At 45.6% G+C, this 1,153,433-nt stretch overlaps 2 protein-coding genes, 2 long non-coding RNA genes and 2 pseudogenes across 10 annotated transcripts; 3 read left to right on the forward strand and 3 right to left on the reverse strand.

Moving 5' to 3' along the window:
• The first annotated feature begins 856 nt into the window (after positions 1-856).
• On the forward strand, positions 857-279,641 carry CHCHD3 (coiled-coil-helix-coiled-coil-helix domain containing 3). 3 transcript variants are annotated; one of them, XM_053218065.1, is made up of 9 exons: positions 857-1,115; positions 12,289-12,376; positions 60,408-60,489; positions 103,947-104,064; positions 181,780-181,863; positions 224,463-224,533; positions 229,447-229,526; positions 267,478-267,613; positions 278,899-279,641. In XM_053218065.1, exons 1-9 carry the CDS (start codon positions 1,035-1,037, stop codon positions 278,933-278,935), a joined length of 777 nt encoding a protein of 258 aa, XP_053074040.1. In that variant the 5' UTR covers positions 857-1,034; the 3' UTR covers positions 278,936-279,641. The 3 variants fall into 3 exon arrangements, with proteins under 3 accessions (XP_053074040.1, XP_014928532.3, XP_053074041.1); XM_015073046.3 differs by lacking the exon at positions 229,447-229,526; XM_053218066.1 differs by lacking the exons at positions 267,478-267,613; positions 278,899-279,641 and adding an exon at positions 242,668-242,768.
• Positions 54,462-58,904, forward strand: LOC106975700 (synaptophysin-like protein 1; annotated as a pseudogene).
• LOC106975702 (60S ribosomal protein L15-like) lies at positions 137,531-138,128 on the reverse strand (annotated as a pseudogene).
• A 21,645-nt stretch (positions 279,642-301,286) lies between the features above and the next one.
• Positions 301,287-893,552, forward strand: PLXNA4 (plexin A4). Of its 5 annotated transcripts, XM_053218068.1 has the most exons (33): positions 301,287-301,435; positions 303,726-303,797; positions 527,121-528,386; positions 544,994-545,176; positions 732,761-732,892; positions 783,021-783,121; positions 795,943-796,066; positions 796,771-796,924; positions 798,156-798,255; positions 800,665-800,779; positions 811,471-811,671; positions 818,893-818,989; positions 819,406-819,596; positions 823,427-823,578; positions 827,724-827,841; positions 832,852-832,988; positions 834,151-834,315; positions 837,106-837,199; positions 837,652-837,891; positions 838,564-838,710; positions 839,355-839,589; positions 842,424-842,566; positions 850,072-850,340; positions 853,273-853,339; positions 854,090-854,236; positions 857,989-858,148; positions 869,994-870,097; positions 870,659-870,758; positions 871,894-872,084; positions 873,195-873,364; positions 877,192-877,404; positions 884,246-884,396; positions 886,441-893,552. In XM_053218068.1, exons 3-33 carry the CDS (start codon positions 527,202-527,204, stop codon positions 886,534-886,536), a joined length of 5,682 nt encoding a protein of 1,893 aa, XP_053074043.1. In that variant the 5' UTR covers positions 301,287-301,435; positions 303,726-303,797; positions 527,121-527,201; the 3' UTR covers positions 886,537-893,552. The 5 variants fall into 5 exon arrangements, with proteins under 5 accessions (XP_053074043.1, XP_053074042.1, XP_053074044.1 ...); XM_053218067.1 differs by lacking the exons at positions 301,287-301,435; positions 303,726-303,797 and adding an exon at positions 449,369-449,764; XM_053218069.1 differs by lacking the exons at positions 301,287-301,435; positions 303,726-303,797 and adding an exon at positions 454,952-455,046.
• On the reverse strand, positions 803,900-814,369 carry LOC128314712 (uncharacterized). The gene is made up of 3 exons (XR_008296627.1): positions 814,110-814,369; positions 808,034-808,126; positions 803,900-804,431 (listed from the first exon to the last, which is right to left on the reverse strand). It is a non-coding gene; the product is annotated as an uncharacterized LOC128314712 (long non-coding RNA).
• Positions 893,553-979,453: 85,901 nt separating the features above from the next.
• On the reverse strand, positions 979,454-1,124,447 carry LOC113604240 (uncharacterized). Its single transcript, XR_003426122.2, has 6 exons — positions 1,124,393-1,124,447; positions 1,057,682-1,057,901; positions 994,214-994,392; positions 993,423-993,576; positions 990,083-990,181; positions 979,454-980,772 (listed from the first exon to the last, which is right to left on the reverse strand). It is a non-coding gene; the product is annotated as an uncharacterized LOC113604240 (long non-coding RNA).
• Positions 1,124,448-1,153,433: the final 28,986 nt, after the last annotated feature.

Consider the following 1,153,433-nt stretch of genomic DNA (forward strand, 5'->3'; position numbering starts at 1 on the left):
TTAAAAATTATTTACTTGTGTTGTAGAGGTGAAAGTCTGAACTAGAAACTTTCCAAAATAGATGATCTCAACTTTGTCTGAAGTAGTTTCAATTCTTCCACTAATTCATGCCACTTTTAGAAATTACTTAACTTTTTCTTTGCCTCATTGTATTATGGCCTAACTAGCTTATATAACTGAAGTTGAAGGAGACACAAGAAAGTGAATGATCTGCATGTTTGGTGCAAATAATTTATGGTCTTTGTTTTCACATATGCAGATTTGAAAACCATTATATTTAAAATTTTACTGTACAAAAGTAAACAAAACAGTACATAGTATATAGTCCTCATGAGGTAAGGCCATTGGCCAAGTTTTTAATTTTTATTTTTACTTTTTTTATGGTTAAGACTAAACTAAATGTTAAATTTTGCCTCAGATTTTATAGTTAGGAATCTAGGAATGGCTTCATTTGCCGGGTGCATCTCCGTAATTAAACTGTGAGTTCCTTTAGGAGAGACATTGTATCTTTTAACGCAACTACCTAAGTTTCTAGAATATTTTCAAAGTACGCTTTGTTAGATAAACGAACTTCCTTGAAAGTTGTCAGGCTAGAAGCCTTTCGGGCAGTCAAGACCACATCTCCCAGAATGCCATGCTCCCCTTGCGCCCCAGGTCTGAGGCGGGAACGTCCCAGCGACCATCGCGCCTGATGGAGACTACAATTCCCAGTGCCACCCAGGGGCTCCGGAAACCTTGTCAAACAGAACCTGTTGCCATAGCATCCGGGTCTGGACCAACCAATCAAGGCGCCCCTACCGAGTAGAGGCGGGCCATTCGTATCTCCGACCAACCGGAGGCCTTTTTGTTGTGGAGCGTGACCGGAGGAGGCGGGAGTTCGGGACCGGCGCCTTCTCCTTGCTTCTCGGGGTCGTGGCCTTGCTCCCGCCGTGCAAGGGAAGAGTTCGGGCGTGTCCACGCGCGTGTGTGCGCGTGGGGCCTGAAGTGCTCGTGCGTCCAGCTAGGTCTCTGTGGGGGTAGAAGCAGCAGGAGCCATGGGCGGGACCTCCAGCACCCGCCGGGTCACCTTCGAGGCGGACGAGAATGAGAACATCACCGTGGTGAAGGGCATCCGGGTGAGTGACAGTGGGCGGGCAGAGGGCCAGCACCCGGACTCGGACCCCAAACCTCCGATCTTCCCGGGACTCGCTCAGCCTGGTTTCCCCCGTCCCGGCCCCCAGTGTTGTCCGGCCCGAAGCCGAGTTCTCTGCAAAGAAGCTTGAAGTTTCAAGACTTGGGACATTCATTCAGAGATATTTCCTGGTTGTGTGCTAAGTGCTGAGCACTGTGCTGGAGGGGGTTGCGGGGGTGGGGGGGGAATGCCACGTTGAATTAAACCGTCCAGGGGCTCACAGGCTAGATTTGACTCTTGCTCACGAGTAGTGGGACTTTATTTGAAACCCCTGTCTTCCCTTCTGTGAAATGGGGCTTGTCTTACACCCCGTGGGTTCAGGACCCCAACTCTCGTGTTGCACTGCCCCCGTTACCTTTCTCAAGCTGAATTGGCTTTGAGGAGACCTTTATCTGCTCTCAGTCGTTTGGTGCCCTCCCTGTGATACCAACCCGTTGCCGCACGCTCGCACACCCCATAGACTTCTGACCTGCCTGGGGTGACTTCTCCCTTCTTCGCTTTCACTTGGTACCTCCTCTTTCCCTCTGTGGCCAGCCGCCTAAGTTTTGGGCTAGACCCAGTTGCTTCAGCACAAGTGCCTGCCAGCCTGACAGGGCCTGAGACAGGTTTGCAATTTTTCAGACCGCTGGGAGTCATACAATCAGTTCTCAACCAGACGTCGCAGAGGAATTTTTAATGTTCCCGCACGTGCTTGACACATAAACTGACAGCTTGAATTTTCTCTAAGGTGTCAGCACACCAGCACTAACTTCATTAACACACTCGCTGCTGCACCTGAATTTGGATCCTCTTTTTTTTTTTTTTTGAAAGTATGCCTGAACCTAGTAAATAAAGCGATTTCACTTCTGAACGTTTTATAATATCTTTCATTTTTCTTCCTCTGTAATTACACCGCCAGCACAAGTAAATGAAATGTATCAATTATTTTTAGCATGTTATCAGGAAATAAAATTTCTTAAGTATTTACAATGTTTACAAACTTTTTACTGTGAGACTGTTACCTTGAGAAGAATTTATTAAAGTTTTCTTTATAGAAACTCAGACTGTTGAACTCAGTTTTTGGTCTGTGACCACCATTTCTTTATATTAATTAATGATAGTGCCACATTTTGTAATAGAATGTCTGAGGCTGCCTTGCATTGTTGTGGTTTAGTTGGTACTCTTTGGAGTAAAATAAAAACTACTATAAACTCTGAGTTTTATGCAGAGATTTGTTTAATCTTGCTTGAGGCTTTGATTGTTCCATACCAGAGAGTGAAAAAGAAGAGTAAGAGGAAACAAAATAAATTTTGGGTGAGAAAACATTGGCCAGAAGAATGTATAAATCATTATTCTCATGCTCTAGTACAGACACAGTGATGAGAGCAAACTAAATTAAAAGAAAATTTGGCCACAGCACAGAGGTTAATATCAAATATTAGGTAAGGTTAAATAGGGTAAGTATGATGATAGGGGTGTATAATAGACTAAAATGGAGAGATTGTTTAAAAAACTTTTTCTAAACTTTTTAAATAAAAGAAGCTGTGTCTTTTGGCTGCTCAGCTTGACAGCTGTATTCTATTTTTTTTTCCTTTCTCACAGAGCGCACTTTATTTATAATAATCCAAGCACACACCATGCTCCTTTTGACCTCTACGCTTTACTTTTCTTCAGGATCTACCCTTCGCCTGGAGTGCCCTTGCAGTGTTCTCCCAGTTGCTTCAAATCCTTCTTTTTCAAGGACAGTTTGCATCATTCCGAGCTTTGGTTTTCTCATCTGCAAAATGATGGGGCTTGAGTACATGTCTAAGATCTCTGAGCTTTTCAAGTTCTGAAATTCTGTGAGTCTAGTGGCATTATAAATTTCTTGTAGCCATAGTCAACCCATCGCATTTTCCTCTAAAAATGGCACGCTCTTGAATTGTTGAGTATTCGGGGGTCATTCTGAGTTCTTTGAGGTCACGGTCAAAAGAGCATCAGTCAGAGTTAAACAGACCTCGGTTTTAAGTCTCAGACTAGGCATTTATTAGCCTGTGGCTTTGGACAAGTCACTTTTTTATATTTGGTAAGAAGTTGAGGTAAGGTATTTAAAATATGGGGCACATTGTGGATTTTCTAAAAGCAGCCATTTTTGTAAGGTTCCATCACATCTAATATTTGAAGATTCTTTGGAGGTGCTGTGTAGTATAGTGGAGAGAGCACTTGCTTTGGAACCAGGCAGACCTGGGTTTAGTCCTAGCTCTGCCTCTCACTAGGCTCTGTGGCCCTGGACAAGTCACTTTTGACTGTGTTTCTTTGTTTAGTATGTCTGCATACTGTAGCCTGCTTGAAATACTTATGTATCAAGCACTACTGGTGAGAAAGTTGACAATGTATATAGGCATTTAGTATTTTGACAGTGTTTACTACTTATATGAGTAATAGCTATTATTAGAGCTGTTCAAGGGAATGGATATATAAAATTATATTGAACTTAAAAATTAGAGCATGTTGTGTTCTCACGGCATACCTAAAGATGTGGACGGGGAAATAGGAGTCCTGAGTTCTGCAGCTGATCGTCTATGTGATTTTTTTCTTTAGGCATTTTGTATATTTTTTCAGCTGATTTCTGTATTTTTCTTAGCTCGAAAGAGTCATCTTGTTTCCCTGTGAGGCACCGGGAAGGATAAGCAACAATCTCAGTATCATAAGTGAGTTACTGGTTTTAGCTCAGTTGATTAAAACATGGTGCCGACGAGGTCCACGCTTCAATGTTGAACTGCAGATAGGTAGTTCAACTTGGCTGAAGAAAACATTCCAAATTTGCCCAATGTCTAATGTTTATGTCCTCACTCGTAAGAAATGAGAGCATAGGAGCGATTCATGGACTCAGTCACTGCTGGAAAACCAATTCTGCATTCCACTGATAAGGATAGTAATTTCATCTTCATTTATCTTAATATAGGAAGTGTTGCACTTAGGAAACAATATCAGGCTTTCAGTAACTAGGCTGTGTTTATTGATAATGTTTGTCTAGATTTTTCTTGCTGAGGTCCTCAATGGCTAGCAATTAAAGGACCTACTTACAATTTTAAATTTAAAGTTTATTCTCACCTACGACATGTTATTTTCATGGTATTTATAGGGTCTTGTTTATTTCCTTTATCCTTAGCGATTGATAGCTTTCCCCCCACTTGCATAAAATCACCCATAATCTTATACCTTATTTCAACTTCTAATCTGAAACAACTCATGGTTGGATGAAAGGCCACCTTCTTTCCTTGCCTTCCTCTCCAAGTCTAAAATAATTTCTAGGGATAGAAAGACCAAGCATTTTCATTACTCATATTACATGTGCTTAATAGGATTTTTCTGAGCACCTGCTGTGCCTGCTCGGAAGGCATGCTTACCACTCAGTCTTCCACTGGTTTATCTGAAACATCAAAGCTTTGAGTGAACTCTTCCAGAGCAAATGTCAGCTTCAATGAGTATCATTTTCAAAGTAATATTTATCGTGCTTTCCAGGCATAAATGAGTCTCTGCAACTGGCCTTGAAGTTGCAAGCTGAAATTCATGGGAGCCATACATGTGGTAGTGTGAATACTCACATGGAACACAACTAATGCTTTGGGGAGGTATTGGCAGTTGGGAGCCTCTAACTGAAAAGATTATTTAACGTGAGATGTTGTTGAGGATTCTGGAGAGTGTATATTAGCAAAGGCAACAAGTCCAGTCAGTCATGGGGAGTGTGGACGGATGTTGTCTAGGTAATTCAGCTAACTGGTGGATGATTGGTACCTTTGCAGTTTAGCATCTGTGACTCTCTTGGGCAGAGTACCCTGTTAAACTTTCTAGGACTTTTCTTTTTAAAGCTTTCTAAGATTTTATGCAGGTAGTAGAAGTTCATTTCCACTAATGACAAATGCAAAGAAATGTTTGTGGCAAATTACAAACATAAGCTAAAAATTACTGTATTTATCTGTGTATCTCTCCCTCCCTTGCCATGCCCTTAAGTGTTTAGGAGTAACAGCTTCTAAATAAAAATGGCAGTTTTTGGAGCCTGTGTCTTAAAATGGTAATTGAACAAAAAGCAAACCAGTGCTCTCACAGAAAATGACCTACGTGGAAGGAAGACCGAGCGAGAAAAATGGGTCTGACTCCTTTAATCTTTTGGATAAGATGCATCTGGAAGAGATGAGAAAAACTATTATGGAGGTGAGGGTGTGATTTATTTGTCTCATGTGGTTGCAAACTTTACCTCTTGGAGAAGGGTAACTTAGGAGCTCCCCTCCTTTTACTCCGTTCCTTGGAAGTGGAAATACTTTGTCCATCTCACACAGCCTCCTGTTTCTGAAAATACTGGATTCTAGATTGGTGAGTGGTGTATTTGTCCTCATTTTATTTTATTATTATTACTTTTTAATGTTTATTTATTTTTGAGAGAGACAGAGAGAGAGAGAGAGAGAGAGAGGCAGAGCGTGAGCAGGGGAGGGGCAGAGAGAGAGGGAGACACAGAATCTGAAGCAGGCTCCAGGCTCCAAGCTGTCAGCACAGAGCCCGATGCGGGGCTCGAACTCAGGAACCGTGAGATCATGACCCGAACCGAAGTTGGACGCTTAGCTGTCTGAGCCACCGGGGAGCCCCTATCTGTGCTCATTTTAGATAAGACCAGTCAAGGTGGGTGGGAAGATTTGAGTTCCACAGCGAACCCTGTAGGATGTGATACACCTCTTTTCCTCCTCTCTGGAGCACATGTTGGTGTGGTGAGTGGTTCAGAGCTTCAGAAGCCCCATTTACATAAATTTGTCTTTAGCATCAGTAGAGAATAGGGCAGATAATCAAAGTCAGTGGATGGAATTCTGCGATGTTGGCAGGCCCTTCTCTAAGTCATCTGTCATGTTAGAACAGTGGTTCTTTTAGTTCACAGATTATTGTAAATCTGTGAGCTATAGATTCTGCCTAGAACACTGCAACAAGCAGAGAGTTGCATACAGCTGAGGAATTAATCCACGGGCCCCTGAGTCCAGGGACCTCCGGGCATGACTCCAGTGTGTGTGTGTGTGTGTGTGTGTGTGTGTGTGTGTGTGTGTGTGTGTGTGTGTGTGTGTGTGTCAGAGAGAGAGTTTGCCATTGTTTGCTGCAAATACTTTTTGTAGATTGCACATGGTATTTGCCTTGCTGGGGAGTAAGTACAGAGAGGTCTAGAAAGCAGGTATAGTAGCTATAGATCTTTAAATAGGACAGAAGCTTTTCTAAAAGAAGTACCCTGTTTAAGGGAAGATGTTTCCTGAAGTAGCTGCTTCTCTTACAGAGGGCTGCTTATCCAGCTCTTGCAGAAGCTTATGTTCTACCTCTGATCCCTTTTGGGTCTGTTCACATCACAAAGAAGAGTTGTTCTAAAGCTACAGATTGCGGGTGTAACCCTGACATATCAACTGCTTCACGAGTACCCCGGTTCCCAGAGGAGATGAGGGGAGGGTGCAGGTATGAACCCATTTCTGCACCTGGAAGGTCAGCTCAGCTTGTGTTCACTGGAAATACAGAGGATAACACAGCATGGCAATTGCCTTGTATCAGCGTAGCTGAGAACGGCCTGGGGTAGGGTGAATCATGCTTGGAGTACGCAGAGTTGCAACCATAGGCTGCTGTGGATGTGCCTTTGGAAGGGCCTAAGGATCCACTGACAAAGATTTTAAGAACAAAACAGAGAGGTTGATGCCCAACACAACTTTACGATGTGTTTATCAACTCAAAAGATGAATTGTGCTGCTTTGGACATGACATGCTTATACACGTACTGAAATACAATCAAAGACCACATTGGGGAATGTTTGGAATTGATGTAAGAATTTGACATTAAGTAGCAAGTTTTGAGGCATCAGATAAGCCACAAAAATAAATAAAAAGACTTAGCGATCAGGCTGAAAGAGACAGTACACTTTACCCAAAGAGCATGCATGGGTAGGGACAAATGAGAACTTTATGTAATCGTTTTAGGACTTAGGCAGCTGCCACTGGCAATAGCTGTAGCCCTGGTCTTCATGCACCGGGTAGCCGAGGAGCTCAGCCCAAGCTCTGATGAGCTGGTGGATGAACATGATGACAGAATCAGTCCAAGTCCCCATGGCTGGAGCCGTATTGCTGGTAAAGTTTTACCAAGTATGTGTGTAGGTAATCCTCCCTAAAACTCTGGGCGTAGGCCTTCTTCAGTTTCAGATGAGGAAAATGAGGCCCCTGGAGAGGACTTCCTTAGGATTGTATAGCCAGGAGGTGGCCCGTGCTTTTTCCTCTATTTGGGTCAGCCTTTAGTTTTACTCTAAAGGGATAATACTTTTGAAGCTGCTTTAGTCACTGGAAGAACTTTCTGTCGTATTCATTTTGAAAGTAGCAATAGGTAATGGTAATGTATGAATTTGGATGAGAAATGGACGAAGTGATATTTAGAAGAAAGGGTAGCCTGTGCCCAATACAGGTGCAGGTTTATAGCTAACACTTGGTTTTTAGCAAACACATTCACTTTCTGATTGTGTAGGATATATATTTAGTGTAGTTGTAGTTCTTTGGCCTGAGCAATAGAAATATAAATTAACATATAAAATTACGTGTGTATATAATTTATGTCAAAATAACCTTAGGTGATTGGCTTTAAACACAAATTATGTTAAATATGTAACATACCATATATGATGTATAATAGTGTATGATATGTGATATATATGTAACATATTATGGCATACTAATTTAAACAGTCTATAAATATACGTAATGTGTAGCATATTACATTATATATTGAATGAGCTTTATATACTTTTATCAGTTAAAATAGTTTTAAGATTCTAAAACTTAGGCTCATTTTACCTCCTTAAGAGGAAGTGAATTTATTTTGTCACATAGGATCGTAGGGGTGTATTGTTTAACAGAGAAAGCACTGGCCTAGAGATTGGGGGGTTACCGCTTATCCTGATGCTACCAGAAACTGGATGTTACTCAGGATTATAGTCAGTCAGTCTTAAAGGGTTTTCCCCTAAGATGTATCTCAGCTTTGCAGATGAGTTTCAACAGCAACGTCAGTGGCTGTCAGTTGTTACAAAAGATGCAAGTGGCCCTGACATCTTCAAATAGAAAGTCCCTTGACATTGTCCTTTCTAACTTCGATTTCTCTTCCAAGAGCCTTGGGATTTTCCTCCAAAGATGCCAGCTTTTGAGCTGTAGTCTTTCCCTTACCTGTCTCCCCCTGCATTCCGGTTTGGGTCCTGAGATACAAGTAACTGCTCAGGTACAAACTGTTTTGTTCACTGATGTCTTGCAGGGAACATTTGGTGAATGATTCCATAGTATACAGGAGCACACAGTTCTGTTGAAAGGAAAATACTTGTTTTGTCTTTGGAGATTTGTGCAAGGTATCGTGGGGGCACAAATAAGGGTAGCCCTTGGGTAAGCAGAGTTGGAATGGAGTGGGGAACTGATTTGGTCAGAGAAGGCTGTGGGATGTTTGAACTGGATTTTGAAAGGTGATTCCCTCCCCCAGGGCCAGGGGAGAAGGCAGTAGAGCCATGTGTAAAGGCAAAGCAATGGCATCAAATAAGTAGCCAGTATGGAGGTGGGGAAACAAGGTATGAAGTATTAAGGGAAAGGCTGTGGAAATTGAGGTTGGAGAGTTAGGCCATGACCAAATGATGAGGAAGTCTTGGGTGCTGTGCAGAAGAATTTGGACTTTTCTGTCAACAGAAGGTATGAAGGAGTTGAAGCAGGGAGTTACCACAATCAGATTTGTGTTTTAGGAAGGTTATTGATGGTGCCATGAATTAGGGCAGGGGAATTGGGACGGGAGAAGGAATGTTGCAATAAGTAGATATTTAGCGGTTGAAGAATTCATGGCTCAGAGGACGAGGGAGAACGAAGAGTCAGGACAAGTCCTTTGTTCTGATTCAGAAAGTTGGATGGAGGTGGTGTCATTAATGAGATTAGGAAAGCAAGAAGATGGAGAGATTTTGGCAAATATGAATTCAATTTAGGAGATGTTGGGTTTGAGGGGCTTGTGGTCTGTCCAAGAGGAGGTGTTCATTAGGCAGTTCAATGTATAGGTTTAGGTTTTGGGACATGAAGGATTTAGAATCTATTAATTCATCAACACAGTTATCAAGGGAGTGGATGAGATTGCCAACAAGAGCTTTGAGAGTGAGAAGTGAATAAAGGCAAGGGAGGGTACGTGGACCTCTGGCATCTAAGGGTAGGTGAGAAGGGGAAGCCTGCCAAACAAATAAGATGTGGCCAGAGCTCTAGGGCTGTCAGGATGGTGGGTGGTCAGAAAGGCCACTGGAGACATTTCCAGAAGAGGAGAGTGACCGCAGGTGTTAGAAGCTAAAGGGAAGCCATGTAAGTTAGTTGTATAAATATAAACACAAAAGATTATTTGGTCATTGGTGACTTTTACAAGAGTACCACTGTACTGGGTTATAAGCTGGATGGTGGTGAGTCAAGGACGTGGAAGTTGGAAGGAGGTCTTTGCGGATAGAGGAGGGGGATCACCCAGTTACACAACTCACAAACCTGGCTGTTCTGATGACTTCTGCTTCACTTCCATGGCTAGTCAGACACCAGGTCTGGCAATAAAGCGGGGTACCTGAGTGGGACCTTGAGACTCAGACTTCCTGGGTTTGATTCTGGCTCCATTACTGATAAAATATAAAATCCAGGCAAGTTATTTAGTCTGGCTGGGCTTCACATTCTCACCTATACAGTGGAGAAGTGTCTGTCTCATATGATAGGTGAGGATTAAATGAGGAAAGTGTTTTTAGTGTAATGCCTGGCACATAATAAGCACTCAGTGAATGTTAGCTATTTTAATCCTAAATATCTTTGAATGTGTTCCTTTTGGAGGGCTAATAATTTTTTTTAAACAACTTTATTGTGTATTTCACGTATTATAAAATTCACCTGTTTTCTGTACACAGCACTTTCTAGTAAATTTACCAAGTTGTGCAACTATCAGCGCAAACCAGTTTTTTTTTTAATTTTTAATTTTTTAAAAATTATATTTATTTTGAAAGAGAGAGAGGGAGAGAGAGAATCCCCAGCAGGCTCTGCAGTGCAGAGCCTGATGCGGGTCTTGATCTCCCAAACCATGAGATCATGTCCTGAGTTGAAGTTGGACATTTAACCGACTGAGCCACCCAAGTGCCCCAGCATGATCCAGTTTAAAAGAAAAATTTTTTTTATTTTTGAGACAGAGAGAGACAGAGCATGAACAGGGGAGGGGCAGAGAGAGAGGGAGACACAGAATCGGAAGCAGGCTCCAGGCTCCGAGCTGTCAGCACAGAGCCCGATGCGGGGCTCGAACTCACAGACTGTGAGACCATGGCTTGAACTGAAGTCGGACGTTTAACCAACTGAGCCACCTGGGCGCCCCAGCACAATCCAGTTTTAAAACATTGTCATCACCCCAGTAAGATCTGTTGTGTTCATTTATAGTTAATCCCCATTCCTACTCTAGCCGTAAGCATCTATTTCTCTACTTTCTATCTAGGCAGAGTTGCCTTTTTCTGGGCATTTCACATAAATGAAATTATATAATATGTGGCCTTTTGTATCTGGCTTTCTTCCCTTAATTGTTGTTTTGATCTATCCATATTGTAGCATGTGGCAGAACTTCACTTCTTTTTACTGCTGAATTGAATTCCATCGTATGGATACATAATGTTTTGTTTATCCGTTTGCCTGCAGACGGACATTTGCGTGGTTCCGCTCTTGCTATATTATGACTGATGCTGCTGTGAACATCCCTGCACAAATCTTTGTGTGGACATATGCTTAATAGCTTCTTAATTGGTCCTTTAGCTTCCTTCAGGGGACTTCCTGCTTCTGTTCTTGTCCCCCTCCAATCTGTTCTCTACGCAGTGGCTAGAGTGATCTTTCTAAAATGTAAGTCTGATCTTGTCATTACCCTGCTTAAAACCCTTTGATTGTGCCCAGTTGCCCTCAGGATTAAGTTCAAACTGTTTCACTTCATGGGTTTGCTAGGACTCTTCAGAATCCAAAATCTTACTTTCCTGTCCACCTTCTCTCGCTGTGCCCTCTCCCCAGTTTCGTGCTTCAGCCATTCTTCATTCATTCACATATTGTTTCAGTCATTTCTTTAGCCATTCACTCAATTAACCAGGCTTATTGAGGCTCTGGGGATATGATAGGACATCCAAATGCTAGCTTTCATGGAACTTCCTTTCTAGTGTAAAAGGCAGGCAAACAATGCATCAGATAGTGGTAAGTGCAATAAAGAAAATAAAAAGAATGGTACAATAGTAATTCAGGGACTGATGACTCTCAGACCTTCCAGGCCTGAGTGTTCCTCAGAGCCTCTGCCTTACTGCCAACTGTCTACTTGTTATCTGCACTTAACATCTGATGGTGGCAAGCCCTGTTTCTCATCTATACCGCCATGTGTTTCCCTCTTCTTGGAGTACTGTTATCCCCTTCTCTTCCTAACACCTGCTTATCTTTCCCAGTCCCGGCCCCATGCCCAAAGCCTGGCTAGATGTCCTGTCCATTATGCCTTCTATATACTTCCATTCTAGGCCAGCTGACATAGGCAATGCTCTTCCTGTTATATTTAAATGCCTGATGATTGTTTCCTCTAACCCACTTTATGCAACTTGATGACTGTTGAATACCCCAAGTCTAGCCTGGTTCCTGGCACAGGATAGCTGCGTAATAGAATCTGTTGAAAGAGCAGTTGTTTGTGATTAGCCTGAACAGGAGGGATGGAGGGACACCATTTCCTTTGAGACTGGAAGGAAGGAAGGAACTAAGACCTGTTGCTTGCATAAATTAATTTGTAGGATTAGGGGAGGAAAGTCAAAGGCGTTTTCTCGGCTTACGTTTTCTCAGAGATGAATTTAGTGCACTGTATAAAATGAGGACAGGAGGTATTTATAATGCGCAATTAGCAGTGCATTAGAAGAAATAAAGTAGCGCTGTAGGGTGCATCTTGATATCTTAAAACTTTTCTTCCTTGCTTTTAGTTTTATAGCTATTAGCTTTCTTTAGGCCATTTGTTACACATATTGATATGGATGACTAAATTGCTTGGGTGCTATTGTACTGTTTTCTTTCTTTCCTTTTTTTTTTTTATAATTGATTTTATTTTGATGTTGCCTTTTCAGCTTTCAGAAAATGTGATTGATCGTATGAAGGAAACCTCCCCATCTGGTTCGAAGTCTCAGCGGTATTCTGGCGCTTATGGTGCCTCAGGTATTTCAGAATTTTAATTTTAGAATTTTTAGTAGAAAAATTATAAGCGATAAAAGTTTACTTGGTAGTCAACTTCTTCTACACTCCTCTGTGTCTATTGTTATTTGGGTGTTCGGCTTTTTATATACAATGTTAGAAATCAGTACCAGGGTTTCTTTTAAGACATTTTGCACTAAAAGGAGAATGAATCTACTTGCAAAACAGTCTTGGGAACAATTTTTTTTTCTCAGCCAGCTTCTGAACCCTTTATTAAGTTTTGGCAGGTTACTTCATAATATCTGTATAAAATGGATTACTTGTAGGAATATTAGAGATTTAGGAATAAACATTTATAATAAAATATTGAACTTAGAACATATCGACTTACTGTTTCCAAATTGTGAATATCCCTAATGCTTTCATTTTCCAGTAGACTTCTTCTAAGTTTATAAACAGTTTATTTCTTCTCAGTCTTAATTATTGATGAAAACAAGATGTTAAATGAAATCTACAGATGATTATTAAGCCTCAATGTATTTGTGGATCCTGTGGAATAAGAGACTCTTTCTCTTTTCTTTGCTCTCCCCATCCCATCCGTTTCTTCATCCAACAGATAGTTAATTGAGCACCTGCTATGTGTGTGGTACTGTTCTTGTGCTACTCAGTGTGATGGATGGACACTCTGTTTATTCGGAAAATGGCAATGGGAAAATAATCAAGATGGTTAATCTTGGACTAAGTAGTTTCTGTATTTATTAGAAAGGGTATCGTGTGGCAAATCTGCCTCCAGACTGAGATACACTGAGAAAGATGAAATGCTGCCCAGATGCTATTCACTTGGGCATAGTCTTGACCTTCTTAGCAATCATTAGTTATACCATGAATTGAGCTTCTGATAACGTTTTTTAAAGCAGAGGGTAAGAGATGAGTAAGAAATAGTTGAGTAAGAAATAATGAATAAGTAATAGTTCTTGCTGTTAATGAATCTTCTTGTTTAGTGGGAGCATTAAGAGGGGTTCACAGTTCATTAACATTAGGAAGTGACCACTCCCTCCTTGCCAGAAACCCTTTCTTTGGCTTCTGGACCACACACACTCCTGGTTTTCTTCCCACCTCTTCAGCCTAGTTGTCTTTGCTGATTTCCGCTAAGTAATTTCCCCCAATTCAGTGGCTTTTGAATCATAATACAGATGCCCGTGACTCCCATAATTGTATCACTAGCTCTGACTTCTCTCCTTGAAACAAAACTTACACAATGCCTACTTGAAGTCTCTGCTTACAGATCTTCAATGTAACATATCCAAAGTAAGCCTCTTTGATCTTCCCCAGCCTTGCTTTTCTCCATCTTTCCCAGTAAATGGCACAGGTGGTCAAGCCCTAAACCTGGGCCCCATGCTATCCTTACTCCTTACTTTGGGCCATTAGCCAGTCTCGTCCCATCCATCTCTGCAACACATGGGAATGTGACCCTTTCACATCTGTCTCTTCTGCTGTAGCACCGACCTAGACAACCAGTGCCTCTCACCTTGCCGTCTGAGAGCCTCTTAACTGGTTCCCTATTTCCTCTCTTGTCCCTTTACACTTTGCCATGCACACAGAAGCCTTAGCAATCTCAAAAAAACATTGATCAGTCCAGGTCACATCCCAGTGGTGGCTCTCCATGGTACACGGAATATAAATTGAACTGCTTTCCTTGGCCTCTGAGGCACACCATGACTGGACCCTTTCTGTTTTTCATCTCATCATTTATCATTTCCTACCATCCTTCTTTTACTTGTGTCCGGTGACTGCCATCTCCTCCAGAAGGTAAGCTCCAGGGACATGGTCCCTTGTCTTTTCACAACTGAATTCCCAGCTTCTAGGATAGTTCCTAGTGCTTAAGTGTTGAATTAATTTAGGGTGATCCCATTATCCATTTTGAAAGTAGCTACTTGTGACCGTTTTGGAATATAATTCTATAAATTTAATTCAGGTGGCATTTACTTTATTGACTGTCCACTATTGTGCAAATAATTAAGCTAGTTGTTTTGAGAGGACACACACACACACAAAACTCCTCTCCTTTCAAAAAGTTTTGGGTTTTTGGGCAGAAACAACTAAGTATATAAGAAGATGATAAGAAAGATAGAAGCATAGTATAAGAGAAACCTAGAAAGATACTAAAATTAAGTGTATCAAGTATTTTGGCTTAAGAATAACTTTTGATATGTGGATTTTTTTTTTAAACTTTATTTATTTTGAGAGAGCGAGAGAATCAGCAGGGGGGAAGGGCAGAGATGGATGGGGACAGAGGATCCGAAGTGGGCTCCAAGCTGACAGCAGAGAGTCCTATGTGGGGCTCACAAACCACGAGATCATGACCTGAGCTAAAGCTGATGCTTAACCGACTGAGCCACCCAGGTGCCCCGATGTGTGGATATTTTTTAAATTGGAATTTGTTCTACAATATGATTTTTTTCTGGGTAGATTTCTTTCCTTCCTACAGTGTTAGGGAGAGAGGATGATAATGGTGATGATGAAGACAATGAAGTAATGATGGAATAGTGATAAATAATCCTTAAATGTCATTTGCATGCTTGATACTGTGCTAAATCCTTTCTATGTCTTATCTCATTTAATCCTTATAACCCTGTGAGGGAGGGACTGTTTTTAACCTGTTTTATATAGAAGGAGATGGAGACTTGACATGATTAGTTATCTTGCCCAGAGTCCCAAAGCTGGTAAGCAATGGAGGTGACAGTTGAATTCAAGTCTGTTTGAGTCCAGAGCAGATGCTGTTAACCACCCTGTTTATCATAATTTGAATGGCAGCTGGCTTCATTTGTAGAAAGGATGTGACAGAAACTAGTTGGAGGGAAAGAGCTCCCTTTTAGTGATGTGCTGCTTGAATTTAGGAAAGAACCTTCTATCTGTAAGTGATTGTTGCATCTTCTAGCTTTTCCCCACATTAGTTCTCATTCAGTAGTGCATTGGAGGAGAGAAAGTGTTTTCCTGCTTGGGTTGGTTTCTTGAACTGGTACTTTTGAAAGAGTGGATGTGGGTAGGGAGGCTTTCTGTGAATGCTCATGGTCTGACCTGCAGAGCATGACCTGACATCGTGATGCACCCTGGCTGTGCTGAGGCATCTGTCCCTTCCCATTTCTGGGTTTGACATGACTGATGAACTCGGGTCCATGGCCAGCCTGGGCACTGAAAACTCTTTGAATGCCACCTTGTGTTTTGGTGGTCAGGCTAGAACTACACTCTGAATGGTAGCCCCTAGTCACATGTGGCTGTGAAGATTTAAATTAAAATTAATGAAAATGAGATAAAACTGATGTTTCAGCTCCTCAGTTGCGTGAGTCACATTTCAGTGCTCAGTAACCACATGCAGCTAGTGGCTATCTTATTGGACAGTGCAGATACAGGGCATTTTCATCACTGCAGAAAGTTCTGTTGTGTAGTCTAGAATATATCAGTGCTTGGCATTGTTAGCTCCATCAGATGATTTCAATGATGTGACTGAAGTTACTGAGCTCAATGGTGCTGTGTGTTTGAATCTTGTTGCCTGCCTTTCCCACATCCCAGCTCCCCCAGGATTGTGGGTAAGTGGACACTTCCGGGAATATTTCCCTGGGGTATACTATCTTCACCTCAGTCTTTTTTTTTTTTTTTTTAAATTTTTTTTTTTTTAATGTTTATTTATTTTTGAGACAGAGAGAGACAGAGCATGAACGGGGGAGGGACAGAGAGAGAGGGAGACACAGAATCGGAAGCAGGCTCCAGGCTCTGAGCCATCAGCCCAGAGCCCGACGCGGGGCTCAAACTCACGGACCGCGAGATGGTGACCTGAGCTGAAGTCGGACGCTTAACCGACTGAGCCACCCAGGCGCCCCACCTCAGTCTTTATAATAGCTTCCTGAACTGTGTGTTACAAATGTCCTGGAGGTATTGATTCCTTAGATTCCGAGTAGCTGGGGAACACCTGTATCTTCACATTCTGCATAAATACTTGCTTTTTCTGTCTGTACCATGATGTGGTACAGGATGTGGCCCCCTGAGTAAGAATATTTCCCTAATCTATTCCAACCCAACTCAAGAAAAGAACTAAGATCTGACATGCTGTTTTGAAATGGTCTTGCCCTTAGGTTAAGAATGCAGTTAGACTATGACTGTGCCAATTAACAAAAATTTATTTTTCTTAAAAATAAGAAATGTTTATAAAAGGAGAAAGCCTCAAAGTTTATGTTCTTCTCTGAGTTTGTCTCATTTGGGGGTTTTAGTTAATACTCAGTAATAGAGTTTTTAAAGGTTTATCATATAGATGTGTTACGAAATAATTTTTCAAGTCTACATATTGATAAAAATGTCACCAGCCTTTTCTACATTTTTCGGTGTCACGAAAATATTAAGTTATAATATTAAGTTATATATTAAATGTGAGTTGAATTTAAAAAAAAATTTTTTTTTTAACGTTTATTTATTTTTGAGACAGAGAGAGACAGAGCATGAACGGGGGAGGGTCAGAGAGAGGGAGACACAGAATCCGAAACAGGCTCCAGGCTCTGAGCTGTTTGAGCCGACGCGGGGCTCAAACTCACGGACCACGAGATCATGACCTGAGCCTAAGTCAGCCGCTTAACCGACTGAGCCACCCAGGCGCCCGAGTTGAATTTTTTAATATTCATTAAAATGCCTTCTTCCTCTGAGGAGTCTCATTCACACCAGCCCTAGACTATTCATATGTGTGAATATAGGACAGCGTATTTGGTGGACTGAGAGCCCTAGGGTTTCTGTATATAGGAGCTAAGTTTTGTCATATATATTGTTTGAGAATATAATTTATGCTATAAGAAAGTGAGTTCCTCTAAAGACTTTACTGAAACTTTTTTTTTTTGCCAAACCTTGAACCAGATCAATGACTCGTGGCAATAAGTATTTGCATGTAAAGCTGTTCAGGCAAAATAATATAATATGTGACACACAGCAGATTGTAATGCCACTTTAATAAATGAATGTGCTCTAAAGAACTTAACTGTGTCCTTGCTGCCTCAAATTCTTTGCTGTGTTATGTGTTATCCCAATTATGTTGGTTTGCTTTTACACCAGTTGATTTTTTTTTTAGGCTGTTGTAAGGCGATATTAACATTGTGCATCTGTTTTGATTTTAAAAACCACTGTTGGATATCGATTTTCTTCATTTCCACCCTGATCCTTTAGTTTTTCTGGCTTATAGTGAGGTCAGACCGCTCATGTTTGACCCTACCTGATGTTGAGGGAACTCTGTCCCCAAATCAATAGGAAAAAAACAGGCAGGAAATGACATTAGGAGGCTATTTGTTGGTTTCCTAAGCCACTAGGAACCAGATGAAAATGATGAATCTGGGAAAAAAGACAAATAACTCACTTTAATTGTTATCCTCACTGGGCAAGTTTCTCTGTACATTTCTTGCCATTGTGAAAAATAAGAAAGATTTGCTGATTTGTGTTAAGTGTATCACTGAGATCACTAAGTATTTGGCAGCCTTAACAAATTGCAGGAAACCAATTTAAGCCGGAAATAGCACAGCCCAAACTCAACAGCCAATTTAGGGAAATAGATTCATCTATATGTTCTGTGTGTTTTTCTCCCCAGATCTAGCCCTCTTAAACAGCTCTTTAAGGCCTATTTAGACATAACACAGTAGCGAGAGTTCACAGTAAACACGTTGCACTTGTTCCTTTGACTTGAGTTACAAGAACGGAAGGGAAGTTACAGAATCTAGGTTTCCAACTTTTAATACACGAAACTTTGTTGATGTCAGTGTTTCAAGTGTGCACTTTTTGTGCTGTAATAGATAATTTGTCTGACGGTTCCTAAAAGGAAGTTATGTGTATGCTATTTATTTATTTATGAGGTAGGGCACAAGTGAGCGAGGGGCAAAGAGAGAGGGAGAGAGAGAATTCCATGAGGAGTAGAGAGAGAGAGAGAGAGAGACAGAGAAGTGGGGCTTACCTGAAGTGGGGGGTCATGTTCACCTGAAGTGGGGCTTGAATTCACAAAACGTGAGATCATGACCTGAGCTGAAGTCAGATGTTTAACTGACTGAACCACCCAGGCACCCTGCACACTATTGATTTAAAGGCTTTATTTATTTATTTATTTACTTACTAATTTTAACTTTTTAAAAAAGTTTATCTATTTTGGGGGCACCTGGGTGGCTCAGTAGGTTAAGCTTCTGACTTCAGCTCAGATTACAGTCTCGCAGTTCATGAGTTCGAGCCCTGCAAGGGGCTGTGTGCTGACAGCCCAGAGCCTAGAGCCTGCCTCACATTCTGTGTCTCATTCTCTCTCTGCCTCTCCCCCGGCACGTGCGAGTGCGTGCGCACGCGCGCGCTCTCTCTCTCTCTCAAGAATAAACATGAAAAAAAAAAGTTAATTTTGAGAGAGAGCACACAAGAGTGAGAGCAGGGCGGGGCAGAGAGAGAGAGAGAGAGAGGTGGAGGGAGAGAGAATCCCAAGTAGGGTCCATGCCATTAGCATGGAGTCCTACCTGATCCGAGCAGAAACCAAGAGTCGGAGGCTTAACTGACTGAGCCACACAAGCACCTCTCAAGGTTTTAAATCAAATTCTCTAGTCAGTACATGCTGTTCTTAAAATAGATCCACAGTCTATGTTTAATGGATGGTTGAACTCATATTGTTAATTCAGTCAACAAGTATTAGCATGGCAGTGGTCTTTGGCTTCAAGGAATTATTAGTTTGGTCAAAACCTATTTAACATTATAAGGTAGTGGAGAAATACTAGTTAATTACCCTTTACCTGCTCAGTTAATATTTATGAGTTGGTGAATGAATATGTAAGGAAGATAGAATATGCTAGAGGGATAGAAAGTGTTTTAGGAATTCAGAGAAGACAGTCAAGGGCAGGCAGGTAACCAGGGGAGGTGGAGGTGTTGGTGTGAAAGGTGTTCCATAGACTCAGTACACAGGTGTGAATACTTTAGATGAAGGTTACACGTGGGGGTCTCATGGGACAGAAGGTTGAGGAAGTTAAGGAATTGGCTTTTGTCCTATAGGGCCTAGTGGCTACTGAGCATTCCCATTTAATTTTAGGGTGCAAGTTTAGAGAGTTGCATTTGGTGCTACTGTTCAAATGTACTCAGATATTAATAACACTGTTATGGCTAAAAATGCAGTGCTGATTTTTCTCATTGATATTTTTACATTTAACAAATGTAAATGGTAAGAATATATGTTTTCCACTGGAGTACTAAATAAAACCATTTTCATTTTCATGAAAAGATAAGCAGCCCCATGAGCATTTTTATTTGTCCTTAACTGGCCCTATAGCAAAAAAGAAAAAGAATAAACAAAGTTGCCCTCAGCTTTTTGAGACCGTATAGGGCACAGCAGATGATTTCTGAGCACGGAGAGTGAAATGATACAAAAGGGTGCCTGGAAAGAAAAGATAATAGACAGGATGCGCTGGAAATCAGAGACAGGGACAGCCACTCTGCGTGGTGTGGATCCAAGAGGCGGTGGCAAAGAAGGACTTGGTGGACGTGGTGCCTCAGGCCACAGGGCTGGTTAGTGGCAGTCCCCCTCTCATCTAGGGCACTTTCCTCTGTATCTGTTGATCCGTCACTGTTGTATTTTATTTATTTTTGAGGAACCAGCACAAATTTAAACTCACTTTGTTTTAAAATCGAGAGCAATAGTTCCCTCCTAAAAATGGAACAAAAAAAATCATTGACAGTACAGCTTATATCCCATGGTATTTTGGGATGATGAGAGGGGAGGCATGCAGAAAAGAACAACCTCCAGCAGTAGAGGCAAGGAATTACAGAGAGATGCTTAGTAGGTTCTGACCTGTCACTGAGTCACACCTTCCAGTCGTTTTCTGTGACTTAGAACTTCTGCCCTTTGATTTCTGAGTTCACTGACCACTGGCTGAGCTGCTTTTTATTCCGTCTTCGGAGGCCCCTGCCCTGTGATTGGTGCAGCATAGCTGCCTTAGCGCTTCGAGGGGTTTGACATCAAGTGGGCCAGATTCCTGACTTGTTCCTCAGTTCCTGGAAAGAAGAGGTGCTTTGTTAGGTGCATCACGTCCTGTAGATTCGCGGTGTAGTGGGGCCGTGGAGTCAGTGCTCAGGAGCTGAGCTGAAAGGCAGGAACGGCAGTGACCACGGGGGAAGAAAGAGAAAGGGTGTATTAGCGAAGCGCTCCACTTTTCGCCGTGGTAGATTTTGACACTGAAGTGAATTGTGGGATAGTGGATTGTATTTTCTCATAGAACAAGTGTGTTCTTGGGCATTAACAAGTAAATCATGGTCAGCGCCAATGATGGCTCATAAACCACAAAGAGAAAACGACTCTGAAGTCAAAATGTTATAATCATGCTTCAGGATTTATAAAATAAAATATCCGACGTTGGTTATGGAGGAAGCTCTCCTGGCTTATAAAGTGTAGGACATACAATACACAAAAATACCATCTTTGATTTAAATTTAATATACCAGTTATAAAAATAAACACTTGATTAGCAATATTTTTGTCTTTCTTAGAATTTGATAGACTTTGAGGGCATCATCTGGATGGCCCAGATCTCTGAAAATAGGTTGCCCAAGAGAGTGTTAAAGGTACATTTTTCCTTTAACTGAGGAATTCAAGCTGAGGTATTCAAAATCAATCCATTGACCCTTCCGGCTATTGACCAAATTGTGGGTTATTGTTGTCGATGATGATATGTTTCCTTGTAAAAAAACACTTTAAAAAGTAAAGTCTGACCCAGCATTTCATTTCTTCTCTCTACCCTTTCCTGTCTCCCTGGTTTATTCAGAATCACAGGTACAGTGCTCTGTATTAGGCCAAATCAGTGCTACCCGGGAACACTAAGTGCTTTTAAGTCCCTTTTTAAACCTGTTCTGCCCCCAGGGCTACTTGACACTTTGTTGACAGCTGTCACTGGACTTGAGTGTTCCTTGAAAAGCGTTGGGTGCCCATGTCGGTCATTACAGTGAGGCTCTTCAAACTTTTTCACAGAATTGCGGTGGCATGCTTAAGACAGTGTTCTGGGTCTACACGCCCTGGTCCCCCTGACTGAGCGGTTAATCGGAATATGGGTTTTAATTAACCAGACCGAATGATTGGAGCTTGGAATTGCTTTACAGGGTAATAATGGTAACTGTCTCCTCACTTCAAGGCTATGATGTCTTGCAGATTGTGCGGTGGGGAGGTAGAGGCCGCAGAAAGCCCTTGTGTATTGACTTTGTTGTCAGGACTCATTTACTTTGGCTGGTAAACGAGTGCTGCCGCTCCGTTCCTCACTTCATCCCCCTTACTCTTTTTTTAATTCATTTTGCTGGTCCGCCCCCTTGTGCCTATAGTCCTACGGGGGACACCCCAAGCCTCCCTGTGTGTTTGAGGAGTAGGGGCAGAGCCATGGTTTCACGTTTTAAGGTTTCTCCCGTCCGCAGGGTCGTTGGCCCAGCAGCTTCCATCATCTCTCCCCTGCCGTGTTCCAACAGTGTCTTGCTCAGCTCCTGGCCTTCAGTCTTGCAGTTTCCAGTCTGTTTTCACTGCCAGAGTGTGAAACCAATCGTGCCTTTCCTCTGTTTAAGGAAGCCTGAGAGGCTTCTCTTCCCCTTAGGATGATCTAGATTTCTCCTACGTTGCCAGCAGGTCCTGCACAATCCCTTTGCTGCTTTATCTCCTACCTCATCTCCCAGACCCACCTGTCTCATGGTGAACTCTAGTCATATTGACGTTCTAGAGTGTTCCTTTTGGGTTTTTGACCATGTGTGAACACTGTTCCCCCAGCTGTCTTCCCCAGCCCCACCCCCTCCTCAGCTCCTGCTTGTCTTTTATCTAGCTAGCCCTTCCGGATTGTTCAGATGGCTGGAAATCATGTACCCCAGCAAGTTTTTCCTGACTCCAGGTCTGAGCTAGGTGCCCCTCCCAGCACCCTGTGTGTGCCTCCCCTTATCCCATAGTGCTGCAGGTGCCCATGTACTCAGCCCTCTCTCTCAGGTGCCACAACTTTTCTTCACTTGTGTGTCCTCTCAGGACACCTTATATGGTGCGTCTTGCTGTGGTGCCGACCTGTCTTGGCTGAGGTGAAAAGCGGTTACAGGTCTGTCTTTGCTGTAGGTAAGCATCGGCCTGTTGAGGTGAGATGATTAGGCAAACTCACATAAAAAAAAAAAAAGTCTCAGAGGGCTGAGGAGATTTCTCTTTCTTCAGGAGCCATTTTCCCATAATCTGGGTACAGACTTTCCAAATTGATACCTTTTTGAAGACTCTTCCTGTGCTTTCATCACTATGTCTATAGTACTGATCCTTGTTAGAGTATGGGCTTCATTGCATTGTAGTTGCTGGCTTAGTTGTCTGTCTCTCTTCCTAGATTATGAGCCTTTGAGGTCAGGGAATGTTTGTTTACTCCTCTTGTATACCCATGCCACGGTGACTATGTTATCGTGTTAGGTGCCCAATACATATTTGTGGAATGAACGAGCTAAAGCCATTTGGGTCATGGGGCCTGATGTGTATACGTGCGTGTGTCAGCTAGACACAAGGTGGAAAAGGGATCTTTCTCTTACAGTTGTTCCACTGGGCATGGGTATGAGGGTCTTCACCAGGCCCAGGATGGTGTCCATGTAATGCTTTGCCAGTTTTAGTTCTTAACCATAGCGAATCCCAGGAAACCCTGTTGCAAGAGATCCTTTCTTGAACACTATCTTGTGAAAAGCACAGTCTGTGAAGCTAGTGGCTAGGGAGTAGGGCCCTGATTGATTCAGAAATGCTGATGTGGCGATCCATGTCCCATTCCTAGTTACTAATTTAGTTTGGAGAGAAATAATGTGCCTAGATTTTGCCACGTTTTGGGGAGGGCTGAAGACAGTTGGGATTTTCCCTCTAGGACCCTCCACTCTTTATTTTTTTAATTTATTTTTGAGACAGAGAGAGACAAAGCTTGAGCAGGGGAGGGGCAGAGAGAGAAGGAGACACAGGATCCGAAGCAGGCCCCAGGCTCTGAGCTGTCAGCCCAGAGCCCGACGCGGGGCTCGAACTCACAGACCGTGAGATATGACCTGAGCTGAGGTCGGACGCCGAACCGACTGAGCCATCCAGGCGCCCCAAGGACCCTCCACTCTTAATTCCTGGTACCATCCTCACTTTTCTTCTCTGTTGCATCAGAGTTAATCTGACATTAGTCCCTTTGTGCCCTGGAATTTGAGGAGTTTTAGGACGGTTAGATTCGGCCTCCGACCTTGAAAAGCAGCTCCTCAGCCCTGGCAGCTTCCTCCAGGAGGACCTTCTACTGTGTTCCTGATGTCAGTGCTCTGGAACCCTTGAGATCTAGTAGAAGCCCTCTTCATCTCTTCTTCCTGGGCAGCTGTTCCCTTGCTGGATCTCCATTTCTGATGCAACTGTTATCACTCTTATCTTCCAGAAAGGCTGGTCTCTGCTCTCATTGACTTCCTCAAGTGCCTGGGGCCAGCTCTGCGGTTTTGGTGTCTAGAAGCTCAGGAACTTAGAGGTGGTAGGGATTGGAAGGAAGATCCGCTGCATGTGTCCTCTTATGCCGGTGTGGAGAAGACTGGGAGACCAGGGAGCTGGCTCCTCAGCGTGTTCAAACACACATAGATAGCTCAGCATTAACTAACAGTGATCAAAGAAAAACCTCTGGGGCACCTGGGTGGTCCAGTCCATTAAGTGTCCAGCTCTTGATTTCGGCTCAGGTCATGATGTTGGGATTCGTGAGTCGGAGCCCCGCCAGGCTCTGCTCTGGCAGTGTGGAGCCTGCGTGGGATTCTCTCTCTCTCCCTCTCTTCTCTGGCCCTCCTTCACTTGCGTGTATGTGCTTTCTCTCTCTCTCACTCAAAAATAAATACACTTAAACTTTTTAAGAATTTGGTTTAGCTCATATGGGAATTTAGCCAAGGCATCCCATTTTCACCTTATTGCTGTATACTGCAGTACTGATAATGCATATAATTATATCAGATTGGCTTTGCCCTACCATTTTGTTTGGTAGTTAGGCTAAATTCTTCAGATGTAATTAGTCTTGCTATCGATGTAACAGGCATCTCATTGCTTTAAAAAATAAGATAAATATTGATTGCTGTATGTCATTTTTGAGGATTGACCTGAGGAATGATAAGAAAATCAATTACCATAATGAGGATAGATTTGATCTAAATAAAAAATATAAAGCCGCATTAAAGATTGACAACTCCCCCAACACATTTTTATTGTTTCATGAATTCAGCCAGCTAGGTTATGGATTCTGAATGTTGTCCTTGTAATTATGTAAACAAATTATTTTAACAAAACACTTCCAACAGCTCTCATTCATTTCCCTTCTTAAAACTTGTGCTTTTAGCGAGAAGAGACGGCTTCGATCCACAGTGTGCATGCACACTTGGAGACGTCATAGGGCCGATCATCTCTGTCTTGTTCTCTACTGGCAGGAGGAACGAGACTAGCTAAGCAGCTGTTGTTTAATGCCGTGGGGCATCCTGGACGCCCGTTGGGCACAATGTGTTTCTTCAACTTTTTAAAGTGACATGTTGACTTCTGGGAATCTCATGAGATTGAACCCATGAACTGCCTTTGTGACACCTTTATAAAACTTTTCTGAAAAGGTTGCTTTACTGTTTTTTCTCAGAAGCTTTTTAGAGTGATTATTACAAGAATATGGGAAATTCTAATCCTCTTTTCGTGATTATTTGGCCTTTGGCAAATTTTATTAGTTTTTTTAATAAAAAACTTTTGAGAAAACATGGATTGTATAATTAAAAAATAATTTTTTATCAAGCCTGATAAACATACAAATGATAAATTGCTCCCTCTAATTTTTTTTCTGTCCTATTAAACATTATAGCTCTACGGGCATAGGCATTGTTTCATAAACCCATGCTCACCTTTTTGCAAAATGATGATTGCAGAAATGACAATCAAATTTAAAACCAGTGATTTTTAAAAAAAATTGCTCATTTTTATTGCTCATTATTGCTTATAGGACTTGGAACTGAAACTTTTTAAGGCTATGTTATGTTTTGATTGAGAGTACCCTCTTCTCCATCCAAGTAAACTTCTTTTAGCTGCACTGTCATAGAGGCCTCTGTAGTACTCAGGTCTGCAGCATTATTTCTGATGTACTGCAGGAGGTAAGATTTGTACCAGGCTAACCAGACTCAGGATGGAGGCTGCAAAAGCTGACTGCAGTTACCACCTCTGTTTCCCTGGCAGTGATACAGTGCGATGGTGTGGTTTTGGGAACAGGATTCCAGAGGAAACGAGCCCGTTTCTTCAAATAGGTAATGGGAAGGTTGTAGTTGAATTACCTTGGATAGAAGAGAGAGAGAGCGTGTGTGTGCGTGTGTTTGCACGTGCACACACGTGCATGCACAGTGTACGTTTAGTGTTCAAAGAGCTTTTGCCATTTTATTTATTTATTTATTTATTTGTTTGTTTTTTTTTTTTAGAGCTTTTGCCATTTGATAGTTGTGTGATCTTGTGTTATCTCCGTTTTCTCCAGGATAAAATGGAGAGACTGATTTCACATGGTTGCCATGGAGACTAAATGAGATAATGTATGGGTGCTGACATATAGCAGGTGATCAATAAATGTCCCTTCGTTAACATAGCATCCAGGGCTCTGACTTCAATGCCACCTTTCACACACCAGGTTGGCTCTGCCAATCTTTCTGTCTCCCTCTCTGCCTTTGTCTTGTGTTCTGTTCCCTAGTCTCAGCAATCATTTATTTAGTCCTGGCTGTGTGCCAGACACTATTAAGTGCTGGGCTTTCATAGATGCATAAAGCAGAGCAATGCAGTGTATGCTGTAATGGAGATACACCTGTAGCATGAAGAATTAAGGACTAACTCTGCCTGGGGAGGTCAGGGCAGACATCATGAAAGAGGTGGTGATATTTGAGCTGAATATTGGAGGATGAATAGAGTTTACCTATCACACATAATGGATTTGATGGTGGGGGATGATGAAGGAGGTGGGGCGCAATTCTTTCTTGGGAGAAGAAATGGTGGTTGCGGCATCAGAATCATAAAGGACTTAGTGCTGTCTGGGAATTACAACTAGTTATATTTATTTAGAATGCAGAAACTGAGTGGGAGATTAGAGTACGAGTAAATATGGATGGAATAACAGAGCTAAGGAGTGTGGATTTACTTCTGTAGCAAATGCCTCCATCCCCATGTTTCTGTACTTGATTTTAACTATTTGTGGGTGTATATATGATCAACTCAAAGGTCACCTTATCAGAACTTCTCTTGATTCTGTTTACTTTGCCTTTCTCTGAACATACATGATACTTTGTCTGTATTTTTCCCTTGGTGGTCACTATTTCTACCAATAAAATAAGTGGGTTATTGATAGCTGTGTTAGTATCTTTACTCTTCAGTAAGCTCCTGGAAGGCAGAATTCACACCTGAAAGCCCCCCCTGGGCCCCACTGTGACGCATCTAGCATCTGCCTCACCTGTAGAGGGTGCTTAAGAATGGAAGGGCCCATGAGCATCCCCAGCTTCTTCAAAATACTGTTGACCTCAAGAACATTGTGTTCAATGAGAGAAGCCAGTCACAGAAGACCATATCTTATATGATCCCGTTTTTATGAAAAATGTCCTGCACAAGCACAGAGAAACAAAGTAAATTAGTGGTTGCCTACTGTCGGGGTGGTGGGGTGCAGGTGGGTAGAGAGTGCCTGCTGATGGTTGCACGACTGTATAAGTCACTAAAAACCGCCGAACCTGTACACTTTAGATGGGCAAATTTTATGGTATAGGAATTTTATCCCAATAAAGCTGTTAAAATACTTTTGAATCTTGTCAGATTTTTGAAAAGTATCATCAAGTGCATATTTTTGCCTGTTCTCATGTTGACAGTACCCACTTAGGGACTTGCATTATAATCTTTATTATTCTGTTTTAAAATTGTGACTTGGAACTCAGTAGAATGTAGGTGAAGTAGAGCTTTGGGAATTCAGTACCCCCTCAGAGATGCCAGGGAGTGTGAGAGGGACCTTCTGACGAGCCCACGCAGTGACATCATTCTCTGTGTTAATTTTAGTATCAATGAAGTGGCATCGTTGGATATAGTTGAACAGTGTATTTTTACCTTTCAGGTTTTTGAAGAAGTTTGTCTTAGAGAGTAAGGCATTGCTTTGTCTTAATAAAAAGCTATACGAGGTTCACAGAAGTAGAAGGAATGGTGTTATTTCTCAGTCACCTTCAGGATAAGAGAGGTAGATGTAGTTTGTTGATGTTGTGTTTCTCGTTAACAGGCACTTTATTTCTACAGTCTGTTTTATACTAGAGCTTTTATGAAGCCACACATATTAATAAAACATGTGCCCTTAGATAAGTTGTTTAATGTGGTTTTCTTTTTCCTCCCTTACTGTAGGAACTAGTAGTTTCTGTGTTGATGAAACAGTGGGGAGCCTCTATTCTGGTGTGCTCATTCATGCAAAATCTAGCCCTCTTGAAAAGTGAACAAGATCATTGCCAAAAGGTATTCATCATGCAATCTACCCACAAGAAATTTTGAATGGAATCGTTATCAACTGACTTAAATAAAACAGTTATTTTCTGACACTATATCACCCAATGTAATCACTTAGGACATTTACCATTATTATGCGTACAGTTTCGTTTTTCATATGATTGCCAACTATCTAAAAAAATGGGGTGTTCAGATTAATGTTTTGGGGAGGCTGATATGATCTACTTAACCCTGATTTAACGTGAACAGTGGCAGTGGGTGGTTCTTCACCATGGATCTGATTGTTATGAGGGCTTCTTCAGAGACTCTGTAATAGCAAAAGCATTGCATTTCATTTCTCTTCACTTACCCTGCATCTAGCTGAGTGTTACCCTGTTATTCAACCCAGGGCTGGATCAGTAGGTCTTTCCAAGGATGAGTAGGAGGACTTATTCAACCAGTAAGGGCCACAGTCCTCAGGTTTTGGTGGGAGATTTTCCCACTTGTTCCAGATAGGCCCCTCCGGCCCTCCTGTGTGTGACCCCAAGAAGTTGCTCAGACACCTATTGAATAAATGCCCAGCGCCTGGGGTTTGGTGGAAGGAACACTGGATAATTGATAGATGTTAAAGTCCTGACATGAGTGAACCTGGACTTCTGCTCTGCCCCCTCTTGTGTGTGTGACCTGGGGGCAGTGTGCTCAGCCTCTCTCAACCTCAGCTTTCTCTGATTTGTGAGGCCCACGAGTGGCAGGAGCTGCATCCTGAAGTCACTGTTTCTTGGGCAGTCCCCCATTATTGGGAAAGGAATGCATTTTCTTAAATAATGGATGACGTTGAAAATAATGTTCTTAGAGTAATTCTTCAGGCTTGTAATGGGTTTTGGGGTTAACTTGGAAACCCAGATGCCATTTCACTTTTTAGTGAAGAAATTACATTGAGCTTTGGCACCACTAAGGTGTGGGTACCTTCCTGTAGCTTGCAGTCAGGGTTGGCTCCTTTGTACAAGGTTTCTTCTGTCTTGTGAGAGGGCTTATAATGCTTCACTTTGGGGTCTGGTATTGTCTCTATGCAGTTCTGTTCAAATAAACACATGTATATACACACAAACGTGTGTGTGTGTGTTCATCACCTATGGAAATGACGTGTCAACCACAGATGTGTTTGTGCGGACATTGAAACATTTTAATTAGCAGTTACTGAAGGAAGCTCTTGTCAAAGGCAAATGGTCTCCTGTTCGCTGTTGTGCCCAGGTCCAGTGTGACCAGACAGGGAAGCGAAGCAGTTGCAATAATTTATAATAGTTTAAATAATTTTGGTTGACTTTTGTTTATTCATTTTCCCAAGTGTGATAGTGGTGGCTTTTTGTTCTTGTTTTCCTCTATTTCAAGAGTATTAACTATTGCATTTCTCCCCAATACACTTTAGAAGGGAGAATTTAGCACATGTACATGGAAATAATTTCATGACACATCAAGCCATTTTTCAGGGAGGGTCAGAGCCTGTCCAGATCTGTTGCTGCAACAACACTAGGGCTTTGGGATCAGTTCTGAATCTCTGTGGGCCAGTCATAGTGGTTTCCTCACCTAGAAAATTGGTACTGATTGGGGAGTCTGGGTGGCTCAGTTGGTTAAGCTTCCGACTTTGACTCAGGTCATGATCTCGCGGTTTGTGAGTTGGAGCCCGTGTCTGGCTCTGTGCTGACAGCTCAGAACCTGGAGCCTGCTTCAGATTCTGTGTGTGTGTGTGTCTCTCTCTCTGTCCCTTCCCCGCGCATGCTCTGTCTCTCTCTCTCTCTCAAAAATAAACAAACGTTAAAAAAAAAAAAGAAAACCTAATACCTACAATATTGTTTAATAAATAGACTATTGAAATTAATGGGGCTATTGAAAGTGAGAAGAGCTGACTTTTATCTTGACCTTATTACCAACTAGTCTTTTTTACCTTGGATAAGTTTATTTCTCTGGGCGTTCTAATCTGTCAAATGTGGAATGGACTCTTCTCTCTGAGATTTCCTGGGATAAATAAGAACCATTTTCATTCATGTTTGTGTGTGTGTGTGTGTGTCGACAGTGTTACCCGAGCAAAACAGGTTTTCAGCAAATGATGGAGTCATTGTTATGTGATTAGATACTGTATAGTATAGTTATGAGCTTATTTGTTTATATCCGTGAACATTTATAAATGGAAATTGTCTTTCTTCGAAGTTTGTTCCCAAGTGGTCTGAAATATATCTTTACCTACAAATTCATTCATATTAAGGAAGACACTTGTTGGGATGAGCACTGGGTGTTATATGTAAGTGATGAATCACTAAATTCTACTCCTGAAACAAATATTACACTGGATGTTGACTAACTGGAATTTAAATAAAAACTTGAAACAAACAAACAAACCCAAAACCCCAAAACAAAACACAATTCCTTCAGACATTTATGTGTGTGTATGCCTAGATCTAATATATAAAATTTAAAAATTAGATAAAATACATCAAAATGATCAAGGCACAAGAACATGTATTTTGAAAGATCTCTTATTTTAAAATTATTTATTAATATATTTCATTATTTGGATATGATGCTCAGAATAACGTAGTCAATAACAGCAAAAATGCTGTTGGCAGCTTTTAAGTTTAAAGAAAGTCACTCTAGAGAATTGGGAAAAAATAGTAATTAGAAGGGTACTATCAAGGTTGGCATGTCTAAATTTAACACAGCAGCTGTATTTTGGTTTGTGAGGGGTGTGTGTGCCCTGTTACAAGCTGGGAGCATGTTATAATGGAGGTAGAGATACTGCCTTCTGAAATGCAGTCTCAAGAAGTAGCTGCTGCATGTTGCAGTGCCCTCCCTGCTGGCCCGCAAGAACCTCATCAGTTCCTGGAGAAGTTTATAACCGGTAGGTGGTTTGACTTTCCAGCTTGGCTTTGGTCTGTTTCTGAAGGAGGTCTCCAAGAACGTAGCAGACATAGCCTTTTTTCTCCTCTGTGTTTGAGATACTGATTTCTTTTCTTCTTTTTTAATTTTTTCTAATGTCTGTTTATTTTTGAGAGAAAGAGAGAGAACAAGAGCGAGAGAGCGAGTGGGGGAGGGGCAGAGAGAGAGGGGGAAGAGAATCCTTAGCAGGCTCAGGCTCAGGGCCGTCAGCACAGAGCCCAATGCGGGGCTTGAACTCCCTAGCCTTGAGATCATGACCTTAGCTGAAGTCAGCTTAACTGACTGAGCCACCCAGGCATCCCAAAATACTGTGATTTCTTGAATCTAAAGATGCCCTTTTAATGATAAGAAACACCATTATTTTATGTTCCACAAAGAAATAACCTTGACACTTAAGCTTAATAAAATTCTTTTTTATCCATTAGGATGTTGATTTTCTATTTGTTGGAAGAACACAGATTAAAAAGGAAAACTGAAATGAATTGGGCATGATATTTTTGAAACTTATTCACTATCTAAGTCTGACTCACTTTCTGACTCTGAGTTCTCCATGTCTGCGTATTTCCCCACGCTCTTCTTACCTTCTGTGCCATTAAAATGTTGCATTTCTTATAATAGTGCTTTTCTTTCGATGCTGGAGTTTTCTCCCAAGCTGCCGATACTCATTCTGCGTGTTTCGATGGTATTACTTTCTCTATCGTACATAGACAGTTTCATGAACTGTGTTCTGTGAGCCACTCTGCTCACAGCTATAGTCAGATGCTGTTGCTGTCAGAGCAGTTAAAATGTGGACAAGTATGTGTCCTCAGAATCCACGGAATATGGCAGCAATGTACTAGCTTGTGAAAGAGACTTGCACCGAGAAGTCACTGTCCAGAGGCTAATAGAGGAGGAGTGGAAGGTGGTATAGTTTTCTTTGTTCTAAGTGGTTAACGCTGCAGTTAAGGATATTGTTTCATGTTCAGACACTGTTAATCTCTAATCATTTTAATGTATAATTTCCTTTTCTCTTTCATGGAGATTCTTAATGGAGAGTTTTACTTGAAAAGATAGCCCTGTTCTCTCTGTACTGTTGAAACACCTTCCAAACGTCAAAGTTCTGTATCTAAGAGATACAAAGATGAGTGAGGTTTTTGTTCTCAAGGTACCAATGGTTAAATGAGAAATGGTAATAAACACAGCTAACGAGTACAGCATAGTCTGTGGACCTCATTATGGGTGAGAAAGCAGTTACTGTACTTTATATGCTTAAATAGTATAGGTAAGCCTGTCTTTTTTTTTTTTTTTTTTTGTAAACGTGGAAGACCACCATAATAGTGTATGTAAGTAGAACTGAAAAATTAAGTAGGATAAGATTGCTGGGCACTCTTTCTCCTGGATTTATTAAGTTTAATTTAGTCTTCAATAAATTAACAAAATCATGTATCTAAGGAAATATGGTAACTGAAATGTGTATGATCCAGGATTGGATCTGAATCAGGGTTTTTTTGGACATTTGTGGACAATTGGTGAAATAGAATAAGATTATAGTATTGTATGACTGTTAATTTCTTAATTTTGATCATTGTCCTGTGGTTATGTAACAGATTGTCCTTGCATTTCAGAAATCACTGGAATATTGAGGTGTGAGGGGCATCACGTCTGCAACTTACTGTCACATGTTTCAGAAGGGTGTGTGTGTGTGTGTGTGTGTGTGTGTGTGTGTGTTTATGTAGAGAGAGAAAATGATCAAATATATCTAGTACATTTTTTTTAAAGTTTTATTTATTTTGAGAGAGAGTGAGAACATGAACAGGGAAGGGCAGAGAGAGAGGAAGAGAGAGAATCCCAAACAGGCTCCGTGCTGGTGACAAAGAGCCCAATGTGGGGCTTGGACTCACGAACTGTGAGATCGTGGCCTGAGTGAAACCAAGAGTCGGACGCTTAACTGACTGAGCCACCCAGGCTCCCCTATCTGGTAAATGTTAATTGGGAAATCTGGGTGAAGGGAACATGGGGATTTTTTGTAGAGTTGCCATTTTTCTGCAAGTTGAAATGATTTCAAAATAAAAAGTTACAAAATTGAAAAAATTTGCTGAAATACAGGGGTCTAGTACTTTAAATTAGCACATTCTGTGTGGCTGTAGAGCAGATACATTACCCTGGTTCTTTGTCTTCGGAAATCTGAAACCTCTCGCTTTGTGAATTTGTATGTATTTTGAGGCTTGCTTGGGGAGCATTTGCACATATGTTTTTATATTGTTGCCATTCTCTAAATATTATATCATTGTGTCTGAGAGGTTTTAAATTATTTTTTGGGGGACAATTCTTACGTTTACCTTTTGATAGTGAATGGAAAATGAGTAACTGTTTTCTTGATTTAATTCAGAAAGGAGGTCTCCTCTTGTTACTTTCTAAACTGGCCCTATGATCCCTGTTCCCACCCTGCCTCTTTGGCTTTACCTTCATTGTCATCCTCTCCCCATTAGGCCAGATTCGTCTTTAAAATCAGTAAAATCCTGCCTCTTTCAAAACGCATTCCCTGATCATCCCTATGCGACTCTGATCTCTTAACTCTTACCACACTCAGTTTCGCCTAGTTATTTTATTGTTTTAGGCTGTTCTCAGTGATGGATTAGAATTGTTGCTTTGTGGTCCTTTAAAGTTATGTGTGCATATTATTTTCCCAGCCTAGTGTTACAGTACTGGCAGGTACAAATTGTTTTCTTTTCTTCCCTCCTGAATTTATACCCACAACTCATGACTGCTGTCTCTGCAAGGTAGTTGTTCACTAATTGATTCTGACTGTGTAACTCTTACTGGATCCAAAACTAAAGCAACTGTGTTTGGCTTTTTGGATTATCTATATCTGTCTTCTTTTCCTTCTGTCCCCCAGTCTTTAAAGATTAAAGATTTCTTTTTTGGGCTTGCATTAGTTGAGATAATGTTTTCAAAACTTAGCTGTTTTAAATTCAGGCATCATGGGTGGTTTTTTTTCCCACCTGTCATTAGATCTGATTGTTAAAATGTATAAATCGTATTTGAACAAAAAAGCATTGCACAGTAATTTATAAATATGTTGTACTCTGTGGTAAGGGTAAAGTGATGAGACTGATTTTTGCTTGAGACAAACCACATTTGCATCTTAAATATAACTTAATACTTCTCTTGTCGATTCAACTCAGGTAAGGTATCTTCTTGAGTGACGAAAATTTAGATGATTGTATAAAATAATGAGCTGTGGCTCTGAGTTTAGTTCATATCTTGTTTTGAATTTTCTGGATTATCTATTTTAATATATTTTTTAATACTTATTTTTGAGAGAGGGAGCGAGTGACAGAGAGAGAGCCAGAGCGCGAGTAGAGGAAGGGCAGAGAGAGAGGGAGATACAGAATCCGAAGCAGACTCCAGGCTCTGAGCTGTCAGCACAGAGCCCCATGTGGGGCTCAATCAAACTCACAAACCGTGAGATCACGACCTGAGCCAAAGTCAGACACTTAACTGACTGAGCCACACAGGTGCCCCCTGGATTACCTGTTTAAAATGACCTGAGGATAAGACATTTTATAGAGTTAGGATTATAGGACTGTAAAATATCCTCTTTTACCTCTGTCTTTAGTCTGAAACTTTTGGTTAAATCTTTTCTAGAAGTCATATTGATGCTATTAACTCTGGTATCTCTACCATAATTTGGCATCATCTAAAATTTGATTCCTGTTCTTTCATACATTATCACAATCCAGCAACTTCAAGAAATATTTGCAAATGAGGGAACTGAGGCTTTGAGAGGTTAAATGACTTGCTTAGGTCACAGGCAGCAACATCCGGATTTGAGCTTGGGTCTTTACTGCAAACCTGTGCATTCTACTGGATTAGACAGTGTTAACTGTTTTGTGCCATGGTCTCCTTTGGCATTCCGGTGAAGCATATGGATCTATTCTCAGAATAATGTTTTTATTAATACATAAAATCTATAGCATTACAAAGGAAACCAATTATAACATTTTCGAGATACTAAAGGACCCAAATTTGTAGTATTGAAGTATACTTACTAGTTATAAGCACACTAAATTCAAAGATCTGGTGCTTTACTGTTACTTCAAAGTAGTGATGAGCATGAATTACTGATATTTTGAGATATCTGAAACTATTATTATATGTTATGAGAATATGATTCCTTTTGGTGACAAAATCACAGGTACTGTGTCTAATACTAATTTATTTTAGGCTATCATTCAAAATTGAAGGAAATGTTCACTTTAATTTAGAAGTTAGCAAAAATAAAGATATATTCGTTTTTTCTACCCAAGTTTATGAACCTCAAAATCTCCAGGTTACGAGCTGCATTAGGGCCATATTGTCCATCATGCCGGTACACATTATGTTACCTGCTGGTCTTGGCACATACTAGGTACTTAATAAAGGTTGAATAAACAAATTGCAAAATCAAAATATATGCTAATGATATAAGGATTCATTAAAAAAGGAAAAATAATTAAGGTGCCCATATGTTGTTAGATTCTTGAGGGTAAACATTAAAGTTCACTTTAATTTAAAATGGTTGGAACCTATACTTGAAAATTATGTGTTTCTTCAGATTCTAGTCAGTTCTCTCCTCTCCTGTGCTCTAAAGGTATTATATTGGGGTTTGGTATTTTCGTGCTTAAAAAGCATTAGTCTTATGTGTTTTAGCTCCTTTTGGGCAGTTTGCTTTAATGAGGATGATTGACTGTCAGCATTTCAGGTCTCCATCAGTAATGACTGGTACGTGGGGCACAGACAGGACCTGAAGTGGAATGTTAGAGTGTTGAAATGGCTTTGTTTGCATTAGGTGAGCCTGAAAAGGTTTGTTGTAATGCTTTCTACCTGGTGAGTCTGAACCTCTTCATCACTTGTCAGACCGGACAGCTTGAGTGTATTGTACTTGCTTCTACGGGTACCTAAAGCCTAATTCTACCAGTTCTTTTGTGAGTTAAATAGGAGATAACCACTCAAAAACCTTTTATTTCTTCCCTCAGGCGGGGAATAGGTAGGCTGTTTTCTTCTACGGCTCCTGTCTGACTTAGTTGTAGCTTCAGAGATACTAAATAACTTGGATGGTGTTCCAGGAAGAGCTTTAGGTAGAGGGAACAAACTCCCTTGGCTCATTTGCCACTCAACAGGATTACAGCCCCCCCAGTACACAAGAAGTTTGTGTCTCCGCTTGACCCAGGCCAACTTCCTAGGTCCCAGCTGAGGAATGTGTGGGGCACCTGACATAGCCTTCCTCTTCAGCCTCGTCTTCCCTCCCACGAAGGGGGCTTACAGACCTGCACACGCTTCCTTCCCCACGTCGGCCCTGCAGAAACATCTGGCAAACTTCTCTTCTGCCACACACGTTCTTTCCCTCTACTCTTTCTAACCTCTTTAATTTGTTATTTTTCTAGAGCAGCTTGCAACAGCTTTTGGCCCGAGTTTTTATAACAAGACTTTTGCTTAGGATAGGGCTGGAGGATGCTGTTAACTCCTTATCATCTGAGGACAAATCTTTAAATTTGGCATTGACAGTATACACTTTTTTTCTTTTAGTGCCTCTTTTTTTATAATGACGTGTGTGTATGTGTAACTGTCCTGTGGCCCCATTAACTTTTATTTTGCTATTTGATTCCCATTAGGAAACTTCTGGAGCCCTAAAGCATAAGTATTTATACAATTCATAGGAAAGAACTTTGAAAGAATCCATGTCTGCTTAGGTTGGTATTTTGTACCATTTGAAAGCACTGTTTCCCATCTGGGGACTTGAATGGCAGTGTTCTGGAGAGCACATTGCTGTTAAAAGCTCTAATGGAGGATATTTTAATTTCTGTGAACAAATCAACCAGTAAAACAGTTATTTAAATATTTTATTTGCCTGTCTAATGAGTTTTGTGATTGTTAGTGGAGATCAGGCAAATAGGCTTTAGTCCCTTGTTTGCTTTCTCACATAGTTGGTATATTACACATACTCCCACCTGCCTTGGCGAGTAGACATTTAAGTAGTTTAAAATTTTTATTCATAGTCATGTAGTATTTGATTTATGTCCATAATGGATTATTGGTTAAAGTCTGGAAACATATGGGACACTAAAGATGAAAAGCAGGTTAATGAACATCATAAAAATGATGATAGTTTTGAAAATTAACTTTAGGATGCTTTTCACTAGATTAGTAAGCTGTATTCATTTGATAAAAATTCTCATATAGCCCATTGAGGTGTGTCTAATATTTTTAATACTAAATGTTAAAAAGAAAAATACAGTGATTATTATATTCAGTTTTGCTTTTAATTTATTGGGAATAAAAGCTATCCTCCATCAAATTTGTTTGCATTTACAAATAGCACCCTGAAATCTCTCGTATCTTGTCATTAAACATTTTTTTAAAAATGTTTATTTATTTTTGAGAGAGAGAGAGAGAGAGAGAGAGAGAGAGAGAGAGCATGAGCAGGGGAGGGGCAGAGAGAGAGGGAGACACAGAATCTGAAGCAGGCTCCAGGCTCTGAGCCATCAGCACAGAGCCCCACACAGGGCTCAAACTCATGAACCACAAGATCATGACCTGAGCCAAAGTCAGATGCTTAACTGACTGAGCCACCCAGGTGCCTCTCTCTTATCTTGCCATTTAGAAATAAAACACAGAAGGGGCTAAAATGAAACCACTTAATTTACTTTAACCACTTTAGACAGTTGAAGTGCAAAATGTAAGAATTCTGAATATTAGGTCATGGAAGCACTTTTCGTCTGTTTTTGATACCGTATTTAAAAATACTCTTGGCCCCCAACATATATATATGGTTTACTTTTTTTTTTCAATGTTTATTTATTATTTTTGAGAGAGAGCACACGCAGGGAAGGGACAGAAAGAGAGAGGGAGACAGTATCTGAAGTGGGCTCCGGATACAGCTGATACAGTATCAGCACAGAGCCTGACGTGGGGCTTGAACTCACCAGTTGCAAGATCATGACCTGAGCCGAGGTCGGATGCTTAACCGACTGAGCCACCCAGGTGCCCCTGGTTTTACTTTTGAAAAATTTTTTTTTGCATAAGTAAAGACTAGAACAAGTTTTATCACGGTATATTGTAAACACTATATAGAAAGGTTATATAATACACTTTGTCATGATCTCAATAATATTAGTAATTTAAAATCAAATGTTTTAAACTTATAATTACTTCATCATGTAACATATAAATTACAGATTCTTTTAAAAATTACAGAACAGCTTCTTAAGATTGTATTAGTGAGAGGATTTGTACTTTTAGAAGCATTGAGCAAAGCATTCGGCTATTGGAATGTATAGCAGGGAGAAGAGCTTTGGGAAGGGAAATGAAACATCTCCCCAGTTTCTGCAACCAGGGAGCGACTTTGTGGAAACGTGTACACATTGGCACAGACCGGAGCCAGTTTGGAATGACTTCAGCAGTGTATTGGCCCTGCTTGGTCCCTGTGTTATTGCAGAGTTGACTGTGGTGATGAGTGTCACCTGGCAAGGATGCCAAGCTCTCTACCTCTTTCTGGGGTAAGGATGGTTGGCAGGAGGTAGGAAGTCATTTATGACTCCTTCAGAGGCCGTTCTCTTGGTGTGCTATCTCCCGTGTGGCCACGAGGTTAAAAAACAGTCATTTAGGTGCTCAAAGGAAAGACCTAAGATAGTTCGAAAGAATCTTAGGGAAATGCAGAAATATTACTGCAGCTTGAGTAAGAGAAGCATTCTTAAGATGGCAAAAGTACAAGTATTGCTCATTAAAAAGGGAAAAAAACGATGTGTTTCAACAAAGCTTCCTGTTAAGCGAATATGTTTAAGTGGATTATGGTTCTCCATTTACATCTTTTATGAAATTGGACATGCTGTACTAGGAAAAAAAGGGCCTCTGGATATGATTTGCATTTCTTAAGAATGCAGCAAATCAGTCACCGCATGCTTAAAATAATTATTTTCTTACAGATTTTTAACATGAATGCTAAGAACATTACCAGCAGCTTTAATGTATTAATATTTTACCTAACTTATGCCCACGCAGGCTGTTTTAGACCTAAACTAATGTTTATTTTGTAGCTGATGGTTGAAGTTCTCTTAGGAAATGTTAGCATATCAAAGAGAGCATTGAAGTTGTGCTGTTGTTTGTTTTGGGCTTTAGGAATTCCTGAAAGTTAGTAGCGGAACAGAGAATAGTGGAAGTGGGGTTCCTAGATGGTACATCCAGAATAGAATGTGAGTTTTTTGTGGATGATGACAGGGCAAGGGAGATGGGGAAAATGAACTTGTGACATCATCATTCTATTTGAAATTCTGCTCGGTGAATTTGCAATTAAAAAAAATCTATAGAAAGGGAGGACATAGGATTTGTTTAAACCCTTGGCTGCTATATAGAATGCTGCATAAGAAGAGAGAAGGAAAAAAATTGAGAGCATTCCTTCCGGTAGTCAGATTCTGAACAAACTTTGGGATAGCCGGAACATTTTCTCACAAAGGTTTCACTTTCCAGAAAGGGGGTGGAAAGTTAGTGAATTACTGGTTTGCAGGCAGTATGATGATGTTAGGCTCTATTAAACAGGAAGTAGATGACAAGATGAAGCCTTGAAGAATTGCCAGGGTAGAAAAGGTAATTTGTGATTAAAAAAAAATTTTTTTTTAATGTTTATTTTTGAAGGAGAGCGAGACCGAGTGTGAGTGGGGGAGGGGCAGAGAGCGAGGGAGGCACAGAATCCCAAGCAGGCTCCAGGCTCTGAGCTATCTGCACAGAGCCCGGTGCGGGGCTTGAACTCATGAGCTATGAGATCAGGACCTGAGCCTAAGTCAGAATCTTAATTGACAGTCACTTGCTATTTATTTGAAATTTGAGGACCGCATGTATAGGTCTTTAGGTAAAGTAGGTTTATGAGTGCTAAAATGTAATCTGATGAGGTGTGGACATCCATTAGGAGGAGATATAATTTCCACAAATTCCTGTGACATGGTTACTCTTTTTTTTTTAATTTAAATTTAAAATTTTTAAAATTTTATTTTTTATGTTTTAAAATTTACATCCAAATTAGTTAGCATATAGTGAAACAGTGATTTCAGGAGTAGATTCCTTAATGCCCCTTCCCCATTTAGCCCATCCCCCCTCCCACAACCCCTCCAGTAACCCTCAGTTTGTTCTCCATATTTATGAGTCTCTTCTGTTTTGTCCCCCTCCCTGGTTTTATATTATTTTTGTTGCCCTTCCCTTATGCTCCTCTGTTTTGTCTCTTAAAGTCCTCATATGAGTGAAGTCATATGATTTTTGTCTTTCTCTGACTGACTAATTTCACTTAGCATAATACCCTCCAGTTCCATCTATGCAGTTGCAAATGGTCAGATTTCATTCTTTTTGATTGCCAAGTAATACTCCATTGTATGTATGTATATATATATATATATATATATATATATATATATACACCACATCTTCTTTATCCATTCATCCGTTGATGGACATTTGGGCTCTTTCCATACTTTGGCTATTGTTGATAGTGCTGCTATAAACACAGGGGTGCGTGTGTCCCTTCAAAACAGCACACTGGTTCCCGTGGATAAATGCCTAGTAGTGCAACTGCTGGGTCATAGGGTAGTTCTATTTTTAGTTTTTTGAGGAATCTCCGTACTGTTTTCAAGGGTGGCTGCACCAGCTTGCATTCCCAATGGTTACTCTTATTATATTTATTTTACAGGTGAGGAAACTGAGTCACAGGGAAGCTAATGACCAAAGATTTACATATAACAATGGTAGAGCTGGGTTTTGGCACTAGGCAATCTGATTCCAGAGCTGACTTCTTAGCTGCTCTGAGCACAGGTTCAGAATTAGGTTAACTGAAAGGAACATTGAGGTGATCTGATCCATGCCCCTCATTTTAGAAATAATGAAACTGAGGCTCTTCTAAAGAAATTAAATAGCTTGCTTAAATTACTTACCCTGGAATGGACCAAACACCTGGGTTATTTTTCAGTTTCCTTTTCTCATGCACATCTGGAGGGAGGGGCTTTTCCCTAGGACAAACATAGGCCTCTGCCCTCAGAACTCTTCCGCTTCTTTTCAGGGATGCTCAACAGAGCTAGTTTTCAGGGATGCTCAACAGAGCTAGTTTTCCCTTCCCCACCCTTCCCCACCCTTCCCCACCCTCCCCTCTCCTTCCCTCCCTGTCCTTTCTCAAGTGTGCATGTTTTTGAGATTGTCTTTGAGGTCTGAGAAAGGGTAGATTGGAACTTTGAATTTTTGCCATATTTTAGGAAGGTGTATAGGATGGAAGAGAGGTTCCACTGTCGAATGGCGACCCCAAGTAACAGTGGCTTAAAAAGTTAGAATTTTATTTTTCTCTCCTATACATTTTGGGTAATTTGATGATTCCTTTTTATTGGGACCCAGACTCCTTCTGTCTTATTGCCCTTCATCTCTGGGGTGTTTCCTTTCTGTATATATGGTCCAAAGTGGCTCCCAGCTGTCCTCCAGCCTCTGCTGTGGGGAATGACTCAGAAGCTTCACCCACCTTGTCTGCTTACACATAATTAGCCAGAAGATGGCCATGAGGGTATGAAACTGCGAGTGAGGCTGGAAAAGGTAGTCTTTATTCTTTAAAAAATTTTTTTAATGTTTATTTATTTTTGAAGGAGAGACAGAGTGAATGGGGGAGGGGCAGAGAGAGAGGAAGAGAATCCGAAGCAGGCTTCAGGCTCTGAGCTGTCAGCACAGAACCCGACGCAGGGCTCGAACTCAGAAACTGCGAGATCACGACCTGAGTCAGAGTCGGATGCATAACCAACTGAGCCACCCAGACACCCAAGGTGGTCTTTATTCTGATCGGCCATGTGCCCAATCAAAAATTACCCCTTGTGGTATCCTGTGCTGTGTTAGTTGAAGTTCGTAGTTCTCTTTGGATTACCAGGTAAGGCTGGATGAGGATATAGCCAAGATTGTAAGTGCTGAAAATTTGGGCATCCCTGAGACACAGGTTCTTTTCAGAATAGAGCTGAGTAGCGCTGGAGTATTTTTGTTGCCAATACTTCACTTTGTCACATGTCTGAATTCCTGTTTGGATTTTAGTTATTCCTGATTTAGTAGCATGGGTGAAAAATTGAAAAGATTTGATATTTTCAGTTAATATTCAAACTGCATAAACAGTATCTGAAGATTTCTCTGCTACTGTAAGGAATGAATAATTTAGTTTGATTTTCCTTTAAACTCAAATAAATAAGATGAAGATTAAACTCACGATAAAGCTATAGTATCTGTTACAGTATCCTGTCATTTGTCATTGCTAGTCTGTCTTGAAAGCTTTGTGAAAAGTGATGATTTTGATATTTGTTATTGAGATACAGTTCTTACAAATAGATATTTAAAACCTTTTTGTCTTAGCCAGTGATTGTAGTGTATACATGTACTAAGCAACTTTAAAAAAATGAGAGTTTGGTACATTGAATAATAGCTTTCACTAGAGATGCTTCAGGCCATGAAACCCCAGTGAGAAGTTGTCAGATTCCATTTTAAGGAAGCAAGGCTAAATTTTGATATGTATTTCCTACTAAGTATAAATCTAATCAGAAAGCAAAGAACATTAAATGTTTTATTTTGCTAGTGGCAGCAAAGAATATAATGATAGATATAATATAGTTTAAATTTATAGTTGAAGTTATATTTTCTTTTAGCCTGTGCCTCTGTGGAATAAAATAAATAGGACTCTATGTCTGTTTTGCAGCCAAAATGGACAATTTATAGATTTTCTAGAACATCCCCAAATGTAGTGACTCCGTAGCGTTGACTGCTGCATGTAGGAAATGGATCTCCATAGAGCCTTACTATCATTATGTTGCGGGTTATTTGTTGCGTGATGTAGAAAATCCTATCAGTGGTTATCTTTCATTCCTTTTATCTGACTTGCTTAACCTCAGTTGATTGCTTAAGTCAGTGACTAAGAATTTTTCATCAGCTGTCCTTGATAACATATTATCATTCATCATACTAGGACCATTGGTATTATCAATTGAAAAATCTAAATGGAAGACAAAAAATTAAACACTTCTTGAAACAATGAAGTGCAAAGAGAATATTTTGACTCTAAGGCTCCCCCTACCCCATTTTCTACCTGCATTTAATATGGCCATCAAGTATTATTTTTCTGACACTTTGAATCTCATCATTTTCACTACAAAAGAATTCTTTATCAAATAGCCATCATGTGGCATGCTTCTAGGTAGCACATAAGAAACCATGGTATAAATTCTGCTCCCCCAAACATTATTACAATAATGGTCTCTGATTATACTTTCTTTTTTAAAAAAATTTTTTTTTCAACGTTTATTTATTTTTGGGACAGAGAGAGACAGAGCATGAACGGGGGAGGGGCAGAGAGAGAGGGAGACACAGAATTGGAAACAGGCTCCAGGCTCTGAGCCATCAGCCCAGAGCCTGATGCGGGGCTCGAACTCAAGGACCGCGAGATCGTGACCTGGCTGAAGTCAGACGCTTAACCGACTGCGCCACCCAGGCGCCCCTCTGATTATACTTTCTTTGAGTAATTTACCATTTAAGAATACATAGTCTATTATAATGGTGTGTAGGCAGGATGGTTTGTGGGGTAAAAGGAAAAAAACAAACAAGATTTGTTTTCTTGAATCTTGTGGTGGTACTCACTTTTAGACTCTTTAGTCCCATCTGGGTCCTTTTTGGTGTAAGTGGGTTTTTTGTTTTGTTTTGGTTTTTTTTGGTGGTGTAAGTGAGGTTTGAATGTCTTGTCAGCTAATCTGATATATTTTGTGTATTTGATGTTCATGATTGACTTGATAAAGGTGTTTTTTGAAAACTGGAATTCAAGCATTTTTAAAAAATAACCTTTTAAATGATTAGGGATGTAAAAGTATGTTTTTCGTAAAAAGTACCATTAACTATAAAGAAAAAGAAAAATGATCCATTCCCCACCAAATTTAAAGATATCATTAATATCACTTTATATATATATATATACATATATATATGTATCATTCTAGACCCTATGCATAGATATATGTATGTATTTCTTTGTGATGGTTTCCTATGCTCTTTTCAGTTCTAGACGTTTAACTTACAAAACAAAATGATCAAACAGTATGACCAAAAAATATGGTAAGTTTAGGTTCTTAGCTTTCTTGTGAGAATCCTTTCATGGATTAATATTCTTTAAAGCCCATTTCTTAATATTAGCACCATATTTCATAGTCTGGCTCTCCTGTTTTACTATTTTGACGATTTTCCTGTTTCTGGATATTGAGTTTGCTTCCTATTTGTCATTGCTTTATATATACAATGTATGCTTTCTCCTTTGTTGTCTAAATCTTTCTCTTTGCTATCAGCCTTCATGTTTCTAATAGTCATTTAAATGGGCCATGAAAATGAATATTTAGACAATACTGGGTCAGCATCAGTTTTACTTTACCCTTCAGTCTCCTCATCATTCATCATAATCTATGACTTTAGCAGTGTTCAAAGAAAAGGAAAGAAATTAAAATTAATTCTTGTTACTGTCAGATTAAATTCACTTATAATAAATACGTGAACCTTGGAGATCAGAAGCTAAAATACTTATGTAGTTGGACCCCGACATCAGGCAGAATCCTAAATTCTCATGAGAGGCACATCACAATTTTTTTTTCTTTTTCCTATTTTTCTTTTTTCTTTCTGTTTCAGGCTTCTGTTAAAACTCCAGTTAGTTAACATACAGTGTGATATTAGTTTCAGGAGTAGAATTCAGGATTCACCACCTACATAGAACTCCCAGTGCTCATCACAACAAGTGAATTCCTTACTCCTTCCTTATCACCCATCTGGCCTATCCCCCCACCCACCTTCCCTCCAGCAACCCTCAGTTCCAGGTTTGTTAAATTAAAAAAATTTTTCTTATTATATCTTTTCCGTCCATTGAAAAAAATTGTAAATCATAGCATGTTGACATTCTGAAGAATATATGGCTTAAAATAGTCTCTTGTGAAATACAGTATTGGCTCAAAGAAATGTTATACAATAGTCAAGATTTTAAAAATCAAATGCTGGTGGTTCTTCAGTTGAGTAGAGCTTCATTCTGTTTTTGTAATGACGTTCATCATTGGCCTTAAAATACCTCCATAATTTGCTTCATCTTCAAGAAAAACCTCCTTGGTAATTTATTGATAAGAATTTAAGTCACGGAGGGTAAAGTCAGAAAGAGAACACAGGTGTCTTTAAACATGATTCTTTAATTAAAATAGCGTTGCCTTGCTTCTCATTGAGCTCTGTTTTACTGTCCATTTCAGAGAAATTCAATATGATATGCTTCTCTATTTCACAGTTGTATGTGATACACACACACACACACACACACACACACGATGGTGACTGTAAAATGAAAGTCTTTTTGTGTGTGGCATGTTATACTATTCCTGTTATCTTGCCATGTTTCAGGTGCATATAGATTTAAATCTGAATGTTTCATACAATTCTCTTAAAGATATTTTTATATTATGTGTGTATAATGTCTTATTTTTTACTGTGAAATCCTCTAGGAACTCTATTACAGATAAAATATGTTAAAGCCACTTAAAATGTTAAAACACAGTAAAATTAATTTGGATTCATTTAATTTACAATTTGTCATGAAATTAGAGAAGATTTATATTTACTTCACTAACAGGGTGGTGGGTGGGGTGAAAGAGAGGGAGAATTTGGTAAGAAAATTCCCTGCGAGGACATCTCCAATTACTCAGCAAATTATGTTATGAAACTGTCATGTACATTAGAAATTGCTATTTACAGAGAATAAGTTGATATTCTAATTATTGGTCTTATTAGAATATTTCTAGGGACCTTTACCTGATAACATTTTTTAAAAGACTGGATCCAGTTGCTGAAGGTACTTAAAAATGACATAAATACATTTTTTAAAAGTATCGTGTGTGTTTAGATTATACTCATTCTTGCTGCCTTCCTATAATTTGTGCTAGTTTTTCTATTATATGCTATAGTGAAAGCTAATTTATTTTGGTGTTTATAGAGAAATTATTCCTTACTAAACCTTTCATTTCCTTAATTTCAAGAAAGACTCTCTGTGAATTGTTGTAAGTTAATTTAGGCTGAGTAACTTGAAATACCTTCTCATTTTCCTGGAATATAAAAATGATATGGCCTGTTGAACTGTTTGTTCAGTGTTAATTCTGATATTGTCACTTATGAAACACATAGTTTTAATTGGCCAAGAACCATCAGATGTAGATAGATTTGATGGGAAGTGTGTTATGTTTGGGAAATTGTTTTCTTAAAGGCATTAACCTGAAAACGTCTGTGGGTTCTTAATGAAAACATTAGAATAGTTTGTGGGTAGATGGGTATCACCCTGTATCTCCATGTATTCTTGAGGTATCATGACAGTGAGCTGGAGTCTTCAGGCTGTAATTTGAACCCACCTTTCCATTTTTACTAAATTCCTGATGGAACCCTCAACCTTGTAGAACTCATCTTGAGGCATCAGAGGAGAAAAAAATAGACAAGTTGATGATTAGCAGAAAGTGGTTTTGGAAACCTTAAGGAAAATGAAGATGATCTGTATGACTGGGACCTGGCAAATGTGATTTTGGTGAGTATGGGGAGAGAGGAAGCTAGTAACACTTGGGCACCTGGGAGCAGAGATCACATTGGTGGAAGGCATTTTGCAGTTCTCACCAGATTTGTATCTGTGTTTGAAAAATCCATATTGTAGCACACCTGCATAGCTCAGTCAGGAAGTGTCTGACTCTTGATTTCAGCTCAGGTAATGATCTCATGGTTTGTGGGTTCGAGCCTCACATCTGGCTCCATGCTGACAGTGCTTGTGACTCTCACTCTCTCTCTGCCCCTCCCCTGCTCTCTCTCTCTCTCTCTCTCTCTCTCTCTCTCTCTCTCTCTAAATAAATAAATAAATAAATAAATAAATAAATAAATAAATAAACGAAAAAACCAACCAAACAAAACAAAAAAAGAAAAATCCATATTACTATCAGTGCATTATTTGCGACTATCATTGGTCATATGGACCATAAAATAGCTAGGTTTCCAGTGTTTTTCTTGTTTCAGAGTGAATATTTAATTTAGTCTAAAGCAGTGGTGGTCAGGGATGAGGCAGTACTGTTTCCAGGTGGGCATTTTAGACATTTGTAAGGGAATCCTGGTGTTCAGTGGTGTGGGCAAGGATCTAGATGTCTTGCAAGGCCTGGGATAGTTCTGTACCTTGAAGAATTGTCCTGTGCTCTCAATTTTCTGGATGACTCATCAGAAATTTATGCAGTTGAAAACCTGCCTACTCAGCCCAGAACTTGTTTAACATACAAGCAGAAAGTCTGTTTTGCATGGCTTTAAGATATACTGAATTTTCTAAGAATGCAGCTGCTGTGTAACAATAGTTGTATCTATTACATTTGTGGTGATTTAATATATAAGCTCAAGATTCAGACTATTTTGTTAAGTCTTTATTTATTTTGAGAGAGAGAGAGTGAGAGCAGGGGAGGAGCAAGAGCAGGAGAGAGAGAATCCCAAGCGGGCTCTGTGCTGACAGCTTGATCTCGTGAACTGTGAGATCGTGACCTGGTTGAAATCAAGAATCGGATGCTTAACCGACTGAGCCACCCAGATGCATCTTCTAGTGTGGTTAGGTTTGAGCATTGACTTAGCGAAAAGGTCATTATTTTATTATAAAGTAGTGTCTTTTTATTCTTTTATAAATATAACACGTAGGGTATTATATTGATTACAACTTTTTTTGTGTCAGATTATCATTTATTTTCAGGATAGTAAAGGGACCATTACAAAATGTTTGCTAAAAGAAAGTAGCATTGTTTCTGATAGGGAGAAAAACACTGGTTTGAAGGAAGCACGTGTTTTCATCACTATCTTGGATAGCCCCAGGTATTCCAAAGGGTTTACATCTTGAAACCTGGTGTTAAGCTAACAAAAATGACACGCTACTGAATGAGAAGAAAGGGTTCTATTGCCTTTCTCCGTATAGTACTGGTATTGAGGAAGTTTGTGGATCATTAGGAATATAATCATAATAAATGTTTTTACTATTCTGTTCGGCCTAACTTTACTGTGGGTAATTTATTTTACTTCTCGAAAAAAGGGTAAGTGCATTCTTGGATTTAAATTAAAGACAGGACAAGGGCTTTGGTCTTGAATTCCCTGTGCACGGTCTTGTGTTTTAAAGGTGGTGCAATCAGCCTTGATCTGCTGATGTGCAGCTTCCGCAATGCCTCAGAGTATTATTTTTGCTTTACTAGAGATTATGACTCCATTGAAATTCTTTTTTTCTGAATGATAAGTGGAAACTTGTTACTTTAGATGACGGAAAAAAATAAACAGGGCTATTGATAAAATTTTACTTCAAAAAAAGAGGCCGATCTAATTATCACAATGTGAATTAAATAAAAAAAAGCTCAGGATATTGCACTATAGCTTAATGAAAAATATAATACCAATGTGTATTATGCTGTCTCACAGTTTTAATATATTTGAAGTACCATAAATAAAATAAGAATTAAGCATGGGTGTTAAACCTGACTTGCTTTTTCAAAAACTTCCCAGAAGAGGCCATTGTTCTGTAGTGGTTAGCTAGTGTGTTAAATACATCCTTTTTGGCATCTCACACTTAATGGGCTATAAATGAAGTCACTGAAGCTCAAAGGTCTATCTGTGATCCTCTTCTGTTTCTACTAATAGTGGGCCAGTGTCTAGAAATAGGACTCTGTAGTTTTCTTCCTTCTCAAAAGGGCCATAATTGGGTCAAAATTTTTATTTTCATTCAAAAGAAGAAAAGTCTTCAGATTGGGGTCAGTTGACATTTCCCAGAGCTATAGAAAGTTAGGTGAATTAGAAGGTAGAATTTATTTTCAGACTTTTGAGACTTCTGCTTTTCTTGGGGTTTGATTTCGTGCAAAGATAAATTAGAAAGTAATGTTGGTCACAGTTTAAAGAACTAAATATCCTATTTAGTAATTAATTTATTTGTGTATTATTTAATCACTTCTTTTATTAGTGATTAATGAATTTTTGGATAAAATACAGTCTTTATTGCCAAAAAGCACACACTTGTTCATCACAGTAGGAAGAGGGAAGATTGATTTATGACTCTAAGTGTCAGAGTGGTATTTGACTTTGTATTTACCAAAGCAAATTATTTAGGGAAGGACATTAGTCTTGGTTAAAGCTTTTTAGCACATGAAGTGGGCTTGTCCACTCTGTTTCACTGTTATAAATATACTTTAAAAATTGTGCTGTGAACGTTGCAACAGGGTGGTAATGAGAAAAGTGGACTGGAAGATCATATATAAATTTTAGTTGGTCTTCATTATGATACATTAAACAATCAGATCCTTATGAGTAATGTGTATACTGTATTCTCCAAATTACTTCTGAGAAACAACAAGCAGCATTCATCAGTCTTTTAACAATTTACAGATTATTCATTATGGCTGCCCTTCAAACATGCACAGATTGCCACTTTTTGTGAAAATCGTCTTTTATTTATAAAATTTCTATCTCGTTCTTGTTTTATTCCTAAACTTTTGAAGAGAGGCCTGCACCTGCTGCCCACCATTGTTCTCTTCCCACTGATTCCCGATGCCGACACAATCTGAATTCCGTGCACTCCACGGAATGATAGGTAATTGTTAGCCATGCTTCCAGATCTTCCTCCAGTGCTCACGGTAGACTATAATTCACTGAACCTGGACTGGCCATGGAGTCTTTCTACACCCAGCACTCCAAGCGGCTGCTGCCAGTTGATTGAAATTGGCGCATGAGATGAGGTCTCTTCCTCATTTGTGCACATGGTATCTTGGTTCATTTCTTCCTTTCCATTCCATTTCTTCTTTGTCTCTAACGGTGTTCCTCTTTTACTCCCCTCCTTCCTCTGATGTATTTTTAAGGCCTGTTCCTTAGTCTTCTACTTTTTTCTCTCTACACAGTTTTTTCCAGAATTCATTGAGCTCAGATCTGTAATTGTCATTCCCAAACCAGCATTTCTAGCCAAGTTGCAAATCAAATCTGAATTCCATGTGGTGATTCTACCATTACTTTCAAATGAATTTGTCTGAAATGGAACTCATTATCTTTCTTGCCCAAACAGCTTCTCCTTAATTGACCATCATGGGTATTAGTTTTCTGGCATCTGGTTGCACCTTTGACTTCTTTCTTTCTTCTCTCAGTTACAGAGGATCAGTATTTTCCACAAAAGTTCTTGTATCTTCCAGCACATCGTTTCTGTCAGTATCCTGAGTTCAGGTCTTCATCACCTCCTGCCCCCCTCCCACCCCCCCACCCCCAAATTTGAGGGACCATCAGGATCACCTGGAGGGCTTGTTAACACACGGATTGCTGGGCCCCACCCCCAGGGTTTTGTGATTTATAGGTCTGGGGTGGGGCTGAAATATTTGCATCTCTATCTGGTGCTGCTGCTGCTTGGGAGGGGAAAGAATTGGGGATGAGGGCATGAAGCTATACTCTGAGAACTACTTATTGCCTTATGATTTTCCCATCCTGTTTATCTGCAAACCTTTGCCAGAATAAACTTCCTGTTACACTCTGTTTCGTTGCGTTATTCCCCTATTTTAACAACTGTTCATGGTGCCCTGTTTCTTAACATTTCGTAACATTTCTTATCCAAACTTCTGCTTGGTTTCCAAGCCTCCTCACAATTAAACATAATTTACCTTCTATTTTTTCTTCTTACAAATAAGCTTTATCGCGTTTCCTTTCCATCTCTAGTGTAGGTACTTGCTCCTGTCCCACCTGCTTCATGAACGTGGGACTCCACGAAGCACTCCATGACTACAGCCAACCTTGGTATGGTTCCTTAATATTAAACCTCAGTAGCACAATTTTACTAATTTAGACTATAATCTATAATAGTAGGGATCGTATGCCTTCATCTCTTCTAAGGCCTAGCATAGGATTAAGTCAATGAGAATTTTTTTTTTAAAGATTTTTTTTCATGTTTATTTACTTTTGAGAGAGAGAGAGAGAGAGACAGAGAGAGACAGAGAGAGACAGAGCACAAGCAGGGGAGGGGCAGAGAGAGAGGGAGACGGAATCCGAAGCAGGCTCCAGGCTCTGAGCTGTCAGCACAGAGCCCGATGTGGGGCTCAAACCCATGGACCGTGAGATCATGACCTGAGCTGAAGTCAGACCCCCAACCAACTGAGCCACCCAGGCGTGCCTAGTCAATGAGAATTTACTACTTAATGAATTGATTGATTCCCCTAGTTTGTGTTATTCCTACAGGTTGCTTGATTTGGAAGAAAATAATTAAACAAAAATAAGTTCATATGGTTAGCCATAGAATGGAATACTAAGGTTAAATATTGAAACTGAAATCCCCAGCCAGCACAGGAAGCTTCCTCTCCTTTATAAGTAATAGAGTGTCAGTAGTGGTGACTCCAGATTTCTGTAAAGGAGCATCCAGGAGCAGAAACCTGGTGATGGTGGCAGTGCTGTGGGGAAGTGAGGGGGAAGGGTGGGGAGCTTGTCTTGAATTTCTTTTTTTGAGTAGCAGGTACACTTTTTACTTACATTGTATGTGATTTTACAGTGTGTCTGTTTCTTCTTTTTTTTTAATGTTTGTTTACTTTTGAGAGGGAGAGAGAGATCATGAGCAGAGGAGGGGCAGAGAGAGAGGGAGAGAGAGAGAATCCCAAGCAGGCTCTGTACTGTCAGCACAGAGCCCGATGTGGGGCTCGATCTCATGAACTGATTTTGAGCAAAATCTACAAAAACTAATTGTGGCAAAGCCTGGACTAAACGGGAGCCCCCTTCATTTCCAGCTTGGCCCTCTTTGCATTTCACAGGACTCCCTGGAGAAATGTTTGAGTATGTCCATGCTCAGGACTACCAAAGTGAAATGGAAGCAAGTTTGGGAAGTTTGGGTACTTTATTTGGGGCTGGAGATTTAACGCTGTTTCATTTATAGTTTTATCCCCATGATAAAACACATCCATTTCTGAAACAGAAAAAAATTAAGCTATGCATCAAAAAGCAATAGCCAGAGGTAATTATTATTTTTTAATTTAAATTATAGATCTTATTTTCCTTGAGGCTTTGTGAGGTCTTGCAACTATCATTCAGGATATTAAGACATGAAATACTAGATCTATCTGATTCTCAATACTGGTTTTATGAATTATCTACTTAAAAATGTGGAAACTGTAGAATATGACTGATGAGCTTGTCTGTTGCTATACAGCTTCTGTGGCCTGGTATTGATGTGTGTTTTCCCATAGAAAGGAACACGGAGCTGGTTTCCGTGAGTGCTGATTGTGAAGTGAACAATAAAGTGGACATTATTTGCATATTATCCATTCAAATTAGAAATTCACAAAGGTATATATAAATCCTGATGGAGCAGTAATACTACGAAAGAAGCCATTAACTTGGTGCTCCTGACGTTTAGGCTGCCAAACTCTTGGTAGCACTGTGCTTTCTCATTCAGTATTTGTGGTTATAAATGTGCATTAGAGATTTTTCATTCTAACGTTGTCATTAACTTTAACATATAGGTAGCCTCAGTTACTCTGCCAGGTACTTCGACAGCATGTTTTTGAAGGCAGTCTTAAAGTACATTATCCTTGGGTGATAGTTAACATAACTGTCAGCTGAGCATCATACTTAGTATACGTGTGTGCGCGCGTGTGTGTTTAAATCTGGTTTGTCTGCCAAGTAAATGGTGCTACAGAAGGATAATGGCAAGCTGTTACATGTTTCTTTCTAACCTCAGAGATGTATCCTTGTCATCTTTTGACTCTTCTCCCAATCAAACCCTGTACTTTTTATAAGGAGTGGGAGAGGATTTATTCTGCAACCCATGCTGTGAGCCATTTAGTTCTAATGTACTGTGTGCTGTATTTCATTCATTGCATGGATGCTTTCATTATTATGTTTAAAACAATCAGTGCTCTTTTTTGTTTATTAATGAATTTGTTGAAATTATAAGATTAATGGATATTTCTCCAGAGCTGAAAATTTAATTTGGTTATGTCTTCCGGTGTAAGCTGTGGCTCAACTATCTCAATCCTGGCAGAGTTTCATTGTTTCTGTAAAATCTGCTTGTGTTATGCGAATATATACATTTATTTCCTTCTGTCAGTAGATCTTCATAGTTTCTTTTCAGTGTTTTTAAACCAGCATATGAAAATAATAGGCTTTGTAAAATCGGACATGACATGTGTGTGCAGATGGTAAAACTGGAAAGAGAAATAGAGGAAAGAAAGAGTCCCGAAGGACCTGACATTTTGCCAGGAGGCAAGCCATCATTTTCATTAAGTAACTTCTAGAGATTGTTTAAGAAATATGGTAACTGGGGAGGGAATTATAGTGTAAGGATGTTGCAAAGAAGATGAAGGGAAAAGGAAAGTCATAGGCGGAAAACGTTACAGGGGACATTGATACGTCCCTTGAGGTTCAGGGAATCCATGTAAATCTTGAATCATAGTAGTAGTTTCAAGTTTTTGTGTTTTCATAGATGTGTGAGGCATTCATAAAATTCTTCCATCTTTTGGAGTCATTTCTGTTTTCCACTCAAGGAACTGTCTTGAGTATAGTGAGTCTCTCTCTTCACCCCTTCCTTCCCGGTCTCCTAGTTTAACCAGTTTCTGAAAACAGGATTTAGACACAAGTCATATCACATAGAAGCAAGTGAGGCATAATGAATTTATGCTACACTTCCTCTGAGTATTAAGACCATGGTATTCTATTCCTAAGGACACTAGGATCTAGAACAAGGTAGGAATCTCGGAGTTTCTTATTTGATCCTGAACCCAAATGAGAAACTTAGATTCTCAGAATTTCTTTAGACTTTAAAATCTCAGGGGTGCCTGGGTGGCTCCTCTGGTTAAGCGTCTGACTCTTGATTTTGACTCAGGTCGTGATCTCACGGTTTGTGAGAATCAAGCCCCACATTGGGCTCTGCGCTGAGTGTGGAGCTTGCTTGGGATTCTCTGTCTTCTCTCTCTCTGCCCCTCCCTGCAACCCCTCAAAATAAATAAATAAGATTTAAGACAACAAGAATTTAAATTCTTAGAAATTTAGAATGTGGCCGAGAGGAGTAAAAGATTGCTAGGCAGTCAGTAAAGAATTAGTGGACTAATGAAAACATGTGTTTAGAATGTTGTTTACTCAAAACAAGTACAGATTTGTTAGGAATTGTGAGCAGCTTTCAACCATGCAAGTATTTATTATTTTCTTTTTCTTTTTTTTAATTTAAAGTCTTAAAAAATTTTTTTTTAACATTTTTATTTATCTTTGAGAGAGAGAGAGACAGAGCATGAGTGGGGGAGGGGCAGAGAGAGAGAGAGAGAGAGAGGGAGACACAGAATCCGAAGCAGGCTCCAGGCTCCGAGCTCTGAGCTGTCAGCACAGAGCCTGACGTGGGGCTCGAACCCACAAACTGTGAGATCATGACCTGAGCTGAAGTCAGATGCTCAACTAACTGAGCCACCCAGGCACCCCTATTGTTTTCAATAATAGTTTTAAATAAAGGATTTAGGGCCAGATTTGCTATATCCAAGCCATTGCAATACTTGACTTTTTCTCACATGTTCTTTGGTCAGTGTTGTATCATCTATAACTAATTGAGAAAATGCCAGTATTTGTGTTCATTAAGACACAATTTGCCACTGAGGAAGACATTAACATGTTTTTTGAGAAGATTTTTAAAAGCAAAGCATTCAAGTATGTGAAGAAAATACCCTTTTGTCTTAACACATTTTAAAAGGAAAGTGTCGTATGTATGTAAAAGCTGTGGAACCATACTTACTGAGCTTGAAATAGGTTTGCAGATTTCCGTGGCAAATCTGATTTATATGGCTTGAGCATTTCTCTTTTTCACTTTTTCTCATTTGACAAACTTTTCCCGTCCCTAAAGATCTGCTTGGAAACTCACTGTGCTAATAGGCAAGGTTGGCCTTTCTTGTGCTTCTCTTAAAGTAGTCCATCCTGAAACTCTGACCTTTTAATTTAATAACAGTTTTATTTGAGAAAATGTTCAGATCCTGAGAGCTGAAAAGAGTGTTTTCAGAAAGGCCATTTTAAATAGTGGTCTCCAAATGGTATATCTTTTTCCCTTCTGTGCTTTGGACCAGACCCATCAGAAGAAATATATTGTTGCTTTCTGTATTCTATTGATTTAAAAACAAATAACATGAAACTTAGATTTGCTCAAAACCCATTACTACACTGGTTTATTTTCCTGCCTGGCTTAGATTTGCTATTTTAGATTTTAAACTCTTTATGCTAGGTCATGTTTTATCTTTTGTTATTTTAAATTCTCACTTGTAGCTAAGGTAATTACTTTTTCAGCTGTGACCTTGGATGTGAGACCCAACATTGCATTTTGTTGTTTTTTTTTTTAAAGAACTGGCTGGGGCATTAGAAAGACAGCTGTGCGTTGGTGTCTTTACTGACCATAAGTGATGTCAGCTAGTTGGTCCCTTGGGCATGTCTTCTTCAGTGACCTCTAGGAGATCCTGGTCCTTTGCATTGCTGGTAATTTCTCACTCCCACCTCTTTCCCTTGTGGCCTTGCCTGGATGACGTCACCAGTTACCTCCATCTCTTTCTCACCTCACCCCTGGCAGGTGGTGGGGTTGACCTGATAGGCAGGGTAGTATAGAGAAAGAGGACAAGCCTTGAGGCTACATTTCTTTCTCTGCAATCTCTTCTGCATGGCTGCCTTCCCAGCCACCCAGCTCGTTGCCGTTTGGTAATGGAGTCCTTACTGTTCCAGTTTAGGTTTATCACACGATTGTAAGAAGCTCTCTGCAGACTTTGGCTTTTCCGGTGGTAGGAAGCCCCTATATTGTAAGAGGCATAAAGCACACTGTGGAAGATATGGAGACTTAGGAAACAGATCCCATTGCTGTATCCTCAGACCTGGGATGCTGAGGTCTCACTGAAACTTAGTTTTAATTGGTTGAATGAAATTCAGTTGAATTGTGGTTGAGAATTTGATTGCATTTTGCCTGAGAGAAATGTTGCTGTGGTAATTTGAAAAAAATCCAGGGGAAGCGGTGTGACTACACATCAGCCTGTGTGTGGATTCTAACTGGTATGTGAAACTTAAGGGTATAGTTTGGGCAGCACTAATCGGATTAAATACTTGTTTCAATTTTTGCTACTAATTAGAGCTACCAGCTGTGAGCAACTTGAAACAATGTAGTGTGATGTTGTTTTGCTTGTTTATGAGAAGTAGCTGACGATGTGAAAATCATCGCCTTGTGGAGTGCATAGCCTAGAACTTCATAGACAGTTGACACCCGTGTAACCCAGCGGGTCCTGTTTTTGGTTGAGGAAGTCGAACCTCGGGTAGGTTATTTGACTGATACAAAGTCTAGCTAATGGAAAAACAGGGACTATAATGTTTAGACTCTTCGTTGACCTATTATTGTCTAATTTCTCTTGTTGGTGTTTGTATTGTTTTAAACCTTTAATACTAAAAGAATTTTAAGATTTGCCTGAATATAGACAGAATTCTCTGTTCTAGTTCTTTTCTTGATTATATGTGACCTTTTCAAAGCCTAGACTTGTATCTTTCTCATCTTATGGACGGTGAAGGAGGAGAGAAGCCAAAGGGCAGCATAGTATATAGTTGAAAGGGACCCTGGAGAACATCCATTTGAGAACAACCTTTTGAGGGAAACTGTCCAGAGAGGCTGGTAACTTCCCCTAGGTCCTCCAGATTGTTGATGGCCAAGCTGGGATTAGACTCAACTAGTGTTTACCCTTTCCCTAATTCGTTGTCCATTCTTCTTTTTTTGTATTATATTCTTTTTTCTTTGTAAGGCTTTATTGAGATGGATATACATTTTATTTATACATTCATCAGTGGATAGGCATTTAGGTTGTTTTCACTTTTGGGATATTGTCAATAATACTGCCGTAAATTTCTTCATGTTCTCAGCAACACTTGTTAATGTTTGTCTTTTTGATTATACTGTGTTTGAATTGGTGTATCATTGTTTTGATTTGCCTTTCCCTGATGATGAATGCCCTTCAGTCACTTTTCATATGCTTATTGGCCATTTGTGTGATCTGTTTTAGAGAAATGCCTATTTCTATCCCTTGCCCATTTTTAATTTTGTTGTCTTTTTGTTTGTGTATTCTGGCTACAAGTCTCTTATCAGCTATATGATTTGTCAGTATTTTTTCTCATTCTGTCAGTTGTCTTTTCACCTTCTTGATGATGTCCTCTGATGCTCTTGTTGTTTCCTGATAATCTACAACTTAGAGAACACAGGGGCGCCTGGGTGGCTCAGTCAGTTGAGCGTCTGACTTCGGCTCAGGTCATGATCTCATGGCTCCTTGGTTCAAGCCCCACATTGGGCTCTGTGCTGACCGCTCACATTCTGTGTCTCCCTTTCTCTCTGACTCTCCCCTGCTCACACTCTTACCTCCCTTTCAAAAAATAAATAAACATTAAAAAATTAAAAAAAAAAAAGAGAACACATCCTTATGCCCTTTCCCATATCTTCTTTGTTATTGTCCAGTGTCAGCTAAATTTTAAAAAGGCTTTCTATGTCCTGTTGTAATTCACTTTTTTGCATATGCGCTGAGGCAAGGTGCTGGTAAGCGTGGAGATCATCAAAGTGTTGTTGCACAGGAGAGACGGTCCCACCTCATTTCCCACCTAATAGCCTCTACCATTTGAAATACTTCTTAGCTCCTGTAGGTATCCCTAGATTCCCCCCAATTTTGTGGTGCTTTCTTGGTCATGATTTTGGGTAGTGGATTTCTAGTAAAGAGGAAATGCTCTCTACATATTTCTTATGAAGGCTCTTAAGAAGTATGTCAGATTTGTTTATTTGATTTGCTATCATAGCTGTAAGAATCTTTACAAAACATATCGTACAACATCTTCCAGTTGGAAACACCAGATGTTTCAAATCAAGTCACCAGGTATTTAGAAAGCTCCAGCTGTGTTCTCAGCATTTTTTTTTTTTTTTTTTACATCTCTCTCCAATTGTTGGCACTTGACGTGGATGACATAGTTTCCAAAAATACGGCTTTAACATTTTTGCTCTCTTCCCCCTTCCCTCAGAGGATGTCCTCCTTCCAGCTCAACCTCAACCTGCTCAAGGAGCTACTCAGCTTCATCAAGGTCCTCGAGTGGATTGCTTCTATCTTTGCTTTTGCCACCTGTGGAGGTTTTAAGGGCAAAACAGAAATTCAAGTGACTTGTCCTAAAGTTAGTGAAAATAAGATGATTACAGCTGCTTTTTTGCCTATCCATTCAGGTTGAATGAAGCATTATTTGAGGCAATTCCAGATGCAAACGTGTGTGATGTAAATTGGAAAAATTATGTCCTTACTGGAGATTACTCTTCTTCTGCACAATTCTACGTTACATTTGCAGTCTTTGTCTTCCTGTATTGCTTAGCTGCCCTTCTGCTCTATGTTGGTTATATGAACCTGTGTCGGGATAGTCGAAACCTTCCCATGATTGGCTTCATTGTTACTCTTGTTGCCACTTTTCTGTGGTTGGTGAGCACTTCAGCCTGGGCTAAAGCTCTTACAGATATTAAAGTAGCTACTGGTCACAGTATTGTCAAGGAACTTCAGCCTTGTGACCATCAAGAAGTGACATGTTATTTTGGCTCTGTGACTAGTAGCGGATCCCTAAATGTGTCTGTGATCTTTGGCTTTCTGAATATGATACTTTGGGGAGGAAATGCATGGTTTGTGTACAAGGAGACCAGTTCACACAATCCATCAAATACTTCTGCTTCCCACCCCAAGGAGGTATTCCACCTCCTTCTGGAATATAATTAAAGGGAGAAATACACTGTATGAAACATGTCTATACTTTGACCTGTTGCCACCATTTTGAGAAGCATTATTTGTTTCTAATAAAAGTAATGGCTTTTTCAGTAAATTGGTGGGTTTAAAATTTTGCTGCTTTTTTTTATATAAAGCCTGTGCCTTTCCTAGAAATTTAAGATGTAAATATATTCTCACATGTAAATTTGAAAATTCAGGGGCCTGTTATGAGATGATACACATTTTTAGATGACTGGTTATTTCTTTACTAAGTTGTTTGCCTTCCAGAGTTGTTTACACCTTAAGCCTTAGCATATGTCTTCACTCAGAAAAGAGTTACATTGTCATATCATAATAAGAGGAAAATACACTACTGTGTATTTACACAGTATATACACTACTGTATATACACTACTGTAAGTTTGTACAGATCATACATCTAAGACCTGTCTTTGTTTAAGAAAGCCTTGATTACATAAATCATATTTAGAAAAAACATTTAGTTCAGAATTTGTATCTGAACATTGTTTGTATGTTATGAAAAACTTTTACTTGCAAAGACTGGTTGTATGTTTTATTTCTGGTTTTCTAAGTGACCTACAGTACTTAATAGGTGTACTAAAATTGTTTTGGAAATGGGGTTTGGAAATTTCTGATAGATGTATAGTTAAGTTAGTGATTCTGTCGCATGAGGCAGAAGCTTCCATTACGCTGGTCGTTTAATAGACTTGCTATAGAAGTAGAAAGAACATGGTTCAAGTCGAGATTTTGATATGTCTGGGCATTACTCTCAGTGGTATTTGTCTGTTGTCCTTTGTTGCTCATGCCACTTAGTGCAGGCTGAGACCTAGTCTCCTTGCAAGCAGAAAAATAAGCCACCTGTTCTCGCAGACCCTTTCATAGGGTTAAAAAATTTAAGATTGCCTTTCACTTTGAAACATTTAACCTTTAGATTCAATGAAGTTACTATTTTGAGTATAGCATTGATATTGTGAAAATAAATGCAATTTGGATTTCATGTTTCTTCATGTTCATTCTTCTTGCACAAGTGGATGATTAAGGAATTATGCATCATAAACAGGAATTTAAGTGAGCTGTATTATGGGTGCACTGTCTTTGTGCACACATTTGGGTATATTCTGAATGCAGGGGTTATTCACATTTTGCTTCCTAATCTTTTTGTTGTACAGGGCCAGATTTCTCATTCTTACCACATGATTGTTTATATGTGAAGCACACCTTGCTGTTGCCTTATTTGTGTTGCTTTTGTTCATGGCAAGACTTGTCAGTATGAGAACGTGTATCTTTTATGCAACAAACTTAATAAAGAAGTTAAAAGAAAAATAAAATTTTCATAAATTTTAAATGTCCTTTTTCACAAATCATGGAAAAATGGTTGTAAATACAAATGATTTTCTTCCTGTCGTAAGTGGTTCTTTAAAGTGATTAATTATCAAAGTGAGAATGTTTTGATGTCCTCTTCCTCTTCCTCTCTGAAGTCCCTTCCTTCCAGCCTCTCCTCCTCTTCTACGTGATGGTCACACTTTAATGATAGGACATCATTCTAAAGAATTTGTACTTAATGGTTCGGTCCCCACTGGGCAGTAAGCAGCTACTTGAGTTTATTATACGTTTTGGCAGGTGTGGAAGTTTCTAGGTCACCAGGGAACTTTTGATTAAATTACTCCTGAAGTGCACTAATTGGTCTTTTCTACAGTGCTTAGGTAGTTCCAAGGAGATGCTGACCAGCTGGCAGAACTTTGCCCATTAAGATCTAGTCTTTGCTTTGTTTTTCTGGAGTATTGTCTTGCTTTTGTTTTTAAGAAATCATTGATTTTCTCTCCTTCCACTCTATTGATCCTAGTTTCTGATGAAGAATTGAAAAGAAGAGTGGCTGAGGAGCTGGCGTTGGAGCAAGCCAAGAAAGAGTCTGAAAATCAGAAACGGTGAGTTTTGCGATATCTGAGAGAGATTTTGGTGGACTCTTGTCATAATTATGAAATATTTTTGGAGAGGAGTGATTGTAATAAGACTCATATTTGTGTTTGAGCTGCAGAATGTGTTGAACATATGAACGTGGCCATTTTCAGTTTTGGATGGTGCTTGTTCAAACCCTCCCTTACTCTCTTCCCACACTTGATTGTGACAGCTGTATCTCTCGTGTGGTTCTTAGCTGCGTGATTATTGTACAGTTTCTCGGTATGTGAGAAGTATTTCTTGAGGATTCTCCAGGCATTTCTGAGGCTAGTTTCTCTCAACAAATGGTTTGTGATTGTAAATTGTGTAGTCTACTGTGGGTGTTAAGGTTTACGGTGTTGTAGTTACTAGTGAATGTTACATGTTTTACATAGTGCTCATATTAACAGATAGCACTAATTAGTAATGTGCTCACTTAAAAGAGCTGAGACATTGCAGAAATATATAAGGTTGAAGAATCAAAATCCTCCATAACTCTGTTCTATGGAGATAACCACTCTTGAACATTTTATTCTTTTGTACATCTGTACAATTATTGTCATTGTTACTACTGCTAACAGCTGAAAGAATGTTCACTGAAGTGTTTTTGTAATAGTAGAGAACAGGAAGCAATCCACATGCCCATTATGGGGACAGGATGAATGACTTAGGATACATGCCGACAATGGAGTACTAGACAGTCAAGTAGATCCTCCTGTGCTGATTCAGATAGATGTGGAAAAGCCATAAATTGATAAAAAGCAACGCTCAAGACAGCATAATTTTTTGTGGTAAAAAATACTACTTTTAAAGATTTAAAGTATGTACTTATTCATAAAAATATATGAATACATTTTAATCCAAAATAGAGTCAAGTGTTCCATCTGTGCTCCTTCTGAAATTTGCATGTAGCACAGTGTATTATATAATCATGTGAATATCTTTCTACTGTGAATACTAGGCACATGCCTACATGTGTAGATGCCTAGTATGTATTTGTTCTTATTTTGGAGTGCTTAACTATTTTGTTTGAGAGAGCTCAATGTAAAGAATCTTTGAATTGGATTCTAGTCCTCACTGACCACAGGACCTTCAACATATAATTTAACCTCGCTGCGCCTTAAAGATTTTTATCTCTAAACTGAGGAGTTTGAAAAATGTTCCCTAATATTTCTTTCCCTTTGACAATGTGCTGAGCTACCTCTAATTTACTTGAAATGTATGGAATAGGACATAAGTTTTAAGATTAAGACCACCATTTTCTCAGGAAATAGGGAAGGCTCAGGGCTTAGGGTTTTAAAAAAAATCAAGATGTAATTAGTACTGCTAAAAGGGTTTTCTGTGTATTTCAATAGTTTCCTACGCAACACTTTATAATTACTTAATTGGGTTAGGTTGGTGGAGTATATAATTAGAGAGTGGAGTTTAAATATTCAAAAAATTTCAGACCATTTTCATTAAGAAGCAAAGAAAATCGATATGTTATGGTAGAATTTCTTGTCTTTGAAATTTTATTATTTTTAATTGAATTTTATTTTAATAAGGCTTTTTTTTTGGTTAGACTCTCATATTTACTTTGCTTATTATATTTCACATAGGACTTTCGTCTTTTCTCCACATATGGTACAGGCTTTCAGTTACAATAACTCTCACTGTGGTGTCTTGTTTTTGTTTTTGTGTGTTTTTTCCCCCCCTTCATTATTCAACTCCCATTTGCTCTGCCTTGGTCTGTGAAAGGGTAAAGGGCAAATGGGATGAGTAAAAGGTACCAGTGAGAGCCAATTTCTTATCTCTTGTGGACTGGGGTTGGCAGCTTTGCTGTAACTGGACAAATGACTATTGATAAAGAATTTATTTTCTGTCACCTTTAAGGAGAGTGGAGGGTAGTACAACCTTTTTATTATTTTTTCTTTACAAAAATATTTTGTCTGAACCCTTCTTCAGAATGAAAATTTCCAGCTGTCAGATCTCGGCAAAAAGTGTGTGTTCATCTGTATGGTAGTTCTTGGAAGAATCAATAGCTACTTTTTTTTCTTTCTTTTTTCTACTGGAGAAGAAACTTTAGAAGAAGCATTAAGAAATTTTTATGCATAGTCTTTTAAAAGCAACGTTTTGGAGTCACGAGGCATTTATACATTATTGTATCTGTTGCCTTAATTGAGTAAACCCTGGTAAGCAGTTTCAGAGAATGGTTCCTTGTGCCATTGTCCCGTCACTTGTAATGCTGCTTCATTGTTTCCCCTTGCTGTCCAGATGCACACATAACTGCAGGTAGTTTCCCAAGCACTTAAGGTTGGCACGTAGGTACACGTATGTGTAAGGAATCAAATTTGTGCAAAAAGGACTTTGGAAATCATTTAGATTTTGTTATTTTTCTCTACAGAGTATTTGTTATCCTTGTTTTACCTTCTTATTATGGACATTTTAAAGCACACTGAAAATCAGAGATAAGTACAATGAATCCCTAAAGCCCATCACACTGTTTCAACAATTCTGGCTTCATCTATAATCCATTCATGCTGCCTATGTGGTGAATGGTAAGGGAAGCAGTAGTATTTTTTTCTTTTTTAAATTTTTTTCTTAATGTTTCTTTTTGAGAGAGAGAGAGAGAGTGAGAGACAGAGTGCGAGCGGGGGGAGGGGCAGAGAGAGAGGGAGACACAGGATCTGAAGCAGGCTCCAGGCTCTGAGCTGACACGGAGCTTGAACTCAGGAACCACGAGATCATGACCTGAGCCGAAGTTGGACATTCAACCCATTGAGCCACCCAGGTGCCCCACCAGTAACATTTTTAATAAGCTGATGAACTTTGTGGCAGCGAGCTAATCCAAAATGTCTTCCATCAGGCTAGCTTAAAGAAGGACTTTTGTTTCAGTTAGGTTTTTTGGTTGAAAGACTGAAACTGAACTCTGGGTAACTTAGGAAGCGAGGAAATTTTTAGAAGCATATTGGATAGCTCAAGAGAATCAAAAGGAAGATGAGAGAACTACTAGGTAGGGAAGAACTGAGTACTACTGAAACTGTACACAGCAGGGTAGAAGTAATTCTCCCAAAGGAAATCAGGATGAAGGTTTCACAACAAAGGGGAAAGAATGGTGGGCGGCTAAATTTCATTGAATTGAAGATGTCATCGATTTAAGAAGCATTTGATGTACCACTAAAAAAAATTGCTGCAAATTATAGCACAGTAGTTTATCTCTTAGAAACTTTATTGAAAGAGCTCATTAAGATTTACTTTGAATTTTTAAAAAACCTATTACTTTGTGTATTCATGAAAAAGGAAAATGTAAGCAAAATAAATAGGTTAAGGTAGTGTTCTCAACTGAGGGAGGTTTTGGTCCCCAGGGGTCATAAGACAATGTCTGGAGACATTTTTGGCTGTCACAGCTTGTCATTATTGCCATCTAGCAGGTGAGGCCATAGGTGCTGCTAAAAATCCTGTAATGCATAGGGTGAACCCCCCCACCCCACACAAAGAATGATCTGGCCCAATATGTCCCTGTTCATATTGGGTCTGATTCTTCTGACTCGCTCTTTGACTCAGGGTCTTGATGTTCTTGCTTTTCCATATGGGATCCCATATTCTGTGCTATCAACACCTTGGCAATGCAGCATTCCTTCCTTACAAGGTTGCTCCCTTGTCATTCCTGGGTTTTTTCCAGGCTGCTGCTGCCAGCTGTGCAAGTTTTGATGCTACACACAGGCCGTGACAACCGTGCAGGACTGCCGCGTGGCAGACAGCAGTTGTGAGATGCTTTCAGGCGGGAGAAAAAACGGCACATCACAGTCCTGGAGCTGCATTCTCCGGTACAGTCCACATGCTCCAGGCCGTGACATCTGTCAGGTCCGAAAGGACTTCCTGAGGGTCTGCCTCCTGTCCCACCTGCTCGGAATGCCTTGGACGGCATCTCTGCCTGGCTGTGCCACACGCCGTTAGATCCGGTTCAGAAATGTTTGGACTGGCTATTGAAAATTCACCTGAACTCTTTTCCTTTAAATCTCCACTCTCTGAAATCTAACCAGCAGACGTAGCCTAATTAAAAGTTGCTTTGTAGGAAAAGGTCTTCGTTAAGACCAGTGACAATGCAGCTGATTGTAAGCCCCATGACTGTATGTGTTGTATTCTCATCGTATCTCAGAAAACACTTACATGTGGAAGCTCAGTTCAGTTAATTTTAGGTCTGATTCTCTTTTATGAAAATCTTTAGTTATTTGCTTAGTTGACAAGATGACACCCCCCAAATCACTGACCTAGTAGTAGTACACTACAATTGATGGGTCTAATTTGGAATCCTAGTTTTGCTTACCACCACATCTCATGGATGGAACGGTTGTTTGGTGCATTGGGAGTCAAGAGTAAATTGAATGCCCGTGTCAGCAGTGTGTTTTTGCTGTTATTCTTTATTGACTGTTTTGGATTATGGCCGACCGTACTGTGTTGTAACCGTAGCAGGCCAATGTAGCAGGGACACAGTATGCCACAATATGTGGTCTTTTGCACCCCACATCCAAGAGTCAGTCTCTGACAGCAAGAAAAATGGAACTACTTCTGACCTCTGACCTTTGGCATTTGAATTTCACCTCTTTACCTATAAAGGCAAGTGTAGGTGTTTCAGTTTTAATAACCTTTCTTCAAGAAACCAGGAAGGGAATAGCTACGCGATGTTGTAACTAACCGAGCATTAACCAAGATGACTTACCTGCTGTTTTTGATGGACATCAGTTGAAATTTCACCTCATTTTTAATTACTTGGAAAATTACCTTAGATTTGTGAGACTTAAAATAATTAGTTTGGTTAATAAATTAGTCATAAATTTTATCAGTATGTGGGTAAGTTAGAGTAGAGCACAGTCCATTCAGTTTTCAATTTAGAACATCAAGTAAGGGTTTATGTCAGCAAACAAGGGCTTAAATAAGCTTATTTGTGCATTTAGTTTCTTATCGTAAAAGTGAAATTCACAGTGATGGTATCTTCTGTTTAAACTCATTATGTATCATAATTCATTTCAGCTTTATTATTAGATGTTTTCTGCCCTTACAGGAAAAAAAGTGGGAAAGGAAGGAGGAAAGAGTCCACTGGAGAAAAACAGGGTATTGTGAGTTAGCGTCCCACTGAAAATACATGTCAGAAGTTACGTAGCGTGATGCCTTTCATGTAGTGAGCTCTCACAGAAATTGTTGAGTTGAATCACTGGGCCTGGAAAATCCTGACAGTCTTCTAGCAAGGACGGCCTATTCTATAACATATACATATATATTCTATGTTTTGTTAAAAATAAAAACAAATTATGCCTTTAAAAACCAGACGTTGGGGCGCCTGGGTGGCTCAGTTGGTTAAGCATCCAACTCTTGACCATGAGTCATGACCCCATGGTTCGTGGGTTTGGGCCCTGCATCAGGCTTTGGCGCGGTCCCTGCTTGGGATTCTCTGTCTCCCTCCCTCTCTCTGCCTTTACCCCGCTCACTCTCGACCTCTCTCTCTCAAAATAAATAAATAAACATTAAAAAAATTAATAAAAAATAAAATTAGACTTTAACTAGAGACTATAGATACTTGTCTTATAAATCTTTGTTTTAAGTTAGTGCAGTGTGAAACACCATTTTCCAATTGTAGACACAAATCACACAGTTATGAAATCACATACTTTCAGCCTGTGTGTAATCTCTAGGTGTATACTACTTAAAAAAAAAAAACAGTTTCAGGCAAGAAGTACCATGGATAACCGTACTCATCATAAAAGCGCAGTTTTTTATTTTACTGTTTTTAATGTTTATTTTTGAGAGACAGAGAGAGAGTGAGCGAGAGCACATCCGCGAGTAGGGGAGGGACTGAGAGACAGGGAGATCCAGAATCTGAAGCAGGCTTCAGGCTCTGAGCTGTCAGCACAGAGCCCGAGGTGGGGCTCGCACCCATGAACTGTGAGATCATGACCTGAACTGAAGTCGGACCCTCAACCGGCTGAGCCGTGCAGGCGCCCCTTAAAAGTGTAGTTTTTAAGTGACTTTAAAAGATCAGTTAGCAGTCAGTATTTTCTCAAGGCACTCCACTGTCACAGGCAAATGAATTTTAACTTCTGATTTATAAATATTTGCAAATAAGGTGATTGATGAAATTTGAGTTATCATTCTTCAGTGACACTCCTCTGATATCCGGGTGTAATGTGTATCAGTCTGCTGTGATGCGAATGTATTTCTGTGTCTGGCTTGCTAATGGTAGTGGACAGTTTGTTGGCATTATCTGCAAACTACTCCTTTATAGTCGCTGACATTTAAGAGCTCCTTCTGTGGTATTAAAAGCCCTAATATAATAGATTTATTTTCTTATTGAAGCCTTTTTTTTTTTTTAAATGCATACTGCATTGCTGTTGTTTTATACCCATCCCTTTTCTATTCCATTTGTTTAAAAGTAGATCAAGACCTAACCCGTTCTCAGTGCAGTAGGAAGATCACGTGTAGCCACCCAGTACTTTTCCGGGGAACATGACTGGAAGTGCTTTGTATGTACTGGTTATTGGAATCTCTCACCATCTGCTGCTTTCATCTTTTTCTCTTCAAGTGACACTTTTCTCTTTTTAATAGAATCCACTCCATTCTATAACCAGTCATTATAGAAGGTTGGATTATTGAGTCTGTGTTTTATTTAAATCTCTTCTTTTTCCAAAGCCATTTTTCTTTCCTTTCAATGCCACGTTGTTGGAGAAGCCCACCCTGAATCCTGTTTAAGAAGCTCTTTCTACATGGTAGGAATATTAAGCCTGGAAAACCAGAATCAGTCAAGCATGCCGTAGAAATCTGTAACTTTTTCACTGATTGTAACAGCAGTGATGTTCAACCACTTCTTGTTCCCGTGTATCTTCTGATAGTAATTACAGAGTTTTCTCTCGTGAAGCGTAGTGTTTGATTTGTGCCAAAATTGGTTTCTGCATTTGGAAGTTTCTACGAATTGGTTTCTGCGTGTTCTGTGGTTGTAGTGGTTCTTGTTGCTGTTTCTGCATTGCCCAGTACAATCTGGGGATGGGAGGGGGTGGTAATGTGCTCTGTGAATCATTTATCATTCCTTCCATAACACTGACAGTAGCATTAATAGTTTATCACTGTTTCATAGAAACATATGACTGAAGTAGACATATGTGAAGCTTCTTAGTCAGCAGCCGAACCAGGACTTGAATTGGACAGCCCCTCAGCCCCACACTGTCGATTGCTGAGGTGATAGAATCATATTGACTCTCATCATCCTGTAAAACATTGATTCAAAGGAAGCTCGACATGGGACTCCAATATAAAGTGCCATCTGGTTAGGGCTAGGACTAGGGATGTAGAGCTCTGTCAGCCTTTTCCCCCCTCTTTTCCCTTCCTAGAGACCTGGGAATCATCTTCATAGGCCCTGATGCTAATTAGGGCTTAGTTTGAGAAACCTGGGGTAAGGATAATTTTCTCTCCAATTTGGACACTTTCTGTGTGAGGAGTGTACTTGTCTTGTCCAAACGGCATTTGTTGGATGGATGTGGTTTTGTTTCTGTTCTAGAAGGTGAGTGGGCAGTGGCCTGATGTCCATTTCCTTGAGTCCAGAAGTTAGTATTTATGAACGGTGGTCCACGTAGGCTGGGCCTTACCCTGGCTGAGCACGCAGTCCTGGCCCTTGGGGAAGACATCTGCTGATCCTGCTGGTAATGAATGCTGTGTTGGGAAGAGTGTAGAAGAATGTGAGATCCTTCTATGGCAGTTCCCTTTGGAAACTGGAAAAATACACAGACAGGGTCCCTTCTTTCTTCTTCTGACTTTAACAGCTTTGCCAGTAGAGTCTCAAGCTGAAAAGGAGTGTGGGCAACACGGTTGTAAATCAGATGTAAAGTTTTTTCTCAGCATTATAATATTTCTAAACATTGACACATTTTGATGTTTAAGTAATAACCCCTCCCCCTTCCTTTCCTGGTTGGTGAAAACTGTTAAAAAGCTAGTGGCTCATGTTAAGTTTCTAGTAAGTATTTTGCTGAGAGAACCCATATTCTTTCATATCCCATTCTTATCCAGAAGTGGATATGGTTTGTCTTTGGAAACTTTCTTCACAGTTTATACATGACAGACACACATAGGATATACACTCTGGGGTCACATATTATCTGTTATGAAAACCATTTGCATTTCAGGACCCATTTGCCCAACTAAAATGAGAAAATTAAAAAAAAAAATTGTAGGTGGTGTTGCCTTGTATTTGTTGTGTGTTCAGTGCTGTTCTGAGCACTTTCTGTATTTTAAGTCATTCATCCTCTCAGCACCTCTGTTACCCCCACTTTATAAATAAGGAACATGAGAGGTAAAGGAGCTTGCCCAGGCTTGTATCTAGTAAGCGGTGGGTCTGGGATTCAAACCCAAGTCGATGGAGTCCATGCACTTTACTGTCCCACAGTACTACCTTTCCGTGTGTACAGGGAGTCCTTCCCTTAAAGTTTTTCATTTATCATTGTGGGGAGGAGTAGCAAGCATTTACTTGGACTTTCACTTCTGAATCATAGTAGATAAAAGATCGCTTCGAAAAGGACCTCTGTAGTGTGCTCCTGGTTATTAGATCTGGGCAACTTTTTTTTTTTTTTTTTTTTTACAACTTCCTTTATTTTAGGACCAAAATATTTTGAGAATTTGTGTTTAAAGTTAATATTCTTTATTTATGTAGGCTGTAACTTAATTATTAAATGCTTATTTGTGTACATGTTTTAAGTGATGGAGGCAATGTAAATTCCTTATTAGCTTAAGATTGGGACATTTTTCTTAACTGCTCAGTGTGGTGGCTCCGCCTGTGGCAGCAGGTGGTCCTCTGTCTCCTGAACTTTAGAGATGAGTGTCAGCTTCTGGTCACTGAGGCACACGTGTGCTCAGCAGTGTTCTGTTGAGTTCAGTGGAGCCACCTGGGCCCTGCCATTGTTCGAGAAGTAATAAAGAGGTGTAGGATTTACTTAAATAAATGACTGTGGAGTGGAAATCATTTTGCATTTCTACTTTTATATTCATTCTTGGGCTTTTTCTTTGTTTTTGTTTTTTTTTTTTTTTGTTTTTTTTTTTTTTTTTTAGGAGACTTACAGTCATTCTAGTATTTTTTATCGGTTGTGTTGCTTCATGTGTTGGATTTTTGGTTTGTAGCGTTTGTTATTATTTGTTTTTTCTGTAATAGTCAAAGTAATCTGATAAGGTATCACATTTAGTTGACAAACTTCTGTGTTTTTAAATCAGTTAAGAAAATTAGCTGTTAGGGCAATGTGCCTTTGGAACTAGAATATAGAATTCCTGCATTGAATAATGTGCAGGTACGATGTGTGTGGAGCAATTTATCATATACTGTTTACAGTTGCTTCCCTACACATATACTGTGTAGGGAACTCATACTATTTCACACTCAAACTATTTCACTTGAACTGGTTTTCGAAGTTATCCCATTAAAATGATTTTAGTGTGCTTTTTGACATCAAGTATAAAGTATAAAAATAGTTTATTAACCATTAATGTTTCAATTAATGATTTAAATTGAAGTTCCTTCACAGCTTCTTAGAATGGATTGCTTAAATTCCTTATCTCCCGGTGCCATTTGACGAATGGTGATTAGATTAGAACAAGAATTCCTTAAAAACCCATAAATTACAATTTTGCTATAAGTACAGTAGGATGATGGATTAAAAGCAAACCAAATCAAAACAAAACCAAAAAAAAAGGCAACTGAGACCACTAATTTAATATGGGAAATGTCAATCAATTTAAAGACCATTGCCCATACTCTGGTTTCTCTTCATATAAATCTTTCGCCTTTTAAAAACCATTACCTGGCAGTGTCTGCAATCTTTATTATTGCTACAGAGCCTGGTAGGTTTGACTTAGAAAGGTCATTCCTCAAACTACTGAAAACACGGATGTTTATTTGTAAAAAAAAAAATACACACACACACACACACACACACACACACACACACAAAAGAAATACCTATTGAAGAAATTCAGATAATATAGAAGAACAAAAAGTTAATCATCTTTACCCCTCTCTCCCTTACTCTGCTGTTTCCCCGTAGAAAACCATTCACACATTCATACCCAGGGGGAAATATATTCTTAACAGTGTTTTACATGGTTTGTGTTTTAAACAAAATGAGATTGAAGTAATAATGTTGTATAACTTGCTTTTTTTCCCTTCCCAATCTTATGTTGTGGGCCTCTTCCCATGTGTGCCATTTATACAGATCTTACAGGTAGACTTTAGATCTGATAATACACGCCATTTAAGAAGACTCTACCTAGGAAAAGTAATAGTCACAGTAATAATATGTAATAATAAGTAATAATAGTAACAGCGGATAGTTTTTGAACCCTTCCTTTGTGCCGAGCACCGGTGCAAGCACTTTGCACGGATTGATCATTTAATCCTTCACAGCAGTGCTGTGAAGGAAGTTCTCTTCTGCTGGCACACTCACTTTGCAGATGAAGTATCTGAAACACACAGAGATTGACTTGCTTACAGTCACATACCCAGAAAATAGAGAAATTGGGATTTGAACACAAACAGTCTGGAATCTGAAATCATACTGATCACCACTCTACTTGACTGTGTCTCAGAGGCTAAATTATTTTCTGGTCCAACAGTGATGTTACCGATTATATATTAGTCTGAATGTTCTCTCTGAGGCTCTTTTGGTGTGGTTTACTGAAGTTTTATGTTTTTCAGATTTCAGTACAATTTTTGCCTTGATTGTGGAGCTCAATAAATAAGGAATTTAGTTTTGAAAAGAATTCATAAGTAAAGGGATTTTTTTTTTTGGTATTTTTTTTAATTCACATGACTGTATTTTGAAATAAAACTGTCAAAATACTGTCAAATAGTGGATGAATATTAATATTTCAGTAAATTTTGCTATAAAATGTTGGGAATTATGTATTTCTTTATGAATATACCTGTCAACCATACAATTCGGTTTTTATAGACTTAAAGAAAAAGAGCCCAAACTATTGTCCAAGTGAGTTTCTGTAACATAAGTTATTTGTACAGCTCCAGGTAGGTTTGACATAGAAAGCACTTTCCTGAAACTACTGAAAACTTACATGTTAGCCTAACAAAAATTGAGGGTAATATTAGAATTTTGATTACTGATTATTCTTGCTCCCTTCTTCTTGCCTTTATGTCTCTCCTTTCCCCCTTCTAATTAATTAGCCCTGTTGTCCCTGCTTTTCAAATGTATTGCAAATCCATTGTCCCTCACTATTTCTATCCCTACTTAGTCTAAGCTAGCGGTTTTCAGTTGGGGGGATAGTTTCCTCTCGCCTGCACCCCTGGGGCATTTGGCCATGACTGGAGACCTTTACAGTTGTCACAACGAAGAGGGTGGTCCTGGTGTCTAGGGAGTGGGTGGTGGCCAGGGATGCTGGTAAATATCCTATGATGCATAGAACAGCCTCCAACAACATAGAATCAATTATTCAGTCCAAATGTCATCAGTGCTAAGGTTGAGAAACCCTGGTCTAAGTCTTTATCATTTCTCATTTGTACAATTACAAGGTCTCCTCCAGAGAGCCACCCTGGTCTCCACGTTCTCTTCACAAAGCAGTATTAGTGTGCTTTAAAAATTTATTTTTGGGGCGCCTGGGTGGCCCAGTCGGTTAAGTGTCCAACTTCAGCCAGGTCACGATCTCGCGGTCCGTGAGTTCGAGTCCCGCGTCGGGCTCTGGGCTGATGGCTCAGAGCCTGGAGCCTGTTTCCAATTCTGTGTCTCCCTCTCTCTCTGCCCCTCCCCCGTTCATGCTCTGTCTCTCTCTGTCCCCCCAAAAAATAAATAAAACGTTGAAAAAAAAAATTAAAAAAAAAATTTATTTTTTTAAGTAATGTCTGTACCCACCGTGGGGCTTGAACTCATGACCTTGGATCAAGAGTCGGATGCTCTACTCACCCAGCTAGCCGGGTGCCCCTAAAGATGTATTTTGAATCATGGGAGTTTATTTGCTTAAAATTTTCGACTGGATTTTCATTAGATTTAGCATAAAGTCCGGATCTTTCCATGACCTTCTAGTCCTCTGATTCCTTTTGTATATGAATATGCTCATGCCTCATCTCTTCCCACCTTCTCATTGGACATTTCAGTGGCATCAGCTGCAAACCTGTTTGTGCCTACAGCTCTTTGCCTACAATACTTGTATTCCATTTTTGCATGGCTGGCTTCCTCTTTACTATTTGGTGTTCTTTCCAGCCCCACAGAGAGGCTTTCCCTGATTATTTTATCTGAATATTTTTTCTTTCCTGTCCTCTCACTCTGGTTATCTTTTTCTCTACTTTGTTTCTTCATTGCACTTTGGCTGTTGATTGACGGTCTCTTCCACTGGAATAGGAGGGCAGAACTCATATATATATAGTAAGTGTCAACAAGAATGCATTACCAAATTAAAACGATATTTTATGGTTATGGCTAAATAGGATTAGAATGGGATAGAATTTGTCAGAAGGGAAAAGAGGCAGGAGAATTATCATGTGACAACAGCAGCTCTCACTTAACGATTGCTTCCTGTTTACCGGGTGCCGTGCTGCTGTATTTGTGTACCTTAGCTCCGCACTCCTGCAGGAGCCTTCTGACCACCCTTCCTTAGCCTGTATGGCAGCCTGTAGGATGATACCCCTCACAGTTCCTCAGGATTCAAGGCTGGGCGCCCCCCCCCTTCCCCCCCAGCCAAACTGGGAGCAAATGGATGGGTAGCTCTGCTCCTCACAGGTTTGATTTACAGTTGGAACGCCACTCCACTCGGAGGAGAGGCTGTGAGTCCCTTGCCCTAGGCTGTGTTACTGACAAAAGGCAGCGTCAGGATTCGAATCCAGCTCTCTTTCCCCTTACACCTCTTTCCCAGCTGTTCCTCTTCAGCTTTCTTGGGTCTCAGGAAACAACTGTGGTTCATGTCTTCCCCTCTAGTAGGTGTAACTAACTCGCAGGTTTAACTGCAGAGGCAGCATTTTTTTTGGTTTCATGTGACTCAGGCAAAAAATGATGTATTTTTCTATCCTGTCCTGAGACAGTTGCTTAGTCAGCATTGTCTAGAAGTGAAAGACTGACAGTTAGGAGACTATGGTTTGGACTCTGGACTATTTTTGTTGGCAACTAAAAACCTACAAAAAATTTGAACTACACCTAAAATACACACTGTGTCACACACTCATACTTCTATGACTGAGTGTGTTTTATCTCAGTCTGTGAACCTTGAATGTTGGGACAGAAATCCGGAAGTCTGTGGCTCTAGCCGCACGCCTCTCATTAGCCCCCTCGAATCCTGTTGAAGGTGTTCCAGTTTTCCTTTGAACATTTGGTGCTTTAAGTTCAAGAGGAGCCTGGGGTCACATGGATTTGTATTTTGAAAATTTGTGTCCTTTACCTGGTTTTTTGAGATCGTTTTTTCTTGTTGTTGTTGTTGAATCCCAAGAGACCAGGAAGGTTTCCTCCGCCTTCCTGGCTTCAAGGATTCGGTGTCCATGCAAGGCCCCTGGGGGGATAAAAGCCCAGGAGGGTCCACGATGGCAAATTGTTGTGAGTTTCAGCATTTCTGCACTCTTTGCTATTTGAATGTTGTCTTGTGCTTCATGCTCTCTTGTCTATCCTCCTACTACCTTTAATTTTTTTTTTTTTTGGTTGACTTTTTTGTTTTTTCATTTCCAGCAGCTTGTCATAGGAATGACACACACTCAGCAAACCCAGCTTTAGACAGCTTTTTGCAGACAAGAACAACAAATTCACCAGTCAGGGAGCAAAGTGAGAGAAAAATGAAGAACAATATTAGAAAAGAACCCTTTGGGAAGCTGCACAAAAAACGTTATATTAAAATCGATACCAGGGCTTGACCTTTTGTGGTGCTGTATATTTTAAAGCCTTCTATTGATTCTCTTTTAATAACATGTTTATTCTAGTTTACTGACATAAGCCTAGGGAGAATACAAAAAAGAAAAGATCAAATTCTTTATTATGGTGGTCATTTAAATTTGTCTTAGGCATTTTTCATGACTGACTAGCGTTATCTTGATGTATTTAACATATATCATTCTAACACAGTATAAAACTGAGAGGTTATAAAAGTGGCAAAGTGATTTTTTAATTTACTTTTATTGACAACATGCCTGGCCTTGCTGTGTTATATAAGTGTGCCCCCCCGCCCCCCCCCCCCCGCCCCCATAGAATTTCTTGCTTTTCTGCATGTGTGTATAGATAACAGAGAAGTATCGTTTTGAATTTTCCTCTCCTAAAAATCATTGGTAATATGATCTGCTGATTCCGGTACCATATGGTGACAATTCTGTGCATAGAGACATAACACCTTTGACTGCATAACGAATGGCAAAATGCTGAAGAATAGGAAATTGCCTTAACTGACCCTTTTGATCACTCAATCTTCTCATTTCAGAGAAGTATCCTTTGCTTTTCTCTGTGAGCAGCTGGCTATTCAGTCTTCAGTCAGGAAGCCAGCCCTCTTCAGGGTGTTGCCCAGTCTTGACTTGATTGCACTGTGTGCTCATCCTCTCCAGTTTTTCCCATTAGGAGAAAAACAGGATTAATTTTCTTACCTCATTCTGATGATTTTCCCCAACATACAGATATGAAGAGATATCCAGAACAGCAGGAAGGACTTGAAAGATACACCTGGAAAGGTTATCCTGTAAATGGCAAATTAAATGAGATTCAACCTGTAGAACATCAAGTTAATAGGCTTAGGGAGAAATAGGATGCTCGGATCTAATTCACGGTTTTAATATAATAGTCCTGTTGTTTATGGGACATCTGATATCACATGTTGAGAAGCCAGACAGCAATTCCAGGAAGGCTGTAATGAATTAGAGGACATTTTGAAAGGGCAAATAAATTAATCAAGAAGCTAAGAGAATCAGAAGATTGGGAGACATGTATTGTAGCGTGGTGGGGAGAGGGCTCAGCAGTATGTAGCTTGGGGGTCCCTGAGGAGGTCCAGAGAGTTGCCAGTTTCCCCTATCCGTGAAACTTTAAATGCTGCAGGGATCTGGAGTCAGCAGCAGCCATGACACGGGCCACCTTCTCTGCCCACTTCTAGTGGCCCCTCAGGCCCTCGACAAGGGGAATTGGTTCCTGAGCACCAGCCTGTCCCTGAGCCTCTCTAGAGCCTGCCTCTGCTTGTTTCTCTTCCTTTGTCTGTAGTCGATTCTTTCTCGTAGCCTGCTCTGCTTTTCTATGTCCTATCATCCCCTCACCCGTACCATCTTCCTACTATTTGAGAATATCTATGGATAAAAGGATAGTCAGAGGCACACAGTAGTAATAAATGTTTTACTCTAATTTCAAAAGTAATGTGCACTGTATACAAAATTAGAGAAAAGCAGCTAAACAAAATGAAGAAGATGAAAATTGCCAAAATCCCACTGCTCCCAAAAACCGTTGTAAATATTTTGGTACATGGGGGAAGGTAACAGAAGTGATGTCATATTGTAACTCCTGTTTTTCTAAGCTGCTTTACGTTTCTTCTTAAACGTATCATGGACGTTTTGTCATTGGATACTTTCATGGTAGTTCACCATTTGAGACTTTGCCTTCCAAATAAATAGCGTAGAATGTTTCACTACTGTGGACAATGCTTTGAATATCCTTGTTACCAAATTAACACATATCCAGTGTTATTTCCTTTCCTATTACAGTATTATCCAGCATTGCTTCCTTGGGGTAAATTTCTCCAAGTAGAATTGCTCAGGCAAAAATTATACAAAATATTATTGCCAATATACCTTCAAGAAATTGTGTTGGTTAACTCACTACCCATGAGTCGCTGCTTTTGCCTCACTGTTGCAAATTTTGGGAATATAGCAGTAAAACTAGTGTTGTGTTACATTATGCCCATGTGATCATACTTTATCAGATTTGTTTGGCTAGCATTTTCATTAATTTTAGATGCGTGGTTCTTTGTGGGATGGAGGTGTCTTTTTGTTGGTCTTGTTACCGAAGGAGTGCTGTGAGAGTTTAAGCACCTGTTAAATACTTGCCAGATAATTTTGGGTTATTTAACAATAACCCAAATAGATTAAATAATAAATTAAATAATAAATTAAATAATAGACAAAAAAACCCCACTCCATTTAAACTGTTACTCAGTTCTGATCTTGTGTTAGCTGTCTCTAGATATAAAAACCTGTCAGTGAGATCTGTACGCAGTTGAAGAGATACGATAGACTTAGAGCAGTGAGAGACAGTATGTGGCTGGCGGGCTCCAGAACTTGATGTTCCTAAAATTGCCACCCTAGATCTTGCCTAAATGTGGTTTGGTTAACTGATCAGCACCATGTCACATCTGTGAATGTATGATTGTGTTCTAAGATCAGTAGAAGAAATAAACCAGCTTTGAGATGTTTCCAGTTTTATAAACCACGCCTTGCACACAGTTTGTACTAAATAAATATTTGTTGAATGTTGAATTTGACCTTACTTTCATCTTTTAAAGGATAACACAGTGTTTGCTTTTGGCTTGATACAAAAAATGAAATGAAAGGAAAATCAAATAAATTTGAAGATTGAAATGACAAACCTGTGAAAGCGAAGTGGGTGACTGAAGTCTAGGCTTAAAAAAATTGCATGGCAGAGGGGCGCCTGGGTGGCTCAGTCAGTTGAACGTCTGACTCTTGATTTTGGCTCAGGTTGTGATCTCCGGGTTGTGGGATCAAGCCTTTGGCTGGGCTCTGCGTTGAATGTGGAGCCTGCTTAAGACTCTCTCTCTCTCCCTCTCTGCTCTTCTCCCTCACTTGCGTGTGCTGTCTCTCAAATTAAAAAAAAAAAAAAGCTGTGTAGTTTACACTTTTGTTTATTTTCTTGTTTCTTGATTTTCTATAATTACCTGATTTTAAATTTGTAATCAGCACAGTTATTTTCATAAATGTTCGTCTTATTCTAAAAAGTGTAAGTCCATGTTTTTGCTGGAACGTCTCTTGATTCTGGACTACTAGCAGACGCAGAAGACAAGTTAGACATTCACTTCACCCTGGTGTGCGGGATAGCCTGGGGATGTGCACGTGCTTCTCCCTGATGCCACGTGTGCTGACGAGTATAATAAACATAGAAGTGGCATTGTAGAGATGGAAGAGATTTGGGTGCGTATGCACGTGTGTTTTTAGACAAAAAGCACCCAGAATTGGGAGTCAGAAGACGGGGGGATCTAGTCCTTCCATATCCACTGATTAACTGTTTGAGGATGGGTGAATCACAGAATTTCTTTATCTCCGAAAACATGGAAACAGTTATGAGAGAGTGAGGTCCTACTGCTTTCCTAGTGTTTTGAAGATCAAATAATATATTGCAGTCACGTTGGCCCTATAAACTTTTATAGTAATACTATTTTAAATAATAAAAGTAATGACTGTTATTACCACAGCTACTTCTACTACAACTATTAATCTCTTGAATAAACTCCCTTCTGTTTGCAAATATGATGGTGGAGATAGAATGCAGATGTTTAACCAGTAGAACCCAGACTTTTCAGTTTGCTGTCTCATGGGGATTATATTCCATAGATCACTGAACCAAAATAAAAAGTATCTGCATTTGGAAATTTTCCACATTGCAAAGTGTTGTGCTCTTTTAAAGAAGTTTCTTTTGCCCTTTTCCCTTTCCTACCCCTGGCCTAGAAACTGTTCCCCCTCCACGTCGCTTTTTCACTCATATATATATATATACACACACACACACACACACACACATATGTATATATATAATTATATATTTTATTTTATTTTATTATTATTATTATTTTTTGTCTGCTACTTAATTATCCCAGTGTCTTAAATTGCTGCTTTCCTTCGCTTTTTGGACATATATCATAATTTGTGCTGTACTGAGAGGTACCTTAACCTGACCTCTATGCTGACAAGCATTATAAATCTTGGTTCCATTTGAGTTTTATCTTTATTTATAAGCTAGCTTTTCTGAAACTTTCCTTTTGCTTTCACGGCCCACCTTTGCAATGCAATCAGTCTTGTTTTCTAGAACTCTGAAGCTCCTCTGGTATTCTTTCTCAGGAGATGGCGTATTAGTTTGCTGTGGCCACCATGACAGAATACCACCAACTGGGTAGCTGAAAACAACAGAAATTTATTCTCCCAGTTCTGGAGGCTGGAAGTCCAAATTAAAGTATTGTTAGATTTGGTTCCTCCAGGGGCGCCTAGGTGGCTCGGTCAGTTGAGCATTCAGCTCATGATTTTGGCTCAGGACATGATCTCATGGTCATGGGATTGAGCCCCATGTCAAACTCTATATTGGGCTCTGCTGAGTATGGAGCCTGCTTAGGATTCTTTCTCTTCCCCTCTCTGCCTGTCCCCTGCTCCTATGTGTGCACTCTCTCTCTAAAATTCAAAAAAGAAAAAAAAAAAGCCAGAGATTTGGTTTCTCCTGAGACTTGTCTCCTTGTCTTGCTGATGGCTGACTTCTCTCTTTGTCTTTATCTGGCTCTGCCCTCCCTGCCCCATCCCCCATTTTGAGAGCATCCTTGGTATGTCTTCCTCTTCTTAGAAGGACAGGAGTCCTATTGGATTAGGGTCCATGTTTATTTATTTTTGAGAGAGACAGAGTGTGAGTGGGGGAGGGGCTGGAAGAGAGGGAGAGACAGAATCTGAAGCAAGCCCCAGGCTTCTAGCTGTCAGCACGGAGCCAGATGCGGGGCTCAAACCCAGGGACTGCGAGATCATGACCTGAGCTGAAGTTGGATGCTTAACTGACTTAGCCACCCAGATGCTCCACCTTGCATTTAAATAAATACATTAAAAAATCAGAAACAAACAGGAGACTATGTAAATTTGAACTTGACAGCTAACTATAAATGGTAGAGCATTGTCATAGTGAGGAAGGAAATAAAATTGGTCTTTACAGCCATATTTTACTTTTTCACTGTCACATATGACGGACAGCAACAAAATTATCGTTTCTTCAATTATCACATTTTTGAGTCATTGAAGATATTTATAGCCAATTGTACGTATCTCACCCAGTTAAAAATAAAAGCTCAGTGGTTGTATTTGTTATTTTTAACTTTGCTTTAAAAAAATAATGGTTTATTCTGTCTTCCCATGGGACCTGACCTGAACCCAGAGAGGTTAATTTACCATTTCAAGCCCATGTTTAAAGCATACAAGTCCCCAGGCATTTTTAAGATCATGTTTGCCAATTCTGTACTTTTTTAGTCCTATAAACAGGTCTTAAGGAAATTTTTTTTTTTTTAATTTTTTTTAACATTTATTTATTTTTGAGACAGAGAGAGACAGAGCATGAACGGGGGGAGGGCCAGAGAGAGAGGGAGACACAGAATCTGAAGCAGGCTCCAGGCTCTGAGCTGTCAGCACAGAGCCTGATGCGGGGCTCGAACTCACGGACCGTGAGATCGTGACTTGAGTGAAGTTGGGCGTTCAACCGACTGAGCCACCCAGGCGCCCCTTAAGGAAATTTTTAAGAATTGGCCGTAGTGGGAGTTTCACGTTCTAGCAATCTTGCACAAATTTGGTTGAATGTTGTCTTTGAAACATTTATCTTACCTGATAAACTGTTTTCTGAGGTTCATCTTGATTCATTTTAATACATAGATAGATCCTTAATTATTTTATTTTATTTTATTTTATTTTATTTTATTTTTTAATTTTTTTTAACGCTTATTTATTTTTGAGACAGAGAGAGACAAAGCATGAATGGGGGAGGGTCAGAGAGAGGGAGACACAGAATCTGAAACAGGCTCCAGGCTCTGAGCTGTCAGCACAGGGCCCGACGCGGGGCTCGAACTCACGGACCGTGAGATCATGACCTGAGCCGAAGTTGGCCGCTTAACTGACTGAGCCACCCAGGCGCCCTGATCCTTAATAATTTTAGGATTTATTTTTTAAATATCCTAATAGACCTCATTAGTTACTTGTATCTTTTCACCCTATTTCCATACATATATAGGTAGATAGATATACACACACACACTAATACACTTATTTATTTATATAAAATATACGTAATATATAAAAATATATATAGATAACAAATGTATAAATATATATAGCAACCCCTAGAAATTCAAATACACATTTTATTTTTCAATGTCTTAGCATTTTATTTCACCCTGGAATCTGTAATGAAACTGTACAATAATGCCCCTTAATTTCATTTTTATTCTTGTTTGATTTCTACTTAAATGAATGGTAGGTTAATATCATTGCAACATTTGCTGCCCGTGTGAGTGTATTGTGTATGAAGATTTCAGGAGGCGTCATTATTGTGTGACATTAAATGGGAGAGCAATTTTAATAAGGGTTCTGTAGATATTTGAAAAGAAAAAATTTGAAAATGTGTCCCTATTTAAATAGTACGCCCATTCTGAGTTAATTCTATTCAAAGCAAGCTAAAAGTGAATTAGAAATTGAAACAGTGTTAGCCTCTAATAGTTTTGTAATGAGTGGTCTTTTTTGGTAGTGCTTAACTTCATGCAGGGTATCTCTCTGTATAACATGCTCGTTTTGAACTGTTAAGCATTACAAGTAAAATTATTTTAGTCATAGGAAAGCCTAATTACATGGATTTCTTCCATTATACTAATTACGAATCTACCTACATTGAGGGAGGGGCAGAGAATAGGCTGAAGGTTAAGAGATGGAGGTTTGATTTGACTGTTAGCTTTGTGTTTTAGTAATTTGTGATCTCGAGTAGCTGATTTACCTTCTCAGTTCCCTCAGTTGTGAAATTAGGTTAGTAAGAATACCTACCTGATAATCTTGTTTTTAAGTGAAGGTTAAATAAGATAATTTATATAAATTGCCTGGCACACATTAAACTTTCAATGCAAAATGCTCATTTTTTACAGAGAACTTTTGTCTCTTTGAAAAGCAGTAGCATGTGATGGGTAAGAGTGTGACCCCTCAGGGGTCAGACTGCTTGGGTTTGAATTCCATCTTTATGAGTTACTAGTTCAGAGACCACAGAGTAAATTACTCAATTTTAGGGGTCAGTTTCCCCCTATGTAAGATGGAACACAATAATAACACCCACATTGGCATATCCTCAGGGCTACTTTGAGAGCTAAGTGATATATTCCATATAAAGTTCTTAGAGCATCACAGTGACTCACAGAATCATAGTACATGTTCTGTATATGTGATTGTCTATTTTGTCTGTCGGTCCATCTACCCGTGCGTTTCAGAGAATTATTCCCTAGTTGTATAGAGAGAACAACCTACCTGCCACCTTCTGCATGTGCCCTTTCTCATTTCCTCTTGCTGTCATCATTTCTAAGGAGTGTAGAAAATCTCTTTGTTGGTGAAAATGCACGAAAAACAAGCTAAGTGAAGCTAGGTGTACTTTTTTTCTTTTGCATGAGCCATTGACTGTGTTTCTTAAGGATAGGCCATGTCTAGTTTCAAAAGTGCTAAGTGGGAGAGGTGAGATAGGGCATTTTTTTCTTATCGGATTAACAAGTGATTGAAAAAAATCGACTTTTAGTTTGAAAAAATTATCCTTTTAGTTAATATAAGTGTTAAAATTGATAATGATGCTAAATGATTGATTCTTATGTACTGGCACCTTCACTTTTTTTTTTTTTTTTTTTTTTTTGCTTGCTCAGAAAATAATTTTCAATTGCTGGGAGACCCTCTGTAAAGTCTGGAACTGTGTTCTTCAATTATGTTTGGCTTTAACAAAATTTTTTTTTAATGTTTGTTCATTTTTGAGAGAGGAGGGGCATAGAGAGAGACACACACACAGAATCTGAAGCAGGCTTCAGGCTCTGAGCTGTCAGCACGGAGCCTGATGTGGAACACGAACCCATGAACCCACGAACCCTGAGATCATGACCTGAGCTGAAGGTGCCTGACTTAACTGACTGGACCACCCAGGCACCCCTGTGTTTGGCTTTTTAAAAACCTTCTGAAAGGAGAGCCAGGTGATCAGCAGTAGCCAACTTTGCTTAGGTAGTTAAAGCCCTGAATGAGGATAGTGGCATTGCACACAAATAACATAATTTTTAAAATTCCAGTTAGTTAACATACAGTGTATTGTTAGTTTCACATGGACAATATAGTGATTCAACACTTCCATGCAATACCCAGTGCTCATCACAAGTGCTCTCCTTAATCCCTATTACCTACCTAACCGATACCCCCCACTCACCTCCCCTCTGGTAACCATCAGTTTGTTCTGTGTAGTTAAGAGTCTGTCTCTCGGGTTACCTCCCTCTCGCTGTCTCTTTTTTTTTGTTTGCTGGTTTGTTTGTTTCTTAAATTCCACCTATGAGTGAAATCATATAGTATTTATCTTTGTCTGACTGACTTGTTTCGCTTAGCGTAATACTGTTTAGCCCATCCATGACTTTGCAAATGCGCAGTGTAATTTTAAGAATTCTCATTTACATACCAAGAAGGTAAATGACATACACGGATTGAGGGCATTGATGAGTAGGCTAAATAAAGCCTTGCAGAAAGAAATTAAATCATTCCTTGTTGTGGAAGATGCCATCAGAAGCAAAATCTTGATAAAGATCTTCAAAATCAGTAGTGAAACAGTAGTATTACTGCCATTAGCTGAGAACTGATGAGAGAGAGGTTTGCATAGATACCTCCTTATTGCTTTGAAATCTAGGAAGAAAAATAACTTGTACCTAGATGTGTCTTTGAGACTTAATGTAGGTCTGTGTTGTCCTATGGCTACAAGTAATTATTAAGCACTTGAAGTATGGTTGATCCAAATTGAGATCTACTCTAAGTATAAAATACAGATTTCAAAGACCCAGTGTGAAAAAGAATATAGAACATCTCCTTTACTTATAAAAGTCTCTCTCTAATTGTATTGATTATATGTGGAAATAATTATTTTGGATGTATTTGGCTAAATAAAATACATTGTCAAAATTAATTTGATGTGGCTCTTTTTACCTTTTTAATGTGGTTTTTAGAAAATTTAAATTTTTTTTTAACGTTTATTTATTTTTGAGACAGAGATGAGCATGAACAGGGGAGGGGCAGAGAGAGAGGGAGACACAGAATCTGAAACAGGCTCCAGGCTCTGAGCAGTCAGCACAGAGCCCGACGCGGGGCTCGAACTCACGGACCGTGAGATCATGACCTGAGCCAAAGTCGGATGCTCAACCTACTGAACCACCCAGTCGCCCCGAAAATTTTAAATTACATTTGTAACTTGCATTATATTTCTTCTAGTCAGTGTTGCTCTAACATTTTATGTAAATAATACATTTGCATAAAAATGGTGATACCACAAAATTGAAAAAAACTCTGCCCAGTACCCTATCTCTTTCCCCAGTGGTAACCATTATTAACAAGTTCTTGTGTATTCTTCTGTTTTTCTGAGCATACTATTCTCCTAAATACGGTAAAAAAATTTTTTTTAAGTTTATTTATTTATTTTGAGAGCGAGAACTCAGGAGAGGGGCAGAGGGAGAGAGAGGGGGAGAGAATCCCAAGCAGGCTCCACACCATCAGCTTGGAGCCTGACGTGTTGCTTGAAGCCACAAACTGTGAGATCAGTATCTGAGCCAAAGCCAAGAGTCGGGCGCTTAACCCACTGAGCCACCTAGGTGCTCCATTTGCTTTTAAGTACATTTTAAAAGAGAATAGTCATAAAAGCTACTGTATCTTAATATAGATTTTTGGGTTAGGGTGGGTAAAGAGTACCAAGTGAATTTCTGTCTGCCTTTTTGTCTCAGTTAGTCACACTTGAGGGAAGTCTAATTACCGATTCTCTGTTCCCTTAAAGAGACACCATCATTACCTGCAGGAGCATCAGGACCAGTGCTGAGGAGGAATTAATTAATTTTCATTGAATTTGTAGCATCAATTCTTTTAAATGGTTTAACTGAAAAAAATTGACTCTTACTGATGGTGCTAGTAATTAACATTTTGTAGTGAAAGAAGACTATTATTGTTGGCAAACTTTTCAGATTTTCTACAGTAGACATTTTAAAGCGGTTTTGTTTCTGTTCATCTCATTTTGAAATTAATGTTGATATAATTGCTGATCTGGTAAAAATGGGATAGAATTAACTTAATAGCATTATAGAAAAGTCATGATATAAAGGAACTATATATCATACTATATACTATACTATATACTATACTATAGTATATCAACTATACTGTAGTTGATGTAGAGTCACTGATTTTTTTAAACATGTTTTGTACACTATTCTAAGCACATAATAAGTGCTCAATAAATAATGATTAAAACGTGTATCAAATTGAATAGTAGAGCATTGATGATCACTTGATAATTTGTCTTTTTTCCAAATTGAGAAGATAACTTTGTCAACTATCAAAATATGATGTTGATGGAAATACAGATACTAGAAACTTTTTCACCCATATATTTGCGTTCCTTCTGTTGTTATTTTTTTTTTTTTAATGGCTCAGTACATCACTATTTAGTATACACTTGAAAAGAATATGCATTCTCTATTTGTTGTGTGGAGGGTTCTATACATGCCCGTTAGGTAAAAATTGTGTTCAAAAAAAAGTCTTACTTTTTTTTTTTTTTTTTTACCTGCTGCATCATCTACTAGTTACTGTAAGAGCTGTGTGCCTGTATTTTTGACAGTTTTTGCTTTATATAGTTTGTGGCTGTGTTATTAAATGCATACAGGTTGAACATTGTATCTATTCCCGTTGACTGAATCTTTTGTTATTATCATGTAGTTATCTTTAATGATACTCTTTAACATAAATTCTGTTTTGTCAATATTCATATAGCTGCACCAGCTTTCTTTTGGTAAGTGTTCGCTTAATTGCATTTTTTCCCATCTTTTTATTTTTGGTCTTTCTGTATTTTAGTGATTTTGCTGTATCTCCTGTAGACAGTATGTAGGTGGGATTTTAAAATTCTGTCTATCAATAATGTGACTTAAACTAGCAAGTTCAGTTCCAAATTACACATATTATGATCACTTCCATATTTAGAATTATTTCTGCCATTTTGCATTTTGTGCTTTTTGTCTCCCCCCACCATTCTCCTGTTATTTTCATTTTCCTCCTTTTTTTTTAGAACCTAAATGAAGCGGCCTAGACTTTGCCATTGTCTTCTCTTTTTATTCTGACAACTACAGTGGTAATGCAAATGAAGGGTTTTGTGCAGGCCCTTTGTCGCACATTGTAGTTGCTCAGTAAATGTTACATCAGTTTTTCTGTGTTTACTCACATTGGTATAATGCCTTGAGTATGACCTAGTGCTTAACAGTGTTATTTAATTTGATTCTATAACAATCATTTGGCATAAGGTGTTACTATTTCCATCTGCCTGTGAGAAAAATCAACAGCTCAGCGAGGTTATATTGATAAATTCAGTCTGCCAGAGTAGAGTTTTACACGCAGATGTTCTGATTCTAGGTAGTGTTGTAGTGGTTATTGACATGGCTGTTGTGAACTATTAAGTGCAGATAAATATTAGAGACTGGGCCTTATTTGCATCCTTTGAATAGTGTTTTATTTTAAGAGCACGAGAATATTAACATTCCAGTTAAGAGTACTTTACAGTGCTTTCTTCACAGCTTTATGGTTTTGGGTATTACTTTACTGATTTTGATAAATCTCATTCTTATTGCTCTTCATGTGCTTAGTTTTAAGACATAGAAATGTTTGCAGGTAAGTCAAGTTCAGTAATGTGTGCATTAGACTAACAGGTTGAACCAACATCACTGTGATCCTTTTGATTAGATCCTTCTTGTGTGATCCTTTAGGTTAGGTACTTGACCTTTACAGAAGATATGGAGATAAGTTATTTGATCTGAAGTTAATACTGTATTATAGTTTCACACATTTTTAAAAAGAGAAATAATCAAATTGACATATTAATGCAATTGGTGGGTTTGATTCTTAAATGTGTTTGAATGTAGACTACCCAGTGTTATTTTTACACTAGCCCTCCTTTTCCCACCTCTTGGCATAGACATCTGAGCTCCTAGTAATTTAAAAATTCTGATAAATGACACTTGATAAATGTTGTGATGCTGTGAATACTGATAAGCACTAGAAATTCAGTTGGCGAAGCATCAATTTCACACCTGAGACCTCAGCTCAAAGTTCAGGTTAAAGGTTTGCCTCGAATCCATAGTCTTTTTCTCAGGTCCCCTGAAAAATGCAGTGATTTCTAACCACATTTTTCTTCTGCATCAAATCCAGGCAGCACTCTGAATCATTAAATATTAAACCTTATATTCAAGAACATTATTCACTCATTAATATTGCATTGCGGCCTAAACTGCATTGTTCAAAACATTTTAGGATGTTATGCAAGTCTGTCAAAATATATTAACAAACTTAGTCATGTTGAACTAAGCAAAAAAATGACAAACTGTTTGCACCACAAACGTGTTGCAGTTAAATTTTTGTACAATGTAAGCATTTTGAGTTGGGATATTTGGAAATCACTGTAAAGATAAAATGAATTGCAGCGGAAGCCAGATGGAATGAATATTCATCTTCCATGTAACATCTGCTATATATCTTAATGAAATTTATAGTTATCCCTGAAATTTTTCTTTCTTGACAGTATTTATTTATCTTTAAAATTATTTTAACTAGGGGTTCAATATGAGTTAGTACAATTCTAGCTGCTTATAAAACTGAAATATCTGATTCAGGGACCATTTTTCAAATCTCCATGATGGCTATCATTGCTGCAAAATCGGAGCTAGATGGGCCTCCTGTGAACTGTGGGGTAACTGGACACTTTTGATATTCGGCAGAGTGTACGAGAGTGATCGAGTTCAAGCCTTGGTCTCTGTGACCAAATTTGTTCTGGATTGCTGTGAACGCATCTGGTTTCTTGCTGCTTTTCACAACCCTGTTAGTTACAGTGAGAAGCCGTAAAATTCTTTCCATGAAGGAAAATGATAGAAACGTTTTTGTGTCAAAAATTGTTCCTTCTTAAAAAAAAAAAAACAACAACCCTTTTTCTGGTACAGTAAAGAAAAGTAAAGTAGTAAAAGGTGTGAAAATTCACAATTGAGGAGATGCGTTGTTTTTTGTGCCAATACCATAGCGTATCAGCTTTATCTGAAGTATGCTTACATTGATTATATGTTGGTGGTTATTACATTTAATGGATTAGAATTTAATGAGGGAGATCAGTAAGAGTGTGTAGGTTGATTTTAAAACATCCTTGATTACTTAAATATTTTTGAACAGAGGATGAATTAATTTTCCTGTGATAGGTGGATCCGAAACTATGTAAGTAGCCCATGGGCTCATCGCTAAGATGATGAACATCTATAGCTGTTATTTCAAAAAATGATAGAAATGGGCATTGTGAAGTAAATAATGAAGGTGGCGTAGCGAATTCCTGCTGGCTGAGAGTTAAATTATTCATTTTGTTGGTTTAGCTAACACGGTTCGTGCTGCGTGGGATTGAAGCACGATGTCAGTGACTAATATTGCATAATTAAAAAGTCTTAGTTCCTCAGGCCTATAATAGAGTTGAAATTTAGAAATGGTTGTTAACATCGTGGAAATACAGTTTTATTTGTATAAGTAGATGCGGTTTACCTAATCATTTTGAAGTTTTTACGTTATTAAACATCTGTGTAACACGAAGGCAGTACGCCCAAGAGGTTTTTAACTGTGGTTAATGTTGGACTTCCTTGCCCCTGCTTTGCGTACCGCCCGCTGTGTTGTTCTTCTGGACAGGCTGCCCGGGAGTCAATGGTGCGGTTCCAAAGCCCGAGGAGCACACTCCCTCCTCACTGCAACACTGCAGCTGCTTTTCTCACTTAGAATTATGTTGCAGATCACTGAAGGGGTTCAGGAGGATCCCCACCCCTATAACTACTAAATTTGAGGGACTGCATAGCTATTTGCATTAACTGAGATGTTAATGTTAAGTTATTACCTGTGTGGCCTTAGTAACTCTAAAGAGAAAAAGACCTAACGCAGACCCCTTTGAATTTCTCTGTTCTTTTATCCATGGTATTTAGTAGTCCTAATCAATGCGCCTGTAATCTTTAGTTTATGCTTCTCTTAATGTAATTTTATATGCAGATTATACCTTTGGAATAGTGCCGTAGCAGTATTTCCCAACCTCAGGAGTCTGTGAGTGGGGGGAAAAAAGAGTGGAAGCACATTCTGGACCATCTGTTAACCACTTGTTGCCATGTGATATCACTACCCGTGTTTGCTTTTGCAGTTGCATTATGGCCAAATGACAAAAGATGGAGGGGTCTGATGGGGAGGGGAAGAAAGACTAGCTGTGTATGTTAACATTTGAATCAGACACTGGACATTTTGCTCAGAGGGGCTTTTTTAGCTAAGCATTTTGCTTCACACAATCAGGGTCACGTAGTATAGTTGACTAGCATGTGGTTTTGAGAGTCAGAAATCTAGAATACAAATCTTGTATTTTCTTATGTGACTTTGAGCAGTGTATTTAACTTCTCTCAGCTTTGGTTTCTTTAGCTCTGAAAGGTGAATAACTACTACTCTGTGGGATTTTTGTGAGGATTAAATGAAATAATGTACGTAAAACACCTGTTAAAATACCTGGCACAAGGAGGTACTCCCTAAATGGCAGCTATTATAATATTATTAGTTGAAGATTATGCATATTTTTTCACTTAAAAGGCATAAGTTGTGCGTGAAACTCTTCTGTATTCAAAGTAACAAATGAAATGGAATAGAGAATGGAAGGAGCACATGGGTCTGAATGCCTTTTGTTAGAATGAATTGGAATTGTGTCGCCGTTGACTCCTTAAGTGCAAGGCCTAGATGTCATGCTCTGTCTCCTGTGGGTTGATTCCTTGTTCCTACACTATGGTCTACATATTAAATTTGCAAAAAAGCACTTTTTAATGCGTTTTCATTTCAGGCGATTCCATTTGTTTCTTTCATTTTTATCTCTGATGTGACTCCTGAATGGTAATAATTCTTATTCCTGAAGGTGCGTGTGTGATTTTACTTTCGAGTCAGAGATGGAAAATATCAAGTGAGGGAACGAACATGAATCCGAGAATGACAGTAGGTGAAACCATACAGAAATTCACAGTTTTGGATCTGGTGCTACATCTTTCTGCCATCTCATTTTCTGTTTAAGGTGAAAATTAAAATGAAATCCAGTATATATACTGCTTAGTGTGGCTTTCAGATCAGTGTGTTTTTATTAGAGTTTGTTTTGTTCTTTAGCATGGTTTCTAGCGTGAATGCTAGAAATAGAACATCTGCCAGAGAATGAGTTTTTAGCTGATGAATAGTATCAGAGAGGCATGTAAAATAAAATGGTTGCTGTTACCTAGGGAGAGTGCATTGTGGAGCAGGCGTGGTGGGTGCTGAGGTTGTCTGTTGTACTTGCGTAGACCAAGGTGATTTGCAACGGAAGACCAGCTTGGTCTAAGGGTCAAGACCCCTTCAACTCTTGGTATTTCTTTTGAGGTTACAGAGCAGTTAAGGTGAAAAAATATAGGGCCATCTTTATTCATCTGTGAGGCTGATGGATATTCTTTCCTTTTTTTTTTTAATTAAAAAATGTTTTTGAATGTTTATTTATTTTTGAGAGAGATAGAGACAGAACGCAAGTGGGGAGGGACATAGAGGGAAACACAGAATCCGAAACAGGCTCCAGGCTCTGAGCTGTCAGTACAGAGCCCGATGTGGGGCGTGAACCCACAATCCGTGAGATCATGACCTGAGCCGAAGTCAGTCATCAGACCGACTGAGCCACCTGGGTGCCCCATGGATATTTTTCCCTAAGGCCTGTGTTTAACTAGCTCATAGTAAGAATGATGGCTGCGCTCAATGATGTAAAATTTTATTCGTTTTTTATTTTAGCTTGAAGTTTATTTATTTTGAGACTGAGAGAGGGAGAGAGAATGAGTGAGCTTGGGGGAGGGGAGGGGTAGAGAGAGGGGGAGAGAGAGAATTCCAAGCAGACTTTGCACTGTCAGTGAGGAGCCCCCATGCGGAGTTCAGACTGATGAACCATGAGATCATGACCTGAGCCAAAATGAAGAGTCGGACGCTTAACCAACTGAACCATCCAGGTGCCCTGTAAAATTTGATTCTTTTTCTTTTTTAAAAATATTTTAATGTTAACCTATTTTTGTGAGAGAGAGAGAGAGAGAGAGAGAGAGAGAGAGAGAGAGAGAGAGAAAGAAAGAGTGTAGGCAGGGGAGGGGCAGAAAGAGAGAGGGAGACATAGAATTCAAAGCAGGCTCCAGGCTCTGAGGTGTCAACACGGAGCCCCAGGTGGGGCTCGTACCCACGAATTGTGAGCTCATGACCTGAGCCAAAGTCGGACGCTTAAGTGAGCCACCCAGGTGCCCCTAAAATTTGATTCTTAAGAGGCTGTTGTAGTGGATTTTGTTGTAGTGAATTTCCATAGTTTTTTGAGAACAAAATTTGTCTTTGCAGCATATACTTCTTTGGTCGAGGGGGAGTGGTTGTCTTTCTGTTTCATGTACAACTTCATTAGACTCTTAAGCTTTCCAAAGAGGATGTCACTCTTCTCTCAGGCTGACCTTTGTGTCAATTGACTGTTTGTTTCACCAGAATTATGGAATAGGTGCTTGCCATGGAATTTAATCTTGAACTTACTACTGTGCAATATTTAATCAAAGCAGTGCTCTGCAAGATAGGCATTCTGCCTATTCTTTGATTCCCTAAGACCTGTCCTTCAATTGTGCTTGGTTATTTTTAGCTGCAAAACTGGGCCACGCTATTCTGTCCTTATGTGAAATTGCTCTTATTTGATTGTTTAGGTGTTAATGGTTTTCACCATGTATGTATTACATATGTATAGTATAAAGTATACGTAACGACTTCATGGTATTTATAGTGCGGGGAGCTATGTTCTACCTCAAGTTTTCTTTTTAGGAAAATGCAGCTTATAGTGAAGAGGTGATATAGGGAAATTTTTTCTATAAGACTTAATTTTCAGTGCCATAGATTGCTTCATCCAGCACTTTTTAGTGTTTAAAGAGTGTTTAACACTCTTTAGTGTTAAAAAAGAATAAAAATACAAGAGAAATTTTAGAAGTGGAGAAGATTTTAAGGAGTTGGAGGCTTGATAGCATTGAAAGCGTCTCCACTGACCTCTCATTTCAAGTTCGGTCTCATTCCCTGCCTTCCCTGGTGAGAAGAGCATGTGATGGACAGATGTGAGCCAGTGGGCTAGCTTTGGCATAGCACAAGGATCACCAGGATTGTCCCCAGTCTCTCTGAATGCTTCTCAGAGAACCTTTTGGCTTCCATGTCCTGGTCAACTGGTCTGGGAGGGAGATGGGAACAGAGAGATTCTCACCTGGTTCCCTTGACAGGGGGCTGAAAACTTTTCAGCTGGTGATATACCACTAGGCCCCAGGGGTGGAGACTGCCTTGTCTCCTACCATTGAACGGGTACCTCCACTTAACGTAGCCCTGTAGCTGGGCCTGTACCCTGGTGAGCGGGCAGATGAGAAGGGGGCACTTGCTGGACACTGCAGCCAGGCAGACAAATGAAAGGAGCCCTCAGAAAAGGTGCTTCCATCAAGAACTGTTGCAATATTTCAGTGGTGCTTTTGCCGTTTGTAGCATTGGCAGCGATTGCCACTCGATTGTGGGGCACGTCGATCTTAAGGTGCATCTTGATTTTATACATATTGAAGGATGGGGAAGATAACCCATGCAGGTTATATTTGATGAAATAAACTAAATTGTAGATGGAGATAAATGGAAGAGACCGAGGAACAGTTGTAATTAAATGGTGTAACACATTTCACTGAGTTGAAGACAGCCTGGAGTCTGCACTTTGAAAGGCCTCTCTATTTAGGAGGGTTGATGAGAGCAGATGCACCCCTATTCATAGACGCTAACATTTCTCAACTCTAGGGATAAAGAGAAAATCCGATAAGCTTCCTAACAGAAAGAACCACTAATTTATAAAGGCAATGGAATCAGTCTGGTATAGCCTTTTCTTCTGCCAAACTGTAAGCTAGAAGGTAGAATAACTCTCGGGATTCCTGAGAAAAAGAACTGTAAGTCCGGAATTCTGTGTTGAGCTCTCATTTACCTGTCAGGTGAAAAAAAGGACCTATGGGCATGCAAGGGTTTGGAGCTTTATTAACGGTAACAGCTAGCAGCCAGAATCCATTAAGGAGACAGAACTCATCAGTTGCTTTTACAGAGAGAATTTAATAGAAGAATTGTTAATGAAGTATTTAAGAGCTGAAAAGGCAGGGAAAAAACAACTCACAACAAAAAAGAGCCCTAAGACAGTGCTGTAGACATAGATGGTTCACATTATATTTCTGTTAATTAGAATTTATCTAGTAGCCATGTCCAAAAAGTACAAAGCAATAGGTGAAAATAATTCTAAGGTGTTTTATTTCCCCCAGTATATCCCAGATATCATTTTAACATTTAAAATTAAGTTATTCACGATATATACCACATTCTTGTTTTCATACTAAGTATTAAAAATCCAATGTGTACTTTATAGTGAAAGTGCATCTCAGTTTGTAACAGCCACATTTGTGTCGCTATTATTGACTGTATCAGACAGCACAGCTTGAAGGTGCCCCAGACTTAGCCCTGGTGGGAAGCGGTGGCAGTTGTTAAACATGGAAGTTTGCAGGAGGGGTTCTTACTGCTGCTCAGCCTCCGAGGAGAAGGTGCCCCCTGGCTGGTGGTGATCCTATCTCTGAGCTTAGAGGAGAGGCCAGTGTTGCTGGGACTCAGATTTTGAGGAGTGCCCTGGTAGGCAGGGCTGGTGTCTCCAGACTGGGGTACAGTGAGGTTGATTTTGCAAGTGTGGGCAAACTGGATTAAATAGTGAGGCCCGAGTGATGCTGAAAGGCATAGACAAGCAAACAGGAGAGTGCCTTTTTCTTCCCCTAGCTTTGCAGTCTCCCTCTGGCACCCTCTATTGGCAGAACCCAAGAGGGACCCAACCGCAGAGCAGAAATGTGGTGTAGAGACTTCCAGCTCTCAACATCACAAAAGTAGATAGAAGAGGGATGTGAAGCTAATAGTTGTAGAGAAATATCTGATGCAGTAGACTATCTTAGGAAAATACTTAAAAGAATTCTAACGAAATTTCAAATTACAACAGAGATCTCAATATAGGGAAAGGTGGAGAGGAGAAGTTCCCATGAGGAACATTTTTGTAATGTGTACCCGAATGATAGAAACGTCTAATAAGGATACTATTAACACAGATGCTTGAAACTGGGGAGAATCCTTGAAGAGAAAACCCACAAATTGTATGAATTTGAAAACACTGAACCCTTAGCTAAGAGATGGGTTGAGGGGAAAAGTCACTGTATTCAAATGATTTCATCTGACTGAGTTTGCAGAGGGTAGTGGTTGAGAAAATAGTAGGAATTGTGTTTTTAAACTGTAGTAGGGGGAAAAAGTGTCTGAACAGGAAAAGGAATGGCCACTAATTGCATACAAAAATACTGTAGATCTTTTTGAGAGGGGAAGAGAATATATAGTATATAACTGGGAAAACAAGGAAGGGGGAAAAAAGGAGATAATGACAAGGTAAAAATGATAGTAAACATAAAATGGAAGAAATAAAGGTAAGTGTATCAGTTGTTATACTGTTGATAATTGTGGCTGGCCACATTGCCCATTTAAAGATCAAGGCTGCCAGATTGTGTTAACACACAGACACATTCACTTACCCAGATTGTGTTAACACACAGACACATTCACCTACCCAGAAGCTATGTATTATATGATGTATGCTTAAAACAAAGTAATTTGTTTTAACCTTAATAAGTTAAGGTTAAAAATTAATGGTTGGACAAAGTTGTCTCACACAAACAGAAATATGAGAAAGGTACAATTCAAGGTTGTAACCGCTAACCAGAATAAAGAAGCACGATTATGTGACGATAACAAGCACGGTTTACAAAAACAAGTCATTATTAACCTTTATGCATCAGTCAAATTAGCAGCTCAATATATGAATCAAAAACAATGGGAAATTCAAAGACTACTTGATTAAAAAAAATAAAAGACTTTGTGTAATCATTCTCTCCTTAAAAATGTTTACCCTGGGCTTGATGGAGGAATCCACTAAGCTTTAACATTAAAGCATCTCCCATAAAAGAGATGGATTGAGTCAGGTGGAGTGTGCATCTGTATGTTCCAGAGGCATAATGCCAGTGGAGGGTGAGAGGTTGTAGTTTGGTTCAAGCTTGAAAGTTCTTTGAAATAGAAAAGAAGTATTGATTATTTTCCTCTGCAAGTCTTAGAATGGAGAATGGTAATGTCTTCTCTCTCACTCTTATCTGGCCAAAATTTCCCCAGACTTCCCACCTTAACAAGGGCATTAATTTCGAAATATGTGTCCTGGCACAGTGTGTCTTTTATGAAGAAGAAATCTAAATGCCAATCACCGTAAAAGGCTTGATGTGTGTTCTGTATACTTGAGGATACGAAGATGCTGTCATTTCTTCATAGTTCAGAGACTTCTTTATACAGATACCCCTGTATCTTAGGTCACTGAATCAGGAGTGTTGTGGTTTTCTGTTTTCAGCAGGAAGCCATCTCACACTGCCATCTCTCCCTGGCTCAAGCTGCTCATGTGGACTGATGAGAGGGATTTGTCCCTGAGATACCTGCGTTTGTATCCAGCGGACTCTGTGGTTGCCCTCCTCCAGCATCTTAGTACGTAAACCCCTGCAGCACCCACAAAAACAGTGCTAGCAAGGGGAGAGGTGTAGACACTTTCTAGACAAGAAACTGGTCACGCAAGGTGATTTCTTCCTCCTACTTCTATGAAACAGTTGGTTTTCAAGCCCTACTGATAAGCCTAAATTTAATGGTGTCTCTACCTCCTTACTCTTACCACTGTTCATTTGTATTTTGAATATTGTGACAAGTGATGTAACCTTTAAAATAAATAGTTGATTTTGGTGTAAGATGTCTCTAAATATTCAGCCTAAGCCCATAAAGAAGTGGCCATAGGTCTTTCTGGGAGAGGGAAGACAGGGGTGCCTCAGGGTGTTGTGTAAGTTCCTCCCAGGGAGTTTAATTGTGAATTTCCAAGGGACAGAGACATTTATGAGCCATGGATATGGTGACATTAACTTGGGAATAAAGTCAGAATTCTTTTCAAGTGTAAGTGTATTTTTCTGTGCAGTAGGAGAATGCATTTGGTAAGAAAATGGTATCAGAAAGCCACACAGGTAGAACTTGTTCCCAGGTAAGAACTGAAATAGGGACTCTAGGTACAAAATAATATATGATGTGTGATGGGAGGCAGTCATTGGGTGGGGGCAGGGATGAAAACCGATTAGGATTATGGCTACAGGTAATCCCCAGTAAAAGTTGTGGGTTTCCAGTTATGGGCTGAGTTTCACCTCCAGCATCATTTTGAAGTTATGCAGGAAAATGTCCAGACTACAAGTAAATTTGAGTGTATACTAAAATCACTTAAAAAAAAAATGTTCTTCTGCAAAGAAAGGAGACCTTGATTGTTAAATTCTGAATGGCATTTTAAATGATATTTATGTAGAAACATAGATGACAAAAATGAATGTCCTCTCAGTTATATTCAGAGCCAGGTCATAATGCTGGTTAAATAATACTAATTTACTATATGATTTGTGAGATTGCGGTCATTCAGTTTTCCAAGACGGTGCCATTTATTGCTAAATCACCATTATATAAAGAATACCTATGTTCTGTAATACTAAACTATGCTTATAATCTGTATTCATTCTTTCAAAAATATTTGTTGAATACCTGTCAAGAGCTAGGCACTATTTAACTTACATAAGCTTTGGTGTTACATAACTTCTCTCTGTCTCTGCTTCCTCATTCAAGATACAATAATCGATTCCATAAGGTTTGTTGTGAGTTATGCCTTACAAGTGCCTAGACCTGTGCCTGGCACAGAAGTCAGCATTATTCAATGCTAACTCTTTATCTGTTGCACATCTGTATATTACATATAGGTATATATAAATGTCACATAGGACACATAGCTATTATATAACACTATAACATGGTATATTAATGTGCGTTTACCTTCACGTGTGTATTTTGGAACCTCAGTGCACAGATATCTCTTCCAGTATTTGAAGTAATTTGAACAGAGAAGTATTAAGCTTGCTCTGTACTTTTATAAAGTCTCACTAATAAAAAGTTGTATACTTGTTCCATCATTATATTTAATAGTCTAATAATCAGTTCGTTGAATTACCAGCTCAGCTTTTCTGTTTAAAAAATGAATAGTAAACAGTATTTTGAATGCTGGTTCAGCATGTTCTGACAAAGTATGATGCATTAAAATAAAATTCATCATTAGCATTAGAAATGACCTTTGAGGTTGTAGTCGCTCATTTTTCTCTTGCAGTGTTTGAAACAGTCTGAGTCAAGTGCATTGCAATACTTTGCAGATATTGTCTGTGTATAATGGTCACAGTTCAGTTGTAGATCAATCATTTCATCAAGTTACTGTATCTCTAACAATCTTCATTTCCCGTTTATTGTTGCCCATTATCTGAGGTTCTTGTTATTGTTCCTCAGTAATATAATGGCCTTATACATTAAATTATAAAGTAATTTTCTAAGCTAGAATTGTATAGAATTACTTACGTGTCAACCCAGATGAAGATAAATCTAAGTGTCGTGAATGGCCACATGAACAGTGTGCAGGTTCAGAGAAACATATAGGGCCACTGAAAGCCACACCACTTTGGGGAAAGGCTGGTAATAATTTTGACTTTGGCAGAATCTGACTTGATGTAGTGGAAACAAATAAAAAATGAGGTTTTAAAAAATAATTATGAATAATATCAGATTTAAAAACTGTCCATGTATGACCACAAAGTGAGTGATGTAATAGAAACGAATTCCGGCAGAGGGGTTGACTCTTTAGGACATTTAAGAGCATAGCTTTGGAAATCCAATCAGGTTGTTCTCTGTCTCCCTCCCATGTGCTTTTCCACACCCCAGTCTTTCTCATGTAAAGAAGGGGGATGACAGTGCCTCCTTCATGGAGGATAATGAGGTTTACTGTACAAAAAATGGGTAGCCAAAGCTATCTTTAAAATGTCCTTCCCACTTGCTTGAAATCTTTAGGTTCTTTGGAATAAAATAATAAAGGCTGGTTTTTACATAGAAACTGAAATAGGTAGGACTAGATTATAGATAGCTATGAAAGCTGAATATATGAGTAGTTTATTTTTTTTCCACTTAAAAGGAAAAATATAATATTCATTATAGGAGATTTGGCTGGTTTTTAGAAATTCATTTTGCTGGTGTACTTAAGTCTCTCACCTGATGGAGAATATCCTGAGAAAAAGAGCGAAGTTGCTAGGGCTTGAGGTATAAGGGCAGAGCTGACTGGTATTTGTTTCATTAAGCTTAGGCAAGCTATCCAATTACTTAATGCAAATAAGAAAAGTTTACACTAAACTCCTACTTCTTTGCTTAAAACTCTAGAGAATTTAAATGAGGAGAGATATGTATTTAAAAGAAGGAGATTTAAATGAAACTTAAATCAGGGGCTTAATGTAGAATAATATTAGACCAGGAGATCTGAAATAATAAGTGGGGAATGCCAGTAAATAAAAAGGGAATGTATTCTCCAGAATATTTGGTTTGGCTAGTTTTATCTTGAGATAATTCTTAAAGCTTTGGAAACCCAAGTTAATAATGCAAGACCTGTTTTATCTCATACCCTCTTTTCACCTAAGAGGGACCTTAAAAGTAAAGTGCTGCCTTCTGTTGTCAATGAGCACTTCACTCTTGTTTCCCTAGTGGAGTGTTTACCGAACCACCTGGCTTCTGGTGTGCAACTCCACCATTGGGCCGGTAGCATTCAATGAGGTCCAGAAAACAGGCTCATCTCACTTGGCGCAAAATACGAGGAAAATCAGACGATCATACAGCCGTCTACCTTTCATAGACGGCCATTGAACAGAGTAGCTTGGTGGAATAATAAAAGCAAGGGCCCCCGAGAGGAAGCTCAGAAAAGAATTGGGAGCTTCTGAGAATACAGGCAGTTTTTCTTTGCAAAGCAGTTGTAAAATGTTTTAAATGAATCAGTGAAAGAGGAAACTTAATTAGAAGAAAGTATTGCTATAAATGAATTTCGTGGAGGAGAGATTTGGGGAAATTAGGAAGATTACAATATAGAAATTTTTAATCTGTTGCTTTTACTTCCGAAGTAAAAAGGAAACCTCATTTAGTGACACCATCTATCTGAAATCTGCCCTCCAAAATAGTATGTCAGTAAGGAAAACTTGTAAAATTTTCTAAAATCCTTTTCTAAAATTGCAAAGGCCATTCATTTGAAATCCCCTTTCAAGCCTTGCACTAATTTTTATTGACAATTGTGTGTGTATTTGTGTGTGTCTGTATGTTTTAAAAGCGTTCCCTCAGTGACCCTAAATATGCCAGCCATTGGTGTCTGAGACAGCAGTCACAGAGCTCTAAAGAAAATGCTTTCTCAGATGTTTCCTCTAAAACTCATTCTCCTTCCCGAGGTTCCTCAGTTAATATCCTTTAGATTTCAATTCACATTTTGGCTCCCATCCATATAGTTTCATAGCAACCTCACTTAAAAAAAAAAAACAAAAAACCATCAGAGTTTAAGCTTCATGAGGATAAGGACTGTGTGTCTCTTGTGTTCACCATTTTGTTCTCAGTAATCACAGTAGTGTCTGATACTCAGTAATTATGTATCGGATGAATTTGTGAATCCCATTTTTTCTTTTCTTTTTCTTTCTTTCTTTCTTTTTTTTTAATTTTGAGAGAGAGGAAGAGAGAACCCATGCAAACAGGGGAGGAGGATGGGGGGGGGGGTAGAGAGAGAGACAAGGAAAATCCCAAGCAGGCTCCGAGCTCTTAGCTCTGAGCCTGACATAGGGCCTGAACCCATGAACCGTGAGACCATGACCTGAACTGCAATCGAATTGGACTGAGCCACCCAGGCGCCCCTAGTACATGGTTTTTATTAAGTAGTGGGAAAGTCTAAGGATGACACAAGAAATAGAAGTGCCCACTGAGTGAAAATTTGGAAATGATACTTCTTAGTTTCATTTGTCCCCTACCACCACCTTTCTTAAGGGTTTGTACAGGATGAGGAATAATGTATTTAATGTATGATGTTTGTAAAACTTGTACCTGCAAGTGGCCTTAAGATGGTACAGTTCAACCTTCACATTTTAAAGCTGAGCAAACAGGTTCATTAGATTGTACAGATAGATTAGTTGCTGACAGGTAATAAGAATTTGTTCTGGCCCTACCGCCAGCCTTTCTGAAGATGCAGGTCTATTTGTAATGGTGAATAAAAGTGGCTAAGAATTTATTAAGAAGGGGAAATAATTTTCTTTTTAGTCACTTTGTGCCCATCTAGTCTCTCTGCAGCCAAGAGTCCAGCACAATTAGGTGCTGATATGCCAGAGGCTCTGAAGTATTGTGGAGTATAGAATTTCCATCTACAATAAAAGTATTGTAACATCCTTCTGTTTTAGGGTATTTCGTGTAGTCTGGGATTATATCACACTTGTGACACTTGCAACCCGGTGGCTTGGCCCTTGTGGGGTTCAGCTGGTCTCACCAGTTGTTTTGTAAATCCCTCAGTCTTCTATGTTCTGCAGCTGGTTTCCCTCCATCCCTCCCTCCCCCTGTTTCTTTCCTTCTTTCTTTCCTTTTCTTTCTTTCTTTCTTTCTTTCTTTCTTTCGTTCTTTCTTTCTTTCTTTCTTTCTTTCTTTCTTTCTTTCTTTCTTTCTTTTCTTCCTTCCTTTTTCTTTCTTTCTCTTTCTTTCTTTCTTTCTTTCTTTCTTTCTTTCTCTCTCTCTCTCTCTCTCTCTCTCTTTCTTTGTCTGTGGTTGGAAACATGCTACTCATTCATTCTTGCATGCATACATTCAACAAGTATTTGTTGAGCACTTACTCTGTGGCAGGCACTGGTAAAAGCACCGGGAATATAGCAGTGAACAAAAACAGACCACCTTCTTGCCCTTACAGAACTTATAGGCAAGTGGGGAAGAAACAAAGGAGCAGGTGAAGGGATAGGGCTGCAAGGGCATTGCCATTTTCAATTTTGGAAGTTCTTGAAGGTCGTAACAATAAAGCAGAACTTCTTATTAGTGAAAACTTGGAAACAAAGATGGAGAAGACCAAGCTATGTATAGTCATGGTATATTTAGTGAACTTGGAGATTTGCTTCTTCTTTTCAGAATACTATTGCTTTCTCTGTGTTCCTGACCCCATAGTGAGTACTGTTACTAATACTGTTACTTACCCTAATGGTGGTGAGTGCTTATTGTATTACAGGCATCATGCTAAGTGCTTTGTGTATGTAGAACCCTTTAAGGTAGGTATTACACCAGTTCATTTTACTCATGAGAATAACAAGACCCAGGGAGGTTGGCTCAAGCATTGACTCAGCTAGTAAGTGCTAGAGCCTTGTTCTGGACCCAGGACCCCAACTCCAAAGTCTGTGCCTCTGTACCAAATATTACAAACTGATAACCTTTATTTTTATTATAACATTGAAGTTGTGTATATGTTTTTGCTTTTTTTTTTTTTTTAAAGTTTATTTTGAGAGAGAGAGTGAGTGGGGGGAGAGACAGGAGAAGGAGAATCCCAAGTAGGTTCTGTGCTCTGTCAGCTCAGAGCCCAATGTGGGACTCGATCCCAGGAACCATGAGATTCATGAGCCAAAATCAAGAGTTGGACACTTAACTGACTGAGCCACCTGGGCACCCCAAACATAGTAGTTTGCTTCTTTTTCATTACCTTGTCAAAACTTTTAAGCTTGAACTCCTTTTAACTACATTTGTAGTTAAAATTGGTATATGTGCGTAAACTAAATTTTAAAAAGTAGGCAGTTATTATTAAATAAATACTACTTTAAAATATGATATATACCACATGTGGTAGAAGATAGAAAATCTAGTTGTACAGAATTCATTTTATGTTAATGAACTAATAATGTAATTTTTGTAATAGTTGTATATATGTATGTAAAGTCCCTAGCACAGTGCTCGGCATATAGTAGGTGATCTATACATGATGGTGATTTTTATTATTTTTAGTTTCCACCTGACTTGTAACATAGGTAATATCTTTTACATGCAGGTGCCATGCCAGTAAAATGCTTTATTTAACTGCACCATCTTGTTACCTTATACGGTAACCTCAGCAGTGACCGGCACACTAGCTTGATGAGGACCACTTCATTTTTGATGTTCTCCTTTTATATATAGGGCCTCCAGGATTTATGTGAGTAGAAGTATATTTTGCTAGTTGAGGGCTGTGGCTCTTGGTTTAGTAAGCATTAGAATCACCTGGAGGGCTTATTAAAAGGCAGTTTGGAGACACTACCCCCAGACTTTCTAATTCAGTAGATGTGAGTGGTGTCCAAGTATTTGCATTTCTCACAATTTCCCATGGATGCTGCCACTGCTGCTCATTTATGGATACTTTTGGAACTGCTGCTTGGAAGTGACAAGACTTCGCATTATTGGTGTTCTTTTTCGATTATGCAGGTCCACTGAGTTACTGTATTGGTATCATTGATGTTGCTGAACTCACTGTGAAATAGTATGGAGAAATTTGATTTGTGTCAGTGTAATTGTACTTACTGTTTCAGGAGAAGTTCCCAATTTTTTTTTAATGTTTATTTATTTATTTTTTAAGTGAGAGACAGAGCACAAGTGGGGGAAAGGGCAGAGAGAGAGGGAGACACAGAATCCGAAGCAGGCTCCAGGCTCCAAGCTTTCAGCTCAGAGCCCGAGGTGAGGCTTGAACCCACAAATTGTGAGATCATGACCTGAGCCAAACTTGGACGCTTAACCGACTGAGCCACCCAGGCATCCCTTAAGGAAAAGTTTCTAGAGGTTACTTTTGCATTAGAGATTTTCAAAGTGTAGGTTTTAATGTGTTTCTGTTATTCGTCTTTATTCAAGACCTAAAAACACACAGGTTTAATTTTTTGGAATATATTTTACAAGGTAATTTCTAATTATATTTTTAATTATAATTGATTATAATCAAGTTTGGTTATAATTGATTTCTGAGAATTTCAGGGTATCTGGATGATGTGGGAGTTTAAAAATAGTAGCAAAGATTTTTATTTTCTTTAGTTCTTTTCAAAAATCATTTTAAGACTAAATTTGATAGAGTAGTATTGAATTGAATTTGGTGCTCATCATTCCCACTTACAAAGTAGATTTCATTCAGAATTTCACTTATACCAACATAACAATTTTACCTTTTCTTTTTAAAGCAGTGCTTGTACCTTTAGGGATATGATGGTATACAGGGGTTATTCTCTCAAAGAAGAAAAGGCAATCAGAAAGTCTTTGTTCATGAGATTAGACTGAAATATCTTCTCATCCACTGATTACTGAATACCTTTATGTGCCAGGCATTATGGTGGAAATAGGTACCAAAGTAATTTATCTTTTTCATGCACAATGAGGGGTTTTAGTGGATGGTAACTGACTATGATGTAATTGTGTGATGAGGTTACTGATAAACCCAGTGTTGTCGGATGCTTCATTAACACAATCAGTATTCTGTACAGATCTTAGAGGGTGAAGTTCTGCTTTCTTATTTTGCTAGACTTATTTCTTATTTTGTGTCCATAGTGTTACATTTAGTTTGGAGCTAAGGGACAAATTGGAGTCCTTCCAGAAGTGAGGACCTCTGCTGTTGAAAGGTCTTGCCATTTTTGCATATGAGGATCCTTGGAAAATGGGAGTAATTCATCTGGAGGGAAGACATCTTAATTATGTTTTTAGTTCCCTGCTGTAATGTAAGATCCATGAGGACAGGGACCCATCCTTCTTGTTCAGCACTGTGTCATCGTGCTTCTTTCCATGGCTGGTGTGTATTCAACAAACAGTTGAATGAGTCAGTTTTGAGGGGAAGATGATGGTTACTTTCAAATATTTGTCTTGTAGATGGCCTGTTAATTAGACTTACTGCTTATATTCCAGAGGACAAAGGAGGCAGGCACCAGGGATGGAATTTTTAGGTGGGCACATTTCAGTTTTACATAGGAAGAACTTTGTAAAACTAGTCTAATAGTCCTATCAATTAACTTTTTCCGGGATTTGAATTCTGCTATTTTAAATGTTTGGGTAGGGGCTGCATGGGGGCTTAATAGAAAATATATGCACTTTTTTTTTTTTTAATATTTATTTTTGAGAGACAGAGAGAGAGAGAGAGAGAGAGAGAGAGGGAGGGAGGGAGGGGCAGAGAGAGATGGAGACCTAGAATCCAAAGCAGGCTCCAGGCTCTGAGTTGTCAGCACAGAACCTGACGTGGGGCTTGAACCCACAAACCATGAGATCATGATCTGAGCCGAAGTCAGATGCTTATTAACTGAGCCACTCAGGCGCCCCAGAAAATATACGTGCTTTTAATAAATTATAGGCCAGAGTGATTTTTGGCTGCTTCTCTATTAAAGTATTTTGTTAACTAATAACCAGTAAAATAGTTTTTCCTAAGTTAGTCCTTTCCTGTCTTTTCAGACTTAAGCAAAGCAAAGAACTGGACCGAGAGAGGGCTTTTGCCAATGAGCAGTTAACCAGAGCTATTCTTCGAGAAAGGATATCAAGTGAAGAAGAACGAGCCAAGGCAAAGCACCTGGTGAGTATTAAAGATTTAGTAGAAATGTCTTGTCTACAAGGAAATCTCTGATGTTCGGGAAAAGCTAAGTACTTCTGGCCAGCTTTCAGTGTTGACAAAATGCATGTTCTCTTTCCTTAGATTTTTTTTTTCTGTTTTTTTTTTGTTTGTTTGTTTTGTTTTTTTCCTCTTACAAGTTGTTGACAATTTGCTAAGATTAACCTTGAAGGACTTTTTAAGGCAGGTAACTTGAGAATTATTGCAGTGGTGATCAACACTGAGACACTGGCACATGCATCTTCCCTGAAGGGATATTGCTTGTTTGCTCTGCTTGCCTCCCTCCCCGCCCCCACCCCCTTCCCCTTGATTTTGATTTCATTGTCTTTGAAACCTCTGGGGCAAGCAGCCTATCTTGTTTCTATCCCTGCTTGCAACCACCAGATGTTAGTCTGGGAAGTCTCCAGCAAAGGTGAGTAAGTTTTGATCAATCACTTTCTGGGCTTTAGAAAGGGAAAGATGCATAGCAAAGGCTTTGGGGAACTATATTTTTAAAGAAAAGGGATACTTTTTTTAAAAGAAACATTTTGAAACAGTTTAAGAGGAAAGATTATATAAATGTTTAAAATTGATTATTAATAGGGGAAAATTTAAAAGGCACCCATAAATCTGTCATTCTTACATAACTGTGATTTACACTGGGGTGTGTTTCCTCTAGACAATTTTTTTTTAAGAGAGGGGTTGGAGAGAGGGGCAGAGAGAGAGAGAGAGGAAGAGAATCTTAAGCAGGCTCCGTGCTCAGCACAGGGCCTGACCCGGGGCTCCATCTCACAACCCTGAGATGATGACCTGAGCTGAAATGAAGTCAGACACTTAAGCAGTGGAGCCACTCAGGCACCTCTAGACAATGTTGATTCTTAGATCAATTACATACTTTAAGAATTTGTGTATACATAAGAATATATAAGAATTTGTATAATGCTGTATACAGCATTTACCATCATGAACGTTTTCTTATATCAGTGAATGTTCTTGTGAAATGTACTTTTTGATGGCTAAATAACATCCTGTCTTCTCTGTGCAACATAACTTATCAAAGGATTTTCCATTGTTAGGGAAAAATGGGGCTGCTCTGGTTGAAGTTTGGTGTCCCGACAGCTTACTGCCCACTTCAGTCTTCCTAGAAACCCACATGTAACTTCTCAGGACCACTAGTGTTCATTGGAGTACAGTTGGGAAATCAGTGGAGAAGTAAAATGAGACTATATATTGGAGAACTTTGATTGCAGAACTGAAGGGGATGTCCCTTGTTCAGCAGGCCATTGAGAATTGTTGAAAAATTGTTAAGAAAAGGGTCACTTTGTGTTCTCTCGTATTTTTTCCCTTGGTCCTTTCTTTGAGAGGCCAACTGCTATGACCACATGCCATTAGAGAAAATAAAAGGAAGCCGATGTGTAATGAATCCATTTCTCCAAAGACTAACCCAGGGTCCAGGCTAAATGGGTAGACAGTGAAGCCAGAACAGAAGTGATGGCCCAAGAAAGAAATGTCCAGGGTCAGACTGTTTTGTAGGTCTCTTCTTTCTTGATTCTGGGGTTATAGGGTATAGATAACAACTTATAGTATCTTCCAGATTTTGGCACCTATCATAATATTAGCCAAAACAGAGCCCTCACAGCACTTAGGGACTAAAAGTGGAATTTATACAATAGGATTATAGTTGATCTGTCCTGGCTTGAGTGTTCTTAGAGATTTGAGTGGTAGTTCATGGCCACAGCAACATGGCTGCCCATAGCAATTTAGCTACCTGATACGAGGTTAACCCCCCTGTATTGTTGTTATTCATTTTAGAAGGCATGCATATTCATTGGATAAAAGTCAGAAAGTAAATAGAAAAATATTGAGATCACTTGGATTAACACTATCCAGAGACAATTACTGTTAATATTCTGGTTTATTATTTTTGTATTCCTTTCCACATTCCACTAAGTCTGTATAAAACATTTATATTAATATATTTATATGTAGTTCCCCAAACATAGGTGATGGCATACATAATCTCATATAACTCTTACAGTAACCTGCACATTAAAACAATTTAGACTATATGTAAAGATCATTCTGTATTCATAAATATGTATTTGTGTGATCACTTTTAATGATTGATGACTGCATTTCACAGCATTTTCTTCTAATAAGATAATACAGGGACATTATAGAAAATTTGGAAAATGTACAAATTACTAAGGAACTGTCTGTCTCATACTCGTTAGGATGGCTGCTATCAAAAAAACCTACAATAACAAGTATTGGCAAGGATGTTGTGGGAATGTAAAATGATATAGCCACTATGGAATACATTATGGCAGTTACTCAAAAAATTAAAAATAGAATTACCATATGATTCAGCCATCCCACATCTGGGTATTTATCTAAAAGATTTGAAAGCAGGGTCTCAAAGAGATATTTGTACATAGCAACATTATTCATAACAGGCAAAAAGTGGAAACAACCCAAGTGTATATGAGTAGATGAATGCATAAACAAAATGTGGTATGGACTGACAGTGGCATGTTATTCAGCTTTAAAAAGGAAGGAAATTCTGACACAGTGCAACATAGATAAACCTTGAGGATATTATGGTGAGTGAAATAATCCAGTCACAAAAAGACAAATACTGTGCGACTCCACTTACATGAAGTGTCTAGAGGAGTCAGATCTATAGAGAGAAATTCTGGAAGGGTGGTGTCCTGGGTTGTGGGGAGGGAGAAATGGAGCACTTTTTCATGGGTATGGAGTTTCCGTTTTGCAAGATGAAAACAGTTCTGGAGATTGGTTGAATAACAATGTTAATGTCCTTTTCCTGAACTCTTCACTTCTAAATGGTTAAGAGGGCAGATTTTATGTTATGTGTATATTACCACAAATAAAGATTTAAAAAGATTCTAAAGAAAATAAACATTACTGCACGTGTAATATTTAGAGGGTGTAAAGTTTATTCTTCCTTTTCCCCCATACGTCTACAGTCCAGGTTTCTAGATTCTACAATCTAGCAACTTATAAAACAGGATTTAAGTGATTTAAGTCTAATGTTGTCCTTTAGTACTTTGATTCTCAGCTGGAGAAGTAGGCATCCCCAACACCCGTTATTCCTGTGAGAGTCACTTCGAGAATGTTAGCATGTTTCTGCTGTGAGTGCTGGGCCCCAGTTGCGGCCATTCTTAACCCTAACGTGTGAGACTCGTGGAATGGTGATCAAACATTGATTTTGTTCCTCTTTATTTAGAGCCCAGATGTTGCAGCCAGTAAGAAAGTAAAGGTTGGGTTTCACATGTTTGAAGGAATTGGAAAGCTGTCTTTCAGGAGAGCTAGGAAAAAAGAAACAAAACTGATGTGATATTGGTACTGTGAAATAAAACGAACGCCTTCCCCAGCCCCCGTTTTCCTCCACCTGCTGACAGTTGACATTTAGATTGCTGTCTCCGTCCAGGCTTCTCTTCCCACAGTTGTAGCAGCTGGCTTTACTGAAGCTCTTTGAAGGGCAAAGACGGTAGTCCTGTTGTTGAAGTTTTAAAATCGGATCAGATCAGACTTTGCCTTTAGGAAGAAATGCTTTAACTGGAGAAGCTGTTCAGTGCTGCTCTAGATCCGAGAAGCCCATACTAGCCCCTCACTCTCCTTCTCACTGACTGGTACTGATCTCTTAGCTGATTTTTACCCAGAAGTTTTAGAGAGGCAGTTCACTGATAGGAATGAGTGTTTCTTAAGTGCAGGGAAGTCCCTCCATAAAGAATGAAGAGTAAATAAAAGGACAGCACCAGGCAACCTGTAAAGTTCAACTTGACATTCTGTGTATCTTTAAGACCTTGTACGTATATAAATCTAATATTTTCTGTGTCATTAGATTTTTAAAAAAAAATTAAAGAGTAGGGAGTTGTGTCTTTTAACTTTGGAATTACATTTAATTTCTTTTTAAAATGTGAATTAAAATTTTGGTTTACTCTTTTTTCTGTCTAATTAAATTTTGTTGACTTAACATTAGTCATTTTTTGTTACCACACAGAACTATGCAGTATTTTATTTTTTCTTTTCTTAACCTAAACTTTAAAAGAGTCCACAGTTTACTTAAGGAAATAGTCAAATAAATATACCTCTAATTATGCAGTAGTGTTCTTCACCCATTGGATGGATGTTTTAGTGAGTGCTTACTGTGTGAAAAACACTGGGCTAGATACATACCAAGTGTATATAAATGAAAAAGACAAAATCTTATTCTTAAGAAATTCACAGTATAGTGTGGGAGACTGATACATTAAAAATAATGGTAAGAAGCACTAACTCTGTTAGCCATGCTACTTACATTCTTGAGAGAATTCTGACTTTTGTGAAAGCAGGGACTTTTAACTCATTGCCACATGTGCATTCGTTTATTCAACACACATTGAGTGCCTAATATATAAGTGCCTAGCAAAGGGGAATTAGTCAATTAATACTTGTTGGTTGATTAAAGGAAGAATTGAATCTACTCAAGCCCTGAAAATGAGAGAGGGCGTGGGAAAGAATAGAAAAGACTTCTTAGGGAAGTGGTGCCTGAGCTGTGTGTTGAGGAATGAGCAGGGATCACGCATATGGTTGAGGAGTAGGGATGCTTTCATGTTGCAGGTGAAAGCATGGAGGCGTGGGGCCAGTGATATACCGCAAGGAGTTGCCAAGTGGGAAGTCCAGGGCAGGGAGTGTTGAGTGATGAGACAAGAGGTCGGCGGGGCTAAGATCATGAGTTCTGTGTATGGGATCCAGGGAACCCTGCACCATATACATATAAGGGGAGAAATGAAATGGTTAGGTAGGCATTTTGATATCTTAACCTAGTAAAGTGGGCAGGACAGAGTAGAGGAGGAAGTAAGTGTAAAGAGACAAGTTCAAAGTCTTCATTAATCCTATTTGAGGGCGGGTGGTGCTGGAATTTGGACAGTGCTAGTGGGGATGGAGAGAAAAGAGGACAAGTAAGAGATATTTAGATGATAGTACTTAGAAGATTTTAGATTTGAACAGTTGAAAGAAGTGGCAGGGGTGACTCCAAGGTTTCTGTTATTAGAAATCCTCTTATTTTAAATAGAAAAAGTAGCTATCAATGAAAAACATTCTTGGTTAAGTGCATATTGTGCAGTGTGACTTCTGTGTGGAATTGGGGAGGATTCTGGACTCAGGTACGACACTAATTATTTTGTTTGACTCTAGATGAGATCATTAGTCAGATTTGGTCCCTTTCTGCACTTCCCTCTTTCGCAAATTTATTGAACACCTACAATGTGTTACACACTGTTAGTTGCTGGGCATGCAAAGATGAATTATATATATCTGCTTAGTTTGCTTTGAAGACTCTCCTACAAGGTGTAGGGTTTGTGGGAGGGTCATTCTTCAACTCTTCTTCTACTTATGTCATATTTCTTTGAATCTGTAAAACCTTGTAGTGTTTAGAAAAAATAACACTAAAAAAATGGGGTAGGTGAATGCATAAATTTAGTTTTTCTAAATTTAAGTGACTGTTTCACCAAAATGTCACTTTTTATCCCCAGTTTCCTTTTTGTCTGAAATGCACCAGTGAAGCAATCAAGAAGAAGAATTGATTAATTTTGTGCTGTGTGCTTTTCAGTTCTATGTTTTGTTTGTGCTTCAAACTGTGACAGTTGAAATTTCATGGTCAAAGAGAAAAAGGTTTTGAAATTTGGGGTATGGAGGAAAATGACTAAATTAAAAGAAGTAGATAAGAATACCAACGCTGCCCAAATATAAGTGAGGTTCTGCCCAAGGCCAAAGGATGCAGTTGGGATTGTCATTTTGAAATGATCAAAATGATCAGCATGGCTCTTGCTCAAATTCTCTGTAGAAGAACAGTAAGGCTGATCACTCAGGGCTTTTAGTGTCGTTAAGATTAACCAGGTGAGCCACATTGCCGTGTTGCAGCAGCTTTCCTGGGTTCTTGGGCTCTTAAATATACTTTAAAAAAAACTGTTGCAGTTTTTTGGGTGCAATTTAGCGCTTTGATTATAATCTCTATTGATGTGTTCCCTCTGGTTATATATACTGTGTGGTGGTTTTCTTGCAAAAGACGCCAAGCCCAAAATGTTTTGACATGCATGGTGTATTAATTTGCTTTCAATGCCAAAAATGAAGTTAATGATTTTGAGCTTTTGCTTTTGAAGACGATTTAAATATAGAATTTCTACTTGATGTTTGAGGGATCTAAGCCATGTCGGTAGAAGATATTTTCCTCAGCCTTATTGGTAAGAATGGGACCAGGGATCCATCTACAAGTCTCAGTTACTCTCTTAACAGGAAATTTAACGGGCATTATCCCTCAAGACTGGTGGAGCCAAGGTGCACTGCACACATTTGCCTCCTGTGTGTTTGGAATCAACAGGCCATTATCGTTGCCAGGACAAAGCATGCGGATGCCATCTCCCTTTGTTCTTTGTTACCATATGGTCCTTACTTTCTGTGTGTAAAGCAGCATTATTATTGTCAGCGGGAGTGCACGGAGCCCTGTGAAGAGATTGTTTGTGAAATATCCCATGGAAAGGTAGGGCAGCTTCAGGTGTGTTTATTTGCTCCTGCGGTGGAAAAGGAGAAAGACGTTTTGTCTCAGTTTGCCAGCCTAGCCTTATGTTAAGAGCCCAGAGAGAGAATAGGACTGTTATTACAGATTTCAGTGTTAACTTACGTACTGAAAGCTTAACCAGATGAATATACTTCTCAAATGTACTTAGTCAAACCCTGTCCTCATCCAGCTTTACGGGAATACCTGGGATCTCAGCATTACCAAGTAGCCTTAGAGAGGCATGCATGCTCAGCAGATACCGTGGGGCCTGGAGCAGAGAATGGCTGAGTGTTCTTCGCGCAGTGGAGATTAAATCTCACTGTCAGGGACGGCGAGGCTGTCCAGTGGACACATTGTACAGGTGACCACAGTTTGCTCGTGTTGCTTTTGTCCGAGGAACTACCTGTGTGACCTTGTTGACAAAGTGATTAGAGAAGAAATAGCACAGTTGAGAATAATGCTGTTGATGTTCTTGCTTACAACTAGTTGTATTAAAAGACCACCGTGAGGAGCAACTCTGCTTAGAATGTGCTGTCATATTTCCATTCGAAACGTCCTGAAAAAAGTGCGTCAAGTTGCTTGCAAGCTGGCTGGCTGAGGGCAGCTCGTGTCGAGTGGTATCCTATGTGGTAGCCCTGCTGTAAATAGCTTATTGACGTCCCATCAGGTGGGTCATTATGGGTGTCAAGGTGAGGTATGGAGAGCACTGAGTAGAAATCCATAGGTAACTAAGGTGCAAAGGGCTGGTTATGATTCCATCTCTTTATAATGATCTGGCATTTATGGTTAACTTATTTACTTCACTGCCTGGTCTGAAATGAACTGTCATTAGGGCCTTGGAATTTTATCGAACTGACATCATAATCTCATTTCCTGCTGAAGAGGCTAAGAAATATGGCCCTCGGTGTGAGGTTTAACCTTTAACAAATTAAAAGTTTAACATAAGTATAACGAAGTCTGTCAGTCCTTACAAATCCCAAGTAAGATTTTTGCACATTATGTTGTGAATGAGACTGTAAGACAAATGTGCTCCTTTTTGTTTACCAACAGTCTTTTCAGTTTGTCTTCATGGCAAGTCCCAAAGCTGCCAGTTCTGATGTCGGCTTTGGAGAATTGCTTTCAACCCATTGTGAGCAGACCTGTGACTTAGTGAATTCAGCAGTGAATCGAATAGCAGTGATGCTTACTCTGTGACATACGGTGTGCAATGAGATCTGCTTCATTTTTGGGTTTTGGACATTGAAATTTTCACAATGTTACGCATTCTTGAACCACTCTATATTTATTTCTTTTATGTATCCCTGATTTTATTGCTTAGATGTGATTCCTAAATGGGACTGAATTATGTTCTTTCTGAGTTTCTTGATGTTTTAAACTATGCCCTGCTTTTGGGTGTGGGAAGGTTTATTTCCACGTAGCCTGGGGTTATTCCGTTAACCAGAAAGACATTCAACATTTTGTTCCAATGTGACTCTCTCCACTCTTTTCTTTACTAACTATATTTTAAGGATGACTTCTCCTGAAAATACCGACGGGCAGAATTACCAAATGAAGTAAGGCCTCCATTCTCCAGAGAGCGGGAATCTGTTTACAAACCTGCAGTATTTATTACATACCTCATTTAGCCCATTCATCATTTTAATAGAAAAATGAGTCATTTTAGATGATTCTGAAATAATTCGAGGTAAGCCACATAGCCCTGGGCAGAATATGATTTACTCAGACGGCACCAGGCTATTTTCAAGAAAATGTAATGGAATGATCGGCACCAATAATTCATGATTACTTGTGGCAAACTCATCAGATGTTTTCATTGTCATAGAAATTTGTTGATGAGATTAAAAGTTTAGAGGAGTTTTCTAGCTAACTTCTCATTTGCCCATCTTTTATGATAAATGACTACAAAGTTACATACTTAACTCTGTGTTTAAATATCCTCTGCCTGTTTAAAACACTGACTATAAATTTAATTCTAGATTGTGTTTAGTATTCTCTTGAGACACCGGTCAGTGTCTCAGGGCTAGTTTTATTGGCGATTACAGACCTATTTGTATACATTTTCTGCTTACGCACTAAATATAATCCTTTAACGTTTCTTTAGGTTGATTCTCAGAAACATAGCTAACTGAATGCCTGGAACTATAGCTCCAAACCCAAAACACTTGGAAACCCACAGAACGTTTCTAGGTAGTGCTGTATCCCTCATGAGTTTTGTTGATAACCAGCATCACAATGAAAATAGTTGATAACTTGTTTTTAGCGCTTTTCATTTAACCAAGAGTTTCCAAGTCCAGTGTCTTATTTGGTGTTGATAATTGGTTGAAATGGGCAGGACTTCTATCATTCCTGTTACAAATGATAAGAGAACTGTTCAAGGAGACTGTCAACTTAAAGGTTGCACAGGGAGTGAGCTGCAAATTAGGTCCCCACTGCCTGGGTGATCTTAGTTGGGGCACAATTTAGCAAATTTTGTTATTATCAAGTTTTTAACCTATAGTGCTTTTACCAACAATATTTGAAAGAGTAAGGGGACTTTTAGGGTTAGGTGAATGGACAAAGGAGAAATTACTGGAGGCATAAAAAAGACATGAAAACGTCATACATATGGTGAGTACATGCAGGAAGTAAAAATACCACAGCATGATGGGCATACTATACTCATGGAGAAGGAACATGAAGGCAGGCAGCCCTGGCCACTCTAGCAGCCCTTGTGTGGTATTGCTTAATGAAATAATGTATTCATTATTGCAACACTACCAGAGATTAAGAATAATCTATTTAAGGACAAGGAATGGGCGAATGCATATTAGAACTAAAGTTTCCTTCTAAGTTATTTTGAATTGAAAAGTTTTGGCCTGTCAGGTTGTAAATTGCAGTATTCCAAAAAAATTTCTCACCTGTGAATGTCAACAGTGCAAAGGATACTGGTTAAATGAAATATTATTGTATATTTTCATAAAGTTATTTTCAAGTGTACTTGTTAAAAAATGTTTGCTCTATTATGTTGTATTTTGAGAGAGGTGATTGATATGGATAGAAAAGGACCAGGTTTGTAGCAATTATCCATTTCCTTGCCCTCAGAAGATCACCAATATATAAAGGAAGAAACTTTCTTTTTTTATGTGCAAGGTAAACTATTTGCAGGGGAGGTAAGAGATGAATTGATTATTTTTCTACTTTGGACAATAAAGATGTGTTAATGTAGCAGGATTCTTGTTGAGAATAGAGATAGGCTTGCTGCAGATTTTTTTTTAATGTTTATTTATTTATTTTGAGGGAGGGAGAGAGAGAGAGAGAGAGGGAGGGAGGGAGAGAGAGAGGGAAGGAGGGAGGGAGGAAGGAAGGAAGGGAGAAAGAATGAATCCCAAGCAGCATCTGTGCTATCAGCACAGAGCCCGACGTGGGGCTTGTGCCCACGAACCATGAGTTCATGACCTGAGATGAAATCATGGGTTGGATGCCCAACTGACTGAGCCCCCCAGGTACCCCTAGATTATATTTAAAATTAAATGTAATATATTCACAGTAATATATGTATGTATTCACAGTAATATATGTCCACTTTACTCCTGCAGTGGATTTAGTGAATTGTATGCTTTATGTTTTACTGAACTGTATGAGAAATTTAAAGTGAAGGTATTCCACAGGTTTTCCCTGTAAAAGTCAGACTCTGAATAGAGTTGAAAGAAACTGTGTCATTGACCATTTTGGAGATTTGTAAAATTAAAAAACAAAAAAAAGGAAACAAATTGGGGATGTAGTTATATAACCATGAATGCAGTTTTCAACTTAATTAATGATCCCAAGAATATTTCTTGTTCATAGCAGGTTAATTAATGTAATAGAAAAATTAGTCTTTTTCCTAAAAGTAGGCTTTTCCCTCACAGCTATGGTAGAAGGACAGGAAAGAGCCGGCACCTGATTTTTACTGTGTGTTGTAAAATTAAAACCTGAACATAAGCAGGGCTAGATGATGTTCTTGCATGTAGGTGTGTATGCTTTGTGTTGCACACGGTAAAGGTATTTTGTAGACACTACAGGAAATTTTAATTTCAAAATTATTTTCTTAAATTTTTTATTTTACATTTTTAAGTTTCAGAAATTTCCTAAGAACAAAGAACTTTACTCAGACCTATCTAGCACACATGGATTACCATTCTGTCTCTTTCTATGCGTGCCCGCACACATACACATTCCTTTTCCGAACCATTTAGCGTGGGTTGCATACGTCATGCAGTTTGCCCCTTAACACTTCCGCCCTTTAAAAATTAGCGTGTTTCTTCGGGTGCCTGGGTGGCTCAGTTGGTTAAGTGTCTGACTTTTACTCCAGTCATTATCTCGCTGTTCATGGGTTTGAGCCCTGCGTCGGGCTCTGTGCTGACAGCTCGGAGCCTGGAGCCTGCTTTGGATTCTGTGTTTCTCTCTCTCTCTGCCCCTCCCCTACTTGCACTGTCTCTCCTTCAAAAATAAATTATTTTTATGTATTGTTTCTTACATAACCAAGAACAGTTGTCAAAATCAGGACATCTAGCATTAATGCAATAGTTTAATCTTAAAAAAAATTTTTTTTAAACGTTTATTCATTTTTGAGAGACAAAGACAGAGCACAAATGGGGGTGGGGAGGAGAGAGAGGGAGACATAATCCGCAGCAGGTTCCAGGCTCTGAGCTGTCAGCATGGAGCCTGAGGCAGTGCTCGAACTTAACAAACTGTTGAGATCATGACCTGAGCCAAAGTCGAACACTTAACTAACTGAACCACCTAGAGGCCCCTTCAGTAGTTTACTCTTTAATCCAGATGCCAATAATGTTCATAGTAATGTTTCCTCCTGGAACAGGATACATCCCAGGATCATATATTGCATTTTGTTGTCATATCTTAAGACATTTTAAGCATGATTTACGAACAACGGGATCTACATGAATACTGTGTTAATTTCAATTTATGAATTCTTGCTGTTATTGTTAGAGTTTTACAAAGATGGTGGTAGAATGGGCAGAAAATGATAGGTGAGGGGTTTTATTCAGACATATAGATTAATATTCTATGTTGTGGGTAAAGATTCAGTTGTTTTTGGTATTTTCTTTTCATGAACCAAAATGAAAACAACTTAAATGCTTTCACCAGCATCTGTATTGATTCTGTGTCTTTGAAATGTAGCAGGCATCCATGTTGTATCATTAAAAACTGTTAGAGAGTAAACTCTTATTTTTCTACAGAGGTTTTTGAACAATATTTTTATCTGGAATAGACTTCTCTCTGTCCCCCCTTCCACTCCCTCAAGTACTGCTCCAGGTAATTTTAGGCAAATTGCTTTGTTTCTTTGTGCCCTTTGTTTCTATCTGTTTAAAGTGAGGACAAGGTCGTTAATGCACTTTTCTTTCAAGTCTTTTACCTTGATGAATAAATATATAAATACATGAGTTCTAAGAGAATGCAAAGTTCTATATGCTTATAAATTGACTTTTCATAAAGTAATTTTGCTTATGAATAGGTTACCAATTCCAAGAGTCACATCTATTTTAATTTTCTTTAGTTATTAAAAAAAAAACATTTTAAAAAAGAAAAATAGTTAAGGTTGAAAGCCTCTATTTTCTTGGTTAAATTGGATTTTTGTTATTGAAAACTTAACTCTGATTAGTAGAAGTGGTTTAGTCATAGGCAGTGGCGTAAATGCTGTTAGCAGTCACTGTATTGAAAGGGTCTATGGGTGGCCAGGTGGCTCAGTCGGTAAGTGTCAGACTCTTGATTTTGGCTCAGGTCATGATCTCAGGGTTGTGAGATTGAGCCCTGCATCTGGTCTGCACTGACAGCGGAGAGCCTGATGTAGGGTTTGAACTCACCACCTGCGAGACCATGACTGGAGCCTAAGCAGATGCTCATGCTCAACCCACTGAGCCACCCATGCACCCCTAAAGATTCACCTTTTTAAATGCTTACTGTATTTTCCATTTATTTCCCACTTATTTCTTCAGCTCACTAAAAATCATTTGTTAATTTTCTAGTATGAGCATTGTATCTCTGCCTTGCCCATTTGAGGCATAAGTTTTCTTTTCCAACTCCTCCCTGCCTTTCCATGTTATCTCTAGAATGTTCCCGTCATTCTGTTATACATAGGTGACAGGAGAATGTATGGATGCTTCAAAATTTTTTTTTTAACTCCTTGAGGAACTCAGTATATTGTAAAGAAATTTGCTGAGTTCCAACCCTGAAGGCATCCATCAAAAAGAACAAGATCTAAATACCATCCTCCTTTTGGGGCGCCTGGGTGGCTCAGGCGGTTAAGTGTCTGACTTCGGCTCAGGTCACGATCTCGCTGTCCGTGAGTTCGAGCCCTGCGTCGGGCTCTGTGCTGACAGCTCGGAACCTGGAGCCTGCTTCAGATTCTGTGTCTCCCTCTTTCTCAGCCCCACCCCTGCTCATGCTCTGTCTCCGTCTCAAAAATAAATAAACGTTAAAAAAAAATAAAATTCCGTCCTCCTTTAGAATGCAGCATATTTTAACCATGTATCTCCATCTTGTAGATCACCATTTCCAAGATGTATGTATAGCTGTACATATGCTCTGCATGTATATTACACTGTTGCTTCCCCCACCCTCTCTTCCCCTCTCCTCTCTTTATATATACTTCTCACACACACACACACACACACACACACACACACACACACATTTTTTTTTTCTTCTGTGAGCCTTGGGAACATGTACACCGGGCTTGTGGAGTGACACAACAAAGGCAGGCTCATGAAGTAGTCAGGTTTTGTCTTTGTAAATGACATGGCACAAATGCATGTGGTGGATTAAAATATGTTCACCCTGACAGAAGTCTTTTACTTGAAGTGAAAAAGCCTGCCGTCACTTCCAGTCGCAGCAAAGGTTGCGGCAGTAAGGGTAACTTGCCAAGCCGGCGAGTTTTCTCCAGCTCTATTCTGGAGGTATGTTTGTTACTTGATTCTCAGCTTTGAGTTGGTTATAATTTTGTCTTGGCATGCGCTCTTTCCAGAATACATCAGTTTTCATGTTTCTTTGTTTTTTTCCTCAAGAGTTATAAAGGGGTGGGGTTAGCTTTTTGTCTGGCAAGTAGCAAGGCCTCTTTGAGTTCCCCAGTCAATAATTGTAAAATAACTAGAAATTGATCCATGCCAGCTGTAAATCCATCCATGCATTTCTATTAATGTCTGTCATCCTAGAGAAGCTGCACAAAAGACATTTCTGTCCCCATGTCCCTGAATATGGGACACAAGCAAGTAACAGCCAACTGTGCACGAGGGAATGTTCTTATGGTGGCCACAGTTTGGTATAAGTCTTCTGGAGCTTTTCTTCTGCTTTGTATTGTGTAATTGCAGGAGGTTGAAAAGGTTTTGTCGTGTGAGCCTAACTTAATTGGGGGCTTAGAGCTTCGTCCTGCATGTAGGTGGAGTAATGATGTGATTTGATGCTATTGCCAGGTTATATGTCTACAAAATATACTTTTCATTGACTTGGCATGGCCTTACCCTCTTCTCTGTTTCTCCCTCTTATTTCTCTCTCTCTCCAGATAGAAGCAAGGGAGGAAAGTGCGGGGGTGTTTACTTTGGCAAGACTACCGTTGATATGCACGTGTGATGCCTGGGAAAAAGGATGCTAGTTGATATCTGGGATAGGGGCACTCCTCCTCCTCTCCCAGCTGTCGTGATGAGGTGTTTGTCATATCGCCACCTTGTCAGTCTGGAGATCTTATGAAGCTTAAAGTTTCTAAGGATGGGGTGCTTTCATGTTGGGAGGTCTTTTCTGTAGTTAGAGACTGCAGTATAGTAGCTTAGAAATAAAGGAGGAATAGTTAGTTGTCTTATAATAAAGTTCAGGACATATTTTGAGTGACTGTAGAGTAAAACTTGCTTGTCACTGATGGAATACATTAACATGTCTAAAGAAAGAATGTGTCAATTTTTATTTTTCAGTCTTCAAAATAAAGTTTCAAAAGATCTTTAATATCATGGGACATGTTTACAATATGATATTTAATACCATACAAGTCCTCATGCTCTTTCTAATCTGTATCTGCGCAGACAGCTTGCTATAGGATATTTTCTTTTTGATTTTTTCTATTTTTAAAACACTTTTTGTGTTTATCTGATTCTCTGAATTGAATATGTGTTTATTATATACAGTTTTTTAAAAAAGATCTCTTCAGTCATTAATGAACTGCTTTTTTTTTTAATGTTTATTTATTTTTGAGACAGAGAGAGACAGAGCATGAGTGGGGGAGGGGCAGAGAGAGCAGGAGACACAGAATCAGAAGCAGGTTCCAGGCTCCGAGCCGTCAGCACAGAGCCCGATGCGGGGCTCCAACTCATGGACCGTGAGATCGTGACCTGAGCCGAAGTCGGATGCTTAACCGACGGAGCCACCCAGGCTCCCCTAACGAATTGCTTTTGAAAGAGTTCTATAAATGGAAGGAAAGAGAAGACTCAAAAAGACAAGAAAAGCTGTGTCCTTCCCACCCCAGCCCTGGTCTGCATTTGTCTGGTGCTGGTGGATGCCTGCCTTTTGTGGAGATACTTCGAGCAAGCTGTCGTAGCGTCGTGCCAGCACACTTCCAGGTCATAAAGCTTTTCAGGTAACTTTCCAGTGTCCACATAGATGGCCTGCAGAAAGAGCATGCCTTGGCCAGAGGTCCCACATGTGTGTTCTTTTTGGCAGATGTAATTCTTACTTGAAAGCAATAATTTGGCCTTTTAGTTCATTTGTAAGTCTCTGTAAACTTCCGAGGCGGTCAGCAAACTGGATTTTGAAACGTGCAATAGTAAGTTCACCCAAGTAATTAATTCCTCACCTGGGGCCTTTGACAGGTATCCTGATGCCGGTCCTGTTAATAGCCCTTGTGCCATGTCCCTGAAGAAAGGAAATTGAGAGATGTGCTCTGCAAGGCGTGCCCTGTGATGGGAGAGCCTCATCAATTCAGAGCTGCAGCCCACTGCACACTTTTGCCCAGAGCCTGCTGTATGGCGCTCTGTCTCCTTCCTTCCCCTGGTCTTAGTGGCCAGTCAGCCTTGGTGCAGGTAGAGGTGAAATTGTCTCGCACGATCACTGTACTTCTTGTTACAACTTAAAGAAACTATAGAAATCACCCTACCTAGCCTCCTATTTGTGAAGAAAGAGGCCCAGGCCTCTTAGGGATAAAGTGACAGTGAGCTCAGTTTCCACTATGTCTAGTTTTCCTGTCTGGGATGTTTTTCATCATCTTCAGTGGTGATTTCCAGGTAGGCTGTGAAGATTGCAGGCCAGAGAATAAGAAGGCCAGGGTAGATCACTCTTCAACAGAGCTAGGGGAATGCACGTTTATCTTTGTATCACCTCTTCTGTCTCTCCTTTATTTTATTTATTTTTAAAAAATTTTTATTTATTTTGAGAGAGAGAGGGAGCAAGTGAGCATGTGCATGCAAGTCAGGGAGGGATAGAGTAAGAGAGAAAGAGAGAGAGAGAGAGAGAGAGAGAGAGAGAGAGAGAGAATGAATCAGAATCCCTAGCATACTCCGAGCTGTCATTGCAGAGCTCGATTGGGGCTCGATCTCACGAACTGTGAGATTATGACCTAAGCCGACATCAAGAGCTAGATGCTTAACCACCTGAGCCACCCAGGAACCTCTGTCTCTCCTCCTTACGTGGTGGTTTTCTCAGTGGCCCATTTGCCTACCTCCTCATTTAAGAGATGTAAGTAGCTGGACAAAGATGAATATAACTTCCTAGACTATGAAACTGGTACCTTATGCCCTAGTCACTCTTAAATAATGGGGGAAAGGTCCATATTATTTGTCAGTTATTCAAGGCCACCGTTAGAATGACTTTGGTAGTGAATAAATGTCACTGGCTTCTGTTTTACCTTGAACAGAGGCAGATATATGGTAATTGAATAATGATCATTGATAGACCCCATTCCATGATTATAACGACATTTTATTGTACTCATGTGGAATTTTTATAAAGCTCTTATAATTTAAAACATAACTTGCCTATCACAACCAATGCTCATGGGTTGATCAAGAGTGAACGTTTTCTTTATCTCATATGTAGATCTGTCTGTAGGTATGTGTGTTCCATCTGCATTTCTCTTTATTCAAGAATTATTTATTGAGAGCCTACTCTGTGCTCTGCACTGTAGTTTATATGCTGGGGATATATCAAAACATACAAAAAGAGAAATCCCTTCCCTAAGGCCTTTACATGTTGGTAGGAATAATTGGTATATATCATGCTTAATGCTGAGGCCTGAAATACTTGCAGATTAGGGAAAGAGAGGAGTTAACCAAAAAGGAATAAAAATAGTGAACTCCGTATTTCATGCTGTAATTCAGCCTCTTGATCGTGTGTGCACGTGCGTGCCACCTTATATCTATGGAGTGTTTTGTCATTATTCAGGGAATTTTTACTTTTATGTTTGAGTTTGAACAACTTTGATAATTGGGTCAGATGACGTTGTTTTTGAAAACATGTTTAAAAACTGCACCACACTTAAAATACCTAGAAATAAATGTAACCAAAAGAGGTGAAAGACCTGTACTCTGGAAACTAAAACATGGATGAAAGAAATTGAAGATGGCATAAACGGAAAGACATTGCATGATCATGGATCGGAAGAACAAATATTGTTAAAATGTCTATACTACCCAAAGCAATCTACAGATTTAATGCAATCCCTATGAAAATAACACCACAATTTTTCACAGAACTAGAGAAAACAACGCTAAAATTTGTATGGAACCACAGAAGTTGCTGAATAGCCAAAACAATCCTGAAAAAGAACAACAAAGCTGGAGGCATCACAATTCCAGACTTCAAGTTATATTACAAAGCTGTAGTCCTCAAAACAATATGGTACTGGCACAAAAATAGACACATAGATCAATGGAACAGAATAGAAACTCCAGAAATCAAACCACAATTACATGGTCAATTAATCTTTAACAGAGGAGGTGAGAATATGCAATGAGAGGAAGACAGTCTCTTCAACAAATGGTGCTGGGAAAACTGGACAGCCATAGACAAAAGAATGAAACTGGACCACTTCCTTATAACCATACACAAAAATAAACTCAAAATGGATTACAGACCTAAATGTGAGACCAGAAACCATAAAATCCTGTATGAGAACACAGGCAGTAATTTCTCTGACATCATCTGTAACAACATCTGTCTAGATACATGTCTCCTGAGGCAAAGGGAAAATAAGCAAAAATAAACTATTGGGACTACATCAAAAAGCTTCTGCACAGCAGAACCAACAAAACTAAAAGATAACTTACTGAATGGGGTAAGATATTTGCAAATGACTAATCTGATAAAGGGTGAGTATCCAAAATATATAATCAACTTATACCACTCAACACCAAAAAAAAAAAAAAAAAAAAAATGCAAGTAAGAAATGGACTAAAGGCCTAAATAGACATTCTCCCAAGAAGACATCCAGATGGCTAACAGACACATGAAAAGATGCTTAACATTACTCATCATCAGGGAAATGCAAATCAAAACCACAATGAGATATCCCCTCACACCCATCAGAATGGCTAAAATTAAAAATTCGAGAAACAAGTGTTGTTAAGGATGTGGAGAAAAAGAACCCTCATGCACTGTTGGTGGGAATGCAAACTGGTGCAGCCATTGTGGAAAACAGTATGGAGGTTCCTCAAAAAATTAAAAATAGAACTACCCTACAGTCCAGTAATCTCACTTCTGTATTTATTTATATATATGGTGGAATATTATTCAGCCACAAAAAGAATGATATTTTGCCATTTGTTATGACATGGATGGATCTAGAGAGTATAATGCTAGCAAAACAAGTTAGAGAAGACAAATACCATATGATTTCACTCATATGTGAAATTTAAGAAATAAAACAAAGGAAAAAGGTATAAACCAGAATCTTCAGGGCAGGGGAGGCAGACTGGAGACCCAGGGGAGTGTTGATGTGGCAGTCTGGAGGCAGAAATCCTTCTCCCTGGGGGATCTCATTCTTTGGTCTTAAGGGCTGCTGCTAGCCTTTTGGCCTTTCTGGGCAGGACTTCATGGACTGTTGAGAACTCTACCTGATATGCAGTTGGGCCTGCAGGTGAAGGCTCCTCTTGTTTCTGAGCATGGCAGAGTCCCTATTTTGTTGAGATGCCAAAGGTGGCACAAGGGAGGGCTAAGGTGATATCATGTTGGCACTGTCATTTGCTTTCATCTTTCAGCCATTTCTCAGTAATTTGTCCCTGGATGTTGCCTCACGATAACCTCTGACCCTGTCTCCACAGAGGTATGGGTTCTCTATGCCCCGCAGTCTCCTGTATGTTCTCCTAAACTACAGGGCTAGCCAAAAGTGCTAGGGTTGTAGCCAGAGCTGTGTAATATGGCAGGGTAACGTGATGGTGCGTGCCCCACTTCATTCAGTTGAATCGCAACATGTAATTATTAACCGGTAGTTTTTGTATACCTCCTCTGTGTAGGTGCTGTGTCCGGAGCTGGAGGAGCACAGATTGAGCAGGATCCTTGCTCTCAGGACACTTAGAGTAGCCATAATATGGACTGCCATTTACAAAATAAGGTAGTTCAACTAGTAGGTGGTTCAGAAGCAGCAGATGTGCCTTGCTTCTTGTATCGTACTCAGGCTGGTCCTTCTGTCTGCAATGTTGTCCTCTGCTTTTCCACCTATCTCTGAGTCCCCTCGTTTAAATTTTGCCTTTCATTTCAAAGTACAGCATAAATACCTCTTTTATAAAGCCTTCCTGATTTCCTAATTCAGAAATGATTCACAGTCTTTCTGTATTTCTAAAACCTTTTGTTCATAGCTCTTTTATTAATAGGGCCACCCTATAATTTATCATCTAAACAGGGAAAGCGGAAGGAGGCACTATTAATTAATTATATGAGGACAGTACACTTGAACTGGGACATCCCAGGGAAACCAGAACATGTGGTCTCCCTACTCATAACCTTTACTCCCTGTTGGAGTAAAGTATGGTCTGGTCAAGTGTGTGTTCATCTCTCATTTTAGCATGTCAGTTCCATTGTAGAGGTGGGAAGGGCAGATGAGAACCCTGCCCTTTATGCTTGCATTTTCACACAGAGTTTTACACTCAGTAGGAGCCCAGTTATGCTCACTGAATGGAGTTTCTCCTATCCACAATAGGTATCAGTAGCTGAGCAGCCCTGTTGCAACCTTCCAGCCGGGTAGCTAGCTATCAGAAGGAAATCAATCTGAATAGGCAGAGTTGGGCCAGGGAGAGTCAGCCATGATGGGGCTCCTTTGGGTCGTTCAGTAGTCCAAATCTTGGTATAATGGCAATTCATGCCCATTCTGGGCTGCTGTGGTCAGTGAAATGACTGTTCTGTTAGGTGGAGGATGACCATGGGTGATACTCCTTGCTGCATTCATCTAAGAGGACATGGGAACCTAGCTGGGGGGTGGGGCACTACCCCTGAGGCCAGTAGGTGATAGAGCCCTGTTCCTACATGCTGTGGTTGGTATCTTTAGAGTCTCCATTAAACTTGAACACCTCCTGGCAATATATTAAACTCAAAGCACTTGAGAAGGTTATAATCACTTAGTAAGTTTGCTAAAAGTTATGTAGAGTAGAAGACTCTATAAGGTTCTTTTATAGACTAGGTGTCACTGACAGATGTCCTTGATGAAGGGTCCAGATGACATTAATTCATGGGCTTTTACATATAAATGAAGCACTTGCCATTTAAACAGTCCTTTTCACTGGGTAAACTATGTAGCTATTGGTATTATTAATTCAGGTATTGAATAATATTGAATTTATTACCATGTGGTTCTAGAATAAGTAAATAATGGACACATTGACTTCTACTTTATAGATGACCGTAAGTTAAGACCTCTTTAGAACACTTCAAAGATCTTTAGGTGTGGTATTTTATTGCCACCTCCCTGGTTATCATTATTCTTGAATGCCAGGGGGCAACTCCCATGAAAAGGGAGACACTTAGAATCTTTCTGCAGGTAATGAGCATTTGGTTTTACTACAGTCTATAATTTGGACTTCAATGGCAAATCGTTAATACAGACTTGAGCTTGGGGTGTCATAACACCTTTTGTCAAGCACCTTTGCTCAGCAAACACTATATGGTGTGAGCTTATTGTAGTCTGTCTCTGTTAAAGTGAACTTCTCATCCATCCATTTAGGGCTGTCTTGAGTGCTTTCCTTTTCTGTAGTTAAAAATCTCTCAGGCTTGGTATTACCTTCCTGGACAGGACTGTTTATTGTTTAATTCTTTACTACATTTCCTGCCCTTCACTTAACTCTTATAAAATCTGTAGCTTACTTTTAAAGCTGTGAATTTTGTTCCGACCTCTTTTTCTCTACCAAGTGTGTGTGGAGGTACAGTAGAAAGGGCTGTGACTCTAGGATTCCCAAGCCTGGCTGGTCACTCATGTCCCCTGTCAAGCTAGTAAAAAACATAAATGCCTGAGTGGACTGGTGGTTACAGGGTGGGACCTGGGCAAGTGCATTTTTAAAACACAGGATTTTTATTTTATTTTATTTTATTTTATTTTATTTTATTTTATTTTATTTTATTTTATTTTTTTAAAAAATAAATTTTTAAAATATGAAATTAAATATGAAATTTATTGTCAAATTGGTTTCCATACAACACCCAGTGCTCATCCCAAAAGGTGCCCTCCTCAATACTCATCACCCACCCTCCCCTCCTTCCCACCCCCCATCAACCCTCAGTTTGTTCTCAGTATTTATTTATTTATTTAATTTTTTTTTCAATATATGAGATTTATTGTCAAATTGGTTTCCATACAACACCCAGTGCTCATCCCAAAAGGTGCCCTCCTCAATACCCATCACCCACCCTTCCCTCCCTCCCACCCCCCCATCAACCCTCAGTTTGTTCTCAGTTTTTTAAGAGTCTCTCATGCTTTGGCTCTCTCCCACTCTAACCTCTTTTTTTTTTTTTCCTTCCCCTCCCCCATGGTCTTCTGTTAAGTTTCTCAGGATCCACATAAGAGTGAAAACATGGTATCTGTCTTTCTCTGTGTGACTTATTTCACTTAGCATAACACTCTCCAGTTCAAGCCACATTGCTACAAAAGGCCATATTTCATTCTTTCTTATTGCCACGTAGTACTCCATTGTGTATATAGACCACAATTTCTTTATCCATTCATCGGTTGATAGACATTTAGGCTCTTTCCATAGTTCAGCTATTGTTGAAAGTGCTGCTATAAACATTGGGGTACGAGTGCCCCTACGCATCAGTACTCCTGTATCCCTTGGGTAAATTCCTAGCAGTGCTATTCCTGGGTCATAGGGTAGATCTATTTTTAATTTTTTGAGGAACCTCCACACTGTTTTCCAGAGCAGTTGCACCAGTTTGCATTCCCACCAACAGTGCAAGCAGGTTCCCATTTCTCCACATCCTCGCCAGCATCTATGGTCTCCTGATTTGTTCATTTTAGCCACTCTGACTGGCGTGAGGTGGTACCTGAGTGTGGTTTTGATTTGTATTTCCCTGATGAGGAGCGACGTTGAGCATCTTTTCATGTGCTTGTTGGCCATCCAGATGTCTTCTTTAGAGAAGTGTCTATTCCTGTGTTCTGCCCGTTTCTTCATTGGATTATTTGTTTTTCGAGTGTGGAGTTTGGTGAGCTCTTTATAGATTTTGGGTACTAGCCTTTTGTCCGATATGTCATTTGCAAATATCTTTTCCCATTCCGTTGGTTGCCTTTTAGTTTTGTTGATTGTTTCCTTGGCAGTGCAGAAGCTTTTTATCTTCACGAGGTCTAAAACACAGGATTTTATGTCCAACCTTCATTGTGAACCTTCATTGTGAACCTTCATGTGATGGAGGTGAGAGAAACGCGGCCCTCTCCTCCTCTTGTTGGTACCTGGCAGCCCTGTGGTCGGATAGCCTTTTGTGTAAGCTGAACAAGGCTGTTCGTTGGGTGCGCCAAGGCCTGGGTGCCCATACCTGTTTTCAAGCGTCTTCCATGTAATGTGACTGTAACAGCTATCTGAAACATGTTATACAGTAGTCATAGTCTTCATATTTTTGTAGAGATTTAAAGAAGCTATCCCCACCCTTCCTACCTCTCGTCCTTCTCCGCTTCACATCACTTCTTTCGTATTCGGTCTTTGAGAAGAGTACTGGCCTTAAAGACAGAAGACCTGACCTCTGGGCGCTTCAGCTAATGAGCCTGAGATATACTGAGTCAGTCCCCTCGCTTGTAGCTGCGCTTCAGTTTCCTCTCTTCCAAAAGCAGCATGGTATTTTCTTTATAGCCTTCTTGGTAGGATCCAGTGAGCTAACATGCATGCATTCACTTTGTAAAAACGAACTGGTCTACTTCTTGATTCCCACAGTGGCTGGGTCAGTGTTTCTTCTCAAAATGGGTGATCAACAAATATTCTTAACAGGTTGTAACAGAAGGTTCTCCGAATAACGATGTGTTGTTTCCACTCCTCCTCCTTAATTCTTCTCTTCTCCCCCCGCCCCCGCACCTCCCTGTGAGGCTTGCAATTCCACACCTTGATTCACTCCTAGGAAATAGGATATGTTTTGCCTGCAGTGGGTGTCTAGTGTTGGAGACTCACCAGTTAGTAAGTACATGGAACTTTCTCCTTGGCCTTTTTAATGGTTTAATTCCAATCACGTTGTTAAAGCAATATTTCATTACTTCTGATTTTCCTAATTATCATGCAGACAAACAGTGGGGATCATGACATTAGAATAAGTGAGTGGCTTATGATTTTTGCCTCAGAAGGAGAAACTCTTGCTGTTTTTCTCCCCCCTTGAGCAACGCAGCAGTAATAAATGAGCAAGTCCAGAGTACTTTATGATAGATAGTTAATGGTGCTGTGCCTCAGCCAACAGGCCTGTTTCCACAGCATCTGTCACAATTCAGAGTCATTAGCATACCTTTAATGGTTTCTTTTCAAAATAATTTCTACTAGGGCATTTAGAATGCATCAAGGAAAAATATTGAGTTGTAGAGATGAGGAATTTTAAATGTAGACAAATGGTTTTCATTCTCTCAAATGTAATTTTGATAAAATGGAGAAACCACATAGCAACATATTATACAGTGTAACACAATTGACAGCATTTAATGTACTATCTGGGAATTATTTTTTCAGACATTGGAAAATAATTAACAAAACAAATTTTTAAATAAAAATCTAAACTTAAAAAATTGTGGGGTTTCTTAGCCCCCTTACTGCCACCCTAGGCTTTCTGATCTGTGTTTGGATGGTCCTTTGGTTGTCTTTCACATTCTGTTTTATGATCAATCATGGAATAAATGTTTTTCTCATCTTATAAGATGAGAAATGTTTTGTTGGTTGTATGTCATTTTTACATAATACTGGTAAGTATTAGCCTTGTTATTTATTTAGTTGTGAGGGGGAAATCTTCAGAGGAGCAAATTAAGCCATCTTTTTCCTGAAATGCCAAGTGCAGGTGAGAGGAGATCTTTATTAGATTTTTAAATATGAATGCATTTACAGTGACGTGTTTTTTTTTTAAAACAAATGACTTTCTTTACTTTTTAAAAATGAAAGCCAGTGTGTATTTTAGCATGTACACATAGCTATTTGAATAATAGTTCCTTTTATTTGCAAAGGATCATTTTTTGGATCCATTTATAAAATGTTTTTTCCATACTTAATGTCTACAACAGCACTGTGAAGTAGACTGGGCACCTGTTACCTATTTCTCAAAGCAAAATTGAGACCCTCCAGGAGGAACTCAGATATGGCCATATTTGTGCAGGTGCCAATTGGAAGGGCTGGGGCTTCTGAGTTGGATCTGTCTTTTAAGTCCTTTTGTTGAATATTGTTTTAATTCTTCTCTGCCTCCTCTGGGGTGATTTTTGTAGTCTTACCTATACTGAAATCTTACACCTTTTTGGGGAGACCCTGTTGTTTCTGTATCCTTTTCTTGGTCCTTCAGAATCAAAGAATTTGATTTTCAAAGGTCTTAAGACTTATTTGAATTACTCTAAGATAAGAGTTCTTAAAAATTTATTTGAAATATTGATACTTTTTGAGGTCATTTGTACATTGTTCTAGATTTTTTTTTTTTTTAAATGAGACTACTTAAAATTTAAAGCCATTTGACTGAATTGGGAAAAGGTATTATCCATTTCTGGAGGGTATCACATACATTTTTACATTCTGCAACAATTACTGTTACACTACTTAGGCAAATAAGTATAGGCTCACTAAAATATGGAACTTGCAATTTTAAGTTTTATATTAGTATATGTTTATGGTTAGTCTTCATCCATAGGGTCTAAGAAAGCACATTTTCACGTTCCATACAATGGGACAGTGTCAGGGGCAGAGGGGAAGAAGGGATATATCCCTTCTCGACTAGGATGAGTCCTGCAAGGTACAGATACTACTTTGGTCAGAACTTACTTACTAGTCCCCATCCAGCATCAAAGGAAGCTAGGAAATACCCCCTCTCCCTATGTGCCAATCCCCCATGATAATGAGCCGAGCTAAACATCAAGGCCCAACTATCGATAAAGGTGAGATGGATATTATGAGGAGTTATCAGTCTGCCAAAATTACAAGGTCTTCAAGACTGATACTTGCTTGAGCTTTCTGATGTGAAGCCAATTTAAAAAGTATTTAGGTGTTTAACATTCCTTGACAACTCCTTTGCGATTATAAATCATATTGACTTTTTGATTACATATATTCTTTTGAAAACACCAAATACTATTATTTTCCTAGATATTATAGTGATAAAAAGTTGTCAGTAAAATTTAGATTCTTTAAAGAAATTTTGAAAAGGGGTGATGGACGAAATGGAATTCTAATCACTTGATTTCAACTCATTTCTCTTTCATTTGAGTCTTTGAAGGGAAAAGTGAAAAGCAACATTATTCTTGAAAAATTCTCTCTCAGCATCTAAGCAGCCGTTTTTAATTACAGAAAATGTCTTCAAAATTTGTTTTGCCATTTTAAAGTTTTAGCTGTGAGAAAGTCAATTGTCAGTTGTGAAATGGAGGAAAAAAATCTTGAAGTAAAAAAGCCACTTATACATTATGTTGAGAAGACGTATGTTTTTTGAACGTTAGTGACTGATTTCCCATAGAAAATTTTTCTTCTTGAATTTGGTATCATTGTTGGTCATGTAAATACAGAAGAGTCTCCACTGTCAACCAATTCATGCCTGTAGAAGTATGACTGGCATGTAATGAGAATTGTTTAAAAATAAACTGAAATCACACAGTAAGTGTTCTTCCTTCTACAGAGCCTCCCTGAAGCTGTTGTATTGATTCTGTTAGAACTGCCCTGCTCAAAGTCTTGCCCCATCCTCCCCTGCCCTGCCCCGCCACCTTCTTTCTTTTCTTCCTTTTTTTCCCTTCTTCCAAGAATTGCCTTTAAAAGCACATCCTTTGAATATCCTCCAAAGTGATAAATCTTCATCAGCTGAGAATAGATTTGATATTTTGGGAATGGGCTGAAGTCATTTAGAATCAAGGCTATTGGGTGATAGAACTGTAATAATATTTTCAATTCGATACAAGGAGTAACTGTAAAGTAATTAGACCAATTTTCTTGAGTTTTTGGAAGGCTAGGAAGGAAGTTCCAAAATAGGATCTCTCAGCCTGATGTGTATGTTTGTTTAAAATATTAGTTTTATTATTTGATAATGACATTACAAAATTTGTGTATTTATTTATCCTCTTACCTTTGGATTTGCCCCTATGTCTTTTTCCTAAGGGCTGTGTTTTGTGACTGTTTGGGGATCACTGTCACAGTTTTATTTTATGATAGTCCTTTTGGAGTTTTTACTGATAATCTGTATGTCATATTTGAAATATAGTAATTAAACTGACACACACCAGAAGAAATCAAACTTTACTCAATGTTTAATTATACAAATTGGGTACCTGATAGATTTTTTTCTTTTACAGTTTAACATTTGAAAATTGGCCGTCAGGTTTTTGTGCTTATCTTAAACATAATCATCATGTAGTTCCATATTATCAAATGCAATGATATTATTTTAACACCGTCAAATAAATGATATACTTAGTGCACTATCAATTTACTTTGCTTGGAAAATACAAGTTTCAAAAATAAATTGAAGTGCTCAGCAGTTACACTAAACATTTGAGTTTTTCTATATCTATTAAATGTAAAACTTAATGGTCTTTATTTAAACTTAAAACTGTGGTTCTCATTTCCCTATTTCTTTTGAACTTGATATCTCAAGTTTTTAAGGCTCTAATTTTAGAAACTTTTGCATTCGTTTAAAATTTTTTTAATATTTATTTTTATTTTTGAGGGACTCAGAGTGTGAGTGGGGGAGGGGCAGAGAGAGAGGGAGACGCAGAATCCGAAGCAGGCTCCAGGCTCTGAGCTGTAAGCACAGAGACTAACATGGGGCTCGAACTCGTCATGACCTGAGCTGAAGTTTAGATGCTCAACTGACTTGAGCCACCCAGGCGCCCAAAACTATTTTGCATTCTTAATGCCATCAGAGATTTTTCGTTTGTTTTTCTTTTCCTTCCCTGAACTTCTTGTGTAAAGTTTAAAAATAAAGTGAAAATACTATTGAATTTGCTTTGGTAAGGAAGCAGGAAGGAAAATAAATTAGTACAAAAGCCAAATAGGCGTGCTTAGATATTGAGATAACGTACCCTTTGTTTCTGGTTATTTGTGCTACATGGTTTGTTTCATTTAACTTTTGATTAATAAAATTATGCCTTCAACTATGATACTACATAATAAATTTAAAGCACTAATAGTAGTGAAGTAAGAAAGTTATTTTATTAAGTTATTTTTTTGTCAGCTTGTTTTAAAACATTAATTTCATATAAAAAGCAACAGTGTTCATTAGATTTTCTAGTATTTTAATAGAGTGGTCTATCTTATAAATACTCAGTAGCTCATGTCTCAAGAATGGGTAAAAGTGGTTCTTGTTTAGCAAAAAGAATGCTGATTCATGTACATTCTTTTGTAGAATAGACAACTGATAAAACGTAGCTTGGTAAAAGTTTTAAGACGGTGGTATAAAGGTTATTGTGGATTTGAACATTAAAAAACAAAAGAACATACAATTCAGACATTTCTTCTCATTAAAGACATTATCTAAACAGATTATAATGCTAATTTGTTCATTTATTCACTCATCCATTTATACAATAAAATATATGTATCAGGCTGTAAGCACACTAATAAGAGAGATAAGTTTGCACTGAAATAGAATCCTATCACTTTTATTTATTAAAAAAATTTTTTTTAATGGTTATTTATTTTTGAGAGAGACAGAGACAGAAAGAGAGACAGAGTGCCAGCAGGGGAGGGGCAGAGAGAGAGGGAGACACAGAATCCGAAGCAGGCTCCAGACTCTGAGCTGTCAGCACAGAGACTGACGTGGGGCTTGAACTCCTGAGCAGTAGATCATGACCTGAGCCAAAGTCAGATGCTCAACTGACTGAGTCACCCAGGCACCCCAGAATCCTCTCACTTTAGACCTTAGCTTGATATGTACAAATTTTTACTCTGCCTGTATATTTATAAAATTAGAATATGGAATCAGTCATTAAATTCTTGGAGTTAATTCTGACCTGTTGGAATAAATTTAGCCTTTGGCATTTCCAACAGAGTGAAGCCTTAAATGACATGAAAGTCCAGTATGAACTCAGCCTCTCAGCCAAACTGACCAAGGTCACAAGAAGAGTTTTAAGTGATGTTCCAGTCATAAGGCTCTAAAATGGGCTGATTTTTATTCCAAAAAACATTTAATGAGTGGCTACCCTGTTCCAGGCCCTCTTTGGTGCTGATTTTCGGCAAATCAGGTACGTTCCAAAAATATTGAGATATTCTTGAATTTCTCATTGTTTTCTTTCCCCAAAAAAGGCCAACCAAAGTTTTGAGTCAAATTATTCTATGGGTAACTGAACATATCTTATCAAGACCAAATATAGTAATCATCAGTATAACTTATCAGTGTTGGATGTAATACCTATTTTTACCCATTTTATAATTCCTGGTGGCTCTTTGGATAGTGGGTGTATATAGATGGTTCTGTTTATCATTTTCCATAAAAATGTTTATGTGACCTTTGTAAGTCTGCCCTCTGAAGATTATGCATCATAGAATCTCCTGTGCTTATTAGTATAGTTGCTGACTGGTATAGATTGTGGTTTCAAATTTAATTCAGAAGATATTGTGAGCACTTTTTGTGTGCCTAGTGTCAGTGGTCTGCATTTTAGTGCATCTTCAGTAGTTATCTAAAAGCTTAATTTTTCTTTTTAAAAGTTCTTTTAAAACAAGTTTTATTAATGCAGCTTGAATTTACATCTTTGAGTGTTAGACGAATGATTGCTTACTCTTCATGTTAACAGTATGTGTCCAGCTTGCTCTTGCATGTTTTCTTTCGGCCTCTTCCCTTTTCTTCATTTACATCACTTTTAAAGAAAAGAAGTTTGAGGTCATTTACTAATGTGTATTATTTTAACTTTCAGTAAAATACAGGAATTCATTTAGGGGCTTGACAACCCCTTGGGGTGTGTGTGTGTGTGTGTGTGTGTGTGTGTGTTTGCGTTTGTGTAGAGACAGATGTGTATGTGTGTGTTAATATACACACAGTATTGAAGAAATTTAATCTACTGTGTTATATTCCTTTGACACAAAATATAGAGTTCTGGAATACCATGCGTTAGCCTTTTTAAAAATTGATTTTGAAAGAAACCCCTAAAATCCAAGATGCCATTGTGATTCCTAATGGTGACTTATAAGAAGCATTCCCATTAAAGTCAGGAGCAGCATAGGATGTCCATTATTGATTTTGTTCTGGAAGTACTAACCAGTACTGTTAGGTAAGAGCAAAAAATAGAAGAGAAAACATAGAAGTAAAATGTCCTTATTTGCAGGCTTTGTACCTAGAAAACCAAGGAAATCAACTGACAAATTTTCGTAAGCTAAGAGAATTAAGTTACAGGAACTGTCTAAAAAGTTAATGAAGAAATTCTCTGTCTTGATAAGGAGTGAGTTCAACAAAAGAACGTTTAGAGTAGGCTTCCATTTTGGAAGACAATTATGTAATATATAGATGATTGCATCAACATAAAACAAAACCAAATGTTTATTGTAAAAAATTTGTACCGATGATATTGAAAAAGCAAGATATCCATACCCTACCACTCCTGAAGACTAACTACTGTTAATATTTTATGTATGGTTCCTGTTTTTTGCCATTATATATGTAGACATACATATGCATACATACACACACAAACTTTTGGGGAGTGTGCATGTGGGGCAGGAGGGTACAGGTTAGGGCTCACTGTATTACTATTTTAAAATCTTTTTTAATGCAGAAATAGGTTGTGCATATTTTTTCTACATTATTACTTTTCTGTGGGAGTCTTCTCGTGGATGTATAGTTTGGATATTTGACCATTTCCTTATTTTTGGATGTTGTTCCTGTGTTATTAAATTTTATCAACAAAGATAGAGAATGTACCCGTGGGCTAAATCTTTGCAGATATCCATGATGTATTTTCTGTTTTTTTTGATAAATTTCTAGAAGCAAATTTGTTGGGTCAAAGGGTATATTTGAATGTTTTTGTTTTTATACACACACTGCTAATTTGAATTGCCTGTTCATAACCTTTTTTACAGGATTTACAAATATTTTTATGTTTATGGGGTGCCTGGGTGGCTCAGTTGGTTAAGTGTCTGATTCAGCTCAGGTCATGATCTCACAGTTTGGGAGTTTGAACCCCGCTTCCAGCTCTGTGCTGACAGCTCAGAGCCTGGAGCCTGCTTTGGATTCTGGGTCTCCCTCTCTCTGCTCCCCCCCCTCAAAATAATAAACATTAAAAAAAATTTGTTTCAATTTTTAGAAACTCAAATCTATCACTTTTTATAATGAGTATATGCTTAGAAAGTTTTGTCCGTCTGTAAGATTTAGTTTTTATTTTATTTTTCACTTTGTTCTGAGTTTTTTACAGTGAAGTTTTTATTCATTCTTGTATTTATTTTGGCATATGGTATGAAGTTTTTCTAGACAGTTTTGCCAGCAGCAGTTTTTAAAATAAATAATGTATCCATTCTCCTCAGAGATATCTTGGCTATTTCATACCCAAGTTCTAATGTAGAATTAAGGCTGTTTCTGGTGTTGAATTCTGTTTGTCTGCTATATTTGCCAATTCTTGAACTAATATCACATTATCTAAATTATTGTAGATTTACACTTTAAAAAATTAATCAAGGCAATTCCCTAGTCATGGCCATTATTTTTTAAAGTTTCTTTATTGATACAATTCATCTCTTCTTCACAATGAATATTAGTCTCTTTTCATTAAGTATTTTCATACTTGAGACCCTTGGTTATTCTTTGTGCCTTGAAATACCTTCATGTAGTATTTGGAATGTATATGTAAATAGAAATTTTTGTGCTCCTAATATTACTTTAGATATTTGGTAGTTTATTCTTTAAGGATCTATTCATGCTTATTCCTTATCCTTTCTCTTTTCTTCTCTTATTATTTGCTAGAGTCTCTTCTCGCTATTTGCTACTAAACCGCTTATCACTCTTGCATGTCTGGAAGTTTTGTGACCCTTGCAGCCAATCAGATGCCTGGCAGTAGACATCATACGTAATGTGGGTTTTGTTATTAATAAATAACATCAGTTTGTTATTTATTGAGGTTCACCTGTGAACTTCATTTAGCTAACTCTTCCTGTTGTCATTATGAACAAAGAGAAGTACTTGTTTGCTTTTTCAGAGGACATTTGTGTGATGTGTTTTGCTCTCTTCATGTTTTATGGATGTTGTTGTACAGCACTTTCAAGTCTGTAATACTAGTCTGGATCCCGTCATATCATTTTTAGCTCTTCAATGTATTTCATATAGATATCTTCTTTTAATATTGAAAGCACACAGGAGAAACTGTCTGAAAATTCTTCTGATGTATAAAGCCACAGGATTCAATGATGTGAAATTATAGTGGGTTCTTTAGTATCTTCAGAGAATTGCAATTATTAACACCGAGAGTGATTTTCTTTCTTGTAGTTGTTACAGAACAATTTAGAAAATTGATGCTCCTGTCAAAAGTCTGGATGAGTAGGATACAGGCTCAGCCTGGATATGGCAACATTAAGAACCCCACTAACTGTAAAAAAGAGAGTCTACTTTATACTCCATTAAACTGTTATACATCATAAATAAATTATTTCAACACTTGTTCTCATCTTTATCAAGGACGATAAACAAGTCACTGTAAGGATTTTTTTAATGAATGTAATAGTGTTCCCCTCTTCTGCCTTGTGTGACTTTCTGCCTTCCCTTCTCCAAGCATCTCTTGACCTCATTAGAAACAAGTGTATGCCTCCTGGATGGTCCCTGTCAACAAATATAGGCCTAGAATTGTTATGGGGGTGACACTGGAGGAGGTCAGATGACTCAGGGTGACTTGCTCCCGAGCTCTTCTCATTAAATAAATGATTTCGGCCACTATCCGGTGTCCCTGAATCTGTTTCCTCATCTTTCAAATGACCATAGTTACTTCATAGTTTGTTCTGGAAGTTCATAGAGATGAGACATGTGCTTTGTAACCTTTCGTCACTGTAGTCCTGTTACGTTTCTGTAGATAACGATTCCCGTAGTTGTGTTTGGCAGTGTTAACAAGGATTGGGAGATCTATATTGAGATTCCACAGTTGGACATGGGAATCCACGTGCTGTTGTTAGTGCTTTCCCACATTGCCCTGTTGTCTTCATAAACACCTCATGCTCCCTGACTAGATCCCTGCCCTGTCTGACCATCCATCTATCCCAGCGGTTTGCCAGAAACGCAATCAGAAAAGCAGAGGAGATGATGCCATTAAGGGGAACAGGATTGAATTCCTAATTTTTGGTGTCTCCAGCAATGTGGAGAACCCGGCGTCCCTAGGAGGTGGGCAATTGGTTGGTGAAGGTGGAAGGTTTGAGAGAGTTTGTTAAGGAGGATAAAAAGAGAAAAATGAGGCTGTGGTTGAAGAGATGGAATCACCAGTTACAAATCTATGTAGACAAGCAGAGCACCTGTAGAAAGAACCCTAGTCTAGGAGTAGCTGTTCCAATGAGTGGCTGATGGTCTCAGAGGGGATGTTTTGAAGAGGACAAGGAAAGGCATTGATGTGAGCTGAAGTGTGGTTATGCTGAGCAGCAGGGAGTCTTAGCAGAGGGAGCATAGCTGAGGATGGCCTTGGGAGTGGTGCATAGATAGGGATGCCTAAGCAGTAACTGCAGCTAGTCCCCCACCCCCACTCCCACCGTGTGAAGTTGTAAGGAATCTAGTGCCTTCTTTTAAGTACTGTCATCGAGGATGACTACAAAGGTAAGAACTGGTGTTGTAAGTAGTGACATTGGCCACTTCTTATGTTGGATATAGTCACAAATTTGAGGAAAGAATCCAAAGAATTGTTGCCCCATCATAATCTTTTTGGTTTGAACACACAGAGCATGATACCTTTAGCAGATGGAATCATGTAAGAATGGATGAAAATGGGCCCGCCTAAAAGTAAGGCCCACCTTTATGATTGGGAAGCATCAGCTTTAAATTATTTTGAGAGGATATTCGTCATTGAGAAATTGGCTTCTCTGGTTGTGTTTGAACTGGATCTTACCTGTGGAGTCTGGGGTCCTTAAGAGTTCCCCTGCTGTCTTCTCTAAAAATGGAAACTGACAGGGTAAATGCAAAATACTTTGCTCATTGAATTTGAGTACTAATAAGAATAATAAAACCGTATGTTTTTTTCCTTATGCCCCCATTTCTAGCCCTATTGATGCCTATTGAGTGTGTGTGTGTGTGTGTGTGTGTGTATTTTTTTTTTTTTGGACCTAAATTGTTTCTTAGGTAAGAATTTTACAAGCATTACTTATATTAGTGGTAATGGCGGAGCTGGAGAGTATTGCTTCTTCTCCATGCCACTTGGCGAGAACCAGCAATAGTCTAGTGGAACTTGTGACCCTTTCCAAGGCCATGGCTTTTGTGGCTTGCAGGTGTCAGCCCTCACATCTCCCTGAGCTGATAGACTGGTTTGGTGATCTACTGGCTGTCAGGATTTCTTCTGATAGCTTTATGGAATGGATCAATGAGTATAACCTCAAAGAATTTGCATGTGGAATCTTCTTCAACACAGTAAGAGTTCAAGACTCTCAGAACCCCACAGTGGTGTCCAGCTTACTCCTCTGCAACAGATAGAAGGCTTTGGGGAAACTTTAGCTGGTTAACACCATGATGGACAAACTGGCCATAGGTTGCACCCTTAGGCACTGAGCGTTTGCAGCCACCACATCGTACATGAATCTTGGCCTTGTACCCCAGTCTTCATTCTTTATTGGGCCAGGCTGGGCAGGGGGCCTCTGGGAGGCACCACAGAGAGCCGGTGGTATTGGCAGCTGAGCACTCTGAGAAGAAAATGCATTACATTGGATGGCTTCTTCCTCCATAGCTTCTGGATGTACATGTAGGTGCCCATCTTGGCTTTCCTATGAGCTGATGGCTCTGCCAGATGGAAAGGCTTGAATATATTTCTTAACATGTTTGGTTATTTGCTCCACCAGTCCATGGAAGATTCAACAAATCCCAAGACTGGAGTGAATAATGGAATCTGTAAATTGGAAGCCATCACTGTGATCCTGGGAGAAATGACTGCTAACTGCTTGATATTGAAGGAAAAGACACAATATAGAAAGTAAGAACTGTATGAAAGTGCTTCAGTGCTTCAATTTTTTTTATCGTTATTTATTTTTGAGAGGCAGAGAGAGAGACAGAGCACAAGTCGAGAAGGGACAAAGAGAGAGGGAGACACAGAATCCAAAGCAGGTCCAGGTTCTGAGCTGTCAGCACAGAGCCTGACGCAGGGCTGGAACTCATGAACTGTTAGATCACGACCTGAGCTGAAGTCAGACGCTTAACTGACTGAACCACCCACGTGCCCCTGGTGAATATTCCTAATGATGGCCTTGATTCATCCGTAAAGCAAAACAACTTGGAAGCACTTCACTACTTTCTGTCCAATTGCCTGTAAGGAGACAGGGAAATGAAATACTCCGAGGAAAGATTTCCTTTACAGATGGCCACAGATTTAATCAGGGATTTAGGATGCATGAAGATAGAAGCTTCAGTTATATAGAAAATGCACTTAAATGGAACACTTTATTTCCCAGGGATGCTAGATAATTGAGTTATACCTAAAATCTTGAACTGTCTGAATAACACACATTCATACACACATCTAGCTTCTGTGTGCCAAGAGGTGTTAAATGGCTTGAAAACTGTAATTAAATAGCTGAAATTCTGCTGCAAAACCACTGTAAGCATTGCCTCTTGTAGTATTTCAGTATTAAGTGCTAAAATTTAATCTGGGTAGCTGTGACTAATCTACTCTCTATTTGTAACACATTCAAATTAAGAGGTGTATGTTCTTGTTCATGTACTTTCTCATTAGCACTAATAATGCTAATGGGAGTGACAAATGTATTCTGTTTCTGCTTTCTATCACTCACACCTTTTAGATAGCTAGCTCCTTAGAGGAAGTAATTTTCCATGTGATACATTTGTGGAGCTGTGTGTTTACTTAATAGTTTACCTCAAAAGAGAATATGTCCATAGGGACTATTTATTAGTTGATGGGCTCCTGGGAAAAGAAATTTGAATTAATCAATTTGAACCGTGGAAGAAATTATGATGATAATTAATATAAATGAGAATACCACAAACTCATTTGTTCCAATACATCTTTCAGGGTTGTTGTTGTTTTTTTTTTTTTTTTTTTTGGTTTGTTTTGTTTTGTTTTTTAATTTATTACAAGACTTCAAGGGTTTTTTTTTTTTTTTTATCCCCCAGACTCTTGACTTTGATGCTTGAGTATACCCTATTCATTTCTCCTCTCCAAATCTTCCTGTTTGTTCAAAAGACTCTTTAATGTTTAAGCGAGTGAGTGACAGTTCTCAGTATTTGAAACAGTGCAAAGCCCTCTTCTTTTTGTGAGTACTCATCTCATTAAGGGTTAGTATGCTTTGTTATTATATTCCCTCCACCATCTTAGCAAATCCTTTTCTTTTCTTTTCTTTTCTTTTCTTTTCTTTTCTTTTCTTTTCTTTTCTTTTCTTTTCTTTTCTTTAATGTTTGTTTTTGAGAGAGAGTGAGACTGTGCACGCATGAGCAGGGGAGGGACGGGGTTGGGGGAGACAGAGGATCTGAAGCAGACTTTGTGCTGACAGCAAGAGAGCCTGATGCAAGGCTCAGACTCACGAACCGCTAGATCGTGACCTGAGCTGAAGTCAGATGCTTAAACGACTGAGCCACCCAGGCGCCCCAAGTCCTTTCTTTTTTGAGAGATCCAGAATGGGATCTGTGCAGGGATAGCCTGCTGTTACCAGGTTTCCTCCTGCTTTCCCCAGCCCCCAACTCTCACACACTCATTCATGTTCACTGCACCCCATGCCTCATGGGAATGGTGGTTGTGCAGTCCACAGCTCCGGCTCCTCTTTCAGAGGAGATTCATTGATCTCCCCAAACCAAATTCCAAGTGGAACAGCCCATTTTCAAGTTGTGTACAGTCTGTATTTCTGTCTTGTCTTGATGGGTTACTCAGATTGTTTTCTTAGGCTCTGGAAATAGATGTATCAAGTGTGCAATGTCACATGGGGGAAAGAGTGTGAATCCCTACCATTATTAACTTTATGTCCTTGGGCAAGTCATTTAACACCCACAAGCCTCAGTATTTCCATCTGTTAAGTAGAAATAATTAATAGCCATGATACCTACTTCACAGAATGATTGGAAACATCATAGGAGATAATGTACATGAAAGTGCCTTGTAAGTTTTTTAGAACGGGATATAAACCAAAGACAATTATTTACTATTTAACAGTTAGAGAGAAGAACTGTGTTGGCAGGTCTCTAAAATGCTATGAATTTTCTTAACTTGTTGAAGGTATTTGCTAGGAATTCTTTTTTCTGTCATTTTATAAGACCACTGATATATTGTTTTTAAGTAACAGATTTTTAAGGAATTAATTTCCTTAATGGCAGTATGCTGTGTAAGTAAAACACTTGACAATAATAAGGTACTTCGAAAAGGCAATGCCCTTTGACAGATGAAAGATCAGCCGGTCTGTTTATGTAGCACAGTGAAGAAATACTAGCCACCAGATTAAATCTTAAAGACTAATAGTGTTTCACTAATTATAAGAGCTCGTTTATATTTTGGATAAACTGCTGTTGGTAAACATTGGATTATATTATATTAGCTCACGGAGCTGATTGCCAGCCCCAGAATAAGCATAAGACTTACTAAAAGCTTTCATCAGTGGCTTGAAGTCGGTAGGCACCACCGCCTAATATTTCAGTTAGCGTGGAAAGGCAGGTAATGACATTATGAATACATTTATAATGCAGGCCAATTTCTTCTCAAATGCATGTAAGTATTATTACTTTACCAGGAGTCTGTGAAATATGATTTATTTAATGCATTTCAGCCCCCATAATATTAAGATATAATTGAGATGTGAAGTAAAAAAAAAAAAAACTGCATGCAGTTGGTATGGTACATGAATCATAGACTAAATTGCTTGTAATTTTAAAGGCACTTAGAGAAATTGTGAAATTTATATAATGCATTCTTATATTTGGAAAAGGTTATAAGAACAATAGTCTGGTTATTTTAGTATTTCAGTCCTAAAAATAGGACTTTTGAATTATTATTAAACCTGAGATAGCCATATTCGTGAACAAATCCAAAAGTCTTTGTGTCCACTTCTCATTAAATAATTTTTGTGAATTTTTCCTTTAAACATCTCCTATTTAACAGAGTAGTTGAGTAGCACATGATTTCTATAAAGGCCACAATCTAGTTTTTATAAACTATACAACTGATGAATGACAACATAAACGTTGCCAGCATGTTTAGAAGGGAATCAGTTAAATGGTACTTGGAATTTCGATGATTATTGCTTTGAAAAGACTGAAATCACAGGTCTTGGCTTATAGTTTAATTACTTGCTTAACAATCGCTAGTGATTCACTAAATCACAAGGCTTCCAAACAAATAACATCAGTAACTGCCGCCATGCCTGAGCAACTCCAATTTTCTTGACAATGGCTACCAAACTGTGTTTAGCCTAATAGAAACTGTTAGTTTAACAGCAAGCAATAGGAGTTTCAAGTGTACCATAGATGAGATGCCAGCGAATTGAGTGCTTTACCAGTGGTAACACTTGTGTCAAGAATAACGTCAGCATGTTTCATCAAGACCGGTTGGAGAAGCGAATATAGTAATTATCCACCTACCTTTTTGATACTGGATTTAATAATTACGAGCACTGTCCAGCTTTTCAGGGCTTCTAATTAATAACTGGTTCTTAAGAACGCAGCTTGCGGTTCCTTACCGTTTGAATAAGACTGGGCAACAGGGCGAGCTTAAGGTCCTTCGTACCTTTGTGGGCCAGGGTCAGAACTCCTGGTGGCAGTTGAAAAGGAGCAAGATTCAGGTGTCCTGGTGAGAGAATTTAATTTGTGCCTTTATTGACCTGTGCTGTCTTTCTTTGCCGTGTCTTAACTTGGTGGCATTTCTGTGAGTTAGTGACTCTTCCGTCGTGCCCTTTTGCAGTGGCAAGCTCTTTATTTCAAGTAGATTCTCCCAGAATTAAAAGAGTTCCTCATTTTTCACTTATTTAGAGCCACAGTCTTGCTCGCATGAGTTACCTTAACCCCCGTTCCTTAGTATTTTACCACTGAAATCATGGAAAAAAACGTATCAGACCTACCTTTAAGCAGTGATGATAATGGTACTTTATCGAGCGCTCAGTCATACCAGGCTCTGTGCCAAGAACTCCTCATATATTTTATATAATTGTTATAGCATGAGGTGATAGTATTACTGCTTCTATAAGATTGGAGTAACTGAGGCTTAGAGAAGTGAAGTAATTTGCGCATAGTCACCAGGCAATCACTTTGGCCCCAGACCCATGCTTGGAGCTACTATGCCATACCATCCCTGTAATATAAATGTGCCCTCTTAATTCGTGAACAGGACTTATTTAGGTGTGATGCTATGTAAAATATGGCCCTCCTTGGTGTAGATGGGTTTTTAATTGTGTCCTACAATAATACATTTTAAATTATGACCCACCGCCCACAGATAAATTAATTGAAACACAAGAAAGGATACCATATTTTATTTATTCCATTTTCTGCCTTCATCTTTTCTACTTTCTTCTGTTTCCATTTTTAAAAACAGTGGGTTTTGACCCACTAATAACGATTTCACAGTCCACTAATGGGTAGCAACCTACCATTTGAAAATCATTGCAAATCAGTGCTGGCGTTTCGGGCTCATGCTAGTGAGTGAAATCTGGGTTTCACTGGTTCCACACTTGCTTATATGCTGCCTCAGGTACTTGCACTTCTAATTTTGTTAGTTTTCTAATTTTGTGAGACCTTCAGTAGTTTTGCTAGGAGGCATTTATGAGTGATTGAATTCTGAGGATGGATTAATACCTTTCCTGAGGCTCAGAGTTTCTCCTTTGCCATTTCATCATGGTCCTTTGGGGATCCTGTGGAGTTTAGATTCAGGGTTATGCTTAGGTTGTACTTTCCAGAGGCTGCCTCCCTTTCTTTCTCAAGTTCTCTTATGCCAGGCAAGTTCATTATGGCAATTGAAGGAAACTGAAGAGGAAAAAAATGGTCTCCCTCCAGTTATACCTCTTCTGTTTTGTCTCCTGTTGTGCTGGACACTGTATACCCCCTGTGTTATTATCAATAGAATTGAGAAGGTGCAGAAGTTAATCATCTTGTACCCTTTGCCAGGCAGACCTACCTAAGTACTGGCCAGAATTCAAGACTAAGGTTATTGCCCCACTTGTCTTTGCCTGGAATGAACTGGTAGCACAGACTAGGGTAACCCAGCACTAGCGTGACACGTGGTACCCCCATCCTCTCATCCAGTCCCTCCTTGAATCAGCAAATTTGGGTGCCTCCTCCGTGCCAGAAGGCTCCACGGCTATGATGGGGAGTGTGATATACATGGTGCTCCTTTCTTTGAGTTTACATTCTAGTGGGAGACAGACCATACGTAAGACATGCAGTCAATATTGGAGGAGCTATAATATGGAGTAAGATGATGGAGTCTTGCAGCCTGCAGCATTTCTCCACTTGTCTGTGCCCCATCCCCAGGACTGTCAGTTTTGCCAGTACCCACAGATCCTCGAAAGAGACGCAGAACGTGTAAGTCAAAGGCCACCGTGGGCTTTTCATTTGTGAGAGGCCTATAACTCAAGAGGAGACTGTTGAGGGGAATGGGGCCAGAGTGGTCCCTGGAGCAGCAGCGTCATTTTTTCTTGTTAAACGCAGACTCTCTGACCCAGCTCAGACCTACTGAGGCAGAATCTGCATTTTAACAAGATCCCCAGGTGAATATGCACATTAAAGTTTGAGAAGTACTCTTAGAGTCGTGGTATTTCTCTACTTGGCTATGTAGAGAAATAAGAGTTGGGCATGAGAAGTCATGGCCAGCAGAATGATATTTTGTCACACCTTTAAGCATCAACAAGGATGTCAGATGCTGCTGCTTTTACTCACTTCTCTTACTCCCAGCAAGACCGAGCAGTGCACCCTATCCTGTCCTTTTGATATCTCCCTCCCCACAACTGGAATGGACTACCTGAAGTTAGTCCTCAGCCAGCATCATTCAGAAATCCCATTGGTATGCTGTAGTTCCATGTATATATGCCCAGCACCTGCCCTCTTTTGTCTCCTTGCACCCACAGGAGGGCCCTTTTGCCTGTAGCCCCCTTGCCCATAGACTCTCTTGCCATATGTATGCCTGTGTGCCATAAACCTTTGAAATACTTGTGATCTTTGGCTCAGCTGTGTGGTGTTTTGACCTCTGGTATCTTTTGAGGGAAGGAAATCCAGATGTGGACCAAGTCAGACTAGGGCTTTACATTTTAAAAAAAAAAAAGGAATCTCGATTCTCAGATATCACTCCAAACCAATGAAATCCATGTTTCTGCAGGATGGGACCTAGGATGTGGCAGTTTTTCAAAGCTTCCAGGTGATTCCAATGGGCAACCAAGGTTGACAACCTCCTCTCTAGAGGGAAAATATCTTTTATGTAGGGCCCGAGAACAATTTAGAAGCTACCTATGATAAATTCTGACTGATGCTTTCAGTGTCCATCATTGAAGTACACCCTTGTTGTGCAGATACAGATGTGTATAGCATGCTGAGTGCACACCTGTAGAATTGCTTGGGCTCATTCTTGTAAAAACATGGCAGAATTGATGGCAGCAGAACGGAAAGCTACCAGAGTTGAATTTGAGTCAGCACAATGAGACTGACATCAGATCCTGTGGAAAATATAACACTTGTGACTCAGTTGATAGATGAATAATAGCACTTTTGCATTTGAAAAATCACAGTTCTTTTGAAGGTTTAGGATGTTCTTGCCTACCGTTGTTGTCTGTCTGTTTCACGCTTGTGAAACTCATCAAGATCCAGGGTTATATCTGATTCTGAAAAGGACAGCTGTAAGTCCCAAACTTCCACATTCTGGAAGGTTTTCATGTCAGAAAACCTTGCTTTTGCCTTTTGCTTTTTCAGATGACACAGAGCAGAAAGGATCAGCTGGGAGTCCCTCAAAGCCAGAAGATTAAATGGAATTAAGAGAAGGTATTCTGAGGCAGGACACAGTGGCTAGATGAAGGGACTCCAGGGGGAAGATTTTGAGGTCCTTAGATTTTATGACGTTTTCATAAGCCAGGGTGATAAGCTGTGGCTTGGAAGAGAAACTCAGGTGGAAAAATTGAAAGGAGGTCCTTAAAATTTTGTAGGATGTAAAAAAGAGAGATTTTAGCGGATAAGTTTTGCGTGCCAGTAATGAGCCTGATCTGAAATAGTGTCCTTCCAGCACTTTGATATGGGTCTATCAGTGGTCTGCCTTTGACGTTCAGACCCTGCATGAGCCGCCTTAACCTGTGAATCCTGACTAAAAGGGAACAGTTGGAGATGGCAGGTTCTGTGCTCATGTACGAGAGTGATGGGCTCCCGAGTTGTGCTGGCCAATAAGCAGTTCCTTCCAGGGTAGAGACCAAGGGAAGTGCCTTGCTTTTGCTTTGTCTTAGTGCCTGCATGTCTTTGACAAGTGAACAATAAAATGTACTGTTTGATTTCAGACTGTCTTGCTTCTTTCCTGTGTCCCTCCTGCAATCTTTCTTTTTCATGTCACATTACACAAGGTGCTTTTCACCTCTCTTTCTTGACCCTGGGTTCCAGTGTTCATTGGTCGCTCTCACCCAGGATGTGCTCTAATTGGCAAAACTGTAACCTGGTGGCAGCAGTTCGCTATTTCAGTTTCCTAATTGGTGTCAGGGGCTGCTGGTGGAGCCCAGCCATGTGGGATTGATTGATTGATCGGCCGCTGTGACCGCCAAGCTTCCGTCTGACCAACAGGTTTATTGCTTTTGAAACCAAAAATTAAAATGTTAAATATATCCTACAGTGTTCATAGTGGGTCTGAAATGAAATCAGCTATTCATCATTAAGGAACACTTTCAATGTTACCTAAAGGTCCCTTGGGTTTGCAACTCGAAATTTTGTTCTATTTCTAACTCACAGCTGGCTGTTTTCTTGCTTTCATAATGCAGTGTAAAGCTGCATTATATTTCACACTGCCTGCTGCACAGTGGGTTTCTTCTTTTCAGAAGTAAGGCAGACATGGTGTTAAATGTGTGTGTGTGTTGGGGGTTGGGGTGGCATTGAAGATACTCTTCTTATAAAACTTGAAATGTACAAGCTCGTTTACATTGGTCAGTGAGAATGTAGATTGTTAACTGTGAATCATAAGAAAAAATGAAAGCTGCTTTTTCAAAAGCTATTTCATGTAATTGACATTTACGTTGAAAGTATAACTGAGCATTTAGGTATAGGAGTGTAATATAATGACTGTTTACCCAAATTAATGCCTGAAGTTACAGAAGGCTACAAAATACTGCATTTAAAAACTTTTGTTTCTTAAATGTTTTACTTATTTTTGAGAGAGACAGACAGAATGAGAGTGGGTTAGGGGCAGAGAGAGAGGGAGACACAGAATCCAAAGCAGGTTCCAGGCTCTGAGCTGTCAGCACAGAGCCCAACGCGGGGCTCGAACCCACAAGCTGTGAGATCATGACCTGAGCTGAAGTCAGATACTTAACCGGCTGAGCCACCCAGGTGCCCCTACAAAATACTGTATTTTAAAATCTAGTTTAATATTTTGTGATTAACATGTTATATTTCAGTATGATAAAACAATGCATAATCTTAAAGAGATAAAATATTACCAGTGAGCAGACCTCTTTGATGTTTTTGTCTCATCCAGTTTCTGTTGCCAGTACTTAATCATTTATAGCAGCATTTCTTTTGGAGAAAAAATTCAATCTTTATCAATATACATTGTGTTTTAAAACATTCTAGTAATGCTGTCTTATGTTTGTTTGCATAATACTGGTTTTCCAAAGAACTTTCATATATATTATCTCTCTTGGTCCTTTGGATACCCTCAAATTAAAGAATTCTTATTTTACATTTTATTGAGGAGGGGACTGATAATCAAAACATTAGGTGACTTGGTGGAAATCGCTACTACCACAGAAGTGACTGAGTCATGGCTTGAACCAGCCCTTGACATTCCTTGTCTAGTGTTTTCCCACATTAATATAGTGCTTTCTATGTGCTGAGCGTTACATTAGTGCTCTTGGCATTACAAAGATGACTCACACTGTCTTATTTTTTGAGGAGTCTCCATATAGTTTTCTAATGTGGCTGCACCACTTTGCATTGGGAGATTTTCTTTAAAGAGGTTGATGTATTTGGGAGTTAAGGGAAGGAGCCCCAATGGCAAGAGAAGGGTCAAAAATGCAAGAAAGGTGGTGGTAAATTGATAGAGCAAAATCTCAGAAATTTGGGAGTACATCCAAGTTTAGAGTTGAGGGTCTTCCTCTCCAGAGTGAGAGAAGGAGGAAAGGAAGGATCGTGTGAGGAAATGTAAGCTGAAGGGAGAGAAGTTTGCAGCCTAATGGCCTCCATTTTCTCAGTGACAGGATTTACTGAGATTCTACATTCTTCTGTGTGAATGCCGAGTCGATTTATTCTTTAGAGTAGGGCTCTGAAGCAGCTAAGGTGAACATGGTCAGGTGAGAGGCGATGGAATTCCCAGTCCAGTGTCCTGAGCAGGTGCATCTTCATTGCTAAGCAGATGTTGATGCCTCTTACCTGACTCGCTTGCCTCCTTCCTGATACCTCTGTCCCAACTTCAGCTTTCGCTCATGTCTCCCAAACTTCTTTTTGTTTTTCTTCCTTGTCCTTGATTTAATTCTCTTCCATGTTCTAGTTCTTCCTTCTTGCGTGGGCCTGCCCTCCTCCCTTAGGATACCTTCCTCATCAGGCCTCCAGCTAAAGATCCTAGTCTAGTCTTTCTGTGGGACTCTTCTGCAAGTTCTGTGCTTCTTAGAGATAAAAAGGCTGAAATTGCTTCATGGGTCCTTTTCTCAACTGTATCAATCAATAGATTTGCTATATGAATACTTAAATATGTTAGAAGATCCTTCAGGATATGGATATCGTTGACTTTAGGGGTACATTAAGATACTTCTTGTGAAGGATGAAACCTTTTAAAAAAGTTAAAATGAAGTCTAAAATGTATCTGACAGATTGGTTTTCTATCAGATGGACTGGGTTTTTCTTGGCAAAACATACTTTTGAGTCTTACTGAAGGGTGAGTTCTTCCAGTGCTTCTGAAATCTGTTCTGACATTGGAAATGGACATCCAATTCCAAGAAGAGCCTTACATTGAAGATTGCCAATTTCAAACAATTTAATAGATACATAAGTGATAGAGCTATTTTAACAGTGTCTTTCAGCTTTTGAAAAATACCACTTGTTTTAGAAATTCAAGCTGTTTTAAACCAGTTGCTTCCACGCAGCTTGGCGGTAGCTGTTAGACCCTATTATAAATGCTTCAGCAAGGTTCAGTGTTGTAATCTTGGAAGGGGCTGAAGTTGGTTACATATTTGATCAAATTACCAGGCACCTATCTGATTAGAAGCAGAGTTCGTTGATGGCTGGCGAGAGGTTAGAAATGAATAGTTTCCAGGGACTTGGTGTGTATCTTAAGAGTAAAGGAGATTTCCCATTTCACTTCATTGTGGCTAATAAAGGCAGCTGGGGAAGGGGCCAGAAGCATCAGCAGTTTGGAGAAAATTTATGATTTTCCTTGAAACTACTGTTTATACTACATTTTGGGGAAACAGGCTAACATCTGTTTCATTGTTGTAGTGGGCTCTTTACTGTCTGAGGTTCTAATCTGGGGGTCGTGGGCTTCTGTGTAATCTGTGGGAATGTATGTTTTAATAAACTGTACTCCCTAAATTTCTGTCATACTTCAGATTCTAATCATTAAGTCCGTATCCCATAATACATAGAACTGCTCATAAAAAGACGAATCAGTAGAGATGATTGATAAAAGAGTACGGGCACTGACATTTTATTACCTGATGTTATTTATTATACTGATATTTTGCACCTGTGTCTCAAAGGCACAGCTTGCAACGCATTCACACACATCATCTCATTTGCTCGTCACAGCTTCCTGTGAGTACTTCCTGTTCAACCTCTGTACTCTCTCTTTACAGTCTCATCACACCCATGGCTCCAGCCATCAGCCATAGACCAATAACTTCAGAATGTATATTCTCAGGCTGTATTTTTCAACATGTAACATTTAACCAGTGTTCTCCTCTCACCTGCTAACTTCAGCAGAAACTGCTGTTCTCTTTCTCAGTGAGTGAGACCGCCATCTGTATCCGAAATCTGGTTGTCCTCCTTGCCATTCCCGTCTCCTCTTCCACAGTCCACTGATTCCGCTTCCTTAAACCTCTGGAATCCAAACCTGCCGCCACAGACCTTGTCTGGGCCTTCATGACATTTAGCCTGTATCTCTGAAAGCATATCCCAGGTAGTCTGCCTCCGTGTTCCATGTGGCCTCTGGAGTGGTTTGGTTTGTCTCGGATGAAACTCTGATGTGTTACTCCCATGCAAGAAGTCCTGCAGCAGCTCATCTTGGTCTCCAGGTAAAGCTGGAGGCTCAGCATGGTAGCAAGGCGTATCTTCATAGTCTGCCCCTGCATGGTTTTGCCACGTCATGTTTGGCCATATTTCTGAGTGCGGCATAGACACCACTGCCCTGAACCATTGGTAGGTTGCTGACCCTGCCGTGTACTTTCATGCTACCACCCTCCGTGCTTTAATGCCTTTGCTTGCAAATATGCACGTACGTCTTTTCCATATTGACACTTTCTTGAGCCCCATCTTTTGGAACCATTTTTTGTTAATGTTTTTCCATCCACTGTGAAATTTATTATCCTTCTTCTGTGTTCCTACTCCACTTCCCCAGCAGATGTGAGCTTTTAGAGGACAGGGGCAATGAGGTGAACATCTGTTTCTCCAGCACCTTGTGTCATCTGGGACACTTAGCAATGTCATGGATGTTTGCAGAGCATTGCACAGGTCTGAGCCTACACACATATCATATCAACTAATTCCCAAAGTTCTTCTAGTCTAGAACTTCTATTCCACTTCTGTATACACCGATTCCTAAAAATGTAAGTTGTGATTCAACTGACAAAATCATTGACTTGGTTGAGTTATTCTCTTGGTTAAAAAAAAAGTATCCTTTTGGCTAAAAAACATTTAGGGGTGCCCGGGTGGCTCAGTCGGTTGAGCATCCAACTTCAGCCCAGGTCATGATCTCACAGTTCGTGAGTTCGAGCCCCGCATTGGACTCTGCTGACAGCTCAGAGCCTGGAGCCTGCTTCGGATTCTGTGTCTCCCTGTCACACTGCCCCATCCCCATTCATGCTCTGTGTCTCTCTCTGTCTTAAAAATAAAACATTAATAAAAAATTTTTTAAAAATTTAGAATGAGAAGGCGCCTGGGTGCCTCATTTGGTTGAGCGTCTGACTCTTGATTTCAGCTCAGGTCATGATCCCAGGGTTGTGGGATTGAGCCCCATGTCGGGCTCTGCGCTGAGCATGGAGCCTGCTTAAGACTCACTCTCTCTCTCTCTCTCTCTCTCTCTCTCTCTCTCTCCCTCTCCCTCTCCCTCTCCCTCTCTCCCCCTCCCCCTCTCCTTCTTCCCTTCCCCACTCATTCTCTCTTTCTCTCTCTCAAAATACAAAAAAAGTATTGATGATAAAACAGTTTGTTAGTACGGCATTAGTATGGCTGGGTGCTGATAGGCTGTGCCATAGGTGAAAAATGTCAGCCACAGATGTTTTTAGAGATTTCTATAAATAACACAAACTCAGTAAAAAACTTCACTTTACTAAACTGAGGGGCTAGCTAGGGGAACTGTGTCCCCTGTGAGTAATGCATTTAATTAAGTTCAATTTTAATGTTTAAAGGCAGCAACTAGACAAATTTATTACTCCCAATATTTATATCTTACAAAGTAGTAAATTGTAGCTGGAAAGCAGTAATAAAATGCAGTCATTTTGAAATGAATTCCAGAGTCACAGTAGTGCAGGGTTAATCCATGATGTACCGTGGTTTCTGCTTGCAACTTTGCAGCATAATCGGGTTCTTTTAAAATTAATCTCACTTAAATGAGAAATTGTCTCCCACCCATTTGTTAGATTAGAATCTCTCCCCTTTCTAGTGGAGGCTGAAGTGATTTTCCGTACATCCTTTCTTTCTGCTTGGCTCCTCGCTCCACTCCATTATTGGTATTATTATCTCATAAGGATTGTTTTGTGTTTTGAGAATTTATTTTTCCCCTCCAAAACTCCCCCACCCTGTTCCCTTCCGAACAGATAAATTCAAAGAAAGAATAGTCCTTCTTTCATCCATTATAAATGATTTTTCATTTGAGCATATGTCATCTTGCTTTTTTGTTACAATGAAGATCAAAGGGGTACAGGTTCACCACTAGTATTCAGCAGTTCTTTTCAGTTCTGGGCCTTAAAGAAATAGGATCTAGTTTAATTTGTTGCAGCCTTAGATCTCTGTCAAGGCATGTGGCACTCAGATGGCTGGGCATGACTGCATGCTGTGTGTGTGTATGTGTGTGTTAAAGTGAGCGAGCTGGACATTTGGTATTTCATATGCTTTGCAAGGCAGATCCCAGAGATAACGCATCTCAAAGGAATGCATTTGTGTTGAAATATTACTTGCTTCTCTCTAACCCTAGTTGGGAGTCCTTTAAAGATCCTCATTTAAAAATATCCACTCCACAGTTTGAAGTCTGGTGTCATAGGAATTTTGGATATTCTACACTTGCTTGGCTTTTTCTTTTTTTTTTTTCTTTCTTTCTTTTTTTTTTTTTTTAAAGAGGTGAGAAAAACGAAAAAAAAAAAAAATTCAATTCCTTACTCTGACCAAAGCCAGTGTGTCCCTTTTACATGATGACCTCTCGGTTGTTTGTTGTCTCAATTTGGAGTATTGGTGGGTGAGATGAGGAGAAGTTAATCATTACCTATATTTCAAACCAGGAATAAAAAATTGCACTTAAATAACTGTGAGACAGTGACAGATTTATAAATTAAAAACAATTGAGCTGTTTTTAAAGTTTATTTATTTTCAAGAGAGAGTTTATTTATTTCAAAAGTTTATTTATTTTCACGTGCGAGCAGAGGAGGGGCAGAGAGAGAGGGAGGAGAATCCCAAGCAGGCTCTGGGCTGTCAGTGCAGTGGCCGATGTGGGGGTTGATGTCACGAACTGTGAAATCATGACCCGAGCGGAGATCAAGAGTCAGACACTTAACCGATTGAGCCACCCAAGTGCTTCAACAACTGAGCTATTTTTAAACACTCTGCTTTTTACTTCATTCTGCCTTTATGTCATGTATTGTGAGACTATAATTGGATAATATTAGAGTAAAACCTTCCCCCAAAGCCTATTGAGGCTTATTGTCTGATCATTCTTAGTTTTCAAAATTTCCACATAATGTATTCCATATTTCACTAAAACCAGGCCTCTTTTTCCAAGTCTCATTATTGTCACCTAATCTCACCTTTGTCAGTCATCTGAATGCTGATAGTTCTTGGGGCACCTGGGTGGCTCAGTTGGTTAAGTGTCTGACTTCGGCCCAGATCATGATCTCGTGGTTCATGGGTTTGAGTCCCATGTTGGGCTCTGTGCTGACAGCTCAGAGCCTGGAGCCTGCTTTGGATTCTGTGTCTCCCTCTCTGTCTCTGCACCTCGCCTGCTCATACTCTGTCTGTGTCTCTCAAAAATAAATAAACATTTAAAAAAATTTTCGTTTTTAAATGATGACAGTTCTTTTCTTCTCATCCCTTATTTCTCCATTTGTGGTCAAAGTTCCATTCTTCTAGTTACCTTGACTATTTACTCCAAGGTTTGTAAGCCAAATGTTATTCTTTTGGTTCTAATGAATTGCATAGTTTATCCGTGTTGTCTGCAAAGGATAACAGGATTCTTCAGAAGTCTAATACCCATTCATTTATTGCATACAACTAATAAATACTTCAACACTTCAGCTGTGTACCTTGTGCTTAATTATTACTGCTCATTCCCTAAGTCAAATTGAACTTTCCATGTATCTGTTTCTTTTTTGTCTTTGGGTGAAAAAAGTGTGTAAACACTTCTTCCAAAGTCTGAAGATCAAAAATTTTTCTGGTTGTTGAGGGAGGGCTATCTCCTGTTGACAAGTTATACTTGAAAAGGTGTGTTTATCTGGATGTAAAACTTGGGTTCTGATTTTTTATCTTATTTTACATGCGATTTTATGAATAAGGATCTGAAGGCACATAAAACTCATGTATAATCAGGTTTAGAGACCCTGACACCCCTGTTGCTAAGAATTAAAAAATAAATCTTGGGGCGCCTGGGTGGCACAGTCGGTTGAGCGTCTGACTTCAGCTCAGGTCACGATCTCGCGGTCCGTGAGTTCGAGCCCCGCGTCGGGCTCTGGGCTGATGGCTCAGAGCCTGGAGCCTGTTTCCGATTCTGTGTCTCCCTCTCTCTCTGCCCCTCCCCCGTTCATGCTCTGTCTCTCTCTGTCTCAAAAATACGTAAACGTTAAAAAAAAAAATTTAAAAAATAAATCTTACTCGAAATCAATACTTTGTTTTAACTGGTTACATTTGCCAGAAATCTAGCCACTGCATAAATGGAATAATTAAAAAAATTTTCTCTCTGAATATTTTACATATTTATTTCTATCTATGTCTAGTCTTATCTATTCTATCCATATGGAAAAAGCAGGTTTGGAGTGTCCAGTCACATACAAATCTGCCTATAAATGGGTAACCACATTCCAACTGTGTTGAAACATAGACATTTAAAACCCACCAGAATATCAAATAAACTTTTGAAAAGGATTATTATAAGTTTTCTTGGTAACTGGAGAAAAGAAAATTATTACAAGATTCTCTTGATGCATTTGAACTTTGAATGTCTGTTATGGCATGTGTTTGAAAGCTCTTTGTTTTGTTCTCATTTAAGTGAGACATCATTCCGATTATTTTGAATTCACATTCTAAATGGCTCTTTGATTTTGGTTTTCCTTCTTGACCATTTTAGATTCTGCCTCATGTGGGAATAAATAAGTTTTCACATGAAGGTTTGTGTGTAAATTCTTTTTACGATATACCTTAATATGTTTATCCAACAACATTTAGCACATTATGGGTGGCATGGGCTTGATACAGCATGACTATTTGAAATGATGTTTCCTCATTATCGGTTGAGGGATATGATTTTTAAAAACAGATAGTTGCTTTTCTGGTAGCTTCCCCATACTTAAAATACAGCGTAGCAGTTTATAAGGTTGAGAGTCTCAGTTGTGGCTAAAATCCTGAAAATGAATGAAACTCCCTGAAAATTGGTCAAGCGACTTAGATGCCAAACTCAAATAATTAGAATAATTTTAGGCCTGAGTGAAAAATGGGGGTTAGGCCTTTCAAATCAATAATGGACATTTGCTCAAAGTTCAAATGTATCATTAGTACCTGCTCGTACATTGGCCATCCCCCCCCCCCCCCCACTTTTTAGTATTGACAGGAAAAGAAACAGAGTGATAGTATTGAAACTTCTTTCAGTGAGTAAGCAGAATATGGGGGACAGACCCGGCATGGGCTCACAGTCATTGAGTGGCACTGCAGTGGGGTATTGGACAGTTTTCTAAATCTTTGTGGCATTTTTTTTGGTTACGGGCTTTGGGGGACATGAACCAGTGACTGTTGATTAATTAGCAGAGGTGCTTAGTGGTGATGTTAGTAGTTTTGCTTGGAAGAGGTCACATTAAATGTCTGCAAACAGATTTTGAGTCAGGAGAGATTTGCTCAACCCCTTTCATCCTTCTTAGGGTATATTGGGTGCGCCCTATGAGCCCGTTTTGTACATCTCGAGCAGCTTCACTTACCTCCCCGCACTCCCCTTAAGCTGTTTCTTCTTTTCCCTCTGTCCTAACTCTTGCCTGCCAAGTTGACAAAAGGTTTTTCCCTTTCCTTTCTGCGTCCTTTTTGTGAACTTACGAAAACCAATCTAGTCAACCTCAGTTGTATGCACCCAGAGAAAGATGCAGGAGTTGAGACGGTGCCTCTTCACCCTTCTGGCCGCTCTTTCTAGCTCTGGGTCCTTGGGTGGTCATTTACTCTTGCTGAACCTTTGTTTCTCCTCTCAACAGAGATGTGGCTTGAAGGGATGGATTTCTCCACTCCATTGAAACTAAAATTCTGTGTCTCTGCAAGTTCCCTCTCTTCTGTAGGGAAAGGAGACTTCTCACTAACCCAGTACCATCAGCCTCTGAAACTTGGTGCTAAGAAGTCCCCTTTACGCTTTGCAGCTAGCTGCCTTTGGACCATTTTCTAATGGAAAAATACATTCGGAATTCAAGCAATTGCCTTTGAATTTAGTCTTTGGAAGATGACTTATATAAGTGCTTTTTGTTGGTATGTGTCATATTTTTCTGTTTTGTATTTAGTAAAAGTCTTAAGCTCTTCTTAATTTCAGTTTGTTTACCTATAAATTGAGAGTTTTGACACCTCCTTCAAGCACGTTTTAGGTTTATTTACTATTTACTTGTAGGGTGAGCTTAATATGCAGAGACTTGTAGATTATTAATTTCATTACTTTGCAAAGGAACTGTTTCAAGGGATGAGTAGTGAAACTTGTGCTAGTACTTGGGATTTACTTGCTTTTATTACATTTCTTAAATGAAATTTCAAAGCCTGGAGGAAAGTAGTGGTGTAAGTGTATTTCAGGGATATATAATTGGCTTGAATTCTTTGGTAGAGAAGAATTTTATAAAATTAGAGTATCATTATGAGTAGTTTGGCTTTTTGCTTGTATGTATTTATACACTCTCAAGTCTTCTCAAAATTGGAGTCATAATTTCCTCAAGTATTATAATATTAAAACTAAAATATTGTTCCCTTTACACAAGACCTTTTCCTTTCCCTCGTTCTGCATCTGATTATATTCTATGAGTTTTGTTTCTGCGTGGTGGTGATTTGTCATGAGGAAGCCATCAGTGATAGGTGGGAAACAGCCTCTTTCCGAGGAGCCCAGGGGAGGGTATGACACGTGGTTGCCGTTGTAACCCAAGCAGTGTCTGTTACTGTGGTTCTTGCTCAGCCGGTAAGTGTTGGTAAGTGGGCAGAAAAGAAATGATGTTTGGAATTCTCTTTCTTATTCGCATTCAGCAAAGAACATGAGCTGTATTGGGATGTATAGTTTAAAAAGCTGCTTTCATGATAAACTGCAGGGCCAGATTTAATCTGTAAATCACTTTTTAAAATGTCAAACCTGAGAACATTAAAAAAATATTGTTGCCTAAAGTAAAAGAATTAAGTGAACAATGATTATATTCTTATTTTGGGACATAACAAGCCTGTAATTCTAAGTGAACTTGAACTTGGGTCAGATGAGCCACTTGTCAGGTAGCCATATTGACCATGAAACAACTTGCTTCTAAAATGTACAAGAGCATGCTGTCACCATCCTGGAACTCCATAACAATTTTTGGTTCTCTTTTTCATGGCAACAAGTAAAGAAATAAACAGTAAATAAAACACAAGTTAGGAAACTGTCCTCTCTATGACTCAGTTTTCTGGTGCTTAAGAATAATAAGTTGAGAGAACTTGTTGATCTTCACTGTATGTGTTTGGTCATTCAGAAAACTAGTTTTTTGTTTGTTTTTAAGAGAGAGTGTGAGAGAGGGGTAAGATGGAAGGGGGAGGGGGAGAGAGAGAGAGAGAAAGAGAGAGAGGGAGAGAGAGAGAGAGAGAATGAATCTTAAGCAGGCTCCACACTCAGCATGGAACATGACCGGGGGCTCGATTCCATGACCCTGGGATCATGACCTGAGCCAAAAGTCATACTCTCAACTGACTAAACCACCCAGGCTACCCTCAGAAAACTAGGTCTGTATCTAAATCATATTTGTCTGCCTTTTGGGAGGACTTGCATGTCAGATAAACATCTTTTTTGTATATTTTCTTTTTCTGTCCCAGAGTGTCAAAGGACTGGGTTTTCTAGGTCTTTTGGTTAAGGTACCACATTTTCTGTTAGAGCAAGGATCAGCAAACTGTATCTGTAAAGGGCCAGATAGTAAATATTTTTTAAGCATTGCATGCCTTACAGTTTCTCTTGCAATGACTTAACTGTCATTGCAGCATGAAAGCAGCCATGAACAAGTACATAAATGAATGGATGGGGCTATGTTTCAGTAAAGCTTTATTTCCAAAACAAGTGGTGGGCAAGATTTGGCCCTTGGGCCACAGTTTACTGACCTCCGTGATAGAACGATTTTTGCTCTTTGTATATTCATCTATACAACATTGCTGCATGGGTTACCTGTGTTATAAATAAAGGGATAGATAAAGGCATGATGATGAAATGCATTTACAGTGTGCTAGCTAAAGCTCTACCCCTTTCTCACTGAAAACACCCAGAAACCCAAGGAATGAGAGCAACTTATCACAGGGATAATCTTGAATCTTCTGTGATTTGTGTAAGAGGGAAACCAGTCACAACCTTTAGTACTTTGTTAGTAGGGTCAGATTACTTGTCATACTCCTCATAGATGTGTGACACATCAGCCTGTGGCTGTACATCTGTGAGAAGTGCCAGTTTTAGAAGGCTAATTCTTTGGAGTTAATGGCTTGGGTTGCATTTAGAACACAACTTGTTAAAACTGGAGCAAGACATGTCTGCTCATCCAATAGTGTGCACATGGGCCACAGAGATCTTAGGGTGCAAAAAATGCTCTCATTATCAGTTGAGCCAAATAGTAATATATGCCTTGTGTTTAATATTACTGGATTGTTCCCTGTCTTTGCTTTCTGCAAGCTAGAATTACTGCAGACTAATCACGAAAACTTGTGACTGGATTTGGGCGACTTGAAAGTTGATTTTATTGCTTCCTGGGAGGGGGTTAGATCAGTTGTCTTAGGGGATCATTTGGTCAAAGAAGGGTAAACAGCTTATGTGGAATCTTCCAGGAACAAATGGAAATATATGGGATTAGAGTGAAAGCAAACGTGTTGGTGATGATTCAGCTGTAGTATAACCCTTCTCTGACCTCTTCAGATTTCACCTGGTAGGTTAAACAACTTCCATTCCCTCAGATACATACTCTGTGATGTCCATGGCTCATTGGTGCTCTTGTTACTAGTAGACTTTCTAACATTCCTGTGCATTTCTTACCTGATGCTTACCAAGTTGGATGCTTACCAAGGGTATGTAATGTTTGTTTGCAAGCCTATTTATGTTAGTTGTCACTTCTGCATAAATTAATTAAATGTCGTGTCATCTGTTGCTATTATATGAAAAATAAGGTGAATGCTTTGGAAAGACTCATAAATGTGATTTACTGAAAATTTGCTGTTGAGTTAGGTATGGGTATGGGTGAGAGAACTGTGGGAAAGATTAGGGAAGAAATCCAAGAAGGATCCTGCATGCTGATTGCTCTATGAGGGTCTTTTAGTCCTCACTCACCATTAAGGAAACCAGTTGAAATTATTGATAATCCATTATGAAGATTATGGGGAACTCAGCAGAACCATACCCAAGGAAAAGGACTCATTCTTATTTCAGACAATTGGCAAGCAATTTGTATTTAGGTATTTTATTACAACTTAATGTATAAAGCACGTAGGTATTTTTTTGTTTTTCAGTCTGTGTTTTAAGCCTGTCATTTACTAGTCCTGATGGTATTGTTTCCCACATGTGTGCCGCACCGTGCCAGAACTTTATATATGGTCTTATTTAATCCTTACAGAGCCCATTTAAGGAGTGTCTGATTGTTGTCCTCATTTTGGTGATGGAGAATCTAAGGCTTAGATAGTCTGTGTAATTTTCCCAAGGTCAAAAACTAGTAAAGGCTAGATTTGAGATTTTCCCAAGGTCAAAAACTAGTAAAGGCTAGATTTGAGATTTAGTGTCTTGGTGTCCCTAACTATACCATCGCCATCCAGCAGCCAACTCAGCACTTTTGTAGTAGGTCTTTTTGAATATAGCAATAGGTAAGATCTTAACTTGTTGTCAGTTGCTAAGCTATTCCTGATTAGAATCAAAACTAGAAGTTGTCACAGAGTGAATTAGCTGTAGTGAAACAGAAAATAAAGACCAAGCTTGAACTTAAATTTTAACTATGTTAAATTTCCTGTGTTTTCTTCATTCTGGTCATCATTTCTTATTTGTTTGCTCATATACCTACTTGTAATGAATATATTGTTTGTAAATTCTTAATGCTTTCACAGGTATGATTTAATTTGGTTCTTAAAAGAGAAGTAATAGGGCAGGTGTCACTAGCTTTGTTTTTTAGATGACGAAACCAAAGTTCACAGAATCTAAATAAACTGAGAGGGATGTTGAATTTGAGTAACACACAGAAAAGATCCACATTGCAGTTAAAGAGCTGGATAAAAAAACATTTAGCTGTATAGCCCAGATATTTAGTTAAAAGAGGAGACGTTTGAGGGGATTACCTTCTGCTAGTATGTGTAGAAGTATGATATGGAGGATTACGACTGGCTCTTTTCTAGCTACATCTGAGTATGGGATTAATTTTTTTAAGGATTCAATTTCAGCAGGAGGGATTTAGTTTAAAGACAGGAACTAGTTCTGGTAGAAGGAAAGTCTATTGGTTAATCTTCTCTATGGGATTGTGTATAGAACACTTTTAGATTCAGTCCAGATTCAGCATAATAAACTAGCCAACCCAGTGCAGAGTTCTACCGTTAGATATATTGATTTTACTTTTTTTTTTTTTAAACAACAGCAGAATCATAAACGTGGGTGCAGCCCATACCATTTGAATGCACTCATTATATACTTAGAGACTGTATTATAAATAATTTCCTACCACATTCTTTTCATTCTAGGGAAAATAAAGAATAGTGATATGAAGCTATCTATTTAGGGCAAAAGAGGCTGCTCAACAAAGTGTCATATTTATCAGTTTCTATCTTTTCCTGCTGAATGATTTAGTTATTATTTCTAATTCTCTGAAAGAGCACTTGAAGGGTAGTCCCAGACCACAATAAACTGGTGAGGATGAAGAGTAGAGACAGAGAGAGAATGGATTTAAAAATGAGAAGTATGTGAAATCAAGGGATGAGAAGTATTGTTTAACTAGATCACTGGGAAATATAGAAAAATAGGTCATGAGTACGCAAGAGACATTGGGAGAGCTAGCTTCAGGCGGGGGCTCAAGAATTCACTGGCCTGTCCCCCATATGTGTTAATTCTGTAGTGTGAGATTCTAGAACGACAGTGCTAATTTTGACTTACCAGAGAAAAACATTTTGCTTTCTGTGAAAAATTAGTTTTATATATATCTCACACAAAGCATCACAATTTTATGTGTGCCAGGGATAATTGTGGCTTAATACCCTTTGTTCCCCATGCTCACAAAGTCAGAAATTAGAGAAGTAATGAAAAGATCGGTGAGGCATCAGTACGAGCAAAGATGAAGAGAACTAAGAATGTATTTGCTAAATCAGGAATAGGGAATTTTTTTTTTCTCTGTAGTTCTACTAATTATCTGGAGGAAAGAAAGAAAGAAAAGAAGGAAGGAAGGAAGGAAGGAAGGAAGGAAGGAAGGAAGGAAGGAACCAACCCAGCCACAAGTAAGGGGCTGAGGGTGGGACTAATGCTTCTGGGTTTTTAGAGTCAAAAGTACAACATATTCAACTTGATTTCCTTTGAACTTCAAAACAATAACAACAACTTAATGCGTTGCATACATTTTCACCCACTTAAGGGCAAGAACAAAAGTGAGGAAGGAAAATGAACAAAGAAAAGAGACCAGAATAGAAAGAAATTAACTGCTAAGTGGAAAAATGGATAAATAAGGGAGGGAAAGATGATGGCAAAGAGTCCAAAAGAAAACACCAGAGGAAAGAGAATGTGGCAACAATAGAGGTTGTCCACATCTGCCCTCAACAAGCCTGTTCCAGCACTTTCTCAGGCTTGCTGGCCTATGCTTTTGCCCTCTAAATGTGACTCACTCACAGTAAAGCTTTGTCAGAATTGTCCCTTTCCTCACCCCATGTTTCCCAGAAGCTCCATCGCTGCTCTCCACCTCTGTCTTGCCTGAATTCATTCCTGCTTACCTCAGCTTTGGTTCCTTGCTCCGCTCTCCCAGTGGATGTCCTCGAAGCTTGTGGTATCCATAGGACTTAGTGTGTCCTTGTTGGATTTATCTTTCTCTTCTCTATTTTAGCTTCATTAGTAAAGTTTTCCTCCTGTTATTTCTGAGTTGATGTATTTAAGTAATCTGATTACATAGCATTTTAGGGTCCCTGTTCCCCTCACTGAGCACATTCTCAATGCTCACACATCTCTGTCAGGTAGGGGGTGCTGCTTTGGCATAGCTGCACCCCTTTCCCCCACTTTCAAGCTCAGCAGTTGGGGACATTTGAAAGCTGTTGCCTGGAAAAGAAAAGTGTGTTTGTATTTCATTGACATGCAGGATGTCATTACATTAGGATGTATCTATCACAACAAATAGATAAACCAGACCATCTTTTTTTTCCCATTCTGTGGTGAAATATATTTCTTATTGATTACATGCATAATGATACTAATTTAGATGAACACAATTGTATGCCCAGGCCTAGGTGGTTGACGTTATAATGTCATTTCTGCATGTTTGAGTCCTAAGTAGAGATCACTGTTCAAGAAAACTGATGTGCAGACCCCCTTTCTTTGGTTGGATTTTATATCCCAAATGAATCAGATGTTAGAGAGCTTTAGGTATTTATAGCCCTGATTTTCAGCCAGATGTCATTCTAAATACATTGTTCACCATCACCTTTTGGGCTTGGTTTGCTGCTCATCAGTGTGATCTCGCCTTGTAGTTGCTTCCAAGTAGGTGATAGTGATGTCACTTCGTTTTCAGCTATCTTTCAGGCCATCTTTAAAGACTTTCTTCCCTTCTTGGTGCTGCTGGCCGCAGCCCACTGTGCCAGTGATTCTTCACATTTGTTCAGTCGGGGCATGACGTGGCAAGAAAGCATTGTGTTATAGATGTCCCTTGTTTTCAGGGTCTTGTGTGTTTGGGTTTTGTTGGTGTAGACAATGTAGAGGAAGCTGTTCAGGTTCTCACATGTGTTGCCAGTCCTTGAATGCAGCCTGCTTTCCCACCTTTAGGCATCATACATTCGTCTTTCTCATTATATTACGTTGTGATTTTTAAAAATCAACTGTCCCTCTTTAGATTTCTAGATCCTTGAAGCAGGGTTTTGTCATCATTGACGTGCCTATTACAGTTACCTGAGGTTGTTGAACTTGGGGAGAAGCCAAATCTCTGGTCTACTTCAAACAGGAAATGCAGGGCTCATTTCCTTCACTTCGGTTGAAATCTCTACATTCTCTTTGGTCTCTCTTGGCATGTGTCCTTGACATACCTAGTGTCTTGATTTATTCATGTTCTTGAATGTTCATCATGATAGTGTTATTTGTTGTGACTTGTGAGTATTTGCTGTGCCTGTGTGCTTTTCGGCAGAACCTAGTTTTGTCATTGTGGTGGTTATATTCTGTTTAACAAACCTGTAGTGAAGATTTAGTGTTTTGCAAATGCTAATCTTTTTAACCTCATAACTACCTCATGAGGGAGGTACTGTTAATAGTCCCATTTTAAAGATGAGGAAACTAATGCACAGAGGGGTTAAAATAACTTGCCTAATATCACATAGCTAGTAGGTGGAGGAATTAAAATTCCAAGCCAGGAGTTCTGGCTATGGATTACATATCATTAACTCCTGCAATTTACTGCCAACGTCGTTGGTGATACTTTGTCTTTAAACGCTAGCATGGTTAATCTACCTTTTTAATAAAGAGAATGGGGCATGTCAGAGGGCAAGCTCAGAATCTTGGGTTGGGCAATAATTTCTAACCAGAAATTGTTTTCATTGTATTTTTCTCTATTATCTTCTATTTGTGACAGTTGAATCTGGTTTTCTAATTATGGTAGTTATATAAAGTTTTATAATTATTTGGCTTTTAAAAATGCGTTACTTTAAAGAAAAATATCGAGCCAATAGCAGTAGGTCTTAATGGTGGTTAAATTAATATCATAAAAGTCCTAAGAGTGGTACATGAACTACTAATTGATAGGATATTGTGATAGTTGCATGGAGAAAGTGAAGAAGAGTTATGGGTATGACAGGTTCCTAGTTTGGCTGATGTAATTGACTTTTATTCTATTACCAAAGAAAATATTAGCACTAACTGAGGGAAAAAGAGGGAATAAAAAGGACATGGGAGGACACATTAATGTTCAATTATTAGTTTACTCATATTGCGTACATATTGAATTCTTTTGTCAGATTGGATTTATAAGTTAAAACTCACTCATGCCAAAAGTGTTCCCCTGCATAGTTTATGGTTTTAAACATTTAACCTGCTTGGGAAGTGGTTTAGAAAAGTTTATAAAAGAAGGGTACGGAAAACCAAACATCAGTCCTGTGAGGTCAGTTCAAAGGCACTAAATCAGGAGTCAGGAGAGCAAGGCAAGGAGCCAGTCGGCTGAGCCAAGATAAGTTTTGTATCCAGTAGTGCACCCGAGTTTTATTTTCCCATATCACTTTCTGTGCACCTCTGCAACAAACTTTTGGTTTCTCACAAGATTTCTATGGGAAGAAGGAAAATGAAAATAATTTGAGCTGTCCACACCTTTGGGTTCTCTGGGCCCTTTTATGGGTCTCTTGTCAGTGTCTGCCATGACTCATTTGCATTCTGGTGGTTGCTGGGCACAATAGGGCACCATATAAACAGCCCGTCCTTTCTACCCATGTGAGCTGAAAATAGGCTCTGGCTGCTCTCTGCCCGAAGGTGATGTCACCCTGGTGATGCTCTGTGGTGGCCCTAGTTTTGTTTGGGTAGGAGTGGTAAATCATCTTTTGGTCACTTCCTGGCTGGAACCTCTTCCCATATTGTCCCCATCAGTCCCTGATTCCCAGAGTGTGGCCTGCTTTCTTTCTACCGGTTTCTACTTAGATGTGTGCATTTAGGGACTGGGCATGCTCCTGGGGCCACTGGATCACTGTTTTGTATTTGTGCAACTCCCATGTCCTCCAGCTTTTCTGTCCACTGTCTTCGTGCCCTTTAACTCTTTTTATGGTTCAACACGGCCTGTGCTTCTTTTGGGGCCTAATCTATGATTGCACCTCCCGCACCCTAATTATTCTCCGTTACTCCTCTTAGTATTCTGTACATTTTTCTTCACTTTTTCTTTGACCCAAAGCATGTCTGACAGCCAGGACAGTGCTCTGGCAAACTGTCAGCCAGCTCCAGTTGATTGGGACTCCCTGCCTAGAGCACTGAGTTGAGAAGTTCTGCGGCCCCCTTTAGAGTCTGTGAGTAAAGGGTAGCGGTGGCCGAGTGATGTCTGCCATGGGCGTGGGAGAAAGAGGTGTTAACATACTTGCTTCTGTCTGCCATCCTGGACGCGTGTCTTGGAAGCATGTAATTGCCAGCTCTTTACCGATCAGAATGCACTGCTATGTCCCGTGTGATAAAGTAGAGGGGGTCAGATTGGATCAAGGGAAATGGAAATCATAAGCTGACTGCTTAGGCCTATCTCTTGGAAGAAGAGAGATGGAGGAAATGACACATATAAAAATGCACAGTATCAAATTGGGCGAGAGATCTACAAAGGGGCATTTCAGAAATACACTTTTTCTTACTCATCTTCCTCTTTCAAAAATATACTCTTTGAAATGCCAATAGTCAATAAGAAAGTTGAGGAATAAAGAGTGTGCATTTAGTTAAACCACTCTGTGGCCGTCTGGAACCTGAGCAATGTAGGTAAGCATATGAGGAAATCTCGTCATTCATCCTCCAAACTACATGGCTCTTCTCTTAGGTACCTGCTGGGCTCTGTTCATGCAGTGATCAAAAGGCATCCACCCTGCGCCTGAGGAGTTCACAGTCTACAAATTTTACTTTTGTTTTTATAGTTATTTGTATGCTTGTATCTTCCCTCCCTCCCTTTCCCTCCTTCCTTCCTTCCTTCCTTCCTTCCTTCCTTCCTTCCTTCCTTCCTTCCTCTCTCTCTCTCTCTCTGTCTCTCTGCCTCTCTCTGTCACTCTCTCTTTTGGTGATTTTATTAAAGCATGGAGAGTTTTTCAGAGGAAAACCCATACCTGATTAGTTTCTCATTCTTGTTGCAGCCTCTGTTGGTTAACTTTATGTGTCCGCTTGTCTGGTCCAAAGGATACCCAGATAACTAACTGGTAACGCATCATTTCTAAGTGTGTCTGTGAGGGTATTTCTGAAAGAGATGAACATATCTGATTCAGTACACTGAGTAAAGAGATCTGCCCTCACCGATGTGGGTAGGCGTCATCCATTCTGTTGGGGTCCTGAATGGAACAAAAAGGCAAAGGAAGGGTGAATTCTGTCCCTTCATCCGGGATGAAGTCCGTTTCTCTTGCCCTTGAACATTGAAGCTCCTGGTTCTTGGGCCTTTGGACTCCAGGAGTCAAACCAGTGGCCTCAGCTCCTCTGATTCGTAGGCCTTCAGATCCGGGCTGAATTAACCAACCAGCGTTCTGGTTCTCCAGTTTGCAGACAGCAGTTTGTAGGACTTCTCAGCTTCCATAACTGTGCAAGCCAATTCCTATAATGAATGTCCTCTTATATATCTCTCCACATATCCTATTGGTTCTTTGTCTCTGGAGAAATCTGACTAATATACCCTTAAGCAGCAATCCTCTGTACGATGCCTCATACAAGAAGTTTTCTCATAACTTTTGCTGAATGCATTGGGTGCTGCAGGCTGCAAGTGCCATGGGAGTTCGTACCAGGGAATGGTTAGTGGAGCCTGGGCATGGCTTTGGGCAGAAGGTGAGAAAGGTACTGTACACATCTTGACTTTATTGGCTTTGTAACTTGACCATTTCTTTTCACTTCTGTGACCTTGGTGTGTTCTGGTATAAAATTGGGGTGATCATTTTCTCAGGGTTTATTTTACTATTTTTGTGCTATGCTGTTCTCTAGGCATTGTGTAGAGAATTTAATTTAGTCCTAGCATTGTTTTGAGAATTAAATGATGTAATAAATATGAAAGAACTTTATAAACTCCTAAGTGCTGTACAACTATTAGTTTTTATTAATCTTTGTTATTAAGAGTGGTTTTCCTTTTGGTTCGTTTTCTGTTTTGTTGAAGTGTCCACGGATGCCTAAGGGATCCAGCCTGTTCTGGACCCAGCATGTAGGACAAGGGCTTTCACTTCTGACCTACTTCTTGGGGCATCTTAGCCATCTATTGAAATTCATTGGAGGAGGGTCTGGAGTTTAAAACTCTTTGACCATACCTTAGAAACCATTAAAAAATGGTTTTAAGATCAGAAAGCTAGTTAAATCACAAATTAATCATGGAATACAGGTTTCCTTGACTAACATTTTTAAAGTGGCATACAAAACAACATCTTGGTGAAATATCTGAGCAAATGTTAAAATTAGGGTATTAAAAACTTTATCTAGAGCCATCATGATTTTTCTAAGGTAATGGATTTTATACAGTAATCTTTTGTTCAGGATAAAGGACTTGAAATTTAGCATTAGACTGTAGTGAATTTGAACATCTTGATGGAAGGACATTGGTACTTGTGTGGAGCTGGATCTGGAGAATGCTGTCTGTTGTATTTTCCCAGATTTTTAACCTTCGACTGCCACTGGTGGTTAAAGAAAACAATGCCTGAGATCTCATGGTAACCTGTCCCAATTTTCGTCCTCTTTCATTAATTATATTTTTCTTGCTAGTTAATTTTATTTTAGAATGGTGTGCTTGACATCAAATATATCCATGGCCTATCTCCAAATCACATGGTTTCAATGGTTATTTCTGTCTGGAGATCCTCTGTGGCGTGGCTGACGGGACGCACTGTGTTCACGCTCGCACGTCTCCCCTGCGTTTTGGAGAATGGTTTGTTCTTTCAGTTTTGCAGTCCCCTGTCCTCTCACTGGGATTTATATATTTACTTCAGATGGTATTTAGAAAGTGCTGGTGGAAACATAAATGCCGTTCAGCACATGTAGGCCGCTATTATCTCACACCTGGATCCTTTCAACAGCCCCCTTAATGGTTTCCCCACTGGCATTCTCCCCTCTTTCTAATCCATCCTATGCACCAAGATTAATCTTCCTAAAATACCGTTTTCATCCCACTCCAAAACCTTTAGAGGCCCCCCATGGCCTGCAGGATGAAGTCCGGACCTCTTAGCCAGGCAGTTATGTCTTCCTGCAGACTAGTTCCCACTTACTTTCTGACCCCCCTACTGTAAATTCCCTCTTAACTGCTGTATGCGCCGAGGCCTCTTGTCTTCTCTCCTGTGTACCTTTGATTACTGCCCCCTCTCTTGCAGTGGCCTTTGACTCTGCCTCTGCCCATCTAAATCCTACTCATGGAGCTTTCAAGTTCTGGTGCAGCTGATCGAATCCTTTATTTTTTGTGCACCATTCACTGTCCTTATCATATATTATCTTTTATTATGGTTGGTTGTTTATACAACCCATGCACTGCTCTTCACGCCAGTTTGTGAATTCTTGAAGAACACAGTTAGTAGACAAGAATGGATTGTTGCTGGTTTTATAGCTCTGTGCAAATCGGAGGTTCAGGGTTGTGGTTTATGGTCACTGAGATGTATTTGGCTATTGTGTTCTACCATGTCTAGCACAGTGTTGGAGGATCTTCATAAAATAGGTTTCACTGAGTGCTTGTTGAATAAATGAATACATATGTTAGGTTGATTTTGTTGTCCAGAGGGGCAAATTATTTTAGCATTTAACTTAACATGTTTGCAGGTGTGTAGGGTCTGGTTTAGGAACAGACATGTTCACAGTGGCCCCAGACTCATTTATGGGCTGTCGTGTGTTGTGTATTCTGCTTAGATCATGTTGTATGCTTACTTAGAACTGAGTAAGTTGGTGGCCCATTTTTTCTACCAGCCAAATTGGAAGAGTTCTCCCAAGTGTTCCAGAAATCATTTGGAGAATACGTCAAGTAACTGCTTTATGTTACATTTCAGCTCTTGAGGACGCAGGCTGCCTCAGGAGCCAGAAAGCACGAGTAGGACAAAATACAGCTTGTTGCAAAGATCAGTTAAGCAGTCTTTTTTACAAATACTCCGCCAGTTGTCAACTCTTCCTTGATCATGTCATCATTACTGCTTGTATTCATTCATCTGACACCAGACAAAAAGAATAAAGGAAAAAGAGAGGGAGACTTGGGAGGGAATTCCTTCAGCGCTTAAACCAGGCTTGTCACACCACAGGGACACAGTATCTGGTTTTAATAATCTCATATATCATTTGCAGTTTGTTATTAGTAAAATACAAATCCTATCTCAGAACTTTTTGCAAAATTTTGCAAGATTATGAAATGTCACTTTTGCTCTTCTTTGAGGAAAGTAGGGGAGGGAGTGTTAACTTGCTAATGTCATTACACTGCTTGTTTTCGGGCTCAGATTAATAGCAGGTGGTAGCCATTTTTCAGAGCAAACAGGCTGCCTTTTTAGTTCAGTTAAAAAAAAGCACTAATTCTTTCCTGGAGTCTGAAATATTCTGTGCTAGGTGACATGGCAAGGATCACAAAACATCCAGCATTTTAAAATAGAAGAGCTGGCTAATATTGTTAAAATTTTAAAGAATCAAGCCAGAGCTTTCAGCAATAAATTTCTTTTGCTGTACTGAATGACTTACACATGTTGGTATTTATGCTTAACATATATACCTGTTACTTTCAGTGAATATGCTTTATGCACCTCTTTTGATTTGTGGTCTGTAGTATCTTTGTCCACTTCTTCGGTGCTCATCCCAGATTGTGAACACCCTTAGCAGCTCTGTAGATGATCACCCATGCAAATGCATGCTTTTTTATTGTGTACGTGTCTGGTGGGCGGTGGAGGGGGGAAGCAGTGATGTTATGTTTGATATAGCAAGAATTTTTAGTTTTGGGTTCTTTTTTCTTATTCACAGGCAGGTTTTTTTGAGATATTGTTTAGTATGTCAACTCTAAATGTGAGTCAAGATAACCTGTATTCTTTTTTTAACTCATGACTAACTAGCTTTATGATCTTATGTGAGTAGAGCTGTCCCAGAATTAGTTCTTCAACATCTGAAGACCTTGGTTTCTAAGGCACATTCCTGCTTCAAATGTATATGATCCTTTCTCTTTTTGTCTGAGTGTTTTTGATAGCTGATAAATATGGCATCATGTGTCACTCATGCTATGTCATTAAGATCATCTTTTTACTTGCATTGTACTTGCACTTGGTTTAAGAGGCTTGAGGGTGGGGGTCACTTTCTTTGGGGCTGGGATCTTATCACTTAGCTCCTCAGTCAGAACAGTTGCTAGGGGCTTTCTGGCATCTGATCAAATGATGGATGAATGAAAATCATACTCACAGGAGGATGATTTTTAAGCCAGAAAGATAACATATAATAAGATGGCCATAACTATGAGGCAGGCAGGATATCATGTCAAATAGTTAATAATATTCTGACTTCCCAGCAGGCAAAACCAAGTCAAAATCAAAAAAGTTGCTTTTCATTCTTGGATCCAAACCTATAGAAGTGTCTGCCTGGTGAGCTGTAGTAGTAGGGAGAGTTAGAAATTCTGTTTTCACGAGACAGTTCTTCCAGCTGTATATTTCAGGCAAGTCTCTTGTCTGGAACCGTTTCCTTAACTATTAAAAAAAGGGGGGGTATAAAACTGTACTCTTTACTTCATATTGCTGTGGAGTGAGGCTTTCTAACATGATTATGTAGTTTTAGGTCTTAAAAAGTGATAAAGGATGTTAAGAATTGTAAGTGGACATTTTGGTTATGTCCATTCCTGAGTTCCTTATTCAGCAAACCTTGGATGAAAAGCACCCCTACCTCCCTTCAGTGTACCAAGGGATTCTGGAATTTGAGAATCTCTGTATCATTATGGGGTTTCCACACCGGTGTGTAAACAGGGATGAGAACAATGCTAAATCTAAGCTAGCCGAGCTCAGAGAATGAGAAGAGGTGTGATTCAGTGTGGTTCCACCATGGGCAGATAATGGCTGCCTTCTCATCCTTCTTCAACCAGCTTGATCCAGGAGTAGAAGTGGCTTATTTACATTCTATCTGGTCTGCTCTCTTGCTTTCTGTTTGGATGATCAATGGTTTGGGTGCATTCTCTTCTTTCCATTCCTCCTCTCTAAGACTTCTTTCCATTTTTGCTTTGTTGAAGCTTGAGTTTATCATTTGTTGTTCCCATGGTCTCATATCTTAACCGCTTTTCCTTGGTCAGGTAAGCTGGAGGCCTTGTACAGAGGGCCAGGTACCCCTTCATAGTTTCGTTACCAGTGGCCATTGCTGAGGAAAGTTTTAAAAATAATTTTTATCCTTGTAATACTTTCCCAATTCCAGTTTTTCTGGGAATACAGTGGAGTCACATCTTAAGGGTTTAGTTTTAAAATCAGCATGAGAATTTTATATGTCAATTACATCTCAGTAAGACTAAAAACAAAAACAAAGAAACCTCAAGCCCAGAAACAAAACCCGTGTATGAGGCAAAGATTTCTTTTGTTCAAATTTATTCTTAAGAGCCCAGCCATGCTATTTTTCTTCTGTTATTGAGTCACTATGTTTCTTTAGTTGAGCACTAGATAAAATGTTGGCTTTTATTTAAGGATTTGTGAATGGAAACTCTATTATCTTGAAGCACTAGAATTCCATTCATTGGGCAGGAAACAAGGGAGGCCAAGAGTGCGGCAGGCCGTCTGTCCCAGGCTTCCCGATGGGGTAGTAGAATCCTGTGCGTTACTTAAAATTCCTCTGTCCAGGGGCGCCTGGGTGGCTCAGTCGGTTAAGCATCCGACTTCGGCTCAGGTCATGGCCTCGCGGTTTGTGAGTTCAAGCCCTGCGTCAGGCTCTGTGCTGATGGCTCAGAGCCTGGAGCCTGTTTCCGATTCTGTGTCTCCCTCTCTCTCTGCCCCTCCCCCGTTCATGCTCTGTCTCTCTCTGTCTCAAAAATAAATAAACTTTAAAAAAAAAAAAATTCCTCTGTCCCCTCCTTCAGGGAGTAGTTTTGTATTTGCATAAATTAAATGTGCCTGTGACGTAATTCCACCGTGCCATCCTGTTTAAAGCATTATAAATGAGAGAAGGATGCCCAGTTATTTTCTGCACTTAGTCATTTTTTTTTTTTTTTTTTTTTTTTGGTAGAAAATGAGAGCCAGTGTGATTTGGTTAGCAGCAGTGAGCTGAATTTGTTTTAGAAAGCGGCCCATTTTATAGTCAGTCTTACCTGTTTGAATCTGACAGGTAGCATTAGGTTCAAGAAGCAGGCCTGTGACTGTTGCTGAGAGCCTGAGAGCCGGGAAAGGCCACATCACTTCTCCAGTAACTGGACACCCACCACCAGTGCCACGTCAGGCAGAGAGGGAGCGTCACGGCTGCCATGCAGCATCTGCCCCTGGCAACCAGGTGTCACATACACACTCCAAATGTTGTTTAATGTGTACTTGTAGCATCCTAACAATTGGGCAGCAAAACATACGCATTCAGTGAATTTCTTCTGGCCTAGCTGGAGAGTAGATTCAAATTGAATAATAGCAGAATTGTTGTGGTAGATGTAATGCATAAAACGTGAATGTTAGAGGGATCTTAGGTATTATTTAGACTGTCCCCTTAATTTAAAGGAAAGGAAACAGGCCCCAAGAGGTTAAGGAACTTATTACCAGGATCATGAGTTAGCAGCCAAACTGGAATTGAAACTTTAATTGTCTGATGACTGTTTTGTTGCTTTTCTTGCTACGCAGGACTTCTGGATCAAGTTGTATTCCTTAGGTCCGATTGGAAATATGCAGCCTGGCCTGCATAACTGGGGCAGTTCCTAAGGAACTGATATGTACAAGCAGATATGAACTCACTCGTGGTGGCTGGTTTATTTCGAACTGGAAGCTGAAGTTTAAGATCTGCTCAGAGTTGGTTTTTGTCATTTGCAAATGAGGTTATGTGGCAGCCATGGGGGTGTGCCTTTCGGCTCTCACTCTTGGAGAGAATGCGCTGCCAAGGGCGCACTTGGCCGTAAGCCTCAAGCTGCTGCAAGTCTGGAACCCACCGCAGGCGTTCGTCCCCAGGCCATGCCCCTGCCTGGCTGATAGTACACGGCAGAGGCTCTGGAGCTGCGCCATCTTGCCTGACACAGGATTCCTCTAATGGTCAGTCTTCGCCCTGGGGCTCCTCTTTGTCCTGGCCGTTTCAGAGCTTTTCTCAGAGCTACGCGGTTGTCTCCTTCCAATCTCACCTCGCACCACAGGTATCAGACCTACAGCATAGTCAGAGGCTCACTCTGCCACTCCTGCTCCCTCTCTCCTTTATCCTTCCCCCCCAGTACATCCCTCCTACTTCTGATCTGCCTCCGCGTCTGCATCCCAGTGGGCCTGAGCTGACATGGCATATCGGTGGTTTTGAAGACATGTTTAGAATATTCTCCATTAGCCTCACAGCAAATTTTGAAAATCTCTTTATATTGGGTAGGGTTGAAAATAACTACAAATCGTTGACTAGTCACTTTTACATTGTCTTCCCTTCATGTCGAGCCAAAATGAAAAGAAATCCAGTCAGTGAGTGATGTCTGCTGTCAAGAGCAAGGGTCCCAGAGCCAACTCGCTCCCAGACCTTGGGAATTCCCTCCGTCAACAAGGAACTTGGAGTTGGCTTGCTTCCTATAAAAGGAGCTGGGTAGTCTCTGGAGTTTGTTTCCAGCTCCAAATGTGAAATAGGTTATAAGAGGAGAGGTTGACCGCGGCCAATGGGTCCCAGTAATATACGCATTGAATCTAAATGTAAATTGAACAAACGCAAGTTAATACAAAGAAAAGGAAGTCAGAAGTTGGGCGGTAATTGCTTCCACGTTGTTGTCCAACTTAGGTGTCAGATCAGGGCCACCAAGTGTCTTGGCACAAATAGCGTGGCTCACGCAGCATCTCTGTGCTAGAGTGCTTCTGAGAGTTTTTAATCTCCGTGGTAAAACAGGATTATACATAAGTGCCTGGAAATGGAAGTACTATTCCCCACAATGTGGAACAAGGAGATCGAGACATTGTAGTGGAACTGCACTTTGCTCCTTTCTACTCTGGACCCCGTCAGATGTGGTCTGGAGTTAAGACCATGCTGCTCTTATATGCGATGGTAACACTCAGTGGTTTATAATGCCCATCTATTCTGCAGCTGGATTTGATAATAAAAGCCCCTTCCTGCTCTGAGCCCAGTAGTTTTCTTGAATATGGTCCCTTTCAAAAACTGCCTTTTCCTCTTTTGATGATCATTCTTATCCTTAAAGTTTCTAAGCTTACTAATGATTCTGTGACATGAGGTTCTTATTTATTCATAGAACTTGGTCTTCTGGAACATCGTTTTCTATTCCGTTGCCAAATTTGATTCAGGTGGTCTTTTAGACTTGATGCATGTTTGCATTCACTTGTGTCTTTCGTAAACATGGGGTAGGTAAAGTTAGTGTCATTAGAAAAGATAAAGCTGCTTATTTAAGAATTCTGAAATCCTAACAGTTCATTTACTTTTGATTCAGCATTAGTTAGTGTTTCTTACGTGCTGGGTATCGTGATGAATGTTCTTTTTTCAAATGGGTGTTTGGGACCAGCATGGAATATACACAACTGAACTGAGCAGGTGGTATATTTCAGTACTTTTCATGTTGAACTGTCATGTTGCTTTGTAACACTGAAAGTTGTAAATTATAATGGAATCATTATATACCTATTCTCAGGAATGATCTATAAAATATTTAACATCAGGTCTAGTGTTGTCATTGCCCAAGCGGAACACATGTTAAACAACTAGTACCAGTTCATGTCAACTGGATATCCATTCTGCCTGAACTGAACATCAGTTGCATGTATTCAAAAATTTTAGGTTATACGGGCGTTGATTCTGTTTATATAGGGAGCTATAGAAAAGACAGAACTTACATACTTATTTTATAAATTGCATACTTCAGAAATAAAGAATTCACAAATAAAAAATTACATTCCCAGTTTCCTTTCTCACTGAGATATTATTCATTACATGCATGTGAGCCATTCTTGTTGCTTTTATACATTATACCTTTGTGGTGCAACCCTGCCATGTTATAATGGGAGCAAGTCTCCACCTCAGTTTTATAATACAAACAGGTGTTTATTGAAGAAAAATGTATTAGCAATAATTGATACAAGCCATGCAGTAAAACTCAGTGGTCCCAGTTGTCTATTCTTTTAAGTTGTTTTATTTTCAGGACAAGTGTTGCCTGGGGCAGACTAGGCTGCTTATGGTTGACTTTAGGCAGCCCACAATCCTCTTAAACCAGTGGTTCTCAACTGGGGCAGTTTAGGCAATGTCTGCAAACATGTTCGGTTGTCCCAGCTCAGAGTTGGAGTGCTACTGTTGGCACCATAGAGGGCAGGTATGCTACTAAACATTCTGCGATGCATAGGGCAGCTCTTACTACAAAGAAGGGTCTGGCCCAAAATGTCAGTAATGCCAAAGGTGAGAATCTCTGTCTTCAACCAATGCCTGGATACAAGACTGTTAAGCGATTAAGCCTAAGGCACCATCCTTAAAGTTAGAGCTGTGTGCTTTGTTCTCATAAGCTCTCACTGTCTGATAACTGGTTACACCGCAGATGTAGGAGTGTCCTACCATTAGCTAACCCTTGTATCTTTTTGAGTGTTCATTTTACGAACTAAAAAGAACTTATATCTGACATCATGCTAGTTAATGAACCATTTTCACTAATAAAATCTCATTTGCACCAGTCATTGTGCCAATTAGCAAACCATCATTATTGATCAAGGCATGCATGAGTGAAGCCCTTGTAGTATCCACCTCTACTTTTTCAGCTTCCGATTTCGCACTTCCAGTAAGAATACTTGCTGACTGCTCCTGCATTGTGTGTTCTTGAGTAGCATACTGGCAGCACCTGGTTCAGAGCTTAACCTAAGGAACACAGACACATGATGTCATACTGCGCATCTTGAAGTAAATCACAGATGCTGTGACAGAATTGCCCCCCAGAAGTTGTGTCTACTTACTTCCTCCAGTCTCTTCACCTCAGTGTGCTTTTTTTCCATTTGAGCTACCATGTCCTGAGTGTTTCCTTTGTGGAAGCTCCAGACCTAAGTTGAGCCAGAGATCCAGAGAGGAATAAATCTCTTCCTAGACAGGGAGGAGGGTTTACAGTTGAGAGAGGGACAGTGGCTGAGTAAACATACATGATCCAAGACAAACTCAAAAACAGGGGCTATAAGGGGCAGCTGGCTAGTTCAGTCAGTGGAACATGTGACTCTTAATCTCGGGGTTGTGAGTTCAAGCCCCACATTGGGTGTAGAGATTACTTAAAAGTAAAATCTTAAAAAAAAAAAAAAAGGCAAACAGGTGCCGTAAGAGACCTGCTGAAAGTTTTATTAGGTGCAAAAGTAGCAGAGGCAGCAGGGGGTGGGGAGGTGGGTATGACTTGGGAAAAGCTACATGAAGGAAGTAATATTAGAGAAGGATTTTAGAACATGGATGAGGCCTGAGGTGGCCATCGTGATTTAACAGAGTTGGAATGGGTATATGGATTTCCTGACTCCCCACCAGCTGGACTACCTACTATGTCATAGTGGTAGTAAGTTCTGAAACTAGAAACATGGAGAAGTAAGTGTATAAGTAAAAAATTATTTTTCCTCTCTAAAGCTGTAGAAGAAAGCTTGTAAAATTGTTTCTGACTTCATCTAGCACTTAATTTTGCTTCTTTTGTTAACTACCATGTTCTGCACAACTACTAGGAGAGAACTGGAAGAATTTAAAGCAAAGCAACACTAGGTTGTTTTCTATTCTAAATTTATGTACCTAATAACGTCCTCTCTTCACTCATTGTTGGCTTTACTTTTTAGTTTCAAAAGCCACTTTGCCGGCATTTTGAAGAAAATAAGCAGATATGCCCAAAAGTGGAAGAGGACTTCTTCATTAGGCTGTTTCCAGTATGTCCTTAGCATGAAAAAGCTGAAATGTAGACCAGAGTTCTTGAAACTCTTCTGGGGAAGACAAAACAGAAACAAATGGACTGATCAAGTCCTGGGGCCTGGATATGTGTTCCAGATTTAGGATTAAGGAGTCTGTTGGAAGTCCTGGTCCGTATTCAATTTATGTTAGCGGACATAAGTGTAGTTTAACATTTCAAGCTGGGGTTTGGTCATAGCTCGTGCCTCTAAGTAGTCATTGAAAAGTGCTAAAGTTGATAATAGGTTGGGCATCATTCAAGTTAACCTAGATGAGTTACCCTTTTTGAAGGTCATCTTCTAATGTGGTTCAGAAAACAGCACTTTGTGTAATTCTTTGTTTATTAATGCCACTTGATAAAAGCTCAGTGAACCCTATGTAATTTCTCATTTATAACGGAAGTCTAGTATTCAGCTAATTGAACACATGGCTACTTTAATTATTTTGTTACGGCCAATTGATATTCTCAATGATCATGTTCCATAGCTTCTAAATGTATTATTACCTTACAGGTTTAGGTTCATCCCTGTTGGATATTTCAGTTCTCTCTTTGTTTTATGTCAGCATATAATTTTATTAGGTTCCTATATATTTTGTGTTCTGTGTAGGTTTGATGAGGAATAAAGCTCTTTTTTCTGCTCTTATTTGCCTATGTGAGTTATTACATAGATGGAGATTGATCTATGCCACAGATGATCCATATCATTGTGAAAGACTAAATCTTTCTCCATCCATTATATGTGTGTTTCAGATTTGTTACAAGATTTAGAATGATAGGAAATATAATTATAGGGATATCCTGGGTGCATTGATTTACAGTTGTTGCCTTTTCTCAATCCTGGTAATCTCTGGCTTCTTAGTATCAAATTGAGCAAGTACCTGCTTTGTTTTCTCCCTTGAGCAATTAAAATTGAACACTAGCGTTTCCAAGTACTTTGTCATTCAAAATATACGAGCTTTCCCGTAGTCCCAAACCTTTCCTTAACATGCCTTGTCCTTGATGTCCAAAGAAGAAGTACAACCTCTGAGCTAAGTGATTGTGATGTCACTGGGTTCTCAATGCCACGTACCCTGTGCCACATCTCAGTCCTCAGCAGCAACCAGGCCTAAGAAGGCTCAACTACTATGCCCAAAAGTTTTCGGTATGAAGAGTTACCTAGGAATGTACGGGGGAAGGTAAAGTTCCCACCACCACAATATGTTGTATCCAAAATCCCAGTTTTTACTTCTGTTGATCTTATTATATTCTTAGTCATAGTACCTTCGTATCCTTTCTGAAAAGAATCAAGTCTTAAGGAAGAAAATATATGGGTACTTTATTTTGAAACTAGCTACCACCGAGTTTAAAACATTGAAATATTTATGTGTTGGGTTTCTTAAAGGAACCTTGATTTCCTTATTTTCTTTGTTTCTCTTGCATATGGGGTGCTCTAGTTTTCCATAATGATCCACTTAAGTTCTGTCATGTTTTCCCAAGTTCTGATCATGTTGTCCCAAATCCAACAGGATCTGAAAACTAATCAGCGTACATTTCTTGTAGTGAGAGGAATAATAGCAAACAAGAGATGAGGGGAAATTTTTTATATTCCTTTTTTTCTAAGAAATAATTCTGTAATAATGTTGTAATCCTCTTTGTTTTTATTTGTTCATTTACAATGATTCTCTGTTAGAGAGTTATACATAGAAGTTTTATTTCCTTGCACTTGGTTTACTGCTTTTTTTTTGTAAGTTGAGTGTGATTCTCCATACTTGGCAGCTATTAGCTTAGTCAATGTATTCTAGGCTTGTTTGAGTTTCAGGATTCATATTGTGTGACTTTCCCTCCCAGCATCACATTAACTGTTTCAAAGCAATGTGCTGTTCAGGTGTTGCAGCCATGTTTCTTGCTTTGTTGTTCTCCCCAGTGGCTTGCAAACTATTGATTCTGTTGGCTGTCTAGGGAAAGATTTGTGATGTTAGACTATAGTTTGGTGTTTTCGGGTCTTTGGAGGTAGTTCCTTTTTAGTGTGCATATCTGACCTTTTCACATGTTGCTTTAAATTTTTTCAAAGATTACATCTTAGAAAAGTGAATGAGGATATTGCTGTACATCCTTTATTTATGTTGCTTCTCAAAATTAAATTTGTTGGTGTATGTGGTCCTCAGTAGGTTCAAGCAATATATTTATAGTATTGAATTCTTTAGTGTTTTCTGAATAACCATAATGAAATAGCTATTACTTTTTTGTGTGTGTTTTTTAAAAAAGTCTCACTGTGCACTATATGTGAACAAAAGAAACATTTAGTGCAAGTGTTTTAAGAACCATGGTGGGTACTGTCAAAAATTGAATGGGAGAGATAATCAAGTGCTAGTACATTAAGGATTTGTAGGTAAAATAATTTCCATGCTATAAATAATCGTTCAAGTTGTTAAAACAATTTGGTTGTTAATATAATTACTTAATACCTCACTCTTTGAGCTTTTCTATCATATTTTTCCATATCCTAGTCAGGGATACATTTATGTGATATTAATGTTTAAGAAACATTTTTCTGATCACAGAAGTAATAATTGTTCATAACAGAAATTTTGGAAAGTATAGGACAGTCCAAATAAGAAAAAATATCCCACTATGCATATCATATTCACTGTTAACATCTTAGCATACTAAGATGGGTAGTTTTTTCCAAGTCTGTGTAACAAGGCACTCAACTTTCCCTGTTCCTTCCTTAACCAAAATTAGGAATTTCCCGTATGTGCTATTTTATGACCTGCTTTTTTCCCCCCACATAAAATTTTGAGTTAAAGAAAATTAACTATTCTATTAAAACAATTTTTAGTGGCTCTCCATGTTTGGTCATTATAGCTGGACAAAATCTTTATAATCAGTATCTTTGTGTTGGACCAAATCTTATTTACACAAACCTCTGTTGTTCCCAATTATTTGTTGCTTTAAATAATGTTGGCTGTATTTTCTTAGGTATAAATCCTTGTGTGCTTTTCTTAATATTTCCTGGGATTAAATATCTAGAATAAAATCAGCCAAGTGATAAACAGATTAATAATAGTAAAGACATATGTATGCATCCATCCATCCATCCATATGTTTGTATGTAGCTATTTTCATAAGTTTTAGTGTACTTAATTTGTATACACTTTCTAATATTTATGTAGTTAAATTCATTCTTTGTGATATATAGTTCTATGAGTTTTGACGAACGCATGCAATTGTGTAACTACCACCATAAGCAAGAAGAGTAGTTCTCTCACCTCAGACAATTCTCTCGTATGTCCTTTGACTATAAAGTATGTTTTTTTTTAATTTGGAAAATGTAAAAAAGCAAGAATAACTAGAAACCACTCATAAGCCTACCATATAAGTTTTGTTGACATTTTGTTGAGTATCCTAGTTTTTTTCTTCCCTACCAAAAAAGAGATTATACTGTCCTTTCTGTTTATTATCTGTTTCTTTTTTTACTTAGTATATTTTGAGGATATTTTTATTTAACCATTAAAATGTTGTGGGGTTTTTTTTTTTTTTTTTTTGCTTTTTTGTAGTTCTATACAACCCTATCATGAACATCTTCATATATTGTCATAATTACTTAAATCCTAAAAATAGAGTTTAGATCTCAGTGAATATGTATATTTTAAAAACATTAGATTTTGTCAAATTGATTTAAAAAGGGGTTATACCAGATTACATTCTGATCAGTAGTGTCTGGAAGAGCCTATTTTCCTGTATCCTTGACATTTTTATTAGTACTTTATATTTTTGTCTGTTCAGTAAATGAATAATGGTATTTCATTATTTTAATTTTCATTGATTTCTCTTAGGCTTTGATTTTTACCCCATGTGTTTATTATTTGTATTTTTGTGTGTGAATTACCAGTGTAGGTCATTTGTTTGCAGCGGGAGGCGGGGGGAGGTACTTTTTAAACGTGTTCTGTGTTGTATTATCTTTAACTCTCAGTTACATGTTGAAATTTCTTTTCTTCTTTTTGTCATTTGCTTATTCATTTGGTTTAGTGATTTTTTTTTTTTTTTATGGTGGGTCTCATAAATCCATTCTTTTACATTTCCTGTATTCATTGTGTGTGTGTGTGTGTTGAATTTAGGAAGATCTTTTCTTTTTAGGTCATATAGTCATGCATGTTTTCTTCATACTTAGCTTTGCTAAAAATTCTTTTCCTTGTTTACCTTTTCTTTTATATTCCTGACAGACTAGTCAGCTTTTTACTATGTTGTAACAAGGAGCCATAGATTATATACTTTCATATTAGTATGTTGTGGCGCAATCTTAATGTTTGTTTTTATTTATTCATATGCTATCAAGTAGCAGGAACTTTTCATTGAAATCTTCTATTCAAACTGTAACAGCACAGTGACATTCAAATGCATTCCAAGTTAAGCAAGTCCTCTGATTTTTTTCCCCCCATTGCTTTCTTTGGTTTGCATCTCAGATATTATCTATCAGATTTCTTTGTGACATTAGGAAAAAATACTACTTGTATTGTTAAAAAGCTGTTGTTTGTTTGTTTTAAACATGCTGCAGGACATTGAAGACAAGGTAAGTAGTGAAGCAATGACCTATAAATGTGCAAAATGGGTACATTGAATTTAAGCCTCTAGGGGAAGTCACCCTTACCCAGGCTGAGCTAGGGGACACTTGATCGCCCTGCAAAATAATGTGCTGCACGGCACAAGGATGGGTGTGCCAGGATACATACTTGCTTAATATCTTAAAATTCCTAGTCAAGTGTGTTTTCAGCATTTTACTGAACAAAAGTATTAAAAACTTTTATCATTTGGGGTGATTTAGGGAGGTCTGTTATCAGAGATAAAGATCACTTAAAACGTAATGATCAAGATACAAACAACAGTTGAAAAATACATTTCTTAACCTTGAAAAACATCCACAAGTAACTATCTTTATTTTTTCAAGTATCAAAAAATATTTTATTACATTTTTTTAATTTTGAAAAAAAATCTTGTAAATTAGAAATGGGACGACCAAGTTTTAAAATTACCTTCACTATTTTTATTTATTACTTTTAATTTTCAGTTATTCAGATAAACATTTACAGTAGTTTTTGCCCCTCCCTCCAAAGACAGTTGCTTCATAAGAAAGAAGATAGACCAATACATGTATTTATGTGCAGGTTTCAGTGTGTAATTTAAGCGTTCTCAAACATAAGATTTATGTAGAAAATGTCATACAGGCATTTTTGTTGTTCAGAAAAAAAAAAAAGAAAAAAGGTTAATAACCATGTAGCTTATGATCGGAATAAAATCTAAGTTTTATTGTAGAAAATATTTAAGAAAAATTTATTTTGAAATTACTCTTAGAAGTTAAATAAAACTGTCTGCTGTATTCTGATACTTTTGGACAAAGTAGGACACAGCTGTCACAGTAAAAAAAAAAATACAATGTAGACTCCTTTACATTTAAATACAGCAATCATCATCTTATTAATATTGTTCTGTGGCAGAGACCTAATAGATTGCAAAAATCTTCAGCTTTGTGTACTTATTTCTAATGTAATTTATACTTGACTTTTGCTTTGCTGTTGCTGCTTTTTCTCGATATAGTATATTCTTCATTTCTTTTTTTAGGCTAAGCAGCTGGAAGAGAAAGATCGAGTGATAAAGAAGCAGGATGCATTCTACAAAGAGCAGCTGGCTAGACTGGAGGAGAGGGTATGACTATTTCTTGTCGTTGATTCTCTTCTTGTACCACATCTGCAGCTTTCCCATATGATTTATTTAAACATCAATAATTACAAATATAACTGTTTTCCTAGTTAACAAGTGGCCAGGAAGTGAAGACGCCAAGCAGGTAGATCATTCTCACAGGAAATATCATTTCTTCTTTGGTTGCCTTGGGTGTGGCCATGTTATTGGCTCAATGAGGCATTTAGCACTCTGCAAACGCCCTCATCTTTTTTCCTTAAATGTTTAAAAAAAATTTTTTTTAACATTTATTTATTTTTGAGACAGAGAGAGACAGATCATGAATGGGGGAGGGTCAGAGAGAGGGTGACACAGAATCTGAAACAGGCTCCAGGCTCCGAGCTGTCAGCACAGAGCCCGACGCGGGGCTTGAACTCACGGACTGTGAGATCATGACCTGAGCTGAAGCCGGCTGCTTAACCGACTGAGCCACCCAGGCGCCCCTTTCCTTAAATGTATAGAAACTGCACTGCCTCCAGGTCAGATAGTAGAGTGCTACTCTTGTCTTTCTCAAACATTGTGCAAAGTTGAGTAGGTTCTCAGAAATGGTAGTGTTTTAAGGGGATATTATTGTCTTTATGAAATCTCAGTTTCCCTGCATTTGTGGCTAAGAAATGAATATCTCTTTTCAGAGTGGTGGCCAGGATGGGGCGCCTGGGTGGCTCAGTCAGTTGGGTGTTCCACTTCGTCTTGGGTCATGGTCTCACGGTTCATGGGTTTGGGCCCCACATCGGGCTGTATGCTGACAGCTCAAAGCCTGGAGCCTGCTTCGGATTCTGTGTCTCCCTGTCTGCCCATTCCCCGCTCACACTCTATCTCTGGCTCTTTCTCAAAAATAGGTAAACATTTAGAGGAAAAAAAAAAAAAAAGTGGCGGGCAGGAGTTGAATAGTAGGACTTGGGGAGAAGAGTTAAGTGGAGTAGCTGAGGCAGTACCTGTAGTCAACATGGCCCCAGAGTTTGACAGAGATGTAGAGGAGGGAATTAAGGCTAAAACAGAATGAGACCGTGGGTTTAAGAATGGGAGTTTGAGTACCTCATTGGTGCCCTTGTTCAGGAAAGTAGATTTATCTAGAATAATTTCATACATAGGTCATACAAAGCTAGCTTTCTCTTCCCTTTGATTGAGACTTCTAAAATTTGATTTGTTTAGAAAGGTGTTTAATAAGAAAGTAGATAAAATAAGAAATCTACTATTAAGCCCCATTCAGTACAATTATTTACATGTTAAGTATGTTCACCCATCTCTGTGTGTCACTAATCTGAGTGCTTCTTGCACACAGGGTTCATTTCCTCATTCATTGAGCAGCTATCTTCTTAAGCACCTAATAAATGTCAGGCCCTGGTCCAGTGCCAGAGATACACTAGTAAAAAAAAAATGAACTAAACTTCTGCCTCAGGGAGCTTAAATTCAATTAGAATCCAATATATCTGTTGAATGGCAGGTTGCAATAATATGGATGAGCAATAAAGCAGAGAAAAAAGGAGTCCCAGGGGCTAGGAGTGTTGGTGGGGATCTCGTGGAGAGGGAGGGCCTGTCTCATAGGTGGGTCTGCAGTAATGGGGAGCAAACCAGCACCAAGTAGGGGTATGCATGGCATGTTTGAAAAGCTAGAGGGTTTGTGAGTATGGGAGACTTCTGGCTGCTGTCTTGGGCAAGAACTGATACAAGAGACACCTAGTAAGATGTAATGGCAATAATTCAGAAAAGGGATAGTGATGGCTTGGGCCAGGCCACTAGCAGTAGAAGGAATGAAATAGGGTTGGATATTTCACAGGCAAAGCTGGTCACGTTTGCTGATGGTTTTGAACATGAGTGAAAGAACTCAAGGATACTCTAGATCTATGGCTTTTATACCTAGAGGGATGGATTTTCCATAGGGGAAGACTAACCAAATATGGGCCTGCATGTAGATGGTGGAGAAAATCAGGACTTTGATTTTAAATACTTAAAGTTTGGGGTATTTGTTAAGACACCCAAGTAGAGATGTGAAATAAGCATAGAGTGGAATGGCTTACAGAAGGAGGCAGCGGATTTTTCTCAGAAGGGCCAGGTAGGAAATATTTTAGGCTTTGCTGGCCATGTAATGGTTTCTGTCACGACTACCCCACTCTCGGTTCATTGCAGCGTGACAGCAGCCATAGCCAGTATGTCGCTGAACAAGTGTGATTGTATTCCACTTTATGGACACTGAAGTTTGAATTTCATGTAACTTTTGTATGTCATGAAATACTCTTTTTTTGATTGCGCCCACCCCCAATCATTTAAAAACCTAAAACCACTCCTAGGGCTATATAAAACAGATAGCAGGCTGGATTTGACCCATCAGTTATAGTCTACGGAACCCTGGTTCAGAGCACAGCCTGTGATGTCAGATGGCTTGGGTTGAATTCACTGAGCGGACATTTACCTGCTGAGTTTTTGGGGGCATGCTACTTAGAATTTCAGTTTCTTTAGCAGTAAAATGAGGATATAACAGTACTTATCTCACTGATTTGTTAGGTGAGCTAATTCTCATAAAGCACCTATTGTAGTATCCAGCATAGAATACCTACTCAGCCAGTGGTAGTTCTTATTTTACTTCCATATTTCCAGAGCACCATACTTGATAGTCGATGTTATTAGCAGGGTAAAATGCACCAGTGGTAGTTTTTGAGGTGATTTATCTAGCATCTCCTTTTTCCCCACCCTGTGACGGTTGTCTTTACCTTCAGGTTTTACTATGCTAGGTACCTTTTGAATTTGTCATTGATCACTGTTGGGTACAAGAAAAGTCACTGAAAAATATTCACCCATTTCTCATAAGTCCACCAATTTGCTGGAGATAATTCAGTGATTAGTGTGAAGTACCAAGAGGATTTGTTCTTCGTGCGTGAAACTGATCTGCTTAGCATGTAACTTGTTTTTGGCCTCAGGTTAGAACAAGCAGTGGTACATCAGATGGATATGGTACGGTGGGGTCAAATCATTGCGATCAGCATCTTCTTATATAGGAAAAAAATATGTATGTTTTCTTTTTGAAGATAAGGCTGGAAAGTAGTTATTTAGGAATTTTACCTGAAAACTGGGAAGTATTGGTGAGCTTAGAAAAATCCTGGGGTGGAATAATCACATTACTATTAGTTAATACCTAATAACTCCAGACTAGACCAGGAGCCAGAAGGCACGGTGCTGTCATCTTGTTATTTGGCAAGTCACCTAATTCTTCGGGTCTCTGGTTCTTCATCGATGAAGTGGGGATAATACTCCGTTACTTGCTCACGTTTGTGAGTTATTGAGGGAACCAGATAAGATGATGTATATAAAAGCTCTTTGAAAACTGGAAAATGATTAGCAAAAGCTGTTGCCATTAAAGAAAGCTACTTACTTTCCGTTGTGTACAAAATACTAAAAATCATGAAATTACTTTAGTATTATTCAACTTTCTGCTGTCTTCTCCCATCTCTGTAAAATCCTGTTTACTATTGCCATTCCTCAAGTACCTACATTAATTTCATTCAACTAGATTTCTTCCAGGAATATTTGAGAGACATTTAGGTCTCCAATGATGAAGCATTTTCTAGGTTTAGTGCAGAAGACTGTAAAAAGAGTTCCCCTTGTATTGGGATGACAGTGAAAAGTGCAATGTCTAACCATTTCTATTAGAAGGTCTACATACACTTCGGGTTAGAAGATATAAAAGTGCTGAATTCAATAATGCATAATGTCAGAAAAATGATTATGATATTATGATCACTTGCAGAATCATCTAACTTACTGTATGAAATCCAGACTGCCTGTGGTTTAAAAGTGGTTTAAGCACATGTCTTTATTCTAACCAAATGAGATGATGAAACCATAGACTAGATACTAGGTGGTGTATCATTACTGAAGAGGGAACATTGACCAGTCTTTCATAAAATCATTCCAAAAATGATCCCCTAACATCACTTTACCACCTACCCGTCAACTAGGTGAACACCATAACTGTCTACATTATCACTTTTTGATGACTCAGCATCTTTTTACTTGAACTGTTCATTTTCATGGACTTGATACAAATTTCTTTTGAGAATATGAACCCAAGCCCCCTGAGCATGTGGAGCACATTTACTTCTATAATACAGCTTGCCTCTTTGATCTATTTCAATAAATTCTGTCAATTAGATAATTCCCAGGTGTGAATGGAGCTTTTTCCTCGCGCATGTCCATAGTGGTTAGTTCACTAGGCGTCTGAGATAACTTTCTCCTACCACTAACTCATGGGGAGGAATAAGTAAAAAAATAAAATAAGAATTTTTAAAAAATGTTTACTTTTTGAGCAGGGGGCAGAGAGAGAGAGGGAGAGAGACAGGGAGAGAGAGAGAGAATCTCAAGCAGGCCCTGCACTGTCAGTGTAGAGTCAGATGCCAGGCTCAATCCCAGGAACTGTGAGATCATGACCTGAGCTGCAATCAAGTCAGACGCTTAACCATCTGAGCCACCCAGGAGCCTCAGAATAAATATAATTTAACTGGACACCAGTTCACCCTTCTTAGAACCAGGATTCCAAAACCAGCAACTCTTTATTGAGAAAGAAAGTCAAAGCCTCTTGAAAAATCTTTCAAGTCCTTATTTCTTTGGAAAGTTTGCTGGCTTTGTCAGACAACATTGAACATAGTTGTGAATTGAACTTCTATGTGTAAAGAACATGAAAGGGGTCACATTTAGGTATGTCACGTCATTGAAAGAGACTTGAACACTAACTCTGATTGTTGATGCCAGAGACTTGGAGAATATTGATTCCTGATTGGTGATTTGATGAGAGGAAACCTAGGGCAGCTTTCAAAGCAAAGGTTCTTAAGTGTTTTTAGGAAGCTTTCAACAAATTGGTAAGGGAATTCTCCATAGTGTTTTATATACCTCTCTTCAAGGTGCCATATTCATGATAACTGTGGTAAGTTATCTGTTTTTATCTTGTAAATTCCTTCAGAGCAGAGGTAATTTTCTTGTCCCTGTGTGTTCCACAACTCACGTACGAGTTGAGTGAATGAATCCTAGATTTACTAAGCTTATACCATAAAATTATGTCTAAGCAATTAATGTATACTTTTTAACTATCCACCAAGTAAGTGGTAATCTTCTTCATTAGTCATTTAAATTAATAGTATATATCTGTCCTCTGAGAATCATATTTAAGTTTGACTACCTTAATACTATTTGTAGCATCATCATCATTGTAGTAACTCAGAATAATGTTTTTCGAGTATTTACGTGTGCCAGACCCATTGCATGGACTATGTCATTTTATTCACACACACAGCACTATGAGGCTATCAATCCTGTTGTTTAGATGAAGGCCCTAAGGCTTCAAGTAATTTGCTGAAGAACATACAGCCAAAGCTTCTCAATCTGGGGCAGGTCCAGCACCTTACCTTTTAGCTATTAGCCAGTATTAGCTTTAATATTTGTTAGTTCTATACTCATGAGTTAAATCCTGCTGGTTGGTTGTTCTTGGGGTGGTAAATTCATTCTTTTTGGCTTCTAATACAGTGCTTTTTGGTCCTGATGTTAAAATGTGACTAATGCTGCCTTATGCCACTGCAAAGGTGTTACGCATTCAAAATGCAGAATCTTCCCCCCAGGATTTGGTACTTCCCGGGGACATTTGGCCAAAAGGAAATACATAAAGTCAGTACTATCACCTACCAATTACAGCGTGATACCTCTAAGAGTTATTTTAATATCTAGTTGTGCTCCTTCTACTTCAAAGTAAGGAGTTCATAGTTATTCAAACAGTTTAAAAATGTTTTCGAACCATTCATCTGTATGTTCGTTGTGTTGCTATAGGAGAGTCATCTCATTCCATCTCTAGAAAGAAAACAGACTCTGTTACTGTTGATAAGCCGCTTTGATGGCCATTTCATTAGAATCTGGATCGCTTGTCTTCATGTTCTTCAGGGAAATGTGTATTTTCCAGTAGTCTGTTACCCCTATGTGGGGAGGGAAGTGAGAAGCAAGGCCAGGCCATAGTATGAGAGGGCAGAGTCCAGATTCCCCCAGAGATCTTCCAGCATGAAGGACCCCCTTCTGCCCAGGACATCTTGGAGATGTGAGTTCTTTGATGATTAGTGTGTCTTGCGTGTCTAACTTCTCAATTATGAACTTGAATTGATTTGCTCTACTGAATCCACTTTGCTCCTGGCACTCGTAAGAATGGCAGGGTTTGGCACAGTGTGAAGAGAGCTATAAAAGCCCTGGTGAGCTGAGGAGCTGAGGGAGATCAGAGGGCTTAGTTAGCTACAGTTATAATGTTCAGAGCAACAGGGTAGGGGGATCTGTATTGCTCTCAGTTTATAGGCTCCTCCGGATTTCAGCAGCTATTTGCATACACACTGCAGTCAATCCCATACAATTAAGGAGAGGGAATTGTACAAGCTGGGCAAAAGAGAGCAATGCAAAGAGAATGGTAAAAAATAAATTGTCATTAAGAAGAAAAGTACTTCGCTAGTTTGTCACCTGTGGAGAGAGTTACTAATTAAATTCTAAGGTCGTGCTTACTTACATCAAATGAGCAATTTTTAAAAGCCTTTTACTTATAGTGGGTGGCATATCTTCCATTGCATCATAAAGAGTTGGGCTCATCTGTATGATTAATTGGATTTTTTGATTGCTTGACTTCTTTGTCAATTAGTACCTCGGTTTCTCTTTTCCTTTGTGCAAAGCTTGGGGGAGAATAATGCCAACAATGACATTAAAGAGAAACGACAACAGAGCGGATTATTGTCAGCCCAGTGTGCTCCTTATGGGAAGAAATTATTATGTATTTTTATTACCAGATGAAGTCTGTCATTATAAAAATACTTCATTGAGTGAAACTTGGTCAGCCTTTTGAAGGGATTAATATAGGATAGAATCACAGATCAGCGCCATCTGAAATACTAAAACATAAACATGCTTTTTGGGTAGAAAGATAATTTAATAAAGTCAATTTATGGGATAAAAAAATTCTTTGGTAGTTTCACCCTCAAATGCTCTCTAAACAGTCATCATTACCCATTCTAGGTCACATGGGTAGCTCATTCACATATACTAAATTTTATTGTGTGGGCTGCTTTGGCCATACGGTGTGACATAGCAAATTTAACACAATAGTTAAAAGCAAGTACAACTTTGTGGTACATAACTAACTAGTTTGCGTTTGTCAACCTAGAGATCTATTATTCCCTTGGCACCCTGAATTGTTGTACTGCCTTCCTCATTCATCTTGAAATCAGGACAGATTCCCTGTCATCTGAAGTTACCCAGCGTTGCAGAAACAGAGTTCTCTGGTCCACGAGTTGGACACTGAAGGCAGTGGAAGCCAGTGAGTGACTCTTTTAATTGTAATGCCATCACACACGACAGAGGTTTTAGTAGTGGTTTACCTTGAGTTCCTCTTTTTTTTTCTCATTAGCAAGTAATGATAGTTCAACTAAATATACTTAGGTTTTAATTATTAGGTAGAGAAATTAATAAGGGTCAGTATCATTACAACTTTTGCTAATATAATTGACATAGTTCTTTATAACGTGGGTTCAAAGACCAAACCCTTTTATACTCTAAACTACCTCCCTAAAGGAAGCTTGTTGTTGCAAATACTCCAAAAGCAGCAAGCAGGAATGGAGGTTTTTGTTTTTGTTTTTTTTTCCTTCTGTTTTGTTCTCCTTGGGGGGAAGGGAGTGATCCACGCAAGATAGTGGGTATGGGGGTCTTATCCTTAATTCATTATTCAACAAGTCCTTCAAACACTTTGGCTTTTCTGTTAACCTCTCTGAATTTCCTAATGGGAAATGTGATTTGGATAACCTTGAAATGCTTTTTAAATCTGGCTTTACGGTTATGCGACTTACATTCTTTTCTGGGGTGAGCCTGTTAAAAGTGCATCCCGTGAATATTATCCTTTTAACTGGAGCCAGTTTTTCTGTGCCTAACTTTAGAGGAAAGATTTGCAAATCACAGGATCAGCACTTAATTTGGGGCTCTATTTACCATGTAGGCTGTCAAGAAGTATTAACCTGAAGGTAAGATGAGAGCATGGAGTACAAAGCTATGAGCTGATGGCACACAGTACACCAGGTATTAAATAGCATTATCCATCCTGCTTGCTACAGTAAATAGGATTTCACCATTATGATGTGTCAGGGCTTTCAGTGAAATCAAATTTACAAGACACTAAACTGCCATCCTCTCTGCTGAGCAGCTTTATTCTGGGATCTTGCTTTCATATTAATCCTGTTGGTAGGAAATACTTGTACCAATTGTGCATGGAAATTATAATTTAATGATCTCTTCCTTTTCTCTATTCAGGGCTTAGAATGGACCACTGTGCTTTGCAGGGATAGCCCCAGGGCTCTGAGAAGGAGATAATACAGAGTTCAGCTTTAAAGCCCAGTATTGCCTTTTTGTGAGTGCTTGTAATGATCATAAGTGCTACGACGCCAACCATATGGGATGCATACTTTCTCAACTCCTCACATTTCCTTTACCTTGTAAAAGACCATACCGTAAAATAATTAAATTCTGTTTACCATAACAGTTTTTTTAAAACGATATGCCACTTGAACGTGTAAAGACAAGGTAAGAAGTAAAGTGTTAGGAAATCCAGGGAAAATTAATTTCACTTTTAAAGATTTCTGTTTTGTGTGAGGAGGCTCAGCCAGGCTGTTTTATTTGTCAAACAATGAATACCACTTTTCCTTTCTTTGGGATCTTTTCTTGCTATTGGTGAGAACCCTGCAGCCAGGAAGTCATCTTGTGTTTCCGGTGTATGTGATTGAAAATGGGCTGGACCTCTGAATCTTCTTTGCATCCAATTTCATAATTAGTGATTGTTTTGTTCCTTGGTATCTTGTTTATTTATAAATTTCAAACATACTCCATTTAGTTATACATAGTTATACCAGCCAATGTTTATTTTCCTGTTTCACTGACTGAGGAATTGAAATACACGAACGTTAATTTTTTTTTAAAAGAAAATTGCAGGGCTGGTCTTCGAAAATGCTCTTGAATCCCAGTTTTATGTTCAGACCATGAGACAGCTGTGCCTCTATGAGGGATTACATTTCAACACATTAGCTCCAGTTAGAAAGATCTATTTGGTCATTAAAACATTTGCAAATAATATTAGCTCATAACATCATCAATAAAGAAGTGCCCACATCTGAACTTGGCATATAAAGCAGGTTGGCACAGTAAGGGCAGCATTCAATAAAGGGAACCTAAATCCAATTTGGCCACAGAGACTAAGATAGGATTTTGATCTGGGTCATTCTTAGTCTGAATTTTCAGGGGCTAGAAGGAGTCCTTGTCATTTACCGTTGATTCAAAAACACCTTTGTTAAACCCCGCCGGTGAGCCAGGCAGTGTATGTAGGTATAGTGACAAATACAAATGGCACAAACACCCTTTGGCATCTGGTACAGAGCTTTTAATTGCCACAGCGGATCCAGGGAGACTATGCCAGACTATTATTTTCCAGAGCAGAGATGTTTTGTGAGGAGTAGCTACCACTTTTGTCTCAGAGAGCTAAAGATCATGGGATTTAGAGGGGAATTTAGTGAGTTGGAGTGATCTATCAGGTTAAAGGCTCAGATAAAGACCCAGTGAACTGGTTACCTTCAATAGCTGTCTTTGAAAATAAATATTAAATATGTAAGTTACCTGAAGACCAGAAATATTTCCCCTTTGATCACCATGGCACATAGTAGGCACTAGCGAACTCTTAAAAATTAATGTGTTTGTCAAGAAGTGGGCTGGGTTTCACGGCCAAATAATTTTGAAGGATGTTAAGTTTAACTAGCTGAACAGATTTCTTTACTGTAGGCCTTGTCAGAGTTTATATACATCCAGAGCTTCCAAGATGAGGATGCTGCATGCCATGTTTCAGCATTACACTCAAGCCAGGGAATCTTTTTTTCAGGAAACACTAGCTTATCCCAGCACACCATCTGAGATCTGCTGTGGCCTGCACAGTGCCGTTTCCTACAGTTTTGAGTCCTTCCTGATTTCCATCGTAGGACCCCAAAGTCAAGAGCCATAGTTTCATTAGTAGAGTTTCTAATTTGAAGACTTCTGAGGGCCTGCAGTCATCCTAGAATGGTCTGCCATTGCACTGTTGCAAAAGAGGAGACAGACGAGAAAGAGGCTGGAGGATTCTTAAGGTCCTAGGAGTTGTTCACACTTTTAGTTCTCTTTATAATCATTAGTCTTTCTAAGAATCTTTAGCAAACTGTGCCTATAATTCTCAGTGTTGTGTTTATGTTCACTTTCTTTATTCAGGCTTGCGTTATTCCAGTTCTGCAGACTTGGGAGTGAGGGGTAGTAGGGTTTCACTAGAGCGCTTCCATCTCTGGACCCAGAATTATGCCTATTAACCCAGGACTTGTATGTACATCCTTGAGTGACGAATCAGGCAGGGGGTGCTGATGCCACCAAGAATCAAGGTCCAAATAGGAATTTTCTTCTCTTTCATAAAATGAAGTAGGATGGTAATCAAATTAGATAAATATTTAATTACCATTGCAGGCCTTTAAAAATCTTCCCAAAAGTGTTTACACAGTTCTAGAGCTAGAAGACTAAGGACAAGATGTATTAACACCTTCCTTTCCTTCAGAGCCTTGAGTTTTCTGTGACCCTTCAGGAAGAGTTTATAGGACTGGCTAGTATTAGATGAAGAAGCTCTAGGTTTTGCTTGCCTAGGTCGGAAAATGTGGTCTTTGTATCCAGTGAGCTAAGCGGAATAAAGGTCAGTAGTCATGTGCTCTTAATTTCAGTTGCCTTCAGAGACAGTTGAAAACACGAGGTCTGGGGAGAATAATGTGGCCACGGTACTGTGCCCTTGTTATTTGTAAGTCTCACTTAAGATGTATAAGAGCAGGAACCTTGTCTGTTCACTGTTGTATCCCCAGTCCCTGGAACAGTGCCTAACACATAGTAGGTGCTTTGTAAATCTTTGTTGAATAAATGAATGAATGAGTTTTCAGGAGGTAAAAGTCTTTAATATAAAAAACGATCATGTAGTTAAGATATTCATCTTCCAACTTACTTAGTGTCCACCTTACCTCAGGTTACACCTTATCCTGCATGTTTTCTTAGAGATTTGGGTGAGGGTCCTTCTGGTCCAGTCACACTACTTACTGATATTAATACAACTGCACATCTTATTTATATAAAATTAAACATTGGTGTAGATACTACTTTTTGAGCAAAGTTTTGAAGTAAATCATATTGCCTAAACAGTGTTCTTAGCCATTACTTTTTACATAGTTTTGAAGAGGAGGTAAACAATTTTATCTACAAGCCCTGTCTTAAATAGAATGCCCAGCTTCATGTATTATCCCCAGACTTGGCTTTGGGTGAAAATACTCTTTGGCCTATTGCACTGTGGACAGTGTTGGCCAAGAAATACGGTATCCATGTTGGTATCATCAGCAGCGTCATTGAAACAGCTGCCATCTACTGAGGAGTTATTATTAGCCAGTCGGTGTATGAAAGGACTTAACACCATCCTTTTAATGCCAGCACAGACCCTTCGGGGAAGGTATTTTCTGTCTTTACCACCCGGTCTGTTGTTGATTTTGTTGTTGAGGCTCAGAAACCTCAAGTAACTTGCCTTCAGTTTCCCAGCTGTTGTAGCCAGGCCCTTCTCTTATCCTCGTTAATAGTCTTTTCTCTTGTGTGACCTGTGCTTTCTGGCCTTATATTCGTTATGCAGTTCCAGTGCCCTGCCCCTTGTTCTGAGAAGATTTTTGGTGGAAGTGGGCATGACACTTTTAGAGCCATTAGAGTTAAGGAGCAGGTTCTCAGCTGAGTCTCCCCTAGCATCTTTTGTTCTTGGCTTCTTTTATAAACTCTGCACCAGTAGGCTTACTTAATAGCGGATCATGTTCCACAGTAAAGACAGATTGCGCCAGTTTCTTTTGTAGGGCCTGATCAGATGCTGGATACAATTCATCTGACGAAGTACACAGACTAAATTGATAGGAGAGATGGCAAAAGGTCTGCAGATTGGGCCTTATTCCTTGGAGGATGGAGAGAAAGAAGGTGGTCTGAGAAATACTATCGGGAGAAGCATCCAGAAATCAAAGTTACACGCCAAGCTAGATCAGCCATGTAATGGCAAGTCTTAGTGTGCTGGCAGCAAGGAGAGAACGGGATGTGGTGTCCCCTTCCAGCTCGCACTGCTACTTGGACACGTTTTCCCCCGCCGTCTTCCTTTGCCGCAGCTCATTTTGCAGAATCATTTCTTTCTAGTACATCTCTGGTGAAGTAGCCCTTGAACCCTGTCTCCACAACAGCCCGGCTTTGTTATTTGCCCGCTGGTTAGATTGTATACATGTAGGATCCTGGGGCATAAATTTCCTGTAGATTTGGATCATGGTCACACAAATAGAAGTTTACTATCAATTTCCTTTCTCTAATTTAAGGCCAGAAATAGTCCTCCTCTCGTAGAGCTATTTGAACTTCCAACTCAGTGGCTTCCTGAGACTCTTCTTCAGAATTGACCCGAGTAATTTCAATATTATAAATCTCAGAAATACACCATTCAGTCAACTACCCAGAAGCCATTTCTCTATTTCATCTCTCGTGATGGTCTCCATCTGCCGCTTCAGCGTTGCTCACTAGAAAATCTCCAAGCTTGCTGTCTCTCTGTACATTCTTCTACCCTGTGTTAGACATCCCCCTTTTAGGGGATGTCGAGTACCTACTATGTGTCCAGGGGCCATGCATTGTAGGCACCTGAGATACACAAGAGTGGCTGAATCCGACACAGTTCATCTCTTGTCTTTCCTCCTTGCCTGTTACCTCTTGTTAATATCAGTGTTTCTAGAGCTTAATCCCAGTGTGCTTCTGCCTTGCCCAGATGGACAGTATGTGATGTGGCACAGAGAGTGCAGACACAGGCAGGAGAAGGGTAGTTTAAGGTGGAGAATTGAGATCCTCAGGTTATCTCCTCCGGTAGGTAATCTGCGTGTTGAGATCTGTTTTTCCGCTTATCTCAGTGTCATTCACATGAAAATGTAACTAGAACTACAGTGAGTGTTTCTGTAGTTCAAAAAAAATAATACATAATAAATTGTGAATGGTCTATTCTTTCATGATATATTTGCTGTAAATTGTAGAAGTTTGGCAGACATTCCTAGAACTGTTTGTCAAAATTAAATAGCATGCATTTAAAGACAGAGATTGGCATTTCTCTTTTGGGTACATTAAAAAATTATGTATCATTTGGATGTGACCCTGAACTCGGTGCCCAAAAGAATAGTGCCAGAAAGACAAAAGAGTGTTTTAGTCTAAATAAAGGCACCAGTTATATCGAGTAACTACATTTACAGAAATATCAGTTATACTCTAGCTATTTAAGAGTAATTACACAAAAGATAGTTTTTGAATGAATATTACTTTAGGAGTAGCCAAATGGAAACAGTGATTACGATGGAATCCTGGATTTCAAGCCTTGCCAGGCAACAAAACAAGATTGCCTGTATTTGAAGCCTATGCTCACTGACAGTTAAAACCATTATTGATACAGCAACCTGGATTCTGAATGAATGAAATGGAGTATTTTATAGACATGAAAGTTTACTGCTCCCTGGAACTTTAGCATTTGTCTAGTATGGAAGTATACTTTTTCAGACAAAGAAGCAGAAGCCTGGAGGTTTAAAAATTGGTTTTATATAGTTGGCAGAGTGCTGGCAGTATTTAGTCCTTATTATTATCTTTTCAAATAGGTTCTGAGTAAGTAAATGAATATTTATTTTGGCCCTTGGAACTGATTGGTGTTAGGGTGGTCATCCCAAGTACTGCAAAGGTGACTGAAATATATTGGATACTTGGATACCATTCCTTATGTTTTATGAAACTCAAACAAAACTTCACTGGGTTTATTGATACCATGGCACAAAGCAGGCACGCGGTAGTTTTTTTAATTAATTGCTGTACTGAATGAAAGAAAGTTCCAGTAGAACTTGCCTGATCTGTTCTAACAGAGGAAAGGACAGCTAACTTGCCGATTTGTTCCATTTGTTAATTTTCACATACTCACTGTGTTGTAAAGCAGTAATTTCCAAATGCTTGTCTCTCAGTTATTTCATAATTACTTGAGATGTTTAATAACCCCAGGCCTCAGCAAGTTAGGGAGATGGGCTTAGATGATTCTAGTATTCCTCAAAGGCTTGAGACTTCTCCCTCATAGGACCACAAAGTAAACATAATGACATCAAAGATCAGTCATGTCAGACCTACTTTTTGACTCTTCGTCCTTAGAAACACCATGCAACCTGTTTCACCCCAAGAGCCTCATCAGTAAAGTGGTTTTCATAACGTCTTGAGGGTGTAGAGATGAAACCAAATCTTTTATGTGAATTTATATGGATATTAAATTCGGATAGCAGCTATTGCCAAGCCTCAGTCTCCAGCATCTAGGAGGATGATAATTACGCACAATTTGAGGTAACTTGTTGGGGACAAAAACTCTAGGAAAAAAATATCCATTATTTCGTTATGTTGAAATGTTATATTGAATTTTGCTAGAAACAGCGATTAGCTCAATTGTATAACCATTTTGTAATGCAGGAAAAAAGAAGAAAACTGCAATTAGGTGTGCCTAATCTTTTAGGTTTTCAGAGCTCTGTAAATACCTTTTTCTTTGATAAAATGAGATGTCTCTTTGTTTTTATTAAAAAAAAACTTTTTTTAATGTTTGTTTATTTTTGAGAGAGAGAGAGCGTGAGCAGGGGAGGAGCAGAGCAAGAGGGAGACACAATCCAAAGCAGGGTCCAGGCTCCGAGCTGTCAGCACAGAGCCCAACACAGGGCTCGAACCCACGAACTGCGAGTTCATGACCTGAGCCGAAGTCGGACACTTAACCGACTGAGCCACCCAGGCGCCCCAAATAAGATTTCTCTTGTATGTATATCCCTTCAAATTTGAATGACTCTCTGTGTGTGTGTGTGTGTGTGTGTGTGTGTGTGTGTGTGTGTGTGTGTGTTTGTATATTAGAGAGAGGGAGAGAGATCAAATCTGGACACTTCAGTGTATTTAAGCTGAGGTCTTTCCTTTCATTCTCCATTTTTTGAGGAGAGGCTGGTTAGAATCTTTGTTCATTTATGACTATAAGGCCAGCCAGTAGGTGGGAGATTAAAAAGAACAACAACAAAATGGAGCTGGTTGAACTCACTTCTCCAGGTTAGGAATGGTTTGTTTATGAAACATTGAGGTATTGTGATTCTGGAGGGTGGCTCCCCAAGCCCAGGGACGGACACATAAGGAGACTGGGTTCTAGAGACTTGTGGTTGTAAAGTTCAGGGGAAGCAGCTTTAAGGAAGTAGCTGGGGTGTGAGGAGCACAGGGATGGAGGAGACTGAAGAATCTGTAGAATTATTAAATGTGCTATGATTACATGTCTTTTACTTGAATATTTTTTATTTTAATCTTCCATCGGAAGTCTCTGATCTGGGATATCAGTGCAGAATAAGGATTGACTTTTCTTTGTGATTTTTTGGGTCAGTCTTGCAGAGTTTTTATTTAACAAGTAGTACAGAATGAGTTATGTTTTCATCTTCTGTATTATCCATTAAAGAAGGAGAAAGCATGAAAGCCTGGGTGAAAACAGGTCATAGGGTTGTGTTGGGGCAAGAGCAAGGAGATACGTGGTAAAACAAAACCCAAAAACAAAAGCACAGTAGGGTGATTCCTTGACACAGACTGTGCTTTAATGATGGATTTCATGGATCAGAATATTATTCCTGGTTACAAGGGTCTTTTTTTTTTTTTCTTTTAAATGAGGCTTTTATTTTGGATTGTATTCCTGAGAGGCAGAAAACATTTCTGGTGTGGTCATGACTTCGGGGAAATAACAGTGGGATGTTGATATCAAATAGTAAATTTCATTTCTATAGAAAAGTGTATTAGGTCAGACTTAATTCTGGCATGTCTCATCATTTTGTGCGGTTTATGCAAGAGTCTGTTAAAAGTGCCACCAAAGAGCAAAATCACTGAAGTCCTTTTAATTATAAAACTAACACCTCAGCATATTGCTGGCCTGCTCAGGAAAAAAAAAAAATCACAGTAAGTTGTGTTAACTTTCTTAAGAAAATACCTTTTCTTAAAAAAAAATTTATTTATTTTTGAGAGAGAGAAAGACAGAATGCAAGCGGGGGAGGCACAAAGAGAGAGGGAGACACACAATCCAAAGCAGCCTCCAGGCTCTTAGCTGTCAGCACAGAGCCCGACATGGGGCTCAAACTTAGGAACTGCGAGATCATGACCTGAGCTGAAGTCTTAACCGACAGAGCCACCCAGGCGCCCCAAGAATATACCTCTTTTGACTAGATTTCTCCAGAGGCATTCTGAGATTAGAGAATTTGCATAGAAATAAATGACTAAATACTACATCTAAAAAACAAAATCAGCAAACAGTAATATTTTCAAAAGATCTCTGTGAACCTCTGTGTTGCTCTCCTGTAATTTAAATTCATTTTTATGTCTCTCCCACAGCTTCCTGTTGTCTTTATTGCTTGGGCCTCAAAAAAACCAAATACAACGAATATTGGTTGGGCCCCTTAAATTATCTTTTATATATGCAGATCTTGTATTTTCAGTCCCTGGAAACCAAGTATATTTTAATGACTGAAGTATACAGTTATTGTAGTATAAATTATGGGCATTATAAGGATTAAACCTAGTTTCTCAATCGTGGGTGAATGTCTTTTTTTATTTGAATATGCTATAATTTAAAGATAAAAGCATAAGTAACTGTGATAAATTGTATTTTTCTTTCCCATTTTCTCTGTGGTACAAAATACGGCAACTTGCCACCTTGCACACCCACACTGCAGTTTAAAAAATTTCCCAATTTCCCAGAGCTTATTTTATATAATGTACTTTCTGGATCTTCCCATTATCTGAAGAAAATCATTTTTCTTTTGAGAAAATTACTGCTCTTAAAGTTTATCCACATAGAAAAATGGGTATAGGTAGGTTCTCTCTTTGCTTTGTAGTTTTCATTATTCATTTATCCAAAAATCAGTAATGGCAATAAAATACTGTATGTTCTTGGTAAGTATTTTAAGGAACAGAAATATTGACTTTTACTTAACATACATCTAGTCACTTTCTTTATCTGTGGACATTTTATGGGAGAAAGGAATGTGTGCTGATTTTAGTTAACAAGTGAAATAAACTTTCTAAACTATACATTCTCATAAACCTACCTTGTGTGTTCCTCATTCATTTTTGTTGGTTTCAAGAATGACTGTCCTCCAATTTCTTGGTCCCATCTGTGATTTAGAATGCTTTTTAGATAGTTTGCTGGGTTTGCATGAACATGAAAAGTCATTATTGCTTTAACTGGCAATATTAATATTTTTTAAACAAGCAGTTTAGTACCCCATTACAGTTTAGAAATTTTTATTTTCAGTGTCTTTTTCTTTTCTTTGTCACCGTGAGCTCTTCACCAGGCTGGATCATTCATTTGATATTTATTTAGCTCAAACTATATGGCGGACTCCGTTTTAGGCTCCGGGAATATACCAGAGAGCAAAATTGACAAAAATTCCTGGTTTTGTAGAGTTAACACTCTGTTGATATTGACAGTATATAACAAATATATTTTATGTCAAGCAGTAATGAGTCCTGTGAAGAGAAATAACTCATAATAAGGGAAGAGAAAATGACAAGCTTGTGTGTGTTGGGGTGAGAATAGATAGGTGCAGATGTTGTTTTATACTGACAGGCCTCTGATTAGGTGCCACTTGAGCAGGGACCTGAGCGCCAGGCGTGAACCACGCATATGGGGGAAGAGCCTTCTGGCAGGCCCCGTTGCACACCAGTTGCCCACGTCTCTTGCCTTGATTCCATGCCATTTATTGCTCTAGCGCATTCTTCACTATCTTTTCAGCAAGTGCCAGGTTTGCTTTTCAAGTACAGTATCTGTCTTGCCAAGCCTGGCAGACGTTGCTTATTTCGGTCTGTACTTTGTTAGCAGATCAGTTCTCTTGAGTTCAAATGGCATTCCAGTTTCAAGGGTGATTCTAATCCTCATTCTCCTAGAGGAATAGAAAATAGGTACTCGGGATCTGGTAAGTGAATACTCCAGTATTTAAAAGAAAATTCCTTATCAATGGAAATGTGCCCACAGGTCTCCCTGTGACCTCACATTCCTTTCCTCAGGCCCCCATCACCCTCCCCCACATCCAAGTCAGCAGGAATAATCCTGCCTAGCTATTTGAAAGGAAGAACCACAGCATTTATTGTGAGCTTACCATTTGCCAGCACTGTGCTGCGTACGTCATATACATTCATGTGCAGGCCTGTATCCTCCTTTTACCTTGGAGCAGAGAGTGGCAGAGTAACAATGTTCTCAATTCTCAATGTCCACATTCTCAATCTCTGTGCTGCATAGACTCTTGGGAGGCCAGAGTTGGGATGGGATTGGGTTAGACACAAAGAATCACGCAGGCCTCTTTTCACTCGGTGTCCCTAACCAAAGCTGAACACTATGTGGATTACCCACATACGTTGTAATATTAGTCGCACAAAGATTTCTCCTCTAATCATGTCCACAGATTGGACATGGTTAACCTGTTTTCGTGATCCCTCTCTTCCCTTTCTGGCTTTCATTGATCCTATCAGAACAGAAAAGGCTTGGTAGCTACTCTTTGCACCTCCATTTTGTGCCCCCTTTTTGAGGGAATTCCCTTCCCTACTTTCAGGCTTATAATGCCCCTCCTGCCCTCTACCTCTTTTCCATCCTTAAAACAAACAAACACAAAGAGATTAGACCCCCTGCTGGTTTCTGTACTGTGGACGGTAAATGTTAGAGTGGCCGTGCTGGAGCTTGGGGACACGTATTTGTGCATGATCCTTACCCCCCTCCCATTAATTTTTTTTCAAGGCACTCAGTTACAGGATATTGCTTTACAATTTACATTTGGCATAATTTTATTAGATATTTAAATACCATACCATACCTTTTTTATCTGATAAATTAAAATTCATTTTAATGGTCTGTCTTACCATTTTTAACTATAGAAAATGCAGTTTTAATGACAGAGGTATATGGTTGGAGGTCAGTTTTGTATTTAATAGAGATATTGCTGACCTTGTCTTTGAAAATAGTGTTTGTTCTGAACAGGTTGACCTACAGGATAATAGGAGAGTTCTTAGAATTTTTTACATTTTTTTAAGGGTCTTTCAATTAAAGTCATTATTGTAGTTTGAAATTGAGGTTTATTGTATGGCCACTCATCTTTTGAAATTGCTGTATTTCTCATCATGGCCAGATAGTACCAGAATCAAGAGAAAATAAGCGTTGTCTTTGTTTCAGAGTTGGGATACATTTCTGCAATTCTCTTCCTCCTTTCTTTCTTGCCTCTCTTGTGATAAAAAAAAAAACCAAAAAACATTAAGTATTTGGTGAGAAGATTCATAGACCTGGTTTCCTTTTCTTAAGGAACCAGTAGGCTAGTGGAAGGGTAACAGGTATGTGAATACAAGGATTATTTTACAGTGTAAATTCTTCAGTGGAAGTTAACACTGATCACCTAGACTACCATTTCCTCATTCTCCTTTCCTTGACACTAGATGTGTGAATTTTGGATAGACCAGGGGTCAGCAAACTGCGGCCCACAGGCTAAGAATGCTTATTACATTTTTAAATGGTTGAAAAGAAATCAAAAGAATAATTTCATGGCACACGAAAATTGTATGAAATTCAAATTTCAGCCTCTATAAATACAGTTTTAGTGGAACACAGCCACACTCATTTGTTTGCATATTCTCTGTGGCTACTTTAATGCTCCAGCTGAGTTGAGTAGCTGCAAGAGACTGTGTAGCTCTCGAAACTTAAAAATATTTACTATCTGGCCCTTTTTGGAAACAGTTTGCTAAGCTGTCTTTTAGGCATGTTTTTTTCCCCTCTCCCTAGAAATTCCTGAGGATAATTGATTGAGCAAATGTTTATCCAGTAGCAGTTATGGGCCGGGACCTGTGCTTGGCACCCAGGAGTTAGGAATAGATGTGAAGGACATACGTGCCCTAAAGGAGCTCATAATCTAGTGAGTGTGTGACCATTAAGAAGGCAAGAAAGCCAGAAAATCAGATGATGAATAAAGTGTGATTAAGGACACATGGATATTGTGAGGGAAAATAGATTGGAGAGGTGCTGTTTCAGATGTTGTGGTCTGACAATGAAGCAGTTAAGAGGAAGGGCACAACAGTCTGTAGAGAAGGTTGAGCATGGGGCCACGTAGAATCTCACGTGTGCGCACACATATGCACACCCTCCCTCACTCAGAACAGCAGACATAGAGGTTATGAGGTGTTCTGGACACCAGACTTCCTCCAGCTTTCTTCCTTCCTCAGGAAGTGGTACCGTTATCTATTCAAGGGTTGAAGCTAAAAAACTCACGACACAGTATTGATTCTTCTTTTTCCTCACATGCCCTCTTTTTTCCTTTTGAATATGAGAAAGTTCTTTTGAGACTTGTTCCAAAACACAGCTCAATTTTGTCTGCTTTCTAATTCTATTACCAACAAAGACCAAGCAAGCCTCCATCATTTCTCACCTAAATTCTTGCAATCACTTGTCACCTTAACTCTGTTATCTGCCCCACCCACCACCAGCCTATTCCCCAACTAAGAGCTACAGTGATCTTTTAAGAGCTTGAGTTATATTACATCATTCTTTGCTTACAAAATTGTTCCTGCTTCCCCACTGCTCTTAAAATAAAACCCAAGCCCGTTATCTGCCTGTTAAAGAAGAAGAAACAAGGCAGTCTGGCCTGAAAGTAGGGAGTGAGAACACATGATGTGGTGCACTGAATATAATATGAGGAAGGAGAAAAGAAAGAAGGGGGGGATTCCTGTGTTGGAGTGTCATCATCTGGGTGAAAGGAAGAACCGTTTATTGAGACTGGGAAGACCAGGACGATGAGTTGGCTCTTTGAAACAAGAAAATGTCTGTGGGGCACAAATCAGCAATTGTGTTTTTATCCATTTAATTTTGAGGTGTCTCGGTGATAGCCAGTTGAGATGTCAGCAAAATATTTGGACCGATGAGCATGTCGTCAGAGGCAAGATACGAGCTGGATATATAAATTTGTCAACTGAACTGGGGAAAATTTTAGAGCCACTAGACAGGAGGAGCTCCCTTAGAGACCCAGAAGGAGGGAGGACCATGAACCAAGCCTTGAGGCCTGAATTGGTGGTTAACTCTTTGGAGAGGACAAAGTCTGGCAGAGGGAGTCTTCCACTGGGACTTGTTGGTGCAGGCCTATTTTGGATGGTGTGGGATAGTGTAAGACTTGTGCTGATTTGTACAGGGAAGTGGTTCTCTATCATCATGGAGGGAATGCGAATTTGGACTAGAAAAAAGCAAAAGATTTTAAGAGCATTTTCTATTAGAAAAGTCTGACTAGTCAAAATTTAATTCAAGGCCTTGTAATATACAGTTTAGCAGTTCATTTTAGTTTAATTTGTATAGAGTGAAAATAAGTTTTGACCTTTATAATTGCTATGTCAGAGAAAGCGCATGTTCATTGACTTGTTAACCAGTTTCCTTCTGATTATTTGTGTGTGTGTGTGTGTTTTGTTTTGTTTTGTTTTGTTTTTTGGCTTCAGTTTGTGGTGTAGAGATTTAAAAACAAGTGTTTGGATATCCATAAAATCATCACAGCCTCTTAGCACCTGTATCTGCTTTTGTTTGTAATTACAATTGATTTATCACCCTTCCTCCCTTTTTAAAGCTAAGTGAAATACATAATTTTTTAATATAATAAATTAAATATCTACTAATAGATTGAGGCAAGGAATAGGATTTAATTAGAGGCTACCTGCTACCTTCTACGTGAAGCCTCCTGATCCTTCTGTACAGATGTGATTTCTTTACATAAGGCATTTAACTTTTTATACGGCTATTTAGAAATCACTATGGCAGAGCTGTTAAGAATAGCATCTCTGGAGCCAGCGGGCTTGGATTCTTTTCTGGTAGTGCCACTGACAAGCTCAATCAATCTGTTAACTATTCAACTTCTTTGGGCCTCAATTTCCACCTCTGGAAAACAGAAATAATAATACCAACCTGATGGTAGTGTTGTATGGTTTAAATCAGATAACCATGTAAAGCACACTATAGTGCCTGGCACATAGGATTTTATCAGTGAATATTAAATATTAACATATATAAACTCTCTGGCAGATTGGTTAGTTGAGGACAGAGATGGTGTGGTGTTGATTTTTGTGTTCCTCCTATAGTTCCTTACATATAGTGAAGCATTTGGAAGAATTTAGTTTTATTTGATTTTGTTTTCATTCCAGTGTAGTTAACATAGTGTTGTATTAGTTTCAGGTCTACAGTAGAGTGAATCAACAGTTCCATACATTACTCAGTGCTCATCAGGCTAAGTGTACTCTTTAATCCTATCCCCTGTTTCACCCATACCCCATCCACCTCCCCTCTGGTAACCATCAATTTGTTCTCTATAGTTAAGAGTCTGTTTTTTTGGTTTGTCCTTTTTTTTGGTCCTTTGTTCGTTTGTTTCTTAAATTCCACATATGGGTGAAATCATACGGTATTTGTCTTTCTCTGACTGACTTATTTCAGTTAGCATAATACTCTCTAGTTCCATCCACGTCGTGGCAAATGGCAAGATTTCTTTCTTTTTTTGGCTTAGTAATATTCCACTGTGTATATATAGCACATCTTCTTTATCTATTCATCAGTCGACGGACACTTGGCTTACTTTCATATCTTGACTATTGTAAATAATAATGTAGGAAACATAGGAGTGCATGTATCCCTTTGAATTAGTGTTTTTGTAAGGAATTTAGGAGTTAAGGACTTCTTCAGGAATACTCTTACTTGGATAAAATAAATGCTGAAACTAAATTGAAAAATCTTAATCATCCTGTCACGTAATGGCATATGGATGTCTCGTTAAACTGTGAACCCCCCCTAAAGAACCTCTGTTGCTTTTTTTATCCAAGCTGATCAAATGAAAGATACCACAAGTGGGGGAGACTCTAGAAGCTAGGTCATTATCGCGCAGGTGTAATTTTGTAATTTTAATGAAGTATCCTCTAGCTTTATGTTGACGTTAACTCTTTTGGGAGGAAGGGCACGAATCTTTGCAGCGTTATGTACTGCCGTGTTCCACAGGCTTCTAAGCCATGGTTGAACATGTAAGGGGGCTTTTAATGAAGTTATCATCAAGTACATGCTGCATCACTTCCTTCCAGGGAGTTCACGGACTGTAGCTAAGGCTTTCATAGTCATGAGTGGGAATCTCTTCCAGCCGGTAAACTGAGGCTGTGCGGCACGAGTGGAGCTGCTCATCAGTGCTGCAGTAGCACGCAGAGCAGTGTAGTTACCCAGGCTGCTCTTCTCATTGGATTTAAGAGCCGTGTAGGAAAAATGGCTATATGAACACCTGGCTAAAAGATGTTACTGATTTATGAAGTTAATATTCTTACTAGCATTTCTACTCTTTCTTATCCCCAAAATGATTTGGTGGGACTTGAGCAATATTTTGAGCTATATTGTGTAAGAAAGGTTGGTATTCTCTAATATGCAAACCCTTAACTGGGAAAAACCCTAAAAATCAATTTTTTGTGTATAATCAGTGCTGGCACAATACTAGGCCATTCATGCTTTGTTCAGTGGAGAGCTAAACCCCAGAAAGTTGTTACCAGAGAAGCAGGAAGATCAGGGCACGGTTGGCATAGACCGGCTCCTTGCGGGGTTGTGTTAGTGATCGCCGGCCTCAACAGAACTTTCCATTGTGTTGTGGTTTCTGCTTTTTGTCAAGAACGAAAGGTGTATAACCAAGTTGGTTCAGGGGAAGTGAAGCCAAAAAGGAAGGAGGCAACAAGAATTGAAGAAGGAATTGACAAAGAGTTGAAGACAGCTGTACCCTAAATGAGCTCCCATGTCCTGGTTGAAATGGCCAGGATTCAGCACAGTTAGACACCAGCCTGGTGGCTCTGCTTATGCTGGGACACTGTCTCCCAGGACAGCGTGGTATCCCACGACCTGCTGAATTCAGTAGTCTTCTGGCTGGGATGCAGCAGTTGCGTCTCTAAATGACTTCCCCTCCTCACCTCTGGTTCTTTCAACGTAAGGGTAACCTAATTTTTGAAGCAAGGACCCCAAGGCCAGGAGAGGTCAAATGACTTGCCCAAGGTCACACGCATTCATTCAGGCCACCTTTAGGAGGTGGCCTCCTGTCAACCAGAGGTCTTCAGCTCTAACATAAGCTGCCTTGTGGGGTATGACAGTCTCCCTCACACCACCAGTGTGTCAGGCAGAATGAGAACGATCACTTGTCAGGGATGCCGTAAAGAAGATTCTTGGGATAGGATTCCATACCTTGAAAGGTCCCTTACAGCTTTAAGTCCTGTGATTTTTGCTCTAGTTTCATTGGTTTGAGAAGTGCTCGTTCCCTAGCTCCTTATGGGAATGGATCTTTGAAAGCATTTTGTACATTTTCTGTTTAAAATACCAATTAGCTTTGCATCTCAGATACTTTACTGGGTACCATATGTATCATTCATTCAGAGTATTAGTTTGCTAGCCAGTGGCCCACAGTTTTAGTTCCATATGAAGCAGTAGTTTGGAGAAATAACATGGCAGTTCCTCACTAAACCCAAAGCTCAAGAAAGCTGCTTATTGCAGAGAGACCCTCATTTTCCTAGCTGTCAACCTGACTGATATTTTAATTTTTCTGCCCTGTAGAAAACTTCAGTCTCTTATCCAATAGATAAATGAGTGAACCCCCCAGGAAATGCAGCAGAATGTTTCTGTTTGCCAATGCAATAAATGCAGAAGCTAATAAATGTCTCCTTACATCAGGAGGAGGCGTGTAATGAGTAAATGATGAGAAAAAGAATCCAGGGAAACAAATGATCTATCCAATCTAAGATGACAACCGGGTTCTTAATAACTTGTCCTCTAGTTGGAAGAGAGGGCTTTCAGCAGGCAGAGAATAAACCTATAGGACATAGCCGTTTACATCTGGCTGCTGAGGGATTTAGTTACATTTAGGCCACACTCACGATGCCAGCAGAGCCAGCTTATTACAGACTTTCTTTGCTGTGTGATTTCTGTGAATGTGGGCCAAAAAGAGCAATGATTTCAGGGCCTCATTCACATTACTTACCCCAGATTACATTTATATTTCACATTTGTCTTTTTAATAAAGACCTTTTGTCAGAAGTAAAGAACCAGTCTCTTTCCCGTGAGATGTGTTCAGACCACAGGGGTTTCACAAGAAACTCTTTCCTATGGGTGAGTACGTTCTTCTTTAAAGTGCTTTTGTAGACCTCAACTCTAAATCCCCAGGGTCTGCCTTTGTGGAAACTAACGGAATACAGTATGCTTTGTCCCTGGTGGATGGCTGCATTCTTGCTTGCGGTGTTTGGAAGGACTTGCACTAGGCAGAAGGCACAGTGTGATTAAGACGGAGTGAATAGGATAGGCCCTGGAAGGAGCCGCAATCCACACAGAGGATGTGCGAGAGAGACTCCATGCCAGACCAAAAGATCATTTGATGACACGCATTTTGTTATCACCCCTCTCTGTGATCTTTCTAAGAACATTTCTCAGTAAAAGCATGTGGAAAAGATTGGCTACTAAATACTACCAGTTTTCAAGAACAGATTTTCATGAATATTTCTAGAAGAAGACTTATCAAATTTGCTTACTGGGTCTTCCATAATTATCTTTTCTTCTCCGCCCCCCTCATCCCCCACCTCCCCCTGTACCACTTGCTTTTTTTTTTTTCTTTTTTTCTTTTCTTTTTTCTTTTCTTTTCTTTTCTTTTCTTTTCTTTTCTTTTCTTTTTTCTTTTTCCTTTTCTTTTCTTTTTTAACATTCTGGCATGTTTCAGTACCACACGAATGAATGCATTTCTGCAGTTGGGGAGTGAAACTTTTAAGTAGTAGTAGGATTTAGGCCTGTAATGAAGGGAAATGTTAATGAGTCATCAGATAAAAGCTGGACAGAAGCCACACTGCAGGGCCCTTGTGTACTCAGCAGCATGTGAAATGCGCCTTTGCCTTCCAGATGGAGGAATCTTGCACAGTGCTTTCTGAGGGAGAGCCATTATACCTGAAAGCTAAGATTTTTCAATGTGCTTCTATTCACATGCATATTTCTGTGCCAGATCTTTCGAAAGGCCTTTCCTTTGAAATACAAAAAGATAAACATGTCTTTGAAATGGATAGGTGATCCCTTTGCCACTTTCGAAATCTTTCTCCGTTTCATAGCCGAGAGTTTTAACCCTTAAAATTAAGTCTTGAGTTTTCTGTTCACCTGAGAAGCTTTATATGCGTTCTAGCACTTGAGAGAACCATGCCACTGTTATTAACAACTGAGTTGGGGCTCAAAATCGATGAAAGGTAATTAAAACTTGAGATAGGTGTTTCACCTGCACTGGATCTTATTTTGCTTGGGTATTGCCGTTCATTCTTACATGACTGTTAAATAAATATAATACCTTCTATGGTCAAAAAAAAATCGTAAATCTGTCAAGTATTTATAGGATACCATCTACTGCTTTGTGTTGAAGAGGCTATATTATTTTTAAATCTCAAGACCTAAGTCACAGCCCTGTACTTAGAGCATCAGACCTGGGTTGATTTGGTTATAGCGCATACTACCTATGGGATATCCAGCAAGCGTGTAACTTTGGTATGCTTAAGCATACCACTCGTAGGTAAAATGAAGGCACAGCCTCTGACTTTGCTGATTCTTTAGCTGGATTTTATCATAGAATCCATTGAGATAAATGATTGCTTCCTCACCGTATTTGCCTTTTGCGGGGGCAGGGGGTGGCGGGCAGGTCTCCACCAGCTTTCCAGCAGTTTCAGGTGTTGGTCTGATGGGATTGTGACAGTTGTAGAGATGGGATTCCCAGACCCTCTGCTCTTTTCAGGACTTCTTCATATGAATATCACATTCCTGTAGGTTATAAACATTGGAATCACGTAACTACCTTTAAAAAATTTTTTTTTAATGTTTGTTCTTGAGAGAGAAAGAGACAGAGTATGAGTGGGGGAGGGTCAGGGAGAGACAGGGAGGGAGACACTGAATCTGAAACAGGCTCCAGGCTCTGAGCTGTTAGCACCGAGCCTGATGTGGGGCTTGAGCTCATGAACCGTGAGATCATGACCTGAGCCAAAGTAGGACACTTAACCGACTGAGCCACCCAGGCACCCCTCACATAACTACCTTTAAAAAAAAAAAAAAAAAAAAAAGGAAGAAGAAGAAGGAGGAGGAGGAAGAAAGAAAAATATTTTCCTCAGCTTCTAGCCCTTTGCTCTTAGGAGATGGTTGTCAGTGAATATTTGAGTGAATAAAAAATGGACATTTCACCCACTTAGCAAATAGGAGAAGAAAGTCACAGACACCACGAATAAATAGGGTTTTGACCTTTGTAATTTAAAATTGGCTTCCTCCCTCTTTTAAAATTAATCTCTACGGTCTCATCTGTATTGGCGTCTTGGATGGATACGTACCTCGTAGCTTGTGAAAATGCCAGCTCTTCGCTTTTATTTCTTCTCCTCTGGAGGAGAGCTGATACTGCCTGGGAACATTGTAAGAAATTGTAAAACTGTCCTTACTCTTCAGTACAATCACGAAAGGAATTTAAATATTTCTTCTCTCATTTTCCATCTTCAGGAGTGAAGCAGGCTGAAACAACTCTATCCTTCCATTGTTTGGGTGATCTCTTACTTACTTTAGCTGCCCTCTGTGGTTGAATGTTTAAGTTGCTTTTCATTTTCCCGTGTTGTAAACTCTATGATGAAAAATATTTTAGCTAAATTTTTATACACACCCATGATTTTTTCAGATATTTGTAGAAATGAAGCTGAGTCAAAGTCATTTGAGACCTGTTGCTCTAAATTGTACCAGTTTATACTTCCATTAGCAAATTAAGAGGGGAGCCCACTTCTTCATATACTCATCAATGTCATCCATCTGTATAAACAACAAAAAGCAAACAAAAAACCCAGCCGATTTGATAAGGATAAAGTGAAATGATTTTACCAATCTTTGACAAATTTTCCTGTAACCTATTGAATGCTACTTCTAGGGAAATGGATGTGGCAAATACTTGTACTCTGGACCTTTCTTTTTTTTAATTAGGAGATTTTGAAAAATGGCATTTTCTTTCAAGTGAAAAGTTTACTTAGAAAACAATAAAGTTATTTCTAAAATGTTGCTTTGGTTGGGTTTTGCATAGTTTTTCTCTAACCCTCTGATCGTATAGAATGTCAGGGACAAAAGTAGATGCGCTAATGAGAAACTGCCGTGGATGATAGTTCCATACCCCTTACCCGCATCTCACCAAGACTACTGAACATGGGTGTGAAATGTATGCATTAGAGGGTGAGCACCCTAGCTCCTTAATGAGTAAATCTCAAGGTGACAAATAGCTTTTAAGCAGATTGATGAAACTGTCTTTTAAGCTTTGGAGTGCTTTGCCATATCTGCATCTAGGGGGCACCCTCATTAAGGGTTTTAGTCCTAACGGTGCTGAGGTCCGCCAGAATCCTAGCTTACTCACGTGAAGAGATGTGCTCAGTCTGGGATTCTGAGCTTGTCTGTGGCCCTCTCCCTTTTATGTGAGCTGCTCCTTTTCACGTATTGTTGGAAAGGTATGACCTCTGAACAAATGCTTGATTCACTTTGCGGTTGCCGCTTAGCTGGTGCCAGAGAAGCAGAGAAACTGTTACGGAACCAGGCTGGAATGCTGGCGGAAAAACCAGGCGGCACTCGGAGACCTTGGTGGGTCGGAGATTTCTTTAACACCGGTGGGGGGGGGGGGGGGGCTCAGAGGAGACCATTTCTCCAAAGATCTGAGCGCCGAATGCAAGTGGGGAGGGTAATTTATAGTTGTCAGTTTCCATATCTGTGGGGGTTTTCGGGCGCACAGCAAACAGGGCAAGAAGAACCCGGAAGAGGGGCCTCCAAGCTAGAGACCAGAGCTTGTTGTGGTCCATTCGGCCATCTTTGGCGCAGTACTTTATTCATTTCTCCAACAAAACCAAGTGTCGTGTCTGTGAAAGCAAGCTCAGAGGTTTGCTCAATTTTCACGAAAGTTTTTCTTGGATAGATTTTTTGGATACGAATGAGTTATTGGTGTTGGCCTCTACCATAGTTTAAAAATTCTGGTTCTAGGCAAAAGTAGGAAGAAGACAGGCTCTGTGTTGGCCTCTCCAACCTGCTGTCAGGACCCCTTTTTTTCCCTGACACTTCTCCTTCCTCCCGGGGATGCAGTTTTTACTCTACACACTTCTCTTTTGCCTTGGGAAGCATTAGTCTTCCCCTACCTGTTTGGTTAGGAGGCCCTCTGAGGAAATCACCTTATAATAAGCTACAGGGCAGTAAATGGATTAGTTTAGAGTTTCTCAATCTGGATTCCAAGGAAATAATCTCAGAAGGTCTTCTAATCTCTGTGAGAGTCTTTAACATTTGTGTTTTCTGTTCTGTATTTATGTGATTAGTAGAATCATATTTGCTGTCAGTAGGATGGACCTTACAGGTTTGAGGAGCAGGGGTGGATGACAGTTTACTTCCCCTCAAGGCATTTTCAGTGTCAAAAGGGGCTCTTGGAGGCTGAAAGGCTCTAAAACTGAAAGCAACTACCTGTGTTTCCTGTAATGCGTTAGTTTAGGTTTTTCTCCCCATAAGCCTTTAAAGAGGCCCTCACCCTCCCATACAAGGGCTCACCCCTGTGGGTGTGGCCAGCATTAGCTTTTCAACAATAAGCCCTTTTAAATGCCTGAATCTCAGGTTGGCCTAAGGGCTAGACCTGAAGACTTGAAGGTAAATGGGACAGCCGGTAATGGTCAAGGGGAGCTTGTGTTATAGATTCTTCAGATTATTAGTATAAAATTGTGAACAAATGAAGAACTCAGCAGAGTTGATGATGAAGAAGCTAATGTTTGCCTCCTTCTCTACTGTAAGGATTTTTGTTTCCAGCTTTCTTTTTAGCCCATGGTTTTCAAGAGGACCCTGAGCATGTGTGGGCGCCAGTGCATGTGCTGAGCAAGTATAAGAGAGTTACAGAGTTCCCTTCTATGGGAGACGATAATGAGACCAGTTAGGGTAAAATGGAGTGCAGGCCTGAGATGTGTTGGCAATAGAAAAGTGACGCCTTCTGTGTGGAGCCATCCGGTGGGGGTGCTGTTAAATGTGCATGTAGCGTCACCCCAATGAGCCCTTCACAAGACTTATAACCTTGAGAATTGACAGTGTCATGTTACACAGTCCTCAAGAGAACCACATTCCTGTGCAGTCATTTAAAAGGTTCTGTATAGGTCTTGCAAGATATCATGGTAAATTCTCATGATAACCCTTGTGATAACTGTGAAATTGCTTTGTCTCACTGTTGTTGAGGGAACAGTGAGACACACAAGCATGTCAAAAGTAGAAAGGTGTCAGGTGTATAATGTAGAAGTCTAAACGGTGAGTGTAGGAGTGGTTTTATCTCAGAAGAGCTACAAGCAATATAACGACTGAAGACCTTTTATCGACATTATTATAGAAAAGGATAATAGAAAAGTTCATACCTTATACTTCGGGTAAATGAGAAGTCTTACTGTAAGCATGGTAAAAGGGAGCTGTGGGCAGGAAGGGGTCGGGGAGTCACTTTCCCAATAATATCTAGATAAGTTACTTTTCTGGCATGATACAAATATAGGTATAATGCCTGTTAGAAATTGCAGCATGGTTAATTTTCTTTTAAAAAATAATACGATCCCATGGTAAAAACTTAAATTGTCACAGGCGGCTATAAAAAAAAAAAAGGAAAGTATTTCTTCCTCATGTCCCTTTTCCAGGAATGACAACTATTGCTTACAGGGTATTTCAGGGTGTACGTGTACGTGCACGTGGACCCAACAGTTTAGAAAATATACTCTTCAAATTATTTTACATCTTTCTGTTTTTCTTACTACTTGGACCTCTTTCCATCCATATGAGTTCAAGTAGATCCCCCTTATTTCTAACAGGATTAGAAGAGAGGTTTACAGTTGGAGAGAATTCTGCTATGAAGCTTGACTTATATGACAGAAACAGCTAGAGAAATTGAAAGGAAATAAAAGCATAAGTAACTTAAGAGCTGAATATGAAATATAGAAAATATAGGGCTTTAGAGACTCATTAGACAAACTACTTCCTAGAAATAAAAAATTCTGTATAGTGATGCTGTGGCACTGTAATTCTTTGTTCATTATAATTTGTGTGGTTTTTGAATTTGTGTCTGTCTCCCCCTGTATGCCATAAGCTCTGTAGAAGTAGGGCCAAGCCTCTGTTTACTCTCCATTATATTCCAAGTTCCTGGCCTAGGGTCTGGCACAGACCTTCAGACCTTCAGTATCTGTAGAATGAAGAAATGAGCAGATGAAGGAAACTTAGAATGCCAAGTGAATGTTTGGTACAGTTTATTTAAATTGCCCAGATGAAGAAACTGAGGCATGAGACAATATAACTCATATATAATTAATATACCTCATGCAGTGGCGAGGCTGTCAATGAATCTATGATTTCTATTCTAATTAGAAAACTAAATCAAGAAAGGAAAAACCTGAGACTCTAATTAGTGAAGTTTCGAAAGTGCCTGGAATAAAACTAGAAATGCCAGAAGCAGCTCTGAATAGTTCTGTTGCTTTTTATGAGAAATAGTAGAGATGGAAGGAAAATGTAGGTACAAGAGCAGTTCATTACCTTTGCCAGAGTGCCTAGGGGACCCTGGTGTTTTCATGAAATGTGGTTTCTTAGGGATGGTAAGATTGGATGCTAGAGTTAACCATGGCTCTAAAATTTTTCAATTCTTCCTGTCCTTTGTCAGGAAAGGAGAGAGGCAGATGGAAACAGATTTCTGACGAGTGGAAGCAAAGCATTACTGCAAAGGACAGAAGTTTACTCCTAGTGTGTCATTTCATTTGATTTTATTAAAGTCATTCCTGAGGTGCACAAAAAGCAAACCTATCAGGGCTTAAGGAAGAAGGTCTGTTCCGGATTATTGTGACTCAGTGTGTCATAAAGATGGAATGGCTTAAATTACAAGTTTATTTTTTTCTTATTTGATAAGAGTCTAGAGGTGGGCAATTCAGGGCTGGCACGTTGGCTTCAAGGTTGTTAGAGCCCCAGGCACCTACTGTTTCCCTCCAGCCTCCTGGCACAGGGTCTTCTCTCTTTAAGGTCAGCTTGTATTCAGGATGGCTGCTGGGGCTCAAACACTTGCAGACTGGAAAAATGAGGAAAAGACTGGGCTGAAAAGATTTTTTGCCAGTCGAGGTCAGCTGTCTTTAAGCAGCCTACCTGGAAGTCCCCATACAGTTCTGCTTACAGTGCAGCCTAACCTGAAGCAAGCTGGAAATTTTAGTTTGGTTGACCATATATCTAGCTTAAAACTGGGATTTATCTAACTAGGAAGGAGAGATGTTGGAGTAATTTACTGATAGGCTTTTTCCATAGGGAAATCTTCATTTGTCTTTATCACAGAACTTAATGGTCAGAACTTCTGATTTGTGAGAAGCTGCTAAATGAGTAATTTATTGTCCATCACTAGTGATACAAATTTGAAAAAAAAATAAGGCTGAGCATAATTAAAATACACTTATATATGTACCCAAGTGGTTATTAGCAGAAATGTGGGGCTACTCAGGATAGCTACTTATGCATCTACTCGATTTGATGATAATTCTTCAGGTTGTGGAGCCATGCAGGCAAATTAATGGAGACCCAGGCTCTGGTGGATCAGCTAGGGAGCTAGGGGTTGTTGGCGGGAGTGGTGTTCCACTGGAGAACAAGGAGAAGCCAGGATCTGTGGCGTTTGGTGAGCCTACAGTGGCCTATTGATACAATCACTCTCAAAGATAAGGTCCTCGTATTTAGATGTTAAAAAGTGAGACTCAGCTTAAATAACCAAATCCATTCCTTGATGTGCATCTTAGAATACTGAATCTGATACACCATGCATCTGAAGCAGTGTTGGCAGTTTGCAAACTACTTAAATAGGCAGTGTATTTATTTACACAGCTTTCTCTGGGGCAGGAAGTTAGAGGGAGGGAAAGAGATAAAAGGAGAGAGTAGAGAGACAATGGACTCAAGGCCGTGGGTTTAAGAAGTGCCAAAAATGAAAGAGTCTTTACTATGCCAACTACTTTATTCAAGGGCCACTTTTCTGACTGAATATGATCGAGTTCCTCCCATTGGCTCTTCTGCCCACCTGTTTCAGACTTGAGGATATACAGGAACACACAGAAGGCTGAATTCAAACCAGCCGTTAGATGTTCTGATGGAAGGTTTATCAGGAGAAATAACTGAAACCACTAGATAAACTAAACCGAGACCATTCGTGTTTTTTTTTTTTTAATTTCTAAAAATTGTATAGTTCTTTTAAGATTCTTATGCAAAAAATTTAGTTATATCGCAGGGAGTCTCTTGATTCTGTGTAAGTCTACAAAAAGACAGGTTGAGGGAGCATGAACTCTTTTCGGCCACCTGATGCCATTCAGTAAATGACTCTTTCAGGGATTCTGTGCCTGGAATTGTAACCATGCTGCATGTGCAGGATTAAATCAGGTCCTCATATGGCTAGCTCGCATCTTGGGGGAAACGTACTTACCTGCATCTAGCTGATTACATATTATAACATAGCTCCTGGGCAAGTGTTATAACAAGAAATAGAAGCCTGTTTTGAATCCAGCTACTTAACATAGGAATGCTCACATTGACATTGTGGATAGGAAGGCTTTCATTGGTACTTGTACACACTAGGCCTTTGTTTAAAAAAACAAGGCAGGAACAGTAACATTTACATTTGGGTGGGTCGTAGGAGGGATAGAGACCTATAATTGTTAATGGTAATTATAGATCAGTTTGGAAAGAGGAGAGCCACACCTTCAAGCTAGACCGCTCACACTAAGGCCAGACCTGGTCCTTCTCCCATTCACTGTTGCTAAATGCCTGCTGAGCTGCCATAATCTTTGAATGGACAGTGAGTAGGAGTGTTACTCACCTCTGAGAAGAAGTGTAAGATTACCAGAATCTACATTATACTTCAGTATGATGTGTTATGTAGTTGTGCCCAAATCACCATATGAAGCATTTGGTAAAAGAACTGACAAAAGCTCGTTAGCAAATTTTTCTTGTGACCTTTTTGTTTTGTTCGTTTCTTACATACTGGAGGTATGATCATATTAGTTAGAACAGAACAGAAATGAGATTCAGAACCTGAGAAAATACTGCAAGAATACTGTGAGTGCGTGTTTTCTTTTGATCTAATTTAGAATTGAAAACAGATACTTTTCAAATCTAGCAATAATGTGTGTCTGTGCATGTGCATTTAAAAATACACTTTTAAAGGGACACTTTCTGAAAATGGATAATGGCAGTGTCACACATTCAAAAACATGGGCCGCGGCCAGCCCCAAAAGAGTGGGAATGATGCCCACTCTTGGTGATCCCCACTTCCTTCCTATACTGTCTAAAAACTTTGTTCTTGAGCATTAGGATACCAGATGTGTAAATCCATCCCCCCATACCCCAAATTTGAAGTTTAAGAGCAGCTGGAAGGAAATACTGGGAATACCCGCATCTAAAATCAGCCACACAGTCTTGCGCATGATTTTGTGCTGTCACTTCAGCTGTCTGTGGCAGGTATGATAAATTGGCTCAATAAACACCAATTCCAAACTCCTGCCTTCTCTTTCTTACTGTAGAAGTGAGAAAACAAAAATTCTTGCAGCCAGGGTTGTGCATGATCTATAATTCTGGCCAGAGAGATGTAAGCACAGATCTCTGGAGAGGGCCTTTCTCCCCCTTTTTTCATTTCCCTCCTCTTCCTTCCTTAGACCATGGGCATGATAACTGGAGGTACACTAGCTGTCTTGAGGCTGTGGGAATAAAAGGCAAATGCTAAGCATGGCTGCAGAGGAATTGAGAGAAAAGGGCCTAGTCATTTGATAAAATCCTTGGCACCTACATCAGCCCTGGGTTTCCAGCATCCGGACTTGTTATTTCATGAGAAAAATAAACCCCTTACCTGTTCAAGCTGCTGTTTGTCCCTTGAACTGTTAATTGTACTGGGACGGTAATTGAACACAATCTCCGGCAATAGCCATTTCTTTTTTTCATTTCCACAGCAGACTGCAGTGTTGGTCGGTTGGTAAGAGATGTACGATAAACGTAGGGTTCCACTTTTCCATGTTACAGTATTTCATTTACCTTAAACTTCTGTCTGTTCCAGCCTGTTGTAAATAAAAGTAAACTTTGGAATGCAGCTTACAATTAATGGCGTCACTCTAACACTATTTCAGTAAGTTTTGTGTGTCACGTACTTTGCCGAACGCTTTACGTACGTTGATGAGTGGGATGAAATACTCGCCTTTAGGGATCTTATGGACTAGTTGGAGAGACCACATGTAAAAACACGTGGTTGGTAAGTGCGTTAAGTGCTTTGCTAGAAGTGCATGGTGCTGTGAGAACACAGACAAAGGTATAAATCAGTTAGCTTTTACTGTATAACCAACTACCCCAAACTTCGTGGATTAAAACAACCACCATTTATTTACTTCATGATTCTGCAGATCACCCATCTGGGCACTTCTTCTGGATTTGACCGCCCTCACTTACACTGAGTTGGCTAAGGTTTGGCTGGTCTAGGACGACTTCAGCTGGGGTGACTTACAGTCTTTCCCTCTTCAGCCTGGACTTCCATATGTGGCACTAGGCCAGGATTCCAAGAGAGAGGCTTATGTTTGCAACTGGCCCATTGTCACTCCTGTCATTCTGTTGGACAGAGCAAATCACAGGCATCGCCCAAATTGAAGGGGTGGAGAAACAGACTCCACCCTTTCTTGATGAGAGAAGCTTGCAAGGTCATGTCACCAAGAGCCGTATACACAGAAAAGAGGGGAAAATGTGGCCACAGGGCACTGAGGGAACAGCAGGGAGGTACAGCAACAGTTTTCTTTAAAGAATTCATCTCAACTTTTTAAAGTTCAAGATAATAGACTGCTCCTTTTCATTAGCACTTCATAAAGAGGGATGCCATCAGTCCTGGAATCATTTTCCAGTATTGCTGATTTCTACCCTTCAAACATGAGTTTTAAGAGTAACCCGTAAGAAAATGTTGCTCTGGGAAGAGAAAAGTTGCATGCAGAGAAGTGCAGGATTGAAATAGTGGTTGTGAACTTCTCTTTAACCCAGCGTTTCTCCTGGAACATTTGAGGAGTTCTGTTCTCTCAAGATGCTCCAGAATTAAAAGGTTCCATGGGAAATCAGTTTGGGGCTCATCACAAGCAATATTTCTCATCTTGGAGATTTATAATGCATACTAAGAATTAAGGCCCTGGGAATCCTGGCAGTAAAAAGTACTTTTATGGTGTAATTTGGTTCATTGGATTTCATTGATGATAAGGTCAAAAATTATTGGTTTATTTTTTGTTTTTTGTAAATATGGTCTAGTGTCACTATCTCTCTATGTATTTATAGTTTTTTCATAGCCATTAACATTCTCAGTACAGCCCAGCCATTGTCTTCACATTTCCCATTTATCTTAAAGAACAGAAAAATAGAACAGATGAGCCATGTAAACAAAATTCAGTGATTGGTCCAACAGAAGAAAAGATATTTGTGTTTTAAAGATTTAAATGTTTATTTAAATGGCTTTTGCAAAAAGTTACCCAACACTCTATACTTCTTTTTTTTTTTTTGTACTCTTCAAATGATTTGTAATAGTAATAGGTAACATTCCAAAATGCTTACCATATATAGTCCCAGGTATTGCTCAAAGAACTTTACATGAATTATCATATTTAATCTCCCAGAGATTTTTATTAGGCCATTTTTGTTACTGTCCCAGTTTTACAGAGGTGAGAGAACTGTTGGGGTACGGTGACATGTCCTGTTTTATAAGGAAGGAGCTGTACTGGCAGTATGGCTCCAAAGGAAAGTACGTTGCTCACCGGAGTACAGAGTGCTGTGGACAACATATTCTGTTTTAAATATATTAAACATTTCGTACAGTGGAGCATTCAGTCTCTCCAACTCAGTCTGCTGCCTGTGTTTTTAGTAACTGGTACCTAGTGCCTTAGATTGGAAAATGTTTTAATACAGAAAACGAAAATGCCTGTCGTTTCCAGTGGTGCCTTGACCTCTACTATAGGGGACAGGCACATCTCCCATATCTAGTATTATGTTGTTATTTTGGAGATAGGTCACTTCCTAGGAACTTCGTTTCACTTAATCTTTGACAAAGACAAGCCTTTATCAGATTTTTGATAGCGCTGAAACATCAAAAAGATACCATTATTCTACTTTGAATTTACAAGATCTACCTTTCTCAAAGGAAATCTTGATAGAAAACATTGTTTTAATGCTCATGTCAAACAAGAAAATTTTGTTTTAAAGTAAGAAAATAACAGACTTTTAATATTTGATTTAAATAAGATTTACTTGCTACAAATTTATGCTTCCACTGGACAAATCATGTCAACTATTCTACCTCCATTGATGGAGCAGAAAACCACAGAATGAATATGAATGAAAGAGAGTTTTAAATTTTAGGTTGTAAATATTTTTAAATTTTAAATTTAATTACAATTTAAATGTTTTTAAATTTTTAGGTTGTAAATCTTCTTAAATTTTAGGTTGTAAAGGACCCTACAGTCATAAAAACAATATGACCATGCTCAAAGCAATGAATGGTCCTTTCGTTGAAAGACCACCATGTTAGATTATGGGCAGCCTTCTCTGCCTGTTCTTTTTGGTCCTTTTTTTAGGGTCATCTGACCAGATTATTCTCCCCTACCCCATATGGTGTGAGGACTTAGAAAGCATCTTAGCGGGGGCACCTGGGTGGCTTAGTTGGTTAAGCATCCGACTTGAGCTCAGGTCATGATCTCACGGTTTGTGGGTTCAAGTCCCACATCGGGCTCTGCGCTCACAGCTGAGAGCCTGGAGCCTACTTCGGATTCTGTGTCTCCCTCTCTCTCTGCCTCTCCTGCATGCACTTTTGACTCTCTCTCTCTCAAAAATAAATAAACATTAAAAAGCAATTTTTTTTTAAAGAAAGTATTTTAACAAAGTTTGGAGGGGAGAGATATAGACACATATAGATAGGTAGGTAGGTATATTTAGACAGGTATATATGGCCATTTTATGTACATACATATATAACATAATATCTACCTTCTTTGAAAATTGGAATGTGGATATTACTTATTTGAAGCACAGACCATATTGTTCTCAAAATGTGGCTATTAAAAAAGGATCAGGGGTGCCCGGGTGGCTCAGTCAGTTAAGCATCTGACTTTGGCTCAGGTCATGATCTCACAGTTCGTGAGTTCAAGCCCCGCATCGAGCTTTTTGCTGACAGCTAGGATCCTAGAGCCTGGTTCAGATTCTGTATCTCCCCCTCTCTGCCCCTCCCCTGCTCAGTCTCTGTCTCTCTCTCCCTCAAAACTAAGTAAACATTAAAACAAAATTTTTTAAAGGATCAGACAAAAACACAATTGATGTGTGTGTACTTACTACAAGCTGTAGGGTTGACCAAATAACAACAAACTTAGCTACCATAATAACATTAAAGTAATGGTAATTTATAATTGATAAGAAAAGAGGCATATACACACCTACTACCATCTCAAGACAACATAGATAATACAAACAGCCTTTCTGAAAATTAGGGTCCTTTTTAAAAAAAATTTTTTTTAATTTTATTTTTGAGAGAGAGAGAGAGAGAGAGAGAGAGAGCGTGCGCGCACGCAAGCGGGGGAGGGGCAGAGAGAGGGAGACACAGAATCTGAAGCAGCTCCAGGCTGTCAGTACAGAGCCCGACATGGGGTTCAAACTCACAAACCATGAAATTACGACCTGAGCCGAAGTGGGACGCTTAAAGGACTGAGCCACCCAGGGACCCCAATTAGGGTATTTCTACCACCTGTGAGTACCTGTTCAGAGTAGAAGCATTGCAGGATCGGTAGGTAATTGTGAAACTAGAATTTTGGGAGTAGTTTGGGGTCCAGTTTGGAGAAGGGCCGATTGCCACTATGATATTTGTCCCAGTGATGCATAATAACGTCAGTCTAATGAGAAAACGTCGGACAAGTCCATATTGCCAGCCATTCTACAAAATATCCAACTGGTGTATTCCTCAGGAGTGTCAAGGGGTCTTAAGAGACAAGAGGATACTGAGAAGCCGTGACAATTAAATGCAAAATGACCTTTGGAATTGGGTCCTGACATAGAAAAAGAACATTCGTAGAGAAAGTGTAGCAAAATAAAGTCTGCAATTTAGTTAATAGTAGTTACTAGTAATGTTGCATTGTTAACTTACTCGTTTTGATGATTGTGCTGGGATTATCTAAGACATTGACGTGAAAGGAAGGGGGGTGACAGTATATACAAATTTTCCACCATTTTTGCCCCTTTTCTATAAGTCCATACTTATTTCACAACAGAAATTGCTTTTATTTAGTAATTTGTGGACATTTGGCAATAGGTTAGCATTCAAGAAAATATACAAAATCTTGACTTAGCCAACCTGTTCAGCATGTATCCCTCTACCCCTATTTTTATGTTTTGGCTATATTATTAAATTATTTGTTGTTAATTAGTTCCTTTGAGGAGGGGGAGAGTAACACAATTTTTGTATATGTTACAGGCATTTATAACCAGCATAACAATTAGCTATGTACACCTCATTTTAAGAAACATAACAAGTCAGTGGGGTCCCACTGTGTTTCCTTTCTTGATGGTGTTCTGCCCCTAACCCCCCGGCTACCACCACCAAACTGCTGCTACTTGGGGATAATCCGTGGAATTTGCTATTTACTAATCCTATTTGATTATTTTGCATTTTTTCCAAACTTGACATAAATTACACTCTACAATATTATATCTAGAACTTGCTTGTGTTCGCTCCACATGTATGTGTAATTCATTCTTTTTCATCACTGTGTAGATTTCCACTGTGTGAATACCCAGTATTTATTCATTCTCCTGCTGGCAAGCTTATTGGCAAGCTTTTTGTTTTTGTTTTTTAATGGTTGTTTATTTTAAAAAATATTTTCTGCCACCAAAAGAGAAACTCTACTCTTTCTGTACTCCAGTAACACTGTCCACAACTTTAACTCATTATTTATGACCTTTCATTTGACTCTTTTTCTTTTCTCTTATATCGGATGGAAAGCTTCTCAAGAAGTTTTCAGATCATCAAGATCTGTTTCCCCAAGTTGGACATTATTTGGATAATAAGTATCTAATTTGGTTGAATGAATAAGTATATACTTACATGAATTAAACGCTATCTGCATACAGATCTTGGGCATATTTGTGTTTATTCCCTTAGTTGTTATATGGCATTGCCTCCTGGGGACTTTTCCTCATTATAAAGATTTATACAGTGTGGGAATCTGGCCACTGAGGTGGAAATACAGGACATAAATAAAGCCTAAAACTTTAACTTGGGAAGTTAAGAGCTAAGATTGCAGACAGCACAGGTACATGTCTTTTGTCTGTTTAACGTCTTAGGGAAACTTTGACAAAATCAGTAGTAATTTTACCTGTATTTGGCATTATAAAGCAGAGGGGAGCTTGCTAACTTATGTTATGGCAGAAGTCACTTTTGTGCATCATTCTTGTTAGAAAGCTTAATATTTGCCTTTGATCATTTTGAATTTGTACCCAGAATTAGTTTTGTCCAAATTAGCTTTTTCCTCCAAAATTATTTTATTTGTATGTTGACTTTGCTCTGCAAAAATAGGTGGCACAGCTCCTGTGCCAATCTCATTTGATTTCTGTAACTGCTTTGGCAGAGATAAGCAAGGCTACTTCATCCGTATTTTACAGGTTACAAAAGAAAGCCAAGGGGACTTTGAAGGACTTGCTCAAGGTCACAGAGCAGAACCAGAAACCAAATCTGTCAGCCTCGTCCTGGCTCTGTCTGGACATTACTGTTTCAATGTTTAAATTAATTGAAAGTATTAATCAAGATGTTTAGCTTTGCCAGCATTTTGAAACTTTAGTATCATAACGCCCCCTTGACAGTTTATTATAGTAGTATGGGGCGTTTCTCATCAGTGTTAGTGGCAGGTTAGTAACTGCCTTTTTACTGCCCTCTTTGTTAGAAGGGTTCACACAAAAAAAGCTTAAGCCAAACATTGCAAAAGAGCATGTAGTGACCGGTGTGTATTTTAAAGGAAAGAAAAATCTTATAAAATAAAACTGAAAGGGAGGTGTGATACGACATAAGGTTATAATATCTGAGAAGACAAAAGGCCTTTTGGTAGCTTGCGACCTACAGATGAATTAAAACCTCTTGGCATATAGACCGATGAAGTTGGTCATTCGCAGTGTGATTTTAAAACATGCAGAAGCACTGCATGAATATTGTCTTCATGTCAGAAATGCACCTTCGTGCTTGAAAACGATAAAAAATTACAATCGATCCTTACAACTGTTCTGTTCATCTTTATTGATCAGGTGCAAGAAAGATAAATCGCAGCCCAAATAAGATTATAGTAAATGTTAGCATCGTAGGGGACTCTGGGTTGATAGAGAGCCATTCATCATCTCAAATGGTGACCTGTCCATTGCTCCAGCCACCCCGAGTCTGCTGTCTAATCACATATCTATTGATTTTATCTACATCCAACAAACCTGGATGTGACTGTCATTGGGCAACCCAGATTGTTAAATGCAGAGGGGTCACTGGTGTGAAGAGGATTTCATTTTCATTTTCTCACCAACCAACAATGATTTATTAAAAAATAAACTACCCCAAGTCATGTATGTGTAACCTGAGTGATTAGGAATTGAAGGTGCACAATAGACCACTGTATCATGTAGTATTCTTTTGTCCTGGGACAGGTTTTGCAGGGTATTTCATTGAGTCTGAAGGCTCTTGGGGTCATTTAGGCCACCCCCTGAAGTAAGATAGGTTTCAACGTAGCCAGCCAGAATGGATAGTTTAAAATTTTTCTGCCTCAGGAAAGGCATTCCTTTCCTATTGCAGCTTGATTTATGTTGCTTACGTGTTCATTTATGTAATACTGGAAACATTTTTTTTTTTAGGGCCTAAAAAAATTACCTAAACCCATACCCTGTTCTTACTAATTAATTTGTTATAAATATTGATGCTCTTGTGGTCATGTGAAGGTAATAGAACACATTCTACTCTGTAAAGAATCCATCTTGAGGACAAAAATACTGTATAAAAAGAAGTGAACCTTTAATATCCCAGGTAGAACATTGGAATAGTAGGCAAATATGTGAAGAATTTTCTCACAAGGATCAAATAACGATGAATTATAACAATGAAGGTTTACTCTAATTACAACTTGTATACCAGCAGATGTGCTATTATTTAAATGGATACCTTTCTTTACGTGCACTTTTATAAGTATCTATGTCACTTATGCAAGAAATCTTTGTCCTACTGCTTGAATGGCTGAAAAAAAGATTTTATGTATCATTTTGTAACTGTAAGTCTTACTCACATTTTGCCCTCTTGAGTAGTGAAAACTCTACTGTCAATCTCTGTCCACAGAGCTCAGAATTCTACAAAGTCACCACCGAACAATATCAGAAAGCAGCTGAAGAGGTGGAAGCAAAGTTCAAGTAAGTTTTTAACACATAATGTTACAGTATTTCCCGTCCTTGACAAGATCAAAGTACAATGTTCTTGCTTCTTGAATAGTGGATGGCTTGTTGTGGGCCCTCTGGAATACTTGGAAGTGTATTTGGGTATTTGGGTAGTGAGGTGCATCCATGTTCTCCAAATACAAGGAAAGGGCATTTGATGAAAGCTTGTTGCAACTCATTTTCATGAAGTAAGGGGAAGTTGAAAGCAATGCTAATAGAGTTTTCATTTGGAATAATATTATATAAGATGGGATGCCCTTGATTATGAAGGTGATGTGAAATTGCTATCTCTGTTAATAGAATCATAGAGACCATTCAGTTTTATATAATAAAATGACAGGCATGTCCAAATTTGAGTAACCACTTTTCTCATGTTCAAGCTGTTTTCATTTCTTCCCATGTACCTTGAAAGCATTTAAATCACAGACTTTACCTTGCCCTTGATTATGAAGGTGATGTTAAATTGCTGCCTCTATTAATCCTTGGAATGTTTAAATGAATGTTCTAATTGATGGATCGAAGTGTCCGTGACCCGTAGCCCTGTACTTTCCCTTTGTTGCCAGTTCTCACATTAGGTAAGAAGACATCATTCAGAATTTTCCTGAGAATATAAATAGTTTTATTGTGTAGCCCCTGTTAGTAGCACATGTGCAAATTAGTGAAGCAAAAAAAGGTATTGTGACAGGTTTAGTTGAAAGATCGTATTGGGCTCTGACCTTCTTCCTGGTGCATGTTTATAAGCTTTTGATAAAATGATTAAACCCTAAGGTGTAACATTATTTATTACTTTCTGCTGTGGTACAATTTGTATGGTAAATGGATATTACTGTGTTCTTTAATGTAATAAAAAAAAAAAAAAAAATCTTTTTTTTTTTTTTTTTTTTTTTTTTTAAAGGTAGTTCGAGGTATATTTAGACAAACCTCTTTGTCTTTGTTAGTGAATTATCTTTTTAGGTCAGCAGGGAGAGACCTTCAAAGAATGGGCCACAAATCTCACTCTTAAAGGTTAATGTGCTTTCTTAAGTATTTAGATATAAAAATGGATCTGGACTTCACTTTAAAAGGTACTCTACATATGTATTCTTCAAGTCACGGTTTATCTTTTCCCCTAACGATAACGTAACAGTTGTTATCCTTTCTGTCTCTATGCCATGAGAATCTTTGACTCGGCACCCTGGGTATTCCTCTACTGTCAGAGGGTAGCTATTCAAATAAGTAAAATTTATGATAAATCAAAGGAGATCAATTCTGACTAGAATGATCTATGACATTATCATAAGGAAAACAATTACTCAGTTGAGGCTTGAAGGGGAATATTGAACAGGTGGAAAGGAAAGGATTCAGAAGGAAATTCATGTTCTTGAGTTGGGTGACAAATCCCTTAAGATCAGTCGTTTGACTCAGAGGGACTCTCGTGCAAGATGAAGTTGGAAAAGTCAGTACGGTCCTTTGATAACTGCTGGGCTAAGAAGTTGGTCTTCATGTAGCAAGAAGCCTTTGGAAGGTCTTTGACCAGGTAAGCGCTTGATTTCCGTGCTCCTTTGGTAATACTAACCAGACAGTGGATGCGAGGCTTGACCAGGGGGTGAGGAACAAGAAGCAGTAGTAGGAAATGGGAGGACTATGTAAGTGAAAGAGAAAAGACAGGGGGTGCAAGCAAGTCACTGAAAGATTAGACCTGGACTAGTGAGTGACTGGTGTATTCGTTTGCTAGGGCTGCCGTAACAGAGAACCACAGGCTGAGTGGTTCCACAGAAGTTGATTTCCTCACAGTCTGGAGGCTGCAAGTGTGAGATTGGGGTGCCCGCACGGTTGGCCTGTCTTCCCTCTCCACATCCGTGTCCCAGTCTCCTTTTCTTATAAATCACATTGCATTAGGGCTCACCGTAATGATCTCAGTTTAGTTTAATTACCTCTTTGAAAACCCTTTGTCCAAATACACTTTCTGATACTGGTCATTAGATCTTCAACATACGAATTTGGTTGGGGAGGGGTCCCTTCAGCCCGTGACACCTGGATTTAGGCACTAGGGAAAACCAGAAATAGAGGTTTAGCAGGTTGGAAAACTGGTGGAGGCTCGATTTTTATAGAGAGACGTAAATCTGGTTTTAGATGAACAGAATCACTCTCCTAAAAGCCCTGTGCAGCTGCCATGTCATTCAGCCTGGACTAGCCTGCTGGCAAATGAGAGGCTGCAGGGAACACAAAAATAAATGTCTTGCTGACTTACTTTCTCCAAGACAACATGGAGCTGTAGGTTAGGCTTAGTGTTTTTGTTTTTGTTTTTTTTAAGTTTATTTATTTATTTTGAGAGAGACAGAAAGAGTACAAGTGGAGGAGGGACAGAGAGAGAAGGAGAGAGAGGATCCCAAGCAAGCTCCACACACACTCAGCATGCAGAGCCTGACACGGGGCTTGAACCCATGAAACCATGAGATCACGACCTGTGCCAAATTAAGAGTTGTCACTCAACCGACTGAGCCACCTGGGAGTCCCTCGACTTAGTTTTAATCAGAGCCTCAGCAGCTTCATTCTCTGTTACCTTTATAAGATATTATTCTTTATTAAATTCTACTCTCATTTGGCGTGGTAAAGAATTTGGCTTTTCCCAAAGAGAGGTCTGGCTTATATACTCATCTTCTGGGAGAGGGAATTTGGAATCCTTTGGAATTTCCCAAGTGATGGAAGCATTTCATTAGTCACGATGGGCCCTTTGGGCCATGTGTTGTCAAACCAATCTCTGGGGAAGTGGTGCTGGAGACTGAATTCAGCCACATGAGCGATCAGTCAAGCAAACCTATGCGATGAGGCCCCAGTGAAACTCTGGACACTGAAATTTGGGTGAGCTTCTCTGGTTGATTCTCTGTGCATATTGTCACAGGTTGATGCCAGGGGGAGTAGAGCATCTTGAGGAGAGTGGAAACTTTGCATTTAGAACTCTCCCAGAGTCTATCCTATGTATCTCTTCCTTTGGCTAACTCTCTGTGTCATTTCCCATGATAAGCCATAACTGTGAGTTTAATAGCTTTCTGTGAGTTCTGTGAATACTTTTAGTGAATTATTAAGGCTGGAGCAGTTTTGGGAACCCCTTGAACTTGCAGATGATGCCATGGTGGGGACAGTCTTGGAGACTCTGCCCTTGGACTTGGCAGTTTGGCCAACTCTGGTGCAGACAAAACCCCAGGTTTTCACATACTGTGAAGGAATTTTAAGAGCTAGTTTTTCAGAGAGTGGCTTCCATTATATTAGTCCCCCTCCCCCCCCCCCCCCCCATACTACCTGCTAGATGGAGCTTCTTAGAAAGTTTGTATTTTGATTTGTGGTGAGTTTGTTAGCTTCATGCATAGGAAGTGATAGTGCCTTGGCTATAAGAGATGCTTACCATCTTTGAAGGCACGGAAGTTACTCAGTGGAACTTTGTTTCTCCTTAGAGACCTGAGCATTTCAGGTAATCCTGGCAGCTTCAGTCTTTTGCAAGGCAGTATACTGTATCCTTTTCATTGCATGACATTGTTGATTTCAGCATTGTTGATCTCAACAGGCTCTGAAGAACTTTGGGGAGGATTTAGTTAATTTTATTTGACAGGAGTGTTCATTTGGGTGCATCTTGGTTACAGGAGATGGAAGCTTTCTAAAGTACAATTTCAAGGGTGTTATTACTCACTTGATAGAGGGGCACACAAAATCATTATAAAGTTGTTTTGTTTTGTTTTAACGTTTATTTATTTTTGAGAGACAGAGAGAGACAGAGAAGGAGCAGGGGAGGAACAGAGATAGAGGGAGACACAGAATCCGAAGCAGGCTCCAGGCCCTGGGCTGTCAGCACAGAGCCCAACGCGGGGCTCGAACCCACGAACCGTGAGATCATGACCTGAGCCGAAGTCAGTTGCTCCACTGACTGAGCCACCCGGGCGCCCCCACACAAAATCATTGTAAAGAGAAAGAAAGCTAAGAGCATTTGAGGTGGCACGTGATAAACACCAGTCACATCCATGCGTCCCGCCAGGATAGCTAATGGAATTATTTTAAGGATGCTTAAATATTAACTCGCCCTTCAGTCTTTCAGTTTATAGTTTTGGCAGGAACCCACTGAAACACTTTAGATTTAATGGGATTTTTCCTCCTATTTTATTGCCGCGTCATTCATTCAGAGAGCTCCTGTGTGACATGCCCTCCGAGTTCTGAGTACGTAGCTCTGAGGAGACAGGTAGGACCTTGCCAGTGTGGAACTCAGAGTCCACCAGAGAGAGCAGGAGGAAGACAGAACTTTACAATAGAGAGCATCTGAAAAACTCCAAATTAGTTCTACTGTAATGGAATAATTGTGTCCCTAATAAGTTATCAAAAATACTGTTCATTTTTTTTTCAGTAAGAATCAAGTTGGAGATTAAGAATGTAGGCTGTTTATTTTCCTGCAAGAACTTTTCCCGACCACAATCGCTTTAAGATTTTATCTATAAAACCCAAATCACTTAGCAAACCCAGCAGTTTTTTTTTCTTTTTTTTTTTTATGTCTAGCTTTTATTCACAAGGTAACCGTTACTCACCCAGTCCAACTAAAAAGTCACTGTTGGCAGTTCCAGTCACCTTTTATCACCCTTTGTTAGTATGTGTTAAATAGAGCCACTTATGGTGCTAATTCTTAGCTACCTGCTGCTAGGACCCTAGTACTGTGTCACATAGCTCAGCATACCGAGAACTACGTTCCATGTTAATCCTTATTTTCCACCTGATAGGTCATTAATTGAACAAACTAATACATCAAGTAATGTTGCACTGATGGTGCTTTGCATTGGTCTAGCACAAGGTAAATGCTCAGTGCGCATTTGATTTTATTAGCTTTCCTTGTTAAATATATTGTGATGATATAATTTTATGATTATGTCCAGTTCAAGTTACGCAGCTGTGCACCACAGGAGAAGTTTCTGTATGCTTCCAGACAAAATCTACATGATGTTAAACAAAAAAGGTAACAGAAAGGGTTCTTCTCCTCAGGAAGCCCCCAGCCCAGGGGGAGACCCGATGACCTAGTGTGAAGCCCTGGGGACCTAGGGCGCCCTGAGGGGTGTGGCAGAGCAGTAGGGAAAGAGTGCTGCAGGGGCCCTGCTTCACGATCCCTGTCACAGTCAGACCTCTTTGGGGTTCAGTAGGGCCTGAATGCCACACCTGCAAAGCTGAACCATTGTTACCAGTGTATTTTGTACATATGAGGGTTTTTTTTTTAATGTTTCTTTATTTGAGAGAGAGAGAGAGAGAGAGAGAGAGAGAGCGCATGCCCAAGCAGGGGAGGGACAGATAGATAGAAGGAGAGAGGGTCTCAAGCAGGCTTCACACTGTTGGTGCAGAGCCAGATGCGGGGCTCCATCCCACAAACGGGAGATCATGACCTGAGCTGAAATCAAGAGTCAGATGCTTAACCGACTGAGCCACCCAGGCGCTCCACGCGTTTTTTTGTTTGTTTGTTTGTTTTTTAAATATAAAAGCTAATATCAAGCAAATGTAAAAGCACATATCAAAGAAATAGGAATATGTTGAAGGCAGTGGAAAACCTCGTGAAGACATGTGCTATCAACCAAATGAAAAGCATTTTAAAGACGACTGATGTTTCTTTCCCATCCTGTCTTAGATAATGAAGTGGCCCGTTTCTACCTTCTGGAAAGGAGAAAATGTGTATGTGGGAAGTGATGTAGGTCTGTGGAAAACAGTTCTGGAATCCTTTTGTTAGAGGTGTAACTTTTCAGCGTGGCTTCTGTTTCTTTGAAAGATGAAGGAGTGTGATTCTGAGATTGGATGTGAGCACTACTAATACTCCTTTGTGTGCCTGACTTCAGAAGGGGTTTTCACTTTTATCCTTGAACGAAGTTGTTGAAGCCCGACTTATAAATTTAGGCTCATGGAAGAAGCCTGGGCTATCCTTACAAAGTATTAAAAGATTAGTCACCCTGTGGAAGAAGTTGAGGTGATTTTAGAGTATCTGAGGAGTGCTGTGCAAAACTCCTCGAGATAAAATGGGTTTTGTAAGTATTACCATATATTCAAAGTTTTCTTCAATGTAAAATCCTTTAACTTTAAACTGTTTTGCTTTTATTAGGTTTCACTTTGACTGATGTAGGGTGGAAAAGTTTTCCCTTCCTCTGGGTTCTTTGGCTGGTTGAATAATTAAATTTGTGTAAAACCAATTAACAGGAGAACACAACTCAAAGAGTAGTGACATGTACATGTGAAAGAGACCTGGAAAAACTGAGTAACTCTCCAAAATGGCCCAAAGCATCAACTTAAATACCGTCTGTCTTCCGCTAAAGACAAAAGATGTTAGAGGTACAGAATCAGTTACAGGAGCACAGTCAACAAGGGTGAGGTGGTTATGCAGACTTAAGTCATTGTCTTCTCCATTGAGAGAGGACTTTCTACAGACTGAGTCATCCCCCCTCTTCCTGGTACAGCAAGGGAGACCTCCCCCCACCCATGGAGGTTTCCCTTATGCATGGGTACGTCTCTTGCAAGAGGGTAATTTCTCCTTGGTTTCCAGAGCTTCTCGTGCTTTGGCGTGTGTTTTTTTCCAAATGATCAACCAAAACTAATCCTATGCCAGAGGGACATATTTTGGGGTGGCAAGTTCTGCGCCTCTACACTGGCAGTACTGTTTTGTTTCTCTTTTGGGTGTATGATTTTAATAGCTATACTGCAAATGAATTAGAGAAGCTGAGGATGACAGGCCAGTGGTATCAGCAGGTGTTTCTCGTGTTCTCTATAATTACACATGGGATCATGGACACTTTCAAGCAACAGTGTTTAAAGATCCTGCTTAATTGGCCGTGAAATAATTAAATAAGGTTTTGACTGGCAAATTTATAATTCTGTTAGATGCGTAAGCCAGTGTGCCTGAACGTCAACTTGACTTCAACTTGGAAATATTAGATTAATAGAACTAATTGTACCGCAGGTACAAAGTTTGCTCTGATTAATAGTCTCAAAACTCATCTAGAAGTTTAGCCAAGTAAATTTATGTTACTTACCTTTTACTTTTAATTAAAACTTATTTCAGAAAGTTTGAGCTGTTTACTTTCTCTGTGCTGCTCTTTGTGGTTTCTCCAAAGTTGAGCTCCAGTAATTTTTCAGTGACTCCAGCTGCCTTATTGAATAACTTGCCTTATCAAAAGGCTTACAGTTATATACTGTTGGACATGTATTTGTATCTGCAGCTGACAGGTCCCCTGCACATCGTCTCTAACACTTATTGATGTCTACTTATAACGTACTTTAGTGCTGCGTGAATGGCTCTGATAGACCAAATGTACATGATAAATGTTTTATCTCTGATTCTCATTGATCAATTTCTAAATGATCAAATGGTTTATCTCAGTGAGACACTAATTCACATTGATCAAATTCTAAATGACCAAGTTGACTTGGTTTCTGCTGAACACAAATTGTATTAAAACAACATTAGTTGAACATGCTGTCTTTTCTAATGCAGGAGTTATGTTACCAGAAGTTACATTATAACTAGAGTTATTGTATTATAAAGATGTCTCCTTCATAATGAAAAGTTTACACAAGAAGAAAAGAATGCGATATTGCAGGAAGAACAGGGCTTTGAGCAAGGATTTGGGCTTTTACTAACTAATTAAATTCTGCATTTGTATTGGGCCCTCCTTTCCCTTTTTTTAATTTGAAAGGCTGTGAGCAGGAAATATAGCAGCTGCAGTGGTGACATTTTATTCCCTAAGGACCTTGAAGCCAAGTAACATGTTGATTATTCAGTAAGAGACTTAGTAATTGAAGAGGCAAAATTCTAGATAAAATAAATATACCTGTACCCTTTGTGTATAAACTTGGTTACAATAGCCTATTTAGAAGTTTAGGGTTATTTGTTGTTTTTTAAAAAATATCGGCTCACTTTTGTCAACTTGCACAGTATTTCAGGTACCATCTAGAGTTTGTCGATGTGTTACTGGTAGAGGATTTCAATTCGGAATTTGAAAAACAATGTTTATGAGCTTAAGAATATACTTTGTATATGAAGCTAATGGCAAGTACACATTTGGCTGAAACATGGGCTTGGTTTTTTCCAACAACCAGTTCCCCAGGCAGGTTATTTATTACATCTTTGGCTTGTCTCTTGCATCTGTAAAATGGAAACTATAACCACCACTCTCTTGAGGGCATCCAAGCTGAGAAGGTTTAAAAGTTAAGAAAGAAGGAAAAGAATGTTGTGATTGAGCCTCATCTAAAGAGGGTTGTAAGTAGTTGTTGTATTCAGTTCTGAGACACTGGCTGCCATTTGAATTATCTTCTAGATGGTGCGGCTGCCCTTCTGTCCTTCATCAGGGGGTACGTACAAAGTAGTTTGCCACCTCTCCGGCTAGGAGTCTGTCTCCCTTTCCACCCCCCTCCCCCCAAAATCCCAACTGCGTCCAACCACAAATTAGTTCCAATTAAAGTGAGGTCTGCTTGGGAACACACCAGTTTTTGACAAACATTTCATGTCATAGGCATTTAGGATTGGTTAGATTTGCAAAGAAACCTTAGGTGATTAATGCTTTTTAAAATTCCTTTAAGACTGAGACCCTTCTAATCAGATCTAAGTTATTTAGTTTCCTTTTGTTCCTTGGTTTGGATCTCTGTAGTTAGTCTCCACACTGTTTTTTAAGGGAACAGAAGTAAGTGGTAAGAAACATTAACACTACTTGGGGGTTAGGTTTTTAATCTGCATTTTTTCCCTCTTCTTCCTAAACTGTCCCTCACAGCATTCCACTCAGTCCAGGGTGTCTGTATTTGAAAGGGGCAGGGCAGAGTGGCCAAGGCGATTGGGACATAGGGCAGGTGCCGGGATGTAAACCATAGACAGGATTGTCTGTTTCACAAAAAAGAACCTAGACTGCAGCCATCACTTGAGCATCTGCAGTTGGTCACAAGGTCACGAGAGGGTCATTGCAGCAACTTCCTCATCATGTCAATGTAGGATGTACAGGAGCCTCAAGTGGTGACAGAAGCCACCAAAGGTCCAGTCACATTCGCCACATCCTATCCATGACCTGGAACTCTCTTCTGGGTCCCAGCTGTGGCAATCATGGTTGGTTTGGGTTGCTCTGGGCATCTTCTTTACTTTAATGGAACCTGTTTGTGCGTTAAATGTAAATGATCCTAACCAGTCTCGCTGTAGCCCTTAGGTTTATGGCCATAAGCTCCTGAATCCATGATTTGTTCCACGCGAGATAACAAATGGTTTCTGTTTTCCCCTACAAGAACATTAGCATTGAGCTTTCTTCCTTAATCAATACAATCCATTTAGAATCTAGCATACCCTACATGGTTATATGAAATATTAATTGCACACTCAGATAAATGAAGATTCTGCCAAAATGATAGCTTGTTTCTTTCCTTGTATTGTAATATTTAAATGAGAACATTTTGAGTTCTAGAGTGCATCGTATTTTGGAATGTGTTCCTTGATCCTTGCTTTTTTGGGTAATTAGACAACCATACAGCTTACAGCTCCCAAAAGATATTTCTAACTGGGACTTGGAAGTTTGTTCCTCTTGTTGATTCTGACTAGAGGTCCTTTATGTTTTAAAGGGTCTAGTAGAAAATAATTTTTGATTTTCCTTTGATGTTTTCAAAGTAAGAAAAAGTTATTTTGCTTTTTGAGTGCCACTGAGCTCCAGGTAGAAAGGAGAGAAGCTTGTAGGAGGGCCAATTAGAGTTAATTATTGTCTTACTGACCTGCCATGTTTTAAAATGTCCGGGAAAGTTCTAGGATGTAGGTTTTCAATTCTCTCCTTTTGTCAAGGTTGCAGAGTTAACCATCTTATGTCTTGAGCATGGTTAAAAATTACATCAAAGCCGTTATCTACACATAAAAATGATAGCTCTCGGGACAATCTTTGAGAAGTTGTGTAGGTTCAGCCATATTGTGAGATCCAGTTATGTTTTATCATCTCATAGTTTGGGAAGTCTGTTCCAAATACTGTCAGGCCTCCCTGCCTTCAACCAGATAATTATAGATGTCTGTGGTTGCCCTTTCACCATGCCTGGGGTTCAAACCCTGGTAGTAAAATCGAAACCAGAACTTCTAGGATAATTCTACTTAGGCATACATTTCTATAGGTCTTTTGAAATGATAATTTATAGTGAGATGTCTCATGGTTTCAGTCCATCAAGGATTCTCATTGTTGCCTCTTTTGACTTTTCTTAAGACATAAGCATACAAAATACAAAAGTTGATAATTTGGACCTTATCATGATTTAAAAGTTCTGTTCATCTTAAGACACCATTAAGAAAAAAAAAATTTTAATAGGCAAAAGATTTGAACAGACACTTCAAAGGAAGGTATAAGGATGGCCATTAGCACGTGAAAGGTGCTAATAACATCGTTAGTTATCGGACCGTGTGAGTTATAACATTGGAATGCTGCAAACCAAAAGGACTGATAATATTGTTTGTAAGGATATGGAGAAACCAAAACTTTTATCCTTTGCTGGTAGAGGTATAAAATGGCAGCCACTTTTGAAAAAGTTTGGCAGTTTCTTATAAATTTAAATATACACTTGCTCTATGACCCTGCAATTCCAGTCCTAGGTATTTACCCAAGAGGAAAGAAAATATACATCCACGAAAAGATTTGTGGACATATGTTTGTATCAGGCTTATTCATAGTAGTCAAAAACTAGTAACAACCGAAATGGTCCTCTGTGAGAGAATGGATAAACAAATTGTGGTATATTCATACAGTAGAATAGTATACTATCAGCAGTTAAAAAAAAAAAAAAAAAACCACACAAAAACAGAAACGCAAACTGTTGATACATGGATAACATGGGTGAATCTGAGAAACATGTTAGGCAAAACAGAAGCCAGGAGCCGGGAACAATGATGTGTCCTTCCATGTGTGTGATTCCATATATATGAAATTCAAAAATAGGAAAAATTAGTCTATATTGACCGAAATCACACTGGTTGATGGGGGTAGAGGGTATTTGCTTGGAAAGGGACACAAACTTTCCAAACCGCCGGGAGTATTCTTTTCTGGGTAATGGTTATACAGATACATATGATTTTTACTACAATATGAACACTTAAGATCAGTGCAGTTTTTTTTGTAATGGTAATTATACTTAAAGCACCCTAAAGTCATTGTTAATTAATTTTAATGAGGGGAAAAAATTGCCCCAAATATTAGGAGTGCCCAACTTCTAACTGTAATTTGCCCTAGGTAAAATAAGTTTCTTGAATTGAGTCAGCCTTAAGAAACTTATGATTTCTAATTGTGTCCATAATCATATTGTTTTCATTAGAATTAGAGTCCCTTATCTCAGGACCGTTCATTCAGTATGTTTCAATGCTGTAGAAATAGGAGTAAACCGTGCTTTGCTTTATTTATTTATTTTCTTAACAATTAGTCTTCTCCCCATTATTAAATTACATTTGCCTATTATACTTTCTGCCTCATTAGCTAAGAGTCTTGTTTGTAGATAGACCTGGTTACATTTTGAAAGTTATTTTTGATAAAGGGATTTTGAAGGCGCTATTTATAAATGAAACATTTATACAGTAACACTGGTACTTGGTAATATAATAACCCGAGGCAGCAAGTTGTTCATACTATGTATTGCATCCTGGCAAAATGCTTCAGAGCTTGTAAAAGCCTGCATCTTGGCCCTTTTCTACATGTTGAAACGGAAGCACACATGTTCCCATGTTCAAGTGTCGCCAAGCATCCCCAACTTGCTCACATGGCTGCCTTAAGCTGTTTTATGTGCTTTCTCATTCAGTGGCCAACAGTTAAATTGCCGTGTTCCTTTTGTGAGCTTATACGTCTAAATGCTGGTAATCAACTGCGTCCCTTGAAAATTGATAGATGCGCTCATTAAGGGGCGTTTTTGCTCTTGGCTCCTCTCAAAAGTCACCTCAGCTACTGTTTCTGGATGAAGCTGGCAAGAAATACTGTGCAAGTGATACATCTGGCTTTGTACTCCTTTGTGAGGGCTCAAACCTCCGTTTTCAGTATGTTAAACATGCTTTGTAGGGATCTTAAGTATAAAGAAGTCAGCTATTTGCCAATTACAGTATTAACACAACAAAGACTAAGGGCTGCTGTTGTGTGGTGGGATTTTATTTTTTTTAATTTGCTGCCATTTGCTCTTCGTTTTGTTCTCTTATGCTTCTGGGATTACACACATACCTGTTTGTGAGACATCCACATCCCTGGAGACTGAAGTCCACCAGCCTGCCACTGGTAGAGAACTCAACAAAGCTGCCTGTGTGAGAGGCACATTCAGCGTGGTTTATGATTGGGATTTTGAAGGTAGCATACACCTGTTTCTGCCTTCAGGATGAAAAATGAATTGCCAATTACTGTAGACATGTTCAGACATGACACTTCATATGGCAGAAGCTTGCTCAGCCTGCTTTATGCTGGGCCCCCAACTATGAACCATCAGTTCTGAAAAAGGGGTGTGTTGGCAAGGAGCAGAAGAGAGAAGGGCCTCGATCCTTGATCCTTTCCTATTTTGTGTGCTCGTGCAAGCTGTGGGAAGGAGGTCAATGCCTCTCACCTTTGTTTCCCCAGCAGAGCTCTTGAGCAAGATGAAGCGCTCAAAGCCCGGTGCCAGCGCATCATCACAGTCTCATTACTTTGCAAGCTGCACGCCCAGATGCTGCTGTTTTCTGCACCAGGCTTCACTGCTACACATTCATAACACCTCCATCACAGCTCATTTGGTGCTACTCACAATTAACTGGCTCTTTTCACGATAGTGTTTCTCTGATACAAAAGATGCTGATGTAAAGAAGAAAATGACATCGTCGGGTGTAGAATCCATCTTTCAGACATGCTTCGTTAGTTGAGGGGAAGCAGGAATCAAGTGTTTTGTCACTACTTAAATAATATGTGGTTTTGGTTTGGTTAGTTGAGTGTTGGTGTGGGCGTATTTTTGAGGTCTTTGAAGTTGAGATAGTGGATTTCGCTGGCAGACCAATTTCATTGATGCCCCTGTCCTGGAGGTCCTTTCAATTGGTGGATTCTGCCATCCTCATTTATTGGGATTCTTTCCCCAGTGAAGAGCTCAGTGATGTCTGTTTATTTTGAAAGATTATTAATATGACATTTTTGCTTTAGAGAATTTAAATCATCATTAAAGTCAACAGATCCATCCATCAAAGGTCTTTGATGCTCCTCCAAACGCTGTTGGCACCGGAAATGCAGAAATGTAACTTTGAGTCCCTGTCCTCAGGGGTCTTGCACTTGTTGAGATCATTAGTTCTGCTACAGAGATGTCAAAACCTCACACAGAAACTATAACATTTGTTCAAGAAAAACTGTTGAGTATCATATTTCATACATTCCTGCTGGTTTTTATAAATGGGACATATAGATATGACGAGGTTATGATCCTTGACTTCAAAACACTTGTAGAATACATGGGGGAGGCAGATTAATACACAAGTGACTAAAGTGGGGTAAATGCTGATAGAAAGGTACAGGCAAAATGCTATAGGAGTAAGGAAGGGAATCTGGGTTGCAGGAGGAGGTGACTGGTGTAGGCTGGGTCTTTCCACTTTGAGATATTCAAAAGGTAGGAAGAGGGGGAATAGCTTTCCACGAAGAGGGAATCGGATGCTGGAAATGGTTGTGATGAATGTGGAGGGAGATGTGATGGAATATGAAGCTATAAAGGAAATTAGAGTCAGACTTCACACACCATGTTGTGAAAAGCAGAGGGAGTAAGATGTGAGGATTCAGCCAAGAATCCTACCTACTTGAAAATATTTTTTAAAGTGTAGTTATTTATTTTGAGAAGGAGATTGAAAGAGCATGAGCAGGGGTTGCAGGGGGTGGGCAGAGAGAGAGATAGAGAGATAGAGAGAGAGAGAGAGAGAGAGAGAGAGAATCCCAAGCAGGCTCCATGCTGTCAGAGAGCCTGATTCGGCACTTGATCCCATGAACCGTAAGATCGTGACCTCAGCCGAAATCAAGAGTCCAGACACTCAACCAACTGAGCTACCCAGGTGCCCCCAAAATACATATATATTTTATATCTCCTATACCTCATGCCCATAATTCTCACCATGGGATTATGCCTTCTGAGTTGGTCATTATTCTTAGACATCTTCTATCAAATATACAAGGGTAATGTTTGGTGCGTGCGTGTGTGTGTGTGTGTGTGTGTGTGTGTGTGTGTGTGCGCTTCTTATAATCACAAGTTATTATATACTATTAGTTACTGTTATTTTAACATTATTAATACCCATTCAAAAATAAGCACATATTAATTCATTAACTGTCTCTTTGCAAAGTTCAGGGCTTTAAGACACTGGCCACAGGAAAGAGCAGTTTTGATTGAAAAGAAACAAAGGGAAGAGAGAGTTCAAGAAACGTTTGGTTCATGGGGCGCCTGGGTGGCGCAGTCGGTTAAGCGTCCTACTTCAGCCAGGTCACGATCTCGCGGTCTGTGAGTTCGAGCCCCGCGTCAGGCTCTGGGCTGATGGCTCAGAGCCTGGAGCCGGTTTCCGATTCTGTGTCTCCCTCTCTCTCTCTGCCCCTCCCCCGTTCATGCTCTGTCTCTCTCTGTCCCAAAAATAAATAAACGTTGAAAAAAAAATTTTTTTAAAAAAGAAACGTTTGGTTCATAGGATGCTGTATGGGGAAATCCTAGGGCATTTTAGCAGAGAAAGAACCTTTTCAGATAAAGGAACACCAAAAGCCAGTGTGCCAGTTCCTTATTTAGCACTGTCCCTGCAGACCAAGTTATGGGATCATCTTTTAACTGAAATGGTATAATGGTGAACTTTTAAAAATATTCCTAGGCGTGATCTCTTTGAATGGTATACTAAGAATTCACATGATACCAGATTCTGCATGTTGCAAAGAGTGTGTTAAAGGCAAATTTTATGTGGTTTATTCAGATACGGTCTGTCTGGGTATGTGGTTTTTGATTGATGTCTAACGGTGATTGCATGGACCCAAGACATGTAAAATTAGCTCCTATGTTGCCATAAGATCCTAGTATTATTATTAAATAAATAAGAACTCTTTTTCCTTCCCATTGCATTTTGTAATCAACCTTTGCCTCTTGATATCCATCCTAGAGGCTTAGTGTGAAAAGAATATGAAATTAATAAATGCTATTGGATTTTTAAAAATTATCAAGGTAGTACTTTCTTTTTATAACAAGGCAAATGTAATGTTTTTCTTCATTTTTCTTCCAGGTTAACCCCTTAAAAGCAAATCATGTGACATTGTAGTTTGATAGGAATCCTTCCACATTTATGTCCACCCATAGAAACAATAAATATAGATGTTCGTTTTATTTTTCACACACACACACACACACACACACACACACACACACACAACCACATGAGATTGTGCCATATGTATTTTCTTTGACTTTAATTTATTATGGATATATCCTCCTTGGTCAACACCTGTAATTCCAACTCATTCTTTTAATATTATTCTATGCCATTGACCCATCAGAATTCATGGAGCCCATCCCCTACAGACAGGCACTCAGTTTTGTTTCAGATTATTTATTGTTTTTTTTTTTTTTTGAGTGGTGTAAACACCAAAACAAAACTACCGCAGTGAAACGAATTTGTACATAAATCTTTTGGAATTGGTACTTTTGTTCCTATAACATGGGTGCAGTTTGAACCCTGACAGTCCTTACTATGTGGCATTGGGCTGCTCTTTGCTGATGTAGGAAATGTATATCCTGTAATAACCCGTGGGGTTTGTAATAAGGGGTAATGAATAACGTAGGTAACATTCTGGGCATATAGTAGACACTCAGCCCTATACAGGATCAATTTCTGTACAGATCTAGTGGGGTTAGAGTTGGCAGAGCCTAGGTTACTTAACTTTAGAGGTTTTATTACAATGTGAATCTAAATCTGGCCTCCCAAGTGTGTGTGTCTCTCTCTCCTTTAAGAAAAGCAAAACCCATTTTGTGAAAATTTTCAGCTTTTTTGACTTGTGTAATTTAAAAATATTACATTTTGGCACAACCTTTAGAGTTTTTGCTGCTGGTTTATAATTCCCTAGAGGTGAATTGAAAAGATTAGTGGTAGAACTTTTTCCATTAACTCTGGGAAAAACTACAGAGCAAAAAATTGTCCTTTGGCAGAAATGTCAATCCATACCTCTTTTGGAGCATTTGGAGACTGAAGCACTGAGAAGCTGATTTAATAGGAGAATTGAAAACCAAAATGTATTCACATCTTCACCTTTCCGAACTGATGACAAGACAAATGAAAAATACACTCTCGGAACTTGGTGATGCAAAGAAAATAGGATCATTGCTCCAGAGAGTGCATTAAGGCCAGATCTTTAAAAGATCCCAGTGCTAGGCTTTTGGCCATGTTCTTCAAAAAGCTGATCTGTTCTTATTAATGATACATCTATTTGTACCTCATGCCATAAAATTCCCCTTTTGTATGATGCAGTTTCTAGAGAGTAGATTTAAGAAAAAGAGAATGTTTAATATGCTACAGATTCTGCTATAGCAACTACCAAGAAAATAGGCTCATTTTCTCTTGTTTGTGGGTCTTAGTCTCCCTGGGTTTTTTCCCCCCACTTAGGACGTCTCGTAATTGTTACATTCCATAATGTCAATATAGCTATAATGGAATAGTAAATATCCATGTCAGCAGAAATTTTACTGGGTATAATCTTTATCCTTCACATTTTGCAATTGAGTTGTTTTAGCAAGTTACCTCTCCTCCTCCCCCACCTCCATGTATGTCTTCTGTATCTATGGAAGGTGATAATCACAGAGATGCTAAATAGGAATTAACTGAAGGCCATTCTTGTTTTTGGCATACCCCATGATGGCTATCAATAGTTAGCAAATTGGGATGGTCATCAATAGTTCAGGTTTCTGTTGAGTGAACTCTGTGTGTTTTTAAGTTGATGTCCATCATATAATTCAGTGTATGGTTTCTTTGGAGATAATCCCTGGACATATAAAATTGCAATTGAGAATGTACCATGCCTCTAAAAACATGTTTAAAGACACATGTTTTCTGTCACATCATTAGCTAACAGCAACACTGCTCAAAATAATAATTGTATTTTAACATCCCAGGTTGTACACATAATTTAGTTAGGAACGCACATGGGAGGTTGTGCTTGGATAAATGCAGCTATTGTTTATGGTATAGTTTTCATCTAATAACTTGTTTTGCCTTTAGAATATTAATATTACCTTGAGATCGTGGGCAGTTATAGGTTGGTAGTCTATAATGCATTAACGAAATTCTTCCTGAAGTTTCTTCTGAAGTCATTTGCTTGGCATTTGGACTATAATTTTTCCAGAAATCAAAATGATACCTGTGATTATGTTAGTCCTCAAAGACCTATTTAGCCCCTGTATGTTTGCAGTTAAGAATAAAAGACTGGAGATTAGGGGGTGTGGGAAGGAAAAGAAGCAGAAAGAAAAAAAAATTGTGTGTGTGTGTGCATGTGTGTGTTTAAATTACATTCTGGATTTTAGTGGTGCCTTGATGGCTCAGTTAGGCCCAGATCATGGCTCTGTGCTGGTAGTACAGAGCCTGCTTGGGATTCTCTCTCTCTTCTGTCTGCCCCTACCCTGCTCATGTGCTCTGTTTCTCTCTCTCCCAAATTAAATAAATAAACTTAAAAAAAATAAACTACATCCTGGATTTTAAAAGCTAAGCCAATCATGAGTATAACCTTGTTTCTGTGAAAAAATGTAGATCCACATAGTGACGTGGGAACACAGAAACCTTGGAAAGAACAGCTTTCTCCCAGGCCCTTTAGTAGCTTTCGCACTTCTGGGGACCAGTGAGTGGGATTATTTTCAAATGAAATCCTGGGTGGAATCATCAGACTTACAAATGATAAAGGGTATTTTTAAAAATATAAATGTAGTTTCTAAGCTTATTTACCATCTTTGCTTATTATCAGGAAGACAGAGACACTTGTTTTCATGAACACAACATTTGAAAATAGGGGCTAAGGGTGGTGGCCTCAGTCTCCTGTCATCCTCAGCACCCAAATTTTATTTGGTTGCACAGTGTTGTGATGGTTTTGGTTTGCAGTGATAAGTAGCGGCAACTGATAGTAGTTTTTTTTTTTTAACAGCTTGCCCTGCAATCTCCAGATACTCATCCATCAGTCTGATCCATATGATTAAAAGTGAAATAAGTTTCTGCTTTAAAGCTGAATAATTGACAGTATCTAATAAATCATTATATAGAAGTTGGGACAAACACCCAAAACGTACAATATTAAAGCACAATATAAAAATAACTTTTGACATGACCTCAACCTCATCTTTTGCCGCAGTCTGTCATGGACCTCAGAGTTCTTCCTTAAAGAGAGAACACGCCTCACACCTTCCTGCTTCTGCAGGCGTGCTCACACTGCCCCCATAGCACAGCACACCTTCACCATCTGCTCCTGGTAAACTCCATTGTCAAGACCTGTCTTAGATGTTTGTGTCTCTGAAGCCCTTCCTTGACACTTCCTCCCCCCATCCCCCCCTTCCCAAAAGAGAACACAATTAATTGCTCCCTCTGTGTTTGTACAACTCAAGCCCTTGTTGCATTGCAGTCTGTATCACGGTTGCCTGTGCCCGTCTCCCCCTTAAGGCATGAGCTGTGTCTTAGCCACCTTTATAGCCGTAGCACTCTTAACAGGTGTTCAGTTAATATTGATATTGTTATTTACTAAATTGATTTTAAAGTCTTCTAAAACTTTTTCCTGCTTTTAGCTTCTACTCACAGGATGTTTTTACTTGAGAAGGGACTTTGAATTTTCATTAAAGGAAACCCTTGTGGGGGCGCCTGGGTGGCTTGGTAGGTTAAGTGTCCGACTCTTGATTTTGGCTCAGGTCATGATCTCATGGTTCATGGGTTTGAGCCCCACGTCAGGCTCTGCACTGACAACCCGGAGCCTGCTTGGAATTCTCTTTTTCTCGCTCTCTCTCTGCCTCTCCCCTATTCATGTTCTCTCTCTCTCTCTCTCTCACAAACAAACAAACAAACAAACAAACAAACAAACTTTAAAGGAAACCCTGGTGTAAAAAGCTAAGTAAGAATTACAGACTCTTGGGAGTTTGAAGGTTCATACCAAGGTTGTATAATCTAGTTACAGTGTGTGAATCTCATTCCCAGTGGAAATGAAAGCTTCTTGAGGGCAGGAATTGTATTTTATTCTGTTTATAGATCTCCCCCAGCACCTAGCACTTATACTGTACTTAGTAAATAACATGCTGAAATAAGTTCCTTCAGCAAATTAGAGGACTGTGGCTATGTGACATCTCTCTGTCTAGCCTAATGGTTTGATTTCTCTGGTTGTTGGTGTTCTTTATTACAGGCTGTTAATATAGGGCTGATTTTTGTGGGACACTAGCTAATTGTCAGAATTCATCTCCAAGACGTGCCAGAGAGAAGATGAGCTTTCCTCTTGACAGTATCAGTAGGGTAGTTAAGATTATAGCCAAATCCAAAATACAGTGGAGTGTTATTTGTTAGTTTAAGGTTTGTCCTTAATTGGGAATTCCTTCAGTTTCGATTTCTGTACAGTGTGAATTTTTGTTAAAGAAGATATTTGAAAACTTCCTGACCTTTGCTATTTTTCAGGACTATTTTTCACCTCTGTGAATGTAGATAGATTTATATATTTTCCGTAACTAAAGCGTGCCTTATTAACATTTTCTAGTTGAACTTGGAAACATGACATCTTCAAGTCAGGTAGCTCTCTACCAAGAAAGCCAATTAAATACTTCATAAGAAGTTATCTTATGCAAGCTGACTTACCTGCATTCCCCGTGAGGTCTCTATTGTCTGCCGCACAAGTCTGTATCAAACTTGATTATAGGCATTTTATGATCAAGGCACTGATGGAACCAAGGCACAGCGGAGAAAACTCCTGTATACTTTAAGAAAAGGATAAAAGAGCCATTTCTTTTTCTGGCTCAATTAAAACCGTACTGATTGTCAAGTCCCATTGACCTAGTGGGTTGCCACTTTGCACGTATTACCATTACTGGCAGTCCCACTGTAATGTGGAACAGTCTTGCCACATCATCGACACATTTACTAAGATACGTAACAGCTAAGGTTCAGTGTTAACTTTTATTATCAGGCTGTATAAGAAACTGGCACCAAAATAGTATGGTATTGGCATAAAAACAGACAAATAGACCAATAGAATAGTATCAGTAGCCCAGAAATAAACCAAATCGTATATGGTCAGCTAATATTTGACAGGAGAGCCAAGAATATTCCGTGAAGAAAAGACTGTCTCTTTAATAAATAGTGCTGGGATAATTGGATATTCATATGTAAAAGAAAAAACTAGTATCTTACGCCACTCACAAAAATTGACCCAAAATGGATTAAAGACTTAAATGCAAGACCTGCATTCATGAAAATCCTAGAAGAAAACATGGGAGCAAATCTCTTTGACACGGGTCTTGATAATGACAGCACAAGCAACAAAATGAAAACCAAGTGGACCTCCTTCAAACTAAGCTTCTGCACAGCAAAAGAAACCATCAACAAAGTGAAAAGACAATGTATGGAATGGGAAAAACACTTGCAAACCCTATATCTGATAAGGGCTTAATATCCAAAATATATAAAGAACTCATACACTCAATAGCAAAAAAACAACCCAAATAAAAAAATTGGCAAAGGACCTGAATAGACATTATTTTCAAAGAAGATAGATGAGGCTCCACATCACCAGGGACATGCTAATTGAAAGCACAATGAAATACCATCTCATGCCTGTTTAAATGGCCATCACCAAAAAAGACAAGAGGTTACAGATGCAGGTGAGGATGTGGAGGAAAGAGACCTTGTGTACCCTTGGTGGGATGGCAAATGGTGCAGCCACTGTGGAAAGCAGTATGGAGGTTCCTTAAAAAATTAAATATAGAATAACCGTATGATCCAGCAACTCCACTTCTGGGAATACATACAAAGGAAATAAAAACACTATCTCAGAAAGATATATACATCCCCATGTTCATAGCAGCATTCTTTATGATAGCCAAGACATGGAAACAGTCTAAGTGTTCATCAATGGATGAATGGATACAGAAGTTGTAATGTGATATGTATAGTATTCAGCCATAAAAAGAAGTCCTACCATTTGTGGCAACGTGGATAGGCCCTGAAGGCATAATGCCAGTAAGTGAGAGAAGTCAGAGAAAGACAAATGCTGAAAGATCTTCTGTATATGTGAACTCTTTAAAAAACCCCAAATTTATAGAAAAAGAGATCAGACTTGTAGTTACCAGGGGTAGGGGAAGGGGAAACTAGAGGAAGGTGGTCAAAGCTACAAACTTGCGGTTAAAAGATAAATAGAATGTGATGACTACAGCTAACACTGCTTTGTAATAGCTGTTAAGAGGGTGGATCCTAAGAGTCCTCATCACAAGGAGAAAACGTTTTTCCCCCTTCTTTTCTTCTTTCCTTTTATTGTATCAATACAAGAAGATGCATGTTGGCTGAAGCTATTGAACTAATTATTGCACAACATATGTAAATCAAACCATCATGCTGTATGCCTTAACCTTCTTCAGTGATATGTCAGTTATTTCTCAATGAAACTGGGGGAATAAAAGAAACTGGTTTGGTTTTTGCTTTGATTTATGAAAAGGTTGCCACATGAAGAAGATGTCACACAAAACAGCACCATGGTGGCAGTGTTATTAGATGCAGTTGTCAGTATAGCAAATAATAACTAATTAGGGTCATTATCTTCTTGCTACATTCTGTACTTTTGATGGGGGTGGGCCCTCTTAGCAGTACAGTATCTTCCCTGCTTTCACTTGGATTAGCATGTTTCTCCAAAGGTTTCCTGTTAACAGTAGTAGCAAGCAGTGTGATGCTGGTCGTCTGAGGGGATCATTAAGTAGTCGACTTGATGGTTCAGTTATCCCACAGTGACAGCATCCAGTAATTACCTATTGGTTTTGCCTCAGGGTGCACGTGCGTGCATACTCTCCTACACAAATAGATGGAAGGACTCAAATTCCAGCTCCTGAATATTTGCAATAGCTCCAAGTAGTAGCAGGTGGCTCTTCTAGAAAATGGCACCTATAGCTTCTTGCTCAAAAGGACTTTTGTCCCCAAGGAGCATAGTCATTACTTTGCCTTGGTTTTTTAGATTCAATGCACTTTGGTATGGCGGAGTATCTTTTATGCTGTAAACTTTCCTTCCCTTTGAAATCTTTGGTCTTTCCAGTTCCAGTTGCGTCTTAATATGCAAGAAAGGCAGCTGTGTTTTCCTTTAAGCAAATATAATTGTGGGGGAAGGCGTCTCTGTTTATCCCATGGACAAATACATTATGGGTAATGCCAAATTAAAAAAAAAAAAAAAAGCTTGGGACCCCAGAAAAAATACGTAAATCTTTTCAATTCTCTATAAAGCAGATAAGTGCTGCCCTTTATATGACTGCCTCCTGCAACTTGCATTTTCTTTAGAGCCAGCAGCTGTGGGGGACTAGGGACAAACACACGCACAGGAGAAGTGGCCACCTTTCCTTCAGTTCCCACGTATAGACAGAGACGCACTGTGTCTTTTCTGGCTTCTGTCCATTTTTCAGGCAGCCACATTTCTAGTCATTGGAACCTACCTCCATTTGGGTATTCCAGATTATTTTCGAGGTCTTTATGTGCCATTTACCAAGTGAACTTTTGGCAAGGTTTTGCCATTCTCTGATCTTCTGTTGACTTCCTTATCCAGAGAGATCCTTCGTGCAAGTGTGGGAGATGATCCTCTCTTAATCTATGGAACGAAAGAATACAGGCAGAAGCAAACATGAGTTACTCTTGGGAGCGGAATGTGGCCCTGGCCCAAGCAGGCTGCATCTAATAGCTTCTTGTTGCCTGGAAGGCTTCTGTTCCTGGATGGCCTGGAGCGATCGGGCAGGCCCCTGTCGTAAAGCAGGAAGCACAGCAGCAGCTGGGGAGAATCACATTTGGCCCACAACGGCAGGCAGGAAGACTGTGCCCAGGAAGTCCTGCTCTCTGAGGTAGAGGGAGCCAAATTATGAAGGTTGGATGTGAGGTGGTGTCATTGAGGGCTTTCTGGAGAGAGAGAGACCAATTATATTAGAAGCCAAATGAACGAGTGTGTTAATGTATGGGGAAGGTATTCCTAAAATGATCGTGCAGGGTGATCTAGTGACTGTTGTGAAACTTTCTTTTAAATGCACCCTTTTAAAAAGTGTAAATGCGGATTCTGAACCTCATATCAACCTTAAAAATAAGCACAGTTAAGATCCAGCTTAAACATTAATAGGGGCCTGCCAAGCCCAGGTGATTTTTCCTGGCTTTGCTCACCTTTTAGAAGGATGTGGAATGAGTCAGAAAGGGGTATTATCTGGTCTCTTGCTTACTTTCAGATGCCTTGGATTCTGTATGGCAAAGTGTTCACTGGAAGAAAGCTGGGGCTCTTGTGAATTTCAACATCACGAACTATTCAGCCTTAACTTCACGTCCTAGGAGAGTGCAACACCAAGAGAGTCAAGCCCAGTGCTAGAGCTAGAGCACTGGGGCAAACTTCCATGTCAGGGAACACAACTAAAGTTGGTTTCAGGCACCAGCCCCAGCTGATTGTAGTGAACTCCCTACAGCATTTTGTTGAGAAGGACTCTGAGGCTGCAACAAGGCTCAGCCTGGAGTGCTGTGATTGATTAGTGATGTCTGTCTTTGGCATAAGCATTGAGAGAGTTTTTCCTCCCCCCCCCACCTTTAGAAGCATATATGTAAATCTGTTTGCTGCCTGATTGACAGCGCCTAAACTAGAAATAGGAAAAATGAGGGGAGGGAAAGGGGGAGGAAGGAAAAAAGACTGCAGTTTTAATATCTTTTCTCAAAAAAAAAAATTGTTTCCCCCTTTGTTCTTTTTTCACCTTTTCTCCTACCAGCAGGTTTAGTGAAATGAAATACCACACGACAGGACTCTCTTTTGCTGTCTCTTGTCCTGATGTGGCTTCTAGTAGGAGAGCCCATTTCTTTTGCCCCACTTCAGCTACCTGAGCACCAGCGGAGCTGTGACAAGCATTTGCAGGGACCTAAGAAATAAGCAGGGTAGAAACAACTGTTGGTAAAATGTCCGTCACGTGGAGTCGTATCAGCCGTTTTCTTCATAATGAATAAGATAATATGTTAACACTCCACTTTGATTAGCATTTGTAATGCATGCGAAGATATTAGCCTTCAGTGCATTTCTGAAAATAGTGTCTCATGGGCAAAACCCTTAATTTTCAAGTAGGGAAATAAGACTTCAATCAAGTGACCTCTTTCCTAAATATTGGAAGTAGTGAAGCTTTATCTGTTAAATGATTCTACCCCTCAGTCTAAATATTGACACTTATTGCCAGTACTGGAGATCTCAAACTGGTAAAAATCTATGGTATTTGGTAGAAATTAATATTATACTTGATTTATCATCGTGTCAATAAAAGACCTCAGTGCTTTATTTCACTGTGACTGTGAATAACTTACCTAATTGTTTTATCCAGTTTGGATAGCCAAACCAGCCATTCAGACCTGAAACTGAAGTTATAATCCAGAGCAGTACTTAAGATTTTCCTCTTTCAGGACTCTTCAGTCCTAACTCCAGCTGGAGTTGCTGGCCACAGTCAGACGGCTTTTGACAGTTTACATTGACCAATTAGGCAGATATGTCCAAAATTTCTATTTCATGGCATGCTGTATCACCATAGCCATTATATTCTTACCATGATATGAAATGATATATATAGCACATCAGTTTTATAAGCCTTTAACATCATAAGTTAGTCGTGTACAATTAATTTCTGAGCATTAATCAATCCACAGTTGTCTGTTGTGTTTTTTGTTTTTTGTCTTTTTTTAACGTCTAGGGATCCAGGTGTCTCATTTATCCTTCACAAGGGCTACACATTCCGGCACGGGGAAGACCATTTCTGATTTCTGATCTGGGCTTTCTTTCCATCCAGTATTATAGAAAAGAGAACTTATCTGTCCATCCTTTCCCCCATCCCTGCTTATTGGACTGTGCTGTCACTGCCTGTCAATTTCAAAGCGTTTGAAAATGAAATCATCGTTAGTACCCTCCTATTTCTCCCTGTTCCCGAGTGCCCTTTGGTAGTTAAAGTTTTTGAGGGTGGGGTGGAGGAACAGATCTCACAGCATGAATAAACTGAAAAGTTATCCAACATTTTTAATTAACACTGGCACTTCTCAGCTTCCCGCTGAGGACTGCCAGCTTGACTTTACAAAATGACACTAAAGATACGGAAACTCACTGAAAGAGGCTGAAAACCAGTTTCTGGCCTCTTTGAATACTGGTTTCATGGTAATAGAACTGTAGCTGTGTGGCGTTGATTATTCTTGAAATGCCCCACTTGTTTTAGACACGCTTTTGCTACTATTAAAGCAAATTAAAACGGTGTGCCATCGATTCTGTTGAGTTCCCCCTCACTGCCTAGTCACAAGTAGCAGCCCCACCACCAGCAGTGGGCAAATCTGTGCCAAGTGTAATTACTTCAAATACAATTCCATTTATTCAAAGGGAGGGCTGTTGCTCCCTGTGAGAACTTAGTTGAGAAAAGAAAAGATATATAGGTTTATGTTAATTATATACCCCATGCCGGAGGTTTGATTTTAACACAAGTGCAGCTTTTTAATCCCTTTATCAAAAGACGTGCAGGAACCTTATTTTACCACCACCTGAACACTTTGTGCTCACCTTCAAGTTGTGTGAACAGTTAGCAGCTCTCCCATGGATTATATTCTAAAACTTGTTTTTAAGTTAGTCTTTTGAAAGTGGAAACTTGTTTTCCTTTGGAAATAAGGTGGCAACTAAGAGGTTCCCAGAATAACTTACTGATGTTTAAATGATTATACTTAATCATTTCGAAGTCAAATGATAATTTGACATTCATATTATTATGAAGTATCATAACGATACTTCATATTTACTAAAAGTGTACTATGTGCCAGGCTTTGCACTGAGTGCTTAAACATTATCTTACTCATCTCTCCAGTAATCTTAAATAGGGGAAACAATGAAAAAGTCACATCTTAGAGAGATTAAGCACTTTACCCAAGCTTCATAGCAAGTAGAAGGTGGTGCCCGGATATGGACGTAATGTGTCTTAGATACCAGATCCTGTATTAACCATCACCACAAACAGCTAAAATCTAAGCAGTAACTGTAATATGGAACCTAACTTTGGGTATACTGCTTTATTGGAAAGCTCATTCTTAATTCCAGTTTGGATGTTGGGAACATTGGTCTCCCCGGCACAGTTTGGCCACTCTTCCTCACATGTCCACCTTATCCCCCCCCACACACATGGGCTAACACGGTGGCAGTGAGGAGCAGGGAGGGTGCCCAGTGGCTACATGGTGGTTGGCAGTGCTGTGCTAGGCACGGGGACCACGGTGGTAGACTAAACCGATGTGATCCCTGCTCTCTTGCAGCTTGTAGTCTAATGGGAGGAATGACTGGTCACTCAGATAACTGGATGACTGCCAAGCACTGAGAGAGCACATTGTGTGGGGATGGACTGTGAGAGATCAGGCTCAGACCTGAAAGCTAAAGTAGCAGGCTTTAGGGGGAACACAAAGGAAGGGCATTTAGGCAGCAAGACCAGCCTGTATTAAGACCCTGAGCAAGGAGCTTGGCTCACTGGGGTCCTGAAAGCATGTAGGAAAGCATAGTGGACAGAGTTGAGGCTGGAGATGGAGGCACCTACAAGGTCATAAGTAGCATTTTAAAGTTTATCCCAAGAGCTGGAAGATGTATTTGAAGGATTTGAGTTGTAACCTGGAAGTCAAGAGTTTAAAAGGGGCACTCCGGTTGTGTTGTTGATAATGAACGGCAGTAGAGATTGGGGGGAGGGGGGCGCAGAATGGAAACCAAGTGACTACTTAAGAGATTTTTGAGATTCATTATTCTTGAACTAGAATAATGACAGTGAAAATGGACAGAAAAGTAGGTCGATTCTAGATCCTATTTTAGAAGTTGAATTGACAAGACCTGGGGACAGATTGTATATCGGGAGACTCCTCCCTGAATTTGGACGGTCCATTTGCTGAGATGGGGAAGAAAGAACAAACTGGGTGTAGAGCAGGGAATTAAAAGTTCAACTTTAATCATGCAACGCTTGCAAAACCTTCAGTGTAGATAGAAGTAGGCAGTTGCCTGTAAGTAGGGAGGGCTAGAGATACAAATTTGATTGCTGTCAGCACACAAGTGGCATTAAAGCCATGAGAATGGTTGAGATAATGGTGGAGAGAGTATAAAGAGAGAAGAGCAGAGAGAAACATCCAAAATATGATCCTGAGGAACTCGTATATTTTAGAGATTAGTTAGAAGAAAATGGCCAGTGAGCTAGGAGGAAAAGCAGGAAAGCACAGTGTTTCTAGAAGCCAAGAAACTCCTTTCAAGAAAAGGGAGTAATTTATATGAACAAGTCTGAGCGAGTGTTCTTATATGATGTGTACAAAGAATTCTTGGGTTTGGCCATTTTGGTGTGAATCAGAGAGAATGAACGGAAGGTAGGGCAGTGGAGGTGGTTGTTGTAAGCATAGTATTTCCCAGAACTATGCTTTCAACAATAGGATAGTCATTAGCCACATGTAACTGTTTAGATTTAAGTTTATTAAAATTAAGTAAAATTTAATGCATTACCTGTGCATTAGTCACATTTCAGGTACACATGAGCACCATGTAGCTGTGACCACTGTGTTGGACCGTATAGGTATAAGACATTTCCATCATCACAAAAAGTTCTGTTGGATAGCACTGTTGTAGAGACTGTTGGATTTCTAGTGACAATGATAATAGTCAAGAAAGAGATTGAAGATAGGAGATGGAAGAAATCCCACTAGAAAAGAGGGTAGGGGAAAGGTAAGAACTGGATCCATGTGTAGGAATTGCCTTTGTTTTTCTAGAAGAAGGATCTCTTCCTCCAAAGTAACACCTGAAAAGGTACAGATCCAACTTTTACCCTGGGAAGATAAAGGAGTTCTCCCTTGGTTTCAGTTTTTCACAGCAAAACATAGAAAAATGGCCAAGCGTGAAAGAGGAAGGAAAGGGGTGAGATTTGGGGGAGAGGTTGGAGATGGGATGAAATGATCATTGTAAAGGGGACAAAAGTGAATTTACCTCAGAAGTGTGAAAACATGGCAGGCAGAATTTAGTGTCTGCTTATGAATTTATAATGACTCGAGTTTCCCTGGTTTGTGTGATTTTTCTCCAAAACACTCAACTGGAGAGCTGTATTAAGGGACATTCGTAAGGCAGACGTTCATAGATTGAGGCTGTGTGTAATGGCTTAGATTAATACTGCTGAATTGGAACCCTTAGGGAGATGTAAAACTAATGGAGCTCAGCATGGTGAATCCAATCCAGGACATGAATTGAGAAATGCATTGTTTAGTCCTGCAGTAATACATCATTATCCCTTTATATAGGAATCATTGAGATTCCACCTCTGAAATGCTCATGTATGAGGCTCATCAGAATCATTTGGAGAATTTGTATAGCAAGCTGTTGTTTTTCTGTACTTCATGGTTGGTCTTGTTAATTTAGGTCTCAGCAGCAGCCTAGAATGTTAAGCCAATTTGCTAAATCTTGCCTGCCCTCTGAAAAATGCTTAAATCCATTTATGTAACACAAGGAGTTGAGGTTATATGATGTGTTAGAATTTAATGCCTTCTTATGGCCTCAGAACTGAATATTTTAGTTAATCAGAACCAAAAAAAGAAACATGTTAGAATTTTTAAATTAAAGAGTAATTGTGTTGGTGTTTCATAGGTGTGCATGTAGTTCAGTGTAATTATATGTACCATATAAACTTTTCACTTTCATTAGATATAAAATGCTTTGGAGGTGTGTCCCTCATTTATGAACTATTAAGTAGGGAAATATTAGTTACTTGAATTTATAATGTATTTTTCTTCTAAAACTTGGTAAGTCATGTTACCATGTGCGATTAGTTGTGCTTAATGCTAGAGATGAAATGGATTATCAGCAACTTGACTTGCAAGTTCTTTCTTTTCCCTACCAGTTACATTAAATAATTCGTTTCCCAAATACCCATTTTTTCTCATTTCTGGGACTTTCACGGAATTAAGAGGTTAATATTTATAGTACTGAGTTTCAGAGATGTAAGGCACTGTGTATAAAATCTTGAGCACTTGTTTTTGAGCCTCTGTGTTCCAACCCTTTGAAATGGATTTAGTTCCTATGGAAGCTTATCACTGTGGTAGATAGTGCCCTTACCCACAAGTGAGAAATTGAATCAAGTCAGAATGATTATATAATTTTATAACATGGCTTGGAAAGTGCACATTAGGAACATGTATGTTTGTGCTCTTTAGCTGTTGTACTGGTTCCTATTCGATTGTGTTTGGAAACAACCTTGTAGATGTCACCATCTGTCCTTCACGTTGAGGCCAGAATAGGTAAATAGTGGTTTAGTAGAGGTTTCAGTGGGTTCTCTTTCTCCCAGTACCACAAGTAGTAGCTTATTGAAGAGGCAAGGAACATGAGAACTATTTTCGAAGTAAAATTAGTTACGGGAGATGGAGAAGAAGGAAGAGTCCTGATTGTCTCTTCTGAAAGGTTTGTGTATGCAAGTATGCATGTGGTGGAATTCATGATGTTGAGCTTGAAGAGGAGGCAGCTGAGGGCAGAGAGACTATTCAGAGTATAGTGATCATAGTCTGTGCATGAACTGTTAGCCTAGGGTGCTATTAGGGCGAACTGAGCAATGGTTGAAAGTGAAAGACTTTTCAAAGGAAGAACTAACAACCTCAGTGACTTCTTGACTATAAAATATTAAGAGCACAAAAGAGCAACAATTTAATGCCTACTAAAAAGTTAATGGTATTGCTATTGGGGAAAAAAATGGAAGGAAAATCTCGTTTGGATGAGAAACTGGAAATTGAATAAATTGGACATACCCATTTAATGCTTAGTCTAAAGGTTTTCAAGTTGGAAGGACTGTAAGAGGACCACCAGATCTAGTCCCTGGCTTCAGGTGGGGAAGATTACTGTCTGTGTATTTTATAAAGAACTGATGCCCAAAGAAACCAAAGCTCACACAGCTACTAACTGAAGGAGAGCAACTAGAAAACCCTTTCTGTCACACACACAGCAGTAGTACTCCCAGAGGGGGAAGGGTAACTTGCCCTGGAATTAGAAGAACAACAGGGCAAAGACCTGAGCTTTGGGGATTATGCACAATTAAGAGAAGAAGGAGATGGGGAAAGAGCAGTGAAAAAGATAAAGAAGGGAGCAGCCTCCCTGACAAGGATTTCATGGATGGAGACAGCTTCCAGGCTTTCCAAACACTCATGTTACATTTTACTGCCAGCACTTTGCCCTGTGACTTAAAATAATTGGGCAGTTTCTCTGTCCTTTTTTCTCACAAACTTGCTGAGATATTAAACCAGAAGGGCTGTGCCGCAGGCTGACATGTGTGAAGGCATTTTTGAATTATTTTCCAGTTTACATTTTTGTCTTTGTGTAGGGTTGGCATGTGCGGTTTCACATCCGGTGTCTTGGTGTTGTCTTTAAGTTTCCAGTCACTTCTATGTTAAGTGCTACAGATCTCACAGCAACAGGTTTGGGTGCTTAGGCATCTGGAAGGAAAGCAACCTTCCTTTTAGCAATTTCCAGGGCATTCAAAGTATCTTTAGATAATATGGCATTGTAATCTTTTAAATCAATTATTTATTGATAAGCAACAACATATGCCTGTAGTAGAAGATTTAAATGTCAGATGCAAAAGTAGCCCTCTTCCTTAAGTCCATAACCTCCTATCCCAGTCCTCTCCTTTGAAGCAACTCCTGTTGCCAATTGTATGTATATTTTTTCATACACCTTATGCATATATCAGCATATACACGTTACATGATTTTAAATTGAACCTGAGTACATCATGAGTTAATGGAGAATTATAGTTGACCAACATCCATAAACTCCTGTTTTTCAAATATATTTTATGCCAAGCTTTCTTCATCTTCCATTAATCATCCATTAATTTCAGTGTATGTCTATTCTGGAGAGCAAGAAGGGACTCATAATGAACATACTAGACACAGCGTGAGCGTGAAGACAAGACCAGTAAATGCACTAATATATCCCTGACTTTAATGCATTTACTTTATGCATAAAAGAATGAGCTGTGGTGGGAAGTACAGTGTGGAGTGGGGGTACAAGAGGGTCTCTGGCCTGTCCCTTGTTCTTGTCAGCGTCTCTTTGGATGGAATCCCTGGAGCTTCTAAGATAACACTGCATGCCTGGCAACTCGGTGCTCTCCAGGCTTGCAGTCCCATCTCCGCCCTTCTGCCACCAGCACTTAGTGACACTTTGAGGAGGAGAAGCCCTCTCATGTCCTGCTCTCTTTTGTACAAGATTTCCCGTTCCTGCCACATGATTCTGTTAGCTTTTGAGGTTTCTCAGCAAACAGATGATTGCCTTCTCCTCCTGCATCTCACCAACCTCATGTTTTGTATTCTTTACAGTGGACTTCATGCTTTAACCAGGAAATCTGTGTTTCTCCTTGATCATACCATGTCTGCAGGGACCATGCCCTCCATTCTTCCCTTCTTGCTTTTCTCTAAAGGACTGTTGAAAACCTCTTTCTTCACACAGCCTTCCCTATTTACTAACTTCTGAGCACATGTTCACTCATTACTGTACTTGGTGGGAATTCCTTCATCTGCTTACAGAACATGTTCCTGTTGAAAGTGCTGGGCTTTCTGATCTGTTGGTAAATTTCCGTATGACTCTTTGGAAGAAACAGTTGATTAGTGACATCACTGCCTTTCTTTCTTTCACTTTTCTGTCTGGAGTTCCTTTCCATTCCTCCTTTTACCTGCCTAAGGCTTCCCTACTGTTTAAGGCCCTACTGAAATCCTTTCATCTCATCTAAGACCTTCTCCAGATCTCCAGCCAGGTGGAATCCTCCCCTTTCATATTTTTCCCTTTTTCCTGTTGCCAATTGTACCCTATTGAAGTAGCTCCTGTGGGATGGATGTCTCTCCCCCCGCCACACACACACATAGTTTCTGCTGTGTATGTAACATGCACCCAGTAAGGGATATTGAACTGACCTAACCCCACTGCCTCCATTTCTCTAACTGCCTGTTAGCCTGTTACTGAAATTGTTTCTCCAAATTGCTAGGGATCAAATGCCATGACCTTTAATCGGTCTTATTCTTGTTGACTGCCTTCTCTCTCATGAAACTCTGTCCTCCCTGGCCTGGGACACTGCGCTCCACTGGCTCTTCCCTCTACTCTCAGCTTTGTGGCCGGCCCACCCCCTTCCCTGTCACTTCCCCAGGCCACTGCCCCGCAGCGCCCCCTGTGGGTTGCTCAGGGATTTCCCATCTGCGCATGCAGCCCTGCCCCGTGCTGAGCTCCAGCTCCACGCTGTGGATCATGGTGGCTCCTTTCCAGCTGTGGTTCCTGATGCCCTTGAGCAATTTCATTCTTTAAAGACTCAGGCCTAAACCCTGTGTGTGCCACTCCGTCTTTCCTCCTCTTAAATCCGTGTCTGGTACGTTATCTCATCCTTCCATTCCTGCTTTCCAGGGCTGCTGTTCTTGCCTCTTTTATACCTGGGGACTGCTCTGCTGGCATCCCAGCCTAGACTGCTCCCTCTGCCACCCATGTGGTTTATTCAGATCAGTTCAGCCTCTCCACAGTGGCACCTTTATAACTTCACTCTCTCATCTGGACAGGCTGGTGGCTTGCCGTCGCCTGCGGAGTAGACTGTAAGCACGCTGTCTTTTATAGGAAGTCTGTCCCAGCCCCTGCCCCTTCCTTTGCAGCATTGCCTCCAGCCTAAGTCCCCTGAACATGCCTGGTTCCGCTGAACCTGAGCCGGGACCCACACGCACCCTCTCAACTGGCCTCTGTCTTCTTTCAGTCCCAGCCTTCACTCAGGGGTCTTTTACCCCCTCTCCTTTTCTCTGGAAAAGGCACCCAGACTCTCCTCCTGCCTCCCTCAACTGGGAGCAATCACTGCCTCCTGAGAACAGTGTGGCACCTACCGCTGTACTGTTTCCTTGGCACCTTTATTGCCTTGTGCTGCCTATGACTTCTGCAAGTGTGTGTCTTTCACGTGTGTGTGTTTTTCTCTCTCCTTTTGTTTCTGCACAGCCTTTAGGACTCTCTTCACAATGTATACATGGTGGCCACCAGTATGATGCCCATGTGGCTTTTTTCTGCCTGGCTGCCTGGTGTCCCTGGAGATTTGCTGGCATGGCCTGTTGCACCCGTTTAGGGATTTCCTGCTTCTGGTGGCAGTGCTTAAGCATCCAGCCCTTCAAGTCCTCAAAGGGGTGGAGACCCAACAACAGGCTAATCTCTGCCTCCTTCATCCCTGCTATTCCCTCCACTCCTCATTTCTAGCACCCTGACACTTAGAGGACAAGTCAGTAGGGATGACCTTTTTCTTCACTTGTCACTAAAATAAACACATCTGCAATTCTTTCAGTTAAGAGAGCCAGACACATTCCTTCCTGGGTGTATCTGCCAGTTGGATCTTGCTTTCAAAACGCAGTGGAAGAAGGAGCATCACCTCAAGTAATGTGGTGCACCGTGTCACTACAGACCTCTTGGTCTTAACCTACTTGTCTTAGGATGTGCCACAGTCCTTACTGAGCTGTGTGACAGTTGTGAAATTTTTAGAACGAAGCTGTTCCTGACTTATCTTAGTGTTAAACGTTCACCTGTGATCACAGCTGGGAAGATGTGGGGATAGTGGAATGTATTTTTATGCTTAGGTGACTCAAATGGGATTTCACCAAACTTCTCACTGCCTAAGCATCCCCTCAGCTGAGGAGCCTAAGAAATCCATCCCAATGGGTAATTCTTTTTGAAAACTTGTAAGTGCCTAAAAATAGGAGCTTAACATGAATATGTGTGCTCAACCATATTTCTGTATAGGCTCCTGGTACCATACTACTCAATTGGAAGATTCTGTGATTCTGTGCTATTATAATAGATTTCATTGATGAAAATGATATTATAAGGCCTCTGAAATCTATATTTCTCCAAATATGGAAGGATTATCTCTGGGAGGTTGTATGCAGTGTTTCATTACATTTGCTTGGAAAGGCCTAGGTTCATTGCAAGTACTCTGTCTTGCCAGGACTGGTGCCCTGCTCCTTGGCTGTACTGGGGATGGCCACACTGGCTACATCCAGTCCTTCCTCTTCTGAACCTGAGGACTCTCTACAGGAAGGATGGGTGATGAAGGGAAGTGTAATATTCCTTCCACAATTTGCAATGAAAGTTGTCTTGGAAAACAACTGCCACAGTTGGCTTCAGCCCCCCGTGGCCTAGAATGTGCAGCCTCCCCTTTCCCATGGGCTGGTTGGGATGCTCAGTCAGACCCTCTGTTTTTTTCTCCACTGAAATTCATCAGGCCCATAATGTCTTCCCTTTCTCCTCCATGATTTCCCTGTAATTCTAGTGTGTTCTTTTGCTTCCTGGTATCTTTTTACTTTCCCCATATTATCCCCGCCCCTCCTCTCTCACTCCTAACTCCAAATTTGGGCATTGATCCAGGACCCAGTTGTTCAGTTTGCTCCTCCTTGGCCCTATCAAGTAATAAAGCAACAGAGTGATTACAAAAAGCATTCTCAAGTAGCGAAAACATTGAAGGCTGAAGAGTAATTTTAGCATCAGTTGAGAGTTACCACCAGAGCCCTCCTACTAAGACAGCAACTGGGAGCTTTTCTCAACATTTGTTTATTGTTGGTAGGTCTAAAACTCTGTCCTGGCCTCTGATTATTTCCGTGTGGATTCCTACTTGACTCAAAAAGTTTATAAGCTCTAACTATACACAACTATTTCCACCTCTCCAAACCAAGCCTGTGTTAGCAGATGTCATGAATGCAAGTACCAAGCTTTCCTCTGTGGAAAGCAGAGGAGTTCAAAAGGCTTGGAGTCACCAGGTTATGGGTGTATTCATATCCCCAAGTTCAGAGGAGGTCTCTCCTCTCCATTTCTGTCTCTATAGTCTGCATACACTGTGCAGATCTTCCAGCAGGCTTGAAAGTTACTTTGAGGAAATCATAAAGTCTATTCTTGTTTCCTGTTCACTAGTGATAGATGTCCTCATGTCTCCAATACTGTATGTTCCATCTCTGTCATAACCAAAACTAAATCTCTGGATTTGCTTAGCACTAAGTTTACAAATGTATTATCTCTTGATCTCATTATAAGACCTTATACACACTTTTGTCTCTCCCCCCCCACCCATTCGAGCCATCTGAAGGCAAAGATCATATCTTATTCAGTGCCTGTCATAGTGAATGGCATGTGATGAATGCTTAATAATATTTGTTGTTAGAGTAAAAGAATGGATGAAAGAATGAATGAATGAACCAGCCAACCTTCATATCTTCCATTCTTAGACCAATTTTAGTGAACATTTCAAAATAACAGGATAGGAGAAATACAAACCATTCACAAAGTCTGGGTCGGGTGGGGCAAAATAAGCTAACTTGTGTTGGCGTAAGTTCGATATATTATATATATATATACACACACATATTTAAAGTAAAAGAAATGCAAGAGTGATGTATTGTGTATGCTCAAGATTAACATTTTGTTAGTTGTCTAATTAAACAGCTGTTTTATCAAGTCAGGTGAGAGTAAATGCCATGCTTTTCTTTAGACTCATAGTAGTATTCCTTATTAATACTAATACTTTTCTTCACCTTGACGCCTTATGAAAATATTTCAAATAAAAGTAATTTGGTGTATTAAGGTGGCCTTGGTCTCACTCACATTGATGTATTGAAATTTAATGTTGGGCCCTGGACAGCTCTGCATTCTATGGCTTGTAGGTCTTTTGAAGGGACTAAGAATGCTTCTGCAGATATTACAGTTCTTATAACCAAGGGCCACTTCTATGAGCTGTGATTCTGTTTTGTTAGTGCTGTGTGCATGCAGCAGGTGATGTTTCTACTCAGGATACTTGTATAAACTGCTGCTGTCTCGGGCATATTAAAGCACAGAGCTGCATGGTTAACCCACTAGAGTCCCTGCTTTTATTACCGCATTATTAGTGGGCATTTATTAAGCAATAGCAATATTCCAAGCATCGTTAAGAAAGAAGGGGAGAGAGGGAAGGGATGGCTTATAGGTCTTTAAATTAAGGGTCACTCAGACTAAAGTGCAGTATTTAGCTGTAGAATTTCACCTAATGAGAAGAACTGTGTGAGTTTGAGAAAACAACATCTCCTGAGTACATGATTGTTGTAAAGAAAGTGTGACCGGAAGTTGATTTGGGGTCCTTCCAGGTTGAGTTAATGTTGGCATCATTTATGTTCTTTGTCCCTATAATTATTGTCTCATGTTTCAGGTATCTTTTATGTAAGTAAGAAGTGTTTTATCTTTTTAGAGATGTAAGCCTTGCTGCACATAGCCCAGATGTATCAAGGGTACCATGCTATGGTAGAAAATTCAAATTAGCCAACTGATTGTTTTTCTCTGCCTCATACCTGATACCTGACTTCACAAATCTTTTGAACTGAATAAATAACTATTTCTTGTCCAAGGCATTATTACCTGGAGAAATTTTCTGGAAAAGTTTTTTTACTAACATTAAGTTGCCATTGGTCTCTCTAGATCACCAGATTTTAAGAAACTATTTATAAAACAAAAGGGTTCAGGCCCTTATTCTTTGGAGATGCGGCAGAAGATGGCCCCATTTTTCTAAATCCAGACCCTCGTGGGGTGAGTCTCTGTAGTAGGATCTCACTCAGCGAATGGTGAAGTTGGCAAGATGCCATGTCGTTCTCCCTGCAGAGTAGAGTAGTAGCAACCTGCTCAGGAAAACAAAACCAGACATCTGGGAGTCCCATACTGTCAGAGTGGTTTTTGTCCACTGAGCACCATGAGAAGAGAGAGCAGCCAGCCCCCACCAGCTTTCATGTGGTCACATGGGAAGTTCCTACTCTCCTCCTAGGTTTGCCCTTGTGTCCCCATCATTTCCAAGTACTCAGTATTACTGGATGAGGAAGCAAAATATATTGCAAAATTGGAAAGCTTTTCACTCACCTAATATTCTGCTGTGTTTGTGTTCATCTGCTTAGGGTTTGTGGGACCTGTTGGTCAAAGAACAGTGAACCTGTGTATGTAGAACATTGTATTATCTTACCTCGGATAGGTGACCACAGGTCCTATCTGTGTATTTTTCCTAGCATTAGGCCTTTTACTTGGGATGCTGAAATCTGGGGTAAGACCGGCAATATTTTCCCCTCTCTCCTTGCAGACAAGTCACCTTCCTCCTATGGATCCAGATTACTGAGTTGTGATACTGGCATCTTTCCCCCAATCAACCATAGATTAAAATTAAGAATTAAGTATTAAAATATTTTCAGATAGATGTTGCTCTTTCAAGCCTTTGGGTGTATAGGATAGAATTCTGTAAATTCTTTTGTAGCTCTAGCCATGCTGGGCTTTTCTTTCACAACACCCAGTTAAATCTGTTGGTTGAATGGTATGGCACTCATTATGGGCAGTGAGCACTGTCAGCTTGATTGGTTCATTGAACCCCTGGTTGAACCCAGGTTGACCTGGGGTAGTCAAGGTCAGTGGTCCCTCCTCTGATAACAGAGGAGGCCTCTTGGCATTTTTTGTGTTGTGAGGATAGACAACATCACAGCCAGTAACATTCATCATTTTAGAAACTAAATGTAAAAAAAGTTCTCTGCTTTTATTTCATTTTATTTTTCAAATTTTATAGCAAAGTGTATATGGAGACAAATTGAAACAAAGAAAGCAGGCAGCTTTGGGAGATGTTTGGCCTCTAAAGTGTAATTGTGGAAATTTGATTACAGCCCAGGTAGAAGTTTCATTAATAAAGATGGTTAGCAGCTAGTAAGAATGGAAAACTTAGGGGCGCCTGGGTGGCTCAGTTGGTTAAGCATCTGACTTTGGCTCAGGTCATGATCTCATGGTCCGTGAGTTCAAGCCCCGCGTCGGGCTCTGTGCTGACAGCTCGGAGCCTGGAGCCTGCTTCAGATTCTGTGTCTCCCTCTCTCTCTGCCCCTCCCCCGCTCATGCTGTGTCTCTCTCTCTCTGTCTCAAAAATAAATACAAACATTAAAAAAAAAATGGAAAGCCTGGAGTTGTCTTTCAGATTTTGCATAGTTAGAGGCTGTTTACATTTTATTCTAAAAACTATTACTAGGATATTGTAATTTAAGGTAAAATTAAAATGAAAAAGATCTATTTGATAACACATTTGAGTTAATACTTTCTTCTTTGCTGCTGCATTTTATGATAGCTTTATTATAAATGATAAGTGGATTATTTCATGTTTTAAACTATTGGCAATGTACTTGATAGCTTTAGTTTTGTGTCATAAAACCAGAAATCCTGACTCCTGGGCTTAACATCTAATGAAATGTTTAATACAGAATAAAATTACCATTTTTGCATTATGCCATAGGAATTAGAGCTAAAGATTTGATTCCATGGCTGTATTGTGTGCCTGCTTTTAATGTGGTAGATACTGTTTTATTAGACCACCAGATCCCATGAAGGATGCAGTCACAACCTGTTAAAAAAAAATCAGAATTCTTTTAGCACCATCCATTTCATACCCATCCATCTACCCATCCATTCCTTCCCTTCCTTCCTTCCTTCTCTCTCTCCGTTCCCTCTCTCTCTGTACTTACTGGTCCAGATACAGGGAAAGGATCCTTTTTCATGCACCTGCACTCATAATGAACAATTTCTGTGCTCCTGAGAGCTTTAGGAATTTGTGGCTGCTGATTGTCATGACATGACTCCTTTAGCCTTCTGGTAGAGTGGTATGAGGAGAACTATCTCCATATTTTCCTCCGTCTCTGAAGTTACCTTCTTATCCTTGCCATTTATATTAGCAGAACTAAAAAGATGGGTAAGTAGTTTCCTCGAAATGTAAAGCTCAGACCCACATCAAAGAAGTTTCTCAGACATGAAAGTAGACACAGCAGCAGTGAAGTCTGCAGATAGCTCTAAAACAGGTGGCCAGGCGTCAGCGTGTCACAGACGAAGAGGAGAGCTGAGTACCGCTTATCTCAGCTTCATTTTTACCAAAATGTTTTTATTTGTCTTTGACCCTTAATGCAGCTTACAAGAAATTATGCCCAGGAAATAATCAGAAGAGTAACAACATATAACATATCCATCTCTGTTACTTTAAGCACTGAAAAATTAGGAACAGCCGTGATGTGTTTCTGTATTCTTCTCTGTTTTATTCCCCCCCTCCCACAAAGTTTCTACAATGGCCTTGTTAGTGTAATGAGAAAATACTTGGATATATTTTCTTAGCTGCCTTTTAAGTGAATATTAGCATTAAACATTAACAAAAATGGTTTCATTGGCTACATAATGCCTACCAGGAGTGATTTTATTCTCTGTTCAAGTCTTTGGGTCTCCAGTTCTGTCGCTGAATATGGTCATCAACCCTCTTGGTCCTCAGTGCCACTGTGGGGTGGGGTAGGAAGGGTGAGGGCAGCTGCTGATACTTGAAGAAGTGAGGGAGGTGGCAGGGAACAGAGAATGAAGAGTCCAGGAAGGAAAAGGAAAGTGAAGAGGGAGGATGGATAGGAGGTGGGACCCATCAAAATCCCCAGTCCTTTCAAGTGACCATGAAACTTTTTTTTTAAACTTGTTTTTGATCAATACATATTTTCAAGTATCAACTTTATTCCACCAATTCCTTTTTACTCAATGTTTCTGGGTTACTGTCCTCTCTTTTCTTTATTACTGTTTTGAGTTCTCCATATTTATATTTCATCTTTCTCTTAACATTTGTCATTCACCATTTCCTTTTTAAAATCTTATTTCCCTACAAAGAAATTAAATTATTTAAATGTCCCTTGCAGCCAAGATTTAATTTTCCTTCTTAGGTATCTTGAAATTCTGCCCTTTTGTTATTTTTGCCTAGTAGTGACTTTTTCCATCAGCAGGAAGGAAAGCAGTCAATAAAAATCAATCGCTGACTCAATGGCTATATGGAGGGTTGACCATAATGCATATTGGAAATGCCTTTAAACCTTTTCCTGAATGGAAGGTGCCATGGCTTGTGTTTTATGGCCTTCTAATGGTGGACGGTAATCTCATTTCACATTTTCCCAAAGTGAAAACAGTACATTAGAGCAGCATAACAAGCACTGCAGATCAATATGGAGGCAGAGCTTTGCCCTCACAGATTAATCCAGGGAAAATGTACCAGAGGCTCCTCCAGGAAGTGGGAGACAATTATGCTGATTTCCACCCCTCTTTCCCCCTTTCTACTATCTAATCATCAATAAACGTTGAAATGTATACAAAAAGGATTTCAGAAGGGGTGTGTGTGTGTGTGTGTGTGTGTGTGTGTGTGTGTGTGTGTGTATTTGTATACACGCATGCATGTGCATGCGCACACATCCACACAGGCCTACTGGACTCCCAGACAGGAAATCACAGGCCCTGGAAGTGAACAGTATTGATTTGTGGTGATAAAAGTATGTTTTGACACATTTCAAATCATAAATAACTCATAGACATTAACTTGCTTGACTAATAGCTCAGTTCAGTAAACGTTTATATACAACTTAAATTACCTCTTTCTAAGGAGTTCATAGTATTGAATGAATTATTCCATCGCCAATAGTTTTTTAAAAGAAAAAAAACCACACACTATCTTCTTTATGATGTGCAGTATGTGGACGCTCATTCTTTACAATCTTTTCCTGTATGTTAATAAGGAAGAGCTGAATATATGATTAGGATTGTTCTAGGCTTCTTTCCCTATCCTGCTTCCCCTGCTTTTAAATCTAAGGTATATTAGAAGAATGATGGTCCGCAACACTAAGACAGACTATAAGCCTGTTTTCCCTTGAACTGTTATAGGCATTAGTCATGTATTTGCTAGGTTCAGCTGACCTAGTGCTTAATTATATTTTATTCAATATTTATCCAGATGTGTCTTGCTATAATCAGTCAGTTCATGGTATCTTCTCTTCAAAGCACATCTTTTTAGATGCTGATGTTCATGGTAGGGGATTAAGGAAATCCACGTCCAAAAAAAATTCTCATAGACATGTGAACTTTGAAATCTTAAAGAGAATGGAAACTCCAGGGATTGGATTTATTTTCTGTTCTTAGGTATTTGGCAGAGTAGGAAGGTAATGAATGAAAAAGTAAAAGCAATGTTATGTAAAATTTGTGGGATTATTTTTTTCCTGTGTGTCTACTTTCTTTAGAAGGTAGTAAGAAGTAAATTCCCTCAGGGACCAGTAACGTGGTTTGCATGTCAGTTTTCTGTTCTAGCAAAAATCTGTGTTAGCTTAGTGTCTTGGATAAAAGTAATGAGACAAATCGTCACCCAGGGGTTTCCTTATTGATGAAAAATATTCCCCCTCTATTCTGTAGGGGTTTTTTTTAGAACCCATTTAATTTAAAATAATACTATTTCAAGATTACTAGAGAAATAAAAAATTTAAATTTCAAAAAAAGAACTGATACGAAAGACTGGAAGCCTTTTGTACTAAACAAAACTAATTTGAAAAAATATAAATTCCTAGATTAAAAGTGATAATATTATGTATTTTTTCTGCGTGTATTTAGCCCTTATAATTCAAGTTCCTCTATAATCTTAACAAGAGTATTTTATTTTCATTTGTATAATTCATTCGGTTTATTTTGTTATCGTTTTTCAAGTATATATTTTAAGATTTTTGGAGGCATTTGTGTTTAGTACTGCATATTCACTGAAAGCAAAGATTTGTAAGTATAATTAGTAAAATTTTAGCCCAGAATTTAAAATGTTTTTTTTCTCTACCCATTTATATTCTAAGCAATTTATCGCATGACTGCTAAAAGAGGTATCCATATCAATAGCTGAGGTCACAAAGAAAATAAGACAGTCCTTACTTCTTGGGATTTGCCTCCTAGTAGATGTAGGCTAGTAAATTACACCAGGCTACGGTGTCATCGGTGTTAAGTGGAAGGTGAAAGAAGCAGTAGAAGCAGCCAGTATGGGGTCAGTGGGGTCACCCAAAAGGGAGTGGTAGATTCCACCCTGAACAGAGTTAGTGAAGCTGTCTAGAGAAGGTTACACTTCAATACTTAGCTCAACTATTGAAAGATGAGTAAGTATTTTCCAGATATATAGGGATGGGTGGGACTTTGGGAACAGAGCATGTCCAAAATCAAGAGGAGCATGAGCAAAGACGTGAAGGGGCGTGTCTGGATCAAACCCTGAAAGTGGCTTGGTCAGGCTGTGGCAATCTGAGGATTGAAGGCTAAACGGCAGGCAGAAACCTGACCCAGAAGGACTTGCCTGTTGACCTTGCATTTTATTCAGAAAGCAGGAGGGAGAAATATGGTCTCAGATTTATATATTAGAAAGAACCTTCTGGAAGGCAGTAGTAGAGGGGCAAAAGCTAAGAGACAGACTAGCTTGAATCCAGGATATGAGTGATTACAAATTAATGTGATGACAGTGAGTACAGAGAAAGAGGACTAGACTGCTGGGTCTCGAACTGTGAGACTGACTAGATATGGGCATGGAAGAGAGAAGTCAGGGCTCTCAGGTTTCTGATTCGGCTGACTGGGCTGAAGAGTATCGGTGCCATCCACCTGGTTTAGGTGTGGGTTTGGGTGGGAATGTTACAACGTCCAGAGAGGCTCGTGGTGGTACCAATTACTGCAGCTCATTTCATAGAAGTCATTTACGTTACATGTATTTTTATCATGGGAACTATTTTGGTATCTTTTTTTAAGGGTTGAAGAAAATTACTTCTCAAACTTCGCTTCTACATTTGCAACATTTACATCTTATTGAATGTTTTATCCACTCTTTAGCCTTGATCTTTATTCTGATTGAAGAGCATTTGTCTCACGGGTTCCTGTTTTTGTTTTCAGGCGGTATGAGTTTCATCCTGTCTGTGCTGATCTGCAAGCCAAAATTCTTCAATGTTACCGCCAGAACACCCAGCAGACCCTCAGCTGCTCTGATCTGGCCAACCAGTACATGCGCTGTGTCAATCAGGCCAAACAGGTGGGTGTGCAGGCCAAGCTAACTGGGGCACCAGAAGGAAGCAAGCCCAGCATCGTGGGGCAGTGGTAAGGACTGAGTGGGCTAATATGTGTGGAAAAGCTTTATAAACCAAACTAGTCCTCATCATCAAGATTTGCTCTAACACGTCTATTAGGTGCTAATTAACCTCCATCCAGGTGGTTGTGGGAAGAGTCCATATTCTCCTTATATTTAACTCATTTATTTGCAGGAAAGAAAAAGATTCTTACTAAAATAATACTTTCTCCAGTTGCTTTGAACTTTTGTCGTCCACTGTATGGTAATTGTGTCCACAAGGTCATTGCCCCATATTTCTGGGCCACTACTCAAAGACAACAAGGAGGAAAGATACAAGTTAAAGGGTCTGTAAGCAGCAAGTACTCATGCAGAGAAACACGAAACATGAAGGATCGACAAAAAAACCCTAAAAACAGAAAGCCATCTTTCAAGCCCTGTTCAGTCTTCTACCAATTGGTAGAGCCCGCTGGATTGAGCAGGGAAAGGGAGGCCAGAGATAGGATTTAGGCAACACTTTCCATCTCTTTTATGTTCCTGCAGTCATTCTCTTCTCTTGAGCCCTCATTCCAGAATAATACGATGTCCACAGGACATGTGTTTTCTCTAATTCATGTGCTTTACAGAGCTAATGATAAACACTGAAGCAAATGATCATTTCTGGCAGGTCACATAATTGCCCATCATTTAACTGGTATAATAGTTGGATATAGGTTATTCTGACAGATAGAAATTGTTGGAAACCGTGATTCTTTGTGCTGACAAACTCCCTAGAGTTGACCTTCTGACCCAACTAAATCTAGTGTTTGAGTTACACAGCATGCCTTTCTCCAGTCTAATTTGCTGTAGTTATAATAATGCCACTTACTGTATATTTCTAACACTATAAATATCTGATATTTAAGGGAGGGTTAGTATTATCTGGGTAGCTAGAAAATAACATCAACACTAGTGGAAGAAAATACAATCAAGACTTATTAAAAGCCTCCGTTTTCTTTAAAAGCCTAGTGGCTTGAGGCTTTTGCTGTTTCTTGCTTGAAGCACCACCTGTGTGGCTCCTAGTAGCATTGCCAGCGATTCTTTTCTTTAAAGGTCTTTGGTAGAAGCAACGTCGCTAATGTTATGTTAGTACATTTCATTTGTCAAAAACAGCTTCCTGATATGCTCTTAACAAGCCCCAACCTTCACTACCAATACTAACTGAAGCACCTGGGACCTGCAAGCTTGACTCGTGGATTTTTCTAACTTGATATTAGTGCCATATCGAGGTGGGGGTGGCGGTCAGTGCAAAGAATGGCTGTGACAAAGTGTATGTCTCTACCCCGGCATCCAACAAGCATGCCTGTGTGCGCAGTGTGATTTGTAACATTACTGAAGTGGCGACTGAAAGGGTGTATGCAGTTGCCACTCCATCATGCCCGTCTGCACCTGGCCCCATGCCGTCAATGGCATATATTTATAGAATAAAACACTTTGTGAAAACGTCACATATGCCACACAGTACAGTAGGGAGTTCACAGTGGGCAGATCTGGGTGTGTATACAAGCTTTGTCTTTTACTAACCCTGTGACCTTGGGCATTGATTTTTCTCATCTGCGAACTGGGGTGATGTTATCCCCAGTGTTGTGAGGATTAGGTTTATATGAAGTATCCAGTAAATCTTATTTTTTCCTTTCCTCAGTTGTATTATTGCACGTTGAAACCACTGAACAGATCATCTCAAAGCACCAACTTATTACTAGTGATTCCAAGAGACCCCCCTCCCCGAATCTGCAATATAATTTAATATCCTTTTCAGCAGGTGTGTTTTGAGGTACTTGTTGTTTTCACAGCTCTTATATCCAAATATTAGGGAGTGTATAGCAGGTAATAATAATGAAAAATAAAAATCTAATAAAAAGATAGCTGTTCACATGACATTTTTATCCTAAAATGGGCAACACTGTAATGGGCAAGAAACAAGCAGCGATGATACCTTGTATTTCTGTAGGACTTTAGGTTTCAAGGTGATTTCACATCTATTCTCTTCCTTCTTTTTATGACAACCGGAGATGTAAATAGAGATGCTTTTATTTTCACTGTTTTACAGTTGAAAGAATCAAAACCCAGGGAAGTTGTGACCATAAATGTAACAACTAGACCAAGATATGCCTTGCCATAAAAACAAAAAGTTTTAAAATGGCGTTTGGTTTTTGAGTTGGGTGTGAGAAAGGACCTCCATTATCCACTAATACAGAAATAAGGCAGTGAGAGGAAATGTGAACGATAATCACGAAGGGAAGAGAAAAAACAGGAATAACAAATTAAGTAGTAATAGAGACTTAAGGTAACAAATAAGGTGGGATTATAAAGGCCATGAGCAAAGGTATAGCTCAGCACCGCCCTATCTTTAGAGCATGCTCAAATGGCCACAGGGCATTAATAATCAGTATTTCATGAGCACTTTTCCTCTAATACTACCTTTCCCTTTCTCTCAATGTGAAATTAGTCTAACCTTGTGACCCCCACTCTGCCCACTGGTAGAAGGGGCTTCAGCAGTATAGGGTCCTAAGTGTCAATTGTAGCAGATCCTGACTCGTTACCTCCCCTTCTTATGTTCCCTTGTTAAATCCAAAGAACAGGCTAGGCGTGCTAATGTGGAAAATGGTCAACATGACAGCAACCCATTAGGTTGTGCTGTCCATTTCCGGCGCAGTGCAAGACTTTTCCCCTTGGAATAATTCCAGTAGCGAAATCCACTCCATTTTTAAATGACTCATAAGATTGGGCTTTCACTGGTTCCCTTGAGACATTGTTCCATAGACTAATCGATTTTACTGATTGGAAAATTTCCGGATATTCCTTGGCCTTACTTTTCCTTTCTCCAGCCACTTATTCACATCAGTCTTTCTTCAGCTATTCTTAAACAATTCCTCATGGGTTCATATGAGACATTTAGATTCTTATTTCCAGTATATTAAGTTACATGTTCTTCATAAGGGTAGAGAGATAATAAATTGCTATAATTATTATTTCTAAGACTTAAAAGCTACGGGCCAGCTATATGAGGTATATCTTTTAAAAATGTAGGAGGACATTGATTGATAGACTATTGTATCTTTTATTTCTCATACCTGCTTAGCTTCAGAGCTTTCTATAAACTCTCCAAGATTGTATGACCTGATCTTACCATTAAAACCTGATTCCTATTCAATCTTGGTTCACCTACCTTACAGGAGACTACAGAAGATGGGAGAGAGATGGGGAGCCAGTGGTACTTGCCACTAGTGGACCAAAATGGACCCAAGTTCTCTTTATCAAAAGGCAAGGAAGGGTATAGAGAGGGCCCCTCTCAGATCTGCATTGCTGTGTTCCTTGGGATCCCCCACCACCTTGCTGTTTTCTTGCAACATCTGGCTGCTTGGGGGATAGCATTCTTAAGGGGCAATTCAGAGCATTCCAAGTGTTTTCCCACCCCTGCTGCTGACAGAATGGTACAGAAGCCGGCTGGCCTCAGGGTGAACATTCTGTATTCACTGGAAGGCAGGGTTTATGGGAAAGACTAGCTAATCTAGTAGCTAAGTAGCTGATCTAGTCATGGTGACCTGGGTTTCAGTTTCTTCTTTGGTAAATTGTGGGTTTGAACCAGGTGACCCATGAGGACCTTCTAGCTGTGATACTGTGGCACTAATTCTACTTCCCTGCATGAGAACAAGAGGCCACGTGCCCAGGAGCACACGTTTATGAGCACATTTCAGTCAGGAGACCTGTTGTTCGGTCTAGGCAGCACCGCTGCTTTGGGGACCTCCAGCACTTGTGCCTCTGCCTCTTAGATTTTTTTGTCAGCCTTAAACTTTCACTCCAGAAGAGCAGCTGCCCTTCTCATTGGCCTGCCTGTTGCCTGGCCTCCCACAGCCGTATACCCTTTCCTTGAAGCTCATACTCCTGACAGCCCCAGGGAAGCCAGGGTGGCAGAATGAACTAGGAGGGGGTAAAAACAGTTTCTCTAAGGCAGTGTACTGAAAAACAGCTATCTCAGCACTGCCTGGCAGAATGTAGCCTTCCAGATAATAAACTCCATTAGAAAATGCAGGCTCTCTCCCTCTAGCCGGCCTAGGCTCCCATGTGCAATGGCTTTAACCTTGTCCACCATGGATCATGGGTGGTAAAGGGAGTGTGGAGACAGAGCCAGGAAGCCAGGTCAGAAGAGCCGAGGAAAGACGGGGACTGAAAGCAAGGGCTGGACCCAGGAGATGCCAAGGGACAGAGGTCAGTGTGGAGCCTGGAGTCAGATGATGGAGGCCAGTCAGAGGGTAAACCATAGCAGAAAGTGTAAATCAATAAGTGGGCAGTGGGTCAATAGCCAAGTAAGCAACTTAGTTGAAGGAAGGATCAAAATGAGGACATCTTGTAAGTGAGGCGATCCCCACCTTAAGCCAGTGCTTCCTTCTGGCATCATTGGGAACGTCAGAGAGCCACCCAGCTGTAGGGGGGGAGCGTGAGGTCAAGACCCTGATAAATGAGGCTGGGTCTTAATATGAAGTTACTTAAGCCCAATGCTAATGCACCCAGTTCTTCATTTCTAAAATACAAATGACGCCTCCTATCCATGGTTAGCCTCCAAAATTAAAAACTTAAAGATCGGTGCATATGATGGAATTTTTCATGGCAGGAAGCATCAGCCTTCTTTTAATAATTTTTCTTTCTTTCTTTCTTCCTTTTTTTTTTTTTTTTACATAATTTTTTTTAACATTTATTCATTTTGAAAGGCAGAAAGAGACAGTGCGAACAGGGGAGGGGCAGAGAGAGAGGGAGACACAGAAACAGAAGCAGGCTCCAGACTCCAAGCTGTCAGTACAGAGCCCGGCACAGGGCTCGAACTCACAGACCACGAGATCACGACCTGAGCCGAAGTCGGCCACTTAACCGACTGAGCCACCCAGGCGCCCCTTTTTTTTTACATAATTTGTAAGTTTATTTATTTTGAGAGAGAGAGCAAGCAGGGGAGAAGCAGAGAGACAGAATCCCAAGCAGGCTTCACAATGACAGCCTGGAGTCCAGTGCAGGACTTGAACTCACAAACTATGAGATCAAGACCTGAGCCGAAATCAAGAATCAGATGCTTAACTGACTGAGCCACCAGGTGCCCTGGAAGTGTCAGCCTTCTTAAGGACATCGTGTTTTATCTCCCCCCGTAGTGGGTTTATGTTAGACCAGGGCTCAAATACTTCCCTGTTATTGGAGTGTGAAGAAGGCCTGAAACCCAGTAGTCACTGTTGCTTTTGAAATCATAGTTCAAAAAAACCCAGCGCTAGAGTAAGCTGTATTCTCTCATTGTTTTCAGACAGACTGTAAATAACATCCGAATGACTTAATAGAGCTGGACAGAGCTTAGTGATCATGTGACCTAATCCCATCTTTTCACTTGGAAAAAATTTGCACTCACAGTTTTGGTGATCATCTGCACATGGGGCAGAGTCCAGACCAGCACAGCCCATTCCTGATGCCTAACCCAAGGTGCTGTTTTCTATAATACCAGGTCTCAGACATGGGGGAACATCAAAATCAGCTGGGGAGTATATTTGAATGCACTTGCCTGGCCCCATCCCTGGAGATGATGGTTCGGAAGGTCTGAGGTTGGACCTGGACATCTGAAGTTTGAACAAATTCCCCAAGTAACTCTGTGCACCACAGTTTGACAAACACAGCTCTAGAGCACATTGGCCTAAACTGCATTCGAGGCCTTCGACCTTCAGAGGTCCTGCTAATAAGAATAAGTCTTTGTTTTCCCTCTTGAGAGTTGAGGGGCTGCCACTTCCCATCACTGCCTGTCGGGTCCGAGCCATGTGGCAGAGCTCTAATCAGACCAACCCTGGGAACTGGTTCCTGGTTCAGCCTTAGGAACAAATTGGAAGAGGTCTTGGAGGGCAGGAGCCTCTTAAAATGAAGTTATTTTCTCCCCTCCTGTTTTCTCCTTTGAAACTGTAGGTATCCCTGGGTGAGGAGCTGGCAGGAGGGAGGAAAGAGGCACTGAACCAAGGCAACACGGTCCCCTGACCAGCTCGGGGTTGTAGCTAGATCCTCGTTCGGCCCTGCTGCTTCAGTCACCCTGCTCTCTCCTGACCCACAGCAGGGGCCCCTCGCCTGATGTGGTTCTTCTGATGTCCACACACACCCACCTTCAGGGAGCACAAAGATAAATCAAGAAGGTTCATTCCCTGGGAAGACCTATGGGAGCATGTTTTTATTGTGTTTGAAGGCTTCTTTATCATCATCACCTAATGACATGTATTAATTGCCGAGCTGGGTTGCTCATATTCAGGATGACACATGGGTGTTCCACAATAGATTTCCCGTCCTTTGGTGGGGCGGCCCTTCGGATTTGGAGTCACATCAAAGCAAACTAAATTCCAAACTTTAAGTGTGTTAACCCAGTCTCTTCTATCATAGGAACCCTTCTATCATAGGAAAGTGGTTTCAAAACCACTTTCTGAGACTAATAGACACTTTACGATGTTTTCTTTTTTTTTAATCTGGGTTTAATAGAAGAAATATTACCATGGTAATAGACTCCTTCTTCCTAATAGGCATGTCTTTTCTAGTGCTTATCCTTCAAGAGCTAGAACCGCAGTATGTTAGTGTTTTGTCTATTATTACAGCAAGTTGTGTAAACAGTTAATTACCTGTAACTTAATTTGCATATTACACAGAACATTTGTCACAGAAGGAATGAAACCAGATCCATGCATGAAGCAGGATAAAGAACAGCCCTTGCTGGTCAGGGACAGACAGAGAGTGAGAACACAGTAAGTTAGCTAATCAGATTTTCAGGTGGTCAGGAGTGTGCTCGGTGCACGGGCAAGGCTCTCTGTGCTCCTCATAAATTGAATTTATTGATTACTTTTGCTTCTATCTCAGAGTCTCCTCGCTGTGTCTTCACCACTGTCTTTCTTTTACTCCCACTTTTCATGTCCCTCCTTGGTAAAAGCTCAGGCATACCCAGACACATTCCCATTTTAGTTCTCCCCCGTAAGCCTTCCCGCTTCCATATCCAGCTTCAGGGGGGCTGTTGAAATCTTGGCGAGATGTTGGGTGAGCTCAAGAGACAAGCACTCTGAATGGTATCTTTAACACACACACACACACACACACACACACACACACACACATTTTTATTCTCTTCATGGGTATTGTTCGGCAATCCAGGGTTGCCATAATTCTTCTTAAATATATTGAGACATCCAGTAGCTGACACACGGCTGTGATAGTCAACCCCTTCAAGAAAGCTATGATTCAGAAAACAGTTGATGAGATGACTGTGTAACAAAAATATTTGAGGAAAACAGTTAAGATCATATTAATAAATGGAAATGACAAGCAATCTTTGGTCTCCAAGGGCACTGCTCTTGTCTGATGGTGCGAGCTGCCAGCTGTTCCTTCCTCAGTGGCTGGGATCAGGAAAAGACTTGGGGAGAGAGCAGTCTTGATGCCTGAGCCGTCCCCTCCTTTTGGTAGTTTACCCAGCTGTTTTTAAAAGGGGTTTCTGCAGGCCCATATACGTGAATGATGAGCAAATGCGAGGAATTTCTTTCTCCACATTAAGATGAAGTGTTAGCAGTTCCTTAAATGAAGGAAGCAATTTTTTTTATAACTTGCAAATCTTCTCCCTGATTCTTCGGGGAATTTCCTATGTTAATTTATGCAGTGTTAAATTTATGCAGCGTTGAAATTCAGCCCAACAGCAGCTACTTACAGAACCGATACAGAGATTGTGGGAGAACCTATAAGGTGACACTAAATGACACGGACCTTTCCAGGCCTTGGGATCCCTCCAGCCAGAGGTCCTCAGGCCTGGGTTTTGAGCAGGTTTTATTGCATAGTTACAATACAGTAATAACAGAGTGTTTTGCCAGTCTAGTTTTTAAAAAATTTCAACTTGACGTTGTATTTATTGCTGTCTCTGACCAAGTGAGCAGGTTTTGTACCGACCTCTGCCACCGTTTGGTGGCATCTGAGTGCCACTACAGTTTATAGCCTGTGTGTAGACCAGCCCTAGACCTTCCCTTGTTCTTGTGTCTTCAAGGAGCCACCCGTGGATTAGCTGAACTGCTGTGCTATCTTTGAAAATTAGAATTTTAATACATGTAGCAGGCCATTCTGTGAATGTGGTCATTTCTCTGTGTTTTGTACTTGCTCCAAAATGTTCCTGTTCGTCTTTTTGTTAGACTGGCCCACTGATCCTCAAACCAGCCATGGCCTCACTTGTCTCTCTTAAATTTAAGAGAGTCCAGGGGCGCCTGGGTGGTTCAGTTGGTGGAGCGTCCAGCTTCAGCTCGGTTCATGATCTCGCGGTTCATGAATTCAAGCCCTGCGTCAGGCTCTGTGCTGATAGCTCGGAGCCTGGAACCTGCTTCGGATTCTGTGTCTCCCTCTCTCTCTGCTCCTCCCCTGCTCACACTGTGTGTGTCTCTCTCTCTCTCAAATATAAGTAAAGATTAAAAAATACATATTTTTAAAAAATTTTAAGAGAGTCTGAAATTCTTACATAATCTGGCTAAAAAATTACCCTTATGTATTTGGATGGCGTTGCAGGAAGAATAGTAAGATTCATTCCCTAGACTCTGGAAGAACTCTTTAGCTATTGCTTTAGTTACATTGTGGTCAGTGCGGATTATTTTGCAACATTTGAAAAGAGTAACACGTTGTCATATAGTGATTGTAACCATAAGACCTAAACTGTAGTATGAGGCACAGCCATGTAATCTTGACCAGGAAGATAATTGCTTAAAGTTCCCATTGGTATGTTGAAGAAAGTAGTGAGTGTGTAACTCCAAAGTGCAAAATGGCATCACTCATAAAGTGATCATTTTCTTCGGTAATTAAATGCCTTTCGATGGGCTCGGTATAAATCTGCTTCATACTGACTTCTATTTTATATTAACGTGTGATGTTGTGGTGAGGTCATCTATATATCTGGAATCCATGGTTTCCTGTCCAAGTAGTTGGACATGTGGTTGTTGTCTCATACAGATCAAGCCTCAAGTGGGTGAGGATAAATGAGATGCTGTGATACTGGGGCATTGTCTGGTCTGACTCTTACATCGTAGGTGCTCAACTTTTAATTTTTCCAAAGGATGCAGAGCTTATGTGAATGCTGGGTTTAAGAGAGAACTCATGTTTCAGTGCTTGTTTTCCAGAGAGCTCTGCTGAGCAATCCTCTGCTTTATCTGTGTTGTCTTTCCTGTTTTCTCTAGATGCATCTGGCTTTTCTAATTTACTTCCTCCTTGAATGTATCATCTTTATGACCATTTCTATGTGTTCTCTCTAAACTCGTTTGCCTGCTTTCATATCTGTTCTTTTGTGCTCTGTGGCCATAGCCTTAGAAACGTGTAATCCAGGATGAGTTAGGATAATCCTTAGGATAATCTATCCATCCTGTGCTTTTGTGACCCAACATGCTCTCTTATTTGTCCTTCCACTCTTTCTGTTCTGCTCCTCTGTTTCAGTCATCATTCTTCATCTTTGGCCTTAAATCTTTATCTCGAAAGACTGTTGACATCTCTTTTCAAGTTTGCAACTTCCTTCTAGACATTTCCATCTGGGATTTTTTACAAACCCCAAATTTAAGTCACCTTCCTCATTCCCAAACTGGCTCCTCCTACTGTTTTCTCTTTCTGTTGGTGGCACCACCATTGTCTCTGTCACTGAGGATCACCATACCTTTGGTATCACCACCTCTCTTTTCCTTCCCCTGTCTTTTTATGGTTCTCTCCATTTCTCATCCCCACCCTTGCTTGATTCCTAATCTGCCTCCACCCTGGTCTTCTTCACTCCAGACTCTTATCTCTTGGATCCATTAGGCCATGGACATCAGGGGAACCTTCCTAAATGGCATTTTCCTATTTAAAGACATGTTGGATTCTCAGGTTTTTTCCCAGAGGCCAATAGGAAGTATCTTTGCCAGGCTTTTCCTCTAGCTCTGCTCATCTCTCTCCTCTGCCCCCCACACATACTGGGCTTTCTCCTACCTCCAAATTGTTGCCGCTGCTTCCTGCCCTCACCCCTCCTCAACCTACTCCTGGACCTTCTGTCTAGCTTCTGAAAGACTCTGAAAGATGGTCTGAAAGGTCTCTTAGAAGCCTCCTGTGACCACTCCAGCTCTAGAGAGTTCTCTTCTTCTGAATGAGGCAGAACCACTCACTCCTCTTTTAAACTGTTACCTTCTCTGGAAGGATACCCAAGAAACTGGGAAACAGGTGGGAGGCAAAAATTATTTTTTCTCTGTATTCTTTTGTCTTGAATAAATACTTGAATCTTGAATTTTATACTGTGTGTATGTATTACTTATTCAATAAAATCAACTTTTAGCATGTATTTAGCAAGTAAGTTTTTTAAAATAGCCAATTATTACATTATATTACACCTTAATTTTCCATGGGCGTGTCTATTGGTTTCCCTGTAACACCTCACTGGGTCTAGTGATTACCTAGTGGGAACTCAGTTAAGAGCTGAGTGAGTAAATGGCTGGAAGCATGGGGGATCTAGGGAAGAGAGTGTGAACAGATGAGGTAGGGGCAACCTAGCCTCTTCTTCCTAAGTAAATTCAAAACTAAATGGGAAAGCATCACTTTTGTCTTTTAAAGCTTCCTAAGAATGGAGAGAGTATATATCTTCTGTCCTGGTTAGTTAGAGAGTTTTAATCTGATACTTGAGAATTCTTCCCATTTGCCACCCCCTACCCCCATTCACAAAAATAAATAAATAGAATATAGGGGCCATTTTTGCAATTTGGGAATAGATGATTATCTTCGTAGCTCCATCCAGCATTATGAACTCATGAACGTCTGCATTCTGCCTGGAGTGAGCAGAGATTTCTGGGAGAGATTCTTACCCTCTCAGAACCTTTGGGGTTTAACTTCCACTCCACCCCAGTCCCTGTGGCCACCAGAAATACTCCCACACATTTCCAGATGTCCCTAGTAGTGAGAGAACACACATGTCCGGCACTCCCAACCCCCGACCCCGCAGTCCAGACCATGCTCACTCTTAAGGTTCAGCTTGGTATGGTGGTGGGGGTGGGGTCATTTGGAGATTATACATGATTAAGCAGTGGTGTTCTTTAAAGGTAATAATATTTTGAGACCATGGAGCATACACCTTGTTTTTTCTGTTTTTGAGTAGATCTTTGAAAAGTAATACAAATAGTACTAAATAGTTACTGCCATTTTTCGGTCCCTCCTGCTAAAACCCATGTTTTCTCTTTCTCTTGCAGAGCATGCTTGAGAAGGGAGGATAAACTCAACTTTTAGAACAAGCAAAACTCCTCAACGTTAATTCCAGAGGCGGAACATTTTTTTTTTTTTTCCTAGTGAGAAAGTAACCCATTTAAAGAGAAGACGATTAAAGAGAAGCACCAGAGAGCAGATTCAGCCGAAGCACATCCCAGTTTGAGTAGCTGCAGTGTGAAAAGCCGAGGCCTAGATCAGGTATCTGCCAGCAAGGACACTGCAGTGTTAGTCAACCCATTTATGACCATTAAAAGAGAAAGGCACCCCCTCCACCTTTTTAACTTTCTGTTCTTACCAGGCTCCATGGTTTGGTGAACGTTCACCAAACAAAGCTGGGGTCTGGGATGGTGGGGGGTGGAAGGGGGGACGAAGGTAATTAGAGTGGGGAGGTGGGAGGGGCACCAAACCTCCCTCTCCGCCCAGCGGTGCTGGGTAGAATTGTCTAGGCTGTGGCACGTTGTTTCTCTCTTGTTCCTTTCTCCCCTTACTATATAAGAGCTACTTCATTTTAACTTATTATAGTGATCATGTAAGTAAGACAAAAAGGAGAGAAAAATGTACCTCTTTTACTGGAATGATGTTTATGATTACAAGTGAAATAAGGCATTTTTTATCCTCATAAAGGCAACCTTGGCTTATACAACCTCTTCTCGATCATGAATACTGACATCTTTACTTCACTCACTATCAATAATAAATATATTTTCCGACGAAGACTGGCATTGTAGCCTGGGGCCTCGCGTATTCCTTTCGTTGGGTTAGATGCTTATGCATAAGGGAATTGAGTTGATTTATATTGTTATTAATTTGCATTTGTGCTGTACCTTTCCTCTAAAAAGCTCCAAAGCACTTTGCAGAGCCTCAGACAGTCAAGAGATTCTTCTAACTTGCCTCTCAGCTAGGTAGGATTCAGTAAGATCTTTACAAATTGCATGAACCTTCCTGTCTATGGGATGACTTAAGTCACCCCGCCTGGGGCAAGAACTAGATTAGATAAGCTCGGTTACTAATGTCTGACCCTGCAATACTATGAAAATGTTAAAAAAAACAAACAAACAAAAAACCCCAAAAAACAACCTTGCAGTTTTTCCTCTTTCCAGTTTCATTGAAACTTCTTGATTATAACTCCTTTTTCTACCAGAGGATTGGTGCTTCCATCGTGGATTTTGGTAACTTGGAAGTTAGTGTTCCCACAGAAGCATTCTAATGGAAAGGTCCTTGCGGGATACACATGGAAAAGAAACTGCCAGTGCTCCGTGGGGTCACCTAAGTATCTTTTGTCATGTAGAAGTTTTATTCCGTTTTTATTTTGATACAGAAAGCGAATTTAGCAAAATGAGTAAGAATACAGGCTCTGGAATAAGGAGCATCTGTATTCAGATGGTGGCTCTGCTTCGTACCACCTTGGGACTAACAAGTCACATAAGTGTACAGATCCTCTGATTCTTCAACTGGAAGCAGATGGGAAATTGAAGAACCTGCCTTGTAGGCTTCTGGTGAACAGTCCGAATGCTTGCCACATACATTCAGTCCGGCCTAGTATATGTTGTTGTCGGTTTGTGTGATTACTTAGTAAACAGGTATTTGGAGTTGGGAGCGTGGAAAGAATATCCACATTCCCAGATTGCCTTTTACTTAGAGGCAGTCAGGATGAACTCATGTTGGGAAATTTCAACCAACCCCCATATATGTAAGCGTGGCGTCTTCGTTCCTCTTAATTCCCGAGTTGGCTCCATTTGGATGGCATCTTCGTGTAACCTTATGGACACACACTGTGGACCTGATGTTGATTCTGAGTGACGTTGGTGACTCTCCTACCATAATCGCTGAGAGGCTCTGTGATTACTGTTTAATGAAGGTTTGGGGGCTTTGTTTGTTTGTTTGTTTGTTTGTTTTATTTTTTTTGCTTTCTTAATGATGCAAAATAAGTTGAACTCACTTAAGTGTGAATGGAGGAAGCATGGGTAACTTGAGCAGCACATTTGGCCGCTGTCAGGATGGGATCCAGGTAACTGCCTGGGAAAAAGATAGGTACACAAAAACAAGTATTTATGCAGTGACTTGCTGTCGTGTTTGCAAATCAGCTAACTCACAAACTCCCTCCTATACTGTTTTGTTTTGCAATTGAGAGCCAAGAACTTGGCACATCCCAGGCTGCCAGTATTGTCGCTGGCAGAGAAATGCAGCACTGAAGAATCCAGCATTTCAAGCTGGTTAAATACAATGAGAACGGGAGGGTGGTTTGTCAGATTATTAATTTATTATTCTGATAAACATGACAGTACAAGGGGGAAAGATACCACTTTGGGGGAGATAAAAGAGATGATGCCTTTTCTGCACCTTTGGAGAGCTCCCTGCTGACTGCATCACAGCTCTGTTCAGGTCACTGTTGACTTTAGGACAGGTGCCTGGGAAGAATGTTGTGATTTATGAGCATCGTAGGAGTGACCTGCTCCAATCAGTTTCTCCGTGAGGTAGAGCACACCTTGAACCACAGTAGATGAGCTCTCAAAATCAAGAAGAGTAGAGTATCCTAAAAGTTGGTCACAGTAGCAAATGTCTTCTAGAAGACAGCTGGGTCAGACCAGTACAAAGTCCTCTCTTTGAAGAGTTGGTAATTTATTACAGAAAACTTGCCAACATGTGATAGCTAAAAAAAATTATTGACTAATTGTCATTAATAGCAAATGTGGACTGCTAAAAGCCAGATGCTTGTGGCCTGCTGGTCAACCAATGAGACTCTGTAGCAGCTCTGAGTTGTATTCTGCTTAGAACTGAGCAAGCAGCCAGATGGCTTTAGTTTCTCTGGCTTAGGAGCTGAGAACCTGTGGTTCTTAGCTTGATGTCTTTTAACCCACGTATATAATTGCTTTTGCCAGAAACTCACAGGATAATTCTCTTTTCCCCATTTCGGTGAGCTGTTGGAGCTGACCCTTACAAGATTTAAGAATTAGAGCAGGTGAAGAACAATTGAAAGGGTAGCAGTAACTTACTGTGATTCAGACCAAGTGAACTGAAAACCAGGAGTTTGTTTTGAGTTAATATTCCTGAAAAGCTAACACTTTTCTTTTAGAGAGAGAGCGTGTGAGTTGGGGAGAAGGGCAGAGAGAGAGAGAGAGAGAGAGAGAGAGAGAGAGAGAGAATCTCAAGTAGGCTCTGCCCTCAGCATGTAGCCTGACGTGGGGCTCAATTCCACAACCCTGGGATCATGACCTGAGCCAAAACCAAGAGTCGGACGCTCAACTGACTAAGCCACCCAGGCGCCCCAAAAAGCCAATGCTTTGAATGAATGAGTTCATAATCCATTCTGTCACTGAGCCCCTACTTGGGGCTTCATCCCCTTCTCATCCATTTCTCTGCTTGCCCCCCTCTGTCTTTTCCATATGTGTTTCCTCTTCTAGCTTCTTCTGTCTCTTTAAACTTCTCTCACCCTACTTGGCCTTTCAGGTCCAGCTCCTGGGAGGTGTTATTATGAGAGTGCCGAGGGCATTATCTTGGGGGCAGAGTCTTGGGCTCTTACTCTGCTTCTGCTGCTCTTGCCATTTGGGGCAAGTCATTTCTCAGGTTTTTCACTGTACCGTCTCTCTGTGTCTCTGTCTCTCTCTCTCTAGACATAGACATAGATAGATAGATATTTCTTGTTGTATTCTCTGTCTGTCTGTCTGTCTGTCTGTCTCTCTCCAGGTATTTCGAGCCTCAGTATTGCTGGAAGAACCACACCCCTCCTCCCCACTCCTCTCCCCCTAAGTTGAATTACTTTAGGAAAGTTGTCATCTGAATCAAGTCTTCCACTTTTCCTATCAGTTGTCTTGAACCTTCCAAATAGACCTGCAGCCTTATTCTTGTTTTTAGGTAAGCTCCGTGCCCAATGTGGGGCTCAGACTCATGACTCTGAAGGTCAAGAGTTGCATGCTCTACTGTCTGAGCCAGCCAGGTGCCCTAGACCTGCAGCCTTCGTTGAACCATGATTATATGCCCTGTATTTATGGAATAGTCCAGTATTAAGCCCAGTTGATTTATTTATTTTTAATGTTTGTTTATTTTGAGGGAGTGTGCATGCACGTGAATGGAGGAGGGGCAGAGAGAGAGAGAGAGAGAGACAGAGAAAGAATCCCAAGCAGGCCCCGAGCTGTCAGTCCAGAGCACAACACGGGGCTCAAACTCACAAACTGTGAGATCATGACCTGAGCCAAAATCAAGACTCGGACATTTAACCAACTTAGCCACCCAGGTCCCCCAAGCCCAGTTTAGATTCAAAACATATGGTCACCATATTTATGGCTTTTCAGTTAAGTTAACTGAAACTGTTAAGTTCCCAAAACTCCCTCAAAGCAAGTCCACATTAATGGAATGCCTCAAACCTCTTGAAGTGAGTGTGATTGGGCAAGGCCTCCATACACCAGAGAGTTTCCAATGCAGACAAGCTGGACTTCCCTCACCTATTTATTCCTACATGATCTCCCGGCTCCCTCTCCTGGGAGGATCCCTACTGAGCTGTGGTCACCGTCCCTTGGCCGAGAAAGCAGTGTGCTTTGAATATAACTGTGTCTTCAAAGTAAGTTACCTTTCCATAATGGCTTTTAAATGCAAATGTGGGAACCAGAGGTCAGTGGCCAGTTGGCAGGGTTCCTACCACTGCTCTGCTCTCGCTACGCCTTTCCTTCCTGGGCTTCGTCCTGGCATACATAACAGCCTTCCCCGGGCCTAGAGCCTCCTGCAGTGCCCTTCCTGTCAGGCCTGCCCACTGACCAGGCTGCTGCTAGGCTCTCCTCAGTGGCCGCAGCACAGGTTGCTAGCCTGTGCTCACTCTGTCTGGCAAATATATGAAATCGGGGTTGAGGGCCAGGTGACTGGGGCCAGCTGCTCATTATCCGCCTGTGCAGCCCAAGGTAAAACCATTTTCTTCATTTTGTAGCCACAGGCTGCTTCCCTCAGTCAGCATCAAACCAGAAACCGAGTGCCAGCCAGCCTGCAGATTTCAGCTTTGCTTTGTCTCTCTTCCTGAGGCAATGAACACCCTAGCCTCAGAAATTCGTCCACAGAGTCATTGAAAATACTCTTCAACATAGGGTCAAAGTGGCCGTGTCGTCTTATTTCCAGCTTGGAAGACAGGCTGCAGAGCAAGCACCCGTGACTCTGCTTTAGCTGAGGGTGAATGGGACGGCCGCTCACCTGCTGGTGAGAGTTTATTTTGAATTACCTTGGTGTTCTTAAAATGCCTTTGCAGCAGCCGCATGTTCAGTGTGAACCCCAAATAAAAGAGCCCACACTCATCACTCTCGGGTGTATAACACAGCACTTGGAAATCTCAGTAGCTAAGGCAAAAGGTGATTTTCTTCTGTTAGAAATGAATTTACCAGTGAAGTTAGAGAGATGTTAGTGTGTAGAAGCAGAAGAGGAATTACGGATCCCCATTGCGTGATGCTCTTTCAGGAACATCAGAAGTTACTGTCCTGAGTTTGTATACCCACTTACAGCTTCCTCCTCAGTGTAGGAGTGGCTTGTTCATCACCTTGTGGATCTACCCGCACCACTCTGCTCACCACTGCTGCATTCTCTTCCACCCCGGGGGAGGTGGTTTTCAGCCACAGTGCCATGCCACACTGGCATTGACTGAATCATCCACACATTGATGCAGCAGAGCCTACCCCTAGGCAGCAGTGCCCTAGGCACTGTCCCCCGAGTCAGGGATACAGGGATCAACATGATAGAGAGGGTCCTGGCCTCTCGGAGTTTACACTGGGTGGGGGGTAGGGGAACTGAACCATAAACCCAATGGCAGGGCAAGGACTAGAGAGTTCTGGGAGAGGGAAGAGAGCTTTGGAAGGCGGGGTGATTGGTACTATGTAAGCTTGAGTGGTGAAGATAGCTAGAAAGAGGTGACAGCTGAGCAGATTCTTGAATATAGTGAGTGGTGCATTCCAGGCTGGGGAGAATAGTAAGCACAAAAGACGCGAGGTAAGAAAAAGTTTGGTGTGTTAGGGGAACAGAAAAGGGGTCCTTGTGGCTTGAGTGGAGTGAAAAAGGCAAATGGTATTGGGAGACGAGTTCAGGTAGGCAGGGTCCAAACAGGTGGGACTTCTTTGTCCACTGACAGAATTAAGTCTTACTCTTAGTGATTAAAAGCATTGGAAGATTTGGTGCAGGGCCATTAATTGATCTGATTTACATTTCTAAAGGATCACTCTGGCTGCTATGGGAAGAACTATCTGAAGTTTGGGTTAAATGGAAGCTGAGAGAACATTAGGAGGTGATTGCACTAATGATGTGCTGACTTGGTGCTAGGGTGGTAGCAGTGGAGAAAGTGAGAAGTCCTCAGATTATGAACATCTATAGATAAAAGTAGACCCAGTAAGACTGATTATGGCTTTAGATGGAGGGTGTGAAGGCAAGAGGAAAAGTGTAAGAACCCTGAGATTTGCCTGAGCAACAAGCTGAGTGGTGGTACCATTTACTGGGATGGAGACACAATACTAGCAAGATGGAGGCAGGGGCAGGAATTGAGGGGTCGATTTTGATCATGTTACATTTAGTATGTAAATTACAATTCCCAGTAGAAATGCTGAGTAGGCTCTTTGGTAAGCGCTGGGACTAGATAGAAGATGGAGGAATCCGTGTGGACATGAGACAGAGCCTTGGCACTGATTATGCTCACCTAGGGGGTGAACAGAGGACTTAGCCCTATGGCTCTCAGGAGAGAAGTAAGCAGAGAGAAATACGTGATTGGCCACTGAGGAAGGGGACAAACCAAGGCCAACTTAAAGGCCAAGGGAAGAAAGTGTTCAGAGGAGGAGGGAAGGCCCAGCTGTGTTAAAAGCTGCTGATGTGTTGAATTAGCCAATGGATTCAGCAATATGAAGGTTACTTGACAAGAGCCATTTTGGTGACTGTGGTAATGAAAGCCTGGTCCAGGGGGTTGAGGAAAGAATGGGTTTGGGAAGTGGAGGCAGGAGAGGCAGCACTTCTGAGAAGTTTTACTAAAAGGAGGAGAAGTAGGTGGAAGAGCTATGAGGCTCTAGGGAGCTTTCTTTTTAAGATGAGATATTTTAGCCCTTTTTGTATGCCAGTGGAAATAACCAGAAAGAGAAGAGAAATTCAGTGAAATGTTTCTGAGCAAGCAGGCCAAGAGGTGGGGATACAGTCTTGGATGGGCACAGTTTGTCCATTGTGATAGGAGGGAAGGTCGAGTTCATGAATATAGATGTAGACAGTCTATGGGTTTGGTCATGAGAGGATTAGGTCATTTCCTTCTGATGGCTTCTATTTTCTGATGAGCCACGAGGAGTGTCTCAAGTTAATGTTCACCAGTGATAATTAAGGTAGCTGAGCGCTTTCCTACTTGCTTCCTTTTCTTCCTTACTGAACAACTCAGTCCAAAATCCATTAGGTGGGATCTCTCAAGGAAGGCCTCCAGGCTAGAGGTTGCGGTGATGGTGGCCCACATCAGGATGCCTGAGCAAAGTGAGGAAGGACATCCATTCCCGGTAGGGGAACTTTACAATGTTGTGTCAGAGCCTGAGTGATTGGAGGAGGGTGGCTGTATTGGTAGGGAAAGAATAGAGTCAGTAGCAATGGGAAAGTGGTTACATACAGTGGATACTGATCTAATAAATATATTGAATGAAGATGATGAGAGCCAACTTCTTGCTCTCAGATGAGGGAGTTACGAATATGGAAAAGGAAAAAAATTAAGATGAAGTCTGTGGTTATGGTTTGGAATTGGAGGTATGGGTGTGATTATGGTTTTAAATATATATGGGTACAGAAATAAGTGTAGATATAAATGTGTGTGCATATTTATATGTACATATACCACTGTGTATACTAAGTACATATATGTGTATTTATATTTGTGTGTATATTCATACATATATTCTTTAGCTGTGTCACTGAGAGGACTGGGAAGCAACAGCATCCTAATAGCAATGAGCATCCCAGATGCCCAGATCTTGGTTTCTAAATACCATCTGCCTTGAAAAGGAACCATATCTTCTTGAAGAAGTGACTAACCCCAGGGCTGGGGCAGGGAAAATACAAGATGGGAACATATCAAAAGGACAGAGCCAACTTGAAGGGGATATCATTGTTCATAACTGGAACACTTTAAGTATCAAATAGTGAGGGTAATCCATGGAACAGGTACCTACCATGGGTAGGTAGGGTTCATACTGATAAATAAATGGATGAATAGATAGGGAGAAGGTAATACTTCTTCCTTAAGATAGAATGTAAATATAGGAAAAGAAATAATTGCATTATAAAATCATCACTAGAAGCCATTTCAGTAATAATTCACCCAAAAAACATCAATGGACATTAATACTAGGGGTGAAAGTTTTTTTAAGAAACATAGTCTCAAACTGATGCCCAACTTACGAACTATAAAAGTAAAAAGAGTAACCTTGCAGTAAAGAAACCTGACATAAACCTTAATCAAGTGAGCAACATTCCCATTCCAGTAATGTGTCAAATCAAGACCTGATGAGACGCAGTGAGAAGAACACAACAGCGTCACCTCTGTGATATTCCTACCAAAAAGTCCCAAAAATGTACAACCTGATCTAATCATGCAGAGACAGCAGACAGACCCAGAGTGAGGGACATTATACCAAAGGCTTCCAAAGTGTCAAAATTCCGAAAACCAAGAAAAAAAACTGAAGAACTATTCCAAATTGAAGGAAACAAAAGAGACACAATAATAACAGTACAGTATGTGATCCTAGACTGGATCTTTTGCTGTAAAAGCCATCTTTGGGATACTTGGCAGACCTTGAACAGGGACTGGACTATGGATTGGATGATAGTAAGGTGACTTTTTTTTTTTTTTTTCGGATGATCATATGATGGTTATGTAGGAGACTATTCTTGTTTGAGGTACTTGGGGTGATGGGGCACATCTCAGCAACTCACTCTTAAATGGTTCAGGAAAAAAAGTTACTTGTACTATTCTTGAAACTTTTCTAGAAGTTTGAAATTTATTTCAGAATCAAAAAAGAATTATAAAGTAGCCGTGGGTAAAGAGATTCACTTTTAAAAAAATTTTTAAAAAGGGATGGCTAAGAACTTTTTTAAAGAACTAGATGAGAGGACCTCCTGTTCTAGAGTCATTATCAAGTTACACTATTGAGGAGTGAATGACCTTGGACAGATAGTGGAATAGCATAGGGTGTCCACAAACGAAATGGCGCATAGGTGAAAGGTTGGTTTATATCCAAGGTGATACTGCAGGCCAGAGAGGAAGGACTGGTCTTTAAAACACATGTCACCTCACACCTATTTGAGTGGCTATTTAAAAAAAAAAGACAAGTATTGGCGAGGATGTGGAGAAAAGAATACCTTGTGCACCTTTGGTGGGGATGTAAGCTGGTGCGGCCACTATTGAAAATAGTATGGAAAGTCCTCAAAAAATTAAAAATAGAACTGCCATGTGATCCATAAATTCCACTTTTGGGTATTAACTGAAGAAAATGAAAACACTAACTCAAAAAGATATATACACCCACGTTCATTGCAGCATTATTTACTACGGTTATTAACCATAATGACCAAGATAGGGAAGCGACCTGTGTCCATCAACAGATGAATGGGTGAAGAAAGGATCTATGTATAGACACACACCTGGGATATTATTCAACCATAAAAAAGAAGGAAATCCTGCCATTTGGGACAACATGAATGGCCCTTGAGAGCATTATGCTAATCAGAGAAAGACAAATACTGTATGATCTCTCTTACATGTGGAATTTTAAACCCAAGCTCATGGATACGGAGAACAGATTGGTGGTTGCAAGAGGTGTGGGAGGAGGGATGGGCAAAATGGGTGAAGGTCGTCAAGGTACAAACTTCCCAGCTATAAAATAAATCATGAGAATGTAACATACAGCATGGTGATTATAGTTAATAATACTGTATTGTCTATTTGAGAGTTACTAAGACAGTAGGTCCCAAAAGTTCTCATTACAAAAAAAATGTGTAACTGTGTGTGGTGATGGATATTAGACTTATTGTGGTGAATTCTTCACAATATATACAAATATTGAATCATGTTATACACCTGAACTATTATAATTGTATATATCAGTCATATCTCAATAAAAGTATATATAGTGCTGTGTCGATTTGATATCTACATGGAACACGGAAGGGAAATTGGACCCTACTTCATTCCATACTCAGAGGTCAATTTTAATTGGAGCGCGTTTAAATGAGTAAGTAAAACACGAACACTTCCAGAATACAATGTAGAAGAACAGCTTTGTGACCTCAGCATAAGGGAATATTTCTTAAACAGGATATTAAAAAGACATCATAAGGGAAAAGGTTGATAAATTGGATCAATTCAAAATTAAGAATTTCTGTTCATCAAGACACCATGAAGAGAGTGAAAAGGCAGGCCTTAAGAGAGAAGATACTTGTGAAGCATAAGCCAACAGAGGGCTCATATCCAGAGTATATAAAGAACTACAAATCAGTAAGAAAAAGGCAACTGAACAGAAAAATGAGCAAGAGACCGAAATAAGCACTTCACAGAAAGTAAATATCTAAATGGCCCATAAGCATATGAAATGTACTCAACAGCATTACTAATTAGGGAAATGCAAATTAAATTCACAATGAGATGTCACCATTTACCACCAGAATGGCAGAATTTTAAAAACATGGAAACTATGGAGTGTTGACAAGGATGTGAAGCAACTAGCTTCTAATACATTGCTGGTAAGACTGCAAATTGGTGTAGCCAGTTTGAGGAATAAGTTGGCATTATCTGTTAAAGCTGAACATACTGCCTTAGTTAATAGCAAAACTACTCTAGAGGACTGGCTTTTAACATCAGAACAAAACAACAGAAATTTCTCTCTCACAGTTGCAGGGCTGGGAATTCCAAGATTAAGGTGTCTGTCTGGTGCGGATGTGCTCCTGGTTCTTAGATGGCCATTTTTCTCCCTGTACCCTCTGGTGGCGAAAGGGGCAAGGGGGCTCCATGAGGTCTCTTCTATAAGGGCACTAATCCCATTCATAGGTGATCCACCCCCATGACCTAATCACCTCCCCTAGGTCCCACTTACAAATACCATCACACTGGGGATTAGGTTTCAACACTTGATTTGGGGAGGACGCACACTCATTCTATAGCACATACCCAGAACTGATGACCCAGCAATACCATTCCTAAGTACAGCCCAGAGAACATCCAATAGCATTCATAATAGCTACAAAGTGGAAACAACCAAATGTGCCTTGTAGTAAAAATGTATATATGGAGGCATGTGGACTTCTGTACATTAATACAGATGAATGAATCACGGCTACATGTAAAAATGGGCGATTCTCACAAATGTGAGGAAAAGAAGCATTAAAGAATACATGTTGAATAATTCCATTCGTTAAAACTTCTCAAAAAGGCAAAGTATGTGATAGCATTTATGAATGGATACTTATGTGGTAAAACTATACAGAAAAATGAAATATTATCATTTCATAAATGGATAGGAGTTAACTTTCTGGGGGTCACGGGGTATTGATGAGAAGGGACACAAATGGGTCTTCAAGCGTCCTGGTAGTATTCTTTCTTTGCCTGAGCGGTTAATGGATCTATTTCTGATAATTCATTGGGCTGTACATTTATGTACTCACTGTGTCTTATACTTCACAATAAAAAGTGCTCAAAATAAATGTAAAGAGGTTTAAGGTTATCCCTATGACAAAGTCATTTCTGCTCCCTTGACAATACTTACTAATTAGCACCTGATATTCAAGGGTACTTTGAGCCAAGCACTGTATTAAGCATTTTATATACATCATCTTTTATTGCAGTAATCCTCTCAGGTGCTTTTATTATTCCCATTTTACAGAAAGGGAAACCGAGGCTTAGAGGGGTTAAGTAACTTGCTAGGGGTCACACAGCTAGGAAACTCAACCCAGTCGTGTTCTCCCCAGAAGTCTGCCTTTTAATTGCTACAGGTTCTCCTTTCTGTACATGCTCCATCCTGCTACCAAGACGTTTAGGGCATCCCTGTTTATTGTAAACTGCCATACCCCCCCCCCCCCCGGCCTCTAGCCCAGTGCATTGTACAATATAGGCCTTCAAGAAATGTTGAGTTGAATGAATAATGACTGAAAGCTCCGTTCGTTTCACCCACTTCCTCCCACGTACTGGCTGCACTAGTGCAAGGTTTCCTTGACTGTGCAAAGTCACTGAGGTTTCAAGCAGAGGAAAAATAACGGAAAGCTTCCTGCCTGTGGCTGATGCTACTTTTGCTTGCTGGGGTTTGTCACACAAATTCCCTACTTCCTTTTTTGCCTTCCCTGAGCTCCAAGACATCTGCCTCACTTCCTCGTGTTCCCTCCCTTGGCCTGCCACCCAGGAAGCGATAGATGGAGAAGCAGCCAGGCTGCGTGCATGCCTGCTGCTTCTGCCTCCGGAGGGTGTCCCAGGTGCAACCGTTCCGCAGGCCTAAGGCGGGCCAGGAGGGTGCAGGGCAGAGAGCCCAGCCATTCTAAATAAAGCTCCTAGTTCCACGTCGCGACTGGTTTCGGAAGGTCGTCTGAGGCAAGAAGACTTCCAAAGAAAAGTAACTTGGTTTGGAACTTTCAGGCCATATTCGGTGGCGATTTGTCACTGCCTTTGAAGCCGTAGCTGCTCAGTAATGCAAGTACAGAGGCAGGTGCGTGGGACTCCATGAAATATCACCAGCTCAGTCTTTGCTCTTTGCCTTCACTGTATGCCCTTTGTCTATTGATAGAAGATTACAGAAAATAAACGACGGAGGTGCCTGGGTGGCTCAGTTGGTCGAGGGTCCGACTCTTGACTTAGGCTCAGGTAATGATCCCAGGGTCATGGAATTGAGCCCCATGTGGGGCTCCACACTGAGCATGGAGCCTGCTTAAGATCCTCTGTGTGTGTGTGTGTGTGTGTCTCCCTCTGCCCCTGTCTCCCAGCTTGTGTACTCTAAGAAAATAAACAAAAAGAAGAAGTCAAATCCTGAGAACTCTGCATGTTTTCTTGGACCATTTTTACCACAATCTCAAGTTGTTCAAAGCAGCTAATTACTTACAGTTCCCTCACCTCCGCTGAACTGGCTCCTCCTCCTGATTTTGATCCCTCTGCCACCTACCTCAGGTGTCTGAAGTCCATAACACTCCCTCCATTCCCTCCCACTCACCTACTCTTGCCTGCCTTTAAGGTACCATCCATTTGGACCTGACAATCCTTTAGGTGCAGGAAAACTTGGGCCAATACTTTGTTTTATAGACAGCTTCAAGTCACATGAATAATGTCCTTAGAGTGAGATTACTAGGCACTAAAAAGGTTATGGGCGGTCTATAACATCCTTCAGGAAAATCTCTATAAATCTGTGTAGGATGATATAAAAGGGTCAGAGTCTCTTCAGTGCTTTTTTCCATAATCTCTCACACAGACTGTAATAAATGATGTTCACTGTGTCCTACCTAAGAGTATCCTTCCTTGAGTTTGTTCAAGTATCAGGTGGCCAGGTCTTTCAACAGGAAACTTGCCTTCCCAGCTGCAGGGATGAATCTTGATTAATCTATGCCAATCATAGTAATTCATTTTCCTTGCCAGTGATTGGCTTAGGCGTGGATATGTGTAATCCTGGCCAATGAGGTGTGGGGAGTTTTCTGGGTGCTTCTGGGAGGGTCAAATACGTACACTAGTGAGGCTGGGTTCTGTGTCCTCTGATGGCTTTTATGTTGCTGTGTGAGTGCACAAGACTGGAGCTCTGGTGCCCACCTGTGACCATGGGACAACAGGCCTGAGGATGGAGACCAAGACAGGGGGGTAGCAGAGATAAAATGTGGGAAGAACCCAAGTGTCAGCCAAAACTGTCCTACCATTGGACATGGGGCTTATTGTTATGAGAGGTGATACATTGCTACTTGTCATTTATGTGATTGAACTGGGCTTACTGTTACTTGGGCTGAAAACCTGATACATCTGCATTTAACAAAAATACAGCCTTTTCTCCCACCTCCCTCATTAGGGTACCAGCTTCAGGCTAGCTTTTGTCCTAGCTGGGGGTTGGGTTTTTAATGATATCCTCATATTCAGTCATCTCAGCCTCTTACCAAATGCTTGCTCAAGGTTAGACTTTTATTTATTTGTTTAAAGTTCATTTATTTGGAGAGAGAGAGAGCACGCACACACACACGTGGGTGGGGGAGGGGCAGAGAGAGAGGGAGTCCCAAGCAGGCTCCACACTGTCAGCACAGAGCCAGATGCAGGGCTCAATCCCACACACCGTGAGATCATGACCTGAGCCGAAATCAAGAGTCCAACGCTCAACCAACTGAACCACCCAGGCACCACCTCAAGGTTAGGATTTTAATCTCTAGAATCCAACAGTATGAAATGAAGTCCCCCGAACAGGTACATCAGAGTCACATGGGAAATGGGCAGAAGATCCAGAGAAGTTAAAAAAATAAGACTATGAGAAGACTTTCAGCATCACTTACCATTAGGAAATGCAAATCAAAACCACAGTGAGATATCTATCACTTTCCACCCACTAGGATGGCTGTGATCAAAAAGAACAACAGAAGTGTTGGTGAGTATGTGGAAAGATTAGAACTCTTCATATGCTGCTGGGAATGTGAAATGGTGCAGCTGCTTTGGGAGAGTCTGGAAGTTTTCTCAAATGGTTAAACATAGAGTTATTATATGACCCAGTGTTTCCACCTCTAGAAACATACCTAAGAGAACTGAAAACATAGGCACACATGAACACTTGTGCCTGATTGCTTGTAGCAGCACTATTCATAATAGCCCAAAAGTGGAAACAGTCCAGATCTCCACCAGCTGAGGAATGGATAAACAAAATGTGGCATATCCGTACAGTGGAATATTATTTGATCCTTGTAAAAGAGAATGAAGTTCTGATACCTGCTACAGTACAGAAGAGCCTTGGAAACATGCGAAATGAAAGAAGCACATGTTGTGTCAATCCATTTATGTAAAATGTCCCAAAGAGGCAAATCCACAGAGACAAAGTAGATAGTGGGTGCCGGGGTAGGTGTTAGGCGCGATGGGGAATGACTGCTAAAAGGTACAGGGTTTCTTTTTGGTGTGAAGAAAATATTCTAAAATTAGATTGTGGTAATGGTTGTACAACTCTGAATATACTAAAAACTGTTGGATTTGTACACATTAGATGGGTTATATGATAGGTAAATTATATCTTAAAGATGTTTAAGAAAGGTCCAATTCAACCATTTTTGCTTTCTGAATTTATAAGAATTGGAATCACTCCCATTCGTTTGTTAAGTAACAATATGGGCAAAAACATTTGCTATATAGAATAATAATTAACGGCCTTTATGCATCTAAAAAAATCTGGGAAGTTTTTTTGTTTTTTGTTTTTTTGAGACAGAGAATGAAGGAGGGAGAGAGGAAGGAAGAGAGAGAATCTTAAGCAGGCTCCATACTCAGCCCGGAGCCTGACATGGGGCTCTATCTCATGACCCTGAGATCATGACCTGAGCCGAAATCAAGAGTCAGACACTCAACTGACTGAGCCACCCAGGTGCCCCACCCCAACTTGGGGAGCTTAAATTATAAATTCCTGGGCATCTCCTCATACCTACAGATCAGACCCTCTGGGAGTGAGGTCAGGGAATACACAGCTCTCCAGAGATGCTCCTCATGCTAAGGTTTGCCAACTGAGAGATCAGAGAGAGTTCTGGCCTTCAGAATAATGGTTCCTGCCTAGTGGGAAGTGTTTATTTGCAGAAAGGATGCTGAGGGTTGCATACATAACCATAGCATGGTGTATCATGAATACACAGTTATGGCAGAGTTTTAGCGTCGCAGACCTTCCTTGAGTCCTGGTTCTGTTAACCCAAAAGCTGTGTGAAGTCTGGGAACTTACTTAAACTTCAAGTCTGTTTCATAATCTGTAAATGAGGATAAGAACATTGCTCTCAGTGGCAACTGATGTAATAATAGTTAAAAATCTGAGGTGCTTCATACAGTGTCTGGTCCCCAATAAGCTTTCATCTGAGTGGCATGCCGAATTCAGTATATCCTAAAGTATATCCTTACATCAATTTAAGTCTTAGGAAGAGTCTATTTGAAGGGCATTAGCTCAAGAGCACACAGAAATGTCTTTATTGAATTGCTAGCCATATGGTGAAGTCCGTAGAATATAAACCCTGTGAGAGCAGGGCTCTGGTTTTGGCTCCATGCTGTGTTATCAGCACCTGGAGAGTAGTTGATTCTTAAATATTTGTTGAGAGCAGGAGGGATACAGGGTTTTTCAGCAGTTGTGAGTTAATGTTCCCTGAGTCCCTTGCCATAATGTGAGTAGCTCCATTTGCCTGATTGTGGACACCTGGTGTCTTAGTTGGCTTGGGGCTCCATAACAAAATACCACTGCCTGGGTGGCTTCAACAACAGACAGTTATTGCTCACAGTTCTGGAGACTTAGAAGTCCAAGATCATGGCGCTGATTTGTTGCCTAATGAGGAATCTCTTCCTGGCTTGAAGATAGCTGCTTTCTCTCTGTGTCCCCACAGCTGTGTCTCTTTTTCGTACAAAACCACTAACCCCGTCATGAGGGCCCCACCTCCTATAACCCTCATTGCGTCTTAAAAGCCTTAAAAGCCTCCAGTTACCATCACGTTGGGGGTTAGGGCTTCAACGTATGAATTTGAGGGACAGAGTTCAGTCCATAGCACCTGGTTCCTCCTCCAGCCCCAACTCATCAGCTAATATCTGTGCTTCTTTCAGTACCCCCCAGCTAGGTCTGACAGAGATCTGCCCTTCTGCTTCTGCCCACTCCTGCACTCAGCTCCTGGCCAGCTTTTATTCACATTACGGGAACTGCTCACTGCCCTGCTCTGCTGACCCAGATCTAACCTATAAACTTGCAGTAGGCAACAATTTGTAGAGCCTTCTGTCCTGATAAATCTTTGTTCTCAAAAGTTCCTGTGAGTGCCACCTGCCATAGAAATATCTCTGAAAAGTTATCATTCTATCATGGTAGGACCAAGATCTTTGCTACAAGAGTTGGCAGGTGCTGCTTGGACTGGCTGAGCTAATGGCTCCACGTTGCATGGCTATTTCCATTGACACATTCTCATCTCAGTTGCCGTAGATTATCATCAGGAGCTGACATCAACAGTTGTGCCTCCTGGGCCTAAAGGAACCAGCTTCTGCTCCTCTCTGCCAGGAGTGTTGGTTGACAGACATTGTTTTCCAACACACCTCGCTTGGTGATCATTTGCCTTGGGTTTCTAACCTCTCCCTCCACAGATAGTTTGCTTTCTCTGTTCGGGTTGGTGTTTCCTGCACCTCCCAAAATAGTATCATCTGTGAATTTCATCACCCACTGTTTGCCCCCACTTCTCCCGGCTCATTAATAGGCATCAAAGTGTAAAACCCTCTCCATCATGGCAGGAGAGACCGCCAAGCTGCCATAAGCTCTGGGGGTGGTTGGGAATGTGACTGTCTCCAGTGCTAAGAGCTATATATAGGCTTCTGCTGAGGAGGTGACACCTGTCTAGAAAAAGGAAACCGTGGAGCATTCTAGAAGCCAGTTGGGAGCTTGGAGAGTCAACAGTGGATAGACAAGAGAGGGCCCCTGCAGGCTCGGGTGGCCTGGCCCTTCCTCTCTACTTGAGAAGCTCTCCTGAGCCATGAGCTGGGGGCTCAGAGACATCATATCATCCCCTGCTCCTGTTGGTGGCTCCTGTCCTGGCTCTCATCTTGGCCCAGAGGCTCCTACCCAGCAGACCCTTTGCTACCCACTGTGTCTTCATCCTGACCCTGGGTGTTAGCACAAGGTCTGGCAGAAGGTAAATAGCCCAATGTTTGAGTGAAAAGTATCTAGGTCTACTAATCAACCTATAGTCCATCAGTATTGATGACCATCAGTATTGCCAAGCTGAGGAAATCCCAGTGAAAAGCAAAACTGTACATTTAAGTTGACCTACTTGGTTTCATAACAGGGTTACACCATATTCTTAGTGTTCAAGAACAGCTTGTTGAGATATCTGTACACCATACAGTTCCCCCTTTTCAAGTATACACTTCAGTGTCTTTTAGCATAATCACAAGATTCTGCAACCATCGCCACAGTCTAATTTTGGAGCATTTTCATCATCCCAAAAAGAAACCCTACGGCCATCAGCCATCACTCCCCATTTCCCACACCAATCCTCAGTCCCCGGCAACCACAAATCTACTTTCTATCTATCGAGAGTTCCTTATTCTAGACATTTCGTAAAAATGGAATCCTACAAAGTGGGGTCTTTTGTGACTGGCTTCTTTCACTCAGCACAATGTTTGCAAGGTTCACTCATGTTGTAGTCATGTGTCACAACTTCATTTCTTTTTATAATCAAATAATATGCCATTGCATGAATACAGGAGATTAGGATTTCCACTTTTTGACTAATATGAATAATACGCTGTGAACATTGGTGTACACGTTTTTGTGTCAACTTTTGTTTTCATTGCTCTTGGGTATATACTTAGGAGTGGAATTGCTGGGTCATATGGTATGTATGCTTAAAATTTTGAGGAACTGACAAACTGTCTTCCAAAGTCTCTACCATTTTGCATATCCACCAACAGTACCTGGGGGTTGTAATTTGTCCATATCCTCATCAGTACTTACTGCCGTGCCTTTGATCATAGCCATCCTCGTTGGTGCGAAGTGATGTTACACTGTGATGCTGATTTACATTTCCTTGATGACAAATGATACATCTTGTGTGCTTATTAGTCATTTGTATATCTTCTTTAGAGAAATGTCTGTTCAGATTATTTGCCCATTTTTAAACTTGGGCTACTTTTTCGTATTGTAAGATTTCTTTACATATTCTGGAAACAAATTCCTTATCAGATATATGATTTACAAATATTTTTCCCATTCTGTGAGTTGTCTTTTCACTTACTTGATGGTACCTTTGCAGCAGAAAGATTTTACTTTTTGATGAAGTCTAGTGTATGTTTTTCTTCTGTTTCTTGTGGTTTTGGCATCCTATCTAAGAAACCATTGCCTAAATTAAGGTTATAGCAGTTTACTTCTATGTTTTCTTCTAAAAGTTTTATAGTGGCATTTCGAGTTGATTTTTGTATATGGAGTGAGGCAGGGGTCCAATTTCATTCTTTTACATGTACAGCCGTTTCAGAAGAGTGAAAATAACTCCACCCCCTTTTAGCATGTGCAGTCAGGTTGTAACCCAGGGTCTGTCCCATACCATCTCCCAGGGCATATAGCAGTAAGTGTGGTGATGCCTGAGATGCCATTTGGGGAAAGATTAGCATAGAGAGTATGCAATAAAGAAACAACAGACCAAGGGACCAGCTTTGGATTTCAACTGGCAGCATCTCTTTTGCAACTGCCCACTCCTCTCCTGGTTATTAAATTGGGAGCAGTGTTACACTGGAGGTCAACTTGGACTTTTAAAAAATACTGGATGTTAAGTGGTGCCTCGATGTTCACGCCCTTAGCAGAACGCTGCCTGGGGGAAACTGCTAAGGCACAGTGTTTACTAAGTCTAGACACCATTCTGGGCATTTTACCTGCTTTTACTTACTGATCAGGGTTCCTGTGAGCTCTGCTTTTCAGGCCTGTGTATCTCCCCTTGAGGGAGGAGGGTGGAAGTGGTGGCGGGGGCTGGAGGGGGAGGGAGGGAGAGCAGAGTGATGTTAGGGGAAGGAATCCAGTAGAGGAAGAAAGTGGCATGTGTGGAAGAGAATGTGGGGGTAAGGGAGGATCTTAGAGCAAGCCTACCAGAGCCACTTGAAGGTTGGATGCGAGTGCATACGTGTGGAGGGGCACCTCAGTGTCCTTGTCTTTCTCGTCTCTCTGCCTCCCCTTCCTCCCAGTGCCCCTGTGTCTCTGCTTCTCTGCACTGCTGCTGCTCAGGGTGGGCCCCACGCCATGGGCACCCACTCTGCTCTGCCCCTGTCCCTCAGGGAGCACCTCCCCAGACACAGTCACTTATTATCTTAGCGAATCATCTAAACCTCAGCTCTAGGTTAACCAAACCTGATGATTTATTTGCATTTTGGCTTATCAGGCTTTAAAATGCTTTAGCTTTGAAGGGGCCAGCGTCAGGGTCCAGTACCTCATTGGGTTGGGAAGGGAGAAGGAGAAGACCTGGGGGAAGAGAGGATTTTTTTCCTTGGTGCTCAAACCCACAGTGGCCTTTCTGTCTTAGCCCCTCACTCGTGACCCTGTGGTGGGCTAAAGCCAGGCTCCCTGACCCAGAGCAGTGAATCTTCCTGGTGTGCCCCCCCCACACCCCAATCTCTGCCTGCCCTGGGCCAGCCCCAACCTACAGTTGACATGAGAGGTGAGAAATGGAAGGAGCTCTGAACAAGGGGCCAGCCTATGTGGGCTTCAGCCATGCTGAGTCTCAAACTACTTGTGTGCCCCTGGGAATTAGGTCCTCACCTGGCCTCCTCTGGCCAGGCTCTCACCCCCCATTTCTGGTTTTCCATATCGTCCTCCCAGGCACAGTTGGCCACTCTGGGTCCTGCACTGGGCTTCCATAGCCAGTCTCCTCCATTGGAAATAGATGCCTGTGCCTTTCTCTTCCTCCATTTTCAGGGCACGTGGGGCCTGCCCTCCCAGGCAGATACACCTTGTCTGTCTCTCAGGGGAAGCAGCCGTGGAACAGCCACTTACTAGCTCTGTGACCTTGGAGATTCTCTGTAGCCTCTTTTGCCACAGTTTATATATATATATATATATATTTATATATATATATATATATATATATATATATATATATATATATATACACATACATACATACACATAGGGATGGGTTGTGAGGATTGAGTGAGTCAATCATAAAGCTCTCAGAACAGTGCCTCATGTAGAGGTTAACCGAGGGCTCCCGTTACCACAACCACCACTTTTCTGCCTGGTTCCAACTGATCCTGCACATCCGCTCACCCTGTCTACCCTGGAAAGGCTGCCGAGTGTCACCATGCTGCTGTCCTGGTCACCATTCCCCACTTTGTGAGCTGAGTCCTACTCCCTGTCACATCTCCCTTCAAGTTCCCCAGCCTCTGTTCTCCTTCCTTGTGTAGTCTAGGGCACATGGGGATACACGTAAGTCAGACTTGGGGCATCCGCAAGTCTCAGGTCCGGAAATCTGCCTATCTAGAACCTACGTTTTCATACCTACAGAATCACAGTTTTCAATACCTTCTAGTATGTTCTATGTGTACCCTGTAGGCCACACATTGAGGTTTTCCCTTGTTTCCTTGGTCCTCCATGGTCTCCTCTTGGTCCTACATCTTTAGCTGTTGGGTGGCAGATTATTTAAATTATTTGTTTTGTATTAGTTTATAAGTGATACCTATTTGTAAACTTGGAAAATGCAAGGAAGTGAGATAAAATAAAAACAAAAGCAATTAATGTTTTCTTTATTAATCCTATAGGTAAAAACATACATGAACAATGACATGATTTAATCCTTTAAAGAGATTTAGCTGAAGTACTTTTAGTGACAAGTTTTAAGAGAGGAGTTAAACATGCTTATTTGACAATGATAGTGGTTTTAATTCCTTTTAATTCAATAATCCTTTATTTCTGTCATGGTGAACAAATGCCCACTATAGTCTTAGCCACTGATGTTTCTACATCCTGCAACACTTTCTCTCTGAACCAAGATGTTGATAGAAACATTACTTGTGTTGTCAAATGCTGAACTAAACAAATTTGTAACCAGCTTCTTCATTGCAAGACTTTTCAGAGCCTTTAATTGCTAATTTCCCAGGAATGACAAGCTGTACGCAGTATTGCCCAAACTTGACTATGAAACAATACCACACTAGTTTTAAAATGTACATTGTAACATCTTGCTAGGAGTTAGGATTCCCTGGAACTCCATTCGAGAAACACCACTTTATATTAAACCGCCCAAGTTTTCCCCTGGTTCACTTCACACCCCAAAACCAATAGCACAGGATTATGTGTAGGTGAGTACAAGAGCAGCCTATAGCTATTACTGATTTCTAAGTGAAGCAAATCTTGGATGAAGTAGGACGTTGGACGTGGAATAGAACACAGGGCTTCATGTCTCGGCATTGTTGCTCAAAAACTAGGTGAATTTGGTTAATCACAGCTGAGGCTGTTTCCTTGCCGACACACTGGGAATAAGATCTGCTTCCCAGGGTTGTTGTAAAGAATAACTGACATTGTTTATGAAAGTGCTTAGTTAAATAAAAATGCTCTAGACAAGTAATTTTTAGGTGTTTATTAGTATAGGAACAAACCCAAAAATTGTAACCTTGTTAGTATTGTGTTTTATCAACTTGGCTCCTGCCTGGTGCTCCAGAATCCACAGGCCTTTCTAACCTGACAAACAGCATCCTCACTCTCTAGGACTTCCTGGAGAGAAACACAGAAGCACCTGCTCTGCTGTGCCAGCCCCACCCCAGCCTGCCATGGGACCCACTCCATCCACATCGGAAGCCCCTCTGTGCAAGGACACCCAACTGCTGGGCCACGAGAACGGCTGCTCCGTCTGTCCTGGAGGGTAAGAAGTAGCCAGAGCACCAGGAAGCCCTCAGTTCCCTTCCCACTCACTCTGTCAACACGTCTTCACTGAGCTGAGGCCCCGAAGGGAAATAGCACAATAGCAAACACTCAGAAGTAGAAACCATCCTCTCTCCGTGGGTGGGGCAGGGCAGGAACCACCAACTTCAGCTTCTCCATTTCTTCATCTGCCCAAATGTCTGATGATGCAGACAAAAGAGAAAATGTCAAACTTCTAGCCCTCAAGGGGCTTCATTTTAGTGTGGGAGGAAAGTCTCGTACTCTAAGAGCAAGTGAGGGGTGCCTGAGTGGCTCAGTCGGTTAAGCGTCTGACTTCGGCTCAGGTCATGATCTCACAGTTGGTGAGTTCAAGCCCCTCGTCGGGCTCTGTGCTGTCAGCTCAGAGCCTGGAGCCTGCTTTGGATTCTGCGTCTCCCTCTCTCTCTTCCCCTTCCCCACAAGCACTCTCTCTCTCTCTCTCTTAAAAATAAACATTTAAAAAAATTTAAAAAGAGTAAATAAATAAGGGCAAGTGACTTTTTATGATGAAGTAGCTGCCATAAGGCCCAATGTGGCATCCACGCATAGATGCATGGCTACTTCAGCTGACTGTGGCCGAAGAACCTAACATCACAGCGTGGTGGTGGCTCAGCTCGGGATGCCATGACACAATACCATAGACTGGGTGGCATAAACAACAGACAGTTATTTACTCACAGTTCTAGAGGCTGGAAGTCTGAGATTAGGATGCCAGCATGATCAGGTTCTGGTGAGGGCTCCTTTCCTGGCTTACAGACAGCTGCATGCTCACTGAGTCCTCACGTGGTCTTTCCTCAGTGCACATGTGGAGAGAGAGAGAGAGAGAGAGAGAGAGAGAGAGAGAGAGAGAGAGAGAGAACTCTCTGGTGTCCCTTCTTATAAGGCCACCAATCCAGCCAGATGAGAACCCTACCCTTATGACTTCATCTAACCTTAATTCTTAGTACGGTCACATTGGGGTTAGAACTTCAAACATATGAAGGGAGGAAGGGGCCCAACTCAGTCCATAGCAGATGGTACTGACGTCAAGGCTGTGTCTTATGTTCCCAGGGGATCAACTGAATCACCTTGGTTCTAGCCACAGGTAGCATTCTACCTAGGTCTGCTCACAGCATGGTGGGGGGGTGAGGGGGGGCGGCGGTATGGATTAGATGTAGACCATCCTAACCACTGGAATGGCAAAATGTTAGACCCCTAACTCTTTAAAACCCCTCACTTTGAAGGATGAGGCAATCAAAACTCCCAGAAATTAAGTGGCACTCTTGAGGTCCCACAATCCAAATTCTTGACTCCTGCAGGGATTACCACTTTAAAAATACGATTTCTAAAATCCCATGCCCATTTAGGGCACTGCAAACTACTCCCAGGGCTGTGCATTTCAGGCATCCCAGGAAGATACTCCCAATTGATCTTGCTTAATGTCAGGCCATTGTAAATATATTTTTAGCAGCTCCCATGATTAACTCTTAAGGCAGGGAACACCAAGCCCAAACTATTCTCTTCCTACTCCCTTCCTCTTTGAAGCTTCTGGAACCTCCAAGGAAACCCTGGGGCTTCTAGGACATAAGCAGGAATTCACTTATTCAAGTCCAACATCCTTATTTGAGAGATAGGCCCAGAAGAAAGTCACTTGCCCAGTGTTACATAGGAAATTAGTGCCGTACCTGGAACAGAACCAAGGTCTCCATTCAAAATCATGAATTCTTCCAGTCCAGAAGACTCCAAACTCAAACAAGTGTCAGAATCACTTTAACATAGATGTCTTCAAAGAATTCAATTCAGTAGGTCTAGTGTGGGGCCCTAGTGTGGAGATTTTTAAGAAACACCAAGTTACTGATGTGGCTGCTCTCACTATAACCAGGTGTTTGTGTTCACGATGTGCAAGCAGCTTTATTGAAGGCAGGAATAGGAGTCTCTTAGGCTTTCAGGCCAAGTTGTCATTGGCTTTTTATGTCCCTATAAGCACCATGGGCTCTATTCCTGCTTCCACCAACTGAAGGGTGATTCCTTGCAATAGTTTGTGTCTGATCCCTCAGCATCACTTGTGAGACTCATCCAGAAAGTTCCCAACACGTTCCTATAGGTGAAATGTGTACATAAACAACAACAGGTGCAGGCAGGCGATCCCACTAATTATCACCATCTGGATGAATAGACTAAAAAAGAAATCCCCTAAAAATATGTGATGGAATTTTCCCCTTTTTGTTTTCTTATTTCTGGTGGCTTAAATGTTGTGTTTGGTTTAAATACAGGCATGATCCGACCACAAATATTATGGGTAGAAAAGCCAACACAGCAGACTCTGTGGAAAGACTTGCTTTCAGGTAGGACGTAAAAATAGTGCTCGCTGCGTCTGCAGGTGTTCCTGGCTCTTGTTGGAATGTGTCACTTTGCTCCTCCATAGGAGATCTCTGCAGTTAGTTTACTCCCGTTTTAGGGAGAAGTAATTGGAGAGGAAGAGGTTAGATGGCTTAAGGTCACAGAAAGTTGGTAATGGCATGTGAACATGTGGACGGCATGTCTTAGCTACAACCAGGTCTGGGCTTGGCGTCTGGACCCCTGAGGTGGGGCTGACAGGGCTGAGTTGTTGGCCCCTGGAATACAGGAGCCAGGAAAGGAACTCCAGTCAAGTGGGCTTGTTTTTCTTTTGATGATTAATAAGGAGCGTTTGAAAGGTAATCATCTGTGTAAAGTACAGTCCAGTCCTGTGCAACGTCCTCTCAGCCCCCAGATAGTTGTTGCTACCTGTACGGTAACGGGGTGGGGAGTGTTGAGCTCAGTTGCCAGGGAACCCCCAGGGAGAGGTGTCTCTGATCAGCTGGCGCCCTCACTATTTGGGAAATGAGATTTTAATCCTGAAGATTCAGTCTTGGCAGATCGTCACGGTTTACATTTTGTTTCTGGGGACTCTGCGCCTGACCTTTTCCTACGTCCCACTGTCCTTGCAGAGAGGAGAACTGGGACTGACGTAGTCAGGAAATGAGGACAAAGTTGCTCGCTTTCCTCTCTTCCTGTAGCTCGGGAATCAGAACCAGGGCTGGTGTAGCTGGGGCCGGGGCGGGGGGCGGGGGGGGGGGGTGCTGCCGATTCCATTTTGACCTGCTAAGCACCATGGGACTCAGAGATATAAAAGATGAGGTCCCTGCCCAGCCCCATCCCAAACGTCACAGGATAATGTCAGTCAATGGGACACAGGACTGGGTCTGCTCAAGCACAGTTCTGTGGGACCGCCAGGGTAGGAAAGACCTTGTTGCAGAGGGATGAAGCTGGGGTAAGGCAGGGGTGAGCTGGCTTGTCCAGGTTTCTGGAATCAGACTCTGAAACATGGCAAACCCAGGTTACTTACAGAATCTCTTTATTTTATATCCATACAATATTGGTATGAAGACACTGAGCTTGCCTGTTTCTTTGAGTCTCCTTGCTTCTGCGGATGGGGTTCGCGCCAGGCGAAGCCCATTACCTATGAAAGTGAAAACATCCCTTGGGCCACTGGTCTCTCTTGAATGAGGCATTGGAGCCCTTGTTAAAGGCAAAACATTATCTGACCACGTTATTAGTTGTAACACCTTAGTTCCATTCAGCAAAGCAGATTTGCTACTTCCCAGCCAGGGCCCTGGAAGGACAAGACTTGGGACAGGTCTTGTGTTAGTTGTGAGATAGAGGGAGGGAACCAGGAGGGTGAACTGACCTAAGTGCCCCATTCCTGAGGTAGAAGGAAGTTTGCTGGAGGATGCTGGGCAGATGCTTAGCTCAGTGATGACCAGAGTCTGCCCTTGGGATGCAGCGTTTGTACTGTTTATCCTCGCACCTGTGGTCTGTCTGGCTGAGCCCCCACACAGGTGGCCCACCTGTGTGCCTCCCTTGCATCCTCCCTCACCGCCCTTATCAGTCATCAGTACTGGCTTCTCTCATGTGACTCAAGTCCTGCCTGCTGCCGTGTTCTCTTCAGTCTGGATCCTCTGCCTTCCAGCATGGGAAAACCAGCTCATGGCTAGAGCCCGTAAGGAGTCTTCTTTTGTAAAGCTGAAGCCGTCTCACCACTTAATGCAAGTCTGGTGAATTCTTTCTGACACAACTGTGGTAAGCTAGGCAGTTGAAAGCAGAGGCATTTTAAAATAAGCGAAGATGGCACCGTCCGATGAGCTGAGGTTGCAATAAGCAGAAAGGAGTGCGTTGGCTAGTTCACTGGGGCTGGAAGGTTCGGGCTACCCCCAGAATTGGTGCTAACCCCTGTAAGAGTGTACCAAGGAAGAAGGCCAAGGGACAAACCACAGCACCCCCTTGTGGGCCTCACACTGACCTGCCATCTCATTAAATGTCAGCAGTGGGTCTGGGGAGCAAGGAGTCCTCCCCAGTCCCTCTCCTGGACCCCTGAGACAAGAAGCTTTCATTTTCAAAAGTACTAGTCAGAGTTAAGAACATGGCAGGTGGCTATAGAATACTGCAGAGTTGAGTTGCTCCCTCTGATACGCCATGGGGTGGGTCTACAGTAAAGAAACTGAGTTTACACATAGAAAGGTCTAGCCTTTGCTCTCAGCTACTGGGAGCTGATCTCTACTGGGAGGTGATCTCTAGGCCCTTGGAATATTCCCCTTGATAGGAGTGGAAGCCTTGAGCCACACTGGACAATGTGATTTCTGATAGGGGCTTTTGGCCATGTGGTATCCACTCTACTTCCAGAGGGGTCAGCCATGTTGGCAGTTCCACGGAGCCCCAGTGCAAACTCTACACACCGAAGCTCAGGCGGGCTTTCTCGGTTGGCAGTGCTCCGTGCATATGTCATACATCATTGCTGGGAGGAGTTAACGCGGTCCACGGCTCCATGGAAGCTCTGCACGTGGAAGCTTCCTGGACTCTGCCTTATGTGCCTTTTCCCTTGGCTGATTTTAAGCTATATCCTTTAGTTGTAATAAACTGTAACTGAATATAACAGCTTTCAGTGAGTTCTGTAGGTCCTAGTAAATTATGCAACCTCAGGGGAGTCTCAAGAACACCCCCTCCCCCCAACACTAACCAATTGCAGTTGGTAATTATGGAGGGGAGTAAAATCCTTTACCATCTGAAGGTCTTTTTAATGCTGGCTTTGTGACTCAGCTAACGGACTGCAGACAGACAGACAGGTTGAACCTAAGAAAAATCCAAGAAAAAAGTGGTGGAGACACAGGCTCTTAGAGGCAGATGTCACAGCAGTGATACTGGGCTTTGGGCCAAGCTCACTGCATGACGGGCCGTGTGAGCTTCAAGTGCAAATACAAACTGAGCTAGCTGGGCTGTCACTGAAACACTTTCTGCTGCCAGGATGGAGAAATCCCAAGTAAATATGCAAGGTTAGAGTGTAATCATGGCCCAAATGACTATAGTGCCTCCTTGCTGGAGGGGAACTCTGATTCCTAGGGTTCAGCAGGCATAGCAGCTGGGTGGATTGGGGGTGGAAAGGTGGGTTGGTAACAGGAAGAAAAAGAATAAACAGGTGATGAGTCGGAAGCTGAGGATTTGGGTCCTAAGATTGTTACGGACTGGTCATGACCTTGGGCAGGTCATTGCTATTGCTGGATCTTTGCCCATTTGGCATCTTGCAAGCAGGTATTCATATGTTTTATAGGAAGATGAGATAGATCCAGGGAAGATAATGGAAGAGAATGAACATTTGGGTACTTTCTCTGTCAGGGGCCATGTGGGGGCTGGACTTACTATCTTAATCAAGGTTCTTCATGGAAACAGAACCAATAGCACACACACACATACACGGAGAGATTGAGAGGCTTGTTGTAAGGAACTGGCTACGGAATCGTGGGGACTGGCAAATCTGAAATCTGTGGGGCAAGCCAGCAGGCTGGCAACTCAGGGAAGAGTCGATGCTGTAGTCTTGAATCTGAATTTCTCAGCAGGCTAAAAAACTCACATAAGTTTTCTATGTTGTAGTCTTGAGGAGAATCCTTCCTTTAGAAAAGGAATCTCAGTCTTTGTTCTTAAGGCCTTCAACTGATTGGATGAGGTCCACCCACATATGGAGAGTAATCTGCTCTATGCAAAGTCTACTGAGTTAAATGTTAATCACATCTTAAAAACAGCTTCACAGCAATACCTAGACTGATGTTTGACTAGACAACTGGGTGCCATAGCCTAGCCAAGTCAACACAAACAAATAACCATCACACTTTTCCATTTAATGCTCACAGCAATAACGCAATGTAGACAGAAGTAGTAAAGCATAGCAGTGAGGCTGTCTAAGGTGTTTCTGGCTCCATTTTCACATGATACCATGCTGTATCTTGTACATAATCCCTAAGATCTTCCAACTGGATCATTTAAACTCTTTGTAAATCCTAACAGACCATTTTTCTTTCTGTCTCTACCCCCAAAAGAATTGTAAGTATTACTATCCCCTTCCTTCCTTCCTTCCTTCCTTCCTTCCTTCCTTCCTTCCTTCCTTCCTTCCTCCCTCTCTCTCCCTTTCTTTCTTTCTTTCTTTCTTTCTTTCTTTCTTTCTTTCTTTCTTTCCTTCTTTTCTTTTCTTTTCCTTTCCTTTCCCTTCCCTTCCCTTCCCTTCCCTTCCCTTCCCTTCCCTTCCCTTCCCTTCCCTTCCCTTCCTTTCTCTTCTCTTCTCTTCTCTTCTCTTCTCTTCTCTTTTCTTTTCTTTTCTTTTCTTTTCTTTTCTTTTCTTTCTATCCCCCACAAGGTAATGATTTAGTAGGATCCGGGAAAGCTTATTAGTAGCCAAAGACTTGTCCTTGTGTCCAGCCTCTGATACTTACTAGCTTCCTTTAATCTCTAAATTTGAATCTCCACTGAATGGTTCAGGGAATGCATTTGTTCATTCAACAAAGTCTATTAAATATTTATGATGTTCCAGGCATTATGATGAAGCTTGGGGATGGAATATGGCTAAGACATATGGCTCAGTCTAGCCGGTCTTGAGAAGATTATGATAAGATGAGCAAATGTTTGGAAAGTGCTTTTGCTATTGTAAAATGCTGGCTCTAAATTTCTACATGCTCATTGTAGCCACTGAATGCACAGGCTTCCACGATCCCGCAGTCAAATGATGTCGTTGTACCTGCAGTCAGCATGGTTGTGACTCAACACTGCATGCATTCTGAGCATTTATTTGCCTAAAAGTTTAAGTATATCAATTGCTTAACCACCTGTAAAATCTCTGGAATCCCAGAAGAAATGCTAAAGAAAGATCTTAGCTGAAAGTCAACCATGAGCTTCACCAAAGAGAGGAGAGAGTGAATAGAAATGAAGAGTGTCATTATGCAGGACCAATTTCTTAAAATGCCGGATGTTAATAATCAAACTTTCCCTAATGCAGAAGAACACAGCAGAAGAGATGTTACATATGTGAAGTTAAAAACTCTTCTCATGCCTAAATGACTCACATTCCATTTGGGAAAATGCCCCTTTCTAAGGAGATGAATTAACTAGTTAAATTGCCTCATGACTGGAGAGACACAGAGCACCCTTGTCATGTATTCACCTGTAATGTCATGGATGAGTCATTTTCTTAGCAGTGCAAACTTTGGGCTCAAGGGTTGTAACTGGAATGATATTTTTACCCTGAAACGTATGAATAAGTAAAATATATATTTTACCAGTGAAGACCAGTGCAGTTCCTTCATAAGTGATTTTGAAGATATTCCAATGGAGAGAAAAATCAGTTTTATCAGCTCATGTGGGCTCTGAAATAAAAGTGACCAGGAAGAGAGAAAGAACTCAGATGGGCCTGCAGAAGCCTAAGCTGTTTGTTTGTTTTTTTATATACCTGCAAAATTATAGGTTTTAAGGGGTGTGAATTTCATTGCTTCCTCTTCACCCCAACTTCCTGAGACCCCAGGGTGCTCACACTGTGCTCTACTCCTGGTACTACTCCATTGTTCAGGTGATGGGAAACCGGGACAGTCATTGCTGAAGGATGATCTCCAGCTTGACCTGGAGCTGAAGCTTTGTGCCCAACCCTCATCCTAGCAGGTCCTGGCCATGGCTGGACTGGTGAGGGCAGGGAAGGGAGGCAGTTTCCCTGGAGCTGGGCAAGGTCCAAGGGCTTACTCCATCTCTCAGAAGCGTCTTGGGACAAACATTTGCTGAGGCTGCAGAGGGGGGCGTGGAAAGGGCATTGCCATGGCAACCCCCAAATGTGTGCACTCCAGATCTGTTGATGTCTCCCTCTCTGGCTTTGTGACTTTTCTGAAGGGAGGGGACAGATAATCGGGAATGACCTGGGGATATGAGTGAGTTTCCACAAGTCATCTCGTAGCCCACAGCCTAAACACAGTTCCTGGAGGAGGGTCCAGCACCAGGACACCACGCAGCACATGTAAGCAGTGCTGCATCCCAGAAACAGTTTCCTGGTGCCTCTCAGTCTGTCTTCAAGGCCTGACCCAAAGCCCACCTGCTCTGAGGGGCCCGTGGCAGTCAACCCCCCATGGTTCTGTCCCTTCTCTGAATTCACTCAGCATGTATGTTGGTACTGATGTGCATTATACCTGTGTGAGTAAGTATCCTTAAGGTTTCTCAGCTGTCAAAGGTTTCAAAGCTGTCAATATAATAGTTAGCCTTAGTCTAAACTGTTTCTACGATAAATCATGTATGTAACCATGTACCGGTAGCACAGGAAGAAATGGGTGGAGTGAGCAGAGATCTGTGCTCAGGTGTAAGGAATAAATAAACAAGGAAAGGGAAGATCAGAGAGGGAGTCACCCAGAGAAGCCAGGTAGCTGAAGGAGAGGAGAAGGGGGTGGAGAAAGAGAGAGAGAAAAAGAGAGAGAGAGAGAAAGAGTGAGTGTCAAGGGATAATGGATCCCTTGACAGCAAAAGCTAAGTGTAAATAACATTGTTAGTTGCATCAAGGAACCGGTTTTGGTTTCGGTTCCTGAGCTCAGGGCCTGCGGGGTGGGTGGCCACTGAGAGCCTGCTGTGTGGGCCGCAAGACACGAAGATCACTTCTGCTTTTCCTTCTCGTGGCCCCTTCCAGCCCTGGAGCTGCTGCCCACCAGCCCCTTGCTGGTGCCCATGGAGGCTGGAGGGACTGACCACAGCGTTTCGGAGCCTCCGCTCCAGTCACCGCTGTTTTTAACTTAGAAGAAGTTGGCAAACAGACCCTCAGAATGGCCTCAGCTGCCCCCCCACTTGTCCCCCACAAGCCTGTCCATGCTGAAAAGACTTCTGTTGTCCTGGCTGTTCCCGGGCCACTGAGTTGTCAAAGCAGGCAGCTGTTGGGCGGTGTATTCGTCACGCACGTGAGTTCACTGGAGTCTGGTGTGCGTGGCCGAGCTTCCACTCTGTTCTCTCAGCTTTTTCCTCAGACTCCGTGGCTTGGAAGAGAGCTCTGGCTTTCATATCTGTATGATATGAAAACAAGATTCTGTGTGTGCTATATATAGTTGTGCACAGGTGTTAGATAAGAAGTACATGTGTTATGAGTGTAAAATATGGTCTTAAGACACAGATGCATGTATCTATTTATTTCCAGCCAAGTGCATCTGTTTACAGATGACCCGGTGGTCCCTGCCCTGGTCCAGAGAATTAGTTAGGACCATTCAAAATGAACCATACTTGTCAACATGTTCTAAAAGCCAGTTAATAAAAAAAGAAAATGTCAAGTTGCTTCCACATTGATCTAGGTAGGATTTTTTTTTTAAATGTACCCAATGAAAGTTATTTATGAGACAGTTTCTATCATTTTACACTCAAAGAATTCCAATGACATCTCATTGCCTACAGTGAACAACCCAGATTCTGGCTGGTCATCCAAGGCCTTCTACAGTCTAAACCTAGCATTATTTATCTTTTAAGATATGGCCTCCACTGCTCATACCCCAGAGATTATTTTTGGTTGTATCCTTTTGACCATGTGAAAAATTCAGTTTCTTGGACAAATATATAATTGACACACACATCCATTTTGCAGATGGCTCAAAGCTAGAAGGGAGAGTGCATTCATTTATCAACTAATATTGACACCTAGGCTGGGCTGGGCTTGGTTCCAGCACTGGGGATGTAGCAGTGAACAAAACAAAGCCTCTGCTGTCATGGAGCTTACATGCTGGAGGGGGAGACAGACTGACATGTCAGGTGGGGTAAGAATGGATACCAAGCAGCTTGCGACGGGGGTTATTGCTGGCCTCAGAAAGACAGCTTCTCTGATAAGGTGACCTTTGAGTGGAGACTTGTGTAACGTGAAGAAGAGGGCCAATTAAGATTCAGGAGAACGGTGTCTTTAGGTGGTGGGAAGAGCAAATGCAGACTCTGAGGCAGGGGGATGCTTGGGAGGTTTGTGCCACAAGAAGACGCAAGAAGGCCAGTTGTGGCTGTGATGCGGTGAGTGGAGGTGAGAATAGGAAGAGGTGAGATTGAGGGGCAGCTAAGGCCAGATCGTACAGAGCATTCTGGCCATGGTAATGGCTTTGGATTTTACTCTGGGTGACATGGGAAGCCACTGAGATGAGAGGTACAGATGACTTGTGTCTTAAATGATTACTTTGGCTGCCATATGCAGAAAGGGCTTTAAGAGCAGAAGCTGGGAGACCAATTAGGAGAATATTCTAACAGTCTGGGTTTGGGACTAGGTGGTTTGGACTAGGGTGTGCATGGGAGTGGTGGTGAAAATGGTAAGACTCTGTAGATACTTTGAAGGCAGAGTTGTAGGGATCTGCTGATAAGTCAGGTGAGGAATGTGAGAAGGGAGTCCGTTTTTCCAAGGGTTTTGGACTGAGCAGTCAGGAAAATTGAGAATAGAGTCACCATAGAGATGGGGAGGAGAAGTTGGGGGGAGAAGTGAGGGTGGAGAGCTAGGGGTTCTATTTTAGATAGATTACATTCTTTTCTTTTTCTATTATTTTTTACTTTTTAAAGTGTTTATTTAAATTCAAGTTAGTTAACATACAATAGAATATTATTTTCAGGTGCACAGTATATTGATTCAACACTTCAGTACAACACACATTGTTCCTCACAAGTGTACTCCTTATCCCCTTTACTTGTTTAACCCACCTCCCCACCTCCCTCCCCTCTGATTCCACCAGTATGTTCTCTATAGTTAAGAGTTCGCCTTGGTTTCTTGGTTTGCCTCTCTTATTTTCCCTTCATATGTTTTGTTTCTTAAATTTTACAAATGAGTGAAATCATATTTGTATTTTTCTGACTAACTTATTTCACTTATAATACTCTCTAACTGTATCCATGTTGCAAATGGCAAGGCTTCATTCTTTTTTATGGGTGAGTAATATATTATATATATCACCTCTTCTTTTTCTTTTTTTTTATTTCAAGTTTTTATTTCAATTCTAGTCAGTTAACATACATGGTAAAATTGGTTTCAGGTAGAATTTAGTGATTCATCACTTATGTATAATACCCAGTGCCCTTCCCAACAAGTACCCTCCTTAATGTGCATTACCCATTTAGCCCATCCCCCATCCACCTCCCTCCATCAACCCTCAGTTTGTTCTCTATGGTTAAGAATCTCTTATGGTTTGCTTTCCTTTTTTTCCCCCTTCCCCAATGTTAATGTGTTTTGTTTCACATATAAGTGAAGTCATATGATATTTGTCTTTGACTGACTTATTTTGCTTTGCATAATACTCTCTAGCTCCATCCATGTTATTCTAAATGGCAAGATTTAATTCTTTTTGATGGCTGAGTAATATTCTGTTGTGTATATATTCTACATCTTCTTTATCTGTTCATCAGTTGATGGACATTTGAGCTTTTTCCATGGTTTGACTTTTGTTGATAATGTTGTTATAAACATCGGGGTGCATGTGCCCTTTCAAATCAGTGTTATCCAATTATCCTTTGGATAAATACCTAGCAGTGCAATTACTAGGTTGTAGGATAGTTCTATTTGTAACTTTTTGAGGAACATCCATACTGTTTTCCAGAGTGGCTGCATCAGTTTGCATTCCCACCAACAGAATAAGAAGGTTCCTCTTTCTCTGCAAGATAGGTTACATTTTAAGATGCCCATTCTGTAGTTAAAAATCTTCAGCAGGCAATGGGATAATATGATTCTGAGATTCAGAGGAGATATTAGGATGGGAGAAATAGTGTTGGGAGTTGTTCAGTCTATAGATGGCTTTAGGGAGCTAGGTAGATAAAGAAGGAAGAGTTCCAAAGACCCAGCAAAGACTCAGAAGGAACAGCCAATGGGATAGGATGGAAACTGAGACAGATTTTTGTGAGGAAAGAAAGCATCCCCAGGAGGAGAGAGTGATCAATCAACTAGGTCAGAGGTTGCTGAAGACAGAGACTTCACCATTGAATTTAATGTTGTAGAGGTCCATTGCTATATAGAGTTTGGGTTTTGAAAGTCCCCTACAGGCCAAAACTGTTATGACCAATTTAATAGGTACCTACACATGGGTTCAAATGGTCAGGTTTTCATGTACAGGATTTGGAAGATGTGGCTTCACAACTGTACATGGGAAAGGGTCTATGATTTAAGATCCCAAGTGCCTTATGAACCACTATGTGATGGGGATGTCAAAAACGCCACACTAACACTGACTTTGCCACATGACCAGAAGCACAGCATCTAGACCAATGCGATTTGCAGTCTCTCTGAGAGGTCCATGGCCAGAACACAGGTGCGTGTGTTTCTTTACTGAGCCCCACACTTGTAAAAAAGAGGGACAAACCAGAGCACCTTTGCCTGCTGCGAAAATTTGTTGAAGAACTAAAGGTGTTCAGAAGAGTATTTAGCCATTTGAAGGCCTGACCTGTGGAAGAAGGATCATTCTTCCTTTTATAGATGGAAGGTAGAAGTTAAAGGGGGAAGTATTTCAGCTCTCTATTTCTGTATAATGAGCCATCCCCAAAATGTATTAGTTTAATACACTAGTTTATTATTTCTCACAATGCTGTGAGTTGATTGGGTGGTTCTTCTGCTGGTTTTGCCAGGGCTGATACAACTATAGTCTGATTGTAGATTGGCAAGGCTCTGGGCTCAGCTGGCTCCCTCAGACCACTTGGTCTTGAATCTTCAAGGAGGTAAAATTAGACTTCCTCCAATGGTGATGGCAGTGATCCAAGAGGGTGAGCCCAAGGCACAAAGACTTGCATCATGTGTATCCCATTGGCCAAAATGAATTGTAGGGGCAAGCCCAAGGTCAAGGTGGGGAGACAATATCAGTATATGAATACCAGAACTATGATTCACTGGGGGCCATTAGTGTAAGATCTACACTGGCAGATTTTGACTTGATATGAGAAAGAAGCTTTAAATAACTATAACCATGCAGTTAGCTGCCTTATGAAATAGTTGGCTTAGTGATGGTAGAGATATTCCAATTCTAATTCATATTTGTTCTTGCACTCATAACATTTTATTAAATATCTATGATGTGCAAGATCGTGGGTTAGATAGTATGGGGGATAAAAGATGGATAGAATGAAGTCTTTGGAATGACTTTTACAGACCACTGGGAGAAATGAAAAACAAAACAAAAAAGGAGAGGCTTACAGATAAAGTACAGTAAGCAAGCAGAGAAGAGAGAGAAGTGGCTGAAGTCAGGATGTGGAGGGTAGAGGAGGCCTCTAGAGCCTTTACGGGAAAGGTGACATTTTAGTAGAGGGCTGGGAGCTAAGCTAATGATTATCAAGTTCTTTTTGCAAGGCAAAGCACTAGGTTCTGTGTGAATGTTTTACCCTTTAATCTTTATGGCAACTGCATCATTCTCATTCAACAAATGAGAACTGGATATCAGAGTGTTTGCAGATGAATTAACAGGCCAAGAATGTTGGTCTGGGTGGTCCAAAGTCTGTATTCTTTACAGGAAGCTAGGCTGCCTCTGTAAAATTATCATGGACATTACAATTCAAAGATTAAAAAAATTTGTTTTTCAATGATTATTTGTTTTTGAGAGACAGAGAGACAGAGCACAAGCAGGGAAGAGCAGAGAGAGAGGGAGACCCAGAATCTGAAGCAGGCTCCAGGCTCTGAGCCATCAGCACAGAGCCCGATGTGGGGCTCGAACCCACAAACCATGAGATTGTGACATGAGCTGAAGTCAGACAGTTAACTGACTGAGCCACCCAGGTGCCCCACAATTCAAAGATTTTTAAAGTACTTCACATACAAAATTTCATTTGAACCTCACAACAAATTTGAGGAAAATACTATCCCCATTGTATAGATGAAAAAACTGAGGCTCAGAGAAGTTAGGTCAGACAGATGTGGGAGTTTTGCATTAACTCTTTGTCTGCATTGCTGTTTTCCATGACTTTATGTAGCTGGCTCCCTCTGTCATTCAGATTTCAGCTTAAATGGCACCTTCCCTCATCACCAAGTCTGATGTAGCTCCCAAGTCCTAGGCTCTCACATCATCCTATTTAAATTCTTTATATAGCACATGTCATTTTTGGAATGATCTGTGTGCAAGATTTTTTCCCCCTCTTTTTTCAGTTCTGAACTTGACTTCTGTAGTTTCATTATGACGTGCCCTGCTTGGAATTGGTTGGGTTTCCTAAAACTAGGAAGTGTTGTCAACTCTGGAAAATTCTAACCCATTAACTTTCAAGTATTTTTTCTTTCTCTTTTTAGTTACATCTTTTGTAACCCCAATTATACTTAAGTTGTATCTTTTCATTCTTTCATTTATGTACCTTAATTTTATTTTTATCATTTTTTTTCTTTTTTCCTGATGCATTCTGGATAAGTTTTTAGCTATATCTTCCAATCTAGGTATATATTTTTCCTGTGTCTAATCTGCACTTTAACCCACTCCAATGAGTTTTAAATTTCATGTTATAATTTTTGTTTCATGAAGTTATATTTGGTTTCTTTAAAGTAAGTTTGTTCAACTTTGATAATCTTTTGCTCCTTCATAATACTGTGAATTCCCTCTTATTTTTTAACCATGCTAAAAATCTTTCTCTGATAATTCAATACCTGTAGGTCCAGTGGGTCTGATTCTGCAGTTTACTGTTTCTGTTGACTCTGACACATATTGGCTTGTACTCCCCATGTGTTTTGTGATTTTGTTCTTCATTTGTGAAAATATCAAGATGTCTGAGTTGAGGGTCCATTATTTCAGAGAAAATTTGTATTTGGGATGACGATAACCCTGGCTATAGATCACTAGAAAATACACAGTTTTCCACAAGGAAAATGTCTCTGTAGCTTACTCATTCCCATCAAATTGCACTTTTTTATTTTTATTGTGTCTGATTGGTTCCCTTATTTTGCTGCTAGCTAAGCCATACTTTGAAATGTGTTGTTTTACCCAGCATTTTTAGGTATTCTCTACTGGGAAGATATTCTCTCTTCATTTACTCTAACATATTGCCAGAAGCAAAAGCACCTCTCCTTTTCCCACAATGCACTGTGTGGCCTCCAAGCTTGACAAATACTTGCCAGAGATGTAGCAAAAAGTCATTTCTATTTTGAACAATGTTACCAGGATCCTATTCTCCTGATATTAAAAGTATCCCTCTTTCCTTCAGCTTCTCTCGCCATAAAAGAAACCAAAGGTCTTAATATAAAATGAAGGGATAATGCTGCTAGAACACAATAAGAAATGGGAAGAGAGGTACAAGAACAAGTTGGAGATAAAGATTGGAATCAGATCAGGAAGGGCTGTTGTGGGGAACTGGGTTTTATTCTAAGTCAGATGGGAAGTTATTGAAGGGTGGTAAATAGGGAAGGGATGTGAACTAATTTTATTTAAAGAATATAATTGAGAGTAACAAGTTGTTGGAGAGCAGAAGTGGGAAAACGGAAACTATCACAGTAGTCCAGATAAGAAATGGAGGTAGGTTGGAGGGGCATAATAGCCATGAAGTGGCTGAGGTGTCAGCCATGAGGTGACAAAAATGCGGATGAGCGCAGTATCTATTGTCGTATAGCTAATTACCCCCAAATTTAGCAACTTAAAACAATAAATACTTGTATTATAGAGTTTCTGTGGGTTAGGGATCTAAGATCAAGTTACTTGGCTATTTCTGGCTTAGGGTCTCTCATGAGATAACAGTCAAACTGCTAGCTAGAGCTATAGTCATCTCAAAGCTTGACTGGGCTAGATACTCCACTTTAAATCTTATTCATGTGGTTTTTGGAATGCTTAGTTCCTTTTTTGGCTATTGGCCAGAGGCTTCTGTTCCCTACCACTTGGGCCTCTCCAAGGGCTGTTTACAACATGGCAGCTTGCAGCTTGATTCCCCCAGAATAGGGGTGGTAATGGGGAGAACAAGATGGAAGTCACAGTCTTCATAACCTAATCTCTAAAGTAACATACTGTCAATTCTGTCATCTACTATTGGTCATGGAGACCAACCAAGTACAATGTGGGAAGGGACTATACAAGGATGTGAATACCATGACAATGGAATCATTGGGGCTCTTCCTAGAAGCTGCCTACCTTAACAGTTATGAGGTCTACTTTGATTGTAGAACAAACAGAACATTGCTGATGAATTTGGTGAGACATATGAGGAAAAGAGAGGATATCAGGATGGTTCCTAGGCTTTTGGTTTGAGCTGCTTACTACAATGAGAACTATTGGAAGAGAAACATATTAAAGGTGAGGAGAAATTAAGAGTTGTACTTTCAACTTGTCAAGTTTGCAAAGCCTTTTAGATATCCAAGTGGACATGTCAAGTAGGTAGTTTGAATGAATGATTCTGGAACTCTGGGTAGAGCCCAAAACAAGAGATTAAATTTGCTAGTATAGTCTATGGCTAGGATTTAAAACCTAGGCACTAGATAAGATCGCTTAGTTGCAGTTCCTGACCTTAGTGGATTAGGATCATCTGAGAAGCTTCAAAAAAATTTTTACACCAGGCTATTCTCCAAATCAGCTAAATCCGGGGGTGCCACCCAGCCATTGGGATTTTTAAAACTCCCAAATGATCCCAATATGCAGCCATGGTTGAGAATCCTTGACAAGGGAGAAAATGCCAATGGAGGAAAGAAGGAAACCCAGGACTCTTGCATGTGTGTAAGGGTAGAGGATGATGTGGTGCTCCAGAGAGAATTATGGCAAAAGACACAGCTCATATTGCAGTGCCTGAGAATTGGTTAATTTTGTGGTTACTGTGCCACTGAGCCAGTAACCAGCTGGGGACAATAGTTTGTGTACTTCACGTGCAAAGGGCTATCATCTGTGGCCAGCGGAGAGCCTAGGATCACTTTGGAATATCAAAATGTAAAAAGTTGAATACACTTATTCCATTTCGTCATGCAATCAGACTTAATTAGACCCAAAGTATTTACCAAGTATTTTTCTGGCCTTCTTAATTAGGGATAAAAGTTAAGCAAATTTGAACCTGACACTCTTTAAAGGGTGGATGATTCTGTGCAGAGATGTGGCTTGATTCCAGCTGGAAGCTTCTGAAGCCAGGCTGCAAGGGAAAAGAATTAAGTGTCCAGCCCAGTTCAACTTCAAATTAACAATTATGCCACTCTTTGCATGCAGAAAGAATTTGGCGCAATCCAGTGTTGAGTAGGTGTTTGGAGGTGTTTTTCCATCTGTGGAGATTTGTGCATTGAGAGATCTCTTTTCTTTTTAAAATTTTTTTTTAATGTTTTTATTTATTTTTCAGACAGAGAGAGACAGAGCATGAACAGGGGAAGGGCAGAGAGAGAGGGAGACACAGAATCCGAAGCAGGTTCCAGGCTCTGAGCTGTCAGCACAGAGCCTGACGCGGGGCTCGAACTCACGAACCGTGAGATCATGACCTGAGCCGAAGTCGGACGCTTAACCGGCTGAGCCACCCAGGCGCCCCGAAAGATCTCTTTTCTAAAATTGAGGGCTCTATGTGTTACTTGCCCCCTATGTGTTACTAGTATACCTGAGTGAGCTAAGAGAACAATGGCTTGCAGGTATGTTCTCAATCCTGCTCCCTGAGACACTGAAACTGTGACTTTGATATCATTAATTAAGATTCTAGGACCTTTTTTTGTTTTTGTTTTTAGTAGGCTCCACTCCAAGTCCAATGTGGGGCTTGAGCTCACAACCCTGAGATCATGACTGCCCCACGGTGCCCCAAGGACTCTTCACCAACAAATCAAACAGGTCAGGTTTATAACTATTGAGTCCTTTGGAAGTACATAGCATATTACCTTACCCTATACAAAGCTGTCACTTTGTCTATGTTCCTATTTTTATTAAGGTAATTAAGGGAGCCCTAAAATACTCTATAGTTGGAGTACAAAATCCTCAGTTCAAGATTAGCTCTACCACTTGTTGGCTGTGACCCCTAAGGCAAGCCACTTAGTCTACAAATCCTTCTCCCCCTCTGTAAAATGGAGAGGATCCCTGCCTTACCTCTTTCCTGAAGTCATTGTGTAAAGAGAAATGAACGAATATAAATAGTCTTATCGTCCTGATGTAAAGACTGGCTGCTCTTACCATAACCCCTCCTTCTGGGCACATGTAAAAGCCACTCATCTGCCTTGTACGTCTGCTTTGTCTTTTCACTGTCAAGCCTTTTTTTCCTTCCAAGTCTCAAGGCACAAACCTCACATTTCTTCATGAAGTCCTTGATTTACCCTATCTCACTTGGATCATTTTGTTTGTTTGTTCTTCTATAGATGTCTCTATAATTTGTCCCAAGTGTTCATTCCGAATCTCATTAGATCGTAAGTTTTGGGGGTGGTTAAGGACTGGAGATTTCTTCCAGCTTTGCATCAACTGATGTATATAAAAGTTCTGTCCATCACTGTGGACTTCTTCCTACATCTGATTTATATTTCTTCACTGATCTTCACAAATCATGATCACCCAGAATGCAATCCAGTTTGAAATGTCTGTAGACATTTTCCTTCATCAGTCCTTCCTTTGTTAAAACAATTCTTGGTACCCGAGTCTTAGTGATAATTGGCTATCAGCCAGTGAGGGAGGGGATGGAAACATTCCCTTTTGCCTTTTGTAAGCAGGAGCATGTCTTTATCAGCATACTCTGCTGAGATTTCAACATCACTCTCCTTCCTTCTCTTTCAAGTTGTTCCAAGCCCAGTGACATTCGAAATGATGAGTCATTGTCTAAATGTGGAGACCATCATTCTGCATGCACGTCCCAGGCTGTGATGGGAAGCATGACTCTGACCTCATGGGGGAGGGCATTCTGAAAATGATCCTCTGTGAACTTGAAAGTGGCATAAACCATGATCTGATATTTTTGGAACCTCCACAGGGACGAGAGGAGTCAAGCTGATGTTTTATGGATTTTACATAATAAACCTATATCGTAGGCTTCTGTGGTATAGTAGAAACCACATCATCCTGGAAGACAGGAGACCTGAGTTGGGGTCTTGCTCTTTCACTAAGTAGTTGTGTGATCTTGGGTGTGCCATGTCACCTCTCTGGACCTCAGAGAGGAAGCAAGTGGAACTGGATCATCTTCATTTCCTTAAAGCTCTAAATTTCTACCAAGTGCTATGAGATCATGCGACCCAATCAACCAGGACTTTGCAATTTTTTTCCTGACTCATAATGTTTCTGTTGATCTAGAGAGGTAGGAGGGGGACTATTCTGGGGTAGCTTTCCGGTTGTCTCACAGATACATATGCAACAGTGAAGGGATCAGATAGTGAAGGGATCAGAAACCAGAAGGTGGTAATGGGGAAAGAGAGGAAAGAAAAACAGAAAAGAGGATGTTCTGGTGTTTCCCTCCATAGTGCCATTTTTTCTGGTGTCTTGGTAGATTTCTGGTCATTTCCAAATGGTCAAGGGTGGTTGCTGATGGGCACTGACTGCCTGTGCTCTCCCCAAATTCTTCTTTGTTTTTTAAGTTTATTTATTTATTTTGAGAGAGAGAGAGAGAGAGAGAGAGAGAGCACGAGCAAGGGAGGGGCAGAGAGAGAGAGAGAGAGAGAGAGAGAGAGAGAATCCCAAGCAGGCTACAGAGCCATCCCCAAATTCTTATGTTGAAGTCCTATTGCGATGGTATTTGGAGGTGGGGACTTTGGGAGGTGATTAGGCCATGAGAGTAAAGCTCCCGCAATGGGATGAATGTCCTTACAGGAAAAGGAGCGGGCTAGCCCATTCTCTCTCTGCCACGTGAGGCCACAGTGAGAAGATGACTTGTGTCAGCCAGAAAGAGGAACTTTTACTAAGAACCCAACCATTCTGGCACCCAGCCAGCCCCCAGAACCATAAGAAATAAATGTTTGCTATTGAAGCCACCCATTCAATGGTATTTGCTGTAGCAGTCTGAGCTAAGACACTGATAACATCCAAAACATAGGGTGGGAACCTGTTTCAGCCCCAATTCAGGGCTGGAGTGACCCCCCCCCTCCCCGCCCCCACCACATCACTCTGTTTCAAGGAAAAATGTCTGCTTGGAGAGGCTGAATCTACTGCCCTTGGACCCCCATCTTGCACCCTATTCCTCACATGCTTTTAAAATTAAAACTTTATATAAAGGTACCATTCGGCATAGCTTTCTGCAGCTTGCTTTCTGTGTGTGTGCCTGTGTTATGCATCCGTGTTGGTTCAAGTGGCTCAAGCTAGTTCATTTTAACTACTACATACTTTTCCATTGTTAGAATGCGACTGTGTATACATTCTTTTGATGGACGTATATGTTGTTTCCAGTCCCTTTCTATTAAAAGCAAAGCTATGGTACACATTTTTAGTCCTATCTCCTTGAGCACATGGAGTTACTGGATCAAAGAATATGTAGACCTTCAATTTTTTATTGCCAAAATGCTCTTAAAGGGGTCACACGAATTTATACTCTCACCGGCACTACAGGAAAGTTCTTATTATTCCAATCCTTGTATCCACGCAGTATTTTCCAGACCTTTTAGGTTCTGCCAATCTCTGATATAAAGGGCATTTAATCTGCTTGCAGATTTTTAAGGGAATGATTTAAACATTTCAGCATTAAGTAAGTAGGATGTTTACCATAGGTTCTCGACAGATGTTGTATATTAGATTGAGGAAGTTACTCGTCTTACTTTTCTATGATTTTTTAAAAAAACACAAATGGCTATTGAGTTTTATCAAGTATTTTTGTTCTGCGTATCTAGAGGTGATCATCTAACATTTTATATAATCTTCCTAATGATATTAGATCCAGGTGACTGGTTTGATGGGAAATTGAGATGAGGTAAAGATTCTTAAGACAGATTCCTTCCAGGTTTTCAAAGCATCAACCTGCCATAGAGCATCTCAAAAGTCACCTCCCACAGTCAGAAGGTTGGAAAGGAAGGCAGATATTGTCATGTACCACAAATAATCCATCATGTGGCAAAGTGGGGGATGTGCTAGGGTGTTGTTGTAACTGGAGACTATTACAGCATGCTTCACAATGGGTTGTTTGAACAATATACGATTATTATGGGCCGATGCCTCTGGCTTGGATATATTTTTGTTAAGGTGAAATTTTCTTTGTAATGGAGTTGGTTATAATAGGATTTGATCTCCATCCATCTCACTTACCCATTCTCCCTCTGGCGGCTGTGATAGCCTTGCTCCCTGTGCAGCAGCCAGCCCAGCTGTGTCTAAGGAGCCAAACGTGCCTCTAATTTGTGACCAAACGCTCTCCAATGGGGCTCTCCTCGTAAGCCCCAGATCTCTTTGATTTAGCAAATGTTCATCCATCATGGGTAACTCTCCTCAATCTGCTTTCCCAAGGTGTTTATGATCTCACTTAGCTCATCTCCCTCTGAACCCTCCCAGCCTATTTAGACACAATTCGAGCTTGTCACACATTGTGGATGATGAGCGGTTATGTCCTGGAGGGTTCTGAGTTTTTGCCCCTGGCTGGGGTGAGTGCCCTGTCTGCCTGGGCGGAATAGTAGTCAGTTCTAGGATGATGCTAACAAGCTTCATGTCACAGGTTTTGAGTAGAGGCACCTCTGCCAGCTACCTCACGACAATATTTGGAGTTTAATAAGTTTGGGCTAGAAGAAGGGTGTTCATGATGCTACAAGGCACCAAATCACCACTCCAGCCTGCAAGATTCACAGGACATCCCCCCATGGGCATTGGTTTGGTTGAACAATCTATATGCAAATTAGGAATTCCTCTTCTCCTGGAGTGCTGTATTAAGTATATTAACCTCATCATGCTTTTCTTTTTCTTATTCTGTACATGGACTGGTTCTGCAAGAAGTTACAGTATGGGCCATTGTTTATGGCATTCCACTGGAGGGGTGTTAAAAGGCCCCTCACCAGATATATTTCCTCTGCCGAAGTGCCTGGAAAAATGTGACTGTCATGGTTGGGGGACATAAATCATTGTCACTCTCAGGCTATGATTACTTAACTAATAAGCTTAGCTAGAGAGTCGGGGCTCATAGGAAGTATAATGCAACGTTTATTCATTCATTCATTCATTCATTCATTCATTCAGGAAACTCTTAATAAATAGTGAGCATGTGCCCATGCTCTGTGAGGTTCCAATGAGCCAAAGATGTGCTGGTGTCCTGCTGTTGCATCCTGCCCCAGAGGAGCACATGGCCCAGCATGTCTCTGAAAGAGCATGGAAAGAGTGAGGGCCTTGGAATCTTGTACCAATCCTCTACCAGATCTGAGAGCCGGGTGAACCAGGGAACCTCTTTGGGTCACGATTTCCACATTTAAAATTTTAAAGCGGAGAAAGAGTAGAACAGCTCCCTGAAGTCCCTCGCAGTCCTGGCCTGCTAAGTGTAGAACGGGACTTACATTCACCTGGTTCCCACATCAGCAAAAAATTTCCCTTTCCCCTTCCTTGTGTGTCATCTGTCCGGTTCTGTCTTCCTATTCAAGGAGGTCACCATTGGTGTTAGTACTTGCTTATCCTTTCAGAGATTAAAAAAAAAAAAGGTATGTACTAGCCAATTGAAATCTGTATTATTTATCCCTTTTTCATGTAAGGCAAGATATAACATGCTGTCAACATGGTCTTGCCATTGCCTTTTTTTCCAGTTAACAACATATCTTGGATTTTTTTGTTTATGAAGAGCTTCTTCAATCTTTTTTGTTTTTGTTTTTATCATTCTATAGAATTCCATTGTATGCATGCCAGCAGATGCAAGCAGGGGAGGGGCAGAGAGAGAGAGGGAGAGGGAGAGGGAGAGAGAGAGAAAGAGAGAGAGACAGAGAGAGAGAGAGAGAGAGAGAGAGAGAGAGAGAGAATCCCAAGCAGGCTCCATGACACAGGGCTTGAACTCACGAACTGTGAGATCATGTCCTGAGCCAAAATCACAAGTCAGACATTTAGCCAACTGAGCCACCCAGGTGCCCCATTCTTTTGCTATTTTAAACAAGGCCCAAACTTACAGGGTTGTATTTACGTCATTTTGCATGCTGGTGAGTGTATCAGCAAGGTAATTCCTAGAGGTGGAATTTCTGGGTGGGTCAAAGATATACATACACATTGGTAATTTTGAAAATGTGATGTCTTTTTTCTGACACCAAATGTGTGGTATCTTTTTCAACACCAATTCCCTGATTTCTCTGACACCAACTGGGTATCCAACAATGCAATTCAAGTCTGACAGTGTATTTGTGGAGTTAGCATTGTACTCCACAGTTCTACAACACTGAGCTCACTTTGGATGCACTGAGGTTGCCAATGGGGTGCCTGCCAACTACAAACCTGGGGGCTCTCGTGGCGACTGGCGACCCCCTCCCCTGCTCAAGAATTCTCTAGAATGACTCATAGAACTCAGGAAAGTGCTTTAACACTACTACCAGTTTATTATAAAGGATGCAACTCTGAAACAGTCCAATAGAAAGGCCAGGTATAAGGCGGGTGGTGGAAACTTGCGTGCCCTCTCCAGGGGCTACCTTCCCAGAAAGTGCATCAGGGTGGTCAGTGACCTGGAAGTTCTCTGGACCTCCTTCAGGGACCAGGGCTGATAGTTTCCACCCTTAAATCCCCGCCAAGTTTGGTGCTTTTGCTGACCTGGCCCCATCCTGAGTCACCTCATTAGCATAAACTTAGGTGTGGTTTACAGGGCCTCCCTGTGAATCACAAAAGACACTCTTACCACTTAGGAAGTTCCAAGCTTTTCTGGAGCTCTGCGCCAGAAACTGGAGACAAAGAGCAAACATGTTTTTTTATTACATTACAGAAAGATACAGTCAACATATCCTAATACATCAATTTACACTCCTGCTCCTGCCATTAGTGAATGAGCCTGCCTGTGTCCCCACGGCGTGGCCAGCACTGTGTGTTACTGAGCATTTGGCCTTCTGCCGCCTTAATGGCGGTAAATGGAGTTTCTCAGTAGTTTTAATTTGTCTTTCTTTTATTCTGAATGAAGCTGAGCACCCTTTCATATATTAGAGAGCCGTCTCTATTATGAGTAGATGCGTTTTGAGGGGGTAGGCGAGAAAGGAGAAGTCCAGAACTTGGTTCTCTTTAGGAAAGGGGAGAGAAGGGGCTGAGGGGTCCTGTGCATGGGGCACATGCAGGGTCAGAAATGGACTGAAGGTCACTGATTTTTTTTCTTACCATTTTTGTTAGAGTCGTCAGCCCCCTTCCCTCATGTCACTGTTGATGCTGGAGGGTAGAGCAGTTGTGGAGGGCTGGAACCCGGAGAAAGGAGACAGTAGGAAGAAAGGAACAGAAAGGGAGAGAGAGTGGGTAATGCCGTTCCAGTGGCTGGTAGTCACCGTCAGCTCTGGTTGGTCCAGACCCATGTATGTCCAGGGTCCCCTCATCCCAGGATGTGGGACGGCTGACAGCATCAGGGGAAGCATGCTGTGTGTGTTGGGGATCTTGGCGGGGGGCTTGCCGGTTTGGTCTCTCTCTGGCAGCCAGGGCTGGGAGAGTGAGCTGTCCGTGGGAGGGAACCCCACTTATCCACCTGGGGTGTCAACCCACGTGTTCCTGGAGGACAAGAGACTGGCCTCTTCTGCGGCATGGATGAAGGGTAGGAGCCAGTCCCTTTGAGGGAGTAAGATGCTGCTGGCAGGGTGATGGGCCTCGTGTGCAATTCCCATGTCCCTCCACCGAAGCTGTACCCAAAAGCAGCCTTAAGCATAGATGCTTGGCAAGTAAAAGGAGAAGCGCCTGTTGCTCAATGGTTGTTTCCACTCTGCCCATTTCAAAACACGGTTAAGACGCAGCTGGGGTTTATGTTGGTTTCTATCCCATGATGCACGACTCAGTTTCCACGTGTGTGAAATACTTGTGAGCGTTCCCAGAACATTCTCATTTCCAGCAATGTTAAGAGTCCCAAAGACCAGTTGCTCAGATCTCCTCCAAGGAGCAACGTGTGCAGTGTGGAGTGTCGTCCCCCAGCAGCCACGGCCTCTACCTGAGTTTTTGTGTACCTGAGGCAGAGCGTTCCTGGTGCTATGATGGATGGAGGTCCCGGGCAGCAGGATCTTTTGGCAGCCGCCTGCCTGGAGTCTGACGAGCAGCCAACTCAGAATGAAGATAAAGCACCAGTGAGCTTTGATGGACGATGGGCAAAGCTTGTCTTGAAATTGGTCTCTCAAAACAATATACAAACTAATACACAAATCAATGCAAAGTGTTTAAACCGCCAGGAAAACTCGGCCCATCTATCACACTTAAGGGGAAGAGGGGGCCATGGAGTTTGGCAATTGCCTGAGTCCCCAAGGCCCTGGGGAAGGAAACTCTATCTCTGGGAACTGACAGCTTGATTCAGCATCTCCCTCCTGAGCATGGACCCCAATACGGCTTGAAGGGGTAAAAGGGAAAGAATTCCTGACCTCAGCCATGCACCTGTGCTTCATAGGAAGAACTGCGACTCTGGTCTCTTCAGTGCCCCCAGTGACCACTCACAGAGGGCCCACGGTTTGGGGGTGGCCATTGTATCAGGGGGCCTGAGGTAGGTGGTAGCTCCCAGGTCTGTGCTGGCGATGATACACAAGAATGGGTCTCAACTCGGGGTGATTGAGGGCCCAGCAGCACGGGCACCTGTGATACACATGGATATATACTTTTATTTTTAATAAAAGTTATAAATATTTAAGGTGCAAAGCAAGTGTTTTGGTATACACACACAAAGTGAAATGCTGACTTCAATCAGGCTGTTTAACATAAACATCACCTCACATAGTTACTCTGTGTGTGTGTGTGTGTGTGTGTGTGTGTGTGTGTGTGTGAGTGAGATGATAGTCCCTGAGATCTACTCTCTTAGCAAATGTCCAGTATTCAGTACAGAATTGTGGACAATAATCGTCATGCTTGTACGTTAGCTCTCAAGATTTACTCATCCTACATAACTGCAGCTTTGCACCCTTGACCCTCTCCCTCCCCCATCTCCCTGCCCCAGGTGACTGCCCTTCTAATCTCTGCTTCTATGTATTTGATTTTTTTAGATTCCACATATAAGTGAGATCATGCAGTAGTTTTCTTTCTGAAAGTGGCTTATTTCATTAAGTATAATGCCCTCCAGGTTCATAGATGTCTGTTGCAAATGTGGGATTTCCTTCTTTCCAAGGCAGGATAATATTTCACTGTGTATTGTGTGTCTCTATCTATATATGGACACAAGCACACACACACACACACAACAATTTCTTTATTCATTCATCCATCGACAGACTCTTGGGCTGTTCCCATGTCTTGGCTATTGTGAGTAATGCCACAGTGGACATGGCTGACTGTTCTCCAGCTATGACTCCAGCCCCACTCCCCCTACCCTCTGCCCACATATGCGGTGACTCACTTCTTTCTTCGTTCTCTGAATAATTACACTGTCTACCTTGGACTGTTTCTTTCATTGAAATTAAGGTCTTACAACTTTGTATCAGCCTTATTCATTCTAGATATTGCTTAGCTGGAATAGGAAGTGAATAAACATAGCCATTTACAGCACGCCTTGGAGTTCACAGTCTTTTCATGTATATGGCTGATATCATTGATTCCATTTAATGGGAGAAGAGAGTGAAGCTCAAAGAGGTTTAATGCTGTGACCAGGCTGCTAGAAGAAAAAACCTTGTAGGAATATGGAGTTGCCTTAGTGTTGCATATCTCAAACACTTGACCACAGTCTCTGGCAAGCACACTATTATCCCAGCTTCCGCAGAGGTTCTGGGGAAGGGTTAGCAACTTCCTCCTTTCCTTCTGTTGTTATGGTTTCTGACCTCATCTTGGTGGGTGCATGTGGGAGCAGAGCCAGCAGGCAGAGGCATCAAACCCCCTGTACCTTAGTAGCCTAGGCATTTGGCCAGAGTAAGGGATGGTTACATTTTAAGGATTTTGTTCCATGACCAAAAACTGAAAGAACAATCCCATGTTCAGCAATAAAAACAAAGGTTTGGAGAGCACCCAGCAAAGGGGCCATGTAAGTCATAGGGGCAGAAAAGCTCCTGGAGGCTTCTCGCTCATCTGCTTCCAGGCTGCAGCCAGGCCATCCCAGCCAGGTATGCTTCTGACTTACCCTCAGAGGGAAGGAGATGAGATGACCTTCTTCTGGAACTTATCCTAGTGCTTTGCAAAGCCCACGCTTGGCAGTTCATCCTAAATCCCTCTTCTGTGATATTGATCCATGGTCCTGGGTTGGTCTGTGTCCTGTTATGATGTCTCAAAACTGCAAAATCATTCCTGTAGTCTACAGGTTATTCTCTGTGCCATTTGGATCACCCCTGAAACATGTGGTCAGTCGTGGGTATCCTTCTCTCTAAAGGATGTGGACAAACTGGAGGCCTCCAGAAGAGAGTGAGCAGGACATGGAGTGGACAGGCCCTGCTGCCACATTGAGAATAGTCCAAGAGTCTGAATTGTATTGAAAAACGGCTTTGGCTTATTGGCTGGAATTTCAAAGGAGTACATTTGGGGAAGTGCAGGGATGCATGGGGGATTGGAAGGATGGAGATAGGGTGCTGTGGGGAATGTGGCTAGAGAGATGGACAGGAATCAGGGCATGGGTGTGGAGTGTCGTGATAGGGAGTATTGTTCTGAGAGTGGTAGGGAGCCAGTGAAGGTCAGTGCATGGCAATGACCTACTTAGATGTATGTTCAGAGGTCTTTACAAGGCTGTGTGGAGGAGAGCTTGGAGGGGACAAGACTGGAGGCAAGAAGGGCCATAGGAGGCTGGCAGAGTGTCCGTCTGCCTGTACCTGAAGAAGGGACTTCTGGCTCTTTCATGGGGCTCGTGAATGGCCCTGGGGTTTCACGGGCTTCCCTCCACTCAGGAGCCCTGATCTCAGAGGACATGTGGGGCATGGATGTGGAATGTAGATGGCATTGCCCATGGAAGGTACTGTGCTTCTGCATGGGGGCTGGTTATCAGTCGAGCTACTGTCCTGAGAACAGCAACCATGTAAGAACCCATATCTCCCACCTCCCATCTTGGGCTCTCTGGTTGCTCCTGTTGTTCCAGCATCTGGGCCCCAGAGGATTCTGGGAAGGCCAGCTGGAACAGTTCACAGAGGAACACACAGCAGGGTGTTTCTTGCTCCCTGGTTTCTGTTCACAGGAAGAAAATAATCAAAACTCCTATTTTCATAGATACATACTTAGGAGAGGCTGAAATTCATTCCAGAAAGCTGTTGGGGCAGTGGCTGTAGTCTGTACACTGTCTTTACCTGTTGGGGCCCATGAAGGCCCAGGCCTGTCCCACCACAGACCTTTTTTTTTTTTTTTTTTTTTTTTAATTGTAGTAAAGTACACATAAGATAAAGCCTGAGTGGCTCGGTCGGTTGAGTGCCCAACTCTTGATCTCGGCTCGGGTCATGATCTCATGGTTCATGGGATCAAGCCCTGTGCCGGGCTCTGTGCTGACAGAGCTTGGGATTCTCTCTCTCCCTCTCTCTCTCTGCCCCTCTCCTGCTCATACTTTCTCAAAAATAAATAAATATTTTCTTAAAATTAAAAAAAATACAAAGATAAAATTTACCATCTTAACCATTTCTTTTTTTTTTTTAAGTTTTTATTTAAATTCCAGTTAGTTAACATATAGTGTTATATTAGTTTCAGGTGTACTGTATAGTGATTCAACACTTCCATACGTCACCCGGTGCTCATCAAGACAAGTGCCCTCCTTAATCCCCATCATCTATTTTACCCATTCCCCCCATACACCTCCCCTCTGGTAACCATCAGTTTGTTCTCTATAGTTAAGAGTCTATTTCTTGTTTTCTCTCTCCTGTCTCTCTCTCTCTCTCCCTTTGCTCATTTGTTTTGTTTCTTAAATTCTACACATGAGTGAAATCATATGGTATTTATCTTTCCCTCTTTTTTTTTAGTTATTTATTTTTATTTTTATTATTTATTATTTTTTTAATATGAAATTTATTGTCAAATTGGTTTCCATACAGCACCCAGTGCTCATCCCAACAGGTGCCCTCCTCAATGCCCATCGCCCACTTTCCCCTCCCTCCCACCCCCCATCAACCCTCAGTTTATTCTCAGTTTTTAAGAGTCTCTTATGATTTGCCTACTTCCCTCTCTGTAACTTTTTTTCCCCCTTCCCTTCTCCCATGGTCTTCTCTTAACCATTTCTAAGTGTACATCAGTGTTACGCACATTCACATTGTTGTGCAACTAATCTCCAGAACTCTTTTCATCTGGCAGAACTTAAACTATACCCATGAGCCACTCCCCGTTCCTCCTTTCCCTTGCTCCTGGCAACCACCATTCAACTTTCTGTCTCTATCAATTTGTCTACTCCAGGTGCCTTTTATAAGTGGCATAATATAGTATTTGTCTTTTCATGACTGGCTTATTTCACTTAGCAGAATGTCCTCCAGGTTCATCCATGTTGTAGCAATTGTCAGAATTTCCCCACTTTTCAAGGGTGAATAATAGTTTATTTACGTATGTACCATATTTCATTTGTCTATTTTGATGGACTCGGGTTACTTCCACACTTTGGCTATTGTGAATAATGCTGCTGTAAACATGGGTGTTCAAATGCCTTTTTGAGAACTGCTTTCAGTTCTTTAGGTCATATTCCCAAAAGTGAAATTGCTAGATCATATGGTAATTCGACTTTTACATTTTTGAGGAACCCACCGTCCAGCTTTTCCACGGCAGCTACACCAAGCCACTGCAGACTTTTTATGACATGCCTGTAAACTACAGGGCTACCATGGGAGTCGAAGACACGGGCTGAGTTATAGCCACACTGGGCATATAATTCAGTCCTCAACCACACCACTACACATTCGTGAGCCCTGGAGGTGAGGGGCAGGGAGCAGTGAAATCTCTAAGCCACCCAGCCTAAAATTACTCTTGTTCAATGTCAGAACCTTGGGTTTAAATGTAAAAATTTTTTCTAAAAGACTATTTAAGAAACAAAAAATTTTTTTGAATAAGCTTTCTGAGTTACTGAACTATAGGTTGTTTAGGGGGCTAATTGCCTCACATCCCTTATTTCCTTTTTTTTTTTTTTTTTTTTTTTACTGTGGGAAACTTCAAAGTGTCTCATTCTAAATAGGACTTTGTTTCTGAGAAACTCAAGAGACTGCAAGAAGTTTCTTGCTACTCAATTCCATGGGATTATCTTGAAGTCAGAAGACGTAAGGGCTGATACTCCCAATTTATGGTTGCTGTAATGAGAAGCAACGTAGTGGACCCTTTGTGGGGTGGCTCCTCAGACTCTCTCCTCTGAGAAGCCTCACCTCCAGGTTTTGGCTCCCCACAGCTGTGCTTCTGCTGTGTTTCCCTGACTATCTGGTTACTGACTAAGGGACTGACTACTTAACCCATGCTAAACCATTCAGATTCTTCTGAAAATTTGGGGTTGTGTCTAAGGCAGGGATCAGCAAATTAGCCAAACCTTGTTCACTGCCTGCCCGTTTTCGTAAATAAAGTTTTATTGGAACACAGTCATATGCCCATTTATTACATATTATCTGGGACTGCTTTTGCATGACAATGGTAGAGTTAAGTACTTGCATAGGGACTGTATGGCCCACAAAGCCGAAAGTATTTTCTATCTGGGCTTTACAGAAGAAGTTTGCCAACCATCAGTCTAAGGGAAAGTCAGTCTCTCTGAATTGTCAGACCAGTGTATGTGAATACCCAATCTGTGGAAGAGTCACATTCTGCCATGTAGACTGAGGAGAAGAGAAAGTCAGTCTGCAGAAAGAGAGAAACAGGAGACAGAGAGGACTGGGGCTGGTAGATAAGAGAAGGAGAGCAAATCCTTTTCAGGATAGCCCCCAAGGCCTTTGTTCTGCACCTTTCTTAAAGCTACTGGTTTTCAGTAGTTACTCCCAGACCCTTATGGTAAAATCACCTTTTTTGATTTTTTGTTTTGCTTAAGTTAGCTCAAATCTGTTTCTGGTTTTGGCAATTAGACCCCTGAAAAATACTCTGGAGAAGCTCTGTGCCTCCTGCTACTCACAGATCAGTGGTGGACCAGCACATCAAAGCTAAGTCATGAGATCCAGCCTTTGCTCTGTCTTATCTTCTGAGCTGGTGAGTCTCTCCTGGCCCTGCTGGGGGAAGCAGGTATGCACAAAGGTTGGCAGCTAAGCTGACACAGAGAAAAAGTTGCTGGTGAGGAGCCCAGGATCAGAGCTCCCGTGCATGGCCTCTTGCCCTCGACTGACAGCCACTGTATCCTCCTGGCAGGAGCTAGAGTGGCCTCCAAACCTTGTGCACTATAGCAGCTGCAACTGGGGGAAATTCCAGAAGCTGCCAACCCTGGCCTTTCTGCCCTTGAACCCTTTGAAACATTTCTCTCAAGTCTACTTTGAATTTCCTTTGTAACTTTTTAGTAAAAATGGACTCAAATATAATCTATAGTCAAACACTGTTTTTTAAAGTAGGCTCCATCCGCAACAATGGGGCTTGAACTCATGACCCCAAGATTAAGAGTCACATGCTCTATGCCATCCAGGTACCCCTCAAACACTTCTTATACCAGCAGCCTAGTAACATCAAACACAATGTTTGGCATGTAGCAGAACAGCATTCATGGTTTAAATTCATAGTGGAAGTCCAACAAATTTTTAATGAGAATTTCTGGTTCAAGATGGTGACTTGAGCTCATGCTTTCATCTTTGGCACTGAGATTTTACTGGAATAAAGCTATAATAATGTCTATTATGGCAAGGGATTGGAGAGGAAGATTGCCACAGGATAAGAAAGCTCAGTACTTTTCTGGAAGATGGAATGAATGCAATTTGTGATGCATGCAACCATCAAAAAAAGGCACAACCTGGAATAGAAGGAGGCTGCAATGGATGTGGGAGCCTATAAACCTGTTAGAGGCCAAGAAGGGTTCTGGTCTCAGACTTAGCAGGTGCAGTGGAAGGTAGGAGTAAGAGATGGGGCTCATAGAGGAGGGATGGTTAAATTTGTATGTGTTTGCAGAGGTAACCTGGTGTCTGCTCCAAGACCACATACAAGAGGTGTATCTTTAAATTTAAACCAGCCCTCTGACCTTTTGGGATGAGCACTGGGTGTTGTATGGAAACCAATTTAACAATAAATTTCATATATTGCAAAAGTCAATCAATCAATCAATCAACCAACCAACCAACCAACCAGCCCTCTGGAGAAGGCTGAAGCATCTAGTGCAGATTTGGGTGCACATTCTGCCCTTCAGGGAGTCTATAGCTTGACTGTCAAGGAAGCTTCTTATCTACTCACCCTAACACCAAACCTACCAGCCAGCATGCCACCAGGCAGCAATCCACACCCCATGGAGAGCTAATCAGACTTCTAGGGTAGAGACCTGGTGGCAAAATAGATCTCTTGCATTCCAACGCAATGCAGAAGGAAACCACATCAGCTGCCTAGTCCTTTTAAACTATGGAATGACAGGGGCATCTGGGTGGCTCAGTTGGTTAAGCAGCCAACTTCAACTCAGGTCATGATCTCATGGTTCATGAGTTTGAGCCCTGCATCAGGCTTGTATCCTGGAGCCTGCCTTGGATTCTGTGTCTCCCTCTCTGCCTGTCCCTTGCTTGTGCTCTGTCTCTCTCTCTCTCAAAAATAAATGAACATTAAAAACAACAACTAGGGAATGACAAACAGAGGCCACAAGAATTGGAGAATAACCAGAATCTGAAAGAGACAGACCAAGATAAATACACTGACCCCAATGGAAATTGAATTAATTCAGAAAAAAATCTTATTTATACACTCAGATTCAAGGATACATTTATACCCATTGAAGCAAGATAAGTCACAATAAAAAAGGAGCAGAAAGCAAATGAGACAGTTGTTAGAGATTATAAAATTTTGATTATCAAAATAAATTCAAAACAAGTTTGGGGTATAAAGTCAAGGGGATCTCTCAAAATGCAGAACAGAAATATTAAGAGAAGAGAAATATTGGAGCAAAGACAAGAAACATGAGAACTCATCCTGTCAAACATAAAAGGAAAAAGAATTACAGAAAGAGAGAATAGAGAAGACAGAAGTTAGCAAAGAGATAGTAAAAGGAAATTTCTCAGGGCTGAAGAGGACTTTAATTTTAAAGGGCTCAGAATATCCAGCAAAATAAGTGCAAGTAACAATAGCCTAACAACCCAACACTTAGATTCTTCTTTTGCAAAATCCTAAACCACCAAGGATAATTGGTAGATCCTAAAATCTCCCCAAGAGGTCACCTCAATGGAATGCAACTGACTCTTCCTCTGTAACTCTCAGTGCTAGAAGACAATGATGCCTTCAAAGAAGGCAGAAGACCTAACCTATTTTTTTTTTTTTACCCAGCCCAAATTATCAAGTATCAGGGCAAAATAGGACATTTAGTTTTCATATGCCCTTTCTTAGGAAATTATTTGAGGATATATCCCAGCAGCATGGGGAAGTAAACAAAGGAAGAGAAAGACATGGGATCTAGGAGACAAGAGAACAGCCCAATCAAGGAGAATAATTACAGTTAAGAGAATCCCAAAGTAACAACTAGGCAGCAAGTCTTCAGGACAACCAATCTTGAGGATAACCATCCAGACGGGAGCAGAAGAATGGAGTGCTCTGCCAGGAAGAGTGTCTGACCAAAAAGGCAGCTCCTTGGATAGATGGTATCCTTGGGAGAATGGAAAATGTTGAAGATCTGAAAAATGCCCATTGTTCGTGGAAAAAAAGAATGTATTTGGGAACTCCTAGAAAAACAAAAATCTGTACCAGAGAGTCATTATCCAGGTGGCAAGAAAAATGTATCATGATTTTAAGGAGTTGATGGAATATCAGAAAAAAAATTCATTGAATTTTATGCTGAGCATTCTTCCTTCAGTGGCCTGGGGATTGTAATCTCAGATTTTTAGAAGAGGAATTGATTCAGGAGCCTTACTGAATTTGGGCAGTGAGCAAGATGTCTATAGTGATACTAATGTAAACACTATTTAAAAAAAGAAAAAATTTGGAGTAACACTATAGAAGCTTAGAAGGTGGGCTTGTGCTTGTGGAATGTAAATGTTAGCCTTTTCAATTCAATACAAAAATATATCTGAGAGGGGTGCTTAGGTGACTCAGTCGGTTGAGCCTCTGACCACTGATTTTGGCTCAGGTCATGATCTCACAGTCATGAGATCAAGCCCTGCATCATTTTCAGCACAGAGTGCAGAGCCTACCTGGGATTCTCTCTCTCTATCCCCCACTCTCTGCCCCATCCTACTCGTTCTCTCTCTCTCAAAATAAATAAATTAATTTAAAATATATGTATCTGAGAGTAGGTTAAAGATTGAAGGGAGAAGAAAGTGTAGGGGCACAAATGTTACCATCTTTACGTGAAAGAGAATCAAAATACTGACTCGAATTGATGGCATAATGAATGGAAACACAGTATACATGAGCCAAATATATTTGTAAAAAATAATAAGAAACCACAAACTTTGAGCTAGGTCTTAAAGGCAGGCAGTTTAAAAGGGTTTAAATCCTTACATTTTTACAGAGGGAAATCAAAGGGTATTGTTTAAAGTTGACAAACCAAGAGGTGGAGTTCTACGTGCCATTTAGATACATACTATTTAGATGAAGACATACCATTTAGATTAAGATTGAGCGGAGTTATACATACCATTTAGATTAAGATATATACCATTTAGATTGACTCCATTAGTGGAATTATACAAACAATTAAGATTAAGACCATTTAGATTAAGTGTACTGGTAGGGCATTACCTTGATTGTCTGGGTTTGCTGTGGGGCCACATGGGTAGCTGAGCTCGAGGCTAGCCTATGGCTGCTGTTGGCTCTTTCCATTTGCCCAGATGTACTGTGTAAGTACTATCACTTTGTTTATTTCTTTTTTTTTTTTCATATTTTTAATATTTACTTTTGAGAGAGAGTCAGAGTGTGAGCGGGAGAGAGGCAGAGAGAAAGGCAGACACAGAATCTGAGGCAGGCTCCAGGCTCCGAGCTGTCAGCACAGAGTCCCATGCAAGGCTCAAACCCACAAACTGCGAGATCATGACCTGAGCGGAAGTTGGATGCTTAACTTGACTGAGCCACCCAGATGCCCAGTAATATTGCTTTCTGTTTGGGCACTCAACAGAGCAAAGTTAGGGAGCCTTGTTTTATAGAAGCTGGGATGCCTTGCTCATTCCCATCTCAACTGATGGTCTATCTTTGTTGCTGGCCCCGTTTGCATTACAGATGCAGCTCTCCACAGGTCATATGTGGTCAGTTGTGGCCTACAGGATTCTGGCAATCCGAGGCAGACCTGCACTGCCCTTGGGAGCCACAGAGGGCCTGCTGAGTGCCACAGAAATGTCCTCCCACCTAGTCCTGGAGCTGCTGTGCAGTGTTCCGACGACATCTGTGTGCTCAAGACAGGCCCAGGGCTCTGTGGGTTTCCCTGAGAGATCCTAGCGTGTCCTACAATGGTGGTTTTCATAGTAAAGAGCCAGCATACTTTAAGGAGGGAAGAAGAGGAAGAGCTAGCCAAAGTGCTTTCTGCCCCTGTGAGAGTGTATCGAAGAGCCAGTGGGTAGACTGGGCTAATGACAAGCCTGTGAAACCTCCAGTTGCCTGTGGTGGGGCCAGTCCTTTGCAGCTACAGATGCTGTGTTTGGCAGCACTTAATAAAATGCAGAACTGGACTTCACTTGAGGACACAGTAGACTTTCTTGGAAAAGGACAGAAAAGAGAGGCCTCTAGCTGGTGTAGTGACTCACCCAGGCTAGCGGTGTGCTCGCAGTGTTCAGAGGGGCTCAGTGTGCTTCCAGAAGAAAGGGGAAAATAGCTGCTGGTGAGATAACAGAACCCGCTGCACAGTGTCACTTTCCTGAGAACAGAATTCAGAACTGATGGCTAAAAGGGAAGCCGCACCAGCCTCCCAACTAATGCAAGATTCTCTTCTACACTAACCCAGCTTCCACCTGCTTGCAGTTCAAGCTGGGAAACTCACTCCTCCCTCACTCGACCCATCGTGCGCTAATCATTTAAAAAATAAATTTGCTTCCCTGTTATCAAAAAGAAAAAAAAAGTAAGCCCTCTCAACTTGACTTCACGGACTGAGGACAACTCACCTTCAAAGATGGGCGCGGCCACTCGAAGATGCACCAAAGTCCCTCCCAACCCCAAGTGGCTGAAGCAAAAACAAAAAGGAAAACACACCTTAAAAGCATCTCACAACAGTGCAGAAGAGCTTCAGAAGAACATAACGGATGGCTTGAATGAAAACACTCATCTTTGGGAGAGTCTAGAAACCGAGGGATGGAAGCAAAGGACATGAAGGAGCAGAAAGAAGGGTTGGAAACCCAGACGCATGGATGAAACAAGTCATGGGTGAAAAACTGAGCCGGCTGCAGTCTCGGGCTGACACCGTGATGAGCATCAGAGGTTCGTCTGCTCTCTCTGTGGAGAACATCTCTACATGGATGGTGGCCACTTGCAATTAGAGGAAAGAGGGCAGAGGACAGTGGAGGCCACCCAGTGCCCCAGTCCAGATTGATTTGAAGGGAATCAGGGGCCTATTCGTTTAGATGTGGAGAAAACCAAAATAGATCCAAAAAATGATGTGAAGAAAATGGAATGAAGAGCTTACAAATAAAATAAAATAAAATAAAATAAAATAAAATAAAATAAAATAAAATAAAATAAAAAGCCTCCAAACTGAGCAAGTATCTCTGCAGCCTGAGGTTCCGGCTTGAACATGAGGTTGAAAGTGAGATTCGGAAGCCCCAGCAGAATCTTGAAGTCCATCAAGAACATGTAATGCAAATTCAGGGGCAACATGTTGAAAATGAACCAGCCCGCTCAGAAATAGAGATGAATGACTGGTCCCACAGACATGGACACATGAACCACACACGTCAGAAGAGCAACCTCTATGGGAAGGTGGCTGAAGACCCAGACAGAGAATTGGAAAGAACCATTTCCTTTTATCAAAAAACCAGATTCTCTTCTATGAGAAAGTGCTCCAGGAAGTTGGACGATAGCTCTGTCCATAGATAGAAAGCTGTGGGCTGGGAAGACACAATGCTCACAGCCAGTAGTGAATAACATCGAGTTTCAGTTCCAGCCTTTCCCAAATGGCCCTTTGCTCCTGTTTCTCCCCATGCAGCCCACAGGGTCCCCGGTGTCACAAGATCCCCCCTGGGTCATCAGGTCCCGAGGAGAAAGGAGATTCAAGTCATGGGGGCTAGGGGATCTGGGTCCTGAGGCAGATTTGCTTCAACTGACCACAGCATGACATTTGCCCGTGTTTCCTCTTTATAGAAGTAATTTTGATTGATCTCTTTTTAGTTTAACTGGTGTTATTTAATTGATGCCACAATTGCTCTTATTAAAGTTTGATAGCATTTAAAAAAAAAGATAATGGTCATCAGAAGAGCTAGAAATGGATCCATTTTAGAAATTGTCTCTGGGAGGGGAGATGAGGATGAATGGAAGGTCAGGTCATCAAATGTGAATGGCCCTGGAGCTCATTCCCGCCCCAGGAGCATAGAGTCTAGCCAGCCCCAGAGCTGACCACCTCTTTGTGGATGATGGGAACCCAGGGGACTGTGCACTCTGCTACTGCTCAGACTTGTGAATGTTCCCTCAATAACCCCTATGTTATGGTCACAGCACCTAGCATTAGCTGTTCATGTCTTCACACCCCCTTTTCACATAAGAGCACTCCTGCAAGATTTGATTTGTTATTGTCTGCATGTTATTTTGAGAAAAGTGAAAACTATAAAACCCTTTATTGAGAGCTCCATGAAGCTCTGTGTTTCATGGAGCTTAACTAACATGAAATCTGTGAATTTGACAGAAACAGCTGCCTGCCCCCTGCACTCGCACCCTGTGCCCTGCTGTGGAGAGAGTTCTTTGCTCAGGACACAGAGTGAGGGCTTCTCACATGACCAAACTTTCCATTTAGGCACATCTTTGATGAGCCTTAAGGAGGTCCTGAAAATGGCCATAGATTTGAGGTAATCTGAGGTTCAAGGTGACAGTTTGTAAGGGTTGAAGGAGGGGCATGCAAATTGGTACCTTTTGTATCTGAATGGCTTGCTGTCCCTGTAAGCTTGAACACCCTTTTCAAAACAAAACCAAAACCAAAATAAACAAATACAATCCCAACCATTTTTGTTCTGGAATGGTTGAGTTGGTTGGGGTCAGTGTGGCCAACATGATAAATTTGCCCCCTGTGTTCTGTGTCTGGACGTTAGTCAGTTTCCTAGAGGGCAAGGACTTGATGTTATTTATTCTTGAACCCTTTGTACTGAGGATGGTGCCAAACACATAGCAAGTGCTCAAAAAATTGTTAAATGAAAAGTAGTTTTTACTATGTACTAAAACAAAAGTTGCCAACAAATCATTCACTAATAAATTTATCTCTCAGGGGCGCCTGGGTGGCGCAGTCGGTTAAACGTCCGACTTCAGCCAGGTCACGATCTCGCGGTCCGTGAGTTCGAGCCCCGCATCGGGCTCTGGGCTGATGGCTCGGAGCCTGGAGCCTGCTTCCGATTCTGTGTCTCCCTCTCTCTCTGCCCCTCCCCCGTTCATGCTCTGTCTCTCTCTGTCCCAAAAATAAACAAACGTTGAAAAAAAAATTTATCTCTCAGTTATAAGATTTGGTCCCGAATCCATAAAACATGTGGCCCATCCCCTCCCCTCCCCCCAAAGCTGAGTGACTGAATGGATAGAAGAATGGATGCCCTTGTACTGACGTGGAAGTTTGCTGTGACAGTGCACAGTTATAGCTCGAAGTCCTCTCTGCTGTGCGTAAAACTACAGAGGAGTTGAGACACCATATACATAGGAGAAAGACAGTATATTTTATTGTCAATACCGCTTCAACAGAATTTCTTTTGGTTTTTTTTTCTGTATTTTAATGGTCTAACGTAGTGCCTGGCACACCACATAAATAGTAGTTTTCTTCCTTCTCATTTTTTTCTTTTTGTTTTTTCAATAAGCCACTGATCAAATGTCTTATTCCATATTGCCCTTTATTTCTCCCCACGCCTCCCCACCTCCCCATCTTAATTTTATTAGGCAGGGAGCTGGCATGAACCAAAGCAAAGAACTCTCTCTCTCTCAGCCCCAGGCGTAGGGCAAAAGTGTTTCAGGGTCACTCATGGCCAGCTCCAAAGTATTTGCCACTGATAGGACCTGGTCCCAAGTTGTCAGAGAGAGGAGGGGGGAGAGTCAAGCAGCCCGTGCATCAGGGTGAGACTGCAGGCTCAGAAAGGGCTTTGGGTGGGAGAGAGAGCCCAGCTCGTGTCCTCCTGACTTGGGTGCAGCTGTCACCATGAAGTGATGCAGTTCTCTGCCCAGGGTCTCCTGCTCTGATCCTACCCACCAAGTTGTAGAGAGGCATGGGCAATATTTTATTATAGTTGAAGATGAAGAGTTTTTTTTGTTTTGTTTTTTTTTTGTTTTTTTTTTTTTGCCCTCGTGGGCTGGAGGAAAAGATCTACCCTCTGGGTCCTCTGTTTTCTTTCCCGTCTATAAAATGGAACTCCTAATATGTGCGTGCAGAGAAAGGCAAGAGGTGTTCTGGCAAACCCCATCCTAATGAAACTGATCTCATTATCCACTATGCAAAGAAACTAAAAGCCACAGGCAAAGCTGGCTTCCCTCCTGACAGAGATCTGAGCCCCTCGGGAAGGAGCTGCTTCCTGCTCAAAGGAGAGCCCTTCAGAGGGATGTTTTATGGGCATTGCTGAAAACATAGGGGATACAGTAAAACACAAAGACACAAGAGCATTGAGCGGGAGTTGTCATCCATTCTGCTTGACAGACATAAATTACTGACCAGACACAGGCATTTCCCCTCTTGGTCATCACCCGACGAAGGGGAGAGCTTTTATTTTCCAAATGATATATTGATCCGATAAAATTATTATTACATCATCTCTATTGCCCATCACCACGCACAATGGGAGAGCATTATAGGGAAAATGAATGCTCCCACTGGAATAGGATATAGAAATGTGTGTGTGTGTGTGTGTGTGTGTGTGTGTGTGTGTGTGTGAAAGAGAGAGAGAGGGAATGAAAGTGTGAGTGTCCATGTGTGTAAAGATTTCTGACAGAGGAAGATAGGGAGTTTCATTAATATTAGTTGATGGCATTCCAGCACTCACATGCCAAGCCAAGCATGTCTCCCCAGGCCTTCCTCAGGGGTCATGGTGGAAATTAGATGCTGTTAGGGAAAGGCCTTCAGGGCTTAAGAAGGGGACTAAAGGGCTTTTGTCAGACTCAATATGTCTTCCTTAAAGTAGGGAGGAAGGGAGGGAGGATCTACAAAGTAGAACTTCAGACATCTGGGTACGCCATGCAAGGGAAAGGGGTGGCTGAGGAATGGGGTGACTTAGTGCAGGCTCTCAGACTCTTAAAGCACCCTTTATGGCAATCTTGGGGGGAGAGCCTCCTTCACTTAAGAACTAAGGTAGCTCCAAAGATCATGGGAATCTATTTCCTCCTAGGAAAGTTGTTGGTTGGTGGGTTAATGACCTTAAGTCAAGTTGTCTGAGAGGAGCTTGGCCCTCTGTATTGACAGAGGGCTAGGAAGGGACAGAGTGGTGGTGTTGTGAGTGCAACCCCAAACCAGGACTAGCTTTAATCACCTGACCCCTGAAGGCTGAGCCCTCCATTACTTCTCTGGTCTTAGAAAGCTGAGGATATGATTTCTTCCTTAACTTCTGTGGGTCTCAGGCAACAGCTACATCTGGGGAATGTTTCTCTCTTGAGTAAATGGACTGGTTGCCAAAGTGTCACAACAGTCTATAGGAAATACAGCCACATAGCCAAGCCTCAGCTTCGGGGGGACAGCTTTTGGTCCTGGGTAATCCCTAAGGCTAAGTATGTGCACAAATATGTGCATGGCCATGTACACACACACACACACACACACACACACACACACACACAGACTCTTCCAAAAGATGTGGGTATTTGATAGTTTAAAGTGGCTATCCTGGAAAAATATCTGAACTGGGTTGGGCTTTCTTTTCCTTATGGTTTAGTTCTATTTTAATTTTGAGTTATATAAGAGGGGGTTCAGAGTGTTTTTATTGTTGGGGGCCTGGACCAATTTGGATGCTTTGTACCTGGAGTTCTCTGAGTGGGGGGTGGGGGTGGGGGTGGGACATCCTCTTAGGGGACCCTTGGGCCTGGTAGACTCGAGTGCAACTTGATGAGTCATAGCCCTTATGGAGATGTTTGGGGTCTCTTGTCTCCTAAATTCTCATTAGCTGTATATTCAAGTTCATCCTTTTGGAATACAACTTGGGGGAGAAAGACATAGCAATACCAGTTGAGATGGGTAAACCAAGGGCACTCGACTCCTCCTCCAGGTCAGTTCAACTTTGTGAGACTTACACCACTATCAGGTCCACATGGCTTTTCCACTTCAGGACACTTCCTGCCCCTTAGAGGGGAGCCAACAAGCCAGGAACCGCTGACCTTCAAGGATGTGTTTCTCTAGGAAGAATGGGGGCCAACAGGCCCTGCTAAGAGGACTCTGTATAAAGACAGGATGGTGGGGGCACCTGGGAGCCTCAGTTGGTTAAGCGTTTGACTCTTGATTTCCACTCAGGTCATGATCTTGCAGTTTGTGAGTTCAAGCCCCGTGTTGGGCTCTGCACTGATAGCATGGAGTCTACTTGGGGTTCTTTCCTTCTCTCTCTGTTCTTCCCCTCTCCCTCAAAATAAACAAATAAACTAAAAAAAAAAAAAAAAGGGATGGTGGAGAGTTTGTCCCAGGGAGTATCAACTTTCCAAACTGGAGAGAATGTCTCTAGACCTCTGTCCATAGGTTATTAGCAAATATATCCTCCTCAATAGCAGAGTTGTCTTATCAACCTTGTTCCAGAAAACCTATGTTAATGCCCTCCTTCAGGCCACAGACATGGGAACTCAACTTTCGAGGTCTTATACCCTCTCAACACATCTTACCCACTCAGTGAGGTTGATCTCTTTACCCCCTCCAACTCTAGCTCCGTTCCTTTAGAGACAGTCTCTTTAGGGTTCCTATATATGTTGGACTCAGTTCCAGAATTGGAGCGTGTTCTACAGCAGCTCCACTGCTTATGGCTAGTCCTCCTTCAGCCTCAGCTTTCCTTCCGATAAAGTGGATACAATAATGGTACCCACGTCTTTAGCCTACACTTATGCACCTGGCCAATGTCCACGGCTATACTACATACACTATAACAAATGTCAGTCGGTTGAAGAATCCCATGCTGCAGGATGAGTCTAATGAGTTTTGATCATGATTCTGGAAAAGAGTGCAGGTTCTGGAGTCCACCACAAATGCCTAATGAAAGAAAACCTCTTTGAATATCCAGGCAGACACAACCACCTGAATTTTGAGGGTGTTGTGCTGTACCAACAGTCTCAGTAACATTGCTAACATTGTATACCCTGGCTGTCTATTTCGTGTTGACCTTAATCCATCTTATTTTCACAAACCCAAGCATGTTTCAAAAATGGTCTTTGTGGCTATCTTGAGAAAGAGCGATGTGGTTATCTGTTAGCCGAACAGTGCAGTGGCCTTTACTGACATTGCTTTGTCTTTTTAGAGTTATCTTAAAAGCTTTCCAGAGATGGTAGGGAAGGATGGGACCCCCCAAAAAAGAAGGGAAACCAAGAGGGGACTGAAGACCATCAAAGCAAGAGCTCTAGAGACCCATTATCTATGAACATTATCTTGGAAGTCAAGACTTGGAGATCAGATGATAAGTTGTTCCCCTCCACAATGGATGATTACTTTATAGTTGATTTGTGTGATTGTAGGAGTTTATTTGAAAGAAAAAATGGAAAAAAAGAGCTGTAGCTCTAAACATTGGATGTCACTGGATGAATTCTGTCCTTTGATGTTATTTGTAGCACATCAGTTTCACAGAAAGCAGATCAGACACTTCCAGATTAGACTACCCAAGCCTTCGTGTGACCCCGTCCTCACATGTGAGGGTACCATCAGGGCTGATCTTGTCAAGTCTAGAAAACTCTAGCACCCTCCTGCCAGGATGCCAGAGCCCTTGTGTTCTTTTTCACTTCCCCTATTAACAACTGTGGTCAGGCTGGTTCTAAAGAGTCTGTTAAGCCCATTCACATTTAGGAATCCGTGATTATCAGTAATTTAAGATTACCCTCTTCCAACTATGGGTGCTCCTGAAAGTTCAGGCAGTGCCTTCACCTGAAGGAATGCGTCTGTAATGGCAGAATTCCAGGCCTCAGGTGCATGCTGTGATTGTGAAAAGGCCCTGAGGAATGGGTGATTTAGGGCGAGGCCCTTCTCACAGTCTCTCCAAATTACACCCCATAAGTGCCCTTTACTCTACCAGTGGTTTAAGGATATAGCAGCAATTATGGTCTGTAGAAAGCCTGGTACCTAAAGGAAAAAGGAGGTTTGGAAAATATGGTGGAATCCTGTTTGTTACTGTATATGTAATGTATATGTAATGTTGCTGTAATGTATATGAGGACCCCTGACATTCTTCAAGGAGATGGCCTCTCACCTTAGTGAACTACCAAGTTTGAGAGTGATACTGAGTTCTGTGACTCCTACCCCTGCAAGGCAGTACAGTATAACTGAAAAATCTGCTGCCTCTTTTAGGTCCATGATGATTCTATAAAAATGGAACTTGGCTAATTTATAAAGCTACTTTCTGGCCTAGACCATCACATGATGAGACCCCTTTCCTCCCCCATTCTAGCAACCACCTTCCTCTTCAGACACACTTTCCCACAAAGCAGCATAGGCTTTATCACCTCCTACGTGTTCCTGCCTATGGGTGACAAATGGAGGAGAACAAAGCCACAGCCAAGTGCTCTGTCCATGCACCAGGCTCAGAGTGCATGATTCAAGTTTGTGCCTTGGCAAAATGACTAATGGCTACACATCACATGTCATAAATTATGGGATCATTCATGAATAGTTAAAACCATGAAGGCTAAGTCCTTGAATGCCAAGGGCCTCCTGGGTTGATATCATGGAAATGACTTTAACACGTGAGCCTGAGGCTGAGAAACATGATGCCCTGTCCCAGGGCAGCCCAAGGGAAAGACATTCTGCCCTTTGTATTGTCCACAGTCACCTTGGTCTACTGACCTTTGTATTAGTTTCTTAGGGCTGTCCTAACAAAGTACTACAAACTGGGTGGCTTAGAACAACTGAAATATATTGTCTCATGGTTCTGGAGGCCGGTATGAAATCAAAGTATCAGCATCCGGGATGTGTTCTCTCTGAAGGGGCCAGGGAAACAGCTCTGGTCCAGGCCTCTCCTAGTTTCTGGTACCCTTGGAGACTTCCTGTTTTATAGATGATTGTTTGCTCCCTCTGTGTCTTCTCTCTGTGTGTCTCCTCACATGGCATTCTTTTTTATAAGGACACCAGTCATATCGGATTAGGGCCCAGCTCACTACAGTATGACCTCATCTTAACTAATTACATCTGTAACGACCCTATTTCCAGATAAGGTCAGGTTCTGAGGTGCTGGCAGTGAAGACATGAACGTATGAATTTGGGGAGGACATTTTGGTTCAATCCATAACCATCTCATAAACTTCTTTTAAACCTCTGCTAATGTTTGTGAGGAGGCCACTTTCAATTTTTTTTTTTTTTAATGTCTATTTTTGCGAGAGAGAGAGAGAGGGTGAGCATGAGCGGGGCAAGGGCAGAGGAAGAGGGACACACAGAATCCAAAACAGGTTCCAGGCTCTGAGCTGTGAGCACAGAGCCCTACATGGGGCTTGAACTCATGAACCGTGAGATCATGATCCTAGCTGAAGTCAGATGCTTAACTGACTGAGCCACCCAGATGCCCCTGGGAGGCCACTTTCAGAGGGTGACAAACACCTGGGCATTTTAACATTCAAAAGAGTGATAAACACCACTCTACCTTGTTCTTACCCATCTCTTCACACATGTACACACACATTCTCACACCCACATTCACACATATCACACCCGGCTGCTTTTAAAGAAGACTTAGCATCTCACACCCATCAGGGTGGCAGAAAGCTGTGTTGGAGAGCATGTGGGAGCCCCAAGCTGGACGCTGAGGGGTTAAATGTGGAGGCTGGAATCTCCCTTCAAAGACCAGTATTCACAGCCTGAGGCCTTTGGGGAGATTGGAGACAAGTCCTTTTGCCCTGTTTACCTCTGCTGGGGCTTGTTGTGAGGCCGTGTCCCTTGAGAGGAGGAACCTGATCACCCCAAAGAATGACTAAGTGCCACAGACCACGGGGAAACAGGAAACCTCTGCAGTGCAGACAGCCCCTCCCACCTCTGCATTCTGGCGGGAGGAGTGAGCAAGCTTCTAGGTAAGTCTATCCCTGATCTTTTTTTTTTTTTGTCTCTGAGGCCGAGAGGACATAAGCGCTTCTCAGGGCATCCCATCTAGAGCTGTTCTCCAGAGCTGCAGGGCTGGGCCCTCCTCCAAGGCGCTGAAGCTTAGCCATGCTCTGGGTCCCGAGAAGGTAGATGAGAGATTGCTGGGCGTAGTCAGTCTACGCGTGCACTTGGTGGTTCATGTTCCTCCTTGGCCTCAACACTCCATCTGCCCAGACTCCTTGGTCTGTCCCTCTGAACCCTTTTCCTTTCATTTCTGTTTTCCTACTATTCACAGACCTGCTACCAGCAAGCTAGGAACCAAAACGGCCCCAAGCCTGAGACCAGCACCTTCTTCAAAGGGAGTCAGGGTCACTGAAGTCTCTTTTCTTTAGAGGAGCCCTTGTCAGGGAGGACTATAAGCCAAGCTGGAGCCCGTCATGAACCCAGGGCCAGTTAACAGGTACTCCCCAAAGACTTTGGCTGAGGATGCCATTTCCCCATGCAAAGCCAGTATGACTGTTGAAAGGCCATCAGTGCTCACTGAGCTACCTATCTAGTCGAGAGGCTGGCAACAGGGATGGGTCTGCACGCTTGCCCAACCCCGCCTGTCTAGAAGGCAGGGAGCCATGGACAGGAGCCAATCTAATGTGCTAGGTGGGGGGTGGGGTGTCAGACCCAGTGTCAAGAGCTGCCTTGATGATACAGTCACAGACTTCAGAGCAGGAAGGAGGGCTCCTTTGATGGCGCACCCCTATGTGCAACGATGACATCAGGTGTGGTCAAAGATGCAGTCTCACTTACTCTTCACAACAGTCCTGTGCAGCAGGTCTGGTCAGCCGTCATGTTTACAGAGGAGGTAAACAAGGCACAAGAATCACTCAGGGGAGCCTTAAAATGTTCACTGCACAAGACAATGTTAAATTTTATTTTTATTTTATTTTATATTATTTTTATTTTATTTTATTTTATTTTATTTTATTTTATTGTATTTTATTGTATTTTATTAATGTGTATTTATTCTTGAGACAGAGACAGAGCATGAACCGGGGAGGGGCAGAGAGAGAGGGAGACACAGAATCTGAAACAGGCTCCAGGCTCTGAGCTGTCAGCATAGAGCCCGACGCGGGGCTCGAACCCATGAACTGTGAGATCATGACCTGAGCCGAAGTTGGACGCTTAACCAACTGAGCCACCCATGCACCCCAACAATGTTAAACTTTAAACAACAACAACAACAACAACACTATTTTGGGAATCACCATAACAGAGCATTTCTCCTGAAACAAACTCTAATCAGGCTTCTCTGAGCTCTCTTTTCAACTAGACCCTGACTTTTAAGCTTCCGTGTCTGTCCCTGCATTGTCCAAATTTTAGAAAGAATCCAGCTAAGTCAGTTTAGCCAGAACCACCGCCCCGATGTCTGATCACCCTAAAATCTGAACAGATTTCTCATCCCCCACCACCTCCCCCACATTTTCAACAACATCCTATGTTCACTTTGGCCAGAAGCACTCCTTAGCCCCTGATGTTTCCTCTCAGTAATTTTCCATCCACTGACCCCACTCTGTTCCTGGCTATGAATTCCCACTTTTCCGTATTGTATTTGGAGTTGAACCCAACCTTTCTCCTCTACTGCAACACCCCCCCCCTCCCCAACTTTCAGTGGTCCCTATGCATATCACATTGTGATAGTTGACCTTACTATTTGTTAAGTAGTGTCATAAACAATTCTTTCTTGAACAACCCCAAGGGAATTACATACCATTACCTTTAAGGATAGGAGAGGGGGAGGCACCTCTAGTCCGGGAAGCCAATTCCAGCATTTATGATCTCCTTGGCCAGTAGGACCTTCCATAAATCTTCAGCCAGCAGGCCCATCACTGCCATTAGGACCACAGAGAGAAGGGAGGCATTTTCTGACCAATTCAAAGCAGCAGTAGCTTTTGTGGACAAATGGAAGGGTAGGTATAAAGCCATAACGAGACTCCTGGGTGTTTTTTGTGAGGGTGACCTAGGGCCACAAAGAGAGGAAGGAGGAAACAGAGCAATTAGATGACACACTGCTCACCTCTCTTCTTCTACACATCCTTGAATACCCAGTTGGAAAAAGAGATCTAATATTATTTAGACAAGCAAAGAAAAGCAATCTGGGCTTTCGTTACTATTTTTCTCCTTTCCTGAGAGCTTGTGGAGTGGCTGCTGGGGGAAAAAAATCACCCAAAGCTCTAAAAAAAAAAAAAAAAAAAAACTAAAAAACAAAAACAAAGCACCAAAAAAACCAATGACCCAATGATTGCTCTGGTACCTGCTCCAAGTCTGTCAGGCCAGGGTCTCTTGTAATAAGTCACCTCCGCGGCAACACCAATAGCCAAGGGTGTGTACCAAAGCTCTGGTGAAATGTGGTAGTGGTGACCTCTGTTTCCTGGTCCTCTTGGATCTGGGTACCAAGGTGCAGGAGTCAAAGAGCAGAATGGAAAGGCATAAGCCAAAGAAGCATGAGGCAAGCAGAGGGCAAGGAGGAGCACATACATTAAAACCTCCATATGCTTAGAATCCAAAATGTTTACAAGGCTGGCTAACAGCAGGAATTGACAAACTATAGCCCCATGGGCTAAGCATGGTTTTTATATTTTTAAATAGTTGAGAAAAAAAGAGTATTTTGTGACAAGTGAAAATGATATGAAATTCTAATTTTAGTGTCCATAAATAAAGTTTTATTGGAATGCAGCTGGTTGGTTTACATACTGGCTATGGATGCTTTTGCACTGTAATAGCAGAGTTGAGTGGTGGAAACAGACTGTATGACCCACAAACCCTAAAATATTTATTATCTGGCCCTTCACAGAAAGGTTTTGTTGGCTCCTGGCTAAGCAGGGTTTAAATCCCAGCTATAACACTTACAGATTGTTTCACCTCGGGCTGGTTCTCTAGCCTTTGTAAGCCACAGGTTCTCATCTATAAAATGGAAATACTAGTAACACCTGCACCTTGGGATTCCTAGGAGGATTTCCCAAGACAGCAGATGTAAAGAAAGCACTTAGCAAAAGACCTGGTGCAGAATGAATGCTTAGTAAAGGTTTGCTATTGTTATTCTGTTTGTTAAACTTCTCAATGAAAGGGTTTGGACCCTGTGATGGAGATTGCTGGTTTGCCAACCCTATGGATCCTCCCAATATGCTTCTTCAGGAGCTACAGAGGGTAAATGTTTGCTTTTTCAGGCTCCTTTCCATCCAGGAATGGCCACATGATACAATTTGGCCAAAAAGACATAAATGGAAATTTGTTCTGAGTATTCTGGGAAAGCTTTTGTTTTCCTAATAAAAGGGAAGGCATGGTTGAACACTGTCATGTCTCCATCTTCTTGCTTTCACTATAGATGTGATATCTGGAGCTGCGGCAGTCATTTTGGGCCCATGAAAGCAATAGTCAATAGAATTACAGAGACTACTTGTCCTGGATCTTAAGCTGCTGAGTCAACTTTCTGTTGTTTGAGAAACATAGACCCTGATTTGTTTAAACCATTGTGGGTCAGGTTTTCCATGACATGTAATTGAAGATATCTCTAATTGTTCTATCCTTTTGAAAGTTGAGTGGAATGCAGAAGAACCATTTGTCAGAAGGGAGAGCTTCTGAGTAAGGAAATCTGAAGTAACCAGTAGATACAGGGATATAAGCATGTACCTTTTGAGAAATCTGGTTTAGAGACAAAAGACCCACAAAAGAGAGACAGGATTTCAGATCTCTGATCAAGTTCAGCTTTGGTAAAGAGAAATGTCATTGCCAAGGGATAGCAAGGATGTTAAGGAAGATTGTTGCTTTTTTTCAGTAGAGCTGATATGGAAGAACAGGGCCTGTGAGCATTCTTGAAACTGTTAAGAGGGCAAGGAAACTAATTAAAATATATGCAATACATTTAATTAAAATTTATAAACTTCTAGAAAACACAAATATATTATATTCCTCCTTAGAGTAAGTTATCAGTCTGAAGAAAGTCTACACATTGTATCTAAGGAACTCAAAATCAGGACAGCCCCTGGAGGCACATGGGTTAGAGGTATAGACTAGTGCAGGGAGGGGCAATCCTTCTCTGAGCTGGCCTTCACCCCCTTAGATTTCTTTCTTTCTTTTTTTTGGGGGTGGTATATATGCATATATTCTTTTAATTTAAATTTTAACTAGTTAGTAGACAGTGCAATACTGGTTTCAGAAGTAGAATTCAGTGATTCATCATTTACATATAACACCCATTGCTCATCACAAGTGGCCTCCTTAAATACCCATCACCCATCCACCAAAAACAATAAGATACCTAGGAATAAACCCAACTAAAGAGTTAAAATATTTGTGCTCTGACAGCTATAGAAGACTTAAGAAAGAAATTGAAGAAGACACAAAGAAATGGAAAGACATTCCATGCTCAAATGTATATACTACCCACAGCAATCTACACATTTAATGCAATCCCTATCAAAATACCACCAGAATTCTTCACAGAGCTAGATCAAATAATCCTAAACTTTGTGTGGAACCGGGAAAGACCCATAATTGCCAAAGCAATCCTGAAAAAGAAAAACGAAACTGGAGGCATCATGATTCTGGACTTCAAGCTGTGTCACAAAGCTGTAACCACCCAGGCAGTGTGGTACTGGCACAAAAACAGACACATAGATCAATGGAACAGAATAGAAAACCCAGAAATGGACCCACATCTATATGGTCAACTCATCTTTGACAAAGCAGGAAAGAACATCCAATGGGAAAATGACAGTCTCTTCGACAAATGGTGCTGGGAAAATTGGACGTCGACATGCAGAAGAATGAAACTGGACCGCTCTCTAACACCACACACAGAAATAAATTCAAAACGGATGAAACACCCTCTTAGATTTCTAAGAGTGTAAATTGTTTGTGGGAGGGGAGTGTAAGAGAAATGCCTTGATGGAAAGGGAAATAACAAATTCCAGCAATCTTTGCAAGTTGTTGGTTCTCCCTGGGCCAGTCTAGGAAGGCTTTGCCAAGGAGAGGTAATGTGTGTTTGTTATAGAACATTCAAATGATACAGAGAAGTATAAAAAAAGGAAAATCACTCTGAAATCCCCACCTCCATCCCAGGCTGCCACATTTTCCACGCCTCCCTCTGGGCACATATAGACTTGTAATTACAAGTGTTACGTAAATGAAGTCCCATTATGCTGAACATGCTTTCTTTGTGTTTTCTCCTCTCCCTCCCCACCCCCCTCTCTTTTGCATTCTGTTTTTTATGTGTTGAATTTTTCTTGTTGTTGACTGCAGACATGCATCATCCTTTGTGTTGTCCACATCATATTTATTTGAATGGCTCCCTTGGGGATGGAATTATTTGAATAGTGGGAAGGAGTGATCTGGAAGTTGCATGGCTGGAGTTGAAGCATCAGGATGGTGTAGATTAAGTTCTCAATGGGGTTTCCAGTGAAGATGGAGGTTAAGTTGGAGACAAAGAGGCAGGTAAGAAAAAGGTAGAAGTAGTTGATCTGGAAAGAACTGTATAATCTCCCCATCCCCTGTCCCCTCCTTCCCTAGCATAGTGGGAAGCCATCTCATTTCTCTCCTCTATGAGCTATTAAGGTACCCACTGGCTGGCTACGTGCCCACCTGCACCTTGGGACAGTCTGGTTCCTGTTCTGTTGGTCCGGTGCCCTGATGGTTATCTGGTTCTATCTGGTCAGAAGTGGGGCACATGCTTCAGTCCCCTGAAAGCCCCAGGAGGCTGCACTGCCAACCAGGAAATGAAGTGGATAAATGATCCTGGCTGGAGAACCAGCTACGTGGTTTGCTCCAGGAATACCTCCCCAAGTAAGTAGGTCCTTTCAGAAAACCAAATGGTAGCTTAGAAGCTTATTTTATGGACACAGAACCAGAGCCAAAGGTATTATAAAATAATTTCTAGATTCTGTGCTGATTTGACACTTGGATATTCCACTGACTGGTCTTTGAATTTGTTTTAATTGTTCTTTCTTACTTGTCCTTCAGTCACCTTTTACTCCTTACTGTAATGGTCATCAAAATGGCAGAATGTATTACTCTGCAAGAGTATGGGGTCCGGAGTCTGCCTGGCTACACATCCTGGCTCCATTACCTACCAGCTGTGTGACCTTGGAACAGTTATTTGACTTCTCTGAGCATCCACTTCTTTATCTGTAAAATGAGGCTATCAGTGTTAGTGTACCACACAGGTGCTTTGAGCATGCCTTTATTTTCATGGCCCCCATTTATACTCAAAGGGAGTGTGCATCAGCCTGGTTTCCTACCATCCTCCCCATCAGCATCACTTTTCAGACTCAGGCAATGTGCAATCATGGCTCGGCCTTCCTCTGTGTAACTGTGCTTCTGGTACTTCTGGTTTAAGGAGCTCAACACAGTGCTTTGGTTTAAATGCTGCCTACAGGCATCATAGGGGACAGAAGCGAACACAATGTAGTGATTCAGGTCACTTCAGGACTTCATCCCTAGCTCTGCTTAAATATGTTAATGAGAACCAGGAATAAAATTTCAAAACTGGAAGGAGGAGATAGCAAGCAATAGTTAGGGCCAATGAGAGATGGGACCGCAAGCAGATGTGGGTGGGAAAAGAGAGAGACGTCTCCGGAGCACCAGGGGTGGGGGGACAGGGAAGGCGCCGTCTTCCGTCTCTCCAGGTGCCCCACAGAGGCCATGCCAAGCATCAGTCCAGCTGAAAAAGTGAATTCCCAGCCTCGCTGGGTGGGTGATTGAGCTGCTTCCTCCTTTCAAAACTGAATGCTGCAGGAAAATGCCCCAGCACCACAGCTCAGGTCCCAGGACCCCGGGGCTGGCTGAGGCCTTGGGTTCTGTAGCTCTTTCTCTTCCCCTCGCATGTTCTGGTGGCCTGACCCAGAGAGCCAAAGGGACTCCGTGTGCGCACGCAGGAAGAACAGGCAGAGAATCAAAGCTGGCAGACCCTCTGCCACTCAGCAGCCAGATTTTGACCAAGCGTGGCTTCCTGCCACCCCAGGATGCTCGTTGTGCTCCTAGCTGCCTTCCTTCACTGACTTCCTCTCTCTCTCCTCTTTCCTAAACTGTTTCCTACCCTTGGAGGGAAAAAGGAAAAGCTTCACTTGGAAAAAGAAAAAAGAAAAAAAAAAGCCCCAGTGAATAGGAGTTTTAAGAGACAGATTTAGCTCCTGTAAACTTTGAGAAGGAAGGACTCTACCAAATTCGGAGGCTGAGAGAAGATCCCCCTGCCCCTCCACTCTGTGGCTTCAGCTCATGCTTTGCCTGGTGGCTTGGGGGAGGGGGAGCATGGAGATGCCCTTCTTTCCCCTCTTGCTCCCCACTTCTCCATGCCACCCACAGCCAGACCTCAGGTGAGGCCTGTGCTGGGCCTGAGAGCTGGGCAATCTGAACCTCCGGCAGAGCTCACAAAACAGTCTGGCAAAAAGGAACACGAGAGATGCTTCTGCCGAGACTCCTCTCCCATGATCTCATGAGAAACACACTCAGCCGATTTCTGTGCCAAGAACACCATTCAGACATCATGGATGCTGCAAAGATCTGGCATATTTTAGGGACAGGGTCCCAAGCACGGTGATGGGGGATGAATGGGGCCGAGCCACTGTTTTCCCAGGTGACAGGAACAGCCTGGCCATTCACCACCAGTAGCTTGTCTTGTTTTACAAAATGAACTTAATGCACCTCAGAATAGAAAACAAGCATTAAACACAACACTTTATATCCCTCCACACTCTTGTCCATGATTTGTCAATAATTGTATACTTTCTTATACAGTTGTAATCAGTGTGTACACAGTATTTTATGATGCTTTTCCATTTAACATGATTCAGAATGCGCGTTTTCCATGCATCGACGGCCATTTAGGTAGCTGTATGACATCCCATTAAACGGATACCCTTTCATTTACTTAGCCAAGCTATGTTGCTGGACATTTGGGTTGTTTCCAGTTTGCCACCATTGTAAGTAGAACCCGCAGCAATGTTTTACGTTGGAACAATGATGATAGAGAGCTGAAACGTTGCTGACTTTATTTTCACTGGCAACCAAATTTAGAGAGAGCCTCAATATTGCTCCTCTCAAATGTGGGAGTAATTAAACAGCTGCCTTGAAGGATGGCTGGATGATTTATAGGCAGCTAGATGTGTTCAGTGGGTTTGTCAGTATCCTGCGGCATTAAGGATACGCTTGTTAATTATCTGTGGTTAATATGATAATTTAGGAAAAACAACACCTATTAAGAGTTCTTCATTAGGCAAAAGGCTTCTCATTTTTGAACAAACAAAGCCTCCAAAATTAATGATCTTCACCTCTGATCTGTCACCGGGCAGGGACAGCAAAGAGTCCCATTTCTTTTTAACATTCCCACAGTGCCCTCGGTAAATGAGGCTCCCTCTTGGAAAATCCTTCTAGGCCCTGCCCGTCTTTATGGTTACCTCTTCTTAGAAGCACCAAATTAACCATCTTGGGACTAATTAGTTTTTTCCAGGTGTCTCAATAAACTTTTGCTCTTATCAGCTCAATTGAGAAACTTTTGCCTGCTAATTCCCTGGGACTTAAATGGAGTAAGAAGTAATACTCTTATTTTGTAGATGAGGACACTGAGGTCCGGGGATGGTGAGTGGCTTGCCTGGAGTCCCAGAGCCAGGTAGAAGATGGGCAAGGGGAGCCGGGGCTCCCGCCTCCCCACCGAAGTCCTACCCCAGCCTCTACCCTTTCCCTGTGGTGTGCTCTCACTCAGCCGGTTCCATCAGATCAGGACTAAGGAGCTTCTTATTTGTAGGGAAGCATCAAACTTGCTTCAGTCCCCGAGGGTGGGGGCAGTGAGCAGAGAAAAAGGGCATCGCATAATGTGATGCCGGAGATAATATCTGGAAGACCCGAGGAGAAATAACCCATCGGCGCATAACCTCATCTTTATACTTCAATAAGTATTGAATGTAACTCATGGGCGGTATTCAATCACCGCTCCCTGGTGTTACCCAGTCACCCTCCGCTGCCCCATCTTCATATTTCATTTTGGCCCGGACAGTGCAAACTCCATTGTAGCCATCAAGAATAATTTTTATATATGGGGCCTCTGCTGAGCCAGCATCTTGCTGCATACACATTCCCCGTTATCCTATTTGGTGGTGGTGGCAGGGGGGTCAGAAGCCATGGGGTGAATGGGGAGAAAACTTTTCTGAGCAAGAGGCTCCTGTGCAAATCAGCATGGTCCAGCATAGAGGCTCCCTGGCTCTTTCCTTCAGGGTAACACCAGCCCCGGTTTTAGGCAAACACCAAGACAGCTCCCATTGTGTTCCTCTGGAAGAGTCAGGAGGGAAGGGGCATACCACTAACCTCTAGGTATGGGATTTTCATTCATTAGCACATTCACTCTTCAGGATAAACTCAAGAGGCCTATGTTCTAATACTTGTCTAACGGATGGAGTAAGTGATCCTGGAAGAAGTTCAATCCTTGGTTGAGGTCACACCGGGATTAAGTTGCAGACTGGTGGATTTATACTTAGATGCCACTTTCCCGTGGGAGTCTTCCCTCACCCCACACCCTTGCTGACCCTGACATTGTTTGGGATCTCAAGCAGGGGGCGGCGGACAGGACAGGGCAGGTGTCACAACAGAAGCCACCCTGCAGTTAGGCAACTTAGGGTGTATGGAGAGGCGTCGGTACCCCACCACCACTCGGGGGCTGAGCCCACGGGCTGTCAGGGACAGTGCTAGTTGTGGCCTCTGAGGACAAACAGGATACTCTTTATAAAATTGCCTCCATCTGTGTGTGAGTGCCCACTTCGCCACCTGGGGAGGTCCCTGGGGAAGTCAGAAGAGAGATGGACTTGTTCTGGGTTCAAGTCCCCATTGCTATTTAGCTAAACACGTGGCCCCAGGCAACTACTTCTTCCAGAGCCTGCTTCCTCTTTGCAGGACTGAGATGATGAACATGTTTGGGCTACCGTCTTTGGGTGGCTGGCAAGATCAAGTCAGATGAGCCAGAAAGTGACTTGGAAACAGAAGCATCATCATTATTACAATCAAATAATGCGAGTGCTGAGACAAATGATTAAATATTGTCTTGCACTCCCTTTTTCTTCCTGACAAGTTTGCCTTCTGCGATTGCAGTAAATAATACTCTTGCCAGGGTTTTCCAAAGTGCAGCCCAGAGATGACCACAGGGAGAGTTGGCCGGAAATGCAGATGGCTGGAGCTACCCCCACACCTGCTGACCCGAAACCTGGGGAACCAGGAGCCTGGGGAACCTGTGTTTCCAGCTTGCTCCCTGGATGGGATGGTTCTTACACCCAGGTTTTTGCCGTTCTTTTGACTGTACTTGCAGAGCTTTGTTTCTCTTCTTTGGAACTTGGGGAAGAAAGAGGGAAAGGAGCATGTGGGCGTTTGTGTTCATTTGTCTGGTTGTGCAGGTGGCTAGCCAATGTCGAAGGCTTAATTCTGGCCTGGCTCCCTGTTCTACGGAGGTAACAATCCCTTGACCTCTGACTTTTCAGTTTGACAAATCAAAAATGTCAGCCCCAGCTTGGTTCCCCTTTTTAAGTCTGCTAAGCCTCTTCCTGGGGGTTGGAACGCTGACTTGGGAAAGGCTGATGGGGCCCAGAGGCTTGCTGTGTGATGTTGCCCAGTCCCCTGAGCTCTCTGTTCCTTGGGGCCTCGCCTGCCCCCAGTCAGGAGAGGGACGTGATCCATCAAGTGAGGCTCGGCTGGTTTTGTCTGCAGGGCCTCCTCTCCTGGGCTGCAATGTTAGTTTTCATCACATATGTACCTGTCTCCTAAAGGTAAAGCTGTATTGCTTGAGGGAGCCCTGTCGTGGGTCAGAAGGCCCTCTCCCAGAATGTGGGGATGGATGAGACTTGCCACTTTCTGAATAGTATCTGCCCCAAAGTGGATAGTTTGCTGCATCTGGCTTCCTTGCAGTAGGATTCTGCATGACAGAGGGCCTGTTCTCAGATGCGGGCAGTGAGGGTGCAGGGGAGGGCAGGAGGGGCGAGGGTGGAGGTTTGCATTACTAAAGAATCACCAGGACCTCATTCCAAGGCCAGAGTGATGTGTATATGTGTGTACTTCTGTGTGGGCATAGACCACAGGGAAGCGGCTGGTTGTGCACTGGGTTTTTGATCTAGTGCTTGAACCCAGGACTCAAGGAGGCAAGTACTATGTCAGAGGAAGGAAACAGTGTGGCTGAGAGAGGCCTAGCAGAGGATGAAGGCTGACCCTGCCCCATCCTGGCTGGTGGAGAAAAGACTGGCTCATCCACCCAGCTAAGTTCAAGCCCTTAGTCTCCAGGCTCCCCCACTCCTTCCAGAAAGTCCTCATCCCCTGCAGACTGTACTCTGTGTGCTGGCTGCACACAGGCAGCCGTCCCCACTGCCACCCACCCCTCTGCCACGCATCCTCCCCTCCATCTGCAGGCGTTGGGCATGTTTCAAGGCTGCCCTGCAAACTGTGGTCAAAGGAGGGTTGATTTCAGACCTTGCTTCTTTCATCTTCCTCCATGGTTCCATGCCTGTTTCGTCACTCACAATTCTCTTTTCACCCTTGACTGATCAGGCCCTCTCTCTTAATTCTAAAATCTATTTTTTCCTCTCTCCATCCCCCCAGTCTGCCACTGAACTGCATCAGCGTTACTGTCTATTTCTAGATTTCTTTTGCAATTGAGCCTTTTCTTCCTGTCACAGCCTTTCAGGCCTGGTGCCTGGGCCTGTGAATGGTGGTGATTGTCCGTGCCATTCCTTCTCTTGCTTAGACACACCCAGATGGAAGTCCACCTCTAAGAGGCAATGTGGCCTGAGACCCTTGATTTCTTGAGTCTTGGGTTCATCATATGTAAAATTAGATGACCTGATCATCTCTAAGCTCCCCTGTTGCTTTAATATTGGTCAGTTCAGTGGTTCAGGGGACCAGGCTGATGATCAGGCTGATGGTGAATATTCACTCTATCTTGACACATAGGAAGATGTATGTTGTGGTGGCTCCCTCAGGCATTTAACCACAATCCAGTCAATGTGGGCTTAGGAGGTATAAAATATTGGTCTAAACCTGAGAGAAGGCCAAGACAGCAATGACCAAAGACCCAACTGCTGAGGGCGTTAAGTGATTCTTTGATTTATGATCCAAGTGTGTGCTCCCCTACCCTTTGGGGCACTCTTGAATCTCAGAAGTAGATCAGCTTGCCCAAGGTGATGTAGCTTGTTCACTGGGGAGTGGGGACTGGAACTCAGGCCTCAGGTCTGTGAGAATGCTAGTGAGGCACAGCTGGGTCCTGTGCTGTTGGCAGGCTGGACCCATTTGGGGGTTCTTGCTGGCCAATTTGATGATTTTGAGCAAATTAGAAGAAGCTGTCCCCTTTGAATTGCCCTACCTGTTGTTCACGGCTTGACAAGTCTACATGATGGCCTTGTACAGGATGTCTGCCCAGACCCGGGGCCATCTGCCATTTTATCACTGCCTGAGACAGTCGAGTTCTCTTAATTCCCAGACACCCAGTAGGCCTGAGCTTGCTGTTACCCATGGGATTGTCAGATGGCTCTATGTATCGTAGAAAGTCTCCCTTCCATGAAGACTTCCAGTTGCTCTTTTTCTGGAGCTCAGCCTTTTATATTCCTTTTTGGAAATTGGTGGGGGTATAAAAACACACATTTGTAAAACGTGCTCTGGATTCCACCAGTGCTCACATGCAGAACCCATACCAGCCGTTATGCTAGTTGACACATGACTTAGGGTTGCAGGCTTGTTTCTTCCTTGAGTCTTAACTGTCCTGTTAGTGAAGTGCCTCGAGGGACAATATTTCCCACTTAAAAAAAAAAAAACAACTTCTCAAAATGGTTAGCCCAGAGCTCAACTTCCCAAATGTATTTAACAAATGCTGTTGAATTTGGTTGAGTTCAAGATGATCATCCTCAGAGGAAAGGAGGAAGGATGGCCCATACTTGGCTCTAACTCAAACATCCAAGACCCCACCATTGCCAGGAGAAGATACCTTCCTTCTCCTGCGGGTAATCCTGTGTCTCCCCCTCCTCCTCCCCCCACCCTGGCTCCAACAGTGGTTCTGAATGTCTTCTGGGGAAACAGTTCTTGGTCTTACTGTCAGTGAAAGCAGATAATGTGCTAAAAATTAACGTCTCCAATGTCTGGCCGACTGCTTTCAGGTTTGAAGACATTTTCCTGACAGAAAAGAAGGGAGGTGAACAGTGAGGTGGTTTTTCCCTGAAAGTGCTCAGACAGCAATTGGAAACCACTGGGACTTTCTTTCCTTCTTTGTCCTTTATCTGTACAAACCACTGCAGAATGCTTTTGGTGGGGAGAAGGGGATGCGTGGATGGCCTCCAGGGCTAGTGGAGAAAGGTGGGGTAGGTCGAGGTGTCTCTGTGTGAGTTATGCCCAGACCCTTCCCCCTCACCCCTGCTCCGAGGATGTGGGGCACCCTGGTCCCAGGCGGCTCACGGTCTGGCAATAGCGGTACTCCACTTTAGCTGCAGCTTGGAATCCCTGGGAGACGGTGGTGGGCTGGAGCCAGTCCTTAGTTGCCTGATCTAGACCCCAGCGAGAGTATTTACACCATGGAAATTGGCAGACGCTACAAATGAGAACTTCTCCATTTGGAGAGCTGGTTTACCAGCACACCACTGGGTAGAGAAATGGAAATAATTGCATGTCCAGACTGCACACCCAGAACAATTCAACTACAGTCTTTGTGTACAGAGCTGAGACATGGAGCTTTCTAAAGCCTCCCAGGTGATTCCAATGTGCGGCCAAAGTTGGAACCACTATCCCAATCTAACATTCCTCTTTTACACAGGACTCGGGATCAAAGAGGTAGCAACTCCTTGCTCTATCCCAACAGCTTACAGGACTCAGTAGCAATTCCTGGACTTTAGAAAAAGCAACTGTTCCTGTGGTGAGAAAAAGGAACTCCAGGTGGCAGAGACTCACCTCTGTGTCATTTGCCCTCTCTTTTGCTGTTCTTTCTTTCACATTGCCCTTTTTCTGCCCCTTCCTGCCAGGGACTGAGATATGCTCCCGAGAAACTGACACTTAAGGTTGTCCTCAGAGTTAGGTCTCTCTGAGGAGACAAGGCCCCTAGAACAGGTAGGAGATGGTAGAGAGAGTCTATGATTGTGTCCCCCCCATGTGAGAGGTGCAGAATTTCCCATAGGAGCAGAGTGGCCCAGGACTGAGCAGAGCTGTCACTAGAGAAAGACCGGATCTTCACTGCAGAGGATCTCAATATCATTTCCATTCTGCAAAGTCAGAAAAAACATTGGCCTGGGATTTCTCAAGGTTAGGCCTGGGGCCTGCCCTTGAAGACTTGCTGTTCCCTCTGTTGCTGGGCAGCCCCCTTACCACTGGAGAAGACATGGGGGTCCCGCCCCCAAGAGGGAATGAGTAATAAAAATAGTTTGGGAAGTGCTTTCACATGCATGATCTCATTTGAGTTGATGACTTGGGGCTCTTGGATGGAGAGGGAAGTGGGAGACTTGGGAATTCAAATTGCAGCCCCATTGTCTTGGGAAACCCTTTCCGGCAAATAGGAGCCAGCAAATCCCCACCTTGCCGTCCCTCCTTCTCAGGCCAGGAGCATTTAGAACTAATTGAATCACTAGATTAGCTAATGCAGCCTCCATTAAGGCAGGAAGATCCCAGAGGAGAGGCCATTGAAGAGAAGCAGAAAGATCCACACCCAGCCTGACCATTCTCCCAGCCCCCAACACCACCGCCTTAGTCTCAGTAGTCTGAGGAGAGCCCCGTGGACTCCATGGCTGACCCTTTAGACTTCCTGTGGCTCTAGGATTTATGCCCTCCGCTGATGCCAGTTCTTTATCCTAAGGAGCAAAAAGTTTGTAATAGATGATGATGTGTTATTTCATCCCTGGGTTTTCCTTTAGGGTAAACTCTTCTGGTTTGGGGAAATTGAATCCCAAGGTAAATAGCTGGCCTCCCAAAGTCATGAGGTGGATTGCGGGACGCTCAGGGCCAAACACTCAGGTCTACTAAGTTTCTTTCCACCCAGCGCAGCAACCTGTTCTGGTACAAGGTGGGATGGTGGTGGGATTTGCTCAGTGATTCATTGCATTTACCAGATGTCTACCAGTCCCTGTGCTAACAGCTGGTGGGGAGAAAAGAGTAAGAGAGGCCTTCCTTCAAGGTCCCCGAAGTTGAGGGTTTACTGCGCACTGACTGCAAAAGGGATACTCGATTCAAACTTGTGGAATTAACGAACAAAGACAAATAGTTCTTTTCTCAATGCTCAAAGTGAACGGCAATCTCCCCAAAACGGGATGGCGATGGATGTTGTTTAATGCTGTGTGTGAACACTAAGATTTTGCCTATTCCCTCTAGAGCCCTTCAGCTGCTTCTTATTCAAACCTGCAGCCTTTCTGCCCTCAAGGCCTCATGTCACACAGCTGGTGCACACGCCCCTGCCACATACAATAAGTAGGTCCCCATCTCTTCTCCCAGCCCCTCCCCCGCTCCAGTGCATCTGTGTGTCCAAGCACTCGGTCTGGCTTTTCAGTCTTCTCTTCCTCCGTTTTCACCTTTCCTGTCTCCTCTGCCCTGGCTCCCCTGCGCTTCTGGGTTTCCAGGAAGAGACAAGCTTGCGGGCAGGAATGGAGTTTTTCCGGGTTTCAGCTCACGATGAATTCCTCTAAAGAGGCCTGATCTTTCTTTTTAAAAGAATAATGCTTTTGTCTCTTTCCACAATAACATTTCGTTATGGAAAAAAATTGTAAAACACGGAAAGTGCACACAAAATGGAAATATTATCTGCTGTTGTCCAAGAATGCTGTTAACATTTGGTGAATTTCTCTCCAAACTTCTCAACACACACACACACACACACACACACGCACACACATGCACACACACACAACATGTGTTTGTTAATATATATCTATATACATATATCTATGTATGTGTTTGTGTATATGTTGTATATATTAACAAAAGCAAAACAAAAAGGAGGTCGAACACTGAGAGGTTTTGCTTTCGAAGAAAAGCGTTCAAGAGACAACCACTGCCCAGCGGGTGTTCTCTGTGGTCAAGGTGCCTCTTCCTGAGACAGATGATATTCCAGCTCCCAGGCATGGGGCAGGTCTGTCCCGGCCAACTCAGTGAAGGCCTGCAGCACCAAGGACCATCGTCCTGATGGGCAGCCTGGATGGGTGACCCATCTAGCCCAAGTTAGGCAGACGTAGCCTCAGTTTCCTCATCTGTAAAATGGCATTAATAGCACCCACCTCAAAAGGTTTGTGTTTATATCTGAAAACAGTGCCTGAGACAAACAGCTGGGTGCTGGTAGTTTCTTTGGGATCCCAGGAAGAAGGAGGAGGCAGCAGAGAGAAGGCAGTCCATGGGGTTGGTTCTATGCTGCTGGGGCCTCCTGAGCAGCTTAGTGAAGACTCCCAGAATTGGGAGATTGGGGCCTTTCCTGCCATCTCCTGTCCCACTGTTTGAGACTTGCCCCCGGGGTGCATAAGCTGCCCTGGGCTCTAGGCTGCTTCCCCTTATTTGCAGATCAAACCCTGTGTGTTCCTGATAGGATGCTGTCAGTAGTGGGGTGGGAGAGTCGGAGCTGAATCTGATTGTTCCACGGCAGCTGAGGCTGAAGTCAGGGGGCCAAGTGTGTGACACGGGCATCCCTTCAGGGCCTAGCATGAGGGGAGGAGAGAAGAGACACAGGCTCTGAGAGACTCACACAAAGCCTCAGGAGACAGGTTTGAAGGCAGTGATTTTCTGAGGTCTCTGACTAGAAGAGAGAAAAGAGCCAGGTGGGGAGGAAAAGGAGAAAGTCTTCACAGGCCGTTCGGCCTCCAGAACTAAAATCAGATTGCACTGGAAAGAAGAGCTCTCCTTCCCTGCTGCCTCCAGAAGCAGCTGGCCCGCCCCCACCCCACACCTCTCTCCCCAGCCTCTCCAAGGAGAAGGCTCACATCAAGCATGGCGTGTGGGCCATGGGTGGAGAAGAGGCCCCAGCTCTGGCCTGTGCTCGACTCCTGGCTTTCAGGCAGCAGGTCTTTCCACATAAGGGAGACCGGGCATTCTTGGCATTCCATGGCTTATTGTTGGGGGCAAAGGCATGATTAGTCTGAGACCTATTCAGGGCCTCCGTTTGTTCAGTTCTAAAATGGGCACAAATTCAGAACAAGACCATGACTTGCTAGCCCCTGTGTGGTTGAGCCTGCTCACAGCCTCAGAGCATCTGCGTTTGGTGACATCTTGAACTTGGCACAGTGGGAGTATTCATACCAGGTAAACGGGCAAATGCTACAAATCAGGGCTGTTTTATTTGGAGCACCAGAGGTTCCGGAGTCCCCAGCATGTCACTGTGCTCCGGGTACTTTGTCCATCCCTCGAGGAACTGGTGGCACTTGACCTCCGCGTCCAGCCCCTGAGGAAGGAAATGGGTAAAGCCCCCGCCCCCCCAACCTTTGTGTTAAGGGGCAGAGGTGAAGCTTGGTGAGTCACTGAGGAATCAGGAAATGGAGGCAAGCTGGGGCCCACTCTTGCGCTTTTATGGTAATTTTCACTGTATCTTGAGCCCTGCACTCTCTCAGCCACAGGACCTCTGCATCCATTTCAGGCATCCGCATGGGAGCCTCAGTTTTGCGTCTGTGAGACAGGGTAATGACATCCTCAGTTGTCAGTCTGACAGTTTGTTGGGGCTCAACATAAACGCGAGACAACGTAGGAAAGCATGTTGTGGATGGTGACATCCATTCATGGGCGTGGGGCGATGAGTATTTTGACTGCGGAGCGCTGCCCATCACGGACACAGAAGACACCACGGGGAAATCTCTCTGGATGGAGCCCCTCAGACACTCCGGCGGTTCTGTCTGTTCTCTCTGCACTTTAAATGTGTGATTCCCAAACACTTAGCTGCCTTTTACAGACACAGGCTGAAATGCCCCCTTGGTCCTTCCCCATCCCTGCAGCCCCCCACCCTCCCTGCCAGGAGCCTGCCTGCCACCAAACTGCCATGCCAGCAATTTTCTCAGCCGCTTAAAAGGCCATCAAGACGGCATCAAACTGCCTGTACATGCTAAACCCAAATGCTTATGGAGCAGAGCCCAGAGTGGGATGCTAAATTGGATTCTATCAAATCAACATCAGCTGCGTGCAAGCCGCTGCTAATGAAAGGCTTCTAATGATGGCGTTCATCGCTGTAAGGAGATGACTAAGCTGGGCATGGGTGGCTGCTGGCCCGGGCCTGGGTGGGAGAGGCCATGGTGTGGGACTGCCCCTGGGTGGATGCTGGCTGGAGGAAGGAGGCAAGGAGCCATGTCCTCCATTCCTAGAATGGGGATGGATGTAGGAAAGGCATTCATAGTCTCCTGCCTATTGTACACACCAAAACCTCAGAAACACTGATATCGTGAAGGTAGGTCCAGCCTAGAAATGGAAATAAATTGTACATTCTGATCTGGGAACTACTTTCCCATTGCTCCCTGCCCCCACACTTTTTTGAGCTCCTCAAGCCTGGTGGGGATTACTTAAAGAAGAGAGGAGGGGAGAAGAGCTAGTCTAGGAAGTTGGGGCCTATGGTTTTCTATTCATGCCTCTACCTTCACTGCAGGTCACACCAGCTGCTTCTTCCATATTCTTCTTGGCATGAGTACGAGATCCCTAGTGCTGCTCTAACAGATCACTGCACACTTAGCGGCTTCCAATGACACAAATGTGTTGCCTTATGTTTTTTAAGTGACAAGTCTGACATGGGTCTTGCCAGGCTGAGATCACGGTGTAGGCAGGGCTGCATTCATAACTGGAGACTCTAGAGGAAGATCTGCTCCTTTGCCTTTTCCTACTTCTAGAGGCAGATTTCCTGCTTTGCTCGGCTCTCGGCCCTTCTCCCATCTTCCAAGACAACATTCTCGCTTTCTCTGACTATAGCCAGGAATGGTTCTCTACCTTTAAGGCCTCAATGGTTAGATCAGGTCCACCTGGGTGATCTAGGATAATCTCCTCATCTCAGGGACTTTTAACCTGAATCACATCTACAAAGTCTCTTTCTCCATGTAAGGTGATATATTCACAGGCTCTGGTGGCTAGCACATGGGCACCATTGGGAGAAGGGCATCATTTTTGCCTACCCTAGCAGGCGTAAATTGAAGCCTTGTTCCCCAAATTCCTTTTATTTGGCTGGAATGCCTGTTGACCAGGATGGAGCCAGATGCAATCTGCATTCACAGCCTTAGGCGCTGTGGCCATGAGCAGACAACGCTGTAGAACCCCCGTCTGTGAGCATCACTGCCAAGGTCTGTACCAGATGGGATGGGGGAGAGAGAGGCCTGTGCAATGGGGGCTGCCTTGAGTCTCTGTTCTCAAAATAGTAAGCCAGCGATAGTGCTGCACATTTGTATAGTACTCAGTGGTTTTCAAAATTCTCTCAAAGATATGTCGAAACTGGGTGGTGTGCAGCTGGTTGGACTGGTGGAAATTAGACCCATGTTGCAGAATGAAACACTGGGATTCAAGATGAGTCAGTGATTCCCCCAACGTCATTGATGACTTCATGACCAGGATCCAGGACTTTCCATTTGTAGTTCAGGGCTCTGTTCTGCTGGAGGGAGCACCAAGAGATGGTGATGATGACTCAGCTTGGACAAGAGCTTAGTAGGACAGCCAAAGGGCTGCATGAAAGAGCAGGGAATAGGGAACAACATTAGCCTCAAGCTTCCATTACACTTCTTTGTGTTCTGTGCTTCTGGGCACTACCCCAAGATGGGTTTCCATTGCTCCCTTATAGAGAAGGTTCACATACCCCAGTCACATTGTCTTGCTGGGTCCTGTATACTGAAATGACCCACATGTGTTTTCAGGCCACCGGGTAGCTGAGTTTCTAAGGGCTTGTGTTTTGACTGGCCTGGGAGCTGAATCTGGGATCTCAGGCTCATCTTCACTCTCCCCTAAGCAGCTGACTCTTGACCAGCGCTCAAAGGACAGCGTCCTGCACATGGCAGAGGGGACCTTTGTGAACAGGCCCAACCTTGCCACTGAGAACCTTCCTGGTTGGGTCACACTGACCCAGACTGCTTCTGGTAATCATGGAAGTGTGCATGATCACCGGGAAGAAAAGCGTTACTCTTGGCATCTCCTCCAGTGAGGAACCAGCTCCAGCTCTGGTATCACATCTGCAGGATTTTTTTCACAGGTGCACTTGTATTTTAGTTTGTAAGTGTGTACGAGTGCACGTGACTTGCTCACATTTTGGGCACCCTGCCTGCATATCTCCCGGCCTCTAGCTATCTTGTACCCCAGACTTACCCTCTGCCCAGAGAGTGCAGCTGCTCATAACTAAATGGTCCCAAGGAGCTGTCGGGAGAAGCGGAGAGGAAATTGGCTCTGGAGTCTGGCTGCAGTGGTCTTGAACAAGTTACTTTACTTGTTTGAGTCCTCATTATTTCAACTGTAAAATGGGGCAATAATAGTTGCAACTATTTACTGAGTGCTTATTATATATCATGAACTGGTTTAACTGAAGTTGTATGTAGCTTTTAGACATGGCTTATTTAACTCTTACAATGTTATTGTGATGGTCAATTTTATGTGTCAACTTGGCTAGGCTATGGTGCCCAGTTGTTTGTGAAGGCCAGTCCTACTATTGTCAGTGAAGGTATTTTTAGATGAGATTAACATGTAAATCAGTAGACTGTGAGAAAAGCAGATTATCCTCCATAATATGGGTGGGCCTCATCCATTCAGTTGAAGGCTTAACCTTAGAGAAAAGACAGAGATCCACAAAGAGGAGGGTATTCTGCCCCTAGAAAGCCCTGGGACTCAAGTCTGTGACATCAGTTCCTGACAGAATTTCCAGCCTGCCAGCCTGCCCAGCAGATTTCAGATTTGCCAGTCCCGTAGTCACATGAGCAGTTCTTTAAAGTATCTCTGTCTACATATCTCTATCTGTATCTGTATCTGAGAACTTTGACTAATACAGACATAATGAAGCAGGAAATATTGTCATGTCAATGACATAGATGAGTAAATAGGTCAGACTCTTTGCTACCTGTAACATGCTCCTTGACATTTCCCAGCCTCCTGTACATTGAGATTGGTCATGTGACTAGTTATGGCCAATAGTATGTGGGCAGAAGGAAGAATGTCAGAACTGTAACTGCTTTGGGATTCCCCACCCTGTCTTTGCACTTTGGTTGGCCAAATGGAGAAGATCCATTAGATCTTAGAGCCCTCTGAAGAAGAACCACAAGATGTCAGGAGCCTGGTCAGGAGCCTCCAAACCATCCTGTGGAAGACTACCCATGAGACCGGATGGGGCATGAGCAAAAAATAAACTTTTTTGGTATTAAACCACTGAGATTTTGGAGGAATTCATTGTAACAGATGGCCCCATGCTGACTAATCCACTGTCCAAGATCGCCTGGCCAGCAGGGGCAAAGTCAGGACTCAAAGCCAGGCAGCCTGGCTCGCTTAGCCACTACCCTGCCCTGCACAGAAGGTACCTTGTGGCATTGTTGTGAGGGTAAAACGAGGTGGTGTGCTGTAGGCTCAGAACTGGGTAGGCCCTGCATACGATGGTTCTAAATATAGCAGGAGTTTTAGTTGAGTTAGGGATTTGACGGTGCCTCTTGTAGTTTCATTGTGAACAAAACGGAGTAATGTGGTAAATGGTGGTTTTCTTACTGGTTGAACAATTGTCCACAAGACGTGTCGACTAATGAACCGATGTCAACCGGAAAGTCCTCAGTGCTGAGTCATGGTAGGCTCATCTGCTTCCTTAAAGAACCATACAACGTGTCTGTCTTCTTTGACATTTTATCCTCAGATACATGAAGACATAGGAGGCATGTTTAACAAATTGATAGATGGAGCACAGCTAGATGGGGGAGCTAATATGTTAGATGACAGAGTGAAGATTCAGGAAAAGAACTGGGCAGGCCAGAACAATGGACTGAATCTAACAAGCCAAAAACATAGGAGGGATAAATCAAGTCTTGCCTTTAGTTCAAAAAGGAACTGAAAGGGGCACCTGGGTGACTCAGTCAGTTAAGCATCCGACTTCTGCTCAGGTCATGATCTCATGGTCCGTGAGTTTGAGCCCCATGTCGGGCTCTGTGCTGATGTCTTAGAGTCTGGAGCCTGCTTTGGATTCTGTGTCTTCCTCTTTCTCGGCCCCTCCCCCGCTCATGCTCTCTCTCTCTCTCTCTTTCTCTCTCTCTCTCTCTCATAAGTAAATAAACATTAACAAAAATAAAAAATGAACAGATGGGAGACAGGATGAAGGAGGCTTGACAAAGAAGTAGCTCATGTGGTCCTGGGGTTCGCATTGTCTGTTAGCCTGACATGAGTCAAAGGAATGATACAGACTCTTTAAAATGGAGAACACATTAGGCTGCATTACTAGATGCATCCTGCCCAGACTTCAGTCACTCATGCAACCAGCATATATAGAGTGCTTACTGTATGCTGGGCGTTGTGCTGGGTGCTGGAGATTGAGGGGTGAACCAGACAGATGGATGCTGCCCTCCTGCAGCGGACATTTAGGGATGTAGTTATCCTGAGCTCTCTGCTAATTGCCTTTGACACCTTCCTTCACTTCCTGTATGCAACCACATGGCATAGGGCTTAGAAACCATGCCATGTGAGGAATGGTCCCAAGGAACTAGGCATGATGAGATTGAGGGAAGCTTAAATAGTATTAAGGGTTGTCCTTGTGAATGAATGCTACGCGTTTCAGAGGGAGAGAGGACCAATGGCTGAGAAAAGATGTGTGGTGTTTGTTGAGCTCTGGGCAAGGCACTGCATGCTCCTTTCATTTCATCCTCCCAGCAGCTCTGTAAGGTAAATAGTATCTCCTCATTTCATAGATGAGGAAACAAAGGCTCAGAGGGGTTCATGTGACCTGGATGTGCTCATAATGCTGGCAAGTGGTTAAGATAGGATCTGAACCCCTCTGAATTCAAAACCCTGCGCTCTTTCCTGTTCAGCACCCAGATGCAGATTGCACCTTAATTTAAGGTGGATAATTTTGGCAATTATTTTGAAGCCCTGGGAATAGCCCACACCCACTGGGTTTTCCATCATGCCTCTGTTTCAGCATGAAGCTGGGCCTGGGACTGGGCTGGGTGTGTTCAGCGCAGGTGGTACTGTGTGGCAACAGGGCAGAAGGGAGCACAAGTGGCCACCGGCCCCAGCCCTGCAGCCTTCCCTACGGCAAGCTGATGGCCATGGAACTAGACCTGGCTGAGCAGAGCTGGTGAGAGGCCCAGGGATCTCACAAGTATCTGGGCCCCTTTGTAGGTTCTGGGCTATCCAGCACGTTTCCCTTTTCTCACAGCATCCCCCAGGCCCTGGCCCTTTGGATGTGAGGGTGCAGCTCATTCCTCTGTATGTCCTTGGCTTGACTTTCTGCACAGCGGGCAGCAGGGAGAGAAGGGGGTTAACCATGGGGCTGGGATGCTGGGGAACGGAGAGTGATGTCAGCCAAGCTGCCCAGCAGAGACAAAAGCCTCTAATTGCTCTTTTCCTTCTTGTGAGAAGGCTGACTCCATAGTTACTGTAATAAAGGCTTGTGGACGGGGAGGAGGCCAACTAATAAGGGAGCCATTGTCCAGTGATGAGGAGAAGTGGGAGATGAGGAACAGCCCAGGGGCCGGGAGAAAGTCCACCAGGTCACCTGACCTGGGCTGGTGAGGAACGGTCAGCAGGGCACCTGTGGTCAAACTGCATGTGAAATGCCTTCAGTGTGGGAACGGCTGGTCCCCCCACCCTGCCAGTGAGGTGACACTTTCACAGAGGATGCTCTGAGGAACGAAACTGGGCATTGATGGTTTTGTTAATAAGCCGGGATGACTTCCTTCAGGAGACAGATTTTGAGAAGCAATTTGGTTTGCAGGGAATTGCTCTGGATGCTCGGTCACTGTCTTCTCTTTGAATGTGTCATAATTGCTTTTAATTCAGCAGTTCTTCCTGAAACTGCCTTAGAATCAGAGACTCCCAAGAGCAGGAAGATTTGTTCCTCTATCCATAAGAGTTGGGTGTTTTTGTTTTGGCATAATTCACAGAAATGGTTGTCTTTGCCAGGCTACCGTTCCCGAGGCAAGGGTACTCCACCACCCCCTCACTCCCCAGTGGGCCCAAGATCTTGTGGACACAATTACACACCTGTGCACAAGCAACCCTCTCAACCAGCTCACCTGCACACACTCCACATGGAACCCCCACTGAGCCATCTGGCTTCCCCACCCTCACCTTTACCTCCACATCCATTGTTACACCCTCTCTTCTGCCCCTTTAAACCTCACCTCTCGCCCTCTGCAAGAAGGCTTCTTCACCATTCTCTCTGCCCTGAGCCCCCTTCTTCTGGCCCCCAGACCCCCGATTTTAGTGCCTACTCAAACACTGCCTTGACATCAGAGCTACCAGTTTTGGTTTGGAGCCTGGTCCTGTTTCCCCTGGATTACAGTCAAGCCAGTGACTCTGCTTCTGTGATTGTCTTACATCTACCGCAGTGTTATGGACTTGGACTTCAGAAAGGACTTGCTACCTTGAAGGAAATTGGGTTCTGGTTGGAATCCTCACCAGAAAACTACACTTTTCACTTGGAGTCCTTGAGTGTGTGACAAAACAGGTTGAAACGACTTTATTAAGGCCCCTGGCACTCCAGGACTCAGAGCCATCATAGCAGAGGCAAATGGGGTGTCGGTTCAGGAGGGGAAGCCACCTGAAGACAGAGGAGAGGAGTGTCAGGACATGGGTTCCGGCTGTGTCTCCCAGGGTGAGGTCTGTGAGACAGGGTTCTGTGGCCAGGTGGCTTTGGGCAACAGTGTAAGCCCAGGTCAACAGGTTTGTCCACAATGGGGCTTCTCAGATCCTTTAAAATATAAGTGTGCCTATGGATCTGCAAGAGGCCCATGTAGCACATGCTGCTTTCCACCCTTATGTCACCCTGCAGTCTCTTTTGGGGGAATCATCTCCTGGGAGCTGGCTCACTGTTGGGGAGCCCCTTATGTGGCTCCACTTAGGGGAAGGAAGGGTCCACACTCTCACATTAGGTCCAGGCCCTGGAAGACTGAGTGTCTTGGGTACACCCTGTCCCTCCACTGGCCTCCCTGGGTCTCCTCTGGTCATCCTGTCCTGGCTCACACTGGGGTGGACTGTGGGCTCTGCTCCCTTTTGGGTCTGCCTTGTATTCCTGCTCCCCCAGCCTGAAGCCCCTTCCACCTGAAATCTCTTTATCATGTCTCTGGGCTTCTCCAGGCCCTTTTGCCCCCCACTCTGGCCTGGGTGCCTTAATTTATTCAAACCTCCACATCTCCACATGCTCCTCTCTATTGCTGGTTCCATCCATGTCAGTTTTGCATCATATAAGTCTATAAAATGTCTTGGGCTTGAAACAAAGAGGGAGACACCCATTACTCCCTCTGAGTGCACACATTACTATAGGCCTTATGTATTTTTTTCTAACTCTTTGGAACTACAGAGAGCATTGCAACCATTATCCCAATGGCTCTTTCTTCATTTGGAAGAAGAGAGACCCACAGAAGGCCCAATGGGCTGAGGTAGGGAGGCCTTGGCTGTGATGTTACCAAAGATACCGCCCATGCTGTCATTTCAGAAGATGCCAGCGAAGGTCAGATGATCTGGGTGCTGATCCTAGCTTTGCTGCCAACTACCTGTGTTCTTCCAGTGAGTCCCTTTCTCTCTCTGGCTGTGGCCTCCTCATCTGTGAAGTGAAGGCATTAGACCATGTGGCTCTGAGGTCCCTCTCAGTGCACATGTGCTGTGATATGCCTCCTTATCCCTCCATGACACCAAAAGGGAAAAGAGTTAAAGGCAAGCCAACACACTTGTCAATTTGCATAGCTTTCAAACATATTTTAAAGGTCATGAGGAGCAGATCTATTATACAATGAGTTCATTGTTTGAAATTGTTTTGCCATAATAGGAAACCTTAGGATGCCCAACGCAGAGACTGTTTAAATTCCTTACATTTATATAACAGCTTTATTTCTAATGTGCTGGGGGTACCTTTTCATGTTTGGTCTTCACAGTCTATTTCCAGAAGGTGAGTTGAGGAAAGGGAGAATTCCAGTTTACAAAAAGGGAAATAGAGGCACAGAGAGGCTAACTTCTTTCCCCTAAGTGACCAGTCTGCAAGGTGACAGAGAACGGGAGCTTACACATTATGTTTGCTGAGAATTTCTCTACTAGGATACCCCCCGCCCCCGCCAAGCCATTAGGCCTCACATGGTCAAATGGAACCCATCCTGTTCTCTCCCCAGTCTTTTCTTCCTGTTGGCCACTCCCCCGACTCCAGTGTCATCCAGGCCAGAAGTCTGATAACCATCCTTGTTTCTGTTCTGCATCATGACCTGCATCCAGACAAACACCAGCTTACTCCTCTGGGAATTTTCCAAATCTTTCTCCTCTCCCCCTTAAAGGCTGCTGCCCTGGGTCAGACCTCTACCATGTCTCATCCAGACTGGACTTTCCCCATAGCTTCCTGACTGGTGTCTTTGCCCCTGGTCTTCCTCAAATTAATTCTGCAAAAGTTTAAACCTGGCTACATCCCACCTCCCCCCCCCCCCCATACAGAGTTTGAAACCCTTTAGTGGCACTGATTATTTATTAGGTAAAATCTATGTTTCCTAGCATACTGTCTGAGAGCTGCTGACTTCACCTTGGACATTTATCTGCACCGTACCTTATGTTTTAATAATACTGGGTCAATGGTAATTCTCCAATTGAGCCACACAATTTTTTACCTCAATGATTTTGCTCATGCTGTTTTCTCTGCCTAGAGCAATGAATGCAGTCCTGTTCTTTTCCTGGCTATTTCCTGCCCCTTGTCTTTCAAGACTTAGTTGACATGACACAATGACACCGTTACACACCCCATGGCTGGATTAGGTGCCACTCTTCTTTGTTCACATAATATCCCCTACCTTCCTCCAACATGATGTTTGCACACCTATCTCCATTAGAAGATTTTAAATTTTTTGAGAGCAGGGACCATGTCTTTTATAGCTTCAGTCCTGCTACTACAAAGCAGAAAAGAGTGTGTGTGGTGGGGGTTTTAGAGAAAACACGATGTTTGCTTTTATTCTCAGAAATTGATGGGAAGCAAAATGCTTAAAGAGGTAGGGTAACCTCATGAAGATGGAATGCTTCTTTGTGCTGATCCCAGGGGTCTTTCCCTAAATGCTTTACTGAGATGCAGATGCTCTGTCAAGGTCAACCAGGTCTGCTCAAGAGTTTCTCTGGTTCTGAGTTCAAGGTTGTGGACTCCACTCCTCAAAGGCGATGTTTACTTGGCTTAGTAAAAATGTCTTTCCCAAAGCCACAAATATTTCCATGACACTGGACAGCCATCTTGGAAATCTGTGTCCTTGACCATGAGAAAAAGCTGGTGAAAGATGATGGAGACATCAAACCCATCCTTTCTACAGTGGAGGACACATATAAAATTCAGTGTCACTGTCTGTTTCCCAGTAATGGTGATGGAGGAAGGGAGACAGAGAGTAAGTACCATTTCAGGGAAGTGTGTGTGTGTGTGTGTGTGTGTGTGTGTGACACCCTTGTTTTCCCTGCTGCTCAGGGAGAATGAATCAGTGTTGGGACAGAGTCCAACAGCAGACAAGGTCTACCAGGAGCAGCAATTGGCTTTCCCTCCCACGAGGATACTTCATCTCTGTATATCCATGGGCCTAACAAAGCAATCACTGCCTCCCACTGTTTCAATCTTTTACTCAATCACTTAATTATTTCTCAGGTCTGGGTGGCATGGCCACCACCCCAGTATTAACCCAGAGTATAATTACCCATCCTATTCCTCACCACTGCACCTCCTGTTTAGAGCTCTTAACTGGGCCCAATTTCACCCGTCGTCTTGCTGTGGGCATAAAAAGGACCATGGGCCTCTAATCACTGCCTGGGGCCTTGGAGCAGCCAGCCATAAACTGCAATATCTGCTCATTTATTCCTCTTCATTCAATTGGCTCCAAATTGCTCTGAATGAATTCTTGGGCTGTAGAAGAAGCTGTGCAGGCTTATTTTCATTAGTGTGGACACTGAGCAGGGAGCGAGGGAGAGAAGAGGAAAAAAGGAGAGAAGACTCTTGCTAGAGTTTTCTACACCCCTGCTCCCATCTCCGCCCCCCACCCCCACCCCCCGCCAGCTCCTCCGCACACAAATCCTCCCTTCTGTGTAGGAAACAGGCCGCTCTGCAGTGCCTGACCTTCTGCTGAGGCCCTGGATCTTATTGGCATAGACCCCTCACTCCCATTACATTTGTGACTTAAGTCTGTGATGGGAAGGATATCCTATACCTGTGCTCCTTTCCAGCAAAGTCATGCATGAAGGAGGAGATGCTTTATCTGTGTTTTTATCTCTCTCAGAGAAGAGATAGAGGACTTGGTCAGGGGAGACATGGCCCCAGTGTGGTCATCTGAGCAGGACTGCAGGGTCAACTGCATGATGAGCCTAAAACAGTAATCATTTACTTCCCTCCTACCATCGACACCGTCCCCATAAGACCAACTCATCTCGGTACCCTTGGGCTGAAAGAAAGTCTCTGAGGCCAAGGCAACTGGTATCTCTGTCCTGTGTTCTTTCTTGACTTCCTGACTTAACTCTTTTTAAAGTCTGGAAGTTCTTAGCGATGTCTGATCAGGATCTTCCTTATATAAGAGAACCCTGTTTCTCTTTTGTTCATCCTTGCCTGGTTGTCTCTATCTGTAATTCTTTAAACTTGAAGGCAGTTGTGAAAGTCTTATTTCACTTTCCTTGGTCTTCTGTTATCTAGGCCAAATTGTCCTAATCCCAAGAGTCATAGCATCATGTAACTGAAGAGCCAGACAGATTTCCTTTACTCAGCTCTCCTCAGCTTGACTTTACTGCCCTTTATTTATGCATTTGAGGGACTTCCTTTAGATGCTGTCCAATTTCTGTGTAAGACTTTTAAAATGTGGATGGTCAACCTTCTATTTATAATAGCCCACGCAGTTCTGGGGGCTGGGCTGAATACTTAAAGAATGGTTCTTGTTCTCTAAAGCTTTACTTCTAGACTTGGAAGATGGGCAAACATTCTTTATGGTTTATTTATTTTTTTCTTTTCTTAAGGGCAGGGCAGAGGGATATAGCCTTGGTGGCTCTACAGATTTTCAGAAGCCAGTTCTCCCATCTTAGCTTCATGAAAGAGGGCTTTCCAGAGGAGGTGGGGCTGTGGAAAAGAATACTGGGTTTGTATTCAGGATGCTTGGGTTCTAGGTCCAGTTCTCTTAGGTCTAGCTGGGACAAGTCACTCTACCCTCTAGATCACATGTTTCTGTCTAAGGACTTGGCTCATCTTGCAGATAATAAAAACTAGCCAGCTCTAAGCCAGCCTTCCCTAACCAAACGATCCAACAACCGCTATTTTCTACTGCCTTTTCTCTCCTAATGTTATGTAGATGGTGCATGTAGATACAGGAGCTGGAGTGATTTGAAAAAGGACCAAGACCCTGTTTTCTGTGTCTGTAAAAACACTTTCCCATCACCTTCTTTGACATGGTTGGTTGGATGCTTTAATATCTTGGACCTTGATGAGCAGAGTGTCCACTGTGGTAGGCTCATCTCTCTGCCTCCTATCTCTCCTGGGCTTAGCCCAAAGCCTTCAACTCACAGAGAAAATGCAGCTTTTTTTTTTTTTCCTAGTGATGGAGGCTGAAGCAGGCTTGGAGACCTGCAGCTTGCCAGATAGCACCAGACAGTGCTGCAAATCTGAAACCTACTCTAGGGGCAAAGGCAGAAGAGACAACACGTTGACTCATGGCTGTTTCCCAGAGCTGTAGATTTCCTAGCAGCTGAGCCAAATCTGTGGTAAGTCAGGAGAAAGGGCTGGCCAGAGAGCTGAGGGTGACATTCCTGTTCTTCACTCCAGTGGAATGTTCTGGGCATAATGGTTCAGGATTCTTAGGGCAAACTTCTTTGTCTGTGTCACCAATTTGATTTGCCTTCCTTTTCCTTTTCCCTTGGAACTTGCTGCCATCTGCCAGCTCCCCACCTCATGGTTGATATTACTAGTGCCAACTTACTTATTGCTTTATGTACCTGATTGCTTCTCTATTAAATGGTCATTATTATTATCCCATCTAACCGAAGAGGATACTGAAGATCAGGAAATGTTAAGTCATTTGACCCAGGTTTCAAAGAGAGCAAATAGCAGAGATAGGACTCAAACTCTAGTTGGTCTGATGCCAACACCACACCTTTGCCACCACAGTGTAGCAAAGATGGGAACCTATATTGCAAGAGACCAAGGATAAATATCCATCTGTCTGTAGGTTCCTGGTATCTAGACTTTGGGCACTCATTGCTTAGCTCAGCCACATACTCAGCCTCTCAAAGATGGCTTTCCTTTTAAAGATGTATCCCCATGCTTTCTAGCAAGGCCAAGTGGTCACTGGGAAAGAATTGGAACCACAGATTCTAGAGACCTTGTGTCTAGTTCTGGTTTCAGTGCAACTCACACAATTTGTGACCTTTGACAAGTCAGCTGATCCTTGTCTTTCTACAAAATGGGAATAACATCTCTCCTCTGGCTATAGACTGCATCCCCTTTCTGCATGGCATAGCATAAAGGATCATGGACCTGGAATCAGGCAGGGGGGTTCCAGTTTCAGCTCTGCCACATAACCACCTTGTGACCCTGGGCATCATTTTTAACATTGATAAGATTCAATGTATTCATCTGTAAGATGGGTTTAATAATATTTGCCATGACAATAGGGTTTTGTTTGAATCAAATGAGATAATAGTTCTTTGGAAGAGGAAAAGTCCCACACAAAGGCAAAGTAGGGCTAATGGCCTAGACATGCATAGGAAATTTCATGTGAAAGGCTTTGGGTTCTTTATCATAAAGGATGTATATAAGGTTGTCATCAGAAGCTCCGTGTTTAGCAAGGAAGTGAACGTTTTAGGCCTTCCATGGTGCTCAGGGCTCTGTGCTATCATTGTCATCCCCTTCAATGTCTACTGGCATCTGGGAATCAGTGAATCATTAGGACTACCCAAACCCTTATCTAGTTCTTCACCAAGTCATCGTGATAGACGACTTTTGGGGCAGGACAGAAGAGAGGAGAATAAAGTGAAGAGGATAGGAGCCCTCCAAGTTACTCGTTCTTGGAGATCATGTCCCCACCCTGGTGATCTTCTGAATTCACCAGAAGCAGGCCAAAAACTACAGTGGGAGGACATACTTTATAAAAGGCTTGTTTCAGGGCTGGGTCCTGAATACTGGCTCATGGGTCCTAACTGAGTCATGGGAATCATGGAGACTTTGCACTAGGGTTGACCAACTCTGAGCTAATTCACTGAAGAAAATTTACATGTTGTGGATATTTTATATGGACAGAGAACCAGGCTGAGGACGTGTGCATGGACAGAGTTGCTTTTTAGGCCATTACTAGCATTATGAAGGCTGTGTTGGTACTTGCTCTGCCTTTGCATTCAGGTGTGTCTAGGCCTGACATATGTCACATGGATAGATATCTAGGCTATCCTTTAAAATCTTCTGGGAGAAGAGAGTCCAAAATTGCCATAGGCAAGACATACAAGTATTAGCAAATCTAAATCCTGGATTCTTTCTCATATTTAAGAGATATTCTTGGGTGTGCCTGGGTGGCTCAGTTGGTTAAGCATCTGACTCTTGATTTAAACTCAGGTCATGATCTCACAGTTCCTGAGATCGAACCCTGTGTTAGGCTCTGTGCTGATAGCATAGAGCCTGCTTGGGATTCTCTTTCTCCCTCTCTCTGTGCCCCTCTCCCACTCACATGCATGTGCATGCTCTCTCTCTCGCTCTCTCTCTCGCTCTCTCTCTCAATAAATAAATAAACATTTTTTTAAAAGATATTCTTGGATTCTCAAGAAGGGGAAAATAGTTTGTTGACCTCTCCTTGAAGATACACTATTCTTGGATTGAAACTTGTTCTCAAGCCTATTAATGTGGAATTTGAGAAACACAACAGATAACATAGGGGAAGGGAAGGAACAATAAAGATAAAATCAGAAAGGGAGACAAACCATAAGAGACTCTTAAATACAGAGAACAAACTGAGGGTTGCTGGAGGGGAGGTGGGGGAGATGGGGTAAATGGGTAATGGGCATTAAGGAGGGCACTTTTGGGGATGAGCACTGGTTGTCATATGTAAGAGATGAATCACTGGGTTTTACTCCTGAAGCCAAAACTACACTGTATGTTAACTGATTTGAATAAAAAAACAGAAACAAAGCAAAAATGGTGGAGAGACTGTAGAGATTTTACCCTACTTGCAACCTAGTAAATTAACCTGTTATTGTTTCAAGTTGGCAGAAGACATGAGATTCCTAGATGAAAGATGAAAGATGAAAGATGTTATTACAGCAAAAGCAGTAGCTGCTTTGTCAACATATTTTTGTTGGCCCTGAGCCCCATTTCCCACAGGGTGGGAATGAAGGTGTCCAGATGACACCTGTACACACAGGAAGTTCCATGGTAGGGGAGGAACCATGAGTTTAGAGAACCCAAATCTTTTATAACAGATAGTAAACATGCCTGCCCTTTCCTCTGGAGTGAGACCCTATCTCTATCTTCTAGGGCTGTTTGCTATGTAAATATTCTTAAAAAGGTGGTCTGGAACAAAGGGCACTCTTCACTCTGCTTTTAAGACATGCAAAAATATGAGAGTCCAATGGAGAATTGCCTTCCCAAATTTATCAGTTTTATTTTGTTTAGGTGAGCAAATTCCAGTTTCTTTAACCTTTTGGCTTGGGTTCTGTCTCCCAACCCCTTCATTTGTCACACATTCATTCCTACTCAGGCTCTTACTATCTTTGAATTCTGTGGTTTTCTACCCTCCCGGACAGCCCCGTCTAGACAGACCTGTTACTCTGCTGTAGGGGACTCCCTGGGGACTTCCATGAAGGAAATGTACCTCCTTGTTTAGGGGGGCCCAAGGAAACTGCACCTGGAAGACACATTGCCATCATCTCTTTAGTTCTTCAGTTCCAGAAAGATGAAGACAAATTGCAGGCAATTTAGAGACAAGTAACTTAGGTGATTAGGGGTGATGTCAGGGCGAAAGATGAAAAGAAGTGCATATGCAAGCGTCTGCTCAGAGTGTGCTGAAGAAATTAGAGGAAAGTGTGGGAGAAACATCCAGTGCCCCACTCTGCAAGGCTAAGCATGTCTTTCTAGATACAGACCTCTAAGTCTGTTCCTCCCTAGCCTGACCTCTCTATGTACCAGTCTCCTCTTTTTATAAGGCTAGAATGAAAATGGTATATTCTTGTTGGGGATTAAGGGACACAGTTCATGTTAATCACCTAGAGAAGTGCCTGTCACATGGAAGGAGTTTGAGCAATATATACCATTAAAAGAAAGTTATTTATTTACTTTGAGAGATAGAGCATGTGTGAGTGAGTGGGGGAGGGGAAGAGAGAGAGGGAGAGAGAGAATCCCCAGCAGGCTCCATGCTTTCATTGTGGGGCTTCATCCACAAACTGTGAGATCATGACCTGAGCCGAAATCAAGAGTTGGACGCTTAACTGACTGAGCCACCCAGGCGGCCCTGTGTGCCATTTTAATAACAGAAAACTTGAGCAGGAATCTTAGAGAACCTCATACTGAGCATCACAGTCTACAGAGGAGGAAGCTGAAGCTCAGAGGGAAAGGTGACTGATCCATGGGTACAAATCTAGTCACCGGAAGAATAGGGCTAACTATAAGCCAGGTCTCCTGACATCCAACTTGGTGCTATGGGGAGATCAGCTAGTTTTTTGTTGTTTAGTTTCTCAAGCAAAGGTGTGATTTTCTAGACAAAAATTCACCAGAATATTTAAGGTTACTTGTTACATTAGGGTTACTTGCTATTTTAATGTGTTTTAATTGTTAATGTCCACACACTGAGAAAAAGTAATCCCAAGTCTATTTGGTTTCAAGTTTTCCTCTGGAGTTCCTTAAAAGAAGGTAAATGCTTTTATGACAGGTTTTCTGAGACACCACATGACGTCTTCTTTCAAAGGCCTCCTGGTGAGTTTGTCTTTTTTTTCACTTTGGATGTTGACCTCGATAGCTAAGTGTATATGGGCTTTTCTTGTGTGGGCCAACTAGGGGCAGCCACAAGTTCCTTATTTTACAAAGTTCTCTTTTAGGGATGGGTGAGAAAATTTATCCCAACTTCCCCAAAATAAATTAAGCTTCCTCTGACAACATAGGTTAAGAGTGCCCATGCTGTTGGTTTCTAAGGAATCACATAGTTTTTTTCTTTTTTTCAACCAAGTTACATTGATGAAGGAATGATTATTTACCTATCTTACAGTTATCAGTATTAACTGCCAACCAGGGCTTCTGACCTATATAAGACCATGGCTGCCCCACTGTGTTAAAATAATTCTAGGTCATAAGTTGAAACATGTTTTTTTGTTTTTTTTTTTTTTTTTAGTGTGTCTGGCGAGGCTTATCTTCAAAAAAAATTTCTGTTGCATTCTTGCAAACACTGAAAATAGTCTAAAGATGTCTAATACAATTTTCAAGCAACACGAAGGCCCACCACCACTAACTATAGGATAAAGAAGCAGAAGAGCTCTTAGGAATAATAGAGTCCAACTTCTAACTTTATAGAAGGAACTGAGGCCCAAAGGTTTGATCACTTGTCCAAAGACCCTGGCAGAGACCTGTGGTGGTGGCTCCCAGCCCCATTGATGTCCCTCTTCTCTGGGAATGGCTGAAGTCTAGAGGGAAGCCCCAGGGTCATGTCTGAGCTGTTGTTCTATTCTGGTGGATCCCTCCTGTTAGACCTCAGAGACAGGTGGCTCTCAATCCTGGCCTAACACTGGGCTTATCTGTCTCTTTTTAAGAGTATGGCTTTCAAAACAAGGTCTAAAAGGTTTTTGAGGTCAAGTCCATGAAGGGAAGCATGGGTGGAAGGAATTCCGTATTCTCCTGATGCTGCATGACTGTAGCCACTCTTGTGCCTTCTCTTTATGTGTCTTGTTCAGCTTTTTCTTCTGTTTCATGAGATATCCCAATGCCCTTCCAGTGACTTCTTCTAAAAAAAAAAAAAAAAAGATTATTTAAAATTGATTTCTGTTGCTGGCAACCAAAAAAACCTTAATTACAAGAGACACAGGATTAGTAGATAGCAACATTGGTGTTAGAACCCAGATCTCAGGGCTTTTATTCTAATGCTCTTTCTTGTATAGCATGTTGCCACTCAATAGTCTATAAATCCTTGGTATAACTCCTGCTTTGTCCAATAATACTTATTGGACAGTGGAAGTTCTAGGAAAAAAAGAGACTTTTCTGGGAATCCTTACTGAAAGCTCGTTTGGGAAAAAAAATTATGAGTTACAGAAAATCAAAATCACACATATACCTAAATACTCTATTGCATTAAACTAGAATAATGGATTCAGTTTACTTTAAAATGAGATATAATTATAACACAATCTCTAGATTTACCAAAGCATTAATATACAAAATAGAGAGACGTTCTCTGAATTTTGAAATATCTTTCACTGGCATGTTTAATAATACCACTTTGTTTTCTGAGTTCCTGGAGGGATGCAAATCAATGCTCTATAGACAAATGAAGATGCTTCTCTTCAAGGTTGCAAGGAGAAAAAAAAATTTCTATTTTACTACTGTCCCTGTTTTATCAATAGAGAAACCAAAGCACTGAGCACAGTTAATTGCTCGAGATCTGCTGAGGGGAGGCAGAGGCGGGGTCAAGGGATGCAGCAGAATGGAAAGTCATGTGTTTTCTGGTCTCAAAGCTTGGGCTTAGCTTGTGAAATGTATTTTGAACGAGAGGAGAAAGGAGGTTTAGTTTGTGTATTATTTATCTTTATTCTCCCAGGGCCTAGCACATAAACAGGTGCCTAATAAGTATCAAAGGGAAGGAAAGAAGAATGGAGGGAGTGAAGGAGGGGAAGATAGGGGGAGGGAGGAGGGAAGAAAGTCTGCATGCTGCCTCATTGGGGGCCATGAAAGGAGTGCTCTGTTGCAAACTGTCCTATGAAGTCCTTTGGATACATGCGCAGGTGTATTGATGAGCACAAGTTGACAACCCTGTCACCACTGTGGCTGAAATGGCATCTAATCTGCAGGGAGTGGAGAAGAGATACAGGGCGGAACACACAAAGAGGGAAAAGAGAAATCAAACTAAACCCAAAGAAAAGTAAAGAGATTGATCTTTACTCTGGAGAAATAGTGGTGCAGCATGGGGAGCAAGTGTTGTGGCGCTGCTGGGCTCCTTCCATCCGACTTGCCTTTCAGCCTCCCTCCTTGTCCAGGGCGCCGAGTACTCTCCTGTTCTAGATCAAAACCAGCCTCCTGGCGGAGACACTTCCAAAACCGAATAAAACACCAATGCCTTTTTAAAGGGTTACCAAACCCTTTGTGTCTTAACAGTTTTAAACGTTGGCCTACAGGACTGACTTTGTAGTGATGGAATTAAGATCGTCAGCCAGAGGATTGGCGAGGTTTTGTTTGGCGCCTTGAAATGAATCTCACAGAATGACTCTCACTGGCTTCTTCCTGCTTTTCCCCCAGACATCCGTCCCCTTCCTACTTCTTGACTCAGCCCTCCTCCAGACACCTGGGCGTGCCTTGTCATCCATCTGTCCAGTTTCCTGCTGCTTACCACCTGACTGCTGAGCCAGGCTTGAAGGAGTTTTAGTAGCAAGCACACACACACACACACACACACACACACACACACACAGGGATTGTTTGCTCCATTCAAAGGGGGTGTGTACTGTTCATGCAGCGTATAAGGGGCTCCTCTCAGAGTCAGCTGGGCCTGCTCTTGGGATAAGTGGATGGTGCTTAGGGCCCAGTGGGGCATGGCCTCCTTTCTTGAGACATGACTAGTATTTATCAGTGTCAGAGACTCATGGCACAATAGAAAACTTTAGGGAAAAAGAGTTAAGAAGAGCAGCCTGGGGATGGACTGAGGTGGACAGAAGAAGAAGAAAGAGAGGAAAGTGAACAGGATCAGGATGGGGCCATCTGGCCAAAGTGGTTAGATGTCAACAGACACTTGCAGGTGTCCACGAGGGGCGAGGCCACCTAGAAAGGTTCCTATTTCGTGTTCCAGGAGCAGGCAATTGGGACCCAATGGGAAAACTTGGAATTCCACCGAATATGATGATGGTTGAGGGCAAGCAGTGTAGTTTAAGAGTATGAATAAACCGTGTGTGTGTGTGTGTGTGTTTTCCAAACTGATGGGAGGCTAGCCATTGAGACTTTGTTAAAGAGCCCACTATATCAAGAAACTATTATGTTTTTAATAAATCCGTATCAATTTCTGTTCCAGCCATGCCAAATGCTCCTGTAGGACTCTGAAATCAGACATTTAAAGGCATGTCAGACCAATACTTTCATCTTCCAGATGAGTATTTTATGGTGGTACCCTCAAGTTTGCTTAGCCATATCATCTATATAGCACAAACAATTCAAACTCCTGCCTCAATAAAATTGTACATCACATTGGATGATGGACTTCCTGGGTCAAAATAGTGAAGGTTAAACCTGTAAATGCCAAGGTTCTGTCTACAGTATGGAAGTAGGCTCCCCTGTGAAGTGCTTTGGTGGTGGTAGTGTGGGGGGTGGTGGTTCCCACTAGACTCGGATCCATTTAAAGCTCTGAGCTAATCTGTTCTGAGATGAAGCGAAGGAGGTTCTTCACAGAGTTGTGAATCTATCTGAAAATTCTCCTTTCTTTAGGCTCTGGGGTGCACGATCCAGGCTGGCGAGCCAGCTGCTGTGTAGTTCCCTGTCCTTCTGGGACAGGGTAGTTTGGCTGCAGCGTGAGTCTCCCTGGCTCTGAGAGGGATCCTGGCATGGGGACCTGAGCAAGGGGGAAGCAGCAGACAGGGGGAGCCCAGCAGGCGAGCCAAGCCTGGAAAAGGCAGTAGCATCTGCCAAGTTGATAAAGAGCACTGTCACTGATCTTGAAATCTAGTGTGGAAGGAGGGAGGGAGCAGAGGGGGAGGGGAGGGCTGGGGTCCCAACAGGGGAGTCAGAGCACTTCTTTTCTTCTGTGATTCCAGGTCTGCCTAGCAGACAGAATCATTCAGAGAAAGGAATTGGGGAGGGGGGAAGAAAATCAATTGTTTTTCATTTGTATTGATTGCCTTCAATGAATCTCTGTGGTAATGTAGTGGGAGGGGAATGGAGGAGGAAGGGTCAGCCTCCAAGGGTGAATGTGTGGCCATCCAGTGTGGCAGCGGGAGGGCCATGAGGCCACAGAGGTCCCTAGGACTGCAACCTGCCCACAGTGTCGCCCAGAGGATGCAGAGGGGACTTCACTGAAGTCTATATATCAGGGGTTAGGAGAAAAACCAGAAGATGCTTGTCTCAATGTTTGGGGTTGGAGTCCTTTCCAGGTGGATTAGATTTTTACCCCCTATTGTAGAAAATGATACACATTAAAACAAAAACAAAAACGGCTACAGGAATGAGTAATATGGTAGAAAAATGCCTAATTGCCCCAGAGTATTGTAACCATTTCAGTCCTATCTCTATACATGGTTTGTACAGTTGTGGTAGAACTACATGTACTTTAATGTATTTTGCTTTTTTTTTTCTTTGCTTCTCTGTAAAGTGCATTTTCCACATTATTAAAAGCTCTTTTTTTTAAATTAAGTCTATTAATTTATTTTGAGAGGGACAGTGCTCAGGGGGGAGATGCAGAGAGAGGGAAAAGAGAGAATCCCAAGAAGGGTTGGTGCTGTCAGTGCAGAGCAGGATGACATAGGGCTTGATCCCACAAATCGTGAGATCATGACCTGAGCCGAAATCAAGAGTCTGGTGCTTAACCTACTGAGCCACCCAGGTGCCCCTAAAATCTCCTTCTTTTTAAAATGTTTATTTTTGAGAGAGAGGATGCACATGTGTGCACAGGCATGGGTGTACGTGTGGGGGGGCAGAGACAGAGGGGGACAGAAGATCCCAAGTGGGCTCTGTGCTGATAGTGACAAGGGGCTCGAACTCATGAACTGTGAGATCATGACTTGAGCCGAAGTCAGCCACTTAATTGACCGAGCCACCCAGGTGCCCCTTAAAAGCTCTTTAAAGGATGCTTTGAGAAAGACTTTTTTGAGCATAAAATAACAAATGGCCATTATAAAAATTTGGAAACATTTTTAAAAATATGAAAAAGAAAGTAATGACACTCATAATTTCACTGCCCAGAAATGATTCCTCTTGATATTTTAGTATATTTCATTTTAAGCTTTTTTTCCATGCATATAAAGTGTATTTTCCTCCACGATCTTTTGATCATGAAGTATGTGCAGTTTTTTATGTTCTGCTTTTTCATTTATGTTATTACAATTTTTGAATCATGATTTTTAATGTTTGCATAATATTCCATGGTATATGTGTGCACCAGTCTTTGTTCAACAGATCTGCTACTATTTCCAACGTTTTGAACATGGTGATGGCTATCTTTACATCTGTCCTTAATCTGTCTCTTGGTACCTAGAAAAGAAGATTATTTCTTCTTAGGTGGGCCTGGATTTTTCCCTCAGCTTCAGGTAGGAGCTCCCATTCTCAACCCAGTAAGACTCTGCCTGTACAAAGCTCCTGAACTGGGTTCAGAACCTGGTGGAAACTTCCTATAGCAGTGGTGGGTGTCCTTCCAACAATCCTCATCTTTTTAAATTAAAAAAAAAATTTTTTTTAATGTTATTTATTCTTTACACAGAGAGAGAGAGAGAAACAGAGAGCATGAGAGTGGGAGGGGCAGAGAGAGAGGGAGACACAGAATCTGAAGCAGGCTCCAGGCTCTGAGCTGTCAACACAGAGCCCGACACGGGGCTCGAACTCACGAACCATGAGATCCTGACCTGAACCGAAGTTAATCGGCTGACACTTAATCGACTGAGCCACCCAGCCCCTCCCCCCCCCAATTTTTTTAATTTAAGTGTTTTTCTAGAGTTTTGCTGTCTAATGTATTAATACATAGCCACTAGCTATATGTGGCTCTTCAAATTTAAATTAATTAAAATCAAATAAAACTATAAATTCTGTTTCTTGGTCACACCAGCTACATTTCAAGTGCTCAAGAGACATATGGGATGCATGGCTACCATATTGAATAGTAAAGATATAGAACTCTGCCATGGAAAGTTCTATAGGACAGCACCAGGGAAACCATTATCCTGAGACTCCGGCAGCAAGTGGCAAAGCAGGGGCTGCAAGACTGATGCATCCGGGGAGACCAGGTATTTAGGGGTGAGCGGCTTAAACACACCAGGTAATTGGGAAGGAAAGGGCTTGGAACACAAGATACACACCAACACTCGTGGAAAAAAAAAATAAAAGCTACAGCTCCAAGCCATTTACACTCACATTTCAACTGCAGTGCCAGCATCCAAATTCAAACTGGTGCCTTCCCAGCCCATGGCGTCAGTCAGCTTTATAGAAAGGCCTCCAGGCTTTCATTACTTTGGAGACAGGCTGGTGGCCACAGAAAATCTTGTTTCAAGCTATGAGTTGTTTGGGAGGCAGATGCTGGACCCCACAGGAGATAGTGTTTAAAGATCCTTCCCAAATCAGGTCCTTATTTCTTGTCCACTGTAAGACATTAGCTCTGTGGGGAAGACAATGGAGGCATCTCCACACTCTAGGCTGCAGACTGGCCACCAGACTGTAAGTTCCAGAAGGGCAAGAGCAAGGAACAAGCTTGTCTTGTTCAGTGTAGGTGCTCTCTAACGTTTGTCGAAGGAGTGAACAAGCAGCGATTTGACAGCTCCGATTCATCTGATCTCGATCGGTCTCAACATGTTCCCAAAGGACAAATGAATGTATTTTAGGGGAGATTATGAGATTTGGGACTGTCGATGTTTTTCCTCATATTCTTTCCTAATATTAATTTTTTTTATTATATAGTATTGAATACATACAGAAATATATGTGGTGTCCATATAATAAAGTAATACATATAGCATGGTAATAAAACACATAATGGTGAATTTACCACCCAAATTATGAAGCAGAGTTTTACTGACACCCTGGATGCTACCTGCATTCTCTCCCCATCCCCACCCCCGGATTGCTCAGCCCTGGGGCCCCACAAAGGTAACACTGTTTTCAATTTTATGTTTACCATTCCCTGGACATTTCTTTTCTTTCTTTTTTTAAAATTTATTTATTTGGGGGGCAAAAAGGGGCAGAGAGAGAGGGAGAGAGGGAATCCCAAGCAGTGGGGCATGGGGCTCAGTCCCACAAACTGTGAGATCATGACCTGAGCTGAAACCCGGAGTCAGATACTTAACCAGCTGAGCCTCCCGGTTGCCCCTGGACTTTTCAAACATAGTCACACCTCCTCATTTGTGTGAATCATTGGACAATATGTTTCATTTTGCTTGCTTTTGAATTTAAAAGACATATTGATTATAGTCCTTGGAGACTTGCTTTTTATGCTACATTTTGTTTTTAAGATTAACCTTGTGGCTATGGGTAGATGTATGACCTTCATTTTTCACTGCTACTTAATATTCCATGTATTCACTCTCTTGCTAATGGACATTTAGGCTATTTCAGGCTTTTGATTTTAACATCATACTTCCAAACATGTTGTCCTTTCCCGACACGTGTATGAAAGAATTTCTCTAGGTTGTATACAATCCCCTGCTGATGGGAAGTGCACTTTTAACTTTCAAGATGTTTTCATATTGTGTCCCCAAAATGAATGCTTTGACTTTTCCTCCCCAAAACAGAATTCCCCTCGCTTCACATCCTCACCATCACTTGCTGTTCTCAGGTTTTTTATTTTTTGCCAGTCTGGTTTTATATGGTATTTATCATGCACCTAATTTGTATTCTCCTGATGACTAATGAGGTTGATCATCTTTTCATACGTGCTTGTTTTTTCGAGTTTCCTCTTTGGTGACATTTTTATTCCTTTCTTTCTCTGTTGGGTTATTGTCTTTTCCTAAATTGACTTGTAAGTATTATATCTGTGTTCTGAATACTAATCCTTCGCTGATTAAATATATTTCAAATGTTTTCTCCCACTTGCCATTTACTTATTTAATGGTATCTTTTGATAACTAAAACTTCTTTTGTATTTATGAACTGAAGTCCTTGATTTTAGAGTAGTCAGTATTTATCAATCCCTTCTTTTTGTTTAAGAAATTTTTTATCTTGACTTTATAAAAAGACTCACCTATATTAACTTCTTTTTTTAAGTTTATTTATTTGTTTTTGAGAGAGAGAGGGAAGAAGGAGGAGGAGAAGGAGGGGCAGAGAGAGAGGGAGAGAGAGAGGATCCCAAGTAAGATCTGTACTGTCAGCACAGAGCCCGATGTGGGGCTTGAACTCATGAACTATGAGATCATGACCTGAGCCGAAATCAAGAGTCAGGTACTTAACTGACTGAGCCACCTGGAGGCCCCTCTACCTATATTATCTTCTAAATGTTTTAATATTTTCCCTTTGTATGTAAATTTTCAGCCCACCCAGAATTGATTTTTATGTGAGATGAGAGTAGGAATTTATATATTTACCTTCTTTGCTTCCTTCCCTTGGATATCCACTTGTCTTGGTACCTTTTATTGTACGTCCCTCCTCTCCCCAGTGACCTGAAATGCCAGTTCTATATCAAGGGCATGGATCTGTATGAGAAATCTTGAAAGCTGGTGAGGTGAGTCCCTCTGCTTCACTAGTCTTCCCAGGGAGTGCCTTTCTCTCATTCTCAATGATCTGAGGAAAGGTGGTGCCTGTGCCCTAGGTCATAAACACCAGGGACTTGGAATGCAGACAATTTGCGTGTGAAACTTGCTTGTGAAGGCTGCACCAAGTAGACGAAACCAAAAACGTGTGTCTGTGAGGTCCTCTTTTCAAGGTAGGACATTTTGAAAGCCTTTTAGCCTTGGGCTGTACTTTCAAGATCCTTCTAAGTCTTGAATTCCTAAGACAGATGAGCCATCTGAGTGTTAGAGTTTACTCAAGGACAGGAAAAATATCGTTTGGCTTGTAAACCAGATGCACTGGATGTGAATGTCTCAGGAGGGGAGCAGCATGGTCTTAGGATGGCTCGTAGACCGTGATGCTGTGCTGTCATGCGTTGGGAGGAGAAAATGAAGCAGAAATACCCTGCCTGAGATACTCTGAGCAAAGCCTTTTCCTCCATGCCTCTGTTTCTTGGCAAACAGATTCTAAGATGTATCTCTGGACTGTCCCTGATGTAGAAAAATCCAAGGTCAGAGACACATCAAGGGAGGGAAGAATCTATTCACTTATCCATGCAATAACTATTTCTTGAGATTGATAACTATTGAGAACCTACTGTGTTCCAGGCACTATTCTAGGCACTGGAGATAGGGGTCTGAACAAGACAGCCAAGGTGGGGGGAGGCAGGCAGTAAATGAAAAACAAAGAAGATAGATGTGAATAACATGTATTTAGAAATGAAAATTGCATGACGCTCAGGGAATTTTTCTTTGAGAAAATATGAATGGCAGGAAGGGGCAGCCATGGGAAGGTCAGGGGGCCCATGCTCTAGTCCTGGACCAGCTGGTGATGCGGTGCTGTTTGGGGGACGTGGAGAGAGACTGGAGAGTGAATAGAAGGAGGACGTGGTATAAGATGAAGGCAAAAGACAGAGAGTGGCCAGATCCTATGAGGACTTGCTTGCCATGGTCAGGAGTTTGGATTTTATTTTAACTGAATGGGAAGCCACTGGAGGGTTTTAAACAGAGAGTGTATGTTTAAGGCTATGGCTTAGAATCACTTAGAAAGTGATTACCTTCCTCAAAAGATGAGGAAACAGATTTGGGGACCTCAGGAGACTAAATTGAGACCACTCAGCTAAAAAGCAGCAGAAGCTGTGGAGTGGGGGTCCTAGGCCACGCCATCTTGAAACATGGCACTGCCTCCAGCATCATTCCCTGCCTGTAGGTCCATCTCCCTGTGAGGCTGGATGCTCATAGCAGGAAGCCCTGAGGGGTTGCTGACCTGTCTGCCAGGAGGGGCTCAAGGCCACAGGAACAGAGCGATTCAAGCTTCAGTGGGTATGGGTTTTGAATGCCTGTGTATATTACACCATTCCTGTCTTTGAGGGTCTGTTTGGATCAGTTGGAATATTTATCAGGAAATTACTCAGCTTTCTGTAGAATTTGGAGTGTGGTTCTCCCAGATCTGCCTGTCTCTGATTCTCCTATTAGAGCATGCGGGTCGTCCTCCCACAGCCTCTGATTTTCCCTGAAAATCCAGCCATCGATGTTTTCCCTTTTCTCTTTGCTGAGATAATACCATAGCCAATAACTTGGTGCCTTAACAGAAGCCTATCAGTGCAGCAGCTGTGCTGAACTGCCAGCACCTCTGCTCCCTTGTCCTGGGGAGGCTAGCATGGGCTCCCATGCTCATAGGCGGGCCTTCACTCACCAGGGGCCTCGCCATCAGATACCCTGCTGCTGACTATGAGGACCTCCTCAGGAAGCCGTCTGCCCACCTTTCCCTCTTCAGAGCTGTCCATTCTGTTCTTCTGGATGCCCCATCTGTATGAGCCATGGAACCATATGCTCTTGGCTACCTCACTCAGCTTGGCCTTCCCTGTTTTGCTGTCATGCTCTGGGCTCTCTGTGGATTCAGGGTTCTGTCACTGGGCCTATTAACCTCGTCCAGGACAGGAAGCCAGGAGACCTGGGTTCTCATTCCAACTTGCTGTGTGACCCTGCGTAAGCCTGTTGGGATGCGCATCCATAAAATCCAAGGATTGTCCCAGTGATTCTCAAACTCTTTTTTGGGAGGGAGGAGCGTCTCCCTGTCTGTAGAAGCAATTTGAATTTTATTAAAAAACGATTTTTATAGCTGTAATAGAAAAACACAATGCCAAAATGCATTATATGCCAAATATAACATGTTAATTTGACCAACCAACATGTTAATTCATTTTTGCACATGAATTAACCTGTAAGTCTCACAGATTTGTTTAAAATGCAGGCCTGGGCATGGCCACACTCAGGAAACAGGACCAGTGGGTACACTACTGCAGCACATACCCTCCATCCGTCCATGAGGAGCTCACCAGGCAAGGCTCAGACACTTGTGTTCTAGAAATGCCCCTTATCATACATAACCTTGTCAGTTATGTGTGGCCAAGTGAACACGTAACACAATGCTTTGTGGTAATGTAGGCTGGGACTGTGTTTTCCTTACTAAACGTTTTGTTTTAGAATGATTTTAGATTTGCAGAGAAGTTGCCAAGATAGCACAGACAGTTCCCGTGTACCTCTCACCCAGCTTCTTGTCATGTTACCCTCCTACATACCCATAGTGCATTGCCAGAACGGGGAAATGAACATTGCTACAAGACTGTTAACCAAATTAGCCTTTATGCAGATTGTACTGGTTCTTCCTCTATAGTCCTTTTTTGTTCTCGGAGCTGGTCCAGGATTCCACATTACATTTGGTTGTCGTGTCTCCTTAGTCTCCAATCTGTGGTAAATTTTCAGTCTTATTTTTCATGCTCTTGACACTTTAGAAGAGTATTATAAGTCTTTTTTTTTTTCTTTTAAAGAATCTTCCTCAGTTTGGGTCTGTCTGATGTTTTCTCATGATTAGACCGAGGATTTGGGAAGCAAAACCATTTTAATGCACAGGAGTCTTATCCACTAGTAGCCAGATTATTATTTCCTCTTCTTGAGCAGGATTGAGGAAGGACAGACATAGAGGCTGAGAGCGTGAGTGATTCTGCTTCAATTCCCCAAAAGATAGGAAAAGGATTGTGTGGAGGAGGCCCCTCATTAGGAATCTGTGGGAGTATTGTGCAATGTCACTGTGGAGAGTGTGAAGGCAGAGGCAAGCCTGAGAAATAGCTCTTGGTAATGTCCCTGGGACCTTGGCCGTGGCCCCATGGGAAACTGCCAAATTCTATATTTTATGTCACTGAAAACTTGGTGATAGTTGGATACGGGGAAGGATCTCTGTATCACTCATCTCAATAATTAGGAATTATTTGATATTGTTGGAAATGGAAAGCAAGTCTGATCAGAAGGACGGTCATGATATGTGTGTGTGAAAGTACGTGAGAGCATGTGTATGTGTGTGTGTCGGCAGGTTTATGTGTGAGACAGTGAGAGTGTGAGAGAGTGTGTGTACCTGTGAGTGTGTGTACGTGAGTGTAAATGTGTATGTATGATTGTAGGGCTGGCAGTAGGTTGGAAATTGGGGTTGGGAATTGGATTCTTGTCCTATTTTCATTTTATTCGGTAACTACGTCTCACTGTCCTCTATCCGTAAGATGAGGGTAGAAATACCTGCCCCCAGCAACCATTCAGAGTTACTACAAGGAGGAAGTAAGTGCGAACCATGGGGAAATAAGTAGTTGGGGGTGGGGAATGTAGCATACTGTGCACCTGTAGGGATGGTATTATCATCAGGGGAGTAAAGGAGTAGGACCTGCCATTATTAGTCAGAGAGGCGAGAACAGGAAGTGAAAGGAGAGTGAGTCTCTAGAAACATAGGCTTGGTTAGACAGTCAAGTCTTAGGTTTTATACTTGAGTCAGTGTGGTAAATTCTGAGGTCAGGAAAGCGTTCTGCGTAGACCTGAGGGGCCACGGACTTTTGCATTCTTGCTCCTTGTATTCCCAATTGCTGGCCAGATTTCCATTTCTAACTGGCACTTGCTGCTGAGGTACAGTATATTATAGACTAATTAAGGCTGTTAATGATAATGGCAATCCAGTAAGTAATCTGTGGTATTACTCTGATCTATCTCTGTCACCCTCCTTTCATCAGGCCATTAAGGTGACAAGCTTCATAGAACACAGTAATCGCCCCTCTGTCAGTCCCGTCTGTACTTTTCTCCGTGGAAGAGCCATGGACTGACTCTCTGGGGCTGGAGCATATGAAGATATCACTAATGGGCCAGACTAACCAGGCTCCTTCTCCATCCAGTGTGTTCCATTCATGAGACTTGGGCACAAGGGAAATCTCTTTTTTATGTTCCCCTCTCCTCCCCTAGTAGTCTTGCAGGGACTGGGACAATGAAATGAGTGCAAAGGAAGCAGATAGCTAAGATCTAGTACCTGCTCATGGTGTGGACCCTTCATGGCATCCTTGGCAACAGGCAGGTGACACTCAGCTCTGTAAGCTAAGAAACACATAACTGAGAGGGCGTCCCAGTCCTCACTGGCCCACAGGCATCAGGGGTGGCCCTAACTCAACAGATGCATCTACTGGCTTTCCTGCATCCTCAGGCTCTTAGCTGCTCTGCCCACCTGTTCTTACTTGTGCCTCAGGTGAGCACACTCGGTTGGAAGCTGGTTTGGGAAGTGTGAGAGAGGGAAGCAGGCTTTGGGATTTTACCAGAGGAGGTGACTCAGAACAAACCCTCCCCATTGTTCAAAGGCTGAAACTGGGAGCCACAGAAAGGAAGCCTTATCATTAAAAGCCCTAGTATAAAGCACTTCCTTTCATTTTTGGACATTGATTCACTGACAGCTAATTTTGGATGGGGACATGTGTATCATATATTCTTTCAAACCACAAATCACTGCTATCTTTTTCTTCATCATCTTCCTCTTTAAATCTACCATGAAGGAATCACAGTTGACTGGGGACCATCTATTTCCCTGGCACTGAGGCTGAAAGGGGGCCAGGATAACAAATGACCTCTTGGAGCCAAGTAACGTTCTCCGCTGAATTGAGATGCGCTTTTCCAGTGACCCAACCCTTTGATGGTTCAGAGGCAGGAAGCTGCCTGGGTGGCTGAGGGTGGAAGCTGAGGAGGAGCTGCTAGTCTGGAGCATTTTCAGGTGACCAGGAATGTGGTGCTTCCTCAGAACACAGGCCACCTCACACTCCCATCTCAGCCCAGATCACAGCCAAGTCTGTGGTCTGCTGGTGGGCCAGGAAGGCTCGACAAGATGAAAAGAGTATATCTTGGTGGCAATAATAACATTCTTAAATGATAATAATTTCTGAATTTTGACCATTGCACTAAGAATCTTATAGTAATCTCACGATACTAATGGATTGTGTATCCTTAGTTTGTAGACCCTTCCTCTCGGTGCCCGTGAGAGTATTTAAAAAAATTTTTTTTTAATGTTTATTTTTGAGAGAGAGAGCGTGAGTTGGAGACAGGCAGAGAGAGAGGGAGACACAGAATCCAAAGCAGGCTCCAGGCTCTGAGCTGTCAGCACAGAGCCCGATGCGGGGCTGGAACTTGTGAACTGTGAGATCATGACCTGAGCTGAAGTTGGACGCTTAACTGACTGAAGCCCCCCCGGGCGCCCCACCCATGAGAGCATTTTTAACCACAAAAGAATAATTCCAATAAGGGCACGTTTTTTCCCTGACCCTGAGACCAGGCAGCCGTGAGGAGAAGAGAAACTTCTCAGCTTGTTTACACTGCATTTGGGTCGGGGTAGACTCTTAGCTAAGGCCATTTTGTGGGGTGAGAGAGGAGCCAGCAAATCCGGCAACTGGAGTCGAAACACCCTTGGCTGTGTCTCGCATGGTGTTAGGCACTGTGGGGATGCTAAATCTGCACATTAGAGTTCCTGCCTTTGAGGAGTTTTTACTCTTTTCTCAGAGAACATTGCCATGTGAAATGACTGCAAAACAATACCAGACTGATAGAATCCTGGAGAAACCTGAAGGAACCTGAAGGACTTTCGTCATTGTTTGTTCATGCAAAAGCCTTCCCAAAACAGAGTCCCTAATGAACTGCCCTGATACTTAGAACATCTTTCTTCTTCCTCATCTTCTTCCTCTTCTAGTCTCCTCCTCTTCATCCCTAATAGCTGCTACATTTATGAGATTCAAGACTTAAAGGATCCCAAAGGGTAGACCACTATAATTCTACGTCCCATCTCTATCCTCGGACACCTAATGCCCTTCTCTGGAGGTAACCAACATTTCTAGCTTCTTGTGTATCTTCCCCAGAATAGTCTAGCCCCTATAAGCAAGTGTAAATTACTTTTTCTTTTTTAAAACACAAATTATACTCACTGTTTTGCATCTAGCACCTAATATGTCTTGGAGATCATGGCATATCGATGGATAAAGAATTACATCTTTTTTTTTTTTTTTTTTTTTTTGTAACTCTAGCAATTTTTGTTTGGGTGGACCATAATTTATTTCATCCCTCGTTGATGAAGCATTGAGATTATTTCTAATTATTGCCATGATAAAAATTGAAGCAACAAATGACTGGTGTATACTCGGTTATGTGTCCACGAGACCCAGTGGGCGTCTGCCTACATCTCCATCCTGTGGTCCCGCGTGCCGTCCCTTCCCTGGGCTCTCAGCTCCGAGTCTGTCAGCCAGATTCGCAGTCCCTCTCTCCAGCCCTGAGGCTTCTGTATATGCTGCTCCTCCTTCTTGGAATACACCCTTCTCTCCTGCGGACACCGGCTCACCTGCCAGGGCTCAACTTAGGAAGTATTTTCTCAGGGAAGCTCTGTTTATCATCAGAACACTCTGTAATCAATCACTTGATACTGTACAAGGTAGCTCTAAAGTTCTTACATAGTTTGGGAATTTTAATAAATTTACTCCTGTATGTGATATAAACAATCTCTGCACGATGAACCAAGGAGGGAATTTAATCATAATTTACTATATTTAATTACAAAAATGTTGGCTTTCAACATATCTAACATCATTTTAGATACATTTGGATGTAACCATTCCATATAGCGTAGGCTTTATTACCTAGAAAATTAAAGAAGGAAATTAGAACAAATGACTCATTAAAAATTTTATTGAAATCTGAAGTAAATTCCTTCTTGGTTGCATTTTGCAGCTTATTTATATAGTATATAGAAGTTACTTTATTAAAAACTCAAGCTGCACAAGAACTTTATGGATATCCTAATTAAATTTGTTTTACCATATTTCATCTAACATATACACACTTTTGTCCATATTTAACATTTCTGAAATTGGGATATGTCTTACTATGAATACTGTCTTGCAGTGACGTGGGTCAGGCAACAGTCCTGATGCTGTTATTGTCTGAGCAAGCACAGGCTAGGTCATGATTGTTTATAACGTCATCACTTCAATTGAGCTAGGAGCATTATTGACATTACATGGTTTGAGTTTAATTTACATTTAAAATATCTTCAAAAAGATCACACTCTGATTTGGCTCCGAAACAAACCGTGTATGTATAAAGGCAAGGAAACAGAACTGCAGGTTGTCAATTTGATATTAGCAAAGCAAGTTTTTATCAATGGGAAGGTCGTATTCATTTAATATATGTTTGCGATGTAACAATCAAATGCTTTACAAGACCGTTATGGGCTTAATTGTGTCCCTCCAATATTCATATGTTGAAGCTTTACTCCAATAAGACTGCTGTCCTTATGAGAAAAGGAAGAGATACCAGCAGTGTGTACATAGAGGAAAGGCCGTGTGAGGACACAGCAAGAAGATGGTTATCTGCAAGTCAAGGAGAGAGGGCTCAGTAGAAACCCACTTTGCTATACCTTGATCTTGGACCCGTAGTCTCCAGAATTGTGAGGAAAATAAATTTCTGTTGCTTAAGCCCTTCCGTCCATGGTATTTTGTTAAGGCAGCCCTAGCAAACTAATACAAGGCCCTAAGAAAGACTCTCATTAGTAGATGAAACTATGTTACATTGTTACTGACGTTAGTGTTGAAGAATTGTCTATCACGGGGCAAGCATGAAAGCTCAACATCCATCTTGCATAATGGGTGTCAATGGCTTGGAAAAGTCTTGGAGACATTAGTGGAGCCTACTTTTAAGAAATGCTGCCTCATCCATCATCCATCCATGGTGCCGTTTTCTACTCTGAGATGAAAAGTGATTCAGGGGAGTTACTCGGAATAATAAGTTTTAGGAATTCTGTAACCACTTTCTTTTGCTTGTATTTCCCTTTTTGGCTGCCTTAAGCACCAAAAAAATGTGTCTAAATGATTCTAAGAGAGTCTTACGTTAAGTATAAATGTTTCAAGTGTTAATAAAGTATTATGCTTAATTGGCAGGGTTTCTTTTTCTTTTCTTTCTTTTTTTAGTAGTACATTAAATAATGGCATGTCACAAAGTCAGTGATATCCTGGATTTGATGCGATATGTTGTATGTCTCTATGGGCCGCCATAACAAAATATCACAGACTGGGTGGCTTCAACAACAGAGATTTGTTTTTTCACAGCTCTGGAGGCTAGAAGTTCATGATCTAGGTTTTAGAAAATTCATTTTCTGGTGAGGCCCCTTTTCCAGGCTTGCAGATGGCTACCTTCTTGCTGTGTCCTCATGTGCCCTTTCCTCTATGCATGAGCAGAGAGAGAAAGCTCTATCTCTCTTCCTCTTCTTTAAGGCTTCAACATATGAATTTGTGGGGAGGCGGGCACAATTTGTCTACTACATATGGTGATATATATTTATTTTTGTGTAAGTCTTCCCTATCAATTGAAAGATCTCTGAGGCCCAAAGCTTCTTTGACTCGTTAGTTCTATAGTGACCACGTCTTCTTTGATCATCATTGTTCTCCAACACCTAGCATGTCGTCTGGCCCTCAGCAAACGCTCCACAGAAGTTTGTTATCTCACTGACAACTTTTTACGATTCTCTCTAAGAACTGAGCATGTTTCCACCTTGGGAAAGAATGCCAGAGATCTGCCATAGATGCTTCAGACACTGCATCGAGACCCCTGTCGGTCGTAATCACTGATCATGAAAGAAAGACAGTGAAGTGCTGGCTCATCAGAGCTTGGCAATCCTTAGAAATTCAGCCAAACCCTTAAATCACAGATGAGGAAACTGAGCAAAATCCTTATCCAAAGCTAATTAGAGGTAGAGTGGGGCTGGAGCCATGGCTCCTCTGTAGTACCCTTTCCACTCCACGACTCCGGTCATCAGTCTGGAAATTCACAAATGTCATACAAAACTGGGTGCCCTGGCCCTAAGGCTTTTGCAATGTGATGCACGGAAATTTGTCATTTGAAAAATTGCATGCAGTTTTTGTTTTTGTTTTTTTCTAGTTGGAGATGAAAACTTTAATAGTGTTTTTGAGAAGATTAGTCCTTTGTTCTGCAAGACCTCCTGAATGATTCCTCCCCTAGTGTGGTGTAGCCTATCCGTGCTGGGAAACTAGCAGGGGTGGGGGAGCATTGACTCAGTGTCAATGTAAAGCCTGAAAAGATAAACATTCATTTAAGGAACATTTTACTGTTGGTGATTGGGGTAGGGGATTTGGGGAACAGTAGGGATTAAGGAAGAGGCTGAAGGGTGAGCCTTTTATTTTGTTTTCCCTAAGTCCTGCTTTTTCTTATACAAGTAAATGAGGTTATTGGACACGTGTGGTCATGATGATGAGGAGGTGGGGGAGGCTGGGAGTTGTTTTCAAGAAAATGGGACTGGAGAGGCAAAGACCCAAGAGCATGAGGCTTGATCTTCACTTGGGGGTGGAAATGGAAACTGAGGCACAGGCTACCCTGCCACAGGAAGCAAGCACAAAAGGCCTAAGAATAGGAGGAAGCATCACTGCCCTTTCAGAAGCGGAGTCCTGCTCTGGGTGCCCAGCATTGGAGGTTGGATCTCAGCACAGAGGTGCGTTGCTGGTTTCACCATTCCTGGGATAATGTGCAGGGTCCCGAGGACTGGGTTGTGTGCTGCATTCAGTTCTGACCTCATCATCCCCAGAGTGAACTTTGATAAGGACCATGTGCAGCAAAGTTGCTGCCTGGGGACGCCAACCCCGTAGAACACAGAGGAGGGGCGCCTACCAGAACTGGAAAGTGCAGGACACATAGACTCCATTCCGGAGACCTTAGGAATACTTGGCGACTTGGTAAAGATGAGATGTCTTGCTAGTCAAGCAGGCAGATGTAGAGCTATTGCTATTTGCGGGCTGAATGTCAATGAGCATTAGTCCCCGGGGCTGAGACATTCCAGGAACACACACACCAGAGCATCCCTTGTTCCCTTTTAGCTCACAATGCTTCCGTAACATCATTCCTTTATTTATTTCCCTTTCACATTCTCGGGGCAAAAGAGAGAGGAGCCGTGATTGCTCAGTAACCATGGGTACTAATGCCCAGTGTAATCTTTTGTATGAGCTTTATCCAGATAGTCTTATTTAGTCCTAGGCCTAGGCTTGCCATGACAAATGTGATCTGCTCATGACACCTTGGGGCAGGCAGGGAGGTGGACTGGGCTGTGCCTGGCCTGATGCAAGGGCCTGAAAGGGGGGGGGGACTCAGATGCAGTCTAGGTCCAGGTTAGGCCCTGGCCACTCAGGAAGTGTTGCTGTGGATGACAGTTGAGTCCAGCTGACTGTGGGGCTCCTGGCAGACTTCAGGACTGAAGGAGGCCAAGGGAACCCCTGCTCTGTATCCTTTTTTGGATTTAGGAGTAGAGATCAAAGTGGAAAACGTTATGGGTGGGGCGCAAAGAGACTGAGCCACCTGTCAGCTTCCCATCCCTATTGGGATTGGTTCAGGATCTGAGCAGAGGCTGGGGCGGGGTCAGCAGGTGGGAAGCCCCAGTACTCAGTTTATAGCAGAGGGGAAAGCAGGGGCAGAGGATATGCAGGAAGGTCTGGAACTCATTGTTTTGGGAAGTCCTTTCACTATTTCTATTTATTTGCTTGTTTATGTATTTGCTGTCAGGGTAACTACAATAGAGTGGGGGTGAGGAAACGGAGGTACAAGACAAACCAATGGCCATCCTGCCAACGGTTTCTTACAGACTGGGAAGACAAGCCTGGCCTCTGTCAGCCTTCCAGAATCTTCTTGGGCAGAAGCAGGGGCAGAGGACGAGGGGAAGCTGAAAGTAAATCTGGGGGCATCTGTACTAATTTTTTACTCCCGGTTAAAGGGCCTTTCCAGTGTCTCAGAACTTGGTGCAGCCTTCCCCTTGTGCAGAGGGTGGAAAATTGCTTCTTGTGCGCCCAGGGCAGCCGAGGAGAGCCTGGTTTGCGTGCAGGGGCCCTGTTCGTGTCCCTTTGTCAATTCCTCCGTGACAGCTGCAGACTCAGAGACCACACTTCAATTATGTACCCAGCAGGTGAGGGGTGCTTGGACAGGGGCCATCACGTTGAGATCAAGGAGGTAATTCATCCGTTTTACACTCAAGGGACCAGAGGAAGGATTGTGCATACAGATTGTAGCCTTGGCCTGAGAGCAGGGGAGAGGAGAGGGAAACAGGGGAGGGAGAGAGACGAATGGAGAGAGAGGAGGAAGGGAGGAAGGGAGGGGGAGGGAGATGAGGGCAAGGGGAGCTACGAGCTGAGAGACTGAAGAATGATCAGAAGGCTCTCTGGGAATGAACTTGTAGAACCATCTATCTCTGCATTCTCTCTCACCCATCCCTGTCATTCTGGGCATTTCTGCAAAGGACTGTTTCTGTGTCACACACTACCAAGAAGACTTGAGGCAGAGGCTGCCTGGGAGGGAGTTGGTGTGTGCCTCGGGCTGCTGGATGGGGCAGAATTTTTCTCACCTCACCACCTCCTGTACCCTTTGGGTTCAGCCAGCCGTGCTTCTGGCAACCTTATTCAAATACGAAAGGTGAGGGCAGGCCTGAATGATTGGGTGCTGGAGGTCAGTTGCTTTTGGGAACGGAATGCATCCAAAGCAGCTGCTTAGCCGAGAAGACTCTGCTCTGCTCAAAGAAGGCCGCCTTCCTGGGGTGCAGGAGAGGGAGGATAGGGTGGCCTTCACATAGAGCCTGACCCACTCAGGCTTTAAGCGAGCCCAGGAGCGCAACAGCCAGAGCAGGATTTTTGGCAGGTGAGCTGCTGCCCCTGGGCCTGGAATGGCCTTGCTTGAAGCCCAGGTGCACCAGGGGCTTGGGCACTTGCACAGTGACCATGGGTTGGAGGTGAGGGTGTGGGACAAAAGCCACTGGCTGCAAATTTCTATCTCCCTGAGTGACGCCTTGGGAGGATCTCTAAAGTGCACACATTCCTGGAAAACCCGTTCCCCAGAAGCCCCATGCCTAGAACATTGGACTGTAAGGGGATCTTTTCCACCCCATGGACCTGGGATTCCTGGTTGCCCAGCTCCTCAGCTCCCCTCCTGGACTTTGAGAGACCCCTTTTCTCCTCTGCAGTGGCCCTGTTTCTCCTGGTCCCCCAACTCCTTGGCCCCTGCACTCACAGAACCCTCTTGGCTCCCAGTTTTAGGAGAATGTTTCTGAAGGGCTGTCCCAGCTTTATGGCTGTGAAGCCCCAGTTTGCTTGGGGTTCTCGTGCAAAGTTGAGCCAACCTGGGTCTTAGATCTGAGGCTTTGCACGGTAGAGGTTTGCAGCTCCCATTCTCTGTCCTTATTGCAAGAGATGGTGGCTGCCCTTCCTCACACCCCAGTGCACATCTGGGCTCTTTAAAGGGGATGCCTACTCCCCAAGCTCAGTACTCTGAGTTCCGGTGAAGGACTGCTCCTAACAGAACCTTGGAGACCTCTCCTTTATCCCCCAGCCTCCTGGCAGAGTTGCATCCCATCCTTGATGCCTGCAGATAAATACATGCCGTTCTTCTCTTTAAAAGTTGCCAGAAACAGTCATTCAAAGATACTCATTTTCCTATCTCAAGTTCAATAACCTGGCACTCAGAACATTCTTGTGCTGTCAGATGGAAATGTTGGAGGCTTCTAATGCTGCTGCTGTTCGGAATTCTTCTGAGCTGGTGGAATATTTGGGGCCAGCCTGGCAGAGACCTGGGACAAGGTGCAGCACAGTGGGTACAAAGAGCCAGTCCAGGGGGCTGAAGAATTGTCTAGGTAGTCCTTCTCCTCTGTTGTCCGTGGAAGCTTTCTTAGCAATGATAGCTCACACTGTTTTCTTCTTTTTCCATTGCTGAGAACACATTGTGCCATGTGTTCTAGCTCTTAGTTATCTTGAATCCAGCACTCTGTCTTGTCTTCATACCTGAGGGCATATCATCTCTCCAGCTAACTTACCAGCTCCTGGGACAGAGACCATCTGGCTCTCTGCACACAAATGTACAGTTCAAAGAGCCTATTTGAAGTTCCTCCTCCTCATCATGCACTGTGTTGGCATTGAAAATGCAAAGACCAGTGTGATATGACCTTAGCCCCTAAGGGACAAGCAATGGAGAACATAATTTCAGTGTAGTGCAGTGACCACCATGATCAATGCACAAACGCATATCCATGCGACCCAGCCTGGGTGTGAGGGCAGTGGCCAGGGGAGGATCCCAGCGTGGCTCCCTGAGAAGCTGAGACCTCCATGAGCCCTTAAATGGTAAAGAGGATTACATGGAAAAGTGGGAGGACCATGTAGAAAGAACAGCCTGTGCAAAGTCGCAGAGTTACTTGTCCTGTGATGTAGAGAGAAGTCTACATTTCTGGAGGATTGAGTATAAGGTAGGTTGTGCTGTGGGATGGCATGGATGAGTGGGTTCTGTGTGTGTGTGTGTGTGTGTGTGTGTGTGTGTGTGTGTGTGTCTGTGTGTCTGTGCCTCTCTGTGTCTGTCTGTTGCCATGGTCAACTAAAGAGATGACAAGGCTTGAGCCAGGGCAGAAGCTGGGGAAACATGAAAAATATCTAGGAGGTAAAATTCTCAGGACCCGAAGTTCCCCTTTACCAGTTCAGTTGCTGAACGAATACTTGATGGCAGTCTAAAATGGAGGAAGAAAGAATAAGTACAAGACTGAGAACACCAAGCTCCACTGTTTCTGAATCATCTTGAGCAAATCGTGTTTGTTCCCCTCTGTCCTAGGCAATTAACTGCCTGTTTCATTTTTATACTTTTCATGTCCACAGGCCCCTCAGAACACCAGCCTCACTGATTTGGTTTCTTGCCATCTCCTCACCTACCTGCCCCACATACTGGCTGCTTTTGGCCCAGGAGTACTTTGGGTTTAAGGGAGCATGGCAGGTCTGGTTAGGATGGAGGGACCCTCGAATAGGACCAGATACAGGCCTTCCTTCCTTGTAATGTCCCCAGGATTGAAGCTGAGAGTCTGTGTCTGTCCGCAGTCTACCACACCAAGAGGACTAGAGACCCTGCTCTGAGTCCCAAGAAGATGCACCAGGTGAGCTGATCCCTGGCTCCAAATGCTGTAATAGGGACACTGAGGTCCCCATCAGTTTTGACTTGTCTTCAGCAAAATGGAGAAAACAGGGCAGATGTACTGTTTTGCACAAATCTAAATTTATTTAGTTTACATGTCTGCTTTTATCCTGAGATTATCTACTTCCCATTTTGTGGTGCTAACAAGTCATTTTAAAAATGATCTGATAGTGATCATAGGAGTTATTTTTAATGTGCTTATTTGGCAAAACATAAAGTTGGCAACCCTGTGTCGATCTACCCTTCCCCATATTATCTTGAAATTTTCTTGGCACGTGAAAAGTCAGAGCTTGGGAGCTCTTGACATAGATGTACATTTCTACTTTAGGAGGTAGTGTAATGGGTAAGAGCCTTATGGGGTTTAGGACACACCACCCCGAAATGTGGTGCCGTGGCATCCTGAATACTCATTTCAAACTAAAGAAATTTGAGGAATGGCAGGAAGGACTCTGACCTTCTCCTGAAGCAGGTTATGGACCTTCATGTGAGAAATGCCCTCCTTATATCTGGAGGAAAAGGAGCATCTTTATCTCCAAAGACCAAGGGACACTGAGAAGAATTTGAAGGGACAGGCCTTGTTAACTTCTCTCCAGTTTACTACCCATAGCTCTTAGCCCTTTTGTCCTATCACGTTTTCCTACGACTTCCCACTCTTCATTGAACCTAGTGTAAAAGCCCTCAGCTATGATGCTTCTTTGGGTCTCCACTTCCTTATGAAGGCTGCTGTGTCACATAAAATTTATATAAAGTAAACTCGTATGCTTTTCTCTTGTTAATCTGTCTTGTTACAGAGACAGCTGTGGTCCTAAGACGGGTAGAGGCACAAAAGATATATTTTTTCCCGCCCACCAGCCTAACTGTGGAACCAGACAGTCTAGGTTCACACGTGGCTCCAGCATTTACTAGCTGCGTGACTTCTGAGTTTCAGCTTCCTGATCTGTGAAATGGGAAAAATGGAGCACCAACCTTCCAGGGTTGTAAGGATGGAATGAGCTAATATGTGTTCTCTATTATTATTATTACTTCTAAAGATTTCCATTAAATGTGACTTCCTTCACTACCAAGGGCTTTCATTCCAGAAATTCTACCCAAGAAACTTGGGATGTTTTCCCCCAGCAGATTAGTCTTATTCCTTTGCCAGTTAGGGCTTTGATGAGAGGCAGGAGTAGAAAGGAGAAGGTGAGAAGATGCTCTGGAGCTTTTTGCATTTAAAATTACAAGGCCAAAATAGAAGGCTCAGAGAAGAGAACCAAAAGGACTGCAAATAGCTGCCTTATCTTCCTAGAAGCTGGTTAACTTTTTTTGTTTTCTTTTTTTTTGTACCACTAGACCTGCCTTTGGCCTTTGGCTACATTGGAAAGTTGAAAAGGTCTGTACTTACCCCAGTAGGAATTTCTCTCTCCTTGTGGTCCTCTTACTCCTAAGAGATAGGCAACTGCTTTTCTACCTATTCACTCTGGGATATTAAAGACTTTCCGTGGCACCCCTTCCAGGGCCCTTTGCACAGTGAGAGGACAGTGATTCGAGGGAAGAATTTCTGACTTCAATGGGAGATTCGCTTAGATGAGGGGATTGTCCCTGCAGTGCTCAAAGTTGAAGCTTCTGTGTTTCTCAATGTAAGGCCAGCCTTGCTTCTGAGATGGCGCTTCTGGGATTGGCTTGGACATGTAACACAGATTTGATCTTGCCAGGAGCTCTAATGAGGGGTGAGTGAGAAGCAGGTCAGAGCATGGCCAGGGGGAGGTTCAAAGGTTAAATGCAGAGTAAAGAAACCTCAGTAACAATGCTTATCCAGGGACACAGATACCCTTGGATCTCAGGGAAAATATCAAACATAAGAACATTTGGAAAAGCTCCCAGCCTGTGGTACCACCCAGAACATACTCAGTATGTTCATTCCTCCCTCTAGAACTTGGCTTAGCTAAATGGTCTACTTGATCTGCCATATGCCCCCTCCCCACTCCCCATCCAAACAAGACCCACCCTTCAAGATCATCCAGTTCAGTTCATTCATCAAACACATGTTAAGTATCTTCTAAGAGCCAAATACTGTGCTCAGTATTGGGGGCACAATAAGAATAAGGGCCGGACCTCTTAAATTGAGGTATATGTCTTATGGAAACTCAAAGCAGTGAGATAAGCATGAAGTCTTTCCCAAAGCATCAATTTTACTTGAAGATTGGGGAAGGAAAGTAAAGGAAAGCAATTTAAGTGCCAATAATTAAAAATAATACTCATATATTAAAATAAACAGATCTATTATGGAAGAGAGATAAAATTTGAATATATTTAAAAAATAAAACATGAGATTTCAAAGAAATTGCATGCAAGTGGTTGACTTCTTTGGACTGTAGCCCAGAAGTTTGGTAGTACACATGTTAATTCTCTTCTTCTGCTATGAGAAAATCCTGACTGCATGTCATGAGGAGAAATTGAAGGGGTTTAGTTAGGGAAGAGTCATAATAAAGGTTGCAGTTTAGATATATCACTCTCAAGGAATACCTGGTAAGCTTCCAGACCAAACACTTGCATTTCCTTCTACTCCCTCTCTAAAACCCACTACAATAACTATGAAGAGTTAGGAAAAAAAAAAAGGACAAAGTACAGGAGAGGGGGTGACAAAAGGCAGAAGTCTACAAAGTTGTGGAAGCTGAAAAGCAGTGGCAAATGACTTACCAGCACGGAGAAAGCAAAGTGCTATGGGAAGAAACCAAGAAGAAGCAAACTAGTTTGCAGAAAGAACCAGGAATCTGACATAATGGTTTCCTTTGAGGTCCTCTGGTATCGACTGGGACTGCGTGCTATTGAATTGTGTCCCCACCCCTCACCCCCAGATTCACAGGTTGAAGCCCAACCCCCAGTGTGAATGTATTTGGACACAGGGCCTTTAGCAGGTAATTAAAGTTAAGTGAGGTCAGAAGGGTGAGGCCCTACTCTGATAAGACTAGAATCCTTATAAGAAGAGACACTGAAGAGAGCTCAGACTCTCCCCACCACCCCTAACCTCACAGCTCTCATGCACACAGAAGGAGGGACATGTGAAGACACAGTAAGAAGGTGGCCGTCCACAAGCCAGGAAGAAAGGTCTTACCAGGAACCTTGATCTTGGACTTCCAGCCTTCAGAACTATAAGAAGATATTTTTATTGTGAGAAAATATTTTTGTTGTTTTTTTAAATGTTTATTTTTGAGAGAGAGAGAGAGAGCTGGGGAGGGTCAGAGAAAGAAGGAGACACAGAATCTGAAGTAGGCTCCAGGCTTCAAGCTTTCAGCACAGAGCCCAACAGGGGGCTCGAACTCATGAACCATGAGATTGTGACCTGAGCTAAAGTCGGATGCTTAACCAACTGAGCCACCCAGGTGCCCCACATTTTTAGTGTTTAAGCCACCAAGTCTATGGTACGTTTTATGGCAACTTGAACTAAGATACCCTGTGGTACATCATGAATTTTCAAAATGCTATAGACAAAGAGCTTAAAAGCTGAGAGACACAGAGGGAGAGAAAGGAGGGATGAGGGAGGATGGTATATAAAACAGCAGGAGTCAACATGGTATGGGTCTTCTCATCAACATTAGAAGTTAGAGGACTACAGAGCCATGACTTCAGAATTTTGAGGGAAATTGTTTTTGAACCTAGAATTCCATACCCTGCCAAACTACCTCTATGTGTGAGGTATAAAGTATGAGGATACATGATGGTTCATTTTATGTGTCAACTTGAGTGGGCTAAGGGATGCCCAGATAGCTGGCAAGGCATTGTTTCTGGGTGTGTCTGTGAAGGTGTTTCAGATGAGATTAACATTTGAATCCATAGACCGAGTATAGAAGATCTCCCTCACTAATGCTGGTGGACATTGTTCAATCTATTGAGGGCCTGAACAGAACAAAAGTGGAAGAAGGCTGAATTTTCTCTCTTGAGCTGAGACATCCATATTATGCACTAGGACATCTGCACTCTTAGTTCTTGGGCCTTCTGGTCTGGACTGGAATTATGTTACCAGCTTCGCTGGACTTCCTGCTTGCTGATGGCAGATCATGGGATTTCTCAACCTTCCTTGTATGAGCCAATCTCGCATAAATAACAACCAAACAAACTCCTATTGACTCTATTTTCATAGGGGACACTCACATAAGATAGAATAAATTTTCAGAAATACAAGACTTAAAAAAATCATCTCCTATATACACTTTATTGGGAAGCTACTAGAAAATGTATTCCACAAGGATGAGGATAATTGAGCAGGATTAGAGAGCTTCAGTCCATGTTGGAAAAAGGAGGAGGAGTTTCATTAGGGAAGTCTCCAAGAAGAAAAATATTGAGTGGATTGATTACCAGATGTGTTTAAACATATTGAAAAGAGATATTCTGGTGGAAAGTTTGGAGAGGAAATAGTGTGGGGTACATAAAAAACAAGCAAATAAGAAAACATGGCAATTATTTATTCCAGGGAAAACAAAAACCTGTACAGGGAAAGAAATGTAATCAGTGCACTACATGGATCATCTGTGAAAGATACTATAAAGTCAAAACAACAAAAACAATGAAAATTGTGATATTACAATCTTGGGAAAATGAGGGGGAAGTGTGTGTGTGTGTGTGTGTGTGTGTGTGTGTGCGTGTGTGTAAAAGACCTAACCCTTATCTTCCATGGTAGGATGTCAATACATATCTAACAATCAAAAGCATCAACAAATAGAAACATAAGTAGGTTATTCAGAAATATAAAAGTAAATGCCAGAAGATGATCTGTGATGGGTGGGGAAGAGAATGCCATTCTTCACTGTAAGTCTTAAGTAACATTTGATTTCATAAACTTTGTAGGACTTTGATAAAAGTACAAGTTAAATTTTAAAAAATCATAAATGTAACTTTTGTAGATATTCAGAGATGGAATTGGTGAAGCAATAAATGAAAGCAGAGAAGGAAGTAGAAGCCACTGCAATTATCTGGGTATCACAGGTTGGGTTCCAGCATGCAGGCTGTTTATCAAAGAGGGTCCTTGGTATTGACACCTGTGGAAGGGAAGGGACAGAAGTGGGAGTGGGCAGAGAAATATGCCATGCTGCAACAACAGCCTCTGTGGTTCCATGGGGAGCTCTGGGACTAGAACAGCCCTTCAGAGTTATTCTGGGTTAGGCTGAGATAGATGAGCCTTAGGTAAGACAGCTCTCTGCAGCTGAAGCAACTCCTGAGGGGGTTAATAGCTGAAGCCTGGGCACCCGCAGTATTCCGAGGCAACAAGGCCTTCCTGGAAGGGGAATCTGGACTTTGCATGACAGTGTCCACTACTTACCTTCCTACCGAAGGTAAGACATGATGAAGTCTCAAACTAGGTTGTAGCAGTGGGAATATGAAGGAGGGAACAGATTTTGGAGGCAATTAGATAATATCTCTCTGACATGCTGATTGATTGCCTACAGTGAGTGAAAGGAAGAAGTGCATTAGGACCATCTGGTATGTCTCCAGGTTTCTTGCTCGTAAGCCTGGGTGGATAGGGATGGTGACTGGGTTCACAGAAAGAGAGTCACTGATATTGGAAAAGGGGTGATGAATTCAGTTTGGGGTAAGCTGAATAGAGTCCTGTGGGGAAGAGGCCTACGAGAAGCTTCTACCTCAGATCTCTTAATTACAGATGACTTTTATTTTCTGAACTCCACAGTCAAACCTGGAATTATATTTCCTACTATAAGGTAAACTCCATGAGAGCGGGGATTTTTGTCTATATCCCAATACCTAGAGCAAACCCTGGTGGTACTGAGTATATAACACATGTATATATTTTCTATTGATGCAATGTACTGTTCCTATTATTTTGGTATCTGGCCTCTTCATTGAGAGTGCAAGCTTTTTGCTGCCTGATACGACAAATCATTTTACATTCCACAGCACCTAGCATAGTGCTGAGCATAAAGCACACACATACCGATTGCAACTGATTTATGAGTAGCCAGGGGATCTCAGGTCTCTAACTGACAAGACTTCGCACACCCCACTCTGCCTCCAACCTGTTTCTACCTTCCGTGATGTTCTTTCTGGTGCTTGGATGCAGTAGATGCTTTTCCAAATCCATGAAAATAGAATGAAAAGATGGTGCCCAGAGAAAGGGGAAAAACACTGAAATATTGCAGAATTAGCCAGTTTTATTGGAGATCAGCTCAGATTATGTGCATTAGCAGGGATATGGTTTGATTTAAGGCCACAAAAGCCAGAAAAGAAGAATTAGGTATCCCCTGACCACCACACTCTGCTCCTTCAAGCATTGTGTTGGGATAGGGGGTGTTTCTTATTATGTGGTTGTATAATCCTCAATCTAGGGAGGCTTAATTCAGCACACCCCCTCCACCTGTCCTGGGCTTAAATCATTGGTCTTTACCCCATCAGGGGTGTTTAGGTTCTTGCAAATTACCTAGCAGTCATTTTTGAGATGGAAAAGCAAGTAGAGGAGGAATTTGAAGAAGGAAAGAAAAGGAAAGACCTTGAAGACCAAATATACTGCTTTATTGTTAGGGTTCAGTTTTCTGCATTTGAAAATGCACTCATAGCATTGGCTATTCATGGAAAGGAGTTATTTTACCTATATTATACAAGGAGAATAAATTGGGCAACATAGAAGTAGAGTCCCCTGACTTGGGTTCTTTGTTCTCTTTTACAATGGCTTCTCAATACACATGCTTATTTCTTATGGTTGCTCATGGACTGACTTAGAGGTAGGTGAATTTCTAAGGGTTTATGGTGAAGGTGACTCTAAGAGAAGGTGGTAGGTTATGATGAACCTAAATAGGGTAGCCCTTGACAATTTGCTAAAGGGGACTGGTGTTTAACTTTTAGGTCACTAAACACCGAACAAGCCACCTGTGAGTTGTGGACCAAATTGATGACCTATACCAGGACCGAGGAATTTTAGTTTCCAGACTCATGCTTCCTTACCAAGACTGAATAATTCCTGGATGTAACTTCCCATGTGAAATAGGACTTGGAGTTTGAGTTGGTTTCCAGATCATGAAACTAATTTTTCATGCCATACTTTTCATGCCCCTGGAGTTCCCTGGCATGAATATTTAGGATGACTGTTTGATGTAGAGTATAATCTGTCCTCATAGAGCAACGATTGTCCTCCTCAGTGTAAAGAGATAGAATCTGCAGCCACGAGAGCTAATCAGAAGGGTTGTGCTTATGGTCAGAGACTGTAGTCTTTATATGCTTTGCATATTGCTGCGATCCTACTAAATATTATACTACCATCCCTACCAATGTTTACGGCCATTAAGGTAGGAGAATCTAAGAATGTCAGTGGTGAGGACAGTAGAAGCATCATGGGCACTTGGAGCCAAAGATATGGTTCCAGTCCTACAACTTCCCTTGACTAGTTGTGTGACATTAAACATGTTACCTAACCTCTCTGAAATTGTTTCCATCAAAAGCATGATAATCACTGTCTTGACTATATCACAGTGGGTTCTGAAAGTGCTTTGTAAACTGTAAAATGCTATGTGGCTAATATGCTGTAACTGCTGCTGATTGCAATGTGAAGACCAAACTTCCTTTCTTCTCTCATTTCTTGATAGTAAATGCCTACTATGTGCTCCATGCTAAGCCAGGTACTGGGAATACACCAGGCAAAATGCAACCAAGTCTCTGCCCTCATGTCTTTATGGACCATTAAGATTCCTACCTCCAAGAAATGCCATCACCTTTGGAGGGCTGCTGCATGCTTTGGGGGTTGCTTCCCATTAGACCTTTGGATGGTCCACCTGGAGGGGTCTGTAGAGAAGTGCTTTTCAAACTGTGCTCTGGGAGCCCAAGGGTCCCAGGGAGAAATTCACATGGCTGAGGGGCAGAGCAAGGAGGAAGGACTCTAGGTCTCCCTCCCTGCCTTCATCCAGTTTTGCTTTCTTTTCCTGCTTTATTTGATTGTTTGAACACTGCTGCTTTGGTGGAAGGAGATGGACAGTCCAGTTTCTTGACCTTTTCTAACTTTTACATTTGACTCATGAGTGAGCCTCTTTCTGAGTCTCTTTCCTTCCCTCCCAGTACTGCCTTTATTAAATGTAACCAGGATATGAATACTTTAATCTCAGTTCTTATGTAGAATGGGGGAGGGGCTGGATGGGTGACAAGTTGCCTGGAGGGATGGGTCAATTTCCTTTCATACCCTTAGGACAACAACCTGCTCAAATAGCTTTGACAGCCACCCTGTTGAGATGGCTTTGCTTCACAGGAAATGCCTAGTGGGACTCTATGTAAGGCAATTTCTCTTTTCTCACTAGACTGTCAGCCTCAACAGGGAACCTGGTAAGCCATGTGGTAGCCTCACCCCTGTCCCCAATCGCATGGATATCATTCTGATAGCAAATGGCATTCTGGGTAGTCTTTGACCACAGATGAAATTATTCTAGACTAGTGTCTAGTGTCTAGACTCTAGTAATTGACCCTGGTAGCTGACAGAGAATTTCCAAGTGAACAGAGTTCCCCAGGCCAAGTGCTGACCAACACCCAGAGTCTCTCCAGTAAGTGGTACTTCAGGCCACCGCGGGAACCAGAAAATGGATGAAATCCCTTTGCTAGCCACATTGGGAAACATTCAGGATTTGCTGTCTTCAGATAGCTCCTAATTATTTCGAGATTTTCCAAGATGGAGTATTCCACCCTGGGAGATATCCCTAAATATCTGCGAGGGAACTGTTCCCTGATTTTTTTAACACCCGGCGGTCATTTTAATGAGTTAATCCTCACTGCATTGTATTAGCATACTTGATGGCTGTTGTAATAAACCCCAAAATGCTCAATCATACTAGAAGTTTATTTCTTGTTCACACTAAATCTGAACCAAGTCTTTGGATTGGTGGATATCTCTTTTCCAAGTAGTTATTAAGGACCCAGGCATCTTTCCTCTTGCAGTTCTGGCATCTTCAACGTGTAGCTTCTAGGCTCACCATGCTTATCTGGATCAAGCCCGTGTAGAGGAAAAGAGCATGGAAGGTAGCACATGGAAAAGTTTTATAGGCCAGCTGGGAAGTGGGACACATCACCACACTTAGGTTTTCATGTCTAGAACACGGTAACAAGACTGTATCTAACTGCAGAGAGGTCTGGAAATGTAGTCTAACTGTATGTCTTGAAGAAGAGAGTTGGTGGATAGCTAGCCATGTCCACCACTGCCATCTGCTTAGGTTGTGTCTCCCTCGTTAGCAGGGGGCAAGACATAAAGCAAAGTGAAGACAACTGTAGCAGCCACGAAGCTGACCTCCTACATTCAAAACACGGTGGGGCAAAATAAGGCAACGGTGGGAAACTGTTTTCACTCATCCGGTAGGCCATCATCTTAAAGTTTGATGATGGTGGCAGGCATTTAGGGAGGTGGGTTCTCTCATATAGTGCTTATGAGAAAGTAATCTGATGCAGTCATTTTGGAGAGTTGTTTGTCAGTGTTTATGCCCCGTGACCCAGCAATACCATTTCTCACTATCTTTCCCGAGTAACCCTCTCATATGTATACAGTAAAGCATAAATAAGATGCCAATTGCAGGCAATGTACATAAACTGAAAGATTACAGACCATCTAAATGTCCAGGAGTAAGGAACTAGATAAGTAAGCTATGGTACACTTGTATTGTGGAATATACCATGAATGGTGAAAAAAATAAGGTAGATTTATGTGGACAAACCTGGTAAAGACTTTTTAAGACCTATTCCAAAAGAAAAAAGCAAGTCATAGAGCAAAAGATCCCATAGTATACCATTTATAGAAATAAAAACAAGAACAAGATAAAACTATAAATGTCACTGTGTACATATACATTTATATGTTAAAGTATAAAGAAAAATCTGGAAGGATGCAAACCAGGGAAAAGTTTCCTTGCAGGAGAGGACTGGATGTGAGGCGATAATCAAGGGGACTTTAGTTTTTATTGTTTGGATTTTAATCTTCATAAAGCATTATTAATGTGCTACTTCTGTAATTAAAAATAAATTAATCAAAATAAAGAAAATAAAATAAAAAAAACCAAGTATATTGGATTTTGCAAATACAAATAGCAATGTTATTTGTTATGTTTTATTGTTATCTCAGTGTTTTAAGATCATAAACAAAGAAACAAAAACTAAACAAAACAACAAGGACCCCCTGGAGGACCCAAATTCTACTCAGAAGCAGGCTACTTATTCAGGGTCACTTCCAAAATCACAGGAGTTCTTGGGATTAGGACGTCATGCATGCTGAGTGTGTCACTCAATCTTTCAGGACCCCCGCGAGCTAATGTGCCTTTGAGCATGTTTACCAAGAAAAAGAGAATCTCAAGAAAAACCACAAGGGGTGTTGCTGTTGTCCAATAATTTTCTTTTTTTTTTTTAATTTTTAAAATTAAGTTTATTTATTTATTTTGAGAGAGAGAGAGCACAAGCAGGGAAGGGACAGAGAGGGAAAGACAGAATCCCAAGCAGGCTCCTCACCATCAGTGCAGAGCCCAGTGCGTGGCTTGAACTCATGAACTGTGAGATCATGACTTGGGCTGAGATTGAGTCGGACGCTTAACCAACTACGCCACCCAGGCACCCCTGTTGTCCAGTAATTTTCAAATTATGTGCCCGTTGCAGCAACAGGTTCCATAGCTAAAATGCCAGAGTTGCTCACACATACCCCTAGAATGTCAGACGCTGGTGGTGCCTGGGTGGCTCAGTCGGTTAAGCATCAGACTTCGACTTAGGTCATGATCTCACGGTTTGTGGGTTCGAGCCCGGCGTCGGGCTCTGTGCTGATAGCTCAGAGCCTGGAGCCTGCTTCGGATTCTGTGTCTCCCTTTCTCTCTCTATCCCTCATCTGCTTACTCTCTGTCTCTCAAAAATGAATAAATGTTAAAAAAAAATGTCAGACACTGGATAAGAACTGAAACAGAGCAGTGAGTAAGACAGACAGTCATTGCCACTTTCTATGTGGAACTTACAGTCTAGAGATACTCTCCTCACTTACAGAAACTATGTAGTTAATGCATAGAATTTGCTCCATTTTCAGTTTTTTCCCATATGCTTTTCCTTTAATTTTTGATATTGCTTGTATATCAGCAAGCACAGACAATGGCCATAAAGATAAACCAGTGGCAAATGGGGATGAATAGAAAAGTTCTGTGAATGTTTCATTTGTCAACTAATCTTTTAGGACATGTGTGCCCGGTTGTAATATCATATGACAGTATACGTGGTATATTATACTGCATATACTGTCTACCAAAATTGTTGTTTTATGAAATGGAATTAAAAATAAAAACATAAATATCTCATGGAGCTCTACAGAGGACATCATGATTTCGAGGCTGGGAAAGTACCTGAAAACATTTGAAAACCACTGCCATATTCTTCAGGCTTTTGTAGGGTCGTTTATTTTTGCCAGGATTCAAAGCAGAATCCTTGTTAAGAAGGTGTTCTGGGATGTATGCTTCCCTGACATTTTCCCGGTGTTCTGAGTCATCCTCACGCTGAGCCACAGCTTGCCTAGTCACAAAGCAGAGTCTGGGTCACAGAAACATCGCCTAACAAATTTCATTTTCCAAATAATTTGTGTCCTCTTCCCTGCATTTCTTATCCTGCCATGATGTCTGCAGTGATGCTTCTAAAATCTACTTTTCTTTCCTCGCCACTTCTCTCACGCATACGGTTACTCCAACACTGTCCCTCCAACTTCAGCCTTCTGCTCCTTTTCTCTCCTCCTCCTCTTTTCCTCACCACTGTGCATCACAGAAAGCCCAAAGCAGCAAAGAGTGAGCCTAGCCTAGAGAGGACTGAAAGAGAGAGACCGGGAAGACCGCGGGGCAGGCAAAGGTAGGCAAAGCCAGAGGGCAGTAGGGAGGGACAGACAGAGGAGGGTTAATAATCACTGTCCTTTTGCATAATTGGCAGTTCGTCCACTTAGTCAATAAATATTTACTAAGCACCTACTAAGTGCCAGAGCGTGGGTGTACCAGTGTAAACAGAAGGAAGTCAACCTGTGTGTTTGTAAGCTTCAACTGGTGGGACACAGAGAAGAGAAAGTAGGCATTTACGGTGCCCTGGACGAGCACTGTGACCAGCAGTGCAGGACCAATATGGGAGCCCATGGGCCAGGGTGGGGATAGGAGGAGAGGCTTCCAGAAGATGGCTGCATCACACACTAGGGAACCAGAGCTGCTGGTTGTCTGCTCGTACCTTTCCTCCTTGTCTGCCTTCAATAATAGCATGTTCAAAATATAGCCGGCACCGTGGCTGCCCAGGTAGAGACTGTATTTTTCCAGCCTTCCTGGCAGCTAAGTTCAGCCATGTGTATGTCTGGTCATACAATTGGAGCACAAGTAATGTGTGTATCCTCTGGTAATGCCCCTGAGATGAAGGGTGTGCTCTCCTTCTCCTATTCCTATTGTGTGGAAAGTGGGCCTGACGGTGGTACCTGGAGCAGCCAGCTTAGACCATGGAGTAGAAGCCCAATGGGAACAGTAGCAGAGGAGAAAGGCAGAATGAACGGGAAACAGTACTGTGTGGCAGTTGCCTGGCCAGCCCAAGACCTGCAGAAAAAGAAAAATTCTGTCCAGTATAAGTTACTGTTACTTCGTCTCAGTTAGGGTAGCTGGACCAATCTATTAAGCCATATGTCCGGTTTAAAAAAGAATTCCGAGTTCCTAATCTCCTCTCCTTAACCACTTGAGATCCCATGCTGTAATTCAGTAGTGGTCCTTGCATCAGCCAATGCAGGAGGCATGGGGGAAATGGGCTGTAAATGTTTTAGATTCGATGGGGAGGTAGCTTCAGTGAAATAGGTACTCTTCCAATTCAATTCCCCTGAAAATTTCTTAAAAGACTGAGATCCACTGCCTTAGGAGCCGAAAGAGTAGCCTAAAGGAGGAGGATTTATGTATTTGGTCTGAAATCGAACTCTTTTCTATTAGGAAGATACAGGGCATGCAGAAACCAGGGCTACAGAGTCATTTTTTACTCTCTGGCTTGGAGGTCTTCAGCCCAGAGTTCAGGGATGGCTTTTGGATGAGGGTGGAAAGTGCCCATCAACTCCTGCCCAAGGCTGCCCAGGTGGTGCCTACCTGGTCCCCCTTGTTCACTGCTTTTCTCACCCGCCCTGCCCCACGGCACTCTGGCTGCTGTCAATGCCAAGGAGTGCCCTTTTGGCAGTGTGAGTTGGGAGAGACCAGTCCTCGGAGACAAACCCATGACCGTGATGGCATCTGGTTCTTCACAAAAGGTGTCAGTCAAGATAAATCAGTTTGTGCCGTAGTAAGAAACAATTGCCAGACCTCAAACCCAACATGGCTCGGCAGTGTCTCCTCATCGTAGCCACTTGAGGGACCCTGGATGACCATCTTATGACACCACATTTGAACATGAGGCTTCAGGCTTGGTTGTGGAAGAGAGGGGAGGACATGGAGAATCACGGTTCTTCGTGCTCCCAAGCAGAAGTGACTATTTATTGGACACACAGGTCACATCGCTGCTCTTACCTTCAAGGACTGGGCCGTGCAATCCTCTTGTGCATCCGGAAGGGAAAGGGGCCTGGAACGTTGCCGAGCAGCAACAATGCTGGCCACAGAGATCACACTGTGAGAACACTGATGGGTGAGCTCAGTGAGTCTTCAAAGCGGTGTGTGCCCAGGGGGAGCGCAAGAGGAGCCACGGGGTGTGGGAAGGATATGGTGGAACTTCCAGCTATATTTACTCTTATCTTCCGCTTTGTAAATTTCTATTTTTTGAGTATGTCTATTATATCTATTATAATGAGTATGTCTATTTATAAGGTGCATAATGTATATGTAGTTTTACATGATTATAATTTATAAGTAAATAAATATGCATATGCTGGGGGTGGATGCTCAAAAAAATTTTATAAATGGGACGAGCAATCAAAAATGTTTGAGGACCACTGAACCAGAGAATAGGACCCAGAGATCCTTAGGTTGTGGGTGTTGAAGGCTCTTTGAAAATCGGGCCTAGAGTCCTTAAGCCTGAGGTGACTCAGTTTCCTTGGCTTTGAAATTTCTACCGTGATTCCCTTTTCAGAAGCTTCCTGGATTGATCTGCCAAAGATCCGTGGAGAGCAGAGGCCCAGACAGGGTAGGGTCAGGTCGAATGCTTTTTTTCCTCTCTTTCCAGTAGCCAGCAAATGCAACAGAAGTCATGGCGCTTTGCAGGACTGCCAAGAGGCCATGTGCATTCATGACTGGGGGGCACGGTGTGCAGTGTGGGTACCCTGAGTGTGCAGTGGCAGTCTGTGGCAGTCGAGAATGCTGCCTCAGTCTGGAGAACCAAGGGAACCTCTGTGTTATCTGCCATTGCTTTCCCTGGAATGGCTGAAAACCCGTGAAAGTTTCACTCCGGGGGAAGAATGTTCCAAAATCCACCTGGGGTAGAGAGAAAAAGAGTGAGAGAGAGAGAGAATAAATGCATGTGCATATGTGTATGTGCATGTGCGTGCATATCTGCACACATCGCTAGAAGCTGATATGGACGGAACGTGTCAGTTTTTCTTCCTGTGGCTAAAATAGGGTCTCCTATCTGTGGGACATGAAAAGAAGGGAAGAAAAACCACAGAGGGGGAGACTGGCCCAGGGAGTAAGGGGGCAGGTACCAGTGGGAGAGGTGTGGAGAGAAAGTGTCAGAAGACAGACCTGAAAGTCAACACCAGAAACGACTGTTGTATCCCAAGCTATTAGCAGACGAGGAGACGAAAGCCTGTGATCCGGAGTCCTTGTGGGACTGTCCAGACTAGAGAACTCTGAGGATGGGCAGGAGCAGCCCCAGCCACCATGTTTCACACTCAGCCACAGGCACTGGTGGCCCCATGTCTCCACAGTCCCAGCTAGGGCAGAGAGGCCAGGAACTCATGTCTATACATAATGCAGCATCATTTTCCCTTAGAGACCTGCCCCGCTTCCCCCTCCCTCCCATCTGTGTGAAGGACACCATCAGTTTCCCAGTCATCCAGGCTCAAACCCTCAGCCATCTCCCTAATACCCGCTTCCCATTCAAACAGTTGTCAGATCATGGCAAGCTCACCTCTCACGTGGATCCCTTTCACTCCCTCCCTATGCTTCTCCGCAGGTTAGGAGGAAAAACAAACAAACAAAAACCGAACAACAACAACACCACACTGCATGTTATAAAGCTCTGTACTAATAATATTTCTTAGGACTTCTAAATCTTTAGTTGCATGGAACAGAAACCAGCATTCTAGAAGAGAAGAAAGGGAGGGAGGGAGGGAGAGAGAGAGAGAGAGAGAGATTTTAATTTAAAAGTAAAGGATGTCCCAAGGGCAGTATTTCAGGGGAGGCTCAAAAGAGTCTGGAAAGCTGGAACTTGGAAGCCAGAGGGCCATAGGCACCTTCTCGTAGCCACTAGAACTTGGTCTCTCTCTGCACACCTGCTTCCTTTCTCTGCAGCTCCTCAGTGGGTGGGTGCAAGTCTCCCTCTAGTACCTTAGCACTGCATCTCCCTAGTATTGGTGTCTCCTCCATCGAGGAGACTCGAATAAACTGAACTAGTCTCACGTCCCGCGGAATTTACTTCTTTAGCCAATTTGGTGTGGCCAGGCATACAGGTCATTATGTGCGGTCGTGGCTTCTGGAGACACATACCTGTGTCCTCCAGCCTTGCCTCGGTGCTGTCCTTGTGGGGCTCACAGTCATAACCTGTGCTTTTGACCACGCTCCTGCAATCTTCTGCCTTTGAGCTTTGTTTCGGTAACTTACGGTATGAGAACAGTACTACGCGTGCCTCTTCGAACTTCACCCTCTGTCTACCACGTTCTGTTATTTTCCCAGGGTAAGCCTGCCAAGTCCACAGTGCCTAAGTGCACTGGGCCTGTGGCCACATGTGACGACTGAGCACTTAAGTGTGACCAGTGCAAATTGAGATGAGCAGAGTCAAATACACACCTGATTCTTAACACCCAGGAAAAAAGAATGTAAATGGCTCCTTAATAATTGTTTATATTGATCATATGTCAGAATGGTAGTATTTGGATATATCAAATTAGATAATGTATATATTAAAGTTAATTTCACCTGCTTCTTTTCACTTTTTTAAATGTGGTTATCAGAAAATTTAACATTACCTGTGTGACCCACATTTCATTTCTGCTAGACAGTGCTGGACTGAACTACCTCTCAGGAAAAACCTGGAAGTTCTTACTCACTGCCTTTATTCAAGCTGTTTCTCCCTCCAGGAAGGTTTCTCCATCTCCCCCCACCCCCAACTCCTACCCATCCTGCAAAACCCCCCTTCAATGCTGTCCTATGAAGCTCCATGCCCACAGACAGAAGTCTGTCCACCTTCAGAACTGTTGAAATATTTTTTCCTTTTGCTTTTTTACTTTTTTTTTTGTATTTTAAAATATAATTTTGGCACATTGTATCTTTAATATAATTATTAGTATGTGTGTGTGTTCTGTATTATATTGTAGGTCCTGTGGCCATGCTTTATTTATTTGTCTCCTCCAGGTTTAGATACTTAATAAGTGCTGATAATGGGCTGGAAATACTAAGTATGTGAAAGAAAATCCTTCCTTGGCTGTTGCGTGCTCCAGTGAGGCTTTTGTTCTGATCTGTCTTCCAGTTCTCTCCATTATTCCTTTACCCACTCCCTCACACCCCCTGCACATACACGCTCTCTCACCTCCATTACCATATTCATTCATTCATTCATTCATTCATTCATTCATCCATCAAATATTTAATGGCACTTTATCGTGCCAGGTACTGGTGAATACAGGTGAATGAAGAGATATGGTCCCTGCCTCCATTTAGGTTACAGTGTAATGGGGAGAGTGATAACAAAAGTGAGTAGATTAGTATATGCTTAAGGAACCGTGAGATGGAGAATTCAGAAGAGGAACCCGTCAGTGGGAGGGCAGGGTGACTTAGATTCTTGGTCAAGTTGAGGCAATGCCATTTAAGCAAAGCCTCAGCAGAGAGCTGAGGAGTCAGCTGTGTGCTGAGTGGGAGGAGGGCCCAGGCAGATGGAATCTGGTGTGGAAAGATCCCTGCGGGGGGAAGAGGAGAGATACCTGAGGCCAGAGGATATTATCTCTGGCCTCAAGAGATATTATCTCTGGCCTCCAAGCTCTGGATGGGCGAGAGGAATCTCTAGGAGGGCAATTTCCTCTCTGTGTTGTGAGTTTACTCTTTGGAACCTCGTGAGCATCAGAGGGTACACATTGGCTCTTCAAATCTCTCTAGATGCTTTTCAATAAAGCATAAATACTAATTCCATTTCTTATCATAATGTCACCCTTAGGTGAACATGTGTAAAATTCATACTCTTTCTGTATGAAAATCATGTGTATAATCTCATTGTAATGCCCTTTTGATATACATCAGTGGTTCTCAGCCGGGCGTGATTCTGTCCCCCGGGGGACATTTGGCAATGTATGGAGATATTTTTGGATGTCTCAACTTTAGGGGGCTGATGGTGGTGCTATTGGCATCTAGTCGAGAGAGGTCAGAGAGGCTGCAAAACACCTTATAATACACAGGGCAGCAACACCCTCCCACCCCCCAAAAAAGAATTATCTGGTTCAAAATATCAATAGTGCCAAGGCTGAGATATCTTGATATATAGTCAGGGTAGACATTCTTTTGATGGATGGAAAGCTGAATCTCTGTGACAGAGACTGCTAGTTGTCCCCTCATATCCAGTGTTTCCTCTGTCCTTAGTGGATGATTCCCAGGGTTTCTGAAGACCACAATGCACCCAGCCAAAGGGCACTATTTCCCAGTGTCCCATGCAGTTGGGTTTGGCCATGTGACTAAATCCTGGCCACTAAGGTGTCAGCAGAAATGCCCTTGGGGAAAGTTGCTATGAAATGGGGCTGCCATTTCCGTGGCCTGCAATGGTGTCATGGGGACATTTTGCTCTTCTCTTCCTCCTTGCTACCTAGCATGCAGTGTGATGGCAGGAGCTCAAACAGCCATTTAGAATACCAATGGTCTAGGGACGCCTGGGTGGCTCAGTCGGTTGAGTGTCCAACTTCGGCTCAGGTCATGATCTCGCGGTCCATGAGTTTGAGCCCCGCGTCGGGCTCTGGTGTTGACAGCTCGGAGCCTGGAGCCTGCTTTGGATTCTGTGTCCCCCTTTCTCTCCGCCCCACCCCTGCTTGTGCTCTGTCTCTCTCTGTCTTTCAAAAATGAATAAACATAAAATTTTTAGAATACCAATGATCTTGAAGATAGAAGTCACGAAGTGACCTTGAGGTGACCTTGAAGATGATAGCGCACAAAGACAGGAGCCTCGGTCTTGGCTTCATGGAGCCCCTGACTGCCTTCCTGCAGACATCTTTTACATGAACAAGTGAACCTGTGTGTTAAAGTCTCTGCTAGTTTGGGTTACCCATAATATACCTCTGAATTTACTTCCAGCTGAGAGACCGTCACTGAGGAGCCTGAGGTCCACGGCTCTTTCAACCGGGTCTTGGGGACCTCTTTCTCACCCCAGGCACCTGCACTTCTCTCTTGGTACTGGTCTCCTCACATGCTACATTGTCAGCCAGCCTCAGATGCAATTTCACAATTTTTCAAGTTCTGGACCAGGCTCTGCATAAGGGGGGATGAGCGTGTGGCTCGTGTTTCAGGATTGTGCCCTGAGATAATGAATTCCCCACCTTCGGGTGTATGTTACCGTGTGGATTTAGTACAGTAGCCTCCCTGCCCTGGGGTCGTTCAAGGAGCCCTTCAGAAGTTGCGAGCAAGTGGGTGCTTAGGCCTGTGCGTGTGCTGTCACTTTAGAAGCCTGAATTCAGTTCTGTGCCGGAGCTTGGATTTGGAAGCACGAAGACATGTTTGCCAAAGGCTGGAGTTTTGATGTGGAGTGGAGGAATAGCTGTTACTTTGTGGGGGAGAAAAACACCTTTCGTTTCTTTAGGGAAAGATAAGTACTGCAACTTTGTGGTTTCTCACTTCTGATCTTCTGGAGAGCAGATGTTCCTTGAGGAATGGCTGGTCCAGAGGCGACATATTTAAGTTCGCAAACACCACACATTTAGATGTTAGACATTTCAGTGTTGCTAAAGAAAACCACCAGATTAAACAGCCAACTTTCCCTCTTGGTTTTTGTCAAAGAGATTTTTTTAAAATTAACTTGGCTGCCGGCAGTGGGATTGGCTCATTTGCCAGTCTCGGGGATAGGGAACAGGGTAGATGTGTGATTGGGGTCGGGGGAGAGGAGTCACGGGAGGAGGTGGGCTGTGGGGTGCCTCGCCTGGAGGGAGAGGGACACTCCTGTGGGCCATGCATACTCAGTCTCCCCCGCCTCCCAAGAGGCAAACCTCTGCTCCTCCAGGAGGCCGTGTCATCATACTGAAGGGGGAAAACACCCCTTTGCCATAAGGGCAGTTACCTCCTGAGAGATGCGCCCTCCAGGGCGGGGGGGGGGGGGGGGGGGTGTGGAGGGGGGGGGCCGGCAGGAGAAGACAGCCTTAGGTAAATGAGCGGAAAGTATTTCTTTGGATCAGAATGAAAGCTGCCCGGGGTTTAAATGGTGCTCTGTGGGCTGGGTAAATTGCTTCTCTTAGCCTCGTGACCCTCTTATCACTTGTGCAAGCTTTAGTTCTTAAAACGTGGGAGGGGCTGGATGTTGGGGGAGGTTGTTGCAGAGAGCCAGGAAGTGGAACTTCACGCAGCTGTATCCTAGCTGTGGTATGGATACGATGAAATACAGCTTTTTATTTTTAGCAGGGGTGGGGAAGCAGGGAGAGTCTTCGGTGTGGGGTTTAAAGAGTTTCTTCTGGAGGATGAGGATGTCAAGGTTAGGGACATTCCCTCCAAATGCCCACGGAAAGCACCACAGGAATCACCAGCAGCGGGGGCGGGCCTGCCACGCGGATAGAAAAGTGCCATCTCCTCTTCTTGGGAGCTCCAAACATCAGTGCCCTGGGGGAGAAACTGAGGCCCTGAGAGTTGCAGTGATTTGTCTGTCATCTCCCAGCAATTCCCTGGGCGGAGCGAGGCCGGCCCGGGTCCCCTGGCACCTAGTTTAAGGGTTTTGTCTGTGTGATTGCTTTGGCTTCATAATATCACTTTCTACTCTGGTACTTGGACATGTTCCATAAGTGCCCTGCTATGTGAAGCTCTTTCTTAAAATAGGAAAAGGATAAACTCATCGGAAGGGCTGGAAGGACCTTGTGAAGAGAGCCAGGCATGATTACAATTCACCCTGGTTCCACTAGTTCAAGCAGACAGATGGTGGATAGAACTGAAGCCAGACAATTTGCACTTACCGAATTAGCACCCGTCTGTTAGTCTGCAGAAATGGGGGAAAAATGGGCATCTTTCTTCTCGCCATATAAGGTAAATAACAACCAGTGCTCATGGAGCGTTGCCCCTACAGGATTGCAGAGGCAGTGGTATCCAAGCTGCCCCCCTGTTGGCCACTCACGGGAGGCAGCTCAGAGTGATAGAAAGAACCCAGACTGTGGACCCAGGGAGTCACAGGTTCAAATCCAAGCTGTGGTACTTAGCACGGCTAGCGTGGCCTTGGGCAACTTAACCCCAGAGAGGCTGTTTGCTGACCTATCAAATAGGAATAATAGCTATTAATCTGATGAAATAAATAAATAAAAGTAATAAGTAAATGAAGTAAATAAATAAAAGTAAATGGGCAGTACCCAGTAGGTCTGCTACAGTGAGAACTCATCAGTGGTGGCTGTCAGCCATACTCTGACCCTGTCTAGCCTTCACCTGCATGGGACAGTGGCCACTGTGGTAGAAGGGACCAAGGAGTGTGGCTGGCCTAGAGCAAATTCCCGCTTGTTCCAGGACATGCGTCGTAAACCACGTGTTTGTATTCAGCCTCGAGTAAAGGAAGGATGGGGGTTTTATGCTGCAGGGCTTACAGTCGCATAATGGAATCTCACATACGTACTTTGAGGGGAGCCCCTGGCTTTGGAACAGGCAGTTTGTCACTCACTGTGTCTTTTGCCAACCATTGCTGAGTCCATCCAAGCCATGTCAGTCCTGACCCGGCACTCGGGAGACTGGCCCTGCCCTCGAGGAAGTCAGAGTCGGGGAGGAAAGATAGTTATTCAAACAAACAATTACGACAAACTTTAAAAACACTCTAATCATTGTGGTGAATCCTAGCTGGCATGAGAAGGAAGGTGTTGGGAGATCCCTCATGTGGACTCTGAGCTGGACCTTTCGGGAGGACAGGGATTTCTGCAGATGGCCAATGGGGCCGAAGGACAACGTGTGAGCAGGGCCTCTGGGTGTGGCAGGGCCAGGCTTCCCCGGGAGCAATGAGCACCACGGGGGTGACGAGTGTCAGGCCCACCTGAGTGTCAGGTGTGGGCTGCTGAGCACGGCCGGGTCCCACCCTGACCCGGAGGGGCTTTTGTCAGGGGAGTGAGTGGCTCCTTCAGGTTTGCATTTTGGGAGGATCCGTTTGGCTGCACTGGGCATAAAGGATCATGAGAGGCAAGAGTGGGGGCAGGAAGACTGGTTTTGGCTATTATAGGAGGGCCTGAACCAAGGCAGTGGCCGAGAGACAGGTTTGCGTCACCGTGAGAAGGGAGACGGGGCAGGCCTGGTGATGAACTGGACGTGAGGGATGGACGACAGAAGGCTGTGGATGATTACCTTATTGCTCTCTAGGGCAATTAGAATCTTAGGCCAACTTTCTCTCACGGCACTTTATGTTCTAATACTTACGGTTAGTTTCTCCTTTGGTGTTAGGCTGAGTGTTCCTTGAGTGTGGGGACTTAGGTTTTATTCATTCCACCTGTACCCTTCATGGTACTACAGAATAGGGACCAATTAATGCTATTAATATTAGCATTAATATTTTGATAAAAGAATGAATGAATATTCTTTCTGCCTTGTACTGCACGTCTCTGGGACCAGAGCTGGGGAGAGTGTCTGTCCGACTTGTTGCAGCTCCCAGCATGAGGTGTCATAGATGCCTGTCAAACCCCATGGGATGATGATGGTGGTGGTGGTGGTGGTGGTGATAATAATGATGGATAGTGATGATGGTGATAAAGCCATACCGCTCACCTTCCCCTTTCCAGAACACAGTGCTTCTGAGCTTCCTCGGGGAGTGCAGGAGGCCACTTTCATTAACGGGAGCAAAGTCTCCTGATTGGAACTTCTTGGCCAGAAGAAGGCGTGGGCTCGGAGAACATTTCCATTCCAGTGATCGTTGCTCTCACAGCATGTGAGGGGGCCCGTTAAGGCTCTTCTGTCAAAGGAAGATAAAACTGCAGTCCCCTTAGCCTGGTTACTGCACTTCAGAACTATCCATCTCTCCATCTAGAAAATTTCCCCTTGATTCCTCATCTGCTCAGTGCAGATTTCCAGCTGCTATTCTGCTGTGCTTGCTGTTATTCCTGGGAAGGTGAGGGGAGCCCCCAGGGGAAGCAGGAGGAGGTCAAGAACTGCTGGAGGGGGGCAGAGAGGCAGTTTCACCCTAGACATTTGAGCCATCAGAGCAACGTCTCCAGAATTTTGAACTGTGATATATCTTACATGCTCAGAGGGCATGTATCCTGTGGGCATATGCGGGCAGCCTCTGGGAATTGGAAAGCTTGGGGCATAGGAGTTTTTGGCAAACTGAGAATTACCAAAATTCTTGTTTGGGTTAGCCTTGTTAAACTTCTTTTTCAAAGGCCTTGGTCCATTTCCCTTCCTTAAGCTATCTGAACACTAACTACCATTTATTCTTGATTTCCTGATTCAGAAAGCATTTAGGATCATGATTCAGAATCCCATTCTGAAATGCCAATTTTTATTACACGTATGCACAGGTGTGGAAGGCTAGGGGAACTGGGTGAATCTCTTTCCAGGATGCATTCTTGATTTTATTTGGCTAATTTCCACATATCAGCTTGTTTCTTGTGATTTGCTTCTTCTAAAAATTGAAGACAGATAATTCCAAATATATGAGGATTCAGTTACTTACTGCTTAATGAAAGTTTTACTACCTATCAGATGCTCCCTCCTCCCTATCTTTTCTCAGGCTAAAAGTGAAAAGTGTCCGTGAGAAAAAGGAGTTGGTAGCATAAACTATGCCTAGCTGGGTTGCTAACTCCCTATGTGAATTCGGATATACAGTCAGTTCTGTTATTAACGCTTGTTTTGGAAATGCAAATTTTTTCCAGTGCAATTCAATTGATGACTTAGGGAACAATTTAACCATAACACGAATTTCACATTTATTTATGTGCCATTTACCATGTGAGAAGCACTAGGTGAGTGCAGAAAGCTGCACACGGCTGAACCAGGAAACCTAACAATGTATAGAACACACACGCCTATGCCTTAGACATCTCCCGGCTCCCGCAGTTCACCAAGTGTGCTGGGAGCCATGCCCATCCACACCTGTGTTTCCAACTCTCTGTTGACTCCATGTCCCAAAAACACAGCTGTAACCTTTCCAGTGCCCGTTTCCACAAGCAAACACCAAGAGTTTTTCAGGGTAAAGTGCCATTTTTATTGTAGTATTTATTAACTATTTTACATGTATAAAATTGTGCTACTATTTTTATCAGATTCTTCTTTTTAAAAACAAATGTGTCATTGATGGAGTTTTTGAGTGTTGTGCTTCTAACCCCATTTTCCCCCATAAGCTCTGTGGGTTTTATCATGTGATTTTGCACATGATGGTGATTTTTAGGAACATATATGTTGTGTTACAGCAAAACTGGCCATAACTTGGGGGGCGGGGGTCTCTGAGCTTCACTGTAACCTGCTAGGAAAGGAAGATGGTATTTATGTTGAAGAGAAGGGACTTTACCAGTTATACAAGTAATATTTGATCTCTTTATTACTTTGATTACTCACCAAAGGTACATAACTTATAAAGAACATTTTTAGAAGACTGAGTATATCTTCCAGTTAAAAGAAATGGAAAACCGAACACAAGTTTAAAATAGATATGTAAGGTGGTATCACTTCAACTTTACTTATGGGGCACCAAAAGCATAGAACACATGTCCTCTCTGTTATGCATAAGCTTTCTTTGTGAAATATAGGGAGTGTTCAGGGACATACAAGGGGCAGCTTTGGCACCTACTAAGTCCTTCCTATGGAGAATAAATGTATTATATTCACCATCTCACATAATCTTAATATCACATCGTTCCCATATTCTGCAAGTACTTGTTGAACCCCTGCCATGTATCAGGTGCTGATCTGCACGTGGGGTTATATCAGTGAAGAGAATACGTTGCTTATTCCAGGAGCTGAACTTCCAGTGGAGTGAGGTAGGCAGTAAGCCAACAAACCAACGTACTCTTGGCTATAATGTGATAAGTGGAGGCTTACCATGTGTGGCTATGGAGAAAGATAGGACAGAGAAAGGAGTGTTTGGAGCAGAAGGAACAGAAAAGACAATGGAGGGGGCACTGAGCAGGGAACAAACAGCACTGTCATCCTCATTTCTATGGATGAAGAAACTGAGGTAAAGAAGGAAGGGTCAAGTTGCTCAGAGCTTTCAGTGGGCCAATTGGGAGGAAGGGGGAGGGAAGGAAGAAAAGGTGGAATTTGTACCTTGGTCTGTAGGGAGAGATAGAAAGTAGAGTGAGGACTGTGCTAAATCTAATTTTACTTCAAAGTCTGTTTTCTTTCTATGCCTTTGAGCAGTTTCTACTTTTTGAGCTTGATCTTCCAAAAATATGGCTTCCCTCTCATTACCTCAGTCTTGCTCAAGGACCTGGGAGGTTTCTCTGATGATGACTATATTAGTTTTCTAGAGCTATGTCTAGCAAATGCTCAATGTGCTTTCCTTTACTCTCACACTACCCTTTTCGTCTGACACTGGATGTGTGGATTTTCCACACATGTGTGTGCTTCTCTCTTGGCCTCCAGTGGTGGTCACCAATCCTTGGTGTTCCTTGGCTCGTAACTGTATCACTCCAATCTGCCTCCCTTTCTTTACATGGTGTTCTTTCTGTGTGTCTCTCTGTGCCAAATTTCCCTTTTCTTGTAAGGATACCAGTCATGTTGGAATAGGGCCCACCCTCATCTTAACTTGATTCCATCTGAAAACACCTTATTTCCAAATAAGGTCACATTCACAAGTGAGTGCTAGGGTGTTAGGACTTCAACATATCTTTTGGGGTAGACACAATTCAACCTGTTGGCCAAACTAAGTCCCAACTCTCTGCCTGGCTTCCTCTGTCTCCAGAACGTGCTTGGATGTACCAATGTCTCCTGCCTACTTCCCAAAAAGCCCTCCACACATGGTCACACCTCTGGGCCTTTGGCCTTTCTACCATCTGTCATGTGCCCTATCTATTCTCCAGGGCCAAGGGCCAAGGGCTAAGGGCCAGGGCCAAGGTCCTGTTCACGAATCCTCTCTGATGATACTGTCACTCCATACTGATACTTAGTCATCTAAGCATCATCTGTGTAGCACGCACACACACACACAAAATCAAAGCCTAGCTTGAAGGGTCCTCTTTTAGTGCAGTTAAGAGGTAAAGCACATGGACCTTGGCATGTCACAGCACAGATTTGGGTTTAGCTCTGCCACTTCCTGCGTGACCTTCAATAAATGTTATCCTCTCTGTGCCTCAGCTTTTTCATCAGTAAGATGTGGATAATAATGGTGCCAATCTCATAGATTGTTATGGGAATTAAATGAGATGATTCCTGTGGAGTGCTCAGTGTGGGGACCACACATTAGCTATTTTTATTGTGAGTACCTGGGGAGCTTGCCTTTTAAAAGCACCCCTTTCTCGGTTGGTGCTGAGGCTGGGCTGCTCTACACCACCAGCTAATGAAGGAAAGGCCATCAAGGGCTGGGATAGGAGGAGAGTCCAGGACCATGTAGGCCTGGTCCCAAGAAGTGGCTGCAGCCACTCTGGAAAACAGTTTGGAGGTTCCTCAGAAAATTAAAAATAGACCTACCCTATGACCCAGCAATAGCACTGCTAGGAATTTACCCAAGGGATACAGGAGTACTGATGCATAGGGGCACTTGTACCCCAATGTTTATAGCAGCACTCTCAACAATAGCCAAATGATGGAAAGAGCCTAAATGTCCATCAACTGATGAATGGATAAAGAAATTGCGGTTTATATACACAATGGAGTACTACATGGCAATGAGAAAGAATGAAATATGGCCCTTTGTAGCAACGTGGATGGAACTGGAGAGTGTGATGCTAAGTGAAATAAGCCATACAGAGAAAGACAGATACCATATGGTTTCACTCTTATGTGGATCCTGAGAAACTTAACAGAAACCCATGGGGGAGGGGAAGAAAAAAAAAAAAAGAGGTTAGAGTGGGAGAGAGCCAAAGCATAGGAGGCTCTTAAAAATTGAGAACATACTGAGGGTTGATGAGGGGTGGGAGGGAGGGGAGTGTGGGGGATGGGTATTGAGGAGGACACCTTTTGGGATGAGCACTGGGTGTTGTATGGAAACCAATTTGACAATAAATTTCATATATTGAAAAAAAAAAAAAAAAAGAAGTGGCTGCAGCCAGGCGCAGAGTCTGGTGTAAGCAAGTCATGTCCAGGGGACATGGATGAGAGATGTGGACATCTGCACATGGAAATAGAGGTCTATCATGGTCCCTGCCCTTTGTCCTTGCCATTTGTTCAAATGAACAAATTACTGAATAATGATAAGTTTGGATCAGAATTGTAGGAGGAGACATGTATATGGTGGGGCTCCCAGTAAATAAATATTTCACATAAGGGACTGGGAGAGTGGGGGCAGAATCTGACATCACTCGGCCAGTTCTGTCATTTTATATAACGGTGTAAACTTTTTAGTGTGTAATGATATAAACGGTTTGCTGTCTATTGAATAATCAAATGTTTGCTAGATTATTAAGACTCTTCTCTATCATATGTGAGAACCAGCCTGAGCTAACTTTGACAAAAAGAAACCAACCGCCAAAAACCCCAAACACCTTATTTTGAAGCACAGGGGTGTGAGTTTCATGTAACCCAAGGGCAGAGATGATCTAGGGGACTGGAATGTCATCTGCATTGTCTCTTTCCTCCTCTTCTGTCCTTCCATTTGAACACTAGTCTCTCCAGCTGCTCTGCCTGGCAGAGCACAGAGTCCCCATCAGCTCCTGGACTCATGGGAATGCAGGGTCCTCTATCCAGAGGGAGGCCCATCTCTCTCAGCACACATCCAATGCCAGGTATTCGGGGAAGGGACTCATATTGGCCTGCCTTGGGTTAGGGACCCACCCTGGACCACAGAGAGGTAGGGGAGTCTGTATGCTGGGACTGACCACTGGGATCGTGCAGACTGGAGACAAAAGGGGGACTTCTCATAAGAGGGTGGTACACAGTGATGGGCACAGCTGGGCAGATGACTCAATCAGAGCCTAATAGAACCAGATAGTCCGCTATGTACTTTATATGTATAATCTTTTAAATCCTCATTACCACCTTGCAAAGTATGCATTAACCTTCCCAGTACTGGTGTAGAAACTGAGGCTCAGAGTGATCATGTAATTTGCTCAGGGTCATCATTAATACGTAGTGGATTCAGAGTTTTAATTTAGATCTGTGTGAAACCAAGCCTCACAGTTAAGTGATTTGCCCAAGGCCAGAATTAATTGATAGCCAGAGATGGACTAATCTGTGTGATACATTCTAAAAAACACAAAACCACACCCAAGGAAAATGTATCAACAGACACCAGCCTCACAGCTGGTGGTCTAGTATATTTGATGCCAGTTAGAGATCCCATCTCCCAAGTCCTAATGTAGGCCCTGCCCTCCTACATGCTGGATGAGTTGGGCCCTGGGACACGGGGTCTCTCTCCCTAGCAGAGACTATACTTTCAGCAGTGCTTCCCTAGCCAAGATGTTTACCTGCAAAGCTGAATCCTGTCCTGAAGGTGGTCACAGAATTGGCACATACTGGAGCTGGGCTCCCCAGTTTCTTCCTGCAGCCAAAGCTGGTACCAGAATCCTCTTAGGGAAGGTCAGTGAAGCTTCTACTTGGAAACCCAGACACAATCACCGTCTGGATTATCTGCAACACAAGGCTGCAGAGTAGCTGGGCAGAAGTGTTTTATGGGGGAATAATTCCCAACAAGGGATTCTGGTGACCTTATAAACCAAGAGACTGAAGCAGCTTGGCTTCTGTCTTCCCAGGATGGGATTAATTCCACCTAACTCTCTATAATCCATTTGGTGTTTTTATTTTTCAAGAAAAAGAATACAGATCCCAGGGGTCTGTGCTGTTTCTTTGAGACATTTAAACTACCAATCACATCAGTGTGGGAGCTACTTGAAGGAAGATTGAAACCAGCAAATTCACTACGTGAAGAATAAAAACATGGCATAGAAAGGAATGAAAAAAATAATTAATACATTCATTTCAAGGCTAAGAGCTCTTTTCTGGGCCCTTGTGGGTTTCTTTTATTTTTTATTGATTCATTATAAGTGGCTGATGGGATACACACTGGGAATTTTTGGTTATGGTGGGAGAGATTCTCTTGCTCCATGTTTCTTTTGGTTCATAGAATTGTACCAACACTTCTTGATAAGTTCCAGAAGAAGCTTCTTTCTACTTCTCACTGGCTCCGCCAAGGGTGGAGGGGGATTCCACTGACAGGAGAGATGGTGAGAGTCTGACATTCTTTGTCCATATGTCCCCATGAGGCAGGATCTGCATCAGAGAATGATTTTTTTTTTTTTTTTTTTTTTTTTGTCTCTGGTCTCTTTTGTACTTTCTTCCCTGGCTACGATGGGAGACAGGTCCTTGTTCTATAGATCCAAACCTCCCCTATGTGTGAGCATGAAGATTGGGACTTGGGAAGAAAGAGTTGGAAGTTTGTCTTGGTCTTGCTTCTAAACCGTGTCCTCTGCTCTTACCAGTAAAAATAACTCTTAATATTTTTATTCCTGTTTAACTTTATATCTCAGCTGATTTTGTCATCAGAGAGGGGACGGCTATCATCAACGGTCCATTTTCATTGAGTGCCACAACCACTAGCCATATTAGTGACCCTGATATTAAGTACTTTTTGTTATAAGGAGTACTAAATTGTGTTTGAAACAATCATCCAGGGAAAGGTTGGCTTTCTGGAAAATGGCTGGAGCAAAGATCAAGGAGCCTGGAGTTAGATGAACTTGGGTTTGAATCCACCTTCCTCCACTTATTAGCAGTTGACCTTGGAAAGTTATTTTAAGTCTCTGACTCTTATATCCCATAGCTTCAAAAGGGGCATAATAAAACCCATTTCAAGGTGTCATTGTGATGATTAATGATAATAGCCAGCAAGCAGTTATTAAGATCTTATGATGCCTGCACTGTTCTAAATACCTTGATCATATCAACCTTATGAGGTAAGAACTACTTTACCTCTTTTTTACATGAGTCTCAGAGAAATTAGTAATTCACCCAAGATCATATAGTTAGTAACTGTGCCTAACCTTTGCATTATACTGCCTTTTAACTGAACAAGAGATTCAATAATGTATGTGAATATGCCTGCTACAGCTCATGGCACATATAAAGCTCCTAGTAAATATCATTTTTTTCTTTTCTTCTCTACTGGTGAGATGACTGGGTCAGAGTCCACTCACTTTTAAGAGCACAAGGCCATTCATACTCCTTTGAACTCCCTTCTTCCATACCAATCCCCAAAGGCAGAGTTTAGCTGAGACTTTGGATTCTTTGCATTATATATCCTGGCCCTGGTATCCAGGAGACATAAACCCTTTTATTGGACCTAGAAGTGCCTATTTCTTTCCTGTAGGATTCTGGGGTCAATCCAGAGCTGATGTTGATGGTGCCCATTGATAATGATGCCACATAAGAAGAAACACTCCTAGAAGCCTTCAGTAATAGCAAAGAGACTGTAAGGACATAGAGAAGCTGACAGCAAGACAGAGGAAACATGGCCATTTGATTTTATAGATTATAGAGCATGTAGGTGTTATCTATGAAGCTTGCTCTAAAGTATGGAAAGCCATGCTGAGTGTGGACCCTAAACCACAACTCATGTGGGAACAGGTGGAGCAGTACTTTGAGAGTCAAGGTCATCAGCTATGTTAGTGGACAAAGTTTTCATCATTTAATTAAAAAAGTTTTTTTAATGTTTATTTATCCTTGAGAGGCAGGAAGGGGCAGAGAGAGAGAGGGAGATAGAGGATACGAAACAGGTGGGCACTGACAGCAGCGAGCCCAGTGTGGGGCTCGAACCCATGAACCATGAGATCATGACCTGAGTGAGCCAAAGGCAGACACTCAACTAACTGAGCCACCCAGATACCCCTTTCATAGTTTAATGTAATTATGTTTGATCTTCTTGAAAAGAACTGGGAACCTGATTATCTAGTTAGCCAGAGTCAAGCCTGAGTCTAAAAATTTGAGGTTTACCTGGAATATTCCCAGACACTCACTGGGGCTGCATATTACTGGGAGTTCACATGGGAAAACTTAAGATTTTCCTGTGTTAAGAACCTTTGGGAGCAGCCTTTTTCTAAAGAGGTAAATTTGGTCAGCAAATTGGGATCTGAGTGAGAATGAGAGATGAGTCTTAGTCTCGGCTACCTCACTGATTTTCCCATGTGTGAAATGAGGACTTTATCATCACCTTCTTTCTTAGGTCTTTGTTGTGTGAGTTAGGTCTTTGTTGTGTGAGGAAGGACATACTTTAGAAAAGGATCAACATGTGACCAGTGAATCAGTTACTAATTTGATGATATTATCATCAGTTAATATGTTCAGCTACATATGATAGAAGTTCCATCCACCCCAAGAAAAGACCCCAAATAAATTATTGAACAAGATGAGAATTTGTTTTCCTGTCCAAAAGCATTCATCTGGGGCTGCCATAGAGGCTTCCTGGTGCAAGAAACCCAGACTTTTTATCTTATTCCTTTGTCATGTGGGTTCCATTTCCAAGGTCATTTCCTGATCTATTATAACTAACTGAAACTCCAACCATTGTATCCACATTCCAGAAAGCAAGATGAAAAAAGGGGAAGAAGAAAGGCACATCTCCTCCCTTGAAGTACACTTTCTCAAGTTGACCCCCACCATTTTCACTTGTATCCCATTGGCTAGAACTTAAACACTTGGTCTTTATTCCAAATGGTTTTGTGCCTAGCTAAGATTAGTAGTTCTATCACAGGAGAAGAAGAAAAGAATAGGGGATCACTAGGATTACCAATGGTTTCTACAACACTATCAGAAATGTCTTTTTTTTTTTTTTAATCACAAGTGTCAATTAGATGAGTTCTGGAAGTTCCTTTAGGACGGAGTATGTATATTTCTTTATATTAACTATTCCCTCAGTAAATATTCTCTCAGTCTTTACTGAGGCCTCTTATTTATTAGGTAGTGTAGTAAGTTCTTTAAGGACTATGAAGTTGGATAAGACATATTATCTGATCTCAAGGTGTTTATAGTTGATTCATTTATTCAATAGACATTTGAGAAAAAGCTTCTGTGTACTAAGCATGTGCTCAGCTCTGGAGATAGAAAGTAAAAAAAGAAGTATGGATCTAACCCAAAGAAAGAAGAATGGATGAAATAATAAGTATAATAAAAAAGTTTTTAAAAACTGAGTACAAAAAAACATAATAGAAAAGATTAACAAAGCCACAAGCTGATTCTTTGATATCATTAGTAAAACAGCTATACCTCTGAAAACACTGATCAAAACAAAAGAGAGAAGACAAAATAAATAAAATGGAATGAAAAAAAGAAGTAACTATAAACAAAGCAGAGATGAGAATAATAATCATATTATGAATAGTACTAGATGTAATAATAGATGTAATGGATACATTTTTAGGAAATATAAAATTCCAAAATTAGTGTAAGAAAAAAATTTGAGAATAGAATTAGAGCAGTAAGTATTAAAGAAGTTGGAATGGTAACCAAATACCCCTTACCTCCGCCCCCCCCCCCCAAAATCCAAGCTCAGTTAGTTTTAAGGTTTCACTCTACTGCATTTATAAGGAACAGCATATTTCTACTTATATATATATACAATTCTAGAAACATATATATAATTCTAGAAATATATACAATTATATATATGCTAGAAAACATCATGGACATGTGACATTATCTATTTATGTAAATAAAAATTCCATGTGCATAAAGATATATATATACACACACACTTTATAAGAATACATATAAACAAAAGAGCCTCATTAACTTCATTATAATGGTAGCCAATGATCAAGGTAACAAGATTGGGACAGGGGAACAAAGGGAATAAATGAATACAAGAATGAGTGAATGAATGGAGAGAGATCATGCAGGGATAATTGTATCATGAACTAGGAGTGTGGCTGACTCAATTCTCTGACCTGTGGTCTAGTAGTATAGAAAAGAAGGGATCGAATTGCTGTCATTAGGGCTTACAATTTGGTAAAAGTAGATAGATCTATGTCATTTAAAAAGTGGAATAAAATGATTTAGGTATTTTGGAATAATTCTGGTCATGGTAGGGTGGAGACACAAATCATGGTATAGTGACTTCTCTCTGGATGAGCTTGTAGAGACCACACACTAGTAGAAGAGACCAATGTGGAATAAAGAATGTGATTCAAAGGGGGATAGAGAAAAAAAAAATAAAAGGGAGTACTAAAAATAAGTCCAATGGGAATGCAAAGGCAAGGAATGATAACCCAGTCTAGGGCGTAGAAAATGGCCTCTTAATACCTCAGCTGAGCCCACAGAACTGGGCAAATGACCCAGACAGCCAGCCCGCCAGGGCCGCGTCTAGGTGCAGAATTGGATGCTGATTTGGGCTCCAGACTATCCGCGGAGCCCATGTTAAAACTCTGCACAATCATGCATCGCGCAGAGTGTGGCCTGTGAGCCAATCAAATGATTAGTAATAAAACATAAACTTTTATCCTGTTTCTTCAACTAGGAGGTGAATTCCTTTAAACCACTTCCCACTGCTGGTTGTTTGTTGTTGTTTTTTTTCCCATGACCATGGCATTTAGATTTTGCCTTCGAATTGCAGATATAATGAGATGATTTATCATGGAAAATTATTGCATGATCATCAAAAAGTAATGAAAACTGTCACAGCCTCTCTTCTTAATGGTATTTCTCACTGACCTCCTTCCCTCTACCCTGAAAATGAGCTCTAGGAGTCTCACATGGAGCCAACCCAGGGCTCTGACACTGTTTAATTCACTCAGGCAGTCAACCATAAACACAGTTTTCCGAAGTAAAGACAACTTCTGTAACTTTCTAATTAAAGCATAAAAGCCCGTAATTAAAGAGACATAAATCACCTTTACATCTTCGGAATCTTTTGCGGCGTTGCACGCATGTTTCCAGCTGTGTTCACTCGGACCTCAGAGGCAATCTGGTCCAGAGAGGGAGGGGACAGCGCTGCTTTCCGGTAGTCCTGGAGCAGTGGCTCGCCAGGACCAAACATTTAGTGGCAGTGCCCTGGTGGAGATGCTGGCATGGAGCCTGCACTTGATGGAGGGGACATGAGAGGACCTCAAACAGGAGCATTCAGTACTGTTTCTCCCTTAACTAAGTCCACTTTCAGTGTTTGGTGGGTCAGGAGGGCAGCTGCCTCCAGAGAATAGAGGGACAAGTCAACACCACGAGGGGAAACAATCACATGGTTTGAGACTATAAAACATTCTATGAAACCATCAGCCTGGTTCCTCAAAAAGTCAGTGTCATGGCAGAAAGGAGTTGGAGGACTAGAGTGGATTAAAGGAGTTCAAACAGACGCCAAAACCAAATGCAGCATGTGAACTGTGATTGCATCCTGATTAGAAATAAACACCCAAACTATGAAAAACCTTCCTTCCTTGGGATGATGGATAAAACTGAGTGTAGACTTGATGTTAGATGATATTATGGAGTTATTAATTAATTTTAGGTTGTGTGATCATGGTACTGCAGTTAAGTAAGCTAATGTTTTATTCTCAGGTGTGCTGAAGGATCTAGAAGTGAAATTTCATGATGTCTACAAATGTGTTGGAATGGCAATTATTGGGCATAGGTGGAAGGCATCCATTGGTTCGTGTTAGTAGTTTTAAAACTGTTTATGCATGTATGAAACAATTTTGTACAAAACTTGGGGAAAGAAAGAATGAAGTTTCTTTTACTTGGTCTCTTAGAGACCTCCCCCCACACGTGGGTCATACATCTGACACGGGAGCAGAATCAGGTTGGACAAGTATAACTGGACAGGTCTTCCTCTCTGCTGTCTGGATGTTGTGAATGCGTTTCTTTACAGCTTTTAAAATAACATAGCCAAAACAAAAACAAAAGCCAAAACATGAGCTTTGGGAAGGAAGTAGCTCTAGGAGGTAGGTAACAGAATCTTTCGACTGGCTGGATCCACTGGGGAACTCAAGGTGATGATGAAGGTCTGGAATGGGACTGAGTCTGCAGGACCCAAGCCCAGAAAAGATACAAGTATCTGAGTGGAAATGCCACTGGGCTAGACCAAGAAATCTGCAGACTTTCTAGCCACTGGTAAAGTGGTCTCATCCTCCTGGGGCTCAGTGGCTGATGAAGCATGGCAGATGTGTGTGGTATGGAGATGTGTATGGGGCCAGTTAAGGGACTGGCCTATCCTCATAGCTAGACAAGTAAATGTCCCTGGAATGTCCTTTTCAAAAATCTCAAACATTCCTCTGTGAAAACTGAAAAGGGCTTTAATTTAGAGAGAGGTGGACCTTGGAGATCACCTGGCCTCATGGTTTTCAATTTGTGCTGCCAAGAACTTCTAGGACTCCGGGGACTTTCCAATTTAAGTCAAGACTCAGTCTGAAAGTCACAAACCTGGTCCAGAGCACTTCAGAAGCAGAAGCAATGTGTCAGCTTCCTCTGAAGGTGCTAGAGGAAGGTCTGCTCCAGGCCTCTTTCTTAGCTTTGGTAGTTCCTTGACTTGTGGCAGCATGGCTCCGACTGTGGAGCATTTTCCCTGTGTGTGTGTGTGTGTGTGTGTGTGTCTATGCCCAAATTTCTCCCGTAAGGTCACCAGTCATTCTGGAAGAGGGAACCACCCTATTCCAGTGTAACTTCGCCTTAATGAATGACATCTGCAATGGCCCTCTTTCCAATTAAGTTTACATTCAGAGGTATTGGTGGTCAGAACTTTAACATGAATTTTAGAGGGGCACAACTCGACCCATTGCAGTGAGCTAGAGGCTCAATAGTCTTGCCTGGTGTGGGCACCCACATCTAGGTCTGGGACTCCTGATTCATTCCTCGAGAGCTCTTTTCATTATTGTAAGCCATCTCCTACGGGGTACCCAGACTAAACAAGGCATCCCCAGCATGCTTTTCTTAGCCCTATTGTGTGAATCATTTGCCACTTTTGGGGTGCCCATCATTCAACCTCTTTTTATTAGCACCTGATCTTCCTCGTAGGAAGTTTCCTATAGTGTGACACTTTCTGGACAGAGAGTGCTTGTTTCTCACTCCCAGAACTGAAAGGGCAGAGGCTCTTCCTATCTGCAGTGAGCCTGGATGGATGCACGCCTTGGGTTCAATCTGTCAGTCCCATTCTCCTGGGCCTCATCCCTGGAATGAGCGATACCATGAGGTGGGGGCAACACCCAGACTACCCTGTTCCAGTAGAGTGGCCTTACTGGGCTTCCTCCTGGTCATCTCCAGAACACCCTGGCATCCCATTCCTGTGAGTCCCTGATGCTTTTCTAGGAAGTCCCATTTTTGTTTAAGAGAGGCAGAATCCATTTCTTTTATGTACAGACATAAGCTGACCAATACACGAGTCGTCACCAGTTACCTGGAGAGGTGTCACTAAATTCATTTTATTTAAAAAAAAATTTTTTTTAACGTTTATTTATTTTTGAGACAGAGAGAGACAGAGCATGAACGGGGGAGGGTCAGAGAGAGAGGGAGACAGAGAATCTGAAACAGGCTCCAGGCTCTGAGCCATCAGCACAGAGCCCAACGCGGGGCTTGAACTCACGAACCACGGGATCATGACCTGAGCCGAAGTCGGACACAACCGACTGAGCCACCCAGGCGCCCCAATTCATTTTAATTTAAAATGAATCGAAGCACATCCTGAGACCCAGAAGATGACAAAGTATCATTATGTGGATTTGGTTTGGGATCCAGGTCTGAGCTAGGACCTCCGGCATGTGCTCTGCGGGCCTCACTAACCCAACCTGGGTGGAGCCGGGGTGAGCAGGGCAAGGAGGTGACCGCCAGCCAGCCGCCACATGCTAATCCATATTCCGTGACAGCCCGCGTTGCGTGTCAAGTGTGTGGAAAACAGCTTCGCCAGTAGCAGATCACAGGCCTGACGATTTTATCTTGTTAAAATCGAGCCTACACAAAATAGATAAGTGCTCTATCATCTTCCGGAATTAATCCACATACAGTTTATCTTCTGAGAGGTTTGCCATGGTGGCCGTGGTGCCACTGTAAACATAGGCTGGGTGGGTCACTTATTTATTTAATTTGCTTTCAGATGTGTGTGTGTGGGACCTCCCTACACCAAATAGTTTGGGATAATAGCAGCATAAAAGCGAGTGAAATAATATACGTGGTAAACCAAGATCTAAAGTTTTTGTGGTTTTTTTTTTTTCCTGAAGGAAAAAAAAAGGACATGTATGGTATATATATATATTTTTTTATTAAATGCCTTAGCCTTGCTTTGGTATTTATCTTCCTGTGGCAGCCCCTGATCCGGTCACAATGTGTAATTCCATTAGCATTATCTCTCAATTCATTGGAGGGGGCTTCAGCCCAGACAAGAGCGGCAGAAAAGGCCGCACTGTTCAGGAGGCTTCTTTCTTGTTTCTTCAGCAAGTTTATGCCTTTATCGGCAGCTCGTTTAAAGGGAACTAAAGGGGAGCCGGTCAAATCATTAAGTGAGAATTTAACATGGTTTTTAAAGGCAAACGCAGAAGCTTTTTGAGGGGTGAAAAGTGGTTAAAGTAAATAAATGAACGATGCCCGCACTGCTAGCGTAACTGTTGGCAAAGGATACTATTGAAAGGCCTTGTATTTGTAAAGAAGGTTTTATCTTTGTACGTTTAATGAGAAAAGTGATTTTGATCAGATGTCAGGGCTCCTGGATGTATTCCAGCTGAGCCACTGAGTGACTCTGTGACTGTGTCCCCACTTGCACCCCACTCCCATCTTTGTCTCTTGCCCACCACAGAGGGAAAGCTGGGAAGAAGAAAGAGATGATCTTCTTCCCAAAGCTCCTCGAGCACCTGTAGAGAAGGATGAGGGCAGATGGGAAGGAGATACGGGTACTTTCTGTTTGTCCGTGTGAACGGCAGGTGGGGTTCACAGGGAGAAATGAATTGCACAGAAAATCCCCACACCCCATTGGTGTTTTAACCCTCCCCTCTCAGGGGGACCTTTCACTTCGTGTGCCAGCCATGTCCCCTCCCTGGCTTTGCTTCCCTTCTTCCCCTTGTTCACCGTTCACAGAAGTGCCCACCAGCTCTATTCAAAAGATAGACAGCAGGTGGAAAGAGAAGAAGATGCCAGGGGTTGGGGAAGCTACATAATAGCGACTCCTGGGAGCTGCTTGTACAGCATGGTGCTTGTAATCCTGTTTTCTGGGAGAGGGATTTGAGGTGCCAAAAAAGCACATGGTGTGCGGCATTTTGACAGTGGAGTTGGGAGCCCCTGGGACAGATGCCTGTCCTTGCCATTGAAAATTGCAAATCTAAAACATCTGAAAGGCAGCCCAGGAGTGAGCCTTTTTCGAGGGTTCAAAGTACATCCAATCTTGTGCTAAGGGCTTCATATACATTATGTTCTTTAAAAAGTGTTTCCAAGCTGGTTTTTTTTCCGTAAAAATTGGAACCCTTATCTGTAAATGTTTTGAGCAATCCCAATATCTGTACATTTGTTTATTTATAAGTTGTATATATATACACACATATATGCAATTGTTGTGATGTATTATGCATGTTATGATACACGAACAACTGTGTGTATTTTTGAAGAATGAGAAAAAGAAATAGAAATAAAAGTTACAATGCTTTCTCCTTGAATCTCCACAGAGTCTTGGGGATACGCTGGGTACTTGCACCCACTCTGACAATTTCTGCTTCTCACAGCCTGCCTGACACGTAGGTGTTGTCACTTCTGTTTTATAGATGAAGAAACCGCGGCTGAGACTGTTTTAGTAATTTGCTCAGGGCTGGGATTGTAACTCATGTCTTCTTATTCCAGATTCAAGATCTTTCCATGACACCGCATCCCTCCCTTCTCTCCTCCTGTCTTCTTGCGGGCCCTAATGAATAGCCCTGCATTCCTATCACCCACTATTCCCTCCTTTTTCTGTTCCAAAGCTCTCCATGTTGATTGAATCTGCAGGGGATGACTCTGAATCTTGAGCAGTCCAAATCAGTGCCAGTGATCCCATTCCCCTTTGCCAGACACTCATTTTCCCAGCTTCCCTTGCAGCTTGGAGTGGCCATGTGACCGAGTTCTGGCCAATCAGACATGCGCAAGTGTTCTGAGAGATTTCACCTGCTGTTAAAAGGCAGAGCCACTATAGAAGAGCGCCCTCCACCCCCCAGCACTTCTTTTCTTCTCTTGGGTCTTAAATATGATTACGTGAAGGGATGCTTGGAGCTGATTTGAGCCATGGGGAAATGAGTCTCAGGGCAAAAAGCCAGCTTGCTAAGGATGAGACACAGACAAGACAGAAAGAGACTGGCTCCCTGATAACCTCACTGAGTCCCTGCACTATACCAGGAACCACTTACCTCCAGGCTGCTCATGTGAGATATTAAATGTCTTCACTGCTTAAACAGCTAGATGGATATTTTGTTACTTGCAGACAAAGCCTTGATAACCGATGTAGTCTCTGTTCCACAATTTTGGTTAGCATTTTCCATCCTCAATTCGCCATTTTGTCAGTTTCTTCTGCTCCTCGGTCTACATGTTAACCTTTATGGAACCAGGCTTGATTCATATGGTCCAAGAAGTCACATGACCTAAAGATCTTCAAAGACTAAGCACTATTTTCCTGACTCTTCACTGTTTTGTTTTCCCAATTGTATTACTACGTGTGTGTTTGTGTGTTTATAATGGCTTATTCTAGTTCTTTGCCTGGGACAGTTCTGCCCACATTGGCCCTTTCATGGGTCCCAGAGCTTGCCTTCTTTGGAAGTATTATTCTTTTGCTATGACCCACTCCAGGGCCCTTGTACTGGCTGCTTCCACTCCCCACATCTTCACTTACTTGGTTTCTTCTTGTCCTTCCATCCTCAGCTCAGATATTAACACCTGAGAGAAGTCTTTCCTAACCTGTGTGCCTTCACCCCTTACAATACTATGTTCCTTAATCTTCTTCATAAAACTAACCGCTACCTTAGATTATCTTGTTCATTCATTCAACTGGTTCATTCTTGCCTCCGTCCTCAGTGCATACTGCCCAAGAGCAGAGACCTCGTCTGTCTGGAGTTCCGCTTTATCCCTAGATCCTAGAAGTTGGCACATAGTAGGAGATCAGAATATATTCGTATAACAAATGAATAAAAGAAAGTATGAATGGGAAGCTCCTTTTTATCTATTAGATTGGATGCTGCTTAATTCATGAATCGCTGAACAAAGCCAGTAAGATCTTTAAAATTAAAAAAAAGAAAAGAAAAAAGGAAAGAATGAATGGATATGAGGTACCTGCTCATCTCAAATCTTTGTTTTGTTCCCCAGGGGAATATTTCAGTATTTATGAAACAGGGGTATTTGAAGCAATCAGCCACTCTATGCAAGTGCTATATAAATACTGTACCGTCATGAACTTTCTACAGCTTAAAATCCTAACTTAGAAGACCATATATTAGTGTTGTTATTTTTTCCCATTTAGATGAGCCTTATTTTAAAAATGTTGGACCAGCAGAGACACTTCCAATAAAAGAAGGAATAGTTGTAATTATAATGTGGTGCTATGATCAGAATTAAGAATAATTGCTTTCTGAATTGAGTGACACTCTCTCCCTTACGATTCCACACTACCTGGTGAACACTTTTATCTTAGCATTAATAACATATTAGTGCACTTATTTGTTGATGGTGTTGTTCTCCATTCACCCGAAAACCCCTAAGGGTAGGGACTGTGCCTGAAACAGCTTTGATCCGCAGCGCAGTGACATATGGTAGGCATAAATGCTTTTTGAATGGATAATTTTAAACATGATATGAGTTACACAAAGTATCCCCTTGGCACATTTCACTCTCCAATTACAGTGAAATTAAAAAAAAAAAAACCTTTATAGTTCCACAAAAATCTGTAATATCTGTTTTGATCTTTGGAAGATATCCTTATCATTGTTACCATGATCATTTCACCCTTTTTCTCTTAAGATGTATTCTCTCTTTCTGTAGTATTTATGCCTGAATAAGTGTGAAGAGTCAGGAAGGGACGTTATGACCACACCCAAAAGGTGTTGATGAAATCACTGGAGGGAAAAAGATAGGACGCTTTCATTTTCTTTGCGGAAGAAAATGATGTGAGTATCAATGATACTGATCATAATATGGGAGGAAGCATATTAGGAAAGGCAAAGGGACATTTAGGTTGGAAGTTTGGAAGTCCTGCAGAAGGAGCAAACACATTCCTTCACAGAGAGGTGCATTTGATGATGGAATAATTTCCCCCGAGAGAGAGAAGAATGCCGTTGTTCATGTCATTTAAGACAAACAAGAGGATAAAAGAGCAGTCATTATTTATAGTTTGTCCAGTGTCCACAGTATAGGTGGATGTAGGACAAAAGCCTGTTTGGCCCCCAGGTGTACAGTCTATGGGACAAGATGCCATGAATTGACATGGAGCCTGTTACCTGCAGTGTCTCTGAGACACAGGGACCCCTGGCCTGGTTTTTAGGCCTGTAATGGCTGTAGGAAGTTCTTGAGGCTAAGAGGTAGGGATAGAACAAAGGAAAGAACCCCCCTCAGAGAAGTAGAGGCTGCCTAGTTGAGGAAGGACAAAAGCAATCTGAGCACACAAAAGGAATGACTGAGGAGACTCAGGGGAGTAAGGATTTGGGGGAAAAAGAGAAAGGGAAAGAATGAAAATTCAGAAAGGTCAATCATATGAGCCTCCACTGGACAGATGATATGGTTCCATATAGGCCTGCACTGGGCAAAGGACAGTATATCTGGTGAATGAGGTACACAGTACAGAGCAGGGAAGAGGCAGTGTTTAATGTAGCTCTGCGTCTGCTCATGCCCTTCATCCCACTCACTGACTTGACCATATTTCTGACTCCATCCTTGACTTCTCTCCCTGGTGTTGGTCTTGAGTGGGACATAAGTTGGCTTCCCTAGATATTTCTCCCAAAGCATTGAAGTTCAATTCAGTAAACATTGACTGAGTCCATGCAAAGCACATGGTGTGGAGGATACAACAACAAACACGTGACAATTAAAATATCAGACCCTTGAAGACATCAGAGATCATTTCACCCAAACTCCTGTCTTCACCTAAGGATCACCTAGTTCTCCAAGTGACAGAGAACTTACTACCATCCAAGGAAATCTATTCTGTCTTTAGAGAGCTCTATTAGAAAGGTATTCTTTATATTGGACCAAAATGTCTCTACATAAGATAAATTTTACTAATTGATCCCACTTTGCTATCTTGAAGTTATATAGAGCTAACGCAGTAACTCTTCCCCTTGACAACCCTTCAAATATTTGGAAGTGTCCTATTTCTTTGAGTTTTACTTTCCTGAAGCTGAACATCACCAGTTTCTTTGAATGTTCCAAATATAATAGGGTTTTAAGTCCCTTTGGGGCTTGGCCACTCCGTCTTAAATGTGGTTCGATTTTTCTTAAAGCATAGGGCCTGGAACTGTGTACAAAAGTCTGGGTATGGTTGGCTATCGCAAAGCAGAGCAGGGCTATCATTGCGTTCTTTGGGACTCTGTTCTTTATTAATAAATACAGCTTGTAATTTCATTGACTTCGGCAGCATCTTACACTGGTAACTTATTGCCAACTTTAGCTCATGCTTAAAAAAAATGTGGTCACATTTCCTTGATCCGGTATTTACAAAGTTATTTCTATACCCATATATAGGACCTTGTTTGTATTCATATTACATTTCATTTTGTTGAAATTTCCCCATAATTTTAGCACAAAAAATTACTTTTGAATACAGACTGTATATTCTATGTTGCTAAGCTTTGATCATATACTTGTAGCCTGAATAAAACAGGTTCTTCTTGATTCTGCGTTAAGATCCATGGCACCTTGATAATATATCCAAAATAAATGCAAAATCGACCCTTTCAAAGCATAGAAAAATTACAAAGTTCTATACTGATGGTCTTTTGAGGAGGCATCAAAAGAAGGAATTACGTCATACCCTCTGAAAGCCTTTCTAGAAACCCCTCTTTTTGTGACTGATGCTCACGTACCTCAGTCTTCACCATCATCATAGCCTTCCTCGTACCTGGCAGCTCTCGTCCTGATCCCCCACTTCCCTCCCAGGCTGCTGCTTTACTTTTCTCTCATTACCACATCCTTTTTCTTTCTGGAGTATTCCACACATTTTCTTTTTTTCTTTCTCCCTCCCTCCTTCCCTCTTTCCTTCCTTCCTTCCCTCCTTCCCTCCTTCCTTCCTTCCTTCCTTCCTTCCTTCCTTCCTTCCTTCCTCCCTCCCTCCCTCCCTCCCTCCCTTCCTCCCTCTCTGTTTCTTTCTTTCTTTCTTTCTTTCTTTCTTTCTTTCTTTCTTTCTTTCCTTTCTTTCCTTCTTTCCTTCTTTCTTTCAATTTTATTTTTGAGTAATCTCCACACTCAACATAGGGCTTGAACTCACAACCCTGAGATCAAGAGTCGCATGCTCCACTGACTGAGCCAGGCAGGCACCCCTTGTTCCATGTATTTTCAAATGTTAATCAGCTAAACTTTCCTCACCTCTTCCATTCCTCAGCGTAGTGCCCCAAGTCAACACCAAAATGCCTTACTAAAGCACCAAAACTGCCCAATATAAAGCAAAAGTATCTTTCTCCTTTAGAAAGGAGGAAGATTGTAAATGTATATTTATATTTAATATTCTTCTTTTATTGCAGTCATAGACAAATTTGATGGCCATGTCTCCTATGTCTTTACCTGAGTTGTTAGTAAATCTGTTAAACAGGTTAGTTTGAGAACAGAGCTCTGAGACAGATCCCAAGAAAATCTTCCCGCAGATTGTCTTGATGCATTAATGAGCATCTTTGGGGGTTAACCATTCAGTCAGCTAATCCATTCAGCCTGCATTGCCCCCGTGTTATAAGGATTTTATTAAAGACTCTACTGAGCTCCTTGGTACGATTCAGATATTTTCTTGTGTTTCCTCGATCTAAAAACCTCACTATCTGCTGATTTAGGGAGCAAGAATAGCCTGACAGTTTGTTCTTTGAGATCGCAGACTGATTCCTAGTGATCATTGTATCACATTCTAAATAATCACGTCTACCTTTTACTGAACGAGTGGTCAACATCTGGGCCAAGCTCATTTGTTTATATTTTTGAGAACTTACATTATTTTCACCTTTCACAAAACTGGAATGTTAATTGCCTGTTAACCCTTCTTTGTCTCCCCCTGCATAGTTCCTGAGAAGATTAATAACTCACTAGGGAGCGTTTACCTGTTAGTATCTAAATCACGGCATCGTGGTAACTTTAGCCTGGACCATCTCTGGGTGTTAGCTTCCAGGAGTTTACTGATCCCACTGTAGAAGAATATGGCCTTTGACTTGACCTAAAGCTGCTTGTTTTATCCCAGAAAGTATGTTCTGGATCATTCCTGGAATCTCTCTGGTCAATTAGGGCCAAATAGAAGTCCCTAGGCCAAGAAGGGCACTGGGTGGTCTTTAGAAAATGAGAGCGGAGGACTCAACCTGTGGGATGTTTACCCCATCGTGCCTGGCAGACAGGATGCCGTGTGACCTTCAAGGCGGCCCACAAAAGAGGAGCAAGATGGCACCGATAGTCGGAAACTGGAACAAAGGCAAGCTTGACTGTGATACAGATGGGGTGGAGGAGTGGCTGGCTGGATTCAAGAAGAGAGAGCGTAGAGGACTAGAGGCGTGATGAAGATGCTTTTAGCAGCAGTGTTTTTTGTTCCTTTTAAAGTAGCTTTTCTAAAAAATGGGGAATGAAATACTTGCACATGGTAAAATGTCAAAAAGAACAAAGGATGTACAGTAAAACAATGAAATATATATCGCTCTAGCTCCTGCTCTGAGGTTTCTGCTGGTAACTTACAAAATGTTCTATGTATATTTAAGCCTATATAGATATATGCATACTATTCTGTAGGTTAACAAATATGCAAATATGTATACAAATACTCTGTGCTTGTTTTTTCAGAGCATAGATAACATAGATTTACTTCATTTGTTTAAAGTTAACACGGGTTCTACTGCATGACTGTACCCTGATTTTAACAGCAGTGCTTTGAGGGAACGAAAATAGAATTGTTGCCAAACACAGAGTGTTAATCTTAAATTTGAAGCCGAGGCAGTAAATGACAGGTGTGAACAAGTTTACAGTTTGGATACCTATGTAATCTGAGATATATCACTTCAATGACCCTTGCCTCAGTTTACCTAGCAGGGAAGGGAAATCACTTTCCTTCTTGATTCTGGTGTTAGAAAATATGAGTCAAATCCCCTTAAATATAGGACTTGGGAAAAACAGCTACTGGAAAGGGTATATATTAATTTTTTCTTATTATCGAGAGGTGGGGTATTGGCAGAAGGCAGCCCTTACTCTGATTACAGCTACACTAAATTGAGCTGACATTGGTGGTGCGTTTTCTGGGTGTCTGTGAATAGTCAGCTGAGTAACGAAGCAGGACTGATCTGGGCTGACCCACCTTATTCTTGGCGTATTGCTGGTCCTGGGGTGCACTGGGAAATGTTTAACAACTGGCTGTCCACGAAAACAAAAGCCCCGGTGTGTGGTTTGATTCCCATGGTGTAAATGTTTCCAGCTGATTGCTGGCTATCAGTACACCGTCACTGAATGCACACTTGGGGAGAGAGGCACACAGTTGGCTCTCCCCCCAGCTCTTCAGCACCTGTATACCGCGGTGGCCTTGGGGCTCACAAGAACCTCACAAGGACCTCACAAGGGACACTCAGCATTTGTAAAGACTGCAGTCAGCGGAGGTGCACTGGGAGGAAGCCCTTTAAAAACAGGGGAAAGAGAATGGGGCCAGAGGGAGAATGGAGTCAGGTTTCAGAGTCCTGGAGGGAGATGTTAAAGAGGAAAGAGGTCATGACAGGCCCTTGCACCATCTCTGGAAACTCCCAGTGGCCGTCCACGGCTCTCTTTCTACTCTGAGTTAGTATGGTCACCTCTGTCCTTCTTATTCTTCTCTATTGCTACTTTCTTCCTTCCCCCTTTCTTCCTCGTGCATGCCTTGGCCTCACTGCCAACCCATAGGCTCTGCTTAGTTTTCCAGAAGCTGCTCAGGGTTGAGGAGATCCTCTGAAGCCCGAGAGAAGATGATGTGACCCAGTCCTCATGGGGCCCTGTGTGGACGGAAAACTGCAGTGTCAGCTTCCAGCCACTTCTGATTTCCAGTCTCTTCTTGCTGTGACAAGAAGAGTCCCTGGACTTCCCTCCTCCCCTGCAGTACAGTAAAGGTCAGGGTCAGGGCTAGGGAACTCTCTTAGCACCATAGGGACTGGTGCTCACACTGAAGTCCCACACAGTCTGACCTCCGAGAGGATCCTGGGAAGGCAGGTGCCAGACAGCCGGTTCAAGAGAGCAGGATCCAGTACTACTTCACTGCTGTGTGTCCCCGAGGCTGACTCTCTGGAACTGACTCCCCCCTGGGACTTCAGGTGAGTGCTTGACTTGAGCGTTCCGTGGGCTGATGGTTTCCAGTGCCCTGGCTGGGTTTTCTCATTTTTACTTAACACGTTGAGATATTCTAAGATGCTTGATGCAAAGAGCTCTGAAGGGAGTCCCTGGCAGGGCACATTTTGGTGCCCAGTCCTGCCCAGTATGGTCACTATCATGCACCAAGCATGGCCTCCTCTGCCCTTCTTCTTCTAAAGCCAAGTGGGCTCAAATAATAAGAGTAAGAGGCTAATGAGGCCAAGGTCAGGGGAAGGATTCCCTCTCTGTAAGTCACTGTATTAGTTATCTATTGCTTCAAAACAGAGCACCTCCAATAACGTCTAGTCACTGCTCCACAGTGTCCAGGACCTCAGTCGGAAGACTGAAAGCTGGGATCATCTGAAGACTTGAACAGGGCTAGAGAATCCTCTTCCAAGGGCTCACTCATGGGATGTCAAGTTTTGCCAGGAGTTGTCTGGGAACCTCAGTTCCTTTCTACAAGGCTGCTCAAGGGTCCTCACCACAGGGCAGCTCCCTTGCCCCAATGTGAGTGATGCAAAAGCCCAGGCTGGAAGCTGCCATGTCTCTTGTGACCTAGCTTGGAAATCACATGTGGTCACTCCTGCAGTAAAGTCTTCTTGGTCACCTAAGTCAGCTCCAATTCAGTGTGGGAGGGGACTGCGTGAGGGCATGAGTACCAGATGGCAAGGATCTTTAGGGCCATTTTGGAGGCTGGCTGTCACAGTTATTTAGGAGGTTATACTTAGGACACCTGGCAATCATCTTGGAAATGTATGTTACCAGACAAGACTGTTCAACCTATCAGCACAAACCCACCTTCATTGCAAAGGAAAGTGACTTCGGGCCTTTCTGTTCTTTGTATCCTAGTCAGAGGGGCCAAGTGACTCACTTAAGCTACTTGGCAAGTGCTGGGAAGAGGCAAGATGGAGACTTCATGTGGGAGCCATGAATTGCATTTGGTCCGTGAATTCAGGCACACTATAGGACCTCGTGCCTTCTGGGACTGAAGTGTTTACCTTTTCTTGTTGAGCAAGATAAAGAACTGGCCAGAGCTGGGACTCTGCTATTTTCTGGCAAACGAGGTTAGGTCACATCCCCTCCCCCGCCACCTCACCCTCCATCCTGCTTCTTCGTCCTCTAATTTCTGGTTCCTGCAGTTGAAAATACAAGTTTGTGTGTTAGCCAACAGAGAAGGAAGAATTGTGGAGAGGGTGTGGTGGATGAAGGGGTCTGGGGAGGTAGGGGAGGAAGAGTTGGACCACGGGAGCTGCTTCAGGGCCCGGATCACCAATACCTGCACAATGTGTGAGTGGGGGTAGGGGAGGCACCCTCCCTACCCTGGTACCAGCTCCCGCCCCCCCCCCCCGCCCCTGCCGTGTAGCCTGGGAAACCACAACAGAGCAGCATGGCCAGTTGTGTCCAGCAGTATAGGTGGGCAGGGGCGATGGGAGTGATGTCCTTCCATCAAATGGCTTATGTAGGCGGTAGACTTTTGTGATGGACCCTATGGAGAAAAACATGATCAGACTGGTTCCTAAGCACAACCACCACGGTTGTGCGTAGGGTGGAGGGGTCCTGTGACATAATGAGGGGAGACAGGGAGGGAGTTGTCAGCAGAGGCCAGGTCTGTGTGAGCAGGGGCAGGCTGGGAGCTGCGATTCAGGTGTTAACATCTCTGTATCTTTGCTAGCACCCACAGGCTAGAGAAGCCTGGGACAGTGTGGGTCTACTCACCGTACCCAGCTACCAAGTTCAAGCCACAATTCGGAACTGTGGTGACCCAGAGAGACTTCTCCCTCAGTTCCAAGGGCAGCCATTTCTCTGTCCTTTTTTACTGTTCTATGGCCTGGAGTGTCAAAAATAGAACCGTTGGGTTAGAAGCTTAACCCCTTAGGCATCAGAGGAAAGAATAAGTTTGTTTCAATGGACTGAGAATCTTGAGAACAGCTGTCCTACATCGAAGTGTCAGCTTTCAAGGACGCAGAATTGAAGGTCGCTGGAATGTAGAGTGGACATCTGGTGACACATCCAGGAAGCAGGGGGCAGTGGGGAGTTGGGGGCCCTTCCTACTGTCTGCATCACATCCAGGGAGGTGTCACCTGGGAAGGCTCTCCCTTGCCTCCCAGTCTCTGCGCAGTTCGGATAATGTTGATATTTCTACTCTCCTGCAGGTGGCGCCACAATTTAGGTTTTTAAGCTGCTGCCTTCCTGTGGTTTTCATCTAGTGCACTGGGTGCTGTATAAAACCCAGCCATGGGGCCAGCTCTTGGGGGAAAAAATTTCTCTATAGCACCACCAGGCTCTGGTGATTTATTTAACAAGCAAATCTGGCTTTTATCAACTTAAATAGCCGTTCTGTTCCTAGGCTAATAAAATGGTGGTAGCTAAGTGAAGGAAAACTTAAGGATTTCTTCTCCTCTCTCCTATTAAATCTGGCCCTTTTACTCAGCTGTGAGTGATGGGCCAATACTTTTCTCCTCAAGCCCCTCAATAAACCACAACCAAATTGCCACAAAAAATCGCCTCCTTGGAAGATAGGACGTTATGAAGCAATATGACATTTCACTTCTCCCTCTTGTGGCCATGGGGCCAGGCAATGACGACTGGGTTTCCTCACCGGCCTGGGGTAGAAGGGGTGACTTACAGATCCGATGTCAGTTGGAGAAAGTTTGGGTTCCTCTTTGCCCCTCACCAGCTGGCAGGGGCTGCAGGAGGTATGAGAGGGAGAAGGGTTTGTAACTCATGCAGAAACCCATTTTGAGCTGTTCTAGAGCTTGCCCTTCCCAGTGTGTCTATTCATAGAGAAGGGTCAAGACAACAGAGGACTTTCCTGCCCCCCTGTACTGTGCCATTAAAAAAAGGGGGGATATGTCCTTCTGCAAAGCAGTGCTAATTCCTTGGATGTGTATTGCACGTATTCGAGAGTTTCCAAGTGCATGAATAGGTAGCATTTCCTTTGAATGTCACTATCTTTAAGGGGTAAGTGGGGCAGATGAGAACGTGAGATCTCCAAATCATAGCATTCATGGGTGGTGGTGCCTAGGTCTAGGACCAAGTCTTCTTGCTTCCAGTGTAGAGTCCTACCCATCCTACCCCATCTCACTCTCCAGCTTTGAAAGAAGAAATCCAAGAGGCCATAATAATAATAATAATAATATCAAGCCCCACACTGCTGCTAATTTGACCCTTCCTGTTCTCCCTTACAATGGTATTATATAACCACCCATGCAACATAGCTTCCTCCGTGTTACTAACTGGAGGGGAAGGAGGGAGAAAGAACATGGTTAGCCATATGGCCCTGTTAATGATGAGAGACTCAGCTGGGGCCACTCACCGTCCCGTGGTTGGGCCAACTTTTTGCCTCCCTTCTTTTCTGTCATTTGGTTCTGTTATTACTCTTCAGGCACCACATGACATCCGTTTTTCTGAATGAAAATAAGTGACATCACACACTAGGCAGAAGATAAAGAATAATAAATATATTTTATTTGCCACCTCTAAAAAAGGCGTTTGACTTACCATCCATCCATCCATCCATCCATCCATCAGAAATTGACCCTGGGGCTCACCAGCAATATTCACACACACACACACACACACACACACACACACACACACACAGTGCACAAAGAGGCTACAGGAGGGAAAATCAGTTATATTAAAAATACATGTTCGGGGTGCCTGGATGGCTCAGTCGGTTGAGTGTCTGACTTCGGATCAGGTCATGATCTCACGGTTCGTGGGTTAGAACCCCGCGTTGGGCTCCGTGCTTATAGCTCAGAGCCTGGAGCCTGCTTCAGATTCTGTGTCTCCCTCTCTCTCTGCCCCTCCCCTGCTCGCACTCTGTCTCTTTCTCAAAATAAGTAAACATAATTAAAAAATACACGTTAGAATGGCTGAGAATGGAGGCAAAGATGTTTTCTTGCTTCCTCTTGCTTTCAGCATTTTTATGACATACCCTGAAAGCTGAGTGGCAAACATGTTTGAAAGGCTCGCCTCCTCCCCCACAACCCCACTCTGCCTTTATTGAGCCATATTCCTTAAGTAACCCATTATGGTTTTCCATGGGGTTATCTATCTGTGCTGTCACCTCTGGGAAAGGCTTGTGATGATCCTGTGCAGAAATTTTAGAGCAGAAACCTTAGAGTGGGACCAGGGCCGGTGCAAGGCCAGCCTTACAGGACCCTGAGCCTGAGCACCTCCTTAAATTTTGCATCCTGGGTGCCTCACCCTAGTCTCAGTCCTTCCTAAAGAGACATTTGGCCCTGGGCTTCCTCAGCCTGGATGGAGGTCCAAGGAACAGTGGCATTGAGCTATTTTGTTATGTGTTTCTCCGGACTTCCTAAACTAACCTGATATTGCGGGCTTTATCTAGAGTCTGGGATCCAGGGTTTCTGAGAGGACAGGAGCCAGATCAATGTATTAAGGCACGCTAATGAGATAACTCCTTGCTGCTTTCTGGGCCATGCAGTGCTCAGCAGAGAACCAGAGGCCACAAGGGCTCCACGCTGTCTCCTGGAACAACCTCTAACCAAACAAGCAAATGTCTCGTGTCCTCCTCACCCTGGCTCTGGCTTGGCTCATCTTTTCATTGAGGCCCCCACCTTTGAGAGCAAAGCTTCAACAAGGTGCTGTCTGGATGGACCTGCCTGACCTGACTATGTTGCCTTGGGGCTGGTAGAGCTGGTCAGCTCCCAGCGCCTTTCAAAGACTCGACAGTTTACAACTTGGATTTCCGTGAAAATATAACCCCTACAGGAAGGTGTCAGGATTTATGCTGTCGTCCATCACGTCCACCTAATGGGAAGATTCTCAAGAGATGTTTTGATGGGAGGGACAGTAAGGGGCAGGAAGTTGGGCGCCTATAGGAAAAGGAAAGTTGAGGAGTCCTGAGAGAGGAGGCCAACAACTCTGGCTCCTTTGGATGGTCCTCAGTGACTGCTGCCCACGTGAGGAGGCACTTAGTGACACAACTGATGGTTCCCTGGGACTATGTTGGGGGTGGGGGGCAGGGCCTTGTGCAGAGCTGGTACCTGAGTGTGGGAATCTTTGAGGCTTCTCCTGGTGGGAGGGGGGCACACTCCCAGGAGGATCTAGGCAGAGGTTTCAGAGGTGGTGCTACCCACTTCCTTTCCGCATATTTCCTCTCTGCCAGATGGCTGTCGAAACCACAGCAACGTGATTTCTTTCTTCGGACTTCCGAAACTGCCCTGATGTCGGCATTGTCTGTTCTGTGGTCGAGGTTTCTGAGAACAGGAGCCAGGTCAGCCCCTCAATATAAACATGAATAGACGCGTCAGGTTACTGAGTAAGCTCCAGGGCACTGGCCATTCATGCTCTCTCGCCCGGGCCTCCGTCCTTGGGTGCCCGCGGAGGGGTGCTGGGGTTCTGATTAGGGTTAGGTGAGTGCGCCTGTGTCAGCTCTGCGCACCTGAGGGTCCCTCCGACCGGCAGCGCCCGCATCCCGAGGAGGCTGAGCGTGCCTCCCTCCGAGTGGGCGCCCCGCGCCCGTGTCACCGCGTACCCGTCCCTCTCTGCCCCACATCGCCACCGGCAGGGTCGTTGGGCGCGGGCCGAGGGGACGAGGGGGGTGTCCGCCAACGTCCGTGCGGGGGGGAGCGCCGGCGGGGCGGGCGGCCGCGGGCGCGGAGTGGAGGAGGCGCCCCCTGCCCCCTCTGCCGGCCGCCCTCCGTCGGTCTAGATGTCAGCCGCGAGCTCCGAGCCAGCCCGAGCGAGCCAGAGAGGGAGCGGCGGCGGGCGGCGGGCGGCAGGGGAGGGGAGGAGGCGAGGCGAGGGAGGGAGGCAGGGAAGCAGGGAGGGCGGGAGGGAGGAGAGGAGGACCCAGAGAGCGCCAGGCAGCTGGAGTTTTTGCAGCGCTTGGCCGGGCTTCAATGCACAGCAGCAGCGAGCCGCGGCGGCAGCAGGCAGCCCGGGAGCTCCGGCGGCGGCAGAGCCAGCGGCGGCCCCGCTCCCTGCCCCCTGCAAACTTTGCGAGCAGCCCGACCGGGGGGCCGGGGGCGCGCCCGGGAGGCCCGGCTCCGCCCGCGGCCGCGCTCTCCGCCGCCGCAGCGCCAGGCGCCGCCGCCGCCACCGCCGCAGCCCCGCGCCTCCCCGGGGAGCAGCCGGCGGCTCCCGCGGCCCCCCAGCCCCGGGCCCTCTGCATCGCCCGGCCGGTCCCCCGGCGGGGGCGGGGGCGGGGGCGGGGGCGGCAGCGGCGCGGCCGGTCGCGGACTGCCGGGGGGCGGCCGCCGCTGCCCAGGGAGGCGCGCAGAGGCGCCGAGAGCGCTCCCCGGCGGGTCCCCCGCGCACTCGCCGCGCCCGGGCAGCGGCCCGACCGGGCGAGCATGGGCGGCGCGGAGTGACGCCGCCGTGCCCGCTTGGCATCAAGGACATTCAGCCCGCGGGGGTGGGGACGAAGGGGGGCAGCCCCGCGTCGCCACCGCAGCCCCAGAGAGCCGCCGCCGCAGCCGCCGCCGCCGCCGCTCCGGCTCCGGGCTAGGTGGAGGAAAGGGGTGCTTGGATTCGATCCACATTCTCCGACCTTTTTGTTGGACATTCCGCCCACCTCGGACGCCGCCAGAGGAGCTGTCAAGCCCCGCAGGCTGTGATTTCGCCCTCCGTTTCCCTTGCCTCCTCCTGGGTTCCCGGTGCCTCGGCGGAGTATTTGCGTTCGGGGCTGGGGCTGGAGGAGGCAGCCACACGCGCGCACACGCACACGTTCAGAGGAGGACGAGAGGCAGCGGCACAGGCACCATCTGCAGTGTCAATGCGGCGCTCCCGCTGAAGGAGGCAAGAGCGGCGCTTCCAGGTAAGGAGCCGGCGGGAGGGCGAGGGCAGCGCGGGCGGAGGTACCCGGCTCGGTCCGGGAGTCCTCGGCTGCCCTGGAGCCAGCCCGCTGCACGCACGCACACACACACACACACTCGCGCGCGCGCGCATACACACACACACACACACACACACACACACACACACACTGGCACACGCCGCGCACACGCACCTGCCCACGTCCCACCTGGACACCCGCGTAGGTGCGGCGCGGCCAGAGCAGGTATTTCCCCCTGTTCTTTCTCCTCTGACGATCCGGACTCACACTTCTCTTACCTAGGACTTTCAGGGTGGGATTCTGCGTATGCCTGCCTCTCCCTCCCACCGGGGTAGACTGAGGGAGCGATTTTTCAGTTCCCGGCCCCTGGTATTTCTAGCTGGTTTTCAAAACGGGAGAAGTAATGGGAGGTTTGGGGAGACCCGCCCAGCGTCATCTCCGCTCCGTGGCCTTTGGACACCCTGGGATTTTGAAGGGAGACAGACCGACAGATAGATATTCTGACAGATATTTGGAGAGCGTGGTGGCCCAGCGTGCAGGGAGGAGGCCACATAGGCAGATGGGGCTGCAGTTCTGTAGGGCGGTGCATATGGAACAGGCACTGCGTTTCCCCAGTAAGAGGCAGCACAAACGCCTTTCTGAAGCATTGCACTGCTTCCCCGGGAATGCGCCGGGATTCCAGGCAGGAAGGGGCTTCCGCATGGCATTGGGTGTGTGGCTGGTCTAGGGAGAGCATATGGGGGTCAGATCCTCCATAAGAGGTATGACCTATTCACATCTCCAATCTCTCCGCAACAGCAAGCCGCCAGGGCTTAGGGACACAGGTCTTGGGTATCCCTTTCACCTCTCTACTCTTCCCTCTACGCTGTGTGGGAAAGCATGGGGCTGTTTTGCTGTGCCTCTGGCTGTCACCTGTCACATGCCTTTGGAGGTGTGTGTCTGAGAAATAGAACTGAAAGGGGGCAGAGGAGGGTGTTGTAGGGAAGGGAGGGAGGTCCCCTCTCTCACGACCACCTCATCAGTGCCCCCCTGTAAGGAGGCCAGGCATTCTTGGGTTTGCCAGTGTTCCCCAAAGCCAGGTTGCTTTTGACTGTGCAGAACGACTCTCCAGAAGCCTGTGGTTCAAGGTTCTATTTCCCTAAAGCCTTTCCTTTCCTTTTCTGCCCAGCTGGAGTTTCACAGGCTGCTCATTTTCAAACTTTTTCTGGAGGAGGTAGGAGGTGGTTGGGGCTCCAAAAGGGCTTTTTTGCAGTTTCCATCGGGGGTCAAAGAGCAATTCATTCGGGCTCGGTTGTTGTAGGGAGAAGAATGTGAGGTCCAAGTAAAACATGATTTTGGAGTTGCACGTAAATATAGCAGGGCCCCGAGTTTCTCTAGCTGTCCCTTTTGGGGTAGCTTGTGGGGCAGCCTGGCAAGAAATGGGGTGAACTTGTACCCTTTATATAAGGTCATGTGTTCAGAGTGTCCTACAAACTCACCAGTGGGAAAAATATGTTGGGAGTCTTCCAGAGTGCTAGGGGAAAGGAGTCAACATTCTTTGGAACAAGGGGCCTCAGTGTTGGGCACAGGATTCGGTTGATTCTGTAAATCCTGAAGATGGGTGCTGAAATAAAGGGCCCTCTGCGCACCCCCATCTCTGCTATGTTCAAACTTTTTTCGGCTCCTGCAAAGGTCTCTCAGCTAGGCTGGGGAGGAGAGGAGCAGACGCCCCTGAGGGGGGAGATTGTATTCCTGCCGTGTGCTGTGTGTAACTGCCCTTTGACTGATTGGAAAGGGTAGATGGACTAAAGCAAAGCTCTCACAATGGGGAGAACCCAGTAGGGGGAAGAAACATTATTTTCTTTTTGAGTGCACACCCAGATACATGCGTGCTTTCTCAAAGGGTCAGTTCAACGCGATCCGCTCGTCCAGAGTGTGATGGTGGGACCCACCTCTGTCCTCCAGGCTGTGGAAGAACTGGAACGTTTCCACACGTGTACCCTATGAGTGCGTGGACAGGGAGGTCCCACGTATGCGTAGAGGAACACATGGTTTTCAGAAGAAATAGCCCCAGCAACAGTGGATGTCTCCCGGATAAACATTCTCTCACTGGACCTTGATGGGGCTGAAGCATGGTGTACCGAGCTTCCGGAAATGTCTGTGTGTCTTCCACACAGACTCCTGCTCCCTTCCCCGCTTCCCTCTCTATCTTTCCTTCCTCCTGTATTTGCAGCCTTAGGATCTGTCACGTTCATGCAAGCCAGCAGTCATGCTAGTTATAAGCTAAACATTTTTAAACATGGGTTCAAAAAATCCCCACACTTTTTGCACTTAGAATTAGGTACTGATTTGGTTTCTAGGGCAAAGCAGGCATTAATTAACATCTGTGTAAAGCTGAGTGTACATCATCTAATTTTTTCCTGGCTCTCTCGCTGAGCCCTGGAGCATGGCACGTTGCCTCTCTCAATCTCTCTCTCTCTCTCTCTCTCTCTCTCCCTCTTTTTCTCTCTCTCTCTCCCACCCCTCTGTGGACTTCCTTCTAAGTTCTCTAGGGTCTTTGCACTCGCAAGGGAGTCATACTAGAAAAACCCCAATCACGAGTGCTTCTTTTCAGCGGACCCTGGCTGCTGCTAGGCTGTGCCCTAGGGGCTCCTCTGTGAGTGTGGGTTGCCTGCGAGTGCTGTTCCTTCTTGCCCAATCTGGGACTCCCTTGTGGGCTCGCCTCTGTCCTCCCAAGACTTCATCCTGGATGCCCACTGATGCCTGCAAACATTTCCAGAGGCATCTGAGGCCACCAACTTGTTTCCTTTCTCCTCTGCTCCTCTCCATGGCTTCTGCTGCTGCTGTGCCCTGCAGACAGGGAGATCTGCCCGGCACAGTCTGCCTGCACGGCACAGTCTGCCTGCACTTGGCCTCTGCATCCTTTTAATCACAATGAGGGCTGCTGGGAATTGAGGGGGGGTGCCTTCTAGGGAGGCAGTGGTCCTGAGGTGGGGAGAGAGCTGAGGGGGCGGGGAGATTAACCGCTCTTAGCTCCTAGTTATCACTAGGCTTTGATGCAAAGAAACTGCAGCCAATCTCTCTCCTCCTAGCCAGCTAGGGGGCATTTCTTAGCCGCTTCTCCCCATCCTCACTAGGAGAAGGCACTACACAGACAATGCCACCTCAGAGACCTGTTGGAGTGGCTCCGTGATGGGCGGGGATGGGCGGCAGCCCTACGGAAAACCAGCTCGAGATCCACGCTGGGATTAGTCTGTGTGACAGATGTAGCATTCTTTTTTAGGCTCTCCCCTCCTCTTCTCATTTGTGTCGATGTGAAGCTTGGTGGACCCTGGGGTAGTAGAACAGCGCTCATTTCCTTCCCCTGACACCCCGTTCCTCCTTCTGCATCACTCCCTTCCCCGCCCCCCCCAACTTGCTAATTCACCTCTTAGCTTTGTGCGCACATCCGACAGCCCATTCGCCCTCAAATTTGTGGCACTCCAAGAAATCAATATGACATGAATTTAACGACAGCTGGATGATTAAGTGTTATTTATATTTAAGAGCGGCATTTTAAAAAGACGTCGCGCTAATAAATCAAACGGCTGTTTGGGAGATGCACATGATTAGGGTAATTGCCCTACAGGCCCCATTGTGCAATGCCTGGCCCGTGCAGAGCCCTGCGGACAGTATCTCTTTGGAAGCTACCGGCCCTGCTGCTGCCTACCCTGACCTCCCACAGGATCCCCTCCATCCAGACTTACTCTCTCTCGTGCCTCTCTCCTCACTGCGGGCCCGCAGCCTTCCTTGGCAGGAAGGTGGAGTCAGTGGGAACACCGAAGGGGGCTCTGCTGCTAAGTGGTAGGAGATGGGTCTTAAAAGCGAAGGCAGGCAGGAGGTCCTCATTGGCAGAGCAGAGGCCTTGTTCCGCAAGGAGGAGGCTGCTTCTCTGCTTCCTATGAAGCAGCTTGGGAGAAAGGCTGCCTGAGTCCCTGCGAGAGTCTGGGCCGGCTCCCAGACCCTTGTCCTGACGATCACGTGGCATCAGCCTCCCCAGGGAAGAGGCTGTGTGGACATGAGTATTTGCCCTTGTGAAAGCTAGCAGAATGGAAAGGAATAATAATCAATGGTGATGGTGGTGGCTAATATCTATTCAGCGCGGACTTGGATGGGGCATCATTTTAGTGGTTTACGCAGGTTGGCCCTTATCCTCCATGTAACTACCCAGAGAGCCAGTTACTGTTATTATTCCCATTTCCTGCACGAGGAAGTTGAAAGGCCTGAGGCCAAGACTTTGTCCAGGATCATACAGTTGGTGGGTGGTGGGGCCACATCTCAAGCCTGAGCAAACTGACCTCCTTCCTTATCACTGCGCTGTCTGCCTCCTTAGGTCTGTAAGGAGCATGTTGTCACCTGGGGAGGTTTGTGGGAGAGTGTGCAGAGGGAGCAGAGGGCATGTAGCTCCTCCCTCGGACATGTCTGTGACCCCAGGTGAATCTGTTTGTTCTTGGAGGCTCGAGTTCCCCATGCATCAAGTGGGGCTGCTTTGTCCTTGACTGTTAGTGGGCTGTGAAATTGCATGGGTCGTTGTAACAGATTTCTCAGTTCCTGAGGGTGACTCTTGCCTCTTTTGGTAGCTCCCATCTCTCCCTGGGAGAAAGTAAGGAGGAGTGATGAGTGCAGATCTCATCTCTTCTTTTGATTCTGTGAGGCCCTGAGTCTTGTGCTGGTCGGAATCTAGCTCTCTCCAGCAACGGCTTCAAATTTGCTGGCATTGTGGAAATACCACTCTCTCATTTAGCCCTTCAAACCATCCAGCAAGGGAGGGGGGCACTGTTTATTCCCATCTTGATGCTGTAGGGACTGAGGCCCAATGCCCAAGGCTCTAGGACACTACATAGCGGATGGTCTTTTCACTCTTGGGGAAGGATGCTTACAATAGGGACTTGTTGGTTCATTCATTCATTAGCCCTCGGGTTCATTAGCCCCAAAGATTCCCCAGGGAATCTTTGAAAGCCAGGAAAGGAGTCTTTGCCTGTGGGTGTCATGCAACGCTGGACGCCTGGCACATATAATTGTGGGAGCAGAGGTTCACTGGAGGTTGGTGCCAACGGCTGCGTGTGTGGAAGGTCATCCTGTGCACTCAGTGTGAGTGGAGCACTTGATTAGGAATGACATCCAGATCCTGAGCGGTGGACGCTTGGAAATCCTGAAGGAACCTGTAGACCTGGCCGGGGGCTGCTGTCCCATCCCAGAGCCAGGCCTCAGCTGCCTGACTTGGTCTCTCTGCCTCAGCATTTTAGGGAATAGCCACAGGTGATACTCTTGTGGTTAGTGGTTTGTTCTTTTTTTCCCTCCAAAGACAAACTTTATTCTGCACTTCCTTTGGCTTCTCTATGCTGTAAGGTGAGCAGAAGTTTCTGCCAAACTCGAGGTGGCTCCCAAGGGTGCATTTCGTCACCTCCCCTCTGGCGCAACAGTGGGAGTGGCCGAAACTGGTGGATGTGGGGTCCTGCTCAGACGTGCAGCAACAGGTGCATGCGAGGTGTTTGGCACCCTCTCTTTGCCGGCCAAGCTTGGCTAGCCCCTCCCGCTCCACAGTGCCTTCTCCATGAACCAGGATTCGCAGCAGCAAATTGGATTTTGGAATGTTTTGTCACTCCAGCACAAAACAGATCACTAGCTAAGAGGATATCACCTCTGCAGTCGATGCACTGAACGTAGACTAGCGGAATCAATTCCGAGGTCTTACGGGGAAGAGTATTTTCATTAGGAAGCATGAGGAGAGGAGCAGTAGAGGAAGAGGGCCCTGGGACTGTAGGAAAGGAAAACCATAGCATTTCAAGGGCTTTCCTGGTCTTCGCTCAAGATCAGCTTTACATCTGACATACTCATTGAACTTGCCTTTTACGAGCACAGCTGGATTTCCCTCATGGTGAGTGGGGTCTAGAGCTAGAGGCTGAACAAACCATTCCTTGGCTTTGGCCCAGAGGGCAAGGAGAAGGAGAGTAAGCAAAGCAGACTTGGCTGATTGTTTCCTTCTCATGGCAGGAGTAGACAGTGAGAGGAGGGCATGTCAGGTCAGCAGCCATCGGGACGTATAATTGAACCGGCCTACGTAGAATGTCAGCTAACCTTGCAAACATAGTTAGGGTTTATTTCCTCCCTCTCCATCTCAGGCTTGCTTCCTGAAGGCAAATTTAAAATAGAGCAGAATTTCCCCAAGTTCATTCTGTGGGAGTGAATGGGTGTTACATACACAAAATGTTCTCATGGCCACAGTTGGAGAAACCCTTAGTGTAAAGAAAAGCTAGGGTTCCTTGTTGCAGAACTTCTCAGAGCCTTCAAACACAACTAACTTGGATTGTGAAACCACAATAAGGAGATGTACTGTGTGGTGGCCCTGGGAATCCACTGCGAAAGGCTGGCCCAAGACAAGCACTTCATTTTTCTATTCTTGACTGAATAAAGGATGGATTCTACGAGGACAGTTTCAGCAGAGCATTCATTCTATATACACAAAGTACAGGGTTCTAGTGATTAAGTAGATATGAGGGTTTCAAGCAGAATTTTGCCAAATGGGCAGGCAGTCTGACTCCAGGCTCGGCGTTTGCCCCTTGTCCTTCCTAGGCAACAGGGAGGTTCTCAGGCAGGAGTGAGGTCCAGGCAGGTGTATATTTTTTCAGGTTCCTAGACAATTCTGGTGTGTTCCCCCTGGTTAAAAAGCAGTGGTGTTGTGGGGAAAGCTGTGTTTTGGGGAAAAATATGTGTAGACTATCCCAGATCTGTCACTTACAGCCAAGGGGGCTTGGGAAAAATCCCCTTATGTTTCAGTATCACCACTGATAAAATGAAAGGGTTGGTCTAGCTCAGTGATTTTAAACATTTTAATTTTTTTTAATGTTTATTTATTTTTAAGAGAGAGAGAGAGAGCGTGCTCAAGTGCACAAGCGGGGGATGGGCAGAGAGAGAGGGGGACACATAATCTGAAGCAGGCTCCGTGCTGTAACCTGTCAGCACACAGCCCAATGTGGGCCTCGAACTCATGAACCTCAAGACCATGATCTGAGCCGAAGTGGGATGCTTAACTGACTGAGCCCCCCCGGGCACCCCAAAACACATTTTAATATGGATGGGGTGGAGCTCTTTATTCAAATGAAGTTCCATATGGGATTCTGACCCACAGCACAGATGGGAGAAGGACTGTTCTGGTCAGAGCTGTGGAGGAGCCCAAAGCCTTGTACTTTCCGTCTGTCTGCCCCTCACCCGCAGTTTTGGCCTGGGCTCTCTAGCAAGCAGAGCCTGAGGCAAAAGCTGACGTGGGAACACTTTCTTGAGAGGTGGAAGCCCAGAGCAGCAAGAGTGAAGGAAAAAGGGGGAGAAGTAGGGAAGGAACAGAAACACCAAATGTACAAAGAATCCAAAGAATGTGTTGCCCGGCCAGCCAGAGCTTCCTGAGGAAGCACAGCTGGTGGTTCATTACCTAGACAAGCCTGATGGGAGCATAGCCTCAGAAGAGTCTGGAGGGCAGGCACAGCCAGCATCTGTGCTGGGACCTTGTTGTGAGCTGTGGTTCCTTGGGCACCATTCGCCCCAGGAGGCAGGAACTCCCCCTCACTTTGAGGTTGTGAAATTAGCTCAAACCAGAGCCTCTGTGGTCAGGCCCCTCGGCTGGGGCTTCAGTGGCTCCCCCCCACAGTGGACCTGCTGGAGCTTGGCCTTTGCCCTGAAGGAAGAAAGTCTTCGAGAACTTTAAGAATAGTGCGAGGCATTCCAGGGGCCAGTGGCAAGTGGCTGAAGGCCAGAATTGGGGGTGAGAGTGGGACTTCAGGAAAGATCTGAGCAGGTACAGAAATTGGGGGTCTGGGATAATGGGTTCTGCATAAGACACATGGTTCTTCAGAATAGAATCAGATAGTGAGCCAGAGCAAGCTGCTCCAAGAAGGTATCATTCAGCCCCCAAAATTCTTGACTCCATGGCCACAATGGCCAACCACGCTGTGGGTTACCTAGTTAAGCCACATTAAGAATGGGTTCCAGTTAGGGAGTCTAGGTGGCTCAGTGGGTTAAGCGTCCAACTCTTGGTTTCCACTCACGTCATGATCGCACGGCTTCGTGGGTTCAAGTTTCACATCAGGCTCTGTGCTGGGAACGAAGAGCCTGCTTGGGATTCTCTCCCTCCCTCTCTTGCTGCCCCTCTCCCACTCATGCTGTCTCTCTCTCTCTCTCTCTCTCTCTCTCTCTCTCTCTCTCAAAATAAATAAATAAATTGAAAAATATTAAAATAAAGAGAATGGGTTCCAGTTAGGCTTCAAGAGGCTTTTCCTAATTTTTAGGCTTTTTAAGCCAAAGGAGTGCCTGCCTTCCACATGGTGGTGTATGGATATCTCAGACACTTCTGTCTGCAACGGCTGAGGGGCATGGCTGCTTGGAAGCTGGGGTCAGAGGCAAATGCCCTCTGCCTTTCTCCTGGTTTTAAGAAATATTGTAAGCACTGAAATATAAAACAAAAGGGGGCATTTTTGTATAAAATACTTCCCATAAGTCATGCCTCCAGCCAGCGTCCCTTCCATTTTACATCTCTTGGGCATTGAAGCCCCTCCCCGGTCAGGCGGAGCAAAGGAGTGATGCTTGCCCTATGCTTGTGACCCCTTTCCCCGCTCTCTTCACCATTAGATACTGACCCCTGCCTTTCTTCCCGAAATGCACTTGCCTTTAACTGCTGATTGATGTGAGCAACTCGCTGACTTGGAGACATGTGTCTGCATTAGCATGTCTGCCTGAGATTTCCGGCTCCTGCGGGTCAGGACCAGCCGCTGGTTGAAGTGTGTCTTGTGTGATCAGAACTTAATTCATACTTTGTAATAAAGGTGAGGAAGCTGATGCTGGTGGTAGCGATGATGACCATAGCATTTTATTTTCTTATGTCAGTAGATGAGAGAGACCATTTCTTACTTCTCTTGTGTACTTGGTGCCCAGATTAGGGCCTATCATACTGGAAGCAGTCAATAAATATTTGCTGAGTAAATAGAATTAATAAATGGAGCAGGAGAAGGTGGAGATGAATGGCCTGTAAAGGACAGAAGTAGGGGCATGCGAATCAGCTGCTATGGCAAGCGCTTGCTCTCTGGCAGGGGCAGGGTTGGAGTCACATCAAGGAAGGTAGGTCTTTGAAGGATAAGATGAACAAAGATGAGTGCAGGCTGAACCCAGCCGTCACCTTAGAGTGTCCTGGGTGATGGTGGTTTGGGGGCAGGTGGTCTGTTGACACTGACCCACATGGAGTTGAGCTCCTGCTTTCCATATAAAACTAAGTGTGGGTTTGGGTGCTGGGACATCGGGTGGAATAACCAGATTGCATTTCCCAAAGCATTCCAAAGACAAGTCCCTTCATGGAAGAAGCATCCGTGGCCAAGTAAGCCTTGCAAACACCTTATGCTCTGTCTTCCTCTTGGAGATTCAAGACTTACGTTAAAGGCATAGGACGGGCACCTGGGTGGCTCAGTTGGTTAAGTATCCGACTCTTGATTTCAGCTCAGGTCGTGATCTCACAGTTGTGAGATGGAACCCGGCACCGGGCTCTGCACTGTCAATCTGGAACCTGCTTGGGATTCTCTCTCTCCCTCTCTTTATGCCCGCCCCAGCTCATGCACACCCTGTCTGTCTCTCTTACTCTCTCTCTCTCTCTCAAATAAATAAACATTAAAAAAGGCACAGGAATCCCACTGTAGAGACACCTGTTTAATTATTCTTAGCCAGCCATTTTTCAGCTTGCGTGGTGGTGTGTGTTTAAGCCAATCAACAACTCCTGAAACAAGTGTTGGACAGAAGACATTTTGGTGAAATCGTTTTGAGTGAAAGCTTTCAGGTTTGAGTTTGGTCCGGAGGAGAAGAAACAGGAGAATGAGTGTACTGAACTGTTACACAGGGGAACATGTGGGCTCCAACTGCCTTTTTCTGGTCCTTGTCATTTGCCTTTGGGACTCTCAGAAATGGCTGTGAATTGTTATGAGATATTGACAACCATGGTGTCTTCCCATGTACCTCCTCTAAAGGGACCGTTTTAAGGAGTGTGATTGTGGCTCCAACAGGTTTGTGGAAATGTCTCCAACACGTAGCACCTTTTGGTTGCATGTAATAGATCAGGATGAATGTTTGTAAAGTATGTAATGACATTCACCTTCTCGATATTGTTTTTTTCAGCTACATTTATCCAATAAGAGGTTTCAATAGAACTGGCAAACATACACATTCTCATTAACAAAGAGGGCTTGAGTTATTAAGACATACCTTCCTAGATTTTGGGTAGTTGAAACAAAGGATTTTCTCTTGGGGAGGAAACTTTGCTACCCCAGAGAGGCTAAAGTTTTATAATTAGACAAGAAATCCATGGTTTCCATCATTGGGTACTGACCTGGAGAGTGGAGTTAGACATTTCCCATGGGCAGCATTTCAGTGCCCAGTACTCATCTTACATAGGTAATGATGTGTGTGTGTGTGTGTGTGTGTGTGTGTGAGAGAGAGAGAGAGAGAGAGAGAGAGAGTGAGTTGGGGTGGGAGTGGGCTAACACCCCAGTGGTATTTGGATTTGGTTCATGTGGGGACACAGGCTAGTGACCCACATGCCCAATTATAAGCCCTTGGCCATGCTTTGCCCAAGCACCATGCTCCTTTCCAAAGTGAATAACAGTTGCTAACACACACTTACTAACAAAATTCCCCTGATGCCCATTCATGAAGCATTGCACTGGTGATTCTATCAGCATTAAACTGTTTGGTGACGGAGTTTAGAATTATAGGAATCGGAGAAATGAATTAGCAGTAAATCAAGTCCCAGCTGAGTTCGAACCCAACTGCAGTGAGTTTTAAATTAAAAATATCTTGCTATGATGAAGCAGTTGTAAGTCAAGAACCGGAGCTCTGTCACTCTTGACTTTGGAGAACTGTGGCAGTCACCCTTTGAAAGAAAAACCCTGGCAATGGCTTGTATTGATTCCCAGCCATGCTGGGAAATTGCCACTTCATTTCTTCTTCATAAACTGTTGGCTTTCATTTTTTTTTTTTTTTTTGAAAAGGAATCCTATTTGCAGGGACCTGGCAGAGCTCTGGGAACAGGGCAGGTGGGAGAGGGCTCCGGCCCAGGGGGCTCATTCATTGCATTCTCTTTGGTCCTTCTCAGGAGGAGCCATGCAGAAGGGGAATCTAGGTCTGCGGGTGTTGTGCGATTTGTTTTCCTGCTCGGACCATATTTGATTCTTCTTTCTGGGGGATCTGTACAGAAAAACAACAAAGAGAACACTTCAAGGAGGCTGCAAGACTGTCATGTTGCAGTGACAATTGCGGTGTAATAGGAAATCATTTATGTAAGTTACGGTGCCCTCTGAATGGAGCTTGTCAGAAATGTGGCTACAGCTTCTCAAGGCCTATTTTTTTTTCTCCTGCAAAATAATCCCAAGATTTTCATTTTCAGAGCAATTGAAGAAGTATTATGTGCCGACCAGGGAATAGGGAGACCCAGCTTCTAATCCTAGGCCTGCTGAATGTCTTTCAGCAAGTTCCCTCTCTGGGATAGGCCTCAATTTCTCTTCCTTTAAAGCTGGAATAAGCCCTTGCTGTTCCTGACCTGAAGCCCAGGAGGTGAGGATGAACGTGGCCGTGCATATTAAAGGACCAGGTGAGCAGCAGAAGATTCTATTTACATGCAAGGTCAGAGAAAATCAAGAAGGAGAGAATGAAGTCTAAGCTCAGGCCTCTCGCCGTTACACTTGTACAAGTTCCTGTGTGCTTGCGGATCTGGTGAAGAGCTGTAATGATGAAAGCAACCTGCAGGGTTTGAAAGGAGAGTGTATGTGGGAGAGCAGGAGACCAGGGGAGGGGATGGTGAGTACAGGAAGACGGAGGCCTAGGTAAGAGGGGAGACCTGATCCTGGCACTGGTAGGTTAGTTCAGGACTTCAGAGAAAGGAAAGGGGTCATGATTTCCCTGGAGGCCTACCTTTCACTTTGCTCCATACAGATATATTTACATATTATAGTTACAGAAGTAGAGGTGAGGTTAAAGAATATTTAACCAACAAATTGATTGGTCAGTTAGTCAATTCAGTCAATATTTATCGAGTGCTTACTATGTGCTAGGCACCATGTAAGAGCTTGGTTGTACCGAGATGAGATGGTTCCTGCCATTAGGGAGCTCACAGCTTGGTGTGGTCACAGCACCCACATCTATAGATAATTTAAACCCAACGTGGTAAGAAGTGAGATCTGTGTGCACAAAGCCATCCTGAGAATACGTAAGAAGGGGCATCCGTCCACAAAGAAAGGCAGGACGTGGAGAAGGTCTTCTGGAGAAAGATGAGGCTGTTTTGAGGGGTGTGTGGGATTGGAACCTATGAGGAAGAGGTACCCGGTGGGGGAAGCAGCACAGACCAGGCAGGGAGGCGAGCTCACTAGCACCAGCTGCCTGCCATAGTGCAAGTCAGGCTGGGAAATAGCCCAAGATGGAAACGCAGGTGGATGCCGGGTCAGGACCAGTGTGCTGCAGGCGGTGGCCAGGCCTTGGGGATTTCCAAGTAAGAGATCAAGATTTGCCTTGTAGAAAGATCACTCTGTTGGCAGTGTGAGAAAGGGTTGGAAGTGGGGGGCTATGATAGTAATTCAGAAGGCGTGAGAGAGGGCTAATCAAAGGTAGTGGCAGAGGAGGAAAGGACAGATCTGAGAGGCACATAAGAGTGAGTTGACAGGTGGGCTTATGGCAGTGAAGGAGGTAGGGAGCAAGCAGAGGGGGTTTTGGGAGGCCTCATAGGTGGAAGGTGACACATTCACTGAGCTAGAAATTTCTAGACTGAGACTTGGTTGAGGGGAAGTAGTGAGGAAGGGGGATGTGTTTGTTCTGGACATGATGAATTGGGGTGCATGTGGGATTTCAGGTTGAAGGGAGCAGGAGGCCAGCAGACATATGGCCCTGTGTCCCTGGCAGTTTCATCTAAGTGCTCACCATGCTGAGCCCTTCTCATCTCAGGTGTACACTTAGTTCACACGTGTGCACTTAGTTCCCACGTGGGCACTTAATTCCCAGGTGTGCACTTAGTTTCCACGTGTGCACTTAGTTCCCATGTGTGCACTTAGTTCCCACGTGTGCACTTAGTTCTCACGTGTGCACTTAGTTCCCAGGTGTGCACTTAGATCCCATGTGTGCGTGTAGTTCCATGGTGCGCACATAGTTCCCAGGTGTGCACATAGTTCCTAGGTGTGAACTTAGTTCCCAGGTGTGCACATAGTTCCCACGTGTGCACTCGGTTCCCAGGTGCACACTTAGTTCCTACGTGTGCATGTAATTCCATGGTGCGCGCATAGTTCCCAGGTGTGCACATAGTGTCCAGGTGTGCACGTGGTTCTCAGGTGTACACTTAGTTCGCAGGTGTGCACTTAGTTCCCATGTGGGCACTTAATTCCCAGGTGTGCACTTAGTTTCCATGTATGCACTTAGTTCCCAGGTGTGCACTTAGTTTCCACGTGTGCACTTAGTTCCCACATGTGCACTTAGTTCCCAGGTATGCACTTAGTTCCCACGTGTGCACTTAGTTCCCACATGTGCACATAGTTCCCAGGTGTGCACGTAGTTCCCAGGTGTGCACTTAGATCCCACGTGTGCACTTAGTTTCCATGTATGCACTTAGTTCCCACGTGTGCATGTAGTTCCATGGTGCACACGTACTTCCCAGGTGTGCACTTAGTTCCCAGGTGCGCACATAGTTCCCAGGTGCGCACATAGTTCCCAGGTGTGCACTTAGTTCCCACATGTGCACTTAATTCCCAGGTGTGCACTTAGTTCCCAGGTGTGCACATAGTTCCCAGGTATGCACTTAGGTCCCACGTGTGCACTTAGTTCCTAGGTTTGCACATAGTTCCCAGGTGTGTACTTAGTTCCCAGGTGCACACTTAGTTCCCATGTGTGCACATAGTTCCCAGATGTGCACTTAGGTCCCAGGTGTGCACTTAGTTCCCACGTGTGCACTTAGTTCCTAAGGGCACACTTAGTTCCCAGGTGTGCACTTAGGTCCCACATGTGCACTCAGTTCCCAGGTGCACACTTAGTTCCTACGTGTGCACATAGTTCCCAGGTGTGCACTTAGTTCCCAGGTGCGCACGTAGTTCCCAGGTGTACACTTAGTTCGCACGTGTGCACGTAGTTCCCATGTGGGCACTTAATTCCCAGGTGTGCACTTAGTTTCCATGTATGCACTTAGTTCCCACATGTGCACTTAGTTCCCAGGTGTGCACTTAGTTTCCACGTGTGCACTTAGTTCCCAGGTATGCACTTAATTCCCACGTGTGCACTTAGTTCCCACATGTGCACATAGTTCCCAGGTGTGCACGTAGTTCCCGGGTGTGCATGTAGTTCCATGGTGCACACGTACTTCCCAGGTGTGCACATAGTTCCTAGGTGTGCACTTAGTTCCCAGGTGCGCACATAGTTCCCAGGTGTGCACTTAGTTCCCACGTGTGCACTTAATTCCCAGGTGTGCACTTAGTTCCCAGGTGTGCACATAGTTCCCAGGTGTGCACTTAGGTTCCACATGTGCACTTAGTTCCTAGGTTTGCACATAGTTCCCAGGTGTGTACTTAGTTCCCAGGTGCACACTTAGTTCCCACGTGTGCACATAGTTCTCAGATGTGCACTTAGGTCCCACGTGTGCACTTAGTTCCCATGTGTGCACTTAGTTCCCAGGTGTGCACTTAGGTCCCACATGTGCACTCAGTTCCCAGGTGTACACTTAATTCACTTTGGGATCTGGTAGAAGTTTGGTAAGGAAGCAAGAAGACCCACATAGATAGACAGTTTGGCATTCTTCAAGTGGTTTACTTTTCAAATTAAACATACTATCTTGAACCTTTTGCTTGAGAGTGTTCTGAAAACACCCAGATATCCACTTCTCCATGGGAGATCCCCACTATTTTCCAATGGGAAAACAGTGGTACCTGGAGGTTGAGTCCTACACAGAAGATGACTGAGCCAGCTCAGGATAAAGGCAGAGTTTCCATAATAGAGAAACATCAGGCCTTTGTCCTGGACATGAGCTGGTTCCCTTTTTTGGTATGTGCACCCCATTTTCAATGTGCACACACTCAAAGCAGCATGGTCTGCCGAAATGCGCTCTACCAGGAGCAGAGAGGTAGTGATGAAAATTTTGACCCTGCCCTTTCCAAGTCATGTCTTGTTTTCTAGGTGTAGGAGCCAGTCTGCACATGTCTGGCCTGCAGGTGGGATCTGGCCACTACATAGGTTTTGCTTGGCTTAAAGAATGTTCAAGAAACATTTGTCTTATTTGAATGCTGTTAGGTGTGGCCATCCCTCTCTGGGGAGCCATGGTTTCTACTCCCTGTAGTCACACCTTTGCTTCACACATTTGTGGAGAAGGTAGTTGGATGAAAATACCAGCAGCCTAGTACCTGGTAGATACTCCAGCGGTGTCTCTTGCCCCTCCTTCCAATACGTGGGGGAGAAATGGGTTAACATATTAGCGTGGAGTGCTTTGCATTCTGCAGGGAAGCTTTGTAATTTAGTAACCCTTATTAATCCCAGCAGATGTAGAAGTGGCTGGTGGCAAATCTTGTAGTCTCCCCATGCTAGTGTGTTCATACTATGGAAACTTTAGAAAACGGGCCATTGAGTGTGAGCAGTGAGTGGAGAGAGAAGTATGGAACTCCTTCAAGTCTATGCAGACCTTTCAATCCCTGGTTCCTCTGCGCTGCTGTGGAAAGTCTCCAGGCTTGTGGGGAAGCGGGGGTAGAAGTCCTTAGACAGGGTGAGGTGTCCAACTAGCATGGGCACAGTTTCAATAGGTCCTCCAGAATGAGGAACTCTGAGCGTCCAGCCCCAAAGAGTGTCTTAAACTGCAAATTTGCAGTGCATTTTCAAGTGACGCAATGCGTCTACTCTCTTCTCTGGATTGCTCCTGGGTATCACGGAGCTAATAAAAATGGGTTGTGAACTCTCTTATGGAGTGGGAGCAGGGACCCCGAGTTGGTATTTTGGAGTTCTAGCCTTTCAAGAGCCCCAAAGAGGTGGTAGGGTTTCTGTACTTCCCTCTGTCATGTCTGTGCACCCAGCCCTCGTGCATTTGGTCAGCTGCACTCAGTATATAATATCTTTACGTGGCTACACTTTCTGTCTCGGGAACTCAGCAGTTTTTCCCAGTTTATCTGGTGGCAACTTGTTTCCCCAGGAGGGGGCAGAGAGCAGGGCCTGGGGTCCTAAGAAGGGAAGTGATCTAACCGCAGTGATCTGTGGTTAGGACCAAAATAGTGTTGTTGACACTACTCTGTGGCGTGCCCTGTGCATGACTCTGCTGGGGGTGATGTCCAGGACTGGGGAGCTGAGTCCTCTCAAAGGCTGCCTCAGAGTCTGGCACAAAGGTAGGGAACCCATGCTGTTTTCTGACGCACTACCCTCTTGTATTTCATTGTAGAGACTTCCCACTGACCCACAGGTTATCAGATGTCCTCCAAGGGGCTTCTGGTTCTGTGCTCAGATGAGAAGATCTAAGACAGGTACAGATACTCAAGGTGCTGACCATGTGCATAGTGTCTAATTGGCTGTTGATGGCCTGGGGCTGGGTGGTGGGGGTGGTCGGAGAGAGCAAGCTTTGCTAAACCCAGGACTGACTTCGTGAAGAAGTAGCTGTGACTCATTCTCACCTCTGTTCCTTCTTCCAGGAGTTGAGGCTAGCAAGATTCAATGCTTCTCGACAAATACTTAAAGATTAAATATTCTGTAAAAACCCGTCTTTGTATTTATGATTGTTGTTATTGAGTAAAATGGTATGTTCTTTGCCTGTAGGATTTGAGATGTGGCAGAAGCCCTCTGGCTTTACTTTGGTGATGGCCATGCTTGGCTTGTTTATGAGAGCTCGCATCAAAAGCTTGAGGGATACCGCATGCCAAACAGAGAAACGTAACTTCTAAAAGTGTCAAGCAACATCTCCTCAGCTCATATTGTTTTGAAAGGATGGCATTTTCATCCCCAGCTTTGTATTTGCAAGTTAAAAAAAAATCTTTAGGCCTGGAAGAGTTTTTACCAGCTGACACATTTTGCAAGCAGCCTTGTTCACCTTCCAGATGTTAGCTAGATCTGAGTATTTTTGTATCAAGACAGTGGCATACCTAGAGACTCTGCAAATTCAGGCTGCCAAGAATTTATTTGTAATATGCGATTTATTGACTTCTATTTGAAGCATTTATATCTCATGTTCCCACTTAATTGCAAGCACCTTGAAAGCAGGCACCTGTCTTAGACACGTATGCAGTTCCCTTTGGACCCAATATTAGGGTGGTTTGATTTTCTTCTCATGATCCCCACATTAAACTTGGTTTTCTAGGGGCATCTGGGTGGCTCAGTCAGTTGAGTGTCCGACTTCGGCTCAGGTCATGATCTCGCGGTCTGTGAGTTTGAGCCCCGCGTCAGGCTCTGTGCTGAGAGCTCAGGGCCTGGAGCCTGCTTCAGATTCTGTGTTTCCCTCTCTCTCCGACCCTCCCCCATTCATGCTCTGTCTCTCTCTGTCTCAAAAACAAATAAACATTAAAAAAAATTAAAAAAAAACTTGGTTTTCTAAGCTTAAAACAGAAGTGTTCTAGAATGGCCAGACAGTAGAGGGTATCACACATACTGAAACCACTGAAAATCCACAGGAAGCAGGAAGTAGCTTCATGGGAAAGTCTGCACGCAGTGATGGCTGCATGCAGGCAGATAGTCTTTTATTTAATTGTCATTGCCTATGATTGCAAATGAGCATCTACTGAGTTGGAGTCTTGACCACAGACTTACCATATCGCCTGGGAGGCACATAGGAGTAGCTCTTACTTCCTTTCCAAAATGAAAACTTGGCTGACTTCTTGTTGTCTTTGGCCAGAAGGTTCTGAGGTTTTGTAAAGGTGAAAAAATAAAAGTGATAACATCAAAGTGCAATTCAAGGAAAGAAAGATTTTTATTGAGAAGCACAAATGGTTGTCCCTTGGTAGTTGATTGACTGCTTTTAAGTCTCCTGTCCCCCTGAGCCCCGACTCCTTTCATCTTCTATGAAGAAAATCTTACCATTTCAGGCTTTTTATCAATTCTCCTTCCACCTGTTGTCTCTGAGCCACACATCTGGGCTTTCCTGGCAAGTTGGGCATCTTTAGAAGGCATGGGAACCACCTCGTTTGGGGAGCAATGATGGAGGGCTTTCTCTCTTCATTATTTTCCACATCGATTGAAAGCTCATTGCTGCTCATGGCACATCTAGACCTGCCTCCACATCTGACTTTGGGATGGTGTGTGGAGAAGGTCAGAGTCTGGAGGAGGTGGGACAATGAAGCTCAGGGTCGGTTCCTGTGTGTGTCAAGGTTATTGGGCACAGGCTCCCTTAAGCACTCGGGCCAGCCCTGTCCCACGGCTGGTTCATCACTGTTGGGTTTCTACACTCCCAGGCTCACTTCATGTGTATTTTACATGAACTTCTGCCATCTGGAATTTTATTCATTATTACCTTTTCGAAACTTCTATTTTGAACATGTTTACCACATTAAATTTCATTTTGGGGTCCAGTTTGGACCCTCTTCTAGCCTGCTCAGATAGTTTTGAACTATCATCAATGGATAAAGACTTACAATAATACAGCATGACTTCTCTCATACTATCTCATTTGACCTTCACAAATCTTGGAATTTGTCATCTGCTAATTTGATAAGTGTGACTCTAATCTTTACTCAAATTACTGATAAAAATGTGAAACAATATATCACCAAGGACAGAACCCTTTAGCATGGCATTTCCTGGAGAGCTTCCCTCATTGGTTTCACACACACACACACACACACACACACACACACACACACACACAATTTGATTAATCTGCTTTGGGCTCAAGAAGCAGTGGGGCATCCAGGACCCAGCATAGACACTGGAGGCACACAGACCTGGCATCGTAACCTGGCCTACACCAACTTGGCCATTCCCAGTGATCAGATTATTTGGGGCTCAGTTTCTAATGATTACAGGTAGTGAGAGCTATAGGCCTCTCCTCCACAGGCTTCCAAACAAATCAGGTGTCAGACTCAGTTCTACCACATATCAACCTTTGCTCGTAAGCAGACACAGGAGCAGTCACACTACCTGTTCTTGAAGTTCAGTGAAGACCCCACCTTCTGTTTTGGCTAATGTGTCAGGGCTAGTGAGTGCCCTCACACCTGAGGGTAGAGCCCCTGGGCCAGCCCTCTCTGGCCCCAGGGTATAGTACAAATATCATCTTCTGCGTGTTCCAGGGAGTAAGAAAGTTTGGGAAGCTCTGACATGATGACTGTCTTAGTCAGTTTAGGCTGCTGTAACAGAATACATTAGACAGGGCAGCTTAAACAACAAACATTATTTCTCCCAGTTATGGAGACTGGGAGTCCAAGATCAGGGTGCAGCATGGTTAGGTTCTTGGTAAAGACCCACTTCCTGGGGCGCCTGGGTGGCTTAGTCAGTTAAGCCTCTGATTCTCGATTTGGGCTCAGGTCATGGTCTCACGGTTGGTGAGTTAGAACCCCATGTCAGACTCCATGCTGCACGGAGCCTGCTTGGGATTCTGTCTCTCTCCCCCCCACCCCTCTCGAAATGTAGAAATAAACTTAAAAAAATTAGACCTTCTTCCTTGTTTACAAACAACTGACTGTCTTCTCGTATCTGAGAGAGAGAGAGAGGAAGAGAGGGATACCTAGTCTCTGTCTCTTTATAAGGACACCAATCCCTTTTTCAAGAAGGCTCCACCTGCATGACCTGATTCCTTTCCAAGGGCCCCATCTCCTAATACCATTATACTGGGCGTGAATTTGGTTGGACACAAACCTTCAGTCCATTTCAATTACTCTGAAATCACTTGTGTTTATTTGCAAGAAGGTTTATTTGAAGCAGCTGCAACAATAATTTGGTTTTAGGTTTCAGTTCACCTTCTAGTAGTATTGGAGTTCAGAATCTTTGGAAAGATGAAACATAGACCCAATGGGAGCCCTAGACCAAGAACAGAGCCAAAAATGCTCTGGGCTTGCCAGATTTTTGTGCCCACAGGGCAGAGATTCCTGGACAGTATTTCTAGCCAATAATTCTATCTTTGACACCACTTAATTTCCCACTGAAAAATTATTTCTAACATCTCTTATGCTCTTTAATAAACCTATGAGTGCTGATGAAGATAGTAGAGTTGAAACACTGGGGTGAACTCTAATGTGAGTCTATCAAAAGCCAGCTCACCAACCCTGGAGTATACCTTTTTGATGGCAGCACTTCAGATGTTGACTAACCATCCTTGGGTGCAAATTAAAACTAACTTACACACATTCCACCACAAGTATTTTAGGTAAATTACAGACATCATCAAACCCTGGCTTCTTAGCTATATGACCTTGGGCATGACCTACCTTCTCTGATGTTCCATTTCCTTATCATTAAAAAGGTAAGAGACTACATGACGGGGTTACTATCACAATTAAGTGACATAATGTACACTGCTTGGCACATACTAAATGCTCAATAAATGGAGGCATAATATCATTTAAAATTATGGTCTACTCTTCAGATACCTAAAACTTGGTAGTTATGCTTCTTACCACTGTGTATTAGATTAAAGCTCTTCAATTTTCTTGGTTTATAAATAGTCACATCTGTTTCTAACACTGGGCTTCTGTGGGACTATTGCTTTGAGGTTCTACAAGCAAATGGCAAGACAAGAAGGGAAGGGGCTGGCTTTTTCTCTAAGGATGACTTTTTAAAAAAGATTTAAAAATATATATGGCGGGTGCCTGGATGGCTTAGTTGGTTAAGCATCTGACTCTTGATTTCAGCTCAGGTCACGATCTCACGGTTCGTGAGATTGTGCCCCACATTGGGCTCTGCACTCTGATAAGACAAGCTGAGACTGCTTGGGATTCTCATTCTCCTTCTCTCTGCCCCTCCCCGGCTCACACTCTCTCTCACTCTCAAAATAAATAAACTTCGGGAAAAAAAAGAATTGCTTAACTTCTGCCACAAAACCCCATACACACACCCACACACACACATACACACACCCACACCCACACACCATTAAAATATAGACACATATGTATAGGGATTCCTTCATTTCTGGAAGATCCAGCACTTGCCTGGAGTTTAGACTTAACAGCTGTATTTATATATCTAATCTGTGCATAATACAGCCATCCTTTTTACCAGTGCACACATGTAAACATACATTGTTTTTATAGGACCTCCACCTATAGCTTAGATAATGTATTTTTCTTGCCAGGCAATGGTGCTAGTTGGGTTTTTTTTTTTTTCTGGTTTACTACCCAGGACCCTGGATTTGTTTTAAGAGCGGAGCAAGTAGAAGGTTCTTGGCTTTAACTCAAGGCAATGACTAACCATTAGCTGGTAGTTATTGCCTGATACCTACTTGATTATCATGTCAAGCTTTGCCGGATGAAGCATTTGCTAATGTTTGCCTGTGACAAAGTCATAAACATGACATGGTGTCCACTGGACAACAGAAGAAGGGGTCATGTATGCGTGGCATCGACCACCTGGATATGCTCACCTGCTTCCAGTGGGATATTTATGAAGACAGCCCATCTCGCCTGTCTTCAGTCCCAGGCCTGTTTCCTGGCAAGATAGACTTAAACGAGATGGTAAGGGCCTCTGGGATTTTCCCGTAGTTTACACTGTGTGTGTCCCACAATCCAATCAGAGTCCTTTGCCCTGAGGCACTGTGGTTATCAGAACCGGCCCAATTCTTCGAGGCCCTGAACTCAGTAAAATCTCTGCATGCATGATGACCAACTGTTAAGCTTGAGACATTGCATTATTCCCAACAGCACTCTGGCTGAGAAAGGAAGGAACCAGTGGTTGGCTGTGGAGAAAGGTGATTAGCTACCATGGAGGGGACTGGACGCTTGGGGAGTCTGGGAACTTCCGGTGCGTCGGTGTATTTTGGTGATGATGGGGCCTCGGTGAACAGACTTCAGGCCAGCTCTGAATGAGATGGTCCTTCTGCTGCAGGCACAACCACGGAAAGACTTGCTGCTTCTCCCTGGTCTCCTGAAGGAAGGGAGGCTTCTCGCTGGCACACTGTCACCCAAGATCCTTGTCACGGCCATCCTCTGTTCTTCAGCCCATCTGCAGTGACCATAGGCTCTGGAGTTAGAATAGCCTTCACTTCAGATATTCCATGCCATTGACAGACCATGTGTCCAGATATTTTTGGTTGGAAAATGGGTGTTTTATATATATAATAATATATAAATATGTAATATAATAATATAGTAATACATAATTTTATATATAATATAAATTTGTATTTATATATGTATACATAGATATACATATATACATCTATCTATCTACCCAATTTCCAAAGGGCATCCTTGGACAAAATTGGAAAGTAGTTGGGTTTTTCCTAAACACTCCATTCAGAATGAAGGTACTTCCTTTCTGTCTTTCCTTTTCCTTCCTGAGGTAGGGTCTCCAGTTCTATCCACTGTGGTTTGTGTGCCCGTGACCCAGGGGCGAGTGAGAACTGGCATTCAGCCCATGCTCTGTTGGCCAAGCCCTGCTGCATCTTTTGCGGGGGACAGGGTTGCCTTTTCTTCCATCAAGATACCTTCTGCCCACCAAGCTTGGCAGGCAAGAGATAACGGCTTCCCCTAATTTTCACCAAGTAGCCTTCTAGACCAGTGGGGACCCTGCTGTTTGTTCCCTCTTGCTTCTTCTGCTTACTACTGTCCTCAGCATCCCCTTGGCCACAGGGAAGGGGAGGTGATGGAGCAGTTGCACTAAGAAGGGGGTTGTTGGAGGAGAGAGTGTAATGCTTGACCCAGAGAAACAAGATCCAGTGGTAGCGTTTCAGGCATTCGGCAGAGGTGGTGAGATGTTGATTGGCACAGGGAGACTTTTCTAGAACCTCTCAAAGCAGACAGAGAGGCCCCTGAATATCAGCTCTATGTGTCTGTGGTTTGGATTAGGACTGGGGACAGGTATCTCTGGCCCTGCCTTCTGCATTCCGTTTTGTGGATCTGTCAGGAAGCCCTCCCCAAGCCAATGGCTGTCACCCTTTGGCTTCTCTGATGGGTCTGGGGAGGTCTGGGGGAACATGGAGATCCTTCCAGCAGTGTTATGGGTCTCCCGGGGCAAAGCATCATCAGTATTAATGTGGAAAATAGCTCAAAGGTGGTGGGAGCCGTTGTTCCCCCTGTCCCCACACTTCCTTTCATCTGCCTCCTCTCTGTCATTCCAGGAAACGCTGACCTCAGGGTGAACAGATCACAGGCCACACCTGGGGCTGGCAGAAACAGACCTCAGGATGCAAACTCTGCTTCTAGATCATCCGGGTGTAGATGTAGGTGCCAGAGATAGGTATTCAGAGTAGCAGGGTTTCTGTCTGTGAAGTCTACCCAGAGACACTTGCTTGTCCAGGAATTACAATTAAAGAGAACCTGGTTTCCATGGTGTGGGGGCCCTAACGTGCCCCAGAGCACAAGCAGAGCACTCCATCCAGGGCTAACAAGCCAGTCCCCTCACTCCTGGCAAGACCACCCTCAGGCAGCTTATGGTAGGCTGTGCCAGACCCAGGGCAAGATTTCTGGCTTCCACTGGTGTCTTAGCTGGCATTGGGGAAGGCACTCAGGCTGTTACTCCGGATGTTAATCTCCAGGGAAATGAAGCCACAGGTTCCCTTAGTTCTGAGTTTCTGGGCCCAGGGCTGTGTGTCTCCAGGTGGGGGTATATTGGTATATGGGTACTGACCTGAGCTCCTGCAGCTGGGGTGGTAGGGGGTGGGGGAGGGGTGGGGTGGGGGTTGCACGTAATCAGATCACCACTTCAGCTGGAAACCTCATACCTGCAAAAGAATTTCTTCTTCTCACCTTCCAGAGCCTTTCTGCTCTGAGATGTGCCACAGGAAATGGGGAGCTGATGGAGGAGTGGGCCCACCCCCTTCCCATCCCCACGGTGGTCTCTAGAGCATCCAGGCCCTTGGCTCCCCAGCGCCCCATCTCCTGGGGCAAAGGTGCTTGTAGCTACTCTTGATGGACCGGGATTTCTGAAGGGGAGTGAACCTCAAACAGACAACTCCCCTTGTGGCTTCTCTCTTAGAGCAAGTATTTGCTGAGAACTACAACAACCCCCCTGGCTTGTTCTTTTCCAGGATTTTAAATAAAGGTCTAGGAGTTAGATCTCCAGCACCAAGGTCCTGGGTAAGTTTGCCAGCTGTGATCTGGACACACGGTCTCTGAATGTTTTTTTCCAGCCCCGATTAATAGTGTCTCTGCTTGTCACATCAACCCTCACAGGGAGCTTTCCTGTCCAAGACTGGGAGGCGGGACCAGCACTCAGCTTTACCTGCTCTGTCAACGCATCTTGGTTGCATGTGGGGCATTGATTTTACATGTCCCTCGTCAGCAGACCCGCTAATAAGATTCTTTTCCCTCTCTCTCTTCCCCCCCACCCCCTTCAACCTGGCTCGACTCCTGGTCAGACCTTGATTACATGTCTCATTGATTCCATTCAGCTATTTATTAATACGCTAATTAGTATGTTCATTTAAAGGAGAGTGACACTGCTTTTTAAAAATAAACGTACAGAGGTGCAGGTTAATGGAAATTTCTGTTTATTTAACATTGATGTCTGGTGTGAGAGGATTAGTTTTGGATGTTAAAAGGACATAAGGGTTTTTCCAGGGTTTAAATCACTTTCGCTGACAGTCACTAACACTCTTTGAAAGGTGACACCTAGAATCGTATTGTACTTTCCTTCAGTGATCACAGGCACTCAGCTTTTTGGGAAGGGAAACTGTGGGGGAGGAGGGGTCGGCCGAGGGGGTGTGGGGCTGGCTGTACACAGTCTTTCACAGACGGCTTGGATCCATGCGAGGATGGCTGACTGTCATGGTCGAAACGAGTCAGGCACACTCACTATTCTGCCTGTAGGACTGTCTGGAGTTTTGTAATTAAAAGTCTATGATTGGATGAATGTTACTTTTCTATTATAGTCTCGTTCTGTTTGTTCTTGAGTTGCTTGGGAGTGGTGTTTTAATCAGAGTAGGCGAATTCTATCATGGACAACCCCCAAATGTCAGTGGGTTCACACATTGCAGAGTAATATCAGTTAGTATGTGGGGGGAGTTTTTTCCATGCAGTCATCTAGGTAACTCAGTTTCCTACTGGCACTTCCGCATCTGGTCAGGAGAGGAAGAAAGAGAAAGTTACGTAGCTGGTGTGGGGATCAAGATGCACCCGGGCCCACTGCCTTCCAGCCCAGCAGTACTGGGACTGGTCACTGAGTCTCTCTTTATGTACAGGAGCCAAGGGCACCTGCAGACCAGCTCAGAGGCAAAACGGCCCTGAGAAAGCCCACAGGGCACTGCCAATCCAGGAGAGAGCATGTAATGCTACCTACCTTAGATCAAGAAGACTTTCCTTAACAGGTAATTTCTAAACTTTGTGGACGACAAAAAAGATCTGTAAATTGAAAAGGAAAAAAAAAAATATAGCAAGTAGAAGAGAAATTCGTAAGATCCCAAAGGGAATAGATTTGTGTTTCAGAAGTCTCTGGGGGAACATTTTCCCTTTAGTTGGCTAGGTGCTGGGCTCCTTGCATAGGGACTGAATGGTATCTTTGTTACAGAGAGGAAGACAGTGTAATGTGTCTGGGATGCTGGGAGCTGCTGGGGAATCATGTTATTATGGGATGCATTAGTTTGGAAAGAGGAGTTTTGAGAAGATTCAGCATTATCTATCTCTCATTGCCCCCAATGTTAGAAGAGTGAGTCTTAGCCAAGGGCACCGTTATGGTACCTTCTGCTTTTCTCCATTGACCTTGCCCTTCTACCTTTTCCCCAAAGCCCATGGAAGCTTAGTGTATAGTTCTGGCATCCTTCATCTCACTTCTGGGTCAGACCACACACACACACTCTGGCATCCTAGTGATATCCTCTCTTAGTAAGAGGAGGTGCCTACGAGACTACCGTATGGATTAAGTCCACTTGGAAGGTGGCACTGATTGTGAGTTAACTGGGCCCACATGAAGAAGGCAACAAAAATGCACATAGCAGTTTGGCAACGTCTAATAAAATAGTAATTCCTGTTCCCAAGGATATAGTTCATGGAAATAGCAGTACTAATATGCGAGGATGTATGTGCAAGGATGTTTATATGGAATCAATTTTTGCACCAAAAAGAGGAGGGGGCAGGCTAAAGAGAATGCCCATTGACAGGGGAATGGCTGAATAAATTAGGATACATCCATGCCATGGATTATTGTATAGCCATCCCCAAATAAAGTCATAGCTAAACCGGGTGATTTGGAGGGTTTCCATGAGGTATTTTTGAGGGAGAAAAGCATGTGTTATATGACTTTATGTGTGTCTTTGATTCTATGAGTGTGGAGACACTCGTGGAAAATACTCAGATGTCAACAGTCTCCTGGAGAAGGGAGGTGAATGGGGGACGGATGGGAGAAAGGCAAAATAAAATATGAGTTTAGACTTCTTTTATGCTGTAGGATGTGGGTACCTATAGAAGGGGGTTGGCAAGTGAAGTAACCTAATTTCATTTACTTTTTAGAAAGATCCCAGTCTTGGGGGTGTGGTGGGTGGTGTGGCAGAGGATGACCCTGACTGAGTCAGGGAGTCCGTAAGGAGGCTAACACTGCAGTCTGCGAGGAGGTGAAGGCATTGGAGTGAAGGAAGGAGAGGAAGGGTCCAGAAGTGGGTCAGATGGTGATGAACAGGTCTTGACGGTAATTAGATGAGGGGCTTGAAGACCCTGTGGGTGATGCTACACCAACAAAAGGAGGGAGCACAGAAGGAGCAGGTATAGAAGCGGAGAGGCTGGGTTTTGATGAGCTGAGTTTGAAGTGCCTGTGGGATGTTGACCAGACACATGCAGGATGTGGTGTGTGAGTGGCTGGAGGCCAGGGGAGAGAGGACTGAGGGCTAAACTAGAGATGGGATGAGGGGCTTTAGGCAGAGATGTGGTCATTGTAGCCTGATGGGAGTGTGTGATTTATCCGAGCCCTGGGCCAAGGTGGGTTTTGGGGGTTGTGGGTGGGCAGAGGAACTGGACTGTCTCCCCCCTCTTCCCAGTAGGTCTCTCAGACAGAAACCTTGGGGGCAAAAGGAGGTGATTGTGTACAGCAGGCCTCAGTGCCTTGTGAATACAAAACAAAATCGTATTTTGGTTAAAATCTAAATTATGATGATTTTTTTAAACCAGCAAGCTGTACTCAGAACTGCTTTAAGTGTTCAGTAATTGCCTCCTGCAGCTCAAGAAGTGCTGACTGACTCCCTGATGTTGTGCTCCCCATGAATCTAAGCTCCCACATCCCTCTCAGCAAGAGGGCAGGCTGTAACTCTGAATTAACTTTACCAATGGGTCCAGGTTAAGGAAGGGAACAGGAGAGTGACATAGAGGGTTACTTACCCTGATTCACAATGCAAGGGCAAGCCCCTGACTTAAGAGGTGACTCATTCCTCATTTCTGGGCATCTGGAAAGGGGGGTGCTCATTCTCATGCTCTGGGCTGGGGGTACTGTAAACTCCAGTTGAACCCCCACATTCCAGCCCTGACTTTCATCTCAGGGAATGTCTGCTCCTTCAGGGGATGCCTCCCTATTGGATACAGGGGTGGAGTATGGCCTTAAGGCACCAACAGAGAAACAAGAGAAGAGCAAGATTGTCTAGCACTAGTGTGATTCCCCAAGTCTGGGTCATTGCCCCAAGCTACACCTGGATCTGGGTTCAGCCTCTCCTCCTGGTAACGGAAGGACCCACTCACCTGTTCTGTCTTCTCCTGCTCTTCCTTTTTCTACCTAATGCTCAAACTGTAACTCACATGTCCCTCCTCAAAAATGAGTGAAGCATTTGAAAATCATTTTAGGAAAAAAATAAATCCCAGCCCCCTCCCCCCACTGCTCAATAAACAATCAAACAAACCTCAAACCAGGGAATATTAAATATGTGGTGGTAACTTAACCTAAATAGCAGTTTGCATAACTGCTGAGGACATCTCTCTGCAGTCAACGTACTTTACCATTTTCTAGAACACCAAAGTGGGTAGTGGTTCAGGCAAATGGCTCTCCCAGAATCAAGAAATCTACCCACTGGGGTATTTAGTGTCCACTCACTTTTAAAATTTTTCCAGCATCTGTGGTTCCAGGTTTCAAAAATCTTAGGAGAGACCAAGTATAATGAAGTCACTGGGGCTGGGGCCCAGGCATCACGTTTTATAAAGCTCCTCAGGTAATTCTCATGTCCAACCAAGTTCAGAGCCATTTCTAGTGGTTGAACTACACAGCTGTCTGTCTCTGCCTGAGACATCTAGGAGGGAGGGAGTCATTAATACATGGTTTGTGCATGGGGTGATTAGGTTGCATGGGATTCTCTTTTCCTTGGATGTGATGGAGATAGGAGTGAAATTTTATTCATATCAGTTAGGAAAAACACATTATTGATTCGGGCCCCATTTCTAGCTTTGGAAAGAGCTAGGTTGGGTATTTATTGGAAAGCATGATAGAATGTTTGGTCTTCGTCTTCGGTGAGAACATGCCCAACTCTGAGTCAGAAGAGGTTTTTCTGGGATAAGAGGTGGGAACAGAACCCAGACTGCCTGGTGTCCATCCAGCTGCAGGCTGTCTCACTGTTCTCAGTATCTCCAGATTGGCGCCCCTTTTCCTGGACGCTCCCTGCCAAGCAAAACCCCCAAAGGCATACAAAATGATGGGACATTAAATAAATAAATAAATAAATAAATAAATAAATAAATAAATAAAACCTTACATGTGCTTGATATTGCTCTGGGCTCATCGGCTTATCATAAAAATCCTTTCTCAGTCATCTCGAAGTTAGAATTAAACCCTACTCTGAATTAATTTTGCATTAGGATTTAATTTGATTAAAGACAGGGCTGGGTGAGTCTAGAGCTCCACTTCCTACTATGACAACTAAGGGCTGTTGAATGTGCAGGGCTCTCCAAACCCCTCACAAACCCCACCGGATTTGGGACGTGGCATTCCTAGAAACTCCTTTGAGTCTTTCCAAAGCGAGGCTTTGTCTCTCTTCACTCTGTCCCCATCCGCGGCCCTGGAGTGAAGCCACCAATTCAAAGGGCTCTGTTTGGCTGTGTGTTTTCTTCGGTTTCACGTTTTGTTCAACAGCATTAGATGTGCTCATGCTCAGACTCCCCGGGGCCCGTGTGTGCGTCAATGATGTCTTTCCATCCTAATTTGGTCATGGTGATCTTGGGATCTGTAGTTGTGGCTACAAAGAGAGGTGCTCTCTGGTTTCTTGCCATCCCAGGGCTCATTTGCAAGCTGCTGCCTAAGCCTGAAATAGAGATCAGTCCAAAGAATAGAAATCCAGGCTACCAACAAACTCTCTTGTTATCTGCACCCCTGATCTGATACTCTTGGCAGGTGTCTGTGGGGTCCTGATGGCTTTTACTCCTTCCCTGTCTTCTCTGTGGATCTGGAATGCCTGCCCTTTGGCTCTTGTGCACGGTAGACAAATGAGTCAGAATCTCTGGAACAGCTCTGCCCTTACCAGCTGATTCCAGGAGGAGCCCTATGTAGCTCCCAGGCTCTTCTCTTGACTTCTATCCCCCGCTGCATCCTCAACCATTCATGGAAACCCTGGCAAAGGTACAGAAGGAACTACATCAGCATGGAGGAGATGTTTGTTAAGTGACCTTCAAAGACCTAGAAACTTAAACAGAGATGTAGACATCGGAAGGTTTAAGGAAGCAACATGCTGCAGGCTTAAAGGTAAAGGCTCTGGGATCAGATCTAGAGGCAATTCACATCCTAGGATGTCCTACTTAGGCAAGTTACTGAAGTCTCCCCGAGGCTTCTTCTTTATCTATAGAATGGGATGATGATACTTTCCTTACAGGGTTAAGTGAGATGACATATGTCGAGTGCTCAGCACAAATTCCTGGCCCACGACAAACATTGTTAAAGAACGGGCCCTACTACGTCTTCATTTTGGGAAGAATTTCAGCTTCAAATTATCTCTGCGAGCAGGAATCAGGGAAAATACCAGTGTGGAGCTAGCCTCTTATAATTCAGTTTAATATGTCAGGAGAGGAAGTATTTGAAAAATAAATGTATTTTTCAGGCCACTTGCAACAGATTGGCATACTTTTGGCCTTCCTTTCCTTGAATAGTGAAACCAGATGGGCTAGTTTGGCATTTGACTTACATATTTTCATTTTGTGGATCTCATGGGTTGAACTCATGGTTCCCAAGCCCTGCTTATCCTAGGATTCAACGAAGGAGTTTCTGAGAAAGTACAGATTCTCTGGCCTGATCCCAGGCTGCTTGAATCAGAATCTCCAAGAGTGTTGGGAGTGGAGGTGGAGATGGAGAACCTTCTGGAAAAGGTTTCAAGGGGGATCTGGTGATCAGTCAGTTTAGGAAGTCCAAGGAAAGATCACTGTTACTGGTGTCGGTTCACAGGTGGGGGATGAGCTGCAGCCATTCGCACTGATGGTGTTTCTTCCCCGCTCAGATCTCCAGTGTATCATTAAAAAATCTCAGTACTCGAGGGATTATCAACGCCTGACCCCTTCTGTTTCTGAATCTAAATGACTGTGTCTGGTCCTGAATTAACGGTGGCCCTTTTTGGCCACAGTGACCCTAGATTGTGGAGATCTTCTCACAAATAGCTTTCGTTGAAATTCTCCTTTCATTTAGGCTTTTACATTTGATACATCCATTGGATTCCTTCTCTTTTACTTCCTCCACCCTGCAGTGCAACATGCTGAACCCACTAGGATGGGCAAAGGAGATTTTAAGGTCAAAACCACCTTATGCAAATCCATGTCAGTGTGGCACCCTCTCTCTCTTTCCTTCCCCTTTCTTGTCTTCAAACCTTCTTGTGAGGACTCTCCCCTGCTGTGACCCTGGGGAGGTGTGATGGAAGAGAAGGGAAGCATGAGACTGTGTGCTTATGGGTGTCCTTCCTTGACCCTTTCTTGCTGCTTGGGTGGAAAGTAGTAACACTCAGGACATGATGCTCAGTGGCTCCTGCTAAAGTTTGAGCAATGGCTCTCTGCTGATCCTATCAGCATGCTTCTATGCGTGTTCTATGCATGTTCCTATGCAGAACATGCTTCTGGAGGGTTTCACTGATGTCTGTTAGATCCACTGCAGGGAGAACAGACTTTAGGAGATACAGAGTTATTTCTTCCTCTTTTTTTTTTCTTCTCAAGGACAAGTTTTAGATGTTGTGAATGATCATGTTTTAGAATCATCTCAGTTTTGTTTCTTCTATAGATTATGGGCAAGGGAGGCTCAAGTCTATGAGTTTCTAAGGATCTTCAAGGACTTTGACATATGAATTAGGACATCAGTGAGGCATATCCCCTTCTCAGCAGCAAATACCCTGAGCCAGCTGTGGGTGCTCTTGTGATAGGGGTTGTGGAGTCCGCCCCTGGCCTGACAGTGGGCTAGTGAGACTGGATCACCTTGAATGATGATCTTAAGAATGGGATCTTCCTTTCCTTCCCTTGGAGGAGCCAGAGGGCTACCTTAGAGCAGATGACGAGGCCACTGGCTCCTTTTGCATCAGAGGGTTGGCCAATGTTATCCGAGGAGAGGAAGGAGAGAGTCTTTCTAGGCATGGTTGAGAAGCATCCTCCCAAAATTTAGTGATTCTCAAATTGGCCCTAAACCAGTGGTTCTCAAGTATGACTATTAACTGGAAACCCACAGGCCAAATCACAATTGTGTTTCATTTAGGCCCATGGAATGTTTTGCTGTTTGACAGATGAAAATAGAGTGGATTCTGACTTCAGGGCTCAGAGATTGGAGGAGCAAGAGAATAAGCCCCACCAAGGAGATGTCTAATACTTGTCCCCTCCTGGATACTAGATTTCATGTGGTCCTGGAAACATCCATTTCCACATATCCACGTTCAAAACTTTTCTGTAAGTGCCACCATTGTTTTTCATTCCAAAAATTAGCTTTGGGAGTAGGCATGGTCTTGTTCCTGAAGCTGTCACTAGAGGACAAGGCCCCAGGTCTGGGGGTGCGGGGTGACTAGAACATCACAGAGGGAAACTAGACATACGTCTGGCTCAGACAGGTGCACCCTTCTGGAGCACCTTGTCCATTGGGGCAGTTGTTAAAGCAACTGTTGGACTAGCTAGTTAGCAAAGATGACTGACCATTCAGTACTATTCAGTTTCCAGGGTCAGTGGGTTACTGGTGGTCCCCTCCCCTGCTCTGACCTCAGTTGTAAATATGTAACATTGTTTCATCAGTCAACAGGAATAGTCTGCGAGGTCCAGACCCACAGGTGTTGGGGAGCTTTGTGGCAGATGATGTCAGCCAATCAGCCAGACCTTTCTCTACCCTGTTATACTTCTTACACCTTCACCCCAATGGATCTTATCCTCATCTTCCTTCTTTGCTTATAAAACACGGCAAAGTCATATAATATAGCTCTCCCTTTCTGAGGAGTCTGGAAAGGTACCCTCCTTGGGACTGTGTAATGAAAGAGTGAGAAAAACATCAGGTCAATCCATTGCCCTGCTCCCAGGTGGCAAAACGTTTAAGAATTATTTGAAGAGAAGTGATGCCTGGCTTGCTTTCCTCACCCCAGGATCTCAGTTCAACAGCAGCAGTATTGATGCTGAATGATGTCTTCTTTATGCCCGGGACAGTGCCAGGAGCTGGGGTTTGGTGGTGAACTGGCAAACACTGCCATACCCTCCAGGGGCTTGTGGACTATCGCTGGGCCATTGTTGTATTGGTGGCCTCACTCGGCATCAGTACCCATACCTACTGTCTAGCTTTCATTGGGTTAAACTAAAGCCGCCCACAGGAGCCTAAGAAGGGATGGCAGGAGGTGGAGTTCTTTTGGGAGAGCTACTAGGAACTTTTTGACCCCAGAAGATACTGGGAGAGTGGCTGGCCCACTCTTGAATTCAGGTCTGAGGTGGGAGAGAGAGGAGTCCTAGGATAGGACAGGAAGAAGAAAGTGCATTTGTTTTCTGCAGATCTTATTGATTACGTACAGACAATTAACAAAAAAGGCAGGAGCAGACAGGTTATGCATGTGTGGTGAGCCTTGCTCGATGTGGCTTGCCGCTCTCCATCTGTAGCACACGTTCAGCTCAGATCAATGCCAAGGGCGGTAATTTATTTATGAAATTATATAGCCCTTCCTCAAGTAACATTTTACTTTTATTTTATTTCATCTCCCAGATCCCCACAGTGAAAGCAGAAGTTATTTCCTCACAGGTAGCTACCTTTTGACACTCATTCATATAAATGGAAGGGAGGATGGGGAAAAATATCTGTAGTACGTGGCAGACATCTGGGCTGAGAAAGACGTGATTATAGTTTAAAGGTTTACATTTCCATTGGATTCAGTCTTTACCTAGAAACCTGGGAAGTTAACCCTAGTGGGCACCTTCTCATCACTCAATGGAACCGATAATGACAGACCTAGGAGTCCCCCAGGATCATCTGTCACATAGTGATGGGATGTGCACCTCTCACCCTCTGCACACTTGAGTCTGTTTCTGTGAGCTGTTTATTTTCATGAAACCTCTTGGCTGAGTTCTGATGCTCCAGGATCTCTAGTTATTAACAAGGGGACCTGGGAGCTTTCCTCTTGCCCCAAGCAAGAATTGTGCTGTCAGCCAATGTCACTTATGGGATCTCTGATATCACAAAATGGGGCGACCTCCTTACCCCCCAAGAGGCTGTTCCACCTGCTTGTCCACGTGCCACTGAGAGTGGATGTGTTCCAGGGGCAGGCTCTTCAGTCTCACATGCCGTTCTCTCTCCTCTGGGACGTTTCTGGGCTGCAGACTGACCACTGTCACTAACTTCCAACTGAAATCTTGTCTTGGAGCTATTTCATGACTAAAAGGAGGATGGGTATGGTGTGGTGTAGACTCCTTCTTCTCTTTCCCCAAACCCAAACTTTAATTCCCATCTTTGAGTTTTTCCTGTTCAAAACCTCAGTGTCATCTTTGACTCTTCCCTCTCCTTCCCTCCACCCCCCACTGTCACTCTCCATAACTGACTAATCGAATCATTCTACTTTTCTCCTAATTCTGTTCATCAGGTTTTGTCCCCTGGGCCAATTCCTGTCGCTGGCCCCTGGTTTGTGTCCTCACTCACATGATGCCCCTGTATTTCCCATCTGCCTCTCTTTTGGGTCTCACCGCTATTCCCCCAGTTCCTGTGTGTTTACCTTTTCTCTAAAAGCTTGATAAAGCCTGATAGCTCTCCTTCCTGATTTTGATCTCGTGCCCCTCCAATATATTAAGCATGTGCAGCCCAATTCATTTTCCTCAAGGCTAGCTCTCAGGTAACCCCTCCCTTGCTCAAGAATCTTCAATGGCTCCCAATAGATGATTGAACACCATTCCTTTTTTAGCCTAGGTTATGAAGTTAGAAATATTTTAGAATCAGCCTATATTTGGCTTTATCTTTTACTTCCTCCCTAATATAAATCCAATGTTCGAGTCATGTCATGTATTATTTGCGGGACATTTGTTTCGGAGAATGGCAGACTAGCTAATCCAGACTGACCCACCTATTGAGAAACATTCAGCGAGTGGGAAAGATATTTTCAGAAGTGTGCTTGAAAACATGTAAAAGCTAGCAAGGTGGTGAGGATTTACAGGGCCAGATTTTGGAAGAAGATGGAAATCAAGAAATAAGTTACCAGAGGAGTGAGACTTTTTTGCTGGTTTCTAAAGAGGCAGATGAAGGTCTAAGAATTGCATTTCACAGCTTTCTGGTGGGTAGGGGACAAAAAAGCTGCAATTCAGAGCCTATCAAGGTTATAGCATTTGGAGCTGAAACTATAAATAAATCAGTTCTTGCAAGTTTTGAAGTCCAACTTTGAGCCATTGGAGCAGCTGAGAGAAATCTCTGTCCCTGAAGTATAATTAATGTTATGCCATATTATAAGTCAGTCACCTGGCAGAAGCATTAGAACACTTTCTGGAAGAATGTAGTAACATTATCTTAGTCATCAGATTATTCCCACAAACAAATACAATGTCAAAGCACACGAGCAAACAACTAAACATGAATAAGAACCAAAAATAGACCTGCAAGTTTTTTTGGATACTGCAGGGATCAGGCACTGGCTTTAAAATAACTATGCTCACCATTTTCAAGTAGAAATAAGACAAGATTACAAAACCCGGCAGCAAACTAGAAACTATAAACATGACATAGCAGATTTGAAATGTGGACCAAAAAGAAACTCTAGAACTTAAAATATAGCAACTGAAATTAAGAACTCACTGGAGGTATTTTGCAAGAATTTATACACAGCTGAAGAGATAATTAATGAAGTGGGGGACAGGGCAAAACAATCCATGTGAAATGAAGGATAAAAAATACAAAAAAGGGGGGGGTGAGAGACATAGAGGATATCATGAGAAGGTTTTTACCTATTTAATTGGATTTCTACAAAGAAGGAGAGAGAATGGGGAAGAAATATTATTTGAGGAAGTAATGGCCGTGAATTTTCTAAAACTGAAGAAAAATATCAATACACGGATTCAAGGAGGCCTACAAACTCTAAGCAGGATAGATAAAAAGAAATCTACATCCAGACATGTTGTAATACAAATGCAGAAAGTCAAGCAAGTCCCCAATTTCTTTGCATCTGTACCTTCGTGTATACACATTCCCTACTTCTTCAGCTTCACCTGAATAGATGTTACCTATCATCTATCAGGCTTTATCCAATAATCTTCCTGTTTTTACCTTCAACCAGATTTATGATTAAAATTATCAATAATAATTTAATGTCAACAATATTAATCTTACTTTTTGGACTCCTGCTACCATTATGGAACACGTATTTAGTTCTGGCCATTGTTCTTGGCATTCATCATACATGATTTCATTTCATCCTCATAAAACTCAGCAGGAGTTTTTACACAAGAAAAAAAAAACTGAGGCCACCCGCCTCTCCTATGAACTTAAATAGGAGCATTTTACCTGTTTTGTGCCATTTGTACCATTTTTTCTTGAACTACTGTATTTTGTATACAAAGCCCATCTCATCTAGAAGATGAACTTCATTTTCCTTTTGTGTCTCCTGCTGTGCCTAGGACCTTAGCTTTGCACGTGCATAGGAGGTGTCCCTTCATTTGTTGAGTAAGTCTTGCACGTGACATGTCCCTGAGATGCCTTAAATGCCTGTGGATCTGTTAAAAGTCTGAGCAGACGCACCAACGGAAGTTGTGAGCCTGTCCCCACACCTTATCATTTCTGCCTGCCTCAGCGGCTCCCATTCACACGTTAAATTGAAAGCAGCGACCGATGCTCTATTTAAAGTGTCCTCGAAAATGGTACTCAAGTGTGGAACACAGCTATTTCACTGACGTGGGCAAGGTATTTATGGAGAGGTTGTTTTTCCTTTGGATAGAGGGGTTTGGAACCAGGAGCCATTATATGACACCTGTGTGGATGTCAAAAGGAAAACAATGAAAAAAAAAAAAAAACCCGAAAAATCTCCTCTACCAGTTACCTCCATCTCTATCAAGACATAATCTCCCCGCTTATTTTCTACATCAAGCCATGTCTCTTCCATCAGCATCCAAAGATCACAGAGTATGACCTCGGGGCAGCAAAGTCGAAGCAGGAATTGTCCAGAGCAGAGAAAATAATCACAGTGGTCGCCATTAGCATTCCAGCAACAGCTCTCTCTGGATTTGTTCTCTACCTCAGCTTGACAGCTTAATGGTTTGCGGAGAAGGAATATTTTAGCACGGCCAGTCTCTACCTGTTGTGGGGAGGGGGTACCTGGTGAAAGTACCAGGTGAAATCTCTAGAGGAAGGGGGCTGCTACGGGAAAAGAGGTGTTAAGTTAGGGGAAATGGCCAATTTCATCAGAGCTGCATGCCACCCCTGCCTCCAGCAAACCCATGATTTGAGTGTGCTTCCATGTCCCGTGGCTAATCTTTCCCTCCCCAGCTCTCTGTCTGGGCACCTTTTCACTTGGGCATCCTTCCAAATAAATCTTTATTGATTTTACTGATTAAATCCACTGCTTCCATTTTTGACAGCCAGGATTTTTTACTTTCGGAACAGCACCTCCCTCACCTGCCCTTAGCAACAAATAATGAATAGCACAAAGTTTTTAAGGCAAGTTCACATTTCTCCTTCTACTGTCTGGACCCAATGCCCATTTCCTGTAAGAGCTTTTGGAGAATATGGGGGCATCCCTAATACCAAAGTGCTGGAAAATGTTTGCCTGGGTCATGGAGGTGCAGACCTAGTGTAGGTTTGTTAGGGAGTGGTTGAAGCTACAGGCTTTAGGCAATTGCATTTGAAGATGAGGACAGAATGTCTAGACTAATAACTAGCCCTCAAAATATCTCAAGTAGGAGTTCTGGGTACTCCGGCAGCAAATATGCCCCATGAAACTTCCGGTACTGCAATGCAATTGCTGTGATTTGATTGACAGACTCTCCAGGCAGCCTCTGACATGGTATCCTACTGGATATCTCTGTGCCTCTGGGGCAGTGTTTTTCAATGACGTTTTGGGCAGGACGGTTCTTCCGTATGAGGACCATCTTGCACAATGCGAGATGAGCATCCATGACCCTCTGGGTGTTGAACACCAGGAGCACTCAATCAAAAAAAAAAAAAAAAAGGCTCTAGACAGTCCTAGATCCCCATGGGGAGAAACTGCCCAGATGAGAGCTTCTGCAGGTCTCAGAAGAAGTTTCTGGTTGATACCTGTACTTCTTCCTGAGGAGGGGCACTGTTGAGATATCTTTGACAGCTGAGTGGCCTTGGACAAGTCACTTCACAAGCTCTCTCAGCCTTCAAGTTTCTTACGCGTTGAATGGTGATAGTAGTAGAACCCATGCCTGAGGTTTGGTAGGAGGATTGATATTAGTGAAACTTCATGAGTGTCTACAATGTCCTAGGCAACTTGCTAAGCACATTATATGTGTGATCTCATCCTTATCTTTGCAGCCAACCACCCAATGAAGTAGGATCCATCATTGTTCCCATTTCACAGATGATGAAACTGTTTTTAGCCCCATCTCATGGATGCAAAGACTCGAGGTTATGCAGGTAGTTGAACTATAACTTTGGCCAGTTGTTCTCGAACTTCAGCATGTTTCCGAATCTCCTGGAGGACTTGTTCGAAACCACACATTGCTGAGATCCACCTCCAGAGTTTCTGTTTCAGTAATTATGGGACAGGCCTGAGGATTTGCATTTCTGTAAGTTCCTGGGAGCTCTGGTGCTACAATTCTGGGGACCTCATGTTGAGAGCCACTGACCTAAGTCTTCCAATTTATAACTCCTAATAATCTGCAGTGTGTTATAAGTTGTAAGTAGGCAGGTGGAAAGTATGTCCCCTTCCTCCATGCACACACAGTGCACATCAAGGGATTTTTGTATGTCCTGTGTGGCCTTGGACAGTGCTCAGTCCCTGGGGCAGGGGAAAGAGTATTACTTGGATTCTACCTTCGCTGTCAATCTGTGGAGGTTTCATGTGTCCCTTAGCCCTGGATGAAGAGGCAGGTGCTAAGTAGGCACTAATGATGTCCTTGAGCCTTGTAGAATGGAGAGAGAAGGGCAGAATGGGTGACAGGGTGGCAGCCGCCACAGGGAGACAGACAGGGGCAAGGAGCTTGGGAAGTGCTGTAAGATGTGAATTATAATAGGTTCAGAGACCTGTACACAGAAAATGTGCATTTTTTTTATTGTGCCTGTGTTTTCTGTGACTATCAGATTTTTATTCTCATCTGACAATGTCAACTTGTGCAAAGAGGAAATAAGGAAAGAGATTTTTCTTTCCTCCATACTTGGGCCAGGGTGTTGGGTGGGGGGAGCAATGACTCTCTGTGGTTGGTCATGGTAGTAACAAAGTGTGAGAATCCCAAAGAGACGTAGACATGGGGTGGGGCAGCCACCAACAGCATCCAGGCTTGCTTGGTCCAGCTGCCCTCCCCATCTGGAGAGCCTTCCAATAACAGTACTGTAACCACCACCCTGTTTATTGATTGATTACTTTGTACCAGGGCTTATGCTGAGCACTTTAAAATAGTTGTGGGGATGAATCCTATTTCCAACGCCATTTTCTATATAAAGAAAGTAATTTTGGAGATTCAGAAATTTGCTCAGGTTCATGCTGTGAGCAAGTGACAGAGTAAGACCTGGAGCCCAGGGCTGCCTGGAGTAAAGCCCATCCCCTTAACCACTTTGCGCCAATGCTCATTTCCAATGTTGGCTCTTGGATTGTCAGAATTTGGAAAGACTCTTCCCTCACTGCACAGAGACCATAGTTCCACTCTTCCTGCCTGGAAGGAGGTACCCCCTAAGACTTATGGAGCTGCTCATGTCCCAGGCGTCAGACCAGCCTCTGCCTACGACCCTGCCCATGAATGTGAGTTGTTCAGACAACCTCACAGAATCTGAGTGTCGCCTCTTTGTGAGCACCAAGGCCCCTCTCCTCTCCTGCGGGATTGCCGTGTGGATGGCCAAGTCCAGGCTCCTGGGAGTAGGTGGTAGTGGTGTCCTCCACCACAGGGGCTGTCACAAGGAGCCTTGGCTCTAGCTGCCACCCCTGGTGTTTGTGAGCCTGTCCATGTGCCTCCTCTTCTGCGTAGGTGGCCGCACTAGGAGTGCTGAGGAAGGGGAAAGTAGGGGATGGGGCTGTCTTGATGTCTTTTCTAGGAGGAATTGAAATGCAAGCAGGTCCAGGGTCAGAGCAGGATCAGTGATGCTCAGCATGCTGTAGGGGAGTTGCTGTGTGCTGGGGATTTTCCCCTCTGCTGGTTTGAGAAATGATCCAGGGCTAGGTGTCCAGGCCCAGCATGTGGGTCATGGTGGCCCCCACTGCCCATGCACTTCCCTGTGAAATTGACAGCTGAAGCTCCTGGCTTGAAGGGCTTGATCCAGATAATGACCCCATTTTTAAACTTTTTAAATTTATTATTTATTAATACTTTTTTTTAAATTTCATTTCTATTCTTACCAGAGGTTTCCTGCCATTGTGGATTTGACACCTCACTCTCAGAGAGATTTTGGCTTCTGTTTCTCTCTTCCTTTCTGTGCCCCCTCCTCCCCATCCCTCTTTCCTGTGCAGCACTAGCTGTAGATGGTGCTGGGTGAAGGGCCCTGCCCTCTGTGGAGGCACATGACCCTCGGTCCTGGGATACCCTGAAGTCCTGTCTCAGGATGTCTGTCCCAAGCTGGGAAATCCCAGCGAAAGCCCTTTAAACAGGTTTTAACTTTTTTTGGAATAGTACTTTGGATGCTGAAAATGATCTCATCCAGGCAGTGAGTAGACCTAGAAGATTAAGACCCCTTCCCAAAAGGCTGGCTTTATTACTTTTGGCTACAAAAGAACCACAAAAGTCTCATCACTAGATCAATAATGACCATAAAAGCGCTCAGGTGTTGAGTTGTGAGTAGGTGATTCATGCTGCTAAGTGCTTCTGTAGGCATCACCTGGTCCAACTTCCTGCCCCACATGGGACTCTATGCATAGCATCGCTGCCAGACGGATGCTTGACCTTGGACTGGGCAGCCTCTCTCACAGCTGGGCTGGCCCCATGGACTCAGGCAGGATGGGAATCTCTGCCCTATGATCTCCACTCACAGGCTCTATTTCTGCCCTTTGGAGTGCTCTAGAAAGGTCACTCTCACCTCCAGGTGGCAGCCCCCAAGTTTAGTTTAGACATCTCGTCCCTTCAAGATGACCAGGCCCTCCATAGTTGTTTCTTTTCATCTTTTTAATCAGCTTGATGCCTCTGCAGGTAAGGCCAAGGTGGTAGCCTTCCTCTGCAGAAAGCAGAGTCTGAGACACAGAGTGGAGACTCAGTAGTTCATTCTCAAAAGATATGTTTTTCTTCTGAAATACCCCTCTCATGAATATCTCTTTTCCCCCTAACTTCTTGGAAGTAGGACTTTCGACTAGGCCAAGCCAGCCGTCTGTATAAGGCTGCTTCTCCACATTTTGGGTAATGGTCTAGGAGTCCTGGCTGGAAGAGGCAGCTCCTTGCGCTGGCTCTGAGATTACAGCCCCCAGCCTCTCTCAGCAGCTGCCTCCTGCTGGGGTCCTCTGGGCTGATTTGCCCAAGGACTGGATGCCTAATTAGTCTCCAGGCATCTGCAGCCCCAGTGGAGCAGACTATATTGGGCAGGCCTACTCGGAGCCATAGGCTGCCTGTGCCAGGTGGGGGCCCCACAGGGGCTGTGGGAGGCCTTGTCTGGGAGCCTTCTCCATCTTTCTTCAGCTCTATTCACGTCCTGGGCCATTTGCTGAGCCCTGGACATGGCAGTGGGGTGTGTGCCACAGCAAAGGTGGGGGCAGGGAGGGTAGTTTAGTCTCTCCCTTCTGAGATCTGCAGCTTCTCCCCAGGCCTGGAGCAAGAGTCAGGATTGGGATAAAACGATAAGGATTAGTCTCTCATAGGGAACAAAAGGAGGAGACACTGAGCTTACCGGAGAGAGCAATATAACATGAGAAGGACTGCGGCAATGATGGCTAACACTGATAGAACAGCTATTTGTGCCCAGCACTGTTGGAAGCATTTACACCTATTAACTCACTTAATCCTCACAAAAGCCCCATGGGATATGTGCTATTTAACTCCATTTTATACACAGGGAGCCTGGGGTTCAGAGAGTAACTTGTCCAAGGTCATAATACAGATCCATGCTTTTCTCCAAGTTTGGCACTCCCAATCTCAATGAGGAGCAGAAGAGAGGTGGGGAGCAAAGGTTCTGACCATGGGATAGAGTCTGGGCTCTGGCCCTGAAAATTGCCTACCCTCTGTGAACTCCAGTTTCCTCCTCTGTCAAAGGGTAGTAGTAAGAGCTCCCTTGTGGTGTTGTGGTGAGGGGTGGTGGTGTAGTAAGATGATGGGGTCAAGTGTACAACCCAGCGCTGGGCATGTGGCAAGGTCTCAGTAATCTGAGAAGGGGAGGAGCCTCGATTCTCAATCACAGAGAAAATATCCTGATGGTGGGGCCTGTGGAGAGGGTCTTGGTCAAGGAATAAAGTAGAGTCTGGGAATGAAGAGACCTGGGCGCTCATTCTCTATGGTATATTTTCCTCTTGACTCCCTTGGGTGAATTGGTGGGACAGTGGGTCGTGGCCTACAGGGTGGCTGCCACGGAGGCAAATGAGATGAATAAAGTGCTTGGATAGGAAGAAACCCCTTCCCCTTCCCTCTGGAGCCCCAAGTCTGCAGCTGACGTGAGGTACGGGGTAGGAGGAATGGTGAGTCCCATTAGATGGGCTCAGCCACAAGCGCCTTTACTAGAAGCTGGATCTTGAGATTCCTGAGAGTGTAATGCCATTTCTTATTCTCCTAGCCAGACCACCGTCCCTCCCCTGCACAGTAAGCCCAGCGCAGCCCTTGAAAAAGAGAGGCAATGGGTATAGTCTGCCATGTTGTTGGTATGCATTGCCATCCATTGGGCAATATCTCAAAGTAAATCAGTGCTTAAGAGAAGGTTCATTATTAATGATGGTGACAATAATAAATCAAGATATGAAAACAGTCTTCCTAATAATTTTGTTTTGGAGAAGAAAGTGATGAGTTGGTGTGGTTGGTTAGTTGGTCCTGTAGCTTCTAATGTAGATGATGAAGAGTTTGTGCTGGCAGGATCACCTCTTCATTTTCATACTGACCACTGGTTCCTGCATTATCTGCATTATTTTCTATCCATACTCTCCTTATAGGTATCCTTTTTCAGTTTATTTATTTATTTATTTTTAAGACAGACAGCATGAGCAGGGGAGGGGCAGAGAGAGAGGAAGGGAGAGAAAGACCCAAGCAGGCTCCACGCTGCCAACTGTGGAGCCCAATGCGGAGCTCAAACCCATGAACCAAGAGACCATGACCTGAGCTGAAACCAAGAGTCAATTGCCCAACCAACTGAGCCACCTAGGAGCCCCTATCCTTACAGGTATCTTTTAAGGTCACTTACTAATTTTTAAACACACTGGATTATTAAAGTGAAATAATGCAATAAATAATAAATCCCCTTGGTTGGCACAGATATGCAATAATACCTTGCAAATGCTGATGGGAAGCTAAGGTATGAGGGGACCACGTCAGCCTTTCAGCATCATGAGAACCCTTTGCTGCCCTCAGGACACCGCTGTGCCCTGTCGGACATAGGCCTGTCAACAGAGCAACCTGTGGGCAGGCCAGTTCTATATATAGGATATTAGTAGAGCTGTTTTCTTATATATATATATGTATATATGTTTTTCTAGTATTTTCTTCCCATATCTCCTGAGATTGGAGACCACAAAGTAAAAGACCTTCTGTGCCAGCCAACCCAGTATCTGTCCACTTGCTCTAAGTCCTAGCTGTTCTTACTCTGGAGACTCTATCCTCCTCCCTTTGCTCTCTCCATGTCCCCTTCCCCCACTGCTATATCTCCACACACTTGCACACTTGTGTGTGTCTCTATGAGCATGTCCCTAGTAACCAGGCTTTTGTCTGTGCACTAGGTGTAAATGTGTGGACACTAGGGTAGGGAAGTCTGAGACAGGAGGATCCCCAGGCCATGCTTCTTTCTCCTGGAAGATGAGATGCTCCTCCTTCACTGAGACTCCTACAGCAAGGAGTGAGTCCAATGATAGAAAGAGTTAGGAAGACAGGTAGCCCTATAGTAAGTTAGTTGGAGACCCTGGATTAGGATCAGGGAAGAACTGGAATTGCTGGGGGATCTTACTAGGTATCCCTGTTACAGCCAAGAGGCAGAGAGAAGAAGTATTATATCCTTTCTTCATCTATGCTGATCCATTTTCCATTTCTGTATGAGCTCCTTCTTCCCACTCCTCTTTACCCCTACACGCACGCATCAAGCTGTGGCTTCCTCTTTACTGGCTTTCTCTTGGGGAGCTTGGGTGGCTCAGTTGGTTGGTGGCTGACTTCGGCTTAGGTCATGATCTCACGGTTCATGAGTTCAAGCCCTGTGTCAGGATCTGTGCTGACAGCTTGGAGCCTGGAACCTACTTCAGATTCTGTGTCTCCCTCTCTGTCTGCCCCTCCCCTGCTTGTGCTCTCTCTGTCTCTCAAGAATAAATAAACGTTAAAAAAATTTATTGGCCTTTTCTTCTAAATAGTGTTAGCCCTGGGAGTCATCACAGAATGGCCATTTTGTTTCCCAGCCTCCCTTCAACCTTCTCCTTTCCTATCAAAGGAATGTCTCCAGTCTCAATGCATTGCCTGGTGAGTTGCCAAAACAACAAACAAACAAACACTCTTCTCTTTGGAACAACTCCATAGGGGTCTAGTTCTGTAGGCCATGGGCTCAAACCAGACTTCTGGGCCCCCAAGATGAGGACATGTCCAAGGAGATGGGTTGGTATGGGGTGATGGCACTGAGGCACGCAGGAGCAGAGGAAAGGCGAGATGATGAGGGCAGGTGAGGAAGGGAGCGCAGAGCCTGCTGGGCCTGCACCCTGTGTGTGGGAGAAGCCCGAGGACTCCACTGAGTCAGAACTCCCCAACGTGGGTAGGCAGCTGCAGCCTCACAGACTAGCAGAGCAAAAGGAGAACAGAGGCCCACAAGCATCAAATGAGAGAAAAATGGTTTTCTTGTGGAGCCAAGGTTTTTTGTTTTAAGTATGCACAAGGGACTCCTGATGTGGAAGGGAATCTTTGAATTATTGGAAAATGCTTTGGGGATGGAAAACTGGGCTGAGGCTGGTCTCTGTGGATTTGGGGGAACTCTTTGAACAGGGGGTATCTGGAGACCCTTCTCCAAAGCTCAGCGGCTGGTTCACAGGACAACTTAAATCTTTTCATGTTGGAGGCCTTGCACCCATCCAATTCCTGAACTAATATCCTACTCAAGGATTTGGCTAACTTTGATGGGGACTTAGAGCAGTGTGAGGGATGCTGTAGGGTCTGTTTAGGGTCATATGAGACTGATCGTTTCTTCTTCCAAGTCCTATTGGGCATTTACGCTGTGCAGAGTACTGTGCACTGAACTGTAAATAAGGAGCATATTTTCAAGTCAGGAGCGTTTATTTAGCAGCAAAGTGAATACAGATGTAAACATTATGGCAAATGCAAAGTAGAAAGTGATCCGCTCTGACATTTGCACACATTGTTTTGGAAAGTTAGGGAAGGAGAGAGATTCCTTTGGCTTGGAGGTTAGGAGGGGTTTGTGATGGTGGTTAAAATGGATTTCCTCATTTATTCCTCACCACCACCTAGAAGGCAGGTCCTATTGTCATTCCCATTTTATAGTTGAGCAAACTGAAGCCTAAAGGGAATAGGTCATTTGTCCAAGGTCAAATTTTCAAGTGTAGAGATAGGGAAGCAAGAAGGAGAAGGGAATCTCAAGCAAATGGAACAACTAGGTGAAGCCATGAAAGCAGGAAAGCACAAGACATGTATGGGCAGTGAAGAGTAGTTCTATTTGAGTGGAAATGATGAAAGCTAGGTGGAGGAGGTCTTTGAGTATAAGGCTAAGTCTGTCCTCCATTCTGTAGGCAATAGTGGGAGAGTGTCATGATCAGATCAGACAAGTGGTTTGGAAAGAGGAGAATCAGAGATGTATAAAGCATTAAGTGGTGACTGTAACAGAACATGTAGGAAGTAATGCACTGTGCCCAGAGGACATTATAAAGAACTATTATCTTGGACAATGCAGGGGAGAAAATTTCTCTTCATTTTGGTAAGAGGCAGCTGATTTCATAGGAATGATGAAAAGTAGTTCATATTCCAATTCCTTCCAACTCCATCTCCCCATTTATACATATTCTCCTAACCACTAAACTAGAGCCTACTCATTACTGCTCCACCCTTTTTCTTTCTGCTTACTGGATTTCTTTACAGAAATGCAGTCACTCTAATACCAGTTCATTGGAATGAATTAAACATTCTTTTTAAAAAATGTTTATTTATTTTTTGAGAGAGAGACAGAGTGTGAGCGGGTGAGGGGCAGAGAGAGAGAGGGAGACACAGAATCTGAAATAGGCTCCAGGTACTGAACTGTCAGCACAGAGCCCAATGTGGGGCTCGAACTCATGCACCGCAAGATCATGACCTGAGCCCAGGCTGATGGGCTCTGCAAGATCATAGTTTAATCAACTGAGCCACCCAGGCACTCCTAAACATCTTTTTTTTTTTTAAGTTTGTTTGTTTGTTTATTGAGAGAGCAATCACGAGTGGGGGAGGGACAGAGAGAGAGAGGAGAGAAAGAATCCCAAGCAGGTTCCACATTGTCAGCATGGAGCCCAATGTGGGGCTCGATCCCATGAACCATGAGATCATGACCTGAGTAGAAACCAAGAGTCGAACACTTAACCAACTGAGTCACCCAGGTGCCTCTGAATTAAACATCTTTATGTCTTCAGACATTTATTGGCTTTGAGCCACCCAGGTACCCCTGAATTAAACATCTCTTATGGCTTTAGACATTTGTTGGCCTTGAAGGAGGTGGTATGTGAGTGCAAAGTTGGAATATGGAAGCATCTAGATCCCTGGGGGTACAGGTATTGTACTGTAGTGAAGAGCACTGAACTCAGGTTTTACATAGAGATGACAACTCCTTTGGTGGTGCTAGGATGTGTGATCTTGGATTTTGAGTTCTATACCTGCAAGATGGGGTAAGAATACCTATACTAGTGATGGACATTTGAGCTTTTTCCATACTTTGGCTATTGTTGATAGTGCTGCTATAAATATGGGGGTGCATGTGTCCCTTTGAAACAGCACAACTGTATCCCATGGATAAATGCCTAGTAGTGCAATTTCTGGGTCGTAGGGTAGTTCTATTTTTAGTTTTTTGAGGAACGTCCATACTATTTTCCAGAGTGGCTGCACCAGCTTGCATTCCCACCAGCAATGCAAAAGAGATCCTCTTTCTCTGCATCCTCACCAACATCTATTGTTGCCTGAGTTGTTAATGTTAGCCATTCTGACAGGTGTAAGGTGATATCTCATTGTGGTTTTGATTTGTATTTCCCTGATGATGAGTGATGTTGAGCATTTTTTCATGTGTCGGTTGGGCATCTGGATGTCTTCTTTGAAGAAGTGTCTATTCATGTCTTTTGCCTGTTTCTTCACTGGATTATGGATGAATGGATAAAAAAGATGTGGTATATATATACAATGGAGTATTACTCGGCAATCAAAAAGAATGAAATCTTGCCATTTGCATCTACGTGGATGGAACTGGAGGGTATTCTGCTAAGTGAAATTAGTCAGTCATAGAAAGACAAAAATCATATGACTTGACTCATATGAGGACTTTAAGAGACAAAACAGATGAACATAAGGGAAGGGAAACAAAAATAATATAAAAACAGGGAGGGGGACAAAACAGAAGAGACTCACAAATATGGAGAACAAACTGAGGATTGCTGGAGGGGGTGTGGGAGGGGGGATGAGCTAAATGGGTAAGGGGCACTAAGGAATCTACTCCTGAAATCATTGTTGCACTATTTGCTAACTAATTTGGATGTAAATTTAAAAAAATAAAAAATAAGACAAGTTAAAAAAAATACCTATGCTAGTGAGAAGAATGAGATGGTGGTAAGATAAATGAATGTGTATGTCAGTAGTGCTCCCAAGTGTGGTCAGGGCAGCATCATCAGTGTCACCTGAGAACTTGTTAGAAATGAAAGTGACCAAATCATGCTCTAGAACCACTGAGCCAGAAACTCAGGGTGGGCTTTCCAGGTGCTTCAGTGCTGCATGGTCAAGTTTGGGACCCAGCATTCAGGCTCATATGTGAACTCTACCTTGGTCTGTAACAGGAGTTCTCAAACCTGATTTTTCTCACAAGCACCTGGAGGCTTTGTTTAAACACAGGTCCCTTAGGTCTGGTGTGGGGCCTGAGAATTTGCATTCTAGAAGTTTCCTAGGTGAAAACCCCTGCTCTGTTACATGCTGACTTCTGTGGCTTTGAACATAAATCTGGCTGTAACTCAGTTTCCTCACCTGTAAAATAAGGATCATAATAGTTTCTACCTAATAGGCTGTTATGAAAAATAAATGAGGTAATTCATATAGAGTGCTTAGCCATTGTACCTCCCTAAACATTCTCCTCGTTATTAATGAATTTGTACATGCTTTACAGACAGAGAGGATCATTGTGAAAGCTGGATCAGAGGACTACAGTGGGTCTATTTAAAAATTTCTTTGTTGTAGTAAAATATATAAAACATAAAATTTGCCATTTTAAGTGTACAATTCAGTGGTATTAATTACATTCACAGTGTTGTGCAACCATCACAATCATTCATCTCCAGAACTTTGTCATCTTCCCAAACTGAAACTCTACCCATTAAGCAATAACTGGCCCCTTCTCCCTCCTACCAGCCCCTGGTAACTGCCTAATCTACCTTCTGTTTCTCTGAATTTGCATATTCTAGATATTTCACAGGAGTGCAATCATAGAACATTTGTCCTTTGATGTCTGGCTTCCTTCACTTAGCCTAATATTTTGAGGTTCATCCATATTGTAGCATGTATCAAAACTTTCTTTTTTTAAATCAATGAGTCATATTCCATTGTATTGATACACCACATTTTGTTCATCCATTCATCTGTTAATGGATACTTGGGTTGTTTTCACCCATTGGCTCTTGACCACTGGCTAAATGAACATTGGTATACACATATGTGTTTAAGTCCCTGTTTTCAATTCTTTTGGGTATATACCTAGGAGTGTATGGGAAGATTCCAGATTGTATGGGAATTCTATTTTTAGCTTTTTGAGGAACCACTGAACTGTTTTCCACAGCAACTGCACCATTTTACATTTTCACCAGCAATAGTCAGGGGTTCCAATTTCTCCACATCCTTGAAATCATTTGTTATTTTTCATTTAACTATAGCCATCATGGTAAACATGAAGTGGTATCTCATTGTAGTTTTGATTTGCATTTCCATAATGACATCTTGTCGTGTGCTTATTGGTCATTTGTCATTGGTCATCTTCTTCAGAGAAATGTCATTGACCATTGGTCATTGGTCATCTCCTTTGGAGAAATGTCTTATCAAGTCATTTGCCCAATTTTATATTGGGTTCTTTGTTTTTTTGTTGTTGGATTGCAGGACTTCTTTCTGTATTCTAGATACTAGACCCGTACTAGATGTGTGATTTGCAAATATTTTATTCCAGTCTATAGCTTGTGTTTTTTAGTCTGTTTTTTAAAATACAGGTTCATTGAGATATAATTGATACGCCATACGTTACATCTTTAAAGTGTATAATTTAATGAGGTTTGACATATGGAAACAGCTGTGAGATCATCGCCACAATCAAGATAATGAACAAACCTATCACCCCCAAAATTTCCTCATAACCCTTTGTAATTCCTCCTTCCTGCCCTTCCTCTATATGCCTGTTAATAATAATGCTCTAAACACCCTGCAGTTGACACTGAAGTATGATGGGAAAATACCTAATCTGGGACTCAGGAGACCAGACTCCTGGTACTCTTGCTCTGTTGTGGGTGGATGCAGATTTTCAAACAGCCTGTCCACTTCCCTGGGCTTGCTGTCTGACCTGCACATGACAGGATCCTGCTATCAGTGGTTCTCATCCACCCTGGCTGCATATTAGAATAATCACTTGGGAGACAAATAACCATTGCTTTTTTTTTAAAGCAATGTTTTAATATATAGTTAATTTTTAAAAATTACTGATTTTTGAAAAATACTGATGTCTATCCCCCATCTTTTGAATGAGAGTTTTTGGGGGTGGGATCTTGGTGTCTATGCTTTTTTATCCCCCAGTTTATTTATTTCTTTTGAGAGTGTGTGTGTGTGTGTGTGTGTGTGCAAGCAGGGTGGGGCAGAGAGAGAGAGAGAGAGAGAGAGAGAGAGAGAGAGAGAGAGAGAGGAGAGAGAGAATCCCAAGTAGGCTCCATGCTGTAAGCGGGAGCCCAGCGTGGGGCTCAGATCCCTCGACTGTGAGATCATGACCTGAGCACAAATCAAGAGTCATACATTTAACTGACTGAGCCACCCAGCTCCCCCTCTGTACTTTTTAAAAACCTCCTCCAGTGATTCTGATGTACAATAAGTTGAGATGATTTTCTTCTTATTCAAAATTCCATGGTTTGTATAGCACTTTGTATTTTTCATATTGATTTCCTTTCATGCTCCCCAAAACACCATAAGGTAGGTAAGCAAGATATGGCATTTTTAGAGACAAGGACACATATCTAGACAGTGGGTAATGGACTCGAGTAGATAGATGTAAGGTAAAGACTGCAAGATAGCACGTGTTTTCTGTTATTCCCCTCGATTGCTGTTAAATGAGATTATACCAGCATGCAAGTGTTTGACTTTGCCATTGTATCCAGAGATGACCAGATTCTCGGGACTAAATCTCTCTAATTCCTTAGGACATTGATATTTAAGGTAAAATGTCACCTTATTCTTTGCAATCGAGTCTGTTTTTATTTGGTTGATGAAAGAATGGTGATTGCTCTCCTAGACGCCCTTCATGGCCTTCACAGTAGCAAGGTATCCAGAGAACACACCTGTAACCTGAAGGTGTACTGGGTGAGTCAGTGAGATGTGTTCAGATGCTTTCAGCTGTTGGTACTTTCTTCTCTGCTCAGCCATGGTGGGCATATCGGCAATGTCTCCCCTCTTTGTCAGGAGAAGTCTGCAACAGTTGACGTCACTGTGAGTGGTGGGCAAGTAAGGACAAGGGGTGCTCTCCTTAACATGAAGTCCCCAGCAGGCTTCTGGTCCAGTGGCCAGGTTTGAATCTTGTGAATGGTCAAAAATATATTACTGGCAGAAGGGAAGGAGACCATGACGACTGGTTTAATCCAGTCTCAATTAACCACTGGGGCTGGTAATCACTGCCTGATTCTAATCATGACTGACCCCCTTCTGAGGTAGGGCCCCAGGTGGAGGATGAAACCCTGAATAAATTGGGGAATATACCAGTAGGAAAGAATCAGTGGGGTCAGTTGCCTTACTGGGGGAGCATATAATGGGGACCAGGTGTTTTTGAGAACCATGTCATCTGTTTCTTGGAGAATTTTGATGGCCAGCTGTCATCTCTTCTTGGAGTGCACTTCCTGTGGAGCCACATAGTCATGTCTGGAGGCTATAACAGCGCTCTCTCTCTCTCTCTCTCTCTCTGGTTGGTATGAGATTAAAAGCCAACAGTTCTTTGCTGTTTTGCTTTGTACTCCAGGCTGACCATCCCGAGTTGGTTAACACCTTCTTTATTCAGACTCTTTAGATTACAGCCTTCTTGAGTTACATTTTTGTCAGAGGAAGAAACTGTGTCACCTGAGTGGGCTTCAATTCCCTGTTCTTCCAGCAGTGATTTAGGGACAACTTGCCCCTGTAAGGTGGCTTCTGCAGATATCTAGCGCTTTGTGCAGATGTCTTGTTACTAAATTAACTCTCAGAAGGTCACCTTATCTCCTTGTTCCAGGGACTTCTTTCTATAGCCTCTGTGTTCAGATTCCATCAGCTACCTCTCAGCTCTGTTTGAAGATGTTGATTAGGTCAGGTGGGCGCCTGGATGGAGGTTGAATCTGGCACCTGGGCAGTGTGTTGGCAGGTGGCATGGGGAGTCGGTTTGGGCATATACAAACATGACTGTGATGTGGTCAGGTGTCAATTCAGGTGGGAATACGGGTCATTGGTCGGTTGCTGCATCGATCTTTCCAGGCTGAGCATTCTGCCTCATTGATTTTCACTGCCGACTGACTCTTGTTCATCTGTTCACTTGGAGATTACTTCATTTCTTTTCAGTTCATTTTTCTGTGCCCATTTGACATTCGGCCACATTGTATTGCCCTTACTTGCTATAGGTGCTGATCACCCCTTTCCTAGGACAATCTCTGTGACCTTGGCAAAGGCCTCAGTTTCCTTCTCTAGATAACTCCTGCCTAAAGAATCTAGAAGCTGGGGAGGAAACTGGGTATCTGAGAGAGTAACCCCTGAGAGGTGGTGGTAAGACTCGTTTGTTAGGGAACTATGGCCTTGCTCAGACTTGGCATGGAGGGAGAATCCCCACTTGAGGAGGGTCACAGTGATCCCATGGCCCCAACTCTTAATTCTGCTGCCACTGCCTATAGCTCCAGCCATGCTGGCTCCCAAGAATGGGCTGTATCTTCCTTATAACCTCAGCCCAAGTATGGATTTATAACTGTCCATTAATATCTAATAGCACAGCTGACATAAGGCTGGACATTTTAACAGGACTTTACTAAGGGTCTGGGGGTAATAAAAGGGAAATAAATAGAGTTACTATAACAAGTCAATAGAGTTACTATAACAATAACAAATTATGGTTTATTTTGCTTCATCAGTAGATGAAACCCCAGTTTAATACCTATTGTGCCGCCGTGGAGCACTGTCCATTTTTGACCCTTAGCTAGAGCCAATAGATCACTTAATGTTTAGGCATAAAGACTGAGGCCCAAAGGATGGGCGTTCCCTCTCCTACCTGCAAAAAATGTGCCATCAGACCTAGTGACCATCTTACCTGGATGACTTACATCATGAATGTTCACTCTTCATGAGCCTAGCCTTACATGACAGATCAGGACAGAAGAGTCATTGTCCCTAAATAAAACAGCAGCCCCACACGGGCACCAGGAACACCTGCATTATAGGCAGTAAAGAAGTGAGGCATCCAGACAAGGTGCTTAGAATTGAACCAGCCCTTTGTGTGCGAGGGTGACAGGACCTTTGGGTCTGGGAATAAGTTAGGAATGGATGAAGCAGAAAACCATACTTTGTTTGGATAGACTCATTTTATGCTTCTTCCTTTCTCTGTGTTTATTTTGTTTTCCCGTCGATTTCATGTAATCACAGAGAAAATTATGGCCGGCCTCTCTCAGCTGTACTAAGAGGAACCAGGGGGAGAGGGTTGTAACAGGTGTGCAGTGTTCTGCCAGGAGGTTAAAGGGAGGAGTGCAATGTACCCATGGGGCTCTGGTGATGGTGAACACAGTATGTTTGACAGTGGACCTTCAACAGAAAAGGGAAATCAGGGGACAGGGTCTCAATCACTTGTTCTAGCTGCTTCTCCTAACCTAGAGATTTTCTTAGCAGACCTACATCTTGAAAGCATTTTTTCCTTTTTCACTAAGTGAAGCAAATTAACTTAAATTTCTCAATCTACTTGACAGAAGTTTTATAAAGACTAAGTGAGAAAATAGATGTAAAAGTGTTTTCAGGCAGAGAAGCCAGCATACCAGCATTTCTCAAAGTATGTACCATGGAACAGTGTTCCTAGGGATAGTAATAGGGGTTAAGCAATAAAGGATTCCTTAGTCAAACACATTTGAGAAATCCTGGTTAACAATCCTACAACAGGTATCTTTATCAAAGGACTTCTTGGGATATTTATGTATGTATGTATGTATGTATGTATGTATGTATGTATGTACGTACGTATTTATTTATTTATTTATTTATTTATAATTTTTATTTGTTTTTGAGACAGCAAGCATGGGGGAGGACCAGAGAGAGATATTTGAAATCCAGAAAAGTATTTTTTGAAGGGGGAATCCTTTTTTTTTTTTAAGTTAAAAACTGTCTTACCGCACATGCTAGAGTGTGGGTGAAACTTGAAGACATTTTACTAAGTGAACTAAGCCAGACACACAAAGACAAGTACTGTATGACTCTACTTAGATGAGGTCCCTAAAGTAGTCCAATTCATAGAGACAGAAAGCAGAAGGGTGGTTTTCAGGGGCTGCAGGGAAGGAAGTTTGGGAAGTTTGCAATTGATGGGGACAGGGTTTCAGCTGCGAAAGATGAAAAGTTCTGGAGATGGATGGTGGGGATAGTTGCACAATAATGTGCATGTAATTAATGCCACTGAAGTATACACTTAAAATAGTTAAAATAGTAAATTTTATGTAGCATACATATTACCGAATTTTTTTTAAGTTGATATTACAAAAAATCTTGTCCTCAGTCTGAGTTCTTTTTTTATTTTTTGTTTTTAATTTATTTTTTTAAATTTACATCCAAGTTAGTTAACATATAGTGTAATAGTAATTTCAGGAATAGAATTTAGTGATTCATCACTTATGTATAACACCCAGTGCTCATCCCAACAGGTGTCCTTCTTAATGCCCCTTACCCATTTAGCCTATACCCCCACACAAAACCCCTCCAGCAATCCTTAGTTTATTCTCTGTATTTAAGAGTCTCTTATGGTTTGTCTCCCTCCCTGTTTTTATATTATTTTTTTCTTCCCTTCCTTTATGTTCATCTGTGTTGTGTCTTAAATTCCACATATGAGTGAAGTCAGATGATACTTGTCTTTCTCTTATTTCGCTTACATTAATACGCTCTAGTATTGATGCAACATCCATGTTGTTGCAAATGGCAAAATTTCATTCTTTTTGATCACCGAGTAACACATTGTTTATATATACCACATCTTCTTTATCCATTCATCAGTCGATGGACATTTGGGCTCTTTCCATGCTTTGACTATTGTTGATAGCGCTGCTATAAACATCCGGGTGCATGTGCCGCTTCAAAACAGCACACCTGTGTCCTTTGGATAAATACCTAGCAGCACAATTGCTCGGTCATAGGGTAGTTCTATTTGTTTTTTGAGGAATCTCCATACTGTTTTCCAGAGTGGCTTCACCAGTTTGCATTCCCACCCGCAATGCAAAAAGATTCCTCTTTCTCTGCATCCTCGCCAACATCTGTTGTTGCTTGAGTTGTTAATTTTAGCCATTCTCACAGGTATGAGGTGGTATCTCATTGTAGTTTTAATTTGTATTTCCCCAATGATGAGTGATGTCGAGCATTCTTTCATGTGTCTGTTAGCCATCTGGATGTCTTTTCTTAGAAAAGTGTCTGTTCATATCTTTTGCCCATTTCTTCACTGGATTTTTTTTGGGGGGGGAGGTGTTGAGTTTGCTAAATTCTTGATAGATTTTGGATACTAACCCTTTATCTGATATGTCATTTGCAAATATATCCTCCCATTCCACTGGTTGCCTTTTAGTTTTGTTGATTGTTTCCTTTGCTATGAAGAAGCTTTTTATCTTGTTGAGATCCCAGTAGTTCATTTTTGCTTTTGTTTCCCTTGCCTCTGGAGACAAGTCAAGTAAGAAGTTGCTGCAGCTGAGGTCAAAGAGGTTGTTGCCTGTTTTCTTCTCTGTTGCCTGTTTTCTTCTTTCTGTCTTATGTTTAGGTCTTTCATCCATGTTGAATTTATTTTTATTTATTATTTTTGTTTTATTTTGTAAGAAAGTGGTCCAGATTCATTCTTCTGCATATCCCTGTCCAGTTTTGCCAACAACATTTGCTAAAGAGACTGTAGAATCTATAGATCTGTAATCTGTAGAATCTTCAGAATTTTCCATTGGATATTCTTTCCTGCTTTGTCAAAGATTAGTTGTCCATACATTTGTGGGTCCATTTCTGGGTTCTCTGTTCTGTTCCATTGATCTATATGTATGTTTTTGTGCCAATACCATGCTGTCTTGATTACAGCTTTGTAATACAGCTTGAAGTCTGGAATTGTGATGCCTCTGGCTTTGGTTTTCTTTTTCAGGATTGCTTTGACTATTTAGGGTCTTTTCTGGTTCCATACAAATTTTAGGATTGTTTTTTCTAGCTCTGTGAAGAATGCTAGTCTGAGTTCTTTTGATTCAGACTCTGGCCTTTAGACCTTCGCTCGTTTGCGTAACTGAGTGCCCAGGATGCTCTTTATAACTTGAGTGAAGAGAGAGCTCTTTGCTAAGAAATATGTGACTGATGCCAATTATCCCTTGCGAGTTTTACTCTTTTCATATTATTAATTTTCATTGGAAATTTATGAAGTTTACAAATTAGCTTGTACTTCATAAACATTTGTAAGTTTCCTTCAGTAAAAGAGAAAGTTTATGTGACAGTTCTATCACAAAAAGTAACTGTAAAATGCCAGCCCCTTAAGTGAAATATGTTTTATTTTTTATTGGCACCAACTTCTTCCAGTTGAGGTCATTGATACACCATCTGCATCACCAGGGAACTGTCAGAGCAGAGGGTCCTGATGACTAAGGGCCTTTCTGTAGGTCTAGGTTCAGGTCTTAGCCTCATTTTATATTTCATTATGAAGAATCAGTTTCTCATCTAGGAAATAAGGATACCATTACCATCTTGTTGGGAGTGTTTAATTAAGGTGCCTTGTGCAGACCACACAGCTGGGTTCTGTGTCAACCACTCCTCTCCATGATTCCCTTTCACATCAACCTGGGCAGGACTGGCTCTGCAGATGATCTTGCCCTTGATGTCCCAAACAGAACTCTTGATTTCTTTGCTCCCCTGCAAAGTTTTCCCATAACAGTAACATGGCACTACTACCCACCCAGTTCAGTTGCTCAAGCCCAAATCAAGGAGGTGTTATGCATTTCCCTTCCTCCCTCCCCTCTCATTTCCATACTCACCAGCAGTGCTGTTGGAGCAGGTTCTCTGTTTTCAACACTGGCACCTGAGCCTGGCCACTATCACCCCTCAGTGAACTACAGGTCTTCTGTTCCACCCACAAACCATTCTCCATCTAGCAGCCAGACTGAGTTTGTCAATGATAAACCTGACCTTGCTTAAAACCTTTTCATGTGAAATTCACATTTCTTCCCATAGCTTTTATTTTTTTAATGTTTATTTATTTTGAGAGAGAGATTGAGTGCAAGCAGGGGAGGGACAGCGAGAGAGGAAGAGAGAGAATCCCAAGCAGGCTTCGCATTGTCAGCACAGAGCTCAACATGGGGCTGAAACTCACAAACCAGGAGATCATGACCTGAGCTGAAACCAAGAGTCAGTCACTTAACCAACTGAGTCACCCAGGTGCCCCTTCCAGAGTTTTAGATGTCCTCTGCCATTTACCCCCTGCCTTCCTCTCTGACCCCATTACTCACTTCTCTGCTCATCAGTGCCTTCCAGACCCTCAGTCTTCTGCCTTTTTCTTGCTAAGCCTGCCCCTCCTCAGAATTTTTCCCTTCACTTTCCTTTGGCCTACAATGTCCCTTCCCCAAATCTTGTCATAGCTGACTCCTCTTTGTTATTTATTTAGCTCCTTTGTAAGCATCACCTCAGAGAGACCTCCACTGGTCACTCCAGTTGGGGACTCTGCCCCCTACCCCACAGCTACTCTGTATCAAATGGCCATGCCTTCTATTTTTTAAAGTCTTAACACTATCTGAAAATAATTATGTTTTCTTATTCATTGTCTGTATTCTCCCTATTAAGTGTAAGCTCTGACATCAAAGACTTTTGTCTTACTCATTGTGTACTCTTAGTACCTGGGTTCCTGGTAGGAGCCAAGTAAGTTGTTGTTGAACAAATGCATAAATGGACTTGGGTCATCTTCCCTGCTTGGCCATTTCATATCATCCTTTGGTCACCCAGGCCTTGTCCACTTGTGTCATTTCCCTGGGATGAAGGAAAGGGGTCTCGTCTCTCCTTCACACGCAAGATATCGAGGCCTATCAAGACGATGGCACTCTAAAACAGTTCAGTTTTTATATTCCAATAGGCTAGAAGGACTTCCTTCCCTCCCATTTAACAACCACACATGGGTCAGAGGTCTCCTAGACTCACCTGCCCTCCTACTTTTGATATAGAAATGTCAGTGATGACCTCTGATGGGTGACTGTGTGTCAGAAGACTTGAGTTGTAGACATAGGAAGAACATGGCTTTGGGCAAATTAATGATATTCTCTGAAGTCTCTGTGTCCCCATCTGGACATTAACAATCATTGGATAGGGATGGATATATATTTTTGGAGTCATGAGTGTTTATTTCATATGAAGGAGCTTATGGAAGGCAAGGTTTACACACAAATGAGAGGTAGTGGGGGTGGAATCTCAGGCCATGTAAGAGGAGGAGGTGGGTGGAGCTGGCAGCTTGGATCCATCTCCTGGCCTCTTGTGCTACCAGTGATACAGCTTCTGAGCAAGTCCTGAAAGTGGGTGTCAGCAGTATCCAACATGAATCTTCCTCTGCCTGGCCTTGCCATGGGCCCTCCACCAATATGCCCCACCTGTATTCTTTCACCTGGAGGAGAAGGGCACAACTAATTCACAGGGGTGCTCTGGGAGGGAACCAGTCCTGTCAGGGGTGAGGGCAAGAGAGCCTGGCATTGATGTTGGGGCAGAGGTTGACTTGTTGAGGACCATGTTCTGTTGCTACTTTATGGTGATGGACACCTTGGAGAATGACATCTGAGGGTCTTCACCATTCTGTGACTTGCTTGTGAAAGGGTGGTGGGATGGGGGTAAAGATTTCCTACTCCTTGCCTCATATGTTTCTGGTATAAATACAGAAGTAGGGTGAGGTCTCAGCAGAGTGGGGCAGGCAGGGGAGAAGGAGTTGGGAGATGGGAATGTGTTCATTACTTTAGAATTGTTGCCAGAAAGCACACATGTCTCCTTAGTCATTTGATTCATAGGTGTGTTCCCAGCAGGTAGGAGGAACAGTATGACTTGGTGGCACAAATCCCCACTGTTGGGGACCCAATACCGTAAAGCACACAGGAATAAGCAGTAGGTGAGCCAAGAACAAGCATCTTAATAGGAATAGCATACTATACTAACATTACTTGATCAATACTAAATACTTCAAAAATTCAGTGTTGTCATGGTGATGAGAATTATTTCCAAACTTGAAGATATAAGACCTATTCTGCTACCTCCTTGCTTACTTCCAGGTAGCGGTGTCTGGCCCCAGAACTTTGTTGCAATCATTCTGAACACTTTTTTTTTTAAGGAGCGAATATAGCTCTGTTCAGCTTCCGGCTGCAAGGGAGATTTCTGCCAAGATTTGCGGCACGCAGCTGAAATATGTTTTGTATTTTATGAGCTTTGGCTCATCGTGGAATTAAATAGCACTAATTACATGAATATAGACCAGTAAGGGAGACAACTGTTCACTTCCTGATTTTTCCTGGAATTGAAAAAGAAAGGGAGGAGGTAGAAGGACAATGATGGGACTGGGAAGAGAACCCTCCTACTAGACATTAGATGACAACAGAAGTACTGTCATTTGGCCCAAATGTGCCCCAAATAGGCTGCTCCTTCACAGTGCCACTCTTTGGTGGAAATACTGGCTTCCTTATATGAAGATTGTGTGGGCGGGAAGGGCAGTGGCCCTGATGCGGGCAGCAGTCACAGGGCCTGGGGTCGGTGGGGGGACATTTGGGGAGCCAGGTGCTAACTGGGGGAAATGCTGAGGCCCAAGGATCTGAGAGCAATGGGCTCCCAGCTGGGATCCCCCAGCACCCTGTATTTAGCATCCTTTCCAAACCTCTTAACCTTTTTCAGCTAGAAAAGTCGAGTTAGAGAGTTCACACTTGTCTAAGGAAGGGAATTTTCATTCCTTGTTAACACTTATTTTCTTACTAGTGAAAGGGAAGGAAATGGGCAAAATCACTCTATCACGGATGTAAGTTAAACCCTTGGGTTGGGGTTGGGGGGGTGCTTCAGAGTCTAGAGGACTCCTGCTGACTTTTCACTCAACTGTTGTGGGTGGGGATCCCCAGAGGCCAGAAGAAGTGAAGGCCCCTCCCTGAAAGGCTAGTTTGCTCACTTGGACCTGGCTCTGTGAGATGGGCCAGAACCTGAGCTGACAAAGTACGCCCCGCTCCAGCCTTCCTTATTACAAGAGAGAAAATGGCTCAAGGCGGGTGATTTAGGGCCACTTGACAGATGAGTGCTCCGCGTTCTCGAAGGGCAGGCAGTGCAATCCGACCGTGGCAGGCTCTCCCAAGGCGCTCCACAATTTAGATTTAGGCCGCTAGAAAGCCAGTTTAAGCAAAGATGCAAAGAGCCTCATCAATGCCAGCCTTTGGTTTTCCAGTCAACACCCTCCCACCCCCTACCCTGGGTTTTGTAATCGTCACCATTATGTGGTTCTGTGGCACGTGCCATCTGTGGAAACTTCCCAACACAAGTGATGGCCTGTATCCCAGGAGGCCTAAATGCCTTACTCTCACTTCGAAATTTAGCCCAAGAAGGAACTTGGTGATCTCTCTTGCCTTATCACCCTATTTCCCAAAGCACTATTTTACAGATGGAGAAACTAAGGCATTAAGAAAAAAGGGCAGCCACTGAGCAGGACTGTGACCAGTTGGGATTACCATTCCTGACTTCTGTAGCATCCTTGCCATGGTGACTCAGAGAAAGGAGGCTTTTGTGGGTGACTTTGGGTGACACATTAACCATGACACACTGTGGGCTAAGAAGATCCTGCTTCTTCCCTTGACCATGAGAGGAGAGGAGGGTATGGAGAGGAGGAGCTCATTGGGGTGAAGCCATGCGATATGGTTTTGCTTGCTGCTGCCACACTGGGAGTCCAGGCAGAGGGGATGTCAGGGCTGAGGGAAATGTGGCTGGAAGAGCTGTAGTGAGCCTTGTCTCCAGATGAAAATCAGTCAGCTAAGCAAGCCTTCAATCTGCTTCCCCCCAGGCCACATGTATGTGAATGGCTGCATGGAGCATTGACTGTCCCCAGCCTGTGATGGACCCCCAGCCCCATCTCTGTGATCTGAGTGTCCACCCAGATCTTGGAGCGGCAAAAGTGACAGCAAATGCCCTTTTGCTATAGCTTTCGGGTGTCATGAGCACCTTTGCATGATGTCCCTCCATTTCTATACATCCAGAGGGAATAGGAACCCTCAGAATACTGGGAGCCAGCCCCCTGGGTAGGGCATTCCTCATGGGCTGGGCCCAGGGTTGGGGTGGGAGAGAGTGACCACATTGATGCCAAGTCCAGCTGGGGCATCTGACTCTGAATTCCTGGCCAGCCTGTTTCTTTAAATGAGACACTGGAAAGTTTATGATTCTGTTCTCCCAGCCCAGACTGCTATTGAGAATGTTGTGTTTTTAAAGCCTCACAGCCAGACTTGGAGTAAAGAGAGTCATTGCTTAGCGACTCCCCCACCCGGAGCACAGTGCCTGGAATATAAAAGGCTGCTGCGATGTAATAATAAGAGTTCCATCTTGAGCTGCCTGGGCTCGCTGAAGCTCCCACTCAGCTCTGCTGGGAACGGCAGACTTGGCCAGAGAAAGGTGGTTTTGTCCCTGGGGGGCTCCCTCAAGGCCAAGGACAAGGAGGCCTGGGGGAGGGGAAACCATAGATGGGGACCTCAGGGGTCCAGAGACGACCTAATCTCTGAATGGGGGCGGCTCACAGACTCACCCTCCTGCAGAGGCTTCTTCCAGGCTGGTTCCAAAGGCTCTGTCCATGGTAATCACATTTCGCCAGCCCCCTTCAATAAACTGGGAAGTAAGGATTAAGAGAGCCCTGAGCAGCTTGAGCTTGGTGCTGAATTTCCTGGGGACCCGGGCTGGTTGCCTGGAGGCACAGGGACTCTAGGTCTGTGCCTGGCTCCCCATTCCTCTCTCTTCCCTGCCCCTGATGGGGCCTCCAGCCCTTCCCCCAACCACCAATGTCACATTTCTCCTTGTTCAAAAGAACAGAAGCAGAGCAGAAGGAAAACAGACTGGAGGGATTGACTCCTGGGCTCCTGACCTGCCCTAGCTGTTGTTGCATTCTGGTTTTTGCTGGGTTATGGCCACGCTGAACTTTCAGAGTCCTGCATGCACATATGACTGTCTGATGACAGTGCTGTGACCTTCTCTTGGAACGACAGTTGCTTTGACTTGATTTTTCCCCCTAGCGGTAGTAATGGATTGCACTGCAACATTCACACCCTCAGGCACTTTTCCATTTATGAATGTGGCACTCATTTCTGAGATGGCGATGGGGAGGGGGGCAGTGAACACATGCTGCACGCACATCACAGGCTTTGGGGACCGCCATTGCATGACTAGACTACAGATGTCACATGTAAATGATTCTTGAGAAAAATAAAATAACAATTCATGGCTCCCACTTAGAGAAACTAAGAGTTTAATGTGAGAAAAGCAGACACACACAAAAATACTTACTGAGGATGTTCTTCTGAGCACATAGATTATAAACTAGAGTAGGAATCTAATAAAAGCATTTGTCCATTTTGCTAATTTGGATCAATGGATGTCTAGTGTTTCTTGAATTAAATAGAAAGGAGACCTGTGCTGTGTCCCCAGCCCTCTCTCTGCCCTCAGCTGCACACACATAATGCCTCCCTAGTTCCCACACTTTGGGAGGGCCACTGAGGAACATGAAGATTTTTCTTCCTTGTAGGCATTGGCATGGTCATCTTGTACCCATCTAGGCACAGATACTTGAAATCTGGCTTTAGGAACAAGGAGGGGGCTGCTGGCATTTAAAGGGGTCCCCCCCCCCGCCAGGGGCAGCCTTATGTGCTACAAGAATCAGAGCCCCTACAGCACCCAGGCTGGGGTTTGAATCATGGTTCTGATATGCTGGCTCTTTCTGCCTGTGTTAGTCAGGGTTGTGCCTACAGCTGTCACACAGAAATCTACCATTTCAGAGCCTTGTTCCAGTAAAGGTTTCTTTCCTGCCTTGGTGGATGGGTCCTTCCACCTCTAGGCTCCATAATCCTGTAGAGCCTCAGAATCCTCTTTTTCCAACTGGTGAAAGGCTCTGTAGGGAAGACATATCTATTTCTTAACTGCTTTGGTGCAGAGGTGGAACCGTGACAATTCTTCACTATTCACAGGGTCACACCTGGATACTGTGTGAAAATGTAGAGGCTGGGAGAGGTGGCTGGTGGCCCCCTCTTACCAACAACTTCACACAGTCAGCCGCATGGGTGGAGAAGCACACATTTTTGGTGGATCATTAGCTTTCTGTCCCTCCAGCCTTGTCTCGACAAGAGATGAATTACATAAAGTGGGGCACTGTAGAGGAGGCTAAGGGAAATGAGTTTCCTGGTTCCTAGCAGGGGCTGGTCAATGGAGCTCTGCAGAACTTACTAGTGACTGGAGATGACCTCAAAGGGGGACAGCTAGAGGGTCCTGTAGGAGACCCTCAGCCACCTGAGGACAGGGGTACTGTCTTCTGCTTTGGAGTGTCTGTACCCCTTGCAGCCAGCTCAGAATGCCTCGCATGGTACATGCTCAGTCAACATTCGTTGGCTGAATGAAAGAATGGGTGCTGATTCTAGCAACTATGTCTCCTGCCTCGTCTAAGTTTTCCTTGATACAAGTTTGTCTTAAGGCCCAGCTCCTTCTCCTCAACAGGGTCTGTGCTAATTTTCTCAGCTGAATAAGTGGTGGTTCTCAAAGTCTAGTTCGTGGACACAGGGCAACTTGTTATGATATTCCAGCTGGTGGACTGACAGTTCTCGTTGTAAATCATGTACGAAAGATGTAGTTTTCCTGATGCATTTGAAGTCATGCTTTAAGCAGATAAAACTGAGTATTATAAGTGGTTCTAAGCCCTAGATTAGAGCAAGGGAAACCCAACATTTTGCGTTTGGTCACTGTTTGAGCTAAGTGGCCCAGCACCAAGATTCATTTTGAACTTCAGCTGTAGGTGATCCCAGCTGCCACTTCATACATACTGCTGTGGAGTAGTCATTCATTCATTCATTCATTCACTCAGCATTCATTTATTTATCCATTCATTCATGTGTTCTCAAACATGGATTACATACCTACCATGTATTAGGCTCTAGTCTTGGACCTGGAGAGGATAGTGGTGAAAAATACATAATTTCTGACTTCTAGGAGCTCATATTTTTGGAGAGGGGACAGCATATATGGGCAAATACAACATAATTTGTAAAGTGTGAGCCTCTGGTGGGAACTGATTCCTGTTTTAACATATCACAGGGGCATCCTATGCATTGCCAGGGTCAGAGCTGGCTTCTTTGAAGATGAGATCCTAGGTGAGGGGGGTTGAAGGGTGGGGATATAAACCACCTATGAAGAAGACACAGAGGCATGGCCAGGTGGAGAACACCGCAAGAGACCTGCCAGCACAGCCCTCTAAGCAAACACCCAGCAGAGAGAGGAGCATTGTGTTTGAATACGAAAGTCAGCACACACATACATGCACACAAACCTTCCCACACCCAAATCTTACCTGAGATAAAGCCCCACTATTTGCAAAATTCTAGATTATCTCTGTGGCCAGTGGGACATGGAGATATCTTTGGCATGCTTTCCTTTTCCTGTGAAAGAATAGTCTATTAGAGAGGATGTGGTAAGAGACACTGTCATCTTTTGGCTAGAAGGCTGGATTTTTCTGTATATGGGTTAGGATTCTTTCATTAACAAATTCCAGAACCCACACTGGCTTGTGCAAAAGGGAAATTTTGGCTCGTGCAACTGGAAAGTGTAAGCATAGAGCTGGCTTCAGCATGCTTGATCTAGACATCTGTGTGATGTCACCAGGCCCCGAGATCCAGTAGTTTCCAGTGGCTCAGCTCTGCTCTTCTCCGTGCTTTGGCTTCATTCTCTTCAGGCTCCCCTTCCCATCTTTCACCCCCATGGTTATAAGATGGTGCCTGGAGTTCTCAGGCTCACACCTCTCCAAGGTCACATCCATGGAGACCTAGAACTTTTCCCTCAGGCCGTGATCTCTCAGAGATTCTGATCAGACCAGGTAGCCATGCCTGAACCAATCACTGAGACTCCCTGCCCTGCCCTGCCCTGCCCTGCCCCCTGCCAGCAGCTCTGTGCTGATTGGCTTGGGCCCAAGTCATGTGTTCCCCCTTGAACCAGGGGTGGTGACCACTCCCCCAGAAGCTTCTGGGCTGAAAGAGGGTGAAGAGGTGGGTCCCTAGGGGGTAAGTGAATATGAGCAAAATAACAGATATCCACTATCTCTAACGGTGTCTTTCAAAACTCTTTTTGATCATGACTGCATTAGTCAGGTTCTTCAAAGAAACAGAATCTGTGTGTGCGTGTGTGTGTGTGTGTGTGTGTGTGTGTGTGTGTGTGTAGAGAGAGAGAGAGATTTTAAGGAATCCTACAATTATAGAGTCTCCAAGTCTAAAATCTACAGGGGTAGGCCTGCAAACTGGAGACACAGAGGAGAGCCACATAAGCCCACAGACTAGAGACTCAGCAGAAAGCCAAACGCTATCTGCTGGCAGAATTCCCTCTTGCTCAGAGAGGCCAGTCTTCAACTAAATAGATGCCCACTTTATAGGGGGGAGTGTGTATCACCCCAAGTCCCCTGATTTAAATACTAATTTCATCAACAGGGACGCCTGGGTGGCTCAGTCGGTTAGGCGTCTGGCTTCAGCTCAGGTCATGATCTCACAGTTCGTGAGTTTCAAGCCTGGAGTTGGGCTCTGTGATGACAGCTGGAGCCTGGAGTCTGCTTTGGATTCTGTGTCTCCCTCTCTCTGCCCCTCCCCCATTTGCTCTCTGTCTGTCTCTCAAAAATAAATAAACATTAAAAATTTTTTAAATATTAATTTCATCTGAAAACATCCTCACAGAGACATCCAGAATAATGTTTTCCTGTGTACCTGGGTACTGTAGCCCAGCCAAGTTGACCTATAAAATTAACCATCTCAGTGACTAACAGGAAGAAATACATTCACACCACATTCAATGCATACATATATATGGCTGAAACAAGAGTCTCACTAAATAGTGGTTACCCTTCCTAAAAGTGGCATAGTCTTATTTTTCTCTTCTACTTTATTTCATAAAAAAGCTCGTGTGACTCACTCAATTGGTTTCTGGGTTCACGGTATGTTGTAGAGATGGTCTTTTGAAACATCATCCTAGAATATGTCTTCAGAATGTTCTGTTATCCCATTGCAAAGGTCCTGTGGACAACTGAAGAGCTTTCCAAACCCCAGCATGACTTTGTGTTGCCTCAGCCCAGACCTGACTTGTATCTGCTCATGCCTCAGTTTCCTTATTTATAAAGGAGGCAGACTTACAAATACTTTTTCTACCTAACAGTGAACAATAAATCCAGAACAAGGTAATGTATATGAAAACATTTTGTAAACTCTAAAGTAATTTCGTGAAGTAATTGCTATTTTAAACTAGTCTGTAATAACTTTCCTCTCTTCTACTCAGGAATCTGAGAGGAGGGTGCTATTTCATGAAAATTAGTTTGAGCTCTTCAACACTTGCCACATAAAACAAAGACAGCCCCAATTTCTTTAATCAAAATGATGATCAGCTTCTAAAAATGAGTCCCATCTCCCCTGAGATCATTCAGAATTAAAATCTGATTTCAAAGAAGGGAAATGTGCAGTGTGTTTGGGTTTGATCCAGAGCCTTTTTGTTCCCCAGCTTTCTACTCATTACCCATTCTGCTGGTTCAGTGAGGTCTTTGGGGTGATCCTGGGGTGACCCAGTCACATCACTTGCCTTTAAGAATCAGAGTTGGGATGAATGCTCCCTCCAATACTTTGAAAAGCAGCTAATTGATGACCGAGAGAGAAATGATGTGGGTAGGATGTGCCACTGGGGGCAGGGGTTCCTAGGTTGGGTCACCACTTATCAGGACAGATGTCCTGGAATGGAGCCACCCTGGAGACAGAGCAGCCTCAGGCAGTCCTAGGGAGCAGGGGACTGGCAGCTCTGCCCACTTGTGGGTCTGGAGCTTGGGGGGGTGCCCTGTGTTTGGGTCACCCCTGCAGTGGTGGTGCCCAGCAGGGTCTCCAGTGAGGCAAGCCAGAGCCCGCACCCTTGCTTGTTCCTTCTCTCTTCCACTTCCCTGTTACTTGTTTTCTAATCAGTCCTTTCGTGGTGTGTAAAAAGGGAGGCTGGTTATTCCCATCATATGTTATTGTTTTCTGTGGGTTCCCCTCTCTCCAGGCACAGTAATTTCACTATCCCTAGACGAGGGTGATAAGTGTTTGAGATGCATAACTGTGTCCCATTTCAGTGTCTAATAGAAGATGGAGAGAGAGCCCTGGCACCTTTCTGCTCAGTAAATTCATAATTACAGGCTTCCTTGCCTCGCTTCTCGCAAACTAGAGAACTGTTGATTGGCGTGTGGGCCCATGAGTGTGTACAGTAAGGCAGGGGGTGTGGCAGGCACACTTCCCTGGTTCCTGGCAGGTTCCAATATGGGAACTGCTGAAAGTTCCCTCCAGAGAGTTGGTGGCTGAGTCCTGACTGGCACCTGCCTGTCTGGAGTGAGGATTACCAGCCTTGCTGGAATTTCATTGTTGCCAGTAATGTTCTGCGAGCTGTGTTAGCCGGGCATATGGCACCCAAGACAAAGGCCAGGGAGCAGGTGCTGAGGTGGGTTCAGACAAAGCTGAAAGACAGGCTGCAGGTGGTAGAAAGAGCACTGGCCTGGGAGTCTGGAGACCTGAGCTCAATGCCATCCCCACCTTCAACTCACTATGTGACCTTCTACAAATCACCTCACCTCTCTGGATCGCAGCTTCCTTGTCTTTAAAATCGGGGATCGGAAATCATTAAACTGGATTATCTCTTTCAGATGAAAAACTTCTAGATTCTTCTCTGATGTTTGGATTTGCACAGGCAGTTCAAGATGAACCATCCTGAGTCCTCATCACTCTAACTGAGATGGTGCCATCACGTACTATCTCGTTATCATAATCCTAACCCTTTTCATCTCATTTCGTCTTGTCGACAAGAAGAACAACTATCATTTAATAAGTAAAATACCGTGTGCCAGGCCAAAGGCCCTGTGCCAGGCACTTTCTGTCATTATCACTTTTTAGAGGTGAATAGTGGTGCCCGCCTGATGGATGTTATCTGCCAGGTTATGCCCTGTGGGTCCCAGGGGCTAGGCTTCCTCCTACAGAGCAGGTGGGGAGGTGTTCCTGGGTGATGTCCTGGGGCTTTTCTGTCTAGGGACTTACATGGATTAGAAAGGGCTTCCAAGTGCTCTATATTCTGGACTCTGGAATTGTGTGTCTCTAGGAACAGTATGGGTTTTGTAGGGGTGCAAACCTGGGTTTCAGCCCCAACTCTGCCATTTATTAGCCCCATGCCCTTGCAGACCCTAAGTTTCCTCATCTGAAAAGCAGATGGAACAACCCCAAGCAGAGCAGACAGCTGTACTGATTGGGTGAGGTAGTCAGTGTGCAAGCATGTGCATGGGGCCCGGGTGCGGCATATGACCCATACATACTGACATTCCTCCTGGCTTCCAGCCCCTCTCTCTGCTGGTCAGAAAGTAAGTCTTGAGTTTCCGTTGGACGTCGGGCATGAGCCCGGCACTCTGGACTCACCAGTGAACTCAGTGGGCCTCCTTGCCCCCACAGAGCCCACAGCCCTCAACCCCAAAGTCAAGTCCTTCTGCAGAGGCTAAATTGAAGCATGGGCCCCTTCTCTGGGAGCATGTGCTCTCTTCCTTTAAGTTTCTCTCCTCAATACCATGAAGTTTTGTCTCCCCCTTGCAGGGATGTCCTGACAAGGCTTGGGGCTCCTCTTTTAGCCCTGTCTCCTACCTGACCCTGTTCTCCAGACAAACATTCCCTGGTGAATATGCCATTTGATATGTTCAGACTTTTGCTACACTGACCCCTCCCCTTCTCTTCTGGCCCCACGTGTCCTCCCTTAGTTCATGGCCAGGCCCAGATGCCATCCCACAGCCTTGTCCTTGCTCTCTTACCCTAAGGTAGAAGTCAGCGTTCCTCATGGGAGCTGCCGTCACATAACCTTTCACTATCTGAATAAGTTAGATTCTGGTGGCATCTACTGGGACCTGACCCCAGCCTCAGCTGTCCTTGGGTCCTGCAGCATTTTGCAAATTCTGTGTGTGCCCTGAGCAGACATTTCCCACATGGGGGTGTGAATGAAGGTACTGGACTCACAGGACTGTTCTGGGCTGTGGGTGTGCAAACCATTCTCCTCTCTGATGTTCACTCGAGAAGACGTGTGGCTTTGGTTGGGATCTTAGCTGACAACGTCATGTCTTTGCTTTCTTCTTTCTTCTCTTGGTCTTTGTGTAACCTCGCACTCTCCCTGTGGGGTGTTCTCTTGCTTCCTCGTCTACCTCTTCCCACTGCTCCATTATTGAGGATTTGGGTGAGAGAAATTCCACAAAGCTGAGATGCCCCCAAGTAAGATGCAGGCCATTCCTGCCCTGCTTTCTCTCAAACTGGAAGAAATATGAAGCCGTCCTCTTGAATAGAAATGAATAAGACCATTAGGACCAAGAGCTATTTTGTTCCATGGGGAGTTATTTACTTATTTATTGGGCCACTTCTTAAACCATTTGTTCTCTCCTTTTAATGAAAACCTCTCAGAGGAGGCCCCAATATGGGAGGCAGCCAAGATCTGCCTCATTAAAATGACATCAGGGCTCAGAGCCGGGCAGTGTACCCGGAGGACCTGGTTGCTGTCGTGGTGCAAAGGGATCCAGGATGTGGTTTTAAAGTTTTGACCTCATGCGCTATCTGGCAGTGGGGAGGTGCGAAGGAGAAGTGTCTGCTGCATAGGTGTAGACCTAGAAGACTGGGGCTGTGACCAATGGACCCCAATAAAGGGTTGTTTGGACTATTCTGCTGCATATAAACAGTAGCTGGTGCACATCCCCATCTGTTCCAGGCTGGGGTAAGCTGAGATGGGTTAGCAGTTAAGAATGAGAATCCACTGGGGGTGCCTGGGTGGCTCAGTCGGTTAAGCGTCTGACTTCAGCTCAGCTCACGATCTCACGATTTTGTGAGTTTGAGCTCCGTGTCAGGCTCTGTGCTGACAGTGCAGAGTCTGCTTGGGATTCTCTCTCTCTCCCTCTCTCTCTGCCCCTCCCCCGCTCATGCTGTCTCTGTCTCTCTCAAAATAAATAAACTTAAAAAAAATTAAAAATGAGAACCCACTGTAGACTTGCACACCCAGGTTTGAATCCACTTCTGCTTATAGCTATGCAAGTTGTATAACTTCCCTAAGCTGCAACACGGGGATAAAAGTACTACTTACTTCAAGGGGACTATGAATCAGGGTCCCAGCAGGAGATAGTGCATGCAAATTCAGTTGTTTGTGCAAAGGTCAATATGGGAGCTCTTCACAAAGGTATGGCTCCCTAAGAGCAGAGCACTATTTGGGGGTAGGAAGAGTGAGGCCCGTTACCTCCTCTAGGACTAAGTGGGGTCAGGCAGGAGGTGGTTCACAGCACCTGGAGACAGAGAGGCAGTATGGAGAGGCACACCTGGAACCACTGAGACCTGTGGGTGAGCGTGGAGGCCCAGCCCCATCCCCTGTCCCCTCCCCCTCCTGCCAGCCTTCTGCTGATGCTCCCATCTGGCTGTACCTAACCAGGCCTGAAGGCAGGCAGCCCACAGATATAGCATCCATACAGGCTAGCCTCTGAGGCACAGAGAAGGGTGGGAAATGGATCTGGAGGGGAAGGTAGAAGATACCCAACTCTGAAGGGTTTGTAAGATGAAATGAGATAGTCTCTGGAAGGTGCTGGACAGTGACTGCTATGAAGCCAGGCGCTAGATAGCCAATGGCCGTGCTTCATCGTCATCATCAGCACTATTATCATTATTATTAGCATTGTTGTTATTGTTGAAGTTGCCCTCCCGGCCCTGCTGTCACCCAGACCTTGGTGACCCACACATGCATGGGGGCCGAGTCCCAGAGCCTCCAGCTTTTCCAGTGCAGTTCTTGGTCTCAGCATGTGCAGAGGGCTTTGAGGGGCCAGCCACACAAGCCCTGTACCATTATTACCCAGTATCACATCCTTCCTTTCCCCCACAGGGAGCCTCCACTCCTGAGTCCTGGCCCTCCGAGGAGGCCCCTGTGCCAAGTGCTACCGTGCCACGAGGACCCGTTTCTGAAATGAAAGCCATGCCGTGGAATTGGACTTGCCTGCTCTCCCATCTCCTGATGGTGGGGATGGGCTCCTCCACTCTGCTCCCCCGGCAGCCACCCCCAGTGTCCCACAAGCGGTCTTTTGTTACGTTCCGCGGGGAGCCAGCTGAGGGTTTCAATCACTTGGTGGTGGACGAGAGGACAGGGCACATTTATTTGGGGGCCGTCAACCGGATCTACAAGCTCTCCAGTGACCTGAAGGTCTTGGTGACCCACCAGACAGGGCCGGACGAGGACAACCCCAAGTGTTACCCACCCCGCATCGTCCAGACGTGCAATGAGCCCCTGACCACCACCAACAATGTCAACAAGATGCTCCTGATAGACTACAAGGAGAATAGGCTGATTGCCTGTGGGAGCCTGTATCAAGGCATCTGCAAGCTTCTCAGGCTGGAGGACCTCTTCAAGCTGGGGGAGCCTTTTCACAAAAAGGAACACTACCTGTCTGGAGTCAACGAGAGCGGCTCTGTCTTTGGAGTGATCGTCTCCTACAGCAACCTAGATGACAAGCTCTTCATCGCCACAGCAGTGGATGGGAAGCCAGAGTACTTCCCTACCATCTCCAGCCGGAAGCTGACCAAGAACTCAGAGGCGGACGGCATGTTCGCTTATGTCTTCCACGATGAGTTTGTGGCCTCGATGATTAAGATCCCTTCAGACACCTTCACTGTCATCCCTGACTTTGACATCTACTATGTCTATGGCTTCAGCAGTGGCAATTTTGTCTACTTTTTGACGCTTCAGCCTGAGATGGTGTCTCCACCAGGCTCCACCACAAAGGAGCAGGTCTATACATCCAAGCTTGTGAGGCTTTGCAAGGAGGACACCGCCTTCAACTCCTACGTGGAGGTGCCCATTGGCTGTGAGCGCAGCGGGGTGGAGTACCGCTTGCTGCAGGCCGCCTACCTGTCCAAAGCCGGGGCTGTGCTCGCCCGGACCCTCGGAGTCCGTCCAGAGGACGACCTCCTGTTCACTGTCTTCTCCAAGGGCCAGAAACGGAAAATGAAATCCCTGGATGAGTCAGCCCTGTGCATCTTCATCTTGAAGCAGATCAACGATCGCATTAAGGAGCGACTGCAGTCCTGCTACCGGGGCGAGGGCACGCTGGACCTGGCCTGGCTTAAGGTGAAGGACATTCCCTGCAGCAGTGCGGTGAGTCGGGGGAGAGCCTGTGGGCTGGGATGGCGTGGCGTGGCAGGGGGACACTAGCCTGTGGTTTCCATGGGATGTGAATCACCCATCCCATTTTGCCAATGGGACAAACACATCTCTGGGTCTCACTGGACTCAGATCAGCACCAGCTCAAACATGCTATGGCTATGGCGCTGAGCTTATGAGAGCTGGAGCTAGAGCTGCAAGGTAGATTTCCTATTTGATGCTTTCTCTATTCTGTATTAGCTCATGGCTCTAGGAGGGCATGCTCGAAATAGGTGGGGATTGTGTCATACAGATGTCACATACACCGGGCATTGTTAAGACAAGATTATTGTGTCCTGTGGTATAAGACACATATCCATCTTTCTTACTGACCATGCCAAAAATCACTTTCCTGGGAACTTAGAATAAAACCATTACTGGGAGTAATGGAGCCAGTCATTCTATACCTGGGATAGATCTAGGGCTTCAGGAGCATCACGTTTTTGTCCCTTGAGGTTCCTTAGGAAATGGCTAAATGAGAGCAGTGGTATGGTGGGAGTCCAGGGAACACAGAGGTGAAAACAGAGCTTGCTGAGAAAACTGCATTTATGGGGCACCTGGATGGCTCAGTCGATTAAGTCTCTGACTCTTGGTTTTGGCTCAGGCCATGATCTCATGGTTTGTGAGATCGAGCCCCATGTCAGGCTCCATGCTGACAGTGCAGAGCCTGTTTGGGATTCTCTCTCTCTCTGCCCTTCCCCTGCTCACTCTCTCTCTCTCAAAATAAATAAACTTAAAAAAAAACTGCATGTATTAAGCATCTTCTGTGTGCACTGTTCCGTGGAAGAGATATGGCAAGCAGCCTCGGAACCCTACTGAGTGACAGAAGTGCTGAAGGAAACCAGAGAAAGTGGAGTATGAAGGACTAGTTTAGAAGACCTTTCCAGGGACACATGCAACAGGTGACCCATCCTCCTGCCTCGCCCAACCTAACTCACTCGTGATCCAGCTTGCTATGGTTGACATCTGTTCATCTTTAAAATGGTCCAGTTTTTTCTCATTGTTCCAGTGACTTAGAAGTCTGATTTATGAGCATCTTCTATGCCCTGTGTCCCTCTCCTTCTCCCTCCTTTTTTTTTCCATTCACTTAAAAACCTAGTTTGAGAAAAGTCTATCCTAGAGAGAAGAAAGGAGAATTCACACACAAGTGGAACATGTGTTTGCACGGATGTGATTCTTGACTGCTAGCCCAACTTTGGTGGGATTCCACATTAGTGAAATGTATTTTGATTGATTTAAAAAGTATAAGTTTCCCTTCATGAAATATGGCTACTTGCCAAACCCATCTCAGAGGGTGCTGGCACCCAGGCAGCTTGTGGGGGGAGGGGCTGTTCTTGCAGGCTCTGGGACTTTGAGGTAGGGGTTGGGGAGATGGAGAAGAAGGAAGGGACTTGGCAAGGTTTGCCTTTGGTGCCCTAACATTTAGGCTCATGCTGTTTTCCACTGGTGAGTTTTCTAGGTAGTTGGGCTGAAACGAAAAGATGCCATTTATTTTAGATATCCTGAGAAGCCTAGTGTCACAAAGGAAATGAGAGAGGCCAGAGAAGGAAGCAACAAGTTGACAATCTTAGGCCAGGCCAGAGAGTGGAGGGGACTCCACTGTACCTGCTGAGCCTTAGTGGGTGGCATATCTTTGGGAGCCTTTGGTTTAAGGCAATGGCGGATTCACTCAATAGAGTCAATGAAACAAGACAGGTTTATGACCTGGGGGCCATGGACTTCTCCCAAATGCAGGCTATAAAGGCCAGGTGCTGTACTGTATGTACATATATTACAGCCTCAAGCACAGCTCCCTGGGGAGACGCAGTAGGGAGCCGGCATGGAGAAGGAAGGCCCTTAGAGACCCTCTGATCTGTACCTTCATTCCGAGGCCCAACAAGGTGAATGAATTGCCCAAAGTCACATAGTTTGGGAAGGAATGGCAGACACAGCACTCGAGGAAAATTTCCTTTGCCTCTTGAGGAAAATCACACTTGCACACGTGCATGCACACACATGCACACCTACACATGCATGTGTGCACACGTACAATAAATACCCCCATGAGCATGCACACAAGTATGCACACCCTGTGTTTGAAAGTGCAAGTCTATGCGGTGTGCTTACCAAACAGCTAGTTCTTTTGAGATCAGATGGGTTGGCTATTTTTTCCATAGATGCTTTTCTGTAGAAAACTGGCTCAGATTCTGTCTTTTTGGGTGATGCTTTTGGGAGTAGACTCAGCTGCAGGGATCAGCCTGGCTGCCCATGGGCAGGTGTTTGCCCCGCCCTTGCTCCCTGCCACAATACAAAAAGCAAAGTTCATCATGGAAGTCTGCAGAGCTGCGGTTCCTGAGACCGCATGGTGGCCTTGGAGAGAACAGAGGGACGACAGCTTTGCAAGACAAGCTAATGCCAGGGCTGGGAGTCATGGAGCCAGATAACAAGCTTTTGATTTTTCTTTGGGCTTTAATTAGCCCTTTCAAGTTCGAGGCAAGTTCAGGGCTGAGAGCAGAAAGGAGGAGGCCAGAAACTCCACACCAGGCTGGGCTGTCTCCCCAGCCAGTATAAAAGGCCACACCAGCTTGTAATGTCAAGTATCAGTTTCCTTTGATTCAGCCGACGCTCGGATTACTTTGCTCCAGTCCTCAGGTGCTCGGCTACAATTCATTTGGCCCCAGCTCAGACCACACATGTGCCCCGTGCCATCAGCCAGGCCAGGCTCCTGGGCCTCCCCAGGGAGGAGTCCTCGTGGGCACACCACTTGCAAACCCAGCTTGTCCTCCACCCATTCATGTGGCTGTTGGGTTCCTTTCCTCTCTCCCTTTCCTGCCTTGAGGCAATGATGGACTAGATGAATCTAGAGTTCTCTTTTGCCTGTGAGTCCAAGATTCCCTTGAGGCCTGCGAGGTGGGATGGAATCTCGGATGGCCTCTGTCCTGCAGCCTGCCCTTTGTAAGACCACGGTGGAGGGAAGCGTAGGCCCAAGAGATCGACTTTTAAGACTTGTGGTTTGTAGGCTAAGGGATTCCCTTAGCTTCATCGTAATTACAATCCATAGAGCTTGAAAAGGTATGATTAGTGGTTCATTTTGTCAATTGAGACATAATTGACATACAACATCATGTTGGTTTCAGATGTACAACATGACAATTGAGTATTTGTGTGTATTGCAAAGTGATTGCCACATGACGTCCAGTTATCTACACACAGTTACATGTTTTTTTTTTCTTGTGGTGCCACCTTTTAAGATCTATTCTCTCAGCCACTTTCAAATATACAATGCAGCATATCAACTATAGTCAATCATGCAGTACATTACATCCCCAGGACTTATTTATTTTATAGCTGGAAATTTGTACCTCTTGACCAGTGACTCATTTTTATTGTGTTCCTGTTTTCCTAATTCCCTAAGGTAGACCACTCATCCCATGGTATTCTTCAGGGTTTTCCGGCCCTTCCCATTTCTTGGGATCCACATTCCTTCCCCTGAACTCAGGTCTCCCGAACTCAGAGCAGGAAGCAATATAAGCCCTGGGGCCTCTGGCCCCCTTATTATGTCCCAGCTGGTATTTTGCCTGTGTGCAGGGAAGACCAGGTGGAGTGGGAAGAAGACATCTGTGTGACTCAGCCTGCCATTCCATGGGGCATTCGTGGTGGGCCACAGCCTGGTGAGCAGAGGGGGAAGGGTTGTATGTGAGGAGGGTTCTCAGTCTGCAGGTCCCCAGAGAGCTCCCCATTGTTTTGATTTTATTCCAGGTGAATCAGGGAAGGGTGGCGGAGTCCACATCAGAGATAAGGGCTGGCAGGCTTGGAGTGGCCTCCTCACGGGGATGTAAGTGCATGTCGCAAACACGAATCTCTGAGTGGGTGTTGGGTGTAGAGGCTGGCGAAGCAGCCCAGGTGTTTTCTGGTGCTTGTGGGAGATGGAAGCAGCTTCCCCCTTTGCCTTCTAGGCCATTCTTTTCCTGTGTCCTGGCTTTCCCAGCCTGAATGGGAAGAGGTATCCAAGAACAAATGGTCTGTTGTCTGAAAATTGCTTTACAGGTCTCAGGAGGGCACAGGCAGAAGAAGGGTCCTAGAGGCATCAGCTGGGGGTCCCATTCTATCTTGCGACTCAGCAGACTGAAGACCCACCTGAGTCCCTTTGCTTCTGAGCGTTCAGGAGGGTTAATGCTAATGATGTAATCTCTGTTTCTGCCACTCAACACGGGATGGTCTCTGTCTTTCCCTTTTGAAGGCTGTCATGTCACCCAGGCTCCCCAAACCCTCTGTCTACAGAGCACAAGATGACTGGCATGAGAAGCCAATTGTCTCTGGCTTCTGTCATGTGCCATGGCCCTAAGCAGGCCAAGGTGACAGTTCCCAGCCCTTTCCTGGGAGCCCTGACACTCCTGACCCAGAGTGGAGCAATGAGGCTGGGGAGTGTGCTGTTGTGGGCCAAAGCTCTTGTGTTCACATGGGCCGAGTGGCCTGGCCTCCCAGATCCCCCAAACAAGCTATCTATGCCTCCTCAACCTTTCTTCAGCCTTCTAGGGTAACCTCATGGAACACTAGCCCTTCCACCTTTGAATTAATTAATGAATCGATGAAACATTTGTCAGGCCCTTGGCTACGTGCTCCCTCTTGGTGGGTGCCAATCATGAAACGACATCGGTCTCCAGGGGCCCAGGATCCCAGGAGGGAGCTGCGCCCCAGCAGGTGATTATGGCCTGTGTGATGGGAACAATGGCTGTGGTCATGGGACAGGTCATTACTCATGCCACTAAGTCTTCCCTGAGTTTGGATCCAATTGAGAAGTGGACATAGGAGTCAGGCAATGTCAGCTTTAGTACTGATAAGGCCATATGGGGCAAAAATCAGCTTTTTAATCTTCCCCTTAAAACTTGAACTTCAAGTGACCTTCCAATACAAAAATGTAGGTGCTCAGGGCAGAAACTATTATCCAGAATCATTGCCTCCCACCGGTCACGTCTCAGTAGTGGGAACAGAGAGTGGTGGCCTCTGGGCTGCCTCAGGAGTTCATATTGTGCCTGACAGTTTACAGAGGGGTTCATCACCTCCTTTTCTTCTCCCAACAGTGCAGTAGGATAATAGAAAAGGCAGGCATCCCCTCCAGTTGAGGAGCTGGAGGAACAGAAAAGTCAAGTAGATCCCTCAAGGTCTTATGATTGGTGGACTAGAACCTACATCCTAATTCTCAGCCCAGTGCTTTCCCCACTTGTGCTCAGTGGTGTGCCAGTGGCATCCAGTGTGGGGCAATATGGTGCAGGCACTGTCTGGGCATTGCAGGTCATTTATGATCCTGGGATCTCAGGCTCTAGAACACTGAGTGCCAACGGGACCCTCATTCACTGCAAGAACTAGAAAAGCCTCTCACATTTCCAGAAGTCCCTGGTTGAGAACCATTGCTAAACCACACCTCTCTATGACTCGGGGTTTACCCGCCAGTCCTGCTCCATCCCACAACATTCACAGAGGCACAGGGACTGAGCTGTTGATTTTTAACCCCAAGCTTCGCTTCATGTCTGACAGTGAGGAATAGTGAAGGAGAACCCCGTTCACAGGTGCCCTTGCTTTGACTTGTGTATGCATTGGTTTAGCAGGCACGGCAGCCCTGGGAGGAGACAGGGTCACCCCCTGCCCCTGGACATGGGCTGGCCTCCCATCCCAGCCTGGATGGTTACTCAGGTTCGTCTGGCGCCTGGGATCCTGAAAGTCCATGAGAGTGAGCATCCGGCATGGTCAGGAGGCCGTCCCAGGCTCCGGGTGCTGGTTTCTGCTAGTCTGCTTAGGGTGTTTTCTTTTCCCAGTCAGCAGGAAGTGCCGCTCTGGCTGGATGGGGTGTATCCTGTTGTTCATGGTGCTAGGCAGCTTTCTCTTGCTGCTCAGATATAGTCCTGCTCAGACCAGGAACTCCTCCTCTTGCCTGCCCCATGCCTCCTTCCTCAGCTCCACTCTATCTCACACACACACACACACACACACACACACACACACACACACACACACACACTGGGCCTATCAGACGTGCTCACTGCACACCACACTCTCACCCAGTGAGAGCTCACATCACACTACTTTCTCATTGGTCCAGGTACCCACCCCTCATGGCCCTTTGACCCAGTACTCCAGACTTCAAATTTGGGATTTGGGAATCTGCCATATTGCAACTGCCACATTGCAAACTTTATAGAATCAAGTTTTCCCTCCCTCCCCTTGACATGGCTTCTGTTCCAGGTATGCAGGTGAGAAGGCCACCCACCTTCCTCTTTTTGGCCAACGGGGTTTGCAATCAAAGTCATATCCCAGCTAAGTACACACGGTCCTTTGGGATACAGGATGGTGGCTGAGCCTTGGGTGGTGTGCTGGGCCAGGTGAAGGGACATGTCCTCCCAGAATGCTCTGGAACCTCTCGAGTCGGCAGGGAGAATGGCAGGACCCAGGAGTCCCACACACAGAATTTTAACAAAGACAGCTGCCAGGAGACCTGAGGAGGCCTTCATCCCTGTCTCTGCTGCTCTCTCTGCTGTGTCCTGGTATCTCACTTGCGCTCACCCCCTGGGGCCCTCTTCCCCCTCCTTCTGTGACACATTCTCCCTCCACCCACACACTACGCGGAGCAGCTAATGCGGCAAGATCTCTCTCACGTGCACACACATGCACACACATGTGCCCCATACGGTGTGTTAGTAGCCCAGCCGAAATGGGCATCTGGGTCTCTTGTTCAGTGAGCACGCAGACCAGCCAGGCTCCACGGTCCGCATCTGCATTCTGGGCCTTTCCTTCAACTCCTGTCATCCTCACAGGGTGGTGTCTTGGCTGGGATTCTGAGAATTTGGACCTCTGGGTCTCAGCCAGTCCTCGCTCCTGAGATACCACTGGGCTGGTGATGAAGCTTCCTTTTTGCTTTGAACTATGTGTCTCATCTTCACAAAGGAGGTGAGAAAAATAATATCCCTTTCATAAAGTGTGTTGAGACTCCTAAGGAAAGAGAAATACGTAGACATTAATAAATAATGAGAGTCATAGAACACTTTGTGTTTGTAAGACGCTTAAAACCTCCACAGCCCCACCTGTATATTCTCCTTTGGTTATAATAACCACCCGATGGGACAGGAAGTAACTTAGTGACATTACTAGGATTTCATACTTGTATTTTTTCTTCACCAGGATCTGCTTTTGAGAGATTTGGGCTCTGCCTAGCCCAGATGTCATGTTCCATATCCCAGGCCTGGTGTGTACCCTGTTCGTCTTTCCCTGCATCTGGCACATGTTATGAATGCTCAGTTAAGGCATTTGAAAGAGAGACTACATTCCAAGCCAGACTCTCCCTGCTGTTCCCTTCAGGTGTCCCTCAGCTTTTGCAAGGCAGAGGGGAATGACCACACCTCCGTGCAGGGCGCTTGCTTCTTTTCATTAACAAACTTAGTGGAGAGAAGGGGAAAAGACAACTAAGAGAGTTTTTCACTCAGCCTCTCCATTTACATTCTTTTTTCCCCTGTGGATTGGGCCCCCCGTGCTGTCCACGTAGATGGAACGGGATCAGCGGGAGAAGAAAGCCCACATCTTTTCCCGGTCTCGGTGTCATTACTGTGTCTCTGTCAGTGTTCCAAAATATAATGTGATTTGTTTGGCTGATTTATCCCGCATGCAGGCAACATTATCCAGACTCACTCACGAGCCCGAGGAGCAAGAGGGGAAGATGCACGGCAACAAGAGTGGGGCTAATAGAATTTATTCCCACTAACAAGGGAATGACCTACCCCATAATTCAGCCTGGCCAGCGGGGCCGCTGCTTCCCGGCGCCCGCCAGAAAACACACAAACTTAATCATTGTGGTGCGCCCCGCTCCAATTACAGCCCTCGTGGCGCGGGGGCTGTCTGCTGCGTTCTGGAAGGGGGTGGGAAGGTGGGATTGATGAGCTTCTTTGCCCTTGACAGGTAGCCACCAGGGACCTCTGAAGTTAAGGTACAAATGGAGAGAAGCGGCACCCAACAAGGCTGTGCTTGGTACCATTCCCAACGCTAGGAAGCCTTCCCTGGTATTTCCCACAGGTCCAGTTTGGACTACTGGGCTAGCCCCAGCATGGTGGCCATCTGCAGAGCTGGGCCAGTGGGGTCCTGATTCTCTTGCTTGGCTGGACTATAGCTCTGGCCATGGTATCACGAGCCTGTCTGCTTATCAGAGGATGGAACCCAGGGCTCTCAGCAGCTGAGCTAATGAGGAGAAGGTCATGGGTTCAACCCCCGGGATCCGATCCCTTGTTGGAGCTACTCTTTGCTGGCTGTGCTCAGCAATTCCTAGGAGGGGTATGTTGCTACAGCTCACTGTTGGTTACAGCGAGGCCTACAGAGAGTGTGCTTGGCTTAATGCCTCTCTCCTGGGAAAACAGCTCAAGCTACTGGCATTAGTTTCCTATCAGAAGGATAGCTTATTATGATGAGGGAAAGACCACTCAGATACCTGGTGCGATTGGGCACAGACGATCTCAAGCACATGCAGAAATATTAAAATGAGTACGAAAATGAGCATTGCTTTTAGCAAATCATTCCCATTGATCCATAGATAGTTAAGTGCTTTCATGATTGTTTGCATTGGAAGCCACAAATACACACATAACTCCTAAAACACAATGACCTCTGTCCTCTATTTTAGTACCCACCCTTTTTAGATGCTTAGAAATCTGGCACTTGACTCTCGGGATCCTTGGTGTGATTTGTTGGGTTGTCCTTCCAAGCCCGAGATACTTCTCATGAAGCCCCTTCAGTAACAGTCTTGTCTAACCAGGTTGTTGTGACTGTGGTTTGCTGGCTTCCCCTCTCTCAGTCTCCATATACATTCATTGTCCCTACAGTCTCATTGGAAAAGACAATACAGGAATCATTCTGAGATAGCACTTTGTAATGAGGTGGATGGGGCCTCATTCCCTCTTTCCGCTTCCGATGCCTGTGCTCACAGCCAGGGTGAGAGGGCCGGCCTTCACTTGCTGCAAGGCTTTCTCTGGCTCTCAAGAGAGTTCAACCGATGGGGTCAGCATGGGCCACAGGCAGACTTTCAGGGGAGGAGATGTTAGAACGAAAAGAGAAAGGAAATTTTATGCAGAACTGTAAAGGAATCAGTGGGTCAGAGTCCAACTTGGGGGATTTTTCCTTGTCACAGAAATGAGCACTCGGGCACATGGGACTATTTTATGGAGTAAGAAGCTTTCTGATAAGTAAATCTAAAACCTACCAGAGCCACCTCAAGATGTTTCCACCTCCCCGAGGATTCTCTTTGCTTACCTTCTCCCCCTGCCGTCAAAGTCAGAGTCATCTCAAGGGATAGATGCACTGTGGGCATCAGACGCTATTGCATTTATTAACCCCTTAGGGGTCAGTGGTCATATTTGAGCTATGGCCCCCAATAAGTGGGTGATTATTACCTTCCTTTACTGCAGGGCTTTACAACTGGAGTCTGTATTTAGACATGAGCTACTTCAGCTTATCTGATCAATATCTCCCTTTAAAAAGAAATCCCACATGTGTAATTCACTGATTCCCTATTTCCAATGGAAGTCTGCTATGGTCAGCTTTCAGGATGTGTGTGTGTGTGTGTGTGTGTGTGTGTGTGTGTGTGTAATTAACAGGAAGAATTTAGGGCTGCTGAGCATGAGGAATCTAAAGACCTTTTCTTTTCCACATTAGCAAGGACCTCATGGGCCTTTGATCCTCTTTTTTTCCTAACTTCTATTTCTTTTCAAAACTTCAGCCCTCACTTTCTTTGGGACCAATAGACCCAGGAAAGGAGGAAGCCCTTTTCTGATGACTGGCCAAGGGCCTCCTTCATAGGGGAGAGTTAGTTGCTTCCACAGGTCCCAGAAAGGCAGAGCACATATCCCGCATGACGGGAGAAGTGGAGGCAGGGGCTCTTCCCTGAGTGGTCTTTGGCCCTGGAATAAGTTCCTTTGGGGTCACCCTATAGCAACCCTGCAGGAAACCCCTACGTAAGATCAGTTTTTGTCCCTCTGGACTGAGGATTTGGAGTTCTGGTGCCGTTTTCCCATCAACTTACTAGGTCACCGGTGGTGGGGACATTGTCGTTGGACGCTATAGGCCTCAATTTCCCCTTTTGCAAAATGAGGCTGTTGGATTCTAAAATCTTGAGTTATTTTCCTTTTCTGAAATAGCTGATATGTAGAAGAGTGGCCATGCCCTGTGCTGGATGGAGCTCTCTGAACTGAGCCCAGATGTCAGCCCTCCTGCACAACCCTGCTGCTGCCCCAGGTCATTGGTCACCATGCCCGCTGTACTTCCAGCGCTGGGTACAAAACTGAGGCAGGGCATGTGTTGCCTTGTCTAGTTGTAGCCCAGGTCTGTCTGTCTCCACTGGGAAAGGGGCAGGGACAGATGAAATGTTTCCATCTTTATATAGTTGGGTCCTCACCTAGGCTTTTATTTAATTGTTCCTCCCTACACATTCTTAAGCATATTAATAAGTGAAGATCAGTAAGTAGTGTTGTCCTCACTCACTGCCTCAGTTTCCCCTAACAGAAACAGGAGCTCCAATAGCCTACGATACCAAAAGTTTGACGGAAAATGGCCCAACACAAGGCTCTTCAGAGGGTAAGCCTGGGCAAGTCTCTGGCACCTTCTCTCCCTGTGTGATGGTCTGGCCTTCCAGCTCTGTGGCGGGGATCCCGGGGTGCTCAGAACTCCTCTGCATGAGGTTGAGTGCTACTTTTGCATTCAGGAAGGGCAGGAGAGCTGGTGTGCTCCCACATGGAAGGACTCCTCTCTTTGCTGGACCAGGAGCTGCCCACGGAGCAAGGGAGGACCAGGTCTGACTTTGTATTTCCACGCCGACCCAGAGCAGCTGGGTCCCTGTTTGGGAGACTTGGCTGTATCTGTCCCTCCCTGCTGGCTCACCTGGCCGGCCTCTTTTGGATCAATTTGGGATATTTGTAAACAGTCGATGCCCGGGGTAAGGGGGGCAGCCTGTGGCTATGGAACAGGCTGTGTCCTAGAGCTGAGCTAATTGGCCCACAGGGGGATGGACCTGGTGACCTTTACCTCATTAGCACCACATTTGGATCACTGAGCTCTGGCCTAGTTCTGACCTTTCCATAATAAGGACTCAATGTGGGGTTTCTGCAAAGGCGGGGCAACCGAGGGCGGGGCCACGACTGTTCCACTTGACTAGGGAGCTGCCAGCAGGAACCAGACTAAGGGCCACGCTAGCCGGGGTGAGAAGTGGTTTCAGGACCAGATCATGTCCCACCTCATCACCCATGGCCTTCAGAGTGGATTGGCACACGTATCGGGTGACAGTGGTTCTTTATGAATGTGTCACCAGGGCGTGGGGCTTGGGGGCAATGCCAAGGAACTCCTGAGGAGATGCCCCCACTGTGTCCCAGCCCTGACGTCTTCCTCAGCCCTCCTCAGAGTCTCCTCAGAGTCTCCCCACTGGGGTTCACCAGGGACCGCTTTGGAGCTCCGGCCCCCGGAGCCTGGGGAGGCTGTTGCAGGAAGGATGCCGGCAGAATAACACCCCCTTTCCGCGGAGATGATAGAGCTTTTCAGAGTGCCAGTCTCTCTACAGAGTGGGAGCAATTTCCCTGTAATTGGTAAAGTAACCGTAACTGCTCTGTCATTTGTATGTAGCGACACATAATTGCACGGTAACCTTTGCCGCTGTGCGCGAGGGAAGCGCAGGAAGCTATTAGATTGTAATTTGGAGTGTCAGCTCTGGCTCTCCACACCACCTCCGCCACCACCGCTGGGGAGGCTGCCGTGGGGCCTCTGCGTCCCGGGGCCAGTAGGGCCTGCTCAGAGTGGCTGTGCTTTCTCTCCCCGGGCCTGGTCTGTGGCGCCCCTGGCAAGGAAGGGGACCTCCATGGCGATGATGCAGGTCCCTGAGTCTCACTTCCAGGGGTCCCGATCCAATAGATCCGGAGGCCATGCAAGAATTTGTGTTTCTTTCTTTCCTTTTTTTTTTTTTTTTTTTAAAGACACAGAGAGAGTACGTGCACATGTGCAAACAAGGGAGGGGCAGAGGGAGGGAGAGAGGGAGAGAACCCCAAGCAGATTCCACACCTGGCTGGGAGCTGATCTGGGGCTACATCTCACCAGCCATGAGATCATGACCTGAGATGAAATCAAGAGTCAGACGCTCAACCAACTGAGCCGCCCCAGTGCCCCAAGAATTTGTATTTCTGATGAATAACGCTAAATGTTCTGGATCTTACACTATTCCTCTGTTCCTTCCTACAGCCTCATAGGCCTCGTAGATCTTTAGGAAGTACCACTTTTGAAATTTCATCTTGATAACATTAGTCTTCTTAGTTGTGATAACACCTCTCTGAGGTAGATACCATGAATTTCCCTAAAAACATGAGCCTCCCAAAGGTTGTCTGAATTGTCTAAGGATGACAAACGATATGAGCTAACATTCCCATAGCACTTAGGAAGCGTCAGACAGTGTTCTATGTGCATTAAATCATGTAATCCTTACCACAGCACTAGGAAGTATATACTCATATTATTATTCCCATTATACCAATGATAAGCTGAGACACAGAGAGGGTAAGTGACTTGCCCAAGGTCACACAGCGCTAAGTGGTGGAGCTGGGATTCAAATCTAGACATTCTGATTCTAGTTCCTCAGTGTTAACCACTGTGAAACTCAGGCTTTTATTTGCTCATCCATCCATCCATCCATCCATCCATCCATCAATTTAACATCCGTCTTAACCTTCTATGAAGCTAAGAGCACAAAGACACATAAAACATGGTCCTGTGTTTGAGCTCATAGGCCCTGGAGTCCTGTGGATCACAGGTCTTAATTTATAAGCCATGTACCCATGAGGACATTCGTGGAAAGCGAATTTGAGATCTTCCTGATTGGGGCAGAAGGGTGTGGGCCCTGGCCTGTTCACAGGGTTGCCCAAAGAGACACCACATATATTTTCATGGAACAGATCCTTATTTTTGCCTTGATAAGAATGAAGCTGCTCTCTAATAAATAAGCATTATACCAATGGCCAAAGCTCATTTGTGGGCATTTGTGGAGCAGCTGAGGGAGAGGTGTGGCTGGGCTCCTGATTACAGTGGGGTCCAGTCCACTCCTGGCTCCTCTGGCTGCCACTCTAATCTTGCTGTTAATGGGGCCCAGGGGAGGCTCCGCCAGGGCAAGAGCAGACACTCTCCTCCCCCACTGCCCAGGGTGTTCTGGAATCCACACCAGCCCTCACCTGTCGAAGGCTTTCACCAATTAGCCTTTTCTTCCAAGGCCCACACGGCCGTGGCATCTGCTCCTTACACCTCAGCCTCCCGGGTCTGTGGGCCCTGTGGGGTCCTCCCTCCTCCTCCCCCTGGTGCTCTAATTACCCTGTGGCTGCTCAGACCCAGCATGGTGGTGTCCTTAGAGAGCCTGCTCTGGTCAGGAGCCATGCTAGGGGCACTCCCTGCAGCCATTCTGTCCCTGTTCTGGGCCGGATTTCCATTAAAAAAAACTAATATGAAATATCACCTTGAATTGACAAAGTGCTTTCCAGTTTACCCAGTGTCTTCACTCCCGTTTTCTCACCTGGCCCTCATGACAGTCCCGTCTTGCTGTATTACAGTCAAGGGGAAGTGAGGCTCAGAGAACAGGAATGCTAAGTTGTATAGTTAGGAAGCAAGCTGCCGTGTGAACCCAAGTCATGTGGTTTTTTTTTTCTGTTATTTTAGTGTTAAAAAACCCCTTCCCATTGCCCCTGCTTTGAGGAAACAAAGAGCAAGGACCCCTTGTGCCATAGCATCCATGCAGACCTGGGCTGCACCTGGTCAAAGGCCTTGCTCACATCTCTATCACCTGGGGCCCTATGTAGAGGGAGAAACCCATGCAAGGTGGGGGCGTGGGAGAAAGCCATCATTGTCCCTGGAATCCCAATGTCACATTGGGAACTCCAGCTGCAGCCTTGGCCTTCTTGGAGCCTGATGACGACACCCTGAGGTAGGCAGTGTCAGGCACAGGTGAGCTGACCAGCTGCCTCCCTCTCAGGGAGCTGTCACGAGCCGAAGACAGGCAGAGCCCTGGCCACCAGGCTTCCAGGCTGGGCTGTCCTTGCTTCTTCCCAATGAAAACATGTCTCCCTGGACCCCTTGCTGCTCAAGGTGCCAGAGTGGCAGAGACTTGCTGCCTCTGAGCAAGCAATGATTTAATGCTGCAATTGGCCAACTCTTTGTGTAGGTGGTTGTTTATTTATTTGCTTGTGTTTTGCTCAGCCAAGGGGAAGAATGGTATTCAGTTACTGACCACTCAGAAATGTAATTCTGGGGGCTGAGGAGCCTAAGCCTCCCAGGTCAGTGAGGCACGCGTTTGTGCCAAGGGTGGTGGGAGACTGTCAGACATGGCCTGCCTTGCTCCCTGCCTTAGTTTCTCCTTGTGTGGAGTGGCCAACCATTTAGCCTTATCTACTTGGTAAATGGTTCATAATAGGCAAGATATGTTTGCTAATGGCAGAAGTCTCTGTGGCACAGCTTAGAGCCAAGAAACTTGGGGACAAGGGCTCCTTATGAAGTGGAGGCAGGAACATGCACGGCCATGAGGATTCCCAGCATGCCTTAAGCCTCCCTGACATGCCTTTCTGGCAGGTCACCCTACCATTATGTCTGGCAGGGAGAAGACACCATCCTCCCTTTATCTGGATTTTTCTTTCTTTGTTTCTTTCTATCCCTTTTACCCTCCACCACCTGTCTCCTCCCCCATTTTCTCATTTTAGGAAAGAACCATAAAGATGAGACTAGACCTTGAAAGCTTGCTCCTAACTTTGACTTCTTATATTGTTTGTAGCGGGGAGGAGCTGAGGGTCGTGTTTGGCCTGGGCTATTTGACCAGACCAAGCAAGAAAGGCCAGGGGGGATCAAAGGCGTGGAGCAGACATCTGCTCTGCACGTGGCTTGCCCGGGCCTTCCCCTGCTCTCTCCAGCCCTACCCTGACTGCCCCCATGATAAGAAATAGGGGAGAGGTCAGGGAGAGGTTTTAGATGCTCAGCGTGTTGTCTTTCCTGAGATGGACAGTCTTGCTCCCTCCATTCTAGGAGGGAGCCAAGGGGTCCCCCAAGTCTCCAGAAAGCTCAGAGTTGGCCACTTTCACATAGCTTTGCTGGCAAGAGCCTGCCTGCTGGTTCTCCAGATGCCTTTTCCTTTGGCTGGATTGAAGCCTTTAAAAAAGTGACACCTTGTATTTTATTTCACTCCTTTTTCTGCAAAGTCCAAAGACGTTTACAGGCATGAGCTCTATAGGCTTTATGGAAACCCATCAAAAAGCAGGGGTTGTTTCCTTCATCTTTATAGAGTGGAAAATAAAAGCACAGGAAGACAGAATAGCTCTTCTAAGGCCACACAGTTCTTCTTAGAAGGAGAGAAAAATCGGCGTAGGTTCCTAGAGCCTCGGAGAGGTCTGTGCCAGACCAGAGCTGTTCGGTGGTGGTGCTGGGGGCCTCTTGCCAGCCACGGCAAGGTCTTCTCCACTTCCCAGTAGGACAGAACCCAACTGTGACCCTGTGCTCATGTGGGGATCTGGGAGCCTGGAATAAAACAGGGCGAGATTCAGCCAAAATGGGCCAAAGGTTTTTCCTGTTGGTTCCCTGGCTCCTGAAACTCTCTGGGATTCAGGAGCAAGAATTGGATCCATGAGTCTCACAGAGTATCTAGGGGATATTCTCTTTAAGGAATGCTAACAGGTGTCCCAGTCATTTTTAGGGAATATAATGTTTGGGAAAGGCTAAAGGAATGTCAAACATATTTCTTCTTAAAAAGACTTTTCAGACCATTCCTATAATTGTTATGAGCCTCCTACATAGTGTTAGAATGTACTATGTTTCAGTACAAAATAATTTGCCCAAGGAGCCCTGTTTTCGTAGAGCATCTTGGGGGGCTTGGCTTCCACAGAAGACACTTTGGCAAATGCTGGTGCAGGTATGACAAGGCCAGGGTTGTCCACCTTCACTGTGGTTTTGAAAAAGGCAGGGCACTTGAGATGGGGCATCATGAGGTACCACTGTGGTTTGTTGAGTTGTTTGTGAGTCTTCCACCTCTCCTATTTCTCTTTCCCCAACTGATTTTCTACACATGCTTCTGTCATGATATTGTCATTCACATGTTAATGTTTCTAGTTCTCTATTCTACACTCTTGAGTCTTCCTCTGTGGTCTGTTCAATAGGAAGGGTAGATGTGGAGGCCATGTTCCTTCTTATTTCTAAGCAGAGCTGCCTGGAGCCCATGCTCATGGGTGCTGGCCCAGTGCTTTCCGATGTGACAGTGATGATGGGCCATCTAAGTTACCAAGATGGTGCCCGGAGGGGTTGGAGGGGGGGCAGAGAGACCATGGAGGCCAAGAGAGGAAAGAGACTCTAGGGATCTGTATTTTTTTGCCATGGTCCTACCACCTACTTAGGTTGACTGTTAACAGGTCACCTAGTTTCCCTGGAGCTGAGTTTTTCTTGTATAAAAGGATTCTTCTAGCCCTGTAGTTCCCTGACTCAGTATTTCTGCTTATTGCCCTGATGTTTCCTCCTAATTTTTCATTTCTTTCTTTTTTTTCTTTTTTAATTTTCAGCTCTTAACCATTGATGATAATTTCTGTGGCCTGGATATGAATGCCCCCCTGGGCGTGTCTGAGATGGTGCGTGGCATTCCCGTCTTCACGGAGGACAGGGACCGCATGACTTCTGTCATTGCCTACGTCTACAAGAATCACTCTCTGGCCTTCGTGGGCACCAAAAGTGGCAAGCTGAAGAAGGTAGGAATGAGATGCCGTCGTTTTGGTTATTGTGAAGGCAATCTATCCCCGCCGGGATAGACATTATCTCATGCTTTCTTACTACTTTGGGCCTGGTGGGCAAGTGATACAAGTTTGAGCTAAGGAGATATGTTGCTCTTGAAGTCATGAATGACAACCTGCCCCTTCTCTGCCTCAAGGTGGAGGGTTATCATGGGCATCACAGTGGGTGAATGTGCAGACTTACTTCTTCCCTAGGGCTGGTATGCACGTGGAGGAGTTACCCCGGCCTCACTAGGCCATCCTAAATGGTGTGCTCTATCCACCTTGGGTTCGTGCGCTAATGCAAAGGCTTTCTAAGGGCTGGGTGACTGGGGAAGGTGGGCAGGGGCGAGGAAGGTACATTTTCTTCTCGCCTCAGCCCTTTTGACTGGTGCATCCATCTGGAATCCATGCAGGGAAACAGATGGGGGGAAATTCAGGACCTGCTAGAGTTGGCGACAAGGCTAAGAGCCAGATCATGGGGTGAGGAAACCGTGGATATTATTGGAGCATAGAAATTGTTTGAGGTGGAGTAGAATGGTGTGATCTGAGACATGAGCCTTTCCTCCTCGTCCTCCAGAAGTTGCTCGCCTCAGGTGCTGGCTGATGTTGGCCCATCAGCAGTTTGGGGGCACCTTTCTATCCAGGACTCTTCTCTCACCTGTTATCCTTCTCAGGCTTCTCATCTCAACGAGTTAGAGCTGGTGCCCTCAAGAGCCCCCTTGATTGGATCAAAAGCCTTCCTAAGACTAAGCAGTATGTCCTGTTTTATGTTGACTGATAGTCTTGTCCCAGGGAAATATTGGTGAACCCACGTGGAGCTCCTGCTTGTTTTATTTAATAGGCTTCCCTTGGAATTCTCTGGATATTGTGTGATTTACATCGAGAGAGTGGCACTGCCAGACCTGAGACAGCCTTGAGTTCTGCTTTCTCTTTGCCGGGTTCCTGGGTATTAGCTGGACACGGTCAAGGGGAAGTGCTTTTGGCAAATCTAGAAGACTTTGCCGACTCTCCCATCCTACTGTGTAATGGCCTGGCAATAATTTCTTTCTTTAAATTCTACAACTCTTGGAACAGGCAGCGGGGCTGGTGTGTGAGAGTACGGAGGGGGAGAGCCAGGGGGAGGTGTGTGTGCGTTGGGAGATGTGTGGGGAGTAGTTGCATGGGTAGTATCTAGAAGAGGAAGCCTGTGTTGGTGAAATGCCATAATGCTCCACAAGGATGATGCAGGCGGTGTGCTACCGTCTGGTACTGCCCAAAGAGGTAACCAGGAAATTGTAGTGTATGGCCTTACACGTCTAAACAATGACTAATTTAACCATCATCTACATAGCTTTAAGAATTATATTTCATAGTTCCCTGCCTCTCTGTGAAGAATGTATTAAACACAGTTGAACGTTTTGTTGCTACCTTGGCCTCCTTGTTGTGATTACTGCTCACGCATCGAAATGAAGCTGGTGGACGCCCAAGAAGATGCCGCGTGCAAGGCGTAGATGCGTTGTCCTGGCACGACTCCTGTGTCTGGTTGTCGCTGCCTCCTGCCTCTTCCTTTAGTGCACATCGTCGCTCGTCACCTCCAGCTGCTGTCAGGAACCCTGGGCGACTCCGGTCTTTCTTCTTCCCTTCATCTGTGGCTTCTAGCTTTCTGTGAGCTGAGTGTCCAATATCCAAACTTGCTGAAATTGTGTCCGCTAAGCCTCAGTATAAACCGAGGAGGGAAGCACCCAAGCTTCGGAGCAGGGGCCTCGAGGGTGTTTCTGTTGGGTGCTCAGATGGTTTCATTCTTTATTATGATTCAGTGAGTTTGGTTTGCTAGAAAAGTGAGTTCTAAATACCAAAGGCATTCCCATATGCAGTTCATACAATGAAATGTCTGTTGACCTGCTCCGCCTGGCCCGATGGGTGAATAAGCACTATTGACAGTAAAAAATAAGAAAGACAATTTGGGCTGCCTTAACTCTTCTCTCTAGTGAGCCCTGTCTCTGTGCAATGGAGAGGTAACTTACCTCAGTATGCTAAAAGATTCCTGTCCATTGACCTTCCTACTCGGTGCAGCAAGATCATTTACTTTCTGGCAAGACTGAATAGATCCTGGAGGAGGCTTTTTTTTTTTTTTTTTTTTTTTTTTGGTCATTGAGCTGGTCGGAATATGGTGTCCATGAAATAAACATTGATTGGGAGTTCAGTGCACATAACAGAACAGTTATTCTCTCTCGGGGGAGAAAAAGAGACATGCTCCCTGGCCATGGCTGCATTGTAAACCCAAGACAGTCAACTTGCAAATATGTGCTGTTGGTCAGCGGGTGGATGGAGGTCAGTGGGGGCTGGCTCTCTGGTGCCCGTGGAAGCCTGGCCCCTGATGGGGAGGTCAGAGTGCAGCAGATCCCCATGACGGTGGCTGAGGATGCCTCTAGGAGTCTGGGCACACAGAGCGCACAGGGACAATCCTTGTAGGGTAGGCTGTAGGCAGATCCTTGCCTTCAGGTGTCCCGGGAGGTCGGCCCAGCCAGCAACGACAGGCATCTGACCAGGAGGCTCGAGACTTTATAAACCTCCGCCGGCATTTCCCATTTTTTACTTTGGGGAGTTTATATAAGAACAGTTCTGTTTCAGCAACCTGGGATGTTCCATTTAATTTCCCGAGCAGTAGTGGGATTGGTGAAGCATAAACATTTGAGAGGTAAAGAGCAGAGAGGGTCATGTGGGGGGAATGAGCCAGCGGTCCTCCTGGGGAAAGCTGGGCCATCGGGGCAGCCAAACTTTCTGCTCCATGAGCTCAGAGTGGCAGACTTTTTAATAGTTTTGCTGGAGCTCAGCTACTGCCGCTGCAGACTCAGCACAGCCGGCCCAGGGGACAGTCGGAGTTGGGAAAGGAAGGCTGGGCCGCTGAGTCTGTTGTTTGAAATAACAAAAAGCAAAACTGGCCAGTTTATTTATTTTTTCTGAACAATAGAATTTCCCACCACCCCTGCTCACTGAGCACTAACCACTCCCCTTTCCTTGCCATGACTCTGTATTGCTTTTCCCAGAGGTTATCAGACCACATTCACCTTTTGGGCAGAGGCCCAGCCATGAAATGCTTTGGGGCTACAGGAGGATTTTGCGGGAAGTTTTGTGAGCTACTGCAACCAGGGGGTGAGAATAATGGAGATCACACTGTAGCCGTAATTACAGAGTTGTCTTCTCCGAGCCCTGTAATAATCTCCTGTGTGTATCAAGGGCTTTGCAGGGTTCTTTGCAATATGACAAGGGACTCGAGGTGGGGAGGGTGGGTGGGAGGGCTTGGGGGTTTGCTGTGGGTTTCGGGGTCTGGGAGCTAGACTGTAGCTATCCATAGGCTGCCCTCAAAATTACTGACTTTTCCTTTTGTTTGAAAGGTGTGGGTCCCCATCATTTGCAACCTTGCCTCTGATGACCATAATTTCACTCTTTTAGCGCACACATCACATGAGGCAGAGGGAAAGGAGGTGAGGAAAGTGCCAATTTGGATGTCTTTTATGTTTTCCGGTATGTGAGTGTGTGTGTGTGCGCGCGTGTGTGTGTATATGTTATGGCTAGTATTGGCAGCTTTTTCATGGTGAGCATTACAGGCAAGTGCTGGTAAGCAATGTGACATATAAATGCTGACATATAAATAGACACCAGGAGGTACCTAGGAACTTAGAAATAACCCACAGACTGTTAAAATTTCACCTGCAGGTAAAAATTATTAAGGCAAACACCATCCCGATCTGCTTTAGGGTGTCTGTATAAACCTGACAATCTTTGTCCCAAGATGGGGTAATGAGGTCAGTGTGACAAAAATCTCTTTGCTTAAATACTTGGGCTGGAACCCTCTTTCCTTGCCTCTTCATTCCTACCACTAAGTGATCCTATTTTATGGCTGCTGTTCAGCAGTGAATTACTGCCTGACATTAGTGGGAGAGACTAGTGTTCATTGTGAGCCAAAACATCGTAAACTTCCACTTGACGTGTGATTGCTCCTTTCATTTGGTGAATGCATCGTTCCTGAGTGTTTCGCTAGGTTAAACTATTCACACCTAAGGGGCAGAGTACTTTGTGGATACTGGTTAAGCAGAAGTCTGGCTGGCCCAGCCACTGGCTTGTAGTATGATATGTACCCAGGTGTGTGACATACCAAGACTTACCAGCCCCTCGTGATAGGAATTGAGTGTGTGTCTGCATGGAACATCAATAGGAGTCGATGTCACAAAAGAATCATTCTCATTGGGAATTATTATGCACATTAATTTAATCTGCCTATTTTTTTTTTCTTGACCCTGTTTTGAAATCAGTTTGCTTGTGTTCCATATCCCCTGATCATGGATCAAGAAGGGCAAATAAACAGAAGTAGAGTGGGGTAGAGGGAGACCCACCTGGGTCTGTGTCATTCTGACCATAAGTTCTCAGCAATGGATGCTGTGTGTGTGTGTGTGTGTGTGTGTGTGTGTGTGTGCATGCACGTGATGCTCACATCAAAGAGCAATATCAGATTAGAGATGTATAGCCCCTGCTTTGCAACTTCCTGAATGTGTCTGAGAATTCTTAACATTCACCTGGAAATCTGAATCAACTTTAAAAATAAATTCATGCCATAGAAAGGACTCCCAAGTGGGTGAAGACATCACGAAATCAGATGGAGAGGTAGTGTTGGAACTCAAACTTGCCTGGGGACCCTGAGATTAGAGCACAGGTGCAGGTATCTGGTAAAGGACTTGGTCAGTGAGCTCTGCAGAGCTGCTGGCTAGTTTGCATGTGCTTAGGCACTCAAGCAGAAGGGAAAAGAAATATGGAAGAATCAATGCTGGACAATTTCCATTATGGAAAAAGACCATCAAAGCATTTTTGTCTGATTGTTTTGTCATGTTGTTTTTGCACTTCCCACTGCTGGCTTTGCAAGTATGAAGCCTGTATAGATCTTAAGCCATGGGTTAAGTGGAGAGGAGCTGAGGTTGAAGGAGCTGCAGACAGAAGAGCACCACAGATATTCCAGGAACTATCATGCTCCTTCCACTGATGTCAGTCACGTCTAAGAGATGGCTGTTCTGTCATTAGTTCTTTAAGCCTGGGGACCAACCTCACCTCATGTCATCTGCCCACCTCTAATCCACCTCTCACCTTTTGCAGTCTCCCCTGCTGGGTTTTAAGTCTTTTTGTGCATGCTGTACCCAGTAGATGTGGACAGCAGCTGAGCTGGTCGATGTCCTCTTGGGCGTGTCTTACATTCTTGAGCAATATTAAGTTTTTGCCCAACCATCCATTCTACATAAGTGTATCCCACTGGCACTCATTTCTTACTCCTTCCTACTTTACACTAGTCTGCCCTGGGGCCCACCCACTGTCTCTGCATGGCCTGGTTGGGGCGGGGGGTTGGGTCTCAAGTGATCGCTCAGAGCAGACCTGAGCAGGCATGGGGGAGGTGTCCTCGTGACGGAGTTTCGGTCTCACCCACTCTCAGAGCAGCTTGACATCTTAAGCTGGGGAAAAGCCTCCCTCTTCTCTTGGCATCCTCTTGAAACACACTTTGAGATCCCCAGAAAATACTACCTCAGGAACATTTGTCATTTTATTTTCCAAATGATCATTAGTAGTGCACATGATTTAAGGAGATAGTCTCAAATGAGCTTTGCCAATTCAAGACTTATTGATACACGTGTGCCACTTTTTTGAATCATATGTGTGTGTATATATATACATTTGTGTAGAATGATCCTGATCATAAATTAAAATGCAAACACGTTAAAATTGAAGAGAGTGCTACAGAAACACCCCAAATCATAGAGCACACTCAGTCAGCTGATGCTCAAATGCCAGACACGCTGGAGGAATTTATCCAGTGACACATGCAATTGAAGTAAAATATTGTGCTTTACAAGAACATATCATTAAAATGAAAACTAGCAGCATATCAGGAGTCTGGCCATGTAACCAAGACAACAAAGATGGAAGAGTATGAAGGACATGGTGTACCAGAGCGAGAGGGGGGAGCAGGGGCGAGAAGAGGAGGGGGCCCCCAGCTGGAAAGGGCCCCTTACTGCTGGGCTCGCATCGGACAGATTCTGCACCAGAGGAGAATAGAACCTTTCTGTCAATACCGATGAGGGCTCTCAGTGAGGGGCAGGACCAGGGAAGGTCTTCATCACCTGAAATCAGTGCACTTCCCCAGCCCCTTCGATGGGTGGACCGACTCAGGACCCACCAGTCGGAGCTCTGACTGGGAGGTCTGCTTAGAGTCCCTACTTGTTCACAAGTGACTTCTGTGAATGTGGCCACGTGCCTGGCCTCTTGGGAGTGTCACGGTGTTTTTCCCAGCAGCTTTGGCTTCTCGTAGAGGCATTCATGGGACTTTTAAAATAGTTCCCTCAAGCCTGCTGTATTCACTCCACACCTTCTACCCTGCCCCAGGTGACCAAGGGGTATTAGTTAATTGCGGTGTTAACAGATTACCCCAAAACATAGAGGCTTAAACAAAACATGTGTTGTCTCAGTGTCTGTGGTCAGGGCACTGTGGTCACGGCGTAGCCGGATGGTTCTGGTTCGGGGTTACTGACAGATGACAGTCAAGGTGTCGGCTGGGGCTGGACGGGGGGAGGATCCACGTCTCAGGTCACTCACGTGGCTGTGGGCAGGTCTCAGGTCCTCACTGGACACAGCACACACCACGTGGGCCTCTCCATGAAGGCTACTAACCCAACATGGCAGCTGAGAGAGAGACAGGAGAGGGTGAGCAACATGAAAGCCCAGGTCTCTTTGAAACCTAATTTCAGAAGCAGCATCCTGTCACCTTTGCTATATTCTATTCCTTAGAGCTACCAGTCATGTGGTCCAGCCCACCCTCAAAAGGAAGGGCTTCCAGCTTCCACAAGGACATGGATATCAGGAGGCAGGGGGCACGGGGACCCTTTTTGAGGCCGCTTACCACACGAGGGCTCTGTGTCAGAGCCTTGGGGGGCACCTGAGCCAATACTTTTAAACTGTGAGTGATGTGAGACGGGACACAGCCTGGCTCAGGGACAGCTGTGGCCCGGGCCCTGAATCCTGCTTCTGGCTCCCTAGGGTTTGATTGTACAGATGTGTTCAAGAGTCCGGAGGATGAACAGGAAGAGGCCATGTGGCCTGCCGTGCCCAGGGCCAGAGGGTGAGGGACTGTCCTCAGCAGGAGGCCTGGGAGCTCAGAGAGGCAGTCCCAGGCACTCTACTAATCTTAGGGCAACAGCGATGGTTTAGGATGGTGGGTGAGTGATGTGTCAGGTCTGAGAGCTCTGCATGGCCTTAGAGAATCTGTGCCTCCTGACTTTGCTAGGAATCACCTACTTCCTTTTTCTTTTTTAAAGTTTTACGTATGTATGTATGTTTGTATGTATGTATGTATGTATGTATTTAGAGCATGCACAAGCAGGGGAGGTGTAGAGAGAAGAAGAGACAGAATCCCAAGCAGGCCCCTCACCATCAGCGCAGAGCCAGACTCATGAACTGAGAGATCGCGACCTGAGCTGAGATCAAGAGTTGGATGCTTAACCAACTGTGCCGTCTGCCCTCCTCCCCCCCCCCGCCCCCAGGCAACCTGGGAACCACCCTTCTTTAGGAAAGGGGTCACTTTTGAGGGATGGAGCTGGCAGGAAAGGGGATGGGAAGGGAACCTGAGTGCTTTGCACGGGGGCAGAAGTCCCAGACACTGTTCTAGGTGATCCACATGCACAATCCTCAGCATTTCCTTTGGGGTACATTCTATGACCTCCATTTTACACAGGATGCAAGAGATTGAAGAATGCCCCAGAGGTCACATGTTTTGATCTAAGATCTGCCCTTTGATCCATTTATATAGTAATATCATGGACTCTACTGGGGTTGTGCTGTCCTGGGTAAACCTCGCCTCCACAACCATTGAGCGGAAGTGGTCACCTGGCCTCCTGCACCCGGCCAGCGTGCCTGGTGGCCAGAACCTTCTTTCATTCCCTCTGCCACTACCCTGGCTCAGGGCCCTGTGCTCAAGCCTGAGTGGCTGTAACTGATTTCCCATCTCTAGGTCCCTCCCCTCTGTTAATTCTCCTATAAATGGTGCCAGATTCATCTATCCAAAACAACTCCAATCCCGTCTGTTTCCTAGTTAAAAAAAAAAGAAAAAGAAAAAGAAAAAGAAGAATCACCTCATCCAAGCTTCTGTGGCCCCCGTGCCTGTTGCCCTGCATGTAAATGGCCTGACCATCCTGTCCTGCAGTTCAGCCCTTCAGCCTTGGCCCCTCATGTTTTGAGTCCTCGAATGCCCTGGCTAAATTTAAATACCAAGGAAGAGGCTCCCACCTGAGAAACAATGGGGCTCCCACCTACATGGAAGCTCTCTCTCCTCCATGACTTCCCTCTGGAGGAGCAGTTATGCTGGGCCCCATCCTGCAGCAGAGTGGGCGGTGGCCTTGGGGAGGGCTGGAGCTTTCTGGGAAGCAGACAGGCTGTGCTTTTCCACTTGCACTGACCTGCCGCCCAGGACACACTCCGGTGTTCCTTTGTCTTTCTTTAGCTTCCCACCAGAATGCTCTCTCCCAACAGCCTGGAGGACAGGGTGTAGTGGTTCTAGAGGATTTTTCCCATTACGTACGGGTCATCCAGGGTCCCTGTCTTTACTCATTTGGAGGATGGCTGCTTCTACATAGATCCCAGAACTGCTTTGCAAGCCCTGTGGAGCTTAGGACCTAATTACACCGTCTCCTTACCACTCCTGGTCATTTGACCACCTCCCCCAACCAGTCCATCCCAGGCTTCTTTTTCTCCGTAAATGCCCATCCCTCCAACCCAGAATTCTTCGCTGTGCCCTCAGCCCTCTCCCCACTGCCCCCTCTCAGCTCTTGCCCATTTCTCCCTGTCGTTATGTAGTATTGTACTTCTGCCAAACAAACATCCACTCACAAACATTTTCTTGTCCAATTCACCCAGGACAACTAGTGAGGCCTGGGACAGCTCAGCCTCCACAGTTCCTTTCTAGATTTGGTGACCTGGAGGACAGTGACTTGAGGGGCACCCTTTACCCCCAAGCCACCCCTTGATGCTCATCACCAGGTGGCATTATCTCTATTGTTCATTGGAGACACCAAGGTTCAGGACGGTGAGGAGTGGGAGCCAATCTTCATCATATCCCGTGTTGCCAGCATAGCTGGATGGGGACCCAGGTCTACTCTGTTGACCTGCTTCGCTCCCACTCGGAAAACAGGGCCAAGGAGTGGGTCTGAGAGCAGTGAGTGTTGGCTCAGGGGTCTCCCCCACCCCATAGGCTCTCCCTTCCTTGAGGCCACTCTCAGGCTACTGAAACACTGGCATCCCCAGTGCCTCCCCTGGTCCCGGTTTTTCTGCTTTCCAGAAGACTCTTTCAGAAGCCCCCTCCCCTCCCCTCCACCCAAGGCTCCTGAAGCCTTGGAGGCAAGGAGGGTGGAAGGGAAAGAGAACAGGAAGGAGAAGACTCTCCCTCCTGCTCTTGCCAGGAGGATGGATTGTCTTTCTGCTCATCTACTCCCATCTCCCCACCAAGATGTGAGCCTGCTGGGGTGGGGGCAGCTGAATCAGAGTGTGCCCCCGTGGTTGGACTTGAGAGGCCAGATGATGCTGAAGCCACTGTACGACTTGCTCTCATCACAGCATCTGGAATTTCACCCAAGTGCTACTGCTTTTCAAGTCTTCCCAGTGGGAGGCCCCGATGCCAGTGGGTTTTCAGGTAGAATTATACCCAAGATCCTAGGTTTTTGATAGTACGTCTCATGTACTCTGTGTTTTCGATAACAGTGAAGATGGTTGGAGAGCTTTGGTTTATTCTTTAAGATCTGTGAGTTTATAAATTCTTTAACTCAGCCTCTCTGCCGGCTCACCAACATTTCCTCCAGTGATCATTCAGCTCTTTCCATTTTCTTCAGCCTACTCCAAAAGATCATAAACGTGATTTTCTACCAGAAACAGGACTCCTCTATGGGGACTTCTCACAATGCGTGAGTAGGTTTTTTGAAAACTTGTGTGTAATTATATTTTAAATGCTTCAGATTAGCATACCTACACGATCTTTGTTAATCTTTATGTTCGCAGTTGTTTGGGGGCCTTCCCTCAGACATACTGGATGTGGAAGAAGAAAAGACATTTTATACCTCACTTCCAGGGTGAATTTCTTTTAGATCCTATGAGGTTTCTCAGGCAGAATCAGCTTAGGCCTTGGGGAAACCAGAACTTGCACATCGTTGACCTTAAGTGCCACCATGGCAGCTGGGGACACTAGATCCCACCATGATCTGGGCAGCATCAGGCCGCATGGATTCCAGCAGTACTATTTCATTGCATCCAATGGAAAGATCGTGGGCTTTGGAGGAAGAGATATGAGCTCATTGAAGGAAACCAATGAATACTTTTCCAAACGAAAGATCCTTTTCCAAAATGGATACATAATATATCCATTTTATCAATTTGAGCTGTTATTCAGTGCTGTTTTGATGATGTAGAAATTGCAGGCAATCAGAGATTTCAAAATCTGTAGTCGAGAACATCTTCTGAAGGCAGTTTGCTTATTTTCTTCACGTAAAAAAACAGGTTATTAATATCACTGGATCTTTGTCCTGGTGTGTCTAAACCTTCCCACTTAGACTTCAGGTGCCCCATGCAGTGCTGTCTGAAGGTAACAAATGTATCTGAAGACTGACTGTTGAGGCTTACAGCACATGGATGTGTGAGGAAGTGTATCAGCTAGCTTAGGCTAAGTTATGCTGTGGTGACAAATGGCCCCCGAATTTAAGTAGCTTACCACAGTAAAGGTTATTTCCAGCTCACGTTCACGTGCACCCTGGTTGGGTGGCAGCTGTACTTCACGTGATTTATTTGGGACAGAGACTGAAGAGCATCCCTTCTGTCTGGAACATGCCAATCTTCCATCAGAAGGAAAACAGAGATGGTAGAGCTACCTGATGGCTATTCAAGCTGTCTCTTGGAAATAGTACTCATTATTGCCACTCATATTTTATTTTATAAAACCAAAATGAGTGGTGTGGGAAATAAAACTGTGCCACAGGAAGAGACCTGGTGTGTACATGTGTAGGGAGGAGGCGGGGAGGGGCAGAGAACATTTTGTCAATAACACAGTTTACCATAAAGACTATTCATGTGAATGTCAACATTGAGTCGAAAGAAATATCAGCTTGGTCATCTGTAATGCACAGGATGTTTCTTGACTTACAGAGTCATGGTCTCTTCTGGCTTAATATTGGAGAAAATGTGTGAGAAATATAGGATATGGCTGATTTCATATCATCACCCCCAGACATGGTGTTGGAGATTTTTTAAAAACTAAATTGTCCATAAGCTGTTTTTTTTTTTGTTTTTTTTTTGTGACTTGCTTTTTCTCCAAAAACCAAAACTAGAGTTGTTCAGTTCCTTCTGTTAGGCTCTGCATGCTTATATTTCCCTGGATTCAGTTTTCCATAAGACTGAGGGCACTTTTCTACTTAAATACAAAGATCAGATTGTGCTCAACAGTTATCTCTGGGAGGTAATTAAATTGTCCAGATTTATTAGATCATTTCTCTTACCTACTATTAAATGGAGCCTCCCAAATTAATTTTCCCTGAGTAACTTAACCCCCAAAGATCCCCCCACTTTCCCCTCTAAACTCTGCTTTTCTAATTGTGAATTCTGAAATTCATTCTGGATACAGGCAGGACCGCTGGCCCCTAAATTTCATTCCTCTGTGCAATGAATCCAAGCTGGGCATTCTGGCTCCAAAGCTAGCTCCCTACTCACAGCTACCTCATGGACCTCCTTATCAGGGCTCCCTACTATCCACTGCCCTCTGGAAAAGGCATAAGAAGTGCAGAGCTGGAATCCCAAGGGGAGGAAGCCATCCTGAAGACTGGTTTGAAAAACGTTGATTTTTAGTTCTCAAACTTATTTTGTAGCCTGGCAATTTTTTGGCTGACATGTCTTAAACTTGCACCATATTGATGATGCATGAGAGTCATTGAGCATCCATAACTGAGGAAAATGATATGTATTTTCATGGTTGAGCTGGTGGCAGTGATTGTGAGGGCCTTGGCAATCACAGAAAGCTGATGGAGGAGTTGCCTTTTTGCAAATATACTGGGAGGGGGGTCCTCATATCCTTTCTAAGCTCTCCACCTTCTATTTCCAGGTAGGTAAGACATATACCCACATATGCATGTTTCTGCGCACCCTCCCATATATATACACACATTCATGTCATAAACATGTGCATGCACCTAATCCTCATGTGTACCTGTGCGCACCGAGCATGCTCACTTAGGAGCCAGACCCTTCTCTTTGCACTGAAGCCCAGGGCTGGTCTTCCCGTGTGCCGCCCTCTCTGACTGGGCCCCACCTCCCTCGTCTTCTCTCTGGGAAATTAGCAGCACAGCATCTAATCAGTTTACCTCTGACTCTCCCACTTTGGCTTCAAGATGATGACAGAGTGGAGCTATTTAGCTGTCAAATGTGCTGACTATTGCCCAGATGGACAGCGTCTCAAACATCAGAGTGGGTTCTTTCTCCTCTGTGTGTGTGTGTGGGGGGGGGGGGGGTAATGAGTCTCCCAGTTGCTTTTTTAAGTGCTTCTTGCATCTGCCTTTCATTTTAATGCCTCCTGCCTGCTGACCTCGCTTCCCAGCAGCCAGCCTAAGTGTGATTCCCATAATTAGCTTAGTGATAATTTAATCTCTCTGCTTTAAATTTGATTGTTTTTGAGAAGCTTGGGTCTGGGGACAGAGGAAAGGGGACCTTTGTGCCTCCCTGAACCTTTGCTTTTGTCTGGACTTTCTCTGTCAGGGGGCAGGAGCCGAGAGGAGTCACTGGGTTGGGGTGGGGGTGGGGATAGTGAGAGAGAGGCCCATGGCATTGTGGGTAGATACTGAACAGGAAGCCAAAAGCTCTCCTTTCACTCCTCCTCTTGTAAAGGGGTTCCCTTTATTTGTCCCCAAACCCCTTCGGAGTATGAAGGCATGTGGGTGTGGATATACAAAGCCCTCTAAGATGCTTAGGTGAGGAGCAGCTCAAAAATGGGAAAACAGTAGACTTCTTCCATGGTCATGGCAGCCATTTTCTTAAGCCAGAGAAAGGCAAGGAACAAAAGGAGCCACTGAATGCCACCCTGTTGCTTCCCACACTCATTCCTCAGCATCACCACAGTCTTCATGCCCAAGAGTCTGTATCTGTGGGTTGCCCGTGCCTCTCCATGGTTAGAAACCAGACCTGCATGTTACATGAAGAGTTGGAACTGACATCCAGGAAGGCTCAACTTTGTTGCTGGCAGCACATTTTGGACAAATTGTTTGTCCATATTAAATTTCACCTTCTGAGCATTGAGCATATTGATATATGCACTCTCCATCTCTCTTATGAAGAGCTGAGGAAAATAGGACTTCACATCTGGAGAGCACTCTTTGATTCACCAGGAGGAAAAAAATAATAAAAATTAAGAAGATGGTGAGGATCATATGACTTTCTGTGCTTAGTAAACTTCTAAGAACAGTCTTCAAAATCCATGGATGTAAACACCCCCGTGAACCCAGGCAAGGAGTGTGAAAGGTCTCCAGAGATGGGAGTCTCTAGGGGAAACCTCAGATGCTCCAAATAGATGCACTAACCAGTCCTTGTGGGGTTTCACTGTGTGTATATGTGTGTACCTACACACTCAAGATCTCTTTGGCAGAAGTTCAGACGCCCAATGAGGAAGGTGAAAGATAAAACTCAGCTGAGTCACCCTTAGCTACTCACTGAGCTGCTATGACATGTGAGATGCTGTAATGGGTGAATAACCTGGGCAAAGAGGGGGCACAGGCAGGGTACCACTCAGCTCTGAAAAGCTTGGGTTCCCTCCTACCATCTCCTGCAGCCTGGAAACAAGGTCTTTGATTTATGAGCTGACTTTTAATTAAAAGAACAGCAGAAAAGAAATCTCATTTTGCCGCGACAGGATAAATGGTTCACAATCTGAACTAATTTTGTTTCTTCTCCAGATGTCCCAGCACTGCAAGTGTGTGTGTGTGTGTGTGTGTGTGTGTGTGTGTGTGTGTGTGTGTGAGAGAGAGAGAGAGAGAGAGAGAGAGAGAGAGAGTGTGTGTGTGTGATGGGACGCTGGCCCAGTGCTCTGGGTCTGACCCTCTAATGCTTCTTTGCTCTCAGCACTGACCTTGCCTCCACATTTTGGGTCCTGCTGTGCAGCCCCAACGCCCACTTCCAGGTGTACATCCTTTCCCTGAGTCACGATTTCTCTTTGCAGCTTTCCCCAGCATCTCTCCTTGAAGAGACGCTGTCAGTTCTGTTTCAAGTTGCTTGTAGAACTTTCTTTCCTTCCTTCTTTCAACCATGTTGATGCTTATGTGCTCTTTGTCAGAAGAGATGTTATTTTGGTGGTCACCCCAAATTCTCAGGATGTTTTTATTTCACTGACAGCCCCTCATGATGCACTTCCCAGGGTGGAATTTACCAGACTCGCAGCCCCTGTTCTCCGGGACTCAATCTGCACTAATATGACTGAAACTGACATGGGAGTAACCCCCACCCCCACCCCATGTGTTTGGATGCAAACTTGGCCTTTCTTATGTGACAACATTTATTTACCATCACTATCCGTCACCTTTAGCAATATGATATGGGCTGCTCTTTTCTGCAGTCCCTATGTTCTAGAAATATCGATATTTGCTATTTAGAAGTATATTTCCTTCTATCTGAGAAGGTATCATGTCTATTCTTAGTATCTTTATCCTTCCTTCTACCAGCGAGGTTTGTCAGGCCCTGTCCACTGGCTGAGGAAGCAGAAACCAAGGGTCCTTATCCCAACCAAAGGACGCTCCTGGTACTACCCTGCTGTGACTTTTGGGCACTATTAGAGAAGCCACTGTGGACGCTTTGTTCAAGAGAATAAGAGAAAATCTGCTCACAGAACATACCGAAAACCCTCAGGGGACCTGGGCAGCAAAAACCACCAGCTAAGATAAGCCAGAAAACAACTGTAGAGCCATGGAGAGGGGTCTTGAGCCAATGGCAAGAATTTGGGTTTGCACTTGGTGACAGACTCTCATCCTTCTCTGCTGCTGACTCACTGTGAGGGACAAGGGACAATCACCCCCCCCCCCCGCCTTTGCAGGGTCTCAGTCTTATTTGCAGTAAACAACAGAGGGAATGAGCTCTAGTCCTCCCCCACCTTCTGTCTGCTGTTGCATTTATAAATACTCAGTCACATAATGTCCTGGTGTCAGCACGGGGGAGGTTCACAGGGACATAAGCCACCACTTCACAGTTAGAATGTTTGCCTGCCACTCACATCAGACGAAGTATGGGTATCTGTGGACTCCCTTAAAGCACCAGCTCATGCAGCCTGATGCCCGCTACCAAGCCCGGCCATCACCTGCACCTGCTTCTTTTTCGTGCGTGGAGGGAAGGACCCCTATGCCCTCCACCTATGTTATGGGACCAGTAGTGACGTCCCCTTTCCAACCTGTCGAAGTGATGCTTCCCAGAGCCCTGTGAGGCCCTGGGGGCTGTTCTGCCTGATGAGATCACTGGTGTTAAACTTGTCTTTGCTGACAGCCCAGAACCGGGTTCCAGGGTTCCTGGCAGGCTTGGGAGGTAGTCAGCTCAGTGGGGGATAGTCCCACAGGTGCCCCAGCTCCTGCCACCACGGCTGTCTGTTGAGAGGGACTTCCTTCTCCTCTGACAGTTCTCTCCTCCCCTTTTGGCTTGCCAGCTTCTCTGTTCTGAAGATGTGGTTCTGGGGCACCTCCGTGGCTCAATTGGCTAAGCATCCAACTCTTGATTTCTGCTCAGGTCAGGATCTCATGGTTTGTGGGTTTGAGCCCCACATCAGGCTCTGTGCTGATGGCATGGAGCCTGCTTGGGATTCTCTCTCTCTCTGCCCTCCCCTGCTCATGCTCTCTCTGTCTTTCAAAATAAATAAATAAAACTCAAAATCAAAACAAATGAATAAAGTGTTTCTGTGCCCGCCACCCTGCCCTGATCCTGGTGGCCTAAAGTGCTAGTATAAAGCAAGGTTGGAGAATGCACACGGCATCGGTGAGAAGTGACATGTCACTTCCCTGTTTCTGCGTGTGGACGGTTGTCTTGCATCACAAGAACTGGGGTTTTGTGTTGTGCAACTCTGCCCCCAGGTAGGGGCTGAAGGTGGGTACTGGAGCCTGAAAGAGCTCCTCTCCTCCTCACGCTCCTGCATGTCTGTGGTCTGGCATTCTGACAAATGAGTTTGGGACTCGAAGGGTCCCAGAAATTTAGAACAAGACTTGGGAATCCATCATCAGGAACCAGGGCCATTTGAAATGGAAGGAGAGGGCTCTCCTGGCAAGGGAGCTGGGCCAGGGAGCCCCCCACAGAGGCAACAGGTGAGGTAGATGAGCTTCCCTGCTGGGAGGACTCCACCGGGAGCACCATCAGGGAAGTCAGCTGTGGAGGGGTGAGGGGAGCGAGCACCAGGCACCTCGCCAGAGACCAGTAGTGGGTGTATTAGTCTCCTATTGCTGACGTAACAGATTATCACAAACTGACCGACTGAAAACAGCACCGATGATTCTCTTACAGTTCAGTAGGTCAGAAGTCTGAGATGGGTCTCACTGGGCTAAAATCAAGGTATCCGGGAGCTGTATTCCTTTCTGGACGTTCTCAGGGAGAATCTGTTTCCTTGTCTTTCCAGCTTCCAGAGGTTCATTCCTGGTTCAGGGCCCTCTCCCTCCATTTGCAAAGCTAGCTATGCTGCATCTCTGGAGACTTTCTTCTGTAGCCTCTGCTCCTTCTAACCACAGCTGGGAAAGGATTTCTGCTCTAAGGACTCATATGATTAGATTGGGCTCACCTGTGTAATCATCAGCGAAAGCTGAGTCCACTGCGAAGGTCAAAATCACTAGTTCATCAGTCAAGGCTGGGGAAGGGAAGAGAGGAAGGTGAGAGAAAAGTGAGCAGCTACTATGTGCTGGGCCCTCTGCTACCCAGCCCTTACATGTGAAAGTCTAGGGCTCTCACGGCAGCCCCACGTGGTAAATGTGTTTGCTACAGTTTTTCCCCACAAGGACACTGAGATCCAGACCCCAGAACCCACCTCCTTGTATTATATTATGTTCCCTCTCCTTTTATGGACATAAAAGATTTTGTATGTGTGTGCCCGTGTGCATTTTAGAGTTAGATTTCGTTTCTTCACCCAAAATCCAGCTTTGTGTAGGGGTGAGGCTGGGCATGTGGAGAGTTTGAGGCTCCAGAGAGGAAACCCTTGGTACTAGCATCTTGGGCAGCTTCTGAGCATTCCAGGGCCCGTGTTCTGACCTCAGAGAGCGTGGGCCTTTTCTCTTGCTGCTTGTTGAAATCCCAAATCCCTGGACTCTCACCACAAGCTTCTATACTTACAGGACTGATCTCAATTGGGCTTGTGAAAAGGAACAGCTGATGTGTTATATAATTCCCTTTCAAATGTGTGTGTAACAGTATGTGCATAAATATAGTGTGTGTATGTGTGTGGGGGGGGGGGTTGTTCCTGGAAAAGCTGAGGAGGACCTGTTTGCCATTTTTGATGACTTCTTCTAAAGCATTCCTTTGCCTGTCTTCTCATTCCGTTCTCCGTCTCCGACTTTTGAGGGAAGAGGGAGAGAAGTCACAGTGCACAACAGCCATAGAAAGGGACGTTGGGAACATTGTATGGGGTTCTGACCGCCTCTTCCACTTTGTCACCATAAGGCAAAGTCCTCTCCATCTGACCTCGGCTCTTTGGATTGTTAAGATGAGCAATTTTGCCTTCAGGCTTCACTGGGATAGAGTGTGCAAACAAATAATACGATTAAGAAAAGTTATTTGTGTAGAATATGTACGGTGTGTGTATAAACATCAGTTTACAAATAATAAATGGTGACAATTTCCAAATAGAGTCTTCTAAAGATGAATTATATTTTAAATTTTCAACAATGCCGTGTGTGTGTGTGTGTGTGTGTGTGTGTGTGAGTTAAAACGTTGACTGTGTGAATGTTCCTATGTCCATTGTAATTACTTTAAACTTAACTTAGGCCCATTTGATTCCAGACTAGAGTTTTGTGTGACAGTTTTCCAGAGAATTGAAAACTGGGAGGAGCTCTTCCAGCTGATTGTCACCAGGATTGATCAGGGAGCACACCCAGGTCTATACCCAGGGAACCAGCCAATGAGCCAGCTGGAGTCTGGGTGTGTAAGTGTGTGTGTGAATATGTGAAAGCTGTGTGTAATTACTTCTGATGGTACCTTCTGCATTAGGGGGACAGGTGTTTCATTAAGTTTGAGAGATTTGGAACATGTCAACCATGCCGTGGTGGGATCTTGGCATTCCAAAGTGAGCAAGCAAGGATCCCACTGCCAAGAAGCTGGTTTTCTCAGCAGTGCGGTTATCCAAGGATAGCATATTTCACCACTTGGACACCACTGTCCTGAATGACGAGGTTATTTAAAGTATTAGAAAAACTGAAACAGTGTGCTGCCACACCGCCTGTGGGCATGCTCTTTTGGGCATGGTTCGCTGGGTCCCTGGTTCACTGCTTTTTCATTTTGTGATCTTGGGCAGTTACCTTGCCCTCCCTGTGTGTTAATTTCCCCACTGTCTACTGCAGACCAGAAAATGTGCCAAGGAGCAGCCTTGGCGAGAGCAGCCTGGGAGTGGCTTTCAGAGCCTAGGATCGGTGGCCAAGTTGGCTGAAGTAAGACTGTAAGAAGGCCAAGGTCTCTCACGTGCCTTCCCCCCTCCCCAGCAGGGGGACAGCAAGTGACTCTGGCCACTGGCCTCAGGCAGAACCCTGAGCTCTTGCCTCATGGGTCACCTTGGCCTCAAGAGTGTGTGACTGATTCAGCTCTGGAAAAATAATGCACTCCATGCGCTCCCCATTATAGGTCAGTGAGCCTCACACCTCTTTTGGCCCCAAGACAAGCCACTCTGCAAAGCTGTGGGGGTGACTCCAGGCAGGGGGTGGCGGGGGGTGGGGGTGGTGAGAACTCCTTCTCTTGTTTGGTTGCTTGCTGAATCTCAAGGAGAAGAGCGGGCAGGTAGGAAAATCAGGGCCCGTGGGGCCTCAACCCCCTTCCCCACCAATAACTTCTCAGCCTGTCTTCCAGCTTCTCCACGTGTGCAACGAGTCGTGGGCAGGTTTACCTGACAGAGCTACTTAGAGAATTGCTAATGATTCTGATGGCCAGCTAAGAGGCGGTGACAAGGTGTATTTCTCTAAGAAGCTAAGACGCATATTAGCCAGGTGACTTCCCCCAACAGAAGTCTCCCGCTAGCTGCCCAGAAAGCCAAGAATCTGTGAACAGGCACCTACATCTATGGTCATACTTATTTGGACTTCTTGATAAATGGTTTGGCAACTCAACTTTACTAAAAGAGCACACAGGTAAACTTAGAAATGTTTTAACAATTTAAAGAGGAGGGAAATGGAGGGATCAGGGAAAGGGAAAGATGGGGATTCCGAGGTGGAGCGAATGCCCCCAGGGGAGGGGCTACACCTAGAGAAGATGGCAGTTGGGGAGCTGTTCACGTCCTGCTGCTACTTTGACCCACACCCACGCGGTTGGAGGAGCTGAACCTGGTGGGGTGCACTGCGAGGGGGGCTTAACCATGCCCTCTCTGGCCAACATTTATCTCATGCTTGCTGAGGGCAGGCACTGCTTGGGTGATAGGCCTCTATTAATTCAGTCCTCCGAACTGCCCTGCAAAGTAGATATGCTTGTGATTGCCAAGAACAGTTGAGGAAACTGAGGCCCAGAGGAGTTAAATAGCTGGTTCAAGACTATGTGATTAAAGCCAGTACAGGGTCTGGGTCTAAGCCCATGCTTGTTGATCTCAGGCTGAGTGTGGTCCCCTGCAATGCCCAAGGGAGGCCTGCAACTTCCCAGAGATGTCAGACCCCAGCCTCTCTTTCGTATCTGTCCCTTGGACTAAAGCAGGTCCCCCAACTTGCATTCTCCTTGCCTTAAGATCTTTGGTGGCCAGGCAGTGATGGATGGCTCTTCCCTGCCTGTCGGGCTGAGGGCTTCTTTCTCCCAGGGGGAGACCTGGGTTGCTTACCTCCTGAGTTTCCTGGGTTGAGACCAGGCCCCCTGATCCATGTGGATACCTAGATTGGCCTGGTGTTGCTCATGTGCTTTCTACTCCCTTAGAAGGGGATACTGTCTGCCTCTAAACTGGTATCTCTGCTTCCCTAGCCTTCTCCTCTTTTTCCAAAAATGTGCATTTCAAAAGAAGCAGATGGGCTTATGGGTGCTCTTCTGGCCCCTCGCTCCTCCCTCTCCACAGGGAGAGGTTTTCTTCTCTTGGTCTTTTTGTTTTCCTTCCTTCCCCTCAAACCTTCTGCCCAACAGCCCTGCCAAATATGTGGTCACACTTTGCTCATGTGGGCCTATGTAGCCTGGGCTGACATGCCTGGTCCCCATGGCCTTGAGAGGAAGAAGGGCTTTTCTGTGCAATAGGACAACCCCTTGCAGGGACAGCGGCCACAAGTCCAGAGAAATTCTGGGTGGTGTTACTGTTGAACTGCATTTTCCCCGTAATGAAAACATTACCATTATTTGGGTGGGGAAGAGACCTTTAGATGGCTTCACTCCAGTCCAGGGACCAAGGTCCTCTTTCCCTAGACTTCAGTCGTGGTTCTTCAGAGCCTCTAGGGCAAAGATTTTGAAGCTTTTTAGACAGAGAAGTCATTTTCAAATAAAATCCTTACATGGGAGCCAAACATAAAACGGATACAAATTAAGTCAGACTGACGTTGATGGATGGGGCGGGTGGGGGGGTAGGGGGGAGTGTGGGGTGGGGAAGTGGTTTCAGAGCTTCCCTTTCTATCTTCCTAATGTCTCCCCAAGACCCTGGGGTACCCCATGGAGCTCAGGGAGCCCTATGGAGCACAACTGCTACACATTTGCCTTGTGGGTGGTCTAGACTTAGTCATGACATCATCCCAGTGTATGGACTGTGTGTCCTGTGTTGCTGGGGTGAGGTCTGGGGAATGTGGGGTAGTGTGTATGTAAAGGAATGGAAAGAGGGAGGGGACCTTCCACTGCTTCTCCTTTGCACTCTTACCATAGATGGCCCCTGGGCCTCTTGGGACTGCTTCAGGCCTGGCATGATGGTCCTTAAGTTTCTTTCTTTCTTTCTTTCTTTCTTTCTTTCTTTCTTTCTTTCTTTCTTTCTTTCTTTCTTTCTTTCTTTCTTTCTTTCTTTCTTTCTTTCTTTCTTCCTGTCTGTCTGTCTGTCTTCTTTTTTAGGGAGAGAGAGACAGAGAGAGCATGTGAGCAGGGGAAAGGGGCAGAGGGAGAGAAAGAGAATCTTAAGCAGGCTCCATGCTCAGTGCAGGACCTGACGCAGGGCTTGATCCCACAAACCTGGGATCATGACATGAGCTGAAATCAAGAGTCAGACGCTCAACCAACTGAACCAGCCAGGTGCCCCTGGCGTGATTGTCCTTAGAGGGAAGCCAGCCCTCAGGGAATGTGCTGAGTATGATTGTGCATCTTCTCTCTTAGCCAAAAAGCTCAGAGCTATGAAGAAAACAGCTTCTGGCCAGGCCACCTGTGTCTTTAGGACGAGATGTTTCCATCGGAGAAATATCCAAATATCCGTGAAGGTAGCTTCTAACCCGTGTGCCTGGGTTAGGAACGGTGTCTCCTGGGCTCGTGCAGGAGAACACCTGTGGGACCGGCGAGTTCCTTTAACCGGCTGAACGGGGTGGGGGCTGACTTGGGGCGATTTTCGTTTTGGTAATCCGTGATGGCTGTGTTGGCAAAGGTCACCTGCATCACCACCGCCACCAGATACTCAGAGATCTCCTCTAACATTTGAATCACACGTTGCAATTTGCAAAGCCCTTTCACAGGCTGCCACATTTACATGGCACACCCGCCTGCCAGGTAGGGGCCTTTATCCTCAATGATTCTCCGTTTTATAGATAAGGAATCGGCTTGGCGGGGTTATCTGACTCAAGCAAGGTCACAAAACTAGTTCGTGGCAGGGTGGGCACGTTCCCACCTGACAATCAAGTCTCTGATTCTGAGTCCAATGCCATCTTCGCTTTCCCACAGGTGCTTTCAGCTGACAAGACGTAGCAACTCCGGCTGGGAGAGGAGCAAGGTGCAGGAAGGCCCTTAATTCTAGCGGGTTCTCTGCAGCCCCTTCTAAATCTCCCATGATGCTGCCTGCCTACCCCTCCCTCCTTCCCAGGCTAGGTAGATTGGGGCTCTTCCAGAGCACATTCCCATTGTTATTTTTTGCGCTTCAGCTCCACGTGTACAGCTATTTTTATCCTGTACTAGAAACTATTAAGAGGGGGAGAAATGTTCATTGGTATTATTACAGCAAACTGGGTCCTAGTAACATTGCAATTCAGAGGTAAGCTCTCCGCTCCCCTCCCCTGCCTTTTAGGCGAAGGTAGGGATTTTATTCATTTGGCTGCCAGCCAGCACAGGTTTCCTTGGCTGGTGCGGGGCCCGTGGGGAGAAGTATTCAGGACTCTGACATATATTGGACAGGCCGCTGGGCCTGCACTCCACGGTTAGTTTATGAGGGAAGGATGTGGGGGCGGGTGAGCTGTGATGAAATTGGTTCTGTTTGATCCACCGAAACTAGACTGGAAGGGATAGTGTGTCTGCTCAGGAAGCTCTCCTGGGGTGCAGCTTGCAGGGTCTTTGTGAGAGAATCTGGGGCATTTGTATTCATGGCCCAGCTGAAAGCAAGAGATAGCAGCGCTCACAGTTGTGTCCTCCTAAGCCAGAGTGAAGAATGAACAGATTAGAAAATAATAGCAATGAAGTCAGACAAGTTTCGCTTAACTTCCAGAAGGAGGAAAAGAAATGGGATTCAACGAACAGGCTGTCTGCTGGCTATCTGGGTTCGCATCCTGACAGTTTCCCTTCCCCACCATGTGACCTCAAGCAAATCTCTCATCCTCGCTGACCTCAGTTTGCTCATCTGTAAAATGGGGCTGGTATATTTGCCTCTTGGGGCTGTCGTGAGGATTCAAGCATGTTGCACACAGCATATAGTAAGGATTCTGAAAAGTGAAGCTTTTCTGGTGAGATTTTGCTCATGTGTCTGGAAACTCTTGAGGGAGGCAGCAGGAGATGGAAAATCCAGATTCCAGCCCAGTGGGGTCTGCTGACCGCTTGGGCCCAACCCACGGCCCATGATATCTTCCAAAGCCTTTCAGTGCCCTCTTCTCTCCCTTTTCTCAGTTTGATTTTGTGGGACCCTAAAACTTTTATTTTTTTTGTAATGCTTATCGCTTTTTAAAAATTATTGTAGCAATATATATTGTGTGTGGAAAACATAGAAAAAGAAGAAATAAGAAAATGACAATCACCTGAAGTCCTATCCCTTTCAGAAAATTATGATTGATACTTGAGTGTATTCCATTTCTCTGTCTTTTTTTCTATAGACATGTACTTTAAATATATACAAAGTGAGATAATATAACATATATATATATATTTATATCATGTCTTCTTCTTTTTATTGTGAACATATTCCCATGTGATTAAATATCCTTCAGGCTCGATTTCTAAAGACAGCCTAGTGTTTCATAATGTAATCTTTGCTCTTCTGTTCTTTATCTTTAAGGTTTCTGGTTTTCTTTCTCAATGCTTTTTCCTTCCTGTTTCCTTTTTACCTGTTAATTTTTACTTTATGGATTGGATTTGCTCTGCTTTCCCTCCTTCTGGTGATTTGGGGAGTATTCATCCTACTTAAACTTAATAATGATTACCCTTAAGTTTTTGAAAGCATATTTAAACCCATAAGCATCAAAGTTAAGAATTAAACAGTATGGTTTTATGTCCTTCCCTTCCCCATTTGCCCATTTTTGCTACTATGCTTTAGGTTTTAAGACCCATGCTAATAATTTTTACATTCTGGTCACTTCAATTTCCCTTCATTCCTTTCAAAGATTGTTTGACATTTCTACCCTTCTACCTGAAATTATTCTAAATAGTTAGACACCTTAACCAGCTTATCATTGTTCATGTATCTCTTACCCTGCACATTACCCACTGCCGGGTACCCATTACCCATTACCGGGTTCTTGATTTTGCTTTGTCTCTTGGTGGATCAGCATTCGCCTTTAAAACTTTTTTTTTTTCTTGGCCAAGAAGGAAATATTTGTAATGTAATTTATTTAGCTCTTGAGTCTCTGAGAGTGTTATTCTGTTGACTTTACATGTAAATGACAACCTGGGTGAGTATTTTTCTTTCCTCAAAGTTCTTGAAATTTCTCCATTGTCTCTGAGCAATGAATGTAGGAGAAAAGCCTGAGACCCATTGGATTTTGATTACTTTTTTTTAAGAGAGACTGAGAGAGAGAGGGAGAGAGAGCTGGGGAGAGGAGCAGAGGGAGGGAGAGAGAATCTTAAGCAGGTTCCACGACTAAGCGGGGCTCGATCCCATGACCTGGGGTTCATGACCTGAGCCGAAATCAAGAGTTCGCCCTCAACTGACTGAGCCACCCAGGCGCCCCTGGATTTTGATTCTTTTACAGGTTTTCTTTTCTTTTTACCTGTTTGAAGGTTCTAGTATTTTCTCTAGATATTAAAAAAGTTTATCAGGATATGTGTCCATGTTGATTTAATTTCTTTTGCATTGCATTTAAATATGCTCTTTTAATCTGCAGCCTCAAGTTTTCAACTCTGAAAGGATGGTGATGATGATGATGGTGACTATGATCATGATGGTCTCTGCTCTGGGCTGTTCTCTTCTTGAAGGGTTCCTTCTATGCATGGATCAGTCCCCTGGTTTTGTTGTCTAGGCCTCTCTCTTTTCCTCACTGTCATGCAAGTCTTGGGAAAGCTTTCCAAGTGTACCTTTCCATCTTGAACTTAATTTTTTGTAGGACGCTTTTGCTGCTGACTGCTTTCCGTGAAGTTTTAACTTCAACCTTTCACGTAAAGTTCCATGACTCCACATCCTTCCTTTTAGATGAGCTGTGGTGGGCAAGCTAGGGCTGAAGTCTGTGTCTGGTCCCAGCCATTCTTTACATATTGTCTACTGCTTTGGGGAGCCCAGCTGAGGAGTTGCAGAAGAGACCATGTGGCCATCAAAGCAGTTAATATTTACTATCTGGTCTTTCTTTCTTTCTTTTTTTTAAATTTATTTTTGTTTTATTAATGTTTATTTATTTTTGAAAGAGAGAGACAGAATGGGGGAGGGGCAGAGAGAGAGGGAGACACAGAGTCTGAAGCAGGCTCCAGGCTCTGAGCTGTCAGCACAGAGCCTGATGCGGGGCTTGAACTCATGAACTGCTAGATCATGACCTGAGCCGAAGTCAGACGTTTAACCCACTGAGCCACCCATGTGCCCCACTGCCTGGTCTTTTAAAGGAAAACTTCATTGACTCTTGCTGTAGATACTATTTAGTTTGATTTTTTTTCCCCAGCAAAAGTCCTCTTGAATCTTACTGAAAAACGAGTAAGAAAAATTTCCAAATATTCCCTTTCTCTTTTTCATTATGTTAAATCTACCTCATAGGATGATATTTCTTGTGATTCTTTCATCTTTTTATTTTCTGAACCTGTAATATCCCTTTTGCATATTTTTTTTTCTGTTTGTTCAGCCCTCTGTGGAGAGGTTGTATGGGGAGGTGAGATGGGTCTACCAGAAATCAGTGTGGGCTCCATTCTGAAACATTTAGATTTCCAATACCTTTTTCTGTCTCTTTTTGTATGTGCGTTTGTGTTTCACTGAAAAGTCAAAGTCACCCTCATAGTGAGTGATATGTGAGATTAGCAGAAAGTGAGATTCATTCTTCCCACTTTATGCAGTAAAAGAAGGAAAGAGAGACACAGAAAGGCTGTGATGAAAGGATCAGAGTTTTGAGTTTAAACCCCGCCTTCTTGCTTTGAAGTCCCCAGTCCCACTTCCCAGCTGATAGCCCCACCTCCAGCTGTCCTGACCTGTCCTGACCTGGTTTCCGTGTGGCAAAACCTTCCCCAGAGTTCTTTGGCAGTTGAGGCTCGGGGAAGGCTGCAACTCTGTCGTTCCAGGGATGAACTGGATAGAGCCCCAGGAGGGAGGGGGAGCCACGCCGCCAATGTTTTCCATGCAGCTATTTTTGAAAACATTTGGAGAATTTATGATTTGAATTCTTGTTGTGTTGTACCTGAATACACCTGTGACCATAAGCGTTCTTGCCATTGGCTTCCATCTGGTAATTCCCACACCTGGACTTTCAGAAGCAGAAGGTGAGAATGTCTACCTGCACGAAGCCCGGTATATTTGCTGCGCTTCTGAGGAAACATAAAATATTGTTTGGATGTGGTTCCCCTTCACTACATATGTTCTCACAGGCTAGCAGGGTGCGTGTGTGTTAAGTGTGCTTGTCCAAGGGGAGAAGGGAAGAGAAGGGGCAGGGTGTGGGCGTGCTTCTTTGCACAAAGATGAATTTGAAAATCAGGCAGTTTCACAGTTTGGTCAACCCCAATTGTCTGCACTTCTGGAAAGGAGATGTGAGGCAGATCATTGAAACCAGCAGATAACTTAACGAATTATTTCTACTTTGTTTTGGGATACTTGGTATTAAGTGCAGAGGAGACTGTCAATTCACACTGGCCTGCCAGCCCTCGCCCCTCACAGATTTCCCCTCTGGTCTGGTGTTAAAACAAGCCCAGATTCTCTGACATGCTGACCGTAGGTCCGAATGTCTCGTTGGGGCAGGGGGTGTGGGAATATGAATTGAAAATGCCCAAGGGGGTGACGCCTGGGTGGCTCAGTTGGTTAAGCGTCTAACTTCAGCTCAGGTCATGATCTCACCGTTCGTGAGTTCCAGCCCCACTGACAGCTCAGAGCCTGGAGCCTGCTTCGGATTCTGTCTCCCTCTCTCCCTGACCCTCCCCCGCTCACACTCTGTCTCTCTCTCTCTCTCTCTCTCTCTCTCTCTCTCTCTCTCTCTTTCTCTCTCAAAAATAAATAAACAAAAAAATACCCGAGGAGGATAAGCTCTGCATAAAACCTCAGGACTGGACCCCCACCCATCTTCTTCTCAGGGCGTCGCTAACACCGTTTTGTGCTTCCCCTGAAAGAATCTCACAAAATCAATTTCCTCCAGCCCACTTACTGCTTTTCAGCCTGTCCCAGGTTCTTCTCCGTACGGCCAAGGATATATGATCATCCCATTTCACATTTACTGCCATTCAATTTGCTCCCAGCTTCTCTTGAAGGATAGATTATGACCACAGAGGTTGAATTTCAAATAATAAAGGAAGGTGGGAAAATCTCTTCCCAAACAAAAACTCTTATTGGTGTTGAAAACAACGCCAACGTTATTTAAGTTCTCACCCTGTGCTTCTTCATGCAGTTTTTAAATTATGGACTCTGTCCCAGAAAACTGTCTGCTCAGGAGAACTTGTCCTCCGAGTCGCTGTCTTTGTTCAGACAGGCAGCCCAGAGGGTCCGAAAGCTTCATGGCCGCGTGGCAGGAGGTAGGCGGCAGCTGTGACGAGCTCTCTGATTTGGTCACGCCGTGTAAATTACATGCCTCACCTGGGCTCACGTAGATGTGTGTATCGACACTTACTAAGTTGCATATTTCAGGGCTGTAATTGCATCCCGTGTCCCCACATTAGAGACGTGAAGGGAAAATGAGGGCTTCACATGTCCCTAGAGATGTGATTATGGTAACAGGCAGACCCTGTTTGCTGTGCTTGTCCCGTTCGACATTTAGCCCGGCTCTCTGCTGCGGGCAGCGTCATGAGTGGATGCGATTGGCGGTGGCATTGCTTCCCACCTTGGTTTCCTTGGGTAACTTTGAGCTGAACTTTCATATTCACATGGGATAGCGTGTTCACCGTTAAGCGTGCACCTTAGTGACTTTTCACCTGCAACCTGTACCCAAGTCAAGAAATGGAACGTTGCCCGTTCCCAGAATACCCCCCAGTGCCTGCTTCGAGTTTCTACTGCCGCCTTCCCAAGGACGGCCACCCTCCTGACTTCTCACGGCGTAGATGAGGTTCTCCAGTTTTTCCATAAGTGGGATCATGCGGCACACACCCTCTTGTGTCTCATTTCTTTTGCTCTGCTTTATGTTTAGGAGACGGATCCCTCTCACCGAAGTAGGTAGCGTTTGTTCATTCTTATGGTTGTATAGCATTCCGTTGTGTGACTCTAGTAAAATTTGTTCTCCTGTTTTATTGTTGATGAGCATTTGAATGGTTTCCAATTTGTGCCTTTTATGAACGGCGCTATTCTTAATACTCTTGTGTATGTCTTCTGGAGACCACAGATTCAAATTGCTACTGCGAACATACCTAGGAGTGAAATTGCGAGGCCGTTGCGTGCTTTCAGCTTTAGGAGATACTGCCAAATATAGACTATAGATGTTTTTAAAGGGCTTTTTAGTTGTGGGAGGCTGGCTGATATCCTCAGCAGAAAATAAAGGAAGAGGGGGAGCTTTTCTTTTTTCAGACAGGCCAGCGTTGTGGATTTCAGAGGGAGATAGACCTGACATACTAGTTCAGCAAGCGTTCGTTGAGTGTCCACTGTTTTAAGTGGCGGCTATAACAGATTACCACATAGTTGGTGGCTTAAGACAACAGGAACTTATTCTCTTGCAGCTCTGGAGGTCCACAGGCTCTGGAGGGACATCCATTTCCTTTCCTTTTCCACCTTCTAGAGCTGCACTGGCTTACGCCTCCTCTCTCCATCTTTAAGGCCAATAATGTAGCATCTTTCAAACCCTCTCTGCCCTGTCTCTGCCTTGCTCTCTCCTCTGTGTAGTAAAGTCTCCCTCCACCACCCTCATACAAGGACACTTGTGATTGCATCTAGGACCCACCCACATTATCCAGGATAATTATCCCATCTCAGCATCCTTAACTTAATCACATCTGTGAAGTCTCTCTTGCTATGTAAGGTAACGCACCGGCTCCAGGGATTAGGGCCCGGATCTCTTTCGGAGCCATTACGCAGCCTACTGTATGGGGAGATACCATCCTCTCTTGATTTGTACCATGTCATCTACAGAACCTGTCTTCATGGAACATCAGCTTCCTACGTCACAAAATGGCCCAGCTGTTCTGCTATTCCTGATGATTTTTATTGCATTGTGGGGAAAGGTTGATGGAAGGGACCAGAGTAGTGTATTTAAAGGATAGAAGACAAGATTTGTTTCATCAAATTGTAATTTATTTCCAGTGATAATAAAGACTCTTAAGCAGGTAAAAAGAAAACATACCAAAATACAAGACACACCATAAGTGCAATGTGGGATCTCAGATTGGATCATGGAACAGAAAATGGACATGAGTGGAAAAATTGGTGAAGTCAAAATGTAAGTTTATAGTCTAATTAATTTTGTTTTCGGAATTGTACCGTGGTTAGGCAGGATATTGCCATTAGGGGAAACTTGGTAAAAAATATGTAGGAGCTCTCTGTATTATCTTTGCAATTCTTCTATAAATCTAAAGTTACTCCAAAATAGAAAGTTTTAAAAAATTCAAGGCATCCACTCAGGTATAGTAGAAAAGCTCAAATTCTACTTGTTCATGTGGTTTAGGAGACAGGGTCCAATGTTGGCAGAATGAATTTCGAAGATCCAAATGGTAAGGATGAGGCTTACCAAATACATAACCATTGAAGTATAAATGGAGATGGGTGAGTGTGAGGCCAATAAGATGATGCATGTTATCTTGGCGGGAACACATGGGTCCTCAGTACCACCCAAGCCCCCCTCCCCACCTCCACCCCACTCCCCCTGCAGGGAAGCTAGAGCTGGGGGCTAAGGGTGCTGCTTGGGTGTGAATGGAGAGAGGCTGGCCTTCAGTCTCTGATTGATTCATCAACTCCTCCTGCCCTCCCCCTCCTCCCTTCCTGGCCCATTGAAGGGCTCAGTGCGTTAAGGGCTCCCCGGTGGCCAGCCAGCTCACAGCTGAGTTGTTATCTTCCCGCACACACTTATCTGGGCACGGTTAGAGCTTCCTAATAAAATTTGTCACTGAATTTAATCCCATCACTGTCCAGACCCGGTGATTAGTCCCTCTGGTTGTTTTGACTTTTGCTGTGTACCTGCAGCCTCTACCGAGGAAATTGGTAGAGATAGGAGCTCACAGAAAGCTCCTGGCCCTATAGGAAGAGAACACAGAAGAAGCAAGCCAGGACCACGAATCATGCTACAATAATTAGATACAAATGGCTTCGTCTCCCTCCTGCCCTCTAGTCAGCCCCATTTCAGGCCCATGAGGCACAGAAGCAGGAGAGGGGGGGCTGTCTTCTCTGGTCTGTGCTGTGAGCTGCAGAGGCTGGTCTGATCCCCCCACTCTGGGCAACTCCACGTGCCCCCCGTGTTCCTCCTTGCTGTCCTGAGATGGGGAGGGGGTGATGGACGGGTCTGGGCAGGGGAGAGGAGGCTTTTAGTCAGCTCACCTGGAGCCGTGCACCCACACCCCGAAACTGGGTGTGGAATTTCTGGGCCTCATTTCCCCTCCCCTCTGCCAGGCCCTGTGGAATGTCCTGGCAGGCTTCTGTGGTTGTATAACTCTCCGTGCAGCTGCATACTTGATGCACAATTTTGAAGCCCAGAAAGAGAGTGAGTGTGGAGAATGCAAACGGGAATTCTCTAAGGGGTGCGTTTACTCAGCAGATATACTATGGGTGCTCCCCACCAGACACGTAGACTGTATCTGGTGTGTGTGTGCATTAGTGCACTGAGAACCGCCGTGTCTCCAGGTGTGAATGCAAATATCCCCCCACTGTGTGTGTGTGTGTGGGGGGGGGTATGTACAAGGGCACACTTTTCCCTGTGCTGATTCTGCTGTGCCACACAGCTGCTACCTGCCTCCGTCTCGTTCCCTCTGCGCCATCCTGAGAGTCAGATGCCCCTCCCACTTCCTGAAGGTAAACCTGTTCTCTGTAAATCTGCGTGTTGTCTCAGCTCTGTAGTTCTCCTTTCTCAGCCATTGGGGCTTCATGCTCTGTCTTTGGGCACCTGCCAGAAAGGAGGCAAACACCGGAACGGCAGGAGCAGCGGGTACCTGCCATGCGTGTGCAGACAGAGCCCATGTGAGACTGGAGGCAGCCGGCCCCAAGGCAGACAGCCAGGACTGCCTCTCAGAACTGCCTGTCTCTGAGGTCCTGCTCTCAGTGCAGCTAGGAGGTGGCATCTTTGTCATCTCCAGCCCCTGCCCAGGGCCAAGAGGCACAGAATCTCCGCTGCCGGCTAGAATGAGACCCTGTGGGGGCACCACAGGAGCTGTGGGAGGGTGGACAGCTCACACTGCGGACAGGAAGAGGTCAGTCATAAGAAAGCATCACAGACCAGGTGGCTCAAACAACAGAAATGTATCTATTGTCTCATAGTTCTGGAGGCTGTAGGAGATCAAGGTGTAGGCAGGGTCGGTTCCTTCCGAGGCCTCTCTCGTTGACTTGCAGGTGGCTTTCTTCCCCGTGTGTCTTCACGTGGCCTTCCCTCTGCGTGTTTCTGGGTCCAAATTACCTCTTCTTATGAAGACATCAGCCATATTGGATTAGGGCCACCTCAATGACCTCATTTTAACTTAATTACCTCTTTAAAGATCCTATTTCCAAATACAGTCACATTCTGAGCTGGGGTTAGGATTTCAACACATGAATTTTAGGGACACAGTTCAATACATAACAAGGATGTCTCTGGCTCCTCTCTGTAGGGGCCATTTCCTAGCTGGCTTCGGGTTAGAGCCAGTGAGCCCCCTCCCCAACCCACAGAACCCTAGCTCTTTCTCCTTCATGAGTGATAAGCCAGTTTTTGGTGTGGTGGCTTACAAATTAACTGCAAAGAAAATGGAGTGGTTTGGGGGGCTATTCTTTGAATAATTTTGGATTATTCAAAATGTAGTGGCACATACAGGAACTTTGTGACCCAAGACAGTAGTTGTGTGGCCTTGACCAAATTACTTCACCTCCCTGAACCAGTCTTTTTTTTTTAATTTATTTTAAATGTTTTATTTATTTTTGGGAGAGAAAGAGACAGAGTGTGAGCAAGGGTGGGGCAGAGAGAGAGGGAGACACAGAATCCAAAGCATGATCCAGGCTCTGAGCTGTCAGCACAGAGCCTGATACGGGGCTCGAACCCACGAACTGTGAGGTCATGACCTGAGCTGCAGTCGGGCACTCAAGCGACTGAGCCACTCAGGCGCCCCTGAACCAGGCGCCCCTGAATTTTATTTTTTTAAATTTACCTCCAAATTAGTTAGCATATAGTGAAGCAATGATTTCAGGAGTAGATCCAGTCATTTAAATCTGTGCAATGAGGCTATTGTTGAGGCTTGAGATAATGTGTATGAAATGCTCAAAACTTCTTTGCTTCCTTTACTGTAAGTTATGTTACTGGTGCTCCCACCATTTCTGCATATAGGAAAGTGTGACAGACGCTGAACCCAATGGGCTACTGGCAAATACCTGCTGTCCACACAAAGGAGCTGAAACAACGGATGCTGAGTACATGGTGCAGACCTAATTCTGCTGTTTCCGAGTGAACCACACTCAAATGTCATTTCTGCTGATGGTGGGTCAAAGACAAAACCTCTGTGCAGAAATGGTTATTTTTCATTGAAAGCAATGCCTGGTCTCAAGGGGGAACTTTGAACACAAAATTTGAAAAAACTCATGCGGGCAAAGGCTGGAAACAAAAAAGGATGGAGTCCCTTTTCCCTACAGGGGCGGCTCTCAGACTTGAACGTGAACCAGACCCAGCTGGGAGGGCTTGTTAAAACACAGATTGCCGGGCACCACCCCCTGGGTTTCTGATTCAGCAGACTCAGGGTGGGGCCTGAGAAGTTGCATTTCTAGAAAGTTCTCAGGAGATGCTGATGCTGCTGGTCCAGACACCACACTTGGAGAAGCCCTCCTGCACAGGATTAGTCCTGGTTTAGGGTCCGCAGTCTGTTCCTCCAGTCTGTTCTGTCTCTGCTATTGTCCTGGCTGCCCGATCTGATTTCTCAGCCTTCATTGGGGGGTGGGGGGCAGGTTTGTTGTAACTTCTCCATCCTTTCCCTGATTTACACAGGATTTTCACCTGTTAAGAGGCAACTGTTCCTTTGGCCCCTATTCTTCTCTCCTTTTCTCTTTTTTTACCCCTTTTTCCTATTTGGGCCTCCATATATGAAGAGTAGGCCACGGTGTAAAGCTTCCTCACTGATGCCAGCACTGACCCCAATTAGGAGGAGGCAGATGCAAAAACAGCATCTTTCCCATCACTACCCTCATCTTCTGTGCTCCATGTGCCTCTACCCCAACACATCAATTCCCTGGCCCCAATTCCCTAATCACTTTGCCAGAGTAAATAATTGCTGGTGTGTGATGACCCAAGGTCATCGCCAATGGAGGAATGTAATTAGGGCCTTCATTTCCGACCATTTTGGGAGCTGTCTTCCAGCTGACACTTGTTCCTCTGATCCCTTGTGCTAATGTTCATGTCTTCCCTCATCCCCGGCTTTGGAGACCGGAGAGCTTGGGCTGGAATGGAACTGCTCGTGCGCAGAGTCTTTCCCCACAGAAGGGAGAGGGCAGAACATCGTGTTCCAGGGACTGGGAGCATGGGCCTCCCACCTTTCACGCACACCTCATAGCGTGTGAGTGCTCTCTCATGACTATTTCCGGGAGGGATGTGGGACTAGAAACTTGCCCCGTGCCACATCTTTTTGGACTGTCCAGCACCTCATGGCCACCACTGCTTTTTTCAGCGTTAGACCATCTTCCTTTTTCCTTGCCTTTGGAGCCCTGCTTGATTTGTGCTTGGGAGAGATGGGCACGCTCTAAGCTTTCTGGGCTGGGAAGGCCCGAGTACCTCGAAATGTGTTACAGTGGGTGGGGTCCTTCAGTGGGAGGCAGAAGCCTTGCCTTTTATTCCTGCCTATTCCATCTCTTGCTGCTGGTGCCACGATGCCTTGCTGGGAGAGATGATGAAAGATAACTGCATTCCAGGTTCTTCTGGAAATGCTTCTCCTGGTCAAAGCAAGGGAAGAAAACATCTTCTTGCCTTTACTCTAACTCCCAGAGCTAAGGCAAGACTTGAGACAAACTCCATGAGAAGAAAGGGCCAAGACTCTCTTGTGTGTCCTTCCAGCATGCCTTTTGGAATGGGGAGGGGGCTGTCCAGAAAGGAAGAGGGCAGTGAGTGATGCCATGTTTTGGTATCTGGTTCTTTCAGCCTCATTTTGGAAGAATGTCAATTTGAAGACTGAGAGAAACAGATTTAAGAAAAGGAGGCCCATTGGCTGTCATCTCTAGGAAGATCATTGCTACAATAAATTTGCAGGGCCCCACATCCCTGTGCCCATGTGCAGGTCCCAGCCTGGTGTGCTCGGTCAGTTCTGCTAAGGCAGCTAAAGGCTGTGAGCCTATTCTTGCTCTCTCTTAAAAGGGCCTGGCCTGGCCTCCCCTTCCTGGAGCCCCCTGGGTCCAGGAACCATGCTGTCCCTTACCTTCTTCTCTTAGAAAACTTTCCACAGACAAGGATGTGTCCTTGATTGCTTGCCCCACTGCTCCCTCCCCACTGGGCACCTCACGCACAGAAAACAAACAAAATATAAGCCTTTTTTCAGGGGTGCCCGGGTGGCTCAGTCAGTTAAGTGTCTGACTCTTGATTTCAGCTTAGGTCATGATCTTGTGGTTCGTGGGATTGAGCCCCACATCAGGCTCTGTGCTGATAGCGCAGAAACTACTTGGGATTCTCTCTCTTCCCTCTCCTGATCTCTGTATCTCTCAAAATAAATGAATAAACTGTAAAAAAAAAAAAAAAAAGTAAATAAAAAGGTTTTGTTTTGTTTTTTTTTTCCTTGCTGGAGATCAGTGCAAGAGAGCCCTCTTTGAAACTTTGATTTGGGAATAGGCTTCTATGTTGCTTAATATTTGTTCTCTCCATGTGTATTCCCACATATTCTAAATTTCCCCAACTGTCTGAGGGCTGGAACTGTCAGTGCTTTTAGACTTTCTGCCACAAACACCTCCTAAGCTGCTCAGCACATCAGTTATTGTTGGGGGATGTGATGCGGACTGGGAAAACAATGGCCGCTGCCTCCAGCTCCATTCCCGTGGTAACCCCCAGAGACCTCAAGGAAGGACAGTGAAAAGGGAGCCCGGAGTAACAGCTCAGCCTGAAGGACCTGAAAGTGGAATCGAGCTGTCCCCTGACTGCTCACTGGGTAAAGACTTCCAGATCTGCATCGATAGGCCTCAGCCGTGAAGGGTGAGCCCTCATCCACCTGCTTTCACTTGCCTTTTTTACCCATGGTCTCCTGAAGGTTTAGACATTCGCCATTGAAAAAGACAAGGGGCGGGTGGGTGTTGGTGAGTCGGGACCTACCCTGAGTTAGCAATGAGGACCTTTAGGTGTGTACCACCCATACCTGAAGCATGTGGACACAGAAGGGAATGTAACCTGAGAATTTTCTTCAGGCTTGAGTCATCTCATTTCTGAGGCCTCTAAGCCTTGGGTGGTAGAGTGCCCAAAGATGGGGTCCCTGCCTGGCTTCCTGAGCCATGAAGTGAGAGACATAGGATCAGACTTACTCACCTGGGCCTCTCTGGATTTCCAGCTTTCCCAGAGAAGCCCCAGGCCAGAGTGGAACAGAGTCCTTACTCACAGATATGCAGAGATCATCATGGAATCTCAGAGAGAGAGCTGAGAGGCTGAGAGGTTATGAGTCCAAGGGGACAGCACATCTGCCTCCTTGGCTGTTGGGTCTGGGGCAGGCTGAGCCGGTACCTTCCGCTCCATCAGTGCTGCACTGAGGGGAGAACTGGCCTCTCTGGTCCCCCAATTATGCCTGGTCCCTGCAGCCACCTTGTGAGGACAACTCCTCAGCAACCAGGTGATGGAAGAGTCGGGGAGGGGGAGTGAAGTGAACATGATCACTTGCTGCTGATAGAACAGTAATGAAATTACCGGGCAGTTAGAGCTGCCCCATTAACAGTGGAGTCAGTGTGTCAGAGACACTTAGGGTATCAGCGCTCCAGATGTCATCCTGGGACAGACGTAGAGCTGCTCACATGTCCTACCTGCCTTTGTGGGAAGACCCACCTGCTCTGCAGGAGGAGCACTCCCTTCCCTTTAGAAACCTTGCTGTGTACCGCTAGCTGAGGAGACATAGAAGGCCAGGGTTTTGCTCGGGTGCTTTCTGAGGCCTATGAAAGCTGATGATGTAGAAGCATTATGTAGAAGCTTCTTTGAGTGCCAGAGAGAACCACAGCCTCCTGGACCTGCATTCTAGTCTCATCTCTCGTAGTCACTTACTGTGTGAGCCTGATCTACTTACACGGCCTCTATGGATGCCAATTTGTTCATCTGTAATGTGGAGGGATCCTATGGAACAGTGCTCTTCCTTCCAGGAGGAGGGAAGGGATTCGAGATGCAAAATAGGAGCAAGTGTCCAGGAAGGAAATGGACAATGATGTGACTGAGAAGCATTTCATCTGGTGTCCTTAATCTGGAGTCATTTGGCCTGCACCCCCCCTCCCCCCCCCCCCCCCCCCCCCCCCGCTGCTGGGCTTTTGGAGAATGATGAACTCTGTGAAATTGTTCATAAAAACAATGGATGAAGGAGCATTTTCCAGAACTTTTGAGAAGATTCTCAGAGAGGTCTTGGCCCTTACAAGGTGAACACCCACTGGCATCTTTTTGTGGGAGCAGCCTGGGCCTCAGCCACTAGATTGGGAAGAGAGGCTTCCCCTTAGAAGTGGCACCCCACTCAGCAAACTTGGCCTTTCATCCAGCAGATGGAGAGACGCTTGCTTCTGATTCTAAATGAAGCTGTCAGGGAAGATGGAGAAGCATGACAAGTGGAGGCAGTCGCATGTGACAGGGGAGACAGAGAAGGAGAGATTTCTGAAGGAGCTGTGTTTGCCTCCTCACCCCTTTATAGGAGCAGAGCTGGGACCATGAAGAACAGGATGTAATTTCCCTGGGTGCTGGTTTCCCTGAAGTGGATCAACTGTGGATTGAAGTGGATCCGAAACACTGATCAGGCAGAAGTTTCGGAGAGATGGCTCCTCCTAGCTTCTAAACCCCATTGAATGTGAACCTGGCAACAATTCTTGGCCTGGATGGACTTTGGGTTGCCCTTATTTGTGGGTGCTCCAGGTGCAAGATTGAACATTGTCAGGGATCAAGTTGCCAGGTTAACTAAGACTCGCAGTATCAAACCATATGGCTCCAAATAAGGGGCCAGAAGCCTGGGAAACTGTGGAGAAGGAAAACAGTCAACTGGACAAAGTGGGAGTGAGGTAGAGAGCCATAAGCACAAGCCCAGGTGAAGTTCTAAGGTCAAGCTTATGCCTGAGTATCTATCCATCTGGCAGCTGATTTTCAGCTCATTGGAAAAAACGGATTTGTAAAGCTTGACCTCTGGTAATAAGCCAGTGGTCTGCCACCAATTCAATTCCATTTAAAGCAATTCAATGAGCAAACCAAATATTTGTGAATTACCTTTTGTGTCTTCAGTACCTTACCAGGTACTGTCAAAGATGTCTAAGAAATAAAAGGCATTATCTCTGCTTTGATGAGCTCATCAGTTAGCTGGAGAGAATAAATGTGTATAGAAGGAATAGCTAGAGAGAACCATGGCTGGGCTATGTGTAAATGTGCATCAAGAATTCAGTGTCTGGTTAAGAGTTCTTTGCTATTCTTATACCTCCAGTTCACGGCTTCTAAGAAATGACAGAATCCAGAGTCCCTTGTGTCTCTTCACCTTTTTCCATTCCAGGCCTGAAAACATGACCAGTGATTGTTTTCTTCAGGGGATAAATAACATATAGGTGCTGAGGGAATGAGGTTGTGCCTGATTAGGAGATGAGGAGGTGTGGCTGTTCGATTAGAGGTTGCTCTTTCCAAGAGATCAAAGAATGTGGTTTCCGTGACTTCCCTCCATCTCTTCCACCTTGCCCATCCTTCCTATGCCTTCTGCCTCTGTCTAAGCTGACCATATGACTGGCCACCCTCTTCAGTAAACCCCTCGTTCTCCAGAGGGGGAAAAAAAGCCCTGAGTTATAGCATATGCCAATCTCTGTGGTATAAATAGTCCCATTGTGGTGAGCTCACGCTGATTTAACAACCAGATCACAAAATTCCTAAAAATGTAATAATTAGCTGTCCTGAGGTGGCAACAAGCTGGCTGCAGCCCACCACTATTGGCTCCAGCTCACCCTGTTGATCTGAACATCACTAACCACTTCATGGAGCACTGGGTCCAGATCTTACTGGAAGAGTAGTGGCTTCCATAAAATATGAGCTTAAGCACTCACTGGGCAGTATCCAGTGGGAATATGAAGTTCAGGGAAGAAAATGTAGCTCCATTTAGTACCTCATAATCCAACATAATTATCAGAGACATAAACCGAACATTGAGAGAGAGGGATGGTGGGGGGGGGGGGGGGTCTGTGTGCTTGTTTGGGTTCTTAAACTTAGGAGAAAAGCCTATCTTTTTGAAATATGCTGTGTGACCTGGACAGAAAAACTGGTTTAGATGACCTCTGAGGATTATTAGAAAACTTTTTTATTAGAAAACTTTCCATTTTTAGAAAACTTATAATTACGTGAAGTCTTCTGATGAATTAAGGGATTAGGGCCCCTCTGTTTGCAAGATGGTAGCCTGGTCACCTTCCAGTCTCTTTCACTGAGCCCATCTTCCTCATACCTTCCAGTCTATTTTGCTCCAGGGTAATCCCCTTCCTCGTCCACAAGAAGTCAAATTACCCCTAGTCCCACTTCACAGGGCTACCTATTTCCTCCAGTTTCCCCTTCCCTCCCCTCCAAGTTGAGAGCCCTGAAGGATTGAGGAGAGCCTACCCATCAACTGGATAACAGGGACTGAGTCTAGGGGGTTATGAGCACCTGCAAACAGGGAAAGAGGGGAAGAGTCCAGTTCAGCTTCTCCAGGTGATGAGCTATCCCATCCTGGGCCCCAGTGGGAGCCTGGCCAGCCAGCTGAAGGTCTCTGAGGGGAAATCAACCAGAAATGTCAGTCAGGCAGTGGAGCGGGACCAGAAAAATCAATGCTGAATTCCAGATGCCAGGAGGGCAGGGGAGGGAGGATGGAAGGATGAAATGGGAGCATTTGTTTGCAATTCTAATATAACAAATCAACAGATCACCAGGCAAAGATGCCTAATGAAAATGCACATGATGGACGCGGGTGGGTGGAGAGAGGAAGGGAGGGAAGGAAAGCCCAGGCACAGGCCTACTGAGGAATTCAGAGGCGTCTGTGTCCATTATGACCCTGCTACCAAGAGCAAGGGCACCAGGACCAGCTAGCCTGAGGCGGGAGGCCCAAATCTGCCCCTGACCATCATGTGGCCTTGCCCCAGTTACCTTACCTTCCTGTTCCTTCATTTCCTTCTCTGCAAAGGGGGGCTGTTAGGAACACCCACCAGATAGGGTTTTCATGAGAATAAAATGAGGTAACTGGGATAGCCAATGCCTGTTGTATGGGAACAGCTATTATTTATTTTCTTATTTAAAACCCTCATCAGGGTGCCTGGTGCATAAAGTTAATGCCCTTCCCCTCCTCGGGGCAAATTGAAAGCTAAAGAAGATGGAGAGGTTGGAGCCCAGATATCACCATCCAGGCCACGTCAAGGCCTTCACCAGGTTTCCTCTCTGGGCCCCTCAAATAAAACCAACAGATCCAGTCTTCTCTAATTCTGCTTTCAAATCACCTTCTATACAACATGGGATAGGTATTTAATAGCACAGGGTCTGGATTTCCTCGTGTGTGACGTCATGGTAACGGTGCCTAGCTTAGCAGGCTATTGCAGGGGTGAAACGCAAGGTATTCTGGGAAGGTTTTTTGTTCTTAGCTCACCTTTACTGGTGTGTATGAAGTGTAGTCTCTGGTGTGAGTGGGCTATGTGCACTATCTCATTTAACCGTTAACAACCGCAAGGAGTTTGTACCGTTGTTCATTTATGACTCGGGGAGAGTTAGTTGCCCAAGGCCATACCTGCCTGTTCTTAGCCTCAGCCTGGTGGTCGCCCTGCCCTGAGGCCTTCTCTTCCTCCATCTGAGCTGGTGTGCTTTTCTCAACATGGCACAGAGCTGAGTTGGATTTATTAGGGGGATAGCTCAGTTTTCAGAGCTGGGTGAACAATCCCCTTCATCGAGAAGTACCTGTGAGTTTTTCCCTTGTAATTGTGGCCTTGATTTTTACCAGCTTATCATGTGAGCATGAGAGACTGTGTCAACCACATCAGAAGACAGAATCTCTGAGGGCGGACATAAGGAGAGCCCAGCAGGGTTCCCAGTGACAAGGAGAACTTCCTGACATTCTTCGGTACCACCCAGAGCACTCCATCCCGCTGGAGGGGGTGAACAGAATCTCTGAGGAGATCCACAGAATTTTGTTTTCATGCTTCTCTCTTTCTTTCCTTATAGACAGAAAAGTGAGGTACTTAAATGGTCTGACCATGAAATTGGGCAAGATTTTCCAAACCGTATACTTACCCTCTTTTCACAACCGGACACGTTTCAGAGCATTTTGGGTGTGAAAGATACCATTATCTACCCAGGAGTGAGTATCACAGTTTTGTAGGGGTGATGTGTGCTATAGAATAAAAGTTTGTGTCCCCCCTCAAAATTCATAAGTTGAAAACCAATCCCTAATGTGATGGTATGTGGACAAGGAGATTTGGGGGAGGTGATTAGGTCATGAGAGTAGAGTGCCCTTATAAAACAGGCCCCACTGAGCTCTCTGGCCCCTTCTGCCTTATGAGGACGCAGCACAGAGAGGGCTGTCTATGACCCAGGAGGTGGGCTCTCACCAGTGAATCTGCCGACACCTTGACCTTGGACTTCTCAGCCTCCAGAACTGTGAGAGGGAAAGTTCTATTGTTTATGAGCCATTCGTTCTATGGTATTTTGTTATAGTAGCCCAAATGGACTAAGAATGCAGTAATTGCTGATTCATCCCCTGGAGATAGGTCATTTGTATACTCTCACCCATGGCAATAGGCAACTAGACGTGTCTGTGTATCTGTGACGTGTGTTCCTTGGACATGCCCCACAGGGGCTCTGTTGAGGGCACATGAGTGGATACTGAGGCAGGCATGCCCACTCAACTATTGTGAAGAGAGGGCTCCAAAAGCTTAAGACAGAAAAATCAGATGGTTTGGGATGTGAGTTACTCCAGAAAAAAAAAAAAAAAAACAACTCTTCTCATCTGCTTCAGAAATAACAGAAGGAGCAGGGGGCAGATTTGGAATAATCCAAATTAGATGTGGCGAGGTGATTTGGTTGGCCAGATCGGGGATTTAATGAGAACCAAGCTTAAGGAGAAGCCCTTTAATGGGCCTGATGGCACCATTGTTCGCTGTGTGGGAGCAGGGATGGTGACTGTCAGGTTCTTCTGCACTTCTAGAAAAATGGACTCGCATGAACACTCTACAGGTGGTAGGTAGCACAGCCCTCAAATGTGGGGAAGGCGGAGAACGTGTGTGGCTTAGTGGACTTGGTGCCTACCCACTGGTAGTCATACCGTCACTCAAACCTGACCATCCCTCCCACCCCACACCAGCACGAACCTTCACAAGATGTGCACCAGGCTGCCTGGGGTTCCTAGAACGTGTATCCCTTGCCACCTGCCGCTCAGGGTGCTCAAAATGCAGCATATGGTCCTCGTTGTCCACAAGGGAGTTAATTCCTGAAAATATATCTGAGTAAAAGGGCATTGCTAAGGAGGGTGAGGTAAGTGTTTGGTTCAATTTCCAAATTGAAGAAGTAAAGTATGTGTGGGAGAGAATTTCAAAATAAAAGTTTCAGGTTCTAGACAAAAAAATAATAACGAGGGCTAAAATTGAGCAAGAGAATGCTCTTAAGTTCACCGAAATGTTTTGGATCTGGCTCAGTTTGTAAGCCGCGCTTTTGGGGAGAAGGGACCGCGTAAGGGGGGTCCCCTGGAATTCACAGAGGGAATGTGTGGCCAGTCGATGCCGGCTTGAGTACACAGAACGATGATAATTGAATGGGTTCATGGTCCTCTCTGCTCATTGATAGGATCAGCCTATTATTGTGTTTCCTGGAATGGAAGCACACATTTTTAAAAAGAAGTGATGCCAGATTCGTTTTAATTTGAGAGAAGTGCCAATTTAGAAAATGAAGGGGAACCCTGGAGATGCTACATGTTGGTCTTCGGAAATTTTCTCTGCTGAATCCTCCAGTGACAATATTTTCCCTTCAATGTAATGAAGAAAAGATACAGACGTGAGGTTAATTAAGAGGGATGTATCTAAAGGAAGGCTGAGTAGGGAGCAATCCAGGGGGACGTGGCCATGACCACCAGCAGCAGCATCGTCACCACCCTTGATTCCTATCGACTGAGCATGTGCAGGGAAACAGATCATGGGCCCACTGGCAGCTAGAAATCGACACTAGAAACATCGGGCTGAGAGGGCATGGAAGTCACAGTCATGAAGCCATCAGTCTGTCTTACCATTCAGAGGGAAAAAAATAATATACAGAGTGTCAGTAGAATTGGGTTCTGGGAAGAAAATTGCCCAGCTGATTTGAACTTCAGGTAGCAAGACTCCTCTTTCTGAAGGCTTGGGACTTGACAATGTGCTCACAAGCAGCCCAGGAGATGGGAATGCTCCCCCAAAGAGAATAAGGTGTAAAACCTTATGATGCCACTGATTGGATTTGCCTTCGCTGCAGAAAAACAACCACGAGGGGAGGGCTGGCTCTGAGCACCAGTGAAGGAATATCTTCCAGTGAGGTAAAGCTTCCTGCTCCTCCACAGAACTTGGGGGTGCTGAGCCCTGAGAGACACCAAAGGTGTGAAAAGCAGCAGAGAGGTCTGCTGTCCCGGTGGTTCTCCTCGGTGACGAAGCCTGGGGTGGAGGCAGGCGGGTAGCCTGTTGCACAGCTGGAACATCACAGGCTCAGCCGGTTAGAACTAACACTGTTAACAGCCTCTAGGACCCTACTAGCATCACCCTGCCAACATCAGTCAGCCTCGGGCGTAATGTGGGGGTTTGACCTCTCGGGGCCATACCAGACCCAACAATCTAGAAGCACAAGTCCACCAGATCAGGGCGAGATAAGTCAGAGAGACTCCAAGAAGAAGCCACCCAGAAGAATCCAGAGCATTGCTTCTGGTGCCCTGTTGAATGCCCGTCTTTCATACTAATTTCTAAGCTCCGGATGCCTGGGATTGTTTTTGTTCCACACATGGCTGGTGCTTAGCCCAGTGCCTGGAACACAGCAGGTACTTGGTAAGTGCTTATTAAATGCATAAGATGAGTTTGTAGAGGGAGACTTCTCTGAGCAACAACATTTGGGAGGGCAAAGGTCAGAATCTAAAATAAAAATGCAAAAGAACAGGAATGATCCCATGGAGAAGCAGCAGATTGGAATCCAGAAAGAAAACGTAGGTGGTGGGGAAGTTGCCCATTCGCGAAAAGTAAAAATCTTGAGGCATTCCCAAGAAGCAAGGGGGTGGAAAGGACATCTGTTAAAACTTCTGAAAATGGACTGGGTGCTGGGCGGGGGAGTGCTTCATTCGATCTTTCCAGGTTTTTAAGCCCTTTGTTTTCTGTTTCTCTGTTTACTTACACGCAGTCGTACGCACAACTGGCAGGCTCACCTCTCCTGCCGTCATCTGGGACCTCTGTGGTCCTGGGCCCTGAGATCCAGGCTGGTGACTCTGAACGTATTCCTTTCATCTCCAACTCTTTGCTCCTGACTGATAACTTCCTCTGCATTCCTCAGACCTAGATTTGTCCTCACTTTTGTCCCTGGGTCTCCCAGGACAGCCCTGAAGGTCAAGTGTAACCATTTGGGGTCTGGGAGCCTCCTTTCACCTCTGACTCTGACAAAGTGGTGACTTGAGGGCAGGAATGTCACCCTTGATGCTACTTTGTAAAGCAGTTGGCACTCCTCACCCTGAGGGGCCCTCCAAGTGCAGACTGGTAAGACCTCCGGCCTCATTAAGCCGGGTCTACCTTTGGGAACACCATTCTCTGACATTCAGCCTTTATTGGCCTTGGGCAAGTCATTTGTTGAGAGACCTTTGTTCCCCTGACTGGTGGCCAAGCAATAGGATTATTATTTGACTGAATAGGTATTTTAAATGTGTTACAGTCAGGATATGCATATACGTATATATTTATAATCAGGATAATATAGGCAGGATATATATCTGTATATCTACATAGACATGCTACCGCTCTACAAGCTTGGGATCCCTGGGCCGTGTCCAGTGCTTCTAAGCCTGGGTTCCTCACTTGGGGCTGTCCATGGGAGGTAAGAGATTTCTGTTATTATTCTCAGTTCAGTTCGGTGAGCACATATGGAGGACACACACTAGACCAGGCACTTTGCTGGGCCCTGCAAACCCAGAAAGGTTTAACTGTGGCCTGAGAAACTCCCAGCCCCACTTACAGATCAGTCTTCTAAACCAGTGTAAAGGGAAGCATCTTGTCGTAGCAAGCTCAGCGACAAAGCCATGTTTAGATAACCCTTTCAGAATTTGTATGTTGTGCGAGGCAGGTGAGATGCAGTCTCATGGGGCAAAAGCCAGCTTGGGGGATTGTCTGTGATTGATTTGCAAGACATAGGTTCTAGCTCTGTCTCTGATGGAAACTCACCACGTGGATGTGCATGGGCCATAATGTTGTTTACCCTGGAAGGAACCGTGGGGCCCCTATTGCTGTGATAGGATTGAAGAAGGTGAGGTTTTGGTACTCCAAGCCTTAGGTTGCTCCATATATAAAATAGAAATAATAATGCTTACCTCCTTTACCTTACATGGATTTTAAGAAATAAAACGTGAGAACAGCTGTCAGAACGTTTTGGAAGAACCAGCATATAGCCATCTTGATTCTGCCTCTGGAGGCAAGCATTGCCCTGCTCACCAGCCTTCTTCGCTCCTCATTCCCTTCTCTATTGAGTGCCCAGTGAAACCCTATAGAGCCCAGCAGGGCTGCCTGAAAAGAGAGTCAGATACAATCTTAAAAACATTCTACTTACGGGCAAAAATCCCATAGCAGCAGTGAGGCCCTGACCCCTGTATAGTTGACTCTTTCCACAAACAAGCGCCTGATAATCACCCTTCATGGTGAAATATTTGATTTATTCTATGGAGGTTCATTGAAGGGCCTTTAAAAAAGGAAGCTGTGCAAAAACATTTGCTAGCAGCTTTAGGGAAAGGGAGGAAGGAGCAGAAAGAATTACGACCACACATCCTTGGAATTGTTATCATATTAAGCCTGTTTCCATGAGTGGATGGATTTTCTGATGCAGTCGGGTGTCTTGCTTCTGGACAGTGAAATTGCTATCCTCTGCCACAGAATAAATTACCTGTCAGGCTCTTTTAGGCGGTTTCAGGATGGTTAGTTTGAAGACAGCAGCACATGCTGGGGAAGGCAGGCGGGTCCAGGGTGGGGAGAGTGTACTTTCAAAAGTTACCGTTTGTGTGTCATAGTGTTATTTGCTGTGTCGTGTTGACCTGGTGTGATTTGACAGCTGCGTGTGAGAGGCAGCAGCCTCAAAGAATTGTGAACTGCCCTCCAGGTGTTTATCTGTGCAACACATGTCTGTGCAAGGCAGTGGGGAAGGGAAACCGAGCCTCCCTTTTTAAACACAGGAGTCCTGGCATTTTCCTGCACGATGAAACTCAGAACTTTCATGGTTGCCTCACTGTGGGGAGATGGGAGGATGTAACTGATTCCTAAGAAGTGGCAGCAATGCACAACCCACACGGACCCATGCACATGCACGCACACACACATGCACACACACAGAGTAAGGTTTTCCAATTAGCTAGCCAGAAGCATATTATCCTAATCCCATAAAGCTTCAGAAAGCACCACACTACTCATTCAGCTTCAGGACATTTTCTGAGGCCAGGAACCAGATGCTTCTCACCCTGGTAATCTCCCACTTGGCAGGGCCTGGAGGACCACAGGTAAAAAGGCATCAGTATTAAAACATTTGCTAGTGGCTTTAGGGAAAGGGAAGAGAGAGCAGAAAGAATTACTGCCACGAATTTTGGTTGATCACCTACTGAGTTCAGGGCTTGCCCCTTTCACCAGCGGTTTGCCAGTGTTTGGGTTCCAGAAGCTGAGCAGAAAAGGACCCCCTGTCTCCCACAAACACCTCTACCCAACGTGTCACCTAAGGTGAATAAGGAGTGTAGTCATGCATTGGATATATGCATAAGCATAGGCTGATGCATATGTATGTGTATGTGTATAGATATGTATGTGTATAGATGTGCGTGTGTATGTGTGTGTGTGTGTGTTATGTAGCTAGCCAAGTAAATTACTTATTCATGTGTTCTAAAGCATGGATTGTCACACATTCTGAGAGACCTATCTGTAGACAGCCTATATGATCTTCAGAGGCTTCCAGAGATGACTTCTTTCTAAAGGGCTAGCCTTCAAGATCGCCGAGCCCGAGCAAGGTGGTCCTGCATCTGTGGGCCATGTGTCTGAAGCTCCGGCACCTGCCAGCTGAGCTTCAAGTCACAGGGCAGCTGGATCTGGCAGAGACTATTTTCTGCTTCTCAATTCCCTCCAGGCCAAAGATAAAACGAAAACTGCAGTTTTGAATGATACCTGGGCTGCTGAATGAACCAGAGACGGTTAACATTCTTGCCGATAGTAAAGCATGTTATACGTGGTAATAATTGCAGGTTATAGCTTGCTGTCTGGGATGAAGGGTTTAAAATGGACATTCCAGTTCATCTCAACGCCGGTTGAAGAATTAATATGTCCACGTGTTTCAGAGCGTCATGGCACGTTAAACCTTAGACACCATCCTGTAAAAGCCTTTCAACGACTTGCCGTCCAGCGGTGGCCAGTTGATTTGGAACACAGTTTTTGTTTTGATATGCTGACAATCAGTCATCAGGGAGATTGGGGAAAAAAAACCCATTAAACCAAGAATAGAATTGTCGATATTAAGCATATCTAAACCTATACAGAATTGTATTTCTTTAAAGCATCTATTAGATTGTTAGCCAATGCTGGGCATTGGGCTAAGGCAGGCTGATGGTTGGCAAGTGAAAACTATGGGTTACTGCCATGGCTTGACATCAGAGTTTTTGCTTTACCATGACACTATATGACACTTCGAAATATATGTTGGACTGAGGTTGTCTGACTACAGGTATCATTCTATGCTAATACTCATTGTGTGGTCATGAAGTGGGCATTTGCATGTTTGCCTGGGAAACATGAACCATAGCTGAGCTGCAGGTAATAACATCTATCTGACACTCCCCTACTTTTACTGCCTCATTTTAGACCTTTGATGGGGGCTCGAAAATAATAAAATGAATATGTATTGAGCACTTAGTACATGCGAGGCACTGTAGCCAGTGCTTTATCTATGCGTTATATCATAAAAGAAACCCTCTGAAAGAGTTGCTTAATACGACCTACATCTCCTAGATGAGGAAATCAAAGCTCCAAGGGGTCACAATTTAACCAGAATCTGTGGTCTTAACCACTTTTAACCTCAAGTTATTAGGGCATGCTTTTGGCACTGTTTGTATGTTGTGCTGAGACCTTCCCATAGAGTGCACCAAAGCCGTGGCCTCCCCCATAGAAGGTCCCAGGTCAAGAGTGACCCCTTTTCAGGAGGCGAGCATCATGCCCCTACAACCGCGAACACACACGCAGTGTGGCTCCTGCCACCAACCTTTGCCTCACCCCCAGCCTTCCTCTCGCTGAACCCGTGGCTTTGTCTTGGCTCTTGCCTGCTCCCGCTCATGCTCCTTCCCCCCCCCCATCTTCACCTCCCTTTCTCCAGGGGACGATGGTCTCCACCTGCCGTGACTGAGTGACCGCCAGCATCAGGCTGCTCTCCCCCCTCGTCTGGACACCACACAGGGCGGTGGGAGAGACTCTGTTGGTGTGTGTGCATCATCCTGGCTGCAGCCTCTGGGTTCTTCTGTACTTTCAGGTTGTGTGTACTTGGTGGCATGGGCCAGCCCAGGGAGGGAGAGATGGGGGAGGTCTCTGTCTGCTTTGCACTGAGTGAGGTGAGAACAGGAGGAGTGGGAAGAGACCAACCAGGGCATGGCGGGCTAAGGATCTCTTGGAGTAAGTATAGATCCGGCAGGGTTTTTCGTTTTTGTTTATTTCCACTCAGATGTAAGCTCTCTTCCCATTCTAAACTGTTGCATACAGTCACATGCAGCACCCGCCCCCCCCCAACTTTCACACATACACCCACACTTCACCAATGATTGCGGTTTCCTTTGTGAGAATGTGTGCGTGTGCACACACATACCTGCACACACTGTGATCGCATTCCCCCCTGCTAGATTCTGCCCCTCAGAAGTCAACGTCATTAAGCCCTCTAATGATGTGAGCTGGGGACCATGAAGGGGAGAGGCAGCTACTTTCCGGCTGTAGGCAAAGATCTGTACTTTTTCAGGGTTTGGCTTTTTATGCTCCATATCCTGACCATTGCGCTTCTGGAGAGTCTCTTTGAAGAGCGAAACAGACATGCCATAGGGACGCCTGGCTGGCTCAGTGGGTAGAGCATGTGACTCTTGATCTCAGGGTTGTGAGTTCAAACCAGAGCTTATGAAAAAAAAAACAAAAAAAACAAAAACTAACTCCCCCAACCGCAAAACAGTCATGCGGTACTAGTTGGTGGGTCACGTGACCTGGGTTCTCTTTTCCACAGGGACAGCTAGTAGCTGTTTTGTCTGAGGACTCAGGGAAGTGGGAGGAAGGAACTTGGAAGGAATGCTCTTCTGCATCCATGATGTTGGGTCCAAAGTCTAGATGGGCATCATATCTGAACAAGTAACGCTTGCGTAAGATGGAGCGCTGAGGGGCACTGCGGCCAAGAAGCCCAGTAACATCCAAGCCATGTGGCTTCACATGGTCTTGCAGTGATGGCGCCTGAGTGGCCAACAGTCCAAGTGTCCTCAAGCCCTGAAACTCCCCACTTTTATCTGTGGAGCATGGCAGCTGTGACCTTTTCAGTGACCTATTTATTTATTTTGATTAATTTCTGTCCTTTGCTGGTTTTAGGCCTCCCCATGTCTCCTGGGTGGTCAGCCATCAACTGAAATTCAGGACCCCGATTTCTCCGTGTAGCAACTTAGGTGGGGGGTTGAATTGAAACGTTTCTCTGAGACTCTCCAAGGGCTGGAAATTGGGGGAAAGATCACCTTGTTGGATTGGGCCCTTCTACCCCGCTGGCAACTTTTCCTGTGCCTCCAACAGTGGCCGTGACACTTGCAGCTAGGGTACAGGTGGAGAGCTGGAATTCCTGAAGCCGACTGGCTCGGTCCCCACACCCATAATCTATGGGGCAAACCTTCTTCCCCTGTGCCCCACTGCCCCGGCTCCAGGATGGCTAAGGCCAAGTGATTATCCCAGACAGCTGCGCGGTGTTCACTGCCATGGCCCTTACCTCATCAGCCCCCTGTTTGTGACTCTAGCTGCTTAAAATATAAACCAGATCCCTCGTCCCCCTGGACGGACTCCCTTCAGAGCAGGACGGAGTGCGGCGTGTCATATGTCATCTGATTTGCAGCGTGTTTGGGTGATTGCCAGATGGGCATAGGAGGAGGGAGAGGGTGGCTCTGAGCAAGCAGAGGGGAGCTCAGTTTTCTGGGGACAGAGTCTCCAGGCCAATACCAGACCCAGTGGGTGACTTTGACAAGTTGTTTGCTCCTGAGGCCCCACCTGTGGGTTGCTGGAAAACCTGTAAGTCACCAATCATTTTCTGGGCACTTGAGGAGTCTGGAGTCTGGGTAGGGAGTTGCTGAGCCATAAACCCTCCACTTCAGCGGAACTCTGGAGAACGTCAGTGCAAGTCTTCGCTCCATCTCGGCTCATTGAGAGATGGTCAGAAGCTGCCAGGGCCTGTTCCCGGCTGGGCACCGACCCTGGCCTTTTGTCTTACAGGGGTTAGCCTTTGGCCTGCAGCCTAGAGCTTTTTACAGGAGACGAGAGAGAAGAGAACGTTCCATGGTGTCAGAAAGGAGGAAGAGAGATGTGGACAGTCTCAGGTGACGTGCCTACAGACAGCCACACTGGCATGATGGCCAGGAGCTGTGACATGTCACCCACATGGCCAGGGGCCCCCCTGCAAAGATAAGCATGCCCTGACGTGCCTGCGTGTGCACGCACACACACACACGCACCCCATTCCCACACTTCTGTTTTCTTCCACTTCCCACACACTTCACCCCCATCTTCCTCTCCCCAGCAGACCTCACCCTTCCTGCCCAGGCATATGGGGGCATTCACGGACTGGGGCCGAAGGCTCCATCGGCAGCACTGATTAGAACAGGCTGCAGTTTGAGCAACTGTAATAAGGAGCGGTTGTCATGGAAACCGGCTCTTGATGTTGTCCAGATTTCAGAATCTCTCCCCTCTCCCCACCTTGGTTATTTTCCTTCCTTCCTTGTTTTTCCCCCGAGGCTACAGCTACACGTTTGGCAGGAGTTTATGGGTCCACAACCGAGGATAAGGACTGTGGATCTCGGCCAGGCTCCGCCATGCGGCCGCCCTTCTAAATGAGGATATGGCCCTGTGTGGCCAGGAAGCCGGAGGCAGGGTACACGCGCTTCGTGCTACAATCCTAGAGATACAGGCCGGTGTGTCGGATGCCAGAAGTGTAGACGGGTCCTGAGAAGTGCCCTTCACACATGGGTGGGTCGGGAAGCTGAACCTCAGCTCTGTATACTCCCCAATAGCGGCCCCGGAGCAGAGCAGCTGGGAGGAGGAAGTGGACTTGAACTGTCCATCCTGGGTGAAAAATGAGAGTGGGACCTTGGTCATAGCTGTCTTCAGGGCCGGAAAGGCAGGTGTGCCCAATGTTCCACCTGCACGGGGGACTCATCCTCTAACTACCCTACACCTGCACTAGTCGGGGTCGTGCTCATGCAGCTGAAGGCGGTCAGAGCCCAGCATAGCCTGCCAGTCCAATTCACGGGGCTGTGTGCCTCAGCATCCCTGAATGCAGCAAAGTGGGCATCATGTTCCTTGATCTGCCTGCATCCATCTCCAGGATATTGGGAGGCTAAGAGGAGACAATAGGTGGCAAGCTGTTTGGAAAGGAGCAAGTCTTATACAAAGGGAAGAAACTGTTGTTGCTGGGAATCTACCGCAAGACAGAGTTGGAAATGTCAGGACATAAGGAGAACCCCAAACTTACCCTTGTTGTAGAGAACCTGAATTTCTAAGTTGGAGGGTTTTGTTTTCGGTTTTTTGTTTGTTTGTTTGTTTGTCACTTTCTGGGAGAGAGACCGCAAAGCGCCTACCGCATGTTCGCCCACCTGTCCTCCCTCTTTGCCTCCCGCTGTGACAAGCGGGTACAGGTGTGGCAGAAGATGCCAGCCAGACTAGTCGATGTGGGCTGGCCCCAGGGACAAACCATGTGACCACCCTCAGTGGCCAGAATATCATGGGACTGGGGGTTGAATGCAAACTGTGACCAAAAAGGAGCACCGAAACTCAATGCTGGGAGCACCAAATCGGACGCCAGTGTGGGAACTGGGGATGGGGGATGGGAGGCAAAAGGAAAATGTCAGGAGCTAAGGAGATATAGGACCAGAAGTGGGGGGGAGGCCACAGGTGGCCGGTGTCCCTGGAGTCAGGTCAGGCTGTGTGGTGGTGGGCGGGCCAGCCCGGGTTAAAGGTCCAGGTTGGAGCCATCACATAATAATTGCACTAGAAGGTTCTGAACAAGCCTTTGCCCATTGAGTGACACTGGTCATCATCCCTAGGGCCTAGATCTTCAACTTTTCCTTCTGCGTGTCCTTAGACTGGATTCTATCATTGTCAGACACTTTTATTTCTCATTTTCCTTCCCTGCCTACTCAATGGAGTATAGCAAGGGTATGCAGGGAACTTCCCAATATGGTGGTTCTTTCTAGAAAGTGGGGAGTGGTAGATGAGATATTGGGAAGGCAAGGGACGGCCCGACTCCTTTCACCGCCTTCTCAGGTTTGGGGTACCACAGGTGGGCACCCCTGTCTGGGGGCCTCTCCTTCCAAGCAGTAAAATGCCTTGCTGTTTGTTAGGAAAATGGTGAAAGATAAGGTGGTGGCCAGCTGATTCTCTGTTCCGAGAACAGAGAGGAGGCTTCAGAGGCAAGCCAGCCGCTCTCTTATTACAGTGTTGTTTGTGCTGTGTCCAAAGGGAAATGAATGCTAGGCATAAAACGCAGAAAAACATCCCGCTTAGAACGGTTCTGCCCATGGTCACGTGTTTCCTGTTTCAGGTGTATTTTACTTGTTGTCCTTTACCTCCGGCCACCGGTGTTTAGCACTAACTAGCAAGGTGGGCACCAAAGCCTTTGCTGGTGTGTAGGATGGAACGTGTTGAGGATGGGCCTCGTCTCCTTCGGGGACCCCAAAGGCGTGTCTCTGGCATCACTTTGGTTGTTACAATAAAAGGGTGACGTCAAGCCAGTTGCTGTAGGAACAGATAACATCACAGAGTTGTCAAAGTGGTCAATGATTTCACACTCAAAAAAGACTGATTTTTTTTTTCTCAAACTTTTTACTCTGGTGAGGGGACATCCGTAGAAATTTGGGAATTTAAATAAAGCCCCCAAGTTTGCGAAGCCAGCCCGAAGCTTTAATCTTGTCATTATTGTTCCTGTTGCCCATTTAATACCAGCATCAACCAGGATCCGAGAGAATTACATATGTCAGAGTGACTGGCAGAATGATGTGGTGTGACAGCAGCACCTGGAAGAGGCAGGCTAGCTCTCGTGCATTAGAATTCTTTGCGGAGATACCGTGGGGAAAACACAGGAAACAAGACTCAGAAGGGTTCGAGTTTCAGCAATGCGATTTCTAGGTGTGTGACCTTGGGCAATCGCTTCGTCTTTTGGGTTTCATCTGTAGGAGAAGTGAAATGAGCCTACTTCTCAAGGAGAAGGAATTGAGAGAGTATTTGTAAAAAACAAAACAAAACCACGTTTCACATGCTAGTTACTATTAACCATACTCGTCTCATGAAGCAATTCTTCACGGCTCCCTTTCTTACCCCTTCCCTCAGTTTTTCCATCTGTTAAATAGAGGCAGTGGCTCAGCACTTCCCCACCCAACCCCCAACATGCACACTTCCTCCCTGTGTCTCCCCCTTGTTCGTGAAGAAAGAAATAATAGATGTGAAAAGCTTCGAGTTCCTTGAAACCAAGAAGTGGGATAAATACCCTATATTGATTATGATGATTATATCTGGGACTAGAAAAATATGATTGCCTGGTTGCCAATAGCAACCAGATGGAAATGCAGGAGTAAGGGGCTGCGCTGGGGACAGAAGCACATTCCTTTTCTTCTTCTTTTTCAAGTCCCCATTCCTGCTCCCCTGGTCTGGCTTTGCTGCTCTTGGGAGATGTGGTCAATTGTAAAATGGGATTTTGGAGGGAGTTGTGGAGTAGGCAGGCTAAGGGTTTCTTTGGGAATGCCACGAGGGGCTGCAGGGCTGGTGGATCCTCCTTCAGAGATGTTTCCTCTTCAGATACGGAGGTGAGAGAGCCAGCTGGTTGGCAGTGAGGTGGGCAGGCGGCCCCCAGACCAGGGAAGAGAAGAGAAGCACAGGACTCACAAAGGAGAGTGGGGGCCACCTCAGAGTAGGTGAGTAGAGCCCCCCCCCCCCCACAGAGGCCCTCTGGGGAGTGTGGGGATGCTCTGGGCTTGGTTCGAGCCACTTCCCCTCCCAGGTCTGAGGAAGGTGTTGATTAAGAGGAGAGGCCCTAACCTCATCTCAGATGGTGAGCCAAACCTGTCACGTCCCTGAATTCCGGATTCCTGTGCCTTTACGCCAGAAGTCCCAGGTCCTGGGCTACAGTATGTGCTGAACACAGATTATCTCACGTACCCTCATTTAACTGCGGTCCTTGTTTACGATCACATGGCCAAGGAGTGGCGACATCAAGATTGGAACTCATGGCTGCCTGCATCCAAAGCCCGTGCTGATCATTTTCCTAGCTGGTCAGAGGATTGACAAGTATCTGATCACTAGCCTTGACTATGATCCCCGAAGAGAGCCTCTGAGTATTAGAGAGCCCCTGTGCTTGCCACTGGTTGTAAGCTTTGGCTTGAATCCCTCTGCCTTGCCCCTGTGTTCTAAGAAAGAAGGCATCTGACCTCTGGGTCAGGACTTCCTCCCTCCCTCCCACAGTATTGGGGGCTGTGAGTATTCTGTAGAGCACATTGACTCTCTTGACAAAGGCCCCATGTGGAGCCATACATTTCTTGCTGCTGGCTGCCACTGGCTGACTCTGGGAAGTGACGGGGAGAGGGAGAGCGTATGTCAGCTTCCAAGGATGTGGCGAGGGCCCCACCATCCAGGGTTTGGAGGGTGAGAAAGGGGGCAAGTGGGAACTGTAGAATTCCCACCCTCTCCGAAAAGAAGCTACTTTGGCTCAAATGTGACCTCTGACCAGGGGACACAATTTGACAGCTGGTTATACAGAAATACCTAGTATTTATCACGGCACTCAAAGAGCAGTTTAACTGATTATGAATATACCTAGTATAGTAAAGCTATTCTGGTCTAAAAGTAACAATAATAGCTAATGTTTATTGAGCACACATAAGCACTTCGCATGTATAACCTCAGCTGAATTTCACCACGAGTTTGTTGTGAAATTTACTCCATTTTACAGATGGGGAAGTTTGGTCCCAGGGAGGATCGACCATTTCCAGTAAGTGCTTTAGCTGGACACGGCCTCCAGGCTCAACAGTCATAGCCACTAACCTTTACAGGTCACCCCAGGCCACTGTTGGGCTCCCCCCGCCCACCCAGTGGAGTAGCTCAGTCTGCCTGCTCCTGTCCTGCTTCAGGGTTTCTTTAAATGGACTCCTTTCTTACTCCAGTCCTGATGCCAGATTAATCTTCCTAACCTCATCAGCACCCAACCACCTCTGTTCAGAAAACCCAACCCCTCCCTCCACCCACATAAGTTTAAACTCCTTTGTCTGACATTCTCGGCCCAGACAGACAGAAGTCAACTCTGAGCTCTTAGCACCCATTGTTATTCCTCTAGCATGGATCAGCAAAGCTAAACGACCGATGTTCTCAGTGTTCTCTTATCCTTCTGGCTGGAATGTCTCCTCTCTCTCTCTCTCTGCCCCAACTACACATGCCCAAACCCCACCCATTTTGTCAGGCCTCGCTCATCTGGGTCCACTGTCATGGGGCCTTCCTTGGTGTCCCTAACTGGGCACAAATTCTCGTTCCTCTCAACTTCCATAGGATTTGACCTGTCTTCCGTATGCCCCTAATCATTTCCCTCTTGCACATACGTTCACTTACTCATTTATCCACCATTTACTGAGCCTCTCCTTGTGTCCCATGCAGTGCTGGGCGCTGGGGGTGAAAGAGGAATAATAGGGCCCAGTCCTCAAGGTAAGAAGGGAATGGAGACTTGGTATCGGTACATATCTGATAGCCTGTGCCCACCTGGCATCTGGCACAGTGCCATAGGAGGCAATCCACACAATACATTTGCTTTAAATGAATGTAATTGTAGCCCCTGGTGCTAAAAGGAGAGGATGTGGGGGAACACGGTGGTAAGCTGGGTTGTGCTGAGGGGAAAGCCTAGGGGTTGGTCCTTTATTGCCTTATATGCCAGGAGACCCACTGTCTCGGCGAGAGAGGGCGAATTGGAACCCAATCCCTCTTCCATTCATTTCTGAAGGGGGATTACTTCCTCGGCTAGGGAGGTCTCTCCTCTACTTGTCCAGCTCACTCATATTTGGCATTGATGTCAAATCACTCTCACAGGGAGATTTCCTGAGGTTTTCGCATGATTGGTGGGGCCTGGCCCACCATGCCAGTGTGGCCCAGCGAAGACTGACCATCAGGACTCTAATGCCAGGCGAGTCCATGAGTCATGTCTAAGCGGTGTGTGTGAATCAGAGAACCACAGTCTTCTAGCGGCGTGTAGAGTAGGTGTTGGTGAACTCTGGTCCACAGCCCAGTTTTGGGCCACCTGTTTTTGTACAGCCTGCAAGCAAACAATGGTTCTGACATTTTTAAATGGTTGGAGGAAAATGTTTTCAAAAGAATAATATTTTGGGGCACCTGGTTGGCTCAGTCCATTAAACATCCTACTCTTGATTTCGGCTCAAGTCATGATCTCACGGTTCGTGGGATTGAGCCCTGCATCAGGCTCTGTGCTGACAGTGCAGAACCTCCTTGGGATTTTCTCTTTCTACACCTCTCTGCACCCCTCCCCATGCATGCACTCTTTCTCTCTCAAAATAAATACATGTTAAAAAAGAATAACATTCCGTGGCATATGAAAATGATACGAAATTCAAACTCCAGTGTCCATAAATAAAGTTTTGCTGGAACAGAGCCATGCCCATTTGCTTACATTTGTCTGTGGTTGCTGCATGCTACAACAGCAGCACTGAGTAGTTGCAACAGAGAGCACATAGCCCACGGGCCTCAATATTTGCTCTCTGGCCCTTTACAGGACAAGTTTGTGAGCCTTGTTGCAGACGACAAAGTTCTTCCTATACTCGTCCTTTCTGATCAAGAATAAAGGACTTCCCAGCCCTCTCCCAGTACATAGGGCTGATCAGCTGCTGGGATCAAAGGCTGGTGTTAAGGAGCCTACAAGTGGACAAAGCTGGGGTGGGGGGTTGGAATCCCAAGTTCTATGTGGTTTGGGGCGAGACCTCTCCCATAAGTTTGGGATGCGTGGTCTCTAAGGCCTTACTTCCCTGCAGGTGAGCACAGTTCTCTGGTCTACCTGGTCTGTTCTATAGAATAGTCTGTGCAGCATGAGGATGGCCCTGGGCCCCTTGCAGATTTGTCCTCTGAGGCTTTGGCCTGGGCAGCAGTCTGGACCCAGCCCACTGGACTCAGGAGCACCCCTCACTGCGGGATCCCAGCCCTTGCACCCCGCTGCTCACCAGGAACACCATCGTTTTCTTCACGTTGATTCCTGTTTGGACTCAGCTCAGCCATTTTTTTTTTTTTGAAGCGCCAGAGATCTAGACGGACTGTAATTATGTAATTCTTTCTCGTTATCTTTTCTAATTGTTCTCAGAGCTGTTTTCTAAACTGATTGGAAACAATTGCAGACAGGGAATGGAGCGGGAGGTAGGTGAGGACCTGGAGGCTGGCCAGAGCCAGCCTGTCTGCTGGAGGCCGCCTCTGAGCAGGGTAGGTCCAGGGTGGGGACCAAGAAGAAGCCACCGCTCACAGTTCCTCGTGTCTGGGTGCTGGGGTAGCAAGGAGAAGGACTCATTGAGGTGTTGGGAGCTTTGGTTTAATCATTCACAAATAAATCTCCCTCCTGCTCCAGGCCCCACAGGCCTGGCTGTTTTCTCTTTCTCTGCTGCCTCTGTGACGTGGGTAGGGCTCCCTGGGGATTCTGCCAGTGGCCAATGGGGAGCAGGGCCCTTTCCTCCTGGCATTGAATTGTTTGTGCGTTCCTGACAGAAAAAAAATAAAATGCAACCTTGAGCCCTGTATCACCCCCAGGAAGCCAGGGAGGGGCCAGTGGAGGGAGAATGTGGGGACGTCCTGCTGATTTGGGCCCGAGTGGGTAAAATGCGGCTGCTGGTATGTGGTCCTTGGGAGAGCAGGAGAGGTGCCACCTTCCTTGGGCCGAGACCAGGCAGGACAACGCACACAGAGCATGTGAGGGGCACCCGCGGCCATCGCTGTCGCCTCAGGCCTTCTTTGTGGTGTACCTCGGTTTCTCTCTGTGATGACGACGCTCTCCCCTCCCCCATTGCTCTTCTCCCCTGCTCTGCAGAAACGATGTGAGTCGGCTTCGAATAAAAGCGCTGAGGTTCTTAGAGAAGACAAGGTGGGACAGGGCAGGGCTGCCTGCCTCCCCTCCCCCTCGCACTTGGTGAGATTGCCCCCCCAGGCCCACCATCCACATCATCTCTTTTACCATTCACAGAGCCCCACTCACACGGGGGAGAGTATTGTTCCCATTCTCCTTTTGAGAAAACGTTTGAGAAAGAATTAAATTCAACTCCACCGCTGGTGTGTGACAGGTGCTAGAGAAGGTATTGGGCACAGAGAGCCCTTCTCCAGGGACTTGACTTTGTAAGCTCCCGTGGATGTTCGTTCACAGCAGGCTGGGAGCTGGCATGTGAAGCCAGCATGTGGAGCCCAGAGCTCTTCCCACCAGACCCAGAGCTGCCCGTCGAGGCCGACCCTGGTCAGGCGGGAAGCCGCACTGGTTGCTTGGAGGATTCGGCCCAGGGTCGCTTGCAGTGGGGGTGGGAGGCAGCGGCTGTCCTTCTGGGTATTTCTCTCTCTCTCTCTCTCTCTCCTCCTTTCCAGCCCCTGTTCAGAGTGGGGAGTAAAGGGGGAGGATGAGGGGTGCCCATGGAGTGCTGGGGACCCAAAGGTCTCTTGCCGTCCCTCAGTCCTCCACCCAGAGCACCCAGGCTCCATGGGCCCTGAGTCCTCTCAGCTCCAGACTTTGTTCCTGCCTCAGGTTGTCTGGGGCATGTCCATTGGGTATCCGGTTTCTTTCTGGGCTTAAGGTCTGGGCTGAGGGGTGGGAAGAGGCTCTTGAGGTGGTTTGTGTTCTGGAAGCTCTTTCCTCTGACCTGACGGAACATACAGGGTGGCAGCTTTCACCAATGGTTGCCCTGCTCTCGGGCTACTTCAGTCACTAGGATGGGATCTCTTACCACTTTTGTTTTTTTCTTTTTGAGACAGAGAGAGAGAGAGATAGAAGGGAGCGCACAAGTTGGGGAGGGGCAGAGAGGAGAGACAGAATCTAGGGCAGGCTCTGTGCCATCAGTGCAGAGCCCGAGGCGGGGCTTGAACTCACGAAACCACTAGATCATGACCTGAGCCGAGATGAAGAGTCAGGTGCTTAACTGACTGAGCCACCCAGGCATCCCTCTCTTGTCATGGCCTTCATGGGGACATCTAGAGGTCACTGACCATCTCGGGGCAGAGTCCACTCCCATGTCCAATTTCTTGTTCATTCCAAGGGGATGAACGTGAGTGGCTTCATGTCTGGCCTGTGTGGCCATGGAGTGTATCACCCTGGGGCCACTGCCCTGGGCCAGCATTTCTCAAACTTTCTTTATTATTATTATTATCATCACCTCTCATTAGCAGAAAAATAAACTAAATGTAAATTCTTCCCAACAAGAAGTGTTAATAATTCGTCGGGTAGGGTTGAGCTTTGGAGGGCCATATACGGACGGTAATATGTAAGATTTTTGTTTGCCCTCTAATTTTCACTCTCTTGGGGATACCATTGCCCATGTTGATGCTGTAGGCTTTCCAGAACGTGTTTCCAAACTGTGCATGATTTCTGTTGTCTCTGGTAACATATAGAAACAAGGGTCTGGTTGAAGAGCACGGTTTCAGACATACAAATTTGGTACTAAATCCTCTACTGGAGTGGATGGCTTCCCATTTCTGGGCCTCACTTTTTCCACTTGTAGAACTCAGGCACCTACTTCTTGCCCCCTCAACCAACTAGGAGGCCAAGCTAGGGTCAGGCGAGCAGGACCCAGGCCACACATGTGTGCCTCGCACAGGGACACGGGTCAGGGCAAGACAATAGCGTCCTGCTCTTCCCTCAGCCTCTACCCCGCCACCCAGCCAGACACGTGGTCCTCCAGACGGTGAGGGGGAGCCCCATGCTTACCCTCTTGGTAGCTCTTCTCGTGTGTCACTGTGGGGCATTGAAGGGCTGGTGACTGGCTGGTGGCTGGGGTCTTCAGGATGACTGGGGGACGCTGCAATCTTCCCCTCCTTGGCCTCCTTTTAAGTATCCCTGTCCACACACAGATGTCCCTCCGGAGGACATCCCTCCGCGCTGCCTTCATCCTAAACGAGGCCCCTCAGAGCCTCGTGCCTGCACTTTATGACATTTCTGTTTCAGGACCCGGGAAATTTGAGGCCGCCAAGCAGGGTGAGCCTGGGCAGGAAGCCGACGGGCCGCCCTGTCAGCCTCAGCGTGAAACGAGCTGAGCAAGTACAGCCCAGAGCCCCAGCCCAGTCGCACACACGATGCACAGTTTAATAGGAGGCACAAATGAGACGCAGGCTTCTGGAATTTGGCTTCGGTTCCTCGCTCTTAGTTTCCTCAACTGTTTCTTTCTTCTCTACTTTCCCTCCTGTTCTTCTCTCTTTTGGTTCTTTTTCTGCCTCGTTGCATCATTGCCTGGCTAGTCTGCCTGCTGCCTGCTTCCCATTCAACCCCTGACCCACCAGGTACAACCTGAGGTGGGATGGAGAGAGGAAAGGTGGGGGAGGAGTGAGCGGAGGCCCACTGATTCCAGTAAATAGAAATTAACCCTTTCCTGGCCTGAGAAGGTCAGCCAGTCATTTCCTTCCCCTTCCCACCAAGGTCATAAAATCCGTTTCTAACTTTTACCAATTCCCCTGTTAGTACCAGAAACACACAATTAGCTTTAAAAAGTGTCTCCAAGCTGTGGCCAGTTAGAAATTTATGACTTTTTTTTTTTAAAGCTTTCCTTTAAAGTGGCTAATTAGGTGTATTTCTCCAATGGTAATTTTTAAAATGCTAATTGGTCTACACTCTGGAAGGAGGAGAAAAAAACTTCCCCCTTTTATTGTCCTGGCGCTAGGGAGACATAAAAGAGACTGACAAAGCCTGAACAGTGAGAGCAGCCTCCAAGGACAGGGGCCAGGTGCCGGCCCTTTTATGGGTTTGGCAGCCAGGAGGAGGCCAGGGAGCGTGGCTTGCTGGGTTCCAGACAGTTTCCTCAGGGAGGGGATACAGTGCATCTGAAGAGGGCGGCGAGGGTAGGGCAGGGCCCGGCACCGCCCTTGGGGGCAGTGGCACTCTGACACCAAACCCCTAGGGTGGGCCGGAGAGAATCCTTCACTGTGGCTTCCAAGGAGGATGGGTGGATGGGAGGGGAGGGTGCACCGAGGGCTCGCCCCAGCCAGGACCCTGCTCTAGCACAGAGCTCGAGAGTTGCCAAAGTACACGCTGGCAGAACGCGCCATTTGGGGGAGGCTGTTTATTCTAAGGACAATTCCAAATTGAGCCTATGGGGACAGAGTCCATGGTTCTCACACTGGAGGTGGGATGTTGCAAGGAACCCCAGGATAGGAACTCTGCCAGCAGAAGCTCTCGCCTGGGTGGGTGCCACCCACCTCCTGACTTGCCAGACAGGGTGGGGGCTACCCAGGACTTGTGGTCCCCACGGATGGATGGAAAAGGCCTCAGCCTGACTGGGCGTCCTCTAGAGGTGCTGCCTCCCACCCCCTCTCGGCTGGGCAGTCCGCAGCTCCCCAGCTGAGCTCCCTTTTCTGCTCCCTCCACCACAGTCTGTCTCAGGACTTGGGAGTTGGCAGTGGGTTTCTTCGAACTGCCTTTTCTCCAAAAGGAGCTCAGAGACCGGACAAAACACAGCCAAGGAACACCAAGGCAGCCCAGCAGAAGCAGCGTTTGAATCCATAACTCTTACATTTCCAAGGCATGAAGTTGGAAGATGGGGGTCAAGTTTACCTCCTCCTTGCAGCTGGGAAGTCCAGAGACCCTGCTGAAGAGGAAGCTTGGGTTGCTTCCCTTCTATTTCTTGCTTGTTCTCCTTGGGACAGCTAAAGTGGAGCAAGCCTCCAAGGGCAGGCTCAGGAGATGGTGCGGGGGCAGTGCAGACCTGGGACGGGTGTGGGGGGTGCCCTGGGTGCTTCCCAGCCCAGCATGGAGGGGCGGGATGGGGGTGAGCGGTACATTCTCTTGGAGAGCAGTCACGTTTTCCTCTTGGCCCAGACGCTGGTGGCTCTAGTCCTGCAATCTCCGTGCGTTGCTATGAGAATAATACAATTACGAAGACATAGGACAGGGATAAACAGAAAACATTCTGCAGCAGGGAGAGCGAGGGGGAGGGCCAGTGACAATCAGATATTTTGTTATCGGATCATTTCAGGGAGGAGTAGAATTCTTTAAAACCCTGTGCTATTGCGGAAAGGAGGAGTGATGAGCAATTAAACAAATTACTCCATTTATTTTTCAACATTAGCTTTTATCAGGCATCTCTCACAGTTCACCTCCTCTCTTTGGCTCCATTACCATCTCTAGGAAAGCCAAATGGAAGTGGGACTAGAGTGCAGCCCCAATTCTCTGCAGCCAGTGCCCTGCTCTGCTCATGGACTCAGTGTATCCATCAGTAAATTGGGAGGGGGAAGCCTCCGCATTGTCTCCGTAGCAGCGGGATGGAGCTGTTAGGGTGGGTGGAGCAGGGCCCAAATCTGGGCTCTGCACTTCCTCGCTGGTGAGCCAGGGAGGATCACTTTACCTTGCAAGCTTCCGTCACTTGGGAAAAATCAAATGAAATGTACAAATGGTGCAAAATGGAAATATAGGCTTGATGCAATTGTTACAAAAATGAAAGGAGTCGGTGGATGCGAAGAATCTAACACAGCGCTGGGAGGGTGGAGCCCTCCCTAGTGTAGCTTTTACCCTATTACTGACTCTTCTTAGATAATTCCACTGTGTTCACGTGGGAAGCTGAGGAGGATAAACAAAGCTGAGGAGTTAGGTAAAGAATTCTGAGCCACCCCGAGGGGCTGGAGGGGCAGGGATGATAAATGTTCTTAATCTGAACCCACCACATGATCTGTTTTATTCTCCCCGCCTCTCCAAGGCTGATGAGGCCAAGAGGCTTGGCTCCTTTGGCTAAGGGAGGGTCTGCTTGAGAGTTCCACCTTTAGTGGTTCCCCGAGCTGCGGGGCCACTTGGTTCATCCATCTTCTGGGACGTCCAGAATAATTTAACCTTTTGGACTCTCTGTCCGATGGGGTAATAATACCCACTTTACAGTGTTATTATGGGGATTAAGAGGGCTAATGTATGGCCAAAAGCTCCTGGAACAGGGCTGGGGTTTGGAGAGCACTCAGTGAATGCTACTTCCCTTCCCTCCGCAAACCCAATAACCAATTAATCAGCAACTGGACATTGGACTGTGCACATCACTAATTAGCTTGAGCCATAAAGGAGATGGAAAGGAACAAGAACCAGGCCATTAGATAGGACCAATGTGAATCCATCTCTGAATGGGTTTCTGATGGACAATTAGGACGGCTCCTTACTAATAAGGCTGCCTGGAAGCATGGACGCTTCATAGATTCTGGAGGGAGACATACCTGTTTTTGATCAGCTTTATGATATATCAGCTGTGTGCCTTTGGGCTGAACACATATTCTCTCTGTGCTTCTATTTGTCCACATATGAGGAGGATTAAGTATCATTGTGGATGGAGAATACCACAGGTCCCCAATAAATATGAATTTTCTCCCCTTCCTCCTCTCTCAGTTGGGATCAGTTTGGTCTGTGTAAGGTCCCCGTCGCTCTGCAGTAAAGTCAAAGTCTTTGGATCACATATGTGCCCCGCCACATGCGGCAATGAGTGCAGGGGTTACTAGTTTACCGTTGTTCCCCTAGCCCCTCAGATGAGGCTTGGCATACGGTGGGGACTCAAAGCGTTCAGTGACCAACTGAGTGAATTGGTTCCCAAGGTATCAGCATTTGTCTGTAACCACAGGTGTATGTTGAACAATGACTTCCCTGTGAAAGGCCCAGAGTCCTTTGAAGACATTGCCTCATTGTGGGGAAGATTTTAGAGGCATTATTTGATCTACTTCACAGAAGAGGAGGTCGAGGAACAGAGAAAGACAACGGCTTGCCCAGGTCACAGGGAAGCAGTGGTGTGTATATAACACCTGAGTCCCAGGCCCGACTGTGGGACTTTTTGTAGTAAATCAGTTGGTGTCTCAAAAAAAAGAAGTTCTGGGATTCTCCTGGGGGGATTTCCAGGAATCATTCTAGGAATCAGACTATGACCCTGACACTAATTGCGCTAATAATAATATTTATTATTATTGTTATTGTTATCATTTTGAGCACTATATTCTAAGCTTTGTATTAGACATGTTGTGCCTTTCAGTTCATTTTTACCACAAGTGTTATACTATAAGGCTGATATTTCCATTTTATAGATGAAGCTCTGGTTAAAACCTTTAGCTAATGAAGTGAAAAAGCAGCTAAGATTTAAATTCAGGGGTGCCGTAAATAAAGCCTGCCCCCTCTCCCTGACACCCCACTAACCGAGAGCCAGAGGGCGAGCAGGACTGGGGTGGGGGGTGTTCTGAGGACACAGAGTGGACGAGGAAGTGGATATTGCTAGGGAGAAAGATGAAGAGTTTGCCTTGAACTTTTCATGTGTTAAAACTTGAGAAAGGCCCAGTTATGCCCTCACTTCCTAGGAAACTGGGGGACTCATCTTTTGAAAGTCAACGTTCACTTATTCGTCCGTAAGAAGGAAGGTAATTCGGGCACACGCTGCAACATGGATGCACCTGGAGGTACATCATGCTAAGTGAAATAAGCCAGACACAAAACGACAAATACCGTCTAATTCCACTCCTGTGATACCTAGAGTCGTCAATCCATAGAAACCGAAATTAGAATGGCAGTTTCCAGGGGCTGAGGGGAAGGAGGAGGGGAGCTGTTATTTAATGGGTACAGAGTTTCCGTTCTTCAAGGTGAAGAGAGTTCTGGAGATTGGTTGCACAACAATGTGAATGTGCTTAACGCTACCACTTAAAAATGGTGACGGTATAGGTTTGATGTTATGTATGTTTTACTACAATTGTTTAAAAAGTGAGGGTTTTCATTCCTATTCATATACTCAGAAGTGAGGGGCCTTTTGTTGTGCGGGAGCATCTGGGGGGCCACCCAGGACCACGTGGTTTGAGGTTAGGTGATGGAGCTGTGATCCGCTAAAGCCCAAGGGTAGTCATGAAGGAGCACTTGGGAATGAGCTCCTGGAGTAGACCGTGTACAAAAAGCCAAGAAAACGCTTGGAAAGAGCACAGTCTCTCTCCCTTTTCACTGGACTAGCAGCTTCTGGAAACTACTGGCTCACAGTCTCATGGAGAAGATAAGCGACACAGATAAGTAACACAGAAAACGCATTTTCTCTGAAGAAACCATTCAGGGAAAACAGGGGCCAGTAATGAAATATGTTATAACTCAGACTAACGCAGAGGCTGTAGGTCAACATGCGCCTGTCCTTGACTTGTGGGTAGCTATGGCGAGCTTGTTGGGACCTGTTGCTAGAACACTTGAAGAAAAGAATTGGCAGCATGCCGTAAATATCGGCGACACTGTCTGGGCTGCAGGTTGGCAAACAATGACCTGTAGGCTAAATCTGGGTCACCCCCTGATTTTGTATAGCCTGTGAGCTGAGAATAGTTTTAACATTATTTAATGGTTTAAAAAAATCAAAAGGAGAGTATTTCATGACACATGAAAATTAAATAAAATGTGTCTTTTAGTGTATGTAAGTAAAGTTTTATTGGAACATGGTCACACTGGTTTATGTATTGTCTGTGGCTGCTTTCATGCAGCAATGGCAGAGTTGAATGGTTGTGACAGATAATATGGCCTGCGAAGCTGAAAATATTTCTCATCCGCCCCTTACAGAAAAGTTCATTGACCCCAGTCTAGTCTAGTATTTTTTTCAAACTGTGGGTCACAACCCATAAGTCAGTCGTGAATCAACTTAGTGGAACATGATCAGTATTAAAAATAAGTTAAAAAAAAAATAGAACAATGGACAGAAAATACAAGCGTACAATCATTTGTTGTAAGGTTAATTTCTCCTTCCACATTTTGTTTTCTTTCCTTAAGCTTTTATTTCAATTAAATGTGAATGTATATACTCACTCATGATGAGCCCTGTCTTTCTTATTTATGGGTCTTGGTGAAAATGTTGGAGAGCTATCGGTCTAGGTGAACCTACGAAATTTACTATTGTTCACTTGGATATCTGGGATAAGATTTGGATGCAGGCCTCTCAGTGACCTCCACTCAGGGGTGCAGTATTCTGTTCCTATAGCCAAGCTCAAGCTAGGCTGATGGGTTCAGGATTCTATACTATATCCCCCCACCCCTGCCCCAGAGCACAGTTGTCAAGTGGCCACGATGTGACCCCATGTAAAGCTGTTCCCTTGTTTCCACCCAGTTTTCTCCCCCTTGAAGAGGAAGGTTTCCTTTACCCCAGAGGGCAAAGAATGAGGAGTGCTCACTCTTGGACAGAAAAAAAAAAAAAAACAAGCAAGGCCAGGGCCAAGGGTATGTAGCTCCCTTACTGACTCCTTCGATTGACAGCTGATACACAGTGATGAAGGACAGCTCTTGTGCAAGGTGACAAGAGGCAAGATCTGAGAAGTCTTTGTGCTTACAAACATATTGTCAAAAGTGTCACGGATATAATTGAAAAACATCAATAGTGATCAATGGGAACAAATCACTGGCCCAGCCATTAGAAAGGAACAGAGATTCAGGCATGGAGGAAGTGAAGGGGAAGAATCTATTACTACCCTCCCCCTCCTTTGTTTCTCTTCCCCTCCTTCATTCCCCTCCCCCTTCTGACCTCACCTTGTCCCTTTTCCTTTCCTTCTGCTCCTCTGCCCCCTCATCACTGCCCATTTTTCTTTTTGCAGTGGAAGGAAAACCATTGATTTGTGCGAGAGAATTTGCCTTGGTCTTAGAGGCAGAATGAGAATAGGGCTACCTGCTTTCCCCTTCCTCTCTCCCAGCTGTGCCCAGTGTGTCTGTTGAATTTCAAATAGTGAGTCTGTGAACAAGTACATAGCCAAACTTCATATTCTCAAAGCCATTAACTCTAGGCATCCTCCATTAAGGCCTTAAACGACCAAGTAAGAACGGTTGCTGTAACACAATATGCTTTGTCTGAAGCATACTATTCCAGGTCTTAAAAGCTAAGCTGGGTTGGGTCCATCCTGATCCTGAAATTTTTGGAAGGCCAAGGAGGCATCTTCATCAGGAGGCTTTCAACCCTCACATCATGATGGAAAACAGACTGTGGTTTCCTTTAAGTTAGGAGCAACCAATAGGGGAGGATTCCAAGAATTTGTGGTGAATATTATTGTAGTCTGAGAGACCGGTGTAGACATCTGGGAAGGTGAATCTTGTAGGTAGGATGAATGAACCCGGATGGACAGTAAGGAGAAACTTTCTTAAAGTTCAAGTCATTTTAGGACCTTGAGAAAGGGTATGATCTTTCTTTAATAAAATATAATAAAACTGGTAGCAGTAGCAAGAGGGTGGCTAGGTGCCACCTACAGAGCTACAGGGGAGTTGGAGAGCCCAGGCGTCTGAGGGCAGGGTTGGCTGGGTGCTTTGACTATAGGTGATCACTAAGAGTCCTTCAATGCCCGGAATCTCCCATGCTAAATTCGCTCAAGAAGTATCAAACACGAAGAACAATGGGTTCAGAGAATTTTATCCAAATAAAACAAATGACCAAGGAAGACAGACTTTCAGAGGATGAATACCAGGCAATTACAGAGAAAGCAGTGTCCCCATAGAACTGAAGGAGATAGATTGGGGACCACAAGAAAGAAAACAGAGACCCAAGGACCAAGAAGCAAGTAAATTATCCTTCCTTGGGATGAAACAATAGCAGACTGGGTACGAGCCAGAGTAACAGGTTTAGTGCCAATGGGCTCCCTCCTTCCCTCCTCTCTCACTCTCTGTGTCTCTCTCTCTTTATGTCTCTCACTGTCTCCATCCCTCTGTCTCTGTTTCTCTCTGTCTCTCTATTTATTCTTCCATTATATTGGTTGTTTATTATATATGCCTGGCATTTTCCTGAACATCGGGAGAAAGATTTAAATGATACAGAATTAAAATCTCTACCCTTGAGGAATTTGTGAGCTAAAGCATTACCTCATTCCTTATCTACCACACAAAGTCTATATTCTGTCATTTCTCATTCTGTCTCCAAACAGTTTTATCATTTAAATGGCTAAATATGGAATTTGAGGGAACACGATGGAGCAAGGATCTAGAGACAGGTGAAGGAGGAGCCCCAAACCCAAGTGCAGGCCCTCTGTGGAGGGGAGGGAACCAGCTGTTTTAGGTAGCAGAGAAAATAATGCCCAATAATGCCTTCAGACGAGGGGTACCTTCTGCCATCTCATCTCCGGCTGTCAGAGGCTCCCCGACAGCCCCGGTCAGTAAGTGAGATGTCAGGAGGATGGATTGGCCACACACAAGGAGATAGGTAATGATCTTTGAGGCCAGAAGGGAAGAAGGGGTCCTTGTAGAGTGGTCATAAACTTAGCCTAAGAGAGAGTCTGTGGCTTTCTAGTGCAGGCAAAACAGCCATCTGGCAACTTTCCCTTGCAGAGACACAAACCCTTTCTTTGTCCTGATTATCATCTTTAATGTTGGGCTCTGAACTGCACTTGAATTTGTTCCATATTCTGAGACATTTTCCCCTTTGGGTGGTTTGTGGAGAGGCACCTGTGCAAGCATGAATAGCAGTGTGTGGGAGGTGGGGATGTGGCACTAGTCTATAAAGTGGTTAAAGGACTCTTTGACAGATGTCATCCATCCAACCAACCAGTCATGGGTTCCCTTGAGAAGTATTTACTGACTGCCCACAATATGTCCTAAGCCATACCCTGGGGACAGTAGAGAACAGAATCCTACTTGGCTGCTTTCCAAGCTCCAGGTTTGCCGCCGATCTTTCCAATGGCTGCTCTTTTACAAAGGCCCAACTTCTCATTCTTGGACAGCCTTGTGCCATCACAAGAAGGGAAGACACAGCATTAGGGGTAATGACGTTATTGCTCTCAAGCAAAACCTACCTGTTAGGAAGCAGAATAGTATGAGATTAATGATGGAAATAGCCTCCGGGCACACATCTCAAGAGCAATCAAGAATAAGGACAAATGGGAAGGGCCCAGGGGGGCAGGCTGTGGGAAGGGAAGAGCCCTGGACTTAACTGACTGTGTGACCCAGGACAAGTGGCTTCCCTAGTGGTCACTGACCTCAATTGTAATGAGAAGAGGTTGGGCATTCAAATCCTCAAGTCTCTTTCTTCTGTGACATTGGGTGAAGTCTCACTTGTTAATGACGCCAACCGATTGATCTTTGTCTTGCTGTCCTCACTTCCTTCTTGTTGCCCCATTTCTTTTCCTTTCTAGATGCGATCTGCTCACCTGTCATTTGCAGTCCTTTTCCTGAAGGGCATTGCCTCTTGCCAATGTCTTGCACGGTCCTCTCACCCAGTGCTATCCAGTAAAACTCTCAGGGATGATGGCAATATTCACATCTGCTCTGGCAGACGCTATGGCAGCCGTGAGCCACATGTGACTATGAAGCCCTAGAAATGGTGGCTAGTGTGACTGAGGCACTGAATCTTAAATTTTATTTAATTTTCACTTGACACCTGTGTCTAGTGACTACCTTACTGCATATCACTAACCTCTGTTCCCAGCACTCGTGGGGCATTATTGTGTTTGTCTATTTGTTTCTTCTTCTGTCCCCGATTAAGAGCTTGCTGTCTGTAGTCTCACTTCCTTAGCTTGAATCTTCGTGGCTACTCACTAGTGCGGGACCTTGAGCAATTTACTTCACTGTTCCAAGCCTCAGTTTCCTTGCCTGTAAACTGAGGGCACTTAATAGTCCTACTTGGGGGCGCCTGGGTGGCGCAGTCGGTTAAGCGTCCGACTTCAGCCAGGTCACGATCTCGTGGTCCGTGAGTTCGAGCCCCACGTCAGGCTCTGGGCTGATGGCTCAGAGCCTGGAGCCTGTTTCCGATTCTGTGTCTCCCTCTCTCTCTGCCCCTCCCCTGTTCATGCTCTGTCTCTCTCTGTCCCAAAATAGTCCTACTTGCTGGGATGGTTGTGAGCATTAACCTGATAATGAAGGTAGAGCATTTAGCACAGTGGCTGGCATTCTGTAAATGTTAGCTGAGAAGGAGGGGGAAGAGGAGGAGGAGGAAGAGAGGGGGATATATGTCCTTCCTTTCTCTTCCATTAGAGTGAAGTCTTGAGGACTCAGACTATCTAACTTTGAGTTATAACTACTTAGCATATGGAGACAATCCAGTGTCTCTGTGGGCTGACATGGGTGTCCTTTTTATCGGATTCCTATTCTCCCTGCCCAGCTGCCAACTCTCCCCATACCCCTGTGCTCTGTACCGGGCCAGTAACAGCGCCTGCCCACCCTCACAGACGTATGTGTGCACACTCTTTCCCAAGCAGTTGGACATGGGATTTCATTCCTTCAGACACATCTGTGTCTCCTGTCTCTGGCTCTTCCTCTTCTGGGCGATGGGGAGCAGGGTGATGACCCCATTAATTCTAGGCAGGCCCTTGTTACTCTGCAGGTCCCACTCCCTTCAGACCTTGCCTCTGGCCCACCCTATCTCCCAAGTGACACCTCTCAATCCTGCCCCAGGAATCAGGTGTCTAAATAGCAAATGAAAGATTAATGCCAGTGGCCAAGATTGGGGCGTGAATAATTTAAAGGGGAGAATAACAGCCAGCTCTGCTTACCACCGGGGCCGCCTGGGCAGAGGTCAGGGAGGGGATAAGGGCCAACTTCGGGCCAAGGATACAGGTTGTGGATACTAATGAATTGACTGGGAAAGGATTTGCTGTCATTGGCGTTTGGAAGAATTTGTAGTTACAACCAGAAAATGGGTTCTTTGGCATTCTTACTGATACAAACGTTACGGTTTTCTTTCTTTTTTTTTTTCAACGTTTTTTATTTATTTTTGGGACAGAGAGAGACAGAGCATGAACGGGGGAGGGGCAGAGAGAGAGGGAGACACAGAATCGGAAACAGGCTCCAGGCTCTGAGCCATCAGCCCAGAGCCTGACGCGGGGCTCGAACTCACGGACCGCGAGATCGTGACCTGGCTGAAGTCGGACTCTTAACCGACTGCGCCACCCAGGCGCCCCACGTTACGGTTTTCATGAGGAGTGTGGGAAGTTTTCCAAGTGGGTGCCATGTTTCCACAGACATTGCAGCACCAGGAACCACCCATCAGATGAATATCCTGAGCGCCCCACGATGAGGACTCCTCACACGAGGGTCTCTGTTCTTATCACCACCTTGAACCTGTTGGGCTATGGGATTCCACATGGCTGGGATATTTGGCGGAATGCTTTGTGGGGATATGGGCTTTGAGGTGAGGAGGGAAAAGCGGCCTAGTGTTTGTGAAACGAGCAGAGTTTTTACAGACAGTGTGGCTCTTGTCCAAGCAGAAAACCTCTGGGTGGATATTTTCCTCTCCTCTCTCTAGCACCTCGGTCACCTCTCTGCTACCCCAGCCTCCTGTTAGGTTTACCGCAGTCTCTCCTTTGATGGTTTGGGGTTTGATAAATATTTTCCCCTCCGGAAGTCTTTAGCAGTGCAGCAAGAAGGTTACATGATGGATTCTCCCCATCACTTAATTGAAGCCATAAAAAATGGAAAGAGAGTTTCCAATAAACCAGACCATTACTCACTGGTGGATAGAGAGGGGATCCCAGAACCAGGACCTGGGAGGCACAGCTGGGAAGCCCTCCAGCTGACTGTCTATTATGATTATTAATCACAACGGCAACAGGGTTCATCTGCACAGAGCTTCTTAATGAACTTGGACTCATGTCCTTACAAGGTTGTAACCATTAGAGCAGCCAGGGCCTTTCTATTTTAAATCCCTGAAGGCTTGGTTGACTGGGATGGATGTCCAAGGGGGAGCATTTGTCTGGGTGCTCCCCAAATTATGAGATATGTGTGGTTGTGTGTAGGCCTGAACAATGAAGGGGAAAAAGCCACATCCGCTGTGCCTGGGAGACTCAAGTGTTATTAGGAGTATGAAAATATGGCTTGTGGCTGGGCGCATGCTGTTGATGCGTGCCAAATTAATGGTTACATGCTGTGTATGGCGTAGTGAGAGTTTTGGCTGGTGGGTGGTTGATAGAGGCGTGGGAGTGAGGCGTGCTCATGGTAATGGGTGTATACACTTTAAAATAGCATCATCTCTATGGGGATTCCATAACATTTGCTTTTCCAGGTAGATGCTTTATAAGTAGGAAGACCCTGGAATTTGTTGTCCAGACTAGACGAGTCTTGAAGGTAAAAGGGGACACTCCTACCATTTTGCCAGGACCACTCACATAAACCAGGTCTATTGCAGGCAATGACAGATGTGTGCTAACTCCACATACAAGCTACCATTGAATTGCTTAGGTGTGTTTTCCATTGAGTTTGACCTCTAGTTGGGTTTATGTTGAGAGAGAGTCTGTCAAGAGTTTGAACTTAGAGGCTCGGGCAGAGGGTTGCCTCTGAGGTGGCATGATAATCACTGGCACCTTCCCTGATGGCTGCCACAGGGTGGGAAAAGCAGCCCCTGGACTCTTCCCCGGGCCCATTGCTCTAGCTTCAGAGATGCCCTGGTTGTGTGCTCAGGTCTCCATACCTGAGGGACTCTGACTCCCACTCCAGGAACCCTGTGCGCTCAAGATGGAAAGGGTGGCCAGCAAACCCGTGGGCTGCATACAACCTCACTGTGCTGAGAACGACTGAACTGACCCGACCCAGGGAATCTTAGTTTAGACCACAGGTTTGCTGTGTATGCCTCCTGGGTCACACTGCAGGGAGCTAGGAGCCAGACTCTGTTCCATTGTGGTTGGGTCTGACTTTGACTTGACCTGGGTCTCAGTTTACCCCTATGTGAAACTCAGGGAAGAGCAGTATCTCCTAACAAGAGTATTAATGTTTGAGACAGCATTTGGGATGAGCTGTGTAAGACAAACACACCTTCTTTTCCTGCTTCCTTCCCTCCTTCTTTTCCAGCCCCTCAACTCTGCAGCTCTATTGTGTATCAGGTGACTTTGCCTCAAAAGACCCCAGACCTCTGTTCCCCAGAGTTCCTCCATATCAGCAATAATTTGCCACCCTGCTGGCAAATCCCTGAGGTTTGGGAGGAAAAGAAAGGGGAGCCTTACTGGAATCTTGGCTGGTGCTTCCCACATGGAGGTCCCTCCCCAATGCCCTGGTTTTCTTTCCAGCTTGCTCTGTGACCCACAGCAGGCAGTGGCTCCCCAGAATAACACCCAGAAGAATTCTGGCCCAGGCTGCTTTCTGCAGACGCTCTCTTTCCCACCTTCTCCCTGAAAACCAAGAACTCCCCATGCCACAAGCAACTAGATGTAAACAGACATTAATCCATCTGCAAAACCTCAACATGTCACCTGATCCTTATCAGGGCCTCATAATCGCCTCCAAGGAAGATCTTCTTCTATTAAAAAGCAGTTGCCCTCTCTGCTGGTAACACTAATAGATTTTGTGTGATATTTATATCAGACTTTGCTTTCAGCACGTGAGAGGCTGTCCCCTTCCTTCCGCCTGGGTCTCGGCCCTTAGCCTTTGCAGATGTCTCTCACGATTTCAGTTTCCTGCAGGGCCTCTGCTGGCAAGATGCTGAGCTCCATGAGGGCCTCTGTCTTGTTGAATGTTGCATCACCACCACAGAAAGAGCAGCTAGTGTACAAGAGGCATGTGATTTCCTCCATCTGTCCAGTTCATTCATTCATTCATTCATTCATTCATTCATTCATTCATTCAACAAGTGGAGCCAAGGTCTAGAGGGGGAGACAAGACCAAAAAAAGTAATAAAAATAATAATGACAAGCAGTTACAAGGACTTTGAAAGAACAAGTAAGGGTTTGAAACAGAGAGTAATCAGGTTTGGGTTCTACCTCAAGTGAAAGGCAGGAATATCCTCTCTGAGACCTAAAGAATGACAGGGTGTGGTCATGAGAGAGAGCGGAAAGAGAGGGGTCTTTCTAAGGAGAGAGCTCCACCCGGGGTCTGGGAAGTGGGGAGAGAGCTGAGCTCCCTTGACAGCCTAGGAAAAATTGTGGATAGAACTTTTTGAAAGGGAGCATTTGTTGGGTTCGGAAAGGTAGGGAGAAATGAGGACATTTCAGAAATGTCTGGGTGATCAAGGCACTGGGGTATGTGATTGGTGGGTGGAACTTGAGATCTATCCTACTCAAAGGAGAAAGATCTAGAGGATCCAGAGATGAGGCCCCTGGAAAGTCTGTGTATGGAAGCAGAGAGTGAAGGTGATGAAGAACGTAATCTGAATAAGGGATGTTGGGCAGTGGGTCGGATGCCAGAACTTCTGGGTCTCCTTTTCTGCTCACACTTGGATTGACACGCTGTTTGCTTACATCTTCTGTTCCTCCACGTTTATCAAGATGATGTAGCTCCAAATAGGGCATCTGGACTCATAGAGCTCTTGCTCAGACTGGGGCAGCAGTTGAAATCAGGGCCCATCTAAAACCTCGCAGTAAGTCAACAAGACCCAGATTTCAGTAACAGCCGTGATTGTAACCATGTCAGCAATGGCCCCTTCTTACCTTCTGGGCTCTTTGGTGTCAGTAAACGGAAACCAGTTTAACTTGAGACAGATTTGGTGGCGAGAGCCAAGCCCATAAAATGCCCTGCAAAGGCTATGGCCTTGTCAATTAAGCATCAGAACAAGTTGATGAGAAATTTCAGGGCTGAGGCCCAAGCAGGGTGGCGATGTGGCAGCACACAGTCAGATGGGTGGGAGTTGCTTCACGGAACCCAGGGAAGTGTAGCCTTTGTGGAGAGTCACCCAGCTCCAGGAGAACTTGGGCCCCCATCTGCAGAGAGGGACATGGGGGAATTGTCCGGACAAGAGGAGCAACTCATTAATTAGAAGTTAAACGTCCTCCTTTCTCTGCCAGATCTGAATACATTCAAGTGAAACCATATGAGCACAACCCCCTTTCTTTCATCCTCTCTCCGTTTCTAAACATTTCCTTGCCTTAAACCCCCCTGTGTTCCTTTTTAATTCATGACAGCTAAATCATAGCACGCACAAACATAATTGGGGTGACAGACAAGGCACCAGAACTTTTTCTACAAGACACTGCTGAGGACTGGGCTGTTATCTCCTGGGGCTCATGTCTGAGGTTTTGGCTATCGGTGGAGTCCCTGTCCACTGGGACAGGGAAGGATGCTAGCCCACAGGGACAGGCTAGACAGATGGATGGATGGACGGCCAGAAAGAAAAAGACCAGGAGTCCAGGAAGTCCCATCCTCTGGCCCTCCTAATGGTGGTTAGTGAGAGTAGAAAATGGGGGTGGACCTGGGGGTGGGGTGAGTGCTTGGTGGAAGGCAACCCAGTCCCCCTCTCTGTACCTATTTGCCCATCACTGTTGCCATCCCCCAGGCAGTAGAGACAGCTTGGTGATGCAACCCAACACTTGTCCTTATTACTTTTAAAACAACTCTCCCTGCAAGGATTTACTGTCCTAGCTTCTGTCAACCCAGTGGGCTCAGTTCAGGAAGAGGGGGCAGGAGAGGTGAAATTCAACACATTTTACCACCAAAGGCATGAAGCCTACTGCTGGGTCAAGATCTTGAAGGCTACCTGCTGGGCCAGGCATTAGCCCTTTAGGTGATGGAGCTTAGGGAGGTCCTTGGGGAATCCCCTCCAGGAGAGGGGCTGGGGCAACTGGGAGGTGTTGGAAAGCAGTGGCTTCTTACTAACCAGTGTGGACATATTTCACTATGTAAACTTCCTGGCGTATAACTGGCTGAATATTAAGTCTAGGAGCAAGACGTTTTTCCTCCAACTTGTGGGAAAGGTGGTGCAGGTCCAAAGGAGAGATACAATTACATGTAAATATACATGTAAATATTCCATCTCAGAAGAGAGCTGAGAGATTCATTCATCCTCTCCTCCTGGGTGGGAAGCTAGTTCAGTATGTAGATTCTCCTCATTTCCCCTCCCTGTGAACTCTGCAGGTGCTGTGGGCTCATCAAGACAGGGACAGACTTAAGGGAACGGCAGGTAATGCTACCGAGGAACTGGAACTTGGAAGCATGACATACAGCTTGTGAGGAGGTGCCCTCATGCCCAAAACAGACAAAAAAAGTCCGTGGAGTTCGCTCAAAGGGAGATGTCTGGGGGCCAGAGCTGTCAGAGGGAGTGTAGGCTGTGAGAACTGTCCTACTCCCAGCGTGGCTCATCCTGCCGCCTGGTCCCAGCCCTGGAGATCAGCGTCGGTGGGGCTGTCAGACGGGGAGACCCAGTGCTGAGGACCCGCCTCCCCCAACAGCGATTCCCGGCTTCACGGCACAGCTGCCGGCAACCCCCTTCATCTGGGTGTTTGGCTCCAGATGTCTAAGCCCAAGGACACCATGTCAGCACGTTTCTCTGCCGGCTGTGAGAGAGCAGCTGTATCTTCTCGCAGACCCTTCCAAATTCATCGCTGATCACGATGATTACAGTATTTCATTCGTAAGATGGTTACGCCTCTTGGGCCCCTTTCTGAGATCCCATTCTCAAACACAGGAAGAGGGTATTTCAAGGCACCGAGGGTTAAAGCAGAGTGGGTTTTAGAGGTCGTGTGGCCCCACACACTCATTGTGGAGGTGAAGAAGAGGAGTGCAGGGGCGAGTGAGGCCGGCAGAATGGTCACGTAATGTCCCTGAGGTCACCTGTAGAGGTGGTGGCAGAGATGTGACTGGCCCTTCCTGTCTATAACACACCTTTTGGTTGAAGTTTTAAAAAAAGTTAAAAGAAAAATTATTCTTTTTTTACCTGGAAAATACAGAAACGTATAGAAGAGAACACATACCCAGAGTGCTACCACCCACACCATTGTTAATATTTCCTTTCAATTTTTTACATTAATTATTTCCCATAGTTAAGATTATCATATATTTTTTTTTCACTGACTAGGCCAGAAAGAAAATCGTGTGTGTGTGTGTGTGTGTGTGTGTGTGTGTGTATGATTTTATATGTATATAATCATATGTGTGTGTACATGTATACATACACAGACATATATGATTTTCTTTCTGGCCTATTTAGTGAAACATTATAACTCAAGTAATTTCTCCACTTGTTATAAACTCTTCATAAACATAATTTTCAGCATGTGCTTAATATTCTATTACGTGAATGTATCATAATTTACTTACCTACTCCCATATTGTTTTATGTTTAAGTAACTTCTATTTCTGAAATTATAAATAATGCTAATATGAAAATGATTATGTGGAAAGGTTTGCTTTTCTTTTTTAAAAAAATCCCTGTATTTCAGACTCTATTTCCTTTGGCTGGAGTCCCAGAAGTGGTGTTTCTAGGTCAGAGAGTATAAACACGTTAAGGATTGGCAATCTATTACTAAATTGTTCTCCAAAAGTATTGTTCCAATTTATGTTTCCACTAGAAAGCTATGAAATTTTATTAAATCTTTGTTAATGCAGCAGACAGTCCTCATTTCTGATGTGAAAAATCTCAGTGTTCTAAATTCAAGTGCGACTGTGTGAACAGAGATTTTGATGTGAATCAACAGTCCCGTTGAACATTTTTGAGAATTCAACAAAACCCTGGATCTACTCTAGACAGCAAAGAATTGGCCCCATTTAGCCCAGTTGGCCAGGACCAGGCCCTAAAAGTGATGTCTACACCCCAGACCAGGATAGATGCGCTGACATAGCCCGAGGAATACAGATAAAGCAGAGTAGATTGAACTCCGAGGGACCTGCTAGAATGAGGACCTGAGCAATCCTTGTGCTCATGTGTGTGTGTGTGTGTACACGGTTATGTGTTATGTGTGTGCGTAGACACGTGCACATGTCCATCTTTCTCAGCCCTGCTGTTCAGAGGTTGTCTGGGTCCTGGGGTGGGTCTCCCAGCAAGGGTCAGGCCATTTCAGCCAGGCTAGGGGAAAAGGCTGGCTGAGCTAATGAGCCCCTGCTCATGCCAGGGCGGTCTGGCAGGCAGGGACCTCAGAACAAATGAGAATGTTAATATCTGTCTCTCCACACCCACAGATGAAGGGCTGTCAGTGTAGATGTTTCTAGAGCCCCCGTTGCCCCTGCAACTCTGGAAGGAACATGAAGATGCTAGACGTGGAGATCCCACTTGGGCTTGTTTTTTTTGTTTGTTTTTTGTTTTTGTTTTTTGTTTTTTGGGTTTTTTTGTTTTTTTTTTGTCTTTAGAGAAGGGGACAATGAGAAGGTTGGGTTTTCCCCTCAAAATGATCACCCACTCCATTTTAGTTCCCCTGGGATACCCTCAGCCTGTCCTCATACACTGTGGGTGACCCTTCTCGTTCTTGTTCATGGGGAAGTTGCGGGGTGGTAGGGACCTGGGAGACAGAGCAGCTGAATCCTGGCCCTGACTCTGGCAATCTGTGTGGCTCCGGGCAAGGAACCAGCCTCCCTGCATCAGGCTCTTCTCCGTGCAAAGTAGGAATCGGGGTTAGCTGAACACTAGGCCTTGGCCTGAAGTTTTATATATTAGTACTATGATTTTAAAAAATCAACTATGCCTAAATGAGTGACATTTTGGCCAGAAGGGAGCAGCTGCTCTGAATCCAAGAGGCCAGAGGAGTGGCCCCTCCTGTAAGTCATGTGTTCAGGAAGCTCCCGGGTGTCATCAAAGAGTGGGAGGGAGAGCTGAGGGTGAAAAATAGATTAGAAAGGATCTGGGTCCCTGTAAGTCCTAAAACTCTCAGAAGTGAGGGGGGAAAGTGTACCAGGTGAGTGACTGCCTGTGCTCTTGGACAGCATCAGCGACTTACCTAAGGCTGCTTCATTCGTGTCCCACGAAGAAGGTACATGAAACACTGTGTGGCAGGCGTGTGCCACCCCTTTCAAGTGAGGCCGCTTATGCGTGTGCTGAGAATTAGTCCGGAGTGACAGAGGGAGTGCGGTCTGTGCTGTGGCCCAGGCAGTGGGGAAGACTCTCTCCCCCTGCCCTTTAGTCCTAGGCCCATGTGGCCTCTGCATTTGTCAGGCTATCTGTCCCCCTGCAAAATGGAGTCATTGCGTTGTAGCCTTGGGAAGTCCTTGTCACGTCCCCGCCTCTCAAACAGTGCTTCCCAAACTTAGGGTGCTGCTGAGACCAGTTAGTGGACTGTGACCAACATGTTAAATAATGGACAAGAGTAAGAAAATAGAGTGCATTGCAGGTAGCAAGGGTAAGTCTTGTCTACCTGAACATTTTTTGTTTTATCCTGGGTTGCAGTGAGAGTAGGATCTCCTGGGTAGGTCTCGATCAAAGCAGTTAAAACTACTCCACAGGAGATAGGATCTGAGGGAGAAGGACGCCGGGGGCCCCCGCATCTATCTTCACAGTGTATATTTCGTGCCACCACGGGAGGTGTGGTGACAGCCAGAAATACCGCCTGGCTGGGGGCCTGGGGGGTGGCCACCCAGCCCCCTGCCTCCTGGCTTTGTGGCCCGGGCTCCTGACTCAGTCGTCTTGCTGTGCCATTGCCCACCCCACCCCCACCCCGCCGGGGGATGACAGATACCTGTTACCAATCCTTTCCAGGCCAGCAGGCAGCTGGGACCCTCCATTTCCCTTTGTCCCTGCTCCTCTGGCCGTTTTCAAGCCCAAGGAGGTTGAATCAAGGAGGAATAAAGTCAGAGAGAAGCGGCTGCTCAGCACCTCCTGGTGAGTCCACGTGGCAGGGATAGAGCCTCAGGAGCTGGAGCTTAATAACTAGAAGGGGCTGTACGAACAGCCTCGTCCTGCCCCATCATTTTGCAAGGAATCTGATACTCTGTGACGTGATGGGCAAGCAGCGAGTAGTGGTCGGTTTAAAACCCAGGTTCTCAAGCAGCAAATCTCCTGCCCTATTCCTGTGTGCTGCCCCCGTCCTGCTGAAAGCATCATATTTTAGCAAATACCTTCTGAGAGCTTTGGGGTGAAAACATACATCCCTGAGAAGGGAATGTGAATAACACCCCCGCCTGCCCCCCACATGCACCCACCCCCAGCTGCCCCTTCTGTCTTCTCTGGAAACAATCCATCCCCGGATGTTCTCTCAGAGCAGGATGGTAGCAGCAGGTCTCAGCTCAAAAAGCAGGACCAGCACTCGGGTAGCCAGAAGGGATGTTGGAGGGGTGACAGGGAGACCCCTAGTATCCCTCCCTCTGCACTGCTCACACATGGTGCACCCTGCAGCCCCATCGTCTTTCCATACCTCTGGTCTCAGCCATGAGAGAGTGAGAGAGAGAGAGGAGAAGGACAATGAGGAGGAAGAAGGGGAAGAGGAAGGACAGGAAGGAGAAGAGACGAGGAGGAGGAGGAGGAAGAGAAGGAGGAGGGACAGCAAGAACAACAACCATGGTAATCAGAGTAGCGATCAGAGCCTACACGGGGCACTGATCCAGGCTTGGCGTCGTTCCAAGCCCTTTACATGAATTATCTCGATTAATCTTTATGCCCCTGGGAGGTAGCACCATTGCTATCACCCCCTTTAGCAGTACACAGCACCAGGCACAGGAAAGTTAAATAATTCATTGTCACACAGCTTGTTAGCATCCCAACCAAGCAGTCTGGCTTGGCGGCCCCACTGTTAACCACTGCCCTGTATGCGTGGCCGCCCTGTTGCCCGGTTCGTGGCCAGGTGCAGCCAACAGGGTCTGAGCAGCCTCACTGGCCCTGCAGTGTCCCAGTTCTGTCACGGGTGATGCCTGCTTGGCCCCTCCCAGGCTCAGGGCCTATAAGCGCTGGATTGCGACAAAGGGTGAATGGAGGCAGGTCCTGCTGATGTCTTGCTCCGGCCCCTCCTCCACCCCATGAGAGCCAGGGGCAGGTACCTTGTCCCCCATGAGGTTCGATGGTGAAGTTACTGGGGTGAGTCTCCCATAGCTCAGTGGAGAGGAGTCTTTCGAAAGATTTCGGGGGGTGTTTCCCGGAGTTGTGCAGGGCAGAGCCCTGCGGAGATGTAGTATCATGTACGGCATCAGGTCAGCCCGCTGGAGGGTTACATAAGGTGCGGGTTTCTCGTGGAGCTATTTAGGGTCAGGCCTCCAGGTGAATTCCTCAAGGGGATCTGACTTGTACTGCATCACGGAGGTGTTTAGGGACCTGTGGAAACAAAAGAAGTGAAACAAATCCTTCTCCGCCCACCGCCCACAGAGTCTCGGGCGATTCTCGTTGCTCAGAATTGACAGAGTCAAGTACAGAGCCCTCCCCCAGCCCCACTGTGTGAGCCCGGAGCCTCCCCAAGGCTTCCTGAGTCCAGCCCACAGGGAGGAGAGCGTATCTGCTGCGAACTTACCTGGCTGCCCTGGGAACCATGAAGGCCTCTGCCAGGAAGGGGCAGTGGCCACTGAAAGTCTGCAGGGTGGGTCCAGGTGGCCACCCTCCCCCTCACTCGCTAGCGTCCTGCCCCCCAACGTGGGTGCCTAAACACTCCCTCCCTTCTCTCTCCCATCTCCTGCCTTCCCTTCCCACAAAGTGACCTACCTTTTAAACTTTGTATTCCTCTGTCATCACTTTCAGTGGGGATGGCAGTGGAGAAGGAGGTTGAAGAGAAAGAAGAAAAAAAGCTGGGAGAGAACAGAAGTCCCCATTTAAACCCAGGCCGGTGTGGGAATCCAGCTGACGCAGCAAGAAAGCAAGATTAGTAAAAAGTGAGTGAGAGAGAGATGATTTATGTTTTATGCCTGAGGATACACAGAAGACTTCCTGGTGTCACCCAGGCTGCCCTGAAGTCTGTAGCAGCAATTAGACTGTCCCAAAGCCCCTGGCCCCTACCTGCCTTCTTGGTCTTAGGCTGATGCTTTCGTTTACTCCCATGTGCACGGGGGCTTCCAGAAGCCTCCCTTCCCTGCCTAATTTGTCTTTCTCAACTCTCCGCTTTGGGTGAAAACAGGACATGGCTTCCCCGATGGGGTGTCGGGCTAGTGGAAGACGGTGCATGGCCACACCTCAGGGTGCCTGGGTCTGGAGCCTCCATTCCCTTCCTCGGGGCCATATCCACGTGTTCAGGCCTCCAAGCCCAGGGCAGGGACCAGGAAAGACCAACCAGTCTTCCCTCATCTCCCGGCTGAGCACTGTTTCCTGCGGTGTGGGTGTGGAAAGGGAAGTGGGGAGGCTCTTTCTCTCCGGCTTTGAGCCACACAGAGAGCAAGGGCCATGTAGCTGACCAAGGAGGGGCTCAGGGCCAATACTGAGGGGAGAAGACTTCCAGTTTTTGCACATGGACATAATGGCATCGGGTCAGCTGAGTGGTTCGTGTTTTGTCAATGAGCTCTTCCACACTAGCTCCTTGGATGGTGTGTCAGTGGGTAGGGGTGCTCAGCACGGGAGATGAAGCACCCGGGTCAAGGACACACAGCACGTTGACCAAGCTGGTGCAGGAGTTCACAGCCAGACCCATCGCAGGCAAGGCGACGGTGCCTTCCTTGAGCATCTGATTGACCCAACAGACTGAGCAGTTTGAGGGCAGCCTGCCCTTTGCTCTGCATGCCATGGGAGGGCCGTGGTGGGTGCTACAAGGGAAGAAAGCAAGCTTTGAGAGGGGCACTGGTGTTTCTGGCAGAGGGCATTCTCTGGAATTAGAAAGGCTAGCCAGCTGCCCCATACCTGCCGGCAGCTGGCATCAGGACACAGACACTCACCTTTGCACATACATTGGACCAATTAGTAACAGGCACAAGAAAAAGCAAGGAGAGGCTCTGTAAGCCTTTTAGAACTTGGGCTTGAGCATCCAAACGTTTTTTCCCCACCTTCACAATGGAGCCCCTCCACCTTGCTACAGTGGCCTCTTCTGCCAGATGAGTGCCCCACATTGCTTTCTGTAGATTTATGTGTACCCCTCTACTGTGGGGGTGTCTGTCGTCTATCACTTGTCACTGTTGTCGGCAATGCTGTCTGATGCATCACCTGTTTAATTTTTCCTTTTTAATTTTCTGTGAGCTTAGAAACAGATAATCAAGCTTATTAGAGTAGTGTAAAGCAAGAAGAATGAGGTGTTGAGCGAGTACTCAAGAGGCCTGCTGAGCCAAGTGCATTAGCTATGGTGTGTAGGTGCTGAGATTTCTATTTTGACCCTTTCCAGATCATTTCTGGCATTTTCTAGTGTTTGGCTGGATTCTAGATGGGGATACCTACGGCCAGATGAGTGCAGGTTGGCCAGAGGTTAGGAGCCACGAGGAGGACAACTTACTTTCGTATTCATCCATGCTATATTCTGAAGCTTCTCCAAGTTCTCCACGTTTTGGTCACCTGAGAGATGCTAAGTGTCTTCTGGAAAATTGTCTTTTTGCTGACAATTGCTCTGGGCAATTTGCAAGGATTTAAAGCTGTTTCAGGCAGTTGAAGGCAGGGATGGAACCAGTTTATTATTAACCATTTTGTCCACCCTCACTCCTCAGCCATGTCCAAGGTCAATCCTCCTCCTTCTCCCTGGTATGACCACACCTTCTCCAAGCCTTTCATCCTTGACCTGCACTGCCCTTTGCCTGCTCCTGCATCGGAGATCCCCCCACTCTGCTGAGTCCTGGCTTGATCCCACTTCTACATGATGCCTTCCTCCTCCTCCTTTCTTTGATTGCCTGTAACAGTTTAGGTAGCAGTTCACTTATTTATTCAACAGGTACTAATGAAGCCTTTGGTGCCGAAGCATATGCAGATTGCGGCCGGATTTCACATGTTTGTAACTTCTCGGCCAGCATCTAGGCGCCTGGAGCCGCACTTCTCAACCTTGCCCACACATAGGATCACCCAGGTGGCTGTTAGAACTTTGATGGAGAAGGTGCACCCTCCAGTCATTAAGCCAGACACCAGCATCCTTTTTTATTTTATTTTTTTTTACTTTCTATGTTGAAATTATTAGGGATGCGCATGCAGTTGCAAGAGGTTGCACAGAGAGGTCCCTTGTACCCTCCACTCAAGTTTCCCCCCATGGTCACCTTTTTACATAGCTATAGTGCAATAGCACAAGTGGAAAGTGGGCACTGGCATAATCCACCAAATTTACCCATTCACATTGTACCAGTTTTATGGGCACTTGCGTGTGCGCGCACATACGTATTTAGATCTGCCCAATTTTATCACACGCATAGATGCATGGAATTACCTTGTGATCACATTGTCTTTCAAAACTCTCGGGTGATCTCAGTGTCTGACGGAGGCTGAGAACCGTCGCTCTGTGAGCCACACCCCGTTGGTAGCCAGCATACCCCCCCCCCCCCCCACCAGTCGATGTTCTCTGTTTCCTTTCTGGTTCGGGAGTTCCTTCTCCTCCACACCTGGCGCACCTGACCCTCTGGGACCTGGCTGGCTCCGCTCACCCTCTCGGCTGCTACCGTTCTCTCTCTCCCTCAGCGCCCGACCCTGACTTGGGACCCATGTGTCAGGTTGCTGGAGTCCTGCTCTGTCCTGCTTGCACAGATAGCTATTTCCAGGGCTTGAGAATGAAATTGAAAATAGACCAAACAATGTGACAGTTTTCTGCTGCTATTTTTTCTTCCATGAACAGAATGTTCAGCATTATTTTTTTTTCTCTTTGTACAGTACTGCAAGTGAGAAATAATCTGATTGGAATGCTGGCTTATGCTGTTTATAAGCTGCACTCACCAGCAAGCTGTGCAGAGGGGACTTTCTCAGGGACTCGGTGGGGGGGAAGGTGTTGGCGAGTCATGGTTTATGGCCACAGCGGGTGCTGATTAGGCTAGGAAGTAAATGCCCACATGCAGTTGGATGCTCCTTCTTGGAGCCTCTCTTTTCCTGGAAGCTTTATGATGCTTTTTCCTGGGAGTGATCAAGGGGTGGCCTGGTCCATGAACAGTGGGGAAGGGGCTGGGAAGGAAGAGCGAGGATGTCTGAGGTTAGGGCACATTTGGCCTCAGACGTTGTCACTGAATAACCTAGGGATAAGATGGGTATCCCTAATCCCCTAATTTTGCTTTCCCAGAGAACCTGGAATTTGAGGCCTGTGGCGGACTGTCTATAGAAAGCACAGTAGAGTTCGGGGGTTGAGGGCAGTAACTGGAAAATGCTCTCTGGCATCCTGTTGGAGACTCCTTTCCAATCACAAGAGAAGGTACAGGAGAGTTTCATGACTGTCAGTGTCACATGGGACCCTAGAGAAAGTGGAGTCTATTATTTCCTAGGAGACTTGAATCTGAGGACATTCATTCCTTCCCTTATTTAAGAAACGTAGGGATCACCCCCTCTATGCCACGTGTTGAGCTTGGTTCTGGGGACACTAGGCATTTATCTCTGTAGATATGGGTTAATTTAGTTTAATTTTTTCTCCTGGGATGGGAGGGTGACCAGGGATGGGCAAGAGAGGAAGTTGATTATTTTGATTTATACCAATCCACAAATGCCTAGAAGATGTAGGGACAGAACAATCAGATTCTAAAAGTCACCTTCCTTATTCTTCAGGCACTGTGGAAGTGTTCTAGATCTTGACCGGGGTGAATGGGTGTGTTTGTTAAAAGCTCATCAAAGTGTACACATCAGATCGATACATTTCACTGTGTGTAAATTTTTCCTTAAAAGAAAAAAATCACTTTCCTGACAGAAGTGGAAAAGAAGCACAGTTAAGCGAAGAAAACTTTAATCAAGAATAAAACCCTGACTTTGAAATTTCATATCCTAGCTGCATTTTCGTAAACGACATGTTGTGGCCCCAAAGCACAGGCATGCGCCCGTCAGGAGACTTGCTCTATCCCTGGCCTCGGTGTGCCTGCTTCTGCTTCTGGAACATTCCTCCCACACTCCAGTTAGGGCCAAGGTGGTCCCGCTTCCCCCATGAACGCTGTCTCGATCTCTCCAGTCAGTGTAAGTGACAGTTCCCTTTCCTGTTTCTCCTGCATTGACTGTCTTAATATAATTTGACCCTTTGTTAATCAGTATCTTTCATTTTTATTTACTGAGTAAGTTAGTATGTTGAAAGGGCTTGAAACAGTTCCTGGCACAAAATAAAGGTCAATAAATGGTCATTGTCATTGTTCTAGTTATATTTTACACTTTGGGACAGTCCCCCGAGGGCCTGTGTCCCAGACTGATGTTCAAACGCGGTGGGGGCTGAATCGTGCTTACTGAATTCTGCACAGATGTGTGTAAACTCCAGGTAACTCGAAATACATGAATTTGGTGAATCTGACCACACCAGAGATGACTGAGGAAAATTCTAGAAGTCTTCTGCACTGAGATGCAGCACCAACCAGGTGGCATGGGGTAGGAGGGCATGTCAGGATTCTAAAACCTCTTTGGGCCCCACGCTTGAGAGAGAAAAGCCTGGTCTCCAACAGAGCCAAGGGGCAGAAGGTTGTGACCTCAGAGTACCTGGTCTTTATGGATGGTCTTTTGAGTCTCCCATGGCACCCTGGGGTGGGGTAATGAGATGCCACATGATGACAGCAGCCCTGCTTTTCAAAGTGACACTCAGCAAAAGGGCAGCGTGACAATGACACCTGCTCACGGGCCCCGCCCACCTCAAGACTGTGAGGGCTGGGCCACCCCGCTCATTAGGTCGGCATCTGTCCCCACCAGCCTGCCTACAGCTGATGCTCATTAATCCCAAAGCCCTGAGCCTGATGGGCCGAAAGAGGCTGAGCTTTTAGAGCCATTTATGGCAATAGGCTTAGCGAGAGCTGCTAGATTGATTTATAATTGGGCTGAAGGGCCCGCCCTGTGTCCCTGGAGCCCAGGCTCCCAAACTAGGCCAGCCCAGGAGGGTGGTTTTGGCTCACTGGCTTCATGAAGAGCCCCATTGCAGGGATGAGTTTCCTGCCAGATCAGCATGGTGGCCGTGCCACGGAGACAATTCCAGCGCACCCTGGGGCCTCCTGGCTTGGCCCTCCTGGGTTGGGAGACTTAACAGAACCTGCCCTGGTGAGGACACGGTCCCCTTGGGAGGGCAGGACGCTCGTCAGGGTCTTCACTGGCCAACTCTGGGATTGGCCTTCTGAACTCAGAGCAGTTTCGCGGGAGAATAACAATAATGAAAACAGCAGCTGATATGTATTGACTCCTTACTATCTCCCTAACATTGAGCAAAGGCTTCAAATGCAGTATCTCCTTCAGTGAAGCTCAAGAACTATTATCAAGCCCATTTTGCAGATGAGGAAACTGAGGTACAGAAGGTAAATAACCTGCTTAAAGATACACCTTCCTAGAGGCAGAGCTCAGCTTTGTACTGGGTGGCTGGGCTCAGGGTTTTCGTGCCTTTGCTTTCTGCTGTCCCAGGCATAGGACTTGGAGTTACCAGCCTAAGCAATGAGTCCAATGCGTGTCAGAGATGCTAGGAGCCTCCGCAGTGAGATCGGAAGCCCTGGCTGGTGGAAGAGAGCCTGGAAGTAGGAGACTGAGACCCCCGTTTTATTCCAGCCACCTAGCAGCCATGGGATGCTAGATGCATTACCTCCCTGCTTTGTGCCCTCAGCCCAACAGGCATGCTGGTTTGTTTTTGTTTTTTTTTTTTAATGTTTATTTATTTTTGAGAGAGAGGGAGAGAGAGAGAGAGAGAGAGCGAGCGAGCATGTGATCAGGAGAGGGGCAGAGAGAGAGGGAGACACAGAATCCGAAGCAGGCTCCAGGCTCTGAACTGTCTACACGGAGCCCGGCGCAGGGCTCGAACTCATGAGCTGTGAGATTATGACCTGAACCGAAGTCAGACGCTTAACCAACTGAGCCACCCAGGAGCCCCAGATGCTGTTTTTAAAATAAGGATACCAGCCTGCAAGAAATGTGCAAACACTTAGCAAAAAGTTAACAGTGACAGCGGTAACGGCCCCTGGCCCAGCAGGAAGGCCCCACCGCTGGAGCACCCACCTGGAGGTGTGACACATTTTAGGTGGTAGAGATGATGGGTGATGCGTCATTCGCCACCAGGGTGAATTCCCAGCCGTCTTCCTTCCTTTCTGGGTGCTGTGGATGTGGCTGGACCTCCAGGAAGCTCATATGCGCTCACCTTGTCTCGGGGTCTTGTCTCGCGCCTGGCATGGGCTCTCACGAGTGTGTGGTGAGGAGTGAGCTCATCTCATGCCTTTCCCCAGATCTTCCCGTCGGCTTCTCTCCACTTCTCCGCGCCTCTCTTTTTCTGCTGGTTCGCGATCATCAAAGACAGCTCTCAGTCTCCAAACTGTGAACCCAACTGTCTCCATTGCTGCAGGTTTCAGAGCAGCCGTGTGACAGTGGCGCTCTTTATGGCAGCAGAGGCTGCTGATGCATAATTCAACAAACAATCCAGAAATGCATCAGAATCCAAATTACTCACATCAGAGGGATCTTGATGTTAAACACGGTCTCTTAAAAACCCACTCCATTCATGCCGGCCCCTGTGCTCTTATCTTCCAGCATTTGTAAAAGTTTGGGGAAGGCTGGGCTGCGGTGGGAAGTTGTAGCCTAAAACGGATGGCTGGGCGTCCCTGTGGAGAATGTGGGTGCTGCGAGGTCCCCAGCCCTTAGCCCCAGGCCAGCTGTGAGAGGGGCAGGTGCCTGGGGCTAGGTTTGGGGGCTGGATTCCCCCAAGTCCCAGGCAGGTGTGGGCCCGGGCTAGCCCTGGAGTCTCCAGTCCTTCTAGCAGATTACCCCCGCACAGAGGCAGGGTCCTCCCTAAAGGAGGCAGCATCCCGATTCACTGTGGAGAGGCTGTGCTGCATAGTGGTTAAGAACACAGGCTTTGGAAGAAGGCTCTGGGGTTCGAAGTCTGGCTCTGGCATTAATCATCTATTCAACCTTGGGCCTGTTTCTTAACCTCTCTGTGCCTTTGTAAAATATGGAAAATAATAGTGCTTACCTTACAGTGCTGTTGTGATAACCAGAGTTAATTTATGTGAGTGCTACATAAACGTAAGCTATTGCTATTATTCTAGAAACTTCCATGAATGTCTAGGGAACCCTTGGGTCTCCCCATCCCTTCCATGGGATCCCCAAATTTCAAAGCACTCTGGTTCTGCCCCAGCAGCACATCAGCTGACACAGGACCAGATTTGAACTCTGTAGGCTAGAAGGGCCTGCCTGCCTGCAATACTGTGAAAACAACTCCTTGTCCCCAGCCCACAGTTGCATTCCTCAAATTTATCCTGGTTGGCACTCTTCATAAGGAGGACTCCCTCTGGGGTCTTCTTTCTCATGTTTTTTGTTTATTTTTATTTGTTTAATGTTTTTATTTATTTTTGAGAGAGAGAGACAGAGAGACAGAGCAAGCAGGGAAGGGGAGAGAGAGGGAGGGAGACATAGAATCTGAAGCAGGCTCCAGGCTCTGAGCTGTCAACACAAAGCCTGATGCGGGGCTCGAACTCACGAGCCACGAGATCGTGACCTGAGCCGAAGTCAGACACTCAACCGACTGAGCCACCCAGGCGCCCCTCTCTCTCAAGGTTTTAAAATTTTATCTCCTCCCTCATGGGCTTCAGGGTCTAGAGAAGCTTTCAATCTGTCTTGCCCACCCCCACACTCTCCTCTGTCCCCGGACAGCCACCAAGCAGCCCCTTATCCTTAGCCATGCCAACTAGCCTCCCTGTCGATTTGTAGCAGACACACCAGTACATTTTCTGAGAGGCTGGAGGAGCTGCTGTGGCTCGTCTGTGCTCAAGTCCAGACCTGAATGCCTAACTGGGTGTTTCTATCTACTACTTCCAGGAGTGGACAGTGCAGTTATTTGATCAATAGCCCTTGTGGCTGTTTATCAGTGGCTCTGGTCTTTACCCATTTGCTGTGGGGCTGCAGACAGGCACAGCATCGCTTCACTGAGTATGCAGCTGGCCCCACCTGCCCCTACAAGGCAAGACCAGGTTTACACAAGGTGAGGACCCAGCTCCCTAAAGGCTGAGAATCCCCACAGCTGATCGCAGACTCACTGAGCTGGCAAATCTGAGCCACGGATGACAGCAGAGGACTCTGGCTAAGCAGAGGAAGATTTGTAAGTGAGGAGGAAGGGCAGGAGTCCAGAGGAGAATGGAGATTATAAAGGTGGACCAGGAGCTTCCTTGCGGCTGGGATCCCAGCATAGAGGCAGCGGGAGCATGTGGAGAAAAGTGTTTCGTGGATCCTCGGGATTTCTTCCTGCGTTCAGTGTGACCCTTATTTTACACCAACTCAGTTTTTTTAAAAAAATCTTTTTGAACGTTTATTCATGTTTGAGAGACAGACAGAGAGAGACAGAGACGAGCGGGGAAGGGGCAGAGAGAGGGAGACACAGAATCTGAAACAGGCTCCAAGCTCTGAGCGGTCAGCACAGAGCCCGACACGGGGCTCGACCTCACCGACCGCGAGATCGTGACCTGAGCTGAAGTTGGACGCTCAACCGACTGAGCCACCCAGGTGCCTTACGCCAACTCAGTTTTAACCCCATGCTGTATGCGATGTGACCTGTAAACTTGTGCTAACTTTAGCACAGAGAGGTGAGGGAATTTACCTAATGTCACACAGCAGGTTAATGGTGGAATAAAAGTAAGAGCCAGGTGCTTTTCTTTCAAAGCAGTGTATGCTGTCCCGACGGCTCAGACTCAGACAACAGGAACACTTAGGTTCGGAGAGGTGAAGTCACTTGCCCAATGCCACATAGCTCATTCATGGCAGAGTTGGGACTGGAACCCAGTTTTCCTACTTCTTCATCTAGTGTTTGTTCCACTTCCCACCCCTGATTGCTTTTGCTGGTTTGTTCACCTGCTCCCCTCATTAGCTAGGGAGGAGGGGTCCTCCTAGGGACTGGCATCTGCTGGTGCCATCTGCACTGAGATTGGCCTGGGTATCTCCAGGGGGTAGGAGAGAAGCAGCCCTACCGGCTGGGCATCACTTCAGAGGGAAGCTGGCCCATCCCGGGGCTGGGCTGAATGGAAGGGAGGCTTTGCATCAGCACAAACTGATCCCACCCCCTCTGCCCCCCTCCCATGTGTCCTGGGTCTCAGCCAGGGCTTGGAAAAAAAAAAATAAATTCTGGATGGCTGCTAGCCAGGCAGACACCCAGGTTGTCAGGGGATTGGGGAAGGTCAGACAGGGATGCCAGTTAGCATGAAGAAAAAAAACAGAGGATGGGTGTAAATTCGTGGCCTGTGTCTCAAGAGCTCTGTGCCTGGAATCTGTAATGGGCCTCAGCACAAGTTGGCTGGGGATTCTAGATGATGACACAACCCTCCCTCTGAGTCAAGCCCTGGCTTTACTGCCACATGGAAGATGACATGGGTCAGTGTCCTGGTAGCGCCCTGCCCTCCCAGCTTCTTCCCTACGGAACTGAACTGACTCTGATCTCCCTGGGCGCCCTCTGTTCCCAAGTGTCGTCAAGCACCTCATCTGTGGATCAGACAGGCCGCTCTGCTTCCCCTACCAAGTCTGTTCCCTTTTCTGTCTCTCCTTCGAGTCTAAGGGTTGCTAGGACTTCAGGGCTCTGTCTTTCCCCCCTCTGAATCCCCAGCACATAGCAGGTGCTCAATAAATATTTCTCAGATGAATGAATGGCTGAATCGATGAATTAACAACGAAGGAATGCTTAGCTAACAAAATGAGGACTTGAGAGATAAAATGACTGGGGCTTCCAGCAATAGTCAGCCCTGTCCAAAGCTGATACGTGGTATAGTTTGGTCTCCACATGTTGGTCTGATATCTAGGCCAGAGGCTCTGATTTCTGGCCCCTTGAGGCTGAAGCCCATCCAATAAAGTACTAAGTGCCAGGTCCTGTCTTAGGTGCTAGGCTGATAATAAGATGAAAGAGATGGCTTCCCTGGCCTCGAGGGGCTCACAGTCTGGTGGGGGAGGACAACACAGAAACCACCCATTATACAGGTATAATCCAGCGTTCACCACCTGCTGTGGGAGCCTGGAAGGGGAGTAAAGAGCCTCCTTAAGAGGGTGGGGCTGGGTTAGGCTCTGGCTGCAGTGGTGTGGAAAGTGTGCTGGCAGAGAAGAGCATGAGCTGGGTCTGGAGGGATAAATGAAACTTTCCAAATGAAAAGTGGGGGGAAGGAGGGGAACACACTTGCAGGAGCATACTGACAGCCTATATGAGGGATTACAATAGCTTTGTTTGGCTGGAGAGGAGTTGGGGGGGTGCTCCCGTGCAAGAAAAGCGCCTTCCACGGACCTGACCACGGGATGTGGGTGCTCAGAGAGTGGCAGAGAGACAGCACATCCCAGGGATGTAGGGTTTTGCAGTTGGTCATGTCTTACCTGCGGACTGGCCCCAAGCTCAGCCGGATGTTAGTCTACACGCACACCTTGGTTTGAGGCCCCCGGATTGCTACAACCTCCAATGGCAGGGCTCCTCGGACAGTCTAGAGGAGGCTGAATGCTGGCAGTTAACATAAGTAACTGCCGAGCAAGGCAAAACACGACGCTTGGCTTCCCACCTCGCTGTGAAGGGCACTGAGTTCGACGGTAGCTTCCAGGACCTCTGGGGCACCCGGCCACCCGGCCAGACCATCGGCTCCCCCAGATGAGGCTCTTTCCAGCTTGGAGTATCAAGACTCTGGTCAGCGAGAGACCTGGGAAAGTCGGGGAGTGGTTGCCATGGAAAGATTCAGAGGACGGGTGGGGAATGACAGCTTCCTCTGCACACTGGAGAGTGAACAAGTTATAGGTAATAATAACCAGGTTCATGATTAGATACTGGATGAGGGCTAGTTTGCACTCTTGGTGGCATTCCTTCCTTCTTTCATACTTTCCCTTGTTCGTGGAACAAATATTTATTGAGTGTCCTTTGAGCACAGGGCACATGGACCCTACCCTCAAGGAACTCGTGGTCTAGAAGGAGGACAGAAATATAAGTGATTCCCACATGCTGTGTTGCATGTCTGTCTCTGTCGTTTGTGCCCCAGACCCTCTGCATCCTCCATACATTGTAAAGGCCACCTCAGTGGACTCCCTTGCCTCTGACTTCCAGTTGATTTGAACAATAAGAAGTTTGGTAGGAGATTGGGGTGGAAAACAGAGAGTCTGGGAGTTTTATTCCCTCCCATTCTGTCCTGGGTAGCTTTGGGCTGGTTGCATCCTTTACCTATGAGTATTTCTCTCAAGCTGGTCATGTGATCCTTTCTCCTTTCAATTTCTGGTAACCATTCCCATCCGTTTCTCCCTCAAGTCCAAGGGCAGGAAGGGTCCCCCCACTTTCCCAATCCTGAGATACTGCACTGTCCCATGAGGTTTCCCTTTAGTTCATATTGGGAGTCGGGAAAATAATTGGAACCTATCAGCACGTCATTGCCACTAGCAGAAGATAGACTCGCAAAGGTTCCATGGTTCCCTTCCACATTCCTTGCAAGTCTCATTTGCACCAATACGGAAATGAGAATGGGGAAGCTCAAGTAAGAGAAGAGGAGCGGATTCCCCAGCCCGGATTTTCCCCATCCTCGCCCTGCTGAGGGACATCCCGCCTTGCATTTCCCACGTGTGATCTATCTACCTGATGCCACACTGGTGCACGGCCACGCACACCTGCTCCTACCAGCATCTGGTGCTCTTCATGCTCCTGGATTAGGACATAATCACCCTTCTGGGTTGATGCTGGGTTTTGGAGAGGAGCAGAAACGACTAGGACATGCTGTCATTGCTTTGCTTCGTTCAGAAGGAGAAGGGTGGGGCAAAAGGGAAACGCCCTAAGATCGGTGGTTCTTGGGAGAAATTACTTGAGCTCACTCTCCACGAGCCTTCCTGCTCCACGGTCTTCTCTTTCACTGACTTTTAAGTCTCCAGAAAAGCATTTTCCTTTTTACTGTAGGTATCCTTTCCCGAGATTAAAAGCACAAAAGGAGAAAAGGAAAGCCTTTGCTCCTCTCATACCCAACCAATGAGAGGAAGTAAAAACTAAGTTGAACTGTCGAGGAATCTCAAAAGTATGCTGAAATGCTGAGGGGCACGGGCATTGCTTAGGAAACACCGAGTGGGGTGTTGCTGGGGAAAAAGGGGGTGAGGACGCACGGGGCAGAGAATTTGGGGTCATGCTATGGCATGTTTTGGAGCTCACAGTGTCAAAAGGAAAAGTTAGTGAGAGATGTATTTGTACCTGGGTCTTTTCTTTTGAGAATGCTGTCATTTCCAGCCAGAGTTCTGAGAAAGCCATCACCTCTGCTCGGAGATGCTTGTCACTGCTTATGTGATTCCAGTTCCTTTCATAAGTTATAGAACTTGACAAAAAGAAGCCCCACTTTGAAGCATAGAATAATGAAGGCCAGTGCTCCCTAGAATCTCCCTGAACTAGAAGGGATGAGAGAAGGGGATTGATCTGATGAGCCCCAAGCTTGAATGGGTCCTGAATCCCACAACCCAAGGTCGACATAATTCCTGTCTTGACCCACCGTTGAAGCCAGTGGGGTCCCAACATGGGCCCTGGGGCCTTTAGAGAAGTAGTTGAGTGAAACTTCTTTTATTCTCCAAAGGGCTAGATGGCAGGACCCTTTCATTGGTTAGATGAAAATACATGGATGGTCAGGACCAGAGGAAGTAGGAGGAGACCATTTTTTTCTGAGCCAAAATTGAGAATCGGGGGTAAATTCTTATGACAAAATATTGGGTGAGGAAAGTGTCACTGGGATGGACTATCTGGGGCCTGGGGTCAGTACAGGTATGTGACCCCCAAATCCTGTATCTTTCTGTGTTATCTTAGGCAGCAACACAAACCAGCTGGGTAACTTTGAGCAAGACATGTGGCCACTTGGGACCTCAGTTCTATGAATTGATATTCTATGAATTGATGATTTTGGGTGAACGAGGAGAGGAGTCCTGTGAGGGTCAGACTGAGGTGATGGTAACAGTCCAGGGGGGCCATGAAGGCACAGGGTGCAACTGGAAAAGGGAGCCCAGGAGCGGCTGCACCCACTCTGCCCCCAGAGATAGGGGCCTCTCATGAGTCAGTGCCCCTCCCTCATGATTTCCTGGGGCTGGACTAATGGGGCTGTGGCTTCTCTCCTCCCCTGTGTGCAGGTTCAATGTTTAATTAAGGACCGGGGCTGCTCCTCAGTGGGAATTGATTGAAGTAGGTCTGCAGCCCCAGACACAGGCATAGACATGCTGGAGGAGGGGTGCAGAAAGCGGGCCCCAGGGGCTGCCAGCCTCTTTGGCACACTGCCGGAGACAGAGCAGGGCGCAGAGAGCCCTTAATGGCCAAGCACATTAGGAACATGGTTCCGGCTGAGGGCGCAGAGCCCCAGAGAATGATAATCAAACTCCTTGCAGCCAGTCAAGCAGCTAAGCAGACAAGATCTAAATAAACACGCTTCTGTCTCCAGTCGGGCGCCCCCCTCCCTCCTCAGTTGTGGAATCAGGTTGTCTCCTCCAACATCCTGACCTTGGACTCCCCACTGGACCCTGGTGAAGTGCCAGATTTTCCAGTGTCAGATTCACCAACATCCCTCAGCCCTGTGCTCAGTCTTCTGGGCTCATTTTAGATCTGGCAAGCAGATGCAGTCATTCTCCGCTGGTTTCTGACCCCTAGCTCTGTCCAGCCACAGACAGGCTACGTAGAACCCTCAGCTTTTCTCCTCCACCCGTGCCCAGTTACCTAAGTCCCATGAAATATTTTGGCCTGCAGACTCCACTGAGTTTTCCACCCACTCTCCAACTTAGTCAAGATGCTTCAACATTAAGAATCTCAAGTGTCTTATTCAAAGAGACTTGTAAGGGTAGTAAGGCTTGGATGTGAGGAAAACATTTGTAATCTATCAACGCATGAGTCTGGTCTGCCCCAGTGCTTCTCAAATTCTAATGTGCACTTACACCAGCTGAGGATTTTACGCAAGTGCGGATTCCGATTCAGTAGTTCTGGGGTGGGGAACTAGGATCCTGCACTTCTAAAGAGCTCCTAGGTGATGCAGATGATATTGGCCCTTAAGCCACACTTTGAGGAGCAAAGGTCTTGGCCAGTGTCATTCAGAATATGGTCTGTGAACTGTTTATTAATGGTCTGCCGCGTGGTGGGTACAGACACTGAGAGCGAGCACTTGGGAATTTATATAGCAATTCGACATGGCTGCAACATCCTACGGTGTGGTCAGTGAATTTGCATTTTGCATTTTTAAATTTCATTTTTCTAGTGATTTCTTTTTGTGGTTTTTGACAAAAGCATCCATCCACAGTGGGTTGGAAATGTGAGAGAATAGCTTTTCAGCACAGATAACAGGAGAAGCAACGAACTGGGTGACTTCTGGTGTGCTTTGCCGTCTCTGAGGCTCTCCTGTTCTCGGGAGCTCATGAACAAAAGTGTCTGTCAGGGGGCGACAGCCCCTGGTAGCACGTGATCCCTGCAGAGGACCCCCGGCCAGGTCTTTGGCATGTTCTCACCTCGCCTGTTTTCCACGGGCAGTGTTTTCTTTCCCAGGCAGAATTCTGGGTATTTCGGACAAAGGTTAAACGTGTCAGGGGAGTTCAGCCTCTGATGATGCCAGGAAGTGCCAACTAACGAGAGAGACGGGCAGCCCGAGAGCCTCTGAACACGCAGGCTCGTGGGCATCCACACTGGCACCGAGCAGCCCACTACCCTTGTCCCTAAGCAGGATCTCACTCCACCTTGGCAACCAGCTGCCCCACTTCTGAGAAAGAAAAAGCCAAGCTGTGAAACGGGCCAGTGACAAGGCTTCCAGCCTCACATGCCCACAAGGGAGGGCTGGGTGTTAATGAACCTAAGTGCAGTCACAACAGGAATATGGGGCCAGCTGGAGCCCGCCCATGTTTGACCTGCGGTCATTTGGCAGGCCTGGGACTGCTGGGGGAGTGGTCAGAGACGAAAACACAGTCCGGTCTGCTTCCTGCAGCGGCAGCCTCTGTTGTACTTGGCCCACTGTGGGCTGTCACAAATGCTGGCCAGGACGGCGGGGATGACCCTGCGGGGGCAGGGCAGGCAAGACTCATTTCAGATCTCACCTTCTTTCTCCCATCCCCCAGCCTTGGTGCCTGGTCCAATGTTGGGCAGCTCCCGGGTCCCCTCCATCAGTGCCTTTTCACGGATTGATTTCATATGCTCCCCTATTCTGAGCTAGAGGTAATCCCCTCGGTGATAGAAGCTCTATAGAACATCTCGCCATCTTTACTAAATGCTAATTAGGTTTGAAAATCACAGAGAAAAGGGGTTGATATTGAATAACCATGTGTTGAGTGATCTTCTTACATCCTTTGGAAATCAGCCACTCCAGTGTTCAAAAAGGATATGATTTCAGCTAAGCCGGATTTAATTGAGTGGTTAGATTTTTATTTGTGCCTGCGATTTATTAGATGACCCAAAGCTGCTTTACCTTTCAATTTGTATAATTTGTTAATGATCTTCTAGGTTGACCACAGGAGGACTTGTGATTGAGAATGTATGTGTGTGCACACACGTGAGACTTCGTAGAAAAGGCGGTGCTTGCTAAGGTGGGAATTTTGAGTTGTTCTCTTAGGGATGGGGATGAGCTGACCTAGCCTGGTTTTTCCCCGTTGTTGTCTAAGTCAGATACCACCATACATCTTCCTGAGACAGGTGCCTGGGGCTGGGGCTGGCGTCCATGGTCAAAGAACAAAAGCAAAGCTATTTGGTTGATCCAGGGCTTGGACCCATGACCATGGCCTCGTTACGACTCTGGCCACTGAGCCTCTTAACGTATTTTGTGAAACTGAACTTTGTACACATATTTACTACAAATGAGAAGGGGAAGGGGAAGAAGGGCCTTTATGGCAACATCTGTGTACCACAGCCCAAGTCTGTTAAGACACTAAAAGGATTCATCTTATTTGGCCTCTTCCCTACAGCAGCCCCCTGGCCCCCTACTACAGATGGATCCTGGATTCCTCAGAGTAACAATGGCTCTGGAGATCCTGCTCTCTAGCTATAGCCCAACTGAGAAAAACTTCAGAGCTTGTCTAGCATATTGTCTGCTTTGAATGTTGCAAAATGGAAACAGAGAGCCAGCACCTACACAGTATGACAACATTGGTTGTATCCTGCCACCTCATGTCTCTAGGGAAAAAAAGTCTTCTGAGAACACCTCCCTGCCGAGCTCAAGGCTAGAGAGTTTGTCTCTCTTCCCTGCCCCAGACACCATGGGTGCTCCCGTTCACTGGAGCTCAGGAATGGGCCATGTGCTCACACTTGTATGTTCCAGCCAAATGATGCTCCCATCAGAATACAGTTGTCTATTAGACCTGGTTTCTATCTTTCGTAGTGTGATAGGATAATCTCATGCTCAGTTCCCCACTTCTGCAGCCAGAGTCACCCGGACACATGTGTGTGTGTGTGTGTGTGTGTGTGTGTGTGTGCACAGGGCAGGGCACATGGAGCCCACCTTGTTGTAGCATTAAGTCATTACCTAAGTGCTCAGAACCACAGCATCCCTGCAGTAGGAAAGAAAGAGGAAACCGGAAGCACATACTAAGGCTAATCATATGTGCTAAAGCTCTGTTAGCATCTGGAGCAGGAGAGCACCAGCAGAAATGCTAGGTTGTCCAGTCTCTTTTCTCTAACACTGGGGCCGCAGCTGGGCATGGCCGCATCTCTGGCATGACCAGTAACCAGTATAATTCTGTAATGCTTGGTCAGGAAAATTGGGGAGCAAAGATGTGGCCCGGAAGGTGAGAATACTTGGTGTCATAAGCTCCCATAATTTCTACTAGCTAGTTCACTAGGAAAAAAGTGGGGTGAAGAATGCATGAAGGCAAAATGCAAAAGTTAGAGACAGATGCGGTAACCTGATTACTTGGAAACAGTTGAAAATGTTGCAGTTATTCTTCTGCTAAGCACCACCTTTCTTCCCTCCGGCGGATCCCTGTGGGATGCACCGCGGCCTGGTGGTCCAGAGCCCCCTGGCCTGCAGGAGGGGATGGGGTGGCAGGGTCCTTGAGAAGCCCCTTCTGGGTGGTTGCTTCAGAGCTGGGGCTGGAAATGAGTCCCCAGACTAGAGAGTTCATGGAGGGGGGGATCCCCCTCTGTGTCACGCTGTCCGTATCTGGGGGGCAGAGGCTGTGACAGGCCATCTGAGCCTACAGGAGGACAGGTGGACAGAGACTCTGAAAGAGTCAAAAGCAGTATAAACAGTTCTTCAGAAACAAGTCCCAGGAGTTAGATATGAAGCTGACTGTTTGCATTTGAAGTGTGGCTCTTGGGAATTCTAACTAGTACAACACTGTTGGAAAACAATTTGTAAATATTTAACAAGAATATTAAAAACATTCAGGTCCTTTGAACTAGCAATAATTTTTTATAGGAATCAATTTTACGTTTAAAAAAATGGTCCTAATCACCAAGATACATGTTTCAGCGTTATTTGGCTAAGTTGGAATTGTTCTGAAGACCTGTTTATAGGGGAATGGCTAGGTAGATTTGAAATATTATGCAACCACTAAAAATTTAGTTTATAAAGGCCAGTATTATAATCAGTTCTTGTGCAGTAAAAATAAGTAAAAACGCACAATACAATTAAAACCTTTTATAATGCATAAAGTAAAAACTAGAAGGAAATCTACCCAAATGCTAACAATAGTCACATTCGGAAAATGGGATACGATGTGACTCATTTTTTTGATCTATCTACATTTCCCCCAAATTTTCTTTAATGAGTATTTATTGCTTTTATAAGGGAAAAAAATAAAATTAAAAAAAAAAAACATTAAATCCTGGAGAGTTTTTAGGTAACATAGAGGTCTGAGAAAAGATACCAACATTCAACCCAAAGATCTGCAGTCAGCCAACCAGTTGACTCCATGGTGAGGAGATCTTTTTCTGAGTAGGTCAATGGTGGCTGGGCCATCGCATGACATGTGCCCTGAGTGGGCCTCAGACAGAGGGTGTGTGAGTGGAGAAATCAGCATAAAGCTTCCCCACTGTTGGGATAAATCCACCAGCCAACTAGAGTTTCTTAAGGGCTTCCTGTGAAGGATGCACCCTGTTTTGAATGAAGGATGGTATAGAAAAAGCAGAAAGGAAAATCGTTGCCCATAAGAACTTGCCTTCTTATCTAGGGAAAAAAACACGACCCAGACACACACAGAAACAGTTCGTGAACACGATATTCTATAAGTATGTTGTGTGTATATGTATTTGTGTGTGTGTATGTATATATAAATACACGCACACGTACATAGGCACACACACACACATGCACACCGCAAACACTCTCTCAAATATATTGGTTGCTCGGACAATACATGATAATTGTGCAATGGAAAATAAGCACTTATTGTACTGTGTTAGCAGCATTGTCTTTGAATACAAAGGACAGCATATCATTGCAGATAATTTCGATAGCAATAACAATGATTGCAGACCATGCCAATACTCTCTCTGTTATTAATGAGCTGATGCCTTAGCAATCTCCATTTGCAAAATGCCACACATAGCAATTTAAAATCTTGATCACTTTGACCAAATTGGTGAGGCATGCTTAGGACGAAAGGCTTGTGGAGGCTCTGGAGGCCCTGCCACAGAGATCTCACAATTGGTTCTCCCCTGCGTCTCTCCAGGTGAGTTTGAACGGCCCTCTTGGTTTTCCAGAGGAAGACCCGGAAACTGGAGCAGGCTGGTGCCAGGCGGGAGCCAGCAACAGCATGATTCTTGCTTCGGGGCCGCACTCTTCAGCTGGCCAAATATTACCCAGGCAGGCACAGCAAACAACCTCGAGAGAATCTCACTGGAGCCTGGGACGGCATTGTCCCGACCCCTGAGATTGGCTTTGGTCTCAACTCTCTCTCTCTGCTTCTTCTTCTCATGGCTTCGGGGAACGAAGGAACCTCTCCCATTTGCTTAGACAGAGACAGCAAATGCAGACAACTTAGAAAGCTCCTGACAGGTCTAGCCTTACATCCTGCAGAGAAAAAAGACCCCTGGCCTCCTCTTCCCCCTTCTCCCGCATATTTTCTCATCCCTGTGACTTTTTTCTTTTTTTTTCCCCCCTCAATACAAGCAAAGAGACAGAAGTGTGGATAATTGATTGAGAGAAGCTGCAATGACTAACAGTTCTAGTTGGAATCTCTAGCCTGGGAAGCCTGGGGAGGTGCAGAGGGGAGGTTATCTAAATGACAGCCAGGCCCCCCTGCATCCTACCCTGGAGGGTCTACAGGCTGCAAGGGGCTCCACAGAGCCATGTGGCCACCAGGCTGTGTCTGGGCCCTCCACTAGAGGTCTGTGCCCTGGGCGAAAGGTGCAGGATTCTGGAAAGTTCTCCTCTGTTTTTCTCCGACTTGGATCACATCAGACATGGTCTGCATGTTTACCCCAAATGTGCGTGTGTGTGTGTGTGTATTTGCGTGTGGAGTAGAATATGGGCTGGCAGTGTAAATTCTTTGCCTTATTAATATTGATGCCAGATGTTACCAGACTGGGTTCTACATAACAGTCGTGTCACTTGAAACTTAAATAGTTGCTTTTGAATAAGCATTATCAGATCAAATTTGGGAAATGCTATCTAGCCTCCTCTTTGAGATTCGCTCTTCACTTAAGTTTATTAAAATACCCAAAGGTCTCACGGTAAATTCTTGGTTTCCATTTGTCTTCCCCAAACCTATTTGACCATGGGATCACATTTTGGGTCACTTTTTTTTTAAACCTCTTGTAGGACACTGTCGCCCCGTATAGGAAAATATTGGTGTGTGTAGCTCTACAGACCTAAATACCTAGAAGAAGACACAGTGAGATTAGAGATGTGCGTTTGAATCCTTTTCTACCTCCCAGCAGCTGAGGGACTTCGTAGAAGTCTCTGAGCCTCAGTTTCCTCATCTATAACATAGGAATAAAAACCAACAGTCAACCCCCAGATTGCATGTGCGATTGCATATAATAGCAACTATCACAGTGCTTGGAACGTAGGAGACTCTGTAATCTTGTAAAGAAACTGAATATAACTATAACCCGTGGTAAATAAAAGTGTGCCATAGCTGAGCAGAACTGATTCAGATCCTTTGCAGAAACGTGAGCATCCTGCCCAGGAGACTTCCCCACTGTCTTTGGTAACCTGATCTCCTGCCTCGTGCCTAACGCTGTCTGTAGGAAATTCTTCTTGGTATCTCTATTGCCTAGTACCCTGTAGTTCAAACTAACCCCATTCTCCTCTAAGGCCGTGACTCCTGGACGTCAGCATCAGCATCACCTGGGAACTTGTTAGACATTCACATTCTGGTCCCAGCCTTACAGAGGCAGGCACTCTGGAGTTGGGGACCAGCCATCAGAATTTCAGCAAGTTCTCCAGGTGATGTGGATGCTCGCCAAGGTATGAAAACCACTGCCCTGAAGCACTGTCTACACTGACTTTGCCAAAACGCGTCAAAGCTCACTCCCATGTGGCCCGTCCCCTGAAACTTAAACCTGACCTATGTCCTTTGTAGCCTCCACACAGAGGACGGCTGCCTATTTCTGGGGTTCTTGGAATGTTGGCAGATTTCTTGAAATCAGGGTTATGAAATTCGAGGCTGGCCGTTCTCTGTGCTTAGACAACGGACTAAGGGATGCAGGGCCCCATCACCTCATCTGCTCCCTCCAAGCCTCACTCTGCATCCTGGGCAGGTTCTTGGCTCCACTTATCTGCTCCCAGACACCAGGGCAGTTAAACCAACAGCGGAGGAAGAGCAAGCTCTCCAGGGAGAGGGTGGGCTGGGCAGGTCTCCTGGTTGTTACCATGGAGGTTGTTACCGTGCCGCCCTTTCCATGTGACCGCAACGCTGCAAATTCCACAGGCTTCTCTCTTGGGGAAGTTGAGCAATAGGTAACGACTGTCCAGAGGGTTATTTCTTAGGTATTTTGGTTCATTAAAAAGTTGTCTGCAGTTCCCAGAAGCCCCCAGGGGGAAGGACTGCTTCTACTCCTGGAATCCCATATGGGGCCAGTTTCAGCAACGTGCAGTCAATTCTCAAGCCATAAGTGAGTCAGCACCTTTATATTATGTGGTGAGTCATACCTCAGGGTGCATGTGTTGTGGAGGGGGGAGCTGGCTCCAAGATCCTGTGTGCAAGTAGTAAAGGTCGGGCAAGACCTGAAGGACTTGTCCCGACCTCAAAGGCCTTGAAATCTAAAGATCGATTTTAGCTTGCATTGCTTGTAAAATTTGTAGAATTAGCATGAAGAACCATACCCCAGATTTCAGGAATCCTGGGATCTAATATTGACTTTGTCACCGATGGTTTGTGACATGAACAACAATGTTTCCTCACTTATTCTTTTATTCTTTCCTCCAGCATTGGATTAATGGTGATTATGTTTCTTGGCACTATGCTGGTCACCTGGGGAAACATCAAAGGGTGAAGCACAGCCCTGTTCTCCAGTAGCCCACAGTCTAAGTAGGGTCCATGGATGTACTCTCGAAGTCCAGTAGGAAGTGGAAGAACAGAGTCATGGATGCTTTGGAGAGAGGAGTGCTTCTCAGACAAAACTTTGAGATGTTGTCTCCATTTCTTCCTCTCCCGCAGTGGTTTTATAAAAGACAGGTTGTATCCATTGAGTCCTAGCTCTCTCTTCCACATCACAGGCTCCCAGAGTGAGAAGGGAGAGAAAAAGTTGCCTAGTTGAACCACTCCTTAGATGCTCACACACACCCCCTCCCGCAATATACACCCACCCTTGCCCACATGCAAGAACCCAGCCAAGTTTCTGGATTACAAGCCACCCTATCCTTGAACATCTCCAGTCTTGGGGAACTTTTACCTCACATTTTATGGACATCTGTTACAAATAAGAGAACTAATGGCCACTTCAGAAGTTTTAATATATGTGCTGCTGAAGCGAGCACCATTTCAGAAGTTTTAAACAAGAGGAAAGACACCCATTTCAGAATGGGGTTGGCCGCCATTTGGGTTTAAAGTCGACTAACTCTCTACTAGAGATTTCAGTGGTTCAAAGAAAATTAGACATGGGAGGGGATTTTGAATATTCTGAACCATTCTCATTCTCTCTTTCCCTAAACCCAATTTTACAAATGAAGATCTGAGATCTAGAGAGGTAAAATGACTGACCCAAGTTAGTAATTTACCAAGAAACTTCTTGGAATATCTGGTAATTTTTCAGGGAATGCAGAGCTTGTAAGGGTACTGCTCTGGCCTCCTGAAGTCAGGGAAGGTCAGAGTCTGCAGAAATATGCCACTGAAGGGGAGCAGGGATGGCTCACAGCACACGCTGCGTGCCTCCTCCTCAAACCACCCTGATCTCCAGTGGTTGCTCCATTTGACATTGACCAAACACTTGAGGAATAATCACCCAGAACATACCACGTGCCAGCCATGGACCAGAGGTGGTGAGAACTCTGGATTAAATACTCTTCCTCTTCACGCTAAAGCAGGTTTTCTTTCTTTTTTTTAAATGTTTATTTATTTATTTTGAGGGTGGGAGGGTCAGAGAGAGAGAGAGAGAGAGCAAGAGAATCCCAAGCAGGCTCCACATTGCCAGCACAGAGCCTGACATGGGGCTCCATCTCATGAACCGAGAGATATAACCTGAGCCAAAATCAAGAACTGACACTTCACCGACCGAGTGACCCAGGTGCCCCCTAAAGTGGGTTTTTGATCCTCAGTGGGAAGAAGAACTAGTTTTTATGGCTGGAGAACACTAGACCTTCAGCACACGAGAGAAAAATCACTTGTGCGTTGTAAGACACTGAGCCATAACAATTAGCGCCCACTTACAGGTCGCGTCGTGACTCGAGAATAACTTAGGCGTTTCTGACAGAAACAAGATCATTGGAGAACTCTGGTGACAGCATAGATGATTTTACCAGAAGCAGGTGATGGTGGGGGCAAGAGATGGAGTCCCCAGGGTGTCCCTCCTGCCTCCTCCCCTCATCGTCAGGAGAATACGGTGCCTCAAGTGGGGCGGTTGCTCCAAAGGCCATGGGCCCTCTGGTGGCCTTCCTCCCTCCTCTTCATGCCCGGCAGTACAGCCCTGACGCCCCAAAGCCACAGGTGAGGTGCGGTGAGCCACAGGCGTGGGTGCCACAGGTGAGGAGCAAGCCACATCGTCCACCCCAGGTCCCTTCTCCACGTGGAGATGATCATCCCAGCTCTCTGTCTTCTTTTCCTTTTATTCTGAGCCGGAAGAAGCCTGTGTCTGTAAAAGCTCTGTGCTTATCGGAGAAACACATTCTGTAAGTGCCATCCTACGAGAGTCTATAAACAGGAGGCAGAGAGGGCATTCGGCTTGGAAAGATGATCTTTAGGGTTGAAATCGCTTGAAACGATTTTGGTACGAAGAGGAGAGAACTTATTTATTTTCGGACCTGGCTTTTTTCCAACTGGGTCCCAGTAAACAAGGCTACTGGGCTGCTGTTTTATAACATAAGCATTTCATATTCACCGGCTCTTCCTCAATAGCTCTTCCTATAGCTGCGAAAGAGAGAGAGAGAGATCCTCCCATTGTCTCCTAGAGAACATCTGGGGAATACCATGTAGGGTTTTTTTTTTTTCCCTGTGTTTTGTTTTTTACAAAATTCATGAGGCCAGGAGAGGAGTTTTTGCTGGCATTCATGTTTGATGAGGAGAGAGCAAGGCAGGCAAGAGAAGTTTCTCCGTAAGCAAACATAGCCCACGGCGGATTCAGTGCTTCCCGCTGAAAGCAGGAAGGTGATTAACCCTGCTTCCCACCCAAAAGCCGAAGGTTGACCTAGAGGGGGAGAGGCACAAGGAAGCCTGGGTGTGGGTGAGGCCCTGTCAGGTGACAGTCACTTATGTCCTTTCTAGGACATTCGCACAGAGACCGTATCTTCTGATCCCAAGCCCAGACCAAAGTCAAGGGCAGGGCCTGCATGATGAAATTAGCGGCGATGGGCTGCCTCCATTGTGGGATGGAGATGTTAGGAGGCTGGGAGGCTTCTCCTGTCTGAACAGTGATTGATCAGGGCTCCTGAGAAATGGTTATCACTGAGCAAATCACTTCCTGCAAGCAGGATTTCACAGCAGCAATTTTGTTTCCTTACGGTTGCTTCTCACTGAAGGCGCCTTGCCTGACATCACTGTCTCTAGTTACAGAGCTTGGAGGGCCTTCAGAAAAGAAAAGAAGAACCGTTTAAAAATGAAGGTATTTGGGAGAACCAAGATGAGTCCGCCTGATTGGGAGGCAGTGGACTAGGGGACCCCAGCCTTGCGCCCCTGCTTGGAGCAGATGCGGGGTCTGGAATGCCTTCCTCCCTCCCCTGTGTCCACACCGGCTTGTGCTCTGCCTCACTGAGCACGGCGTCGTTCTCCCTCTGGCATGTAAACTCGAGGACTTTTCAGCAAACTTTGTGTAGCCCCCGGGTCAATACCGACATGCCCAGTGATGAGTACTAAAGCCCCGCAGATTTCTTCATTCTCTGCCGCCATATCTACATTTCATTCTCATGCATGCAAACACTGGGAGGCAGGTAGCCCTTCCTGTGTTACCAGTGAGGAAACTGAGGCACTGGATGATTCAGGCGTTAGTCTGAGGTCACGTCCATGGAACTGGGATGCGAACCCTACTGTCCACCCTTTTCTATCACATGAGCTGGCAAGAAGTAATTGCTCTCAGCCCCTCTTGGTTCCTGTGAATCTTCTTCCTTTCTAAGTTCTATGCAAGGCCCCCCCTACTGTCCACTTTTACTCCAGTGATTTTTAGATTGTATTTTGTCTCCCCAATAGGCCATGCTGTTTCCCACCCCTCTGATCGAGCCTATCTTGCTTTTCCTGTCTACAGCATCTTTTTTGACCTTTGACTGTTCTAGGAGCTCCTTCTCAGATTAGATGTGACCTCCTCTGGGAAGTCTTCTCTTATCCATTCTCTCTCCTCCTCACCCTCAAGCAGAACCAGTCACCCCAATTCTGGGACTATTGATACATCCCTTAACGTTTCCATATTTGTGTAGATCACCCTGAATTATGGTTATTTAACCATCTATCTGTTTTTCTTATGGAGCTTTTTGTGAGATCCTGTGGGGCAGGGATTGACATATGACTTTAGGTCCCCAGTGCCACACACTGAAGAATGCACATAGAATTTGTTTTTGATGAAGGGAGTTGAGGGCTGGGGAACCATGCCTACATGGCATGTCCTTGAGCCTACAAAGACTTTTCCACTTCTTGGGGGGACAGCCAGACTTCTAGACCCCTCAGAAAGTTGTCTCTGTGAGTTTAGTGACACTGTCCTGAATCCTTCCAGAGGCTGGGCTGGGACGAAGCTGGGAGTGGTTTGAGTCTCTGGAGAATGCTCAAAGGCAAAGACTAAGATAACATGGAAGATGAGTAAGCACCAGTCAACACATTCCAGAAGACTCTTCAGCCTCGCTCTGACCAGGTACTTATGCTACCACAATCCCTCCTGGGCCTCCACCAGGACTCAAGACCCCGGCCAAACTCTCTGCTGGGTAGTGAGGAACACAGACAGGTGGGCCATCAACATTAGAGCCCTGGCCTAAGTGAGTTTGTGACATCCAGGATGGAAATGGAGGAGGGCAGGAAGGCAGCCCTGCCTCTGTTGGTCTTTACCACACATACTCAGCACACCGTTTATCGGGGCATCTCTCTGGCACCTTGAAAAGGATAGAGAGCTCATCCCAGGGGAGAAATTAACTTGCCATGGCCAGAACTAACTCTTGGCACTCTACTTACCCCTTCACATATCTTTTTTGTTCCCCTGGAGAAGGCTGGAACGTTGTTGTGGATTTAAGAGTAAGCATGCCTGTTTGAAATGACAAAAAAAAATGCGAGATGAAAATGATATGCTCTCTGTCGGTGCAAGCGCTGCCCACAGATTTGCCTAGAAGTGAAGACTGTGTTGCTAGTCACGGCCTTTCTGCTTGTCTTGGGTTCAGGACTCAAGTGCTCAACAACTTGTGTGCCTTTTGCAATAGTGGAAGAAGAGCCCAGAACCAACACTAGTGCCTGTCGAAAACCCTGGGCATGTTCATCTCTACAGGTTTCCGACGGATGCGCTCTGATACCCGCCAGTGACTTCTACTTACGAGCTGTCCTTGTTCACTTTCCCCTCAGCCTCCATTGGCTCGGGCCTAGTGTTTCCCAACAGCTTTGCCTTTGACATCCCGCTTGTCTGGGGAAGGAGTCTGTCATGTAGTATTAGGTGTGGAGGATCAGCCTCTCTGAACTGAGAGTGAGACCCCCAGATAGAACTGCCTGCGACAGGAGAGATGAGTTGGTTACAATCCGCAGCTCCTAATGAACGTAGCCATCCAATGCTGATGGGAACATTAAGGACTCAGACGTGGATTAAAGCCACAGAGCCTTTCAAATGCGCATGCCCTCCAATAAACCACACGTTGAAACTGGTCAACTTACTCTTTGGTCCTCTCTTAATAAAGACCAGGACAAGCTTCCTGTTTCTCAAAGCAGGAATGCATGGGAGCCAGGCTGCCATCTTCGTCTGGCCCAGGTCAGGGTGAAATGGTTCGAGGTTCTTCTCTGATGTGCCACGTCTGGTGTGTTGCTGGACCGGCTGCTTTGCAATCGATCCCAGCTGCTGGGCAGGAGGGGTGGGGGTGGGGGCCCAGCCACCTGAGCCTCAGGTTGGAATCATCTCTTATATCCCCGTTAAACTCTGAGCCCCTACCACATGGGAGAGTTTAAGGGGAAAATGAGATTTTATTAAAGCCAGGGGACCTCCCTGACTGAGCAGAAAGCCTAATAAGAGCCGTAAGGGTTTCTTATCTCGGATGAAAGTTTCCCATTTTCCCAGATTCCTCCCTTTTGTTGCTGCTGTATCGCCCCTCCTCCACCTCCTCACTTCCATGGGTGCCTCATTATTTAAAGCCACCGCTAAAAAGTCAAAAAGCAGTTAGTAGCCAAACCATCCAACAGCTTTTTCTCCCCCTAATGAAGGCCAGAGGTTTTGTGTGTATGTGTTTTATAGTGTGAACACAATGACTTCAAAAGGCTCCTGAGTTTCAGAGCAATAATGTAATATGGATTTCAGGGGGGAAATAAGACAAGCCAGAAAGGTGGATGTGCGTCTGTATCTCCTGTTCTAGGAGGTGTCCGTGACCCAAACAAGCCACACTGCCAGCTGGTCTCAGCGGCTCACATCAGTGCATCTAGAACTCAGCAGCCTACCCCCAGTCATAGCATCCCAGCATGTAAGGAATGGTCACTTTCCCCCCTCCCTGCCTCTTAACTTGTCCCACAGACCCTGGGGAGGACGTTGCAAGACTGGGCTTGGCCAATGACTGGGTCACCGGTCAGCCGGGACTGGGGATTAGCTCAGCCATGAAGTTCAGCGAGGACAGGGCTTGTCTGCCTGCCTTATAGGCTTCCTCATTACGTCTTCTCTCATGCCCTGGCCACTTTCAAAACTCGGGATTGTTGCCCGTGCAAAATGGGGATCATGATATTTATCAGCCACATAGCATTGTGAAGATTAAAAAGGATCATGGATTCTAAGCTCTCATTAAAATGCCTAGTAATAGTAAGTACTCACTAAGTGTTTAGTATTTTATCATTGGCATCACATTAAAGTGTTTTGTGATTTTGCTGGCAGACACTTGAGAAATCGCAGTTGCCTTAGTGCTTCCCTCCTTTCCATGCCAAGCCCTCTACTGAACCCACAGACATAGACGATTTTCTTTAAGCCTCCCAACCTTCCCTGTTCATAGGTGAGAAAGTTGAGGCCTTGAGAATCAGCTCAAATCACACCATTGATGAAGGCAGAGCCAAAATTTCATTCGTCAGGTATTAATCCAGTGCCTACTATGTGTCAGGCACTATTCTTTGTAACATTGATTCTAAGCCTTTGTCTTTCCTACGCATCATGCTGGTTTCCAGTGTGCGAAATGCGGGAAATGGTGAACGACATCTCCTGACCCGGGATGGGCTTAAAGATAGAGAAGACAATGGCTTAGCATAGAGCTTCTGCCCCTTCCTGAGGAAGGGATGGAATAGCTGAGCAGATGTCATTCAGAGGAGCAATCTGCCGTGGGCCTGTGTCACCTCTGTTAGAAGACCAGCACCGCCCCCCGCCCAGAAAAGGAGCCACTTAGGTATCCAAGACGTCCTCAATGAGGAAGACACTGCTTGAGGAAATATGCACAAACCACATCGTGTGTGTGCAGAGTATGGTGATACAGAACGCTATGCAATTTATTCAGGTGAAATTTAAAAATCAAAATGGCAGAACCACTTAGGGTTATCATCTCCGGCTTAGCTTAGCCATTCCTTTCTGCTCCTTTTTTTATGATTGAAGTATAATTGACATATGATATCCTATTAGTTAAGGTGTACATCATGGTGATTGGATATTTTTATACATTTGGAAATGATCCCCCACAGTAAGCCGAGTTACTATCACTGTACAAAGTTATCACAATACTATTGACTATATCATCTATGCTGTGCATTACATCCCCATGCCTTATTTATTTTTAACTGGAAGTTTGTACATCTTAATCCCCTTCACCTATTTCTGCATCTTTTGGATTGGAAAATTTAAGCTCTTTGCTGTCAGGAACTTAAATATTTGCTCAATATCTGGCCCCACATGGTATGCCACGTGAATATAAGTCTTTTTTCCCAAAGCATACTTGTTTGTCTGGTCACTGGAACACTGTGAGTTGATGAATATGAGATAAGAGCAAGGCTGGGGCACAAATAAGACGGGTCTCAATCTAGAGGCAGTGATCAACAATAATTAAACAGAGTAGTGGCACAGATAATGAAAAGACTGTATGGTTTTGCAGGTTTTTTTTTTTTTCTTTTCTTTCTTTTAGAGAGAGAGAGAGCATGAGAGGGGGGAGGGGGCAAATAGAGAGGGAGAGAGAATCTCAAGCAGGCTCCACACTCAGTGCAGAGTCTGACCCAGGGCTTGATCCCACGACCCTGGGATCATGACCTGAGCCAAAACCAAGAGTTGGACCCTCAACCGACTGGGCCACCCAGGCACCCCAGACTGTGTGGTTTTGATCTGGGAATGCTCAGTAGCAGGCTTTCATACCAGGTTGAATTTCTTACCTTCACAATTAAGTGAAGGGTTCTCCAGGGTTTTTTCTCAGCCTGTTTTTGTGGACTAAAGCACTCTTCAGAGGCTGGGTGTGTCCTTGACTTTGTGTATGTGTTGAGGGTGGGGACAGACTGGGGAGGCCCCAACCTTGGGCTGTGATAAGGGAGCACTGTCCCTGTGCCTGGACCTCTGGTACAGTCTCGCAGCCCCCACCCCATGCCACCATGCTCTGGGGCTCCCTCCTGAGGCTCACTACCACTATGGTTTTCCTCATTCGTTCCCTCAGTGCCTTGGCTTTATGAAGCCCTCCAGGTGGGTGAGTTCCCCACCCCAGCACTTCCTTCTCAGAACTACGTCCAGAAATAGGCTTTTGTCTGAGAGGTACTGAGCTCTTTGGAGAGAAATTTTCATAAGAAGTGATTCAAGATCCTAGAGGCTATGAAACAGGCAACTGAAAATGGTGGGAACACTCTTTCTTTGAGGGTCCTAGGCAATCCCTGAGGGGCTCCTGGGGTAGTTCTTGGTAAACTTCTTTCTTGTCCACCCAAATGGCTCTGGTCTTCATTTTCCATATCCTTTCCTTCTGTTGTCTTCCCTGCCTCCCTTCTTCCCTCATCTTTGTGCCTATTGTATGTATAACATGGAGCCAACTTAAAACTCAGTTCATCATTTCCTTTTTTGCTCCTGTCCCCGTCCCCACTCCCAACTCCTTCTCTGTTCTCACCTGCCTCCTCTCCCCCAAGTCCAGAGGCACATTCATTAGCAGTCAACTCCACCCTTCCCCAACCGCCCCCCAACCCCCGCCATGTTCTTCTCCTCCAGGATTTCCTTTCCACTCTCCTGTCCTCTCTCCAACTCTGCCTCTGCCCACCAGTGAGGCTATCCACACACAGCCCACACTGCCCACACATTCAGGTGCTCCCACAAACCCGGCACCAGTTCCCACTACCTGTCAGGACATAGCCCCTCCTCACCGGGGACCCTTGGGGCCAAAATTGGCTTTCACATTGGCTGAGACACATTGTGCCCTTTGGGGAATATAGTTGTATCTACAGACAGGGGCTGGCCTAGCTTAGTCCTAGCGCCCAGCAGCTGGAGCAGGCTGGGGAGAAAGGACTCGAACAACGAGTCAACAGAACCCAAGAAAGAAATCTGCTTCCGGCTCCATTGAGTGAATTTGCTACTCACTGACAGTTAGGTTCTCTTATGTTAGTGGTAGGAGAGGAATAGAAATAGGTAATACACGCCAAGCCCAGGAGAGTTGGCATTGTTAAGTACAGGCAAAGCGAGGCAATTTTACTAGCTAAGTAGAGATGTTTTTTTAAAAACCTAAATGGACGATTTTATAGAAGCTATTTTCAAGAGTTAAGAATTCTCAATAGGGCCAGGGGAGGGGTGGGGTCATCACCAAAGGCCGAGAGCTGATGTCCTCCAGCATTGGTTACATCCAAGCTAAGAAACCACGGCCACTCTGTCATGGAGGCCTGTGTGCTCTCGGGGCACCCCACTCCCACTGGCTGCCTTTGACATCCTGGGGTCTTGCGCCAGCATCTACACCGTCCAGGACAACATCGGAAGGTGTAGACTCTCCGAATCCCAGCAGAACGGCATTTGGGCAGAATGGGTCCGGATTTTTCTCTGCTCAGATTCCCAAACAGGGTTAAGACGGGGAAGGAAGGACACCCAGGTTGACTCTGTCACTTCAACACTAAGCGCTTGGGTTCTCTTGCTGGGGGACCGGTGCTTCAAACTTGCTGTTCCAGGCCACACTGCCTCTACCTCTTTGTACTTACTTCCTGGGGGGCCATAGTGGATAGATTAGGCATCAAAATCACTCCTCTGCAGAGAGTCTACAAAATTCTCTCTCTTTGATGAGCTCATTGTTCAAAGCAATGGTTTCAGGGCAGACATGAAGTGCCAGCTTGTCAGCGGAAACTCTGGTGGAGTTTTTCTCTGTCAACAGGGTAGGTGCTTGCTCTTTTTGGTGAATGTTGCATCCACCTGGGGCTCTTCCATCCTTTGCACACAGCCCCCTGGCTTCTCCCATCACCAGAGCCACGGGGATCGCTGGCCTATGCCGCCTGCAAGGCTCCTCTGGACAGTGGCTGAGGAGTAGGGGTCAGGGACGTGTGCTCCTGTTCTCACCAGGCTCCGGGAGTTCTCTGCTCACCCTGCTCCTGGAAGCTGCTCCTGTCATTTTCGCTGAGAAAGAGAAAGTGCACACAGTACCAGCGAGTGGTCTGGTGCTTTGTCTTAGCAGGTTGCTAGCGCCTGGGTGGCTCTGGGGGCCTGGGAATCAAAGGAGGGGCTTAGGCCACTCAGCTTAATGCTGTCTTTGCTGCTGATTTTGCCCGAGGGGAAGACAGAAGTTGAAAGGAGCTGCCTTGGTTGAATGGCAGAGAGCTGGGATGCTCTCATCTCCTGTTAAGGGGCCAGGAGAAGCTCTGTGCCTCTCTGAGCAGCTGGGCTCAATCAGGCCCACAGACCCAAGAAGGTAACCCAGATGAGAGGCAGAAATGGAGAGGAAGAGTCAGGGCAGGGGGTGGAAATGAGCACCGCCAGGAGAGGCCCTCGGGTCGCACTGAGAGCTGCAGACATTTGTAGAGTGGCGTGTGAGGTGAATGCAGATGCCAGTTACAGTGGGATGTGGGTCCCAAGGTCAGTGCTTGAAATCCAATGTCACCACGTGACTCGGGGCTGGCGACTGCAGGTTTCACTCTGGCAACCTTGCTGTTTGGGGGACTGGGCCACAGTCCTTCAGGGCTACACCTGGCTCCTCAGCAGATGTGTGTGTGTGTGAACCCCCCTCAGCCCAGGCCTTGTCTGCAACCGTTGGCTGAGATGGGCACAGTGCCCAGAGCAGAGCAAGGTGTCCTTGAGCGAGGCAGGACAAGCCTCACCTGTGCACAGGTGCTCTGAGCCCACATGGCTGGGTGGGGGCCATGCTGTCATCCCCTTGCCGCTGAGGTTCCAGCCCTGGACCCTTCCATGTGCCAGCTGGAGCAGGGGCAGGGGTGGTAGGAGGGAGCAGGGCCCTGGCTCCTCCTCTGGTCCCCAGGTCAGTGAGGCATTACGCCAGCTGGACCCGGGTTCACACAGCTGCTCCTCTAGATTCAGGACAGGCCCACGGAGCCACTGGCAGGAAGGAGAGTGACAGGAAGCGAGGCCTGTGTGGACGCAGCCCCTTCTCTCCCTCCTCCCCTCCCCTCTACTCTCTCCTCCTGGCACCATATCTCTTTGCTGCTTTCCTTTTCTCTCACACCCTAATGATTGATCAGATACTTTTTGTACATTAACTTAAAAAAATAACTAACTGGACTAGAGTAGGCACAAATGCTCTCATTCTAACTCCTCCTTATTTTGTGTCATCACAGAAGACTCCTTGCTGTGAGCTCTGCCCCTTCCATGATCTCTTTCTTCCGTTGGGTCTGGAACATTTGGAGAAGGGTGTCACAGGGGAGGAGGGCTCTGGCCAGCAGACCTGGGTGGGTTCCAGTTCCACTACTCCCTGCCAGGGGACCGAGGGCCAGCCCTTTAGCCTCTGGTTCTTGGCTTTCTTCTGGAACACAAGCCTGAACTGCGGGTCTACTGTGAGCACTCAAATCAGTTGAAGGACGTGGCTCCCAGTGGCCATTCCGTCCCTGCTTATCCCCTTTGTTCACTTCTTCCTCCCCTCTCTGTGCCAGGCCCCAGGGATGCTCATTCTCCAGGGACATGCTGCCTCCATATGTGGTCATGGGTCCCAGCCAGATGGGTCCTCCCTCTAGACCGAGCCATCTGCGATATTCCCTGCACATGGGGGGGTGGGGGGGGAGGGGTGGGTCATTGCCGGTGTCCTCCTTCCCCCACAATTTCTTTCCTGTTTCTTCAGCTTCTCTGTGCCTCCCTTCATCCCTCTCCACTTATTCCCGGCAGGCCCCGTCTCTCGCCAGTCCACCCTCCATCCTCTCTTCCTGGGACTGCCACCCCTCTTTCTTCTTCCGCATTTCCTTCCTCCCCGCCAACTTGTGCTTGAATCCTTCTTGAGGGCAGTATGGTTCACACCGAAGCCGGCAGCCTGCAGTACCTCTTTGATCATCGTCTGTGGCAGAACCACCAGCCCGGCCTCCTGTGCAATGTCTGGTCCCAGGCAAGGGAGTCTGTGCAGTGTCCAGGGCCTGGCCCCCTGCCACTGACCACACCCGTACGTTTCCACCCCTAAACATAGCCAACCGAGTTCCCGACTTGCTCTCTATCCACGGGTAGAGTGCTGTCTTTAGCAAGGGTTTCATTTCTAGGTAAGTTTAGCTGTCTCTTCCTTGGCTTATTTAAAGCTCTCATTTCCGTATCCAGTCAACAAGTCTCAACTGTTTTCCAGTGAATTTTTCCAAGGTGAATGTAAGTGGCCCTTTGTTGGAGTCTCTTTTCTGGAATACCAGCTGTCCATCTCCTTCCCAGATGGTGGCTCCTGATCTCCTGGAAAGCTGGAGGCTGGCTGGAGAAAGAGATACTTCTTATTTAATTCTCTCTCTTTTAGAAGGTAGGAAAACCCAAGGCCTACGAGGCATAGGGCCTATTTCCCTAAGACACCGGCCTTCTTCATCCAGAAAGTGAGAAAAGAAGCGAGGACTCCTTCTCCAGGTACTGAACCACATCTTGTAGGGCTCTGAGCACAATGAGCAAGGGGTGAAACACACCATTTCCTCCGGGGTCATCCTTGGATTACAGATTTCTTCCGATTTCTCTCAGCGTGAAGCTCCCTGCAACCAGACAGTCATCTTTGAGACAGGTTCACGGCTTCTAACTAATGGAGCTGTTCCTCTTCAGGAGTCGCCAAGCTCCCTGAGAGGTAGGGAGGCACCCAGGGGACTGGGAAGCTGAAGGAAGCTACCTCCTGTGATTAGTGATATGAAAGGAAAGGTGGCAGGACACCCAGCTTTCTTCCTTGCAGAGTGTTCTGCTAACTCATATTTTAAGTTCTCAGAGGAATAGAGTTTCAACAATGTCCTTAGTGATACAGGTTTCTGTTTAAGAGGACTTGGCAGAAGAAATATTTCCTTGCTGCCACCTGTCTCCTCCCTCTGAATCTCCTTCTCCTCTACAGCCTGGGTATCAGCAGTCCTGGCTTTGGGCTCCATTTTTACCCTCTGCCTCATGGCAATGCTCTTTTTTCCTTTCCTGTTACTTGTATCCCATCAGCTATAGTCCCAGAATTGTGGATCCATGAAACTATGGAGCATTCTAGAAATTAATTTATGCAGACCTTCATTTTAGAGATGAGGAAACGGAGTCCCCAAAGGGGGTGTGTGAGGAAGGATAGCCACATAGGTGGGTGTCCGTCAAAAGGGACTCTGGATATGTTCCCCAAGGGGGAGGGTCCACTGGAAAAGATCTAACCTTTGTCACACTGCGCTCTTGTGTGCCAGGCCCCTCACATCGCTCAATGAGGTAAGGCTGGCGTTCTTATTTATCTCCAGTTTACAAATGAGGAAGGTGAGGATTAAGCAATGTAGTAATTGTAGTAACTCCCTAAATTTACAAACTAGTAAATGTCAGTCCTGAGAGTCAACCTGAGTTGGTCAAATCCCAGAGCCTGCCTGCTTAACCACAGCGTTTAACTATGAAGACAGTGAGGAAAAGAAGCCATCTTTCTCCACATCCCCAGAGCAAGAGCACAGAATGGGAATTTTTGGTAGTAAGAAAAATTCCTGCTGGTCTGTGATGATTTTGCTAAGGTCTGTTCTAGGCAGGAGTGTGGGCTAAACCCTTAGTGGGTCCTGGTAAGTCCAGTGACTTCTAGACAACTTTATGGAGATGGAAAGAGACCCTCGAGCTAATCGTCACTCCCAGATGCCAATGGCACCCTGGGATGGGACGTGTCCAGGAAGCTCAGCCTCTTAATGGCTATGAGCTGGCATTAAATCGCTGGCCCATCACAGGAGGACAAGAACTCCAAAGCTTTGTACTCTGGCAGGCTGGCTCTGATCTCGCCAGCTGCAAGGCCTTTGTGGAACAAAGAAAGGCAGTAGCGTTTCTTTCTTTTTAGCCCATTATTTGAGAGCTGAGTCTCTCTATCAGAATATCCTGTTATTTGCTCCACATGACAAGATCTGAACATAAATATGTCGCAACCAAAATGCTAATGGCTTCCTCCCACCATGGCTGCCCATCCTTCCCCAACCTTCCCTCCCCCTTACCCTTCCCATGCCTGGGTCTGTGTTCCAAGAGGCAGTATGTGAGCATTCCCCCCTGCCAAGGGAAACATTACTGCCAATGAGTGGAATGTTCTTTCCCACTAGTGCGCTGGTCCTGGCCCAGGGACCACATGCCCTCCACATACCAGAGGGTGGCAGGGCGGATGGGATCAAGCTGTTGCTTCTCCGACCTGGTACTCTGCTGGAGCAAGACAGCCTGCCAGCCAAAGCCTGGGCAGCAGCAGCAGCAAGGGAGGGGAATTTGCCACATGCTCTTGGCCAGGCCTGGGCCATACCTGGCCAGCTTCAGCTGGAGTTTCATCAGCCTTTGTTTCCTTGTGATCTTTCAACCTCTCCATAAAGTATTCCACGAAGTATTGAAATGTTAAAAGAGGTAGTGACAGTACGATGGTTCCTCAAAAAACTAAATATAGAATTTCCATATGACCCAGCAATTCTACTTCTGGGTATTACCCAAAAGAATTGCAAGCAGGGACTTAAACAGATCATTTGTATGCCCATGTTCGTAGAAGCATTATTCACAATGGCCAAAAGGTGGGAACAACCCAAGTGTCCACTAACAGTTGAATAGATACACAAAGTATGGTATATGCAGATAATGGAGTAGTATTCAGCCTTTAAAAGGAAGGAATTCTGGGTACCTGCTACAACATGGATGTATTAGGGACACATGTTAGGGATATTATATTCAGTGAAATAAGCCAGACACAAAAGGACAAATACTGTGTGATTCCACTTTTATAAGATACCCAGAGTACTCAGATTCATATGGATGGAAAGCAAAATGGTGGCAGGAGGGTGGGGAGAATGGGAGGTTAGTTCTTAATGTGTACGGAGTTTCAGGTTGGAAGGATGAAAATGTTCTGGAGATGGGTGGTGAGGATTGCAGAGCAGTGTGAATGCACTTAATGCCACTGAACTGTACACTTCCAAATTTGTTAAAATGGTCAATTTTATGCTATATAATTTGCCATAATAAAAAAGAAATAACATACTTGAACACGTTTCACAAATTGCAAAGTCAATGTACAAATGCCAATTTTCATGCCATTCATATTATTTCCAATGACAGGGCACCTGTGGCTCAGAAAGTTGTCTTTCCTAAGGTCATGGATCATGAGCCTTGGACTCCATATCTGGCGCTGTCTTCAACGTACCAGGGATGGCACATCCATGGCACGTGTACCAGTGCTTTCTTCCACCCCTACGGGCAGACATCAGTTAATAGATCACCACGCTGTTTCGGATGAAATTCACACTGGACCTCAGAATCATTCTTAACATAGCCCTCCAGGCAGTTACTACCAATCGGCCAGAGTTATCCAGGCAAGTGGCAGCTTACTTCTCATCCCTGTACTTCTGGCATTTGTATTCGTTTCTTAGTCCAGGTGCCCCATTCCCCTAGGAAGTTTTGAAGATGCAACAGACTGGTGTAGAAGGGCGGGAGCCTTCTGCAGAGAGCAGGGGGGCTAGTTACACAGGTTCCCAGCCCAGAAATGAGTCAAGTGCTTGCGGCTTTGTCTTATATGAATACTGCCTCCAGCCACCTCGTCGAGATCAGTGTAGCAGCCCTACCACATAGGGGGCACCCCTTCCTACAGGTGGCTCAGCAGAGAGTCCATTCGAGATGGAGATATGAATTGAAGGCCTCAATCACCTGTCCCTCCCACCGTGGTCTGACTTGACCATGCGACCAAGACCTCTGTCTCATGCTTTATGTGGGGACCAGGGGAGGGGACAGGATCTGTGACTGAGAGAGGATCTTTGGTGACCTACTGGCCTTTTGAACTCCCTTTTGTTATAAGCTCCTGGTTTCTATTTGTGGGAAGCCTGGACTCAATAGCTGTTCAGACCCTACTTCATTTCCAGTTGAGTTATTGACACAAGTGAAGAAAAGAAAGGAAACAAGATTGGTGTCAATTTCCCTTCTTTTTCTTTCTCTAATGTTCTTCTTTACTTTGAAAGATCAAAAGAGGGCCAAATAGGATTCTTTTTTTATTTTTTTACACCCTCCCCATCATAATAGAATACAGGAGGGAAAACTCCAGCAAACCAAATTGTTCTCAGACATCTTTTTATTTTTCCTTTCAATAGCTTTGATTTAGGTCCCATGGCTTTAATCAAAGTGTTCAGGGGGCACAGAACTGATTCTGTAAAACGAAGTCCTTGCTGCATTCACTCTTCCTACCCTAACCCTTTCTGCTCCTGTCCCGCTTGCCACATTTGTTATTATTGGTTTTTATTAATGTGGTTGGAAAAAAATATTCTCCCAACAAAGGAGAGAGGACTGGAGAGAAATTTTATTTTCAGAGCTAATAACTGGAAGCTGGCTCAGCCACTCTGCAGCTGACAGACTGTTATCCAAACCCAAGTCCCTTCTCTCCTCCTCTCTCTACTAAATTCATCCGTCACTCTGGGCAAAATAAATAAAAGGCCCCAAAACAAACCAATCCATCCATCATTTTCTGTGAACTCACAAGGCATCTAAGGTGGGCACATGAATGGGTTTCTGTGCTCGAGGCAGTGAGTGCCCACACCAGGCATTGAGGGCCCACGGGGCCTTTGAAGACGCTGGCTTCCGTCATTGGATGGCACAGTGAATGGCCTCCGTGGTTGCCATCTCTGCCTTCTGCCTGCTTGAGATACTTCCCTCTCTGCCAGCTCCTCCCAGTTTTCCCTGGAAGGTACCCTTTGAGTTTACCTCTAGAGTACAGCAGCAACACGCCCCCTGGGGCTCATTATGGCTGACTCTTTGGGGAAGGGGATGGCATCGGCGACCATCCATATAAAGGCCAGTTCCCGGGACAGGCCATCAGGCAGCTCACAGTAATACATTTACTCACCTCTTTGCCCTCTTTAGCATTCGTCCTGCAAACACTTAATGAGCAACTGGGCACGGTTAAGAACAGGGCCAGCCACCGGGGGTACAGGTGAATATGGCAGGTGTGGCTCCTGTCCTCAAGCCACATGCACTCAGTAGACTGACCTAGAAGGGTAGGGGCTAGACAAGGGTGAGTGTGCAGGGCTCTGCATGCTACAGTCAGCAAAACACTAGGGGCAACACCCACCATCTCCCTCTTCTGGCATACCTCCCTGCCATGTTCTAAGCCGCAGTGTGGACTGAGGCACTGGCCATTCTGCAACACTTCTATAGCAGGTTTGGCTTTCCTCTTCCAAAGCTGCTCATTTTTATATTTTTATTTTTTGGTTGAGAGAGGCATCATTTAATTCTGAGGGCCATTGCTAAGCCTGTCAAGAGTATTCAATGTTCCTACGAAAGAAAGAAATCAGGATTCCCTCCCTGCTCCCCACCACCACTTTTTAGTCCCATCGTCCTGGGAAGTAACTGAGTATCACTGGTCTCCATTTTTAGGATGAATCCTACCTCTGATTTGATATGCACAGTCTTTTACCTTGGAGTTGCAGGGAAGGGGTGATGCCTGGTACCTGGCGGACAGAGCATATTCTCCCAAGCCTTCTTGGAGTTCATTAGGAAGGCCTGAGGGATAGCAGGAAGGCTTGTATCTATTTATAGATGAGGGGCAGGTGCACCTGGAGGTCCTGACCTTGATTTCTCCCATGCCCTCTGAAACCGTGTCGTCCTGAGCAGCCCGCCCGGCAGAAAGGCAAGCTAAGGAGGAAAAGGCACCCATGGTTTGGGGACGTATGTAGCAATGGTCCTGAGAGTTGTAATTTGGCAGGATGAGGGAAGGGATGTTGTGTCTTTAACATCAGGTCCCTAAAGGGAGTGTATTTGTTAAACATTATAATTACCCTTCAGCTGCTGAACTCCATGGCAAATGAGAACTCCATAGCAATTGAGAACGATATAGCAATTGAAGCCACACCGAGGCCCATTACTGTTCTCAAATGATGCTTTCATTTAGATAAGGCAGATAATTATACATCTTGATTAGGTCACTGCTCCCAAGGGGATACAGCGGTTTGTTATTTTTTTTTTTCCAGGAGTGCCCCCCTCCCTGTAAATAATGCCATAGAGCTGCAGCCAATCTTCCAACTCTCTTTCCTCTTTTCTCTCCAGATCTAGATAATGAGATCAAGAGACACAGACACAGATGTATATACATACATATGTATACGCAGGCATGGCTCCTTTTTTCTCTCTGGTCTTAGTCCTTAGGGACACTGAGATGCGTGAGTCTGTGGCCAGGATGGAAGAAGTCAGAAATAATCATAATAATAGTCATAATATCATCTTAGGTGTATATATTATCCTTTATTTTACGAAATGTATTTGCATGCATTATTTCTTTTGATCACTGCTGCAATCAAAGCAGATAGAATGGGTATTAGAAGCCTTGATCTTTTTTCTTCAGACCTAGGAGGGAGCTGGACTCAACAACAACAACAACAACAACAACAACAATAACAACCTTCTGAGTGCCCTCCAGTCCCAAGTTTGAGTCTATTTGTGTTACTGTTTTATAAATGAGAGGACAGAGATTGGAGAGGCCCAGTGGCTTTCTCAGGGCCACTGGCGGGTTAAGATGTTGAGCTGGGTCTAGAGCCCAGACCTTCTGATTCTGATGTTTCTTCCTTTCTCTGATTCTAAACCCTTCAGTAGATTCTTACTGCATTCACAGTAAAACCAAGAGCCCCTTGTGTGACCAGCAAGATCCTGGCTACTCCAGGCCATGCCTTGTTCGACCCCTCCTCCCCTTCACTCTTCAAGCCTCAGCTCACCTGCTCTGTCCCAGAGCGATGCCACCCAGGTGTGCCGACAAGAGCATGCCCACCCGAACTCATTCGAAGTCGTGGTTCCTTTCAGCTTGACATCACAGAATTTACACAATTGTAATTATTTGTAAAAGTAAAAAAGAGGGGCCCCTGAGTGGCTCGGTCAGTTAAGTGGTTCGGCATCCAACTTCAGCTCAGCTTGTGATCTCACGGTTTGTGAGCTCGAGCCCCATGTTAGGATCTCCACTGTCAGCACGGAGCCTGCTTCAGATCCTCTGTCCCCTCTCTGAACCCCCAACTCGCTCTCGCTCTCTCTCTCTCTCAAATAAACATAAAAATTTTTAATTAAAAAAGTAAATATTAAAAAAAGAAGGAAAGTGTGTTTTCATCCCTTTATCTCTAGCACCTACCAGAGCTCCAGCCATATAGTAAGCATCGAGTCCATAGTTGTTGAATGAATGCATGTGTTAAGAAATTAGCTGTGAATAAATAATGGTCTGGATGCTCTGAAATCAGCACACCTGAAGATCCTGTAAGGCTAATTGCTTCCAGAGAATTTAATAAAACACAATCATTCCCTTGCTTAGTTTTGTTCTCCACCAACTCTCCCCCAAATTATTTGGCCAATTGCTACTATATTTAGAGACCCCGCTGCTGTCTCCTTGTATGGGAAAGACGCATTCTTCCCAGAGCGTGCAGGCTGGGGCTTCAGGGCCACTTGTTAATATAAAGGGCATCCCTGTGAGATAATTGAGCTCGAATCCTCCCTGGTTTTCAAATGAGAAACCTGAGTGGCAGATACTCTCTACAGATGACAAACATCTGGGTTAAATTGGAAATGGGGGAAAAAAAGGATTCCTAGATTTCAAAATATCTGGATAATTAAATAAACCTCTCAATCCCCTTCCAGATGGCTGATGCCACATAGATGCAGAAAGACTTTGTTTTGGAATCTAAAACACAAGTTCGTGGTGGCAATGGGATTTGAATCTTGGTCATAAATCGTCATCACCCCTGAGGTAGCTGTCCTTCCCTCTCTATGGAGTACCCTGTGTCCAGCAACCTTCTGCTCTCTGGTGTGGGTTTCTCCATAATTCCTTTCCCTGACTCTGGCCTAAGAAAAGCCTGTACTTAACTCCGCCCGGCGCTCAGCCGAGCACTGTTATTTATTTATTAGAGTTGCCTGCAGAGTTCCAAGACCACCAGGCCTACGCGCAAATCTATAAAAACACACAATGCAATTTCCAAACACTGCAGTAAACTCCCCCTGAAGAGTCTGCTGTCATCGAGGATCCCAGACTGAGAAGGTTTGTGTAAAGGCAAAGAGAAGGCCGGCTGTCTACGAATTGAATGCTCAGGGAGATGTGAAGCCCTTAATTCTTTCTTGGGAAACGTTCTGGACCCCCCCCCCCCCACGTGCCTGAGATGAGATGAAATGTCAGAAGCTCTGGCTGATCCCCCTACATGCCTGAGATGAAATGTTGAAGGATTCCTGGCAACCTGGGTGGAGAGACAATACAGTGGAGGGCACGTAGTTTGGAGTCTCGGTATCTTAAGACTCCAAACTGGACGTGGACTCGGGACCAGGCTACTGCACAACTCCAAGGGGGCGTCATTTCCAAAGAAGGCATGAATTGTGTCCTCAAGAGTTATTTGACACAGTGGCTCTGGGGTTACTCCCATTGTACTGGGACCCTGGGTAAGAGCCACTTTGCTTGAGTCATATACGCCTGACCACCAGGGGAAGGTGAAAACAGCCCTTTGCGAAGGGGATTACAAAGGTGAGAAGGGGGGCGAAGAAGAGAGGGAGGACAGGGGACAGGCAGGACACAGAACCCTGCACTCAGTACACCGTGACAGGTCACAGGCACACCGACAGCATTCTTGGCTGGGCAGATCTGGCTCATAAGCAGCCTCCTCTGTTGACCCGTGTGTCTTCTGCAGAGATCATCATTCCCTGGAGCTGCATTAAACACAGGCTAGGGAGTTCTGTTTTTAGATGGAGGTGTCTCTGGAAAAAAGTAAATTTTGAGGCTTCTAGGTGACCAAAATCCCTTCCCTACCATCCCTGTCCATGTAGACAGTGCATCTCCTGTAAGCAAGGATGATGCCTATTGGGTGAGCGCCCTTGGAAACAGGTGGATTCACAAACTCTCCTCGATAATCTTCCCCCATGCTCCTGTCTTCTTTATTCTCGAATGTGAATCCCTCGTGGAGCACTGTTGACTCTCTAACATGTGTTAGATTAAAAAAGGAAAGAAAAGGAAAGGAAAGGAAAGGAAAGGAAAGGAAAGGAAAGGAAAGGAAAGGAAAGGAAAGGAAAGGAAAGGAAAGGAAAGGAAAGGAAAGGAAAGGAAAGGAAAGGAAAGGAAAGGAAAGGAAAGGAAAGGAAAGGAAAGGAAAGGAAAGGAAAGGAAAGGAAAGGAAAGGAAAGGAAAGGAAAGGAAAGGAAAGGAAAGGAAAGGAAAGGAAAGGTTCAGAGCTTTGAAAAGTTCTCTTTGACCTTTAAAAACCCTCACTGCTTGCCTCTGGACTTCTTAGGACTTGCTGAGGATATAGAACCGATATTTCCTGGGCCAGAATAATTATCCAGTCTTTGCTCCTGGGTGATCACTCCCATAATGCTCTCGCCCGGGTCTTACTTCCGTTATGGTCTCGGGCAGCAGCGGACTTAGATCTGTCTTTGCAAAGCAGCCAAAACAGCTATGGGTGATAAAGAAAAGAACGGGGCTACTCCCTTGCAAGGGTTTGCCCTTATGCGGTTTTCTTGGTTCAGAGTAGGAATGAGAATATGAGACTATTTAAAATACGAACCTTCTACTTTTGTTTTTTAAAAACAGCATTGACCGAACGCAGGAAGTTCATCTTTAATATCACTGTTTATAAGCTGCTCAGCAATGTTTACCATGGTTATAATTGGTATCATTAAGCTTAGGTGACATTGTTAATGCTGCTGATTAAATTGCTATAAACCCCACTTCACGATTTATACAAACAGCCGAGTCTGAGCTCCCAGCGTTCACACTTGAGTACTGGGAGAGGGAAACAAGCCCACTGGGGGGCACAGTTGGGAAGGAAAATGGAACACCTATCCATCAGGTAGAACTTCTCAGAAGCTCCACCTCAAAATATCTTCACCCACTATTAGTAAAGTGTGTTCCCTTTGTAAAGTGATTCTTTGCAGCATTGGACTTCTTGATTCTGTTTGTGCATGTCAATAAGGGACATCAAATATCTCCCTTCTTGCTCTCCTATCTCTGGATCTCTCCCTGCTCCTCCCTTCAAACCCTGCATCCATCATCTGCTGCCATGCTGGGGTCTTTGTCTGTACCCCAGTCTACCTCTCTACTACTTTACCACTTAACAAGATGAGTACCCCCTCCTTTTAAAATTTGATTTTGTTTTTTTATTGTGGTAAAAAAACACATAACATGAAATCTACCCTATTAACAAATTTATAAGCGTGCAGTACAATGTTAGTAACTAGAAGCACAACGTTGCACAGCAGATCCCTAGAGCATTTTCATCTTGCATGACTGGAACCTCAATACAGCAGCCACCCTCCCCCCAACTTTCCTCCTGCTCCTGGCCCCTGGTGAGCACCCTTCTACTTCCTGCTTCTGCTTTACATATCTCATATAAGAAGAATCATACAGTCTCCGTCCTATGGCTGGTTTATTTTGCCTAGCATAATGTCCTCAGGGTTCACCCATGTTAAAGCATATGACAGGATTTCCTTCTTTTTAATATTCCATATTATGTAAATCCCACCTTTTCTTTTTTTGCCGATATTGAAGTATTTTTATGGAGCTATAATTGGCATACAACATTATATTGTTTTCAGGTTTACAAAATAATGGTTCGTGGGGGGCCTGGGTGGCTCAGTAGGTTAAGCGGCTTGTCTCCATTTCGGCTCAGGCCATGATCTCGTCGTTCATGAGTTCAAGCCCTGTGTCGGGTTCCACATTGACAGTGCAGAGCCTGCTTGAGATTCTCTCTCTCTCTCCTTCTCTCTCTGTCCCTCCCCTGCTCATTCCCTCTCTCAAAATAAATAAATAAACTTAAAAAAATGATAATGGCTCAAATTTGTATATATTGTGAAATAATCACCATGATAGGTCTGGTTATCTTTCATCACCAAATATAGTTACAGCATTTTTTCCCCTTGTGATGAGATCTTTGAAGATTTACTCTATTAGCAAGCTTCCAATATACAATGAATATTATTTAGTTGCCATGTTGTACCTTACCATCCCCATGACTTTTTTATTTTCAACTGGAAGTTTGTACCATTTGTCTCTCTTCACCCATTGTACACCTGACTCTCTTCTCTGTATCTACGAGCGTGGTTTTCTTTAGATTTCACGCGAGTGAGATTGTACAATATTTGTCTTTCTCTGACTTCTTTCACTTAGCATAATGCCCTCGCCATGCATCCGTGTATGTAATATACACACACACAAGTCTTTTGCCTCCTTGGCTAAGTTTATTCCTAAGTATTTTATTCTTTTTGATGTTATTATAAGTGGGATTGTTTTCTTATTTGTTTTCCAGATAGATTGCTGCTCGTGTATAGAAATGCAACTGAATTTTTTATGTTGATTTGTTGTTGACTCTGCAACTTTGCTAAATTCATTTATTAGTTCTAACCCTTTTGGGGGAGTCTTCGGGGGTTTTCTACATAAGAAATCATGTCATCCGCAAATAGAGATGGTTTTACTTCTTCCTTTCTAATTTGAATGCCTTTATTTCTTTTTCTTGCTGAGTTGATCTAGCTGGGACTTCTAGTACTGTGTTGAATAGAAGTGGTGAGAGTAGGTATCCTTGCTTCGTTCTTGATCTTAGAAGAAAAGCTTTCCGTTTTTTCCGTATGACATGAGCGGTGGCTTTGTCATATATCAGCCTTTGTTATGTTGAGATAGTTTCCTTCTATTCCTTGTGTGTTGAGTGTTTTTATCATGACAGGGCATTGAATTGTGCCAAATGCTCTTTCTGCATCTTTTGAGATGATTATGGGATTCTTAACCTTCATTCCGCTAATGTGATATATCGCGGTGATACCATACTTGTATCCCAAGGACTAAATCCCACTGGGTCATGGTGTGTGATCTTTTTAATGTGCCGTTGAATTCAGTTTGCTAGTATTTTCTTGAGGATTTTTGCATCTTTACTCATCCAAAGATATTGGTCTCTAGTTTTCTTATAATGTCTTTGCCTGGCGTTGGCATCAGAGTAATGCTGGCTTCAAAAAAAGAGTTTGGAAGTGTTCCCTCCTCTTCGATAGTTTGGAAGAATTTGAGAAGGGTTGACATTAAGTCTTCTTTAAATGTTTGGTAGAATTCTCTGGTGAAGCCATCTGTTCCTGGGCTTTTCTTTATTGGGAGGTTTTTGATGACTGATTCAATCTCCACACTAGTTCTAGGTCTTTTCAGATTTTCTGTCTTCATGATTGAGTCATAGTAGGTTGTATGTTTCTAGCAATTTATCTTTATCTTCTAGGTGATCCAATTTGTTGATGTACAGTCATTCCTGGTAGTCTCTTACGATCCTGTGTATTTCTGTGACATCAGTTGTAATGTCTCCTCTTTCATTTTTTATTTTATTTAGTTGAGGTTATTTTCTTAGTCAGGCTAAGGGTTTGCCAGTTTTGTTGATCTTTTCAAAAAAGTATTTCTTAGTTTCATTGATTTTTGTTCTATTCTTTATTTTGTTTATTTCTGTTCTAATTTTTATTATTTCCTACCTTCTGCTAACTTTGGGCTTGGTTCTAGTTTTTTTGGGGTGTAAATTTAGGTGTTTATTTGAAAGCTTACCCCCTCCTTCAGACCCTTTTTTCTCTTGGCCTCAGGGGGTCTCTCTCTCTCTCTCCCCTTCCTCTCTCTCACTTTCCCCTCCTCCTCTCCCTTTTTCTCTCCTTTCCTCTCTCTCCCCCTCCCTCTCCTCCTCCTTCCCTTTCGCTCTATCTGGTTTTGCCTTCTTAGACCTGTCTGCTAGAGTGCCAGGCTCCTTATCCTTGGATCTCTTCTTTTCTCTAACTCACTACCTAGCAGGCCTCATTTACTTCCCTGTCTACAAACACCACGTAGACATTGGTGGCTCCCCAGATCACGTCTCCGGCCTCAAATCTTTTCCTTGAATTCCACGCTGACACCCATATGCTTGTTCAGCATCTCTGCTTGGGAGTCCAATAAACATTTCAGACTTAACATGCCTAACGTCACACCCTTGATTTCTCTGTAAAACCTGACCCTCCTTCCAGTCTCCTCCAGCTAAGTTAAGAGCAACCCCATCGCCTAGACCTGTGGCAATAACCTCCTCACTGGTTTCCTTGCTTCTTCCCCTTCCCCACCCCAAAGTCTATTCTCAGTACAGCACCTGGTGGAGACCCACCAGTGGGGTCATGTTGCTCCAGTGTTCAGCATCTTCCGGTGGCTTCCCAACCCGCTTTGTGGAAAACCCAGGGTTCTTCCAGTGGCTCTGGAGGTCCTTCCCCCGGTGACTTCCTGCTCTCTCCAAGCTCACCTGCCACCATGTTCCCCCCCTGGCCCGTAGTCTCCAGCTTGGCCTCCTGGCTATTTCTTCAGCACACTTCAGACTCCCACAGAGTCCCTGCATCTTTGGTTGCCTGTTCTAGGGACTCTCTCTCCCCCATGTCTGCCTAACCAGCTCCCTTCCTCTCTGGAAGTCCCAAAGCCATTTCATCAGAGAAGCCTTCTCTAGCCCCACTTTATTAAGCAACCACACTGTATCTCCAGCGCTGTCTATCCCTCTTTCCTGGGTTTCTTCTCCTTCACAGCACTTACGAACACCTGACACAGGAGTTATTTATCTGCCTGTTTGTGATTGTTTGTCTCCCCAACCTCAACCAGGACATAAACTACATGAAAACAAAGATGTTCTCTTATTCGTTGCTGTATCTCTTGTACCTAGAACGGTGCCAGGCACCTAGTTAGTGCCAGGTAGATGCTAATTGAATGAAGGAAGGAAGGAAGAAAAGAGTCTGCCAAGCACTTGATGGTCTCATTTATCTGAATGTTATATGGAAATGGAGACGATTGGGTGCATTTCTTGCTCATAGCCAGTAATGAAATCTGACGTCAGCTGTCTTGGGGATTTATCAGTTAGGATGTTTCAGTTGCAACTAACAGAGACTGACTCGGGTTATCTTAATCAAAAGGAGAATTTATGGGGAAGGATATCAGGGCCTCCCAGAATGGATGAGTAGCTTGAGGAACAGGTTCGGACGAAGTACAGGAATCAGGGCACTCGGGCATCTGGAAGTGTGACGGGCATCTTTTAGCAGGAACAGTCTGCAGGATGTGCTGTCCCCACTGTGACTCACCACAGCCATCCTGAACAATTTCTAACCACTCTTCCATGTGTGTCATTGCTGGAGATCCAAAGTCTTAGAAGCAAGACTTCATTGACAAACCCAGGGCTCTTATGGCCAGAGGCAGGAAGAGGGAGCATCCAGCCCTTTCTGCCTCCAAAGTGAGGGCACTGGGTCCTGCCTGCCACCAAGACCTCCCTTTAATGGTGGGGGGGGGGGTGGTACTCCAAAGGAGGGGATGCTTGGGTCCTGGACTACCCCCGCAGTAAGTCCAGTAGAGGAAGGCATGCATTTGCCTGATCTTTTGCAATCATTTTGTTTCAAAGCCACTCAGAGAAGCACCCTAGAAAGGCGCCAGTGCTGACAAGGAACTCAGGCGCCTTCTCCACGCTTTCCTGGGGCTGTCAGCAAGTTGCCTCCCGGGAGGCCTTTGTGGAGCTTCAGACCACTTCTCTGGTTCTCTGCATTTGCCGCATCTGTACGTGCTGGTTGCTAAGCAGAGGGAGGAGCTAGATCGTCTTCCCTTTTGAAGGCAAAGAATCCCTCTCCAAGAGCTTTCCTTGCCCAGACTAATTAGAGCCATCTGCAGAGAAGGGGTGCATTAGGGACACACACATATGTATACAAACAAACACACCCACGGAGCCATGCACTAAGCAGCCTGCCCCTGCGTCCGTAACCTACACATGTTAGTGCTAAACAATGCTGACAATGTATTCTGATAAAAGTTATTTTTATTAAAGACTCTAGCCTACCACCTTCCACCATCTGAATATCCTATTCCTCGATGGGAAAAGCAAAGCTGTAATGGTAGAGCAGCAAAAATGTGAACATAAAGCACTTCAACTCCAGATAACTGAGCCCTAGAAAGATCTTAGACCCCAGTGGGTTTCAAATAAAACTTGTCCTGCCTTAATTATGAAGTCCATGAGTCCACGATGATACAATACATGTTTGTGGATTTGCGCTCATTCCTGATTTAAACCCCTTGCTATGCATGTATTCAGCACATGCACATGCGCACACACACACACACACATACATACACACACACACGCACACACATTCTGCCAGTGCCCCCAGCTTGCAGGCGTGCACAGTTCTGGCTGTAATGATTCAGATGCCATTAATCCAATCCCAGCAGGACAGTTGCTCCTTTGATGTTCCCTTGGGGGAACATTCCAGGAGGTCCCCCTCTTACTGATGTGGATCTCTCTGGGGGTCAGTGAGCAATGAGGACATGTGTTGGGGGTAGGGAAGAGAAAACCCCGGGGCTCAGGCTCCATGAGGGAGACAGATCTGACATGAAAAGAGCACAGACACCAAGGAGGTGCAAAGCGCCCAAGAAGCACAGCAGTCTTGGTGAATGCCTGAGTAAGAGGGCCTTCCCTGCAGAGAACAGAGCAGCAGGTACCCACCCGCAAGGCCAACCAAGATACTCTCTGTCCTTCTGCCTCAGTTTCTCCCCTTGATTAATGGGGGGGGGGGAGGCGGTGCAGAACACATGCTTTCTCTGCCTCTGAGATAGAGCCAAGTCATTCATATACTTATTGGCTCAAGTAAGACAGGTGGAGGAAGCTACAAATTGCAGAGCTGAGATCATGCTTGTCTATTTGTCTTTGTTCTTTAATAAGGTTTCTCCTCAGTTTCAGGACATTCAATATCCCAAATACACTGCACTTGCCAAACAGATATTTTAAGGTGCGACAATACGTATTGAGGGGGAAAACTTCCTAGCAAATATAAAAAAAAAAGATTCCGTTTGTAAATATCAGATCGACAAGTGACTTTCCCGACATCTATCCGTGACATGGAACTAAGTGCACACACCTGTAATTAAGTAATAATGATAAGATTATAGCAATTGGCATCACACTGATGCTAAGTTTATACTATACAATTAGCCCTTAAACGTGAGTTAATAAGGGCATAAACACATATTTAAGAGTGGATCTAAGAACAACTTAGAAAGTAATCACAAAAAGTATTCTGGGATGGAGCCATAAAATCTAGGCCAATAAATCTCTGCCAACCAACCAGACATTCTGTTATTTGATAAAACTAATAATGCAAAACTTATTGCTATAGCAGAAACGTCATAAAAATGTAGTAAAAATAAACAAGCACATGGCTCTGGCAGAAGAGCTAAAAACAAGTGTGGAAATTGAAGACATCAAAGGAAAGCCAAGAAGCATCTTGGCAAGTGGGAGCAGGCGATGTTCACATATATTAGTGGAAAATCTTAAGGAATTTGGGATTTTTTTTCATGTTTGAGCAATATTTTGGGAAGTGGTATTTCATACATACTTGTCTGTGTACCAAGATATTTCTCTTCCCAACATTATTTTGTAATGTACTTGACTGGTGAGGTCTGTTACTGTTATGATGCCTTTTGGTAGAAATATTTGAAATTTTTCAAGCAAAGGAGAGGCACTAATGTTCTTAAGACATACACTCACAGTTACCTGCATTGTCTCAATTCTCAAATCAACCCTGGAAGTGGAAGGAAGGGGTGTTGCCATTTTACAAAGGAGTTACAAAGAAGTTGATCACATGGCCCAATGGTAGGCAGGGGTCTGTCTGACTCCAGAAGCCATAGGCTTGGCCACGGGACTAGCTGCTTCATACTCCTAGTCCTCGGCAGAGATTGCAAAGGATAAAAGAAGGAGGTTCCTGTACAGCACCATTCTGGGTGTTCAGAGCCCAGTGTCTGCTCAGTGAACATTCGTGAATGCTCATCTCCCCATTCCGTGTGTGAACTCCTTTCCACCTTTCTTCCACCTCAGACTCAACCACCTGCCCCTGGGGTGCAGACAAGGACTGACCGGAGGGAGTTATTTCCCAAAGTCTAGCAGTTGTGTTTGGGGCAGGCGATGGGAGGAGATTTGAAGGCCAAGGCCAACAAATCCCCCTCTTCATCAGCTCCCTGTGAAAAAACCCATCTTCCACTGTGGCTCAGCCTTTACATCCACAGCTGCCTGGAACCAGAATAGGTGAAGCTGCCTGTCTCTCTCACTCTCTCTCTGGGACTCTACTCCTGCATCAGACAGATGTCTGCTGCCCAGCCTTGGGGGTGCCCACAGCTCTGAGAATGGGAGAGTCAGTGATGGGTGCTCATATTTGTGGGAGGGGCCTGCTGGGCCTCTGGGCAGTTTATCAAAGGAGGAAGAGAGAGAGGAGGAAGAGGAGGAGGACAGCTGTGTTTTGGATCTGAATGGGTCACAGGCCCCGTTTGGCTCTCGGAGGGCCGCCAGCAGGGGAAGCGGGAAAGCCGTGAGGAGAACGCCAAGTCTCCCCTGCAGGGGCCTATGCAGCTGAGAGCAGCCTCCTCACCCTCAAATCCAATTAAAGGCCAGTACTATGTCAGTGGAAATGTATGCCAATCCTAATACAGTCTAATAAGCCTTAAAATAGCACTCTGTAAGTGGAAAGCCCTGTGGTTTAATTTGATTCACAGCCTAATAACAGGCTTAATAAGAGGGAATTGGCCCCCTTTTATTTTCCAACTGGTCTCGGCATGCTCTTTTCTTCCCTTCTTTTTTTGCCTCCTCTTTCTCTGGAGCTCTGATGAGTGACAGAACGACGAAGGAGTGAAAGGCAGATGGACACTCCTTTCTTTTCAGAACTTCTGGCTGAAAAGCCCATGGCTCCTGCCGCTTGAGGGAAGGTGGTTCTGGCAAGTGGCCGGCACTCTACGTCCTTGGTCCTATGCTTGCCTCACTTCATGCCTGGACAGCCCTGGCTGTTTGCGTTGCTGCCTTCCATCGGCAATGGGGCAGATGGACGTGGGGCTCCTCCAGACACATCCTACACACCTGCCTTCTTCCTGGGCCCAGGGTCCTCCCTCCCAGGACAGTGGAGCCAATGGCCATTCTCATATCCACTGCCAGTGGTGATGGGATGGCCAACTATGGGCAAGTCTTAAGAACACAGTCCAGAAATTGATCCAAGGACCTGTTTTATGGAACCTTGGTCCAATTCTCAAGAGAATAAAGGATTCCCAAACATTTATTAAGCAGAGTTCAAGGATGTAGTGTAGTGTTTCTTTTTTAAACAGGTTTAATGAGCTATAATTCACATTTTACACAATTCACCCATGTAAAGAATACATTTCAATGGCTTTTAGCATAATTACGGAGATGTGCAACCATCACGGCAGTCGATTTTGCAACATTTTCATTACTCCATAAAGAACCGCCTAACCTTAGCCATCACCCTCCCCGGTCCCCATGCCTCCCATCCCTAGAAAATCACCAGTGTGCCTTCCATCTCTATAGATTCTCCTGTTCCAGGTATTTCATAAAAACAGAATCATACATTACGTGGTCCCTTGTGATTGGCTTCTTTCATTCAACATAGTGTTTTCAAGGTTCAGACGTGGTAGTATGTGTCCATACTTCATTCTTTTTTATGGCTGAGTAATATTCTTTTATATGATTATGGCACATTTTATTTATCCAGCCCTCATGTGATGGTCTTTTGGGGGTATTTTCACTTTTTGGCCATTATGAGTAATGCTGCTTTCAACATTTGTGTACAAGTTTTTACATCAACATATGTTTTCATTCCTCTTGGATATATAGCTAGCCCTGAAATCTGGGGATGATACCCTCAATCTATATTGACATTCCCACTGGCAACGTGTGAGAATTGAAGTTTTCCCAGCTCCTCACCAACACTTGTTATTGTCTGTCTTTCTTCATAGCCATCCTGGCGAACGTGGAGTGGTATCTCAGTGTGGTCTTGACTCACATTTGTCTGGATGGATTTAATACAGTCTTGGTCTGAACGGGTCTGTGAGCTAATCAGCAGTGAGTAACCACTGCAGATCTGAGCTATGGTGATTATGAACCGGATAACCTTGAACAGGTGACTTACTCTTTCTGAACCTCAGCTTCCACCTCTATGATTTGAGGCTGAGATACCTCCTCAGGCTGCGAAGAAGGAGAGGATCTAGGGGGAGCAGCCAGCTTGCAGGGGGTAAGCACACAACACAGGCTCCTTCCCTTCCCCCACTGCCAATACTTCAACCTCTACTTTGATGCTGGTGCAGTGGGAATGATAGTTATATGTGCTCCACCGATCTTACAACAAGGCTGGGAGAAAGACTGTAACTTTAAAAAGAAAAGGAGGATGATGATGGATTGGGATGGGTTGGGACAAAGAAAAAAGGCGTTTGCCACTACATAGAAATTGGAGTTTTTTTGGTTTTGTGGGTTTTTTTTAAACAAGGAGATGCAAAGGGTTAGGGGTGACATAATAACCATCGTCAGTATAAGAGGGGTTATTAAGTGGAGGAGGGTGACCAGCTGTTCCCCATCTCCACGAAGGACATCAGAAGGCAGAATGCATTTAAGCTGTGGGAAGCAGCCTGTAGCCTAGTTATTAGGAAGAGCTCCTTCGCGGTCAGGGTCGTGAAGCGTTGGAATGGGAATTTATCAAATTTCCTGTCCCTGAAGGTCCTTCCCAAGTATGATGAACTGCATCCGGGAGCATGAATGAGATGCCCTGAGGGGATTCCTTCCATCACAAAAGTGCTACAGTTCCTGCCAGTGCCCGCCCTTGGCGCGTGCCCCGTGTAAGACCCCCCTCTGCCCACGAGGGAGTGTCGTGGTGACCTCTCTCCCCCTCCCCCATTCGGGCTGGACCTGGTCGCTCTCCCTGCTCTCCCGAAATGGTGCAGGGGAGTTGTACAATCTCTATTTTAGTAGTGAGTGATGTGCTTTCTATACATAGCCCTGGCTCAGAACTTCTTTGGCAGCTCCCGGGTTGAAAGGTGCCGTGAAGAGAGAGGGAGAAAAAGAACTAAATAACCCTTTTATTTTGGAAAAAAAAAAAAAGTCTTTCAAGAAAAGCTCAAATGTTTGGTCCTTTAATAGAAGGCTCACCGCGGCCATTGTCGTCCTTGGCAGATCTCTCGGGGGCTGGAAACCTGGCTAGCTACCCCTGTTTTACAGATGAGCAGACCGGAGTGTGTATTGGGGAAAGCATCACAGGGGGAGTGTCTCAGCCATGGAATGCCGTTCCTGTGAGGATTCCTGTCCTGATCCGTCTGTGGTGGGCGCTGTGGGAGGTTCCCCACCAGTCATTCATTTCACTTTCCTCCCATAGCACGGTGACCAGAAATGTAAGGAGGGTGGCCTCTACCCCCAAGACTGCAGGTGGGTCCCCTAGGCCTGAGCTAACCAGGGGAATCCTATCTGCCTTGTCTGGCAGGGTTTGATGCAAATAATCCTAAACGAGAAGTGCCCAGAATTTCCCTGGCCCCAGGGTCTGGGGTCTCCCTAACCTGCTTTACCCCACCCTTACCCTTATCTGGGGGGTTGTGCTTTCTTGCCCCTTGCCTTGGTTGCAGTGTGCTATTGCAGTGTGCTATTGATCCCTACAGCCCTGGGAGCCACCAGGAAGGGCCTGGGCAGCCAGAACCCCTGGGGCCATCCGCCTGCCTCTGCGAGCAACCCTCCAGGTTACCTCGGCACACACTGGAAATATGCAGGACTTTGCTGTGTGTGTCATGATGGGGAAATATTTGGGAAACACCGAAGCAGAAGAGAACAGGTTTGGAAAGAGAAGGATAGATGGGCAGTCTCCCATCTACTTGCTCACATGCTGGGATGTGTCTGCTGTGTCCTCGGACTGGACTGCCCTCCAGGCTGCAGGAGAATTGCTAGCGACAGCCCTGGCCTACGTGGGTGATGTTGTTACCCCGTATTAGCGATTGGGGAACTGAGGCAAAGAGGTTGTGTGGGCGAGGTTATACAGTTAGCAAGTGGTAGGGCCAGAACCCAGGCAATCTGGCCCGTCCACCTCCGTCTTTCCAGCTGACTAGTGGGCAGGTGGGGGAGGGGGGCAGGTGTGCGTCTGACACCTCCTACCCCACAAATCACCCCTCCAGCACCAACCTCAGGAAGAACTGCGAGGCAAATGAAATTTGTCCCTCCTTCCCTTTTAGGGTTCTCCCATGTCTGTCCCAGAAGAGCTGTGTCTGGGGAGGTACCCAAATCATGGTGTCCAACCGTCCCCTCTCCGTGCTTCCTTGCAGGGGAAATCTGGCTAAAATGGACATGCCAGGAGCACTGGAGTGCCTCTGAAAAGCAAAGGCTGCCTGGACAGGCTGTGAAAGGGGGAGAAGGAGAAAGTGAAGCCAACTGAAGAAACAAGGAGAGCCCTGGGCCAAGGGTTAGAAGCCTGGGATGAGGTCCAGGCTCTGCCTCTATCTGTGTGATCCTCATTGACTGCCTTCCCCTCATCCCCCAGACCTCAGGTGTGGTTTTCAGACTCTTCTAGGAGCACACAAGTGCCTGTCCTCCTGGGCAGCCGGCTCAGCACTGGACTCTCAGCCTGCCTCTCCTTCTGTGACCGCCCCATCTCCTCCTGCTTGGCCATCTTGGGCAGCTCTTTCTGTGGGCACCAAAATCTCTTCACTGAGCTGGCATTGATTTTGTCATTTCCCAGTCCGTTTCTCAATTTGTTTCTTCCCCTTCCCTTACCCCACTCAGACACTCATCGACAAACACACACATGCACATACAAACAGGCTCATCTTAGGAGAATCCAAACTCCCCAACAGCTACTCCCTCCGTCTGTCCGTGTCTTATTTAGTTTCCAGGTGATGAAACTGGCCTTGGGCCTGGGTGGTTGTCATGGAGATGCATCCCAGCTTCCCACCCCACACTGGCCCTTGAGCTCTTCCCAGCAGCCTTTCTGGGCTAGAAAAGAAAGATCTGACCTTGCCCTCTGTTTCTCCTTTGTGGGGAGGGGCTTCAGCTGTGAGGGCCCGGATGCTGCCTGTCCCAGGTCATGCCACCGGGGAGGGGCAAAGGGCAGGTGAAAAATCCGAAAGCTTTCTATTGGCCTTGTTTGTATTAGCTAATTGTCCCAAGTGATAACCAGAAAAAAAGAAAACGTGGTAACATCCATGATATTTATATTTTATCATCTTTGCCAAGGTCATCAGAGGAATGTAGTTTATTTCTCTCTGACCCTTCACTTAATGTCATCTTCTTGCTGCTGAGCAAATCTCACCACCTACTGATAGCACCATCAAAAATACCTCACCTTTTCATTCAAGGCTCTGAATAATAGACAGCTCATCAATAGTATCTACCTGAGCCTTTGCAAAGGCACGTCCTTCAGGAGCTTAGACTGGTCTGAGTTTCTAGGAAAGTGTGTGTGTGTGTGTGTGTGTGTGTGTGTGTGTGTGTGATTTATCCAGAATTAATCTCTAAGTATCTCAGAGGACTTTGGCCAGTGCTCTCCATAATCCTGACCATTTTCAGTAGGAGAGCAGCATCTGCTCCCGCTGTGGTGGGCAGACAGAGGGAAGCTGAAGCACAACGTATAAATGAAGAATGGCATGTCCTTTCATGGAGTCCAACAGGTTGAAATCTAGTGGCCGCAAGGGGAAAACAAAGGTTTCCTGATTGTTCTGTGGTCTTTCCATCATGTTAGGAAAATAGGCCTACCACAAAAATTGTAGCCACAGGACTTACTTTTACAGAGAGAGGGGTGGAATTAGCCCTGGAGGGGGAATCTGGTAACCTGGGTCTTAGTCCTGCCTCCTCCATTATTGAGTTGGTCAAGTCACATAATATTTCTAAACTGGGGGGATTTTTAAAAATTTTTTTCCTTAAAAGTTGAGTTAAAATACCCACCTTCCTCCCTCTAGGTGATCCAAAGTTGTGAAGATACTTTGAACCTTTCAAGGCATGCTAGAAATGCTAAGTTTAATTAAAGCTATGAGATATCTCATTTGGTGCTTACAACCCGCCTGTGAGGTTTGCATTATTTTGCAAGGCTCAGAGAGATCAAACATCTTACCCAAAGTCACCCAGGTAGCGAGCGGCAGTGTCTGGATCAGGATCCACTGACTTCAACTTGAAAGCTTTTCATCTGCCCACAGCTGTCTGTCTGTCTAAACCAGCGCAGAGACTCGGATCCAGAGAGAGGGTCATTTCAAGGTCATCCCAACAAACAGCCTGCTGTACCAGCTCTGGAATGATATGCAGCTCCAGTGACCAGGAATTATAGGAACCTTATGGCTCGTGCAGCAGATGGGGAAAGAGGAGAAAGGGATAGAGTGGGGAGTGGAGGAAAAGTGGAGGAAAGAGGAAGCCATGTGAATTCCCATGCTGGCCTGGAAGAGGGGAGGGTAATGTGCCACGCTGACGTCTTTGAGCCAAGAGAACATGTGTGTCTTTATCTCTGTCCGTACAATTTATGACCCAGCTGGGCCCTTCCGCGAGGCACTGCCAGGAGAGTTACTCTTGGGGCCAAACACTGGAGCCCCTGGGGCCCTGCCAGGAGCGTACTGTAGTCATGGTTATTGGAAGGAAGCTCCCGAATGGGGTGGGCTAGTAGCGCCCAGATTTAGAGGGCACCACTCTGTGGAGTTCCCAGAGCAGTTGACTGGCTTGAAGTCATGTTAGAACCACGGATTGTATCATTTCCTTCCCTGTGAGTTGTGACAGATGCTCTTGTTGACCCATCCATTCATTCATTCAACAGAGATTCATGGCAAGCTACATGGTTATTATCATTGCAGTTGAGATATGACATGTCTTTCTGTAGGAGAGCTCAATATACAGGGTACATCTGAGTTTTTCTGCCCTCAAGAGGTAGGCAAGAGACAAATGTTAATGTGACAAGCACCCATGGATGTACAAATTATTATAGTTCACCATTATCCAAATGGCTCTTTGGAGTTGTTCATTTACTGAGATTAATGATGATCTTGTGGAGTGTCGGGTTAGTGGAATAGGTAACCAATGCTGTATATTTATATGTGTTCTGAGAACTCGAATATTAGAGTAACCAGGCCTAATGTGCTGTGAATCTGGACTTTAATGCCTGTGTCTTGTAGATTATTAAACACTCTGCCCATCAATGAATTTCCTACTTTCATACCTACAGCCTTCCCGAAAGCAATTATTTTGAAGATCTAAGATCTAGCCAAATATATGTGTGCATTCATCCATTTGTTCACTTTACCAACATTTGTCAGTGGTCAGTACCTATTCTGTTGAGGAAATATTTATTATGTACAAATTTCCAATGAGAAAGCTGAGATAAGATGCTTCCGAGGACACACTGGATCCACGATGATCCTCATTTCTCTTATTAGAGGAGATTTTCTCCTTGCTATGGCATGCATTGCTGTGGCTTTAGTTACAGGATCCCTGCGTGCCTTGGAGATATTATTAGCCCCTTGTTCCACTGAAAAGTGAGTTCCTCTCAGCTCTCTCCATCCTTGACACATAATTAAATTGTAATACAGACAGTGACATGACAGTACTTTGAGGGCAGAGGTAGAAATATAAGATGTTTTGATGAACAGCTGTTGGGAATCTGCATCAAACCAGTCACATAGGTAATGAAACAACATAAAGGAGAGCAAAGGAAGGAGGAAGCTGAAGAATAACACAGAGAGAAGGGGTGAGGGTGTGGACACCAGCCCTGATTTGCAGGGGTGAGCACACTATTCTGAGTGCAGAAAGTAGGCAAGGCTCATGGTCCATGCTCTACAGGAGTTGAGGCTCTAAGTGATCCTTTGTTGCACTAGTCTCCCCTCCCCACAGAGAGGCTCGGTATTCTGAGTGTTTTGTCTTGTGGGATGGGAAGATTCATACTTCAACAGTAGTATTATCAACAGTCCTTTATCATATCATGGCACACACAGGAAATGATCATCTCTGGGGGGCACACTGTATCTTAGACACTGTTGGGATGCGCTCATTCAGGTGACTTGTCTCATGTGTACAAGAGCAGGTGATTTCGAGGAGGCCATCTATTCCCCTTCCTCCAGGCAGGAACTGCACTTATGTCATCCTGGTAAGGCACAGTAGTCAAGTTGACAGTGGGTGTTACGGGAGCTATGGGCGGGAGCGAGGGAGGGTGACAGCTGTGGATCCAGACTAAGTACTTCTTATCAGAGAGGTGGTACCTGCCTGTGCACTTAACCTATTCACTGCTCCCAGGCAAGCCTCAGTTTCCCACTTGCTCTCTTACCAGTGTTTCTCTAAGCCAAGGACTCTGGAAGGATGACCCTTCCCTCTCAAAGGGTGAAAGTTTCAGAAGGACTTTAGGCTCCCTGAAAGAGCAGTGCAATAATGATTATGAAATGGTCCATTCAAAAGGGACTTTCCAGACAGAAAGAAGGGTGGTTGTCAGGGGGGTGGGGCCAGAGAGGACTGGGAGGCTCATATTTCATGGACACGGAATTTCAGTTCTACAAGACAGATGGCTCTGTGGATGGACAGTGGCGATGGGTATAGAACAATGCTGACATATTTAACACTGTTGAACTATGCACTTAAAAAATGGTTAAGATGGTATGTGTTACATTATGTAGGTTTTACAATTAATTTTTTTAAAAGGACTTTCCATCAAAAGCATATACCCTATCTACTCTTTGTCATTTCGAAGTAGCTTCCTTTCTTTTTATAGTATTTCTAACCTTAAAAAAAATCTTACTCTGTCCGTTGATCCTTAACACTATAACACTGAGTGCTGTTTCTCTTACCCTTTTTCCCAAGAGACATCTGCCAGACCCGGTCACCCTCAGTCCTTACAAACCTCCTAGGGAGGCTCAGCCAGGGTACCTTCTCTTGAAACCAACATGCAAAAGTCAGAGATCAGGGGCAGTGCCTGGGTGGTTCAGTCGGTTGAGCATCCGACTCTTGATTTCAACTTAGGTCATGATCTCATGGTTTGTGGGATTGAACCCTGGATTGGGCTCTGAGTCCGGCTCTGCTTGGGATTCTCTCTCTTCCTCTCTCTGCCCCTCCCCCACTAGTATGCGCACACGCGCGTGCTCTCTCTCTCAAAAATAAATAAAAGCATTAAAAAAAAAGTCAGAGATCACCCCCACTCTGGCCTGTGAGGGGACCAGTGGGAAATGCTGGCCTCTCATCTGTACCCACAAACACACCTAAGTCAGTGAAGCAGGAGACAGGGCTCTTGCTTTGGGTTGTGCTTTTCAAGTTTTCTATAGCATGATACCTTAAAGCCCAGCTTAACTTATAATAACAACAGCAACAATCACAGAAGCTTCTTATCTTATAGCTAAGATTAAGCTGTCTGTAACTCATTATATTCACAGAACCCTTATTTGCCTAAGTATATTACTATGGCTCCTGAATTCTATTGTTATGATCAGCATTGTTATTCATAGGTTTATCCAGTGTTACTATTTTTATTGAGTTGCCTTTTCCCCTCCTTTTCAGTAACGCCTTCAAAGTCCGTGTTTTACTTCCAATCATAAATTCCCCAACAGCAGGAATGATTTTCCCGATGTTACAGGGCAGAGGAAGAGGGAGCCACAGAGCAAGAGTAAACAGTCTCCTCGAGCTCTATCGATGCCACAGGAAAATCCCATGATGGATTGATCATTCCAGTCCCATGCATTTACTGAGTATTCACTTTATGCCACTTGCGATGCTGGTGCTTAGGCCGCTCAGATCCAAAAAGATCAAAAATGGGGCAGCGGAGTCACCCAGACCTGGGTTTGAATCCCATTTAGATGAGGTACTCTACTTCGTCAATAGCTTGTGTGAATGTGGCACAGCTGCCTTCTGTTATCTGTTTCCCTCATTGCATAACAATAGCACCCGCTTGCAGACAGAATGCATGTAGCCATATACACTTCGATTACCTGGCATGTAGTGAATACTCAGTAAACATGAACTATCGTTCTGTCTTCCTTGAGGCACTCATGACCTACAAAAAGAACCTAGCCCTGAAATACTCACAACTGTGCTGTGAAGGAATGGGGTAAGGGCCACAGGAGGATGAACCAAAGGGTCAGATGGGCCCAGAGGAGAGGGGGAGGCTGGGGCCCAGAGCGGCCTTGCATGCAGAAGGAGAAACATCGACCCAGGCCCAGAACTGAGAAGGTGTGAGGGTGCCGATGAAGGAGAATCAGGTCTGGCTGAAGTGCAGTCCACACAGCGTGGGGCCTGGGCATGAAGCTAGACGTGTTGATGAGACCATTGGGAAGGGCTTCAATGCCAAGGGATTTAGATTTTCCTGTATTTTAATACCTCTAAGACACACATTTTCCCACACTCTTAACATCTCCAAACTGAACATATCTTATAATCAATGTGTTGTCCTAGTTAATTGCCATCATTTTTTTCTTTTTCTTTTCTTTTTTTTAGTAGTACACAAAATTATAGTGTACTTTGCAATTAGTACCTCAGATTAGATGAAATATGGTGTGTTAAAGGCCACAGGACCCAAGGTCTGATTGGAGCAAGTTTCATGTGCTATCGTTTCCTTTCCATCCCGGTAACTTGTTCAGTGCCCCGTTGTGCTCACCTATAATTCAGTGCTGGTACAGGATGCAGTCCTCCCAGCTCTTAGCAGTGGTCGCCTCGGTGGAGCAGCCCTGGCCGGGGTCGAGTCTCCACCCGATGTGAACTCTGAGCCACATGTGGAAAATAACAAGTGCAGGCAAAGAGACAAAACGACCAAGAAAAGGCACGGTATGTTCCGAAGACAATTTACAAACAACACTCAGAAACCTGCTCTCTTGTCCTCCACACACACTCACCCACGTGCCCCTTGAAATGTCCTACAACCTCCTCCCAGACTGCTTCTCGCCGCCTGCACACCACTGCCAGTGGGGTCCGCAGGATGAGTTAAGAGCCCAGGCAGAAAACTGGACTCCAGGGGTGATGCTAGAGAAGAGATCTTTTGCTGTTTTCAATTTCTTGGTTCTTTCGTATGCTTCCCCATCTCTTTTGTTCCCCCGTTCTTTATGCCTCTCTTTTCTGCTTCTCTGCACTGAGTAGAGCTGTTCTTGGGGCACAGTAAATCCATGGCTCACCTGTTGTGGGGACAGGGGCAGGGGCAGGGGCAGCAGGCGGACACTGGAGAAGAACTGGGAGGTCCTACCAACTGATGCTGAACTAGCGGAGGCTTATCTACATCTGGTCCACACAGAAGCGCCACCCCCTCTTTGGTGGGGGGGAGGGGCTGATTGCCTAGCAACAGTTCCCTCTGCTCTTTGCTCTTTACCCTCCTTCTTCTAGACATCAGGCATCATTCCTTCTCCTTGCTTCCCATCAGACCAGCCTATGAAACTCATTTTTATCCAGCTTTAACTTGAGTAAATAATTGAGAAGTGTTTGATGTGATATTCCTTAGACACTCAGCCTTTAAGTTCAACGAGGCCCCTGAGGGCTGTGCATGGAATCCACCGAGTCCTGAAACTTAGCTGTGCCACAGACTCACTGTGGGACTGGTCAAAAGCAAAGGTTGTGGACAAGACCTAGAGAGTGCAGAAAGCCACTTGGGATCGGTCAGGTCCAGAATCCCACTGTCACCCTTTCCCTGTTATAGCCAGGCAGGGAAGCTGAGTGAGTGTCTAGTCCAGATCTGTATTATCTGTTGTATATAATGTGTATGTTCATTACAGGATCTTCAGTGAAAAACAAGTCTTCATTATTAGGTTCAGTGTCTCTGCTAGGTTCTTTCAGTTAAGAATCATTGGAAGATCTGGGACACCTCGATGGCTCCATCAGTTAGGCGTCTGACTCTTGATTTCAGCTCAGGTCATGATTTCATGGTTCGTGAATTAAAGTCCTGCGTCAGGCTCTGCGCTGATAGTCCCTCTCTCTCTCAAAAATAAACTCAAAACAATCATTGGAAGTTCTTTTCAGAGCTTACAAAGGAACTTTCAGTGAGAACCTAGTCTTCCACAGTCTCATCACAATAAATCCTGAATGCAACGTGGTATATAATTCAGCATTTAGACCGAGTGTGGGGGCCTTTTGAGTATTCTCTCCTAACCTAAAATGATGGAAAACTCAGGTCTAATCAGTTCCAATTTCTGTATCCCAGGAGACAGAGAAAAGTTATATTTTTAAAGTTTATTTATTTATACATGAGCAATACATTCCTAATTGCTACTTTTCATGAAGTGGACTGCTTTTTCCTTTTTTTATCAGTGGCTTGCATAGGATAAACACACAATAAATGTGTGTGAATGGAAGGAATCTCTTGTCCCATGACTTTATTAAAACACTTCTGATGGGATAAAATATGGAAAATTGATATGTGGGGTACATGATCAAAACCTGAGATTAAGTTGGGGGATTATGTCGTTAGATAAGTTTCATATATGTTTTACCGGAGTTGTGTGGATGGGAACATGTCACATTATCTGGTCAGAGTTTTCACTTTCAACATGAGGGGTGGGTTGCAGATCTCTGACTTGTTGACCAGCTCTAATGTTCATGATTCAGGTGTCGATCACTTCCTTTCACTGGTTTCTTTCCCAGTTTGTCTTCTGGTCCGTAAAATGACACGGATGCCACTTTCCCTATAGTTACTAGCTGAATAATTTCCTGAACCAGAGTGGAGTCCATGTGAGGTCCTTCTCCTCCCTGGGATTCTTGACATTCCGGGAGAACCTGTGTCTCATCACAGAAGGATCTGTGGGCTTCCATTTCTTCTCATCAGCTATCACATCCCCTGACAGGTGCCTGGCATAGAAAACAGAGATGGGGGTGGGGGTGACTGTGTCATCTTGCTGTCAGTGATGTGAGCCATCCTTCCTCCTCCATTTGGCACAGGGGCAGCCGAGTACCCAAATGTCTCTTTAGGATGCTGCTAGGGCCCAGAAATTTATCTTCTTGGGGAAGAAAAGGACTATTTTCTTGTCCAGAGGACAGGAGCTAAATGCCAGATGAAGGAAGTGGGCGGTTGGGGTCATCAGTTTCCAGTTATTTTTTGAGAGCGGATCCTGTGTCTTGTGTTCAGTACTGAGTCCCCAGAGCCAGACCACCTCCATGCCCCAATATTTACAATGTGGTCACTAAGTAATTATTTGTTGAACGCTGAGTGTTATAAAAACATTCCACGGCTAGACTCCAAAGATATCTAGCTGTCTATAGAACATCCTCCTGTGATTTGGAGGGTGAGGATGTTAATCACTGTGTAAATATCTGGGTAATTACTGCACTAGCCGCATTTTTAAGACAATTTGTCCCCAACCTGGGGTGGAGCAACCCATTCTTCCCAGTTACATTTCATCCAGACTTAATAGTTGGCTGGCTCTGACAACTTCAGGGGTATTCTTTTTTGTGGGCTCTGTTCTCCATAAAAGCAAGGCTAGCATTTGCTGGTGGATTTCAAAACATTCAGGGGTCACAGAGTTTGGGGGTGGGGGGCTCTGATGCGCTAGAGTGACCCTGAGGGATTTGAGTTTGTAAGATTCCTGTGCTGGTGGCAAAAGCCAGCTCTCCTTACTCCAAGCCCAGTGCTCCTTCTTCACAAGGCATCCAGAGCCAACCATCCCACAGTCCTTGCAGAAACTCGAAGTGGTAGGAACTTGACCTCACCACAGTCTGCAGCTGGAAATCTGCGAAGAGGAGACAAAGTCTTAGTGACTTTCAGAGAGGAGCTCACCATCTGAGAGGTGAATGAATAAATACATTTCTACAGTGTAAGCATAACGAGTGTGACGAGCAGCTGTTTTCTCTGACCGCAAGAGGAAATGGACTTAAATCGCTCCAGGAAGGACTTAGGGCAGACAGTCAGGGGAACTTCCTGGCTCTGCGATCTCTGCAAAGACAGACCTGTCAGCTACTGACTCACTCACTGCCGAGGGTGGTTTTCTGTTCTTGCACACCCGTGTTCTTCCAAAGTGCAAAGGAAGCCCCTTTCGTGAACAGGGCTGCCTGGAAGTATGTTAACAAGCAGAGCCTCATTCCCCCTCGGGCTCGTGGGTCTCAGGTTGTGAACTGGGGCGGGCTGCGTCATTCTGCGTCCAGCTAAGCCAGCTGAAGCCACTGGAACTACCTTGGCGGAGTCTTCTTAGCAAGAAGTCAGGAAGACAGTGTTCCAGCCTTTCAGCCTTATTCCTCACAAATGGTCTGAACTCACTACTACTGGGGTGCAGTTGACCACACATTTCCATGGTGATATTTATGCGAAAAGGGAATTAAGCACATTCTCTCCATATGACCGCCCATTTACACACGTGTGTTGTGCAAGTGTGAATATGTGCATTGCAGGGATATGTGCATGGGTCCAGCTGTGTGTTTTTGCACATGCACCTGAGTATTTGTGTATGTAATTGTATGGGCTTCTATAGCCAGGGCACGTGTGTGGACACGGGAAATGTGTATGTGTATATGTGTGTGCAAACGTGCACATGTGACCCTAGTCTGTTTTTATTTTCACGTCACCCATAGCTTCTTATATGTACAGGTATCTGCAGCACATTTGCAGATGTCCATGCTATTTTTTGCTCATTTATTCTCCCAGCCTTTATGGGGGAGAAATTGTTAAATGTTGGCAATGCAATAAAGAGAAACTGATTTCAATGGAATGTTCCCTTGCCCTGCAGACACATTGCCACTGCTTTTATGCTGCACATTACACCGTGGTGAAATTTAGTTAATTTTATGGTTTGTTATTACAACAGCAGAGTGGATTGAGAGAGGCAGCTTCTGTTGACTCCATGTCCCAAATTTCCTGGGTGTGATGGGAGTGAGAGCAGGAAACAAAGTCAACCCAGAAGCAAAGTGGCTGCCCTAATTGGCTTTCAACTTCCCTAACAAGAGGAATTAATTGGTCAGCAGAGGCTTGGCTGCTGCCCTCATGGAGTGTATATTTTGATCAGGGAATCAAGACGCATGTTCACGGAAACTGTGAGAAAACAACCAGGGGCTCGACTATTTTGCTGAAAAGCAACACGTTTTGGTGAAAAGAGCTTTGCAGTCTGAATATCCCACACTGAATGTCCAGCTTTGCCAGCTATTGGCTCCCTCTTCTCTAACCCCAACATCTTCCTCTGGAAAGTGGGGATAGTGATGAACTCCCTCTGAGGTTCCTGGGAGGCAAGCGCCTAGAACGTAATGGGTGTTCAGGTGGAACACTTCCTCACTTCCTTCCTCACTTCCTGCCTGGGAAAACCCCTCTGCTCCAGAATATCTCTGGAGTCAAGAGAAAGCCAGAGCAGCGAGGTTTTGAAATCAGACCAAGTACCAAGTGGGAAAGGAATAAGGATACACAAGTGATTGTGCCCATAATGTCTGAACCCGCAAATTAGGACACACGGTCTGAAAACTTTGCAAGGTCCATTCTGGAAGATCCGCAACAAAAATTGGTATTGCCTGCATCAGATGCTGATCATTCTGAGTGTGAATGTGACTGAAACCCATTAGCTCATTGAGATATATGCCATCAGTCACTCTGAATGAGGCAAAGCTATTAACATTCTTATTTATACTACTAATGAAGCTAATTAAATCTTACATCCGAAACAGAGTTGGTGTGGACTAGAATACTTGGAGAGCAGAAGCTGTTTCCACGAGAACATGGCTTTTCTTGTTATTCTTCTCAGCTGGGTCCTTGGATCCCACCACCAATGGTAGGACAAGCAGATGACAAAGAATATGTCAGCCCTACTATCATTTCCCCGAGGTCTGGCAGCTTCTTCCCCAGGCTGGGAGACTGTTCATCTCTCTACTAGTCACTCCTTGGTTCTGAGCGTCAGGATAAGCGTCATGTGCTGGCTGGGTTAGACCCCACTTCCGTCCCAGCATGGGGAGAAAGTTTCGATGGGAGGCGAGTAAACAAAGACTTACAGGTTCAGGTGCTTGGGTTAGCTTTTCTTCCTCCACTGATTCAGCCTCTCATCTTTGGGAAGTTTCTTCTTTGGGAAATTTCCTTGCCTGTCCTATCTTAGAACTCTGGGCACATGGAAATAACATAAATTTATAGTCTCTGCTGGTTTGGATGAGAGAACAAACAACGATACCTTTGTTTCCTGAGCTGAAATGCATCATTTCATGGATAATGTCAGAGCTCATCATTTTAATATAGAGTGGCCTTGAGCTTTAATGCTCAAAAAAAAAAAAGTTTCTATTTTGGCCCAGGAAGCCCCAGAATGAAAGTATTCGAAAACCACCAAACAAGGCTGACTCATTTAAAGACCGTTAACTCACGTGCTGTGGGGCAGTGGGGAGAGGAGGGCAGGGCTTGGGGATGAACACTGAACATCCTCTGGAGGAGAACGCAGGCTTCTGAGTCATAGCACCACAGAATAATTTGATTTGGGTGATTTTAGCTATCACTAAACCAACCCCCTTATGGTAGAAAAGAGAACACTATTCATTTATTGTTCTCCCTCCAGATTCAAAATATTCTTATTGTACATCGTCCCCAGTCCTAACTTTTTTTAAATGTTTATTTATTTTCAGAGAGAGCACGAGCAGGGGAGGGGCAGAAAGAGAGTCCCAAGCAGGGTCCATGTGGTCAGTGCAGAGCCCAGCACAGGGTTTGATCCCACGGACTGTGAGATCATGACCTGAGCCGAGATCAAGAGTCAGACATTTACCTGGCTGCGCCACCCAGGTGCTCCTCCCCAGTCCTAACTTTTCAATAAAGCTTGTGGAAGGTGCTAAAGAGAACTGGTCATTTTTGAAGAACAGGCTTAGGGAATAAGGTATCGTGAGTCACTGAACTACAGATTTGGGGTAAGCGGTGACGACTTTTCAACAGATTAAAAAGCAACACATCGGCCTTCACGATAGCACTAGCTGAATACAATGTATTTTTAAAAATTATTTGGAAGCCGTCAAGATGTTCACAGTGCTTAGAGCAAATGTTAAGCTGTCAATGTAAATGTGCAGACATGTGGCTCATAGAAAGATCTGGTAAATAGAACAACAAACATAATGTACGGTATTGAATTTTTTTCCGAGGTGTTTTGTAATCTGGCTTATTTTACAATCAGAAAATTAGACTCTAGTGAGAATCCCCTGTTATATTCCCATGCAATCCTGATGGCCCAGGCACTGGGGAGTGGGGTCTCTGAGGGTGGGTTTGAAGAAATGTCAGAAAGAGATTTCTCCGGCAGTCCACAATACACATGGATGCGAGAAGGGCTTGAGGACACTCCCTTTCCCTCTTGCTTAACCCACAAAGTCCAGTTCTGATTCTGGCCCTAAGATAACGAGTGGTTTCTAAGTCTTGACTTCCTCACTGCTTGCATTCAGGCCACAGAATCTGAAGTGCCATTTTCTAAAGTACCATAAAACTCCAGAGGACAATTCTTAGCAAAAGATCTACCTCTTTTTAAGCGTAATCACTGTGGGGCCCCTGGGTGGCTCAGTCTGTTAAGTGTCCGACTTCAGCTCAGGGCGTGATCTCCCCGTCCGTGAGTTCGAGCCCCCCGTCGGGCTCTGTGCTGACAGCTCAGAGCCTGGAGTCTGCCTCGGATTCTGCGTCTCCCTCTCTCTCTGCCCCTCCCGTATTCTTGCTCTCTCTCTCTCAAATATCAAAAATAAATAATTTTTTCTCAAAAAATAAATGTAATCACGGAGACGTCTCTGAGAAAATAATAATAATAAAGACAGAAAGAAAGAAGAAAAAGAAAAAAGACTGCTTTCCACTCTCTGCCACTTAAGTATTTTACACCCAGCCACAAGAATGCCATTAAAGGTATGCTACCTAGTGTAAAAAAAAAGTTACAGATGTTATAAAATCATCACAATTATCAAATGCAATTTAATTAGTGTACCAACAGTAGCTAAATATGTGTACAAAACACTGCTATGCTCAAAGCACCTTATAAACAGGGAAGAATTAGGTCTTACAGGACCCTGGGGAGGGACTGGAGTTCTTTCCCTGTAGAAGAGAGGAAGAAACAGAGAGGCTGGCCGTGGGAGTGAGTCCTGTGCCGTGCCAACATCTGGCCCTCCTGCAGAGTGCTGCTGTCAGTGCTTATGAGACAAGGCAGGACGGGTGGCATCGCCTTGGACAGTTTCTCACTGGCAAGTCCCCACAGGACTCCTGGGAAGTGGGTAACTGTGCGGATTCTCTTCACTGAAGGGGAGACGCGCTTCCTTCTGAGTGCTTTGTTCTTCTCTGGGGACCCCAAGCCTGGACTCTCACCCCTCCAAGCCCAGACACCTCCTTGAGGACACCCCACAGTGGCCACGTCCCTCCAGCAGCTGAGGGCCAGGCACAATTAGGCAGCCCGGTGAGTTCCAGCCCACCTGCTCCCCCCGTGGGGCTGTTAGCAGCAGGAACCAGCGATGAGTTGGGGGGGAAGCTGGTGCCTTACCTTCCACAGCCTCCCCGGGTGCTCACCCTTGCCTAGGTCACAGTTTCTTGGTGCTCACTGCTACCTTCCCACCTCTCCGTTTTCCCTCCTCTTCCTCCTTGCTGGGATCCAGGGGAGCACCAGCTCTGGGCTGGGAGCAGGTGCAAGATAGGCAGGAGTTGGGGGAGCCCATTATCACTCTGCACGCACGTTGTCTAATTAGCATCAGGCGGGAATCCTGGCAACAAGATGGTGCCGGAGACTCCCACCCCACAAACCCCCCCCCCGCCACTAGCCACATCCGGGGAAGACTGCTACAGGGGAACAAGTAGACGAGGAAGATATCTGCCCATCCGGATTTCAAACCACAAAACTGGAAACTGGTAATGCCCTTTGAGGTCATCAAACGCGATGACTTTTAAATTGTGGCATGAGACCCATTAATGTGTCATGAAAGCAATTTAGTGGGTCGTAACCATCATTTTTTAAAAAGAGAAAATATCATAATGCATGTTACATATAAATGAGATTTTCCTTCCGTTGTCTGTGAGCATGTGTGTCCTGAGTTGAGATGTATTTGTGATGGCAAGTCTCAGAGAAAAAGCTGGAGAAAGGCATGGTAGCCCAGTCCCACCTCCTTCTGCGCCGACTTCTCTCCAAGCTCCCTGAGCCATTGAGAACCATCCCGTCTGCAAAGATTTCTGTTCAAGTACCTCGGCTCCATTGGCAAGCCTGTCCTGGTTTCATGAACACTCCTCACTTCCACCAAGTTTCCCCTGCTGTCCTGTCTGAATACCAGTCGACACCACCTCTCTTCCTTGGTTATAGAAATCTGACCACCCTTCACGTAATAATCCTTGATTAAATTCTCCCTGTGAGGAGTTTAGAAATCCCAGCTCCTCAGGTTAAGAATTGGGCACACTTTCAATAGATGATGTCTCCCTTGCCACTGTTGTTTGGTTTGTTTTTTTTTTTTTACCCAATCTCAGCCACCCTTGAGTGAGGCTCTTGCTACAGTTAAATAAGAACTGGGGTGAAGATGTTCTTGCTCCCAAACACAGACGTAAAGACCAGGGGCCACAGAGGACAGTAGCAAGGAGAGAAGCCTCCTGATTTCAGAGCGGACCGGGTCCCAGGAATGGAATGGGCAAAGGCTACGTCCAGGAACAGAATGGGAAAAGCCTACGTCCCAGGCACAGTACATCAGCCAAAATCTCAACTTAAATGGCAAGAACGTGCATTCCCTGGCCTGAGGGTCTCAGTTGTTATGGCAAAGAATGGTGATGTCTTTTTACACCTGAGGTGGACACAATGCTTCCATCCGCTCCCTTCATGGGTAGAGAGAGAGAAGAGTCAGGGATTCCAGAGGCTTTCAGAATGCTCCCTTAATGAACAAGTAACTTGTTAGTAAAATGTGAGTGCTTGAAGGAAATTCAGAAAAAATCTGTGCATATTTCATAAAGGATACACATACAGCCTGTTGACGTTCAGTGCTTTGCCCAGGGTCACCCAGAATGCTGTGGCTGAGCAGAGTCTGGAGTCCAGCTCTCAATGCCCAAGCACCCCTTCTACTCTCCCCGGATCCTCAACTGTCACTACTGGGTCTTGTGGCACTCACCACCCCATCTCCTGCAGGACAAGGAGAACAGGACCAATAGTTGTCTCTCCACAGGACCCAACTGCACATCGTTTGAAGCACATGGCTGACTTCAGGCTTGGTCATCACTTTGCCCAACAGTGGTGCTTTGGCCAGTGGGATGGAGAGCTGGTGGCTTGGGACCCCTGAAGGGGAGACGTGGGAAGAGAAAGCCTGAGAGCAGTGGCCGTGCATTATTATGATGAGAGAAATACTGTAAACTTGAGGTTATTACCTTTATCATTGTTATTATTAGATTTAATGGCTGAGTGAGCAGTTCGCTTGGCCCCAATAGAAAATTGCTCCTGACAACTCTCCATAACCACGTGATCTGGGGAAAGGCAATGGCAAGAAGTGTTCTCACCTTTGCTGGGAAGTGACATGTGCAGGGCTCAGACACGGATGGCCCGGGTCCCCGAGCAACAGAGCAGAGCATCTAGCTCCTTCTCTGGCCTGTGACACTAAGCAGGAAGGGGTGGGGTCAGGGAGCAGGGAGGCTGCAGGCCCCAGTGACCCTTGGCAGAGGCGAGCACTCTGTCCTTGACAAAGGTGAGGTGTGTGTGCAGGGGTCGGTAAGGTTCAGTGGCCAGGGCCGGGAGAGACTCCCATATATATCTTCTTTCCACTCTCAGCTGAGCCCATTAGGAATGTATCTCTGCCTCCCGATTGCTCTTCTGTGCTATTAATTTGCGGTTGTATAAATTCCTGCTGTTATTATACAGCTAGGTGATGCAGAACAAAGCTTCTCATTAACGTGGCCAAGGAGCTGTTGCTGCTGCCAGGGTTGATGCCCCCTCCCCCACTCTGTCCCATCGCAATCTCCACTCTGTCTTGACACGAGCGGAGGCTTGAACCTTGGGAAATGACTGGTGGATCCTGAGACCCAGGCTGCAATTCAGAAGCCAAAGGTGACTGGGGAATCTCAGTAAAAGGAGCAGCTTTGCTCTGTCACTGCCCTTGGCTGACCTACCCCTTTATTCAAAAAAATTGGATTATACTCTTAAGCACCGCCTGTAACCCCTTATGACAGGCATCTTGGACCTCTTTGGTGATGAACAGAGAAGCGTGGCACACCAGGTCATATCCACAAGGTGACTGCCTGGGCCGGTGGTGCTGTGACGCTGGACACATCCCTCTGTTTGAGCCCAGTTGACCCATGACCCAGATCGAATCCAAGCCCAGCTCAGGCGCTCAGCCCCCAACCCACCGTACCATTCACCGAGGGGTCTCTGTGGGGACCACTCACCTCCGCACAGCCAAACACAGGCACAATTTGGAACCGGGGAGGTTCCCTCGTGGGACTCCCTGGCATGTCAACTTCTTTACATTTGTACATTTTAAAGCGTGCCTTGAAGAAATACTCAGGACTGCTACTGGGCAGAAGGCAGGTTTTATTTCTAAGAACTGAGGACATTTTCCACCCTTTCTCGTTCCTGTCCCCTCTGCATCATTCACTGGTAAGTGGGTTATATTTCACTCTGAGTGGTGATTCCTGGAAAGCGTGAAAGGTTCGTTCTGATGGTTACTCTGCCACTGCAAGGCAATCGATTAAATCCCTGTGGCTGTCTCTGACGCCCCAATGGGAGGTGGCCAGCACCGCTATGGCCTCCCCTCCTGCATTCACTTTCTCTCCATCACCCCCTCAAGCGTCCTCTGCTCAGCTGCACTGAATGCCTCGCTACCACCCAAACACCCCAAACAAGGCGCGTCCTTCCCGCCTCCAGTCATTGCACATGCTGTTCCTTAAACTGGATTTTTCTCCTTCTTTACTATGGGCAGAATACCCACTCATTCCCTAAGAATCAACCCAGGGCGGGGCGCCTGGGTGGCTCATTCGCTTAAGCGTCTGACTTTTGACTTCTGCTCAGGTCATGATCTCATGGTCATGGGATTGAGCCCCACATGGGGGCTGGAGCCTGCTTGGATTCTCTCTCTCTCCCTCTGTCTCTCTCTCTCTCTCTCTCTGCCCCTCCCCCATTCTCTCTCCCTTTCTCTCTCTCTCTCAAAATAAATAAAAATAGTAAATTTTTTAAAAAGAATCAACTGAGGCAAATCTGCTCTGTGACCCCCCCCCGTTACCTCCCAACGCCCACGGCACCTCCTCGATTGCAGCTATAACCCTGAACACACAATACACAGCTCCCCTTAAAAGAGTCTGGTGTCATGGATGCTGTGTGTCCCCAGTGCCTGGCATAGCACCTGGCCTCTTGTAAGCTCAAAGAGTATCTGTTGAATGAATGAGGGAATCTTCCCTATTTTGTAAATAGAAAATTTTTATCACAGGACTCAGAGTGACTGGGTCTAGGTCACCAAATATAGATATAGGGGAGGTGGGACTAGAACTTGGGGACCCTCCCTCCGTTCCAGGCAGGTGGCGCCTCCATTCATCTGTCAGTATCCTCGAATTTCCAGAATGCGTCCAGAGGCCAAGAGCCAGCCCATTTTTATCTCCGTGTCCTGTGATCCCTTGAGAATGGCTTGGTGCACAGGGATTCGGATTGTCATTATTTCGGTAATTAAAAACAACCCGTGAAGTGGAGGCCCATGATGCAAACAAGGAAAAGCAGCTGGAATTGGCTCCAGACTCTGTGGCGATGCTGCCACAATTAAGGGTTGTGCTTAACTGATTTTCTCTGGTTTCCATCAAGGCAGGGTGTGACAGACACGGGATCCTGGGGACGTGGGGCCATAGCAGGAGGACAGGCAGGCGGAGGGATGAGCAACCTTGAGCAGAATCTTGTGGGGACGCAAACTGGAGGAGCTCACCAACCATCTCCTTGTGACAAAGGGAAACACAAACAAAAAGACAGAAAACTACACTGAGAGTCAGGGGCGCCTGGGGGGCTCAGTCGGTTAATCATCTGACTCTTGATTTCCGTTCAGGTCATGATCTCATAGTTCGTGAGTTTGAGCCCACATGGAGCTCCACGCTGACAGTGCAGAGCCCGCTTGGGATTCTCTCTCTCTCTACCCCTCCCCTGCTGCACTCCCTCTCCCTCTCTGTCTGTCTCTCTCTCAACATAAACCAATAAACTTAGAAAAATACACTGAGAGTCAGAGAGTCAGGTATGGGGTGAAAGAATAATGATGGTTGTTCCCAAAGAGCAAGGGAGACTCCAGAGTGGGTCTGGGGTAAGTGCTGGAAGGGTAAGGTTGGAGCTGGATTCCAGGGACAGACTCAATTTTTAGGGCAGTTCAACTTTGTCTAGAGGTTTCCTGAATGGGTTGACAGTAGGGTATGCTTTGAGCAGAAGTTCTCAGACTTGGGTGTGCATCAGAATCGCCTGGGGGGCTTGTTAGAACACACATGGCTGGATCCACCCCTAGAGTTTCTGATTCTGGTCTGGAGTGGGTCTGCACACTTGCCTTTTGAACAAAGCAAGGGACGCCGATGCTGCTGGCCCCAGGACCAACCCCTGAGAACTACAGCGAGCCACCCCTGGAAACGGGATCGTGCGAATCTCTTGGCCGGCTGTGGCATTCTGCACGGTTGGGTTCTGAGTAAAGACAGCCTGTCCTCATCTGCCATGGTTTCCCCCCCTTAGAGGTGCCATGAGCATGACCTGAAACAATGCACGTAGTGGTGCTGATGACTCTTGTCTGCGTCAGCTAGCAGGGCCAGCTCGAGATAGTCAGCGAGGTGTCCCTAGCGAAGCCCGGTTCTGATTCATGCTCTCCTCCCCCCCGCCCACCTGAGAATGATTCTCATAAGAATGGGCAGTTGGGGGGCGCCTGGGTGGCTCAGTCAGTTGAGCGTCCGACTTCGGCTTGGGTCATGATCTCACGGCTCGTGGGTTCGAGCCCCGCGTCGGGCTCTGTGCTGACGGCTCAGAGCCTGGAGCCTGCTTTGGATTCCATGTCTCCCTCTCTCTCTGCCCCTAACCCACTCGCATTCTGTCTCTGTCTCTCTCAAAAATAAATAAACATCAAAAAATTAAATTAAATAAAAAGAACGGGCAGTTGGTGGCCCAGAAGAGAGTGTGAGCACCTCTCCACAGGCCGTTCCTGGGTGGAAACTGCACCCAGTGGAGGGGCACCCCCTCCATGAAAAGCCATCCCCCCCATTCAGGGCTGTGCCCTCCACCCCCAGGCATCAGGAACCCTCCTTCTCAGTGGGATGCAGAAGCGAAGGGGTTGATTTTCCTAAAAGCAGGCTCACGGCCGCCCCTCCCAACAACAGGTGCTGCCGGCAGCTGATCAGAGGGTAGAAGTGCTGTATTTATCCCACACGCCAGGCAGTTGGTTCAGCGCTGAGGCCGCTGCCCAGTAACACAGCCTGTAGTGCTGCCTCCAGCATCCACTTCCTGTTTTTTAATTTCTTAAATGTTTTTATTTCGTTTTGAGCGAGGGAGGCAAGCAGAGGAGGGGCAGAGAGAGAGGGAGACACAGAATCCGAAGCGGGCTCCAGGCTCCGAGCTGTCAGCACAGAGCCTGATGCGGGGCTCGAACCCATGAACCGTGAGATCATGACCTGAGCCGAAGTCGGACGTTTAACCGACTGAGCCACCCAGGCGCCCCTCCAGCATACACTTCTTAACGCCTGCCCTCTCTGCTTCGCGAGCTGTCTCCCCCGACCCCCAGCCCTCCTCTACCCAGCCCAGCCTCAGGGAGCCACTCACTTATGTCCTGCTTGTCCAGAGAATGCCAGGAGTACAAAGTGAGGGGCCTTTTTATGGGGCCCGGATGGTCCACACTGGGTGAGCCGTGGAGGCTCAGGTTGGTGGTGCGTGTGAAGTGACGTGACGTGGGTGACAGGGCAGGGACCAGTAGTTGTGAGGCACGCGTGGCAGATATCTGGGAACATGGGGGCCGTCCCCTACAAGTGGACTCATAAGGTCTTCCCGAGAGCACCTTCCCCTGAGGGCTGTGGAGGGGAGCTCTTCCTTTCTGGTATGTTCTTCCTGCTGCTGTGGCGCTGGGGACTCCTGGGTGGTGCGCAGTGTTCTGGATTTTGCCAGCCTCCCCCAGTCCCTGGGAATTCTGCAGGGCCGATCCAGGCCGATCCAGGCAGAGGGCACACCCTCCCTTGTTCTTCATCCCCGTTTGGCTCCCATCACATCCTAAGGAATTTTTACCCTTCACGTGCTCTGAGGCCAGGGCTCTGTTGAACTTTATGGCTTCTGGTAATAATCTCTCCCAGAGTCGAGACCCCCTGCCCTCTGGTCCTTTCACACCACCCACTGGACCAGAGGTAGGAGGTGTGGGGCAGGGTTAGGCGGCTGCCCCCCGTGTTGCCCGTGCTCAAGCATCTTGCACAAAATGCTCCTTTTGTCCAGCCCTCCCCCAAACCTAGAAGCCTCAGTGACGTCGTGATGGAGACTCGGTGGGGAGGAAGGGGTGGGGGGAGGGTGTCATGGGCCAAGAGGATCAGAAATGCAGCTGAGGAGGTGGCTCAAAATAGCTCGTGGAGAACAGGCTTCTGCTTGACAGGCTGACAAGGATGTGCCTGGAGCCAAACACTCCTCTTTGAATGCTCTGTCTCCTTCTAATTATGGATCTGTCAGGAGGAAGGGAAGCCAGCGACCGCCCGACCCCAGTGACCCTTCACTTAACTTGGAGACGGAGAAGAGAAGCTCAACCCCCATTAGCAAGGCCAGACACCTCACTGGGAAGACATCTGCCCACCCCCATCCCTTCCGTGGGGACCAGAAGTTCTTTTTGCCCAATCCACTGGCTTCCTTCCAGATGGATAAGAGAGGTCACCTGTGTCCCCAAGCAGGGACAGGTCTTTCTGATCTTAGAGCCTAATAGGAAGAGTGAGGACCACCTCATCCAACAGGTGGATGAGGAGTCTGGTCCACAGAGGACTTGCTCGAAAGTTGTCTGCCATCAGGGACTGACTTCGCATCCCTTCTTTATAAGGTGTTGACTTTTATATGAAAATCCTTTTTAATTTAGTACAATTTGATGAGTAAGTCATACACAGTTAAGACTGTATCTTCTTCACACAGAGCATTCACTCCTGTGTCCTGAGGATTTAGAGAATAGCAAGCCTTCAGTGCATGTTCTTGAACGAGTGGCCAACGCTGATGTTACCAGGATGACCAGCGGAATGCATTCAGAGAGGGCCCTACTTTCTAGGCCAGCAGGCTGTAGATCTTTTTCTGGAATAATTTACCACTTCAGAAGGTTTAGAGGTAGAGGTGGGGATGGGGGTGGTCAATAGAATTTGATAATTAGCAATTATAATCTTCCTTGGATCTCTCTGTGTGTGTGTGTGTGTGTGTGTGTGTGTGTGTGTGTGTGTGTGTATTTATACAATTGACTTACCTCTTGACACTTCCAACCCTAGACTGCAGCCTTGTCTTGGAGTGACAAACTATGGGATGCTCTAGGCATGAGCAGACCCCAGGGGCCACCCTTGGGTGGTGGATGGTGTGGGGTCAGGGTTTGGGCCCGCAAGGCTGTTCCCCTCCCTCCCTCCTTCCTTCTTTCACTCTGTCCTCACTCCCTTCCAGCCACAAAACTTATCAAGTCCCCACTTTGTGCCAAGCACCGGGCACAGATGCTGGAGGAACAGTAGGGAATAAGACCAACATGGTCCCTGCCTTCAGTAAGTTTATATTCTAGCAGGGGAAGTGAGTAGCTTTAGTTTCAGGTTGCATTCTAAAGAAAAATTAAACTGGGCAAGAGAATGGTGACCTGTTAGAGGGATGGGAGCCATTAGAATCGGAAGTATGAGGGAAGGCCTCTCCAAGGAGAGATGACGTGTGAGTAAAGGAGTTGCAAGAAGTCAGGGAGCAGCTGCCTGTGCATCCCAAGAGGATAGAATGGTCCTGAGGCCAAGGCCGAGTTGGGGGGGCATAGCAGGAAGGTGAGAGAGATGAAAATGAAGAGAAAGGGTAGGTGGAACGTAGGCCATGGGAATGTCTGGGACTCATTAGTCGAGGGTTTCCAGGCATCTGACTCCAGGATTTACTGTCTGGGTTCTGCACAGAAACAGAACCAATAAGAGATACAGATAGATGATAGATAGATGGGTGGATAGATCGATAGATAGAGATTTATGATAAGGAATTAGCTCACATAATTACGGAGGCTGAAAAGTCCCAAGGTCTGCAGGCAGCAACCTGGAAACCCAAAAGAGCCAACGGTGTAGATTTCCATCCATATCTGAGTCTGAAGGTGGAAGAGTGATGTCCTAGCTTGAACACAGGCAGAGAGAATTCTCTTATTTGGCCTTTTTGGTCTACTCAGACCTTCACCAGATCAGGGGTGGCCCACCCACGCTGGAGAAGGCAATCTGCTTTACTCAGTCTACCCATTCAATGTTAATCTCACCCAGAAATACCCTCACAATGTTTAACCAAATATCTGGGCACCCCGTGGCCCAGTCAAGTTGACACATAAAACTAACCATCACATAAGGTGACTCGATTCAAGGTCTGTGGAAGAAAAGAGAGACTGGGTGGGGTCAGGGAGGGCTGCTGTGTCCGAGAAGCCAGCTTCTGTGGCACCCACTGCTTTTCTGGCCCTGAGGGCTCTGCACACCCGTGCCCACCCCTCCCCTTTTACAAGACCGTCCCTAACTTCCGCAATGCCCTGCTAGGCTCCCTTGTACTCATCTCCCAGGTCTGCTGTAACAAAGTGCCACAAGGTGGATGGCTCAAAAGAGCAAACATGTATTGTCTCACAGCTTTGGGGGCTAGAAGTCAAAAACCAAGGTGTCCACAGGGTCCTGCTCCCTCTGAGACTGGGTAGCGCCCTCCTTGCCTCTTCTGAGCTCCTCATGGCAGCCGTCCATCTTGGTGCCCCATGGCTTGCCTCTGCATCACTCTGATCTGTATCACATGGCGTCTTCCTCTTTTATAAGGACCTGGTAATACTGGAGTAAGGCCTGCATGAATAACGTCATCTTCTCATGATCACATCTGCACAGCCCATACTTTCAAATAAAGCCACCTTCATCGGTACTAAGGGTTAGGATTTCAACATAGCTTTGGGACAGGGACACAATTCAACCCATGACATTTGTTTTCCTGAGCTTCCCACAGGAGCCAGAGACACATCCAGAGCGGTCTTGAGGATTAAAATTTCGAAAGTTCCCCTGCCATCGTTCAGTTACCCACAAACCCACTGACTATCGCTGGCCAGGTACTCCGAAGGTTCCTTTGAAGCTCTGAGGCATCCTTGCTCATACCTCAAATCCAGGAGAAGTTTTAGGCACGCTGGAAACTAACTCTAAGAAATTGGGTGGTTAAACTGGAAACGCAGAGTGAGTGTCTCTTTCTTCTCCCGCACTAAGCTAAGAGTTACCCCGAAGAACGACCCTTCTGAGGAACCACAGAAGTGAAAGTGGCTGGGGGCGGGTGTCTCAGCTTCTGTGAGAGTATTGTGGGCAGTTTGCCAGTCAGGGGACCCCGTCCAAATTCCAGCTGGGGAAGAGAAGGCTGCTGTCCTGTTTTGTTCTCTATGAAGGACTTCCGATTCTTGATTTTAATCTTCCCCAAGGGCACGAGAAAGGCTCGTGAGTTTGAATCTGATTCCTGTCACCCATCACCCAACACTCATTCACCTTTCCAGGAATCTGTAATGCTTACGTTTGGGTAGAATTCGGTTCTCATCCATTTTCCAGTGCCCCTGCCACCCTGCAGCATCCAGACAAAAATCCTGCCGGAATGAATGCTGGGTTTAGGCGTCTCTTCCATTAGCCCTAGGGAAAGGCAGTTTAATCTGCAAAATTACTTTAAAGTTATCAGGAGGCCTCTCCAATTCTGAACATTTTTAATAGCCAACACTCATTCCTTTCCCAATGCAAAGAAGAGATTTATTCTGGCCAGCTTATCCCAAGTAAATCTTGGGTATCTCAGCTTTACATTTTAACGAGAAACAAGCACTTTATAATAACCGCTCAGATTAAACTCCAACGTACTTTCAAACCATTAACCTGGAAGGAATTGTAACGATAAATTAAACATATTAATGAAGCTGTACTACAAGCTCGGAATTTGTTAGGTAAATTGTAGCATTATTAACAACCAACTTGACTTATCACAATCTATCATTGGAGGGAAATGAACTAAAACAGTGATTACCTGACACAAAACCCCGCCAGAATAAATGGAAACAGAAATGATTGTTAACAGCAAATGAAAATCTGCCGGGACATTTTCATGTGAATGTCAAACCCGGCAGATCTTTAAAATTTCTCTTTTTCTCCTTTCCCCTCCTCTCCCATCGCCTCCGTCCCTTTCACTCTCCTCTTGGGAGGATCTGAGAGCCTGGTTTGGGGTTTACCGGTTGACATACTTGTCTTCAGTTCTGGGTGCACTTGGCAGAGAGAGCCTGGTTTCTGCACACAGCGTAAATCTCTCCGGGCACTTGTTACCTGTCGTTTGCCTGTCTCTGTCCCTGCGTGGCTCTTGGCTGGCTACAGCCCCACTGCATCTCAGTCCTCAGGCAGATGTTGTGATTATTTGTGTCTGAATCAGTTTGCACCCTCGTAGGAGCGCAGAATCTTCTGCTTGGAGGAACCTCAGAGATACAGAGGGCCTCACTTCCATGTGAGGGAGCGAAGGCACAGAAGGTGACCTGTCTTTCTTAACAGCCACCCAGGTAATGAAGTGGCAAAAAATGGAAGTTACAAGTCTCCCAAAAGTGACATGCCCGTACATGAGACCTCAAGTTTCTCAATCCTGGGCTCAGAGCTTTTAGCAGAACTTGGTCCCAGTTCTGAGGGTGGTCTATGCTCTAGGGGGCTCAGCCTGGCCACCACCACCCATGGCCCAGGGGAGTCCCTGGTGCACTGAGCCCCTGCACAGCAGAGCACCTGCCTTGACCGAGGATCTGGCAGACCTTCTTTGGAGGGTCTGCCTAGAACTGTCCTGGGAGATTGCAAGAGGACCAGGTCAGGCCTCTGGGTTGGGGGGTTTGGTGTTGACAGTTTTGCTTTTACTGCCTCATCATAGTCCTTGGGGATCCTAATGCCTAACTCCTCAGATCGCTGTGAGGACCGGATGGTACACTTCACAAAACCACAACGTAAGCAAACGGCACGGTGTCATGGTCACGATTGTTGGCATGTCAACACACCCTGTCGTCACATTGTCTGAGGAACTAAGCACAAAGCAGTTATTCCCACCATCAGCCCCTCCCTCACCACCACCATAGGTAAACTAAGGCCGTTCCCCAATGAGGAGGGAAAATGTTGAGATGTAGGGCAGGGGGGAGAGGGGAAGAGCGGGTCATCTGGGGAAGGAAAGGAGGAGACTCTTGTGTTGTCTCGCTGCAGCGAGTCTCAGCCAACTTAGCCAGGCTGGCAGGAGCCTGCAAAGCCAGTGGGTAAAGAAGACAGGTCCTGGACTCTTGAGCCAGGAGGGTGGAGGCACCCAGAGAGGGTTGTGGAAACCACAGTGCTGGAATCCTGGAACCTCCTGATGATACGCCTTGACCCTTCAGCCTCATGTTCCCACCAGGGCATCTGTCTGTTGGGTTTCAGGAGTCAGTCACTAGCTCTCAGCAATGTACACATACAGATGATTTACAGCCAGGTTGGGGGGAGGAGGGAGGGAAGACACGCTGGACAAGGTGAACTCACGGGATCACAGCTCAGTGGCCACCTGAGTTATGAGTCTCTCCTTCCATAGATCTCTTCCCTCCATGAATTTCCATTATGTCACCCAGCGTACTCCATTGATGCCAGAGGAGAATTCACTGATACAAATGTGCCCCCCCTTCCCAACCTTTGTGTTTCCGATCTTAAGTCCCCTCTGGACTACACTGTCTAGTGGATCAATTGTCCTGTTTAAAGTCTGAACAGATCTGTAAGTCACAGGAAGCCGAACCCCAGGATAGTGATATCTATACCTGGGTTTGTGACATTTCTTCTTCCTGAGGGTCTCTGGCCATTTGGAAGAGTGACCCAATGATCTAAATCCCTAAAGAAAATAAATCACCATAGTTTTGGCAATGCATATGGTGCATGATGGGCTTAAGAAGGGAGGAGTATTTTAAACCGAATGAACAATAGTGGCAGAGTGGTCAACTCCTAAGTGGCCAGCCACTGTTCGGGGTTGGAGGCTGGGGAGGTTGAGATCAGATCAGAGCTGTGTCTGGTTTGATGCTCAGCCATGCCACCTTTTTTGTTGTGTCACAGAATTTGGCAACAGCCTCTTGCATTCTGACGCTCCATCTTGGAGAATCGAATTGAATAAGGCAGCCCTCTTAGGGAATTGGAACTCAAGCCTTTGTCTTTTTGGTTTCCAGACTCAATGCAAATTGTGTCTTAGACCAGAGTGCCTGCATGCAAAGATTTCCAAATTTCTCTGCCATATTCCTTTTGCAAACCCTTTTCCTCACCATATTCATTTTGATTGCATTTTTTCTCACTGTGACTCTACTATAATTGTGCCCAATTTAGCAATTGGGAGAAAGAGGCGTGGAAACTGGAGGGTAATTTGCCCAGACATCAAAACAGTTGGCTAGATAGACAAATATGCCAGCTTCTGCTTGTTGCCTCCTTCTCCTGGGTGTGGAGCTGTAGCGTTCTCTACACTTCCTCCTTCCCGTATTTGGCTTCCCTTCCTTCCCCGTGCTCAGCTGGGGAGTCCCTCCAGGGGCTTGCAACTGGGCTAGGAGGTAGATCACCTGCACACAGGCCTTTCCAATACCCACGCCTTCGCTCTCTCCCAAGTGCTTTCTGCTCCTCCCCACCCCCAACCCACAAAAATATCTTTAAAATTTTGTCTTGAACGTTCACCAGACTCCAACACATGTCCCCCAGGGCTCCCTCCTGCCAGTCTGTCTGCCTTCCTGCAGGTCTGTCTGCCAGTGCATGCCGGCTAGCAAACACACATGGTGCACCAAAACTTCAGCGTTGCTTTGAACAAGCCCTACCAGGGGATCAGAAATGTGGAGAGCAGATGTCAGAGGTGACCCACTGTCTGCCGTTTATGGGAGTTGCTCATTCTCCGGGTTGGGCAATGTGTACGGAGACTGTCACAGCCAGTGCAGTGAGCATCCAAGAGGTTGTCACTGGTACCTCTCTGGGAATTGGACCGTGATTTTGAAAAACTAAAATAAAAAAGCTTGCCTAGAACACAGACATGCTAGGGTAAACTAGATTTTACGTTCTTGCAGATCCTGGGTCTGACATCCTTGCCTTCAGCAGCCTGGCAGATAGAAAAATAACAGTGTGTTTTGCGTGTGATCAAAGTTAAGTAAACCAACCCCTGCCAAGCTCTTCTCTTTGTCAAAAGAAAGAGAGGGACGGAGGTGAGGGCATCATAAGTGTGTGTGAGGGGACGTCAGGAGAACCAGGTGAGGAGAGAAAAATGCTGGCTAGTGAGTGTGCAATGAGTTGATGTGCTGGCATCTGACACCCTCTCCAGGCTAGAGATGGGGCAGGGTGGCTGGGGGCTAGCATTGCCAGGGACGGGAGGGCAGAAGAACAAGGGCATTTCGGGCAACAGGTGGTATCGGTCAGTGGCTCCTCTCCCTGGGGACACCCTTGTGCCCCCTCTACTGAAGCAATCATTCCCAGCCTTCAGTGAATTTCACGATTGCCTCGAGGGCTTCTTCTATCCAGATTGCTGGCCGCACCCTCAGAGTTTCTCAGCCAGTAGGTCTGCCGTGAGGCTGGAGAAATGTACATTGCTAACAAGTTCCCAGATGCTGCTGGTCAGAGGCCCACGCTCTCAGAACCACGGTGCCAGGGAAGTCAAGAAGCCGACTTGCTTTAGACGCTTCTAATCCAGGAAGTCACAGGGGGCTATGTATTAACTGGGCTTTCATACTGTGTCCACCAGAAGAAATGTTTTTATTCATATGAAGTATGTAGAGAGGCACTAACCCCCTAAAGCTGCTCTCTTTTTTTCAATCATAAGGTAAAACATGACAGCAGTGCCTTTAGCGTATGGTGTGATAGGCTGAATTGTATGTTTCCCTCCCCCCCCCCGCCCCTCACCCAAAGAAATGTTGAAGTCCCAACCTCTGGTGCAGGTGACCGTGACCTTATTTGGAAACAGAGTCTTTGCAGAGGTAACGAAGTTATTTAGATGTAATCCAAGTCATGCTGGATTAGGGTGGGTTCTCAATCCGACATCTGGTGGCTTTATAAGAGAACAGAGTGAGAGATTTGGACTTAGACACAGGGAAGAATGCCCTGTGAAGACAGAGGCAGAGGTTGGCTTTATTCTGCCACAGCCAAGGAAAGCCAAGGATTGCCAGCAACCACCGGAAGCTCGGACAGAGCAATGAGAAATTCTTCCCTAGAGCCTTCAGAGAGAACATGACCCTGCCAGCACCTTGGTCTCAGGCTTCTAACCTCCAGAACTATGAGAGAATAAATGTGCTGTTTTAGGCCACTCAGCTTGTGGTATTTTGTTATGGCGGCCCTGGCAACCTTATGCATGGGAGCTTCAGAGTTTGACTGTGTTATCTTAGGAGCAGCCAGCACGACCACTTTGGGTGGGTTTTGTGTCTGCTGACTTTCAGGGAGATACCCTATACCAAATACATCCACGTTCGGCTTTGGGCGGCTTGACTGTGGAGCCTTGCCTGGAGGACACCCAGGAGTGGAAGCTTTTCCCAGGCAATCGGATGGGATAGCAGGGAAATGGGAGAAGGAAGGGGTGTGCCCTCCCCGACCCTGCACAATGCCTGTAGAACCCCATAACCACTGAGGTGGGGGAGGGTGCTAGGCGTTTCAGGGGTTCACACAGAATGAAAGAAAGGCTAGGGTGACAGCAAGTTGGAGAAAGCCTCCTGGAAGAGCTGGAAGTCAATGATCTTAGAGCACCTGGAGATTAGCATAAGGAAAAAGAAGTGGTCTCTGAGAAATGCAAAGCTTGAACAACATCATGGCAGAGGAGTACGGCGATGACGTGTTTGAAGAGCAGGAACCAGGTGGCGAGAAGGAGAAGTTGCACAAGGCCTGAGAGCAGATGGTCGTATGAAGGCCTCCTCACCATACCCGGGATGTCATAGTTCCCTGTTTCTCAATTTGGGGCTCCCTGGCCACTGCATGGGAATCACCAGTGGTGCTTATTGGGAATGCAAGTTCCTGGGCTCCACTCGGCCATGCTGAGAGTGAGAATCCCAGTGAAAGGGCCTGGGAAGCTGTGTTCTCAACAACTCCGAAGGTAGATGGTCTACCCATGAAGTCTGAAAACCACTGCTGCAGATGCTTCATCAACGCTAATAGGCTTACCCCTTGCTAGATAAAATTAGGGGAAATTCAGAAGAACAGAAGAGAGAGGGAAAGGAGAAGAGGGGGTTTCTGGAGAGTTTTAGGATAGCCCTTCCCCAGTCGTCTTGCTCAGGACCTCTGTGTGGGCCATGCCGGCTTCCCAGTGCACACACCTTCCCTCCCACTGTTGGACCACAGCCGACTGGTGCGTTTCAGGGCTAGTAGACTGGAATCACCGGCCCGTCGCAGCTCTGCCACCTACTGGTGGTAGGGGGAGATGCAGAACTCAACGCGGAGTTCCCGCTGATGAAAGAGCAGTTTCCGAAAACACACACACACACACACACACACACACACACACACACACACACACACTCACACACTCACGCACGCACGCGCGCGCACACGGACACCACCCACCAGGGCCCACTGGCCCTGCGAAGCCGCAGCAGCAGCTGTTGGTTCACCTGTTGCCACAAGTACAGATGCATTAGATTTCTCAGTTCAGGGACTGATGAGATTGGAGGCGGGGGAGGGGGGGAGGAAAAAGGAAAGCAAAGCGCAGAATGGTCACCAGAGGCTCTGAAAAGATCTCTTCCTCCTTCCTTACTGTTTTCCATGAAGAACACAGGAGGTAAGGATGATAGTGAGAGTTGTGAAAAGTGCCCTCTGTGGGGGAGGGGTGGGGGGGAGGCAAATGTAAGCTGCTGAGGTCCTCCTGGCTCCCAGCCCTAGGGGCGGGGAGCAGGGAGAGGGGGTATGAGCAGCCTGCCCTCCCTCAGCTGGGCTCTCCTGCACCCAGGGCACATGAGCACAGACTGATCTTATGTCCTTCCCCTGAAGCATACTGCTGGTCAGTATTGTGGTCTCGTCTGCCTCAGTTTCCCCGTCATAGCCTCTGCCTCTTGACTACCTGCACTGCAGGCCCACTTGTTTGGGGTGAACTTCTGTCCTTGCCTTGTCTCATGCGGTGATCTTACGTCAAAACTGCTGGGAGTTGAGTTTCATTGACCAGGTTACCTTAAGTCTTTAGGAAAACAGTCAACAGATCACAGCCATTCTCAGGAGTCACAGATACTTAACACTTGTGGAAAATGCTCCCTGGCCTGCAAACTCTGCCGGCCAGTTCCCTTTGCTCTGACGGTTTCTTGTTCTCCCTCCCTGCCCTTGGCTCTCTTCCTTCCCCTCTCTGAAGCTGCTTGGCTGGCTGTAACCTGAGCCAGCTGAGGGAGGGAGCAGGCTGGGAGGGTCTCTGAAGTGGGTGTCCAGGCAATGAGCTCTGGCCTTTGCTGGTGGTGCCCTACTTTGCTCTTGCCGTGCATGACTTGGTCATTGTGAAACCACTGTGGCTTGGCAAGGGCAAGCAAGTGGACACTGAATGCCACAAAGCATACACAATCAGGGCAAGCTTTGTCTCAGGCCAGTAAATCAAATCCAGCCCGACCCAACACATTCCAACGCCACACAACACAACACGATGCAATCCAATCTAACCAATGCAACCCAATGCAACCCAACCCATCCCAACCCAATATAACACAACACACCAAAATAAAATAAGCCCAACCAACAGGCAGTCTTATAGCACCTTATTTACTCACCTCACTCTGCACTGATAGAACTGGGGAGGTAGGAGACTGGGGAGTGGATTTTCCTGGTCATATTCCATCCCTTATTTATAGGATGGTTAACAACAAGGGAATGTCGAGGTGGCATGGTGAGAGCAGCAGGTTCAGGAGTGAAGAGAGCGGTGCCATGAATTTGGGTATTCACTTAACATCTAGGATTTTGTTCTGCATCTGTTGGCGTGCTGGGGCCTAAAGACATGTTACTAACCTGGCTCACCACACTGTGAGGATACACTGAAACAATGGACCCAAAAACTCTTTTTCAAAGTTTAAAGGTTTAAGCTATTGTTAGCTGAGTAACTGCTTTATAGACAAGTTAAACCTATGTTTTCAAATCTTAGCCTAGAGGCCTTTAAGAGCTGGGGTTTCTACCCCACAGTGACTCAGTCGAGGAAGGCTAAAATAAAAAGCCGTCACTTACTCCACCATTTTTTCCCATGACTCCAAATTGGTTGATTCCATTTATTCTTTTTAATTAAAAAAAATTTTTTTAACGTTTATTTATTTTTGAGACAGAGAGAGACAGAGCATGAACAGGGGAGGGGCAGAGAGAGAGGGAGACACAGAATCTGAAACAGGCTCCAGGCTCTGAGCTGTCAACACAGAGCCCGATGCAGGGCTCGAACTCACAGACCGTGAGATCATGACCTGAGCCAAAGTCGGACGTTTAACCGACTGAGCCACCCAGGCGCCCCGGTTGATTCCATTTATTGAAGAACATATCAAGGATTCCCAAAACTCCAGTTAGAAAGCTTGCCTTGAAGAAATGTGTTATTCCCTTAACGCTCACACAGAGGACCCAAACACAAGAAGTTGGCTACGACAGAACTGAGAGAATGTGGATTATTCTACATAATCCACCTCCGACACAAGGTAGGGAGCCTCTTGGTGGTGTAGTATTTTGTGTTTTTGGTGCTTGAGACAGTAAGTAGATTCTCACCTTTGTTGAAGGGATAAAAATGCTCACCTTCAAGGGTCTTCTTGTAGGTTCTCCAAATTGGGAAAGTAGAGTATGGGTGATTATCCCCTCTTATAAAAGTCAGATTCCGCCAGTTCCCGCCTCTGAAACATACACTTCCGCCTTGGCTTGTGGCATCAAGCCCAGTGCTTGGAAGAGCATTCAGGGGTCTCTTGTACCTGCCTCCAAACTACCACCCCAGGCTTCCTGCTCACCTGTCCCTCTGAAGTCATCTGTCCTGGCCATAGCTGGCCAGTCCCCACTGCACACACATGACACTGTCTTCCATCCCCACCTGCTCATGCCAGCCAGTCCCAGGACACGTTCCTCCTTATAGCTCCTTCCGTGTGAATCATATACCTCCTTTAAAAGTCAGCTCAAAACACCACAATTCTGCGCAATGCTAACCATTCTTTCCTTCTCGTGGCCACACACAGCCTGTTATCTCTGTACTTCACTCAGGAGGAGCTGGGTGTGGGCGATAGGACATGTTGGCAGAGATCTGGTAGAAAATTCTCAACTTACCACCTGTTGGCTGTATCTGACCTCAGGTATGTCATTCAACCCCTCAAGTCTTGGTTTATTTATACCTGCGATGTGAATAAAAATAACTCTCTCCCTTATTTCATCAGAATTGTAGCTCATTTATTAAATCAACAAGTGTTTATTGCAGACCTACTAAGTGTGGTGTGGATTAAATTAGATAATAGATATGAAACTGCTTTCTAAATTGTGTTTTGTATCTGAGTTGTTTTAGACAAGAAACCTTTGAGGGTAGAAAGTAGCCAAATTCCCTTTGAATCCTTTGATTCAAAGATTGTATCTTCTGTGGCAACAGTTTACTGTGTAAACAGTAGGTGCTCAGTTAGTGTCCAACCATGGCACAAACTAGAGAAAACAAGACTCCCAGAGATTGCACACAGTGGCCGATGGAAGAGCCCACAGGGTCCTCTGTCTCCCTGGCCTCAGTCACAGAAATATCTCCCCTGCTCCCAGACCCTCCGACCAGCTCATCTCAGTCGCCAAATGAAAAAGGCAGGGAGAGAAAGCCATAGAGGAAGAGCATAGGTTTCCATTGGATAAACAAAATGCTTCGGAGAGTGAAGAATAGATTATTGTTAATTATCTGACGCCCTTATTTATGTAGTGTCTGTGATAATAATAATAATAAAAACTCTCTGGAGTACTTGCAGCCCATTGGAGGCTGAGGAAATAATTACCTGCTTAGAAATCTGGGAGGAAATTAAGTGACGTGAGACAGTTTTGTTGCTGGCTTCTTTTTGTCTACCTTTCACTAGTGCAACACGACAAGCTGACATGAGCAGAGTCCTCTGGGCTGAAGAGGAACAAAGAAGTGTTTCCATCCTGCTTTTCCCTGGTCTACCTTGAGGGACAGGAAATAAAGCTCGCTGCCTAATGAATGCAGCTACAGGTCAAGCCAGTGGACTTCATGCTACAGACCAGGGATGTAGGGACATTCTGATCTAACGCCCAGGGCCTTGTGAGGGGGGGGCGGTCAGTGGGGCTTGTCTTGGAACCTGGAGAGTAATGGCTTGTACAATCTCCTTCTCCCTTCCCGAGATTTCTTGACGCTCAGTTCTTCCATCTTTCCCCTCCCCTCAAGCCATTGCCTCCATTTCCCCTCCTTGCTAACTGGGGCAAAAGTTGGAAGGCCCCAAGAAACAGAAGGGAACAGTGACCCCTGGTGGTTGGTGCTGGCATGAGGCCCACCAAAGGTAACCAAGGGAAAAGGTCTGTGAGGAGGAAGGGCCTGAACGCAGGTTCCATGCTTAGAGTCAGCCCTCAGAGTATACTTCACTTTGTTTTAAGTCTTAGGTCAGTAAGGCACATAAGCGCTGAGTTGTTGGTGGTTTTTTGTTTGTTTGTTTGTTTGTTTGTTTTCATAATGATGCATAAATTAGGGGTTTGAAAATGACATAGGACTTGGAGAGGAGTTCCAGAACCAGCCCCTAAGCAAGATTTTGGTGGAAAAGGAGACTTCTCTTTAGTTCTTCAAAAATGCCGCCACTTCTCCAACCTGAACCATCCTGGTTTCTGTGATTCCCTCCATTAATCTTTCGCCAGGCACCCCCATTCTCTTCTGTCGTGGAAGAACTGTAGCTAACGACAGCCCATATCTAGCCTATATAATCGTGTAACCTGGACCAGAGAGTGCACCTAAACCCGCCATTTTGTTGATGGTACCTAGAGAGACAGGCAACCTCTTCTAGATCAGGGCCTTTCTCTTTACCCCACTCCACCCCACCCCAAAGGTCAGCTTCCTCTCCCTCATCAGAATATTTGTATCTTAAAAGATGCTTAACCCAAACAAAAGTGCCTCAAATGCTGGAATTCGAAGATGGCAATGACTGTGTGGAGAAGATATCTTTTGTGCCTTCCTCAAAGTGACTCCCTATTCATTTGTAAGTTTATGTAAGTTAAGGCATGGAGCCTACTTAAGCTGCTGGGCTGGGAAACGGGAGAATGTTCTCATTTCTCAACTGAGTGAGCCCTCTGTGGTTGTTCAGAGGCAACCTGAAGGGAAGTGGGAAAATGTGACTTTGTGTTCTTCTCTTTCACCACTGACTTGCCAAGCTGTGTTCTTAATCCATGAACTGTGCCAGACCTGATCTCAGAGAGAAGGTGAGAGGTACAGTGGTCTAAATTCTGGCTCTGGAAAATGTCATTGTGTCGCGATTTCACAGTCCACCTGTCTAGCATGGCAGTGGCCAATGGCAAGTCCTTAGCAACCACTTTCTACCTAAGCGCCAGTCCTGAATCTCCAAAGGCAATCAGACACCATCAACTGGCCGTGCCATCATTATCTCACATTCAGCAGATCTCAGACTCACTTTTCATCTTGCCACCCACACCAGTTCTCCAACCCAACTTGCCCTTGGTCCCATCAGTCCCTTGGTCATCCAGACATGACAGTTCAGAGTTGTCACTGATCTTCAAGCTCCATCACCTTCTATCTTCCTTCTTTTCCTCAATTCCCACTGCCTGGAGGCTAGCCCACAGTCTTTTACTGTCACTCCATTTCTGGTCTCTCCTATTCACACCACCTAATATAAAACCTATGTTCCAGGAACATGCAGTTTCCTACAGCAAAAAAGGCTTGTAAAGGAGAGTTATTTCTGTATGATCCCAGACTGCCACCATTCATCACATTTGATCCCTTAAGATATCCTCAGAATACATTAAATAATACTTCAACTAATTTCATCCATAAGACTTTGAGTAACCATTATTAGCTTAATAGTGACTCTGGACTTGAAGAAAAATGATAGGGACACAAGGGCATGTTCCTGGAGTGGAATGTGATAGGCAGAGGGGGTTCATGGAGTTCAAGGACCATCCCCACCCATATTCAGGAGGCCAGCTCCACCTTCAGACCATCAAGAAAGAATGAGTGTTACTCATCCTATTATGAATCTCAGTGTCAATATGGACAGGAGACCAAGCCTCTCTCCCTTACCTGTGATGCAACCATGAAACATGAGTGACAAGAGAAGGGTCTTGGAGTACCCTATGGACCTCCTGTGATAATAACTGAAAAATTTAGATGAGCAATGATGATGACGGTGTGCTAAATGCTTTTCATCTACTGACTCGTTAATTCTTCCTGTCAGCCAAATGTGGTCGGTGCATTTATTCCTCGTGTTTTACAAATGAGGACACTAGGGGTTGGAGAAGTTGACTCATTTCCCAGGAGTCTCATAGCTAGGTCATGGCAGAGCTGGGTTTGGAGCCCACGTTAATGGCCTGGGGAACCCATGTGCTTACTCACTACATAATTTCTTGGCCAAGCCTGGAAAGCAACGTCCTGACAGAGTAAGTGTTGGCCAAATAAAGAAAGGAACATAATATTATTAATACGTTACTGTAACATTAGTATATTATACTAAGATATTGATTCTTAATGTTAATATTCCAACTAGTGGCTTTCCTGCTCTAGTGGTTACCTCCCACTAGGTCTAGGTTTCCACATCTGAGCATGAGGAGAGACAGTTCCCACAAGAGCAAGGATGGTTGCTGTGGGTTTTGCGCAGCGCCTCAGAGTTGTGAGATCAATAGTTTAATTGCTGTGAAACATGGGCCTTGGTGATGCTGTATAAGTAATTGTAATAACTGTGGCCAGTGACGGAGAGGATGGTTTTCCAATATCTTATTTTAAAATGCATTTCTCTGCAATTAACTCCACAAGCTTCTGGCAGAATGAGTATCCCGTATAGGCACTGTTTTTCTTTTTTCTTCAAGACCCTTCAGCTCTGATACCTCATGCTTTTTCCAGACTCTCCCTCACTGGGATCAAAGTTCACCCATCTGACTCGAGGAGAGTGTCTTTAGGCCCCTCAGCGGAGGGTGGGGGCGGCTTAAAGCAGAGTCTCTGTGGTTTTCCTAGGATGAAGGGTGGTCAAAAGACCCTTTGTGATAACCACAGCCAAACTCCCCCTGGCCCTGGGGCCCCTCAGCTTTCTGCATCTGTGAATTCCAGCGCTGTCTGGTGATGTCATCCCCGGACAGGGACGCCCTTCTCCACTCCAGAATTCTAAGCCCCAGGAAGGCTGTTCCCCACAGTGTCTTTGGGAGCGGATTTTCTGACTGCAAACCATTCACATGCCTCACCCAATCCTCATGAATTCCTGGGTTCTCATTTGAAATAGTTCCAAGTGTTTCTTTCTCAGAGTAGCTGCAAGCAAGCAAGCAAGCAAGAAAGAAAGAAAAGAAAAGAAAAGAAAATGTGGGCAGTGGCTGCAGGGGAGATGTGTGGGAATAGAGACAGGGCGAAATAAGTAACACTTGGTGATCAGTGAGACAGTACTGAGCAAAGTCCTTTCCTCAGAAAAGATCCAGATAGTTTTTGCTGGACAATAATGAACCCTGTCACTATGGTGCACGACAATACCTACTTTTTTGTCAGTTAAGCAAACGTAAACTCCAGTATAGGGCTCTACTCCCTGGCTTTGTGACCTTGGGTTAGATGAGTAACACACAGCCCTGCTCTCAAGACGCACACAGGCAAGTAGAAAGACGGGTACACACACAAGACCCCCTGTTGTGATGTATCACAAGTGCCCTGATCAAGGCACGCGGGTAAGTGCTTCTAAGGTACCTGCAGGAGATATCAAGTCTATCCTGGGAGACGGTGGGGGAAATTTTTGGAGAGAGTGAAGCTGAGCTGGGTCTTGAGTAAACACCAAATGTATCCCACACTTACTTCTGACCCTTATTTTGTCCATACAAAAAAAAATTCCTAGATAACCCAGGAGCTGGGGTTACTTCAAAATTTTGGTATAGATCCCAAGTGAGCAAAATTTGACTCTCTGCCTAGTTCAGGACTTTGTAAGTTTACTGACATTTGAAAGGAACCCTTAGCCATTCAGCCAGAAGCCAGATGGTGTCACTGTGACCAAAGTCCTTCCCGAGGTGGGGGGTGGGGGGGTGCCATGTGGTCTGCAGGGTGAGCGGCTGATGCCCCATCCTTGACTGAGGAATTGTGTTCACCTTCTGGGAAACCAGCACCTTGGTACTTTGCACTAGTAAACATAGGCTGTTCCCAGCCTCACAAAAATACACACAGGTGTCCTTGGATGGTGCCCCTCGAAAGGGCTGATGCCCCAACAGCTTGATGAGGCTGCAGGGAAAGAACCCAGAGCAGAGCTCATCAGAGAGAGCAGATGTCGAGGTGATAAGCACTTGTCTGACGCTCCCTGGGTTATTTATTTGTCAAGGAAATTGCCAAACTGTGCCTAGGGGCTAAGCAGCAGTCCCGTGGCTTCATGCAGACAGCTCTGAACAGTCTGACAAGTGGGAACCAGAGAGGGCTGGCTGCTGCCACCGCCCTTAGCGTTAGAAACGGCACTGATGGTCCTTGTAAGGGCAGGACATCAAAGAGATGTACGCTTGGGAGAGTCTCTGAGGAGCTGGGGCGCTGGATCTTTTTTCCATTGTGAATACAACTCATGCGTCCTTTTGTTAATTTGCCAAACTTCTATTAAGCAACTCTGGTGTTCACAAAGCTCTTGGGGTCCTTTCTAGAGGTCTGTGCTCTGCTGCATTAGCATCATCTTCATCTGCCTCCTAACGGACCGTGCACAACTCCATGCTGCCTAGACTACTTTCTATGTACTGGACACTTGAGTCAGAGTGCTTCACAATCCACCTGATGAAGTCCTGGCGGCAGCCTTGAGCTTGGAATTCTGAGCCCAATATTTCAGATGAGGGCACTAACTCAATCCTCATGTTCTGCCTGACGTCACAAACGGTAATAAGAGGCAGAATCAGGAGGCCGGCCCGGCTGGCTACGCAGCCGCGTGCGTAAGCCCGATGCCGCAGACCTGCCCTCAAGGTGCCGACTCTCGTGGCTAAAGCCGACACCCTGGAAGCATGGGAGCAAATCGGGAGAGACTTCCACGTGGGCCGAGGCACAAGGCAGCTTCAGTGGCTGCACAGGCACCTTGGGTGACATGACACGAGACAATCAGAGCGGGGCGGGTATTAATGAGAGAGCTTTTTGGCCGACTGTCTCGCGCCAGGTTCCCAGGGGCACCTGGGGTGGTTGAAAGGCAGCAGGGAGGAAACCGGAGGGAGAAAGCAGGTGAGGGAAATGGTGTGAACAGGAGTGTGAGTGGACTGATCCCGTTCCTGGAGGGAACCTGCCTGGCAGGAGGCTCAAGACTGTACTGAAGAGTGAGGGGATGCTGCACCTACACCTGCTTTGCCTGGGCAGTGCCACGTGGTTGCTGGGTGAGGAGGAGGATGGACGGGGTGGTCCGTGGAGTGAGCGAGGGGTATGGGGGAGGCCTGGGGCGCGGACCTGGGCTCTGCTCTAGAGTGCCCATGGCAGAATATAGAGGATGGTCTGAAGACGGAAATGGCTGGCTAAGGATGAGAAAAATGACTAGGAGACCCGAAGGGTGGGGGGCTGCCTCCGAGCTGGGAGAAAACTGGACAAAGCCTACAGCCTTCATTCAGCCACCGCTTGATTCTTGAGTCTCTACCCTGTGCCAGGCCCTGTGCTGGAAGCTTCTGTCCTCCGAGCCAGGAGCCAGCTGGTTAGGACCCCTGAAGATCCTGGAGGCCCTGCCACAGCTCGTGCAAGAGTCCATCCATCTCCAGGCTCCGCTCTACTTCCGTTCTCCCTGGGTGCTCCAGCTGGACAGGGGTTTCTTCTCGTTCTGGCACAGCTGCGCGGAGCACCTGCTGGGTCCCACTCCAGAGGAGCTGGGTTTCCAGCAGGAGAGAATTGCTGACTGCACACCAGCCTCTTGCTGTCATGATGCACCTCTGTGCATTAACCCCTTTGTGGCTGCAGCCGTTGGGGGAGTGCAGAAGAGAGGGGATGGCCTCTTATTTGGCAGGGGACACATGGGGCTCAGAGACTGTGTGGGAGGACAGGGTGAAGCGTGATTTGTCTCTCATAAAAGAGGCAGGAGGGGAGTGTGGATGAAGAATCAGGAGCACTGATTCTGGGTCCAGGACTCTGTCCCTGACACTATATGCGGCATGGCTTCATCTCTGGGAAACTGGAGGCTTCTCAGCATCCTGCCAGCTCTGACTCTGCCTCCTGCCTGCAATGGGTCCTCAGAGATGCCTCTCCTGTCTGTGAGGCCAGGCTGTGGTACTCCACTTCCCCTCCTGTGGCTTGCCCAAACCATAGGCATGAAGCTGCTTCCTTCTTTCTCCATAAAGTCGCTGGCTTTCTGAATCACACCAAAGTGGAGACAGGCTCAGGGTTTCCCGGACAATCCCCCAGCTTCAGGACAGCCGTGTGAAGGTGTGTGCCTCCATGTTGGCAGAATGCCCGTCCGAACATTCTGTCTATGTGCACAGACCCTTCTCCACCCAGTTTCCTATCTTCTGTCCAGCAATGCCTCCTTTCTCACCTGCCTCAGGTGGCCCAGAGTGGAGCCATAGGTCCTCTTCTCTTTCTAGCGCCTAGGTGACCTTGTCGGATGCTGGAGTCCAATCTGTGGGCCACACCTGATCTCTCTACAGCTCACACGATTGCTACTCCCACTGGGGATGAGTGGGAGTCACGGGATCAATTCATTTGAATTGCCTCCATAGTGATCATGGCTAACTTTTATGGAAACTTAACTGTTACCCCCTTCTCTGTGCTAAGTGTTCTACACGCTTGCGACATGATCAGACTCCCACAATACGAATAACGATATCTGTTTGACATCTGAGGGAAGTGATACTCAAAGTTTGGCAGATTTATCTATGGCCACAGAGTTCCTGAGTGGCAGAGGTGGGGTTCCCGTTGTCTGCTCCTGGGCTTACCCCCATGCTCTTCTGCCTGCAGCCCCATCTCAGGAGCCAGAGGACTTGGGTCTTTTGTAACGTGGATGAGACCACGGTGCACCTGCCGATGTGTGTAAAGCACATGGCGCGGCTCGTGGCAGACGGTGAATCAACTCTCTATTCATCCTGTTTTTCCAGGAGTGGGTGCAGTCTGTCTGGGCTCCTTTGTGGCCAGAGGCATGCGGGAAGTGGCCAACCAGGCTTTGGGGTACAGGCTACTCAAACGAGTGGTGACTCTGGGGTTACACTCTTCATGACCCACACCCCCACCTGTCTGGGTTCCTTGCTCCGTGCTGGAGCTCTGCATGGTGAGGACAACTTGAGGTGTTGATGAGTAGTCGGAGCATTTCCATCCATTCATTTATTCAACCAGAATTTATCGAGCGCCTACTACATGGTGGGGCTCAAGGGTTTGGGATGCGTCCACCAACCACAAAAGATAAAGACCTTTCCTTTTTGGAGTTTACATTCTAGCAAGGGAGAACAACGATAACGCAATAGATGAGGAAGTCCCAGAGTAGGCGAGAAACTCGCAAGTGCCGTGGGAAAAAGAAAAGTGAATCCGGGAAAGGGGGTGGAAGCTCCAGAGAGGGAGGGGGAGGTTTTAGAGTGAGAGCCCTGGGGGCCCCGGGATGTTAGGAGTCAAGTTCTGTCTGCAGGTGGCCCGGGTTTGGGGCCAGAGGAATATCGACAGTGAGTGCCTGGGTCCCAAGGGAGCTGCCCTTGGCAGAGGGTAGACTTACAGCCCTTGAGTGTGGCTGGAATCTGGAGGCCACGGTGTTCGCCGCCCTACAAGCCAGGGAACTCTTCCATGGGCACAGGGAGATGTGGTAGGGGCCCCTTTCCCTGGACAGCTTTATCCCTGCAACCAGCAAGTCACCGTGATGCTTAGACCTGATGTGGGTATCTGTCTTCCTGCAGGCCCCACACACCCTTCCCAGGCCCTCCCCATCCATGCAGGGGCTGAATCATCTGCCTTCCGTCCCTTTGTTGTACACTTACAAAGGGGAAGTTCTCGAGGCTGTGTGGGAGTTGAGACGGGAGACAGAGAGATCATGTGTGGTTGGAGGGTGGGTGTATGCCCAATGGTTGCAACTGTAGCAATTGAGGCCCAGAGTTAGTTTCTCAAGTCATTCATTCATTCACTCATTCATTCATTCCATCATTCCATCATCATTCATTCATTCATTCATTCATTCATTCAACAAAGGAATGCTTACTGTGCCTGATGCTGGCACTCTAGGGCTCCTCAGCCTGTGTGGCAAAATGCCGAGTGACAGTGACCAGGTGACATCACTCAGAGCCTTGGGGGGCCAACTGAATTAACTGTATGAATAAGATCCAAAAGGCTCGTTATTTTCCTCCTGAGAGACACCGTGGCCCTTCAGTGTCCCAGGAAAGTGGATCCTGGTCACTTACTCCCCACCAAGTGTTCTTCCTGCTGTTTCTGCCTCAGTGGGAGACAGGTCGAGGCCAGCACAGGGAGCCAGGACACCTACAAGAGCCAAAGCTGTGTGCTTTAGGCTCATGAGGGGAGCAGAGCCTGAATCCCTCACCTCTTCCTTGGCCACGCCACCTGCCCCCTCTGGTTTACAGCCCGCCTGCCCTGACACAGGCTCCATTTTGCAAACTGACTCCTCTATGGGTACTTGTACAGGAGTCCCTTGAGATCCTGGGTAATTTGGAGACTTGCCTGAAAGGGACACAGGCCTAACTCCGGCTCTGGCATTGCCTGAATGTGGGGCGTACCTCTCTATAAGCCCTGCCCCACTAAGTCTGTGAAGGAGGCCTGGCCATGCGGCCACCCACATCACTGGTTTTCCCACTTACCTTCGTGTTTAGATCTGAGCATCTAGGTGGAAATTCAGTGTCCTGGGGACGTCTGTCCTAGGCTTTCCTCGGCCCCAACCCCACCTCTCTAGTTCCAGTTCCAATTGCAGGCCTGCCAGAGGAGACCCCACCCTCTCCTTCTTGGAGCTGGGCCCAGCCCGGAAATCTGGCAGTATAGACCTTGACCAGGAAGTTTAGGGCAAGTGAGAATGGAAAGAGGGGATCCAGGGGGTGGCCTGCATCTTTAAAGACGAATAACACTGTTTGCTCATTAGGGAGATTATTCCAAGCAAGAAGGCAGCCAGAACGGTCTAGCGCAAGCATCTGCCTGCTACTGGGAGACGGTATTTATTGTTCAATCCTTCAATGGATGTAAATAAACAGCCCGGCCCAGATAATGTTCCAATAAACAAACAAGCAGCTGCCAGGAGCTCCCCGGATGGCTGACCTTTGCAGAGGCCACCCTGCTGATGTTTTAATAGCGCTCTGCCTGGCAATGCAGACACTCACCGTGCCAGGGAGGAAGAGAGGTGGCAGCAGACTGGCAGAAGGGCTGGAGGGAAAGGGGGCCTCGCCTAGGAATATCCCTGGGCTGCAGATAGAGCGGGAAGGGCAGGCTGGGGACGCCTGTGCACCTAGAGTAGGTGTGCCCGTGCATGCTTTCCGGCTGTGTGGGCCTGTCCCTGGTCGGCCACACGGAAGGGATGGTGCAGGGCGTCCTAGACGCTGTGATGGAGGTTCCTGTGTGGTCCAGGCAGGACCGGTGTTCAATCATTTGGTCCTAGTGTGGCCCCACCCATCGTTGCTTCTCTCATCTTTATTGAAGAATATTTGACAAATGAAAATTGTATACATCTAAAGTGTATGACTTGACGTTGTGATATATATACATACATTGTGAAATAGTGGGTACAATTGAGCTAATTACTATATCCATCACCTCACACAGTTGCCCTTTCTTTCTTTGTGTGTATGGTGTGTGAGGAAAACACCTGGCAAATTTCAAGTATACCCTATGGTCACATTGCTGCATATTAGATCTTTAGAATTTATTCATCCTGTATAACTGAAACTTTGTATTCCTTGACCAACATCTCCCCATTCACCTGCTCCCCAGCCTCTGGCAACCACCCCTCTACTCTCTGCTTCTGAGTTTGACTATTTTAGATTCCACATATAAGTGAGATCGCGAAATATTTCTCTTTCTGTATCTGGCTTATCTCACTTAGCATGATGCCCTCCAGGTTTCTCTATGTTGTTACAAATGGCAGAATATGCATGTATGTATGTATATGTATGTATGTATCCATCGTGTGTATGTATGTACGTGTATATTATATATATAATACATACACACTGTATCTATGTGATATATAGATCACGTTTTCTTTATTCAGTTGTCAACAGACATTGCGATTACTTGAATGTTTGGCTATTATGAATAACTCACAGTTGTTAAATATTGAAAGTCTTCCCTGTGATTGGTAGCTAGCTGTGCCCCCAGGACCCTGAGCGCCCACACCATCTCAGCCGCCCTTTGCCCCCAACAGTATTGCCTGGTGCAGCTGGGAGCTTCTGAGATCCTGCCCCTGCAAGCATGTCTTCTGACTGCTTGGTTTTCCCTCAGCAGTTCTTAAATGTTTTGGCCGTCACCCAGGGTACAGGGGGTTCCTGACATGCAAGAGGTGTGCCCAGAGCGCCTGTTGCCTGAATGTGGGAAGAGGCATGGCTGCATCAAACGAGCTTGCTGAGCGCTAGACTGGACCAGAACCGAGCACCCACGGCTGCATGTTGTAACTTGCTTGGGCTGATGGGGCCCACACAGTTCGTTGGAGCTTACAACTCGTGAGCTCCAGAAAAGCGAAGACAGTTAGGAACATGCATCTTGCTATAAATTGAAGTTCCCGGGAGACACAAGGGCATTGTAGCAGGGGAAGGAAGTGAGTAAGATCTCAACTGAAGCCACCTCCAGAAGGATGGTCAGCAGCCAAATTATTAACAACACTGCTTGGAGAGTGTAGATCAGAACACAGGGGTGACAGTAATCTAGAGGTGTGCCATCCAATATGATAGTCACTGGTCACACGTAGCTATAAAGTACCTGAAATATGGCTGGTCCATTCTAAGGTTTGCTTGTAAGTATAAAATATATACACATCAGGTTTTCGAAGATTTAGTACAAGGAAACAAATGTCAATTTTTCACTAACAATTTTTTATACTGTATACATGTGAAAATAATAATATTTGGGGCACACTGGGTCAGATAAAGTAGATTATTAAAACTAATTATAATTCATTAATTAATTTTACCTGTTTCTTTTTTTATGTTTATGTATTTTTGAGAGAGAGAGAGCAGGGAGAGGCAGAGAGAGAGGCAGAAAGAGAATCCCAAGCAGGCTCTGTGCTTGTCAGCACAGAGTCCAATGCAGGGATCAAACCCACGGACTGTGAGATCATGACCTGAACCCCAATCAAGAGTCTGATGCTCAACTGACTGAGCCACCCAGATGCCCCTACCTGTTTCTTTTTTAATGTACCCACTAGTAGAAAATTTAAAATTGCACATGTGACCCACACTTATGACTGGCATTATATTTCTGTGGGGCAGCACTGGTCGGAAGAACGTTCTGTTGGGTCTTTGGTGAGACCTGAAGGGACACCACGCCCTACCACAGAGAACACACTTACACACTCAGCCTCCTCAGGACAGTGCTGCGTGAAGACAACCACATTTTCCCCCTCCGACTCCCTTTTTCATATTTTTACTCTTACTTCCCTTGGCCAACATGGATATATCTTTATAAAATCTGTTAGTACCACTAATTGTGCTATTCCAGGTCAATCTTCCTATGGACCTACGAGACTTTGTCTCCTAGGGTGGCTTTTAAATAAATCTGGTATTACCCACTATGTGTTTTATTAGTCAAACTTTCGAGAGTTGGGGGTGCCATGTTGGTAGCCCACATGCTCCCTTGAGCCTCTCTTGGGGCTGGGCTGATAATTCCTGGTTACACTCTAGTCAGTGGCTAGGTCTCCTGGGAAGAAGGAACAGAGGCCTATGAACACCCTCTGTTGTAGCATTTGCCACTTGGCCTTATTTGTGTGATAGCTGAGCACTTCAGGAGGCCTCCTGGAGGGCAGGACGAAGATACCCCTTTCTTCTCCAAATGCTAGCTCGGAGTCTAGAGCACAGTGGCATTCCATAAAGGCACTTTGGATGATGATGAATGAATGTGGAATGTCACTCTGTCAAGGGACGTGTAGGGTTAGGGTGTGATTTTCTCTTCGGTGTTAGCCTCAAAGAATAACATCTTCTAAACACCCAAATTTACATTAGCAGCGTCTTTACATTTTGTACCTTAAAAAAAAAAATCTACTTTCTCACTGCTTAGGTGATCCACAAGTATCATCTGCATTGTGTAAAATAATAAATCTTATTTGTCCTGATGTGTACAATAATAAATCCTGTTTGTTCTTAGCTGTCACCTCACCAACTTCAGGTGGCCCTTGAATTGCTGACTGAACCACAGCCACTGGGCAACGCATCTCCTTTGATCTCAGCTATGTCTTTGTGGCCTGAGGCATCTTTCCAAGGCTGTTCTCGCAGGCATCTGGATTATGCTTCTACCTTATCAGGAGTGAAATGGACGTGATATTCTGTATTCAAGTGAACTTGGCCAGGAGAATGGCTTCTGTTTGTCTGTTTTCCCCTGAAATCCTATTTGAATGCTGCTTGAATGTTGCTGGCCATTGGACTGTCACACAGGATCTAGAACAGTGAATGATGACACTAAGCTCTCCTTTCTTGGTCCTGCCTCTCACTTTGAGTATTCCTTGGTCTCATTCTGATCAGTCCACGGTCCCATTGGTAGAATGTAGCTTGTCTTTCCCATAGGGAGTTAATCATTTATGTAGTAACTACTTATTTTTTTCCCATCTTTTATAATTACCAAATACCAGTTGTATATATTTAAGATATACAACTTGATATACGGATGTATTGTGAAATACTTGGCACAATCAAGTTAATTAACATATCCATCACTTCACATAGTTACTGTTTTCTTGTGTGTGTGTGTGTGTGTGTGTGTGTGTGTGTGGGTGTGGGTGTGTGATCAGAACACTTAAGATCTACCTTCTTAGCAAATTTCAAATATACAATTCAGTGTTATTAACTATAGTCAATTGCTGTATTAGATTTTCAGAACTTATTCATCTTATAACTGAAACATTGTGCCACTTGACCAAGATCTCCCCATCTTCCCCAACCCCCAGTCCCCTGGCAACGGCCATTCCATTCCAGTCTTTGCTTCTATGAGTTTGACTATTTTAAATTCCACATGGAAATGAGATCATGCAGTATTTGTCTTTTTGTGTCTGACATATTTCATATAGCATAATGTTCTCCAGGTTCATCCATCTTACTGCAAATGGCAGGATTTTCTTTCTTTTTTAAGGCTTTACATATATGTACATATACATATATATATATGATATGATAATATATACACATATATATGTTTTGTGTATATATACACATATAGCAAATATATATGTATATGCATATGTATATGTGTATGTGTGTGTATATATGTGTGTGTAGATATAGATGCATATGATCTTTCCTTATCCTTTCATCCATCTATGGATATTTAGATTGTTCCCACATCTTGGCTGTTGTAAATAATGCTATATTGAGCATAGGAGTGCAGTTATCTCTTTAAGATACTGATTTTGTTTCCTTTGGATAAATACCCAGGAGTAGGACTGCTTGACCGTAAAGTAGTTCTATTTTTAATTTTTGAGGACCCTCATACTGTTTTCCATAGTGACTGCACCAATTTACATTTTTTAAATGTTTATTTATTTATTTTTGAGAGAGAGAGAGAGAAAGAGAGAATGCAGCAGGGAGGGGCAGAGATAGGGAGAGAGAATCCCAAGCTGGCTCCACACTGTTAGCACAGAGCTGGATTTCATGAACCATGAGATCATGACCTGAACTGAAATCAAGAATCGGATGCCCAACCACTGACTAAACCATCCAGGGCCCCCCCCCCCAATCTACATTTTCATCAACAGCGAGCAAGAGTATTCTTTCTCCACGCTCTCGCTGACACTCATCAGGAACTACTTGTTAGTACCAGCCATGTCCTGGGTGCTGTGCTGGGTGGGGCTACAATGCTGAGTCTCTGTGCCCATGAGACACGCAGTCCCAGGCCTTTTGCACATGTGCAGCTCCCCTCCCCAGACTTTGCTGAGGATGCCCCATCTTTCTGTAGTCGCTCTCCATCATTGGCCTTCTTGCTATCCCAAAGGGCTTAGAATCATCTCCCTAGTTTCCTGCTCCCTCCTTGAGACCACTTATACAAAATATTAAATAAAACAAGTCATAACACCAGTGCTTGAAAAGTCCCCCAGTGCCTACTTCTCCATGCAGAAACGGGTCTTTTCTGTCTCTAAGTCAGTTCTCTCTCCTTGGTCAAACTGCCCAAAGTCCCACAGAGACTCATTATTTTTAAATACCTTTTCATGTGGAACCTTGTCAAAGGCTTTTGGAAAAATCTAAATCGCTAAGAGGCAAGCACTGAGCTAGGAATCAGGAGACCTGAGTTCTAGACCCAACTGTCACTGGTTTTATCACTGAACTTTGGGCAATGCATAAGACAGCTCCAACCTCAGTTTCTTCATCAGTAAAATGAGGATTATTATGCTAGTGGTCAACATCATAAAAATCTTACAACCATCCAGTGAGACAATGTTATTTAAGAATGCTGTGCAAGGTATAAAACACAAATGTAAGGGATCATTATTTGAAAATTCATGACAGCATCTTCTTCACTCATGTGCATGATTCGCTCCCAAAAGAACTGTAGTGGATACAGAGATGGTTCCTCCAGCACTCTAAGGGTGCTGTTTGTTTAATACCAACTGCTTTCATTTCTTGAAGGGATGCAGGTTTATATAGCTGAAAGAACCTGGTTCAACATGCACTGGTGTGGTATATAAACACAAGGAGGCACGGACAGAATCAGTCAGACCTTGGTATGGGTCAAGGCCATGCTGTTTGCTAGATGTGTGACCATGAACAACTTACTAAACCTCTCTGTACCTCACCTGTAATTGGGACAGTATCAATGCACAGAGTTCTGTGGTTTAAATGAGAAGCTAATATATGTAGAAAGGCTGGCATGAGCCCTGGCACACACTAGCCACCCAGTTATTAGCAGTTCTTGTTGCTATTGTTTGTGGGAGACCAAGGGAGCCCACAACTGGGTCATCCTACCTCAATTTTATGATTGTCCATCACTCAGCAAATCCTACCACAAACTCCTTTTATCCAAGATCTGTGTGAGATTCTTTCAGCAGGGAGATGAACGAATGCTTTCCTTTCTGTTTTCTGAGATAAGTAGTGGACTGGGGAGGTGTATGAGGAGAGGGAGCCCTGCCTTTCCAATTACTGATTTCCCACCCAGGTGGAGTGTGGAAGGGGGTATCATAACCCCATTCTCCCTCCCTGGGGAAGGCTCATGAAAACTTGCCCTAGGTGCTCCCTGGTCCACCCCCTCTGTCCCTGCCCCAGCTCACCTGGCTTCCTCTGATGTCTACCTATATCCAGCCTGTCACCTTGCTCTAAAGAGCAGGGAGTGGGGGACCAATGATAAAGAAGATTGATCAGACACTGAATCCAATTTCCCTTGGGGATTAGACCATGGGCACTGGATGGGACTCATATCTAGCAGCATTCCCTAGGGGAGCCTACTCCTGCCGGCAGCCTGAGGGGGCTGGAGACAAGCCAGGGTGCTCAGTATCACTCTTGTCATTCTTGTGCTGCTGCACCAGAATTGACTCACAGCTGGGGATGAAGCCTGGCTGGGCTGGGGGCCAAGGCCATCGCCACGCGGTCAGACTTGGGTGGTAATCCCAATTGGTTTTGCATGAACTCTCATTTCATTCAGATTAAGGAAAGACCTGGCCAGGATGGACATCTGGTGGTGTGGGGGTGGGTACAGAAGCAGGAGGGCTATTGGAATCTGAGGCATTTTGATTTTCAGAGCTAAAAGTATTTTCTTTAACTCCTTTATCAGTTTTTGGTTTTGTTTTTGTTCTCATGAACTTAATGGGAAATCTGCAAAGAGGAGGTTTAACTTCATTGATTTATTTCTCCATTTTTTAAATAAATATTTGTCAAGCTCAAGTATTTCAGCATCAAAATTAGGAACGACTAGTGAAAACCGCTGGAATTGTGTAGACCAGAGACAGACGCTGACCTCAGCGCCCTGCCTTTATTTGGGTGGCACCCCCCAGGGAGTAAACATGAGAGCCATCAAGGAACAAGGTCTCATGTAATCGATGATAGGAAAAGCATGGACTTCAGAGTGGAACTGGATTCTCATTCTGTCTCCAGATTTTAGATCTCAGGCTAATTGTTTCATGTACCTCTGCCTCATTTTCCTCATCTCTTATATCAGTATATCACGTAGGACTTTCGATGTTGCAGAAAGCCCTTTTGTTCCTTTAACGATAAGGAAATAACTTGAGTAACTAGAAAGTCCTGACATAGGGCAGGCTTTGGGGTCATTTTGTGCCTCGGGGGTGTCACCAAAGACCAATTTTTTTTTCCATCTCTGTACCTTCCCTGGTTTCAACTCCTCTCTTTATTACAAGACGGCTGCCCACAGTTCTGGGAGCTAGCTGTTTCTTTGACCCTTTTGAGGATGAGGAGAAATTCTCTGTTCTCTGATCACAAAACACTGTCTTGCCCTGCTTTGCTCTGAGTGCACATGTTGATTGGCTTGGGCCTGTTTTCTTTCAATCACTGTGGCAACAGAATGAGATTAAACTGATTTGCTTGTGCCCATCAGGGAGCACCCCCAGGAAGCAGGGGGTGGGTCCAATCTTGCCCCTAAGGTGAGAGAGGGTGGAATGGATGCTAGAGGGGCCATGCAAGTCAGGACAAATGACCACTAAGCCCACAGTATTGAGAGGATTACACCAATAAGGAATTATGTGCAAAACCATTTCTCAGTGCCTGATGTGTAGGAAGGGCTTAAAAATAGTGCTTAAGAGGAAAGCAAACAAACAGAGCCTGGAACGAACCTAAAATCAAACACATAAATCACAAAATAACCTAGTGTCAAAATTCGGTGAATTCAAAAGAAACGAGAAGCAGCAGACTTTCAGATGAATTGATGTCATCAGTTGACTTTACTGTGGTTTTTCCCTTCTGTAGTTTGGTTCCTCTGAATAACTTCTCTTCTCCTTGATCTCATGAAAGGTTAAAAATTAAAAGTAAGAGGACATTATGGGAATATATGGAATATAATTGTTCTTTAGTTTTGTTATTGAAATCTCTAAAATTACATTGTGGGTACCTTACAGAGTCATATACAAATGGTATGTAATCAAGTTTGGTGACCCTGCAGCTACTGCCTCTCCCTGTCTCCCTCCACTGTTCCCCTCCCCTTCCCATGTTCCCTTGGTCCCAACTTAGGTGAGTAAGTAGCATTATTAGGGCTGGGCAGTGATTGTGTTGAATCCATGAGCCCAGACTTTTGACGATTCTGATGCTGGAGACCTGGGCCAGCACCCAGGGTCAGATGAGCATCATGTGGGGTTGGGAAGTCCCTGTCTTTCTAGATTTGTCCTCCACTATGGGGGATGTGGGCAAAAGTCTCTCCTGGTTGTCTCCACATTGTCTAAGCAGTTCTAGGAAGTCCTGTGGATGTCCCAGGGGCAATCTACTATGCTAAGTGTTCTCGGAAGTTTGGAGATGACTCATGCCCAATACGCATTTTCCTGGAATTCTCATGTCCCCTTCTTTGGGGACATAAATAGAACCTCTAGGGCCTACATCTACTCTAAAGCTTGAAGCATAAGGCAATGGTTTAATCGCCAGAAGTAGCCCACTCAATGTGAAACTGCTTGGGTTGGCTCCTTGCCTGGTTCCCCTCAACAGTATGGCAATGATAGCTGGGTAGCAGTTTCAAAGAATCAGCCCACATCCTTACACCCAATTTATTTCCTGAGCACAAATGTAGCAAATAATATTGCCTTTCTATTACATGATGGCACTGATCTGTGGCAGTTTCAGTTACCCATTATTCACCCAATCCCCAGCTCCCACTCCCTAATACTAACCCCATCCTCTTCTCCAAAAATGTACAAGCCAGGCCTCAAAGACTTAAGTCTGAGGCAGAGGTAGCCAGAGAGGATAACATGCTTTGTGGAGCCCAGTTTGGTCTCCCTGCCTTCCCTTCTCTTTGCCATTCCCAGCAGGAAGCCCATGGGGGGCTTCTATCACTCAGGCTCCTCAGAGCCTGGCCTCTGGGCACTGTGGAGGCAGAGCTCACTGCCTCTCCCTTAGCTGTTGGGAGGGTCTCTGGACTGTAGCTTGACTTATAGGATCTGAACTCACATCATCTCTCCTTTTCCTCTTCTCCACAGATCCGGGTAGATGGGCCCAGGGGCAGTGCCCTCCAGTATGAGACTGTGCAGGTGGTAGACCCCGGCCCAGTCCTCCGGGATATGGCCTTCTCCAAGGACCACGAGCAACTCTACATCATGTCAGAAAGGCAGGTAAGGCTCTTGGGCTCTGTTAGACATTAGTCTTGCAGCTAAATGCTAGCCTGTGGCTCAGTAGAAACCTACAGGAGGCCAGATGCAGAGGGGATTTGATTTATTTGGCTCAGTGTGTATCCTTTTGGTTAGCTGCCTGGGGACTGAGGCTGAGTGCACTGAAACAGGGGATGAAACATTTAAAATATCAAAATATCTGGGAGTCTAGAACAAATCCACTAACTTCAAAGTGATGGTGAGTATAGATTCAGGGCCAGCATTTACTCTCTTTTGAAGAAACATGGTACAGGTACCCAAGTTTTTTGTCTAGATTTCCTTACACAAAGTACAATCTACTACCAAAGTCAGCTTCCTGGACCCTGGAGGTCTATGGTGGGCAAGGATTTGCTGTCCAAAAATCTTGGTTGAGGGAGCATCATAGAACAATCAAATGGATGGAGATTCAAAAAACAGGGTCTGTGTGTATGAGGTGAGATGATATAGCTGGTGTTCTGAGCCTTCCTGTGTATACCTATAATTCTAACATGAAGTTCCAGCAAATTCCATGAGGCCAAGCCAGGAAGAACAGAGGGTGCAGACATTACTGTTAACTGACATTGAGTAGCAAGTAGCAAAGCTGGGATTGTTTCTGGAATTCAGCTGAGTACTATGTAAGTTCTTCAAGGGTCCTTGAGCTTATACAAGGACTGATACGTCTGCAGCAGGCAGAAGTATAAATATCACCTTGAAAATTCCATATATTTAAGAGTATATCCTGGAGTGCACAGCCCAGAGTGTTCCACCCCTCAAGACACACCCACCTCAAGAGTGGATTAGCACTGCCATACCTCGTCTCTCTCATCTCTATGTAGGATGGGTCATTCCCAGGAGCTGTCCCTCCAGTCCATGAATATGTATGTGACAAAGGCAGCAGCCATGAGGGGCAGATCCCATCTCTTTATTCATCTTCATTAGCAAGGCCTGAACTCCCCAGAGGACCTTGCCGACAGAGTCTGGATTGTTCTGCCTGTCCCCTCTCTGCACAGTGCAGGAGATGAATACTACATTATGCCACCCACAGGGCTTGTGCATTATGCCTTGGCAGCCCACAGCAGCTCCACCCTCCCCAAGAGCTTGATGACATCTTCTCTTGGTGTGGGACTCCCCACTCAACCACACTGGGACCCATTGTGGTGCCCTCATCGAGACTGCCGTGGCTTGGGAATTGTCTGGTGTGGGGCTCACAGAAGAACATTTTACCCCAGGAGCCAGGACGGGGTATGAGGCTGCTCCTTTGCTTTCATTCCTTGCTCTTTTCCGATGGGGCCCACACTCCCTACTCCCTGCCTACCTTTGAGGCCCTAGACGCTGATGGGAAGCAGCTTTCTTTGAGTCCCTCAGAAAAGACTCAATACCTCTACAAGGCATTAAGTATTTCAGGTTTTCTTGCCTTAATGTAAAAACCGGGATTCCTGAACCTAGAACTTCGAGAACTTCCAAAGATGGAAAATATATGCTGTGCAGAGCCTCCTCTGATAACTGAGTTGGGATTCTGAGCTCCTTCTCCTCTCCCATTCTACTTCCCTGAGAGCACAATCAGTGGTTAGTACCTACCCAAGCAGGGAGAATAAGGTGCACTGAGAGCTCTGGATTATAGAAAAGAAAGGAAACAAGAATGGATGGGGCCAGGGCATTCATCCATTCTGGGACTGCTCCTCACAGAGATGGAGGGCAGCCTGCCATCAAAATAAAATCCCAGATGTCTCGACACTGGTATCCAGTGGGTTTGCACATTCTTTGTGGACAGTGGTAGCATAGCACAGTTAAGCGCGTAGGCTTTGGTGTCATAAATTCTGAGCATGAACCTTAGCTCCACCATTTACTAAGTATGATCTCAGGTAAGTTCCTTAACCTCCATAAGACTCACTGTTCTCAACCATTGTATGGAAGTAATAATAACATCCGATAGTGTTCCAAGAATCAAACGATATAACATGCATAACAAACATGAACCAAGCCTGGCGTGGAGTAAGGGCTTGATAAATGGAGGCTCTTATTTTTATGACATTGCAACAGAAGCGTCTGGACATTGTGGCTGTGTTTGAAGTCAGGCATGGGGTGGCATCAAGATCCTGGGTGATCTGTCAGGTATAGAGCATAGGAGTTCAGGTCAAGGCCAAGGTGGGTAGGGAACAGGGATTCAGTCCCAGTGGAAAGCCCATCAAGGACCCAGAGCCTGCTTTGAGGGCATGTACCAAGTAGAGTTCGGGGCAAGAGCAGCCTGGTAAATACACTGGGGACCCTCCAGCCTCTGTCTGCTGGCGGGTTGGTCTCAGCCACATTGTGTCAGGACACCTGAGTCTACAGGTTAGTCTGTATACGCTCAGCAATGATGTCTGCTCTGCCTGGAGGGCACTTCCCTTTCTCATCTGGGTAATTCTGACTCGTTTCTCAAAACCTAGCTCTGCTCCACAATCGGTGATTGCTCACTTGTGGTTAGACACCTCTTTGGTAGCTCTTCTCATACTGGGCTTTCTCTCCTTGTCTTTCTCTCTTACCAGACTTTCAGCAGCTTGAGGGCAGCCCTGTGTCTTCTTTGTGTGTCTAAACCTCACCGAATAGGCCCTTGATAATTATTTGATGAGTTAATTAACTAATTAATTATTGATTGAATCCCCACTGTCATCATTGACCCAGAACTGGAAAAGAGAAGGACTGGAGTGCCTGGGTAGCTCAGTGGATGAAGTGTCTGACTTCGGCTCAGGTCATGATTTCATGGTTCATGGGTTCGTGCCCCGCGTTGGGCTCTGTGCTGACAGCTCAGAGCCTGGAGCCTGCTTTGGATTCTGCTTTGGATTCTGTGTCTCCCTCTCTCTCTCTGCCCCTCCCCTGCTCACACTCTGTCTCGCTCTCCTTCAAAAATAATAAACATTAAAAAAAAATTTTAGTGGGGCACCTGAGTGGCTCAGTCGGTTGAGCATCCGACTTCAGCTAAGGTCATGATCTCATGGTCCATGAGTTCCAGCCCCGCGTCGGCTCTGTGCTGATGGCTCAGAGCCTGGAGACTGTTTCAGATTCTGTGTCTCCCTCTCTCTCTGACCCTCCCCCGTTCATGCTCTGTCTCTCTCTGTCTCAAAAATAAATAGACGTTAAAAAAAATTAAAAAAAAATTTTTAGAGAAAAGAGAAGGACTGATACAAATTATTTATTATTTATTTATTGCTTAATTCCCCAGTTCAAACTTACGTATATAATTAAAAGACTACATTTCAGCCAAAGAAAGTATCTCCCAAATTTCCACCATCTGTTTATCACTGCCATAACTCCTGCCCTGTCCTGAACTAATTTTTACTTTATGTTTTTATTTAAGTAAACATACTGTTTAAACCTAAAAGCCTAGGGCACCTGGGTGGCACATCCCATTCTTGACTTTGGTTCTCATTATGATCTCACAGTTCATGGGTTCGAACCCCACATCAGTCTCTGTGCTGACAGTGCAGAATCTGCTTGGGATTCTCTCTCTCTCCCTGTCTCTCTGCTCCTCCCCTACTCATGTGCATGCTCTCTCTCTCAAAATAAATAAATAAAAAGCTTTTAAAAAAAGATTATAAAAACCTAAGTAACCTACTTTAGCCATCTCTTAAATAGTAGTATTGTAGATCTGATGTGCTAGACATATATAATATACTGAATTGCAATATTGTGACTTATAATAAGAAACATATATTTGGTCTTCATCCCTATTTCTGGCACTGAGTTCCAGGACCTTTGGAGTATCCTGAGCGAATAGAGCAATGGGAGAATCTTTTGTTGTAATATTTGGTCTCTTGCCCTCAGTTTCTGAAATCTTTGGGATCCATAAAAGTGGAAGGGGTGTCTTGTTATTCACAATAAGCCCCTTTCAACCACAACTGAATTTATGTTAATTGAGTGACTTTTGGAAATCTCCTAAAGATGGAGGGGGTGGCTGGTTGTCAGGGGAGCCAGTCATCATGTGATTAGAGGGTTGGAAAAGGTAAGGATGGTATAAGAGTAGAAGTAGAGAATGGAATGTGTGTGTGTGTGTGTGTGTGTGTGTGTGTGTGTGTGTATACAAATACTATATAAGTCCTGGCTCTGAGACCATAGACAAGTTACTAACTCTCTCACTACCTCATTTATTCATTCAATATTAAATATTGAGCACCTACTATGAGTCGGCACTTTCTGGATACTAGAGATTCAGTGGGGAACAGGATAGACAAAATCCCTGCCCTGATAGTGCTTATATTTTAGGTAGAGAGACAGACAATGAATGAGTAAATGAATAAATGATGTATGTTAGGTAATGGTGAATACAATGAAAAATTTAACAGACTCGGTGGGAAGGCAGTGGTTTCCAGGAACATGATGGGGAATGCTCCTTTAAGGAAGGTTGTCAGGGAGGTGCCAAGAAGGGAACTTTCGAGCAGAGAGAAGGATAAAGTGAAGGGCAGGAGGCGACTGGGGATCAGTTGTCATCCAGGCAGAAGGAACAGCTGGCACAAAGGTTGCGAGATGGGAACACAACTTGGTGTTTCTGGGGATGCAGACGGGCTTTTCTGGAATGGGATGCACTGGGAGAGCGGCTGCACCTCAATTTGTGACCTGTGAAATGGGGAATGTAATAAAGGGCATTGATCTCCTAGGGCGCCGATGAAGACTAAATGAGATAATGCCTGTAGGAAGAGCTTGGCTCAGCATCTAGAAGTGAGCGCACCTCCAACCTATTATGATTATTTGCAAGTTGAATAATTCTAAGTGAGGATGTTGCTTCTGCTTTTGGGAATATGTGCCTTCCTCTTTATTTCTCACCTCGAATGGCTTTCACTTTCCATATAAATTTCTCCTTGGAGTGTGGCAGTGAGTGTCCACTGGGTGTGTTCACAGGGTGTGTGTGTGCGTGTGTGTGTGCACACACATGCACGTCTGCTCCCATGTCTGTCCCCATCTGCATGTCTCCCATCAATCTCTTTCTTGCTTTTTACATGTCTGTGTGTGTGTGTGGTGTGTATTTACACGACTCTAGTACCCCCGAGGGAATGTCTATGCACACTGAAACTGTTGTGATAAAAACCTGCCAAAGCTATGGCAGGGATGTGAGAAAAAATGTCAGCGAGGCAGATCGATGAAGAGATGTGGTGGCAGAGCTGGGCTGTCCTCAGGTACCCTGGAACAGCCCCCCGCCAGGAAAGAAGCAGCTGTCCCCCACGCAAGGCAAGTCTCTTCTTTGAAAGGCTCCAGAACAAGTGGCAGATTCAGCATCCCAGCCATTTCACACACCAGCTCTTCCCTGCCTGAAAGCCAGAGGCCTCAAACGTGTGTTTCTGCGTGGGAGATACACTTTGGTTGTGTCTGGGCCAAAGCCATCTTTCATGGCGTCCTTTGTTTTACCGACTCCTGTTGATAGTGGGTCTGCTTCCAGGTGCCTGGGGACACTCACATGACTTGGTGACACTCACAGTGCTGGCTGTGATCCAGGATAGGATGCCTGTGGGGGCCAAGGGGGTGGGTCATGCAGGTGGGTCCACCTGCTACTTGGAGTTACTAGGAAGGCGGGACCAGGTGGGGTAGCTCTACTTGGTTGCTTCTGGCATAATCCAGGGGTCAAGTAGTGAGCGCCATCTTGTTTTATAACGTATTACCTAGGCCTGAGTCATCCATTCACTCAGCAAATATTCACTAAGCATCTGCCGTGAGCCGGGTGCTAGCCTTGGCATTGGGGCTACAGCAGTAAAGAAACAGGTAAACCACCTTGACTGCAGGGGCTTGCAGTTTTAGCAAGAGGACAGAGCAAAGAAGCAATCAACATACCAGATAAATCACACAGTAGGTTAGGGGGAAAAGGATATGGAGAGGGGTAAATGGGATCTGGAGACTTAGTCAAAGCAAAAGAGTTGCCATTTTAATTTTTTTTTTAATGTTTATCGATTTTTGAGAGAATGAGAGACAGAGAGTGCAAGAGCAGGGAAGGAGCAGAGAGCGGGGGAGACACAGAATCTGAAGCAGGCTCCAGGCTCTGAGCTGTCAGCACAGAGCCTGATGTGGGGTTTGAGCCCATGAACCACGAGCTCATGACCTGAGCCAAAGTTGGATGCTTAACTGACTGAGCCATCCAGGTGCCCCAAGAGTTGCCATTTTAAACAGAGTGGTCAGAGAAGTCTTCCCAGAGAGGGTGAACGGGGACCTGTTGACCTATCCCCTTCCCTGTTCTTCGTGTTTCTTTACAAGCTCTTCACTCAGGGCTGTGAAACAGAGCTGGTCAAGTATGCCTGTTGGGAGGAAATTGGTGAGAGGGTCCCTTTGTGGTTGGGATGTTTACCATGTTGAGTCTTTCACGGGCAAGTTTGGTTCAAAGAGAAGGTGGTACTGTGCTCCCAGACAGGTTTAAGCCACTTGGGACTAGAACCTCTAACTGGATGGTGCCTCTGCTGGTACCCCTTGTGTGATGAGGGGCCACTACTGCTTCTCTGTGCCTCAGTGTCCCTCCCATCTCCAGCCTGCCTCCCAGGGGTGTTCAGAGGACAGCCAATGGGAATTCTGACAATCTTGGATGTCTGCGGACACCCATCTCATATAAGATGAAGCTGCGAAGATAGTTTCTGCCCCCACTAGGCTCCCATAAAAGAGATTCTGACTCTTGGCACCAGGTGCAGGGCCCGTCTCTCGTGAGGTGCATTTGCGGTGGGTGACACGGCCGTCTGGCGTCATTCCTCCGGCCCTTGCAGGGGACTGAGCTGATGCTGCAGCTCGTGTCTGGATGGCTGACACTGTAACAAGCCCATTTGGACGTTTGCTCCTGGCATCCAGACCAGGCTGTTCTGATGGCTCCTGGGAGAGAGAACTTGAAGCACCGACCTGAGAGTGAGTGACAGGAAACGGAGCCACCTCAGACACTCGGAAAAAGAGGAAGCCTGTTGCAGTGTTTTACCCAATTTCACTCAGAAGGAAGCCTTCCCGCTCGTCTGGAGCTGATCCCGAAGGTCCCAGCGTGTCATTACTGAGATGCACCCACCTCTCACCTCCTTCTCAATGAAGGCAGAACATCTCCATTTTACTGTCGTGGAACCGGGGGGACGACTTCCTGCCCCAGCTTCCCACACTCACTAGGTGCCGAGAGCCTGGCTTCTCCCTTGCATCACGAAACCCCAGAACTGGAAAAGCCCTCGAGGCTTATTGGGTCCTCCCCCTCCTACTGCCTTATCCCAGTGCGGCTGAGGAGCCCACTGACACCCAGAGAAGTTAATGGCTTGTCCAGTGTCACACAGCAGGTTGGCCAAGGAGCCAAGTTAGAATCCAACTCCATTTCTCTCGCAGTGTCTTCTCCAGCCCCTCCTTGAGGGACATGGGGCTCTCTGTGGGGACCAGGGACACGCTTCCCCTTCTGCCCTTGCCAGCAGAAAGTTATATACCCGACTCCTCAGGTGTCAAAACAAGCCTAAGAGGGCAAAAGAGCTTACTGAGGGTGGAGGGCCGAATGGGGCAGCGGGGGCGATGGCAGGAAGTCAGAGGTGCCTTGGCTTATTCGTCCTTGCTTCCAGCCTGATACAGGTTGGGACAAGAGCTTCCTTGCAACATTTATTCTAGAGCATCTTGGGGCACATGGGACCCCAGACACAGTCAGCCCATCCCATAGAGGGGGTAGGCAGGGGAGTCCCCTCCTCTTCCAACAGACATGCTTCCAAGTGTTCACTCGTGTAGGCACAAAGTCTTGAACTCCTGAATATGATTGAGTTTAGTAACCTCCCCAAGAGGAAATATGACAGTGGCCTGACGTTTCCCAGACGGGGTGAGTGGAAGGCAGTGCAGGATAGAGACCACAGGGTGGTCACAAATAGGCCATGAACTCGGGCTTTCGTCCTGGTCCTTTGCTCTCACCAGGTCTGCCACTGGAGCAAATCACTCATGCACTTTGTGCTTTAATTCCTTCATGTGTAGAATGCAAATGATAATAACTACCTTTCAGGGCTTTTAGGATTAAAGGTAATAATGTGAAGTGGCTAGCATGCAGTAGGCTTTCAGCAAGTTGTGGGAGTTATCTCCACCGTTATCATCATTATTATTAGCAATACTCTTAGAGAACGTATTGTCGCCAGGGAAAGGGACGCCTGGACAAACCACTTTGGTCATTAAAGGCCAGTTCAGCTCTGGGCACCAGCTCCCCAGGACGCCCTGGCACAGCCGCCCCTGTCCATTTTGAAGTCCCCCAGACGATACTAAAGCTGACCGTTCCCTTTACACCTGCTGGTGCTGCCCTCCAGGAGACTGAAGGGCCAGGAGACCATGGTCCCCCACCCCAGTCAACAGAGCTGTGCAGCCTCTCTGGGGAGCTGGGTGGGTTTTCCTCTGTACTCTACTTCTGCTTGGGGGAAGAAACTTTAGTGTGTTTGAGTCCAGTCCACTGGACTTGAGGTTATCACGCACTGGGCACCTGGAATGGCTTCCGGCTCCTCATCTGTCCGGACTTGCAGGGCAGATGGAGAATGGCCTGTTCCCCTTCTCTCTGCCCAGAACAGCAGAAGAGCTAGTATGTAAGGGTAGGGCAGCAGGGAGAGGGTGGAGTGGGAGGAAAGACTAGGCAATCCAAGGAGCAGGTGATTAGGGAAAAGCTTTGGCAGCTCCTAATTCTGAGCTCCATTAAGCATCTGTCTCCGGCAATTGCCCTGACAGTCCTATCTCCTCTCCACTCGGTGCCTGCGTCCCAAGACTTTTGGGGCACTTCAAGTGCCATTTTAAAGACAACCACCTGTAAGATTCCACTTAGCAGCGTATGTGAGGAGACTCTAACAGTGTGGGCAAACAGGGCCAGGGGCTCCATCTCTGCCACTCCAGTTCCTTCCTCCCACCATGTGTGTTTATCGAGTGCCCACTACGTGCCCACCCAGCGCAGGCGTAGATGCTGTGCAGAATAGAAAAGAGCAGAAGGAAGTCGTTGTTCTGGGAGCCTCTGTTAGGGCTGAGGTGGGAGCAAACTCCAGCTTGCAGGACATTGAAACAAAAGTGGTTCTACTGCGAGGATTGCCCTGGAAACCCAGCTTTCTTGTATAGTCAGGGCTTGGGTGGGGTAGAAAACAGGATGTCAGCCTGAAGGGCACATTCTCCTGGTGCATTTGGGTAGGTATCATGAGGACTCTGGTCTAGAGGCCAGAGATCTTGGGTTGTTTCCCAAGACAGTTCTCAATTCTTCAGGCACCAGTCAGCTGCCATCTCCTCTTACATAGGGTGGGTGTGGACGGAAGCTGACTCCTACCATCGTAGCCCTCTGCTCTGTCCTCTAGGGATGGCATCTGAATGGAAGTGGTTCTGGTCGGTGAGACTGATGGACTTGTGCTTGAGTCCCATTGTTCAAGATGACTAGTTGGCATTAGTGATGCCACGTGACTTTACCAAATGCAGTATAGGTATGAAAGGAGAAATTACAAATGGCAGAATTCTATCCAATCTGAGTCTCTTAAGTGCATTTCAAATATTTTGCGTAGACAATGGAGACATGAATTTGAAACTGACTCAAAGGTGATGCCATTGTTCTAAGGAAATGCATCATAGTTAAGGGGGAGACTATCTGGATATTTATTTAAAGTTATGCACAATAGCAAAGGGGTGGAGAAGCAAGTGTGAAAATCGGTGTATCCTCTTTAGAAAGGATTTCGAGGGGCGCCTGGGTGGCTCAGTCGGTTAAGCTTCCACTCAGGTCATGATCTCACGGTCTGTGAGTTTGAGCCCCGCGTTGGACTCTGTGCTTCGGATTCTGTGTCTCCCTCTCTCTCTGCCCCTCCCCCACTCACACTCTGTCTCTGTCTCTCAAAAATGAATAAATATTAAGAAAGAAAAGAAAGAAAGAAAGAAAGAAAGAAAAAGAAAAATGATTTCGAGCTCGTGCTAATATTTCTCTAGTTTATCTGCTGAATGACTTGAACGTGGTTCAGAGCAGCAGCTGGAACCACCCTTGTTTTGGGTCCTAGCTCTGCCACTTGCTACCTAGAGGTCCGTGGGCAAATTATATAATCTCTGGATACTTCCGGTTTCTTAACAGTAACACTTGCTAGTGCCCACTGCCTGGGTGGTTGAGAGTAAATGAGAAAGCATATATAAAATTTTTAGTGCAGTTCCTGGCACATAACGAGGGCTCAATAAATCTTAGCTTTCATCTTTACTATTTTCAGTATGCTGGTCTAGTAGGATGGTGTCTCCATTTTATTTTTTAAAATCCCACCCATAATATTTTTACTTCCAATCCTTCATAAACTCACATCTGTCTCCTCCGAGGCATATCAGGACCCTGGTTTTTGGTGCCCAGAGCAGCAGAGAGCAGAGCAGTCCGCCTCCCTTGACCATGCTTCCCAGTCCGCTGAATCCCCAGGTTCCAAGGGTCTCTCACATGTAGCTGTGGTTATTGACTGTGCCCAGTTCACTTCTTGAGACACTGCCTCCGGCAGGGGTCACTGCTCACACCAGCGTGTACCTGCTGGATAAGAGGAAAGGCCCCTCAAGGGAAAGTCCTACTGCCCTGAAGCCACGTTAGTCTGCAAGGCTTGCAGAGACATGCTACTCTCATTAAGATGAGGGCATCTCAGGACACGAGCAATACACACATGAAGCGTGACATGTAAACGACGCCTCCCACCTGTCCCTCTGCCTTGTTACCGCTTTAAGCATCAATTAGTCCAGAATTTCCCAAATTTTCTTCTCAGAACCAAAGTTTTGCAGGATTTTTTTTTTTTTTTTTTGGTCAAATACATTTGGAGAAATCTGAGTTAAGCAGATATCTTAGAACATTTGGTGTGCTAATGAGTATTATGACTCTCCAAGCTGGGTGGGGGGGAGGGTGGCGAATTTAGGAGGTAGTGTCGCCCAAGCTCATGTGATCACAGAACTCACTTTACCGGGAGCACCCAGAGCTGTTAGCGGAGTTCTGGATCCTTCACTGGAAAGACTTCATTTTGATCTTTCCCAGGGTTTTCTCTCCCTGCTCACTGGTGATCTCGCTGGCTCTAGGCCTGGCTCTGGTCTCCCTTCTTTTGTGCTCCTCTCTCTCCAGGCACAAGCTGAATTCTCTGTCTCAATTCTCCTGAGTTTAGGAAAGGAAGTTTCTTTGGATCCGAGTCTCAAGTTTACATCTGGATGTCAGGCTGTTCTTTTTCCCTTTCAGCTCACTGACCTCTGGCTTCCTGGTGCTCACCTGAATTCCCAAGACTGTCCCTCCTCGGTCCTAGGTGCCTGGAGCCCTCTTCAGCTCTGAGCTTAGCCTCAACTTTAATCTACATAACTCATTGTCCTTCTCTGAAAGCCACCAATTTTGTTAAAATTATTAAACTCCTGCCTCTTACCTACTGTTGCCATTCAAAGTTATACAGTTGAGATTAATGGAATTAATGTATTATATCATTTCACATCTGCTCAGATGGTTCTTAATTTAGGGGCCACTGTTCATGCTCAGGTATTTATTACTCTGTCTTCAACAATTAAATAAATGTTAATGACCCAATATACCCTCAACTCACATGACTTAGAGAAGGCGATTCATTTATTTTATTATTGTTTTGCTCCAGAATACCAAAGACCAAACTCTAAAACATTTGAGTGCCCTTTTTGCTTCTCTAGCGTAGGGGTGTTTAAGCACACTTTGATGCTGAGTTCCCACTGAAGGCAATGAATGAGCCAATGGAGTCTAGGAAAAAACTATTAGAGCTTATTTTTTTTTTCTATTTAAAACAAGAAATTAGGCTTTACTCATGTTTACTATACAGTCGATACTGGATATTGTTTCCCTGCCTTGGTCTGTATGTCAGGCATTCACATGTCAGGAAGTCGTGGAGGTACGTGGGAGTTCCACATCTCCCAGTGGTAATACTAGTGTTCTTACTGGACGGTTCAGATTCAGTATATTACAATAAGTTTGTAATTTATGTCCAACTGATATTATCAATATTGTAAAAACAGTCCTCGAAATAGAATCTTTACAATAACTTTGCAATGAGACGGAAATGACCATGAAGATGTTTTTGTACCACCCAGAGGTTTGCTGGTTATGGAAACATAATTAAACATTTTTCCTTTAAAAGAACCAAAATGTCCCACAGTTGCTGATCTTTCAGTTCTGACAAGCAGCTGTCAGGAGTATGTCACTTTGCCGGTAACTTCAAATAAATTACACACATCATCTGCCCCCTCAAGATAATGGTAATACGTTAACAAAGAGAAAGTAATCACTTTTAGGAAGAATTTACAGCACGGAGAGACCATTTTGAAAGAAAAAAAAAGAATGTTTGGAAATGTTTTCATCTTTATGTGATTTTGTTGTTGGTAATGAGTAGGTGTGACACTTTAAAAACTTTTATCTAAAAACTTTTAAAACTTGGAAACAGAATCTTCTACTCGCCTAAAACTCTTCAAGGAAGAGTTTTAGAGAGTTTTGACCTGTTTTTAAAAAATACATAAAAATTCAGCACCTTTCGATCAGTGGAAAGAATAGCTGATTGACATCAGAGAAGATGGAAATCTACCAGGTGAATTTCAACAACAGTCTTCGCATAATTGGTGCATGAGACCCAAGAAAAGTATCTTGATTTAGTCAGCATAGCCAACAATGCTCTTTTTGCATTTCTGTGTCTATGAGGTGTCTTTTTCCATTATGACAGCTACGAAAGCAAAGTTTCAAAATAAATTGAACTCTAGACCTCAGAATCCCACATCACTACATGCTCAAAAAGATTTTCACAAATAATAAAGCCAATCCCAACACACCAGTCCCATCATTTTTCATAATAATTTTCTTGATGAGAGTAGAATGTTTCATATCATTCATTAATAAAATAAAATAAAAATTAAGATGCTATTTTGTCTTTATCTCATATCTTTATTTCTTAACCTTGTGTATGGTTGATAATGCATTAACATCAGTAAGTAGAACATGTATATTCTTTATAAATAAATATGTGTATTATTGGTGCATGCTCAAAAAAACTTTACTATTGGGTATGCAATCAATACTCTTTAGTATGTAAATTTGCAGATGCGTCATAAATTAATCTCATTCGATCTCTGATCTTCACTTTCATGTTACCTTTAAAACTACCTCCTCTGTACCCAAGAGTTTGTTGTTCAGACCCAGCTCAGAAATCCTTAGGGCCCCTGTACATTGGCACATCGGTGTGGGTGGTGCCAGTATGGGCAGCTTCTTTATCCTTGGGTAATTTACCTGGTGTCTTCTAGATTTTTCTAAAGCCCAGATCCCTGAACAGCAGACAGAACATTCTCTCTGGAAGGGATGGTAAGGAATTTGAGATGGTACTGAGAGATAAGACAATCTCTAGACAAGCAGATAGCAAGATCATGGCCATGGCCATACAAGCTGGCAGGGAATATTTTTGTAGTAAATATGGCCAAAACGACTGTGGGTCTTGAGAACAGTTTGAATAGGCATAAATCTGTCAGTCTAGAGTTAGCCTTTGCTCATTATATCTCCCATTTCCCATTAATTTTTCCTTTGTCCCATTCTCTTCTTTCTCCCATTTTCTGGTATTACTCTCACCTTCCTCCTTATTTTTATCTCAGTCTCTTGTCTTACTCTTCTCTGTACCCACCTTCCATTTTCCCAGTCTCTCAGGTGGGAGGGAGATCTGGAATGGGGTCAGGCCTGTGTTTTTTAAACTGCCGGTCATGACACATTAGTGGGTCGAGAAATCAATTTAGTGGGTCACAAAATCAATTTAAAGGGTCATGACCAGAATTTTTTTTTTAAATGGAACAGAATAAAATCGAACAGAACAGTGTCCATCAAGCATAGTAAGGATAAGTACTATTTGTGAAACTATATATGTGCATTTATGTGTGCCCAGGGTTGCAATGTAAGATATCTCTTGCAGTGAGTCATGGGCAAAGTGAAAGCCACTGGTCTAGGGAATAACATTTTGCATGTACCAGCAATAAGTTTACTTAAGCTTTGGGCATCCAACTCACATTTCAAGCAGTACTGATGACATCATCTGACCCAATGCTGGTTTTTATTCAAGTGATTTCTCAATTTCAACAATTTGGCCTCAACAGTTATTTGTTGACAGTTTAGTGTGGCAGCTGTGGAGTAGTGGATAAGGCATTGGATGCAGAGGAAGGTCAGCTGGAATCAAGTTCTTGGCTCGCAAGATCTTGAATTCTGAGTCTTAGTTTTCCCACTTGTGGACCATCAATGCATTCCAACCTGTTATTTCATTAAGTACCCATGAAAATAAATGTATTTCCACAGCTCACTGGGATGATGGAGGTCCCCTCATAACTAGAGGGGACGAGGCTCTTGGGGTGCAGTCCTCTCCAGGTATTTCCCAGCTACTCCAAAGTCTGAGAAGACCAAGATGGTAGCACACCTATGGCTAATCCATGGCGACACAGCACATGTACCCGTAGGGAAGCACCGTCCAGATGACCGTAATGTACGATGTTGGCCTAGAAATTGTCCCCGCAGCTCTGTGTATACTCCCCATGCTGGGAACATACAAAGATGACAAGACGCCTGTGCCCTCGTGGAGCTTACTATTTAGTGGTTGTGTTGACCACTTGCAGTTTGCAAAGACACACTGGGTGGTACAGGGCCGGCTCAGTCGTGATTAGCTTTTCTTTGCAGTGGCCTCTCCTTGTCTAAAGCCCTGGCACTCGAAGTTTCTTTTCTCTCTGTGGGGACTGAACACAGCCCCTAAACTGCCTTACAATCCTGATACTTCTTAGTTAGAGATGTAAACCTGAGTCAGGTCAAGATGAGAGGGGCAGACTCCAGTGGCTCTCCAAATGCCAAACTCTGCTGCATTCACCATGTGCACCGAAGGGAATAAAACTAATTACTACCTTCCTAAAGAGCTGAGCATGGGTGGATACGCCCTTGAAAATGGCCAGCAGAAATGCTTCTTGCAAACTGTTCTCCCCATGCAACTGCCTGCAAGTCTCTTTGCTACAGCCTTTGCTGCCCAAGGACCCCTTCCTCGGACCATTAGCGAAGAGGCTGGTCGTTATTAACTAGCTGGCATTGACTGATGACACTAAGCTTTTTTTTTGGCCTTGTGTGGGCTGGTGGCAGGCGCTTAGTTGACCCCTGGAATTTGGAGTTTATTCTGCCATGAAAACAAAGAAATAAATTAGAGGAATGAACAGAAGCCCGTATGGTTGGACAGTAGTTAGAGACAGCTCAACAGCCTCAGCTGGTTCCCTCCCCAAGTGTCACCAGAAGACTCCTTCCGCCGTGGCTCTCCCTCCCAGATTCCTGGTCTAGTGCTCCTGTTGAGGCTAATGAAATGAGGGAGAGATTCCTGTTGTCGTTGTTGGTGTGTGTGTGTGTGTGTGTGTGTGTGTGTGTGTGTGTGTGTGTTTTCCCCTGGAGTCTGGTACCGTGGAAAGAGAAGGTGTCTGCACAACAACTTGCATACTGAAGAAGATTTAGAACTCCCAGTTTCATGTAAAGGACTCATTCTTTAAAATATGCTTCTATAATAGATTGTATGTTGCGAGTACCACAGAAATCTTTCTGCACAGAAAATAACTCTTGAGGTGCCCAGCTGGCTCCTGTTAGAGCGTGCAACTCTTGATCTCAGGGTTGTGAGTTTGAGCCCCATGTTGGGTAGAGAGATTATTTAAAAATAAAATCTTTTGTTAAAAAAGAAAATAACTCAACATGTTCTGCAGTTTTTTACTTTGTTGGTCATAGTTGATGTATTTTTTAAAGTGAGATGCACTTGTTATTAAATGGTCTCCTTTCAATTTAATTCAACAAACACTTATTGTTGACCTACTCAAGGGGTTGGCCAACTATAATACAAATCTGATGGACCCACAGTTTTTGTAAATAAAGTTTTATTGGAACCCAGTCATTTACATTCATTTACACCCATTCATTTACATATGGTCGATGGCTGATTTTGACCACAACAGTGAAGCTGAGTAGTAGAGACAGGCCATATGGCCTTTGCAAAGTCTAAAATAGAAACTATCCAGCCTTGTATAGAAAACAAGGTGGTTTCTCTTGATGTATGTATTAAACCTCAAGGTCAGGAAACAAAGGGATGGGTACAAAAGAAGGTTCGGGAAGGATCCTTGTCCTTAGGGAGGTTACACGTTCATGAGGGGAGAAGGATCTTTTTTTTATTATTATTTTTAATGATTATTTGTTTCTGAGAGACAGAGAGAGACAGAATGTAAGTGGGGGAGGGGCAGAGAGAGAGGGAGACACAGAATCCGAAGCAGGCAACAGGCTCTGAGCTGTCAGCACAGAGCCCAACACAGGGCTCGAACCTGAGAACTGCAAGATCATGACCTGAGCCGAAGTTGGACACTTAACTGACTGAGTCACCCAGGCCCACCGAGGGGAGAAGGATCTTTAAAGCTTAAACAGCCATCAGCTGCCAGTTTTCTGTTCAGTCACACATGTGTGTCCCAACCCTTGGGTCTCTGCTTCTGTCCTACTATCTGTCCAGGATGCCCTATGACTCATGTCACCAGGGTTATCGTGTGCATCCTTCAAGCATCCTCACTCACAACCACTGGAGTGTGAGCTCCTCCTTAGGTTTGTCTTGGCAACCTCAGGAGGGCGGCATGGTGATTTGGACTATGCAGACGCTCGATAAACATTTGGTGTAATTAAATGAATCCTCCCACTATTTGGGGGAAGATGAAAGACACATGAAATGACTTTCTCTTCACCAATTTTTTTTAAATCACAAATAGAGGTCAGACCCATGAGATCAGTCTCCCTACATATTCCCTCAGGTGAAGACCTTGGCTTTGGCTTTAAGCCAAGTGCCAAGGGTCCCCCAAATAATTAAACCATTTTGGTAATTGTCTTCTAAGCCAGTCACTGTTTTTGGAGGACATTTGTACATTTTTATCTCATAGATAAAAAGGGGGCCAAATAACTCATCCGTCTCCTGTTTTCCCACTAAAATCTCCTAAATCCCACTACACAAAAGGACATTTTTTAAAAATCAAAATGAGAACAATAATTTTATGTGACAGGATTATTTATATGGCTGTTCTCCCCATGATGAATCCATCTAGGGGCGCAGCACCTACCCCAGATGCCAATTCATAAATCAGGAAATGCTATTACCCACTGGCCATAAAAACAGAGCCCACCCCAATGCAGAGTACTCATTTCAGAAGTGGCTGCCCCATTTCAGGACAGAAATGAGTTCAGAAAATCCACCTGGCTGTCCAGAGAGTGAAGAAATGTCTTTTACTTGATAAATAATCAGTCTTTCTTTCCTCTCAATCCCTTTTCCCCTAGAAATATGTAGAATTAATGGCACAGATATATGCCATTCCACAGAAAAAAATAATAACAGGGCTAACTAGATTGAAATGAGGCAAAGGACAAGAGTGAGAATGGCAGGAAGCCTGCAGATTTCCTGAGAAACCTTTCTTATTAGCTTAAATGCAGCTCAAGAATAAACAGCTTAGAGAAAATTTAGTGGGAGTCCTCCTTTCTGGGCAGTCCTCCTGCAGGCACCCATTAAGGACAGGCAGAGAGCCAAGGAAAAGTGTCGGGAAGGGGAGAGTCGTTGCCAAAAAAAGCCGAGAGTAAAACAGGGTAAGCTGAAGTCTTTGGAATTGTCTGTGGTTCCTCCAATGTGGTTGTGTACTTCGTTTTTATCTCAGCAGATATAGGTTGGAATGTGGAGAGGACATAAAGAGAGTTAAAAGAAAGAGAAGAAGGGAAGGGGGACAATGAGAAGTAAGGTGGCAGGAAAAAGTCTTCTGTGGCGGGGGGGGGGGGGGGTATGGTCACAGTCACTTGGCAATAGTGAAGATCCAGCTGTAGACAAAACAGATGACACCCATGCATTTATGTAGCTTTGTGCTAGGGGGATGGACAAGAAACAAGCCAGCAAATAAATAACCAAGATAATTTCTTCTGGTGCTAAGTGCTGTAAAAGATGGACGGAGTCACACGGCAGAAGGGGCAGGTTTGGTCTATAAGGCTTGGGAAGCTCTTTCTGAATAATGACAATAACGAGCTGCCTACTGAATATCTATGAGGTAGACATTCTAGACAGAGGAAACAGCAAACGGCAAGACCCTGAGGTAGGAAGCAATTGGTATATTCAAATAACAGAAGGATAGTCACCATGAGAGAGAGGACAGGAGCAAATGTGGACCCACACTGGGGCACCTGGGTGGCTCAGTTGGTGAAGTGTCTGACTTGGGCTCAGGTCATGATCTCATGGTTCCTGAGTCCAAGGCCACATCCAGCTCCACACTGACTGTGCAGAGCCTGCTTGGGATTTTCTCTCTCTCCCTCTCCCTCTCTGCACCCCCCCCCCCATTTGCTCACTCTCTCCCTCTCGCTCTCAAACATACATACATGCATACAAAATAAACTTTAAAAAAGTTTTAGAAAAATGTGGGCCCACACTGATGTGCAGGAGATAATTTGGGGAGTCTCCAACAGTGCTAGAGTAGCGCTAGGTCGAGATATTGGTGATTCATGTTTTGTCTAATTTATCCAGTATAATAACAGTTAGGGAGCCATGGGAAAAAAAAAGGTGAGGGCCCTTGTGCTTTTATTTTATTTATTTTATTTTATTTTATTTTATTTTATTTTATTTTATTTTATTTTATTGCCTGTACTGGGCTTTATTTTGAACATCTCAGTCTACAAGTACCCCCTAGTACAGGAGAGAGATGCTCCTTGAGAAAACAGCAACAATGAGAGCTAAGTTACATACTGCTTACTGTTACCTTGGCAGAGTTTGAGGGTTTTTTGTGTTTCTACACATACTTTACGCCAATGTCAATGTCTTGGTTTTGATTTATAGTTTTGTAAGGTGTAGCCATTGGGAGAAACTGGCCAAAGAGTAGTACATGGGACCCTCTCTGTACTATCCTTTCAATTTCCCATGAATTTATAATTATTTCAAAATAAAATGATTTTTAAAAATAAATTTTTTTTGATGTAGAAAGAGGATAAACCTTTTAAATTGCACTACAATAATAATTGTTCCAGAGAATTATCTGCCATTGGATATAAAAATCAGTGGGCAAAGGTTTGAGGAAAAATGGGATATTTTCAGTCTCAAAGTATTTCCTCCAAGATATTTATTAACTACAAAGGGAAAAATAGTAACTTTACAGTGGAGAAACCACCTTAGCCAAATGATTGAGGTTAACATCATCCATAACAAGACATATCATTATCATGAACCCCTTGATAAGATGCACTGAGAAGGAGACAATGTTACTTCTATGATATTCTTGCCAAAAATGCACAACCTCATTCTAATTATGCGAGAATCTCAGACAAACCCCAGATGAAAGACATTCTACAAAGTGACTGGTATTCATGAAAAGTGTCAAAATCAAGAAGACAAGGGAAGATTGTTACAAATTAGAGGTGACAAAGGAGATATAATAACTAGGTGGAATGCGGGATCCTGGAACAGATAGGAAATTAAGTAGAACTGGGGACATTAGAATAAAGCCTAGACTTTAGCAAACTGCATTGTACCAATGTTAATTTCTCAGTTTCCATAATTGTAACATAGTTACCTATGCTTTTAACATGATGGAACCCTGGGGGAAGGTGCTATGGGACTCTCTACTATTTGTGCAACTTTTTCGTAAGTCTAAAGTTAGTTCAAAATAAACCCTTCTTAAAGTTGCAAACAAAAACCTACACAATGATGCAATCGCTCTTACAGTCCTGACATAATTTCCATCACCCCAAAAAGTTCTTTCATGTTCCTTTGCACTGGATATTCCCCCACTTCTCCAGCTCCTGGAAATCACTGACCTTCCTTCTGTCACAATAGTCCTTCCTTTTCTAGAATTTCAGATGAATGGAATCATATAATATGTAGTCTTTGTACCTGGCTTCTTTTACTCAGCACAATGCTTTTAAATTGCAGCCATGTTTAGCTCCTTTTTATTTGCTGAGTAGTATTCTATGACATAATTGTACCTCACTTTACTCATTCACCATTGAACGATATTTGAGATGCTTCTGGTGATTATAAATAAAGCTCCTATAAACTCCTATTAAATCTTTTGCCCTTAAAAAAACAGATTGTTTGTTTCCTTATTGTTGAGTTTTAAGAATGATTTGTAGATTCTGAAACCCCTTTGTCAGATATATGATTTGTAAATATTTTCTGCCGGTCCATGGCAAGTTTGGGGTCCATCTTACAGAATAGGAAATGGAGACACAGACAGGTTAAGCACCCTCCCCAAGATCACACAGTTGATGAGGGTGAAGACAAGATTAAACCTCAAGAGTCTATGCTCCTAGCCACTCCCCAGTACTGCCTCTACAGACAGTCACTGTTCCAGGTAGACACATGGATAATCAGCATTATCAGGGGTACTTCTGGTGGACCTTTCCACCTGGGGAAGCTTCAGGTAACCCTGGAATAGCTACTGGAAATCTTATAAGTGGGACTAGCTAGAGGCCCTGACATTTTTACGTGGGGAACTCTGCTACAGAACATTTATTTATAAATGGAGGACATGCCTTGGCAGCCTTCTGGATTCCATAAAAATGGTCGATCATTGATTAAATTATTTTTAACTACATATAACAATCACTTCTTCAGAAAATAAAATATCAACTCTTGATTTCTAATGATAGCCATGCCCTGGGTTTATTTTAGCCTCCTCTACCTAACTTCTTTGGAGTTTGGTTTGACAGGCCCAGTTAGATAGTTCTTCCAGTGTTCAGAAAGGCAGAGCCCATCACACACATCTGCAGAGGATGCAGAAGACTAAGGAATTTTCTGTAACTGGAGTTTCCTCAGGTGGGACTTTTGGACTCCAATTTCTGCTTAAAATCCCTTTCTTCTTCTTAGATCTAGAACCTGTCTCTTCTTGTTTTGAACCCTTGTGGCTAGGTGCTATCTAGAACTATAAAATTCTCCCAATTTTGTATTTAGAAAAACTATACTAGGGTGTCATAGTAAGGCATGGCCATAAAGAGGAAACATATCCATGGGGTCCTGGGCTCCTGGCCAGGGCCACAGTCATCAGCTTCCCTGGAGGCAGGTGCTTCTAAATCTGCATTACCATGCAGCATGAGAGTACCCTTAGTGGGTACCTGTGCTTAGTGGAAAACGAAGTATAGATTCTGTTACTCATCAGTATAACTTTCTGCACATCTCAGAATCAAGACCTCAGGTGGAAGGAAACATTGAAAATTAAACATTTGAGTTGAGTCATCAAAGCTGCATATAATTCTCAAGACTGGAATATGGTGTTAAGATTCTGGAGCAAAGTGACAGGAGGTGTGTGTGTGTGTGTGTGTGTGTGCACGCGCGCGCATGTCTATGTTCAAAAACAACAAGGCACAAATTAAAGAATTTCAGGTATGACCTTAGTGTATTGTATTTTCCACTAACTTTGAGTTCCAATGCTGCTCCTTTCAATAATTCCAGAAACACACACATCACTTAGAGCAGATGATGTCTGCTTCATGAAGATGTAGACTATATGGGATGATCTTACACCCTTCTATTGGTTGTACAACTTGTCTACTTTATTATCACTCCATGTAGGCAAATTCATTCATTTGATCATTTACTTGCCAAGAATTTGATGAGTACCTACCCAGTGTTGGTACTGTCCTAGGCAAGACAGTTATAGAATTAAATAAATCATATCCCTTCCTTCAAGGAGTTCAAGTGATCTTGAAAGCCAGCATATAAACACATGAATGCAATCCAATGAGATAAGTGTGACAACAGAAGTGACTAGATTGTAGACAGGTAGCACAGAGAAGGAAGTAATATAAGAAGCACCTGAAGGAGGCCACATATGAGTCGGGTTTCAAAGATGAATAGGAGTTTACTGAGAGAACCAGAGAGGAAAAGGACATTCCAGGCAGAAGGGACAGCATTGCAAAGTCGAAGCAAACTTGAACATTATGCTGTCTTAAAGGAAGCTATAAGCAAGTTAATGTCATTGGAACATAAATTGAGATGGGGTATTGGTGAAGGCTGAGGAGTTGGACAGGGGTGTGATCATACAGCTTGCTAAGTGCCAGACCAAAAAAAGAAAGAAAGAAAAAGCTTGTATTTTAATCCATAAACAATGGATTCATTGACATGATTTAAGCAGGGGCAAAACAATGACAGACTTGAATGTCAAACAGATCATTCTGGTAGCAATATGGTGAACAAATTAAAAAATGGGAAATCCATTTTTGGGGACTAGGGATAGCCAAGTGAGAAGTTTTTGCTATCACTGTGTCAGGTACTTATTTAATTTAATCTTCACAGCAGTGCTACAAAGTAGGTATTTTTATTTCCATTTTACAGATGGGAAATTGAGAGGTGTGTAATTTACCTGAGGTCACACAGCTGGTAAGGGGTAAAAACTGTGATTATGATAGTTCCATCAGAATTTAAAGTTTCACAAAGGTGTAGATTTAAGGGATATTTAGGAGGTTAAATAGCCTTTGTGATACAGTGTGTAGGGGAATGTAGAGGAGATAAAGAGGTTCACGATGATTCTGGAGTTCTCAGTCAGTAGAAGTTAGTTGCATGATGATGTCATGGACTCAGATAAGAAATAAGAAATGCAAAGGGAAGCCTTTCCAAACTCTTATATGTTCCCCCTCCTTGTAAAAAGTGCCATCCACCAGTGCTCTGAATCCTACCCTCTTCAAACATACAAAGGATTTTCCATCCTCAGTTTTTCATCTTCTATTTCTTCCTGGTATTTGTTGTTGTACCTCCATCTTCACTCACACTCAAGTTTTGTTTTTCTCTTTTTAACGACAGCCCCATTTCCTTCCTTCACCACCAATACTTTGAGTTTGTGGTTTACAGTTTCTACTTTCACTTTTTCACCTCTAAATCTTTCCTCAACCCTCTGGAATATGATTTCTCCAATGAAACTACTCTATTAAAAAGGTAGCCTGTGACTCCCCATGGTCTCTGTTCAGTTCTCACCCTTTTTAACCTCTGCTTGATGGTTGCATCCATCATTTCATGGCAATGATGTTGACCTTTAACTTGGCTTCTTTATGCATTGTAGAACTCTGATCATCAGAAATTAAAATATATTCTTTCGCCATTTAAAAAAGGAAGTTCAGAAATATAATTTTATGCCAAATAGAAACTTCAGTCTCTGAAAGCATTTCTATCATAGCTTTCCTAAATAAACCAACATCCAAGATGTCATTGTGGGGACATTGTGAGATAGACTTCTCTTTCTTTTTCCCCTAAGTGAACAAACTTCCCCTTCTTCCTTTTTTATTTCTTTGATATCTTTGGTAGAAGTGTAAAATTTTATTGTGATGGTCTTGGTTTTAGACACCAAAATGAGTAACCAAGTGTATCAATGAAGATGGGATAGAAGTGTTAATTCATATCATGGCAGACTTCAAATGATGAAAGTAGTTCAATGTTTCAGCACCAGAATTTGAGGACAGCTCCCCCCACACTGTAAATGATCCTGCCTGGATATCAGGTTTCTTAACAGTACCAATTTCCTGAATTTTTATATAGGTTTGGACATATTCAGAGTCAAATATTGCAGTTAAAACCCTCTCTACTTTCATCCCTCTATCCTAAAAATTGGAGCAACTTCTTTGGTGAGCAGGAGCAGACCATCAAAATGCCATTCTCTAAGTGTTTGGTTGACAAGTCCATCTAAATTTTAAGTGACAACCTCCACTCTCTGCATTTATGAGGATGCACTGCCTTTCACCCTAATGAAACTGCCAAGTAATTTTGGAACCATGAGGGAAAGTCTGGCTCTAGCCCCCAGGGGATATATTGAATAACTTGGTTCTTGCTGACCTCAATCGGTCTATAATTTCTAGACGTTAGTAGCTATCATCTGAATCTGTCCTTCTCTCCCAGTTCTATTTGGAAACCATCCCCATGGTACATTTAACTTAAGGAGTCACAGGCACAGCAATTACTGATGAAAGAAATTCACGTGTGGCAGCTCCCTCCATACATGGTATGGAAATTAACAAGCATTTATTTTATGGCAAGATGATAACAAAACTGTAGGTAGAGATAAGTCCTCATTTCTCTGTATGTATGTATCTCTTTACATGTAGTATTTTTTCTCCAAATAAGCATTTAGGAAGATGAGTCCAGCTCTTAGAAAACCTAAGGGTGAACAGAATGGATTTCTGAGCCATGCTGGTATTCTCAATTATTCCTGTCAACCCCTCAAGCACGTTTCTTTGTCATTCCCATTAAAGGTGTGGGCCTCAGCACTGACTTTCCATAATGTGCTAAGGGCAGCTTCTGCTACCCTCTGCAGGTCCCCCTATTTGCCTTATTCCTTTCTCTTTCTAGTGATAGAAATATCAGATGTCCCAGTATTGTGTCCCTGTGTGTCCAAACCTGGCAGCATCTCAGGGGAGAGGACAACAAGATAAAGCCAATCTCTCAGGAAAAAATAAAAATAAAATAAAACCATTAAAGAGACATGTTGTTTTTGGAAAGGCAGCAGTTGGCAGAAAAATGCCCTTGGGAGGGGGCAAAAAAATTGTCAGAGTCACATCACTGGGTCACCTTTTTGCTGTTTCTACATCAGGACTGTATCTGTACCTTTGGATCTCACTGGCTTTTCCAGACACGTTATAACCTGTCATCACAACACTATCCAGTTCTGAAGCAGAGCTGATGTGGTGTTCCACTCTGCTCTGGGCCTCAGCAGCAGAGTCTCTGCACTCCTTCCCCATCTCTAATGTTTGTTCACCAGTGAGCACATCTGGAAACATTCCAAAAATTAAGAACATAAGCTAATAGAATAATAATACCCTGTTTTTGTGTAGCACCTTGCTTGGAGGTATGCCAAATCCTCTACCAACTGCATGTCGTCCAGATCCACCCCCCCCACCCCCACTGCCAGCTCTTAGTGCAGAGCTACTGCCCCTTGCTGTAAGCACAGACAGCTTAGAATCAATAGGGGCAACTCAGGAAAGGGGACATGACACTTCTCTATCCCACATCACATACTTACCAGCCAGGCCAGCAATTAATGTACCAGAAACCTGCCTCAGTTGACCAAGAAAGCAACAGACAACATCCAAGTGAAGAATGCTGACATCTGTGTTTCCACCACGTCTGGCAACCTGCTTCCTCCTGGAGGTACCCACTGTCTGACCTGTCCAGTGGAAGTGGCTTATGCCTTGGGCACCTGCACTTTGCATATGAGGCAAAAGCATGAACTTTTAGCTACTTCTCTTAGCAGACTATGAGGTATTCCCCTCAGCCACCAAGTAAATAAGTCCTGTGCCCCTCCCACTAGTCACACTTGCTTTGCTTACAGTAATTTTTCATAAGTATTTAATGACCATATCAGTAATCCATACATAGTTTCAAACTCATGATGAATCTGATGAGGATAAAAGAACAGATAACAGAGAGTGAGCTAGGAGCCAGTATTGTATTTGGGATTGAAGGAAGTGAAGCAAAGGGGTAAATGGTCATGATGGTCTCCTGATTGGTGCTCTGGGTATCTCTCTCTCACACTTGTGAGGAGCTTGTGACAAGCATGGAGTAGCTCTACCTGCAAAAAGAGACTATCCTGTATATTGCCCTGTGTAATATATTCTTTTGCCAAAAGACCAGGGCAACCATCAACAGGTTAGGAAGTTCTGTGCCAGCCATATTATATCTCAAGACCCCACAAACCATGGAATGGCACTAGAGGCTGGCAAGTTCATAAATTATCCTCCCACTGGATTGCATTTTTAATCAGGGTGTGCACCATGATCACTAATGGCCCTTGCTTACAGGATGAAGCCCCAGTATTTATCTTGTTTTAATTATATTAGAAAGCAGTGATATTCAATTAACCAACTAATCAAGTAAGCCAATCAATACTGGTCCTGGCAGGATCCTCCATAGCCCAGCTCCTTGTTCTGGGTGGCAGTCCATGCTTTAGAGTCAGATGGAGTTAACTCTTGATGGCCAGGGTCATGCTGTCGAGAAGTAGGCAGGAGCAAGGAAACCAGGATTCAGCTTCCAGACATGGGCAGAACCTCTACAGATTCTTTCCTTTGCCTGATTATAATGGAGATTTGCAGCAGCCTCCTTTAGGTTAAGGTGTTATTTGTTCTACAATGTATGTATTGTTTTCCAAGTACATGTAGGAGACATTTTTCCCATCATGTGGATTGGAAATATGAAATCCCCATATCCTATAATAATCCAATGGCAGAGCTCTAAATATTGAGTGGATCTGATCATGGGATGACAGCATGAAGTAACCTGTGATGTTCCCAAGTCCCAAAGACTGTCCAATGGTTACTAACTATGTGAAGTAGTCTTAACAGCAGGTGCACCAACCTGGAAAGCCTCCACCAGGACCATTTTAGGTATGTGTGTCTATATTTGTGAACAGCTGGGAGACACAGTGAGTCAAGAGCAGAGCTGGTCCCAGGGTGAAGGCTCAGTAAGCAGGCACACCCTTTGCTCCATTCACATGTCCAGGGAAACATGGCTTTGTGACTGTGTGGTTGTCCAAGGCTAGGGAGTGGTTGCTGCCCAGAGAGGAAAGTGCATCCCTTTGGCTATACTCATGCTCCTTTAACTTTCACCCAGCTCCTCCTACAGACACACACAGACCTAAATGTTCACATACCAAGCCCGCTTCTCAAGGTCAACCAATGACTGAAATTCGAGGAGCAGTGCCCAGTCATCCCATTATTTTTTCTGACTTGTGGGGCAAGAACCAAGGTAGAATTTTCCCTGGATGCTCCCTACTTGGGTGGTTTTGTTATTCTTGGACCCCAAGCTCCATGATGGTTTCAGGAATCCCCACCCTTTGCAAAGCTGAGGATCTCAACTGGAACCTCTGAAAATGGTCTACACCTAGTTGAGGATGGCGTTGGAAAAGGAGAAATGTCCAGAGAAGACGAGACAGTGGGTTCCAGGATACTCATCTCATTAGCTCACAACTGCCCACACACAAGTTTAATCCCTTTGCGGACCAGTCAGATCATCCTAAAAAGGGAAGTAAGTCTGTTTGATGACTGCAGACTACACCCTAGTAATGCCTTTTGAAATGCATCAAAGTTCCTAAGGCAGCCTTGGAAGGAAAGTAGGAATCATTTGGTACAATCAGAAAGCCAATGCTTTTATGCAGAACACCACATTGCCAGTTGGAGGAATCATCCAGGTACTCAAGTTCTTGCACCTCTGTGGACTGTTGACTCCCTGCTGCTTCAGGTGGGCTAAGAATTAAAACCTGATTCCCTGTATGTGGCTGTCTGAGCCTAAATGAGTGTAAGGGAAGGTGAGACATTTCACACAGAGATACATTAAAAGGGAAAGAATCTTAAGACTGCTGTTCATTTCCAAACATTTGATGAGTTTCCATTCATTAAGAGTTTTGTAGGCTTGTTAATTTAATAAGAGCAAACGGGGCCCTAATGTCAGACAACAATCAGTAATTTGAAGGGGGTGAAAAAGAATAAGAAGTAAAACAGTCATTACCTAGCACAATGTTTAATCAAAAGACACCAGGAACTTTCAACTTCACAGTAATGTTTTCAAAGGTTGGAGATTTTCAAATGTACAGTCTTTGACTCTGGCAGGCAGGCTAGAAAAATGGACATAGTTGTGATAATTGGCTGTGATGAAATTTAAACGTTCAACCCCAACCCTCTCCCCACATGTGTACAAATGCCCACAGTAAACCTTCTCTCTTTCCCTTGAGCTATTCAGTTCGAGTTTCAGCCCAGTACTTCAGGAAGCAGGGCTTTATCATTGCATGTGAGGCCTGCTGAGCCCTGCACTCATATTAAGTGACGATGTTCTTGACTTTGAACCATTCAAGACCTCCTGTTCTTCTAATGAATTTTTCCGTATTTTCACCTCATCATTTCCATGCTATAGTTAGGACCTCTGTGCTTTTGCATTTACCCTGCTCTTCACTTTTCACAGGTGTGAGTATGTGATATGTGGGTTTCCTGCTCTGGCTTGCCTGCCTTTTGATGGTTGCCTGGGATATTAGAGCCTGTGCGAGTGGCCTGGCAGGGTCACAGTGCACAACACTTGCAGCTGTGCCCTATCCTCTTCTTTGAGGAACGTCCGGTTCCTGGGCCTGGGCCTGAGTACCCTTGCCTCATCTATACAAGACCTCTAGGTTGGGAGTCAGAGATCTGTATCTGCCTAGGGAGGACAGCATGGATCTCATCCGCCCTATTCTTCTTTGCCCAAGACTGAAAATGACCCTAATCCTAGCTTACTGCTCTTTTCCTGCCATCTCATCCTTTCTACATAGCACCCTGCATATTGCCACCCAATCCTTTTTTTTTTTTTTAATATTTATTTATTTTTGAGAGAGAGACAGCGTGCGAGCATGGGAGGAGCAGAGAGGAAGACACAGAATCTGAAGCAGGTTCCAGGCTCCCAGCTGTCAGCACAGAGCCCGATGTGGGGCTCAGACTCACAAACCATGAGATTATGACCTCAGCCGAAGCTGGATGCTTAACCGATTCAGCTACCCAGGCACCCCTGCTGCCCAATTCTTTTTCTTTTTTTTAAGAGAGTTCAGCTCTCATAATTTTTTTTAATGTTTATTTATTTTTGAAAGAGAGAGACAGAGCACAAGCAGGGGAGGGGCAGAGAGAGAGAGGAAGACACAGAATCCGAGGCAGGCTCTGGACACTGAGCCGTCAGCACAGAGCCCGATATGAGGTTTGAACCCATGACCTGGGAGATCATGACCTGAGCTGCAGTTGGACACTTAACTGACTGAGCCACCCAGGTCCCCCCCCCCCAACTACACAATTCTTAATTGTTTAATTCATCATGCCATTTGACCATCCAAGAATGAATAATGTTCAAAGGCCTCTCTTTGACTTTTAAGATTTCTTCTTGCCTGACCTGACTGATTATAGCACAGTACATAGCCTGGGATAGAAACCCCACAAGTGCTTGGTAATTGATAAGCAGAATATTATTTTAAGTATATGGAATCAACTCATCTACTTGACCCAGATGCTTTAGAATGGTTTTGAACCCCGGAGAGTCAGGCCAGACTGAATCAGGCAGGACTTAGCTGAGACCAAGGCGCAATTCAGAATTACCACCCAGGACTTCCCGGATTTATGAACCTAATACATAACCTAAGTTCCTCCAGGGCTCTTTCCACTATACCAAACTATCTCCTGCTGCCCCTGCTGGTTGCCTTTTGTATCCATTGTTTTAAGCATGATGAAAAGCTTGCTATTATATCTACTTCTGGGATCTAGTTGCTCTAGGGGCATCAAAAAGGGACAGACTAGAGGCACCTGGGTGGCTCAGTTGGTTAAGCATCTGACTCTTGATTTCAGCTCAGGTCATGATCTCATGGCTTGTGAGATTGAGCCCCACATCGGGTGGAGCCTGCTTGGGATTCTCTCTCTCCCTCTCTCTCTGCCTCTCTCAATCTCTCTCTCTCTCTCTCTCTCTCCCTCAAAATAAATAAATCAACTTAAGAAACTGGACAGACTAGGTATTTTTTTCTGCAGCCAATTGGTGCCCAAGGAGCAGATGGCAGTGGCTCAGGGGCATCAGGAACCTGGTGGTGTGGGTGACATTAGAAACCATCCTCCTTATGTACAGAGAAGCAGTAGAAGGACTCCAAAAGCGAGCATTGCGTATGTTATGTGTCCCTGATAACCAGCCCTGAGAGAGGGCATATGTTGCCCTTTGGCAGAAGAAATGAATGAGCTCCAAGTCAAGGAGGAGGTCAGGATCAAGTTATTTGGCTGCTGCCCCCAAAGCCTCATACCAGACAGTCACCCCACAATAATCTCTGGGCTCTGTGGCTGCATCTGCCTAAAGATAGAAGCAATTTTAGTACCCAAAGCAGAGAAAGCAGAGGGAGCAAACTCCAGGGGACAGGGTTCTGATGGGATATAGATTCCTTAATAACAATTACCACGAGCACCAGAGCTTTCAATTTAATTAAACCAATTCTTCAGCGTGGGGATCCATGCCTGGGCTTAGTTGCTTTTTCTTCCTCTTTCTTTTTTGTTCTTTCTTTTTTATAATGTGCTTGCCTCCTCGGTGTTGTATCTCAGTGTACCAGGATATCTGAAATGATGAGTGGATGAAAAAAGAAAAATGATTTCTCTTCTGGAGCCTTAATGGAAGGTAGCAAAAGAACTGAATCGAGAAGTTAATAGTTACTATCATTTATGCTCCCTGGAAAGCCTGATCCAGGAGAACTCTAAATTATCTTTGCTAATGGGACAGAGGAAGCAAATGAAATGATGTCATGGGTCTGTTTAGCACCTGCCATCTCCAGCGTCCTTCCCACAGGATATCTCAGTGAACATGCCCAGCAGCTCTCAGAGTCCCTATTATCTTACATAACAGATGATAAAGGTCAAATGGCTTCTCAAAAGTCACACAACCAATGGCACGGTGGCACAGTTGGTCCCAAGCCCATGTCTTTTGATTTTAATTTTTTAAATGTTTATTTATTTTTGAAAGAGAGACAAAGTTCGAGCAGGGGAGGGGCAGAGAGAGAGGGAGACACCGAATCTGAAGCAGGCTCCAGGCTCTGAGCTGTCAGCACAGAGCCCAACGTGGGGCTTGAACCCACGAACCGTGAAATCAGGACCTGAGCCGAAGTCGGACATTTAACCGACTGAGCCACCCAAGCACCCCAAAGGTCTTTTGATGTTAAATCCAATGCTTCTGCAATGACTCCATAAACATTTCTCATTTGGTGTGTCACTTTTAATTGTCCCTCCCACAAAATCAATGCAAGCAAATGGCCAATTTGATAGGTCGTGTTATCTCCTTTCTGTCTTCAAGGAAGGGATGCTGATGAGTCATAAAATGTTCCAAAGCAGACCTACTGCATGAAGTGCTGTCATAACAACCAAGGCAGGGATTACTATCCCCGTTTTACAGTGGAGAAACAGGCTCAGAGATATTAAGGAACTTGCACACATCTAGTGAGTAGTACGTAGAGCTGGCCAGCCTGCTCACTGACGATGTGCTGCCTGGCTGCTGGCTTGGCCAGTTCAAAATGCTGTCCATGCCCACTTGCTGGTAACCCTGTGCCAGGATGGCAGTGAATTTACATGACTGGAACACATTCTAAAAGCCGCTTGTGGCCCCTGCCCCACCGGTGGTGGGTCAGCCATATCAACTTCCCTGCCACACAAGCTTCCCTGTTTTCCATCTCTGCTAACTAGATTTTGGGGACAGAGGGCAGGGGAGAAGTTCAGCCTCTCTCTCCCATCTGGACGTACCATCTTCATCAATGCTCTTGTGCAGGCTGTGCGAACAGAAGTCTCAGGGTTTAGCTCTATGCTTTACCAGAAGCACACTGAGGGCTTTCCATGAGCTGCTCCCCAGGGAGGAAGTGAGACTTTGGTCTCACTGCTGCAAGGAATTGGTTCCAAGAGCAAATCGCTCATTGTTAGCTGCCTACCCCACTCCGTCCAAGCCCCGGGCTGTAGTGCCACACGGATGTGTATGAACTTGAACCCTTGACTTTAGCCAGGGGTTCACGGATGACAAGTGACCTCTAGGGCCCAGCAGCACCCTGATGCTTTAAGCCCCCTTACACCCAGTACCTTTTATCTTCCTCTCTAGGTATGTCATTGAGCTCATGCCAGGATGGGGTCTCTCCCTTGCCCCCAGATGCCCATCTGAAACTGATGCTTCCAGTCTCCTAGAGCACATAAGGAATAACTCTAACAGCAATAGTAATTGATCAGTTAATTAATTTAAAAGACTCATGGCCCTGGGAACCTTATTTATGTATAACACTGTGCTGTCCCTCCCTGTTTGTCTGTGTCAGTGGCTCTTTTAGACCCCCAGACAAGGAGCCATTTCCAAGGACAGTTCTACTCCCCATTATGCAGCCTCCCCTCATCCCTGGGAAGAGGGGGGAAGGCCCATCAGGGTCTCCTGTCCAGGGGTCAGCTAGAAATCAAGTTACAACCAGCACGACGTGTTTCAGAGCATCTTGGTTCCCATGCATCAGCTCAAGGAATCATTAATAATCCACAGCCTAATGACGGAGATGAATATTGGAGCGGGGGGGCAGCCTCGGTGCAGTGAGGCAGAGGGAGAGAGTGACTTATTAGCCCTGCTCCAGGTGTAACCTTCTCCCCACAACCAAGCCAGGGCCAGGATGATTTATTAGTACAGTAAACGGATTTTTATAATTGAAATTGATTTTCAGTTTCAGCCTGGTCTGAAAGGACCTGGTCAAGTTCAAGAGGGGAGAGGGGGGCAATCTAGGGAAAGAAAGGGAAATGTGCTCTCAATTTCCCATATGTCTTAGATTATGAGAGCAGGAAGAACCTCTCATTTTACAGGTGAGGAAACAGCAGCCCTGGGAGGTTGACATCTTTGGCCAGCCTCACATGGTGAGATAAGGCACAGTTGGGATTCAACCTGGGTCCCCTGAGTCTCCTGGATCCCTGATACACTCATTTCCCTAGGACTATGTGTGTACATGTTCATAGAACCACAGTATACTGTGATGTAGGTTGTTCACTGCACAAGGACAGCTAACCAAGGGGATTCTCGGGGCTGAAATCCAGCCATGTCTTGTGTGCTAGAGCAGGGCTGATGCTACCCAGAGGATGTGTTGAGGGGCCATTTGAGACTGTTTCCTTTAGTGGTCAGCTCTTGGCCAGCCAGCCGCTGCCTTGGTCATCTGGGCCTGTGCTGACTTGATCCTCACCTCACAGCCCAGTGCCTGGAGGCTACATTGGGCTATTTATTTTAAAACCGGAGGGCTCTGCCGTAGATGGTGGAGACACCCTGGGCTACTGTGCGTCCAGTCCAGGGCAGGTCACCACACAGGACATTGGGAGCGGCAGAAGCTAACCCCGAGGTGGTGTTAGTGTGTCCGCATACTCAGGAACACGCAAACTGGGCACATCTAGAAGACATGACTGCTGTTGCTGGCATTACCGCGTGTGCATGCTGCTCTTGACCACGCCCTCCGGGGAAGGCCCAGTTGAGAGAAAGAAGGTGAATCCCATGTCCACATCAAAGTCCATGCAGCAGACTTCTGTTCCAGCCCATCCCAGGGCAGTACAGGCCCAGGACTCTGCATCCTTGCCCATCGCTGGCTCTCCACGCCAGGTCCCTCATCCTGTGCTGCTTCCCAGTGACTCTGGTGGCTGATCATTTTACTGTCTCCATAGTTCTGCCTTTTTGAGAATACCGTGTGGTTTTAATAATTATGTAGCCTTTTCAGATTGACTCCTTTCACTTAGTAAAAATACATTTAAGCTTCCTCCCTGTCTTTTCATGGCTTGATAACTCATTTCCTTTTAGCGTTAAATAATATCTTGTTGTCTGGTTCTATCACATTTGCTTTATCCATTCACCTCCTGAAGGACATCTTGCTTGCTTCCAAGCGTTGACGATTATGAATAGGGCTGCTATACTCATCCATGTGCAAGAATAGTTTGTTTCTCATCCACCTAGCTGGGTACTGCCCACCATAGGGAAAAGACCCAAGACTCAGATGCACAAAGACTTCAGGGAGTCCAGACTGGCGGAAAGACACCTCATCGCACAGGTGTCCAATCCACACCTTACTCTCAGAAAGGGCTCAGTGTCTGTCTGCTAGTGATAGAGGAGGGGCCTCTTTAGAAGGCTAAGTGACTAAGAAATGTAAAGAATGCCCTCGGTCCTTTGTTTCTGTAATTATGAGTAGATTACCATGGTGCACGAGCAGTAAACTAGGGCACCAGTACAGATAAGCACAGTTTACTTCTGCATCAAACTATTTCCTAAGTCACAACTGATTACATTTAATGGTGTGCGTAATCCTTCTCATTTGTCCTTCGCATTGGGTGTAACTGGAAAACATGTTGCATAAATGGCTGTGGTGAGTACTCGTAGCCAATAAAAGCCTGGATTCAGAGGCCTGAAGGTCTCATCCAATGCGGGGATTCTTTGCTCCTTGTGTTAGGTTTGAACAGCCAAGTCAGGCTTTCACAGCAACCTGTCTCTCCTCCCCATGTATTCCTGGAGCTGTGGTCTTGCGTGGGTGTGGCTACTCTTTCCAAGCATCACGAAAAGTCTAAGCTTTAGACACATGCTGTCACGTATGTGAGGGGAGACTGGTCACAGGGGACAAGGAAGAGGAGATGGGAGAATGAGGGGAAAAGCCTATTTGGAAGGTGGAGGCAGTGGTGGAGAAGGGACCCTCTCCTGGGGTCGTGGGGACCAAGAGACTCTCACTCCCATCCCCTGTTTCCCAGGAAGGAGCCTTCAGCCGCTACCAGGAGGGACAGCTCATTCAGGCTGAAGTGTGAATCTGTGACCCTGCCAGGCCATTTCTGATAAAAAGTAAAAGGGAGAAGACAAGGGAAGATCCAACTGCAGGGAGGGAGGCACTGCCCAGGCAGGAAGAGGGACCCCCCACCCCCCATGTATCTGCACCTGCTTCGTTCTGCCTCCAGCCCTCCCTTTTCAGACAGGGGATGCCCTTTGATTTGCACCATCCCTAAACTCCCTTTGCTCCTTGAAGGACCAGAGGACAGAGAAGCCCTGGTGTTGGGGAGACCCTGTCGAGGTTTTGCTGAGTCTAAGTGAATAGGACGCCGGGCCAGGCCTCTTGCAGAGATTCCATGGGACCTCTGTCAGGAAGCTTTCTCATCATTTTTCTGCCTTAAATGCCCACCTCTCCAACTGCACCCTCCATCCCCAAGACGTGGACTTACTGAGGCTTGTCCTGGCAAGGAAGCCTTTGGGTGTCTATGGTTTTGCTGGGTCCTCCCTATATTTAGGAAGCTGAGTTGACAGGAGGAACTGAACAGCACAGAAGGGCAGGGTGGACCCTCCCAGACTTCCCCTTCCTCAGAGAGGCTGCAGGGTCAGCACAGGTGGCAAGATCACCCAGGCCAACGAAAACCCGACCAAGTTACCCCTCAGGTCCAAGGCCACAGCCGAGCAACTGAGAGCAAATCTGGGTCAGAACAAGCCACGCACGGGAGCGCCTGGGTGGCTCAGTCAGACTCTTGGTTTTGGCTCAGGTCATGATCTCGCAGTTTTGTGAGTTCAAGCCCCGCCTCAGGCTCCACGCTGGTGGTGCAAAGCCTGCTTGGAGTTCTCTGTCTCTCTCTGTCTCTCTCTCTGTCTCTCTCTCTGTCTCTCTCTCTCTGTCTCTCTCTCTCTCTCCCTGCCCCTCTCCCACACACACGGTCTCTGTCTCTCTCAAAGTAAAATAAATAAAAACCTTAAAAAATTATTAAAAAAAAAAAAACAAGTCACCCACCCACTTCTGGCATGCGAGCGCTGTGAAATTCAAGTTAGCCCAGGCTTCTGGCCAACCTATGGGCCCAGGCTGCTCCTTGTCTTGAGACCAGACCCCTGAGCCCCAAGACAGGATGTGGATTCACTACTGAGCCCTAGGTAGCAGCGCCCCAGGACATAGGCAGGCTCTGAAGTCTGCAGCCCCCAGAGCCAGTGAAACAATTCCATAATTGGTAAAGTCCCTGGAGGTTAGGTATACCATCCCCTTCCTGCTCCTCCCAGGGTGACACTGTGCCATGCCGAGTGATGGTCTTGGGTCCTGCCCTGCGTGAGATGATAAAGCCATATTTGAAGATGAGAATCATGGGTGTTGAGATAGACCTTGCCATGGAAACATGCTGGCCAAGGAGCAATTCTAAGGGATATTTAAATGGGACCTCTCCAACCCAATTCTGCCTTCATCAATTTCCATGATGTTTGGATCCGGCTCAGGCAGCTACTGCTCTTTGCTGGGGACTTTTAGGCTCTTGACCCCATGCAAGAGAGGGGATTCCAGTGGAGAAAGGAGGCTACACCAGCCGTGGAGCAGTCATAGCTCATAGGTTCTGAGTCCTGTGTCAGAATCCTGGCTCTGCCCCTCACTGGCTGTGTGCCCGTGAGTAAGTCACTTAACCTCCTCCAGCCGATGACCTCATCTGTAAAATGGAGGCTGTCCTTCCCGGCCTGGCTTCCTCACAGGGTTGGGGGGGGGGGCGGGGGAGGTCACACGTAATCATGCCTGTGAAATTGCTTTGTAAATTGCGAAGCCAAGTACGGCAGCCAGTATCATTGTTATGCCTGCTCTGCCTGTCTCTGTCCTCAGAGCCTCTGACCTTTTGCATCTCTCAGACTCCAAGGCAGAAATACATCAGCCTTAGACCCCAACTCCTCTGCCACTGTGCCTAAGGCCAGCCTATCATCAGGGTCATCAGTGGGGGCCGAGGGGAGAAGCACTGTGCTTTAAGAAAATATAGATGCCTGGCTCCTGGAAATTCTGATTTTGCTGCTCTGAGGTTGGCCTGGACATCAGCGTTTTCTAAAAGCATTACAGTTAGGTTTTAGTTAAAAGCTCCACTAGGTTTAGGGGCGCCTGGGTGGCTCAGTCTGCTAAGCGTCCAACTTCAGCTCAGGTCACGATCTTGCTGTTCATGAGTTCGAGCCCCGCGTCAGGCTGTGTGCTGACAGCTCAGAGCCTGGAGCCTGCTTCAGATTCTGTGTCTCCTTCTCTCTCCGCCCCTCCCCACTCACACTCTGTGTCTCTCTCTCACTCTCAAAACTAAATAAACATTTAAAAAAAATTTTTTAAAAAGACAGCTCCGCTAGGTTTGGAACCCCTTAGGCTAGACCCCACTTCCTTGCCTTTCCCCTCCTCCCTGGCACCTCCCATGTACCCTGATTCTCCCCTTGGCTTGCAGAGGCTCCCTGAGGGTGGTCCACACTCAGCAAGTGGTGGCATGGGGAGCCTGAGAGGGGAGTCCTACACCCCCCACCACCCCCTCACGTGCCCCAGACTCTGGTCCAGCTCAAGCTCTGTTTACGGCAGCATCCCGGGCAGGCTTAATGGAGTAGAAAAGCTTCTTCAAATGAATGCCACTTATGGCATGCTACCTGCCCTAGATTGTCACAATTTGTTTCCTTGCTGCTGCCTCAGTCCTGCATCCCGCAGGTTTGTTTGCAAACTCAGCAAACGCCCCGTGTTTAATCGTGTCTGGAGGCTGCCTCCTCACGTCCCTGTCACAGCAGGGTCTGCTGGACTCTGTGCCAACGCCACCACGCTGAGCCTCGCTGCCCGACCCTGGCCTGCCAGACATGCCGTGCCAACCAACGTACCCACGTGCCGGCACACAGCGTGGCCTCTTGTGTTTGGCCGGGAGCCAGCATGATTTCCTGTCCCGGACCCACAGCCAACTTTTGATTATGCCTGTTCACAGAGGTCAGGGGAGAAGCGGAATAAATTAAGGCCGCAGATAACCCTGACCTCATTTCATCTAATAGCTGGAGCGGCTCCCTAGCTTCACCTAACTTTCCCCAGTGCTGTGGGCAATAAAACAAATTCACTGGGGTTTCCTCCTCTTCCTGCCCTCCGCTTGCTGTTCAAAAGCCCAGGAAAGGCTATCGGAAAAGCTGGAGAAGGGGAAGGGGAAGCAGGGAAGTGGTTGGAAAGTTCTGAGCTGGCTGTGGGGCCAAGCCCCCCTTCCTAGGGCCAGGACTGTGGGTCTGGGGACCAGAGGGGTTCACTGGGTGGGGTTGGCCGGTCAGGAATAAGATCATGAGGTCCCACTGAGAGTCCCCTCAAGCCCTAACTCCTTGTCCAGCACCACTTATAAGGTAAACAAATGGCGGAAGCATTCAGCTGTCCCAGGGACATACCTGGAAACCTTCAAGGTTGAACTTTTCATTTAGGGGAATGCTATCTGCCCCCGAGGAGAAGCAAACCAAAAACGTGGACCAGCCATGGTTGTCATCCCTGTAGTGACAGCTGCCACGTGTTTGGTGAGGATGTCCAGGAGCCGTGTGCAGTATTTTACAGGTATTATAGTATTTAGTTTGCGTAACCTTTTGGAGGCTGGGGAATGTTAAATGCCTGCACAAGCTAATAAGTGGCAGAGCTGGAGTCCGAATGGCAACCCCTGAGATCACCAAGCCCAGGTCCCAACAGCCGCACCGCCTGGCTCCCCAGTGAACTTCCCTCCCCCCTGTGGGTTCTACGCACCCAGATCCTTCTCCCAGGCCCTCCATCTGCTGAGCGTACCTGTCATATGTAATGAAATTTTGATATTGGGGGCTGTCTGTTGCTGTAACAGAGACTTGAGTGGACGGAGAAGGAGTGGCTGAGGCTCCTAGCCTCCCCCACCCCAGGCCATCCCACACACGTCCATGGAGAATGGGTACATGGTAGCCAACGGTGGATGCCTCCTCCCCCCGACCCCCACCCCAGGGCCAGCAATCCTTTCTCCCTGAGTCCCCATCTAAAGATAGCCCTGACCAGCCGCTTTTCATCTGTTTCAAGCCTTAGCCCGATGTTGATCAGATTCCCCAGCTGATGTGCAGTGGATGAGTTACCTCTACCACACCCTCACCCCTCAATGATGAACCTCCTAATGGAAACCAAGTGACCCACAGCTACAGTGCTATGGGGTCAGCTCCTGGCAGATGGATGCGGGAGGCCCCACCTTACCTCCTCAGCTTTGCTGCCTGGACACACGAAGGCTGGTGTGGCGTGGCTGGGCTGCCCGGCATAGCGTGGTCCCACTTAGAGAAAGGCAAGAATGGGCATTGTCCTCTCACATCTGCAGAGCTAGTGCAGAATGCCCTCGGGGCATCATCTCTTAATGAGGAAAACACATTTGCCCATGCGGACCCATGTCCAAGGACACTCAGACATTAGAGGACTATCTTCCTCTTTCCCCAGCAGTAGGCAGGGCCCCTGACCCCACAGGGGGTCTCTCATAGGTCCGGGAGAGTTCTTTGGCTGCCTTGAGGCAGGAGGTGAGGGCAGAGGAAGAGGATCTAGGTTCCTTTGGGGCACCTGTGGCCTCTGTCGCCTCCTTCTTAAGCCAGCAGCACCTGACTGCCTGAGATGCTGGGGCCTAGAAGGCCCCTGAGGTATATCAATTTCCTTTCATTTGGGCCCCATGATTTTTCCCAGGGTCAGACTCCTTTTTGAAGGAAGATGTTGGCCCACTATCCAAAGGAGACTCCTGCCCAGACAGGAAGGTCTGCAAGGAAAGTTGTGTTTATTTGCAAACATGCTCCCATGGCCCTGAACACTCCCGCCCACCGCCATGTGCAAATGCCGCACCTGTTACCAGGCACACACGTGTAGGCACACACCCTCAGGCTGCCGTGCCCCCATTCACACCAGTGTACCATTCACACACAACCGTTCTTTAGTTTGAGCAGTCAGATCATTGCTGGGGATGCTGGCCAGTAGTGCCCTTGACAGAAGGCAGTTAGAGGGAAGGGTTGGGTGCTGGGTGGAGAAGGGAGTGCCTGCCCGGTCTGCCCTGCCGCTTCCCACAAAGAGTCATGCCAGAGAGCCAGAGGGTCTCGGCATATGTCTCAGAACTCACTTGGCTCAGCTGCAGGGGCCTGGATAGAGGTGTCGCCGTGCCAGCCCCTCCCCCTCCCTCTTCTTGGCTGCTGAAACAGAGGCCTCCGTTGAGCAGGCTGGGCTTAGGAAACTCACACCAGCAGGTCGCCAGTTCCAGCTCAGATGGGACCGTGGCCTCTGTAGCCTCCGTCAGCAGCGCCTGGTGAAAGATGGCTGGAATGGGAGCGCTTTGATCCCCAGGAAAAAGGCTCCTTCCCACCTGTTGGGCTTGGGGGTAGGGAGGGAGGCTCCCAGTCCCCAGTGGTATGGGTCCCAGAAGCTCTGCCTCTTCCTTCAGCCCTGACCTTGAAGCTAGGTCAAGAGCAGACATCTTGGGCAAGAGTCTGTATCAGAATAGGGTCTCAACAGAATAGTGTTGGTAGCCATGTGGCTTTGGACAGACCCTACAACAACTGAGCTTCATCTGAAAAATGAGGGGACTGGCAGCTGGATTGTTCCCAGGGTCCCTTCCAGCTTATTAACTCTGTGAATACCAGAGCATTCCTCCCATCCTGGGTACCTTCTCTCCAGCATGGTGACGGGGCGGCTCTCAGGGTAACATGTGGGTGCAGCCACCAGTCTCCTCTGTCAAATGCACTGAACTGACCTGCCTGGGAAAACTCATGCCTTGCAATACCCCAGCTCTAGAAGTCCTGCCTCCCGGGGCACCTGGGTGGCTCAGTCGGTTAGACATCCAACTCTTGATTCCGGCACAGGTCACAATCTCACAGTTTTGTGATTTCAAGCCCTGCATCAGGCTCTGTGCTGACAGTGCAGATCCTGCTTGGGATTCTCGCTCTTACTCTGTCTCTCTGCCCCTCCCCCACTCCCTCTCTCTCTCTCTCTCTATATATATATATATAGATATACATATATACATATATACATATATATATATATATATAAACTTAAAAAAATATAGAGCATTGTGTGAATGTGAGCATAATCGTCCAGAGAGGGGAGAGAAGTTGACCTTTAAGAGATGAACTTGTGGCAATACTCCAGAAATTATGGGTTTTGGGGTAGAGCCATGATGGTCAGATCGGTTAATTCCATAGGGTTCTTGGAACATGAGCTCAACAGGAACCAAATTCATTCATTCATGTGACCCTTTACCCTCTTTCTTATGGATTCTCGTTTGCCGTGCCTGAGCTGGGCACGAGGTGTGGAAAGATGAAGAGAGAGGACTTCACAACACCCCTCAGGGGAGCCTTTTATCTGGGAGAGATGCTGGAACAACAGACTAAGTTGTTACTGGCATTGGACTAACACATTCCTATGTATCCTCCCAATTAATCCTTGCAGCAGCCCTTCAGGGTGCTTCGTTGTCCTCAGATGAGAAAAGGGATGCTCGGAGAAGATGAGCTGTTCAAGTCACACAGGAAGGGGCAGATCCAGGATTCACACCCCTATCTATCTTTCCTCCAAATCTCTGCTTCTCACGAAGCACTGAGATAAAGCTATTCCAAACTCCCTTTTTTCTCTCCAACCACATTGGAAGGAGCCAGGAAGTCTCCCTGGAGGAGGAAGGCTGCACTAAGATCTACTACAGGTCTCCCTAGGGCTGCTACTCCATGATGAGCCTCTTTGCCCTCCAGAGGGGCCCTCAGCCCCTCGACTTAGCCAACCTTTCCTGGCTTCCAGCAAGAAGCCTGCTATACTGGGAAACTTTCAACCTGAGAACCGGGGTTCAGTGGAGGTACCGGAGGTTTTTCAATCCCCAGGGGCGGCAGCAGGGGAGTCGGTGTGTTGGAGCCTGATGGCAGGCTGCTGACCCTGCTTCATTTCAATTTCTGCCTTTGCCACTGCCCTGCTGTGTGACCTTGGCCAAGCTGCTCAGCCTCTCTGGGTTGTGGCTCTTCCATCTGTGCACCTGAGACGGGGATGGCTCTCTCGCTTGGTGAGGGGTCTGATTAATAACAAACACTGGCCACTGTGGTGTGGCCCACACGGGGAGGCGGAGGACAGGGTGATTTCTGGAGGCTCTGCAGAAATCACGCTGAGAGCTCCTCGCCCAGCTACTGCCGTTTGCTAATGAGGAACAGCATATGTTGATGATTCCGGCGTCAACACTCGCTCCTTGGCTGTCCGAGTTCCCAGAGCAAACTGGCTTCCTATTAGGCATTTATACTTATTAATAGCAGCAAATTGCAGCCCTCCACAACATCTGCTACTTTTCATTTGCAAGAGCTTCCCAGACCATTTGTATTAGTAGTATTTTGCGACCGGTTCTCCTAGGCAGAGTAGGCCTGGGTCCCCCTATCTAGAAATCAGTCAGGGGAGGTGTAACGAGGGAAAGGATTTGTTCAGGGTTATCCAGACACCCGGAATAGATTAGAGCTCGGGCCTTCAGCTCCCAAGCCTCGTGTTCTGAAGCTGTTGCCCTTGTTCTTGACGTTGCCCTCGACGACCTTGACCCCAGAACTCCTGCCTACAGGCAGGTGGGGACAATGCTGACAGCCAGGGCTGCTGCCCTTGACCCTGTGCATGAGTCTGCTATTGGGGGAGACCCCTGCTGGATTAACCCCATGGCGAGAGCAATAAGCAGGAGAACCTGCAAAGTTCAAGGCAACCCATTCCTGAGGGGCTTTTATTGCTGCTGAGCAGATAAAACCATCTCCTGGCACTAGGGCAGCGAGGAGGCCAGCATGGGGGGTCCTTTGAGCATCTGTGCTGCAGGCTGGCTGTCCACACGTAAAGAACCACATTCTCTTTCCAGAGCCTTTTCTGGTACTTTGCCCAGGGGCTGGGCCTCCCTGAGATCTATAGATCTACGGTCCTAGAATTAGGAGAGCTTGGTCAGCATGGAATATACTGGGAAGATTCATTTATGATGTTAGACCCAGCTTTTAAAAGAAAGTAGAGTGGCACCTGGATGGCTCAGTCAGTTAGGCGTCTGACTTTGGCTCAGGTCATGATCTCACAGTTCATGGGTTCAAGCCCTGTGTCGGGCTCTGTACTGACAGCTCAGAGCCTGGAGCCTGCTTCAGATTCTGTGCCTCCCTCTCTCTCTGCCCCTCCCCTGCTTGCACTCTGTCTCTTTCTCAACAATAAATCAACAATTAAAAAAATAAAAAGAGAAGAAAGTAGAAACTACCACACTGCAACCTTTCCCTCCTCCATTTACCCTCTCCCCTCTACCTGTCACAGGACCTTTATACCCTAATGTGACTTTATGGCCAGCATCTGTGTATCAGTTAGCTATTTCCATAAAAGAGCTGTGTAACAAACCACCTCCAAAGTCAGTAGCAGATAATAATAAGCATTAACTCCCATAACCTGCACATCCATTGCATGTCAACTGATCTGGGCTAAGCTCAGCTGGGTGGTTCTGGCTTAAGCTTCTGCACCAGCTGGGCTTGTCTTCTGTCTGTGGGTTGGGCTCAGGTCTGCTCCACACGGGTTCATTTGGCTGAAGGAGAAGCAGCTACATGGGAATCTCTTTTCATGGCCATGACAGAAACGCAAGAGGGCAAGGCCAACCACAGAGGCACATCTCAAGCCTTTGCCTTGTGCTTGTTGTCATCCCATTGACCAAATCAGGTCCTGAGACCAAGCCCAAGTACAAGGGCCTGGAAGTACACTCTATCTCTCCATTCACCGTGAGGCCAGGTAGGTAGGGCCCCGGGGACGTAGGAGGCTACTTCAGGGGAGTGAAGAGTTGGGACTCATGACACAATCTACCATAGCCTGTGACCAGCCTCCTGGCCTCAGTCTCTCTGACCAGCCTGCCAAGGTCAGACATAACTGCCATCTCTGAGCAAAGAGGATGTGAGTGATTGTGTTCCGGGCACCTGGCATGACCTGAAATAAACACAGCTTCCTGAGCCAGTGTTCAGCCACCACAGGTTCAAGCCTTGGCAGTGAGGGGGTCAGAGGTCATCACAGGAGACAAGGGCTCTTATGCAGCCCTGGCATGGCCCCAAGTCAGTAGAAGTGAGGTGTGGAAAGGCAGCCAGAGGCCACTAAAGGAAAGAAAGGGCCCTGGAGAGGTTTGGAGGGGTGCCCCAAGACCACAATGCTGAGATCCATATGGATTACCAAGTTACTAATGTTCTGGAAAAGGACTGGCTTTTCCCAGCTCTACTTCCTTTGCTCAGAGACAGGAGGACAGGACAGGGGTGGATGGGACAGCACCAGGGACGACGGGCACCAGGCACAGTCCCTGCACAGCTTGATAGCTCTGTAGCAGCCCTTCAGAGTTTCTTAATGGGTCCTCTTGCATCTTTTTTCCCCTTTTTTGACAATTTTGAAGGAAACTGGGTACTTAAGGAGCCTCTCAGACATTTAAATTAACCCCCACCATCAGACTCAGCATAGGCACGGCAACATTGGCATCCAATTATAAGAGGAGAGACGGAGGAATAACTCACATTTCGACGAGAGTGTCAAATATTTAAAGAAATGAGAGCTATGCACAGAGATGGTAGGCTGTGTCTATGGAACGTGTCTGAATGCAATCCACAGAGCAGCAGGCTCCCTTTGGGACGCTCACAGCAACAGGCGGAGTGGGACTCGACTGCCAGAAGAAAGCATCTTCCCGATATCAGGGAAACCAAGCAGAGTCTAGACAGTCGGGGGCCAGGACTCAAGAAAACTCCCCCAGCTGCCTTGAGCACACCCAGGGCCTGGCCGCTCCAGGCGGTGGGCTCTCTTGATCAGAGTACAGAAGCTTGTCAAGGTCAAGGCCATGAACTGAAGTCCTGTGTGGGCTCCTTCACTCTGTCTCAGTCAGTCCTTATATTTCTATCCCAGGCCACTGTTTTAATACATTCACGGCTTTGTTCGTGGGGCCGGACAGGTGAGAGAATAGAGATGATGATTCTATTTACAGTATTTAAAACCCAGATGAAGCTACACTCTATGATTTAGGGAAGTTTACCTTGGGGCAAAAGGGTGAAGAAAACCAATGTGAGTGTCGGAAAGGTAAGGGGTGGGGGGGAGAGGAATAGAGGTAGACAGAGATAGATACCAGCACACAGGTTTCCTACTCATAATGGCGAATAAGAAGTGCCAAAGTAGAGACAAAGCAGTAACCGGAGCATCTTATAAAATCAGAGACCATTTGACCTCACAAGACCAATTTGAATTCTGAGACCCTGCCCCGTGCCTCTTGGATGAGGTGGGAGGTGAGAAAGCGTTCTGGGTAGAACAAAGCTATGACATTATTTTTCCAAATCAGGAAATGGAGGCCCAGAGCTTGCGAATGACAGATCAAAGTTACATCACAGTCCATGATAAGAGATATTCATCCAAAACCCTTTTGTCCATGTGAGATTAAATTGAAAAGGGTAATATGCCAATCTTTTCACGCAAGGATCTCAGAATATTTTATACACATGAATTTATTAGTCTAACCAGAAATAGTTGTCTTTTTGCGTCTGGCGTATTTCACTTAACACGATGTTTTCAAGGTTCATCCGTGTTGTGGCATGTGTCAGAATTGCCTTTTTTTGAAAAGCTGAATATTATACTAGTCCCTCCTTATCCACAGGGGATATGTTCCAAGACCCCTTGGTGGATGACTGAAACCATGGATCATACAAAACCCTAGATATCCTGTTTTTTTCCTACATATACATACCTATGATAAACTTTAATTTATAAGTTAGGCACAGTGAGAGATTAACAACCATAATGAATAGTAAAATAGGACAATTATAATAATATAGCATAATAAAAGTTATGCGAATGTGGTCTCTCTGTCCCCCAAATTTCTTATTGTACTGTACGTCTTGTGATGATGTGACATGATAAAATGCCTACATGATGAGATGCAGTGAGGTGAATGACGTAGGCACTGTGACATAGCTGTTGACCTTCTGATCATACATTAGAAAAGGAGATCATCTGCCTCCAGACTGCGGTTGACTGTGGGTCACTGAAACCGCGGATGGCGGGGTGGGGCAGGGGGCCGACTGTATTCCTTTGTCGATCTGTACCACACTCATTTATCCATTCGTCTGTTGGCTTGCTTTGGCTATGGGTTGCTCTGGGTTGCTTTCCCCCTTTTGGCTATTGTGAATAATGTTGTTATGAACATGGGTCGATAAATATCTGTTTGAGTCACTGCCTCCAGTTTTCTGGGGTGTGTACCCAAAAGGGCAATGACTAGATCGTATGGCAATTTTATCTTTAGATTTTTGAGGAACCACTACTATGCTGCCCCATAGGACTTTGCACAAACCCAGTGGCATATGCAAAGACGACCCTGTGCCGGCCCTGTCCGAACCCCTCTGCCTGAGGAGCCCCCTGCTCTCCCCCAGCACTGCATAGGCACACACAGAGGTTCTGCAAGGTGGTGGGGCTCCTGTCTTTAGAAGCAGCGAGGGAGCTCATGCAGACACATCAATCAATACCTCTCCTGGAGTCCAGTGACCAGGGGACAAACCTCAATCTTTTGTGGTGTCTGAGACCATCCATCACTAGGATGGCTTGGGTCACATCGCCATCTGATTTGTTCTCCAAGCGGAAGCCCCCCTCCATGACTTTCTTTTCTCACCTCTTCCTGTGGTCTGAATTCCCCCACTCAGTTAATTAGCATGCCTGGCACTGTAGCTTAAGACTTTAATCAGCGTGGGGTGGTTTTAATTAATCGTGTGGCTCTGCATCTGGAGTGGTTTGTGTTCCAGGGTCAGAAGAGGAGCCGACGATGGGGGAAGGGAGAGGCGGCTTTGTTTGGTGTAAGGTGTGGGCGGAGAATCTGGGGACTTGGGGGGAAAGAATCGCAATGCCATGGTGCTCGGAAGCCACCTGGGCACCCGTACAGCTTCCTAGCAAGGTGCAGAAGGTAACCTGAGCCATGAGGGTATAGAATCGCACCAAGATAAATGATGGATAATCCGTCTAGTTTTCAGAAGTGACCTCAAGTGTCAGAAAGTTTTCTGTTGCTTTCCAGAATTACCCATGGGGTGGGGAGTGAGGCAAAGCAGTCGTATAGATGGGGAGATGTAGAGTCAGTCTGGAAGGGGTTGGCCGTTCTGGGGAATGCTGCCGAAAAATGGGCCTTTGAAGGTTTCCCAGGACCGACCTTCCTTGGGAAAGGCGAGGTGAGTGACACCTACCTCTCAGGTAATGGTAACCTTTTTGCCTGGTCTATAGCATCCACACTTTAGAAAGAATGGGGGGAAAAAAACGAGATAAAGCTCAGGAGAGTAATCAAAAATGACTGAGTGTATACATAGAAAGATCCTAAAAGAAAAGGTCGAGAGAAGCTGGGTCTCATGATAACTGCCTAGGAAGGACTTATGCCCCTGTCCCACAGGGATCTATCTAGATGAAAAGCAGAGAAAAAGACAAGTCTGTTACAGTATCTGGTAAAAGCACTGAATAAGTCCAGGAAGCAGGGCTGCCCCGGAGTTTCATCCCAGATGAAGCGATGGCTGCTGGTTAGGGGCAGACAGCACAGTTCAAGGAGGAAACAGTAATATCAAGGTGCTAAGGAAGAAAAATTCCTCCCGGCCTACTATACTCCTGGTGGAGTTCGTGGGTCCAGGGAAACCTGCCGGAGCAGTTTCCTATGGTGTGGTAGAGAGGTAATGTGTCAGTGCAACGAAGAACGAGACATTAAGGACAAAGATGACAATAATAACCGTCACTTATAATGTCCTTGTGTGTTTACAAAGCAACTTCACACCTATCAGGTGATCTGTGCTCTGGGAAATCCCGTGAATTCGGGAGGTGCAGGGAGATTTTTATCTCCGTGTTTAAAGACGAGGGAAAATGAGACCCAGAGGGAGAGGAGGACCCCATTGCTGGTAAATGGTGGAGTCAGGATTTGAATCTCACTCTGTGGGCTCCTACACTCTTTCCAACCAAACTAAAATCACTCTCATTTAGAATGGGGAGAGGAAGGAGTTTATAATTCTAGGTATTGGCGTTATTAAACACCAGTTGCAAGATATTTTTAGAAATCTGAATGCAAAGCCTTTTGAGAACATCAGGTTCGCCAAGCAGCTGGCATACCCCCAGAGCCCCATGGCCCATCCATCTAAGACAGATTATAGAACATGTCAATGGGAGAAACTGGGGAGGATATTAATTAAGTTTAGACCAAGAAAATGCTTTTGATTGAACAAGCCATGATTTTCTCCTTAAGCCCATGCAAAATATGGAGTGCTAGACAAGCATCTGGAACACATGAAAACATTATTATGTACTTGTGTTACCAACTTTCACCATCTATGGCCCCTTTTATTACTTTTTCCCCTCTAGGCATCATGTTTTCAAAGATTTTTGCCTGCTAAACAAGCTGCATTTATTAAGTAATAATATATTTCCTATTCTTAATGTGGGACATACATCACTGAGTATGCACACAAAAAAGAAAACAGCAACAATCCAATTTCCATTACGCTTTGGGAAATATTGAAAATAGCGTGAGGACCTTATTACCACTCATGGATTCCGGGGAGTCCAGGTACTCTGGGCTGGGAACCCCTATTTATATGCTTACATGAACAGCGTGTCTGTGCCCACTTAAGGGATGAGGAGAGACATTAAAGAGGCAATAGGAATAGGGTAAGTTCCTGGCTAGGTGTAGAGCCCGCAGGGTAATTTGTACGAAATTGATTGTCAGAATTAATTGCAAGAATGGGAAGGTTGCATGTAGGCAGAGCTCAGGCGTGGCCCCTGCAGCTTACATGAGCAGTAATAACGGGAAAGATAAAATCCCACGAGTGCCAAAAGATGTCTGAGAGGGCCACAAAGGCCAAGGGCAAAGCTAGAAGAATGGGAGGAGGAGGCCAACAGGTAACTAGGAAGAAGCAAAAATGCAGCACACGGTCAGTAAGATGGCTCAGCGGGCACCTGAGGAAACAAAACAAGAAGGTATATAAAGGGAGTAAGTAAATGAAGGTGGAAAGGGAAGAGCGATCATATGGGGTTTGGTTTAATTACTAATTAATTCCAAAAGACAGTCTTGAGACTAATTGAGCAGACCCTGGTGCCAATTGGCCTGTGCGTGAGCTACAAGTAACCCCTGCCAAGTGTACATCATTTTAGGGAGTCAGATGCCCGTGCAGCAGCATGGGATGCAGCCTGTGCATTTACCTACGAAACACGGAGGCTCGGTCAGGTCGGTGTGGTTTGTACTTCTTGGTGCCTGTTGTCTGATGGCGAAAAATTAAAAAGGGGCGGCCACATCAAATTCTCTTAGCACAAGCTGAAAAATTAGGTAAGAAGTCTTCCGCTGAGATAAAAAGGTGCCCCAAATAGAAAAGGATGATTAAAAAAAACCTTTTTGTGAGGAAGAAACTGGCAAACTAGAGAATAAAGACCAAGGCTATTGAAAGAAAATTAAAATTCATTTGATCCTGGCTATCGTGATTAAGTACCTCCTATGTACCAGGCCCTGAGAAGTCATGTAAAAAGACATCCAGGCGAAGCTACATTGGAGAACAAAGAAATGCAAAAGATCTTTCCGAGCGTGCAGGCAATGGAAGCAATTGGGCTAGGCAGAAACGTCGTGTGGAGCATTTTACATTAATAAGTGGCAGGCAAAAGCAAGTGGAAGGTTCTGGGGTTGGAGAGGAAGCCTCCAGTCATGAAAAGGGTGTGAGCAGGAGGAGAGGTAGCAAAGGCTGTTCTATGAAGGCACCAGAATGAAACACCTTTAGAGCCAGTTGGGCAACAGCATGAGAAAGAGAGAGGGCAGGTTAACAGCTACAAGGTGATGCCAAAGGCATGGAGAACAAGAATGAGAAGAGTCTTGGATTTGGCTTGTGTGCTCTCTGGGACCGCACAGATGATGAAACAAAAGGAGGGGAACCAAGAAGAAGGCAGAACACTGTATGGAAAGAAAGAAAGAAAGAAAGAAAGAAAGAAAGAAAGAAAGAAAGAAAGAAAGAAAGAAAGAAAGGAAGGAAGGAAGGAAGGAAGGAAGGAAGGAAGGAAGGAAGGAAGGAAGGGAGAAGGAAGGAAGAAAGAAAAGAGGGAGGGAGGAAGGAAGGAGGGAAGGAAGGAAGGAAGGAAAGGGAAAAAGAAAAAGAAAGAAAGAGAGAAAAAGAAAAAGAAAGAAAGAGAGAAAGAGAGAAAGAAAAAGAGAGAGAGGGAAAGAAAGAAAGAAAGAAAGAGAAAAAGAAAAGAAAGAGAGAAAGAGAGAAAGAAAAAGAGAGAGGGAAAGAAAGAAAGAAAGAAAGAAAGAAAGAAAGAAAGAAAGAAAGAAAGAAGGAAAGAAAGAAAAAGGAAGGAAGGAAAACAAGAAAGAAGAAAGAATAAACATTTGGGTTTATTATATTAATAATAATATTAATATTATAAGTCAGTAGGTCATGGATTGGATATCTGTAGAGATATTTTGGGGTTTTGACAGTGGGAAAGTTTAAATACGTCTATATAAATATCTTTCATAACAATTTATATGAACTCTAAGGAGGTTGTTTTCAAAGACTCCCAAGAGAATCACAGGTGGCTGTCTCCCCTGGATGCTTATGTGGCCACCTGCTCAAATACTATTCGGGGGTGCCTGGGTGGCTCAGTAAGTTAAGCATCTGACTTTAGCTCAGGTCATGATCTGGCAGTTTGTGAGTTCAAGCCCCACATCAGGCTCTACACTGACAGGGAGGACCCTGCTTGGGATTCTCTCTCTCTCTCTCTCTCTCTCTCTCTCTGCACCTCTTCCACTTGTGTGTCCTCTTTCTCTCTCTCTCTCAAAATAAGTAAACTTTCTTTTTTTTTTAAGATCCCTTCTGGTTCTGGAGCTCTGGACCTCTTCACATTCCTGCAATGATTTAGGTGATATATCTCATAGAATAGTGTCTCTTCCTGGTGAACGCTGGGTGTTCTGCAAAATCCTAATCACCCTTTTCTTGTCCTCCTGTCCTAGCTCACTAGAGTCCCTGTGGAGTCCTGTGGTCAGTATCGGAGCTGCAGTGAGTGCCTTGGCTCTGGTGATCCCCACTGCGGCTGGTGTGTGCTCCACAACACGTGAGTACCTGAGTACCACTGGGCAGCTTCCTCCTGCCTCCTACTTCCCCACCCCACCCCCCACCCTTGCCCTCCCATAATTCTCTTCCTCCTCGCCTTCCCTGTCACCAATCTCCTTCCCTTTGATCTCTCTTCTCTCCCTGCCTTTTCTTACTCTGCCTTTTTTGTATCCTTTGTAAATCCTATCCCCTTCTTTTGTTCTGACTTCACTTTAAATTGCCAAATTCCCATAAGAAATATATGCAAATATCAGCTTGGGAATGATGATGAGTTAGGATATGGAATCACAAGGGTAGTAACATTCTAGAGGGCTGGAGGGAGGTTCCTGGATATTTCTGACTATGGCTGTGGACTGATGTTCCAGAACTGAACACCAGGAAAAAGGCATTGATTGGACTTTTTTCTCAAGGCTCACATAAGCCACAAAATCATGTGCGAGATACATACTCTCCATTTAGTGATTCAACGTCCACATAACACTCTTCAATATCCACCCCTCAAAAAAACTTCTGGTATTTGAGGGGTATATTTTGAGTGTGTAGCACCCAAAGACCCTCCCTCTGCTGTCCATGCACTCATCTGGCTGTCAGGGGACCCTGGGCCTGGGGTCACTAGGCCAGTGAAGCCCCGTCCCAAGTGCTGGGTGTTCTCCCTGTGTTCCCCTTAGTGCTGGTTCCACAGTATTCTCTAGAAGCTGGGAGAAGGCAGTAGTATATACAATGGAGATAAATGGTGGTCTGATAAGTGATCCGAGGACTGGGATACAGGGTATAGACAACCAACCCAGACACATGGAGGGAACTAAAGACACTTCTTTGGAGATCCAAAGACCCTTAGCATTGCTGACCGGAGAAGCCAAAAATAGTTGGGCCCCACTCGGAGGGAATTTGATCCCAGTTAAACTACTGCTGCTGGAACCCCAGACTTCTAGTCAACACTTGAAACAGACATGTTGCGTGTTGGACACAAGTGTCATACGTTAAGGAGAAAGGCTTTAGTCTTCCTGCGAAGACTCTGAACTATGTGTGACCGATGACCATTTCTGGTCATTTTCAACTGTGAGAAGGTGGGGGGTGGGCAGGATCTTGTTTGCAGGAATGCTGGCTCAGAATTTAGGAATGCTTCTGAAAGTGAGAAATGTCCTCTTAGGTGTACATCCTCTCCAAGGGAGTGGTCACCCTCCCATCCCTGGGGAACAGGCTCATGCATAATGAGTCCTTGTGCTCTTTGAGGGAAGGTCTGAAATCCCTCATGTATATTATGGTGGGAAAAACGGAGACCCACTGACCCACATAACTGAGAGATGACTGGAAACTGGGGGTGGGAACGTACTCAAATGTGTGTATGGTAACAGAGAGTAGCAGAGTCCAAGAGGGGCCGGCATAACAGAACAGGGGAGATTGCATTCAGAATTCAGATCAGCTCTGATCAGCACAGAGGAGTTGCCCAAATGGTACTTTGCAAGGCAGAAGGGAAGTCATTTCCTTTTTCCCCCACAATGAGTCCTCTCAGAAAGGGACCGTGTTCCAGACCCATTGCTTCCTTTGGGGCCTAGGCCAGCTGGCTTTCTTCTCAGCCAAGGGTGGCTCAGCTGCTCCTGGCGTGGGGTGCTCACACCTGGCTTCCTTCAAGGACAAATCAGGAAAGCCAGCCCCTCTTGGACACTCTATGCCTGGGGGAGCCAAAGACAGGTCTCCATGTCAGCTTTGATCCTACCTAGAGAGACTGACCCACCCCACATAGCACTAAGCCCTATGAGGAAGAGGGACCCGGAGGCTCTGAGAAGGAAGCAGAGAGACTGTGAGTACCCCTGTATCCCATCCCCAGAGCTGAGCCAAACAGGAAGAAGAAGAGGAGGGACCAGAAATTACTTCCTGTATGGCCTCAGTTTCTCCTTCAGAAACATAGTACCTGCCTCCTGTCAAGTGGCAGAAAACAGGGGTGAACTGGGGCCAAGGAGAAATCTGGACAGTTCATGAAGGAGCCCATCAGTCTGCACTGGGAAGCCAGCAGCTCTATGCTCAGTGAATGTGGCCTAAAGAAAACAGCCATGGGCATGAACTTTGGGAATCTGCCACCAAGGCCAAATTCCACATCGCCCAGCTGTGCAGCAATCTGGGGCAGCCCAGCTCATCTGTGAATTAGAGATGGCAGTGCCGGTCTCACCCACCTCACCAGGTCACCGGAGAATGAGATGAGATCCCGTTGGCGAAAGCATGCCATGCACTGTGGAATGCTATGCAATGTAAGGCGGGGGTTGGGGCAGGAATCGTGACGCAGCTGGGAAAGGACTGAGAGCCCCTGGGTGTGGGCGCCCTGCCGCTTATGTTTTTGGTCAGCCCCCATTGATTGTCCAGATGGCTCCACTTAAATTGCATCCTTCCCTTCCCATGGGCATCCCAGCCTCAAACTGCCTTCCTCTGAGTGCTAGATGCTCCTGCTGGATCCCCCTCACCTCTGTTAACCTGGCATCCCGTCTTCCTTTGAAGTTTGCATATCGTATTCGTATGTGGCGTGTGGGAACAGCCCTTACTAGGCACACGTTCTCAGAAAGCAGGGGAAGGGCTTTCTCTGTGCTGCTCAGCACTGAGCAGCGGCGGCTGCTGCTGCTGCTGCTGCTGGAGCTGCTGGCAGCTCTTCCTTTTGCCCAAAATGCCACGGTGAGAACAGGCGTGGGAGAGCCAGGAGGGACCTAGAAGGACGACGGGGATGGAAATCTACTTCCACTCAGGGAATGAAGTCTACTTCTCACTCTTTGCAAAAGTGCTATGGGGGGTTGGAAAGTATAGGCAGCTCCCATTACTCATGGTGGTTCTGTTCTGTAAGTCACCACAAACACCAAATCAGAGAATACCGATCCATAGCTCCTGGGGTGGTTCCCGGGTCTGGGTTCCTATGAGCCTCTGGTCACAGCATGTCTGTCAACCAGTCAGTACATAACTGCGTTCTGTTTTAAAAACATTTGCAGTGGGGGCGGTGGGGGGGAGCGCCTGGGTGGCTCAGTGGGGTAAGCATCTGACTCTTGGTTTCAGCTCAGGTCACGATCTCATGGTTCATGGGTTCGAGCCCCGCATGGGGCTCTGTGCTGATGGCACGGAACGTGCTTGGGATTCTGTTTCCCTCTCTCTCTGCTCCTCCCCCGTCTGTACTCTGTATAAACAATGTTTATTTATTTATTTTTGAGAGAGAGAGACAGAGACAGAGACAGAGTATGAGTGGGGGAGGAGCGGAGAGAGAGGGAGACACAGAATCCAACACAGAATCATGGGGCTTGAACTCGTGAACCACGAGATCATGACCTAAGCCAAAGTTGGATGCTTAGCCGACTGAGCCACCCAGGTGCCCCAGTGCGTCTCTGTGTAAAGCCACCTTATTTAATAGAAATTGTTTCATTAACACGGAATTCACGGCCAACAGCTCCACATCTCTTGCCTGAACACAGCTTATCTAGCACACGTGTTTTCCCCATAAGGCATATCATGGTCTTCTCATGCTTAAGAGCCCTAGACAGCACTTCAGCACAACACTTGGGGGCCATTTTAAAGGGTGAAGTCACCAAGAAAATGCACAAAAATGCGAAACAAACTGTGGCACTAAATAGACCATGAAAAGGACATTTGTTTATAGTATGAGCTGAAACAAGAAGGCAGAGTATCACTACCTTGTCCAGCCTCTGATGGAAATGTGTGCATGTGACCACTCCAGTTTTTCTCCACTCTGCTCATGTCCAGGAATGACCACAAAGGTGCCATGAGTATCAGTGTGGGGATTTTAAAGAAATGTCAGCAAGTAGGTGAATTTACAAAAATGGAATCCACAACTAATGAGGCTCAGTCATAACTCTGTACATCAGAAATTTGGCGTCCTTGTTTATGAAGAAGAAACAATACCTTCTCATAGTCGTGGCAAGTGGATGAAATTAGGTAATAAAGGACGTTGTAGGTCAAGGTGATGTTCTCTGAAATCTTGAGCCTCCTGATGCTGGGGTCTATGCCAGTGCATGGTCAATCTCAACTCCTCTGGGAGGATACAGCTCATGAGCACCCCCAGGTCAAGACTGCCTTCCAGCCTGCCCACCATGACACTCCCTCCCAGGGTTAATGACCAAGGAGGAGCTCTGGTCCACATGGCTGGATGAAGAAGAGAAGGTTCCTGGATCTTCTAAGATGCTATAAATCAGAATATAATGTTAAATATAGAGAGAGTGAGATAAGCAGATCGTAAGCGTACAGTTTGAACAGTTTTGACAAATGGGAAGGCCCAGGTAATCCACACTCCCATCAAGATACACAAAATGTCCTTCATCCAGAAAGTTCTCTCATGCTCCTTCCCATTCTTTCCAGTGGCTTTTTCTTCCGAGTTGCTTAAGTTCAGGTTGAAGCCAGACACTATTTCTTCTGATACACTCTCCATTTCATTTTATTTTTATGTATTTAATTTAATTTTAATTGTATTTATTTTATTTATATTTTATTTTTATTTTTATTTTTTATTTTATTTCCTTCCTTTCATTTTAAATAGATGCCAACCAGACATTCATGGTTGGGAGAGATGCATGAGGACGCGGCCAGAGAAAGCTGGAGCAGGCAGATCAGAGCAGAAAGTGGCAGAGGACCAGAGGGAGCCCGCAGATGCTTCCCCTGGGGCCCCTCTGTTTGCCAGGCAGGGAGCGTGGTGACAAATGCAGGGGGTTTTATCATGCATGGGAGTGCCATGCCCCCGTAGCCCTTGTCCATACAACTTTCACACTGGCCCTGCTCCCTTGGTGCCAGGCACTGTGCTAGGCTCAGGAGATCCAGGGGGACTACGTTAGACTGGTTCTGCCCTGAAGCTTCATGGGAACTGGGGCCCTTGGGCCAGGGAAAGGGTGGGGGCTGCAGACTGCACCGGAATCAGTGCATTTGGTAGGGCCGCATCATGGGCAAGCCCCTGTGCTAAGTGCTCCAGGGCCCAGCAAGACTGACCCTAAGGAAACCAGGGCAAAAGAGCATCAGGAAGAGGGTTCCTTTGAGTATCAAGACATGCCATTTTTCTGTCACTTTTGCCAACTTTTTATGGTTGTAAGAAGTAGGAGGGTAGGAACTTGGTAGCAAGCGAGCAGCAGAAGCTGTGTGTGTGTGTGTGTGTGTGTGTGTGTGTGTGTGTGTGTGTGTGTGAGACAGAGAGAGAGAGAGAGAGAAATGGAGGGGAAGAAACAAGGAACAGAAGGAGAGAGCATAAGAGAGAGAGTGAATAGTCTAAGGGCAGGGCCCCTACTAACAGGTGGCTCAGGTGGCTGAAAGGGTCCTTTCTACCAGCAAGGGCACAGGTGGGGTGCAGACTGAACAGGCTTAAGAAACGCTTGTGTAATTGAAGCCTCCCTCCCGTTACTCACTCTTGATTGTCTCAAAGCACGGGCCTGCCAACCCAGTAGCACAGAGCATCGCCCCTTTGTCCTCTCATACGGTCCCTGACCCAGCCTGCAGGCTTGCTGGTTTCCAATGGCAACGACAGTTTCAACAAGCTGGGTTTTTGTTTGTCTGTGAATCTTGAGCTTGTATTCCCAGGGCATTTACCTTGGGCCTGACCCTACCTATTCCGACTTGGGGGAAGGTAAAGGAAAGCCTCCAGCCCAGCCTCACCTGTCTTGGGCCTAGAACATTCCCTCCAACCAGGCTTGGCATGTCCCCAGGCCTCCCTCCCATCTTCCCCTGACCAGGCCCAGGCTGAGAAGCCGATCTCAGTCTCAGCGGGTAACGGGATCCCATGGCAGACCCAGCCACATCGATTGGCCCAGACGTTACCTTTCTGAAGAAGGTTCATCAGCGTCACTCCTGGGAGGCTCATGTAACCCAAGACATCAACAGGGGAAAGATAAGACCAGCTTTGCCCAAGTCTCTCTTGCCCCCTGGTGTCCCCACCTCTTTGCAGATTTCTTCTGTTGGAAGAATGCCCACCCTTCGATGCTTGGCCCAGATTACTGCTCAGTATCCACTCCTTTTCTTCTCTATATCATTTCTGCCTAGATGGAGAAAGGGAAAGGGAAGGAGAGGAAAAGTACTGGCACCCAGAGCAGAAGGGAGGGGTTAGAGTGACGTGCCCTCACTGTGCCTGGAGGTCACCCTGATTGCACTGACTGCGGAAGCAGAGGCAGTGGGTCAGACGCCACGACCTCCTCCATGGTCCCCGGCCCTTCCTGTCCTCTCCAAGACCAGAAAGCTCTGGCTGAGCAGCCAGAACAAACCCACCACTGGAAAGTTTCCCTGCCTTGAGCAACTCCAACCAGCTACATCATGTAGGCAGTGTTCAGGGACCTCGGTCTTCACTGGTCCCTGAGAAAATGCACAGTTTGTCCCATAGCCATGGCCAAGTGTCCCCTTAATGGAGCATAAATGGATTCTAAACATGTAAGTCCTTCCTTGCTGCCTTTTGGTATATCCCATAGCCTGGTTTCATTTTCTCCTTAAGCTGTATCGAAGGACTACCTAATACCAACCTGCTAAGGCACCGGTGTCTCTGAGAGCCGTTTGCAGGATGCCCACCCACTCATGAGGAATTGTTAGAATCACTTCTGCCCAGCAACCTTTGCAGTCTATACTCTGGTCTTCCCTCTTTGCCAAAAAGTTTTCAGCCCCTGGTCCAGAGGGAAGAATCCCAGACTAGATATTGGTACAGTCGAGTTTTTCCATTTGTGTCCCAGCAGATACATAGTATGAGTTAAGGTATCTTGCTTTTTCCTCTCCCAACTACTGCCTCCCCACCCCCACCCACATACATGTGTGTAACACATGCTTTCATGACCAAAGGATGTTCAGTCAGCACTGCCATCAGCTCATAGGAATTAGGAAAGTCCTGTGGTCCATATGATCTTGGGGTGTCCCTCCCAGTCTAATGACTTGACTTTCTGGGGACAGCCTGAGGGGCTGGGCTGCCTCTGAGGTTGAAGTGCAGATGTGCACAGCCATATACCAGCATTCACACATTCTAGCCACGTGTGTTCAGCCATGCCATCCTGGCCTCATGGTGTGGAGAGTGGCCCAGCTCACACAGAGTGCTGCCCAGCACCTGACTTGGTGACATTAAAGAAAGCTCCAGGCTGTTGGGTAATGTGTGGTGTGCAAGCTGATCAAATCAACCAGAGTAACTGGTCAGTGTGTCTCAAGTAACATACAGGAGCCCCCTTGTTACTGACTGGATTGAGGGGACAGTGGACCAGGCTGCTACACCTTGCCTTTGCTTTTTCCTCCTCCTCCTTCTCTTCCTCCTCCTCCTTCTCCTCTTCCTCCTCCTCCTTCTCTTCCTCCTCCTCCTTCTCCTCCTTCTCCTCCTCCTCCTTCTCCTCCTTCTCCTCCTCCTCCTTCTCCTCCTTCTCCTCCTCCTCCTTCTCCTCTTCCTCCTCCTCCTCCTTCTCCTCCTTCTCCTCCTCCTCCTCTTCCTCCCCCTCCTCCTCCTCTTTCTCTTCCTCCTCCTCCTCCTCCTCCTTCTCTTCCTCCTCCTCCTCCTCTTCCCCTCCTCCTCCTCCTCCTTCTCCTCTTTCTCCTCCTCCTCCTCCTTCTCCTCCTCCTCCTTCTCCTCTTTCTCCTCCTCCTCCTCCTTCTCCTCCTCCTCCTTCTCTTCCTCCTCCTCCTCCTTCTCCTCCTCCTCCTCTTCCTCCCCCTCTTCCTCCTCTTTCTCTTCCTCCCCCTCTTCCTCCTCCTCCTTCTCCTCTTTCTCCTCCTCCTCCTCCTCCTTCTCCTCCTCCTCCTCCTCCTCCTTCTTCTTCTCTCTCTCTCCTTCTCCTGCCCTCTGTCCCTCTCCCTCCCTCCAATCCTACTCTTCTCTCCACCTCAACTTTCCTAACCTCCCCTCACCCTCAATAGAAATAAATAGGTCCCGACAGTACCAATGAAGAGAGAGACCATCCCTGCTTCCCCCTCCAGTTGGGCACCTGCTAAATATAATTCTCTTCTCAGAAACATAAATTCTCTTCTCAGAAAAGGGACATCCCCTTTTTTGTGTGTTCAATATATCATTTATTTGAAGACAGGCTGAAAGGAAGGCAAGATAAGACTCCCAACTGGGACCCAGGGCAAAGCTCAGCCACTCTGTGCAGCCTATGGTGGTGGGCCAGGACCATGTGGACCACATAAGCCCACAACGGCTCTTGGGCCTCCTCTGGGCTCTGAACCTGCTGGTGCCTTTAAGTCCTGTGCCTTCCTCCTGTTTTGGAGAGTGAGACCCAGGAGGCGTGGTACCCCACATCTGCTGCTTAGGTTGGCTTTGGAGCCTTAGAGAAGGCAAAGGACGGTGAGTACAGTTGCCAGTTCAGCAGCTGATGGCAAAGGGGACATCTCTAAGAACAGCCTAAATCCTTAGGTCAAGACCATGGTGTTAGTCACCAGATCCTAGAATTGTGACACTGCAGGGATCACCTGATCCACACCCTTTGTGTAAGAAACCTCTTGCACACTCATTTGCCTGGAAAGGGTCCCTTCATTCTGTAACTCACCTTCCTCTAGGCTGCACAGATGTGTCTTCCCATTTCTGTGGGCTTTCCTAAAGAGGGCAAGGCCAACGGTATTGGCAAACCCAGTTTCTTCCCTCATCAGGGTTCCCAGATGTGGATACAATGACCTAAGAGCCCCTGCTAGTAAGCATTCCTCTTAACTTTTCTGGAAAGCTCATTTGGGAAACCCTAACCCCATCTCATTTTTTTCAACCTCCTCATGTTCTAAACCCAGCTCCCCTCAAGGGTGCACTTAAGCCCAGGCCACGACCAATGCGAGATGTTTAAGGATGGGGGAGGGGGTCAGCTATGGAGAGAAGTCAGGAGACATTCTGCGAGACAAAGCGGGTGGGCCCCTGCTGGAGGGCCAGGGGACAGACCAGCACCTACCCCCCAAACTGGAGACTCACCCAGACCCCACCTCACCCAGACCCCACCAGCCCCAGTTCCAAATTGAAATTTGCTCACCCAGTTGGTGGCACTGGACGTTAATATTTCTATCGCTGTCCTTAGGAATTAATTTCTAAAGAACTTAATCACCACCTCTTCCCTCTCCCTCACCCCCTTCCTTTCTCTGTTCTTCTCTTTTCCAATTTTCCACTTGGCTGGGAATTCTCCAGCAGCGAAAGTTCAGGCTTAGGGGAGGGCGGAGGTGGCTGCTTCATTAGAGAGGATAATCTCATTGGAACCACTGGATTGAATAATAACCCCTCCAAGGGCCAGGCCTCTGTCCCCATGGCCTTTCAGCACCTCTGAACTGGGGCTGGAGGGCCCAACTGCAGAGAAAGTGGAATGCGGAAGGGGCGTAAGGCGAAGTTAGTAGAGCCAGATTCCAATTCTGGGGGCTGAGCTGTCTTCTCGGGGGCCCGCTTCCTGCTGGCCACATGCAGATCTGTGTTGTGAAAGGGCGTGGTGATGGCAGCCCCATGGATGACTGTCTGAAGACTCCAAGTCACCTAGCATGCGCTTTTTGAGTCCTGCCTGGCAAACGGATGAAACAGGTCCTTCCTCCAGCTCCAGGGTCCTCCCACAGTGGAGTTGAAGGAAATGCCATAGGAAGTACCTGGAGCCCTTTTGAAAGAAACAAGCCACCACCCCGCTACCCCCAAAAGTCATGACTTAATCCTTTGCACACTTCCCAACTCTTGCCTGGGCTAATGAGAAATCACAGTCCTAGAAGAGTAGGAGGCCATTACCCTGACATTCCCCATAAGGACTCCGAAGGAATCCATCCTTCCCCCTCCATTACCCTCTCACATCTAAGGTCAGCTGTCTGTGTTTTGGGGCATTTGCAGCCTCGGCCCTCATGGGCCCTGAGGGGTAGTAGAAATGTCAAAACATCCCTGACACTGACCTTAAACTTGACTTTCCACTAACAGCGCTGAGTACTCAACACCCTTTGACAGCTACTGAGAAAGCGGAACTCCAAGCGAGCCAGACCACTCTTTCCCTCTTTCCTCCCTCCTGGTCTCTGGGGCTCCCCGTCCCTCATTAGGACGAAAACTGCTGGAGCCATCTCTGTCTTTCTGTCTCTGGTTTGCCCCATGGGCCAGTCTGGAAAATCTGTGCTTCTGTGTCAGCTGTGGTTTAGAGAGCTTGCATGAGGAGGGCGGAGCAGGGATGGGGTCACGGTGCTAGTGGACGTGTACTGATGGCTTATCACGTACGAGCTATGCCCTGTTCTAAATGTTTTACATGCATAACTTCATTGAATTCTCCATAATAACCCTATTTGTTAGATACTGTTTTGTCCCTATTTTGTAGAAGAGAACACTGAGGCACGAAGAGGTTAAGTTATTTCCCCAAGATTACACAGTTAGATGGGATGTTTGAAATTATAAGCTACAGGTGGCTTCCCTGATAAGACCTAAATTGGGGGTCAGGGGGATAACGAGTATGTGGTTTTGGGGCTCTCAAATTTGGGGGGCCATGGCAGGATGCAGCCACACCGACTTTGGAAGCAGCAAACCGTGCAGGTGTGCCTCATCTTGAGACCCCCCCCAACCAAGTACCTTTGTACACCTGCAAGAGAAGTAGAGTCCTCTCTTCTCCATCTGAGTCTGTATTTAGTAACTCCAGGTAAGGTTTGGCCTGGGTGCAGGTTCATTTTTCTCCCTTCATAATTTGATCAAAGACATTTTTCAGACCTACTGATTGCTGTTGGAAATACGAACTTCAAAGTTGGGGAGTCAGTGAATAATTTAAGCCTGTACCAGCTCTCTGGGTCTGCTGTTAATGGGAGTAATAACACTATTAATAGCGATGTCAGTGCAGACACCCTGGAAAAGTCCATAACATTAGCTTAATGGCTGGAGGTAATGAAGTCCTCACAGAGGAGCTAGCCTGGTAAATTAACTTCCAAGACTTTTAGGCAGACGCCCTTGTTGCCATGGTCGGCTAGAGCAGGCAGGGAGTGCCAGGGAGGTGACCACATTCATGTCTGACCCTTCACTCTTGGGTTTCCTAGAAGGATCCTGGAGAATTCACAAGTTGCAATAATATTCAAAGTGCTTCCCAGTGGCAGGCAAGAAGAAAAAAAAAGTGATTAGCTTAGAGACAAAGCTTGAAGGGAAATTTTGAAATTGCCTTAAGCAACATGAATCGAACATCAAGATGGCAGGGAAATGGGTTTAGTCTGCAGCAAGAGGGGGTCTGTCCTTCCCTCCTCAGTCTCGAAGCTTCAGGGAGGTACAGCACGGCAGAGGCTCCAGGGTTCATCTGTGTTCAAATACTGGCTCTCTCTGTTGAGCTGGTGACCTCGGGCAAGTTACCTACCCTTCCTGCAGTTTCCTGGTCTATAAAATGGGTTTTTAAATGGTACCTGCCTTGCGGCATTGTTGGGAGACTTTGACATAAACCGCAAGCCTCTTACCAGGGAGCCCAAGAAACGCTCAGTGACTAGTAGCCATGATTGTATTACTTAGAATTGTTTTTCACTTTCACGTTACATGTCCAATTTACTCTGCACTCATCATTTTTGTCCCTGCGTCTCCCCTTCTTCCTTTAGTCCATGCCTTCAGTGACTTCTTCATTTGCTAAGTTCTCCCCCCAGACTCGCCACTGTTAGGCCGTCCCTCCCACAGAAGCCAAAGCTGTCTTCCTTCCCTGTGGCATTCTTCCTGATGACTCGGGCGCCATCTCCCTGCTGCCCCAGCTTACCTCAGCTTGTCCCTCTAAGGACCCTGCTTTCCCTTACCTCGCAGCAGAATCAGGAATCCACAGCTTCCAGATCACGGCCGCCCAGCTAAGGTCCACATTCACATGGCTTATTGGATTTGCATTAAAAGCCTGTTCCCCAAAGCTCAGATACCTCCATGCGGTGAACTCCCACTATAAGGCAAGGATGCCCTGGCCCTGGCGGAGAGTTTAAGCACGTTCCCCCATGTGGGGTGTGCACATTTGGGTGAAGGTACATGATTCTTACGTGCATGTTTCACAAGCTCCATCAGTGAAGACTGTAAGATCCCAGATCACCCTGAATGTAATCTACTCGTGACGCAGTGTACTTTGAACAACACAGGACGCTAAGCAATAATAGCAAACCTTCTCTAACGGTAACCCTGGGCCAGGGAGCTGGGATTCCCATCCAAGGTGGTCTGGCTCCAAAGCATGCTTTGAACTGCTACACTCGGCTCTTTTGATCCTTCCTTCCCTCCCTCCCACCCACCTACATTTGTCCTCTGGCTGCTGGACATGAGGTATACAGGGGATTCCAAAATAAGTCAGGCATCATTTTTTCTTTTGAGCTCACACCTGGTAGGAGAGGCTGCACTTAACCCAATAATTATAATATAATCAAAGACTTTCTAGACTATAGGAAACCCCCAAATGCTCTGAACTCTGCCTCAGGTGGTAGCAGGGAGAGATTGCAGATGCACAATGGTTGAACCACATCTGGAGGGTAGGTAGAAGCTGGACAGGGGAAGTGTGGGAAGAAGGTGGTCCAGAGAGAAGTGGCCAGCACAAGGCAAGGAAATCGGAAAGAGTATTTTGTATATGGGGTGAGAATAAGTCTCAGTTTGCCTAAGAGGGGAGGAGAGTTACAGGGCTGAGGATGGATGGGGAGGTAGAATAGCAGGACTTTGCAGCTCTTTATGTTAATGAGGAGTAGGTAAGGGGTCTTTAGGATGACCCCCAAGTTTCTGCATTTGGCAACAAGTGATTAGAATAACCATCTTTTTCACATTCAGGCACGGTGGGGGAGGAACAGGCTGGAGGAAGGAGGCAAAGAGGGCAGTTCTGGACACATCAAGTTTGAACATGTCCTGCGAGCCACTGGCAGTGCCTGACCTCCGTGCCAGCCCCTCACTGGAGCAAGTGGCCTTCTCCTAAGTCACTCATTGTTCGTCCCTCCCAGGTGCACCCGGAAGGAGCGCTGTGAGAGGTCCAGAGAGCCCCGCAGGTTTGCCTCTGAGATGAAGCAGTGTGTCCGGCTGACTGTCCATCCCAGCAACATCTCTGTGTCCCAGTACAATGTCCTGGTAAGGGCAGTGGGATCCGGGTCCAGGGTCCTGGGAGAACCCTCTCCCCACCAAAGCCCCCCAATGTCCTTAAGAACTGGGCCAAGCCTGACCAGCAAAGCTGCTCGAGAGCAGCTCTAAAGAATGTGTCCCTGGAGATGGAAGAGGGGGACACGCACAGGAATACTGGGGCAAGGCCCTCTGCATAATGGATGGAAAGATAGGGGAAAGTGTGACAGCAAAAATGATTGAATGGGTGACCAAGAGAGGGAAGATGATGAGAACTATATCTTTGTCTGCAAGATGGGAAGGATTTGTGTGCAGAGGAAGAAAGGGGCAGGATATCGCCCATGTTCATGCACTGGGCACTTGGCGGTTGGTTTGCCGTTTTTCCAAAACAGGGAATGATGGAAGAGGAGCTTGGCCAGCAGTACCTCAGTCCTGCCTGCCTTTCTTTCTACAAACAAATCCCCTAAGCCCTCCCATTTGCTGGGCCAAATCCATTCATATGTAACGAAGTCTCCTCTGTGTCTGTCTCTTTACCTCCCACCACCTCTGGTCTTGTGATCAATCGCGGCTTTCTTTATGTTAATATCACCTCCAGTTTTCTCTCTTTTCTTTCTCTCTGATCTCTCTTGCTATCCCTCTTTCTCCTTTTATTACATACCCTTCCGTGCCCCACTTCACTCTCTTCCTCTCTCTCCCCTTGCCGGGGCTGTTCGCAGCTGGTCCTGGAGACATACAATGTCCCGGAGCTGTCAGCTGGAGTCAACTGCACCTTTGAGGACCTGTCAGAGATGGATGGGCTGGTGGTAGGCAATCAGATCCAGTGCTACTCCCCAGCAGCCAAGGAGGTGCCCCGAATAATCACAGAGAATGGTGAGTGTTCCCCAGAGGCAAAGCTGGGTGGCATGTCTTTCCTCCTGGCCTGATGAGAACTCAAGACAGGCGTTGGGGGTGGGGGGGGTGCACGGAGGAAGCCCACTGGCAGGGGAGAGTCAGAGGAAGGGGGTGCTTTGGTGGGTATGATACAGAACAGGAGGATGAAGTGTCTTTTTGCTGCTCTCAGAAATGACTGTTGAAACCAGGTGAGCATCCTGGAGTCGGCCTCATCCTAGGTAGGAGCAGCTGCAGAGAGCACGGAGAGAGGCAAGGCCACAGCATCAGAATGTGCCAGCTGAGTTTGGAGACTGTCCTGGAGCAGGAGAGGGTGGTGTGGAGGGGCAATGCGGGAGGGGCAGCTGGTCAGGAGCATGGCCGGGGGGTGCCTATGTCAGGGCTCTTATGGCTCTGTCCCCTGCCTGAACTGCTGGGTCACTGATCTCAAACCACTGCCTCCCATCCCCACCCTGCCCTGCCTTCCCAGAGCTGCACGTTCATGGCCAGCTGCACTGGGAGGAACAGGGGTGGACAGAGGCCCAACGCCGGTGAGGGACAGGCCCAGCCTGGGCAGATTGATTCCATGTTGGCCCTCCCATTTGGGCTTGTCACATTTGTTCCAAGCTGATTGATTAATGAGGCTCTCGGGGAAGGCACAGAACAAGGCTGGAAGTGGGGGCCTGGGGTCAGGGCTGTGAATTAAACATGGGCTTCCAGCTCCTCCCTGGCGCCAGCTGAGGGTTCCAGGGACACCCGCCTGAATGGAGCCCTGAGCCCACCAGAGGAGGGGGTGTAAGACCAGGGTGTCTCCTTACCGAGATGGGGAAGGAAGTCGTGTGTGCACATGCATGCACATACATGCAAAATCTCTTGCGTGGCTTGTGGCAATATTACAAAGCGTCTACATGTTTGTCCTGGTAGCTAATCAATGTGTATGTTTATAATTCTGTGAGTCTGGTGTGGACACCATGCATGCAAGCCTGTCAGGGTATGTGCACATGAGAGCTGGTGAGCAGATGAGGGGTGGGTGCCAGGAACACAGTGTGGAAGGAAGAATAGACCAGAAGCACCCTCTGCAGATGTTCTCAGGGCTGTCCTGGGACTGGGCGCCCCTGAATCAGAGTCCTGTTAGGGGAGCGGCTCCCCTTTCCCAGTGCACATCACTCTCAGTAGGACCCTCACATGGGATCCTGGCCTTTTCCCTGACCTCGTGGTTGGCTCTGCCCCCCAGGGGACCACCATGTCGTCCAGCTGCAGCTCAAGTCGAAGGAGACGGGCATGACCTTTGCCAGCACCAGCTTTGTCTTCTACAACTGCAGCGTCCACAATTCGTAAGTGCCTCCCAGCCTCACTCAACTCCCTGTTCCTGGGGTCCGTGATCATCCAGCGATAGAAGATGCTGGCACTGTTTGCAAGAAGCCCTATAAGGAGGAGGATGAAACAGACCCCTTCCATGGCACCCACAGGGTTAATAGGAAAAGCAGAGCTGGAATGAGAAGAGTAAGAACTTGTAGGGTGGGGATCTCCAAATCCCTGACCTATACATCTCTGGCATCAATCTGCCTCGCCTGATTCAGTTCCCACCATCTGTTGAGGAGGAGGGTGTCCCTCACCTGAACAACAGAGCAGCTAGCACCCTGGGTGAGAGGAGGGGTGTCAGGAGGGAGAGAAGCCCCACGTATGTCCAGGCCAGGGCAGGTGGTCCAACAAAACCTTGAATGCTCAGCTCTCCCCAGTGCCCTGAGGGCTGCTGGGTCAGGACTCAGGCTGTGGAGAGTCAGAGCAGGGCAGAAAGGTCCATGCTGGCGGGCTCTGGCCTGGGAAGTCTTACTCTGGCCCTAGCTCTGGCCCTGGCCTTGTTTGACTGAATCGTCCATTTCCCAAGGGAAGGCACAGAGGACAGAGTCTCGGGCTCTCGAGTCAGACCAGCCGGAAACTTAACCATTCTGTGTCCCAGTGTCCTCTGTCAGTGGGAAAATAATAGTCCTCCTTCCAGGACTGTCACCCACATATCCCACCTCTGACATGGCAAGGGCACTTCCAGGCAGAGCTGTGGTTGGCTGGGACACCCCTGGTTGCTGCCCCTGCACATCAACCCAGCTTGGCCCACAAGACACCTGTGAAGACTAGAAGAGCCATTACAAGCACAGCAGTTAGAGCCACTGTCCAGGCGCTGCTCATGTTTTTGCTGTTATTTTATTATTTCCTCTGTAAAATGATGGAGTTGGGCCAGACTGAGAAGGTACAAGCCTTCTTTTTTTTTTTTTTTTATCATAGAAACCTTTCTCCAGCCAGAATTAGATGTGGAAGCCCAATATTCAAGACAGATGAAAGTAGGAGCTACTCTGGTTGAGGGTTGAGGGCTTCTGGAACCCCTCTGTCTTGGAATCCCATACATCTCCTCATCGCCAAAGAAGCTCCATGGAACCCCCAGGGTTCCATAGAGCACAGTTTGAAAACCATAAAGCCCTGCTTGTTTTAAAAGGCTATCCTGTTTTCCTCTCCCTGTAGGACAAGCTAGTTAACATAACCCAAGACATTTTGGGACTTTAGGCCGGTGGAATGTTAGTCTACCTATCTGGTTATGGCAGCTGTGAATCCAGAGCTTGGCTCTCTATGGGGCTCCCAATAAGAGGTAGTCAGGCCTCCCAGCCAAAAACAAGTTGCCTCAATGCCAGAATTCTCTTCCCGCTTCTTGTCATGGAGTAGACAGATGAAATCATGTGTGAAGTTCCCATGCAGTCCACAAAGTAATTTTAAGCATCTACTTTGTGCAGGGCAATGTGTCACTCATTAGACAGGAAGGATCAACAATTAATAAGACTCAAAGACTCAGTCTCTGCTTCCCAGAGTCCTGGCCTTGTGGACTAGTGAATGAACTGGACAGTGAATAAGTAAAATATGGTACAACAAGGCCAGTACTGCCCCAGAGACATAAACAAAGTGATTAATGGGAAAAGGGCCCAGTGTGACCAACTCTCTGTTGGTCAAAGAAGGAAGAGGAGATGGCCAGGTGAACGAAGGGAAAGCAGTACTCCAGGTAGGGGGAGAGCGTGGGGAGAGCATAGCCTGTTCGTGGCAGAAATGCCAAATACATGTGGAGACAGTGGACCTGGACATCCTGAGGGGCTTAGACTGCATGGCAAGCCATTTGGGTTTCGCCCTCTGGAAGATGGGAACCATGCTGGGTTTTTAGGCAGGAAGGATCTCTTCTAAAGTTGTCTTTGTGTCTTGGGGGTGAAGTGTAGAAGCAGGGTCGCCAACTGTACAGGGACCCACTGCACTGAGAGAGAAGCCTCAGGACCTTCCTCTGCCCAGGTGGGACCATGTGAGTCCCTGACAGTGAGACCCTAGAGTCAATTTGAATTAAAAGTCAGTTTCTTTCTTTTCACTAACTTATATGGGCCCTCTGAATGAAACCCCCTACTTCAGACCTCGTTGCCCCCCAATTCAACAGAAGAGGTCAGCGTCCTGTGGAGATGGAGAGTGGTTGATTAGGCCCTTAAAGATTAAGGTTTTCAACCACCTGAGTTGGGGGTGGGGGGAGGCCACAAATTCTGGGCATCCTGAGAAATTGGTGCAAAAAGGGTCAGATTTGTATCAGATTTGCCCTTCATGAGGGTTTGAAGGTGATTTCTCTTAGTGTTAAAAGATATTTTACTAGACCCAGGAGTCATAGGCCCTCTGCTTTGGGTTCACCCAGGTTCTGTGATTTGTGCCTCTTCCTCCTCTGTGCTCAGGTGCCTGTCCTGTGTTGAGAGCCCATACCGCTGCCACTGGTGTAAATATCGGCACGTCTGTACCCATGACCCCAAGACTTGTTCCTTCCAGGAAGGCCGAGTGAAGCTGCCTGAGGTAGGTCCTGGCACCTAGAGTGGTGAGTGCTGCTTGCTCTGAGCATGGGGCACAGAGGGCAGGCCTTCCCTTAAGAAGAGAAAACAGGCAAATCCCACGGGACACCTGCTTCTGCCCCAACCGCAACTCTTAAGGGACCACTTCATGAAAGCAGGAAACAAGCAAAGCTCTGTGCTGGGGCCCGTAGGCTCTGAGTCAGTCCTGGAGGCTGAGCTACAGGCAAAGGTACATTCCAGGTCACTCCAACCATGAAGACGCTCCACATGCCAGGTGAGTTCTAGAACAGTTCCAGACAGATGAGTGTGTATGTGATTGAAATAATTGTAAGTCCACAGCAAGACTGTCTATAGACTCCTTGGCTGTCCCTCAGAGCACTGTCCACAGAGCATATCTGAGATCAAATAGGACAAGTTGGGTCAAAGGGAGAGAGAAATAAGAAAGAAAGAATGGTCAACTTACCAACCAGAGTGGTGGTTCTCAAAGTGTGATGCCCAAACTAGTGGCATCAGCATCACCTGTGAATTTGTTGGAAACTCAGAGTCAAGCACTCCACCCCAGACCAACCGGACGAGAAAGTCTGGGGGTCGGCTCAGTACTTGGTGATTCTGCTGCACAGTCCCATTTGGGCATCACTAAAGTTGGCTTCATGGTGAAGAAGCTGTGTTTTTATTCTCTCCTAATCTTTATTCTCATCCTTGAACATTATTCATCACTCTAATGGAAATACTCTATGCCTCTGCTGTTTCCTTTCTTAGGCTATAAGTTTGTGGGCAAGCACCTTAAAGATAATGGGTGTAAAATTACTTTGGAGGAGTCCTGCTATTGTCCAACCATTATGGTGCTTGTGTGACTCCAACTTTCAGGCCAGTAGGACTGAACAGAGTGATTGCCTTAGAATGTTGTCATTGAGACTAGAAAGATATTTATGTATATACAGTGTTGGTTAGACCCCACTCAATGTAGAGCTGCCAGCCTGGCCCATGCTCTCTTGGCCAACACTGGACTCGGACAGTTTCCAACATCTTCACCCCCTTCTCCAGCCTTGGGTGTACCTTCCAGCCCCCTTCGCATACCCACACATGTGCCATGACCATGTGGCAAACCCCACGGCTTTGAGAGCATTGTCCTGAGACAGGAAGCAGAAAAGCTGTTTAGGGTACAGGAGGGGAATGGTGAGCACAGAGGCTCATCCCAGTGCCCCTGTCCCAGACTTCTACCCCCAGGGGTTTGGCCAAACCTTTAATGGCAGGAGGGAAGCTGTCTTGTCTCTGAGACTGACAGGTCAGGGTGATGTACGCTCTACTACCAACACCTGTGGCACGGGGCTCTGCTAAAGGGAAAATGACTGGACTCTGCCTGGCATTGAGAAAATCTGAGCTCCAAATCCTATTTTCCCAGGCTCTGATGACTGAGCAGGAGTTCTACAGGTAGAGAGTAAACAGACCAATTCATTTTAGAGGTAAAGGCAAGGAATGGTGAGGTTGTCAGGGGGAGGGGATGATCCCAGTTGAGAGGGAAGACACGAAGAGCAAACAAGAAAGAAACAAGAGAGGAACAAAGAAGAGAAAGAAGAGGCTGTGACAGTCTCTGAACATAAAGCTCTCTCCCTCTATAATGGGGTCTGTGGCTAGCAATGGCTACTCTGGATCATAATCGAGAAGAGACCCACACTTAGATTGCCCTTTTATGGGGAAAAGGAGGAAAGAGAATACATGTTGGCTTTCAAAAGGAACGTGAAGCTAATGTGTATGTGTCAGTTCTGTTCTTTAAGAGAAAATGGATCTAAAGCTCGTAGGACAGACATGGGTTTGACAGCCGAGGGGCACACCACTGACATGAAGACCCTGATAAAAGCTTATACAGTTTCCTCAACCCTGAGCCTTTATCTTGGGGCATGCAGTCAGGAGAAGAAGGTCTGCTTCACCCACCAAGACCAGGGGCTGAGGGCACAGAAAGAAACCTCTTACTTTGTTCGGGAACCTGCAAATGACTTGATGGAAACAGAAACGAAGAGGTTTTCAGCATCTCTCCAGCTTCCCGGACCAGTGTATCTGGCAGAGGTTTCATGTGGGGAGAGGCCCAAGGATAAATTAGATGAAAGGAGAAACAATTGAGCGATCTGGTGGATTTCAAAGATGCCTAATCATTTAATTACCTTGAAGGAGTTTTTCAAATTTCTGCTTTTTCTTTCTTGTTTGCTCCTCTTGTCCCAAGTTTCTGTCTTTAAATACATAAAAGCAGCTTGCATCTGCTGCTCAGAAGGAGGAAAAAAGAACTAGAAGAGAATTAAACAAGAGCCCACCATGTTTCCCAGTGCAGTTCAGAGATCCCTACAGAAGAACGCTGTCTTTAAGCGCCCAGATTGCCAGCCAGGCACAACCCCCCATCTACCTCTGGGGCTGCGAAGCCTGCCAGAGAGTCACAGCACCTCATAGGACGTGGTTCCAGAGCCCCTAAGAAAGGAAAAGGCCTGAAGAAGCATGGCCAATGGAGCATGGTGATGAAGTAACCTACCACAGCCACCCTCAGACACTCCATTTCACCCAAGCTGTGTTATGGTGAGCCTGGCAGACCACTGCAGCCAGAGGCCCCCTCTTTTGGATGTTTCTTTATCCTAAGAAAAGGAAGCTCTGACGCTGTGTTTCTGGTCCAAGTTTGGAGGCTGCCTTCTACCCACCTCAATATGAGGGCCATTTTGAGTATAATGTAGTGGAGAAGCTGGAGTTGACCACTTCACGATGGGCGCTGTAGCAGCAGCATCCTGGGAAATGTACCGAAGGGAAAAGAAGTGACAAATATTTGTGGGCTATTGACTGATCCAGCTATTTGGGTCAGTGGAAGGAGGTCATTGTGCTCAGAGCTTAAAAGGAAAGCCCCTGGCTTCTAATGGAAATAAGGTGATTTTTTTTTTTATGTCGTTGTTTTGTTTTCTATGTTTTAGTCCCTGGGAAGAGCTATAGCAAGAATAAGAGGTAACAAAGAAAATTACACATTTGAAAGGTGATGTTATAGAAGCTTCCAGACACAAGTGTCCCCTCTCCCTGCCAGGGGAAGAGCTTATTCATAGCATGGTACCTGAAGCTTCGCTGCGGGTCAACGTTTGTCCTACATTACCCAATTCCTGAGCATTTCCCATATGCAGGGCATTGTGAGAGGTTTCAAGGTGTGTTAGAGACCTGTAGTCTACATTGAGAGATTAGTAAAATGGGACCGTTGGTCTACATGATCTTTTAGGTTCTTTAATTGTAAGTGGAAATAAGCTGGAAAGCACCAAGGAGGAGTCCATGCCTAAGAAGTGGTCTTACAGGATGAAGTTAAGTCCAGGCTGTGGTCTCCTTGTTGTACCTACCAGGGGACTCCCCCTCAGCCTCAGGGGACACCCAGGCCCAGACCCATCCCCACAGGATGAGAGTGAGGCCCAGGCCCAGAGATTCTTCTGGAAGTCCCTGGGTTTTCATTTCCTTTCAACCTTTGAGTGTGGGGACACAGACAGGGCCTTTTTGTTAGCCAAGAGGGAGTCTGCCAGGTGGCTCTTCAGCTCTCCAGCACCATCTTTTATCCCCAGGAAGGCTTTCATCCATGCGTCTTCCAGTTTCAACACTGGCTTTGTTGACTGTCACCAGGGATGTTGAATTACCTCTTTTTTTTCCCCCTGAACAAAGAGTGCATTCAGGTGAAGTTATTGGTCTGGAACAGAGAACTGGTCGATCATTGTTGTTATTATATTAATGGCAAGTATTCTAGCATAATTACAATTATTAGAAACAGAATGCCCAATAAACATATGTTGTTTACAGTAACTATATTCCGGTTACAAGGAATGATTTTGTTTCAACTAATGATGGCATTGGGATAACAAGGCTGGGTCTTTAGATCAACTGCCAGATCCTACATACCAAAAAGAAAAGAGACAGGAAGTCAAGGAAAGCAGAAGTAGGGTGAGTCTTCCTGTGCTCAGCCCTTCTCCCAAAGTCGGGACAGACTTCTTGCTTCCCAGTGGAATGGCCTTTCCCAAGGGCAGCCATTAACCTGGCCGTGACCCCATGTCTACTAGGCGGGAAGGGCCTCTGGTCCCTGAGTGGCTCTGGAATCCCCAGGCTCTGCCATAGCCTCCCCTGAACCCCCATCAGGCCCACACACTTAATAACAGTGATCCATAGGAAACAAAGGTGAACTTCCATGGAAAAACAAATCCACTGACAAGAATTTATCCTCCATAGACTATTGTACTGTTATTTCTCATCTAAACTGGAATGCAAAGTCAGATGCAGCTGAAGCTGTTCCCTAGGAGCCAGACCAGATGGGCTTTGCTAGGAAGGCCCACGGTGCACAGGCTCAGAGAGAAAGTTCCTGTAGGCCCTCCCTCTTCTTGAAGTTCAACCAGCATGTACTCCAGAGAGCAGGTGTAAGATCAGAAGAGGCAAAATGAATTCTGTCTGATTTCTGAAGCAGTGCTAACATCCCCTAACATCCCCTACCGACACCCCGAACATGAAGCTGTGGACAGATGGGTATTGTAAAATCTGCTGAACCCAATTGTCAGTCCTCTCCAAGACCGAAGTGTTGGCAGGGTGAGGACGGTCCTAGCCCCTGGACTGCTGTTTGCCCCTCGTGCTGAAATAAACCCCATGTCCTGAGACAGGGCAGGCCAAGGGCATTTACCTGCTGTTGGACTCTGGAGAGAAATTGGGCCATCTACCTTATAAGTGATTCTGGCAAGAGGAGCCATTCCTGGGGCCCAACCCAAGGGATCAAAACCATCCTTGCCATGCCCTTCGCCTTCCTTTGAGAAAACAAAGCCAAAGCCAGCTAAAGAACTTGCTTCCAATCCATGCACCACCCCCACCCCAGGTATTCCATTACTGGGTTGCCGTTTCTCCAGACAATTGCACTTTCCATCAATCTCGTCTGCCCCACCACCCCCCTTGAGGTTATGGGTATTTCCTTTCTGTATTATTACTTTGCTCTCTCCATAAACCAGCCCATCGTAGATCACGCTAATGGCATTATAAACTTGGGGAACAGCAAGAAAATATATGGTGCGTTACATTTTTGTATTGGGCATCATGGGTTTGAGAAGGTGAGTGTAAATTTGGGGGGTTGGCTGGGGCTAGGGCTGGCTTCTTTGGAATTGATGGGGGCTGAGGCGACAGTTGTGGCGAGTGATGCCCCGCAAATCACTTATTGCTTAGCTGCCCCTGCCCTGCACTCCCCCCAGAGCTTCACATTTCCCCAATCTTGCTGTAACAACTAGGAGAATTAGAACCCTCATCTTGTACACACACGGGGGGCTGTAAATCCACAAGCCTACCACCTGCCTCCCCAGGCAGCACCAGCCCTAAGGGCAGTCTTTCTTTTCTCTCTCAGCTCAGCAGCGTGCTTTATGTCCTTGTTCAATTATTTAAATATGCAATGAAACCTCTGTATAAAGCAGCCACTGACATGCTGGACATGGTCGATAGAAAGGCATCTTTGTGCTTTCATACTTTGGCTTGATGTTCCTGCTCCCTGCCATTAGCATTGCTATCTTTACTTCCGTGTGCATTTCCCTGAAAACCAAAACGTGCGTGGGGCTGGACAGTCGACCTGGAGCCCGCCGGAGCCACCTCCTAAAAGCCAAGACACTGAAGATTTTCTTTCACTTCACGCCACGGCCACTCTCAGCCCTGTTCTTACAACTGCAGAATGTAGCCACAAGCAAAACAGCCTCCAGGGGAATCTGGTTCTTGAACGTATGCATTTGTCTCCAAATAATCATGTTAAATGCAGGTGCTCTCCACCTCCAAGAGCTCGCCCTTTCCATTTACAGTTCAGAGTAATCTCTTCCTTGAAAAAAGAAGAAGAGGAAGAAGAAGAAGAAGAAGAAGAAGAAGAAGAAGAAGAAGAAGAAGAAGAAAAATATTATGTTTTTGAGGAATTCTGTATGGGGGCTAGATAATCATCTGGGGACAAAAATCAGTAAGATGATCTGGTGGAAATATTTTGTTCCTTGTCATTGTGGGAACTGAACGAGGTCATGGGTGTCCTTGGTTCTTTTACCATGAATGTGGCCGTGATCGTATGTGTTGGCTGTGAAACAAGATAGCAAACAGGAAAGCGCGTGGAAGGTGATGGAGGTGGCGAAATGTGCACTGGATTGAATCCTTGAATCCCTTGTACCATGTTGACTAGAATCATAACAGCATCATACACTGCCTGCCAGAGCCACACCGCCTGTATGACTGTACCAGGTTGCAATGCGCCAGTTATTAAAATATTAAAATACTTCCCTACTGATAGGTAAATGGCCACTTCCAGAAAGCTCCCCCTCCAGCCCCTCCAGTGTTCATTCAGCTATTCGATACTTTGAATACCACACTTCCACCTGGTTGAGCAGGCATTGTTTCCCAGTCTAGAGATGGGAAAACTGAGCTTCAGCAAGCCTATAAAATGACATGTCATAGTTCATCTATTGGGTTAATAATAGAACTAGGACCATAAAATTCATTGGATCCAAACCAGCTTCTCTATTCCGTGGCCAAGGAGACCCAGAGGGTTTGAGGGGGACTTGTCCAAGGCCACGTAATTGGTTGGCAGAGGTCCCATCACAGAGCATATGGAACACGCAGCTATAGGATGTCACCTTCCAGAAGAGGGAACTGCTGTTAGAGAGCAGTGGATGGACCCGGGGCCTCTGTACCTGTCCCCCTGTGTTTGGGGCACTTAGAGCTGTTGGAGTTGCCAGGCTCTGAAGCTCATAAGGGGTGGGAAGAGCTGGACAGTGGGAGCTGATGGGGTGTTTATGGAAAAGCACACAGAGGTAGTAGCAGGGGAGATGGATCCTTTGGAAGTGAGGTAGGAAAAGGGAGTAGATGAGGGACAAGGTGCGACCTGAGCTGGTCAGGCAGTAGATGAGGAAAGAACAAACATTTGTTGAATGTTTGCTGTCTCTGTGTCAGGCACTTTATATGTGGTAGTTCATGGAACACCTCCCCACCAAAAACCCTTTGGAGGAGGAGATTTTAATCCCCACTTTCAGTTAAGCCAAGCAATGACTAGAGCCCTTGCAAGATTCTGAAATTAGCAGGAAGAAGATAGCCTTGCATTCAGAGATCAGTGGCTCCCCAGCCAGGTTCTTCTGGTTAAGGACTCTCAGAGGTGATTGTCTGAGCCCCAGGCTGCTGTGGAGGTGCTGGGAAGTCAGGTCTGGAGACACGGTCAGAGAAACAGGGAGGTTTCCCTGCACCTTCCCACGAGCAAGAGGTGGTTTTGTACCTGAGATCTCAGTGTGAGGCAGGTCAGGATCTGAGGAGCTGGGATGGGAGGAAGGGGCAGTGTGGTGGCAATGGTCCCTTCATGCCTTGCTGCCTAGGGAAAAATTGCCATTTTACATCTCAATTAGGAGGGACACCGGGGTCAATCGGCAGTACCACCAGAGGAAAATGGGCCCAGCCCAGCCCTGGGCCTCTCCAATTATTATTAATGAACTTACTCTCAGACCTGCCAACCTTTTTATATGCAAACTAGGCCTTTATGGGGCCACTGGCAATCAGGACTCATTAAAGAACGTGTGCCAAGCCTCAGAGAGAATCTTCCAGAGGAAGAGAGGCTTATGCTTCTACCCACATCCTATCACACCCACTAGAAGCAGTCCAGCTGGAGGCCAAGTCCCAGCCCCCACAGGAGGGTGTTGCAGCTCCCCTGTCCTGCTATGCTCGGGGAGATCCTTCCGGACCCGCCACCCCATCCTGAGGGGGTCCCGGCCCACCAGTAGGAACTTGCCTCTTTCATTGAGGGTAGGAAAGAGAGTGGGTTGACATTCAACTTCAGCTGCCAGCATGTCTGCTGATACTGAGCCATTATTTTTCCTCTCCCTGCCTTGATTTCCCCTTTGCAAAGTAGAAGGGATCCATTAGGTTGGTCCAGAGGACTCTCAGATTCGAGACACTTTCTGAACATCGTTCAAGGGCAGCAACATTTTGCTGTAGGAGATGGAAGTGAGAGATCCAGGACTTCTCTTACTCCAAATGCAACCATATGCAGACATGGATGCAGCAGGAGGGAAGGTCAGGCTTGTGCTTGCTTTAGGGAGAGGAGAGCTGCCCAGGGCCTCAGGTAAAGGGAAGAGCGGAGTCAGGACCCTCTGGCTAGAAACTCCCTGCTTTTCGTGGATCTTCTCTCTTGATCCTCCGCCATCACACACCTCCTGCCCCAGTCCTGAGCTTCATCCTAGTCACTATATCATTCCTGTCTTCTACGTGTCCTGTGTTCTCATCTTGCTGGGGTGGGGGACACAGAACGGAGCTTCTAAGACTCTCTCCATGTGGGACCTCCAGGTCCCTGGAGACCGTGCACTTTAGAGCCTTAGGACCACATGCCAGGTTCACTGCTCCGCTCCTTCTCCCCTCCTGCTGGCCTGCCTCCTGCTGCTCCTCTGTGTTTTCACTGATTTTTAATCATGGAAAAATACACACATAAAACTTACCATCTTAGCCAGTTTTAAGTGCAGATCTGTGGCATTAAATACATTCACACTGTTGTGCAACCATCCCCACCACCCGTCTCTGGAACATTTTCACCTTCCCCAACCGAACGAAACTCTGTCCCCCTGAAACACTAACTCCCCATTTCCCCTCCCCCAGAAAGCACCATTCTGTCTCTATGAATTTGATTATTCTAGGTGCTTCATATGAGTGGAATCATGTGATATCTGTCCTATTGTGACTGGTTTATTTCACTTAGTATAACATTTTCAAGATTCACACCTGTTGTGTGTTAAAATTTGCTTCCTTTTGGGGGGGCCTGGGTGGCTCAGTTCGGTGAGCATCTGACTCTTGATTTCGACTCAGGTCATGATCCCAGGGTCATGGGATCGAGCCCCGTGTCAGGCTCCACGCTGATGGTGGAACCTGCTTAAGATTTTCTTTCTCCCTCTGCCCCTCTCCCCTCCTAGCAAGTGCTCTCTCTCTCTCTCTCCCAAATAACAATAATAATAATGATAATAATAATAAAATTTTTTCTTCCTTTTAAGATGGAATCCTATTCCATTGTAAGTATATATCACATGTTGTTTATCCATTCATCCACTCATGGACACTTGAGCTACTTCCACCTTTTGGCTGTTGTGAATAATGTTACTACAAACATGAGTGAGCAAGCATCTGTTCTAGTCTCTGCTCTCAACTCTTTTGGGTATATATCCAGAAGTGGGCTTGCCTGATCTGCTGCTCCTCTCCTACCTGCCTTTTAAAATAAAGGTATGGGCAGCCTGAAGGAGAGAGGGGGTTAGTTTCATGGGCCTGGGACACTTGCTCCTCTCTGGTCAGGCTCCATGGTAATCAAGAAGGATGGAGGTGAGACCACCCCAAATCATGGAATCAGGACTGGTAAGAGCTGAATGGGTGGTTGGAGCCCATCGGATCGAGAGATAAGGAAGTTGAGTCTCCAAGTGGGGATGTGATGTATTCAGGGTTCCATAGCTGTCCAGAAGCTCAGGAGGCACTAGAGTGTGGGTCTTCTCCCTCCTAGCTTTCAGTGACAGAAGGGGTTCATGTTTGCCTTCAGACCCAGGAGGGACAGCTGCCAGTTGCCTGGTTGCCTGCAACCCCTCCAGTCTGCTGTTCTGCCTCAACCTCCTTTCTGCCTCAGTCTGCTGAGGAGGAGTGCTGGGGTCAGGAGCCAGCAGCCTCTGCTGAGGGCAGCATCCTCAGGAAGGATGTGTATACCGTGCTTTTAAACCATCTGTCTCAGCATGCCCCGAACAGTGCCACAGCAGTAGTCTGGGGGATGGTCTGTCTGGGGGACCCAGGCCCTGCTTGTGTCCTCACCCCTGCCCATGCCGATCAGGCCTGGCATACTGACTCTCTTCTACTCGGCTCCTCAGAATCCAGCCACACGCCAGCCCCCACCTCTGCAAAGAGGACAGAACACCCACACTCCGTATTTGACCCATTCCCCGCCTCCCAGCCCTTCCTGGACAGAGCTGATTGCCTCAGGGAAAAGGGCCCAGTCATTTCCTCCCTCCCCCCAAGGCCCAACGGACCCCACTCAGCCTGAGGAATGAGTGTGTTCATTGCTAGCATCCCAGGGGTTCTCCCTGTGTATCTTCTCTGAGGGGCATTTCCTTGGGGTCAGGCCAACCTCAGAGGGCAGTCAGAAGCTTCTGGATCTTAAAAGGCCTCTGGGCCTCATTCCAGAACATTCCCAATTGCCAGACTCAGCCACGTATGGAAGACCCTCCTGGCCCCACCCACCCCCCCCCCCCCCCTGCTGTGGTCCGGACTCACATTCCAGAGCTGGGGCCCACAGCTCACTTGTGGAGGGTCTCTCTGTCCCAACTCTTGGCAGCCTAGGACTGAAGCCCGAAGTGCGACCCGGGACACCCAGCAGCTGAGTGTGTCTCCGCTAGGGTCGGAGGGGTGCTGGGAAGAGGCAACCAGGAGTGTCAGAGTCTGGAGGGCATTAAATTGAAAACTGAAGAGGGCAGGAGACAACCTCAGTGAGAAGTGGCCTCCAGGAGGTGACTGTAGAGTCTGGGATTTCTCGGACCATTCCCTCCCATACAGAGGCTGAGGACGGGCCCCAGTGCCTTGAACCTTCTGTGGGTGTGTCCAAGGGAGGGTGGAGCAGGGCAAACATCGGGGCTGTGTCCGGAGAGACCCCTGCACCTTTGGCTTCCCGCTCCCCAGCCTGAGCTGTGCCGTCTGTTCCAGGACTGCCCCCAGCTGCTGCGAGTGGACAAGATCCTGGTACCCGTGGAGGTGATCAAGCCAATCACTCTCAAGGCCAAGAACCTTCCCCAGCCACAGTCTGGGCAGCGCGGGTATGAATGCATCCTCAACATCCAGGGCAGCGAGCAGAGGGTGCCCGCCCTACGCTTCAACAGCTCCAGCGTGCAGTGCCAGAACACCTCTGTGAGTGCCCCTAGCCCTGCCACTCCCGGGCCGCCTGAGCCCCCCTCGTGCACCCCCAAATCAGCTCAGCTCTGCAGGGCTTCCCCAAACACCCACAAAATGAGCTCCCTGCCTCACTGCTTCCCCCACCCTTGCTTGCCCGGCCCAGCCTCTTAGGCCCACCCCGGCAGAGTGCTAGGCTCTGAGGTCTGTCTGCCCATGGTTATGGTAAAGAGGCTCCTCTGTCAAAGGCAGGGGCCGCGGTGGCAGGGGATTATGGACCAGCCATGGGGCTGCTGAGTGCTGTCCGTGGGCAGAGAGAGGTGTTTGCACGGTGTGTTCGGCTCTGGGAACATCCGTGTCCATCTTCCTTCCAGAGACCAGCTCTGGAGTCCCTGGGCCCTGTCTTCCCACTGGTGCTGACCCGGGGCCTCATCTGAGCCGGCAGAGGCCCGCTGCTCCCTTTGTATCTGCACAGAGGCCATTTCCCAGCAAGACAGACCCAACACCTGCAAAGGGAGCAGTGGAACAGGATGGAGCTAGCCAGGGGGGTGCTGCTTGGATCAGCACAAACCTGCCCGGGGCTTAGAACATCCACATCAAGCCCATGCCCGACCAAAGACAGGTCAGCAGCCCCTGCATCACCTTTCCTGCGTGGCTGCTCCCCTGCCGACCGTGTGGTCTCCCCAGCCACTGCTCTGTTCTCTCTCTCATCCTCTTTCTGGGCCACCTCTATGCACCCAGACCACTCAGAGACAAACATTAGGCTTATAGACTCATAACATGTTCAAGCTGTAGGAAACCTTAATATTCTTCCTCACTGTGCGAATGAAAACCTGGAGGCCCAGAAGCAGGGGCAGGTCTAGATTCGTGGGGCTGAAACTTACACAATCTGGGGGACCCTCTTTTATGAATAAAATGTAGTAAATACAAAATTTGATATATAGGCAGGCCTGAGAAGGGGCTGAAGTTCCATGCGCCTCAGGGTAACCCACCCTGGCCCAGAAAAAGTTCGAAATGTCTAAGGTCACATGGCTAGGGAGGGGCGGGGCTGGGCCTGGATTCAGGGTCTCCTATGTCACACTGCCTCCCATTCATCCTTCATGTTGCTGCGGGGTGCTTATATGTGGTGACTGTATTTAGGGATGTGATATGGGACCAGGAGAGTCCTGAACAAAGCAGCTCACGGAAAAACTCTACGCGTAAGTGGAGGTCAGAGAGGCCCACATGCTTGCCCAAGGTCGCTCAGCATTACAGGGACTGAACTGGCAATTAATGTCCCAACCCCTGAAACCCCAGATGTGTCCCCACAGCTCCCACAGGTACATCTCCCTCCTGTCCTGGTGGCCAGGCTGTTTGGCAGATTTCTGCAGCATTCCAGATTAAACCCACAAGCAAATGGGATATTAAACACCTCCTGTTTCCTCATAAATCCTGAAGCCAACCAGACCAGCCCCAAGGGTTTGGCTCAAGTGATTCTCCCCTAAATAAGCAAGTTCCTGTAGGAAGAAAAAGCCTGAGCTCCACATGTGAGTCAGCAGAAGGTAGATAGGGGTTTAAACGATGTAGAAAAGTCTGTTTCATCAGAGACGCTGCCCCAGGGAACCTGGCCCAAGAGGGAGGACAGAGTCTGTGGCCTCTGATGATGGAGAGCTCTTGTTCCCCAGACACAAGACTGGGCCTCATGGCCCCGGGCTTTATCTGGCTCAGTTAAACAGACGAGGGCACCTCATATAGCAGCCTGAGTTCATCCTATAAACTCCTTGGTCAGAACTCACTGCCTCGGGACCCACTGCCTTTCTACGAATGGCCCTCAGCACTCCTGAGCCAGGCCTGATTCACTGAACGAGCCCCCTAGGGGTCACATTGCCCTGACTGTGGGGGCAAAGTTGGAGCCTCCTGAGAACACAGAATGGAGCCCAGCATCCTGACAGGTGGGGTGGGTCCCTCGTCTGGGGTGCCTCCGCAGGGTGCCTCTCCTGACATCCTGGTCAGTACCATAGGGACAAGGGGGAGGTGCTGCTGGACATCTGCTTGTCTGACGTTGAATCCTGGGGATTGACAAAATCTGCTGGTCACACACAGCTCCTTACTTGGGGATTTCATGATTTCGAAGCCTGATGCCCCAGGACACAACGGTCAAATCTGCTTTCAGCCCTGAGAGGCCCCAGGCCCCCCATAGGGGTCTTGCCCAGCTGGCTGGCTTCCTGAGTGCAGGGGCTCAGACAAGTTCAGATCCACTTCCAGGAGACTTCTCGTATCAGCAGGACCACAGTAGAAACCTGACATTGGGGCTGGAGGCCTGTGGCCCCAGGCTCTGACCACCAACGAGAGGACATGATTCCCAGGCTCCCTGCACATCCCCCTGCCGTCCCTGCAGGACCCTGAACTCTGGCCCTTTGAGCTAGGAATCTGTCTGAGGTCTCCCACCTGCCATGGGCTGGTTTACAGTATCTTACTAAGGTTGCTGCTCCCAAAACAGCTCAGCCTCTCTTATTTCAACACCCTCATGAGGAAGGTGATGGGGAAGTTTGTTTCTGTACCATTTTAAAGTCTTAGAATGTGAGGAGACAGGAGGTATACCCCACAAAGGGTAGATTCCAGGAAAAGTTCCCTGTATCTACCAGAACCTGCTGGAATATCATGCACTTCAGGAGGGCTCAGCCCTGGCTCTTCCCAGGAGCCTCTCTTTTTCAAGGATCTCAGTTTAAATGCAGTTCTTGGCCAGGATACCACTTGCCATCAAGTGACGTCCTTAAGAAACTTTGGGGTCATAATCAGCCGCAAGCCTCTGTTACCATAGTTATAGAGGACAACATATTACCAGAGCAGGAATAGACTTGAGAGGGTGTCTGCTTGTGATCTGTAACAGAGGGGAATCTCTGCAGCCCAGAGAGGGCATGTGACCAGCCCCAGGTCACACAGCAAGTAAATAGCAAATTCAGAAGTTCAACCCAGCTTCATAACACACCCCCCCACCAATCAAAGGTTGGGCAAAAAATAGCAACTGAGCACTTTATACCCAGCCTTGGTGCTATCCTTGGGAACAAGGTCTGATGTGCCTCAGACAGGACTGTGGGAGGAGTTTTGTTGTTTCACTTCTTCAATCCCTGAGCTTTCTGGAATGGAGGGGGGCCACTGGAGAAATCCAACAAAACCCCCGAGTTTGTGATGACAGAGGAAGAGGGGTGACAGAGATCTCAGAGGAAAGCAGAGAAGGAAAAGAGACACAGGAAAACTCCACGTGGGTGGGATACTAGGCTGGGTGGGCAGGCAGTTCGTCTCCAGGCCACATTTTGGGGACAGGCCCTGGGCCATTGCTGGAGCCCTCGGTGCGGGGGAGGGGGGCAGCAGTGGCTGTAGGCGGAAAACAGGGCAGCTCACAGGCAGCAGTTGGAGGGAGGAACAACTGTGGGTATTCTTGGCCTCCTTTAGACCAAGGCTCCAGGGAAATGACAAGTGCTTCTAATAATAGTGCCCAGTCCCCGCCTCTCAGGCACCAGCAATCACAGGAGCAAGGGGGCCGCAGGGGGCAGCCAGCTCCATCCCCCCCAGCCTCCACCAACCCACAACAGCGGCCCATCTCCTCTCCGTGTCCCAGTTTACTAGGTGCAGAACAAGGATGGGGAGGCAACTTGGCCCCCTCCCTGCTTTATTGGAACACAGCTGGGAAGGGGTCTACTGAGCCATCGGGGGTCCTGGGGATGGTCTCGGAGGATACACAAGCTTCTTCCGTTGTTCAGATCTGTCCGCCTGAATGGTAGAATTTTCCAGCACAACATCTCAGAGCTCAGAACAGGGAATGGTTAGTGGAAAGAATGTCCAAATTAAATAGGTCTTGTCTTTGCTTGACAAGGTAGAGGCTCACCCTTTCCCGAGGTAATGAACAACATCATCCCCTAGCTGGGCTGTGATGTGCCAGACCTTGATTGAGACACTTAACCTCCTGGCCCCTGAGAGCCTGAAACATTCTCCCCTTAGTTCTGGGTTTTGTGCAGATTAACTGCCCGCTGATTGCGGAGAGCTATATAAATGCTAAATGAAGCAGAGGTGGGGGTTCCTGGGGGATGGGAGCCAGTGGTCCAGGCTCCCCAGCTGTTGGCCCCCTCCTGCTGCAGGACGCAGGTCATGGGGAAAAAACTTCCAGGAATGACAGTGACTTCCCTAGAGAGGGAGGATGTGGTGGGGAGCACCAGGGGTTAATGGCTTCTATAATATTTCATAGTCAAGATCCCAGGAATGGGCGATAAAAAGATAAAGCAATGCCAAGCATATCTGATCCTTGAAGTCTTGTATTTTCAATTTTCCTTGAAAATTAAATGCGTGCAAACACACACATGCACTCCAAAACACATAAGCATGCTCATGTGCGTTCATCCCATATGTACCAAGAGTCTGGTGCATAAACACTCAATAAATGCCTGCTATTATTACTTCACATAAACACAAACACAGGGAACACAAGCATATTTTTGGACGGCATCCCCAAATGTATATGCGTAGACTAAACACACAGTCATATTTGAGTGCTCATTCCTTGTGACAGGCACTGTGCTCAGCGCATTGGATGGTTATCTTGAACCCTCAAAAGAGTCCTGTTGGGTCTGCACTGTTCATAATTCCCACGTCACAGATGGGGAAACTGAGACTTGCATCATTTGCTCACATTCACACAGGCAGTCACTGCAGAACCCCTCTGTTGCGGTATGTGCCCGTATGTGTGTGCATGCGTGTGTGAACGAACACGCAGGTAACATAGATTTGTGCTGTGAGCTCTTCTCAAGTCAGCTGCATGTGAATACGTGTGTGCACACAAACACACATGCATACGTATGCAGAATCTCTGGGGGATTTCCGGGCCTTTCTGAGAGAGGCCTGAAGGTTCTATTGATCTTTGGTTGATGGGACCCCTGGTCACCACCTGCTGCTTCCACATTGAATCCTGGCCAGACCCAGGCCTGAGAAGCAGGAACCAGGCTTGGATCCTGACTTAGGCACCACCAGCATCCCTCCTGGAGGTAGAGGCAGAACAGCCTCAAGCCAGCCCTTAGCACCTTCCCTTAGCAGTCTTCCTGCACTGGGGCCTTGGAGGAGGGAGATGGAAATAGGGATGGGAAGGAGAGGAAGTGGAGCTTGGCTAAGGGAGGGAGTGGGAGGGAGATCTGGAAAAGTCTGTCCCTCTCCCCTTCCTTCCCTCCTCTCCCCCGCCCTGTCTCTTGCTCCTGCAGCATCTCTCCACCATCAGGCCGCTGTCCCCTGCTTCTAGCAGACCACAGGGAGTGTGAGTGGTGAGTCTCTAACTCCCCGAAGTAGTGGAGTCACAGAGTTGCCTGTTTGAAATGCATTCCCATCTTCCAATCCAGCAGGTGTAGGGAGAGGCCCGGGGATCCGTGGTTAGGCCGCCTGAGTGATTCTGAAGACTGTGGCCCACAGACCACCCTGAGAACCACCAGTCTAGAGAGGAAGAGGTTTTGTGAGAAAGCTCGGGATGCCTTAGAAGGATTCAGTCTGACCCAGAAGCAAAGAACATCATCTCTGGGGAGCTGATCAACTGCACTACAGGGCAAAGGGCTTATGAGTCACCAGCTGAGCTGAGCGATCATGAAGGTCCCTGTGGTTGTTTCTTCAGGGCTGGGGAGCTTTGCTTTATTCTACGGCTTGAGCCCAGACCCTGGTGTCGCGGGTCACAAGGGAGATTCTATGAGAGAGTGGATGGTACAGAGCAAACCACCACCACTGTAGGGCAAACACTGAATGTGGCTCCCTGGTCTGGGCACGTGTCTCCAGGGAGTTAGTGAAAAATTTGGGAGTGCTAGGGTAGAGCCTGAAGAAGGCTAGACAACCATCCCACTGATGTTGTGTATGAGGATAGTGTCATGACGTATTCACACTGGAGCACATTCTCAGCAATAACTCAGGAATTTAGGGCGATTTCCCAGGTTAGGATTGTAACATCTCCTCTAGAAGTCTCTATGGATAGGCTCCAGAGGCAGAGGCACCATCTCAAGCCCTGAGACCCTCCACAGGCTGTGCGTTCCCAAGGTTCTGTAGCCTCTTAGTGAGAAGCTAGCAGCTCGCTTGCTCTGGGGAGGGGGCACCAGCTACCTCCATAATATCCATCAACACCCCCACGCCCCAGCCCCTCCAAACTTCAACTGAGTTGAAAGAGCCTTTGGCTCTGCAAACATCACTTCCGGCCAGGTCTCTTGGACTGAACCCCTCTAGCTAATTGCCAGCTCCCAGCCCCTCCTCTGCAGAAAACCTGTCTCTGTTCCATTCCTCCATTCACCCCCTGTGGAGGGCAGAGTCTGGTGGAATGATGAGAAAATCACCAGGTACAGATTGGAAATGCTGCCCTGGGCAGGGTCTGATTCCCTGCCACCTACCTCCTTCTCTGGGGATTGAGAAGTGTCTGCTGTCAGAAGGCAGATGTGGGGGGGCTGGCACTCCCTGTTCCCTCCCTTCCCTGCCCCAGCACTCAGTCCCAAGGATGAGACCCAGCCAGGTGGGGCACTGACTCCGAAGAGAGCTGGGCAGGGACCCTGTCCAGGTCTAGAGGTAGCTCCCGCATGGGCAGCCACAGAGCTGGGGCCTGGCCTCTCTGAGCCAGTGCATGCCTTTGGAGTCTTGACCCAAATTCCCAGGTTTGGTCCCTAGGGTGTCCACAGGATTTCCCACCTCACCTCTAAGCCACATCCAGCTCTCCTGACTCCTAACCTCCATCAGCTCAGCCCCTGAAGAGTACGGCCCCTTCATTTCTAGTGCCTGCACCCACTACCCCTGCCTGGAAATTGATCAGCCCTCTCTAGGTCTTTGATAAAGCACCCACCCCCTCTGACCTTGTCCTAGGAGTTAACATTCCCAAGTTGAATCAAGGGCTTGGTGGGGCCTAATGACAAGGTTCCCCTGGACAGTGAGGGAGGAAGATGGGAAGCGACAGCTGGTGTGAGCCAGCGTCCGTGGAAGAGGGTTGGGTAGCTCTGCTCTAATCTGCTCTGTGAATCCATATTCTAAATGGGTGTCCCATCCAGGCCTGGCCCCTCCCCTGCCTTAGTATCCTGCCCCCCTCCGCCCTACCCTGTTCCCCAAACCATGCTTCCCCACACATGCCCTCAAACACAGGCACAGTCACAGCAGGTCCTTAGCCCCCAGCACCTCATGGACTCCAGGCCAAAGAGCTAGCTCTCCCTAGAAATTTCTGTAACCCAACTTTTTTCTTTCCTACCCCCAACCTGCCTGCAGTATTCCTATGAAGGGATGGAGATCAACAATCTGCCTGTGGAGTTGACAGTTGTGTGGAACGGGCACTTCAACATCGACAACCCAGCTCAGAACAAAGGTGTGGAAGGTGGACCCCAGCGGCAGGGAGATAGGGCAGAGGGAGGGGGAGGCCCTGCATTCGAGGGCACACATTATTCCATCCCTGCCCCAGTGGTGACCCTCTCCCTCTGGCTCGGAACCTGCCCTCTATGCCTGTGCACGGCTCCATGACCTCTCGGGTGCAGGGCCACCATGGGCAGGGGTCCTGGGTGTGGCGGAGTGAGCAGGACTGGCCACAAGAGCCCTGATGATTCTGGAGGGAGACCCACTTCTGATTAAGTTTCGCTGCCTGGGTCCCAAGTTCTCTTTTGCTCTTCTCTGTGTCAGAATGGCTAAAGGGACACGGCTGCTTGGGTCTCATCATCCGAGGCTGGGACTGCACTCCTTGTCCACAGTCCCATCCCCTCCCGCTTCCCCTCTGCCCTTTGCCCGCAGTTCACCTCTATAAGTGCGGAGCCATGCGGGAGAGCTGCGGGCTGTGCCTGAAGGCGGACCCGGACTTCCAGTGCGGCTGGTGCCAGAGTCAGGGCCAGTGCACCCTGAGGCAGCACTGCCCCATTCACGAGAGCCCGTGGTTGGAGCTGTCGGGTGCAAACAGCAGGTGCACCAACCCCCGCATCACAGAGGTAAGCCATGGTCCTCTGGGCCGCTCCGGGTGGCCGAGCCGTGCCCTGCCATGGCCTGGGGCCTCACCAGCCATGCCCCGCCGTCGTGTCAGCCACCCCAGTGATTATCAGGGCAGGCTGGGGGCATCCTCGTTTTCCTGCCCGGCTTCTGCAGAAGCTGTGGGTTTGGTCCAGGGGTGTCTCCCTTATCAAGGAAGGTTGAACACAGAGAAGGGCTCCACTGTCCTGTTGGAGTCTCCATGTTAACAGTATCAAAAATGACTCTAAGTCCTGGCCACTCTCCCTTTGTCTCTCAGAATCTGGGTGATGAGGCTGTTAAGCTCCATCGGGGACAACCTCACCGATCATTCAGCCATGAGCAGAGGGTGCATGGGGTTCCAGGGCACAGAGCCCAGCCCTCGGGAGGTGGAGAAGGTGGAAACGGTGAGACCTTGGGACTCACTCAAAGCAAGACCTAAGCCGATAGATGGCAGAAATGGATTTGGAGCACAGTTCAGGGGACATAGGCCATGGAGCAAAGACCAGTGAGAGGCAGGGAAGAGCTAAACGTGCCGAGAACAGGGCTTGCATCCCAGCTCTGCCAGCCAGTTGCTGGGTATCCCAGGGCTAATTTATCACTACCTTCGTGCCTCAGCTTCCTCACGTGTGCAAGGGGTCTAAGGTTCCATCTCACAGAGGAGTCACAAGGATTGTCTGAGATCCGAACCATGCAAAATGCTGGCTCTGTGCCCAGCCCACAGGGGTCTCACCATCCTCCTCCTCGTCCATCATCAACGTTGTTAAAGCTGTTGCCATCCATGTCTACACCGAGGGGTTCACTGCCCCTGGGGTTTATTTAGGCCACTGGTGTCTTCATCTCCCGACTCTCCACTCCTGGCAGAGAGACCCCTCAGGCATCACCTCCCACCGTGTTCCCCTGGTACAATAAAGAAGGGGCGTGCATGTCTCAACAGCGCGACCCTCTGGGCCTCTAGCACAGCGTTTGTACATTATAGGTACTCAACGCCCCCTTGCTCTAGTGGCTGCTGATTTTAATAACCAAGCAGAGAGGGGCAGAGAAAAACACAGGAAAGGGAGTTCTGTCTCGCCTCCATACATAGTAAGGATAGACAGGTACGTGGCTCTGTGCAGAGTTTCACAAACACACACGTATCCAATAGCCTGACCGTGGCAGTTACCATAATAGGCCAGATGTTGGTGTGGTCCTTCACAGTTTGCGAAGCAGTTTCCTGTCCCTTGCTTTGTCCGTGCTCACGGCGACCCCCCACATGGTTCTTGGGGCTACCACCACACAGTACCGCAGACGGAGGGGCTTCAGAGACAGAAATTTGCTATCTCTCCGTTCTGGAGGCTGGAAGTTGAGACCCAGATGTGGGCAGGACCGGTCCTTCGGAGGGCTGTGCGGGAGGACCTGCCCCAGCCTGTCTCCTGGCTTTTCTCCCTGAATTTTTCTCATTGTCTTTCTGCGTGTCTCTGTCCAAATTCCCTCTTCATATGGGGACACCCACCAGTCACGCTGGATTAGAACCCACCCTAATGACCTCATTTCAACTTGATTACCTCTAGAAAGACCTTTTCTCCGAATAAGGCCACGTTTGGAGGTACTGAGCATTTGGACTTCCACAGGTGGATTTGGAGAGGACACATTTCAAGTTATAATGCTTGCCAAAGCCAGGGTTATCAGCCCCCTTTCCCAGATACAAAGAGTAATGCCCAGAGATGCTAATGCCCTTACACCAAAGCATAAATCAAACGGTCCCTGAATCCCTGGTCTCTGGATTCCTAGATTAGCGCTCTCTCTCACCCCAAAGGCAAGACACCCATAGAGATACTCCCTCACCCCTCCACTCACAAGCTGTGCACACCTACAGGGGATGGAGAAAGGCAGGTAGGGAGCTTGACCTTTGCGAGTGCACAACCTCCTCCAGCATAGTGGCCCCACGGTGGTGGTCCTCTGTATGTGCTCTCCCCCCCCCCCACTTCAGTCCCTTTGTCCTCCGCGTTCCTGGTTTTCCAGACACGGGGAGTCTCCCTCAGACTCTACTTCAGTCTCCTGCATGGGTAGGAATCTCAACAGCAGTTCTTGAGTTGGGGCAAAACACATGCATTTAACCTGGGGAAGGAGGGCACCTGAGCCCTACGTGCCCCAGTCCCCCTCCTTTACAACTTCCCCCACCCGCAGAGCCTTTAACGCAGAACCACCCCCAGGGGCCGCCACACGTGACTGCTAACCGTGTGTCTGCAGCAAACAGTACGAGTCGCTTCCTTCTTGGCCTCAGACCAAGAAAATCACAGGGAGGAGATGGCAAATTAAACAAATCTCCCTGTGACGGAGGCTATTTACTGGCTCCATACTGGCGTCAGCCCTCCGGGGAGCCCGGGGAACCAAGGACTGGGCCAGAGATAAAGCTCCTTTTTCAGGACAACACGCCAGGGCTGGAATATCATGAAGCCACTCCTGCCAGGTGCCAGTGGGGCTTTGGGGACTGGCTGGACATACCCTCCTCCTTCCAGCCCTCCCTATATCTGCCCGCCTCCCTCTCACAGAAACGGCCCCTGCCTCCGAGGGATCTGTCTTTCCACTACGGTGGGAACATGCATTTGAAAATCCTCACACTCACGTGCACGCTCACTCGTGCACATGTGCACGCATGGGTAAGAAGCAGGAAATATCTTAACTCGTAGGTGAACAGACTTCCCCAGCAAAGCCGCCCCTCCAGCCTGGTTTCTCTCACCCTCCTCCAGGGTGGAGCCCCCAGTTGTGCCCTTGGGGGTGGAGAGAGTAGGAAACATTAAGAGGTGGGCCGTCTGGGCTCCTTCAGTTGCGATCCCCTTGGTGTTGGCCAATATCCAGTTGCTGGTGTTCAGAGACACCAGGAATGGGAAATGTGCCCTTCTCTGGTCTTTCAAATGCCAGGAGAGGCTGGCACAGAATGTCTTCTGCCACTAGGGTCACTGCTGCGGGATGTCATAATTAGACCGCATGAACTATATGGGGCACCTACCTCAAAGCAGGCCCTTGGTTGTTGGTTCCCAGCGTCTCAATCATGGGTTTTTAACACCAATGGTGACATCTTGGAAGGAAAAGCCAGTCATTTTGGCCAGTATATGAGGGTAAAGTCTAAATTAATCCCATCTCTGGTAGAAACCAAGCCAGACAATGAAGGCAAAGGACTTGTGACAAATGCTCTTCTAAATCCAGGAAGATGCTTGGGTAGTTGTGGTTTTCAGCCCAATGACAACTTGAGAGATAAATATAGTGCCATCACTGAGAAGTCCATGGGAAGTAAGACACCATCCCTGAGCTCAGAGACACAGGATCTGAAGGATGAGGAATCAGACACCAGTGATTGTTACCATGACAGTGGAGAGAGAGGGGACAACTGGTTATGGGGAAGTGACATTTGAGAAGGATCTTGAAAACTTGGTGGTTTGCCATAGCGTGGAGGGCGGTGGGCATCAAGAGGGTTGTTCATTTTCCTTCAGAATGAAACAACACAAGCAAATGCCGGGAGGCTTTATTCCGCGACTTTCTATGAATCACCCGAGAACGGTGTATATCATGTCCCATCCCCTCATCTCTTCCACAAAATAGGAAGGTGAATGAGGGGATTTGAACACTGCTCCTAATACCACACCCAAACACGGACTTCTCTACCCGAAGTTCCTGCCATTAAGCGTCCCAGACCTGGGTGCCCTCGTGGACAGGGGCCCAACTCAGGGAATGGGGCAGAGATGGGGAAGAGCCAGAAGCCTCTCCTTGCCCCACCAGCAAGTGGGTAATGGCTCTCTCTCGGTGCCTGTCAAATTACCGCGCTTCCTCCCTCCAGATAATCCCAGTCACGGGTCCTCGGGAAGGGGGCACCAAGGTCACCATCCGAGGGGAGAACCTGGGTCTGGAATTCCGGGACATCGCCTCCCATGTGAAGGTGGCCGGTGTGGAGTGCAGCCCTTTAGTGGATGGCTACATCCCTGCAGAACAGTAAGTGGAAGCCACACGAGACGGCTCTCTCTTGTTGTTGACCCCCCTTCCCTGGCCAACAATTGACAGCCAATGGCAAAAGGTGCTAGAGACCCTTGGGGTGGGGGGGAGTAGAATGCCCCTAATATTCTAGTGTACTCCCCGCCCCTGAACTAGCTAGCTACCATATTGGCAAGTGTAGAAAGGGGAGGGGGACATGGGGCTGGGAGGGAAGAGAAAAGTGATCACTACCTCCTTGGGGTGTGACTGTGGGTAGTGGTGAGACAAAGCAAAATGAAACTCTGCGAGAGAAGTGTGAGTTCAGTTCCCGACCCCCTGCAGTCCCTAACTCCCCACTCATGTCCTCCAATTATGAAAGAAGCTAAACCTCTGGTCCTTTCTGTGGAGACTGAAAATGAAACCCCATACCCACTCTCTGGCCTGTGGGCATTTTGCATTGTTTTTTTCTCCATGCAGTTTGCTGGTGCCTGGAGTGGGTCATTCCATGATTGACCTTTACCTCCCAATCCACCTGTTAGAGGACGTTTGTGAGTCATGTATCATTGCCTTGGGAATAAGTAAGCACAGTTCTCCAGCCCAGCAGACTCTCGCATGAAATGTTTACCAGCACGATAGAATCTATCTTCTATGCCATCTTGCTGCCCCTCCCAGAGTGACACCTTACCACCTGTCCTGTGTGCGTGAGTTACTGACCCTTTGCAGGTCTCCCATGGGTATGTCAGTGCGGTTTACCTGTCAGCTTGCTGGTCTTGCGCAGGTTTCGTGATTCTGGAACCATCAGTACCACCATCCTCACTTCCTCCTGATTTCCCTTCAGATCTTCCTAAAGCGCTCTTAGTAGATGCTATGATAGAAGGATCTATTCTTGATAGAACTCACCTCATGGCCCGTCACTGCTTATTTGCCCAAAGATCTTTCTGTGGCTCCTTCAACTTTCTGAGTCCTTCCTAGAACAAGACCAAAAGCAAGCTGCTACTGATATATTGTGATTTGGGGAACTTTAAAGTGCCCTACTCTGGACCTGCAAAGCCAGATAGAAAATATATTACTATAAAGTCACATGATTGAAATATTGTGGTACTAGTTAGATCAGTGGAATAAGATAGAACACCCAGGAAAAGAATCCTGATACATAAAAAGTCAGCGATGTGATAAAGGTGACATTTCAAATCAGCAAGGGAAGCAAAGATCATTCAATAAGTGGTCCTCATTAACTCCCTGAAAGAAATATACACCAGACTCTTATTTCACATTATACGCCAAAATAAATTCCAGACGGATTAATGAATTAAGTGACAAAAATAAATCTGTGGAATGACTAGAAGAAAATGCAGGTGAGAATTTATTTGATTTCAAATAAGGGAAGTATAACTGTGCTAAGCATAACAGCAAAAGAAAAAAATTATAAAGAAAAAGATCAGGGGATTGGAGTATATAAAACTTAAAATTTGTTCATCAAAAATCAAAGAAAAATATGAATGATAAACTGGGACTATTGTTATAACCAATTAGAGTTAATACATGCTTTTTCTTAACATACAAAGAGGTTCCATTAAAAAAAAAAAAGTAAATATCAGAAAATGAGCAAAGAGCATGACTGTGCAATTCACAAAGTAGACAAAGAACCAAAAGCCATATAAAAAAGTTAAAATCATTAGTAATCAATGAAATGAAAATTAAAATAATGGGGAACAATTTTTAAAAATCAATGTCCAGTGCAGATGAGAAGCAGGAGAAATAACATATTCATACATTCATATTGAGAATGTAAATTGGGACAAATTTTGTGGAAAGAAATTTAGAAGTGTGGATTGAAAGTCTTTAGTCTGGTCATAATATTTCTAGAACTTTACTTAAATAACCAGAATGCACAAATATTTATTTGCAAGAATACTTATTTTGGCCTTATTTTTAACAGTGGAAATTTGGAAGCAATTTGTGTATTTTAAAATAGGGAATTAATCAATCCCATCAATTATTGTACATGCATAGGCAGGTAACTATATAGCCATGAAATCTGATATTACGGAAGAATCATGACCAGGTGTATACTCAAGGTGTATTAGTGAGAACATCATTTACCAAGCAGACTCGAGTTTCTAATTAATTCTATAAAAGATAAAGAAGACTGAAAACATGTACATCAAAATGCTGACAGCAGATACTTCTGGATGGTTGAAATGGGGTGGGAGGAGGTATATGTACGGCAAGTGTTTTCTTATACTTTCTATCTTTTCATACACTGGACGTGTGCCAGGTATGCTATCTGGACAGAAAGGCATATCTTTTTACTGGACTCTCACCCAGAAGTTCTTTTTAAGACAGACACAGAACCTGGAAGCCACAAAGTAAAAGAAGGAGCAGTTTTTACCACAGATACTTTTAAATGTTAGTGGAGCAAAAGACATTACAAACAAAGTTGAAAGACAGATGACAGGCTAAGAGAGAATAATTGCAATACTTACTACAGACAAAAGTTAATACTGCTCATTCAGAAGCTCCCACAAAAAGACAATCCATTAGCAATATAAGGAGACAGCTTCAGACAAATCAAAGGAAAGGCTATCTAAGATTTTTTACAGCCACACACACATGCTTGAAACTATCTACATGACTGGTAATCAGGGAAATAACAATGAAAACAAAAAAGGAGATCTTTTTTCCCTATTACATTGGAAAAACTGTCAAAGGATTGATAATATCTAGCTTTGGAAAAAGAGTGAAAGAATCTCCCTCTGTTGCTTTTGACAGAAGTGCAAATTGGTAACAACCCTTTTGGACCATTATTTTCTTCTACCTATCAAACATTAAATGCCTAAACAACGACCCCGCAAGCTCCCTCCTCAGAGATTTATTCTAATAAATGTGCAATGCTTCGGGACGTATGTGTAAAAAGTTGGTTCATTTTGCAGGGTTATGTGGAGCAGGAGAAAAATCAGGGTAAGTTAAATGTACATCAGCAGGAGGATAGTTAAATAAATAATGGTGCAGCCATAGTATGAAGTGCAATGAAGCTGTCAGGAAGAATACAGGAAGGCTGTACCTGACACGAGGCAAATCCACGCTGTGTCTCTGAGTAGAACGAGATGAGCTTGGAACAGTGGAGAGCCATGTTTCACTTTTATTTTAAAAATCCTGTGTGTGTTTGTATATGTATGTTTGTATATAATTGGTCATGTGTATGTACATAACACTTATGTTTATGTGTGTGTGTAATATCACACATTATACACACACACACACACACACGTGTGTGTGTGTATATTTGCAAATATATATATTCGGGCAAGTTGCCTAACTTTTTCTGTGCCTCAGTTTCTTCATTTGTAAAATAGAGATCTTAATTATATATTGATCTTGTGTGTGTGTGTGTGTGCGTGCGTATGCACACTATGTGTGTTTGCATAGGTCTAGAGAAAGGTCTATGAGGATATATACATATACACCAAGCTTTTATGAGAGATTAGGAGTGAAAAAGGGACATTTAATTTTACTGTCGCACTTCTGTTTTTGAGGGGTATGAACAAATTTTGTAATTAAAACAATGAGCATTTTTAATAGGGACAAATGTGTGACTCTCCTCCATCCTTCCCCCTCCCCCCAAGCACGAGTCTCTCCATCCAGCCAAGTGGCCAGCGGGCACCGGGGGGGCAGAAAATACTCCACTGAGGCAGTCCATGCAGTGGGAATGAAATGCCCCTGAGTTAGGGTCTGAAAATTTTAATTAAGCCTGCTCCAGGGTCCCTGTCTGACATGCTGTGGGCCCTTGGCAAGGTCACTACCTCTCTGGGCCATGCCAGCGGTGTTCCCTGTGCTATTTGACTGAAACATTTCCCACCCTCTGATTCACAATTCAGTGGACAATTCCTGAACGAGGGAGTGGGTGTCTAGGGTCAGGACACAGGGACCCTCCCCTAGGCTCCTTACTTTCCAAGGGTCTCCAAGGAGACCCCTGTAGGTTGTATTTCCTCATTTCCTGAGAACCAAAGGGGAACCTTGCAGGGAAGAATCGGGTGTCTTTCCCCTCCTCCTCCCCTGCCCACCCCTGAGATCCTACTGCAGAGAAAAGACCTGGGTAGGTATGGGGCCCAGGGGTCACATCTGGGAGTCCTGTGACCACAGGGTCTGTCCTCTCCTCTCTGCAGGATCGTGTGTGAGATGGGGGAGGCCAAGCCGAGCCAGCACGCAGGCTTCGTGGAGATCTGTGTGGCCGTGTGTCGGCCTGAGTTCATGGCCCGGTCCTCACAACTCTATTACTTCATGGTGAGTCCCAGCCATCGGCGACCTGACCAGCACGGGCTACAGACCTCGTGACCATGGTTGTTGCCTGGCTAGACCTCTGTGGGCAGACTCCAGGCTGCTTGTGGAAGTCTGTCCTGCAGTGTGAGAGCACAGCCCTCTAAATCTGAAAGGCTGGGTCCCAATCCAAACCTGCAGTGGCTGGCCCAGCCCCAGGGAAGCTGCTGTGGCTCCCAGGCCCAGGGCCCCCAGCTGGCCCAGTGGCAGCGTGGCCAGGCTGGGGTTTGAGCCCTGGCTCTGCTGCCCACTCGCTGGGCAAACATGGGTGAGTTCCTTAACCTTCCTGTGCCTCAGTGTCTTCATTTCTAAAACGGGGGTGATAATGTTTACATCTACCCCATGGTATTGTTACGAAAATTACACAAAATGGCTGTGTCATCTCTCTCATTTCTTGTATGGGTTCTGTGGCAGCTGGTGTTTCTACTATGGCCTGCCCTCTCCCTGTACACGGACACCCTGTCATTTCTATCCCAGAATCCACATTCATTCTGCCTTCCCCCCTCACCAGCACCCCTTCCCATGACCTCCTTAACCCCACCCCAACCCCCACCTCACCAGCACCCCTTCCCATGACCTCCTTAACCCAATCCCCACCTCACCAGCACCCCATCTCATGACCTTCTTAACCCAACCCCCACCTCACCAGCACCCCATCTCATGACCTTCTTTACCCAACCCCCACTTCACCAACACCCCGTCCCATGACCTCCTTAACCCCACCCCAATCCCCACCTCACCTGCACCCCTACCCCACCTTCCTTTCCCAGGGCTTGTCTCCAGACCTCACCCTGACCTCCACATCCCCTCCAGTCAGGACCCTCCCTGGCCCTGCAGAGGCGGCCCCTGGTGAGGGGCCTGTGGGCTTGGGGCTCACGGGACCTCTCAGCCTTGTCATGTCCGGCAGGTGTGCGGGAGGCATGGGCGTCTCTGTTGCCTCTCACGCTGCCTCATTTTCAAAGTTTTGCCATCCAGTTGATTCTCGGGTTAATGACGGCCGTGATGGGGTAGTTTCCTCATGATTCTAAGCTGCTTTTGGAAGCTGGAAGCCTGAAGTGATGGATGGGCATCAAATGCTCCAGAACAGTCCAGGGGAGCCCACTTTCCACCCTCCGCCCCTTCCTCCCTCCTCTTTCATCTGCCTCCCTCCCCCTCCTCCTTCTTTCTCCCTTCAGCTGACAACTCTTTAGCACTACCTGGCAGGATCCTTCTCATGAAATTGTTTGATAAATATTTGCTTAATTGGTTGAATTTCATAATTTAATTCGGTGGCCCCGGCTTGTGGGGGTTACAGTGATGACCCAGACCGGGCACAGCCCATCCCTCGGGGGCCTGAGGTCTAGAAGGAGAGGTATGGCGTACGTGCAGATGGGAATGGAGACGTGTGCATCAGACGCCCCTCCAGCCGGCGCCCGCGCTCTCTGCTCCCCCTCTACTCCTGAAAACTTCCCCTCCTTCTAAACACAGTTGGCTCTCTCTGCACACGCAGGAGCTCACGTAGAAGAACACACATGTGTAATGGATGGGTTTAATGGATGCGTAGGTTTACCTGGCTCTTTAGGATCTGTACCCCCACCTTCTTCTGAAAGGATTTGAGGAAGTTGCCAAGGGAAACCCAACACACGTGAAGGCAATCAGTGATAAATGTGTGTGTGTGTGTGTGTGTGGAGAGAGGGCATCTATACCGTACGTTATCTGTATGTATATACCCAGAAGTTGTTAATCCAGCAGAGTCGAGATACTGAAAGGCAGACTCAGACAACTGAGGCAGAGACGGAGACAGCGCTCCCCAAGTGTTTAGAGGTGTGGCATGGATGCCAAACTTGGGCACAAAATCCAGCTCGGAAATTACCTGGCCAAAGCAAGCGCTGGTCAGCCAGTCACCTGCCCTGCAGTTTGTTTTATGTATTGTTTATTTTTTAGAGGGAGAGAGAAAGAGAGGGCGCAAGTGAGCGAGGGGCAGAGAGAGAGAAGGAGAGACAGAGAGACAGAGAGGGGGAGAGAATCCTCAATCCTCCAAGCCCTGCTTGTGAGCCACTCCACACCTTCTCCGAATACCCAGCCCACAGCACCCATGGAACCTGGCTTACTGGGGATTCCATGGCATCTGCCTGCATGACACTCCGTGTTACCTCTTGGAGCCCCTGCTCCCTCTGTCAGACCAGTAAGTCTTTGGAGATGAAGCCCCGACTGTTTATTTCTTTGTTAGCCCCCATGGTGCTTAGACAGTTCTAGACCTTCCTACATGTTGGACTCTCCCAAGGAGCTTCAAACAAAATGCTCCAGAGCCCCCCTGAGCTAAATCACACACTACAGGTGGGGCACAAAACTCTCCGGGAGATTCCAACTCAGCCCAGCCTGAGGGCCACTGGCCTAGGAGAAACAATGTTTGTAGAACAGCTGCTGTGTGCCCGTTGATATCCGGTTCCAGGCTTAATTCTTACAAGGAGCCTATGTTGTAAACATTCAAAAGCCCCTTCGGCTCTCAGGTAAGGTCAGTCTTGCCTGCATGACAGTTTCTGCCCCAGAGCAGGATGTGGTTAGATGCAGGGCATCAAGGTGAGGCTTCATGGAAGAAACTGGATGGAAAGTCAGGATAGGATGTTCCGTGTGGATCTCGAGTAGTGGGAAGCTGTTCCTGGCATAAGACAGGAGTGCACCTAAAGATGGGAAAAGAAGGGAGGGAGAAGGAAGGGGGTTGATGGCAAGGGAAGAGGTTGGGACAGAAAGAGAAGTCAGTAAACAAAAGAGCTGTTGCCACAAGGCAAGAATGCACCGGCCCAGTGGGGCCCTGGGACTTGGCGGTTTGTGAGGGACTGTGCTGATGCCACGTGTCCACTGGGGAAGATGTTCAGGGAGGGGAATGATGCTGGGGAGCTCGGTCTCCTCCCCCGCCCCTCCTGTGCATTTAAGGGCCCAGTCATTGAGGCTACCCCCAGAACTCCTCAGGGTCCAGGGAGGGAATGAGGGGCAGAGGTTCCCATGAGTCTCAACTGAGAGGTGGGAAGAGACAGAGTGACCCTCTCTCCAGCATCTCGGAGCCCTCATAGCCTCCCCACACAGCTAGGCAGCTTGCAGGTGGCCCTACTTGGGCCCCACAGAGAAGCCCGTGACTCCTCTGGGGTCCTGGGACAGCTCGGGAACCCCTTCCCAGGGGTCCTCTGGAGACATGGGGCACGCGGGGGAGCCTCTTCTTCAGGGATGCCTCTCAGGACCTGGGGCATGCTGGGGAGCCGCCTTCCCTGTGCTGAGATTGGGAGTAAGGTTTGAGTCTGATTCAGTTTCCCTCCACAAATCAGGCCAGACTCTGATGTGTGGGTTTATTCACCCAAAAGCCAAAACCCGACCGCCAAGGCCAAGGGATCAGCATCCTTGGTCTCATCACCCGTTCTGTCCCTAGAGATCTCCACGGAGGGAATCTTTCCCTTCCCTACCTCCATCCAGGAGCCAAGTGAAGGGGTGGCAAGTAATACAGAATTTGATTTCCCGTGCAAACCCGCCGTGAAATATTTATGAAGCATGGCTTGAATAATTAATAGTTTCTCACAACTTTAAAACATGTCTCAGTATCCTCCACTCCTCACCCCCGCCCCCAGCCCGCCGCTGCAGCGCCAACAAGGATTACTCCCTTCCACCCCTTCGAGAACCCCACCCACAGGCTGCCAGAGAGCCTCTTCTTCCCACGTTGCTGCCACCCCCATCTGTCTTAACCTGCCTGTTTTTTTACTTTGTCTCCAGGCCCCCCCTTGCCTCGCACAGACAGCGCCCTCTTTCCCTTCCAGACAGCGGGACAAAGGCACCATGTGGGGGAGGTGACTGCAAGTTACAGAACCGGAAAACTGGCAGGCCCCTTTGAGATGACTATGTTTTGATCCAGCTCCCTGATTTTGTGATCAGAGAGGTTGCATGGTTTGTCCAGAATCCCACAGCATATCTGGGCAGAGCTGTTCTCCACTCTTTCCACAGCCCCACCCCACCTGTGTCCCAGTCTCCATCTGAGCCAGCAGCAGCTCCAGAATGAGGGGTTCCTTAGCATTGTGGGTGCCAGGTGCTCGGGATCTGCAGGGACCTGGTGGGCAGATGGGCCCCACGTGTGGGCCGGACACTAGGCGGTGGGCAAGTGTCCCCGCGGGCCCCCCAACCCCCGCATACCTGCCAGCCTCACTGGGGCTTCTCCCCTCCTCCCGAGGTGTTAGTGAGGCCTCTCCTGGGGAGGTCGCCTGCGGGCTGGGAGCCCAGTAGGTTCAACTTTTGGTGCAGAATTCTTTAAGGGGCAGGGGAGAGCGAAATCTTCATTTAAATGCAGACACGGGCTTCTCACCTGGGACTGAGGAAAGTTTTTTTCCATTAAAATGCTAATGAAAGAGCGGAGCACAACTCCAAATCCTCAGCTCACAGGTGCCCCCTCCCCATCCTCACTCCATCCCTGACCCTTCTTCACTCCTCCCCCTGGGTTTCCCTGGGGCCCTCACCACCCATCGCTCAGGCCTCTGAGCGTTTGGACAGCTCTCTTAACAGGCCCGTGGAAGGAACAGGTCACCTTCCCAGAAGCACCCGAGACTGGAGAGGTGGTGGAGAACCAGAGCTCTGGAGTCGGATCTCAGATGTGCCACTTTTTAGCTGTGTGACCTCGGGAACTTTACTTAACATCTCTGATTTTTTTTCTGTAAAATAGGTAATAATACCCACCTTGTAGAATTGACTGAGCAAATAAATTATATAGAGATGGATGAAGATATAAAGCGTGCCAGTTAAAACGTCAGCACATAGCAGCTGTTACTACTGTTATGAATATAGAGGTGTAAGCTCTCAGGGTCCAGAACGTCGCTTTCCCACACAAGCGCAATAAAATCTTCGTGGGCTCTTTGGGAGGCCACCGTTACTGAGGATTCCAGAAGGCAGCTCCGGGGAGCGGGGTGCTGCCTCTCTTCAGACCCTGCCCCAGTTGTGTCTCAGGCCAGATCCTTTCCTGCACAGACGCTGACTCTCTCGGACCTGAAGCCCAAACGGGGGCCCATGTCGGGGGGCACCCAAGTGACCATCACGGGCACCAACCTGAACGCGGGCAGCAATGTGGTGGTGATGTTCGGGAAGCAGCCTTGCCTCTTCCACAGGTAACTCAGCTCAAGGCAGGCCTCAGGGGCCCACAGCCCAGTGGGGCAGCCTCAGGGCAGCAGACGACCAGGGCTAAGCTCCTAGAAGTGCCTTCTCTTCCCTGAGAAAGTGGCCTTTCTCTTTGAGGGAGGATTTGATGGGCCGAACTGGCTGTGAATGTTTTTGCCTCAGTCTGGAGAAGTGCCAGGCACCCCATTCATGCTGCTGCCCACCATTTAGCCTTTGTGCCCCTATACCAACCACTGTACAGAGCCCTCGGGTTCCGCAGGACTCCCTGGGGAATCTAGAGCCCCTGCCTGCAGGCTAGCCTCTCTCCAGCTGCTGCAGAGCCAGCCAGGCCTGCTGAAATCTGCTAGGGGCCCCTACCCCAGCTGGCTGAGGTTCAACCTCCAAGGGCAGCCGACTTTCTCCCCACTGATTCCACCATCCAGGCCCAAAAGGGCACACCTTCTGTAAGCCAGGAGCCTGGGGTATAGGAGGGAGGTGGGAGGTTCGCCTGATGCAGGACTCAGATTTGGTGGGGACGTGACATTCTGCAGGAGAGGTTTTCCTGGGACAGAACTCTGCTGAGGGCTGTGACAGATCTGAAGTCAGGCCAGTGATCAAGAAAAAACTGTTCTGACACTTGCTAAAATGGTAAGGAAGAGTTCACTCAGGATTATTGCAATAGGCGCCAAGAGTATCACAAGGGGGAAGGAAAGAAATCAGGTTTGACTCCAAATACGGCAAAGACATGGGGGGATTTATAGCCAAGCAGCATAGTGAGGGGGTCAGTGATGGCAAATTACTAAGATGAATAGGAGTAGGGAGATTCTTGCTAAACGGACTTAACAGGATTCTTGCCCAAGGCAGCCCAGGGTACTCAGGTATCAACTGGAGGGGGGTCGGGAGTTTTGACTTAGCAGGATTCTTGCTAAAAATGGGGCTTGACAGGCCCAGGACAGGGCCCAAGGATAAGGCCTTGTTGAAAAGAGGGCTCAGAGGAACCTGTCTACCGTTGGGTCAAGTCTTTGCAGTAGTGCCTGGAGCTTTATATCTGAGGCAGCGCTGACTTATTGCCTCTGAGGAGCCTGACGAACAGGGAGGGGTGGGAGGGCCCTGACCCGGACCCCTGTCCCCATCAACACCCGGAGCCCAGCTCCATGTCTGCCCTCCCTGCAGACGCTCTCCGTCCTACATCGTCTGCAACACCACATCCTCAGATGAGGTGCTAGAAATGAAGGTGATGGTGCAAGTGGACAAGGCCAGCATCCACCAGGACCTGTTCTTCCAGTATGTGGAGGACCCCACCATCGTGCGGATCGAGCCAGAGTGGAGCATAGTCAGGTAGGGGCAGCCCTGACCTCAATTTTCCTTCCTCAACTCTCAAGAGCCAAGGACAGTTCTGGGGCCCAGTTCTGCTTTGAGGACTGATGAATCGGGGTTGACTCAGAGCACCCCCCAAATCAGACCTTCCTCCCAGGGCGCCCTCCTTCCACTGAGAACACCTCTGAATGGGACCCGGCCCCTGAGGCCAAGCTCTGACCGGCAAGAGCCCGTGACCCCTAATCTGAGCATTGGTGGGTACACCCGGAGGAAATGATCCCGTCATAGTGACTGCTGAGGGGGTGCCAGTCCTCTTCCCTGGAACCTCCCTTCTGGCAAATATGGGCGATAATTCCAATCCTGCTGAGGGATGCAGGAGAAAGAGATCAGATCCAACTTCTTCTTGGCCTGCTCTTGAACAAAAACGTGCCCCGACCACCAGGGTGCAATTCAGATGTCTGTCCTCTGGGCTTCTGTAGCATCCTGCGATTCCTCTGTCCTGCTCTGTCATGACCCCGAGTTGTCTGCTTGCTTCGACCTTCCCTCTATTGCAAACTCCTCAAGGTCAGGGAGTAGATCTTGTTCCCTGCTCTTTTCCCGGGGGCCCAAAACAAGTATAGAGAGCGCACGTCCTAGGAGGGAGCCAGGTATGTGCTGTTACAGCAACACCCTCTAAGGCCACCTCTCACTCAGCCATTCGCAAGCTGACTTGTACCAGCTGCGTCACTTCCCGGCCTCCCCTCTGGAGAGATTCCCAGGGGGCTTTGGAAACTCCAGGATCCCTAGGGACCCTCCCAGTCCCCGCTTGGTGGGGCTGTGGGGTGTGGCATCTCCCTTCAGGGAGGGAGCGCTGTTCCAATCCCTGGGGCATACATTGTAATGGGAAGGCGATGCTAAGGGCATCCTGACACCAAGGGCGCTGCTGACCATTGGGAAACTGCTGGGTCAGGGGCTGAGGTGGAATGGAACAGGCCTTGGGGTCAGAAGGAGTGGGCTCAGCCCAGCTCTGCTTCTAACCAGCCAAAATAACCAATCACCTTAAAGGTTACTTGACTTCTCTGGGCTCATGGTTTCTCCTCCATCAGCTCCCTCCTGGGGCACTGGGAGGGGTAAGCAGAACGCATACGCACAGTGCAGTGCCTGGCCCAGCTCTCTCCCACTGCCCCTCACCCAGTCCTTAGCCCTCCGCACCGTGGGCTTCAGTTCTAGAGGACATCTGGCATCAGGGAAAGGGGGAACGCATAGAGATGTGGTCTCCCTGGCTGAAGCGGGGGTCAAGGACAAGTCCAGTACAGAGAACAATCTTTTAAACTGGGGTTGAGCAAACTCCAACCTGGGGGCCAGATCTGGCCATCTGCCTCCTTTTATAAATAAAGTTTTATTGGAACACAGCCATGCTCATTCATATATGTTTTGTCTGTAGCTGCTTTCTCAACACAACAGCAGAGATGAGTAATTGCAACAGACCCTATGGCCTGGGAAGCCTAAAATATTTACTCTCTGGCCCTTTCCAGAAAAGTTTGCCACCCCCCGCCTTACAGCCACGAAGGGCAGTCTTTGCTGAGATCGGATGTGGTTGTCCTCAGCAGTTACCTCCTAAGACCCAAACTTTATAAGCTTTAGCCGTGATTTTAAAGTAGATGATTATGAGGCACAAAGAGGGGGGAAATTGTAGAAAGCTATTCTGGGATTTGCCCCCCGAGGCCCCGGGAATCTAGGAAGTTGGTGTAGCCCTTTGCCTAGACAAACTCTACAGCTCCCTAAGGAATTCACAGTCTGGGTTAATTCAGCTCTTCCTCATGTCATTGTCACAGAAGTAGAGGTGTTGTCCTTCCTGGCACTCAGTAGTGGACCCTGAGTCACGTTCATAACAAGAGGGAGGTTGGAGGTTTGGGGCCTGCCAGCCGGCCCTAGAGGTTTTGCTGCAGTGAACAAATTCTCCGATGGGGTGGGGCTCTGCAGAGTGAGGCTTCAGACTGCTCCCAAGAGTCTGGGCTACTAAGGATCAGTGATGTGGGGCGGGTCCGTTGGTAAACGCGTGTTGAATTGGTGATGGAGAAGATTGGGAGATGGCCAGATAGCAGAATCCCGTTGTGGAACACCGCCATGGGCAGAAGAGCCTGTCTGGGTTTTACAGGAATCTCCCAGCATGCATGTGCACGTGTGTGTAGGCGCATGCTTGTGTGTGTGTGCACGTGTTGGGCGGGGAGGGAGAGGGAGTGGGGGGGCAGGTGGAGGGTGAGAGGAAGCCAGGGAATAACTGGGAGTGCAGAGATGAGCAGATGCATAGAGAGGTAGAAATGAATGTGGGTGACAGAGATTCTTTATTTGCCAAGCTTGTAACTGTTGCGGATGAAATTGTAGTAATTTCTGGGGAGGAGACAGTGCTCAGACCCTGGAGGGTCTGGTGGGGGGCCTCTTGGAGCAAGGCTCTCATTAGGCCAAGGCTAGTGTGAAAATCTCCCTGAGATCGGTGAGGGCTGGGGCAGACACACCAGGGGCTGCAGAGAAACATCTGGCTCCAGTCAGGAGGCTTCAGAGCCTCCACGGGTGTCCAAGCTCTCGATGAGCCCAGTGCTGGACAGCCGCAGACATCTGGTTATCACTGTCGTCCCCTTGGCTGCTGAGAGCTCATCCTTATCATTATTCAGTCAGTTTGTCATCATTGTCCCTGTGAACATTATCACGCCTCCTGGCTATCATTGTCTTTAATGTCAGAGCTCAGCCTGATTGATCATCATCATCATCTTCAAGTGCCTTTGCTATTCCTATCCCCGTGTTGACACGCCTCCTCCTTTCTTCCCCGGGCAGTGGAAACACACCCATCGCCGTATGGGGGACTCACCTGGACCTCATACAGAATCCCCAGATCCGTGCCAAGCATGGAGGGAAGGAGCACATCAATGTGAGTCCAGGGTGGGCAGGGAACACGGGCAGGGAGCATGAGCACCACTCAACATGTCCTGACGGGACCCAGACACCCTGGAGCACTGGGACGATGGGATGAGGAAGCAGACATGAGGGCATTTTCATACCTTGGGGTACAGGCACGGAAGAGCAGTCACTTCTGGGGGTTCTGGGGTTTCATATCCTCATTCCTCCACCTTTCAGACCTCCGGTGCTGCCCCTTAGCTTAGAGATCCCCTAGTCACTGCCACACCCGCTGTGGACAAAGCAGATCTAGATGTCACTGCAGAGTCTACTGCTTGAGTGCCCAGGTTGTGTGGTCATGGCTGAGGAGGGGTGGCGGCCCAGGTCAGCGCCATGCTGTTTGATGGCACTGGGGGGACCCTGGTGGGTGTGTTGGGGCTCTATGGGTTCAGGCGCTGCATAAGTCCCCCTTTCTGGCTCCTCCAGCTCTGTGAGGTCCTGAACGCCACTGAGATGACCTGCCAGGCTCCGGCCCTCGCTCTGGGGCCCGACCACCAGTCTGACCTGACCGAGAGGCCTGAGGAGTTTGGCTTCATCCTGGACAACGTCCAGTCCCTGCTAATCCTCAACAAGACCAACTTCACCTACTATCCCAACCCCGTGTTTGAGGCCTTCGGGCCCTCAGGAGTCCTGGAGCTCAAGCCTGGCACTCCCATCATCCTGAAGGTAGAGTGAGGTGGTGGGCGGGAGGTGGGAAGCCGGGAGGCTGCTGCATGGAATGGGGATGCTTTTCAAGTGCCAGAGAAAGGCCAGAAGTCATGGGCTCTGGCCCAATTTCATGACCGCTGTCCCTAGCGGAGGTTGTGTTATAGTCCAGAGCGTGGAAAAGACTTCCTCCGAGTTTGTATTGGGAGGCGAACTCTCTTTACAGGCCGTAGAGACCTGATCGGGGCAACTGGACCCATCCTGGCCATCTGCCTCCCAGGCTTCCTGTGTCCCCCGAGTCCAGGACCTGGGAGGTCAAAGGCGCACACTGCTTCCTCCCGTGTAGCCCTTTGCACACCACAGCATAGGGTTTCTTTGGAGCATGGGTAGCAAATTAATTTTAACTCGTGTGACCATTTCAATCAATTGGTACCGATTGACTGTAGCTCTGTGTTGAGGGGGATTCTGAGGCTGCACTCGGATGAGCTCAAAAGAGTGCCCCGATCACTGACTCCCCACCGAGGAAAGGGGAATGGCAGTGTATGTGCCACAAAGCTTTTGGACTTGTTGTGGAAGGTGGCCTCTCCACCAGCTCGCCAGCAGGATGGGACCTCTGGGTGGGAGACGTGGCAGCCAGCCAGGAGCTATGATGCTGACTCTGGGGTGGGAACCGAGGCTCTCCTGTCCCTCCAGGGCAAGAACCTGATCCCACCAGTGGCTGGGGGTAATGTGAAGCTGAACTACACCGTGCTGGTTGGGGAGAAGCCGTGCACGGTGACGGTGTCGGATGTGCAGCTGCTCTGCGAGTCCCCCAACCTCATCGGCAGGCACAAAGTGATGGTGAGGCCGGCGGGGCCCCGATCTGGATGGGGCGGGCACTTAGGGATGTGAGAGTGTGAGCGGACCGGCTCTATGCTGGGCTGCCAGGGCTTTCCGGGAGGCGATTCTGGCCCGCTCAGAACTTCCTTCGTGGCCACCCATCACCCCTTGTTCCTTCTCTCTGTTATGCTTCCCACCTCCTTGTTGTGCATTGTCATTCTTTCCTGACGCTGGTGCTATAATAAAGGCCATGCAAAACAGCTCTAGGGATGTGCTGCATGGCCTGTTACAGGCTAGAGACCCTTCCAGGAGAGCACCGTTGTTGGCCCCAGGAGGGCCATAATATGCTCTGCCTCAGTCTTCCAATCCTTATGATGGAATGAATCTCAGGGAGCGGTCATTGAAGACGTGTCAGACTTCTTTAGGTCCCAGTCGTGGGCTGTTTCCTTATGAAGATGGACGACATTAGTCCCGGCTGAGGGAATTTGCAGCTTCCCGTCTGCGGGGGTGGCCTGCTCTGAGCCATCCGGACCCATCCCCAGGCCCCCACACACCCTCTCCTCTGTTCCAACCCGTGGGGGTTTTCCTCCCTCGAGCCCTTTCCTTCATCCTGTCCCGGTGCTCCGTGCCCGCTCCCAGCTTCCTCTCGTGTGCTGTGCCCCCAGGCCCGAGTCGGTGGCATGGAGTACTCCCCGGGGATGGTGTACGTGGCCCCGGACAGCCCGCTCAGCCTGCCCGCCATCGTCAGCATCGCCGTGGCAGGCGGCCTCCTGGTCATCTTCATCGTAGCCGTCCTCATCGCCTACAAACGCAAGTCCCGCGAAAGTGACCTCACGCTGAAGCGGCTGCAGATGCAAATGGACAACCTGGAGTCGCGTGTGGCCCTGGAGTGCAAAGAAGGTATTGGAGAACCGGGGACCATCCCCCCGCCCCCCACCCCAAGTCTGTGCGCGTGCGCCTCACACAGGGCAGCGGGCTGGGCACCTGCAGGCCGCACTGGGGGCCGAGTGTCTAACTCTGCTCTCTGAGCCTGTATCCAGACAGATCCCTTATCTCAGCAGACCCACCCCTTCCCGGGCGAGGCCGCCCTCCCCTCCCTCCAGGTGCCCCCTTCCCCTCTTTCCCCAGGTCAGGCTGGGATCATCCTAAGCTCCGTGAGAGCAGTTTCCAGCTCAGAATCCTGGCTGCCGGGGTTTTATGCTCTCCTGTTGGGAACACCTTGGGGTGTCTTGACATGACACATTCAGCAACCTGCAGCTCCCTTCCTTGAGGAGGAAGGTACGGCTGTAGGGCTGATTTGAGATGTAGAAGGAAGAGGGTTTCCCAGCCTGTATGTTTAAAAATTACCAACACCGCCATGATGTGAAATCAGCTGCGCTAAATCCAAGAAGGAAATTTAGGAGTCAGACCCTTGTCGCCTGCCAGATATCATGATATCATTTCGTGAGTCACCCTGGGAGGGTCTGAGTGGATTCTTTGCCGTGGATTTATTCTCCGAGCCAATCTGGCCTGTACCTGGGGCTCTCCCATCCCCACTAGGGAAGCCGCAGCTCCCTCTGATGGGGAAGTGGGTCCATCCCGTCCCCTCAGTACATCCTTAGCTGTCAACACTGGCATCTGCCTTGTGGGACTGTTAATTACTGCCTTTTATTATATTTACGCTGCTTAATTTTTTTCTCCGCAATGTACTCTTCCCTCTAATTAGGTGTAGTGATTAGAATCTCTTTTATGTGTGGCAGGCACGAGGCTTTGAATGTTGGAGGTGCTTAGTGACTTGAAGGAAAGCTGCAGACAGATTAAAAAACCACCCCCCTCCTTCTCCTCTCCGCCAGCTGAGCACCCCCAACGGGGAGCGGGCAGAGAGGGGAATGTGAAGCCAGGTTCCTCTCAGAAAGTTCTGGAGAAGGAGGAATTAGCAGTCAGGGAGTCCAGCCGAAGAGGGTCAGCGGAGGCGCCAGGAGAGGGCCTTGGCTTCTGGCTCGGGAGAGAGCTCTCCTGCGTGAGTGAGACGAGAGAGGTGTAGAGCAAAGTACACGGAGATTCGCCATGGAAGTATTCGTCGGGGGTGCCCAGAGCTGGCTCTGGAACATGTAAGGGGCAGATGGGTTCGGGGAAGGTGACTTTGGGGAAGGTGACTCCCCAAAGACTTGAGAGTAAGCCGGGACGTCACCCACACGCAAACCCAGGCCCTGCGCTGGCCTGGCCTCTTGAGACATAAACACACACACGCGTGCTTACACGGCCACAGCAACTCACTGACACGCACACACACCCAGACGGTCACTCACGCACTCACACACACACTCACTGATGCCCACGCACACATTGCACACACTCCCACAAACACACACGCGTGCCTCACTCAGGACATACATGAATGTTCACCAGTGCTTTCGGTGACAGCACGTGCCAGACGTCTTACCGAGTCCTCCTCCTGCACACGTGTGCACACACACTGGTGTGAGTTCTACTTGGAGGCGTTACGGTTGCTCTGCCTTCGGAGTCGTTCGCCTTGGCAGGGCCCCCCCCCCCACCCCGTGTCAGTGTGACCAGGGGTGCGGACGGAGAGCAGTGCAGGGGAGGTCTGGAGCAGCCTCTCCAGGGGCCCGGGTGGGGTCCTCACGATTCTGTCAAATGAGAAGCAAATGAGAAGCCTCGAGGCCTGGAGACCCAAGGTCCGTGGGCCCAAGTTGGCACTGTGGGGTGCAGTGGGGCCCCCGTCCACAGTGCCTGGGGCAGCCGTGTTGTGTTTGTGTCGTGTGATCAATAGAGCCCACAGAATACTGTTTTCCCATTCTTGTGTTTATGGAAATCGTAAGAAGTATCGTTTCATCAGTGCCCACTGGCTGTGTTAATCCATGCTGGTTGTGTGTGAACGTGCGTGTGTCTCATGCATGCATGCACGCGAGTACGTGTGCGTGTGCCCTGGAGGAAGACGGAGCAGGGGGACATTTCTGACGGCCATCCCGGGGCAGAGGGTGGCCTGGGAGGAGGGCTGTGCTCAGGACAGAGTGTGGCCGCAGCTTTGGCGCTGTGTGACCACCTGGGCCGTGTGCTAGACTTCCTTGGGGGCAGGAAGGAAGGGCATCTTGCAGCTCCATGACCATCTGGAGGCCTGAGCTGCCTCCACAGACAGCAGTGCCCACATGCAGACCATAATTCACCATGAAGTGGCATCACCTTGAGGAAGGAAAGACAAAGATACACCCTGCATATCTATCCAGGAGGAATACAGTAATGTGGCAGAGCCTTCGTCTTGGCCCCATTGGGTGGTTTGTGGTGTGAAGGCTCCAGTGAGCTGCGTGGCCCAGAACTAGGACTGCAGACGAAATTGCTTTTCACTTTTATAAGAAAGCCCACTATAAAACACAGAATTAGGAATAGACCCTCCACCACTGGAACCTCTCCCCTCCCTCCCCCGTCCTTTGACGTCCCCCCTACCCCCCAGCATATTCTGTAAACCAAAACCATTCAGGCCCCAGCAGCAGGACAAATCTGTGGACAGCCACCCCCACCCATGCTTTGGAAGGGATTTGGCCCAAGACAAGCCTTCTTGTGACACATTCTATCTCTCCTTCCTATATCATTCACCCCAGCTACTTAAAACATCCCACGTTATTCCTGCACACCTGCAGCCTATTGCCCGTGTCTCCTAAAGACCTGGGTGAGGGTTCTGAGCCTCAGACTCGAGGCCTACCCCAGCCAGCAGTCTCACGGGCTTCCCTTTGTACCAGCTTTTGCCGAGCTGCAGACGGACATCCATGAGCTGACCAGTGACCTGGACGGAGCTGGGATCCCCTTCCTGGATTACAGAACGTACACCATGCGGGTGCTGTTCCCAGGGATTGAAGACCATCCTGTGCTCCGAGACCTCGAGGTGAGAAGTAGGACCCGTAACCAAGCCTTCCCCATCAAGGTGCTAGTGCAGAGAAAGGTGTCGGTGACCTGCAAATGCAGCCACCTCATCAGGAGGTGAGAAAGCTGAGGCCAGGGAGGGGATGTGACTTGCCCAAGGCTTCCCCCTACCCCCCGCTTGTCAACGGCAGCCAGCCCGTCCCTCAGGAGGAAATGGGGCCGAGCCAGGGAGCCATCTGAGCAGAGATGGGAGTAGATTTGGGTTCTAGGGGTCATGGAGCCCTTGAGAATTGAATGGAAGTTGAAGAAAAACTGTACATATATACAAAAACAACACATCTGGCAGCTAATGTAACGAGCTCACGGACTCCTGTTTAGGAAACTCCCATGATGTAAGGGATTTCACCACATAGTTGGTGCTCAATAAATACATGTGGAAAAAATAAGTGATGTGCTGGGAAGGGGGGGTGGAAGCGTGAATGATAAGAATATAACTGTCTTTTGTACCAGCAGGACCTCATCTTTTGAACATTTTATCACTTCCTGTCTAGCATAGTATCTGGCTTATGCATATATTCATACTGTGCTTTGTTCCGAAAGGGATTTCGGATGACTTATCAAGATAAATACCAGAGAAAAGTGAAAAATATAAATGAGGAAACCAGGGCAAAATAATAATCGTAAGGCATAATCGCTGTTAGCAGGTTGCCGACTAAGCTCCCGGTCCAGTTGTAAGTACTTCATACGTGTGTGCGGATTTACTATCTCACAAGCAGTCGGAAGAAGTCGCGCTTCTTTGAGAGGCAGCGAAACTAAAGGCACAGAGAACTCCGGGGCCACGCAGCTGGGAGGGGGTGGCACCAGGATTTGAGTCCTGCAGTTAGACTTCAGGGTCTGTGCTCCCAATGATGAGTCTTTGCACATCACTGTCGTGCCTTCGGGCTCTGGATACTTATTAGGACGGATCAAAACTCTCCAGGCAAAGCAACAGTAGAGATTAAGGCTAATTCCAAGACTTATGTCGTGCATAACATAACAACAGACGCCTCGCTCGGGGGTTGCACGGGTTTGCAGGTACCAACCCCTGCGGGAACATCTACACGGTTGTTCAAGGGGGTGGAGACGCTGTGCATCTCTACAGAAAACACAGCAAGTCCCCAGGGACTTTGGGGCCCATATGCATTTCTCCATAATTGTTGAATAAATTGTGTGCCAGTGTGTGTGTGTGTGTGTGTGTGTGTGTGTGTGTGTGCACGTGTGCACACTTCTATAATGAGGGCACAGTCACTTCTGTCTGGAGGAGGGTCCGCTCGGCTCCTCAGTGGATAGATACCAAGAGGCACTTCCAAAGGCCGTAGGTGGTAGGCTCTGTGTCCTCACTGATAATGCACCTCTGCTCCGTGTGCACGTCTGCTCTTGTGTGGACACGTATAAGGTATACAGGTGTGTCGTATAAACAAATGAAAACATCGGCTATATCATGATACGCTCTTCCTTTTCTTGGTCTCACCCTTCTTTCTAAATGAATATTATCTTGTTTATTAATGTGTTTACTTGTTTACAGTTCATATCTCTGTAACCCCCTCCCCCCACACAGGCTGCATTCGAGCAATAACCGTGTTTATTTTATAGACGTTAATACCAGAACACCAGGTGGCACCAATTTGGTGAATGAAAGAAGTCACTCTATAGCCTAAGACATATAAAATCCACAATTGTTTATGAAATTAAAGCACCATGCCTATGAGTTGACATTTTAAAAGGATGTAGGTCTTAGATCTAGCAAAATAAAGTATTATAGTTGACATATGGCTCTGGTAAGTTAACAAATAATTGTTTAAAAATATCATTTGGGGACGCCTGGGTGGCTTAGTTGGTTGAGCATCTGATTCTTTTTTTTTTTTTAATCCAAGTTAGTTAACATGTAGTGTAATGATGATTTCAGGAATAGAATTTAGTGATTCATTACTTATATACAACACTCAGTGCTCATCCCAACAAGCGCCCTCCTTAATGCCCATCACCATTGAGCCCTCCCCCCCACCCAACACCCCACCAGCCGCCCTCAGTGTGTTCTCTGTATTTCTTATTGTTTGTCTCCCTCTCTGTGTTTATCTTATTTTTGCTTCCCTTCCCTTATGTTCATCTATTGTGTTTCTTGAATTCTGCATATGAGTGAAATCATACGATATCTGTCCTTCTCTGCCTTGGTCTCACTCTTCACGCCTATGCCCCTCTCTCATTCTCATTCACTTTTCTCTTACATTTATACTTTTTCCAGCCTCATTTTTCACCTGCTTCAAACGACTAGGGTGTTAGTCCATGGAAGAGTACGCACTTTCCACATGCATTTGCATCTCCAGGGATTCTCAGACTCTCAAGCCTGGCTTGGCACGAGTTTAACACACAGACTAGGGCAGTACGTTCCCAAGGACTGCCCGAGGTGGTGGCAGGAGAGTTATAGGGCTCCTTCTCCTACAGGAACGCATGGGCAGTTGTGCAGGTTGAACACTGCAGTGCTCCAGATGGCATCATTCATATGCAGCACCTTTGGGGTTGTTCAGTGCACAACCTGCTTCACTGTCTACAGCAGCCCTGTGTACCTAGGACCAGAATACAAATGATTCCCTCTCATTGCCCTTCCTAACTGTACCAAGCCTCTCGCTGAAAGCTGTTGGAGTCCCTAGCTGCCCTGCCGGGCTGTAACCACCTGAGATGCTCTCTGGGTAGATACCCCGCCCCCGGCCGGGGCGGTTCCGACGGCCCCAGTATAAATCACATCACACCCTACCACGGCCTTATTCCTCATCTGGCACGTTCAAGTTTCCCCTCCAACCTGAGTCTTCTCTCTTCTTTGCCTTTATCATGAGGACAGACTCGCAGCTCCCACCCTCCTGCTCACGAAGGAGTTACAGCCACCTGCACCAACTTCCTGAGTGGGAGCCCACACAGGACAGCTCACTGTCACGTACACTCTGCTTCACACAGGGCACATGGCTCTTCTTTGTTTGAGTGGTGGTAAAATAAGCATAACATGAAGTTTGCTATTTCAACCATTTTTTACATGTTCGGGGCCATTAAGTACGTTCCCACTGTGGTCCAGCCATCCCCACCATCCATCTCCAGGATGTTTTCATCTTCCCCACTAAACACTAACTTCCCATTTGCCCTCCCTCAGAAACCCCCATTCGATTTTCTGTCTCTATGAACTTGACTGCTCAGCGTCCCTCGTGTAAGTGGAAACACACAGGATTTGTCCTTTGGGGACCGGTTTATTTCATTTAGCAGAATGTTTTCAAGGTTCATCCATATTGTAGCATGTGGTAGAATTTCTTTTCTTTTTAAGGCTGAACAATAGTCCGTTGTGTGTGTAGACCACATTTTGTTTATCCGTCCATCTGTCAGTAGACACAAGGGTCACTTCCACCTTTTGTCTGTTGTGAATAATGCAGCTAAGAACGTGGGTATACAAGTACCTGCTGGAGCTCCCGCCCCTGGTCTTTTGGGTATGTGCTCAGAACATACGACTCTTCATTTCTGTTAAACTCACTAATTAATTGACAGAAGTCAACTTTTACCATCCCACATTAGCCTGGGGCCATATGAGATCCGGCATCCTAGGCAAGACCCTGGGATCTTGCCCGGATTATTCTGATTTGCTTCCAGCCCCGCCTTGCCACTGAAATAGTTTCTCCCTGTTGGCTTTCCTAGTATGGAAATATTCCCAGGGAAGCCACTGATAATCTAAAGCGATGTTTCCTGACCTTTCCAGCCACTGGAATCGGTGCCCACTGATTGGGCATGAGCGGTAGATGTGTGTGAAGGAGGAGTTATCCTCTGGCTCTATCTGTCCTGGACTTAGCCCTGGGTGAAGGGATGGCATGTGGTTAGGGGGCTGCCCAGGCACTGGGGACACACCAATCCTTTAAAGACAGAGAGCAAACAGTAACCACACACCCCGTTTTCAACCTATCCTTGTCTCCTAAACTCTAACCTGTTGGGTTACAATTAAAATTTACTATCCGGTTTTTAACTCACAAGCTTCAACTAAACTGTCGAACCATCTGGTGAATAAAGAAAGTCTTGTTTCAGAGTGACATTTGCTTAGGGAGCTGGTTGGGGGGAGGTGGCAAGTTACAAAGGGGAATTGTGCTGAATACTCTTCTTCACCGAGACACTTCACCTCTATCACCCCCTCCATCAAGTGGGGAGAAAATTCCTACCTTCTCCACCCCCCAGACACTGGGCTGATGTATTCTATGTCTTAGAAACTCCTTGGCAAGAGGGATGGGTGAAAAGCAGCCAGTGGAAGAGGAGAGGCAGGTAATAAAACTGCCGTTAAGTGCACACTGTGTGTGCCAAGCACTTTACATACATTATCTTATTTAATGCTCATAAAACATTATGACATGGGCACTCATATTCTCATTTTACAGGCGAGGCAATAGAGCCCAGAGGTGACAGGGCTTTCCTCCATGTGTGAGTCAGTGAGTCTTTCTGATTCCAAAACCCATGCTGCTGACGGGGTTCACCCCACAGCTGGCTTTGCTAACCCTTCCTCCCCAAGGGCCTCAGTCCTTGGTGCCCCGGAGGCGTGTGCAGCCAAGGCAAGAAGTCCAGAGCACGCCCTCTCCCCAGACCTGCCCTCTGGCCAGCCCTGTGCCCTCTTCCTCCTGGTGCCAGACCCGGACGTGGCTCCCCTGCCCTCGATGGCCAACCTGAGTTGCCAGGAGGCCCTGCGTGGGAGGCTGCAGGGGAGACTCAGGGCTGTCTCTCGGTCACCTCCTAGGCCCAGGGGGAGGACTAGGTGTGGTGAAGGACGGGCAGATGGATGGGGACTCGGGAGCCAAACAAGCTTGGGTTTGGAAGTCCAGCACCATCCCGCACCAGCTGGCTGGCCTTAGGAAGCCCGCGGTACCTTCTCTGAGAGGCGGTTAAGAGGACACCCTCACCCTTGCAAGGTCCGTAAAGGCTTAGATGGAGCCATGATCGCAGTGTGCCAGCACCATGCATTGCACGTGCTGGGTGCCTCGAAAGTGGCATTATCTATCAGCAGTAGAACGAGTTGTGGGCATATTGCCCCGGCGGGACGGGGGCGCGGTGGGTGGGGATTGAAGGACAGAGGAGGTAAAACGTGCACTCATGTGTTGGAGGCCGTCACAGGGCAAGGAGGGAGGTCGGCGGGACACAGACGGCTGGGTAGATTGAGGCCAGGCTGACGGCAAGGTGAGGCTGTCTCATACCCTTGTCTTTTTCCCTTGTCAGCCCCTGTGGAGAGGGGAACCAGGGATCCGGGCAGGATGCCAGCTGAGATGGGGCCCACCTTGGGGAATGAGGAGTTTGCCAAGGGCAGCTGGGCCGAGAGCTGGGACAAGCGGGGCCCCGGCTCTGGCGAGTTCCCATCTCTCTCCTGAGTACCGCCTTCCCACATGGCCTCCCGGAGGGGCCTCCTGCTGACCATCCAACGGCAGGCAGCGGCCTGCCCCGTCTCTGCCTCCTCCAGGGCCTCGCCTCGAGCCTGGGACACAGGAGCGCTCAGGCAGTGAGCGGCGTGAACATTCCAGCTCTGTTTCTGCCACCTCCTTGGACCTTGGGCACACAGGGTTTCTCTGCTGCCTGCATCTTCCCCAGTTTAAAACTTCTGGACTAGAGTGGGATGCAGTTGCTACCATTCGGGAAAGGTGACTGTGTGTCAGGCCCTGCATTGCCAAGGTTTTCACGCACCTTCTTCTTCAGGGCTCACGCCAGCCCCCCGAGATGGCAGGATGCAGTGCTGGCTGCCTGGGTGCCGTCCCGGCTCTGACACTCCTGTGTCTTGGGATCCCGGGAAAGTTCCTCACTGTCACGAGGCCCTGGGATATTAACTGTACCCAGCTCATAGGGGGTCATGTGGAATACATGGGTCAACATTTCTCAAGCATGTAGAGCCGTGCTCAGCAAAGTACGGACTACAGACGCATTAGCTGGAGTACCTTCGTTTCGCTGTTGGAGGAATGGAGCCTTCTCAGGGTCCCCGACTAGTCTATGGCTGTGACAGTGAACCCAAGCTTGACCCTCCCCGAAACTGCTGGCTTCACTGCTGCCCACAGGACGCTCCTTCTCCAAGACCCCCGCGGGGGGGGGGGGGGGCACAACCCTCCACAGGGCACCTTGTTTGAATGTTTGAATGTCCCTGCTCCTCCCGCACCCCACTCCACGACACGGGTGCCCTGCTCTGTTCTCCGAGGGCTTCACCTTGAGGGCAGAGGCTGCGCTTTATTTGTTAAGCAACCTTCTTGCTATAATGAAAGAACACCTACAGAGCAAGGCACACGTTGTCGGGACACAGCCCAGTGCATTTTCCCTGAGTGAACACAGCCAGCAGGCCAGCACGCAGATCAGGAAGCTGAACCCTACCGGCCCTCCACAAACGTCCCTGAGTGCCCCCTTCCAGTCACCGCCACCCCCGAGAATAACCATTTTCCTGCCACCGTTGTTTTTTTAATGAATCTTTATGTAAATGGTACTACACGGTATGCCCTCTTCTTCCTGACTTTTTTTCATTCCATTGTCTGCAAGATGCATCCGTGCTACCGTGAGTGGTAGAAAGCCCTTCACTGCCAGTGGTAGAAAGCCCTTCACTGCCGTGGCCGTGTGGCCGTGTGGCTTCCCGCTGGGCGAATATCTGCACTTCCTGGAGCCGCTCGCTGTTGCCGGGCACCCGGCTGATTCCAGTCTGGGGCCCTGACACGCAGAGCTGTGGGGCCCGCCTGGTGCATCTCAGAGATGTGTTCTCCAGTTCTCCATGCCTCCTCGCCCAGTGGCTGGCTGGTGTGAGCTGGGTAGACCCTGCCCCCCCTGCCGGCCTCTGCCGGTGGACAGAGGACGCAGGCAGGAAGATGAAACCTCCTTCCCCGTCTTCCTCCTGTTTCCCTGGGTGCGGCAGGGTCTCAGAGGAGTCTCTGAGAAAACATCAGATGCTAGGGTCTGTGGGGCTTAATCTTCTTTCTTTAGGTGAATCACCTTGGGGCCCCAGAGAAGTTGCGGGACCTGCCAGAGGTCCCGCGGGGTGGCGGAGTCAGAGCCTGTGTGGACCCTGGAAGTCCTGACTCTGAGGCCACTGGTCTGTCAACGGGATCCCCGTGGCCCGAGAAGGGTCAGCATGAGGACAGGTGGAGGCTCAGGTGTGACGACCCCTCCGGGAGGCCCCCGGGGGCTGTCCGTAATGCTCATGCGCCCTGGCGCAGGGCCCCCCACCCGCCCTGTGCTGCTGTCAGGGACGAGCTCGCGCTCAGCAGCGGACTCAGATCCCAGCATGGCCATTATCACTCAGGGTGCCTTCTCTCTGTGCCTCACTGATTCACCTCCAAACAAGAGGCAGTGAGCCGCACGTGGGTTAAGGAAATAGCTGGCACGGTGCCCGGGGCCAGATGAGGGCAGGGTCCACAGCGTGCGGCACCCACCCCGTGGGGAGGCCCCTGGGCCCGGCCGGCCTCCGCCTCACGTTGGCGGTCGGCAGTCAGGACTCCCCCGGGGGCTCCTCCGCAGGTCCCGGGCTACCGGCAGGAGCGCGTGGAGAAGGGCCTGAAGCTCTTTGCCCAGCTCATCAACAACAAGGTGTTCCTGCTGTCCTTCATCCGCACCCTGGAGTCCCAGCGAAGCTTTTCCATGCGCGACCGCGGCAACGTGGCCTCGCTCATCATGACGGTGCTGCAGAGCAAGCTGGAGTACGCGACCGACGTGCTGAAGCAGCTGCTGGCCGACCTCATCGACAAGAACCTGGAGAGCAAGAACCACCCCAAGCTGCTGCTCAGGAGGTGAGGGCCGGGCCGGGCGGGCGGCAGGGGGCGGAGGTCGGAGAGGGCCCCTGCCCAGCCCAGCCCGCTTGGCCTGGATCTCGTGCCTTCTGGGGAGACGGGACAGAGCTCCCAGGAGGAGCAGCCAAGTCCCGCCAAGCTTAGGAACCAACCTGCCCAGAGACCAGGGCGCACCCCATGCCCTTTCGGAAGAACCCGTCCACCCCGGCCCGTCCACTTGCCCTGCTGCTTCTCTTTCACCCTCTAATTCCGCTCTGCCTTCTTCTCTCTCCGCCCTTCCCCTTCCCTGGTTACAGCCCTTTCTACCGGAGTTCTTCTCTCATGGAATCTTCAGAGGTCACTTGCCCAGCCCCCGGCCTTATCTAAATCAGAACATGAGTTAGGAGAGATACCCCAGGGCCTCTCTGGGGACCATCCTCACCATCTTAAGACTGGAAACTTTAGGGGCGCCTGGGTGGCTCAGTCGGCCAAGTGTCCGACTCTTGATTTTGCTTCAGGTCATGAGTTCATGGCTCATGAGTTGGAGCCCTGCGTCGGGCTCAGCGAGAGCAGTGCGGAGCCTGCTTGGGATTTTCTCTCCTCTCTCTGTGTCTCCCCTGCTCTCTCTCTCTCTCTCTCTCTCTCTGTCTCTCTCAAAATAAATAAGTAGACGTTAAAAAAGATTGGAAACTTTGGCCCTGGCCCCTCTCACTGCTGTGAGCACCACAGCAGCGAAGCCACTGGGAGCTTCTCGGTAACACAGAATCTCAGGGCCCAGCCCACAGCCTCCTGGATCAAAATCTGTATTCTTTTTTAAAATTTTTTTTTTCAATGTTTATTTATTTTTGGGACAGAGAGAGACAGAGCATGAACGGGGAGGGGCAGAGAGAGAGGGAGACACAGAATCGGAAGCAGGCTCCAGGCTCCGAGCCATCAGCCCAGAGCCCGACGCGGGGCTCGAACTCACGGACCGCGAGATCGTGACCTGGCTGAAGTCGGACGCTTAACCGACTGCGCCACCCAGGCGCCCCCAAAATCTGTATTCTAACGAGAACCCTAGGTGATCTGAAGGCACAGCGAAACCCGAGAAGCACCGGTCTGGCCTGTGTTCGAATGAAAGCCCTTCAGTGGCCCCTTGCCTGATGCAATGCACCAGGTGTTTCCTGGCACCGGCTGGGGACGCTGCACGGGTCCAGGTGCACCACGGCACACTGCTGGACGCCTCATCCTTGACACTGTGGAGACCTGAATGGTCACATGTGACCGCAGAAGCCATATCCTGTGGCTTCGGCTTTATGGCAAATAGAGGTTCTCTGACTCCATCCATGCCGCCTTTCACGTTTTCCTCCTGCTGGAAGGCCATTTCCCCCCTAGGCTGTTAGCGCGGTGTCTTTAGCCTTTCTGTGGACAAAGCTGGAAAACTCCCACATCAGGCCTTTGCATCCAGCCCTCTGCCTGGACCGCCCCAGGGGCCGTCTGCCTCTGCCTGTCCTCTGCCTCCGTCCTGGGTGTCTGGGTCTGAGGCAGGGCCCCCTGCTTGGTCCAGTGGCTACATTTGGCTTCCAGAAGTGTCTCCTTCAGGCTTTTTTCTGGTGCTGTGGGCATTCGCCTGCACAGCTGCAAAAGGTTGCTACATTTCAGAGCAATCAGACAGCTTTGGAAACAGCAAGGTAGATCATTTTGATTTTTGTTTTACTTCCACCACGCAGCCACCCACCGGCATAATTCTAGGGTTGCCACTGCCTGCCAGAGCTCCCACCGACAATTTCCCCGCGTGGCCTAGCTCTGTATCCGTGCGTCTCCACCTCTTGTTTTCCACTCGCTCCCCCCCAGATGCCCTCTCTCCTTCTGCCCTCCTCCGTCTCCCTTTCTTTTCCTTGCCCTTGGCTGGGCCCCTCATTTCAACAGTCTTGCTCTTCCCTTCTTAGTTTCATTTGTGTGCTGGCAGCTGCCTCAGGATCGTACTTATCCATATCTTCTGCCAAGTGCAACTTTCAAAGCCTATCCACACATACCCGAACGGGCCCGTGTCTCCATGGAGGAGGCCACAAGCTTAGCGCAAGTTCGAATGGAGTTTGTTTCCTCCAAATGGGTGCAACCAGAAGTGTCTTGGGGCCATAACAAGGCCACAGTGTCCTTCCCTTCCAAAGTAAAAGAAAGGGACTTGGGTAGCAGCACAAAGCGTGCGAGCTAGACTCAAGAAGGCACTTCCTGCCGTTGCAAATGAAACACTAGCGAGGTTCCAGGGGAAGTTCCAAAGTAATTTGAAACAGGACAATTTTGGCATCTCTTGGGATGAGCTAGGTATTAGCTCTAGGAGTCTTTAGCTTTAGGGGATGGGGCCAGTGTAATCCATCTGGTTTTTGTCCCACGACCCGCTTCTCCCGCTGCCTTCCTTTCTATCCCCTGCCAAATTAGTATCTTCCCGGGTTTCTTATTCTTCTCTTCCCCACCCATAGGAAGTTATAAAGTTCTCTACGCTTGCACTGTCTGAGGTTGCAGCTACAAGCTACACGTGACCATTCAAATGTAAATTGACCACAGGTCAAGAAAATGTAAAATTCGGCTCTTCAGATGCACTAGCTGCATTTCGCGTGCTGAGTGGACACGTGTGGCAGGCAGGGGGCTACCACGCCGGACAGGACGGTGTTTTCCTCCTCGCGGAAAGTGCCGACAGACAGCTGGTCTAGCGCGTTCCCTCCAAACATGCACCAGGGAGCCTGGCACCAGAATGTCATCTCCTGGCTTCGCGGGCAAAGCTTGTCCTATCATTACGGGGTGTCTAGGAGGCTATGGAATCCAAACGTTCTTTAGCACCTCAAGATGGGGCCCAAAAGCCGCAAGCAGCAGAATCAGTGCGGAGTTGTTCCCTTGCCTTCCCAGTCCTTGGGGGTCTGACCAGCTGCTTCTGTCTTTGTCTCGCTCCATCGGTTCCCTTGGTGACTGGTGACAGGACTGAGTCGGTGGCTGAGAAGATGTTGACCAATTGGTTCACTTTTCTGCTCTACAAGTTCCTCAAGGTATGATTGGATGTGGGGGGTATCTCTGGGGGTACCCCCCTACCAGAGTCTGCATGCCCCCAAGCCCACATTCCCCACGGCCTGGCTCGTAGAACCCACCAAGAAATGCGGTCCCCCTCAGCACTGTCACTGGCCCCGAGGCGGCAGACTCCTGACCATCTCAGGAGACAGAGCCTCTGTCAGCCCTTGCATGAGAGATACCATCCCCTGTCCCCCAGGCCGCTTTCTCCAGAGCCGTGAGAGCATCCTGCGTGAGCCCTAAAGCCAAGTTCCCCTTGTGAGCCCAAAACATTTCACCCCTTATTTCCTTGCTTTCCCTCTTCCTCCCGTCCTACCTCTCCCAGCCCCAGGCCCATAAGGGTTCCAGGCTGGTACCTTGCAAGGCACGCTGCCCGTGTGGCTGGGAGGTAGAAAATCCGTTCCCCTCCAATCATTACCTGTTTTGTAAGGCTTTGGCACCACCAGGGACTGACCTCTGTCTCATGATGGGCAGGGGTGGGGTGGGGTGGGGAGGAGGAACAGAGAAGGGACAGGAGGCAGGGGAGGTGAAGAGGAGGGGGCGGACAGGAGAAGACAGGTGGTCGAGAGAGCTGAGAGAAACGCCCATCTGAAGGGGGAGTTGGCACCAGAGAGGAGGACGGGGAGCAGGAGAGAAACGAGACAGAGGAGTGGAGAGCGGCCCTGTCCAGAGAAACGGGCTCCGGGGGGCTGGTCCGGCGTCCGCCCAGCACGGCTCTTCTCTGTGTCCAGGAGTGCGCCGGGGAGCCCCTCTTCTCGCTGTTCTGTGCCATCAAGCAGCAGATGGAGAAGGGGCCCATCGATGCCATCACAGGAGAGGCCCGCTACTCCCTGAGTGAGGACAAGCTTATCCGCCAACAGATCGACTACAAAACCCTGGTAAGCCGGCCTCACGGCGCTGCCCGTGCCCCTGGACAGGGGGCTCTGGTTCCGCACAGCCCCTGCCCAGCAGAGGGGATGGCTGAGGTGCTGGCGAGCCATCTGTCCTTACCTGCCGCACGGGCCCAGCCAAACGTCCCACCTGTGCCCGTCACCCCCAGACTCCCTCAGTTACCGCCACAGCAGGGCAGCTGGATTTGGGGGCCAGTTGCTCAGGCACAGCTCAGCCACACTTCAGCAAAGACTAGTGTGGTTCCGGGCCAGTGCACTGAACGTGGGGTCCCAAGCCCTTGCCAACAGCTGGCTGGCTGATTCCCCAGGACAAACTCCTCATCAGGAATCCCAGCGTGGAGAGCGAAGGTTCCATGCAGAGCAGGTGGAGGCCAAAGGAGAGGAAACCGGAAAGAGTTCCTTATGTTTCAGAAGCCCAGCTCTGCCTACAGTCTAAGTGCAAATACGCCCATGACCCGAGCTATAGACCACAAGGCCGGGATAGCCTAGTGGTTAAGGTGCTTGTCCAGGGAATGTAGGGATTCCCTCTGTCAAGGTTAGACCCCCTCTTCTAATAGCAGCTGTCACCCTAGGAGGCAGCCGAGCTCAGCATGTAGGAGCATGAGGTCTGGATTAGAGCCCTGACTCTGCTTCTGACCAGCTGGCTGATTTGGGGCAGATCCCTCAATCTCTCTGAGTTTGGGTTTCTTTATCTGGAAAAAAAAAAAAATGGAGGATAACACTAAACTGATTTACCCAGGGATAACAACCGTGCATACCTCCCAAAGTTGTCCAGAGGATGGGGTGTGGTGAGGAGCACAAGGCAGGCAGCCCACTCTTTCCCGCCATGCCTGTCCAGCAGGCTGCCACTGTCCCTCTCAGCAGGGCGGGCACTCACACAGCTCTGGGCTCTTGTGTATGGAGGTGTGATCTCCCACCCAGCCTCCTCTAGGAAAGGGGAGGGGTGTGAAAGGAAGGAGGTAGAACGTAAGATCACAGATAAGCGCTGCAGGTGAAGCATGGATGGCCTCAAGACCTGTGGACAGACAAAAGGATTTAAATGCACTTACGGGGAGATGAGACCCATGCAGGCTGGGCCGGCACAGGGCAGAGTCGGGCAGGAGCAGTGAGCCCAGGGCGAATCCCAGACCCCATGGCCAGTGGGGAGACAGTCCCTTCTGGCTGGGAATGATGCACCTGTCCCCCTCCATCTTCAGAGGGCCGGCGAGGCGGGGAGGCACCCAGTGGGCATCTTGACAGACCTGCTGGGATGGGCTCCACTGGGGAAACTTCAGAGGAGCAGCGTGTGACCGAAGGCTTGGCTTCCTTGAGTCACATTCTGCTTCAGAGGAGAGAGTTAGAGGCTCTGATTAAAATGAGAAGGGGCAGGGGGGGAAACCTTCCCAAAATAGAGACCCCAATAGATTTTTTAATGAGCTAGAAGTACCATTGAAATGTCTCCTGCCTGATCTCCCCCGACCCCTTCCTTTCCCATCCCATCCGTGGTTCCCCAATACTGAATCCAGCACCGTGAGCTGAAGTGATGCTCTGTCCCCAGATCGCAGCATCCTTCCTTCCAGAGGCCCCGGCTACTGTTCACACGCCAGCCTGGTTTCAGATGATGTCAGGAACTAGGAATAGGTCAGGGGAGCGCAGCCATCAAGTGGAGAGACCTGGGGAAGAGGCGCCGTGTGGAAAGGGGGAGGAAATTGCAATTGTTTTGCCGGGGGAAGAAAGGGCTGCAGGGAGATAGGCTGCTACCGCAGGCCTACGAAAGGAACTCCCAACAGGCAGAAGGGGAACAGCCCCTGGCTGGCAAGAAGGAAAAGGAAGCAAGCGTACGAGACAAGACAGCTGCAGACAGGGCTGCCCGGGGCCGGAGCCACCGAGATGAAGGGGTCAGATAAAAAGAGGGGAAGTTGTGGGATTCAGCAGTGCCGGAAGAGCCTTGGGCAGTTTGGGCCAACTGCTGCTGTCCTTGTCCTGGGCAGGAGGGGTACCACAAAGGAGACAGGTGCTGAGAGGCTCGGGGCTGCATCACGTTCTAGTTAGGTGCCCTCAGAGGTATTGAGTGATTAATTAGCTGGATACTAGAACTTGGGCTTGCGTGTTCTAGGGCCCTGCTGCTGGGAGTGGCTATTGCATCACCCAGGAGACTGCTAGGTGCTGGGTGCTCACCTGGGAGCTTGCTAGGTGCTAGACCACTGGATGCTTCCCTGCCACAGTGCAGAATCGCAGGCCCCACCCCAGACCTCCAGAGTCAGAATCTGCATTCTAACAAAACCCCTGAGTGATCCTATTCACATTAAAACACCAGAGGTACTGAGTTAGCAGGGAAAAAACCTCAGGCAGTTTGCTCAGAAACTAGCCAAGGGGCATAAGGAATCGGTGTTCTGGGTGGAGCTGTGGCTTGGCCGGTGGCCAGGCAGCCCTGTCCCTCAGTACTTCCTCTTCTTCTCCAGATGCCCCGATGCATCCCACGGGGGTTCTCCTAGGGCCACCATGAACCCCTGGGGCAAGTAGAAACGTCAGAAGGGCATACTCTGGGGTGGGGCAGCCTCTGCCTCGAGGTTCTAGTGGGAGGAAACCCAGAAAAGGCTGCGTTGCTCCTGGAGGAGCAGGCTGAGTCCAGAGCACAGGACGGCAGGGGCAGCCAGGGCAGCACCAGGTGGCAGGCTGTGCCCAGCCATGGAGGGGACATCGAGGGTCCGGGAAAGCTTTAGAGCGAAGGGCTGGGAGAGGGCTCAGAAGGGACCCATGGTCCAGAATTCCTTCCACCATTGTTTTCATTTTAGGACACGTTGAGGGTGAGAATCTGGATTTATAGATTTAGGAGGGTTTTTTTTCCTTCTTAATGGAAGAAGCATGTTCCTGTTTGAGCTCACAGCAGTCTGGCTGCTAATAAAAGGCAGGCGTCCAGGGGCCAGGGTTCTGATTGCAGCCACATGGAGCAGAAGGGGGTGGGGGAGGAAGCTGTCGTCTGAGTCTGCAGACATGTGACATCTGAGATCCGAGGTGGCAGGGGTGCAGGGAAACATCAGGGAGGGGGCATAGGGGGCTCAGGCGGCAGGGGCAGAGGGAGGGTATGGGAGCCCGGCGTGCCAGGCCGCCTAGTCCACCCGCGCCCCGTGGCACCCACCCCACCCCACCCCACTGTGGCCGCGTCCCCCCGCCCAGCATCCTGCACAGCCCATCCACGTAGACAGAGTCCTCTCTGAGAACAGCAAGGAAAGAGAAGCCTTGGGAAAGAGCCCAGAACTTTTTAAAGGAAAAAAAATACAGCTTGGTGCTTTAAGAAGAGCCTGACTTTTTCTGACTAGTTCCAGAAGGAGACTTTGAGGCCCTGGGCCAGGGTGACCACTTTCCCTTAACACGGGTTTGTGGGTTCAGAGCCAGGAAGGGATCTCAAGTGGTTTGAACCTGCACCTTTTTATTTTTAAAGAGCCCATTAAGCTTCTTATAGATTCTCCAACCTCCAGTCAGCCCGAGACCGTCACAAAAATCGAAGCTTATGAAATCTCTTGAGCAAGGAGCCAGATTCGCATGAGTGCGTGTACATTGAGAGGGAGTGACCGGGAGGATGGACCCACACACGTGGAAGGGGAGGGTTCAGAGGGCAACGGGCTGGGTGTGCTGCTGACACAGTGCCGTGTACGTGGGAGAGAGAGCAAGTGGGGGTGTGTGTGGTGGTCTGAGGATGCCCCTGGGACTCAGCTCTTCCTGCTGCCCTCCCCCACGCGCCTCTGCTCCCCCTTCCCCAGGTGCTGAGCTGTGTCAACCCAGACAATGCCAACAGCCCCGAGGTCCCAGTAAAGATCCTCAACTGCGACACCATTACTCAGGTCAAGGAGAAGATTCTGGATGCCATCTTCAAGAATGTGCCCTGCTCCCACCGGCCCAAGGCTGCAGACATGGACCTGGGTGAGTAGGCTGCCCACCCAGGACTGTCCTGGGACTGGTCAGAAGCACCTCCTACAGACCAGGGGGGCCAGGAGGCAGGGGGCAGGCACCCCTCCGTGTCTGCTCAGTGAGTAATAGGCACACAGGGGACTGCCACCTGCTGGCAGCCCCACTGCCTCTGGTGTCCCATCGGCAGTGAAGGGGACGCAAGCTGAGTCTGTGTGGTCCAAGCTCCTGCCACCACCGTCATTAGTCCCCCCGGGCCCTTCCCTTCCCCTCTGTTCTGTGCGTGTTGTTTTTGCTGACTACCTAAGGCAGGAGGGATCTGGGTCAGTGATGGAGGATGGAGAAAAAGAAGAGAGGAAAATGAGAGGTGACAGCCTGCTGGGGAGCCGGATGACATTTTATTTGAATGTTCCATGAATAGATCGCATAGCCTACATAAACAAGGGCATGCCAGTTAGGGCCAGCTGTACTGAGATCCAGTTACGGCTCGCCTGGGTGTTGAATGAGATATTGTCCTGGGGAGACCCTAGTGGGGAGCTCCAGGCTCCAAAGGGGCCAGGACTGAAGAGAGGCAGTTTGGCCTCGTGGCTCATTCTCACACCCGGATTGGAGTGCTGACGCTGCTAAGTTGTAGCTGTGTGACCTTGGTCAAGTCACTTAACCTTTCTGTATCTTAGTGTCTTTACCTGTAAAATGGAGATAATAACAGTGCCCGCCTCACTGTAAGAAAGAAATTAGATGGTGCTTGTAAAAGCCTCTTAATGGAGTGCCTGGCCCATAGAACCCACTCAGTTAGTACTGGCTGTTGTTACTGTGGATCATGAGAATAACACCAGTAAGGAAGTGCTGTGTGTCTGTTGATCCCAGGCATGGAGAGAAAGGCGTTTATGTGTATGTGCTTATGTCTGGAGATTTGTGGCAACGTGGGGGTAGGAGGGCCTCCAGGGGCCCCTATTCCATCCATCTGGACTCTAAGCTGCCTTCAGTTAAGCCATCCAACACAGATGGGCATCTATGCTATTTTCTAAAATCCAAAGGGAATTTTCATCTCCTCCTGCTGTGCCTGAAGACTCAGGGTCAGGAAGTTCCGCTCACTCACCTCAACCCTTTCTGCTTCGTTTAACCCCACCTCCTCTTGCTTAGCTCTCAGCGGGATGTGTTCTGCCCCACACCCAGGGCTCTGACACCCAGGGAGAGACATTGGGCGAGCACGTGGTCCCCTTCCCTTGAGAGGTGTCTGTGTGCGTGTTGCTCTCACGGGAGAGAGTCGGTGGTGGTGACGTGTGTGCAAGCGTGTCCACGCGTGCGTCCCAGGGCACTGGGCACTCCAGTCGGAGTGAACACGTGTGTCTGCATGCGGGTGACTCTGCTGCCGTGAAGATCCCACAGCCTGACGTAGGGAAGGGGCTGCTACGGGACCAGTGGGAGGGAAACCGACTCCCGTGTTCCCCACCCCCAAACACCTAAGTGGGTGGCTCCATAATGGGTTTCTTGGGGAGAGTTGCGTTCACCAGGGATGCCAGGTAGCACCCACCACTCCTTTTGTTGATTTATGGAAGCCGCGTCAGAGAGCTTATCTGTGCTTCTCGGTGTCCTTCTCTGCACAGTGGGCGGGAGGGTGACCCTGACATCATGGGGCCAAGAGGAGGAGCTGTTGTAAGAACCTTCACGCCAGAAGGTGAGTTCGGAAAGGTGGTGTTAGAACACAGGAAGAGCTCCTGTGAGCAGGTGCATATAGGACTGTTGCTTCTCACGCTTGGGAAGGGGTGACTCCCCGGGAGGGAGAGCAGCAGGTGGCTTCGTAAGCCTCCACTCCTGAAGCACCGAGACAGAGTTTTTGCTCCGGAACTCCTCTCTTCCTTACCAGAACAGGGCAGATGGGTGGTAAAGAACACTACCTCCTGTGGTGGTTCAAACACTTAGTAGATTTCAGGAAGGGCGGGAGCCAACGTTCTCCAGTGTCCTCTCCACCCCAAGCTCAGGGGGCAGCGTCCGGAAGCAGATTCAGGGGCCACACCTTCTGCACCTGCTTGATTTCCTGGAGGGAGAAATCCAGTTTCACGGCTCAAGATCTCTCTCCCTCCCTGGAATCTGCACTGCCCCCCGCCCCAGCTTGGGAGGGGAAGGGGCCGCTTCTTAGCCTTAGAAAATTGCTCCCCTAAAAGGCCTGGAGATGCAAATGCCGGGCAAAGCAGAGCATTAATGAATAGATATAAAGCATCCGGCAGCCATCGCGGTGAACCATTTGGAGCCAAAGTGGCAGCCTCAGAGCACCTGTGGCTCCTCCCACCCCCCCAAGGCGGAAGGACCTTGCAGCAAAGCAGCCAAGACTGCCCCCCGGGGTGCACATTCTCAAGCAACAGGCTGCTTCCCAGCAGGGGCGGTGTCTCCTGTGACTCACCGCCCACCACGGCTGCCCACGTTTCAGGTCCCAAGACAACAAAGAGGGCACCCCTCCCATGGGAGCTGCTGCTGGGAAGGACCCAGGAGCTACCCTGGAGGGATGAGGCCTCCGACAGCAGGGACAGACAAGGGGGAAAGCCAAAGAAGTGGGGACCTCAGGCGGTTCGAGCCTCAGGGCCCCATCTCCCTGGGGGAGGAGCCTCTTGCTGGACTCCTCATAAAGGCCCCCTGTGGTGGGTGCTTTTCTGAGGAAGGTCCTTTTCTCTATGAGATCCAGGGCTTGGAGCCGCCCCCAAAGCTCTGGCCTTCTATCTCCCAAAGCCACATCGCATAACAAGGAAATGGGGCCTCCTCAGAGATCCAGATGCTTTTTCCACATGATTCACCTCAGCCTCGTGCCCCCAAGGAGAGTTTTTCCGCATCATGTAGGTGATGGTGCTTGAAACGCCTAAAAGCAATTTACAAATGTAAGGTGGGATTACTATCAAAAATCAATTTATGCCAAAGGGACATAACACATAGGCACGGAGAGGACTCAGACCCGTGCTCTGGACAGAGGCAAGATAGCCAAGGATTCTCCTTTCATCCCCCTCCCCACCCCCCGCCCCCGCAACCCCCATAGGAGGGCATTGGGCCAAGACTTCCTTCCCCCTCCCAATGCCAGCCAGCCCCTGGCAAAGCAGGGACACCTGTCTAAGAACAGCTCAGAAGGGGACAAAGACATTTTAAGCCACCCCTGTCACTGTCCTAAGTAAATCCAGCCCCAAACACCTCCTCCTGCCTTTCATCATCACCCCTGGCCTGGCCCCTCATTCCAGACACTTCCATCCACTGCTCCTCAGACTGAAGTTCTCTCACCTCCCCACCCCTCCCCCATCCACCCTTTCCCTAGACCTTTCCAGGTGTTAAGCAACCAAGATGGGGAATGTATTAGTCAGGGTTCTCCAGAGAAAGAGAACCAATAGAATGTGCACAGAGAGAGAGGTTTGTTTTAAGGAATGGCTCGCGTGATGATGGAGTCTTAGTCCGTTTGGCCTGCTATAACGTGATACCATGGACTGCATGGCTTACGAAGAGCAGAGATTTCTTTCTCACAGCTCTGGAGTCTGGGAAGTCCAAGATCAGAGTGCTGACAGGTTTGGGTCTGGTGAAGATCGCCTCCTGGTTCATCGGTGATGCCTTCTTAGTGTGTCCTCACATGGCAGAAGGAACAGGAGAGCTCTCTGGGGTCCCTTTGACAAGGGCACTGATTCCATTCATGGGTCTCCACCTTCATGGCCTTTTATTTGACATAGACCCCACCTCCAAATCCCATCGCATTGGGGGCTAGGATTTCAACATGGTAATTTTGGTGGGACTCAACCATTCAGTCTATAGCAAGGGGGCTGGCAAGTCCAATGTCTGCAAGGCCGGCTGGCAGGCTGGAGACGCGGCGAAGAACCCACCCTGCAGTTCAAGTCCAAAGGCTTTCTGCTGGCAGCATTCCTTCTTGCTCACAGGAGGTCAGTCCTTTCTTGTCTTCAGGCCTTCAGCCCTGTGGATGAGGCCCACCTACCTTATGGAGGGCAATTCACCTTACTCAAAGCCCACCGATTCAAGTGTTAATCTCATCTAAAACAATTCACAGAAACTTCCAGAATAACGTCTGACCACATAACTGGATGCCTAGGCCCAGCCAGCCTGACACATAAAATTAACCATCACAGGAGCCAAAATGAAGGACAGGAAGGCCTGCTTTCATTTCCGTCTGTTGGAATCTAGGGAATGAAGGAAGGAAAGATACCACAGAGCAGGGGTCTGGGGCTGTGCTGGGGCAGCTACAACTTCCAGAGCTCTCAAAGCACAGTGGCAACGGTACCCCACTCTGTTACACACGAGGCTGTCCTCACCACGTTTATGTCCCTTTCCACCCCTGGGGCACTAAACTCTTCCACAAATGTATCAGAAGAGCCTAACCTGGGGCAAGCTCTGTGCCAGGCATGGGATGTACCAGTGTGAGCAGGATGATTTCCTCATTTCTTCACACAGGACACCCCTCCCTCTGAGCCGTGGGACTTTGTCTCAGTAAACTGGAAATCGTTGGTGCCGTTCTGTTCCACGGCACGGGACAACCCGCCACTCAGAGGCACAATGCCTGGGCCCTGGTCACACAGCAGGAAGGTGGAGAGAACACCCATTTCCTCCCCGTACACTCGCCCCGTGGACCTTGACCTCCAGAGATTCCTCTGGTTTCATGCAAATGCTCTCTCATAGCCCCCCCGGAACTCTGGAATGCTCTGCCACCCCCTCTGTCTTGCCGTTCAAGGTTCAAGTCATGCTGTAAGGATATATATATTTTTTCAAACGAGTAATTCCTGCATGCAATAAAAAGATACACTATCTTCTGAATGAAATATAAAGAGTTCACAGCAGCTGTCTCCCCAGTTTGCATTTTCCGCTGCAGCTGATAGGAAGGACAGATAAAGATAATGGGATTTTTTTTTTCCTTTCTTCTTTCACCTCCCTCTCTCCCTGGAAGGTGGAAGTGTAACAAACTGGATTGTGAGTGTGTCTGTCCTTTGTACTTGGAGCCGGGACCAGGGCATCGGGCTGCCAGGCAGGAGCTGCGAGGGAGAGGTCAGAGCCACCAGCTCTGTCTTGGTGCCGTGCGCCGTGCATATGAACCCTGGGCCACTTCTCCTCCTCCCCAGTGCCCACCACCTGCCTTCTCCACTCTTCTCTGACCTTGCACACCACAGCCCCGCTGGACGGCCACCGGAGCCTCTGTGTCCCATACTCAAGAATGTCCATTAAGCCCTAGCTCCTGTGTCCTAAACTGAGTAGCAGAGCACAGCCTCCTTCTGCCTTCAGCTCTCCAGACTTCCCCCAGATAGCAACAACTCGCCAGTGCAGGGCACTTTACAGTTTACAGAGACCTAGTACCTTAAATGCAGACGGCAAGTTCTACCTGAGAATTTCGTCTACTTCTTTTTTTTTTTAATGTTTGTTCATTTATTTTGAGACGGAGAGAGAGCACACGCATGCACGCAGGGTAGGGGCAGAGAGAAAGGGAGAGAGAGAATCCCAAGCAGGCTCCGTGCTATCAGCGCAGAGCCCAAAACAAGACCCGATCTCACGAACCGTGAGATCAGGATCTGAGTTGAAACCAAGAGTGGGGTGCTCAACCGACTGAGCCACCCAGGCGCCCTGGGAATTTCTTCTTTTAAGCACCTCTTGTTGTAGTTCGGTTATTTTATATTTTAGAACTTGCTCTCACAATAAATAAAATGCTTCCTTTTTTCCTTTTTTTAAACAAAACATAGTTAGACAGTACCCCCTCCTGTTCCTGGGTCAATTTCCCAACCTTGTTTGCAGTGACACTCTGATCCTGTCATGGCCCCTCCCTGTTCTGCTTTGATGCACATTCCCTACCCTGCTGAGTTGCTGGGAGTTGAGGGTCCCAGGGTCCCCTGCCAGGTGTCTCCTTGGGGTTCACCGGTCAACAGGTGTGCAGCAGAACCCATGTCTCCTCCAGCCCTCTGCTCAGGGTCCTGTCTTTGGGGGCAGAGCAGGCGCTGTGCAGGTTGGCTGTGCTCCTGGTGAGAGCCTGCTCCCCGTGCCCCCAAGGTGAGACAAGGTGGCCTGGGGTGGCAGCTCAGGCATCCACCGGGAAGGTCCCCTATGGATCAGGAGGGCTGGCTCAGTCAGTTCTGATGAGTCTGCTTCTTCCCCTGCCCATCTGGGTCAGCCTTTCTCAAAGCTTCTGTGATAGATCTGAGGAGAGGTGCTGATAGGAAGAATGGAAAGGGGGGGGTTGCAAGCCTTGAGCCCCCACCCTAAGGTAAAATGAAGTGCATGCATGAATGTGTGTGTGCATACATCTATGAGTGTGTGAGTGTGTGCACACATGTGTATGTGTGCCCGTGCACACACGTGCACACACACACACACACACACAAGGGAAACAGCTTGTGCAGGTTTGTGCTCTACATAGGGTGTGTCCCTCAATATAGCACCTGCTGGGAGGCAGAGGAACTTCCAAGAGCCAGGCCAGTGATGTGCTTGGGGCCAGTGCCTCCTTCCAGGGATTTCCTGCACCAGAATCCCTCCCTCGTCTATGCCCCAGCTTCCAGCTATTCCCTCAGCCACCTTCTCAAAACTTGGGGGACATGCCATGGTGCTCCCATCTCCTCTTCCCTGAGAATTTCCAAGCACTGTGTGGTCTATCTCCTGAACACCCCCTACGTCTGTACCCCAGTCCCTACTGCTTAGCTCGGGCCCTCACCATCCGCCTTGGCCAAGGGCAGCCATCCTTGGTGGGGCTTCCTACCTCCGTGTCCTTCAAGAGCTCCCCCCTTCTCATCCACCCCGTCTCCCTGCCCTGGAGCTCACCCCCAGATGCCTTAGCCTGGCTTGCCAGATCTTTCTTACCCCACTTCTGCCTTGCACATGGCTCTCCAGCCTCCCAGCCTCTCCTTTCCACTGCCTCCCACACTGACACACATCTACGGGTCCCCAGAAGCATCACATAAGTGGCATCTTCGGACCAGAGCACCCGTCCTCCTGGCCGCCCAGCCCTCGGCCCAACAGCCATCCTTGGACCCACCCCCCCCCAGACGCTGCTCATTCTCCCCCCCTAACCCCCCCCCCGATCCCAGGGCCCCCGATTCATCCTGCTTCCTCACAGCCTTCCCCTAGAGAGCCCTTCAGGAGCCAGGGCTTCAGTCTGATGAAGCGTCGTGTTGTGCTAGCACAGGACCTGGCACGCTGTGGGCACTGAGCAGACGGTGCTGGAGTGGGTGAGTGTGAATGGGGCTCTGAGGTTTCCTGGATCTGGATTTTCAGCACGGGGGGCCGCAGGAGATGCGTCTTCCTAGATGTGCTGGTCCAGAGCGTGCCCTGTCTCAAGATTCTCTGGGGCCATCTCTGAGCTCAGTGTCTCCCATCATTTGGTGTCTGGAGGTATTTTCTGGTCCCTCCCTGTGCCCCAAGGGCAGGCAAAGCTGTGTGGAGGCTACGCACTCACCCGGAGGATGCTGGCCATCGGCCCAGCTGTCCCATCACCCCTCAGCTATTCTAACAGGGCCACCTCATACATACAGAGCAAGGTGTGGACACAAAAGAGAGATATTTTTAGCACTGTTTTTATAGGCAAGACAGAAGGAGCCTATCTGGTGAAGAGAGTGCTGGACTTGGGATTGAGAGGCCTGGTTCTATTGATTTGCATTACCGTCATTAACACGGAGCGTGTGTCGAATATACAAAAATACACAGGGCGCAAAATGAGATACGTCCTCGTTCAGGGGCCTCCCGAGGATGACCTAGCCAGCCACACGCTGCCAAGGGCACGAGGCCGCTGTCCTTCAGATCTGAAGGTGGCAGGCCTGCCTTACCCTCAACCGGTGCAGCCGGCCCTTGGGTTCCTCACTGCTGGGCAAGGACGGTATTTCCGGAAGCCAGCTATGGCCTGCGAAGGGTGGACACTCTGAGATGGGGAGAAGCCAGCCGCTTTGGCCTTTGACCTTGTCCCTTCCTGGTTCTGGCATGACTCCGTAGAGCTCCAGTTCCTGCCTCTGTTGAGATAAGGTCACGAAGCTATGCAAGAGCACTCCAGAAAGCCGAGCCCATGTCTGCTCTCCTGATTTTCTGGAGACTTTCTGTGATGAGTCTGGGAAGAAAAGAGAGACCATGGCTGATGTGGATGAGGGATTTCAGGAAAGGAAGGAAAGTGTAACACAGAAGCAGAAATGTGTTCAGGCCAGCAGGTAAAACTAAGGACTCCGGCCAAGAAGAGTGAGTTTCAGGAATGAGTTCCCAGGTTAGCCCAGGTTAAATTACTCGGCACCGGGCAATCCCCTGCCTTCCTGCTGCACTCCGAGTCCCCGCCTCCGCTGGGGGTCAGCTTGGCCGGCTCCCCATGGCCTGGTTCTTTCTTGTAGCCCAGGGCTGGAGTTGCCAAAACCAGGCTCCCTCCTCCCTGGGTTTCCATCCATTAGGACTGATTTGGGGGCGCGACAGAGAAGTTCACTGTTTTATCTTCCTTCTATTTCAGCGGGATGGAAAGCAAATCCAAGTTTTCTCGTTTTTTTTTTTTAAGTTTATTTTTATTTATCTTTGAGAGAGAAATAGAGAGTGAGTGGGGGAGGGGCAGAGAGCGAGGAGACAGAATCCCAAGCTCTGACAGCACAGAGCCCGATGCGGGGTTCGAACTCACAAACCGTGAGATCACAACCTGAGTTGGACGCTTAACCGATTGAGCCACTCAGGTGGCCCACCTCCCCCGGTTTTTCTGTGTAAGAGGTAACGAGAAGAAACAGGTTCAAGAGATCTAAAAAGCAGGGCTAAGTGCTCCCCTTGATTCCAGCTCACCATCCTCATGTTGGTACTTGGGGGAATATTCATAACTTTTTGAGATAACTGCTAAAAGACTTGGTTTTATGGAAAGAAAGCTGGTGGGGCCTGAGGGACACTGCCTTCTCGGGTTCATAGAGCTCCCACGTCTAGGGAACACACAGGGCATGCACGAGGGCTCCTCTCATGTCACTGTATCCAGATGACCTAGTCCAGTGTCCTGCCCAGAGAAAGAGCCCAGTTAGTGCCCGTGGAAGAGAACTCAGCTGGTTATCAGAAGGAGCAGTGGCCTGGGGATAAGGACTTCTGCATCTGTCTTCCCAACCTGTTTCTCTAATTTCCTGGTCATAACACTGGAAGAATGAGTGACAATAATTTAAGACAACTTTCCTTCTGGCACTGGCTATGCCTGGCTGTGTTTCTGAAGAGTTCAGATCAACCTTTGACCCAGGTTGCTAAGAGAGTAGTTCACAGTTCCCCTTTAACTACAACTCACTGCCCACTGTGAGCACCAACACAGAGGCAGAAAATTCTTTTGTACTGCCTAATATAGGCCATCATCACTCACTCGCTCATTCTTCTCCTTCCTTCCTTCATTCATTCACTTATTCATTATTCTTTTAATAAATACTCATCAAGTACGTACTGTGTCCCTGGTAATGGGCCAGCACTGCTGGTAGACATTTAGCAACATCAAATTTTTGTACTCCCAAGGACAAGCCATCATTCCTTGACTGCCCTGGGGGAAGCATAGCCATACTCTGCCCTACTTTTTTTCAGTTGGGAACACAGATACAGACTGATTTTCATTTGCTTACATAATTATTGGACATGACTCAGAAACAAGGCTGCTGAGTAAAGCTGCACAGGCTGCGCACTGCACAATTTCAAGGGGAGTTGTGCAACCGGGAAGCGTTCCATCGGGCTCCAGAATCAGTCACCAGCTCTCATGGCTTAGTCCACCAGGCTGTGTGGCTTGTTCAGATCCTACTGAGATGTGCTACAACTCCATCAGCAAACAATGCCAGTGTAGCTGCTAAACCAGAAAGCTGGTCCCCATCTAGTACTGGCAAGCCCACAGCCACTTCAGTGGAGGAGACCTTCTTCTCCCTTAGGAGAAGCCAGTGGACCTAATATCCCAGCCAGTGGACCTAATATCCAGAGTCCTCCCCTCCTTCTCCCCCAATCCCTGTGTGGGAGAATGTAGAACACTGTCTTCCGTGCCCCCAAGCTGTCTCTGTACTGTTCCCGCCATGCAGCCTCTGACTTAATAGCCCTGGAGCTATTCACCAGGCAAGCAGGAGAGACCCCAGAGGCTTTGTCTTTTGGGACTGGGGTAGAGCATGCCACTGCCATATTCCTTAGCCCCAGGCTGGGCTTCACCAAAAGTCGGACTGTACCACGTATCAACTGGCTGACCAGCTGCCAGATACTCTACTTCGTGTTCCCCACCACTCAAAAATGCGTGCATCCGCACATACCCACATAAAATGAAAAATAAAAACAAAAAAAAACACAACCAACAACACACTGCCCTCAAGGTGCCTCAGTGGGGCATTTCCCCTTTAGTCTATTACCCTACCTGCCCCGAGGCTCTAATCCTTGCGCTCAACTCCAGCCATGCCTTCAATGGCACTAAGTGATAGGCAGTGCCCAGGGACCTTCACTCCAGTGAACATGCACGATTATCCTCATGCTCTCATTCCTTGGGCGGCCTGATGCTACATGAAGCTTTAAACCAGGCAGCAGACAAGCCCACGACCTCGAGCAGGGACTGGGGTATTATGAGCATCTCTGCTGCCCCTCAGGGCAGGCAGCTCTCTTTCTGGGCCTGTCTTTCATCCACAGCACTGGTCATGCCAAGTGCACAAGGCAGGGAGGAATCGGTGCCCTCTGCACCGCAGATGTGGCCAGTCATGGGCCCACAGCTCAGCCTTGACCGGAGGGAACAGCAGGGCTGGGGGTGGGGTCTGAATCGGGTCTCTGTAAGCCATAGGAGAATCCACAGCGGGGTCAGGCAGGGATGTCAGGTAACTCCAGCACCCAACTGTGTGCTCCGTGAATCCCTGGGCTCTTGCACGTTTCAGAAGTACTGGCGTCTGTGCGGTGTTGAGCGGGGTCGTGATTGCCTGGAAGCCAGATTCGTGGCTTCCTGGCTGGAACACATGTTGCATTTGAATTTAAAAGGCCGTTTTTTCCTCTCTGGTGTGTGTATGTGAACATACGTGCGTGTGTGGGTGTGCACGTGCCTCTGCACTCGAGAGCTGGCGTGTACCTGGGTCTCCGTGCGCACACATTTCAAGACTGGAATGTGCACTTCTTCGTCTGCATGTGATTTGTACCATGGGTGGTGATGGCAGTTTGGTTGATGGGAAAAAGTCCCCTGCTTCCCCGTGCGGGAGCCATCAGAGAGCCTGTGTGTCGGTGGTGTCTGGGCCCCCAACGAGAACGTATGGATAGAAGTATATACCTAAAGCATCAAATAATGAGGTGTTGGATAGATCACCAAGACGCAGGTATTCACATTAAGTCCGTGGGGATGGGGCTGGTCCCGGGCACGAGAATGGGTTTTGCTGATCCCTCCACGTGCATTTACCCGGCCTCCCTGCCAATGGTGCGACCTACCTCCCAGCTTTCAGGTGCAGGACACAGCCCTGCAACAGGACCAGGGTGCACAGAGACTGAACCTGCAGCCTCTCCTTAGCTCTGAGACCTTGCAATCGAGCAAATGAGCCTGTGGCGGTGATGATGCCACCTGGCATTTACTTAGCGTTCTTAAATGCTTTGACCTGCCTCATTCACTCAGCCAGTTTTTATAAGCACTGCTCACGGATGTGGCCGCTTGCAGGGGACAGGTGAGCAGGGGAGGACAGGGGATGTTATCCCACTTGTGGCACACAGTGCGTTGGGCTGAGAACCGGGGCTGGGACCCAGGGCGCCTCTGCACTGAGAGCTTCTGCACCCCTCCTCAGGGAGTGTCTCGTAACACCTGTTGGTCCACGGATGCACCCTGGAGATCATGCATTGTAGTTGCCCACACAGAGGTCCTTGGGAGCGCCGCAGGGAGCTGTCCTTGGGAGCACAGGGGCCCGAGGGCCTCTCTGAGATGCATCTGCTCTCCCTACAGAGTGGCGACAAGGAAGCGGGGCGAGGATGATCCTACAGGATGAAGACATCACCACCAAGATTGAGAATGACTGGAAGAGACTGAACACGCTGGCCCATTACCAGGTGGGGTGACTGCACAGGAGGGATGGGGCTGGTAACCTGCCGTTCCCTCAGAGTCTCAGTCCTTGAAGGATAGGGTCACCCTGAGGCCGGACACCAAGCCCTGCAGCCACCTCTCCACTGGCACTTCTGATCCCTTAGCGACCCAGGGAAACTTGGTGTCCGTCAGCCAGGAAACCCTGACCTCTTTGGAGATGGGATGCCAACATGCGTGCTTCTGGCAGGGTGTGCTTCCGGCGGGGTGTGGGCAAGTCCCCAAGAAAAGGCCTTTCTTGGATGATCCCTGGGGCGTAAGGCCGGGTGCTCTCCCAGGGAAGCATCGGGATGGAGGGTGCTGGTGAGACGCTCTTGCCAGAGTTGCTCTAAGAGTTAGCCACGGCGTAGGATGCTATTCAGCGTTCAGGTCTGTCTTGTTTCATCGAAGAAAGCCGACCGCCTCCAAAGCCCCCCCTGTTCTTGGTGAGGCACTGATTGCCCCTGAGATCCAAGTAAATTCCTGTTGTCCTTATTTCCTCAGGTGGCAGAGTTTCTGTGCCCAGTCTCTTGTAAGCCTTTTCCTTGTAGGTGCCAGATGGTTCTGTGGTGGCTTTAGTGTCCAAGCAGGTGACAGCCTACAATGCCGTGAACAACTCCACAGTCTCCAGGACCTCGGCAAGTAAATATGGTGAGTTCTGCCAATCATCCTGGGGAGGAGAGGATGCCCGAGCCTGTTGGGGTGATCGTCACATTAACAGCACCGCTGAACAGCACTGGACCCCCGGACAGGGAGGGGGAGAGGGAGGCGAGCAGGCGGACCACGGCTGGGGAGAGCCCGAATGGGGAGGAGTCTTCTCGTTCTGGAACTCTGGTGCAAGAACAGGACCTTCAGCCTTGAAAACAAGAAGAAAATCTAACCTTCACGAGCACCTCACAGTCTACGACACGGTGCTTTCACTTTTGCGGTCTTCATTATCGCACGTCATGTTCATGACAATCAGCGAATTAAATAATTATTGTTTCCCCCTATTATGCAGATTAGCAAATTATAACTCAGATGCTCAGAAGCTACACAACACGTAAAGGTCACACGGTTATGAAGCGGCTGAGGGAAGGTGCAGACCCAGGGCTCCAGCTCCGGGATGCGGGGTGGGGAGAGGATGCTGGGTCCGGGCTGGGGGCCCCCGGTGCAGCCCTGTTCTGCCTCCACCTGTGTGATTTGGGGCCAGCTGCCTGACCGCCGTAAGACCTGGTTCTCTTACCAGCAAAACTGGAGAGGAAAAAATGACCCAATTCCCCAGGATCACTGTGAAAAATCAGTAGTAAACATACAGTGGTGCCCGCACACAGTAGGACCTTTTCTGCTCCACACTCATTTCGCTACAGCCCACAGCAAGCCAGTGGGAAGATCTGGCCCCGGGCCAGACGGGAGGATGCAGGTAAGCAGGTGACAAGGTGATCAATCAGCTGCTCCACGGCATTAAGGGAAACACAGCACATGTCCTGAGACATCACCTCAGAACCCTTACCAGGAAAAGTGTAACGACGGACAGGCTGCTGGTCTTACAAATTGAATAATTAAGGGCTGGAGAGATGCAGGTACAGGAGGGGGAGGAATCTCAGCGGGTCAAGTAGCCGCAGAGGGTTTCCCGGACGTGGCAGGAAAAGCATCCCACGCGCAGGGAATGGACTGACGCAAGGCAGGCAGCCAGCAGCACCCGCAGATTGCAGGCAGGATCAGACGGTATTGGCCACGGCCAGAATGGGGGGTGTGTGATGGGTCATGGAAGGGCCTCACACACGCGGGGTCATTGCCTTGGCAGAAAACATGATCCGATACACCGGCAGTCCTGACAGCCTCCGCTCGCGCACACCCATGATCACCCCCGACCTGGAGAGCGGAGTCAAGATGTGGCATCTGGTGAAGAACCACGAGCACGGGGACCAGAAGGAGGGCGACCGGGGGAGCAAGATGGTGTCTGAAATCTATCTGACGCGTCTGCTGGCCACGAAGGTATGGGGCTTCAGACGGGCTTCGGGGCACGTGTGGGGTGTGGGAAGGAGAGTCATCAGCCCACAGAAATGCCAAGCTGGCAGATGCCTAGCATCTGTGCTCGCCCCACCCATTATCCACTCAGCCCCAGTGCTCTTTCCCAGCACCGAAACTCAGAATCCTCAACCTCGCGCTTCAGGCAAGCCCCGCGCGTGCATCGGTGTGCAGCCCGAAGCACTGCTTCCATCCTGCTCTGTGCCCCGTTCCCAAATATGGAGACACTAGCCACATCTGTTCACGTTCTTCTGTCATGCCTGTGAGAGAATGCCTCCTTCTCAAGGGTGTCACATACAACCCCTAGTGAGGCAAAGTGGGGCTCCATCAGTGACTTTCCAGGCACCATTTCTTTTTTTTAATGTTTTTATTTATTTTTGAGACAGAGAGAGACAGAGCATGAGCGGGGGAGGGGCAGAGAGAGAGGGAGACACAGAATCCGAAGCAGGCTCCGGGCTCCGAGCCGTCAGCCCAGAGCCCGACGCGGGGCTCGAACTCACGGAACGTGAGATCGTGACCTGAGCCGAAGTCGGACGCTCAACTGACCGAGCCACCCAGGCGCCCTTCCAGGCACCATTTCTGATCCCGGTTCTGGGAACATTGTGTGCCTGCGCTCAGCCCTTCAACTTGTGAGGCTGGCCTCCGCTCTGAGCTCTGCAGAGCTGACTGTGTAACTGCTCATCAGCCAGCGTGAATGATGCCCAAACAAAACCAGCAGATTGTGTTTGTCTGCTCCGACCGAGTGAGTTGTTCGTTAGCATTTGTGAAAAGTGCTAAAATAACACCACCAAAGGGTGTTAAACCAACCCATGTTGTTGGCAGAGGAAGGCTCACTTAGGTCCAGTCATCAGCACTATATCTATCTTCCACGTGCACGGGAAATTTAAAGCTGTTGGAGGAAGGTGAAGACAGTAGGAGACTTGATGCAGGCACTTGCCCGGCCTCCGCTCTCCCCCTCCCCAGCAGGCCATGCACCCTGCCCTCCCTGCCCCTCTCCTGGTCTGCCGGGCAGATCTGAGACCCTGTCCTGAGAGCTCCCTGGGTGGAGCTGCGTTCTGAACCAGTCCCCCTCCGCAGGGCACGCTGCAGAAGTTTGTGGACGACCTGTTCGAGACCATCTTCAGCACAGCGCACCGGGGCTCGGCCCTGCCCCTGGCCATCAAGTACATGTTCGACTTCCTGGACGAACAGGCCGACAAACACGGCATCCATGACCCGCACGTCCGCCACACCTGGAAGAGCAACTGGTGAGGGAGGCCGCCGCCCCCGCTTCCTCCGCAGGGACCCGGAGCAGGCCCTGCGTCTGGGCCTCCCTGCCCTCTCCTACTGCGTCCGCGCTGGCTTCCTCTCTCACTTCCCTCCACCCAAAGCATCCTTGTTTCCTATCCATCAGTCGGGCAGGTTGCAGACACTTATTGAACCAAGTAAGTGAGCGAAAACTTAACACGCCAAATGTTGCCACCAGACCCCTGTCACATCCAGAGTATGCCCGACACTGTGCCTGGTGTGTGCACACACGGTCAGGCACGGCCACCGCCCTTGGTGGGCTGACAGGCATGGGTAAGAGACAGGCAGGTGGCTGTTGGGACAGGGAGGCCGAAGATGCACGCATGCAACCAATTCTAGAGCCAGCACCTCAAGCACGGTTGTGACCTGAGAGTCGTCTAGGCGAACAAAAGGTGTTTCCGTTCTATTCGAGAAGCAAGGGTCTTCCCTTCTGCCAGACTCGTCTTCCCAACTCCCTTTGGGGAAGAGACCTTCCCGTACCTGCTTTGTCCTTCTTCGAGGAAGCAGGACTCTCTGAGCCCTGACACCCTAGATGTCTCCACTATGGTTCCTGTGTCCTTGAACATAGGCCCTCCTGTCTCTTCGTGGGTGTACACTCTGTGTTTCCATTTGCAGCTGCAAGGTCAGACATCAGTATTCAGCACTTGGTGTGGAACCTCGCACAAAGCCGTGGCTCGATAAATATTGATGAAGATGTAGGACCAAGGGGGTCTCTATCTGAGGGCTCTGTCTCAGGCCAGGCCGGCTTGTATTTGGTCCCATCAGTTCCAGAATTGCCTCCCTGGAGCTTTTCGACAGTCCCTGTCCCAGGTTGTTCTTCCCCAGAACATTCTTCCAAGGCAGCACAAGCCTGCTGCCCAGCACCTGCGGCCGACAGCCGGGACGGGCCCGGCTCTAGGGCTCGGCCAGGCACCCCGGCAGCCAGCCTGGAGCCCCAGACCAAACATGGATCACGGCAGGAGTCAGAAGTGGCACTAAAACCTCACTTAACGTCATCTGCTCTGGCTTCTCCTCTCTTTTGCCTGAAGAATAGTGCGATCTCTGCTGAAACTGGAAATGCGGGCAGGAACAGAGGTTTGGACCATAGCACTAAAGAGTTGGGTTTACGCCCCCATTAATTCTGGGTGAGAGATCTTGCACTGCCGAGTTCCTGCCCCCTTTCTGAAATAAGACGGTTAGACTCCGGATTCCTCAGGGGCACGGGGTGAAGGCTCTTCCCTGCTGAAGGCCTGCCAGCCTGGTCTGGGTAAGAGTGCTTTGAATTCTGCCCATCCTTTTAGCGCGGCTCTGCAAAGCTGTTTCGTGGGCCATGTCCCTGACCTACCCAGTCTGCTTCTCTCTGCCAGTCAGTCTTCCTACTCCCCACCTCATCCGAATGTTAGCAGACTCCACAACACAAAGAATGCTCTGCCCAGCCCAGCTCTTGGGCCTGGCTGTGGAGGGCTGGCATTTCCAAAACACTCAAACACCCCTACATGCCCTCGTAGCCCCTTACCAGCAGACCACCTGAAATGGTATCTAAATCATTCGTCTTCAGCCCATACTTTGGCTGGGGTGAGCACCGCCTCCCCCGCCGCCCTCCAAGGATGCCATAATGCCCTTGGCGTGGGGCCAACCTTCCCTTCACACCAGCTCCTCCCAGTACTCTGGTGTCATCACAAGGAACCCCAGGGCGGTCGTCCGTAGTACCCGGCTCGAGTTCTCTCACCCAAGGACATGTGCCCCCTGACCCTGCTCACTGCCCAGGCAAGAAGCAGTTCGTCTGGGAATTATGAGATCTGCATCATGACTTAGAGTTCATCGTCCCTGAGTAAAAAAAAGAAGATGATTTCTTGATTCCTGGCCAGAGTTGCAACTCACCTTCTCCCCACCCGCTTCCTCCACGTTCCCCTACCTTTTCTCTTTGAAATAAACCTCCTGCTCATTTAGCCTGAGTGGCTGCAATCAACCAGAGATTAGTGCCACCACCAATGTTAATAATATGCTAATATTTCATTAGGCAGGAGCCTCGGTGTGGTGCCCCGGTGCCCCTGTTTGATTTGCCTGTCAGCACAAGTGGCGTAAGCAAGGGAAACGACTGTGTAGCAGATATTAGACTCCCCGAGACCGTCTTCTGGATGAGACGCCCAGAAACAGGAAGGTGTGGACAGACCCCATGGGCGGAGCAGCCTGGAGTCCATGCAGGGCTCTGACCCCAGCTGTCACGGTCTCCCCTGGGCAGCTATGATGACCCTGACTTTCACCGTGTGTTGCAACTTTCTGTGTCACCCCCTTATTTCCTAGTCCCTATTTCAAAGGACGAAACAAGTGCCACTTAACGTTGTCAGATCTCAGTGCTGCCCGAGATCTGACAGTCCTGTGCTGCACATTTTGTAGGAATGTAATACTTGCTGGTCGATCGGCAGTCTTGAATATGAGGTCTTACTGTAGTTTAGCATCTGTTGTATGGAGGTACCGGCCACTGGGAGATGCAACAAATAGAAATGTGTTGTACTCGCCAGACTGAAGTAAGTAATTCAAAGCGCTGAAGTTTCAAGAGGCGAGTCAAACACATAGGAACGCTGTAACTATTACCAACAGTGAGAACAGCTACCAAAGCAATAAAACTTCAGGGCAGAAGGCAGGAGGTGAGGAGGAGGTGGGGGGCAGAGGGAGGGAAGCAAGCGATCCCTTGCTTGGTGCCATCCCGCTTCCTTACCTGCATCTCAGTAGGCCGGATGGAAGCCACAGGATGCGAGAGCCGGCAGAGTGTGGCCAAAGGGGACAGGGGACAGGTCTCTCCCAACCTCCCTTTCTGGCAACAGAGAGTGTGACTTGTGTTTAACAGACCACACTGCATTTTTCTCCTCTTTGGCTTGGTTTAGGTGACTCCTCTCCTGCTTCCTCCAGGTTACTCCAGCTAAGGAATGCATCTGTGTCTTTAAAACGCAGACCATCTAGTGTCTTTCCCTCCGTGAAGACTTTCTGAACACTTCCCTCTGCATAGACTCGGTGACGCCTCCCTGTGTCCCACATCAGACCCTTCCTGTCCTTGGGTTCCAGCACTGATAGCTCTCAGAGCACATGCTTGGTGGCAGGCCTGACTCCCCCACGAACCCACCAGAAAGCTGGCTTCTTGAGGGCAGAGGATGTATCCCCAGTTGTTAGCGTAGTGCCTGGTATGCAGTAGGTGCTCAGTGCAAGAAAGAGGGAGGGAAACACAAGGGGACAGATGGAGGGCTGTGAATGTGGGTTTCTAAGCATGCCGGCTCAGGGAGGAGAAATTAGTTAGCTACTCTTCAACTGCTCAGCCCCAGTGCCTTTACCGCGTAGGGTCAAACTGTACTGTCAGGCAGGGAGGAAGGATGTGCTCTCTTCCGGGTCATACCGTGGATGGCAGAGAATAAGATACAAAGCCTGTATTCCAGGCTATTCTTTAAGGTTTGCCGATTGGGTGTGCATTATATCCGGCATAGGGGGTGGACAGTGGAATAGAGTCAGAAACTCCACTTTATAGCACCCACACTGGCCGCCTCTGAGCCCAAGCCTTGTGCTGCCAGGGAAGGTTGTAGTCCTGCAGTCTTCAGGCTGGGCATCAAGCCCTCCCCAGTGCCCATCAACATTTTAGCCGTGGGTGGAGTAGTCAGCCTTGCTGATCCTCCGTTTCCTGCCAGGTATGTTAGTGGCATAGGCTTTGCTTTTAAGAACAATCGGTTCTCAGCCTTTTCTCTTTCCCCAGAGAACTCTCCAGGCCACGCCACACCCCCTGCCCTCTCTTCCTGACCATCTGCCTCTTCCCTCCACACAGCCTACCCCTGCGGTTTTGGGTCAACATGATCAAGAACCCTCAGTTTGTGTTCGACATCCATAAGAACAGCATCACGGACGCCTGCCTCTCCGTGGTGGCCCAGACCTTCATGGACTCCTGCTCCACATCAGAGCACCGACTGGGCAAGGACTCCCCTTCCAACAAGCTGCTCTATGCCAAGGACATCCCCAGCTACAAGAACTGGGTGGAGAGGTGAGTGCTGGGCCCGGGAGCCAAGGTAGGACCCCTTGCTGAGCAGGCAACTGCCCTTGATTTGGGGTCCCCTCCCCTCCAAAATGGGCTGGTGCTTACAGACGGGTCATTCACAGAGCCCGATCCTGCAATTGGCAATACCCACACCCCCACGTCCCCAGTGGTATTGTCAACTGAAACAAGACCCCAGGGAACCTGGCTGGACATAGCCTCTGTGCTCGGCTTCCCTGCATGGAGGGTCCCAGATCTTAATGGCCGAAACGCCTTCAGGCCCAGGAAGGAAATCCAGTTCCTGCTCTAACCCCCACCAAAACAAAACAGAACAAACAAACAAACAAACAAACGCTCAAGGAACCAAATAACATCTTGGCACAGGAAGTCTGGAGTCCTCTACCCATCTGTCGCTGTCTATCCAGTAAGCCTCTCTCCACATTCTGTGGGGATGTCGTTCTCATTCTGACACTTCTGACTGCCCCAGACCCTTGACCTTCACAAGATGAGCTCTTGATGCCCTGTGCCCTGCAGTGCTTTCTCAGCCATTGTAGCCATGACCTTAATCATGGTCTCACACATTGTCCTGTGACTGGAGGGCCAGTTGTAAGCTGGGGAGCCCGTCTTCATGCAAAGCTAACTCATGGTAAAGAACGTTAATGGTGTGTCTGGGCCAATCGGCTCCAGGTAGCAAACACCTGAGCTAGGCAACCAGCCAAAGCCTTATTTATTTATTCATCACCGTAGTCCTGTGTCCAAGAGGATAGGATTAGAACCTCATTTTCTGCCCATGAAAGCGAAGAAATATACATTCAGAAAGGCCAAGATGAGAGGTGATCCCCAAACTCAACTAACTCCTACTTTTGTACCATCAGTGATGCTTCTAGTCGGGGCCTCTGCCAACCTCTGTGGTGCCTCTTTGTGAATTCAACAAGGTGCCCTTTCCTACTGGAGGATGTAACTCCAAGCCAGGGTGCATGGTTTGTTGAATGATGGACTGGTTGTCAGCCCAAGCTCCTTTGTGCAGTGAACAGCCTGCACAACTGCACAGGGCAGTCCTGATTTTAGAGTCCCTTTCTCTTGTTACCATGAAGCTCAGATTTGGTACCTTTATTAAGAGTAAAAGATGCCAGAAATTGTTCTTGACTTAGTAACTGAAGACAAAATGAACAGTATCATTTCACCCATGGGAAAGAGACAGTCTCCATCTTCATACTTGAAAATTGCCTTCCCTAGGGGCGCCTGGGTGGCGCAGTCGGTTAAGCGTCCGACTTCAGCCAGGTCACCATCTCGCGGTCCGTGAGTTCAAGCCCCGCGTCAGGCTCTGGGCTGATGGCTCAGAGCCTGGAGCCTGTTTCCGATTCTGTGTCTCCCTCTCTCTCTGCCCCTCCCCCATTCATGCTCTGTCTCTCTCTGTCCCAAAAATAAATAAACGTTGAAAAAAAAAATTAAAAAAAGAAAAAAGAAAATTGCCTTCCCTTGTAAAGAGGGACTAAGAGAGAGTGGAGTCTTGGCCACCTCAGCAACATAGTTCTGCTAGAAAGCATTGAGTTTTGTTTTTCCTCTCCCCTCTGTTCTTTGATATCCTCCCTACCCCTTCCTGCTGATGCATGGGCTGGGCATCAGTCTTGGCCGTCAAAGAGAGAGAGCTCTTGTGTCCTTGTATCTCTTGATGTCTGAGTCACTGGGAGAGGCTCTCAGCTCCCTCCACATAGATGGTGGCCCATTCTTCTGACGACAGAGCTGCCGGGAACAAGCCCTCCTCTGTGGTCACCGGCCCTTCAGCAAAGATGGGAGAAAGGCAACAGCGGGGCTCTGGTTATCTCAGCACGGGTCACGGTGCTAGGACCTCAGGCGGGGAGTGAGGAAGCAGGGGTGTGGAGGGCTGGAGGCGTTTATGAAACACCTGCAGAGAGGACCCTCCCCAGGACACGGCTAGCTAGTCAGAGGTGAGAATAACGTGTGCGCGGGGCTAATGGTCTTCCTTCCGCCTGGTGCTAAATGAAATTTGTGCCACGCAGCTGCTACAGGTCATGAGTAACCCCAGTCCATTTGGTTATTTTTAGGAGTGGCTTGATGGTTTCCATTCCTTATCCCGCTAGTTTCTTAGCAACCGGTGGTACTCTAGGGAGAGTCATCTCTCACTAGCTTGAGATCCCACCCAACCCCTTTCTCCTCTCATTCTGGGATGAAGTACAGGGACGGAGGGATCGGGAGACACAGCGTGAGCAGGTCTGGAGATCAAGTCTAGAGTGCTTCTTCACTTGGTGATGGATGGATGAACTCCACTGTCACTCGCGAGGAGCCTGGCCTCCGAGGTTGTCTGCCTGCCGGAAGGTGAAGTCGAGCAGCACAGAACTGGCTCGGGGTGCGCAGCAAGCCTGGTCTCCCACATTGGCCCACCACAGGCACCGGCACATGCAGTTCAGAGGAACGACGGTAGAACCCAGACTCTCATGGCCGGCGCTTACCCACAATGATATTGGCTGGCAGCTCCCACTGCACACTCCCAGTCTTTGCCGCCTCCGTCCAAGTATGCGGGCTTTTGCTTATGGCCACATCCAGAGAAAGGGCAAAGGCCCCCGGTAGCTATCTTAAAGATGCTACACTCCTTAAAGAGCTACACTCTTTAGATGGCCCCCAGTAGCCATCTTAAACCGCTACACTCCTCTTAAAGAGTCCCTGCGAACAGTGTGTCGTGACCAGTTATGTTTCCTATTTCATTAGCAATAGCAGTAAAATTTGCATGTCGGGGGGGGGGTGATTTCCTCTCCGCTTAAATTGGAGGAGGCTCAAGGTTATTCCTGTGGCCGCGTTAGCCTTTCTCACCTGCCCTCAAGGCTTTGCAGGTAGGGCTGAGCGGAGCAGAATCGCAGCCGACCCGCTCAGAACCGGACTGGGGTGTGCCACACATTTCAGGGCCATCTGTCACATGTGTCACAGTGTGAAAAAGGTTAAGAATTTTGAATATTTAAAAATGCCTCTTAGGAAGCCATCCATTCAAAACATAAAACGGTGACAGTTCACCCTGGGAGCAATACCAGAGGTGAAGTATAGACATTTCATTAACTTATTCATCAGTCCATGGGTCAAACATTTACGGTCTCCATCAGAAGCGTATGGGGCACTCGGGATATATTACACTTGATCCTTCCCTTGTGGCTCTCGTGGTCAAGGAGGACACACAGACAGGCCCTCGGCAAACCCCGTGGAGCTGTGATCATGCGGCTGGGGGAGTGAGAGCCTGATTCTGCTGGGCCTGGAGAGGTCCGTGAGAGGTTCTCAGAGATGAAGATTTCTGTGCGGGGACTTCAGGCTCTAGATGTTTCTCATATCTACACCTTCATCCTTGAGGTGTTTGGAAGGATGACAAAACTTTGCTCTTCTAAGAGTTCAGGGCATTAGAGACCACCTTCTTGATCACTGGAGCCATCCAAAGGCAGACATGAGACACCCACCATCACTCACTGGGCCCATCCCCTAGAAACCCACAGACAGACCGCTACAGACGGGCCGACAGCGAGACATTCAGCACTCCAGGGCCCTGTCCTTTCTAACAGCTCCCCAACGACCCATAAGGGTACTGGCATCCCATCCGATGTGAACAAACTCAGCAAAGAAAGCTGAGTAGGGCCGGTGGTGGGACCCAGACCTCATCAGCAGGCCGGACCTTGGCCAGCTGGGAGTGGGGGGTGGTCTTGGGGGACTTTCCAAGCATCAGTCCCTTTTGAAGGGGCTCACCTGCAGGCAGAAATCCCATGGGAGGAAGTTCAAGTACAGGAGCCCAGGCTGACCTCTCCCTTCCTCACTGCACAACCTGCTGATAAGAATACTTGTTTGAAGCTCATGAATATGGGGCGTAATTACATTCTTCACAATCAATAAGCCTTCTCAGTGGTGGAGCCCGGCGCAAAGGCCAGCCCAGCGGGAGCTAAGAAGGAAGCAATTGCCCACACAGCCGGGGAATCCAGGGCAAGGTCATTACTGGGCTCAAGGGGTGCTGGCAAGGCCAGGGAGAGAGGTGGGGCACAGCCCTGGATGGAAGCGAAGAGAGGTCAAGGCAGGGTCACATGCCTTGTTGGGTGGATGGTCCCGGCTAGCACCAGGCAAGGCTGGGGTCAAGACCCAGGCAGAGTGTTAGCTGGACCACAAATGCCACAGTCATCTGGGAAATTGAGCTGTCCGGGGCCACTCAGCTCAGCTGTTCAGTACTTGCTGAAGATGAAGACATGTGGTTGGTCCATTCAGGGGCTAGTGTGTGGCCTCAGATGTGCACTGGTCCAATCCAGTGCCCTCCGCATGTAGGCAACAGAGGAGAGACTGGACCACTCTGTGCAGAAAGGACCTCACTGTTAGAATAACGCAAAGCCATCCGGGTGGCTCACCACCCATTTCTTCAGGTGAGAAGGTTGGAGCCCCTGCCCTCGCCCCACTCCGCTCCCAACCCCTCCCTCCCTCTCTTTCTCACACACAGACACATTTGTAAATATTCTCTTTGGAGAAATGGACTGGGCTTCTGGCACATACCAAGGCAAGCCATGTTAAAGGGACAGAGTGTTGGGCGTCTGCTGTTTGCGGTGGACACAGTGGTCCCTAACTTGGACCCACAGGAGGCATCTCAGGGTGCAGGGTGCAGGACAGACCATCCATCTACCTGTGAGAAGTTTCACAGGCAAGTATCAGAAATGGCAGGAGTCTTTGCTTCTGAAGACAGTCATGTCCTGTCAGTGAGGACCTGGGTTTTTCATCCCGGTCAGTCTCTCTGACCATCTACTGGTGACAGAGTATAACTGTCGGGAGGAAGCTCTGGACCCAGGCATGTTAGCAGAGATGTGCCTGGTTGCTGGCCGTGGAGAAGCCAGGGAGGTCCTCTGTTCATGGTTTTCCCCAAAATGACCTGATGACCTAGCCCTTGACCCCACAAACACATGTACCTCGGCAAGTGTGAAGAGACAATGGTGCATAGCTCCTTAGGAGGGGCGGGGGTGGGAACCGTCACTGAAACCCCTAGGTCTCCACCATAAAATGGAGCATTGGCATTTACTGCCTTCCAGAAATAGTGCCAATGAATCGAGTCTCTCGCTGGAACGTTTATACCTGGAATGTCATTAAATCACCCAGAACCCTAAGGAATCTGAGGATGTTTAGGGGGTGGACCGCAGGTCTGGAAGAGAGTGGGCTCATCTGGGATGGAGTGAAGGAACCAAATTGCACCAGGACAGGGTGCGGAGGGCACTGAATGTGAGAAGCGGTAGGAGGGGGGGCACCCTCACTAGACGAAGGTTGTGAAGGATGAAGTCCAGGTGAGGCAGGGGGCAGGCCGGCCTCCTCTGAGGCCGCAGGCTCCTCTGAGAAAGGTCATTCCATTACACTCTTGTCCCCAGGCCCAGAGCTCCCGCCAAAATGCAATCAGCTCACCAAAGCAGTTGGCGAGTGTGTCTGTGTGTGGCTGGCTTTCTGAGGTCAGAGGAGGCCCCCTCCAACCGGCTCCTTCCCTTGCCAGCACGCTCTGCTTTCATCTCCCTCCCTCTGCCTCCCTCGGAAGGTTTCCAGAATGAACGACGGGTCTGCGGTCACAGCAAGGCCGTGGCTTGGGGCAGGGTGGCCATCACCGCCCTCACTGGCCCAGGAATGCTCTGGCAGCAGATTGAACTGTCATCCCACTGCGAGCCTCTGAGCGTGATGGCTCGAGGAACACAAGAGTGCCACGTGTGCTGGGCTGTCCCCGAACTCCTCGGCCTGGACTGGGGGAGGTGGAGGTGTGGGCATGGCAGAGGATCTATGGATTCATGGTCTCGGTGCACTGAGGGATTCGGGCCAGGGTGAGACTGTACCAGAGCCCCCGAAGATGCCACTACACTTGCCTGGTCAAGCCCAGTTCTGGGACTGCCGAGGGCCTGTCATTGGTACCTGCACCTACACAGCTCGCCAGTGCCCCACGTGCCTCAGCCTGGTCCCTGCAACCCCCCCCCCCCCCCCCCCCCCGCCACCGGTGGTCCCATCACCCTCCTCTGTTCTAGATGCTCAGGCTTGCTTTCACCGGCTCCGAAGCCGTAAGCATTCAGCTGCAGGCCGAGCTGCTGGGTGCTCCCCCGCTGCCCTGATGGCTCCCTGCTTTTGTAGGTCCCTGACCCCTTTTATGTGGCCCACAGTGAGCAGGCAGCTGGGGAGGGGGGTATAGCTGTCCCTGGGGGGCACCGGGGCCCTTCTCTTCCTCATTAGGAAGCCGCACCACTCCCCTCTGGCGGAGAGGTTGGGGTTTGCCGCATAAAATGTCAAATTGCAGAAATTAAAAATGTAAATGCTGGCATCTAATTAGCCCGTTGACAGCAGCACACAGCTGCAAGTGACAGTGACTGATTGCCTTCTGCCAGCCTCTCTCCCCAAGCAGCCCCCGGCCCCGCCCTTCTCCCGGGTAACCCCCCAGAGAGGGGAGGGCACCGAGGCAGAGCAACTGCTTCGAAGAGCCTTTGGGCACTGGGGGGGAGGGGGCAGCCCTTGCGTCTGTGGGAGGAGGTGTCAGAAGGACACCAGAGACACACTGGACCACACTTTGGTGGCCAGGAGCAAGGCCCATGCAGGAGACGGCTCCTCCGTAGTCCTGCTTCCACCCCAGTTCACCCTCTGCCCAGGTCTGGGCCACATCCCTTCCCTCTGCGCCCCCTGCATCCAGAGCTGTAGAGGGGCTCTCCGGGGCCAGCCCCTGAAGCACACGCGGGAGAGAGCCCACCAGGTCCCCAGGGGATCACGCACAGGCATCCACTGGCCCCAGTGCTGGGAGGATCCATCTGTCCTCGACTCTTGCATGCACGGCTCCAGCTCCTTTCTTCTGCACTCCCTTCCCTGGTAGGTATTACTCGGACATCGGGAAGATGCCGGCCATCAGCGACCAGGACATGAACGCATACCTGGCCGAGCAGTCCCGGATGCACATGAATGAGTTCAACGCCATGAGCGCACTCTCGGAGATCTTCTCCTACGTGGGCAAGTACAGCGAGGAGGTGAGCCCACCCTGCCCGGCGCCTGCTGGGAAGGACAGGGAAGCTATGGAAAAATCCCCGCCTGTGGCAATCTCTATGCACAAGAGCACGGGAACCCCAGACCACGCTCTGTGTCTGCTGGGGAAGCTGTCTGTCGCCCTGGATTTGGGGGCTCTGTGCCACAGATGGGGATCGTAGGAATGCCCCATTCTGTAAATTCCGCATCAGTTCTGTTCTCAGATACTTAAAGTGTCTGTTTCTTTCCTTTTCTTTTTAAAATTCTTATGTCTTCCCTGCTTGTCCCTCCTTTTATTTTTCCCTTTTCGCTCTCTGATCTAATCCTCTTTAAACAAGCAGTTTCCCACTCTCGTGGCAGGCTGAATGGTATGGTATGGTATGGGGGGATAGGACAGGACAGGACGGGATAGGACAGGACAGGACGGGACAGGATCAGAACAGAACAGATACAGAGCAGAGTGGAATGGCATCTATTTTACTTGCTGTGTTCCCCAGGTGGAAAACCTCACCTGGGGTCATTGCCACTGCAGACACGGCCTTCTTCCTGGCCAGTACAGAGGTGCTTCCAGATTTCTTAGTCATGCAGGCTTGGCCCAAGTGGGTTCAGAATCCAGGCTCCCTCTGTCTGAGCAGCAGCATAACCACCTTCTCCTTGAGCAGAAGGTAGTAGCAGGAGCTAAAGCCAGTGCCCCCCTTCTCTGCCTCCTCTCTATCTCGTCACTGAGAGAGGGTCTAGGAACCCCAGGCTAAGGAGGGAGCCCCAGCAGGCCACGGGCAGCATAGTGCTGTGAACGCCAAGTGCAGGGAAAGCCAGCCGTGAGTCCCTAAGGGGAAGGACCGAGACTTCAGGCCATTGCTGGTCTGGGGCAAAGTTTTCACCTGTCCGTGGCCACGTGAGAGAAGTAAGGACGATGCGGAGTGTGTTAGGGTGGGAGTGTAACGGCCTCATCTTGGAAGGACTGCCCTTTAGTCTACAAGGACACTCATCTGCTCGTGGTATGAAAATGTCCCATCCTTGTGAAATGCTGGTGCCAGTAACTGGCAGTTCTTGGCCAGCTAAGAAGTTGGCAATTCCATCTTGGTCTCCCCCATTAAAACTGCATTAAGTGGGCCAAGAAATCCAAGGCTCTAGGAGCCTCCCTTCGAGCCTTCACCCTCCTCCGCCTCCCTGCCCCTCAGCCCCAGCACCGGCACAAGCATGCCTGTTTGTCTCACGCACCCCTTGTGGAGCAGACTTTGTGGGAAGGGCACACGCGTGTGTTCTGTGACTCTGTCCTCTGCACTGGAGCAGCCCACGCGGGGACCAATAGTTCCCCCATTTTACAGATGAGGCAGTGAGGGTTCAGAGAGGTGACATGTTTTGCCCCAGATCACCTCGCTAGAAACTGGTTATTCGATCCCGTATCTCCTGAGTCTGAGTCATATTCTAACACATTTTCCATCGTGTTCCACAGTTGCTCACCATCACTGTCCTCACCAACCATCTGATCTCAGAAAAGGCTTTGGCAGACTTTGTCATGAGGTGCTGATGACCAGGAAAGCTTGAGTTAGGGCTCTTTGAAGGATATTTGTTTGATAATGCACAGTAAAGCCAGACGACTTTCTAAATGTGGGACGTGGGGCTTCGTGATGCTGATAAGATATTCCTTTTTTTGGATGAAGGGTGGGATTTCTTAATATCTGTGAGGTCCCATTCCCCAGAGACACAGGGCACCGGACTTTACAGGGGTCACTTGTTAACCTGCAGGTCACCGGCGCATCTTTGCACAGGTGTCTTCGGCCCACTGCCAGCTGTCTTCCGTGGACAGTGAAGTGCACACATTTATTCAGACATGCTGATGTAGGTGCTGACACCCTGAGCTCACTGACACAGGGCTACCCACACACTGCACCCCGCGCCCGCGTTAGCCAGGCTGCCTGCTGACCCAGCAACGTTCCGTGTGCATCTGCACATACACATGGCTTCCCAAGCCTGACCGCACCCGCCCTAAGAACGCGAACGTGAACGCACAGACTCGTAACCCCCCTGTTCTTGCCCCTTCAACAGATCCTCGGACCTCTGGACCATGACGACCAGTGTGGGAAGCAGAAACTGGCCTACAAACTAGAACAAGTCATAACCCTCATGAGCTTAGACAGCTGAGAACCGTCCTTCCAGGGCCCCTGGGGGGAGGGACACACCAAGCCGTGCCTCAGTCTAGATTATCATCTTTACCAAGTGCAAGTTCCGACTGGCGTCAGCAGCATCCCCTGAGCAGCGCTGTCTCTCTCTCCGCCTCTTTGCGTCTCTCCCTTCTCCCTGCATCCCTTCTCTCTCAGTTGCTCTGCCAACACGACCGAACCACACCGCCACCCCTCAGTTAGTCCAGGGTGGCCAGGCTCAGGCGAGGGGCCCAGCCAGAAGATACCAGAGGGGCTCTCTTTACCGGGTGAGCCCAGGCGTCAGCAGCGGGGCCTGAAAGATGGCCGAGGAGCCGCGGAGAGAGGACGTTCCTGTGCTGCTGCTCCCCCCCTCGCACGCTGGGCCGGACCTTGGTCTAGGGAAGAGGCAGTGAGCTCAGTATTATCTTCACTGGGAAGACATCACCTGGCTCTCTCCCTTCTCACATTTCCACCTCCAGGGGGTCCTCTGTGTGTGGCTCTGTTGTAACTGTGAGAAAGGCCACAGCTCCTGCATGGCCAGAGTGGGGGCAGGGGTGAGGAGCTGGGAGGTGCTTTTCAAGCTGCCTCTCACTTGTGTTGGTGTCCCGAGGCTTCCTTGTCCCCTTCCGGTCTTCTTGGAGCCCTTCCCAGTGCTCCTAGGGACCTGCCTGTCCCATCTCCTCCCCTGTCTGTGGAAAGCCAGACAGGAGAAACAGCAGTTCCCTTCCACGATGGAGAGCCTCCAGACCTTCTGGTCTGGCTCAAAGGGGCAGAAACAACATGGAGGGGGAGAAAGGGAAAGAGAGTTGCATCCACCTGGAAGCAGAATTTGTTGTTTTTCATTCACCCCCCCCCGCCAAGTGCAAGTGAAGCACGCCCGTGGTCATGGGTCTAATCGATTGCCAGATCTTCGATGCTGTCCAGAGAAAGCACCTGCATCCTCCTTGGTTGGCGCTCATCAAGGGTCAATGTAAAATGCAGAGTACATCCAGGAGATTCTACCTCCAGCCGCCTTTATGGCTCCATCCTCACCACCCTTCCTGAGAACTCTAGAGAATGCTGGGGCAGAGAGCCGAGCCCCCGCCCCCCTGCAGAGCCTGGTGCCATTGCTATGCAGATGACTTTGTCATTCCACTGTCCAGACCTCCTTGGCAATGACTCCTTCAACATCCTCTGTCTCCTCAGTCACTGCCCTTCCTCACCTCCTCCCCAGTCATTATGGAAAGAATCACACTCAAGCACAGCCTCATGGAGAGAAACCAAAATGCCAGCCAAACTCAGCCCCCAGCTTGCCATGTCCGGGACAGACCGAGAACTCTAGCTGAAGGACGTGGCCAGCAGCGACAGAAGAGATATACAATGGACCTCAGTCCTGGCGTCTGTTTCTCCATCTGTCCCTCCATCTCTGGATGGATCATTTCAGCTTGTCAGGCAAATGTGTGCTGAGACATGGGTGAGCAGGGGCTGTGGTAAGAAACGGTCTAACAGAGGGGTCATGGAAACCTTAATCCTGAAGGGACCTTAGATGCCATCTGACCCAGTTTCCCACCATAAACAAGATTCTCTCCTGGCAGCCTTGGTGGCTAGTTGTACACCACTCTGAGAGACGAGAAGCATCATCTAAGGTGCGGTTATGGGTGAGGGTTCCAGTCTTGCCTTCACTCCCCGAGCATCAGACGTTATTCCCTGCAATCCACTCAAAATGAGCCCCCATTGGAAAGAGGAAGGAACCGCTCCATTTCCAGCAAAGTCTATGGAGCACCCTGTACTTTTAAGAACGCTAGCCCCTTTGGGTCTGAATATGTGTGCATGTGTGAGTGTGTGTGTGTGTGTGTGTGTGTGCACGCGTGGGTGTGTCTGCCCCAGAAGTAGGCAGAGAGCTCAGAAGGATTCCTTGTCCTATGTAGGGGACTGTGAAGTGTTTCCCTTCTCCACCCTTGCTCATTCATCGCAGCTTCAGGACATTTCAACGCTAGCTTTCCATGCTGAGCACGGGTGGATGGAAGGAGAGCCACCTGTCTGTAGGAAACCAGGGTGGTCACTGGCTGAAAGCGGCCTGGACTTGACTAGAGGCTGGGTGGAGGTGACCCACAGCAGGGCATTATGTGGTGTCAAGGAGGACAAATGGGGACAAAACACAAGTAGCCTAACAACAGGAAGGGGAGGATGGGGATGAGACACACGCCAAGGGGGAAAAATAACCAAAGGTTTGGCAGATAAAGTGCCAGGTGAGGAGCGTGGGATTTCTACCCTTGACCATTTTATTTCCTCCCAAGAAGCCACGGGCCCTGGCCGGAAAGCAAGCACGTGGGAGGCAGGCGGAGGAGGCTCCACGGCCACTGAGATGTATTTGCACACATGAGGGGTTGGGGAGGTGAGAGACACAAACCTATTTAACAGATTTGCTGAATGCAAGCGAGTGTATGTGTGAGCGCATGTATGAGTGTGTTTGATTTATTTTTTAAGTTTTGCACAGTTAGAAAAAAATGAACAGGCAGACAAGAAGACTGTTATCATGGTTCTGCTGAAGCTTTTATTTTTTACCGGATTATTATTATTGTTGTTATCGTTCCTTTGTCGGTACAGAACTTCCCCCCCTGACCCCCGCCATGTTTTGTCACAAGAGAAACTTCAAAACCCTCAGAGAAACCTCAATGTCAGGAAGAAAGAGGAGAGGACAGACAGTCTCCTGGCTCTCCTCCTTTCTCCCAGAAGAGGGTTTGAGGACAGATTTTACCCTAATTGTTGGCGGGGGGGCAGGTGTGGGTCGCTGCTGGTGTTTTGTTTGCCGAAGCCTCTGCAGCCTGCTCGGGCTGGAGAGAGAGGATAGACTCACCCAGAGCTGCAACCTGTCTTGCCCACAAAAATTCTCTTTCCTTTCGCTGTTTGTTTTCCATTTCTTCCGTTTGGATTCATGGTGCATGTGTGATACGTTTCAAAGTACAGACGAGGCAGCATTGTCAAAAAGCTGTCCTTGCCTCCCCCACGTTCTTTCCAGAACTCCCCTTGGGATCCCCGATCTCCTCCGGGCAGGCCAGAGACCCCGAGAGCTGCCCGGGGGGACATGTGGGCCAGCACACCGCAGAGAAGGGAGCTGGGCAGACTGGTCCGGTGGAAGGGAGCCCCCTCGAGGCCTCCCCCCGTGACAGTGAATTTCCAGGGTCATAACTCTGTTTAAGGTGGAATCTTTATCTAACTCCTTGAGTCCCAGGCAGAGAGGAAGGGAGACAAGGCCCATCTCCTCTCACCTCTCCCTTCAACCACCTTCTGCACCCTCCACCCCTGAGATGGTGCTGGGAGATCCCACAGTCAGAATAACTGACATGGGTTAGGTGGGGATTTTGAATGTAGAAGGGAGATGGGCTGAAGGCTGGTAGTGGTAGGAGGTGGGGAGCTTGGTGGGGTCCCGAACTGAAAAGGATGGATGGATAGAAGCTGAGAAAGACAGCTGCAGGCAGGTCACTCCCCTCGTGGGGCATGAGTCTCCCCACGTGTGGGCTTTGCCATCCTTTGTCCTTCCACGGAAGGAGAGACCCCCACATCTCTCGGTAACTGCAGGCGGTACCACTAAGTGAAGTTGGCTATGGTGTCAGTTAATTCCTCAGGAAAATATTTTTTTCTTGCCTTCTTTCAATGTGGTCTGAATTTGGGGACCGAGGACAACCTGAGTGTTCACAGGCCAAAGTAGGCTCACACCCCCAGGGCGCCCTAGACCCTCCCTCTCGGGAGCCGGTGGGCTGGCGGGTCAGGCCCCAGATGCTTGAGCAGGGCTACGGTCGAGAGAGAAGTCATTTTCAGTAATCCCAAAGTGAAGCAGACTGTCCAGGACTGTGCCAGGCAGAAGCAGGAGTCGCCGACAGGTAAGGTCGCTGACCTGGTCCGCTCGGGCCCCCGTCTCACCCCGCCCCCTGCCAGCCCTGGGCTAATGTCGAGGTACTGTCCCAGCACCCCACTTCCCCCTGCCCGAGGTCCTTGTGCTCATGTCCCTCTTGCATGTCTGGCTTCTGAGGGTGTCCCTCCCCTGCAGAGGGGAGTGTGTCCCCTCATCCCCCTCACCTGCAGTCTCTGCCCCAAGGCCATGCATCCACTCTTACCCGGAGCCTCCGACCTCACAGCCCAGCACCCCTTCCCCCGCACCACCCTGGGGAGGCCCTAGGCCCCTCACACCCTTTTGACAATGCCTCCATGAGTAGTTGAGGGTCTGGCCCTGGGGACCCCCAGCAGAGGAGCCGCAAGCAATGATTTCCCAAGCACCCTCCAGTCCAAGACGCAAGTCCTGCTGATGTTTCCAGAGCCCTTAACAACCTGTTAAGATGGGGCTCGCTTTGACCTAATAGGCAAAACCCTATTTTCCATCTGTCTCCGTTCTTAGGAATAAGGGGACACTGCCTTTGGCTTCATAGGATGTAAAGTCAAATACTTAACCTAGCGAAGGTTAAGCTTATTCATCAAGAACAAACTTTCCCACCTCTCACAGAGCAAGGAAGAAGGGGAAGAGGCAGGGAGGCCCAGAGACACCCCTTCAGGGATGTCCCAGCAGGCATTCCCAGAGAGAGTCTGAAAGGCCTCCGAAAGGCATTCCTGGGAAGGACTAACCCCCAGGCACCAGAGTCCCCAAGAGAAGACCCTACCCTGGGCGGATCCTGGCTCCTTCGTGGCCTTTCTCCTTGCTCCTAGTTCACATCAAGGCCCTCCCATCAGCCCCCCATGCCTCCAGTCAGCTCCCAGGACAGGTGACAGAGGGCCCTTGACCCCTCAGCCCCTCCTTGTCTCTTTATTCTGTATGTGGGCTGTTTGGGGTTTGAGGTTGGTAATTTTTTGTCTGTATATGTTTGAGATTAAGGAGGGAGCCCAGGTGTGGGTGAAAAGTCCAAATGGCTGGAAGGAAGAAACAAGACTCTTCACCTGTGACTTGCAGGGATGAAGAGAGCCACAGGGCTGGGGGTGGGAGGGGCTCCCCCTTGTTAGAAAATGGATCCAAATAGTTCCCAGATGTGGACACGCCAGTCCTGGGGAAGCTGATACTCTTGATGCTTCCCCTGCACCTCTGATAGCTGGGGCCTGCAATGCTACCCCTCCTCCACCTGCCTCCTGCCACCTCACCCCTACAGGTGTGGCAAACGGAGAGCCTTTACGGAGCAGGAAGCTGAGGTACGGCCACAGGTGACATTGGAGAGGCAGCTCCAGAGGCTGGGACACCATGAGCCTCTGAGAGTAGGGGGCCCTCCGCTGGAAAACTTATAAAGAACATTCCTCCCATTCAGAAAGGAGTCTCTGTAGTAAAAATTTCAGACTTTCAAAAGCGACCTTTTTTTTTAACTACAAATCTTTGCTCCCCGATAAAAATTGTGGGGTTTGTGTTGAGTAGGGGGGAGTATCCAACTTTATAAAATACGATTTTTTTGGTTGTAGAAGTAATCATATTCATTAGAGTCTCAAATTCCTTGAGTAGACTGGTGACAACCCCCAAAGCAAAGCTAAATGAAACAAAAGCCCTAATAAATGAAAGGAGGTGTCTGTCTGTATTGGCAGAGATAGTGAGGTGGGTGGGGGGCTCTGTGCCCTCAGCTGGGGGCACCCCACCTTCCCTTCTCCTCACCCCCTTTCGCTTTGTCCAGTCTTGGGTCTCTGGGCTGCCCCTGGTGTGGCTGAGTCCCGTGCAGTTACCATCAGCTTCCCTCAAACCGTAGGGACACCCTGTTAAGGATCGGTCATGGAGGGATGAAGTCCCCTCCCCTGAGAATGCAAATGCCCATGGCAAATAGGCACGGTCTATGAAGCTCATCTTCCACCATTTTTTTTTTAATCTGGAATTAGAACATCTTTTGTTAGTATCTTTGATCTTATGACTCAAGCACATTTTGGAAGGGCTCCCTTCCAAGAGTGGAATTCAAAACAGAGGATATGGCTAAAGAGCAACACAAAGGACGCTTAAATAAAGTGAGACCGTGTACCAAACAGGACTGCTGGATGCAAGTCAGGCCCACGACCAAGATGGGATACGTGTCTCGTGTGTTCTCCTTCCTTCTCCCTTCCCTGATGTTCTCCCCAGCTGTTGGCTCGTTCAACCTTCCGTTCTTTAAAAAGAAAAGCTAGTTTACCTCAAAGAATCTTGTTTCCATTTGGAAACCAATGACTTTGTGTTCTAGAGTAGATGACCCTCCCCTCCATCACTCCTTGCCTGGGTCTGGTGTGCTTGAGGCCTGAGGTCCTTGCTTAGTCGTGTGATGGCTACGTTGACCGAGAACAAGAGCCCCAGGCCCTGAGATAGACAGGAAGGGTTGGGTGCAGCTGGCCTCCTCCCCACCTTAGCTGGTAAGGACCAGCCTATCTCTGCCAGCAGGGTCCTGCCAAGTCACCATTGTAACCAGCAACTCCAGGGTACCACCAACAGAGAACGGCTCCATGAGCCGAGGTGCAGGGGAAGCGGAGTCTGGCCTGGTCACACAACCCAGAATCAAGTCAAATACTAGAGGGAAGAGGAGAACAGGAAAGAATGAATGGGTGGTTTGAGGAACAGGCAGAGGCCTTTGAGTCTCAGAGAGAGGCTGCTGAAGGAGGTAGGGCGGGTCATTCCTGCTCCAGTCACCCCCTTCCAGCCCCGCCCCACCTCTGTTTCCATAAAGCTCCCACCTTGAACACTGACCCTTTGTTAGAACAAAGCAAAACATATCTTTAGACAACAGTGTTACAATGAGCCTCAAAGATAGGTGGATGAAATCTTTTAGAGGAAGAGGGTCTTCTGGTTTTGATTTAAAAAAAAAAAAAAAAAGAGTATCCTAGCAAGATTTAAAAAAAAAAAAGATTTAAAAAGTAAAGTTTTTAAAAAGGAAACCTACGCTATTTAAATTGGAGCCCAGTTGTAACTTGGTAAAGGCAAGCTTCTGTACCTTTGTTATAATTAATTGTATACCTGTGTATGTAAATATAAGGCATTCCTATTTTGCAGTTCAGAACAAAAAAAAAAAACCTATTTGTAATATAGAATAAAGTTTATTAAAAAATAATAAAAATGCAGTTTGGGATTTGGGTCTTTCTTCATGTGTCTGGCAGGAAGGGGGAGAGGGGAAAGCTGGCCATAAATAGGCCTCCATGGTGCACAGATATGGAAGCGTCCCTCTCCAGCTCCATGATGTCTAAACTCAACCACCAGAGGTCAATTCTTCCACTTAAGGCTCTGGCTTCGGTTACAAAGCAGCTGTCTCTGGAGGTGATAGTCCTCCCAGCAAGGGAGAGCAAGCATACTTCCGGCCAGTGCTGTCTGCACACATCACTTCCACACGAAGCCGGATCAGCCTCTGAATCCTTCCCAACACAGCCCTCCAGGCACGCACGACTGACCCGCTAGATAGAGTTGGTGCCTGAGAGAACACGAGTTGGCATCCCTGCTTTAAGTCTTCTTAAGCCAACTACACGTACAGCATACGTGATTGTATCAGTCTCTCTGTCCCCGAGCGTTCTGATAGAGGGTAGAAATCCCGACCCCAGTTGTGCCCCTAGTGTAGAAGTAGGACAGGGGGAGAAAGAGAATGGGAGGCGTGGCAGTGGGGGCAGGGAGCAGGGAAGAGGCGGCCGTCTGCCCCCCACCCACGTCCCTCTGTGGTCCAGGCTGGCGTCCAGGCGGCAGCGCGACGGAGAAAGGGAAGCACAAGCAGACGGGGCGGTGTGGGCCCCAGTCTGGGCCCGGGGACTCTGTGTCCTCTGCTGTATGTTCAACTGGCCGCCCTCGGGCAGATGCTTTTGCCTCTCTGAGCCTTACCCAGGTCAGCAGACAGAGAAGGTTGAGCTCCACGTCTCCACCATTCTTACCATTTAAGGTGAAAACCAGAGAAGAGAACAGGAAGAGGATGAGGAAGGAAAGGAAACATGCAAGGGGGGAGAGTAAGTGAGGAGGAGAGGGGGGAGAAGTAAGACAGACCCTAAGCACTCAACAGCAAATCCTGCCCTCCCCCGTCTCCCTGCTGCCCCTGCGCCCCCACCCCTGCAGCCCCTCGGCTCCTCCAGCCTTCAAAGCAGAGCCCCCGGAGTGTGAGGGCAGGAAGTTCACCAACAGGGGACCTCTGACTTGGTGCCAAGTCCGCAAGTCCTGGCTTGCCTCACAGAACTCTCCCACCTTCCAGAAGAGACACCCTCCTGAGGTTAAGAGGGAGCTGCTAAGGGGCCAGCACAGCTCCACAGTGAGACCAAAACACTAACACCTCTGGGAGACACCTCCTATAGCCGGCGACCAATGACGGGCACCTTCAACCTGGGGACCATGAGGGAACAGATGACAGCTAGGAGGGAGAGCGGGAATTAGTGACCCCAAGACCAGCCCAGACTGCACGGATTGAGATCGGAGTGGTGGTTTTTGTCTCTTTCAGTAGTTCCAACTGACGAGGAAAGTGTATTTCTCCCTTTTCCTACATCATGAGGCAGGCTGTGGCAGGGACAATGGTTTAGTGTGAAAGTTCCAATCAGATCCCACACACGATCAAGTTCCTGCCACGTCCGCAGACTCCTTTACCTGTATGACCTCATACTTTATCACAAGCAACCACCATGACCTTGAGCAGACCGCTTCTCCGTGATTTGGTCTCATCCATGACCTGAAGACACTTCTAGCTGTTCTATGAAACCCAGGAGATGGGGCGGGGGGGAAGGCCGATTTAGATAACAAAAGTGAAAAAAGACCCTGAGCGCCACGAAGGGTCACACGTGCGTGCATGCGGTATTGTTATTAGTCATAAAAATGATACTGTACAAACAAAGGAGTGGATCCAGCCTGGGGCCTCAATAACAAATTGAGAATAGATGCCGTATTCCTCGGCTCAGGCTGCTGTAACAGAATACCAGACTGGGGGGCTTAAACCACAGGCATTTATTTTCTCACAGTTCCGAAGGCTGGAAGTCCAAGATTAACGTGCCGGGATTGGTTTCTAGTGAGACCTCTCTCTCAGGCTTGCACAGAACTACCCTCTGTGTCCTCACATAGCCTTTTGTCATGTGTGCATGGAGAGAGGTCTCGACTGTCTCTTTTCATCAGGTTAGGGCCCCACTCTGTGGTGTCCCTTAACCTTAATTACCTCCCTAGAGGCCCTACCCCAAAATTCAGTCACATTGAGGATTAGGGCTGAATTGGGGGGAGGGGGGACACAATTCATTCTGTAACAGTGCCTTATTGATTCATTGCCAAAAAGTAAGTATCTAACATCTTATGAAAAAGGACATGTATGTACTTTGAATGTTAGACTGTAAGACTGTTGAAGGCAGAGACTGTATCAGCCGAATGTATGTTACCCAAGCTTAGCAAGCATCCGGCACAGAGCAAGTGTTCAGTAAATCACGAATGGGTTGTGGGAGGAACGCGGGCAGTGGGACTGGCAGAAAGCAGTCGGCCACAAAGCTGGTCACTTGGTTGTCTCCGCACCCAACTACTATGCCGCTATTACTTTCCACATCAGGCCACATCCTCTCCCACGAATATTTTCTCTCTAGGAAACGAATTCCTTGCCTTGCAGCCAGCGGCTTATCTTTTGCAGGTGTAGAGAGCCAGGCGCTGTGGTCAAGCACTCTCCCGGGATTCGTAGGGCTGCTGTTGGCCCGAGCAGAATAAGTGGAGGCAGGGGCAGGTCACTTGCACACCAATCACTTTCTCCAAACCTGTCCTGCTTTCCTTATAACAAAACTCATACCCTGAACGCTGCCCCCAAGCCTGCAGGGCTACAGGGAGTATGTGCTAAAGGTGAGGCAGGTGTACGAGGTTGGGCCGTGCATAGGTGATAGGACTGTGTCACTGTTCAGCAATAGCCACCTTCCCTCCCTGAGTGAGCATGACGGCTTCCCACCCCCTTCACGGCAGGCTGGCCAAGTCACTTGCTCTGGGCCATGGCACATGAGCACTCGTGATATGCTACCTGCGGTGCTCCATCAGCCTGGACCGTGAGGACAGTGACAACATAGAGCCGAGATACTCGATGACTGTGCTGGCCATGTAGCACGAGTGGAAAATACACCTTTGCTGTTTTAAGTCATTGAGGTGGGAAGGATATTTGTTACCACAGCATGACAGACGATCCTGACTGCCACAGGGTACCAGAAATTTAACCTGACCAGTAGGTAGCCCCTTAGTTAATAGCTGGTATATGAAATCTCACCATCCACCTATAGAGAATTATTCTTTTGACCTAAGTCTGTTTTTTTTTTTTTTAAGACATTGTTAGCTATTTATACTCAATGTGACTTACTGTGTGGAAATTCCTAATTTTCCTGAGCTGGATTTTTGGGCAGGCGGGAGAAGAAGGGGAAGACTGAGAAAATGAAAGAGCAAATCTATAGAGAACAGCAGAAAAGGCAGTGGAGGGGAGGGAGGCTATCGGGAGAGAGAAATGAGGAGGATTAAGACGATCCGGAAGGACAGCCTTCGGCCAGCTCTGTGCCAGAAACTGCCTGGTGCTCACCCAGCCGCCTGCAGTGGTGAAGGGTTTTCAGCCTCAGGTAGAGGTCACAGCACTCACACCCCACACTGCCCTACGAAGCTGTATTTGCCATCTACGGATGAATCCAACCAAGGTCGTTTTAAAGCATAACGTATAGTTTTCTATACACAGTAAAACCTTGCACCGCAAGTAACTTGTTCTGCGAGTGTCCCGCAACAGAGCAAGCCTTTCTGATCAATTTTAACTTGATGAACAAGTGAAGTCTTGCCATAGGAGTAGTACATGACGTCAAACGCCACATGATCACAACTGAGCCAATGGTTCTGGAAATTCGCTTTGAAATACAAGTGCTTTGGATCACAAGCATGTTTCCGGAATGAATTATGCTCAGAAACCAAGGTTTTACTGTACTTGGATTTTCAACAATGGTCCACTTCCAGGAAAGCAGGGAACTTGTCCTCACTATGAGGCACAGACCATGTTCTCAACACAAGTCCCACTCAAGATGGCAAGCCACCCTTAGGAGGCCACAAAGAACAATGTCTCACAATGCCTAGAAAGGCCCATCCACACACAGGTGCTGGCTTTCCTCAGCAGCACCTGCCGCTGCCTGGTACTAAGGCCTGGTGGCCCCTCTAAAATGCAGGCAGGGGAGCAACTCGTGCCCCCAACCGAAGAGGGCCATTCTTGCCCTTGCTCCACATTGGAGCACACACCTGGACCACTGCTTCCCCATCTCCCAAGTCCCCAGCCATTTCCTAAGCCTGCCTAACTCTAATGGGCAAGGGCAGGACCTGGGGGGACAGGAAGCAGGGGGATCATGGAGGGGAAGCTAGCCAGTCACCAGGGATGCCTCCACCCCATTCACCTGGAGCACATCCTGTTGCCTGCACTAAAAGGACCAGAACCCCCCCTACCCCCGGCCCCGACCTTGAGTGCCAGCCTCCATTGCCCCTAACTCTACACTGATTCTCATTCTTTCTTCTTCTGTAGTTTGCCTCTGCGGGTGACACAGGCTAATATGCCACGAACTCAGAACTGGGTGAGCACACCCGTCCACACTGCTGTGACGTCAATCCCCTTCCTAATCCCCCCTTTTGCAGCTTGCACACCATCTCTACCTAGAGTAATGGTGAGACACTGCCCACCCGTGTCCAGCCATGTTACCCTGCGTGAATTCCTAACCGGCTCCACATCCTGGTCTCATCTGTAAGGACGAGAAAAAAATAACAGCTTCCTCCCAGAAGATCAAGTGAGGCAAGGATTACAAAGCTCTCAGAGCAAGCCCTGACATCTCGCAAGTTTTTGGCGGATGGTAGTTTTTCTGGTACCGAGCGACAGCCTTCTTGAGGAAAAGCCCACATGTTCTCCCCCTGGCCCCAGCTTCTGGGACAGCATATGGTGGTCACTCTAAAAATGTTTGTGAAATAAATGAACAGAGAGGGTCGAGTCAGCGCCAGGATGTTGCAAATGCCCAAATCCTGAAATGCAAGCCGAGATAAAAGCTTCACAATAAAGTATAGACATGAATAATTAAAAATGGTAAGTGCCTGTGGTTCCCACAAAAGCAGAGCTTGAGATGAGGGCTTGTGAGCAGGTGGCTTATTTGGGGAAAGTGGTCCTGAGAAACAGAAGTGGAGGTCGGGGGAGGAGGACAAGCCAGTGCAACGCTGTGTCACCAAGCCCGTCCCCGCCGTGGGCAGCAAGACTGTCTCGCTGGGCGCCCTCAGAACAGAATGTGTCCACTGACTCCCATTCCCCGCTGCTCACAGGCCGCCAGAGGGGCCGTTTATCCCCACGGACTCCTAGGTCTGCATCTGGAAGAATGGCTACGCGGGTTCCCCCAGTGACTCCAGGGACGGGAGCAGAGGGGCGCTCACAAAGAATGCTGGGTGGATGCAGCGTCCGTCCCTAACGCAGGTGCGGTCTGGCTACCGTGCAAGCCACCTCGTTGCTGTGGCAACAGCTGGGGTTGAAAGGTGGGTCAAGAGCGTACAAGGTGGAGCATGAGGAAGTCTCCAGCACCATACAGAGCCCTTTAAAGCCCTTAATAATTCTACAAAGGCAAGATTAAAGTCATTTCGAAAAGTATTTTCTCCATAAGGGCCCTCACTTTTCTTCTACCTCTTCGCTTTTCTATTACTTCCATCACCAGCTACAGGCCTTGCCTTTGTGCCTCCTTTCCATTATTCACCACAAAACCAAGTTTTATTCCACCTCGAAAGTTGTCACATGTGTGAGACAGGGAAAGAGGCTCCAAGCAACAGGAGACCTGATGGGATGTCGGATGTGAGGGTTGGACTCGCCCGCTGGCTCTGTGACTCATCAAACTCGCAGGTGACTTTTCAGAGGGACTTGTTGCTAATTTAACCTTCCCGGCACCTTCCGCCTTGCTCCTGTGTGTTACACAATTAGCACCTTATCCCCGATGGCTGCAGCTCTAATTGCCTGTAATGTGACACTCAGCACCTTATTTTCACAGATCAATGCTGATACGTACCTGATAATTTTATTCCCTAAAAATTTTACCTTCTTTTCTACTTCCTCATCTCAAAGCATAGACCAGGTGTTACATTTCTTTTATTCTGAGTTGAACACTGGATACATAGTAATAAGATAAGTGCCCACTGTTTTCTCTAAAATAAAATAAAAAAAAGCCACAAGATTGAGTACCTCAAGAAGCACATGTAATGAAACCAAACTGATCCTGAAGATGAGGGTTCAAAATGACCAAAGTCTTCTGTATTCTATAAAAAAAAATTGACTTGGGGTGCCTGTGTGGCTCAGTTGGTTAAGCGTCCAACTTGGGCTCAGGTCATGATCTCATGGTTCGTGAGTTCGAGCCCCGCGTTGGGCTCTGTGCTGACAGCTCAGAGCCTGTAACCTGCTTCCAATTCTGTGTCTTCCTCTCTCTCTGCCCCTCCCTCCCTCCCTCATGCTCTGTCTCTCTCTCTCAAAAATAAATAAACATTAAAAATAATAAAATAAAATAAAATAAAATAAAATAAAATATAACGACTTTAAGAAAGGTAGTGCTGAGGGGTGCCTGGGTGGCTCAGTTGGATGACAACTTTGGCTCAGGTCATGGTCTCGTAGTTCGTGGGTTCAAGCCCCACCTCAGGCTCTCTGCTGTCAGCACTGAGCCTACTTCAGATCCTCTCTCCCCTCTTTCCGTCCCTCCCCCACTTGTGCGCACATGCTCTCTCTCTCTCAAAAATAAAATATTTTATGGAAATGCAAGCTGGTGCAGCCACTCTGGAAAACAGTATGGAGGTTCCTCAAAAAGCTAAAAATAGAACTACCCTATGACCCAGCAATTGCACTACTAGGTATTTATCCAAGAGATACAGGTATGCTGTTTTGAAAGGGCACATGCACCCCCATGTTTATAGCAGCACTATCAACAATAGCCAAAGTATTGAAAGAGCCCAAATGTCCATCGATTGATGAATGGATAAAGAAGATATGGTATACACACACACACACACACACACACACACACACACACACAATGGAGTATTACTCGGCAATCAAAAAGAATGAAATCTTGCCATTTGCAACTACGTGGATGGAACTGGAGGGTGTTAGGCTAAGTGAAATCAGTCAGAGAAAGACAAAAATCATATGACTTCCCTCATACGAGGACTTTGAGAGACAAAACAGATGAACATAAGGAAGGGAAACAAAAATAATATAAAACCAAGGAGGGGGACAAAACACAAGAGACTCTTAAATATGGAGAACAAACTGGGGGTTATTGGAGGGGTTGGGGGAGGGGGGATGGGCTAAATGGGTAAGGGGCAGTAAGGAATCTACTCCTGAAATCATTGTTCCACTATATGCTAACTAATTTGGATGTAAATTGAAAAAAAATAAAAAATAAAACAAGTTAGAAAAATAAAATATTTTAAAAACAGAAAGAAAGGTACTACCGATAAGATGCTTGGAGTAGAGAAGAGAATACAAGAGTTGGTTGGGGCTGTAACCCTGATTCAATGCCCGATGACAAAGGGTCACCCCTTTCCAGGCCACAAAGACCTACTCAGAGAGATGATTTCATAAAATGAAATGATTTTTTAAAAAGTGAAATTATTCACTCAAATCTCAGGATCCAGCCATATGTAGTAGCTGCCATTACTATGCCCATTTTATAGATGAGTACACTGAGGCTCACAGCAGTAGCCACTTCAGTCCTTAAAACAGTGAGTAACAGAGCTGACATGTGAGCCGAGGTTTCTCTGCCTCTAAAGCTTATGCTTTTAGCTATTGTGCTGTGTTATAGCAAACATTAAAGTCTCTCTCCCATCAATGGGTTGACTGATTTTCACCACAGCTCCGGAAATACAGAGGACGTTGTGAGAAAATGAGCAAAGATGGGTATTGGATTGCAATTGTGAAGTAAAGCAGGGCGGGAAGAATAGAACTTGAATGGGAATTTAACTGACAGATTTAGGGACTGCCATTCACAGGGATGAGACACCGGCAGGCCTCCTGGTGGGATGCACAATAATTACAGAGGAATCGGGCCTAACTCTCCAACACCATACTCAACTGTGTGTGTGTGTGTGTGTGTGTGTGTGTGACTTTCGACAAGTTGATTTACATCTGTCCCTATGCCTTACTCCCTTCATCAGTGAAATGGAAGTCATTTGTGAGAAAGTTGTGAGAATTAAGAGTGATTATGTGCACAATGTCTGACGCGTAGTAACCCCACCTCAGGAAAAGTAGCTGTTGTTTAACATGCATCACTGACTTGCCATTGAAGCCTGCTTCCGGAACTCTCTCAACCTTTTTGTTTTACCCTGAATGTGACAGAGGCTGCAGCTAAAGCCAGGGCAGGGTAGGCATATTGACAGCCACCCCCTCCTCCTCCCGCGGCACATCTTCTCAGCTGGAGGAGGGTCACTGCCGCCTCCCTCAGCAAATGATCTGCTCTCGTCTGTGAGCTCTTCAGCAGCCCTGCTGTGTGTTTGCTCCCTGACGAGAGGCTGGTGGTCGCCATCTTGTAAAAGGGCCAACTGCAGACGTGGCCCAGACAAAGGGAGAAGCGGGCCACCCTCATGCCGCTCCACCTCATCCAGTGAGAGATCCAGAGTCCTTGCTCTGTGGTCCCTAAGCCCCTTGCGGAATGTCACTGCCCACCCCCCAGAACCCCTTCCATCTGGTGCTGGGCCTTGTAGTGCTGCAGCTGGCCTCTTTGGTCTCTGTTCCTTGGAACTCACTTTGACAGCATCTCGAACACTGAGGCCCAGCTGCCAGCACCCAGTGCAGCCAGCCCCTCATATTCCTCAGGGGGCCTAAGGGGCCTGCGTGAGGCCTCTGCCAAGGGAATCTCCCATCGCTGACACCCTGATTGGGGCCCGGAATAAGAGCTCGGGCCGGGCTGGACGAAAGCACAGGCCCCAGTGAGTTGTGAGGCTGTAATTCCACCAAGGGCTTCTGGAGAAATCGTAAACTCACGTCCTACGTCTCCTGTCCCCCTGGCCCCTTTTTTTCCCCCAGAGTGATTTATGACCCTATAATTATGAGGCAGGACTGCTTCTTATTTCATATAATCCAAATATTGTCCTAAGGCAATACAGGTCCTTCCTTCTCTTGGCTTTGAACTTCCTACCTCAGTGTTCAAGAGTGGCAACAGCGCCGTCTAGTGGCCGGAGACCTTGGAGGGGGGTGCTCCTGGGTGGAATTCCAAGCCGCACCCTTTCTGCCACTTTGTGTAAGTGCTGCTTTGAGCTGGCATGCTCTGAGATGGCATGTGGAAACCCACATGACACCTGAAGCCCCGAATGGGTGTGAAGGGCCTCACCAGGGGGTTCAGAGACGTGCAGATGTGGCCCGGAGGGACTTACCAAGCGTTAATTTCCATGGTTCCACAGACTCAGTTGACAAGCATCTAGGGAGCCCTAGTTTATGTGGCGCTTGCTAGCGATCCAGGGAGTCGCATCGCCAAGCCCAGCCTTCTCTCTGTGGCTGGGTCCTGGCCCTTCAGATGCCTTCAAGTACTAAAGACTGTGTGTCAATTTTCTACCCTGGCCCCAGGCCTTCCTGGCCCTGTGCACACGCTCGGGCCAATGGAAGGTACCGTTACCTGACGTCATAGTTTATGCTTGTGCCTTTATCGTCTGCCTCTCCCATTAGAATACAAGCTTCATGAAGGCAAGCACTTTCTCGGGTTGGCTTCTGCTCTATCTTCAGCATCTGGAACAGTGCCTGGCCCTGAGCAAGCACTCGAAACATGTCTGTCGAGTGAATGAATGAAGGCATGAGCAAGTGAACGAATCCGCGAGGTGGCTGTCTGGTCGGCAGCACTGACCCCGATCAGCGATGGTGAAACTGAGGCTTGCCTCAAGTCTTAACCTCAAGCCTGAGCAGTAGCTGGTACAGGAACCTTCCTGCCATCTTTCCCTTATTGCCAGTTCTGCTTGGGCTGTGGAGCCCCACAGTGGGTGGCATCGTAGAGGGCAGAGGGTGACTCTCCTGGAGCTGGCACAGGTTCAGGGCCACCTGAAGGGTAGCAATCTATCCTGCCAGCTGTGCTGAACGCCCCTTAGCTGCCTCAGTGTCCTTCACAGAAAGCTGCAGTGGGTGATGTGCTGTCACCAGATCCCCAGGCATCTGCCCCTGGGATGGAGACAAGAGCTAACAGCTGCAGCTGTGCCGAACGGTGGCCACGCTCTCCGGCCCAGACCCCTCCTCCCCACCTTCTGACTTCCTTCTGCCTGTGCCTGCTTTTCCCCTTTAAGATCTGCTCGTGTTCTCCACGGTGGTGGCTGGTAACTATGGAAACTTCAATTAGGCTGTTTTGCTCAGTGTCTCTAAAAATTGCCAAGCGCAGGCAGCAGCAGCCCCTGACTTACCAGGGGCCCAACCTGAGCTCTTCCATATGTTTTGTTAGGACACGCCCTCTGAGCATTTAAGAAAATACTCCTCAAGCCACCTGTGACGAAAGGCCAGTTTCTCTTTGTAAACATTTCCAATTCATCACCGTCCTATGCTTCTCTAAAATACGATGAGAACAAATCAGAAAAATGAAATTTAAACCAAAAAAAGACATACAACAAACAAGCCCCAATAATATAACATACATTCAATAGGCCCGAGAGTACTAGAATAGCTATAGAAGCTTCTCAGTGCCTGCTCTCAATTTCCATGCTATATTACCACGGGTGAGTATCAGTTTGTGGCGAGACTCAGTAACGGACCACACTTCGAATAACCCTGGCCTGGAACCCCAGGGAGACGCAGGATGCCACCCAGGGTCCCCCCTAATCCAAGGGCATCTCTGACTGAGCCTGCTGACCCAGTCCTGCTTTGGCCTGCCCTCAGGCATGCCTCAGGCTGGAGGGTGGAGGGTGGGGCTTCGCAGGGGAACACCATGGAAACCTCTGCACCTGAACTTGAGCAAATGCAAGACGGAAGCAGCTGCCGTGCCAGGAAGTGCCCAGAATCCTGGGCTTGATCATCCAGTCACCCTGAATCCCTGGATTCCAGCAGGGGATCTGATGGCACCGGCCAGGGGTCACTCAGAGGGGCTCTGACCGAGTTTGCACTACCCTGGGATACACCAGATACCCCACCACTTTCCCCACGCCTTCTACAGGTACAATGATTGCTGTTTGCATGACCTGGGTGAGCATCCAACATTTTTCTGCCTGGCCCCTGAGCCCCTTTCCTCTTTTAAAAAATTAAGGCACACTCTTTGTAAGTAATTACACAAATATTGAGTATAGCTCTATGAATTTTTGCACATGTATACCAACCAGATGAAGATATAGAACACATCCAGAACGTGCCCTCATGCTTGTTCCTAGTAGATACTAACTTTCTCCATCCCCTAATTAATTACTATTCTGATCTTTATCATCATAAACTAGTTTTACATTAACTTCATATAAATGAGGTCAAACAGTGTATACTCTTTTTTTTTTTTTAACTTCTTTCCCTCAGTATAACGTCTGTGAATTCATCCATGCTGTGGCCTGGTATCTGGTTCTTTCTTATTGCAGTATTGTATTCCATCGCTGCTGTGAATGTTCTTGTATGACTTTTGGGGGGGGCACACATATTTCATTGCTTTCAGATGAATATCTACATTGCTGGACCACAGAACAGGCCATGTTTAGGTTTTAAGCAGATACCGCCAAATTGTTTTCCAAAGTAATTGAGGAAATTCATACTTCCGTCAGAAGTGTCTGAGAATTCAGGTCCCTCTACCCGTTCACAAGACTTGATTCTGCTGTTCTTTTCATGTTTGCCATCCTGGTGGGTAATAATGGTGTCTCAATGTGGTTCTAACTGCACTCCCCGGACGAATAATAATGTTGATGACCTTTTCATATGATCATTGGCCATCAGGATATCCTCTTTTGTAAAGTAGTTTGCCCTTAAAAAAAAATCAGATTCTTGGGGCACCTGGGTGGTTCAGTCGGTTGAGTGTCTGACTTTGGCTCAGGTCATAATCTCAGGGTTCGTGAGTTCAAACCCCACATCCAGCTCGCCGTTATCAGCACAGAGCCTGCTTTGGATCCTTTTCCCCCCTCTCTCTCTGCTGTTCCCCTGCTTCCGCTCTCTTTCAAAAATAAATCAACATTAAAAAAAATCAGATTCATTTTTTGTAATGTTTATTTATTTTGAAAGAGAGTGTTAGCAGAGGAGGGGCAGAGAGAGAGAGAGAGAGAGAGAGAGAACACCAAGCAGGCTCCTCACTGTCAGCAAAAACCCCAACTCAGGGCTCAGTCCCATGAACCATGAGATCATGACCTGAGCCGAAACCAAGAATCGGATGCTTAACCAACTGAGCCACCCAGACCCCAAAACCAGATTCTTTATTGGAGGTACTCTGAGTATCTTCTTTTAGTCCATGGCTTCATGGCTTACCTATTCACTTTCTAAGAGATTTTTTTTGATGGCAAAAAACAAGGACTTATTTTAATGTAGTCCACTGTATCACTCTGCTCTTTTATGGTTAGTATTCCCGTGTGCTGTTTGAGAAAGTTTTGCACATCCCCCAAGGTCATGAACAGTTGTTTGTTGCCCTTTGTTTTCTCCCAGAAACTTTGCTGTTTTATTTTTCACATTTCGATCTATGATCTACCAACTATTAATTTTTGTGTATGGTGCTAAGGCAGAGGACAAAGCTCATTTTTTCTCTACAGATATCTAATTGTTCCAGTACCACTTATTGAGAAAAGGCGTCTTTTCCCCACTGATTTTCAGTGGAGCCTTTGTTGTAAATCTTGTGACTGAATATGTGTGGGTCTATTTCTGGATTCTCTATTCTGTCCCATTGATCTATTTGTCTCTCCTGCACCAAGAGCACACTGTCTTAATTGTTACAGCACTATGGTAACTCTCAAAAGCTCTTCTTCCACCTCTCCGTCAGGGTTTTACAATCTCTAGTGTAGCAGTCTCACATGTCTTTTGTTGAGTTTATTACTTGCTATTTGATATTTTTGATGCTACTGTAAATAGCTTTTTGTGTGTGTGTGGTAAGAAACACGTAACAAAATCTACTACCTTAAACATTTTCAAGGGTACAGGACATACCCTTGTATGTTAACTCCGTGCAGGTCGTGCAACAGATCTCTAGGACTTTTTCATCTCACACAACTGAACCTGTAAACTCATTGAACAGCACCCCGTTTCCCCCTCTCCCCAGCGCCCCCCACTTTCTACTTTCTGTTTCTATATATTTGACTACCCTGGGTTCCTCACCAGTGGAATCATACAGTATTTGTCCTTTTGTGACTGGCTTATTTTGCTTAGTATAATGCCCCCAAGTTCATCCATATGTGGTGTATAACATTACAATAATATTAACAATATATATAATTGTATAACAATACAATAATATTCAAATGCATGTATATACCTCATTTTCTCTACCCATTCATCCATCAATAAACATTTAGGTACTTCCACATCTTGCCTATTGTGAACACTGCCGCAATGAACTTGGGTGTGAAAATATCTCTGATATCCTGTTTCCAGTTCTTTTGGATATATATACCAAGAAGTGGGATTGCTGGATCACATGGCAATTCTATTTTTAATTTTTTGAGGAACCTCCATACTGACTTCCATAACAGCTGTACCGTTTTACATTCCTTGTAAGTAGCATTGAAAAAATCTTATTGTCCAATTGTCTGTTGCTATAGCATCAAGAAATGCAACTGATCTTTTTGTATACTGACCTTGTATACGCTGATCCTTGCTAAATCCAGTTGCTAATTTCAAAAGTTTGTAGGTTCTTTCGGATTGTTTATGCATACAATTATTACATCTGTGAATGAAGAGTTTTGCTTGCTCATTTTCAACATTTACGTCTTTTGTTTCTTTGCCTTGCCTTATGGAGCTAATGAAAACCTCCTGCACGGTATTGAGCAGGTGATAGTGTACATCATTATCCCTCCCTAAGTTTAAGGAGTCTCCCACTTCATGAGCCTTGCTGGGAAGCAGAGTCCACCTCCCCTCTAGAAGCCACAATGCCAGATGCTTCCTCTCTCAGCTTCTTTTGCAACCAGGAACAGAAGGCGCACTCAGATAAGGTTCAGGAGAGAGGCTACCAAAGGGACAGCCTGTAGTAATGTGGGCGGAGCTAAGGAGCCCATAAAGGGTCCAGGCAATCAGAGACCCACAACAGTAGGAAACTGGCCTGGAAGGGGCAAGGTGAGGAGGTGGTGGAATGCTGCCTGAGGCTGCCACGCAGGCAGAGCTAAATCCGAGAGAGATGCGCCTACAGCCACAACTGCTGTGCTCCAGTCAGAGGGAGTAACTAGGGGTAGAAGTGCCCAGACTTCTCTTTCTGCTCATCCTTCAGTCTCCTACTGGCGGCTGCCATTGGTCTAACCAAATGGAAACCTGATAGCAAGGGAGTCTATCAGGAGCAGTGGAGCAGTCCCTGGATATTCAACCCTGGGACAAGAAACTGCCAGAAAAGAGTGGAGCATAAATGGGGTGGGAAGAAGGGTGATGACAAGAGCTGACACAGGCAGGAACGCATAGCCTAAGCTGACCCAATCAGATGCATCCTTCCCAGGCCATGAATCAGAAGCTGGTGATGCTAAGAAACACAGGATAGCAAGAGGGATAGCAGCAGAGTCCAGAAGCAGGGATGCAGTGTCACTGGGGCAAGCTGAGACATCTGCCGTGACAATTCTGTGAGCTGCCTAATATCTGTTCAACAACTTCCTCTTCTGTCTAAGCTAGCCAGAATTAACTTAGTGGCAGCTAAGAACCTCGCTTAAGCACGTCCCAGTGATGGCAACTTATCTCCACGCCTAAAAGATCTTAAAAGCGTCACATTCTAGCACCTGATTCAGTCAACAAATATTTCCTGAGTACTCCTCGTGATCCCAGCCTAGGCTCGACATGCGCTGAGATACCTCCAGTAGAACTCAGTGCAGTAAGCACACGTGGGGTGAGAAGTGGAAGCTGCATTTTAGGGACAGGGAAGGCCACAGGCTAAAAATGGAAATCTCGAACAGAAATTTCACTTAACATTTTTTTTTGAGATAGATTACATAATTTTACTAACGAATACATAAAATGTTTTTATATTGAAACAATCATGCATCTTACGGAGTTGAACACAAAATTCACTGGGTCTCTCAAAACAAAGCATATGCCTTCAAAGAAATTCCAAGCATACAGTGGTCCGCTCTTTGATAGAAAATGTCAGGAAAACCCATACTGGGGTCTCTGATTCCCATGCCCATGATGTGGAACATCAGATTGCTTTGGGGGCCTGGGGTCACTTTCAAAGTACTCTTGATATAAAGAAAAGTTGATTATAATCTAGGCATTAGGATTTAGATATGAGTGCTATGTCTGAAATGGAAGAGCATGACTGACTTTTATTAATATATTTTTTAATGTTTGTTTATTTTTGAGAGAGAGAGAGAGAAAGAGCGCGCGCGCTAGTGGGGGAGGGGCAGAGAGAGGGAGACAGAGGACTAGAGCGGGATCTGTGCTGACAGCAGAGAGCCTGACGCAGGGCTCAAACCCATGAGCTGTGAGATCATGACCTGAGCCAAAGTTGGACGTTTAACCAACTGAGCCTCCAAGGGGCCCCTATTAATGTATTTTAAAAGGTTTGGTGAGTGTCTCATGCCCTTAAATGCTGGGCATCTACCAGTTTGACAGTCCCCTTTGGTTGTTGCCTATGAGACAACCCTCACTTGGCCCCTGTATTAGTCGGGGTTCTCCAAACAGAATAGGATATATAAAGACTGATTACAAGGAATTGACTCACATGAGTATAGAGGCTAAGAAGTTCCAAGAACATAGTGGTCAAGCTGGAGACCCAGGAGAACTGATGGTGTAAGTTCAAGTCCAAAAGCCAGCAGGCTTGAGACCCAAGAAAGACAGTGTTCCGTGTAATTCTGAAGGCAGGAAAAGACCAGTGTCTTAGCTCAATCAGTCAGACAAGCAAGAGTTCCTTCTTACTCAGCCTTTACGTTCTATTCAGGTCTTCAGGTGATTGGATGGGGCCCCCTACAGGAGGGAGGGCAGTCTGCTTGACTCAGCCAATGGATTCCAAAGTCAGTCTCACTCAGAAATACCCTCATCCTCACAAACACTCCTGGCATAAGGCTTGACCAAATGTCTGGGCACCCTGTGGCCCAGTCAAGGTGACACATAAACTTAGCCAAGACAGCACCATCCAGAAGTCCCAGTGGTCCCCTGGAGAGGCAGCAGGACCCACAGCTAGTGTAGGTTCCCTTCGATGCACTCACCAAGACCCCTCATGGGAGTGCTGTTTCTCCCCTGGTCACATGAGGCCAAAGCTTCCACAAGGACTGTGGACTTCTATGACGGACTACCTTTCCACCATCAAGGTGCAGCCTAGGGGACCAACCTGTCCTGGTCTGCCTGTGGCTTTCCGGGTGATAGCACTGAAAGTCTCATGTCCTGGATTTCTTAGGGGACCAGGAGGCCTGGCCACACTAATCCAGCCTCCCCTTGGAGTGGTGAGAAGCTTCAAACCTTCACACCCCATCTGGGCTAGGAATCTTCATTGTCTTCCTCCTTGGTCTAGGGAGGATAGGTGGGAACATTAAAGCTTGCTTTCATTTGACTCGCACCAGGTTAATCACATGGTCTAAAGCCCAGCCATATAGAGAACAGAGAAGATGCTTTTAGTCCCACGTTTAGATCCAAGAAATTAGTTCTTAATCAAATGAGCACCATCAATGAGGCAATGTGCTCCCCAGCCCCTGCCCGTCCTCCCCAAGGACAGAGCTGGTTCAGGGCTTGCTGGGCTGGAAGTCACCTGGTCACTGTTCCCCAGGATCCTCTTGAGGGCTACTGATTCTTGGGATCTCTTTTGTGCTTCTGAAAACACTCTCACACTGGCATCTGCTTTATGGATTCTTTCCAACCAAATGCAGCCCTGAACAGGAGTTGAGTTTTGATATCCTCATCAAAGAGTACTTAGTCTGTGCAAAGGAGCTTCAGGGCCATGCAGTGTGAATCAGAAAAAAACTTGCCCCCTGACCTCCCTGGGAGTTCCCCCCAACCCCCAAGCCAATAATACTACCAGAAACACACAGACGGGGCTCTGAACAAAGAAGGGAAACGAGAGTGAGAGAGAGTGAGAGACAGAGCAAGGTGATGGGGTTTTGTTTCCCTTTCTCTCCTTGGACAATTCGGGGCCATTATGTTATTGCTGTTGGTTTTCATGTTTTCACAAATGGGACATTGCCTGCTTGCACTCAGAGGCTCTGTCAGCAATGGGAAAACAGAACCTCTGTTTCTGGCAGAAATGACCCGGCCTCACAAAGGTCTGGTAAGCCCACAGGGATGAGCTTAGGGGAGCTGGGGGTATGACCTGAGAGGAGATCCCCATGTTCTGCTGAGACAGGACAGCACCTCCCTCCTGCCCCTGACCTTTGCCACACTTCGGGGGTGATATAACTGATTATTAATTATTGTTATTGCTGTTACAGGGAAGACATGTACATGACACTCAAGTCAAGAAGCACAAAAGGGCGTCCACCCTATTCACGTTCCCCGGCCATCAGCTCCCTTCCCCGGAGGCAGACACTGCCCCTGTCTATCTCGTCCTTGTCCAGAAACAGCCCACACGTACTTTGTGCTGCACTTATGCAGTTTGATGTTTGCAGGAGACACTGGCTCGAACTCAGGAAACAGGGCTGTAAGGATCCAAAGCTGGCTTGGGTACGTGTCAGAGCTCCAGAAGCAGGGGTTTTGAGGGCAATGGGGGGTATTTTCTCAAAAGAAAGACAGTGCCACGTGAGAAGAGAGATAAGCAAGAGCAGGAAGGGAAGGAAGAGAGGCTGTCCTGTATCAGAGTGCACATCTCCCCACTCTTCCAAGTCCGAGGTCCAAGTTATAAGCACTCTGCTGCTCCTCGGGGCTCTGCCTCGACTTGGCTAGTGGTTCCTGGAAGCCATCCTTCCGTGGGCTCAGACTGGGACCTCCTCTCCCGCATCCAGGGCTCTCCTACCATGGGGCCGGAGCGCTCACTAGTTTCCACCACGCTCCTGGAAACCTTGGGATTTCCTGCAAGTTACTTCTTTTTCTTTAAAAAAAAAAAAAATATTGTATAGACTAGACTCTCTTCCCACACAATTACATTGAAAGGCTCACTCTGCCTTCTGGAACCAAGATGACAGCGTGCATGGGCAGGCTGGAGGTGGAAGGGAGATACAAAATGAAGCCAACTTTCCAATCATGGATTTGTGAGAGCAAGGGGACATTTGGGGGACAAGGTCAGTGGGAGCAGCAGCTGCCTGGCCCTTGTCACGGGAAGGATGGGCTTGCAAGATGGGGCCTGAGAGGCGCACGTGGTGGGTGGGTTGCTTCAGACCAGCCCTGCCCTGCTGTCAGCCCCGGGTAGCCTCCTAGCAAACACCTAGAGGCAGCCACAAAAGGCAGTCTTGCTCCCAACTCTACTTCCCAAGGGCTCCCCAGGGAGGAACGGGAGTTTTAGGAGGAGGCCATGCCACAGAGTCCGGGTCTCCTGGGCCTTCACACTAAATGCAAGAGCTTCACCGTTCTGGGCACAGAGCAGGAGTCCAGACCATAGGAGGCTGGTCCCTGCCCTTCAGAGGTCCCAGTATAACTTGACCAGACCACAAACAGGGTGAGAGTCAAACAGATGACTTACCCACATTTTGATGGCAGCAGAAAGAAATGCTACAAGACAGTCCATGATTCATTGCTAAATGGGGCAGTAAAAGTGTAATTGCCACAGGGGCTCCATGGATGGAGCAAAGAGCAAAGGGTTTCCAGAGGAGTTGGGACTTGAGCTGCGCCTCGGAGGGTGGTAAGTTGCAAACAGGAGAGAGAAAGTGATTCAGCCCCGTCAGAGAGAGTCAGAAGTCACCCCTGAGCTCAGGGGACCTGTTCCCTGTCCACCCATGGACACTCAGGCCCTGATACCTGGGAGAAGTCAAGACCCTGCCCAAGGTCAACAGCCGAGGCAAGTCAGGTTGTACGACTTCCAGTTCTTGTGTTGGCCCCAATTACGCCTCCCAGAGCCTTTCTCCCTTTCACACGTTACGCCCCGTCACGTACGCTCTGCAGGAGCCCGAGAAACAGTGGCAGGCAGGCCGCCATCCTGGAGGCGGTGGCAGGAGAGAGTGTCAGCAAAGCCCTACTACGAGTGTCTACTCCTCTCTGCCTTCTGCTGGCACCTCAGCCCCGCATCTTCTCACTTGCCTGCAGCTAAGTGGCATAAACTGCTTTTGCTGCTCCTTTTTTCCCCCTTCTTGTGTCCCCTCACTTTCAGGGAGAAAGAAAGAGCTAAAGACACAGAAGAAAATTGCCACTAATGTTCCCTCCTCTCCCTCCATTAGAGTTAGCGCTTATAAATATTGAAGAGCTAAGCTCCGCCAACCCCTGTGAGTACCATTGTCTGGTGGCTGTTCCCTCCCCCTCCTCGTCTCCCAGGGCAACCCTCCTGGGAGGTGGAGGAGGGACCGGAGGGACCCACTCTGGGAAAGCCAGGGAGGCCTGCTGGAGCTGCCCTGCCCCGTGAGCTGGGCCACACATGGGGGCCCGAAGGTCCCCTCCTACTGGGGCAGCTGCGAGCCTGGAGGAGGAGTGGTGGAGAAAGGCTGCAGAGAAGACGAGGACAGGGTCAGGGAGCTGGGGTTCTCCAGAGGACACTGGGAAACAGGTTACTAAAATCAAACGGCCCCGGTAGAAAGAAAAAAAACAAAACTCACACAAAGGCACCCACTCCTCCAACGGGCTCCTGGGCGAGATCCTGAGCTGAGAGGCAGGACTCAGGAGGGTCTGGTGAGCTCTGGAACACCCAGCAATGGGGGCTCCCACCTGCCTTACTCATAGACCCCGACAGGGAGGCCAGAGAAGGAGGGACCCTGCTAGCAGAGAAGGGATGGGGGTGAGCAGGCTCCTGGAAGCGAGACCCAGGCAGCCCCCACATGCCTGTCTCCAGTTGACAGAACTTCCCAGTCCTTCATTCTTGCAGTCAGGATTTCCTGCTCCAAACACACAATACCCTTCCGAGGCCCTCTCCTGGGGTGCTCCCAAGCCTGGCTGTGGGCCCTCCGGACCGTAGCACATCCTTTGAGGGCAGGTGTGGGGCTGTCAGGAGATGTTCCGTACACTAATAAATCAGGGGGCCCGGCCAAGGCTTGTGCCCACATTAGCTTAGCATGGATTACCATATAAATTGGATTTTACTGCCATTTCCAGTTTCCCCTTCCTAATTTACCTTTTCTACTTCCTTCTGCCCTAGTGAACCTCTCTCTGGAAAGTCTTCTGTTTCCACGGGGAGAGAAACCCTTTCTGTCTGGACTCCAGGCCCTCTGGGTCTGCCCCAGCCAGCCAGAAATCTTCTTTTCCCACCCATCTGATCCAATATGGTGCCGTCTCTGGATTGTGCCTACAGACTGGCTCTGAGTTAGCCTGATCTGTCATTCTCGAGGCCTTTGTATTTTCTAAAGTACACCTGCAGCCTGTTTTGGCATTGCCCAGCTTTCCAGTTCGGATAGTGTTCTGGAAGCAAACCACAGGGGTTCGGATGCTTTGCCCTACACAGACTCAGGTTTCCTTGACTTAGGAACGATCAGTGGGCAGAAGGATTTTTGCCACCCTTATCACCTCAGCCTCTCCAGCACCAAGCTGTCTCACTGCAGCAACTAGCTACAGACCATCTCTGCTCCGAGTGGCAAATCGCGAGTGGAGACTGGCCCCAAAAGAAAAATGAACAAGAAATGCAATATAATGAACGCAGGGCTCTGATGATTCCCGTTCAATGCCTTGTCTTTTCCAGGCTGCCAGGGACTTTTGTCTTCTCACCAAAAGATTGAAAACTGTCACTCCGACTAAGGCCCACAGTTCGACTCATAGAACAAGCAAGGAGAGGCCTGGCCCATCGCCCACCATCTATCTACCCCTTTCCGATTCCATCAGCTATAAGATGCTGAACGGGAGTCGGGGGAATTCCCACGGAGGGAACTTCAGCCCCGATCAAAAGAACGTCGGGCTCCCAGACCAGTAGCTTTTTATCTTGCTCACTATTTGACAGCCAAATCAATCCTCTTTTTTTTTCTTTTTTTTTTTGCAACAGTTTTTGTTCTCACTCTGATCAGCTCACAGCTGGTGGAGAGAGATGCTTTTCTCCTAAGGCCACTTCCACACTCTTAATTTGTGTTTCTTAGGAAAAGGAGGAGAGGACCCTAACTGCTTGTGGTCATTCTGTCTTGGCTTCAGGATTTCTGCTGGTCTGATCTCAGGGAAGCCACTAACAAAAAGATCTCTAGAAACTGAACAGTTAATATGCTCCATGAGAGATTCACCTTAAAACAATGCAGGCAAAGAAACGAACTGGAGAGAAGAAACGTTAACTAAGTGTGTAGCGCGTGCAAAGTATTGGGGGAGGCAATTAACATATAATAGGAATATCATTTATTAACATGTCAGTTTACCACCTCTTGCCCCACCGCCCCTGGCCATCCAGACTTGCTTCTGCTTATGCCCCCAGCCCTAGCCCTCTGCATACTCATAAGCGGAGACATTTCCAGCAAGATTCGGGGGTCTTCTGATGTAATTGGGAGAGTGGGTAAGTAGAAAAAAAAGAGGCTAGAGGCAGGGAGTAATAGGAGGGTTTGGCCAGAAAGGCTAAGACCATATACATAACTTTAAAAACAACAACAACAACAACTAAAACAGACTAAGAAAGCCAGAGCGAAAAAAGTCAAAAGGTACATGGCTCAAGAGAAGGTTTGGGGGGGTGCCTGGGCGGCTCAGCCAGTTAAGTGTCTGATGTCAGCTCGGGTCATGATCTTGTGGTTCACGAGTTCAAGCCCCGCATCAGGCTTCGGATTCTGTGTCTCCCTCTCTCTCTCCCCCTCCTCTGGCTCCCACTCTGTCTTTCACTCTCAAAAATAAATAAACACTAAAACAAATTTTAAAGAAAAGAAGATTTGGGAGATTAGCATGTAGCCTCTGGAGAAGTACAGATAGAAGAGAAGAGGCAAATGAGGAAGAGCTCTCAAGAGTTACTATGGGCTTGGGCTTGTATTCTCTTTAACGTTCCTCAAGGGGTGCCTGTGAAGTTTGGAATTCCTTTTAAACTGCCCTGTGGCTAACGTTTGTCTATACTTCTTTAAATGCAATTCTATACCAAGACTGGGCTCTGAGGGTTCACAAGATTTATTCAGGTTACATATCAAGACCCCTTTTGAACCTATGGCACAAAATTTCACTGCACCTCAAATTACAAACTGTATCTTAGACTCAAAACAAGAGCGGCGAGGACAACTTCTCCCAGGCTACTCAGTTACTGGAGTCACCCTGAAAAGGGAGGGAGCGGGTCGAGTATTAGAGCGGCAGAGTATTGCCTTGAATGGGTCTAGACTGATCGGGCATTGACATTCTCTCACTGCTCAAAAATGATTTGAGTATCTTAGGAAAGTCGGTTTATTAGGGTTGGGATAAAGAGGAATGTCTCAGCTTTGTAAGACTTTTTTTTCTCTCTCTTTCTTTCTTCCCCCCACTTTTTTTTTTTTTTTTTTTGGCATTTTGATTCAGTGATCTCACATAATGCCACATGAAACATCCTTTTCCAAATCCTCCATTCTCCTGCAAATTGCAATGCTGGCTTGCTCATCACCTCCCTGATTTCTCTGACTTTGAGGTTGCAGTGAATGAGCCATATGGGGCCTTAGGATTTATTTTGGGTGCAGACACCATTATCCCTTAAGGAGATGAAGACGCAGTATTGTCTTTCGAGTCTACTCTTGGTACCTAATTCTTTAAAATAAAATTGTAGCATCTGACTCTTTTGAATCCAGGAAAGCCAAGATAATTGTGAATTTAAAACAATTCTAGCTATTTTATACAAAATGAAAGAAAAGAACTTCTCTTTTACCTCAGGTTGCCCCATCTTATTTTGTCCCACCATTTTTTATGGAAAATAGTCACCCATAATGCAAAGATGATACATTTTTACAGTGAACACAATATACCCACTAACTAAATTCGTCCATTAATGTTTTACTAGACTTGCACTGTCGTGTTTCTGTCCATCTATCCATCCATCAACCCATCTTATTTTTTTATTTTACCATTTATCTTTATTTTTTATTGAAGTGTAATTGACATATAAGAATGTGTAAGTTTAAGGTGTAGAACATATTGATGCATCTATATATTACAACCTGATTACCCCACTGGCATTAGCTAGCCACTGCTATGACTTCACATAATTATCATTTCTTTCTTGTGGTGAGAACAGTTAAGACCTATCTCTTAGCAACTTTGAAGTTTATAACACAGTATCATTGACGGTCATCACATTAAATCTCCAGGACTGGTTTAGCTACCGGTTCCCAGTGTACCCCTTCGAACAACAGATGCCCAACTCCTCCGTGCTCAGCCTGTGGTAGCCATCATTCTACTTGCTGTTTCTATGACTTCAGCTTTTTCATATTCCACGTATAAGTGACATCCTATAGTATTGGTCTTTGACTTATCTCAACATAATGTCCTCAAGAATTTCCTTCCTTCCCATGGTTGAATAATATTCTGTTGCATGTACACATCACATCCTCTTTATCCATCCAGTGATAGGCAGTTGGCTTGTTTCCATATCTTGACTGTTGTGAATAATGTTACATTGAACATGGGAATACAGATATCGGTTTGATATCCCGGTTTCATTTCCTTTGGATAAATACCCACTGGTAGAATTGTTGGATCATATACTAATTCCGTTTTTTAATTTTTTGAGGAAATTCCGTACTGTTTTCCATAGTGGCTAAACTAACGTATCTTCCCACCAACGGAGATCCAAGGAGCCAAGAATGCCCAAGGGAGAAAGGAGGGTCTGACGGTAAAACTGGAGAGCCACATGCAGAAAGATGAAGTTTGGACTCCTAGCTCAGACCACTCCCAAAAATTAACTTGAAATCGATTAAAAACTTAAACATAAGACCTGATGCTATAAATCTTATTTTGCACAAGGAACCATAGAATAAATTCTCTAAGTTACCTTATTTGTGGTGCATTGCACATGTCAGTACAATTCTCCCTAAATACTTCAACATGGGTGTCATTAACTAGATGTAAGGATTTGTTACAGATTTCTTTTATTTTTAGATAAAATTTATACACAATGAAATGCACAAATCTTAGGTGTACTTCTGCTAAGCTGGGATAAGTGAGTGCATTATTTGTTGTAACTTAAATCCTAATCAATACATAGTAGAATTTTGCCATCACCCCAGAAAATTTTCCAATGCCCTTGCTCATCAATTCCATCACTCCTGCTCTCCAGAGCAACAGCCATTATGAATTTTTGCTGCCATAGATCAACTTAGTTAGTCTGTTCTAGAACTTCATAGAAATGGAACCATACAGTATACTCCATCCCATTTTACTTGCAAAATAAAGTAACCTCTAGCCCCCTGCAGTAGAGCAAATACTGGGGCATTTTCTCCTCGCATGGTTTTAGAAAACAGGGAGTCTGCTTGTTCCCCATAAAGACCAGAGTTCTGTGGGTCATCAGTCCTCATGTTGGATGCATGCTACCTATAGGCTCGAGTGGGTTAGCTGAACCATCCAGAACAGGCAAAGCCAGTGAAAACATAGGATATCTGTGGTTTTAATGGGCTCTGTGATGGGTTCCTGTAGCCTTCCACTCATTTGTAGGAAATATTTCAGGAAGCTTCATTAGCATCGAGATCTTCCTGAGCTTCAAGGGTCTACGTGGTCTTGCTCAAGGTTGGAAGTCAGGGTGCACAAAACACTTGGCATCATATAAACCCAGCCTGGGTCCTCATTTGCTTCATCCCTTTGACCCAGAGGGTTGCAGGCATCACATCTTGGGTTCTTGGTCCTGGAATCAGCACTGCGAGGGCCCTGCGGACCTTGCCATAGGGGAGAAACGTCTTGTTTTCCTCGTGCTCTCTACAGGAGGGAGCAGCCAAAGGAAGGAGCTGTCTGCATTGCCTGTGGTGTAAGACCACCCGCCAGCACAGAATAGGAAGCCGAGGGAAGTAAACAAACCAAATTCTGAAATGCGTTCATCAGTGCAATCTGTCCTCTGAACGCTTTTGCATCGAGGGATGGTTGAGACGCAACCAAGCGGAAGGACCTAATCAGCTGGCCTCAATGACAGCATTAAGGAAGGGAGGAGAAGCATCCAGACAGCAGTATCACCCCCTCCCCCAGACTCAGCAGGGCAGGATGCTGTGCCTCCAGTGCAGTAGGCTATCTGCTTTAGACAGTCAAATTGCTTCCCTGCACATGGGAGGTTTTCCCTCATCACTACTGCCCTGAGTGTAGGCACTGTGCTCCTATGTGCCTAGTGCTGAACCCAGGGGTGGCACAAATGGGAATCACGGTGGTGGTGGTGGTGATGATGTAAAGGGAGGATTCTTTGGAAGCTCCTATGCCCATATCTCAGGGGTGGGTGAGACTGGGCACTAACAGAATTCTGCAGAGCCAACCGAGAGAACAGTCATTGTTAGTCCACATGGTCAATGGAATGGGGGAGGAAGAGGGGTTGCCTCTCCTTCGCAAGGCTAATTGAAACTAGCCTGATGTTCATAAACGTTAAGACCCAGATCCTGCCTTGATAGGGCCGCAGCTGCAGAGACTGCTAAAGAGAGGAGTCCACAGGTTCAGAGTTTCTGGTTTGGACCTAATAAGAATGATAATGGTGGTAATTAGAGACCAATCGATTATCAAGGATGAATTGAGAAGTGTCATAGGTTCGTACGCATTAAAGCTTGAGGACCATGTGTTCTGGAAGCATGAGCCAGATTGTGCAATCCCCAGCTTCTCAGGGTGGGGTGGTGAGGCTCAGAGTTCTGCACACCCAGCCAGCAAGGGAAACCAATCTGCAGCAGGTGGCCATTGAGGAAGGACCAACAACTTCACCGGGAAGCCGAGGGCCAGCCAGTGGGAAAGCATGAAAGAGTTTTTTCCTATGTCCTCCTGACTATAAATTCCCAATGTTGAGCCTTAGTTCTCCTTGGATGCTTCATTCAAAAACTATGTAATGACCCTGTACCTTGTACCAGAAAGGACCCTGTCCTTGGAGCTCATAATCTAACTCAGGGACAATTCTTTACCCCCTTTCTGCTTCCCTGTCAGCTTTACTTCTCCTCCCTTTTTTGACACCAGTGCAGGAAAGAGAAGGGGCCTGAGTATTTAAAAACCGAAGCAAAGGCGGGGCCCCCGGGTGGCTCAGTCGGGTGAGTGCCCGACTCTTGGTTTTGGCTCAGGTCACGATCTCACAGTTCGTGAGTTCGAGCCCTGCATCGGGCTCTGCGCCGACGGCCCAAAGCCTGCTTGAGATTCCTCTCTCCCTCTCTCTGCCCTCTCCGGCTTGCTCTCTCTCTCTCTCTAAAACAATAAATAAATAAACATAAAAACTAAGGCAAAGGAAGGAGAGAAGTGAGTGAGCATTACCCTGCCTCCTACTGCCTAGATGTATAATAAAAGCACACACATGGTTACTATCCTCAGGACCTTCTTATCAAGTGGCAGGCTAAGAGACAAACTGGATGACTCAAAAGTTGCAGATGAGGCATCTGACGCGGGGACTAAGGGACAGTTCCAAGTTCCAGTGCCAAATACCACAGCCAAGAACTGATTCCAGCATTCCACAGTCTACACTGAAATTAAAAACCCTCTAGAAGAAACCGCCTTGAGGACTGCCCACTATTACCCCACCTGTTTACTTACACCTTTGTTCTCCTGAGACCCAGTCTGGGTCCACCTGCCCCTATCGCACACTCTTTCCCTTCCCCAGGTTTGGCCAGGCTCTCCTCCCTCCCAGGCGACCTCTTCACCAGGACCGGGGAGAGCGTGGAGAACTCCCCACACTTGTGCTTCCAGATGGTTCTATTTATATAGCTCCTGACTTCTGGCCTTCCCAGCCCTGGGCCAGCTGTCTGATCATCCTGGTGGCGTCCTGACCATCCATGCTTGGGTCACCAGGGGGCACAGCCACATGACTCAAGGGCAGAGTCATGGGCCAGGGGCCAAGGCAGGGCTCGGCCCCACTGTGCCCACAGAGGGTCTGTTGCATCGGCTCGTGAGTGCCGGTCCCAGATGGCGCAGCCAGGCCTGCCTTCTCGGCAGCCTCACGGCCTGACCATTAAATGGCCTGTTGTGCTTATATTGTCACCCACCCCGTCTACCTGTTTGTCTCCCTGTCGCTATTTCATGCTCCCTGAGCATTCACAGAGGCAGGGGCGACTCTAAGCAAGGTCCCCCTGCCCTCCCGGCAGCTGCAGTTCAAAGCACCTTTTCTTCTTTGACAATTTAAAGAGCAAGAACTGTCATATCCCAAGTTTCTGTGCTCAGTGAAGCATTGCCAATTAAGTCTCCAGGGAGACTGCATCTTTGGGGAGCCACTCACAAGAGGGCTGAGTCTCCAGGGCTGGAAACAAGGGGCCCCCACGGGGGGTGCTGAGGGGCCAGCTCCAAAGAAGGGGTGCCGAAGAAGCTGTTGCTTCCTCTTGGAAGCCTGGGCTTCCTTTCTAGAAGCCTGAGCTAATGGAAAACTTCCCCTTCTTCCAGACATTTGAACGCCTAACCAACCACCTTCTTCCTAACCATACACACGTACACACACCCAAGCACATATGTGTACACACATGTGCACCACAGGGATGCACACAAATGCAAGGTGGCTTACACCTACACACACACACACACACACACACACACACACACGAGTCTCCACTATCCAAGCAGGCGTGATTACCCTCAGTCATGCTTTCCTACCTGAGACAGTTCAAAATGAAACAATTGCCTGATAAAAAAAAAAAAAAAAAACTACAAAAATAACAATTTTGCAGCGTGTGACCATGTCTGAGTTATACGGACTATGTCTATTAGCTCATGCACGTCACTGTCATCGGTCTGACAGAGGGTGCACCTGAAGGGCCCTGACAGTGCTTGTCACTGGGGAGCTCAGTGCCTGTGCAAGCCACCTCGCAATTATTCTAATAAAACAAACATGAATCCAATTCTAAAAAGAGTATCCCCTAAATCACGCTAATTGGAGTTTAAGGGAGCGACTGGATTTTGTGGAGAGTGCTTTACTTCATATAAGAGCGGGTTTCAAACCCCTGAGTACACATTGGCTCTGGGATATGGTGGGAGGGAGCGAGTGTGCTGGGAGGTATGGGGGGAAGCCGTCCTGGGACAGGAAGATGCTCTAGGAGGTCGCTAAGGGCTTTTCTTCCTGCAGGTGAAGACAGGATTTCCGGGGGGCCAACAGTTTGGGGAACCACAGCAGCAGACCCAGAGGGACCCTCAGAAATAAGTTCTTCCAACCAACCCACATACAGAGGAGGACGCCCAAGCCTGAGAGGCAAGAATCTGAGGAAGGATATGAGTCACCTAGTATAAGGGATGGGACCAGGACCGGCCTCAGACTCCCTACTGGTCCTGCGTCCCCCGCAGCACACAGGTACAGCACGGTACAGCTCTGCCCCAGCGAAACACATGTGACAGAAGCCTCCCTCAGCTTGACAAGTGGAAAAGGCAGATTAGTTGTATCTCCAACCCCAGGACAACGGACAGGCTCCTCTGCTCCCCTCTGGACACAGGGTCCTGGTGGTCTCTTCTGCGCATCCTGTGGGTCGCCGGGAAATCTATCTCCATAGCCAGGACAGCCAGTGGGAGTGACCCATAAGAAAGCAGGGAGACAGTCCCTGACTACCCGGAACCCAGTCCTCTGCACACGGGCCTCCCCTGCCCCCACACACCGCTGCTGCCACTATCCACTCCCTGCCCGACCGTGTGCTCCTCAAGGGCAGGGACAGTGCAAACTCAGTGCTAACTCCAGCGCCCAACTGGAGAATTCTACGCGCAGGTGTGGGGCATAAATTAAATCAAACTGGATTGGATTAGCCGGTCAACGGTAGCTGGCTTTGCGGTGACTTGGACACATCAGGGACAGCAGCAGGACCTGGAAGAGGAGGGGCAGGCCCCTCGCCAGGCTGCAAGGACCAAGAAACAGGTCAGAGAGCTGACTTAACGGTGGGGCCGTGGCCTCACTTGAGGAACAGTGTCAGTTCAGGGGAAATGCCCTTTAAATTGCGCACAGGAATTTACAGGACGCCTCTTTGCCCACATGTAGTTTAGAAGCGGGATTTCCAAAACGAGACGAAAGCCTTGGTGGGAAAGTGACGTGGCCTAAGCCAACTAAATGCAAGGCCAACAATGCAGGTCTTGAGGAAGCACAAAAACTGAGAAATACTGGGGTCACAGGGACCCGGGGAGTCATGCGGTCGGGCCGGGCCCCTTCAGATGAGGAGGCCGTTGGCTGGAGAAGGGAGGCAGGCATGAAGTGAGTCACCCATGGGCGGGAGCCCCGTCTCTTGCCTCCGGCCTCAGCGGCTGCTTCCCCACTCTACTCTGCTGCAGTGGGAGGACACCACTGACCTCCAGAACCCAGGGCTCGGGGACAGAGCTGCGGAGACTCCCCGGGGCCAGAGCCGAATGGCCCTTCACAACCCCACAGAACTTGAGTAGTTAAACAACAGAATCCAAGCCAGACCTCAGAAGACACCAGAGGGCACCCGAAAGGCCCAGATCCTTCTTTTCTCCCCACTGCCTCCTCCTGGATTCCTCCAACTCATGGCCATGCTCCCCACTCATCGGGCCAGAGGAAGAGCAGAGAGGAAAACACACAAGCACAGGGACAGACTGAGCAAGCAGGTGGCACGGGACAAAGCAAGAGCTCCTTCCAAAGAGGCTATTCCAGCAGCAAGGGTTGCCAGCGCTGTGCCAAGGACTGAGGGTACAGTGGGGAGAACAAGACAGAGGCCTTACACTGGAAACTTGGCCGTCAGGGCACCTCACTCCTGCTCCTCCTCCCGTCCCACCTCAAGAGGGGGACGGGTGTTCTTCCACAGGGTATGGCCCCCAGGGGCAGGGTGGCGGGTCAGGGGACATGCAGCACCACCTTGCTTCAGATACGGCCAACGACCCCCACTCTGGTCCATGTGGCTCTGTCCACACCCGCTGGACTCCGGGATCACAGTGGGCAACAAAAGCCTCCACCGAGGGCCGAAGGGCCCGACCAACTACACATTCCCCAGAGTTTCCCAGACAAGGGAACAGATGGCACTCCATGTGAAGGGGCCCGTGAGGCGGGTTAGACATTGTCAGGACACCTCACCTGTCCATGATCACAGGATCAGCAGGGGCCAGGTGTGGCGGCGGCTTTCTCGCCCTTCCACCTCCCCTCCTGCTCTCACGGGATGCAGCTAAGTGTGGTAGACACATCGCAGAACTTGAAAGTCTGTGGACGCGACTTCCAATTCCAGCTCTACCCCCTACCAGCTGGGTGGCCTTGGGCAAGGACCCTAAACTCCTTACACCTCCTGGTATCTATCTCTATCTGTACAAGGAAGATAACACCTCGTCTCTCGGGTTCCTTGTGGGGATGAAGGGAACCAGCAGAACACATGTGCAGGTGAGCTCTGGCCCCTGAAAAGTGCTCAGTGAGGGCTTCCTTGCCTTTCTGCTTCCTTCCATGACCCCTGGAAGGCTTGGTACTCCTCTCAGGAGCCCCTTTCCCAGCCTCAGATGTAGTGAGGAAGGGGGGAGGCAGCAAATAATAACATTTATGTAAAGTTTACAAGCCAGACACCATGCTCAGTGGTTTATAAGGATCTCCCACAACTCTGTGGACACAGCTTGTAAATGGCGGAGCTGTCTCTGTGGTCAACCATTAGTAAGAGGAGAACCGTGGTGAAGAAACCGTGCACAAGGAGAGAGCGGAGCATTTGGAAGAGGATTTGGGCTGCTTGGTGCATCTGGTCCTGAGTGTGAGGTGGGGGACAGTGAGGCTCGCTCTGGTCACCTCTGTCCCTCCAGAAGCCGGGCTGTGATTAAGCATGTTTGATGAGGGCTGTTTGTTCTGGAAATCACCTAATGAGCTACAAGACCGTTATCTAGCACCAAAACAGTATTATCATAAATATTACAAATTAGATTAGGCCACCTTTGCGAAATCAAACAAATAATAAGAGTAACTGAAAAAATGAGAATAAATCAGCCCACTCGGTTCCTCGAGATGCTCTTGTTGATTTGTGTATCCGCTTTGGACCATGTGGGCTGAAGACAAAAATTGATCCAGTCATCTGTCAGGGCTGTTGTCTGAATGAAATTCTCCCTGGAACGAAGTGAACCTACATGTATAATGTGCACAAGCATGCACACAGGAGAAGCTGTCCCACCGTGCCACACTGCCAAGTGACTTCAGGCCTTCGTTCTCTGGCAAGATTACACCATTCTCTACTTTCAATTTGCAGATGGAAACGGATTTCATTTTTGACATTTTTATCCATAGTTTGAGAGAACAACGTTTTCTGTTGGGATTGGCTGGAGTGAACGAGACGATTTTATTTATCCTCATGAAAATGTTGAAGCCCTACTTCAAGTAGTTTCTTACAGAAGAAATCGGTCTCTCTTTCCATTACTGGGAGATCACCCTCTCTCTCCTTAGTCTTTTCAATTCAACCACTACTTGAAATAATCGATATTTGATTTTTACACAAAAGCACGTGGACAGTTCCACTTTCACCAGCACAGAATTGGATGGCATTGGAAAAATTATTTCTGAACCCACAAACTTTTGTTAAGATGACTGTTCAGAGACTATGCTCTGTGCTCACCTCTCTGCTTCCTCTTTGTAAACAGCAGGAAGGCTGTCTCTCCCAGGCTCCCCTGCAATCAGGCAGCGGCTACGTGAATGAGTCCCGGCCAAGTGGATGTGAATGGAGATGATGTAAGCCACTTCTGGGTCTGATCCTCTACTACGGCGACCTTGGAGGTCATGTGTCCTGGGTGTTGTATCTGCAAGATGAAGACCTAAGTGAAAATCTTTGCTGCAGTAAATGCTCATGACTGACTAACACAACGAGGATGCAGTATTTCAGTTCCAGCTCACACGTACAGACAGCTTCCTCGATGGTGTGGGTGATAACGTATCTGAGTATGAGAAGTCCTTTGTGTCTATCCTCATCACCAAATAATCTGATCTAATTCTGATCACTTTTTGATCAGGAAAGCAAGAAGGTTTTTGTTTTTATAAAGAACGTATGCCTCTGGCAGATTACTTGGCAATAAAGAAAGCTCTTACCTCATATAGTAATGAGATAGCAACTGCTGGTTTATTCTAATACAACAACCTGGTGGATAAATATCATTATCCCCATTCTACAGATAAGGACATTGAGGCTCAAAAACCTAAACAACTTGTCCAAGTGACATCGCCATGCCAAAAGAGGAGCCAAGGGGCACCCAGGTGGCTCAGTTAGTTGGTTAAGCGTCCAACTCTTGATCTCAGCTCAGGTCATGATCTCAGGGTCATGAGTTCAAGCCCTGAGGTGGGTTCCATACTGGGCATGAAGCCTACTTAAAAGAGAGAGAGAGAAAGAGAGAGACAGAGAGAGAGAGACAGAGAGAGAGAGAGGATCCAGGATATAAACTTAGATCTTCCTTGTTTCATGAACTTGTTTTTCTTAAGCCACATTGTCTCTTGACTCTATTATATTCAAATAAGGTAGAAGAATTGCCAACATGGTATGATGAAGGGTCCCCTTTGTATATCTTTAAGCCAGAGAAATCTGAGGCTGAAGATAAAGGAATGAGCCTTGAAGGAATTCACACACATGCAGATAGGTCAGATTTTTTTTTTAATTAATAGGCTTTATTTTTTAGCAGGGAAAGTCAATGGAAAGCACACAAAGTTTCCATATACCCCCTCTTTCCCACCCTATTATTGCTATCTTCTATAATTGTGGTATATTTGTTACAATTGATGAGCCAATATTGATATATTATTATTATCTGAAGTCCATAGTTCACATTAGGGTTCACACTTTGTGTTGTACAGTCTATGGGTTTTGACAAATGTATAATGATTTGTACCCACCATAACAGTCTCACACAGAAGAGTTTCACTGGAGCGAAAATCAGGGAAGGATTTCAGGGAAAATGTGAATACAGGTTGGGCTTTCAAAAATGGATAAGGGCACCTGGGTGGCTCAGTCGGTTAAGCATCTGACTTTAGCTTAGGTCATGATCTCACAGTTCATGAGTTTGAGCCCCACGTTGGGCTCTGTGTTGACAGCTCACAGCCTGGAGCCTCTTTAGATTCTGTGTCTCCCTCACTCTCTGCCCCTCCCTAGCTCTCTCTCTCTCTCAAAAACAAATAAACATTAAAAAAAATTTTTAAATAAAAAATAAAAGAATGGATAGGATTTGGGGCACCCGGGTGGCTCAGTTGGTTAAGTGTCCAACTTTGGCTCAGGTCATGATCTCATGGTTCATGGGTCTGAGCCCCACATCGGACTCTGCTGACAGCTCAGAGCCTGGGGCCTGCCTCGGATTCTGTATCTCCCTCGCTCTCTGCCCCTTCCCCTCTCACCCTCTGTCTCTCAAAAAATGAATAAATGTTAAATAAATAAATAAATAAATAAAGGATAGGTTTTTTAGATGGATCAAGAACCATGAACAAAGCCAAAGAGAAGGAAATGCACAAGGCGTTATTCAAGAGGTAGTGGGTTTCAGTTTGTCTTAAGCACGGGGCTCACACTTGGGAGATAAGAATGAATGCTTATTTGACACACTTATTTGACACCAGGCAATTGCTAAACATTTTACATGGATTAAGTGATCCACAAAACGATTTATAACAGAGATGCACTGTTACCATATTTAATGAAAGGTGTGCAAGTTAAAGCTTAGAAGCATTTTTTTTAACATGTATTCATTTTTGAGAGTGAGAGAGGCAGAGTGTGAGCAGGGGAGGGGCAGAGAAAGAGGAAGGCACAGAATCCGAAGCAGGCTCCAGGCTCTGAGCTGTCAGCACAGAGTCCGATGCGGGGCTCGAACCCACATGCCATGAGATTGTGACCTGAGCCGAAGTTGGACACTTAACCAACTGAGCCACCCGGGTGCCCCAAAGCTTAGAAGCATTTTTAAAAACTTCTCTGAAGTGACACAGTCGATATCTGGAGCATCTGAAGTACAAACTTAGGCTGAATGAGTCCAGAGCCCTTTGACTCAGTCACTGCACCATAATGCCTCCCGAACAAAACAGAACAGAGCAGATAAAATGGAAAAGGTAAAATTGGGGACCATTTGAGATGGACTTGGAAGTCTGGCTGAAAAGTTGTTTTCTTTCAGCAATATAATTTTCAAGAAAAGTATATACTAGTATTTCCTTTTGGTAGTTGAAACCATGGGGAAAAAGGATAAGTATGAATCTACAGAATCTTGTCTGCTTTACAACAGCTTATATAGGCTTAAAAAAACCTCTATTTAGGAGAATGACATGATAAAGTCATATTTGGGGATGTTATTTATCCTGAAGATGGTATGTCAAGTAGATTGGGGAGAAAGAAAGCTGAAGGAGAATCAGTTAAAAGTTTACTGAACATCATTCAGGTGGTGAGCCAGAAAGGTTTGGACATGAAACGGTGGTCGTATGAATCAAAATAAAAGGATGGTTATGGCAAAAAAGAATGTCAAGAGAATTGACCAGTCTGGGGGATGAGGGAAACGTCCGAAAGAGTTAATGCTGGAACTATTTTCAAAAACACTAAAGGTTAGAGAAGGGGAGCTTGGATCACAGCCATGGTTATGATTCCATCATGATGGAACTGTCCAGCAGAGACATGGAAATCAAGTCTGGAGTTGAGTGAAAGGGTCAGGTGCAGAGTCACAGATTTGAAAGTCGCCTTTGTAACAGTGATTAGAGTGAAGGGTGGAGAGAGGGAGGGAAGAGGAAATGATTGGACCATGCACGGAGGAAGGAGGACAATTCAGCAGACGCAGGAGAGTGAGAAGATCATCGCTATGGCAGGGAAGCTGGAGTCCAGGACTCAGTGGGCTTCGACAAGAAGATCGAGATAAGACTGTCAGATGCTACCCCACCGAGAGACCAGAGGCAACACGACCAGGAAAGGGCCTCTGGAGTCCTTTAGTATGACCTGGAAAACATCCAGAAGGGAGAGAACGGAGATGTGGATGGCTTGGGAGCGGTGAGTGGTGTCTGGGGATGCTCGAAGCACAGGAAGAACATGACTTTTCTCTGGCATCGAAGACCCAGGAGGATAGATTTTCTCAAAGCTGTTGTTGAGATGCCAAGGGAATAAGCAGCAGCACCAAAGCTCAAGTGACTTCGAGGAGAGCCGTTTATGAGCAGGCGAGTCAAGAAGAGACACCTGAGGCACGTTAGGCGGTAAGCACTGCAGGGGAGACAGGCCACCTCTGGAGAGAAGGGGTGGGAACGTAGTGGGAGGGAGACTCAGCTGCCACCGTACCGCATATGTTGAGTTTCATACCATGTACAATTATTGCTCATCTGAACTGGGCAAACAGGTGAGACCATCACCCTTCCCCGCGATGCTGCATCCAGCTGGAATCAGGGGCTCTGAAGTTATATATGGGAAAGCAGATCTCTCCCCTGAGCAGAAAATGTGCAGTGGGCTTAGGTTCTGAGAACTGACTCCACTTTGCATTCCCTCACTAGTTGTGGCAAGAAAAATCAATCAGAGGCAAAGACGAGGCTCCTCCTCCACCACCTTCTTCTTTTGTCTTTTAGCCCTTTTTCTCTCCTGTGCGTTTTCTCCCCAGGTATTTGCATCACACGCAGTGGATTCAGTGCTGTATTGAGAACTGGTTTTATTTTTCATTGGAAAGAAATGTTGGTTTTAACATTAGTCCAAGAAGAGCATGATTAGGAAGGCAAATCAGCTCCGACGAATGATCAAATGGTACGTTTCAAAACCAGATGGTAATGAGTTAAAGATTATCCACTGGCTTTGGATTACCCGTGCTATTGCTCACCTCCATCAGCACTGCTAACCATGAGGTGACTGGGATCCATAAAAGCCTTTAAAGCAAATGCAAAACTCCCATCTATTGCCTAGTTTCGCTTTTCCCCCACAGCACTGATTTAGACTGCAATCAATTGTATATAAACTCAAAGCAGAGAATGTTCAAATTAGCACTTGCCAACAAGTAATCAGAATCCCAGAATATTCTGTTTTGAAACTCATTTTCTTCCCTCTACACACACACACACACACACGCACACACGCACGCACACACACATATACATACACGCACTACAAGTGTGGAGAAACCCACATTAGTCTGCTTGCTGGGTACTGATGTTAATGATGGAATTACTCTCTCGAAATCCAAATCTATGTGTTAGAGCATCATGAAAGGGAAGCCACTTTGCTTGGTAATGATTGAATGCTGCTCTTTGCTCCTTTAGACATTTCTATTTTGGGTGTCCAGACTCTTTTGAGCTCTAGACGCAAGTCCTTAAAACAGGAGAAAAGGTCAGTGACAGAGAAGGCAATCTATGCATCAGTTCTGCCAGGAGCTCAGAGCTGGGAACCAAGAGCTAAACTGGAGCCAGCATGTAAGTCATCGGCTCCATTTTCTAATCCCATCATGGCGGCCTCACAAGGCAAGTGAGCTGGCCCTGGTCCTGGGCCAGCTGGGGCCAGAGAAGGAGAAGGCAGAAAGCTGATGCCCAGCTGCCCTTTGCTGTCTTTCCAGGCACCAGGACCAGACTCCAACAAGTCAAGTACATAGCTTGTGGTCAGGCAAAATTTCATGCATTCTGAGTGTGAAAGACAGCCTTTGAGATACAGTTTGTAAGCCAGAAATTCCAGCACTTGAGGGACATTCTGAAGTTTGTGGAAACAAGCAGCCCGTGTGACACAGCCAGCCTGCCTGGACACTTCAGAATGTTTATTCATCCTATACACCAAATTCACTTCTTACTCACCAGATTTGTCTTTTACCTCATGGTTCCCAGAGGAGTTCCTGGTAGCAGGGACCAGCATCTGCCAATTACCTTCAGAAGTGAGCTCAGAAGCCCAGAAGGAGCCTTCCTCTTGCGAATTATGCCTTCTTTGGGCATAATTGGGTTCCTGTGTTTGGACTTGCAGGGCTGGATGTGGGACAATCTGCTTCTTTGGATGACTACACCAACTGGAGAGAAACCAAGTACCCTTCCTGACCCCAGGCAGCAGGATTGGGATATAGGATGTTTTGCACATCCCCGGAGCCCTTTTGGCATAAGAACACTAGAGAGAGAGAATTACTAGAATTAAAGCTTAAGATTCTGACATCCAGACAGGATCTTGCACTCAGAAAGTTCTGGCCCACCATGAAAGTGGCCCACCATGAAAGACAGCAAGGAAGAAGTATGTCAGAGAGTGCTTTATCTCCCTCCCCAAGAAGCCTGCAAAGCATCACAATGCTTATCTCTTCTAGGTGGACCTGGGACACTAAGAGTTCCAGATTCCAAGATGGTCCCATGCCTCTGGCCCAGGAGAAAGGAGCTGTGCCAGAAGCCTGGGGTTTGAACATTAACTGTCCTGCTAAAGCCTGCCAGCCATGTGCTCTCCATGCTCCCCAAGGACTATTTTACTCTTTGCAAGGGGAAAGAATTAAAGACTCCCTTTTCCGCAAAAATACCATGGAGGTGTTTAGCACATACTCTTCCCCGGCTATCCGTGCCACTGAGGCAGGCCCACCCCCCTGTCAGAGGGTGCCTGGCAAGAGGTCAGCAGCAAATGAGCCAGACCAGGATTATCAGGATCCAGATGTAGGTGTGAAGGCCAGGAAAGGCAATCCAGCAGGGCGGGAAGCATCTGGAAGATCCATGCCTCCCTCAAGGCTTCAGGGGATGGAGTCATCCTGTCTGGTCTCAGACAACAAAGCTCCAGCCATGAGCTCCAAGGACCTGATGCAGAACTGTCAACCACAGCAGCACAAAGAAGAGCAAGACAGGACTTCAGCCGACTGAGAGCAGAGAAATACACCCGGGGGTGGAGAAACGGGAAGGTCCATCCCAGGAGTAAGGTACAAGTTCAGGGCTTGAATGGATCAGTACTAGGAGGCCAGTAATGGGACCAGGGAATAAAGTCAGCGTGAGAGCAGAAAGAGCTACTTGGTGCTGAGTTGGGTTGGGGAACTCTCGGCATAAGATCAACATTATAACTTAATAGCCAAATACAGCACCAATGGTGAAAATAGGGGTTCATTCTTCTAACATCCAATAATCTGGTTATGCTTGTGGGGAGACAGATAAATGAGACCATTCTCTGCCCACCAAGGAGCTCACAGCAGGGTGGAGAAAGACACCTCTGTGAACTGGTAATCATAACAGAGTAGCTGGAGTGTGGGGCACATCCACGGAGTATGAACATCGGAACTTAAGAGGGAAGTGGAGGGTGGGTAGGCTCTCAAGGTGAGCCAGGACCAGGTCGGGGGGGGGGGTCCCTATAGTCCATCTCACCCTAGACCTGACCTACAGATGGCAAGGGGCCATTGGGTGGCCGTTGGCATCCATTCAGGTCATATGTAACAGAAACCAGCTCTCACTTAAGTAAGAAAACCCACGTTGGGGGCACCTGGGGGGGCTCAGTTGGTTAAGCATCCGACTTCGGCTCAGGTCACGATCTCACAGTTCATTAGTTCGAGCCCTGCGTTGGGCTCTATGCTGACAGCTCGGAGCCTGGAGCCTGCTTCAGATTACGAGTCTCCCTCTCTCTCTGCCCCACTTGAGCTCTGTCTCTCTATGTCTCTCTTTCTCTCTCTCTTTCTCTCATTCTCAAAGATATATAAACATTAAAAAAATTTTTTTTCAAAGAAAGAAAACCCATGTGGAAGGATAAAGGTGGCTCACTTACCTGAAGCCCAACCAGGGGTCTAGGAGACAGATTCAATCCAGGGCATCTCTGGGACTCCCGAGATTTAGGGAGCTACCAACAGGACAAATCAGCCACACCCCCACTCCACTGGCAAGTCACAGTCCCAGGGAGAAAGTCCACTGCCAACCTGTGGCCACATGCCTGCCCCTTGGTTGGCGGTCCCACTAAACACCAGGTGCTGTGAGTGGTACTTTCCCCCAAAGACGATCAGGGTTCTAGAGTCAAAAGGAGGATTGACTCTTGGGTGGCCAAAAATTAATTGAGAGCATGCCTTAAGTGTTTAGGCTGCAGAGTGACATAAACACTTGTACGGTTTAGAGCAGAGGGTCAGCAAACGTTCTCTGGAGAGGGCCAGAGAGTAAATATTTTCCGCCTTGTGGGCCATGTGGTCTCTGTTGCATCTACTCAATGCTGCTGCTATAGCACAAGAGACAGACAGTATATATACGAATGGGCGTGGCTGGGTTCCAGTAAAGCTGTATTTATAAAAAGAAGCAGTGGGCCAGACTGGGTGCTCTCTGTGTATGATTCATGCCACACTGGGGTAGAAGCGAGGTACAGGAGGGGAGAGAAAGGAAGCAAAGAGAACAAATACAAAACCATTCTCTCCATGAAAATATGCCCTGTGGGTTTTCTAGCAGAGTGCAGCCTCTTGGGGAGAATTCCCTGTTTCTCTCTCTTTGGGATAAAACTACCCCTCGGTAAAGAGTCCCTTTATACATTTTATTTTCATGAACATTAAGTTTGGTTTCCTCTTGCATTTAACTTGTTTCTTAATTGTTTGTTCCTGTAGGGGGTTCTATTTGTTTGCTATCTTTCGTAGGCTTTTCAATTCCCGCAAAGGCAGCAGCAACCTTCCTCAGCAGGATGCCAGCAGTGTATTGACTGCCCCTCCCCACCCTTCTTATTGTGCGGAACTGTGGGTTTCCCAGTGTGGGACACCTGTATTTATTTGAGGCCAATCTCAAAAACACAACACAACCACATCCACACTTTCCGGGTTGCCATCTTGCTCACGGCTGGCAAGCCCGAGAATCTTCCTCCGAATCGCATCTCAGCCATTCCGGCTCAGCCAAAGAGAAGGCACTGGGGACTTGGAGACAGCGTGTAGAGTCACGGCAAGGCAAAAACCTAGCCCCTCTTTTGTAATCACCTCTTCGGTATGAGGCAATATGCTGTGAATTAGCGTGTTCCAGGCCTGGAGTGGTAACATATGGTGTATCTCTGCTCATTCTACATTAAATCCTGACATTTTGCAGCTGTCAAGATAAAGCTGTTTATATGAGTAACATTGTAGTTTGTTTATAGGGAAATAATGTGTAGCAAGTTATGATTAATCAAGGTGTCTAAAATCTGCTGGAGGCTTCTAAATAGATTTGTTTTCACTGCCGTGCTTTCGGTCTCCTAAATCAGGGGGTTAGTGGCCCTCCGCCCCCTTGGTACCCCATGGACATTTTGGCCCTGTCCCCTGTGGGGCAGGTGGAGAGGGAGGCCGGGCCTTCCTGTAGAGGCAGGAAGAGCGGGGGTGTTGCATGGAGTGAGGAGGCGGGGGGTACTCACCTTAACTTCCAAACTTCAGGAAGCCCCTCAAAGAGACTCTGTATTTCCATTCTTGTGTTTAGACTCCACGTCTCCAATTGGATTGTCCCCTGAAGAGCAGCCAGTAGGTGACTGAGTCTCGAAGGAAATAGTGCGCCTAGCTTTGGTTTTCTGGGGTCCCAGAGGTCATGGGCCTGGAGGCAGTGCAGATTTGAGGAGTCTCACCTTCTAGAGGTTATTTCAACTCCTCGTGTCTGTGGTTGGGGGTTCCAAGTTCCTCTTTGGAGGATAATTGGTTAGAACCCAAAGCTCCTGAAAGAATCTAATGTGTCGCCTTGCTGAGCTACTGTCCCAAGGCAAGAATCTTTCAACCTCGCTGACAGCCGGTGTCAGGCCACCAAGTGATCTGTCTCAGCAGAAGGAATGAAGCCACCTGTACCACCGTGGGGAGGGTCAAACGCTGGGAGGAAACTGCCTTCGGACCCTGAGCTGTATCTGCCCTGTCTTGCCCTGGGGAACAACTTGGGGCTGGCTAGCCACTTTTCCAAATGAAAAACTTTCTGATCTTGTCAACAGCCACCATCTCGTCCACAGGCCAAACTTCACGGTCCCCGAGCACTTCTTGTAGTGCCTAGCCCCCCTCCGTCCTGGCCACGCTCCCCCAGTGCTTGCCGGCTGGTCGTGATGCACCTGGAAATGTCTGCTCCAGGATGGACCCACCTCAGTGTCCAAGGTGGCTGGAAGCCTCAAGTGAGCTCTCTTGCCCTTTGTCCTCCTTTCCAAGGCCATGCAGTAGTCCCTGCCCCACTGCTGGCCAGGTGGAGAGGTGGGCAGTGAGCCCCCACCACAAGGGCACAAAGAAATCCAGGGCCCTGTGGAGGTGGCTTCATCCACGGATTGGAAGATGCACAAGCAGAGACGCGTTCCCCCAGCAACGCCTGTAGTGCAGCGGCAGGACCAGCTGCCTTTTGGCCACAGAGACAGAGCCAGCAGTAGTGGCAAGAAGAGAAAGCAAGTTGCCGTAGCATCATGGGCCTGCACCCCATGCCTTCCTGGGCACGCGGAAGGCAGCTGGCAGGAAGGCAGGCAGGAGGAGAGGGAAAGGATTTGCTGCCTGAGAGAGCAGGGCGATTCCACAGCTGTGGATGGGACTTTGAGTCATCACCCAACCCGTTTTCAGCAGACAGCCTGCCCTCCCCCAAACCACTTGTCCCTTGGATGTGCTTCTAGAAGTGTCCACGGTGAAGGCTCACAGAAAACAGCAGATGGCTCAAGCTGGAGTCTTAGAAGATGCCCCGGTTCAGGATGGAGGGGAGGAAATGAAGCCATTGGTGGAGCCTGGGCAGGACCGGGCCCAGGGGCAGAAGGAGAACTGTTTTGAGGTGTTGAGGAGTAGTCAGCCCAGAGACGTAAGTTAACTGACCTGGCCAGGGTGGAGCGGTTGAGCTCGCCTTGGGAGATACTGAGTTTAGCAACACGGAACCCTCCCTTCTGGGGTTAGGAGGGTCCCCTCAACAGTTCAGAGGTTATTTCTTCTCCTTAACTGGACATCTCAGAGACCCTCTTCAGCGTCGCCATGCGGCAGAGAGAGAGAGTCACTGAGGCCCCCATTTGATGGGTGAGAGAACACAGGGAAGACCAAGGAAAGGGCAGAGGGCACGGAGCCAGGGACGAATGGTGCAGGAAGAAAGGATTACAGCAGAAGGTGGTGCCTTCTGAACACGACCAGAACAGACAAAGAACTGAATCCAACCAGGAACCTTGGACCCTCGGTCCACCCCTGCCACCCCCCATGCCCCCTTTTCCTGTAGGGACAGCAGAGTGAGTGAGCCTCTTGTCAGAAATGAATATCGCACGGGACAGTTAATCAAAGCTGAACCGCCCCCTGCCCCTGTGAGCGAGCAGTGCTCGGAGGGGAGTGGGCAGCCCGGCAGATGGAGGGGAGGAAGTGCCTCCCCCGGCCGCATCCACCTGGAGGGGGGCGGGGGGTGGCGCTGTAGGGGAAGCACAAAGCCTATTTCTTCCCATAAAAAATGATATGAGGTGAAAAACCGTTTACTGCACATTAGGATCCACGGTTGGGCCATTTGTATGTTTTACTGGGATGGTTATGTCACTAAACGAAGCCTGAAAAATCCATCATGGGCAGGGAGCCTGACAGTGGCCTGGTCACGGGAGGGGAGTTGGGGATGGGGGGAGCTGGGCAGAAGAGGAGAAATGGGAAGGGATAGATACTGGTGTCTGGGGGGACTCGGGTCCATGCACTGTCCCAAATCACTGGGGTTCACGTCGGAGGGCCCGGTGAAGCCCCCACCAACTCTGTAGTTACTATTCTTCCTAAACAGGAAGCCCAGAGGTTCCCTCTACCCCAGTCCCTCTCGGCTGTTTCTGGGGATGCACTCATGTGCCACTTCCAATTCAATGAGTGACTTTTAATTAAATTCCTATGTGCTAGGCGGGGGACCCTGTCACCTGCGTCACCCATCAGGACCCTTCCCCTCCATCCTTTGAGCCATGACCAAATCACCACACTTGTGGTTAGAGAAAGAAGTGACTGAGAAGGCCCTCGCAAGTTGGGGAGCAGATATCCCGGGAGCGGAACTCGGCAGGAGGGGAGTGCAGAAATGTCATTCGCGTGGCTGCATTTAATCAGGAGCTCTGTTAATGAATGCCAAGGCCGGCTGCCTGAAACGTCAATTCTGACTTTAATCATCCACCTGTACCTCTCTCCCCTTGCCTCTGAGCAGTGTCTAGCTTTAGCAAAAGGGTCAGGAATTGGGGGCCTTCCTGGACTCCCCAGCATACCACTGACCCTCCGTTATGTGTGACCCTCGGATCCCAGAGCTAGACAGGCCAAGAGAATGTCTGAGTGGAGCCTCTTGTTATCCAGGTAAGAAACCCAGGCTAGTACTAGAACTCTGTTCTCCTAATTCCCAGCACCTCCCCACCCCCCATTCCCACACCCTGCTGTGGCCCCCCGGGCCAAGCTTGCAAACGCAAGGGAGCCCCAAATCACTAATAGCCATCTTCCCTGACCGCCCAAGGTACAACCCACGACACAAGCAGCCAGGGCATTTGCCACAATGCAAGACGTTCTCATCCCAGCCTCCTGATCTACCATTTCACTTTCCCTTGTCATAATACATCGTCCCCGGGCACCACCACACTGAGAAATAAGGACACAAGCTGTAGGCAATGGACAAGCAGTTCCCGGTGCCTGAAGGAGAAGGGCAGGATGTCACTAGATGCCAGGTGAGGAGATACGCTGTTGAGACGGCTGCCCGGACCCAGAACCTCCAACAGCCACAAGGCAGACCGAGCACAAGATGGAGAAAACAGCCACCGATGGTCCTTGACCACACCTGGAAACAGCGTGCGGCCGCCAAGTGGCCTGGTGGGATGCTGGTTTTCGCTACAAGTTCATCTGAGGACAAATCAGATGCCGCATTTTCACAGAATCGACTCGGCTGTTCAATTCATCCTTCGAGGTGAAGGAAATGGATGCCAGAAGAAAAAACAATCCCACATGGCAGGTGGGTAGCAAAGAAGTTGTGTGTCCAGTCCTGACACATGCGATTTCCTGCAGCGCGAGAGTGAGCCAGGACTCTCCCAAGGCCCTGAGACCAAGAGTGGATGGTTCACAGAAGAGGTACGGGATCCCAGTGTCTGGGAGGCAGCCCAGGCTAGCGGCAGGCACGCAAAGTCTGGCACCAGGAGGCCTGGGTTCTAATCCCAATTCTGCCACTTACCGGATGTGTGGCCTGGTGCAATTTCATTAACCTATCTCTGCCTCAATTCTCCCATCTGTAAAATGGGCAGAATAATAGCACTTGCCTTTTAAGGCTATCTAAGGATTTAACAGATTCCTACTTGCAAGTGGCTGGCATGTGATCAGTGCTAGAGAAGTCTTAGGTGATATAAATGAGTCTGCTGTGAACCAAGAACACCGAGCCCTGAAACAAAAGGCAGAAATGGTTCTCAGTCAAGAACTTCTCTGCAGGTAAAACTGGGAGTGACTGAAGGGGACACTGCAACCACACACACAATGACTGACATGATGTCCTCATTTGCCTTGGTTCCTGTCATGTGTTGCCTGTGAAATGAGTTCCAAAGACATGCATCTTATTTTCTTATTCAATTTCAAGATAAAATTAGGGTTGTGTCCCTTAGGGAGAAGGTGTGCCCCCCCCCCAAAACAAGAGGCTCCCTAGAGAAAGCCTGTTTAAATCACATATTTAAAGAGACATCAATATTTTTCTGACAGAGTATTAGTAACAATAAATAAATTGCCAAATAGGGCTGCAAACTAGCAGGACTGCTCAATATTTGAGTGACAGTTAACATCTCATGGGAAATAGCAGTGACAGCTGAACATGTCACCAATGGCACAGCCTCAATTGCACAGTATATGAGGGACTCCTTCCGGGAGACAAGGGAAAGCCAGGGCCAATGACAGCCAAGGCGAGGGAAAGCCAGGAGGTAAAGGTGGGCTGTCCACTGTGGGACAGCCTCTAGTCCAGAGCTCTGTGGCCAGGAGGGGACAGAGGGCAAGGTCCAGGGCCGAGAGTCATGGGGACAGATCTAGGCCTTCCTAGCCTTGTGTCAATGTGCTAGAAGCTGATCTGAGTGGGGAGGCAGGCAGGGCACAATTTAACACTCGTAGGGTTGACGTTGTTTGCATCAGGGAGACATTAAGGCTACTTAGTGGGGCTGATGTGGGAAAGACCCAGAAACTAGGGCTGGGCCCTGGGAAAACAACTAGCCAAGGTCAGGAGGCTAGGGCATGGGGGTAGAGCCCAGTCTCTGCCATGGAGACAGGGAAGGGAGAAAAAGGAATAGAGGGGGAGGCTGGGCACAAGTGACCCAAATGGGAGACCAATGGGGCTTGGGTAAGGAGGCTGCCATTTTCAAGGGTCTACATCCAGCCCAAGGGACATGGCGGAGGTGGAAGGGGAGGGAAAGGCAGGGGCAGGGAACAGCAGGAGGATTCCAAACCCCTTCAGGCAGTGGAGCAGGGGCAGAATGAACAGGGCTGGGGTGGTTGGGGACAGAGAAAGACTGTCCACTACAGTGATGGAACCCTTGACTCTTGGAGCTTCTACCAAATTTTCATAGTAAGCTGATATACAGTCATGGTCATAGCTTAAAGCCCATCTTCAGCTATGAAAAAGGATGCCCCAGAAGCATCTGTGTGTTAGAAATGAGTCGGTAACCCGGAGATGCAGAAAGACAGCCTAAGGCAAACATTCCTGACATGACAGGAAGGAAACGGGTAGAGGTGCACAGATACTGGGACTTGCTGGGAGAACAAAACTAAGCAGGTATGCAGTGCCCAACCCGGACGGATGGCCCAGAGCACCTGGAAACGGCTTGTCTGTATCTCACTGACTTAGCAAGAGGGCACGACTAATCAGCAGAACCCTTGGTCAGTAAATCTTGTTTATACAAACTGTTTAAAAATGTTCTGTGGACACATAACTTGTTAATGGACTTTTGGCTGAAGGAGAGACAAGGGACATTGATTACAGACTGCAGGGGACCATCACCTGGTATATATTTCTTTCATGTTCTAATTTTTCACAATAACCATGTTTCTTTCATAATAAAAGGCGATATTAAAACAGAATGTGTTATGGGAAGACATATAGGACTTTTTGGAATAACTTCTGGAAAGTTTGTGTAAGAGTCCGTTCATAAGGGTTTCTGGTGGCTTCACATCAATGCAGTACCCGTGCGGTGCAGAAACAAGGGAATTTTTTTTTAAGTTCTTTATTTTTGAGAGAGAGAGAGAGAGAGAGAGAGAGCACACAAGAGTTGGGGAGGGGCAGAGAGAAGGGGACAAAGGGTCCGAAGCAGGCTCTGTGCTGACAGCAGAGAGCCTGATGCTCGGACTCACAAACCATGAAATCATGACCCGAGCCAAAGTCAGCTGCTCAACCGAGTAAGCCACACAGGCACCCCATTATTTTTATTTTTATTTTTTTAGAGAAAGAAAGAGAAAGAGAGAGGGAGAGCATGAGCTGGGGAGAGGAGCAGAGAGAAAGAGAGAGAGAATCTTAAGAAGGTTCCATGCTCAGCTCAGAGCTCGATGTAGGACTCAATCCCACCACCCTGGGATCATGACCTGAGTTGAAATTAAGAGTGGAATGTTCAACCGACTGAACCACCCAGCCACCCCCAGAAACGAGGAAATTCTTACTAGGAGGTCAGAGTGGGGACCACACTCTCCCTGTCCCTGGCTTCTCAACTTACCTCAGGAATTAGGAATTTGCACCCTTGCTGAGGAAAGGAAGGAAGGAACCTTTTGCCCATTCCATTCTGCCCCTAGAGTCAGCCTCTCCCACTCTGAAAGAAGAATCTATGATCAGATTAGCAGGCTTCAAACCCCAGGGAGCTGCTTTTCTGCACCCAGCAGAGCTCATGTGTCAAAAATGGCATGCACCTCGACCTTGACCTCTCTAACTCGTGCAGTATCTTTGCCCTTGCCTACTGGACTCCCCCCAGAGCAACTCCTGGCCCAGAGTTGGGGGAAATATTTGAAGATGGGTTTTTTGAGGTCCCTTTGTCTTTCCTTAACCCAGCTTTACCAGCAATGAGGCTGAAGTTTCTAAAATTTTTATCTGACCTCTGGTCTATTTCTGAAAGGATTCAGAACTCATGGAGGGATGTGATTAAACGTCATATTTCTAGTCCCTCAAAAACAAAAACAAAAAACCCACAATTATCATTAAAGCAGATTGGCAGAGAAAGCTTCTGATTGGAGGAAAAGTGTCAGAAGGATTTACCACAAATAACATCAATGTAACAACTAACTGTGATATTGTGATAAGTAATATATATTTTGGTCTTCATACACTGTCTTTGGCACAGAGCTCCTAAAACCCTTGGAATTTCCTAAGTGATGAGAGAGATCATGATATCTTTTGTTATGTTAATGAGGTGACTTTTGGAAAGCCTCTAGATAACCAAAGGATGGGAGCTGGTTGCCAGGGGAACCAACCATGTGATGAGAGCCCTGGAACTTTCAGTCCTACTCACCCTCCAGGGAGGGCTGAGGGGCTGAAGATTGAGTTCAAGGATTTAATCGATCATGCCTAAGTAATTAAGTCTCCATAAAAAGCCAAAAGGAGGGGTCTGGAGAGCTTCTGGGCTGGTGACCACGTGGAGACCTGGGGAAAGGGGTGTGTCTGGGGAGGGCATGGAAGCCCTGAGCCCCTCCCCACACCCTGCCCTATGTATCTCTTCCGCCTGGCTGTCCCTGAATTATATCCTTTCATAATAAACCAGTAATCTCGTAAATAAAATGTTATGAGTTCTGTGAGCTATTCTAGCAAATTAATCAAAGCCAAGGAAGGACTCTTGGGAACCTCTGATTTATAGCCAGGGGGTAAGAAGCACAGGTGACAACCTGGACCTTCAATGGACATCTCAGTCTTGGGGGATTGAGACCTTTCCCTGTGGGATCTGATGCTGTCTCCAGGTAGTATCAGAATTGAGTCAAACTGTCGGACGCTCAACTGGTGTCAGAGAATTGTTTGGTATGAGCAAAAACCCACACACATCAGAATCGGTGATCAGAACATTTGTTTATTGAGTGTTTACCAGAAGCCAGACACTGTGCTAAGTACTTTACATGGTGTGTGTGTGTGTGTGTGTGTGTGTGTGTGTGTGTTTTAAACTGTTATCACAACTTTCCAAAAGAGGAAACTGAGACTGATAGATACCAGGGTGGGGATTTTTATGGCAGAGCAGATATTCACACCTAAGCTGACTTCTCAGGCCACCTTCTTCTTCTTTTTAATTTTAGAGAGTGCACACATGCATGCACGAGCATGGGGGAGGGGCAGAGGGAGAGGGAAAGAGAATCTCATGCAGCCTCTACACGCAGCACAGAGTGCGACTTGGGGCTGGATCCTGAGACCCTGGGATCATGACCTGAGCCAAAATCAAGAGTCAGATGCTCAACCAACTGAGCCACCCAGATGCCCTACAGGCCACCTTCTTAAGCATCACCCATGATAGTGGGTGATTTCACCTTTTCTTTATGAGAGGGAAGTCAGTCTGCTTCCCAGGCTGGTGGGACAGACAGCTAGTACAGGTGGAGATTTGCTGCTCAAATAAGCAGTAAAAGGTGCAAAGGGTCAAGGGCAGGATAAATAAGGGCCAGGACACGTGTGCACCAGCCAAATGACTGGGGGTGACGACTGAGGCAGTCTGGGGAGCAAGACAGGCCTAGGCCATGATCCCCAAGAGAGCTACACAGAAGCAGCCCCTGGAGAGGAAGGTCTGCAGAAATCCCTCAGGCTTGAAGTTTAGGCTCACCTGTTGGCCCAACACCACAGTTAGTAAAATACCCTCGTTCCTTTTTTTTGCAGGCTTGGCCACAAGATCATGGACACTGGAACTTCAGGGAACCTTAGAGAGTCCTTCAGCTCTCTGGTTCTAGGGATCAGTAAATGGGCCTAGGAAGGCTGAATGAATTGCCAGAGGTCACAACACGAACTAGGGAGGGAAACCCAGGAGTTCTGACTCCCCTTCCAGTGCTCTTTCCATGGTACCACCTCAAGGCTTGGGATTCTGCCACATGTCTGGTCCTACTATTATGAAACATCTACTTTAGGTGGGGCACTGTGATAAACCTGAACTTGGGAAAAGCCCACTCTAGACTTCCAGTGTGATTCATGAGATTGTAGCCATGTTGTGGGATACCCCAAGCGTACGTTCAGCTCTTTGGACTGGCTCTTAAACCTTTTCAGTTGTAAAGATGACAACAAATGTGACAGAGAAACACAAGATTGATTTTCTATGTTGAGAGCTACTCCTAATTTATCCACTCTATAACTGCCAATATCCCATACCTTGAAAGACATCTATTCTAGCAGCTAAAGGTACGATCTTAACTCCCTCTTCCCCCCACTCACCTCTCCCTAACACACAGCCCTTGGACTGCAAGAGTTCAATAGTCTTCCCAAGGCCACAGAGCGAGCCAAGGGCAGGACAGATAGAGAACATCACGTCTTGACTTTCCAGGTCTCCAGTGCTAAACCTCCTCTCAACACTACCTCACCTTGCACAGATGTCTGTCAGCAGAGGAGAAAAGGTCATGCAAGCAGAAACTTCATAAGCCACCGGAATAAAGCACACACGTGGGTCTCGTCCTTGGGGAGGCCCACTGCAGGCAGATGGAGGTGCAAGAAGAGAGGTTCACGAAGCTAAGAGTGTCTCCAGGCCAGATGGTACTGATTTAACAAAGGGTCTGTTTGCAGTGACAGAGGAAGACCCCAAACTCTGCCCCTCCCATCATGCAAGCCTCCCTGCTCTTCTTTTAATAGAAGCATTTTCCCTGCCTTTCTCCCTTCCCTCCAAAAAACCTCACAAATATGTTGTGTGAAATATCAGAACTAATTAGACCAAATGGTGTTCGTATCTGTCACTGGTTTTTCTGGGGGAGAGCAGGCTGTGTCGTGGAGGGAAATTTTGTTAACTAATTAAGGACAGTTTTTAGGGGAGAGTGTCATGTCCCTGTGGGAAAGAGGGATGAGACGACTGGAGAGGGTTCTTGGATGGGCCAAGAATGGAGATAAAGGGCACAGTGACAGCTGGGTGACCGGGAAGGTGGTGTGGGAGAGACAAACAGGACTGAGTTAGCCTTGGGGGCGGCCCGTTTCATAGTTCTTTGTACAGTCAAAAGAGGACACCGCTTGCACACAAGTGTAAGCACACTCACCGCACCAATGAAAAATATCCATAGGAAGGAGGAGGTAGTTTATCCGGGTTAGTACTTAGCAGTCGTCACTGCTGCTCTGACACAACCAAGACAAGGAAACTGATCTTAGTTTCTTTATATCATACAACTCTCAACACAATATATGACATCCGTAGTTACCCCAAATTTTTGACTGGAATACAATAGAGGAAGAAGAGGAAATGTTTGTATGGGCCTAGTTTGTGCTGGAGACAAACTAAGATCCTTTGATATCTTTTCTCATAGAGGAATATCTAAATAGAAGTAACAGAAAAGAGAACGTGAGGCTCTCGAGTCAGAAGAAGACAGGAGGAACTTCTAGCTGCCCTCATAAATTCAAATTAGTATCATGTGATAAAGGGAATGGATTAATTCCAGGAGATCAAACTAGGACTCACTGGTAGAAGATATCAGGAGGAAGACTTTGATCCTAAGTAATGATTAGGACTGTTCCAGAAATGGAGCAGTTCGCTGTGGGCCGGAGGCAGCTCCTGAGCTCCTCGGCATTTGAGCCGAGCTGCCCAGCATTGATCAGAGCTGTTCAGGGGGGGGCGCCTGGGTGGCTCAGTCGGTTAAGCATCTGACTCCAGCTCAGGCCATGATCTCACGGTTCATGGGTTCAAGCTCCACGTCAGGCTTTGCTGACAGCTCAGAGCCTGGAGTCTGCTCTGGATTCTGTGTCTCCCTCTCTTTCTCTGCCCCTCCCATGCTCACACTCTGTCTGTGTCAAAAGTAAGTAAACATTAAAAAAAAAAAAGAGCCGTTCGCAAGAGATTCCTGCAGGAGGGCTTTGACGCTAAAGTTCCCTAAATGTGAGCTTCCATGAGTCTGTTGTGCGTCCACAACAGGCTGGGTGTCAGCTCCATGCCACCAAGATGATTTTCCCTGAGAAAGTCTTTGAAACCCTCTTCGCTGGGTTTAACAATTTGAGCCTTTAACAATTTGAGGGAGATAAACAGGAATCCTTCTGGAAATGTCAGGGTGTGGCCGTGGTCCAGGCAGAAGGTGGGGGAACAGGTGCGTAGGGACACGGCTAGAAGAAGCACCCCGCAGCACCCAGACTTACAAGGCCAGGCCGGGAGGAGGAGGGGGGAGCCGAGGACCAGGAAGACACATTTCGTTCAGCAGGTGTTCAGTCCCCCAGTCGTGCCAACAGTGTCCTTTCCACACTTCTGCCACACGGCCGCCTCGCCTAGCCTGCGGCCTCAGCCCCACAGTGACTTCCAATGAGGTCCGCACTGAGCGGCACAGAGAACTGACCTTGCTTCAGGCGGAGGCACCAGACAAAAGGTGGGCCCCACCCTAAACTGCCTTCAAATTCTGCCTCTGCCACTCATCAGTTACATGGGCAAATTTCTTGACCTTTCTGGCCCCTTCTTGCTCTTAAAAAGGGGTGATCGCATTACTTAGTTCATGGGATCGTTGTGGGGATTGTGAATCTGCGTGGCGGATGAATGCCAAGAACGCACGTGACACCCAGGAAGCGCTACGTGAGCGGCCGGGTTTGCAGGGGCACTTGGCACTCTGCCCTCCAAACTGTCACCACTGTCCTTTGAGGGATCAAAGAGAGAGGCCACAGTGGTCTTGGGTTACAGGAAGGCCTCCCTCAAGCGGCCAAGAGGGCGTGTGTAAAGAGCTGTGCCAAGAGTGGAGATGGTTCCAACAGCAAATTTCAAAGGAAAACAAAACAAACCAGGGAATGATAGAAGAAAGCCCAGAGCGGAATGTTCCCCGGGGACTGGGGGACTGTCTGCATACCATATCTTTGACTGCTGTCCTTGCTCTGGAGGCCACGTGGCCATTCTGCCAGGGGCTACCCGGGAGGCCTCCTCTAGCAGCCAGACTCCTCCCGGCCCCCCCGTGCAGTCATCCCCGGGGCTTCTCGCCAGCAGTGGTTTTTCTCCTAAGAACTTTTTTAAGCGCCTCCACGATAGACTTTGGGGGAACTGAGACGGGTGGCTTCGGCTTGCCTGGAGTCACAGCATGAGCGTGTGTCGGGCCCGGGGCCAGCATCCCCTGCTCCCCCTCTGCTGTTGCCAGGTCTCGCGGCCATGGCTCCTCTCTCTGCCTGCCTGTCTGCTCTATATCCTTCACAAACGTTCCTTTTGCTGGACTATTACCACTGCCCCTGCTCTTTGGCTCTGCTTACTTTAATACACACATAGATTACAGCTACATTGAAGAAGCCTGAAAATACCAAAGCAGAACTAAAGCAATTATTATAATGCAGCCCTAACAGCAGCCGTAATGAGACAGAATTAAAAATGTGCCAGTATAATCACAATTCACTGTTCCCAACGACCTTCCAGAACTGCTTTCATTTGGAAAGTAACATCCAGTCCTGAACTGTCAGATGGAAAGGAAAAATTCAATTGTGCCTCCCAGCGTGGCCTGGTCCCTGGCCACCAGGAGATCTGGCTCTTCCACATGAAGACATCTGTCCCCTGGCTAATGCTACACGCTATTATCCATTTGCTTAGTAGGGGGCAAGGGGAAGGGACGCAGGGGCTGGGTGTTCCTTCAATGGCACACAGGCTGGCTTATGCCGCTCCCCTGCGTGTGTCACCAGGCCTGCCCATTCCACAATGGAGCAAATTCAAGTCTGAGCAGCACCGTGCCCTGCACATTGCGGGCACCACTGTTACAATGACAACTCACATTATTTCAGTTGATTCCCACAGTCACCCTGCGAGGCAGATTCCATCATTCCCCCATTTGATGACCAAGGAAGCAGAGGCTTGGAAAAGTTAAGTGATGGCTCAAAACCGCGCCCAGGGGGTGCCAGAGCCATGACTCAAATCCTTGTCTTCGGACCCCAGAGCACAAAATCTCACCCTGACTTTATGAAGCTGGTATCCTAACAGAAGCAAAGGAGAAGTCTGTTTAGACGGCCTTACGTTCCTTTATTCCGATGGCGGGGGATGGTTAGGGTGAACCAAGGGTAAGAGGCAGAAGCCACACCCAGCAGGAAAGGCTTCCTCAAGGAGTCAGTTCTGACGGAAGTGTTGCAGGGCGTCCGTGGAACAGAACCATTTATTCATCCCTCCTCCCCAGGTTCTGCACAGGAGGACAGAAATAAGAAGGCGGAGTGCCAGGAGATAGAGTGGCCGGTGGGGGCGGATGCAGAGAAGGTATGGGCTCCTCTCCTCTAGGACGCCCAGGAGAAAACACTAAAGCTCCATGACTTTGCCGAGCTGGTCTCTGCAGCTGAACTGAGCTTTCTGGAGCCTCACGCAAAGGCAAACCTGACCACGTCCTGCAGGGCATGCTCAGTTTACTCAGGAGTCCCAGATGGGGATATTAAGACGGAAATGGGGAAGTTCCCTGGCTCTTTGTTTGTGTTTGGTTTTCACAGACCTGCCTTCCCATCTACGAGTGGGAGACGGCTTGCATCATGTCACAGTGGACAGGAGCAGGCACAGCGGGCGGAAGGCGGGTCAGGAGCCAGCCCCTTATCTTCCTTCCTTCAGGGGGCAGTCAGCCTTTCTTCTTTCCCCCAGTTCCGGGCAGTGGGAGCCCTGCCTGATGCTGGGGAAGATGGCCTGAGCACTCTGGGTCTGGAAACTCTACAGCCTGGAATGCCTTCTGATGGGCCTCGAAGGCGTTGAGAGTTCAGAATGACTCTGTCCAGCCTGCCAGGGCCTCTGGAGAGGGTCTGGAGCCCCAAGCTGCAAGCTCTCCATGGGCCCCCTCACCACTCCACTTGAATTGGCTTTGGGAACTGTGATCCCCCACCTTGGGTTAGCAACGGTAACAAAGCACCTTACAGTTTGACAACAGTTGCATGTGGGTTCACAGTCACCTCCAGGAACCTAGGTCTAAAAGGTCATTATAAAAGTGAACTATTTGCCGTACCGAGGTTGCTGATCGGCTCACCCTGCATCCCAGGTGAAGAGGCCAAAGAATCCAGGCCGAAAAATGCTGCCCTCTCCACTTGTCTCTCTGCTGGGAAAAAGAGCCATTGAGAGAAGCCACCCCCAGCTCTTTCCGGTGCGCTGGCAGTCCCTCTCTGTGAAAGTCCTCCTTCCCCATCCCTATTTTATAGAGAGAGCACTGCTTGAGAGTAATCTGACTCAAACTGAGTAGAACCATGTGCCTCTCACTGCTAGCCTAGAACAACCTGGGCGGGAGAATCTGGGGAATGTGAGAAGGTAGTAACCCCCAGTACTGGGGGCTAGAGGGGCTACCTCGTCACCGGGGCCCCTGCTCCTCCTGAGTGTCAGATCCCCTCCCAACTGCCAGGCCCAGCTGCGCTTTCTCAGAAGCTGGGAACTTGGGAAGACAAGCACGAAGGAATGAGGAAATAAGAGCTGGGGAGAAATGGGGAAACTGCTGAGGAGTTGGGCTAGTTTCCAGCATGGAAAACGGGGCGCCTTCTAGGGGTGAGAGGCTCCTGACTTTGGCGCTGCGTGGAGGTGACTGTGGAGAGCGCCCTGACTTCCAGCCGGCAGTGAGGTCAACTGAAGATACACCATGACTCTGTGGCGGCCCACCTTTCTTCATGGAAATCGTATTAAAACCCCCAAGGTCGGTACATGTGAAAGAGATTTTCAAGCACTGGCTGCTTTGTGGAACGTGAGACCAAAATGTGTCCGACACAATAGGATTTAGGTACCTGATACGTTCCGTGAAGATGCACAAGGGAACAGATGAACAAGCACAGCATCTGAAAGGCCTTTCGTAAGCAGGGAGGGGGGTGCCTCCCGTCCCACGTCCCACCCACCTCTGCTGGCCTGCACTGGCTTAGGGGAGTAGGTGGAAGCCGCCAGCCCCCCTCCCCCAACCCCTCCGGGGCGCTAATGAGATGCACGGAGGGGTCTGCAGGCCTGGTGGAGTGGCTCGCAATTTTTGTTGCCGTTGTTTTGAATATGTCTTTCCCTAGCGCTCTGCCAACAGCTTGTTAGCACATGGCTCTGGTGAGTGAGAAGGCTTTAGATGATGTGACGCCCTGCCCCAGCCCGTGCGGGTGTATTCAGGACATTTGTCTGCACTGTCCCCAGACAGATGCTCCAGAGCCTCCCCAGCAGCCACGGCCACATGGACACCAGGAAACCCCAGGCTTCACGTCCAGGAGCCACATCTTAAAGCCCATCCCCCACCAAAGTTTCTTTTCCCATCTGTCTTGCAAAGGTGTGAATGGGTTTGACAAAGGATGAGGAAGGAGAGGAAAAAGGGAGAAATTAACCGTACCCCCCTATTAGCACATCACCATCACCACACATGTGGGTGCATGTGCGCACGTGTGCACACACACACACACACACACACTCATACAAAGGCAGCCAGACATCTGCGAGAGTAGGCGCTGGCTAAAGCGCTAAGTCCCAAAGGGCAAGTGGACAAAGCTTTCCCACCATGCGGTGTAGTGTCCACAGAGGGTAAGGAGATTTGGGTTCACGTCCCAGCTCTGTCGTGAGCTAGCTGACCTTAGGCCAGTCACTTCTTCTCTCTGGACCTCAGTGTCCTTCTCCCCACTGTTAGTCATCTCTACTCTTCTAGAAAGCACCAGGATCGTACCATGCCACCTGTAAGTTAACAGCCAGGCACACCCAGAACCACCTCTATCCACAGAAGGCACAACAGCATCAGAATCTGTCACAGATTTGAGGAGCAGAGGAAAACACACAGGCCTTTATAGCGATAGGACGGCTGACCTTGGCCCGCCAGCACCAAGACCTCCAGCTGCCCAAACCCTGGGGTCCATGCTGTGTGTATTTCCTCCCTTTGTGTATAAAGTCCCTAAATATGTATTTCTGTGTCTCAAACAAGCTGCGCTTCACTTTTTACATGCTTCATCAGCCACCCTCAGGTGGGACCGATCTAAAGCCATATGTTCCTTATCCAGAACCCATTTCTGGATCAGTTCACCCAGATCCATCTCTCCTTCGTCTGGATTCCAAATGTTTGCTGTTTGGACTTCTCACCCATCTTACTCTGCCTTATATGGGATTTGACTTCGAATGTTTCCTCTCAGCTAGATCGCTCTGTCTGTCGCAAGGTAATGATGTGTGTGGTTCTGAATTGGTTTGAAGGCGTTTTTTTCCCCTTAAATATAGTTTATCCGCTATTTATTTTAATGCTGTTAATTTTGTTTTGGTTAGTATTTTCGCAGTATGCCTTTCTTCGTTCCTGCTACTTTCAAACTTTCTGTATCTGTGTTGCAGAGGTGTGAGTGGATTTGACAAAGGATGAGGAAGGAGTGGAAAAGGAGAGAAATTACCTGCACTCCTCCCACTAACACATCACCGTCACCACCAACACACACGTGCATGCACAGGCACACACACAAATACTTGTATTACACAGGCTGCCAAAATAGAATATGGCCAAACCACCAAGGCAAAAAGAGCAAATTGCGTTTTAGGTGTTTCTTATAAATTGTATAGTTTTAGACCCAAAGGTAGAAATTCTGTCTTTAAAAAGGCAAAGTTAATTGATTTCTATTTATTGTAATTGCTAATGTGTTTTAATTCATTTCTATCACCTTGTTTTGGGTTTGATCATCGTTTGAAGAGAAGCTCAATGAGTCACTCATGCTTCTCCACGTCTACTGCGTATGCCACGAATGTAAGGCTCTGAGCTCGTTACCTGGTTCACTTCTCACAGTTGTGTTCACATAAAGAAATCTTACAGATAATGTCTCCCTTTTGAACATAGCACATGCTCACTGTCTGCTCAGAGATGGATTCTCCAAGCACAGTGCTCTTCAGCTGCACACACACTCATTGCACATGCAATGGTCCCTCTGCTTCATCTTCCAGGGGACGTGGGGACAGAGATGAGATGAAGCCCACAGGATACTCATGGTGGTTGCTGCGTGGGAGTCTTAAAGTCCTTTGTCTCTGACCCAGGAGCCTCATGTCTTCCAAGAGCATCCATAAAACAGTAACAGGCTAGCTTAGTTGCTTGAAGTTGAATAAATCAAATCCCAGACTCTTCACAGACCTGGTAATAATTAGCACAGTTATTTTCTCCTTACTTCCTCGTATCATGCCCCCTATGGGAGTGATTCTTCTTTCTTTCTTTTTTAGCTTCTATTGCTTTGAAAGTTGTGCACTGTATTTGTCTTCTTTTAGTGGCTAATCCTAAGTAACTCCTTTTTTAAAAAATTATGTGTAACAATGTTTAAAGTCAATCACTGTCTCCATCTCCCTTCAGGACAATAAGACGCTTTCCCACCATGCTGCCACTCCTGTCTTCCATGCTCTTTATTGTTATCCAAGATTTCACTGTCACCTTGTTTATAACCACTTTTTCTTATTGTTGCTCTTGTAGTCAGCACTTACTTACATTCACCAAAAAGTTTATTTTTTCGTTGTTGTTGTTGTTGTTGTTTTTCTCACCTTTGCTTCTGCCTTCCTACTCCTCCCACCTGGTTTGGTTTCCATTTCACTGAGTTACATTCGTCAGTTGTTCTTTCCACTGAAATCTGTGAGTAAAAAATTCTCTTGGGCTTTGGTTGTGTTAAAAACTCCTTTTCTTCATCTTTAAATGATGGTTTGGTTAGGACCCGAATTTTAGGGTGCTAGTTGCTGTCCAACAGCAGTGCAAAGGTCCTTCTCCTATTTTTATCTATTTTTGCTGGTGGTAAGTCTACTTTTACTTAAATTGTCATTCTTTTGTGTTGTCTGACTTTTGGCTGGAAGTTTTTTTTTAATTTTTCTATTTCTTATTTCTGTAGCGTATCTACAATGTGTCTAGATATGCATTTGTTTTTACTTATTATTCATGGGACCTAATATTCTTCCATTTTAAAATTTAAATGTTTCTTTCATTCTGGAAAATTCTCTTATGATACCTTTTCAAATATTACCTCCCTCAGATATTCTCTGTTTTCTCCTTCTGGCACTTGACTAGATGCATTTCGACTACATATCTATTAACTCCCTTTCATATTTTCCATTTCAAATTCTAGGTGATAGTCTCAATGTATCTTCCAGATCACTAATTCTCTCTTTGGCCAAATATATACTACTATACCCACCCCCCCCACACACACACACACACTACTAATGTCTAATACGCTAATTTACACATCTAATAATTTTTTATTGTAATGTTATAGTTTTTATTGCTAGAAACCATCTGTCTCCTTTTTAAAACTGTTTCTGTATTGCTCTGTCCTGTTCTTATAATTTTTATTCCTCCTTTTTAAATAACTTAAATATATTCAAGTCACAGTCTATTTAAGATTATTTCCCCCTAGATCTTGGAATGCTAATTATTCAGGCTGCTGCTGCTCCTAAGTGTCCCTCTTCATAGCTTGTAGCTTTTCACAGATCCTACTTTTTATTGTGAGTTCTTCACAAATGGCATTTGCTTACTTAGGTAATCTCATGTCCGTGGTACATAAATGGTAGCATCATCTGTCTATATAATACTATATATTTACCTTTGCTAGCACCCCACTGGTTTTAGCAGTTCTGAACCTGAATTTGTGTTAGTTCCTAGGCATTACTTATGTGGCGTAAATTTGTACACATAGTGAAGGCTTAGGTTTCCAACTGACTCTCTTCCACCCAAGACATTGATAGATGACAAACTTTCTTGAAACTTTCCCAAAAAGGTCTGCTTAGTTTTCCAACTACCTTCAGAAGTTCTAAATTTATGCCTGAAGTCCTCCATCACTTTCTCCCAACTCACTGAGATTTGAGACTTTAACTCCTATCCTTGGATGGATATTAAAACCCAATCTGAACCCCTAAGGTTTATGTCCAGGTCTTAAACTCCCTTTGGACTATCATGGTCCCAGCTCACACCCAACACTTGGGCTTTGAGTTCCTGCCTCATAAATGACACCAGAAAGTTCTGTAATTGAATTTATTTTTGTTATATGCAAATTTATATATGGGTGGGTGGATGGAACACCTTTCCATGTCCACTAAGCCTACCACATTGATTGGAAGGCCTCAGTTAAATTGTAACTAACGGCAGGAACCATGTCTCTTCTTTCTGCGTATGCCTCAACCACAGAGCAGGCCCAGAATCACACACAAAGTCAGAACTCAAAGAAGGTTTGTAACAATCTCGGGGTCCGACCCAGGGGCTTTGTTAACTGGACTATCGTACAACCGTGCGATGGGTGTGGTGCTGCCATTTTAAAAGAAAAGGAAAATTTGTAAGTGATATGGGAAAATATTTTCCACAACACTTTTAAGTGTAAAAGGTAGGTTAGATAATAATATGCACTGTTCTATTGTATAAAAAATAGACTGGAAGAAAATACACCAAAATGCTAGCACCAGTTTGGTCCCTAGGCAGTGAGAGTATGGACGATCTGGGTTTTATTCTTTTGATTTATAGTTCCCATAGTCAACATTTATTTCTTAAATAATAAGTGCAATGAATATGAATTTAGGGTAAAACCTGGTAAAACCACAAATGCCAAAGAAATAGAAAAGAGATGCTCTCTTGGGTTCCTCCCTCTCCAAAACATTTGTGGGCTTACAAGGTCTCAAAGGAGTGTCCATTTGACATCCACACCCAGGTGTTGTTTCTTTCTGAGCTGTTCACAACTGCCTTACTTCTCCCTGACTCTGGAGGGGTTTTTTGAGCATTGAGCACTGGGCCTCCCCAGACCGGCAGTTGCCCATTGGTCCTTTTCATGATGCCTCTTTGGCCCATGTTCCCATGGTAGCCCTTAAGGGAGAATGGGCCAAGGACACTCCATGCCCAGCACCCCTCTTCAGTTCCTACTCTTACCCTGATCGTACCCCTGACGAGTGCTGTGCTAGGCTGGTGGGTCTGGTGGGGCTTCTGACAGCGTCCCATGCTGTACACAAACCTGCCCTCCTTCACCACCCTGGGCTCTTCCTCATTAACCCACGTTCTTTCCTTCTTCAAGTTTTGTTCTGGACCTCCCTGCCCTCCCCTTCCACTAGACTTTGATGGGAAGCTCTCTATTCTATTCTTAACAGATCTCCATGGTTTTGAACTGTAGGAAGCAGGGACTGGAGTATCTGTCCTCCTTATCCACAAGGCCCTCTGGGCTCCTTTAGAAAACTAAGTCAACTTCTCCAGTGACTAGCTTTTTCAATTCCAGTAGAGGTATCCTTGCTTGGGTCACAAGAGTGTTTTTATACCGTGACTGCAGAAAGAGGGCTTCCTACCATCCATACAATTGCCCAATTATAAGGCAACTTGGGTAACCCTAGGCTGGATAAACGCCAGCACTTCTTGTATATATAATGTTAATTAAAACAATAAAGTACTGTAACTTGACTAACCAGCGTAAGGATTTGTACCGTGTCTTGCAGATGAGGGTGGGGTTGCAGAATGTACTACCCATGACCCATGACCCATGACCCAGGAGAGAAGCCAGGTGGTGCTGAGGTTCCACCTTGGGATCTCAACCCGGCCCAGTCATCGGTATCACCCACCTATTTAGTGGAGGCTCACGAGCTATGTAGATATTAGCGGTTTAGATTCTCCCTGTGGCAAGGTCCTTCTTTTCCTAGCTCCATTTTGGGCTGTTTTTGTTCCCTGAAGCATCCTCCAGGCAGAGATCAATTAAAAGTAGGGGTAAGGACCACAGGAAGGACCGAGAAAAGAGGTCGATGGGAAGCCCTGGAGTTCCTTTGTCTGAGGAATCATTTTTTCCCCCTACCTCTCTCCATTTCACTCTCCCTCCACTCCTCACTCTTGCCTCTGGAAGTCAGGGAGGGGCAGACACTGAGCAGGTGGCCTTGGCTGGTGTCTGAGTCAATGGCAGGTTGGGCAGGAAGATGCTTGTCAGCATACGGGCCAAGGGAACACATGGCCCCGACTTCCTGGGGACAGGAGGGGAACAGGCAGGAGCAGATGAACTGCTAAGCAACAGGGTTGGTAATTTCAGCCAGGGAACTTTCCAGCGATAAGAAATAAGGGAAGGCAGCCAGTGGGGGAGCATGGGAAGGGAGGCTGAGGGACTCGGTAGCCCATCTCTGCACAGTGATATCTCTGTTTATGTTCTTTTAAAAATAAAATGCTATTCTCTGTAGGAAGCTTTTGCTTTTCCCAACTCACAAAGCCGAAGACAATAGAAAACCATCAACACATGTCTTCGCCCTCCGCAGAGGACAAAGTTCCTCACACTCACATTTAAATTATTTCTGAGCTTTAGGTAGGACTATGGCTGAACTTAAACACAGATCAACATACAGGAAATGGAGGTGTTTGGGGGGTTTTAAAAGAAGCTCAGAAGGAAGTATACCAGAGTGTTAATAGCAGTTGCCTCTGGGTAATGGGATTATGGGTGATTTTTCCTCCTTCTTGTTCTCTTCCATAATTTTCATGTTTTTATGATGTGCATGTGTTGTTTTACGACTTTTAAAAAGCTATTTTAAAACACAGACAAAAGCAACACCAATTACTGAAAAGAAGAACACCGATGGACTGCTGTTTCCAGAACCTACCATGTGGCAGAATCTGGGCCTGGTTTTTAAGTCTGTTATTTGATTTGACCATCACAAGCATCCTGTGATACTGACTGTAGCTGTCATACAGATGAGGAAACTGAGACTGGGGACGTTAAGTAGATTGTCCAAAGTGACATAGTGGCAATTAGCAAAGTGAGATTTCAACCCAGGTCTGTCTGACCACTTGCTGTTCATGGGAGTGGTGGACAGAGTACTGCACGCCTTCCTGCCAAGTGCTTCTTCAGGTACACATATCTTCATGTTAAAAAGGCCAGGGTAAAGACTCAAAGTGCCCAGGCTCTGAGTGGGAATATGCCTGATGTGTTTGAAAAAGAGCCTCAGGCCAGCTGGAACAGAGGGAGCAAAGAGTGAGGTGGGGAGCGTAAACAGAGGTGGGGAGTGGTGGGGCTGGATCCTACAGGGCTGAATGGGCCTCAGAAAGAGTTCTGGAAAAACTCATAGTTTACGCTCCTGCAAATATGCCCATGGCTGAGCATGGTTACCTGAGCCCCTGGGTTTTCATGACCTTTCAACACAAATAGCCAACAACTAGAAATTTCTTCTGCTTCTTTTAGTTCAAATTCCCAAGAGTGGGAATCTAGTTGGCTGAGCCCAGCCTGGGTGGGCTTCATTAGGTGAGGATTTTGTGCCCTTAACCAGGGGGTTGCAGTAGGCCAGCTGCCCTGACCTTGGCCAGGATCTGGGCAGTCAGACAGTGACAGACATCCTATGAAGAGAAACTCTGAATGGGACTTGGGTTGTTAACGGGAGCCAGGCAGTCAATTCAGAGACAGAATCAAGTCAAGGGGAGAAAGCACCTCCTTCCTCCCTCATTCTGCTGTTGTCCCTTGACATTACTCACTTGGTGAGACACGAGAAAAGGGGCAGAAAGTCTTCTGTACACATGGGTAGTTAGATCCTAATGACGGATAGGAATAGGCAAGGAGAAAATATCTGCATTTTTGGATCTACTTAAAATTACAATAAGGAGGAAAACACACCTTTCTGGAAGTGAAAGATTCAGAATCAAGGTTCGCTAAGTCTCTCCAAAAAAGAAATTTTTCTGCTTCTCGTCACCTGCTGTCTTGACAACTTTGTGTCTAAGTTTCCTCATGTAGCACACAATGACTTTCTAAGCATCAGGAAAAGCTTTCATGAACTCTGGCACTGAGTTCCCATCTGAATCTTCTCAGCTGGGGCATGGCATAGCCACGTGTCTCTCAGGCCAACTGAGCCTCAGAAGCCTCCACAGGCTGAAAACAACACACAGGCTCCAAGCCTAGAGCAAGGGGCCAGTGAAGGTTGTGGCCCAGACTAAGTCATTTCAGCCATCCCTGGCCCCAGGCCCTGGATAAGGCATCCCTATCCTGAGCCCCACAGAGACCACAGAAAGACAGTAGAGTAGGTCTGCAGCAGGGTAGTCACTCTGTCTGTTTTCTCCCCTCCCTGGAGCCCCCACACTGGGCTGTCCTGGTCCTCCCTCCAGCAGACTGAAAATCTACCACTTGCCACTCTGGGCTTTACCAGATCTTAGTTTCCTAGTATCAGGAAGATCAAGTTCATGTTGCAAATCTCAGAAGCAGTATTCCTCTTTCTCATATAAGAGCCAATGTCTCTGTTGCTGCTTTCTCCCTTTCCCCACTTCCCTACTTTCTCCCTCCCTTAGACCTGAGGCTAATAATCACGGGGATGCGAAGCAATATGAAGTGACCCCAGCTCAGTCCCACATCTGTTTGCAAACTACTTGTGGTGCACAGCTCATTCCCCCTTCACCGTGGCCCTACACCTAACCCACTGCACAGCCAACCCACTGCTCTCTCCTCATTGGCCTCTTAGAATCAAGCCCAGAATTCGAATTCCCAGCTGCTGAATGAGGAACAGTTATAGAATAAGGAGTGGGAGGGTGCAGCTTCCCACGGGATAGGACAGACCTTTGAGTGCAGTGCACTGGTGGGATAACATGAAATGATACTGGAATACAGAAACCCTTTCACTGAGGATGGGGAGGGGGGTGCCTAGTTGTTGGGCAGTAGGAGTCTGATTTCTTGTTTTGCCAATCCATTGGGGTTTTGATCATGAGGAGGTGTTGTCAAGAACTGTGGAGGGTGTGAGGCGTTACCCCACTCACAGCTAACGAGTCAGCCTGTCAGAGTTTCATGGATTCTGTCAGAAGACAGGAGACTCCTGGGTCAGAGACAAAGGACTGTTGCTCGCAGCAATAACAGTAGCCAGAGAGTTGGCATTTATACCAAGTCTTCAGGCCATAGTTTTCACAGGGCAACCTAAAGAGGACTATGTGATTGATACCTGCAACTCAGTGGCTTGAGTTACAGGAGAAGAACTTGGAAGCTTAGGGAACTCAAATCTGTTATAACAAGTGGTAAGCCTGCTGGCTCTTCATCCCAGAGAGAGAAGTACTCTTTATTGACTGGAGGGTAAACAGAACTGCCTTCTGCCATAGAAGGAAAAATTATCTCTATCTTCCAAAGAAGTTTGCTATACAAAAATCATTAAACAGCCCAGAACAAAAGCAGTCAGTGCTTCTACTCACAAGATGTTCAGAAACACAAGAGACCTGTTGAGAACTCTCTCTGAATAATGGTTACACAGTGCCCAGTTTCAGAGAAAATGGTTACCAGTGATGTCAATAAATAATATGGGGGACCTGACAGAACAGATAGAAGCTAAAGTGTAATCCAGGTATGTGAATATAAAACAATAAAACATTGACCTACAGGTGTAGTATTTACCATTTGTGTCTGATAATCAGGCAACACATAACAATTATGAACATCAGTAAGGATGGGTCAGATAAACCTTTCAAGGCTTACATTTGACTAAAAGGTTGTATACCCTAGATCACTTGATGTGGTCCCACAGTGAGGCTTTATTCATTTCTCTCTCTATATTCTTCAGATTAATTATTTCTGTTGATTTCTCTTCAAGTCCAATAACCCTTTCTTCTCTAACTCCAATCTAAATTACACATTATACTTTGTAGTTCTAATGTTTCTATTTAGTTAGTTTTCTTCTTTTCTTCTTCATTTCTTTTCTAAGACCCACCCATCTGTTCATTTTAACCATATTTTACTTCAAGTTCTTACATGTATTTGTAATAGCAATGTTAAAAATCTTGTGGCTAATTCCAGTATCTGGGTCATCTTTGGTCATATTTCTTTGGACTGCTTTTTCTCTTGACTGTGGGTCATATTTTCCTGCTTCTTCCACATCTAATAATTTTTTGTTCTACACTGGGCATTGTAAATGATGTGTTGTAGAGACTCTGGATTCTCTTTCTTCCTTGGAGGAGTGCTGATTTTCATTCTAGCAGGCAGTTAAATTTGACTGGACTCAAACTCCAAAGTCTGTCTCTCCTTGTGGCAGGAAGCACCTGAAATCTCTCCTCAGTTCATCAATCTTCCAGCTTTGCTTTCTTTTTGCTGACTCCCTGGAGTCCCCCTACACATGCCTAATTGTCCTCTAAGGCTTTGGTCAAAGCTTACATGTAGACTTGAGACTACTTTCTTGCTGGCCCCTTTCTTTCTGAGATTTCCACCCTCATTCAGTTATTGTGGCTACCCTAAACTTGTCTCCCTACTCTGCCAGCCAATGGTTCCCCAGCTTTCTGCTGGAGTTCCAGCCATCCCAAGTGGAGTGCTTGGGAGTGCCCCTGAAACAAAAATACAGGAATATGAATCTCTACCAAGTGCAGTTCCCTACTTTCAAGGATCAGCCTCCCTCTAGCTATGTCTGTCTCTTTGGTCACTCTCTAGTGCCTTCAAATTATTGTGTTTTATACTTTGTTCAGAATTTATAATAATAATCTCTGGGAAAGTTGGTCTACTATAAGCTACTTTACCATTAAGGGCAAGTAGAACCACACATAAACTGTTTCAATAACCTGCTTATTCTACACTGTTATTTAAAGTGCTGTACATTATTCCACCTTATTGACCATCGTGTTAAACAAAATTTATGTACATTTAACTACTGGTAGACGCTTAGGATGTTTCCAACTTTTGATGTAATAAAGTCAGAGGCTCCCGCCGCAGAGCTGCACACGGTCATTAATTTCACAGGGAGAAATATGTCTTAGTACTTCCTTTTGTTTCCATTTACCTAATCTTTTAATATATCTATCTCATATGTTTTATACTGTATATATTATTACAGCAGTATAAGAAGGTAATTTATAAAAGATGCATAGATCTTTGGGGTGTCTCCTCAATTTTACTTAATTCTGTTTTACAGATGGAGTATATGATTTAAAAGTTTAGAGGGTACAATTATAAATGATGCTTTACTGAATGTATATGTACCTACATTCATAATATATGCATATATCCATATATATGTATATATATGTGTGTATATGTATACATACACAGATACATACATACACTTTGGGCATAATACTTACATAAGACAGTTACCCAGAAGGGGAATTGCTGAGTCAAATGTTGTGCACATACATTTTTTAAAAATTTTTGACTCATTCTGTCAGTATCACCTGGTAGTCCTCTAAAAGGATTGTATCAATTCACCCTGAAGCTGAAGAATATGAAAGTATACTTTCTCCTATAGTCTGCTAACACTGACTACAGTTGGTGGTCTTTTTCCATCTTTAAAAAGGTTTTATTGATGAATAACAATATTTAGGTTTAATGAGCATATCTTCCTTTACTCATAGAGATGAACATTTTTCATACATTTACCATATTAAATGTCTTTTTAAATTGCCTGTTTATTTCCTTTGCTTTTTCTATTAAGATGATTCATCTTTTATTTAAAAATGAATTTTAAGGGATCTTTTTATAGTATCTCCATCCTTTGTTTGATACGAATGTTACAAAAATGTTTTTCAGTTTATCATTTCCCTCGTTACCTGTTGATGACATTTTCACATGCACAATACTTTTATGTCACCAAATTTATTAGTCATTTTCTTCATGGTTTCTGTCTTTAGAATTATACTTACAAAGTCATTCTACACCCTTCGAGTATATAATCATATCAATATTTTCTCTTAGGACATTCAGTTTACACTGAAATCTTTAATCCATCTGGAATTTATTATGAGAAATTATGCAAGGCAAAAATCTTATCATACCCTAAAGTCTTATACATATATTTGGGGCTGTTTCTGGATTTTTTTGTTGAAATCCAACAATCCATTGAACTACTGATATGTTGATATTATAATCCTCTAATTTTTTTTTTTTTTTTTTTGGCTAAATGATGCATTTTTAACATGGGGTATTACATTCCAAGAATGACATGCAGGGTTCGAAAACTACTTCGTGTAATAAATATTTTAAAAACTAGAAATGTTTTACTTTGAGAAGAGAGGATTCAATGCCTGTCAAAAAGTTGGAATTCAGTAAGTAACCTAAGGCGGTTACGGCGTAGTTATTTTTCAGATAGGTAAAGATCTGTTATATGGATTGGAACAGATATGGATGACTCTAGTGGAAGGAACCAAGGCAAATGGGTGGACATTAAGAGAGGAAAATTCTGGTTCAACAAGGGCCTTTCCTGACAACTGGGTTGTTCAGCAAGAGAACAGGCTGTCTCGGAGTGGGGTGGGGTCAGAGGTCCCGTTCACAGAAAAAGTTAAAAAACCAGGTAACTAATTTTTCCAGGATGCAATAAAAGCAGCATTTACAACAAATAAGGGTCTGGGTTACTTGAAGGACATTCATACTCTAAAGCCCTGGTGTCTATGATCTTATTTCCTAAAAAGACCAATGTCATAACTTCAACTGACATCAAGCCTCAACAACTGAGAAACCAGCAGCGAGTGATCCCTAAGGCAATAGGGCTGAGCCACTGTTTTCCAAAACTTGAGAAGCTCTGCTTTGTTACTTCTTTGTTTAGGAAGTGGTGGGTGCAGGGCTGGGGCTAGGCTGCAGGATATAAAACACATAGAAATTTAATAGGTCCCCACAGAGCCCTCTTTTTTTTGTTTACAGTTGTAGGCGTGACTCTGGGTGCCCAGGTTACAAAGGGGTAGTTCCCCAAACCAGAAGAAGAAAAGTGGCCCCAGAATCTTCGGATCTCATTTCCATCTTCTGTAGACACCAAAGCACTGAGCGAGGTAGATTCTATCCCCTCTTCACCTCCATGAGGTCTGAAGAAGAGAACTCTCCTTTTAATTCCTCAGTGAAATATTCCGAGGTCCCGAGAGCTGTCCTATTCAAATACAGTGATTTCATCTATTATTTAATCCGCAGCTTGGGGAGAGGAGGTGTCTCAGCCATGCTGAGAGACGAAGCTTTGAAGCCGCCTTCTTTGCGCTGGTTTCCTTGGGAAGAAAGCGGTAGCCCAGAACAGGAGGGCAGAAGTGTCATCCCTCTGGGGCTGGCGTCCCTGTGTAGGACATCTCATAGAGAGGACACTGGCTCAGCAAGTGTCCAGTCACCTGAGCACTCTGGTTATAGTCTTCTGAAGACCCACGCTTCTGACTTCATTAAAGGCACTGGTAGAGGATAAAGCACCATATGCCATCAGCTGTCCAGCCTGCAGGGTAAAGATAAACATTTCCTGGGCACAAGGCATGAGGCAGAAAGTGGGCAGTAAAAGGTGCCACAGACTATTAAGATGGCCACGAGTAAGCATTAGAACAGAAAGAGAAAAGCTTATGGGCTTTATAAACATAATGTTGAGTAGGGGAAAAAAAGCCAAACACAGAAGTTTTGTATTAATCCATTTATATAACATTTAAAACAAACACATGGTGTCGAAGTCAAGGTAACAGTTATCTTGGGAGGGGTGCTGACAGGTGTCTGGAAGGGGGTATATGGGGGCTTCTGGGCTGCTGGTCACGTTCTGTTGCTGAAACCAACTCAGTTTGTGAAACTTCATTGAGCTGTGCCTTTATGATTTATGCACTCTTCTTTATATGTTACACTTCAATAAAACATTCCAACCAAGAGGAAGGTGGTAACTTGGCCCTTCTCGGCCCTGTTCCAAGGGCTCCCACGGGTTTATGCCATTTAATTCCCCCAGCATCTGTGTGTGAAGGAGGTGATGCTTTCTTCCTCTCTCCAGTGAAGGGTGCGGAAGCACGGAGGATGGGTCGGAGTGGACTCACCTGGCTGGCAAGTCAGATCAAATCTCGGTCTTCCACTCCTGAATCCTAGGCGCAAGTTCTCACTAAATATTTACCATATAGAGAGCAAAGTAATACCCCAAAAAACCAAGGAGGGGAGGAGAACTAGGATTTAGACCCTCTTCAGACTTAGAAACTGGAATCCATGACCCCAAGGAGACCTTGCAAATTGGGGAAGAGTCTGAATGCTCCCAGGGGCCCAGTGAGGCCCACGTTATTCAGAGACTGATCCCTCATAGGCTCTGTGCAACACTGGAAACTCATTTTGGGGGTTCTCTATCACCAGACCGTAGGCATCCCTCCACTTAAGGGCTGGAGCTACTTCACAGACTCCTCCCAGGTCAGAGTAGTGGGGGGAAGGGGAAAGACATACAGAAAACGCAGGTGGCCTGCCCCGATTCAGACGCTTAATCAGATCAGTTAAGCAGAAACATGGCCTCAGACAAAATTAAATTATGGCTTCTTCATGCCCTAGTGGAAAGTTCATTGCCCCAGGCTTCAGGAAACTGTTCCAGTTACTGGCTCTGCCATTAAGTATCTGCTCTAACCTCTCTGGGCTCCGTTTTCTTCATCTGTAAAATAAGAAATTTAAAAGATATTTTCCTTACATCCTTTTCAGCCCAGACGTAGGATCTAAATTACCGGGATTTAAATTTCTACCAGGAAAAAAATATTCTAACCCCAGATTTGAGCACATGACTATGAGATTGAGTTTAAGTCTGGACTCAAAATGCAGTACTTTGCAATTTCTTGGGGTCTCAGTTTCCTGTTCTGTAATAAGGGAAGATGAACACTCTTAGAGATTGTTGCTAAGACTCAATGAGTTAATGAGTGATTCTCAAACTTGACCTTGCTACAGAATCACACTGTGGGGGCAGGGGGCTTATTAAAACCCCCTGCTGGGCCTTCCTCCCAGTACCTTTGACTTATCAGGCCTGGAGTGGAGGCCAGGAAGTTGCATTTCTGTCATGTTTCCAGGTGATGCTGATGCTTCTCGTCCCAGGGTCATCCTTTGAAGACCCCTGAGTTAGTATATTGAGAAGCTCCTAACAGCGTATGAATCTAACATGTTTTGACTCAATCCAAATAGGAACTGGTTCCTCAGTGCTAAAATACAACCATATGGATGACTCATATTCTTATCCGACAGGCAGTTGGGGTGTAAACCAAGTGTCCCCCGGCTCCATCAGCCTGTAGATTCTATTGGGACATTACTAGCATTGATAACCAAACTTACGGTCTCCTAGCTCTGGACTACAAGTTCAGGACCAGATATCTGGGGGACTCTTCATAAGTTTATGCATGGTCTCATGTTCTTCTACAAGGTTCTCTCCTTATTGATGTTGCTCCTCCCCTGCCCTCCAAACCACTCAGCAGCGGTCCTTTGTCACAGCTATTCCTGCTGGTATATTCTGGAAGATGTTGCTTTCCTGGCCAGGAGCTGTCTCCCCACAATGCTGCGGCTTCAAAACCCTGAAGGTGCCAAACACGGCTACCTTCCCTTCAGCACCCCCAGAGATGTCATTTCCTCACAGAAAAGCAAGAATGGCTCTCTTCCACCCCACCACCCTTAGCACTGAGCCCTAACGTAGCACATTTGTGCCCTTCATGGATATATTCCACTGCAGAGAACATGCCTCTTTCATTTCACATGACTGGAATGCCAAGCCTCTCCTCCAGCGAAGTCGGAGCCATGCGACCAGTCTGCCATTGGTTTATAGGGGGGAAATGTGTGTGTAACTTCTGGGTCAAACCACCGAAGAGGGGCTGTGAGTTCCCCATGCCCCACGTTCCTTTCCCAGGGATGTGGGTGCCACATGTTCCAGGGGCATAGTACATGCAACTGTCCTGGGTTCCCAAGTCATTTTATAGAGGCAGCAGCCTTGGAGATATGCTGCCAGCACCGACTTAGTGAGAAATACACCTTTATGTGTAAAGCCACTAAGGTTTTCCCCCATAGCACAATTTAGCCCAACCTAACACAAAGTTCCTTTAGCCTTGCTGGGACCTCTAAGACTTGGCCAAAAAGTTGGAGAGAGGCCAGAGAAGAGATACCGTAAAGCCCTTCCCATCTCCACATCTTTCCCTTTTTCCCCCCTAATGTGTTTCCCTCTTACTCTACATAAACAGCATTTGCACATAGTCCCAGGGGAGCCACGCCAGAAGCTCACCGCTCAGGAGATCAACCAGGTTTTAGGTTCCAGTTGGAGCTGCTACTTGTCAAGTATGAAGATAAATCATGTTGGAATTTTTATTATATGTGTGTTGAATTTATAGCCTAATTTTGGGAGAATCAATATCTCTATAATCAAGACTTCCCATCTACAAACATACTGTATCTCAATTTATTCAATTCCTCCTACATTACTTGAACTTTCATATTACTTACCTTATTGTAAGTCTTCACATGTATTTTCTAGTGTTTTTTTTTTTTTACTATTATAAATTGCATCTTTTTCAACTTAAATGTTCTAATTTGGTCACTACTGTTGTGCAGAATGCAACAAGTCTAGATAAGCTTATCCTTTTTTTTAAAAAAACTTTTTATTATTATTGTTTTTGAGAGAGAGAGAGAACGTGCACCCACACACAGGCAGGCACAAGCTGGAGAGGAGCAGAGAGAGAGAGAGAGAGAGAGAGAGAGAGAATCCCAAGCAGGACGTGCACTGTCAGCTGGGAGCCCGATGTGGGGCTCGATCCCATGAACCATGAGATCACGACCTGAGCTGAAATCACGAGTCAGACACTTAACCGACTGAGCCACCCAGGCCCCCCTGGATAAGCTGATCCTCTACCCAGCAGATCTGACTTAAAAAAAATATTGATACTTTTTCCATCAGCCATTTGGGTTCTTTGTAGAAACTATCAAATAATGTGTAAATAACAATTACATCTTTAACTTTCCAGTTCTTATTCTCTCATTTTATTTTTGTGTTTAATTGCATTTGTTACAAACTTAAGCACAATGTTCACACTAGCGATGATGGATAGTGGACATTCTTGCCTTCTTCCTTTAAATAGGAATGTTTCTGGGGCAGCTGGGTGGCTCAGTCGGTTAAGCGTCCGACTTCGGCTCAGGTCATCATCTCACAGTTTGTGGGTTTGAGCTCCGCATGGGGCTTTGTGCTGACAGCTCGGAGACAAGAGCCTGCTTCGTATTCTGTGTCTCCCTCTCTCTCTGCCCCTCCCCAGTTTGCCCTTTGTCTCTCTGTCTCTCAAAACTGAATAAACGTTAAAAAATTTTTTTCAAGTAAAATAAAAATAAATGGGAATGTTTCTAATCTTTTGTAATTAATTATAGTATTTGCTATAAGCAGTAGACATTATTATTAGATTAAGACACTACTCTTAATTTGCTAAGGGATCATATTTTAATCACAAATAAGTATTGAGTTTTATCAAATCCTTTTTCTACATCTATTAAGATGATCGATTTTGTCCCCTCATTTCATCTTTGAAGAAAACAAACTGATGGCTGCAGCCAGGATAGAATCAGAGTGTCAGATTATCAGAACTGGAAGCTTCCTGAGATATCATCCAGTGTTCTCAGTGGGACCGTGGCATGCAGGGCTGGGGAAACTCGTGCTGTTCAGGATTGTACTACATATTACAGGAGGGCTAGCAAACCTGGCCTTCACTCATTAGAAGTGGGATGCACCCTCTAAGTCATATGGAAATCAAACACTGTCCCTACATATTTACAAAGGTCAGCAGATGTGCCAACATGTAACTTGGACACCGCAAGGACCCAGAGTTGTCCAGACCTGCAGGGCTCATCCTAACCCTGAGTTACCAAGTTCTTCCTTCTGATTCACTTTAGAGTGGGTTTTGACTCCTCCCTGCTGTGAAAGTTCCACTCCCGTGCCCCCAACCCTTGCTAAAGAGGTGTTGAATTGTTTGGATTCCTTCTAATTTACTTTTGCTCCTGCCCTAAGCAATCCTTCTGGGGATCCCTATTTTCGCTCACTGTAAATAATTCTAAACACCCATCTCTTCTCTCACTCGCTCTTCTCTAGAGAGTCATGCCTGACCTGATACCAACCAGTCCCGCCAGTCACACTTCTCAGATGCAGTGGATCTCAGCAGTAAGAGAGCAAACAAAGTGACTTCTCAAGGTTGAAGACACAGGGGTGCCCCCTTGCATTCCGTGCCCCCCCTCACTTAGCCATGAGCCCTCCAGTAAGAGCAGAGTATCCAACTGCCCCACGCTCTCTCCCTACCTCAGGCACACACACCGAGTGCCAACTCGGTGCTACTCAAAGAGGGCTCTGCCCAGGCTTCCTCAAGCCTGACCTTTTGTGGGTATTGAGGGATCAACCTGCAGCCCCTTGGGAAGAATTGTGCGAAGGTGAGTCCTTACCGTACATCCTTACTTCCCAAACCACTGCATTTGGGGACATGGAGGCTCTGGGCCAAGGAGGGGGTGAGAGGAGGGGGACAGCGGTCATGGCAGGGGTACGTGGACAAAGTTCTGTCCAGAGGACCGACTTCATTGCCTTCCCCTTGGAAAGGAAAGCCAAAGCAGCCAGCTCCACCTTGGGACCTGGGAATTCACCGGGAGCCTTGTGAAGTCATTTTGTCCAGTCTGCCCAACCTAACCAGTACATGTAAACCAGGAGCCTTCCTAGTCTCAGGGCACTTAAGCTCCCTCACTGGTGCTGTTATCCACACATTCAAACATTTCTTGAGTATCCACTTTGTGTTCAAAAGTTAATAATCCAGTTCCCATGCTCGAGTGCTTCCCAGTCAGCTGGGGAGAAATACAGGAACATGATTCCAGGAGAGGGTTCCTGGGGCCCCAGCGGCAGTACATGGAACATCAACAGAAGGGAATGACCATCACCAAGGGGCGGGGGGGGGGGGGGGGCTGGGAAGGCTTCACAGAGAGGGTTGCTGCTCCCTCTGTCTGAGGCTTGTCTGGGGAGTGGGCAGGCAGGTACAGTCCATCCCGGCAGACACTGTGTGTGGGGAGCACCCACTCCACAGCTCACCCATTCCCACTTTTTCCTGCTTCTCAGGAAGACTTCTGCCCCAATCAGACTGAGGATCTGGACTCCACCCTTCAGTCAGTAAGCATCTGAGGAACCAGGGGGAGGGAACATTAAGATACTACCAAAGATGCCTGCGCTAGGGGAAAAGGGGGTATGTGCAAACCTGGCTGGCTGGCTCAGCAATGGAGAACTGGCTGCAGGTGGATTCGGAGTCCAATATGGGCTCCTTTTGGTTGCCAAAGGATAAACATTTGAATCACAGTTGCAAGCAACTGGAAGACATTTTAGAAAGCATTATTCCAATACTTTGATATAAAATCTGCCATAATAATTTCCTCAGTTTAAATTGTCCAATTTTTTCATAGTCATGAAATAAATAAAGATTATCAATGATGAAGAGAGAAAAAATAGAATGCCTAAACCCTTTAATAATTTACCCCAATGGACAGCATGATACAAAGGGCATTCTTCTCCTGTCACTTGCTAGCTGTGTGACCTGGTACAAGCCACCTAACCTCCCTGAGCCCTCTACTCATTTGTAAAATGAGGACAAGGATATATACCATGCATGATTGTGGTAAGAATGAAAACAATGTGCATTTGGCAGGTGCTTGATAAATGGTAGCTAGTACTATTATTCCTACGAGCTCAGGAGCAGGAAGATAGCTCCTGTGTCTACCATTTCTAAGAATAATTTCTAAGCCAGACCTGTAGCCCAGACCATACCTAGTAAGGATGACATTCCAGAGAAAATGAAAATGGAATTCAGTTAATGGAAGACTTGCCAGGTCAATAAGGCAGAGTGAGGAAGTTAGCATCGGTTTCCATATTAAAGGACTCTAAGGGGAAATTCCAGGAAATGCAGCTTATGCATCCATCCACCATCCATCCATCCATCCATCCATCCACTCATTGATGCATCTATCATCCATCGATCCACCATTCATCTATCCATCCATCCATCCATCCACCATTCATCTAACCATCCATCCACCATTCACCCATCCATCCATCCATCCATCTACCCACCATCCATCCATCCATCTATCCATCCACCCACCATCCATCCATCCATCCATCTATCCATCCACCACCCACCATTCATCCATCCATCCATCCCAGGAAGGAAATGGGAGCAAGAACACTCAAATGCCACGAGTCCCTGGATGTCAAAAACATGTCCCACCCCAAAGGATATGGACAGGGAAGTCAACAAAGACAAAACTCAGATGGCCTGGTAACAAACTTTAAAGGCTTAAAATTTATAAATAAAAATCATACCATTTTTTCCACCTAACCTGTGGCAATGGTTTTAAAATGTGAAATCCTCACGTTTATAAGGGTGCAAGAAACGGTCACTCTCAAGAGTGGTTCTGGGAATCCAATTTGAGGAAACCTTCCCATCGGACAGGAAGAGAGGTAGGGGGTGAGGCAGCTGTAGAGCAGGTGCCCCCCCACCACAACACCTCCAGATGGGATCTGTCTGTGTGCGGTGCTGCCCCAAACATATGCTCTAACTCCAGGAAAATGTGTATTTCCTTTGACCTTTCTGCCTCATTTCTAGAAACGTATCCTTGCACGTAACAACGGCATATACAAAACGTACAGCTATAAAGATGTTCTTCACAGCTTTGTGAGTAATATTTAAAAGCTAGAAATCTCTAAGTGGTGGCAATGGGCACTCAGGCAAGGTGGCAGTGCAGCCTGCTAGCTCCTAGACTCGGGAGCCAGGAGGAATGCACTGGGGTTCAAACTCCAGCTCTTCTGCTCACTCCCTATGCAACCTTGGGCAAAATATTGCCTAAAAACTTGTTTTCTCATTGATGAAAGGTGCATAGTAATGGGATTTACCACGTAGATCTCAGTAAGGAATGAATTAGATGATGCCTGTAAAGCACAGCCCATAGGAAGCACTTTATAAATATTTGCTATCATTAAATAAATTACACTATAACCATATGATGAAATTCACTGCACCCATAAAAAAGATGTAGAAAACTATCCAATGATGCTAGGAAATGTTTATGGATATTGTTACGTGTAAGAAGCAGGTTATTTACTGTGGGATATCTGGTTTTGCTAAAATATTTTTTTTGCAGAAGGAAAAGAGCAAAACAATTTACAGCAAAATGCTAACCATAGTTACTTCTGAGTGATGGAAGGATAGGAGATTTTTGTTTTCTTATTTGGGCTTTCCTATATTTGCCAACGTTTCCTCCAAAGGGAGGTAGAAAGAGGGCACCATCAGCAATGTGACACTGCCTCCTATTTATTTTTTATGGTGGTGATGGACAATAATTGATTTTACCTGTAAAGACATTCTAGAAAATAGGGGTATGGGATGGCGTCCTACCAAATTCCTAACAATCTGTTCCTGTCCCAGCCTTTTTGGGGACGAAATAGCCTAAGAAATCCTCTCACCCAGAGGACGGCAGGTTCCCCAGCCTGTAGGACCCGAGGGGCCTCACCTGAGTGTGTGATGCTACTGAGCACCCACCCTTAGTCCCCTCACCGAAAACAGGTGAGGCAGAGGGGAGGTATCTTCCTTCAGTCTGCACACCCCTCCCTCCCCCTTCACCCTGGAACTCGCCATCTTCTTTGTTTGCTCTTTGATTCAGCCTGCCCAGGGGCCACTATTTTCCCACTATGTAAAGCTTTTATGTGTTTTTCTTGACCACTGGATCTTTCAGGGCAAAGCAAAGACCCCAGAATTCCCCCCATTATCTAACTCGGCCCCAGTATACAGTCCAGGGCAGGACTGGCTATTTCCTGGCCATGTTCCCAACAGGTCAGGCCAGAGCCAGGAGGAGAGGAAGAAAGAACAAAAGGCAAGGAGTGATGAGCACATCCTTTCCTTTGGGCAAAGGAGGGAGAAGGTGAGTTTGAGGCCTGAGAAAAGTCACCTTCACACCTCCCCCCAGATTCACCCCAAACCCCCAAGTTAACTATGTTCTCCCAAGAGCACAGAGAGGTGGAGGCCAGTGGATATGGGTGGCACACAGAAGTAGCTTTTGGGGTTTTGTTTTTTCAGGCTGGAAGCCATGGGTGGGCGGAGAGTCCTGCCCATTTCCAGGGGCTCCATCATCCTTACTTAGCATTTATACTGCACGGCTCCACCCACAGAGCGCCCCCTCCCATCACCTTTAGAAGGTATTCATGGAGCCACAGTGACTTCCGAGCTACCTGCAATTACTCTCCAGCTCTCTCCTGGGTATTTGCACACTTTGGAATGGCTTTCTGAGGAGGTTTGTTTTTTAGATCGTTAACTCCTGATTGGCTGCACCTAAACAGACGTTTAGGGTAACAGAAAGCTTTTCTCCCCTGTCTATAAAGTAAAGACGACGGGAGTATCTGCTGACTTGCCAAAACCACAGGACTATTGGTGGCGAACGAATGGGATTGTCCCAGAGAGACTAGAAAGTCCCCCGGAGAAGAGGCATTTTAACAGAGAGAGGGGTCTGAAGCCCAGTTCTGTCTGACTGCAAAGCCCTGTTCTTAACTCCTACATTCCACCACCTTGGGAATAAACGTGGCTTGCAGACTGAGCTGGCTGCTACGTTCCAGGGAACCCTGATTGGAACGACCACGTTACAGCAGCAGCCTTAACCTCTCAGCCTTCAGTACCTTCAATGGCCAAAGTGTCCCTTTCTGGACTGTCCCTACCTGAGAACTTTGACTCCCACCTGCCTCATCCTTGTCATTTTTTAATTTCAGGAGGAAAGTGGCAAGGGATGCCATCTGGGGATAAAGGCAGAAAAGAGAGAAGGCACAGTGAGCAGAGCCAGGCGGAGGCAAGTGGCAGCCATTCCCTTGGTGTCAAAAGCCCTTGTTCTCTCCTGCTGGCCCCACCTCCCTGTGGCATTGGCTGCAGGGCACGGCAGACGGGATTTCGTCCCACCGTTGACTTATTAAAGACCCCTCCGTTTGGGCAGGAGCTGTGTCTTTTGTTTCTGAGAGCGTATGGCATCATGGAATGCCAAATGGTAAGAGCTGGACTCTGAGGGACCCCACCTGGGGCCCCTCAGGACCGGGTCAGAAGCTGTGTTTGCCTAATTGAGTTAGGATCTGTCAGGCACCAGTTAGGCTAGAAATACACAGGAAGCTGGAGGAAACTTGTCAGATAGGAAAACAGAAGAGAGGCTGCAGGCAGAGTGGCAGGTGTCTGTGGGACCTCCAGAAGGCAAACACATCCACCCATCGCCGCAAGAGTCCTTCTCTCTCCTTGCGGGAGATGTTTTCACACATCAGACCGCACTACTGCAAACAATGAGATAAGGCAATACGGTGCACATGAGCCGATGCAGCTTGGGGTGAGGGCAGGACGGGTAGATGGGTGGGGACCTGTTCTTGGGCATGTTTGCTTCAAGGTTTTGGCAAATACGATTCTAGAGCAAGCTCCCCTCCCTCTGGGACCCCATAACAGGCTCCCTGTTGCCCGGAGTGGAATTTCCCATCATGCTCCCTCCCTCTTGTCAACTGCTGGCACTGCGAGCGCCGGAAGGCGGGCTGACAAGGTTAAGGGGAGAGAAGATCTGATATGCTATCATGCTTCTCCGGTCCATGACAGGCAGGCTTGTGTGGAGTGGGCCCATGGCTTTCCTCTGCTCCCTCCCCAAATAACCCTCCGGTGTGCCAATCAGAGAAGAAGATAAGAAGCTGACTCTGAGTCCTGCTCCCAGAGCCTAAACCTTGAGGCAATTATTTATGGGAGCTCTGCAGTGTTGATCAGCCTCAAGCCTGGGGCCTCCTTTCCACGTGGCGCTGTGGCAGCACCACGTGGAATCTGTCACAGCAGCGGGGACTGCATTCAGCAGGGACAGGAGGGAGCTCTCCCGCATCCCCTGTGCGTCACGCTGGTCCCCATAACTCGACAATGACAACCACTGGGAGAGCATGCCCACCGCTGAAAATCTGGCTGTGGGACAGACCCGCCCCTATGCGTGGGGGCCAGTAAGCCCCCAAGCAAAAGTCCACACTGACGCCCCAGGTCACCTAGGGCAACTCGAAGTGCCTATCAGGGTCACGCTGAAAATTATTTATGGCTGGTCCACAGTGAGGTAAGCACAGAAACGGAGCTAGCATTTTGAGACTGTTACAGCAATCCAGAAGAGTAATTTAATAGCTTTATTCTAGTAACACAAAGGGGACTTGTATTTTCCTATCTTTTTATTTCACTTTCCCAGAAACGTATTCTAAAAAATACATTTTTAAGAAAAATATAGATTTTATAAAAATACCATTCTGCAAGAAATTGTCAAAGAAAAACCCTGTTCCTTCATCCCAGATGGTTCGAGAAGCACGAGTCTAGATATAGTCCACTGCTCCAAGTATATGGCACCGAAGCCTCCAGGCCACTGCCTACTTGTCCTCTTTCTTAGGAATTCTGAGAGAGTTGCGAGAGCGGAGAAGGAGAGAAGAGGAAAGAGACAGGCAGGCTGTCCGACGGGAAATATTTCCTTCCAGTAGAGCAGGCTCCACCTGAATCCAGAGAGCCCGTATTTCAATAAAGAGGCGCAGCAAATCCAGTCCTTTCTGGAACCCTTTCCTGAGATGATGACTATGGGGCAAGTCAAAACAAAAGCAACTCTGCTGAAACACTGCAGGCGAGGCCCCTCTGGGCGGCTACCCAGAAAGCCCAAAGCAAGGCCGTCAGCGCACCAGCCCTGAAAACATTCACTCTCGGCCACGGCCACTCTCCTCGCACGGCCTGGCTGCCTCGATGCCCCTCAACGCTTCCTTTCCAGTCGGGAGGTTCTCGCCTTTTGAAGAATACAGGCAGATCAGGACCTGCACCCCCACCTATTGCTTAGGCTGAGTAAGGCTTCCAGAGAACATTTTCCAGCTGGAGCAGAATACCTAGTGACCAGAAAACGAAAGCACTGTGGTCACACATACTTGTGCTTGGGTTCCGACTCCTCCACCCCCTACCCGTGTGACTTGGGCCCTCCGCTTACTCTACTGGGGCCTCAGTGTCTGCATCTACGGAATGGACATAACAATACCTAATACCTACTGAATGAATGGCTGTACTATATGCTACATACTGGCTATTTGCTTTAGCTGGAAAATCTCAACCGTATGAGATAAGCACGTCTATTCCTGCAGGTGAGGAAACAGGTTTAGAGCAGCTGAGAACTTGCCACGTTCCCACAGCGAGTGAAAGTCAGGACTCCGCGTCCTGTGACCCTCTTCCCAGAGTTCTTGTGTTTCATTATTGTGGGATGTTGTCGTAGCTTCACTACCTGCCTCACGGGACCGCGGTAAAGATGAAGTGATGCACTTATCACAGTACCTTTCCACGTACGAGTTGCTATTGCTTCTGACATGGTTTTCCAAAGGTTCCTCCGGGCCTCTGAATGTCCCCTGGCTTCAAGGCTACCACCTAGGGCAGCAAAAGCTTGGTGAGTTCCAGAAGGAACCAAGCCAGGGTTTCCCTGGCAGGTGGCCCAGCCTGCACATCCTTTCACAGTCCAGGGTCTCCTAGAAATATGCCAACAGCAAATCAAAGGCTCCGAAGCAAATCTCAATAGTTACTCAATTTCAGGCTCTAAAGCGTTTCCAGCCCTGCACCTCACATCCAAGCTCTCCCATGTTCCCAGCTCCTGGATCCGTCTACTACATCTTTCTAAATGCTGAGCCCCTCTCTGCAGAAGACCAGATACCGACTATAAAAAAGGGGAGTAGGACCAAAGGGTATGGAAGACACTTGGGGAGGTTGCCTGAGTGTCCATAAATATTTATGCCCTTTTGACGAGTCCATGTTGGAGCCAGGACTCTCGCTGGGGCTTTCCGTGGAGGATTTTTAGTGCACGATTAGGGAAAGCTGAATACCAGCTCCTTTCCCTGCCGTGCCCTTGAAAACCGCAGACCCATGCTACTGGCGCATCCTGTTGAGGGTCAACTCTGTGTCAGGCAAGGTGTCCCTGGCATCTCTAACCCGTACAACACACTGCGGCATAGGTATTAGTATTCCCACTTTACAGATCAGGAAACTGAGGTTAGAGAAGATACGTAGCTGGCCTAAGGCGAAGCAGCCAACAGATAGAGGAGCCAGAATACGACCCAGCTCTGATGAGTACTTGTGTCCGAACCTGTCCCCCTCCCAGAGGCTCTCTGTGCCCTCCTCCTGGGACAGGATCCTGGATCCCTACTAGGTTCTAGTTTCCTCCCCCTTCTTCCCCCTTCCCTGAGCTCCTGGAAGGACTTCACTGCACCATCAACATCCCAAATGATCCCTCATGAATTCTAGCTTCCACATCACCCTGCCAGGAGGTGGATGTGTGGGCTCTTCACCTGTCCCTCTTCGAGTCTCATTTGTTTTACTTCCAAGGTTGTGCTACCGAGAGGAAAAGATAGTCTCATTTATTGGGTTGATGCAGAGTGTCTGCAGCCCTTGCTCATTGGTGCTTAACCGCCTCCCAATTTACAGGAGGGACTCATGTCAAAGCCTCTATTGGAGATACCCTCAGCACAGCTTTGTTCCAGGCCTACGGGTTTCTGGAAACACAGAGCAGGAAAATGTCATATCCCTTGTCCCCCAAAGGGCAGTGATGAGTATGTCAGAGACACAGGCTAAGCCTCTGAGTGACTACGTCCCATGTCAGTGATGGCATAGTGCCCACAGTGCCACCAATACCAGAATCCCCTTGGGTGCTGGCTTGTTAAAACATAAATTCTTGCATAATAATGCCATCTGCAATGGAGTCCAGGAACATTCCCAGGCTTCCAGGTGATTCTGACATTTACAGAAGCTGTACAATCTTTGTTTTGTTTTTTTTTTTTTAAGTTTATTTATTTATTTTGAGAGGGAGAGAGAGGGTGCAAGAGAGAGCGTGAGCAGGGGCGGGGAGGAGAGAAAGAGAGGGAGAGAGGGAATCCCAGGCAGGCCCTTCACTGTCAGCACAGAGCCTGATGGAGGCCTTGCTCCCCACGAACCACAACCTGAGCCAACATCAAGAGTCAGATGCTTAACCAACTGAGCCACCCAGGCGCTCCCAGAAATTGTACGATCCTTGACTTAGAGCCGGGTTTCCGAAGTAGAACCATCTGGATTCAGGTCCTGACTTGGGGCAAGTTGCCGAACCTCCTTAAGCTCCGGTTCTCTCCTATTGTAAAGCAAGAAGAGCCGTAATGTCTGCCTCCTCAGACATCGGGACGAGACGGACAGAAAGGGCTTCATTCGTGACAGCTACGGAGCCCCTCTAAGGTTGTCTGCTTCAGTCCCACCATCCCACCTTGAACACGGTGCCCAGACGTGGTAAGTATTCACACGGCAAAGCTCAGCCACCCGACGGATCTTGCTCTCACAAACCAGGGGGAATTGAGGAAACTCACCGAAGAGATCATTACAGGTGAAGGACAGTGACTAGAGGGCCAAACTCTTTCTAATTCTAAGCAGTCAACCCACAAATACGTGGTGAACACCTGCTGTGAGTCTAACAGTGCAGGGCAGCCACTGTTCTTAGCCACCACAACTCAGATTTTACTCGAGGAGATGATGTAAAAACATACAGGCACAAATAAAGTAAGAATGAACTAAAAGAACAAGACAGTCATCGAAAGATGCTCCCTGCTGGTTTATTCATTCAGTGTATGTATTCGTGAATTGCCGACCACGTGCCGTAGACTATACTGGAAACCGTAGAAAAAAGGCTGAATAATACAGTCCCTGCCTCAAGACGTTTAAAGGCCACAAAAGGAGACAGATGAGCAAATACAATGAGCAAATCAATGTTCGTGATTAATTTACTTTCTTCTGGCTACACGTACTGAAAAAGGTGAAGTTTCACAATATTCAAAATACTTCATCCAGAGACTAGGAGATCAGCCCTAATACGTAAGGAAGGCATCCGAGGTCTGGTTTCCTGTCTCAGAGGGTGCAGCGCTTCGGACTCAGAGTCTGGAGACAAATACGCCAAGTAGATCACGATCAAAGTAGCAACGGCAGAAAGTTTTGAAACTCTTTAATCTAAACTTGTATCTTATTTCTGTGGAGTGTGAAAGCACACGTAAATCTGTTCTCAACAGTTAACCGCAAGGCAAGGCAAGGGGAAACAGAGAGAATGCCAACCCACCTTTAATAACCCCAATAGTGGGAGGAGGCAGAGGGCTTGGAGGGAATCCAATCACATCCACACTCGGCAGACTCACAGCTTGGTTCCTTGAGGCGCGGATTGGCATCTGCTCGCTGCTATCTAGCCAGCGCCTAGCAGAGCGTCTCTGCACAGTCACTGGTGTCTAATCAACGCTCATTGAATGACTGAATGATGCATCTGTCCAGAGGAGAGAATGCAAAGTGCCCAGGAGGCAGCTCACCATCAGGCCAGTGGGTTGGTAGCAAACAGACCTTTTTAAAGTCCGAACGTCTCTGAGTTCCAGACCTGTGTGTCCATCCAACTGTCTCTCTGTCATCTCGTCTGAGATGCCTCGAAGTCACCTCACACGGGGGATGAACCTGTCATCCTTCCTTGCACGTACTTCCCTACGGCTCCGTATCTCAGCGCATGTTACCACTCTGTCTCGTCACATATGCCAGAAACTAAGGACACAGCATTGCACAGCGCTCTCCTCGCGCCTTATCACCCATCCATCCCCCAGCGCATTCTAGTTACTTCCTTAAATTCCCTCCACTTCATCCCCTGCCATTCCTCTAATCCAAGCCGGCATCCTTCTCTGGAACTTATAGTTGCCCCCTGGCTCATCCGTCCACATCTGCTGTCCCTAGCACCCCTCCATCTCGCTCCCCCTCTACCTGCAACACCCTCTCTTCCCGTCTACACCTGGTTAACTCCTTCTCATCCGTCAGACCTCAGACCTGTCCTCTCCTGGACCAGGACAAAGCCCTCTTGCATTGATCTCTAACACACTCCTCTCTCATAATATTTGTCACAGTTGCAATTCTCTTTATGCTCACTGTCCACAGGCCAACTATATTCACGCACCCGGTAACAGGCGGAACGGTAGAAGAAAGACCGTTCCCATAGTAGGGGTTCAGTTTAAGCAAAAGCCTTATGAAGAGAGGGAGGGAGAAGACAGTCATTTTGTGCTGCAGAAGCTTTTAGGGCTAAGAAGGGAGTGAGCCCCTGGCCCGCTTGGGCAGTGACTCTGACTCAGCAGTTGCAAATTTAAATGCTCACAGCACCCAGCCAGGTCCCATCAATGAGCCAAGCCGGCTGGGGTGACAAGAGAAGGGTGGGGTGGCTACAGACCAGAAAGCATGACCCCTCAGAGAGCACCTCCAGCCCCAGTGCTCGAGCCTTGTCTTTCGAGAAAAGTCCAAAATCAAAATTTTCTATGCAGCCTCCTGCCTTTCGAATGCTGGCAACTAATTCAGAAATTACAAAAACAATTTAGGAGCCAAATAAAACATATCTGTGCTCAGGTTTCTGCAGGCCGACTCCAGATTGCCACCTCTGCACCAGAGATTTCTCTGTGTTCCCAGCCCCAGCCCGACACGGCCTCGTAATGAATTCCTCCTGCACCCCTCCAAGGACTTGGCATAAAACAGACCTGCTCTGCCGTCTGGTTAGCACTGCGCTAAGCTCCTTACCTCAGTCCTCAGCGGATGCTCCCTGATTTGGCCCTCCCCTGCCCCCCCCCCCCACTAAATTTCATTCAAGCCTCCTCCCCAGAGCATGAACATCTCTGGACCTAGGCCAACCATTTACCCACAAATGTCTTTGTTTTCAAGACAACTTTTTAAAAGAGTCTTTCTTTGTGGGGGTGCTCAGAAGGGCCGAGCCCACCCTGGATCTCCACTTGGCCTCGCCCCCTCTCCTCCTTTCTCCTCCACCTCCACCCTGTCCTCCAAGTCTTAGCAGCTCCCAAGGCCAGAAAGCTAGGGCTTGAAGGAACACAGTTTGAAAACCGTTGTCCAGTTCACCCCCCAAAGATTAACAGTGAAAATTAGCTCGCAGAGACCAAGCTGGCAGAATTGAGAGCACTCACACCACGAATCTGGATAGCCTCAAATGCCACCACCAGTCATCCTCCAAACCCACTACTGGGGGACTACTGCCGGGAATGGGGGCGGGGGAGAGCCTCGGATGGAAGGCACGGGCAGCACCCAGACACTACCCACTTCAGGAGGCAGGAGTTCGCAGCAAAGGGGTTGCGGGGAGCCCCTGGGTGGCTCAGTCGGTTAAGCACCCGACTTTGGCTCAGGTCATGATCTCACAGTTTGTGACTTTGAGCCCCGTGTCGGGGCTCAGAGCCTGGAGACTGCTTGGGATTCTGCGTCTCCCTCTCTTTCTGCCCCTCCCCCCATTCGTGCTCTGTCTCTCTCTGTCTCTCAAAAGAAAAAGAAGAAAGAGCAAGAAAGAGCAAGAGGGAAAGGGGTGAGGCTCCAAACTGCCTGATATCCAGACGTCCTACGGTTACCCAAAGCCCTGCAGGTCCTCATTTGTCCCCTTTGAGCATCCGAAGTCCCCCCTTTTCCCCTCTCCTTCCCACCTCCGAGGATGGCACCCCGCCTAGTCACCAAGGCTGACTGTTAACAAGATGCATTGAAATAGTCACCGAGTCCCCAAGACGACAAATTCCATCCCTCAAGACTTCCCAAATCCATTTCCTTTTCTCCATCCTCACGCCCAGAGCCTTAGTTCAGGCCACGGTCCCTTTCCCCAGATGACTGCCCTCGCTGTTCAGATGACCCCTCTTCCTCCTTTCTCGCCGCAGATCTAACCCCACCATGCTGCCAGAGCAAAAGGCTGAATCAGATCTGGCCATGGTGCACCCCATGCCTCAGCCTTACGGGACTGCCTGGGGATGCCCGGGCTCCCTCGCGCGTCCACGTCACCACACCTGCTATTCCAACCGCCTCCAGGGTCCCTTCCTGACCTCCTCATCAGCATGATAGGGCCTGTTATAGTCTGTTGGTCCTGGGGCTCTGGTGAGGCATCTGATCCTACAGAAGGTCTTTCCTCATTCCCCACTCCCTCTTCACTTTCCCTGCTTCCTTCTTTTACCCTCTTTGGATACCGTCATAGAATTACTTCTGCTGTAACGCTGGTCCTGCAACGCTCTCTTTAGGCATCTCCCTCCTTAGACCGGGAGCCACTCTAAGGCAGTGCCCATGTTTCAGACACACACTGGAAGCCCAGTGCCTAGCACAAAGGACAGAATGAACGGCTGGAACATTCTAGCCTCTGCCTTGTGCCTAGGGTCGGCCGTTTGCAGTCTGAGTCTCAGCACACACGGCTGCTTTTTAGCATTTGTAGTTTATCTCCCTGTGAAATTTGGTGCCAGCTGTGGTCACCTGTTTGATTGCTCTTTGAGCTCTGCCTTTAACTAGAAATTAATTTGGATTACTTAAGCCTTTCTTGCCCACCGGAGAAACTCTGGCTGGGTAAATCCAAAGCTGCCGGCAATATTTCTTTTTCCATTTAATCTCTTTCATGTGCCAACTCTAATTTTGTGCTTTCTGGATTCCTACCCCCCCCCCCCAGGGCTTATCTTTAATCTGCCATCTGACCCTTCACCAAACGTTGATTCACCATGGATCTCCACCTTCCCACCTGCTCATCTCAGGGAAACTCAGGCCAGCCTTGCCCAGGGGCTCGGCTGCATCATGAGGGAAGTCTGGAGCAACTGTGAGAACAGAGACCAGACGGGAGAAGTCCTGAACCCCAGTCTGCCAACCCTCCACCCCAGACGACACCTCATGGCTCAGGAGCATCAGAGATTTTTAAAAGCCAATTCTTCGGCGAGGATTTCTGACCACCAGCCACGAGGGCACAGAGCACAGTAAAGAGGTCAGGATGGGCAGAGAACCTGGCACTCACCCATCCTATGTTTGGCAAGATCGTGTCCCCTTCCACCGGGGGTCGCCCCACAGTCTGTGCCTGACAGGGAGTACTTCCGCTTCCGGGCTGATCCAAGAACCCCGTTTCGTCATCAATACCTCCTTCTCCCCAGTCCTAGTCCCCGTCAATCTCCTGCCCTGCTCTCTTGGCAAGAGTCCATTCACACCTCACACAAGCTCCAAAAAGCAAGACTGGCATGTGTCTGTTGAGAAAGAAAAACCACCTACTCCTCCTGCATGGGACTCAGAACCTCCCAGGAACTTCAGGGGAATCAAGAAAAAATGCCTGATAAGCTGTTCAAGGGATTCTGGCCCAAAGGCACACGGGAACTGTGCAGAGGAGCCACCAGGCCCAGGTTTTGCGCAGACAGCAAATGGTTTTATACACACAGTCCACGGCCTCTGCTGCATCACCCTGCAGACAGTTCCTGCAAAATGTACGTTCTTATTTGGGGGAGAGGACGCTGCCATGACAATCCAGATCAGAACTCCCGGCTTTGAGGAACTGGCGCCTGTAAAAATTCCAGAAGAAACCTCGTGTGGCTCCCCCTAGCGATCTGAAAATCCTGGGCACCTGTCTGGGCAGCGCACCATGCGCATGCTCACTCACAAGGCAAGCCTGCTCTCAAGAAGCTTACGGTCCCGTGGGGGAGATGGCAGAGGCATAAACAGAAGTGTGAACCTTAACATTAATGTAGAAGATTGATCAGTTAAACCAAATTTCTAGGTATGAGATTATATAACCCTCTGGAGTCCATAAAAAGAAACCATCAGACAAATCGGCCACCTTGCCATTTTCACTCAAGTGCCTAAACCAGTTTCAGTTCTGAAAATACAGAAATTCTGGCAGCACCTGGGTGGCTGGGTCGGTTAAGGTCTCAGGTCACGATCTCACAGTGGGTGGGTTCGAGCCCCGCATCTGGCTTTGTGCTGACTGCTCAGAGCCTGGAGCCTGCTTGGGATTCTGTGTCTCCCTCTCTCTCGGTCCCCTCCCTTTCTCGTGCTGTCTCTCTCTGTCTCTCAAAAAAATGAATAAAGTTAAAAAAAGAAAGAAAATAGAGAAATCCTAGCTTCATGCTTTTCGAGGAGTATGCGAGGCAGTGTGCAATTTACCTTTGGTGGAATTAGCAGAAACGGTTGGGATTTGTGAATTCTCCTTTCATTTATATTTAAGAGAGAGAAATCCAACTTATTCCATATTCATTATCCACAAATAGACAGGATTTGCCCCTTGCTCCAATCTAGTTTTAAACGTTATAGGAAATCATAGAGGAGATATGTAAACTATCCTGACCATGAGATCCCATGTTGCAGATAACTGTAGAGAAAAGGGTCCCTCCTTGCCTGCTGATACAAAAGTCACCATCACTGTGTACAAACCCAACTACAAGGCAAGGTTCTAATTAGTCCTCGTTCTCACCCCAAAACTACAAGAATGGCAGATCAACCCCTCCAGCAAACTGTCAGGAGCAGAAACTAAGAGATAACGATGCTAACTGGGATGTGCGCCTGTGATGTCGTCCCTTACATATTCTTAAAATGCTCGTCTCTCCTGCCTGCCACCCCCCTCCCCATCTTTCTGCTCCTCATTCCTTCTCCTCCCCAGCATCTAACTTTTCTGAGCAAAAAGAGGCATTCTTACTGAGAGGATAGATCAATGGATCCAGAAGGGGGTGAAAATCAGTGGCATTGATCTGGCAGGACTTAATCAATGTTTAGGAACTAACAGGAAATAGTCAACAATGAGTATAAATTTGTATCTGCAAATATTGTTTAAAATAATTTAAAAATGAAAAGCAACTTAAATCTTCATAAATGTTGGCTTTGGGGTGCCTGGGTGGCTCAGTCAGTTAAGCGCCGGGTTTCGGCTCAGGAATGATCTCACGGTTCGTGGGTGCAAGCCCCGCATCAGGCTCTGGGCTGGAGCCTGGAGCCTGCCTCAGATTCTGTGTCTCCCTCTCTCTCCCTGCCCCTTCTCGGCTCACACTCTGTCTCTCTCTCTCAAAAATAAATAAATGTTAAAAAAAATTTTTTAATAAAAAAATAATAAATATTGGCATTAAGTAAACTATGATATGCCTGTACATAGAACTGAAAGTAACATAGAAGCTATAGAAGAAAAGATGAACAGTTTTGACTATATAAAAATATGAACATATTCTATGGCGATAATAACATTTACAATGTCAAAGACAAAAGGGTAAATTATTTGCAGCATATATGACAGGAAAGCTAATTTATCTGATATAAAAATAATTCTTTAAAATCAATAAGGATGGCACAAAAACAGACACTCAGATCAATGGAACGGAATAGAGAACCCAGAAATGGACCCACAAACATACGGCCAACTAATCTTTGACAAAGCAGGAAAGAATATCCAATGGCATAAAGACAGTCTCTTCAGCAAATGGTGCTGGGAAAACTGGACAGCGACATGCAGAAGAATGAACCTGGACCACTTTCTTACGCCATACACAAAAATAAACTCAAAATGGATGAAAGACCTAAATGTAAGACAGGAAGCCATCAAAATCCTTGAGGAGAAAGCAGGCAAAAACCTCTTTGACCTTGGCCGCAGCAACTTCTTACTCAACACGTCTCCGGAGGCAAGGGAAACAAAAGCAAAAATGAACTATTGGGACCTCATCAAAATAAAAAGCTTCTTTCTACACAGCAAAGGAAACAATCAGCAAAACTAAAAGGCAACCGACGGAATGGGAGAAGACATTTGTAAATGATATATCAGATAAAGGGTTAGTATCCAAAATCTGTAAAGAACTTATCAAACTCAACACCCAAAAAACAAATAATCCAGTGAAGAAATGGGCAGAAGACACGAATAGACACTTTTCCAAAGAAGACATCCAGGTGGCCAACCGACACATGAAAAAATGCTCAACATCACTTATCATCAGGGAAATACAAATCAAAACCACAATGAGATACCACCTTACACCTGTCAGAATGGCTAACATGAACAACTCAGGCAACAACAGATGTTGGCAAGGAGAAAGAGGATCTCTTTTGCACTGTTGGTGGGAATGCAAGCTGGTGCAGCCACTCTGGAAAACAGTATGGAGGTTCCTCAAAAAATTAAAAATAGAACTACCCTATGACCCAGCAATTGGACTATTGGGTATTTATTCAAGGGATACAGGTATACTGTTTTGAAGGGGCACATGCACCACAATGTTTACAGCAGCACTATCGACAATAGCCAAAGTATGCAAAGAGCCCAAATGTCCATCGATAGATGAATGGATAAAGAAGATGTGATACACACACACACACACACACACACACACACACACACATACACACACAATGGAGTATTACTCGGTAGTCAAAAAGAGTGAAATCTTGCCATTTGCAACTACGTGGATGGAACTAGAGAGTATTATGCTAAGCAAAATTAGTCAGAGAAAGACAAGTATCATATGACTTCACTCATATGGGGACTTTTAAGATACAAAACAGATGAACATAAGGGAAGGGAAACGAAAATAATATAAAAACAGGGAGGGGGACAAAACATAAGAGACTCTTAAATATGGAGAACAAACAGGGTTACTGGAGGGGTTGTGGGAGGGGGGATGGGCTAAATGGGGAAGGGGCATTAAGGAATGTACTCCTGAAATCACTGTTGCACTATATGCTAATTTGGATGTAAATTTTAAAAAAATAACATAAAAAAAGAAATTATTAAAATCAATAAGGAAAGAACAACCCAGTTTAAAAAAAAAAAAAAGGCCAGGGGCACCTGGGTGATTCAGTCGGGTGAGCATCCAACTTCGGCTCAGGTCATGATCTCACTGTTCGTGGGTTTGAGCCCCGCGTCTGGTTCTGTACTGACAGCTCAGAGCCCAGGGCCTGCTTCGGATTCTGTGTCTCCCTCTCTCTCTGCCCCTCCCCAGCTCATGCTCTGTCTCTCTTTGTCTCTCAAACAAACAAACAAACAAAAAAAAGTTTAAAAAAATTTTTTTAATAAAAATTTTTTAAAAAGGCCTATAACCATGTGAAAAGATGTTCAATCTCACACAAAGAAATGTAAACTGTACCAGTATCTAGATTCAATTATTCATCTATAATATAGGCAAAGTCCAATGATAACCAGAATTTTTAAAAATTGTTTTCATTCATCTTTGGTGTTGAACACCTGGGTGGGTCAGTCAATTGAGTGTCCGACTCCCGATTTCTGCTCAGGTCATGATCTCACAGTTCACGAGTTCAAGCCCTGCGTGGGGCTCCGTGCTAACAGTGCACAGCCTCCTTGGGATTCTCTCTCTCTCTTTCTCTCCCTCTCTCGGCCCCTCCCGTGCACACGTGCTCTCTCTCTTGCACAAAATAAATAAACTTAAAAAAAATAGAAAAAACAGGAAATGTCTTGAAAGATATGAAAGAAATATAAATGGTGGCAAAGGCTAGCACTTGAGGGGAAGGGGGATTTTATACTTTATTTTACGTCATTCTGAAACATTTGATTTTTTTCTTTCAAGGATTATGTATTATTCTTATAATAAAAAACAACTTGAACCATTATTAAGAAGCTACTCTGTTACTGGAATTGTTTGGAGACTGGGATACAGTGGTGAATGGATAGACATGACTTCTCAAGTTGGAAATAATACCGTGAGATGAAATAGACTATTGCCATAGGGGGAGGGAGACGACAGCACTAGAAAGAGTGCTCCCACCTGAATTCAAGCAGAATTTTTATTTTGTGTTGTTGTTGTTTTTATTTAAAAATTTTTTAACATCCATTCATTTTTGAGAGAGAGAGAGAGAGAGCATGAGCAGGAAAGGGGCAGAAAGAGACAGAGAGAACCCGAAGCAGGTTCCATGCAGTCAGCACAAAGCCCGACGTGGAGCTCAAACCCACGAACCACCGAGATCATGACCTGAGCTAAAGTCAGACACCCAACTGTTTGAGCCACCCAGGTGCCCCTCAGGCAGAATTTCTAGAGAGAGGAGTAAACCAGAATTGGGGGTGGGGGACAGAATGTGCAAGGAGTGTGATCAGATAGTTGAGGAGGGACTGTTTTAATTTGTGGTCAGCCTATTTTCAGGAGGGGTTGTGAAGGAGAGACTCCATATTCCATTAATGGCTCAGCCTGAGCATGGGTCAAAATTCAAGGTTCAAGGTTGTGGAGGGTGGGGTGGAGAAAAAGCCTAACTAAAGTTTGGCCAAGGCAACTGAATGGGTATCTTGTCCACATTCATCAGAAACAAAGAGTGGAACTAAACATTTATGAGACAAAGAATGGGAATTTGGAGGGTCTGTGTTTGGCCTTGTCTTAAGTTAATAGGAGTTTACCCCTGAGTCTTAGACAGCTCACACTGGGCAGTCTGCTGCTTTGCAATCAGCATTTCCAGGAACACAAAGGAGCGGGGGACTTCTTGACCACTGCTGTTTTCCAGGAAAACAGGGCTCAGGTAGTATTTAACCTTGTCAAAGATAATCACAGCCTTTAAAGAGCTTTAATTCTCGGGAATTTAATAATTAAGCAATGAAATAAGTAAATAAATACAAGTTATATAATTGTCATCAGACGCTTTCAGAGAGAATTGGCTCTCCCAGCCCCCCAGGAAGCTATAGCAAGACCACAGTTAGCTCCTTAGCTTGGCAGATTCAAAAACTCATCTGGATTTGCCCAAGACCAGACTGAGAGATCACTGTAATAGAACAGATGGCACTGAAATGGACCCGATTATGTACAAAGATGTAAGATTCATTACAGCTCAATGATGGAAAGAAAGGATTACCCAATAAATGGTGTCGGGACAATTAACTAGCAGTTTGGAGAAACAGTTAATTTCAGAATCTCGCTTTATATTATGCACTAAAATAAATTCCAGTTGAGTGGAAGAGTCAAATGTGGGTTTTTTTAAACATCAAAATCTCAGAAAAATAGAATTGAATATTTTCCAAATGTCTATAGGAAAGATAACTTTATAGGCTCACAAGCAATACAAGGAATAAAAAAGAAAAAAGAGGAAGATCTATAAATTTGACTACGAAATAGAACGTAACCCATAAAAGCAAATGGCAGACAAAAAATACTGCAACAAATGTAACAAAGAGGCACTATATTTAGTATTTAAGACCTCTGTATATGGGTCAGAAACAAATTAAGACACTAAAAGGGCAAAAGACACTCACAGAAGAAGTGATATAACAAGCAAACAAGGATTTGAGATGTTCAGTTGCCAGAGAATAAAAAATATAAATTAAAGCACTGAGTCCCCATTTCCCTCTCTTAAATTATCTCGAACTGAAAAATAATCCCTCTGGGGCTTCTGTTTCTGGTTAGGACGTGGAAAGCCTGAAGTGACTGTTGAACCTGCCCTAGCACTGAGAACCAGCCAAGCAAGCCTCATAGTCGTGGTTGTAAAAATCATCAGAGTGCTCAGGATGCAAAAAAACAAAAAACAAAAAACAAAAAACTAAATAAACCAGATTCCAGAAATGACAAGCTCTTCCTAAGATAGAAGAGACGCATGGCTGCTTCTATCTATGAAGTGACAGGTAGGAGAGGAATCGGTCGTAAACTCGGGTAAAGAAGTATCAGCCCAACTTGTAACGACATTTAACGGGCACGTGTGAGCTCGTGTGACAGATCAGCATTCCAACAGGCCCGGTCATAGAGCAAGTGTATGCCCACCTGCATGCCAAAGCTTTCACAGACGTCTTCATCAAGTACACAGGTAATAGACCAAAGGCAAAGGGCAAGATAGAACCGAGAGAATTCCCTTTGAGGCATGCAGGATCTTCCCCAACTACACGACCTGCTGTAGACTGGGGGTAAGACAGAAGGCTGAGAAATCCCTTCAAGGGAGCCAGGGTCTCCACCAAGTGCAGCACGGTGGCCTTCCCAAGACATGGAGCAGGCAGGGCAGAGGATGAAGAGAGGTCTCTCAAGTTGCAGAAATCTGGGGGAAGGCCCTAAAACTCAAGCCCACAGCTGGCTGCAAAGTGGAAAGACAGAAAGCTTTCCATGGTTCAGAGAGCTCCAACAGAACTGGGCAGCATAGAAAGATCTCTTGAGTCTCACTGGTGCTCAGAGCCCAAGCCCTAACGAAGAGAGCCTTGGTACCATCCTCAAAACATCGGAAGCCAGTGGTGAACTAGATCAAACTAAAGCTGCAACCAATCCATACCCTGCTCAGACAGAGCCTTCATTTGTCTCCTTCTCTCACATTAGCAGTCTAATGGAAGGCACACAACCTTTCCTGTGGGTAAATATTCTTTACTTCAGTTTCTAGTGATTTCTTACACACAGTGCCCAACATAAATAAGGAATTAAGAGACCATAAGACACAAGCAAACGTGATAGGGTCAAGGGAGGAAGAGTAAATAGAATGAGACCCGGAGATGGCTCAGATGTTAGAATTGTCTAGACAGTGACAGTGAAACAAACAGAGTAAGTACATACAAACAAATGGGGAATTTGGAGAGAGAGAAACACTATAAAAAAAGAACCAAATGGGCATGTAATTAATTCTTTGAAAGACCACTAATTCTGTTTAATATAAAAAATTGTAACAGCAGATTAATAGAGTTTAGAGCATATATAATTCTTTGTTATCATTTTTGTTTTTATGAAGTCCAAAATAGGCAAGAGAATTTTCTTGAGTAATGAAAACATTCTATAACTGGGCAGAGGTGGTTTTAAAAGTGTCTATAATTGTCAAAACTCATCAAACTGATCTATTAAAATATGGACATTTCATACAACTTACACCTCAATAAAAAAAATTTTTTAATAGTATCTTAGGCTGCTGAGGGAGCAATGGAAGCAATACTCCTGTAAATTGGACGATCATTTTCGACAGCAAATTTTGGAATATTAATCAAGAACTATTAAAAGTCCAAATGTTTTAAACTTTTTTTTAATGTTTATTTTTGAGAGAGAGAGAGACAGAGTGCGAGTGGGGGAGGGGTGAAGGAGAGGGAGACACAGAATCCGAAGCAGGCTCCAGGCTCTGAGCTGTCAGCACAAAGCCCAACGTGGGACTCGAACTCACGAACTGTGAGATCATGACCTGAGCCGAAGTCAGATGCTTAACCAACTGAGCCACCCAGGTGCCCCAAAGGTCCAAACGTCTTAACTCAACAATTTCATTTAGGCAAATACTCTTAAGAAAATTCAAAATAACAAAAAGTAACATGCACAAAAATGTTAACCATTGTATTTTTGTAATAGGGTAATCTGAAGTGCTTCAAAATCCAAAGCTGGATAATAATTAAACAATGTGCAATAAATATACTTAATAGAATGTATTTTAGCCATTAAAATTATATTATTATGACTACATAACAGGCTAAAGACATGTTTATGCTATAAGCCTTCACATCCTTGAAAAAACACATATGAGACAAGCACTAGAAAGAAAAAAACTATAATGATAAGTCATTCTTATGTTGGGCCTGTAGAAGTATTTTCTCTTTTCAGCTTGGTTATCTGCATCCTGGTATTTTTCTTTCCTTTAAAATGTTTGCATGGATGAGCTACTTGGGTGGCTCAGTTGGTTGAGCATCTGACTTTGGCTCAGGTCATGATCTCATGGTTTGTGGATTCAAGACCCACATCATACTCTGCACTGACACTGTGGAGCCTGTTTTGGATTCTCTGTCTCCCTCTCTCTCTCTGCTCCTCCTGCACACATGCTCTCTGTCTCTCTCTCACTCAAAAATAAACATTAAAAAAATTGTCTTGAGTAAAAAACTAAAATGTTTGCATGGGGTGCCTGGGTGGCTCAGTTGGTTTAACATCCAACTCTTGATTTCAGCTTTTCATGATCTCACGGTCATGAGATCGAACCCCATGTTGGGCTCCGAACTAGGCGTGGAGCCTGCTTAAAATTCTCTCTCTCTCCCTCTACCCCTCCCTTGTCCCCTCTCTCTCCCTCAAAAAAAAAATATGTTTTCAATTTTTTAGCTTTCATTTCTTTCTTGATATTTTTGCAACATTGCATTTTTCTAAAAACAAGTTTTCTCCAGTTATTCTCTTATCATTTACATCTTTCCACCATTTTCTTTGTTTAATTTTTTTTTTATTGCACAACAAACCCATGATTACATTTTCATAATTTTTCCTGTATATAAAAGGACCTCAGTCTTACCTGACAGTTTTTGATTTCTAGAAAGCAAATGTGACTGGATTTTGATTTGTGAAAAGAACAAATGGGATAGGCCTTTCCAATGACCTAAATATTTATCCCTGCCAGACGGAATCATGAAATACAGCTAAACATTATGCCAATTAATGTAAAACATTAAATACATTTACTCGGAAAACATCTGAAAAGACTAGCAGTGGTTAGTCTCTGGGTAGTGAGACAAGGTCAAACTTCTTTTTCTTTGTCTGCTGCCCCTACAGTAAACATGTATTATTTTCTGGGCCCAGTCCTGGCCCAAGTCAAGATCAGGGAAATGCAGTGGTGCCCCAGGCCAGAAGCTTCCCCCACAGCATTTCATCTACCTATTCATGCTCCATTTCCTGTCCCTTGACCTTGCACTACCTGTCACACTGTCCACATGCCCCAGATCAGTAAACCTGTTGAGTAAGTGCAGGAAGCAGAGACCCTCAGTCTGGTCTCTCTGTTGGTCCCCAGGCTCGTTAGTGTCACCTAGGCAGCCGGAAAAATAGCTACACCTACTTTCCCTCCCCGAGTCCCCAACACCAGAGCCTGCAAAGCCATCCTAGCTCTGGTTCCTGCCAGACCTTTATTAACCATGACAAGGGTTTGGAACGCCTGTGCAACATCATAATCTCCCCGTCTCCCTGTAGAAGCAAATAGAGTTGAAGGAGGCTGTGGAGGGTGGACTGGTGGCAGATGTCTCCCTGGAGAGCCCAGCTCCAGCCTTCCTGGCCTACCCGTGTCTCCCGCTCTCGGCTCAGATCTCCTCTCAGGAGTCTGGCCAAGCCTGATGAAGGGGAGCTGAAGGGGTAAACTGCAAATCAAAATGAACATCCTGCTGAAAAGAATTCAGGGTGGTGATAGACGTCTGTATAGGGCCCTGGCATATTGCAGACAGCACAGAACTCTCTCCCCATGCACCCCGGAGTGTAAATTAGAGAGACACCCCTCATCCCTCCCTCTTCCTGACCCCCAAAGTACTCAGAAAAAGGAAGCATGACCACGCCTAATGAGGAGGGGTTAAGGAACAGCTCAAATTAGAGGGAACCTCATTAAAATCTGTCTCCTCATAGCTATTCAATCACTAATTGACTTTTCCTCCTCACTTTAATTTTGACATTGGTGTCTTGATTAATTAACTCTGTCACCAAAGCCCTAGGGTGTCACAGAAGGACTCACCAGGAGTTTATCTTGCCACGTTCCAGCCAATTTGACAGGTAGGCTCTCCCTGGCCAGTTCCATGGGTAATGGCCTGAGCCTGTCGTGGTCCCTTGAGCCCTAGAAGAAGCAGAGACACGTTGTCATTCTCTAACCGTTGGCCACAGGGCCCAGCCAGCAGGAAGAGAATCAGGAGGCCTAGATTGTTGCTTTCCCTCTCTGGCAGCATAATAAATTTCCTTCTCTCCATCTGCATTCTCATATGGGCACGAAGTTCATCACCGACACCGTGGCCAGTGGGAGAGACGGATCACAAGTGTTGTTTCTGGGTAAGCCTTCTGGGAAATCATTCAGTCACTCCCTCGTTTATTCATACAAGTATTTAACTTGCTTCTGAATGGCCTGTGCTGGACTTGCCGGGAAGGGTGGAGGTCCAAAGAAGTATAAATTATGGGCTCTACCCATGAGACGTTTATAATTTTAGTTGAAGAGCTGTGACATTCTCTTATAAAAACAGAAGCCAAGATTTGATGTTCAAAGAAAACCCCCAGGCAGCAAAGTCAATTGTCCTGGATATTTTGGCCATGTGTCTCCCGCCACCCCCACCCCCACCCGCCACTTCTGCGACCTCCTGGCATGTTTCAAACATGTGCTGAGTAACTGCAATGGAGCCACCAGCAGGGGGAGCTTTGGCAGGAGAACTTGAAAACTCAAAGTTCTCTTGTTCAGACTGGCTTTCTCCATTCTCCCTCCTGGAGTGGAGGGATTAGGGAGCAGGCAAGAGACAGCATGTGAGGGAAGGGAAGCTCCCCATTCACTCCCTCCTCAGCCCGCCCCGCAGAAGAGGAAGGTTGATCCAAACTCACCACTTTGGTAGTTTGGACTGGACTACCTGTGGACGGAGCTGCTCCGCCCTACAGGTGGGCTGGGGCTCCGCTCCTGGTCTACACTGTACTGGGAGCTCTTTTTCATCTTGTGTTTTCTTTCTCTTTTCTCCCCAGTGGCAGAAGTGGCATCACGCCCCGGGGGCCCACCGTCCTGGAGCATCCCACCCATCCTGCCCTCTTCTTCTCTCTCCTTTCCATATAGAAAAAAGATTCATGACCAGGGATTGAATCTTTTCCTGTGGCATGTGGCGTGGGGAGGAGGAGAGAACAAAAGCCATCATTGTAGGTTTCCTCCAGCCTAATTTATAAAGCCCTCTCTATTATGGTTCAGGGTCCACTCTCACTAGCATTTAGGTGCTATTTTCCTTTTACTGTTTTCTTCATCTACATCTTTCTCTAGGAGACTCCTAGAGAGGAACGCTGTGATCGCGGGCAGAATACGGCTATTCCGGGGTGCCTTGTCCAAAGACCATCCACGAGTGCCTAATATGCATGGAGAGCCTACAAGGCCAAGTCATAGGGTCCTGTCCTGATAGTCTTTTCAGGGCTCTACCCTAAAGGAGCTCCCTTGCCATGTGCTCGTAGCTGACACGCACTTTCCCAGATTGCCTTGCTTCTCATATCTCCTATTTTCATCCTTGATCTACTTTTTAGCCTACCTTGGCAACCTACAATACCCTCTGTTTAAAAAAACAAACAAACAAACAAACCTAGTGGCTTTCTAGAGTCCTTGGAATAAAATCTAATCTCCTTACCATAGCCTACATGGTAGGCTGCATTGTTGATCTCAACTCCTGCTGTTCCTCTTGTGGAAGGATTATGTATCCCCAACCCCCGGCGACATCACTTTTAACCATGTAACTTTCTTGGGCCAATAGAAGTGGCACATCCACTTCCATGCAGAAGCTGGAAGGCCATCACACCTCCACCTTCTCTTTTCCCTCTGCTAGGAAACTGGCGGTGTCCCAGGTAGGAGCTATCATATCTACCTGGGTCCTCAAGTGAAGAAAATTTGCAGCCAATCCACAATGGACATACAGTGTGAGTGATAAGTCAACTTCTCTATTATATACTATTGAGATTTGAGGGTGATCTGTTACCATGCAGATTAGTCTCATCTGACCGACACATTCATTCTATGGTGCGATCTGACCCCCGACCACTTCTCCAAACTCGTGCCTTACCTTCCATTCCCTCACCCACTACATTCCAAACACCGTGGACTTCTTTCTCTTCCTTGAACATGCCATGTTTGCTCTCACCTCAAAGCCTTTGCATGTGCTGTTCCCTCTGCCTGGACTGCTTTTCCTCCAAGGTCTTCACACAGCTGGCCCTTCTTCATTATCCAGATCTTGGTTCAAATACTAACCTCTTAAGAAATGCCTGCCCTGAACCCCATCTGATGTACCCCCCCCTCCAGGCATTCTTTGTTACGTTACCCTGTCTTATTTTGCGTCTGCCCACTAGTTTCTTATTTGTTTTCCCTCCTTGGGAATGAACGCTCCATGAAAGTAGAGATCTTGCCTGTCACAATCACTGCTGTATCCCCAGACACTGGAAGGCCACCTGACACATAAAAGACACTTGTAAGTATCTGTGTCATGAAAAATACACGTCTCTCCTCTCCTAAACTTTAAACCCATTTTCAACTGCCAACTGCACACCTCTTCCCTGAGTTCCTGACTCAACAGACCCAAAGCAGGATTCATGATGCTGTCCCCTCTTCGCGCACTCCAATCTCCTCCTCATCCTAGTTCCCAATTAATGACCCCATCGTTCACCCTGCCGCCAAATTACACACCTTGGGTGCTTTCCCGCCCCTCCCCCTCACTCCCTTCCCCCCGACTCCCAATCAGTCACCAGGCTGACTCTCTTTTTTCAACCTCTCTCTAATCCACTTCATCCTCATTCCGACGCACCTGCCCTCACTCAGGCCCTCATCATCCCTGGCCTGGATTATCACAGTCTCTGCAGAACAGAGTTCCCTGTTTCCAATTCTCTCCCCTCCCATCTGTGCCGCACACTGCCACCAGAATTATCTTTCTAAAATCTGATAATGTCACTCCCCTGTTTAGAAGGATTTAAAACGAGCTCTGGGAGAAAGTTTAACCCCTTAGAGGCCATGAGATACCTCTGCGTTCTGGCACCTGCCAACTTCCCAGTGTGTCTGCCACCCACGGCCGGAGCCCTCACCCCATCCAGCCACGCTGACCAGGGCAGCAGATCCCATGTACGTTTGCGCTCACCGCTCCCCTGGGATGCCCTTCCCTCCTTTGCCCCTTGCCTCCCCAAACACACATACGCACGAACACACACGTGTGCACACACTCCCATCAGCGCCCACCTACTAAGAGCCATCGCTCTCAGTTATCATCACTCCCTCCCTTCACTCCCCCCGTGTAGCCCCTCCCAACTCCTCCGTACCCTCCTCCCGAAAACAAGAAAATAGCTCTCATGATGAGCTGGATGCGAACCTCTCTTGTAAGATCACATGGCACCGTGTGCGCTTCCGGAACAGGTGTGTGAGTTGCTCAAGGGCTGAACAAGCAGCCTTTCTTGTTTGACTCCCCAGTGCTTCACACTCCCGACAGACACATAGCACGTGCTCAGTGAATCTTGTTCCGGTGACTAGACGGATGCATAGAGAGAGAATGATAGATGGACTAATTACACTACGGAGCACTCATCTGCGTGACATGACCAGGAAGAGAATGCAAATGACAGTTGAGTCAACTCTTCGTGTCAGTTCTGTCCTGAGAAAGCTATCCCACAAAATGGATACTTGCTTAGTGTAACAGGAAGAGGGCCCCAGGCTTTTAGGAGCCCTCAGCTCCCGGCCTCACCAGCACGCTGACCGATGGCTCCTAAGCTCTCTGTCCTGGGTGTCCTCGTTTACGGCTGCTATAGCTTTCTCCCACGTGTGGATTGCAAGAAAGGGCTTTCCTAACATTGCTCCCGTTTTACAGATTCTAAAAGGGGAATACAGTGATGTCCCCAAACCGCACAATTGGAAAGCAGCAAAGTTAGAACTTGAACTAGGGGTCTCTGTAAGCTGTGTGTCCTCCTCACCCACCTGGGCCACCTTCTCCTCCAAGAACACCAGTAAGTGGATTATCTCTCTTGCCATCACCTCTAAGAAGCCTTAATGCCAATACTTTCTTCCCTGAGGCTGTCTTGAATTGCTTTCCCCACCTAACCTCTCACTGTCCCAAGCGCCTATTAGGCCCAGCCTCTGGGGAGTGGGCCAGGACCCCTGGCTCCTCACCCAGGAAACAGAGGCTCCCCTCCAACGGAGAGCAGCAAGATCCTCAGCACGGCCGCTCAGAAGTCAGGCTGTCATTTCAGAAGATTCAGGTTCCAACTTAATACTATTTGAGGCTCAAAATAACCCCTCCAGTCTTCCTGCTTATTTCTAAATGCAGTTCTTAACAGTAATGATGGCACCTGTGGGGGAGGAAAAAGAAGGGATTTAGGCTGAGAGTTGGTTTCATGTCACCTAAAAGGATTATCTTATACCATCAGAAAGATAATTCCCCTCCTACTGGGGGAGGACGGATTAGGTCTCTACTTGAGATGGTACTTTATGAAAAGATTACTAAAAGATTATAGGACAAAATGGATACATTTGACAACATCCGCTAGGGCTGGGTTTTTTGGCCGAGAAACCATTGTTATTTATGCAATTAATAGATTGTTTGCATTGATCGATGCTCATCTCGAGGCTGTCAACTAGGAGTGTCTACACAATCCTTTGGTGGAATTTCCTTCCCCACCCCCACCCCCCGATTTTTGACGAAGAATGACACAAAATGACACCGCCTCCATGAAGTCATCCCTGGTCTCTCCACTTAGAAGTGGACACTCTTGGGGCACCTGGGTGGCTCAGGTGGTTGAGCGCCAACTCTTGATTTCAGCTCAGGTCATGATCCCAGGGTCATAGGATCAAGCCCCATGTCCACTTGGGATTCTCTCTCTCTCTCTCTCTCTCTCCCCACCCCCCCATCTCTGAAGGTGTTATCACCATGCTGTTTTGTGTGGGAACTCCACTTGCCTGTGCCTTCTCCTCCTGGACCTGAAGCTTCTTACACACATCGTTACTCGGGGCCCATAAGGCTGTGCATACACCAGACAGTGAAAAATGTAAAGGCTCCTCTGTGCCCCCCAGGTCTCAGGTATCCCCCCAGGCGGCATAGGGAAGGAAGGTCTTGGAGGCTGGCAGGGTCACGAGGGCACTGGTGTTGCTGGGGTGGGGCTCTGCCAATCTGAATCCTGCCAATGGCTACGCAGTCTTTCAGCCCCTCCCCTGTCACTGCCCTCCAGCCCACGCCAAACTAATGCCAGCCCTAACCCGCATGCCTCAAACTCTTCCCTGCATGAAACAATTTCTTCAGCCTGGACTGCCCTTCCCTTCTTAGTCCTTCTCCATCCCATGAATTCCTCCTCTGCTCCTTTAGACTCAGCACAGATTACAGGTCCCCTGTGAAGCCTTCTCTGATGCCTCTAATAGATTCAGGGCATCCTTGTTTTCCTAGTGTACGTTATCTGAGACCTAGAAATGCAAAAATCACCATATCTGAAAACATTCACTAATAAACGGCTACTCATAATAAATACTACTTAACAACTTTTTACTGAGAGCCCATTACGTGCCAGGCACTGATCCCCATACTTGGAATACAGCAGTGAAGGAAACAAATACCCCCGCCCTTGTGGGCTCACACTCCCACAGGGGGCAGAGGGACAGGATATCCATGCAAAATAAACACAATGACAAGTAAACTAAGTAACATGTTAGAGGTTGATAAGTGTGTGCAAAAAGGAAAAAGAAGAGGAGGATAAAGGGGATGGAGAGAGTTGAAGGCGGCAGGCGAGAGGCTAGGGCAGGGCTGAATGGGGTTTTCTGGACAGGCCATCTTCAAGAACTCAGAGAAGGTGGGCACCTGTGTGGCTCAGTCAGTTAAGTGTCCGACTTCAGCTCAGGTCATGGTTTTGCGGTTTGTGAGTTCGAGCCCCATGTCGGGCTCTGTGCTGACAGCTCACAGGCTGGATGGAACCTGCTTTGGATTCCGTGTCTCCCTTCCTCTCTGCCCCTCCCCTGCGCGCTCTCTCTCTCTCTCAAAGAGGGAAGCAGCAGAGGACCGCACACTGCAAGGAGTGTCCAATAAGCAGCTAGAAACGAAGCCAAAGTGGAAACCACGTGCAGAGCCTGGTCGAGGAGGAAGGAGAGATCGTCCCCGTCTAACACTGCCACCATGGAAACAGAATGGACACTAGGAGTCACTGACTCAGCCACGCAGAGGGCATAGGAGGGCTTTGCAAGAGCAGGTTTGGTGGGAGGACCACAGTGAGAGCTGACCGAAGTGAACTTGACAGAGAGTGGGGAAATGAGAATTTGAAGACAGTGGGTGTAGACAACTTTTGAGGTTGCTGCAAAAGGGAGCAAAGGGACATGAACTGGAGAGGAAAGGCATGCCAATGAAAATAATCTAATAGAACGCAAAGCGCCGATGCCACAGCACAGGGGGGACTTTTGCTAGAGCAGAGGAGGCTGACAGAACACGTGCACGTGTGCACAGGCCATGGAGAGTCCTCACTCCCCATGGAACCGTAGCTCCGTCCATATTCACCATGTTAGGGACTTGGTTCATTCATTCATTCATTCATTCATTCATTCATTCCCCTCTACCTGCCTGGTCGGGTGCTAGGCACTAGGGAGGCACCGCACAGACAGGGGCAATGGTCTCTGCTCTCCTGTAGGTTACCTGCTAGCGGGGGATGCTTGGACGCAAAAGACAAGGACATTTAGTATCTCCTATAATAAAAGTCCTGATAAATGTTCACATTATGTCATTATTATAGCTTCAATCAAAATGTGTCACCATTGTCTGTCCCCTACACTGAGAGCAGTTTTCTTTAAAGGCGTAATATTTATCACTCCAGCACCTAACACAGTTTCCGACACAGGCAAGGAACTTGTGAAATGCTTGTTGAATGAATACGTGAAAAACCTGAGAGATGAGGGGAAATCCTCTTTTAAAACTCCTCCGTAACAGTCACCTATGTGAGATACTAAGCTACACTTTTCAAAAACAAAACATCCCCGTGACATCTAACACCTCTGTGCAAGCAGTTCCTCACGCTGAAGTATGGAGCAGTTTCCTTGGACACTTTTGACAACCAGCTAAGATGGACTGTCCCTTATCAATTGGATTTTTCCATGGAGTGGGATGAAGTGGAGAGCTGGGAGGGACAACCTGGAAACTGAGGCACCACCAGGTAACAGAAGACTAGACGTCCCGGTCCCGTGGTTGGTCCTGCTTCAGCATGACGACATCAAATACCACTGGAGGGGGCGTGGGTGGTGGAGCACGAAGGGCGAGAGAGAAGAGAGTTTGAGGACACTTAGAATCCCCTTGGCTGATGGTCCTAAGCTGCATCCCAAACCATTTTTAGGTGGCAGGAAACAAAGCTTCTAATTCTAAATTGGTGTTTCTGATTGTTTTAATTAGTAGGCTGTCTATGTCTGATTAATTTTTTTGCCCTTCCCGGCTTCCCATCCGTGTATATATTTGGCATCATGCAAAAGCTGCTGGCCTTTAAGTGATGTGCTCTGTGTGTCTGGAGATGGGCCATCAAGGAAGAACAAGCAAGATAGCGATTTTTTGAAAAAGTGATGGGGAAGCTGGGGCTTGATCTTATTTCTGACCAATTTCCTGCTTTCTCTTTAAAAATACGAGTTCTGGATCATTGAAAGTTAGGTGGACTCATTTTTAAATTGTACCTTCTGTGACTGTAAGGAGAATTAACTTATAAACCGAAATCTCATCATGACACGAGTTTCAATATGAGATCCTGTCATCCTGGATCCATCCGACCAGGGACTTAACTGCTGAGGCCACCAAGGGAGCTCATTACTGAGACTTCCACTCTTTGTGGTCACACGGTTTGGATACCAGGGAGGGTCCCTTCAAGCTGATGAGGTACAGTGCATTGTGCAGACGGCTGGCCTCTACAAAGACCCACCTCGTGGCTGGTGGAGGCCAGCCTCCACCATTACTACTCGTGTGACTTTCAGCCCATACTTCACTCTCAGAGTGTGGGGCTTTTTCTTGATTTTTTTTAATTGAGTAAAATACACATAGTATTTATTAATTTAACCAATCATAAGTGGATAATTCAGTGGCATTCCATACATGCACAATGTTGTATAGCCAACACCATTGTCTATACCCAAAACATTTGCATCACGAACAAAACCCTTGTGCCCGTGAAACAGGAACTCTCCCTTCCTCCCTCCCCAGCCCCTGGTAACATGTATTTAATTTCCTGTCTCTGTGAATTTGCCTACGCTAGGTACCCCATATAAATAGAATCGTACAATATTTGTCCTTCTATGTCTGGACTGTTTCACTTAGCATAATGTCTTTCCAAGTCCATCCATGTTGTAGCAAGTATTACGATTTTATTGCTTTTTATGGCTGAATGTTATTCCATTATGTGTGTATGCCTCACTCTGTTTATCCATTCATCTGTTGATGGACACATGGGCTGTTTCCACGTTTTGGCTGCTACGAATATGGGTGTACAAGGATCTGTGTGAGTCCCTGCTTTCAATTCCTTTGGAGACATACCTAGAGGTGGAAATACTGAATCATACAGTAGTTGTAGTGACCTTTTGAGAAAGTGCCAGAACGTTTCGCAAAGTGGCTGCACAATTTGATGCCCCACCACCGATGCGTAAGGGATCCAATTTACCCCACATTCTCACCAACACTTGTTATTTGCTGCTGCAGCTGCTGCTGTTTTTATAGCCAGCCCAGTGGGTGTGAGCGGGATCTCACTGTGGTTTTGATTTGCAGTTCCCTGATGACTAATGATATTGGGCATCTTTGCAAAGCCCTAGATTTCATCTACAAAACAATAACAAATATCTGTTCTGCTTACTTCAGGATTTGGTGACAGCGGCACACGACACCAGGGAGGTGAATGCACTTTGCAACACTCAATGCAAGTTACTAATAAGATGACGCTGCCACACAAGGCACTGATGTGTGACTTTTCCTCGAAGTTTGGGTGCTTTGGAACAAAAGCAGAACTGTGCAGTGCGTGAGGGCAGTAAGAGAGGACAGGTGTCTCGTTCTCACTGGGCAGCCCGAGCCACTCCCACATCTTCAACTGCTGAAGGCTAAGTTCTGATAACACCCTCTTGCAGGTGTTTCCAGATGTTTACAGGGGCTCCCAGCCTGAATGTCAACCCTCCCTTAGCTGCTGTTCTGGTGCTACGGAATGGAATAGGGTCTGAGAAAGATTTTGAAATTTTTTTCCAGGCACATTTATGTGTGGATTTGACCTTGCAGTTTTACATGGTCTTATACCACCAATACCAACCTGACACTGTGACCATGTGACCTGAGAAGACTTTTATATTCTGGCTTGTGAGGTCATACAAACACCAATGATTCAAATGTCACTGGCTAGAGCTTAATCAGAAGCTCAGAACACCATCAGATGCCCCTAGGCAAAGTGTTTCTAGAAATTCAGGCCCACAAGAATCATCCCACCGGGCATCCCATGGCCCAGAGCCCGCATGGTGCTCTGATTGAAATCAAAAATGGGGAGAATGTCTCTCTCCTCCACTCTGGATACCTGGGGAAGTGCCCCGACCTCACACACCCCTTGGAAAGAATGACCCTGAGGACTTCCGTCCACACCACAGGCTGCAGACCCCAGTCTGTGAGTCAGGAGGAGCAGACCCCAAGCTGTCTGTCTATACCCCATCTCCCTCCTTCTCTGGCTTCTCACCCCATGCCCATTCTCCTATCCCTGGTGTGGCTCCTGCCTCACCTCCATTCTGTACGGACCAGTCAGGGATACCACAGTGCAGTACAGAAGCCAAGGTCACGTGTTCTGCAGTCAAGACAACCAGGGTTTCAGTGACAATTGCACTAGTTAACACACTGCAGCCTTGGCCTTGGGGCTTACCTCCATAAGCCTCTGTTTCCCCAGACGCTAACCAGGAACAAGGAGACCTTCTTTCAGAGTTGGTATGAGAATTAAGGGTTTAGGGTAGCAGCCGGCACGTGGCATGGCTTGGTCAACATTAAGTAACTTTATTTTTATATATATTTTTTCTTGCAGTTGCTCCATGACTAAATCCAACCAATTCTCACCCCTCCGCCATTAATATCTCGGACTAAGTCCCCACCATCTCTTGCCGGATGGCTCTAAGAGCCTGCTTACGTTTGCTCCTGCTTCCCCACGGTGAGCTTGCACACAGCAGATGGAATGCACCTTTCCAAATTAAGTCAGGTTACGTGCACCCTCCACATAAAACTCCCGTCACCTTAGGATAAAGCCAACCCGCCCTCTCCGCCCCTGCCTGTTCCTCCTCCCTCCCCTCCCCACCCTCTGCTCAGCCTCCAAGACCACCTTGCTTTTCCCAGGTCCACTGTCTTGTGGCCTATTCCTTGCTGTTCCCGCTGCTGGGACTGGTCCCCCATGTCCCTTAAGTCTCTGCTCGAATGTTCCACTTTGTCCTTCCTCGTCCACCTTATCTACACTACATGCCCCTCCCCCAGGGACACTCTCCGTTCCCTTGCCCTGTTTAAGTTCTTCATTGTACTGGTTACGGTCTGAATGTTTGTCTCCCCAACAGACTCTTAACGCTGAAACCCCAATGCCCAATGTGATAGTGTCAGAAAGTGGGGCCTTTGGGGGGCTGCTTGGTCATGAGGATGGAACCCTCACAGATGGAATTAGTGTTCTTCCAAGAGAGACCCCCAAGAGTCCCTCGTGCTTTCCGTCACATGAGGACGCAGCAAGAAGTCAGCAGTCCACAACCCAGAAGAAGGCCTTCGCCAGAACCCTACCACGCTGGTACCGTGATCTTGGACGTGCAGCCTCTTGAACCGTGAGAAACACGTTTCTGTTGTTTATATGCCATCCAGTCTATGGCATTTTGTTATGGCAGCTCGAACAGACTAAGAAAGTACTTATCACTATGTAAAATCATACCAACTGTGCATTTATTTAATGCATGGTATTTATTTTGTGCAATATCAATTTAATGCATAGACTAACACCCTCCTAATGGTTCCTGTCTCTTTATGGTGCTTTATTCATCTGAAGAGCATTTATCACCATCCATGTGTTACTCATTTCTGCCTTTTTCTTACTTACAGTCTGTCTCAGAACGCAGTCTCCCTAAGGGCAGGACTCTTGCCCAGTGCCTATCCGTGCTCAGTATGGAGCAGGCCTTCAGTAAATATGTGTTGAATTAGTGAAGAAACTTGCACCCACTTCCTGTCTCCTTTCTAAAACACAAGTTGCCTCTCTGGATCCATACCCCTATCCTCCACATCCCAGTTCTCCCCGTGTGGGAGGCTGGCTCATCGCTGGTTTGGAAGGCCTCTCTAATCTCTGGGCACCAGCAATGCAGATTTATTTCAAGTCAACACAGGCCATGTTGGAGCAGCTGGTGAGAAAATTCACCGCTTGTTCAGTGCTCTGGGTTCATGGTCATCAGATACGGGGCCAGCCATGTGGACACGCAGTGTCTCAGAGGGGCCTTTGAGGAGACGGCAGCCACAGGCCAGCATCCCTTCCCTGGCATCAAGGTTGCAGACTGCTGTAAAAAGAGTGGAGCCTTGACAAAATGGCCTGGTACCTCTCTGGGCTCAAGAGCAGCGTGCCCAGGGGCCCCTCCACCCTGCGCCTGCGCACAGACTTGCAGGAGATTCTCTTCAAGTGCCCAGGAATGTGGCCTTAACTCCTGGCCCATTCGGGCCTTCATCTTTTCCATTTTGAGCTACTAACACAACACGCTCTCAGCCAGCATACACAAATTGCTACCTCTGCGTGTGCGTGTGGGTGGTAAAATATACATAAGGTTTATCACGTTAGCCATTTTAAGTGCACAGGTAAGTGGCATTACGTACATTTGAGAACTTGATCCTTCGGCCTCATTTGGCTCAGGTATAACATCTTCCCTACTGACACAAGTCTGCCTTCCCCTGAGGGTCCTTCTTCCACCCTGGTCACTTCCCCATCTTCTTTGCAAGCATCTCCTCATTATCTGCCCACCAAATGTTAGCATTTCCCAGGGCTTAGCCTACTGATCTTCTCTACACCCTTTCTTGGATGATTATACACATTCTTGCTGCTCTAAGTACCGTCCATAATTTGATGGCCTGCAAATTTAGATCTGCAACTCGCATCACTCCTCTTGAGTTCCAGACTCATACACACAACTACCTCCTTGAAATGCCCACTTGGATGTCTCATGGGCATCTCCTAGTTAACAAGGCCAACACTCAATCCTCAATTTGTCCCCCTCAAATCTTCATGCTCCTCTATAAATGGCACCACTATCCACATAATTGCTTAACTAAGGACACGAGGCCACCTCCTGAATTATAATCTGTCTCTCTGCCTTCAGTTCAATCCACTACCAAGTCCTGTTGGTTTTGCTTCTCCCTCCAAAGTATTTCTTGACTCCATCCACCTCTCTTCCAGTTGCTTCCAAATACATGACTCAACCCATCACCAGCTTTCACCTGGATGGCCTCCTCCCCAGATGTTCTCATTTCTGGTCTTGCACATCCACAACCTATTATCTGTGCAGAAATTAGGTCATGGGACATGCCTCCTCCCTAAAACCTTTAATGGTTTCTCATTATACTGCAAATAAACACAAATGTCTCATCATGGCCGATAAATCCTAAGTGATCTGGGCCTTGCCCAATGCTCTAAGCTCATTCTGTAGCTGTCTCCTCTCCCCCTACACTCCTTTTTCCCTTGAACATACAGGACTCTCCACTTCATGGACTCTTGCCCAGTGCCTGTCCGTGTTCAGTATGGAGCAGGCCTTCAGTAAATATGTGTAGAATTAGTGAAGAAGCTTGTACCCACTTCCTGTCTCCTTTCTAAAACACAAGTTGCCTCTCTGGATCCATACCCCTATCTGGGTTTGCATATACTCATCTGTTTCCCGAGAGATACATTCACCTGCTCTCCCCCTGGTTGCCGCTTTCTCCTCCTTCAGAACTCGGTTGCATGTTATGGCTTGAGAGAGGTTTCCCTGACCACCCTAATTAGCTACATCTTCTACCTCTGCATTCTGGTCACTTCTTTGCTGGCATGTATTACAATTTATGTTCAGTTGATCATTTGAATATATTTTTTACACCGCCTTAGTGTCAGACACTAAGGTAGGCCCAGGGGATACAACTGTAAACAAAATCTGATATAGCCCATACTCTAATAGAGCTTTAACTGTAGTAAAGAAGAAATATACTAATTTCTGTAAAAAAATCACCACTGTGAGTGTGTAATACAAAGGGCCTTAGCACTACAAAGAAATTTCTACTTCAGAACATAATTAAGAAGCTAGCCATGGACTATGATGTGGGTAGGCTTCCCCAGACAAGTGACAGGCTTCAGCCGGCATCTGAAGGATTAGCAGGGGTTAACCAGGCAAGAGGGAGGAGAGTGGCTTTCCAGGCAGAAGGAAGAACTTATGCAAAGATCTTTCAGGAAGATGGAGCAAAATGCTAGGAAGGTCAGGGTGGCAGCTGCGGAGAATGAAGCAGAGAAAGGTGTGTGACATAACTGGGGAGCTAGCCTGGAAACACCACGCTGGGATTCGTATGCTCCAGCAAGGAACATGGGTCAATCTCAGGAAGCAAAAGGGAGCTGTTCAAGGGTTGTAGGTATGAGGTAGGTTAGAGGTCTGGACTCACATGATGGCATCTGCTTTTGCAGAAGATCACTCTAGCTACAGTGTGGGAAGCAGCTTGGGGAGGCTGTAGGAGAGCTGAGACACCAGAGGGTAGCTTTCGGGCTGGCTTGGGGAGCCGTGATGGTGGCAGGCATCCTGGTGGCAGGATGGTGGCAGCAGAGGCAGGGAGAAGAGGACAGACACAGTGGGAGGATATTCAGAAATCAAATCAATAGGGATTGAAGGTAGACTCGATAGACTTGATAGAAAGAGAAGAAAGGTTCAAGGAAAACCTGTAGATTTCTGACTTAATGGACTGCACGACCACTCACTGAAATAGGGAACACTGAAAATGAGAAACAGAAAATTAGACATGAACTGGGCAGGGGTTCTCAGAGGGAGGTGATCATGAGTTGAGTCTGAGGTACCTTCGGGAAATGCAAATGGAGATAACGTAGGATTGAGAAGCAGTGGTACAGCAGACTTGAGTCAGCAGCCCCGCACAGAGGTGTGAGCTGAAGCTCTAACTTAGGGGTTCACTGATGTATATGCAAGGGACTGAAAATCTGTGCCTCACCCCCCCCCCCCCCGCCTCCGCCAAAAGTCATATTTGAAATCTTAAATCCCAGTGGGGCCCTTGGGAGGCAATTAGTTCGTAGCATGGAGCCCTCGTGAATACGATTAGTGCCCTCATAATCAAGGTGAACCCCATGGTTTTGAGTCAGAGGAGCTGAGAAGGTGGAGTTTATCTTTAGCTGAGATGAGAGAGTCTGTAGGAGGGGAAAGGTTTTGAGTGAAGATCACTAGCTCGGTTCTAGCCTGTTAAGTTGAAGGCGCCTAAGAGAGCTGTCGCGTGGCTATTGAGGTAAGGAGTTCCAAAGAGTCGAGGTGACCTCATCCGATCCCATTGGTTTTAAATACCATCTATGTAAGTGCCATCTATGTGCTGATGGCTCAACATTTTCTACCTCCAGCCCTGAGAGTAAGGGTGAAAAAGAGAAGAGGTCTGAGCATGAGGCCCTGGGACATCCCCAGGTTTAGAGGGCAGGAAGATGAGCGAAGCCAGCAAGGAGACCGAGAAGGAGAGACCAGAGAGGAGGAGAGCCAGAAGGGGTTGTCTCAGAAGCCAAGAGAAGAAAACCCTTCAAGATGAGGGATGGAACCACTGAATTAAGTACAGCTGATAAGTCCAAATACATGAGAACCAAGGAATATGGTCACTTGAATAGCAGTGTGGACATCACAGTTGACCTTGAAAAGATTTGTTTCCACAGTAACCCCCAGAGGAGAAAGACTGGGGCCAGTGGGTCCAGACAACTTTTCTAGGAGTTTCACCGTGAAGCAAAGGAGATGAATGGAGTGGTAGCTGGAAGAGAGAGTGAGGCTCAAAATAGACTGGAGGTTTTTTTTTAAATGGAAGAAATAGCAACATATACGCACGCTGATGGGAATGGTTGGCATAAATACAGGAGTAAAGTGAATCGTGAATACAAATGAATAATTCAGGACAGAATGGTGGGAACTGCTGTCGCAATGCTCTTGAGTAGGAGAGGGGAAGGGAGCAAGTCCTCAGGTGGAGGGGCCGGTGGAAGGCTGAAGCAGAGCCCTACTTCATTGCTACTGGCAGGAAACAGGACAGCAATGTGGGTAGGTGGATCCATATGCAGGTGGGAGCTTTTGCAAGTTCTCTGCCAGTGGTGTTAATTTTCTCAGTAAATTGGGGGAAAAGAGCATCAGTGGAAAGTGAAGAGAGGGATGGAGAGAAGGGGGGCTGAGAAGAGAGAGGGAGACACAAGGGTCATCTAGGAGAGGGAAGGACAAACAGAGCAGGAGGTACAGGATAATTGCTGGGCAATGTTATGGCTCCACATAAGGTTAGTGATCAAATATTTACCGTGACCTTGAAGATTAGGGGGTTTATTTATTTATTTATTTATTTATTTATTAATAATATGAAATTTATTGTCAAATTGGTTTCCATACAACACCCAGTGCTCGAAGATTAGGGGTTTTAAATTATTGATCTTGAAGGTGGAACAGATTCAGGTGATAACAGGTTATACTTGCAGACATGAGTGATTGAGATGGAATGAAAGAGGGTATTTGGTATTATGGTTCTGCTCATTGGCTCATCTCCGGGCAGGAACTATGCCCCTCCTTTACCACTCAGTGCCCACTACCCTGAGTACCTGTCTCAAAGGAGGTGCTCAATAAACACTGGATAAAATACAAACATTTTACAAATTACAAAATATTTCCCATATTACATTCTGCTCTCTCCTCCTCTCCACATCCCTGTTCTTTGTCTTCCACACTGACTCTTAAAGGTTACTTATGAATTCAACATCACATTTAAACCACATCCATATTGGGGCGCCTGGGTGGCTCAGTTGGTTGAGCGTCCGACTTCGGCTCAGGTCACGATCTCACGGTTTGTGAGTTCGAGCCCCGCATCAGGCTCTGTGCTGACAGCTCAGAGCCTGGAGCCTGCTTCTGCTTCTGTGTCTCCCTCTCTCTCTGCCCCTAACCCACTCACATTCTGTCTCTGTCTCTGTCAAAAATAAATAAACATTAAAAAAAATTTTTTTAAACACATCCGTATTTATGGATGATTACAGCAGTTTCTTGGAGAAGAAACCCAAGGACGAGCTTATGTGTAAAGTTAGGAAAGAGGCCATTTATTCACACCAGTCACTTATTTTATGATAACACAAAACTTTTTATAGGACCTTCTGGATTAAAGCATGTTCACAACTATCGTTACCTCTCATCTTCAGAAAAATCCCAAGAGGCAGGTGCAGGGATGGCATCATCCCCATTTGACAGGCAAGAGAATGGAGGAAAGTGCTTTTCCTGGACACATGGCCAGTTAGGGGCAGGGCAGGAGGAAAATCTGCTCAACCCCCACCCCGGCGCTGCACGGGCTGTTCACCTTGAAAGTTCTCGTGATTTTGCTGCTTCATGTGACCCCACTGCCCTTTGAATTTCTGATCTCTTTCGAGTGCCCTCACAATCTCTTTTTCTCCTGTTTCCAGCCTCCCTCCCGGGGATATATCTCAGATTTGGGAATGCGGGTTGGAAAATCCAGAGCTCAGGGACACAGCTGAAGACAAATTGGCAGGGTATGTGTCCATATGACGATTCAGCAGCTCCAAATCCAGTCAGTCACAGCTAAGGTTCTTTACAAGAAGTGGAGCTCCTGGGCTTGCACCCTTTGTCGCTTTGCCCCAACACCCCATCCCTACCAAGGGTCTGGGTGGTTGCCGACATCTATTTCTTTCCTGGAATCCCATGCTAAATACTTCTTACCACTTACTGTGTGATCACTGTGTGGGGGTGCTCTGTTAAATACCATGCGTATTACAACGTTTATTCTTTTACACTGAAAACACTGCAAAAAAGAGGATTCTTGCCCCACTTTCACACATAAGGAAACTAATGCAGAAGGAGGTCATAACTTGCCAGGGTCCCACAGCAATTAATTGGCAGGGCTGAGACTGGAACTCAAGTCTGAACCCAATGTCCTTGCTTTAACTGCCATTATACCGTCTCTCCATTTCTTGCTGAAGAGCAAGAAACAGAAGCAAATCAGTTAAATTTTTCATGTTAATTATTGCCTCCTCCCCTACCCTTACTGCAGAGCCAGTTTTCTCTAAGGTGACATCTCACCACAGGCTTGACTGGGGAACAGATCTACATATGAATGGCAGGTCCTGGCTGGAGATAACCAGTTAAACGGCTACTTCCTGCCACTGGGGGGAAGTAGGAAGAGAGAGAGAGAGAGAGAGAGAGAGAGAGAAAGTTACGGACCACCACAGTAGTCTAGGTGCTTTGTCCAGGACCCTGGTGAGGGAGGTGGGGCGCTGGGAGGGATGGACACTCCCACCGTCTTTCTCTAATGAGTTCCTCATCGCTGTACTTCCCCAAATGTATAGTATTTGCTACCCATTATAGTATTGTACGTACAGCTTGCCATCCCAGCCGAGACCTTAGTCGTGAGCATTATGACAAAGTATTCTGCTTTCTCCAACGGTCTTACCCTGACATGGTGGCCACCTGGGGCGTTCTTTTCACAATATGCCACAATCCAAAACTGAACTGCCAAAGAGCGGAGCGCTGAGAGAATGAGCAAACAGAGGTAAGCCTCACAGGCTTACCTGGAGATTCCCTGCGGGGTCCATGAGGCAGTTCCAGGCTCTCCCAGGCACCAAGGCAGGGAGCAAAGGGCTATGGACATCACATTTTGCTTACTGCTCCTCAAGATATACATTTCCGTGGGCAGCAGGGAGGAGATTACATCATCTTCTGGGTAAATACAGACATGTGATTCCTTTTCCTATTAAACTTAAGCCACATGACCTCAAATTGCATTTTACTTCCCACGAGTTGCTATATTTCTGAAGATTTCTGCAATAACCCTGGCATTACGCTTATAATGGAGACAGGTATGAAGCTTTCATTTGTTTTGCAGGGACAAGCTGGAAATAAGATGCCCGAGAAGGTAATGAAGTGGTGGGTGTGCAGTAGGAAAGATGTCGGCTCTAGAAGAAATGGCTTTCCCAGGTTGGAATCCCTCTAGCTGGTGTGTCTAAAAGCCATAAGCACAGATGCCGTGGTAGCAATTTGGATCATTAGTGGGATGTGCTGGGGGACCGCACTATGCTCAAAGCTGGCAGGAAAGATATTGGGCTGGTCTTAGGGAGCCGGGAAGAGCAATTCCACTCGTCTCAGCTACTTAGTAAGGAGAGAATTAACCCACACAGGGAGCCCGTCTAGCAATGAGTGAACCAGTCCTTTTCCTCGCCCTCAAAGCCCCGCTAAGTTGCTTTTCCTTTCAAGGGGAGTGATGGATTTCCAGGCATCACAAGGCAATCTCACTGTATTTAAAGAACATACGTGTTCTCAAAAATTTGCTTTCTGCAAATTAAATTTTCATATACCAAATCCTACTTTCCCATACCTTTTTTTATTATCAAATCAAGTAACGTTCTTGAGAGAATACGGTCAACCCACTCTTGGGAATACAACACAAGGCGAACGGCAGCACATTAAAAAACAAACAAACAAACAAAAAAACAGGAGTATTTTTTAAATAAAACTCTCAAAATAAGTTACATGTGATAAGTTTCTCAAAATAAGTTATAAACTATGAATGTAAGTAGCCAGAAATATCTGTCTCCTTGGCCAACAGCTTCATGGTCCAAAGGAAAACCCATAACGATAGCTGAGCTAAATAAAAGAGACTACTCTCTAGTCTTTTAGTCTCTAGAACAGTCTTTAAAAAAAAAAAAAAGAACCAGGGTGTTTGGATATTAAGCTATTGTCTCTGAGCTTTGTGATAGGGGTGCTTGCAGCTCCAAAAGCCACGTTCCCTGCTTAGCCAGCTGGATTCCCCATAGACTAGGTGATAGGGGCACTAGAGGGACACGGGGCGGCTGCCAGAGGAAGAAAGGATGTGACCCTCCATGTTTGCCTCACCAGCAGTGCCTCTGTATTCTGAAAGCAGCAGCTTGGTTCCAATTTCCAGTTTTCTCCATGCTCCCAGAACGAGCCTCATTGTGCTCCCTTACTTGCAATGATGTGTTGGAACAAGCTTGCTCAAGGAGAATTTCAGGGATTTTGTAAGCTAATTTTAAGCAAAATTGCTATTAAAAATTAAATTACATAAACTCAGTGTATTAGTTAGAGCTGTACTGTCAGAGCTGTGGTAACAAAGCACTCCAAATCAGGTGGCTTAAATAGCAGAAGTTTATTTTCTCACAGTTCTGGAGCCCAGAAGTCCAAGATCAAGGTGTCTTCAGGACTGGTTCTTTCTGAGGCCTAGGAAGAATCTGTTCCATGCCTCTCCCCTAGCTGCTGGTGGTTTGTTGGCGATCTTTGGCCTCTGTTGGCTCATGGAAGAATCACTCCTATCTCTGCCCTTATGTTCATGTGGTGTTTCCCCGTTGTCCTGTATGTCTCCAAACCTCCCTTTAGAAGGACACTAGTCATGTGTCCTAGGGCCCATCCTACTGACCTCGTTTTGACTTGATTACCTCTGTAGAGATCCTGCCTCCAAATAAGGTCACATTCTGAGATCCTGGAGGTAAGAACTCCAACATGACTTTTGGGGGGACATGATTGACTCCATAACCCAAACAAATTACAGAGAGGAAGAACAGACAACGATTTCCAGGGTTACAGAAGGGAAATGAAGGTGTGTCTATTAAGAGGCAGCAAAAGGGAGTTTCTTTGTGATGATGGGACAGTTTCATATCTAGATTGTGGTGCTTGTGGTTATACAAATCTCTCTAGGTGATAAAATGTCCTAAAATTGAACACAAAGACATAAAAAAAATGAGTAAATGCAAAAACTGGCCCAGGTCTGTACTCAAACTAATCATATTTTGCCAACGTATTTCCTGGTTTTAATGATGTACAGATGTCACCATTGGGGAAAGCTGGAGGATATCGCAATTGGTATAGGGGTACTGTTTTTGAAACTCCTGTAAGTCTATAATTATTTCAAAATGAAAAAGCCTTTTTAAAGAAATAACAGACCCCCCCAAACACACACACACACACACACACATAATCCAATTAAAAATGAGCAGAAGACCTGCGTAGACATGTCTCCAAAGCAGACATACAGATGGCCAACAGACACATGAAAAGATGCTCAACATCACTAATCATCAGGGAAATGCAAATCAAAACCACAATGAGATATCCCCTCATACCTGTCAGAATGGCTAGTGTCAAAAAGACAAGAAATAACAAGTGTTAGTGAGAATGTGGAGAAAAATGAATCCTCATGCACTGTTGGTGAGAATGAGAACTGGGGCAGCCGCTGTGGAAAACAGAATGGAGGTTCCACAAAAAAAAAAAAAGAGAGAGAGAGAGAGAGAAAGAGACTGAAATACCATATGACCCATTAATTCCAGTACTCAGTGAGAGAGAATGAGAGAGAGAGAGAGAGAGAGACTGAAATACCATATCCATTAATTCCAGTACTGGGTGAGGGAGAGAGAGAGAGAGAGAGAGAGAGAGAGAGACACTGAAATACCATATCCATTAATTCCAGTACTGGGTATTTACCCAAAGAAAACAAAAAACACTAATTCAAAAAGACATACGCACCCCTATGTTTATTTATCCCAGCATTATTGACATTAGCAAGATATAAAGGCAATCTAAATGTCCATCAAAAGATGATATATATCTTCTTTATCTGTTCACATACACAACGGAGTACTACTCAGCCATAAAAAGAGTGAGCCCATGCCACTTGAGACAACATGGATGAACACAGAGGGTATTCCGCTAATGCGAAAGAAGTCAGACAGTGAAGGACAAATATATGATTTCATCTATATGTGGAATCTAAAAAAAAACAAAACAAATGAACAAAGCAGAAACAGACCAATAAATACAGACCAAAAAAAAACCCCCAAACTGGTGATTGCCAGAGGGGGTAGAGGGATGAGAAAAATGGGTGAAGGGGGAGAGAGAGATACAGGCTTCCAGTCATGGAATGAATATGTCATGAGAATAAAAGGAACAGCATAGGGAATACAGTCAATGATACTGTGACACTATACCGTTGTATAGTGACAGACAGTAGCTACACTTGTGAACATAGCATAATTTACAGAGTTGCTGAATCACTGCGTCGTGCACCTGAAACTACAATAACATTGTGTGTTAACTATACTTCAATAAACAAGAAGTAAAATCTTAAAAAAAACCAACAAAGGTAACTGATATCCCAAACTCATTACTTCCTAAATATTTGCATTTTGCTGTCGTCTGTGCTCTGAGGTCCCAGTTCTGCAGATGCCTTCTTCCCAGCTTCCAACTTCTTCCCTTGTTGCCCCCAGCCACAGAGATGACAGCTGTTTCCCACAGTCGTCTATCTCTGTGCTGCCTCAGTGTTCCCTTTTGCCTTCTGTTCCCTAATACCTGCGTTAAGTAAATCCTTATATTAAATTCTCTGTTAATTATGTCTGTTGTTCTGACTGATAAAACAGTCAACACAAATGTTCTCCAAATGATGCAAATGGCTCCTATGATGGTAGAAGATAAAGCATTTTCATTTCCCAAAACTACCAGAAGCCCAGTCTACGTGCCTCTTCTGATTATACTAGGATTTCATTCTGGAAAATTGGCATTCCCAAAGGATGCTGGGAACAGAGCTTGCATGACCTCAAAAGCACCAGAGCAATAGCTGTCCCAATAGCCCAGATACATAAGATTATAAAGCAATCGGAGAATACTACTTTGTTTTAAAAATTAATAACGATTTTCTTTCTGATTATAAAGGTAATCCATGCTGCCTTGTACAGTAGAGTATAAAGACACAATACCAACATCCAGAGAGAGATAACCTTTAGTATTTTATGTGCTTTCTTCCATAATTCTTGTGATACGTAATATAAACAATTTGTATCTGTCTAAATGTGTAGCTTTTATTTATTTTTATTTTTTTAACGTTTTATTTTTGAGAGAAAGAGCGCGAGCAGGGGAGGGGCAGAGAGAGAGGCAGACACAGAACCTGAAGCAGGCTCCAGGCTCTGAGCTATCATCACAGAATCTGATGCAGGGTTTGAACCCACGAACCATGAAATCATGACCTGAGCCAAAGTTGGACGCTTAACCCACTGAGCCACCCAGATGCCCCTATTTTTTTTAATTTGTTTATTTTGAGAGACAGAGACAGAGAGAGAGAGAGAGAGAGAGAGAGAGAGAGAGAGAGAGAGAATGCACATGTGAGAGGTGGGCTGTGGACCAGAGAGAGAGGGAAAGAGAGAATCCCAAGCAGGCTCCATGCTCACAGCTCAGAGCCCAGTGCAAGGCTTGATCTCACTGTGAGATCATGACCTGAACCAAAATCAAGAGTTGGATGCTTAACCAACTGAGCCACCCAGGAGCCCCTAAATATGGAGCTTTTAAATATGTAAAATGAGATTGGGTTCATTTATAGATACTGCTACATTTTGAAGATAATTATCAACCACTCTTTTTCACTTTGATGAATAAATATAGGCTTTAGGCTTTCAGGGCAAGCTGAGAGAACACGGCTGGAGTTGGCAGATGGACTTATAATTCTCATCCCATGCCCAGCCCAGTCTTCAGAATGGGGTTCTCAAGGCAGACCCTTCCCTGGTCAGCTGCACATGGGATGATTTTGCTGCTTTGGACTCTCCGATCCCCAGAGCAGGGGCAGAGCCAACCTCAGAGGGCAGGCCTGGCCCCACCTTCTGCACACACACTGGGAGGCAGGAACAGAGCACCTGCCACCAGGGGGGGCAGACTTCTCCCCAGCATCCAGGTCTGTCCCCTGGGGAGCACTCAAACCCCCCCCCCCAAAGGAGGAATTAGGAGCAGTGGAGTCTGACAGCATTTATCTCACCTGCTAAGTAAATCATCCTTTCCACAGAGAAGCAAAGCGAGTGAGGACAAACACAGAGAGAAAAGCTGAATGTATTTTCTTGCCAAAGCTCCCTCTTGGCAACACAAGGTCCAAGGAATAGGAAACCCCTCACAGACAGTATTTGAATCACATTTTTTTTTCAGGTAGTGCTATATTCTGAGCTTATCTGTCATCAAAATATCTTCAAAAACATGACTTCATACTTTTGGAATTTTTCTTATTATAAAACAATACAAAGTCATTGTAGAAGTTTGAGAAATAAGGCAAGCTCCAAGAAGAAAATGAGAAGCATAGTTAATCCCAGGATCCCATATAACTACTGCTAGCATTCTGGCATAAATCATTCCTTGTACTATGCAAAGAATTACACGGCATATAGCGTTTGGTAACATGTTTTTCATTTAATGTACCTACAACACCTTTACATATTTTCTCATTCATCTGTTGCCGTGTAACAAAGTACATCAAAACTTCGTGATTTAAAAGGATAATTTAATTTTGCTCATGGTTTTGTGGATCAGGGCCCAACCACATTCCAGGAGACAGAGAAATAGTCTTCATCCTTCCAAGGTCATACAGCAGAAGAGCAGGTAGGATGGGAGGTAGCCATCTTTGGAAAATACAACATGCTGCGTGTTGTTAAAGATTCTTCTTTGTAACTGGAATAGCAGAATAGTATGTATTTTTAAATGTGTTCCTCATTGATTTAATGAATTTCAATCTTTGCAAAATTTAGAAACAGTACGGTAAACACCTCCATGATGAACATTCCTGTACATAAAACTTTATCTGCATCTCTGAAATTTTTATTAGGATAAATTATTCAAGGTGGAGTTACTGAGTGATAGAGTTAAAGCTGCTTGATATAAATGGCCAAATTAATTTCCAGAAAAACCCTAATTTAGATACACTTCACTTGAAAATACTTTGCTCTCTGAAAGAAAAATAGTCCCATCAATACTTTTCTTTGGAAATACAGTTGACTATTTTCATCTGTTAGTTTACTAGATACCTGAAATTTTTACTGAAGATTAATTAAACCTATAAATGAACCTGGGATAAACTGGTCTTTCTTCAGTATTCAGTCTTCTGGAAGTTTCGTGTTCTGCTCTTCCTTTGTATTCATCAGTGGAAACTTACTCGTTATTGAATCGTCCCTAGCACATTACACCTTTGTCATTGTTTTAGGTAGGATAAAACTGGAGGCACCTGGCAGCTCAATCGGTGAAGTGTCCGACTCTTGGTTTTGGCTCAGGTCATGATCTCACGGTTGGTGCATTCGAGCCCCATGTCAGGCTCTGTGCTGACAGCAGAGAGACTGCTTGGGATTCTCTCTCTCCCTCTCTCTCTACCCCTCCCCTGCTCACTCGCACGCGTGCACACTCTCCCTCTCAAAATGGCAATAAAATAAACTTAAAAAGAAAAGTTTAAACTGATTATCAATGTTAAATTGGGACAGCGATTATTTTGAATATTTATTCATAGTCATCCATCTTTCTAATTTGTTATTAGTTCCAATAACTGGTGAACTGCTTCGCTTAGGTTTTCTGGGTAGATAACTGTATTAACTACAAGTAGGGGCACCTTTGATCTCCTTTGCAGCCACCCAGCTTGTTTCCTATCTTTTTGTGTTAGCTAACATATCCAGGACAGTATTAATTAATACACTGACACAAGACATTTTTATCTTATTCTTGATTTTGAATAGACTACATCTGGTGTTTTCCCCTTAAATATGGTATATGCTATTGTTTAATATAAATAGTCTTTATCATTTAAAAACACCTCTATTTCTAGTTTACTATATCTGTTTATTCACAATTGGTACAGAAGTTTCTGAAATGCCTTCTAGACATCTACTGTGATGATGGAGATTTTCTCTTTAGACTTACTGATATACTCTTCTGTTTCCTAATATTAAATGATTTTTGTATTCCCAGAATAACCCAACGGACTCATCATAGATTGCTCTCCTTATATATTCTTGAAATTGATTGGTGAGCACTTTAGAAATTCTGTGTCTATATACAATGAGAATGGTTTGTAACTTTCTATTTTATGATATCTTTCTCAAGGTCTGTTAGAGAAATATATTTCTTTTGTGAAGGAATGGGAAGATTTTTAATATTTTCTCTACTCTGGAACAGTTTAAATGGCATTGGAATTATTTGATTCTTTAAAAATTAAAAGCAAAACAATGGGGCACCTAGGTGGCAAAGTCAGTTGAGCCTCCAACTCTTGATTTTGGCTCAGGTCGTGATCCCAGGGTTGTGAGCTCAAGCCCTGCTTTCGGCTCTGCACTGACCATGAAGCATGCTTAAGATTTTTCTCTCTCTTCCTCTGCCCCTCTCCCCTACTGATGTTCTCTTTCTAAAATTAAAAAAAAAATTGGGGCACCTGGGTGGCTCAGTCAGTTGAGCGTCTGACTTCAGCTCAGGTCATGATCTCATGGTTCGTGGGTTCAAGCCCCACGTCAGGCTCTGTGCTGACAGCTCAGAGCCTGGAGCCTGCTTTGGATTCTGTGTACCCACCTCTCTCTGCCCCCCCCCCCCCGCCCCGCACTCATGCTCTGTCTCGCTCTGTCTCTCAAAAATAAGTGTTAAAAAAATTTAATTAAAAAAATTAAAAGCAAAATCAACTAAAAGTGGAGTGTGTTTAGGGGTCAATTCTTTCTCTTCTTGTTAATCTAATCAGTTATGTGTTGTTTTTTTTTAATTGGATCAGACTTATTCATTTCAGGTAGATTAATATATTAGCATAAAGCTGTTTTTAATTATCATTTGAAATTATGGTATCTGTTAACACATTTCCTTTCTCATATGTTTTTATCTATGCATTTTCTCTTGCCATCATAGTATCAGCCATAAATTGTCTATTCTGTGATTTATTTATATTCGTTCTTAGATTTATTTGTCTACTATTATTGTTTAAAAAAGAATTAATTTTTAAAATATTTTCTAATACTGAGTTCCTTATGTTTGATGGATTATTTTTCCAGTTTCTTGAGATTATTACTTAATTAATTTATTTTATTTTTTGTTTCATTTTTTAAAAGCATTTCAAAGCTATGCATATGCCTTGAATTAACAGCATTGGTTGTATCCCACAAATTTAAGATACTGTTTTTATTTTTGAATTGTTGAATACTGAAAATGTCCTCTCTTAGTAATTTTTAGGGGAATATTTTAAATTTTCAGGTGCTTGAACTATTTATGTGCCCTCTGAGATGATTTCATTACGGTATGAAAATGTCTGCCTTTATTATTTATTGATGTTTATTCTATGAGCTAATGCCATATGTGTATATATATATATATATATATATATATATATATTTTTTTTTTTTTTTTTATGTTGTCAGCACAGCCCCAGAGAAGAGGAAAAGGCTAGGAAGGCCCCCTCCCACCAAAGTATGGTATCATTTAAGTCCGTCCATATTCCTCCACTTCGGTGCCCATCCTAGAAAGGAAGGCAGAATGACAGGAATAAATGTGAGAGAGCAAGTGTCCCAAGAATCTTAGGTTAAGTTATTAACTAACATTATTCTAACATTATTCTAACTAATGGATGGATGGCCTCAGCTCTGAGGAAATGACAAGGACAGAGAGAGCAATGGACTGCTAGATCAATAAGAACCCTTGAACAGAGCATCGGGGGAGTAAGCATATGGTTTTTCCTTGTCCTGAGTTCCTGAGTACCCAGGGCTTCCTTCTGAGCAGTAGCCCTCAGAGATACAATAAGGATATATGCTTTTTACACATTAACAACAATAGTCAAATTCAGAAGAAACAGGTTAACACTGCTCAAAACACTGTATAGATTATGTGGATTTTATATGACATTTTAAAATATTTATTTTGAGAAAAAAAGAGAGAGTGTGTTAGCAGGAGAGGGGCAGAGAGAGAGGGAGAGAGAGAATCTCAAGCAGGCTCCACGCTGTCAGCACAGAGTCCAATGAGGAGGCTCAATCCCATGAACCGTGAGATCATGACCAGAGCTGAAAGCAAGAGTCGGACACTTAACTGAGCCACCCAGGTACTCTAACGTGACATTTTTACACCCGAGCCATATTCTTCCTCTTCGTGACATTTTGTTGGCAGCGGTGTCTCACAGACTCTTCACTAGACCATTCCCCAAGATGGAGCTAAGGAGACACATAGAATTTACCCTCTTTAGTGGTAAATTCATTTACCTGTAGGTTTTCTTATCACATCATTTCTTAAAGGCCAGAGCAACCATGCATGGATACGCACAGGACAGTGTGAAGAGGATACAGACTTCTTTCTAATCAGACAGCACATGCTTCCTTCAGGATTTGCACCCAGTATCCCTTTTGGCCCCCAGACCAATGTCTAGAGACAAGGTACAACACAGCCCTTCCAGTAAAGTGTTGGTTGACTTAAGAAAGGAACTATATCTCACAAGAGCCGCAAGATGTCACAGAAGGATGGTCTGTTTAGTGTTCGGCTGAGACCCGGCCTGAAGATGTTACCTGCAAGGATGGTGTATCATCCCACCCTTCAGGGCACAACATATGCCTCATCGCTATGTGGGGCTCTGAGGTGCTATGGGGTGCTGTGGGGGCTACGGCCCTCAACAGGTACAATTCCTGACAGCTTTTGCCAGCGTTCTTATCGCTTTTAAGCAGAAACAGATTTTTGGAGTTTCTTCCTCTGCCATTTTAGAAGTCAACATTTTCTTCATCCTCTCCCCTGCTTTGTTCCATCGAGATAACTTGAGGTTTCTGCTAACGCGTTTCCTTCGGAGAGAATTTACGTTTGCCTCTGGCAGGAGACACGGGGCACCATCAATCCCCGATCGTATCAATGCCAACAGGGATTGAGGTGACTCGAAGCTGGCTTCAGTCCCTGCCAGGGACAGACTATTCCTGCTTCATGTTATTCCAGTGATGTGACCACTCATCGTCTTAACCCAGCTCGTGGGGTTTTATCAGAGCCTCCCACCCCTGACAGGCTCCTAATTCCCTAAGTCTGCCAAAAGTTCTGCTCAGCATCTTGGCCCCTCAGCCATGTCAAATGGACTTTGCCAGACATTCTTAGGAGAAAGGAGAAAACTGGCCAGAAGATCCAGGCTCACCTTACTGGGCTTCTCTCTTCTCAAAGAACTCGGCCCAAGAAATCTTCAGTGCCTTGTGATTTCTCAGATTCTTACAGATTTCTAAAGATCTAGTTTGCCTAGCTTTTCTAGTAATTCTCAACAGGAGAATGGGGCTGAACTGCCAATCCAGGTACTAGGGGAAACAGCACAGTGTTGGCTGTCATTGCTGCAGGAAGTGTATAAAGCAGGAGAGATGACAGGAAGGGTGCACCTCCCAGCTGAGTCAGATACATTAAGTGACACTTCTCAGGTGGTCCACACACAGTCCTGTCTCTATCCCATCAGCCAGAAGTTAGTCACGGGCTGCATCTGGCTTCAAAGGGAGGGCCGAAAATATAGGCCATTCACATCACTTATATTGCCACCCTAAACGAAATCTGGGTTTTGTTATAATGGGAAAAAAAAGCAAAGAATGGATTTTGGGTGAGCAACATGGTCTCTGCCACGTTCCTCATCCATAAAATGGGAATAATATTTATACCTAACTTATAAAATTGATTAAAGGATTTATATAAAATGCAGGTAAATGTCTTCACACAGAGCCTGGTAAATGGTGAACAGTGAGTAAGTGTTAGCAACAGTACTATTTATATAGTATAGTAGCTTGAATACAAGTATAGATTATCTCATGATAAACACGCAAAGGAACAATCCTTCAAACTTCCTTTCTCTATTTTCCCACAGTCACCTGAAGCCAATTATAAACTCAGTCAGACAAACTTAGGGATAAAAATCCCCGTTACCATTGCTTTGTTTCAAATTGTTGAGAACTTGCTTGGTTTCTAACTGCCGATTATACATTTAGCCCATATTAGGTATTAAAAGGCATGTAAGTTTCCCCTATAATTACACTCCGAACTTTCTCAGACTGTCAACAATTTTTATACAGTTTCATCCTTTTCAATCTAACAGATATATAAACAAATGTAGGGTTTTTTTGGTACCTTCATAAGACCAGTAGTTCAGGACAAAATCTTTTGTCACAGGAAGGTCCTGATTTTTGGCTGCTCACCACACTCCTTAATAATTTCTGTATGATATTTGGAGATATTCTGAAAGTTCTCTGCTCTTATTTCTACTTCCTATGAAAACCACACTCAGAGTGTCTTACACATATGGCAATGAGTAAATTATAGGGATCACAGAATTTTCACTCCAACAACCACCACAAAACAACAATACAAACTCTCACTTACACCTTGTTCCAGGGATTGGATACGAGTGAGTGAGTGTGTATGTGTGTATCAGTGTGTGTGTGTGTGTGTGTGTGTGTGTGTGTGTGTGTGTGTATCTATGTACTGGAACCCCAGCATGGCAACAGTATCACTGTTGGTGATTATAAGAAGGAGAAAAATTACCAGAGTGACACAAATTACTAATTACTTTATTATGCAGTGAGAAGAATAAGAAGCTGTAAGTTGTTTCAGCAAATTCTATTTTTAAGCAAATAATTGTTGGGTTTCCAATGCTCTAAATTAAGTAATTCTCCTCAAGACCTTCCTTAAGTCTCCCTCTTTGAACTCCAATGGCTGGCAGAGAATTGCAGCTGGCTCTGGGATGGGCTTTGGATTTCATTTGTAATTATTTTTCTTTCCAAACATGCTATCCTCAAAATGAGATATATTCAGAGGCATTTTTCTTCCCCAGCAATTAGGAGTGGTCTTACCGAGTCATTCCCAGCTTTCCTTCTCATTCAATAGGAGGTGGCATTGAATAATATAAAGATATTTGAAAAAAAAAAAGAACTTGGAACCAAGGTTAAGACGAGGCACTGCCACCTTCCTGATTTTGTGACCTTGGCCATTGCCCATAACCTTCACCCATATTGAAAAAGTGAGATAGCATATTAGCACTTTTTAAACTGAGGTAAATTATACATACTCTATGTTGTTATTAAGATGGCCAAGAATGGGAATAGCAAGATAGCCGCATAATCAGAATTATGACAGTAGCTCTCATTTTTCTGGACACTTTGAGGATTTATCATGTGCTTCGCATGGGTCTAAGTGTTTTATAAGCATTAACTTATTCAACCCTCCGACATAGGCACTAGTGTGCCCACATTTTACTCATCAGCTAAAGACAGCGTGAGTAATTTGCCCAACATCACAGAGCTAGGGAGCGGCAGAGCCGAATTCAAACCCAGACACCTGGATCTAGAGTCCACACCACTGCCTGTCTGGGCTGTAAGTGACAACTGGCCCACAGGCCTGAACACACTGGCCCAGTTCGCTAGCCCTATGCTTTTCAACTACAGGGTCAGGCATCCCCTTGGGGCATCACAAAGATGTTCTTACGCAGTGACAGTTACAAGAATGGCCAGTTTTCACTAGGAGTAACCAAGATGGTGAGAGAGCAGGAGGGACTTGTGTGAATAAACTGTTGGGGTGCAGGACAGAAATAGGTATTGGGTTGGCAAGTATATACGGGAGCCCAGGGCTGCTCACTACCCCCAATCCACCATCAGCCCTGGAAGAGGGATGGTCTTCGGAACAATTTATGTCTCGTTCTTAGATCCTTTTTTCTGGTCACCAACAGAATCTGAGAGGATGGATGGGTCTGTAAGAGTTGATCAGGGTGGGCAGGCAAAGAAAAGACAGTCTACTGAGAGGCCCACGCCACCATCCTTGTAAGAACAGGCATGTTGGTGGGCAGCTTTGGAGACAGCCTGTGTGAAATAAGATGACTTCAGGGGACAGCAGTGGACAGAGCAAGAGGCTGAGACAACCTGTGTCCCTGTCGGGGTCCTGTCTCTGTCATATCTACAGGATTCCCTTAACAAGAGGTGGTAGAGAGCACAGAGAACCCCTAACAAGAGGGGTTGCATGTGTACATGGGGTTGTGGAAGGCTCTGTGGAAAGCACAAAGGGGAGAGCCTCAGTCATGGGCAGAAGGCCTGGGTTGGTGTCTGTGGATGGCCTTGGTATGTCGGGTGCATCACTGAACTACAAACTAGAGATAACAATCCCCAGACTGGTTCGCCAGGCACAGTGGCCATGAGCAACCACCATGACAACGTACTTTGTAAACAGCATCAGAGAGCCCCAGCGAAGACGCCAACCACGAGAGAGGCACTGGGCCCCAGTGGCTGGACCCTGGAACACAGCATTTCTGCCAGGTCAGACTTCAAGTTAGCTAGCAACGTTTAAGCTTGAAAAGACAGAATAAAGGAGGACCACATAAGCAAAGCATGGTATGCGCAGAAGATCACCTTGCCTGGACTCCAAAGTCAAAGGAGCTGAAACACATAATGGAGTCTCTGCAGCCTCTGGCAATTTGATCTCATTCAAGGACAACATTAAATAGAAGAGGTGTTCCCGGGCCCCAGGCAGTTCAGAATCTTGGCCAGATTGGCAAATATTTCAGCAGGAAGCTAAGCAAAATTGATGCCAACTTCAATGAATCTCCTTTGTGGCTCTGCAGGGGTCCATGTTTGCTCTGCAATATTTCCCATTACTATGCATAGAAAAGAGAATGTTCCAGTGCCTCATCAGTGCAGGCTTAAGTCAGCAAGCACCTGCAAGGGAGGTGGACAGAAAGAGGTGCTCTGAGGCATGGTAAGGTAGGTGAAGCTAGTGAACCCTGGCAGAGCTGTGGGAGCATCCCCAGCCTTGCAGGGCATCAGGAGCCTGTGTTGCTACAGGAATGTGGGTGCCCTCAGCAGAGCAAGGTGGGTGCCCTCAGACCGCCAAGATCTATGAGAACACAGCAAAGGAGCTTCCCCTCTCTGAGCCTTCATTGCCTTGTGTGTGAAATTAATATAATAAACCTAGTCCTGACCCTAACCCAGATTCCAACCTGGTTCCTCTGGGCTGGATAAGGAACAGATATCCGGGTTACACGGTCGTTCAGTGGGGTGATGCGTGTGCTACAGCCTAGATCGTAGGATATGCTCAGTCCTCCTTGGTACCTGTGTCTGCCTCTGCCCAGACTAACCAGTTCTACCAGAGACAGTTTCCAACCAGTAACTGACAGGCTGAGTCTAAGGAGGTCGAGACACCCTGGAGGGAGGCGGGCGTCCTTCAACCCTAGCTTCTTTGGAGGGTCTCAACCTCAAGGGAGTGTTGCAGGTGGGTGGGCATGTAGGCAACTGAGCCCAGGAATCCCTGAGCATCTTTCTCTGTGCCTGACTCCCTTAGTCTCAGGAATGAGGCCCGAAGGACAAATGAAGAAGGACACGGAGGGTAAGGAGTAGGTGTGCTCTGGGAACAATAGAGATTAGCGTCAAGCCTATGGGGGCTGAGATCTCAAGGGCCTCTCAGCAGAGTCTGCCCTGAGGCCCTAAGTGTGCACACATCCCCAGCTGGGGGTAGTGGCGGGGAGTCAGTGGGCAAGCACCCAAGGGCAGGGAAGGGAGACAGCATTTCAAGGATCCTCCCCACCACATCTTAGACCACCTCCTATTCCCACAGCACTGTGTACACTGTTTAGAAGGTAGCCCCTTCAAGAAAACTGGCAAATCAATGGGAGTGGGGAGCCCAGAGAGTGCGGGGTGGGGTGGGGTGGGGGGCAGAGCTCTAGAGCTTATATGCATAACACAATGATTTCCTTAAATGACAGAGCACAGGTGAAAGAGGTCATCAGGTGGATGTGTGATGTGTGTTTATGTGATGTCTGTTCTCGGCCATAGGGTGTTTGGGGACGGGCACAAGCATCTACAATCCCAGCAACAGTTCCCAGCACATGGGAACTGGAGCATAGTAGGTGGCAACAGGAAATGTTTTGCTTGGGTTTTTTTTATTTATTTATGGAGAGAGAGAGAGAGAGAGAGAGAGGGAGAGAAGGAGGGAGGGAGAGAAAATGTGCATGGGGGAGAGGCAGAGGGAGAAGGGGAGAGAGAAACCCAAGCAGGCTCCACGCTGTCAGTGCAGAGTCCAACACGGTGCTCGAACCCATGAACCACAAGACCATGACCGGAGCAGAAATCAAGTGTTGGATGCTTGACCAACTGAGCCTCCCAGGTGTCCCCAGAAAACGTTCTGAAAGAATGAGTGAACATGGAAGCAGCTTCTCCAGCCCACGTATGGGTTGGGTCCAGTCAACACCCACATGGAAGAGGCCTGAAGCAGAGCAAATGTGGGGGAGGTCAGATGGCAGCAGCCCTTCTCGCCTCTTCCCCTCCTCCCAGACTCTTCTCCTTAGCACTTGTCAGCACTCACTGGCCTAAAACACAACTTCATCCTGTTTCTCCCTGCTGGAGAACCTTTCATGGCTCGCTATTTCTCATGACATCAAAATCCCGTTCTGGCTTTTAGGCCTTTGCACTCTCCCACCCCGTGGCGCCGTCCCACTGGCCACTCATCTCAGCCAGCCCTCCCCCTGGCCACCATCATTCCTGTGCCTCCCCCATCACGTCGGACCCAACCCAAACTGTCTCCAAGAACTCTGCTTGTCTGATGGCTCCAGCTGCCGGGAACCGGCCTCGCCTCGAAAACCTCCAGGTGTCTGCACCACATGAGGGGCAGGTTGCGGGCCCTGTTCTCTGAGTCAGTCCCACCTCAGAGACTAGATTCCCAGAGAAAGGGAAAACTTATCACACATTTTCTGTATCCCTCCCCACAGCATTCAGTCTGCAAATGACTGACAATAATGTCTAAGATTGCAACATAATCCATTAAATTCAATGTAAGCACCTACTGGTCTCCAGGTTCTGGGGATTTGCAGATGGGCTCCCTGGGGAAGGACAAAGGACACCGACAGCCAATTCTGACACAGTGGTCAGGGCTCAGGTGGAGGTGTGCACGAAGATGAGGCACCAGCCCACTCAACAGAGCTGAAAGAGGCTGCTGTCCCTAAGTAGGTGAAGGGCAGAGGGACTGAGCGGGAGTTACAGGGCAGGATGTCTGTCTACACGCAGAGGTCACTGCTCATATAAAGGATGGGAATGGGGACAGAGACTGCAAACGGAGCAGGTGGTCAGCTGATGAAGTAGTCAGGAGCCTCATGGGTCCCACCTCAGGGTTCTGAAGCTTACGGGATATTAATAAGGGAAATGAACCCATTGGCGGATGCTTGACTTACCCACCCCTTTAATGGGAATATACCATCTCTTAGGGTTAGCAGAGTAAGTAACAGGCTTGTGGAAGAATATTCAGGAAAGTGTCTCGGAGCATTATGTGCTCAAAGAAAGGATTTCCCCTCTCTACTTAAGACTGACTTTTGGGGTGCATGGGTGGCTCAGTCAGTTAAGCATCTGACTTCAGCTCAGGTCATGATCTCATGGTTGGTGAGTTCGAGCCCCGTGTCAGGCTCTGTGCTGACAGCTCAGAGCCTGGAGCCTGCTTCGGATTCTGTGTCTCCCTCTCTCTTGGCCCCTCCCCTCCTCCTCAAAAAATAAACATTAAAAAAAATTTTTTGTTAAAGACTAACTTTTAATCTCATGAAACAAGCTTTATGAAAGACAATTCGTTTTTACAGATTACTAAGAATACTAAGACTAAATACTAAGAGTGGCCCCTACCAGAGTGGGAAATGGCCACCTGCCCTTTCATGGAACCTCTGGACCCTCTCACCACACACACCCCCATCTCACCCCCCATCTCACCCTCCCTCCCAAACCCACCTCAAAACTCCTCTTTCTTGGTCCCACTCAGCCATGCCCTAGGTGCCCACAGATCTCACCCCCCAAAAACCTGTGGGCAAGTTGCTTATGTCTCCAGGCCTTTATGACCTCATTTGTGACAGAGTGATGCATGATCATCAGAATTATGTGATGAGTAAGCCATATACAGCACCTGCCACACTCAGGGCATAGAAGTCTCAATCATTACTGGTTCCTTTGTCCTCCCCCACTCAGATCACAGCCCTAAAGTTCAGTTTATCTGGGGTGTGTATTCAACGTTTGTTCAGTGCAGGGTCCTCAGAGAAACTGCCCAGCTAAGCAGATGTTCAAGTAAACTGAGATACGTCTGCTTAGGGACTATCATGCCTAAGAATCCACTTAAATACATATCTCCAGAAAAGAGGGAACATTTCTGGAATGTTTTGCACATCTGCAAAAGTGTCAAGGACTTTTTGGACATTTTTTTGGCTAATCCTCCTAAGAATTGTGAACGTGGTTTTTAATCCCATCTAACAGATGAAGGAACTGAGGTTTACAGAGGTCAAGTGTAGCTCATTTTAGTAACTACTTGCAGCCAGGTTCATTTAGGATAAAGAGAGAGAGTACACGCACGTGTATATGTGTATACTGGGTCACAAACAGGAAGTTTGTGACCCTTGGGTCACAAACAGGAAGTCACCACCAAGCCTGTCCTATCACTGGCTGGTTGGAAGACTTTAATTATCTCCCCTCTCTGTGGTTCTCAGAGTTATTTTTTGCTTGTGCATTTGTTCGTTTTTCAAACCAGCAAAATGGAGGTGGAAGTAAGTAGGGGAGGGGCTTGGAGCAAGGAGGGGCAACATCAGATAAATGAGCCCCCCACCAGCAACCACCTTACAGGGTTCTCTGCAAGACTTCCCCTAATTTTTACACAAATCACATTTTTCATTTCCAGAACCAGTTTCTCAAAAGCCATCAACCAAATCAGGCCCCGGACTGTATTTCCCAGCTTTGCAGTCCACACCTTCATTTATAACCAATGCTGTCAAGCTCACCTGGTAGTTAGCTGGTCAGGACTCACTGCCTTCTCACCCCGAGGATGGTCATAAATGTCAGGAAAGGAAACAAAAAAGAGCACTGTGGCATGTTAGAGCCGGGAGGCACCTCAGGGACCATCTACAATCCCCTCATTTTACAGGCGAGGAGTCGGGGCCCCAGAGGAGTTGAGGGACTCACCACGGCTCCACCAGCAAAAACCGTGCCCAAACACCGGCTCCTAGGCATTTGAAGACTAACCGCGGATCATGATTTCACAGAAATTAGCCAGACAAATAGGCAGTGGGAATTGAAGGTAGTAGGCTACAGGCATGGGGGCTGTCAGGAAAGAAATGCTCAAGGTGATCAAGGTATTTCTTCTTGAAATACACATGTTGTGAAGCAGGCCGTTGAAGGGTGTAACAAACACGGGAAAGAACTTGCCCGAAGACTCTGAAACAGAAATATGTCTCAAAGGCTACAGCACAGACCTTCATTTGTAGCTAGTCGTCTCTGCCAATATCTAATCTCCACTTCCTCAGAAATAGATTTCCTGATATTTTTCCACGGGGCACATGAACACCCACAAGAAAAACTACATTTCCCAGGCTCCCTTGTAGGCAGTTATGGCCAAGTGACTAAGTTTTGGCCAATGAGAGATAAGACGGAAGTGCTGTGTACAACTTCCGGGAAGTGTCTGTCAGGGAATGACCGTGCCTTTCTCTCTTCTCTTTCGGCCGTCTTCTAGGGCAGACGTGATGCTTGCTGGATCCTGAGCAGACGTCCTGGACCATGAGTGGCATGAGTAACCAGTTTTGGACTGCCTATCTGCATGGTACGTGCTGGATAGCTAGTTTGTACAACCATACCCTAACACCCCTGCTAATAACTATCTTGAGAAGGTAGGGATCCCATCCTCCCTTATATTCCCATCAAGCATAATGTGCAGAAGAATGTGTCGTTCAGCATTCAAGGTCAGGAGCTCTGGATATGGCCAACCCACAGCATCTCCCTTGTAACGAAGAATGTCAAGTTGGCATGCCTTGATATCCTTGGCACGCTGGCCGTGCACAGAGGGGAGGGCTAAGCTGCTAAGCTACAAAAGCTTGCTGCATGTAGACCCCAGCAGTGGATGCTTTATCCAGTCAGCCACTCCTGGACTCCCCGCACAAAAGTTGCCCCAATAAACCTGTATCTTGATTCCTGTCTCTGGACCTTTTCTTTGGTTTCACTAGACCATCACCCACCCTCGGCTTAGAGTCCACTGTGGTCGGCTACAACTATCCTCAACTTCCTTACATTAGAACTTCTAACTTGGTTAAGTGACTTATATTTGTCTCTTTTTTTTCTCCCCAATTGAATCTAATTCTAACTAAAACAGAAGTGGAAGAGGGATAAATTCAAAAGGCCCCAATAAAATCCAGAGATCTAGAAAAAGGAAGCTGGCCCTGTAGAGAGTTAAAGTGAATTGAGAATTCTGGTGCGGACATTCTGGTGGACCTAGAGAATGTTCTAGATAGACCAGTGCTTCTCAAATTTGTGCATCAGAATCACTTGGAGAGCTTCTTAAACCACAGACTGCTGGGCCCCACTCCCAGTTTCTGATTCCATTTTTTCGGGAGATAGAGTCTGAAACTTGCATGTCTAATGAGTTACTAGGATGCTGATGTTGCTGGTTCAGTGGACCACACTTTGAGAACCATTGTTCTAGACTTTTCAAAAACACAAACCCAAATTCAGTTTGGGTGGGTCTCAGCTTTGCATCTCGAACATGGAAGCGTAATGATTTTCAGCTGCTCTCAAATATCTAGGAATGTGGGGAACCAGGAGAGGGTCTGAGCAACAGCTTGGCCAAGCTGAGCATCCAGCAAAGAGATTTGTGATGCAAATGATTTACTGGTGTTCAGCTGGGAGCAGAAGGGATTTCAATATGGTGAGCCAAATCGAATTCATTACCTGACAATTAGCTCTAAATTAATGCAAGACTGTGCCGCCCAAATGTGCTCTAAGGAAGAGGGTCCCTGACAGCCTGAGATGGGCAGGAAGAGACATCGATCTTAGCTGGATGCAGAGATGGCATTTTCCCAGGATGCCAGCATACCTGGAGCTCAGAGAAGGGCCAGTGCCCACTTGGAGGCCCTCTCCAATCGCACTCCCTCCAGATTCAGTGCTGAGTGACCCAACTCAACCCCATCCAGAGTGGACCTGGTCTCCCAATGCCCTTGCACCTCCAGGTTTGTTCTTCAGAAGACTGCCTCGGGCTTGCTCAAGGGCTGGCTGTGGATTCCTCCGCAATGAGATGCTGCAGGATGAAGCTCATTAGGTTTTAGAGGAGCAAACTGTTAGCACTGTATGAGTATATTTGACTTCCTCAATGGAAGTTGCAAATCCCTGAAGGATGGGATTTATTTTCTTATTTCTTTAATTACCTCCCCATTCTTTCCCTCCCCTCCCGGTCCCTCTCTTCCTCTATTGCAGGGCCCCTGAAACTATGCATACAGGAATATAACCAGAGTAAATGATGGCCAATGGATTGGGCATCTTTAGGACTTCATTTATTTATTCATAAACATTATGTGCCAGGATACAGATCATGATGGCCTCTGACCACACAAAACTCATAGCCTAGTCCAAGAGACAGGCAAGTAAGCAGTTAAAAAATAGGAAGGTATGTCATACAGTCCTAAAGGCCTACATATAAGGGAGTTAAGGCCCAGGGCACTCGGCAGACCACTCTGTTTGCCAACTGAAACATCCTACATAATCATTCCAGCTCATGATGTGGACCCTTCCCCTTCCTCCCAGTATAATCCTCAGCCCTGCCTACAGCTCTCACCCCCTACTTAGCATGCAAACAGGTCCCTGTCCAAGGGCATTCTCCTGAGTCCTACCATGACTCCAAATCAGGATCACTGACTCTACAAAGTCAAGGTGAGGAAGCAAGCAGAGACAGGAACACCATTAGTGGAACACCATTAGCTAGCTTAGGCTAGCTCTGCCCCTCCTCCCTGTAACTCGCCCAGCCTGAATGGCTGACCAAAGCCCCTCCCCACTGTTCTTCCCAGTGTTGCCTGGGACAAGTTCAGTAGCCTCACATTTGCATCCCTGCTAGACCTCATTGAAAGTATTTAACTGGTTTTGACGAACAGCCCCCATTTGTTTCTCCTCTGGTTTGAACTGCGTTGCGCTGTCATTCAGAGGAAGGAGAAACAAGCCCATCTCCACCCTTGATCGTACTCTCTCCGAACAATAATTACCTTAGACAATTTGTGGACTGCATCTGGATTTTAAAAAACTAAGAGATACCAGATTACATGCGTCTCGTTTTACAAAATCCCTTTCACTCCATTCCCTGTTTTCTTTCTTTTTCCTTTTTAAAAATGTTTTAACTAGAAAATGTGGTATATGCACAATGGAGTATTACTCAGCAATAAAAAGGAATGAAATCTTGCCATTTGCAACTAGGTGGATGGAACTGGAGGGTATTATGCTAAATTAAATTAGTCAGAGAGACAAATATCATATGATTTCACTCATATGAGGACTTTAAGAGACAAAACAGATGAACATGAGGGAAGGGAAACAAAAATAATATAAAAACAGGGAGGGGGACAAAGCATAAGAGACTCATAAATATGGAGAACAAACAGGGTTATTGGAGGGGTTGTGGGAGGGGGGATGGGCTAAATGGGTAAGGGGCATTAAGGAATCTACTCCTGAAATCATTGTAGCACTATATACTAATTTGGATGTAAATTTTAAAAAATAAAAAAAAAACTGTTTTAACTTTATTAAGGAGTAATTGACAAATATATCTATTCAAAACATACAATGTGATGATTTGATATACATATGCATTGTGGAATGATTACCAAGGTCAAGATCATTATAACACATCCATCACCTCACAGAGTTAACGTGTGTGTGCACGTGTGTGGTGACAGCACTTAAGATCTACCCTCAGCAACTTTCAAGTCTACGATACCACGCTATTCACTATCACCACCACGCTCTACATTCGCCCACAGAACTTCTACTTTGAACTGAAAGTTTGTACCCTTTGACCGACATCACCCATGTCCCCTCCCACCGGCCCTTGGCAATCACCATTCCATTCTCTGTTTCATAAAATTGGCTTTTTTTGTGTTTTAAAGATTCCACATACAGGCGGCATCATACAGGATTTGTCTTTCTCTCTCTATGACCTTATTTGACTACCTGAATCCTTCTCGGAGTTCTGTTCATGTTCCAGAAGAGCAGTGGTCAGTCATTGAACCAAGGCCTCAACACTGGCCCAACTCTCTGCCAGGTGCTCTTTCCATAGACCACGCCCTCCTGCTCACCCACAGGAGACACAGCGCACACACAACATGGCGCATAGAACGTGCACGTGGTTCTGCGTGTCAAGCCTCACCTTCCACCCACTCTGCCACCATGGTCATCACACCTGCTTGAACCCGTGCATCAAAATTGTTGTCACAGAGAATAAAAAACGCTGGAACAACATGATGTAGTCAGGACAGCATCTGTATCAGGCAGTGTTCTCCAGAGAAAGAGAACCAATAGGAGAGGTGTGTGTGTGTGTGTGTGTGCGCGTGCGCGTGTGCGTGCACGTGTGCCTGTTTAAGGAATTGGCCTGTGTCATTGTGGGACAAGTAAGCAGAAACATCAATAAAGCAAGCTGCAAACTCAGGCGGAATATGATGTTGCCATCTTGAGGCATAATTTCTTCTTCTGGGGGAAACCTGTTTTTACTCCTAATGTCTTCAACTGATTGCACGAGGCCCACCCACATTATTGAGGGTAATCTATTTAGTTAAGTGCAGACAGTAAACGCATTTACAAAATGCCTTCGCAGCAACGCCCTGGTTAGTATTTTGTTGAATAACTGGGCACTACAGCCTCATCAAGGTGAGCCATACGACTCTCATGAGACCTACAATGCTGTCTCTGACATCTGGAAGGTCTGAGCTAGAAGAGTTTTGGGAAGACAAAAGTGCCTCTTCTCACCAGAAACCGAGATGGAATACAAAAGAAGAATCTCCCTTTCTGTGGCTCAAGGAGAGGGGGACTACTTCCGTCCCATCCTGTCAGGCAGGGCAGTCTGGATAAAACTCTCCTCTTGTGGCACCGCCACCATACCCTCCCTTGGCAGCTGCTTGCCTTGGGGCAGGTACAGAGAAGATGGGAAAAAACACCTGCTGCAAATAGGCTCCCAGACCCCCAAATCTGCTCACTGTCTCATTTCCTTCAAATCCTGGAGCACCAGTGAGCTAGGGCTCCACACTTTCACTCCCCCTCCTGTAAAAATCCCACCCAGGATCGATTTTCTTGATTCACTTATTCCTCACATTTGACAAATAACACCTGCCCTGTTCTAGTGCTTTCCTCTGACTCTGTTTATTAAGAACATTCAAGATTTTTCTTCTCCCATGATGGGTACTAAAGGCACAAAAATTCAAAACTGATCACACAGAGGAGAGGTCCCCAGCCACCCATGGCTTTGCGCCAGGCAGAGACATTTTTATTTGTCAAGGGCTGACTGAGGCAGTACAACTTTCATGGAAAGAGTTCTAGCTCTAGAGTCAGATCCAAGGGTCATCTTGGAGCTGCCTTGAACTCTATGTGGTCTTGAGCAAGTATATAACCTCCATGAGCTCTGACCTGAACAGCATCTGAAATCAGGGTTTTCCTACCTATAAAATGAGAATTGTTGAGAAGTCAATAGAATGGAAAAGCAGCTTTACAGTGTCGAGTGCTGCATGGACCCACTTTGCCACTGTCCCCAATCCCTCTGAGTCTTGTTACCCACCTGGCCTCAGACAGCCCCTACTTGGGGGCCTGTTCTGGCCACTGTTGCTGTGTAGATGCCATCACGAATGCATCCGTGTTAAAAACAACCACTTTCTGGGGCACCTGGGTGGCCCAGTCGGTTAAGCGTCCAACTCTGAGTGATTTCTGCTCAGGTCATGATCTCACAGTTTGTGAGTTTGAGCCCCACATTGGGCTCTGCACTGACATCACAGAGCCTGCTTGGGATTCTCTCTCTCTTCCCTTCCCTCCCTCTCTTTCCAAATAAATAAATAAACTTAAAAAAAATAAAAAAAACAACCACTTTCTCATGTTCAAAGATTCTGTTGGTCAAGGAATTCGAAAAGGGCGCAGGAAGAATGTCGAGGCCTCAGCCAGAAAGCGTCTAAGACTGGAGGGGCTCAGCGTCTGGTCACTGAGGACCTGTTCACTCACACGTCTGGCTATTGGCTGGGCCCCGCCTGCAATGGCGAGAACAACCCCACATGGCCTCTCCACGGGGACTGCTTGGACCCTTTACAGTATGGCGGCTGACTTCCCACAGCAAGTGTCCCAAGGGAGCCAGATGCAAGACGTGTTGCCTTTTATGTCCTGGCCTCAAGAGTCACAGAGCATCACCTCAGCTGTGATCACATGTTGGCTCAGATTCCCAGGGAAGGAATACAGGCCTCCACCTCTAGCCGGAAAGTCCCACTGCAGGAATAGCATGTGGGATGGGAGATATTGCTGCAGCCATTTTTGGAAAAGTCCATGTAGTAGAAGGTCTAAGTCACTAGATGAATGAACAAGCTGGCAAGTTAGAATTTGGGACCAGAAGTGAAACCTGACAGATGTTGTACCCTCCTGACTCCAGGTGTCCATTGTGACAAACACAGCTTGTACCCGTATCAGGGAACCTGGCCCGCACAAAGTTCAAAGCAGGATGTGTCCGGGGTGGGCAGGGGAGACTGCACGCCTGCCCTTTCCTCCCACCCTTGACCCCTCTGCTTCCTCCAAGGCCTGAGCTAGTCTGGGATTTACATCTCCCTATTTTCCACCATAATCTCAGCCTCCCAATCTATAGGCGCTGCTCCCCAGGGTCAGCCCCTTTGACATATTTGGCAGAGTATCCTTGCTGCTACAAGTGTGTTCCAAGGAGAGCAGCACTGCCGTTACCTGGGAACTTACTAGAATCTCTCACCACACCCTACACGTATGGAAACAGAACCTGCGTTTTAACAAGATCCCTAAGTGATTCTAAGGCTTCTTACAGTTGGAACAGCACCAACAGCACCAGAATAGGGGAAAGAACTCGATTTTAAAAACGCAGGCAAATAGGTTTCAGTTCTGGCTTTGTCCATTTATGAGCTGGGCAAACTCTGGCAAATTATTTAGCTCTCCAACCTTCAGTTTTCCTAATAACTGGGTATCATAGCTACCTCAGACGGGGAGTTCTGTGTGTGTGTGTGTGTGTGTGGCTGTGGCTGTGGCTGTGACTGTGACTGTGACTCCCACAGCTGGCAGCCCTTAAAAGTTCAACTCTGAGGGCCAAGCACAGCCTTCAGCCCTCCCGGACCCTGGCTTGGCCCAGACTTCCCCCCAAGTCTCCCTTCTGCCATGAGGTCCGTCAGGAGACAGCAGGAGTCCAGCTACACAGTCAGAATTGCAGGGAGATGGAAAGACAGACATCCCTTCAGGAGTCCCCCTCCTGGGAGAGATCTGTCTCCTGGATCGGTGGGAGGGGCTCAGGGAGCCTGCCCTCCAAGGGAGATGTTATTTATTTTCCCTAATAGACGCTGTTTATTACCCACTTACAGGAGTTCTGGCTGGGGCCTCTGTTGCCCTTCAGATTCCAGAAATTAGGTCAATCCCTCTAGAATTTACTTGCACTGGGAAACAAACCTGCCTTGTCATGGCAGCAAGAGGGCCCTGCCAGGGACAGGGTCTCAGTGAGGATTCACAGAATCTCACTCCCTGCACCCAGGGGCAGTCCCAAGGTCACCAAGGTCACCAAGCTCTTCCCACTGCCAATGCCCAGGTCTACCAGGCTCCAGGTGTGTGTGGTGGGAAGTGTGGGGAGTGTGTGCAGTGGGGAGCTTTACATAGAAATCATACATCAGTACCATTCTGGAAAGCAGAAGAAGGGCTGCTAAAAAATGTTAACAGGACAATAAAATATTCAGCAACTCTAAGCCTTTATTTAAAATATGCACCAAAATGGTTTCATGCTTCCCTCACACGACAAGCATTCAAGTGAAGTTTTAAAAACAGTTATAAGTTGGGGGTGCCTGGGTGGCTCAGTGGGTTGAGTGTCTCTTGATTTGGGCTCAGGTCATGATCCCAGGGTCATGAGACTGAGCCCTATGTCAGTCTCCACACTGAGCATGGAGTTTGCTTGGGATTCTCTCTGTCTCTCGCTGAGGGCCAAGCACAGCCTTCAGCCCTCCTGGGCCCTGGCTGTCCCTCTGTCCCTGTCCCCCAACTCATGCACACTCTCTCTCTCTAAAATACAGTAATAATAATAATAATAATAATAATAACAAGATGATGATGATGATGATGATGATGATGATGAAAAGAAAGCTCAGTTCTTACTCTATCAGTACTGAGAGATGTAAGTCCTTCCTTAGATCTAACTTAAGTCTTCCTGCTGTGTGTAACCCGAAGCTAACTGTCCAGTACAATAACTACACAGCAAGAACAGAGCACACTGTAGTTCTGGAAGACTATCCCTTGAGGGGGCAGAAAAACCTCTCTACATCTTTTGATTGTCATTCTGTAGGGTCAGGTCCAGGCGTGGTAAGGGTCTTACTAAGCCCAGCCAGCCTCCTCCCCAACCTAGAGTCCAGACAATCAGCAACGTGGAAACTGACCTTCAGAGGTGGGCACAACGCTGTGGGGACGTTTGATATTTCTTTTTCCTAAAGGAAATTGGCATCGAGGCTACCTAGTGAAGTAGATATAAAAACTAGGGAAGTACTAAACCACAGAGATCAGGGACTTTCTAGAAGGCATATGTTATAGAAAATGACTCGACTGTTAATTGGCAGGATGACCAAGCTTCAATTTCACTTCCGGACCTTGGCCTTTATGTCAACATCTAACGGGTCTCTCTGTCAGCTGTCCTCTATAGTTTGGAGGGTCAAATCTTTGCAATTCTACAGACACTGTCCTCCACAGTCATTTATTAGAATCTTTGAGAACATTCAAACCGAGTGTGCAAGCACTATGTAAATGTTAACAATAATTCACAGCAGCCACTGGAACTGAGCATCCCGGGAGGTCACCCGAGGGTCCTTGGAGTGGGGACACAGAGGTCCAAGCTTGGCCTTCTCTGACTCACCATGGGGCTGTGGGCCAAGTCTCGTCCCCAGCCCAGGCCCGTGACAGGAACCCATCATCCCCACCTCCCACCTGATGGAGACACGCCAGAGACCAACTGATGAAGTGAGCTCTGGGTGCCTGGAGCGGGAGACGCTGGTGGCAGGCGCCCCGTGGGGGGCCAGGCCTCCTCCACTCCTTCTGGCTGATCCACAGTCCAATATAATCTGGTTAACTCAGATGAGTTCTGAGGAGTGGGTCCCCACAAGCTGTGGAAGGGCCAGATCCCCATCTTAACAGAAACGGCTTGCTCTGGTCCTTGCAGAGGTGGACCTGGCTTTGGCTTCTTAAAGGCAGAGGTGAAAGGGGTCTCTCCTAGGGAGGTGGGAGCTCTCAGGTCCCATCCGTCTCTAGGCGATTTGGAAGACTTGCTAAACTTCCATCCCAGACCGAGGGCTGATTATTGGCTACAGTATTAACAGGCCACACTGACTGGCCGAGGGGGTCAGTGTCCACGGCCCATGGCTGATCAGGTTCGCCTCCTGCCTTACCCAGAGCTATCTCCACCTGCCCGCAAGTTCTTCCCTACTCTCTGTCCTACCTTCACTGCTGAGTAGCGGTTCCTCTGGAGAGTGCTTTCTAAGCTTCCAACATGCCAGTCACCCATCCATTTATATGGATGTGCCAACAGGAGAGCCTCCTCTTCCTTCCGGAAGCTTCCATCAGAGGCAGAGCAGGACAAGGAGAGAACAGGAGGGGAAGCTTGCATGACCAGGCAGCCAGCGCTGGGGTGGTTGGGAGAAGAGAGGAGAGGAATTCCTGGCAGACCTGGGGAGGTGGTGCTTAAGACAGATGGGGACCTTTGCAAGGTGATACCTGTTCTTCATAGATGCCGAGTCAGACGGTTCGGGTATCTGCCCAAGAACCTAGCTCCTGAGAGCCTTCCTAAGAGATGATATTAAGCCCTTGTGTGTCATTTCACACGATGACATATATGTGCCTATGTGTGATGCAAAAAGAAGAAAGTTCACGTGGACCACTACAAGAGTTCCTATATACAGGATATGCCCATAGAAGTTTCCAGAACCCCAACCTTCCCACCTGGCCTGCCTCACACTCCCAGGTACACCCCCACTCTGTGTTCTCCCCACCCCCACCCTCCATCAAAATGTCCAGGCCTAAGCTCTCCAGCTCACTTTTCATCTGTAGCCCCTGCTGGGGACTTCCTTCCAGGGGCTCTGGGGACTTCTTTCCAGGGGCTCTGTTAGAGCAAGCTCATGTATACAATAAACAGAGTCACTCAGCAGCAGCTGGCGAATGTTTTCAATGAGTTGGAAAATCAGGTTGAATGTATCATGAAATATGGTGCTTACACCGAAGCCCAGACGGGTGGGCTAAGTGCTTTGTGATTAGGGCTGCCTTTACCCATTCCCCGTCAGCCCCTTCGCTTCCCCCACCACCTCCCCTTCTCCAGAGTTTCTAAAGTTAAAATCTGCCTAAGTATTTTATTAATATCTTGTCAGAGATGCTTCTTCAAGTAAATGGTTCTTTGCCTTTAGGGGCCAGTGTGATCTTTTGCCTATAGCGGGTGTGTTGGCTCATGCTTGTGCACGACTCTATGAGTGTGTCCTTGTGTGCACAGGTGCTGAACGAATGTTCATTGATCTTGCGCAAGTCACCGCGCTTGTGTTTTTGTTGGGTGTATTTTTGCGCATCACGCACAACTTGGCCTCCGAGGCTACATATGCTCTATTTTCAGTTTCTGAATGTCTCGAGACACGCTATTCTGTCCAAATAGATGCACAGAGAGGACACTCGGATTGCTACCAAGATGTACTTTCTTAAAAGTAAAGAACCTCCTCCCACCCCCTCCCACAGCTGCAGGGCTTGCAGCACGGGGAAGTCAAGTCTTTAGAGGCCAGCCCCCCACTTCCAAGCGGGGGCAAGGAAGGAAACATACCCTTCCTTCTTTCCTTTCACCTCCCTCTTCTGCCCTCTTCCTAAACTGTCTCTTCCTTCCCAGCCTCCTCCTTCCTTCTTGGTTCTCCCTTCTCCAAAGAGCCAGATGTTAGACATGCTTGACAAGGATCCACACAGCACAGACAGGAACGTACAAGAGGGCCACAGAAACTGTCTCCAGCCTTTCATTTCATGGATGAGCAGACTGAGGCTCGGAGATGCTGACAGATTTCTCCCATGTGCCCAAGGAGGTAATAGAGAGCCACAACCAGAGCCTGGGTTTTCCCACCTTCTTCACCACTCTGCCCTGGGGGGTGAGGGAGAGGAAAACCATTTCACAGGCTCTTCCTCACCCCCAACTCAAGCCCTACCCATGTCAGAGCATCTGGATAACATCTGGATAACGGGAGTGTGGCCCGTGAGTGTCACCAATGAGTAAAATGAGTCTAAGCATCTGACCTCGGCTAACAGCCCATCAGCTGCTTTCCAGGATGTAAGGACTTCGTAGGATTCTTTCTCCAGTGAGCAGGAAGGAGTGGGAGCTAAAATACAGGAGCAATGATCCCGCTGCCATCAGACCTCTTATGCGACTTAACAGAGGCAACCTTGGTCCCCACATGCCCCCAGCTCTGGCAGAGTGCCAGTGCCAGCAAAACCCACAGAAAGAACTGAGGAGAAAATGCAAGCACAGAATCCCAGCTTTTAGCCCGAAAAAGGACTGAAGACATGACCCTCTAATTCAATTCCTCATGTTGGGCAGGAACTCAGCACAGAGGCTCAACGACTTGCCCAGGGTCCCACACTGAACACAGGTTCAGTGTGCATTTCTAGAACATCCTTCTGTTTGCAGACCCTTCCCATCCCTTCTCCCATTTAGAACTGGTCCTTATGACACTTCCGTGAGAGCAATGCTGGGCAAGGCCACAGGTTGGACCTGCCTGCAGATAAAGACACTCACCTACATGGCCAATAGTGTCCCCACAAGCCTAGCTCAGTTGTCTTTTCTCTTTCTACCACACCCTACCATTCCTCTGCTTCACTGGAGATAGAGCACATGTCAGAGACACACAGAGGGAAGAAGCAGGGACACACGGGTGTGCCCAGGATTTTCCATATGCCTGGGACTCCGCCCCACGAAGCACTGATCTCCCCTGCCTCCTGCACCCAGCCTGTAAAAAGCCAGACTGACCAAGGGGCTGCTGTGAGAATAGGATTCTTCTCCAAAGTCAGGAGCGCCCTCTGCTGTTAGCACGGAGAATTGCATGGCCCCACTTGGGGTTCAGAGACTGTCCTTTGAAAATCAAGCACCTGGCCTACATCTTGCCAGAGAAAGGAGAAAAGGGTAAATAGACATGGAACCAGAAGCCCTTCCTTTTCCTAGGTGTCTAAGCGGAGTCTATTCTCTGAGAACTCAGGGAGGGTGTAGGAATCCAGAAGGAGAAAGAATAGGGCCTACCTTAAGTCTTTGGGGGGAAATCCTTTCGTTTGGGATTTAGGGCAAAGGTCAAAGCTCTAGCTCCCTCTCCCCTCTGTCCATGTATTTCCCGAAGCTCCTCTCAGTTCAAAGACTGAACTGCACCAATGGAGAGAATGGCCCAATAAGGAGGCCCAAGGAGCCACGGCATCTGTGAAAATTTTACTATCACCTTATCAGCCTAAAAGTTCGAAAAATGTTCACTTTGGCAACTCTGAGCCTAGGTCACAGCAGAATGTATCAGCAGGAAGAGTACAGGACTAGGAAACATGAGATCTGTTATGTGCTACTTATTACTCCCCTTTATGCCTCAGTTTCCTCACTTGTCAAATGGCCCTTATAATCCCTGCCTTACAAGTCAGAGCTATGTTCTGCAAAATTCAGTTACATAACAGGTATGGTGCAGCATTAACTAATGGGTATTGTGTCACCCTGTGCATTTTTCCTTCCCAAGAATGGGTAGCCATGGTAGGAAAGTGTGGACAGAGCCACGGCCATCTACCCTGTGCTTCTTCCCTGCCTGGATTCTGAAATGTCAATGGATGAAACCATCTTAGCTCCTGACAACATCACCAGTTTCCCACCTTAAGGCAAGGCATTCCCAAGGTTGGATAAATAAAAATGCTTTTGCGGGGTGGAGAGCAACACTTTCAGTGAAAATCAGATGATCCCCTTAGGCACTGGCCTCCTGGCAAGCAGGGCTGGGAGCCAGGGACACTGTCCCGAGCTGGTCCAGAGAATCTAGAAGGACTGGGGGAGGGGGATGCTGCTCAAGAAAGGCAGGAAGGAGCAGGGCTGAAGTCCTGGGGGCAGCACAAGGGCCACAGAACAGGGACACGGGGGGAGGAAGGAGGGAAAAGACAGATTTTTCTAAGTTTAGAATTTTCCTGGGGCCAGACCCAAGTTGACTTCACCTGGCACAGAGGTCAAGAGCATGGGCTTCGGCAAGAACTAGTTGCAAGGTGGCATTTCTTCTCTCTTATGCCTAGAATGGTTGCTGAACCTTCACTGACCTCATCCATACACTAGAGCCATTACACCTGCCTTGACACCCGGAAACTGTTTCATCAGTAGGCAGCATCTAGTAAGTGCACACAAATTATTACTGTCATCATTATTGGTGTGACCATCACTGTCGTATCTTATTATGACATATCTTATTTTCTGCATGATTTTCCTTTATTTGAATTTCTTTTTTCTCATCAACAAAAGCGAGAATGATCTTTGTCCCTTCTTAGCACCCAGGGTTGTGGTGGGGAGAGGGAGAGAGGCATCCCAGGTGCATCTGCGGAGGAAGGTTCCAGAGGGACCCAAAATGCTATTATTGAAGGCTAAATGTTCCGTGGCGAAAAGCTGCTGTAGCAATCTTTGCATCCACTTGATTTGAATGGGCACATTACTGTAATGTCCCAGTGCTGCAGTCAGCACGGGAAGGTTGAGCTATTTGTAACCACGAGACACATGAGCAGCATGAAGATCAAATGGTGGAGGGAAGCTCATCTGGCTCACCTGAGAAAACAGGGCTATTTGCTTTGAACACGACTAGAATTGATCCATGGCCACCTGCCTCCAACAGCACTGCCCAGGGCTGCCCGTAGGGAGGGCAAGAGAGACAAGGCAGGGGCAGGGAGAGAGGACAAAGGCAAGCAGACATGCCTCTTGGTCAGACACCAGGAGGGGGAGAGAGAGAGAGAGACAGAGAGAGACAGAGAGAATCCAGTTATAATTCCAACTCCAGTGCCATAATGGATACTGAAAGTCCTGTCTTACACCTGTTGCTCTGAGAAAACCATCTGCCCTCCACAAAGCTTCCCAGACCGTCTCAGATCTGGATTGAGCGCCTGATCCTTAGATTCAACCTGTTCAGTGAGCAGCCCCAGGCTATTTTTCTCCCTGCTCTCTCATCCAGAGGACAGAAAACCCCCAGGAAGCTGGTCTCCAAGGTTCAGCCAGGGTGGGATGGTAGTGGGGGTGATGCCCTGGACAGGAGGTGGAAACAAGATAGGCAGGATAGAAACATGTTGAGACCCTCCCAAATGTCCCCTGAAGGTTAAGGCTGCCTTGTAGTTACACTGATACCTCTCCCACCAGCTAGTCCCTTCATGGTCTGCTGGGTCCTCCAGCTTTCCCTATCAACACCTCCCTTGATGTTCACTTGAAACTATCTCCACTATTGAGAGGGGGCTGGGAGGGACATCATCTCGCCTAAATCTAAGTCCCCACAGGATGACCAGGCTCACCTTAGTTTTGTCATCTGTAAAACAAGAGCAGCTTTCAATGTGCTCCAAGGACCCCACTCACCCCTGATGTTCTAACCTTCTCAGCCACGCCCTCTCTTCCAACCCCATGCGCGGTGCCCAATCCCAATCGCACTCAGGGCACTGGGCTTCATTTCCCAACCTTCTCTCTCAACTTAGTGTCCCTTTGCCCTCCAGGCTAGCAAGGCCCTTCAGTGATGACAATCTGATGGTCACCTCCTTCTCCCCTCCCTCACACCCTATCACACTATGAACTGCCTCCTCACCCATCCCCACCATACTTGATGCTTCATTTCACTCCCTTCTTTTCTTGTGGCAAAACATACAGGATGTGATACTTACCATTTTAACTATTTGTAGGCATATAATTTGGTGCCATTAGGTACATTCACAGTGGGGCGCCTGGATGGCTAAGTTGGTTAAGCATCTAACTCTAGAAATCCTCAGGTCATGACCTCATGGTTCACGAATTCAAGCCCCACGTTGGGCTCCATGCTGGCGGTGCACAGCCTGCTAAAGATTCTCTCTCCCTCCCTTGGGGCACCTGGGTGGCTCAGTTGGTTAAGCATCTGACTTCAGCTCAGGTTATGATCTTGAAGTTCGTGGGTTCGAACCCCGCATCGGGCTGTATGCTGAGAGCTTGGAGCCTGCTTCTGATTCTGTGTCTCCCTCTCTGCTCCTCCCCTGTTCTCTCTCTCTCTCAAAAATAAACATTAAAAAAATTTTTTTAAAAAGATTCTCTCTCCCTCTATCTCTGCCCCTCCCCCCTCTCTCTGAATAAATAAACATTAAAAAAAAATTAAGTACATTCACAGTGTTTTATATGAGAACTGCTACCTATATTCAAAAGTTGGTCATCCCCAACATAAACTCTGTACCCACTCCCCTTATCCCCATCTACTGTAACCACTGTTATACTTTCCATTTCTATGAATTTTCTATTCTCGATGTGTCATGTAAGTGGAATCATACAATATCTGTCCTTCTGTGGCAGGCTTGTTCCACTTAGCATAATATTTTCAAGGTCCACCCATGTTATGGTATGTATCAAAATTTCATTCCTTTTTATGGCTGAATAACATTCCATTATATGTATACACCACACTTTCCTTATCCATTTGTCTGTCAGTGGATATTGGGTCGTTTCTATCTCTTGGCCTTTGTGAGCAGTGCTGCTGTATACAAACATGGGTATACAAATATCTGTTTCCCATTCTCTGGAGTATCTAGGAGCAGAAGTGCTGGGTCACATGGTGATTCTCTGGTCAACTTTTTGAAAAGCTGCCAAACTGTTTTTCCCAGGAGCTGAACCATCTTACATTCCCACCAGCAATGCACAAGGGTTCCAATTTCTCCACATCCTCACCAACACTTGCTATTTTCATCGTTTTATTCTAACTATCCCAGTAGGCATTCAGCTATTTCATTTCACTCTTAACTCCCCTCAACACCCAAGATATTGTAATTTTGTACAACAGTTTTGTAGGACCTGATAAGCAGCCTAATCTTATAGCACATTAATATAAATAATGCAGTTTGACTGGAAGCTCCCAGCAGGCAGGAACTGCATATGATTCGCCCAAGGCCGCCATCTTGGTTTCCACACACCAGGCAGCGTCCAAGGGTGGCATGCAGTGGGCATGACTGTGTTCCTCATGGCTGACGGCCTTAGGTCCCAGAGTCCAGATGTCTCAGCCCTTCCCACCGACAGAGGCTGGAATGCCACAAGACTCAAAAACAGTTTTCCATGAATAGAGAGGAAAAGGACTAAAAGAGGATTTTAAAAAAAGTTGGACAACATTGAGGCTGAAAGGGCAGGCCCCAAGAGTGCAAATGGGGAGAGAAGAGAGATTGACGGAGGGAACTAGTCACACAATCAATTCTCCAGAGAGGCAGATTCTGTAGGCTCCTTTTGAGCACCTGATTCTTATGCCTCACAGATCTGAGCTGGAAAATTGCAGAGATGCTGCTGCTGGACCCCCTACCACCCTAGCCCCAAACCAGCTACCGTAAATTGAGGGGGGTGAAGTAGCCCCTGGGCTCCTCCTCAGGTGCCCCCAAGAGCTCCAGCTCAGGCCCCAGCAAACTGGAGAATACAGTTTGTTGTCAGTGTCACTGCGGGCCCTTTGGGGGTGCAGACTGCTCCGGAGTGGGAGGGCCTAGAAACACGGCTGCAGAGGGACCTGTGCGGTCCGGTTAAGTAGTCAATGGCTACGCCCCTGCTTCTTCTTGTCTGGACAGCCATGCAAAAGGCCGAAGAGATGCTCAGAGGCTCACTCGCCCCAGGGCGGGATAAGGGAGATGCACGGAGACAGACATGATGGACACCAGCAAGACAAGAGAGGGGACTGACAGCAAGCACGCATGGGGGCAGAGGCAGGAACGGCACACCGGTCAAAGGCAAATCAACTGTGTAGGTCTACATGACCAAGCTTTCTCTCTCCCCGTCTCTCTTCCAGTTACTATCAAAGCAAAATTTATGAAGGGCTCGAGGCATTGGATATTCCTTGTATTTCAATATAACTTTTTGCAATCTCAAGTGAACAGCTTGGCTGCTTCTGCCTGTCAGGGAATTTAAATTGCAGATGGGACGGTGAGCCAGCCGTCTTGTACAGGAGCAGCCCCGCTGGTGCGCACCATCATTGCCTAGCAACCAGGCTGGGGAGAACTTTATGAAGCAGCAGAAAGTTCCACTCTGGAAAGTGCCCTTGACCCAAGGCACCTCATGGGAAAAGAGGGAGTTTCCAGAGAGGGGACACAACCAGGTAAGAGGTCTGCTCATGTCACAACGGGGTCAAGGAATGCAACCAGGGAACCAACCAGCATGGCTCCCCCCAGCCACCATCATTAGTGTACCCATCTTTGACACAGAATTCCCACTGGTCTCCGCATGGTTTTTGACATTCCATTGTTCGAGAGATTGTTTAAAAACCAAAGATGACTCCCTTCTTCTCTATGTGGTCTTCACCCCTCGCACAACAACAGTGAGTGGAGAGAGATGGGAACGGATAATGCCAAGACACTAACACTCACACAACACACATACATACACACAGTCACACACATAGATAGGCAGGTGCTTACGCTGCTGAAGAACAAACCACCAGCAAGTACCCAGAGCAGGCTAAAAGGAGGAGCAAACCCATTAAATTTGCTTCCATTTGGATCTCACTTCTCCAAGATGGAATGTGTGTGATTATGGCTTTTGACCGTGATCAGAGTCAGTGTTGACTCAGTAAAGCGTTAGCTGAACTTTAGCATCCTAGTCTGAAAGGAAAGGACACACCAATGTGCTTAAGATTGTCATCAAGGCATATGCTTTTACTTAAACAACCAGCTTGGAGAATAAAATGTAAAGAGTAGCCCAATGTGTCTGTTTGGCCAAGTGTGCACATACCGGTGTTCCACCAGCTTTGAGGCATAACGTACCCTCCACACATACTCGTGGAAAGACAATGTCACATCGGTCACCCCCCTCTAGCCTGTGTCCAGGAGACAGCTAACGTATTTACCAGCTTCCTATCATGGGTTGAATTTGCACCCCCTCAAAAAAAGAGAGAGAGATGCTGAAGTCCTAACCCTCCAGTACCTCAGAACATGACTTTACTTAGAGAGTCATCACAGATGTAATTAGTTAAAATGAGATCATATTGGGATAGGGCATCCAATATGACTGGTGTACTTCTAAGAAGAAAGGATGGCTACACGAAGACACAGAGACACAGGGACAAGGCCACGAGAAGATAAAGGCAGAGACTGGAGTGATGTAGCTGTAAGCCAAGGAATGTCAAGGATGGATGGCCACCATCAGGAGACAGGAAGAGGAAGGAAGGATTCTCCCCTACAGGTTTCAGAGGGAGCATGACCCTGCCAATACCTTGATTTTGGACTTCTAGTCTCCAGAACTGTGAGACGACACAGTTCTATTGTTTTCAGCCACCTCGTTTACAGCAAATAATACAATTTGCATTGCATTATTCTGTTGAAAGGGACCAGAAAGGCCCTGACAGTGACAGCATAGTGTGAAACAGGAATGAGTCTGCACACAGGACAGAGCTCAGGCCTTCTGAATGCAGATGCTGGCATGGAGCTTGAGGGCTTGAAAATCTCTGTGACATGGGCCAGAGACATGGATGATGACTTTTTGGCTGAATTGTTATTTTTTCATTAAACGCCCATTCCGTAGATGATCTGTGGACTTTGAGCATACTGTCAGGGGGCAGTGCTTTCCAGAGTGCTAAGGCTGGTGGAGGGCCAGGAGCCCTTGCCCTTGTCTTCCTCAGACCTGTCTGTCCCCCTCACTGAGCACTCCTCAGATGTTGGCGAGTCCTGTCATTTAGCTTGTCCTGTTTCTCCAGGACAGTGAGCATCTTCCAGGGCTGACACCACGCTGTATCCTTCATTGGATCCCACAGGGTGCTGTGCATGGCAAACTGATGCATGGAGCATACAAACATAAAAATCACGATCGGCACAAAGACTCCTAGTCAGTCACCAATGTCATTAGTCCCTGAACCCATTCATTTCTGAACTCTTATTAACTGCTTTATTATCAGTACCCCATTCGATGTGAAAATAATTGTATTTTTTTTCTTTTAACTAATTCGAGGTATGTTCACACTGGATGGAATTCAGTGAGGCAGGTCTAGTGGGTGTGATCAGCCCTGAGGTCAGAGACAGAGACAAACATGGGATCCAAGCACCGGACCACTGAAGAAGCTGACGTGCACGCAATCAAGCATTGGGAAAAGATGGTTCTAGACCCTTTCACTTCCCCTGCCTGAGTATACGTGTCACCAGCCTGGCAAATGAAGGCATCTGCACCTTTAGCATTGTTTTTTTTTAAGTATAATTTATTGTCAAATTGATTTCCATACAACACCCAGTGCTCATCCCAACAAGTGCCCTCTGCATATGAGTCTTTGGCCTTCAATCACTCAGCTGTCATAGACACAGGAAAGCATCACCCAGCCCCTTCTTCTGTGGTCAGCAGAAGCCCCTGTAGCCAACAGCTCCTCCAAGGTCAGCCTCAGCTAAGGGGGTCGAGCGAGGCATGGGCATTGAAGGATGGGTCATTGTCTCCCTTACTGTCGTTTCTCACTTCAGAGCCTCCAGGTGTTTGGGGACCCACATCGCAGATTTAGTTCAACTTGCACCTCTTCCCAGCCCTAATTCCTCCCCCTTCCTCCACAGGTGCTAATCCCTAAAAATCATCTTGCCGCCCAAACTCCACCCCAGCATCTGTGTCCAGATGGCCCACACTGTAAACCAACTTGCTCCTTTTTTAAAATTGTGGCAAAATACGCATAACATAAAATTTACCATTTTAATCAGTTTTAAGTGCACAAGTACAGGGGCAGCAAGTACATTCATAACGTGTAACTATCACTGCCATCCGTCTCCAGGACGTTTTCATCCTCTGCAACTGAAACTCTGTACCCATTAAACACCAACTCCCCACTTCTCCTCCCCCAGAAACCACCATTCTACTTTGTCTCTATGAATCTCACTATACTAGGTGACTCTTGTTAAGTGGAATCATATAGTATTTGTCATCTTGTGTCTGGCTTATGGCACTTAGTGCAATGGATGAGTCTCCAAGATTCATCCATGCCATAGCGTGTGTCAGAAAACCCTTGCTTTTTAAGGCTGGATGATATTCCATTGTATGGACGCACCACATTTTGTTCATCTGTTCATCTGTCGATGGATACTTGGGTGGCTTCCACTTTTAGCTACTGTGAATAATTCTGTGCATATATGCTTTTATCTCACACCAGCTCACCCATATACAATTGGGTCTGCCTAGCCCCTTTGAGGGTGACCAAGAGGTAAGAGGAATGGCAGGCATCTTCACAATGTCCTAATCACAAGGCAAAAAGGGGTGAATGCTCCAGTCCCCCACCACCTCAAGGATGGTTAGCTGGCAGTTCTTGGGAACTGTGGACAAATGGACAACGCAATATTTGTTCTCCAAGGTGCAAAAAGTACACAAGGTGTAGACGTGAGGAATGACAGAAAAGCAGCAGCTCAGAAAGGAAGGGCTCACGTCCCCAGTCCTTTCTGAGCCATCTTCCCCCCTAGAACACTGCCTGTGACATTCCCTGCAGAGGTGACAGGAGGTGGACAAGGGGCTCCCCACTCTGCAGTTTGCCTTGCCCAGCATCCCCATCCACACAGCCCAGGGGAGACCAAGGAAGATTGATATATTCAACATAATAATCCCTGACCTAAGGGGAAAAAATGACTGAATGCCTTAATCCAAAAACAGTTTGGAATGCCTGATGGGCTCCAGGCACAGTACCAGGCATATGCCACGTTGCCACTGAGACCACCATTCCACGAGCTGGGGAACCCACTACCTAGGTCTCCACATAGAATAGGGTGAATAACCCAACCAGGCACAGGATAAATGCCCTAGTATGTGTCCTCTCTGGGGGGATAGACTATCCCTGCACCACGGACCTATGTTCCTTGACTTCAGGGCACTCCCCGATTCCTTGCCCCATCTAGTCATCCATGCAGTCATTTCATAGTTGTGATTTCATCTGCCAGGCACCGTGTGGAGAAGGCAAAGGTGAGAATGCCGGCCCAAGTGGGTGAGAGGAACCCCACACACACGATGAGAAATGTGGCTCAGTGATGAAGATCTGTTCTCATCTCAAAACTCAATCAGAGTCTCTGGCCCGAGTCCAGAAACATAAGCACACATTGCCCCCTGCACACGTGGCGTCAGCAGTCAGCGGGTTTGGGAGCGCCACCTCCGGCTGCTCTCAGTCAGAGACCTTGGGCTGATCAGCATTGTTCAACCATCAAGAGAGCAGCACGCCAGCCCCGACCTTCAGAGGCTCCCCCACTACATCCTAATGCCCGCCTCTGCACCACATGGCCCCTGGTGAAGCCTCAAGGACCACCCATCCAAGGAGGGAGTTAGCCGACAGTTGTCATCCCCCAAAGGAAGGCATGTGAGCTTCCCCTCTGTCCCAGAAATCCCACTGCCTGTTGCAAGCCAGACATGATGTATAGGAATAATAAGGCCCCCTTGAATTCCACATTAAGTGCTGTCAGCAAATCACATGATTTCTTTTTTAATATGGTACAACTCCCCCCCAGTTGTATGATAAGCAGGGAGGCACGACCCCTCCCTCAGAGCCAACTCTGAGCAAATGCAAGGAAAGGAAGAGGGAGAGACTGCCTATATGTGTGTTCCCGCATCTCACACTTGGTGCCTGCCCTCTTCTAACTGCCTTGCAGAGAAGAGAGGGTTCACAAACTTCCCTATCTGGTACCTCCTTCCAGCCAACTTCCCATGGCTTCCATGAGAGCATGGCTGCTACATAAATGTCACGCGCTCAGAGTCACCTTCCCAACCTCCCCATCTAAACCAGGTCCCCTCCACAATTCTCCCTCCGAGCCCCTGCATTTCCATTCCTGGCTTCCCACCTGTTTGCTTGCTCAGTGCATCGCTCATGAGACACCATGCCCAGTGACGGTGGGAACCATGCTGTCTTGTTCACAATTCAACTTGCAGGGCCCACTACATTGCCTGGCACACAGGTAGGCGCTCAGGAACCATTTGCGGAGTAACCTCATAGTAAATGCTCAGAAAACCCTGCTCCGGTGAGTTGAGCCACATTTCCTAGAGTCATCAGCACGTCTAGAACTTCAGCATGCATCAGAACTACCTGGAAGGTTGGTTCAACCAGTGACCACTGGTCCTGCCCCCAGGTTCCAATTCAGTAGGTCTAGGTAGGGTGGGAGGGTCTGTGTTCATGTTTCCAACCAGCTCCCAGGTGGATGCGGTGCTGCTTGTCCAGGGGCCCCACTTCAAGGATCACACCCTGAGAGAACTGGCCATAAATGCAGACACTCTTCTCCTGACCCTCTGTCTTCTAGTTGGAGCTGTCTGTGTGAATACAAGTGACAGAAGCAGACAACTGGGTTCTTCAGGACCAATCTGTGCAATCAGAATAATATTATGCCTATCCCCAATAGTGGGAAGGTAAATTGAGGCCAATGGATGCAAAGTGAGGTGAGCTGTTCAGGAAGTCGTGGCAGAAAAGGCATAGAACCCTGTGTACCAGATACACAGCTTCCTATTCCAATCAGTGAGCTGCACTTTTCTGACACCAACTGTAGAAATGAGTTGGCTTCCAAGTGGCTTATTAGAGAACAAATTATTCCCTGTTTTGCCACTCTTTCCATTTGAGTTAATCTGCAAGTCTAAAGTCCAAGCAGGTGCCAGAGTTATTCCTGCAACTGGCACCAAATTGCATTCAGAAAGCACAATTAGCACTTCGTTAATGTGCCTCAAAATGGGATAATCTACATATTACCCAAAGGCGGCCTCGGTCCCCACTGCACTTTACCTTAATGTGCCAACGTACAGGTTGCCCTGCTAACAGGCCTTTGCAGACCCTAGCATTTGCCAGGCAGCAGTCCCGGCCTCCTCAATTGCACAGAGCAAGAAGGACGCCCTGGCGATAGAGACGAAGAACCCTAGATGCATTCTCTCTGCTTCTTCTTCCTGTTCTTTCTCTTCTTGAACTATTCAGTCCACGCACCCATGGGGATGGGGAGAAACGTAGGCACCTGGGCCGGGGCGGAGGGGAGGTGCAGAGGCCCAGAATGGGGCGTTGGAGGCCAAGTGGAGAGAGGAAGGCCCCGCCGAGGGGCAGCTCAGTTCAGGGTTTGGAGCCTGAGCACCGTGAGGGGTTTCTCATGAGATGCTGGGGTGACAGGGGAAGCCTGGCCTGGGCTGTTGGAGCTTCAGCAGGGTGATGAGCTTGAGGAGGTGAGAAGAGAGTCCCTGCAGGGGCAGCAGGCATGGGGTGTGGGAACAGGTGAGCACTGGGAAGGGCTTCGAACCAGGCTGAGGCAACAGCACAGCAGAGTCTGGGAGGCCAAGCCGGATGAGGAGAGCATCCGTGCCACGAAAGGGTGTCAGGAGCAATGGAAGATTGATTACATACAGGGCTGCCAATCAAGTAAGAAAATATGTTAGAAATCACAGGAGCCAGATTTCCCACTATTAGAGAAGGAAGCTACAAATGCAAAAAGGAAGAAAACTACAGTGAATTCTGAGGTGCTAGATTAGAATTTGGGAATTGTATGCAAATGCATGGTTTTTAGTCTATCAATAGAAAAATACATAAATACAGACACAACTGTGTAAGTACACGTATCTGCATATAAACGCACGTGCAGGTACTTCTTCGCTCTGTCCACCAAGAGGGTCTGGGAGCCATGCCAATACCAATGAGCACACTTAGCCCCCAGATCTTGGGTTTCTTGGTATCATTGTCCACTGAAAGGACCCAGGGTCCTTGGACAACGGGTGATTCCGGCCAGGAGCAGGGAGAGTACAAGATGAACCTGGGCATCCCACTACCAGAAGTAAGGAAGTACTCAGAGAATGGTAGGGACATCTGAGAAGGATACCAAAGCCAACTTGGAAGGACTCCCACTGGGCAGCTCTAAGACTATGGGAGTATCAAAATAAACACCAACAATAAGTTACCATCCACTGATGAAAATATGAAACCATGAGTTCATACTACTATAGATAAATGAACAAATTGAAGTTTGGTAAAAAATGGGCTATGTACCTAATCACAAAATATCTCCACACACAGCTATTACAAAGGGGAAGAGAGTCACTTTGCATTGGTGAAGGGAGGCACACACCACCTTAAGCAAGAAACAGAAGTTAGTATCAATAGGATGGAGACAAATCAGAATTTTGCACCACCCGCAAAGATGCAATGCATCCCATAGGCTCTCCCACTCTTGGGCACATTAACAAAGTGCTAACTGAGCTTTCTGAATACACAGCAAAAACTGACTCACAGCATCAAACTCCTGCCAAAGATGCATAGTTTGAATCTAATCATGAGAAAACATCAGACAAACCCAACGTGAGGTACATTAATCAAAATAGTTGGCCTGGAGTCTTCCAAAGTGTCAAGGTCTTGAGAGTTAAGAAAAGACTGGGAGTCTGTTCCAGATTCCAGGAGACTGGGGGGTATGTCCCACTGAAATGCAGTGGGGCAGCTGACCAGGGTCTGAGGATTAGATGTTAGTGATGTATCCATCTATTTCCTGCATTTGATGATTGTTTATGGCCATATAAGGGCAGGTCCTTATTTGTAAGATATATAAACTAAAGGGTTCATGGGTCACGGCCATTATGTCGGCAACAAACTTGGAAATCATTCAGGAAAAAGAAAGTTTTTTTGCACTGTACTTGGAGCTTTTCTATATGATTATTTCCAACAAAAAAAAAATTCAAGAAACTCTAGCAATGATGACAGCAAAAGAACGCAGTCTCCTTCAGCCAACATTGTCTGGCCATGCTCTCGATGAGCTCAGTCTGCCTGGGGACTGAGTGAGTCAGCCTCATGCCACTGCAGGGAGGTCATCACAGCCGTGCCCACTGTTAACTGTATCCTGAGTATAAGAGTGGCTGAGGGGACGTTGGTGGACTCTGTGCATTCCAGGAGACCTGCACTGATTTTGGGAAGGATTCAGACTACTCAAACTGGGAAGACGGAAGCCTCTATCACTGACATGAGCACTGGGTCTTGGGAAGGAGAACACGATCCTGGTGTCCAGTCCCGTGTCTGGTGCTCATGGATGTTCTACCCTCCGCGGCTCCACGCTGAGAAGCTCTGTGCCCTCCTCCTTCTCCTGAGGAAGACTGGCAGGGCAGGACTGTCTATGCTGGAGCATATACTGGAAACCAATGTGCTCCTCTCAGGGCTCTGACCTCCTCCCTGCCAAGGATGAGAAGCCTCCTTCAGTGTAGACTTGAGTTCACACCTGTGTGCCACAGTGTGAACACAGCAACCACTGACTGACTCACACCCAGGACAGAGTAACCAGGTGGCGAGGGGTCTGAAAACCATTGGTGGGAAGAGAAGACGCAGGCGAGATGAGGCATCTGCCTTTCAATATTTCAAGACATGGCCCAGGGAAGAGGTTGGATTTTCCTTGTATGATTCCAGATTAAGAACTAGAGCGGGGGGCACCTGAGTGGCTCAGTTGGTTGAGCACCCAACTTTTGATTTCAGTTCAGGTCATGATCCCAGGGTTGTGGGAGCCAGTGTCTTGTCGGGCTCCCCAGTGCTGTGTGTGGAACCTGCTTGGGATTCTCTCTCTCTCTTTCCCTCTGATCCTCTCTCCTGCTCACACTCTCTCTCTCTAAAATTAAGTAAGTAAATAAATAAATAAATAAATAAATAAATAAATAAATAAATAAAGAGAGCCAATGGAGGAAGCTGAAAGGGGGTGGAGTTGAGCTCCACATAAGGAAGGAATTTTCTAGTACTGGATCTCTCTGTGGGCTGAGACCCCGGCAGTGGGCAAGCATCCACTGAAAGACCACCCATGAGGGGAGCCGCAGCTATGACCTCTCCAAAGTCAGGATTCCAGGGAAGACCACCTCACCCCGGCAGGGCGCAGAGTAGGAAAAGGAGCCACAGGCTTCGTGAGCAGAGTGAAGGTGGACATTCCTGGGCTTTGCTCAGGCCAGTAGGGCAGTCCCGTGAAGCCAGAGCACCCCTCTCTCACCAGCAGCACACTCTCTGCCACCCCCACCCCCCGTTTCTCCAGCGTCTAAGGCGAGTAGATGCAGCGTAAATGCTGAGGTCGGCATTTCGGAGAAAGAAGTGGGACTTCATAGCACATCAGTTCACCATGTCTAGGACTTGGTGACCTCCCAGATGTGTCGCTTCCCCCCTCCCACCACCACCACCATGGAGGCTACCCTGAATCCCAGCTTGGCCCATAGTCCAGCCTGTTCCCAAATACCTCTGGCAGCTCCAAAACATAAGGCGGGTCACCTGCCTAATAAACCTTGGCCCCAACCCTCCGTTACCAGTTTCTCCTACTCCAACCCTTGACTCACTGTCCCTTAGGCATCATACAGGTGAACAAGGTTCAGGCTGCAAGTTACAGCTCCTAAGTGGGGCAGGAGACTGTGCTCTGCCTCCCACGTCACCAAGAGCTGGGGAAAACAATAAAAGGACACGTGAGTCCCTGGAAAGAAAGAGTAGCTGCTGCAAGTCTTGTCATCACCATGGTTCACTTGGAGACCAAGTTTAGGCCAGCATGGAAAGTTTTCCATGGACCTGTCATCCACTGACAAGTCCGGCAGATATATATAAAGTATGGTCTCCAATTTGCATTCACTGCTTCAGTTGGATTGATTAAAAGAAGCAGACGCCATGATTTAAAGAAGGCAGAGGAAGGGGCTTTTCAATAGCAGGTGGTGGAGATGATGTTAGAGTTTATTGGATTGTCACATTGGATACATTATTCCCCAGGGGCCTGAATAAAGAATTAGAGCAGCAGCGAGATCTTATTTGACATTTGATGTTTCAATTTCCCAGGCAACATTATGCCTGTTGAATTTTCAGCTTGGATGCAGTACTAAGCCGACTCACATGGCCAGCCCCTCCCTCCTCAACACCCCCACTACGAGTTTTAAGGAAGGGCCAGTTCAGACTTATTAGACATTGTTATTATTCAACTTATACCCCACCCCGATCCACCGGCACAAATCACTTTTACATAACTCATGGATTCACGTCACATATAGTTAGCAGATTTGTGTCTCGGAGTTTATCTAGCGGCAAAGCCCAAAGTTGAGAACAACTGACAGCCAGACATTTTTTTTTTTTTCTGGAAACGATGCTTAATTTACTTATATACTATTTCCGCCACACTGTGTGTTGCATGAGACTGCTAACTGATAACCCCTCTCTGTGGCATCATGTGCCCAAGGTGGAAACACCAGCGAACGTGCCCCTGGCAAGAGAGGACAATGGGCTGAACTGGCAGACCCGAGCCCTGGCCTCCGCCTTGGCTCTGCCTCTAACTTGCTCATAACCTCTAGAAAATTCCCTTGACCTTCCCTGCCTCTGTGATCATACCTGTTCTATTCACTTCATAGAGGAATGGGGAAGAGGTAATGAGATCGTGGATATGAAAGTGCTCAGAAAAACAGGCGGTGCCTGAAATCCATCAGGTTAGGTATCATGTAGGTAGGATCAGGTTTAGAAAATGGGGTTTGAACACCGGGCTATAAAACAAATGTATCTGAGCCACGCTCTGACCTCACTCCTCATTTTACAGGCAAGAATGTGGGTACCAAGGGGTGTCAGGTGGGGCCAGTCAGGTTTGCATGAAACACTAAAGGCTCACGTTACACCTGAATGTCCACCCAATGACCATCGAGCTTCTGCTTATCTGATTTGACAGGGATCTCACTTCCTCAAAGGTAACACCTTCCACCTTTGAAAGGTTTAGGCGCCTTTTCAGAAACACGAGGAAGGGGAAGGAATTTGTGTGGCCTTTTTTCTTCCAACCACTGGTCCCAGTCATAGTTAACAGTGCCCCGCAGACTGCATCTGCTCCCTCTTCCGTGCGGTACTCGGTCGGCTAGTTGTTCTCTGTCACACTCCTCCTGTCTGGGTATCCCTACGTTCTTTGTTCACCCCTCACGTGAGTCCCTCTGTCATCCCGGTTACCCTGCAATCAACATGCTCTAATTTGTCCAGAACTGACTCCAGGCTCATCTTTGCCGTGGCCACCTTGTCCTTGGCAGTTGACAGGACATTCAGGACCTGTTCGGTCACCTTCAGTCTGAGCAGCTACCGTCATCGGCTCTTTAAATTCAGCAGTAAGCCGGGGGGTCAGGCATGGACAAGTAGAGCCTCACGAGTTCCTAGTCCACTGCTGATACCTGGCAAAAAATTAAGGCCTTGAAACAACCCAGAGAGGCAGATACAGAGTCTTCAGCTTGGCTGGGCGCTGGTCAGGGGCCCGCCCTCCTCCAAAGAGGCACCCTGCACTTGTAGAAGATGGAAGGAGAGACCCGTTGCCATGGAGACCATCGGGCAACCTAGACTGCCTGCAGCCTGTGAGGAAAAGGCACTGGGAAGGATCACAGTGAGATGCAGGAATTCACCCACAACCACCACCCACCCCGCCATGAGCAGTTACCTAAAGCAAGCAGCACCTGGGCAGTCTCCATCATGGCCCAGGAGGGGGCACAGCTGACGTGAGACATCCTGTAGGAGGTGGGAGGCCTTCAGGGGTGTGCCTGTGGTAGGTGTGTGATGTGTGTGTGTGATGACACAGCAGCAATGCCTCCTTGGACAAAGCTTCTTTTTCGGGGGCACAACAGTGATATTAACCCTCTTGGAGCAGCTGGAGGGTGGTGACTTGAGGCTTAGCTGGTCACTTGTTTGTGCCCCAGAGCACTCTGCACACGCCTCCCATTAGCACTAATTACACAGTGCTCTAATTATTTGTTTAGACATCTGGCTCCCCCACTGGAGCAGCTCCAGCCCAGGGGCTCCATCTTGTGTTTCTGTCCCTGATTCCCAGCACTACTACGTGTCCCCGGCACATAGTAGGGGCACAGTGGGTGTTGCCTGACTTACTGAACCTCTGCCAAGGGCAAGATCAGAGTAGTCTGGATTTAAAACAGCAGCACGCAAGATCAAGGCTCAGTTCAAGCGGCATCCATGGGGCTCCTGTTACATTGGGGCACGGAGCCGTAATGCAGCCAACCGTCGCGGGGCACACGCCGAGCTAGAGGAACACACAGACTGCAACCCTTCCTCCCTTGCGACAGGGACACAGCCGCAGAGGCAAGCATGATGTGCTCTTGTCACAGCACTCGCTAGGAGAGAAACCCAGAAGACCTCACCACTGGGGCGTCCATTTTGCAGGTTACCAAGGGAAGGATTGGTCTCATTTCACATTCGTCTAGTTGTTTCAATTTACATACAGTGCAACCACTCTTTTTGGTTGTACGGGTTCATGCATAGATTTTGAGTTAACTACGGGAGATACAGAACTGGTCCATCACGGGTCTATTTTATTTTGCTCTGTTAAGTAACTCCCGTATTTTATCTGGTCTCATTTTTGTGTCCTATCTGCTCTTAGAGACCTGTAACTGCAAACTGAGTCAGTTCTGTCCAGTAGCCTAGTCAGATCTGCCCCTAACTCTGAGTTCTATTTGACATTTCAAAGCAAAAGAGGACAGTGCAGGAAAAAGAAGCAAGGTGGGGTGTACCCACTTACCCTGAGAAAGGACTTTTCCTCTAGAATCGTTGGAGCCAGAGCAGGAATCCCATGAGGATGAACTTTGCCCTACACCACTGGTGAGCTCCTGAAAAGTTACACCTGATTCCAATTTTATCAAACTATCTACCAGTCTGTGTTTCTGCTGGTCACCAATCCTCAGCCCCATTTCCCTCGTCCTCCCACCCCCTCACCCCATGCACTCCTCAGGGTTTCAGGTAAGCAGAAAATTGATAAAATTGCTTGCAAATAAACTTGAATGTGGTGGAGAAATTGCTATTATTTACAGGGAACCTTTAAAAATCATTTCTTATGGGAATAAATATTTCCCTAGGAGAATAAGCATATGTGAGCATTTTTTTTTTAAGCCACAAAAGGTTGGAACTTGGACGTTCACATTATGTTGCTCCTCAAAGCAGTTCTGTGGGATGCTGTTGACTCCTTCCAAGTTTGCTGCTATTATCCCGAACACAGTTGGAACTTTGCCTCAGAAACTGCCTCCAGAGTCAATAGATGAGCCCACACAAGAAAACCAGCCTCATTTTTTTTTAAGTCACATATGTTGTTGTCAAATATATTTTCTCCTCCCCAATACTTGAGGGCCGGTCTCCATTGATTTTCATTAACCTAATGTCCAACCTCAAGGTCAGGAATAGAGCAGTCAAGCATCATTAATTTGGAATACACTATTTTAGAATAAGAAATAATTCAGCTGGTAAACTTCAGCCCATACACTTGCTGGTCTTGAAGGAAGGATTTGGTAAGCAAACTAATCATATATTGTAAATCTGGAGGAAACTACTTAAAGCTACTTTAAAAAACAAACTTGTCAAGAATTCTCAAGTACACCTTAGATTAAAGCACCCTTTACAAAACCTACTTGTGGATTCATTACAAATTGCCTTTATTAACCAAAGAAATCCCTCCATGGACTTGTAGAGGACCTTATTTTGTTGACCTATTTCCTGTTCAGTGCAATAAAGCTGCATCTGTCTAAAATGGTCTCATAATTCAGACTTTTTGCCACACTCCAGCAAATTCTGACAAAGCTTCCTCAAATTAGTCTGAACCAATGAGGTTTGATTTTACTAGACTGAACCATATGAAATCAGCGATATTTAACCATTTTGACCTATAAAAATGGCAACTTTATATGGCGCAATCTAATATATTTCTTCCCTGGTGCTCCTTTCCAGGGAACAAAAAGCACTCTACATTTCTAAGCTTTCTTCATATATTTTAAAGATAAAGTAGGAGAATAGGATTGACTGCCTCAGGCCCCGACCCCTGCCCTTCAGTTCATAAGTACAGAAACTGGAAGATCTTGCAGCAAAATGTCATTCAAAACAACCATTGCAAAGTGGGACACAAAGAATACTAAAACAAAAATAAACAGAACTTAAAACAAATGATCACTTCTGCTTTGCTATCATGCCAACGCACACCCTCTCCTTTATGCCAGTGTGCCCTGAGCAGATGGGTGGGCAATCTAAAAATCACTTCAGAGACAAAATGCATCTTGCCTGCCCATAAGTGTAACCCATTAAAGCCCAGAGACTCTACTCTGTCTGCATGACCAAAATCTCCAATATAAGACTCTGAAAGCCTTGGGATAAGAGGGGAGCAAATTAAAGTTTAATAGAATGGAACCTCAGGAAATGGACAAATGTAAATTAGGATAGAGAGACAGAAATTATTCTCATTTTTACAAGGCTCCTCATTAATGTATTTGATAGCATTCTCAGAATTTGTATAAGAAATGCAGGGATGTGTAAACTCAAGAGTTTGAGAACGACTCATCTCTTCTTGGGGCAAGGAAATGGATTTGCACTGCAGCAATAAGGGTTTCTGATGTGTATTGGGAACTTCGTGGATTGTGAAAATTAGGAGAAAATGAGTGGGGGTCGGGTAGCAGCAGACCATGAAATGTCTTTGTCTGGAGGTATCATAGAAGAGAAGCCCTACTTTGGGAGATCAAGAGTTGATTCTGTCTTCATCTGACACCACCCACCTTCTGCCAGAGTCCACGGTGGCTGGTGAAAGACTAGTCCGCATGGCACCTCTTCAAGTAGCTGCGACCACTGGGAAGCAGGCAGACAGGCATCAGACAGTGGTTTCTTCTGCAGGGCCAGGGAGTTCATCCAGCCCTCAGGACAGCTCCTGAAAAATTACCCTTCTCAACCCTGTTGTAGGAGCCACTCAGGGTTTACCACCATCAAAGCATATACTTCCTGAGAGAGAAAAGGACAAAGAGCTGAAGGGGTATCTCTTTTGCACTGTGAGGCAAGGGAGTAGGGGGCATGATTTGTGTTTAGTTTATTTTTAACTAAGTAACATACAGACATGGAAGATGACAATTTCAGGTAGATCTGAAGCTACAACCTTGCTCCACGAAGCTGCTACAAAAGGCACTTCCCAGGGGCCAGCCCAGTTCACATGCCCTGCATCACAGAAATGAAGTTCTTCCCACTCCTGTAAAGCCAAACAAACCTGCCACTTGAGTCCCCATTTCCCAGTGACTTGGGTACAGAGTGGTAGTTTATGGCAACAGAATTAATGTGGCTCTATAGGTAATTTGAAAATGCCAAGAGTGGCGAATTATCACATGAAAATGCAAATTGTTCCTTATCTAGCCTGTTCCACAGATGCTATGATTCATCATTGACTGTTCAGCTGTATTTCCAAGTAAGATCTCAGTGAGAAGTGTAGAAAGGCAGGGCCCAGTCATTCTGCCTGGAGAGATTTATAGCTCCTTTTATCCAGATGTAAAAGCACAGGGTGTTGGGTGGGAATATTAAACCTATAAAATCTCAATCTATCATGCAGTCCTTATTTGAAGAGGGCCAAAGGACCCATAAGCATATACTTAAACCCTCCAAAATTTCCTCTCTTCAGCCATGTACACACCTGTCACACAATTCACCCTTCCCTTTGCCTTCTTACCTGAGTAATGGCAAACTCTTCCATCTATCCACCCATCCATCCACTCACCCATACACCCATCCATCCATCCATCCACCCATCCACCCATCCACCCATCCATCCACCCACCCACCCACCCATCCAGTTTTCTTTCATATCTTAACTCATTTTTAGTGGTGTTTTGAGGAATCCATCAAGACTTTACTGCTGGCCACATACACAGTTTCTGATTAAGAAAGGGAATCCAAGTGGGTTTTCCTGTTTTCTCTTTTCTTAGCATTTCCAAAGGATGCTTGTTAAAAGAGGAAACACCACACTTGAGAAGTGGACCAGGACTCAGTGTGTAAAAAGAAAGAAATCATCTAAGTGCTGGAATGCAAGGGAAGCCATCCTTTACTTAGATAGGTCAGGAGGTAACACTTACATAGCACTCTCTCCGTGCCAGCCTGGTTCTAGGGGCTCTATGAATATTAAGTCATCTACAGAACCTGGCAGATGGGTGTCACCCTGAAAGTCACCAACATACCACACCCCACTTCTGGAAACTATCATGGAGAATAATCACTTAAGCTCAGGGTGCTCCCTGAGGGGGCCACACTCTGCGTCTTATGTGAGCCTCTGCACACCCTAGTATAGGACAAACTAGGATCCAGGTGACTGAGCAGCTAAATGGTTGGTTTTCTAGCTTCCCCTTGTCCCCTTGTAATTCCTTGTGTTTCCTTGTAAATTCTCTGTGTGTCTCTTTGCCTCACAATCAGAGAAGCCTGACTAGTAAACAGTCACGCAAAAGTTATTCCACAAATAACTTCCTGGACACCAGGGTTTCGGGCAAAGAATTCCTACAGGGGAAGGGTGGGTGGTCACAGTGGAAAGGGAAGCTGCAGCCAGTACCAAATTACAATGGTTTTCGATGGCTGCTGTTAATAAACTGGGTGACTCAGAACAGCAACACATTAAATGCAGCTGGCAGAGTTACATCGTGCATCCAAACTGCGATCCCAACCCTCTGTCCCTTTCATACTTGGTTTTAAGAAAAGCAGAGTTTCTCCTTTCCTTAAACACGCTGGATGTCCTCCCAGGGTGAAGGTGCACCGAGGATGAGTTTGTGGTCATCCTCATGCAGTAATACCACCCCTCCTAGATCTCTACATGCTCCACCCCATCCCCTCCCTACAAATCCCTCTACCCCGCCAGATACCAGTAATCTACACCACAATAAGTGACATCTGGTTGAACCACTTCTGGAAGGTCACCTAGTACTTTCCTCAACTCTCCGAATCTAAATCAGGCCAAGTAGGTATCTTACTTTTAAATCAGCTTGAATCAAGTATAATTTACACACAATAAAACTGACCAAATTTTAATATCTAATTCAGTGAGTTGTAGCAAACATACATATATGTGCAACTACTACCACAATCATGATATAGAATACTTCTGTCACAATAGAAATATTGTGCCTGTTGGCCACCTCTCCTTCCCCTACCTCTCTGGCAACCATTGATCTGCTTTCAGTCTCCACAGCTTTGCCTTTTGCAGAAAGTGACATAAATGAGATGATAAACTATGTAGTCTTTGCGCCTGGATTTCTTCACATATCACAATGTTTTTGACATTCTTCATATTGTTGCTCAGACCAGTAATTCATTCCTTTTCATTGCTGAATAGGATTCCATCATGCGCATTTACTACAATTTGTGAAACTGCTTACTTGTCAATGGATATCTGGGTTGTGTCCAACTTGGATCCAGTAAGAATTAAAACCACTATGGCCACGTTTGTTGGTATTGAGACAAAGACTTCAGAGTATGGTGTAACGTGGCATGGGCTGTGAGTTGTGAATTGTCACAGTCTCTGAACCTCTGCCACTGCACAATCGTGGGAACATTTTCTGGGGGTACCAGCCATTCCTCAGTGAAACCTCACCCAGAGAGTACAGCGGGCCCAAGACACAGGTCTCTAAAGTGAGGGGATTTGAAACACAGCCCCATCTGTGATAAAAGTCTGGATGGAGGTGCCACCTGGCAGGAAGATGGCTTGGGCACAGACAGGATATAGACTGGGTGTGGAGGAAGGCCTGAGACAAAGGAGGGGTGCTTGATTTCAGGTGAAAGTGCAAAGTTCCTGTGCCAAAGACTAGGAAGCTGGGTGAAACTATTTCTACGCCTCCCATACGTGCACATATGCACCCACATGCATTCAGACCACACTGATCCACCCCAGTAAGCTAAGCAGCACCACCTAATTGAGAAAAGAGCCATTACACCAAGTCCCACTCAACTGCACCCTCCAACCACATCTCATAGAAGAACAGCACAAGTCTCTTCATCTGCTTGGTGTATGGACTATAGAGTGCTACACAGTTTGAGTTCTACAGGAAACTGGATGCAACTTCACTTGGGTTTCATTCTGTTTGCTAGTTCATTTATTTCAGGTTTTTCTCTTCTATTCTTATTCAAATTGTTTTTTATGAATTTGTTTTGTTTTGTTTTCTCCTTTCTTTTCTTTTTCTGGGATACAGAAAGAGAAAATTATAGTTTTATTTTCTCTTTTCTTAAATTAAAAAAAATTTTAAATATTTTTTGTTTTTTATTCTTTCGTAAATTTTTATTCTATTTAACTTTATTTCATTTTATTCTACTTTATTCTATATATGTTTTAATTTTTGTCTTATCTTCTTTTTTAAATTTTCTCTCTTTTCTTTCCCTTTTTTCTCTATTCTATCAAGCTTCTTTCAACAAGCAGAACAAAACACACCTAGGATATAGCTTCCTTTATTTTATTTTTGTTTTATTTTTAATTTTTTAATTTTTGCTTTTTGTTTTAATTTTTGTCTTCCTCAAAAATGACAAAATGAAAGAATTCACCCCAAAAGGAACAGCAGGAAGAAATGACAGCCAGGGGCTTAATCAACAGAGATACAAGCAAGATGTCTGAACTAGAATTTAGAGCCACGACAATAAGAATACTAACTGGGGTTGAAAAATGCATAGAATCCCTTTCTGTGGAGATAAAAGAAGTAAAATCTAGTCAGGACGAAATTTAAAATGCTATAACTGAGATGCAATAGCGAATGGATGCCACAGCAGCAAGGATAAATGAAACAGAGTAGTAAATCAGCGATACAGAAGACAAAATCATGGAGAATAAAAGAAATGATAAGAGGGGCACCTGGGTGGCTCAGTCAGTTGAGTGTCCGACTTCGGCTCAGGACATGATCTCATGGTTAGTGAGTTCGAGCCCCGCATTGGGCTTTGTGCTGATAGCTCATAGCCTGAAGCCTGCTTCAAATTCTGTCACCAGCTCTCTCTGCCCCTCCCCCACTTGTGGTCTCTCTGTCTCTAAAATAAATAAACATTAAAAAAAAATTTTTTTAAAGAACAATATGATCCTCTCAATAGATGCAGAGAAAGCATGTGACAAAATACAGCATCCTTTCTTCATAAAAACCCTCAAAAAGGTAGGGATAAAAGGATTATAACTCGAGATCATAAAAGCCATATGAAAAACCCACTGCTAATATCATCCTCAATGGGGAAAAACTGAGAGCTTTCCTCCTAAGGTCAGGAACATGACAAGGATGTCCACTCTCACACTGTTACTCAACATAGTGTTGGAATTCCTAGCCTCAGCAATGAGACAACACAAAGAAATAAAAGGCATCCAAATTGGCAAGAAGGAAGTCAATCTTTCACTCTTCACAGACGACATGATACTCTATGTAGAAACCGCAAAAGACCACTAAAAAATGGCTAGAACTGATCCATGAATTCAGCAAAGTCACAGGATATAAAATCAATGCACAGAAATCAGTTGCATTTCTCTACACCAATAATGAAGCAGCAGAAAGAGAAATCAAGGAATTGATCCCATTTACAATTGCACCAAAAACTGTAAAAATAGCAAGGAATAAACCTAACCAAAGACATGAAAAATCTATACACTGAAAACTATAGAAAGCTTATGAAAGAAATTGAAGAAAACACAAAAATAATGGAAAAACATTCCATGCTCACAGATTAGAAGAACAAACATTGTTAAAATGTTGATACTACCCAAAGCAATCTACATATTCCATACAATCCCTGTCAAAATAACACCGGCATTCTTCACACAGCTAGAACAAACAATCCTAAAATGTGTATGGAAACAGAAAAGACCCCAAATAGCCAAAACAATCTTGAAAAAGAAAACCGAAGCTGGAGGCATCACAATCCCGGACTTCAAGATGTATTACAAAGCTGTAGTCATCAAGACGGTATGGTACTGGCACAAAAACAGACACTCAGATCAATGGAACAGAATAGAGAACCCAGAAATGGACCCACAAACGTATGGCCAACTAATCTTTGACAAAACAGGAAAGAATATCCACTGGAATAAAGACAGTCTCTTCAGCAAATGGTGTTGGGAAAACTGGACAGCGACATGCAGAAAAATGAACCTGGACCACTTCCTTACACCATACACAAAAATAAACTCAAAATGGATGAAAGACCTAAACGTAAGACAGGAAGCCATCAAAATCCTCGAGGAGAAAGCAGACAAAAACCACTTTGACCTTGGCCGCAGCAACTTCTTACTCAACACGTCTCCGGAGGCAAGGGAAACAAAAGCAAAAATGAACTATGGGGACCCCATCAAAATAAAAAGCTTCTGCACAGCGAAGGAAACAATCAGCAAAACTAAAAGGCAACTGACAGAATGGGAGAAGATATTTGCAAATGACATATCAGATCAAGGGTTAGTATCCAAAATCTATAAGAACTTACCAAACTCAACACCCAAAAAACAAATAATCCAGTGAAGAAATGGGCAAAGACATGAATAGACACTTTCCCAAGGAAGACATCCAGATGGCTAATAGACACATGAAAAAAATGCTCAGCATCACTCATAATCAGGGAAATACAAGTCAAAACCACAATGAAATACCACCCCACACCTGTCAGAGTGGCTAAAATTAACAACTCGGGAAACAACAGATGTTGGAGAGGATGCAGAGGAACAGGACCCCTTTTGCACTGCTGGTGGGAATGCAAACTGGTGCAGAAACTCTGGAAAACAGTATGGAGATTCCTCAAAAAATTAGAAATAGAACTACCCTGTGACCCAGTAATTGCACTACTAGGTATTTATCCAAGGGATACAGGTGTGCTCTTTCAAAGGGGCACATGCACCCCAGTGTTTATAGCAGCACTGTCAACAATAGCCGAAGTATGGAAAGAGCCCAAATGCCCATCAGCGGATGAATGGATAAAGATTGAGTGTGCGCGCATGCGTGCGTGCGTGCACGCGCGCGCGCGCACACACACACACACACACACACACACACACATTGGAGTATTACTCAGGAATCAAAAAGAATGAAATCTTGCTATTTGCTACCACATGGATAGAACTAGAGAGTACTATGCTAAGCGAAATAAGTCAATCAGAGAAAGACAAATATCATATGATTTCACTTATATGAGGAATTTAAGATACAAAACAGATGAACATAAGGGGAGGGAAGCAAAAGTAATATAAAAACAGGGAGGGGAACAAAACATAAGAGACTCTTAAATATAGAGAACAAATAGAGCGTTGCTGAAGGAGTTGTGAGAGGGGGGAATGGGCTAAATGGGTAAGGGACATTAAGGAATCTACTCCTGAAATCATTGTTGCACTATATGCTAACGAACTTGGATGTAAATTAGAAAAAATATAAAAAAGAAGTATGAAAACAGTTGACAATTTAGATCTACACAGAGGAACAAGGAGTTCTGTAAGTGGTAAATATATGAATAATTATAAAGTGTTTCTCATTTTTATATGCATTACATAATAATTGACTGTTTTAAGCAAAATAATAACAGTGTAATTTTGGGGTAGTAGCATCACCTAAAATAAATGTATGACAATAGCCAAAGAGAAGGTGGGGAGAAATGGAAGTATACTCTTGTGAAGTTCTTACTGTCTCTGTGAAGAGGCATAATGTTATGGGAAGCAGGCTGCAACTAACTGACTCCAGGGCAACTGCTAAAAATATAAAACAAAGAGCTATAGCTAATATTGGCAATAAAATGGTTTCATAAAAAGTACAATTAATAAAAAAGACAAACGCAAGAAAAAGAGAACAAATGGCACAAATAGAAAGCAAATAATAGGATGGTACATTGAAATTCAATCATATAAGTAATTATATTAAATGTAAATAGTCTAAATATTCCAATTAAAAGGATTGTCATGGTGGATAAAAAAGCAAAACCCAACTATATGCACCTACAAGAAACCCACATTAAATATAAAGAGCAGGAGGTTAAAAGTAAAAGGTGGAAGGAAATGTACTATGCTAACACTAACTGAAAGGAAGCTGGAGACACATAAGACTTGAGGTTATGGAAAACTGCCAGTGATAAAGAGGGGCATTACATAATGATAAGTCAATTCACCAAGAAAACACAAAAATCCTCAGTGCTCAGGCATCTAAAAATATTGCTTCAAAATATGTGAAGCAAAACTGATAGAACTGGAAGGAAAAATAGAAAATCCCACAGTTACAGTTGGAGACTTCAGTAGTCCTTTCTCAAAAATTTATGGAACTGTTAGACAAAAAGTCTGTAAGGTCAAGGGGTTCTGAGCACTATGAACAAACTTGACCTAATTGATATTTATAAAACATTCTGCCCAGCAAGAGCAGACTACATATTGCTTTCAGATGCATGCAGAACATTCACCAATGTTCACCAGATTGTATTCTGGAACATAAAGCAAGTCTCAATAAATTTTAGAAGATCAAATTTCTGGAAAATATATTTTCTGGTCAATAGAATTAAAGTAGAAATTCACAAAAGAAATATATTTGTAAAATCCCCAAATATTTGGAAGTCAATAATATAGCTTTAAATACTCCATTGTTCAGATTATGTGGAAAATCACAAGGAACATCAGAAAATATCTTAAATAAGATGTAATTACCAGTAACAGGAATGAAAAATGGGACATTCCTGCAAGTCTTGCAAACATTAAAAGAATACTGAGAAAAAACCCAACTTTATACCAATTTGACAACTTAGACAAAACAGACCAATTCTTGGAAAGACGCAAACTACCAAAGGTCACCTGAAAATGAAGCAGTAACCTGAGTAGCCCAATATTTATTAAGGAAATTTATTCATAGTCAAAAACCTTTCAAAATGAAACAAAAATCTCTTTCCACAGAGAAAACTCCTGGCCTGGATGGTCTTACTGATTAATTCTATCAAATATTTAAAGAAAAATAGTATCAAGTCTATACAAACTCTTCCAGAAAATAGAAGAGGTGGAAATACTTCCAAACACATTTTTATGTGGCCAGTATTACCTGGATACCAAACCAAAGACATTACAAGAAAAAGAAACTATATTCCACAGGAACACAGGCACCATCTCCTTAGCAAAACCTTAACAAATTAAGAAACTTCAACATATAAAAACTATATCCTGACCAAGTGAGGTTATCCCAGGAATACCAGGTTGGTTTAACATTTGAAAGTTAATTGGTCTAAAAAGGAAAAACTGTAGGATCATCACAATTAATGCAGAAAGATATGAAATAGTTATGGAAAGCTTAACAAAATCTGTGCATGACCTTCACACTTAAAATTACAAAATATTGCTGAAAGAAATTAAATACTTAAATAAATGGAGATATATACCATCTTCATGAATCAGAATTCCTAAAACTTAAGAGGACAAACACCTTGGTGGAAAATGGATAAAATATTTAAACAGACACTTCAGCAAAGTAGATGTACTGAGTAGCAGATAAGCACATGAAGAGATGATCAGCATTATTAGTTATTGGGGAAATGCAAATTAATACCATAGCGAGCTACTAGTATCACTGAAATTTAAAGGGCTGACAATATTATTGGGTGTTGACTAAGATGTAGAGCAACATGAACTCTCACATCTTGCTGCTGAGAATGCCAAAGGGCATGGCCACTTCAAGAGGCAGTTTAGTAGTTTCTTACAAAGTTAAACATCCTTTTACTCTTCCTTCCAGAAATCCCACTCCTAGGTATTTACCCAAGAGAAATGAAAGCATGTATTCACACAAAGACTTAACACTCAGATGTTCTTAGCAGTTTTTTAAATTATTTTTTAAAATTTCATCCAGGTTAACATATAGTATAATAATGATTTCAGGAATAGAGTTTAGCGATTCATTACTTGTGTATTACACCCAGTGCTCATCCCAACAAGTGTCCTCCTTAATACCCATCACCCATTTAGCCCATCCCCCCACCCCACCACTCCAGCAACCCTCAGTTTGTTCTCTGTATTTAAGTCTCTTAGTTTGTCTCCCTCTCTGTTTTTATATTATTTTTGCTTCCCTTCCCTTATGTTCATCTGTTTTGTATCTTAAATTCCTCATATAAGTGAAATCATATATTTGTTCACGTTGTTGCAAATGGCAACATTTCATTCTTTTTGATCACTGAATCACTGAGTAGTATTCCATTGCATAATACACACACACACACACACACACACACACACACACACACACCCCACATCTTCCTTATCCATTCATCCGCTGATGGGCATTTGGGCTCTTTCCATACTTCGGCTATTGTTGACAGTGCTGCTATAAACACTGGGGTGCATGTGCCCCTTTGAAAGAGCACACCTGTATCCCTTGGATAAATACCTAGTAGTGCAATTACTGGGTCACAGGGTAGTTCTATTTCTAATTTTTTGAGGAATCTCCATACTGTTTTCCAGAGTTTCTGCACCAGTTTGCATTCCCACCAGCAGTGCAAAAGGGGTCCTGTTCCTCTGCATCCTCTCCAACATCTGTTGTTTCCCGAGTTGTTAATTTTAGCCACTCTGACAGGTGTGGGGTGGTATTTCATTGTGGTTTTGACTTGTATTTCCCTGATTATGAGTGATGCTGAGCATTTTTTTCATGTGTCTATTAGCCATCTGGATGTCTTCCTTGGGAAAGTGTCTATTCATGTCTTTGCCCATTTCTTCACTGGATTATTTGTTTTTTGGGTGTTGAGTTTGGTAAGTTCTTATAGATTTTGGATACTAACCCTTGATCTGATATGTCATTTGCAAATATCTTCTCCCATTCTGTCAGTTGCCTTTTAGTTTTGCTGATTGTTTCCTTCGCTGTGCAGAAGCTTTTTATTTTGATGGGGTCCCCATAGTTCATTTTTGCTTTTGTTTCCCTTGCCTCCGGAGACGTGTTGAGTAAGAAGTTGCTGCGGCCAAGGTCAAAGTGGTTTTTGTCTGCTTTCTCCTCGAGGATTTTGATGGCTTCCTGTCTTACGTTTAGGTCTTTCATCCATTTTGAGTTTATTTTTGTGTATGGTGTAAGGAAGTGGTCCAGGTTCATTTTTCTGCATGTCGCTGTCCAGTTTTCCCAACACCATTTGCTGAAGAGACTGTCTTTATTCCAGTGGATATTCTTTCCTGTTTTGTCAAAGATTAGTTGGCCATACGTTTGTGGGTCCATTTCTGGGTTCTCTATTCTGTTCCATTGATCTGAGTGTCTGTTTTTGTGCCAGTACCATACCGTCTTGATGACTACAGCTTTGTAATACATCTTGAAGTCCGGGATTGTGATGCCTCCAGCTTCGGTTTTCTTTTTCAAGATTGTTTTGGCTATTTGGGGTCTTTTCTGTTTCCATACACATTTTAGGATTGTTTGTTCTAGCTGTGTGAAGAATGCCGGTGTTATTTTGACAGGGATTGTATGGAATATGTAGATTGCTTTGGGTAGTATCGACATTTTAACAGTATTTATTCCTCCAATCCAGGAGCATGGAATATTTTTCTGTTTTCATGTTTCTTCTGCCTGAAGAATTTAATCTTTTATAGATCAAGCCTGCTGTGGTATATTCTCTCACCTTTTTTCTGGAAAAGTCTTCATTTCCCCTTCATTGCTAACATATATTTGTTAGGTATAGAATTCTAGGTTGAGAAGGTCTTTTAACTTCAAAATGTTACTCTTCAAAACCCTCTAGTTTGCTTTGTTCATAGTAAGAATTCTGTTACCATTCTTATCTTTGCCCTTTTATACATAACGTGTCATTTTTTTGGCTGTTTTTGTTATTTCCTGATTGTCTCTGGCTTTTAGTCATTATTATGATGTGCTGTGGTGTGATTTTATGTTTCTTCTTCTGTGATTTGGTTGAAATTGTTGGATCCATGGGTTCCTATTTTTCATCATAATTTAGAAAGTGACTATTATTTCTTGAAACATTTTTCCTGTCCTACCCTTTCCTCTTTTCCTACTTCTAGAAGTAGAAGGAAAAATAGACAATCTCACAGTTACAGTTGGAGACTTCAATAGTCCTTTCTTAAAAACTTATGGAAGAGTTAGACAAAAGTCTGTAATACAATAGGCCACTTCATTTTGTTGCATAGGTCACTGATGTTATGTTTATGTTTTTTAGTCATTTTCTTCAACACTTAATTTTGGATCACTTTTATGCTTCCTCAAGTTCACTGATTTTAGTTCTGTAGCATCATGTCTATTGTAATTCCATCTAGTATACTTTCCATTTCAGATACTGTGTCTTTCATCCCTAAGAGTTCCATTTGGTCTTTCTTTATATCTTCCTCCTCACATTTACATTTTCCCATACTTTTTTAAAATCCTTGTCTACTAATTGCATCATCTCTATAATGCCTGGGCCTATTTCTATTAACTGATTTTTCTCCTGTTACTCATTTTATTACCTTCTTTTAATGTCTTATAAGTGTGTGTGTGTGTGTGTGTGTGTGTGTGTGTGTATGTGTGTGTGTGATTTTGCTCTCATACATAGTTAAGTTACTTGGCATCAGTTGGATTCTTTTGAAATTTGCTTTTAGTCTTTGTTAGGGCAGGTCCACACCAACTATTAGTCTAGAGGTATTTGAGTTCTATTACTGAGAAAATATTCTTCTGAGGATTCTACCCAATGCCCCATTTATTAGATCTTTCCACTCTTACTGGTGGGAGCACGAATTATTCTTACTCCTCTGTGCACTCTAGAAGTGTTACAGTCTACTGCTTTCTAGTGGGTTCTTCCAGCCATGGTGAGTTTCCTCTCATGCACAGGCAGATCTGTAATCAGCCAAAGATACAAGGAGATTTCTCTGCAGACTTCCAGAGTTCCCTCTCTGTGAAATTCCATCCCATTCTCTGTCCTATTCTACCCTGAAAATTCTGGCTACCTAGGCCTCCCCAAACTCTGATGCCTGTCTTCTCAAGTCACTAAGGTCACCAAGCCATTTTGTTCCCATCACCCTCACTTCACATTAGCCTAGAAACCACCTTCAGGAGTAAGCTGGGGCAACCCTAGGGTTCACCTCTTTTGTTTCCCTTCTCTCAGAGATCACACTCCTGTGCTACCTGTGGTCCAATCTCTGAAAACCATTGTTTCATACATTTTGCTTTGTTTTTCAGTTGTTTAAAGTCAGAGCATAAATCTGGTCCCAGTTATTCTGTTATGGCTGACCATGGAACTCAGCACCTATCTTTGAAGAATTCTGAATATTAGATTCCCATATTTTCTGCACTGATCCATCCTGTTTCCCCACTTAACCTCACTATTTTCTCTGGACTCTCTTCTGAACTGCTATATTTTAGATCTACTGGAAAGGATTCAACATAAGTAAAGTGTCCAGGATACTGGTTGGGCTCTACAAACCTCAAGTATGTACTCTCCAGACTGCAGGAAAACAAAAATAACTTAGTATAATGATCCCATGATCTCTTATTAGAGACAAAGGGCACTTGGTCAAATGACCTGACCCTAATCAGTGAAAGTGCTGAAAGTCACCCTGGACTGGAAGTTGAGCAAACCTGGGTTCTAGTTCCATTCTGTAGCTTAGTAGCCGTGTTCATTTGGGCATTTCACCGAGCTCAGTTTTCTCACCTGAACACTGAAGGGGTGGAACTAGATAACCTTTAAGTATCCTTCTAATTTTAATTAATTATCTTAGAATCTATCTGCAAAGTAATCCTGACTGTGGTCCCTTTCTGTCCCCTTTTCCACATGGGCAAGTTATGCAAGAACCAGCTTTGCCCTGGTTGTGAGCCACTACTGCCCATCAGTTTTCTAGAAGGCTGAAGAGGATCTTCTGGGTTGGAGGAACCTCAGTGGGACTATCCTGTCTCCATGCTCTAATATGAGCTGAACACAGAGTCCTCCTCTTACTGGGCCCACCCTTTATTTTGTTTACTCAGAAAGACATCTCCATCATTTCATTTGCCAGCTTCTCCTTTCCCTTCAACAATTTGCCACCATATAAACACAAATTCCATATCTCTGCTAACTCCAACCCTGAAAAATCCAATTTCTACTCCCCTCTGCAACAGACACAGGGTGAAGGATCTTTCCTTCCTCACTCCATCTGTCCCTACCTTGAAAACCACCCACTGGGCGCTCCAACCACCACTGAACAACAGCTCTGGGCCCAGCACAGGGAACAGAGGCAAAGAGTGGGAACCAGCAGGACACTGCTAAAACCACTTACATTAATAACCCCAGTATCAAATGCTCCCGAGGTTCAGCAATCAAGCCCTGAGAACACATTACATTCCCAGTGGAAATCTAGAATAGGAAGCCTAAGGAAGCAAACAGCCATCTTCTGGTTCTGGCCACTCCATCTGGGTGACCTTGAGCAGGCACCTTCTTTCCTGGAACCTTGGTTCCCTCCCATCTAAAATGCGGTACACCTTTTCTGGACCCTCATAACTCAGGGCTTTTGATAGAACAAATAAGATGATAACTAAAAGGGCAGAGTTTGCTGAATGAAAAGTGGTGGTGACAATGCTGAGAAACTAGCTTTCCTGAGCTGATGAGCTTCAAAGACATGCACACACACACGCACGAGAACTTTCTTTTCAGGCTTTCAGGCTGTTAAAAGGCACTGTGATTTCCCAATTCACCCGTAGAGTTTCTTTGTGTTGTCCTGAAGAAAAAGAGAAGGAAGGAGGTGGGGATGGGGGCAGATTTACTCCACAGTTGCTATTTTAGTATCCAGAGGAGCCAGGCTTGTTGATTGCAGAGCGACTGTTATCTCTCTTAGGGCTCAATGAAGGTCACCTTCAAATCTGTTGCTACACCAGATGCTCCTTTTCTCATGGTGCTCAGTCCAAGTGGAACCTGGAACCATATGGGGTTAAGAGCAGGTGGGATGTGTGTGTGCAAAAGATGTCCTGAGAGCTAAAAGAAGAACCCAGTTGGGGGGACAGGTTTGAAATAGGGTGAGGAGGATTTTCAGTGCCCTTTCCTCCAGTAGCTATAACAGAGATCTGTGAGGGTGTGAGAAGTTGCTTTTAATAATAATACCCTGCCTGCACTGGATCCCCCCAGGGAGACAGTGGCCTAAGGGGAGGGAAGAGTTACACATGGAAGTCATAGATCTTCCACTGGACACAGTCACTGCCTCAGAGGCAGGAGCTAAGGAGAGAAACAGGGCCAACAGAAGATTCCCAAAGATGTGATATTAGTTGCAGGAACAGAGGAGAAAGAGGCCATTCAAACACTGATCCAGGCACCCCTCAGCTTTAGGAGGGAGAAACAGTGGGTGCAACCCATGAGGTAATGTACAGAGAAAAGGCCCCTTGGGATAAGATTCATCATCACCCAACCTGGAATCCAGACCCTCATGCCAGCACTGCTGTGAAGGATCCCTGAACTGTAGTCTAAGCAGGACAGCTCCTCATTATCCAGCTGTGTCTCTGTCAGTCTCTCCCTACCATGTGTCTGTCCTGTCCCCACGTACCACTCCACCAAGGCAGATCCCAGAGTGCTGGGCTCTTGGGAGCAGACCTTTGTTGCTGCCTCTGTGCACCCCTAGCAAGCTCTGCATCTCTGAATACAGCCATCCAGCCCGCGCTGAGGCCCTGAGGAAAGGGCTTTGAAATGGAAGGGCTTTCTTATTGGAAGCAGTGGGGCGTTTTCTCAAGATCCTATTTCTACCTTAAAGTCTGAGGAACTCCATCTCTACAGCTCCCAGTGGGTCTGGGGATCAATCGGGTTGGGGTGGGAAGAGGGTATTATTAAGAATCAAATCTAGCACAATGTGCTTTAGTTCTCTCCCATTTCACCCTGTGTCTCTGGGCCTGGCCTCTGGGACTAAGAGAGCAGCTCAGGTTTCATTTGGGGTGCGTGCGTGTGTGTGTGTGTGTGTGTGTGTGTGTGTGTGCGTGCGCGTTGGCAAGTATCCATGTGTAAGCTCAAATTTATGTGCTTACCTTGCCCCTGGGGGTATCTCTAGTCTTCAAGTTGGATGCCTTTGATGGCTGAGTCCTCTCCTGACCTCTCAATCAAACTCTACCCTTGGTGCAGTAATCTGTCTTTAACAACTCCCACTGCAAGTCAATAAAATGTCAATTTAGATCTTCTTTTGTTAAATCTTAAATCTGTGTAATACCTCTCCTTTCCCTGGCTTGTTCAATCAAGCTTATGTTTACCTGCCTCCACCCCCACCTCTTCCCCACCCCCTCAGCAGGACCATCTGCATTTGAGCAAAGGAATGAGATGCTCCAGAGGGGAATTGATAGAAGAGTCTTTTGAGAATTGGGAGACCAAAATGGCGGAATCCCTGAACGTCTCTAGTTTCCTTCTACTCTTGGAAACCCTGAGGAAACCAGCTTTCTTTTGTACTACTCAATTCCCTGATTTTCCCCAAGTTGCTTTTCAAGTGAACAGTAGTAATGTGGACAGTAGTCCATAGGCATTAAGAACCAAACTCTGACTCAAATCCCAGCCCTAGCACTTGTTTATTATATGATTTAACTTCCTGGGATCTCAGTTTCTTATCTGTCCAATGGGCATGATAACAATATCCTCATTGCCCACAGAGGAAGATTAAAGGAGCTAACATACGTAATGCACTTAGAACAGTGGCTAGCTTATTCTAAATGGTATATGCCTATATGCTATTGCCATGATTTGTATTATCTGGCTTCCTACTAACTATTTTCTCTTCAGCTCAGTTCCTGAATCGGAATTGCTTCCTGTCCACTAGGTACAACCTGGGGGCTAGGTAATTAGAAGCTCCACTCTTTCCAGGCAACAAAAGAGCATATGATGGAAACTATGCCATCGGATACCCCTCTCTGGAATTTGTATCTTGAGCAACAGAACAAAGAGACTGAAAACAACTGGTTGTAGTTGCGTTGTGACCATATGGTGGCTGCTTTCAGGCAGGCCTCGGAGCACTGCCTTGGTGCTCGTCCATCCTTGAGCCCCTTTTCCAGCCTCCTTTCCATGCTGGGGGCACCCCTTAGGTGAATTAACTAGTTTGTTTCCTTTGCTTACAAGCAAAGAATCATGACCCCCTACAAGAGGAATTCAGGGTTCAGATGCCTCTTCATGACACGAACTTCTAATCTGTCACCTCCTGCAGCCATTACCTTTGCCTTCTGACTCCATGTGCCACCTGGCCCCTTCTCTTTTGTCTGGCAGCGAAAAGAACGGTTAGAGGAGGAGATGAGAGAGTCTCCAGAGGCCTGGGGAGAAACACCAACAACATCAGTCTTCCCTTCCTGGAGGCTCGGCTTCCCCTTCAGCAGCCTCCCTCCTCTCCGACAAGAACTTCTTCATGGTGATGACCACAGTGGTGGCTGACGCAGAAGCAGAAACCGGGAGAGGCAGCTCTGACATCGGCCACAAACTGCAGGGCTCAGCTTTCAACATATCACACACTGCTTCCTACTCCTGAGCAGAGCATTTACTAAACTTGCATTTGGATCAGCCCAGTCCACCCAGAGAATTCCTCTAGGAGGCAGGCTCACTTGCCAAAACTAAATTTCCCAACACTCAATGGATGGGAAGCTAAATCGCCAGTTGGCAAAATAAAAGTGATGAATTGACTTTCCATGACTTGATTTTTGATGAATTCTCTCAGACCCCTTGTGCCCAGAAGCACACATAGAGAACCACCATTCTACACAATAAAGTTCGCAGGAAGTCCCACAAGTGTGTTCTAAGGGGGAAGGCTGGGAAGGTGGGTGGGGATTCACCTCATATTTAGAGATCACCTACTGTGTTCCAGAAGCCTTATGTACCCTGTTTTTCATTTTACCCTCCACAATGAGCCCAAGGGCTAGGACACACTGCTTTTATGTGAGAGAAAACTGAAGCTTGAGAGCTAAGTAACTTGCCCACAGTTTCTGACTCCAGAAACCCAGACTGCTCCTTTATGTCATGCAAGCTCCTTGTTAATCCACCTCTTTCCCAGCTCTGGCCAGGGCGAAGGGAAAGCAGTCCAGCTGGAGAGAAACAGTGCCAGTGGGCCACATAGGCATGCAGGAGCCATGTTAGAATGGTAATCCTGCATATATCCATACCCAGCCCGGACCACCACTTCTACTATTTGGAAACCAAAAGCCAAGAGGGAAAAAAAATGATGTCTGGGAGAGTCCTCCATGGGCTAGGCATTGTCACACATGCTCATTTACATAATCCCCCATCTATGAGGCCATTAGAGACCAGGAGACAAGGGCTCCCCGCATAACTCAGCTGGGGTCACGTAACTCCCCAGTGGGGGGATGGGCTGCTCAACAGCAGTGTCACTTGGTTTCTTCACAGCAGCAGGTTCGCCCCCACCTTAAGACTCATTTAGTTGTATACCACCATGTTATAGGTCAGTAAGTGAAGGCCCAGGAAGGGGGAGCACATAGGCAGGCAGTTGACTTGGTGCCCCGACGAGGCAAGCCTTTGTTTTCCCTGAGGTGGCATGTGACCTCCTTCTAGCCCAAAATACTTTAAGCCTTTGTCTCTGTGGCCTAATACATGGTCTTCTTTCCCAAAATCCAAGGATTGAGAACTTGCCTGTTGCCAAATTACCCTCACGGACTGTGGTTCCTCTAAGCCCTCTCTATAATCCATCTGAAGCTCTCAATTAAAAATCAGCTGTGGAAGCATCCAAGGCCATTGACTGACGGGCTGCTGTCAGAGGAAACAGAAAAGTCCAAGCTCAGGGATCTGAGAGGCAGCTCTATCACACTTTCCTGAAAGTCAAACCTCACCCTCAGGAGCGCCAGGCTGGCTCAGTCAGTAGAGCATGTGACTTTTGATCTCAGGGTTGCAGGTTCACACCCCACATTGGGTGTAGAGATTACTTAAAAATAAAATCTAAAAACAAAACAAACAAACAAAACAAAAAACCCTCACCCTCAAGCCATACTATCCTCCAGATTTCAGTTTCCATCATGGGCTGCTGGATTTCCCTTCAACATCTGAAGGTGGTCAGCACTACTAATTAGTCCTTCAGTGAGTGAGAACCAGATTTAAGGCCGTACTTGCCCTGGGACCCACATAAAAGTGTCAACATTCTATAGGGATTCTATAAGAAGGTAACAGGCCCAACAGTTTGGAGCAAATAGAGATTCTGGCTCTAAGAGAATGGTAGTCGTTAGTGGAGAATAATACATATATAGTTCTTTCAGCTCCTGGGTATTCTACTCTGAAGGAAACTAAGCCCCGAGAATTCCTTCTCTTACAGACTTCTCATATTCCTTGCTTCCTTCCCTTTCCCAAGAGCACTCTGTAGGCTCTTGTCCTTTCTGACTGGGAGTGAGTGTATTGATAGCCTCCTAAATGCTCTTGAGAGAATTTGATTTTCCCATGCCAACTGAGTGATTCATCTAAAATGCCAATTCATCTTCCCCATGCCAACTGGGTGATCCATCTAAAATGAAAGTTGGCTTAAAATTCCAATTGCTTAGGGCAGAGGCATGTATATACCCCAAGGAATACACAAGATACATTGGGGTACAGGAAGAAAAAAATAAAACTTCTATTTCACTTTATTTTTCTAAAAACAAACTTAGAAGCAATAAAGCTCTACTAATAAGTAATAGGCATCTTGACATTGGTACCTCTCCTCAGTCCATGAAATGTCTTGGTAGACCGGGGGGCCTCACAACAAAGGGACTGACAGTGGTATCTTCATGTAATCCTTTGTTTTCAGCCCTTTTTTGTATAATTGACCTAAACTGCATTAAGTCCAGATTAATCATAATCCTCAATCCACATAACATTTCATCATTAGTCATTTATTCATTTGAGTATTTATATGTATTTTAACAATGCGGGGCACCTGGGTGGCTGAGTGAATTGAGCATCTGACTCTTGATTTCTGCTCAGGTCATGATCTCTGGGTTCATCGGATTGAGACCTGTGTTGGGCTCTACACTGATATCATGGAGCCTGCTTGGTATCATCCTCTCTCTCTCTTTCTCTCTTTCTCTCTCTCTCTCTCTCTCTCTCTGCCCCTCCCCCACTCATGTATGCTCGCTCTCTTTCAAAAATAAATACATATTTTTTAACAATGCAATAAGCACTCATAAATCCACCACCCAATGAGAAATCTAGACCTCCACAGTAACTACCACCTAGCTGTGCAGCCATTCCCCATCTCATCCTCCTGCTATCCCCACCTAAGGTAGCCATCATCCTGAATCACAAGTCTGATGTTTCTTACTTCCTTTTAATATGGTGCTGTCTACAGATTTCTTAAAGCAAAGATTTTTATTTTTGTTGTTTTTTGCATTGTGAAAAAGAGCATTATGCTGTATGTACTCTTCTGAATTTTTTCTTCCCCAACTTAATATTAATTACTTTGCTAAGATTTACCCATATTGCTTCATGTTACAGAAAGAGATTCATTCATCTAGGCTGCTGTGTAATATTCCTTTGTGTGATTATATTATAGTTTATGCATCTGCTGCTCTCCTGTTCATGGACATTAGGGTTTTTTCATTAATAAATAAAATCTAAGTCTATTTTAAAATTTAAATGGAAATGCAAAGATCCAAGAATAGCCAGGACAATCTTGAATATATATATATATATATATATATATATATATTCTCCCAAATACACATATCTTGAATATACAAATCCTCCAAAGGTCTCATATTCAGAATATATAAAGAGTATCAAAATTCAGAAAGAACATAAATGACACAAGAAAAGTGAGCAAAAGACTCAAATACTTCATAAGAAGAAATATCCAAGTGACCAATAAATATATGAAAAGATGCTCAACCTCATTAATGTCCAAAGGAACACAAAATCAAACCATAGTGAGATATGATCTCACACCCAACACAATGGTGAACACTTCATTGGCTGACAATACCAAGTGTTGGCAAGGATGTGGAGCAAGTAGAATCTGAAACGTGTTGGTGAGAGTGCAGATTGGTACAATCACTTCAGAATACTAGCAATATCTACCAAAGTTGAACATACATGTAGTGTATGGCCCAGCGATTTCACCACAGACATACAGCCACAGGAAATGTATGCGTATGTACACCAAAAGACATACGGAAGAATGTTTACAGAAGCACCATTTGTCATAGTTCAGTACTAGTTATAGAGGGAAGTTCTGTCCAATAGTATATATACTTTATGCATCCTTCACACACCTACACCAGGATGTAAGAGAGACCGGAACATGCCTCTCCCCAAAAGGATGTAAGATGCTACTATCCTCTGGGCCTAGTATGCTACAGAGGCATCCCCAACACCCTTAGAAAAAACTTACTGACTTTCTAGAATATCAACATGGGGAACTAGTGCCAAATACCCATTCAACATCACGCTTTTCTTTAAATGAAAAAAAAAAAAAAAACACTGCACTTTGGATTCTAGGTACTCAACTTGGACTAGTCGTCATCCTTGCTTATGACCCTCTACCAGCATTATTTCGTGCATGGCCTGCATGTTTGCTCATTCATTCATTCATTACATATTCATTCATCTTTGCTCACCATCCAATTCCAAATCTAGAACAATATGAATAACACGTCTGTGTGTTCCTCACCTAGCCTGCCCCTGCCCCCACTGCTCTCCACCTGTGCCACAGGTAATCATTATAGTGATGCTTGTGTTTCTCATTCCTTTGCTTTATTTTCCAGTTGTATCACCTATATGTGTAGGCTTTGTATTACATTGTTTTGTTTTAATTTTGAAGTTTAGAAAAGGATGCCGTACCGTATACGGATTTCTAGGACTTGCTTTTTTCCCACTCGTTATGTTACTAAGATTCACCCATGCAGTTACTTGTGAGTCATTTCCACTGCTATAAAATATTCCACTCTGTAAAGATATCATAATTTATTTACCCATTCTTTATTCTGCGGGCTTCTGGGTTGTTTCCAAACAGTGCTTCTGTAAGCATTCTTATTCATGTCCTAACACCCATCACTTCTCACAGCTATCATTAAGACTGTGTTGTTTCTGGACATGTATTTCTGGGAATGTGATAATGATTATAATAATAATAATAACAATGTGATGGTGACAGCAGACATTTGTCTAACGTGTTACCTGTGACAAAGCACTTTCATCAACCTGATCCAATTTGACAACTCTAGGGACAGGCCAACCTATCACAGGGTTGGGAAGTGGCCAAATCCATGGTTTCCGGATCTCATTGAATGCATTACTCGGACCCACTTCAGGGCCTCAGGATTTAATTATCATTTCTGCCACTGTAAAAGCTAGTTTCATCACAATATATCATTCAAAATTGGTGGGACATTTTATGTCAGTGGGCATTTGAGGAAACAGGAATCCATCCACAAAGCTCATCGGAGAGAGGCCAGGCCTGGTGCCATCTCCAAAGTTCCTATTCCCCTTCTCTAGCCACAGGCTAGAGGTCCCGGGGCTGCCAGGGAGGTAGGACTCCCCCTAGTACCATCCCCAAGCATCCTTTCTCCCAGGATGTGAACAAGTCGCCCTTGACCCTTTGCCGGCTGCCTGTCTCTGCCAGTCCCCACGTCATCTCCTCCCCTGGGAGGCCAGGTTCGTCGGCAGAGTGCCAGCCCTTCTCTGTTCTCCATCCCCATCACTGAATAATGAATACCAGCTAAGTGATGGGCTGGTGCCAGCGAACTCCTAGCAAATCTTCCCGCTGGAGTTTGGATCAATAACACTTAGCTGCTCCTTTTCAACTTAGAAGGCAAGCAGCTGGAAACCCAGCCTGGGCCCTTCCCCTCAGGGAGATGCTGTTCTGATAGCCCCCAAGCCCACCCTCACAGATTCTTGCTGGTCCCCAACCCGCCATGGAGTGTGGGTGCAGGAGTGAAACAGTGTATCTACAAAGGACTGACTGCCCCTCTGTCTGCAGCCCAAGCCCCCCATCTCCCACTAGAATGTGACTGTTAAACTCCATCTCCAGGAAAGGGCTCTTGTCCTGGGAGCTCAGACTTGGGCAGCCCACAATGGCTAAGAGGAGACTGTTCTGGAACCGTTGGGAGCCATTAACGGTCCCATAACCTTGAACTTCTTGGTTTGGAATCAGGGAGGAGAAGTGGGAAAGGGAAGGTGTTTACACATAGGTACACATTGGTTGTGCTCCGTGTCTAGTCTAGGCACTATCAGGTCCAGGCTGGTTCTGAGAATCCCATCGTTTTGTCCTTGAGAGGTCAGGTTGCAGAGTTGAAGGAACAGCAACAGCCAACACTCACAAAGTGCTTCCTTTGTGCTAGGCTCTGCTCCAAGCACTCTTACAACTCTGAATCCTCACAATAACCCAGGGACATGCTATGGTCTCTACCTCAGAGATGAGGAAACTGAAGCACAGAGAGGTTAAGTGACTTGCCCAGGGTCACAAGGCTAGTAAGCAGGGGAGCCAGAGGTTGAACGCAGGTAGTCTAGTTCTAGAATGTGTGGTCTACACCACCATATCAAGCCACCTTCCAAGGTATTTCACCACCTGGGAAAAAAACAGAACTTCTGGAAGTAGGTGTTCTTGACTGAATCTAGCTGCTACTCACCAATGATGTGATGGCCAAGGTTCTCAACCTATTTCTCTGAGTCTCCTCTTTCCTTATGTGAAAAGTAGAGATAATACTATCTCAGAGTTGTTGCAAAAATAAAATGAAATAAAGTACAGTGCGGATGTTCAATAGGTATTAGTTTCCATATTGAGGGACTAGTAGTGTCCCTTAATCCTCACGGCAAAGGGAGGCCTTCTGATCTGGGGCAGGAAAGCCCAGGCCACATTCTGGGATCTGGTATCACCTCCCTGGCTTGGCATCCCAGCCTCTCTCTCTTCTGTGGTCTCTGTTCCCAGGTTCCTCTTGCTGATCGTTTCCCAATATCCTGGCTCTCTTCAAGAGCAGGGGCTTAAACCGCTCTCCTCCCCTGGCCCTGATATCCCACCAACCACCCTGGCCACAGACCACATCGGCCTGTGTACACATGTGAGACCACTCTCCAGTGCAGGCAGGGCCTGTGCCCCTCCCAAGGAAGGCTTGGCCATGTAACTGGGGACACACTTCTCTGCTGGTGCACAGCTTAGCTCAGTGGCCAAATGAGCTCCTCAAAATGGCATTCCTCCTTTACCTTGACTTAACTGTCTCAGCATACCTTATATAGGCTATCTAATGCCACACAACAAATCTTCCCAAATGTAAAGCCTTAATAAAACAGTAATCATGTATTATCTCATGGTTTGGGTCAGTTAGGGATTCAGATACACAGAAGGGAAATCTTCACTCTGCCCCATGAAACCAGGAGCCTCAATTGGAGAACTTGAAGGCTAAGAGGCTGGAATCATCTGATGGCTTTATTGGAGCAAGAAGATCCATGTTCAAGGTGGTTCACGCACATGACTACCAACGAGGTTCCTCTCCACATGGAGAGCTTTGCAGGGCTGGCTGAGTGGTATATTAGTTTTCTTGAGCTTCCACAGCAAAGTACCTCAGATCGGGACCTTAAACAATAGAAACGAATTTTCTTCACAATTCTGGAAGCTAGAAATCCAGCATCAAGGTACCAGCATGATTACTTTCTTCTGAGGCCTCTGTCCTTGGCTGTAAATGTGCTCTCTCTCTGTGGCTGCACATGATCTTTCCTCTGCTTATGTGTCCTCATCTCCTCCTCTTAAAAGGACAGTACTCACATCAGATTAGGGCCCACTCCAAAGACCCCCTTCCACCTTAATTACCTCGGTAAAGGCCCTATGACCAAATGCAGCCACATTCTGGGGTACTGCAAGTTAGGACTTCAACATATGAATGGGGGGGGGGGGGGAGAGGGGACACAATTCAGCCCATAACAGGTGTCTGTGGGAATGGTGGCTGGCTTCCCCCAGAAGGGGTGATCCCAGAGACCAGCTGAAGCTGCAATGTCTTCTATGGCCTAGGCTCAGAAGCCACACCACATCACTTCTGGACCCTCCTGCCGCTGACACAGGTCGGCCCTATTCAGTGTGAAAGATGCCATGTAAAGACATGAATTCCAGGAGGCCAGGATGTGTGGGCGCCCGCCTAGAGGCCAGCCACCACAGCTGCACAAATAAAGGCCTTGTCCCACATTATCACACGCAGAGGAGGGGATCCCGTGCATGAGAAGAACAACCTCCTCAGGAAGAGGGAACCCAGGGGCACCAAGTCCCACTGCCCAGGCTTCTCTCACCCTCACCGGCAGACAAGGTGGGTCCAGAGAGGGAGCAAGGAGAAAGGGCTGGAAGTGCCTCTCATACTATTACCTCCTGGGGAATAAAACTTCCATTCCCTCAATGGCAACCTGAGGCTAACGTCCCCACTGTGAAGAGAGGCTCAGTTCTGGCCCCTGGCTACCCCATCTGCTCTTCTGTGTGTCTGCCATGAGCAGCATCGGCCAAGGCTCAGGCAGAGTGGACATTGCCAAGTGGACGCAGATAAATGAGATACACAATGTCTTCGAGGAGCCATAACGTAGCCACGGCATAGAACAAGTGACGAAATAACAACAGCTCACCAGTTAGATCCGGACTGTTCACTCCCAGAGCACACTGACCTTTATCGTGGCCGGAAGGAGGGGGCTCTATTGCTTCGTCCTGAGTGGATGTGACTTAAAAGCAGAATCATGCTATTCTTTCTCTCTTAGCTGGTTAATCTGCAGAGAGACAGAATCACTGCCATCTAACATCTGCTAGGTAACCTACTGGCATGGAGGTCAAAGATCTGTGTCTGGGAGCCGGGATGATATGTAATTCATTTACGGAGTCCTCGCTGGGTATGTGTCTGTAGAAATGTACAGTAAGCTCGAGATTAGTCCCAGCACAAGCCTGACTTAGAAAGAGCTACTCAGCTCTGGTGGAGGCTGGCCTTCTCTAGGTGGATGTGGGCGTGTTAATGACCTGGCACTGACGTCAGGAAGCACAGCTCTCTGTCTTGCCTTGGAGTCCGTCCCCCATGGGGCTGCCAGTCTCTCCCTCTTCCCTCGCCATGTATTGCCACGGCTTCACACCAAAAGGGCCAATTCTCCCCACCTACCACCCTCCTTCTAAGCTAAAATCAACTGGGCCAAGTATTAGGGGACAAGAGGGGAGAAGAGCTCATTCTGCAATGGTCCCTTCCCGTCCTCTGAATCTTTGAGCTTGATTTAAAGTTCCCACACACACACTCCCACCACCCCCTTGGAGAGCAAGGGAGGATTCCTCAGCCCCAGCTGGCCACCTCTCTCATTCACCTCATCCATCATCCAGACAGGTGAGCCCTAGAGAGAAGCCACAAGCAGGACGGGGTAATTAGGATCCATTAAGGATTGAGGCTGAGCTGCAGGGGTGGGGGACCATTCATTCCCCAGTCTCGTCTTCTAAATGAAGCCCATCAGCCACACTGAGCCTGCTTTCTACCTGCTGTTCCCGCCCCCCTCCCCATTCCTGGGGAGGCTGAGGCAGCAGCAGGGTAAATAAGCATCTTGAGGATAGAGACCCAGATTTGAGGTGAGGAACCACAGGTCACATTCCAGCAGAGAAGGGAGAAGGCAGGGAGCAGAGGAGGAGAAACATGACCCCCCCCCCCCAACAAGATGCAACTTAGGGGCTTGTTCCTAAGTCAAGACCTCAGCATGAGAATCCACATGCTGCCACTGAAGCTACTTTCGGCACCTCCCACGTGGCCCTGTCCAGGGCCAGCCTCTGCAGCAGCGGAGGGGACAGCTCCGTGGTGCCTGAGCTCTCGTGGCGCTGTCTGCAGAAGGCTCCTGCCAGAAAGCGAATGTGCTCCTTGAGAAGGGTTACAAATTAACCTCTCAGCAGTCTCCTCAAGCACCTTCTTCCTGATTAATTTGTCAGACTGGCTGCCTCCCTGAGAAAATGGCAATGCTCAATAGCCAGACTCGATTTTTTTTTATCAGATCAGAAAATTTGGTGGTGGGCACGTGGGTGGACGGCGATGGGGTGGAATGCAGACAAAGGGCTGAAGTGTGAGAAACACCACCTGGAGGAAGACCAGGGTCCATGTTCCCCTTTCTCCTAAAGCCAGGGCTGCCTCAGTTGGAGGAAGAGCAGAAGCACTTGTCCCAGATATCAGGACAACCCTGGAGAGGACCAGTGTCCTGCATACGCTCACGTGCCCTCTATGCACAGGGTCATGACTGATCTTCCACAGCTCCCAATCTTTAGGCAGGACTGACTACCAGAAGCCCTCAGAAGCCTCTGCAATAGACTCTGATTGTCTTGTCCCGGCAGCCCCTCCCCCTGGGGCAGTGAAAAGGGACATGTGCACAGCCACAGCCCAGATGCAGGTGTATGGAGAAGAGAACAATGATTCCTAAACTGAGGTGCAGTGCCCTGCTATCCATGACCGGCTCCCTCCATGTGGTGGTGGCAGAACATTCATTTCCATCCTGCCTCCAGCAGACAGGTTAAGAGATGCCCAAAGTCATGTGACATGTGACATGTGACATGTGACATGCCCAAAGTCACAAAGTCAGTAAGTAGCAGAGTCTGGAATGCTTCTTTAATCGTAAGACCTGTTCCAGCATCTGAACCCCAGCAAATCATCTAAACATTCATAATCCAGTCCCTCCCTCTGAGTCTGAGCCCTTCACTCATTCATTCATATTCATTCGTAAAATATTTCAAAGCTGATAAGAAATGGATCCCACCTTCTTGACATCAACATGCCACACCCTCAGTGGTGGCATTCACCCAGTGGTGGGACAGCCAGTTGGCTGAGCCCTGATTTAAGCCAGACCATGGAGACACATGAGCAAGGAGTTACTAAAGTGAAGTCTAGTGGATGAGGGCCCCAGACCAACACATTCTGTGGTTTGAACTCTCTTAAGAGGCCAGAAACACAACTTTTCTCCTTTGGTCATTTAGTTGAACCCCGTGTTTCTTATGTTAAAAAGCAGGAAGATGTATTTTGAATATAATGCAGTGTTTTTTAATGTAGGCATAAATGCGGTCTGAAATGTGTTGGTTGGGTCTTTAGCAGTAAGGGCCAAGGTCACCCAGTTCCATAATCTCTGGCTAGGTCACGTCTGAAAGGAGCAGGCACACATCATGATTCAGGACCACAGACAGCAGCATAACCCACTAGCACGCACTACCCTGAATCCTGCTGCCCAGGACCCTCTGGAAGGTACTTCTCAGCTTCCTCTTTCCCAAAGCCCTTACAGAACAAAACGGAGTCAGATTTGAATCGTGGGTGCCTCTGTCTGGGGGAGCCTCCTGCAGGATCCAAGCTACCTTTGCCATTCTTTGCTGCTTTTAGTCAAGATAGCAGTTAAGCCCACATGAGACCAGGAGATGGAAGAGGCCAATTGCCAATTGCTAATGTGCTGAGGGGAGGAAAAACATAAATAATTGTACAGAGGCATGATATTAAGTATAGAGGGACTAATACTTCAGACAGGCAGAAACTTCTGAATATACCGTGAGGCTCCCCAAGGCTGAATGGCAGTGAATGGACGCACATTTGCATAATAGCTTTCTTGTTCCCTTTGTTCTTTTGTTGCTGCAACTAATTGCTTTTAAGCACCCTGTTATTTCCCTCCTCATTCCTCTGAAAAGAAGGAGCCCTCGCAGTCTGTAAAATACGGACTTTCACCAACACCATGAGGTTATACATTTATGAATTTGGAGACAAATTCATAAATAAATTTACGAAAGGAGACAAAGCTCTTGATCGAGACAGCACCAGTAACCTCTCCTTCTGCCCCTTTATGAAATGGGTTGTGGGAGCTTCCTCCCCACCCCCCGTCCTGGCTTCACAGCTGTCCCATGCTGAGAAGGTTCCCATGGTCAGAAAGGCCCTCCACTTGCTTTAAGTCTCCGTAGTCACTCTCTAGAACTTCTCAATAGTTTTTTAACAAGGGGCCCCATTTTCATTTTAGCACTTGGCCCTGCAAATTTTATCTGTTTCCCTGAGTCAGGTTTGGCCAGGATGTCAACTGACTCGGTGGCAAAGGAGACACAGCGAGACAAATCCACCCAGGAGTTAATCCATCACACCATCTCTGCCTCCTCTGGTATTCACACAGGTCTCCAGCACTCTCCATGGCCCTGACTCATAGAAAAGGGGTAAATCCTGTTAGTCAGGACACAACCTGATGCCAACCTTCCTGACCTCAGTAGACAACCTAGCCTGGCCCATTCACAAAGTGATGGAACAAACAGAAGCACAAAGATTTTTGTCTGGATGGGGCTCTTAATAGTTGAAGTCACTTCCTTTGTGCAGAAGCCCTGAGTGAGTTGAGAGTGATTTATTTCCCTGGTCCTAGACCTCTAATGTACCCATTTAAGGAGCATGGACTGCACTAGTCTGCTGCTCATTCCTGCTTCCTCCCTACTTCTCCACTCTTCCAGATAATCATCATTAATCCATTTCAACAATAAGCATTAATAGATTACTCCAGGCTGTGCTGGGCAATGGGGACCCAGTGGGAAGAGATCAGTCTATACGCTCATGGATCTTATGGTCTCATCACAAGTGAGACCCAAATGCCACCTACATTCACATGCACAATCATGAGGAGAGGTCAAATTCCCACATTCCTGCCTTTGAAACTGTTGCTATCCCATCTCGAATGTCTACTCCTCTTTTCTGCCGGCCCATGCCTAGTTAACTTGTTCTCCAGAATCAAGCTCAAAATAGATTTCTACCAGGAGTCCTTTCCGATCTAACTCCATATGGATCACTCCTCTGTGCCGCCCCACTGAGCTGCCTCCATGCCACATCCACCTGGGGACTCAGGTGTTTCTGTGACTATTTGTGTTCTTCAGTTATTCCAAGGATTACAGGTTTCTTGGCTTGATAGGAAGTTCACACAGAGGCCTGGGGTCTGTTTTCTCTTGCACCCTCATCACCGTGCTGGATGCAGCAGGTATAGTTTGCCGACCACACAAACCCATCACCCTCTTCTTCCGGGCCAGCAGATCCTAATTTTGCTTCCATATTCACACTGTTCTCTGGGTCCATGTCCTTGAGAAAGGTAACCTTATGTCTATCCTCCTTACCCAGGAGGGGAAGACATGGATCTTGGTCTGTGGTAAGCTCATTCTTCTTCCACCATAGGGTTAAAAGGGTCATGTGACCTAGTCTTGGCCAATGAGATGTGACAGGAATGATGGGGTAGTTGCCACAAAAAAAAATTTTTTTTTTCAATTGATAAAAAAAGAGACTCCTGTGAACAAATGGTCCCTGATCACATGGTTAAATAGACATTAACCAACCTGGAACCACCCTACCTACTTACAGGATTCTTGGTATGTAACTGAACAAATTTATCACTTAATACATCATTTACCTAAGTTTTCTGTTTCTTTGTAGCCAAAAACATCCTAAATGATTAACAGGGTTGTGCCTATCAGATTTGCTTTATAAGTTTTCTCTGAATAAATGTTGGGCACTGGGCGGGCAAGCAATAGATACTGCTGAAACTGAGCTAACTGGACTGTTTATAAGGAATATGAGTGGCCCAACAGAAAATAATAGAGGTGTCCAGATATTTCTGAGGTCCCGTTCTCATTCTGTCCCTGACTGTGGCTGACAGGATGGAATATGAGAAACTAAGGCATTAAGGACGAAAATCTTGATCTCTGTTGCATTATGAATGAAAGAAACTCAATCTAGACCACCTAGTTGGAACAAATACCAAATAAAATCAAGACACAAGAAAAGTTTGTCTTTGGTGAACCACAATTATTCTGTATATAAATTTGCTCAACTCTTCGATGACAAGTTCATCCCAGGTAAATTGTTCTCTGCCCCATTTTCTATAACCTATTTCACGCTCAAGAAAGGGGCCTACCCGTGAATAGGGATACTTGCATTTTAATTATTTTTAAAGACAATATATATAGCCAAAAGAGTGAATTCATAATGGTAGAATTTCAGACCTTATCAAATTCTAGATGGTGCACTTTTAGACAGAGTGATGTTGCTAAAATCCCACCATATTCAACCAATTTCTCCCGCGTGAAAGCAGGCCTCACTCCTGCCTTACTCTGCTGTGACAGCTAGGCTTATGCTAGCTGTCAGGATTCTTTGCCTACAACTCTGCCCTTAGGCAGATTTTAGCTGACCCCACTGGTCAGTGAATGTTTGTGTTTGCCCCAATTAAAAAGGTCTTAGCTAGTGAAGGGGAAAGGAAGGGGGGAAAGAAGACCTGCAGGCATGGGTCTGGGTCTGGCAGTGACCCATGCCCTCATCCCCTCCAGGAAGCAGGAAGAAACAAGAACTAGTCACTTCAGCTAATGCAGTGGAGTGGCCACAACACTCTGGCCTGCCCTCAGCAGAGTCAGGAAGCTCACAAGCGTAACAGCCCTCCTTCAGCATCCCCCTGGCTTCAGGGAAAGGAGGAGGCCGTTGGCCGCAGGGCCTGTGTGTGTCCTGCATTTCTACATCTCCCTTGCGGCCCTGCTGTGAAAGTCCAGCCTCAAAAAGACCCAGGAGAGGGGTTCGCCGAAGACGCATAACTGTTGCCAGGGAGACAAGACAATGGTGAGGAAGAGACACAGGCTCCTCTGCCTACTATTAAGCTTTCACAGCAGAAGGGAGGGGAAAAAGCTCAGGCAAGAGGGGAAGGTCATCACCTTCTAAGCACGAGTCCCAGTGTGGAGGCTTCTCCTGTAAGTGTCTACCCAGTTCATCTCGGCGGCCCTTCCCCAAAGCGGTGCTCTGCTCTTCATCCCACATCTAGACTCAGTTCAGCTTATGAAGTATCTTTAAAGAAAGGGCAACGACAACTTCAGGCAGTGCTTCTCCTGGAGCAAGTCAGAGCTTCAGAGAGGAGCTGGGATTCCCGTTGGGCTGGCAGACCGTCCTGATGGCTCTGCCACTTGCCCAGCCCATGGGTGGTTTTTAGAGAGCATGGAGCAGATGGGAAGGGCTCGGTGAACAGATGCCTGATGCTAGAAGACCAGACAACATCAGCAGCCACCTTGTCCACACATAGATGAGAGAAAGACAGCATAAGAACCGACCCTGTTCCAAGTGCAGGCCACAGGTCTGATGACCCTACGGAAAAGGTACAGGAAGGTGAAGGCAGGTGGACTGATTTTTCTGCAGTGAGCCAGAGGGCCATGCCATGACCAAACCCACCCACATGCTCCCCAAATGCAGTGGCACCTCTTGCCCTGGAGGTAAAGCTGTCAGAATGCAACCAACCCTTTGCATGGCTAGCTCAGGGAGTCACGTTCCCTATTTTGGTTCCACTAGACTGAATCCATTTGGCTCCTGGAACGCTCCCTCTCATATCCATGAGGGCTCTGAAGAGCTGTGGGCTACCTGTCCTCCCCTAACTTAAGGTGCCTGGTGGTTCCCAGTGTCTAAGAAGCATCATTTTAAAGTGGAAAGATCGGGGCGCCTGGGTGGCGCAGTCGGTTAAGCGTCCGACTTCAGCCAGGTCACGATCTCGCGGTCCATGAGTTCGAGCCCCACGTCAGGCTCTGGGCTGATGGCTCAGAGCCTGGAGCCTGTTTCCGATTCTGTGTCTCCCTCTCTCTCTGCCCCTCCCCCGTTCATGCTCTGTCCCTCTCTGTCCCAAAAATAAATAAACGTTGAAAAAAAAAATTAAAAAAAAAAAAATAAAGTGGAAAGATCTAGGGTGCCTGGGTGGCTCGGTCAGTTAAGTGTCCAACTTTGGCTCAGGTCATAATCTCACGGGTTGTGAGTTCGAGCCCCACGCTGGGCCCTGTGCTGACAGCTCAGAGCCTGGAGCCTGCTTTGATTCTGTGTCTCCCTCTCTCTGCCCCTCCCCTGCGTGCTGGCACGCGCTCTCTCTCTCTCTCTCTCTCTCAAATAAATAAGCATGAAAGAAAGAAAGAAAGAAAGAAAGAAAGAAAGAAAGAAAGAAAGAAAGAAAGAAAAAGAAAGGAAGGAAGGAAGGAAGTGAAAAGATCCTAGCTCACACACCTCTGGTCCTATAGCTTTCAAGAAACACCTGGGCGCATTGGAATAAAACTGTGCTGTCCAATAAAACTTTCTGTGATGGTGGAAATGTTCCGCCTGCGTGCTGCTCAATACATAGCCACCAGCCACCTAGGGAGCTAGAGCAACTAAAGAACTGAATTTTTAGCTTTATTTAATCTTAATAAGTCAAAATTTAAATTTAAACAGCCGCATGTGGCCAATGGCCTACGGGACAAGGCAGGAAAACGTAAGTCCTCCCACAGCCAGTACCGGTGGGCACCAAGTAATAGGGGAATAACGTGCTACCCCCACCCCAAGAGGAAAACACCAAGGGAAGACAGCTTATCAAGGGAATTCAAAGTCCCTTTTGATCAAAATGGACAGCTTCCCAAGGGTATCTAAAGTCTCCACTCAGTGCCCTTTTCCTGTTAAAACTTCCAGGCGTCAGTGACATGACACAAGAAAAACATAGGGAAAGAAATGCCTGCACTTCCAGGCCAGCTCAACAAGCAGGAAGAGTGGGCACAGGGCTGGGGAAATGTACTCAGCAGGCTTGCAGAACAGAGAGCCTGGAACCCTGTCATTTTCCACTTAAGTCCTGCAGGGATTTGATGCTGTGAAAAAGAAGAAGATAACAATTAAACCCCAGTGTGCACAGACGTTGGGGTGTAGGATAAATTGAAACCTTGCCAGGCCTCTGTTTTGGGGACCCCTGCCGTGGGGCCATCTCACAGGTCAAAACTTCCCTGTAATAAGATCCTTCTGGTTTTTGCGAAGTGCCTGCCTGGGCCCTACTCAGGCTTTCCTTCTATCGCAGCAAGTCAAGGTAAAACAGGGCCCCAGCACATTCACATTGGGCAGTTCCAAGGTCGTGCGAGCGCTTGCACTTAGCTCAGGTCACCTACATGATTTCTAGAGGCTGTTCCAGGAAGAAAGGCTGGGTATTTGGCAGACAATTAATGTGAGGCATGCATTCCAGGCAAATGGAGCTGAGAGAAGATGCCATGATTATGGGGGGAGCCAGACAGCACCATAGGACTCATCACCACCACCCTCCCCCGCCCCCCACACCGCCACTTAAACCTGGTTCTTTGTCCTGGGTTCCCATCTCAAGAAGACAACTACCATCTACTCACACCTTGCAGAGAGAAATCTGGCAGGGATCATCTCCAATGCCTCCTGGATGCCTCCTTTTCCCTCACCTCCACATCAGATTGGTCACCAAGCCCTGTTGGTCCTACCCCAGAAATGCCCTTGAATGCCTCATCATCCACACCCTCACTGCCTCACCGGGCCCTGGCCATTTCCCACTCAGGAGTCCACCTTTGTGATCACCCCAAATCAGTCCATCCTCCCTCACTTGCCAGAGGAACCAGACTAAAAATCAAACCATGTGGTATCTATCACTCACCCGCTAAACTGAGGTTCCATTTAACCTAAAGGACAATGCCATCACTCCTCCATGTGGCAAGCAAGGCCTCTAAGGAGCTGGCCACAGTTTTCTCTCCAAAGTCACCTCACACACACGTGCACAGCCTGCACGGACCCACACTCCAGCACATTGTACTTCTCAGCAACTGCTCCACATGCCTGTGTGTTTGCACAAGCAGTCCCCCTTGCATAGATGTTCTTCCCTTCCCAACAAACTCCTATGCATCCTTCAATAACCAGCTCTAATATCCCCTCCTCTGTGAAATACTTTTGGATGCAGGTATAATTGTATGCTTCTCTCCTCTGTGCTCCCACAGACCTCTAGTACAGATTATGTTTATTTTGTTCCCAAAGTCTGTCTTCCCTTTAGATGGGGAGCTCTGAGCTTCTCAATGCCTGGGACTATGGTTTCTTGGTCATTTCTGTTTTCCTCTTCTCCTGCATGGGCCTGGGGTATAATGACTACACGATGAATGAATGAATGAATGAATGAATGAATGAATGAATGTTCATCAGACTAAGACCACAAGACTGGACCCAAGCTTTTCAAGCCTTATAATGCAGATGAATTACCTCGGAATTGTATTAAAATGCACATTCTGACTCAGTGTACATTCTGCATTTCTGTCAAGCTCCCAGGTGATGTTGATGCATTAACCATGCATCGTGTTGACCACACTTTCAGCTGTGAAGACACAGAGATTCCACAGATGAGGAATAAATAAAGAACTGTGTCCACTGTTCAATCATATAACAACATATTTCAGCTATTTTAAATGATATTCTATTTAATGATATGGACATATGCTAAGTGAACAGGTATAGAAAAGATGTAGAATAGAATCTCATATTGTTTAAATATAACTAGATAGATAGAATGACAGAACTTATCAGATAGATGAGGGAGAGAAGGAAGGAAGGAAGGAAGGAAGGAAGGAAGGAAGGAAGGAAGGAAGGAAGGAAGGAAGGAAGGAAAATAGAATCCCATATTGTTTAAATATAACTAGATAGAATGAGAGAACTTATCAGATGAGAGAGAGAAGGAAGGAAGGAAGGAAGGAAAGGAGGGAGGGAGGGGAAAAGGGAGGAAGGAGGGAAGGAAGGGGGGAGCTGGAAAGGAAGGGAGGAAGGGAGGTAAGAAGAGGACAAAGAAAAAAGCATATATCAAAGTGTTGATAGTGGTTATCTCTGAAGAATAGAATTGCAGGCATTTAAATTTTTTTCTTTGTAAGTATGTGAATTTTCCCATCCTCTTCAGTAACCATGCATTCTTTTATAATATTAAAGTTATTTTAATCTTTAAATGCACTCTCCCATTTGCCGAGAATATGTCTACTCATTTGTTACATTCCCTAAAAACAAAATGGCAGCTGGAGGTCCTGCCTGGGTCCCTCTTCAGGGGTTGGTCCTTAGCCCTTTGAGAAAGGATATTTGAGGTCAGGCAACAGCTGTGAAATGTCTCTGCCCAGGCCACTGCCATCTCCAAAACAAAAAATGTTCTGAGCATCCTGGACCATGTGAGTCATCCATCCCCACCACTGACTGTGGTACCCTACCACTTATGGGGTACCAGTGACAAGACAAAAAGTGACCCTGGGCCCTGGGATGGGGCCAAACCTGTAACTAAAATAAGTGTGTGGCTTTACAGAGGGAACAGTGTCTTTCTGCATCCCTGACTGACAGGCCCATTATATTAGCATTCCTGTCATGTCCTCTGGATTCTCCCCAGGGCTCTTTCTTTCTGCACCACATTGTTTCATCCTCTCCCCCTTTAAATAGTTTATTTTAAGTCCCTAAGATGCTGTCCTTAATAAGCCCTTCCTTCTTATACCACAGGGACACCCATCACCCTGATTATTTTAGTTTTTCAAATGGGAAAACAGGCAGAGCAGTGTAAGGACCCAGGGAGAGAGACACCAGGGGTCATGTTGCAGCTGTAAATCTGGGAGATCTGTTTTCCATGAGAAAACTCCCTGACCTTCTTCCTCTCTCTGTCTTTCCCTTATTCCTTTGGGAACCAGAACCTAGAGCCTGCTGTACAGGTCTTGAAAGCAGAGGTCTAAAGGGCGGGAGGAATGTATATCTAAGAGCAAATGGGCTCTCCTGCCTAATCTAGCACCATGGGCTCCGTAGGCACACAACTTTTCCTTGGGTGCTGGGGCCAACGTACAGATAAACAAGGCCCACAGTCCCATGGTGTTAGTTATAGTAACAGACCCAAAGCATTCAGTGACTTGAAGAATAAGCAGTCTATTTCTCCCTCATGTAATAGTCCAGGGTAAGTTTTCAGGTTGAATTCCAGCTCTATGCCACATCACCATTCAGGACCCTGGCCAGCAGCTGTCCTACTGTCTTCAGTGCCTGACTTTCAAGGTTTCCTTGGGCCATTGTCATTCTAGTCAGCCAGAAGGGAGAAAGGGCACAGAGCAAGCACTCTGGGAGGTTTTGATGGGCCAGGTCCAGAAGGGGCACTCATGATTTCTGCTCACGTTCTGTTACTAGATCTCAGTCCCATGTCCAAACCTAACAGCAGGAGAGGGAATTTATTCTAGCTGCATGCCCAGGAAGAAGACAGACAGATAGCAGTCTCCACTGCATTTATTACCTAGAGTCAGATTCCAAACTTCAGGTTCACAAGCAATTATTGAGCACCTACCATGTGCCAGGCACCGTACTAGGAATTAGAGATTCAGAGACAAGTAAGACAGAGTCCCTGCCCTTGAGGGTCCCTACTCAGGGGAGGTACTCACTGTAGAGAGCAACTGAGACCCACATCATAGGGTTTGGGTATGAGGAAACCCAGCCCCTGTGTACTCATCAGTTGCAACACAGATAATAAGAAAAGGGATTCATGCACACAGGGACTGGTGGAAACCTGCGGGTGACATATGGGGGCACCTATCAGTGAGCAGAGTGCCCCACAACATGGATGTGTGTGTGTGTGTGTGTGTGTGTGTGTGTGTGTGTGTGTGTGTGTTTGAAGGTGTGTGTGCACACACATGCAGATATGCACATGCTTGAGTGTGTGCCCAGGTAAGAGAGAAAGAGAGGATAATAAAAGATACTTGGGACTACTAAACATTCTCAACTAACATGAGCATTTCCTCTCTATCTTGAAGTCCAAACCGCTAGACTATCTTGATCTACAGGTCTAACTTTCTCTCTTCCTTTAATATTTTCTCTTACCCTTAGATTCCTACCCAGAATAACTCAGCTACTTGTTAGAGTTTGTAAAACTCACTCCCATAATCCTCTAACCCAATGTCTTAGTATCTCATCGTTTCATACTTCTCCATCCAACAGGGAGAAAATGGCAGACATGACTGGGTGGGGCACAGTGCCCAGTAGTCCAGGCCCCACAAGGAGCTGAAAGGAAAGCTTTCTGTTTCAGTGCTTCCTCAAAGACTTACACACATGGGCCTCAAAGCCTACAGCATAACTGGTGTGGACTGAACCATTTCCCATAGAACAGACCAGCAAATAGCACTGGGGTACAGGGAAAATAGGAAAGAAAGTCCCAAGCAGACAGAAGATCTTGCACACCTTTACAAACTCAGGGTGAGTGGGATGTCCTCACAGGAGGCTGGAAAAGAAGAGGCTCGCACTGGAGGAATGAACCGCAGACAAGCAACCAAGCAGTAGTTATAAGCTCAGGGGTCCATGAGTTTTCAATATTTTTAGGCAAAGAACAGGATCCAAGGTGTTTGGTTCCAAGGCTAGAAGGAACCTACTGCAAGGCATGATGAACTCTTGCCAACTGCAGGCCCCTCAGAGAGATGCTAAGGTTACCTCTAGGCGACCCCACTCTGTCCCCAGATGAAGAGGCGCATTGGGTAGGCTCCAGCTTGCAAAGTCGAAGGTGTTATCACTTTCCCTTCTGCAGGGGAAAAACCCCACTAGCCAGCCTCTCACCAGCACACAGGCCTCCTCCTGCTTCTAGGCTGAGGGCTAGAGAAGGGATGAGCCTGGGGCACAGTCAGATGGGGCCAGTGTCACCTTGAGTCCGGTTGCTGCTGGGAAAGCTGAAAACTCACGGTCATATTAACTATAACAACAAAAGGAATCACAATGATTCTTCCTACCTGCGCAGAGCCTTTTAGCTAGCAAGACCCTTTCATTTCTACTGTCAACCCCATGTTCCTGGGTGGTGGGCCAGGTAACAGAGGAAAGTCCCTCTGACTCATCCCTCAGCTGCCCAGACCCAGGCATCTCCACTGACAGAGGAAGATGGGCCACACAGGGTCGGGCCCCTATCTCCACGCTTGCACTGTGGCCCTTGGTTGGCTATGCCCTTCCCACGTGCTGGTGTGCCGTGTGCTCCCGTGACAGCCCCTGCCCTGGAAGGAGGCACAGTCAAAGCTCCCTGAGGCTAGAGGGATCCTCGGAGGACATTCAACAACTGCTCCTGCCTCTGGGAAGGACAGGCAGCTCCTGAGTCACTGCGGGCAGATGGGAAACTGTCCTATTTTTTCAAAATATCCACGAGAAATGCCACCATCTGCTTAGGTAGTCAAATGTGTCTGATGATCTGACAAGGCCAAATAGGAAACTGCGATCGCACCATTTACTGCTGGGAGCAGCAACTTCTGGCAAAACAGCACTTTCCAGTTTGCAAGGCACTTTCTGGGGAGCTTTACAGTTTCCAAGAGACTTGGCTGTGGAACTTTTAAAAGAAGCACTACTTTTAAATGTGGATCCCATCCTCAAGACTCTGAATGAGTAGCTCTGGGGTGTGACCTGGGCTTTTCGTCGTTTTAAGAAGGTCCACACATGATTCTAAAGAACTGAGACAGAATTGAGAGCACCGTCTCATTACTTCCTTGAAGAAAGAAAGACTTCCCTGAAAGACAGAGGACACGTACTGTTATTCCCAATTTGTAGATGAGAAAACTGAGGCTCAGGACACCTACATGGCTTATCTAGGGCAGCCCATGTAGCTTAGCCTAGACCTAAGAGCAAAATCCAGGTCTACAGTCGACTGGTTCACACTCCCCCATGCCGACACACTGCCCATACTTCCCATCAGAAGGAGTATGAGGAGGACACTGGAAGTACCAAAATGTACCTCCTAGGAGGGTGGAGACTTTGAGTCATTCACACCTTACATAACGTAACACGCTCTTACAGTGTTCAGTCATGTCAAGCTTCTACACCACTGTGGGAGAGAAGGCAATCAATGAAACGAAGGTTATCTTTCCAAACTACAAGCAGTGTCAGTGGAAGACCAGCCCCGCCCAAGAGAGGTACATGATCACTGAAGCTGTATCAGGACATTTCCAAACTTCTGATGATAAAAATCATCTGGGACACTTACTCAAACTGCAAATTATTTTTATTGTTTTTAAATGTTTCCTTATTTATTTTGAAAGGGGGGGGGGGATGGGCAGAGAGAGGAAGAGAAAAAGAATCCCAAGCAGACGTGGGGATCAATCTCATGACCGTGGGATCATGACCTGAATCAAAATCAAGAGTCAGACACTTAACCGACTGAGCCACCCAGGCGTCCCCACAAATTCATTATAAAATTTTTTAAGAAAAAGAAAAAAACCTGAATCAGAATCTCCAGGAGAGGGGATGGAGAAACAACAGCTTCAACCAGTGCCTCCATGATTCTCATCATCACAGAAGTTCTGGGGAAATTGCTCAAGGCAGTGGTTCTCCACAGAGCAGGGTGGTTACTCAGGCATGACCGGACTCCACCTCAGCACTTCCTCCTTTAAAGCTATCCTTGAGCCTCTCCAGGTGACAAGAAGTTCCATCTTAGAGCAGGATTTCTCACCCTTGGCATTACTGACCTTTGAGGGCAGATAATTCTTTGCCATGGGGGCTGTCCCGTGCACGGCAAGATGTTTAGCAGCATCCCTGGCTTCTAAGCGCTCAATGCCAGGAGCACCCCCAACCCAGCTATAGCAACCAAAAATGTCTCCAGACATTGCCAGAGGCCCTGGGGGACAAAGTCTCCCCAGTGGAGAACCACTGGTCTAGTAGAAAGGGTGGAAGCCTGGATGCGGAAGGCCCCGCTGGCCTCGGGCCAGCTCTGCTGCTGACCCACTATGCACACTGAGGCCATACTTACAGCTTCCTGGAGCCTTAGTCGTTCTATCCACGAAGCAGGGATGATGTATGTCTTACAGCAATGATGTGAAGATAGATTATGAGCCAGAATATAAGGGTTCCGGTTTACTTAGTAAAAGCCATTGGAAGGTGGAGGGAATTAGCCATGGGTCAAAGCAGCTAGGATTAATCCAATGATAAACACCATAAAGGCCTGGTTGTAGACCGAACTGTGTCTCCCCACCCCCCCCCCCGCGAAAAATTCATATGTTGAAGCCTGAACCCCCTGTCCCAGTACCTCAGAAGGTGACTTTTGTGGAGATAGGGCCTTTCAAGAGGTAATTAAGTTAAAATGAGGCCAGTAGGTTGGCCCTAATCCAATCTGATGGTGTCCTCCTAAGAAGAGAACAAGGGGACAAAGAGACACTTTGTGCGTGTGCACAGGGGAAGGACCACGTGAGATCCCAACGAAAAGGTGGCCATCTGTGAGCCAACGGGAGGCCTCAGAAGAAACCGACCCCACTGGCACCTCCGTCGTGGGCTTCTAGCCTCCATCACCGTGAGACAGTACCTTTCTGTTGTTTAAGCCAGCAGCTCTGTGGCATTTTGTTATGGCAGCGGTAGCAAACCAACACAGGCTTCTTCCTTGATTCTGCCACCACAAGTGCAACGATTCCAGAGCCTGCTTTTGGCATTGACCATCTCCACCACTGCTCCACTGGACTTCAGTACCCCCTACTCTTCCCTGGGCAGAGGACTGGGTAGCAGGAGGAAACGACACAGCCCCTCACAAGCAGGTCGGGGGGTGGGGGTGGGTAGGTAATCCTCTGTGGCCAGTGCGTTCACTCTCTCTCTCCTCCCCAAAGCCCATTCAGGGCAGCTTAACAACAGCACGCAGGGCTGAACCTCCAGCACAAACACTTAGCTAAACACAGGTTTTCAGCTAAGGTAATAATACCCTACCTGCCTGTGCTACGGTGATAAAAAGCAATCTAGATGAAGGTGTGCTTTCCCAGTGCTTAATAATCAGCATTTCAGTAGAACCTGGTCAGAAATTTAATTTTCTGGAGAGGGCACATGGGGACCAGACTTTTCTTGATAGGTTAAGAGCCATATACCATACAGTGACCCTCGACTGACACAGACCTACAAAATATAAAGCATGTCCTAGTAATACCGCTAACCTAGGGCGGTCATGCTGGGGACCAGGCACGGCCGTACGTGCTGCACCCACGTCCTCCTCACAACAACCCATGCAATCGGTACCATTGCTATCTCATTGCAGGTGAGGACACTGAGGCACAGAGAGGTCACACAAGTTGTCCAAGGGTCACATCTAGTGAGGGGCCAGACCAGGAGTCAAAGCCAAAGCGCGTGAGGTCTTGAGGAGAACTGAGTCCAGCTCATTCAAATTGCTGCCCTCCTCCTGCCATACACGGCTGAGCCCACAGACGTGCCCACTCCCGCTACGCGAGCGCTCCCAAGACCAGGAGCGCTACGGAGTCATGGAAAAAGCGGGAGCGCTGGCCTCAGTTGTACTTAGCTGCGAATCCTGGCTCCTTCTGCCAACACGCTATATGATCATAGGTAAGTCACTTACTCCCCTAATCCTTTGTTTCTTCTACTGTGAAAGTGTGAACACACCTCACACGACATATTTTAAGGGAAAAATGAGAACACATTTGTGATAAAATGCCTAGCATGGCGCCAGGCATGTTGATTCTCTTCCTTTTTCCCCACTTCCTGTCAAAATCCTCATCACTAACGCCTCAACAGGAAAGAATCTCCCTGCCCTGTCAGAAATCATCCCCCAAGCCAGCGGCTTAGTAAGAGGCAACTGGTATCTCCAGGCGCTTGGGCGACTGGCGCACCTAGCAAGGGGCTTGCTATTCTCTGCACTGAACCTGGCTCCACAAGTTCCCTTCAACCCGTGGAGCACCCACCATGTGCTGTCCCAAACTGCTGGACTCATCAGTGAGCAAGACAAAGGCAGATTTGCCCTCCTGCAAAGTGTGCATTCTAACCCAACAGCAAACTGGGTCTGCTTAACTACTGATTATTCTCCAGGGTCGTGTTCACCTATCCCCAGGTCTTTTCTGAGCCTATGGAACATTCCAGGGGGCTGGATAACCACCCTCCACATCTTCCACCCTGGAGTCGTTCTCCTGCTCTAGGAGAACATCCATCCCACTGCACGGCCTCGAGTTATGCCCTTACCCGTCATGAACACCTGGAGTGAAAGAACTTACCCAAGGAACACAGCACCACACCCTATCTCACCAACCCCCAGCAAGCCCTACAATGTGGATTCTGAGCCACAGAGAGCCAGTTTTACCATCTCTGCCACATGGGGGGGAAGACACCAGAGCCTTCTGGGTCTCTACTCTGAAAGGGGTCTGCGACCATCACTCTGGTGCCTCTGTTTCCCTCCCCCTGCCCAGACTGTGTGAGAGCCTGGGGAAAGAAGCCCTTTTATTGCCAGGAAGCAGACACTTAAGTTTTAGAAACCAGCCTTCTCTGGAAAATGCAACGCCTCACCCTGCTGTCTCCGGATGTCATGGATACAGAGAGGAGTCATTCCTAGCCTTGGGGAGAGAGAGAAATTGAATCTAGAGACATCACATGGATCATCTTAGCAGCATCTCCGATATTAAAAAAAGAGAAAGGAAAAAAAAAAAAACACCGAAGAGGCAGTGGCCAAATTAATTGTTTTCCTGATTAACAAAATACAATTAAGCCCCAAATGCTGCTGCTCAGGGGAAGGTTATTCACAGATTTTTCTAGGGGCCATTCTGGCCACAGAGCAATGACAGCTTCATTCTGATGCCTGCAAGACGGTCCAAGGGAGAAATTACGCCACAGACTCATTACGGCCACACTGTCTAATCCTCTCCAGGGAAGCCAGATCCATCCCAGGCCAGAGCAACACCGGAGCAGAGGGGAGGGCTGCCACTGGGCGGCCAGGAGCCGCATCCCTGGGAGTAGGTGAGTGGAGAGGGGTGCATGGTGGTTGGTGGACAGGTTAGACTCCTGGGAGGACAGGGACCCTAAAAGTGTAAAAGCCTAGGACTGCTCTTTATGGAGACTAGCCTCTCAATGAATATTTGTTCAGCTGGGAAGGAAAGAAGGAAGGAAGAGAAGGAGGAAGAGAGGAAGGGAGGAAGAGACTGATGTGTCTTCATGAAACTGCACAGTGGGGACACAGAAGCACATTTCCCAGTTTTGAAGGCAGTGATGATAATGATATGATGATGATATGATGATGACATCTTTCACTTATTGAGTAACTACTATGTACCAGACCCTCTGCTAAAGGCATCTACGACCTCATTTTACCTTCTTGACAATCCTGCTCATTTTATTTTTTTTAATTACTCATTACTGAGGCAGAGTGGGAGTGGGAGAGGAACAGAGAGACAGGGAGACAGAGAATCTGAAGCGGGCTCTGCACTGTCAGCACAGAGCCTGATGTGGGGCTCAAAACCATGAACCGTGAGATCAGGACCTGAGCCAAAGTCGGAGGCTCAACCGACTGAGCCACCCAGGCATCCCGATCCTGTTCATTTTTTATGTAAGCAGACCTAAGCTCAGAGAAGTTGAATAATTTGTCCAGGGTCATATCTAGTAAGGAAATGTGCCCCCAAGTCTCTTGGACTCAACTTCCCATGTCATTGGACACAATCTCAGTGGCCATTTCTTAGAGACCACCAGCCTAGGGTAGCACCAACACTCACAGGGACAGGGCTGAGCCACCCTATTCTGCTTCACCAGCCCCTTTTTCTCCTGGCCATAGGTTTCCATGGAGCTAAATCTCTGTGGCTGTAGAAAAGCTTTGGGGACATGTCCTGAAGACAATCTCCACCCTCATGCTGGTCTTTAGTGCTGAAGGCACCTTTTTACCCATTGATATGGAGCTAGTGGGAGGAAAGGCAGGATGAAAGAAGGAGGGACAGCCAAGGGCAGAGGAGGCCGAAGAACCAGGGTGAGCAGAGCAAGCAGACACAGGTTGGGGTTTTTAATCAATTGGGGCCCAAAACATGCCACCAGACCCTGCCGCACTACATCCCCACCAGCCTGGGCTCCAATCCCTTTAGTGAGAAGACCAGTGGACATTCCTGTCCCCATGGGCTCCCCACTTATCCGGGGCTCACTATCCAAATTCTTCAGTCATACAGAGAAACCCTGAGAGCCAGATCTGGAGCAGGCAAAGCCTCCCACGGAGGAAACTGTGAGAGTTTAAACAGGCGATGACATAGAGCTAAGAACTCCAATTCTCAGCTGGAGCTGCGTCTCAACAGTGAAAAAGCATCTTAAACCACTTGACTTCATCTTAGCTCTTCAGATATTTTATGCATTAAATAACAGCTAGATCTTAATGAAAGCTAGTTACATAAATTTGGGGAAAACAGCAACAAAAGCACTTCTAAGAACACAAGACATCAGCTTCTTTATTGTTTCATTGCTCTTGGCGTGAAAGCGAGTTACTGAGAGCAAGCACTTCAGAGGGATACATAATTTTAGTTTTTTTCACCTTACCATCAGAGGTACTGACTCCGGAGATTATTTACCATCAGCAAAGAACAATCCATTTCCAATATCCAATATTTTTTCCCCTGATCTCCTTTTTGACTGATTCAACATTCATCAGCTAATAGGGCACATTGCTTGCCTTCTTCCACAGCTCAGGAAAACCCATGCGCCACAACAATTGCTTGGGCCACTAGACTCTAGACTCATAAAAGAACCACTTAGAAAGTCACACAAAGCTTTGTACAAATTCCATCACAATGAAGTCCAAGGGGATGGACTAATGAGTGGGGGTGTGGGGAACAATACAGTGTTGTGACTAAAACCCATGAGCTGGGACCCAAACCCTGCTTCCACCACCTCCTGTTTGGGTCTGAAGAGTCTAAAAGCATCTTAAGCCAACTGACTTCATCCCAGACCTTCAGATATTGTATGCATCAGAGAGCAGCCAGATCTCAATGAAAGCTGTGAACCTGGAGCAAGCATCTAACCCGAGCCTCAATTTCCTCATCCACAAAATGGGGCAATGATGGTATCTACCACAAAGAAGTGTAGGGATGTTAAACGCACCAATCACTGTAAAGCACCTGGCACAGAAGCCACTCAACAGAAGTTATGGTTATTAGATTTTTGTCACAATTTAAAAACACCTGAAAACACCTGGGCTAATTGGTTAGGATTGTGCACGTTCACTGTTATGATGACATCCATGTTGTCACAGGTCAGCGGAGTGGCACCGAAATGAATGCTATAAAATTGGCTTTTGCACCTAAGCCTCCTGTGATACCACTTGATGAGAGCTGCCTCCATGACTGTGTCTGCCTGGGCCCAGCCCACTTCCTTCTCCATGATGTGGGTTAGACTACACACTCTTAGAAGTCCCTTCCAGCTCTGACACCGTGTCCATGTGCTGGGGGAGGAAGACACAGGGAAGAGCCACATCATCTGCACTTCCTTGGGAGAGGAGGAAACTCTGCTTGGAACGGACCATCGTAATCCCGCCCAGCCAATCTTCCTCTAGTTCACATTCTTCCCTCCTGCATGAGGCCGCCCCAACTTGCATGGGATGGGAGGCACTGGAATGATGGGAGAGTGCCCCATTGTCCACACACACACACACACACACACACACACACACACACACACACACACGTGCCTCCTCTTGGAGCCTGATGACTCCAATGCACAGGACAGGATGATTTAAGCCTCCTCTGGGGGCAATGTCTGCACCAGCTGGTCAAAGATGCTGTTAACCCTCCCACAAATTGTCTGGAAATGGAAAACAGCTGGATTTCTGGCAGGAAGAAGAAGAAGAGAGAGAAAGTAGATCTACTCCAGTTGTCTTGCTCAGCTTTCTCTAACCCAAACATTTAGGTCAAATTCAGGCTGACACCCAGGCTGAGCTGGAATGGAGGCAGAGGGTGGGAGGCACAAGGGCCCCTGACCTGGGAAGCCCATGTTTGGCCTTGTCTCCCCAGTGCAGAAGGAAGTCCAACGGTGAGATGCTCACTGAGGAAGGTGGAAACAGGAGACTGTGTTCGAAGTGAGCCTAAACTCTGGCTCACTGTCATTCAACCAGCCTCCTTGGGCCTCAGTTCCCTGGATAGGCTTTACACTGGTTGTTCAGGCCCTCCCACGGGGTGCTCAAAATTGAGATGACATACACATAGTATAAAGATGGTTTAGAGAGCCAATCCCAAACCTCAAGATGAGGCCATCAGGACCTACAAACTTATTTCAAGGCAGTAGCGCCAGGGCTAATCTGCCACATTCATTGCAGGATTTGAACACAGAGGCCTCCACCAGGGCCATCCGTCTGCCCATCACTCCTAGGGGGCACCTCACATGGAACTTCAGATCTCCTCCGTGAAGCGGGTCAAGCAACTCACTGGTATCTCTTTCCCTTCCAGACCTCCCATCCTAGGCCTGCATGTGCTGAATCTCCTGCTCTCCTAGGCTCTGTCTCCCCAGGCCTCCCATGGAGACCAAGGCAAGGGGGCTCTCCTACTCACCTGGCTCTGTTCCCTTGCCTGATGAACAAGCACTCTTGGTTCCCTGTGTCCACTGCGGCCTCTGGGAGCCCAGGGCCATCTGAGTTTCCCCTCCAGAAAGCAGGGAGTGTCGGGAGCCTGGATTCCCAACTCTGGGGCCACCCAGATCTGGGGTAAATCAGTTCCCTCTCTGCTTCAGTTTCTGCATCTGTGAAATATGGACAATAATCTCTGTCTTGCTTAATTCCAAGGGACATTGTGAGAAGCAAAACGAAGGTACCTCTGGTGAAAAAGTGTTATTTAAATGTATGCTATTTGCAAAGATTTTTTAACTCCTTTCTCTTTTATTACTTTGGGTATGATCACTTTGAAGTGAGGAGAAGATCTCTTTAGGGGTCCCGCTGTCCTACTAAAAGTTAGGGAAAAATAGTAGTAGCAGTAGTAGTAAGACTTGGGGGGGACAAAACAAAACAAACAAAAAACCCCTCCAGAATCTAGGAACCTAGAATGTTCCCACATCCTCTGGATGGTTCCTCTCTCAAATGTTACCTTCATCAAAGGGGAGGTAAAGGTATGTCAGGATCAACATGCTGCCCAGACAATCCCTGTAGGATTTGACTCTCCTTCTTGTCATGGAACTCTGCCCACAGGTCTAGAATTCAGATAAACAGCCAAGAAAATAAGAATGTATAAAACCAAATCTGTCTCCCCAGGTCATGAGCACTCGCAGAGAAAGCATGGTCCAGGTGGTCATTCAAGCCCTATACTCTTCAGAGTTGTGAGCCATATGTCTCTCAAGCTCAAAGGAGCTCAAGAGAAGACACGATGAGGGTCCTGGTGATGAGCGACTCTAATGACCATTGCTTACTGAATAGCTCACATGTGCTATAAACTTGACCTGTTCAAGTGATAAGCTCTACAACACCCTTAGAAGGCTGACAGTACTATTAGTTAGAGCATTACTTCTCACACTTAAGCATGTTCCAGAAGCACCTGCAGGGCTTTTGAAACCCAGATTGCAGGGCCCCACCCCCTGAGTTTATAATTCAGTCTACAGTAGGCCTCAAGAATTTGTATTTCTAACAATTTACCAGCTGCCACTGAAAAAACACACACAGACAGCTCCTAAGTGAGGTGTTCAGAAGAGATTCCATTCAAATGAAGTCATCTACCAAGGGTCATCTACCCACAGCGACACAATTTTAAAACACCTGTGCTGAGATTCAAACCTAAGTCTGCTGATTCCAAATCCTGCACCAGTTCCTTGCTGCCTCATGGTCCCCTGGGGACTGAACCCAATGTGGGTGAAGTGTTCAGAGCTAGCCCTGAAGTTACCTAATATCAAAAGCTTTTCAAAGAAAAGGAAGGGAAGCAGGGCCAGATGTGTGAAATTGGAAGAAGCCTGGTAGCCACTTAGGCCAAATTCTGTAGGCAGGAAAGGTTTACAAGAAGTCATCCTGGCTGCTTTATTTCTACGCCCAGTTCCACCACTAGCTGGATGTGGTCTTCATGGAAGCTGTGTCTATGATCCCAGGTCTGGATGTGTCTTCATGGAAGCAGTGTCTACGATCCCAGGTCAAGTGGTCAACCCATAAACTTGCATGGAGGTCGACCTCTAAAACCCACACCAATACCATGAGACAGAATCCAAGCTTTAATGAAGTCAGTCTGACTGGTTACTGTGACTCAGTTTCCCTGTTTATTAAAAAGGAGAATGATTCCTGTCACCTCAAGGTCCCAGTGCAACTGTGTCAACGAGTAACACTGAAAAATAAATACCCAGTAATAACAGCTCTTTCTCGATGGATGTTCTATAAATACCAGCCAATATCACCACGTTAGCGATGTGGAGCACTCTGTGAACTGGGAGGTTTGCAAAGCGCTTTCCAAATGTGCTCCTCATTGTTGAGGTTGGCATGAGCTTTAAAAGATCCCTGGATGGGAACATTTCCTGTAGATTTTAACTTGATCCTCTCCCTTAAAAATTTGATTAAAAGAAAATAAAATAACAATTTTGCCTCGTGGTTCTCCCATTTCAATAGCTCCGTCTCCTGGCCCCAACACCCCTGTGCTTGCCACCACTAAATGCCATGTCAAGCATTCATTAAAAGCACACTGGGTTTTTAAAAATAGTGAGACATCTGCATAAATGTTGTTTTAGCGTTACCATTAGGCAAATTGGCTTCTAAAGCAAATGTAAAATCATTTCAGGAGGATTTACATTCAGCATAGATAAACAGGGCAAAGCAGGCCTTGGACAGGTCAGCTGCAACCTTGTACATCATCCAGCAGAGCGATGGGAAAGGGAGGAGTGGGAGGGAGAATATGGCGGCAGCACTTCTGGCTTGTCCTCAGGGCATTCACAGTCCCTGTGATGCTGAGTGGGGGGATTCCTGGCTCTTAGAATCCTGGAAGAGGTGGGATCCCTTCATGTGTCCTTCTGGGGACCTCCTCAAATCTCACCCAATGGGGAGGCATCTATTTACTTATGAAAGGCCCCAGCCTACTGCTACGTAGTCCTGAGAGCAGGTGTCTCTCTTCATCCTGCCCCAGATAAGCTTTCAAAACCCCAAAGGCAGTTTTCAGAGGCAATTACATAGAGAGAAGGGGTAGGACCACTATGCCCCTCTGCAATTCTTGTCTAATAAGCTCCTGGTGATTTTTTTACACTTATTATTCCCATAAACAGTTAGGACGCCCTTACCATAGGCCTGCCATCTTAAATTAGATAACGAGATGTGTGTCATCCGTTCTATTGCCCTTTTTTGCTGTGGCTGCCAGACATCTCAAAACTAAGTTTGATATTCCATTAGAGTCACTTAGGTAGCCTTAACTTCTAGTACAATTATCTCTGCTCCCACTAGGTGGTTTTGAGCTTCTATCTTATGTCTTATTGAACATGCGCCAGGCTCAGAGCTAACATTTACCCTCCATTTCAGCAGGGATGGAAAGTATCTTACTACGTTTTAGGATGCTAGAAGTGGCCCAAATTATTAAGGAGCTGAACCACAGACCAATATTCCTAGTCAGAGTTCTTACAGTGTTAGAATGATCCCAAAAGGTAATTGAAAAGAGAACTCCAATATTACTTATTGAGTGCCTTCTCTGTCCCAGTCACCTTAAATATCTTATTTCATTTAATCCCCACAAGCCTATGAAATCAGTTCAATCAGTCCCTATAACCCTCAGTCGCCTCATCTGTAATCTGGGAACAGGTTTCTTATTTCAGTTCTCATGGCTAATTAGTGGAAGTGAAATTAGATACAAGATATATCTGACTCCAGGGCATGTATCAAGTCACTGTTAGCCTATACAGTGCTTTTGTGGAAAACAGAGTAAGGCCCCCTGGGAAGACACAATCTTGCAGGGACAGGGGCAGTGTCTTCGTGTGAGTAGAGCATAAGCCATTGGAAGGGCAAGGCTAGAAACCCTTCTACTTCATTCTTAGAGACAGCCCTGAGATAGGAGAGACTGCTAATCTCACCATGATCCTTGTTGTGCCTCTCTTTCTGGGCCACAGCACCGGACTGTATCTCCCGGTGCCCACGCATGTAGGTGGGGCATGGGACCGCTCCTGCTGAAGGAATGAGGGCAAGCATCGTGTATGTCCAATGTAAACTCTGTGTAGTTCTTGACTCTCTCCCCACCCACCGCCTGCAAAGGATACTCTGAGGGTGAGAGAAGGATGGAATCGTGAACTGGAAGGAGTCTTGAGTCCCTGAAAGACAGTGGCGCTGAAGGCACTCCATCTCCTTCAGACTGCATGGGACTGTGATAGGAATAAAAAATATAATTCTACTGTATTTAGGCCCCTGACATTTTGGGGTTATGTGTTATGCTACGTATTGACTTACCCTAATGCAAGCCCAAACTATCTTGTTTCCTTTTAATAGGCCTGGCTGAAAAAATTCAAATGACCTACGGTTAAAAGCAATAAGGTTCTGATTCAAGTGGATGAAGGCTGGGGATTGGGGGGGTGGGGGGAGGAGATAATGCCATTTCCTTGTTCCCCTAAAGTAAAATTCTCCACAAATCATCCCTACTTGAAGCCCAACCTTCAAGAACATTTCGAGTTAATCTCACCTTCCGTTCAGAGCTTCAGTCATACTTATGAGTCATAGAACTGCAGGGTGTTCAAGCTGAAAGGCACCTCTGAGATCATTATTACAAATTTTGAAGATAAGAAAACTAAGGCCAAGATGTATGGCTTTCCTGGGGTCTCAGAGCCAAGGCTAAAACCCAAGGCTGGGCCACGGCTCTTTGCCGTGAATGGATGGAAGCCATGCCCAAGCCGCTCAACAGAGAAGGCAGCCCAGCCCCTGCCGGTAAACCCTCACCGGGAAAGCCAGCAGTGTTCACATGGAGGCTGCTCTGTGGGTGGAGGCCGCTGGCGCCCTCCACTGGACAAACTTGCCACGTCGTCCGCAGCTAGCCCTGTGCAAATTGCAGAACTCCAAAGAAAGAGCAATGGAGCTATGGCAACGCTCTCTAGGTGTCCGCGGCCACAATCAGCGCCTGTGTTAAAACTGCTTTGAGACGGTGAGCTATTCCCTGGCACGTCCCCACGTTTTCCAGTCAATGGATCCTGCCACCTGTACAAATGTAATGTCACTTCAGGCGGGGACAGTCAAGTCTACTTCTCTTCCACGCCAAGAGCAGGGGGCACAGCTCCCAGAATCACTGCATCCCCTCCTCCTTCTTCTGGTTCACTGATGCTGCAAAAAGAAAAAAAAAATGTCCTCCCTCCGTGGACCCTACCCCATTTTTTAAAAATTTGGTCTCCAGGTCTCGATGAAATTAGTATTGTTTTTTCTAGCTGTGTTTGCAGCAACATCAGAGTAGGACAGGAAGGAATCCGAGGGGAAAAAGAGATCATGAAAGCTTCCGTCTAAATGACACTGGAGTGGGAAAGGAGCAGCAGGACGGAGGGGCCATGGGCTTATTCCAGCCTCTCTGCATGCTGCTGGAAACAAAAGCTTGCTGGGGACGAAGCGTGGTCAGGCAGCAGCCAGTGGGCTGAGTGGGAAACCGGAGAGCGATTGTAGTTCCGTTCTGTATTCCAACGGCAATTTTCTCAGAGGTCGTAAGAAGCCTCTGTCTGACACTGAACCTCAATTTACCCGGCTCTGTAAAGCCAGTGACTAAATAATCATGGAAAGTCAGAAATGAGTTTCACCTCGCCAGTTCACTTTGCACAGGGGCAAACCCAGGCCCAGAGAGGGAAAGGATTTGCCTAAAATCACACAGCTAGTAAGTGGCAAAGGTAGGCTGGGGCTCAGGTCTCCAGAGCTCAGTCCTTGTACAAGAAATGTAGCTCTCCACCTGCCTACGTGCAATCTTGTCCATCAACAGAGGGACAGAACAAGAAACATTGGGGGTCGGTGTACTTCACCCACAAGATTTTAGGAATCAGGAGTTTTGGTATGCACTGAACATGGAGTAAGGGGCTGATTCTGGATGTCTTAGATGAGCCTGGAGCTGTGGGCCAGGGGACTCCAGATTCTAGACGACTCCATCATTAATGCCCTTTGTGGACCATAAGCCTGGCCTACCTGCTTTCTAAGACGATCATGAAGATTTGGTGAAATAACAGAACCCAAAGTTGCATTTTACTTTCTTTCTAGAGAGGAGACTCTCAGAGTAAATTTCATCCCACTCCTTTATGTTAGGACCACTTTAGAAAAGCAGAACTCAGAGAAGATAAGCGCTATAAACTTCAGAACTCTGCTCTCTAAGCCCGGGGGGCCCCTGTGGTGCACGCCCCAGGTATGGGGGCTGCACAGAAAGCGGGAGACCTACAGAACTCTGCAAGACTTTGTCACAGAACCAAAGAAGTCTCAGCGCGAAGCCAGTGGAGAGCTGGGATCCAAGGTGCTGCTGAGAGCCACAGTTCTCCGGCCTAGAGTTCAGCCACGTACTAGACCCAAACCCCCTCCTCCATGCTGATTTCCACTCTAAACGGCAGGCATGTGGCTAAAAGTTTTAGGAGTTTTTCTAAGATCCACCACCAAGAACTGTTCACAGACGTCCTACTCCAGAACCACCTGGGGAGTGTTTTGCAGATTCCAAGGCTTTATACCAGTTTCACTAACAGAAACATCTTCAAGAGGGAGGCCCAAAAAATTATGTAGATTTATTCGTCCTAAACCAACAGCTTCCCATGTACTTTAAGTAAATAAAATAAAACAAGTCGCTTCCCATGCGCTTAAAGTAAATGAAATGAAATAAAATCCAAATGACTTCGCACCACCTTGAGGGCCCTCCAGGAGCTCCCCGGGCTCACTTCTTATCACTCCTCCGACCCCCACTGCAGACACACTAATCCCTCCTGCAAAACTCATTCCTGCCTCAGGGCCTTTGCACTTATTCCTCCCTCTGCCTGAAGCAATTCTTTTCCTGATCTATTCACGGCTGGTTCCTCTTCTTTATTTACAAAATAATTGTTTATTCAAGTATCCTCCTCATGAGGTCCCAAGCAACCCATTTATGGATGCCGGCCGGCCCATCCCATCTAATACTGCATCCTACCCACCAGGTCCTTTTCTGTCATCAGAATGTCCTTGAAGACAGAATCTTTGTTTTGTATCCCCAGCAACAGAGCAAAGGTCTAACATGCCATAGGTACGCAGTAAGTATTTGTTGGAGGAATGGGTAACATTACCCTGTTTTGTTCAAAGATTCTCTCATTTATCGGTTTACTACCTATCTCCCCCATGAGAGTGAGAATTCCCTGAGAGCAGACATTTGTCTGTCTTGCTCCCACCATGTCCTTAGTGCCTAGAATAAATAGCATCTAACCCATAATAGGTGCTTAGTAACGAGCTATTGCACGAATGGACACACGAATGAATGTTTGAGAATCCTGGAGCTGGGGCCTCTGTTTGCGCTGGGACAAGGTAACTGTTTCAATCAACAAACATTTCCAGTCACGTGCAAAAGTCTGGGAAAATTTTTAAAAGGCATAAAGCATGCACCTTCCCCCAAAACTGCCCACAGATTCAAGGGAGACAGAAGCACAAACAAATTACTGTGACAGCACACAACAAGGTGCAGGCAAGATGTTTTAGACATACAAAGCAGGAAGCTGGAAGTCTTTGGAGAGGCTGTCAAGTCTGGATCTGGTCTTGAAATAAAGATGGAAGTAAAACTAGAGGGTGGAGAAGTGGGGAAAGACCATCAGACAAGGAATAGTTTGCAGGCAGATGGCTTTTTCAGGGAAGAGCTCAACAAGTAGAAGGGTGGGGTGATGTGACTGGAACAGCTGCGTGAGGCCAGGTCATGCTTGGAAGCTTCATTTTGTTCTACAGGCTGACAGTTCCCGAGCTATTCAAGTGGCAACAATCTCTCCCCATCTTAAAGACTCCTCATAAACAAGCTGCGTGAAGATCAAATATTCACACAGAATGCATAAAACGGTGAAGTCCCAAAAAAAAAAAAATGTGAAATCCCATATTTTTACTCCAGAAACATGAAACAGAGAAAGATCAGCAACCACAATTTGAGAAACAAATCACTTCTCTGTGTCCCACTGGCCAGGATTTGGTAAGTATACTTTTTAAGTTGGTTAATTAGAAAACATGAGAGAAGTGTAACTTTATCACATACGCAATGCTCTTTAGAAGAATCTGTTTTGTGCTGCACTGATGATAAGAGCGTAAACCTGTGTTACAAAATGACATGCTGTCTGCTGGCTGTATGGACAGTGCAGGGACCACCTGGGGGTTACAGAGACCCAGCTCTCTCCCAGGCGTCCTCTGCGGATGGCACCAAAGGTAGTAAGAAGCCACAGAAGCGAGGTGAGCAGCGGCTGATTTTGATGGGATTTGGGTGTTAGGGAGTTCACCACCAGCTAATGTGCAGACTGGACAAAGGTGGACTGAAAGGGATCAGCAAGAAGGCCAAGTCGTGTATGGGTGTCCACGGTGCAGGGACAGAGGTGTCCTCCGTCATGGGAGATGCGATCTTATGAACAGAGGCACTGATCTCAGCCCCTGCTGTCTGCACATCCTACCCCAGCTCTGCAAAACAAGTAAGTCATGCCCCATGGGTAAAGGTGGTCCAAACTTCACTTCCATGCTGATTTTCAATCACCGAGTCCTGACCATCAGAGGGAGAAATTATTTTTTTAATTCTTTTTAATGTTTATTTATCTTTGAGAGACAGAGAGAGACACAGCACCGGCAGGGGAGGGGAAGATAGAGGGAGACAGAGAATGCGAAGCAGGCTCCAGGCTCTGAGCTGTCAGCTCAGAGCCCAACGCAGGGCTCGAACCCGTGAAGCACGAGATCGTGACTTGAGTGAAGTCAGACACTTAACCGACTGAGCCACTCAGGCACCCCAGAGAGGGAGAAATTCTTAAGCGAATTCCATGCAGCCCTGTAGGTGGGGTCCCACACTCTTCCAAGCACCTAACATTTGGGTGGCTTTCCTTCTAGACTTTTCCCTGTGGGCATTAGGACCACACTGCCATGTATCTCCCCCACCCCCACCCCCCCCCCCGGCTCTCTGTATTGTTCATACTGCTGTGTCATAAAACATTTTTCTATAAACACGATTTTTAGTTGTCACATAATATTCCACTCTAAGAATGTCCCATAATTTACCATTCTCCTTTTGTTGGACACTTAGGGAGTTGCCAATATTTCACTATTATAAATAGCACTGTAATGCACATCCTTGCACATAAATCTCTGTGCACATCTCTGATTATTTCCTTGGGGCAGATTCCTAGAAGTGTGATTGCTGGGATGTTTGCCATTTTGATGGATTTTGTGTTGCACTGTTCCCCCCTGCCTGGTGTCCTAGTGGCAAAAGATAAATGCCCATGAAAGGACACGTGTGGGGGAAAAAAGGAGCTCTAAGTGAACACTGACTTACAGATCTGAGCAGAGAGGAGACACTTCCCATGGGCTAATCTGGGTGACAGGCAAGACTATTTATTTATTCCTGGCATTTACCTGACCCCTTCTTCCAAAGGGGACTGACCTAGAACAAGAAGAACTAATACATCATATGAAAATGTCAGAGGGGGTGGGGAAGAGGAGGTCGCCAATAGTGGAGTGACTTAGCTGCTCAAGACCCAAGGAGAACAAAAACCAGAAGAGGAAGGGGGCTTTTCATGATCAGTTCCTCTGCCTCTAGGATCGCCAGAGAAGAAACAAGATGCCCAGTTAAATCTGAATTTCCAGTAAACAACAAATAATTAGTTCAGTATAAAAAAGTGTGTCCCATGAGATATTTGGGACACATTTGCGCCGAACACATTGTCGCTCTGCAATTCTGATTGAACGCGCATCGTGGATTCGAATTTGCTCAGGCTGGTGACCGTGCGTGCTGCAGTCACTGCAGAGCAGCTATTAAGAGAAGGGCAGCAGCCGTACCGTTTGGAGGGCAAAGATGGATTGAGGGGCACAGACTTGGTGTGCAGGAAACTGAGGGCACCAGTGGAAGGAGGCAGGGCTGCAGCTCCTACCAACCAGATCCCCACCCTCGAGAAAGCCACAGAGAGATGCAGAGATACTGAGGTGGCTCTGACAGAGGCCACGTTGGGGCACAGGGCATGCGCTGGGATCACCAGCAAAGAGATGGACAGAGCCACACAACTCTGGTGAGGGACGGCGGCTCCCTGTGCAGTCTGTCCAGGTGGGACGTGAAGGGAGCAGCTGAGGACAGGCTGATGCCACAGACCCTGAAAAATCGTTCTCTCCCTGACCTCATCTCTGCCGGAAAGCTGCTGTATTTAGAGGAGGAGAAACAGAAGGCGCTCTCTTTACACACACACACACACACACACACACACACACACACACACAGCACCTTCCTGTGGTCGTGCCTCAGCAGTCCCTCACACAATATGCTCTAAATTAATAGCTTCAGGGAGATAATGGTTTATAAAGCAGGAGTTTGTATGCAACCAAGGAAAATGTTCTGCTCCTTATTATACAGCTATATTTTGTTTGGAGGCAGATTATGAGCAAACAAGGTTAAATGCACACACAAACACACACACACACACAGGCAAATAGGCCTCAATTTTCTACTCCACGACCTGCTGCCTCAAATTTCCTCCTTTGCCTTTGTTTTGACTATTTCTCTTGCTTTCATTTTTTTCTCCTTGTCCTTTCTTTCTCCTGCTCATTATGCTTTATCCTGTTTATTTTCTTTTCCCTTTTATTTTCTATTTCTGTCCTGTCTTGGTTTTGTTATTATTCCTTCTTTTGTCTTTCTCTATGAGGCAGAAAAACAGCTCAATCAAAAATAAATTTTAAAATCACGGGATGTTTGAACGGGGAGGTGCCTCAGAAATCGCTTTGCAAACAAAGAAACTGAGGCACATAAAAGTGAAGGGACTCGGTCAGGATAACACAGTTTCTAGCACTTAGGCTGGTGTCCAATCTCCTCTCTCTCCAAATTCGGTCCCCTTTCCACTGTATCAAACACCTTCTCATTAGGTATGGCATAATTTCATAAGGTGAGTGGCTTTCTGTTGTGAGGTGAATTGTGTCCCCCCAAATAATTTATCCACCTCTTAACCGACCTCCCTCTTCTTCCCTGTGGACGTGACCTTATTTGGAAATAGGGGTTTAGCAGATGTAATTAAGTTAAGATGAGGTCATCCTGGAGTAGGGCAGGCCCTAAATCCCGCCACCAGTATCTGTAAAGAAGGCTATGTGGAGACACAGACACACAGACGCACACAATAAGAAGGCCACGTGACAGTGCAAGCAGAGACAGGGCAATGCAGCTGCAAGCAAGAAGCCAAGGGCACCAGCCACCGTAAGCCGGGAGGGCAGAAGGGAACAAGTTCTCTTTCAGAGCCTCCAGAAGGAACCAATCCTATCAACCCCTTGACTTCTAGCCTCCAGAAGTGTGAGAGAAGAAATCTCTGGGGTTTTAAGTCACCCACTGCATGGCACTTCGTTACAGCACCTTCTCACACTCACACGCTGCAAACCGTGGAGTGGCCCGGAGCCTACAGGGCAGGTCTGCAGCTGGCCAGCCCCAGGCTCCCCACTATACCGCACTGCCTTGGTCATCTAGAGAAAAAGCATCACGTGGACATTTTGCACGGGGAAGAGGCCAGACCTGGGGTTTCTGAGATATAAAGCAATACAAGACACGGTCCCTGCCCTCAAGAGGACTCTCTGTAAGACTGAAATAAAGAAGGCCATGCTAAGACATGACTATTGGGGCTTCAAAGGCGGGCCGGGCTGCCAATGCCCCCAAATCAAAGGACCTCCTGAACTGCAGGTCCATCCAGAGGAAGACAGGGCAGCCCTATTCTCCAGAGCAGGGACACCCCTCAGGTTCTGAAGAGAAGCCGACTCTCCAGGGGGTGGCAGACACACTCCCAGTATCCTACCAGATGGACATTTCTTCGGGCCAGTAGCTGCCTAAGGCCTGGAAATGCAGGTTTCAAGGCTGTGTGTCCAAAGGCTGGAGGCCTGCCCCACCACCCAGCCCGTAGTGCCCCTGAGGACACTCAGCACTCCTCGGAGCTGGCTTTTGCTTGATCCTGAGCCAGGGAGGAAGGGTGGGAGGGCCTTTCGGAGTTGTGAGGAGGGGGTCTCCAGGCTGGGTATGACCCCCACTTTGAACTTAACATACCCCAGGCCTGCATTTTGGCCTGGCCTCTGAGCCCTTCGGTGGTTGGTATTGCTGCCAGAATTACCACGTGGAGGTCTGCCTGGCCTGCCCAGGGCCAAGTGGTGTCTGTAGGCCCAGAGGGGAGTGCTTCTTCCTGTGGATGTGGGGAGAGGGGTGAAGGGTTTGGGGGAGGGCAAGAGAGGAGAGGGGAGGCTCTTCCAAAGCCACCATTGTGCTCTTTCCCAGAGCTGCGGAAAACAGGTGGCGGAGCCTGGAAGAGCCCCTGTTCAATCCTGACTCTGGGTGATTTGCTTCTTCTTGGCTCCCAGCAAATTAAAATGTCCTTTATGTTTATAACAGGGGCAATAATCCGCCTTAGGTTTTGAAACCAAGGTGGAATAGTCAATCCTACTCTCTTGTCAGATGCTAATCTGACCCACTGATAATGAAAAAGGGAGAGGAGAATCTGCTTGGTCTGCAGAGTCAGAGGATTTGCAAGGGGGGGGGGGGGGGCTTTGGATTAAAATTAAATATTAGGAGGTAGAGAAATCACATTGGGAAAGACTGGCCGGGAAGTAACACAGGAGTTGGTGTAGAGGGGGTGGGGTGACAGCTGGGCCGGCTTAGGCAAGAAAGGATTGGCAATAATCATGCCTCAGACTACATGTGACATTAGCTCATGGCTTCCTCTCCTGAATTAACCTGGGGAGTGACCGGGGCGGGTGGGGGGGTGCTGGTGACCATGGGGTTTTCCAGGAGTGTTTCTTTTTTATTTTAGTTTCTCCTAGTTTAGCACTAGAGTTTGGGCTTGTTGGCAAAGCATGAAAAGTTAAAGGGGGAAAAGCAGAGGGAAAAGGGGAAAAAGGAAAAAAGAATCTCTCATGTGTGGCTCGAGAGAAAGTTGAGAATCGGATTAGGGCTGTTCTGCCCCATTTCCCGAACTAAAAGATTAAACAAAAGCCAAGTACTTTGGTTTTGGGGTTTTTGTTTTGGTTGGGTTTCCATCTAGGAAACGAGGAGGGCATGAGAACAGTCTCTTCCCAAAGTTTCAATTTACATGTGTTAATGCCACGGGTGTCCTTTGTTCCTCCCTGTTGGGGGCAGTACAGGCTCTTTGGGATGTTCTGGAGACCCCTCAAAGTGAGACTTGAGTATATCCCGTAGCATCTATCTGAAGGCACAACATCCCAAACATGCCCTCCAAATTCAGTGAGAACTCACCTTGCTGTTTCCTCATGATGTGGTAAGGGGCTAGGGGAGAAGTCATTTTATGTATGTATGTAAGACCTGTCCCATTGTCAAATCACTCTAAGTGTAAGACAATGATTCCTTCTCAATGTTGAGCTCCAGCCAGGATCCCCATAATTGCCACCCACTGGATGTCCACTCCACCTTCTAGACAACAGCTGCTCCCATACATACTGGAAGGTGGGTGTATTGCCCTATATGCTTCTACATATAAATAAAGCTGGGTACCTTGACTCTTTGCCACTGTCTTAGCTCAGGCTGCTATAACAAAGTACCATAGACTGAGTGGCTTACAAACAACAGAAATCTATTGCTAATAGTTCCGGAAGCTGTAAGTCCCAAATCAGGGTCGGCACCTTCTTCTAAGTTGCAAACTGACATCTTCTTGCTGTGTCCTGACATGGTGGAAAGGGGAGTGACAGCTCTCTGGGTCACTAATAAGGTCACTAATCCCATTCATGAAAGCTCCACCCTCATGACCTAATGTCCTCCCAAAGGCCCCACCTCTTACAATCATCTCATTGGGAGTTAGGATTTCAACCTATGGATTTGGGGAGGACACAAACATTTAGCCAACTGGACTCATATACCATGTTTTCCTGATTTCTGGCCACCCTGGTCAACTACAGTTTGTGTTCCCTTTAAAGTATGGTTCCTATAACTTAATGAGAAATTTGGTGTTTCTTCCTCCCTCTCCAATCCACCCTCCACACTGCCACCACAGCAATCATTAAAAAATACATATGCCCCACCAAGTTATTCCCCTGCTGGTCAAAACCCTTCACTGGTACCCCACTGCCTATGAAAAAAGACTCCTCAGCATCCCCCCATAAACCCACCATCTCCGATTACTCCAGCAGCTTCCTAACTGGAGTCCCTGGTCCCAATCTTGACCTGCCCACCCCATGAGCCATTCCCTAGAGCTAGGACAAAAACTGTGTACCCTCCATATACCAAGTAGCATATATCACGTTGTGTCCGCTGCTTACCACTCATTAATGGATCTCTATTATACTTGGAATAAAATTCAAATTCCTCCCCAGACCCTACTAGTCCTCATCACCTGCCTCTCAGTCTTATGCGTCCCTCCTCCCTGTCAATACCCAAACCACAGGTCTTCTCTCATGTCTTCACACAGGTCAACCTCTTTCCTGATGCAAACTCTTCTAACATACTGTTCCCTGCCTGGATTGCCCTTCCCTCCTTTCTCACAGGGCAGCTCCTTCTCCCTGCTCAAGAGTGAGCTTTATGCCACCTCCTCCAAGAGGCCTTCCCTAATCCCTAGGTCATGCTCGTACTGGCACACACACTCACTGTCCTCCTTCAACCCACTGTCATCTTGCATCGTAACACTGTTTTGAATTTGTAATACAGGGGGTTGGCTTATTTCTTTGTCTATTTATTGGCTGTCTGACTCTCCCACTAGAATATAACCTCCACAAGAACAGAAAGCATGACAGTTTGTTGATCCCTGTATACCCTGTATCTAGTTAGTGTCTTACACACAGAAGATGCCTAGTAAATATTTATTGGATCAGTGAAGCTCTCAGATACCTTATCTGCTATCCTCCTCCTACTCCTACTCATTCCCTAAGATCCAGGTCAAGAATCCAGTACAAAATCATCCCTGACTTCGATGAACAGAGGTTACCATCCACCCCCTTAGCATGCAGGAAACAATGACTGGAGACCCACTCTGTGCCCAGCATGATGATGCCTGCTGACAACACAGGATTCATCTACACACATCCCTTGGCCTCCAGGAATCCCCAGCCTAGTGGAAGCTATGCACACAGAACAAAACCTTAAAACAGAACATTGAATACTTGTGGATGACACAGGAGCATAGGGGATATCTGAGCAGGGCAGGGTGGCCAAGCAGCAGGGTTTAGATTAATGATAGCACAGGACCAGGTAACAGGTACTTTCTGCCCACTCTGCACTTAAGCAGCTAACACATAGCATTACCATTTATTCACGTGCCTCTTGCTGTTCCCTGCCAGAGCCCTTCAGGACAGGGCGGCTGTCAAACATAGCCTAGGGTCCCCAGAACATCCAAACACGGCCACTGCAAAAGGCAAGAGTGCCATGGCAACAAACTCCGGGGACTTGCACTTGGCCTAAGCCTGCTCTGGGCCCTGCTGCTAGGGCATCTGCATCCACACAAAAGAATCCCCCTCACTCAAAAAAAAAGAAAGAAAAAGAAAGAAAAGTCTTCCCTGGAGAAAGCCCAGCTACTTATTGAGTGCCACCTGCCACATGGGTTAATCCAGCCCTGGATTTCTCCTTTACGGCCAACCCCATTTCAACCACAGCTGATCTCCCATCTGACCCTCGGCACTGTTGAGAGATGAGGGGCAATAAATCGGCATCCACGTGCCCGGCCCTGGACCACTGCCACTGCCACTGCCTCTGCCCCCACACCTCAGAAGAAAGACTGACGGGAGCCGCAGATGACGCTGAACTTCAATTAGGCCCTGCTGGCAAATTAGTCACGCAGGGTGACATTTTCCAATCAGGGAACATTAGCATCCTCCCTAATTACACAATCGTGGGGCCGACAAGCTTGGGGGCAAACAAGACCAAGGCGCTCAGCAACTTGGATGTGGGCACGCACACGCGCGCACACGCATGCGCACACACGATGCCACCAGACAACGGCATCCACCTCTCCTCCGACGCGGCTTAAAAGCTGACTGTGCACGTTGCTCAGAAGGAGAGAGGAAAACCACATGAAGGAAATCCCTGTATCTCGGGAGCATTTCTAAGAATTTCACAGATGAGGAGAATGTCATTTCACGGAAAACAAGGGCTGTAATCCTAACAGCACTAAACCAGCCTCAGATAAAAACTGTCTGCTCTTTGGATCCAGGCCTGGTAGCAAATGGTATTCACCAGGGACGCGATGCAGCAGGTTCACTTGGCCACACACCTACTCTGCGACCTTGTAGAATTTGTTGAACCTGCACTCCCTTCCCTCACCTGTAATGCAGAAACACCCACTTCTCCTCATTCATTCAATCAACCACCATTTATTGTCTACTCCATGCCAGGCATTGCTTGAAGCCTTGGAGACGGTGGTGAACAAGGAAGGAGAAATGCATCTGAACACATCTGAGCCACAGCGGATGCTGTTACAACCTTTAACACAAGAGATGCCAGGCATCATGGCAGGAACGTCAGTGACCACCAGTCCATGGGGGCTGCCTCATGAGGTTGGCTTAGGGTTTCCCCTAGTTGAATAGGCAGCTCTTCCAGGTCAAGAGTCTGTTCTTGGGGTGCCTAAGTGGCTCAGTCGGTTAAGCACCAGACCTCAGGTCATGACCTCACAGTTCACGGGTTCAAGCCCCACATCGGGCTCTGCACTGACAGCTCAGAGCCTGGAGCCTGATTCAGATTCTGTGTCTCCCTCTCTCTCTCTGCCCCTCCCCCACCTGCTCACTCGCTCGCTCGCTCTCTCTCAAAAATAAATAAACATTAAAAAACATTTTTTAAAGAGTCTGTTCTTCACAGCTTCTCCCTGCTCCAGATAGTTGAGTATTGGATACATTTTGTGTCATTAGAAAGGAAGGAAGGTTTACAGGGCATTACAAAAAATTAAGTATATAAATGAGTAGAAACAGGCATTTCCAAATTTTAAAAAAGAGAGATAAAGAGAGGATAAGTGATTTGCAATTACAAAAATGTGTGTGTGTGTGTGTGTGTGTGTGTGTATTCATCTAAATGTGTAAGGGTGCCTGGGTGGCTCAGTCGGTTAAGCGTCCGCCTTTAGCTCAGGTCATGATCTTGGTTTGTAAGTTCAAGCCCTCCATCAGGCTCTGCACTGATAGTACAGAGCCTGCTTGGGATTCTCTCTCTCTCTCTCTCTCTGTCCTTCCCAGACTTGCATGTGCACAGACACTTGCTCTCTCAAAATAAATTAAAAACTTAAAAAAAAATAATAAATATGTATATGTGTGTTTATATGTGTGTATGCATGTATACGTATGTGTGTTTGTGTTTATATATGTGTGTGTATATGTGCATGCATTCCTATATCCACTGCCACGTTTTGTTTATCCCAGGGTTACTTCAAGGGCTAAATATGTAAATTCCCTAGCAAAGGATCTAGCACGCAGTGGGCACTCAGTAAGTATTCTGTGTCATTACTCTTGCTGCCTTCATTATGACAATCTGAGTTGATGGCGAGCCTAGCTCCTCCGTGCTGCATCGTCCGCTATTGCATTTCTGCAGGACACATCTTCACCCGCAGTCATACAAAAATAAAGCTTCCCAATCACTTCTCCGTAGCATCACGTCCTGCTGCAGCCTGGGGCTGCCACCTGCCTCTTTCACAGCAAGATCCACCATATCCTGTCCTGGGGAGGCCACGACCAAGTCTCCACTGGAACCGAAGACAGCCACCATCTTGCCAGCAAACCCAGCACTGCCTCCCATCAAGCATGTAAAACACGGTTAGTCATTTGGATTTACTCTTTGTCATTCCTCATTCCTCCCATCTGACGTCACCCCTCCACGCACGCTCCACCAGGGCAGGAACAATGACAGGAGCTCTGCGTGCTACGGAGCTGGCTCAGGCTCCAGAGCTGCATGGCGTTAATCTCCCGCCTGCCCATTCTCCAGTGCTCCGAGCATGCTGGCTCCAATTATCAGCCAGAGGCAGGACTTCTAGGCCAGTGTTTGTTTACCTCACCCCTGTCTCCCCTTCTGAGCCGCAACAGAACAAAATATCCTAGACGGAGCCCGGCCGCCTCCCCATGGCGTGCTGCCAGTCATAAAGACGTCGTTGGAATGTCTCGTCTTTTTTTTTTCTAATGCCGCTCCTTGTCGCCACAGATTGATCTGCCAGTTAAATATTTAGACATGCTCATCTGCCTTTGTCATGAAACACCACTTGACTTTGAGCGATGAGAAAGGAGGTACTGAGGCTGAGCTACTCCCTGCCTGGGACAGGAGGAGAGATGGAGGCAGTGAGAAGACAACTCCCCACCCCAGGGGTCTGCACATCTCCATCAAAACCCACCCGATCCAACATCAGCAAGGTCAGCACCCCCAACCTCCAGAGCCTGAGAAGGGTCGAGAAGGGGGAGCCAGGTCCTGTCCTTAGATCACCAGGTGCATGAGTTTGCTCGGTCAGCCCCGTCCTGCCCTAGCCTTCCTGATCATCAAATGGCTTTCATGTCAGTAGCTCACGCAGTCTTCACAGCATCCCTACAACAGCTACAAGTGCCAGCAACATAGCAGAAACACGTATTATCTCATTTAATCGTCACGACAACCCCCCCCCCCGCCCCGTGAAATGGGAATTTACAAACAAGGAAGCAGAGATGCACAGAGTCTAACTTTCTTTTTAAGTTTATGTATTTATTTTGAGAAAGAGTGTGCAAGCAGGGGAGGGGCAGAGGGGGGGCGGGGGGGGGGGAGAGAGAGAGAGAGAGAGAGAGAGAGAGAGAGAGAGAGAGAGAATTCCAAGCAGGCTCCGAGCTGTCAACACAAAGCCCAATGCGGGGCTCAAACTCACAAACCGCACACAAGATCATGAGCTGAAATCAAGAGTCGGATGCTTTTTACTGACTGAGCTGCCCAGAGCCTCTCACAGAGTTTAAATGAAAGGTTGGCCCAACGTCACTCAGGAGGGAAAACGCAGTCTGTGACTGTGGCCCGGCTCCCAAGGATGTGTTCATTTCGCCAGATGTCCACAGAAGGTCACCACCAACATGGACCCTCTAAACTCATGCTTGATCACCTCAGCCAGAAAAAACCCTTTAATCCTTTGCAACTTCTGCAGAGGCTCAAGATCTTTCCTGGGAAATCTGGCTTGCTTCCTTATCACAGAAGAGGTCAGGGGCCAAAGAGACCAAACCACTCAGCTCCCGGCTTATATGTTTAAACTATAAGGTACTTTTCAGAACAGTGGCCATCAAAGCCTGGGACCCTGCTCTATGTTGACTGCAAGAAAGTGAATTTCAGTAGATGGAGGGTCATTAGAACTCTTCAAGGGCAGCCTGGAAAGGCCCTGGGCAAATTGAGGGCAAGGTGGTCCCACAGTGGGCACAGAGGACAGCATGGTACGGAAGCTAACAAATGCTCTCAGGCCCACGGTGCCTCAAGCCTGGCGTTTGTTCTGACAGCAAAAATAGTGTGCAGAGAAACCCCTTTTTCTTTTCATTCCCCTGTTTCAGAAACACACAGGTGCTCTTTCATCTAAGCAGCTGGCAGAGGAAGGGAGAGGAGAGGCAATGAGGTTGGAAGTGTCTGAGAAGAAGGGACCAAAGACTCCAAGAGAAGCAGCCAATGCTGAGGGTGGTGACAGGTGCTGCGGTGACCAGCCAGAGGGAAGGGGATGGTTACTGAATCCCACTTTCTCACTCCCCACATGAGAAAACTGACACTTCAGGAAAATTTTAAGTGCCTTACAGAGAGTCACACGCTGGTCAGTAGCAAGAATTCAGATTTTCTAACACCCAGTCCAGCTTCCCTCTCTCCCTCCCTCCTTCCCTCCCTCCCTCCCTCCCTCTCTCTCTCTCTCTCTCTCTCTCTCTCTCTCTCGCTCCAACCCTTCCATCTATCAGCTCTGCTTCTATGTGCTGTCTTCAACCTCTTTCCTACTGTATATGGTCTTCTCCCATGAAATGGTTAGTGGCTCTAACTCACACAGCTTCCAGAGTGACGTGCAAAAAGGAAGAAGACTCCCCTCTCCCAGTCCGTAGATGAGCCTTGTTTGAGCCACATCCACACTCCTTGCCCAGTCAATGTGTCTATGGTGGGAGACGAATGTAGATACTGGAATCCACCAGAATGACCAGAAGTGAAAGAGACCCATTTCCCAAAAGAAATGGCAGTGCCATTGCCAGAAAACAACAGAGACAAATGCAATAGATGTATACACACAAAGACAACCTGGCAATTCTCGCTTCATGAATTGGTTAAAAACAAACAAAAAAAACACCACACACCAGATTCAGAATTTTCTACCCAATGTTTTATGTTCTAGGTTCAAGGAATAGGAGGTAGGAAGCCAAACTTGGGCCTCCTGGCCCAATTCATAACTTCAAAACCAGATTTTTCTTTCTTTTTTTTTTTTTTAATTTTTTTTAACGTTTATTTATTTTTGAGAGAGACAGAGACAGAATGCGAGTGGGTCAGGGGCAGAGAGAGAGGGAGACACAGAAGCAGAAGCAGGCTCCAGGCTCTGAGTGGTCAGCACAGAGCCCGACACGGGGCTTGAACTCACAGACCGTGAGATCATGACCTGAGCCGAAGTCGGACACCCAACCGACTGAGCCATCCAGGCGCCCCAAAACCAGGTTTTTCTAAAGAAGGCCTGCCTTTGGAGTAATCAGTGGCTTACCAAGCCACTAAGAAAGTGATATGCTTTTCCAACTGACTCTGTGTGCCTTGCAAATACCCTTCCTCCATCAGGAGCCTTGAAAGGGAAGCGTGGTGAAGAACGTGACTCCATCCAAACAGTCCATCCAAATCCCTGACACTCCTTCAACTCCCCGCACCCCGCCAAACAACTATGACCAGTCAGCTCACTCTCTCCTGAACCTGTACTTGTAAAAGCCAAACAGAAGAGACAAAGGGAGAAGGCAGGGGAGAAGAGAATAAAGCGGGAGGTGCCGTCAACAAAGGTTGGCGCCTGCTCCCACCTGGGAGGCAGACTTCGAAAGCAGCTAAACAGAGCATGTGAGCTCTTCCCCACCACCCCCACCTCCACATTAGCTGGTTGGAAAGCTCTGCACTGGGAGAGTCTCACAGATCACAGCTGATCAAGGCACAATGATGGATAACAGTGCTAAACAACTCAGGAACAAGCATTCATTCCATCACTTACCAGCTGAATGATCATTAGCAGTCACTTAACATCTGTGATCTTCAGTTTCCTCACCTATAAAATGGGAAGAGTGATTGTTACTGATCTCACAGAGTTGTCATGAGGAGTAAGTAAGATAGCGTCTTTAAAATGCTGGGGTGCCTGGGTAGCTCAGTCGGTTGGGCGTCCGACTTCGGCTCAGGTCATGATCTCACAGTCCGTGTGTCTGAGCCCCGCATCGGGCTCTGGGCTGACAGCTCAGAGCCTGGAGCCTGCTTCTGATTCTGTGTCTCCCTCTCTCTCTGCCCCTCCCCCGCTCATGCTCTGTCTCTCTCACTCTCAAAAATGAATAAATGTTAAAAAAAAAATTTTTTTTTAATGCTTAGAATGGTGCCCGGGACATAGTAATGCTCAGAAAGTATTAGGTATGTTATTGTCATCAGCAGCCACATACATATGATATCCATAAACTATAGAAAAAGTATATTTGAAACATATACGCACCATTTTCAAGTGTGTTTTAATGGATTAACTCCAAATTCATTGAAAACTAGTAGTGACCACAGTGTACTTTATATTTTTTATATATTTTCCCAGTGAGCATTCAGACTATGGCTATTCCCATGATGTTTCCTTTTTTTTTTTTTTCAATTAAAGGACTCCACATCCTCAAAAAAGGTGGAAAAGCACCAATACACATCAGTGTTGTCTTTACCGTAACTGAGATGCTGTAGAAGTTATAACTGAAGTGTGACATTTAGTACTTGACCTCTAACATTTTCAAAGAATGATGCTCTTTCTCTATTGCCCTTTGCTACTGTTGCTTACAAAGAAATTAGGTAGAATTCATGGCATCAGCAAGCATTAAATATCCCCATCTGTCCTGCTTACCCTAGAAGTTTTGCTCACCTGGATTTTTCTCTCCTACCCATGATGGATGGGCAGGAGCCACACTGTCAGATTGACTGCCAATCCATAAATAGCTCTGCCACTTAGATGCCATGGGGATAACATTAATACCAAACACAAAGACTAAATAGAAAGCCTTTAGCAACTGAATGGCCCTTAGATTTCAGAGGTATCGATCCAGTGGAGCCTGCTAAGTTATTATGGCTACAGTTGTGCTCAGAGAAATCTGTGATCTTGAGGAAAGTTAGAAGTCGCAATCGCCCTTCACTACAAAGTACAGCAAAGGGGCTGTGGGACAGCTCGTTGCCTCCTCTGTCCTCTGCTTGTCCCAGGGCCGCATCCATTCCTCCCATTCAGAGCTAGCCACGGAAACATCATCCGTGGCTCAGTTTCCCCAGACCAACAATAGCTCAAATTTTACAACACTCCTAGCTTCTGTTTTCTTTATCTCACACAACTTCTCCAAGATGGCATGGATATTATTACACTTCTGTATAATAATGAAGAAATTAGGGTCAAGGGATTTGCCCCAGATCGAGCACTAAGCAGCTGGCAGAGCGAGGGCAAGAATGGCAGTCTGCTCCGGCCATGGAAGCCCCCAAACTGGCTCCTGAACCCTGTACCCATCCCTTTGCAATGTCTCTTAAATTCCTCCCCGACTGACGGCTCGAACTCTGCTGTCAGAGAGTTGCTGAGAGTTGCTGTCACCTAGAGTTATCTATGCCCCTTTCGTTTAATAATCCCCCCATACTCCAGGCTTGCACCAAGTTTATCACACTACTTCAGACTTGGGGGTTCGGCAAAAGGCTTGGGGTGAACACCAGGCGGTGTGGCTTGGGGCTGGCTGAAGCTCATGGGCAGAAGGTGCTGGATTTGCATGGGTCCTCCATGCTCTGGGCGTCTTGAACAGAGGCATGTGGGGGCTGGGTTGTAGATTAACACAGGACAGGGCTGTGTAATAGCAGAGGGACCCCCACACCCTGGGGTTCTCCTTTTATGGGGCAAGTATGACAGTGGCTTGAAGGTAAGGCAAAACCTGTCTGAGTTTGGGTACCAAATGCTCTCAACTTGGGTACCAGCTATTTACAGGAGTCTCTAGGAATACTGGCTGTCTGGCACCCGGAGCTTATGGAGACTGAGGAGGCTGAGTGCATGGGAGAAGGGAGACCCTGGCCCCAGTTAGCTTGTTGCCAAACTATCTGAAGAGACTCTGGGGACATTCAGCGGCCAATACTACTTGCTCTCCACGCTTGGGTTTTTGAACTGTCCACCTGTATAACAGGTTGTATAACGGAGAAAGAAGGCATGAAAGAGTTTCTAGGGCCCCAATGAGTTTCTCTCTCTCTCCTCCAATAGGTTGTGTGTCCTGGGCCATGTAATTCCTCATCGAGGCAATGTAAAGAAACCACACTGGAGTAAAACACAAAGGAGTGGTGATTCACGGTTGTCCCCTGCATGGAAGCACTCCTGAAACATGGAGATTTGACCCATGGCGCCTGGCCATGGCTGATGGATCCATCCAGAGACCCCGGAGTACATCTGTGCAATCACATTTTTCTTCCAACTGGGGATTTACCTTATGGGGTAGGGTAGTCAGAGCCCAGGCTGGGAAATTCGAGAACTGAGTCACATGATGGCAGTGACCAACCAGGGGAGGATGTTCAGGTCCTTCTAATGTGGGGTATCCAGATGCCCCAGTTTTTTCCCCTTTATGGGTCTTAATTGTTTAACATGCTTCTTTGAGCCATGGGATTCCCCATTATCCCTGCAAAAAAAATTCCCTTTTGCTTAAACCCGCCAGAATTGGTTTGTGTGGTTTGAAAACAAACAAATCTCTTAATTAGTGTTCATGGAATAACTGTCTTCAAACTCTTCTGTATTGTTCTCATATGCAAACTATTCTGCAGATAAATAAATGGTTCCTTTCATGAGTCTCTGGGACCAAACATCTTTTACAAAAAGATTAGCAGAAACCCTTGATTTTCCAAAATTTCCATTAATGTAAAAGATATGTTGGTAAAGACAGAAAAGAAAAGTTGCTTGGGGACTTCTATCATAAGCTCAAAGACTCGGCCTCCAAGGGCTTTTTCTCTCTCTTTGCATAAGAGTGGGAGCAACCCAGGGAAATAGAAGAATAGAGCTCAGGAACACAGCTCATGATTATAGATTGGGAAGAGCTGGATTTGAATCCAACATCTCCTACCTCACTTGCCCTTTGGGAGGCAGTTAGGGGCATGGGCTTGATTGCCATTTCTCAACTCCAAGGTCTTGGGCATCCTTCCTGGCAGCCTATAACACATTCTGTATTTGTGCCCACAGGCATGCACAGCGCCTGACAGCGCCACCTGGTGGAAAGGACAGGTTCTGAGTGACACTGCCCACATTTGAATTCTGGCTCTATAGGGGCACCTGGCCGGTTCTTGGCTAGATCAATCCACACAGCATACAATTCCTGATCTCAGGGTCCTAAGTTCAAGGCCACACTGGGCATAGAGCTTACTTAAAACAATAAAATAAAATAAAGGAAAAATGTCTAAAGACCTTGAACAGATACTTAAAGATACTCAATATCCCCATCTTTAAAAAGGGGGTAATAGCAACCTACCTCTCAGGGGTTTTGTGATAATTAAGTAACAGTTAACATGTAAAGCACTTAAAAAGGCCCCTACCAATAAACTAAGCACTCACAAAAACACTGGCTGCTACAGCTATTCCATTATACTCCAGCACAAATTTGCATTAGATAGTTTGCTCGAGAGAAAGAAAGATAGGAAAGGCCTTATAGGAGCAAAACCTAGAGAAATTTTTTGAAAAGTGGTTTATTTTTGTGAAGAAGCTCTTATTAGCCTCTAGAACTAATTTACAGAAGTGGTGAAACACTTAACACTTTGCCTCCTCCAGTAAATCCCGAGTAGGGTTATTAGAGGGATCCACAGAAGAAGAGTTAAACGTGATTTTCTAAAAAAAAGAAAGAAAAAGAAAAAGAAAAACTACACACCAGGCTAAGGGCCTTTTTGACACTTGAACCACCAAAAGGAAGTTAAGTGTTCTCCTTGAGGATGCGTAAGGAGAGCAAGAAGAGGGGAAAGTGGCAATTAAGGGCATAAGAGGATGTGATGAAAAGGTACTTAATTTGAAGACAGACATTTTAATTTCTCTTACTATTGTTCTATATTGTTTCCCCTTGTTTTAGCTCATAATTAAGAACTGGTAATTATATTGACAAAGAGTTATGTTTCTGGAGGAAAATGTAGAAGAGGCTTGATCAAATGGTGCATTTCTCTTCCATTCCAATAATTCACACGCTGGGTCATGCCAACTCTTTTAGGCAAGCTGCACCATTCACCTGGGGAAGGCTGATGCCTGAGATATTTTATCATTTATTTCACGTCATGCCTTATTTCACTTCATTAGTTCGTTTAATACAAACAACTCAATAAGGGAGGCCCTGCTATCCTCATTTTACAAGTAGAGATACAACAACTTGCTTCAATTTATACTAGTGGGGCAGTAATAATAAAAGCAAACATTTTTACTGCGAGCTTTCCACATGCTAAGCACTGTAGAAAGCATTTTTGCAGACATAATCTCTTTTCCCCTTTATGGGTGGGGGCTGGACGTGAACTTGACTCTGGCGTTGACTTGATGCCAGTGCTGTAGTAGAACAAGACCCGAGCCCAGGTCTTTAGTGAGGACCCTTCTCCCCCACTTCTCTGTGACTTTTAGGTCCCAGCAGGGACAATCTGCCTGGATACCCTCCGAATCCAAAACGCTGTTCTCCAAGGGTTGGCAAACAAAGCTGTTTTCAAAACAAAAGCATTTTCAGAGTGTTTTGCGAGTAGCTTATCCTTTTGCTCAGAAGAACCAATGGGGGCCCCAAGCGGAACATGGGCAGTGACTGTACAAAGTCAAGGGTGCTTCAGAAGAAGCCTGGTACTTCCACAGCCACGACTCCCATGTACAGGCCCTGTGAGGACTGCACAGTTTGCATCCCACAACCTCCCCTGTCTGGCAGCTGCAGCTGGAGAACGCGTGTAGATCTGGGTGCCAAGAAAAGAGCTGAGACCTGTCTTTCCAGTTAACAAAAATCGTCAGAGGATAAAGGTGGAAGCATGAGGTTTATGACACTTTGAGACTGAGACCATAACAATAATGATGCTAATAACGCCAGTCTAGAAGCTGAGGCTCAAGCAGAGCGTTTGGTAGTGTCTCCACCTGAGACCCGCACCCCCGTTTGTATTTTCTCGTTTTTTTTAATTTTTTTTAATGTTTATTTTATTTTTGAGACAGAGAGAGACAGAGCATGAGTGGGGAGAGGGGCAGAGAGAGACACACACAGAGTCCAAAGCAGACTCCAGGCTCTGAGCAGTCAGCACACAGCCTGACGTGGGGCTCGAACTTGTCAACCTCGAGATCATGACCTGAGCTGACGTCAGAGGCTCAACCGACTGAGCCACCCAGGCGCCCCTGTATTTTCTCTTAACCTTGTGTCCCTTATTGCCTCCATGCCTCAACTAGTTTTATGTGGCCTTCAACAAAGGAAATATGTTTTATTACTTAATGTCCAATTTAAATTGAAAATTGGGAAATCCAGGGGCGCCTGGGTGGCTCAGTCCGTTGAGCATCTGAATTTAGCTCAGGTTGTGATCTCACAGGTTTATGACTTCAAACCCCTCATCGGGCTCACTGCTGTCAGTGTGGAGACCGCTTCGGATCCTCTGTCCCCCTCGCTCTCTGCCCCTCTCCCATTCACACTCTCTCAGAAATGAATAAACACTTAAAAATACATAAAAGAAAATTGGGAAATCAGGAGGAGGAAGCAAGCATGTTTTACTGTGACGGCCGGCATAGGCGTGGGTTCCGAGCCTCGGAGAGGCACGGCAGCAGCTAGCCCGTCACCCTGCCCGCTTCATGCCTCATGCAGAGGGCTGGCTGTGTGGACGCACAAGGAGGGGCCCGGAGACTGCACTGCCCCAAGGAAGGCCTCCCCTGTTACAGACCTCATTCCTTCAAGGTCCTGAATGCTGGGCCTGTGGCAATAAATTGTCTTTCATGGGTGGGATGGAGACACCGTTTTTAAAAACTCCTCCCTTATCTGACATAAAAGTCCTGTGGCCTAAAGACCAAGGGCCGAATGTCAACTGCAGCTGAGGCTGCCTGCCAGGACGCTGACAGAGCACTCAGGACAAAGGAAACCCACCACCAAGGCTGAACAAAACTTTCCAGCTCCTCCCCCATCCCTTACACAAAAAGGAATAGGCCAATTAGTGCACCCAAAAATGTAACTGAGCAGGGAAAGCGGGACTTTCTGGACAGGGCTCGGTGTAGGTTCGAAGGACACTGGGGTTCAGGGTCAGGATTTCGCCAGAATCCTGAAAAGCAGCCACTTGCAAACAGCCTGCCCAGAAGCAGAAGCGAGGCGTCATATATTAGAGGGGGTGCTGACAGGTTAATGGCAGCGCTCTCCCCAGCTTTCCGATGTACGTACACCCACTCACTCTCGTCCCCTCCCCCCAGGGCCTCTTGCTAATGAGAACAGATTTATAAGGCTGCTTCTGGGAGAGAGCCGCTCAGCTGTCAACCTGGCTTCCCCCCAGGTTCTCAATGGGGCCTCCAGTTTCCAAGGCCAAGCGGCGGGGTTTGACTCACTTAACATGCAAGCAGCGCTGACACGGCCAGATGCTGCGCAGAATTCCCGGGACACAAAGAAGGGCAGGTCCACCCCCCCAAGGAGCTCAACAGCCAGTGGGGAGCCAGACAAGCGCACGAACGACCTTCAGACGGGCCCCTGTTGACTTGCCTGCCCCAGGCTGCCCAGACCTCCGCAGGAGGTTAAGGAGCTCCACGAAGGGGCTCCTCAAGATGGACCAAGTACACGAGCTCCACTCAGCCCGTCACTGAGCCCCACTCAGATGTGAGCAATCTCGCCAGGAAGACACTGGGAGGGCCATGTTTCACATCTGTCCCCAAAGTACAGTTTCTCAAGTTGGCACTAAAACAAAAATTACGTATCAAAAAGAGACCGGTGTAAATCGTTTCAATCAACTTGAACTAATTCAGATGGATGAGCCTCTACTGGCTCTGAAAAACAGCGAGCCTGCATGAAACGGCGAGGTCAAAGCCGACTGGTTTCTCCCTGATCCTCCTCCTATCTCAGGAAGCCAAAGAAAGAGCAGTATTGGACCACTGGACCACTTCTTACCCCGACCCCCACTTCACAAACTATATTCCCAAAGGACCCTCCCTTAGCTGGCTCCACCCCAGCCCCAGACTTCAAACCCAGTGTCAAGCACAGAACCTTCTCTGAACATAGAGGCTGTGGCTTTGCCAAGGATGGAAAGAAAGGGATGACTGATGTGCCGTGTGTGTGTGTGTGTGTGTGTGTGTGTGTGTGTGTGTGTGTGTGCGCGCGCGTGTGTGTTTCCCGGGGAGGGTTGGGGGAAGTCCCCTGGAGCCCTCCCGGGGCAGGGAGAGCGCGGTGTTCCAGGAAAGGCAGGTAATGAACGGAATTGACAGGCCACGCGCCTGTCGAAGGCAGAGCCTCCTCCCCCAAGCTCTGAGCCCGACCTCACCCAGACCTCCCTCTACCTGCCTTGAAACCTCGTATATTCCATGTAGACACGTCACGCCACCTGGATCACTCACCTGCCACAACCTTCTTCCAAATTAGGTCAATTACTTTTCTATCCCATTATCAACTTGGCGATACGTTTGCTTTACGTGAGTGTATCAGGGAAGGACCATTTTCCTGGGGTGGGACGTTAACTCATTTTATTGTTGCCGCAAACCTGGGGGGATGTTGGGTCTTTTGGTATGTTATTATCCTCATCTGGCCAAGAGGAAACTGAGACACAAGGATGTTAGAATAAAATAAAATAAAACAAACAACTTTACAGATGCAGGACTAGAACCTACGTCTCCAGGCTCCTAGCCCTTTGCTTCCCATGGCCGGCCATGCAAAGCCTACTCAACTGTGATTATCTTTCATTTCTTTGACTCTGCCTTCCCCTCACAGAACATCAAAGATGGCTAAGGATGTGACACACATGCCCCTGTGCCAATGCCCGGCTATTTATGAAGACCTCATAGCTTTGTTCAAGCTCATCACACGGACTTGCTGATATGCTGTGGGTGTTCTGCATGTGAACGGACAAGGCTGGAAACTAGCAGTAGAAACAGGACTCTGGGGAAGCCCAGCACCTGGAGGGCAGGATGGTCAAGACCCTAAAAGTGTGGGCAGAGAGATTCAGCAGCATCTGTAAGCTCTCAAAGATGCCCAGGCCTTGTGGCCAGCAGGCCAGCGCAGAGGGGCCTGGAGCAGAGCAGTTGAGGTGGGCAGGAGGTAGTCACGGTCCAGGGCAGGCCCTGCCTCTTGGGAGTGCTTGTCTGAGAGCTGGGAAGCCTTTGGCCCAGAAGGGCCTCTGCTGGGCTGATTTCTGGAAATATTTGGCTTAGAGCCTCCTCTTTGATTTTAACACCCTAGTGTCCCCAAATCCTTAGATGGCCGAGCTCACCAAGTAAGTAAACAAGTAGCTCCAGGAGGAAAGAGAGGGATGTCACCAGTGCTGGGGGCAGAGACAGTCACGACCAGGGGAAAAGGACAGGAGAGGGAAGTGGGAGGTAGACGTCACGGTGGCAGTGGGCTGACAGACTGGCCTGCTCTGGAGCTGAGCTAGACTAGAGCAGATAGTAGTTCTACCTGGCACTCGGGGTCAGGGGCTGGGGACAGGACTGCAGTTCCCAGGAAGGAGAAGCAGGAGTCCAGGCTGACCCCCAGCCTGGAAGAAACAGGGTATCTATCAGGAGACCAGGCAGACACTCAGCCCCAGAGGAACAAGCCTGGTCACAGCAAACAGGAAAGGGGCCACTTTGGCCAGCAGGACAGAAGGCCACCTCGAGCCGACAGGCTTAAATCTCCAAACTTCTGGCCTAGGCTCCTTGGTCCTGGCGAGCAGCCTCTTCCAATGTCTTTGCTGCGTGTTTCTTTGACCTTCACCGAGAGGTAACCACTGGAGCCAGTTCTTAGACAGCCGTGGCCCCGCATCTCCCTACCAAGGTCACCCCGTGGTTACAGGAGTTGCGACGCTCCTCCTGAGGTGGGTGGCATTGCCAGGAGCTCATGTTTTCTGAGGGACCCTCATCTGAGAGGTAAGCCCTCTCACTTCTTTGCCCTTTGGGATACAATTCCAAGGCTCATTCCCACAGCCCCTCAGAGGGTTCCAGAGGGATTGAGTCTCAGTTGTCCCAGTGATAACCCACTCGTTAACTCATTTTTTTTTTTTTTTTAGTTTATTTACTTTGAGAGACAGAGAGAAAGCATGAGTGCAGGAGGGGCAGAGAGAAAGGAGACAGACAGAATCCCAAGCAGGCTCTGCACTATCAATGCAGAGCCTGATGTGGGGCTCAAACCCACGAACCACGAGATCATAACCTAAGCCAAAGTCAGACGCTCGACTGATGGAGGCACCCAGGCGCCCCATTAACTTATTCTTTGTTGATCCTTTCCCCTCACCATGCATCCTGGGGTCACCTCCCAAAGAAACCACTTGCACCAAAACACTGGTCTCAGAGTTTGTTTGGGGAGGAATCCAAACTAAGACATCCATCATGGATTAAACTCTGTCCCCCAAAAAGGTATGTTGAAGTCTCAACCCCCACGACCTTAGAATGTGACCCTGTTTGAACACAGGACCATTAAAGATGTGATTAGTTACGAATAGGTCATACCAGAATCGAGTGGTCCTTAGCCCAATGACTGATGTCTTTACAGGAGGAGGAGAGGGACACACAGGGAGAAAACAGTCATGGGGCGACGGAAGAAGAGATTTCAGTGATACAGTCTGGAGGCCAAGGAACGCCCACAGACACCAGAAGCCAGGAGAGGCGAGGAGAGATTCTCCCCTACAGGAGTGTTTCAGAGGGAGCACGGCCCTGCCTGCACCTACCTGACTTTTGAACGGCCAGCCTCCAGAACGTGAGCCAAGAAATGTCTGTTGTTTGGGGCACCTTTGTTATGGCAGGCTAGATAACTAAGCCAGCACCTGATAGCAGAGTATGAGGGGAGGCCAAGCCTGAGTCTGGGGGTCAGTGGCTCTTGTTATGAAGCTCAGAGGGGCGCATGGTGCCCCTGACATGGTCACCCCGACCTCAGCAGCCCCGCACGAAGCACGAGGACAGGAGCTACTGGGTCTGCGCCGGGCTGAGAGGCAAAGACAGCTGTGGCCCAGGCGGGCGGCCTCTGTGGATTGCCTGCACCCTCCCTGCCCCCACCTCCATCCCCCTTAAACCTAATACCACAATCCCTTGCTGATATTAAAAACTGACAAGGAATTTTGCCACCGGCACTAGCATTTTAATATTGAAAGGTTGTGAAATCTAATAAGAGCTACAAGGAGGTTGATGGGGATGGCGTGATTCTTTTTCCCCCTTTCGAGCTTCAATAGAACCGAGATTCAATAAGCAAATGTGACAGAATGTGTGATTTCCCCTTGATCTGCCGAGGCCAGGCATTTCCTGTTTAATAACCTTAAACCGGTGGCCCCCCTCCACTCCCAGAGTGTCCCTCCCCCAGCGTCTCTCCTCCTCATCTTATCAGAATAATCCTTCATTTGAACGCAGCTCAGACTGGCACTTTGGTGGCACCTTATCACCGCTTGAAGACACAAAGAGAACACGCTGAAATATTATTCTTCCCCTTTGTGGGAAGGTGCTAATAAGATCTTCCTGCCGTTGCCCTGCCTGAGATGGCGGGAGATCCCAGATCCCAGTCCCTTCTGGTCAAATCCCAGCTTTAAAACCTGTCGGTAAACGAGGGTGTTCCTGGCCCACAGCCTGCCCAGACGAGGGGAGACCGACATAGAGAATTTCCAGCTAGAAAGTGACAGGCGGGGGCGCCTGGGTGGCTCAGTCGGTTAAGCGTCCGACTGCAGCTCAGGTCATGATCTTACACTCCGTGAGTTCGAGCCCCGCGTCGGGCTCTGTGCTGACAGCTCAGACCCTGGAGCCTGCTTCGGATTCTGGGACTCCTTCTCTCTCTGCCCCTCCGCCTCTTGCGCTCTGTCTCTCAAAAATAAACATCAAAAAAACATTTAAAAAAAAAAAAAGAAAAAGAAAGTGATAGGCAGTGGGAGGAACCCACACCTGACCTGAGAGGTTGGGCTCTGCAGGTCCATGTGACATACACATATGACAACGACAGCAAGTGCTCCTGGGGCAGCAGAGAATGCCTAGGGAGGGTCGGGGGGGGGGGGGGGTCTGGGCAGGCCAACAAGCACAGAGTGACACTCCAAAGAGGTGTCCTACAGCCTTTTGAGGCCACCTGCCCCCAGCCTCTGAATGGGATCCCGGCTCAGGACAGCTGAGACAGGTGCTTTCTGATGAGCTGAGCCCTTGCAGGGACAGAATGAAATCCTTGGCTCCTGTTTCAGTTTTTCTGGAGTAAGGCAAAGACAACTTTGCTAGTCCTCACAAAGTAAATAAATAAATAATTTTAAGTCTGTGGAGTGAGAGTCATTAACCATCTGTTATGAGCTGAACTGTGTTCCCCACCAAAATCCATGTGTTGAAAGCAAAACCCCCAAAGTGACTATGGTAGGAGACAGGGCCTTTCAGGAGGTAACTAAGATTAAATAAGGTCCAATATGGTCCAATAATCCCTCATGTCCTTGACCGGTATCCTTGTAAGAAGAGAATGTGCACACAGAGGAAAGGCCATGTCAGGACACAGTGAAAAGGCAGCCATCTGTGAGCCAAGAAGAGAGGCCTCAGGAAAAACCAAACCTTAACCTTGGACTTCTAGCCTCTAGAACTGTGAGAAAATAAAACTCTGTTGTTTAAGCCGCCCAGTGTGTGCTATTTTGTTAGGACGACTCTAGCAAACTAATACACAATTCTTCATTTTTACTCCAATCCCCTCACTGAGGCCCAGAGAAGGTAAGTTACTTGTCCATGGTCACACAGCTTACTCATGGTAGAACCAGAATTAAAGTCCAGAACTCTGCTTTCGGTTCCATGCTAATTATGCTACACCAGCTTCTCCACAAAAGAACAAAGGGCTTGTGCCCAAAAGTCAGCTTTGCCCATTAAACTTCAATGCACACACTCAAAAACACCTTAAGTTTTAAAAAAGGAATAAAACAGCCCCAATCTCCACTGCTCTGAGTACCCTGAGGCAGGAATGATAGAGCTTTTTCACTCCCTGCTGCACAAACCACCATCGTGAGGGCTTGGTATTTACTTGGATAAACGGTAATCTTCTCCAGAATGCCAGCCTGCCTCTGAGGGTCACCTGACCGATCACATTTGCTGTTGCTATGTTACTTCAGCTCCTAATTTGCTGTCGTTTGTTACTTGGAGTTCCTGGAATTCCCTGCAAAGTTAAAGAGGCAGACAAGGAACCATGCCGGCTGAGAGTGGGTACCACCGGACTCCCAGCCAATTGCACCCTGGCACCGTGAGTGTCCGAGCCAGGGTCCCCAGTTCTGATGGCACACTTGCCCCACACTTTCCCTATTGAGTCACTTCTCCTTGGGCCACAAGAGAAAGCATGCTAACAGGGATGGGAGAGTCAGGGATGCTCCCCCATGTTGATGGAGTAAGGAGAGGGGCATTTAATGTTTAATATCAGAAGTCAGAATACAGGGACTGTGTGGTGTCATGGAAAAGAGCGCTAGGTTTAGAGCCCAAAGACCTGGATTTGAATGTAGGCTCTACTAAGAATAGCTGTTTGCCTTGGGCAACTGTTTCAAACTCTCTCAGAGCTTTGGTTTCGTCATGTATACTGAAGATACGGAATATAATGCACGAGACAGCTTTTAGCCGTGCCTGGTGCATGATGGGCCAACATAAACAATTGGTCCTTCTTTTGTCCCAGCCGTAAGTTTGCCTTGGAAAAGGGGTTGGCCTTTAGATCTCAGAGGGCTGGGAACGAAAAGCCAGGAAGACCATAATGACAGGGAAGGCAAGAGAGACAGGCACCAAAGGAGAGAAATCAGGTAGAGACAAGAGCAGGCCACATCCTGGGAGTCCCACGCTATGCCAGGTAGGGCCAGGGCACTCTGCCTTCTTCCTTCCAGTACATCATGTACATCTTCAGAGAAAGAGAGTTTTCAGTTAAGAGAATAACTGCTAGTAGAGACAATGATACGGCAAGTGTGGGAAGCTGATGAAGAAGTGACAACGGATAGGGCCGGAAGGGGCAGGGCATGCTCGGCTCTCCCCCTGGCCTCTTTAACTCCACACCAGGCGCAATCTCAGTAGAGGCCTCCTCCAGCCACGTTTTCCTCATCCACCCTCTTCTGCAAAGAGCCCAGAGAAGCAGGGAGGGAGGAATCTGTATAGCCAACCCCAACGGACTCCCAGCCAACGACAGGTAGTGGTCTGGGGAGGCCTAAGAAAAGACCCAGGGATAACAATCGAGACATAGGTTTATTAGGGGACCTTATGTACGGGGAGTCCAGGAGTGGCTGACTGGATAAAGCATCCACTGCTGGGATCTACATGCAACAAGCTTTACTGGTGTAGCAACTTAGCCCTCCCCTCCTCGCATGGCCAGCATTCCAAGGAGATCAAGGCCTGCCATCCGGACAGTCCTCCTTACCAAGGAAACACTCTGGGTCAGCCACCCCTGGAAACCCCTGACCTTGAACACTGAACAACACATTCTTCTACAGATTCCACTTGGTGGGAATACAGGGGCAGGACAGGATCCCTACAGTCTCAAGATAGTGAAGGCACGTACCACACAGGATCCGAGGACAGGGTTTAGGGTTGGCATGGAGAATCTTACCGATTCCCTCTGCCAGCGCTGGTGGAACATAGCTTGTACAAATAATGTGAACTGGCCCATGTACAGCAAAGAGGCTCAGTACAATTCTGGTAAAGTGGATGACACAGAGCTTTCCCATAAGAACTTCATTTTTCCCCATTCTTCCGCAGAACCTGTGCGTCTTCCATCTGCCCACACATCTCCTTAGAATATTTAGGAACCGGTTCAAGGAAAAGATCATCCTCCAAGAAGAGTATTATATTGTTTATGAGGTAATTTAGCACATTTCGGTATAAACAAGATGATATGTGTATAAGACTATCTCCTAGTTCCGTTTAGAGGTGGTTAGCATTTGAAGTACCCTAAAACTAACACTCCAGGCTGGTCAACTAGCACACAGAGGCCCTAATCAGGCACCACCCCCTTCAGAGCTGATCGTTAGCATTTAGAATATCAGTGCCAAAAATCCAAGAAGTCAGTTTGCCACATGAAGACTGACACAAGGTGGGCGAGCCTGACCATCAGCATAAGTGCCCATGCCTTGAACAGAGGCTTGGAGGCTGATCTAGCCAGATCTGATCAAGGAGACCAAGGACTTGATCTAGCCAGATCTGACCTAGGTGACCAAGCAATCCAAAGGACGGGCACGCAGCTAACGAAGGCTGCAATGTAATCAATGACACAGCATTATGCCCACCACCATCACAAAGCCATGCTCCCTTTTCCAGATTCTCCACACAGGATCACATTTCTGTGAACACATCTCCCCTTCAAGGATTCTGACAGCACTGGCCAGGAGAGAGGGGCTCCGACCACTCCCAGGCATTCTGATCCACACAGTGAAAGACTTGTAGAGCTGGAGATGCCGTTGAACATGGTCATCAGGACCAAGCTCTGGAATCAGACTGGCTACTCTAACTACCGCCGCCACTGTTCATTAGCTGTGGGCCCTGGGCAGGTCACCTAACCTCTCTGTGCCTCAGTTAACATAGGCAAAGGGCTTAGACTCACGCTCAGCAAATAATGAGTGCATTATTAGTCAGCATTATTACCCGAAAGAGGAGAGTGGAGCACCAGCCCATCCAAGCTCCAAGACACGGGGTTTTATTACGATAATAATAACTGCCATGCAATGAGAACCTTAATCACTATATATAAGCACATTCTACTAGCTCCTTTACGTACACACTCTATTAGCTCCCTGAATCCTCACAACTCCGTGGAGGTAGCTAGTACTATCCCCATCTTAGGGATGATGAAGATGAAGCTTGGAAGAAACTTGCTCCCTGCCACGGAGCCCAAAGCAAAGGAAACTAAAGCGAGTCCTGTGTCATCCCAGAGTCTGTGTTCTCAGCCACCACAAAGCCCACTTCTCTCTAAGAATGCTACACTACTTTCTGGGAAGAGTTTGGCTCTCTGTGTTGACTTTTCTCCCAGGAAGAAAACTCATGGACAAGAGAATGGCTCACCTCCCTTGGTGATTCTATTTCTCACTCTGCGTTAATAAATGCACATCCAGGTTTATGTGTCAGTCTGTTATGACCGAGGTTGGGTTCACAGTTCATGGCCTTGGCTTCTTAGATTCCCCTTTAAAAATCCCAGTGCTACAGCCATGCTCCGGACCAATTAAATCCAAATCTCAGGGACTGTGACCCAAGCATCTCTATTTCTTATAGCTCCCCAAGCGATGACAATGATCCCGAAGGTCATGAACCACTGGATTGAGGTGAGCCAGCAAGACTGCATCTAACGGACTCTATAAAATTAAACACCTGATCCTACAACATCTGGGGCTCAGGGTCCAGTCCCCATGGCTAGGCACACTCCCATTGACAACAGCACCCTCCTGATTCTTGGAGGGGAAAACTGGGCTCAAACCAAGGCTTCGCCTGCCACCCCACAGGAAAGGCGAAGGCCCTCTTCCTTCACACCCTCACACCCTGCTCCAGCACCAACCTAAGTGCAGCCCCTCCTGGTAGCTCATACCAGGCCCCCTCATCCGTCTCTCCAACTCAGCCTCAGACAGCCCATTTGAATGTGGCTTACTCTCAAAATGAAGGATCGGGCTTTGCCTGGGACATAATGGGTTGAATAAAATTTTATGGGTCTCTCTGGGAAGACGGAATTGGGGGCTGAAGGCAGAGGAGGAGGGGGAGTGGGAGGGCAGATGGGTAACAGCTCCTGGGTCTCTCTCCAGGGGCAGATAGAAAGGCTAAAGCAGAATCCTCACAAGGCGCAGGCAATCAGCAGTATTAGCATACAAACTGCCTGCTCCAGACGTCAGCTCCTGGCAGCCAAGAACCCATCAGGGGCAGCAGGCTCTCATCCCAGCAATAAATACTTATGAAAGCTTGCTGATGCCAAACCTCACGGGAGGCCCGTTGGTGGGGAGAGAGCTGCCCAGAGCTGGGGGCTCGAGATTCGGCAGTGGACACAGACAGAGCCAGGGTCTGAGGGCAGAGAGTGGATGGGTGGTGATGGAGAAGCCGATGCAGATACAAGAAGCACGTTAGCACCCACGGAGGGCCTGGGCAAGTCGTGAAGACACCAGCTCCTCCACTAGAAAGCTGTGGGACGCGGAGCCTGGCACCATCTCTCAGCACAGCATCTGCTTCTGCAAAGTGGGGAAGAAAAGCCGCTGCCCAAAAGATGCTAAAGTGGGGCTCCTTGCAGTCCTCACCTCCAACAGCACAGACCAGACGGCCTTGTCGTTTCCCCAGCTAGACTCAACTTCAGATGGGGTTCTTCCTGAACGCAGCCCCACCTCCCTTCCCATTTACTCTAGAAAACTTGCCATTGTAAATTTTTTCCCTGCCATTTTAGCACGTAAGTCTTCTCCCAGCCGCTGGCCACTTTTACAACCCAGGAACGTCTTTCTCAAAGGCTTGGGAGGCATCCCTCAGAAATGTAGTCACCTAAGGAGACAGCATCCCCAATCCCCCTTCTCTGTGGGAGCATGGGTGCCTACCTTAAGGGACCATTAGCAAACACAAGATGTCTAATCACATTAACCAACCCCCCCCAACATCCTCCAGCACTTTCCACTAGTTCACCCCAGTGCTTAAAACTCCCCTGCCTTTGTTTCCACAAAACTGAGTCCAGTCTCTCTCACCTATTGCCATAGTCATGAATAAAGTCTTCCTTGCCTGTTTAACTCTGCCTGGTGCAATTTTTCTTTGACAAAAAGAACTCAAACAAAAAAAAACAGAGAGACCAGAGGCCTCTGAGCACTAGGAATCATGGGCTGGCTGGTTAATCTCTACAGACCTCCTTTGGGAAAATGTGATCAGCCACGATGTTCCTTCAGCAAAGGAACAAATCCTGAAACATGAGCCCTGGGAGGTACCTCAGAAATCATCAAATGCAAACCCCACCTTGTGACAAAGGAGAGAGCTGAGATTCAAGACCCAGACCAGCTACATAATTTGCAGGCCCCAGTGCAAAATGAAAAAATTGGGCCCCTTCTTCCCTTCTTCTGCAGGTTCTTTCTCAGCCTGTCTTGGTGTTTATATGTGCTATTTAATGTCACATTCCCTGGGGCACGAGATACTCACTATACTCATTGGTGGGGTGTATACACCAGTACCAACCCTCACTGGCCCCACACCCAGAAGAGGAGAGCAGTAGAGGTCCCTGGGCTGGAGCGGGGAGCAGGCAGCTGAGAACCCACTGCAGGGAGGAAGAAGGGAGGTGAGGAGATGGCAAGAGACAGGACATGCATGAGCCAAGATTCCCAGCCCCCAGTGTACACACCATTGCCCCATGGATTTCGCTCGCAAAACACAAATTTGAAAAGAAAAGTCTTGAGATCTCAAGACGGTAACCCCCTTTCTTAGCCCAGGGCCCTGTGCTACTGCATTAGTCGGACGCCAAGGGAGCCAGCGCCACAGAGACCTTCACTACTTTGCCGGTGGTCACAGAGCCGCCTGTCAACAGAGCAAAGACTAGAACCAGGTCTCCGAGTCCCACTACTGCCAGATTGTTCCACAGCAGGCAGTGCCTAGCACTGTGCCGGGGCAAGCAGAGACCCTGGTTCCAGGCCCCGGACAAGCGACTTCATCAAAACTGTCTAAGTACCTGCCTGATGCCCAGGACTAGCTGGGCCAGTAGTGCGGTCTGGGCAGGACACTCCAAGCCAGAACAAAGACCCACGAGGACTCCCCTCCCCACTGGAGCTCTGGGACTCATGGCCACAGGCTGTCACGTGACCAGGCTCCCAGGAGGGAGACCTGTCAAGTGGACCATTCCTGCTGACCGGTGTGGCAGTGCTTCCACAGGATTGTGTGAGATTAGGAAGCCGGAACAGTGCTGATTTGGGGCGGACTCTCCCTCAGATCGGCACAGGAGGAGTTCAGGACTCTGGGATACCCACGAGCTACCACCACGTCTTGGGCCTGAGTGGCACGTAGGAGCCTGTGCGTCTGCAATCTGCCCCGGTGTGATGGAGCGGCAGCGGGCATCCTTACCCTGTGTGCCCTCCAACACTGGGTAAGGTCGATGGGGGATGGCAAGACGGTCTCTCCCCCTCTGCAGGCTCCACACACCACGTGTCAGGCAGTCCTCAGGCAACGGCTGTGCCTATTCCCTCCCAGGGTTTTCAAAAATCCCGCTTCATCACACCAACAGGCCCTTTCTAACGGATGTGCCCATACCGCGCTCTCCTGGGTCAATCCCAAACCGTGCCAGAGCAAGGACGGACATGGTCTGCAGGAGCAGGAATGTGGCTAGAAGCAACAATGTGGGGATGGTCACCAGCCATAGGGGTCGTCACCACACCACCGCCTCGGCTTCAACCCCACAAACCTTACCACATGGGCAAAATCCTCTGCTCGTTTTGAACTCTAATTTAAGGAGATTGATTTTCAGGTGCAGCTTAGAGATCTGGTCATATGACTTCATTACCACATACTTCTCGGTCAATTATTATGGACCATCTCTGTCCTTATTGAGATTGGAGTTTTATACATCCAGGAGTCCAACTAGACAAAAAACAAATGCCTTATTTGTTAAGATATTTAATGGGGGGGGGGGGAGAGATGAACGATTAAAATAGAAAAATTTATTTAGCACTCTCTATGTTCCAGCCACTGTGCTAAACACCTAATATGAACTATCTCATTTAATGTTTTCAACCACGCAATGAGGAAGGTACTAATAAAATCTATTATAGCAAAGAAAACTAAGAGAAGTTGAGGGGTTTGCCTAAGATCACACAATCAAGTGCTAAAGTCTAGATATAAACCCAGATTGCCTGTCTCATACAGGCACGCTGCTACCTGCTCATGACAAAACTTTAACATCCGTGCCCTCTAGATTTAATTCGTCTCTCCAGCCACAATCAGAACGTATCTTCTTGGCCTATATTCTCAGGCTGCTTCTGCTCAGAAAATCAGCCACATCAAAAAGATCCACTGTTTAATGGACCCATCAAACAGCAGACTATCGATCTGTTGCTGGCATTTTATTGATGTGTTATTACCACTCTCCCAAAACATCTTCTATCGGCTGTTTTATAATACTGTAATGCCCATACGGCCTGGATTTTCCAGAGTAATCTCGATTTCAATATTGCGACCTATGCTTTACAGAAGCCACACAACATTAGAGAAATTATGGTATAGTCACATCCCAAATAGGTTCCCCACCCTGTTTCTTACATCCAAGAGAGTCCCAAATTCCTTTATTAGATTTCCTTTGTCAAAATTCCTTGGACTCTGAAAACACAGTCATGACATCATGTTGATGGAGGAGTTTTGGCTCACTTCTTACAGCCGAGGCTAATTTACACTTTAGCAAACCCACCGTACCACGTGGTATAATCACCACAGCTGAGTCAAAGCAGCTTCCAGTCACAGGCTCTGGTGTTTAATTAGCCTCCATATACCTATTGACTGCAAGCATCATCACTGAGCCAATTCTTATTCATATGGACTTCTGGTGGTGGCACTACTATTTTCCATCAGCCTGATTTTTCTCCCCTAGAGAACAGACAGCAGATTGTCATAAAGCACCGAAGCAAGACCTCACCACTCCCCATGCCGGGCTACTGTGCCGTGGCTCCAAGCCCTATAAAAACTGGCCAGGTCACACAGACTGGAGGCCTAACCTGGTGCCAGGAACACATGTGGCCAGGCATTCTGTTGGTCCTGGAGTTTACATGGACTGCACACCACCTTACCCACCCAACCCTTTCATATGCGTTTACACAAAGCTCCTCTCTGTCATGTCCAAGAAACATGGAAAAATATCCTTGGTCAAAAGCCATGGTGACCAGTGGTTCCAAATGACTGGTTCTCAATGGAAGGCAGAGAGTTGTACCTTCTCCTACGAGTATCTGTCCTCCAGGAACCCCTTGACAATGGAGCCTTTAATTAATGTCACCAGCTTCCTGAAAGCTGCCTCACTCTGTTGGATGAAACATGGTGCTCATGCCATAAGAGGCACAGGACATGTGGCCTGTAGTTCTAGGCTTCCTCCCCTGCGCTGCAATAAGTCCTATGTATTTTGACATACACGAAATGAATTAGCTCTCTGCTTTCGAAGTAAAAGGAAGTTTCTACTAAAATATAGCAGCACATGTCAAGGTATTCAATACAAATCAAAGGCTCTCTGTGTTGGACTTAGAAGAAAAAGGGCTCCTGTCCTCCAGAGCAAGAGCTCCAAGCCTGCAGAAGAGAGGGTGGAGGGCAGACAAATGACGATCTGGGGAGACAACAGATTGAGGCAAGCATGACTTTATTTGGCCACCACTGATCCATCACACAAGTTCAGACAGGCCCATCTTCTACACGCTAGTTGACCTGCATGGCCGTTGGCGGAGCAAGACCACTACAAGCTGTCAGCAGTGAGCTGGGAGTAATGAAGGCAAGACCAGAAGGTGAGCAGTGTGGTCCGAAACTCAGAGAGAAAGAGCAAGGTGTCAAACCAAGTCTCTGTGGCAGAGAGGAGTACAGGGCATGACCACGGCTGGACACCGAGAGAGCAAAACAAAAGATGCTGAATCCAGAAAGGGTATAGGAGTTGAAGTTGGCACATCTGAGGGGAGGCTGGCAGGAGCTGGTAGGAGTGAGATCGAGATACTGAGATCGAATGGAAAGACAGTCCGAGAGAGCTCTCAGAGTCACGAGGGTCTCTCATGCCCTCAATTAGCACCATTTTAATATGTTAACGAGCCTCTTTAATTTTTTTAATTTGTATATATTCCCAGAAAATCCATACCGTGGTTCTGTACGCATGCATTGTTTCACTTACATGAACATGACTGTGCTATATAGATCTCATTCCCTTTTGCTTCATTCTTTTCAACAACACTCTGTTTTTAAAACCCTCCCACATTGAGGGGGGCCTGGGTGGCTCAGTCGGTTAAGCATCTGACTTTAGCTCAGGTCATGATCTCGCAGGTCCATGGGTTTGAGCCCCACATCAGGCTATGTGCTGACAGCTCAGAGCCTGGACCCTGCGTCTCCCTCTCCCTATGCCCCTCTCTCCCACACTCTCTGTCTCTCTCTCAAAAATAAATATTCAAAAAACCCCTCCCGCACTGATATGTACACACCCAGCCTCTGTTTCCAACCACTGCACAGTGGCCCATAGGGAGCATCTGCTACACTGTGCCATGCACCCCCTGATGATGGTCACCCAGACTGACTCCAGCTCCCCCCACCCCCACCTCCAAACAATGGAGCTATGGGTACCCTCACACCCTGCCACTAGGGACTTGTGAAAGAATGTCTTTGGGATATGTGCCCAGGAATTGCTGGATCTCATGGAAAACGGATTCTTATTTTAACTGAACAGTGCAAGACGGCTCTCCAGAACGGCTGCAAAATCTATGTGCCCACCAGCAGGGCAGGCCAGTTCCTGTATCTGAGGGCTCTCTTTTGAAGATCAGGGCTCTGCCCCTTTCAGCTCATCTCTTTCTGCACCTAATATCAGTCAGACAGTCAAACAAGATCATCATCAACTTCTTCCCCGGGTGACCACGTAAGTGTCCCAAGAGAATGTATGTTTGCCCACAGCTGTGAAAATTCTTCTAGCCCTACCTAAATGTTCCCTCCTCATTGTCAGGGTTTCGAAGCACAAAATAACCAAGGCATATTTTCAGGCAACCTGTTTCTAGCCTGCCCCAAGCCCCTCGACCTACTGGCTCCAACTGCTGGCATCTGTAGACAGCCCTAAGAAAGTAACTATTCAAAACTCTCAACTGCATTAACTATAGCTTCATTAGTCCAGTAAGACTCTTTACTAACACACTGTCCTTTAGGTTGGTGTTTTATTTAGTATAGTGCGTGGTCATTCTTATAGGGAGTTATCTTCTGATGTCCATCTTATTCTACCACTGATATTTTCCTTTTATTATTCTACTCTCTTCTAATTAAACATATGTATATGTGCATATGAATAATTGTAATATGTATGGATTTGACTCGGCTTCTGCTGCCAAGAACTCAAAGCATAAAACTGTCTAGTCCTGGGGCACACAGCTCTTTTGCAGGCCTCTTTTTACTGTACTGCTCTCTAATTGCACTCCCTCCTGCCTAAAGGTGGAGAACCAGTTGGTGTTCTTCATGTCTTTATTACAAACGGGCTAGTCGCAGTAGCTTCTATTTGTTCCCCAACAGCTATTCTTTATGTGCTCATGGTAATGGGATTTTCAGCTCATACATGATAGCCTTGGTGAAGTCTGTATCTCCTTGCAGGTGGATGTGACCCTGTGAAAAAATTCTGACCGATGGGATGTGTATAATTTCTAGGGCACATGCTTAAAATGAACCCTTCCTTCTAACTCCCCTCCCACTGGCTGGAAGAGGGATGTGATGATGAGTGCTGGGTGCCATCTTGGATCATAGGATAAACATGGCATACAGAGGATGACACAAAACCCACAGGGCTGTATCCTGCATCTTCAGTAAATGTGGAGCTACCCCAGAAGCCCTGGAAGGCTTACCTAGCCTAGGAAAAAATGAACTTCTGTTTTCTGTAAACAACAAATACTATAGATTAGCCTGACCAATACACATATGTGCCAGGGGACAGCAAACTTTTTAGGTAGAGAGCCAGGTGGAAAATATTTTAGACTTTGCAGGCCATTCTCTCTCTGTTGCAACTATTCACCTCTGCCTTTGTAGCACAAAAGCAGCCAAAGACAATAAATGGGTGTGGCTGTGTTCCAATAAAACTTTGGCCCACGGGCAACAGTGTGCCACCCCTGATATACAGTATCATTTACATGTTTTTAGACTTTATGTAAATGGTCTATATGTATCCTTCTGCTACTTGCTTTCTTCACTCAACATTATGTTTTGGAGTTTCATCCATGTTACACATGTAGATTTAATCATTTCTATCACTAGAAACAATAGCATTGAATGAAAGTTTCACAAATTTATTCATTCATTCCTCTGGGACGGACATCCACGTTGTGTCTAATTATGTCCATCTCACAAAGTGTCACAGTGTTCCAACCAACACTCATGGAAATGCCCACCAGTGCATATGAGTGTCTCTAGAATTCACAACCGAGAGTGAAGTTACCGCATATTCAGCTTTACTGTATGTTTCCCAACTTTCTCTCCATGACCGTACCAGTGAGACCTTCCATCAGAGTGTGGTGGTTCCCCTTGCTCCACACTCTTACTGATCAAACCTCAGTATCAGCACACTTCTGAAATTTGGCCAATCTGATGGGTCAGAAAGGGCTCTCAGTGTGATTTGCATTTGCCTGTTTACTAGTGAGGTTGAGCATTTTCTCATGTGTTCACTGGTTATTTAGACATCCCTTTTGTCAAACTCCCTGGTCATATCCTTTGTCTCATTTTCTGTTACATTATTTGTAATGTTCATATTGATTTGTAAGAGGTTTTCTCTTATTCTGGTTACTAATTATGTATCTTTTATAAGCTTTACAAACATCTTTTCCAAGTCTGTATCTTGACTTTAAGCGTGTATTTTGATACATGAATATTTTAAATTATAATATAGTCAAATCTATCAAACTTCTTTCGGTTACTGCTTTTGGCATCTTGTTTAAGAAAACCTGCCTACTTCCAAGGTCAGAAAGATATTTCCTGACAGTCTCCCCCAGTATTCTGAAGTTCTCCTTTTCACATTTAGGTCTTAGAACATCCTGGAATCTATTTAGTATCAGTCTGAAATAGACACAGAATTTTTTTTTTCCATTACAAATGACCAGATATACCACTGCCATTTTTAAAATAGCCCATGCGTTCCTAACACTGGTAAGGCACTGCGTCACCTCCGAAATTCCCCTACAGTCACGATTTTATTTCTGGGATCTCTTTTCTGTTTCTTTGCCAATACCAACCCCCCTAATCATTACAGCTTTGTAATCAGCCTTGATTTTTGGTAACTCAATTCCCATCATTCTTGTTGTTTTTCCTCAAAATTCTCTTGTATATTCCTGGTCCTTCCTTTGCTGTCCCAAATAAATTTTAGAGTCAGCTACTCAGGTTGTATGAAAAAAAGTTCTTGGGATTTTGCCTTGAATTGCATCCAATTTGATCTGGAGATAATTGACATCTTTACAACACTGAGTCTTTCCAAGCACCCCATCTCTTGCACTCCCACAGCATCAGACGAAAATAATCTGAGGCAGAGTTATGGCAAATCGAACTGCTTTAACCAAAGATTGCTGATGAATGGTTCTGTGTCAATCCAGAGAAAAGTTCTCACTGCATTGCTACAAGATTCTGTCCTTGGCCCCGTCCTTTTGGAAATATGTCAATCAATTATTCAGATAACACCAACCTGGTGGGGAGAGCACATGCCATAGATGACATAATCAAAATTCAGAATGATCTCAAGTCTACAATGCTTGGCTGAAACCAGGAAGATAAAATTTAACAAGTATGAATGCACAGCCCAGCAGCAATCTCTGAAATTCACTTGCACAAATGCAGAATGGTTGCAGAGGGAGTAGTGGTTTGGCAGCAATTTATGTGAAAAGGATTTTGTGGCACAAGAGAGGCAGTTAGGCAGTCATTGATCACAAACCTAATACGAGACAATAATATGGCGTGCCCGTTTAAAGAGCTAATGCAAACTTAGTAAAGTCCAGTATCCAGTCCATGTGAGGGACAGCCCTTCCGTGCTCTGATGTGATCTGATCATATCCTTCTCATTTGCTTCATCATTCGATGCCACTGCTTATCTGAGAGCATCTAAAGAAGGATAAACAAAACAGCGAGAGATGTGGAAAACGTCCCATCCAGCCTCTGGACAAAGAGACGTTCATGCTGTCACTGCTCTCATGCTAGAGCGACCAAGTAAAAAGCCACAACTACTAGCCTCCATGGGAGAAAGCTCTCTGCCTTCCCCTGAAGATGTCCCCAGTGGAGGAATAGTCAGGGGTGCAGGAGGTAGTGAATTTCTGCTGCTAGAGTCAGACCAGCAGTTGCTTAGTGACCATCTCCCAGGATGCACCGGGTGACTTCACATGCCCTTCGTGGTCAGGGACCATGAAGGTCACATTTTCTCTCTCATTTCTGCCTAGTCCAACATGAGCTTCCAGAATCACAGATCTGGGAAGGAAATAATACACATGTAAGCAAGTGCCAGAACATAGAGTCATTACAAAATCCAGTTTTGCCCAGATTAGGAAGGATTTCGTTATCTTCTTTATTTAAACTAATACAGTTATGAAATATTTCAAACATACAAAAAGCACAGCGAATAATAAAACAAATATCCGTGTATCTGCCACAAAGGGTTAACAATTGCTAAATTGTGCAATATGGATTTCTTGACGATTTTTTAAGAGAAATAAAACATGACAGGTACAGTTAAAGTCCTCACCCCTGCCCTGTCCCCCTTCCTATGAGTCTTACTACATGTGTTTTCCATAAAAGTATACAGTACTGTTTTATGCTTTTAAATTTTACTGAGCGGGATTCGTGCTATGTATGACACTCTGCGAACTGCTTACTTAGGAGACCATTTTGAACAGTCATCTCTGTAACACCTCCTCGTCCATGTGTGACTGTCTCTAGAGCATGTACATCTAGAGGTAGAATTGCTATATCATCAAGTCTGCATATCTTAAATTTTACTAGATACTGATGAACTGGCCATAACCACAAGCATTATAAGACAGCTCCCATTATCCTACCCTCTTGCTGCTAGTTAGTATTATCAAACTTTACATTTTTGCAAAACTGGTAGCCAGGAAGTAACATCTTGTCATTGTGGGATCTTTTGTTTTCTGGGTCCTAGTAAGAAGGAACATTTTTTCGTATATTTCTTGGCTATCTAGGATTCCTCATCTGTGAATTGCTTCATCTTTTTCCTTTGACTATTTTGAGTGACTTGTTTATCTTTTTTTTTTTTTAAGTTTATTTATTTTGAGAGAGAGTATGCACGTGCGCAGGGAGGGAAGGGGCAGAGAGAGAGGGAGAATCCCAGGCAGGCTCCGTGCTGTCAGCTCAGAGCCCAACATGGGGCTCGATCTCACAAACCGTGAGATCACAACCTGAGCTGTGATCAAGAGCTGGATGCTTAACCGATTGAGCCACCCAGGTGTGCCTGTTTATCTTTTATAAGAACTACTGATTTATAGAATTCTTCATATATTGTGGATATTTATCTTAGATGAGTTGTGTATGCAAATATCTTCTCCCACTTAGGACTTCACTTTCTCTCTAGCTCTGCTCTGAGGCTATTCTCACTCCACACTAAGCCACTCTTCCCAAATCACCTGTGATATCTGCTGTCACAAGGCATGGTTTTACCAAGCAAGTATTTTGGTGATTGCTTGTTTTTATCTTTGGCATGGAGTCTGCAATTCTAGTAACTTCCACAGTAGGTGTTTTGGTTTGGTTTGGGTTGGGTTTGGGTTGTTTTATTTTTTTATGATTGGTAATTCAAGGATTAAACCATTCAGGGTTTCTCCCCACCCCACACCAGCCAGTTCTAATTCTTCGACACCAACTGGGTGTCCTACAATTCAATTCTGGCACTATCTCCCCAGAATTCTTCTAAGGGATCAGTCCCACAAGAAGGCCCGCGCTTCAGACACCAGTTCTAAATATCAGGCCGCCAGCACACCCACGCTTCTGTGTGGCATGGATATAAATTCAAGAGTTCCACAAGGCCCCCTCCAGTTCTATAACTTGCTAGAACAACTCACAGAACTCAGAAAAGTACTTTACTTACTAGTACTGGTTTATCCTAAAGGATACAACTCAGGAAAAACCAAATGCAAGTGATGCACAGAGCACAAGAGAGGAATGGGGAGCTTCCCTGCCCTCCCCGGGCACAATACCATCCCAGCAACTCAACGTGTTCACCAACCCAGAAGCTCTCCAAACTTGATTATTTAGGGGGTGACAGCAGTTCCATTATCTAGGCATGATTACTTAAATCACTGGTTAATGGTGATTGAAAATCTCTAGCTCCTCTCTCCTCCCAGGAGGGTGGGGGCGCAACCCCCCAATTCCATGGTTGCTTCTCAGATGACCAGCCCCATCCTAAAGCTATCCAGGGGCCCACCAAGAACCACCTCGTTAGCATAAAGTCAGGTTTGGTAACGGGGGGTTCATTGCACATAACCAAAGATGCCCCTATCACTCAGGAAATTCCACGGGTTTTAGGAGGTCTGTGCATACGCTCTCTCAAACTAAATAAACTTTAAAAAAAAAAGATAAACAAGTCACTCAAAATAGTCAAAGGAAAAAGATGAAGCAATTCACAGATGAGGAATCCTAGATAGCCAAGAAATACACGAAAAAAATATTCCTTCTTACTAGGATCCAGAAAACATTAAAAAATCCCACAAGCCAGGGCAAAGACCAAATAGTAGTTCTTATCATACCACAGCCATTAATGAGAAAGATGAAGTCAGGTTTATAGTCAAGTCAATTTTCATCTATTTAATTTTTTAAAATGTTTATTTATTTTGAGAGAGAATGAGAATGTGAGCCGGCGAGGGGCTGAGAGAGAGTGAGACAAGAGGATCTGAAATGCACTGTCAGCAGAGATCCTCAAACTCAGGAACCCGTGAGATCATGACCCGAGCCGAAGTCGGAGGCTTAACCAACTGAGCCACCCAAGTGCCCCCTATTTAATTTTTTATTAAAATATCACATTCATTGTTTTATAATTAATGAGTAGTTGTCTAAAAAATTCAGAACGAAGTTAAAAGAGATATGACACCCAGGTTCAAGTCATAGATATTATTGACAACCTCAAGAGAAACAATCACTGTCTATTCAGTAACTCCAGTTCCCTTTTCTACAAGAATTACCCTTGATTTATGCCAACTTCCCTTGTCTTCAGCTCCATGGCCAGAGCACCTACCTGAGGCTGCTGTCAGCACTAGCTATATTGAAATTTCAAGTCAGCAGGGCTTGAGGAAGGAAGGGAAGGAAAGAGACAAAGCCAAGAATTCCTAGCTTGCTTCAGTTATCTTAATTAGGACTTCTCTCCTTTCCTGCTTGGGGCTACACTGTATCACTTATATAGAAAATGTTCGTGTACCAAAACTCAAAGCTGGGCAAGAGTGTGCTGGCTCATAGGCATACCTGAGTTCCTTTCTTTGTCCATCAGACAAGTTACTATTAGCAACCCACTTGAAAGTTCATTCATTCAACCTAGTTCTACCAGTAGCCTTCGCTGCAAGGGTTGGTTTTCTAACCTTGACAACCTGGCTCAGACTTCAGACAGACACCGCTCTGGTCACACATTTTTCTTAAAGGGAAAGTTTCTTAAGCATTCACTCTCTGAACATTTAAATTTACAGTCTGAACACAATAAAACGTTAGTTTAATGTCCAAGATGTATGACATCCCTTCTGCAACCTGCCCCTACTCAGACCAGAAAGAAATGTCCACCAAACAACCCAACCTCCTGCAAAGCAATGATCCTCTGATCATCTGATCTCAGTTCCCGCTGGACCAATTCTCCTCCAAATTTCTCCTTCTACCTCTCATCCTATCATTTAGCTTATTATATTATTTCACTGTTCCTGAGACCCAGAGCAGGGAGGGATGAAACCAACATTTCCTTTCAATCTACTAATGAATAACAATGAGTTAAATATACTGCATGAGAAATACCAAATAGATATGGTCAACTGGGACCTTGCAATGGCTCACCTCATTAGGACTAAAAAACAAAACAAAACAAAACAAAACAAAAACAAAAATAAAAACAAAAACAAAAACAAAACTTTAGATCTACCCCAGCCAAGGCTGGATTGTGAATGCCTGCCCCAGGGTGTACTATTAACTTAAGGAAGAGTGAGCAAGACCACAGGAACACATAGTAGCATGACTCAGAATTGCTGGAGGGAAACACGGTAGGCAACGAGGTATGCTGTGTTCCTCTCTTCAGATTTCTCCACCGGCCCAGAATGAAGGAGGCCTTCTTTGT

This window comes from Acinonyx jubatus, chromosome A2 (genome assembly GCF_027475565.1).
Source record: "Acinonyx jubatus isolate Ajub_Pintada_27869175 chromosome A2, VMU_Ajub_asm_v1.0, whole genome shotgun sequence".
Classification (NCBI taxonomy): Eukaryota; Metazoa; Chordata; class Mammalia; order Carnivora; family Felidae; genus Acinonyx; species Acinonyx jubatus.

Excerpts from the sequence above, each read along its gene's own strand:
- CHCHD3 (XM_053218065.1), top strand. The coding sequence starts at position 1,035 with ATGGGCGGGACCTCCAGCACCCGCCGGGTCACCTTCGAGGCGGACGAG. Across the intron at positions 12,377-60,407 it reads TGGCGCTTATGGTGCCTCAG|TTTCTGATGAAGAATTGAAA; the intron begins GTATTTCAGAAT and ends TATTGATCCTAG. Across the intron at positions 229,527-267,477 it reads CATGATGTTAAACAAAAAAG|GCGGTATGAGTTTCATCCTG; the intron begins GTAACAGAAAGG and ends TTTTGTTTTCAG.
- PLXNA4 (XM_053218068.1), top strand. The coding sequence starts at position 527,202 with ATGAAAGCCATGCCGTGGAATTGGACTTGCCTGCTCTCCCATCTCCTG. Across the intron at positions 796,925-798,155 it reads CCGAATAATCACAGAGAATG|GGGACCACCATGTCGTCCAG; the intron begins GTGAGTGTTCCC and ends TCTGCCCCCCAG. Across the intron at positions 827,842-832,851 it reads CACAACTCTATTACTTCATG|ACGCTGACTCTCTCGGACCT; the intron begins GTGAGTCCCAGC and ends TTTCCTGCACAG.